The following is a 1153433-nucleotide window of genomic DNA, read 5'->3' as shown; positions in this document are numbered from 1 at the left end:
CTTTCTTCTGCTTACTTTGGATTCAGTTTGCTTTTCTTTTTCTAGTTTCCAGGGATGGAACCTTACATTATTGATTTTTTATTTTTCTTTTCTAATATAGGTAGTCAATACTATCAATTTCCATATAGCATTGCTTTTGCTGTATGGTTCAAATTTTATAAAGTGTATTTCATTTAATTTGAAATAATTTTTAAAATACTCTTGAGAATTGTAAAGATTGACATGCTCAAAATCCAGGAGGAGGTGATGTTTCAGTTTGAGTTGAAAGGCGAGAAAAAACTAATATTTCGGCACAAAGATAGTCAGGCAAAGAGGAATTCCCTTTTATATGGAGAAGGATCAGACTTTTTGTTTTATTCGGGCCTTCAAATGATTGGGTGAGGCCCACCCACATTAGGGAGGAAAATCTGCTTTATTCAGTCCAACTATTTAAATATTAAACTCATCCCAAAACACCTTCACAGAAACGCTCAGAATAATATTTGGCCAATTATCTGGCACCCTAAATAATCCCAGTTAACATCATAATGTGTAAATTACACTTTTTGTAATCCTCCCATAGGTCTTGGATATTCTATTCTTTTTCATTTTGTTTTTCTCTTTGTATTTCACTTTTGACAGTTTCCATTGACCTATATTGAAGCTTACTGAATCTTTCCTTACATGTGTCCAGTTTACTGATGAAGCCATCAGAGGCATTCTTCATTCATTTCTGTTACAGTATTTTTGATATCTAGCATTTGCCTTTACTTCTTTGAGTTTTCATATCTGCTTATGTTACCTATCTCTTCTTGTGCGTTGTCCATTTTTTTTCACTAGATACTTTAGCATATTAATCAGAGCTATCTTAAATTCCTAGTCTGATAATTCCAACATCTTTGCCATAACTAAATCTGAATCTGATGCTCGTTCTATTTCTTCAGACTGTTTCCTTGCTGTTAGCATGTCTTGTAAAATTTTGGTCAAAGGCCACATGTGCTGTATCAGGTAAAAGGAACTGCAGTAGGTAGGTTGTTAGTGCGTGGCTTTATGTTTAGCAGGCTAGGGGTTAAGCTGTGTTCTCTTTGCTTTGGCTTTGGTATCAGAGGCTAAAATGTCTTTTAATATCCTTGTTCTTATCTCCCTTAATGTCTGTGGGTGTCCCTAGAGAGTCAAATAGTAATGAAACTTGTAGGGGTTTTTTGTTATGTTGCAATCCCTTGTTATTACATGGGAGCCCAGTAGATGTGATATTAAGGTGTGGGAGAGGGGCATGCATTCTATAATCCTCTGACTAGGTCTCAGTCTTTTAGTGAGACTGAGTTGGATATTTCTCTTTCTCCATGTCAAAGACGAGAGTAGACTAGGTTTGTGTATTTCCCTTCCTCAAGGTAAGTTGAGGCTTGGTAAAACCACAGTCAGTTAGGCTTCTGTAAAGTACATTCCCTTTAGGGCAGGTTTGTTAAGGAACACAGAGAGCCCTGGGTATATTTCAAACCTTACTTTTTCAGATTTTTTCAACTTTTTTTCAGGTGTAAGCATAGACATGACAACTTCCAACTCCTTACATGTCAGAATCACAGCCGGAAGTCTTTGCCCAGTTTGTAATATGATTTCTCTCTGACAGTGTGCTCAGATGATAACCTGTCACTTCATTTGCTGTGCCCGGTGCTTTAACTATCAAGCCACTTGTTATTTTGAAAACCAGTTTCATTTGTTTTTGTCTGACTTTACATGTATTATTTCCTTTACCTGGAAAACTCTATCCTCTGTTCACAGCATTAGAATTAGCTCCTACTTTTCTTTCAAAATACACTTCATTGTAATTCTCCATGGTTCTGAGCTTTTGGTGCACCTCCACTCCTCAACTTCTGTTCGTTGTGTATTTTCCCTAGGCTTGCACTCCCTTTTCCAAAGCACTTTCACACTATGTGGCAGTTGTCTTTCCAAGTGTCCCCTTTTAACTTGCTTGTCCCTGGCCAGACTGTTGCTGTAATGCTAGTACTTGTCACATAGTTGTTTCATCACTGATTTTAAATAACTGGGTTAATAACACATGAGACAAAAATAGACATTTTACTATTGCATTAAAAAGACAAAATGAATAATGATAAAATTAGGGAACTTTTGAGCGTCATGGTCTGTGGATACTGTTTACCAATTCCTTTATTTTTACAGTGGAGGATGGGTGATCAGGCTGTCCACAGGAATATACACATATTTCTTACAAAACACTAAGCAATTTTGATTCAAAGTCTAATCCTGCACCTTAGTAGTAGTTGCAGTAGTGTCTTTGAACAAGCCATTTAACCTGCCTAAGCTTAAGCACATCAATCAAAATACATTTAATAACTTGGTAGGATTTTTAACTTCATGGGATGGCCAACTTCATAGGTCAGTCAGGCTTACAGAAGACACTCCGTAGGCTGATGGTTCGTGGTCTGCATTATTTTTATCATATTGTTTGTGATTTTTGAAGTTCTGGGTTATGAAGCTAATGAAATAAAAAAAGGACTGGAAGCTCATCTGAATCCACTTTTAGTCCTGTAGGTTTGGTTTTGGCATAGTTCTGTCTGGATCCCCATAGTTTCCTATGGGTCACAGCCTGTGGGCTGGTTGGTTTTCTCTGGCCGTAATCAAGTCTTTTCTTTTCCCCTGGCATATTACAAACAGTAACCCTTTCTACTTGTGCAATAGCCAGAGCAAAGTTAAAGAGTACCACTTTATAAACTTGCCTACCCTCCTCACCCCACACCCCCACTGATGTCCTTTCCTGGTAGTCAGAGATTTGTTATGTTTTAATGGGAGAAAACTCAATAGGGTTCTAGGTGGGAAGCTGTGTCCCATAGAATGCTAGCCAGAGGCAGAGCTGCAGTGACCTCTTGAGCCACAGAGTCCCTCACCTACTAATGACCACAAAAATGTCTTTCCAGCTAATCCTGTGGCAGATGTGCAGGGCTCACATGGAGCTCTGAATTATAGACACCAGACTAAGATCTGCTTGATTTTTCCCTTGGAAATTTTGATATGTGGTATTTTGTTCATTTTTATTGTAAAAAGACAATACGCTTTAAAGGGAAAAGATCTAGCCACAAGACTTGCTGCCTAAACTGAAGAGTCATATAAGGTCAGTGTGAAGAGTGGACTCATAATAGATGCCTTTGAAGCATTCCACTTAGCCACAGCAGAGGCCAGGCTTCTTAAGTTACAAACTCTGTGTCTGGAAGCACTTGGTAAAGACACAAACAGGTCCACTCTTTCAGTGGTGAACAGGGTAGACCTTCTCAACCAAAATCAGAAGAGTGAGTCCCCTAAACTTACATTTCATGATATGATGCTGGCAGGTCTTGAAAGACAAACATGGCCACTCAAAAGAGGCATCAAAATCCCTGTAGTCCCAAGGACTGAGGCCTGAAAAATGTTAATTTCAGAAGAATATAGAGCAGAGTCAGAGGCAAACAGTTCATAGGTTTGATGAAAATGTTTAGTTTTAGAAAACCTTAAGGCTGCTTGCCCAAGAAGATGCTGAAAACAAAAGAGTACAAGAGTTGTAGGAACAGGAGAAAAAAACAAAGGATAGGATATATCAACACACAAAGGAAATAGGAGGTCACTTACAGAGAACCAGTTACAATGTCTGATTGGACTCTGTGTTGAAGATGATAAACTTCCCTGTTATCTTTAGAGATGATTACACAGATAGTGAAAAGCTGGCAACACACAAAAAGGATGTCAAAATATGGAAACCAAGAGTGTCAGAGATCAATTTGAAGAAGCTCATTGATGCCGTTAACTGAAATGTTTTCTTTAAAAAAAAAAAAAAAACTCAAAAAAGAGAAGCAAAGAGTATTTTAAAAGTTCCCAAACAGAGCAGGCATCTTTCTATGCAGTGAGAAAACGCACAGTTTGGAAGCGAGATTCAAAAGCTTCCTCTGAATCTCCAGACTTCCTGAGCTAAAACAAGAACATGAAATGCGATTTTGCAGAAAATCGTTGGGGGAGGGAATTTACTGCTTAGAAATGGAGGAGACACTCCACAAAGTATGTGAAAACATTAGCCTTGTATATCAAAACCTTGACTTCTACAGAAAGATGGCCAAAATCCTGGAGAAACATTTGGATATTCCGTTTCCTTCAATCCAAGATGGATCAATTCCTATGAGAAGTTAGCTTGAGAAAATTTGCCAGTTGTGATTGCAATCAAGAGAAAGCTTGATGATCTAAAGAAAGAACATGGTCACAACAGGCAAAAAACTGGCTGAATTAGAGTTTGAATTGTAACTTTTTCCAAGTGGCCCCTTTCTGCCTCCTATTTCCAGTGTCTCAAGGCAGGGTCCTAGAGAGTCAGAGCATGCCTCTCTCATCAGATCCCCGGGGCATCCAGGGTGAGGTGGGAAGGTTTAAGGATCCTGGGTGATAGATACAAGTTTGATTGAGGTTTGCAGCAGCCAACTCCCAAATATCTACAACCTCAGCAGGATATCTGATTTGTCTTCTCTCCTTAAATTAATTCTGATGGATGCCTTTTGGCTTGTTACCCTAAGTGATGCAGTATTCACTCTTTTGTAGTTTTATATAATTGTAAACTCCAAAATATTGTTTCCAGAATATATATTGTTTTACCATAATTTTTTTTTTAATTTTTTTTTCAACATTTATTTATTTTTGGGACAGAGAGAGACAGAGCATGAACGGGGGAGGGGCAGAGAGAGAGGGAGACACAGAATCGGAAACAGGCTCCAGGCTCTGAGCCATCAGCCCAGAGCCCGACGCGGGGCTCGAACTCCCGGACCGCGAGATCGTGACCTGGCTGAAGTCGGACGCTTAACCGACTGCGCCACCCAGGCGCCCCAAAGAGTATATAATTTTATCTCATTGGAGCCTTCAGAATTAGGTAATATAATTATTATATTTTAATTTATTTAATTAGTGTACTATTACTTGAACTGTTACTGTAGTTGGACCTAACTAGTTGGACATTTGAAACGTTGAAAATCATTTCTACATGCTGTGAGGTGATGACAAATCTGTAAAAGTAATCTGATGTTTATGTTAATAAATGTTGATTGGTCTTAAAACGCTGTAACAGAACAAAACAAATCAAACACAACCACATCCTCAGTTAAACTTAGTAGTATTTTTGTGTAGGCCTAATTCCATAGATTAATTTTGGGAAGTTACCATTTGGCAACCACTTGTTTCTTATTTTTTTTCTTTATAATCTTTGATATATAAATTTGTATTTTGGATATTGTATCATTTACTGTTAAAACATTTCTAAATGTTGTATAGTTAGAATAAAATTTGCCTCTATGGCTTCTGGGTTTCATTTTTGACTTGGAAACAGTTTCCTGAATGTAAATTTTCTCTTCCTCTCTCTGAGTTTTATGGTTACAAGATTTTTACATTAAATGTTTGAACCTGCTCTGCTTTGCATAAGGAAAGATTAGAAATTTCACATCATTTTTCCCCCAAAATATCTATGCAGTTTTCCCATAGGACTCATGAGATTATCCAGGCTTTCTAACTATTTAAAATGTCACCTTTATCAAATATCAAATTCCCATATGTCTTTTAGGTCTACTAGCACTTTTTTTTTTTTTTTAATAGTGCTCATGACAAAATCAAGAGAAATAGCAACACAGAAGATGGGCAGGGCCACTAGTATTGCCTGAACGACATGACTCTTGTAGGACAACCTAGTGCCATGCTTAATTCTCCCTGGGCTGGTCATCTTCTTCATTTGCACAAACTCCACAGTAAGCCATCCCTGGCCCATCTCCCCATGTCAGGGGTGCATGAAGACAAAAACAAAAAGTCCTTATAGCTGCCCCAGGCTGACAGTAACAGTCAGTAGGTAGCTGCCGTGACCAGAGAGCTCCAGCCTGCTGGTTGGTAAGGAGGACTCAAGGACAAACAGGTTAAGGCACCATGTCTTCACTGCCTTTATGATGGGAACCTTACAGATGACCTGCCAAACACAGTGTGGACCTACCTGACAGCATGTCATGCTGGGGTGCAGTCAGTGAACAACAGTTCTTGTCTCAGAGATGAGAGTGTTTTAGGGTTAGAAGAGTAGGGCAACCCTTGAGAACAAGAGGAAAGTGTACACAGGCAAAAGTGCAAACCCTCCGACAGTGTCCCTGGTGGCTTGCACTCTATCCCAGAGCAGTCAGTGAGCCAGGAGCACTTACTGAAAGCTGACCAGGGCTCCTAGGATGTGGCTGAGCCATGCTATTTATTATGCCAGTTCTTTTTGTTTGCCTCACGTCCATCCCATTGGTGAGAAAGGGGTTCTACGTCAGGGTAAGGGGGGTGGCCAAATATATACCGCCTGACTCAGGACAGTTGGGATTTACAGCAGTTTATTTGGTCACATGTACTCATAGCCTGTGGGAGAACACTGCATGCCATGTGGGACCACACAGAGTGTCCAGCTGGGGATGGAGGGAACAAGTAGGGATTAAGAGAGGGGACCTTTGTATATCAAGAAGGTAGGATGACTCCTTGTTCCGACGGATGATGTAATTGGCTCGTTTGAATAATTTCATGGCCAGAGAGGGAACTGAAACAAGCTATTCAAAGATAGGTAGGAACTGTGGCTGATACCCTATCCAAGGGACCTTCTACATCGGAACAGTTAGAAGGGAAATTGTAGTTAGACCTTTCAAAGCCCTTTTGAATTCACCACTTATCAAGGCAGCACATAATACTGGCATTTATTTTTAGACGTTACACCATGTATGTGTTCTGTTTTTGCTGAATGTATTTTGAAACTCTGTTATAAGGTATATTAGCATTTAGTTCTCTTGCCTCTTCTTAGCATGGATCCCATTATCATAATATGAGCAAATCATATATTTGATCAGGGACTTGTGTCCAGAATATATAAAAAAAACCCTTACAACTCAACCAGAAAGACACATAACCAAATTGAAAAAGGAACAAAGGAATTGAATAGACACTATTCCAAAAAGTGGCCAATAAACACATGAAAAGATGCTCACCACCATTACTCATTAGGGAATTGTAAATCAAAACCACAAATTCAGTATCAGTTGACACTCTAAGATGACTGTAATCAAAACGACATATAATAACAAATGTTGTGGAGGATGTTGAGAAGTTGGAAGCCTCATGCACTGTTAGTGAGGATGTAAAATGGTGCAGCTGTTTTGGAAAACATTTTGGCAGTTACTTGAAAGGTTAAGCATAGAACCATCATATTACTCCACAAGTCCACTTGTAGGTAATAAACTCAAAAGAATTTGAAACATACGTCCAAACAAAAACTTGTATGTTAATGTTAATAGCAACATTACTCATGTTAATAAAAAATCAGAGAAAACTCAAATATCTAACAATTGATGAATGATTAAATAAAATATGATATATCCATATAATAAATATTATCTGTCAATAAAGAGAAATGACGTACTGATGCATGCTACATTCAAGAACATTACAAACATTACACTAAACATAAGCCAGTCATGGTGCCCCTGAATGGTTCAGTTGGTTAAGTGCCTAACTCTTGATTTCAGCTCAGGTCATGATCTCACAGTTGGTGAGTTTGACCCCACGTTGGGCTCTGTGCTTACAGTGTGGAGCCTCCTTGATATTCTCCCTCTGTCTCTGCCCCTTCCCTGCTTCCACTCTGTCTCTCTCAAAATAAATAAACCTAAAACAAAAGAAGCCACTTATAAAAGATCATATATTTTATGATTTCATTTCTATGAAAAGTCTGGAATAGGATAATCTATATAGTTGGAAAGTAGATTAGTGGTTGTTTAGGTTTGGATGGTTGAGAATAAATGGGGAGTGACTGCTAATGGATATAGGGTTTCTGTTTATGGTGATAAATATGCTCTAAAATTGATTGAAGGGATGATTTTTCTGCTCTATGAATATACCAAACATGTTGAATTGCACACTTTAAATGAGTGAATTTTGGTGTGTGAGTTTTGTTTCCATAAAGCTATTTTACTATTTTTTAAAGATACAATAGAAAAAGCAGTAGACTGAAAGACTTCATTGGTGAATTCAGGAAATGATTTCTATCAAATTGACACTAGATAAAAAAAAAAAAGAGGTGTTTTTCCCAACTTATTTTATGTGGCCAGCATAATATTGATACCAAAACCTAACAAAGACTTTATAAGAAAGGAAATTTGTAAGCTAATATTTCTCCTGACCATAAATGCTAAAATCCTAATAAACAAACTGACCCAGCAATATATAAAAGGCATGAGACATCAAAACCAAGTTGGATTTATTTCGAGAATAAAGCCATGTGTAATAGTTGAAAATCAGTTAAAGTACCTTACATTTTAGTAGGATAAAAAGAAAATTTCATATAGTTTTGTTAATAGAACAAGCACTTGATAAAATTCAACAGTGAAACATAATTTAAAAAAATCCTCTTAAACAAGGAAAAAATAACTTAGTATGATACAGCATACCCACAAATTTCTACAACCTGTGTGTACATACTGGTGAAATTTTGAAAACTTTTCCCTCCATATCTAGAAGAGTACAAGAATGCTCTCTCTTAGGGTACCTAGTGGCTAAGTTGTTTAAGTTGACTTTTGGTTTTGGCTCAGGTCATGATCTCAGGGTCTTGAGATCAAGCCCTGAATCAGGCTCCGTACTGGGAGTGGAGCCTTCCTAAAATTCCCTCACCCTCTACCACTAATGCTCTCTCTCTCAAAAAAAAAAAAAAAAGTCACTCAACTTTCTGTACATCCTAATGTACAGATCTAGAGATCCTAATTCATTCATTAATTCCATAAAATATGTACAAATAGTAAATAAAAAGAAAGAACTCTCATAATATGTGGAAAATGTGTATATATAAAAAATTCAAAACAATCTACAGGCTATATAATTAATGTGTTAATTTGCAATTGCTAGATAAACCAATATATACATTTCCAAATAATAGCAAGTAACAGAAAACATTTTTAAATAACAATATTTAAATTAATATCAAAAATAGCGAATATTTTGAATAAATATGAAAAATATGTATAAGAACTTTACAGTGGAAATCTACAAAATATTACAGAGATAAGTCAGAGAAAGCCTAAATAGGTGGCAGGACATATTTACACTTCTGGTTAGAAAACTTTTACCAAAAAGGTGTAATTTCTCTCCTAATTTCTCTATATATTTATCCAATCCATATCCAAATCCTGGCAGGTTATTTTTGTGGAAATTAACCAAATATTTCTAAAATGGAAATATAAAATGAGACTGTTAGGACCAAGACCAGGTGAATTTTCATTTTATAGTCTCTTCTCTTACTATGGGGTCTTTTTTCTTTATGGCAGTACCTCATTTCCAAATCCCAGTACTTTTTTTTCCTTTTTTTTTTTTTTTTTGGAGTTTCCCACGTCAGAACATTTACATTTGATTTGGAGAGCCATATTCCATTTCTGAAGCCATGGCAAACCTAGAGCCAGCAGCTCTTAGAGAAAGAAACTAAGAATAGTTGTTTTGTCACTCTTGGGAGACACCTAAGTTAACCTTTCAAGCTAGTTGCTAGTTTTGAGTTTCTTAGAATTATCAGCTCCTCAATTACCTTAAGTTTCACAATTACAGTGGACCCATTTAGTTCATAGTCCATTTCATTCACGGACTCCTTAGTCTTCTTGTTTGCTAAGCATCTGTAACCTTTTGAGGTCACTATCACAGGTGTTCTTAATTAGTACCGTGTTTATTTTTAGCATTTCAGTAGGTTTTTTTGAAAGGAGTAGAGAAAAACCTGAGTGTCCAATCACCCATTTTGACATGGATATTTCTTTACTATGTAGGTGTTTTCCACCAGTGCTTTAACTACTATTCAAAATAATTTTAGAATAATAAGCGGGGGTGTCTGGGTGACTGAGTCAGTTAAGCATCTGACTCTTGGTTTCTGCTCAGGTCATGATCTCATGATTCATGAGATCAAGTCCCATGTAGGGCTCCATGCTGCCAGGTCAGAGCCTGCTTGGGATTCTTTCTCTCCCCCTCTCTCTGCCCTTCCCATGCTTGCACACACTCTCTCTCACTCTTTCTCCAAATTAATTAATTAATTAAAAAAAATCATAAGCAAATTCATGACACTCAACTCTTGACTAAAAGTCAATGGAGGGACAAAAGAAAGAACAAAACAGCCTATGTCCTTCAAAAATCTTACTGATGATTTGTGATTGTTGAGTTTGTATAAGCCTCACATTGAATTTTTTTTCATGTTTAATAGAATTAAAAAAATATCTCATACTTTTTGAAAAGATTGTATAAAAACAAGACCTTTGATAAAAATACCTCCAATGTGTGTATCTATAGATTTAACCTCTGGACTTTATTATTAATACAGTCAAATGTAAGCGAGGCAATCCTGAACATTATGAAATGCATTTGTGCATTTTTATGAATTGGTTTATTTCTTAGCTGGTTGCAGAGCCTTCCACGAAATTGGGTGCCCAAAGGATTTTAATACCAAATCATTGGCTTACCATTCATTTACTACTAATACTACTCATTTCTATTTTCTTGGTTCTAAATAATCATAACCATAGCAGCATGTATTGTGTTGTTTTGACGTAAGTGGAAAATTGACATATTGTTTGCAGAAAGGGAGCATTAGACAGTTATAATAAAAATATTGTGCTGTCTTACTATAGGTTAAATGTAAACTGTTGTATGTCCCAATTCAAACATCTTTTAATATTTTAATGTTCTTAGTTCCTTGTCTCAACTGTCACCACCTTAGTTCAGCTCCAGTTCTCTCCTTGCTAGATTCTTGCAAAGCTTCCCATCTCTTCCACCTGTATCCACTTTGCTCTTGTCCAGTCATTTTCCATGTAGAAGCGGAGACATTCTAATAATGTGCAAAATAAATCGTGTCATTTTCCTGCTTAAAATTCTTCAATATTTGCTCATTTCTCTTAGCAAAAAGGACAAAATTCACCAACATAAAACACAACAAGCTGCAGAATCAAATCTCTTCCAAGCTTTCCACCCTCCTCACTCTCCCTATTCCACTCATTGTAGTTTTCTTTTAAATAGCTTCCTCATGCAGTTGAGATTCTGATGTATTCAGACTTTTTGTGTATGCTATGACCTCTTGCTTGGAAAATACTTGGTCTTTTATTTTATAACAAGATTCATCTCATAGTTACATTTTATTCTTCTATTCATTCAAGAAATGTCTACCTACAGTGTACTGTGATAATATTGCAGATAAACTTGTGAGCAAAGTTAGACACAGTCTTTGGCCCCATGGCTATTAGACTCCAAGTAGGAAAATAAACATGGAGCAAATACTTCCACAAATAACCTGACAAGTAAGAAAGTACTTTGAAAGAAAAGCATGTGGCAGTAGAAAAGCATATAATAAGAGTATACTAAGGAGATTTCACCTAATTATAGAGATCAGAAGGTTTTTTAGGAATGATGATTAGCTGAGCTGTGAATGAGTAACAATTAACTGGGCAAAGTGGAGCAGCATAAAGGCACTAATGTGGGAGAGATCAAGCAAAAATAAAGAAGTGATTTTTACTCCCTGATTGCTATGTACTGACCTGTGCCCTCCCAAAATGTATACAGTAAAACCTTGGTTTGTGGGCATAATTTGTTCTGGAAACTTGCTTGTAATCCAAAGCATTGGTATATCAAAGAGAATTTTAAGAACCATTGGCTCAGTTGTGATCATGTGACATTCAGCATCACATACCACACACATTGCAAGATGTCGCTTGTTTATCAAGTTAAAATTTATTAGAAATGTTTGCTCGCCTTGTGAAACCCTCGCAGAAGAAGTTACTCACAATCCAAGGTATTACTGTATGTGGAAACCCTAATCCCCAGTGTGATTGTATCTGTACATGGGACTTTTAAAAGATAGCTAAACTTAAGTGAGGTCATGAGGCTTGGATAATAATCTGATAGGATTGGTGGTCATATAAGGAGAAGAGGAAAGAAGGAAGAACATGGGCAAGAAGCTGGTTGTTTGCAAGCCAGGAAGAGAGATCTCATCAGAAATTGATTCTGCCAGCACCTTGATCTTGGGCTTCCCAGCTTCTGGGACTGTGAGAAACACATTTCTGTTGGTTAAGCTACTGGTCTGTGGTATTTTGTTGTGGCAGCCCAAACAGACTAATCAACTGATGAAAATCCTTTGTGACACAACAGATTACACGATTGTGCCCCTGTAAACTAGTTTCACTGCAGCCTGCCCTTCTCTTGATCTCCTCCTCTATTTTTCATCTCAGTTTTCCTTTTCATGTTGCCTCCTTCCGTGAACAATCTTCCACCTGTGGCTTGAGAAAAATGCTGTTCCATATTTACTTTATGCAGGCTAACATCTAGAGCAGAAATTTCTTCCCCCTACACTCATTAAAATGCTCATAGGACACAGATTGGCCCTACTGGGTCACATGCCTGGGAATTACTGTGCAGTACGCTTGGGTGATGTGCTTGCTCTGTTCCAGAGTTGGGGTCCATTGCCAGAAGGCATGTGGGAAAAACCATTTTGCAGAATTAGAAGCAATCACCATGACTGCCCAACACTATGTTTCCTCTACCACTTTTTATTCTGTCTTTTACTCACTTCCTTGAGGGTGTTTTGCTTTGAAATGTGGCTCAGTCTTATTTAAATATTTAGAAAAACTTTGCACTTTAACAAAATTCTAAGAATACACTTACAATGTGAGTAGTGTAAACATTTTTAAACTTAATTTCAAGTATGTTACAATGAAATACCTGAAATTATATTGCATGTCAGAATTCAAAAGCATTTTCTATGTGCAAGAAAAACAGGGAATCAGAAACCAGCCATTCCAGCTTTTATAAAAGCCAAACTTTTTTCTGGATTCACTAGTAAGATAAGAATTGATTGTATTAACTTTTCCATTTATATTGAAAATTATAATGTCATTTATGACATATCTCAATATCTGGCAAATTCCTCCCTTGAGAAAAGAGTATATCAAAATGAAAATATCATTCTCGACAAAATCTAAAATGGATTAAAATACAAATGAAGAAAATAAACAGTTTATAGTAAACTAGATCATTTTAGACACGTCAGAATATTAACTGTGTTATTTTAAGAGCTGCCAATCTATGTTGCTTATAATAAATTCTAGAATCTAGAGAATGATGTTTTGCTTTATGCTTCAGGATCCCTATGAATCATTCAAGGGTACAAAGAATATAAATCCATAATCCCAAATTATCTGTAGCTATACGCTTGTCTAAAATTTAAATCACACATGGCAACGTTTTCATTTGATGACGGTGAGTTATTAACAACACATATTTATTGAACACTTACTCCATGCTATGCATTGTTCTGTGGCACTTAAGATATATTGGTGAATGAAGCAAAGTTGCCTTCAGTCATTGAGTTTATGTTCTATGAGATTTTAGCAATCACTTATATTCATAGTTATGTAAAAACTTCGGATATCTCACAATGAATAAGGGAACTGGAATGGTGTGCCCATCAGACAGGCTTCTACAGATTGTCCTTTATCTTGGAGAAATCAGCTCATTTTATAGGCTAGCCATAACCACTCACTAAAGAAAACTGATGTTGAGTATATACCAAATAGTGCTGCATCTATCACAGGTAGAATTCAGTTAACTTCACAGACAACAGTGTCTATAAGAAAAGCACTGATTTACTGACCTATATTAAAATCTACAAACCAGCTATACAGGGACTAAGCTCCTGTATACATTCTTCCTCTGGGGACAAAATCCAGGAAAGCCCATCTATAATCAGAAGATTGCTTGCAGAGCATAAAATCACAACATGGGAGTTAAAAAGAGGTTTCAAATGTTTGCAATATCAAATTGAAAAAAAATCTGTTAAGGTCAGCCTTCTATGAAGTGTCTAACTCCAAGTTTTTGTGCAAATTATTTTGCCTTCTCTGGTATCACTCTAAAGTATACATACAGATAAACAAAGAGAAACATGCTCATTTCTCCATGGCTGATTCTAAAACCAGCTCTTTGATTGTCTAATGAGGTACATTATACCTCAGTCTTCCCATTGTTGTTCCCTCAGATCTATCTACGTGGGAAAAGAAATGGAAAAGGATATAGAAAATGTGCTGGTCTCTAGTTTACTCAGTTACATGATCTTCATTACTGTCTAGTCAACCTGCCTTAGCAAATATAATATAGGATTTCAACCTGGGAACTCACTCTTGTTTCTCTAAATATCTAGTTCATATCCTGTAATATCTAATGGATGTTTTGGGTTTTTTTTAATGATAAGCTCCCAATCTGTGATGCTCTGATTTCTGAGTTTACTCTCTAAAAGTGCATTTTGTGCAGTCTTAATAATAGTCCTCACTTTTTCTCCACCCACCACAAGTTTATTATTTCACAAAACACTCAACATCCCACTCACTGTCAACTCTACTTTAAAACTGTTGTCACATGTTCCCAGTACATTCCCTATAGAAGAGTTTATTATCTTCTCTACTGATTTCCTCATTTGCCTTGTCCTATGGCTCTGTGAAAAGTTGGAGTCTGGTTTATACACATAACACAATAAACGATTCCCATAAAAGGCAATGACATTTGTAAAAAGGTGGTGCTTTCAGTAAACTGCAATATTGGAAAAAGCATGTGTGATAGTGAATTATTTATGCATAATTCATATTCAACAAAATCAATGATGTATTTATCCTTAATGGATCCCTCTGAAAATGGTTTCTGATTCACAGGACAACCAAAGGTTCTTAAATTAACAGTAGGAGATGTGTTTCTCATCCTTGTGCAAAGTTTTCATAGCATGGCCTCGAAGATACGCCTGAATTGACTTGTGATTATCAGTGTGTCGTGGATTTGACCAGGACATGCTGATTTACTAGTGGAATTATTATTGCTTCTAGAATATTTATTTATTTTTTTTATTTTTTTAAATTCATTTGTACATTCAGTTAGTTGGTTATTTAGGTACTTAGGGGAGACATAGAAATGCACCACTAATATCTCCCTTCAAGCAAGGACTCCGCCTAACTGCAAGCTGTTGTAACAGTGGAGACAACAGAGAGGTTAAGTAATAAATGGGTCCTGATCAAAATTGGGCATATGATGGGTCCACTGGATCCATAAACCCAATTATTGGCCATTTCCACAACTTTGGGATATGTAATAGCCATATATGTATGTGATAGTTGGAGTAACTACCACTATAATGGGTCTTTAGCTGTGCAATGTCATAGTAGGGAAAGGCAAGGAGAAGTCTCTGAATTACCCCTACAGCCATTATTTCTCTAAGGATAATAGCAGAGATGTAAGCTATGCAGCGGTGGTAGCCTCTATCACATCCCATTATATTAGCAAGTATGGGTCCTTCACAAATTGGGTGGATCCTAAAGTACGCATAGATGACCAAAGTTCCTCCAAGTAATAAAGTTTCATCTCTCTGCTCATGTGGTATCATTGCTAGAGGCCTCAGGTACATAGTATGTAGATTCCGATTTGGTGAATGACTTATGTCCTATCCCAATCAGGGAAGAAAATCAGTTTGTATTCACATGGAATAATCAAAGTCAGCCACTGACAAGACTGTGTTACCAGTGGTTCATAACTCTTTAGAAAGGGAGGTTTCTTCTACTTCCATATAAGTGACCCAGGCTAGGGACATGACAACTGAGAGTTAAAGGGGATTTAGATATGAAAGTGAAAAAAGGAGGAGCCATATACCAGTTTGGGTAAAACTATTAGAGTGAGTATTAGTCCACATTACCATTATTCTTTTAAGTGTCCCCACACTAAGGCGGGCACACTCAAATTCTGGAGAAGGGATCCCCAAATATGTATGGTCAAGTGGACTTACATGGTAAAAAGAATGGATGGTGACAGATATGGAGGTGTGCTGCTTGACTTTCTTCAAGAAAGGACTCACTGGCCAACTGCAAGGATTGTAGTTAGTTGACAGCCTCAGCTGCTAACTCCTTCAGGTCAACCTCCACTTTTGTACTAAGATCACACTCTTTCGGTGGCCCCAGTCACTGACTGAGAAGCACTGTGATGCCAAGGCCCAGTCATTTCCATACAAAGTACAACTCCTCTAACGGCTAATCCTTCCTCCACCTAGGAAGAATATGTAGGTTGGAATCTGCCAATTCGGTGTTATTATCTAAGGCTTCCCCTTTCCATTCCTGTTTCTACCTATTACCTTTCATTGGTATTACTTTCCAGTTAACTGTTGCACTCCTAGCTCTGTCTTGGTATGTACTTCACAGAGGACCCAATGCAAATAATTTTTTTATAAAGTGCCCAAAATTGCTTAGAAGGAAAATCAAGATTTGGTGTTTTTCTGTGTTTTAGGTTGGTTTTACAGCTGGAACCTAAAATAAATAAATAAATAAATAAATAAATAAATAAATAAATAAATAAACAAACAAACAAACAAATAAATAAATATTCTACTTAAACATCAAAATTAATTATACTTGGAATTTCTACTTGAAACTTTTCAAACTTTATGTACTCAGAGGAATTTCTAATTCTGGCTATGATATAGTAACTAGTGTCAGGCTCACCTTTCTGCACTGAACAATTAAAAATGTATTATAGGGGTGCCTGGTTGGCTTAGTCGATTAAGCCTCTGACTTCAGTTCACGTCATTATCTCATGGTTCGTGAATGTGAGCCCCATGTCCAGCTGTGTGCTGACAGCTCTGAGCCTGGAGCCTGCTTCAGATCCTGTGTCCCCCCCTCTCTCTGCCCTTCCCTTGCTCACACTCACTCTCTGTCTCTCTCTCTCTCTCTCTCCAAAAATAAACAAATACTAAAAAATAAATTAAAAAAATAAAAAATATATCAACCTTAAAATTTATATAGAATATATGCAAATGAAAAAAACCGAACTTTTAAATATTGGGCAATAGGCCAAGCTGGGATATTTCTTACAGAGGGGAAATAAATATAATATGCTCCATAACCACCATGGTTCCTGCCTGAAGGCACTTCTGGACCATGAAACATGGAAGGTATATTGGCTTGAATAGTGTCCTTCCAAAATTCATGTCATCTGGAACTTCACAATGTGACTGTATTTGGAAATAGATTCTTTGTAGATATAGTTGGTTAAGATGAGCCCATACTGAATAAGAATGAATATTAGATCCAATATATGCATATAGTATGATTCCATCTACATAAAATTTTGGAACTGAGAAAACTGCAGTTGCCTTGGGACAATAGGGTTTTAGGGAGTAGGGGGAGAATGAGTAGAGATGTCTGGGAAGAGAAATGAGGAATCTTTCTGGGTGATAAAATTTTTCTGTATCTTGAAAGGGGTGTGGGCTAACCTAACACACTGGATGTGTGCATTTATTAAACCTCACTTAACTCTATAATCCACTGTACTTTCCAGTATATGTAAATTATATCTCATTTTCACAAGTTTATTTAAAAATTTATAATGGAGTTTTGAAAACAGAAGGCCTAAATACTGGAAATCAGCTTTTCAGGAAAGTGGGGGCTTGCTTAAGTTCTAAAACATCAGTACACTTGATTTTATCTAGGCAAATCTATCTCTTAACAGACGGACATCATGACTAATTTTTGTGTCAGCATGCATGCCAAAAATAAGTAAATAAACACAGTCAACAGGGACTATTTACAATTTCTTCATAGCTAAAGAGTTTCTTTAAAATTTGTGACATTTGGGGGGAACTTTTAAAGCCTACACACATGCAGAGTTTTTTTCATGTACAGAGTTTTTATGTACAGCCAAAGAATGGTGTTTTGAGATTTGATGATTTGTAGATACTGGTTTTTTTTACAGTTACTCTTAGAGGTGTCTTTAAAAACTCTAGAATATTGGCTGGGAAAATAGTAATACATGTACAGTTTTTCCAAGAAGACATACTTTAAGAGAGAAGTTGTGGTAAAGTTATAATAACTCCAATCTCATCTTGGTAGATGATAGGTTTTACCATGCATTGAGGAGAAGGCACACACTAACTCCTTTGTTCTCTCTGACCCTTTCTCTACTCCCATCCTTCTTAAAATAGGATGAAGTTGCACTTTCTTCTACTACTTGCTTTGCTCTCTACTCCATCCAGTGACTTGTTCTTAACTTTTCAATCAATTTTAGATGACCCTAGTGCTCTATTTCTAAAATTGCTTTAATTAACACCAGAGAGTGAGTTCTATGTCTTCAATAATAGGCTAATGTAGTTTGAAAAAGGAAAAAAATTAAACTTATAAATTAATTTTAAATTAATCATTGATGCTTTTTAAAATTCAGTCAGACAGAATAATTTTACTGGACGGGCACCTGGATGGCTCAGTCGGTTAAGACTCCGACTTTGGCTCAGGTCATGATCTCGTGAGTTTGAGCCCGGCATCAAGCTGTGTGCTGACAGCTCGGAGCCTGGAGCCTGCTTTGGATTCTTTCTCTCTCTCTTTCTCTCTCTCTCTCTCTGCCCCTCCCCTGCTCACGCTCTGTCTCTCCCTCTCTCAAAAATAAATAAACATTAAAAAATTTTTAATAATTTAAAAAATTTAACAAAAGAATATTTTTACAGGGTTGCTAACTATAGATAGAATTGTGAATGAATTTTTCAAACCTTCTATTTTTAGACTGTTTTATAATGTACTTACATTTTTGCACTTTTTGTTGATTTTTCATAGCTTACTGAATTTTCCATAATGTGCTTTTATACAGTTTAGAATTTAATAGTTAAATTTTAAATTCAACCATACATAGAAAGAAAAAGGATCAAACAGACTTTTGAATAGATAGAAGAAATGACAGTTTTATAATTTATTGGTTACACTGTTTTAAAGAAAGAGAAACCTCAGTGCTTTGGCTGTTACTCTCAGAAACTGATAAGCAAACTTAAGATATAGAAAACTTTGATATGCAGGTTGACAAGGGATGATATAAGGAAATGGAGAAGGTTAAAAAATTCACATTAATTTGGCCTTGATCCTTCTAAAGCAAAGTTGACATGGGAAAATGATGTCTTTTGTGTTTTCTGCATATATTTGTCTATCTATTGATTTTACCTACCAGTTCTTAACTACTCCAGTGTAATATCATTGTATATCACCAAACTATCCTTGAATCATTGTATCAAACTCAATCTCCTTTTTAATTTTCTTTCCTTCTCTATCATTCCTAATATCCCTCTCACATTTTGTGTTTGGACCACGTATTTGACATTCTCATCTCATTTATTCTGATCACTATAGATTTCCCTCTACAACTTAGTTTAGTTCCCTCAACACATGTGAGAAAATCTACAAAAATTAGCAGAAAATTACTGAAAATGTGGACATGTGAATCTTTTCTCTCAACTCTGGATATTCTATTTCTCTTTAGCATGTATTACTGAATACCACATAATAGTCCATAAGATTTTAATTATTTTGCATTATGCATTTTGTTTGCTATGTTTCCTTGGTCATGCCAGTCATAGGTGAAAATATTCAAGAGATAAAGTCCTTCCCTGTGATGTAGGAAATAACTTTCTAGTACTCACCACTTATTTTTTATGAGGATATTATTGTGGAAGGAATACACATATTATAACTTACGTCTCTCAATGGTACGTATATTCCATCACTATTTAGGAATGTGTAATCATTGAAATGAGAATGGATAGTAAACAGAACATTTCCAAACACACTGTGAATAATTTGTTTCAGAATTCCTTGCTGTGGGAATATGCCAAACATTAAAAAGACTTGTGATAGAAGCTAAAAACAATAGAATGCATTTTTTAAAAAACAAGATTAGAGAGACCTTCGAAAATATCTTGAAATTTCATCCCTTTTTTCTTTGTTTTCTGAGAGCTGTTTGGCAATGGGAGATTTAAGCTAGACTGCAAATGTAGACTTATCTAGTGATAAATACTGCTACACCAGCAATCATATTAAAATATATAAATGTATCAAAGTAACATGCTGTACACCTTGAATTTACACAATGTTATATGTTACATGTATTCAATAATATATTTTTAAACTGTTTTAATTCTGAAGCCATTTCTCATGAAAGAAATATAAAGGGAAGAATAATTACTTCCTAATGAGGATTGAAAATAAAAATGAGATATTTTGTAATTTAACAGCTAATCTTTCAAAAAATTGCAATTATTCAAATACCACTTATGATTACTTTCTTACTTTAGGTGGTTAGTTATATGGCAACTTAATTTAGAAGTTAAAAAAAAAAAGACTTGAGTTTAGTTGTCCCAAAGAGAATCAATTTCCTGAGCGCACAGTTTTTAGAATTGTTTTTTTACAAGCTTTTCTGTACTTTAATGCACAGAAAGAATACTGCCCAATTTAGTTATTACAGCATTATTCTGTTCTTCCAAATATGTTGGTACTAATAATAACATTTTGAGCATGATATTTTTCTCTTTCATGTTTTTCTATTTTCTCTCACCCAGTCATCCACTTGTATTCCTAATTCCCACATTTTCTGTCTCCTCCATGTCCTTCCACCTGAGACTCTCTTCTCTTTCTTGCTTATTTATTACTATTTGTTCTGCACACACTCACAGCCTCTACTGACATTTAGACTCCCTGTTCATTTAAAAATGATCCAGGTTTTTAGGTTGACAGTCATATTCTTCTGGTTAATATATTACAGTGTCTTTTTTTTTTTAAGGTCAAGTCTTCTATATCAGTGTAAGTTCTCCTGAAAGTTCAACACGAAATCTCAAGCACATTGAAGTTTGGATGAAGAAACAACACAACTCATGATCTTTGGTGTATAATAGCTCCACATCAGGAATACCTCCCAGGGCCAGTTGTTAACTACTGCCATCACACCACAGAGTTGGTTAATGTTAACTTCCAGTTGTAGCTGAATATCTTCAAGATGATGACTCATGTGTGCCCTCTAGCCTTTGATCCGTCAATGAGAACCTCACTAGCTGTCTCATGAAGAAATAGTTCTATGAATTCCTGGTCTTCTTTCTTACAGAAGCAGAGTCTAAGAATTGTATACATCATCATCTCCATGTTCATCTACTCTTTCCACCCAACAACATGTACAAAGTTGGATAGTAGAGGAATAGAGAAGGTTTATCCTCAATGCTAGCAGAAATTGAGCTACAGTTAAATTAGATATAGATTCAGTTTAGTGTCTGTTTTCCACTGGACTTAAAACTCTTCTAGGAAAGCAAACTAGTGGAGTGCTTGGGTGGCTCAGTCAGTTAAGCATCCAACTGAGGCTCAGGTCATGATCTTGCAGTTTATGTGTTCAAGCCCCACATTGGGCTCTGTGCTGAGAGCTCAGAACCTGGAGCCTGCTTTGGATTCTGTGTCTCCCTCTCTCTTTGCCCTCCCCCACTCATGTTCTGTCTGTCTCTCTCACTTTTTCTCTCTCTCACACTCAAAAATAAATGAGCATTAAAAAAAGAAAGCAAACTAGGATGTGTGATGCTTCACAATGACCATCAGAGCTCTGTGCTCATGTTACCCTTTTAAAATAATTTTTGATGTTGTTGACAAAAAAATTAACATATACACAGATGTCATTTGTACTTTGTACTTTGAATAAGTACAAAGATATCTTTTATTTATTTTTAATTTTTTAAATGTTTATTTTTGAGAGAGAGAGAGCATGCGTGCATAAGTGGGGGAGGGGCAGAGAAAGAGGGAGACACAGAATCCAAAGCAGGCTCCAGGCTCCAGCCTTGTCAGCACAGAGCCCAACACGGGGCTTGAACCCACAAATCACGAGATCATGACCTGAGCTGAAGTTGGACGCCTAACCAACTGAGCCACCCAGGCACCCCAAAGATATCTTCTTTTAAAAAATAAACCCAAGTTTTGCATCTGGAGATTAGATTTTTGTTCTTATGAACACTTTCAAAGAATAATTCAAAACATATAGTTGATTTTCAAGAAATTCTTTCACTTGCATATAAGATATAATAATCAATAGATTGTTTTCCTTCAACAAAGGAAAAAGGGCATGATTTATATAAAAGATGAGAAAGAGAAGGAAAAATATATAGATGGTTTTGGTCCAAGTGATTTTTTTTCTTTCACATGAGCTAGCAGCCAACAAAGAAGCCAGTCAGGGTGTTCTGCCGTTGGCAGATCAGTGGGTCATCAAAGAAAACAATTTTAATTGTTTGTGGATTCTCAAGACAAACTTTGGCATAGACAGCATCTAACAGGCTCTCTCTGTATACTAGCTATCAAAGTCTTTTGTTAACACTTCTTTCCTAGATCTGAATGTGCTTCTTTTATCAGAATTCCCCAAACTAGAGCTGAGCATCTGATGACATAGCTAAAATTCCTTAATGAAAAGCTATACCATGTTTATAAATAACATACCCTCTCATTTATTTATTCTTTGACTCTATTTTATAAAATAAAGATGAGCTTTCCACTGCTATCAGTTTACAGATATGGTGCCACTATGAATTCTTAGATATTTCAAACTCATGATTGCAAAACCAAGTATCTGAATGAAATCACCACCACCAAAAATAATCTGCTCCTCTCTCTGTCTTTTCCATGTACAGTCTTGTTGTTGTTATTGTTGTCTCAGAAAAGAAACTTTACAAATGTTAAATCTTTGAACTAATGGGCATATTCACTATACAGCAAGGAAGTCGGTGTACCTGAAGCTTATTTTAAATAGAAGAGCAGCAGACAAAACCCCTGCTTATGTAAGGTTTTTAGTTTTTAGGCCTTTTTTATTTTGTTTTTGTGGGGTTTTTTGTTTGGTTTTGCTTTTACTTTGGTTTTGCTTATGATAATGATTTTTGCTTTTACTTGGGTGGATTTGATGTGGTTTACATTTTCACAGGATCCTTTTGCAGGGTATTGAGACTAGAGAGCAAAGTAGAAAGGGTGGAGTAAGTGGAATCTTGCAGTAGGATTTATAATAATCCAGGCAGGAGCTGATTACTGGATTAAGCACTGCTATAGAGGTGGTGAAAAGAAGTTAAATACTACATAAAGATCTACTGATAGAAAGGATGTAGAGTATGACAGAAAGATGGAAATCAAGATGGACTACCACCTTGTTATTTTGTGTGCTTTGAAGTTTCTCCTGAGCCACCTTTAATAGGATTATGTGTCTGAACCTGTTGTGGAAATATCCTAAAGACTTAGATTGCGCTCAGTCAGATTTATTTTGGCCATCTAGATGTGGGGTGAATAGTGTCCTAAAATAGTGACAGGATGCTCATTCTCACTTATGGTTAAATAAATGCAATTAAAGTAATATTTTTCTCTCATTGTTTTGGAAAAGCACAAAGTTTGATAGCACACAGTGGGAAGGGCATGGGAAAGCAGGAATTTTCGTATACACTATAAATGTGGAGAGTAATTTGGTAGGACCATGAAGGGTATGATATTGAAGTATCCACAAAAATTAGAAATTTGGGTTTCCTGGGTGGCTCAGTCAGTTAAGGTTCTGACTTCGGCTCAGGTCATGATCTCACGGTCTGTGGGTTCGCGCCCTGCGTCGGGCTCTGTGCTGACAGCTCAGAGCCTGGAGCCTGCTTTGGATTCTGTGTCTCCCTCTCTCTCTGACTCTCCCACCTTGTACTCTGTGTTTCTCTCTCTCTCTCTCTCTCTCTCTCAAAAGTAAATAAACATTAAAAAAATTTTTTTAATATGAAATGTATTGTCAAATTGGTTTCCATACAACACCCAGTGCTCATCCCAACAGGTGCCCTCTTCAATGCCCATCACCCACTTTCCCCTCCCTCTCACCCACATCAACCCTCAGTTTATTCTCAGTTTTTAAGAGTCTCTTATGGTTAGCCTCCTTCCCTCTCTGTAACTTTTTTTTTCCTCTTCTGCTCCCCCATGGTCTTCTGTCAAGTTTGTCAGGATCCAGATAAAAGTGAAAACATATGGTACCTGTCTTTCTCTGTATGACTTATTTCACTTAGCATAACACTCTCCAGTTCCATCCACGTTGCTACAAAAGGCCATATTTCATTCTTTCTCATTGTTATGTAGTATTCCATTGTATATATAAACCACAACTTCTTTATCCCTTCATCAGTTGGTAGACATTTAGGCTCTTTCCATAATATGGCTATTGTTGAAAGTGCTGCTATAAACTTTGGGGTACAAGTGCCCCTATGCATCAGCACTCCTGTATCTCTTGGGTAAATTCCTAGCAGTGATATTTCTGGGTCATAGGGTAGGTCTATTTTTAAATTTTTGAGGAACCTCCACACTGTTTTCCAGAGTGGCTGCACCAGTTTGCATTCCCACTAACAGTGCAAGAGGGTTCCCGTTTCTCCACATCCTCTCTAGCATCTATAGTCTTCTGATTTGTTCATTTTAGCCACTCTGACTGGCGTGAGGTGATATCTCAGTGTGTTTTTGATTTGTATTTCTCTGATGAGGAGGGACGTTGAGCATCGTTTCATGTGCCTGTTGGCCATCTAGATGTCTTCTTTAGAGAAGTTTCTATTCATCTCTTCTGCCCATTTCTTCACTGGATTATTTGTTTTTCAGGTGTGTAGTTTGGTGAGTTTTTATAGATTTTGGATACTAGCCTTTTGTCCGATATGTCATTTGCAAATATCTTTTCCCATTCCATTGGTTGCCTTTTAGTTTTGTTGATTGTTTCCTTTGCAGTGCAGAAGCTTTGTATCTTCATGAGGTCCCAATAGTTCATTTTTGCTTTTAATTCCCTTGCCTTTGGGGATGTGTCAAGTAAGAAATTGCTGCAGCTGAAGTCAGAAATGTTTTTTTCCTGCTTTCTCCTCTAGGGTTTTGATGGTTTCCTGTCTCACATTCAGGCCCTTTATCCATTTTGAGTTTATTTTTGTGAGTGGTGTAAGAAAGTGGTCTAGTTTAATTCTTCTGCATGTTGCTGTCCAGTTCTCCCATCACCATTTGTTAAAGAGACTGTCTTTTTCAATTCTTGTCCAATATCAAGAATATTGGATATTCTTTCTGCTTTGTCAAAGAATAGTTGGCCATACTTTTGTGGGTCCAGTTCTGGAGTCTCTCTTCTATTCCATTGGTCTATGTGTCTGTTTTTGTGCCAATACCATGCTGCCTTGATTACAGCTTTGTAGTAGAGCCTAAAGTCTGGGATTGTGATGCCTCCTGCTTTGGTCTTCTTCATCGAAATTACTTTGCGTATTCGGGGTCTTTTATGGTTCCATACAAACTTTAGGATTGCTTGTTCTAGCTACAAGAAGAATGCTGGTGCAATTTTGGGATTGCATTGACTGTGTAGATTGCTTTGGGTAATATTGAGATTTTAACAATATTTATTCTTCCAATCCATGAGCACGGAATGTTTTTCCATTTCTTTGTATCTTCTTCAATTTCCTTCATAAGCTTTCTATAGTTTTCAGCATACAGATCTTTTACATCTTTGGTTAGTTTTATTCCTAGGTATTTTATGCTTCTTGGTGCAATTGGGAATGGGATCAGTTTCTTTATTTGTCTTTCTGTTGCTTCATTATTAGTGTATAAGAATGCAACTGATTTCTGGACATTGATTTTGTATCCTGTGACTTTGCTGAATTCATGTATCAGTTCTAGCAGACTTTTGGTGGAGTCTATCGGATTTTCCATGTATAATGTCATGTCATCTGCAAAAAGTGAAAGCTTGACTTCATCTTTGCCAATTTTGATGCCTTTGATTTCCTTTTGTTGTCTGATTGCTGATGCTAGCACTTCCAACACTATGTTAAACAACAACGGTGAGAGTGGACATCCCTGTCGTGTACCTGATCTCAGGGGGAAAGCTGTCAGTTTTTACCCATTGGGGATGATATTAGCTGTGGGCTTTTCATAAATGGCTTTTATGATGTTTAAGTATGTTCCTTCTATCCTGACTTTCTCGAGGGTTTTTATTTAGAAAGAATGCTGAATTTTGTCAGATGCTTTTTCTGCATCAATTGACAGGATCATATGGTTCTTATCTTTTCTTTTATTAATGCGATGTATCACATTGATTGATTTGTGAATGTTGAACCAGCCCTGCATCCCAGGAATTAATCTCACTTGATCATGGTGAATAATTCTTTTTATAAGCTGTTGAATTCGATTTGCTAGTATGTTATTGAGAATTTTTGTATCCATATTCATCAGGGATATTCCCCTGTAGCTCTCTTTTTTTGCTGGATCTCTGTCTGGTTTGGGAATCAAAGTAATGCTGGCTTCATAGAATGAGTCTGGAAGTTTTCCTTCCCTTTCTATTTTTTGGAACAGCTTGAGACGGATAGGTATTATCTCTACTTTAAATGTCTGGTAGAATTCCCCAGGGAAGCCATCTGGTCCTGGACTTTATTTGTTGGGAGATTTTTGATAACTGATTCAATTTCTTCAATGGTTATCGGTCTGTTAAAATTTTCTATTTCTTCCTGTTTGAGTTTTGGAAGTGTGGGGGGTGCTTAGGAATTTGTCCATTTCTTCCAGGTTGTCCAGTTTGTTGGCATATAATTTTTCATTGTATTCCCTGATAATTGCTTTTATTTCTGAAGGATTGGTTGCAATGAATCCATTTTCATTCATGATTTTATCTATTTGGGTCCTCTCCCTTTTCTTTTTGAGAAGCCTGTCTAGAGTTTTATCAACTTTGATTATTTTTTTATAAAAAACAACTCTTGGTTTCATTGATCTGCTCTACAGTTTTTTAGATTCTATATTGTTTATTTCTGCCTGATCTTTATTATTTCTCTTCTTCTGCTGGGTTTAGGCTGTCTTTGCTGTTCTGCTTCTAGTTCCTTTAGGTGTGCTGTTAGATTTTGTATTTGGGATTTTTCTTATTTCTTGAGATAGGCCTGGACTGCAATGTATTTTCCTCTCAGGACTGCCTTCGCTGCATCCCAAAGCGTTTGGATTGTTGTATTTTCATTTTTATTTGTTTCCATATATTTTTAAATTTCTTCTCTAATTGCCTGGTTGACCCATTCATTCTTCAGTAGGGTGTTCCTTTACCTCCATGCTTTTGGAGGTTTTCCAGACTTTTTCCTGTGGTCGATTTCAAGTTTCATAGCATTCTGGTATGAAAGTGTGCATGGTATGATCTCAATTCTTGTATACTTATGAAGGGCTGTTTTGTGACCCAGTATATGATCTATCTTGGAGAATGTTCCATGTGCACTCGAGAAGAAAGTATATTCTGTTGCTTTGGGATGCAGAGTTCTAAATATATCTGTCAAGTCCATCTGATCCAATGTGTCATTCAGGGCCCTTGTTTCTTTATTGATCCTGTGTCTAGATGATCTATCCATTGCTATAAGTGGAGTATTAAAGTCCCCTGCAATTACCACATTCTTATCAATAAGGTTGCTTATGTTTGTGATTAATGTTTTATATATTTGGGGGCTTCTGTATTTGGTGCATAGACATTTATAATTGTTAGTTCTTCCTGATGGATAGACCCTGTAATTATTATATAATGCCTTTCCTCATGTCTTGTTACAACCTTTAATTTAAAGTCTATTTTGTCTGATGTAAATATGGCTACCCCAGCTTTCTTTTGACTTCTAAAATTGTTTAAAATTAGAAATTCATATCTAGCTTTTAAACAGAAATTACACTGCTCAACATTTAGAAACAATTTTAGATGTGTTTCACAGATGTATATTAGAATTTATTTTTTCTTAATAACAAAACACTGAAAGTGACCTAATTGACCTTTGGTCATTGGTTGAATAAATTATTTATCCTGTCTATGTATATCTGGTTAGTATACTACTGTGCAGTAACTTTTTAAAAGTATATCATTTATATTTAAGTTATATTCTTAAAAAGTGAAAGGTAGAAAAATGTTTATAATTCATTCTTTTATTATAAAAATGATTACATATATGTATCAATATATATCTATATATATATGGTTTTAGATGCATAGAAAGTTTGTTGAAGAGTATAAAAATGGCTAACAGACCCAGCCTTTGTGAGGAGAATTTCTACCTCAGGAGAGATCCTTATGTTTGACATCTTTTGCAGTGCTGGAAGTTTCTTGGTGTGCACATATTATGTATTTAATTAATTTAGCTAAAAATATAAAAATTGACCATTTCAGAGAAGTGGTGTGATATATTATCGACCACATTAATCTATAAGTGTCCATCTGTTAAATTTTCAATTATTTTAATTCTGTTTTTTTCCGAAATATCTAGTATCTAACATATGTGGTCAAAATTACCTGAGTAATTATTTTATTAAATATCTATTTTATATTTTGTATTTTGTTCTATTTTGTATTCCCAATGAGCATTGGGTTCTTCTCACATGTTTAGTAAGGACTGGAGTATTGCAATTTCATTGACTTCCCAATTGCTAAACTTATTGTTTGCTTTCCAACTTTGCTCTGTTTGATCTTATTCAAGCATTGTGTTACATTGATTACCACCTACTGGTAGATACGGCATTCCTCCTTGACTTCACAATGACTGACTACACTCTCTCTTGAATTTTTTTTTTCTCTCCTAACTCTTTTTTTTCCCTATATTCTTTAGCTGGCAGCCTTTTGCCCTGTGTGTCCTCCTTAATGATTAGTTCTCCCCAGGGTCCTGTCACTCCAAGTCAGGCAATCTTAACTTAGACTCTCAGACTTCAAAGTTCATAGAATTCAGATTGAATCTATGAACTTGGATAAGAAAGAGTTAAATTACATTTTTATTTATCTTTAGCTTAAATTTTGAATGTAAGCTGCAAACCCAAAGTATTTGCAATAGTACCTATATCTCTGTGACTAATGGAAATTGGGTATTTTATATCACATGACAGATATTACAGATACACAGCATATCATTTATACCCACCACTAGTTTGAAATTACAGTAGCTATTAGGTTTTCCACTAGAGCTTGTTATTGATTGTTGATTATTGTTGGTGAATAAGCAAATGTGTGACCATAACTCAAATATGCTTATATTTTGATAACTATTTTAATAAATGGGTCTTTTTTGTGACCCTATATATTTACTTCTGCACATTTAAATGACTTATCCAAGGGGGTCCTGGGTGGCTCAATTGATTGAGCGTCTGACTTCGCATTAGGTTATGATCTCATGGTCTGTGAGTTTGAGCCCCGCCTTGGGCTTTGTGCTGACAGCTCAGAGCCTGGAGCCTCCTTCAGATTCTGTTTCTCCTTCTCTCTCTGCCCCCACCCACCCCCCATGTTCTGTCTGTCTCTCTCTCTCTCAAAAATAAACAAACATTAAAAAAAATTAAATGACTTACCAAAAAATGCTTTCATAGACTTTACCAGTCTATCAAAAGGGAGAATAACACAGAAAAGGTGAAGAAAGTTGAGTCTTCCCTTGGATAACCACATCACTTCCAAGACTTCAGTAATCATCAAGATCAAATGATCCTCAAATCTATATCTTCAAGAAAGCCTTCTCTCCTAACCTAGGTCATTAAGTTAGAGTCAATTCATTCTAATGAGAATTCACTCTTCCCCTTCCCCATCTCTACCTTCATATCTGGGTACCCCTGTATCCCCTGTATTTATTCATATTGCCCACATTTATGTAGTTTCACAAGCCAAATCATATAGTCATTCTTTATTCCTCTAGCTTAAATAAAGAAAAAAAATCCATCTGCCAATTTTTGTGCCAAAAGCTATTTGGGATTTGCATCCCAATTTGATTTTCTCTTCACAGCAATCCTACACACACAAAAAAGTTACTGAGCCCTTGGTAGACTGGAAAACACTAGCATGGAGAAATTAAATATTATTAAATGATCAAATGAAAAGTCAAGTCCAGTTGTCTGATACAAAAGACCATACTCTCTATATCACATAAAGAGTCAGTAGAATCCTTTATTACTTTCCTCATCTTACTAAAAACTCAAGGAAGTGGGAGCCATGCTTGCTTCCTTCCTTCCTTCCTTCCTTCCTTCCTTCCTTCCTTCCTTCCTTCCTTCTTTCCTTCTTCAAACATTTACTGATTCCCTACCATACTTTAGAGGGTCTCAGTTCTGTATTAGGAAAAAAACATAAAGTTGAATGAGACGTGACACCTACTCTCAGTCACCTTACAAATGATCTTTTTTTTGAAATTTAAACATCTACAGGCAGAGTGACTTGCAAAAATTGGACAAAAGTTCCTTTAAGAATTGGATAGTGTAGTGACTAATAATACTAATTATTGGTAATGCCAACTGAAATTGTTAAGTACAGCTTCAAAACAGCAGTTACAGAATTTGTTCTACTATCTTGAATTTGATATCCAAGTACATTCTTTTTTGTGAATACATTTTATTCAGTTTCCAGCACTGTCAGTGATAATAAATTTACTTACAAATGTGTAGACAACCAATGACAGACACCATATTTTATCATCAGTGATAAAGTCCAATTTCCCACATTTTTCTCACTGTGACCGAAACAAACAAAACTACCACACATTAGTAGGTCTTGGGAATTTCTATTATAACTGTTAAATCTATATTTAAATATTTGAATAGTGTTTTCAAAATGAACTTATTATTTTCTAAATAAACAATGGATGCTTATTATCTAAAAACATACATGAAACCCAAAAGAAAAAAATAAGTAAAAGACTACTTACTCTCTTATATACAAGGTAATATTATTAGAAATCAGATTAACCCTGGTGCCTGTGTGGCTCAGTCGGTTGAGCGTCTGACTTTGGCTGAAGTCATGATCTCACGGTTCATGAGTTCGAGCCCCGCATAGGGCTCTGTGCTGACAGCTCGGAGACTGGAGCCTGCTTTGGATTCTGTGTGTGTGTCTCTCTCTCCTGTCCCCCCAACTCGTGCTCTGTCTCTCTGTCTTTCTCTCAAAAGTAAATAGACATTAAAAATAAATTTTAAAAAATCAGATTAACCCCACTCCAGGCATTACTATTGTATTTATTAATAGAGGTTATATGGATAGGTAACCAGATATGTATGAATGGAATTTTTAAATAAAAATTGGATTATACATGCCATTTTATTGCAAAGTATAATTTTAAAATATGAAATGTATTTTTCCTCTCTTGATGAAGTTTAATTTCTTATCTTTTCAGACAAAAATGGAAAACCTTGTTCTGAGCCTAAAAATGCATTTAATTTCTCAGTTGAGTTAAGAAAATCTGTCATAATTATTTGACAGTATTCAACATTGTTTATGAGGCATCCACTAACACCAATTAAAGAAGAAAACATTAGAATCAAGTTGGCCCTCAGTAATTGGGAGAAAGGAAAATTTTGTCTTTAGAAACAACCATAAGAGCTCTTCCATTTCAGTAACCACCTTCAGGCCCTTCCCAGAGTCACTTTTGCTTTGAACCTGACCTTGTTAGAGGGTCTATCTCATTCTGTCTTTTACTGTGTTTACCTTTGACAATGAGGGCATGATTATCATTCCTCCATCTCTTTTCTCTTTGTGAAGACAGATGCTACCACTTGACAAGGGTCTGTCTTCTCCCTTAACTTCCTTCTCCCTTCACAGCCATGATAATTGCCTTTTGGTTAAGATATTTATCCAGAGGCTGAAAATTCACAGGTGAAGAAATTAATGCATCTGTCTATCTATATACGTTATTTTCACAAACTGTATGTCCACCCTATACCAAAATGAGGCAGTTGTTGAACATAAGAAGTCCTATAAATTTTTAATGTGCTTTATGTACTTTGTTTCATTGGAGTTTACTAGTCTCACAAAAATTTTCAGAAGGAGATAAAGTATATGGCTCCTTTTTAAAAGACAGATAAATGTAAAGGGTGGCAGTTTAATGATTTACCAGAAGTCATAGAATGGATTATAATATAAGTGAAACTAGGAACCAGGTATCCTGGTTTCTAAAGCAGGACTTTCTCCACTACATCAAAACATACACTTTAGTAACTACTACCAGAGAAGATGTATGTGGTGTGAAATTCATAGAAGAGTACAGGGAGAATACTGCTTGTTGCATTTTAGTATATATGAACTACTGATGCTATCACAAATTTATTTAAGCCCCAACAGATTATAGTTAATTTGATTTGGGAAAGACATTTTACTCAATTTTTTTTTCATTCATTGCAGTCATTTCCTTTGACAAAGCTCATTAACTGAACTAAATATAGAAGAATAAGTTGGTCCAAGTCATTTAAATCATTTGTAACGAGGTGCAAATTTTTTTCCACAGTTGATTCTTAATGGAACCAAATATTATTATGCCTGCTTAAAAAGAACTTTGAGTAGACCAATTAAGTATCTTTTTAAACGTTTTTTTAATGTTTATTTATTTTTGAGACAGAGAGGCACAGCATGTGTGGGGGAGGGACAGAGAGAGAGGGAGACAGAATCTGAAGCAGGCCCCAGGCTCTGAGCTGTCAGCACAGAGCCCGATGCAGGGTTCGAACTGAGGAACTGCGAGTATATGACCTGAGCCAAAGTCGGACGCTTATCCAACTGAGCCACCCAGGCACCCCAGTTTAAGGTCTTTAATTTGATTGACTACATTTTTATTTAAAGTTGCATTTTTATTCCTGAGCTAAGACACTGATTTTAGAGACCTATAATTAAGTCAAAAGCTGAACAGTTTAAGTATCCATAACCTGGCAAATCATACATTCTTAGTCTGAACTCCCAATAATTAATGATTTGTCATTCCAGCATGTAAAAATAGGTTTAGAAATATTGTTCATGTAGGGAAATTATTTTAATGGAACTCCCATCTCCATTTCCTTGGTTATTTGCCTAGCTATTCTTATATGTGAGGACCTCTATGTCTGTGGTCTGGCTAACCTCCAAATTCCGTTAAGACCAAGTTATCATCCTCAAATGTGATGATGATTTATTTGAAAATCAGATCTATTGATTGACAGAATACATTTTCTTCTCCAGTTCTATTCATTGTGATTGCTGTGTTGAGCCAATATATGAGCTAGAATAGTTCCTCATAGCTACTTAACCTTTGGTACCTCCATACCTGGTTTGAAGCAGACTGTCAGATGAAATCTAGACTTAGGTTTCATGGCTTAATAAACTCAAAGGATTATCTCTGCACCATGGTTTTGTTTCAGGTTTATAATCCTTACAAAACTATAGACCACTCACTATTGCAGCTGAGGGACGGATCACTGGGTTTTATATAATGAATCCAGAGGATTGGAATGTCAGTGTGTGGCCTTGGCAGCAACTGGTCTTTTAATAATGGGATGAAAATGCTTCAGCAGCTCTAGCCTTAAATCTTTGGGGAAGTCATTTCACTGTAGGAATCTCACCATCGGAGTTTCTGATTTCACTGATCAAGGATGGGCCTCAGGAATTGGAAAAAGTTAAATGATCCTTAGGTGACTCTCATTTCCAGCCATTATTAATTCCAGCCCAAACTGATATAGTCTCAGTAACGATAGATATACATCAGCTGGGTAGGAGACAGATGCCAAGTGATGCTCTAAGCTAGGACCAACTTGCTCTCTCTTTTGACAAGACATAGCAAAGTGCACAGAGGATAAGGTAATCATATCTGCAAATGTTAGAAAAACAATTGGTGCTAGTTCTTTGACTTAGAATTATTTCTCTTGTGTTATGTTTAATTTCCCAATATAGTATGTACTCACTCCATTTACATAACCAGGATTTGGCTTGTTTTTCTGCAGATGAGGTTGGGTTTAGTGGCCATTGGTCTCAAGCACTCTTCTATACCAAAGACAGGAATAGGAATATAAATATAATAATATATAATATAATACAATATAATATAATAATAATATATAAATACAATAATTTCTATTTTTTTCTGTCCTCATTTGTTTTAAGGATCAGACTACTACTAACTAATGTGAACTTGGGCTATTTGGCTATAAGGAACTTAGTTTTGTTTATTTTACTTATATATATATATATGTATATATGTGCATGTAAATTTCTATATGTAATATATTTCAATATTTATTACAAATAATATATTAATGTGCATTTCTATTATATATTAATATATTACTGATTATATATTATATATAATTACTATAATACTAATTATATATATATGTGTGTGTGTGTATATATATATATATGTATATATATATATATATATATATATATATATAATGTGCATGAGAACAAAGACATGCTTTCCACGAAGTATTTTTTTAAAGCCCCTTTTCTTATATTGGAGTTCTAGAGAATGAGATCATAAATTGAGGAAACAAATGAGAACTTTTCAGATTTAAAGAATATTAGAAACTGGAATAATGGAAAAGATACCAAAGGGAGATAGGAAAGCAGTGGGAAAGCCAAGATGTGGTAAAGTATCTCAGTTCTCATTCTGGCTGTGCATGTGTGTGGGTTGGAAAGAAGGAAAGGGTGAATAAAGAAAGCTTTTCCAGAGAAAGAAAATATTTTGTTAAAAAGCTAATATATTATTTTAAAGTATTGGGTGAAGTATAATAATTTTGAGGGCAGCATATGGGTTGTATTAGCCCGATTTAATACAGTGAGTTATAAAATATGTTTTTTTGTTTAGTTAAACACAATGATCAAGTAACTATAACTCATGTATCCTTAGAACAAAGCATTACACTCTTTTCAAATTGATATTATTGTTACTAATGTTAAATGTCTCCACCCTCCATCTTATTACCCTAATTGGATGATACTTCATGCTAAAGAGAGGTCAACTTTTCTCTTAGTATTCAAAAGGTATAATAGTTACTGCTTTCAGTCATGTAAAAATACCTTCAACAACAACTTGTGATGATTTGCAATACTGTCCCTTATTGAAATATAATTTTAGAGAATTTTGACTAGTAAGTATATAGTTTTTCTGCATGAACTAAAAAGCTTCATATATATATTATAATGTATATTATAAGTTTGTGTGTATATTTGTGCATGATTCTCTCTCGGTGCTCCCCCCACCTCTGTCTTCCCACAAGGAGCGAGAGGAATTTCACTGATGATAGATACAACCTATATTATGATAGTGCCGTTACCTGGCATCTGGGTAGAATAATGTGAAACTAGAGGAGAACTCTAAAGTGGTTGCTGTTATTTAGTAGTAATAGTATCGGGCACGTCATGACTATAGTAAATCCCAGCAGATGCCATTGATGAATATATATTTGAGCATCTTTGGGTGAAGGGCCCAGTGGGGGACTAGTTTTGCCCTTGCCCATGTTAACGATTATTAGGCAACATTTTCAAGAAGTTTTAGAACAAGACTGAATACTATAGTTTAATAAATACACAATGAGAAAAAAGTACAATTTGTTCTTGAAAAACTTAACTGGATATAGATATACATGTGAATATATACATGTTCATAAATCTATTTACTTTTATTATACCTTAGGCATCATTGGTCCTAATTAGAAACTTGACTTGGTTTAAATCATATTTGTTGTGCCACAAAATGTATTACTCCAAAGAAGAAATTGTCTTTGATTTGCCCTCTATTTATCATGGAAATAGATGCTAACTCAGGAGCTTCATGAATTAATCATATGGTTGTTCCTGAGAAATCCTTTCCCTACAATGTAAAATCAGATACTGTACCAAAGGGATGAGTTATGATTAGCTGTTTTTCTCCTTGTGTGTACAGTTCCATAGTCTAATCAATGCTGAGAAGAGAAAATTATTTTTTTTCTATTGGACAGCTGTGGATGAGCACCTGGCTTAGAATAGGAATACCAGGTGCTATTTCTGGCGCACTATGTGGTGTCTTGGTCCCATCATTTATCTTCTTGGATTCTCTAAACGCTGATTTATAAAATGAAGGTGACAATTTGCCTCATAGAGGTATTTTAAAGGTTAAATTTTTTAAAAATCCTTTGTAATTGTAATAGACTATGCAAATAACTGCTACAATTTTTACTACAATTTATAAAGGATGTACATGGTATAAAATATGTAGCACTTCCTATATCTTACTTTGTTTTCTTTCCAAACAACTCCATTGAATAGTGTTCATGTTATCAATGACTACAAAGCAAACCATCCCACGTGAGTAGCTGAAGTCTTTCCACACAATTTTGTGCATCAGGATTTTGAAAAGTCTGGGCTAGGAGGTGAGTCTCTGATCCACTGTGGTATCAGCTAGAACACCTAGGACCAGAGGATCCACTTCCAATATGGCTTCTTCACTCTCAGGTGTGTGCCTTGGTGCCCCTTAGCTTCTCTCTGTCTTTCCACCTTTAGGGCATATCCATGTGGCTTTGCCTTCTCACAGCCTGGTTATCTCAGAGTTGTCACTCTTCTGATATGGTGGCTGGCTTCCAAGAAAGAGGACCTGTCAAGCCCAGTTAAGGGCTGTGCCCAGAAATGGCACAGCATCATCTCCACTGTATTCCACTGGTCGAAGCCATCAAAAGGACTGCATAGGTGCAAAGGGGAAGAAAACAGACTCTATCCCTTCCTAGGGTAATGGCCAGGTGAGCTGGGTTTTGAATCAGATCTGACTCATTGTTTTCTGTTTATCTTTTAAAATATGCATTTAATAAGTGAAGACAGCTTCTTACACAGCACACAAATACATACTATACACACAAAACATTATATGCAAAGGCAGCTATTACCTTAACATCTAGAAATATCCATTCACTTGACGTTTGCTCTTGTTTTTGTTACATTCACAACTGATAGTTGTATAATCACCCTCAGGTGTTGAAAGTATATAGAACTACAAGGTGGAATATTTGTGTTTTATTTTCACTAAGCTACTTTCAGTCTGAGGAATAATAGAAGTTTGATGTCGAAGGCAGGGGGTGATGAAAATATTTTAAGACATGGGTACTATGGAAGCAGCTACCTCCTCTGCATAAGACTAGTCATCTTTTTCATAAGTTTGAAAGTGTGGAAATACATTTGTGGTATATATGATATATCAATGTGGGAGATATGACCACTTTATTCCTTAGAATAACAAGTATACCACAATCCTTCATTATGTCAGGACAGAGGGGATTTTTTTTCTAAAACTGTCGTGAGTTTTCCTATTAATGCTCACAGATGTAATAGCATGAGCTCCACAATGGGTTTAGTAACCATGACAAAATCTCACTGTTGCTGTCCTTCACTATTCTTAAATAGACATTGAGGCACCATTTGCTCTCTCTCTCTCTCTCTGGGTGTGTGTGTGTGTGTGTGTGTGTGTGTGTGTGTGTGTGTGTTACCTCATCATTTTCCATCCATTCTAGGGAAATTCCAGCATCAATTTTCCTTTGCTAACGATCCTTAGTTTTGCCTTCTTGATGTCCATATCTCTAGCTTTTTTTTTTTTTCATCTTCTGTTGACTCCCTTGCTGATAAGATCTGACCTTTCAGTACAATAAAATACACTTGGGGAAGACTCACATCATATGAAATTATCAGGACCTTGAGCCCTGTTATGGGGCCCCTTTTTGCTTCTATGTTCCCATTCTCTCCTATGCTGTGAATCTGATTTATATGAAGGGGATCACAACCTCAAATACCTGTAAGTAACTCATAGTAAATCTAGATGAGTAAGATGAATAATGCAGACTAGATACAAACACAACAGGGTCTTTGAGGTTATCTTTTATTCCCTTATATCTGGTTCAGACATGAGTAAATAGAAATATTTTTGACTCTAAGAAAAAGTTTCATCAATAGCAACTGACACTCAGACTCACTCTGGAAGAGCGAGGGACAGGACGAGTAGGGAACAGTGGAGAATATGACAAATGGAAGGACAAAAGCTGTATAGAAGAGGTGCAGCCTTTACTCAGCTTCAGGTCCCTGGAGACACATGAGAATACAGAGCTAGCATTACCATATCTCATTTTATGCAAATTCTCTTGAATTTTAAATGGTGGTGACTGTTTAAAAACAAAACAAAGTTCTGTGTAAGTCAAGAAAATATTTCTGTGGGCCAGCTGTGGACCACGAGTTTATAAATCTATTCTTGTCTCTTGACTTTTTTCTTTCTTTTGGGCTGTAGATTCATACCCAGCTACTCCTATGAGATCTTTTATCAAATACCTAAATCTACATGCATTAACATATCCAAATCAGAGCTCTTACTATTTTTCCCTCAAATTTTCCTATCCTAGAAAAGCACCATCAGCTTAGCAATCTACCTTAATCATCTTATTTCTCTTCTTCCCCATAACTCAGCTTATCAACAAGTTAGGTCACTTCTGATCCCCAAAATATAGCTAGAACAACACATCTACCTCTCCCCATCTTCACTACCACTTTCTTAGTCTTTGCTCAATTTCACATTCCTGGACAACACAATAGCCTTTAGATTGGTCTCGCTGCTTCTCTTCTTCTCCCTTTTTAATCTATATTGTATCAGCACTGGAGAAATATCAAATGACAATAACAATAAAAGCATTATTCCTCCACTAGAATCTTTCAGTGACTTCCCATTGCAGTTGGGGTAAAAGCCATGATCTTCTCCATGTCCTACCTCTTTATAACACCCCCACCTCATTCACTGTTCTTGGGCCATATTAGTCTTCCCGATGCCATTGAAGGGGGCAAGATCTTATCCATCTCAGGATCAGAGTGTTTGATTTGCACCTGGTGCTTTGAATAGTTGGCTTCTTCTCAATTTCGTGTCTCAGCTCAAATATCTCCTCAGAGACATTTCCTGACCATCTTATCTACAGGAGCTCCCTCCACTCAGTATCTCTGTATCACATCACCTACTTTATTTTCTTCATTAGTACACTGCTGTTATTTTATAGCTTTATCTATTTCTTGACTAGCTATAACCTCCCCACTGGAATGTAAACTCTATGAAGGCACAGATTTCATGTGTCTTGTTTGCTTTAGTAGTCACAGTATGTAGCCTGGCATTTTCCAAATAAATATTTGAGGGAGCAAATGGTTGGAACACCTAGAGGGACACATTTGGGATGAAGACATCACCATTATACAAAAAGCCTCAAGTTCTTATGTCCTGTGTTACCTGGGCCTACCTGCATTGATCACTACAGTTAGCACCATCTTGGCTAACTCTTTGTGAACCAGCCATGTAATTCCTCACTTAGTATTGTAATACATGCTTTTTCTTCTGCCCAGAGTGATCTTTCAACTCATATTGCTTTTAGCTATCTAGCTCTTATTTTGTTTGTCCTCACATTTCAGCTGAATGTTGTTTCACAGTGAAGATTCCCCTGCCTGCCTCACATCCCACCTCCTGAGACCCCCACCTCAAATATGCTTTTATGTACTTCTCGTTTGTATCTCTTATTTCAATTGTAACCATCCCATTTTCTTATTACTTGTTTACCATCTGTAAGGACCGAGTCTGTCTCATTTACTGCAACATCAATAGCTTCGTACAAACTTCCCAGATCAGAGTTTCTGCTAAATAAATATGCCTTGACAAACATTTGTCAATGAGCAGCAAATGAAAATACAGAACTCACTTTTCTGCCATCTGTGTTCCCTCAGAGTACAAATTAATTAACATTAACAGAAATTAATTAACTTATCACCCTAAATTACTAATATAGGGCCTTCATTCCCTAAAAAAAAGTCCTCCTCCATTATTTTTAGGAAATCTTGAGGGATTTTCATGTCTGCTCAAGAACTACTGCTGTCTGCGACCAGGAAGTCTGCTGTTTTCTCTCCTCCCTCCTGACCCACAGCTCTATTAATGTTTGCCATCAAAGGAGCTGTCTGGAGGTATTCTGACACTGTCCCCCAAGTTCTCAGCAAGGTAGACTTCCATTTGTTACCTTTTGGCACCACAGCTGATCTCTGCCACCCTATGTGCTACTGAGGCTCTAGAAATGTTGAGTGTTTTAAAACATTCTGTGTGGACCCACTCTGCTGAGTTACATCCAGAAAAGCGAAAAGGGTCCTCATTCTCTCTTGGATTACAACTCATAACAGTAATGACATCTTGTAGTCCAGTGCTCTTCAGATTTTTTGGAGAAGACTATGTTCGATTACTTATTTCCTTATGCTTTTTAAAGGATAGAGGTGGCCAACTCTCTTAGGGTTCAGGCACAAATCCCAATGAAGCCCTGATTCAGTGACTGTTCCATGACTTTCTCAGAGCCACTCTATCCTTCTGATAATTGAGGCTTCTGATGTGGCGCAGACACATCTTTTCACAAGAAGAGGGTCTTCTTTTATCACTCACACACATAGATTCCTGGAGAACATGTCTCGGGCATTTTGCAGATTTGGAATACAGTGGAAGATCCTCAAAATCCGCTTCAAATTTTGTTTCAAGGAAGAAAACAAACAAACCTAGAAGTCAGAATTTGGGATCTGTATTGAGGTCTAATGGAAAATGCTTTGCAATTCCAAGTGAGCAAAAATATTTTTTTCTCCCACCTGTCTAGGTTCTTGACTGAGACCTCCTTGTAATAAAAGACAGATGAACAGGAGAAAAATAAACAGAAGTGTAATAAGATGCATATCTCCTGTATACATGGGAGGTACCCAGAAAAACTGAGTAACTTCCAGAAATAGCCCAAGCTACCACCTTAACATCTCCAACTAAAGACAAAGATGTTGAGGGTTGGGATCAGGAAGGAGGCCAGTTATGGGATGTTACTAGGAAAAGCACAGTAAAAAAGGTAAGGTTTTTATGCAGATTTAAGTTCAAGCCTTCACCATTGATAGGAATTTCTAGGGATTTAGGGGCACCTGGGTGGCTCAATTGGTTACTTGTCTGACTTCAGCTCAGGTCACTATCTCAAGGTTCCTGTCGTGGAGCCCCACATCCGGGCTCTCTGCTGTCAGCCTGCTTCAGATCCTCTGTCCCCATCTCTCTGCACCTCCCCGGGTTATGTGTTCTCTCTCTCTCTCTCTCTCAAAAATAAATTAATTAAAAAAAAGAATTTCTAGAGATTTAGAGTCAGCCTTATCTTCCTGGTACAGGGAGGCAGACACCCTTACAAATGGAGATTTTTTTTCCCTCACAAATGTAAATGTCTCTTACAAAAGGGTAACTTCTATTCAGTTTTCAGAGGTTTTCTAATTTCTGCTCTTTCTTAAAGATAATCCTTATACTAAAGGGGCATATTTTGAAGTCACAAATTCTCCCCTTTACAATTCTAGCATGATGAACCGCTCCATATCATGATGTATTGTGACACTTTACAAAGGCAAAATAATTAATATGGTTTCAGCATCACAGAGCCTGTAAAGGGCCTAGGTTTCAGATATATTTATAGCAAATCCATCATAATATTCAGGGATCCCAGCCAAAGCCTCTTTCCTTCTCCCTTTTCCCTTACCATCACGTAAGATAGCAAGGAATGCCATATGCATATAAAAGGGGAAAATGCTGATGTGAGACTAAAGACAGGGAATGCTATGGAACCTGCTCTTTGGCAGGGAATGTTTTTTCAATGTGTAGTGACTAAACTTTTCCTTAGAAAAATTTCTCCATTCCGATAAATCTGCCATGCTTTATGACCGAAATGCAAAACAGGATGATAGACACTCAGCAGCCTAGAGACGGCCTGACCTGCCTTTTACTGCCTTCCAGGAGCCAATTTGAGCTCTGAGCAGTGAAATGTGTCAATGCTTGAGAAATACAGAAACATCAGGTGACAATTCAGAAGAGGTCTGCTGTGAACAAAATAGAAATTTTACTCTTAGAAAATTAGTAGAGACAGAACAACCTCGGAGTGCAAAGGTTCAAAGCAAAAGGGATAAAAATAATTAAGAGAAGCAAAGATAGACTGAAGGAAGACTTGGCCAGTTCTTAGGCTGTGCTTGTAAAGAGAGATCAATGGGAAAGTTGAATATGACTGGGAAAAAAAAAGCATTACTCTATACAACTTACTCTAGCACAAATTTCATATATATTACATTTGAAATATTTATATTGTGTCATTTATGAATGTGTCCACATCACGACTGACACGATTGACACTATGCTTTGTATGTTTTTGTTGATTTTCACTCCATACATGAAGTGATGGAAGCTAATACTTCATGCCAATGATGAGGGGGTTGTAAGGAAGTACTATTTTACAGAAGATATCTATCTGTGTATTCAGATGTGCTCCTTCTGATTCTTGTAATTAAATTAAACTCCCACCAGGGGGAGTAAGGGAATAAATCTCAAAGCCCTAAAGCCAGGCACCTTTCCAACTGAAGGTACACTGGATTCCACAGGGAACTGCTCAGTATTTTTTTCTTTTTTTTTTTCTTGGTGAATCATTTGCAGCCTGCGTTTCACTGTGGGAAGTTTCTTTCAGATTTATTTTCTTTGGTTTTTCAGCTGCTTTTTTTAGTTGTAAATCCGTGCTGTGGTTGAGCAGTAAAGCAATATTCCAGCAAACTCCAGCAGGAAAATATTTTCTTACAGGATTTCTAAAACCTTGCATAATCAGTTACAACAGAGCCTTCCCCAGTGCCTTGCCAAAGGTAGCACTCTGGTAACTAAGCCTGGGGACTGGAAGAGGGAATAAAATTAGAAGGGTAGGGGACCTACTGCATAGAGAAGCTCTGGGAACAGCTTAATGACTCAGAATGACGAACTGGGGAAGCAGGCAGGTCAGCACAATAGATGCAATTAGCAAATGCGATTCGCATCAGCATATAAATCCCTCCCCCTTGACATTCTCTTTTGTATTGCCACGGCAACTCTGGCAGCCTCCTCCTTTCCCACCTCCTCCATTTCAGCAGCCCCAGTCTCCCTCCCCTTCTCACTAACTGCCTCTGACCTTGGAGTTGATGTTAAACACAGTGCACCTGGATTAACATGTGTCTGGGGGTGGAGAAACAGAAAAAAACAAAAAACAAAACAAAAAAAAAACCCAAAAAACAGGCGGGGAGAGTGAGGACTTAGGCTTTGCAGTTGAGCTTTTTTGTTGTTGGTTCACACTCTTTTCAGGATATAGCCTGTGTCATTTGGGGAATGTTTTATTCCCGTTTGTTTTTAAAACTATGGGCATCAGCTGGCATGAAACATACCTTTCTTTTCACCTCAACATGGGAGTTTGCAAACTGAGAGATGTGCATCCAAGCACTTCACTGTGTGCTCTCAGTATACCTTTTGCACATTTAAATCTTCTATGGAGCTAGTTTGTTGTAAGATAAGCAATGTTTCAAGTTAATTTCATTGGTTGCTCCCAGCCAGAAATTGTGAAAAGCAGCATAGCAATTCAGGAAAATAAATGGGAATGACTAAGTATAATATATGTGACTATATACTAGTAACATCTGAGAAATGATATTAAAAGAAGATGGTGGGGCACTTTAATTTTCTGATTTAAACAGTTTTGGGGCACCTGGGTGGCTCAGTCAGTTGAGCATCTGACTCTTTATTTTGGCTCAGGTCATGATATCAGGGTCATGGGATCAAGCCCTTGTTCCACTCCAGGCTCCATGCTAAGGGTGAAGCCTGTTTGGGATTCTCTCTCTCTCTCCCTTTGCCCCTCTCCCCCACTTGTGCACGTTCTCTCTCTCTCTCTCAAAAAAAAAAAAAAAATTAAACAGTTTTGCTTTTCATTACCCAATTAAGCAAATATATAATAGTTTTAAAAATATGAAACTAACCCTCCATTTTTTAAGTCATTTAAAGATAAAGACATTCTGATCAGTTGGGGAAAAATAAGACATAAAATTAAGTGAGGCAAATATCTCCAATAATAGCAAAACCTTTACTGGCACTCTGCATGCCAGGCATATTCTAAGCACTCATGTGATTCTCACAACAACCCTAGGATGTAAGTATTTTTATCTCATATTTTTTTCAGATGAGGGAACTGAGGAATACAGACAATTTGGCCAACTTACTTCGCACTGAAAACTACCATGCTATACTGCCTTTCATTTTCAGAATTGTCTGGCGTCACGATTTGTTTATGACAAAAGAGAGAGAGCAAAGGAAAGGTAGGCAGCTTGATAACATGAAACATACTAACCTTCATGTCAGCTTGACTTTGGTCTAGTAAAGAATCTTATAGATTTTGAAGTCAGCTAGAAATATGTGCACATTAAGACTTCACCATTCAGTATCTGGCAGGCCAGTGTCTCAGCCTCAGGATTGACAGGTAAAATCGATCTCCTGAAAGCAACCTCTCTTCCAACCTGCCCACTTTCCCTTAGATTGTCATCCTACCCTCCTGTGTCCCCTGCTAGTCTTCCCCCCCCCCCAGTTTTGGATACTCCCTTCCTTCCTGCCAGAGTAGAAACGACTTGGTAAACTCCCTAAGATAGCAGCTTAGTCGCACAGTTCCTTTCCTTGCGGTATTGACCCTTTAAAAAAAGGACCCATGTAGAAATGAAAATGCTTTCATCAAAGACAGTTTCCTTAGGAAATAGTGTGGGGATGGAATTTTTACTGCAATACACTGACTTGTACCCTGTCATTTGCATTTCCATCTAAGCCTCAAGTGTACTTTTCTCCACATAAGTCACAGATATAGCATATACAGATATATAGAAATGTGGAGAGACTTCGTAAAAATACTTTGCTTACTGCAGTGCCTCCCCATAAATGAGCTAAGGCAATGGAGCCCCGATGTACACCTCTCAAATTTTCATGTGGCTTTCCCTTCAAGGGCCTTTTAATCAGAAAAAATAAAAGACAACTACTCCTTTAGCTTTTTGTTTTCAGTTTTATTGAACTATAATTGACATGGTAACACATGTACATTTAAGGTGTACGACATGTCGATTTGATACACTGATAAACTATAAAATGATTACAACCATAGCATTAGATAACACCTCCATCACATCACCTAATTGCCATTTCTTTCACATGGCGAGAACATTTAAGACTGCGTCTTTCCTACTTGCTTCAAAGTTCAAGTGTATAATGCAGTATTACTAACTGTAACCACTATATTGTACTCTAGATCCCCAGAACTTATTCATTTTATAACTGGAAGTTTATACTCTTTGACTAACATCGCCCCCATCCCCTCAACCCCCAGACCCTGGTAATCACTGTTTACTATTTCTGTGAGTTCAGGTTTCTTTAGCTTCTACTCATAAGTGATATCATACAGTGTTCGCCTTTTTCTGTCTGACTTATTTCACTTATCACGATTCCTTCAAGGACCAACCATGTTATCACAAATGACAGGATATCTTTCTTTCTCATAACTGCGTAATCTGCTATATCCATCCATCTGCTTTTCATTCATGTGCTGACAGACACTCAGTTTGTTTCCATGTCCTGGCTGTTGTGAATAATGCTGCCTTGAACATGGGGGTTTATATATCTCTTGAAGATCCCATTTTTTGTTTTTTGTTTTTGCTTTGTATATATACCCAGAAGTGAGATCACTGGATCACATGATACTCCTATTTTTTTAAACTTTTTGAGGAACCTCTGTAGTGTTTTCCACAACAGCTGCCCTGATATACATTCCAACCCCAGTGCACGATGGTTCCTTTTTCCCTACATCTTCCCCAACACTTATTATTTCTAGTCTTTTTTTAAATTTTTATTTATTTAAGGAATCTTTGCACCCCTCATGTGTCTCAAACTCATGACCCCAAGATTAAGAGTCACATGTTCTTCTGACTGATCCAGCCAGGAGCCCTTTATTTCTAGTCTTTTTGATGACAGTCATCCTAATAGGTGTGAGGTAATATCTCACTGTGGTTTTCATTTGCATTTTTCTGGTAACTAGTGATGTTGAGTACCTTTTCATGTACCTATAGGCTCTTTGTATATCTTTGGGGAAAAATGCCTCTTTGGTTCTTCTGCCTAGTTTTTAATCAAATTGTGTGTTTGTGTGTCTGTGTGTCTGTGTGTGAATGTGTGTTGCTATTGAGTTCTATGACTTCTTTATATATTTTGGGTATTAACCTCTTATAAGGTGCTTGATTTGTAAATATTTTCTCCCATTTCATAGGCTGCCTCTTGGCCATTTAATTTTAGATAACATCCTTGAATGCATTGTTTAAATGGTTCATCTCCCAGAAAAACCTGCTGCCCTTATTACAGACTCTGGGCTTGAGAGGTTGGCAACTATTATTTAAGACTAGACCCATACCTAGTTCATTGGCTAGAATACTTGCTTTAAGCCCATGAGGATCTAAAACTTTCCTTGAGCTATATTCAGGCTATAACTTGTTAAACACTAGAGAAAAAAAAGAAAAACAAAAAAACAACAGTGGTGCCTCTTGTTCAGAAAGTGAATTTGGTTATATGTCCCAGCTGCTCTGTTGAGGCCATACGGTTTGACAACTTCCTGAGAACAGATTTGGGGGAGTGGAAACTTTGAATTTAGAAGAAAATCTCTCTTCCAACACACACACATGCATGCACACACACACACACACACACACACACACACACACACACTTGGGTCTCTATCTCTTTGGCTTGGATGCTCAGGGAATATAAACGTTCCTAAAGGAAAGATATCTCTGCTCTGCTCTTAGGAAACATCAGCAAAATGGGAGGGGCATGGCTAGAGAACTTCTGGTCAATGAGAATGACTTTGGCTTCACCTAAAAGAAAACCCCAACTTAAAATAGCTCAAAAAATTAATGCTTTATTATTTTTCCTTTATGAGGAGCCTGGAGATGAGCCACTCCCAGGGTGGGTTGAATTAGAGGATCAACAGTGTAATCAAAGATAGTCGCTGCCATGGCCATCACTCCCTCCTGCCAGCCTCACAACTTTGGCTTACATACTTGGAACTTTGTCCTTTGGTGAATGCAATATTATACCATACTTCCAAGAGTAACATCTTCAAAGTACAACAACCAATGTCCCAAAGCAAGTAATGGTGTGTGGGGAAGAGCATGTAACCTCCCTGTATACCTTTTGAACCGCCCAGTAATCTTCCCAGGGGATACCTCAACCCACTTACCTCCAGCCTTCCATCGAGTTCCATGTTCTGGTTTCTGAATTTGTCACTAGCAAGAAGAATGCCAGTACCTTGATTGAAATAGATCCACCCCAGCTTAACCTGAGACAATTGCCATCAGAGGGATTTCATTAGCAAAGAAGTAATAGAGGAATGGCAGCCAATGTCTAGGCAGGAACCATTGAGCCAATTCAAGAGACAACCTAGGAAGTCAGTTGTAAATCATCTTTTTTCCTCTATCTCCTGTCTGTTAACCCTTGGCCTTGAGTGATGTCCTGAGAACCTCATTTAATTTTGTTGTGGGCTTCATAGGCAAGGTGTGGCCAACCTGAGCCAGTGTAGTAAGTGGGAGAACATCATAACCTGGAGCCAGCAATGTTTTGCAGCCACACTAGTAAGATCCACATGAGAAAGAAGAATCTGTGATCAGGAGTTGAGACTGTGCCATACATCTGCCCTTCCCTAAGTGTATATTTTCTCCTACGGTGTTCTCCCAGGAGGATTCATTTGTTCACTCAACACATTTTAACGGAGCCTCTAGCAAGTAGTCAGTCATTTTTCTAGGTACTAAGGATACATCATTGAAAAAAACAGACAGTATTTCACATCCACAGAGCTTATATTTTAGTGGAGCTGGTGAAGAAAGAAACACTAAAGACCAAAATAAATAAGTAAATCATTTAGTACATAAAAGGTCAGAGCCCTGTGAAAAAATAAAGCAGTGAAGGAGTAGGGAGGGTCAGGAACTGCCTTCAACAGAGTAGTCAGAAGTAACCTCACTGAGGGGCCCCTGGGTGGCTCAGTCGGTTAAGTGTCTGACTTCAGCTCAGGTCATGATCTCATAGCTTGTGAGTTCAAGCCCCACATCAGGTTCCGTGCTAACAGCCCAGAGTCTGGAGCCTGCCTTGGATTCTTTGTCTTCCTCTCTGCCCTCCCCTGCTCGTGTTCTCTCTCTGACTCTCTCTCTGTCTCAAAAATAAATAAAAATTTTTAAAAAAATGAAAAAGAAGTAATCTCACTGAGAAATAACTTTTGAGAAAATACTTGAAAGAGGTCAGGTAGCCAATCATGAAAATATATTTGTGGGACAAGATTTCCAGAGAAAAGGAACAAGTACATAGACCCTGTAGTGTGAAGAAGCTGGTATCCATGAAGGACACCAGTGAAGCCAGAGTGGGGTGATTGAGGGTAAAAGACAAAGTCAGACAGGAAGCTGAGGAATGGGAACTCAGAGGTTGTAGTCGGGATTTGGGTTTAGATTCAGAGAAAGATGAGAAATTAGCAGAAGGTTGTCCCCATAGTAGAGACCTGTATTGATGTATCTTCTTTTGGAGAATGGACATAAGGAGGTAGGGTGAGAAGTACAGAGGCCAACTAGAATCAGGCTATGACAATAAACAGATGAACAATGATCACGGTTGGGATCAAGATGGTAGAAAAGAGGGATAACAAGGATGGTTTCTGCATAGACACACACACACACACACACACACACACACACACACACACGTAGCCCCAAAAGAACTAGTTACAGGGTGAATGTGGCACTTGCAAAAAAAGAGGAGCTGACTGCAGACTATATTCTTTTATTAAAGAGTTTTTGGCTTTCTTAATCATGATTAGTCAGCACTTAGCACAATGCTACATGTAAAGTGTTAAAATGGGTTAAATATAGAGAAAAACAAATCAAAGCACACCTGGTGGAGGGTCCAAACCATCACTATGAGTAGGGAAATAAAATAACCAAAGTCACAACAACAGAGAGGAAGTAACACTCTCCAAAAACACCTCTTGAAGGACCAGGCTCTTGACAGTGTATGACCCCTCTTTAATATAGCAGTGCTCACAGGTGTAGAGCACAAAACAAGCTTTTAAAACATATAAGAGACAGAAAACTAGCCAAAGTGATGAAACGGAAGAATTCACCTCAAAAGAAATTCCAGGAAGAAGTGACAGCTAAAGAGTTGATCAAAACAGGTATAAGCATATAACTGAACAAGGAATTTAGAGTAATAGTCATAAGATTAATCGCTGGGCTTGAAAAAAGCATAGAAAACAGAGAATCTATTGCCACAGAGATCAAGGAACTAGAAATAACAGTGATGAATTAAAAAATGCTATAAATGAGGTGCAAAATAAAATGGAGGCAGTCACAATATGGATTGAAGAGGAAGAGGGGAGAATAGGTGAATTAGAAGATAAAATTATGGAAAAAGAGGAAGCTGAGAAAAAGATGAAAAAATTCTGAATCACGAGGGGAGAGTTAGAGAACTAAGTAATTCAATGAAATGGAACAATATCCATATCATAGGAGTTCCAGAAGAAAAAGAGAGAGAGAAATGAGCCAAAGGTTTACTGGAACAAATCATAGCTGAGAGCTTCCCCAATCTGGGGACAGAAACAGACATTGAAATCCAAGAGGCACAGAGAACTCCCTTCAGACGTAAATTGAATTGATCTTCTGAATGACATAGCATAATGAAACTGGCAAAATACAAGGATAAAGAGAGAATTCTGAAGCCAGCTAGAGATAAACTGGCCTTAACATACAAAGGTAGACACATTGGGGTAGTAGCAGACTTATCTAGTGAAACTTGACAGGCCAGAAAAGAATGGCAGGAAGTCTTCAATATGATGAACAGGAAAAATATGCAGCCAAGAATCCTTTATCCAGCAAGCCTGAAAATGGATTCATTGCAACCAATTCCATAATTTTTTAAGGGACATGGTTAATAGTGATTGAGTTTTCTACTACAAAATGGGATGGGGTTCCACATTCCAATCCCTGCTCTTTTGGCATTTAATTTTGTTACCTTGGGCAAGTCACATCATCTTTCTAGATCTCATTCTGTTTCATGTGTAAAAGTAAAGTGGCTTTACCAAATCATCTGAGCTACATTTCAGATTCGTCATTTTGTAGTTCTTTGTGTGTGTTATCTGGTGAGGCAAACAGTTCGTTCTTCATATGTAATTGAGAATAATTATAAACATGTCACACAAAAGATTATCAAATGACTTTCTGTCAAAATGAGCTTGAGAACTATTTTATTTCAGAAACAAAAAACAGGATTATTTTAAAACATCACTAGTCTATAAATTGTAGACATTTCTAAAGGTCTGATTATTGAGCCATAGAAATAAGATAATATCAACATTTACAAATAAGATAGTATCAATAATGTGTTTTGTAAGTTTGAATAAATTGCAATTTTTGCTTCCCCCAAGGAAAGATATATCTGTTGGTCTCTTTTGACCTAATTGTAAACCATCAAGAAGAAATGTCAAGTAAAATCAAACGCATTAGTTTTGTTTTGCTTTTTTTTCTTTCAGTATGTCTGAGCAGGTTCCAATTTGTATCATCCATTAATTTAGTTCTATAATATTAATTAAAAACATTTTTTTTGAAAGGCTTAAATTTTCTGAACACAGAGGATGTGTTCTGTGGTCAAAGTCAGCCCTCAATAAGTTATTTTTAAGTAGTAGTTTTTTATCCTCCTACTTATAGAATCTGGTTACATATTTTCAAGAAACTATTTTTTTATAAATTATTGTTATAGGTGAGCTATTTAAATGCTATTCATTATTTCATCCATTCACTATACATCTAATGGGCCTACTATGTGTCAGACACTATTTTACCTATTGAGGACAGAACTGCAAAGTCCCCAGAGCTATAGAACTTTGCTTATGGTGTACTTCATAGTCACTTTCTACATGTCAAATGGACTAACTTAGAAGAAGCTAGGGTATAATCTTGCCTAAGGGTGTTTAGAAATGTAATTCTGGTGCACCTGGGTGGCTTAGTCATTTAAGGAACCAACCCTTGATTTTGGCTCAGGTCATGATCTCATAGTCATGAAATTGAGCCCTGCATGGAGTTCTGTCTTGAGTAGAGAGTCTGCTTGGCATTCTCTTCTCTCTCTCTCTTTCCCTCTCTGCCCTTCCTCCACTTGTTCACATGCATGCATGCTCTCCCTCTCCCTCTCTCAAAATAAATTAATGGACTTAAAAAAAGAAAGAAATGTAATTCTTAAGCAAACATTGCCTCATATGTTTAAATCTAATTATTAAGTAATATTTGTCATTTGTCATTCTTTAACTGTTAGTAGCCTTGCCTAGCACTGCTAAGTAAACTGGCATCTTTAATTTTCCATAGGCAAATGATTTTTCAGCTAGACCAATGGACCTCATTTGTGCATTTCAATAAACAAAGCTACGGTGGTTTTTAATAAAGAAAATGGATTGGGAATCAAGGCTCCAGCTCCAGCCCTGACAAGTACTGTAGAAGCAAGCAAGTTGTGCAACTTGTCTGAGCTGAGGCCTCATATGTAAAATGGAGTCTATATCTATAAATGAGTGCCTCTTAAGGTTTTCTTGAGGCTCTAGTGAAATAGTATATCATATTTTTCTAAACTATTCTAAACTCTAAACGAGTATACTATCATGCTGAAGTCTAAAATACTATTCTTAGTTTTAAAAAACAACAATCAAATTTGTTGTAGAACTATAACATAATACATCCACATTAAAGAGAGTAAAAAGATACATAGCTTCTAATTAACTTGAAATTTTTAATCCTCACATTATTTCATTCATTAAACATATCAAGTGAGAGAATTCCTGAAAATGGATCAGTTCATTTCTGTTTTCTTCAACTTGGTACTGGCAAATCAGAATAGCACACTTGAAACAGAGTGTGACAGAAAAGAAAATGTGTTTAGCTCTGTTTATCCAAAAATGAATAAGCAAGGATAATTCATTTCAAAATGAGAGTTTATTGCATCCAAAACAACACAAATGACTTATGAGCATATTTTTTCTTATCTCTAGGATTATAACACCCCTCAGAAATTTACTAAAGGTGACAAAGGTGTTCTGCAGGTACTATCGATTAACTGATCAATGAGATAATAAATAAGGTACCCACTGATTTTTAGAATCTTAATAGAGAATGGAAAATGAACAGCACTAACCAAAAGTCTATTCCTACAGATAAGTTAAAATGGTCTTTTAACCTCCCACAATCAATTTAAAGACTCCAGTGGACAGAATATAAATAATGGCTATGCCCAATGTAGAATGAAGCATAGTTAACTACTAAGTGCATTATCACTCATCTCAAGCAGAACAAGCCATCATTTTTAACAGAATGTTAGCCTCATATTTTACTTTCTCTCTCTCTGATAACATCCTATTCTAGTGGCTTGCTAAGGAAGGTGTTTTCTTTTAAAATATAGACTTTAAATATTTACAGGGAAGCATTTTATCTTTACCTATGTAGCATTCCTCTAAATGGTTAAATACTTCATGATGATATCAGAGAAAGTAATGTCTGAAAGAAGAAACATATATAAATATGATGGAGTACATTATTAACTAGCATTTCTTCTTATTAAAGATCCTGGTGCCTAGTTATGTGATCCACATTAGAAAATAATTCACTAAATTCCCTTGTTTGCTTGATGAAGTACATAACCTTTATGGATCTGGGAATTGTAGCAAGAAATAGACTAACATATATCGACATTTAGGTGACATTCAAAAATTGAACAGAGGAAAAACAAACACCAGATACAAATATCATAAGTGGTTGACTTACATTATGTTATATCACCATTTAAATAAATTAATCACATAATAAGAATCTTACATAGAAAACGAATGTATTTGGGGAAAGTTTCAGCTCATAAATTGGTATGTGATGTGTGTCTCACATAAATACCTCTAAAGCTGTTCCTTTCTTCCATACAATAGCAATTGAATATTTGATGGAAATTACTTAATAGCTGTGTTCCACTTGTCTCATGCAGCTTCCCACCAATTTTGAGTAAGGAAAAGAGTGAAATTAGAACTAAATTGTTATGCCATTAACAAAATAATAGGTAAGAACTCCCCCCAAATACAGTGAAATAATAAAGACCTGAGCAAATCTATACTGAACACATTCATTTCCACCACACAATAACCTAGGTCAATATTTCAAAAAGTAAATACAAGAGAAGAGAGGTGAAAATAATTGTTAAAATGCACCACGATTCTCTACATGCACAAAGGTGGGAGGTGATCATTTTAAGAAGGTCTTAATATTGGATTTGATAATATAGATTCATTAGAATTTCTTTCATAAATAAATATTAAGTTAATTTACTTTGAGTATTTTCTCAAAGGTCAAATAGAAGATAATCAGATAATATGTCCTAACAGAAGTAGATAAAATTAGAAATTCACTGTAGTGGCTGCTGAGCTACACTAATCCAGGTGAGGACCAACATGCCAGTAGTTTTTCCAGTGCCTGGGAGTCTTCTCTGGCTCACAACTAAGACCCTCCCCAAGAACTGCTTTCTGCCAAAAGGAGCTATATCTCCACTGACTGGTCAAGGTGGGAGAGGGTGCAGAGGTGAATGCATTTGCCTCAGTATGGGAAATCTCTAAAAGGAGTACCAACTCCAGAGCTTCTAAGGGATCACCTAAGTCCTCTGTGTACACTCTGTTGCATTTCACCTTCTCCTTCTGCTCAGTCACACCTGCTTCCTTAACTGCCAGATGTTGTTCTGGAGAGCTCCAAATAAACCATGTTCATGCAAATGTCAGTCTTAGAGTCTGCCTCCTAGGGAATCTAACCTTGGCATTGGCCTCCTCCCTAATTAATTATATTTTGAAACTGCATACACTATAACAGGAAATTGGAAATACTCTGCATTTTATTATTACTCTACTGTCATTTTATTAAAATTCTTTGCTTATTTGTCTCAAAAAATCTTATAATGCCCTCCTTTTTTCCCTCTCCTATATTCTTCATCAAATTCTGATCACATCAAGAATATAGGACATTGGCTTTTTTCTTTTCTAGATGCATGGTTTAATAAGGACAAAAATTTTGAAAGGTCATTGAATCCAGTTTTAGTTATAGTTTCAAAAGCCAATAGACTATGAACATTCTATTCAGTCCTCCAAATTAGCATTAGTCATCTCTATTTGAGACATCCCTGTCTGACAGCTCATTCAGATTTATATTCCCAGACTTGGGCTACTCTAAAAATGAAGCTTAAAAGACATAAACCAAGAGTTATATCAGGAACACTGCCAAATTTCTATTAGGTGCAATGCATATTTAAAAAAAGACACTTTAAATATACTAAAAAAAATTACCCACTATTTAATGATGCTTAGTATCTGCTATATACTACATTAGGCACTTTTCATATATCGTCCCTAAACCACACAATATATTATAAGACAGGTATTATGACTATTACATAAGGAAAAAGAAATTAGTTGACATTCATGATTTTCAGGTTCATGAAGTTCATGATTATTAAATAACTAGGTCAAAACCGCGTATTTAATTAGTGGTAGTTTTGAAGCTCCTTGGTGAAAGGTAGCCAGGGACACACCTGTAATCATACAATATCAAGCTTATTTAAGTTGGTGTAGTCAAGGAAAACACTCCCCAAGCAAGTCTTCAGAGTTTCTCAAACTGAGGAAGTTATGACAGGCTTTTATAGGGTATTGAGGCTTGTTATGAATGGTTTTAAGGTGCAAAAACAGAGTATCCGTTAAGATTGATAGAAGCAGAAGATATATGCTTATTGGTTATGGGCTCTCCGTAGAAATATTTTAACCAAGGAGAAATGTTTTGTGTCATTTTCTTTGGCCCACATGTCTATCTTTGTGATTTATGAATTAATACCTTTAAGGGGGCCCATCAAGCAGTTTCTCAAAGGACTTAAACCCCATTGCCATTATCTGAACACCTCCAAGTATTTGGACCTGAGCCCATTTTACCTATTCAACCATATCATGCTACCTTTAACCAAGGCAAAAATTCTAGAACATAGATGGATTAGAATGCTATCTTTTACATTTGAAACTTCATCTACAGTAATATATGTCTGTCAGTATGATCCTCACCATCAGCTTTCTCTTTAACTGGGTAAGAATGTACATTTTTCCTCATTGCTTTTCCTTTTCAGGAATGGATATTGGCTACAGTTAGATCTGTAACCACTATTTTGAAGGAAAACTAAAAGAAGTAAGTTTGGGCATAGACAACAGAAAATGCTTTGATATTAATTTTATTTGTGCAATGTTAAAGATGGTCCTAACATCTAGAATCTGAGTGAGCACTTAGCTCTTCCTTGAAGAGGAAAATCGAGTTGATCTGCTTTAGACCAACTGATTTTGAAGTGGGTATATACTGACAGATTTGCCCTTCTCAGTTTCACCTAGACCTTGTGAAGCAGAACATGAATGATTTTGCTTGCTCATTATAACATTACATAGTTTTGATTTACTGTGTGAGATATTCTTGTGCACAGTTCATCATTGTAGTCACTGCAGAATGATGGCAGAGGTGATATAAAGACACCCCATCCATTTTTGGAGTTGAATCTGTTGATGTGGCTTGACAAAGGAAATTTTCAAACATATAAAGTAACTTTGCTAAAGTTTCTAGATGACTTATTTAGGAGTTGTTCTGGTTACCTTATTGCTGCCTAACAAACTCCCCTAGAAGTTAGTGGCTTAAAATAACACCTACTTTAATATATCTTGTGATTTTAGGGTCATAAATTCAGGCAGTGCTCAGTTGAGCAGTCATTCTGCTCTACATGGAAATGATGAGGATCACTAGGTGGTATTCAGTTGGAGGCTAAGCTGAACTGGAAGGTTCGAGACTGCTTCACTCACATGTTTTGTGCCTTGCTGGAGGTTGCTGGAATGTTGGGCTCATCTGGGTTTCTTTTCTTTTCTTTTTTCATATTCTCTCATGGCCTTAACCTATGATCTCAATAGCAAGGTAGTTGGACTACTTAGGTGGAGGCTCAGGGCTCCCAGTGACCAAAATGGAAGCCACCCATGCTCTTAAAAGCTAAGCCCCAAACTCGAATATTTCACTGATTCCAAACCCTGTTGGTGGAAGTTGTCATAGGCCAGCCAAACTAAAATGGGCCAGGAGCACCCAACTCTTGATGGGAAGAGTACCAAAGCATTTGTGGTCATTTAATTTGCTATAGGAGTGTGAGAAGTTAGGTGATGCCTCTATCCACTGCTTATAACCTGACAGGCCCTCACCCTAAACAAGCAGAATCTGCTCACCATCTTCTGAGCACATCAACCCTAAAGAAAGCAGTGATACTTAAAATGCTGTCATCACCCATCCTGATGCCCTCTCGTATTTTTTGTTAAAAAAATTTTTTTTTACTTTATCGTGGGAAAATATATCTTGTAAACAGTTTGGAGGGCTCATACTCACGAATTCTCAAAATAACCAAGTTGAGTTATAATGTAGACTGTTGGAACTAGTAGAAATGTCTGAGATAGTGACAAACTTAAACTCTGCTTTTAATTTTTATAGATCAGGTAACCAATATATATTTTATGAAAACTGTTTGGATTTTATTTAGATAACTTATGCCAACCTCAATTTTGAAAATAAATTAGATTCTTGAATAAGAATCTAAAAAAAGTAGTATTTTCCTGTTGAATATTGTTTACTTAAATGTATTTCCAAATCCAGAATCTCATTATTAACCAATGTGCACATATGAACAAAAAGGTGACTAGTTTAATTGACAGGTAAATACCATATGTTCTTATTTTCAATCAACAGCTTATTAATAAGGACATCAGTTTAAATGACCAACATCTTGAAAACCATAAATTAACTGTTGTTGGTTTGTAAACATGTCACCAAGGTAAATTACCAATTATAACCTGTGTAATTGGAATTGAATTGCAGCTAGAATAAGTTGTATTTAAAGACTATAATTTCCTTTCATTTTTATAAACCTGTATTTTAATGAATTATCTATATTGATTAGATGTAAAAATGCCACAGTTTAAACTGTTCACCCTAACTAGAATTGAAACACTTTCTTATTTTCATAATTATGATAGGTCTATAAATATCTGAAATACTTTATGCTTCCTATCCTATGTATGGTAAAATTCTCTTTTGCGTACATTCTATAGATATTCAATTATTAGAAAAAGATTTATTTTCAACAACTTTTTTCAACTATAGAAAGTTATGTGTAAGAGGTTTTTAAAATAAGTTATGTATATAGATTATCTTCTCACATTTTATTTATGGATTTGAGTTTCAGTCATTTATTTTCTGTCATAAATGTTGTAAAAAAAAGTATAAATTTCTGATAAGTAGTCACACCAATTCACCCCTGAGTTTTACTACAGTCTTTCAGTAGATGCTATGCATCCTCAAATATTTATTCATACATCTTTTTCAGTTAGATATGAATCAACTGTATATCTACTACTGTGTCTTAAAGAAGTATATAGAATTTTAGTATTGGTATTTAATGAAATTTATGTAGCCCCTTCATTCATTGGTAACCATTAATTGAGCTCCTACTCTTTTTTTTTTTTTTTTTTAATTTTTTTTTTTCAACGTTTATTTATTTTTGGGACAGAGAGAGACAGAGCATGAACGGGCGAGGGGCAGAGACAGAGGGAGACACAGAATCGGAAACAGGCTCCAGGCTCTGAGCCATCAGCCCAGAGCCCGACGCGGGGCTCGAACTCACAGACCGCAAGATTGTGACCTGGCTGAAGTCGGACGCTTAACCGACTGCGCCACCCAGGCGCCCCAATTTAGCTCCTACTCTTGTCACTCTTCTAGGATGACGAACAAGGCCAGCTTAACCCTCGGTGTCTTGAGGTTTCACTGTATTAGAGGAAATGGCAATATAATAGGAAATAAATAAATATAATATTAGGTAGTCATTAGTGCCATAAAAATTTAAGTCAAGTAAAAAAGGTAGGGAATAATGGGAAAAATGGGTAGGAGGACTCTTTTAGTTCATGAAATCAGCCAAATAATTTATATGGGGGTGACATTTTTTTATGGGGGTGACATTTGACAGGTGCTACATAAAGGGAGAGTGGACCATGCCTGATCCTGCCTGTGCACCCCATCATTCTACCTCTTCTTCCATAACTAAATTGTTTTATGGCACTAATTAATATTACATATATATTATATATATGATATGTAATTATTATATATAAATGAATATGTTTTTTATTTTTATATATATGTAAAATTATTTTATTACCTGCTCCCTTAAGGACTTAAGGATGCCAGAGGTTAGGTCATTTTTGCTCATCATTGTATCCCTAGAGGGAATATTATAAATATATTTAGCTTTATAGATGGGGCAGCAAAGGTCCTTCAGTGATCAGGTTTCTTAACAAAAATCATACAATCTAGTTAATAGGATGAGGAGTTAGGAAGAAGAAAAACATAAGTTGATGTTAATATGTGCCATGTATCATGTGTCGTGATGGGTACTTTATATCTATTATCTAATTTAATTTTTTTTGTTTTTAAATTTTTTTAAATTTTCTTTTTTTTTTAATTTTCTTTTTTATTTTTTTAAATTTACATCCAAATTAGTTAGCATATAGTGCAACAATGATTTCAGGAGTGGATTCTTTAGTGCCCCTTACCCATTTAGCCCATCCGTCCTCCTACAACCCCTCCAGCAACCCTCAGTTTGTTCTCCATATTTATGAGTCTCTTCAGTTTTGTTCCCCTCCCTCTTTTTATATTATTTTTGTTTCCCTTCCCTTATGTCATCTGTTTTGCCTCTTAAGGTCCTCATATGAGTGAAGTCATAGGATTTTTGTCTTTCTCTGACTGACTAATTTCACTTAGCATAATACCCTCCAGTTCCATCCACGTAGTTGCAAATGGCAAGATTTCATTCTTTTTGATTGCCAAGTAATACTCCATCGTATATATATACATATATACCACATCTTCTTTATCCATTCATCCATCAGTGGATATTTGGGCTCTTTCCATACTTTGGCTATTGTTGATAGTGGTGCTATAAACACAGGGGTGCATGTATCCCTTCAAAACAGCACACTTGTATCCCTTGGATAAATGCCTAGTGGTAAAATTGCTGGGTTGTAAGGTAGTTCTATTTTTAGCTTTTTGAGGAACCTCCATACTGTTTTCCAGAGTGGCTGCACCAGCTTGCATTCTCATATCTAATTTAATTTTTAAAGCAACTGTTAATAGGCTGAATATTGGCCCCCTCAATATCCACATCCTCCTCCTCAGAACTTGTAAATGATACCTGATAACAAAAAGAGACTTTGCAGATGTAATTTAGCCAAGGACTTTGAGATGAATTCATGTGGGCCTGTGTAGTCAAAAGGGTTCTTATAAGAGGGAAATAGGAGATCAGAGAGAAAGCAGATGTGAATTTGGAAACAAGAGTTAAAAGTGGTGTGAGGAAGAGGCGTGAGCCAATGAATGTAGGTGGCCTCTAGAAGTTTTTTAAAAAGCAAGGAAATGGATAATCCCTGACAACCCCTAGAAGAAACCAGTCCTGTCAACATCTTGACTTTAGCGCAATAAAACTGAATTGAGACTGATTTGGTCTCTAGAATTGAAGATAATACATTTGTGTTGTTTTAAGCCACCAAATTTGTGGTAATTTGTTACAACACCTGTAGGAAATTCATACAGCAGCTCAGCTGGGGAACTCAGGTTAGGGTTAGGTAACTTGTTCAATAGTACAATACCTCTGTATTAGGAAGTTCAGTGTGGGGCACCGGGGTGGCTCAATTAAGAGTCCAGCTTCAGCTCAGGTCATGATCTCATGGTTCAGGAGTTCAAGCCCCACATCAGGCTCTGTGCTGACACCTCAGAGCCTGGAGCCTGTTACGGATTCTGTGTCTCCCTCTCTCTCTTCCCATCCCCCCACTTGTGTGCGCTCTCTCTCTCTCTCTCTCTCTTAAAAAATAAATAATCTTAAAAAAAAAAGAAAGTTAAATGTTCTCTCCTATATTTGCAACCAGTATTCCAAAGCTTGTCATCAAGGCAGAAATTGCTCCTGTGTTTTAAATAGAATGTCAAGTAGCTACAAGCGACTCTATTTATAGTTCTTAATAAAATATGGTAGGGCAAGTTTTTTGCTTTGTTCTATTTTGTTGTTGTATTTGTATGGTTTGGTTTTGAAGGGAAAATATTTATTCATTACAAGTTTTCACAAACTCAGCGTCAAATACAGTTCTATATCAGAAACCAACTGCCCCAGTGGTCCAGCAGCCCTTTATTAATAAGACATCCAGTAGCGTTCTTATCCCAAATGCTGTGTTTCTCTCTCTGCCAGACAGACCTAACACTTCCTAATCCTGCAATGATTGTATAGCAGTCACAACACTTACTATGGCACCAAACCATTGCAAAGCCTTGTGCTTTAGGCTTGGAATGACTGAGTATTGGTGGCATAGCTGAAAATACTGTGACAATTTTTAAGGGGCAGCTTAGCTGTTGTCACAGTGAAGATGTCCCTTGTCACACAAGATGGCCCACCAGTGCTGTCAGTCTCACAGGTCTTAGGTCATAAACTCACCTGCTTCAGAATTCCATGATTTGGCTTGATGGGAGGAACAGCAGAGCTGAGCTTAGCCAGGGAGCAAGAATCTTCCTGCCCAGAGCTGACTTGTGCTCCTCCTCTGTTTGCCATGGCCTAGTTCATCCTGCCATCCAAGTTTGTCATCTGTTTGAGAGACTGGTCTCCAAGATGAAAGACCTCCCCACTGTGAGGAGTCCATCAAGCAGACTTACAGCACCCAATCCACTTACATCTAGAGGTAAGTGAGGCCATGACCATAGGCCAGGGGTTTATATTTGTTGCGTCATCCTGAAATTGAACTCTTTGTCTAAGACGAACTAGCCTGTCCTGTGAATCTTCCTTGTTGCTGTTTTTGTTTGTTTGTTTTTGTTTGTTTTATCTGTTTTGTTTTGTTTTTTGGTGCTGAAATCCAGGGTTAGTTGTTTTAATTAAATAGAAGAAGCTGTACCACATGCTTCTTCATATTTCATTTCACACGGGTCTTTTGTAAATCATGCCCACAGCCCATTCAGCCTGGTAAGGTGTAGAAGACTTTATGAAAATAGGGAATTCATCTGGGTTGTTGAACTGTGAGCTCAAAAAGAAAGGACTAGGACATGTGGGCTCTTTCTCTTCCAAGGCAAGATAATCTAAGAAAAGCGTGCAGAGATTGGCAGTATCTTTACAAGAAGTAGACTGCGTCTCATACGATGATTGAATGCTTATGAGCGATAGAACCTCACAGTCTCATCTTGTGGCTTCCCTTGGAGTAGAGCACAAGACAGTGCTTAAATGAGTCTCTTGCAGGATGGAGACATTTATGTACCTAAAGGCTTAAGCCTGTGTATTGCCATCAGTTTTCTGTGGGTGGGAGTATGGCTAGAAAGGTCCACAACTGCAAAGAGACCTAAGGTGTTGAAGTGGCTCGCATCCCGCCATTGGATATGCAAAGATTCACGGGGCTGATAGATGCAGAATACAGTAGCCCAGCTTAAGTCTTCCTTTATGTGCCCCACAAAACAGGAAAGCCTGCCAAGAAGAGTCCCCACAGCTTAACACCCACATTACAGTACTATGCATTGTGGAGATCTTCACCAACCCACTGGAAAAATTCACTCATATGCCCTAGGAGAGTGAGTCATAGTGATTGAAAAGGAAATAGACGTGACTTAGAGTTTATGAGATTTGCATAATGCATCATCAGGGGGCAGGGAAGCTTGATCCAAAAAGAATGTTTAAGAGGAATAGCTGGTGTAAAAGAAAGGGGCTTCCAGAACATGCTTCTATTGAATTTAGTTCACTCAGTACCCCAGTTACTGCACAAGTGTGGGACAGTGCAGCTAGAGCTTGGGACCAGACCTCCCCTATTGTCAAGTTGTCTTCCTATGAGAGTATATCAAGGTCTAATATCTATAGAAATCTAACATTACAATTTAGTCTCCAGTGTCTTGTTTGCAGTGAATATGCCTTTATGATACATTATACAGTGCACTGATGTTAGTGGTCATCTACCAGTTAGCGAATTGACAAATTCTCTACAAAATTTTCCTGCCTTAAAACATCAGATAAACTTTAGATTTCCTAGATGAGTGTTTTTCAATTTTTTCTCTTAATTTTTGGTTTGCCTAACTTGCCACCCTTTTTCTTGCTTGGAAGTTTTTTCCCTTTTTTCATGTAATAGTCAAGTGGGAGAGAGACTTGAGAAGATAATACGTTAAAAGATACACTTCCAGGAGCAAATTTAGGGTATTTTTGATAACCTAGGAACTATATTTTTGTGGTCTTTAGGGTTTATGATTTCAATTAAAGGAAAAGAGGGGAAAAATGGAGAGCATTACTTTGTCTAAATGGTTTCTTGAAAAGTTCAGTCTCTTGAATGTCAACCAATAAAGATTGTCAATTTAAATAACTAAGTCCTTTGTAGGAAATAGATGAAGAATAATAATGGGAAAGGAAAGACCTACCTTTAGTCATTAAATGGCCTAAAGACATTTAGAAGATAATTAAATAAAAGCATCTCCTGAACTCAAAACAAATTGAAACACTCAGCAAAGATGTTACACAAAATTGTCTTTGAAGTGAGAAAGCTCTCTTTGTCCTGTACCACTTGGAAATCGCTAAGAACCAGCATTTCTCAATTTTTCATTTCATACTTTAGATTTTATTTAAAAAAATAATAATCCAAGGCATTTAAGTTGAAATATGTCAGGTTTAATGCTGGATGTCTCTTTCTATTCTAATTAAGTATCACACAAATATATATGTCCATCAAAAATGTTTTAAGTTTACAATAGATGTGTCTTAGAGGGCAGTAAAGGTATGTTCTTTGCACTGTTACAAAATAAAGAGTTCAGTAACAGAGTCACAGAGTTTCAGATCTGGTTGAGGTCTTAGGACTCATCTAGATGACTTCCCTCATGGTTGGATTCAGTTTTCCAAGGTTTCTCATCTAATCAGGGACAGAGTTTGAATTAGTTGCCATTTCTTCTGTCTCCTGTCCAGTGCACCCATCCTCTCTGAATCGCATTTGTAATTTTTTTTCTTGGTTCCAGTTAACACACACATTCATCCCCTTCCCATCCTCAGCTTCCCCACCTCCCCACCCAATGATACAAGATGGACTTTGGGACAAATTTTATTTTTATATTTCTTATGTTCAAAATCCAAAATCATGTTGTTTGTGAAGTGCCTTTCCCCCTCCATTTTTGTCTACTTATTTTTTCTATTTGAAGCCTTGATTCCTTAATTTTTCACGCATTTGAGCCTCTTTGAACAGAGTACTGTGGGTAGGAGTTAGGGGTCAGTTTTAGGAGAATTGGGACAATCTGTATGAAGATGACAAACCAGAAATTTAGACAGTTTGACCCATTTTCTAATCACTCAACACGCTTATAGGATTTTGTTGTATTTTATGTCAAATTATGTACTCATACCAGTATGAAAACAAGATAATTCTGAACCAGTTTCCCTAATGTTTCTGCATGAGATAAAAGAGGCTACAGTGTATTAACAGTAGATTGGAAATGCAATGATGAAAAAAAAAGGCATTTGTTTCTTTCAACCAATAGTGTAAGATAGTACTTCTCAAAATAGGAGAACGGTTAGAAAAGAAGATTCTGGAACCTGACTCTAGATCTCCTGAAGCGGAAACTCTGGTACTGAGGACCAGCAATGCTTAAACAGATCCCTCAAGTGTGTCTGGTGCTCACTACACTTTGAAGTCTATGGGGCAATTTCCCAACCCAGAGAGATGTAGGTGTGTGCCAGTAAGAAGGGGTACCTCTGCTCCACCTCGTCATGCAGAGACCCAAACTGACTGTATCTCTTCCATTCTCAACATACCCACATGAAAAGGGTGAGTGCACAGAGCAGTATATTGCGAAGTTCCATAGGACAGTTATTTTGCTTCTTACATAATTTTTGAGGGAATTTCAGCACATTGTCATAGGCAACTGCAAGGGAGGCTGAGAAGTGTAAAATAGCTGATATATAAGTGTAATGTAGCTCATAAATTCCCAGTTACTACAGGAGAGGGGCGAAAGGGGTTTTGGTAGACATCTGACAGTCTCTGAAACAATTACATAATTATATTTGGACAAACAGGTTTACTGATGATGTGTTTGGTCTCTCCTTTTCCTTACATTCCTATTGATTGTTGCCTTCAGTCGGACACTTTAATTCTAGCATTACACAAGAGGAGTGCATCTTGGAAGCTGAATAAGAGGGTAATTCAAGAGAGACAAAACAGTTTACAGTGTCACATGCTGCTGAGAAATCAATGAAATGAGCACTAAAAATGTCCCCTAGATTTGGCAAAGTGGAGGCCATTGATCACCTTAGGAAGGATTATTCCATAAAATAATGGTACGTAAGATGGGTTGGCATAGAGTACATTAGTAAATGCATAGGAGGTGAGAAAATGAAGACTGCAAAATATAAATAACTATTTTAAGAAAGACTGACTATGGAGTGGTGGAGAGATAGGGCTGTAAGTAAAGCCTGATATAGGATGGAGTCCTAGGAATGATTACTTATTGGTAGAAAAGATCTAGTTGAGGAGGTGTGGTTGAATACTCGGGTAAGGGGAGTTGGATAACATGCCTGAGACAGTCTAATGGGGTCCAAAAGCACAGATAGATGGGAGAGGTGACCTTTTTTTAAAAAAAAAAAATAATGTTAATTTATTTTTGAGAGAGAGAGACAGAGTGTGAGCTGGGGAAGGGGCAGAGAGAGGGAGACACAGAATCCGAAGCAGGCTCCAGGCTCTGAGCTGTCAGCACAGAGCTCGATGCAGGGCTCAAACTCACAAGCCGTAAGATCACGACCTGAGCCTGAGCCGAAGTCGGATGCTTAACCAACTGAGCCACCCAGGAGCCCCAGGAGGCATGACCTTTGATAGAAAAAGAAAGAAAGAAAAAAGAAATCTACTTCTAACGTTACAAAAAAAGAAGAAGATGTATAGGGAAAGGGGGGAAAATTGAGGTAATCACTAGGGAAATTGAGAGAGAAGTTTCTAAAGTAACATAGATGGATTACTGAGCAGTATTAGAGACCTATTTGAAGTCACTTTGCACAAATGTACATAAAATCGTAATAACATGTTAATGTTACGTTGATTTGCTGTATAATTTGAATGCTAACCAGCCCTAAAAATTACATTAATTAGTTTCTCTGTTATTTTTTTCCTTTTTAAAAACTTTTAAAAACTGGCCAAGGGTAGAAAAACTATGATATTTTATTTCTGCCTAATTCTGTTTAACTAATCTGTATTGGGAATTCCCTAGTCAGTAGGTTTATTACAAATATAGCACTTTGTGAAATTCAGTAATTCTCTCAAGGCTTCACAATAAACACATAAGAGGTTTTTAAAGGTTGCCATCATTTCTCTATATTTTATGGAAATTTTAGAAAATTCTGAACAGAAACTTACAAAATGAACCAGTGCAGTGCTTCCTGCTTATAAAAAATTAATTAAGAAAACTGAGTGCCTAGTTTCACATTCATTTCCTGTGTCCAGAAAACGGGGGGGGGGGCATTTCTTAATCATTAAATATATTTTTACAGGAAGTCTCTAGGTGCCTGTAAGTTGAAGTGACCCGGGTGTGTATCCAATGCCATGCTCTCACCCTTGTGGTCTATTTTGAGGCATCTGAGTGTACTGTGAACATTACTAAAACCTACCATGTTGCTCTGAAAAGTTAACATCCTTTATTAGGATCTTACCCTCTGCGCTATTTTGAACCACCCTAATTGCTCCAAGTACCAAACAACGAGGGATAGCCCCTATGCTAATTATTCAAATTAGCCAATCCTCAGGGAGGCTGCAAAATCTAACTAACCCACCCTGATAGCCATAGCACCCCTACATAGCTGCCCCCTACAACTCTGGTTTGCTTTTATCTATCCCTGGGTGCTCTGGTGGGCCCCATCTGGCAGCTGTCTTTACTCAGTAGATGTAACAACAACAATAACAACAACAACAACAACAACAACAACAATCAGCCTTGTATCTACAGGAGTGTCAGTATCTTGTATCCTACCATTAAAAGAATTCTTCAAATCGTAAAAAATTTGTTACTTTAGCGATAACCACTGACTTTTGTATAACTTCTTGGGAGACTGCTCTTGACTTACTAACTGGTTCCAGACCGCAGAGGAAGAGACATTTGGTGTGGAATTGAAGCTTGTGCTTTTTGTCTTGTGGCCTGCTGCTCTGTCTGCTAGTGGTTGCCAAGTCTCAGAATATTAAAAATGAGCCATGCTAATTGGCTCACCTCTGGGGGCTCACCTCTGTGGACACACCTTATACATAGAAGTGATAGGCCACGAGCTCTGCTTTCTTGGGTCTTTGTTCTAGTGTGCTTCCAGTCACCCTGTGTTTGGCAGAAGCCTATTCCAGGGGTCTGTCACTTCTTTGACATTGTTTTTTTTTTTTTCATTATTCTTTGGGGCAGAACTCTCATTTGTCTATGTGTTTGATCAACTCCTGTGCAGAAGATGTTGGTTGGCTCCCCCACGGTAGAGAAACAGCACCTGGGTCTCCCATTGCTGTTGCTTAGGTGGGAGTAACATCTAACTGTTTTCTTTGCTGCTGCATACCTTGTTGCTGTCACCAGGGAACTTTACACTTTCTAGATGTTCAGGGGCCTGGTAGGCTGCATCCTTGGAGACCAGCCACACAATGTATAATCCAAAGGAGGCCTCTCAGGCAAGGAAACTAATATCTCATCCCAACAACCGCCTTTGGAATACCTGCCAATTACCCTATTAAGTATTACAAGAACCCTAGCCAGTATGCCTGGACCTTTGTAAGTGCCCCAACATAACATACAAAGGCACTGGTACTTCTGAGTGTTGCTTACTGCCCTGTCCCAAGGAGAGGCTGCTCTAGCTCTCAAGTGCAAACTCCACTCCTTTAGAGGTGGCCTGGGAAGGCTGGTGCAAGAGCCACCTGCCTACGAGGCAGGCCACTGGTCCCTTTTCCCTTTTCCCCATAACCACCTAGAAGTTTCACACTGTGGGTTATCACACAGAGACTGAAACTAAAATAACAACATTAGGTGGCCAGAAGCCCCAAAACAGGTAGAAAATAATGGAATACAAGAGAAAGAAATAAATGCAGATATAAGAAAAAAAAATTAAAGTAAACTATATGTATGTGTAACTAAATTCCAGCAAAGGTCCAGAATTTGACCCAATTGGAAATCCAAAATTTACTGAAACAATGTTTGTAGCAACAAGATTTAAAAGATGCCGATTGCCTTTTTTGCCTCAATAACAGTCTCTAAATTAACTTTGACAACTACTAAAATGTACCAATTGACAAAGCTTCAAGACTTAATCATAGTGGGTCTCAGATTTCAGTTTTACCAGCAATCCCATTAAATTTAAACATAGAACCCCCTATAACCTTAGAAGAGTAACTAAATATAAAATAGAGGAAAAAATAGGTATTCCTCACTTGAGCTATAGCCTTGCCTAAATTTCCCATGGCCATAATATCCATTGTCCTAAAATATTCTATATTGGACATAAACACTAGGAAACCATGAGCAATTATTTGAAACTGAATAAAGACTTTGGTACTTACAAATTGGCTTGACAAAAATGAACCCCATTGACCTCCCAGTTAAAATAGTTAAGATGGCCCAACATAAGTAAAACAGCACCTTTAAGAAGTCACTAATTATAGAAGACATAATTAATAAAGGAGTGATTATGCTCATTCCTTCTCCATAAAAGTCAAATTTTGCCTGTTCTTAAATTTTCAAAAATTAAAGAAAGAAAAAAGAATAGCACCTCACAGTGGATTATTGCATCTTTAATGCTGTGGTTCAATCTGCTAAGGTCCCCATACCCAATATCCAATATTATTAAAATTGCTGACCTCACGCAATCACCAGCCAATAAATATTTTGATAGCAGAGATTTAGCTAATATGCTGTCTTTAGTGTCTATTTCAACAGTTTCTTAGTGGCAGTTTCTTTCACCTCTTTTTTTTTCCTTTTGGAGAAAGAGAAAGAGGGCGAAAATGAGCGAGGAAGAGAGAGAGAGAGAGAGAGAGAGAGAGAAGAAGCGAGCTCACCTACAGCGGTGCTCATGTTTTTACCTGAAGCAGGGTTTGTGCTCACCCAGTGAGGAGTTTGCCTTCACCTCTATGGGAAGCAAGACATCTTTTCCAGGCCACTCTCCAGAGTAACTCAACAGCTTTGCCATTGTATAAAATGTTTACAGACTATATCTTAACTGCATCCACCGTTCTCCATCAGCACGAGTATGACATTACAGTGATGATATCCTCCTCCAAGGAGTTTTATTTAACACACTTATTTTTTTAAAGATACTTTTTTTAAAAGATTTTTTTCTAATTTTTAGGTAATTGCTACACCCGCATGGGGCTAAAACTTACAACTCTGAGATCAAGGGTAGTGTGTTCCCACAACTGAGCCAACCAGGCACCTCAACACCCTTATTAAGGACATAAAAGTCCAACGTGTTTTAGTTTAGTCCTTTTTTACATTCTGGAAGCAACGTATTCCTCATTTAGAGATTCTACTTAATCTTTCTGATGCTGCTACTTACAAATTAACCTACCTTAACTGGGATCCTCTCCAGCAAAAGGCTCTAAAATCTGCCCAAATTAAAATCAATAGGCCCCACAGGGGACAACTCCATAAAATGCAAGTGGGTGACATATGGGGTTGAACCAGAATCTTTCACTCTGGAAGAAGCCGTTACTGCCTGCACCTGGTCACCTCAAGTGGCGACACACATGTTTGTTTTCCTGTCCCTGCATGGGGATACCCAGGCCACTGTCTCTGATGTGGTGCCCTGTTTGATTATCACAGATGCATTCAACTGCAAATGCCATTCACTGAGATAGGAAATAGCCCAACTCAGTCCTGTCGCAGATACCTTCACTCAGTCCTTCACTCCCATGCCCCACCCCCCCAGGAGGCTTTTCTCACTTGACCAGACTGCAGAGCTGAATACAAGGCCTAAAAGCTAGATATGCACCTGTGCAAGGTCATAGACAAGTTCATTTGTGACAATGAAGAGTGGCCAAGCCTTCATCAGGGACTACCATCTTTGTTGCCTCATCCTGATCTACATGGGGAAAAGGTCATTTATTTTTGTATCTAGTGGCTGTGATTAAGATTTAACACAAAATCAATTTAACACAAAGAAACATTTTGAATGCAAACATGAAAATCAGCAAAACAATATGAATGCCACTTTGAAAAGAAGGCCTTTAACAAACATCAGCAGCTGAAAATCCATCAGTGATGATAGAAAAATGAATCTGACGTAATAGAATTCAAGTGAAACCATGAAAGATGTGTAAAGCACTCTGCTTCACCCCGTGGTCTAGAAGGACATGGGATGGTTCACAAGGCTGCATGCATCAAAAGGGATGTTCCACTGTGGCAAAACATGTGAGACAAATCTACGAAAAAGGAACCAACATGGAAGTAATGTGGAAAACATTCAAACCCAAGGATGAAGGTAAACAACATACAGAAATTCATGCCCCAGCAAGAGAAATGTATCAACACCCAAGAAAAGACTGCGGTAGAAGTTGTGCTTAGTCTCCAGATCCATGTTTTCTTTTTTTGTGAGGAAAAACACCTGTTTAAGTGTGAATTTGATGGCTATTGCAAAAGATTCGCAATGAAACACTGTCTCATGAGGCATGCTGTTGTGTATGATCGTGACAAGAAGAAAATGAAGATCAAAATAAGAACATTTCATGAAGAATCCAGTGAATATATCCCTTCTGAAAGAAAACACCAACAAAGCTTATCTTAGCCTACAAAATGAAGATGCTGAATGGTATTGATCTCAATAGTTGCAATACTTACTCTCAGCTAAATATTAGATCATGTTGTTCAGAGAATGACAAACTGATGGAGCTCAGTTATTTTCTCTCAGAAGCCCATTTCTCTTCACTGAAATCCTGATTTAGAAAAATCAAAAAATTGCTGAGACTCTCCTTATTGTCCCAAGACTCCTTCACTATAGAGGCTTATCAGCCTCTTCTCAGGCCTCCCTAGTATCAGAACATCTGTGACAGCCATAGGTTGCTATTGGGCTTTAGATGGTAGCATCTAACCTTGGCTCTGTGCTCTACACTCTTAGAGCAAAAATTGCCATCCACTTACTGGCCCTTCCTAAAAATAATGGCTCTCACAGATCTCTGAACCTATGACTCTCTACACCTAGTTGCCCATTATCCCTGGGTCATAAATGCACCATCTCTCAAACCACACCTTGATACAGAACAGAGCCAAACCTGGGCCTTATGGCACATTATACCTAGAGGAGCATGTGATCTCTCCTGTCCTCACTACCTTGTCAGATCTAGGATGCCAGATAAGATTATCGTTCTCCCAGACACCTTAACCACTTGGCATTCCCTTGGGATCAAATGAATGAATGACAGTGGGAGTTCATACACTATATGGATGGCATTGCTACTACCAAAGGGATGGAGCTCAGTTGTATGGTGTTGCTTTATATCCCCTAACTGGTGTGTCCCTGATAAAGTACCCTGCTGAAAAGTCAGCAAATTTGCCAAACTTCAGACAGTCATCTTGCCTCTAGATATCCTGGTCAGTAAAATACCTCTACTATACATTTTTTAAAGAAATTCTTGAGTCTTTGCCTAAGAGTTTTACCCTCTGTTCAGAGTAAAGAACTCTGTGAGCCTGTAGTCTCACACATACCCAAAATATAAATCAAGCTCACATGTATTTCTACATATTCTGAAGCCAAATGCCTCGTCAAAACACTTCTTATCCCCTTTGGAGTTTCAGACACTTCTCAGAAAACAGTATAGGCCTACCTCTTTTTGTTGTGTTTTGCTTTATTGCACTTTGCATATATTGCATTTATTTGTTATTTGAAGATGCATGGCAACCCTGTGTCAAGCAGGTCTATCAGCACTATTTTTCCAGCAGCATTTGCTTACTTCATATCTCTGTCATGTTTTGGTAATTCTCACAATATTTCAAACTTTTGCATTATTATTATTGTTATGGTGATCTTGATATTAGTGTTGAAATTGTTTGGGGGCACCACAACCCCCCTCCCCAGGTAAGGTGGCAAATTTAGTTACCAAATGTGTGTGTTCTGAATGTTTCACTGCCTTGCCATTCCCCCATCTCTCTCCCTCTGTGGCCTCCCATTCCTTGAGACACGGTATTGAAGTTAGGCCAATTAATAACCCTATAATCACGTCTCAGTGTTGAAGTGAAAGGAAGAGTCAATCGATATGGCAAACTTAAATGTTGTCTTACTTTAAGAAATTGCCACAGCCATCTCAGCCTTTAGTAACCACCACCCTGATCAGTCAAAAGCCATCAATATCCAGTCAAGACCCTCCTCCACAAAGATTACAACTTGCTGAAAGTTCAGATGAGATTTATTCTCTTTTAGCAATTAAGTATTTTTTAAATTGAATTTTAGTTAACCTACAGTTCAATATTGGTTTCAGGAGTAGAATTGAGTGATTTATAATTTACACCTCCCTCCGTAAACTCTCAGTTTGTTTTCTTTCATTAAGAGTCTCTTGTGGTTTGTTTCCCTCTCTTCTGTTTCTCCCCCTTTCCCATATATTCATCTGTTTTGTTTCTTAATCTCCACCTATGAGTGAAATTTATGGTATTTGTCTTTCTCTGGTTGACTTGTTTCACTTAGCATAATACGTTCTAGCTCTATCCATGCTGTTGCAAATGGCAAGATTTCATTCTTTTTGATGGCTGTGTAATATCCCACTGTCTATATCCCACATCTTTTTTATCCACTCATCAGTTGGTAGACATTTGGACTCTCTCCATAGTTTGGCTATTGTTGATAATGTTGCTTTAAATATTGTGGTGCATGTACCCCTTCAAATCTGTATCTTTTTTAATACTTTGTGTAAAAATCCAATAGTATAATTGCTGGATCATAGAGTAGTTCTGTTTTTAGTTTCTTGATGAACTTCCATACTGTTCTCCAGAGTGGCTGCACCACTTTGCATTCCTACCAGCAGTGCGAGAGGGTTCCCCTCTCTCCACGTCCTCACGAACATCCATTGTTTCTTGTGTTGTTAATTTTAGCCATTCTGATTGGTGTGAGGTGTTACTGCATTATGGTTTTGATTTGTATTTCTCTGACGATGAGTGATATTGAGCGTCTTTTCATGTCTGTTAGCCATCTGAATGTCTTCTTCTTCGGAAAAATGTCTATTCATGTCTTCTGCCCATTTCTTAACTGGATTATTTGTGCTTTTTTTTTGTTTGTTTGTTTTGAGTTTGATAAGTTCTTTATAGATTTTGAATATTAACCCTTTATCCGACATGTTGTTTGCAAATATTTTCTCCCATTCGGTAGGCTACCTTTTAGTTTTGTTGATTGTTTCCTTTGCTGCGCAGAGGTTTTTTATCTTGATGAAGTCCCAACAGTTCATGTTTCTTTTTCTCCTTGGCCTTTGGCAACATGTATCATAAGAAGTTGCTCTGGCTGAGGTCAAAGAGGTTGCTGCCTGTGTTCTCCTCTCAGCTTCTGATGGTTTCTTGTCTCACATTTAGGTCTTTCATCCATTTTTAAATTTATTTTTGTGTATGATGTAAGAAAGTGGTCCAGTTTCATTCTTCTGCATTTTGCTCTCTAGTTTTGCCAACACCATTTGTTGAAGACACCGTCCTTTTTTCCATTGGATATTCTTTCCTGCTTTGTCAAAGATTAGTTGACCATATATTTGTGGAAGCGATAAAATATTTTTAATTAAAATATATTCAGTGTATTTACACATAATGCTATTGCGCACTTAACAGAATTTGGTAGAGTATAAACATAACTTTTATATGCACTAGGAAACCAGAAATTCATTTGACCTTGCTTTTATTGTGGTACTTTATTGCTGTGGTCTAGAACCAAACTTTCAGTATCTCCAAGGTATGACTATATTGGGTGCTTAAACCCATCTAATAAAACATTTCCCCAATAGATCCCAGAGGCCTAATGGGCTCCTCAAAAAACTCTCCTTTCAGTTACACAATAAGCTACTAAATGGTGTCTGTCTTACCCCAGGCGTTAGTCTGTCTCAACTCAAGGCCCTTTAACCAATTCATACTACACACCAATTAAAACAAAAATAAAAACAAAACAAACAAAAACAAACAAAACCTTCCTAAAGACCTTTCCCGTATTTAAAGGGAGAATATACCTGGCCTACATGTATATAAATACACCGTAATGGTGTCTTCTTCTATTATTTTTTATTCAGATTTTTAATTCTGCTGCCATCCCATATTGCTGGAGGCCAGATCTGGGGTACATGCTCTCCTGGAACCTGTTAACCATAGGCTGTCCCATGGGCCAGGATTCTGTCCATCTGATACAGGATTCATTTGAGCCTAAATTTCTACCACTTTAAAAATCTATGTCAATATGCAGGTTATAAGGGGTGTATACTTAATTCCTACAATACTTCTTATTCCCTCCACAAAATTAAAATTACTCTTTCAGAGCCTTTCCAACAGAGAGTGCACACTAACACAAAGGAGATAGAAAACTAGACTTCATAAATAAGATAAAAATAACACTCAGAGATAATAAAATCAACACCATATCCCATAATGATAAAACAATACCTCATTGGTAATAATCAAGCCAGAGGAAAATCAACATCAGACAACAAAGGTCTGTCAAGTGCAGCTATACACCATTCTGTTGACTGTTTGTTTCATTGCTATCGGTCTGGAGGCTTTCATTGGTTTGCAATCCAAAGGCTCAAACCCTCCAAGTAAACCACTGTTTCCTGGCTTGTCCATCACCAACCAAACCAAAAACTGAGTGAAAGCATCCATAACAATTGGCTAAATTGGGGACCTGCCTACAGGAATAATGCTGGAGCTCCAAACACAGCCACAGATATTTTAATTGACAAACATGACATCTATTAACTCCATGTGCCCAAATCTGGTCATATGATTTAAAACCTATCTGCAGTAGAATCTCCCTCTAGACCATCTAGACCAAACCTTGAACACTTGGGAGCCTTTAGATTTGACCACCCTTAGAGATTTAATTGTGCCAGTCAGTTTCTGGTACATTAGTCCAGTCATGGCCATATCCTTGATACAAGCATCATCTTTGCTAGCTGTGTACCCACAAAGCCTTGACTTAAAAGATACATATAATTCAAGCTTTCAAGCCCAGCATTGCCTTCATTTTCAGATTTTACAGAGACTTAGCCTTGCTATAATACCATAAATCCACAAAAAAAAGCCCCCATCAGCTCAAGTGCTCATCCACTTAAAAAGGATACTCCAGTACCATATCCAAACCATATTGCCCTAGCCAGAAGCTTGCTCTTAGAGAAGACATCACTTCACATAACTTTGCATGGGACAAAGACCTCACCATTGGAAATGACTTTGCATTCTGTGCCAGAGACAACTTCTCCCCAGACACTGAGACTACCATACCAGCAAAATCCATGGGTTGCCTCTGTTATCCCCTAAGATGATGATAAATTGAACATGGGACACTTATTACTTTTAAATTATTATTAGAAATTATATTATGTTTCCAGAGCTTGCTGTTTACTTTGTCCATGTTTATGTCCCTTGTGCTCTATCTATACTTTTACACCTGAAGGTAAATTTTATAGAGGTCCCTACTATCTGTGCCATTCTAAAGATTAATTCAGATTATTGATTCTCCCAGTAGGTAACTGCCTCACCCTTTGATTGGACCTCCTATTCCCCTCCAGAGCCTTCTCCTACTTCCCCCCTCCCTCCAGTCTGTCTCCACAACCTCCCACTCACCACAGCCACCCCTTTATCCTAGTTACAAACAAATACTATTAACCTTTACACATACTTTACTGAACTATCAGCTTATAACCTCCAACAACAAAACTGCTGTACCTACCATCTTGACTCAAGAAATACACCAAGATATTATTATTATAAAAATATATAATTCATACTTTAACAAACTTTACAATTCCACCATGATATTGTTAGAGACCCAAAAATTTCAGATCTAGGAAGATATATTATCTATTTTTTTAACATGATGTGACTTATTTTTATTTGCTTTGGGACAATTATAAGAAAACTATGTACAAGTAGTACCCCCTCATTATGCAGTTATGACAAACAACAGTGTCTCCAGATATTGGCAAAATCTCCTAGCCTGCATTTGGGAAGCCCTGGTCTATCATAATTTCTCAATTGGGATTGCAAAGGGACTGATAATGACTAAACTTAAATGATGCAATGCAAAATGTACTTTTTATTGAACAGTATAAATATGGCCATATATATGTTTCTATAGATGTAAATATAACATATAAACATGCTACTGACTGTATTCATCCAATACTGCTTTTGGTCTCCAATCCCACACTTAATAAATTTGAGATGGTATGGCATAAAGCAAATATTCAGAACTTCAAATGTCAAGTCAGGGACTTGTGAAATTTTCTTAAATGGAAATAAAATCCTTTATTAACAATGAATCAAAATTAGCTCTATGAAAGCTATATTTGGGGAGGAAAAAATTCCCCTTCTACTTTGTAGGTTCTTTAGCTGGTCTAATAATCAAATTAACATAAAATAGGTTAGTATCAGAAAAACAAATTCTATTATGTACGTGCAGGTGCATCATAAGGATAGAAGACCCAAAGATGAGCTGAGCAATTGAGGATTATATGCCATCTTGATCTAAAGGATGGGAAAAGGGCCTGAGGCTTCCAAGGGGAGGAGGGCAATTAGCGCACATGACAAAGCAGCAGTTTTGGGAGACTTATTCTCACCCTGTCTTAATTAATAGAGCCCTGAATAAGCACATAATTTTTAATCAACTGAAAGATAGTTCTTTCAATGCAGACAGATCATTACATTTGACCACATCTAAGTCACCACTGTTGTAGTAAAATTACAGGGTGACAAAGTAGCAGTGCTACTTTTCAGAGTAACTAATGAGAATGATCACTGAAACAAATCTCTAACTGAAAAGTAATCCAGTTGTGATTTTCATAGTTTATCTTCCACAAACTGGTAGATTTTACCCAAATCAGGTGAGTTCTGCTTTGCCCAGAGAGGCTTTATTTTAATTACAATTAATTACTTTTAGATAAGGAATTTATCACTGGTCAGATTCACACCTTCATAAAAGGCATTAAAGTCTTCTCAAAATGAGGTTGCTCAATCTGTTGCAGTGTCCTGGATTGGAGGAGGGAGTAATTTTCTTCAGCATGAGATCCCATACTTATCAACATCTATGGTTCATTATGAATTATTATTTTGAAAATCCTGTAATTTTGTATGAAAAAATTCAATTATTGTATCAGAGTTTGGTGTTAAAATAATATACTTATTAAAAGAAAACATTTTATTTTTTTAAATGTTTATTTATTTTTGAGAGAGAGACAAAGTGTGAGCAGGGGAAAGGCAGAGATAGAGGGAGACCTAGAATCTGAAGCAGGCTCCAGGCTCTGAGCTGTCAGCACAGAGCCCGATGTGGGGCTCCAACCCACGAACACTGAGATCATAAACTGAGCCAAAGTCTGATGCTTAACCAACTGAGCCACCCAGGCCCCAGAAAACATTATACATATACAAAAAGTAACCTTTTTTTGTGTATATATTTTTCATTCTTAATGGGCTAGTGACCTAAAAATAGGGGTTCTCTGTTCATCTCTAAGATACTCTGACAGTGTTGTTCTCACTGCTTATTGTGAAGTCAGTCTACAAAGACATGGACGGAGAGATAATTGAACCACTAAATGTAACATCTGAAGTTTCAGTAACATCCCTTTGGCATGAAAGGTGATGCCTGAAAGTGTTTTGCCAAGACCGCGAGGGATTGAATCCAGAATTCAGGACTGTCACCCCCATATCACTCTGGGAGTCCAAAAAAAATTAAAAAGGATTTAACAAAATAATTAAACTGAGCTCATGACTTGAGGAGCTTTTGTATTTGGCAAAGGCACTTGGGAGCAGAATCTTCCTTAGCAACCGGTTAATCATGATCTCTTGGCTATGTTCACCATCATCCATTCACACACTTGTGTTTTTATCTACATTTCACAGATACATACATTCTTACATTAGTCTATATTTTTGCATGCTTTATTTATGTAAAGCTCATTTACCTGTAATATATTAAACAGTACATTTTACAGCATTTTGAAATGTAAAATGCACCAGGAATCAGCACTGATATTTTTCTCAGATAAATCGCTGCAGTGATTACCATGAAGTACATTGATGTCACTATCACTATGACAACATTATGACAAGAACTAGTCACTCTAAGCTACCTAGTAAAGGGAACTGTCATCTATATTTCTGAATAAAATATAATACATATTAGGACCTCTGCTTTCTTACATAAATTTGTACCTTAATGATTAGGGAGTGTTGAATTACAATTGGATGAAGAAACAATTCATGTTAATGTCTCTCGAAAGGTAAGATTTGAATATTTGAAGAATGTATACTTTAACTTTTCAGTCAGTTAGAAAGAAAGCAATTGTTTTATCATTATGGTATGAGCCTATTTGATGCAATAAATGACTTCTTTTTACCTGCTTTTTTATATTTTCACATTTAAAAAAACACAATGCAGTGATACCAACAAATATTCTAAATAGGTGAACTTTGGGATCTATTTGAAGGTTTTTACACGAAGCAATATTAGAATCTTTCAGGATACTGCACAGTTTTTAATTTTCAGCTTCTTATGAAAGAAGTGAGTCACCTTTTTGTACTGTTCCATTTTTAATTAAGCAAGGATTCAAACTCATTTCTCCTTTGTGAACTCTAAAAATCACTTTACTCTTATGTATTCTCTGTCTCCCTCCCCCTAGCCCCACCCAGGGTTGTCCTATAGAAAATAAATGAAGGCGGACTAGAACCTTAGGAAGAAAATATTAGTTGTCACAAACACCATTCATCTAGAAATGCACTGTTGCCAATATTTTTGGATCATTTATGCTCAATTTTGTACTTGTTTTAGTTTGTACAGTAGAGTGTCAGCATTCTGACATTTGCTGTTTAGAGAACTATATTACCACATGATATGACATGAAACAGTTGACAAATGGCAATTTTCCCAGTAATGTTTGCCTTTTTATTTGATCTGAGCCAAATCAGAAACTCTTTAGAGGAATTCCTTCCTTGTAAGATTTTATAGGTTTATAAAAAGAAAAAAACAAAGGTATAATCTGTCTTGATTTTAAAAGCCTACTTTCCATTTGGGGCAATTAAGAAATATGTCTATATTGGACATAATATGTATATATGGGCTGTAATCTTAGCGATGGACACTGTGTTCTCTTATAACTTCTTAATTGCAAAATTCTTAATGAACATGATTGAGAGGCTACTTCATTTTTTGTAATGCATCATTTGGTGCCAGAGACACTGAAAGAAAAGCAGAAACATTCTTGGTGCAGGGTGTATTATTCCAAGTATATTATCTGATGCAAAACTCAATTATGTTTTTGGTGTTACTCAAGTACCTATTTAGAACAACTGAGGAAGACCAACAATTCTTTAAAAAATTGAAAATGGATAATATTCATTATAAGCAGCCTGAGGTTTCTCTGAGAAATGATATGATTAGCTTAATATGCAGTTCGTATTTTGTTGTATCAGTCTTTGTATTAGAACTCAGTTGTACCTATTCTGATTATACTATTTTTAACTAAATGTTTCTTGTTTTTCAAATTATGCTGAATGTAGGTGTTATACACCATCTAAACTAAGAAAAAAATTTCATTTCAATAGAAGACATTTTGAATATGCCTCAATAGCATTTTTGACCAAAAAATAAACATAAATAAACGTAAATATAAAGAGAAGGAATGCAATAAAAATTTTATTGGTTATTTAGAAGCATCAAGCCGAGATGATGTCAACTTGTATTTTAATGAAAAAAAACTTTAAAATTGATTGCTTTAAGGGATTTGTTTTCATAAGGCATAATTTCCTTGCAATTTGTAGTTTCTATTTTAAAATAAGCCTTTAGCTGAGCATATTGCATATCACTTAAAAAAAATTTGCTCGACACCATCCATCTAGCCTATTTTTATCATGTAATAAGACAAGCATTAGATTTCCTGTATCTTATATAAAGTTAACCTACTTTCTACAACCCCCCCAACCACCACATGTACACAAATGTACACACATGCTTTTGTGTTTATTTTTCTCTCTATTTCAAATTATATGTTTTACCATAATATCATTTTTTACATCTCTCCTTTAATTCTTGCAGAAGTAAACAAATTTAAAATTTGGTTCCCTAAGAACAACTCTTTATTTGAAGATTTAAGCAACAGATTTTTTTTAAATCTTTCAGAGAACCGGGACATCAAAATCATATTCTTACAAAAGGAGTTCAAATATTAAGAAATAGTTTAGATCTAATAGAATATTAGTCAGATGTTAAATTAATCACTTTAATGTGATGATTATTCCCTCATCTAGTGTTTTAAATTTACTCGAGTTCAGTGATGTTATAGCAAGTCGGAAATAGAAGGCAGGAAGGTAATCTTTTTTCTTCTTTTGGATTTAAAAAGAAATGTTTTAACATTTTGCTTTAAAAAGAAAATGTTTTTGTTAATCTGGAAATAAATAAAAATTGCTGCTTATAAACATAGGACAAAAAGACAGCAATATCTCTTTGTCACATGGACTCTGAGTTACTCTAGTTTGTCAGTGTAATTTCAGGAGGCAGCTTTTAGAGTGCATAAGGAATCCTGACATTTCACAAGATACTTAATCTAAAATGGAAACCCTTTTTTAGTATGCATATTAAAGTAAGAGTATATATCAAGCCTTAATTTATTTGCAGTTCACTGTAAAAATGACATTTGTGAATAGAATGGCAGGGACTCCAGCCACTGATTTCTATCATATCCAGATCCTAAGACAAAGTAGCTGTCATTATTTTACTAAAGCAATATCATCTTGATTTATCTTAAAATTACATTTAGTATTCTTTTATAAGCAAGTTTAGGCAAGGCTGTGACTTTAAAAAAAATTGAAGGCTTTCATCAATCCAGGAATTTTTACACAGACCGTATTGTATTTGATGATGTTAATGAACTTATTTTTCCTTTCTTTTTCCGGAATAAACCTAATTTGTTTCCCAAATGTTTGTTTTAAATTTAGTTGATTCTGTGGTGCAGTTAAGATGTGGAAGATAAGCTAGATATTTTTATTCACCTACAAATCTTAACCCAAGTAATTGTTTAAAAAAGTACTATATTTAGTGTTCACAAAATATAGCTTGTGGCCAGAGTTTTTGGCCAAAAATATACCATAAACCTTTTGTTAGTATTTATGCCTAAGTGAGAAAGAAGGCAGGAAACTTTATTTTCTTCAATGTAAGTGAGGTTTTCCCCTCTCTATTATCTCAGAGTTCAGTACGCATAAGAGCCCCTTGGAATATATTTATTTATGATTACATTTTCCATGAGACCAGTCATTCTCTAGCCTCTGAAATACACAGGACTTATTTACTTATCTGTTAGGAAATATTTACTTATTCACTATCTGTCTGGAAATATTTTGAGTTGAACAGAAGCAGCAAAAGAATAGCTCCACCTGCAGATGCTGTTCCACTGAGAAATTAATCCTAACAATTGAAATCATCACTGAGGGAGCCTGGGCTTATATTTCTTCTCATTGTGATACAACAGTTTACCTTATTTGTCTCCTTGGGATAAGGAAAGAAAAAGACTATTTTTCATCCAGATTTGCATTTAAAACTTCACTTTAGGGGTGTCTGGGTGGCTCAGTAGGTTGATTGTCCAAATCTTATTTTCAGCTCAGGTTACCCCCGGGTCATGGGATCGATCCCCATGTCAGCTTCCGTGCTGAGCATGTAGCCTGCTTAAGATTCTTTCTCTCTCTCCCTCTGCCCCCTCCCCCGCTCCCACTCTCTCTATCTCTCTCTAAAATAAAAGGAATCTTTTTTTAATTTAAAACTTCACTTTAGGACTTTACACAAAAATGGTTCAGGATTCCTCTACTCCCTGTCCTGTATTCTATTTCCATCCTAGTATATATGGTTGATCTGCACTCCAGACTGAGATCCATAAATGGTTTTCATGGCAGGGGGAGTTTAGGGCTACCTTTTGGAAGATAGACCCTAGGAATACTACACAGTATGTTATCAACAAGATTTGAACCCCCGTTAAAACAAGATCAAATAAAAATATAGCCTTTTAAGGGACAATTTATAAAAAAGACAATCATGCAACTTTGGGGAATGGGCTGGAAAATTCGAGGAACAATTTTGTCTGCTTTTGTGTGTGTGTGATTGAAGATGTGTACATTTTGAGGATGATCTCTATGTATTTGCCTTTTTCTCCTCCAAATCATTCATTTCCTTTTTTGCTTGTTTCAATTATTTTTTTTCTTTTATTCATTCAACTAACATTTAGTTAGCATTGTGGGCCACTTTATTTTTTATTTTATTTGCCAAACTTTTTTCCCATCTCCAGACTTTACCTTTTCCTATTATCCTAGTTGATTTCTTCACACCATTTGTCACTGCTTGAAACCATCTTATTTGTTTTTTGTTTTGCTGCATTGTCTGTTTCCCTCTACCAAATATAAGCTTCCTGAGAAAAATAAATTCTATGTGTTGTTCAATGCTGAATTTCTCAGATCTAGAGACTTGCCTGGCATCTAGTGTTGATAGTAAATACTAGCAATAATAATACCAACAACAACAATCAATAGGAGCTAACTTTTGCTAGAATTTTAACATGTTTGTTTAATAAATGAAAAGAATGAAAGATTGAAGTCATACCATAGGATTCCTTGAGATGAGTGAGGCCCAAATTATGTTACTGGACTTAATGTTCGATTGACCCCATAAATCTTCATTTTCAAATAACCCGGTTTCCTAAAGTCAAAGGGTATCTGCAGTCACTCATCATTATTCCTGGGGCACGTTTGTGTTGGACAGGAATTAGAATGGCATTTTGGGGGGCACCTGGGTGGCTCAGTTGGTTGGGCATCCGACTTTTAGTCAGGTCATGATCTTGCAGTCTGTGACTTCAAGCCCCATGTCAGGCTCTGCGCGGACATATCAGAGCCTGGAGCCTGCTTCAGATTCTGTCTCTGTCTGTCTCTGTCTGTCTCTGCCTTTCCCCCTCTCTCACTGTCTCTCTCTCTCTCAAAAATAAAATAAAAACATAAAAAAATTTTAGAATGGCATTTTTTGTGATATCTTAATAAAGTAATAAATGGATATTCCCTTGAGGCCTGGGCCTCTAATTATTATTCTTACATTTGCTTATGATACAAGAATCCTTAAGGAGAACTGATAGTATCACCTACATTCTACCTTTGGTTTGTCTCTGCTTCTGGCCTTGTTGCTGATATTGTCATTTTTGTTAACTCTTTTACAAATGGTGTTAACACTGTACAGGATAGTGAAAAGATTAGGTGAGCAACAAATGATCAAATTAATTTTGACAGGTGGAAAACAAGTCAAAATAAAGAGCTAAATTTTAACAAATATTAATGGAAACTGTTGTATGTAGGTTTAAAAACTAGTTAATACGTAATAAGAAAATGCCCAGAGTAATGGTGTTAGTGTGAAAACAAAACACATCACCTTCTTCGAATGTTGGAAATGTAAGGCGAATATGATAAGAATGTGAAATCTCATGTGCTTTGATAAACGCGTATTCTCAGATAAAGGATACCATGGTCTGCATTTTAAGATTGACTAAAAATTTACTTCCATGTGAAGAGGGTCAAATTAATTTATTCCATGATTTTCCAGAGCAATGAGGCCTGCATCTTGCCACGGGAAGTGTTTGGGTAAAAAAATGAATAACTGGGTCTCATTCAGTTGTAGAGAGAGTCCATGCATGGTTGGTACAAAGGGGTGGATGATATGTTTCTTCCAGGTCTGAGTTTTTTTTTTTTTTTGGAGTAAATTATTCAAGGCCAAAAAACGAACAAACAAAAACGGAAAAGTGAAAAGAAAAAGAGGATCTTTTATTTCCAGTCATCAAATGTAGAACATACCAATTTTTTTAAAGAGCTCTCTTGAGAACCTATTATTTTAATTTCACCTGCTCTGTTGAAAAGAGCTAAAAATGGGTAATTTATTATCACAGATTTTTTTTTCACTGTAAAAACAGCAGTGCTACATTTAGCTTGATTCAATTAGCCACACACACAAACACAATAAATCAAAAATCTATCAAATAAAGTGTTCTAAAGCCTCAAGTTAAGAACTCTTTTGTAAATTGTTCATGCTCTAATTGAGAGCAAGCTTGTTATATTTAGTGTTTCTTGGCTAATATGACAGTAAAGTCAATGGAATGTTGTTTTTAATACCCTAATACTTTAGTGTTGAGTGGGGAAAAAAGAAGGGAGAAAAAAAGATCAAACTTGTCAAAGACAGAAAGATATAAGGAGCAGATTGTTTTTATTATCCTTAATACTTTAGTGGGTAAAAAAAAAGAGGGATAAAAAAAGATCAAACTTATTTAAGACAGAAAAATATAAGGAAGATAATATAAATATTTATGACTTCTCTGCTACCAGAAACATTAAGCAGAAAGTGGCCAAAGGGATTTCAGTTCTGAGTTTCTCTAATATACGGAAAGTGGCTGAGTGGGCTATCACACTCCTCTCCATGCCTTTGTCAGAAGTAGGAATACTCACTGATCTCCAGAAATTATTAGAGTAGGTTATTTCTTTGGACTAAAGTTCTCTCTTTCTCTGTCTCTGTCTCTGCATCTCTCTATTTCTCTGTCTCTTTTTCTCATTCTCTTCCTGTTTCTTTAATACCTTTTGCTCTAATAATTTTTCTGACTAAAATTCTCCAGTAGAATTCATTAGTCTTATATACTTTACTGATTTTTAAACAAGATTGTTCACTAGCATTTTAATCAAGATTGTTCACTAGCAAGGATAATTCAAGTGTTTTAAGCCCTGCAATTACATTTATCTCCCAAATCAAGTCTGAAGTTATGCTAAAGATTTTTAAGTTTTGTTTTTAATTATGAAAGGCATTCTCCTTAAAAGAGTCAACCATGTGCCTATAAAGTTAGCAAGCATTTGTTGCTTAGAGTGTTCTGTGGATGAAATGCAGTTTGTTTACATTATGTAGGAGTTTTAAAATGCTCTTAGATTTTTCCCTGGCATATTTGGATTAATTTTGTCATCTAAAATTTTTTGTCTTTCATGTAAAAAAATCTGCAACTAACCAGATGAAGTTGAAGTCTAAAACTAAACTTAATATTAATTCAGTAGTTTAACCAAACCGTACTTATTATATATTATATTCTAACTTTTTTTTTTTTGGTAATCAAATGGAAGTATTCCCTTCTCTAATTCTCAGTTATTTGTCTTTACAACATCTCTGCACTTAAGCTGACAGAAAAATAAAATTAACAATTCATTAGACTGCGTAAGGTTAATCATGGAATGGAACCAAGGAAAATCTCTAGGTAGATCTCTCACCTGCTCAGTGCAGAAGCAGCATAAGTTCAGGCAGTCAACAGTGAGGATTGAATAGCTCCTTTCAAAAGTCTACCATTCTTGGGCCCCTTTGAGGGCTCAGTCTGTTGAGCATTCACCTTTGGCTCAGGTCATGACTTCACTGGTTCTCTGCATTGGGTTCTCTGCTATTAGTGCAGAGCCTGCTTCAGATCCTCTGTCCACTCAATCTCAGGAATCGTAAGTCTCAGTCATCAATCTTGGGCATCACTGATTTGGTTCAAGAAACTGTACTCTTGCCTCTTATCTATTTAATGGCCAACTGTCAATTCCTCATCAAACTTCTTTCCACACTGTTGCCAGCAAGATCTCTTTAAAATGAAAATTTGATCCAAGTGGCTGGGTGGGCTCATCAATTCCTCATCAAACTTCTTTCCACACTGTTGCCAGCAAGATCTCTTTAAAATGAAAATTTGATCCAAGTGGCTGGGTGGCTCAGTTGGTTAAGCATCCGAATTTGGCTCAGGTCATGATCTCACAGCTTGTGAATTCAAGCCCCGCATGAGGCTCTGCCCTGACAGTGTGGATCCTGCTTCAGATCCTCTGTCTCCCTCTCTCTCTGCTTCTCCCTCATTCGCGCGTGCTCTCTCTCTCTCTCAAAATTAACCATTTGAAAAAAAGATGTGAAAATAAATAAATTAATAAATAATAAAATAAAATAAAATAAAATAAAATAAAATAAAATAAAATAAAATAAAATAAAATAAAAGTTTGATCTTCTTACCACCCCCGGCTCACGAAAATCCTGTTTAAAAATTTTGAATCATGTTAGAATAAATTCCAATATACTTTCATAATCTACAAGGTCTTTCCCTTTTTGGCTTCAGCTATCCAACTCTTTGTATGTAAAAATTATCATACGCTTTACTCTATCTGGAATATTCACAATTTTTCTAAGTACCATGTTATTCTATGAATCTCTGCCTTAACACTTCATATTCTTATTCGTAATTCAACTGTTAAACACATTAATTATTCCAAACATTTGTCAGGCATTACCTCCAGTGTCAAAATCTCTCTCTACCCCCGGATTTCCACCCCTTTCTGCAAAGGTCATCAATTTTTACTAATGAAAAGTTTTTTATGTAAATTTATTATGGCAAATATCATATAAATATAATAATATCATAATATGGGCATATTTAAATAAATTTATTTTACTTTTACCTCTTTTGTTTTCCTTATTGAATTATGTGCTACTACAAAGTAAGGTCTGTCCTGGATTTATCCACCTGTCACTGTTGTTGAACATAGCGCCTGCAGCATGGTAAGCCTTTATTAATATTGGGTAACATAGAATATATTTCCCACCCACTGGAAATAAAACCAAAGAATATCTCAATAAATTTTAGTTGTAGAATGGGAATATAGGACATGTTAAAAACCAGGAGCTCTAGAACAAGCCCCTCTGGAAACAAAGTTTTATTCCATCACTCCCTAGTAATTGAGTCTCAAAAGGCAGATATACCACTGCTGCTCCAATGCAAATGTGAATTCAGAAAACATGCAAGCAGGCCAAGGGTTGCAAACATAAGAGAATGAGAGAGAGGTCCAGTGGACTATAAGTTCTTGATTCTGATTTCCTGGGAACTGTAGTTTAATTCATGTGCCAGTATATTCTTTATGGTCAACATCTTGCCCAGACTCATTTTATTTGTGTTCATATCACTTGCAATCAATAGAATCCTAAATAATATAATGGCTTATATATTTGCAGCCACGAGGGTTTGTATGTTTGATGAAAATAATAAAATTGAAAATTAAAAATTAAATATCACTTGAAATAATTGTAGGAACATATATTAGTCTTGATGGTACTTTCTGGTTTTGCACATATGCACACACACACACACACACATACACACACACAAACATACTCACTCCTATAGCTACTTATAAAGAATTTCATAAACATTAAGGTATTCTGAGGAAGCACAGGGAGGTGTTTCATTCTATATTGAAGGAGTGAAAAAATAGACAAATTCTTGATTTACCAGGATCATGATAAAAGGTTTATGTTTTTTTCATGTAAACACATACTCTCTATCCCAGAATAAACCGTTATATTGCAAAACATAAAATGATAATGTGATTATGATCTTTGAAAAAGGCATTGTTCTACTTTTGCTGGCATTGTTGCTCTTGTAGTTTTTAGATAAAAGTGTGATGTCCTTTAAAATCCTGCAACCAAAAATAAAAACTGTCAATGAAGATAGCTATTCTGAAATTGGAAAGTGCCTTTTTTACTTCTTAAAATTGGAAATATAGGAGAACTTAGATATATGGATGGATGTATAGTCTTTTTTCTCCAACTTAAGGGTCTGGAAGTGCCTCATAAAAATATGTGAACCATCACACACTCAGTAATTGATAAAATTGATGATCATTGAGGATTATAGGCTAGTGGCATATACTGTTCATACTGACAAATAATTGTTCATAGTTCGAGACAAATGGCTATATAGTTGGTAAAATCATAATTAGAAAGAACCCATAAGTATATCGTCCCGCATGATATCGAGGCTGAGAGGATAAGAGTTTTTTTTTACTTAGTGGGTAGATATGATGATAAGTAATCAGCCTGCAGTAATTTTGTTTAGTGTATTATAATTTTTGTAATATATGAAATTTAGATCCTGTGAGAAGCAGATGCTGAGATTGAAGTTCAGAAGGGCTACCAAAGGTTATTGTGGAGTAAAAGCTGTTTTAAAAAAAATAGAAGGGAGTGGGGTGGCAGGAAGGAAGAAACATGACTATGCAGCAAGAACTTTCAGACCATGTTTTATATTTGATAAAATCTACCACCCCATCAGGGAGGCTTGGGAGAAAGATTGCCTGTTAGAAGAGTCCTGCGTTAAGCAGAAATGGATCATTAAGTGTCATAGTTTGATCAGTTATCTGCTGTGTCCAAAGAGTGACCTTGGCTCAAAAGCTGTGATGAACTAGAAAGTGCTCTGAAGAGTGTGGTTGGGAATCAGGCTGCCGCTTCATGTCCCATGTCCATGACGGCCACATTAAGAAAGACAAAGTTAATATCATGATGAGCTCTGAGTAATAGAATTGTTGAATCACTGTATTGTATACCTGAAACTAATATAACAGTCTATGTTCATTACACTGGGATTAAAGTTGAAAAAAATACATAAAGCTAATTAAAAAGCGTGCTCTTTGATCAACTGAGGTAACATAATTCATTGAGAGTTAGGACCATTGTCTAGAATTCCAAATTGTGTGTTTTTAATTTGGAAAGCTTTTGCTTACTAAAGAGTCTTGGGGTGCATGGATAACTCAGTGGTTAAGCATCCAACTTCAGCCTAGGTCGTGATCTCACAGTTAGTGAATTCAAGCCCCACATTGAGCTCTCTGCTGTCAGCACCGAGTCTGCTTAGGATCTTCTGTCCCACTCTCTCTCTGCACCTCCCCACCACTTACTCTCTCCCTCTCTCTCTCTCAAAAATGAAATAAAAACATTACAAAAAGAATCTGGGGGTTACGACAAGGGAGTGCTTGAATGGAAAATGGAGAAATGGAGACATCAAGTAAATGTTCTGTTCACTAAAACTTCATAATGTAAAAAAAACAAAAAAAAAAGGTAATTTGCATGAACACAGATCTCTGAAACAAAGTGAACAAGATGCCAGGCCATGTTCAAAATATGGAAAATAATTCAGAATAGAGGGAATAGAAAAGGAGTACAATTGGACACATGTCAAAAAAGAATGGGATAAAGGAAGAACCTAGAAAAGATAATTTCCAGAGTGGAATACACATTAAAATAGGCTATATAATATTTGTTTTACTATTATTATTATTATTATTATTTAAAGTTTATTTATTTATTTTGAGAGAGACAGAGACAGTACAAGTGGGGAAAGAGCAGAGAAGAGGGAGAGAGAATCCCAAGCAAGTTTGGGCTGCCAGCAGGGAGTCCAATGTGGGACTCAAACCAGCAAGCTGTGAGATCATGACCTGAGCCTAAATAGAGTCTGAGTCAAGCTCCGACTGGGGCACCCAGGTGCCCCCAGCTATACAATCTTTAGAGACCTCCATTCTGCATTGCTCTTAGAAAGCAGCTGTGCCTAGCCTAATTCCTGCCATAACTACCACCTCTAAGAATGATATTGCCAGAATGTGCAAGAGAATTTGTAGTTTTATAAGATATAATATATCCTTAAATTGGGATGTTATGTTCTCTGGTACTTGTCCTGTGCTTTTCAGCTTGAGATCTTGGGTAATGAAAAATTTATTAGTGGCATATATTTAATTTGATTTAACAGTAAGAGAAATATTTGTTGGTATAACTTGTAAAATCTGGGAGGAGAAAATAAATGGATTCACAGTACTCAGTACACAGTTTTCACATCAAGTTTAAATTGGATCAAAAAATTATGTGATTTGACACTGACAATGGCATCCCACTAGTCAGTAGCAAATGCAGTTTGGGGGAAAATCACCATTGTCATTGTCATTTTCATTCCTTGACTGGATTTGCTGTGACTTTATTATATAAAACGGTATTTGGAGAATGCATTTTCTCAAATTATAATATAAAGCTTACCTTCTTTCTACTTTTGTTTACCTTTACCATAATATGTTTCTATTGATAATACTTTTAAAATATATTTTTACATAATTAAATAATTAAAATAATACAGTTTTTAAGTCAATCTTATAAAACAAAAGAAAAAAATGAAGTCCAGGGATTGCTTATAGTTTTACTATCTAAGTGTAAGTATTGCTAATATTTTTCTTTCATTTTAAAATATAAGACAAATATTCTTTCTATAATCAAGTAGTACATACAAATTTGGGTTTCTTTTTCCTTTTACTACATCATAATGTTTCAAACTGTTACATATTCTTTTTTAATTTTTTTTAATGTTTATTTATTTTTGAGAGACAGAGAGAGACAGAGTGTGAGCAGGGGAGGGGCAAAGAGAGAGAGAAAGACACAGAATCTGAAGAGGCTCCAGGCTCTGAGCTGTCAGCACAGAGACCGACACAGGGCTGGAAGTCACAAGCCATGAGATCATGACCTGAGCCGAAGTCAGACACTTAACCGACTGAGCCACCCAGGTGCCTCTGTTATACATTCTTTTAAGCACTATTTTGAATGGTAGCATAATATTTCATTAAGTGAACCAAATGCACTATCACATCTCAATACTTGAATCTTACTCCTCCACAAATTGACCTTTGGAGTCTGTAAGAGTCACAGATCAAAGTTAAGAGGCTGATCTTAATTATTACATATTTGTAATTTAAAGATTTTTTAATGTTTATTTTTGAGAGAGAGAGAGAGATAGAGTATGAGCAGTGGAGGGGCAGAGAGAGAGGGAGACACAGAATGTGAAGCAGACTCCAGACTCTGAGCTGTCAGCACAGAACAGGATGCAGGACTTAAGAACTGTGAGATCATGGGGCTCCTGGGTGGCTCAGTCAATTAAGCATCCGACTTCAGCTCAGGTCATGATCTCACAGTTCATGAGTTCGAGCCCCACATTAGGCTCTGTGCTGACAGCTCAGAGCCTGGAGCCTGCTTTGGATTCTGTGTTTCCCTCTCTATCTCTGCCCCTCCCCTGCTCATGCTCTGTCTCTCTGTCTCTCTCTCTCTCAAAAACAAAAAACAAAAAACAAAAACGTGAGATCATGACCTGAACCAAATTCAGATGCTTAACTGACTGAGTCACTCAGGGGCCCATCATATATTTGTAAGTTAGAAAGTAAATTAGTTTCCAAAAAACAGGCTGAGGTAGATTTCGAAATTGTAACTCATGTCTCTAGTCACAAAAGTGACTGATGATGGAGTTTGTCTTCACTTTAAAAATATAGGAAAACAGGACTCCTTGTTGAGAGGTCATGAGGAAAATGTTATGCTTTCACTCAGGGTTAAATATCAAAATCATTTTGCTTAAAGAAAGATATAGATATTTCTTAAGTATATGGTAAGTATAATAGGTGGATAGATGGATAGATAGATAGGTCGACAGACACAGATATCCCTATATACACAGCTATTATCATTGCAGTGAGATAAAATATTTTGGGTAAATTGATTGAAAAAAGGAGAACTACTAGAAGAAACTACTGTGTTTTACTTTTTTTGCTTTCAGTGATAAAATCTAATGTTATATGATAGAGCTTTACATTTTACCTCACAACAATGATTGTGTAGGGATTACATTCCCCTCTCCAGACCTAAATGTTTAAATTACCGAGATTTCCAGTGACCTCTTTCAGGTTGACACACTGGAGCAGTTACTTAATCAGCTAGCCTGGCAAACATGTAATTTAGTGACAAAAATGGTTACTAGGTTACAAATGAGTTATGCTGTCTTTAGTGAACTGTAGAGCTTTGAATACACAAATTAGTTTCCTCTCCTCAAATTTAAAAATATTAAAGAAACTGAATCATGATGGCAGATCAAATGAATAGAGGCATATAACTCCTCATCCATTTAAAACACCCTAAAAGTATGAAAAATATGTTTAAAATTTTGTTTACTATACTGGCAAGTGAGACAGTCATAAACTGGTTATGAAATCAGTTTGTCAAAATCAATAGCTTTCATATAAAGCAGCTATATAAAGCCAGTTAGAAAATGTAACTGAAAAATATCTATAAACACCTAGAAATAAACCTATCAACAAATGCACACTCATTCTGTGAAGAAGTTTACAATATTTTAAAAGATAAAAAAGAACTGAGCAAGTGGAGACATATTCAATATTTTTAAATGTGAAGACATATTTGTAAAGATTTCAGGTTTTATCTAACTCTGCATCCTACTGACCTATAGCTCAATGCAGTCCCAAATAAAATACCAAATTAACATCAGTGATTTTTCAACCAAATGATAGAGATAAATTCCAGAAACAGTATCCAGAATGAAACTTAGGAATTATGCCGTTACATTCTTTTTTGGCTTCTGACGTAAGAATCTAGATTATTTATTCAGATATGAACTGCAACATTTCCTTATGCCTAGGCTTTCAACCAACCAAAAAGATCCTTCCCCAGAGAAGCTCCAGTGGAGGAGGAAAGGACCACAGTACAACATGTGGGCACAGCACCCAGCTGTGTGTCCACCAGGTGGCAGAAACCATCATGGTAGCTCTTCCTTGCTCTGTAGTTATCAACCTTCCTCACATCAAGAGTAGGCAGGAAAAAGTAGTGGGTTCACATTTGACCTTGACTAGTTTTTCTGTTGTTTTCTACATTTTCCAGCAGTGAAATCAAACTGGGTCTTCAGCTTTTTTCCTGCTTCTTGCAGAGAAGACCGTTTTTACTATTAGGCACATTTTGTGTTTTTTTTCTCATTGAGAATTTGAACCCTCTTTTTGTGCTACAGAAATTTGGAAACATGTTTATTTTTACCTGCTTTTTATTTTTTAATTTACAGATAATATTTTTTATATTGCACTTGTGTGTCAAAATAACACCTCTCGGGGTGCCTGGGTGGCTCAGTCGGTTAAGCGTCCGACTTCGGCTCAGGTCATGATCTCACAGTCTGTGAGTTCGAGCCCCGCGTCGGGCTCTGTGCTGACAACTCAGAGCCTGGAGCCTGTTTCAGATTCTGTGTCTCCCTCTCTCTCTGCCCCTCCCCTGTTCATGTTCTATCTCTCTCTGTCTCAAAAAATAAATAAACGTTAACAAATTCAAAATAACACCTCTCACATAAAAAATAAAAACAAAAATATGGCCAGGGATATGCATAGTACTCTTGTGAAGATATTATACAAAGAGACTGGAGTTAAAAACTTTGACATAATGAAATAAAGTTCACTTAAAAAAAAAGGGGAATTGACATTTTTGGGAGATTTGGTCAAAACAGAAAAAAATCAGATGTTTTGGACTTAAAATACTTAGCAAGTTTGTAAAGCTTATATATTTTTTTCTATTTTATTCACATCTAGAAGAGGTGTGTGTGTGTGTGTGTGTGTGTGTGTGTGTGTGCGCGCACGCGCATGTTTAGAGGCATTGGTGGAGAGGGGTGGTAATGTAATTAACAAGAAGGCCATTAGGTTGAGGTGGCTTTAATGCCTTGGTAGCCTACCTAAGCAAATGAAAACCTAAGCCAGAGTCAGTGCAAGTGTGTCTGAGAAAATTAAACGTAACAACAACCAACCACAAACAGCCAACTAGGTTTCCCCAAATACGACAATTACTTAAGCTATAGCCAATCACATATTTCCTTGTTTTGCTTCTATACCTTCTCTGTGAAAATTTTTTTCCCTAGCTCCTGTAGGCACAGCACTCCTAACCAGCTTTGGTTTGGCTCTGTGTGATTCAAATCAATGTATGCTCAAATAAACTAAAAAATTTTAATGTACCTAAATTTATCTTTTAAAAAAAAAGCTATTTTATTGAGCTAGGAATTGTTTGTTTTTGTTTTTGTTTTCAAGTAAGCTTTACACCCAACATGGGGCTTGAACTCACAACCCTGAGATCAAGAGTTCCATGCTCCACTGACTGAGCCTGCCAGGTACTTCTCAGTTGATCATTTAATGGAAGATACTTAACCATTTAGGATACCACCTAATTCAGTTTTATGTGTTCACCATCTACCATCTACTGTCTTGTCTAAAACAAAACTACCATGTCACATGTACACTTGCCTCAACTGACCACAAGACCACAAGACCTCAGCCTCATAAGACCACAAGAATCCCCTGGAAGCTTTCTTAGTTACACCACAGAGAACTTTGCAGATGGAAGGGAAACTAACGCCTATCACCACATGTATGGATGCTGACATATACAGTCATATGAGTGCCCTGGTTCACTGGATGTTGACTTAACTCTTGTGAACTGATATTGCCAAAATTGTTGGAAGACTAAAAGAACAACTTAGAATTTGTATAAGGGTTTCAAACTAATGCATTTAAATACACATGTACAATATAACATATTCTATAGTGTAGCAAGTGCTGTAGAAGTGTTTATCAAATAATTATTTACTACCCAAGATATATTTCTGATACAAATATTTTAAAGCAATATTCAGTTTTTGATTTTACAGTGCCATGGATGTGAACTAAATTTTGAGATTTTGCTGTGTTAGTATTGATTTCTATCATTCATTTCTAATTCTATAAACAAGATTACTTCATTTATTGTTCAATTATATATTTCAGACATTTTATATATATTTGGAGTAGGTGTCAAAAATTTGTAATAGACATGGTAATAAATTGTGACAGTCTTATGTAAAACACACACACACACAATCAGATTTACAAGTATATGTACGTCAGTGCTTAGTAAAAGGAGAGAGTTTCAACACCATTGCTAGGTGGACAAAAGCTAGTCTCAGAAGATACATTCATAATTCCTCACCAACTTTTAGGCACTTTTCTGTAGAGTCTTTCTCAATCTTCCTTAGTTGGAATTAATCTATTTCTTTTTTCTTATGCTCTTTTGTTCTTCAATGATCATTTTCAACATATTCAACTTTGTGTTATAGTTGGTTGTGTAATAAACTGTCTCTAATACTAGACAACATTATTTTATCCCACCTCATGGTAGCACAGGAAAAAATAAATTTTTAAGTTGACCAAAGCAACATTCTAAACCTTACTGCTTAGAATATTTCTAAGCTGCAGAAATGGTATAGTAAGAAAATAAAGGAGAATCAGGAATTTTCAAATTCTGTCTGAGGATTGATTTCTAGAGGCACTGAACCAAGCTAAGAATTTTGTTTTGTTTTTGTGTCCTCTTTGTTAAAAAAAACATAAAGCCAAATACTTAATAAATAGTAAAATTAGAAACAGAAAATTTCAACTATGGAACTAGAAAACTAAAAAGCTTCACAAATTCAGATTTGGGCCTTTGATAGCCTCTGAAAAAGAGCAGCATCTGATTATAGGTTTCAGTTAGAGATTTCATTTCTTTGCAAATGAATTGTGAAGCTTGTTTTAGAGCAAGGAAACCAGGAGAACAGGAAGGAAGGCTACAAGAATGTTTAACTTCATGTTAACTTCTCATTGGCCTTTTTTATACTGTTTTTTTTTTCTTTTCATGAAATGCCTTTTTCTCCCCACCCTCCACGTTTTTTGTTTTTGTTTTTTTTTACCTAAGAGTAATGTCATTCTTCACACACAACCTAAAATCCTTAATGCTGATATTTCATGAGTTTCTACGTGTGTTTGCTGCACATATGGGTATCCTTCTCTTTTTCTTCTGTAAGACCCTATATAATTTTATGTAACTGAATTGGTTTGTGACATTATGATAATATCTCTTGTATATACACTGGTATGTTGCTAGAAGCTAAGAAGCTTAAGCTATAGCCAATCACATATTTCTTTGTTTTGATTCCATACCTTCTCTGTGAAAAATTTTTTCTGTATTTCTGTATTACTACGTTACAGCAGATTTTGAATTTTAACAAAGGCTTCCTAAAATCTTTATAAATTTGGGGGAAAATTGTATCTATTTAAATCATTGCACATAGGTATGCTGGTAATGAACTTTACTGGGTACTCTTCCTCAGTCTCCCCACAAATATACTAAGTCCTTTACTATGTAGATGTCAGAGTTACTGTGGGGGACAAAACTCATTCTGGTTTGGGGAAAATCTTGCTAAGTCAAGAACTGTGTTTGAAATTCTTTGGAAGGTGTAAAGTATCCTACCCATGAATGGCAAAGCAGTTATTTTAGTTAGTCTCTCAATCCCTATTCAGTTTTATACTTCTGTCAAAGGAGTCATCTTTCTTAGAGTTAACTTTAAAAAACTGGATACACGGTTCTTAGCATACTTTGCATTTTTCCCCATATTTTGATACATCTTATTATCACTTAAGTTTTGCCGAACTTAGTTTTAAATTTCTCTTAGGACGATCATTTTGTGTCCATTATAGGTGTTCTACTTCTCCAGAATACACACATCTCATACTTGCCTCCTCAGTTTAACTTTCCATAGTTCTTTCTAAATAGTGGCCTAAAAACAAATTAGGATCTGCCCACCCTTCAGAGATTTGTTCTACTTGTATTCTTTGTAGCAACAAACACTGACATGGTGATCACCTATATATTTATGATCCTATTTATGATATATTATGTAAACTCTAAAGAGAGTAGGTAAATTTATCATCTTAGCATGGTTTCAGTCAGACATTTTGACTGGCTCTCTTTATCATTGCCCTCCTGTTCCCATTGCGCATTAAAATTTTTAAGCATTTTTTTTCTTTTAAAAAAAATGTTTTAATGTTTATTTTTGGAGAATGAGAGAGAGAGAGAAAGAGAGAGAGAGAGGGAATGGGTAAGGGGCAGGGAGGGAGAGAGACACAGAATCCAAAGCAGGCTCCAGGCTCTGAGCTGCCAGCACAGAACCTGATACAGGGCTAGAATTCATGGATTAGGAAATCATGACCTGAGCCAAAGTCTGGCGTTTAATGGACTGAACTACTCAGGTGCCCCTTAAGCATTTTTTTTCCTGTTCCTTCAGCCCCTGCCTTGTTTCCTCCCAGTTGTCTCTTCTCAGACAAGCAGCTTTTGGGTTTATTAAAGCTGAATATTTACATGAATATCATTAATTATTTTCCTCTAATGTCCTACATTCTTGTGAAATGTTGTTAAGATATTTTTGGACTCAGTCACTTGGGACTGGAGAGATTTTGATGCCTCTTTGAGTGACCTTGACTATCCTTTAAGATAAGCCATCATCACTCCACGAAATGAAATTTTATGGGATTGGTTTTTCTGTTCTTGGTTGAGAAGGTCAACTCTATCCCCCAGGAAAAAGGTGAACCCATTCACGTCATTAAGTTCTGCCAAACACAGAGTTTGTGACACCAGAGGACTATCCCCCACTACAGGTGACTTCAGGGCTCCAAAGGCTTCCTTCATGAGTCTGTTCCTCTCACTAGCTTTATGATTCTCTTCCATTGAGGTAGCGATTTTTTTGCTAGCTTATTTTCTCTCAAAGCGTGTCTTTTTACTGTACATACATCAAAGCTGTACACATACCGAAATTTCCAAGGGAAACTGAAAAAGAATTGAGTCTCATATTCATAATTCAGACACCATCAGACTACCACACAACTGCCACAGGTTAGCTGGAAAGACATTTTTGTAGTCATCGGCAGGCCCTCATTGGCTCCCAAGGTCACTGCAGGTCTGTCTCTGTCCAGTTGCTTATGGATTGCAGCTGCCTTCCTGCAAACTCTGTGAGTGTTCTATATCAAAACCAAACAGTGCCTGGAAACCAAGACAGATAAGCTTAGAAAGGTTAAATGGCTCATTCAAGGACATGAACTATTAAATTGCAGTTAGATTTAGAATCAAAATCATCTGTCTCTGTCTATAATTGTTTTTTTTCTTTTGTAAACCATTCTATATTGCTCAATAATTTCGCCCTGCTTTTAAAATGATGTTGTTATTAAACAACGTTTAATGTGCACATATCTGTACAATTCTCTTTTCCCATCAGTATACCTTTTGATTCTTAATCTAATAGAAAAGTGATCATTTTTTTTTTGTCACATGTGCTGTTAACCCATTTAATTAACAAGCACTAATGGAACTACTCCTATACAGCAAGTACTAGGGTTCCAGAGACAAGGAACTCACATTCTAGTCAAGGAGACAGACAAGCTAACACACAATTATATCTTGCTAAAAGAAGCTATACAAGCTTAGGGAGGACACCTAACCTGCAGGGCTTGGCAAGGGGATACGGCCCCAAAAGTCAGTTAATATGAAGAATTATATTGCATTGGAGTTTTGAGAGTTCAGTAGGAGTTAGTTCATGATGGTGTGGCCAAAAGATGTTTTTAAGAAAAAAACTAACAATTCATATAAAAGCAGAGATAAATAACACTGTGTTTTGGAACACTGGATGTTTTATGGTTTAAGAATTGGGCATGACAATGGAAATGACAGGATATCATCCGAACATTGTCAAGGGGCAGTGGTTTTGGAAAAGTTGCACATTTGCCTATGAAATTGTGGATTTTCTCCTGGTTGCAGTGAGAAACCTTGAAGTGTTTCAAGAGAGGCAGTAAGATGATCAAATTTGATTCAATAAATGCATTTAATGCAGAGAATAAGAAAGCTCCATAATGCAAGGGTGAGAGCACTGGCCTTGTCATATGGAGAAGAGATTGTGAGGGAAAAAGGCTGTGAGATTGGAAAAACAATTCAGGTAAGAAACTGCAATCATATGGATTGTACAAAACAGCCTTACGTACTAATATAATACTTGGCAGAGTGGTGAGTTAGGCAAAAATCAACAGGGCATGTGCAGAATTGTATTTATCTATTGAGAAGAGTAGGAAGTCAAAGATAACTTAGGTGTTTCTCACTTTAGCGACTTAGTTGATGTTCATGCCATTATGATTACGAATATGCATGTGTGTTTGGGGTGAGATGAAGCTGAAGTATTTCAAAATACAATTCCATTTCCAGAATGGACTTAGATGAATATATGAAACCATCTCTGAAGACAAAGCTTTGTTTAAAGAAAAGGGTATAGTTTAGATAATTTGTAAAAAAAAAAAAAAAAAAAAAAAGTGTGTAGAATGACAGCTACAAAGAGGAATTCCAGCGTTTGTGAATCTAAAAGAGAATGAGATGCTTACAAAAGAGATTAAGCTTCACTAATTTTTGACAAGAATGACTCACCCACATTTTCTCGACTTCTCTTAATCACTCTGCAACTGAAAAACATCTGGTTTCTCTCCTAAACTTTTCCACTGGACCCGCTCTCCCACATGATCTTTTGTTAAGTCAAATGTGCATTTCCAAGTCCTATTTTTATTTGACATCTCAGCAATTTTTTCAATGTTCGTCTCTCCTTATTTCAGAAACTTTCTTTTTTGGCTGTTCCCAACCCTACAGCCTTCTGGGAGTTCTCCCTAACTCTTTACCTACTTTAGTCTCCTTTGTTAGCCGCTCTTCTACCAAGTCTCTTAATGTTTCTTCAGGCTTATTAGTAGACTGTTTTATCTCTTTATACTCTTTCCACAGCTTTTCATGGATTTGGAAAATATCTACATACCAGTGACACTCAAATATGAACTTGAACCTCAACTTCTCTTCAGAGCTCCACACCTATATAGCCAAATATTTATTTGTTATCTCCACTTGACTATCTAGTAGCCATCTATAATTTTATGATTTCATTATGCATATATCTGTATTCATTTTTCCTTTTGGTTTTATCTCATATTCTATATAAAAATAATTTCCTGTTCTTCCTCCAGAATATATATCAAATATTTATCTTGCCACCATAACTGTAATCAAAAAAAAAAAACAAACAAAAAACACCACAGCTATCTGGAGGATTCTAATAGCCTCCTCAAAATATTCTAACTTGTAGTATTGCTTTCCTTGCAGTTGATTCTCAATTCAGTGGCTGATCTGATTTTTTTTTCCTTTGAGTGATTTTTTTAAAAATGCGTATCTGATTACATCTCTACACTGCTTTAGTCATTGATGACTGCCTTTAACCAAGGATAAAATTCAAGAGCTTCATGTCCCTTACAAGGCTCTGCATGATTTTACTGTGTATATTTTAGCCTCATTTCATTACACTCTACCTGACGTTTAATATATTTCTCCAAACTCTTTCATCCGCAGTGCTTCCCCATCTGAAGTGCTCCCTACCCACTACTAATAGACCGGTCTCATGGTCAGCACCATGGACATCAAATGCCAGCCTTTTAGAAATGCAGAATCTTAGCACATACTGCACAATTCACTTTGGTGGAGGAGTCAGAGATGACCCCCAGGTTTCGGACTTGAGCAAGTAGAGACTACATCTTCCTTCCTCTCCACATCTACTTAAATTTGAGATCTTAAAAATAGATAAGAACTGCTGCAAAAAATCCTCCTCTGATCCTCTTAAATAGTGATTCTCCAATTAGAGAGCAACATCAAAGTCATCTGGCGAACTTAGTAAATCACAAATTGCTGGGCCCCACCACCGGAATTTCTTACTTTAGTAGGACTGAGGAGAAAGGGGTGAAATTCACCTGTCTAGTAAGTTCCCAGGTGATGCTAATACTGCAGGCTTAGGCACCACTCTTTAGGAACCATGGCTCTGCTAAGTAGTCCTCAGCCTTAGCTGCATAGTAGAATCACCTGGGGAGAGTTTTTACAATCCTGATGCTGTTCCACAGCGTAAGCTAATTAAATCAAAATTTCTAGGACCTTTCTTAAGGCCCTTACATAGGTGTGGCGGATTTAACTTCAGCCTCTTCAGTTTCTTGCAGGACCTATACTGATTCTGTTTACTGATGTCTTAAGGTAAAGCGTTTTATGTTTTATATTTCCCTTGTTTCCTTTCGCTGCTAAAATTTCAACTTCATATTTGTGTGGTTGTTTTACAATTTTCAATTTCCTTTAAATTCCATTGAATCTAGTAGTGCATTAAATTCCCTGTATGTTGTAGTTATTACAGAGGCTTAATGATTTCAGCAAGGGAAGGGAAGTCTGGAGGGTGGATCTGCCAAACCATACCATACTGCTAAGTTTGAAAGACAAATTTCAGTAGAAAGTTAAGGAGGAAAAGTTGTCAAGAATTTTCACAATAAATAAATTGAAAGTAAATTATTTTTTAGTCCATATTAGAAAAAGGGAATACTAAGACAGAAAGGGGCGGGATTAGAGTATTTGTAACCTCAATTTTGTTACTCTGATTCAGAAACTCTGATACATTCTTGTTCCTGAATCTCATTTTCTAGGCCCCATGGAAATTATCTTCCTTCTTGACAACTTTCTTTTCAGTTAAGGAAAATACAATAGTCAATATATTTTACTTAAGATTTGTGAGCTACCTATTTAAAGAGTATTGGGGTGCCTGGGTGGCTCAGTGGGTTGAGCGTCTGACTTCAGCTCAGGTCATGATCTCATGTCTCGGGAGTTTGAGACCCACGTAGGGCTCTGTGCTGACAGCTCAAAGCCTGGAACCTGTTTCCTATTCTGTGTCTCTGTATCTCTGCCCTGTTCATACTTTATCTATCTCAAAAAATAAATAAACATTAAAAAATAATAATTTAAAAAAATAGAGTATTGCTTCAGGTGTGTTGGTTGAACAAATAACTTTATATCTTTGATTCTTTTGACCTGAAGTGTATGTGTGTGGATATTTTCTTTTTCCTTTCAATCCTCATAATATATTGGCTTTACATGGAAGCCAATAAATGGAAAAGAGTAAAATGAATATGAAAAGAAGGTGGACAAAGAAAGCAGTAGATTACTGATAAGTAGGATTACTGAGCCTATTGAAATGGAGAAAAAAATAGCAGATACTTGGACAAAAAAGATTCAAAGGAACTGAGTATATATGGCTGTGTCTAGTGTAATTCTTTACCATGTGATTTTCCCCAACTTTTCATTGAACATACATGATAAAATATATATTCTATAAATTAAGATACATACACGCATGTTTTTTAGGGTTGTTTTTACAGCTCTTCATATATATAATAAACCTAAGAGTGTTTTTTTTTTCTTCTATGGATATTATACAGTACACACTGTTTGTTATATGATCCTATAATTACATTAATTTGATTCCATTGTGCTCAATATAACTCATTACATTATCTTAAAAATTTTACTTAAATATATACATAATTTCTGTATATGTCCCAAAAAGTTAATGATGCAAGGATAAATCTTACTCAGTAAAAATTTACATTTGAGCAATAATTCATCCAGAAACAAGTGGAATGCCAGAAACAGAACTGAAAAGATTCATTACAGAACAGTTTTGTTTTCCATTTCTATATAAAGGCGTTTGTTTTACAAGCAAAGTAACAAATGGCTTAAAACAATCTTCTTGTTGCTAGGCTCTTAGATACCTAAACAGACCTTATACTTTTTAGGTTTAAACATAACAAACTGTAGCATTATAAAGATGCTTAGTAAAATAAGAAGGTGACTCATTACAAAAATTAGAATTTCTGTTTCCAACTAGAAGTTCTTGACATTGTGTACAACAGATACTAACTTCTTTGTTAGGTTTTCTCCCTTTTTTTCCTTAAACCTTATCTTAACAACAACCTGGCTATGTGAATTAATATTTTTTTAAATAAAACTCTGTAAAATATTTTTAAATTACAGTTTATTATTTCCTGGTTGTTATAAATAGGCTGTTTTATTTTAAAACATTTTCAGTTATTGCAGTTATTGTTATCTGATAATAAATTTTTGTGAATATACAACAAATCAAGTATAATAAAAATAGATTAAGGAACTTGGTTCAAATGTTGGAAGAATCTTGCCAAGTAGTGTGGATACAATAATAAACAGTATTGAAAAGGGAGCTTGGAACTGGACTTTCAGAAGACTGAATGATATGCCTTTTGATGACTTTATGGCTGTTTGATTGTAGGCAAGTCCTGTCTCCTTTTGAGACTCCTCATCTTTCCCCTTTATATAATGTCATAGACTCCTTTGGGAACAAAACATTGAGTAACTTGAGGGCATGATGTTGTGTGTGTATATGTGTGTAGTTTTGAAGACAGGGTGTGGTTGTTGCTAATTAGCTACATCACATAAAAAGATACAGTATTAAATACCAGCCTGTGAAATGTAGATTTAATTTTATATGCAGTATGTGTGTGTGTTGAAAGGAGAGGGAAATCAGTTTGAAGGAAAAATGATCAGTATCTGGATGGAGAGAAATAAATTAAGAAGCCAGTGTAAAAACAAGTGGGAGTTTGGCCTAGATAAAGGTAGTAGTTAAGGAAATGGAAGGTTCTTTGATTTTCCTCTGCAATAATTGGTCCATTTTTTCTTTTTTCTTAAAACTATGTCAGTGTCAAACTTACATTCTCCTGGAGATGTTTAATAGATCATGAAAAACTAAAGACACAATGCTGTAGAACCTGTATGGAAGTAAACGACAAAACCAACTGGGTAACAATATGGAAAACTGAACAAGAAAATTATTGATACTGGACAGTATATACATTCTCAAGAAATCAAAATTAGAAGAGTAAGAATACCTATGTATTAACACTTTGTTAGTGGCATAATCTTATATTAGATGCTTAATACACCTTCATGCCGATACATTTGTTGGGAAAAAAATTAATTCTACAGTGCCACATTAATATTAATACCAAAATATTTTCTTCTTGAAATTCAAGATTTTTCTGTCAATTTTTTAAGTTTATTTATTTTTAGAGGGAGAGAGAGAGAGAGAGAGAGAGAGAACACGAGTGGGGAAGAGGTAGAGAGAGAGAGAGAGAGAGAGAGAGAACACGAGTGGGGAAGAGGTAGGGAGAGAGAGAGAGAGGAAGAGAGAGAGGGAGAGAGAGAAACCCATGCAGGCTCCATACTGTCAGCACAGAGTCCAAATGAGGCGCTCAAACTCATGTACCATAACATCGTGACCTGAGCCAAAACCAAGAGTTGGATGCTTAACCAACTGAGCCACCGAGTTATGGATGTGGAAAACTGAAGGAAAAAGTTATAAATAGGTTACTGTAATTTGCTCACTTACCTGATACAGATGTATAACACATAGTATTGATAAATCATCAGAGACTATGACTTCATTAATTCTTAATAATCACCAAGGTACAGGGTACCTGGGTGGCTCAGTTGGTTAAGAGACTGACTTCAGCTCAGCTCATGATCTCATAGTTTGTGAGTTTGAGCCCAGTGATGGGCTCTGTGCTGACAGCTCAGAGCCTGGACCCTGCTTCAAATTGTGTGTCACCCTCTCTCTCTGCCTCTCCCCTGCTCACCCTCTGTCTCTCTGTCTGAAAAATAAATAAAGATTAAAATAATAAGAATACCAAGGCATAAGAAATAAATATTATAACTGGTAAGTGGAATATTGATTTTTTAACACTACCTTGCTTTTTCATTTTTCTTCATCTATGTCTAAAATGGCTGGATTTGTATCAATAGAATATTTGTATTGCCTGTTACTTGAATCTAGAGTAGTGGAATGTTTTCAGATTTAGTTCCTTTTAGGGTGTACATACTTCTGTTTGTGTGTGTGTTAGTGAGGTTATAAAGGAACAATCATTATAATTAATAATAATGGGTACATATAAAAGATCTGGTATGGTTATGCTTATTTGTAACCAGATTTGTTTTAGTTTTCTAAGTAATTGTTTAGTCGATAACATAACAAGAAGGGAAAATCTTAAGTGTGTAAATCAAAACCTTGTTGAAAATTGAACACACAAATTACCAGAAAAGAATTTGAAAGCCAGGATGTTAGCAATATTTCTAAAGTTCTTCATATGCTCTCCTTCAGTTATTACCCTCTCCAAGAATAAGCATACTCCTGACATCTAACACTGTAGATTAATTTTGCCTGTTTTTTAATTACACATAAATGAAATTATGTGATCTAGACATTATTATATCTTTTTCAGTGTTAAGTTTGTGAGGATTTTCCCTGTTGTTTCATATAGTTACAGTTGACTATTTTTTGTGGCTGCATAGTATCCACTATGTGATAATACAGTTTATTTTTCTATTTTTCTGTTCTGAACTGTTAAATTATTTCCACTTAGGTGGTATTATGTATGAGCTATTATAATCATGTGTGTACGTATATTTTAGTAAACATATATAATCCATTTCTTCCATGTGTCTACCCCAAAAATTGTTAGGTTATTACTAGGTCTCTTCCCAGATGAGAGTGACAATGTTTGGGAAAAAAATAGATGATGCTCATACTTCCTGAAATTTATACTTCAAACTATATCTTCTGATAAAAGTTTTTGTTTTTACAAAGAAGCAGATTTAATTTAGGTTATTCAAATCTTAACATTATTGCCATTTTTGAATGGTAAAGTCAGTTACTGTGGGGATCTTTCCTTTGTACTTGATGATATTTAAAGGTATCCTATACTTCCATTTAAATGTATCCCTGAAATGGCAGTAGTGGCCTCCACATTGTCAACACTAACAAATGTATTAGATAATACGATGAAATATAATTTAAATGCTATTGACAATGAGCTTGAATTCTTTATCAGCTCTCATAAAAAAACGTTGTTGCAATATGGTAAGCTTTAATAGCAAAATGAAGGACAGCCTTGTAGGGTGATGGATGAATAGCCATCCACTGCTGAACAGAAAGCAGATTATACTGTGAAAGAAAATAAAGGGTCATGGGGGCCAGGGAAGAGCAAATTTGACTTAATAATGTAGTAAATGTAGTAAATCAATTAAGAAGTGATGAATCTTGAGTATTTATTATCTTTATATTTAATATAACTTATTTAATTTCAAGTTAATTTGATTTTAATAATAGCTATGTTTAACAACTAAATCCTAAGATTCTTGAAAATTCAACAATTGGGTCCCCTGAGTTGGTACAAACTGCCTTCAACAAATCACTGATGAACACTGAAAATACATGGAAATACATGAGTAATACATACAAATTTGTTTAGTTATCTCAAAAGCAGGCATTACAAATCAAAGTTCTTTTCAACAAATGTTTGACCAAAAATATTTCTGTACTATCAAAATATCTATACACCCAGGATTAGGACTCAATTTCATCATCCCATAAAAATAATGTAGATAATTTCTTCTGGCTTGGGAGTTCAAGCATTCCTTGAATACAAAAAATAGGTCTATGAAATAACCACCTAGGATGTTCATTGTTAGGATGGTAGGCTACATTTGACTTACTGTAAGTCTGATTTTGATTTTGGATTTTTCTTTATGCTGTATTTTGTATAGTGTTAGAATTCAGTAAAGAAACTAATTGGTGTACCTGGACATATTTTTTTCCAGTATTAAACTAGAACTATTCAACACACAAAAAAATCTGAGTATAAAATGGGCAGAAGACCTGAATACACATTTTTCCAAACAAGGCATATAAATGGTTATCAGATATATGAAAAGATGGTCAACATCACTATTCATGAGGGAAATGCAAATCAAAACCACAGTGAGATACCATCTTAAACCTGTCAGAATGGCTAATGTAAAAAACACAGGAAATAATGTTAGTGAGGATGTGAACAAAAGGGAAACCCTGTATACTGTTGGTTGGAATGTAAATTGGTACAGCCATTATGGAAAACAGTATGGTGGTTCTTCAAAAACTTAAAAATATAATTACTATATAATCCAGTAATTCTGCTACCCAGAGAAGACAAAACACTAATTCAAAAAACATGTATGCATCCCTATGTTTATTGCAGCATTGTTAACATATTGCCAAGATATGGAAGCAACCATATCTATAGTCTATATATGTCTATAGATAGTATCTATAGATAGATGAATGGCTAAAGAAGAGGTGATGCATACATGCACACACACACACGAAATAGAGTATTATGCAACCGTAAAATGGATGAACTCTTGGTATTTGCAACAATATGGATGAACCTAGAAGGTATTAGGCCAAGAGAAATTACTCACACTGAGAAAGACAAATGCCATGTGATTTCACTTATATGTGAAATCTAAAGAAAAAAAATGAATAAGCAAAAACAGAATCAGACTTGTCAATACAGAAAACACATTGATGGTTGTCCAAGCGACGGTGGGTGGAGGATGGGTAAAATGGGTGAAGGGGAGTAGGAGATAGAGGCTTCCATTTATGGAATTAGTAAGTCATGAGAATAAAAGTCAAGTGACAAGTGGTATTTATACTTGTGGTGAGCATAGCATCAAATATAGAGTTGTGAAATTACTATGCTGTGCACCTGAAACTAATGAAACATTGTGTGTTAAATACACTGAAATTTAAAAAGTAAAAAAATAAAATTAAATTAAAAACAAAATAAAAACCGAGACTTCATTAACTCTAATGATATCCACAGTTTGCTTCCATTTAAGAATATCTTATCTCAATTAAAGGAATGTGATCATGGTATTTTAAAAACACTTTTCTATATTGAATATAAAAATAAAGAAAATAAAGCCAGGGTGCCTAGGTGGCTCAGTTAGGTAAGCATCCAACTCTTGATCTCGGCTCAGATCTTGATCTCAGGTTTGTGAGTTGAGGCTCTGTGTTGGGCTCCACAGTGGGAATAAAAACTGCCTATAAATAAATAAGCACACAGGCAAATAAATCCTACACATTTATCAGTATGCCAGCTGGTCATTTACTCAGTATTGAGTGATCAATTCCAATGGGATCCTTCAATTATTCTAGGTATGAGTGACTTCTGGTACCTGGTACCTAGGTACCAGAAGCCTGGAGTTAGGCAGCTGTAGCATGGTGTCAAAGGCTCATTTCAGAACAGCACTAAATACCATGCAATTTTCCATTCTTTCTGATGGCCCAAGGATCACTTCTGCAGCAGTATATATAATGTCCTTGACCAGTCTAGAAAAGAAGTGGTTCTCAGTGCATGCCTCACTTCCTCATCTCTTTGTTTTTTGAATCAGGATAAAAGTATTCTATTCAAGTCCCAGTAGAAATTAGTCACTGGCAACGAAGGACAGAATTACCCATTCTGGACATCGTTAATACAGGATCTGAGCTGGGGTAAAGCGCCCACCATACCTACACAAACAGCTCTGCCTAGTCTAAATTTTTTTAAAAATAAATCTGTGGTTTTCCTAATGAGGGAGTAGAGATTGAACAAAATTAATGATTGAGCAGGTGAACAATAATAACTGTTCACTTTATATTCCTCAATTTATTTGAACTGTTAAGTTTTTCACTCAATTGCAAAGGCAAATCTCTGAACTAAATTAGCATAAATGAGCGCAGCTCCAAAGAAACTATTACTAATCGGATTCTGAAATTGACTTCTACTAAAGTTGAGTTTGAAATAATTTAATAAACTATGAAATTGTGTCTTCTTATACCTATACTGATTCTAAGTATCCCTTTTCTTAAACTGTATCTTAACTATTTAGCATAATCTTTCAATATCTTTCCATTATACTGAAATCTGGAACCTATTGTAATTTTTAAATTTCTATGTTGTTTTTATTATAAGTGTTTAGGGATTGACACTTATTAGTCATGTACAGAGGGTTTTTCAGACTAAGTACCAAAAAACCCCCTAAGTTTGTATTTCATATTTTTCACCAGTATTTGAATCATTATTAGTTTGAGGACCACTTTAAGAAATTTTATGTAACAACAAATCATCTTCATGGTAGTTGTGTATATTTACGAATTAGGCGTAAAAATTCTAAAGTAAACACTCACCATGGAATTGACTTAAGTAACCCATAAATCTGTGGACCATAGTTAAGATTTAAGTAAATATTTTTAAAAATCATCCATTTCTTAATTCTTCCAGCTAATTTTAAGTAGCTATATCCCATTATGATATAGTTTTATCCAAAATCACTTGCTGAATTATATTATGGGTAAGGTAGTCTTTTCATAAAACATGCCACATACAATCTCAGACTAAGACTCTTTTTCATTATAAAGAGCACTTCTGTTTCAATAATTTATTATTTTTTGCAAGAGCTTGAAAAGATGTAATTTTTATGACAGTATTAGTTCCATTTGTAATATTTCCCACTGTCAGTGCCCTACTGAGGCTATTTGACCTTTGCTTTGAGCAAGAATAAGTAATTCATCTCATAAATTTTCATTAAAAAATATATCTTCCTCACATCTAGTATTTAAATCATGGTCCCTACCATATCAAGAAATATGATCTGTATACTTTTGAGTATTCAATAATGCATTTATATTCTCACCCATCAAAGTCTTAATTCAGGCTTATGTTACTTTAAAAAAAATCCTAAGGGATTATTAAAAATCAATTAATATCAGGCTACCAGAAAACAGAATACCTGGAATGTCATCTTACTGTCCAAAGATATATACCTAAACTGAAATAGGAATTATTGATGTCCTTAGTCTTTATAGAAAAGTAACATAAGAAATGTTAGATTTTGAATAGCAATTTTGTGTGCATGGCAAAATGTGTTTCCAGGAAAATATGTCTTGTGGAAAAATATTTGTGTAGTTCCAGAAAAATATTTATGTACTTGTTTATACATTTTATTTTACAACAGATTAAAACAATATGGTGAAAAGTTTACTTCTTTTTTTATGTGAAAAACTCCAGCCTCATTATGTGCTCACCTAATATAATCAGTCCATCTCAAATGTCTAACAAATGTCTAGGGGTTTTTCTTAATTTCTTTAGATTCTATTTTATCTCTTAAATACCATCTTTAAGTTGCATTTAGAAGCCCTTTTAAAACCTTTTGGAGCTGGGCAGCATGTGTATATTTTTTAAGCAGTTTGACATTTTATTCAAATATTCATTTTATTCAAATATTAAGCAGTTTGACATTTTATTCAAAATAACATGCAATATTTCCATAGTTTTCTAAGTAACTCTACATATGTGTGTGGGTGCAAACATATGTGCTGTTTCAGTACTTGTGTGCTTGTATGTTCATGTTCATATACATGAAATTTGGGCAGAGAAAGGCCACAAAAACAATAGAGAAAAGGAAAGAAAAGGAATAAGGTCTTATGTATTGCTTAGTATGTGTCAGGTACTGTCCAAGCATTTTATATACATTATTTCATTCAGTCTTTGCAACAGTGTTAGGAAGCTGGTATTAATCAGCTTCCCATTTTACCAATGAGATAACAGATTTTATATATATAATATAAATATAATATACATACATATAAACACACATATACAGTAATTTTCTAAAAGAAAAAGAGCAATGAACTTGGAGTTCAAAATCTACATCCATATGTACGTATGACCATGGTTATCCAGTGGCTCGAGTTGATTTGTTTATATCATGCTAGGCATGTAATGTAGCTGGATTTTTGTAAAGACAGAGATGCATTATTGTCTCCTTCTTTTCAAAGGAGTATCTTTCCATTGCAGGTCTTCCCTCCATATGAACTTATATTCAATCAAGATTTGGATATACTTAAAAAATTAAGCTACGTGGGGGTGCCTGTGTGGCTCATTCAGTTGAGCATCTGACTCTTGATTTAGGCTCAGGTCATGATCCCAGGGTCGTGGGATCAAGCCCCATAGCACGCTCCTTGCTCATGCTTAAGATTCTCTCTCTTTCCATCTGCCCCTCTCCCCAACTTGTGTTCTCTCTCTCTCTCTCTAAAATAAAGTAAAATTTTTTTTTAATTAAGCTACGTTTATAAGCATGTACAGGATTTTTTTAATTTCTTTTTATTTAAAGGTTATTAATTTTTTAAGGGAGAGACAGTGTGAGTGGGGGAGGGGGACAGAGAGAGAATCACAAGCAGGCTCTGTGCTGCCAGCACAGAGCCCGACATGAGGCCTGAACCCATGAAACTGAGATTTCGCCTAAGGCAAAACCAAGAGTCGGATGCTAAACCAAATGAGCCACCCAAGTGCCCCTGGACTTTTATTTCTATTAGTAATACATCAATATATTTTTTTTTCATTTCAGATATTTCAGTTTTATTTGGCAATGAAAAGCCTAAGAATGTTTTTAAAAACCTATCCATAGGGAATACTCTAACCATAAAATCAATTTGTGTGATTTGGCAGGACAAATCTCAAATGTGTACTTGCAATGTATGTGACATTTTTATAATTACTATTAAAAAAAGATAACGTTAGTTGAAGTTATGCGATATACTAAAGTTGTGTGAAAGGTCTGGATGGACATATTATCTGGAATAATAACAATATGAAAAATGAGGAATAATTATAAGCCTAATCCTAGAGATGTAATCAGGTTATTGCCATGACACTCAATAGTCTAAGGAAAAAGTCAAGTAAAGCTGATTTGAGATGAAAATCAATGAATCATATCAAAAGCGGTTTTTATAACACTTAAGCAGAAAGTCTATATAAGGGGATATTTAACAGTCTCCAGGGTAAATTTACATGTAAGTGGGATTCTGTTTTGTCAAATAGTCTTCTAAAACTACCTGAAATACAAAGTTGAGTGTCAGGTCATGATTTTTTGCAAACTGACACAAGAGACCCATCATTCTTGCTCGTGTTGCTCATTAATGAACATCATCCCTAATTTTAGAAAATAACTAAACCATGTATGTTACTTTTTTTTTTTTAATCACCCTATTACCAGCCAAAGATTTCTGAGCTATCAGGAATATTGATTGTGCTAAAATTTTCTTGAAAATTCTGAGTGTGTTAGCTTTGTCACTCTTTGAGGGGTCTCTGTTCCATTACCTTTATCCAGAATTTTTTTAATGTTTGTGTATTTTGAGAGAGACAGAGCATGAGTGGGGGAGGGATAAAGAGAGAAGGAGAGAGAACCTCAAGCAGGCTCCATGTAGGCGGTGCACAGAGCCTAATGCAGGACTCAAATTCAGAAAACTGAGAGATCAGGACCTGAGCCAAAATCAAGAGTAGGATGCTTAACCAACTGTGTGCCCCAGGTGCCCTTGCCCCTTTTTCAGTATGTGAGCATTGCATGCAGAAGAATTTGAATAAAGGAAAAAATTTCTTAATGCCAAAGTTCAAAATAAAATTTTTATTTTTGGATGGGATCTTTTAATATTTCAAAACCCATTAAATATATCTTACAAATAAGTGCAAGTAGTTTTGCTATGGAGATCAATTCCATACAACATAAAGAAAAACAAGTCTGATCTATTACTATCTCTGTCACACTTTGGAAGAATATATCTTTATTGAGCAACTATGTCGTGATTGGCACAGAATGAAATGCACAGGATGGAAATAAAGTTAAGATCTAGTCAAGTTTTGAAGAGGAAAAAATTGGGTGGGGAAGATGTACATATAAAATTAATTTAATATGATTTAATGTACATACACACAATGCTAGAAGGACATTTAACTGTCGTTGGAGTCTTGAAATTACCTTTTTCAAAAGAATGAGTAAAGTACATTTCTCTGTATTAAATGTGTCTCTTGGGACACCTGGGTGGCTCAGTCAGTTAAGCACCTGACTCTTGATATTGGCTCAAGTCATGATCTTACAATTTTGTGAGATCAAGCCTCCTGTCAGGCTCTGTGCTGGTAATGTGAAGCCTGCTCAGGATTCTCTTTCTCCCTCTCTCTCTCTCTGAGCCTCCCCGACTCACATGTACATGTGCATACTCTCTCTCTCTCTCTCTCAAAAATAAGTAAATAACTTAAAAATTAAAAAATAAATAAATTATAAGAGACTGCCAAAAAAGTCAGATTGTCACCTCCACTACTTAATACTGTTTTAGTAAAGTTCCTTTTGTTGTGTAAGCAATTTTGTCCCGCTTACTTTAGAAGAAAAGGAGGATGAAAAGTAGAAGAAGTAAATTAGAATCGAAATCAAAGTTAGGGTACCTTGGTGGCTCAATCTTTGGAGCATCTGACTCTTGATTTCAGAACGGGTCATGATCCAGGGTTGTGGGATTGAGCCCCACATCAGGCTCTGTGTTGAGCATGGAGCCTGCTTGAAATTTTCTCTTTCTATCCCTCTGTCCTTGTGCCCTGCTCGGATGCTCTCACTCTCTCTTAAAAACAATAATTGAAGGTGAGCATTCACACATTGGAAAGAAGAAACCAAGAGCAGGGTGCTGGTGCCTCTAATTGTATCTTTGAGAAGCTTCCAGGGACTGTCTTCATCCTCTTCCTCCTTTTCATTATTCTCCTGATATAAGGGTTCCTCTTCTTTCAAGTACAATATTTCCACTTGTGATTTTGGTCCAATTTAGGCTTTTTTTCACAAGGACTACTGCACATTGAAAGCTGTTAGGCAATTTTCTTTATTCTTGTTTGTATAGTCTCTCCCTTTCCAGAGATCTCACTGGCCTCTAACAATACTCTGAAACTTCTCAGTTGCAGAAAAAGCAGATCTTTTTTTCAACCTTGCTATCCTCTCAGCCTCTCAATGCTTTTTATTTTAAAAATTAGTCTCTACAGACTATGTTATTTACTCTTCCTTATTTCTTATGTACACTTTGGCATCTGATCCTGAACCCTTTACAAGTTGCTTTTAAAACGATTTTTCTTGGGGCACCTGGGTGGCTCAGTCATTTAAATGTCTGATTCTTGGTTGTGGCTCAGGTCATGATCTCTTGGTTCATGGGGTGGAGCCCCGCAATGGGCTCCATGCTGACAGTGCAGATCCTACTTGGGATTCTCTCTTTCCTTCTCTCTCTCTGCCCCTCCCCTGCATTCTCCTAGTCAAAATAAATAAACTTTAAAAAAATACACAGATTTTTTTCTCTCCTTTTCTCAGCCACTTAGTATCTGGTTGTCTTTCTGATAGCTCCTTCTCTAACTCTTCTGTGACACATTTCTTTCATTACCCAACTCCCAAATACTTACGTTGTCTGAACTCTGTTCCTCAACCATTTCCATTTCATGCCACTGTTTAGACACTGACTACATTGATAGGTATCACTCTTACTTCTAACTATTGATTAGGTATTGTCACCTATTGTCATGCTGATGCCTCAATATGGAACTCATTTTCCAGGTCAAATCCACGAATAATACTGACACCTCAATTTCTGCTAATAATACTGTCTTTCTTGTCAACCATGTTAAATACCTGCAGACATTCCTCATCCTTCAAACTCATGGCTCTGAAAAATCATTCCTTTCATTCTTACAGTGAACCTTCCCTGATCATATGACCATTATTTTTTGCATAGATTAGCATTTTTCAAAATGAGTTATTTATTTATTTTTTTAATATATGAAATTTTTCATAAAATTGGTTTCCATATAACACCCAGTGCTCATCCCAAAAGATGCCCTCTTCAATGCCCATCACCTACCCTCCCCTTCCTCCCACCCCCCATCAACCCTCTGTTCTCAGTTTTCAAGAGTGTCTTATGCTTTGGCTCTCTTCCACTCTAACCTCTTTTTTTTTTCCAAAATGAGTTATTGAGTCTTCCTACTGAAAGTGTGGTTGACAAACCAGCAATATAGACATCGCCAGGGAATGTTTTAGAAACGAAGATGCCTCAGATCCTACTGAATCAGAATTTACATTTTAACATGATCCTTTGTTTTGAAGTGACTTGCTTTGAGAACATGAGTTCCATGAGATTTTTTTGGAGTGGGAGAAACAGAGATAGGGACACACAGACAGAAATGGAGAAGGAAGGAGGGAGAGAGGAAGAAGAGAGGAGGAGAGGGTAGAAGAGTGCAAAGAGAATGTAGACATGTTTCTCCTCTTGGATTTTCACAGTGCACGTAGCCTATTTAATGCTTTATAGTGAAACAAAGAATCTTCTCCATGTAATATATATGAAAGTTCTTGTAAAGAGCATTATATATAGTACTTATTCTATACTCACTGATTTCCTCATTTTTTAAATTTTTAAATGAAATTAGTGGTGTTACTTATAGATTACTATAATCTTGTCATAATCAAAAGATTGATTTGAATGCTTTTAGTCAAAATGCATATAATAGTTTCATTGTATCATTTTTATCTAAACTTTTTTTGGTTAGGAATTGTCTGGTGGGATGTTTTAAGAAAAATATCTTTAATAGACATTCTTAAAATTGAAGTGTGTTACTGGGTCTTGGTGAGAATTTTGTATCCATTCAAAACCTATGGAGTTCATCCTGCTGTTGCCATAAGATAAATTTAACTTTGCTTCTTGATTAAAAAACAAAAACAAAAACAAAAAACAAAAACTCATTGTGACACCCCCAACCTTTCTGGCACATTTTCATAATATACACTGTCTTCCATTTGGAAATTCCCTATTAAAAAAATGGCAATTTCACAGATCTCTAAGGCTGCCAAAGCCTCTTTACATCAGGGTCTCATTTGCAGGCTCATTAAAACCCACACAGAGACAGCTGCTGGTCATCACTGATGTGTTGGCTGATAGGCTCAGGAAAAAGCAGACACTTGAATGGTTTTTTGCCCAATAATACTCAAATTGGCTCTAAAGCTCGTCACAGCATTAATAACCTGCTTTTAGCACTGCAAGACTCCAAATTAGGCTGTAGGTAAAATTATGACTGCAAAGAAATTCGGTTATGTGGGATCACTTTTGTTTGCCTCAGCCACTGATAAAAATCATTGAATTAAAAAAGTTGGGCAGATGTCAAGTACAGATCAATATTCCACATGGGGTTTTAAATCACATTAAAGGGATTGATTGAAGCAGGCATTCTGTCACCAAACACAAAGGATCCATTTCTTGGGGTGTGTCAGTCAATAGACCAGCCCAAGTCTTGTTTTGAGCAAAAAGTTTGTTTGTTTGTTTTATTACTGGCAACAGGTAAGTAGATAAAAAAAAATAGTCGTCAAAGCCCTGTCTCCTTTTGGGTTTAGTGCAGGATGCTTTTATTCAGTGTGCTAGGGGGCAAAAGCAGGCAGCTTGATACACTGAGGAACACACATTTTGTAACTTAGGCTCTTAGGTTAGCTGTGCAGGCCTAGCATGTAACATGCTAGTACATATATAGTATGTTCAAAAAATGGCAAAAAAACAAACAAACAAACAAACAAACAAAAAACACCCAAACACCCACCGTACTAGGAGCTTTTAGGATTATAATGAGCTAAAGGTAATTTCAGGCCACTTCAGGGAGCTTTTGTGCAAGTCCTCATCTCTAGGCCCTTAGTTCCAGACTTGTTGAACTGGTTCCCGAGGGGATCTTGTGGAACACCTGGCTGTGCATCTCCTCAGTGGGAGCTGTTGTTCTGGAAAAGAGACACTTTACGGGGGGGGGGCCTGGGTGGCTCAGTAGGTAAACCTCTGACTCTTGGTTTTAGCTCAGGTCAAGGTTTTCTAGTTTTGTATGCATCGGTTTTGCAAGTTCCATCAATTGATGAACACTTAACATCTGGGAACTGCATGTGAGTAAGAAATCATTTCTACCCTGAAGGATCTGGTGAAGTGATACAGTGTTTACAACACTGTTTGGTTTTGAAAAGCTCTGGGGCACCTGGTGGGTCAGTTGACTGAACATCTGGCTCTTGATTTTGGCTCAGGTCATGATCTCACAGTTTGTGCGATTGAGCCCTGCATCTGGCTCTGTGCTGACAGTGCGGAGCCTGCTTGGGACTCTCTCTCTTCCCCCTCTCTTTCTGCCCTCTCCTGCTCGTGTCCCCTCCATCTATCTGTCTGACTGTCCTCCCTCTCTCTCCCTTTCTCCCTCTCTCTCCCTCTGTCCCTCTCCCACCTCCCCCACTAAGTAAATAAATAAACTTAAAAAAACAACCAGACCTATTCTTTTCCTGCTTTTGTCCCTTCCCCTTCTTCTCTTCTGTTGATAGCTTTCAGCCTCTGATCTGAGTATTCCCTACTATATCGTAGCTCCTAATTCCTTATTTTAATTGTTTGGCTTTATCTGTTTTTCCTCTGCTAAATGAGCAGTTATTTTGAAATATACCAAATTTGCATTATTTTTACATGATAAAATGTACTATATTAAGCATAATATATTTTGAGAGATATAAACAGTAAAAAATTATGGTGGAATATGTTTAAATAGGTTTACTCTTGATTATTTTTAAAATTAGCATTTAATGATTTTTGTTGCTTACCTCTTCCTTACTTTGGAGTCCTCAATCAGCACATTCAGAAAGCAATAGTTTGATCTCACAACAATCTCACAAAAGTTAATAAATGAAAATGAATTTTTACTTCAGTAAGATCATAGATTGATTTATAGCATGCCAAGCACTCCTGTACTCAGAGGAGTGACAGTCCAGCAGATTCTTGGCTAATTGCTCTATTTTACACATAGAATAATGTTTATTCCTATTATACATGCTTATTTAGAATATTGGTATACAAATAAATAAGGTTTGTCACTGAAATTTTAAAAAGTGATTTTCCTCTCCTGTAAGCATTCTATTAAAACAGTAATTTTGAAGTTAGTGATGTCAAAAGAGAAAAGTAATATAAATTATTTTTCTGTTGATCAAATGGAAGTTGAAATTATTCTTGATGTTGAAGCATGCACCAAAACCTTGTTTATCGAACACAGAACTAACAGGTTATTCAAATGTTTACTTTTTCCTGAGGACATTGTTCATCTGCGGATAGAAAACAATGAAAGGGTATTCACAAAGGTTATCATTTTTTGCTACTGACAGTATATCCTTTTTCCACAGAGTCAAGTGGTGGATTCCAGAGTGGAATATAGTGAGATGTCGCATAGTTAGGTGGATACTCTTTCAGAGTTCTTGACTTAGGTGTCATAACTGATACAGGAAAAAATAGCAAAGTAATGCCTTGTAATTTTCAAACATCAACCTAATAGAGAAACTTTTGGGTGTTGAAAACTAAGTACATTGTATCTCTTAAATATTAATCATAATTAAATCTTAGCAAAGCATAAAATAGTAAAACTAAAGAAGTTTGTGTTCTGAAAAAGCTAAACTTTTTGCCCTCCTGAAATTAAAGTTCATATATTCATAAGGCCTTGAGTGCTTTTCTAGTTTTGTATGCATCAGTTTTGGAAATAGCATCAATTGATGAGCACTTAACATCTGGGAACTGCATGTGAGTAAGAAATCATTTCTACCCTGAAGGATCTGGTGAAGTGATACAGTGTTTACAACACTGTTTGGTTTTGAAAAGCTCTGGGGCACCTGGTGGGTCAGTTGACTGAACATCTGGCTCTTGATTTTGGCTCAGGCCATGATCTCACAGTTTGTGCGATTGAGCCCTGCATCTGGCTCTGTGCTGACGGTGCGGAGCCTGCTTGGGACTCTCTCTCTCCCTCCCCCTCTCCCCCACCAAACTGTGTGCACGCTCTGTCGTCTCTCTCAAAAATAATAAACATTTAAAAAATAAAAAATAACATAAAAAGCTCGAGTATAGTCTTTGAGGGATATACAAATGTAGATGAGACCCATAAAAATATAGATGGAAAATGTACTTCATTCTTTAGACACACAAAGTTCCCATAGAGTATGTGCCGGATAGTATGTTAAGAAAAATTTAAGTCTGGGGCTAAGGAATGAATATCTTTATAAGTAAACCAGATTTAAGAGGGGAACTAAAAGATGGATAGATACAATTTCCAGTGATGGAGAAAGAAGAGGAAATGTATTCTAGGGATACAAAATTGTTAGGATGCAATGTACAGGGTATAATGGCCAGTTCAAGTGTGTTCAGCTCATAGAGTAATCTAGTAAAGAATACGTATTGATACTTTAGTAGTAGATTAATATAGAAGCAGGGTTTATCGTAAGTGGAATAAACTGTTGTGGTTATTGTCTTTCAGTGCCAGGCAGCCAATTTTATAATGTGCTCTGTGACACTGGGGATGAGAGTCATTTCTATGTTTTCCTCACTGGCTGGGACGCAATGGTGTGTGACTAAAAGGTCAGAGAGGAGAAAGGACTCTGCCTCCAGCCTTCTGTCAGTCATTTCAGCATCACCAGACAGCAGCAGCTCCAGTGCCATTTGCTTGCACTTTCCCAGGTGGCCCAACAATTAACCATAAAGTTCCCACCATACTCCAACACCTCCTCTTTCTCCACCCCTCCCCCCCCAGTCCCCAGCCATGTCCCAACATGTCATCTAAAATCTGCCTTGGTAGCCAACACAGTAGCTTTGCTGAACTCCTAGTTTCTGCTGACACTTCTGACCCTATATTTCTCAAGACTTAGTGGCCATAACTGATTCTTATGGATCCCATTTTTACTTGAGCCTTTTCATATCTGAGTAACCCATCATCTTTATTAAATGATCTGTGTCTGAAATGCCAAGCTTGTTTCCATTTCTTGAATATACCTTAACTGATACAGAAAACATTGAAAGATTTTGCTCAGTGTATGTGGCATAAACAGTCATGTGCTTTTAAAAAGTATAATTTTATAGTTTGCAGGATTGATAGGATGTGTGCTAACTGGAAGTTTGGCAGCCATTTGGGAAGACTGTTAGTAATTCAGGTAAAGGGAAAAGAACTGTTAAAAAAAGATTGAGTGACATATTAACTATAGAATAGAAATACCAGTGGGTTGAGAACCTGAGGAAGTTAATCTAGCACATGTATATCACTATTAAAAAATATTTGGCCTTGAAAGAACACATAAATTCCATAACATCTGAAAAAATATGTGCAGTCTCTAGATTTTTTTTATTCTGACAGAGAAAATTACATACTCATTTATTTATTATTTTGAGATGTCAATGGATGAAGTAAAAATCCAAGGAAATTTTGATACAGTTAGAGTATTGCTAGGAAAACTAGGTATTGATATGGTTAACATTTTTCATGAATTTGTGAATCTTCATTTTGCTATAATTGCTACCAAATAAATTTCTACAAACTCACCCACTAGGATGGATGCAGATTTCATGAGTTCAAGGCTGTATGTTCACTTTTGAATTACCAGTGCCTGGTAAATAATAGCTGCTCACTAAATATTTATTGAAAGAATTAATCTATATTTCAGTATATCTATTTTTATTTAACTTCTATACAAACCTAATTTAAAATAGTTTTGTTCTAAAGTTCAAAGGTCTTCTGCAAGAAAATTTTACCTATTTAATTTCTCAAATTCCTAGCCTACTCCATTAGTTACTCTTGTTATATTATCTAGACTCTAGTACTATGAGGGATGTATTTGTAGTAACAATCTTGCCTTTTTATAAACTGGCTCAAAATTCACTGTGAATTGCCTTATAAACAAACTAGTAAACCATGTAATTTGTGTAAATTGAATCTGTACTGAGATCTTAAAATCAGGGATTTTAGAGGTTGATTTTGCAGATAAATATTTGGGAAAGAGGGAAATGAAAAATAGAAACTGCTACTTAGAATTGGTAAAAATTGTTGGAAAATTTTTCTTTTTACTTTTTTTTGGTTTTGTTATCTGTGCTCTGACTTTTCTCTGTGAACACAGGATATAGCTTAGGGAGAAAATGGGGGAAATTATTATTGAAAGTGATGTTGCTTTGCTTCATAGAAAGCAGGAAGCAATATACTTTTTCCAAGTAAATATAATCCTGTAGTTACATTAACCTTTATCTTAATATTTCTTAACCATGACTTCTGTGTATAATACTGCAGGAATTATGTAGGGGTTTGCCTGGAATTTTTTTATGCCTTTAAAAATTCTTATTTACAGAAGATAGAAAACAAAACAAAAAATCTAGCATGCATCCTCCTAGATTAGTATACATATTGTTTAAATTATAAGGATAGTGTATGGTGAAACAGATGTCATACTCATCTTCAGAAAACAAGAAAAAAGAATGTTTAAAAGTTTGTTTAAGGGTATCAATGAACTAAAAATAAAATCAACACTTAAGAGATTCAAACTGAGAGAAGGCAAGGACCAAATAGGTAAGCAGAACATTGACAAGAACTTTCTCTGTCTTGACCACATTTAGCAAAACAGATGAACATGATTTTCAATTTCACAGGAATACAGAAGAGAAAAGAAAAATGCCTAGGACGGGCTCATGGTAGAAGAGACCACTCAAATGGGAGAGGACTGTCCTCCCCATCCCTGCATAAAATTGGAATCCACAAAATTTAAATCATCAACACAGTGAAGTAGAAAGTGCACCTCCCAATGACACTAGTAACAGGGAACTCTAAGAAAAAATGCCTGTCCTGAAACTTTATGTTTGAAGTAGAGAGAAAAAAGAATCACTCCTGTGTGTTTTAATGATAAACACACTCCTTAATGTGTCTATGGCCCAAATTTTTACTAAATAGAAAGTTCAAAACCCTAAGCTCACAACTTACATTCAAATGGTCCTAGGTTGGATCTCCAATACCCTTCCAAACATATGGAAGCAAGTGCAAATATTCTATAGAGAATCACATTCAGCAAGATATCAAATAATTCCTGTGGTAAATTTTAAGGAAAATGAGCTGATTTCTAAACTTAAAAAAACACCAACAGAAGCAGGCATTACTAGCTAGAATCAGAAGAAATAATAGATCTCACATTCACATGCAGAGACATTAAATACTGGCTATAGCAAACATTAAATATAAAACACTTAGGATAAATATATTTAAAGTAATAAAATTAAGGATAAAAGATATGAGAATGAAGTACAAGACATGAAAAGTGACCAGATATGTCAAAATGAAACAAAAACATAAAATAATGTAGAAATATGGGATTTTTTATTCCATAGAGTAACCTTATTCTTCTCAAATCCCCCCACTTGCAACTAAAAAAAAAAATGCCTGAACATAATGCAACAAAAACAACAAAAAATAGAAAGATTCTGATAGGTGGAACAAAGGTCAGACTGTTTAGGAGCCATAGGACTTGAAAAATAAAACATTTAAACATACAATTGAAAATCATTCACACTAAGAACAAGGGAAACCACAAATTGAATGAGAAAAGAAAGTCAGCAGATGCCATCAGCAAAATAAATCATATGGTGTAGTTATCTGACCAGAATTTTAAAGCAGCCATAGTGAAAATGAAATTTACAAAGCAATTATATATCCTCTTAAAACAACTGAAAAAAATGATTCCAGCAAAGAAATAGAAATTATACAAATAATTCAATGTTAATTATAGAATTGAAAACTAAAATAAAATAAAAACAGAACACAACTTGGGATGGTTTTAGTAGTAGACCAGACATGGCAGCAGATAGATGCTATGAACTGAATGACAGATCAATGGGATTTACCCAGTCTGAAAAGCAGAGAACATAATTTGAATAACAAAACAACAAAATTAGCATAGCCTCAATAATCTGTAGGCCAATAACAAAAGAGCTATCTTTTGTATTCTTTCTAGAGATGGCCACTCAAGTGTGGCCACAAAAGGAGACACAAGAGAGGCACAGGGAAACAAAGTTCATTATACTTACAGATCTTAGAGAAACAGTCACTGCATGCCCTGAGCAGTCCTTAGGGGAGTTAGCTCAACCAAACAGTTGCAAGCTGAAACAGAGGTGTAGGGTTTGTGGACAAGTGCCTTCATTGGGGATCAGGATGCAGTATACAAGCAAAGGTGTGAGGGAAAGTCACTGATGCATTTGGATGTCACTGGGCCATAGTCAGGGGAGAGTAAGAATTTGACTTCTTGAAGCAGAGAAGAGAGAGCTGGGACTAGAAAACTATTCAAAGAAATAATGGCTGAAAACTTCCTAACTTGGTTAAATACATAAATCCTAACACTAAGGCAGGTGAATGAACTCTAAAAAGGAAAAATTAAAAGAAATCCAAATCCATACCAGGGCACATTATAATTGAACTTTTGAAAACTAAAGACAATAAAACAAAAAACTCTCAAAAGTGGCCAGAGGAAAACAACCCATTGATTATAGAGGAACACCAATTTGAATTATGGCAGATTTCTTATGTGAAATTTATAGGGACCATAAGGAAGTATATGATACTTTTCAAGTACTGGAACAAAAATGTAACCATAAAATGTTTATCCAGTGAAAATAAATATCATGGATGAAGGGGAAATAAACACATCTCAGACAAAGGAAGACTAAGGAAATCTGTTGCCAGTAAACCCACACTTGAGGAAGTTTCTCTTTATTGGTAGAGAAGGTAAAGCACTTTAAAGGGAAAATTTCTAAACTTCAGTTGATGCAGTAAAACATAAATATGCAGTAGACTGTGCTAAGTTAAATGTGTATATTGTAATACTTAGACCAACCACTAAGAAACATACACCAAGCAGTATATTGGGGGGGGGGGGGGGGGAAGCTAATTAAGTCAAGATGCAACCCTATCAAAAAAAAATCAAGTCATTAACAGGAAAATAAGGAAAGAGAAAATGAGGAAATAAATTAAATACAGAAAATTGTGATATTTAACAAATGAATACTGAAAAACATATAGTTAAAACATGCAATTAAAAGATGGAGGTTGGCAGAAAAGATTTAAAAAGGAAAAGCATAATCCTAAAATACCTAGGAATAAACCTAACCAAAGAAGTGAAAGATTTGTACTGTGAAAACTATGAAACACTGATGAAAGAAATTGAAGATGACACAAAAATATGGAAAAACATTCATTGCTCATGGATTGGAAGAAAAATATTGTTAAAATATCTCTATTACCCAAAGAAATCTACACATCTAATGCAATCCCTATCAAAATACCCACAGTATTCTTCACAGAGCTAGAACAATCAATCCTAAAATTTATATTGAACCACAAAAGACCCCAAATAGCCAAAGGAATTTTGAAAAAGAAAAGCAAAGCTGGAGGCATCACAATTCTGGACTTAAGATGTATTACAAAGCTGTAGTAATCAAGACAGTGTTGTACTGGCACAAAACAGACACATAGATCAACGGAACAGAATAGAAAACCCAGGAATGATCCACAACTATATGGCCAATTAATCTTTGACAAAGCAGGAAAGAATATCCAATGGAAAAAGACAGCGTCTTCAACAGATGGTGTTGGGAGAACTGGACAGCCACATGCAAAAGAATGAAACTGGACCACTTTCTTACACCATGCACAAAAATAAATTCAAAATGGATTAAAGTCCTAAAAGTGAGACAGGAAACCATCAAAATTCTAGAGGAGAAAACAGGCAGTAACTGCTTTGATATCAGTCATAACAACTTCTTACTAGATATGTCTCTTGAGGCAAGGGACACAAAAGCAAAAATAAACTTTTGGGACTTCATCAAAATAAAAAGCTTCTGCACAGCAAAGAAAACAACCAACAAAACTAAAAAGCAAGCTACAGAATGGGAGAAGATATTTGATAAAGGATTAGTATCCAAAGTCTATAAAGAACTTATCAAATTCAGCACCCTAAAACACATATTCCAGTTAAACATAGGCAGAAGACATGAATAGATATTTTTCCAAAGAAGACATAAGATAAATGGTCAATATACACATAAAAAGATGCTCAACATCACTCATCATTAGGGAAACACAGATCAAAACTGCAATGAGCTATCACTCACACCGGTCAGAATGGCTAACATTAACAACACAGAAAACAACAGGTATTGGCGAAGATGTGAAGGAGGACCCCTCTTAGACTGCTGGTGGGAATAGCAAGTGGTGCAACTACTCTGGAAAACAATGTGAAGGTTCCATATTTTTATTTAACAAGTTAAAAACAGAATTACCGTATGATCCAGCATTAAAATATTTACCCAAATGATAAAGAAAATACTAACTCAAAGGAATACATGCACCCAATGTGTATAGTAGCATTATCAATAATAGCCAAGTTATGGAAAGAGCCCAAATGTCCATTGGCTGATGAATGGATAAGGAAAATGGGATGAAATCTTGCCATTTGCAACAACATAGATGGAGCTAGAGAGTATTGTGGTAAGTGAAATATGTCAGTCAGAGAAAGACATCTAGCATATGATATCACTCAGTATGTGGAGTTTAAGAAACAAAACAAATGAATATAGGAGGGGAAAAAAAGAGGAAAACTTCAAACAGACTCATAATTACAGAGAACAAAGTGATGGTTATTACAGTGGGCAGGAAAGGTGGGCAGGGGGATGCACTAAGTAGGTGATAGGTGTTAAGGAGGGCATTTGTTGTGATGAACACTGGGTGTTGTATATAAGTGTTTAATCACTAAATTTATATACCTGAAACTAATACTGCCCTGTATGTTAACTAATTGGAATTTAAGTAAAAACTTGCGAATAAAAGGAAAAGCAGAATCCAACAATATTCATCTATAAGAATTTTACTTCAAGGAATAGAGGGGAGCTTCCTCAACCTGATAAAGAACATAGACAAAAACCTACAGCTAACATCATCACTTGATGGTAAAAGACTGAATGTTGAGGAATAGTCAATAATGTCTGTTGTTTCCACTCTCATTCAACAAAATACCTGAATTTCTAGCCACTGTAATAAGAAAAAGAAATAGAAGAATATATATTGGAAAGGAATACTAAAATGATCCCTTTTTGCCCTTAGCAAGATTGTCTACATAGAAAATGCCAAAGAATCTAAAAACTTTTTAATTAAAAATAATTAAGCAAATAACCTCCTAGAACAATAAGTGAGTTTTTTAATGTTGCAGGATACAAGATCAAAACATAAAATAAATTGCACTTTTATATATTAACAATGAACATATGGAGACTAAAATTTAAACACAATGCCATTTAAAATTTCTCCAAGGAAAAGTGAAATAGTTAGGTACAAATCTAATAATGCATGCATAGGCTATGTATGCTGAAACATAAAAATGTTGAAATACAGGTGCCTGGGTGGCTCAGTTGATTAAGTGGCCAACTTGGTTCAGGTCATGATCTGGCAGTTCGTGAATTCAAGCCCTGAGTTTGGCTCTGTGCTGACAACTCAGAACCTGGACCCTGCTTCAGATTCTATCTCTCTCTGTCTCTGACCTTTCCCTGCTCATGTTCTTTATCTCTCTGTCTCTCAAAACATGAATAAATGTTAATTTATTTTAAAACATTGAAATAAATTTAAAAATACCTGAATAAATGCATACACATACCATGTTCATGTATTTGACAGTTCAGCATAAGAAACTTATAAATTCTCCACAAATTAATATATAAGTTTGATGATATTCCTACCAAAATCCAAACAAGGTCTTGCATCTAGAATATATAAAGAGCTCACAAAAGTAAACAATAAAAAAATTAAAAACTGATTAGAAAAATATGCAAAAGACATGAAAGATATTTCATCAAAAAACAGGCACCAATGGCAATTACTGTATGACTCAGAAATTGTACTCTTAGGCGAAGAATGAAATGCATGTTCATACAAAAACTGATTCCTAAATGTCCATAGCTCCATTTAACTCTTATCACCTGTTACCTTTTGGTCCAGTGGCTTCTGCCACCATTAAGCTGGACTCAGCTGTGGTTCTCTGTGTTTGCTTATCCCTCCAGCCTTTAGGTGACAGTTGCCCAGTGACTTCAAATTTCTGATTAATCTGAAAAAAAGTTACTGATTATCAGTTTATTCAGCCATTTTTTAATGTGAGAATGACAGTGATGTCTTCTAATACCTTTATATGTCAGAGCTTAGAATATAAGTCAAGAAACTACCTGTTTTTCAACCAGCAAGTCACTCTTGAAAATTCTCCTCAAATGTCAACTATTCCCTGAAAAACTTCCCTGTAATTTACTTCCCATTTTTTCATGACTTACCTCAAACTCTTCTTGAGTATTTTAACCCTACTTTTGTTAAGCTGTCACTTTTATCTGTAACCTTTAAATGGCTTTGTGGGATTTACCTATTTTAAAGTCCTTGATTTTGGAAAACAGATGTCTTTCATCTTTGTATTTACAGTGCCCAGCACCATATCCAGCACATAAAACATGATATAAAACATGATTTTCTTGTGTAAGGATAATGGATATTACGAAGACTATAATGCCTAACCTTAAGATGTCACATGTTTTAGTAGGAGTACCAGAAAAACTCATAGGAATTTTATATGCAATGTGCGAAGTACAATAATTGCCGAGTGCATGGGTGCTATGAGGATCAGCAAGAAGAGAAATGACATGTTTTTTAGAGGAAAGGAGACATCTTGTAAAAGAAAGAGTTGTAGGGAGCCAAGCAAAGCAAGAGATGGTCATAGGTGAATCAGATAGGGCATCTTGAGGAAGAGTGTGAGAGTGAGTGATAGCATGGGTTGGGTACAGATGTGCTGATCCATGTGCTGGCTGAAGCTGAGCAGAATTCTTGACATCATCACATTTCTTGATGAAGTGGAGGACCACATCATTTGCTCTGAGTGAATAGGTTGAACAAAGTGGGAGAACCATGAAGTCTGAAGTAAATTTAAAAAAAAAAGAGTAAGAATAAAACTTTTTTACACAGTGAAGGAAACCACCAACAAATAAAAAGGCAATCTACTGAATGGGACAAGATATTTGCAAATGATAGATCACCTAAGGGGTTAATATCCCAAATAAAGAATGTAACATAGCTCAATACCAAAAAAAAAATCTGATTTAAACATGGGAAGAGGACCTGAATAGACATTTTCCCAAAGAAGACATACAGATAGTTAACAGACACATGAAAAAATGTTCAACACCACTAACCATCAGGGAAGTGCAAATCAGAACAACGAGATAATACCTTGCACCTGTCAGAATGGCTAGAATGAAAAAGGCAAGAAATAACAAGTATTTGTGAAGCTGCAGAGAAAAAGGATTGCTTGTGCACTGTTGATGGGAATGTAAACTGGTAAAGGCACTGTGGAAAATAGTATGGAAATGTCTCAAAAACTTAAAAAAATTACTAGGGGAGCCTGGGTGGCTCAGTTGGTTGAACGTCCAACTTCGGCTCAGGTCATGATGTTGCAGTTCATGAGTTTGAGCCCTGCGTCGGGCTCTGTGCTTACAGCTCAGAGCCTGGAGCCTGCTTCAGATTCTGTGTCTCCCTCTCTCTCTGCCCCTCCCCCACTCATGCTCTGTCTCTCTCTGTCTCAAAAATAAATAAAAACATTTAAAAAATGGCATTACTATATGATCTAGTAATTCCACTACTAGGCATCTATCTACCCAAAGAAAACAGAAATGCTAATTTGAAAAGATACATGCATCCCTATGTTTACTGCAACATTATTTACAATAGCTAGGATATGGAAGCAACCTAAGGATCCAGTGATAGATGAATGGATAAAGAAGAGGTGGTATAGATATACAATGGAATATTATGCGGCCATAAAACAGATATTACTAGCTTGCCATTTGTGACACCATGAATGGACCTAGAGGGTATTAAGCTAAGTGAAATAAGACTGTGAAAGACAAATACTGTATGATTTCACTTATATATGGAATCCAGAAAAACAAAACAAATAAATCAACAAACAAAAAGAAGAAGAAGATCTGTAAATGCAGAGAACAAACTGATGGCTGCCAGAGGCAAGGGAGTGGGGTGATTAGCAAAATGGGTGAAGGGATGTGGAGATGCAGGCTTCTAGTTATGGAATGAAGTAGTCACAGGAATAAAAGGTACAGCATATAGTCAGTGATATTGTAATAGTGTTGTGGCAGATGATAGCTATACTTGTGGTGAACATAGCATAATATATAGAGATGTTGAATCACTTGAAACTAATGCAATACTGTGTGTCAATTCTACTCATTTTTTTTTTCAAAATTAGGATAATAAACTTTGACACAATAAGTAGGGGACAGTGGCTTAAAACAATGAGAGGCAACTTGAAAGGAACAGAGAAGAATTTCTTGCACAAGGCAACATGAGAGATGGTGTATAAGTAGGAAGATGTTGTATATATGTGGGGCAATTATATGTGTGGGACATACAGCACCCTACAGAAGAAACAGAACCTTGAGTGGAATCATGATAAAGAGAATAGTGATGAAATAGACAACCTGACGGGTTTCCACTACAATATTTACTTTTGGCATTGGCGTTCACTTATCCTACTCAGTGGCAGCTAGGGTAAGAAACTGATGAATTTTGTGGCTGAATCTACTTAACACTAAATACTTTTCATGTTAACTCCATTGAAACAATTCTGGCTTCTTAAGTAATCTTTTCAACAGCCTCCTGTTGGATCCTCGTGGTGTTTTTCTCTTTTTATTCTGATACGTTCTCATCATGACCACCAGATGAATCACCCTAACCACTCCCTCGCAAAAATTCATTCCTCTGATGTAAACTCAGAATGTTTCAACATTGCTTGATCTAGCTGCTGATGTTCTTGTTGCAGACAAGTTGAACTGACTCAAGCTACTTGATGCAAGATAGTATCATTCAAAAAATGTAAAGTGGTTCCTACACTAAAATAAAAGACAAAAAGACCAAGCTTAGAAAGGTTGGGAAATAAGTCAATTTTAATATCTATATAGAAACATATGAGGGTGTTTTTCTTGGAATTTTTCAAATCCATTAGCTTCACAGAGTTTGGGAATCTCAGCTTTCTAGGGAGAAAGTCTGGTTGGCTAAATTTAGATCCCCTTGGACTTGGGAACAAGGTGTTTTTATTTACATTGCAGCAAAACTGTATCCAAAGAAAAATCAGAATTTGTTACAAGAAGATGGGGAACTGGACACCGAGTAGGAGTAAACAGAAGCTAAAACAAGTCCAAAACAATAAAAAACTCAGATGTGCTTTGAACATAGCCCAAAAATTTTAGCCTGATAGGCAAATTCTTTATTGTTTTTTTCCTGGTTTCTGTATACTCTTTTGGTGTCCTAAAATGTTTCCAACATTTTTTATAAACAAGTCAGAAAATGTGTAACAAAAAATGGTCCATTAATTTAATTAATCACTTTCCTTTTTTTAAATTTTTACATCTTTGGTCTCCTATCTTGGGTAAAATGAAACATAGTGTTGCTGCAGTTTGACTTCCCTGGGTAATAGTATCCAGATGCTCTCTCTATAGCTTAAGGCTCTCATGAGAGCCTCAGGTGAACATGCACATCTTTCCCAGATGATTGAGACTTGGAAAAACCAACCTGGGTTTTGAAGGAAAACAAAGAAAAGAAAGAGGTTTGCCAACTCTTCCTGAATTTATTAATTTTATGCAGATGTGGATAATTGATCATTAAACTGGAGTGCCCATCTGCCAAGCTTCGGGCTAAGGGTTGGAGCTGTAGTGGCCAAACAAAAATTTCAGAATCCTGCCCCTCATAGAGCTTACAAGTTAGTGAGATTGACAAAATACTAAGCAAATAAACAGCAAATATATTGTACAGTTAATAATTATCCTAAACCATAGGAAAGCAAACCAAAAATACTCAACAGCAGACTATTAAGTTTACATAAGGTAAGATCAACTGTTTAGAGTATTTTCAGCATTTGGACAGATCCCTATACAAACACATTTATTGATGTTGTGATAAATTTGGCAATGTTTCTTATTCCAAATATTTTTCAAAGAACTAAAGCTACAAAGGCAAATAAGATATAGTCCTTCCTTCATTGAGTTTATGGTGTAATGAGGGAGAGCCACAGAAAAACTAACCATAATAATATATCGTGTTTCACTATATATATATATATATATATATATATATATATATATACACACACACACATGCATTGTATAGTTAACATAGTTATTAAAGTGCATAAATTAATGCCTCTATTAATTATTCTTTACCTTGGCATGAAGTATATCTATTACAAACTATTAGTTGCAATAATTATGCAAATGCCAGAAATAGATTATAACATGAAACAATGGAAGGAATCTTGAATTTGTAGTTTAATGAGGATATTAAATTGTCACGAATTCTACCTCTGTGTGATTTAAAGTTAATATAAATTATTGACATTTCAAGTGTTAGGTACATCAGTACTGATTAAACATAGATTAAGCAATTATCTGTCCTATTGCCATAGGCATTCTAATTTCATATCTTAAATGATACTTCTCTATTGAAAGTAGAGAGGCAGTATAGCAGAGCTGTTGAGAATATGAGGTCTGAAGTTAGCTTATGAAGATCCAATGCCTTTGCTATTCATCGGAGGTTTTGGTCCTTGAATAAATTAATTAACTTCTCTGTACTTCTGTTTCTTCATCTGAAGATTGGAAGTAACAACAGTATCTGCCTCATAAGATAGTGTGACAAGTAAATAAGGTATCATTGTTTAGTAGACGCTCTCAGATTAGTGGCTAACATAAAAATATTTGCTTTTCCTGAGAGTGAACATATTTTTGGTGGACAAAAAAAGGAAACATAAAGTTATTCTGAAGGTGTATGTTCTTCCAAGCTTTGGTTGTTGTATTTTTGGAATAAATCTTTCCAAGAAAAAAAAAGTATGCTACAGGCTTTAGTTTTTCTTCATTTTAAAGAATATATATTTTGTTTGCCTAAATTTTCGTGATATCACAGATTCCCCAGATTATCACAATGGGTGGCAATTTTTGCCTAACAGTTTGACGTCAGTTCCTATTGACGTAAAAGTGCTAATGTGCCAGGGTTTCATGGAGCTATTAAACCTCAGAGTCATTTTTAGATAAATCATCCAGGGCAAATATGGTCTCTGAATTCAGGTCATGCCAACTGAGAAAAAAAGTGACTGATTTTTGAAAATATATTTAGTCATTGTCTGTTTTAATTATACAACTTATTTTTAATTTGCAAGCTGACATGTAATGAAGTCCATTTGCAAAATAAAATTTTCATACTGTCTAAGAAAACTTAGTTTTAAACGTTGGGCTGGGTACAGTTATAACTATTTAGAAAATCTCCAATGAAAATTATTTTTCTTTCTATTTCTACTAATTATTAAAGTTCCTCTGCATAATATTCTAAGAAGACCTACAAAGATGAATCTTAATAATGTAATACATACATGATATTTGTATAGATAAGAATGATGAGGGCACCTGGGTGGCTCAGTTGGTCAGACAGCTCAGGTCATGAACCCTCAGTTTGTGGGTTCAAGCCGCATGTTGGGCTCTGCGCTGACAGTGCGGAGCCTACATAGGATTCTGTCTCCTTCTCTCTCTGTGCCTCCCCAGCTTGCTCTCTGTGTCCTTCTCAAAACAATAATAATAATAAAAAAGAATCATGAGACTATGAAAATATATAAAAAGGTTTAGAAAAAGGCAACATTAAGCAAAACACATCCTCTTTCAGGAGACCTTCATTCTTAGTTCCTTGAGAATCTGACTTTGAAAATATGGTTACAATAAGAAGACAAGGAATTATTCACTATAGAGTGAATGAACTGGTTTTAATAGACATACTTGTTTGGGGACGGTACAAAGTTACATGTAGGATCACACTTTTCCTCCTTCGTACTCTTCATGCTGGATGTAGGATAATCAGTAAGAAGCCACCACACACAAAAAAAATATATGAGTTAAATTTTTAAGAAGTATTTACTGAGGCTTAGAAAAAGCTTCTCTACTTTGCAAACTCACTTTATTATTTTAATATTTATATTGATCTCTTAGCCCATACAGACGGAAAAGGTTAACTGAAGAAATGCATCGTCAGTTTTTCAAACTAACTTTAAGGACAGAAACCACACAGATTGCTGATTTCACAGCAGTGAATATAAAGATAATTAATCTTCCTATTAAATTTCCACGATCTTCTAGCACTTGCCTTTCCAATAAAATGGTTTGTTAAATCCACCCCAAACTAATCTCTGTGCATGTGCTTTTTTAACGCATAGTGCAGGTAGCTATGATTCCTGTTACAAATTTTAATAAAGACTCTGTATTTCAGGGTACTTGCCATCCCAGAAGTTATACAAGTCTATGTTTCAGTTTAATAAAAATTTACTTTAATGTTAAATCACAAAAGATGTACTAGAAAGCCATTCAGCAACGCCCCCCCCCCCCAAAATAAACAAAGAAAATCCCTACCCTTCATCTTAAGGTAGTCTTGTCTAATATGTAGACAAGATGAAGCTTATATAACCAGTTAAATAGCTTAAAGCAAAAATAACTATTTGCTTGAAATTTATAATCTGCTGTTCTAAATATTTAGCTATTAAGTGAAAATTAATTCTTCTCTTTTAAAAGACATTTAAAGGGGCGCCTGGGTGGCGCAGTCGGTTAAGCGTCGGACTTCAGCCAGGTCACGATCTCGCGGTCCGTGAGTTCGAGCCCGGCGTCAAGCTCTGGGCTGATGGCTCGGAGCCTGGAGCCTGTTTCCGATTCTGTGTCTCCCTCTCTCTCTGCCCCTACCCCGTTCATGCTCTGTCTCTCTCTGTCCCAAAAATAAATAAAAACGTTGAGAAAAAAAAATTTAAAAGACATTTAAAATGATTTTTGTTACAACTCCATATCAATGCAATCGAAAATCTTTGAATGCCTTCTCTTTGTGAAAAAAAAAAAAAAGAAAGAAAGAGAAAAAGAAAACAAAATCTAAATTGACCTGTAAGTCCATTGAAGAGACAAACAAATAAATGACCTCCAAAGTGTTAGGAAGAGTGATGGGATGTCATTCTAGGGTTAGAAGAATCTCAGAAGAAGAATTAATTAAATCTACCTATCTAGTTTCTTTGAAAAAAAATTAGAAAAGGTCACAACAGAATATATATGTTGTGTCTTAAAAAAAAAAAAAAACATTGGTCTAAATAGTAGTGAGGTCATACTATATAAATTATGGCCATTTTTAGGAATTTGTCCTGAAATTCACTATGTGGATGATCATTGCTAAATTAATTATGCTGTAATCCACATCCAACATGGAGACAGCAAATAAATGGCTGTGCTGTATCAGAGTCTGCTAATTTCCCACATAAAACTTCAACTTCAAAACTATAATTTCTCTGTCACAGACTCTGTATTTCGTGCCTTAAACCATGTTTTGCTGCATTTTCTGTAGTTCCTTAAGTAGGTATATAGCTGTGGACTTCACATGTTGTAGATTGAACAAATGTAATTCAATAATTCGTGTGATTAATCACTGTTCAGTCAGACCTCTTTACAACACAAGTTACCTTCTTTGAAGTAGAGGGAAAATACTCTGTAAAAATTGTCTCTTACTGTCAGCAGTATGCTTGCTGCCCCTAAGGGAAATCATGCAGATTCTGCCATCATCATTCAGTTTAAAAAAATTAAATAACTGGAAAGTCAAGTACTTAAACATTAACCCCAGAAAGTATCACAATAATGGAGGGAAGACGTAATAGTCCTTTTGTATGTATGTGTGCACATGTGTGTGCATGTGTGAATGGGAGCTTTGCCAGGCAGTGGGTTGTGTATTTTACATGTGCCAAATTCTTTGATTTTCTCAACTATTCGCTGGGGTGGATGCTATTATAGACATTTTGAGATGTGGACAATTGCATTGCCTTCTTTCTCTGGCATGCTTTAAGGATAAAACCAGGTTGCCAACATTTCTCCAGAGGAAGCTTATGCACATGACTGGTGCCCCAGCTTTGATGGCTGCCGCCAAACAATGGGACACCAGATCACCTGGCTCTGATAGCCAACAGGGCTTGCTTTCATGATTCCAACAGGACTATAGTAAAGAAGTAGTTACATTTTCAAAAAATTGTATTAATTACAGCTTTATTGAGGTATACTTGACATGTAAAATGTTGAGATATTTTAAGTGTACGTTATGGTGATGGGACATATTGTACATTGTGAAAGGATGCCCCCCTCTAGTGAATTAACACATCCATCACCCCATTTATTTATTTCTTGAAAACATTTAAGCTCCACTCTCAGCAAATTTCAATGATAGAATATAATATTACCAACTGTAGTCATCATGTTTTACATACGATCTTCAGACCTTATTCATGTTATAGCTGGAAGTTTGTACTCTTTATTTATTTATTTATTTATTTATTTATTTATTTAATTTTTTTTTAACATTTATTTATTTTTGAGACAGAGAGAGGCAGAGCATGAACGGGGGAGGGGTAGAGAGAGAGGGAGACACAGAATCGGAAGCAGGCTCCAGGCTCTGAGCCATCAGCCCAGAGCCCGACGCGGGGCTCTAACTCATGGACCGCGAGATCGTGACCTGAGCCGAAGTCGGATGCTCAACCCACTGAGCCACCCAGGCGCCCCAAGTTTGTACTCTTTTATGAACATTTATCAACATTTATCAACATTTATCAACATTTCCCTCTTTCCCCCACTTTTGCCCCTGTGATCACTTTTCTGCTCTTTTATGGGTTTTTGTTTTTCGTTTTGTTTTGTGTTTTAGGTTTCACATATAAGTGATACTATGCAATAATTGGCTTTCTCTGGCGTGTTTCACTTAATATATGTTTATATCATATATTCTTTATCCATTCACCCATTGACAGACACTTAGATTGTTTCCCTTTCTTAGCTATTGGGAATGATGCTGCAAAGAACATGAGAACGCAGATATGTCTTCAAGATTCTTATTCCATTTCCTCTGGATGTATATGTAGAAGTGGGGCTATTGGACCATACAGTAGTTCTATTTTTAGTTTCTTGAGGAACCGCCATACTGTTTTCTATAGTGGCTGTACCAGTAGTATATAAGGGTTCTCTTTTCGCCACATCCTCACCAACATTTATCTCTAATATTTTTGATAATAAACACACTAACAAATGAAAGGTTACACACACCTACATATATATATATATATATATATATATATATATATATATATACACTCATATATATAGTGGAATAATCGCCTTAAAAGAGAAGTAAATTCTACCATTTGCCATTTGCAACAATATGGATAAAACTGGACTACGTTATGCTAAATGAAATAAACCAGACAGAGAAAAAATACTGCATGGTTTCATTTACATGTAGAATAAAGAATTTTTGAACTTATACTAGTGGATCAGAATGGTTGTCGCCATGAGCTAGGGTGTGGGGAAATAGGAAGAGGTAGGTGAAATAATATGAACTTTGAGTTATAAGATGAATAGGGAAGATCTAGTGATTAACATAGTGAATATACTTGATAATATCATTTTCTATCATTGAAATTTACTGAGAGAGCAGAACTTAAGTGTTCTAGCAAAAAAAATCAAATATGTGAAGTGATGGATATACATAAAATTAACTTTATATGGGAATCTTTGCACATACTATATGCTCATCAAATCATCGCATTGTACATTTTGATTATATTCTATTTTTAGTTGTCAATTATACCCTAATAACACTGAAAAAAATTATCCTTATTTTATAAATGTGAAACTAAAGTCTGGAAAGAGTTTTCCCAAGATCATAGCTAGCTATTGACACACCAAATCATAGCTAGCTATTGACCTTTTTGTGTGGGCCAAAGCTTGCATATCTAACCCTGCTATTCCTAGTCAGATGGTCTAGTGGAGACTGGTAAATGACCTCAGCAATAAGCCATGGTGTTTTTGTCCATCCTATAAAATGTGAGAACTGGACTACATTAGGTCTAGCATCCTATTCAAACCCAATATTTTAAGATTTTTATTCATAATAAAATTTTTCATAAAAATTTTTTTCATAAAATTTCATATGAAAATTTTTTTTCATAATTTTTATTCATAAAACATTTTTCTGGGCCTTTCACAATTTCTTAGCCTGCATCTACTTATTCATGGTTTGAAAGCCAGTGGAAAAGTTCCCATGTTACAATGTACTCAGTTTAAGAAGTAGCTGTGCTCTTATCATTTAAATCAAAGTTGGTGAAGATTTTAATCACATTTGATATAAATTAAGCTATTTAATTTTTCTGAAACATAACAGTTAAATAAAAAATGTTCAAATTATAAAGTAAGAATATGTTTTTTTGTGGAACCATATGTCCTTTAGAAGCAGATGTTATGAGTGATAGACTATGTTTCTTTTTCCATTGCTTTGTATGTAATAAATGTTCAATAAGTATTTGTTGAATAAAGTATCATAAAAAGGTGTTTTTAAGCCCCAGTTCACATAAAAGGCTTGATAAGTATGGATTTACATTTACTTTAAGTAATCTATGCTACATCGCTAATTAAGTCCCATCTTTCATAAATTGGTTTTAAGAATTATGTTGCTAAAATTCATAAAAGGTCAGTAAAGGTTACCTTGCTTATAATCCTTATTACAGGACTAAAATTTTAAGAACACATATACATAGCTGTGTAACTACTTATTTTTTTTTCTTTCTCCTCTTCCTCCTCCTCCTTCCCTTCATCTTCTTTTGCATAAGCTTGTACTTCTTATAGATTTTTTTTCTAAGTTTTTATTTAAATTCCAGTTAGTTAACATACAATGTAATATTAGTTTCAGGTGTAGAATTTAGAGATTCAACACTTCCATGCCACACCTAATGCTCATCACAAAAAGTGCCCTCCTTAATCCCCATCACCTATTTAACCCATCTGCCCACCCACCTCTCCTTTGTTAACCATCAGTTTGTTCTCTATACTTTAGAGCCTGTTTCTTAGCTATCCTCTCTTCCCACCCCCTGCCCATGTTCATTTGTTTTGTTTCTTAAATTCCACATATGAGTGAAATCATATGGTATTTGTTTTTCTCTGACTGACTTATTTCACTTAGCATATATATATATATTATTATGGTATTTTAGATAGATAGATAGATAGATAGATAGATAGATAGATTTGGAGTACATTATTGCTAAATGAAATAAGCCAGACAGAGAAAAACAAATACTGTATAGCTTCACTTACATGTAGAATAAAAAAAAATTTGAACTTATAATGGAGAACCAGAATGGATGTCGCCATGGACTAAGGAGTGTGTGCGTGTGGGGGTGTGTGTGCGCACACGTATATGTGTGAACATTTGGGCTCTTTCCATAATTTGGCTATTGTTGATAATGCTGCTATAATCATCAGGGTACATGTATCCCTTTGAATTAGTAGTTGTGTATCGTTTCCATAAATACCTGTAGTGCAGTTGCTGGGTGATAGGATAGTCCTATTTTAGTTTTTTAAGGAATTTCCCTACTGTTTTCCCGAGTGGCTGCACCAGTTTGCATTCCTAGTACCAGTGTAAGAGGTTTCCAGTTTGTACACATCCTTGCCAATACCTATTGTTTCCTGTGAACAACCTATTTTCTCAAACATTTAGCCAAGTACCCACTAAACTAGCTACGGATTTGGAAGTAAAAGTGGGAGAAACCATGCATTTCTTAGGGATGAATACGTCTTGATGTTACTGGTTTGCAAAATTCTTAGAAAATGAGATTTTAGGGAATTAATGTTGATTGAATTCATATAGTAGCAAAACATTTTGGGAAAGTATTAGGGGCATTTATTATGAAGTTTTGTACAGTCTATGAGATACTTTTTAGCAGTAAAGACTGGAAGAATTTAAACATCCTTACTCCGAGTTCACCTATCTTCCCAATATCTTGCATCCAGAAATTAATTTATTTATTCATTCACTCATTTGTTAGAAAACTACTTACTGTACACATAGTACATTCTAAGCACATTGCTTGATGCTAGAGGCATAGGAAGGAACCAAACAGCCACGACTTCTGCCACTGCAAAGCTTGCCATCTTTGGGCTTTTCTACAGCAAACACATATTTAGTTTGGGAATTACAGAATCTAGTTTGGGAATGCATGTTTTTTTTTTATTGTCTATTTATTTTTGAGAGACAGACACAGAGAGAGCTTGGGCACATGTGCACAAGTGGGGGAGGGGCAGAGAGAGAGGGAGACACAGAATTCAAAGCGGGCTCCAGGCTCTGAGCTACCAGTTCAGAGCCAGTCATGGGGCTAGAACCCCTGAACCATGAGATCATGACCTGAGCCTAAGTCAGACACTCAACCAACTGAGACACCCAGGTGCACCAGGCATACATGTTTTGATAATAAAGAGGTTTAGTTGGCAATTAAGATATTATTTATTTCTATAAACCCATAAGTTGTTGGGTTTGTTGATTGATGGAAATTTATAGAACAAGTTTATTTCTCTGCCACTGTGTTTCTGAGATTCATTAATTACACAATGATTCTTATGAATTTCTAAAATCCACTGACAGATCTATGGATAAATTTGATCTTCTATATCAAATATATTTCTAAGTAGGGTGGACAACCTTTGCCTACCTCCTTACATTACATTAAATATAGGTTTGAATGTGAAGCTACTCTGGATTATTTTTTAAGTTTTTTTTAATGTTTATTTTTGAGAGAGAGAGAGAGAGAGCAGGAAAGGGGCATAGAGAGAGGGAGACAGAAAATATGAAGTGGTATCCAGGCTCTCAGCTGTCAGCACAGAGCCCAAAGTTGTGCTTGAACCCACAAGCTGCGAGATCATGACATGAGCCAAAGTCGGATGCTTAACCGACTGAGCCATCCAGGCGCCCCTAGATTTTTAATAATGGTAACATACAAACAGAAATTGAAGAGGCAAAATTATGTGACTATTTGACCTTAAGTTTTATTAGGATTTTAACATTTAAATAATTCTATACACTCTTTGAATTTAGTACATTGTATGACTTTTAAAACAAAATATTAATCTATGTATTTTCTATAATAATTGTCATAAGGTTGGTTTTGGTAAATTGATAATTATTGGACAATTGATAAATGCTTTGCACATGAACTGGTCTTGTTTCACTGAAAGCAGTGATTTTCTAATATAAACACATCAGGAAAAGATGTATTACTTAATCCTTTTGGGTTCTTTTCCTCCTTTTGGATCTTCTGTTGTATTTCTGTTACGCTTCCTTCTTTTTGTATTAACATCCTCCAAATTAACCCTGATTACATAAGCCCTAGCAAGTGAGAAACTGTATGGCAAATATGAAAATTGCTCAGAGCAGAGCAGAAATAATTAATGGTGTGCATTACAAATAAAATTAAAAAGGAATTAAGTTTATTTTTAGCTTAGACAACTAAATGCTGAGAGTGGCTTAATACCACCACCAATTGGGGTGCCTGAGTGGCTCAATTAGTTAACTGTCCAACTCTCTTGATTTCAGCCCAGATGATGATCTCATGGTTCCTGAGATCAAGCCCTGCATAGGGCTTTGTGCTGACAGCACAGAGCCTCCTTTGGATTCTGTGTCTGTTTGTTTCTCTGTCTCCCTCTCCCCCTCCCCTACTCATTCTCTCTCTCTCTCTTTCTCAAAATAAATAAATAAATAAATAAATAAATAAATAAATAAATAAAATACTATCAATTAAGTGGTGTGTGTGTGTGTGTGTGTGTGTGTGTGTGTGTGTATGCATGTGTGTCTATTTAGGAGGGGTTGTTCATTGTTACTCAGACTCTTACAGAGCAAGAACATGAAGACAAACTTGCTAGAGCAAATTAAGTTAGTTATTAAGAAGTATTCTTGTCTTTGGGGGTTTTGAGAACTTCCTTAACTTCTTAGTTCAGCTCAGCTTCACCTTATGTGAGAATAAGCTGGAGATAAATCAGGACAGAGATAAATAAGGAGGGAAGGGGGAGTCCACAGACAGCAGTCACCGGTAGGTTTTCATCAGAATTTCTAGCTGACAGAAATAGTAATGCATTGAAATCACAGTGGATACTATGTACAGAAGACAGAGCCACCAAGGGATGTGTGTATATCAAGGTAGCCTGCACTTAAGCTTGTAAACACGCTCCTTAATTGATTTTGCCCACATTTTATAAGATAGAGATGATTTGTACACAGGCTTACATTTGTATTACTCCAACGTATTATTTTACACACATGACTCAAAATTATCCTATTACCTGTGACCTGACCGATTACATACACAGTTTCCCTTCTGATATTCACCTGCTTTTCCCCTTGCCTTCCTAGTTTGTCGTCATCCATCCTCCAGTCACCTGCTCCCAGGCTGGAATGCAGAAATAGAGTGTGCAGCTGTTAGAATTGCTAGAAGTGGGTTAGCAAGTGGTTGATGAACAATGACCCATCAAGGACTGTAGTTAGCAGAAGGGTGATGGGGAGACAGGTATCAAGTTTCCTGTTGAAGGGGAAATGTATCCTGAATGGTAGTAATTGCGGTGAATCAAGCCTAATGTCTCAGCCGCAGCCACTCATACCTGCACAGTCTCCACCCTCCTCTTATAACTGGTCCAGCAGTTAAATAGCTGTAAAGCACTGTCTCTTTCTGTCTCATTCTCCCTGAGCTCCAACAGCAATAGTAGCAACAGCAGCTGTGGAAGCGGCAGCTAGAGATAGGCAGGGCTGTTGCTCGCTGCCGCGCAGATTGCCTCCTCCTTACCACACACGCGCGCGCACACACACACACACAGACACACACGCACTGCACGGATTCCCAACATCACCGCGTCTTGATAGAAATGAAGGACTCAGAGAGATGAAACAAGAGCATGAGTCATGGACAACAGGTATTTCAAGCTCTGACAAATCCCGTTTCCCTCGCATGCCCCTTGGTATGGCTACCAAAATAACCGTTGGCGATGCCGGGCTTAACCGGGAGCCTGGAGGTGGCCGCGCATGGGAGGGGAAGCGGGAGTGCGAGGTGGGGAAGCGGGATGCCAGAGATGACTTTCAGGCTCCGGAAAGCCACATCGTTCAGCCTCCGCTGTTTGGGAGTTGCAAATTGTCAGGGACTGGTGGGCTGCAGGCCGCCTGTGTGTTGTGGACTGGAAGTCGATGTCCATCTCTCCGACACTAGTTAGAATGGGCCGCGCGTTGTGCAAGGGGGTGGAAGTGGAGGGGAGGAGAGGCTGCGAGCGGAGTTCTTGAAGCTCCACTCCTCTGGGGGAAGCCGAGCCGAGAGGCAGCCTTCTTCCCGAGCGGAGTGCGTGCGAGCTGGAAGCGATCCCGAGGGCTGGCCGGTCCAGGCGCAGGTCCTCTCCGGAAAAGCAGTTGCCCTCGCTTGGGAGATGCACCCAGCCTTCGCCTGCATCACACTGCAGTAAGTTAAACTCGACACGGTTGGCAGTTTGAGTGGCTTCTGGGTTTGTGCTGCGGGGGGAAGGGAAGCTGAGAAGAAATGGCGAGGAAAGTTAGAAAAGCATAGCTCTGATTCTCCTTGAGATGTTAAATCCGTTGGTCTCTCCGACTCCCGTCCTAGTTACGCTATAGTTGGTGTACTTGCTCGGCTATTTGCTGAAGGCTGTGGCTTTTTGGCGAGGTATGCATAAAGCGCTCAGTCCTTTGGGATTTTAGGCAACAAAACTGGTAAATGCGTCCTACATTTCGTTACCAGCGCGTGCTCCCGAAAGTTACCAATGGATGGCAGTTTGCCTTTGCAAAAGAAAATTCGTGAAGAGGCCAACTTGCACTTACAAATGCTCAGCTAATTGCTACAAATTTATTCCAGGCTCCTTCCTAATCTGCAAAATAAAGAAGCAATCCAGCAAACAAAATGAAGGGAAGGTCTTTGATTTACTTGGTTGAGTTAAAATGTGAAGTAGGGCTCTAGATAAAGGCGACTCTGATGATACGATAAACATGCAAATACTCTTTAGTGGATGGAAGTGCTGGATTCCCCCAGTTTCTTACTCCTGCAATCAGCACCTCCACTTGCTAAGCAGTCCCTTCCTTGTGATTTCAAAGTGGTGGTTTTTACACAGATGGCTTTATCCTCAGAACCAAGCAGCATTGTGGTCCCTGGCAAAATAAAATGAAGGTGAAAAAACTTTCGCAAAAGTACTTCAACTGGTTGCTCAAATTACAGATAACAAACTCTTAAAAGGAGGTAAAAACAGGTCAGTGACACAGCCAGCCCATTGTAAAGCAAATGACCAAATAAATGTGAATTCAGGCAGAATACTAAAGGTCTTTTTTAGAGAGAAGCCAGGAATAATTAATCTGGAAATGTTGGTGTATTTCTAAACAGTCCCTCTTTTACACTCACCAGAATTTTATAATGAAGAAAAAAAGAAGAAACAACATGTTTCACAAAAAACTATTAGGCTTAGTTACAGAATCCCTGGAAAAAATTATTCTATTACTATAGTTTTCTCCAAGAAAGATTAATGAAAAAACAGAGGTTACCCAAAACGGAATCCAGGATTTTAAGCTGGATTGTCTCATGTGCTGTCATAAATTCTTTAGGATAAAGAGGTGTCAAAACTTATGAAACAACTATTGTGAAATGCAAAATAATTCTAAAAGTCTCCATCATTAGAAAGGAGAAACTAAGGATCACTCTTATCCAGTTATTTCAGTTTTTAATTGTGTTAAATTCCTCAAATCCACCTAATCTTCATTATCTTTTTAAGAAATAAAACACATCCTGAATGTAATTTGACTTACTTCACCTACTCATCCTAAGGATCTCCATATAATGTTCTTGTCATTATGGAAATACCCAGTTAGTTACAGGTAACCTGTTCCATATACACATATTTCTTGGTGCAAAACTCTACACATGACTTTGTAAATCACTGAGTAAAATACCATCCAGAGAACATATTGTGATAGTGCATGCATGAGGGTGGTTAAAAATTTTAGACAGCAACAAAAAGGAAAAGGAAGCATCTATACAAAGACTCAAAGAATATGGTTGGAGCCAGTTTGTAAGCAACTCTAGAACAGATCGTTACCTGTATCTCAAGTATTGGCTAAAGACCAGAAAAATCAGGCTGAGAGCCTGAATGGAATCACTAGGAGTTGTAGTTGAATAGGGATTTGTGAGACTATCTTTAAAGATAGAAACGTAGGTGGGTGGAGTTGAGTTTGGGGAATACATTTGCTTCATATTTTGGTTGTCCTCATGATAAACCTCAGGTCACACCTCATGGTATGTCCAAGGTGAAGATTTTCAAAACTGTCTTTGAAATCAATTATTTTAAGGTTTAAACCATTAGTAAGTTTTGCTGGGAAAAGCGTCTGAACTAAGCATGTACCCTATGACTCATGCTTTCCTTGAACACTATTGGAAGAAGGAAGAGTTGTAGCCAGACAAGCCAAAGATAACTGCTGGTCCCCGCTAATAATGACTATGATGTTGATGTATAGGCTTGAAATGACATTAAGAATATCCTTTCCTGGATGCTTCTCCTCCTGGCTGGCCTCAGGAACAGAACTTTACTTATGCATGCATCATACTGTTGTAATATTATCTTAAGGGTAATACTTCTAGCCTAGGAGCATCTGCCTGGGGGAAGATCTAGGCAAGAATTTAAAGAAGGCTCTTCCTGTTGCTCCTTTCCCATTCATGACATTTTCTCTCTCTTTTAAAAAGCCAACACAAAAATCAGACCTCAAGTAAGAATCTTATGGCTTGGTTCACCCTTAGGTATTGATTGTGAAGTAGATTCAAGCTCTTAATGGTTCTTTGATTTATGGGATAACAGCTACATTTTCTCCCATTTATCAGAAACTTAATCTCAGAGTAAATAAGGAAATTGCCTAAAGCAGTATATTCAGTAACTGGTGGGCTAGGATTAATCACTTTGCCACTTTGTTTTATTTAAATGGTACTCTACCATATCCTAGTGGAATGAGCTTGTTGTTCTATCCTTGAAGAGTGTTGAGAGTACTTGAGAAATCATCAGGAGAGAACTCCCTCCTGTACCGATAACCAAGATTGGATCCACTCAATTTAGAATCTGAATTGACCCCAAATCCAAACTTCGCAGAATCAATGATTCCAAGTGAAGTGTCCTACTATGGTTTCATGAACCATGGGAATGAAGCTGGAAATATCTTTTCCAGGAAGGAAAATGATGGAGTTAATGTAGGAGGGAAAGAAGTTGGAAAGCCCCAAAACCAAGAGGGATAAAAGGAAACTAAGGGGAGATTGGCTTATCATGGTGGGAGACTGGTATGAGAACTTGTCCAGAGACTGTGTCCTGAGGGATGTTAAAAAACAAACTCTTTGGATGGTATGTGGGGTAGATAGATAAAGCACAGATTTAAAACAATTCTTTAAGTATTTATAAGGTCTGATTATAAAAATTAGATTAGGTTTGTCTTCAGATAATGTCCTTTACACATTTTTTAAAGAGTAAAAGTGATGATTCAAAGGAAAGTGGGGGAGAAAGGCCTGCTGATGACTGAAGAGGTAAAACAGTGGTGTGGAAATCTCACTGGTTTTTGCATAAGCACTTTCTGAAAATTTGCCAGGAAATGAAAGGCCATCTTTAACTGGTGAGGATAAAAAGAAAATGGTTCATTTAGGTAAAATCTGAAGTGTTAAGGAGAGTAACGTGATTACTGTTGCTTGTCTTCTTAACACAGAAGACAAACACTAACAAGGAAAAAAATGAAAATGTTGTGGGCATAATGCCAAACAATATTTTAAGATTGGTCTTTCTCAGCATGCTAAATTTAAACAGCTGAAATTCTTTTTTAAGTATTATCTGAGTCAACAATTTGAAATGAAGGATTTGCCTTTTAACAGAGAATCTGTATTGCATTGGAAGTTTGAAACAGTGTCCTTGAGTCAGTTACTTCTAATTGGCAATTGGCCAATCACTACAGATCAAGGAGCACCAAAAATAATACCTTCAAAATGAGAGTAAAAATACATATGCTGCAAAAGGAAAGTTGATGAACTTTGATGGAGCTTTGCAAATACATTTACATTATTAGCCCTGATTCTTTGTTTTGTATCTTGTCACTTGTGACACTGCAAATCAAGGTTAGAAATAGAGTTCCTGTCAAGAGTTGATTTTTGGATGTGGTGCTTTGGCTCTTCTCCCCTTATGGTTTAAAAATAATGACAGGAACACTTAATGAGTGCTTACTACATACCATTTGCTTGTATGAACATCTTGCACATTTAATCTTGACAGTGTTACTCTTGTAGGATAATCCCATTATCGTCTGCATTCCCATTTTATAAAAGAGCACAGTGAGGCACAATAGGGTTAAGTGACTTACCCACAGTTAGAAATTAATAGTTACAGAGCTGGTGTATGAACGGAAAGTCTGGTTCTACAGCCTTTGCCTTTAACCCAAAGGCTACAAGTCTACTCTTAACTCTTACTGGCTTTTTATAACCCTTTACAGTTCATGCTATTTGTTTACCTCTTTCATCTCTGCTTACACCTGTCTCTGTCTGTAATTTCTTTCTTGACACGCAGATCCTTCTGTCCTTATTCCATTAGTGTTTTACCTTAGGATACATCTTTAAGCTTCTGCTGCAGCATCATGACCTTTCAGGATTCTATTTGGATTCCACCACTGGCCTAACTGTCCTTTTCTGTTGTTCCACTGAAACTTGTGCTTACCTTTATTATTGGATATGCCACTGAGGGTTGAAATAATCTATTTTCTAAATTGAGGAAGGAAATTAAGCTTTATTTATCTTTGGAACATTAGTGCTGAGTGTTATGTCTAATACAAAAGTAAAAATCAAAAACCATTGAATTCAAAGCTCTAAGTCAATTCCCTGAAGGGATAGGTAGTTCCAATTCCAGTCTTTATCCCTGCAAAGTCTAGAAAATAATGTTTCAAATGCAAGTTACCACCTCTGAGCCAGATAGTATATTTTAATTAGTTGAACTCATAATTAGTATGAAATTACTCAAAAGATATTTGCCACCCTCTGTGGTATTATATATTTAGAATATAGGAGACAATATTTTGGAAGGTGACAGATGGCATATTCCAAATTGCAATATTGAAATTTATAATGATAACTAATTTCTGGTACTAATGTATCTGGGGGTGGGGGGTATTAGAATAAATGGTTCAACAAAAATGTTTTGCCGATAGAATGAAGTTGTGAGATGGCTCTTTTAAAAAATTGTTTCTTGAACTCATTTTCTTTGAGGAAACGTCCTGAGAAGATTTTGATTTAGTCATAGCTGATAAATATTGAGTCATATCTGTGAGCAGATGTTAGAACCTTGACTACCACTAGAGAAAAATGAAAAAAAAAAAAAAAGATAATAGTGGGAAAATCAGTCCCCACTCTCCCTCCCCCAAAGAAGTATTTTCAGTTTATGGGATAAGTTGGATTTTACTTATTAATGATTTGTAAATTTCTTTAGGTATTAAAACAACATAATGATGTGAACTGAATGGACATCGCCTAGGGCTGTCCAAATACGGCATTTTCATTAAAAATATCGTCTTAGGTCAAATAATTCTATTTTACTTTCCAAACCACACAAATCAGTTGTCAAATAAGAGTTATAGCCAGAAGAAGAACAGATGTGATGAGATGTGTGGTAGGTATTTAAGATCCCTTTGGAGTTTCATCAACAAAGTTATCTCAGGATGAGATTACCTCAGTGAAATAACTAGACCTTCCTTTATATTTGTTTTTTTCTTTACAGAGTCTTGACTTATATCATATTTTGATTATTCATGATGATGGAATTGTGGTTTAAGGTGTGGGGAAATCGACTCCATGTAAAATTTCTCGGTATGCAAAGATGCCCATTTGAATTTCATTATTTCCTTCTTAGGCACTGTGATACAGGGGTTAACACTTACTCTTTGCATTCAAATTGCATGGCCTCAAATCTTTACTATGTGGATGACCTTGAGCAAGTAACTTAAAGTCTCTGGTTTAGATTTCTCTTTGTAAAATAGGGGTAATGAAAATGATATCCACTTTATTGAATTGAATTATTGAATTAATCCTGTGTGTAAGAGGCTTAGAACAGAAGCAACATAATAAGTACTCAAAAATATTAGCTATTTGTTACTTCCTATTTACTTAGGATGTTGTCTCAGGTAAAAAGTAAAGTACTAATAGCAAAGAAAATGTTCTAAATAAAATTTAAATCTAAAAACTGTTTCCATTTTAGTTTTATATTAATAAAATATTTATGAAACTCATAAAATCTATTAAACGTTATAATAAACAGCCTCTCATTAGGGTCATCTTTACTTAGTATTTTGCCCAAAAGGTTTTTATTGAATTATAGAAAAAAAAAATGGCAACTGGTCACAAAGATAAATTAGATAGCACATGTAAATACTGCCAGGAGAGTGGCAGGCACACAATCAACCCTTAGAAATTTTAATTCTTAGGGTGCTTGGGTGGCTCAGTTGGTTGGGCGGCTGACTCTGGATTTTGACTCAGGTCAGGATCTCATAGTTCCTGGGTTTGAATCCCACATTGATCTTCATGCTGATGTTATGGAGCATGTTTGGGATTCTTTCTCTCCCCTTTCTCTACCCCTCCCTAGCTCAAGTTCATATTCTCTCTCAAAGGAAGAAACTTTAAAAAATTTAAAAACAAAAAAATTGTAGTTCTCTTCCCTTTAGCTAGAACCATGATGAGAGGCCTTTCACTTTTCTTCCTCCACCATTCTTAAAAGGCAGTCACAGCTATCATCCATTTAATATGCAAACTGATGCTCTATTTTCATCCTTACCAACTATTCTATTTGTACCTGTGCAGACTGGGAAAATTTCCTCTTGTGTGAGCAAATCTATTATTACATAAATGGACTCCTTTTGAATTATATGAACTGGAAAGGAGGAAGAAATAGAGGTGCTATGGAAGAGCGTTACAGGATCCTTGACCTGAAAACAGAACTTCAAACACATAAGATGAGTTTGTATTTTATTCAGCAACTTGTTTTGCTGAGACAGAGAATGTGAGGAAATGTTTTTTCCTGGGCTTTTGACCAAGGAATCCCTTCACTGGTTCCTTCATGAAAAGAAAGAAAGACTGGGGAATTCTCGCTTGCCTGCCTTTCATAACATTGTATTTTAGGGATTGTAAGTAACACACAGCTACCTCTGGGAAATTTTAAGGTTCATATAAATAAACACTGTTACTAAAACTATTACCTTAAGAAACAGAACTACTAACACCAGGATCCTGTGTTTTATTGTATTTCATACTTTTTAAGTTTATTCTTTTATTTATTTTGAGAAAGAGAGAGAGCACATGAGCAGGGGGAGGGCAAGGAATGAGGAGAGAGAGAGAGAGAGAGAGAGAGAGAGAGAGAGAGAGAGAGAGAATCCCAAGCAGGCTCTGCACAATCAGTGCAGAGCCTGACACGGGGTTTGAACAAACAAATTGTGAGATCATGACCTGAGCTGAAATCAACAGTTGGACATTTCACCAACTGAACCACCCAGGTGCCCTTATTTTATTTCATTCTTTAGTCATTGATGGGCTACTCTGTCAAGCAATATGCCAGCCTCAGGGAAGGAAGAATAAAATAAGGGACAAGTTCCTACAGTACTGAAGGTACTACAGTGAAAGAGAAAGACACAAGCCAATATAATAAACAAGGAAGCAAATACATGATTTATTGTTGTTATTGTTTTATTAAGTGCTATGAAAGAAAGAGTTGAAATAGAGAAGAACAGAGGTCCACTTTACTGAGGAACAAACTGGTTTCAAGATTTATAAGAACCATTTCCACACATCTCCCCCCATTATCATTTTTGTCATGATAGAACAAGTTTCTGGTGTTGACAGTGATGAGAGGAGGGTTATGCACGTGAAGTAATCCTAAAACTAAGACTGATGAACTCATGGTGAATCAGAATTTTAGAATTATTGAGCAAAACATTTTCATTCAGTCAGAAACATGACTCCCACATTGCTTTTCCCTTTACCTTTATATTACAGGATTTTTCAGCTTGTGGCAGCTTTTAAGGATTAGAAAAACGTGAGTCCTTAATGTTGCTTAGTAACTTGTATTGCCTGTCATTTTGGGCTGCACATAAACAACTTGTAACTTCCCCACACTTGTCCCAAATTACTAGAATTGAGAAAGAGCACACAAGCTGATGAGTCACTTTGCTATCCTGTTGTTCTTAATAAGAGTTCTGGTTACCAAGATGGGTGCTTTATCGTTACATAATCTTATTTGCCACCCCATATGTCAGAACTTTCTATTTGGCAAAATAGAGTTTCCTTCCCTGTCACACACTGAAAACAGTATAGCATAAAAACCATTCACGGTGGGACTATTGTTGTGTTTGGGTTCCTGGTTTTCAAGGTACTGTAAACTCTATCAGAAAACATACTGTGAAGGTGAAGTGGTACAGGGTTTTCACCTTCATGTGGAAATTACATTTTGGAGCCATGGATGCTTCTGTCATTTAAGTTACTTGCATAACTGCTTGCTGGCATGTTTAGTATTCAGGTAACTATATTATCTTGGTAAGAACACTTTCAAAGCAAAGCAAAAGAAAACAATGATTTCAGTGTGGCTATAATATTGCTATTCTTTATGGTTGGACAGTGTTTTTTAATTCTTAAAATTAAATTCTTTTATAAATTCTTTTATAAAAAAGAAAACAACAAGATTCTCTTAGATTTGGTGTATATATCAATAGTATGGGAGTACTATACTGATCAAAATTTCTTCTCCACTATGAACTGTCAAAGCTGTAACAAAGGAATTAGCCCCTGTGCCTTACCTTTGGGGAGAATCCTAGATAAACAGAATGTGCATAATTTCTGTTTTTTTAACATCTGTTTTGCTGATCCTAATAAGTTAAAATCCAAATCCAAACTATGTTAAGACAAAAGGGAAAATTGTTTGGGGAATGCTAGTATGTGTGTTAAAAGAAGAAAAGGGCAAGAAAGCTTTCCTTATCCAAACATTAAACAAAATTAAATAGTTTTCTATTTTAAGGACTTCTTATAGTTTGTCAGATGCAAGTGTGTGTTGGAATCTCCAAAAGTGGGATTTAGTACAAATTTCCCCGACTTTATTTAATCCCAGAATCCTTTCTTTTGGGAATATCTATTAATATCTCTTTGAAAACCCCAGAGAACAATTTATTGGTCTATTGGCACTCATTTGTTCATATAAAATTTTTTGAGCATCTCTCATACATCAGAGTAGAAAGTTCTGAGAAGAAATTTATGAATAGAACCTGGTCCTGTCATTAAGTGGCTCCTAATTTGGGGCTTAGAGGAAGACACATGAATATAGAAATTATAACACCATGGGTTCTGGGCAATGATAGAAGATAGATGGGCAGGAAGTACATAGTAGGCTATAGTATAGGTAGATGAGAGTATATAGTAGATGAGAGTAAGATAATTAATTCATTGTAGATAACTTAGAATTTGAGTTGGATCTTGAGAAAAAGTAGGAGTTTTTTCAAAACAAGGACAAAAAAACAAAACACAAAGTTATGTCTAGAGATCGTTATTCCTTTGCTCTGATGTGGAAACCAGTACTCTTTTCACTCATCTAAGCATAACTCCTGAGTGAATAGTGGCTACATAAATTAAGAGATACGTGCAGCAGACTGGGAAAAAGATATATAAATTTGGTGATACAGATAGTACTTGATTCCTTTGAAGTAGATAAGAATCCCTGGGAAAAGAATGTAGAGTGATAAAAAGATAATTGTAGGTTTCTTGGTCAATTCTTAGAGTATATTGGAATACACAGGATATACAGAATAAAAATGAATTGTCACACAGGAGAAGACCAATAGCAGGAATCTATGGTATTCCAAAGACTAGGGGAAAATATCCTATAAGAAAGACGGAATAATTATCCCTGTAGATGTTGCTGGGAGGTTGAGATGAGGAATGAAAAATATCCATTGGATTTGAACACTAGGAGATCATCGGTGATTTTAGCTAAAGATGTGTTGCCATGGTGATTGGGGTGAAACCCAGGTGAAAATGTGTTAAAGAGTGAGTAGGAGCCCAGGAAATGGAGATGGAGTGACTCATTCAAAAAGTTTGTCTGTGAAGATTTGAAAAAAAGAACTGTTTTTGCACAATAATGGAAATTTGAAGGAGCTTTTCTAAGATAGGAGTTTTTGAGCATGTTTAAATATCTATGAAAAGTCCCAGTGATCAAAAATATAAAAGCGTACTCTCCTGTTCTTGGTGGGGGTCAAGTGGGTGGTCCCCACCCCTGAAATGTATTGAGGCAGAGGAAAAGGGCTCCAAACCTCTCTGTACTGTGTGTTTCAGTCCACCAGTTCAAGTGCCACAACATGGGTTCCAAAAACAAATACAAAACAAAATTTAGAAAAGTAAAGCAATGTTTGATGGGTACCTAAAAATGTGAAATTGAATAGGTTTTAAGACATGGAGTATGAGTTGACTTTGACTAGCAGTTAACACCTTCTATAGAGAAAGAGGGAAGGAGGGAGAGAAAGGAACAATCTGAATAGGTATATAGGCTTTGTAGTGTTAAATTGAGGATATTTTTGGAATTTAAACTTTCTTGATAGAAATCTGAACAAAGTGAAGAAAGTTTGAAGTTTTTGAACAAGGTTGGAGGAGTTACTGACTGAGACATTTGCTAGGATCTGGGTGATATTGGAGGAAGGGGCATTTGAGTAGGTGGTCATGACTTTACAATGATGGCATTTTATGTCAGTATGTGATTCTTTTCAACAGCTGGGAAGTGTGATGTTAAAAAACATAGAGCTCATCCAAGATGTATTGTTTTATTTCATTTTGTCTTTTATATTGTCATCGCCTACTCTCTCAGTATCATCTATCATCTTCTTTAGTACTTCTTCAGATTTAGAAATTTGGATCACAATTTTCCTTTTTCTTACCTCCTGTTAGCATTATGATTGATTTTTTTAAATTTTTTTAAGTTTATTTATTTATTTTGAGAGAGAGAGAGAGAGCGAGAACGCACCCGCTGGGGAGGGGCAGAGAGTAGAGACAGAAACCCAAACAGGCTCTACGCCATCAACACAGAGCCTGGTGCGGGGCTTGAAACCACACACTGTAAGATCATGACCTGAGCTGAGATCAAGAGTTAGATGCTTAACCAACTGCACCACCCAGGCACCCTGCATTATGATTGATTAAATTATATGGGTTGACAAGTCACTTAATAGCCTGTAGAAATTTTTAACCAAATTACCTTCATTGGTATTCTTCTCCCTTCCACGTTAACCATTGGCCAATGACTCTATTCTGAATCTTGATATTATCTGGAACTTTTCATCTTTAAAATCACCAATCACAAAGCAGTAATCGTCTTGTTCTGTCCACCTCCCACCAATCTCCAGCACCTTGACATACCTTGCTTTCTTCATGACTGTTTTCTCACTCACTTCTCCTTACCATGCAGCCAAGACCTAGTATACAACTTAAAGAATTCCTTTGCCCAAATCTTTTCTTTGTACTCTTTTCCTTCCACTTCACATCTGGCAAAATCTTTGACCTTTCTCAATTGAGCAGTTTTGCTTTGCTTTTTCACTTGGGGTATTGAATGCTATCAGAAATCACAAACTGTGAAAACTGGTGTCATAATAAATCTGTGATCTCCCATCTTGGTCTGACCCCAGTAATACTTCTAAGTGCCCGTGTTTTATTTACCTTTCCATTCTCTGCAACAGATATCTCATAAAACTCTGCCACACATGTACTTGGTAATTCCTTAAGAAAAGACTTAAATGTTATTACCCCCTTCCTCTTTGTGCTGTTTACTTTTATTTTTGGTATTGATATTTAAACATTTTAAAAAATTTTATATTTTAATTAAAAATTATCAATTTCCATAAATAAATCAACCTTCCTCCCCACTGTCTCCACCAACCCCCTATACCATAGCTTTTAGATAGTTTCATAATTTGTCCCCTCTTTATCCTTGCAAGAATATATATTGCCACAGTATTCTCTTCCAATCCAATGTTTTTTTGACATTAAGCTGCTTAAAATATCCTTTCTGTCAGTGCTCCTTTCCTACCTTACTTGCACTCTCATTGTGTCTCTCATTCTTTGTTTTGTCTGTGATTACAACAGTAGCTGGTACAAAACAGGTACCAAAAAAAAAAAAAAAAAAAAAAACCAGAAAACAAAAACAGAGTAACACTGAATAAATAAGTGAATTTTGAAAATGCCTCCTTTTTGATTGAGGGTGATGGATTGTCTCATAAAGCATTTCCCTCAGTCAACAATGTTTTTATCTTTCAGTTTACTCTGTTAGAATGCTAAGCGACCATCTCTGTTCTCTGAAATATACTGTCCATTTTTCAGTAAAGTTTTTTTTTTATTCTAATCAAGTGCTTGTCTTCTATCACGTTTTCCCCTTGGTAAGTAGTAGTAATAAATACATTTGCTTATTTTGGAAGTAATATTCAATCATGTTATTCTGTTTTGAGAGAATAAGATTATTCTTAATTTGACCAAATTCAGTAATTGGCACTTTATTTTACAATATTAACTGTTTAAGTTAGATTTAGGCACTTGTTTTATTTGTGACACATTTCATGAATTGATTATCAGCATTTGATTGTCAACCTGGATGGAGTGGAAGGTTCAGAGTTATTTTCAGTATCTGACAAGAATAAACACTGAGACTTTGAGGGCTTAATGGAAGTAAACAGTAGGCTAAGAGGTCACACATGTGGAAGGAATAGAAAATAATCTATTCTACTTTCCCCACTGCTATGTAACTTTATCAGAGTCCCATTTAAGTGATGATGTACCAATGACAACAGAAAGAAAATACTTTCCTCAGCCACATGAAATACTTACTTAAAAAAGTGTGAATAAACACAGAAGATTTTTATCATGATTTCTGAGTGTAATTCATGAGAGGGTGGTCACTTGCTCAGTTTCTTGCTTTCCAATAGCCCTCTCTTCCCTCCATTCTTTCCACAGAATCAAATATCAACTAATAAAATGAATGAAGGCGGGAATTTAGGAGGGAAAACATGATTTATATCAAACCTTACTCTAAAAGTGAATTTATCCACAGCAGTATGCTAGTCTACTTTACAAGTGTGTGTTTTTCACTTACGTGTAGCTCTAGAAATTATAGAATAGGTTGGCCTTGGAATAGCTTTTGGATTTCTAATACAGTATTTCTTTTCTATATAGTTTTACTTAAGCAATATAAATAAGGTTAGCTGTGACCTAAAAAAAAAAAATACTCAGTCATTTTTCTTAGAACACAGTATGGTATGTGCCCTAATTAATTTTATTTGTGGTATAGTAAAAAAGTATAACTTCAGAAGGAAATGAAAACTGTGTGGAAAGAGATGACTTTGAGGCAGGGACACTCTATTAGAGCTTATGATTGGGGAAATCCTGATAAGCTGATATATTGTAACACTTTATATGTTTGATTTTTCCCTCTTTTTTATTTATTCTAGACATTATAAAAGAGGTTAATGTATTGGTGTATGATATTTTTTCCAGGCCAAACAGGAAAAAAAATTGAAAATTTAATTTTTAATTTGTAGAAATGACTTTGATAGGTCTGGTTTGAAGAAATTGGAAGTCAACTTTCCCTTTGCGTTATGTTGTCCAGATTCCATTCATTCCACACTTTTTGTTTTTGTAGATTGGAGGTGGAATTTTATGTTCTTATTTCAGGACTCTTTTCTTTGTACTTCCTGCTTGAGTGTCAAGAGACTAAGTACAAAGGATTCATTGATACCTGTGAAGACTTTTTGTTTTTGTTTTTTTATGATGAGCAAAACATTGGTGGCCTTTTGCTACCCAAAGCATGCTCATTTTCTCTTAGCTAATAGGAATTTCTGTTTCTTAAACTGAGTACTGATTTGTGAAATGAGCTTCCTCTCCCATCTACTTAGGGCATGGAGATTTTCTAACCAGGGCTTGTGGTAGGCCGTAGCCAAGCCAGTTGCACTGAAAGTTTTGTTGGTTTGATGAAGCACAAGAAATAGAGCACAGAAGTATGTATACATCTGTGGTGCAGCAAAGCTCTCACTGAAGGGAAGAGGACTGGCCCTTTCATTGTTGCTGTGGTCCCCAAACCAGATGGTTATAAAAGGCCAAATTCCTATATCTTGTACTGTGCTAACTGGGAGGATTCCTCCCTCTGCATGGGATTCTGGTAGTATTGAACTTTGGCTTTGCCTTTGTGTGAAATAAAACAAAGCCTCAGGGAGCATCTACTGACTTACATTCTTAATCTTGTGTTTATTCTTTGCAAGGATTCTTTGCCAGTATAATTGTGAATCAAAGCAAAAGCTGAACGTAGTTGAGTCATGGCCCTAATTCTTGCCAATTCTAGAACCTGAACCAGCTTTTTTGTTCTTACCAGCTTAGAGTCAGTGGTGATAAAAATGGTTTTACTGGACTGGCTTATAGATTCATGGCCACTTCCTGCATAGTATCAACACTTCCTGGCTTCCACAGTTGGAGGGTGTTCCTCTTTATCCGTATATTACTTGCCAAGGTGCAATCTATGTAGTCTTATCAAATGTTTTAAAAATCATTAACTTAGAAAAATTCTAACAGGCCAGTAAATATTACAGTTACCAGCTCTTACTTGTTTTTCTTCCCAATTTCAATTTCTAAATAAAAGGGCTCAAACATTACCCTCATGTAGCTGTCCTTGAAACTTAACTTCATAGCAATGTTTTGTGTTCTAAGCAATGACCTACTCTTATAACTTTCAGATATATGGCTCCTTATTCACACAGAGGTAAAAATAAAAGGTCCAGTTCTTTTAGATTTAAGGTACCCCATGGGGAAGTAGCCTCTTTAAGGGTACACAGATAGGTATTGAATACCTAGTTGATATAATGGTGCAGAAAATTTCAACATTGGCATATGGAGTGAAGGGAACTCAGATGTTAAGAAGAGTATCTACTATATCATGTTTACCCTTAGGGCATCTGTCTCTGTGCCTCCCACTTATTCTGTAGTGAATTATACTTTGCTATCAATGTATACCTGTACTTAATTTGGCCTTTAAATTTATTAACAATTTCCTGGTTATCAAATGCATTTACTTTTTATCAGTTTTTTTGCTATCTTTAGCCTCTTTACAGAATTTGCCACCTTGGATAGCTTCACTCATTGTTGCAACTTTAGACTTTGTCATTGGTAAGACTGCACTATTAGAATGTTACTTCTGTTTATTCAATGAGTCAAAAACTATTCAATGACTACCATTTACCAAGTACTTGGAAAACAATGCTAATAAAACACGTACATAGTTTTTGTGCCTAGTGAATTTATAGTTTAGTGAGTGATTGATAATAATTTATTATTTGATTTGTAAATATATTTTGAGTACCTACCTGATGCCAGGTTCTGTTCTAGGCATTAGAAATGCAGTATAAAAACAGTACATGGGGAAACACGTTTTCTTGGAAGAGATAGAAAGTAACAAGTACTTAATATCATTTTATATATAAGTGCCATGATGAAAAGTAAGTCCGGGCAAGAGGAAAGGAAGTGATAGAGAGTGGGTGCTATTTTTAATGTACTATTTTAGGGGCACCTGGGTGGCTCAGTCAGTTAAGCATCCAACTCTTGATTTCAGTCATGATCTCAAGGTCATGAGATCAAGCCCTGCACGGGGCATTAAGTTGGGCATAGAGCCTGCTTAAGATTCTCTCTCTCTCTCTCTCTCTCTCTCTCTCTCTCTCTCTCTCTCTCTGTCTTTCTCCTTCTGCCCCACCCTAGCTCTCTCTCTCTCTCTCTCAAAAAAAAAATAATGTACGATTTTAGATTTATTAAATATGTTCCATTCTTCCATGGACATATTGCATTTGAAATGCCTTTAAATTATCTAATAGGTGCTGTTAAATAGGCAGTTGGGTACACGAGCCTGAAATTCAAGAAGTTATTGGAGGGGCACCTGGATGGCTCAGTTTGTTGAGTGCCAGACTCTTGATTTCGGCTCAGGTCATGATCCCAGGGTTGTGGGATCTAGCACCACCTCAGACTCTACACTGAACATTGAGCTTGCTTAATGTTCTCTGTGTGTGAGTGTGTGTGTGTGTGTGTGTGTGTGTTTGTGTGTGTGTGTGTGTCTCCCCCTATGCTCTTCTCCCCTGCTTGTCGGAGACAAAAATGTGAGATTTGTGCATAGATCTAGGACCAGGAGTGATCATGTAGGGAATCAGAGTAGAGAGAGAGGAGTATACAATGATGAGCCTTGGAGAAAGTAAGAAGGAGCAGCAGGAGAAAGCCAGGAGAATTTCTCTGGATGCTCAATAAGTTTGCAGTAAGAAAGAGCTGTTGAAATATGTGGCTTGTTACTGGGAGGACAAGCAAGAGGACCAGGTAGGTTAGCCACAGGATTGGGAAAGTCAGTCTTTGTTGACCTTGAAAAGGGAAATTTCAGTTGAATGGTAGAGCACAAGTTAGACCAAAGCAGACTGAAGTGAAAATTGTTGGTTTGACATGGAGGGAAAACCAGTCAGATAACAATACCAATAAATTGGAAATTGCACCTGAAATGAATGGCCCAAATATAACAGTATCATTTGAGTTCATCAAGAGGGTTTGAAAGGCTTCATGAAGAAATGATTTTAAACTGAGGTCAGAAAGATGAGTTGGTATTAACTAGACAATAAGGCAAAAGTAAAAAAGCTTGTAAAAAGACTAATACCGCAAGGTAAACTTGAAGACTGCAAGTTCATACAGGTTGGCGTGGGTATGTATGAGTTTAATGATGGCATGAAACTGTTTTATCCTTTTTTCAAAAATTTTTAACTTTATTTACTTTTAAAGAGAGAGAAGGAAAGAGTTCACACACATGGCATGGGGTGTGGAGGGGCAGAGAGAGGGGGAGAGAGAAAATCCCAAGCATGCTCCATGCAGTCAGTACAGAGGCCAATGCGGGGCTAGATCTCATGAACTGTGAGATCATGACCTCAGCCAAGATCAAGAGTCAGACACTTAACTGACTCAGCTACCCAGGTGCCCCAAGACTGTTTTATCTTTAACCCTAGAGCATTGGGCATAATGATTAGAGGGAGATGGGGATATGTGGACAACATCATCTATCGTTTGATGAAGTTGCTCTAGCTGTACTGTGTATAGGGTATATAGGTAGGTCAGCAAGATGGAAGTTGGATAGCTCACGAACAGGCCATCTTAGTAATTAAGGTGAGTCAAAATTGTAGCTTGCATTACAGCAGTAAAGGTGTAAAAATGGAGAGAAAGAAATCTGAGTGATATTTATGAAGTGAAATTGGTAGTGCTTATAACAGTCTGGATAGGAGTATATGAGGAAATGTAGAGAAGTCAAGCATGACCCTTAAACTTCTGGCATTCACAGTAGAGAGGCAGTATCTTGGCGTTAATTAGGAGAGAATTAGAGCAGAACTCCATTGGCTTGCCATTATTTTTGTGGGCCTTAATGGATTTAGGTTATGCATGTTGGATTAGAGGGACTTGTGAGCCATTCTCACCTGCCTATTAGACTTTTCTATCTATATATCCCACTGAGTTCTCAAAAATATTAAAACTGAGTCCATCTTGATCCCTTCAAAATTTCTCTTTCCCATCAACCCAGACTCAATCATCTTGTAATGATTTTTCTTCCTAGTACCCTCTCAGTTTCCATGTCAGGAGACTCATGATCTTTCTTGACTGTTCTCTCACGCATTTGCCCTTTTCCATTTTTACCCATACTATGCAATTTCAAACTCTTTAATTTCACTCCACTGTACTCTTAACCTGCTATGTGGTCTTTTTTTCCCCCAAATCATTCCTTGTCTGATACTTTTTTAAAAATTTTAAGTATCTATTTTCATATTTAAGATTCTGATTTTTCCCATGTCCCTACTTAAAATAATTCAGTGTCTTTCCTATTCCTTATAAATAAGCTGTAGATTGACTTTAGCTTGGAATTCAGGAAAAAAAAAAAGAAATCTGTAGATTTTTCTTACCCCGACACACTGTGGAACTCAGTAATTAGAAACTGCCTGGTTTAAATCCTGAGTTTAGTACTTACTAGTTGTGTGGTTTTGGCTGAGTTAATCACAATTTTCTATTTTTCAAATGGGATTAAAAATAGAAACTCATTTACATGGTTGTTTTAAAGTCTAAATCCATTAAATTCTCTTAGCACAGTCCCTGGCACAAAGCTAGCACTCAATTAATGCAGTTTCTATTATTATTCTGTTAGCCTCCCACCAAGCCCCCTGTATGTATGCAGGCACATTTAACCACTTCGTGAGCATGCCTTTTATTTCTCTGATGTGCTGTTTTATACAACTTGCATTCTTCTGCCTAGAAGGCTTTCTCCTTCCTCTCTTGGCAGCCTTTCCCCACAACGCAATTTCTTCCTGTCTAAATTTGTTCATCTCTTCAAGTACCAGCCCTTTTCTATCCCCAGGAAACATTTCTGTCTTTCCCAGCTTGCCCTGTCCCTGGTTCTAGGTGCGGTTACCAAATTTTTTTTTTTTTTTTTTTTTTTGTATTTTGACACCTATCTTATCAGCTCCTTGTATATAGTTAGGTATGTAGCTTTCTTACATCTTCTACAGGGTGGGCCTTGAGTATAGGGCCATTTTTAGGATGCTATTTGCCTTATGTCTATAGTTTTTGCAATATTAGTGAACAAAAGATTGCGAGTGTTGGTGGGCAGTTCCCTCATTTGCCTGTGGATATTCTTTTGTTTTCCTTCCCATGTAGACTGATTTTGGCTCTACTCCTCATCAAGAAACATCAAGTTACCTGTCCCAGATCTTTTCCTTAAAGACAAGAGCTTTCAAGTCAGCAATCCACTAAATCCGTCAGGGCTAATGTGTTTTCAGTGCTCTCAGGAACTCTAAGTGCATTTAACCAAGCTCTTCTGGCAACATTGGCCCTGTTTTTATGTTCCAAGTCGTTAGTTTTGTTTTGTTTTGTTTTGTTTTGTTTTGTTTTTCTCAGTTACACATAATTTGAAGGAAGCAGTTTTAGGAGAGGTAACTGAGCACCAGCTTAATAGTGTTTTACTCAGAGATCTCTAATAATGGGCTTCTTTAAAATTAAAAAAAAAAGTGACATAAAAAACAATATTTAATATCTTTTCTGTTTCCTGCCTAATTGCCTCTGGTTCTGCTGGGCCATGGCCTTTGGATTACAAGCTGCCATTTTTTAGGATGTTCCAAAAGCATGAATCAAGATTGATTCTTACTTTATCCATCGTTGTACTTGGTTGTAACTTACACAGCCTGAGATGAGGGTTTATTTTTCCCCTCCGAAGTTTCAGGGATGTTTTTGTCAGGTTTTGGAAAATGTGCTCCAGAGTAATGATAAATTGAGTGCTGCCTCAGAAAGAGTCAGGCTGTCAGGGAACATATTTATCTCCGCATTTGGAAAGCAGAGCAAAATAAGTACAGACCTTTCAAAAACCTGTGTGAAAACTTGCTATGGTAAGGGAGAAGGTCAATCTGACATGGCTTTATATCCACTTTATTTATAATTTATGGGCTTTATGGACATACGGAATAACCTAAAATCCATGATCATTCAAAGATGAACAATGTTTTTCCCTACAGTAATGTGCTACTGACGAAAACTTGATAGTTAAATGGTTCTGTTTCCTTCTGGTTCAAGAAAAGATATCATGATATAAGAGAAATAAATAATTGTATTTAAGAAATACTCTCCTACATTTGCCTAAAGTACAAATCTGCCTATTTTTTGTACATAAAAAGTTATTGGAACATGGCTGAAGGAATTTATTACATGTTGCTTATGGCTGCTTTTGCACTACAACTAGAAGAGTTGTGTAGTTGCAACAGACACCTTTTGGCTCACAAAGCCTAACATAGTTACTCTCTGGTTCTTTACGAGAAAAGTTCGTTGTCCTCTGGCCTAGGAAGAAATTCTGTCACAAATGGAAGTTTCTGCTCTATTTTCTATAATGACATTAACAAGAAGTTTGCTTTAGTTGTAAGAGATGACAGGATTGTAATGGGAGCATCTGTTTTTTAATTGGTGGTCTTGTTCTATGGATTTATTTGTTTGTCAGGGATAACTGGATTTAGAATAGGGCTAAAAATGAAAAGACAATAAATTAATAACTGCCTCATCCAACTAAAGCATTCATTAGGGTCTTAATTGGATATCACAGAGTTAAGTATTGTTTGCAGAGGTACTGAGTCTATTTTTGTGAGCAAAATGTCAAGTAAACCTCTAGTTTTAGGTTCCTATTGTTATAAGAGATTTCCAGAAAGGGACTCTCCAGTTTGTTCAGCAGTATGAATAGTGACAATAGTTAATGTAAATAATACGGCTTTGAGTATAGACTCCTTGCAAAAACTGTGAGGATTGTCTTTATCTCTACCTACCTCTATGATTTCTACCTCTATCTGTGTGTGAATATGTATGAGTGTGTATTTTTCCATCTTAAATATTTCTCTTTTTTTAAAGTTTATTTACTTATTTTGAGAGAGAGTGAGCATGTTGTGCATGAGTGGGGGAGGGGCAGAGAGAGAAGGAGAAAGAATCCCAAGCAAGCTCCATACTGTCAGTGCAGAGCCCATCGTGGGGCTCGATCTCATGAACTATGAGATCATGACCTGAGCTGAAATCAAGAGTCATATGCTCAACCAGTCGAGCCACCCAGGAACTCCCATCTTAAATATTTCTTAAAGAAATGGCAAAATCTGAATTTATTAAATTTTTTTCATGGATCTACATGTTTTGTGTTCTAGCTATGTATTTGTTTATTGATCACTAGCTCTCATTAATATTCATCCAATCAAATATTACCACTGTGCTAGGTACTAAAGGGGAGCAAAAAAGCATGTTCCCTAAGTTCATCAAGCCTTCATATTTGGTGTAGACAGACAGTTAATACAGGACAAACAAATTACATACATATTTTTATTACCTTTTTGTTTGAAAAGAAAGGCACAAATAATAAATGTATGGTTTTGTGAAATGTTCACAAACTACACAGACCCATGTAACCAGCACAAACCAAGATGCAGGACATGCCCAGCAATCCCACTGATGTCCCTTTCTTGTCATGCCCACTCTCCAAAGAAAACCATGGCTTGACATAAAGCCCCAGAGATTCAAACCTGAGGCCTGCCTTCCTTCCTTCCTTCCTTCCTTCCTTCCTTCCTTCCTTCCTCTCTCTTTTTTTCTTTCTTTGTTTCTTTAAGTTTATTTTATTTTATTTTATTTTTTTTCAACGTTTATTTATTTTTGGGACAGAGAGAGACAGAGCATGAACGGGGGAGGGGCAGAGAGAGAGGGAGACACAGAATCGGAAACAGGCTCCAGGCTCTGAGCCATCAGCCCAGAGCCTGACGCGGGGCTCGAACTCCCGGACCGCGAGATCGTGACCTGGCTGAAGTCGGACGCTTAACCGACTGCGCCACCCAGGCGCCCCTCTTTAAGTTTATTTTTTGAGAAAGAGAGCAGGGTAGGGGCAGAGAGAGAGGGGAGAGAGAGAATCCCAAGCAGGCTCTAAGTTGTTAGCGCAGAGCCTGACACAGGGCTTGATCCCTTGAACTGTGAGATCATAACCTGAGCTGAGATCAAGAGTTGGAGGCTTAACTGACTGAGCCACCTGGTGCCCCCAAACCTGAGGTTTCTAAAACATTGAGTTTCTGATATTTATAAGTCAGGCAATCTGCATTTCTGTCCTCCTTTGACAAATAATTTCTGGGGATCTGAGCATGTGTACTCCCTCCAGGCAGAGGCCTGCTGAAGCAGGAGCTGCTCCTGTCCCTGAGGGAGGGTGTGGCCTCCCAGGCCCACTTGGCTCACCTCATTTTGTTACTGGCCTGTCTGTTGATATGAGAGACACTTGCCTTTTTCTATCTCTTGATCCCAATTTTATGTCTGTATTTTTGGCCACTTCAAGCCTTTTGTACGACAAGATAGTATAATATTACATATAATTTTATATATAATTACTTATATATAATATATATTCCTTTTTGTTGTACTTATTTATTTATCTAACACATACAAATTTAACATGTGCCATATACAGGAGATAAAAACTGAGTTTATTACACGGGGCTGTGATTTGGATAGATGAGCAACCGAAGCTTCCCCTAACAAAGTAACAATTTAGCTAAGATGAAAAGTGAGAAATTAGGCAAAGAGGAGAAGAGAAAACGTATCCTAGGAAGATACCTTTATACCGTTCACAGTTACACTAAGTACTTCACTCTAACAATCTTGTCAGTTGTTTTTCCTCCATAAAGCTTGTTTTTATATGCTCAAAAATGACATTTAACTTTCCCATTCTTCTTAAAACTTTAGCCATCACCTTTTATTGAATTCTCAGATGGCCATGGCCCATATTTTATATAGATACATATGACAAAAGTACAAACCTTAAAACGGATTCGGCACTGCCTGTCAGTGAATAAAACTATCCTGCCCACCCCTCCTTCTCTCTGCTCTTATGGGAGAGGAAGATTTGGTCCTCAGGTAGAATCTAGGAACTTAGTGTATACTCTGACCATCCAGCACTCCACCCTTCTCGTGGACTAGCTTTTCCGTTACCCATTTCATTCTTCCTCTTGCGTCTCATCTGTGATTCCTCTTTCTCCCTCATACTCTCAAATATACTCATATTTAGTTTCTTTTTACCTCCAAAACCTACTACTTGATTTTCATCACTGCATTTGAGACCACCAAGGTTTCTTGCTTAGGAAACATCTGCTAAATTTGCAAATAAACTATGGAATGAATAAGTTACGGAAATAAAAGGCACAGCATGACGAATATAGTCAATGGTATTATAATGGCGTTGTATGATGACACTGGTAGCTGGACTAGTGGTGAGCACAGCATAGAATATAAAATTGTCAAATCATGATGTTCTGCACCTGAAACAAATGTAACATTTGTGTCAACTCTACTCAAATTCAAAAATCGCTTTCATAAAAATACAAAATGAACACATTTCAAAGATTTTAGTCAACTCATTAATTAATGAAGGAACTATTAACATGTCAGGAATGATTCAAAAGAGAATTAGAAGATGTGATATTTATAGAGCTGATTAGTTAAAAGAATAAAGAAATGAATTTACTAAAAGATACTAAAGTGGTTGGGGCACCTGGCTGGCTCAGTCAGTAGGGCATGCGACTCTTGATCTCGGGGTCATGAGTTCAAACCCCACATTTGGGGTAGATTTCACATTTAAAAAATTGAATAAACAAAACTGGGGGGGGGGGTCCAAAGCTGCAATAAATAATAACATTTGGATTATGGTATTAAAGTTATTAACGTCATTTCTTTTCAACAACATAATATACAATTTTTTCAGAGAATGATCATTGGCATTTCACTCAGTTCTACTAGTTAACCTTTATTCTTATATAGTTGCAACATATTCAAAGTAATAGTAAGTAGGAAGTTGAACAAAGATACGTGACCCTAGATATGTGACCCCCTTAAAATATCTTTTAAATTAGAAAATCTCCAGTTAGGGTGTGTCTGATGCACAAATAGCCAGTTACTGTACTGAAATGGCACCTAGTAATTTCTGTTCCCAAATGCAGAGCCATGTTTATGACTTAATTTTTCTGCACACACTCTTAACCCTTAATATATTCTCTAGAAAACCAAGAATGTTCTTTTGCCAATTTTATTATATAAAAACTTAAAATGTGGGTGTCTGAGTGGCTCAGTCAGTTAAGCATTCAACTTGATTTCAGCTCAACTCATGATCTTGTGGTTTGTAGGTTCGAGCCCCACATCAGGCTCTGTGCTGACAGTGCAGAGCCTGCTTGGGATTCTCCCTCCCTCTCTGCCCCTTCCTCTTTCTTTCTCTCTCTCTCAAAATAAATAAACTTAAAAAATAAAAACACCTTTATGAACTAAATATTTTAGTCACATTCAAATGTGAGCAATTTGTTGAGAGAAAATACTTTTTATTTATATAAATGGTAAAAGGTTAACTCCTCCAGGGTTCAAATATATACAAAAAATTATTTTAAAAAAGATTTCAGAGTCATAGAAGCAAATCAGCAGGATGAGAACAATCAGTTTATAGAACCGATTCTAATGGGCAGTCCTGTGAAAAGATGCCCCATCTCAGTTGTCACGGAAATGAAGCGATGACCATTCACAGCCATATAATCCAAAGTTTGCCTATCAGATTGGTAACATTTAAAAGCATTTAATGGTATCCAGTATTGACAAGGCTGTAAAGAAATTGCTCTCTTATAAACTATCAGCAGTTCTGTAAATGCTGTGGAATATTTTGAAAGCATTTTGCTATGACTTATTAAAATCCAAATTCCCCATCATTTTTTACCTTACAACATCATTATTGTTTATTTATTCAATGAAGTAAAAATGCTAGAGTATAAAGATACATGGTGGCGATTATTTTTATTGCAACATTATATATATATATAATTTATTATAGCATATATATAATTATATGTAATATATTATAGCATACAATTGGAGAAATAATAGCAAATTAACATCAGTAGGGATATGATTAAGTAAATTATACTTCCTTATTGTGTAATTCTCTGGCTATCATAAAGAATGAGTTATAATTGCCTGTATGCCTATTCTATTTTAAACTCATTAAATTATAGAAGGTGTAGCATATGATCATATCTTTAAAAAATAAAAAGTAATAGCAAAGTAATATTCTCTGTATACAAAGAGGTTGTATAAGCAGAGAGAAGTTATACACAAAGCGTTACCAGTGGGTAGTATAGGTTATGGAATTGAGATGAGGCTCCTAAAGACGTTGACAATTTTGATGCTGCACCACTTTGTTAAAAAGAACATTAATTTTACTGTTATACATATAAGTACATTAGTATACCATATTATAACTGACCATATGCTCAAAATCTCTCAAAGGGCTTATTATGGAGTTAGAATGCAATCCAAATCTCTTACCCCCATCTGTAAGTCTCTTGGGGTTTAGTTCTTACTGCTCCAACTTGAACTTGGGCAACTCTAGCACTCCTTAGCTGCATCTAGAAACAACATCCAGCTTTTAGTTTATTTTGCAAAGTTAAAATTCTTTCTTACCTTAAAGCCTCCCCACTCACCACCATATTCCCTGTCTAGAACCACCTTTGCTGTACCCTGGCTGATTCAGTTTAAATGTCATTTCTCTAAAATTGCCACTTTGTTCCTTCAATAAAATTTAGGTCCCCCAGTTAAATAGAAACCAAGTTGATGCCTTATGACTCTCAGAGTTGCTAAATGAAGCTTTTGAGTGTGCTGTGCAAAATGAGCTAGCTAAATATTGAGTATATAAAATTTGTAAAACTAGAATTCTGTTATGAGAGAAAAGAAGGATCATGTGTTCATTTGTCATTTATTAGTTACATGAAAGCATCTGGATTATTTCACATTAAAAGAATTTCAACTTGTCACACAAATATCTTATGGGATAAGATAATTTCAACGTAAGGTTAACTTACCATGGAGAAAATTAATGCTCCTTGATTTTTCTTCCTAGCTGTAGGAGGTGCCACTATGAAGGTTTTTGTTCGATAAAAGAAAAGAGTTTCACAAGTTTGTTTACTAACATACATATTTAGAATCATAGGCATATTCTTTGGACTTGATAGCCCTAGGTGATTTCAGGTAGGAAGAAAAAAGTTTTGGCCACTTGGATTAGAACCTTCCAAAGGCATAAATATTTAGATAGACTGCAAGGAGGTTCTGACAAGATAAAGTATAAAACATCCAAATAGCTTGGAAGAAGAGTTAAGTGTTTTATATTTAGGGAGCAAACTCCCAACTGAAGCAATAAAAACAGTCTATCTCTTTCAAGTGATATATTTAAGTGCATTCCTTTACTGAATACAGAGTGGAATTTTGCCATATTAAATTGTTTCAAAATTAGACTTGCCTAGCTAACAGAAACAAATCAGGTATCTAAACAGGATATCCTTTACGCCAGGTCATGAATATTTTGAAAAGCATTAAAATACAGATCATTTTTGTTTGTCATAATTTGGGAAGAGTTACACTACCTTGAATTGTGATGTGTCTTGATACACATTACTTCTTTAACAATACAATACATCAGGAATCTGTATGATATTTTGTTCTGTCTAGAACATGAGGCCAGGAGTTTATCATTGATTCTTATCAACTGAAAGCATGGGGTTTTGAGAACTGAAATGTAACAATTTATAAAGCTGTAGCCTTCATTTTGCTGGTGGCATTTAAATAGATGTTGTTGGCTTTTGATACAAAGTGGAATGGCCTGGGGCATATTTTTACAGTCCATAAACTAACACCTATGCAAGATTCATAATAAATTCAATAGGAGGAAAGCAAAGGTAGTTCGTGAGACATTTTAATAGATCACGTGGTATAAATATTACATATCTATGGTTTTCAATTTTTTATATCTGATAAAAATGTAGTTTGTAGGGACTTATCACCAACTTGCAAATTAGGCAGTAAAGAGCATAGTCATATAACTACTCTAAATCTGACATTCTTTTAGAGCTTCACTGAAGGGACATTAGTGCAATTGGAAAAGACAAAGATGGAGCAAATGGTAAGAGTGTTACTGCACATTACCATTATGAATGTAGATAAAATAAGGGGTGAAAGTGTTAATTTCTGAATTATTATTGGCATGATTTTTTTTTCTGGTTAGCTTGAATGTATAGATTATATGTGAAAGGCTCAGACACAAGGAAATATTGTTGACAGACTGTATTTGTATGTGTGTATATTTCACGGATAAAATATTATGTGCTTTTCCCCTTCTTATGGGGCATTCCCAAAGTCACCATAAAGTAAGACAAATGAAAAATTTATTCTTGCCCTTCTGTAAAGCACAAATGTGGATTCCTTTTTGAGTACATAGTCATATAAACTAGGTACTAGAGACACAAAAAGTCATAAAATGATAATCAGTCCTCAAAGCTAGGGGTGTGATTGAATTCTCCTGTATATGATTTTCTCCAGAAACCAATCAGCATATTTTCTAATGCTTCAAGGGCCTACTGTTTGTACAACTCAGCACTATGGAGAGTTATTTATTTATTTCTTGGAAATAATTTGGAAAAAAATTTAAAATGTGAAGTTAGCTGGAGCACCTGGGTGGCTCAATAGGTCAAGCGTCAGACTTACGCTCAGGTCAGGATCTCACAGTTCTGGAGTTCGAGGCCCTCGTGTCTCAGAGCCTGGAGTCTGCTTGGGATTCTGTGTCTCTGTCTCTCTCTGCCCCTCCTCCGCTGATGCTCTGTCTCCTTGTCAAAAATAAATCAACATTAAAAAAATTATTTAAAAAAAATGTGAAGTTACCGTAGTAAATAAACATTCATTAAGCATCTATCACAAACTTGGTTTTATGGGGAATACTCCAAAGCAAAACAAAAGTATATGTACGTTATAAACTACTGTCATACGAAGCTGCACAAGTTGTGGGCAAGGGTGAGGGAAATGCAATCCCAGAGTTAGTGCCCCAAACGGATTGTTTCAAAAGAATATTTCAGTAATAATGAGACCAAAACTTTGACTGAATTTCAGCAGTAATATTGTAAAAGGTAAATTATACACGTGAAATCTCAGAGATTCCAGTGACAATGTGTGGTACATAGTTACAAAACTTCCCCTACCTCCCCAATATTGTTACATGAGAAAAAAAGTCTTAATGAACCATGATCATATAAGTCCTTTAATTTTTGTCACATGCAAGTCTAAAAATATTAATGTCTTTGTAATTATCTTCCCAGAACTAAGCATAGTTGTAAGCACATAAGTAGCATAGGGAGATTGAAATTGTAGACATTGAGTAATTTTTTCCCCCTGAAAACAGAATTTGGTGGTTGTTAGTAATCTGAATTAAAGAACTTACAGTTTATGGGGTGCATGGGTGACTTGGTTGAGTGTCTGACCTCGGCTCAGGTCATGATCTCACGGTTTTTGAGTTTGAGACCTGTTTGGCGCTTTGTGCTGACAGCTCAGAGCCTGGATCCTGCCTCAAATTCTGTGTCTCCCTTTCTCTCTTCCATTCCCCTGCTCACTCGCTCGCATGCTCTCTCTCTCTCTCTCAAAAGTAAATATTAAAAAAAAATTTAAAAATTACATACAGTTTATAAGAAAAGTAGTTTGACATATAGGTTGAGTTTTTATTTATGATGTCATCCACTAGATTACAGACATTTATACTGAATGTACTACAGCAGTGAATTTTAAAAGATGATAGATAGTAGATAGATAGATAGATAGATAGATAGATAGATAAAATAGTAGCCTAGCTAGCTGAGGAGATGTGCTGTGTCAGTGAATGGCAATAGAGAGAGCATCATATGATTAGGGTCAAATATCAGTTGTGCAGGAAAAAAAAAAAAAAAAAAAGAACAAGCCCAGAAAGGCAGCTAAGTTATATTGAGTTGAATAAGTTGTAATTTATAATAACAACAACAATGTAGAACTGATATGATAGTGCTAATACTAAATAAACATTAAAACCTAAGAAACAGAAGAAAAACAGTTCAGGAAAGTTGGTTGAGTTCTAGCTTTGCTCTTCTTAGAATTCAAGTCAAAGATGTAGACCTGATAGTTAGGAGTCTTATTATTTACTCAAATGATGCACAATAGTGTGTTAGAAAAGATAGTTTCTTTTGCCCAATACTGGTCATTTTGAGATAAGATCATGTGTGCATGTGCATACACATACAAATATACACATGTACAAATCTAAGATATTTAGCATGTATGCACAGATTAATGAAAATTTCATAATGATCTTTACTGACAATTATTGAGCAGCAAGATTAAGTGGTCTTGATAGTTTCTCATAATTTATTTTTATAACTAGCTAAATAATTAGGCAAGCATAAGACATTATAACAACTTACAATTAGCAAAAACATTTTACAGAGGTGTACAAATTGGTATATTTCAGACTGTAGTGTTAAATCATCTATATGGTTTGATTTTTTTAAAAGCATGATAACTTCTAAAAAGTGAACGTTGATTGTTTTCCTAGATTTTAAGCTATAAGCAAATATGGGAAGCAGCATTTTGGTTATGAAGTAAAAGAAGTAACATTTGGCATTCATTGAGGGTGTTTGAAAAGAATAGATGGTCCTAGATGACAAATAGCTTTAGAGGAATGACATTTATTTTGTCTGTGGCTTGTAGTGGCTGCTTCCTTTCTCCACAAACATTTCTTTTGATAGGATGTTGGTCAACTGTTATTAAATTATATTATTCTTTGTGTTCTGTCCCTGACTTTCAAGGAAATTCATCCTAACTGCATTATATCTACTTAACTTCTTAATGATACACCAAACTCCTCTCTAGAAAATAGGTATTATTTTTTAACACAGAAGACAATCTGTTTTTTCATTAAGCTAGCAAGATGAAAAAAAAAAAGGTTTAGGAAGGGAAGATATTATAAAGTTCTTTTTTTCTCCTACTTACTTGAGAGAAACAACCTGAAAATTTACATACAGGGGACTGTGCAATCTAAGACTTGATATTATATCTAATAATAAATCTATGTGGGGAGATTGATTTTGAATAATGCTTTGAAGCTCAGGATACAAAGGATTTTGCTGCAATTGCTGCTTTTTTCAGTAACAATTTAAAAAAGCAGTATTTCAGTTGACTTTAATCATTTGTATCAATACTCCTCCATTTTTGTCATGTATATGTAGTATTATATATTTTGTATTATTATTTAGTATGATATCTTAATAGCATCTTATTTACTGTACTATAAAGTACCATAGCATTTTTTCCTCATAATTTCATGGTGAGACTTTGTAGATAAAATAATTGACATTCTCATGGATTAAGTACATCTCCTATATTCATATAAATGAATAAGAGCAATATATATTTATAGTATTTACCATCATGGATTTAATTTGAAATGTGGAAAATCTGTGCTGTTTCCAGTGCTAAACTATGTCAACTAATTTGCCTCCACAAAAACTGCATTATAGTAAATTTATTTCTACTGAAATGATCTATGAATTCAATAAATCCTGAAAAAGGAAACTGGATGAGACAACTAAAGACTCTGTGATAGATCGCAGAAACTCAGGTCCTAATTTTCTGAGGTCAAACTTTGTGATTAGTTTGTGTGTGTGTGTGTGTGTGTACGTTTAAGTGCTACCACAGGATTAACTGAGTACACCTACCTGTTCATCTTCAATTAGAAATATTCAACCTCTGATACATTGGCTGGACTAATAGAATATTATTCAAAGAAAGAGTACTGTTTCTAATAATGTTTAGAAACTGGGTTTGGTAGAGCATGTGACTTTTGATCTAGGAGTTGGGAGTTCAAGCCCAACATTTGTCCTATATTTTAGAAAACTCCAAAAAAGAAAAAAAAAACAGTCTCAAGAAGTTAGTCCTATTCAATCCATTAAAAATGTTTAAAAATCACTACTGAATATTTTCATTTCATTCTTTAGGAATGCATTCTACTGTTTTTGTATTTTGATTAATAAAATTATTGTTCCATATTTTTGTAATGACTGTCTATGTAATATGTTACAAATAAGTTACTGTAGAATACATAAATAGTGCCATTACTGAACTCTACCAATTAAATTTTCTTTAAAGGTAACAAATGTCTTTTTTTAAATGGAAGTATTGGTGACATACAGTATTACATTGTTTTTAGGTGTATAACAGTGATTCATCATCTCTATACATTATGCCATTCTCACCACAGTGTACCTATCATCTATTATAATGCCGTTGACTACATTCACTATGCTGTACCTTTTATCTCCATGACTTTTTCAGTCCATAACTGGAAGGCTGTATTTTCCCGTCTCCTTCATCCATTTTGCCCATCCCCCAACTCCTTCGCCTCTGGAGACCACCATTCTGTTCTCTGTATTTATGGGTCTGATTCTGCTTTTTTGTTTGTTTGTTCATTTGCTTTGTTTTCCTTTAGATGCCAGATATAAGTAAAATCATATAGTATTGGTCTTTCTCTTATTTTTTTTTCACTTAACACAATACCTTCTAGGTACATCTGTGTTGGTGTTCATGGCAAGATTTTATTCTCTTTTATGGTTGAATAATGTCCCATTGTATATACATATACCACATCTTCTTTATCCATTCTTTTATGGATGGACATATATGTTGTTTCGATATCTTGACTATTGTAAATAATGCTGCAATAAACATAAGACTGCATATGCCTTTTCAAATTAGTGTTTCCATTTTCTTTGCATAAATACCCAGTAGTGGTATAGTGGTTCACATGGTATTTCTATTTTTAATTTTTGAGGAAACTTCACACTGTTTTCCACTATAGTTGCACCAATTTACCTTTCCACCAGTAGTTCACAGTGGTCTCCTTGTCTCCCCATCCTCACCAACACTTGTCATTTCTTATCTTTTTGATTTCAGCCATTGTAACAGGTGTGAGGTGGTATCTCATTGTGGTTTTGATTTGTATTTCCCTGATGATGAGTGAAGTTGAGCATCTTTTCATGTATCTGTTGGCCATTTGTATGTCTTTTTGTTTTTTTTTTTCCTTTAATGTTTCTTTATTTTTGAGAGAGACAGACACAGAGCATGAGTGAGGGACGGGCAGTGTGAGAGGGAGACACAGAATCTGAAACAGGCTCCAGGCTATGAGCTGTCAGCACAGAGCCCAATGCAGGGCTCGAACCCAGGAACCATGAGTTAATGACCTGAGCCGAAGTCAGACACTTAACCGTCTGAGCCACTCAGGCCCCCCTGTATGTCTTCATTGGAAAAACATCTATTCGGGCCCTCTGCCCATTTTTAATCAGATTATTTGAGTTTTTTGGCACTGAGTTGTTGAAGTTCTTTATTTTAGGTATTAACCCCTTACTAGATATATCATTTGCAAATATCTTCTCCCATTTCCTATTTTTGTACTAACTACGTATGGAATATTTTACATATAAGTTACTAATGAATACATAGGGAATGTCATTACCAGATTCTACCAGTTATATTTCTTTAAAGAAACCAAATGACAAACAATTTTCATTCAGTTCAGAGACTTTCAGAAATGACTCTGTAGTTTTGGACTGTAAGGGTAACTGTCTAGAAATAATGGAACTCAGAATTAGCTATAAATTGTTGTGCATTTACTTGTCACTTAAAGCCTGTGTACACGCGTATATATAAAGAATATTTATTTAGTATCTAATAAACTTACTAATATTTATTTAGTATCTACCATAAATCAGGAGCTGTCCTAGGCATTTGAAGCATAACATAATATAAGACAGAAACTTTGTTGGGATCTTTCAGTAAATACTTATTCCAGAGCAGGTGATAAATAGGTTTTATTACCTATGCCAAAATTAATCAGTTGGTAGTATTTGCCTCTAGTGCTGTGTAGAGAGAGATTCTGAGACTGCCCCCGAGCTCAATAGGATGCTATTGTAATCCTTTATTTATGACTGTTTGAGTGTTGGGAGGTCTGTGCTTAGTGGTATATTATATATATCCATATATAGAGATATGTCCATATATCTGTATATACATATCTGTATATAGATATATATCCATATCCATATATATATGGATGTATATATATCTATATACAGATATGTATATACATGGCTATATATCTATATATACATATCTCTATCTCTATCTCTATCTCTATCTCTATCTCTATGCTGTACCTGCTATCCCTGTTCTATTTTCTTATTTAGAGTCAGCACTTCATTGGAGAAATAGATGTACTCTAAAGGTAGCATAGTTATATAATGAACAATATGGACAGATGAATATATGATAAATTCTTATATTACGGTGTTCAATCTTTCATCCTTTATAAACTCATATTTATTTTTAGATCTCATGAATCACCATTTTCCCCTTTGCTTCACAAAGAGCTTAGGGGCATTAATGTTCTTGAGACTCTCAGGTCTGTCTCAATGATAGCTTTATTTTGGGCAAAGTGCCATATTGATGACAGAAGTTGTAGCAAAAAATATTAGAGAGTGCTTACATTTAAGATGAAAATACGAAAACTAAATGAGTAAACATTAAAATTCATTTTGACAATGATTGGTTAATGCCTGCATCGTGCCATCTATCTTTATATCTCCCCATAGGTAGCAATTAGCATAATAAATATGTTAATGTTTTTACCAATATAAACAGTGCTGGGCACTTAGTAAAGGTACACTAAATGCCGGTTAATGATTTGATAAATATGTGATCTGTGTGTTCCAAAAATTTTTTGTCAGCATTGTGCTATGAATGTTTTATAAGAAAGGAGAAGCCTAGTCCTTCTCAGTTAGTCCACATCCTAGGTAGTGTTAGCATACCAAACATCTGGGCATATTAACATTACCAAAAACAGAGAACAACAAGCATATTATAAATATGTGATAGGCTGTGTGAGGCTGACCTTAAAGAGGGTAGATCAGAGTAGGGTGACTCATGGTAGCTAGAGATGAATATTCTCAAGATCAGTCTTAAGTTAGTCTTTGTCAGAATTTCTATGATGAGAGAAAATGAAAAAAAAGATTTTTATCAAAGACAGTAAGGGAAGTATTCTGCACAGAAGTCCAAGATATTTTCTAAAGAATTAACTCATTAATTCACATATTTACTCATTTCATCTCACTTATTTACCCAGTGCGGAAAAAGAAGTTGCTTGTACACCTACGATGCAGGCTAGGAAGCTCCAAGTAGGTTAATCAGGGGAGGAAAGAGAGCATTTGATTTACGGTATCTGTAGGATACCTAGATGAAGATCCCTAGTTAATAGTTGACTCTGTAGGTTTGGATATCAGGTGAGAATAATGGGCTGAGGTAAGTTGAAGATGCATTTTCAACTGATTAACAGTGGAATGCAAAGATATGAGTGAGATCCCTCAAGGAAAGATGTGTAGGGCCAAGACTCCCAAGATACAACTTTGCACCAAGGTGTTAAAGAAAGAAAGAAAGGTTGATAAAGGAAATTAGAAAGTAGACAGGTAGAAGAATAATCAAGAGAGAGTGTAACTAACAAAGTAATGTGTTGGATTACAAAACATTAATATCGTCTCCTAAATCATAAACTAGATCTTCTGGTATAGCATGAACATGAGTGGGTAATCATTTGTTTGTTTATTAGTATGTCATGATCCTTTGATACTGACTAGACAGGAGTAAATTACTGTAAATGCAAAGCAGAATTAATTTAAATAAATGAATATACATTGTGTATAAGATTGTTTCAAAAGACGAATTAGGCAAAGAACAGGGAAATACCATGAGTAATAAATGCTGTGATATATTCTTTATTTATGAGCTACTTTTACATAACTCAAGGAGGAATAAACTTTCAGAAAAGCTTTTATTTAGATAAGGTAGATCATACTTGTTTTTAGAAGTTAAGTGCTTAATGTTTGAAGTGAATTAATTTACTTAAGAATGGGCGTTGGGGCGCCTGGGTGGCTCTGTCAGGTAATTGTCCTGACTTCAGTTCAGGTCATGATCTTGCAGTTCTTTGAGTTCGGCTGCGTGGGGGCTCAGTGCTGACAGCTCGTAGCCTGGAGCCGGCCTCGGCTTCTGTGACTACCATACTCTCTGCCTCTCCCCCACTCACACTCTCTCTCTCTCTCTCTCTCTCTCTGTCTCTCTCTCTGTCTCTCTCTCAAAAATAAATAAGCATTAAATTTTTTTTGAAAAAAATGGGAATTAGTAATAATACTGTGATACAGCATTCAGCTTAAACATTTTCCTAAAAATGGAAAGAATATTCCCACTTTAGAGGAATGTATGCTCATTTACAAAGTTGTAATAAAATGCATTACTTAAAAAAACTTTTAAACTTTAAAATGTACGGGAAAGTATGGATCCATTTAAACCTTAAGTGTTTAATCCTGTCAAAACATGATAGAATCTCATAGTCTCCATGAGAGGCACCAATGTGAAGTAAAATATCAACAGTAAATTTTTAATCGAGTTTCATTTTCCAAGAATTTACATAGGTTGTTTTGAGCTTTTCATTACTCATTTTGATGAGGAACATGATTTTTTTTCCTTTTTTTTTTGTATATAATATTCGCTTTGGCAAGATGCCATTGCTCATCTCTGTGGGCTTGGTTATTTTAGTGATTGCCATCTCAATGTAGAATTTATAACCTTTAGTTACGAAGAATTCTGACAATGTTTAGCTTATAATATCTAGAGAGACTGTCCTTGGAGTTTGACATAAGTGTTCTATCTTTACCTCTAAGACAATGATGAGTTCTTTTTTGTTAGGTCTTCATGGGGTGTTTTATGTCATCTTCCCCGAGAAATTTAAAATTTGCATTTCTGTAAGGAAGCAAGGAACAAGCAATTTACTAACATGGATTGAGTGTTTAAATATACAACAGTAAATGTGCTAGATTCTTAGGCCTTTGATTTCACAGGCTAGATTCTTAGGCCCATTGAGGTAGGTACTGTTGTCTCTCATTATATTTAAGGGAGAAAATTCAGCCTTTTCCACTTCTACAGAGGGCGACTGGAAAGTAAAAAGAAAACAAAAATCAGAGAGGATGGAGGGAAGAAAAATTGTTCAACAAAGCAAAATGGTGGGGAGAGTTAAAGGAAAGTAGGTAGGAAGGCATGAAGTTTGGGAGCAGAGCCAGAGCTATTGTGCGGAGGAAGTCTCTGAAGTCAGAATCTGTATAAGAGAAGAGAGGCCACCATGTGGGGCAGCTACTGAAGGGAGCAGGTATCGAGTGGAATTTTAAGGGGAAGTTTTGCTTTGGAACATGAGTGTAATGTCTCTTTCTCCTGTATTTTACCACAAAACCTTCCATATAATCCACATTATGTTCAATGAAAGATGGAGGTTTCCACTGGGGGTTCTTGGTCTGATCAGAGCCAGGACAAGGTCCAGTTAGGTGGGGATTAGATGATGAGAGTGACACACAGATACAGAGATGTTAATTTGAATTAAAAGTCAAATCCAATCTGTCTCCAAATCTCTTACTTCTGTTACTACCTCACTTCTACAATTTGAAATCAGCTCTAAATCCAAGGGAAATACTGCAAGAACACTGCTGTAGCTTTTATTGACACTACCTTAGATAGTATTCCCTTTACAGTGTCTAACTAGACAGCCGATTTGACTGTTTCAGCAGATACCTGTAAGGATTAGATGTCAGTCAAGGAATCGGTGCTAGTTGTTCTTACATATATATCCTGAGGATCTGTATTTCCTCCGCTCTGCTGGTAATATTTATAAAGGCAGTTCTCAAAGGAGAAAACAGAAATCTAAGTTAGTTTCACATTCTGTTAAGCGTAGAGGAGAAAGTATGATTCATTTGAGATATTTATAGGGGTTAATTACATTTGCTTTTAATAATTCATAAATATTTAGAGCTTTATTATTGTTTTCCACAAATACTGTTAAACAAATGAGTTTGAAAATTTAGTGCTCCAATTTGAGAAAACACAGTCAGTTTTTAAATTTAAAGAGTAATTTAACAAGTTCCATTTCAGTAAAAGGAAATAAAACATTTCAAGAATTTATTGTTATAAAAACATGCAAACAAACAAATGTTGGCCTTAATATATTTTATGTGCTGCATTAAGAAGTTACTTCTGGGGCACCTGGGTGGCTCAGTCGGTTAAGCCTCTGACTTCACCTAAGGTCATGATCTCACAGTCTGTGAGTTCGAGCTGCACATTGGCTCTGTGCTGACAGCTCGGAGCCTGGAGCCTGCTTCGGATTCTGTGTCTCCCTCTCTCTCTGCCCCTCCCCTGTTCACGCTCTGTCTCTCTCTGTCTCAAAAATAAATAAACATTAAAAAAATAAAAATAATTAAAAAAAAAGAAGTTACTTCTTTGGGGCTCCTGGGTGGCTTGGTCGGTTGAAGGTCCAACTCTTGAATTCACCTCAGGTTATAATCTCACGGTATGTGGATTGAACCCTGCATCAATCTCCCCACTCTCAGCCTGGAGACTGCATGGGATTCTCACTCCTTTCTCTCTGCCCCTCCTTCTGCTCATGTTCTCTCTCTCAAAAATATAAGTAAATATTAAAAAAAGGAAATTAGTTCTTTAAACCCCTTGAAACACAAAATGTATGACATTTCACAAAAACAGTTTAATTAGAAATGGGTTATTTTCTGTAACACTACTTAATATATGTAGATGTATTAAGAAACAGGACTACTATCTTCAAATAATTAGATGACTTATGAAATAGTCACCAGCATCATAAAAATCTAATCCACCCAGGCTTATGCATAATAATATCTAAAAAGTGCCAGTTTCCATTGCAATGCTCCATAGGAGGGTTTCTCATCCTTGGCACTATTAATCTTTTGCGCCAGATAATTCTTTGGGGCTTGTCTTGGTCATTGCTGGATATGTAGCAGCATCCCTGACCTGTACCCACTAGATGTCAGCAGCGTCTCCCACACCCACCCCACGGTTGTGATCATCAGAACTCTGTCCCAGCATTGCCAAACGACTCCTACAGGGCATATAATAATCTCAGGTTGAGAACCGCTGCTCTATAGAAATTCTCATTTACCTCCATTTTTTGAGGCTTAATATCTAGTTGTGTTATTCATAATTAATACAACTAATTAAAACATTTTATTTATGTTTCCTTTCTAGAAGCTTTGTATAATTGTGTAGCTCAAAAAATTAGTACTAGTACTTGATGCTCTCCATCTCTGTCAATCAAAAAGATTGTTTACTACGAATGAATGAATAAAAGTTTTATTTTAAGAAACTCTTCAGAAGATTTAAAATAATGAGAAGTTGAGACATATAATTCGGCTGAAAACACACATTTTTGGAACTAAATACCATCCCTTTGGCCAACTCTGTACGGAGACTACACTTGAAAAAGTAATGAAAAGAGACAAAACTCATCCTTGAGGTTAATTAAAATCTGGGTATGTTCAGTACAGAGTTCTGCATGGTCTTTGCTGGCTGTATTTGTAGAACACCCTGCCTGTGAATGGATTTATTTTGTCAATGACTGTCAAATTCAGTGACAGCTATTCTCATTTTACTTTTTAGAATGGAGTTATTATATCCAAGGAAAAGCCCTATAAATTAAAATATAACTGAAAAATTAGGTGCCATCTGTATTCTCAACTTTGTTGAAACTATTTCAAAAATATAAACCAGATTAGTTTTTCTTGGCTTCTTGTATGAGCTAGTTTCTGTGTGGGAATTAAGATCTTGATAACAGAATACCAAAAGATAAATCCTGAATATTGATCCAAATAAAACATTTTTTTTTAAGTCTATTTTTCTCTAAGTCTGGACTTTTCAATCCAGGAAGTAACCTTTCTCCATCATCACATCTCAACTCCTTCTGTCTTTATCTCTATATTTGTATTCATTTCTGTGCTTTTGCTTAAACAATTTATGTCACCAAGAAAGCCTTACTTTTCTGCCCTAACTTGGGAAAATTTTTATCTTTTAATTTCACTTATTTCTGAGAGAAAGCATAAAAAAAAGAGAAATAAATTTAGTGATTTTTGTGACGTGTATAATACATTTAATGCAGTTGACCTAAAGTGATTAAAATATATAAAAAAACTTATAAAGGCAAATGAGGAGTAACAACTGCATTATATGTTCATTAAAAAAAAAAAGGAGAAAAGAGGGAAAAAAAAGAGGACCCTTTGTAAAGAGAAGTAATAAGACCTTTTAGTCTTTTCCAACGGATTCTTACACTTTTAAAAATATAGGGGTGCCTAGGTGGCTCAGTCAGTTAAGCATCTGATTCTTGATCTTAGCTCAGGTGTTGATTTCAGGGTCTTGAATTCAAGCCCCACATTGGGCTCTACACTGGGCATGAAACCTACTTTTAAAAAGTTAAAATTAAATAAAATATTGGGGCACCTGTGTGGCTCAGTTTGGCTAAGCATCTCATTCTTGGTTTCAGCTCAGGTCATGATCTTGTGTGCTATGGGATTCAGCCCTGCATTGGGCTCTGTGCTGGTGCCTGCTTGGGATTCTCTCTCTCTCCCTGTCTCTCTGCCCCTCCCCTACTTGTGCTCTCCCTCTCTCTCAAAAATAAATAAATACACATTAAAAATATATGTAAACATAAACTATTTAATCTGTGTAAGAGAAGTGACAGAACATCATAGTTACAATTCACTCAGAGTGGAATTTCCTCCATTGGACTTCGTGAGTTTGAATTCTGGCTCCATCGCTTGCAAACTGTGGTTCGAGGCAAATAACTTAAAACTCTGTATCTCAGTTTTCTTATTTGTAATATGCAAATAATAGTATTACCTCACTCAGAAGGTTCTTATAACCACTAAATAAATATAAAAAGTTAAAAACGTACCTAGACGATAGAGAGTACTTAGTAATTGTTAGCTATTTTCCTGTTTTTGTATTTATTAATAAAAATTTGTTTTTGCTGTTTAAACCATATCACACATTTCTGAAATATGCATTACGCTGTAAGTCAAACATGTTAACACATATCTTTATATTATAAAATCTACTTAATATACACATTTCCTTTTTGAATGTATAACTGAGCAGAAATAACTTTGTACAGTTTATTAGATGCCTCAGTGTCTGAGAAATATAAAAAATACAAATAGTGGAAAACCCAATCAGTTTATACAATTCATATACTCAGTTTGCTACTCGAATTTCAGAGGTCTAAATTTATTATACACATATGCCAACTACTTGGAAATAAAATGACTTTGTGTGAAATCATCCTGAATTTGAATTCTGAAGCTTACATTTCCCCTACAATGATGTCTTGTATCACTGCTATTAATCATTTTCTTGCTGGATATAGGTAAATATAGGGGTACGATGTGTCATTCACTGTTTATGAAGGAAATACATTTTAAATTCCCAGAAAAATCTATGATCTCAATATTTGGAATCATATAACCTTTAAAGATTGTCATGAAATTCATGAATTTTCTTTCCCAAGTGTGAATGCATATTCATGCAGTTTTGCATGTCATAAGAGGGTGCTGAAAGAGCTCCTGAGACTGTACATAAACAATTTAATATCCTGAGGGTGGAGGGGGGAACTCAAGGAAGGAGATTGTTTTATAAAATCCTGAAAATGTAAATCACATATAGCTGTACCAGTTAAAACTATAAAACTGATAAATAACTAACTGTGAAAGCATCTAATTAAAATTTTCTATACATTAATATTCTGTCACTGAAATATTTCTCTCTCAGAATTTATATACCATCCAGTTTTACAGTGTGGTAGGAAGAGAATGGAAATTCTGTCTGTGGAAAATGACACCAAAATACCAATTTAAAATGATTTCCTTTTTCTTCCCAACTTATCTCAGTTTTTATCTGCCTTTCAGAAAATAATTTACTGAGAACCAATTTATTAGGCATTATGTACACATATAAAAGCAATAAACAGTGAGGGACAAATACAGATATATATGATTGTCATCAGATTTCAAATTTTGTCCAAGGAGCACTTTTGTTATGAGAGGCAATGAATTATCAAGAATGAATGACATTTGTCTTTTGAAAGAAAAGGCTTCTTTATAGATTTGAAATATAAAATATTTTTAAGTAAGTGCTATCTGTCATAAAAATTCACAATGTTTAAAGCAACAGAAATGATAGATTATATTTTAAGTATATATTATCCTGTCCTTTTTAGTCAGAGAAGTTATTTAACAAAGGAAATGCCTGGCACATTATTGTTAAAACATATCACAAAAATATAGAACTGCTTTTTCCACTATTTCTATAGCTAGTGAAATTGTTGCTTGTTGTCATTTTGTTTGTGACAGAGAAAATAAGTAAGTAGATATTATAAACTTATTTCTTACTTCTTGGTACAGTTTTCTGATTACATGGTTGTGTATTGAAATCACCAAAGTTTTTGCTACTAGGCCTTTGTTACGACTTTGGCTATATTGTAAGTCACATTATAATGTGGTTGGGAATCCTGGGATATAATGTCTTAAGAGGTGCATTTATTCATTCCCATTGTTTACATTTAGTCAGGAAATGAGGGGAAAGGAGAAAGGAAAATATTTATTAAACAACATGAAGATTCCATAATTAAATGTCCAAAGGAAATGTTGCATCAAGAAAATATGGCAGTACTTTTTAGTTGTTTGTTAGGAAGAGAATGGATTAGGAAATTTGTGAACTTCTAAAATAATAATGAAAAAAAACCCTGAAAAAGTCTTTCCTACCAATCTTCTCTACTAGTTAACTTCTTCTCTACTCTTGCATATTTTGAAGATTCAAATAGTCCCATGTACTTCAGCTCTCTTGGCTCACCTTCGAAGTCAAGCTTTCCTGTCTCCTTTTTGGCTTATTTAAATAGTCTGTTCCTGATTCTGGAAAAAATTAATATTGAATGAAATAATGACAATATACTATATTTTCATGTATGACTGAGGAATCACAGTTCATCACCAAGAGTAATAAGGAGACTCGACTCGACTCGACTGTGTCTCCCTTAACCTTCTTCTTTCCTTGATATCCAGATCCCTTGTCCAAGTACAACCCTGTTTATGCAGACTCTAGTTTCTGTTCTTGACATCCACCCACAACCTGTACTCTCTGCCTGGATCACATCATGATTGCTGATGACAGTGTTTCTGCTGCCTGGAATGCCCTCTCCCAGTGAACATATAATTCAAAGTCTAACTTGGGTTGTACACCTCCTCTTTGTAGCTTTCCCTAATCTTCCCAGTCAGAATCATACTTGCACCTCTGTGCCTCTGAAGCACTCTGTCATTCACCAAGCTGCCTCATAGAAAGATGAATGTATTTAAGTCCATCTTTTCAAATAGACTGGGAGATCGTTGAGCTCTGCAACCATGGGCTAATAATGTTTATTTTCCCCAGAAATTATGACAGTGAAATGTACTTGTCACTTGATGACAGTTGGATTTGAATATCTATACCTTATCTACTCTGGCTACTTTATCGAGTGACTCCCTGATCTGTTTTGTCTCTATCTCTTGGTCAATTACTGAGATTCCCATTCCTATCTTTTGGCTCCATGCTATTCCAGTGGTGGTTCTTTCTCTTTCTCCTTACTCCTTAACCTGTTGCCATCTGACACTATTAGAACTTTATATCCCTCATGGTGCTCTGCTGCCTAACGATAATACACATTTTGCAGGCCAAGTAATTATATTTCCTCCAAAGCTGCCACCTTGCTTAAATCTTATTTGTGTATCACAGAGCAGGATTTTAATTTAATGTAGAGTTTATTGTCTTCTTTTTACATGCATCTTCCATTTCTTATATATATTCCTAAATCTATACATATTTTCTGTTTTTATTTTTCTTGGAAGAAATACATTTGTACCCTAAAATGAAGATGAGAAGAGTATAATCATGCTGGTTTTTAGTGTTCTATTACTGCTGGTCATCAAAGTCCTTTTTATTGTAGTCATTTTTGAGCATAGAGATCTGCTGTGGGCAATCTGGCGATGGTAGTTAGACCCAAGAACAGAAACATACTGAAAAACTGGTTATTTCCAGTGAAACATGATCTCATTGACATGATTGAAAACAAAAGATAAACGCTAAAGCATGGCTTCTGGGTATGTTTTTTTGTTTTGTTGTGGTTTTTTTTTTTTTAATTTTTTTTTTCAACGTTTATTTATTTTTGGGACAGAGAGAGACAGAGCATGAACGGGGGAGGGGCAGAGAGAGAGGGAGACACAGAATCGAAAACAGGCTCCAGGCTCTGAGCCATCAGCCCAGAACCCGACGCGGGGCTCGAACTCCCGGATCGGGGCTCGAACTCCCGGACCGCGAGATCGTGACCTGGCTGAAGTCAGACGCTTAACCGACTGCGCCACCCAGGCGCCCCTCTCGGTATGTTTTTAAAGTGTTTTAAGTCAATATTGGAGAACAGTTTCACTTTCATATACTCATTCATCTCCTCAGTCTTGAATAGTTGTTTGTATTACGTTGAAAATGCTGTTATAGGTGACTGAGTATGAATCTTACTAATACTGGAGAACTAGTATCCATTGAATATTGATTCTAATAGGTCAGGTCAAGTAAAACTTTATCCACATAGGAGAAGATTGATTCACTTTGGATGTTTATATTTTCTAGACTTTCTCTTTCTTGAGATACTTAGAATTGCAGGTAGTATTTAAAAGTGTGCAATAAATTATAAAAATTAGTATATTTAAACAAGGTAAACTTTAAAATTCTGACAGCAAAGATACCATCAATAACTGAAATATGCTTAAAGCAATAAATGTATATATGAAAAACTTCTATATATGGAAGAGAAAAAGGAAAAAAAAAACCCAGTAGAAACATGGGAAAAGGATATCAATGGGCAGTGCACTGAAAAAGATACCTAAATGGCCAAGGTACATGTGAAAAGGTACACTGTGTCCTAAAATCTAAAATCACAAATTAAGACAAAAATAAGGTAGCATCTTATCACCATTATATTTTTTCTATACCTCCTTAAATCACCACAGATGTTATAGTTTTAAACAACATTTCTTTATTATATCTTATTTGCTGCAGATAAAGAATGTGGGTGTGGTGTAGCTGAATTCTCTCTCAGGGTCTCACAAAGCTGAAATCAAGATGTCTGCAGAGCTGTCTTCCTGTTTGAAGGTTTGACTAGGGAAGGATATACTTTTGAGCTCCCTCTGGTTGTTGGCAGAATTTATTTCCCTGAGGCTGTAGACTTCATGGAAGCTTGCTTCTTCATATCTGGGAAGGGGGAAGGGCAGAGTGGGAGAAGCTTTGTTGCTTCAAGTCTCTGATATCTAGACCCACTTTATCTATTTCTTTTAATGATTTATTTATTTTTGAGAGAGAGAGAGAGAGAGAGCAAGAGCAGGGGAGGGGCAGAGAGAGAGCAAGACATGGAATCCTAAGCAGGCTCCAGGTTCTGAGCTGTAAGCACAGAGCCCAAAGCTCGAACTCAAGGACTGGGAGACCATGACCTACACTGAAGTGGGACGCTCAACCGACTGAGCCACCCAGGTGCCCGATCTAGACCCACTTAAAAATTAATAATAATTCCAGTATAGTTGACATGAAGTGTTATATTAGTTTCAGGTGTACAATACAGGGATTTAACAATTCCATACATCACCCAGTGCTCATCAAGGCAAGTGCACTACGTAGTCACCTATTTCACCCATCCCCCACCCACAGACCCACTGTCAAAGGACTTGCTCATCTGACTAGATCAAGTCTACCAAGGTGATCCTCCTTTTGATTTACTTAAAGTCATCTGATTAGGAACTTTGATTATCTGCAAAATCTTTGTGCCTTTGCCATATAATGTAATCCGATCAAGGGAGTGACCATTGCCATATTCTACTATTTAAAAGCAAGTCGCGGGGCGCCTGGGTGGCTCAGTCGGTTGTGTCCGACTTCAGCTCAGGTCACAATCTCGCAGTCGGTGAGTTTGAGCCCCGCCTCGGGCTCTGGGCTGATGGCTCAGAGCCTGGAGCCTGCTTCAAATTCTGTGTCTCTTTCTCTCTCTGCCCCTTACCCGTTCATGCTCTGTCTCTGTCTCAAAAATAAATAAACGTTAGAAAAAAATTAAAAAAAAAAAATAAAAGCAAGTCGCAAGTCCACGCATACTCTAAATTCCAACATTCTATGTATTGTTATATACCCCACAAACATATGCAAAAATGTCAATTGCGTCATTATTTTTAATAATTAAAAATGACACACAAAACCCAACACCCATGAATAAAAGACGAGATGAATAACTTTGATACATTCATACAATGAAAACTTCTGCTCCACAGCACTGATAATGAATAAATCAGGGCCACATATGCTAATAGGTATACATCTGGGAAAAAAATGAGTGAAAAATAGAAGTTGCAGGAAAAAAAGATGGGCAGTATGATACAAATTAGGTAACATTTCAAACCATATAAAATAGTACTATGCAGAGTTCGTAATATATATTTATATGCATATGACACTTGCAATGAAATAGTAAAGGAAACAGAAATAGCACTGTTATCATCTAGACTCTAAAAGGTATGAGTGTGTATGTATGAGTCAAAAAATATATGGTTATCAATAGGAAAAGGATCAATTGTAACTGTATACTTTTATATTTCCATTTCAATAAGAATATATCTTTTTCAAAAGATAGGTTGAGATCTCTATATTTATTCCACTGAGGCAGTATTCAAATTTTAATCTAGGATTTTTTCAACTCTTGGAAATAAGCCTCAGGAGGGTTATAATGATGAGTTCATAAATTGAAAGCTGTTCACTTATGAGTTCTTATATAAAACGTATCTTGAGTGCTATTAGATTTTGTATTTGATGGAGGCATTATTTTTATCATTAAAATGGAGAGAAATATATGCTTCAGAGATTCAAGTGCACTACAGTTTGAGGAAAATGTTAATTACCAATACATATATTTTCTAAATTAGTATATTTGTTATTGGTTGGAGAGTCGGTGGGGTGTGAATGGAGGTCTTAGTTCTTGGATTCCTCACAAAAAAAAAAAAAAAAAAAAAAAAATTAAGAGAGGATCCATGCTGGAATAAAGGCAGCCAGAAAGAAAGTAGCAATCACAAAGCAGTTTATTAAGGTGAAAGTACACTCTCAAGATGGGAGAATGGGCAGATTCTGAGAGGTGGACGCCATCCCGAGGGTTGTTTTGGGATTTGTTATTTCTTGTGTCTTTTTAGCCTGGGAGAGCAGTGATGTTCAGTGGTGTGGTGTCTAATGGTGGCTGCTTCCAATCCTTTGGGGGAACCCCTCCCACAGTTTGGGACAGGGAGTTTTTGACCCTACATTGTTTATACCTGGAACCATCATGGCAGCCTTTCTCAGGGGGCGGGGTTATAACCCAGTGCAAACGCATTATAATGGGTCTAGGTGTTACCCCAGGGTAGAGGTGGAAGTGGAGAGTGCCCACTCAGCACCTGTGGCTCTTAGTCTTTTAGCCCCAAGATCTTGGAAGCCATAAGGTCAGGATGTTGTGCCCCCCAGGCTTCTAATGTGTAATCTGTTTATCCCTACCCTTGCCTCCAGTTTCTGTCTCTATCATCTCCCCATCAAGGATTTGAGACTCTACCTCAGGGTATTCCCTGAGGGTATTCCTCCAGGGCTCTTTCTAGCTTCTACCTAACATATTGACCCTTAATCCCATTACTATTACTATGAAACAATATATATATTATCTTTGCATACTGTACATTAAACTTTATGGTTTTTTTTATTATTTGTGCCTTATTAGGATAAAACATGTATTTTATTTATTTTATTGTTAACATTTATTTATTTATTTTGAGAGAGGGAGCACCCATGAGTGGGGAAGGAGGAGAGAGACAGAGAGAGAGAGAGAGAGAGAGAGAGAGAGAGAGAGAGAGAATCCCAAGCAGGTTGACTGGGGGCTCAATCTCATGAACTGTGAGATCATGACCTGAGTCATGAGTCAGTTGCTTAACTGACTGAGCCACCCAGGCGCCCCAGGATAAAAAAAAAAAAATGTATTTCAGGGTGCCTGGTGGCTCATTCAGTTAGGCATCTGGTTCTTGGTTTCAGTTCAGATTATGATCTCATGGTTTCCTGTTTTCGAGCCCCACATCAGGCTCTTTGCTGGCCTGCTTGGGATTTTCTCTCTCTCCCTCTCTCTTTGCCCCTCCCCCACTCACACTGTTTTTGTCCCTCTTGAAAATAAACTTAAATACATTAAAATTTTTTTTTAATGTTTATTTATTCTTGAGAGAGACAGAGACAGAGCATGAGCAGGAGAGAGGCAGAGAGGGAGGGAAACACAAAATCTAAAGCAGGGTCCAGGGTCTGAGCTGTCAGCACAGAGCCTGATGCGGGGCTTGAACTCACTAATCGCAAGATCATGACCTGAGCTGAAGTTGGATGCTTAACCAACTAAGCTACCCAGGTACCCCTTAAGTACAGTTTTTAATTTTTTTTTAGAGTACACATGAGCTGCTCTTCAAAAGAGTAGAAAGGGAGTTGTATAGTCATATCTAATCAACATCAAATAGGGTATTAATATTTAGAAACAAAAACAAGGACAACAAATTAAGTATGGAAAGAATCTGAGCTTTCCAAGAACATTGCGTTCAAAAAAATCTTGTGGTAAATACCTGAGACTTTACTTAAAGAGCTTAATCATTTATGACCCAAGAGGGCAAAATGCTCAATCCATCTCTGACAAAATGTGTGCATATGTGTTTTGTGTGGGTGTTCTTGTGAATGTATGCATGTGCGCTTGTGTGCGTATTTATCTGCGTTGGGTGTCAGCTATGTCTGTTGTCCATGGAAATACAGGTTTACATAATCAAACTTTCAATTCTTTATCCTTTTCCATTATGTCATAGATACTTTTTTGTAACAATTATCTCAAGATTAAAACTATACTTACATGGAAGGGATATATAGCCTGTCTCTGAAAGAACCTTGAAGGAAGAATTTGTTAGTTCAAAGTATATCTCACAGGGTGATTGAGGCTCTCCCTGGATTCCCAAGTGCTGCTCAATTTAGGCCATTCTAACCGTGAGAGGCTGAGACGTGCTATTTCTCTGCTGATCTCCCAACAGCTGCTGTTCTTACTCATCTTTTTTGATGTAGACCTGATTTAAAATATTACAACCTCGTTTCACACCTTGAATTCTTAAAAAAAAAAAAAAGGAATTTAATTTCAATTGCTTTTTTTTAGAAACCTACATTAAAACCTTTGTAATAATGTTTCATTTGTCAACGTGTGTGTGTGTGTGTGTGTATGTGTGTGCGTGTGTGTGTGTCTGTGTCTGTGTTTAAGGATGTCCTGCAGGCGCTCTTGAATGCATTACACCCTATTATGCTTCTGCTCAGCAATTGTTCCAGTTGAGAATTTGATTCATTTTTTTTAATTCTAATTTGGTTATAAAAAACTTTTAAATGTTGTTGATGTTTTCTATAGGTCAAGTAACAAACACACTAGACTAATTTCATTAGTCAATTTGTTCTTTTGTAGTTCTATAAATAATCTTCTGCAGGAAAAGAATAAAAGCTTAACTTGTGATAGAAGAAATTCTTTTTTCAGTTCAATATTTTCTCAAGCAGGGAAGGGCAACATTTTATACTTCAATGCTAGCAACAAATAAAGAAATCAAATGAGAAAATTACATTGTGTTCTTCTGTGGTGTTTTTGGTGAATCATGTGTACATGGAATGTTTAAGATAGTGGATTTTTCTGAGGGAAATAAAACCTATATGACCAAAATATGTATTTTTCTATTGCTGATATCTGTCTCTGTGTCAATAAATTGAATATAGCTCTCTGGTTTTACCGTGGATTTACTGCAAGCATTACTTGTTTCTCAGAGCAGACATCAAATTTCATTTGGTAAAAAGGTCCCCAGTGTGCTGCCATAATGATTTTCCTTAGGCAGTTGTGTACTCTAACTTGAAGTTGAATAACAGCATTAGAGTTGATTATTTTCTAGAGATAAAAGGTTTGAAAGGTTCCTTACCAGCAATCATCAATTTCAAGGAAGTGCCTAAGACTGAATTTATTATTTTTTAATTAATAGAAAAAATTGTAAACACATGCATTCATAATACCGAGTCAGAATGTATCATATCAGTGGCCCTTTGGCAAAGAGTTGGGGAATTATTTTAGTGAATTTCTGCTTTCTTGAGTTGGGCATGAGAAACAGTAGTGATAAACTTATAAACTTTTAATAATTAGCATTCTAGAAAACATGTTTCTTTTGAAAAAGTCCCAGGTCGAATAGATTGAAAACACTCAATGGTATTTTTCTTTAATCAGTATTTCCATATTCGGGGTGGGAGGAAGGAGTTTTCTTTTATCCTTTCACATTTTCTCTTCTTTATTCGGGATTATATTTACGTTTGGAAAATCTTTGTAAAAGACACAAACAGGCCCTTTCTCCTGATAAAACAGAACAAAACAATGGCCCACAAAATGGATCTTTTCTCTTTCTGGCTTTGAGATCTTTGCCTATTCTAAAGTATTACTCTGTTAACCCCTTATTTTTTATTCCATGACTCTCATTCTCTCAACCATCCATCACTATAAAGTCCAAAGTTAGAAGGAAATCTATATTAAATATTTATACTCAACTCCCAAATACTTTATTCCTCAATTCAGAAGGAGATGGGAAATTCACAGCACTACGAGCCAGACAAGTAACCTAAGAAGGGTAAATTAAGAGTTACACACACACACACACACACACACACACACACACACACACAATTTATTCAGCATATAAAAATGCAATAATAACAGTAAAATAATATTTTGGTACTTTTAATTTGGGTCAAATAGTGTCCTAATAATTTTATTTTTACTTTTTAATAATAAAAACACAAAATAGTGCTGTAACTCAACCATTTTATTGGGTTCTTGTATTCAGTGGGTCAGACTTTAGAATTTGCATAATGAGTTGGGTTGTCTCTGTTTGGCTCTATTTGGTAGCTCATCTGGGAAGACCTATAGCTTAGAGAATGGGGTTACTTGACAGCTTGGGCTGGAATCTGAAGGCATCTTCACACAGATATTTGGGGGTTTATGCTGGCTGTTGACTGACACTTAATCTGGGCTGTTGGCTGATGCACATATGCATGGTATGTCTTTGGTCTCTTCACATAGGCCAGTTTGACTTTCTTAGAATATGTTGATTAGCTTCCAAGTGTCCCAAGAAAGAAAGCAAGACTGAAGTGTGTGATAGTTTTATGATCTAGCCACAGAAGTCATGCTGCACCATTTCTGCTGAAATCTCTTGGTTAGAAGGTAACCACAAAGGCACTCAAAAGTATAAGGGGAGGAAACATAGATATCACTTGTTGACGGCATTCAACAGGGTTCTACAATGGCATGTGGAATGAGTGATACTGTTGTGGCCATGGTTGGAAAGTAGATTCTTAGCATAGCACTTTACATTTAGTATTTCATATTGATAAAGGTTCTATCGCTGTACAGGATAGCCATTTCTACCTAACCCTCCCGTCTCCATTCTAAAGGGTATTCTCCTTAAAACCATGTATAAAAAGTGTAATTTTCTTAAAAAAAATGATAATCGAACTTTGAAATCATGACCTGAAAATACAGATAATGCAGTTTGATGTATTTCCCTGTTTTGCATCACCAAAGATTTCCCTTGAATTTTTTATTTTAGATTTTTTGTGGCAGTAGAGTCCAAAGATAACACAATCATGAATCTTACATTAAGCCCCCCACATAGTCTTCTCAAAGGTTTGTAGACTTCCAGTTTATTTCCCCTATATACATACTGTATATATGTTCACATCCTATACTGTAAATATGCCTTAAATCCTTACTTGCAAAAACAAGGAAAGAATAATTTTTATCGACAAGCTTTTATTTCTTTTGTATTATGCACATGTTATTTCATTAGCTGTTAATACCTCTGGGAAGTGGGTGGTATTATCCACTTTTCATGAGAAAGGATTTGAAATTCAGATGGGTTAAGTGATTCACTTTACATAGGGAAGAGAGCTCAGAATTTCAATGAGAATACAGATCTAGTTGATTCAGAAGTGGTGGGATAAGAATATGATTAATTGTCCTTTAGATGTTTAATTGTCCTTTAGATGTATAAGTTAATAATTTAAAACCAGGCTGTTTTAGTTCTAAATTTATGAATAGCAATGTCCCATTGGCTTTTAACTGTGTCTGCTGTTCTTACTACATGCCTTTAGTGAACTTGCTTTACAGTGTTTGTAATTTTTTTGATTAAAAAAAAATTCCTAAAGATTTTATTTTTTAATTTATTTTTTAAAAGTTTACTTTTATTTTTGAGAGACAGAGACAGAGACAGACAGAGAGGGAGGGAGGGGCAGAGATTGATGGAGACACAGAATCTGAAACAGGCTCCATGCTCGTGGAACTTGTGAACCCTGAGATCAGAACCTCAGCTGAAGTCAGATGCTTAACCCATTGAGCCACCTAGGCGCCCCAAGATTTTATTTTTAAGTAATCTCTATACCCAATGTAGAGCTTAGACTTAAAACCTTACATCAATAGTGCTCTACCAACTGAGCCAGCCAGGCTTCCCACATTTGTATTTATTTATTTTTCGTATCTTCCCACCCTTATTTCTCTCTTCCCCCATCATTGCCTAAATAAACTCTCTGCTAATAACTACAATTTATATATCATTGAGAAAACAGAAGTCATCAGCCAAAAATCTTCCATTTTCTAACCACCAAATCTACAAAACTACTTGCATCGGTTCTCATTGTTATGATTAATTTTGGCTCTCATATATTTCCTGGAACTTATCTCCTCTTGCTAACAAGGGCTTTTATAATCCTTTTTAAAGACTGAAATACCTATCACTTCTTCTGATCCTTAAACCATTCTCGCTATAAATCTTTCTCTTCAATTTTAAATTTTGTTGCAGTGATTCCTACAAACGAACAAACAAAAAAGCAAGCAAAATTCCTTGATTCCATATTCTTCTTGGATAGTTACTTCCAGCTTTCCACTCCTCACAATCATACTTCTCTGAGAGTTAATGGCTTTCACAGCTATCCCAAGCTCAGTTCTACTCTGCAACCTGTTCCAATTTGAGTTGCTCAGCCTCAGAGAAATTGTTTTGCTAAGGTCACCAGTGACCATCATGTTGCCTTTGGGTGTTTCAGTCCTCATCTTAAAAAATTTTTTGTTAATGTTTATTCATTTTTGAGAGAGAGAGAGAGCACGTGAGCGTGCGCGTGGGGCGATGGGGAGGGGCAGAGAGAGACACACACACACACACACACACACACACACACACACACGCAGACTTCGAAACACGCTCCAGGCTCTGAGCTGTCAGCACAGAACCCGATGCCAGGCTCGAACCCACGAACCATGAGATCATGACCTCAGCCGAAGTCAGATGCTTAATTGATTGAGCCACCCAGGTACCCCTCCTTATCTTATTTAATTGCCCAGAAACTTATGAAAAGTGCCTTCTAGTCTATCCTTGAAGGATTCTTTTCTTCCTCTTTTGTTGTCTCTCTGGCACCATATTCTTTTTTGGGGGGGGTCTTTGTCTACATTTTAAAATAATGTTTACTTACCCATTCATTCATTCATTTATTTTTGAGAGCCAATGAGCACGTGTGCACATAGAGTGAGGGGGGAGGATGAGAGAGAGAGAGAGAGAGAGAGAGAGAGAGAGAGAGAATCCCTAAAAGGCTCCATGCTCAGCACGGAGGCTGACATTGGGCTTGATCTCATGACCGCCCTTGAGATCCTGACCTGAACTGATGTCAAAAGTTGGCCACTTAACCAACTAGCGGAGGCACCTAGGCACCCCTCTACTTCTAATCTCTAAATACAGGAACTCTTTGGAACTTTGTCCTGGGCCCTCTTTCTCACACCATATTCTTTCCTCAGATGTGCTTGATATTTCCTTATTTGCCCCTTGAGATTTCCCCTTTCCCCTTTCCCCTTTCCCCCCTTCCATATTGCTCTCTGCTTCCTGAGGTTATTTCATACAGGTGGCATCAATTGTTGCCTTTGCCCTCTGACTTATGATTGGGTTTGGTCATTGTGAGGCACTAGAGGAGATGGGAGAGTTGGAAGAGTACAAGGTTAGGGATGTCATTTCCTTCCACCTCCTGCCCAGCTAAGTCCTTTGAAAATAGGTGAATCCTGCTATCCAAGAACATGGCCCCTCTCAGATGACCCTGTATATATATAGCTACTCTGAGGTTTCTTACCTACAACATCCTTGTTCCGTTTAGGCTTGGGGTCAATAAGTTCCCAAGTTTTGCTAGATCAATATACTTCACCAGCCTCTATTAGCTCCCTAACCTTCGTCCATATTCACTCAAAATCCTTTTATTAAATTCCTACTTACCCACTTTAAGTGTACCATCTGTTTCCTACTAGGGATCCTGACACATGGGATCCTTCACCAGGAAACAAACACCAAAATGGAGTTGGGGATACAAAGGCTTACCAGGAAATTATTCCTGTGAAAGATAAAGGGAGGAAAAGCAGGATTGGGCAGAGACAGCCTTCAAACAATGATGCAGATTTGATACCCAAGAAAAGAAAGGAGGTGGGGGTGCTGATTTGGTTATGAATAGCTTCAGATCACAATGCAGATCTAACAAAATCTCAGCCGGTCCAATGGGTTGTTGTGGAGCAAATACGGATCATTACAGGAGTCCTCCATTGTACAAAAACCACATGGTCCTAGTACATCCATCATCTTTAGTCTTTGACCCCTCCTGAGAAGAGTGTGACCTTGGTTCAAAAGCTGACTGTATTCTGAAAGCAATAAGAGCTAGAGGCTGTCAGCTACTACAGTCTTGCAGCTGAATGCACGTTCTTTCTTAAAGGCAGAGCTTAGAGGCAAAGCTTTATGGCTGCTACATCAGGCAAATGTACACATGCTCGTATCTTCAACAGTATTATCTATATCAGACAACTCACAAAATATGACCTCTATTTCTCTTTTATTAGCCCTAGGTGTATCTAACTATCTACTAGTCCTGTCAATTGAGATGTCCCTTCTCAAATTTCATACATTCCCAAACAGAATACTGATTCATCTCTTCTCATACCTGATACTCTTCCAGTAAATAGTAATTCTTTAAACTCCACCTTTCTCTATGCTTTGCTCAAGCTCAAACTCTAGGAGTCATTCTTGGTTCCCTCATCCTACACACAATATATCCCATTCATTATAAAATCCTACTTCTAAAATATATCTTGAGTTTGGCCTTTTCCTTCATCTTTACTTCCATTTCTATAGTGGAAGCCAACACCAGCTCTATCCAGTACTGGAGCAGACCTTCCACTTCGATGCTTGTCACCTTTCCATCCACCATTTATGATGGACTTCTTAAAATCTAAGTGGATCATGTTTATCTCCTGCTCAGAATATGTCAGTGGTTTCACACTTCAGTTATGATAAATCTTCAGTGTATCTTCTAAGAATCTACAGTAGTTCTTATCTATTTCTCCAGTTACACCTGTCTTCTTTAGAGATCTGTTATTTTTTTTCTTCCCACTCTGAGGCTTCTGCTCATGTTTTTTTCTCACCGAAGTTTTTAATTATTACTCAACTTTTATCATGCAGTATAAATAAAACTTCCCCTCTGAGTTGCTCTTTGAATCTCTTAATGAGGATACTGTGGTGCACTCTCACAGAACTACATTGCCTTTTTTCCCATATAAGTTATTACAATTCAGAATGATTTATTTGTGTAGTTGGTTTGTAGTAATGTAGATCTTCTGCCAAAACAAAATCCAAGAACTCAGATACCATATATGTTTTGCTTTTAATATATCTCCAGCATCTGGCATAGTGTCTATCATGTTGTTCCTTTCATTAATAAATGAACAAGTACTTATAAATTACATGATAGCATTAATGTTCCATTTAGTTTCATCCTACTTTTCTTAAACACTTTTTTTTAAGAGGGAGAGAGAGAAAGATAGTGTGAGCAGGGGATGGGGACAGAGAGAGAGGGGGGAGAGGGAGAGAGATAATCTCTCAACAGTGAATGTTGATCTCTCAACAGTGAGGTCATGACCTGAGCCAAAATCCAGAGTCAGATGCTTAACCAATTGAGCCACCCAGGTGCCTCATCATCTTACTTCTCTTTCATAAATTCTTCGGTTGATATTTTGACTCATATTTTTGCTATGATTTCTCTATCACTTATCTAATAATTTGGGGTTTATGACCTTTCAGACTCAGTCAATATTTTCAGTCATCATAATACCTTAAATTTGTATACATGTAATTTTCATTATGCCTTAATGTGTATTAACTTTATTCAATCATAGGAGTCATGACTTGTTGACTTTGAATAATTATCAAGAAACATACTCTGTGACTAATAAATAATGAATCCAGTCCATCAAATTCATGCATCTAGATATTGCCTATAACTTCTTCATAGGAGATAGGTTTCCTTCCCTCATTGTAGAGAATATGTGTTAGCCTGAAGTAGGCCAAAGAGCCTTCTCCAATTCCTCCAACATAATTATTTCCTGCCAACGACTAAGTAAAATGGCCCATCCATTGAGTAGATGAGAATGCCAGCATTAGACTGCTTTCCAACAGCCAGCAAAGTGGATCCTCCCTGGCTTTCATTTTATGTACCTGAAGAAACCCCTTGCCTGGGAGCAGGAAATCTGTGAATGTACCATAGGGAATCTCAACTAAATATTGTCATTCTCTTTCTACACATTTATAAAGAGGCAGAGACTGTAAGAAAGTGTTGCCATCATGGGAATGCCTCTCCTGAGGCATGAATAGCTGTATCTCCTGGTTTAATATTATACATGCAACTTTTCTCTTTATAGAGAGCTGTGATACGTTAGTTCAACTAGTTTAAAATATTTGATTAAGAAAACTTTTCCATTTGCATCCCACCCTTATTTTTTCTTACTTTACCACATGTCACATCTCATTGTGAGAGTTAGCACTACCAGGATTGTAAGAAGACAAAGGCTTTACACTAGGAGAAGGATTAAGAGGAGGTTTTATTCAAGGTGTATTAGTTTTGGAAGAAAGCAAATCCAAGAACCAAAGAGAATTTACTTGGAGTCCTTCAGGGCTGCCATTACTCTTTAACATCTTCTTAATAAAATGCAAATTGTATTAGATCAGTCCAGAGAAGCTGTTCTTGATACAGAAAGTTAGGACTCTGCCATCTGGCTGGCTCAGTTGGTTAAGAGTACAACTCTTGATTTCCTCTCGGGTCATGATCTCACCATCATGGAGTCAAAACCTGCATCAGGCTCTGTGCTGGGTGTGGAGCCTGCTTCTGATTCTCTCTCTCTCTCTCTCTCTCTCTCTCTCTTTTTCTCTCTCTCTTCTCTCTCCCCACTCACAAGCACTCTCTCTGTCTTAAAAAAAAAAAAAAAAGACTAGGACTTGTGTTGACAAGATCATGCTAAATTAAAGAAAGCTATGTAATTTTTTTGTTAGATATAGGAAAATAATTTAAAGATAGTCCTGATGCTCATGTGTGTTACATAAATTTGTAAGCATTCCTTGGGAATAATGCTCATTTATATGGACTTAGTTATATTTGACAACAAAAACAATAATAAAGTACTCAAAAACTGTGTAAAATAAAATTTTTTAAAGTTCATTTATTTTATTTTTGAGAGAGAGAGTGAGAGAGAGGACACGTGTAAGCACGAGCATGGGAGGGGCAGAGAGGGAGAGACAGAATCCCAAGCAAGCTCCACACACAGTGCAGAGCAGAGCCCATTGCAGGGTTCAGTCCCACAACCATGAGATCATGACTTAAGCTGTAACCGAGAGTTAGCTGCTTAATCCACTGAGCCACCCAGATGCCCCAGTCTTTTTCTTGTAAGTGTAAAATTTTTGTACCTCTAACTACAACTTCTTTACTTCATGTCTCTCGAGTTGAAGGAAACTGATGGCCCCTAGTAAGAGTGAAATCTGTAGTGACTGATATTCCTAACCCCTTTATGCCCCATTTTCTCTTTCTCAACTGGAGCAGCTCTTTCTACCTCTACTACCCAGGTCTTTCTTTATGAAAAAGCATGTAAGTGAGTTCATACCATAATTATTTACTAATCAGCTACTACATACCAAGCATTCTTTTAAGTACTAGGAAAGTAGCAAACAGACAAAAATCACTGTCCTCATGGGACTTAGGTCTTAAAGCACAGGAGAGAATATGGTAACATAGAATCTAATACATGTGTTGGGGAGAAAGAATGTCATTTCCCCTTCAATATTCTAACAGACTAAGAATCAAATTGACATGAGACAGATTAAGAGGAGAAAATCAAATTTAATAGCATATGTACGGGGAACCTATACAGATACTGAAATTTCAGAGACAGGCAAAATGAGGCGTATATGTATCCTGAACTAAGGAGAAGGCGGTAGTGCTCTGGGACGTCAGTGGAAAGGGATGTAATTCACAGGGTGATGACAATAAGCAGAAGTTTGGTAATTAGATGTTTGCCCAACCATAAAGATGGGTCACTCTGATCAGATTTATCTCTGCTAATAACTCTTATTCTGGAAAAGAGCACCCGGTGAGGTTCTTCTATGTAGTTACTGGAGGGGCAAAATTGCCTTTGAGCCTATAGGGTCTCTGCTTTCAGTCAGAATAATTTCCATTCCAAAGTGGCCCATTTTGGGGTGGCCTTCCCTTGGCCCCTATACATACACCTGGATGAAAATCAAGGGAACATGCAATAAGTATTTTTCCTTGTATTGTCCTTTTTGTGGAATCCTATGAGGGCTCAAAACCACTCATGTTGCCCCTAATTTGTAGCATGAGGAGCAAAGAATTACATGATATAAATAAATTAAACATTTGATAAGATATTATATTCAAAGCAAATAAAAGCATGATGGAGGGATGGTGTGTATGAAATGTGCAATTTTAAGTTGAATGACCAGGTAACATTTTACTGTGAAGACAGGATTCATGTAGAGATGTGAAGGATATCAGTTATCCAGTCATTTTAAATTTGAGTTTTTTAATATGTAAATAATGGAGGAATTTTAATAAATTTCCCAGCAAGTAACAAGGTAGAAAGCTATAATTAATTAACCAATTCATTACTATTCTCATATATTAATTAACTTTTTATTGCTAATTTATCAGACAGGCTTCTGGAATCACCTTAGTCTGTGACTGTCCATGAACTCAACAAACAGGCAACATTAAAGAAAGGTGGAGCTCAGGGGGCCAGTTAAGAAGCTATTGCAATAATACAGTGAGAGCAAGACACAAAATGAAGGCATTGGCATTTTTCTATAATGACATTTTCCCACAGGGATCAGGTTTCTGGTATTTTTGGATCTTCTACTGTTTATTACTGCCTTCAGAATAATTCCCCAAACTTTATTTAGCATTGAGATCCCTTCAAAAATTGGCCTCTTGCTGGTTCCAATAAAACTTTATTCACAAAAAATAGGGGGACGGCCAAATCTTTCTGAAGTTAGCTGTTTGGCTTCCTGGCCTACTTTATAGGATTCTACTATTCTTTGCACATGCCTTCCATTTTATCTCAGAAGTACAAAACAAAACAAAACAAAACAAAACAAAAAAAAACCTGCTGGATTTGCAGCCAATATGTTACCATTCCTGGTAAGAAGTTGGAGGAAGAGAAAAAAGGTTAAAAGGTAATTTGCCAGATGTTTTTCCCAGTAGAACCTTTCTATACACCTTATCCAACTTTATTTACATCTCACTGGTCATTTAATTATGCAAATAACCTGAAGAATAAATTTTTCTAGATGGATATATTTTTATTCATTAAGATTAGAGTTCTGTTACCAAGGAAGCAAGGGAGAGGAGTAAATATTGTTTAAGTTTCTAGCAGTGTCTCTCATATTTAACCAGATTCTTATCATCCAGGGTCAGTTTCTTTGTTTGTTGAAGTCAGAGAACATTGGTTCCTCACAAAGTTATTTTGTGAAGACTGAATAATCTGACACACAGATACTGTGAGGAGAGTACCATGCATACTGTAAGCTCTCAGTAAAGCTGACACATTGTTGTAATTAACATTAGTTTCATTTTTGGGGTATATTTTGATCTTTGTTGCATTTCTAGTGCCTAGAATGCTTTCTGGCACACAGAGGGGGTAAATAAACTTTCTGTAAAATGAATAAATGATCTTCCATTATCATCAGTTAAGATTTGGGGGTTGTAGGCAATAGAAACTGATCCTGATCTACTTAATGCTTAATTGAAAGAATGTTACTTGCTTCTTGAAATGACAAGATATCTGGACAGTCTAGTTCAAGCATGGACATGCAGCCAATTATTGCTGTATCATTTAGGTACAACTATTTTCATCCTGTCCTTGAATAACTCCATTCAACATTTGAAGCCCCATGAGATGGTCTCATGTGCAAAATATGACTGAATCATCTGTCTCCCTCTAGATAGGAAAGAATAGGACACCTTGTTTTATAGTCCCCAAACTGCACGTAACTGGGAGAAGAAAGAATTAAGATGAAATCAGTGAGAAGGATGAAATCACAAAGAAGACACAAATAAATGTCCATCACATGTTCCTGTTCTTTTAGTTTGCATTATTTCCACAAAGTCATGGTTGTGATTTAAGAGCATTCCCTGGCAGGAAAAAGAGAGCTAGCAATTTGGCCTTTGTTAACACATCAGTATCTTCATTATTGCCAGTTAAATAGCAAACCATCATCCTGTAAAACTGAGTGCAGGAGCTCTGAACAGATGAGACAGACAAGAATCTTTTTTAAGGCAAAGATGAAAGGATGTGACAGTGAGGTCCTGGGGTTGATAGGGAAACAAACAAACAACAAAAACAGATGCTAAGAGAGCTTACACACTAATGCCAAATATAGATACTATGGCCTGAGATAATGACATCTGTATAAATAAGCTTTCCAAGCATACAATTCCATAAACTTAAGTCATTGTTGCTAAATATTTCATTTTCTATAATGATCACAATGCCAGTCTGACTTTGAGCAATTGATTACTGTCTTTAATAAAAAGTTGAAACCAGATGGTTTGTCATTTTGTTTGCCTTATAGATAAGGCAGTGAATGTAGGACCATGACAACCTAGGGATTTATTTTTAAGCATGATTCATAGTAGTTATTCTACTGTCATTACACAAGTCTGTCAGACATTTGGAATTGTTTTAATTTGCTAACTTTTATTGGGTTTTACAAATTGTAAAATTAAAATATTCTGTTTATTTTATTGCTGGGAAAAATCTCTATATGACTCCCAAAATTGATTTGCCTGATTTCAAATATATGTGGTACAGTTGAGTGTCATTCCAAATCATTGTTAAAAATCTGTTATACTGGCTAATATTATGTGTAGGGTTTAATTAGCCTCCTTTAATGTTTTGGGTCTGGATTTTTATATAATAATTGCTTAAATATTAAAGGATTGATAAGTTCATAAAAATGACACCCTTATTTGCTCTTAAAATGTGGAATTTATAAACGTGAACAACAAAAAATCTACTTTTATGAAACAGACTTCATAAAAGTTTCTTCATTTTATATTTTAATCATATTTATTCCTGTGATCTGGCATTAGGAGATATACATAAAAATGCAATTAAAGAATGCACAGACAATTACCAATTGAGTATTACACAAAATAGAATAACTTCGGAACACATTATTTAGAAATTAAAAATTCTTAACATTCGATAACTTGTCAATTTTTTCTTTGTGCAATAATGCTGATCTTTTTATTTTTATGTTTCTTTTTCTGCAGTGCTTTAATATATTATTGAAACTACAAACTCACATCCACATCGGTTTCATGTTGACAGATTGCATATTTTGAAAGCTTGAGATATTTTGTAATGAAACATGCCATGTGGAAACTCTGAAGTATAGAATTCTGCCAAACACCTGAATAAAGAATTCCTCACCTGGTATGTAAGAAACATCACTACCACCATGACTAACCAGGAGAAGTGGGCCCACCTCAGCCCCTCAGAATTTTCCCAACTTCAGAAATATGCTGAGTGTAAGTATTCCTGTTGGTAGTATGATTTTATTTGGCATTCGTGTTAAATCAGATACTAATTATTTAGAGGTTTACAGATCCTGGTTAACGTTGGGATAGATGTAGGTATGTCTTTTGTGTTTGCAAGTAGGTCCACTTGGGACTACCTTTGGGCATGAGAATAAGGAAAAGGTAAACTTAAATATCATTAAAAAAAGAACTAGGATATTAGATGCAAAATGAAGCCTGGAAACATTCCAGCTGTACCAGAAGTAAAGCAAAAGGTAAGAGTTTGGGTGAATGGAAACTGGTGATTTGACAACTGAGTAGAAGAACAAACAGAAGTAAAGGGGAAAAAAGGAGGGCTTTGTTGTTGTTTCCTTGTTGCTTCTTCTGTTAGTGTAACATTAGTAAAAGGACTGGGAGCAGGGAGTCACAGATTCATTGTGGAGTTGGAATTAGAGGTTGTTAGAGAGGGTATCAGGACCTTTAGCCAACTTTTCAAGTGTGTGTGATTATACAAAAGATAGACCATGGCAATCCAATTTATAGTAGGTTATTTCTAAATATGAAGTTTCTTTTCACATAAACAGTAAGATTTTATTTATAAGCAGTTTTATTTTTACCACACATTTTCAGGACCATGTTTCATGAAATGAGTTTCAACTATAAATATGAATAGCAGCTGGGTCAAGGTATTGAAGAGAGAAAAGGAAGTAACTAATAAATAAGAGGCACCACAAGTTGGGAAGATGATGAGTAGAGAAAAAAATAGCACATAGAGAGTGGAATAAGATTGGCAAGAATGGTGGGAATACTATGGCGATTGGAGGAAGAGAACGCAAAAAGCTTTAGAAAGAGAAAAACAATCACTAGACACAAGAATGGAAGAGGAAGCTGGGGCTGCTTATGCAGAGAGCAGGTGTGGCATACAGGACATACAATAAGACTTGGGAGGAGAGGCAGGGAAAAGAATTACACACAGAAGGGGAATTTGAAATAATAAGAAGTAGATAGGATAAATGAATACTAATATATTTATGGGGTACATATAAGTCAGGAACATTAATAAATAGTGCATATTATCTGAAAAGGACAATTTCACAAGTTTTCTAGAGTCTTCCTCACTTGAGGACTGAAGTGTTCAGGGTGAGGTTGGGAGGATATTGGGTATTTTCAGTGAAGATGCAAAGCCATAAGAAAGTGTGCTTTTTCTTAGTCAATAATAAAAATACAACAACTATCACTGGACAGGGGCAGAAATTTCTGACATCGAAGTGTTCCTGATATTCGAAAACTGTTTTGAGCAGCTGAAAGCACAGATCATCCTCGTATCCCATTAAGGACATGAAGTCTAGAATGACTGCGTTCTGCATGCTCTTTGCTGTTGTGTTATATCCGATAATTAAGTAAATAGTTCTGAGCACTTTCTTTTGTTAGAGTATTCTGCTTGGTACTGAAGGAAATACAGATATGAACAGATGTGGACCCTCCCTTCAAGGATGTTTAATGAAGGCTAGAAACTAATGGATAAATGACTCTGTATCTAGGCAGAATATTTTAAGTGCCACAAAATTAGGGGTTCTGTAGGACATTAGTATACATTTGGAGGTGGGAAAAGGGAAGTCTTCATGGAAGAAGTAGGATTTAAAATGAATCTTAAAAAATAGGTTTAAGGTAAATGGAGAAGGAAATAATATAGATAAAAAGGAAAATTCAGCATATATTTGAGGCAGGAAGAGGAATCATAATTAGCCATACCACAAATTAAGACTGTAAGTGCTGTTAAAGATGTAAAAATGAGATGGAATTAAAATATATCATGCTAAACTGAGTTAGACAGTGAGGAGTAACTGTAGGGTTTTAAGGGTAGAAAAACATGAAGAAAGAGTTTAATTTGGTAAAGATGAGGATGGTATATGGTATGGAGAGAGGCTAGAATCTTGCCAGTGGGCTGTTAGAATAAACTAAATAACATGGATGATGAAAGACAACCAGAAAAGCATAGATTCAGATATTGTAGCATTAAAACTAACAGAGAGTTTGAGAAATAATGAAATTGAGAGAGAGAAAGAGAAATCCAGTTTAGTTCAAAAGATTTGAGTTGAGAGATAGGGGAATTTGGTGACATAATCACCCAAGTGAAGGAAACATTGAGTTTGGTTTAGCTTATATTGAATTTACATGGATCAGTAAAATATTTTAATGTTTATGAAAGTACTGGCATAAAATAGGCAAATTATTGCCATAATAGCTAAATTATCACATAGAATAACTTAATTCAGATATTAGAATTCCAACAGAATTTATTGTTAAAGTATTAAATGTTATAAACTATTACTTTCATTTTATTGACTAAGGAATATGGTGTAATAAAATGGTAATAAAAATTGTCATAAATGTAGAAGTTGTAACATATTGAGACAAAGATTAATGAGCATTCAATAAATTGGTAGTAAGAAGTGACACAGTGAGTATAAGAACATTTTAACATTGATTTTATGGGGTCAAAAATTAACTGATTAACTGTAACAAATTAACTGATTACCTGAAAATAAAAAAAACAGTGTAAATTCCATGATCTATGCTCTTTTTTAAATAAGCAAGACAATATGACTTAATCATCCATGAAGTTTCCTGTGTAATTAGGAAGCAAAGAATAACATGATTAGAATGTATCCTTGTGTAATAAATTGCCATTGTTAAATATAGCTGGAAACAAACATTATTCTGAAGATTATAAAAGTAGTATATTTTCCATGCTATTCAGTACATGTGATCGGTTTGTCATCAGCATTTAAGGATCTGGTTTTTCTTTAAAAAATGTTTTTTCATGTTTGTTTATTTTTGAGAGAGAGAGAGACACAGAGACAGAGACAAATGGGGAGCAGGGTAGGGACAGGCAGACAGGGAGACACAAAATCTGAAGTAGGCTCTGGACTCTGAGCTGTCAGCACAGAGCCCGACACAGGACTTGAACTTAAGAGCTTTGAGATCATGACCTGAGCCAAAGCTAGACGCTAACTGACGGAGCCACCCAGGTGCCCCGAGGATCAGATTTTTCATGTTGCAGTGCAATGTGGACAAAGTGACATTCCTCCATAGTCGATTAGAAAATGGTATATTGGATTCACTTTCTTGACTTTGTTTTGTAGCTTTCAATAGGAAGCTGTTTATATGTATTAAATTTAAAAAAAGCGAGTTATTGATTTAAGTTTAAATTTGCAGCATGTTAAGATTATATGTGCTATTATATGTGCTATATGTGCTATCAAATGAATGTTTCATATGCTTTTGGGGATGGGGTGGGGCTGTAGACCTCTTATCAAGATGAGAGAATTTGGTAAAACCAAATCACTCAATGAGAGGCCTAGATAGCACCATAAAGATCATTTCCTCAATTGATCTGATTTTGGGTTCCCTCCACAACTGCCACAATACACCCCATATCTTGTTCTGTTTGGGCTGCTATAGCCAAGTACCACAGAGTGGGTGACTTATAAATACTGGAAACTTAACTTCTCACAGTTCTGTATGTTGGAAGTCTAAAACCAGGGCTCCAGCATGGTCAGGTTCTGTAAGGGCTCCCTCCTGGGGTACAAACTACTACTTGTACCCTCACAGGTTGGAAGGAGTAAGAGAGGAGCAGTAAGCTTCCCAGGGACTCTTAATAAGGGCACTAATCCAACTGGGGCCACACTGATGACTTCAGCTAGTTCTAATTGCCTACCAAAGACCTTTCCTATTGGAGAGTAGTATAGCAACATGTGCATTTGGTGGGGACCCATTTAGTCCATTACACCCTGTAACAAGAAATCTTCTCTCAACTTCAAGGTTTTTCTTGTAATTAATCAGGGAAAATAGAGTGATATTGGCACAACATTCCTAGTTAGGCTGCTAGCACACCAGACAGCTTGTATTCAAATCCTGATCCTCCATATTTTAGATTTCCCATTTTGGGAAAATTACTCAACGTCACTGTGTCCCATTCTTTGCACCTATAAAATGCAGAAAACAATACATATGTCAAGGGTTGTAAGGATTAAATTGAATGAATTAATAATATACGTCAAATAATGATAGCAGTGCCTGGCAGGTTGTAAGTGATGTAACTTTACAATTATTATTTTAATAGGAAGGGAGTAGTGTGTTATGTTGGCTGTTTTGAATATAGATGATCAGTAGAAAAGTGCCATATTTTAGAACACAGTCAGTGTCTTTTTTTTTCCTGCTGTAAGACTAGATTCTTCCCACAAGGTGGAAACTTCTGGTGTTATTGGCAGCCTCATTTCTGTGTTGTCCCCACAAATGCTGAAGGCAGCTAACGTGAAGCCTGCTGTGGCTGCCTACAGCCTGCTGAGACCATGCTCCTGTTTAGGGTTTCAGGCTGAGTCACTCCATGGGAAACATTTCCATTGATATGTGGGAGAGGAGTATAATTTTCTTTCCCACTCTTTATATAAAGTCATCCAAACAGTTGTTACAAGACAGAGAGCTCTCACTCCTGCCGTGTAGAGAATTGAGCTTATCACATTATTAGTTTGCCAGAGCTTCCTGCTGTGGTTTCATGGCAGAGCAAAGGGTTAAGATACTCCAGATCTTTTTATGGAGGACAATATTTTCTATGTAAAAGCTACACGATATTTCCAAGTGATTCATTATCTGCCCACATATTGTCACTTAGGATTAGCTTTTTATTTGCTATATATAAAGCGTGTTATATAGCATGCAAATTATTTTTGAAAAATACTGTGTTATTATGGTGGGAACACTTCCAAATTTTCATAAATTTTATACTGTTTATAGCAGCTGGCATTGTTGAGAGTTACAAAATTATTATGAACTTGTTCTTTTCAACAAGGACCAATATGCCTAATGTTTAGACCTAATGTACAATTTCTTCCATGGAGAGAGGCAGGTGGCATGGCTTAGAGGAAGGAGCAAAGGATTTGCAGGTAGACTAATACTTGACAGTGTTGAGCCCCAGCCCCATTTTGTAGTTATTAGTGGTATGACCTTTAGAATATTACATAGACTACTTGTGCCTCAGCTTTTTCACCCGGGAAAGTAGAGTCCACCTCAAAGCATTGTTGTAGGATTTATTGAGTCAGTAAGCATCATCATAATAAATAATACATTTTATTGTCTTATTCTACACAATGTGCAAGTGTAGAACACTTATTGTCTTATTCTACACAATGTGCAAGTGTGTTAACTCATTTAATACAATACACCTTAGAGGGAGGCAGATGATCTCTTTCAGGCAGATTACCTAGCACACAACCATGGTGTAATAAGTGATGAAGATCAAAACAATAATAATTTATGTATGTTTCTTATGAAGATTAATATGTTAATAAATGGGTTGTTAATCATGTTTCCAAAATAGGGAAAGCTGGAATCTGGGATTCAGGTCCTCATATTTCCATCAGCCACAGCCATCTCTCAAAGGTTTTCGCATACAGGACAAAACAAAGAGGCAAAGCTGCTCACTAAGGCTTTGGCTTCAATATGTCTTCCTGGTCTCTTATCATAGTCAATTGGATTGGATCATGTGTGAACCTCAGTGGAGCTCTACCTAAAGAGAGACAGATTTCAATATTCCTCCTACACTCCCTCCTCCTGTCCCTGGAACCTCCCTCACGCTTTCTTTATTAAAAAAAATGGGGAGAGAAAGACAGATAAGAAGAAAATCATGAAGCAATTGTAATAAAAATATGGCAAAGTTCTTTTCCATTTTAAGTAGCCTTACCCTCCTGAGAAACTGCACCCACTAGCATGATGATCTAATGTGTCTTTGAAATATGTTTTGTGTTTGATCCATACAAGATGGGACAAAGATAATGGAGGGAAGCTGACCTGACCTCTTCCCCTGTGGGTATTTAATTTATTGTTAAGCAAATTTAGATCACATATTAGCCCTCTTTCTAATTTGTCATGATGCATTTAGCTTTTGCTTTTGGCCTATGCCATGTGTTAGACTGGCTCTGTGTTGGGAGGCCAAACCACTTACTGATGATTACTCTTGGTAAAATACTAAAGAATGAAGGGCAAAGGGTCATTTAGCACAGTGACTGAGAGAATGCAATTTTATGTTGCCTAAAATGAGGTAGGTTCTAGTGCTGTCACAGACCCCTCTGTTTTCTCACCCGTGTCCTAGGATTGCAATGATGATTCAATGTGAAAATGCACGTTAAGTACACAGGACTCAATCTGTTATTGTTATGATGAGGATTATGATGGTGACGCCTGAGGTAGTTTAATACCAAAAGAGAACTTTTTTAAGTAATTTTTTTAGGCCTATTCACCTATACTACTTAAGTGAAATGTCTTGACTTTGCCCTGATACTTGATCTGAAATTGGAATCTGCAACTCTATTTTGGATAATACATGTCTCTCATTTCCGACCCTGTTTCTTCTGATTCACATTGATTAACTCAGCAGTTCCTGGCTCTGACCCAGATTTTATTTCTGGAATGTATGTTGGCTGCATAATCTCTTTTGCCTCATTTCTGTCTCTGTTTTCTATTTGTTGTACTGTTTCAGATTGAATTTCTCCTTGGGAGCTTCTCTTGGTCCATATATGTCTTTAATGTTTTAATACATGAAGCTTGCAATGATAAAATAAAGTAATAATTATGAGTGTCTAAATTTCTATTATTTTAGTGTTGTAATGGCACATAATTTTCAGTGATTTTTTTTTAGATATCTATTTTTTCAAACTTTTCAAACTTGACAAAAAAAAAACAGTTTTATTAAGACTCACAGTCAAACAACCTTTAATATTGAAGTTAGGACTTTGAAGTATTGGCCATGGTGGGCCAAATTATGTCATAAAATCTTAGTGGCTTAAAGAAATAGGCACTGGTTTCTTGCTCATATTTTATTTCCAAATCTGAGTCAGCAAATGGTTAATTTCACTTTGTCCCCAGTCAAGTCCCAGTGACTTGGAATAGTCGTCAGCTTCAGAATTTGGCAGGTGCTGTGGTAGAGACAGAGAGCTTGAGAATTGGGTGCTGGCTCTTAAAGCTTCTCCCTGGCAATGATATTCTTAGATTTGTTTTGCCTAAGCAATCCGCATGACTACATCTAATTCTAAGTGAGTAGAGAAATGCATTATTTCTGTCTGCCCAGTGTCAGGGGAGCACCAAAATATTTGGTGAAAACTACTAACTGGCGAGTACACACAAGTAAAATATAATCAACCATTTACTTTGGAAACTTAGGCTTTATGCTTCTGTTTCTTAATGCTTTACGCTCTCATTTCTTTGCCTATAAAATGAGGATGATTCCCCCTATCAAAAAATAACAACTGTTATTTTATCACTAATATTAATATGATAAATTTATAACAAAAGTTATCACTAAGAATCATACATATTGAATACATACTTCATCTTTAACTCTGTTATAGATTAAAAGTTGTCACTTGACAAAAGTTTCCTTTGTCATCACCATCCCCATTATAGCAAAAGTGCTATACACACACAAAAATGTGAGTACACAGACTAGAGGAACTTACTTTTGCTCAATGATCATTATTCACACAACAATGCTTAGTACCTTTTATTCTTAGGCATTATGTTTGGCTTTGGGTAATACAGAAGTGAATATTGTGGTGCTTTCAGTCAAAGGGTTTAATCTATTCAGAGACTAATAATAAGGCAGATGATGATAAAGCAATGAAACACATTCTCTGAATGTTACATATATAAGAATTTTTTTTTATTGAGATATAGCTACTTATAAGATTGTGTTTTTTTAATGTATGTTTATTTTTGAGAGAGAAAGAACAGGGGAGGGGCAGAGAGAGAGGGAGACAGTGCAGGGCTTGAACTCACGAACCGTAAGATCATGACCTGAGCCAAAATCAAGAGTCTGATGCTTAACTGACTGAGACACCCGGGTGCTCCTAAGATTACTTTAATTTTAGGTGTACAGCATAAGGATTTAATATGTATTGTAAAATGATCACGATGATGAGTTTAATTAGCATCTATCACCACACACAGTTACATTTTTTTTCTTATGGTGAGAACCTTTAAGATCTAGTCTCTTGGCAACTTTCAAATACACAATACAGTTTTATTAACTATAGTCACCATCTTGCACATTATATTCCCAGGACTTATTTATCTTATAATTGGAAGTTTGTACCTTTTGACCTCCTTCAGTTATTTCACCAAACTCACATAATCACCCTCCATCTTGGGCAACCATCATTCTGTTTTCATATGTTGGTAAGTTTATAGAGTTTTTTAGATTCCACATATAAGTGAGATCATACTGCATTTGTCTTCTGTGTCTGACATATTTCACTTAGCATAATACCTCCGAGTCCATGAATGTTGTCACAAATGACAGGATATCCTTTTTCATGGCTGAATACTATTCCATTATATACTTTTGGCACATTTTCTTTATCCATTAATATGTCTATGGATACTTAGGTTGTTTCCATGGCTTGACTATTATAAATAATGCTGCAACAAACATGGGGTGCAGATATCTATTTGAGTTAGGGTTTTCTTTTCCTTTGGATATATTCTCAGAAGTGGGATTGCTAGATCATATGGTAGTTCTATGTTTAATTTTTTGAGAAACTCCATGCTCTTTTTCATAGTAGTTGTACCAGTTTACATTTCAACCAACAGTGTACAAAGTTTCCATTTTTTCACATCTTTTCCAACACCTAAGTTTTGTCTTTTTGATAATAGCCATTTTCATAGGTGTGAGGTAATATCTCATTCCAGTTTCGATTTGCATTTCTCTAATGATTAGTGATGTTGAACACCTTTTTATGTATGTATTGGTACATGATCTGCAAATATGCCTCTTTCTCACATACACTGGGAATTTTAGTCTGATACCTCTCCTTTGTACTCTGGGGTTAAGTCATTAAGAATGAATTCAATTTGCTATGGACCTTTGGAACCTGCAGACTTAAGTCCTACTGGCCCCCAGAGCCAGACAGTCAAGGGATGCATCCTCTAGGCAGCAGCTACAGAAGCCTGGTACCAGTTGTGTGTACAAGTTCCTTTCTAATAGATACAAACAACTTGGAGTGAGGCAGAGGGAGAGTGCTAGCTTCCCTACCTCTGGGGAGTATTGCATTTGGCCCCTTAGATGAGTGTTAAGTTAGAAGGTTGTCTCTTGGGCCACAGCTTTTCCTTTTCTTCCAGTTTTATTGAGAAATAATTGATATACATCACTGTATCAGTTAAAAGCATACAGTGTGATGGTTTGATTTACATATATTGTGAAATGATTACCATAATAGGTTTAGCTAGCATCCATCTTCTCCTACAGATAAAATGAAACAAAAGAAAGGGAAAAAGAGAAAAAAATGTGCTTTTTGTGATGACAACTTTTAGGATTAACTCTTTTAACAGCATTCTTATGTATCATATAGCAGTCATCATGTTATACATTATATCCCTAGTATTTATGTATCATAAAAGGGGAAAATTGTATCTTTTGTCACTTTTTTCCAGCTCCCCCTCCCATGATCCTTTACCTTTGCTAACTAGAAGTCTTATCTCTTTTTCTATGGTTTTTGCTTTTGTTTGTTTTAGATGCCACGTTTAAATGGGATCATATGGTATTTGTCTTTATTTATTTCACTTAGCATAATGCCTTCATATTCCATCCATATTGTCACAAATGGATTTACTCATTTTCAATGGTCGAATAACATCACCACACACACACACACACACACACACACACACACACACACACACACAACTTGTTTATCCAATCATCCATCAGTGGACACTTAGGTTGTTTCCATGTCTTGGCTATTGTAAATAATGCTGCTGTAAACATGGGGGTGCAGATATCTTTTTGAGTTAGGGTTTTCATTTCCTTTGGTTATATTCCCAGAAGTGGAATTGCTGGATTATATGGTAGTTCTGTTTTCCATTTTATGAGGATCCTCCATACTGTTTTCCATAGTGGCGTCACCATTTTATAAACCCACCAACAGTATACAAGGTTTCCTTTTTCTTCACATCCACACCAACACTTGTTAATCCTTGCCTTTTTGATGATGGCTATTCTAACAGGGATGAGATGATATTTCATTGTGATTTTAATTTCCATTTTCTTAATGACTAGTGATGGTTAGCATTTTCTCATGTACTTATTGTAATTGATATTTTTTTGGAGAAATGCCAATTCATGTCCTTCACCCACTTTTAAATTGGGTTATTTGTGTTTTGGTATTGAGTTGTTCTGAGTTCCTTACATATTTTGGATATTAACACCTTCTCAGATATGTGGTTTGAAAATATTTTTCCTCATCCCATTAGTTGTTTTTTTTTTTTTTCACTTTGTTGATGGTTTATTTTTCTATGCAGAGCTTGATTAGTTTGATGTAGTCCCACTTGTTTATTTTTTATTTTGTTGCTTGTGCTTTAGGACTCATATCTAAAAAATCTTGACAAGACCCATGTCAGGTAGCTTTATTTTCCTATGTTTTCTTCTAGAAGTTGCGTGCCTTCAGTTCTTACATGTAAGTCCTTTTGTATTAATTTTTGTGAGTGCTGTTGATATGGGCCCAGTTTCATTTTTTTTTACATGTGAGTATCCAATTATCCCAGCATTATTTATTGAAAATACTGTCTTTTCTACATTGAGTGGCCTTGGCTTCTTTGTCAAATATATTAGTTAACTATATACATATATATTGGGTTTACATTTGGACTCTTGATACTGTTCCATTGGTCTGTCTGCTTTTACATCATTACCATGTTGTTTTGATAGTATAACCTGATAGTATAGCTCAAAATCAGGAATTCTGATACCTCCTGTTTTGTCTCAGGTTTCTTTGGCTATTCAGTGTCTTTATGGTTCCTAATAAATTTTGGGAGTGTTTTTCTACTTCTATAAAAAATGTTATTGGTGTTGCATTGAATCTAATATTGCTTTTGGTATTGTTGACAGTTTAACAATAATCTTCCAATCTATAAACACCAGATACATTTATACTTATGTGTGTCTCCTTTGATCTATTTTATCAATATCTTTTAGTTTTCAAAGTAGAGATTGTTTATCTCTTTAAATTCAATCTTAAGTATTCTGTTGTTTCAATGCCATTGTAAATGGTATCAATTTCCTTATTCTTTTTTTTTGAAAATTGTTTTAATGTTTATTCATTTTTGAGAGAGAGAGAGAGAGAGAGAGAGAGAGAGAGAGAGAACAGGGGAGGAGCAGAGAGAGAGACACACACAGAATCCGAAGCAGGCTCCAGGCTCTGAGCTGTCAGTGTGGAGTCCCACACGGGGGCTTGAACTCACAAGCCGGGAGATCATGACCTGTGCTGAAGTCAGATGCTTAACCGACTGAGCCACCCAGGCGCCCCATCAGTTTCCTTATTCTTTTTCAGAAAATTTATTGTTATTAAGCCATAGCTTTTAAGATAAGCACATCGGCTTTTCTCATGGAAAGACTGAATGCTTTAGTCTGTTGCCTCTGTGCTATACCTGGGGCTTAGCCTCAGTGAGTCCAGGTGAGTACGTTAAGAACTGTTTCTCAGTTCACTATAGCCTATCTCCTGGACGTAAGCCCTGTTGATTTTCAAAGCTCAATGTTTTGGGATCCATTTCTCAGGTGGAGGTAGTTAGAGTTGGGGAACTAGATGTGGGATTCAACCCCTTTGCTTCTCAGGATGAAGCTAACAGTAATAAGTTTCCTTCTGATTCTGTGGCACTCTGGTGGGGGTGGAGTTTATGGTGATAATGTGTGTCAGTTCCTTCTACCTGTTTCAATGTGGGTTTTCTCATTTGCCTGATGTGTAGAAGTCATTGAAGTTTATGGACTTCTTTCATATGGAATTGTTCTATATGTAACTGTACATTTCTTGTGTCCATGGGTGGAGGTGAATTCAGGAGCCTCTTGGCATTGCCATCTTGAATCAAAATCTATGCAAGACACTTGGAGAGCTTTTAATTCTTCACGTAGATAGGAGTTGAGGGGGGAATGGGATTTTAATTTTAATTGAAATTATTGGATAGGAATAAGAGAAGTAGGGAAACTCTAAGCAGTTATCAAAGCATGTGCTGACGCATAATATACTGTGACACATTAGGGACAGTTGGAAGTGTGTGTCGATGTATGTACACATTTGTGTAGGAGTATGTATGATGTGTGCACATCTGCATGCATATAAGCACTGAAGATAGGCTGATCAGCAATAGTAATAAAATATGGGTACATGAATGCTATTAATAAAAGATTGTCTATCAACATATACTCATCGGGAGACATGGAAGATACTAGTAGGAGGGATAGTGAAATGAAAAGATTATAATTTCTGAAAGAAGTATGTGTAGAATCACTTTGATTAAGGGAGACTACAAAAAATATTTTTCTAGTTCAAGTTGTTGAATACTCAGGGTTAAATGAAGTTAAAGGTATTGTTAACAGAGAGGTAATTATTTATTAGAGAGTATCTAGAGGTAGAATAACCAGATATAATCACCATTAGGATATGAGGACTAAGGAAGGAGGATGGTATACTCCAGCTTGAGTCAATGTGCTTTACTTAATCCAGGAGAGGAATACAAACAAACAAATTAATGCATTAATGACAGGTATAGAGAGAACTGATTTGATTTTGGACATAGTGAACCATAGTTTTGTATCCATGTTGTGATTGAAAATATGAATTAGATTCTTGGGCATACAGATCTGGAGCTCCCAAGAAATAAATCAGAACTGGATTTATATATAGAATCGGTGTGCTTTTGCATTGTGGGTGGTAATCAAATCATGAGAATAGATTAGATGACCCAATGGGAGAAAATTGGACAAGAAGATGGAGATGGAATGCTAGAGATCATTGTGTTTATAAGGCATTTAAGATAAGATATCCATGAAAGCAATTGGAAAATAGTACCTAGAAATGAAGGAGGAAATAAGTGAAAGACTAGTATTCTACAATCTAAAGAAAAGTGTTTTTAGAAGGTGAGATGTAACTTAATAACCAAAATGTACCCAGAGTTTTCATCATTTAGTGTCGCTGGTGATTTTAATGAAAATTCTTTTTTTCTTAGAATAGTAGATGCAGTGAGATGAGTGGAAAAGAAAGGCAGAGAGAATACATACACACTACTTTTTTTTATAGTATCTTAGCCATGAAAAGAAAGAGAAAAATAATTATAGTTGAAGTGAATACAGTAAAAAGAAGAAATTTGTTTTACATAGGAGAAAAGACAAGTTCATAGGTGCAAAAAGGGCATCATATAAAAAGAATAACTTATGGTGGAAGCTTCTTAGCCTATGGCCAAATCTTAATTTTTGTTTTGGTTTTATTCAATTTTCGCAAGTTCATTTCTGTTTATTTTTTTAACATATTAGTTTTAGCCTTTAGCAAGTTATATAATCTTTCTAAACTTTAATTTTCTCAACTGTGTAATTAAGAAAATACTAAAGCCTATCTCACAAGATCGCTGTAAGACTCAAATAAAATAATGTGTGGAAATGCTTTGTAAACTGCAAACCACCATATGCAACTTAATTACCACTTTCATTGTAGTTACCATTAGAATGTTCTGAGTTATCTTTATACTATTTCTTTTCTTTTTATGCAAGACAGTCTCTGCTTCTCCCAAATACACATTTATAATTTCATTATTTATTGAATTTTATCAGTTGATTCTATGGGATTATGTGAAAAATACCCACCTGCTCATTGTGACTTAATTTTTCATTTTAACCTCTTAGATCGTAGTTTGTCTTCAAATCCTTCAGTCTCTTGCAAAGACTTTCCCAGGCATCTTCAGGAGCAAGGAATATTTTCTCATACCAAAAACTGTATTTTGTGGGGAGGAAAATTGTCAATATTGTGGTAGGTCTGAGAATTTACCCCACTCACAATTTAACAATTTAGCTTGCCACAGGTTTATGATACTGGAAGACACAATACTCCTGGATCATAGGAAAAGGGCATTACTAACCATGTCACAGCAAATAGCATGCACTTCCTGTTCTATGTCCCCCAAGGGTTTTCACTACAAAATATCTGTGAAGTGATGGTCTGGAATCAAAGTAGTCTGTACCTCTGTTTGTAAGACCTACAGAAAACTGAAAGCAACTTTGCAAATTATCCCCCAGTAAACATAAGCTTATAATAGTCATTACCACCATAGTTAGTATTCCAGAGGTTGATGAAAACACATGTTTCCTATCAGGTTGCCTTTCAGTCCCTATGAGTCTCTTTGTCTTGGTTTCTGACCCTCTTTCTTTCCCTTCACTCTGCTTCTGGGTTTTCAGATTCATCCTATCAAAGCCCTACATTTTATTTATTTATTTACCTATTTATTTAATTAATTTTTTAATGTTTATTTATTTTTGGGAGCGGGGTGGGGGGCAGGAAGAGCGGTGACCCAGAATCTGAAGCAGGCTCCAGGCTCTGAGCTGTCAGCGCAGAGACTGACATGGGGCTTGAACTCACGAAGCATGAGATCATCAGCTGAGGTGAAGTCAGATGCTTAACCATCTGAGCCACCCAGATGTCCCTAGTGCCCTACATTTTAAAGGTCTCTCTCTCTCTCAAAAATAAATAAACATTTTAAAAACTTAAAATAAATAAATAAATAAATAAATAAATAAATAAATAAATAAAATGTAGAACACTGATAGGATGAATCTGAAAACCTAGAAGCAGAGTGAAGGCAAAGAAGGAAGGTTGAGAGAAATCAGAGGTTATGAAGATCCAGGAAAAAACATAGAAATAGTTAAGATGTTGGTGGACATTTTGGATGGTTTGAATGGGAACTTCCAATCTTTCACTTTTATGAGTACTCTTTTCCCCATGGTCTGAATGCACAAAGTGGCCCCGGGCTGGCTACTGTGTGGAGCCCTTGAAGTTGCCAGAAGAGAATGAGGAGGTCAGAAAAATGGTGCATATGGACCCAGCACTTGTAACCAGACTAATGTTGCAATTCCATCTCTTTTAAATATTGACCTGTTTTTTTATCTGATACAGGATTGACGAATTGGCATCTTATTCTTTCCTTTCTAGGAAATTGTGGACAGTAATGTCCAGAGATTGTCTAAATAATAATAGTGCTGCACATTCCCCCAGACTGCACTAGTAGCAATAGGTAGGGTGTCTTTTTGAGGAAAATCCCATAGCTCCCACTACTCATAAAAGTGAGGATTGGAAGCTCCTTCCAAAATGTCCACCAACATCTTAACTTTCAGTCAGATATATTTCCTTGAGTTGGTAGAGGACCCTTGTATCTTCAGGTATTTCTGATTTTTTTTCCTTGTTCTCCATAACCTCTGATTTCTCTTGACCCTCCTTGAGTTCATCGAAACCATAGGGATTTTTCAGACATTTTAGGAAGATTGATGGCTGGCAGAACTTGGTTACATATTTGGGCCACATATTTCTCCTATCACGTCTTTGACTGTGTACTGACCATCTTTTCCTAAGACCTCCTCTCTAGCATCTTTTGTAAAAACTTTCTAGTGCATCACAAAATTACCTATATTTTATCTTCTTTCCTCTAAGTGGTGAAGAAATTAGCATATATATCTTGATATTTCCAAACCTAATGCAGATTTACTTTCTAAACTAATAGCACAGAGCTCAACAGAGGAACTGCAACTTTATCTACATTTATTCAGATTTTCCTCCATAAGCCACCTCAAAGATGACATTCTAACCTCCTTATGTTTTGCTTATATTTCAGTTTATTTTTCTGTTGTATATGACTTATTTTTAAAAAAAAACAATATTTATTTTTGAAATAGAGAGACAGAGCAAGAGCAGGGGAGTGGGCAGAGAGAGACAGAGACACAGAATCTAAAGCAGGCTCCAGGCTCTGAACTGTCACCATAGAGCCTGACATGGGGCTCAAACTCACAAGCTGTGAGATCATGACCTGAGCCGAAGTCGTATGCCCAACTGACTGAGCCACCCAGGTGCCCCAACTATGACTTCTTCAGTGGACAGTTCAAAGTTTCTTTCTCTGGAAATTTCCTAAGTATTTTGAGATTTATTGTCTAGAGATATCTTGTGGAAGCTGTGTAACTTATCTGTTATTGTCCATACAGGGTCTCTGTGTGAATGGCTGAGATATGAAGTAGATGTTCTTAGCTATACCGTATTCCTCATGGGTCTTTATTCTCCATAAGGATCCTAATTTTCTTTCTAAATATTGTATAATAAATAGGGAATAAGTCATTCTATCGCAGGCTCTTTTACCCAGGATTTCCTTCAGGAAATTTCTTTGAGAGATCATCTTGATAAAGATACATAATATAGCTTGGCCTGACTTTGGAGTAGAAACAATTTTCTCAAAACTTGTCTTTCTTCAGCATGTTTACTACAGAATCCATGTGTCTAATTGTATCAGTGTCTCTCTTTCAAAATGATCTGTCCCTCTCTACTATCAGTTTAAAAGCAATAGTAGAAGCTTCTGGAATTTGCTATGATACGCTTGTATTTAGATGTGGCCATTCCACGAGTCAAAAATCCTAGGCAGCACCTTCTCTGACTATTCCCATGCTAATACTCCATAGTGTTTTAAAGGGTGTTCAAATGCAGTCTGTCTTTCACACCAGATGTAATACTATGAGTTGCTGATAAAAAACATACATAGAGTTTAAAGCAAAACATTTGTTCATTTGTTCTATGCCTTTTTTTTTTCCTCCTGTTTCCCTTTCTCTCTCTTTTTGTAGCCCTTTGTAGTGTCCTGGCCCCATCCTGCCTGAGTTCTACAAGGTCAGAGCTCATAAGACCATTATTTTGGTATCCTGTATAGTCTAGGTCACCTGTTATTCATGGCTTTATCCCATGAGGGCAAAAGATATCTCATTGAAGAATTTGGGTCCCTTTTAGAGTGTTCAGAGTGGTGTACTTTAAGGCAAGCTAAATGTTTGCATGTTGGTATTTATTATCTCTCAGAACATATCTTGAATGGCAAATATAATATAATATCTAACACATAAGGATCTTGTCATGAATTTATTACAGCTCACGTTTTCTAAGTATCTGTGCCTTAACTATATTGATATATTTAATAATAGCAACCCTATAATGCCAGCAATTATTATTATTGTTATTTTACAGATGAGGAAACTGAAGCCCAGACAATTTAAATTAACTTACATAAGATTATAGAGATATTAAATTATAGAGCCATAGTTCAAATCAGGTGCACTGTGTCTATAGTCTATGCATTTAATTACTGCTTTACTGACTTTTTGTTATCCCTTGGGTGATCATTAGCTTAAAAACAAAGCATAAGCCAGCAGAATTGTTTCCCAACAGTAATGAGAATAGTAAGGAGAAAATGAATAAAGGGACCAGGAAACTCCATTTTGCTACAAGTTCAAATTATTCATAAAGGATATAAATGTTTGCTATGACTCAGACAAACTATAAAGCATGATATTTCTTGGAAGCTGCTGGGCTGAAAAATTGATGATTTCTAGTATATCCTTTAAGGTAGTTTTGAGATAGTTCTGATGGGCAGGCAGTTGAGAGTCACTTTGAGAGAGCAGTGAGAGACTCATGAGAAAATCAGAGATTAAACAGTAAGAAGCTTTGATGAAGAGATACATTTCTTCCAGCCAGAATCCATTTCCAGGCTTTAGTAGGAAGAAGCATGATGAGGTCAGCCAAGTTGTTGGAGTAAGCATTTAAGGCTTGTCTCATTTTTACTGCAAGTTTAACACTGCTGCTCTGGGTAGGCCCTAAGCAGCGTAGGCAAAATCAAATAGGCTGCCTCAGGGCAGGCAGCAGCAGTAACAAGAAATGTTGAAGGTATGATGCAATAAGTGGGCAAAAGGAAGTGTGCACTTGGAGACTTAATGCAACTGTTAAAACTGAAATGAATTACTCAGAAAGCCCAAGATGCCTCTGATTTTATGTTTCATTTAGTTCTCTACCTCACACTATGTCCTTTGTTGATAGAACATAGAGGTAAGAGTTCAGTTATGTTTTTGTTTTCAATAGGTAAGAATTCAGTTACACTTTTGTTTTGAATAGGGAGTTAATTTTAAGGAAAGGGGGAATTGCCTTGGTCATTGTTTATATTGTGAACCTTTTTAAAAAATCTTTTTAATGTTTACTTATTTTAGAGAGAGAGCATGTGTGAGTTGGGGAGTGTCGTAAACTCTGGGTTTTAGGTTCTCTCTTGTCTAACAAAAGAGTGGGATGCAGGATTGAAAGTGAAAGATGGCTCATGTCCAGGAAAAGGCAAGAGCCCTGAATAAGTGTCCTTGCCCCATTTTTATTAGGATCAGAAGGCTAACAAACATGGCAACGGACGTGCACAAAGAGACAATGAATCTGTGAACATTAACTTGTGGATGTGAGGAAAAGGGTTCTTGAAGATACTTATGGTTAGGGGTTTGGGTTAATACAAAACAAAATCTGCACTCCGGGCAGTCCAGAAGAAGGTTGTTTACAGCGGACATATGGGAGCACCTCTGTTTATCTTAGCCAGCCTAGGGGATGAGACAGATAGGGGCAATAACCTTAGGGTTGACAAGGCACATTTTCTTTTGTTAACCATCTCCACTCTGGGATGCTTTGCCTGCAGTGCAGTGGTCTATAGTCCAATTCACCAATTTACCAAACCTGGCCCTATTCTCCTGTGAAAGCAGCTTTCTGCTACATTACTAAATTTTTGGGCGCTTTAACCCTGAATATCTAAGCTTGTTTGTTTCATATACCTATGTATTGGGCACCTTTGCACCATTTCTGTTTCAGGTCTTTTCCTGTCTCTATTCTGGGGGCTCTGCACCCCCTCTCTATTTTGGGGTGCCTTTGCACCTCCTTCCATTTCTGGCACCTTTGTGCCTCCCTATTCTCAGGGTGCCTTTGCACACCCCTATTCTTGGGGTGCCAATATGGTTTACCCAAACTCAGGTGTGAGTATTTTATGACTTTGTATTTCTTTATGCCTTGTCATCCCATTGGTGTAAGCCTGCGGATTCCTAAGCTTATCCCCCAGAGGGGAGTAGCTGAGAGAGGGAGACAGAGGATCCAAAGCAGACTCTGCATTGAAAACAGCACAGTGCAGAGCTTTAGTTCAGAAACCATGAGATCATGACCTGAGCTCAAGTCAGATGCTTATCTGACTGAGCCACCCAGGAGCCCTGTGAACCTTTTAAAATATATTTTTGGGGGGCACCTGGGTGGCTTAGTCAATTAAGTATCCAACTTTGTCTCAGGTCACAATCTCACAGTTTGTGGATTCAAGCCCCACATTGGGCTTTGTGCTGACAGCAAACAGCCTGGAGCCTGCTTCACATTCTGTGTCTCCCCCTTTTTCTACCCTTACCCCGCTCATGGTCTGTCTCTGTCTCTCTCTGTCTCTCTCTCTCTCTCTCAAAAATAAATAAACATTAAAAAATTTAAAGTAAATGAAATACAATATGTTTTCAGAAAATCGTGGCTTCTCCATTTTAGCCATTAGGCAGCTAAACAGCTTAGTCCACCTGAAATTCAATCTTGCTGCAGAGAGGAGCTCCTCATTTCAAGCCTGTTGTGTACCACACCTTTCACAGAGTTTAGGAACACATACTGAACAAGAGTAAAAGGAATGCTCTTTAGTATCTCTGCCTACCTGGTATATAATTTTGTCTCTTATTTAGACTCAACATGCTGTTTCTGTTGGGCCATTTATTATGAGAATCGAAAAGTGTAAAATTCTATAACTTTATAATTAATAAAAATAGACTGTTAAATGATGTTTTATTTACCTTTCTAATACGATCTTTAATGACAAAGATGAGGCCAGTTTATAAAAGGGTAATTGTAAATGAAAACTCAGTATGTCTTCTAATCTCTGATGCAGCTCACCTTGGTTGTGACACAGTGAACCATATACAATCATGTACAAAAATTTCTCCAAGTTGAGGCCAATGAAGGAACTTTTGAGAATTTTAATAATTTTCAGCTATATAATATAATGTAGCTTTCTGAGTTCTGAATAGTAATACAGATAATTTGCTACTAATTTCCTTCTCCAGAGTGACTAAATTTGACGCACCTCTCACTCTCTCATTCTCAATTTGTATCTTTCTTCATTCTTTTTCTCTGTTTCCCTCTGTAAAACATTCTCTTTCCTTTCTTTATTATAATCCATATCCTGACTGGCATAAACAAAATACACTCTTTAACATAAAAACTGTTTATATATTGCTATTTGTTGACAGAGGGAAACAAAAACAATGAGGAAAACATTATGTATCTAAAGGAAAAGTCGATGGTGATACAGGTTGTTTTAATATAGGTTGATGAGTAAGGCCAGTTAAAGAAATTAAATTTTATTTTTAGAAGCCATATGTATTCATTGCAGGTAATCTTCAAAATGTGGAGAAGCTGGAAAAAAATTAATACTCTTAGTTTCACTTGCTTCTTGTTTGTTAATCATAATTTTATTGTGTTAACAAAAATTTACCTGTGTAAATTTAAAGATCAAATTTGCTTTATTTAGCAATTCACAAATTGGGAAGTATCCCGTCTAGCAAATAGAAAGGACCTCCATGGAATCTAAAAAATAAAGATTTTTATGTCAGGAAGGGGGCAGTAAAAGGAAATTATTAGGAAAGAATGTAATGTTTCAGGTAAGTTCTCCCTCCTAAGGGAAATGGAAGGGTTTATCTGGCAGATTATCTCACTAGTGCTAATCAGGTTGACTGGTTAAAGGTTACATACCTTGGGGGTTTAAACTGCAGTTAGGTTAGGTATTAAGTCTTGATTTGTCAATAAGATGTTTAGCACCAGTGACTCCATTTTGGGCCTCCTTGTCTCCTTTTAACAATTGTTTTGCTATTCAAGTGATTTTGGTGAGAGTTGTTTGTTTGAAGGGTAATTACTTTTTAAACATTGTGGATTTTTTTCTTAGTTTAAATATAATCGTATGTTTACGGCAGAGATACATTTTAAAATCTGACTTTATAAAGCATAGTCAACTTTAAGTTCTCTTAGTTGAAGTTAACGAAAATACACAATCTATGTCCTTGTTTGTTTGTTGTTTTTACTTTTAATAAGATACTATAATAACCATGTTTCCCTCCCAAAGGCTAATTTTTGAGAAAGCAAAAACATCCTATATCTAGTATACCACAGACATAAATTTCTAAAATTGAGAAAATATTTTAAATATCTGCTCACTTTAGGAATAAAAAGTAGCAATTGAAAACACAAGACATAAGAATTAATTAAAAATTATATGTTATAACTTATCTACATATTTTAATATCCTAACTGTTAATTGAGTCATTTTGTCTCTTACCTGTTTTAATTTTAGTTGGTACTTATATTCCTCAATTACGGTTTTTTGACAATTTTTTGACTTAGTTGTGTTTTAATGTTTATTCATTTAGTTTGAGAGATAAAGAATGTGAGCAGGGGAGAGGGGCAGAGAGAGAGAGAGAGAGAGAGAGAGAGAGAGAATCCTAAGCGGGATCTGTACCATCAGCACAGTGCTCTATGGTGGGGCTCAAAATCATGAACCATGACATCATGACCTAAGCTGAAATCAAGAGTCAGATGCTTAACTGTCTGAGCCACCCAGACGCCTCTACTTAGTGTCCTTCTAATGTGAAAAGATACCTTAGGCTTTCTATAATTGTATGATATGAAAAAATTACATATAAATTTAATTCTTAAATTATAAAATCTATTGTTCAGAATAAAAAATATATAAACTGACTGAAATCTGTGGTGAATTCAATTGAAAATAGATGACATCATCCAACTGTGCCTAAGATACTGAGTTGAGAAATATTAATAGTTGAAGACATCCCTAATTCTTGACAAGAAAGAAAAATTTTCCCAGAAATAGATATTTATAATATGAAGTTCAAATCTTTAATATGTGGTTTTGTGCTTGTTAGAACAGTTGTGCAAGGATTGCTTTTATCTGTTATTTGGCAGGATTTTTGTTTTGTTTTGTCTTGTTTTGTTTTTTCTCATGAGCTCACTAACTTGCTTGTTTGTTGATATCAAAGACTTCTCCCATTCTGTAGTTTCTTACCTACTTTACTCTGAAGGGGAGCAGAATTTGCCACCCAAAATATGCCTCTTTGGTGTAAGAATTATCTTGAGCTAGTTATTTTTGAAAAACTGAATACACAGGAGAAATTCTAAAAACTGAGTAAAAGTTGCCCTTTTGTAAAGGACATTTCATTCATAAGAGAAGTTTCCATTTGTAAGTGTGTCTCCCTGTCTATATCTGGAAGGGGAGGATGACCAAATCTCTAGAAACTCTTAACTGTGGAGAAGGCATTGAACGTAAATCTGTGTAACAACCATCCCCTTGTTTACTATGCATTTCCTGGTAACCTCTCAACATTGGCCTCCCCCACTACATCTTTCTTTTGTCCCCAACTGGAAATGGTATGTAAGGTGGTGGCTTGGGTCATTTTGGAGAGTTAATCAGTTTTCTTGGGTGTCTCATGTATACAGGAGGTATATTAAACTTCCTTGTTTTTTCTTGTTAATCTCTCCCTTATTCCAGAACCTGGAAAGATAGAGGTAAATTATTTTTCCTCCTTTACAACTCTTTTTATCAACCTACAAATCACTCTAGAATTGTCCATTCTATAAGAGCTTTACTAAACATCTCTACATACTGTTTCATCTATCTGCCTTGAGTTTTACCATAATCAATTTGGAAACCTAAGGTTTTCATGGTCAGTATTCACTGTTTATTTTACCTGAACTCTCAAATTAATTCATTTGCATAACCAGTCATTTCTTCCTAAAACCCACATGTCTCTTGCTTCCAGATCTGTAATTTCCTCTTTTTTGACTACCTCTGGAGTGTCCTTCTCAATCTCCTTTGTAGATTTTTCTTCTAAACCTGACCTCTAAATGTATGCTGCTTTCAAGATTATGTTTCCTTCTAAAACTCAACTTTCATTCTTTTGTAATGATCTGTTTGAAAGCTTTAAATACCATGTATGTGACAATGACTTCCAAATGTATATTTCTAACCCAGTTCTCTTCTGTCAACTTTAGCTCTAAATATGCAATTCTCTAGTTGACATCTTCAATTGGATTCTCATTGACATTTCACATTTGACAGATCCAAAACTGAATTCTTGATTCCCTTCTGCTCCATCCAAAGAAAATCAAAATTAAAACACAACTCTATCCCTCCTTTATATTATGCATGTTGAATTTGTGCTATTATCATTCTATAACTTTGGAAGAAAAGTTAATACTCAAACTCGATATTCATCTTTCCCTCTCTCTCAACATATAAACTGTCAGCAAGTCAACCTCTAAGATAATTTCAACATTTCTCTTGATTATGTTTCTTTCACTGTAAACCCAAACACCAATGCTTCTCTCCCAGATTACCATGGTACTCTTCTTCTTGGCTTTCCTGCATCCCCCTCCAAATCCCTCTCCAAAATATTCTCTATGGAGAAGCCAGAGAAGTCTTTGGAAAATATAAATCCATCTATGCCATTCTCCTGCATAAAACTATGAAATTATATCCAATTGTACATTGAGTAAGATCCAGATTCCTTACTATTCAGTCTAAGACTTGTATGAGCAGACTCTCATCTGATGTACTAAACCATCTGACACCACTCTCTTTTGCCCACTATGCTCAGCCACACTGTACTGTCATATGGTCTTCTTTTTGGGGATGTACTTCCCTTTGGATTTTTTTCCAAGTGTGCTTCCTTTTTATCTTTCTGTTCTCAGTCTAAATGTCAACCACTCTATGAGGCCTCCTCTGGTCACTTGAAATTCTTCTTCCTTGATATTATCAACCCTGTTCATCTCCTGTATCACAGTTAATGTGATTTGGGTTTATTCATTTGGTGTTGTTGCTGTTGTTTAAATTTTTAAAAAATTTTTTTTTTTTTTTTTTTTTTTTTTTAGTTTTTAAGGAGGCTCCACAAGCAACATGGGGCTTAAAGTCATTATCTACCAGCTGATAATAATTTTTTAATTATTTGTTTTTATCATTTCTAGTTTCTAAAAGTAGTTTACTTATTCACAAATATATATCCACATTGTAAACGTAGTATTTAACACGCAGTGGATACTCAATAACTATGGATCTAATAAGTCAATGAAACTTAAAGCAAATAAGGAAAATGGCCCTAGCCTATGTATATAGAAAGTGACATGGTAAGGTTTTCAAAGAGGCTTTAATACAAAAATGAACTTTTCTGACTTCAAGATTTCACTCTTCCTACTGATGGATATGTTACTAATTTAGATATGAGTAGCTTTTTTTTCTTTAATGTAATTAATTGTAGAGCAGAGACAAAGACTTTTCTGGAATCTGGTTGAACCTGTTCACAGAAAGGATAGAGAGCTCTAAGATTGTAAATACCTAAGATGTTTCTCAAAAGCCTGGTCTGAGATTGTAACTATGGATTTGGGTCAGAAAGTATTCAATGGACCCCCTGTAGTTCTCCAGGTATAGCTTGATTTAAGTACAGAGACACACTTTGCTCCAGTTTTCAAAGTTCTAGCTCTGAGAGAAATCTCTGTGATAATTTTAGGTTAACTCTGTTAGAGTTTCTTGCCTTAAACCCAATAGAAAAGTATTATCATGGAAAGAACACTATATCCTCCATAACATTTCAGATATAATCCACTCACATTATCCCCTCTCCAATTATCCATCCAGTGACCAATTATAATTGCATTAAGAACATTTGCTTCTTTTTGTGCTTATCTTTGTTAAATTAAAACAGTATGGCTTTCAATAAGCTTATTTCATATAATACTTTAGTTAATTGGAAACCATAAATGATAAACACCATTTCATAATTATATGTGCAGTTAAAAATTTTTGAAATGCATTAAAATACCCAACCCAAGGAAATTTTTTCAAGCGTTATAATATCAGGCACTGCAAAACACCAGTGCCAAGTTTTTTTTGCTTTTTATGATGATTTTTTTTAGTGCTTGCTTAAATAGATTATAGAAACAGAAACTATATGTTGAAATAAAGCATGGTATAAACATTTGGAAAACAATGAAATACTACTATATGTTAATGCTATATAAAGCAAAAATTGCCTACATATTATTGTAGTAAAAGAGTAGGATTTTCTACATGATGTTTAAAAACAAGGGGGCACAGTTACATTGGATTTAGGCAATTTTTTGTTGATGCAGAATCTCTATTGTTTACATAGCAGGTCACCAAGCATTTCTTAAAGCATAGAGAATCATCAGATGATTGATGATTGATTGTAACTAGGTAATTCCTTCAATGAGTTGATATCAGGCAATGTATGGAAAGAATGAAAACAAAGGTGACTTCTTGTTATATTCTTTCTACCTCCTCTTTTTTAATGAGTCTCTCTTCCCCACAAGATCCCAAACACATGGATGAGGAGAGAAGGTATTATAAAGATTGTTCTGAATATATGAACCTGTACTGATCTTTAACTTTATAGAATTTATTATATTCATTCATTATATTATTCATTTGACTCTTCATTTAGTTTTATGACTTAAATCAGTATGTTTATTTTGTGTATTTTTTTAACTCATAAAGTGTATGATATACTGGTTAGGAACATGGGTTTAGAGGGATGCCTGTGTGGCTCCATTGGTTATGCATTTGACTCTTGATTTAGACTCAGCTCATGATCTCATGGTCATGAGATTGACCCTGAGCCCAAGTGTTGGGCTCTGCACCAGACAAGGAGTCTACATAAGATTCTCTCTCTCCCTCTGCTCCTCCCCTGCTCATGCCTGTGCACTCCTTCTCTCTTGAAAGAAAGAAAGAAAGAAAGAAAGAAAGAAAGAAAGAAAGAAAGAAAGAAAGAGAAAGAAAGAACGAACGAACATAGGTTTAGAATTAAACTGCCTAGGTTTGAATTTGGATTCCACAAACGATGTGACTATGGGCAAGTTATTTCACCTCTGTGCAATGTAGAATCTGTAGAATATGCAGAATAATTACAGTATGTATGCTATAGGGATACAATGCTAGTAATTATGATTATTGTTGCCATTTGATTTTCCCTTTCCCCCAAAACAGGTTGGAACTACTGGGGAAGCCCTGTGCCTTTCCTTGGAATTGTTTTCTGTGTTCTGTGCTGCAAAGCCAAACACTAAACCCAAGTTGCACTTTGGACAGCACCAACTTTATTCAGTGGCCTGAGAATGCAGTAGCAGGAACTAAGTTCACAAATCCACTTCTCTGGGGTGTATCTCAAGGAGGGTTTTATGGGCTGGGGCAAAAATGGGAGAAATATGCATGAGTTTTTTCTGAATGAGTAGGTTTTTTCTAAGAATATGGTTGCCACCTCCTCTTTCTCCTTCCATGACTTTGGTTGGAACTGTTACAGTGTTGGCAGGTATGTCGTCTGGCATCCTGATGTATTATAACCAGCCTATAATCAGATTTGGGGTTCTTCTATGGTCAAATCTGTCGCCATAGTCTAATTAGCTATGACTGGGTTTTTCCAGTCTCCTGCTGCCATCTTGGATCCAAACAGTTATGGCTAGTTCTTGTTTTGCCTGTAACTGAGAAGAATAAAAAGAGATAGGGCCATCTTCTGCTCAATGGGATGGGATGCAACCTTGGTAGCATTACCTATTATTGTTATTGGTCAAGAGAACAATTGATTTATCCAAATGGTATACATCTGACTTAAAGGCAAGGCCTCTATGTCAATTTATCCCTTGGTATTATACACACTAGATTCCCTGTGTGTATTTAAAAAGTGTAATAAATTGGGGAAAGTAAATTGAATATGGAAAGTGAATGAATCTGCGGCATGTGGAAATGACTGGGACATAAACTAAGGGAAACCAAGAGGAAGACAAAGTGGACAAAGATTAGCATAAAGGAAAAAACAAGAGCCTAAAGACTAGATGCAATAAGTTCTTTTAATGTATAATTAAATATTGGTACCTTATATTAATTCCTATTAAATAGGCATAACTGAGTTATGCCTATTTTTGTAATAGGGACTTATGTCTGACTTTGTTTCTCTGACCTCCTTACAAATACCATCACCTCTAGTTGTTTTCTCTCTCGAATATTACCCTCCATGATATATACATTTTGAGCATAGACTAACCCAAATACACTTTCCATAACAATTAATATGTCTTAATCATCATTCTTTCTCCTCACTAGGAAAGTAGAATTAAAAGTTGAATTTCAAATCCTGACTGGTAATATAATTTGGAGGCCATTGTATTCTTTAGTTTTTCTTTTTCTTCTCCAAAGAGCCATTGCCTCTGCTTCTGTCTCCCTTACATTACAGCTATTTTATAGTTCCTTCATGACTTCTGCTTGGAGCCTTACTCAGAAGTTTTCTGATGCTGTGGAAAGATGGTAGGAGGTAGAAGGGACAGGGATAATTGCAGTAGTCTAATGGGCTAAGTTTCTCCATGCTGCTGGGGAACATAGCAGGCCACCCTGCCTGCCTATTTATTGCTTTCCTTTTAGGTATGCAGGTTGGAATTCTCATCATAGCCTGCTGGTTCAAGATTGTAGAACCGCATGCATTAGAGGGGGCAGAGTTAAGTGTTTGAATTAATAAAGAATAGAAATTGGACCACCTCTGATTTAGCCATTTTATTTATATTTCTGGAAAACACCTTTAAAAGACTTTCAATAGTGCCATGTAGGAGGAGTGCGACAATGGCCCACTTTCCCTTGATATTTTTGAAACAAATGTTCTTAGTTGTTAAGGGCCCCCCTTCAATGAGCCTGTGGTGGTTTAAGTTTCTTAAGAATCCATGTTCTAATCTTCTGGAACATTGGTATTATCACAGTTTCCTAGCAGAAGTCACGATTTGTATACCTAAGAGAAAATCTGGAGTTTTTCCCAGTTGGTGTCTGGGTTGCTCTCTCGTATATTAGCACATAGTGCAGAAATTCAGAATTAGACTTGGCAGATATAGGAGACGCCTACTGATTTTTTGTTGTCGTTGTTACCAGAGTTGATTCTTGCTATCAGCATCATGCCATAATTTGTGTGCTTCTGGAAGCACATGTACTTTTGTATTATTATATTTCACTGGAAAATGATTAAAATAGACTTTACTTTGTAATATATTATTATTGTCAATATCTGTGGCAGGGATAAGGAAATAGACACTAAGCAGACAATTGGTTTTGACAATATAATCTAAACATTGTGTCATTTGTGCTTATTTTAGATGAAAACATGCATTTCCCTGTTAAGAAGGAGAAATGTATGTTAATTAAAATATCTAACTCTGATTCAGATTCTAAAAATGGGTAAACTACTGCAAAAGCATAGATATTAGATACCTTAAAAAAGAAAGTGTTTCTTAAGCTTTTCTAATTAAAATCCAATGTTTACTCAGTTTTTTATTACTATTTAGCCTCCCTTTGATAAGTTTCACTATAGTTATCCCTTAGAAGCTTTTATGTTTGTATTTCTATTTTTTTTGTTTGATTAAAATTTTTTTTTAACGTTTATTTATTTTTGAGAGAGAGACATAGCATGAGCAGGGGAGGGGCAGATAGAGAGGGAGACACAGAACCCAAACCAGACTCCAGGCTCTGAGCTGTCAGCACACAGCCTGACTCTGGCTTGAACTCATGAATCAGGAGATCACGTCCTGAGCAGAAGTCGGACACTTAAGCGGCTGAGCCACCCAGGCGCCCCTTTTGTTTGATTTTTAAAGATATAATGATGTCTGACTAGATTTCATCATTTTCTTTTCAAATAAAAGCCAAATTTTGTACCTGGGCTTTTTGTAATTTAATTATTATGGTGAAACTCGACATGTGTTAGTATTATGATTGACAAATTAAAACTTGCAACATTTACCAGACTGTGAGATGCACTATTGGGGGCATATAACTTAAATTATCCCAATGGCATTTAATCACATATATGTGCATGGTAGATGGAGCCATAAAGCTGTATCATCAGAAGTGAAGGTCATGGTCCCTGTGAGATTGTAATCAAATTACCATAAATTGGAGATGAACTTCATGATATCCTAAGCCATCAGTTATTTCCTGAAAGCTCAAATGGGAACTGGGTCTGAAGTTTAGCAAGGATTTGAAGGAAAATAAAAAGACAAATATTGATGCATGTTATGGGAAAGAGCATCTTATAGACAGAAAACTGTGTCAATAGTCTTTGGGCTTTTAAGTGTTAAGTGTTCCATCAGCAGTGTAGAACATAAAAGCAAACTCCTCACCAGGAGTTCACACTTGAATAATATTGGCTTAGTATGTTGGGTACCTATAGGAAGCCATTGCTATTATCAGTGAATGTTGGTTCAGAGTTTTTTGTTTGTTTATTTTTGCTATTCCAGTAAAAGCATTTGCAGAAAATGTAGGTGTTATCCTATCATAATAGTAGATACTTATCCACATATGTAATATTGTGCTGTATCCTTTGCCTGTATTACCTCATTTAGTCTTTATGCGAAATAAGTCTTTATGTGAAATAGCATTATTTAGGCAATATTTTAGAGCAATAAAATTAGGATGTAGAGACTTGGCATAGCTCTAACATGCTGTCAGTAGTGGAACCTGTGTGTGTCTGATTCCACAGTCCATGTTCTTTATTCACTTGCTGTTTTGACCACAATTCTTCCTGGTTAACGACAGCTAGAGTCTAATAAAAATGATCAATGACTATTTCAATAACTGCCAACCATCAACAGGGGTATGAGATCAGAAAAACCTGAGGCAAAATGGCAACTTATTGGAGAATGAAAAGGAACAAAAAGGTAATTTCTAATAAACATGTAGAGGGACTTTGTGGCTATTTTCTACAAGTGTACAATATAGGTATCTTCTATCAGCCTACAATGTAAGCCTTTCATATTTAAAATCTACATCTTTCTCCTTCAGTTTAACCTGAGGTTGTATTTTATCCATTCCCTGGTGCCCCATGTCTGGTCCAGGGAATTATCTTTCACAATATATTCCTAATAGCTTTCTTTCTTTTTGTGATTTTTGTAGTCTGTGATTTCATTACCTCTTGTTGTGCTGCTGTTGATAAAAGGAAATAACTAAGGGTTGGGGGGAAGAAAAGTTGAGCCTGCCTAGTGGGTAGTTCATGGGTGTGAAGTCCTCCCTTCTACAACACTAAAGCCAGGGACCAGGTCTCCAAGACACCACTCCGAGAGATCAGTATGGCTAGAGGAAGAGAACGATACCTATTTCTCTGTTAGGATCTTGGCTTAGACAATGGGCTTGGCACAGTGTCATATACCTACCTAAATAAGAGAAAAACAATCATGTGAAATAAGTGGGTGGAAAAATATGGGCAGACATCTGTTATTTTTTGTCATCACAAGGATAAGTGAGTTTCCCATGGGTTAAGTGAATTCAGTAAAACTGGCCAGCTTTGAACTCTTCCACAAGCATCATACCCTAGAGCGAGGCCTGGAAAGAGGACCTTGGAGTGAGAGGTCCACTAGCTTAGGGTCTAGAAGAGAGGATGAGGAGCCACATTTCTGGTGTCAAAGGAATGTGCAGTGGAAGGCACTGAATGAAGATTTCATGCCTGCACATGAGACTGCTGGCATTGGCTGCTGGCCCCACAGTGAATAATGATAGCAGCAGTCCTAGTCAGATAGGAAGCCACGATCAAGATGGAAAGAAGGAGAGGTGCCTGGGTGGCTCAGTTGGTTAAGTGTCTGACTTCAGGTCAGGTCATGATCTCACGGTTTGTGAGTTCAAGCCCCCCTGTCGGGCTCTTTGCTGAGCCTGGAGCCTGGTTTGGATTCTGTGTCTACCTCTCTCTCTGCCCCTCCCCGCTTGCACTCTCTCTCTCTCTCTGTCTCACTCTCAAAAATAAATAAACATTTAAAAAGTTAAAAAAAAAAGATGGAAAGAAGGAAACAATAAAGAAGCAAACAAAACAAAATTATCCACTTTTCTAATCTCTTAATTTTCTGTTTATAACCCTCTCTACTAATCTGTGGCTCATAAGATTTCATTTGTGTAATGTTTCATTTATAATAATATAGAACAGCAGCAAAATTTTTAATTATGAGAGAAAATACAGTAAATATAAAGATTAGAGAAACCATAAAATACTGTAATTGGAATGCCAGAATAAGGGAACAGAAGAAATCAATCATAAACACCAATTAATTATATATTAGAAGAGACTTTCTGAGCTGAAGAAGAATATGAGTCTGCTGACCCAAACAGTTAATTAAATAGAGCTAATTAAAAAAAAAAAACACAACACTTAACATATAATACTGCTGTGATATTTTAAAACTTGAACGATAAGGAAAACATTTACAAGCCCTCAAGCAGGTGATCTCTAAAGTAAGAAAATTTGGTGTCCTTTTGGAATTTACCTCTTCAGAAAATTTACTAATTTTCAGAAGAAAATGAAGTCATGTTAGTTAAATGTTGGGTGGAAAATGACTCTAAAATTCCAAATCCAACCACATTTCCATTCATAAGTAAATACAATAGAGACTAATACTTAAACTTTTATGTCAGAAATTGTGATCTTGAAAATTAAATAGTCCTTTATTAATAAAAACTATTTCTTGAAAAAATTCTTACCGTGGAGAGTATTTTCAGTCACAATAATGGAAATCTTGACTCAAAGTGGCTCCCCTCTCTATATGTCTATTTTTCCCATGTCACATTTTTCTCACTGCTGTTCATTTATGTGATAGTTTGATGTTCCCAAGAGCAGTCCTGCTTAGGGCAAATAAGAGAAATATGCCTGTGGGTATACTAAATATAAGAGTAGTTCTTCTAGTGCAATTGAAAAAAAATTAAATGTGCATTATTTACAACTGCTCATCTATATTCCTTTTCCTTTTCTACTAAGACTTGCTAAAGGAAATAGCTGGAAATAAGGAGCACTGAACGTGTTTGAAATTCAGACAGTGAAGGTCTTTGGAATAGTTCTGGTTATTAATAAAATTATCATGTGCTTCTCACAAGTCTTTGAACACTCTGAATATGGCGTTGAAAAAGTTAGAGAACAGTCTACTTTTGCTGTGAACATCAGTGCTCAGGATTTCATGAGCTTTGTTTTCTTATTTTTAGATCATACTTGGTATATCACTGTTTATTTTTCTCCTTAGTTTGGATCTTGTTTCCTCAAAGCCGTATTTACTAGAGAGGCAGAAATTACAAGTGAATGCAAGGCGAGTTGTGGATTGGGGATAAAAAGGAACTGGAGATAGAAGTACTTACTGATGTTGCAAAATTGCTAAGGTGCAATTTCACAAGGCTAAATTTAACCTAACCGAGCACACATGGTATTTTAGTTGTTGAAATTGTATTGCTTTCAAAATGAGTTTTTAATACCAAGAATAGTTCACATGTGGGAGCCGAGAGAAGAACTAATGGAGTGAAGAGGGTTGAAAGATTGAAGCCTGGAGTATGTGACAAGATAAATTCCAACAAAAATGTCAAACTGGGATAATTTATCTGAGACCCAGGTAGCTGAAGCTTAGAATCTTCTATCGATATTTTAAGAGAAATGTTAACATTTCTCCATGTAAAATAATTTAATAGTACAGAGTGATGACCTTGGAAAAATATAGTAGAATAAGAAGTAGGAAAAAAGGGGTAGAAAAAAATTCAGGCTGTCAGGGCAATAAATTTCTGTTTTGCTAGAAAGGAAGACTGTAGATACTGCCAGCACAAGGAGGAAAGATTTTTATTTCATTCTAAAGTGAAAGGAAAATCTGCCGCCAATTTAATAAAAAAAAAAAAGTAGAAATGATAAGGGCTTCTCAAACTCAGGACACTTAATAAGAGTGAAAACCTGTGACTTGAACAGGTGTTTGTACACCACGTTCATGGCAGCATTATTCACGGGGGCCCAAAGGTGGAAGCAACCCAAGGGTCCATCAAAGGATGCAAATATAAGCTAAATGCAGTTTATACATAGGAAGAAAAAAATGAGCCTTAACAAGAATAAAGTTCTGACACCAGCTGCTACTTAGATGAACCTTGAGGAAATTATGCTAAGTGAAATAAGGCTGTCTCAAAGGTGCAAATACTGTATGATTCCACTTATATGAGGTACCTAGAGTAGTCAAGTTCATAGGAACAGAGAGTAGAATGGTGGTTGCTGGGAACTGGGGGGAGAAGGGGATGGGGAGATAGTGTTTAATGGGTGCAGTGTATCAGTTAGGAAGAATGAAAAAGTTTTAGAGATGGATGCTGTGGATGGTTGCACAACAGTGTGAATGTACATTTAATACCACATAACTGTTCACTAACAATGGTTAAAATGGTAATTTTATGTTCTATATATTTTATCAGACACAACAACAACAAAAAAGAGAAGGCCCTATTTTAGAAACTATGGTAAGAGGAGAAAATGGTCAATTCATGGAACTCTAATTTTAGGGTATTTTTAAAATTTTTTTTTAATGTTTATTTATTTTTGAGACTGAGAGAGACAGAGCATGAATGGGGGAGGGCAGAGAGAGAGGGAGACACAGAATCGGAAGCAGGCTCCAGGCTCTGAGCCATCAGCCCAGAGCCCGACGCGGGGCTCGAACTCACGGACCGTGAGATCGTGACCTGAGCTGAAGTCGGACGCTTAACTGACTGAGCCACCCAGGCGCCCCTAATTTTAGGGTATTTTAACCAATTACATAAATACTTTAAATATGTTCCCCTCAAAATAGATATGTTTTATTCATTCTCCATTTCCACTATTATCAAGAATAAATAAAAATATTAAATTTTTGAATAATAAGAATTTTATGAGAAGTATGGATTTTGATGTAAAAGACCCAAGGTTTAAAAGTGTGTACTATTCTTTATTTTATAACTCTTGGCTATAATTCTTTATCATTAAACACTGAAAACAATTTAAATGTTACTAAAATTGCCCCTACTACTTGGTTTTGAAGCGACACAATCTTGTAGTCATAGAGATTGAGAAATCTGGCTTACTTCAACTGGTCCTTTCTAGACCTCCAGAGTTCCAACTTTTAGTTAAGCCAGTATAATCAAAGAGCATTTTAATAATCCTCAAGCTCATGGCACTTCACCTGGCACTATTTAAAGCATTTGAAACCTTAACAGTTCCAGAACTGCATTGTCTAATATGGTAGCCACTAGCCATGTGTGGCTCTTGACTGTGTGAAATGTGGCAACTCCAAATTGAGACGTGTCATAAATGTAAACTGAACTCTGCATTTCTAAGCTTTCATAAGATAAAGACATTCATTAATGTTTTGAAAGGTTAAATGTTGAAATGTTAACATTTTGGAAATATTGAATTAAATAAATTATCAAAATTAATTTGACTTTTTTCTTTTTACTTGTTAAAATGTGGCTACTAACAAAATTTTAGCTGACTTTTGCAGCACACATTTGTGACTTGCATTATATTTAAATGACTGTGATTGCTGGCCTAGAAAATTATAACGGAAATACAATTAAGACCAGCAATGAGAATACAAGTTCAGGATGATATACTCTCACTCAGAATATGGATTCATTGCCAGGAGTGACTTGAGGTTCACTCGATTACCAGAAACCAGACTACAGCACATTTATTTTGTTCTGAAACCACTGTGTTCTAATAATGGCCACATGGGTACTTCTCCCATTTATCTCTGAGTCTAGCCTTTGCAGTCATATTTCCTAGTTTCAGACCAGTTTTTAAATATAAAAAAGAATTCATATTTGCAATATGGATACATTCTGTCAGGTCTCTAGGAAAGACTTAAATGTAAGACCAAAGGAAGTGGAATTCATGATCTCAAGGTGTTAATGTAGGATCTTAACAAGTTTAACAGTGATTTGCTTGTTCACCAGATTTACTGGAAAACAGGGAAATAAACACAGTCCTAGAAATTTTACATTGGAAATCCACAGAGAACATTTTGCAAGTTTTCATGTTAGCTTTCTCTCATTTTGCAAATGTGCCAGGGGATGCTGAATAAAGGATCTGTTGCTTACTTTCATACATGTGGCCTAAAGCAATAAGACTATACTTTTCTTGAGGAGAGAACTACAGTGACTACTTTTAATGTTCCTCACTCCCTACTCTTGTAATACCCAAAATGCTGCTGTATTATTGACATTAAATTATTTTTTAATGTTTATTTGTTTTTGAGGGAGAGAGAAAGAGACAGACAGAGTGTGAGCAGGGGAGGGGCAGAGAGAGAAAGGGAGACACAGAATCCCAAGCAGGCTCCAGCCTCTGAACTGCCAGCACAGAGCCCGAAGCGGGGCTGAAACCCACCAACCATGAGATCATGACCTGAGCTGAAGTAGGATGCTCAACTGACAGAGCCACCCAGGTGCCCCGGCATTAAATTATTATATAGTTTTGATTTCAGATCTGTTTGTCAGGCATATATTCAAGTTGACTTTGGAAAAAGTATTAACTTAAAAATCTAAGAACAAAAATACTTTTTCGCAAAAAGAAAAATTGCCTCGTGATGTGCATTCTTTCTTAATGAACACTCATTAGAAGATTCCAAATGTATTAGAATATTACTTTGAAAAACCCTACATTTCTTACATGGGTGGAAGGTAAAATATCACCTCCATATTCTTGGGGATAATGACACTGCCCATATAATTCACAGGGTCTTTGCTTCAGCTTCAGTTGAACTTGAAGTCTTAAATCTGATATTTCACTCACTTCTTTTGAAATGACTTTGAAAACATGGTCTCTGTTAATATCTGACCTGGAATTTTAAAAACGAAAACCACTGAACTCTAGCGGGAACTTAGTGCTTTTAGGTGAGTAGCTAATATCATTGTAAATTAAATCACAATTAAAATCATACATGTGAAAAAATATGTTTAAATGCCTAATATAAAAAATTTAGCCAGAATCCTTAAATATCTAGATAGATTTTCTTAGGAGATATTCAGATTGTATCTTTGCCTCGTAAAGTAGTTTTATTACACTTTCCACAATAGTCAAAAAGAGAATGCTAGGAGAAAATTTGGCCTACATTAAAGTTATCACTTCCTCAAATTTTGTTTCTAAAGTTTTCTTTAACCTCAGTTAAAAATAAATGTGTTTATGTCTGCATAATTTGAAAACTTCAAGCAACTTCCAGTAACAAGTGGGGGATGGCCATTCCCAAATGAAGAGGAACATGGAGCTGGGCCTTTGTTGTCCTCTATTTTGCCCCCTTCCCTCAGTTTCCAGTGGAGGATTTTTTTTTTCCTTTTTTCAGTGGAGGATTTTGAGCACTGGGCATGTTTTCCAAGTTAACCAGTGTTATACAGCTAATTAGTGACAGGTCTGGGGTAAGGACCTGCTGTACCTGTATACTAGTGTAGTTATTTCCATTGTTTCTAAGGAGCCTCTTGGCCCTTTCCAACAAAATGAAACTATGAATTACAAGCAAACATTCTACCCTCATCAGTTTTCACCTGGGTTTCTGTAACAGCCTCTGTCCATGTTTTACTTCCTTTTTGCAGTCACTTGTGCTCCATTCATTTTTTTTCTCAGTTATCATTTTCATCAAGCCTTTACCCTGTGTAAAACTCCTTCACTTTTTGCTGATTCAAGCTCAATGTGCTTTTACTATCCTTGAAATCCTTTATAGTGCAATGTCTCTTTTGTTATATTCAATTTTATTATACTTCTTTTGGATTCTTCATAGCTTTTGTGGTTGGTGATGAATATTTAGTGGGTATTAATGCCTACTTCTTGAATAGTCCAGAATCCTTCCGATAACTACCCAACACGCTAACCAGTGTGCCCTCTTCATGTAGCTAGTAACTTATTACTTTTGTGTAGGAATCCTTTTCCTTAAGAAATCATTTTCTTCATAATACTATTTTCTTTGTAGTAAATATCAACATTTTGGGGGAGCTATTTATTGAGTAATATTCAGGAAATGATAACTGATCTATTTGTTTATATAAACATCTCTCATAGAAATCTTGTTAGTCTACAATAGAGGCTAAATAGTGATTTACAGTGCATGAGCGTAGTTTAAAAATGGAAGCTCTGAAGGGTATTCTTATGACAACTGGGGACATTTGGATATGGTTAGATACTAGATTAGGAATTGACAATTCCTTAGTAAGAGAAAATCCATATTCCTAGGAGTTTCATGATGAAGAATGTATGAATAAGTGTCATGAGGTCTATAGCTTATTTAAAGTGATACCAAAAAATGTATATACCCAGACATATGAACAATAAACAAATATGTCATAATATTACAACTGTTGAAATTAGTCTGATGTCATGTTTTTCATAATGTGTTTTTGTAATTAAAACAAAGGGACTATTACTCTAAGAAGACGCTCTAAGCAGTAATGCTCAAACTTTTCCTACCATAACATATTTGTTTGATGGTGTAATTATAGACAACAGGAGTTCCTTGAAAGAGATGGGAGAATACATGTTATGAGGTATTTCCAAGACTTTCAACTCCATCCCTCTTTATGTCATTTGTATCATTTCTGATACACATCAGTAGTGATCTTATCAGTGTAATTTGATGCCATGGTTGGTAACTTTTTTTCTAATCTCATGTTACATTTCGTCATAATGATCTCTTCTGAGGCAGAGCAGAGGGAAAATAATATTTATTTTGTGCCATTTCAAGACAGTTACCTCGGAATTATAGACAAAATTATCCTTCACTTATTTTAAATTAAGGGTAGCTGTAGTAATATAGCTACGAGAGCTAGTACTTACTCATTTGTGCATTCATTTTTTGTTTATTAAACATTTGAATTGGGCACTATGATAGGAAATAAATCTAAAATGATTAACGAGACATCATCATCTCTGTTCTCAAGAAACACAAATAGTGGGTAACATAGAGGAGAGAATGGAAGGTTATAATATATGATCTGTGAGGTAAAACCTACATTCAGAGAGAAAATTAAACTCTAATTTGCTACTATGAGAGACAGAGAAAGAGAGACAGAAAAAAAATACAGACTTAACTGAAGAATTTCAGGACTGCTCTGCCTTTAGGTATAGCTTTGTTCCCCGAGGAGTTTATCACCATTTCTCAGTTCTGATTTTTCTTTCTAAGAGCTTCATTATGTTTCCTTCTTGAAGCTGGCCGACTCCAGCAGTGATGGATAAGAACCTTGCCAGTAAACAAACCTGGAAGAAAGAGCTACCATTGTTTCTAATTGTTTAGGGAAAATCCTAGAGCTGCTGATGCTAGTGGTTTCTCAGCTCACTTGCTTATTGCTGCCACAATTGTCTGGGCCTAGGTTATACTGTCATTCTGATAGCCATGGAATAGGGAAGACCTTTGGTATAGCACAGTCTAAGAGTAGGAGCAAGGTGGATTTTTGAAAGAAATTGGTATGTAATCAGAAAGGAGAGGGCAGGAGTATCTGGGTGGCTCAGTTGGTTAAGCATCCTACTTTAGCTTAGGTCATGATCTCGTGGTTCGTGGGTTCAAGCCTCGTGTTGGGTCTGTGCCAACAGCTCGGAGCCTGAAGCCTGCTTCAGTTTCTGTGCCTCCCTCTCTCTCTGGCTCTCCCGCACTCATTCTCTGTCTGGCTGTCTCTTAAAAATAAATAAACATGGAATGAGGGAAGGAAGGAATGGAGGGATGGAAGAAGGGAGAGAGGGAGGAAGGGAGGAAGGAGAGGGCTGCTTATGAATACTAAGGAGGCAAATGTACCAGATAGTCATTATGGGAAATAAGATGTGACAATTGCAAGTACTGTGGGAAGGCATGGTGCAGACAGCATACACTAACAATGAAGATGCCTTGTGACTTAAGATTGTGATCACAATGCCTTATTTTACAGTTTTCACTTTACGAACCATAGCAATGTAGGTGCTATTCATATGTTTTTATAAGGCATAGAACAATTATCAACTGTCCATTTGTGTTTACTCTTCCCTCTCTTCAGAGTCAGGTATTTACATGACTGGTAATGAAGGAATAGGTGCTGTGTTATGATCTTGACTACAAACACCCAGATAATTCTGAAAACTTAAATGTATGATCTGTAGCTATAACATCAGTGCATATAGTATATTGCCAGGCAATAATTCTTTATAGGATTATTTTCCAAGTGCAAATTGGATAAATAATATTTTCTGATCTTTCTGAACTTCATAATACAGTGTTGTGCATTAAAGGTAGCTCTTCAGGGAGGCTGCAAATTAAGCTCCAGTTACAAGAAGAATGGAAGCTAAAAGCTGCTGTGCATACCTCAGGTAGGGTAGTAGGGCACACTATGTCACTTTGTCATATAACTTTGTAAAAAAAATAAATTTTAACTATTATTGAAGTAAAATATGAGAATCTGCTTATCTTAATATCCTAGTGTATATAAAAATGATAATGGACCTATTACATGAAAAGAAAAGACTGGAAATTTGAGTAGGCTACACTGATTTGACTTGGTTTGAAGGTATTTTCTAAAATATAATTACAAATAAAGGATTCAGTTTAACTAAAAATAAATCAATATACTTTAGATTCAAATGTTATGAATTCTTGGGCACTGGCTGGCTCAGTTGATAGAGCATGTGACTGTTGATCTTGGGATTGTGAAGTTGAGCCCCATGTTGGATGTAGAGATTACTCAAAAATAAAATCTTAAAAAAAACACCAATTTTATGAATTCTTGGTAAAATGACTTTGAGAGGAAGAGTTGTAGGCTTATAACATTGAGAATCAGAAAGAATCATGGATCATTTCCTTAGCATTCTTATCAAGATGGAATTATAACTTCATACTCTTTTATTACAGTCACTAGTGTTGATAAATTAGTTATTTCAAAACTGAAGACCAAATCATAGTTTATATAACATAATATATAGATCCCCATGGACTAAAAACTGGAGAGAAATATAAAAAATAGTGTATGTAACTGAATCTACAGGCATGCTGGACTTTCCTTTTAGACTCAAACACAGGAGCTGAGATCTCACTTCCCATGTATCAAGAAGAACTAAAAGAACTCCACAAAAGGTGAGCTACCAGAAGTGTGTTCAAAGTTAGAAGCCAAGTGCTATGGTGAGTCCAACTAGTTAGTGAAAAAAAGCTTGAAAATGATGTACTTGCTGCCTTGAGCAGCATATACAGGGAAGAAGAACAAAGCAGCTGGTATCTTACAGTGATTCCACCCACTGGCTTTTGACTTGTTCTGTGATATTCTCATTCCCACTCTTGGATGGTGTTTCCTAAGGCAGCGGCCCACATTTATAGATGGGTTATTACACAATTATCAAGGAGTATCCAAATAAATGAGTCCACTGGAGTTGTGAGTGATAGCTCTATGCTAGCAATTCACCAACCTGAATCTTGTTTTTGGAAAGTGGGCTTTGGGACAGAATGGAGGTAACTATAAACTTCTTTGAAGAAATAAGAGAACCTAAAACAAGGAAGAAAATAACTTCTACTCAAAATTCACCTAAAAACTTAAAGAATGGTAACCAATAACAAGCCCAGTCAAAAGGAAAACCACCGGTAAAAATTAGCTGTAAGAGAAGAATTATAATATTTTTATAATGACTAAAAATTATCAAAGAGAGAAAGAAATAGAATTTAGAAATACACAACAGCAGCAAGACATATTAAATTAAATGAAAGTGAAACAAAAGCAGATGTACCTGAAAAGAGTTAAAGAAATCTTTGGAAAAGAGAATACAATCACTGAGAAGCTATAAACTCATGTAATGCATGTCAACATAATGCATTATTTCATGGAATAAATAACTATGATATTTTTATGGTTCAAAAGAAAGGACTAAAATTCTAGACACTAGTTACAAGGCAAGTGAAGAAGATATTCGCTTGTGACTAAAATATGCTAAGAGCAATTTTTGGAGCAATAATACAGATATTGAACCATAGACAAAAGAAAAATTATATCGATTATATTACACATATAAGAGTAATCACTTTTAAAAGTGGTATCTAGGGGCACTTAGGTGGCTCAGTCAGTTAAGCATCAGACTTCAGCTCAGATCATGATCTCATGGTTAGTAAGTTTGAGCCCTGTGTCAGGCTCTGTGCTGACAGCTCAGAGCAAAAGAAATGAGCAAAGAAAAATCATGGTAGACACCACGCACATGCACACGCACACACACACACACACACACACACACCAGGTGATAGAAATAAATTCAATTAAAAAATTGTCATAATACATTCAAACAGATGAACTCAGTCATGAAGGGACAGTGCCTAACAAATGTGAAGGAATAAGAAAACCATTTGATGCTTTTAAATCAACCCAAAACATATAAATGAGAAACAGACAAGACAAAGTGAAAATAACAGAATGGCCGAAATATTTAGTTAAATTATAATCATTCTTCACACACACACACACACACACACACACACACACACACACACAATTAGCTAGCATAGCAATATTAGATGAAAGGATTAAAAGCGAAAGCATTAATAAGGACAAAGAGGGCTCAATCCTTTTAGTGCAACATCTAAACACATGTAATAATAGATGCAGAAAATAAATCACTGTCTTCTTAAAATGTTGGCTCATGACACTTTGTCCAAGAGGTCTACATTCATTCCTCTATTTGAATTGCAACCTACCCCCAACTCTTCCACTTCAAGCCTTCCTTATCAGCTTTATGTTTTTAGCACACTTCTAAACATGCTCTATCAGAACCAGAACTTCTAAGTGTTTTCTTCATTATGTTTTCAGTTCATTTTTTTATTTTATGAATGAAGATAACCTTAAGAATATGCCTGTGAGAATGAAAACTTGTACGCAAATATTAGAAAAATATTCTCTATACATTTATGGTTATATAAATGTGCAGCAAATGTATGAAAAATCAGTATGATGAAGATCCACTTCAGTTTTCAGATTGTGGTTATTTTCAGGTAGGATTGAGAGTGAAATGTACGCAGATTTTAGTAAATCTATAATTTTTATGTTGATTTTTATAAATGAGCTAAAGAAAACTATGACATTTTAGCAGTTGTTAAATTTACATGGTGGATTACACAGATGCTCATGATTTTACTCTCTAAACTTCTGTGCATATTTGAAATATTTCTAATAGAATGATAATTTCACCCATCATAATTTGACAAAACTTCAACATTGTTTTATAAATTACTTATATTAAGAATGTTAACAAGTAAACCTTTTTTTAACAAATAAAGATTTTTTTAAAAATATTCATAGAAGTTCACAGAAATTAAAAAAATATTTTGCAAAGTCTTTAAAAATAAGCTAAGAGAAGCCAAATAATACTATTGACCTTATTAATATTTAGCTGGCTAGATTTTAATGGGTCTCCCAACATAAATGCTATAGCCCCTACATTCCTAATGATTGTAATGGACTTTTGCAGAAAAATAATTGCGTTTGTAAAATTAGTAACAAAAAGGAAAATGAGATAGGCAAAATAAATTATAGAAATGATTGCTCCTTAAAAATTAGATTGCCGTTACAGTAGTGGCAGTGACTTTGTAAATTAGAAATTAAGTCAAGTATAGAAATGATTAAAATGATCTTAATGGTCTTTACTTTGTAATAAAATAGAAAATTCTTGACTTAAAAGGACTATAAGTCAGGGATGAAACCCTAGACCCTGACAGAAATTCTAACACTAGATGTCATGTAAGAATTTTTCATGAACATGGTTAATCTTCTAATTTTTTTTCATTTAAAGTCAAGTTATACATGCACTCTCTATAAAAACTGAGATGTCTGTATATTTCTCTGCTTTTGGCAAACAATATTAATCATCCTCATAAAAACTCTTAAGTACTAATTAGACATAATACTTGAGTGATACTTTATGAACACTTTAATTTTTTAAAGTTTATTTATTTATTTTGAGAGAGAGAGGTAGAGGGACAGAGAGAGAGTGACAGAGAGAGACAGAGAGAGACAGAACCAGAGAGGGGCAGAGAGAGAAAGGGAGAGAGAAAGAATCTCAAGGAGGCTCTGCATTATCAGCATGGTGTCCGATGCAGGGCCCAAACCCACAAACCTCAAGATTATGACCTGAACCTAAATCAAGAGTTGAACTTAACCAACTGAGCTATCCAGGTACCCCTTTGGCAATATGAACACTCTTTTCTTTTTCCTAAAAAAAGTGTAAGTTTATTATTTGAGTGATACTTTAAAAAGTATATAATCTTCTCTGATTTCTCGAAGGTGAATATCATAATGAGGCTCAGAAACCCAGACAGAGAAGGCAGAGCAGTGTCAATGTATCTGGGAAGCAGGAAGGAAATACAGTATTTGAATATCACAAGTGATAGTTGTGGGAGAAGAGGCAGGGATGTTTTCTTGGGATGGTAGTGGCGGAATGCCATGTCCCAATGAAGTAAGATAAGGAGAGGAATCCCATTTTAATAATTCTGTTTTTTCTGAATGTAAGAAGTTTCAAGTAAGATTTCTTATAGAGTGAATTTCCAATACCCATTTACTAGAATGATTGCTGTTATTTTTCTTAAGATTCACCATTAATGTTCATGCAGAATCTCAATTGGTAATTTTGTCTCACATGACTTTTGTGTCTATGTGTATTTTCACGTATCTGTGTTTTCCTTGTTTCTTTAATTAGGATGTTAGTGTTTCTACCAAAAGAACATTTTTCTTCAGATTTAATTTGTATCTTCTTCATCGACAAATTCAAGAAATTTAGTTTAAAGTGGAATGAATTGGCTATAAAATTTCTTTCTATAAGAGGAGTATTATGTTTCCATGTGGGAAGTTTCTCTAGTGGATTGAATTAAAAGTATCTCAACAGAAAAAGTATGAAAGGGTTAATGATAATACTATGGATATGGTGCCTTTTTCTTAAAGCTGTTTTGCAGAAAAAAAACAATGAGGTGTGACTAGAGTAAACAAACAAAAGTATTCTAATATTATACTTACAGTAACTTTCAAAGTTTGCTCAACAGGTGTTTAATTTCATGTCCCCCTTTTGACCTGAGTATGCCCGCCTATTTTTATTATGAATATGAAGATGACTCAAGCCACCATGTGCTCATTTATAGAAACATTAGGAAAAGGTGGATTTTGCTCAGAGCATGAAACCCTTTCTTTAGTTCGGCTATTATCATCATTGTATGACTACCTGATCCGAGATTTTCCTGGTCTCAGTGTCCTTCTTTGGGTGGCTTCCAAGACATATTGTTCACCCATTTCTTTCCTGCTTCTGTGATCAGAGTGGTAGAGTGAATAATGGAAATTCTTAATTCTCATCACATTTTCTAAATCCAAATACTTTTTGTTCATTACTTTAATTTTCACTATATTCTTTTGATGTCAGTACCATTATAATCGCAAATGATACAATTGAAATTCAGAGATGTTAAGTAACCTGCAAATATCACAGTTAGAAAACAAGAAAGCTAAAATTTCAACTGATAATTGTTTGACCCAGTGTCAAATCTAAGACTTTGAGCCTCTTGACGCTTTACTTGAACTGAACAATAAGTTATTGAGACCTTGCACTAGATTCCCTTTAAGATACCCTTTACCTACTGCTGACCTAACTCTTCAGACTATCCAGATTGGGTTATCATCATTTTTCTCCTTAGATTAGTTTTGAATAGGTTAATTATGTATATAGTTTGAAGGTCAAAACCATCAAAAAGGGAATAATCTGAGGAGTCTCATTTCTGTAAGAATGAGAGGCTGTTCCCACTCCCTTCATCTCTTTCCTCACCTCTGGTTCGCTATTGCTATTTCTATTATTTTCTTATTTACCTTTCCATTGTCTCTTTCTGCAAAGAAAACCTAATGTATATTATTATCCTTTCACAAACAAAATATCTCCAAGGTATATACATTCTCTTGCCTGCTGCCATTTTACTTAAACCCTGTAAGCTTTCTCATTTTTATAAGTTTATTTGTTTATTTTGACGAGAGACACCATGAATGGGGGAGGGGCAGAGAGAGAGAGAGAGAAAATCTTAAGCCTGTTCCACTTCCAGTGTTGTGCCAGACTCTCAGTCTCATGAACCAGCTTTCAATGTCATGCCGGCTGTCAATGTCATGAACCATGAGATCATGACCTGAGACAAAATCAAGAGTCAGATACTTAGACTGAGCCACCCGGGCATCCCTCTCATCCTTTTTTTTTTTTTTTTTAAGTTTATTTATTTTGAGAGAGCAAGAGGTGGGGGGTAGAGAGAGAGAAGGGGGACAGAGGATCCAAAGCAGACTCCGTGCTGATAGCAGGAAGCCCATTATGGGGCTCAAACTCACACACCATGAGATTATGACTTGAGCCGAAGTCAGATGCTTAATTGACTGAGCCACCTAGGTGCCTCCCTCTCCTTATTTCTTTATAGCTACATTGTATTCTTTATTACCTAATGAAATTTCTAACCATCCTTTGTTGACAATCCCCAAAGCTAGCTAGCAACCTAGCTAGCAGCTATACATATATTTGTTTTATTAATTGGGCAGTATCCTTCTTTCACTACTGGTAGTTAATCAAATTCATGTCATTTATCTATAATTATAAAATAAAATCTTTTAAATAGATAACTCAAAGATATAGCAAGGGGATTAAAAGAAAGTGTAGTTAATGAAAAGCTAACAAGATAACTGACACATTAAAAAATAGAGTTATATAATGATAGGTTTGGGGAAAAAATGATAGATTTGGTAGAGAAAATTGTAGCTTGGGCTTGAGGATCAAGGACACCTCAATGTGTAGTCTTCTTTGCTGCTTACTGGACCTGTTAATGTGGATAAGTTGTTTAGTGTCTCTGATCTTCATTTCCCATCTTTGTAAAATGAGGAAAATGACAGGTACCTCAGAAGACCATTATGAGAATGAATGAGGTAATTAATATAAATCTGAAGGGCATGTGGCATATAATAACCACAATAATTATGTTTTCTTTCTTCTTTATATTGTATTGTTCAGGTTAACATTGTAAAAATAAGAGTATTAACAAGTTTTCCAATTTCCTCCTCTAATTTGTTAATGGATGGTTTAAGATGGAAATGTCTTTCTTGGCATATATCAATGTAGTTTTCTTTTGGACTATTATGTAGCCTCCACCCTTCTGTTGGGTCTCATTCTCTTTTTCTGCTAGGCTCCCAGTGATTTTATAAGAAGCATCTTAAGTGATCAAGGCCACCCACTGTTTTTAATCAGAGCCACAGCACTGAATGTAGCTGAAAAAGCATTAGAAGGGTAGCTACATGACAAGGCTGAATGCTAATTGGATTTGGGGATTAGAGTGGCATGTATAACCTGCTGTACTTCTTCATTCTCATATTTGGTGGCTGTTGGAACATTTTGCTCTGGGAAGGCAAAGCAAATGATAGGTCTAAAACAAGGTACATGACTGTACAACCATCAATCAGAATTCTGTCAAGGCTTCCTGCCTGCCATTTGTAATTAAATCTATTCCTAGAACAGTAATAACAACCCCACCCATCTAGTTGGCTATTTTAAGTAATACAGTACTGAAAACTGTCAGAATATTCTTTAGACAGTTTCAACTGGCAAGATGCCCTCCAATCTGTGATTCCTCTTACTGTTCGTTTTTGATCACTTTGGAACATTTGGCAAAGGAATAGACGATAAGAAGATGGGGATGCTCATATTTAATCTCTAATGGAAACCATCAAATGCTTTATGTGAAGCTGAAAACAACTTCTGTGAGGCTTTCAGGAAAGCAGATTAAAGGCATAACTTTAAGATGCCAAAATAGTTTTTCTCTTTATTTAAAATATATTTGTGGATATCAGCAAAACAAAGCTAAACATTCTGCCTATACTGTGTTTCCCTTGTCTCTTTTCAAGCACTGGTTTACACTTTCTCAGGCTCCTGAATGTTAATCTCTCACCCTTTTGCTCTCATAACCACCCTTGTGAAGGTCATACTTCAAAACACATAGTTGCATTTTTTTCTTTATGTGTAACACGTACTCTACTTGAAGTATAAAGTTTTAAAAATCCTCTATTAGCATAGTATAGCATATTTGTATGAGGAATATAGTAAAAGATATATTGAAAACTTATAGATTAGTCAGTCCAATTGCTGCTTTACTGCCTCTTTCATACATGGCCTTGGGAAAACTCTGGTTCTCAGGGAGCCTCAGTCACATTCAGTTTAACAAGGAATAGCACTGCTACGTGCAAGAGTTCATATGATGATTAAACTAGATAATGTATAAAAACATTCTGCAGAGTACTTTAGACATGTAGTAATGGATTAGCTTAGATGCTTTAAAACATTTGATTTGCAGTTTCCATCATCTCAGAGAGTTCCCTCTAACGCATTTTCAGTGAATTAACTCCTACCACACCCAACCCCTGGAAATACAGATTTAATTTTTGTCATTACAGTTTTATGTTGGCAAGAGTATCATAAAAACTGAGTCATTTAGTGTATATATTTTTTTATTTTTATGTTGTGTTGTTTTGTGTTTTTCCTTTTTCTGGCTCCTTTCACTTAGCATAATGCTTTTGAATGAATCCTTAGTGCATGTATTGATAATTTGTTCTTATTACTCCTATATTTCACTGTGTCAGTGTATCAAATTATGTTTATGAATTCACCTAGTGAATTGAATGTCAGTTTTCAACAATTATGAAAGATACTGCTTAAATATTTGAGTACAACTCTTTTTATCCATAAATATTTTTCTTTTTCTTGGCAAATAATTGTATACATACAGAATAATGTTTAAAACAACTATATCATTAATAGGGGAGGTAAATGGATGCAAAAAAGAGGTAAGTTTTCTATATTTCGCTTACTTTGAAAATGGTGAAGTGTATATTATGGTAACTTATATGTATGTAGTATAATATGTAGAACAGTCATTAAAATCTGTTAAAGAGATAAACAAAAACACTAGAATAAATGAAAATAGAATTATAAACATATTCAAGTAATCCCCAAGAAGGCAAGGAAAAGGAGAAACAAAACAGAGAGAACAAATATAAAACAAAACAGTTTGAGCCCCTAATATATGAATAACTGCACTAAATATGAATAGTCTAAGTAAGCCAGTTAAAAGATACATAGTGGCAGAGTGGATTAAAAATCATGGCCAACTCATTTCAAATATAAGGATACAGGCAGACTGAAAGTTAAAAGGAGGATAAAGAATGTAATGTGCAAATATTAATCAAAATAAAGTAGGGTGGAAAAATTAATATCATAATGTAGATTTCAGAGCAAAGAATATTTCCAGAAATAGAGATATTGTATAACAATGAGAAGGTCAATCCACTAATTAGGCAGAACAATCTTATTATATTTACACCCAACAAGAGTTTCAAAATATGTAAAACAATAGCTGAGAGAACTGAAAGTAGAAATACCCAAATCTACAATTAGAGTTGGAGCTTCCATACTCCTTTCTCAGTAATTGATAGACCACTTAAATATTTAAACAGCAAGGATATAAAAGAATTTAACAGCACTATCAACCAATAGGATCCGAACATTATTTATTTAATTGTCTACACAACAACAGTGAAATCCTTGTATGTTACTTTTCAGGTGCCCATAAAACATAAACCAAGATGGACAGTATCTTGGGCCATAAAACAGACTTTAACAAATCTCAAAGAATTGAAATCAAATAGAGTGTGTTCTTTGATCACAATGGAATCAAATTAGAGATCCATAAGAGGAAACCTCAAAATACTTGGGAATTAACATACTTCTAAATAAATAATGGGTCAGAGAGGAAATATCATGGGAAATAAAATATTAGTTTGAATTTACTGAAAATGCAAATATATCAGTATTTGTGGAACACAGCTAATAAAAACCAAGAGGGAAATTGACAGCGGTAAATGCGTGTAATAGAAAAGAGGAAACCTCCAAGTCAATACTCTCATCTCCTCCCCCAAGAGATTAGAAAGATATGAGCAAACTAAATCTAAAGCAAGGAGAGCGCATGAAATACCAAAGATAGGTAGAAATCAACAAAATTGAAACAATAGAAACAATACATGACACAAAGAACTTGTTCTTTGAAAAGATGAATAAAATTCACAAGTCTCTGGGAAGAGTGACAAAGAAAAAAGAGAGAGGCTACAAACTGGCAGTATCAGGAATGAAATGGGATAGCACTGTAGATCCTGTACACGTCAAAGGAATAACAAGAGAATACCACAAACAACTCTATGCACAAAAGTATAATAACTTAGACCACTTCTTCAAAAAACAGAAAATGTCAAAACTGAATCAATATGAAATAGAATTGAATAGCTCCAATACTATTAAAGAAATTAAATTTATAATTGAATAGCTCGTGCAAAGAAATCTCTAGGCCCAGATGGTTTTACTGGAATGCTACCAAACATTTAAGGAAGAAGTAATACCTATTGTACATATTCTCTTCCAGTAAACAAATAAACAAAACAAAACAGAAAGCGACAGACTAATATCCCCCCAAAATATAAAATCCTTATGAAAATATCAGCAAATAGCATATAAAAATGGAATATGGTGCTAAGCAAAGATTTTTTTAGACTTGATACCAAAAGCACATTCATAAAAGGAAAAATAGATAAATAAGATTCTATCAAAATACTTATTCTGTGCAATAGACCCTGTTAAGAGGAGAATATAAGCTACAGATGGGGAGAAAATATTTTCAAAACACAATCACTGTATGTTAGCCAACTTGACAATAAATTATATTAAAACAAAACAAAGCAAAAAAAAAAAAGCAACAACAAAGTAAAGCAACAACAGTGACAACAAACACCTTCAACAAAGAACTGCTATCTATATAATGAACTCTCAAAACTCAACAGTGAAGAACAAAACAAATATTCCTATTAGAACACAGGTAAAAGACGTCAATAGGCATTTCCCTGATGAAGATATACAGATGGTAAAGAAGCACGTGGAAACCTGTTAACATTATTGCTCATTACGGAAAAATCAAAACCAAAGCAAGATAGCACTACTCACCTATTGGAATAGCTAAATTAAAAAGTAGTGACATCACCACCTGCTGGAGAGGTTGTAGAGAAAGTGTCCATTGCTGGTGGGAATTCAAAATGGTGCAGCTACTCTAGCAGTCTGCTGGTTTCTTAATAAACTAAACATGTAACTACCATATGACACTGCAAATGTAATCCTGGGCGTTTGTCTTAGAGAAATGAAGCTATGTTCACATAAAAACCTGCATATAGGGGCGCCTGGGTGGCTCAGTCAGTTAAGTGTCCGACTTCAGCTCATGTCATGATCTCACAGTCCGTGAGTTCGAGCCTCGCATCGGGCTCTGTGCTGACGGCTCAGGGCCTGGAGCCTGCTTCAGATTCTGTTTCTGCCTCTCTCTCTGCCCCTCCCCTGCTCATGCTGTGTCTCTCTCTGTCTCAAAAATAAATAGAAACATTAAAAAAAAAACCTGTGTATAAATTTTTATTGAAGTGTTATTTATAATAGCCAAACACTGGAAACAATCCAGTTGTCCTTCAAATCGTGGTAGCTTCATACCATAGAATAGGATTCAGCAATAAAAATAAACAAAATAACGAATCATGCAACAAGCTAGATGAATCTCCAGGAAATATTGCTGCAAAAACAGTCGGTCCGAAAATGTTACATAGTGTGTGATTCCATGTATGCAGTATTTTTGAAATGACAAAAGTATGGGAATAAAGATGAGTGATTGTCAGGGCTAAAGAAGGGGTGGGAGCTGGAGGAAATTGGGTATGGCTATAAAAGGGCATGTGGAATCTTTGAGATGATGGAACTGTTCTGTACATTCACTATCAATGTCACTATTCCAGTTAGATATTGTACAATATTTTTGCAAGGTATTGCCATTGAGGAAAACTGAAGAGAAGACAACATGAGATCTCTCTGTCATAGAGTTACTTGCATATGAATCCCATTATCATCTCAAACTTAAATATTCAATTAAAAAAATTCCTCCAGTGGGAAGCTGCAGCTATATTGTTGTAAAGTCAGGTCTGGAATGCTGATGGATTTTTTCTCAGTGTTCTTGCTGCACTGACATAATTTAGCAGACCGTCAATACCTGTGCCCTAGAGGAGACTCTGTGCTGCTTCACATCCTTCAGAAGTAGACGCTGTTGTATGTTATTTTATGTAAGATATTTTTTATTTATTTTGAGAGAAAGAGAGAGAGGGAGAGAAATTGATGGAGTCAGGGAGGGGCGGAAGTGGTGGGGACAGAGGATTCAAAGCAGGCTGTGTGCTGACAGCAGAAAGCCCAATGTGGGGCTCAAACTCACAAACTTTGAGATCATGAGCTGATCTGAAGTCAGATGTTTAACCAACTGAGGCACCTAGGCGACCCTGTAAGTGCTTTTAAAAATAGCTTCTATTATTACTTAGGTATGGCCATGTCAACAGATCACGGAGTGATTGCCATTGAGAAGGTACTTTGTTGTACTCACAGATCCTAAGAGAAGCGGCTCACCCTGCCATAGGGGACACAGGAGGGTCAGTCAGGAGGTAGACAAAGTAAGGAGAAAACATGGACAAGGGCTTTTATTATGGTTTCTGTGTCAAAGAATGGGTGAGGCAGGATAAGCAGGCTTAGGATTTCTTAATTTAAGTAATTTCAGCAGGCTTTGGGTCATGGAAGCTGTCTCTAGTCATTTGATACCTGGCCCTGGAGTAACTGGAACAGATAAATAGTGGCTCAGGGTGTGAGAGCCTGATGAAGTGGGTGAGTGGGGTAGAAGATGTGTATTGATAATTTGTAGATGAAAAGCATGCTCATAGGCAAGATTTTGCTATCTTAAAAATGAGCTAACCCTTGAAAGTAGCAGTCCCTTCTGCTTGAGGCAAGGTCTCAAGGTATCAAAGCATCAGAATGCAGAAAACAAAAGGCATATTAACCTATGCATGGCTATTGATGGGATGCAGATGGCAGTGGAGAATTTCATACCGTCTGCTGCATCCTCAGACTATGTTTCTGTAGACCTGGTCCTCATGGCTTGGGTTGTTCTCAATGTTCCTGATCTTCCTCCAAGGGTAACAGACCTCTGTTTTGTATTAGGTCAGTGCTCTGGCCGTGAAAGCTTTATATGTTCCTCCTAACAACAGCAGCAAGCCTTTGCCTGGGATCAGGGTACCAGAGTCTGTGTCTTTCCCAACAGTGTCCTAATGAGACTTATTACTCAGTGCAGTGATGCTAAGAGCCCAGGGCATGTTTTCATTCTTCTTCCCCAGCTGCAGTCTTAGCCATCAACTTTTGCCACATTTATAATATTTTAAGTGTGTGTGTGTGTGTGTGTGTGTGTCTGTCTGTCCGCATTTTCCTGGAAATTTTCTGACCTTTGCTTCCGATGAAGTTTATAACACAGGAGATCTCTGTACAATTGCTTAGAAATATCATGAAGGGAGAAAGAAAGAACGAAAGAAAAAAGGAAGAGAGAGAGAGACAGGGAGGGAGAGACGGAAGGAAAGGGAGGGAGGAGGGAGGGAGGGAAGGAAGGAAGGAAAGAAAGAAAGAAAGAAAGAAAGAAAGAAAGAAAGAAAGAAAGACAGACTCATAAATGATTTCCTGCCAGAGTTCAAACACTGTTTTGTAAATAATTCTTTGAGCTGGTGGGATAATGAACTGTAATATGGCTTTCTTTTACCCTTAGATCTTTCAGCTGTTGCAAAAAAAGAAAAATCTTTCTTCTTTTCATATCTGAATGTTGTACTTTCCAATAATACTTGGATAAATTTGAGTAATCCTAAATTTTGGAATGTGAAATGAATGTTTAACTTAATCTACTGTTTCAGAAATAGTCTTATTCATGACTTTGGAATGTACAATATATATATGTATTTTGAGGTTATGATTCAATACTTGATTTTCTATTTCAGAATTCAGCTTGGGAGAGCAGGCTTAAGTTTCTTTGTGTCACAGTCTTCCTGTTATATGCTTTTCCACACATGTTTTTGATGCAGGTGGCCTTCAATTTCTAGTTCAGTTCTAAGGAGACCTCTGTCCTATTTCTGATCTCCTGACAAAAAGTACAGCAGTCAATGGATTTAATATAATTTAATTGTGAATTGCAATAAGGTTTTTGCCATATATATATATGCATGTGTATATATACATGCATATATATACATATATGTATATATACATATGCATATATATATACATATACATATATATACATACATATACATATATACGTATGTATATGTATATATATGCAAAAGCTTTCAATGAACTAGATGGAAGGAGTCAATATTTAGAGCCAAAATGTTTTATTTAAAAATAAATTGAATGACAGGCAAGGTTATAAAAGGAAGAAGTGAAACCATTTATTACAGTGAGTTTGCTAGCTATTTTCTACACTTTTCTTGAGATACTGATAATAAAATACTCAAAATAATTTTCAGAAGGCACTTAGCTATTTTTAAACCTTTGAAGTGTCATATTTTTATATCATATTACTTTTTACTTTATCTGTTTTTTTCTGAGACCTTGAAAGCCATATGATGAAATAAGTGTAAACTGCCAAGAGAAAATGGAAAATAAAGATAAAAGTCACTCATAATACTAAGCTGACTCTTTCTTGCTCTTTTTCACGGAAAGTGCGCATTTAGCTTCATCGTACAGGCCATAGGGATGTAGGACATGTTAGTCTGATGCAGCCAGAACCTTAGTTTATGATGGCCATGCTCTGGTAAAAGAATGAGAGACTTTTCTTTCCTTTCTTTTAAATAACTTTTTATGTAAATTCTCCATCTAATGTGGGATTCAAACTCATGACCGCAAGATCAATAGCTGCATACTCTACTGACTGAGACAGCCAAGGACTTCTTTTTTTAATATGTATTTTTGAGAGACTTTCTTTCTCATCAATGTGGCAGACTAGCCATATTGAAAAGCCTTTCAACAGTAAATATACATTAAAATATATTGTTGTTGAGCTCACAAGAAGTATGGAAAATTCTCAAAGGGCAAAAGAGAAAAAGAAAAGCTGACACAGGAGGGCTAAAGGAAAAAAGAAGCCAGGTTGCCCTGAGGAAAAGGCTAATATCAGCAAACTAAAGCAATCTTAACTATATAAACAATAGTAAGAATTTCTTGTGATGACCAAAAAAGAAAAAAGAAAAAAAAAGCTAAAATGTAATCAAAATAGCTTATGATTTGGGAGTTGAATATTGTTAAAATGTTCAATAGCTTTTTAATGGTTTAGATTTTACTAAAATTAATTTGAATAGTGTAACTAAAATTAATTTGAATAGTGTAACCATTCAAAGAATAGATTACAGAGTGCAACACAATGGGCTGAGAGGGTGAATCCATAAGTATTAATAATTTAAAAAAATACAATGTATCTTACTCTCATTACATTTACTTCAGAAGATTTTTTAAAACTTAAAATGAAATTAATGCAATTTACAATAAAAGGTTCATGTTGAAAAAGGCATTAAAAACATTCAATAAAACTCAATGTATATTCATGATTAAAAATTCTTGGCAAACGAGAAAAAAAATGCTCAACTTGCTTAAAACTATTTAACAGGAAAGTATAATAAATACCATTTTCAATGACAAAATAGTGCAAGTATTCCCTCCAGAATTAGGAAATTGGCCGAGATGTTCGTTGTCACTATTTCTATAAACATTATAATGGAGGTTCCTATAAGTAAAATAAGAAAAAAATATATATATATATTAGGATTAGAATAGAAAGAACAAATGAATATGGATGGTGTAATTATCTTTTTTTTTTTTTCAACGTTTATTTATTTTTGGGACAGAGAGAGACAGAGCATGAATGGGGGAGGGGCAGACAGAGAGGGAGACACAGAATGGGAAACAGGCTCCAGGCTCTGAGCCATCAGCCCAGAACCCGATGCGGGGCTCGAACTTCCGGACTGCAAGATCGTGACCTGGCTGAAGTCGGACGCTTAACCGACTGCGCCACCCAGGCGCCCCATGTAATTATCTATTTTTAACATTCACATATTGTGTGGACACATTTTGATAATAGTTGAAGTAACCAGTTGCTGGTTGTAAGAACAATAAAAAAACTACTTCTGTAACTCTAAAACTAACAACTAGAAAATGTAAAAAGAAAATAAAAAGATGTTATTCAAAATAAATCTACCAAAATGTGTACAACAACCTAATGGAGAATGTTATAAAACTTGATGAAAACTTATTAAATCTGACATAAATAAAAGAATATTTTATATTCATGACATGGCAAACCCAATTTTTAAAACAAAAAAGATCAATTCTCCACAAATTAAGCTTTGGGCTTAGTTAAAATTAAAAAAAGCATTTTCAAGTATTATTGTTGGTGAGAGTTTAGAGAATGCTGTGTCATAAAATAGGAAAAGTCTGTGATAAAACAAAAACAGAGATTAGCAAGACTTCTTCGAAATTAAAATAATGATGCCATCATTATAAAAAAACAAGTTAATATTGGGATGCCTGGTGGTTTAGTAGGTTAAGCTTCCAACTCTTGATTTTGGCTAAGGTCATGATCTGGTGGTCCTGAGATCAAGACCCAATGTCAGGGCTCCAAGCTGAATGTGGAGCCTGCTTGGGATTCTCTCTCTCCCTCCCTCTCTGCCCCTCCCCTGCTTGTGCTTGCTCTCTCTCTCTCTCCCTCTCAAAATAAATAAATAAACATTAAAAAAAAATGATTCTCAGGGTGCCTGGGTGGCTCAGTGGGTTGAGTGACTGACTTCAGCTCAAGTCATGATCTCAAGGTTCGTGAGTTTGAGCCCCGCTTTGGACTCTGTGCTGACAGCTTAGAGCCTTGGGCCTGCTTCTGATTCTGTGCCTCCCTCTCTCTCTGCCATTCCCCTGCTCAGGCTCTGTTCTCTTTCTCTCAAACATAAATAAACATTTTAAAAACATTAAAAAAAAAAAGGTATTCTCACTACCTCTTTCTGCCCCTCCCCTTGCTCGCACGTGCACATTTATGCTCTCTATCTCCTTCTTAAAAAAAGTCAATACAATATATATAGTTAAGGAAGACCTTAATTTTCTGACTGTAAACAGTGGCTCCATTTTGTACATAGGGCAAAATAACAAGGAATTGTTAGATCTAGTATCCATTTAGTAAATATCTCAGAAAAAATAAAGAAAGGCATTTAGCTACTGTGAAAAAAATCTTTGTAAGAATATCATGCTCTAAATACTATGCAAACTACAGTATGGCATGGTTTGAACTGTGGATTGACTATAAGAAAATAGAACCTAACATTCTTTTTAAATGACACAGGATTAATCTAGCTTTCAAGCTCCATCCCTCAGGGTCCAATCACACTATTTGGTTGAGCAGTAAATTATACCATTATATGCCTAGTGTTGTAAATGTTGCTATGTAGTTTTGATATTTTAGAAATCAACAAACAGACAAAATACTGAAGTGTATTTGTTAAGTGGATTAAGATGCTAAAACAGAGAGACCAGAATTTCCAAAATTTAAAGAAGATGTTTATATCCTTCCTGCAGAAAATAGTCATCTGGGGAATGTTCCACATTTGTGGATGGCTCTATATCCCATGGTCATTTGCTTTTACTTTGCTGCCCTGCCATTTACTGCACACTTAGGCTGTGTGTAGGTTTTTATCATTTTCCAGCCAGCATAAACAAGAAAGAGAAAGCCTAAAGAAGGCATATCCCCATTTAGTGACCCAACTTAGAATTAGCACAGAGTACTTCCTTACATTCCATGCCCTGTTTCTACATCTAAGCTGGCCCTCTGCCCAGCTACAACATTCACTATAGAAAAAGAGGCATCTCCATCACAGAATAAAAATGTAGAAGGCAACGTGTAGTTCAGAAAAGTTGGAAGAAAGGGTAGTGAAGTAAAGAGAGTGTAGGGCAATTTTCCCAGGCTCCATAGAGAACAGAGAACTGAAACTGAAGAATCAATAACTATAACTAGTAATATAAACCGTAAAATACTGAATGTATTTATGTGCACTTTGGCGGAAGTGCATATGCAACATACGTTCTTTTATATCAGGATATCAGGTAATTAGTAAATATTATGATAATCAACAGAAATTGCTAAACAGCAGAAATGGCTAAAGTGGTCAGCTCTGGAGTTTGTGGGAGCCTTTATTTTTCATTTTATATTTTTTGGTACTCATGGAATATTTTAATTAAGTTACTTCAACCGTATTACTCATAAGTGGTGATTATGATCATGGTACTTTTATAATTAAAAATGGAATACTCTTTCCTGCTTTGTCAAAGATGAATTGGCCATATATTTTTGGGTCCAATTCTGGGTCCTCTATTCTATTCCATCGGTCTATGTGTCTATTTTTGTGCCAATACCATAATACCTTGATGATTACAGCTTTGTAGTAGAGGCTAAAGTCTGGGAATGTGATGCCTCCCGTTTTGGTTTTCTTCTTCAACATTACTCTGGCTATTCAGGGTCTTTTGTGGTTCCATACAAATTCTAGGATTGTTTGTTCTAGCTTTGAGAATACTGGTGCAATTTTGATTGGGATTGCATTGAAGGTGTAGATTGCTTTGGGTAGTATTGACATTTTAGCAATATTTATTCTTCCAATCCATGAGCATGGAATGTGTTTTTCCATTTCTTTGTGTCTTCTTCAACTTTCTTCATAACTTTTTTATACTTTTCAGCCTACAGATCTTTTACATTTTTGGTTAGGTACATTCCTAGGTATTTTATGGTTCTTGGTGCAATTGTAAATGGGATCAGTTTCTTGATTTTTCTTTCTCCTGCTTCATTATTGGTGTATAGAAATGCATCTGATTTCTGTACATTGATTTTTTACCCTGAGACTTTGCGGAATTCATGTATCTGTTCTAGCAGCCTTTTGGTGGAGTCTTTCAGGTTTTCCATGTAGAGTATCATGCCATCTACAAAAAGTGAAAGTTTGACTTCTTCTTTCCCCATTTTGATGCCTTTTATTTCATTTTGTTGTATGATTGCTGATGTTAGCACTTCCAGTGCTATGTTAAACAACAGTGGTACGAGTGGACATCTCACAAATATATGGCCAACTAATCTTTGACAAAGCAGGAAAGAGTATCCAGTGGAAAAAGATAGACTCTTTAGCAAATGGTGTTGGGGTGAACTGGGCAGCAACATGTCGAAGAGTGAAACTAGACCACTTACTTACACCACACACAAAAATAAACTCAAAATGGATGAAAGACCTAAATGTGAGACAGGAAACCACCTGTCTCAGGAGGAGACAGGCAACGACCTCTTTGACCTCAGCCACAGCAGTTTCTTGGTCGACCCATCTCCAAAGGCAAGGGAATTAAAAGCAAAAATGAACTATTAGGACCTCATCAAGATAAAAAGCTTGTGCACTGCAAAGGAAACAGTCTGAAAAACTAACAGGCAACTAATGGAATGGGAAAAGATATTTACAAATGACATATCAGATAAAGGGTTAGTATCCAAAATCTATCAAGAACTTACCAAACTCAACAACTGAAAAACAAATAATTCAGTGAAGAAATGGGCAAAAGATATGAATCGACACTTTTCCAAAGAAGACATCCAGATGGCCAAAAGACACATGAAAAGATGCTCAACGCCACTCATCATCACGGAAATACAAATCAAAACTACACTGAGATACCACCTCACATCAGTCAGAGTGGCTAAAATGAACAACTCAGGAAACTACAGATGCTGGTGAGGATGTGGAGAAACGGGAACCCTCTTGCACTATTGGTGGGAATGCAAACTGGTGCAACCACTCTGGAAAATAGTATGGAGTTTCCTCAAAAAATTAAAAATAAAACTTCCCTATGATGCAGCAATAATAGCCCTACTGGGAATTTATCCAAAGGATACAGAAATGCTGATTCATAGGGGCACATATATCCCAATGTTTATAGCAGTGCTTTCAAAAATAGGCAAATTATGGAAAGAGCCTAAATGTCCATCAACTGATGAATGGATAAAGAATATATGGTTTATATATACAATGGAATACTACTTGGCAATGACAAAGAATGAAATCATGCCATTTGCAGCAATGTAGGTGGATCTGGAAGTGATTATGCTAAGTGAAATTAGTCAGAGAAAGACAGTTATATGTTTTTCACTCATATGTGGAACTTGAGAAACTTAACAGAAGACCATGGGGGAAGGGGATGGGAAAAAAAAAAATTACAAACAGAGAGGGAGGGAGGCAAACCATTAGAGACTCTTAAATACAGAGAACAAACTGAGGGTAGACGGAGGGTGGGGGGTTTGTGGGGAGAGGGGAAAATGCATGATGGGCATTGAGGAGGGCATTTGTTGGAATGAGAACTAGGTGTTGTATGTAAGCGATGAACCACTGGAATCCACCTCCAAAACCAAGAGCACACTGTACACACTGTATGTTAGCCAATTTGACAATAAATTATATATATATTTTTAAAAAGAATAAAGGTAAGACAGGGCATCCCTGTCACTTAATTAAAGATGGCAAATCTCTTACAATTTCCCTCTGTTAATTTAAACAATTGGGATAAAAATAAGAACAAATGTATTCATTCTTTCCATTAAATAATTCATATTCAAAAAATTAGTGATAGGTACATTTAAAATTCAGAGCTACCTATGTAAGAGCAAAAGTTAAAAGTCAACTCCTTCTTCACCTCTATTTTAGCTGAAGGCAAGAAGTATAAAACCGAGGCTTTCTTAGTTGACTGAATATTTCATATTAGTAAACTTTGTATGAGACCTCAATCAACTTTTTCTCTTTACTTTCTAAAAAAATGAAGCAAATGGAAGAATGGTTTCATTTGCAGAGGGTTATAGAGCAATTAATACTGGAAAATCAATATTTACTTTATTTTTGTATGATCCTTTGAAATGAAAATGGATTAATAAGCAGCCTACCATACTCATTTAAAAATATGTCTTAATATGATTCATGTAGCACATAAAAATGACTATTTTACGCAAAGTACTTCACATGCTAGGTGCTGTGGAAAAAAAAACTAAGAAAATAAGTCATGGTCATTAGCTTAATGGAGCTTGCAGTATGGTATACATGGTGTTTGACAACTTGAAAAGGCTTAGAAATTGCCCAATCTGTCATCTTTATTTACAGATTAAAAAAATCAGGTACGAGGAGTATATTTGTTCAGCTGGTACAGGTCTCCTAACTAAATCTTGTCGCATTTTTATTTCTGAGCACGTTTCTTGTTCAGTCTCTTTATCTTGATAATATTTAAGAGCATGATGCTTATATGTGTATATATGTATATGTATATACACACATGTGTATATATATATATATTTTTTTTAAATTAATTAGTTTATTTTTAGAGAGTGAGAGAGTGAGAGAACAAGAGCAGGGGAGGGGCAGAGAGAGAGGGAGAGAGAGAATCCCAAGCAAGCTCTGTGCTGTCACCTCAGAGCCTTATGTGGGGCTCAAACTTATGAACTGCAACATCATGAGCTGATCCAAAATCAAGAGTTGGACACTTAACTGACAGAGCCACCCAGGCATGCCAAGAGCCTGATGATTATTAATTACTCTATAACAATAAAGGAAAAACAGAATTCACCAATAATACCTATGTTTACTTAATTTATTCACAGCAGTATGAAATGTGAATTAATGTGGATTTTTTTACTTGAGTATATGATTATTGAGGCTAGAATACAAATATATTTGCATCATATTTGAATTATGTCCAGATTCTATACACAGCAAATACTTTCCTTATATACATTGTTATGACAAATTAAATTGGGTCAAACTTGCTGAACAGCAAATTGGCATAATGTAAAAATAGCCTTAAAACATATGAAACCTTCCATCCATCCATGCTGCCTTTAGGAATTTATCCTATGGATAGAATCAAATATGTTCCAGAGATGTAAGTATATTATATTTATTTACCTTTAATATCAATAAAAATTTAGCCATAATTTAAATAATTAAATAGACAAGTAAATAAAATTATAGTACAACTATGGAAGGACACACTATTCAACCAATACTAACAATAATATGGATGTGTGTTTATTAACATAAAAACTTAAAAATATATATATATTAGAGGCACCTGGGTGGCTCAGTCAGTTGAGTGTCTGACTTCGGCTCAGGTCCTGATCTTGTGGTCTGTGAGTTCAAGCCCCATGTCAGTCTCTCTGCTGACATCTCAAAGCCTGGAGCCTGCTTCAGATTCTGTGTCTTAATCTGTCTCTGCTCCTCCCCTGCTCACGCTTTGTCTCTTTCTCTCTCTCTCTCTCAAAAATAAAGATTAAAAAGTCAGTCAATAAATAAATAAATAAATAAATAAATAAATAAATAAATATTAAATATAAGGGCAGCTTAAAAATATCATGTCCTCTCTCACCCCAGTTTTCATGATTTCTGATCCCAGTGTTCTAAATATGCATTTATATATACATATTACAAAAGTTCTGGAAAGATATCACTACAGTGATAATAGTGGTCATTTTCAGGTAGAGAAATTAAAGAGAGTGGTATCTTTTTATATTTGGCAACTTCTGTTTTACGGTTTTAATTTGTGGGCATTAAAAATACAGTCATCTTGTCACTTCCATCTCAGCAGCAGTGGAGCACATACTATGCAATATGATGCCAATCTGGACAATAAGAGCCAGACAGATAAAGCAATCTGTGGTGGAAAGGAGACTTAGGAAAGGAGAGAAATTGGAGAATTCTAATGCAAAAACAATTTTTTTTTTTTACTCTCACAAATTTAAATAAATTTGCTGCTGGGGTGCCTGCATGGCTCAGTTGGTTAGGCATTCAACTTCAGCTCAGGTCATGATCTCACGGTTCATGGGTTTGAGCCCCACATCGGGCTCTCTGCTGACAACTCAGAGCCTGGAGCCTGCTTCAGATTCTGTGTCTTCCTCTCTCTCTACCCCTACCCCGCTCATGTGCTGTCTCTGTCTGTCTCTCAAAACTGAGTAAGTGTTAAAAATTTTTAAATAAATTTGCTGCCAATTTTACTGAGTTGTGCATCTGTCTTTAATTCGGACTTGCTTAGAAAATGTAATAGTTTGAAGAAGACCATTGCATATGACATATAGATACTTAGGTTGAAAAGAGATTTTTGATATCCAATTATGATTTGATTAGATTTAAATAACACTTGCAAAGGGCCAGTTATTTAAAAAGTCATAAAGCAGATCATCTAATTCAGAGCAACATTCAAGCAAAACCAGTATACTATAGCAAAATAGCAATAATAACACTATGCAAAAAAGAGGAAAGCTACGATTTTTGACACTTTGTGCAGCACACTACCCCTTCTTAGCTTTTCTTTAGTTTCAGACTTTCAGTGGAACAAATATGCAGTCACTCTGAATCTCCTTTATTTTGTATGTGCTTGGATGATGTGCCTTAGGCAAAGCCCTTGCTACGTATTAATTGGAATTTATTTTAATTTCTTGGAATTCTCCTTATTTAAAAAAATTTTCCCAGACCAATTTTGACTTTGGGAGAGATAATTTCTTATTTTTCTTGGGCTCTTCCTATGACAAAAATAACATCAAGATGATTTTTTCAAGGCTTGTCAATCTTTTCTGTGCAGTCATTCAGATACATTTAAAAAAAAATTTAGAGTGTTATTATCTAGGCTTCCCGACACCCCACCCCCGACACTTTGCACTGCATTCTACAAAAAACTTGTGAGGCAATACAGGTTCATGAAATTGTAACTTACATCAACACACTTTTATCATGATGTTGACAGGTCGCAATACAAAAGAATTCCTGACAACTGTTGGCCAGTATAATCATCTTTATTTATGGTCCATGTACACCTCCTGGTGATCTCATCTTTGGTCCACTTCAAAAGCTCTCCCATATTCCTTTCTAGGACTTTTAGTACAGTACAAGCATTTTGATTATGTGTTTCTTTGCTTCCATTATTGATTACTTCACTATTTTTTCAGAATGAACTTGAGGATATGACTCCTTATTTAGAGCAGCTGATGTTGAGGACTGTACTGTTCAGACTTATTTGGATCCTCTGATGTGCTCGGTTAAATTCCGATGCTATTTTTGGCTTTTCTCACTCTTGTCCTTTCTTCATTACCTTCTTTGTTATTCTTCAGTTACTTTCCCTGAATTCACTAACTATATACATTGTTTTTCTACTTAGAAAGTATAATGTGTGTCTCTTATAATCTGAATCTAATCTATTATTGAAAATGTGTTGACTACTGATTTTTTAATAGTAGTAGCTTCAATGCCATTATTTTTAATAGGGAAAAACGAATGCATTTGCTGCTTATGAAAACATCCAAGCAAAATTTCCCAAGTCATAATAAGTATTGAAAGACTTACATAAACCTCAACAAAGATTTTGTGTAATATAAAGCACTAAAGCACCAAATTACTTAATCATTAAACAATTATTTAGCACTTTATGAGCTTTTTGGTGCATAGGTGTGAAGTATGTAATGATACTAGTATGTCAAGTATTAGATACAAATAACCTTCTCTTTCTAAGTAGAAACCTGAAGAATGAATAATATATTGGAGATTCAGTGAATGAAAATAGCCTTTAACAAAATAAAAAAAAAGTTAAGAAACGGGGTAGTTTTTTTGTTTTGTTTTGTTTTTTAAAGTTTCATTTATTGTGAGAGAGAAAGAGAGAGTATGTGTGTGCACTTGAGTGGGGGCCAGAGAGAGAAGGAGAGAGAGAGAGAGACAGAGAGAGAGAGAGAATGCCAAGCAGGCTCTGCACTGTCACATGGAACCCGACACAGGGCTTGATCCCATGACCCTGGGATCATGACCTGAGCTGAAATCAAGTCTGAAGAGTTGGTTGCTTAACCAACTGAACCACCCAAGTGCCCCAGGGTAGTTTTTAAAATTAAATAAACACTTGCAGACTTCCTCACTGAGGTTAATGGTGAAAAGGGAGGTGGAAGATGTAGTCAAAGCTGCTGCTGGCTGAATGGAAAAGATGAATGGGAGGTAACTGGTAAAGGGGTGAGAGAGGCAAGAATAAGTGCCTGAAGTTTGGCTGTGTCCAAGTACATGGCCATGTCCGAGTATATGGAACCAGTGGATAATTTCTCCTGTTGGCTCTTTTGACTCTAGAAACAGATGGCTGTGAACTATCAACTGATGTTATAGACAACAGTAATAGGCTCTGTAGAACTCAAATTCCACATCTATTTCCATTCATTTTGCTTATGCTAGTATAACTGGTGATAAAGTGATAATATGTGACGTTCATATTCATGTCTACATCACATATACTAGCTACATGGTTTTTACATGAATGATCTAAAGCGTATTTGAAGATTTGCATCAACCATCAATGCTTTCTCTTCTTCCAATTCACAATGACTAAATGAACAAATCCTTTGCTGAACTATTCTTCAATGTTTTCACTGTCCAAAGTGACAAATCTGGCTTCTATGCTGGATATAAGATGTCTGTTTGGTTAGCCCTCTTCATGAAAATTTTGGAAGTTTAGTTAAAAAAAGTATAGAACTGTGTAATTTTTTTCATATTTAATTTATTGTTAGGCATGAATCTCTTTTGCAGCCCACTTGATCAATTTGAGTACCTTCTTGCTGTCAGTACCATTCAGGTAGGCCTTCACAAGGGCAAAGTCATCTGCATCAGCCTCCCACTCCAGGTACTGCATCACCATAAAGTGATATGCCTTCAAGGTCACCAGTACCCTTGGCTGTACTAATATTAGTGGTATTGAGAGACAAAAAATATCACTTGTGCATTATCTCATAATCAACAACCCTAGAAGGATATCTTAGGTATAAGCAAAGAGCTATATTTACAAAAGTTTCCTTCTCGAACTCTTCTTGGAACTTTGATGGATGGTGACAGAAAACTTTTCAACTGAGCCTTGACCAGCTTCTCATCATTTATGCCTCACACTTGGGACTTAGTACACTGTTAATTCTGAGGCCATGCTCTCCCTGGACTGCTCCCAGGCAGTGACTAAGCCCAGTGGCGGTGATAAACCCAAGTTCTAACAGCACTCTTCCAATGGGCAGTGTTTGCTCAGGAGCTCCACATTGGCCTGAGGGAGGCTTTGTCAGGGCTTCCTGGTATCTGAAGCCTTGTGACCCAATTCTCTTCTTTCTTGTGTCTTTTTCCAAGTGTTAGATCTGTTTCATTGCCTGAAAGTTCTACCTTCTCCTGCTTCCCTTTGCCCTTCACAGATGTCTGTCCAGTTTCTTGTATATACTCCTCACAGGACCTGAACTGACATACCATTTAACCAAAAATAAACTTTACAAAATTCCATTAAGATTCCTGGGTTTTTCAGAGCAATGCATCAATAAAAGTATTGGCTGAACACTGCCTTTAAAATTTCTACCTAAAACCAGTGTCTTGTGGGTGAATAGTGCCCACACCCTCCAAAAAGGTATGTCTGAGTTCTAATCCATGGAATCTATGAAGGTGACCTTATTTGTGAAAAGGATCTTTGCAAAAATAGTTAAGGATCTCAGGAGGAGTTCATCCTGGATTTAGGGTGGGCTTTAAATCCACTGGCCAATATCCTTATAAAAGACGGAAGGGAAGAACACACAGAAACAGAAGAGAAGAGCATGTGATGACAGTGGCAGGAATTAGTGTTATGTGTCAACAAGCCAAGGATTATCAAGGATTTACAGTAGCCTCCAGAAACTAAAGGAGAGGCATGGAAAGGATTCTTCCTTGGAGCCTCCAGATGGAACTAACCCTGTGGATACCTTGCTTTCAGACGTCTGGCCTCTAGAACTGTGAAAGAATACATTTCAGTCGTTTTAAGCCATCAGATTTGTGGTAATTTATTACAGCGGCAGTAAGAAACTAATGAGCAGTGTTAGCTTATTTTTGGAGGCTTTATGTTCTTGGTAGGTTTTTGTTCTTTTGTTTTTTGTTTTCCAACATGACTGAGAATTTACTCTGTAGGAGAAGCACATTGATCAATGGATTTCCACAATTCATTTGGAGAGAATGCCGCAGCCTCACTTATTGGAATCTTCTCATTCCTGATTGTTATACTGTGCGATGTCACATGGTCCTTAAATCCCTCAAACCATTTCCGATTTTCTTTGTAACCAAATTCCTTTACAAAATCATCACCTCTAATTGTTCCCTTCTTTTTTACATCTTCAAAAATATTTAAGCAGCGTGGGACTAGCCTTTATGCTGATTACAGAAAAGGTGCATTAGAAATCCCTTCCCTTAGGATAGCCTACACATTTTGCTACTATTTTAGAAGGTGGTTTTATTTGATGGCAAATTATGGCCAAATCTGTTGGAAGTTGTTATAGCAAATATTCCAATGTAAGAACATAGATTATGAGATACCATTTAATAAAATAACACCACCACTTAATTTCCTTCTGAACACCACCCAGTAGGGATATTTAGAAGAACTAAGTGACAATATCCATGTACATAATGTTTCATCTCTGGTCTACTCGCCACTCAATAATTTTTGAAAATATAAAGATTGATTGTCCTTTTGTAGGTAAAGTTCTCCATTTAAAATTGTCCAGTTAAGCTTTAAGGGACCTTGATCAAAGTTTATCACTTTTCAAAGTAATAAGTATAAATCTTAATATATTTCTCACATATAATACTAGTAATATGAGGTTCAAATAAGGGGTTCAAATAACACTGGGGAGTTTGACATGCCAGACAAATCTCCACCTCTCTGAACTGGAATTATTATTCCTCTCCTCCCTTTTCTGTTTATCAGGTTAGTGGGATTAGAAATTTCCAATTTCCTCATTCTGAACTTTGTACTCCAATGTTGGGTAAGAATTAAAGGAAGGGGAAGTATACCTGGGAATACTAGTGGGAGAATATTTAGAAGGTGTAGATCTATTTTTCTATGGCATCTGGAGATTCTTTTTTCATTTGGATCATAGAATGTCTTGGTTGGAAGAATTCTTCAATACTGGTATTGTTTGCTTTTCTTCTGACTTCCTCAGTGTTGGAGGGAGAAAATGGAGGTCGCTTTTATGAGAGGACTTTGATATACATCATCTAAGAGCCAAGGTCTGGAAGCAAATATTTCAACTAGTTTTAATTTCATGTAGAGCTAGAGGCTTCTTTTTCACAATAAAGCTTTCATGGCCCCTGGAGGCATGGTGGAGATGAGGAGATAAAGCCACAAGATAAATAGAACACATTTCCCTGCCTTGTGTTCTGAATTTAAGACCTGGGGACAGTGTTTTAGAGTTTTATGTTCTTTGAAATTATGTATGTAAGCAAATCCTATTCTTTGAAATATGTATGCCAGCAAAATAAATAGACTTCAGTTTTTCCACATTGCCTAATACTGTGTTGGTTGGTAAGTATACACAGGGCTGAAATTTTTTATGGTCAGAAACAAATAGAAAACTTTGGTAGTTTTATGTTGTCTTAAAACAGGATGTCATTAGCAGTGCCACTAGAGAATACACAATTGTTGCCAGAATGTCTGGTTTCCCAGTTAAGTGTTTTGCAACCCACACAAAAAATAAATAAATAAACTTTCATCTTCTGAGCTAATGTGGGTTTAAAAGGTTTAAATAATGCACACATTCAAAATTGTAACTCATAGTTGCATTTCATTAAATATTTGATTGAAACACATAATGGCTATACTTAATTCTATTGTCCATAATAAAAAATAAAATTGATAATAAGTATAATTTTAATTTAAAACATTTTGTATTATATCCTGGTTATTGGTTTAAATAGGAAATTTAAAGCATCTAGTGAAAATGCAAAAGAAAATGAAGAAAATTGAGAATAACCTGAAATTAAGGTTATGGAAGAAAAAAATCTCAAGAGCACAGTGTCAATCTGACAGGACAGATGAGAAGAACTCATGTTGGTGAATAACTGTTATGTATCAGGTCCTAAGCCCATAAAAAATACGAGGAAGATATAATTACTATCCCCATTTACCGATAGCAGTAACATCATCACAAAAAGTTGGTAGGTAAGCAGCATTAATCAATATAAAATCTAGATATTTGGTTGAAAATGAGTTCATTAGTTTGGAGATTCTGCATGATATTTGTGAAGGATCTGCTTGAACAATACTGCATGAAGTGGCATTTCTTGCTTAATACATACTTTGAATTTTTTATTTTTTAAAAAATTCTATTTTTGTGTGAGAGAGAGAGCGTGAGGTGGGGGGCGGGGAGTGGAGGAGAGAGAGAGGGAGACAGGGACTCCCAAGTAGGCTTTGCACTGTCAGCGCAGAGCCTGACACAGAGTTCTTACTCTCAAACCGTGAGATCATGACCCGAGCCGAATTCAACAATCAGACCCTTAACCAATGAGCCACCCAGGCACCACAATATATACCTTTTGAATCTCGCCTATCTTTCTGGGAAAATACAATGAGTACAATTTGTAAAGCCTCCTCCACCAAACCTAACAAATGACTCAAAATCACTTTTACAAAGAAAGAAAAAAATATTGCGAACAAATGAGCAGTCTTTAAGCCAAAGGAACTGGAAAAAAATATGTAACTTCAACCATATAAGCTAGAAAGTGTTGTCAAGGGGCAGAAAGCCTTCAGAATCATCTCACTGTTATTTTTCAACCTCTCCAAAATGAATTAAGTGGGTGTGTGCTGCGGACGGTTAAAGCATCATCAGACAGGAAGGGAGGAGTAGCAAGCAGTGAAGTGGGGACAGGAGACTTAGAATGTGTCTCTAGAGAAATAACCTTTTTCACCACTGATAGTGATGGCTCCAGATAGAGCTAAGGTACTCGGGCTTTCTATTTTATTCTCTGGACAAGGGGGAAGGATGGAAAGACAATTTTAACAGAACGAATTGTGTCCAAATATAATTAGGTGCATTATAGAATAGAGAGAAAAAAATGAAGGAGGTGGGGGGGGGAAGCAAGAATGACTGAGGTACTGTTACCTCTTGGGAAACATATATAGAAAGCAATGTGAATTGTAGAGTTCTCTTTTCCATATCATTTTATGGATGGAGAGAGGAGGCAGTCATCTGAGGAGGGAGTAAAGTTCTGAAAAGCACGATAATTGCAAGAAATGTTTCTCAAATGACTGGCAGAGTCACACAGTGGACTCTTCGTGAATTGAAGCCGTAATCCAAAATCCATATAACCCCCCAGAAAAAGTCATTAAAACCATCCCTCTGCTTCCTTCCTCAAGTTCCTTTCCTCCCCCTCACTGCAAATCACTTTGGCGAACAAACTATAATGGTAGTTAAATTTAACTCTCCACCTACGTTATAGTTGGCTGGCCTTCAGTGTGGCCTGGCAATCATCTCCCTTGGCCATTCCCCTTTTCTGTCTCCTGGATGGCTTTTCAAGACCTCCATATTCTCCTCAAATTTCTATAACTTCCCCTCTCCTATTTTCTCAATTGATGGTCTCTCTTCCTGCTTCACTGACCATAGTTGTCACGAGAACTTTATATATGACAGCTGGACATCTCCCTGCCCCTCAGCAAATGAACCCGTATACTCTGCCTCTCCCTTGGGTGAACTGTCCATGCCCCCCTCTGTTCTAAACCAGATCACCTGCTGTGAACAAGACTGCATGCTATTTTAGCCACTTAAAAAACTGCCCATCTAGTGGTGTTCCATTCTTTTCCTTAATTGTTAATTTTTCCCTATCCACTGGATCATTTTATCAGAGTGCTGTTTCCTTTTCTCTTCTCTTAGGAAAGTCAGCCTGAGTCCATTTCTAGTAGTCCACCTACTGCTCAAATTGTGTGCTTCCATTGCAGCAAATCCGTTTGAACGAGCTGTCTCTATTGGCTGCTTTTGAATTCTTCCATTTTATTTTCTCTTAACTTACTCTGGTATTTTGTCCCAACTACTAAACTGAAACAGTTCTTGACAAGGACATGAATGGGTGTCTTACTAGATTTAATGATCAGTTTCTGCTCCTCATCCTACTCGACATTGTGTGACACTTTGCTTCCATGACCCATGTTTCTCCTGGTTTTCTTGCTATTTCACTAGATACTCATTCCTAGTCTCCTTGCAGATTCGTCTATTTTTCTTAACATCTGAACATCTGAGAGTTCCATGTCTTAGTCCTTGGTATCTTCTCTATGTCATTCTTCCTGTGATACTCAATTCTGTGGCTTTAAATACGAATTATATACATAACACTAAAATTCAGTTCTTTAGCCTAGATCTTCTCCTGAATTCAACACCCATATATAAATGCTTTCTTTTTTTTACTAAAACATTCAATTGAAATATAGTTGGCATGGAACATTAAATTAGTTTCTGTACAACATAATGATTCAACAATTATATACATGATGACATGCTCATCACAATAAGTGCACTGTAATATCATTGATTGTATTCCCTATGCTGTACTTTTCTTTCCCATTATAACTGCTTTCATAATGGCCATACTTGGATGTTTGGTAGATTTTTCAATTATAAAATGCCAAAAATGAAAGTTTTTGTCTCAAACCTGCTCTTTCTCAGTATCCCCCATTCTTCTTTGTGGCAACTTAATCCTTCCAGTTACTCAAACATAAGATCTTAGAATTATTTTTGGTTTTTCAGTTTCAAAACCCACATCCTATCCATCAGTAAATCTTTGGACTCCACTTTCAAAATGATCCAGGTTTCCTACTCTACTGCTAATACATTCATAAAAAGTCATCAAATCTCTGGACTCAATTAATGTAATAATTCCATAACTACTTCCCTGTTTTAACCTTTGTCTTCTAGAGTCTCTTTTCAATACAATAGCCAGAGCACTCCATTTAAAATATATTTTGAGGGGCGCCTGGGTGGCTCAGTCAATTAAGCATCTGACTTCAGCTCAGGTCATGATCTCTCAGTCTGTGAGTTCAAGCCCCACTTTGGGCTCCATGCTGATACCTCAGAGCCTGGGGCTTGCTTCAGATTCTGTGTCTCCCTCTTTCTCTCTTTGCCCCTTCCTTGCCCGCACTCTGTCTCTCTCTCTCTCTAAAAAATAAAATAAAAAAATAAAAATAAAAAGAAAATATTTTGAAATAACTACAGATACACAAGAGTTTATATTAAATATGTACAAGGAGCCCCCATGTACCAGTTAGAGATGGTTACACATTAAATAACTACAGTGTGTACAATACCATCAGAATCAGAGAATAGACTTTGTTATAATCCCCAGAGTTTATTCACATTTCATCAGTTTTACTCGGACAGAGTATTTCTTTTATAACTTAAATCAGATTCAAAGTTTTGCCCAAATGTCATCTGTTCACAGAAGTCCACTCTTGCTATTTAAAATTGCAGACTACATCCTGAAAGTTGATAATTTTCCTTATCATTGTTCTTTCCATAGCAGTTGAAATCTTCTAATATACTACATTTGCTTATGTTTATTTTCTGTCTTCTTTCACTGGACTACAAACCACATGAGCCAAGAATATTTTCTGTTTTGTGCCTTGATATATTCCAAGTACTTAGAACGATGCTTGTTCTAAACTCATTACATGCCTCTCAAATATTTTCGAGAATGATTGGGCAGTCACAACTGGGCCTTTTGTTTTTTCTCTTGATCTCTATTTGTTTCTAAAGATTTGTTCACTTTCCTTAAAATACATAAATATCTATGTTGATTAATTCATTAATTACTGCTCATGTGAGTGAAATATTAACATATATTCCCAACTCCACATTCACGATGCCATGCTGAAGGCTTGAAATGGCCAAGGTAGGAGGATGTTTACAACAGGTTAATCAACAAACACATAAGTCAGCACTCTGCATCCTCTATAGTAGGTAAATATTTAACAGTACACCACTGAATCATGCTAATCAATTTAGGTCCCAATTACAATTCATTTTTGTCTTTAGGGAATCTTCATTTATTTTCAAAATAAAAAAAAAATTTAAATAACTGCAATTACTACCTGGGCGTACACAAAACTCAGCCACAGAGAGAGAATACCAAAAAGCAATCAACTTTTATTTATAGTTGATAAAGTAAATTTTGATCCACAATAAATATTTTATCCTGTAAGCATAAATTAACAAGGTTCATAATCTACCTTCCTAGAAGAGAAAAAGAAATCTGAATGTTGATGCATTGCATTTTCTTTAGGCCTTTAATGTTTACTTATTTTTAGCTACGATCTTCTCTTGCACCAAAAAGAAAATACTTTCATTAAAAATATTAAATATTAAGATGTCTTTGAAGGAGTTTTAATCTTTGGGAAATTATTTCTTTTTTGATTCCTTATGTTTTATTTATTTTCTTTTTTAAAAATACCTTTATTTTATTTTTTAATTAATTTATTGTTTAATATACATCCAAGTTAATTAGCACATAGTGCAACAATGATTTCAGGAGTAGATTCCTTAATGCCCCTTACACATTTAGCCCATCCCCCCTCCTACAACCCCTCCAGCAACCTTCCGTTTGTTCTCTATATTTAAGAGTCTCTTATGTTTTGTCCCCCACCCTGTTTTTATATTATTTTTGCTTCTCTTCCCTTATGTTCATCTGTTAAGTATCTTAAATTCCTCATATGAGTGAAGTCATATGATATTTGTCTTTCTCTAATTTCACTTAGCATAATATTCTCTGGTTCCCCTCATGTAGTAGCAAATGGCAAGATTTCATTCTTTTTGGTTGTCAAGTGATACCCCATTGTGTGTGTGTGTGTATACACACACACACACACACACACACACACACACATATATATATATATATATATGTATATGTATATATACACCATATCTTTATCCATTCATCCTAAAATGGACGTTTGGGCTCTTTCCATATTTTGGCTATTGTCCATAGCCCTGCTATAAACATTGGGGTGCATGTACCCCTTTGAAACAGCATACCTGTATCTCTTGAATAAATACCTAGTAGTGCAATTGCTGGGTCATATGGCAGTTGTGTTTTTAATTTTTTGAGAAAACTCCATGCTGTTTTCCAGAGTGGCTGTACCAGTTTGCATTCCTGCCAGCAGTGCAAAAGAGATCCTCTTTCTCCACACCCTCGCCAACATCTCTTTTTGCCTAAGTTGTTAATGTTAGCCATTCTGACAGTTGTGAGGTGGTATCTCATGGTGGTTTTGATTTGTATTTCCCGGATGATGAGTGATGATGAACATTGTTTCATGTGTCTGTTAGCCATCTGGATGTCTTCTTTGGAGAAGTGTCTATTCATGTCTTTTGCCCATTTCTTCACTGGATTATTTGTTTTTTCAGTGTTGAGTTTGATAAGTTCTCTATAGCTTTTGGATACTAACCCTTTATCTGATATGTCCTTTGCAAATATCTTCTCCTATTCTGTTGGTTGCCTTTTAGTTTTGCTGGTTGTTTCTTTCACTGTGCAGAAGCTTTTATTTTGATGAGGTCCCAGTAGTTCAGTTTTGCTTTTGTTTCCCTTACAGAGATGTGTTGAGTAAGAAGTTGCTGCGGCCAAGGTCAAAGAAGTTTTTGCCTGCTTTCTCCTCAAGGATTTTGACACCTTTCTGTCTTACATTTAGGTCTTTCATCCATTTTGAGTTTATTTTTGTGTATGGTGTAAGAAAGTGGTCCAGGTTCATTCTTCTGATGTCGCTGTCCTGTCTTCCCAGCACCATTTGCTGAAGAGACTGTTTTATTCATTGGATATTGTTTCCTGCTTTGTCAAAGATTCATTGACCATATGTTTGCAGGTCTGTTTCTGGGCTCTCTATTCTGTTCCACTGATCTGAGTGTCTGTTTTTGTGCCAGTACCATACTGTCTTGATGATTACAGCTTTGTAATATGTCTTGACATCTGGGATTGTGATGCCTCCAGTTTTAGTTTTCTTTTTCAGGATTGCTTTAGGTATTCATGGTCTTTTCTGGTTCCATACAAATTTTAGGATTATTTGTTCTAGCTCTATGAAGAATGCTGGCGTTATTTTGATAGAGATTGCATTGAATATATAGATTGCTTTGGGTATTATTGACAATTTGACAATGTTTACTCTTCCAGTCCAGGAGCATGGAATCTTTTTCCAATCTTTTTCAATTTCTTTCATAAAGTTTCTATAGTTTTCAGTGTATAGATTTTCACCTCTTGGCTTATGTGTATTCCTAGGTATTTTGGGGGTTTTGGTACAATTGTAAATGGGATTGATTCCTTGATTTCACCTTCTGTTGCTTCATTATTGGTGTATAGGAATACAACCGATTTCTGTGCATTGATTTTATATTCTGTGACTTGGCTGAATTCATGGATCAGTTCTAGCAGTTTTTTGGTAATCTTTTGGGTTTTCCATATAGAGTATCATGCCGTCTGTGACAAGTGAAAGTTTGACTTCCTCCTGGCCAATTTGGATGCCTTTTACTCTTATATGTTTGATTGCTGAGGCTAAGACTTCCAATACTATGTTGAATAACAGTGGTGAGAGTGGACATCCCTGTCATGTTCCTGACCTTATGGGGAAAGTTCTTAGTTTTTTTCCTATTGAGGATGATATTAGCTGTGAATCTTTCATATATGCCTTTTATGATCTTGAGTTCTGATCCTTCTATCCCTACTTTCTTGAGGGTTTTTATAAAGAAAGTGTGCCATATTTTGTCAAATGCTTTCTCTGCATCTATTGAGAGTATCATGTGGTTCTTGTCCTTTCTTTTATTGTTGTGATGTATCACACTGATTGTTTTGCGGATATTGAACAAGATTTGCATCCTAGGTATAAATCCCAATTGGTCGTGGTGAATAATTCTTTTATTGTATTGTTGGATCCCGTTAGCTACATCTTGTTGAGGATTTTTACATCCACAGTCATCAGGGAAATTGGTCTGTAGTTCCTCTTTTTAGTGGGATCTTTGTCTGGTTTTGTAATCAAGGTAATAGTGGCTTCATAGAAAGAGTTTGGAAGTTTTCCTTCCATTTCTATTTTTTTGTAACAACTTCAAGAGAATAGGTGTTAACTCTTCCTTAAATGTTTGGTAGAATTTCCCTGCAAACGATCCGGCCCTGGACTCTTGTTTTTTGGGAGATTTTTTATTACTAATTTGATTTCTTTACTAGATATGGGTCTGTTCAAATTTTCTATTTCTTTATTTTTCAGTTTTTGTGGTTTATATGTTTCTAGGAATTTGTCCATTTCTTCCAGAATCCCCATTTTATTGGCATATAGTTGCTCATAATATTCTCTTATTGTTTGTATTTCTGCAGTGTTGGTTGTGCTCTCTCCTTTTTCATTCTTGATTTTATTTATTTGGGTTCTTTCCTTTTTGTTTTTGATCAAACTGGATAGAGGTTTATCAATTTTGTTAATTCTTTCAAAGAACCATCTCCTGGTTTCATTGATCTGTTCTGCTGGGTTTTGTTTGTTTATTTGTTCATTTGTTTGTTTTGTTCTTTTTCAATAGCATTGATTTCTGGTCTAATATTTATTATTTCCTGTCTTCTGCCAGTTTTGGTTTTTCTTTGCTGTTTTTTTTTTCCAGCTCTTTAGATGTAAGGTTAGGGTGTGTATTGGAGACCTTTCTTCCTTCTTTAGGAAGGCATGGATTGCTATGTACCTCCTCTTCTGACTGCCTTTGCTGTGTCCCAGAGGTTTTGGGCTGTGGTGTTATCATTTCATTGGCTTCCATGTACTTTTTAATTTCCTCTTTATCTTCATGGGTTAGCCCAATCATTCTTTAGTAGCATATTCTGTAGTCTCCAAGTATTTGTTATCTTTCCAAATTTTTTCTTGTGGTTGATTTCGGGGTTCATATCATTTGGTCTGAAAATATGCACCATATGATCATGGTCTTTTTGTACTTGTTGAGGGCTGATTTGTGTCCCAGTATGTGATCTATCCTAGAGAATGTTCCATTTTCACTCTAGATAAATGTGTATTCTGTTTCTTTAGCATGAAATGTTCTAAATATACCTATTAAGTCCATCTAGTCCAGTGTGTCATTCAAAGCCATAGTTTCCGTGTTGATTTTCTGCCCATTGCTGTAAGTGCGGTGTTGGAGTCCCCTACTATTATGGTATTATGATCAATGAGTTTCTTTATGTTGTGATTCATTGATTTATATGTTTGGATTCTCTCATGTTGGATCATAAATGTTTACAATTGTTAGGTCTTCTCGGTGGATAGACCCCTTAATTATGATATAATGCTCTTCTTCATCTCTTGTTAACAGTCTTTATTTTAAAATCTAGATTGTCTGATACAAGTATGGCTACTTCAGCTTTCTTTAGGCAACCATTAGCATGATAGATGGTTCTCCATCCCCTTATTTTCCATCTGAAGGTGACTTTAGGCTTAGAATGGGTCTCTTGTAAACAGCATATAGATGGATCTTGTTTTCTTATCCATTCCTTTACCCTCTGTCTTTTGATTGGAGCATTTACTCCATTAACATTTAGAGTGGGTACTGAAAAATGGAATTTATTGCCATTATGTTGCCTGTAGAATTGGAGTTTCTGGTGGTGTTCTCTGGTCCTTTCTAGGCTTTGTTGCTTTGGTCTTTTTGGTTTGTTTTTGTTTTTTTGTTTTTTTCTCTCCTAAGAGTGTCCCCCTTAAAATTTCTTGCAGGGCTGGTTTCGTGGTCATAAACTCCTTTAATTTTTTGTTTGAGGAAACTTTTTAAATCTCTCCTTCTATTTTGAATAACAGCCTTGCTGGATAAAGAATTCTTGGCTGCATATTTTTCCAATTCAGCATGTTGAATATATCCTGCTGCTCCTTTCTGGCCTGCCAAGTTTCTGTGGATAGGTCTGCTACGAACCTGATCTGTCTTCCCTTGTAGGTTAAGGAGTTTTTTTCCCTTGCTACTTTCATGATTCTCTCCTTGCCTGAGTAGTTTGTGAATTTGACTATGATATGCCTTTTTGGTGGAAAGTTTTTGTTGAATCTAATGGGAGTTCTCTGTGCTTCCTGGATTTTGATGTCTGTGTCTTTCCCCAGGTTAGGAAAGTTTTCCGCTATGATTTGTTCACGTAACTCTTCTACCCCTATTTCTCTCTCTTCCTCTCTGGGACTCCTATGATTCTGATGTTGTTCCTTTTTAATGAGTCGCTGAGTTCTTTAATTCTTATGTCGTGCTCTTTTGCCTTAGTCTCCCTCTTTTTTTCTGCTTCATTAATCTCCATAAGTTTGTTTTCTGTATCACTGATTCACTGCTCTGCCTCATCCATCCTTACCACCGTGGCATGCATTCCAGATTGCAGCTCAGTTATAGAATTTTTTATTTCATCCTGACTAGTTTTTACCGCTTTTATCTCCACAGAAAGGGATTCTAATCTATTTTGAACCCCAGCTATTATTCTTACTATCATGATTCTAAAGTTTTATTCTGACATCTTGCTTGTATCTGTGTTGAGTAAGTCCCTGGCTGTCATTTCTTCCTGTCTTTCTTTTGGGGTGAATTCATTCATTTTGTCATTTGGATGGAAGAAAAGGAATTAAAAAAGTAAAAAAAAAAATAAAAAGTTAAAAACAACACAAAGAAATCAAATAAAATATGCTAGAACCTAGGTGTGTTTTGGTCTTGTGGTTGATTGAATCTTGATAGATTAGGGAAAAAAGGAAAAGATAAGAAAAGGAAAAAAAGGGGGGGGAGGAAAACATTTGAAAGTTTGAAAAAATGAATAGAATGACATAGAATAAAATGAAATGTAAAATAGAATTTTAAAAAAATTACAAAAAAGTAAAAAAATATAGTAGAAAAAAGTTAAAGAAAAATATTTTTAATAAAAATGGCAAATAATTTTTTTCCTCTTTATTCAATAATAAGAAAAGAAAAAGAAAAAAAAATGAATGAAGGGACCAGTGAACAGAATGAAATATGATTGAAATGACATCTGGTATCCCTTAGAAGTCAAACTAAGAAGCACTTTATAGTCTGTAAACTAAGCAGGTGGAGGGACTAGTTGTGTTTCTTAAGAGTATGGTTGGCCCATTTGGGTAGGGCTTAGTGTAAGGACTCTGTTCTCCGCTAGATCGTGCTGCTTAGCTTACTGGGGTGGATTGTTGTGGCACATGTAGTCATGTATATGCATGCATGGGAGGGGTGAAAATGGCATCTTTCAGCTTACCCAGTCTCTAGTATTGGAACTCCATGTCCTCCCCGACCAGGAATCAAGTCCCCCTCCTTTGTGTCTGGCTTTCATCCTCTCCCTGCTTCTACACTATTTATGAACAATGTGTCAGGCTGCCAGGCATCACCTCCATCCTGAGTTTTATCTCAGATGAGGCTGTGTTTCCCAATCCCTCATTTCTGAGGAACTGTGGCTTTGACCCACTCAGACCCTCTGGGGGAGGGTCTCACTGAGCAATGGCCAGGTGCCAGCCTGCCCCCAGGAATGTTCACAAGATCATGGTGTTGCCAATTCCCAGAGACTGTGGTTGGGTGCCAGCCTGCCACAGAAAAAGTTTGTGTGATCGTGTAGAGGCAGCGTTTCAGCGATTATGGTAAATCACAACACATCTGGTACCAGGCTTCAACCTTTACATCCTTATTTCAACACCAGCAAATCTGGTTGTTCTCTGGGTCCACTGGGACATTTGCCTGTGGGGAGGCCTCACAGCCTCTCTCAAATGTCCTCCCAGCAGGGGAACTGCCACTTCTTGAGTGGCCCATGGAGCCCTTGGACCTTGCTCTTTGCTTCTTGGAAATTACCTTTCCCACCAGAGCACCTCCAGGTATCGAGCTACAGAGTTTCAGACTCTGCACCCCCTCTGTTTGTAGAGTCTTAATAGTATTTAAATCTTCTCCTTTCTCCTTTCTCCCTTTTTTGTTCAGACACTTGTGGCTGTTGCCACTTTTGATTTTTCTCTCCAGCTGTTTTTGAAAGGAGGGGTGCTTTTCCTGTATTTCTCCCCCATCTCCGTCCTCTCTCCACAAGCAAAAATATCTCCCTGCCCTCTGCATTTTCTCTCTCCTTCAGTTTACCTCTCTGTTCTGCTTACCTGCAGAGTTCTGTGGTTCAGGTTGTGAAGATTGTTGTCTTAATCCTCAAATCCGTTTTCTAGGTGTGCAAGATGGTCTGGTATTGATCTGGCTACATTTCAGGGACAAGAAATGAAAAAGAAAAAAAAAACAAAAACTTCCGTGCTGTTCTGCCATCTTGGCCTTTCCCTCTCAATTACAATTCTTAATTAAAATTATATTTTCAGTATCAATCTTTAGTTATTTTATAGAACAGTGGCTCAAATGCAAATGTATATTTTCCTTAATGAATTTTCCATGTGAGAATATTTCTATGATATACAGATCATTTCATGGGCATTTCAGATAGTATCCAGCTGGAGGACAGATTACCAGATATGTTGTCTATCCAAGGAATCACTCTTATAAATATTTTGTCCAAGGCATTGAACAAGTGTACACCTCAAAAAGTTAAATATGAATAGATGAATAAGGGAAAAAATAGCAAATGCAGAAAATAGTTTTAAGGATTGATTATTTAAGAGTATTATCATCAAATAATGAATATCAAAAGGAGAAAGGGAATTTTCTCCATAGTCTCACATCAACAGTTATCTTGAAATTAAATAATTGTCTTTCCAGATAAATAGAAATAATTATTATACTGTGTGTAATAGTTTTCTCTAAGATAGTATGACAATTATCTTTTCAAGTTACAAAGATCTCGAGAGCTTAGTAGAAATATGTAGAAAGGGAACTTGCTCTCAGAACTACTTACTAGCTTTTTAAAACAACTCTTCCTAATGTAGCTGTACCATTAGAGTATCTTTGGGATGTTTTTAAAACTCCAGCTATATACATTTCACTTAGCATATAAACTGCTACAGTGTGACTTACTATTTTTAACAATAGTTTCAGGTTTTTTTTTCAATCTGTTTGTACATTTGTTATAATTCTCCCACAAGTAGATATGAACTTCAATGTTGGGGTGACTGGCTCTCCAAATATTTTATTCTGTAACATTGTAGGTGTTTATTTACTGCTGCTGACCACAACTTAAATAGGACATTTTTTTTATATCACCTTGGGATTTACATTAATAGCAATAGCAATTTCTGGATCTTCTCTATTTCTAAAATACTATTTTTTGCTATCGTGACCTCAGATGCAGTTAAATCAGTTTTTAAGTAAAATGCTCTAATAAGTTTTTTTTCCCTAATGAAGTCCCCTGAGCAACAGCTAGACTAAATATATACTTATTAAAGGTTATATATAATCTTTACAATCAGGCTAAATATATATAAATTCAGATTAAAGGCTCTGTCAACCTCTTTGTGTCATCAGAGATTGTTTTTTTTTCCTCCTGGAAATGCAATGTTCTCAGTGAAACAGGGACCCAGGTAGGAAGATGTAGCAGCAAAAATTTTGCTGATTAATTCTCAATTTCTTTATGCATCTCTTTAAGGATAAGACCAGTGGTTAATTCAACCTTGGCTGCATATAAAAATCATGTGAGGAGAATTTTAAAAGTTATCATGTCTAGTGGGATCCACTCTAGTGGATTCAATCATCATCACTGTGTTTTAAGCCCAGGTATCAGTATATTTTAAAAACTACCCACATGATTCTAAGATGGATCCCAGTTTGAGTATCACTGGGTTAGACACAAAGCTGTTTGGGTTATTTTGCTTATTTGAAATACTATAGAGTTAAGGGAGACTTTAATTTTCACATTTAACTTTGTACTGAATAGTAATATGTTATATGTGCATTAATGCTAGCTCAGTATTTAGACTAGAAAATTTTCATTTAAACAGTTGAAGCTACAAACCTTATTTCCTACAGGATTAAAATAGCCACTGCAAAGATGATTTAGATTGAGTGCATAAAAAGATTTCTAGGCCACAGATAACCTTTGTTATAAGGGGGAAATACCACATGGGGAAGCTTAGACTTTGAAGAAAACTTTTGAAGCACTGAGTTGGGAAATCCAACAGATGACTTTTCCATGGTCCCAAATTCAGATTACAGGCATTAGGAGCCTCTCTCACATTGTCAGAGCTGCATTATTCCTGGAAACCTAATGTCCTCACTGAAACAGGGGCCCATGGTGTTGTCTACTCAGGCACATAAAGGACTAGATGATTAATCTACAGTTGGTTATTTCAGAATTTGGTAGTTTTAAAAATAACAAATGTGCTTTGTAAGTTGGATAGTCTTGGTGTTAACAGTGGAATATGATAATCTTTTCATGGGAGTGAGAAGACCTAGGACTACTGTTTGGATAGTAAAACTATTGGCCTTGACCTTTAAAGTATATTTACCTTGAAACAAACAAAAAAAGATTTTCTTAGGAGGTATAATGAGAATGTGTTCTTTGCAAAACATTTTTAGGATTTTACTTCAGTAGTTCTCTGCATTTGCTGTGACTTTCCCTTCTTAATGCACACAGGCAATTTTAATGTTTAAGAATGTCTCATAATAATTATATGAAATACATACATTATGTCAAACTTACATATGTTTTAAGGTTTTCAAAAAGAATTGTATATATATTCTAATTCCATTATCAAAGAGAAATATAATCCTAAACAAAAATAAATATGCCAGAAAACACTTTAAAAATATCCATATGACCTTTTTGTTTTGTTTTTTATATTTCATATATATATATCTATATATATATAGATATATATATATAGATATTGTATTCTTCACCTGTTAATTTAAGTTGGTAAAAAAGAAATAGAATGTTTCCATGTGCTAGAAAAATAGGTAATGAACTTCAGTGAACTAAATGAAAGAAAACCATGGACTGCCAAGTTGATGCCTTGGCTATGATGGAAACTTCTATTTTTTTGTTTTGTTTTGCTTTGCTTTTACAAAATAAGGAAAACAGACTTGGGTCATATACCAAAGTTTGGATCACTACTTAAACCCCTTTGGGTTGTATGATTTTGAATAAGTAATGGTTACTTTAACCTTGATGTCTTCATGCGTTTGTGAGTCTTAAATGAAAGAATAAGATACAATGCTTAAAAAAAAGATACAACACTTTGCAATCTCTAAAACAATCTACCCATGCAAATGTTGATTAACAGTGTTAATTGTACTCAATGCGTAAATCAGGTGTAGATTCTAAGAAAGTTATTATAGGGTATTCCGTAGAAGGTTAGTTGCTATCTCCTGTTGTTGAAGGAAGTCTTGAGAGGTTTTATGAATAAGGTGACAGGTAAACTATGGCATGCATTATGTTTGAACTTCATTTGATATTGAAGAGAATCCCAGGCAAAGAGAACATCATGAGCAAAGGAGGGGCTCTAAAATCATGGGATATGTTACAATGAATATTAACTATAATAAGGAAGGCATGAAAAATAGCTGTTGGTAGGTAGGGTATGGATCATATTGTGACATGACTATTATGCCAAAAGGAGGAGTTTGTGCTTCAATCCAAACACAACAGGAAACTGTTGAAAGTAATGATATTTTTGAAGTCATATTTATGGTGGAACAAAGGAACAGGAATTTATTGGGCACCAGACACTCTGCTACATACAGTACTACAAGGTTTATATCATTATTCCTATTTTCCATATTAAAAAACTGAGCCACGGAGACATTAAAAATATGCCCAAGGATATTCAACCACGAATTCTGCAGCCAGGACTCAAATCTAAAACTCTCTATCTTTAAATGTTTCCATAATTCCATGAGACCTTTGTGATTAATCTGAGAAGTGTGTGTTGAGGTTTTTGGAATGAAGAGTCAAAGAGACTGTGAAATCACAAAGAAAGTTCATTCAAGATGTAGCAGACACTTAAGTAGATCATCAGTCCCCATATACATTTCCTCTGTCCTTGCATATAACCAAAGCATTTGCTGAACAAAATGGTCCCTCCCCTTTTTTGGTTCAGTAGCACCTTAGTGCTTAGGTGATTCTGATGGTGGTAGAGCAAGTAATCTAAAATCCCATAGTCTTTGTTGTGGTTAGTAATATTAAATTGCTTCCTAGTAAAATGGATATGGTTTTACCAGGATATTACTTCTGGTAAAATGGATATAGGGCAATGATTTGCTTCTACTGTTCTTCTCCAAGTCTCCTGCCCTATTAGCTGAGTCAAGCATCAGTGCCTCTGGAATTAGCCATGTATTTCATGTCATGACCCTCCTTTGCTTTCTAAGAGAACCTGTATTTGGTACTAAGCATCTGTCCTGATCCCTGACCCAAGGATGAAATCAGCTGTTTGAACCTGGCTGCCCTACACTTCAGTTGCCAGGCTTCTTTGATGCCAGACCTTTGTTTCATTACAGATATGTATTACCTGTGAATTGATCTCCCAGTTCACAGCTGCCTGCCTGGCTGCCTGCCTACCTAGATTTCTCAGTATTGCTCAGCCCAGAATCTGTCACTGTGCTCTCTTATTTGAAGCTCCAATATTAGCTGAAATGTGATTGAGATTATGTCTTTCACTAACCATCTATTCACCCAGGCATCACTTACTTTATGTCTGTCTTATACTAGAGAGTAGGTCAGATTAAGTTATGTGTCCTTTCTCCTCTCCACCACCCCAGTGCTGTTTGAACAGACGTGATTTAGAGTTGACAGAATTAGAAAGATAGGAATGTTTATGGTGACAAGTAATAGGAGCAAATCCAGAAAAGCAGCAGAATTATAAAATAAGTAAGTGACGTTTCGCCTTTGAAGGTCGGTAGAACACAACAGCAGGATCTTTACAATCTACTGCAGTTTGGGAATCCACACAGATATGTAGACTGTTCATATAAGGCAATTCTGATTAAAGGTTAGGGGACCAAGTCAGGATATCTGGAACCCTTTGATGTTTCATACCAGAATTTTAATCTATAGAATATTGGCTGGGTAAGTCAAGGCCTCAGTGGTCAAGAGACTGGGCCCAAGAGAGGTTATTGGGACTGGAATAGAACAACAAGATAATGTTCCAGTTCCTAAACTAGATTGTGAAGTGGAGATTGGATCATGAATATACCTTAGATATCAAGATTAAAAATGAAATTTGACCTTTGAAAAAGGGGTAAATGGAGTGAATGGTGATTGATCTAAATATGAATCAGTGCTTGTTAAATTGTCCCTGAGCAGGATCATCATTGAAACACAGAAATTTTGCCTCTTAATTTGTCAAATTTATTCCTAGTGGTCTCCCACTAAGAATATTCTAACATAAACTATGACCAAGAAAATCCTAAAAAATGACATGAATAATTTTAAGGACTATTGCCCTCTCTGGAGCATTCATAAATGATTACTGAGTGTGTGTGTGTGTGTGTGTGTGTGTGTGTGTGTGTGTGTGTCGGGGGGGGGGGTTACTCCTATGGAAACCTGAAATGAAAAGCCTATCTTTAGGCAATGTCTTTAACGTTCTTCGGAAAGCCTAGGTATAAGAAAGCAAATTTTCCCCTCCCCCTTTCATTTTATCATGGGGCTCAGATATGGTTAAAATAGCCAGAGTCCTTGGGATATCTTATTCCAAAATTTGTGAATCTAGAAATGTGTACGTCTATGTAGTTGTATACAGAAGTATCTGCATCTACATCTATAAATTAGAAGATGTAAAAGTTTTCTGCTAAGTTACACTAATGCCTTATTATTGACAAAGAAGGATTTGGGACAAAAGATTCAGCTTCATGTCTCTCTTTAGTTTTTTTAAAGTTTATTCATTTATTTTGAGAGAAAGGGAGAGAGATAGAAAGGGAGACGACACTAGTGGCAGAGGAGCAGAGAGAAAGAGAGAGAAAATGAGAACCCCAAGCAGACTCTGCACTGTCAGTGGAGAAGCCAATGCTGGGCTCAGACTCATTAACTGGGAGATCATGACCTGAGCTACAATGAAAAGTCAGACACTTAACTGACTGAGCCACCCCGGTGCCCCTCATCTCTCTCTTTAATATAGAACCTGGTCTCTAAAGTAGTTTTAAGTTTCTGCCAAGGTAAATGTCAAAGTAATTACTGTAATTTGTTTTAATTAAGAAATAGCTTTGATCAATTGAATCACGATATTTATTGCAATTCCATTACTTCATCTTTGTAATAAATTTGAGTGCTGTGTAAAAATAAAATGTACATTTTCTTCCCCAGAGCAACCTACAATCTAGCAGGAAGCAAGACGTAACAAATTAACTCTGATCACAGTACAGAAAGTGGTAGCAAAATATATACTGAAAAAGAAATATATAGGAAAGTGTAACAGTCTTCAAACATGTTACACCACACACACACACACACACACACACCAATCTCAACAGCAAAAAGATAAACAACCCAGTTAAAAAATAGTCAAAAGACTTGAATAGACATCTCTTCAAAAAGATACACATATGGCCAATAAGCATTTGAAAAGATGTTCAGGGGCACCTGGGGGGCTCTGTCTGTTAAGCGTCTGACTTTGGCTCAGGTCACAATCTTGCAGTCTATGAGTTCGAGCCTCACATAGGGCTCTGTGCTGACAGCTCGGAGCCTGGAGCCTGCTTCAAATTCTGTGTCTTCCTCTCTCTTTGCTCCTTCCCCACTCACACTTGTCTCTCTGTCTGTCTCTCTCAAAAATAAATAAACATTTTTAAATTTTTTTTAAAATGAAAAGATGTTGAACATCATTAGCCATTAACAAATAACTAATGAAATACAAGTCAAAAGCATTTCATTCCCTTTAAGGTAGCTCTGATAATAATTAAAAAAAAAATAGGAAAGTATAGCAAAGATGTAGAGAAATTAGAATTCTTATACATTATTGATAGGAATGTGAAGTAGGATAGCCCTGTGAAAATCTGTTTGGCAGTTCCACCAAATGTTCCACATGGAGTTTCCATATGACCTAGCAGTTCTCCTCTTCAGTGTATACCCCTGAGAATTAAAATATGTATTTGCACAAAATCATGTATACTTGAATGTTTGTTCATAGTGGCATTCTTTATAATAACTGAAACATGGAAACAACTCAAACGTACATGAGACGAGGACTGGATAAACAAAATGTGGTATATCCATAAAATGGAATATTTTTTAGCTATAAAAAGGAATAAAGTACAGACACATACTGTAGCATATGTGAACCTTGAAGTAAAAGAAGCCAAACAAAGACAACAAATTATATAATTCCATTTTTATGGAATGTCCAGAATATGGAGGTTGTTTTTGGGGTGATGAAAATATTTTGGAATTATGTAGGGTGATGGTTGCACAGCAATGTGATTACATTTTAAAAACCCACTGATTTGTATAGTTTAAAATGGTCAAAATAGAATCTATGTTATGTGGAATTTTTAATAATATAAAAACAATACAGTCACACAAAAAAACCTCACAGAACTTACAACATAAACAAAATTGCATACTCTAAATGAAAGTATAATTCACAAAATATAGACATGATTCACTTGATGGGGATCTAAGAATTAATTTTCTGGCAGGATGCCTCAAAAGCTCATTTGTAAATTAGTATTTTTGGAACTGGGAATTATTTTATGTTACAAACATCACTGAATCTTGGGGAAATGAAAGGAGGATGATATTCAAATGCTAGGACCATACCCTCTTCCCTAGTGGAAAACTAAACAGCTTCTGCTTATTTCCCACATTTCAGTTTCAGCCTTTTTTTATCACTATTAATCAAACTTGATTGAATGTTTAGATGGCTTATCAGTATTAATGGTTAGTTTTCTCTAAGTTAAGTATATTGTAAGTCTTAGATTGCTTTATCAAAATTATATTTTGATAACTATGAGAGCATTGTATTAGTAGATTGATTGCATATATTTATATTCTACTTATTTATATTTTTCTAACATTTATTTTCTTTCATGACATTATTTCCATGTTAACTCAGGATTCTTTTGTCACAATCTTAGTATGATGAACATCCTAAAAATATTTCAAAATATTTCAAAATTGAAAAAGCAATTCAAAATTATTTTGGTAACATATCTAAACCTTTTTAAAAAATGTTTATTTATTTATTTTGAGAGAGACAGAGAGTAAGCTGGGGAGTGGAAGAGAGAGAGGGAAAGAAAGAATCCCAAGCAGACTCCGCACTGTCAGTATGGAGCCCAACCCAACATGGGCTCCATCTCATAAACCTTGAGGTCATGGCCTCAGCTGAAACCAAGAGTCGGATGTTTAACTGATTGAGCCCCCCCAGGTGCACCTAAACTTTTTTTTTTAAGTTTATTTATTCTGAGAGAAAGAGAGAAAGAGAACCCGTGAGGGAGGGGCAGAGAGAGAGAGGGAGGAAGAAGATCTGAAGCAGTCTCTGTGCTGACAGCAGAGAGCCCCATGAGGGGCTCAAACTCATGGACTGTGAGAGCATGACCTGAGCCAAAGTCGAACACTAAACCAACTGAGCCACCCAGGTGCCCCTAAACTTTCTTCGTGTGTTTTTTAAATTTGGAGCTATAAGTAGCTTTTCATTGAATGCTTCCTCAATGGGGCAGCATCCCTTCTGGCAAGTTAGAGAGATACTTCTTCAACTTTGTTTCTTAATTTTTTTTCCTAAACTTCGTTTCTTAATTGAATTAAGCTTTAGTTTGTTCTTTGTGTATATTTAGAAAATTCCTTATAAAACCATCTGCAAAATACTACAATGTGTACCTTGCCTCTGACTGGATTCACCATTGAGGCTTAACTACACATTTCATTGTGTTTATTTGTCCAGCAGGATTATTCTTTGCTAATGGAGTAAAATATGTAAAATGTACTGTGTTAATTGTAAAGTTCAATAACAAATGCCTATGTTTACTTTTTTTCTTTTTTAAATGTTTATTTATTTATTTTGAGAGAGAGAGACAGAGTGAGTGTGTGCACAAATGGGGGAGGGGAAGAAAGAGAGGGAGAGAGAGAATCCCAAGCAGGCCCTAAGCTCAGCACGGAACTTGATCTCATGACCTTGAGATCATAACCTGAACCAAAATCAAAAGTTGGAGGCTTAACCGACTGAGCCACTCAGGCACCCCCTATATTTTCTTTTTAAACTAAGCTTATTTCATTCATTTAGATGTTATGCTATCAAAATAAAGAGAAGACATGTTACTTTTTTATATGTTTGCTCATTAATTTGTGTAGTACATAGGTAATGGCCTTATTCTTGGGCAATACACTTGGAAAACATAGTATTTCTGTCCCTTTCTTTTTTGTGTGTGATTTCTTTTTTCAACCAAATAGCCTTTCGAAAATGATAAAGAACATTTTACATGTTCATTTTAAAACTGAATATCTGTTGGTGATTATATTTTAATGGGTCTTTGTTTCTGAACTAGGTTATTTAACCACAATAGGCATCTATAAACAATTTGTGTGTTCTCTATTTCTTTATAGATTCCACAAAGAAATTAAAGGATGTTCTTGAAGAATTCCATGGTAATGGTGTGCTTGCAAAGTATAATCCTGAAGGGGTAAAACTTCTTTTTCATTTATATCAGTTTCATATATGTGATTGGAGAAGGGGTTTCTTAATGAAGAGTCCTTGGAAATATATGTACCATATGCCATACCATAAATGAAATAAAATTCATAATGAAATGCTATTTTGGAAAATACGTAAAATAGTGTACTACTTTTTTCATTCAAAAAACGTTTGCTGATGAAAATAACATTTCTATATTGGGTGCTTGAAAGAGTATAGGTCATCTCTAATATGGTCTTAGGTTCTTTCCCTAGATGTTAAAGATACTGCAATTCTGAATTGGCTTGCTCAGGTAGGATCAGGTCAGGATTAGATAGAAGGGAAGACAAAGTGTGCTTGCCACTCACTCTGTGACCTACACGTTTTAACCCCAGATCAAAATTCGTTGGGGGCAGGAGAGTTACTCCTTTCAGAGAGTTACTCCTTTCAATGATTCCCTTGACTAAAGAAAGATCTGTAATTTTAAAAAGCCACTTTGGGTAAAAAAAGAGGAATTTCTTCACCCTATCTTGTTTTAACCTACTACCAGTAAGCTGACAAGTCCCTGAAATTCCTTCCTTGTAAAAACTTCATGTCCTGTCGATTGCTTTTGGACACCTTGCTTGAATGAATGTCTTTCCTTTCCTAATTACTTGTTAAATAACCTTCCTTTTAATGCTACCTGAGTGATGCTACATTTAAATGTTTGAGCACCTTTGCTGTGAGTTCTTTTGCAGTTTCTCTGAATGATAGTTGTGTTGTATGGGAGATAAAACAAATTACCCTTTGGAAAAGGCCCTTTCCCCTGGATGAATTATTTAGCCAGCTAGATAGATTTGTTTGCTGATTTAACTGCGATTTGTTTTTTGTTATCATTGTCATTACAGTTTTGAATGTTTATAAGAGCACAGTTCCTAGTTTTCCTTCAATATTACTTTTCTTAGGGATTTATAGAATTTGCGTTTTAGTCAAAACCAAATCTATATATTCTAACCTTAATTCATATTGTTTTATAATTTCCTTTCAGTATTTCCCATAGCTTTCTTTCATGTCATATTTTCTTATTTTGTCTATATTCTGATACATTACTGTAGCTTGTAAAGGTCCTTACTCTAAGATTTGTTTTCTTTTTCAAATAAGTTAATATTTACAGCCTACCAATGATGGGGAAAATAAGGCAGTTTAAAGCCATTCCCATTTTCCTGTCCTAGGAACAAAAGCAGATATCCAGCGTACATTTCCCTCAGATTTTATTTTCCTGGATGCTATAGTATGAGAAAGAAAATGTTGGCAGAAAAGTTTGTAGAACTGAAAATCTCAAAGACCATAAAAGCAGAGTGGGAAAGCTAAGATGACAACTGTACAGAATTGCTGTAAGGCCCAAAAGTGTCATTAATATTTACATTTCTGACCATGCTTGAAAATGTACATGTTATCTAATCTATATACATAGATAAAACTAGGTTTGTTTTTCTCCCTAAAGATAGCTGGTAGCTATAAATTAAGTTGGAATGTAATTTTGTTTGCAAAATAGCCTTTTTGCTTCAATGATTTCTTATTTAAAAGACTCTCCAGACTTAGTCTTACTATTATATTTTTCATGAGGATTATCAGTCACTGTATACTGGATTTATTGAGGTAATTACTAGATTCATTCTTAGACACCCATATGATGTCAGCCTATTCAGTAATGTAATAATTCTCCATAAATGTGCAGATCTGCTCTTGAAATGCATTATTAAAATAATGAATTGTTGAAAAACAAAAAGTTAAATCTCATTATGACCCCAAAGTAATTCTAATTTAAAAGCAAAACTACTCCTAATCTAACATTGATAGGTCTTTTCCCTTGAGGAAAAAAAATAAATAAAGTTTATATGACTCTTAAACACTAGTATGTATTTTACAAAAGCCAATAGGAGGTAATTAGGAATATTTAATGTTGAAAAAGAAATCTTTAAAGCCTTGAGGTTCTCTTCAGAACATGACTTCATCCAGTTTCTGAAAGGTTACTATAACAGTATGCAGAATTCACATGGGAAGTTATCACTCTCTATTGACTGGACAGGTTAATCCTAAAGTTCTTTGCCACAGATGACTACTTAATTGATGCCCCCTTATACAAGAAAATTTAGAAAAAAAATATTTCATCTACACTACTTTTAGAATAAATAATTAATCCTTTGTTTTCTAAAATGAACATTGCTTATGTCATCCATATAAAAGATATTTGCAAAGAAACAAAGAAAGAACAGCCTAAATATCTCTTACTTGCTTCTCCTCTTTTAAAGCTGCTTATATGGTAGGTGCACTGTATTTATCACTCTTTTAATTACTGAGTTCTAAATCTTTGTATAAAGGCTTAATATAATGAATATGTGACCTATTTAAGTGTATTTTAATGGAGAAGAAATACTAATTGCAATATATGGATGAATCTAATGGAGAATAAATACTAACTGCAATATACAGATGAATCAATTATTTTTCATTTGTGTCTTTTAAAGATCATGTAACAATCACTCTTTGAAAAAAAATAACCAAATAAAAAAAAATATATTATTCTAAACAATGGCACTAAAGATTCCCTAAGAGCCAAAATTTTAAAAAGGTCTTAAGTTTTCTTAACAGATAAGATTATCAAGTTTTTAGATAAAGTCATTATAAGAAAACTAAAATTACTTTCTCAAGATTCACAAGCTAGTTTCATGATAAGAGCCGTAATTAAAACCTAATTATCTGGAATCCCAGATTAAGATTAATGCCCTTTCTTCTTCACTTTGTTGACTGGCCATAAAATGAAAAGGAAGGTTTTGGGAGATGAGAATAAGGGGAAAAGAAAGGTATGTCATGTACATTGAATGGTATTTCTTATGTAATGAGTATGGCATATTCCCATGCATGTAATTACTACTAACTCATACCTAGTAAGGTAAGAGATTCTTATTAGTCTCCAACTAATCTCACATGAATGATATAATGTTAAGAGTATGATTATAGCTAGTTTTTAGTAGCCATCCAAACTCAGTGAGAAGACTCACAGTGAATATAGTCAGCATATCTCAGATATAAATGATTCATGAAAGTAACGGAATTTGATAATAGAAAGAACAAGTTTGGCATTGCATTTTATATATATGTAAAATATACATAGAATATTATAGAATAAGTAATTTTGTGTGTGTGTGTGTGTGTGTGTGTGTGTGTGTGTGTGTATGTGTATCTTTTTCCCTTCTGGATTTCAAATTCAATTCTATATTGTTCCACTGATGTTTAAAAACATGGGAAAAAATAAGTAGTACTATATGTATGGGAAGATATTTTTCTTTAAAGGCATTGCAATGGGCTAGTCAAACATGTTATTCCAAAAGATGGAAACATTAGAAGTGAGAAATAAGTATTCATAATCTAATATATATTTATAATGCTGTTATATTTTCATGATTTTCTCTGGAAGGTTTTAAAAATCTTATATGTGTTGTTCATTATATTTATCTCCTATCAGTTAGAACTATTTGCTTATTACACTCAAAGATTGACCTAGTAAGTGATTCTTAAATTTTAGCTTGTATCAGAATCACCTGTGGGTCTTCTTAAAACACAGGTTTCTGCCTGTTCCCCTACCCTCTCAGTTTCTGTGTTTCTGGGGTAAGGCTCAAAAATGTATATTTCTATCAGCTTCACAGTTTATGATAATGATGCTGTTTCAGGACCACATTTTGAGACCCATGGATCTAGGGTATGTTTTAAAATCAATCTGTAAAATTGACCTTTTAGTTTGTCAGCAATATGAGATAATGAGTATAAATTACCTTACATTAACACATGTATTCTTTCTTTCCTTGCATGCACAGAAACAAGACATTCTTAACCAAGTAAGACATTTTCTTTTCTATTGAAATCTGTCTTTTCTTTTTTTATTCTGATGTGAGCTATGAATTTCTCATCCATATCACTGACCTGTACTTCTGTACCATTAAGATTCATATAATATGCAAGTCTATCCATAATACTTAGTAGGTTATAATTGACTGACACTTGTTCACATCAAAGTCTGAAATGGAGGAGCTGTCTCAATGGATTCAAAGAGGGTCTAGAGGGTGGGCTTTAGTTTTATAAACTCTTGAATTTAATTTTCTGATTTCACCAAAACATGGATCAGACTCCAATAAAATAATTCATTTAATGAAAGTCTTAATTTATTCTTTTACAATGGGAGGTTTATAATTGCACTTAAATGCAATTGATAGGGATTTCATTGTGGGGGGCATCTACAGTGCTATTAGAATCTGTGAGAAAAATATAACTGAAAAGCTGTTGATCTTTGCCTTCCTGGGAAAAAAGAGTAAACCATCTGTTGTTTCAGTCACTCTCTCCTAGCAAAGCCTATTTTGTAAAGGAAGTTTGGGGTCCATAGTTCAGCTGGGTGCCTAGAATTACAACCCATTTTGGGAATCTCTAAATGGATTTTTCTATCATACTAGGAATATATCATACCAAAATGCATGAGATATTTAAAACCATAATATTGTCTCCCTTGAACAGTAATGGGTATGTATTAGCAGCTTTTTATTCACACGTTTCCCTATGGTCTCAATGACAGAAAACACTGTGATCTCATCCCCGACATATCACAGTGCAATTGGTTACATCAGAATGATCTTGATCGACTAGATACAGGTCCTCCATATTACAGTCTCCTAGGATGAGGTAGGACTGAAATGGCAACTTATTGACTGTGATGACTTTCGCCAGTCTCTTTCAGAGGATGACACTTCCCTGATGTTATCCCTGACCTCTATGGAAACCTACCAACCACCACCCCACCCAAGACGGACTACATGGACTTTATGGTTTTAGGGGACAACTCTTCAGAGTAAATGGCTGCTTTTATATAGCATGCTTTAGCTATGAAAGGACATTTACTGAACACGTTGGTCAACAAACACACCTTTCTGCACAATCGGCATCCCTACCAGGGACTGTCTGAAAACTGGTGTCAAAGTTAGCTCTGCCCTTTTTAGGGTCAGTGGGATGAGTTTCTTCCTTTTCCTTGCTCAGTCTTTGTTCCATATGGAAATGTTTAGTAGGCAAGCGATTTCAGTTGCAGAATAGAAAGAATAGGTATAGCTGAGGTTAGCCAAAGGAAAAAAACACGGCATGCATATTTATTGCTCTATATGGGCTCTTGGTGTATCAGTGCCTATGAGTGTAGGATTTTCTCTTTACATTTCCTGTTAGTAGATGATCCTTGGCTCAAGGCTGAGTTGTATTTCATTGTTCCCTAAGCTTCCCTTATCTTTGTACTTGGTACTCTGTACTGTAGATTCTACTAATATAGAAGGTTACCCTTTACATTTAGATTAGTGAGTTGCTTCATTCCTTTAATAAGAAACCTGGGAATTCATAACTTACATTTGGTAGTGCTGCTGCCTAATGTAATATTTTAAGTGTCTTTAACAAGGATATTGACATTGATAGAATTGTTAGCAATGATATAAACACCCTTTTATTGTAAGCTATAATTGTCCTTCCAGAACCGAATTCAACTTTTGCCATTAAAGAAAGAATCTGGAAAGTATAACAGAGAAAATGTGGTCTTAGGAGTTCAACTGAACTGAGTTCAAATCCCGCATCTGCCACATATTAGCAGTTCTTGTACAAATGATTAGCCTCCATTTGTTCAGCTGTCAAACAAGAGGAATACTGGCCTTATTGAGTTGTTAAAAGGGTTAAATTCTAAAGTGTGTATAAAATACTTAGCTCTGTGCCTGACGTGTAGGTATTCCAGTGATGTTTAAAGACAGTGGCTGTTAGTCACACTTTAGCAACCAGCATGATTTCATACAAAATTTCTAGAATATATGTGAAAAGAGAAGGTGGGAATATATGAGATACACCATCAGCCTATCCTATCACCTTTATTTTCTTAGAGCCTCACTTTTCTCAACTATAAAGTGAGAAAATATAACTCTGATGTCTTTTCCAACTCTAAATTGATTTCCTTCTACCATGAGGTACGAGTGGAGGACACAAGATGTGATTTGTTTCCCTGCCAAGCCTGGCCACCATCCAGAATGCTGTCCTGCTCCTAGAGTTATTGTGTCTGTTGTATCTGTTCTGCCTCCCACAACTGCATAAATGCCAGGGCAGTTAGCAAGGAATGGAAGGAACATGTCAACCAGTATTTCTGCTTCTCTTCCCTTTTCCTGTCAACACAAAGGCAGCCATTTTCCTCTTATCATGCTACAACCAGAGAACAGTTTTGAAAATTTACCACCAAACTGAATAATAAAATGCCTTTGATAATTCTGTATTATTAACATCATATTCACTATGTATTAATTATTGTTGAAATATGTAGTAACTTCCTTTTCATGATGGGGCTTGGCTTTTACACCTTGATACTCCGAGAATTGCTCTGTCCTACAAGGGAGCCATGTAAAAGTTTGAGAAGATACTTACATAGATACTTATGAGTTTACTTAGTTACATTTTATCATAATTAAACACATAAATTTGAATAGCTTCTTACAGGTTTCTCATAAATGCACTGAGGATCCAATCTCGATATTGTCAAAAAAATAGTATCTTGTATCTATCACAACATTTAGAATTTGTGAATGGACCATTTGCAGTACCATATCCTAAATTGAAACTTCAATGATCTGACAATTTCAAGTGGTGAGGTGATACCTGTCACAGTTGATGTATTTCTCCCCTAATTTTCTATAATAGACATATGAGAATGTATTTTCTACTATTCTAGTCTGCCCTCACTCCTCCTCTGCTCTCCTGCTCCTCCTCCCTGGATTTTATATAAATTCCTTTAAAACAGGAACAATTTAATACCTCAGGACATTTGCACTACCTGTTTTGCCTATCTGAGATGTTCTTTCTCCAAATATGTGCAAAGCTATCTCCCTCATCTCCTTTAAATCTTTATTCAAAGAACAGATTCTCATTTCTTCATCATAAGATTTAAAACTACATGTGCCTCTCCCAAATACATAACCATTTTCCTTCTTCATTTTCCTACAACACTTAACACTGTCAAACATTGTACATTTAACATATTTATTTCTCTATTTTCTTATATCCTTTGTTAGAAGATTAGCCTCTAGTGGAAGGATTTTCGCATGTTGCAGTAGCATCTTCACCCAAACACCTGGGGCGGAGCCTCATATAAAGTGGGTGCACAGTGAACATTTGCTGAATATGAGAAAATCCCCATCCTGAAACCACCAGAATACATTAATGATAGAGCGATGACATTTATTTTCATTCACTTCGAATCTACTTGGATGAACACTAGTGTTATTTCTTTAGAATTAACTAGGACTTAAAAACAAAGGACCCAGATGGTCAGATATAATAATGAAAGGCATATAGAAATGTGTTTTGAATTCATGCCAGCTTGGCAACAATATCTCAGCAGCTCCCTCAGTCTGAATTCTTTGCAGATTCTCTATGTTATCTCCCTAAATAGTCTGTGGCTGCTCCTTAAGAAAAAAAAATGAAAAAGCAGTTCTCAAAATTTTCAACATCGTGTGGTCTGTGTGTCTCCGAGCGTATAGCCAATTTGATTTTTGAACACTCATTCAGTTAAGTCCAACCCAACTTTTTTTTTTATTAGCGTTTCCATTGATGTGCATATAAGTGATCTCATTCTATTTAAAGGTCACAGTCTTCAAAAACCAATTCTAATGCTGCTACGTGACAGCAGTAGAAAATAAAATACTTAAATTTGGAAATGTTCTACTGAATCACGAAATAAGGAAAATGTATATATTGAGAACAGTATGCACTTACAGATATTTTAGACAACATAGAATTTAAAAGTTATTTGGAAATCTTTTACTAACAAGAAAATAAGGAAACAAGGGTAACGAGAAAAGGCATTGCAGAATAATTAGCTCCATGAATTGGAAAACTGAAACAGCTCAATTTTGGCTTTAAAGAAATTTGAGTTTTATAACACTGTAAATTGTATGTAATGACCAAAATGTAAGGCAGGGGAAATTTGCTTCCACCAACAGCGTAAAGAAATTTGAAAGAGAAGTTTACATCAACAGGAAAACTTAAGTAATAAATGGGATGATGTCATCTCGTAGAAAACTTTCAAAACCGAGGAATTTATGATGATTCCAATAATAGACTTTTATTTTTTTAAAAGAAGATATTTGTTTACAAATAAATGCTCACATTTTATTTTATTTAAAACAAATTTTTTTAATGTTTATTTATTTCTGAGACAGAGAGAGACAGAACATGAGTGGGGGAGGGGCAGAGAGAGAGAGGGAGACACAGAATGGGAAGCAGGCTCCAGGCTCTGAGCTGTCAGCACAGAGCCCTACACGGGGCTTGAACTCACAAACTGTGAGATCATGGCCTGAGCCCAAGTCGGTCGCTCAACTGACTGAGCCACCCAGGCGCCCCTAAATGCTCACATTTTAAAAGCGGTGATTTGTCAATGTTGCCTGATTCTGAACAATTATAGCAAAAGAGCTAAAACACAGAAACTGCAGGTTTGATTCGGGAAGATGTAGTGACTTTCCTGGTTTTCTGGACTAACAAAGAGGAAGGCAAATTAAGATAATAAAAAATCCATTAAACCTCAAACCAGCACTTCCTTCTATTAGTTTATTATTTCATTTATTTTACATGCCACGTGCCCAAGAGCATCTTAAGTGCTTTATGCTGATTTATTATTACATTTAGATGACAATCCTAAATGGTTGATCTTATATATATATATATATATATATATATATATATATATATCACTTTATATGAAAAAAATTAAGGTTTAGAGCTGTCAGAATAAAACCAAGCTGCTTTTTGCTTACTGAGCACAGCAGAGCTGCAGCATTTAATTTTAGAATGTTTCCTGAGGACCAAGAAAGAGGTACCAAGGAAGGATGCTAATTCGTTTTGATTATTTTTCTGTATTTCATTATTAAATTACAGGCGCTAATTTCAAGGAGGGTCTACTTGGGTTATGTAAGGCTTTATAAAATACACCCACTTGAGATGTGGCAGATTTTTTCTTTAAACGAGCATATAGAGGCGCCTGAGTGGCTCAGTCAGTTAAGCGTCAAATGTCGGCTCAGGTCATGATCTTACAGTTTGTGGGTTCCAGCTCCGCACTGGGCTTTGTGCTGACAGCTCAGAGCCTGGAGCCTGCTTCAGATTCTGTGTCTCCCTCTCTCTCTGCCCCTCCCCTACTCATGTCCTATCTCTCTCTCAAAAATAAACATTAAAAGATAATAAAAAATAATAATAAATAAAAGAGCAGATAAACTCCTTGCCCCAGAACCCTCAAATAGCAAGTAGAGATATTGGAATATGACACAAAATTATTTTATTCTGAAGTTCTTCTTTCATTTTTCTTTGTTGGTTGTTATTGTTTTCCTCTGTTATCATGTTAAACTCTTGCCTTGCAGTAGTTAGGTTTTAAAATGTATTCATATACCAAAAGAAGATCCAGAGAATAAATGTCAATGATTCTAGTCCTTTGTTCATGTTTTGTTACTAGCTTTCTAAAACAAATATCCAAAAAGGATATTCAAATGCATACAAAAACATTTAAGGTAATGTGGTTTTGAGGCTTATTCTTCAAAGACTATTTGAAATTGCTAATAGACCAAAAAGTAGGTATTATGTTATTCTTATCTAGAGATGGAAAAACTGAGGCATTGAAAGATTTGTAAATCGCCCACCTTGACACAGCTAGAAAGTGTTGAATCTGCGAGAAGATCCAGGTAGTCTCACTTTAAAACTATGCTGTTGTCTTCTGTTATATTGGCAAACACAATGCTGACTACTTAAGGCTTAGGACACAGAAGCAAGAGTGAATATAAATAACCATGCTCCTGGCCACAGTGCCTATGAATATGTTATTTTTTTTTTTTACACAAAGTTCCTATATTTTTGTAATAAAATTAACTCCTAATGTCCCATGGGGCTTCACACATTTGAGGATTATCTATCGATACTCCTCACTCATCCGGTTGAATGTGGATTGAATCTCTGACAATAGGCCATGCCTAAGGAACCCTGTTAGTAAGAGTAGGTGTCTCTGCTCAAGAAAACTAATTTTGATACACTGGCCTGGCTGCTAGCCTTATCAGTGTATTTGGAAACTTTGGTTTCGTTCATGGTAGCAAACTGCTTTTTGGAAGTAACGCTACCTGAGACTATTCTTTATATTTTTATATTATTCATGGATTTTAATTATGTGGTTCATGTCCTAGTAGAATGTGTAATATTTTGCAGTGGTGGTGATCTATTAAATATAGAAGAAAGTGAAGTCTTCTTTTTTTATTAAAAAAATTTATTAAATGTTTATTTATTTTTGAGAGACAGAGAGAGCATGAATGGGGGAGGGGCAGAGAGAGAGGAGGACACAGAATCCGAAGCAGGCTCCAGGCTCTGAGCTGTCATGCTCTGAGCTGATGTCAGACACTTAACCGACTGGGCCATCCAGGTACCCCATGGAAGAAAGTGAAGTCTTTTTAATACCTCCAGTGTAAATGTCTGAAGTGCTTTTTATGAATAAGCACAGGGAGATTAAACTAACTAAAAATATCAGAGTAAGGTGTATGCAGAGTTTTGCAACCATTAATAAACAACATGACATTTTTGTTTTGTTTCTATTGGCTTGAAATGATATTAGATACAGAAACATACTTAGTACATATTCTTAATTGGCACATGATCTAATCTTTAAAAATGCCCTTTCTGAAATGATATCCCTGTATGTCATATTCCATTTTAGGTTTATTCAAAATAATGTTATAATAAAATTGGTCATTCTGTACCATCTTATCCCAATATAATTACACAGAACAAATACTTTTTCTATCCAAAATAGTAGTTTAAGGAATTAATTTATTCTCATCTGCCAGAAGTTTGACCAAAATTAAGAGCATTTATCAGCCAAATTTAATTTTTGCCCTATTTTTAGTTTCATCTCAATTACATTGAACTGGATAAGAAAAAATAGTGCCCTTCAAGGGCTTCTTCTGAGGACCGTCGACCTTGCACTCTCTTGATCTGGACAGATGTGGCTTAATTCCAGCTACTTCTCAGTAGGTCTCTTAGTCCCTTCAAATCAACTACTGGCCTCTTCCATGTGGTCTACATTCATTTCCCAGGATATATTTGTGCCTTATTGTCCCTCCAGTCATGAGGGCGTTGGCCAAACCCAATATAGTGCCATTGACTTGCCTTTGCCCTAAAGCACCTGCACTCTTGTCCTCAGTTTTCAGACAAGAGTAAGATCCTGCCTGGATCTGTCCAGTCCACTGTCCTCATCTGTGTGGAGAAAGCAAGATATCCAGGTGGCTCCTGGGAAATCCTCTCCTTAACTCAAGGATAGAAGGTGGTTCCCACCACTATTTCCCCAAGTCGACATGGAGACTGTCAATGTATCAGTGGTTCTCTCCTAAGAAATAACTGTGTTTTCGTTTTGTTTTGTTTTGTTTTTTATAGACCTGCAGTGAGTATAGTTGGGCAAAGTTCTTGAAATAGGTTTCTTTGAAAGTTTGCATAGGAACTTTTAGAATTTCACTTTGGAATTTCCTATCACTTGATATTTTGGTGCTAGGGTGAAATTTATAATTAACCCCTTTTTCCATTTGTCAAAAGCGAGACTCACCATTAGAGGCAGGGAAATGAGACAAGAGAAATTCCTTTATTTCACAGTATTCATGCTGTGTTCATGACTGAATTGGCCTGTTCATGTCAGTTGCCTGATTTAATCATAACACCAACTCTGTAGGATTGGGAATATTCTTCCCAATTTACAGAAAAGGAAACTAAGTTTCAAAGAGGAGATTTTTTAAGTGATAAGATACTCTGGAAATAGAAATGTGTGGCTGGAAAGCTTCAGCCTTTCCTGCTGGAATCCAGCTTATCCACCACAGGTAAGATATATACTTACCTAATCGCCACTGTTAGCCTAGGACGGCTGCAACTATTTCTCAAATAGTCCCCTTCCTTTGGTAGACATGGATATAAGAATGTTTGCGGTCATTTCTACTACTGTTGATTCTGAATACAGCACATAAAAAATCTTAACATTGGCTGTGTCTGAAAATATATGTTTCAATTTTTTTTTCAGACAATAGATTTTGAAGGTTTCAAGCTATTTATGAAGACATTCCTGGAAGCAGAGCTTCCTGATGATTTCACGGCACACCTTTTCATGTCATTTAGCAACAAATTTCCTCATTCTAGTCCAATGGTAAAAAGTAAGCCAGCTCTCCTTTCAGGCGGTAAGTCTAATTATTTATTTAAGTATGTATACACAGTAGAAACCTCAAAGGGAAAATCGGTATCAAGTTCTCTATAAGAGAAGAGATTATTTGCTTAGGAAATATCTTTGTTGCAAGACTTATACTGTCATACTAAGACTGTGCAAAATATTTAAAGTATCTCTGATATAATAATAGCTAAACATTAAAGAAAATATACTTTTTCATTATCCATCACTTGTCATTCACAGTCTTAGAAGTCTGTGTTTAGGTAATAATTTTAAGAGATACTTCCATCACATATGGAAAAGTGCTCCTTTAAATGACTAGATAAATATAGATCACTTTATATATGAAAATGTAGTCACAAAGCCATCGTGTGTAGGAAACATAATATTTTTATCACTTGTGTAAATTTCCAATATGCTATCAAGGAAGACAGTTTTGATTTTTCTCTTGGATACTTTTTTAAAATTTAATGTCACCATAGAGATGATTGGTTCTGTCATAATAGGTAGCTTTTCAGAGATGTCTCATGCATTAATACCTGTTGCTAATTGTGTCTAGCTCCATCCAGTCAGGAGAACAGAAGTCTCACTCTATTACTCTAGAGAGTGTAGAAGAGGTGATTGATTAAACAGTGTTGGAAGGTTGAAAAAGCAATGAGAAATACTGAGGTTATGCAGAGACAGAACCACAGGAAGTGTGTTGGTTGGAGTAATCAAAACTCAGAAGCTTGGAGAAAGGACGTCTTGGAACTGGGACACAAGGTTCTGCGGGGAAGGTGTTGCCTGGCAGATCTCACCCTGGGACTTCTGTGAAGGGGCTACTTCCTTCTGCGTTTTATAGCTGAGGAACTCAAGAGGAACCTGCAGCTTGGCAGTCAGACATCAGAGGAGTATCTCCGAGGTCTGTGCAGGACTGTGTAGCCAGAGCTCCCTCTGCATTTCTCAATGTGGATAAAAGCTAGTGACAAGAGCCTCTTCTGCCCAGAACCATGTGCTGTGAGGGTGAGATACCTGAGAGATCTAACAGGAAGTGAAGGTAGATGAGCAGGAACCAGCCCCTTCTCCTTTCTTTCTTGTCATGTCTCTCTAGTGCCCCCTGTTAACTTGACAGGAATCCAGCTCACAACAGAGAAACGTAGTATACAGCTGAGTTTCTCAAACTCTTTGGTCTCAGGACACTTTCAGGACCCCAAAGAGCTTGGATGATATCTATTGTAACCACATTAAAGATGAGACATTGTGAAAGTAACCATAATCAACCCATTACATGTTAACAAAAATAACATTTTTTCCCGAAAACTAATTTCAAAAGCAAAACAAAAAAATTGTGAGAAGAGTGGCATTGTTTTATATCGTTGCAAATCTCTTTAACCTCTGGCTTCGTATCTGCTTCTGTGTTTCTTTTGCTGTATCCTATGTTATGCAACCTCATAAAAGATCTACTGTACAGTCATGAGAAAATTATAGTGAAAAAAGCAAATGTGATATCTCACAATTATCACTGATAATCATTTGACCTTACAGATTCCCTGAAAGGGCCAGGGATCCCAAGGGAGCCCCTGGTCTAGCGACTTCAAGCCTTTACATCACTAAGTAGAATATCAAAATGTGAGTAAAGGGATAGATGTTTAATAACCCGCACTCCAATAAATAAAAAAAAAAAAAACCTGGAACACGTAATTAAGAAATAGGTGGTTGAGCCATAACTAAGACTTAGGCAGTGTGATGAAGAGTCAATGCTCCTTCCCCTTCTGTTAATGACATAATGTCTCTTCCTCAAGTGATTATATATATGTCGGTGCAAGATTTTTTTTTCTTATTTTTTAAATTTACATCCAAGTTAGTTAGCATATAGTGCAATAATGATTTCAGGAGTAGAATCCAATGATTCATCCCCTACATAAAACACCCAGTGCTGATCGCAGCAAGTGTCCTTCTTAATGCCCCTCGCCCATTTAGCCCATGCCCCCACCCACAGCCCCTCCAGCAACCCTCAGTTTGTTCTCTGTATTTAAGAGTCTTTTATGTTTTGTCCCCCTCCCTGTTTTTATATTATTTTTGCTTCCCTTCCATTATGTTCATCTCTTTTGTATCTTGAATTTCACATATGATTGTAGTCATATGATATTTGTCTTTCTTGACTAATTTCCCTTAGCATAATACACTCTAGTTCCATCCACTAAATGGAAATGGCAACATTTCATTCTTTTTTTATTTTTTTTTAACTTTTATTTATTTTTGAGAGACAGAGACAGAGCACAAGCAGGGGTTGGGGGAGGGCAGAGAAAGAGACATGGAATCTGAAGGAGGCTCCAGGCTCTGAGCTATCAGCACAGAGCCCAACACGGGACTTGAACCCACAAACTGTGAGATCATGACATGAGCCAAAGTCGGTTGCTTAACTGACTGAGCCACCCGAACTTCTCAAGATTTCATTCTTTTTGATTGCCGAGTAATATTCTGTTGTGTATATGTGTGTGTGTGTGTGTGTGTGTGTGTGTGTGTGTGTGTGCATGCCACATCTTCTTTACCCATTCATCAGTCGATGGACATTTGGGCTCTTTCCTTGCTTTGGCTATTGTCAACAACACTGCTGTAAACATTGGGATGCATGTGCCTCTTTGAAACAGCACACCTTTATCCCTTGGATAAACACCTAGTAGTGCAATTGCTGGGTCGTAGGGTAGTTCTATTTTGAACTTTTTGAGGAACCTCCATACTGTTTCCCAGAGTGTCTGCACCAGCTTGCATTGCCACCAGCAGTGCAAAAGAGATCCTCTTTCTCTGCTTCCTCGCCAATGTCTGTCGTTGCCTGAGTTGTTAATGTTAGCCATTCTGACAGGTGTGAGGTGGTATCTCCTTGTGGTTTTGATTTGTATTTCCCTGATGATGAGTGATGTTGAGCATTTTTTCATGTGTCTGTCGGCCATCTGGATGTCTTCTTTGGAAAAGTGTCTTTTGCCCATTTCTTCACTGGATTATTTGTTTTTTGGGGTGTTGAGTTTGTTAAGTTCTTTATAGATTTGGATACTAAGTCTTTATCTGATGTGTTAGGTGTGGGCTTTTCTAAAAACAACTGTACACCTTCCATATGATATATTTTGATCCCTTCAAACTGTATACCAAAGAGTGCATTTATTATAATCTTTAATTACCCTTAAAATATTTTAGTTACTTAAATAATTCCCTTTATATCATGAATTGAAAGGACTCTCCCCGCTTGTTTTTCTCTGAGTCTTATTTTGTGTGTTCTCACAGTGTGCTGTCAGAGCTTTCCAGTGTTTGGGACTGAACATTTTAAAATGGGACAGTTGCTTACTTTGATCGAGAAATTAAAACTCTGTTCTCCATTTCATGCTATAAATAGGTTGTACATACCATAGACTAAATAAAATAAAAATTGTCTTTTTAATTTCAGATGAAGCAATACTGTTCTTGAGTTTTGACAAAGAAGCAAGGGGAACATTTTTCAATCTGAGTAATTGTGTCAGACTTGGATGAAGGGGAGAGATTCTAATTAATTAGGCAGGCTTGTAACAAGTGAAAATCTCAAGCTCTCTTTTCTTCAAATAGCATGTAGTATTACACAGAAGATGCCAGATTTACAAGGAGTAGAAATCGGATCAGTTTCCAAAATGGAAAAAAAAAGGGTAACAGCTTGTACTTCATTTGGGACAGCCACATAATCTGCACAGATCTACTTGAAAAGGAATTGCAAGATGGGCTGTGTAACTCTCATGTAGCAAAAAAATAAAACTGGAATTCCTTTTCAAAACTTGGTCTCCACATTTTAAAACATAAGTGCATGGTGTCCTTCATAGCCCTGTTTTTAACGCCATATTCTTTGAAACTTACCACTGACAGTGAAAAATAAATGTATGTTTATTTTTAGAACCCTACTTTGCAATAATCTGTTATGTACACAAGATGTATTTGTGGCTGAAAAATCGCAAATTAATATTGAATACAAGAGAGCTATAATCTGTTTTGTTTATCCCTTCTTAGAGTTCACCATATTGCATTATTACAATATCAACAGGAATATGATCACTATTCTTGACTCTGTATATAAACTAAACAACAATGGTTTCTCAATAAAAAGCAAGACTAAATTGGGAAAAATGTTAATGTAAATGAACAATATTCAAGTATCGGAGATATGGTGAATGTAAAACATTTAGTTTTTATAGAATAAAAATGTTTAAATGAGTATAAAGAGGCATAAAGGGGTGTGTGTATGTGTGTGTGTGTGTGTGTGTGTGTGAGCGCGTGTGTGTGTAGTTATTTTTTGTTGAACTTGTAGTGGCTACTGATCCATCTGGTATTTTGTGTAGTGAATGATTTTTTTGGGGGGGAGTATATTTTGTTGCAGTATAAGTGCCTTTTGTCACCTACTTAAAATGTAAGCTGATTATTTTTCCTGTTCCCAGGTTAGACTTTTAATTTTTGAAGATATTCCTAACACTATATATTTCCAGATTTCTCACTTCTTCTGCTTCACCATAAATGTCACGTCCCTAACTCCTCACCTCTTTGCTGGCCTAAGAGACTAACTTCTGATTTTACCTTCATCACTAAAGTCTATTACCTGAGCTATTCTCATTACAGGATTGTTAAGTCATGTGGAACCTTTGCTTTTTTGCAAGTGGCTCATATACCTTCTACCATGAATCGATATTATTATCTCATATTTCAGTCCGTACAACTCAAACAATAAGAATAACCCAAGAGAAATTTTATAAATATGCAGATTGTTGCCTACAAATTCTTACCATTCAATATTAACATGGCCTTAACACCTTTACACCTTTTAAAAAAAATCTGTCTTAAAAAGTACTCATTTTTGATGCTGTCTCCTAGCTCAATTAGGTTAAAATTTTCAGACATCCTTTAGCTTATTCATTTCTTTCTCCTCATTCTCAATAGGTGATTTTTTTCACAGCGTACAAAATAACATAAAGTACCTCAATTATTCCCCATGCAACACAGAACTGTTTCTTCAGCTCTAAGAAAATATATATTAACTATATTCCAGATGGAACTCTTCATCTGGATATCCCATAGAAATTGAACTAAATGTGTCTGAAAGTCAAATAATTATATTCTACCCAAACCTGCTTCAATTCCTATCTCCTCTCTTGGTGAGTGGAACCCAAGTATCTATCAGTTTTCCAATCCTAAAATATTGGTCTCTTACACCCTCCACTGCTTCAGGCCTCATGTTTAATTAATCACAAAATACTCTCTGTTGCTCATGATAACTTATTCTTTTCAAACATTCTTTGTCATTTTTATCCATCATTGTTTGTGTCTTAGGCTATCCCCTGGCATGGCTCCCAGCTGGACCCTGACTTGACATCTCCACAATGTGCTCCACACAGCAGCCTGGTTATTTTACTCTTGGGTTTCCAAGTTTCAGGCCTTCATGATCACCTTGTGGAAAGTTTTTAAATTTTTGTACAGGGAGTCCTAGTCATAGTCTTCCCCTATCTTTTGAGACACCTCCCCCTCCACAAGGTCCCCTTAATGGAACTCAGGGTCTGGGCAGTGCAGTTAAGAAGACGATGAAACCTGAGTTTCCTAGTAGTAAATACAATGTCATGTAGCTTGTGGATCTGCTTATAGTCCCTGTTCTGTGTCCTGCCCAATGCACCCCCGCTCCTTTTCATATCTAAATGTTCACTCTGGCTTATGTCTGCTGTGGTTACTCAGAACTCTCATTTCCTGCGTAAGTCTTGCTCTGCCCTTAACTCACAGCAAAACCCAACTCTTTGAAGCCTCGGCTAATGTTTCATTGTAATTGAATAGCACATGCTGTGCTCCATGCTAAGAATGCAATGATCAATAAGATGAGATACTTAGGCTGTGCAACTGGAAGGCAAGCCCGGCACCCTTGTAAAGTCACACCATCTTCCTCCTGTAAGATAGCTGGTGCATCCCTGCTCCTCCCTGACTTCCACCTAGGCCAACTCTGCACAGCAGCACTGGGAATTAACTATCCTCCACTAAATTACTGTTCTTATTGTATAGGATAGCACTTAGCAGTAGTCATTAGTAACTTCTGCTTTTTCTAAAAATATAGTAATTAAAAGAGAATGTAATTGATTTGTTACCTGCTTCAGACACTTATACTGTATATTTCCATTGGTTCCACAATGTCTAAAATGTTGACTCCACAACACTATCTGTTATTAGCTATAGGTCAGTATGAGTGTTTTTTGTTGTTATTATTAGTTTTGTAGGACAGAAAGAGAAGATTTTCCTAGCACCCTTTATATCAGACCATGTAGTGAGTTGGCCAGGTGTGCCATTTAATTCTTTGTCTGTTCATTTTATTACATTAATTCATGCATTCCACCATTCTTTTCTAAACCATATTATGTCCCAGGAATTCCACCAGAAAGCTGAAGATCCTTCAGACCCAAGCAGAAAAACAGACAATTAGGTAATCAAGTATATAATAAAGGTTGTCATCTATTTATCAAGATCATCTTTTTCACCATAAATTAAAATTATCTAATTTACATAGAGGTAGTGATAGGTAACAGTTGGAGAGGATGGAAGGGAGATTCAAGAAGAGAAAACATGTACTCAAATAAAAAACATTGCCTGGGCTTCCTGGGTGGCTTAGTCGTTTAAGTGTCCCACTTCAGCTCAGGTAATGATTGCATGGTTCTTGGGTTGGAGTCCCACATCATGCTCTGTGCCGACAGCTCAGAGCCTGCAGCCTGCTTCGGGGATTCTGTGTCTCCCTCTTTCTCTGCCCCTCTCCCACTCATGCTCCATCTATCTCTCTTTCTCTCTCTCTCTCTCAAAAGTAAACCTTTAAAAAATTAAATAAAAATGCCCTGTCAAAGGATAGTGTGTGAACTATATAAGACATTCAGTATTATTCCATTCATAAATATTTATCTTAAAATTTTTCTTTTATTTAAAAAAATTATTTTTATTTATTTTTGAGAGAGGGACAGAGAGACAGAGAGTGAGTGGGGGAGGAACAGAGAGAGTGGGAGACACAGAATCCAAAGCAGGCTCCAGGTTCTGAGCTCTCAGTACAGAGCATGATGCAGGGCTTGAACTCATGAACTGCGAGTTCATGACCTGAACTGAAGTTGGATGCTTAATCACCTGAGCCACCTTGGCACCCCTATTTTTAAGTTTTTAAATAAATTTTAAATACAGTATAGTCAACTTACAATACTGTAATAGTTTCAGATGTACAATATAGTGATTCAACAGTTCCATATATTTCTCAGTGGTCATCACCACAAGTGCCCTTCTTCATCCCCATTACCTTTTTCACCCATCCATCCATCCACCTCCTCTCTGGTAACCATCAGTTTGTTTTCTAGAGTAAAGAGTCTGTTTCCCGGTCTCTCTCTCTCTCTCTCTCTCTCTCCCTCCCTCCCTCCCTCTCTCTCTCTCTCTTTTTCTTTGCTGATTTATTTTGTTTCTTACATTTCACATCAGTCTAAAATCATATGGTATTTGTCTTTCTCTAACTTGTTTTGCTTAGCATTATACTCTCTAGGTCCATATATGTTGTTGAAATTGGCAAGATTTCATTCTTTATGACTGAGTGATATTTTATATCATTCACAAATATTTATTAATCACTTACAATGTGCCCCCCACACTATTCAAATTTCAGTGAGTAAAATGGAACTACTTCCCTTCCCCTATAGTCATTAACATTTTAATAAATAAATATATATATATATATGTATATATATATATATATATATAGCATGTCAGAAGGTAATGTGAGGAGTTCTCTTAGCAAACATTGATTAGATAGAAAGTACAAGTTGAAACTGAGGATGACTGGAAGTCCTGAGTTTTTCATGAAAGACTAAAACTGGGATGAGGATCACAAGGAGATCATTTTTGATTGTCGCAGAGCAGATGGTAGTCATGACCTTGGAAGTATTGGGCACAGCCTGGAGGTGGGGCTGCGGAACTGGTCCTGGTAGGATCAGAGTCCTATGGCCTTAGGAGTTAGAGGTAAGTGGGCTTGATGAGTAAGAGGAAGGTAGGCTTGCTCAGTACTGAGAGATCTGGGTCTATGCCTTGAGTTGTTGGGATGGGGCAGATGAAGTGACTGGAAGAGAGTGGCTGGAGAAGAGGCCAGGGAGGGAGCCAAGGGCCCATGGAGAAATTGGAGAGTTGATATGTTGTCTTAAGTCAGAAAATAATCACACTGCTGGGGGCAATTGGGTGGCTTAGTTGGTTAAGCATGTGACTTTGGCTCAAGTCATGATCTCATGGTTGTGGGTTCAAGCCCCGCATTGAGCTCTGTGCTGATAACTCAGAGCCTGGAACCTGCTTCAGATTCTGTGTCTCCGTCTCTCTACCCACCCCACCTCCCCACCACCTCTGCTTGCGCTCTCTCTCTCAAAAATAAAACATTAAAAATTTTCGTAAAAAATAATCATACTGACAGCAGTGTGGAAGCTATCATGAAGGGACATGAGGCTAAAGGTACAAAAAAGTCAAGAAGATATTTAAGATTGAGAATAATAATAGCTACCAATGAAAGAGTTATAGTACTTTATCTTTGGCGCCTCTCTTTGCCCATCCAGTATGGCAATGGTTAATTGATGTATGCTGTTAAGCTACAATATCATTAGTGGAATGTAGTTCTTTTTATGTTTTCTGTACAACCAGAGAGTCAGACCACAGGTAAAAATTTTAGGCATAAAAGGAGAAAGAATTTATTCTTGTTCATAAGGAAGTTAATCAAATTAACAACAGAAAAATGTACAATGAAAATGAGGTACTTGAACCTTGGGGAAAATATTCTTTTGCCAAATGACCTTACTGGATGTTCTTGCCAAAAGACACACTTCATTAATTGTGCTGAGAAGGAATTATTACTCTTATCAGGACTGTCTTGAGGATATTAAAAATTTGTGTGCATGTATGTGTGTGTGTATGTGCATGTATATTTTCACCGTAGCTTCCTTTATAGGTCTTTTGTGTCTAATAAACTATTTCAGTTTCCACAATACAAAAAAGGGCAGACAGGGTCTTGTAGAGCACAAACTGAACAGAGCACAAGGCTTACATGACTATAAGATAGGGAACTTCTTGTCACATAGTAGACATTTAAGATATATTTGTGTCTTCGCTAATGTGGATATACTTACATACTTATATAGAAATGCTCTAGAAATAAAGATAAAATAATTCCTATCCATTGGCTAAGTAGCTTTTATTTACATCAACCATTACATATCTTATGCTTTTATAGTACCAAATTTCTCTTACAATTATTATTAGTGGCAGTAATCCACAAATTATTTTATTCCAATAAATATTTTATCTTGAAACCCTGAAAACTCTTAACTGAAACCACAGAAAAATCTACACTTCAAGGCACCATTTAGGATAAAATTACTGTCAGTACAGGAACAGTTCCCCTAAATCTCCCCTTTAATTACTCAATAGGTTTGAATATATTGAGTTTGATTATACAGGTGTCTTTATTCTCCTATCTGAATATTCTAAGTAAAATGTTGGTCTTCAAATTTGCCATTTTTACCATTAGATTTATTCACTAAATATAAATGGATTTTGTATTTGCACTTACATGTTAATGATTGCATATATAAATGATAATATTATCTTAAGATTGTTGCATTGTGTGTTCATGAATATCATTTATAGTTTTTTTATTCAAATAAAGGCAAATAGGATATTTAGTACTTTTCAGAGTCCCAAATGAGTCATAACTTTATTTAACTTGTGATGTACTCTAAAATACCTAGGAATAGCTGTAAAAATGAGCATTGACTTTGATCCATTAGAATGAAAACCCTATAAAAATGGGATTTTTCAAATTTTCTGTGGTCAATGCTATATCCTAGGACCTGGTTTTACGTGACTAATATGAAAGGTTCTTAATATCTATTTGGTTTATATTTATAAAGTGCATGCTAGTTGTACACCTATTAGATAACACAGATAAACAAAAAGAAAAGATATCCAGAATCCATTTCCCTTTAAGAAAATGCTGGTAAAGATTTAGTAAATATGTAAATATGCATGTTTATTTCTATACATACAAAATATGTATATATATAAGAACATCTCACAATTGTATTTTATAATGAATGGCCCAAGAAATGATCTGAGTGCAAGAGTAACATTTAGAGCTCTCAGCCATGACTAAGATTTCTAATTTCATTCCAAAGGTTTATGAAATAATCAATGTACATACTCTTAAGAGTCCTGAAAACCAGACTCTTAATACAAAAGGTCATTTATTGAGAGTTAGGAGACAGATATCTCTGATTTATTTTTTCTCTCTCGCCCCACAGAATTATACTTAAAGCATAAAATCTCAATTCAGATTGCCTTTTGAATTGGAACCATACTACTTGCCTTTGCCTCTATTCTCCCAAATATGAAATGGAGATAATAACGTTCATGTATCTTACTGGGTACTGTGGGACTCAAACACATAATGTATTATGTATATTATAAGTGTTCAGTGAATGCCAGCTGTTACCATTATTCATTAAATAGGTTGTTTTCCAGCATTTTAGTTTGCAGACATAGGGAAAAATCAAATTCACTGTCTTTTTTTTTCCCTAAAATGTTGTTCATTCGGAAAGAGTACAGTAAATTTTATGGAGTATTAATTTGGATTTCTTTTTGTTTGTTTTGATTTTTTGTTTTTTTTATTAAGATATAATTCACACATATCATTGTACAAGTTTAAGGTGAACAGCATACTCATTTGACTTACATATATTGTGAAATGATGGCCACAATAAGTTTAGGTAACATCCATCATCTTGTACAGACGCAATAAAGAACAAAGGCAAAAGCAAAAACAAAAACAATGTTCTTCTTATAATGAGAACTATTAGAATATACTGTTAATTTTTTTCTTTATAAGGGGAACTCTTAGGGTCTACTCTCTTAACAACTAGCATATACAGTTATATCATATAATAGTGTTACTTATAGTCATCAGATATATTACATCATTGGTACTTATTTATCTTATAGCTGGAAGTTTGTACCTTTTGACCATGTTCCTGCAATTCCCCTCCTCACACCCCATCTTCATAACTTGTACTTTTTTAATTGAAGTATAGTTGACATACAACATTACATTAGTTTCAGGTATACAGCAAAGTGATTCAACATGCTTATAGATTATGTGCTCTGTGCTCACCCACAAGTGTACTACCATCTGTCACCATATAATGCTATTACACTATCATGGACTGTATATCCTATGTTGTACCTTTTATTCCTGTGACTTAGTGATTCTGTATCCAGAAGCCTGTATCTCTCACTCTGCCTCATTTATTTTGCTACTGTCACCCCAGACATAAGGTTGTTTATTTATGGGTCTCTTTGTGGGTTTTGTTTCTTTGTTTTTTGTTTTTCTTCTTGTTGTTGTTGTTCCAGAAGTGGAACTGGGATTTCTCTTTAATATAACACAAATAAAAATTGTTATCATGACTCCTTTTTTTTAATACATGGTAGTTTTATTCTCTTACTTTCAGCAGACAATATGTCACCAGTACTGTCGAATATGGTAGCCATTAGCCCAATGTACCTATTTAATTTAAATTTAAATTAGTTAACAAGTTAATAAAATGAAAATTCAGTTCCTCAGTCATAACAGCCATATTTCATATGCATAACAGCCATGTGTGGTTAAAACTACCATATTGAACATTACACCTACAGAATATTTCTATAATTGTAGAATATTCTCCTGTAAAGAACTGACATAGATCTTGTTTTTACTGACTTGGAAAGACCTTAATGTCAGGAATTAGATATCCTGTCTCCAGCCCTTGGCTCCCTGGATTGCTATGTGACCATCAGAGGTTTGCTTTACTCTCTGATTTTTCACCTCTATTGTCTCTAAAATAAAATTGTAGTGTCAAATCAGACCCTACCATTGTGTTTAAGTGTTGTTGGCACACAGCTAAGGATGTTATAATTACTGCTTCTTCACAGTACAGTACAGCACAGTACGGAATAGAAGCACAAATGTGCTTCTAGAACGTTACCCCCAAAGACCTGTGCTTTGAGCCCTTCTCCTTATAATTTCTTGTTTGGGGTTTTTGCCAATGTCCAAACAGATGAAATCCAGATACTTTGCTGACCCAGTCTCTTGTCAGGGAAGATATCCCACTGCCTGTCCTCACTTGATGCATATTTTACATTCCTTATTGATTTGTAACCCAGTCTATCTCATTTTGCTGCCAGTTTGTGTAAGCACAAAAAATAAAAAATATGTATATATAATACTATCCTAAGACAAGCATAATTGGAAGGTTAACTCTGAAAATCATGAAATGTCTGACAATACGAAACAATTGTTCTTACTTTTTATTATCTATGCTACTAATCATGACTATTACTAAGGATAGTGGAAATATGATTATACTCTGACAATACTCTGACAATGATTATACTCCGACAAGGCTTGTGTCTAAGCCTGATAAATTTTTTTTTTAATTTTTTTTTCAACGTTTATTTATTTTTGGGACAGAGAGAGACAGAGCATGAACGGGGGAGGGGCAGAGAGAGAGGGAGACACAGAATCAGAAACAGGCTCCAGGCTCCGAGCCATCAGCCCAGAGCCCGACGCGGGGCTCGAACTCACGGACTGTGAGATCGTGACCTGGCTGAGGTCGGACGCTTAACTGACTGTGCCACCCAGGCGCCCTAAGCCTGATAAATTTCTGAAAATTGAACCAGTATTAAAAAATAGAAAATCCAAATTGTCAGGTGGTTTTTTGCCTTGTAAGTTTAGAAATGTAATTCATGTTATTAGTTTTGAATATTCCATTTTAATAGATGAGGGGAAACACTGGATATAGTGATACCTTTTCATTATCTGAGCTACATGTGTTTCAAAATAAAACACAATGCAGCAGAGGCAATAATTGAACATGTACCCAAAACTTATTTGCTAATAATTGAACCTTGTAACTGGAGTTAAAAGTATCTGCTAAAACAAAACTTCTTAGGTTTTTGTTGCAGGAAATGGAGTGTCTAGTTTGAAGTACAATGAAAATCATGTTCTTGAAGAATGTGATAATAGCAGGCAATACTCGACTAATGCGAACTATTTTTATAGTTAAAACTTTGAAGAATGTTTATATATTAGAAGATATATATACATACACACAGACACACACTAAAATCATCATCAAACAGAAAAATGCTCTCAAAGTACAAGATAATTTTTTTCCTAAGTGAACTAATACACTCTAGTTACAGTGTGTATTTTTTTCACTTTATTTTGTGCTTTGTTGTACAGTGCAATAGATGTACATTGGTATGTGGACATAAATGGTGTGTGTGTGTATACACTTGCTTCAGTTTTGTGATGCAGCATTCAAAGAAGCATAACCTTTGGCACATCAGCAAACCTGTAAACTGGGTGTCAACTAATCACATTATCTTTAGAGCTAACTATTGACCACTCCAGGCAAAAGAAACACCACTGTTTTGCTTATCTTTGTGTTCAGTTCCAATTCTAAAGAGTTTTACCAAAGATCAGATGGGTTAAAATGGCCTTCCTTAATGGAAAGTAGAATACTGAGGCTTTTCATCAGAGGCTCTTGCTGCTGAAGAGGAATGTAGGGTTCCATTTAGCATCTCCTTGAAAAGGAGTCAAGAAACAGGGCTTGCAACTTCTTGTTTGCCACTTGTGTCATTTCCTGTGTGTTCTGCATCAACCTTAGCCAGTATTCTTGAAAGAAAAAGAAATATTTTAGAGCAATGAAGGAGTTAAGTTGTGGAAAAGACCTAAAGCCAGATTTAAGGAAGGGAAAACATATAAATCAAGTATATATAAATGGTAGAGTAGGGTTGGAAAAGTCTCTATGAAGACGGATTGAGGCCCCAGGGTCTGCTTTCAGAAAATTAAATGAAAATATGAAGAAACATTTTCACCACATGAGAGAAAGTGAGCTGATCTTGGGGACGGGAGTAGGAGCAGGAACAAATATAGGACATTTTTCATCAGTTCAGCACCTCAGGATTCTGTCAAGTCCTGCTCTACCCAATTTTTTGTCATGAAGCAATTGAGAAAAAGGTCTTTAACATTTTTTTTTTCTGTGACTTTATCTCTCACAAAGGAACAACAACAACAAAAATCTTTGTCTGGATTTGAGGTTAAATTGATTAGTTCTCCAATGTGATTGCTATATAAGCCCATATATTTTTAAAAAATAACCTTTAAATTCTTTTAAATATAAAACTGTGACATGAATGTGACAAAGCTTTTAGTTTACAACATGTCGTGAATAGAAAGTGAAAAATATTTATTCATTTTGTCAAATAAAAATAATCTTAGTATAATAATATGTTTTTCCAAAAAGGTGGGGCTAAATGTAAATTATATGTGGATGTTTCTGTTCAATATGTACATTACTTAAAAGAAAGGCAAACAGAAAATTATGTGGTTTTCACATTCTCCATATTGTTTATATTCACTATTATGAGAGCTGATAATGAAATACCAAGCACTTTAGTTTTATACAAACAAATGATCAGGAGGTGTTCTAAATCATTGAAAATGTATAATATGGTTGGCATTCTTTCAAATTAATGTCATAACATGTTCTTTTCCTTCTTTCTTGTTTTGTTATAAGTTTTTGTGTAAGAGTTAAATCAAGCTGATTAAATCATTTCAGTACCATAATGGGAAAGCAGAGAAGAGAGGATTAGCTCATCATGCAGGATGAGTTAGGTCATAGTTTATCCGACCATAATTCAAATGCTGTGCTTTCCAAGTCTGGAAGTTATGGCTATGTCAAAGGTTAGTGCCAAAATGTCTTTTATCATAAAAGACAACTGCTTATTCCTACAGTTGGCCAAGCTTTCGTTGGTTAGGTAGAACCAGTAAGGTATATAGGTGTTTTAAAACTCAAGATTGTCTTCAATCTCTGCCTTTTATTTTTAAAAATAACTATATTAGTTTGTATTAGACATACAGTGACATTTTTCTTAAGAAAAAATCAATTTATAATTATATCTCTCTTTTAATAGCTATAAACAGAAGTAGAATCAACGTGAAACGTAGAATTGTATTTGAAATAAGACTTTGGTTAAAAGAAAATGAAGGAAAGATTTATAGCAGTGTTATTCAAAATGTGAGTTCTGACCCACTAATGGGTGGTGAATTCAATTTAGAGGGTCTTTGACAGAATTTTAAGAATGAAATAAAAGAGAAGACAATAGGTTAACATAGAAAAGAAAAATTGGGGCAATTATGGAACCTACTAGTAACAAGAAATGGGGTGGGGGGAATAAAAAGATTCTGCTGGATTAATATGTAAATTGTTTTTCTTATTTTTTCTTACTCTTGGCCTTGAGCAAAAGTAGTCTGTAATTCATTAGTGTAGATTAAAGGGGATGGATTTTCCAGCTGCAGAACTCTAAGCTCGTAAAGTGGGAATATTGTAATCTACCTCACAGAGTTAAGGTGGGAATTAAGTGAAATCATACATGTTAAAGCCTCCGGCTTGATTCCTGCCACATGTTAGACACTCAATAAATGAATGATAGAAGTAATTTCATATAATCCATTAGATTATATGCATGGCTATCTTGAGATGGCTAGAGGAGAGGCCAGGTACTCCATCAAAGTTATTCATCAAAGGAAATAGACAAGAGCAAGAGATGTGGTTAGGTTAGGTTCATAGAATTGTATTTGGATGGGATTATTCCCTCCATTCTAGTAACTCCTGGTTGATTAGGAATCTAGTACATTCAGTCCATTAACCATTTCACCCAAGCACCTCTTGTTTGCCAAATGAACCTTAAAAGACAATTGGGACTTGCCTTCAGGCCATGTCAGATACACATGATCTGGTTTCACAGGCTTCTCTGTGGAACTAACCATTTATGTAAACGAGTTTCAGTACAGTTATCACCGGCCAGATAATCTACAATCATCAGCTGTTGCAAACAGGCATTGAGTTCACTACCCTCTTCTTGGAATAAGCACAGTGAATGGGTTTCAGAAATAAAGTATGAACCATATTAAAACTAAAGTACAGTCATATGTTCCCACTTCTCTAATTAAATGTCTGTCATGTTTAAGCACATTTTTGTTTATGCTCCCTTTCTTACTCATGGGCAGATTTCTTTTTTTTTTTTTTTTCCAACGTTTATTTATTTTTGGGTGGGCAGATTTCTTGATAGGAAAAAGGATGTGTTGGAAAAAGGATGTTTTATTCACGGTGCTGGCAAATATTTGACATAAATATGAGTTTTTATGAGTGAATGAGTCCTGATTATCAACATATAAATCATATTGTGACAGACTCAAGTTTCTTCTTCAGTTTTTTGTGAAAGGCCAATTTTTTGTATCTCCTTCGCTGATTTATAGCTGTCACTTCCTAAAGCACAGAAAGATGGAAGAGGAAAGTAGTTATTCATGCATTCAAATACACCTACCAGCTTACCCTGGACAAGAGGATTTGACCCTAACACCCTCCTGTAGGCAGGCAGAGCAGTCCCCGTGTCCCTGAATCCTGAAGAACTCTGCACTATTTACAACAATCATAGAAAATGTCTGACTCTGCTATCCTAGAGTTCCAGAGAATTTGGTTATTATTTAACCTAAAAAAATATAGCTCTTTCCATTGTCTTTGCATTATCTATTTTCTTAGTTGTTGTTTTTCTTTGAAAGCAGTGTGGATATTTTTATGAATATAAAGACAAATATGTTTTTTCCCCAGGTTTGAGAATGAATAAAGGTGCCATCACCCCACCCCGTACTTCTCCTGCAAATTCATGTTCTCCAGAAGTAATTCATCTGAAGGACATTGTCTGTTACCTGTCTCTCCTTGAAAGAGGAAGACCCGAGGATAAACTTGAGTGTATGTGTTTCTTTATTTAGTTTACTTCTCACAATAGTGGGGAGGAGGAGGGACTAGATACTGATGAATTGAAAATTGTATTTACTATGGTTATCTAAATTTTCATTAAATGAAGTGGCCTTGGTTAAGAAATAAAAATTCTTTCAAATGGGAATCAAAGGATATTGTGAATATAGTAAGATTCTTATCAAGTTCCATTTATTACAGAGTATTTCTTTAGCATGTTGGTCTGTCAGATGACTTGTTCTTGACCGTCCCTCAGTTTGGTAACATGATGATACTGGAAAGTGTCATTTGAATTGTTTTGAAAAAAACACCTTTATTTCTAGGATATGAGGAGGTCTTCCTCTTAGTCAGCACCAAGGTTCACTGGACACATACAACCTGAGCCTTTCTCTCATGGAGATCTTTCTTTAAAACTTCACCACTAGCACTTTCTGTGCCAGGAATAAATGATTTCTCAGGTGCCAAACACCTGAAAGTTTCATATATAGGAGTTGACTGTGGATGTTGTAAATAAACATAGCTGTGTTTGGTTTTTTCCACAATGTAGCAGGTGTTTCAGATAGAGATTTTCTATCTAGGTGAAAAGGAGAGAATTGCTGTCTTTAATAAAGCGCAGTGTGTGAGCTCTCTCTGGTGGCAAACTATACTCATTGCAATGCAAGATATATTTTTTCAAATATTTACAATAAGCCTGAACATTTAATAATCTGGTCTGTCTCCAAAGCCCCTGCTAAACATAGAGCTGGTAGTTTGTTCAATAATCCAATAACTTGATTATATTGGATAGTGTTAAAATAAATTAAAGTTCTTGCGACTGAAATGTTAGTGAAGATAACAAATCCTAAATTTGATATTTTCAAGCAAATATAGACCATAGTGATGTTTCAGAATTATGATTTGAAAGCATGTTTAGTTAAATCTAATAGTAACATGTTGATAATATTTCTCTTACTAATAAAGAATTAACTATAATATGACTAAGTCATACCTAAGTTATAAACTGTATTAGGAGTCTTTAAATACGTATTTATTATTCCTAAATGTGGAATATTTGCATTTCAAGATTTATTTGTATTCCTAAAGACATACATAAATCTTTCACATTCCAAAATAAATATTAATGTTCAGGGAATTTCTCTTGAAGTGACAGCCAAGGAGAAAGTTTGCTCAGGTGTTGTTAGGTCCGTGTTTGGGATGATTTTAAAAATATACAGGCAAATCCTTTCTTCCAGGTCTGAGACTAAATGAAGGCACCATCATTCCTCTTCAACATGCTATTTGTGTTGGAGTTTAATTATTTTTATATCAACTGGAAGCATTTTGTTTTTAAGGTAGAATTCTTAAGAGGTGTGCTTTTAAGTTCTCACATTGAGTTTATGAATCAAACCGTCTTTGTCTACAACTGCAGTCAGAATGTTAACCCACAAGTCATTCAAAAACACTTGATGAATCAGGTCAAACGTGACCTGCCACTTACCTTTCTTCACTGTTTTCAACCTCCTTTACTCTGTTGTTTCTTCAAATTTTCCAGCTCTTTGTCAAGCATTTGTCAGATTCAGTTGCCTTTGCCTTTTTTCTTAACTGTTGCTTCAGACTCTTGTCATAGTGGGGATTTTTAGAGCCTGGCTCTATCAGTATGATTTTCATCAGTCTCCTCGAAATAGATGAATGTATGAAGATTACGAATATATGAAGATTCTGCCTCTGTCCCTGCTACACTCAAGTTCTCTGCTCTACTCCTCTGATTTGGAGGAACTTAACTTGATCCTTAATTATCTGGAACTTGTTTTTTGTCTGTTGTTTGTTTGTTTGTTTGTTTTGCTTTGCTTTGCTTTGCTTTGCTTTGTTTTGTTTTGTTTGTTTTTAATGCCAGTGCCTGGCCCTTTCCTACCTCTGTTAAGTCAGAATCCATTCCTCTTACCCACTTTCATATCAATGGACTGTACACTCTTTTCCTTCTACAATTAAACATTGACTATTCTCAATATTCATGTAGTCTTCTAGAGCTACAGGTTTGAAAAATATTTTCAGTAATACTTTAAAGAAATTTAATGGTGGTTAATTTAACATACACTTATTTCCAAAAGGGTTGTGACTTATTAAACACAATATAAACTAGAGGAAAGAAAAAAATAAGTTGACAAGAATATGGGCAAGCACCTAATATAATTCATTTTTGCTGGTAAATGCTGAACTTGGATCTTAATTTCTAAGTAGCTAAACAGAAAGGAATACGCGCACATTCACTTAGACCAGAAGTTAAACTTTATCACACATAAGAATTACCTGTAGGACTTAGGAACATACAGCTTATTCTGAGCCCCAGATTCAGTGTAGGTGCTTCAGCAGGCTTGGTGTGCGCCCTTAGAATTTTCCTGTATAACAAGGCTCCACATAGTGCTGATGTTGCTGCTTCAGGGACCACATTCTGAGGAACACTGGCTTATGCAATTCCTCCGTCCAATGAAGCATATACACACACACAGTTTCTCTGAAGGAAGGACCGTTTCTCAGAACTGCTGAATGGTGACAGTATTTGGTAGGCTTCTTTCCCTGGGTTACTACATAAAATAATGACATGGTTGTAAATGTTTCTAAAAAAGATATTTTCCCCCAAAATACTGTTTTATAAATCTATCCATCACTTACTACCACCTCCCATCTTCCTACCTGTCTTTTTTTGCCAGGCATTTACACAATGTTTAGAATAAAGATAATTTCTTTCTTTGAAAGGAAATAGACAGAAGTCCTCGAACTTTCCACCGATTATGTCATTTCTTCAAATTACTTTGCCTAGTCCAATTATGTTTTCTTACTGAGAACTTTGCTTATTCTGAGGCCCTATCAAGTAGATGGCATTTATTCACCTGCTGCTGTAGAAGGTATATGTGCATGTGCACGTGTTTTTATGTAAATGTGTTCAGGTTGTGGGGAATTCCATTTTTCTCTTTCCTTGTTGGTGCTACTTACCTGCCATCCTGATGTGTGGAATAGGAACATTGTACCACAGCTGTTTTGCCCTCCTCACCTTAAGTCAGCTACAATACTTTGTGGAGAGCCATTCAGTATCTCCCTCTGTTAGTTTCTTTGCCTTCCTCGAATTCTGTGATTTCAACTCCATTTTATTTCAGTCTCCCACATCTGCTGCAATACCACATGACTTGTAATTTGTAAAGACTGGTTTTATTCTAAAATTTTAAGCTCTAACATTTTACTTTGACCCCAGACTATGATCACTTAACTTCCCCCCTCCTACTTTTAATTTAAACATAGCATAGCACAGTACTGAAAAGCCTAGACTCTTGATTTCACTAACTGAACACATCCTAGCTTTAACACTTGTGACTGCCTGGGGCACATTTTATGAAACAAAAACCTCTTGAGGCCTTAGTTTCTCCAACTATAAAATTGGAATCATAATAATATCTATCTCATATGTTTGCTATAAAGATTAAATTAACCAATATTTGCTCACATAAATTCCTTCACATTTATTGGTTCACATAAATGTTTGTTAAGTGCAATTTAAATAAGTATTCTTGTCTCTTAACCATTTCCCTTCCTCCTGAATTTGCCTGCTGCTTTTTTGGAAACCATCCCTCCATAATCTATGATGCCAGTCATTCTTTGACACTTAGTTTTGGGCACCCAATTTATTTGCTTATATATGGTGATGACAGAGATTTATTAAAATAAAACTATAATTCCACAGATTATAATTCTACTCAAAACTTCAGCTGGCCTACAGTGCCTTCAGTGTTTCTCTCATCATCAACTTCTTCTAGTTAAGTTAATCCAGATGCTTCATTTTTCCAACACCTACGTATTTAATCATCATCTTTAGGTGCAAATTCTTATAACTTTGTTTCATCTTACGTAAAACTTGTCAACTTCTAGACATGTTCTTTCTTCTTCCTCTTCTTCTTCTGAATGTGTCCCTTTGACAGTTCCCCATTAAAAATACATAAACTTAAGCCCTAAACTTAGAGCTATAAACTGATTTGACTCTACAGTTTCATCCCAACCTAGTTGGCCAGTCTTGCATTTAGCTTTGACCTACATTTACGTGCACAGACTACGTCCTAGTCACATAGATCTACTTTTCAATCACCAGACAAACCCAAACTTTTTCGTATTTATACCTTTGCTTATAATGTGCATTTGCTGGGAGTGCTCTTTCTCAATGTATATCAGATCCACTACAGTATAGACTTGAGGCCCAGCTCATGTTATGAATTCTCTGGCCAACTCCTAATTGGATTCATTTTGCTTGTACACTTATGCTGTGTAACTTCCTACCCTAGCACCTACTCTGTGTGTGTGAGTGTGTGTGTGTGTGTGTGTGTGTGTGTGTGTATTTCAACAGACAGATGATCAATGAATGATACTTAATTGGAATTGTGTTGAAGTCAATGGGTGTTTGAGAAGAGAAAAAAACGTGAATTATTTAAGTCATGGAATGATGCTAAATTCATTTATATTTCATTTTTAAGACACATTATATTTGCATTAGGATTGGTATTTATAAATTGTTAATGACTTAAGGAATAATTTTTGTTAGCTTACATTTAATGAAAATGTATCACTGAAGAGAAATACAAAATACAAAATACAACTGAAGAGACCCTAACACTGAGACCCTAACAAAATACAAAATAACACTGAAGAGACCCTAAAGATCAGTTAGTCATTCTCCCTATAGAGTCAATGAAAAAAATAAAGCCCAGAGAGACTGGTTGTTAATTATAGCACTGGTTTTTTTCTGGCTGTGACTAACACCCATGATTTCTGAGTGACTGTATAAGTGCTCTTCATTTTGAAAAGCTTCCTTTCCTTGTCTTTGTTGTTTCTCTGTAGGAAAAAAGGAGAAAACATTACTTCATTGCATTAGAGGTCACAAACTCCAAGCAGCTATTTTTTTTCACCTCTGCCCTGAAAGCTTACTAATATATAAAAAAGTAAAAAAAAAAAATGTGAGTTAAAAAATTCCAGCTTACATGCCCTTTATAAACATACTTTCTAATGTTTAATAACAAAGTATTAATATTTTGATTAGCAAAATATATTATCCCAAGTATAATAAAACCAGAGTATATTTAGTAGGATGATGAGGAGAAAATAGATTAAAAACTTGCAAATCTTTTGGAAGAGAAAAAATTGTAGATATAAAGAATGAACCTTATATTGCATAATGTGCCTTTGCCCTGATCTTTAACCAAATTCATGTGTGGGTGCATAATTGTTTCTATATAAAGGGAAATTGCATGAGCATAAAAATAGAAAAAAAGTGGGTTAAACTAGCTTGTAACTTTGTAACAGGTACCCACATTTGGAACTTATCATGTTGACAGAGTTATTTTAATATTGAGCTTAAATTATGTTTGCACCTAAAAATCTATATCCTTATTATGTTAGTTTTAAGAATATATTTTTTTCAATGATTCACTTGACCTTGGAGCCTAATTTAGTTTTAAATTCTAAGAAGAATATTAATTTTATCAATATTATTCAATGTAGTTTTAAAAGGGAAAGATTATATAGACTTACCAAGCCAAACAATTTTTATTTTCCATAGTTTTAATAACTGCCCTTTAAAAAAAATAACTACCTTTTTAAAAAGTTTCATTAGTTTCTCTATCTCTGTACAACTGAAGAATTTTCAAATCCTCCACTACAAATTCTAGTTTAAAAATTTGTGCCCTTCATTTTTTCTTTAATCTTTTCATTCTTAGTTACTTTCTCCATTATTTTACTTGTTCTGTCTTTCTGGAACTATTATTTTTGGATATTGATACTCCAAGACATAAATTTGAATTTGGTTTTTTTTTTCAGTATTTTCCTTTTCCAACATATTTTCTCCTATGTCTTTTTTTTTTCATCTGTAATGTCTTCTACATCTGTGATAAGTGTTTTACTTTTTCTGTCATGCTTTTAACTTCACAGAGGATTCATTTTGTTCTCAGCATAATCCTTATTTGTTTCTCTTCTCGTTTTATGGATTGCAACTTTCCTCTTACAAGATTTTATTCTGTCTCCCTGCCTTGCTGTTTTGTTTTTTTTTCCCCTCCATTACTTGTTTTGGAAGGACTCCTTGGTGTGGTGGGTGGGTGGGTATGTGGGTGAGGTTTAAGTGTGACTCACTGGAGATAAGGAAGGGGGCTTATACTCTTAATATTTAGTGTATAGATTTTCACATAAACACCCTGATTCAGGTGTAGTGCCCCTCCCATCAACAGTCCTAAGCAGCCTGAGCTCAGCATCCTCTTGGTTTGCATGCTATAGAGTACAGTGCCCACTCTTCTCCTGGGGTAGGGAGCTGGCATATTGTTAGGTGGATGGTATGAAGGGTAGTATTTGAGGGTCTAATTTCTTTTCATGAAGATTATCACTTAATTTTCCATCTCATCACCCTTTCTGTGCAAATCTTTGCTGCTTCTTCACTCATGTTTATATTCTCTGGGTTCCAAGTCACTCAACATGTGTTTTCCAGCTTCCATTTTTTTTTCCTCTTAACATTTTCCTTGTACTTGTTGATTCATGCCAATTTCCTTTTTTCTTTTTTTAGATGCTTATTTATTTCTTTTGGTGGAGGGGGTGGGGGAGACAACGAGAGAGGGAGAAAATCTCAAGCAGGCTCTGCAGTGTCAGTGCAGAGCCAGATGTGGGGCTCGATCTCAAGAACTGTGAGATCACGACCTGAGCCAAAATCAAGAGTCAGACACTTAACCACCTGAGCCACCCAGGCACCCTGATTTATGTCTATTTCATACATTACTATTACCATAGTCGCACTTCAATACACAGTCAATGTTGACAAATGTGTTTAATACTTCATATTTTGCATGACACTACTATAATTTTAAATTAGGAAAATAGACTTGTCTCTGGAAACTAAAATCCTAGAATTTCTCTCTCTTATTAGGGGGAAAGGAAGGAAAGAAGGAAGGAAGGAAGGAAGGAAGGAAGGAAGGAAGGAAGGAAGGAAGGAATTAAGAAAGAGGCAGGGAGGGAGGGACGGAGGGAGGGAGGAAGGAAGGAAGGAAGGAAGGAAGGAAGGAAGGAAGGAAGAAATTCTTGATTTAGACTTGGTCAGATTTAGAGTATGTTAGATTTACTGTTCAATATATGCATGCCGTTTATATGATTGCTATTCTTATTGACTAGAACTTTTATTTTTCCACCTTTTTCCTTGATGAAATAAAGAGAATTCATAAGCAACCATTACCCGCTGTCAGTGTGTTTAGAAATTATTCAAAAAGATGTCAGGACTTCTACTTTAGACAATAATGAAAAAACTTTCAGACCAACATCTCTACTGGGAACACAATTTGGACATAGTATTTTTTTAATTTGTTTGAATTTGTTTGTTTAATTTTTTTGAATTCCAGAGTCTTCTTAATAGGTGTATGGTGGTCTCTGTGGCTTAAATTTTTATTTTGTTTATGATTGATGATCTTGAACACTTCATTTTGACCGACTATTCATGTATCTTCCATTTTTGAAATATCTGTTCAATATTTTTTGACTCTCTCTTATTTGGGTTGTCATTTTATTACTAAGCTATAGAGTTTGTTAATATATTTTTGAAATAAGCCCTTTATCAGACATCTGTGTTTTTAAAAGTTCTTTAATTTGTGGCTGGATTATTTTGTTCTTATTTTTCTTTTTCCTTCTTTCTTTCTTTCTTTCCTTTTTTTCCCTTTCTTTCTCTTATTTATCTTTTGATGAATAGAAGTTCTAATTCTGATGAAGCTTAATTTACCTATTACTTATTTTTTTAGCTTTTTTTTTTTTAATTTATTTTTGAGACAGAGAGAGACAGAGCATGAACGGGGGAGGGTCAGAGAGAGGGAGACAAAGAATCTGAAACAGGCTCCAGGCTCCGAGCGGTCAGCACAGAGCCTGACGCGGGGCTCGAACTCACGACCCTGAAATCATGACCTGAGCGGAAGTCGGACACTTAACTGACTGAGCCACCCAGGCGCCCCTACCTATTAAAAAAAATATAATAATTGATGGTCCATATTGGCTTACCTTAAGGTTGTAAAGATATTTTCCTGTATTTTCTTCTAGAAGCTTTATAATTTAGCTTTAGTGTTAAAATTAAAGTCACATTTTTTTTTAAGTTCAATTTACACTTAAAATTTATCTTGATCTAACCTTTATGTCTGATGTGAACTAAGTACCAATGTTGAATGCACAATATAACTGGGCAAGACAGAAAAACAGGTTAGTTTTTAATTAATTTAACTTTTAAAAAAATATCCTATCTTTAGGATTTTTGTAAGGTTTATTTATTTTTGAGAGAGAGAAAGAGAGAACACATAAGCGGGGGGGGGGGGGGGGGGATGGCAGACAGGAGGACAGAGTATCCTAAGCATGCTCCGTGCTGACAGCATAGAGCCGATTCAGGACTGGAACCCATGAACTGTGAGGTCATGACTGCAGCCGAAGTGTGACGCTCAACCGACCAAGCCACCAAGGCACCCTAATTTTAATTTGATTTTTAATAAAGCTGGTTATTGTTTTTTTAATGATATCGAGGAACACAGAGAATCATTAGTAGAGGCAGAGAACCAGATCTGGAGGATACTTTTCTAGGATCAGTGGTGAACTTAAGTACAGAATTGGACTGGGGAAAAGTCCCATTGCTGCCGCTCCGTGCACAGGGAGAGCACTGTTCATTGCCAACAGTCCTAACACATCCAGGACTCCGAATGCACTCTCTCTGATTACTGCTACTCCTGCCTCACATCACCAGAATGAATTTGTATAGCACATTTTTTCTTGGGTCACTAGCATCTGATCGATTAACAAGGTTTTTCTTCTCAATAGTAGAGCCGACGTCATGTGCAAAACTCTCCCTTCAGGTCATCTGTTACTGTGTTTTGTAACGTGTGGCTTTAAGAACATAGAAAGAAGTTGCAGACGGTGCCAAAAATAAATGGCAGATACCCCCGCACAGAGTCCACTTGTGTGTGTATTTTTGAGGTTATGTTTCCAGTGGGGTTTACCAAGAAGTGTAGAGCTCCATATATCCGACCATGTGAAAATGGTTTCATAGTCATTTATTACAATAAGGATTACTACAATAAGATAGGATTAATAGAGTCACCAGTACCCCCCATTCTAAAATACAGTTAGGCTTGGTGCCTCGGTGGATTAAGCTATCTGACTTCCGCTCAGGTCATGATCTCATGGTTTAGGAGTTCCAGATCTGAATCGGCTCTGTGCTGACAGTAGGGAGCCTACTTGAGTCAGTCTCTCTCTCTCCCTCTCCCTCTCTCTCCCTCTCCCTCTCCCTCTCCCTCTCCCTCTCTCTCTCTCTCTCTTTCTGTGTGTGTGTGTGCGTGTGTGTGTGTCTGTCCCGCTTTTCTAAAAAATAAACAAACTTAAATAAATAAATAAAGATACATAAATAAATAAAGTTAGACTTTTGTAAGTCTTTTCCTTGTTCCCTGCACTGAAACCGTTCTTTGGGCGATGTGTGAATGAATTCCTGCCGCTTAACAAGTGAGTTTTATTTTCTGCTTTTTTCTGGAAAATCTTAGTATCCATGTTGTGGTAGGTTTTTTTCTTTCTGAATTTTTGTCATTTATTGAGTACACAAGAGAGAGTAATCATCATGGTTTGCAAATAAAGATATTTACATCATTAGCCAGCCTAACGTTATGTTCCTTAACTCAATAGGTACACACTTTCCCCTTACATTTTAACATCTTTAAAGTCTTTTCGCGTTTTACAATAAATAGTATATGATAGTTACATTGCAAGCATTTTTTCCAGTTCGTTGTATGCAGACCGGCTATACATCTTATAAATAAATAACCATATCTTAGATTGGTGAAGTATAATGATTGTTTTTAAATACAAAAATAATAATTACAGATATATGATCAAGGCCATTGCATAATTATGCCCCCTTGTTATCAATGTCTTTATTTAATATGGTAGACCTCAGACATCAAGATTCTCCCAGAAATTATGCAAACCCAACAAAAACTCTCACTTCCACTCCTCTGTTTTAACAGCTGTGTCAGTCTTCTCTGTTTATCTCAAAATGGCACCTGCAGCCTCTTCTGTGGTCTCCTGGTGGTATGTGAATTTATGAGGGAATCCTCAGGCCATTGAGACCCACTGTCCTCTGGCTTTCCTGTGCTGGCTACCACAGAGACAGCACTTCCCTTTTCCTGACTCATTAGTTCAAAGAGTGGGTACCCTATGAAACTACCTCTCAGACTGCAACAAATACACCATTATAACCGTGGTAGTAATGCATTTGTGTCTTGTTGTCCTCCATCAGAAAAATTCCCTTGTTTTGCACTAATCCTTTCCCATACTGCTTAGGGATCAATCAAAACAAGGGCTTACATTTGTGTACTGACTGACAGCTTTGGATATGCATTTATGTGTATCACCTCACTTAACTTTCACAAGTGTGTTTTATGACAGGGTAGTTACTCTCATTTTACAGAGAAGAAAACAGGGTTTGACTATGCTCATGTACTAGAGAATCACCCATTCCGAATTTGGGTTACACACCTCCAAATCACATCTTTCTTCTTATTCACTCTGCCCTTTAATATCTGTACTCTGAATGTCTAAACTCCTTCTTTCATTTTTGAGTTTTCATTTAATGATCTTGTAATTAAAAAAATGAGCAAAGAATAGTACCTCTTAGTGTTTTCTAGATACATAACAAAAATTGATAGACCTTGTATCTGATATTTCATATTTTTGTTAACTGATGAATTCATTTGCCACTTAGTTTGATAAATGATCCCATAGATCAATTGCTTTGAGTAGGAGAGGATTGAATATTTGCTTTCAACAGAAAATAAATTTTGAAGAATCTGTGTTATCCTAACATTGATCTCACTTACCTATAATATTTTTTTCAACACCTCTTTTATTTCTAGTTATGTTTCGCCTCTATGACACAGATGGGAATGGCTTCCTGGACAGCTCGGTAATTTTTTTTCTTCAAATTTTCTGTAAAAGTTTCAAAGCAGTTTGTTCTGAAAAATGCAATGAATAAATTTATAGCTATTACCACAGAAGACACACTTAATATAATTTCCATGCACTCACACAGCATTTTTATCATCTGAATTTTTGAAAGAGAATGATCTGAAAAGGCTGTTAGGATTACAATTGTTCTATTGAATTATTTTACTAGAAAAAAGTGACTTTTATGCATGGGACAATAAAAAAAAGACCCCAACCTTGTTTGAATAATACATGAGAAAGTTGAGATCACTGATCTAGAAAGAAAAAAAAAATCTGAGGTTTGACACTAAGGAAATTATCGAGAATACCAGTAGAATTAAAAGAAATTATAAAGTCAATTCAATCATGTTATCATTTGCCACATTTTAAAGTCTTTTGGTCATATATATGCTGTTAAAATACATACATATATTTAAAAATTGATTTGACCAACTCTCCTTTTTAAAATGTCTCATCTAATATAAATGCAAACTGTATTCTTTATCATTTTAGTCATAAAAAGCAATAGGAAAAAAATACGATCTCTGTATGACTTAATTGAAATGAATAATTAAATGTTTATTTTATTTGTAATATACACAAATAAGTGTTAGTTTTCAGAGCAGTTAGATTCTTAATTTTACTGCACGAATCAGTGCCTCAATTGAAAATCCATTTCAGGTTCCATCCAATAATGCATTTACATTTCCTAATCATATATTTTTCATATTATATCATTGCCTATTCCATAAAGGAAATATAAGAATATTAATAAAATAATAAATGTCAGGTTGTGGAAATTTTGAAGTATTCAGGTACATTAAAAAACAAATGTTTTGATATTTTTAAATTGATTAAAATGAGCATTACTTCTGATAATGAGTGAGTTTCTCTCATCATCTGATATACCTCCCTCTAACAGAACCAAACAGGATTCTACAGGCAAAGCAATGAAGTTGGATACATATTTATGTAATGCTGAGTACGATAATGGCACATTAGCTTCTCCAGAGAGAGATAAAAACGTATAATTCCTAATTTAGGAAATGACCACCCATCTAAATTGATGCTGTGATTGTAGCATTTCTTATTTAAGTCCCTCCAGTTTTTCAAATGCTATCATTTTTAAGTGCCTGGTAGTGTGCAGTTTTCCATTTAGGAATATTAAGCTACACGATACATTTGCTCATTTTCTGGTGGCACTTCACAGCTAGGAGTTTAGACTTTTCTAGATATTTCCATATGCTTATTGTAGCACTTCTGACTATATTGATACAAATTATATTTCAATGCAAATTTGTTTTATTTAATGTTTCTGTTTAATTAAATTAAAAAGATGTTTCTTTACTAGACTTTTAGCCACGGTTTGGCAGCTGATTTGAAAATTAAATTAAATGCTTTTTTGGTCTCTGGCCATTTTTGTTGTTGTTGTTAACATTCAGTATATTTCCAACAATATTTATAACTATACATACAATATTAAACAATGAATTGGGGATAAATAAATTTATTTATGATTCAAGTAGTCTGTTTTGTAATTAAGGGTCTGAATTTTGTTTCTATGGTTTTCTCCATACAACCTACTACAACAGTATATTGCCTTCACTGTCAGGTTGAAATTGCACATGCTGATGTCATTTGTCTTGGAATTGAAAAGGTATAACACTTCACATAGTGGAGGCAAGGCATAGGAAAATTGATACTTTGAAAAATGACCACTGTTGTGTAATAATGCTAGTTAATATTTATTGATCCCTCGCACTATGCCAGGTGGCATAAATGTATTTCATATCATAGCATGTTTACTCTTTGCAGCAACTCTACAAACTAGGTAAGATTAGAATAGTCATTTTACTGATGAGGAAACCGAGTCTTAGGTTAGTTGACTTATCTGATGTCAATTAAACATGCCTACATAATAGTCCACTAGAAATAGTTTGTGTTCCTAAAAACATATCCAGGGACGTTTAACCTTTCTAAACCACTAAGGCATATATATGTAGGCAAAGACAGAGTAACACACACACACACACACACACACACACACACACACGCACAATTCTAGCCTATAATTCCAAGGTACACTAGTTTAAAATTTTTCTTATCTGTATTAAGTAAACACATTCATATGTGTATGTTTTTCTGGGGCAACCTGTGTTACACAAGCAACATTTTCATGATTACATTTTTCTAGAGAATGGTAGGGTAGCTTCCATCAGTTTTTTATAGGGATCCATTATCTCCCAAAAGAAAACCTCTTTTACCGTATTTCCTTCTTCACTTTATAAGTGTTAAGTACATATATTAGATCAGAGATTGAGATTAGTAGATTAGAAATTAGATTGAGTAGAGTTATCTTTGATTAATATGCTTTCAAACCTTATGCTTTTATACTATAAGAAGTATAAAGTTTTACATTATTATACTGTAACAACAATTTTAATTACATCATTGACTACATTTAAAATTACTAGCATTTACAAAGCATATTTAATCTATTCTGGAGACAGGGAACAATTAAAGCATTAAATAAATAGTTATGAGCAAATGTTTTAATTTGTTTAGTCAAGTCATATGTATTAACTAGCCGTTGTTCAAAGAGTTGACACTTGAGCAGAATAATATGAAGATTCTAACTAAAATTCTATTTCCTCATAAAATAAACTTTACATGTACTTAGCCTCTAAACTTTGACCCTTGAACGCACCTCTAGCAGAGCAAATTATACCACTTAATGACTAGAATAGTCAATATACATTCTCTGTGTATCAGAATAAAAATAAACTTCTCAGTTGCCCTCAAACACTTCCTTTCATCCTTCCACACCTGTTTCCAAGCCATAGGGTCAGGATGCTTGTGACTTAAACATCACATCTTGTGAAAATATGCATGTCTCTTCTTTGATCAGATTTTCTTTCCCAAGACAGATTTTCGTCCTTAAAAAAATCTTCTATTGGAAGAAAATCTTTTTTTGTGCAGTTGGTGCCCTCTCCTGGTGAAGATTTCTAGACAAAGTACAAAATGAATTTGTATTCAAGTTCATCTTTTATGTATAGTTAATCAGACTGTTAAAAGGATATATTACATGTGTATATAAATTACTATATAGATATATAAATTCTATATAATATGTATAAATTAATCATGTAACTCCTTTAGTTTTTGAGCTACATGTTAAAGAAAACAATTCTTGTAAGTAAAAGTTTGAAAAATTTACAAAGACCTTGTATTCATATCCATATTCTCTCTCTCTCTCTCTCTCTCTCTCTCTCTCTCTCTCCCCCTCTCTCCCCCTCTCCCTCTCTTCTCTCCAGGAACTAGAAAATATCATCAGTCAGATGATGCATGTCGCAGAGTACCTTGAATGGGATGTCACTGAACTTAATCCAGTAGGTATAGGAATGCTTTAACTGTTGGCTACATTCTAAAAGACCCCTTTGTCTTTTGGGTTTTGTTTTGTTTGTTTATTTTTGGAACTTGAAGATACTCCTGTCATTTGATATTTTCCTTTGATAACTCTAAGTTACTCTTTCTATTCAGTGCTGAAAATGGATTCTGAACAAGAAAATGTGTATGTGCTGTTCTGAAGTTCTAAACAGTAAATTTTCCTTTTCTTCTTCATGGAAATTAATTTGAATGGTGGCCTCAAATATCTGTCGGTAAACAGGCTGCTGATGAACACTGCCAAAGTTGTGCCATGCCATAAAAAAGTCAGAAATGATGTGTGTTTTTCATGATCTCTATGATTTTCCTCGTATGGAAATAGCTAAATATTGATTCTAAAAGAAGGTGAACTCAGTCAAGAAGATGATAGTTTACTGTGTATGGCATTGTATTATTCCCTGTATATATGTTATTCAACACTTGCAACTCTCTGAAGTAGACACTACTATTTTATTCATTTTACAGATGAGGAATTGAGACCTCAGAATGTTAAAGTAACTTCCCTGTAGCACTTAAGCTGGTTAAAGATAGGGCTAGAAAATTTTAATCTATTGTTTAAAGAAATGGTATCTAACAATGCTTGTAAGAACATTAAAAAAAAAACCTTATTGGGGCGCCTGGATGGCTCAGTTGGTTAAGCAGCCGACTTTGGCTCAGGTCACGATCTCGCGGTCCGTGAGTTCGAGCCCCGCGTCGGGCTTTGTGCTGACAGCTCAGAGCCTGGAGCCTGTTTCAGATTCTGTGTCTCCCTCTCTCTGCCCCTCCCCTGTTCATGCTCTGTCTCTCCCTGTCTCAAAAATAAATAAAATGTTAAAAAAAAATTAAAAAAAACTTATTTTTACAGCATTATTCAAATGTATATTAAAACATACTTGATTAGAATCTGTGACTTTTGCTACAAGTAATATTTTGGGGGGAGTTGATAAGTATGTTATTGACTTTAGTTTATTCTTGAAACCAACTAAGTCGAGCAAATTATAAATGAGTTAAGCAAATAGAAATCAATTTATTTTAATGGTTTGCATTTTATATGAATTTTAAAAGCCTTATAATGGCATGATAATGACATGATTATGTGATAGGAGAGCTGAGATAGCATTCCCTTTGCTTTGGAAACTAACGCCAGTAAATTACAACAAAATTATATGCAATGTCACCTATAAAGGAGGGCACCATTCTTACTGGGATTAAGGTTTCCAAGTTTTAAGTCAACTGGTTTTTCTTTTTTGAGGGATGTGGAAATACACATGCTGTGCACATGATGCATAGCAGATATCATGAACAAGGTTGCAGTTTTTATATTCAATAATAAAAGAATGGTATTTAATTCTAAGAATACTGCTTGATTCATCTTAGTACTATTTTCACTGAAATTAAGGGACTTTTAAGTTCTTTTGTCCTTTGGGGTTATGTTCATCTAAAACAGCTTTGTCCATCCTACTCACCTTAATACCTGTAAATATGGTACATCTTTCAGTCAAGTCTCTTGTCCTCACTGGAGCCATGGAAAGAAGGAAGATGTTTTTTATATTAGATTTTAAAGCTGAAAGCAGCACTACTGCTTTCTCTCCCCCAAAATATTGGCAGGCTGTACATTTGAGTAAAAGGGAGATGTGGATGATTTCAGGAAGGGAACATTTGGTGGCTGGGCCGTCTAATTATGACAGATCCCTACTAGAAAATATAAATAATAAACTGCATGGCATTATTTGTCATTTGCAGCACACACTGATAAATCTGTCACCTCTGTGAGTAGTATAAATAGTAGAAAGTGAAGATAAAATGACTTACCTTGTGCAGTGTGTTTGCCATCATGGGGAACGGCATGCCTCATCCTGCCTAATGATTCGGCAACTCTGCCTGTTTTAAACCAGTGTGTACATTTGTGCACATTGTCAGACACCTGATAAATCTACACATATGAATAAAAACAATTGAACATTTGAGGTTCATGGCAGTTAATGGGGAATATTGAGACGTCCTTGGAAAAGGTTTTTAAAAAATGAACCCAGGCTCTAACATTAGATGTATGAGGTACAACCACCTGAAACAATGCTCTGTGTTTTAGTTTTCTTCTTATTTATTCTTTCTACTAGTTCATCAAAGTACGTTCAAGGGGCAGGAGATTTTAACAGTATCTTCTACCTTTTTGCTAAATTCTAAATAATTTCCCCAGTTTTTCATTTGGAGAATAATAAAATGATTATTTCAGCACCATTTGTTCCAAAAAGTCTCTTGTTTCTCAATACCTACCTTTAGGTGTGTATGAAGGAAAATAACCTGATTTTCAAATACTTCATGAGGAACCACACCAATCAACTAAGTTCAGGAGTTTTTAGGCAAACAACACTGTATCAACATATCAAGTATTTCATTTATTGCATCTTTCAAATTTTTGTTCTAATGCTCTCCGTGTATCTTTTTTTTTTTTTTTGCTGAATCGATTAAAATTTCTGTATTACCATTTTGGTGCTATTAGATGGAAATACTTCACCTCCCCAGAAAGCAAGGGTAATATGTTTGGAACACACATATACTTTCTGCTCATGTAATATTAACAGCCCCTATGTGATACTTAGTATACATTCTGGATGCTCTTTGAAAAAGCTTTCAGTATATTAACATACTTATTAAATACATTGGATTAAATACTGATATTACCACTGTAAAAGAGATAGTTGTATTACCAACAAACACTGTAGAGAACATTTTGAGACATTCCATACAAGTCAACTTTAGAAAAGAAACCTAATCAAAAATGACTTGATGGTTTAACTTCTTGGATTTATTAAGTTCTGATAGACAATTAAAAGCAACTTAATTCCTCCACCCCTTACCACTTAGCAAAGAATTACTTCAGCTCTTTGCCATGAAGTTAATTTGTTCAGACATTTTCTGGCATATACATGAATTTTAAAAATCTAGAGAAAGCAATTAAAGACCACTTTCACCCTTAAATTAAAGATACCCTCTTGTTTTAGCTGTATCATTCACTGAGAAAGTATTAAAAAGTTAAGCAGTTATTCCTACAAGATGAACATCATAGGTGGTCAAGTTCCAGAAATCATAACAAAGCCACGATAGCCACAGTTTTTGGATTAACGCTTTACCAACTTACCTAGATATTTATCTCTACTCTGCAATTAGTTGCTGGTCAGTTTGTTTTAGCCAATTCATTGCAATGCTTTATTCTTTCTTTTGAAATGTATTTTATTGATTCACTGCAAGCTTTCCCTCATCTCTTCTACTCCAGATCCTCCATGAGATGATGGAAGAAATAGACTATGATCATGATGGAACAGTCTCTCTGGAGGAATGGATCCAAGGAGGAATGACAACAATTCCACTTCTTGTGCTCCTGGGCTTGGAAAATGTAAGCATTTACACAAAGAGGGTGGCCTGGTGGTAAGTCAGTGGGGTGCTCCATTACACATTTTGATTATAAATTGATTTGGCCATTTTCTGTCATTAAGCATGTAGTGAGTGCCTGGACCTTTTAATAAGTATACCACAGTGCAGTGTCATAATAAGTTGTGATTAATACTTGCCACAAACACATTGATTCATTTTAGGTATTGCTTTATTATTTAATATGTAATTTCTTTTTTTTCTCTATTTAAAAGATGATCTAGTTTGAAAAAAAATATTGACCTTCTCATTTTATTTACTGCAAGAAACTCCCCAATATTATTACAGTCTGTGGTTCTTGTGGTGCTCCTTCTCATTCCATAATCACCATCCCCATGAAGAAAATCTATTTTATTGATAACCAATACTTGGAGAAGCCAATTATATACTGAGGTAGTTAAGAGTATATCTGAAACATAATTTTTTCTTACGTATCATCAGATCAGCCAGCCTTTCATTCTAAGCCTATCAAAAGTTTTCTTATATCATTGCTTCCAGTGGTAATTAAAAAGTGGTTTGCCGGAAAATAAATGAACCTAAGTTTAGAATGGGATATAACAGTGACTTTGAAACTGAATCTTGCTGCCGGGTCTTGATGTCAATTTCAATAATCAAAGTCAATGAGTCACTATTGGATTTTTGTATGTAGCATTAATAAAAAGAATTAATTCTAATGTGCATATAATAAAATGTATACTAAGATTTAAAGAACATTACTTATGGAAACCACCATAACACATAAAATATTTAGAATTTTGAAATGCAAGAACATCACGTCCACCATTTTGCTGCTGACTCCAAAACTTTTCATACTTACTTGTTACCAGAGCTAACAACGTTGCAGATTCAAGACTATACCACAGTTACTCAAGAGACCAAAATTTTTTTAATTTTATTTTTTTTTAAATTTACACCCTAATTAGTTAGCATGTAGTGCAACAATGATTTCAGGAGTAGATTCCTTAATGCCCCTTACCCATGTAGCTCATCTCCCCTCCCATATCCCCTCTAGTAACCCTCTTTTTGTTCTCCATATTTATGAGAAGAGACCAAATTTTTTAAAGCCCTCGTGAAATCTTACAGTCTGTATTTGTAAGACATATGAGAATATACACAAATATGTTTGTACACTTTTACATATGGGTGTGGGAATATATATGTGGGCTTTAGGAAAGTAGCATTTCTCTCTTTTTCACCTGATTGTTCAAATTCTTTCACATTTAGGTTAAGCTTACCCCTCATGAGGCCCATAGGATTTTAGATATGGTCATAGGAAGGCAAAGAAAAATTGCTAATAGATTATATACAAGGAAGTTATCCTTAAAGTAAATAATTTATTAAAACAAAGTAGATCTTATTGTTAATAGATATATATTTCTACATTTTGAAAATTAATGAGGGAGTTTTTTCTTATATCTGATGTTCTCATACAATACATAACCTGATATCTTTTGGTAAGAACCTGTTGTATATCTCTATATTTTAAATATTTGTTTAATTGTTTAATACACCTGATTAAACTATATGTAAATAAATCAGGAGAAAACAAAAAGAAAATTAACAAAAGTTAACATTTTAAGGAGTAAGGTATACTTTAAACAGAAAAAGTTGTCATATGCTAGTTAAGAAGTTCTGATAATAACATTTCCCTCAAAGAGAATTTTATATTTTTAAAGCTACAATTACATTTATTCTAAATATTTATGGAAATTTTAGTATGAGAGAATGTATGGGAATGAGTAAGTACACTATTTGGTATTTGGTATGCTGGACAGCAAAATGCAGAAATGCACACTTAGTCATCTATTTTTAAAATATTACATAAAGATTTTGAAATGATGTTCTTCTAAGGAAACAGTTGTTTAGATTTTTTTATAATTTTATATATATATATTTATATATATATTATTTATAAGGTTGTGAAAATAGCATGGGTAAATACAATCCACAAGTCCTGATAGATTTAATTCAGATTATTTTATTTTATTTTTTTTTTAATTTTTTTTTCAACGTTTTTTTATTTTTGGGACAGAGAGAGACAGAGCATGAACGGGGGAGGGGCAGAGAGAGAGGGAGACACAGAATCAGAAACGTGCTCCAGGCTCTGAGCCATCAGCCCAGAGCCTGACGCGGGGCTCGAACTCACGGACCGCGAGATCGTGACCTGGCTGAAGTCGGATGCTTAACCGACTGCGCCACCCAGGCGCCCCCAATTCAGATTATTTTAAACAAATACAATACTTCATCAGTTTCTAATGTAGCAGTAAATTTATTTCAACTGAATGAAAATTCTTTGTCATGAATTTCTATCAGGCTAAGCATACCTAATATACTTTATAATCATGTTCTTAAATTTATATTTTGTGTTTTTAGTAATATGAGATGTTTTTGGAGTTTAACAGGAGAAATCCATTTAGGGTTTCAAAGTAGTAACCAGACCTATGTTCCAAAATTGTGTTTCCAGTGAAAGCCACTAGATGGCATGGCTACATCGTTTAACATTTACTGATCAACTTAAATAGGAGATGGAATTTTTCCTCTATAAAGAATTCTGAGAGTAATATCCCTTTTCCTTTGCTTTTTAAAAAAAGAATAAGCCAATAATGTTTTAAATTGTCTTTTAATAAAATGTATAAGCCATGTAATTATGATCACAAAACAGAGCATTTATTTGTTAGAAACAGCTTTTTAATTCCGAAGCATGGAAAGTGTTATACAAAGCAGGAATGACACAATGACAACTGAGTGATGAGGGCCTTTTTTTAGTAATTGAGATTTATTTCCTTTTCTGTAGGCAGTTAATGTGTTATGTTATTACCTGTAGAGAATTTGATTCATGATGCCATTTCCCCCTTCCACCCCCCAAGCCCCCCCCCCTTTTGCTAATCAAATTGGAAATCTAGAAGCTTTAGGTTGAATCCAGCCATTTATTGTGCAGCCAGTCTTGTTATGTTGTCCTATACATTCTTGTCTTCTGTCAATTATGAGCTCAGGGAGTAGATTCTAATTGATAGTGCTTGTTAAATACCACAGTGCATTTGAAAGTGACTGTGGTGTACTAGCCAAATTACACAGATAAGAACATTGTCCTGGGAGAGAAATCCTTACTTCTAATGCAAAGCAGAACAGTTGTGATTTCATGGTAGTTTATTTTTCTCCATCAATAGACTTTAAATATTTACTCTATTTCAAGTACTATCTGTTTTGGCAGCAAAATCACAAATGTAGTTTATCAGAACCTGATTCTATATCAAATGCTAGAGAGTAAGAGTCATTTCTTTTCTATTATAAGAAGTCCATGAGGGGCGCCTGGGTGGCTCAGTCAGTTAAGCATCTGACTTCGGCTTAGGTCATGATCTCACAGCTTTTGAGTTCGAGTCCCGCATCAGGCTCTGTGCTGACAGCTCAGAGCCTGGAGCCTGCTTCGGATTCTGTGTCTCCCTCTCTCTCTGTCCCTCCCCTGCTTGTGCTCTGTCTCTCTCTGTCTCTCAAAAATGAATAAATGTAAAAAAAAATTAAAAATTAAAAAAAAAAAGGCCATGAAACTTAGCAAACCCAGTATGAAATAGTACAGTCTGTTACATCTGAAGGAAAACTGAGAGTTTGGGTGGCACTTGTGATTTTTATTATACCTGAAGCAGAGTCATTTATTTATAAGGTCTTTGTTGCAGTTGCTCATTTCCACCATATGGCTGGCACAGAAGTAATCACAGGAACTAAGTAAAGGAAAGAGCAAAGCTGTGTTCCAGGAAAACCTTATTTACAAAAACAGCTTGCTAGTCAGATTTTACCCACAGGCCATAGTTTTCTGACCCATGATTTATTCTGTCGCTTATCTGTCATATTAGAAACAGAAAGAGTATTAATTTATATTTAGTCATTTAGGAGAAAGGAATCTAATATCTTTTTATTTAGCTCAGTTAGACAACCCCAACAAGACATGTGGACTAATGAAGAGATAGTACGGTAGCAGTGAACTTCATCAAATTGATCTTTACCTTGGCTCTGTTACTAACTAACTAGGTCATTTTTGTGCCAGCCAGTCATTCTCTCTAGATACATAAAAAGAAACTAGGCAACAATATCCCTTTCCTTTTCAAATATTCTTTCAACTCAGTTATTCTTTTTTTTTTTTTTTAGATAAACAAGATAATTCATAGTGCTGCAATTCCTAAAATCTGTAATTTTGGATCATTATTAGGTTTTTCAAAGAAAATTCCTGAATTCATATTATCATAAAAACAGAAATACACATTTAAGTAGGAGCCTGGCTTAAAATAAGAATACCTTAACTTCTTAGTCTTGGATTGTAGTGCCCACGTCTGGCATGTATGGCTTTTGAGTGGATATATGTTTTCATTTCATTTTATGTGTTCTCAGAATCCTGGACTTTAAATACTATACATCATTTAAACTTTGCTGTTGATCAGAATGTCTTAGGACACATATTTTCAGCTGACTCAGCAAAGTAAAAGTAACCACTTGGTGTGCCTCCTGATTTCTGATGAAGTCTATTTCCTGATGAAATTTCTGAGTATAATGGAGAGCCGAAGATGATGCATTCTTAATAGACTAAGCTATATTTGGAAAACTAATGCTTCACACTCTATTTTTTAAATTTAATTTGGTTGAGCTGTTGTTCTGCTGTTTATACATTGCTCAATCTAGAAAGGAATTATGAAGCTGGATAAATGCAACAATTCTTGAGATTCCAAGTTGGGTCGTTCAAGGACGCCAGCTCGGTGCTGTGATGTGCTCTTGGATTTGCATTTGAACCCAAGAATGGCAGGTCCTGAGCCTGGCTTTTAAAAATGGGATCTGGAGATAAGCAGTTGATTGCAACTCTACTCAGAATTTTAAACTGTCTCTCTGCATTCTCTTTGCCCAGATCTGATGTAACTCATCTTTCTGTCTTAAAGAGCATTTTCTTACATATTGTTATATCTTTTTGGAGACCTTGAGCAGAAAAGGAAGGTAATTGAATGGCCATTATTATTTAATAAGTTGGAATTAATTTGCAACATTTGCTCTTAAAAGTGTCTTAAGTGAAGTCAGCTGAAACAGACAGGGATGTGGCCCGGTATGGGGATTAGGGGCATTTTGGCTATGGCATTAGTAAATTTTCTCCTTCAGGTCTTTTGAAAAAATGAGATTATTTATAGTAGCCCTAGTTCACTTGAACATGATATGTGATCTTGGATGCATTTAGGGAAAAACTAAAACTTTAGAAATCATTAGGGTCATGAAATAGCTTCCAAAAATTTCCAAGGGGCATTCTTGCCTTTGAAACCTCCTTTTGACTTCTAGGGAGTAAAAAGGGAAGAGGAACTTAGGGCTCTTTCTCTGTGTGAACTTGCCTCTGTTTCATTAAGTAGTTCTCTGTCATAATCAGTTCACAGAACTGAACCACTTCACTTATAAAATACAGTGTTTTGTAAATATCAGGAGGAAATTTCTACTAAAAGTGATGTCTGGTAATGAAAAACAGAACAGATTTTTTATGAAACAAAGTATAGTAAACCTACAAACATCCTTCTCAAGTCTTTTGGCTAAAACATTGGGATGTTACAACTCAACCCAATGATAGTAATAATATTTGCTGTTTATATAACACCAATCTTCTGAGGAGCTAAATTGACTTCACAGGTATTGTATAATGAAACCACACACCACAGCCTGGGAGAGGAAAGTAGGTGTTTCCATTTTATTAGAGAGGAAAATAGGAAGAGAGGTGAAATGGCTTATCCACATTTTCATAGTAGGCCAGGAATCAAGCCTTCTGGATTTTTCTCTTCATTTCTTGTTTAAAAAGATGAATTCCTTTCTATGACAATAAATATTTATTTGCAAGAGAAGTACTATTAGGGACATGCTCTACTGGCTGATAGAATATAATAAGGGACAGATTCTCCCTGTCCCCCACTAAGTTTAATAAGACAAACAAGACAAGACATGAAAATACAGAGGGCTGGAGTATAATTTGCACTGCTGAGAAATAGTTGGCTCCTGGTTTCAATTTCTTCTCTTGAAGTCACATACATATTTCATCCTTTGCATATTTTGGCAATGTATCCGGTTAAGAGCTATAAAGCTATTTAATTTGTTTTTTGGTAAAGTATTTTATGTCTGGGTAATGGATTTGTACATCAGTTACAGCCTGTAACATGGCTAAGTGTTCTGATTGACAGAACACCCACGTTCAGACTTGTTTATTTTTTGATAAGGAAAATGCCAGCTAACTTAGTCCATATGTGCTCTTCAACAAGATGAGGCTTATTCACATGTAATGGACATTCATTTAAAAATAAAATGACAAGGATTATAAGAACAGTAATACATATGAAAATTCCATATTTTTTTCTTTCCTGTTTTCACTTAAGAATGTTTGTTTAACCTGATTTTTTCTATATCTATGTATTATTTCTATCTACCTATCTATACCTATGTGTCTATATCTATATCTATATCTATATCTGTATCTATATCTATATCTGTATCTATATCTATATCTGTATCTATATCTATTAAATTAACAACCCCCTCACTTAAACTTTTCACTCAGGATGTTTTATTCTTATTTTAAGGAATAGAAATTTTAAAATACAGACAGTTTGAAAAACATAGCAATGCTAAACAAATATATAAAATGTTCCATTCATATAATAACAACACTAGAAATCTCATGACTCAAATTAGAACTGGATTCAGAAAGTACTATAAGCACTATTTCTTATTTTATTTTATTTATTTTGAGAGAGACAGAGAGAGCATGAGCCGGGAGGGGCAGAGAGAGAATTTCAATCTCCACTCTCAGTGCAGAGCACCACACAGGGCTTGAGCTCATGAAACCATGGGATCATGACCTGAGCCAAAATCAAGAGTTGGGCACTTAACCGACTGAGCCACAGGCACCACTATAAAAACTATTTCCTAAGTTGTGGAAGAAAATTAAAACACCAGTGTTTTCTGATGTCCTCTCCACAATACCCTTAGCATAACTGCTTTTGTTGAGAGCTTGTTTGTCAAAACAAACAAACAAAAAACAAAAAAACGGAAACATTGTCCAGAACTGTGAAGGGCCTAAGAAGTTCCCTACTTGCACATTAGCAAGTTAGCTTGTTCAAGTTTCATGTATGCTGGCAGAGGACATGAGACACCTGGGTCAGAAACAAAGGACATTTATTTATAGCACAGCAAGAGGTAGGAGCTGCATGTTTGAGCCAGTTCTCTTGGCCTATAGTCTCACACAGGTGATGGAGCATGTCACAAGGAATCACTGTGCACAGCCTCAGAGCTTGGATCCCCGGGCTCGGGGAAACTAAATCTTTTATAATGTGCAATAAACAAACCTGCTTAACCTTTTCTTAGAAGAGAGAGATTATTTTTATTATACTGGACAGTAAGTAAAACTGCCCTCTGCTCTGTAGGGAGATCCATCTCTATTGTCCAAGGCTACCTGTTTTTCAAATATCTTTAAAAAGATAACCTGGAAAAAATGACAGTTCTTCTGCTTACAAAATGTGCAGAAATTCAAGACACCCATGGAGAATTATCTCCCAGGAAACATTTTCATTAATGTTTCATATTATGATGCAAATTTGACATTTCTGGTTCTAATGTAAGAGTTAGTTACTATGGATTTAATCAAGTATTTTAAATCTGATGGTTTATCTCATCACTGGAAATAAAAAAAGGTGGTCAGGAAGCATTATTATTAATATTTTAGTATAAAGAAAAATGAAACGATCTGGACATGTTTATATTGTCCCACCACTATGGAAAATGTATTCATGTCACAGCACACAGTAGGTGATCAAAAAGTTTTATTAGGTGAATGTGTTCTGAAAAATATAATAACTAGGCTAACGTGAAAAATCATGTCCTATAATGGTTGCCATTGAATAAGTGATGTCTAAAATTAATCTGAGTTTGATAGAATTTGGTGAATGGTGTACACGGTCTGCAAGGACAGAAAATGATAGTAAGAACAGTAATGGTATTTAATAATTTCATTTAGTATCTTGACCTTTTTGTAAGGAATTCAAGAGATTCAGGAGCATCTTAGTATTTCATTTTACTTCAGTCTGAACAATATAGATGTAATTAAATACCTATTAGAGAAATAGCTATTATGATATTATATAGTTTTACTTAGAAGAATAAATCATAATTATAATTGTTATGAAAAATGTGATTTAACTCAAACTTAAGATTATTATAGCAAATAACTATAGTGCTTGTTATAAATAAATACCATAATACAGTTTTAATATTTTAGCACCTTTCTAAGATCAAAATCACTCATATTTTATGGAAGAGGAATAAACAAGATGATAATATAATTAAGTCCGATGATAATATAATTAAGTCCTTAAAAAAGTTTATCTTTTAAATTTTGCTAGCTGTGACATACAAAAATACACTAATGTAAATTATAAGGTGTAAGTAGTCCTCAACTGAAGTCTTAAAATAACACCAATAACTTACCTTTAAGTAATTGTTCTTTCCCACCCCATTCCATCCCATTCCTCTGCCTCCTTTAAGACCCCCTATCATGAAATTTGAATATTCCTACTACTAAGCAAGGGTTAACATTCTTTCCAAGTTTGTATTTGTCAGGCTTTCCCACTCAATAAGAGCGTTTTCTCTTTATTTATTCATTTACTTCTTTCTGGAATTGTTCTAAGTATAAAATTTTCAAAGGCGAGGCAAGCGTGTCCCCTTTCTTAGGGAGTGCTCGGTTTGCCAGGTCATTATGATGGTTTGGGACATGCTGTTAAACTGTTGACATTAGACAAGAATGTGTGCGTTGCTATAGTATCCGAGATGTGTTAGCGGATCTCATTCCACTAGAGCACATGTGTTTTTCTAGACTCTTGGGCGATCTTGGAGAAAGTCAGGGATGAAATAACAGATTGTCTTCAAATGCCTCAGTCCAGCTCTGAATTTTATTGGCACTTGCATATTCCACTGTTTATTTCATTAAGTGAAATCTGTTTCTTTTGCGTCCTGCGCAGAACGTGAAGGATGACGGACAGCATGTGTGGCGACTCAAACACTTTAACAAACCTGCCTACTGCAATCTTTGCCTGAACATGCTGATTGGTGTGGGGAAGCAGGGCCTCTGCTGTTCCTGTGAGTATATTTACTTTGCCTGGACATCATCACCTGGAGGAAAGGTTGATTTCATGGAATAGTCCTATTTGTAGATGGAGACCTAAGAAATGATTCTGACCTGGGGCGCCTGGGTGGCGCAGTCGGTTAAGCGTCCGACTTCAGCCAGGTCACGATCTCGCGGTCCGTGAGTTCGAGCCCCGCGTCGGGCTCTGGGCTGACGGCTCAGAGCCTGGAGCCTGTTTCCAGTTCTGTGTCTCCCTCTCTCTCTGCCCCTCCCCCATTCATGCTCTGTCTCTCTCTGTCCCAAAAATAAATAAACGTTGAAAAAAAAAAAATTTAAAAAAAAAAAAAAAAAAAAAGAAATGATTCTGACCTTTCCTGTACCTAGGATTCATGTTTCCCTGCAATATGTTCCTAAATGTTTAGGTCTCTCTGGTTTTATCTTTCTTCACTTTTGAGAAACCTTCCCCTTGGAAAAGAACAAAGGACATTTTCCAATTGAGTAGCCATTTTCTTTCCATTGTAGTTTGATTTATGTATGATTCCCATTTCTTCTGGGACTATTATGAAAATTCCCACTGGTTTCTCATATTTTTATCTTACTCATATTTGCCCTTTTTTCCAAGTTAGCCACTTAATTCACATTGTCTTCGTATCATGAGACATTTCTTTTAGGTCTTTTAAAAACAATTAAATTAATTGATTACTAATTTGCATTCAAATTAAGGATACAAATTAATCTTAAAGCTGAGGCAAGTAATTTTTAATGCTAGCATGAGGAAAACCTTCATATATGATTAATGGATATTGGGAACCAAAGGGTTGCCACTTCACGAGTTGTGGCCATTATTTCCATTTCAGTACACTTACCGTTACAATTTCCATTTTTTTCTGTTGAGTGAGTACTGCCCATTAGAGTTTTCTGGTAGTATAGATAAGAATTTATTAACAAGTTACCTAAGTATTTTTAAATACACAATATTTATGCCTGAGAAATGTTTACATTTTCTTTTGTCCCTGTTAAAACAGAGGAATAGTGTGTCCTAATCAATAAATATGCCATTCTCTTAGTCCAACAATTTGTCCAACCATCTCCTTTTCTGCTATGTATGGAGTTACTGAAAACTGTCAAGTACTTTTTTATGTTTATTTATTTATTTTTGAGAGAGAGAGAGAGCCAGAGAGAGAGAGCTAGCATGTGACCAGGGATGGGGAAACAGAGTGAGAGAGGAGAGAGAGAATCCCAAGCAGGCTCCATGCTGTCAGTGCAGAGCCCAATATGGGGCTTGAACCCATTAACAGTGAGATCATGACCTGAACCAAAATCAAGAGTTGGATGCTCAACCAACTGAGCCACACAGGTATCCCAGAAACTGTCAAGTTTATTAAACACATCCCATTTTTTGGTGCATGTATATTAAATCTAATTTCTTACTTGGCTTCCATACAGCCCTGCTGGCTTCCGATACTATTTTTAGGTAGCAGCATCTTTGGTACTACATCTGAGAACTGACTTCCTCTTATGTGTCCCATTTGACATAAAAACCATGTTTTAATGCCATGTTTAAGTGATATTAATAAAGTTATGTGAAATTGGCTTATGTCACTTCAGAGGGCAGTTTCTAGTGGCCACATTTGAGAGGCTAGTTATGCTAGAACATACTTTATGTAGAAAGGAAGTAATCTGTTTTTAAACTTTATTTTTTTAAAGTTCACTTATTTGTTTTGAGAGAGAAAGAGAGGTGGAGAGGAAGAGAGAGAGGAAACAGACTGAATCCCAAGTAGGCTCCACACTGTCAGTGTGGAGCCCGATACGGGGCTCTCACACTCATGAACTGTGAGATCATGACCTGAGCCGAAGTCAAGAGTCTGATGCTTAACTGACTGAGCCAACAAAGTGCCCCTAAACTTTGTTACTTTTAAGGAAAAGGATTTTTCATGGTAGATTCTACTGATGGGAGCATATGAAACAAAATGATAATTCATTGTGAGTGCTGTCAAAGAGAGAGTGAGAATTTTGCTCACAAATTTTAACTGAGCAGTGTGACAAATGTAATACTCAACATTGTTATCAATATGGAAAAGAAGAAAAAGTACGATTTCGTCTTCAAAGTCACCAAAGGAAATAAAAATTGTGGATATTTTAAAACAGTTTTACTATATAAATATGTGAATTTAGTATTGTTCATTCCAATTCTACGTAGTGGTTTGTTTTTGCCTTATTGAGAGGACTACACAGTAATTTTTTATTTAGTTTTTATTCTATATATTTGTACATTTAGAGCTCTTTTAGAATAGGTTGTTCCTTTTGGACAAGCAGTGCCATGATGGCAAGTGAGGGATAAACTTATTCTGAAGGCCTGGCATGTATGATGAAATCTATTCTCTGGAAATGGACTAATCAGCCATTTAAGGTTTAGATAAATCAATAGAGAAAATAGCATAAACTCGTGGGCTTTTATTTCCATGCCCTCCAGCTGCTCTCATGCCTATACTTTGTAAAATATAGATCTCTTCCTTCTAGCAAATGACACCAAGCCATTTGGCAGTCATCAATTTGTCTTTAATATTTCTGTCATCTGGGAATTATTGTGAAAAATTTGAGTGAGGCCTGATTTAATTAAGCATTTCCTGCTATGCCATGACAGAGGAGTCTTGGTTTTTCACATGCATAATATTTCCTGTACTAATTGGCCTTTTGTATTCCATGGTAAAAACAGTCAACTTAGACTTTTTCTTGATGTAGCTGATTGGATTGATTAGGGGGCAGTGGATGTAGAATGAGGTTCTGTTAATGTCGTTCTTTCCCTATACAATTGCACTCGGGACCAGCATTAACTCTGAATGTGTATACGTGTTTCTTTTCAGTTTGCAAGTACACAGTGCATGAGCGTTGTGTGGCTAGAGCGCCGCCTTCTTGCATCAAGACGTATGTGAAGTCCAAGAAGAACACTGATGTAAGTGTGTAGCTGTACTTGCTCTCTTAGGGTGATGTTGAGGTATGCCTCCTCTTAATCACAATGTTCTTTTCTTATTCTAGGTCATGCACCATTACTGGGTTGAAGGTAACTGCCCAACCAAGTGTGATAAGTGCCACAAGACGGTTAAATGTTACCAGGGTCTGACAGGACTGCATTGTGTTTGGTGTCAGATCACAGTGAGTAACATCGGAAAACAAATCTCTAGCATTCACTCAAAATGATGACACTCCAAGAATTTTATCCTGGATGATGATCCAGAATTTTAGACTAACTTAGCATAAAACCATGGAAGCTTCTTATCCCATGTGGCTCTCAAAGGGATAAGTGTCAGAGTCAGATTTGTCCTCATAGAATCCAGAATTTTAGAACTACTGACATTCTTAGAGAATTTACCATTATGTAGATTCCAGCTATGTTCCAGGGAGCTCTGGCGGTTACCAGGAAGGTAATGAAAAGCCATGGCTAGGGGTGGGCACTGTGTGTTGGGTATAGTCTGTGTAGAACTCCGCTCTCCCTCCATCCCCAGTGCTATTGTGGAAGAAATTTGTTTTACATGTTGTAAATGTATTTTAATCACAGAATCTATGGGCTTAAAAAAGGTAAAAAGATGAAAAAAACTTAATTATATAATGAAGATCCAAGACCAAGAAACATAGCAAATTGATGTTGACCACATGGCTAGGTAGACATGCAAGTGGGTCGATATTTTAGTTCTTGATGCTTCTAAGAACTTATTTCGTGCTTCTTCACAATATGTTGTTGCTTTGTTTCTTCACTTATATCATGATTTGAGGGATACAGTTTTACATGTGGCATTTACATATAATATTTATAGATGTAAACTCTAGTCATTATAATGATACTGAGAGTTGACAAAGAAGAGGTAAATTGGTCTTTTCTGGGAACTTTTAGGATTCTACTTGGTTTGTATAATTATGAAAACCTGGTTCAAATAAATTCTGGAATAAATGATTTTAGATGATATTGATACTATTTTTGTGCTTAATTTTTGGAAATTAGTGGGGTGCCTAGGTGGCTCAGTCATTTAAGCATCCGACTCTTGATTTCTCACAATTTGTGAGATCAAGTCCCACACTGGGCTCTCTGCTGACAGTGAAAAGACTGCTTGGGACTCTGTCTCTCTCTCCCTGTCTCTCTGCCCCTCCCCAGCTTACACTCGTGAGTGCTCTTTCTCTCTCTCAAATTAAATAAATAAATAAACATTAAAACATGATTTCTGAGAATTAGATAGAATGCCATTTTTATGGCATAGTACAAAAATATTTATGGAATTGTTTCCCTTCCCACACATAACATTTTGATTTTGTTTTTCCAGCTAATGCATGAGTGCTCTTGTTAGAGGAGAAATTGTTCTTGCTTTTGTGCGACTAAAACAGTAGAGGGCACTGTTCCAGTTAAGTACATTTTTCTGTAGTGCCCCTGATCACCATACCCCACAAACCATTTATGATTTTTCTTAAGCACACATATGCATAACACACAGGATAATGAGAAAAACAAACTGTGACTTGCATTTCAAAAATACAATTACGTACTTTTTTTAAACGAACACATTTTCTTCAATCATTTTCAGCTATTACTCAGTTAAATTACATTTACATTTGAAATTTCCTCAATTATGAAAGACAGTTTTATACTTTTGAAGTGTTTGGTTATTATAATAAAATGTGTAACAATGATTTAAATTACTCATATGGATTACTTAAATGTGTTAAATCCTCAGTTTTAAGAAGACCACACTATTTTGTTTTAGAAAATTTGTGCACATTATATAATAATTTTTGTTTGCTAAGCATCTATAAAATATGCAGTTTTTGGTTCAGATCTTATAGAAGCCTGTTTTGATTATTTTTCCCTTAATAGTGCATCTTTCATTAGTTATATCTTGACTTAAACTGAATTAGGGGTGCCTGGGTGGCCTAGTCGGTTGAGCGTCCGACTTCGGCTCGAGTCATCATCTCAGAGCTCGTGAGTTCGAACCCCACGATGGGCTCTGTGCTGACAGCTCAGAGCTTGGAGCCTGCTTTGGATTCTGTGTCTCCCTCTCTCTCTTCCCCTAACCCACTTGCATTCTGTCTCTCTCTCCAAAATAAATAAACATTAAAAAATTTTTTTTAATATATAAAAAAAATAAAATAAACTGAATTGGGACAATATCAGAATTTATTTCTTCTTTATATTTCAAGTTATTTCCTCATTCTTCATAAATTTCAAATGTAATGTCTTAGGTTTGTTTTTCTTCTCTTTTTTAATTTATTTAAATTAATATCTTTTAAATGTGTACTCATCTTAAACATGCATTGCTAAATATAAAATATGCATTGCTGATACAAAAGCTTTTGAGCTTCCGGAATTTTCTTTATTTATCTCATTTCTTCCTTTCATTTTTTAATCTCCATGAAGTGTCCTCTCCTTTCCATTTTATGGAAATGACTCATATCAAAGTTACCATTGGAAATAGTCTGTTATTTCTATTTCATGAATCTTGAAATTATTTTCTTGTTTTATATCCCATTTTGTTTCCCTGCCTTTCTTCCTTATGTTTTAATGTCCCTCTCATCTATGGCTCCACAAATCTGCATTGCTACCCCAACCACTTACTAGTCACACATTTACATTTGATCTGAATGTTGGCCCCAATCTTGTAAGAAATTGGGCCTTGCTTTTGTAGGAAAGAGGGTGTTCCCTCTGAAGAAACTATATACTTTTTCAAGTCTCAGGATTTCGTGTCCAAATCAATTCAGACAGTAAACCCCTGACATCTTAAGTAAAGATCAGTGCATATATGAAGATTACTTTGTCACTATGGCAGGGCACAATATAACCTATAAATGTCTTCAAATCCTTTAATTTCTGGGTCACTTGGGTGTCTCAATAGGTTGAGTGTCCCACTCTTGATTTTGACTCAGGTTGTGATCCCAGGGTCATGGGATCAGACCCGGAGTCGGGCTCTGTGCTGAGCATAGAACCTGCTTGGGATTCTCTCTCTCTCTCATTTTGCCCCTCCCCCCCTGATCTCTATCTCTCTAAAATAAATAAAATGAAAAAAAAATCCTTTAGTTCTACTTAAGAAGTAAAGGAGCAGTGAGGGGTTAAAGGCAGAGTAAAAAAAAAAAAAAAAAAAAATGGCTGCCCTCTTACTAAGCTCTGCTAAGTCCTGAGGCTTCTGGAGAAACTCAGCCTTATTTTTCACACACCATGATCTCTAAAGGTCATTTGGGTATTTGGTTTATGAAACAAAATTCCACAATTTTTAAAAAAAAGTTGTCATCTATCCAAAAGAATATGTAGCCCTCTCAAAAGTAAGTTCAGCCTTTTCTGCACTTTTGGATTTTTAATTATGAGCAATTTTAAGGACATATTTATTAATTTAATGATGCTGTACCTAGGTTAAACAGAATATATTTACCTTAGAATATTTATATATTTACTGCAATCTTTTTTTTTTTTTTTCAACGTTTATTTATTTTTGGGACAGAGAGAGACAGAGCATGAACGGGGGAGGGGCAGAGAGAGAGGGAGACACAGAATCGGAAACAGGCTCCAGGCTCTGAGCCATCAGCCCAGAGCCCGACGCGGGGCTCGAACTCACGGACCGCGAGATCGTGACCTGGCTGAAGTCGGACGCTTAACCGACTGCGCCACCCAGGCGCCCCTATTTCTGCAATCTATAGTTTCTTCTTGAACCATTGTATAAAGATTTTAGTATAAAATTGATTTTATACTAGTTCTTAACTGGTGCTTACCTACTACTACTCATTGCCTTTAAACAGACTGAATCTACTTTCTTATGTCTATGCTTCCCAGAAAGTTCTATTAATATAGCACATAGCTAGCAGAAGTTGTGAAAGAGATGGGTTGTGGCCTCATCAATGCTGAGTTTTAGGGAGACTTACCGGAATGGAGTCTGTGGGAAATAGATTGCAGAGAGAAACAAAGAGCATGAAACTTCATTTCACAGGTTTCCCAAATGCCATTATTTCTTTTATGTTTACTTTTAGAAATGGGTTGAGTCTTCTAAGGCCGATCAGATAGATTCTTAACATGGTCGCTGTCCAACAACTAAGATAGCAGTTGTATAATCTTGGGCTAGATATATAAGAAGTTGTGGGCAGTTTCCTAATTTGTAAAATAGAGTTAATGGATATGCACCTTATAGGATTGTTGTAAGAATTAAATGAGGAAAAAAAAATCTCTGTAGGTGTGTTTAGGGCAAGACCTCACACATAATAAGTGCTCAGTAATTGACAATTATTAACATAATGAAATCTAGGCAAAATATCATAGGGTCACAAAATCCAACCCCTGGTTCACAGAGGGCACTCCATGATTATTACTCATGCCCTTTCTCTTTCACCTCTGGAAGGATCTAGTTGCCCAGACTAAATCAGACTAGTATCTGCATATTCTAAAATCATCCAGAACCATGTGGTCCTGAATCTCACTAAATCCTAGACTAAGCTGATTTATTTATATTCACAAAAAGCACCAATTCCAGCTCTCTCTTTTCTGTCAGCCATGGCATCATCATGCTTGCAGTCATTGGAAATAAAGTTAGAAATCAGTTTCTTTTATTCTTGTCTTTCACCTTTCTCTCATATAGTCAACCTATCACTGAGCCTTGACATTTTTTCCTTAAAATATCTCTCTCGGATTTGAGTTTTTGTATCCATCATTCACAGCCCAAGTGCAAACTCTTAGCACCTCTCAACTAGATTAGAGTCAGAATCTCTTGGCTTATCTCCCTAACAGAAGGTACTTTTCCTATAATGCAGGCTGCAAACCACCTCCAGAATCATCTTCTGAAAATACTAGTTTGTTATCATATGCCACCTTCAGCACCCTATAATAGTTCTGTGATAATAAATGCAGCCCTCACTTCCTTTTACCCGACCTGGTTTTCATTTCCTCAAATATCAGCCCCAAACCCAAGCACATGACGTATATGTTATTCCTTTCTACACACAGCCCCTGCTGTAGTCGTGCATAGCTGTGGGCAGTCCCTTGGGAGGGCCATGCTTCCCCCTTACCTGTTATTTTGCTTACTCTATTCCCTTGACTGTACCCACCTTGAATTCTAATTGCCCCTCAAAAACCAAATTAAGTTCCATATCTTCCTTGAAATTTCCCTTGACACTAATCATTCTCTCTCTCCTTTTTAAAAATACTTTCTATACATTGAGTCAATACCAAAATGAAAGACTAAATGCTCTCCAGTGGTTTCAGGTCTACGTACTGAAGTTGTACACACTGCCAGACTACAATGTGATTGAGCTCCTGGTCAAAAATAGACACTTCTACCTAATCACCTAAAGTACTTAACAGAGTATTGAGGTTAGAGAAGGTCCTCAATAAGTTAACTTAATCACTGATATACTCGTCTTCTTAATGTTAAATATTGAATTTTAAGTGCACATCCTAAATTCTTTTTTTTTTAAAAAGATCATCCTATAATACCTAAATCTGCATCAACTATGCAAGTAAGTTTACACAAATACTAAAGGTAAAAACTCATTTTAATACTTCCTTTTTAGTCAGCAGTTGTGGCTTCTTGAAATGATACTTTTTGCCATATTGTAGATTGTAAACTCTTAGAAAATAGAGTTTTATCTCCTGTTGCAAACCTTACGTGAAAAAATAAAAACAGAAAACTCCTAAGTAGGAATAGTGTAAACTATCTTCTAGCATTTATAAAAACGTTTTATTACATTTTTATAATTCAATCAGTCATACTAAATATGTTCATTGATTCTCTCTTCCTTCTCTTGTTTACATTCTCTGATCCCAAGATCCCACTATTTATACGTTTTCATTTCTGTTGAGAGTTTATTTCCTTGACATTCTATTTAAAACAAGTTGTAATTTGCTCCTCATTGTAGTTAAATGTCCCTGGTCAGGTAGAGCTCCCCAGGATAGGAGGGTGATATATTTCATTTGAACTTGACTAAAGAAAGCCTATATTGTGGCTATGAATTATTTACTTTTGGTATCATGAGTGCTACTACATTATTAGAATATTAGGCCACCAGCAGTAGTGTTTAAAGGTTTCCAATACCTTTCCAACAGGAATATTTATGCTTTAGCAAAAGCTTGCATTAAAGCAGCAACCTGCACTTGCAAAATGTTAGAGATAAAAGGGTGTGTAAACCAAGTGTTTTTGTAAATCAGGTCCCTTAGTTTTGCTTTGGAAGAATGACTTACTTCTCTTCTTTTCCTCCAAATTAAAATGAAAATATATTTCCTATTTTTCCTCCTTTGACTTCTTAAATTCCAATGCTTTCTTTTCAATAGAGTACCCCAACTCTTTTCTCAACTCTTCCCTGTAAATACACACACACACACACACACACACACACACACACACACACACGTGCGTACACACTCACACACACATACAAACTCTCACGTTTTCTTTTTCTTCCTAACTTGAGACAGCTTTTCCCAATAAACATAGATCTGGCTGTAAATTAGGTGCTATTGGAAATTGTCATAAACTCTAAAATTATTTCCAAATCTTTAATTCACTTCCAGGAAAAGCTGGTTCGTATTTTATGAATTTTGTAGATAAAGGTCTGATTCCCTTAACTCAAATGGGAATTTCTGTATATATAATAAAATGACCTATGCGTTACTCTTAGAAAAAATTGCAAACACAACCATAAGCACACATAAAAACATTTAAAAGAAGGTAACAGTTTCCTATCTCTGGGCTCTATTGGCCATTTTATTGAAGACCTGGGATTCATCAATGCTCTAGTTTATTTGTATTCTTGATGAGGATTTTTGTATTTACACTTTTGGTGATTTGGGATCTGGGTTATCTTTAAGACAATTTTCAGTCTTCAGCAACTTATTGACACTGAAAAGGACTCAGCTGTGTCTTTTACTGATATGCTTGTCTGTAAAATGTCATGGTGACAAGTTTAAGCAAATTGTTTTTGTTGCTGATTATGTTCGCTTTTTTCATTTTTAAGATTGTATTGAAAAATAACATACATGCAGGAGAGTTTAAATGTCCTAAGGGTAGAGCTCAATGAATTTTGCACAAATGAACGCTCCATGTAACAAGAATCTGATCAAGAAATAGAACATTACCAGTAACCTAAGATTTTGTGTGAAGGGAAGGAAGGAAATTTTAAATTCTTTCATATCCTATTTTCTGGACATTTGCTGTTTTTTAATAGACTTTTTATTTTTAGAGTAGTTTAAGGTTCACAGCAAAAAAATGTTCACTTTTAATCTTGATAAATAGTGCTGAGAACTATGTATTATTATTATTATATTTGGCTTTCACATTTTATCCCTTGTCATCAAGTGTATCTCTGAGCAATACAGTGAATAAACTAGATCTGCTGTACAAATTTGACTTACAGCTTTTAGAATGATGAGAATGATCAGCAGTTCCAACATGGTGTCCTCAGTTTTGACACTTTTGGCTTCATACAATGTCATGGTGTCTATGGCCACCCAAATATATTTAGCAGCTGTAGGATTCCAGTCTTTAAAAAAGGTGTAAGGCATCATTGCACATTATTAGTTAATATAGACTTTTGGGGTAGGAGAATTTTCTTGTACTCTGTGTCCCTGTTTCACTGATGATCATATAGTTACCAACTTTCTCATAGTCTCTGTTATTGGCCTATGTTCCTGCAGGATTCTACCTCACAGCTGACTCGATAAACCTCAATGATATGAGCCATGTGACAGGCAAACTGAAAAAAAACCCTTACTAGCTTTATTTAGCACTTCTACTCTGAAATCTCCAACCCCAGATATGAAGAGTTATTCCCTGTACATACATTCTGTTGAGCTCATCACTGTGATTCTACTGGAGTCCTTAGTTCTTTCTTTTTGGATGGAAAACAGGTAAGAAAGAAAGAGAGAGAGAGAGAGAGAGAGAGAGAGAAAGAAAGAAAGAAAGAAAGAAAGAAAGAAAGAAAGAAAGAAAAGGAAAAAGAAAGAAAAAAGGTGTCATTAAGTTTATGTTTGCCATCTCTTCTTACATCTGGTAACGCTCAAATAACTATACAGAAAGTCACTTGTCCTTTACCAGATCAGTTGCAAATTGTTGGAAGCACATGGAATGCAGGTATGGAGGAGGCTGAGGCCTTCAGAGAGCACATCTGTGGTCAGTGCTGGCAAGAGATTAGGAGTGCCCTGCCCCTCTGTCCTTCAGAGTCACGTGTGAGGCTTTACAAACTTCAGTCAAGAGTAAAAATTCAGTGGTTTCTCATTCTGTACACACAAGGATTTTTATTATAGATCTTATCTCTACAAAATAGAGGCTTCTGAGAGTCTGCATTCTCAGTTTTAAAGAGGTTGTGCAGGATCAAAACACAAGAGCTTTTTTGCTGTGACACCCTACTAACACTTGAGTGTTAAGACTCATCGTTGGTGTTTGGTTTGGGTTCAGTTTTCATAGTGATGGATATATTAGTTTCCTAAGACTGCCATAACAAAATGCCACAAAATGAGTAGCGTAAAACAACAGAAATTTATTCTCTCATAGAGGCTAGAAATTTGAAATCAAGATGTCAGCAGAATAATACTCCTGTGAAGGCTGTTTGGGAGAATGCTTTCTTGCCTCTTCCTAGCTTCTGGTGATTGCCTTCCATCCTTGGTGTTCCTCGGCTTATAACTGCATCACCAAATTTCTACCTCTCTTGCCACATGGCCTCTTCCCTCCATCGCTGTCTCTCTATGTCCAGATTTTTCTCTCCTTATGAAGTCACCAGTTATTGGATTAAGGCTACTCTTACTCCATTAAACTTCATCTGACCTTGAATACATCTACAGAGATCTCTCCAAATAAGCTCACATTCACAGGTATCAAGAATTAGAACTTCAACACATCTTTTGAGGAAACCATTGTCCATTAAGTCCACATCCAAAACTCCAGGGCCATGATTTATTCCAAGGAAATTGACTAAGTCCAATAATTTAATAATATATTTCACCAGTCACTAGTTCTAATTTGAAGTAACTATGCATTTTCATTTGCCAAATTAGAATACCCATTTATTTAGTTCTATTTTACATGTAGCTTGACCTTCTTTATCTTCAATATCTCTTACTTTTTGACAAAGATCCGCAATGCTTGTTAAGAAGATTAAGCCACTTTTGGGAAGGGGTTTACATGTCACTGAGAAGCAGAGCTGCTAATGATGGATGAATGTATAAAGGGCCTTTCATTTCATATAATGTGGCCTGATGTGCAGTAATTACAGTCCAAGTAGTCTTAAGTCAGGCAAGGAGGTAGTATGACAGATATTTTAGATTCAAGGGTAACAGAAATACACCTTCAGTAGATTTCTGTCACCGACTGTAAATCAATACTCTTTAGTTGTTTATGTTTGATTGCTAATTAACTGCTTACAAAGGTAAGTTTGTTTTTGAAATTAATGTAGCCATGACTTAAATGGAGTGACTTTTGGTCCCAAACTGAAAAAGTGATGCAGCTCTGCTTTTATTTTGAACTAGGCATGTTGCTTTATTAACATGTATAATTGTTCTAAAGTATTAATATTTTATGTTAAATTTTATATTTTAATAATTTTATATTAACTTTGTATGGTGCGGGAGAGGGAGAAATCCTTAGATGCCTTTAGCAAATTTGTATGATTCCAATGATAACTACCACCTCAATTTTAAAAATCACTATTTAATGCACTAGGTTATAACCTTAATTTAAACCTGTGACCAAGATGGATAAAAATATCAGTTTCATTTCATACATGTTGAAAAGTAAATAACACATTATGTAATTATACGCTAACTTAATGTAGAGCTGATAGATACAATATAAAGATAAATTTTTATCATCATAATCATCTTCTTATATTTATATCCTGCTCCTACTGAGATGAATCTCTGGTTACATTTACATATTGAATTACAAAGTTAAAACTAATGATGGGATCAATTATGCCCCATACTGAGCTGTGCACTTTGGAATGACTTTGAGAAAACAGGAGGGTCAAAAAAAAAAAAAGCATCCACAGCACACAGTGGTTTCAAGATTATGCTAACAGATAAGCAAAGGAAGGACCGTAGTAGACAACAATTTGTGTTTGTCAAAGAAATCAGGTTTTTATTTGTGTAAAGCCTAAAGTATATTTTGAATATAAATATTTCTGAGAATTAGAAAATATATAGGCTGGGTCACAGAAGTTGCTAAATGGTTTATTTAAGGTAGATGTATAAAAGCAAATGTAATATGAATTGCTTTATGGTCATCTTAATTGTTCTTGTAATTCCTTTGATGTATTGTTAGTGTATTTGCTGTATCTCAGTTGAAATACCTGCTGTACGTTTGCTCTTGTCATGCCAGAGTTGATAGTGTCCTCTTTCTACTTTCCTAGCTGCATAATAAATGTGCTTCTCATCTCAAACCTGAATGTGACTGCGGACCTCTGAAGGACCATATTTTACCACCCACAACAATCTGTCCAGTAGTACTGGTGAGTTTTTCCTTCTCATCATCCTGCTATAACTTGGGGTCTCTATGACTGACTTGTACACTATACCACTAAATGCTTCCAGAGCTAATTTTCCATTGATCAAGGCAGAGCTCTATAGATCTAAAAGACCTCATTACTGCGGAGTAGACACCTTTGCCCACTATATTTCCTTTTCTCTTCATGGCACAATAAACGTTTTAGTAAGGTATGCTCTAACTGAAGCTGACTAAGGCTTTATCACTTAGTCATGCTGTACTTACCAGAAATTGTATAGGCAGAACACTTCTACATTTTACATGTTTTATAGATCTAGCTTCCCAGAATAATGAAGTTATTCTTATGGGCAATTTTGCTGGGGATGCACATTATATATCTGCAACGTTGAGTTCTCTTATCTAGGTCAGAGGCTACCTAGAATGAGGACACATATGCTGAAGAAAGTTATGCACTGCCATTAGGTGTATTTTATTTTTTATTAGTGAACAATAAATTTAACTATCTGCAAAATACTTAATTAAATAAATGTGCAAGTGGAAAATGTGTTAAGTGAGGTAACCCAGAAAAAAAGCAAACCTTGATAGAGAAGCAGATATTTAAAGATGATATTCATTTTACATTTCAAAATCCAAATTGTGTCTAAAGTTTAACACTTATTTTACAAAACAAACTATTTTTTTGTATATAATGCAATCTGTATTTTTTAAAAACTATGGAAATTAAGTGGCTGGAACTTCAGCTTGATATAATAAAAATACAACAACTAAAAAATGTTAGACAAATACTTTTCTAAAGGTCAATCTAGAAATTAATCAAATTACTCAATTTGCACCCACTTATGATTCATTTTGTAATTATCTGTAAAATACTGGTTGTATTTTAAATGTCTTTATTTAAAAAAATTATTTAAAACTCCTAATTTTCTCAAACTACAATATAGAGCAAAAGAAAATACCTCCACCTTGCTGAGGATAGCAATAACCGATTCTCAATTTCCTTTCTTTGTGTGTGATTTATTAGACATCCTGTAGCAAATAAGATTAATTAAAAATAATGAATGCCATATAAGTATACTTTACATTTTTAGATGAATTGGGGTGTCATTTTATTCTTTTAGAGTGTTATCTTAAAGAGAAAGGACTTGTAGAATTTTTACATGTTTTCATCCTTTTTAAAAAGTATAGTAATTTTACTGGTTTTGTTGCAGATCTCAGATTTTAATTCTGAGAAGAAATTCATTATGTCATCCTACCTTCTAGCTACCTATGTAAAACCCATTCAATTTATTGAAACAGTGGACTACTTCTTTGGTCCACTTATATCAGCCTCTGGTCACATAAAGTTAAGCATGAGATGTATTCTTTTTACCCTCTATCTTTTCTTTCTTTGAGAGAATCAAAGGTAAAGAACATGTGTTACACAAATATTCTTGTCTTTTAGCAATCTTACAAACCCTCTCATTATTTCGTTGTTTTTTTTTTTTTTTAGATACTCTTGATTCTGAAGATTTAATTTCAGTCATGAAATCTTCCTACAGTTTTAATCATCAGTTGTATCTCAACATTTACCATTTTCTCATTTCCTTGGTACTCTCTACTCTGAAATACGTGGGCACTATTGACCTCTTCATCCTTCATGAATGCCTACCTTTCACTGACTTCCATTATACCACATTCTCCTGGTCTTTCTTCTCCTGGTTTCCCTGGAGACTTCCTTTTTTATCTTTCCTGGCTTTCATAACTTCCTCCTGCTCCGTGTTGGTGCATCCCGTGCTCAACCGTCATATGTCACAGCTTTTCACTCTTAACATTCTTCCCAGTGGGATCTTGTTTATTTAGTTGATTTCATTACCATGTTAATTTATATACAGTTCATCCTCCATCCATAGGTTTGCATCTCAAATCTATGAGGCTGCAACTTGAAGGTCCCATGTTGTTTTACATGCCCAATATATTATTATTATTTAATGTAATAATGATAATTCATATATATTGAACATATATACCATACCAGCTACTATGCTAAACAGGTTAATTCATTAATTCAATAAGTATTTATTGAGTGTCTAGTTGATGCCACATAGTATTATAGGCAGGGGGGTAAAACAGTAAAAGCTAAATTAAATCTTTGCTTTTGTGGGGTTTTCATTCCAGCAATAAACAATGAAATGAGAAAATTATTTCCTACCTGGTTGTATGTTAAATGTAAAAGACAAAACTGAAGCAGGAAAAAAAGAGAAGAAATGTTGGTGCTGCAGTTACGAAAGGGGTGGTCAAGAAAGAGTTCACTAAGGGGATAGTTGAATGAAGAGTTGAAGAATGTGAGGGAGTCACCCAGGTGGCTTACTGGGGATGGAATTTCACAGAGGAGTCACCAAGGAAGAACGAGGAAAGGCTTAGAGGCAGGAGAAAATGGTCATATCTGAAGGGCATCAAGATTAGTGGCTGGGCCTAAGTGAGAAAGAAGAATAGTAGAGGACAAGCTCACAAGTATCACAAAAATTTTCATGTCCTGTGGGGCAATTTAGGCCATTTTAAGATCTTTAGTTTTTATTTCAAGTGAGGTTGGAAGCCATTAGAAGATTTTTGACCAGAAATATGATTTATATTTTAAAAAGAACAATCAAACTGGTGAGGGGGAAGCAGTGAACGGAAACATATGTGACACTTCTCTCTTCTCAAAGAAATAGGAAGCTGGGTCTTTGCTGAGAGCAAGGAAGGCATAAACTGTATGAGAAGTTTGTGGATTGGGAAGAAGTTACACAACAGGCACCTAGAAATGTGGGAGCTTAATGGATCAAGGAAATGCCATTTGATTGGCAGAGAACAATGAGCAGCCACTTGTTAATCATCATAGATTTAGAGTAAGACCAGTAAACTTGGATGAGTATACTTCTCTGGTCACATTCAGTCATATTTCTTTAGTTTCAATCTAGCTCCAGGAGTAGAATAGGTATAACCTAGCCTTAACAAGACTGTTTTGCTAAATACGATCCAAATAGAGAGTAACCAAGGAATTGAGACTATATGCAATGGAATGCTTATAAGGATTGGTCATGGAAGGTAAGCTGGGAGGTAAGGGAAGTAAGAACATGAAGAGTGAGGCACAGTAATGGGTGTTAGGAAGAATATCTTATGGATCATAATTGAATCAAAGATTGTTGAAGTCAAGGTTACTGGTGTGAGGTTGTGGGAGTGAGTGGGATCACAAATGGAGATCATGAAGGGGTTGTGGTTACTGGTAATGATATGTATGAGTTTGTTTAATCCTCATAGTGACACCGTGAGATCAATATTATAACTATCTCCATTTTGTATGTGAGGAAACTGGGAAACAGAGTTTAAGTAAATTTCCTATGTCACATGACAACAAAGTGGCAAACCAGAACTGGAACCCAAAAGTGTCAGTCCAGAGCTTGTGCACTGAACTCATCATTCTTACCCCTTTTCCAAATCCCGAAATAGGCCTTCTCCTATTTATCTTATCTTGGTGACTAGAATATTCATATCCCAACTTTCCTAAGACAGAAACCTTAGAATTATCATTGCTTCATCTTGAATATCAGGTTGGTCATTGGGCAGCCTATTCTAATATTCTTAATCCTTTTCCTTTTCTTCAGCCCAGCCATAAAGGACTCACATGCCACTATCACAAATTGTTCTCCAGGATTGTCCTAATGGCATCCTTACTGAATTGCCTCCATTCTGTACATTCTTCATTCTGCTTCCCGAATCCACTTGCAAAAATGCAGTATAATATTTTAATTCCAAACTATCTAGCATGGTGAGCAAGGCTTTAACTAGATCAACTCATCCAGCCCTTCATATGCCAATTACTCACTAGAAATCAAGGATGATTTGAACTTCTGTAGTTCTCTTAAGTATACCTGCTTTTTAAAGCCTTTGAAGTTTTGTGTATCTTAATAAACCAGTCTGAATCACTTTGCTTTAAAATTTCCCCCAACTTGCTAAGTGGAAATTAAAGGTTACGTTCTTGTCATGGAATAGATCCTATTAAACCCATTAACTATCTAAATACTGATACTTTAAACAAATTAATGCCGTTGTTCTGCCCATAAAATTGCTTAATTTTTTCTGACTGATGGGCTTTGAGACTTTTCAGTTTTTAAGCTCTCATTTTATATCCCAGGATAATTCCACACCATGTCACCTGTTGTAAAATTATAAACTTTTACTTAAAGAAAATCATTAGTCTTTTTTAATGTTTATTTATTTATTTTGAGAAAGAGAGCACAAGTGGTGAGGGGGAGAAGAGAGAAAGAGGGGGAGAAAGAGAGAGAACCGTAAGCAGGTTCCATGCTCAGTGTGGAGCCTGATGTGGGGCTTGATCCCACAACCACGAGATCATGACCTGAGCCAAAATCAAGAGTTGGGTGCTTAACCAACTGAGCCACGCAGGTGCCCCCAAAATCATTAGTTTTTCAAAAATAATATAATCTTGTTTTTGTTTTTTTTCAATAACAATTTCCTTCTTAAAAAATTATGAGACCCATTTTCTCATGCTAATGTCCTCAAAGAAGAACAGGTGAGGTTCAGAATCACTTATTGCAAAATGGCTGTGAATATCTTCTCTATCACATTACAGGAAATATAAAATGAGGAACTTAAGATACCTATTTTCATTGAGGTATTTTTTTTTCCTTTTCCTTGACTGTATGGTCAGGAATTGGTTATTGAATGAGTGGTATAAACAATATGGAGCCCTGATTCCTGGTTGAAACATCTTAATAATATAAGTTCAAGGTCTATAGCAGCAGTTTTTTGATATTTTATAATGTCTTTTTAGTTTTTTTTTTCTCTTAAAAAATCCTACACCAAATTTCTCAGCCCACCAATTACTCCTCAACACTTGTTACTAACTTTAAGTTAATGATTCAATTGATATGTGTTCACCTCTTTTGCAGATTAGCAAGGTAAGCATCTTTTTTTCATTGGTGGCACGTTTTTATTAGCATATACTACAAATGGCCTCCACACATAATTGGTCTTGATAGTGCCTATTGCTATAAAAATGGATTAAAACCAACTACTCTGAAATTAAAATTGAAATGTAACCAGTAACTCTATACATCAGATATAATCACTGTTTTCTGAGATTGAAATTGGTATCAGGCATATTTTGAAAGTATTATAAAAAAAAACACATAGCTTAAAATTTATATAATTTCGAGATTTTGTCAAGATATTCTATGGATGTGTTTGCATACTGATAATGCTTTCTTGGAAAAATTTTCCAGCAAAAATGATGACATTCGTGGGCCATTTATTGCCATATTGAAGAAAATTCAGAACTGTTTACAAAAGCAGATTTCTTGAAGGCCTTCCTTCATCCTACCTCCAAGTGATTCTATTCAGTGGAGACTCTTGATAAGCAACTTAATTTCCATAAAAAGCCATTAATTCTTCCCAATTGATTGTTAAAATGAGTATTTCTCCTTTGAATAAAATCCTTTAAAAATTCATTCTTGATTCTTGCTATAGATTGCACTCAGAAATTTCTGTTGTCCAACCTCATAGTGACAATGCAAAATAGAATTGTAATAATTGCATGTAGAACATGGCTTGATAAGCTTGAAATCTATCTTTTATGTTCTAAATTTAACCTCCAACCAAAGACAGACTTGGTCCTTTTGTTTTAGTCCCTTACTGATTTGGTATAATTAAATGTGAACTCACCATTATGGCTTCAGCCTATATTGAAAGACATTTTAAAAATCATACAGAACTCCTTATTGTCACAAAAAAAGCTATATTTTTAGAGATGCCTTCATTACCTAACAGGAATCCTTCTCAGTTCTCTTTATCATGGTTTTCTTATCTTTTGGACACTGTTAGTCTTATTACTGTCATGATTTATTTTCTATCCTTAGGATGCACTAGAGTTAAATGCATGGCCACATTTAACAATGATACACATTTTTGTTACTTACTTCTATGTGCTAATCCATAACTTTATTGCTAGCTTATCAAATTATAATGGCCTCAGTTAGTACTTTTATTTTTTTAATTATTTTTGATAGTACATAAGTTTGTTAGATCACGGAAATCCATGAAATAGGATAGAGTCCCTTTGATTCTTAGAGTAATTTTATAGAGTCAGCTATAAATGTTCTTAAATTTTTTTATAAAATTTATTTTAAGAGAGAGAGAGTGAGAGAGCACAAGTGGGGGAGGGGAAGAGACAGAGAGAGAGAAAAAGAATTCCAGAGAAACTCTGCACTGTCAGTGCTGAGACCAACTTGGGCTTGAACTCACAAAATCTAAGATCAGGACCTGAGCCGAAATCAAGAGTCAGATGCTTAACCAACTGAGCCACTCAGGTGCCCCGAGGGAGCTATAAATTTGACCAACTTCTCTAAAACTGTGGTATAATCCATACATTCATTCCAAGTTTTATATTATTCTTTTATGATCAGGCAAATTGGGTCTCTAGGAGTATACCTGTTTTCCTAATGATTCTTCAGTTTGAGGGAGGCTGTTATTAAATTGATTCACTCTCAACAAAAGAAGACTTAAGATGTCTCATGAGGAAATCGCATTTTAAACTTTATGTTTGAACAGTGAAATGAAGCAGATCATCATAAAAATCATTTTTATTATATTTAGCTCCATGATTAAATTTAGTTTTCTGTATGCATAAAATGATTATTATATATTATTACTTAAAAGCAAGATTTTTATTTTCTTTTTGTAAGACTTTTATTTTCTAAATAAGGGGTTGATTAGTCATTTTCTGTATCTATATATCTATATATATGCTAGTAAAGGTGATAAATTAAAATATAAGAATGATATGGCATTGATTACTTTAAACATGAGTTTATATTAGAAATAAGTATCTGCCCTTTCTATACTATTTTGACTGTGTCTTTATTTTAAAATCATTACTGATAATCTATGTGCATTGTTTTCATATACAATAGCTATAGTGCTTGATTCTTTTATGTCTTATCATCCATCTTTTTCTCTCTACTTCCTTCTTTCCATTGCCTTTTTAGGTTACAGAGCTAAAAATTCAGATAAGAATATTTATCTTATTTCCTACAAATTAGACTCTACTGGTCAAGGCAGAAAAGCAGATTACATATCATGGTGTGATAAATAATGACTAATAGGGGCTCTAGAGGACTGACTCTTAATTCATCAGGAGGTAATTCAAAGAGTAAATGAAAACTTACTTGAAGAAATGATGCCTGAATCCTGAAGAATTGGTAGGGATTTAGCTATCAAATTCAAAGTGAACTCCATCTGAGTAGTCTCAGCAACAAGAGTACAGAGTGAGCTCTTGAAGCTAAGAAATGTTTATTTAGGGTTATGTGTAAAGGTGAGACTTGGAAAGATGGAAGAAGACAAAGTCTGAGATAGTGAAAAGTCTGGCCTGTCTCATCAAGGAGTTGGGTTTATCTAGTATATATTGGAGACCACAAGATCAGGTTTTATTTTTTTTTTTTAATTTTTTTTTTTTCTCAACGTTTTTATTTATTTTTGGGACAGAGAGAGACAGAGCATGAACGGGGGAGGGGCAGAGAGAGAGGGAGACGCAGAATCGGAAACAGGCTCCAGGCTCCGAGCCATCCGCCCAGAGCCTGACGCCAGGCTCGAACTCACGGACCGTGAGATCGTGACCTGGCTGAAGTCGGACGCTCAACCGACTGCGCCACCCAGGCGCCCCTCACAAGATCAGGTTTTAGAAGGAAAATTGTGGTAGCAATGTGATCACAAATAAATATAAACTGGGAGCAGAGGAGATACAATAGAGTACGGGATTATGATATGAACAATCATAAAACACCAACAAAGTAAGAAATTGAGAGAATCAGGAGAGAAAATTTTAGCAGAAAGTGGAATTAGAGGGTTTAATTTGATTTCAGAGTGGATTAGTTCCAGAGGATGGTAAAATCCAGTTTGTAACCATGGATCTGAGAGGCCCACCTGGTGCAGAAGAGAGGTTCACTAGATATCAAGAGGTCAAGTAACTCTTGGGATAGCTTATTGTATGTTGTCCTGAAAATGTCCCAGGGTAATTAAAGGGTCTTGGTGAAATGGTCTCGCTGTATAAGAGTAATGAATACGAATGGTGGGGAGAGGTATTAGATTCCATGAGTTTCAAATGATAAGAGATAGTCTACTCTGGGTCTGAAGGAATGATGATTTGAATGGAAAACCAAGAGATTTCTATAAAGACTATACAACAAAGCACTGGTTGAGAGAATGAGCAACCTCTTTACAGAAATATAGCAGGGAAAATGGCAGTGACTTGGAAAGAAAAAAAGATAATTTGTTTATTTGAAAGGTTCAGAGAGCCCAGCAAAAAGTTTTAAAAATGAGGTGAGATATGGAAAATCAATTTAGGAGAAAGAAAGCAGAAATAAGCATGGGATAGTGATAACCAGAAAGGATAGAGACTAGAAACTTAAGTTTCTAACGTGAACTTTGGATCTGTGGGCGAGTTGTTTCCTTCATAGCATTACAGAATAAGAAATGACTTGTGTCCAGAATATAAAAATAATTTATGTATATAAATAATAGGTAACAAACAATGCAATTTAAGAGGGTAAAAGACCTAACTAGGCTTTGAACAAAATATATACACACAAATCACCTACAAACATATAAATATATGCACACTGTCTTTACTCATTAGGAAAGCACATATTTAAATCTCAGTAGAGAATACTACACATCCATCAGAATTATTAAGACAATTAAAAATCCTAAGCTTTGCAAAGGATAAGAAACAACTGGATTGTTCATACAATGCATATGGGAGAGTAAATTTGTTCAGCCACTTTTGGATACTGTTTGGTAATATATTCTCTGTATTTGAATCCTGGCTTTTTCACTATTTTTGTGACATGAGGCAAGTTATTAATATTTTACACATCTGTATTCCATTTAAAAAATGGAATTAAATTAATTAATTCATGAAAATTACTTAAAAGTATGGTCAGTATAGTTCCTTTGGTATCACATAATATTACTGTTATGAGAAGTATTGTGTTGGAATACTATGGTTAAAAAGAAAATTGTAACCAAGGCGCCTGGGTGGCTCAGTCGGTTGAGCATCCAACTTCATCTCGGGTCATGATATCACAGTTTGTGAGTCCGAGCCCCACGTCAGGATCTGTGCTGATGGCTCAGAGCCTGGAGCCTGCTTCAGATTCTTTGTCTTCCTCTCTCTCTGCCTCTCCTCCACTTGTGCTCTGTCTCTCAAAAATAAATAAACAGAAAAAAAAATTAAGAAGTAAATTGTAACCTTTTACTATAAAAGAACTATGTATTTGTTAAATAAAATTTATAACAGCAACTTTAAAATGAAGAGAAAATATTTAAAAATTGTAATATAAATGGAAGAGCTATTAAAATTTCCTCTGGATCCTTAGATATATATTTTTGACATTTTTGTAACTAAACTTGGTAAATCATGTGACACTTTATTTTTTTTAAGTCTATTTATTTATTTTGACAGAGAGAAAGCACGAGCTGGGGGGATTGTTAGAGAGAGAGGAGAGAGAGATAATCCCAAGCAGGCCCCACACCAACAGCACAGAGCCCCATGTGGGGTCCAGTCCCATGAACCGTGAGATCGTGACCTGAGCCAAAGTCTGATGCTCAACTGACAGAGCTATGTAGGCTCCCCAAGCTTTCATTTTGAAGACCTTGTTTTAATACTTAAACTAGTACCATTAAATGTTTATGTTTCTATATACTATGTAACATTGCTATTAACGGCTGTATAATAACTTATTAAATGAAGATACCATAATTTAGTTATAACAATGTTTATGTTTAGTATGTTTCCAATTATTTATTTTGTTTTTTATATATAACACCTTAGGGAACACCTTTATGAACCATGGCTTTTCCTGGTCACTGTGTAATCAAAGTATCCTTTTCTTCTCATACTTATTATTTTGTTTCACAGGTGAATCAGATTTCACAGTTGTTTAGTTTTTTTATGTACTATAAACATGATTCTTTTTTTAAGTTTATTTATTTATTTTAAGAAAAAGAGAGATCACGGAGGAACAGAGAGAGAGGGAGAGAGATAATCCCCAGCAGGCTCCATGCTGTCAGCAGGGAGCCCAATGTGAGGCTCAGTCTCATGAACCATGGGATCATGACCTGAGCCAAAATTAAAAGTCACATGCTTAACTGACTGCCCCACCCAGGCATCCCTATAGTATAAGCATATTTCTAAATCAGGAACATAATGATTGGAATGATTTTCCTAAAACCTAAAAAACATATTTTTTGAATAAACTATTAATTTAAACTTTTAAACAGTTAATTTGAGATGATTATTTTATTTTTCAAGAACATATTATTATCAGAATATATGGTCAAAGTAGTATTCATTGGCAAAAGGTGATATGATAAGAAATTAAGTATATGTTCAGTAGTGTGCCCCTTTTGACCATTTGTGCTCTTTTCTCCCCAGAATACTTCATACTTTTGCTATAATATCCTACATTACCTTAAATAAACTTTTAGGAATGCCAACAAAATAACCAATGAAGCCCGTTAGCTCAGAGACAGGAAAATAAAGGTATTTGGAAAATATAAATTCTAGACATGTTCTTAGACTTAATTCAGAATTTTCCAAGTACCCCTCTTCTTTGTTGTGACTAAAAACTTGGACAACGTGGTGTTTCTAAAGTACCAATCCACGTATCTCTGCATATATCATGCTTGGAGAACCATATGCCTCTGTTACCTTCTCCTCTTCCAATCTTGTTTGCTCTTCTACAATTACAAGAATTCTACTAAATTATGCATTGTAGATATGGTGATTACGTCTTGTGTAGCAGAGAGTATGTTAAATCTGTCCTTAGAGCATGTGTTTAATCAAGTGTTTACTCCTCAGCAATGTCAAAAGTTCTTTTAGAGACTGGAAGTATGGTGTGTGTGTTTTACCCTTACATTCCAACTATTAAGGGTCCTTTCCATACTGTATCTGTCATTTAACCAGAAACAGTCAATAATGACAATTTCAGTCATAAACATTAGCCAGTTAAAAAGGGAGGGAGATTTTTGAATTCTCTGTGATTCTGAAATTTGGATTTTGAATGCTCTGTAAACTTACTTCCTTTACTAGTTGTAGAGCTCGCAGAAGTCTGGTGGGGAAGTGTGAACAGTTGGCTAGGGATGTGACTTGCTGCACTGAGCTTCAGTTTTTATTTAACATCTTTTCGGCTGCTTCTCCCTTCTTTGCATTTACCTCTTTAACCTTTAACCACACTTACTGAAGTCATCTATTTTCTTGAAATTCTTTATGCAATGTACCATGGGTTTGTGCCTGTGCAATTTTCTTTTTTGTCTAAAGAGTGGGGACAAAGCCCATTGTCAGTGCTCAATAAATGTTTCATCAATGTCATTACTTAATATTCATTTAATTAATATTCATTATAGATCAATTCATAATTGTCATCATAGTAATGATAGGTAAAAAAGAATCTAATTTTTCCATACTTTGAAAATCTAACTCAGACTCAATTTTGTGGTATTATTCATATAAGATAGCTGCTTTTTTAAATTTATTTTTAAAAATATGTAGAATTAAATTCTGAATATTCCCACATTTTTTTGCCAATGTTTTTTTGATTCAATTCCATGGAGGAAAACATTTAAGCACTAAAGATCTGAAATGTTTATAAAATATGTGTACATCCATTTGGGTTGGACATAGTCTTCATGTATTTATATTTTAAAGGGACATAGTACAAGAAATGGAAAAAGGACTCTGCATCACTAAGTGATGATTCCATCATCTACACTTAAGAGATGAACCATTTATCTGTTACACTGTCTTAGATTGATTCTAGTGGTTTCTGAAGAACCCATCTTTACAGTAGCTTAGGCTATATAATGTATAATATGTGTGATTAAAAGTAAGGGCTAACCTAGAAGAAAAAGTTAATTATGTCGTGGCAAATTATATTTGTTTCTACATAAATGAATATGGTAGATTCTATGTTTAGGATTCTAAAAATATTATTTTTATTTTTTTAAATAGGACTACAAATTTTTTCCTACACATTTCTATATTTTATGCCTAACATGTAGCTGTACCTTGATCAAGTTATAATTTTTTAAGGAAACAAACCTGTACTCTGTTCCTTTTGTCATGATTTATAGAAAAGCAAAACAAAAGACTAATATGACATAAACAGGAAGTTCAATTAATTGAAAACTGATGGAAATCTAAAGCTTGTAGCCAAAAGTGGGTATTATCTAAAAAAGGAACAAAAAAAAATACTTAAAAGGTAAAAATCTAGGTAATAGACTAACACAAAATAAAGAATATTTTGTATGTGTCTGATTCTAAAGTGAGGCTATGAGATTATGAATTAAGTTAGTCTACAACGTATTACCAGTAACATTCAAAGTCAGCCTGTTTAAGTATATATTAAGCAGGATTATAAAGCAATAAATTTATGCCAAAATCAAAGTAGACTTAGAAATTCATGTCGCTAATATCTTTAAAAAGTTGACAGAGGTAGTTTTCAGATTTGTCCCAGAGTTTCTTAGTAGCCTTATGAAAAAGCGGGAAATAAAGTGTTGACAATCTTCACAACATAAAACCAAACCATTCACTTAGCGGAAACACTTTTTATTGTTATTGTTGTTACTGAGATCTGAGATTAATTTCTTCCATATGAAATTGTATCAGGCAGGGACTACGCCTCAACAATATTGCTGTAATCATTTAGTAGAGTTTGTTTCCTTTGGTTTTGCTTTTTTATAACAACTGTCAATGCAGAGTGATGGCTTATGGCCAAAGTGCATTTTAGTATAAAGAAGTCTACCTGTTGCAAAAATAAAATAGTAGTAATTCTGCCATAAGAAAAAAGAAACAGGCATAGTAGTTAAAAGTTAGATGGATGTCATACATGAAAATTTATTGTATTGAACGGAAGAAAATGTTAATAGCAATTGTTTTACCTGATAAAGAATACTAAAGAAAACATTTACTTTATAATATACTGATTTAAAAGGAATACCTGAAACTTTAAAAAAAGACATAGAGAAAAATAATACCTTAGCAGAAACTAAAATACATCAGTGTCTACCTAGGGAAAAATCAACATTGAGGACAACTGAATCAGTAATTTGAAGGAGAGGATTAAGACAACCCCCTTTAGTGCAAAGGAGAATGACAACAAGGTGCTATCCCTAAACAAAAAATTAAAATATTTTCTTAAAGTCTAAATATGCTGAATAAAATCAAATTGAACTAAAAAGAACCTACATTTCTTCAAGTTCACTCATCCACTTAATGCAATTTCCAGGTATTATTACTATTATTCATGCTTTTCTTGGCAAAATGATTCTACAGATTGCCTGGAAGAATAAACATGCACAAATACATTATAAATTCTAGGAAAGAATAGTAATAAGGAAAGACCTGTTTGAAGAGACCTTAAGAATATGCTTATTAAAGTTACAGTGATCAAAATATTGTAATACTGGTTCTAGAAGAAACTTGGTAGAGAGTCTAAAACTTATTAAATGATATGTCACAGTGTAATATATGATGACACTCTCATATTAAATCTGCAGGGGGATGGCAGGGGTGCATGATGAGATGACTACATATGTATGGGACACTAAATTAATTCCACTTTATTCCTGTTCTAAAATACATCAAACGTGGATTAACGGTTTAGTTTTTGCCTGTAAAATGCCTTTTTCCATTTTATCTTAAAACACAAAGGTGGAAGAAAATGTTGACAGACTTGACAAATCAAACATTTTTTGAAAAATGGTAAAGAAAGACCAAAACTCACAAATCAAGATAGATGTAAACATTTTAACAAAAAAGCCTTGTTTTGTAAAATTAATACAGATACCTAAAAAAATAATTGAAAATTTTAATTCTTATAAATAACTGAGAAAAACAAATTAAAGCAAAAGCCAGAGGTACTCATTTTCTATCCAGTGAGACAATATTGCCACGAAGTGGGGCATAAATATACTCCCAAATATGTGAACCCTATGTTGGTATTTTTGCTTGTGCCCTCCAGAGGAAGTTTGGGGTTGGGGCAGGGCAGATATCCAGAACTAATTGCATTACAGTAGAAATAAATACTTTATATTGTTTCTGTCTGCTCACTTTTAAATTTTGAGTGCAATAAAAATTGGATCCCTTCACCACTAGACATTGAAGGATAAATTCCACCTTGCAAAGGTAACCTGTGGTTTTAATGATTCCAGATGAAGTAGTGGTGATCATAAAGTATTTATATACATGCTTTTCTCTGTTTTACTATTAAATATAACTTGTCTATTCTCAGCTTTCAACTTGAAACCTGAGTAAGAATTGAGTCATGTAAAACTTTTGGTCTGGACACCAGTTTCATGCACAGTGAAATGATTTTTGACTCAATTTTGTCTTTTTTTTTTTATTAGCTTGCTCTATGTTTCCCCTTTTTGTAGAATAAAGATTGCTTAGTTCTTTTGAGACTGCCATACCTACCCCTTGCCTTCCCGTCTAGATGGTAAAATCTATCATTTCAAATTCTCTTACTAATACTCACAGGAGCTTTGACCAATTTGGATTCATTCGCCCAAGGGAACTCAAATCCTGGAGGAATACAGCTCTCCATTCCTCTTTTTTCCCAACCTGAAATATTCTTGAATTCTTCCATTTGGTTACCATTACTCCAACATCCTTGAGTCATCCAACACCTCTATCCCTCCAGTTTCTTTCATTCTAGCATTTTCTGCCTCTCTTTCTCCCCATTTTGCTCCTGTCATGGCATATGCCACAGTATGTAATAATATACTGACTCACTAATTTACAGTTGGAAAACTCAGATAAGGTGTAACCTAACATCTTATGGCAGGTAGCACTTGACAGCACGGTGATCTGAGTGGTGGAACTTCTTTGTTTCTACTTTCAGGGATATGTCTGCCTTTGAGCCCATACTAGAGGGATAGCTGTTCTTTTTGCTGTCTTCCATAATTGTTTATGGATGTGACTTTTCTCCGCTTCTTAATGTAGCTATAAATCTATGCAGCTGTGAAGATGTACTCACTGTGTCAAATTTCCCTCCTCCTCCCACCTCAACCCACATTATTCTCATTCCTGACAGTAAAATAGGTGGAAACCTGCTCTTGCTATTCATCCCAAATCCAGCGGCACTCTTTTTGGTTGGATTCCCAAGGAGCAGAGAGTGAAGGGGATTTTGCTGTTTGTGATTTATAGAAGGAGGAATGTTCCTTTTTTTTTTAATTATTAAATGATTATTTTTGAGAGAGAGAGAGAGAGAGAGAGAGAGACAGAGTGTGAGTGGGGGAGGGTCAGAGAGAGAGGAAGACACACAATCTGTAGCAGGCTCCAGGCTCTGAGCTGTCAGCACACAGCCCGACACGGGGCTCGAACTCATGAACCCTGAGATCATGACCTGAGATGAAGTCAGATGCTTAACCGACTGAGCCACCCAGGCGCCCTTGAAGGAGGAATGTTTCTTTACAAAATCATCTGTAAGGAAGGAGAGGAAGGGGGCTTTGAGCAAGGAAGGAGTCATAGGGAGAGTTCAAGACTTAGCCTGAACCTTGGCATCTCTAGCATAAAATCCCACCATATGATTGTTCTTAAGATAAGGGGGTTGGCTTTTTCTAACTTGTATCAGTGTTTCATTAGCTGTGGCTTCCTGTAGGATAGAAGGTATTTGCCACCCTGGAAAGACTGCTCCTGAAGTAAAGAATAATTCTTCAGAAAATGGGACACTTGGGAATTCTCATCAGTCAACCCTCACAGCAGTTGGGGATAGGTACTCTGGCCAGGTGACAAAGGATCTGCTTTGGGCTACCAACAACGTCTACTAGACCCCCTTTCCAAGAGTCCTCATTTTTTAATCCCCTGCTGCGTTGGCAGTATTTAAAGTGCTCTGTTATAATGTAGCACTCATCTAACACATTTCTACTAGTTTTTCTTCTACCCCTCTAACCACACTTTATCTACATTGCTAAATTCCTCATCCTCCTGTTCTTGAATATGTATGTCTCCATTTTTAACTGTACTCTCATGTCATTATGCTCTCTATAGATTATCTCATCCAGTGTCTTATGACTACAACTCCCACTTTTGAATACAGCTGTGTAAGCTTCTTCTCCCTGACCCCTCAAGATCCAAATCCTCAGCTTCAGCTTGCAAATTTCCTCTTGATGTCCCATCGAGGGCTCAGTTTCCAAACACCAGGAACTGAACTGAAAACGTCTCTTGTGGAGCTGTTGCCTCTGCTCACTGACCAGTGCTGCCAACACTTATCACTGCCACGAAAAGGGTTTATCTCTTTGTCTCAAGTGCCTAATTCAGTAGGCAACTAGTCAACAAATATTTGCCGAATTAATGAATAACAATCAGTTGTCTCTTTGTGTCCCCATCAGTTACTACCTCTCCTGAGTCAAGAAGAAAATATATCAGACAGTGACATACATAGCAAATGAAAAATTAAAATGAATATGTGACAGGGAGGTTTCTTTTTTAAAATCATTCAAAACACATAATAATTAAATTTTATTGTTACAAGCTAATACACTCGAGTTCAAAGTATGTGATAATGAAGTAATCTTAGGGGCTGTCAAATAAGCCTTGTGTTTAGTTTCTAGAGTGACACAGGAAGTATTTTACAGTTATTACTAAATTTCAAAAAACCCTGTGATTGTTATGTTGTTGTAGTTATATCAGATATCCAATAGGTGGTACTGTGAAATGCCTAATATTTAAAATAAAGTGGTATTGCAGGTAGAAGGCTGAGAGGGAATATTTCAGAATTCTGAGGAGAATCAAGACCTTTTTCTCTGACTGTCAAATTATATTTAAAATCTGATTTTTTTAAATATAGCTTAAGCAATACAGTAGTCCATGTAAAATATCACAAATGTTCATTCTTAGTATATCTCAGAAAATGAATATTGATGTTTACTACTAAATAGAACTTTAAAATTATTCATATTCTATTAGTGGGATTTTTTTATGTGGTGATTATTACTCTTAGTGTTATTCAAATCACCATGTTTTCAGCAAGAAATTATAGCAACATGTCTTTGTCACTGAAATTCAACAGGAAATTTCATGTTAAAAATAAAGCAAGCCTGTGTGAGACCATCTCCTTTCTTGTTTAGAAAGAGAGAGTTCATTATTTATTTCGTTTTGGCCTCTACCAAAGCCACTCTAATATCCGAATGGAACATTAGACCATTTTGTAAATACACATTCAGAACATTTAAAAATATATATAAGCTTATGGATTTAGTTTTTTTTTTACAAAAGCAATGATTTAAAAACTGGTTAGAGTTTGTTCCTGAAGAGCATGTAAAAAGTAGCAATTTATAAATGGCCTTATTTATCTTAGTTCTCGTCAGTATTTCCATTTTAAAACGATGCTTATCTACGTGTAAGAATGAATGTGAAGTATTCAATACCAGAACTAAGTGTTATGAAACCTATTACTAAAGCTAAAAATGTCTGAGGGATTATGTCATAACATAGAAAGCTTCAAAATCTCTGTGTATCTTATTTTAAATATTACAGGGAGCTTTTTAAAATTTTTGCTTCTGTTGATGATACTGTTCTTGGGTATTAGTCAGTATTCCTTTGTATTAGGGTTATTTATTTGTTAGTTTATTCAATCATCTTTTATTTCATATGACAATATGCTAGGTTCTAGCAAAACCAAGATAAATAGCTTTTAGGAAGAATGTTTTTGCATGAATCAACAGCTTCATGTGGTATAGGAAGTATATGCCCCTTGGTTTCTTTATGCATTTACTATTTTTTCCATGTTTTATATAATCGGAATATGTTATATTATGCATAACCTCTTGAAAAGAATATAGTTTTAGGTGCTTATGAATTTTCTGCTTAAAGAAAATATGCTATTGAAATACCGTGAGCTAGCTTAAGTAATTGAGGTTATTTTCTTTATTGAAAAAAAAAAAACAAAAATAGTTAGTGCTTTGGTAAATCTAGGCTTTTCTGACTGTTATCTCCTAAGCCATATCAAAACAAATATGCCACATTTGTAATAGAAAAGTGTGGGATGAACAACTATTTTCCTGGATACTTCAAGATAAAAATAATTTCTATCCACCACTATGTAATGATACACCTTTATGGATTCATCAGGGAATCAAAGGTCCTCTAGAATCCTACTCAGGTCCTTTAAGATTTTCTGTGTATTGTGTATTATGTTCTTTTCAAAAACACTACCACACACTGATTCATTTTCAGATTTCCTAGCATACTGCATGTATATAACATTACATGGCCAAGTTCCTACTTGAGCTAAATGGGTTTAAATATGAACTGTGCATGCAGATCTCAAGTGATAGTCTCTTAATAGATGTCAGATACTCTTTATTGCTGCCCTCTTTTATTTCAGTAACATTTTAATTAATTCACACTGATTGAATAAATGTACATTGAGACTTGTTTCCTAATGAGGGCGCATTTAGAGGAAAGGTTTTGCATCATTCTGATATCCTGTGGGTAATTATATTCTAATTATATGGTCGGGGGAAAAGAGTCTATAACTCAGTACTGATATTGTTCGTTGGACCCAATTAATTACATGCACATAATGAAAGTTCATGATAAGGTTGACTGGCAGTCAATGTAAAATTTTAACTCAATTGAATCTTAGCCTAATGTGAATGCAGAATTGGACTTTAACCTGGTTAGAAAATGCTTTGGTGTGAGATCAGTGGATATTTAGAGAGGCAAAGGATAGGAACAAATTTCATTATAACTTGTTTGTTTTTAAATTTGGGTTTTTTTTCCCAGATTGATGAAAAGGAAAACTTAGCAGCCAATGCTTTAATTCTAAATATTATTATCCATATTCTTTCACTACTTAACAGTGTTTTTCTATATTTTAGAAAGCCACAGTGTTACGTTTTGAGAGTGGGATCATGTTGAGAAAAAGAATAGGCATAACAGGAAGTATTTTTGATGAATTTTATTTACATAAAATTCAATAGGTATTCATCTATTGTATTAGATGTAGTTTCTTGAGGATGCCTTAAAAAAAGTTTATTTTCAGAAAGAGAAAGAGAGAGAGAAAACCAGCGGAAGAGGGGCAGAGAGAGGGTACATAAGACCTCAGTGGACTCTGTGCTGAGAGCAGAGAGCCTGATGTGGGGCTCAGATTCACCAACTGCAAGATCATGACTTGAGGGGCACCTGGGTGGCTCAGTCGGTTGAGTGTCCGAATTCAGCTCAGGTCATGATCTCACAGTTGGTGAGTTTGAGCCCTACATTGGGCTCTGTTGTGACAGCTCAGAGCCTGGAGCCTGCTTCACATTCTGTGTCTCCTTCTCTCTGACCCTCCCCCGTTCATGCTCTGTCTCTGTCTCTCCCAGGTGCCCCTTGAATGTACTTTTTTAATTTAAAACTACCAACTGCAATCAAATCCCCTGTCCCAAAAATCACAAGCATAATCATGCATATGTATACATACACGTAAATAGCTATCTCTTAATTATATTTATGTAAATAAGATTTGTCAAGAATTATTTGACACAAATAAATAATAAGGCATGTGCATTGTATTTTGAAATATATTTTGTAGATGGTTGAATCTGATGTTTAAGAATTTTTCAATACTTGAATCAAAAGCAAAAGCCACACTCGAAATATCAGCCCCCATCCCTCCTTTACTCAATTTCATTGTTTTCTTTGAATGAAAGGACATTTATTTCTGAAATGGTAGATGTAGTTATGATGCCCATGTACATGTGAGGATTGAGGAGAATAGCAAGGAGGACTTTGTTCTTCTTTTATTTTTCTTAGCCTCTCCTGTCTCCCTCTCCTTTTCTCACTATTGCTTTCTCTTTTTGATCTCTTGTCTCCCCTTCTGCATCTTTCCTTCTTTTTCTCTACTGTAATAGCCCTAACATCGATGTTTCATTAAAAAAAATAATCTGTTGGTTCACATATACTTGTAAGCAACAAAAATAGTTTCAGATGAAGAAAGTGTGATTAGTCCTTTTTTTGCTGAGCTACAGGCAGGCAGTGGAAACTGAAGAGCGCTTCTTCAACCATCTGGGCTTCTGATGATTTTATGAGACCTGGCCAAGTTATGATAACATTACTAATGATTTCATTTCACTAGTTAATCAGGATGGCAAGACAGTAACAATAACATTGGGAAGGGTTTAGTTCTTGCTGGTTGCTTTTATATGTAGAAATCTATGTTCGAAATGATTTGGGTATCTCTATAAAGATATGTTTTTAATATTCTTATTGAAAACAGTGCCTCTTATGTTTCCAAATATCCACTGCATTAGGTGTATTTTCCCTGAAGGTTCAGGGTGTTTCCTTTCTAGACACAAACATGCACACATACTGAGGGAACCATAAAGGACGGAGCCTTCCAATTCCTTCTGTGCAGTATCTCCTGAGCAAAACTCTGCAAATATGTGTAAATGATCACATTTACAAGAGTAAGAATAGACATTTTTTGTGAACAATTAAAATTATGACACACTGAGATTATCTGTTAAACATATTTTTACCATTAAATCATGTTGTTGCAAACTTAAAAATTTGGCTCAAACATCCCTTGGTTAGTCAAGGGATCTTGAATAAGATTGTAATATGTATAGCTTCTAAAATATTTTACTTATGATAGTTTCATTTTAATTAGATATGTCAATGTGCTGCTGGAAAAGAAAAAAAAATTAATGACCTAATTTGTCTAATGTCTAATTGACATACTTGCCATACATTGAAATAATCATTGGTTATAAAAATTATTTATAGTATACAAATTATTTCGGTCTCACTTCCTTTTTTAAAATTTGTATTGTGTTTACATGTGTAAGTATACTCACTTAGGGACCTGCAAAATCATAAAAGGTTAAACAAATTATGAATCTGGAAGGTGACAATAAAATTTAGCAAAATCAAATGTGTTTAGTGTCTATACGATACAGATGCCCTTGATACATTTTACCATCAAGGATGATAGAACAACTTCCCTTTAAGGCTGAGACACTGTACCACTTTAGGAAGTCAGTTGTTCTTTTCCCAGACTTGCTTTTTATTCTCTCACTTCTTTTTTGATGCCAGAGATATCAACTTGCATATAAGGAAAGCAGCTATTTAAAATAGTTTTGTTCAGGGGTGCCTCAGTGACTCATTAGGTTAAGTGTCCTACTCTTGATCTCAGCTCAGGTCGTGATCTTATGGTTTGTGAGCAAAACCTGCTTTGGATTCTCTCTTTCTCTCTCTCTCTCTCTCTCTCTCTCTGTCTCTCTCTCTCTGCGCTTCTCCCCCCTCAAAATAAATAAATAAACATTTTAAGAAATACAAAAATAAAATCATTTTATTTGGCCACCTTAATTTACCACCGTACTAGAAGTTATAAGGTTAAATTAATCCATATTGACATTCAAGCCACTTCTTTCAGGCAGAACATATATATTGTGGTCTCTAAATACTTCACAGTGTTCAGTGTTTTAAAATAATGGTATTTTCATATCACTTAAAAAATAGAGACATAGCTAAAAATAGACTTAGAAAATTCTTATTGAACTTGTATGAAAAAAAAATGGAGCCTGGGACAGAGAAGCACTATATTTGGATCTATCGTTAACTTTACTTTCTTAGGCTAATTATCTAACCTTTCTGATTTCCAGTTTCTCAGTCTGAGAAGTGAAGTATCTTGGCTTACATGGAGGATTAAATGAGACAATAAACATAAAAGTGATTTTTCAAAAATTTGAACATTCCTATATAGGTAGAGCATAGAGTTCTGTTAATTTTACTTTAGTCTTGAAATAACTGATGACCCTTTTAATCTGAGTACTATGTTCTTATTATATTTTTAACTCAAACCTCCAACAATCTCTCTACCAAAGATTTTTTCTTTATCCTATGACAATTTGGATTAAATTGTCAATTTAAAATGATTACATATTAGAAACTATGAAGACAAGAGATATCTCTATACTTTAGAATAATAGAATTTTTAAAAATTCTTTGATATTACGTTGAACTTAATAAGTGCCCTGAAGACAAATGCATCTTTTAAACTAATTATCTGCCCTGTGTATTCTATTTAATATTAAAATGATACTGATTAAATAAAATCAATCACATTCCTCTGTAGCCACACCTCACGTTTGATTAAATACAAATATACAGTTCCTATATTAATTCTGATTAAAAATATATTACATTTAGAATTATACAGTCATGATAATTTTCAAAAAGCTAAAACATTTACTCTGTTAATCCTTGATATTTAGAAATCATATACAGAAGAGTATAATTGAAGTAATATAATATCTGAATTTGTTCTCTAACAAGTTTCTTGTTTGTCGTTTACCTGGATACCATAGTTTTCTTATTGTAACTCAAGGGTAAACCACTGATGGGCATATTAGTTTAATATACCCTCTTTGTCTACACACCTTGATTATAAGTGAGCTTTTATATACATTGTTTCATCCCTCTTATTCTTGGAAAGAATTTTTAGTGTTGCTGTCAGATACTTGAGTGTTGCTAGAGATAATTCTCTGAGTAGGTGGCTTTCTCTCTTACACATTTATGACTTTTTGATCCGCTGTGCTCTCAGTTTGTTTGATCCTGTTACTTATTCTTAGTCAACTGCTTTCACATTCTCAGATAGGTAGTGACAAACTTTCTACTATTTCCTTACTCTCTTGTCACTACTTCTCTGCCAACATCACTCACTCTCAGTAGATGACCCATAATCCCACTACCTTCAGAAGGAAGAAGCCTGTAACACGAATATCCATAAATTACCAATTCTCCACACAAGTGGTAGCAAAGTGCCAGCTAGGGGTTAATTTCATCCTACAGTGTGTTTTGGGGAAAGAATGCCTTAAAACAGGGTCTTCATAACCCAAGTTGGCATAATTTTTGCTTTTTGTGTCATCAAGCCATATGATTCAAATATATCCCCAGCCTCTATTATTATTTTTCCATTATATATGCAGAAATAGATATATTTTATTAAGTTGAATATTTTATATATAAATTGCAGGTAGTATGACATTACATCGCTAAATATGTCAGCAGGCATCTTGTAAGATTAAGGACAATTTTTTATGCAATTTCCATACTATTATCACACATAGGAATATTAACGATAATTACATAATATTAATCACTATCCTGTCTATTCAAATGCTTAAATATATCTCAAAAATGTCTTTTATAGGTTGTTTTTTTTTTTTTTTTTTTTTTTTTGTGCTTGAGGTGGGGTCGACCATATCCATTTAAGATTTGTGCATCACACTTGCTGTTACTCTAAACCATTTTGACAACTATAATCTTTTCACTTGGCTTTCCAGTGCCTTGCTCTTTACAGACGGGTAAGGTGAACACAGACTCTTCCAAAGATAGAAGGCATCTGTGACCTATGTCCTGTAGACTGTTTGATGGGCATCCTAATTTTTGCTTGAGAGTCTCTGGGACTTTCCTTGGCCCATGGCATAGGATAGGATAAGGAATCACAGGAAAAGGCACTTACTCTGGATTAGAGGGAGAACAAACATAGACTATAATAAAGATGGAAGAATTACACTCATGTCTTAAAATGTTTATTCAGATCTAAGCTTGAACTAAGAGCTGAGAAGAAAAAAATAGGAAAGCTGACAAAAAATTGAGGTGATGTAGATTGAAATTAGCACATTTTTCCCACCCCCCGTTATCTCAAGTGTTATATAGACTGATTTGGGCTCAAAAGTCAAGAATATTACTGAAGTCAGAAAGCTTTCTTTGAAAGTTCTATGAAATCTGTTTTCAGTCCATCTGAGAAATGGCAATTACTTCCATAGGGTTTTGCTGTTCATGGGATAGTTAACCCAAGTTCATCCTTTCAGACTTCATGACTTACTTTGATGAAAAATCTGCAGCTGAAACATTTTTTACTTACATGATAAAAATATCTTCTAAATAGAGTTGTATTCCTGGACACTTCAAATTCCTCTGTGGCTTCTCTAGACCCCTTCTTTTTCTGATCCACTTTTGTGTACACTGGATCCTTCTAGTCCTCTATGCTGAGTAGCTGGGAAGTCGCTTCTGTTGCATTAACCTCATGTAGCTATTTATTCTTCTGTTTCTTGCTGCCTTCTTGGATTTACACTGCATCAGGGAGTAAACTAATGTCTATGTTCTCAGATTTTTCAGACCCATCTTGGCTATCCATTTAGAGTCACTTCCACATAGCCCAGTCCTGGGGGTAAACTGGATTATACTGACCACTCCCTCCTTTTCAGAGACACACAAATGTCTAAGACCTCCTAACTTGACATCCAGCTTCATACTTAGCCCCACCACACACACCCCACCATTAGAAAACTTTATCTAGTATTATGTGTGTGATTTGTCAACAATTCTTCCAAATTTGCCCCGAGTCCCATAGGGCATAGACTTTTGGAATTGTTAACCTTTTATTCTGTTTTTTGCCAGAAACAAAGCTCCTTACTGTGACTCAGAAAAGGAGGGCTGGTGAATAATTGAAGATGCACTGTCATGAAGACCAGTTTCAGTGTGTTTAACTTCATCTTTTTTTTTTAAGTTATTCTCAAGTAAAATTTTTCTACCTATTTAATAATATTTTCACTTTTTACTGATGCTAATGGAATTTTTTTTTCTTATTTCCAGAAAAATCCCAAAATAAAATCCACACCATAAGCTATGTCTCCATCAAAAAGATACTGAGTGTTTTTAGCAAGGAATGAGAATTGGACTGGAAAATGGAAAAGTGGGCCGGGTAAATGGGCAACTCAAAAAATTAGTAGGATGGTTTATGAAGGATAATGGAACTTAGAGATGAGTTCTTATTGCAAAACCTGAATGTAATATATCAGTATTATTTCAGAGAGGTATATGAAGCAGGTCAACAATATTGACCAATCTCCTTTGGGTGGATGAAGTTGCATTTTGGACAAGTACTTCACAACCCAAATATGACAAGGAAATGCATTTTATATTTATTCATTTATTTCACAGAGGAAGAGTGGTATAAGAACCTTTGTTGGCATTTGTTTTCAGTTTGACTTTTGTTTTTTTCAGCTTTAATATGAACTTCTCTTTTTCAGCAGACTCTGTCCACTTCAGGAGTTTCAGTCCCTGAGGTGCGTAAGCAAAAAAGGTTTTCACATTTGGCCATATAGGTCATTATACATCTTTTCATTGTTATAAAGAACATTTGGGGCTATCTCAGTGACCTGCTAATATCAATTTGTTAGTTCATTTTGTCTCATATTCTGATATTTGGAATTGGGGATCTTTATATTTTCTTTTTTTTTAAGTTTATTACTATTATTATTTTATTTACTGTGAGAGAGAGACAGAGAGCAAGTGTTGGAGAGGTAGAGAGAGAGGGAGAGACAGAATCTCAAGCAGGCTCTGCACCATCAGCACAGAGCCTGACACGGGGCTAGAACTCAAACACCACGAGATCACGACCCCAGCCAAAATCAAGAGTCAGAAGCTGACTGATCCACCCAGGCACCCCAGGGAGATTTATATTTTCATGATAGGATTGACTTGAAACTGTTTCAATCTACTTTTGTGACAAACATTAGGAAAGCAAAAAGTTATATGAAACAAATTATACAGAGAAAAATAAAAGTTATTTTGCAAAGAGTTTTGACCTGTGTATAAGAATAGCATCATTCCTATTTGTCATGTTAAAATGTAAATACCTTACAGAAAACCCAAACAATGCCAAGTTCTATACCATTAAAATGTAGTTTTAAGTGATAGTAGATTGAGAAACTCTTGCTCACTTTGAAGTGCCCATCATTTTAAAAAAGAATGTATCTGCATTAATCAGTTAGCATATGACATTATCTAGGAATGTCACTGGAATAAAATATAGTTACAGAAAAAATGACTTCTATTTTGAAAATAAATATAGGTATTCCCATACCATTTATTTTCAGTAAAGTGTTAGCTTTGTCTTTGCATTAATAAAGGAAAGCCTCCACATTTTTCTGTGACCCTATTCTATTCAGTTGTTTCTATATTTTTTTAAATGTTTATTTATTTTGAGAGAGAAGGAGGGAGGGAGGGAGGGGCAGAGAGACAGGGAGATGGAGAATCCCAAACAGGCTCTGTGCTGTTAGTGCAAAGCATGACGTGGGGCTCGATCCCACAGATCGTGATGTCATGACCTGAAGTGAAGGCAAGACCCGGATCCTCAACTGACTGAGCCATGCAGGATCCCCTCAGTTATTTTTATCTTTAAAGGATATGCTCAGATGGTATTATTTCCCCTAAATTATAATTTGAATCGGCCTCCTTAGGAAAAATATTATTTATAATATATGAATACTACATAAGGATATGAGTTTCTTTAGAGGAAAGCATAATTGTACAAAAATGTAGTAACCTCTCTTCCCTACCCACCCCCTGCAAAAAAATTTTCCAATTAGTGTAGCCTGCTTCATGAGACTTTTAAAACTTTGATTTTGTAACCAGACATATACTTTAAAAGATACTGGAAATATGTTGGAAAAAGTAATGTTTCTAATCTAAGAGAAATATTAAATTGTTTTTGTATTCTTTAAGTCAGTTGATACCATTATTATCATGATGGTTATAAAATAGAAATGTTGAATTACAGACTCAAGTGACAAACGTTCTCAGAAAGTTTATCACTTAGTTCAGTTATTTAAGTGTAAGAGAACTGATTTTGTATATATCAGGTGTTTGAGTTTATTTTTGCCTGTGAATATAGGCACTGCATTTGAGATTTAAAATTTTCTCCTTAGACTTGATAATTTCCACAGATCTCCCATATTAAACTGTATAATCTGTATCATATAGATAGAATAAATAGACCAAACTGCACTTTTCATAATACACTTTTCTCATTTATTAAAAAAAAAACAGTTTCTTCTTCTGTAAAGTTATTAAAAGTCTTCATACATTGCCTTTTATTTTCTGGCAAGATATATTGGTTTATATTAATTTAGACTTTTCACCATTGTCTGAAATCATCATATGAGTTTTTTTCAATTATGTTGTTCCAAAAATTTTCTTAAGCCCATATGTGGATGTTTACACTGGTGAGTGTGTGAACACACACACACACACACACACACACACACGTATCCCTTTGTTCAACTATCAGAAACAATAGCTTGTTAAGTAATTGTTAGGTTAAGATGTATGTGGGAGAACTTAAGGAAGGATATAGACATACCTTAAACATTCAATGTGAAATATGTACATGTATATTTGTTGGCTACACTTTTGATGTAGGTTAAAGGGCTTTTCTATGAGGCCATATCTCTTGTTTGGAAATTGTATATAGGCTTTCTTACATATATCACAGTCTTATCACCCATGGTAAGTTTCAGTTATCAATTGTTGTGAAGCAAAAGTAAAGCATTCCCTATTTCATGAAAAGATATTCATTTATTTATGAAAATAATTGTCTTCAATTATTTTCAATTTTTTAAAGTATAACAAAAATTCAAGGATCTGTAAAGCAATTTGAGTGTAAAATGACTCTTAATATTTTTTAAAGTTTATTTGTTTTGAGAGATAGAGCGTGAGCAGGGGAGGGGCAGAAAGAGAGAGAGAGGGACAATCCCAAGTAAGTCCCATCCTGTCAGTGCAGAGCCTGACATGGGACTCAATCTCACAACCATGAGATCATGATCTGAGCTGAAATTGAGTCACTCACTTAACTGAATGAGACACTCAGGCACCCCAGTAATTCTCAATTTTTATTAATTTTCAAAGCTTTTACAGTCATTGTGTCTTAATCCAACTGGACCACTCCTTCTACACACACACACACACACACACACACACACACACACACACACACATCATGTATTATTGTGGTTCCAAAGAATGCAAGTTATTTTCACAGAAACAACTTATTTTACACTCAGGATTCAATGGTTTGAGTAATAATTAAATCATATGGTTATAATAATAAGATAACAAATTCTACTTGGAGCTGGTATAAACAGATTGGGGGCCCCATAGTAATCACTATGTGGAGCATTTAACTCAGCTGGTTGAAAGACATGATGAGTATGAACAAACAAGAGTGCTACCTCCTTGCTTTTAAACTTTGGCTCAACATGTCCGTGGTGACAGTTACAGAGAGAGGAAATGGAGAGTGAGTGAGGTACATATGCACACACATACTTTTATAAAGTCACAACCATATACTGGCAAACAGCCCAAAGCAAAAGATTTTGGCATGGGCCTTCTCATTCCTAAATTTCATTGCTTCCAATCAGTATTTCTTGAACAGAAATTTTGTAAGTGGTTTGCACCCAATATGAAATTACCCCAAGATAAAATAGTCACATTGTGTGTGATGTGTGAAAACCAGGACTTGGGGACTTGTAAATTGTACCTCCGGGTTTTGTTGGTGAGTAGCACCTCTAGGTCGTTTAAGACTAGCTTTCATTCTAATTGTTTGCCTCTTGTCTGCCCCAAAAGACCCCACCTGGATCACGGCACCACTTACCCCCAGAAATGGGGACTTAGCAGACAAATAAAGTACTACCAAGTAAATGAACACCCATCTTGCACTCCTGCAGTGTAAGCAGCATACATGTGATAAGTTAAATGAGAAAATATAGCAATATACTTCTTTGTATTTTAAAATTTTTGCCATTTGCTAAGTGCCTATTTTATGCTGGTATCTTTATCCACATTTTCTTAATTTATCATCACAAAAATCTTCTCATTTTATAGATGAACTCAGTGGTGGCTTAGAGATAGCAAATAACTTGCCCAAGTTTGCATGGCAAATAAAATACAAATCTGGGATTCGGCCTCCAAGCCCATACTTAGGACTTTTCCCAAAGTAGTTTTAGTTTTTTAATAAGTCCTTACTTAACTAAATTAAGAAAGAAATGAAAACCTTTATAATATATCAATTATTATATCTATGTTTAAAGCTTTCTAAACTTTTTTTTTTTTAAATCAAGACTGCTTTGCTACTCAGCCATAATAAATTTTGCTGCAACTTCCAAGGATTCCTAGTAGATTTAGAGCTTTTGTTATTTTCCGAGTGAATTTGTTTCTCTCGGCAGGGAATGACTCCAGTTTCACAATAAGGTCACAATAATTAAAAGTGCAGTTCTGCAGCTGTCAGCTTTGCTTTCATGGAACCCATAACCCTTCTAAGCACCGATGAATTTGTTGGCACGTCTGCTTCCACGAGATCTTTTATATTGGGAATATCTAAGTGTTACCTTGGGTTCAAATTCTAGAGCTCCTGGGAAATTTCTGTGGCCTAGCTCCAGTGGCAGAAAGGACTAAGTCTCCCCTAAGGCAGGTAACTGAGAAAGCAAGTTCCAGGACTAGCTAGAAGGATGCTGTTGCAACAGTGCACCAGCCCACCCTTTTGTGGCTTTGTACCAATGGAGGTACTTTGCTGCTGCCTGTTTCTCATGCTGAGATTGGACAAAAAGAAGAAAGCCCTGTGCTCGAGGTAATCATCACTTGCTGCTTGTAGTTTGTGAGTGATCGATAACAGCAGGCTCAAGTATTGTGGTAAACATCCCTTTTGTGAAAGTGGTTTTCAGCAATGCACAAATACTCTACCTCTGAGAATCAGCATGATATAAAAATTTTTTTTTAAAGCACAGGTTTAAAGGGAGGTCTTTTTATTTCATTTATTTCATCTTTCTGTTTTCTGTGAATGGTCCTTTCGGCTTTTTTTGTTGGTTAATTATGGTGATTATTCTTTTGGAATTCTATTACAATGTATTCCCCAGTTAAGATCTGTTGTACTACTTAGAGAGTGTGAGGATCACAAAACACTGAATTCTATATTCAAAATGTCTGCATAGAGAACACAAATGGCTGATATTTGAAAATCCTGAAATATCAATAACTATATTTTATTTTTTGTAGTCATATTTTCTATATTTTGGGGGATAGAGTAGCTCTTTTCAGTGTTTGAATAATTTCTATTGATTAAAGCAATAATTTTCCAACTCTTTTTATATCTTGGATAATTTATCTGGCAGAACAAAATTTGTCTTGATTATAATAAGGTAACTTATTTTGTTATTTAAAGCTCAAAAACTTAAAAAAAAAAGCAGAAGGTGAAGTGGTGAGCACTGACCTCTATTACCAGAAATCAATAGTATCCTGAATAATGATGCAAAATAAGGTTGGTGAGTTCTTGAAACTTTTCAGTAACTTCAATACTGGGAGTAATTCTCTTAAATATCACAATAGAGATCTGCCATTCAGAGTTAACCCCCACAACAGGCTAATGAAATTTCTGTGGACAGCAGATCTTTCAAAGATGCAATTGCTTCCCCTTCCTGTCCCTCATATGAAATGAAAGAAGTAAAGATTTTCGTAGTGGAAATAGGAAAAAGCATCCAACTATCATTCTGTGAACTTATGCTGCTTAACTAAAGTATAGTGGATATTTCATGGAGATTGCTCTACAATTTGGAAATAAAGATGAAACAAATGAGTACAATAAAATGATAACTCTGGGGAAAAAGTAAATGCTTATGAGTTTCTCCTGTTTACAATTTTCGGCCTTGAGTAATTCCATGCATTCTACCCACTAGACATATTTCCCTTAACCAAAGAAACCATTTGGGTGGTTTCTTTGGGGTGTGTGTATGAGTTCGTGTGTGTGTGTGTGTGTGTGTGTGTGTGTGTGTGTGTGTGTGTTTAAACAAATGTTTACTATTTTAGCATTATCTGGATTATATAATAAAATTCACATGCAGGTGGAGGTACTGAGGATTTTTCTATTAACTTGTTGTATACCTCTTTCTTATAATTTTAGTTTTCAAAAATAAAATCTTAGTTGAACACTCAGTGTAGGATTTACACTTTTTTTATATCTTACAAAGGTTACTATAAAGCATTTGTTTCATCTACTCCAGTTTACTCAGAGAGATGACTCCCTGGAGAGACCTGAAGCTACTTAATCAACTGCTTTTTGCTAGTTGGAGGGTCTTACCAGCAATGGAATTTCCCCAGCTATGTGCATGGCTAAGCATAAAATCAAGTTAATAGATAATTTGGTAGCTCTTTACAGACATACACTTACATGTATTCAATTTCCAGCATTATGTATATAAATAGTTTGGTCACAAATATCCAGTTCCAATATGACTAACCAACTTAAATTTTATTTAATTCTTGTAACCTAAGAATTTTAGGAATTAAATGTAAAATAACAATTGTTGGATTGTATGTCCAAATACAAGGTATTTAAGGTATGATAAGATATTAGATATATAAGATATTAGATATATAAGTATCTTCTACACTATAGATTTTTATAGAGTATTTTATAGAGCGTTGTATGTTTTACATACCTGTATGCAAGCATCCAGAAAGAAATTATTCCCATACCTATCTCAGTATTTTATTTTTGAACTCCTAATATAAGTTATGGATTTTCAAATACAATCACTGAGACTTGCTTATTTAATATACTTAATGTAACTAAGTGTAATTTTTCATACATATATGCACTTGGAAATAGAACAAACACTTTGCATAATACTAATGAGCACCCTAATGAGACAGCCACACTTTCTTATTCATAATAACTTTCATTTATTGAGCACATATTCTAATATAAGCACAATGTTAGGAATTTGTGTGTTTTCTATTAAATTTTGCACAACTCTGAGGAATATGTATTGCTAACTCCATTTTGAATAAGAGTTAAGTGCTCCAAGGTTACATAACATTTAAGTAACAGAGATGGGATTCAGCTCAGGCTTTCTGACTCCAAACCTCATCCTATAATCCACTCTTTCTATGCATTATACTCTTAACTCTCTAGGGACAAAATTGTAATTTGTAAGTTTAGAAAGAATGATCTATCTTTAAAAAAATCAATATTTTTGCCAGAAATTATGCTTATGTGAAAGTACATCGTTTTCCAAAGAATGTGAATTTCAGGAATCCTATTACACCATCCATTTTTAGCCACACAAAAAATATATTCAGTGATTTTACACCATGAAATTGCAAGGTAAATGGACTGTATTGATTAGCATCTATTTTGGTCTGAGAAATTTTCTGATCCATCTGGCCCTAATATAGTTAAAAAGAGCTTTACTTGTAAGTCCAGTTAAAATATGTTCCAAAATTACAGAAATTGAAATGATGCTCTAAGAAGCAAATATAGGGACTAGAAAATATGTGTCACTCAAATATTTAAGCATACATGGCAGACATTGCTTTTTGATCAGAACAACTTTTCACTCCAAGCCTAGACATGGCCCAAGAATCCCTCTTAATACAATACTATTAAAACATTAGAAATTGTTTGACTCTTGATTCATCTATTCCTCCATTCATTTATCCTGAGTTTTGTCAGACACTGATTGAGGATCTGATCTTGAACAGTGAAGCAAACCAACCACTTTTTCTTCTGAAGCTTTGACTAAAAGTGGGGATAGACCAGCATTAAACTAATTAAACAGAACAACACATTTCAGGTTGTAATAAATTATATATTATATGTGTATATAATATGCATATATGTATATAATATATATGTATAATGTGTATATATACACATATGTATGTATAATATGTATATATACACATATGTATAATGCATATTATATATGTATGTATAATACGTACATATACACATGTATAATATATATGTATAATATGTATATAATATATATGTATATAATTATATATAATGTATATACTTTTATGTGCAAATATATTTTTGTTTCTATAAAAGGAGGCTAAAGGGAATAGAGAAGCCAATTTGACATTTGAACAGAAACCTGAAATAAGTGAGGAACATGCCCAAAAGAAAGCTTTGCAGCAGAGAGAAGAATGATGGCCAAAGCTCTGAATTAAGAGCTTACTTGTGATCAAAGCATAATGAGGAGGTGGGGATAGCTGGAATGGAGTAAAATAGGACGAGTGTGGCTGTTGTATAGAGAATTGACTGTAGGGAGACAAAGATGGAAGCAGATTGATCCCTTAGTTGATGATTACAATAATCCAGGTAAAGAAGATGGCAGAGGCTTAAGATATGTAATGTTGGAAGTGGTGAGTAATCATCCAGTTTGGGATTTATTTTTAATGAGAGTAGGCAGGAAATTCAAGAAAAAATAGTTTTGGATATTTGAGGACTAATGTGTGTTTTAGACACACATGGACAGATAGAAAGGGCATTTGTATGTAGGAAGTAAAGTTTAAGGGAGAAATCTGAACAGGAACTATAAATTTGGAAGTCTTCCTCATAAAATTGAAATTCAAAGCCTTGGGATTTAATTAAGTTGCCTAGGGAGTGAGTGTAGATAGTGAAGATGAGCCATTCAAAGAAGAGGTTAAGTGTTATGGACCCTAAACCTGGGAGGGAGAATCAAAGAAAGAGACTCTGAGGAAGCAATTAGTGAAGTAGGAAGAGAGTAAAGAGTAAGAGAAAGACGTGTCCAGAAGCCCAAGTGAGGCAAGTGTTCAGGAGGCAGGAAGAGATCAGTCTTCTCAAATGCTGCTAAAAAGTGGAAAAGATGAAGCTGATCAATAGGTGTGGTAATGAGAAGGTCATTGGTGATTTTAAGAAGAGCAGATTTGGTTGATTAACGGTGATAAAATTCATTGGGTTGGGTTGAAGAGAGAGTGGGGGTGGGGGTGGGATAGAAACAGGAAGCAGCCAACTCCAAGAAATGTTTCCACTATGATGAACAAAGGAATTAGCTGGGATGGAATGTGTGTTTTAACTTTAATGCCATCCTTGATATAAATAGCAGCTTAAAAGTCCGTCATGTCTTCATTTTCAGTATTGCCTGCATGTATAAGCCTTGTTTTTAGTGCTCAGTAACAAATTTCTTAAATTGTGAGTCCATATTATTTATTCCTACCATTCCTTATGAAAATAATTAGTCTTACTGGTCCTTGATAACTTCTGGTGAAGAGTCCTGATTGGGCACATAGGGGGAATACCATCTGGCTTTCTTTAAGTGATAATTAATTTCTTTAAGATAATTAAAGAAAATAATATTTCTTCTTGTGCCTGTATCATGTGGACTGTTGCAAGCAACAGATTTCTTAGTAGTCATTAAGATACTCCAAATTAGGAGCATGGGCCCAAGTCTGTAGCCAATAAAGTCTTCTTTGTGTTCCCCTTTTTATTAAAACAATATTCTTATAAAAGATTGTCTCCTTACAGGAAAGACAAGCAACAGTGAAAAAGGAAAAAGGTGGTTCCCAACAGTCAAATAAAGTGACTGACAAAAACAAAATGCAAAGAGCCAACTCTGTGACCGTGGATGGCCAAGGCCTACAGGTAGGACTTTTTTGATCAAATTTTAGTGGCTTTCATATTTGTTCCTTCTATGCTCTTACAGGCACATATGTCCAGCTGTCAACACATTTATTTAATGTGCGATTAGCTCAGCAGAGGACTTCAGAAAGATCTTTGTTAATTTATCAAGATGACGGTTTTATATTTGATTGACAGAGTGACACTCTGATTATATTAATCTCTTACGACATTATCTGCATTTGAAACTAAATGGTAAGAGATCTTTGCAATTCCATAGGTTTTGCAAATCATTACTAAATGTACCATTTGTTACAGGCATACATGTTATTTATTTACAAGTTTACTTTCTCCATATATGTTTATATATTTGGAAGAATCATTTTGGTGGCAAAAAAAATGTTTAGGAAAAAAAATAAAATGAATTTCATGTGTGTGGATATTTTTATTGCTAAGAAATAATAACATAAAGGGTTTTTATGATTTATTCGTATATTCCTTTAGTTTTAATTCAAAATTAAAACTCCATATATATTTCTAGTTTGAATAAACACAGGTAACTCAAAATCTGTTTTTAGCACCCTAGTATCTCGGACATCAGCAGTAAGATTACTTTCAACCTAGATTTTTAGACATCCTAGAGATTGTGTGCATTGTATTTATTTGCCTTTATTTTTCACTCCAACCAACACGTGAAGTTGGCTAAATCTTTGTGACATTGTGCATTCATTTTTTTTTGCTTTTTTACGTATATATTTCTCTCTTCTAATTTTCATTTCCTTTTCTTACAACAATATGCTTCAAGTTTCATGTTCTCCAAAAAAAATTACCAACCACTTACCAAACAAAAATATATTTTGTCACATTCTTGCCTTCAATATACAGAACTTTGTATCTTCACTTTTCATTAATTATTTTATCTATGATATTATGGATTATGTGTTTTATATTTCCCTATATTGGAAGCACGGTTCAGAGCACATAGTAGTTGCCTAAGTGCATGTTTCTTCATTATTTTGAAGATCTCATTAAAAATTTAATAATAATTGCTTAAATACTGATAACCGGATTGCTGATTTGTTTTTGATCTAATAAAACACATTGTGAACAGAAATTTTTTAAGTGTTATTAAACTCAAATATAAAAAGAAGAAATTCTAAATGATGAAATTGTTACATTGGTTAGAAAGTTTAAAAATTAAAAGAGTAAAATTAAAAGAGTATTAAAAGAGTACTAAAAGAGTAAATCAGGATCTACACTTTTTGGTAGTCATCTTTATATGTGTAGCAACCTCATTGAAAGACTCAAGTATGAAGTCTGTCTACTTGGATAGAAAAAAAAAACTTAAGTGATCCTATTAAATTTTTGTGAAAAATATCAACATTTACAAATCTAATACACCAGCTGCAAATGTTGATTAATTACATCTTCAGTCATTCTGGGTTCCAGTGATGAAAATATCAGAATGGAGAATTAATTTAAAAATCAAGTACATTTCACACATGGCTAGATACATACTTCTCAACATGAAAGTTAAACGTGCACCATTTGTCAAACAGTATATGGTAGACACGGTGATAATATCTTACGCCGACTAAGTGAATCTTCTCAATAAACATATAACTATCCTTAATTTTCTCAATAAACATATAATGCATATCATCATTATTATCATGACTTTCAAAATGAGGATACTGATGTTCAAAGGCAAAGTTATTTCCAGGGCCTCCCACTTAGTCAGTGGTAAAGCCAAAGTTTGATAAGGACAGTCTGACTCAGAGTTTATGTGTTTTACTCCTAAGATACCTGGCCTCCTTGGTTAACAAAGTTTAACAGGTATATAAATGCTAACTTCTTGACCAACTTGTTCTGACTACCTGCCTTTCTCTGTGGACATGTTGCATCTCACAAAACAGATAATAACTTTTCTAAATTTTCTTTAGAGTGTGAATTTATCAGGTAAAGTTGTTAGTCAGGACAGGGTAGACACCAGCCTTATAAAACAGGAGTAAATAAATACCTTAATTATTGTCATCATAATTTTTTTGAATTTTAAATGTTGGTATATAAGTCATGTGCAATAGTCTTTCACCTCAGCAGTATGGACTAAAATTAATACACATGGGTATTCACATAATTTGGGGGAAAATAGAAAAAAATGAAAGAATAAATTATTGGATAGCTAATGCAAAGTAGAAAAATAAACTTTGTTGTGAGAATCAACTTAAAAATAATAACATGGTTATTCTTTATCAGGAAAGATAAAAAGATATGCCAGAAAGTTAATTTTTCTGTGAGTTTTAAAAAATGTGTATCATGAAAAAGCATTGAGTTGCAGGCCAGTTTGCAGAGAAGTCCATGACAGAAGAGATCTACCCTGCTTAAAGAAGACTATTAATCATAGTTAAGCACATTCATCTTACTTCTTTCCAGCTAACCAGCATAATGATCAGGATTATTATTTCTAATTAGAGGAAGTAATAGATCATGTATAACCTTAGGATGAGTCTCATTAATTAACCCGGGTCCTAGGGGACTTCAAATAGAGGTGGTTAGGTACTCTGTCTTTGTCATCGCTCATACCATAGGTTTACACTTAATACATATGATCGAATGTAATTGAAACTACAATTTCTAACACGCACGAGATGTAAAAATGCAGTAAGTATTCGCATGTGAACAAATAGGTGAAACAGAACCATGGTTTAAACTGTATTCAACTGAAGTTTCCTTGTCCCTAATTATTGTCTGAGAAGAATTTCCAAATTAAAGGGTCACTTGAGAACCAAAAAGTCCAGTTTGTGATACTCAACACTAGAAAGAACAGGGAACCTTTATATTTAAACATGTAAAACTGAGCCAGTGCCATGCCCTGCCACAGTGCTTCTCCCTGTCCCTACTGTCTTTCTTATTTGCAGTATCTCATTCTTTTAATTACCAAGACTGTAAACATATATATATATATATATATATATATACATATACACACACACACACACACACATCCTTGTGTAGTATAAATGACTTTATAGAGTGTGTATACAATTAATTTCCCGTTATTTGATTGGACTGTGTGTGTGTGCGTGTGTGTGTGCGAGCGCGTGCGCACACACCCCTTGACTACTTTAGGAACCTCAAGCCACTTGGCTCTTCCATAATTAGCTCTTCATTGTCATTTTAACTCCCTAAGTCCAGAATTATTACTCTACACTTTAAGTAATGCAACAACCTTTAAACTGAGTTCCTGTTCCCATAGTTGTAATGTGCTAGCTTATCAATAATATGGAAAAAATGGAGCTCCATATGAAGTGTCAGGACTGAGAGTTAGAATTGTCTATAATATTAAGTAATATGGCCAGATTTGGCCTCATTAAAGTGTGATATTTGAGTAAAGACTTAGGTGAGGTCTTTAGTCTGTGGATATCCAGCGGATGGGCAGCCCTAAGGCAAGTGCATGCCTGGCAAGTTCTAGAATCAACAAGAACAACTGCCTGGTTGGAGCAGCGTGAGCAACATGGAAACTGGTGAAGACTACTTTAGAGAAGCAAGAGGAGCTAGACGTACAGAGCCCCCAAGGCCTGTATAAGAATTCTGACTTTCCCTCTGAGAGAGATGGAAAAATAGAACATGATCTTGACTTAACTGTTGAAAGGCTTACTCTTGTTGAGAATGTTAGGGACCAAAGAGTCTAGGTTGGAGATTTTAACTAGGTATTTAGGGTTTGTAGGATAGAGGTATGTCCAAAGTAGAGCAGGAGAGGTGAAGAGATGGATTCTCCATATATTTTGAAGACACAGGCAACAGGATATGCTGATAGATGTGTGTAGGGTTTATTACGAAGTAGAAATTAGGTACATCTTTAAGATGATTGGCCCATTCACCTGAAATGATGGAGTTGCCAGTGACTGACATGGAGAAGGGTCTGGGTCAATAGGTTTTAGACAGAAATTTCTGATACTGTTGGACATCTAAGTGGAGATGTTAAGTCGGCAGGCAAATAAGTGAATCTAGAATTCAGAGCAGAGGATAGATACACATTTGGAAGTGAAAGTCATATTGATGGTACCTAAAACCATTAATATGAAATGAGATTACCAAGAGGGAGAGTAGAGAGAGAAAGGAGTCATTAAACTGGGACCCAAAACCAGTCTGAGTCAAGTCATGCCCTTTAATATTTACTATATGAAATGACCCCATTATGTAAGTAAGATTTCATGGGATTAGCTCTCTTCTCTATAGAGAAGAATCCAGTATAAACTTTCACATCCTGGAATGCCCTTTATCCAATTTATAACCATTCTTCAAGATTTCAGTTATCTTGAGCATTTCCTCCCTTTGTAAATATTGTCTTTGTTATACCATATTTCCTACTGCATTGTATCTTCAAAACTTGTCTGAAAAGCCCAGGGTTCTGTAGAGAGATGCCTCAAGCACAATGGTGGGACAATGGAAGGCTGAGGATAGGGTCAGGGTTCTTCTGAGCTTCAAACAGAGCAACTGGCTTTTCACCTGTCTTATCTATTCTTCCACTTAAGATTACTGCAAATGCTATAGAAATATTTACTTCCAAGAACAATCAGTTTAGGCTGACAATTTTTTTATGTATGTATATTTTGGTTTTCCCTCCCCTTCCACAAAAATTTGTTAGAAAAGGGTACAATATTTTAGGATGGTAGTAAATCAGTATGTAAAATAACTTGGGGCACCTGGGTGGTTCAGTCACTTAAGCATCTGACTTTGGCTCAGGTCATGATCTCCCAGTTCTTGGGTTCAAGCCCCACATCATACTCTGTGCTGACACCTCAGAGCCTGGTTCAGATTCTGTGTCTCCCTCTCTCTCTGTCCCACCCCTCACTTACTCTCTCTCTGTCAAAAATGAATAAACATTAAAAAAATTAAAGAATTAAAATAACTGAATTTTACATCTTTAAAATTTTGTATGAAATAAAAATTGAAAATTCATGACATTAAAAACTATATTAGATATAGTTCAAAGATAATTAGTAAACTAAAGATTGATATATTAGTGCTATCTAATTCTTGGATTCCATTCAGGTTTTACCAGTTGTCCAGTAATGGCTTTTATAACAAAAGCAGCTAGTACAGAATCATGTTAACTTCCCATTTTTGACAGACAGTTGTGTTATGTTCATGTTCTTGTGTAAAGGCAAATCTAAAGTAAACAAGAGTGATAAAATATCATCTTATCAACTTAGTCTCAATTGGTTCAGGAAAAAATGTTATTTGAATAGTCCTTTTAATTTTTCTGTAAATTTGGAATTATTTTAAAGTATAAAAATAAAAATATCACTTCAAAATATACAAAATTAGTGTAAGATATTTCCATAAAACTTTATTCATCAAAATCAGATGTCTTGAGTTTCAGAAACAAAGAAAAACTTTGTATTCGTTTAATCTGCTTAAATTATTTTAAGTATATATGATTTACATTTCAATACAAATTAGTTCCTCTAGTCTGAATTCTGAATTTGATAAGTTAGTTCTTACCTGATATTGACCTCCCAGGAAAATAAAATGTGGAATCAAATAGATAGGATTAAGTAATTAAAATATCACATCTAGTAATACCTGTATTTTTTTCCTCGTTTCATACTCTTCAAGTTACAAAAGGATTAACTGATAATGAGTATCCCCATTCTCAATAAGGAGAATAACATAATGTAGAATAAAATAAGATACAGATTCTCTTCAAGAATTTTGATATCAAGTCTCTGTTCTTCACTTAGGGTCTAGAAATATTAACAAGTTTGATGAAGTATGAAGTTTCTATGCCTGGTTATTCAATTCTGTGCCCTTGTGGATCTTTCATACCAGTGACAATTAGGTTCTGCAGCACATAATGGAGAAAGAACAAAAACAAAAACAAATAAAACATAACAGTGGTTTAGAGAAGTTAACCATCAATTTTTCTTTACTGTAAATAAAGTCTAGAAGGAGGATCTCCAGAAGTATGGCTAATAAGACAGTTCCACATTTTTATCAGGGCTGGTTCTATCTTTCCTGTCCTCCATCTGTGGCATCATCAAGGTCACCTCATTAGCAAAGATGGCTGCTGGTCCTTAGAATATCACATTTCATGCTGGCATCCAGAGGAAGATGACTAGAAGCTGTTACGCTTCCTTTTTAAAGAGCATATCTTGAGTTTCCACAAAACACTTCTGTATCAGTCGCCTTGGGCTGCTGTAATGAAGTATCATAGATGGGTGGCTTAAATAAGAGACATTTATTTATCACAGTTCTAAAGGCTGGACAGTTCAAGATCAGGGTGACAAGTTATATTTCATTCTGAGGCTTCTTTTCTTGGCTTATTGGTGGCTGCCATCTCCCTTTGTCCTCACGTTACCTCTTTGTGTGTGCAGAGGCAGGGGTAGATCTTCCTTTTTTAAGGGTACTAGTCCCATCATGAATCTCCCACTCTCATCTAACCTTCCTTGCATCCCAAAGGTTCTCTCTCCAAATACCACCACACTGTGGGGTAGGGCTTCAACATAAAATTGGGGGAAACACAATTCAATCCATAGCAACTTCCAATTATAGACGAAACATAGACACATTTTTTTCTACTTAGACTATTTATTTGCATGCTTATATGGCAAGACACCAAAAGTTACACCTTCCTAAAACTCTTCAAAAGAAATATGTATTTAAATTCTGCAAACAGCAGCAATAGTTTCCAAGGTACAGGTATGATGGGAAGGGCCAGTCTTTCAAAATTTTGCCCAGGGCTCTTTCGATAAAGATGAAGAGAAGTAGAAGTAAATGACAGTGGCAGTCTTTGACAGTAAGATGCTGCTCCTTCTTCCAGGAGTATTAGTGTACAAAGTAGTTGTTATTTTTAACATGTCAGACCTGAAAATGATCATGCAGGACTACAGTTTTGGTGCTCCCAAATTTAGGAATTCTATCTTTGTTCTTCTGGCCCCCAAATTTACTCTGGTGGGTTGGTATTCTTATAGAAACAAAGTGTAGCCAGATGTTAAAGCTTTTTGAATAGGGGCTTGAAAAACATGCTAGATTTGCTTAATACCTTGACCTTTCCAGTGTAACACCATTAAATGATCCCTTCACACCAGTGTCTTTGTGGTGCTGGTGTTTAATCACATATTATCCCTTAAATGTAGATTGTGTTACGTCAGGTGTTTATCTAACATCAATATCAAAGAAGCTGTGTTCCAGGGTGCCTGGGTGGCTCAGTCGGTTAAGCGGCCGAGTTCGGCTCAGGTCATGATCTCGAGGTCCGTGAGTTCAAGCCCCGCGTCGGGCTCTGTGCTGACAGCTCAGAGCCTGGAGCCTGTTTCAGATTCTGTGTCTCCCTCTTTCTCTGACCCTCCCCCATTCATGCTCTGTCTCTCTCTGTCTCAAAAATAAATAAATGTTAAAAAAAAAAAAAGAAGCCGTGTTCCACAGTGCCAGGTAACTGATAAATAGATATCTCAAGTTTTCAGTATTTTATTTGTATTTAGTCTTATTTCATAAGCCTACTTGGTGATATGAATATATACGAGGAAAAGACTGCTAAGTGATTTTATTCTTCCTGTATTTCCATTTGGCATATTTGACTTTTGTGCTTACAGAGCATCCCCATTCTTCTAAATTTGTTCTTTATCTAAATTATCTTCTATTTTCTAATCCATTTGACCTATTTATCCATTTACCCACTTCTAAAAATAACATCACATTTTTTTTTTGTATTTTGAGATCCTATAGACTGTATTCTAGTGGGATATTTATTTGACGGTAATAATGTGCACCTTAGAACACAGTTGTTCTATAGCTTGCTACTAACCTTTATTTGATAAATGGTTATGATGCCTTTAAATATTCCATTATACATGTATTTGTGAAAGGCATTCAAAAATATTTAAAAATACACTGTAAATATTTGACCCAGTGTGAATTTAATATAATCTGATTTATTTTAATAGAACTGTAAGCTGAATGTTGAGTTTGGAGAAGATCATCTTAATGAGTGTTTGGGTTCAGACTTAATGTTGTGCTTGAAAACCTTTATTTACCTTGAGATTCTCACCCTTGTTTGAAAATAAGGAGTAACAATTCAAATTAGGTGCAAAAATAAAAATCCACATCTGTTACCATTACTTTTTTTGAATGTGCAAACTTCAGTTCTTTCTAATTCTATAATAGGATAAAAAAATAAAGGAAATTGAATATAAGTCTTTACATAAAGTTGTGTTTGTGTAGTTTCTTTATTCTAGCTTTTAAATGAGGGGAGAAGGGCACACACTGCAACCTAGGAGGCAATGTCTATATGTTAATTGATTGAACACGTTTGCTACAGGAAAGTTACTACAAATCCATTTTATATGTCTTATCTCCTACCTAAATTAGAACCAAACCAGGAACAAGGAACCCTTGTCCTCTTTACAGAGGAAAGCAAAACAGAGACAGATACAATAAATGAAAGTGACAAGTTGAGTAAGAGTAGAAGAATTAAGAATATTTTACTCAGCCTTCTGTAACTAATGTGAAGATTTTAACATTTTTCCAGTGCCTATAATCACTGGAAAAATTACAGTTCACTTAAGATTGGAGGAAAGTGTATTAGAAGAATATTTTAATTTCTGTTGTTTGAACAAAAAGGAAGAAAGGATATCATATGGTAAAATGGTTGTTTTTAAGTGTCTCATTACATATCTTAGAATACTTTCTGAGATAGAAAAAAAAAAAAACACAGCAATAAAGGATAGCCTGAATCTACTTTCAGAAAGTAAACTGATCAAGAACTTTTCAGTTTAATATCAAGAGGGCTCCAGTAGTTGCATATTTTGTTACTAAATATTTTTTGTCAAACTGTATTTAGACAGAATTTTTATAGTGGTAGGTTGAATAGGAACACATGCATTTAAGAGTCTACCTATTAACATTGAAGTCAGGCAAAATGCAAGAATTCTTCCTTACCATCCTATCAAAAAACAGCTTTACCCCCTTCACACCAATAAAGTGCTATCATTTTATTTGATTTATTTCTCTTCGTGGTATGTTTTACTGCTAACTACATATTTGTTTGCTTATTGTCTATGTCTCGACTAGAATATAAGCTGCACTAGGACAGGCAATATTTTCTTGTCCAACCAAGAAATCAGTATCAGTATATAGTAGGAGCACAGTCAGTTTGTGGATTCCTGGTTAGCAAACAGACTTGATTCACTGGTCTTCTACTCCCCAGGCAGGGAAAGAAAACATTGAGGAAAAATTGTGTACAGGGGAGCAGTTAGGCTGAAGGAGACCTCAAACCATCTTACTGAGATTCTAGTTGGCAAGAGATTGGGTAGATGGATTCCACACATGCCACAAACCTCTACAGGAGCTGTCATCTATAAAGTCAGGGCTGTCTATAATTTAATCCCTTTATTTTCTTCTAATCGTTTTCCTCCCACTATCTTCTGTTTCATTCTGTCTGGTTTACTCACTGTCCTGCACATTGTACCTTTTGTTTTCATCTCATGGCTATTCAATCACCATTCTTTCTTCATAGCTACCTTCCTCTCTGCCCTATACCTAGCTGGACCCTACCTGTCTCTGTGGTGTGGATATGCCTGTTTGATATAGTAAAAACATAGGGTTCAATTGAGTTGTTAAACAGATCTATCTCTCCACCCAAATTACAGAACTGAAGAGCCATATTCTTAAAATTGCTAATTGGTATTTCATGAAATAGAAATTGCAAGGGTCCTTTTCATCCATAATGCGAATAATTTGACCATCTATCCAAATTTCTTCTAGATTACTCCTGTTCCTGGTACTCATCCACTTCTAGTTTTTGTGAACCCCAAAAGTGGTGGGAAACAAGGAGAAAGGTATGTTCTTAAAAATCAGGTTCCTTTTCTATGTCATATGTATGTAAAAGATAAACTAGAATTGGAGTGTAAAGACACTTTATTTACTTTTATCTATTTTTAATTTTTTTAATGTTTATTCATTTTTGAGAGAGAGAAAGACAGAGTATGAGCGGGGGAAGGGCAGAGAGAGAGGGAGACACAGAATCCGAAGCATGCTCCAGGCTCTGAGCTGTCAGCAGAGAGCCTGATGCGGGGCTAGAACCCACGAACCGTGAGATCATGACCTGAGCTGAAGTCGAATGCTTAACGGACTATGCCACCAAAGTGCCCCATAGAATTACAGTGTAAAGGCATTTTAAAGCATTATTCACTATGGTTTGTGAATTTTAATGTGAAATAAATAATTCTAGAGTCAATGTGTAATATATCGATATGATCTCTCCTTATTCTTATATAGTTCAAATTAATATAATAATGGCTTTTTATAAATATTTTTATTATCAATCTTGGGTATCTGAGTTCTCTCTACCCTATCACCTCTAGCCCTTAACAAAGAGCTTTGCATACAACATGGCTCCATAAATAGTGTTGAATGAAAATTGGTTCTTTAAGTGGTCAACAAGGTGACTTCAGGTAAATCATCACTAAGTAGTGAGGAACAGAATATATATTCAGCTTCTAGATAAATTGCATTAAAATGATTTTCTACATGTGAGTTTTTGTAGTACGTGATGCCATATATCCTTAAGGAAAACAATCTGAATTATAATCTGAATTATAATAAGGTTCATTATCAGGTGTCTCAGCATTCTGGCAGACAATGCAGAAGTTTCATTTTTGTAATACATTAACGATTAAATCATAATAATTAATAAATATCTGAAAATCCCATTGAAGAGTAAATCTTATGTCCTTATAAAAAGGCATGTCATAAACAAAAATGCAGTTGCGTCTGCTATAATTTCTAGAAGTCTTTACTTATCTCAACAAAAAAATGAGATGAAAGCATCCATATAAACACTATGATAATAAAACAGAAATTTGCATTGTGATTCTCATGGTAGGTGGAATTGTTTTCATGGTAAATGGAATTTTATAATTTCTTTTCTTGCCATCTAACTTTCCAGCTTTATTTTAGTGAAAAGAAGAGTGCTATTCTTTTTCCAATCAACAAAATATTATTTCTGCTTAGAAAGTTTTGTTTCCTTTATCAACATGTAGTTGTATATTTTTTTACTCTGCTAAACATGATAGAAATTATTTTAAATTACTAGTGGCTTAATAATTAAAAATGGTTTTATTAAAGAGAACAGTTACCTCACTTTTAGAGATACAAAATCACAATTAAATAATTAACTAAAATTATTTTCTCCTTTACTACGTACAGTCTGTCAGCTTTATATATTATGGATGTTTGCAAAAAAAAAAAAAACCTCCTTATACGGAATTAGGTAAGCATTAAATTCATGTTGGAAAGTAGAGATAAATGAAGTATGAAGAGAAAGAAAAGGTATATTTTCAAAGGGAAAGCATTCCTTTCATTTTAGGAGAATATGGATCACGCATGATGACCTTAAGTGAGTATCTGACTCCCCCTTATCCCATTAAGAAAAAAACTACATAGATAGACTAAAGTCAGAAGTAAATTAAACTTAATGGCAGGAGGGATGATACTGCAATGATCCTAATTTTTGTGAATGAAGAAGAATCATCTTTCAGAAATAATGATATTCCATTCAGGGTTTCCTTTAAAAATAATTGGTTTTTAACTTTGATATGTTAGATAACTCGCAAAAGGTTACAAAATTATATATTTACACAAAGTGTTCCATACCAGTCAACAGGTGTGAAAATGTTCACATACCATTCATTCATTCATTCATTCATTCAAACAACAAAACCTTAGTGAATCCAAACTCTACTAGGAAGTGGGGATAAAAGACCCACGATATAGCCACGCAAGGAGGCAGGCACAAACAGATAAACTGCAGTACCCCAAGATGAATGACAAACTAAAAATGTTTAAAATAAAAATGCTGTTGAAGTTCAAAGGGAGAAATAGCTATCTCTGAAGACTGAGAAGTTTCTTTGGACAGGATGTAGCTTTTGAGTTGCTTGTGATATAGTAGATGTTTGCCAGGTGAAAAAAAAATGATTTGTGAAGGGGTGTGGTGTTTTTTAGGGAACCAGGAGATAATCACTGAGATTAAAGTTTCAGGGAAATGAGGGGAAAGGTAAGGTGTAACCTATTTTAAATATAATAAAATATTCTGTATCATAAATAACTTGACACTTGCAGAAACGTTTCATCCTGGAAACAACATGACTGTACTTAACCAGCACTATGTAAGAAGGCTGGATAAGCACGAATTTTATAGAGCTGGTGAGTCAGCTTGCAATCCTGAGCTAAGGTAGTGACAGAGAATAACCAGGTTTGATTGACATTACTGATAGCAGGTGCCAAATTGTTCTCTCATTGGGTTCAGGTGCTGGGGAAAAAGAAGTACCAGAAGTACCAAGAATGAATCTTAAGGTCTTTCTTGAGACACTAGATCATGTAATTAATCAAGATCTAGAATGTGAGATTATTGCAGATTTGGGAGTGGAGTGATAAAACAGATATTACACAGTAAATTTGAAGAGTTTCTATCAGGAAACAGTATGAATGTGTTTATAAAATATATGGTAAAATTTTCCCATGTATGTGAAATCTAACTTTAAAAAACTAAATATATGCTTTCAATTTCAGTATTTCATTTAAGAATGCCAATATGGGATGTGTGTCTACTTAGAAATATTTGTACTGCATTTGTTGTACGATGATTGATTTCTTTTAGAAAAAAATTATTTAATATGTGCCTGTTGAGGGGCATCTGGGTGGCTCAGTAGGTTGAGCGTCCGACTTTGGCTCAGTTCATGAACTTGCAGTTTGTGAGTTTGAGCCCTGCACTGGGCTCTGTGCTGACAGCTCGAAGCCTGGAGCCTGCTTCAGATTTTTTGTCTCCCTCTCTCTCTGGTCCTCCACCACTCACCCTCTGTCTCTCAAAAATAAATAAACGTTTAAAAAATAAACAAAAAAAATATGTGCTTGTTGAAACAGTTTAGCAATTGTGTGAGCTGACTGATCAAGATGATTCTTTATGTGGCATAATTAAGCAGATGAGGTCATATTCTTTGATTACATATACACATACAGCATGCCCAGTCCCATTTTATATGTGGGATAGTTTTCATATTGATTAGCTTGGCCCAATAACCTGTAAATTTCATAGGGCTCCATTAGGAGAAGGTATGTTAGTAATTCTATTCTGATATTCTTAAAAAATATATTTGAAATCTAATTAGCCAAATAATATTCAAAAGCAGGATGGAGAATATTCTAAATGTATATGCATATTTAGAATGCAAATATCATTCTTTCTATTATAAACTATATTACTTGTATATTGGCTACTAAGCCTCTTTTCAAAGAACCCTAAGTTCTTATAAAAAACTGTATGTCTAATATTATTAATGTAAAATTTTTCAAATATATTTAGTTACAACCATCTATATAACTATTTAAACATTGGGGAGTGTCACTCAATTTCTTTTTTTTTCCCATATTTTCATTTTTATAGAATTTACAGAAAATTCCAGTATCTACTAAATCCTCGTCAGGTTTACAGTCTTTCTGGAAACGGACCGATGCCAGGGTAAGTCCAAGGAAAATATTGTTACCGTTAACTCGTTTAGTAGTAATTAATACATCAAGCAGCCTGATGTACCTAGAGACAGTGTTATTTGAATACACAGCCAGATTAGTATACAAAAAACAACAACAACAACAACAACAACAACAACAACATTGAATATCAACTCTATAACAGTAAGCAGTGCAGATGCTATTTTTCAAAATAGTCTGTTTCCAGCACATATTTTTCCCTTTTAAGTACCGTGGAGTACTGTTACTATCACCGCTAATCGCATACACTCGCTTGCTGGCTGCCTAAATATCCAGACCATCTGTCTGAAGAACTACTGCCTCTTCCTTTCCTTGTTACATAGCGAATGGAGATCTACCATAAAGAAGAAGCTAGCTCACATAGAATAGAAATCATAACATGATTGTTTCCTTTACTACTTGCAAAATCTAGTGACTATCACTCTTTTCCAAGATACTTTATTCATAGGTAAGGGATAGTAAAATACATTTATTTTTTCCAACAGAGCCATGTGCTTTTGATACACTGAAGTCACTCATCATTAATTTGGCCTAGTTTACTAGTAACTTCCACTGACCTGTTTTCTCTCCCAACATGAGAGTAAACCTTAGATCAGATGAGGTGGTAAGAGGCTTTATAACGCTTACATGAGCTCCTTTTGAAAAAAACAAGAACAACAACAATAAAAATACATCAGTGTGATTGGAATAAGTCTTCCAGGTTTCCCTCGGAAACCAGAAACCAAATATTGAAATTGGATGGTTTTAAATGCTCAGAAGAAAATGTATACCGTTGTGTCTTATGTTAAATAAACGTAAATAATACACAGATAATTAGCACAGGCACCCTTAATATATTCATCTCTTTCTTCCACTCCCTGCTACCTGTTGTCCAATGCCAGCTGAGCAGTGATCTGTAGAACCTCCTTGCTGTCAAAGGCAGGATCATCATAAGCATTTAGTTCAGAACAGTGTCTTTGTCAAGATCCAGACTCCAGGATCTAAAATATCATGATCAGATTTTTGGCTGCCTGAGCCACATACAGGAAGTCCCAATCGAAAGAAAGCGAAGCAAAGTAAAGTCTTGCTATTAACAAAGAAGCTTAGTCAGGGTGGCTCTTTTTCTCGTTCTTCAATATTCTCTAAATTTTGAAGCAGTAGCTCTTATTCTGCGAGATTAAGCAGTGATGTATTCAAAAATTTAGCCATTCCAGGACCTCTTTAGTTCTATCTAGATCAGTAAGTCCAGGATTTTCCCGTATTTCATAATTAAATGCAATGCCCACTGACTGCTAATTACAAACCTCTGTGTCTTCATTGCCTTTTTCTCTAAAATGAGTACCTGCCTCATAGAATAATTATAAAGTGAAATGGGATGATGCTTATGAAGCATATAAGACTAGGCTTACTATATATATCCTCAACTAATGTTATTTATTATCAGTACTATTTACAGTAATTAGTTAATAATTACATGTTTGTAGCTCCATATCAATGTACTGCAATAATAATGATTTTAGCCTTGTTTCCTCATTTCATTTTTTCCTATTCCACTTTAAACATGTACAACATGTTTCCTTTCACTCTTTCAGTTTTAGCCATCATATTATCCTGCACTCTATTTTAATATATTGAAAAAATAAAAAATAATGTATGTACTTCTGAAAATCTACACTCAATAAATATTACTTAGAAAATATGCTAAAGGCCCCACTTCAAGCACTAATACTCCTCACATATTACCACTTCAAATTGTGTGTATCCTCCCAAAACTTCTTATGGGAACATAAAACCTAATGTATATATGTGATGTATTTACATATAATATATTCATATATATAATGTATTCATACACATATATGTTGTATAGATGAATAGATTTTTTATGTAACTTGAATATAGGTCTTTTATTGCTCTGCAGCTTGCTTATTTTTTACTCAAAAGCATACGATGGATGTTGTTTAAGTTGAACAGATATTGATCAGTTTCATTATTTTGAAGAGATGTACAGTATTCCGTAGTTTTGTTCACTGTCCCATTATTGATAAACATTCAGATTGTCTGTGCTTTTATTACCAAATATGTTAAGTTAACATTATTACCAAATATGTTTATTACCAAATATGTTAAGTTAACATTATTACCAAATATGTTAGGTTAACATTTATCAGTTTATTTATGTTTTTGAAAGCATATTCAAATATTTTCATAGAATAGGTTGATAATAGGTAGAATTGCTTTGTTGAGAATATTTTCCATTTTAATTGTGTAAGGTTCTGCCAAGGTTCTATACAAAAAGCTTGTATTGAATGATAATCCCAGAAGTAGTATATAAGGCTTATTTCCCACCATGTTCTTTAAATTGACTATCTTCAGTAATTTCTATTTTTGCCCAATGTGACAGGTGAAAATATATTTGTGTAATTTTTATTTGCATGCCTTTGATCAATTACAAAGTTGGACATGGCGTTAATTAGATTGCTTTTCTATGAACAACAGAATGAAGTTACTCCTAGAATTAATTGAAAAATAAAAGAACTCTGTTTTGTTAAAGATAGGGATCAGGACAATTTGAGGGCACGGAGAAGCATGGATAAAGGACAAAGTCCGTGGGAATTATTGCTGAGAGGAAGTGGTTCCAGTTGCTTTTGGTATTCTTGTATCTCTGCTCAAGATTCATATACCATGGAGAAGTATATTTATTGGTTTCTCTTGTTTCCCATGGCACAGCCTTGACTTGTTTAGGATGGGCCATCTTGACTCACAGCCCTGTCAAGGTTCTATCTAAATGGCTTATTCCCTCAAAGATACATGAGGATGCTATAACCTGAGGATGACAGGTGAATTCTCAGAGGGAATAAGCAGTAGGTGTTCAGCACAATCCAGTCATTGGGTTGTCCAATATCCCTTCTTTTGTGAACATATTTGTTGAAAAACAAAATTATGCCATTCAGTATATTGCTGTTACTAAATATACAACTGAAAACACACATTCTCCTAAAATGTAGACAATGCAGAGTCTCATATGTCCCACTCTCCATCCTGGTTTGCTGGAAACATCTGTGGAGATGACTATTTTCTCCTCTCTTTCTCTACATTTGCACTTAACATACAAAAATGTAAGGGGAAAGTTAAAATGTTTAATATGAATTTAATGGAATGATGCTTTTAATAATAAAAGGAATGGGACACATGTAAAGTCTCTGTCCCTGGTTTTGTAACTGGTTGAAAGTTGTAGTTGAAACTTAAAACATTTCTCCTGCCTATATGTTTTTACCCAGTGCAGTTACCTGTTTTTCCCTTATAGTTGAGACATTGGTAGTATTGTTTCTATAGGACTGAATTAGTCTTTCATTGACCCTTACTGAAAGACATGGTGGTATATGACAGTATTTGTGTTAGCTATCAAATATTTCCAGGTTTCTTCCCAGGCATTGATTTTAGTGTACTTCCTTTTCCCTTGCTATTTAGAATGTCCATATGGGTCTCTCACAATAAACTGTGGGCAGAAAGTAGATATTCCATGCTTTCTTTTCCTTTGCCAGAGCAACCAGCAGTATTCTAGATATTGGCTCTTTTGTTAGCTTGTATCACGGAGTAAAGAGAGGGAGAAAGAAGAGAGGGAGACACACACACATCACCTTACTCACGATCCCCATTGAATGGAGGATAAATAAGCCCCTGTAAGGTGATGTCTCTAAGATTTTGGGTTATTTGTTATTATATGTAACCTGGCCTTTCATGACAAACCAGTGATAGGGGAGAGATCTTATTAGTAGTCTCTATTCCCATTGTACAGCCACAAACCTATTTCTCCTTGAGAATCAGAGTCAACTACATCAGTTGACACCATATATTTTTTGTTTGTTTGTTTTTTGTTTTGTTTTGTTTTTGCTTGTTTTTCTAGTGGTGTGAAAAGCCTCAAAATGTTCAGGTGTCAATCTTAGCTTCTAATTCACTGAAAACTGTATTGTCTCATATGGCAGCATTCTTCGCTGAGGTGTTAAAACATCTACATGATGATAGTTCAAAACCAAGGGGATGGGAAGCAAAATTTTTAAAGTGTATGTACGAGTCAGTGTTCTCCAGAGACAGAACCAATAGGTTATATATAGAGAGATTTATTATAAGGAATTGGCTTACCTGCCATGGGAGACTGACAAGTGCAAAATCTAGAGTTGATGTTTCAGTCTGAATCTAAAGGCTGGCAAGCTGCTTTAGAACCAGGAAGAGCCAATGTCCTAGGTTGAAGGCCACCAGGCTGGTGAGTTCTCTCTTTTATTCTGCCTTTTATTCTAATTTGACCTTTACTTAATTGGATGAGGCCCACCCACCTTATGGAGGGCAATCTCCTTTACACAGTATACAGTTTAAGTATTAAGCTCATCCAAAACTCTCTCACAGAAACATCCAGAATTATGTTTGATAAACTATCTGGGTACCCCATGGCCCAACCAAGTTGACCATAAAATTAACCATCACAGTGAGTCTTAAATATAATTGTAAGTTTAATCACGTAAGTTTAATCACTTAAGTTTAATCACCCTTTGGCCCCAGACCATGTTTTTTTTTGCAACATGAGTAAGCATTGTCATATAGTTTAGACCATGTGCTACATCGGTTTCTAGTACACCATTTAAGTGTCCCCACTGATTCAGTGACTGAGTCTTTAGTAGGATATGTCAGTGTTCTGTTGACCAACTGCTTCTGCCCAATAAAACACAAGATAAGGATTTCAAGTCTTAGGGGCATCAGCCTACAGTCTTTCTTCTTTCTCTGTGAAAGGAATTTTTTGAGAGGAGATAGCAGTATGTGACACACTATGGTAGTGTGTGAGGCATTCAGTAACTCAATTGCTATAACCAATGACAGAAACATAATGGGAAGGAAAAGTAAATCCAGTTGCTAGAATAAATGTCTAGTGCAGTGAGGCAAAAGGCTGCAGTACCATTATGGAAGGAGTCAGATGAATTTCGGCTACTCCTAAGTAGTTGTTTGGGTCCATTGAAGTAAATCAACACATTGGAATTCACTCATCGGTTTCTTTGATGACAACTTAGCACTCCTGAGTCTAACTACCCTTCTTGTTTAAGATAAATTAATGTTGTTTATCTCTTCCATCACCTCCACTCCTACCAACATGAACATGAATCTTTTTCCGCACACTCATTGGGAATAACTAAGATTCCTTTGGGTCATTTGAAGTCCCAACTATGGGTTCATTCTGAGAAGTTCACTTTATAAGTTTTCTTGCATCACTAATTCTCCATTATTATCCTTTCCAAGTCCTTTATCATGTAAGACATCTTATCAGCAGTGCTGTTGAATTGTTGTATTTCATAAACTTTGGTCAACATTCTGTCCAGAAAGGGTAGACAACAAATTTTATTGTTTAAAATACTGCCCTCTGGTCAGCTGGCATTCTTTTCTGTTCCCAGATTATTCCCCCTTCCACAGGAGTCTACTTCATGTTACTTCTGATATATCATGGAGAGGCCCTGGCAAACCAGTTTCTTTTATCCTTAAAGAATGAGAATTAAAAAAATGCCTCTGAAGGCGGGGTTGGGGGGGGTGGGGGGGTGGGGGTTGAGGCAGTGCCTGGGTGGCTGAGTTGGTTAACTGTCCAACTCTTGATCTCAGCTCATGTTTTGATCTCAGGGTTGTGAGTTCAAGCCCCATGTTGGGCTCCACACCCAGCCTGGAGCCCACTTAAACAGAATCCCTATGAGGACACAGATATGGGACACTCCTTTAGAGTGGTGCAGAGTTTAGGCAGATTCTGATTATCTGGGGGTGATATCAAGCATTTGAATCTCTTAAAATCTCCCCAGTTGATTCTTTGCAGGCAGCATAGAGAATCACTGAATAAATAGATCAGTTGTTGTATAATAGGTATTATAGTCCAGACTGATATGGTACAAATGGGGTAATTTCCCAATTGAATTATAATAGTAGTACATTCTTAGTAATAAGCCTTGTGCATTACTATGTTTGCAGGTTGTCGCATATGGATGAATCAGTAACCCATAATTATCTCTTTAGATCAAAGTTCAAGTTCAAATTTCAGAGAAAAATTGTCTCATTGGCCTGGCTTTGGTCACATGCCTATTGTTTGATTCAATACAGTTGGTTTCCTTGTTTGGTGTATCTACCAAAACCATTCCCAGCAGTATGTTTCCCCATAATCAAATAAGGCCAAAAGAACAGATGCTCCAAACAAGTTTTTTTTTTTTCTTATGTATACCAAAGTGTTATATTTCTTGTGTAAAGCATATGCTCTTTTATTTGCCCATTTTCCTTTTGATTTATTTGTCTTTTTTATGTTCATTTTAAGATCTCATTGCATAAATATTAACACCATCATTTTATATGTGTTGCAGATGCTTTCTTCTAGTTTGCTCTGTGTGCTTTCAATTTTTTATTTTCTTCTTTTTTTGTCCATATAAATATTCAAAATTTTATCTACTAATTCTATGCAGAACGAGGTCTCTATTTTATAAGCTTTAGAAAACTCTTTCCTCAAGTCGAGATTATGAAATGTTCCTGTATATCTTCTTTTATTACTTTTACATTTTGTTTAAGGTTCTGACCTTTAATCTTTAAAGATTGAATTTTCTCTTAGAAATGCATTGAAAGATATGGATTATATAGACATGGAGCACATTTTCCACCTCAAAATGAAATGTAATTGTCTCAACAAAAGCTGTTCATTAGTCCAACTCTTTCACCACTGCTTTGACATAATTTCATATATGATGAAATAATATATATGTTAGAGTATTGCTGCCCTTTGCTTTGCTTTGTTGGTCTTTTGATGCTAAGGATAGAACATTTTATATACTCTATCTTCCTAAATATTCTCTCAAAATTTAGTGACATTTACTCTTCCTAGTTTGTTATTGCCTCAAGTAAAAAAAAAATAAAAATAAAAATAAGGGCACCTGAGTGGCTCAGTCAGTTAAGCATCTGACTTTGGCTCAGGTCATGATCTCATGGTTCAAGGGTTCAAGCCCTGTGTCGGGCTCTGTGCTGACAGCTCAAAGCCTGGAGCCTGCTTTGGATTCTGTGGCTCCCTCTCTCTCTCTGCCCCTCTTCTGCTCTGTCTCTCAAAAATAAATAAACATTTAAAAATTTTTAAAAAAATAAAATAAAAAGGTTTGAATGAAATTGCATTGAATTTCTAGTTTCTTTTGGATCACCTTTGAGAACGCTCTGTTTCTATACCAATGCCCGCACTGTGTCCCCAGTGGCAGACCAGTACTTCTATGGAAGAACTGTTTCTCTGTTATTATCCTGGAGGCAAATGCCACTGGTAACTGCTCTTGATGGGGACGCTGAGCAGGCTATGACTGACCTGCTCGCTTGTTGTAACTCCTGCTCCTCCTATTTCTAGCTGTGCTATCCCTGATCAAGGCTTTGTTACCAGAGCTGCTTTTGCAGTGGTTCCCTTTCACTGTTTTACGTTGGGAACTGTTCCATTCTGTAAGGTCTCTCTACTTATCTAATATTCCTTGTGATTTAGTCTCAACTTTGTTTTTGGTGCATTACTTTCCAACTGGTATCATAGATGTACTTAAAATAAATTTATTTTGTCTGCCACCATGAGCTTGCAGTTATTCATTCTTTTAATTCCCTTTCTTCCCCATTTTTTCCTCCTTACCACACCAGTCTGTAAAATGTTTATGTATGCATCTCTTCTCTCATCCTATCTTTATTTATTTTTTCTTTTCTAAAACTTCATTTATAGAGTAGAAACTTTTCTTGATGTATTGGAGCTCTGCTAATCCTTAGTGTGAGTTATTTAGTAAATATCAAACTCTTTGGTCATTTCCCTTTTTATCTTAAATTGTTTTCAAGACAGAAGTGAATATTTGTTTGTTTACATTATATCTCCTTATATAAATTCTCTCTGATTCTATTCTATTAGTGGTCTCTAAAATTAGTACCTATGTCATAAAAATGGTTTCTTCCTGATAATGCATGTTATTATCTGATTGAATACATTATTTGCAGGTGTAAACTAGTTGGAAAAGATGAAATATACACTATATATATTGCTTTCTGGTCAGAGAATGAGTAGGTGTTTTTTTCCTTCACAACACTGAAATAAATATGCTCATCTTGAGCTGTTACAACAACTGCATATGCTAATGTGGCCTATATAAAGTCAATATCAAGTTTTTGTGTACTTGTGACATGGGTTTTTCCTTTCTAGCTCAAAAGCTTTGTGAAAGTACAAATGGTTTATTTTAGTCTCATATCATCCATAAATATTCTAGGAAAAAAAATCAAGTATTTATTGCAATGAAATAAAATAGAAGATAAATCTTTTAAAATCATGTAAATTATTTTCCAGATTGTTAGAATAATTAGGTATAATGATTTTTTTATGAAAGGTGCTATATATAGAAATGTTTGGTTTCACCTACCTGAACTAAATGCAAAACATATACAATATTAAAAGTAAAAGTTAACAGTCTACAGATTCTCATATTCCAAGTATGCATACTTGCATAGTGAAAAATTTTAATATATTTTCCTATTACAATAAATGTGTAACTTAGGAAAGATTAACAGATTCCACAAATTGTATTTACTACTTTCATAATTTAAGATATAATTTTATATAACAAAATTTCTACCATATTTTATGTAAATAAAATCCATCTTGAATCAGAACCGATGACCTACTACATATGTCTCTTGTTATGAAATCTTGTTATGTCAGGGAGCTAAACAAAAATCCTCAGAAAGCTGAGAAAAAGATCATAAAAATTCAATCCAACTCTACTGGAAATATCCAGAAAAATAATGTTGCTGGTTGTAAAAAATTGTTGGCAAAGTAAAAGTAAAGCCCTTCTCTCACCCTTCCAATCCTTATGATTAATCCTACTTTATGATGATTTTGTGAGCTACAACCCATCAATTAAATGTGTGAGCTTAATGCTGTCTTTATCACTAGAGTAAATGAGTTTGAAGTCGATTTTTTAGTAAATATCTATGGGTAGTAAAGGTTTTTATATTTTTTTATATTAAAAATCTATGGGTAGTAAAGGTAACAAAACAATGTGCTCCTACAATTAACAAAGTCATATAATCACCTGCCTTAAAGAAGAACTCCCCAATTTGGGGTATTACAACTTTATAGTCACTTTCCACATATATCAGCAAATGAATTATGACTTGAAAGATGTTGGAAATACTGAACTTTTGTTATTCATCTCACAAAGAAAGCAATACTCATTGGCTGAATAGCAGTTATACTAGAGACCCATGTGATTCTAAATTCCTTGAACACTCTAAAAAGAACAGTTTCACATGAATTGGCTGTTAGAAATAACCAATTCATTTATCTATATTCCTTAACCTGTTTTTTATTTTATCCCATGAAAGAAAAGTTTCTAATAATTACCAAACTAGTTTATTTGAGTATTCACAATTTGCTAACCTGCCCAGTGTCTTTTCTGGTACAACTTTTCCCATCCACCCCAGGCAGTTAAAGGACACGTCCCTACTAATGAGTGAAAATGAGATAACTCTTAGTAGATATTTATGTCAGAATCTTTTAAGAGTGATGATCATATAGCTTAGTCCTATAATTTAATTAAAAGGAAAAACAGTGGGCAGTGTAATCCATACCAAAAATAGAATAACGATGCAACAGCTAAGTAAAAAGTAAAACATAGCTCAATAATCACAACAATGATAGTGACATAAATTGAATCAGTATATATTTATTAAATGGCTAACAGATGTGAGGAACAAGTCTTAGAAGTGCCAGTCCAGTTTGAACAAAGAGATAACAGTTTCTACTCACATGGCTTTATGTTTCAGTGGAGGAAGACAAATTAAACTAACAAAATATACATTACGTCATCAGAGAAAGTAAAGAGAATATACATGGGTAGTGAGTTGTCTGTTCTTTTATATAAGCTGTGCAGGGAAGAAGTCACCGAGTATAGACATGAAGGAGATGAGGGAGCAAGCCATTTGGCCATCTCATAGAAGATCATTTAAAGTAGAGGGAGGACCAAGGAGAAGAGCATCAGGATGGGACAGTATTGACATGCTTGGGGGAGATTAGCAAGATGGCCATGGTGGCTGAACCAGAAAGGATAGAAATAGCACAGGAAAATGTTACTGAGGGGCCAAATCACATAGGGTCCTACAGATATAGTGAGTATAATAATTAGATTTACCCAGGACTCTTCTGGTCTATTCCTGGTTTTCCAGCATCCATCCCAATTTAGTATTTGCCCAGGAATTTTGCATTTTTAATTTAAATATTATCATTAATCAGTACATTATAGTAAACTCTGATGATGATGAGTTTGGGAGCTCTACTGTATATCCAGTCTCTGCCAGGTTTTCCTCTAGTAGGGTAAAAGATACATACCTGTCCAGTGAATGGTGTTCACGCTTCAGTATGTAATCATTACGTCTGAAACATTACCAGAAAAAAAAAAAACCCTCTCTTTTCCTGGTCTTTCCCACACACAAAGACAAGCAACAATTTCTTCTGAAGTACAGTATGCAGTGAGTTCAAAAATAAAATTAAATGTTCAGTAAACACCCTGTTGGCTAACTGGTCTACCAGCCCCTTATGCCTTGGCCACTGCCTCCTATCCCCTTGTGAGATGCAAAGGAGAAGAAATGTACCAATCAGCAATGTCAGTGGAAATTGGGGGAAATCATTGGTTAGATGTGTATTAAATAAATGTGAAGAAGAGAAGTTGAGCAGCCCTGCCAAGAATTTTAGTGAATAGTTTGAATACTCTTCTTCAGTATTTTCTTTAACTAAATATGTAGTTTGGGGGCACCTGGGTGGTTCAGTCAGTTAAGCGTCAGACTTTGGCTGAGGTCATGATCTCCCATTTCATGGATTCAAGCCCTGGGTCAAGCTCTGTGCTGTTAGCTCAGAGTTTGGAGTCTGCTTCAGATTCTGTGTCTCCCTCTCTCTCTGTCCCTCCCATGCTCATGCCCTGTCTCTCTGTGTCTCTCAAAAATGAATACATGTTAAAAAAAATAAACATATAGTTTATAAATATTTGTTTGTAATAGTTTTCTTATTTTGCAATAAAACTTTTAAACAAAAAGTAGCTAAAAAATCAATACAAATATTAAATGAAAAATTCAGGTCTGAGTTCCTATTTTCTCAGAAATAATTGATTATGAATACATAATTTTTATGGAATACTTACCAATATATACCATCGACAATGGGAGCTCTAGTGATATCATTGACCATATTTAAACTGTAAGCACAAATACACTGTAGAAGCATCAGTATCTGCTTCAAAATTAATAGCTAATTATCTTCTCAAAACAACCATTTAAACTACAGAAAATCTCTTTGCCTATCACTCTTTGAAGCATGACTTTTCATTTAGATCAAATGATTTCCATATTAATGTTCATGTACAATTCCACGTTTTCTTGTGTGTGTTATAAAGGAAGTTATTAATATTTTGGCTTCATATTTTGGCAGAACTTTAAATGATTAAGCAATGCCTGTGTGAACTATTGTTCCACTTTTCCATTTCCTCTTCAGTGTAGTTGGGAGACTCTCTATGGAGACTGCTATTGTCAATAATAAACTTCAAGATGTTAAATAAAGCCCTGTTTATTTTTAAAAGTCTCCTCTCCCTTGGATATTAGGAAATAATTGTATCCAATCTCTACGGTTGCTGCTTCTTATGTAACTGGATACATCCTTCCTGGTTCATCCCTTGAAAATTATATCTTCCTAGAATTTCATATTCAGAACTCTGTTTCATGCATATATGCTTCCTTAACTTTATAATAATAAAATAATGGTGATTTGTTGGGCATAGGTCAGGAATAGGTAGGTCAAAATACAACAAACTTATCACTTGGGCATTTTCTCCATTTGCAGATAAGGAAGCTCATGATCAGACGGTTTAAATAATTTGCTCAAGGTTCTAATCCCAAAAAAGAGAAAATCTTTGTCTGCTGTATTCCATCACGACCCTTTTAACCTTTATTGTATGTTCCTCTTCTTACTTTCTTGATTTTGATCATCAAAATATATTTGGATTGTTTCTGAATATTGCCTTCCATCTCAGATTTCTTTCTGCAGTCCCATATAGATTTGTACAACTTCTAGACAACATTTCCAGGTTAGTATCCTGTAGATGTCTCAAATTTTGCATGTCTAGTATGAAACTATTTTTTCCCCTTTCTCAAACTTGCTCACTGACTTCTATTCCATAATATGATGAATAGCACTGTCCCTTCTCTTCTGACAATGCATTATTTCACACTGTCCAGAATTTCTGATCTAATCACTTTCCTGGTATCCTTTATTCACCCTTCTTCTTATATATTAATCCTTCGCTCACATCCAGTTCTCAGTTCATCAGAGAATTAACTTACCTTGATATACTCCTCAATTTAATCTGCATCAACTGCTCCTAGAGAACTTTCTATTGTGACCTGAACTGTGTGTTATTTTGTCTGCTTTCTCAACTAAACCAGTCAGATACTGGAGGCAAGGACTCTATCTTGCTTTTCGGTCTCTGGAATCTAACTCAGTTCCTGGCACAGAGTTGTAGTTAATAAATGCATATTAAATAAAGGGATCAATGCAGGTGCTGTGTCATTCATAAAAGTTACTTTTCTCAGTGTATAAATATTCTATTAAACGTAACTCTCTTAGATATTTATAACTATTCTTTTGTATTTGATCCCTATCAAAGTATTTTTTTTCCTCCCTAGAAGTTCAGATGTATTTCATAATTCACAATGCCTTCTTACTTCACATTCTGAAATTAACTTGGTGGAATGATCTAATGCATATAAAAAACTCATTCTAATTACTACTAATAAAAGCATTAAAATGACAAAATGGATTTGAATAGATTTGCCAAAAAGACCTAAGCAACCTAATCATTTTTGGTGTTACATTTTAGGAGTTAATTTTAGATAATGTCCTTTGGACCACAGATCCTTTGTGCTTTCCAACTGGAAGTATTAGGAATGAATTCTTCCGAGTTAACTTCTTTGAACGATCAGGAAATATGTGTGATTTTTGGCTAAATTAAAACTCTTCATCATATTTTTCTCTTCATTCTTCACTTCAAAATTTTCAGTCTTTTCTACTCATGTTGTAGTCATATAATTATAAACTTAGAAGAAATATTTAAATTACATTTTCAAACATATGCATATATGTTAGTAGGCAAACTGTGTGTGTATATATTTATGTGTATATGTATTTAAACATGCACACACACACACACACACACACACACACACAAACACACATTAGGATTTTGAGGGATGAAGACACACGTACTTGGCCATAAGGTTCATTGCATATTTACAGTACTAAATATAGTTAGATAAATACTGAGTCAAATCACCTACCTCCCATTCTAATGCAGAAAACTCTTAACATGTAGAGATGAGAGGAAATGTCTAAAAAAAAAGTCTAAAAAAAAAAAAGGTTGTTTTATGTTCCTCAGCTACTTGGTCCTTAAATACTAATTTATGTTTATATATATTTAAGAAATCCTAAATCAGTTGCTATTTTCTACATACCAGAATAAGTATATTTTAAAGTAAGATCTTTATAGAAGTATTTTATTATACAAATGAAATCATGAATAGTTTCAGTAAAAGGCCAAAACTATTTTAGCTAACTATTTGTTTTTATTCATTGAAAAATGATGTGAGAGAGTTTGATATTTTTAACACACTAATTTTCCAAGAATTATGTGCATTAGTGAAAAAGGAACCGAATGTTTGGACCACATTACAGAGCCAATTGTTTGCTGATTTATCCTCTCTAACTCATTTTATGTGAGGAAGAACATTAAGGTTATTTAATAAGATAACAGAGGTTTCCCAGGAAAAATATTCTCTCATTTTCTGTCTCTCATTATCTCTGTCATTTCTCACTGCCTTTCTCCTGTACTCTTTCTCTCCTTCTCTTGTAAAATACATATGCATAAAATATGTTTTTGATTTTTCCAGAGATAATAAAATTAATGTTTCAGTTATTAATGGTTCATTGGGATACATGTTTTCTCCAATACTCTGGAAGTTATTTCTGGCTGTGGTGATAACAGCATTTATACTGGGTTCATCATGAGGAGTTCAAGTTACATTTTGTATGACTGTCCCACTTATCTACATGAAATGCCCTCTTGGCAAAACAGTATAAATCCATCTTTCATACAGTATCCTTGAAAGACTAGCCAAATTTGTTAAAACAGGTGCATTTGCTAGTTTACCTAACCTTTATATTTTCTTAGTAAAAGAGAATACATAAGATATGAGATGGGAGGACATGGTTATAAGTAGTTTTACTTTAAGCTGAAATGATGGGGGAGGCATATTACAGTTGATGAGTAATCACTTTGAAGCTGACATTATCAAGATCCACAGAAAAGGACACTATATAAGAATGTATTTTGTAGACAAAAATTTTTAACGTTTATTTATTTTTGAGAGACAGAGTGAGACAGACCATGAGTAGGGGAGGGGCAGAGAGAGAAGGAGACACAGAACCCGAAGCAGGCTCCAGGATCCCAGCTGTCAGCAGAGCACAATGGGGGCTTGAACTCACAAACCGTGAGATCATGACCTGAGCAGAAGTCGGATGCTGAACCGACTGAGCCACCCAGGTGCCGTGGAATATATTTTGTGAATTGGCAATATACAGTAGAGAGGAGACTTTGGGGAACATAATTGCTTCATGCATAGGTTTTCCAATGTGACTGCGGCAGCAATAATAGTATCCAGTGATACCAAAGTATGTATAGATGCGGTCTGGGTATTAGGAAATGAAGTGGAAGATATCAAACATTATTTTTCTAGACTAGCAATATGGTTTCAAAAACAATAGCAACATCACAATTCAGAAGATTCAATCTGATTTTAGTGAGGCAATTGTGAAGCCATTTAATCTTATAACCATAAGAGTAATATTTAACTGTGTACCTGAAGGTATGACTATGAATTGAGCTAAATAATAAGAGATAAGTATGCTTGTTTCTGGCTCAAAATGCCTAAATCAAAATGCAGACCTTTCTTAAGGCAAGCTCTTGATACATTTTTTCTGAGCAAAGAAGAGGAAAAGGAAGAGTTGAGGACATATAACAAAGTCATTTTGGATCCTTCAACCTTGTGTTTCTTTAATGCTAAGAAATATGAATAGTGTGTACTGATGAGAACTCATCCTGCATTATTATGCTGACAATATTTATGAATCTCATACTGATTTCTTGTAAATATCAAAGAATATAATTTTATAATATATGCATTGTTTAATAGCTATACACATATATTTTCCAAGATTATGGAATCCATACTATAGCTTTTCTTTTCTCTTTTTAAAAAAAGTTTTCCTTGTGTGTGTATTAAATACTATTGTCAGGTAACTATTAAAACTTCCTCAATCTTCTTTGTCAGTTTTATCCTAACACTTCTTAGCAATGGAAAGTAGACTTCTAAATCTTAGATGCAATATCTTGATTTGCTTTCAGTGATATTAAGCTTGAAGATCTCACCACCCTTTTTTACAGTGTGTGCTGTAGTGTTGGCTGTTGAGTAAATGTGGTAGGAAAGCAGCCGACACAGAGCTACTAAAGCTGTACATTAATATTAGATCTCCTTCACATGTAGCTATTGCGGCTGAATAGTAACTGTCCTAGGAGAGCACTGATGACCAACCCTGGAAACTCAGCAATTATTAATCCACTTCATAAATCACCTTAAGTTTTAATTTCAGTACATTTCCATAAACGTAACCTAAATAAATTCCGGAGCCACACATGATTACTTGATTGAGAAATATTAATATGTATTAATTCTGCAAGTGGACCTCTGAAATTGGTAGGTGAAAGTATAATACACAGCACCAAAGTTTCCACAAACACACATTTTTGCAGACACTCCTTATTCCCTCATCCTTCTTATTGTTAGGATGTCATGTGAAGTGGGATCCTCATATCTGCTGGTCTTTACAGCTTAATGAGTAAAAAGTTAGTGCCCATGCAGGGCCCTGCAGTTTGGTTCTTGCCAAGTCTCTTGGATTTATTTGTTCTCACTCAGACCTGTTTTTCTCTGCACGTTCTGGCCGTAATGCCATAAGTAGGCCTCCCTGTAGTTCACCGGCCACAGTTTCAGATTGGAGGTAGGAAAACTTCTCATTGTCCATCCAGGTTTGCTTGGTAGTAAGTTCTCCCTGTGATGATTTTACCAGAACACTGAGGGAGAGGGAGGGGTGGAAATAAAGGCATGACACTCTGACCTATAAAACATATATACTACTTTTAATGAAGGGAAAATGATTGAATCAGTAATAACCTGTGGATAGTACAATGTAATTTACATATACATATTGTTTGTTTCTTAAGACAGCCCAATGAAGCAAATGTTATTAACTTCATTTTAAAGAAAGGAAACTGAGGCTCAGAATGATTAAATAATTTTCCAAGGCCACTATTCAGTGAATGAGTGAAATAAGGAATGAATGAATCTCTAGGGAAAACAGCATGGATTGAGTGGAATAAGAGGCTGAGATAGAGAGGTCAATTTTCCAATCCATTTAGCAATCTATTTACAGAGAGTAAGCTGGTCTGACAGTCACATGGGGTTTATGTTTGGGGGTAGGATGCTGCTGAAGAACCAATGATGACAATTTTAAAAGAAACAAGAATGAATAACAGATGAAACATCATCATGGAGTAGAAGAACAATGGTGAGTCAAATGGATGGTTAGGCTTTCACCAGAAACAATTAGCTCTACAGTAAACTTTTCATCTGCCAGCATATTTTGAAAAACTTTTCTACGCTTCAGCGAGTCAGTGTTTGAAAATTTAGGAGATAAATTAATAGGATATATTATGGCAAAAACTGATTTAGGGAGTATTAAAAATAGAAATTTTGTTCAATAATTATTAAATGAATTGAAAAAAATATATAAAAAAGAAAGAGATAAAGACTCACCAGAAATTGGATAGTTTATATGCAAGTGCTACCTTCCAAAAATTGTACAGATGCTTCCAAAAAAATTAAAATGAAGGCATATGCTAGAACTAATTTTATGAGTTATGAATAATTTTGACAAAAATTAGAGAGGGTAGGAGGAAGAAAAATAGTAAGTCTGTTTTGATCAATATAGATTCAAATTGTCTAAGGAAAATATTAGCAAACTAAATCCAGTTCTATACAAAATAGTAATAAACAATATCCAATTTGGGTATGTAAAGTACTGTAAGGGTATTTTAATAATGCAAAAATATCTAAATGTGTATCCCTACATAACTGATTAAATGAGATCAACCATATCAATATCTTAAAAGATGCAGAAAAAATTTAAACATTTACTCATAATAAAAAACCCCTACTATAACAGGAATAGAAGGAAATTTTATAAACCTTATAAAAGGTGTCATTCAAAAAAGAAGAAAATAAGAAAATCTGTACAAAAACATCATATTAAGTGGGGGAAAGTACAGAAATATTCCACTTAAATTTAGGAAAAAAATATGGGTGTTCTCTATGAATATCCCAGTTCAGCAATATATTAGAGCTCTAATATATTAGACAGCATGAAAAGAAATAACAATTAGAAAGATTGGAGATCACTAATAGTACCATTATTATCAGCATATCATACAATTATTTACATAGAAATCCAAGTGAATCTACAAAATATAGGCAATAGAAACCAACACGAGTAATGTGGCTCTTTGCAAGATCAAAATATAAAAGTCAAATATATTTTCTTATACCAGCAACAAAACATCAGTAATAAACTATTTTAGTAATATTTAGTATACCAACACAAATTATAAAACAACCAAGAATAAACCTAATAACACATATGCAAGACCTGGAAGCAGAAAATTAAAAGCTTTATTGAAGGACACTAAGCAATATCTAAAATAAATCAAACATGCTGTATCATGGATGAGGAAACTTCACTACATTATACAAACATTAATTCTCCCAAAATTGATCTATAGGCTGAATGTTACTTTGTTCAAAATCATAATTGGTTTTGTTTGTTATTTTGTGTGTGTGGAATAGGACAAGTTAACTTTAAAATGTATATAGAAAAGCAAAGAAGGGATAATAGCCTAGATTCTTTACACTCTATGAGATACAGACTTATTATAAAATTACTTAAGGAATTAAAAGAATGTGGTACTGGTTGAGGGATGGACAAATTTATGAATAAAATAAAACAGTTCAAAAAGAAATGTACTCATGTATAGAAATCTGATTTATGGTGGAGCTAGGAAGTGGAATTATTCAATAAATAAAAAGAACAAAGAAGAGAGAAAAATTGGTGCACAAGAGCCACAAGGAAAGATAGAGGGAAGGAAGGGAGAAAGAAAGAGACAAAAAGAAAGAGAGGATGGAGGGAGGGAGAAAGGGAGAGAACAGGAAGTGAATAAAGGGATCCCTACCTCGTACCACCACAAAGAATCGTCAAAAGCAAAACTGAAATTTTAAAAAAGATTATATATGAATTATCTTCAGACCTCCAAGTAAGCAAACTTTTGTTACACAATATAGGCCAAAGGGCTAACCACTTATGAAAAGATTGATGAATTTGAATGCATTAAAATCTTGTGTATTAAAATACACATTAAAGTAAAAAAAAAAAACAACTTATAGAAGATAGTTGCAAAAAAAAGCATTAAAATTGGGGCGCCTGGGTGGCGCAGTCGGTTAGGCGTCCGACTTCGGCCAGGTCACGATCTCACGGTCCGTGGGTTCGAGCCCCGCGTCGGGCTCTGGGCTGATGGCTCGGAGCCTGGGGCCTGTTTCCGATTCTGTGTCTCCCTCTCTCTCTGCCCCTCCCCCGTTCATGCTCTGTCTCTCTCTGTCCCAAAAAAAATAAATAAACGTTGAAAAAAAATTAAAAAAAAAAAGCATTAAAATTAAGAACAATTAAAGACTTTTTTTTAAAAAAAAAGACAATTTTAAAAGAAACAAGAGACAAAGGAGTAAAGAAATAAAAGTCATGAATAACCATTTCACAAAAGAGGAAATGCATGAAATTAAGAAGTGTGACATTATAAGTGTTAGAATGGGCTCAGCCAAATTTTATCTATACTGTGAATGGATGCATGCACTGGTAAGACTTCTTTGGGAAACTAGAGTTGCATAAAAGTATATCCTACTCTGAAAGTAGCAACTGTCCACGAAACCTAGGAATATGTCCAGTACAGTTTTTTTAAGAACATAAATGAGCCAATCCAAATGTCCACTGACGTGGATTTCAAAAGGTACATTCACCTAAATGATATTTACCAATAGAAATTAAATAATTTCAACTATACATGGAGATAACTTCAGCTATCACATGAATGAATCTTAGTAATAATGCTACGTGGAAAAAGCAAAAAGTGAACAATACGTTGTCTATGGCATGCACATAATGACTAAGAATTCAGAATAGTGCTCACCTTTGTGTATGAGGAAGAGAGAAAGACCACAGAGGTCTATGTAAGTTATTAGGAATGTTCTTCCCTTGGGGTGGGCAATTAGTACATAGGTGCTTAAATTATGCATAATATTATGCTATACATAATATGAGCAAACAAATGGGAAATAGTCTCTAAGAAAATATTGCAACATGTCTAACATTATATCCACAATATAATACCTAAGAAAATACTTGGAAGTTTCATGTTCTAAATATTAATGGCTCTAATTATCCGATGGTGGGGTTTTAGTAAATTTTTATACATTTCTATTATATTTACGCACTGTTTGTATTACTTTAACAAACTGTTTTTTGTAATAATGCTAATTTGAATGAGACACAGCATTCATAATATGTAGAATTCATAAGATAATAATAAAAAACAACTCAGTGGAAAAGATGACGAGGGTTTGAAGATGCAGTCCACAGAAGAGATCACACACGTGTAAACCTACAGAAATATGCTCAATCCACTAGCAAGCAGGGATATGTGATGTGACAATAATAGCATAATTCTATTTTTCACTATTACTGAAGAAATATCCTCAAGTTGTTTACCTACAGTGTTTTGAAGTTGAAGGAAATCAATATTTACATCTTTCATAGCGGGAGCTGTTCAGAGAGTAATATGATGGTATACTGGAACATTTGTCTTCTAGAAGATTAGCCTTCCAAAACATGCACATGTTCACATAAACGTACTTCAAATAGTATTAAGTATAATACCTATTTTTTGTATTAGTGAAACACTAGAAATAGTTTAAAAGTACATGAAGGGAAATGGTTTATTTGATCATAGAGTGTATACCTTATATAATGCATTCACTTATTATAAATCGTGATGCAACCCTATATGAGCTGACATGGCAGGATCTCTTGCACATTTTTAAATAAAAAATGGACACAAATACATTAACAGGATGCATAGCATAATCCCATTCACGTTAAAAATATGTGAATAATAATGCTCATATGTGTACATTCACATATGTAAATATATAGAAAAATTTCCTGGAGGATTGAATATTATATTACTACCAGTTGGTTACCCCTGGGTAAGGGAGATAAACAGACACATTCCACATATTTCTGTCTTGTTTCAGTTATTTATTTATTTATTTTTGTTGCAAGAAAATAGGCATATACAATTGTATAACTGCCTGCGATACCTGCCTTTTTAGCTTTCCCCAAGGTGGGTTTCTTTAACAAGCAGATGCTCTTTGCATTAGCAACAGAAGCTGTGGTCATGTATTGCAGCCCACCCAGCAATTCGGCTTGAGTGTTCCCAGTAGCAAACACAGAGGGCCGTGTCAATAGCCGAGGGGAAGCCTCCTATTTGCAAATTGTAAGTCAAAGGAAACAGAACCCCAAAAGCAATGTGATCGATTTCTTCCAGTGGTGGAAAGGCTGAAAACTCTCAAAAATATATTTGCTGGCATAATAGTTATATTTATATAATGATTCAAAAGAGCATTTTTGATTAATGAAAATTATTGAATTAAATACTATAATGTTTGTCACTTTGGATTATTTGTGAGTTGCAGATCAAATATGAGAAGATATTTTAATAAAAATTATAACGTCTTAGTTTTGTTTTTGTAAACTTAAGAGTTGATGAATCTAGAATATACAATTAAAATATGTTTAAATCGAGATGTTCTTTTATTTTAGAATTTTATTCTAGATAGTTATTGAATATTTTTCAATAAGATCATTGATGTTATCTGACAGTTTTCATAAACTAAAAATGTCTGTCATTAGACAAAATGCTAAGAATACAAAACTTTACAAGTCCTAATTTTAAAGTATCAATCATGTGCCATTACATGCTTATTTTTCAGGTTAAACTTTTTCCGTGATGTTCCTGATTTCAGAGTGTTAGCCTGTGGTGGAGATGGAACCGTGGGATGGATTTTGGACTGCATAGGTAATGAAGACACATATTTAATGTCGCTGGGGTGAGACTGGCAACCGAAAATTCTTTATACTTTATTTATGTTATTTAATGCATTGATATCTTTGAGTGCTACGGTGGTATAATCGGACATCTGGCATGTTGCACGTTATTTACTGGCTTAATGTATTTTCTACATTTAGAAATTTTAATTGGTAACATAATTTGCAATTTCTATATAGAATTCCTTCTTTTTTAAATCCATTTCTCTTGGAATTTCCTAAATCCTCAGAGCTATTTTCAAATCAGGCTTTCCAAATTCCATTTCTTTCTTTGCCCCGAAGAGGGAGCCAAAGAGCATCTTAGCATTTGTGATAAAATGTGTGCCAAATAGATGTACTTATTTCATTGAAGCATGGAGCCTCGAAACCTTACCCTCTGTTTACATTCATATCACATGCATCAATCATTATTATTACCATAGCTATTTTTTATTTATCACGAACTATCTCATAGACCTTGTGCTAATATTTTTACCCCATCCATCCTCATTCTCACAACTTTTTGACATAGTATTGATAATCCCATTTTATAGAGAGAGGCTTTAATATATGGAGAAGTTAAATAATTAGAACAACGTTTTAAGAGCTGTGAATTGATAGACCTAGGATTTGAGCTCACGCCTAACCTTATTTTATATTGCTTCTCTATTTAAACTTTTAAAACATTTTTTTTAAATAAGCAAACAAAGCAGATACATGACTGAGGATCAAAAGCAGACATGAATCACAAAAGCTTGATGGTTGAGAAAAATTATCTAGTTTTTCAGAGACAGTCAGATGTCACAACTCATTACAAGTCAGTAAAATGATCATGTACCAGCCTTTAACAGGAGATAAATGCCAAACAAATATCCATTTCTTTAGTTCTCACTTCAGCTACTACATTGAACAATTCTTTGTTAAAAACGGGCGCTTCACCAAAGGGAAATAGTTGGTTCAAAAGAAGTTTTGCTGTCTATGTAAATTGAAGCAAACTTTGATTTAGTTAATGCAGGTGAAAATATTCTATCTTTTCATACACACGAAAGTATTCAAATTAAAAGTGAATGCATGTTGTCAATACACTTTTGGTAAACATATTATGACTTTAGTCCATTTTTTTTTAAGAAACACTGAAAACTGTGTTCTTGGGCCTTTCAATAAAAGATGTAAATAGTATAATGTGCATTATCTAAGGAGAAAATCAGAATTCACAAACTGCAGAAATTAGAGCTGCTTGAATAGAGCCGGAGATCTTGTAAGAATGTTAGTGAAAACAGTACGATATTGTGAGTTTGTTTTAGCCTCCCCAATCTAAGCCTCACTGACTACACTGGGGCATATCCATCCCTAAATAATCTGTTGTCTCCACATTCTTCACACAGACACATACTCACTTTGAGGGCTGAGCAGGTAGAAAAAATAAAGAAAAGTAATATATGTTTGTGAGAGTCATCAAAGGCATATGATGGTTTACACAAAACTATGTGGAATTTTGATGGCAGAGATCTTTACTGTTCTGAACCCAAAGCACTATGTTCTGTAAACCTTAATCTCAAAGAACCCTGCTGATCTCAGAATTACCTAGTTCTTATGTTGTTTACTCTGACCCAAAGCAGCACCATGGGTAGGAACAACACAGTGAAACACTTTTAACATTTTACTAGCTTCTAGAGTTTGATTTTTTGAAACATTTTATTCCTTAAAGTGAAATATACCTAGAGTTGGTGTGCAAAAGGACTTTTTACAGAAATGCTCACCTCCACTCTGATGATAGCCCTCTAGTATATTCCTATGATGCATATACCTGAATCCTTGAGAATTTCAATGATGTTAAATCAAACCCACCATAATTTTTAACTGAGTTAAAATTTTAAAAGGCTTTATTCGGGCATAAGTCCTGAAAATTCCCACCACTTTGTAAATTATGGTATTTGTTTGTGTTTCATAAAGTGCTATAAATACACACAAATTAATCTTAATTTATAATTGTATATAGCTATAAAACATCACTTTTCCTGCTTGTAAGTACCTAGTGGGAAGCCTCATGCCAAGCTGTCTTATTTACTGTTTTTCCATCTGTGATGAAAATTTTATTTTATCTTAATTTTTCTATTCCACAGAAAAGGCTAATGTTGTCAAGCATCCTCCAGTTGCTATTCTGCCTCTTGGGACCGGCAATGACTTAGCAAGATGCCTGCGATGGGGAGGAGGTAAAACATAACACAATAATGAAAATCTTAAAAAACAGAAATACAATGTAGAACATCCCCCCCCTCAAAAAAAAAAAACACCTAAGCCCATCATTTTTTATATGTGATAACTGCCGTGTGAAGTTAGTAAATATAATTGCTATGAGAGACACAGTATCTAGTTTTGAACAATAATTTAGGGTAAGGGAACAAATAATGGACCAATCGCTAGACTGTGCTGGGCTTTAATCTGATACCAATTATAGACTTTATGGGGCATGGCAAGTTTCTAAACCTGATTGGTTTGGGGTTTCTAACTTAAGAAATGAGATAAGCATGGGTTAACTTTAAAGTAATGTTCAGATTTTTAATCTCTGAGTTGTGTAGCAAAATCACAAACAAAGGAAAAAAATTGAAAGGCTAATGAATGATTTGTCCAGGAATGAATACATTAAGTAATACTTACTTTTTGAGACCCGCTTTATACCAGGCAGTGTGTTCTGTACTTGGGATACAACGTTAGTAATAGAAAACAAGATCTACCTTCAAAGGGGCCTTGAATTCTAGCAGCATGTAAAGTCATATGTAAATTTTGAGACTTCCTACTAACAAGCAAACCTATAACCAACAGAACAAAAGGCCTCACGGAGGAAATGAAAAGATAACATAGGGAGAACCCTAATTGGTGGATAATGACAGCCATATAGAACTGAGGGTAGACTTTATAGGGAAGAAAGAATCTCAATTTCAGAGACCCAGAAGGAGAAAGGGACTTGATACACTCAAGGAATTCAAAGTGGAATATTGTGTATGAAATAGGATAAGGGGGGAATATTTCAAAAGGTCTTAAAATAATTTGAAGTATCATTCATAGGCTCTACTTACCTGAAGATGACAAAGAAAATAAAACCAGATTTTGCTAAAAAAGCCAGAATTTAAATCTAATTTTATCTTCTAAATTCACTTAGAAACATTTAAAAAGTGTCTGCTAAAACAATGTGAATCAAAAAGCCCTTGCATAGCTTGTTAAAAATACAGTGGCCTGACCTCACCCCAAATATGCTGAATGGAAATCTCTGGGGGTGACCTAGGCAGATGATTTCCTTTTTAAACAAACTCCATAAGTGACTCTGATTTACAATAAAAATTTGAGAACAATTGTTCTTGAGTATTTGGCCTACTGGTAAACTCTAAGTCATGTGTATATTATGTATATGTATATGTATATGTATATGTATATGTATATGTCAGAATTGGAGACTAAGTTAAAAACTCGGTATATTATATATTTGTAAGTTTCATTAGGGATATAATTTAGTAAAAGGATATCATGAAACACTGAATTAAATCTCATAGAATCTACAGACCAACAGACAGATAGAATGAACTTATAAGTAACTTACATTACTTATAAGATGCTAGTGTTTGCCAGCACTTACACATGCATATTGATTAAAAGGAAGAGAATCACACATGTGGCTTCTTGTGTATTCTTTCAAAAAATATTTCTGATGTTTGAAAATTATTGATTTTGTTTAGATTCCAAACTTATAAATGCCTTCAATCTCAAAATCAAATAGAAGTTACACTTGGAACATTTTCTAATGATTTTCTTATGAAACAATTTTAAATATTATTATCAGTGGTCAAAGACACATGAATTGTAGATATGGAATATATGGAGTATATGTCAAAGCTCTGAAAGACTCAAACATATTTAGAGAATAATGGGGGGAAAGTATCCAGCTAGATGGTCAGGAACACCTCTCTGAGGAAGTAACATTTAAACTGGATTTAAAATTTAGGGAAGGAGAATTAGCCTCCTAAACTGTAAGGGCTGAAGGAAGGCTGATGTGACTCTTGAATCAGTCGAGAGATAGTGGATAGCAATGGAGTGGGGGAGATTGGAGAGATAATCAAGAGCCAAAATAATGCTGGGGCTTGGTGGTCTTGTTAAGAATTTTATTAGATTGGGGCGCCTGGGTGGCGCAGTCGGTTAAGCGTCCGACTTCAGCCAGGTCACGATCTCGCGGTCCGTGAGTTCGAGCCCCGCGTCGGGCTCTGGGCTGATGGCTCAGAGCCTGGAGCCTGTTTCCGATTCTGTGTCTCCCTCTCTCTCTGCCCCTCCCCCGTTCATGCTCTGTCTCTCTCTGTCCCAGAAATAAATAAACGTTGAAAAAAAAAATTAAAAAAAAAAAGAATTTTATTAGATTGAATTTGAAGTACGAAGTGAAACTTGGAAAGAGTTTCAAAAGCAGCGTAACACAATGACATTTATGTTTTCAAAAATAGGTTAATTGAGGGTTATAACATAAACTTAAGAAGAAATTGTGAAAATGTAGACAATCACAGTTTTCCAAATAAGAACTTGTACTATAGTTTTCATAATTAGAGAATAAAAGGACTGGACCAGGGTGATGATAAAGCAAATGAAGACAAGTAGACAAACTGGAGTTGTGTTTTCAGGGAAGGACTGATAGAACCTGCCAGTGGAGTGCATAGGAGCTTTGTGGAAGGCAAGGTGTTAAGGGAAACAGCAAATTGCCTAAGTGGAGTGATTAGGAAAATAGAGATACCATTTGGTAAAGCAACATGCTCTGAAGTGTGATTATTTCTCAACGGGTGTGTAGCTAACTTCGAGCAAGTAAGTTGCTTAACAACTGTGTACTTCCGATTCCTCATCAGATTTGAAAAAATGGTAGTGTCTGCCTTGTGGGTTCTGATACCAAGCTATCAAATTGTTTGCCTAATGTTTGTTCTGAGTACTTTAGGTAGTTGTAGTAATTATCATCATGCCTAGCATTTGGGAAAGAAAATAATCACTTGGTTAATTATTGGTTAACTTTTGGTCACTGTAATATGTTGACTTTAAGCTTATTGTTTGATAAGAATATATTTGGGAAAATATAACACTGGAAAAATGTAGGAGGTCCTAGGGCATTTGAAAATACTTAGTTTACATTCTCTTTGCAGTTTTTCTGGCAATAATTAGTCTAACAAAAATTTAACATTATGGTAGGGAAAATGTTTCGTGAGAGTGAGGGGATAAGAGAGTTTTAGACGGGGCACACACTTACAAAAATATATGTTATTGCTTTCCTTTATGTGACTTTCCTTTATAAAAATTTCTATGATTATTTTTTTAAAAATTTAAAAAAGTTTTATTTACTTATTTTGAGAGAGAGACAGAAAGTGTGAGGGACAGAGTGTGAAGAAGAGAGAGAATCTCAAACTGGCTCAGTGCTGTCAGCATAGAGTCTGATGCGGGGCTCGATTCCATGACCGTGGGATCATGATCTCAGCCAAAATCAAGAGTCAGACAACCAACAGCCCCCCGGTCACCCCTGTGGCTTTTCAGATACATTTGATCGTAACATTGCATCATTAAATGGAAAATAAATATTAATTATGCTTTTATTTTGTTTCTTAGCCTAGAGGGATTATATGTTTTAAATCAAAATAATGGAAGCAAAATAACATCATTCTTTTCTAGAAATAGGCTTTTACTTATATATTTAGTGATTTTGATAAGTATTTAAAAAAATATGACCTTCTTGAGTTTTGGAATACTGTTTATAGTTACACATCATTATTTAACAAGCTTGTTCATAGATAAACAGAAACAAGTAGGGTGTAGACACTTGTTAAATTGGGGACTACAGTTTGGAATTCTTCACCTTTGAAAATTAGCTCTCAACTGCAGATGTTGTGATTCTCAAAATAGATTTACTGCCTCTTTCCATTTTTATTTGGCTAGAAGGTTGATTGGCATTAGACTTTTTCATGCTTATCCATAAAAACTTTGAGAAAATAACCAATGGTAAATATTTTAAGGTGAACAACACTACTAGAATCTAGCTCTAATAGTTAAATTTCACTAAATCCATTTCTACTTTGTTCTCTCCTGGTCAGTTGCTCTTCCTACATTTTTCTAGCATTATATTGAGCCATGCTGCTGTTAACCTGAGACGTAGCTGAGGACAAGCTTAATATTTTATTTAAAGCATTATTATTTATCCATGTATCTGCTGAATATATGTAATACAACATATATTATATTATATTATATTATATTATATTATATTATATATTTCTATTATATATTGTACTATACTTCCATGCTATATTGTAATATACTATATTACATTAGTATATGTAAATTGATTTACACCTGAAAACTATCATATTTATTTTCAAATGAGTTGAATTTGCACAATAGGTGAACATACTTAACTTTTTTATTCAGTTCAACTGTGAAAATATATAAAATTCATTTGTGGGATAATATTTATTATTTTTATAAGAAATTAAAAATTTAGGAGACATTCAACATTAAGAATGAGGGCAGAACTATTAAAAATATGAAATTTATGTAAGTTTAAATATTTTTTTTTAGCAGCAGACAAAACTTTATTAGAGTATAAGATGAGAAAGGAAGAATAGTATGAAAGATCTTTTTACAGAGAGGGGACACTCGAAAGTGACTATAGGCAAAGGGCTTTGTTTTTTAAGGTTCTGATTAGCCCTCCCTCCCCTTCCCCCTTGTACCTTCTCAGGTTCTACCTTACTAGCTGGATAACTCTATGTGCTGGGTCCATTCCTGATTAGTTCACTTCCATTGTATGAGGGGTAGTCTAAGGCCACACCACTTCCTTGTGAGTCATAGGTTTTGTGTTCAAGTCTGTCAGGTCTTTTGTCAAATTCCTAAGGGGAACTTAAGGGGGAGTAGGTGCTGTCTGTTGTATTCAAAAGAGAGACCTTAAGCCTGAGGGGGTTTGCTATGGTCATACTCTCCCAGCCTTGTTACAAAATGTGTGTTTTTTCCCACTCAGGGACCTCAGGTCCTAATTTTTCTCTCTGCCTACTGAATCCTATCCTTTTCCTATCATATTCCCACCCTCTGAACACATGATTCCTAACTGCCATTAGGAACTGGGACAAAGCCTGATCTTAACTGCTTCCTGCTGAGCAGGGGCAATGACAGGAGAACATTAGTCAGGGCAAGTTCAGAGGTCGATCCATGGTCCGATATAGTGGGCAGGTGTTTGGAAAATCTGGACTAGCAACATTTTCTTGGATGTCTTATTTTCTGGCCTGTGCAACAGCTTCTACAAATGACATACAAAGAGAATGTTAGGCCAACAAGCATTAATCTTCTAAAATGCAATGCCTCTTTTGTGTGTGTGTGTATCAGGATTTGACTATACTCCCTTTTATTTTTTTTATTTTTTTTCAATATATGAAATTTATTGTCAAACTGGTTTCCATACAACACCCAGTGCTCATCCCAAAAGGTGCCCTCTTCAATACCCATCACCCACCCTCCCCTCCCTCCCACCCCCATCAACCCTCAGTTTGTTCTCAGTTTTTAAGAGTCTCTTATGCTTTGGCTCTCTCCCACTCTAACGTCCTTTTGTTTTGTTTTTTTTTTTTTCCTTCCCCTCCCCCATGGGTTCCTGTTAAGTTTCTCAGGATCCACATAAGAGTGAAACCATATGGTATCTGTCTTTCTCTGTATGACTTATTTCACTTAGCATCACACTCTCCAGTTCCATCCACGTTGCTACAAAGGGCCATATTTCGTTCTTTCTCATTGCCACGTAGTACTCCATTGTGTATATAAACCACAATTTCTTTATCTATTCATCAGTTGATGGACATTTAGGCTCTTTCCATAATTTGGCTATTGTTGAGAGTGCTGCTATAAACATTGGGGTACAAGTGCCCCTATGCATCAGTACTCCTGTATCCCTTGGGTAGATTCCTAGCAGTGCTATTGCTGGGTCATAGGGTAGGTCTATTTTTAATTTTCTGAGGAATCTCCACACTGTTTTCCAGAGTGGCTGCACCAGTTTGCATTCCCACCAACAGTGCAAGAGGGTTCCTGTTTCTCCACATCCTCTCCAGCATCTATAGTCTCCTGATTTGTTCATTTTGGCCACTCTGAGTGGCGTGAGGTGATATCTGAGTGTGGTTTTGATTTGTATTTCCCTGATGAGGAGGGACGTTGAGCATCTTTTCATGTGCCTGTTGGCCATTCGGATGTCTTCTTTAGAGAAGTGTCTATTCATGTTTTCTGCCCATTTCTTCACTGGGTTATTTGTTTTTCAGGTGTGGAGTTTGGTGAGCTCTTTATAGATTTTGGATACTAGCCCTTTGTCCGATATGTCATTTGCAAATATCTTTTTCCATTCCGTTGGTTGCCTTTTAGTTTTGTTGGTTGTTTCCTTTGCTGTGCAGAAGCTTTTAATCTTCATAAGGTCCCAGTAATTCATTTTTGCTTTTAATTCCCTTGCCTTTGGAGATGTGTCAAGTAAGAGATTGCTACGGCTGAGGTCTGAGAGGTCTTTTCCTGCTTTCTCCTCTAGGGTTTTGATGGTTTCCTGTCTCACATTCAGGTCCTTTATCCATTTTGAGTTTATTTTCGTGAATGGTGTGAGCAAGTGGTCTAGTTTCAAACTTCTGCACATTGCTGTCCAGTTCTCCCAGCACCATTTGTTAAAGAGACTGTCTTTTTCCATTGGATGTTCTTTCCTGCTTTGTCAAAGATTAGTTGGCCCTACATTTGTGGGTCTAGTTCTGGGGTTTCTATTCTATTCCATTTGTCTATGTGTCTGTTTTTGTGCCAATACCATGCTGTCTTGATGATTCCAGCTTTGTAGTAGAGGCTAACGTCTGGGATTGTGATGCCTCCTGCTTTGGTCTTCTTCTTCAAAATTATGTTGGCTATTCGGGGCCTTTTGTGTTTCCATATGAATTTTAGAATTGCTTGTTCTAGTTTCGAGAGAATGCTGGTGCAATTTTGATTGGGATTGCATTGAATGTGTAGATAGCTTTGGGTAGTATTGACATTTTGACAATATTTATTCTTCCAATCCATGAGCAGGGAATGTCTTTCCATTTCTTTATATCTTCTTCAATTACCTTCATAAGTTTTCTATAGTTTTCAGCATACAGATCTTTTACATCTTTGGTTAGATTTATTCCTAGGTATTTTATGCTTCTTGGCAAAATGCAATGCCTCTTAAGGAGGAGGCCTAACTATAGGAAGGAAAGACCCATTGTAGCCATCCAAAAAATTCCTCACATGTCTGGTCATTTTTTAAACCAATTTGACTGTAGTTTTTTTCCCTCCTCCATACTTATTTGTATCCTGTGATATCATTAGTTAGAATAATTAAGTACCTGAACTAGTTTATGGTTCTCAATCCTCAGATCTTCTTCTGGCTATCCAGTTTCCATGGGAACAACTCCATGAGGGGTATTTAAATTTACCTCAAGGAAAGATTGTTCTTTGATATCCAGATTGCTGTTAGTTTAGGCAATTGTGTATCTATCTTGGAGCTAGTAGCACTATAGTCCCTAATTTGGTCATAATATCTCTTTCTAGCAAGGGAGTGGAGCTCTCTGGCATTATCAAAAAAGAATATGAAAAAATTAAAGATGCCTGGGTGGCTCAGTTAGTTGGGTGTCCAACTTCAGCTCAGGTCATGATCTCACAATTTGTGAGTTCGAGCCCTGCATCAGGCTCTGTGCTGACAGCTCAGAGCCTGGAGCCCACTTCAGATTCTGTCTCCCTCACTCTCTGCCTCTCCCCTGCTCACACACTCTCTCTCCTTCAAAATAAATAAACATTAAAAAAAATAGAATATGAAAAAATCAAGTCTCCCATATGCACCCTGGTAGCTGAGAGAAAAATTTTTCAGAGATGCCTCTAATCATTATGCAGTGTTCAGATAGTTGGCCAGGAGTGGAAAGGAGGACAGAAAAGATGATTCCAGTGTCAGGAAGGAAATCAACTGGTTTACCTTGTATATCCAGAGTTACCAGAGGCTTTGGGTTTACGATAGCTAGTTGGTTTTGGGGAGCCATTTTAAAGAGCCTTGGACTATATCACTCCCTTTCAGGGACATTGGTTATCCAAGCCCTCATAGACAGAGGTTCCTGAAGGCATTCAGACTCCCAGTGCCCTGAATGGACAAGTAAATGGCACTTGGTTCCGGATCCAGTCTGACATAGTGTGGCAAGCCACAACCAAGGCCTCAGATTTTTTCTTAAGCCTCCTTTTCTGTTCCTTACTCTCCTCATGATCTCAGTTGTAATGTACCCATTTGACAGCTCCAAAGAACTCCTCCAGGGTCCCTTCCAGGCCAACAGCCAACTTTTTGCAGCTTTCTCCAAATATCTGGGGCTGATTGAGTGACAAATTTGTCCTTTAGGATCCTCGCAGCTTTGGGGGGTGTTAGGGAGATACCCATATATTTAACCTCAACCTTTCCAGGAAGGCCACCAGGTTTTCATCTTGTGTTTGCGTAATAGTGGCTAATTTAGCATAATTTAAAGGTTTAACTTGGGACCTCATTAATTTTTCCAAAAACAAGCTCTGTTTTTTCCAAAAACAAAGGCCATCCATTTCTCAATGAGATGGTCATAGTCCCAATTAGGATCTTGGAGCAGGACTGCCTGGGTCCTTTCTGGTTCCCTATAGGACCTCTAGTCCCATGGTAATTAATGAGTTGCTTTATGAGTCCCCATATCTCTCAGCTGCTGCCAGAACCCTATGTTTCTCTGTCTTATTAAGAGTCTGAATCAGCAAAAGCATTATATCTTTCCAGAATATTCTAAAAAGCCCCTATATGTCTATCTGGATCATCAGAAAATTTACCTAGATCTCCTTTTATCTGTCTTAAATCTTGTAATGGAAAAAGTACTTGTAACCTTATCACAGTGGTGCCTCCTTGTGTCCTCCCTTCCAGCACTTGAGCTTCTTGTAGGGGAAATATGCCTGTTGCATTATGGGGAGGGCCTGGATAACATGGGCAGAAGGGAGCAGAAGTGTATGTTTTTAAGTCTGAATGTACAGATCGAGGACCTGAGAAGGAAGAGGCTGAGATGGAAGACTTCCCTTTCTCCTTTTCTAGGTCTGCTTTGGGTACAGGCAAAGGTTCTTATGAACTCTTGGAAAGCATTGCCAACAGGCCAGAATGGACCTTATACATAACTCGATTCTCTCTTAAGGCCCCCAACACACTGAACATAGGCGACTTCTCCTCAATTCCTCCTCACATTTGTAAAACAGTCCAATTGGAGGATAGTATCATAATTGATATTTTCCTCTGGTGACCTGTTTTCCTCCTCTAATTTGTACTGGGGCCAAGGCTTGGTGCAAAAGAAAATGAGTCGCTTTTCTTTCAGGGTATGTGGATCAAAATTATCCCAATTTGTGATAATGCATCCAAAAGGAGGATTGGCCTTGGTTGGGGAATTGCCAATTGCCTATAGAATTCCAATTTCTACAGGAAAAAGGAGGAATAGGCATCCCTTATCTCAATTTCCTATCTCTGGCCAGAAGAAACCTTATCTCCTAACCACTGTACTTAGCCTGGCTATGCAACTGGCAGCCAAAAGCCCTGTCAGTCTTGTGAGGTGCTGGCAGTAGTCGCTTTTACCCGCACTTGACCCTACCTCCAAGAACGACCTTGTCTTCCCGATTCCTCACACCCCTCCATTTCCCACCTGTGGGACTTTGGGGGTATCAGCTGTGACCAAGCAAGACTTCCCTGGATGTAGAGGATGTGCTCATTTTATTTTTGGCTGTACAGTAATTTATGTATTGATCATAATAAAAACTGTTCCTCTTTACAAATACATGTCAAAAGGCTGGTGAAAAACCTTTTTTGTAAGGATAAAATTGGCCATTGAGGGGGGCTAAAAGTGTCAAAATTGAGGTCTATTTCCCTGCCTTTTCCAGCAATGCCCACATAAATACATTCCAGCCATGTGGGTATCCATTTTACAATATCGAGGTTGTTGCACATTGGCAGACACTGGGTTAAGTGTAGCAAAATGGCTCCCATGTATCTCACTAAAAACCCTCTATATTATCATAGCCATCCATCCATCCCTCATATGGCACAGGCCATATTCATCTGCCTTGCAGAAACACAAATGTAGAGTATTTGGAGGCCAGCAACAAGGGTATTGCCACCATTTTCCCAGCCTTTGGCTCAAAGGAGGGGGAATTTTAATCTTATACCAGGGTACTTTTAAAATCTGTTCATTTTAATCTTAGTCTCCCTGACCACACATAAAATTCCTTTCCAAAGATTTCCCTGCACAAACCTTCTACAATTTTCCTTTGCATTCAGATTTTGTCCCAAGCAATTTCTCTTCAAACTACCAGTCTTGTTTAGGACAAAATTCCTTTTTTTTTTTTTTTTTTTTTTACTGTCAACAAAAATGCATTTCCTTTCCTTATAACTTAAACATCTACTTTTCTACAAACATATTTACTTTTACTTATTTCCTTGCTTCCTTATTTCCTTATTTGTACCAGTGTTAACTACATTAAGCAGAATTTTAATGGTTAGAAACCTTAGTCTCCAGTGAAAACTAAGCAGTAACCAATTGTGAATTGTTACGTCAGAATTCCTTAGATGGCAAACTTATGAATCAATTAAGCACAAAGCATGTTTTCCAACAGACCCAAATATCCTTAGTTTTTCTGCTATAAGTCAAAAGCATAGGGGCACCTGGGTGGCTCAGTTGATTGGATGTCTGACTTTGGCTCAGGTCAATGATCTGGCAGTTTGTGGCTTTGAGCCCCATGTCTGTACTGACAGCTCAGAGCTGGGAGCCTGCACCAGAATCTGTGTCTCCCTCTCTCTCTCAGATGCTCCCTGCTCATGCTCTGTCTCTCTCTCTCAAAAATAAATAATCAATAAAAAAAAAAGTCAAAAGCATAAACCTATGTTTAGTTAGCAGTGCTTTAGCATTCCACCTGATTTAGAAAAGTCCTAAATGTCCAGTGAATTTAACCCAGTTTATCATCCAAGCAAAACTTCAAAGGTTCAGGTTATCAAAGACCCTGAAAGCCATCTTAACAATCACCCAAAAACATTTTGAAACAAACACATTGCAACAGAGATAGCATGAGCTTATTTGACCTTTAGTAAACCTAAGTAGACAAATTTTTATATATTTAATGCTGATGACCCTGAAGATGTGCATATCTTAATGAAACCAACAAACTTAAATTTAAATACCAAATATGTTCCATCTGTGCCTATTTAAAAGTCAATTAATTTGTTCCCAATTGTTACTTTTTCCCTGGGGCACCTGTGGGGAACTCTGAAGTGAGTGGCTCCTTGCTGCCCCTTGACCAGAGGGTGGGAGGAGGAGCCGGTGGTGCCTGAGGCCCTGAGGATGGTATAGGAACCAGTTTCTAGGCGGCACCCAAGGTGGTGCGGAAACAGGCAGAGGGAGGGCAAGGCTGAAGGGATGAGCTTTGGTAAGAAGTCCAGAGGCAGATAAAAGCCCAGAGGGCAGACAAAAAGAGGTCTCCTGGTCCTAAAACCAGTCAGCTTGTCTAGATGAGCAGATGTGGATTTTTTTTTTTTTTTTTTCACCAACAAGCGGAAATGGGCAGTCCATGTTGGGCCAGAGAAGATAGGGAAGTTCCCCGAAACAAAAGGAGTTTTTGCAGCTGCTTGGGAATATTCCTTAAAGTCCCCATCGTGAGGAAGACTAACCAGAGATAGTTGGCTCTTATTATAATCTGCACATTGTGGGAGCCTGCCAAATGTCTGCGTACAATTGTATGCAAATTATTATGTATATTCAAAGTTTTTGAATTTTACTGCAAAAATATGATGTAACATCTACAAAAATAATATGTGATACTTCTAATGTTTCTATGTGTCTAATCATTGTTTGTTGTACTCTTTGCTGTATGTATTAATTAGTACATAATTATTTTACCTGTGTAAGAAAAATGTAATGGTAGGCGCCGAAATGGGCATTCCTAGTTTCTGTCTGTCTTACCTTCTAATAGTTAATTCAACAAATACACCATAATTACACTTATTTATTTTTAAAGAATGTTGGCATATTACAGTGCCTATTCTTCTTTCTTTTAATCCAATTAATTCCAATGTTATGTGTGCTAACACCTCTGATCAGGCCTCATAGCCCTAGGCAGTTACTTGTTCAATGAATACATTATTAAAATATAGACCAAAGTTGGACACAGAAAATCTATGAAAATCTTGTTTCAATTCAAAATATACTCTCAAGAATGTGTGTATGTGTGTGCAGAGTTAGAGAGGGAGATATTATTTAACTTAATACAATATTTCTAATTCTATTATCATTAGTAGTATTATACAGTTGAGAAATTCCTATTCTTATGCCTCATATACTAAGACCTTTTATGCATTTTCTCATTTAATTCTCACAATAAATCTAAGTTTTTACATAGGAGGAGGACGCTATTTAGGAAGGTTAACAGCAAATATTAAATAACACAACCGGGATTAGGATGTCTGAACTATAAGGTTATATAGATACAAATACATTTAAGAGAAAATATCATAGTAAGCAATAATTGTAGTTTCAGGCCATGTTGACTACCTGCAGTAGACTCATTAAAACAAGACTTGTTGAGCATCTGCTCCCGGGAAGACCTGGTAAAGGACACTTGCAGTGAGAACAATGCAAATAACTACAATGCAATGTAGTGGTTCTAAAGTGCCACTAGTTTGGAGAGCTGTGTGCTGTGGCACTGTATAGAAGCCATTATTTTGGGAGGGTGGCTTCTGGAAAGAAGCGCTATCAAATATAAAACCTGCAAAGGGAGCAGAAGCAAGGCAACCAAAAGAAAAGGGTACTCTGGGTATATAGAATAAGGCAATATAGTGCACAAAATGAGAAAGAGAAGGACCTTCTTCTACTTAAACTGAAAGTTGTTCCATATCAGTAGAGAGCAAAGTGTGAAGATAAACGAGGATTGTAACGGGTCAAGTCTAAAATTGCATCCAGGATTTTTACTTCAGCAACTGGGTCAAGGCTGTTGCCTGTCTGAAAGAGAGTTAAAGCAGGCATTAATTTCATTCTGAATTCAATGATATAGTTTTGAGGGGATAAGCAGTGGAGATATTCATTTGTTCTTGGACTATACTGAGAATTGGCACCCTAGGAGAGGAATGTGAGTTGCAAATTAAAGCTAAAGGTAAAATATTTTTATGAGCTTAACAATTACAGTTAATTCTTTATCTTGTATTAGACTTTGCTTTAAAATGCATTGTTTAGCTTTAGAGTGATGTATCCACATGCACACACTCAGACACACATAAATACAGCTTTTGTTATTTGGTTATTTTTTTTTCTCAAGATAATTTTTGTTTCATTAGGTTATGAAGGTGAGAATCTGATGAAAATCCTAAAAGACATTGAAAACAGCACAGAAATCATGTTGGACAGGTGGAAGTTTGAAGTCATACCTAATGACAAAGATGAGAAGGGAGACCCAGTGCCTTACAGTATCATCAATAATTACTTTTCCATTGGCGTGGTAAGATTTTGCGTTAAATGTTCTTTTTTACCAGTCTGGAATAATCACTGTGTATAAACTCTTACACTGTGAAGATTTACTGATTATAAATAATTTATTTTATCTCTGTGTCAGCAAAACACCTCTTTTAATGGGCTATAATAAAACTTACGAATTTATTCAAAGTCAAAGAATCAGCAATAGATAAATTTTTCATGTGTTAAACAAAGGAAAGAAACTTTTTTTTCCCCCAGTTGATTTGACTATTTGGGTTACTAAAATAAAGGGTAGAATGGTTTGTAAGATAGTTATGTTTTTGAATATAGACTGAAGCTCCACAGTTAAAATGTGAAGATGATGCATCAAATTTTATCTTACTTTGAGATATGTATCAAAATATTATAACCTATTAGGTTTTTACGCTTAGGTCTGAAGTCTAAGAAAAATGCTACTATCATTCTCAAGTGGTTAAAACGTCAAAAGGCTAACTTTTTACTTAATTTCTTGAAAAATCTTAGATGGAAAGTAAAATATCATTTGACAATTAAAATAGTTATTGTAATTCTAATCCCTAAGGAATTAATATTTTTAATAGTGATTTTATACATACATATATGTTACTTGGTAATTATTAATTCTTAAGATATATTATGTACATTACATTTCATTTAACATACACTGTTTAATATTAATCTTATGTCATGCTACATACTGTCTCATGTGCCTGCACACACACACACTCACACACACACACACACACACACACACAAGCACCCACACACACTGCTCTCGTAGATTATAGAAGTCATTGATTGAATCTGTGAATTTAGGAAGTTAAGCTACCTGAGCAAGGTTCCTTTAGCAATATTTTTTCTGAGTGTCCATTTATTTATCTGTACTCTCATTGTTACAAATAATGTCGTTATACATTTAAAGAGCCTCAAACAATGGTACATAATGAAAGGTAAATATACAATCATTAATAATACTATTACACTATTATTATTTGCAACAAAAGTGTAATGCATTTGATCCAAAAAGTCCTACTTATATTTGATATGAAGTATGCATAATAATGTTTTTAACAGTTTTATGGGCATGTAACTTACACACAACCTAATTCACTCATTTTTTTTTTTTAAAGAAATTTTCAACGTTTTTTATTTATTTTTGGGACAGAGAGACAGAGCATGAACGGGGGAGGGGCAGAGAGAGAGGGAGACACAGAATCGGAAACAGGCTCCAGGCTCCGAGCCATCAGCCCAGAGCCTGACGCGGGGCTCGAACTCACGGACCGCGAGATCGTGACCTGGCTGAAGTCGGACGCTTAACCGACTGCGCCACCCAGGCGCCCCCTAATTCACTCATTTTAAGTGAACTATGGTTTTACTAAATCCATCCAATTTTACAAGATTTTCATTACCTAAACAAGAAGCTTCATGCCCATTTGTAGTCAATTCTGGCTTCTTCACCTAACTCTAAACAACTAATTTTTCTGTATATAGATATTTCACATAAAAGAAATCGTACAATATGTAGTCCTTTGCATCTGGCTTGTTTCACTTCACATAATATATTTGAAGTTCACCCATATGAACTGCATGAATACTGTATTCCATTTTATTGCTGAGTAGTATCCCATTGTGTGGGCATGACACATATTGTTTAGTCATTCACCAGTTGAGAGGCATTTAGATTGTTTTGATTCTTTGGATGTTATGAATAATGCCATTCTCTTGAGTTCCTTAAGTGCATTTTTTGTTTGTTTTGGTTAATGTAGTTTTTAACTCCAGAATTTCCATTTGTTTCTTTTATAATTCCTCCATTTTTAATTGGTATTTTTTATTTGAAGAGTCATTGTTGTTATGCTTTCCTTTATTCTTTAAATATAGTTTACTTTAGTTCCTTTGACATGTTTAAAATAGCTGTTGTGAAGTCATTTTCTGCTAAGTTCAACACCTGGTGCTCATCAGAGAATTTAATAACATCTTGACCACATCCAAGACTATTTTTCCTAAAACATGTGCCACATTTTGCTCTTCCTCTGCATGTCTTCTAATTTTTTGCTGGTAACTGGATATTATATACAATTTATTGTAATAAGTTTGGATTTGGATCTGCTCACAGTGGTTATAGTTGTTCCTGTGTTTGTTTAGTGACTTGCCCACACTTACCATGTGGAGCATTTCTCTCCTGTGGTGTATGGTATATGGCTGCTGATGACTCAGTTTTGTTTTGTTTTCTCTTTTTAATTCTTGTGTTTATTTTAATACTGGCTTCCTGGAGATCACCTCTGTGTCAGCATGTTTGATCAGAGTTTGTGCTCAGTAAGTTTGTGGCAATAAATCTTCACCCCTTTGCCATTGGATCTGTGTGTTCGCTGGGGAACACACATACACTTCAGGCAATTTTTAATCCTACTTCAGCTTTTAATATCTGCCATCCCTACTTCTGTCTCTTTTGCCCATGCATAAAAATTCTCACTAGCCAAGGATGTATAGTCAACTAGGGCTCTTTTTGGTCTTTCCTGAACATGTTTGCAGCCTTGCACGTGCATACAGCCTTTCAGACAGCCAACCAAGGCCCATTATGGCTATCTCATTCTTCAGGACTCCTGTTGAATTTCCTGTTAGCTGGCTCCTTAGTTGTTTGCCTTAATCAGTTTTGCAAACTCAAGCCAGCTGGGACACTGGCCTTCCTTACCCACTTGCTACTGAGATTACTCTTGTTTTAGATAACTCTCTGGGTCATGGAGTTTTTCTACCTTCCACTCCAAATCCAATCAGTTCCCCTGCCAGTAAAGTTGCTTGCTTTCATGGCTTGCTCACACTTTAGAAGTAGAACACTGATGGAGCTGGAGGATAAGGGAGTAGCCCAAAGCTGAATCATGACCCATTGCCACTGCTGTTATCTGAACTTAAGTAGTTTTTCTTGGATAAACACTTCTCAGTTTTTATATGCTTTTGGTCAGTTTCCAGTGGCCCTCAACAGCATATAATTTTTTCCCACCACAGGAGATATTTGGCAATGTTTGCACACACATTTGATTGTCATGAATGAGAGGGGATGGCTATTGGCAGTAGAGGCTAGGAATGCTGCTAAGCACTCCCAGTGCACAAAACAAGCCCCCAGACACACAAGAAAGAATTACATAGCTCAAAATGTCAGTAGTGCTGAGGTTGAGAAACCCTGGTATCAAGAAACAGACATATTAATACAAAACTCAAGGTGTTGGGAAAGGAGAAATAGCTAAAACCCAAAGAAATGAGAAAGGAAACTAATAAAAATAAGATGGGAAATATAGCAAAGATTAACAACAACAGGAAAAAATATATATATAGAATGCTGGCACAACAAAATACTGGATAATTGAAAAGAATTAATCAGTTCTATTGCAAAATTGATTTTATAAAATTACAGTGGAGAGAATTACAAATAAACAATGTAGAATGAAAAAGACCAGAAAAACAAACCAATAAAAAAACCCATAGACACAAAATGTAATATCCCAATTGAAAATATATTAGAACTAAATATGGGAGAGTAGCAAAGTTGCCAAACTGAAAACCAACTTAAATATTCAAAGTATAAGGTGTCTGCGTGGCTTAGTCGGTTGAACATCCAACTGTTGATTTTGGCTCAGGTCATGATCCCAGGGTTGTAGGTTGTAGGCCTGTGCCAGGCCCCCTGCTGAGTGGAGCCTGTTTAAGATATTCTCTCTCTCTCTCTCTCTCTCTCTCTCTCTCTCTCTCTTTCTCTCTCACTGTCTCCCACTCTCTCTCTCTTTCTCTCCTCCTGCCCCTCTCCCCCACTCATGTTTGTTTTCTCTCTCTCTCTAATATATATATTCACAAATACTCCATTATATCAGCAATAATCAATGAATTTACAAAAACAGCAGTAAAAAACAGAAAACATCTAATAATTAATAAAGTATATACAAGACCTATGTATTTCCTATTCTTAGATGAGATAGCTTAATATAATATGCAAATTAATTTATACATTTATCTGTAACTAATGAAGATTAGCGCTGGATTTATGACAAATTCGAAAAACCTATTTTAAACTATATATCCCAAAGTAAGTCAATTTCAATACAAAGAAAAGATGGAGAACTGTTTGACCAAATTAGACATACTGCAAGTGGCCTGGAAATGATAATAGAATGGTGCTGTCAAATGAAAAGATGGATGAATCAAAGAGGTAGAGGGACATGTAATGACACTCTGTATAGACATGGCACAAAGACTCATTGGCGAAATGACAGATTGTATAGTTCAGATTGCAAATCACTTAATGTTCAAAAATTAGCTTCCTAAGGAAAGAAAATATTGTTAGAAGTCTACCTCACATTACATAGGTAATTGCTAGATGTATTTAAGTACTAAATGTGAAATGCCAAGTTTAGGACCTAATAAAAGAATATATCAAATATATTTGTGATTTTGAAGTAGAACAGAACTAACTAAACAAAGTGGATTTTGAGTGAGGTCACTTTAGAAGGGTCTTTGTCCGTTTGACTTGGAGCCTCTTTCAGTGAGTAAAACATGGGAAGGCGGGGTAGGAAGAAAGGAGAAAATCCCTCCCTGAAATATTTGCTTCTGCCCCAGCAAGCCAAAGGCTCAACACTCAGGATCGGAATCAGAGCAGAGTTCAAGCTTTGGCTGTCCCTCAGGAAGGCCACCTTCTACTCAGCAATTTGTATTCTCCTGTCTCAGTGGATCCAAAAAACAATAAAATGAAATGAATGATCTATCTCAAGCTATTCCTGAATATATAAGAAGCAGAGAAGTTGGAATATTGAAAGGATGAGAGGGGGGATTTCAACTTTTTGATATCACCAGCATGGGACACATGAAGATGGCATACAATTTGTACTGGAAACTATCTCTTAGAACTTTATACCTCCTAGTTACAAGGAGATCTCAAAGTTTGACTGTATTATCAGTAGAGTTTTCAGGATTTCACTTATTGCCCTTCATTGGCTGGCCATAAGCGTTTTATACTTTATGTAGAACTTGCTTCAAACTTTTAGAAAAACCTGTGACGGTCAGAAATATATAAATATCATCTTCATATGCCCTGTGGAATACCCCTTGTATTAGTCAGAGTGGGTTGAGTACTGGCACAAACAACCCCAGAATAACAGTGGTCTGACAACAACTAAGAATTAGTTCTTCCCTTGGGGTGCCTGGATGGCTCAGTTGGTTAGGTGTCCAACTTCGGCTTAGGTCAGGATCTCACGGTTTGTGGGTTTGAGCCCTGCATCGGGCTCTGTGCCGACAGCTCAGAGCCTGGAGCCTGCTTTGGATTCTGTGTCTCTCTCTCTGCTCCTCCCCCACTCATGCTCTGTCTCTCTCTGTCTCTCAAAGATAAATAAACATTAAAAAAAAAAAAGAATCAGTTCTGTCACCAGTAGACAGCATGGGTTAACATTTGGAGAGAGGTTCTAGTCCACTTGGTCACTCAGTGGCCCAGGCTCAAGAAAATAGAGGACTTTTGAAAGGAGGGCTTTTATGGGCCAGGCTTGGAAAATGTTTCACTCCAAACCACTGTCCCTATCTGAATCATTTGCTGCACCTAATTTTAAGGAAGCTGCAGAAGGAATTCTTTCTGTGCAGGAAGAAAAGGGAAATGGGTAAATAACCAGCCCATTTCTGCTAATTCCTTCTGCGTAATGCTTTTCAATTTTAGCCAGAACAACTGGAAATAATCCTGAAATCATAATTAACTCTAAAAATAGATATTGTTGTACAGTGGTGGTCCTTCAATAAAAGCATAATTATATAGCACCTACTGTGTGCCAGATACTATTTGAGGAATGGCAGTGAACAAGATAGAAGGAATCTATGTGATCACTAAGCGTACATTATAGTAAGGTGAGAGAATTGTCATGAAAAGCTGAACAATCACATTAGAGGCACAGATATAGAAATTAATGAAAAACAACTGGTATGTGTCACCTTTCACTCTTACTTTACACTTGAAAATAACTATAGATAATCTCGATAATCGCAGGAAGAAAACTTCCCATACCACCAGATTCACATATGCCATTAATTTTGTCCTCATAGTTGATTCTTCATCCATTTGTTTAATAAACAAACAAAACTAAGTCCCCCTCATTTTTGGCCAGGCCTTAGTGTTCTAGGAACGAGTTAAACTGATCAAGTCATTATTAGACTTAGAGTTTAATGGTAGTTAAACTGATCAAGTCATTATAGCTTAGAGTTTAATGGTAGAATCATTAAAAAACAAATCCACAAGTACACATTTTTTTTTGGAAATTGTTATAAATTCAATGAACGAAAACTAAAGTTATCATGAACTAGAATAAGGAACTTTAGATCTGATGGTCAGGGAAAGCCTAGAAAAGAAGATGTATTTAAGCAAAGATCTGAGGAGTACAAAAATGAACTGGTCACTAAAGAGATGGACAGAGCAGGGCAAGCAGGTGTAACTCTATGTAAAGAAATTGAGGTAAGAAAACATTTGATGTGTTCCAGTCCATGAACCTGGAACATAGAGAAGGTGGAGACATACGGCAAAAAAAAAAAAAAAAAAAAAAAAAAAAAAAAGGCTGTTGCCATGTTGCCACTTCCATATCTTGAAGAATCTTGGAAGCCAGGTGTGGTGTTTGCCTTTCAAGAGGGGCCATGAAATGATTGAATGCTTATAATCAGGAAGTTAAGTAGTCCAATATGTGCAACAGGAGTGCTTCTGCCAGGAGTGACTGCTACATATTAACCGAAAGATAAAGTGTCATAAAAATGATACACAGAATTTTGAATATTTTAACCTAACTTATAAATACAATAGAATTGGCCAATCTTCCCTTATAGGCCCATCTAATACCATTTGTTCGAATGTGGATCTGAGATTCTACAAAGTCAGTCTTGCGTAAATCACATTCCGTAATAAACCATCTAATGATTTCCATTTGCAGTTTCTGTTAAGTGGAATAAAAACTCAAAAGACACTTAGGATGCAATCTGAGTATAAAACCCTTCTAGATTTTTACAATCCTTAAATCTTCTATAATGATTTTCCTTATAGGTAATTCTATAGCAAAAAAGATATAATTCTATAGCAGTTTCAGCCTTGCATTTATATCAGATCTTCGTTTCGATATAAAACAAAAAATTTTGTAATCATATTTTTATTTTATATAGTATGAAATTAAATTAGTAATTATAATAAAAACTAAAATTGGTATAAACAGTGTTGGAAACAACAAAAATGATTCTTGGTAAGTGTAAAGCTCATAATGTGGCAATACAAACGAGCAGGTTTACTAAAAAGTAGTGGCTGATCAGCGCTGGAGGTGAATTACCGGACTGCTTCAGTATCCGCAGTTGGAGGGATGTTGGCAAGCTTGCTGCTGGGAGCCCGGATGGGATGAGCATGACCCCTGTGTGTTTCTGAGCAGGCAGGACCACTCCCAGATCACTGCTAAGGGTCTTGAGCAGGCAGGACCACTCCCAGATCACTGGAACCAGATAACAGCGCTGCTTTCAAATCCACAGACTGCACTTGAAGAAGCATTCAACTCCTCCATCTCCCTGCTCACTGGCTTCAGTCAGCTCAGTCAGGGAGTCTGAAACTGTCCCAGAGCTTTTCTGTAGATGCACCTCTTCCCCATATCTTGGAACGGTGGCATGGGGGGGGGGGGTAAATTTTTAAGAATGGATGCTTTCTCTCGATCCTCAAAGCCTGGGTGGGTGTTGAGAGGCTCCTGTGTGTTTTCTCCAGAGCAGTGCTCGGGAAAGCTGAAGTTTCCCGGCCTGCCTGCAATCCTGCAGAGTTGACCCAGCAGTCTGCACATGCTCAGAAACAGGCGGCCAAGCTTGCCCTCCCACTCACAAGGGTGCGCTCCGGGGCGGGGCGCGCTCTGGGGCATGTTCTCGGTCGGGGATGTGGGGGTAGTCTAGGCAGGGCGGGTGGCCGTGGGGCAGTGGGGTTTTAACAAGGTGCTGTGGGCAGGCCTGATGCAGTTCGTGGTTTGAAGGTTCCATCATCCTCTGTTGAGTTCGAAACCTTTTTGGCCGTGAGTCCTCGCGTCTGCTGCCTGCTCCCAACCTCTCCTTACCACTCAGCTGTGCTGATGCCCTCAGTATTCTGGGTGAGGCAAAAAAAAAAAAAAAAAAAAAAAAGTGTTCTGTCCGGCAGTGTGCAGCAAAGTTTAGGAAGATGCGCACTCAACAACACTCAGGGTCTTCCGTGAGAGAAATCTCCAGCTGAGGGTCATTGCCTTTGTCACTGAGCTGCGCCACCTTGGGAAGGGGCGTCGCAGGTGAAGTGAGAGTGTTCTTGCCCTCCACCTTGTATCTGTTGTCGGATCTTTTGCTCCAGTGGTGTGCCAGAGCTTCGCTGGACCCTCTGACTCCCACAAAGGTACTGTGATCTGTGAGTGGTCACTTTTACGGCTCTTTGTGGGGGATTATAGCCGAAAACTCCTATTCTGCCATCTTGGTGATGTTCCTCTCCAAGAATATATATATATATATATATAATATATGTATATTATATATTACCTATATTATATAATATTATATATAATATATATTATACATATGTATATATATGTATATATACATTAACAGAAATTAAATATGCAGCATAATTAGTTTAAGGCTATAACTACAGCTATGGAAAATATTTAATTACAAAAGTATGTGGTTTGCATGTTTATGTCATTAAACTTTATCATATGGAAGAAACGGAATATTTTGCATTCTAAAATAAGTAGCTGAAATGTGCTTAAGAGGAGGGAGTAGTAAATCTAAGCCAGTAGTTCTCAAATTTAAGTATATATTAGAATCACCTGAAGGGCATGTTGAACTCCAGTTTGATGATCCTTATATCCTTTCTATTTCATTAGGTCTGAGATGGGGCACCCAAATTTATGGTTCTAACAAGTTCCCAGGTGATTCCAGTATGGCTTTTCTAGGATCATGCTTTGAGAACCACTGCTCTAAGCATATAACAAAGATGAAAAAATAGCATGTAGTGAGAAAACTAGTTTGGTAGTTCTGGTGTCATGTAAGATGGTCTTTCACAGCACAAATAATTCTTATATATTAGAAGTTATTTCAGAATATAGATTAAAATGGAATGTTTTCCCATTCATTTTGCATAGCTTGCAAATGTCAATATCATTACCTCATGAACGACCCCAAAAAGAAAATACACATAGGAATATAAATGCTACAGTTTCAAACAATATAATTAGCAAATAAATTTAAGTATTATATTTAAGGACTAAAATCTGTTGACCAAGTAAAGTTTTAAAAAAGCCATAGTGGTAAATATTAGTGTAATGATTAAAAAAACAAAACAAAACAGGTTTGGGCACCTGGGTGTCTCAGTCCCTTAAGGCTCTGACTTTGTCTCAGGCCATTACCTGAGCCCCAGGTGGGGCTCTCTGCTGTCCATGCAGAACCCATTTCAGATCTTCTGTCTCTCTCTCTGTCTCTCTCTCTGTCTCTCTCTCTCTCTGTCCCTTCCCTGCTCAAGCTCTCTCTAGTTCAAAAATTAACAAACATTAAAAAGAAAAAAAAAAGGTTTGCCATTTTTCAAAATTAAAAACTATTGAAAATATGTAAAACCTTTTCTACAAATGCATAGTTAATGTCATATTAATAATGGCATATTAAAAGCATTCAAAATATTAGGAAGAAATCAGGGATTTTTCTATCACTACTTAATACTTTTAGAAAAGTAAGGTAATATAATGGTAACAAATTTAAGTAAGTCATAAATACTGAAAATTTCGGTAAGAGACAACATTATTATTTGAAAGTTATATCATGACATATGTAGTAAATTTTGCATAAGCTAAACAGTAAATGAATATAAGGTGCCAAATACTAGATAAATGTATAAAAAATGACCATCTAGCTTTCCTTTATGAAATTACTAGTTAATGTATTAATATATGTAATTCAATTAACAGTATCAGAAAACTATAAAATACCACAGTTTACATTTAATACGAAATATATCGAGGGGTGCCTGGGTGGATCAATCGATTAAGCATCCGACTTCAGCTCAGGTCATGATCTCAAAGTTTGGAGTTCCAGCCCCGCGTCGGTCTCTGTGCTGACAGCTCAGAGCGTGGAGACCGCTCGAATTCTGTCTCCCTCTTTCTCTGCCCCTCCCCTTTTTAAGCTCTCTCTTTCTCTCAAAAATAAATATTAAAAAAAAATTTAAATATGAGAAAGATATCCAGCCTATATGGAGAAAACTAATTTTATACAAAGTTATAAAATAGGACCTGAATAATAAGTCATTTCATGTTCCTACATGGGGCTATTTAATATTATTAAGAAATCAAGTGTCCTCAAATTATTTTATACCTTTAGTCTATTGCTACTGAGAATTCTTATAAGATCTAGTAGTTAGTTTGATAAATGGTAATTTATAATTGGAAATATTCTCTTTTATAATTTTTAAAAATAATGTCCTATAATGGTCAATTTCCTTGCTATGTAGAAAATACTACTAAGTTACTGTAGCTAAAATATGGTAGCACAAAAACAGATGAATAGAATGGAATATAAAATTAGACCAAAATAATTACATTACTCCATTGCAGGGGATTTAATATTTGTTTAGTGTTGAATTTTCAGATAATTGGGTAAGATTGAAATGCATAGTAAATTAAGTTACAGAATTGGTTACTAATTTGAATGAAAATAAATTTATATTCCCATTCAGATCCTTGTGAAATATACATCAAATAGATTTAAAATGCAAATTGATGTAATACATTAAAAATATATTAGAAGAAAATATGCAAGTATATTGCTTAGGATAGGAGAAACCTGTCTCAGGCAAACAGGAAACTTAGAGTCCGTCAAGTAAAAGGAAATTACAATTACTTTTCATAACCTTTTATTAAAAAAAATGTTAAGGGGCGCCTGGGTGGCTCAGTTGGTTAAGCATCCGACTTCGGTTCATGTCATGATCTCACGGTTCATGGGTTTGAGCCTCACGTTGGTCTCTGTGCTAACAGCATGTTCAGAGCCTGGAGCCTGCTTCAGATTCTGTGTCTCCTTCTCTCTCTACCCTTCCCCTGCTCGTGCTGTCTCTCTTGGTCTCTCAAAAATAGGTAAATGTTAAAATAATTTTTTTAATGTTAAAGTTCATTAACAGTTAAAAGTCAAAAATAATTTCAGCACAAGTAGTAAATGTGGGGTTAATAAACAAAAATAGTAATTCTTAATAAAAATAAGTGTCTAATAGGAAAATGGACTAAGACTATAAGAATTATAATCAATAACCAGATGAAAAGATTCCAAATACTGTTAGTTTACAAGGAAATGCAGCATTATGCAGTGGATATCATATTTTGTCTTTCAGACTATTCACATTCACCAAGATTGATAATATCTGTGTAAGGTCAGTAAGTATGCACAAAAATAAGGACATTTGTAATCGTGTGATCTTTAAATTTAAATAGTCTGGGGCGCCTGAGTGGCGCAGTCGGTTAATGGTCCGACTTCAGCCAGGTCACGATCTCGCAGTCCGTGAGTTCGAGCCCCGCGTCAGGCTCTGGGCTGATGGCTCAGAGCCTGGAGCGTGTTTCCGATTCTGTGTCTCCCTCTCTCTCTGCCCCTCCCCCGTTCATGCTCTGTCTCTCTTCGTCCCAAAAATAAATAAACGTTGAAAAAAAAAATTTAAATAGTCTTTTGGAGAATAATTTGATTTCATTTGTTAAAATTTAAAATGTGAATAACTTTTGGGGTGTCTGGGTGGCTCAGTTAAGCTCAGATCATGATCTCACGGTTTCGTGAGTTCAAGCTCCACATCTGGCTCTGCACTGGCAGCCAGAAGCTGGCTTGAGATTCTCTCTCTCCCTCTGTCTCTGCACCTCGCCACTCTCACTGTCTCTGTCTCTCTCAAAATAAACACTCTTAAAAAAAATTTAAATGTGAATAACTTTTGAGCCATCAATCCCATTTCTGAGAATCCATTTTACAGAAATAAATCATAGAGAAGCCTAAGCTGCATTGGTTATGTTTAATGACATAAAATTGTGAACAGCCTACAAGTCTATCCGTTTTTAAGTGATACACAACAGGAAAAGAGGTCCCAAAATTATAATGTTCAATCGCAAAAGCAAATTGCCCATAAATAAGCACTGTTTCTTCTATTATTTTGTGAATGGGGATAATATAGAAACTTTCTTAAGAAGCTCTTAAAACAATATGTAGCACTGGTGCTTAATAAACATTGGGAATGATGATGGTGATAAAATATGAATGGTTTTATATAGCTCTAGGTCTAAGAACTTATGAAAGAGTATATATATGTTCACAATATTAACCTCTGGAGTGTGGAGGTATGGAAAGGGAAATTAAACTTTATCTTCTTAATATAATTCAAAAATATTGTGGAGCAATGGGTAATCTTTAAAATTTCACAGGATTATTCAAATGTATTTAAATGTTTTTAAGCATACCACCATGATACTTAAATTCACATTCAAATATTCACTTTTAACCTGCTTCATAACCCTGCCTTTTAAAGAATTTAATAGTGTTGGAGAGTTGATGTGGTTTGATTTGGTTAGATCACATTTTAAGTAGACTTTACTAAACTTTAGTTGCTGTTCTGTTGATCTCTTTTACTTTTGTACATTCTCATGTCTTTTCCTTTCATTAATTTGTGCAGTAATTTAATTTTGTTTATGTGAGCAGCTATTATGTTCTGGACACAATTCTAAACATTGGATGATACAATGGAAATCAGTATAGGAGACTAGGACAGGCAAAACTTTAGTTCTCATTTAGTTGCCGTTTTCATAGGGAGTGAGACAAAAATGTGTGAATTTTCAGTAGTGGTAAGTGTTATGAAGGAAAAGATGCAGGTACTATGATGGAAAGTGACTTAGTATCTTTATTTCACTGCTGAATGGGAAATACTTTTCCTTTTGGACTACATTATTTCATGCACTTTGCAGAATGAAGTCATCTGTATGGAGTTCCCTGTACCAGACCATGGCAAATTCTTTTATTTCATATGTTGTTCTTTGCTTCTTTTTTTTTTTATTGAGGTATAATTGACCTATGGCTTTATATTAGTTTCAGATGTACAACTAAGTGATTCATATTTGTATACATTGGGAAATGATCACCACAATAAGTCTGGTTAACAACTGTACCATAAATATAGATTATTTTTTCTTTTTCTTGTGAGGTGGACTTTTAAAATGTACTTTCTTAGCAACATTTATTTTAAAAAAAATTTTTTTAACGTTTATTTATTTTTGAGACAGAGAGAGACAGAGCATGAATGGGGGAGGGGCAGAGAGAGAGGGAGACACAGAATCGGAAGCAGGCTCCAGGCTCTGAGCCATCAGCCCAGAGCCCGACGCGGGGCTCGAACTCACGGACCGCGAGATCGTGACCTGAGCTGAAGTCGGACGCTCAACCGACTGAGCCACCCAGGTGCCCCATCAACTTTTAAATGTACAGTGCATTATTATTAATTGGTAGTCACCATGCTGTACACTATATCACCACTACTATTTTATAGCTGCAAGTTTATATTTTTTGACCCCCTTCACCCATTTGTCTCCCCCAACAACCACCAATCTATTCTATTTATGAGCTTGTTTTTTTTTTTGTTTGTTTGTTTGTTTGTTTGTTTTGGGTTTTTTTGTTTTGTTTTGTTTTTAGTTTCCAGATAAAAGTGAGATCATGTGGTATTTGTTTTTTTTTCTTTTCGACTTATTTCACCTAACATAATGCCATCGCAGTCCATCTGTATTGTTGCAAATGGCAAGATTCCAGTCTTTTTTTATTGCCGAATAGTATGTTATATATGCGCTACAAGTTCTTTATCCATTCATCCACTGATGCTCTCTTAGGTTGTTTCCATATCTTGGCTATTGTAAATAATGCTGCAGTGAACATGGGGTGCTATATATGTCTTTTTGAATTAGCATTTTTTTTTTCCCTTTGCTTCTTACAGTTCCACTTTCTCTTTGGCTGTCTCCCCTTTGAGGATTAGGCCTTATACATCCCAAGGACCTCAAGGCCCTTAGATTTAGCCTTAAGACAATGGCTCATTAATTTTATTTTCCAGCTTTCTGATTTTGTTGATAGCTATGATTTTCTCAGTTCATTACAACACTGACCCTAACTTCTCATGCTTTTGTCCTTTTGGCTTTGGGCTGGAGTGTGAATTTATACATAAAATGCGGATGGGAAACTCACACATCTGGGGACAATAGAATCCATACTCCATGACTGCTCCCTGTTCAAAAATATTCACTTTTCCCAACAGCACAGAAAGCAAGAGAGATTATATATTCAATACGCAAGGGGTGTAGTTCAAATTAATGGCAGATGCCCCCCCCCCCACACACACCCCACACACACAGTTTTAAGTCCTTTTGTGCATTAATTTTTTGCTGCCTTGTGATGTTATTGTTCACCCAAGCAACACGAAGTTTTAAAGTAAGGAGAGTATTACATGCAGCATCAAGGAGAGGAGTGTTAGTACTCGAAAGTATTCCTAATGAAAGATCCAGTTTAACAGATCAGCAAAATATTCCTTTGATGAGCCTATTACTAGGATTTGTAAACCGTTTTGTTTAATAAACATATCTTAACCTTTGACGGTGTATACTTTACTTATGTTAATATAAAAAAATCTAAAATGCTGAGTTATCATTTAATGCCCTAGTGCTGCTTAGTATTTTAGTCTCAAAGGAGTTTATTCATTAGTTCATTCCACAAATACTGACAAACTGCCCGCTCTAACTCTTGGGGTAAGCCTTATAGTGGATACAAAGATCAATATTGTGCCAGAAAAGAGGTGTTAATTCCAGTGTATTGGAGGCAGAATATTAGACATATGTATCTTTGCTTGAATGTGTCTAGAAGAAATAAAAAAATTAATTCAGAGAATTAATTTTTCTCTTTAAACGGTTAGCATATCTATCTTGTTATTGTAAAATTAAGTTATAATATTAAGTTACTGTAAGCAGTATAATAATTTATTGTAAAAATTTATTTAGCCCTACAGAAATATAAAGGAATTTTAGGGCATATGTGAGCATCAGTGTATCATAAACCAAAACACAAATGTCTGAATTATTTTTCAATTTAATTTGTGCAGAAAAAAATTGAAGACTCATTTTGAGGCAGATTGCAGTAGCAATAATAGTATGACTTAGTGTTTCAACCATAATAAATGTTAAAATAATGAAAGATTTAAGTAAATCCATTTCTTACTAAGTGTAACAGTGATCATTTTTGCAACTGAGAATATGCGTAATTATGCATAATTAAAACCTATGAATTATCTTCCTCACCCCCTCGGTCTCTGAGGTTGAATCTGAAAAGTCCATGGATTATATCCATGGAAATGCTTCCACCAACATAAATTATATTTGGCTTGCTGACATAGATAGATATTCTGCCACAGAATAGTGCTCATGTAAGACCATCTTAGCCCAATTCTGTTTTCCCTCCATGGAGTATTGATTTTGTAGCAGCTGTTAATCATCCCAGTAAGTTCCAATTTGGACACTCTTCAACACAGAAGTCAGCACTGTGAGCAGAAACAAGCAAGGCAATAAGAATTTCAAAGGCTTCTGGAAGGGTCCTCCAGTTTTTGTAGAACACATCCAGAAACAAATTAGTATCGCACACTGTGTAAGAAGCGAAAGCCAATATGAAAATGAAAACCTTATCCATGTTAGTACGTCTGAAATTGGAAATGGGTCTATACTTGCTGTGGAATTACTTTCCGAGTCTCGAAGAAATCTGACAAAGACAAGTGGACTTTTAGTGCACCATATATATCACCACCCAAATGTTCTATCAAATAGATATTTGCATGGTTATGATTTAATATCCTTCAGCCTCACTCAGTCACTAAGAGCCTCTTATTCCGCCAGTGTAGGAAAAATATGACTGCTTAATTCTCATAACCATAAATTTCAAGTTAGTGGAATAGTAACCAGTCAGAATTCCTTTAGCCATAAGCCATTTCTTACATTATATATTTTCCTATGCCTTTACTGAAAATACAAAGGAAATATCTTAACTGTAGAAATTTGGTTATGATCACAGACTGTATAGGAACGTAGAGTTCTTTGGTCTTGATATCAATAAAATTGGGTCTGAACATGATCAAAATCTGTTTTTATAAGTTTTATTTTCTTTGATTTGACCACTTCATCTACCTCTTTATTACAAGCATTATATAATTTTAAAGCATTTAAAGCATTTAAAGCATTATAAAATTTTAAAAACAAACTTTTAATTTGTTTTGGCCAATTCTATTGGTCTAAAGATAATCCCATTGTCATGCTGGCAACAATAATTGTTATGTGATTCCTTAATGAGGAACATGGATTCTATTTTTGAGAAATTGACAAGGTAATCAAATGAAGACTATCATTCTCATTATAGAAAGACATTGTTTTGAAATGCATTTTTTCCCATTGTATGACAAGAAATTTAGAATGACATTAATGCTATACTGGTGTAGAATGTTCTTCCTGTAAAGTCAACTTCATAGTTTTCTTGGAAGATGCTGCCTCCAAGGACATTTGTTTCTGAAGTAGGTTATTTATCCCAAGAAAGATATACGTTATTTGACTGAATGGTCAACCACAAAAAGATAATAATCTCAAGTACTTGATAGTTTTATCTTAAAACACTTTATTTTATATACAAAATTTGAATGCAAGTTTAATTCCAACCATTTTCTTACAATTACATAGTGTTTTCTCTTTTATTGGCCAAGCCACATTAAACTCTTTAGTAAATTATTTTTGGAAAAATGAGTAACTTAGAGTACCTGGGTGGCTCAGTCACTTTAGCCTTCACCTCTTGATTTCCGCTCAGATCATGATCTGAGTCATGGGATCCAGCTGCACTTTGGGCTGTGTGCTCAGCAGGAAGCCTGGTCAAGATTCTTTTTTTCTCTCCACCCATCTCCCCCACTTATGCACACTCTGTAAAATAAAAAAAAAATAATAAAAAATTAAAACAAGAGAAATGAGTAACTTATTCTATACTGAATGATAAATAAATTATTCATTAAGCATCAAACAGAAAATATTGGTATTTTTTTCCAAGCAGCTCTATCAGTTAAAAACCAATAGTGGATCCTATGATTTGATTTTACCCCATAAACTAAAAACCCTGAACTAGAATATTGAATCAGAGGCTGAAAACAAGATTGTTGTTCATATTTTATTAATGAATTTTCAAAAAAAAATTTTTTTCTTAAGCAACTGATTGCTATATTTTTCAGTTATTTTTTTCACCATGTAAATTTTTCTTAAATGCTGAGACTTCATACTTTGGAGTTATTTTTCCTGCATTTTCTTTATCACTTAAAAGTTTACAGTGGGTTTTCATTATTGACAAGAATGTCAGATTTTTGAAGATGGTATAATGCAATGTTTAATTTAAAATTTTAAAATAAAATACAAAATATTAAACAGACTATTTTAAAATAAATATATAAAATACTTGGGGAAAGAAGAAAATGGAAAGCCCACTAATTTTTTAAAAAGAAATCTTTATTCCTATATAATTTCTGAGTATAAAACAATTTTTTTTAATGTTTATTTATTTTTGAGACAGAGAGAGACAGAGCATGAACGAGGAAGGGTCAGAGAGAGAGGGAGACACAGAATCTGAAGTAGGCTCCAGGCTCTGAGCTGTCAGCACAGAGCCCGACGCAGGGCTCGAACTCACGGACTGTGAGATCATGACCTGAGCCGAAGTCAGCCGCCCAACCAAATGAGCCACCCAGGCGCCCCTAAAACAATTATTTTTAGTTGCCACTACCTCATCACCCTTTTGCTGAACCGTGAGTGGCTCTGCTGTCTCTTTACTCTCTCACATACCACTTTGCTGAAACTTCTCTGCCTTGTCACTCCTGACCTTCAAATTTTTCCTTCCAATAGTACTGTCTTTGTCAAGATTTTGCTGCACATAACCTTGAATCATTTTCTATTTCCTCAATTTCTTTTCTTCTTTGGGCTTCCTCACCTCCATACCCTCTCGAGTCGTAAAATTCTCTGACCACCTTGCTGGATATAGGTCACCTTCATGTGCTTTTCTAACTTCATCTGTCTTTTCATTGTTGATGGTCACCAGGATTATTGTTCTGTGCTGCTCTTTTCTCTTCCCATCTACCTGAGCTCTTTCATTTCTCCTTAGGGTTTCAGCCATTGTCTGTGCAGATGACAGTTTTCTCTGTGTCATCCATCTTAGATTTCCTGGAGTTACACAAATCTCCACAACGGTCAAAGAATGCTGATGATTCTATATCTGAATATCCTCCAAATGATTTCTCTCTTTACCCCCACAGCCACCTCCCTCCCCTGCCACCCCCAAGCTCATAAGTAGCTCAGACCTCTTATTTTCACAATTTCAGTGCTTCTCATTTGGTCTTCTCTGCCTCCAGTCTTGATTGCTGACCAATCTTTGCCCAGATAGCCTTGCCTTGGCCGGCCCACTATTTCATACAGAGGAATTTATATGCTTTACCATGTCCTGGCCCTTTTTAATCTCCATTTTGGAAACTGCCTTTAGTTTCTAAAATACTTTTTCTTGATTCTCTTGCTGCTCCTGTCATCAACTCCTGGATGAAACTGACTACTGTCAGCTTCCCCTCCCCTAATTTGCCTCAAATATATCTGCCCTTTCCATCTGCAGGTTATAAGGCTAGGTGCTGTCTGTATTGGGGCAATTACCTCGGACTACTCTTCTCTAAAAAAAAAGTCTTTGCTAAGCTACCAGATTGGGTTTGCCACTCCTCTTTGGTGACTTGTGTTTCTTTTCACATATCTTTTTTTAATATTAATCACATTTCTACATTATTTTTTTATAGTAATCTGTTTGTGGTTTTTCCCCTAGTATCTGAGCTCCTTGAGATCAGGAATGTAAGTTTTCAAGTATGCCTACTCTTTGCATATTCATTTGCATATAGCAGTTCTCAGCAGATATTAAATGATCATTTATTATTTCTTTGGTTCTTTCTCTTGCTCATATTAAATTAACAACATTTTCATTGTCAGAGGAAAGCAAAAATATAAAATCCCTATCATAATTCAAACATTCTTTAGGTATATAAAAGTAAGCATATTATTCTTTTGAATATTTCTAACAATTTTAGAAAATGGGAATATTAAAAAGCTACCTAATGTGCACAAATTCAATCATAATGTGCCATACATTTTCTATACATACATTTCAAAGCATAGGATTTTCTTAAAAAATGTTGTAAAAAATAGAAGAGGCCTTTGTCTGACTTGAATTATTTTAACAGAATTATTATTTTCTTAGAGTCATTGAATTTCTAGGACATGAACTTTCCTAATGTTCCATAGCTAATTTAATCTTACCTGGTTTTAGCTGTCATGTGCTTTTAATGAGTAAACTTACAAAATGTATCACAGCTAAGGAATTTTTTTTTTTTACGTTAAAAAAAGCACTACACTCTTGCTAAGAGCTATAATGCTGCAAGTGACAATGATAAATGAGAGTGTATTCCTGAAGATGTAATTAATCTGCAACAGGGTCAGAACAGCTCCTTAGGTAGATGAAACTAAATCAGCTGTGTAGTCTATAATTAACTTACAACCGTATTAGTCCAAGTGTAATATTATTCATTATATATGTAAGGTATTATTTTCTCCATATGAAAGTTGTAATTTGCTAAGTAATGATTAACAATTCATCTTAGTACTTTAGTCATATTATCATAATGTAATTGTCATATATTTTCATTTAATTCCATTTGCCATTTGTATTTGAGAAGCAGAAGTAAATTTGTATTCTTTACATGGTATGTACAGAAATGGATAATTTAAAGATAAAGTCTGATTTCTTGTGATCAGATTAGTTCCCATTGGCACTTGATTTACCAGGTTTATTGTGGATTCTCTGAGAATGTTGGAGGTGTATTTATTAAAAATTACTTCAAAGTAGAGGTATAACATTTGGTCTGCTTTGAGTACCTGTTAGTAAGAAAATTTCCAAGAAATAGATAAGGATCTATTGACCTTTCAAACCTCTGTCCATTTTTTCTCTTCCATTCTGATCATTCCATATTGAGGACTGAGTCTGTAACAGGTTCAGGCATTCAGTGATTAGTTAACCAGGAAAGATCTTATTTTATGCAAAGTGTGGTGCTTTTCAAGAACATTTTAGGGAAGAAGGAAAACAAATGAGACCCAGAACAAAAATAAAACATGTTTGGGTGAAAACCCCAGAACCCTGCTCCTGCTAATTTAAGCTGAAATTGGAGTATATGGACTCACTTAGCTGATCCAGTAGTGTTTCAGGCTTTAGGCTGGGATTAGAGGCTTGACAGCATTGTCAGTACCATATTACCTTTTCTTTCTTTTTGGTTCTGTTGATCATTGACTTCATTTCTAGCAGGGTCCAATTTGGATTCAATTTCTGGATTTAATTTCTCTCTCCATTTTTGGGTTTGGTTACCTCAGTCTCTTGTCATCAATAGAAAAACTACTTCCTGGGGCGCCTGGGTGGCTCAGTTGGTTGGGTGACTGACTTCGGCTCAGGTCATGATCTCACAGTTTGTGAGTTCGAGCCCTGCGTCGGGCTCTGTGCTGACAGCTCAGAGCCTGGAGCCTGATTTGGATTCTGTGTCTCCCTCTGTCTCTGCCCCTCCCCTGCTCATGCTCTGTCTCTCTCTGTCTCTCAATAATAAACAAATGTTAAAAAAAAAAAAAAAAGAAAAACTACTTCCTGAAACTCTGGATCCTTGGTACAAAGATATAATCTTATCTCATACTTCCAGCAGCAAACCCTAAAGAGATATTTGCTTGAAAATGTTTTGAACATGTACTCAGGCTACATAATTTACAGCGCCCATTGCAAAGTGAAAATGAAGAATCTTTTGCTCAGAAGTTACTAAGAATTTCAAGAATGTAGCAGTAAAACATTAAACTTACTGAGAGGCTCTCCTGAGTTGAGGGTGGGCCTCTCTTTGACTACATAATTCCTGTGCCCCTGACGCCAACCCTGCATGGATTTATTCCTCAAGTAATCACTGTGTTCTATTACACCACAAAAGAGAAGTGCTTATGGTGATGAGTTATTCCTACTTGAGCCACAAAGAAGAAGTTACCTGTTGTAAGTCGAGATTTTATTATGAGAAGGGAGAGAAGGAGTACTTGATAGGCAAGCCAAAAAGATACCCACCAGAAGTCATTTAACGCCTTGGGAAGTCACTTAAGAAAAAAACTGAAAGATTAATTTAAGTAAAATTTAATCCAAATAGTTGGGTCCCATATACATGCAAGTAACTTTCTGTTGGTGTTCTTCCTATGTACCATAATAAATGCTACTTACTGTAAAGAATCTTGTAATCTAGAGGAGAAGATTTAAAAACTTAGGAAAAAGCAATTTTAGACTTGCTAGTATTTTTACAGATACATTTACTAGATAAAAAGCAGAGTAACAAGTTAAATGAAAGTAATATGTGCATTTGCCCAAATAGGCTAGGTTATGCTGAGATAACAAACTCTGAAGATTTTAGGGCTTAAAAAATACCAGAAGTCTGTTTCTTAGTAATGTGCATTCATCACAGTCCAGAAGGGACTATATTCTGGGTGTGTTAATTCGGGGACTCAGGCTGATAGATCTATCCCCATCTTGAATATCATTCGCTATGGCAGGGGCATGCAGAAATGGTGAATTCAACCCTGGATTTAAAGGCTTTTACCCAAAGTTGACACAAATCACTTCTACTTACATTTTTTTGCAAAGGAAGTCTGTAGCCACAGATGACTTCAAGGCAGCAGAAGAGTTTACTTTTTCCATGCATCCATTAGAAGAACCAGAATGTCAAATGAATATCAGAATGAACTCCCCTGGTTAGAAAAGTTTCAATTTAATCTCTGTCCCACACCCAGTATGCTCATGGCGCTGATCAAGGAAGTTACCCTCTAGTCCCAGTTACTCATATCCAGATTTTTCAAAGTTCAGACTCTGCCTTAATCATATTTGTTTGTTCTTCAGGAGGTAAGGAAAATAGTCTACCTCAGTTCTTCGTGTGGCCTGTTATGAGCTAAAGACCTAGAATTAAAAATAACAGTTTTCTGCCCTCGTTTTCACCTCATATGATGATGGGTTAGGAACACAATAACCAAAATACCTGCTCCCAGAAAGGAAAAGAATGGGAGTCATGCAGCTGACCTTGGTTGGTAGCAGTTCTTACAGGCTGTTGAATGTATAACTGTGAGCTTTCCAGCTCTGGAAGGGTGTGATGGAAGCTAATGGAGCCTTTTTTTTTTCCCCGCTTTCTAGAGGCCCCATTGAACATTGTTCATAGTTCTTTTGCCCTAATCTTTATTACCTTCTTGGACCACATCTAATAGAGACATTTTGTAATATGTCTTTTTTGAGAGAGATTTTTTTCAATATGTTTTCTGCTCATAGATTCTTGGGGCCTCAACAATCTATTGTTGGGCCATCACAAGTCTTGTAGACTCAGTCTGATTTAGGCTAAGCTTTGGAAGTATATTCTGACTACTTATTTGGGCTGTTAACTATTTGTTTCCAGTCAGCAACATGGTTCAATACCCACACCCACAATTCCTTTTAATTGAAGATATTTTAGTTATATAAACTTAAGCTGGAGACACTCTCTCGTAATCTTTTTTTTTTTTTTACCCCTTGGGTCATCTTTTACCATTGAAAGAATATTCTGTGCCATGCATATTAGCCTAACTTTTCTCCAGTGCATCTTAATCTTTCCGAGGTTCTAACAGTGGAAATGACGGGCAGAAATTTAATCACATCCTTGTCTTGAGTCAGTTTAATGAATTGCAAGTTTTTAAAAACAATTATGAATATTTTTTCTTCATAAATTCTGAGTTTTAATCTACTTTTTTTCTCTAAAACTGTCCCAATTGTCTTGTTTATCGGACTAAGGAGAAGTATCTCCTTCCAGCTCTAGTAAATTCTCTCTGGTTTTAAAATTCCCGACTGCACACTCTTCAGTCCTTTTCTGTGCTCACCTCTTTCTTGGAATATCCTGCCCACTACCACTAATAGGAATGGCCACATGCTACTTACATTTTTTTTTAAAAAAACCCTTTTCTCCTAGAGCCTGGGATATTTAAACACATGGTCTCCTTTTATTTCACCAAGGCAGAAGATGAATTACCACTTTCTTTCCAACTACCTCTGACAATAGTTTCCTCACTGTTCTATTCTAGACCTAACTTCTAAGCCATTGTCATATATTTTATTTCTTCTTCCTCCTCCTCCTTCCTTTTAATCATGGTAACATCCTGCGTTTTGTAACGATTTCTGCTGGAATGTGGTGACCGAAAACAGTTTAAATTTCAGTGAATTAAAGTTTATTTTCATTCATGCTATGTATCCAGCATGTGTTGCCAGAATTCTCTGATCCATATCATCCTCATTCATGGATCCATAATTGGATGTTGTCTCCACAACTTGGAAAGTTGATGTTGTCTTGGCAGCAGAAAAGATACATAGTGAATCACCCTCTGGCTCCTCAAGGCATCTGACTTTCAGTGACATGTATCACTTTGGTTCACTCTTTTTTATCCCCATAAAACAAGTTACAAAGCCACTCCTAAGCTAAAAGCATCCAAAAAGAGGAGAACTGAAATATGAAATGAAATTTTGACAACAGCCGTGATGGCTATCTTAGCATGCATGCACAGAGAGGAGTAGAAAAAGTAAATGCAATTTTAGAAAAATGTGACAAAAGATAAAACATTTAGCAATAGAGGAAAGTTGGAAAGGATGGTGATAGGAAGGATAAAATAGTTGTAGGTATAAAGGAAATGGGAGGTTTTCAAAAGCTGAATTAAAAAAATACATATTTTGGCATCGACATGAAGAAGCATCTGACAGTAGAAATACAAGTGGGAGTGAATGAGAGGGAAAATTGACATTTGGGAGCAAGCCTAGAAAGCAGAGAAAGAGAAAGAACTGACTTACGGAGGGGAGGGGGAAACCCAGCATGCTGGGACTAAAAGCAAAAATGGATTTCTATAAAAGAGAAAACACCACCACTAAGGAATTTAACACCTTGTTCTAGAAGAATATTCCTGTCAAAAAACATCATGTGAAGCTTTTATCGTTACTATTACTCATGTCCCAGTAGTTTTGATTAGCCATATTATAAATATGCCTGATTTAATTTAGATATTCTCTCTTTGAAAAATCATCTGAATTGTTTTTCATTAGCGTCAAAAATTTGACTTGCATATTAGCAATGGGAGAGACCCATGGTATTAAAAGATGTTATTGACACTTTTTAGGCACAAAAAATAAGTGAATCTTCAAATACGTGTTAATGATTTTTAAATTCCTAAAATGAAGATTTTTCACTATTAAATGATTCTGAATTTTAGGTTTATTTGTTCTATATGTATATATCTTTTGATAAATGTCTTCAAGGCTGATTAAAACCACTGCTCTTCTACAGCACATTTGGAAATACAAAATCAGAGTTTTTTCGTCCATCTTTATTGAGAGATAATTGCCCTGTAGCACTGTATACATTTAAAATGTGCAGCATGTTAATTTGATACATTTATATATTGTAAAATGGTTATCATGATAGTGTTAGCTAACACATGTACTGCATCATATAATTACCATTTGTTTTTTGTAGTGAGAAAATTTAAAATTTACTCTCCTAGCAATCTGTAAGTATACAATAGAGTATTGTTAAATGTAATCACTATGCTATACATTACATCCCCAGAACTTACTCATCTTACAGCAGAAAACGTGTATTCTTTGACACATATGGCCCCTGGGCCCCGTTTCATCCACAGCCCCTGGTAACCGTCCTTTTAGCCTCTGTTTCTAGGAGCTTGACTTTTTAGATAAATATAAGTTCTTCAGTACTTGTCTTTCTTAGACTTGTTTCTCTTAGCATAATGCTCTCAAGGTCTATCAAGTTTTCACGAACATCAGGCTGTTCATCTTTTTTTGTGGTTGAGTAATATTCCTGTATGTGTGTGTGTACATGTATATATATACCACATTTTTATCCATTCATCCATAGATGAGCATTTGGATTATTTTCATATTCTAGCTATTGTTTTTTTTTTATTTTTTAAAATTTTTTTAACGTTTATTTATTTTTGAGACAGAGAGAGACAGAGCATGAACGGGGTAGGGGCAGAGAGAGGGAGACACAGAATCGGAAGCAGGCTCCAGGCTCTGAGCCATCAACCCAGAGCCCGACGCGGGGCTCGAACTCACAGACCGCGAGATCGTGACCTGAGCTGAAGTCGGATGCTCAACCGACTGAGCCACCCAGGCGCCCCAATTCTAGCTATTGTTAATGATGCTGCCTTGAATGTGGAAATGCAAATATGTCTTTGAGATCCTGTTTTCATTTCCTTTGGTTATAGCCCCCCCTCCCCCCCTCCCCCGAATGGGATTGATGCACCATATAGTAGTTCTAATTGTAACTTCTTCAGGAACTTCCATATTGTTTTCCATAGTTACTGCACTGATTTATATTCCCACCAATTAAACATTTACAAATACAAAATCATGAAAAATTATATTGCATAATTTTTATTTAATGAAATTAGTTGATTCTTATTCTCAGTGACTGTACCTAGTTCAGTAGTAAGGGATTAAATATAGAAATTTTTTTTTCTTTCATTATTACAACCTTCACCATCTCAAAGGCTTTCTTCTGGTGTACTGTTAAAATTTTCTAAATATATGGAATTTTCATATATTTGATGATTGTCTTAACAATTGTTAAGAATATATTTAATTATGTTAAGGTCATTTTAAATTTCATAATTAATGACTGCATTATAGAGAAGTAAAAGCTATGGCCTTAAAGCCATGTAATATTTTTAATAATATATGAAAATGAAATTTTAATATTTTTATTTTTATCAAAATGAAATTATTTTTTTAAAATGTACCTGATACCCTACATTTTTAAATGTTCCTTTTTGTCTTTGAAATTACTGAGATGTATATAGATTTCTGGAAAGGATTTATGAAGTTCCTTCTCTAGGATTTATAACCAGTCACTACCTTCTGAGCTAGTAAGTCTTGTTTTTTTTTTTTTTAATTCATAGCTATAGCAGTGAGCTATTATTTACCAAACTTCTGTTTACTAGAATTACTTTGTACTAGATGCTATACAATGTCGTTTCATTTAATAATCTCCATATCATTATGAGATGGTGGCTTCTATTTTTTTCCTCATTCCATTGATAAGAAAACCGAGGTTCATATGGGTAAAATTTCCCAAGCGTATGAAGCTAATAAGAGGGAGGGTAATATAGATATTCAGACTTTTTTTTAATGTAGATCTTCTAACACTGTTGTAATTAGTTATTACTTTATAAACATATTCTTTTTATACACTGTAGCACTGACAAAATGGAAATCAGTTCATTATATATTTAGAAATTATTTTAATGTCTGACATTTTTAAGATAGAATAAAACATGACATAGACCAGAAATGTGTTCCAGCCCATAGTGTGAAACTATGAAAATTAATCTTTATCTCAAAATCTTTAAATGGTCCTCCTGGACGTATCTACTTTTTTTTTTTTTTCCCCAAAGCCATTACAGCAAAGTCAGCTAATACACAATTCTCTAGGGTCTCTGTAAACATATTTAGGAGTAGTATGGTTATAGATAGAGGGCATTTCTTTGTGTGCTAAACTTGCCTGAACGCCTCTCGCCAAGGTGGTAACAGAGCGGGCGGTCTTCTGGGCCTGGTTGAAGTCTCAGGAATATATTCCTATGGAGAGTCATCCCCTCCAGAGGACCCTTGAATTTTATGATTGGACCACTGACAAGCAAAAGTGTTATTTTCATACTTCAGTGTCTGAATCTTTTGCCTTTGCCAGGGAGAGGCAGCTATTCATTGGTTTAGGGGACAAGGCAAAGTAGTGAAATTTAAAACTTGTAAGGTTATACAGAAAATCTTCTTGAGGATCATTTCAGGGAGTGTACGGATTAAATAGGAAAATAAAGTGTGGAAGAGTTTTCTGGATAAGAAGAATGATAACAAAGTTTTGAAGTAGAGAATCCAGTTAGTATAAGCCATATGTAGGGGAGAGTGATCACTGTGACTGGACAGAGGTTCTTGCAGGGGAGAAGTAGATGATCATAAGAGAGTTCAAAAACAGTGGTATGGTCCACATTCAAAAATTGATATGGAGTTGAAGGTTAAGATGTAGTTATGCTATAAGGGACCATCAGTTAATTTTGAAGAAACAGTTGATCATTTGAAAGGAAAGGTGTTTTAGGAAGAATGATATCACTGCAGCCAAGAAAATGAATTTAAAAATGGAGGCAGTGAGGCCAACAAGTTGATAGGCTAGTACAGCTTCCATGGTATGAGGTAATTATATAATGAACTGGAAAAGGATTGTTAGAATGGACAAATTAAATCAAAATGTGCTAAGGACAAAACAAACAGTTGACAGAATTTGGCAATGGATTTGAATTGTTTGATGTGTCCATTAAAATGTTACAAGTTCAAAAACATCCTCTGACATACTGATGTCCATTGATGTCCAATTGGAAACTCTTTCAGGTTTATAACACAGAAAAAAAGGTGTAGTGATAAAAATTTAGGAGTAGATTGATATAGATATGATTGCTGGAAAAATCCTGTGGAATATAAAAGAAAGTAGTCTAAGACTGAGTAAGAGACTAAGTCAATTATGTTCTTTGGGAAATTAAAAAAAAATATTTAGAATAGGGTGCTTCTATATAGCTCTCTACAAATATCTATCAGTCTATTATTTCTTAATAAGATCTCTAAAACACAAATAATTACTTTAAAATGTTATTATAGACATGTACTTACAGGGAAATCTCAGTAATATTTTATCTTTTATTGAATATCCTCAGTGGGCTCAGTTCATTCCTGTTTCATTTGTCATGTTTAATAAATAGCAGGATATATTGCCCATGATTCTACTTTTTCATTTGGGATGTAAGGCATTGCCAAATTTTTATCCAGCATAGAAGCACTTCAGTGTGCCTTATATGAAATGGTACTATAATTGACCTATGTTTGTGAATGATTTTCATTTTAATTTTTATTACCATAGAATCCTAGTCATGATACTACCTGCGGCTGCCATTCACCTGGCAGCTTCTGTGAATGAAAGGGTATCACAGATCTTTGGATAGGGCATCACTTGTTACATGAGTGTGTCTGGAAAAAAACAAACCAAAAATAAGAAGGACAACATGGGGCAACTGGGTGCCTCAGTCGGTTAAGCATCTTACTTCGACTCAGGTCATGATCTTAGGTTTTGTGGGTTCAAGCTCCACATCAGGCTCTGTGCTGACAGCTCAGAACCTGGAGCATGCTTTGGATTCTGTGTCTCCCTCTCTCTCTGTCCCTTCCCTGCTCATGCTCTGTCTCTGTCTCTCAAAAATAAATAAATGGTAAATATATATATATATATATATATATATATATATATATATATATATATATATAAAGACAACATTTTTAATGCAGTTTTTCCTAAAGTGTAAACCATGGACCTCTAGTGGATCTTTAAATTCTATCAGATATCAGTGAGCAGTCTGATGGCTTCAGATGAAACCCAATGAAATAGTTTTGTTCATAAAAATTGCAAAAATTTGAAAAGTAGGGTTTGGGTGCCCACAGGGCTCAGTCAGTTAAGTGTCCAACTCTTGGTTTTGGCTCATGTCATGGTCTCATGGTTTCTTGAATTTGAGCCTGCTTGGGATTCTCTCTCCTTCTCTCTGCCCCTTCCCCACTTGTGCTGTCTCTGTCTGTGTCAAGTAAAGAAATAAACTTTTTTTAAGTAAGATTAATTACTATTTTTATAGATACTCTATGATGCTGTTAAACATCACTGCATTTGAAAGGTTATATCCATGCTAAAAAGACAGTGTTGATCGGTTTGTCTCAGACCATGTTCAGACAACAGACTAAATTTCCTCTCACCTAATATTTTCATATTATTTGGATTTATTGCTTGTGTGTTTTAAGTATGCAGTTGCCATTGTTACTGTTATTGTGAGTTGTACTACTGAAAGTGCACCCAAGCCTCAAAATAAACCATGGAATATGAATGTAATGGTAAAATTAGTCATGAAGTTGTAACTCAAATTGTGAACCAGACCGTATTACAAGCGTGGAAAATAAAACTGTGTATTCTCACAAAGCAAATTAGCAAGTGTTAGGACAAGTAGCCACAACAGAAAATGATAAGATGGGAAATATGAAGATACAAATCTTTTAAAATGAGATATTATTGGATTGTTTTTATGTATGTATGTATGTATGTATGTATGTGTGTATGTATGTATGTATGTATGTATGTATGTTTTCCTTACCCAGAGCTTTTCAGGTTAGAGATGTCTGCCAGTTTGGGACATGAACTTTTGCTTAATTTTCAAACAAAATGCAGTAATCTCTCTAGTAAACCGATTGAGTTATTTCAGAAATATCGTGATATACTTGCAAAACTGATTACTATTACTTTTGCCAGAGGCAAGGACAAGAGCAACACTTCAAAAGCGTTGTTAAAGTCACATTTTCATTGTAATATGTAACATGGTTGCAGGGAGTATCATAACAACAAATGCAAGGTTAATAATGAATATTAAAAAAACAAAAATGATGTATAGCAAAATTCCTTTCTCAGATGATACTGTTGATTCTGGCATATCATTGGCCTACATCTTGGAAGACAAACAGAGGGTATGTGCATGCTATTAAATATTTCACTTACGTGAGACCACTGATGTGGTAAGTCCACAAATGAGTGGTAGCTTAGGGAATTAGTTTCGATGCCATTTTTTCTCTTTGTCACATGAAAATTCACGCTACAGGAGATTAGTCAATTTTGCCAGTTACTACTGGGGAATTAACGAGGTATATTGTGATCAAAAATGAAAAAGATTATTATATCCTACAGTGTTTACCCCTAAAAGTTCATCTACATGTAGTGGTCAAATATATGTCTCTGGATCTTAAGTATTGAAGCAAATCAATTTTATGAAAGTATGCAAAGGATATGTACTAATAATAAACCTTTTTAGTGTGCTGTTTGAGGAGTTGGATAGCAACTCTAAGACTGTGTTTTTTATTACTGAATTACCATGGCTTTTAAGAAGAATGTGCATTACATGAGTTTTTTGAAATTGAAGATGAAAATTTTATGTTTGAATTTTAAAAATTGAGTATAGTTGACCTGTAGTGTTACATTAGTTTCAGGTGTACAGCATAGTGATTCAGTACCTCTATACATTAGGCTGTGCTTACCACAAGTTTAACTACCATCTGTCACCATACAATGCTATTTACAGTATCATTGACTTTATTCCTTATGCTGTACCTTTTAGTCCACATGACCTATTCATTCCATAACTGGAAGTCTTTGTCTTCCACTCCTCTTCATCCTTTTTGCTCATCTCCCCATCCTCTTTCCCCTGGACAACCAGCAGTTTGTTCTCTGTATTTATGAGTCTGCTTCTGCTTTTTGTTTCTTTGTTCTTTTGTGTGTGTGTGTGTGTGTGTGTGTGTGTGTGTGTGTGTCCACATATGAGTGAACTCATATGGTATTTGTCTTTCTCAGTCTGACTTACTATACTTAGCGTAATACCCTCTAGGACAATTCATGTTGTCACAGCTGACAAGATCTCATTATTTTTTTTATGGTTGTGTAACATTCCATTGTGTGCGTTTATCCATTCATCTACTAGTGGACACTTAGGTTGCTTCCATATCTTAGCTATTGTAAACAATGCTGCAGTAAACGTAGTGGTTCATAGATCTTTTCAAATTAGTATTTTTGTTTTCTTTAGATACATACACTAGTGGAATTATTGGGTCACATGGTATTTCTGTTTTTACTTTTTTGAGGAACCTCCATACTGTTTTCCACAGTTGCTAAACCAGTTTTCATTCCCACCAACAGTGCACAAGAGTTCCTTCTTTTTTCCCACATCCTCACCAATACTAGTTACTTCTTGTCTTTTTAATGTTAACCATTCTGACAGGTGTAATGTTTGATTGTGGTCTTGATTTGCATTTCTGTGATGATTAGTGATGTTGAGCATCTTTTCGTGTGCCTGTTGGCCCTCTGTATGTCTTCTCTGTAAAAATGTATATTCAGGTTATCTGTCCATTTTTTAATTGGATTGCTTTTTGGTGTTACGTTGTATAGTTCTTTGTATATATTGAATATTACCCCTTTATCGGACATATCATTTGCAAATATCTTTTCCCATTCAGTATGTTGCTTTTTTGTTTTGCTGATTATTTGGTTTGCTATATAACAGCTTATTTTTCATGTAGTCCTAATAGCTTATTTTTGCTTTTGTTTCCCTTGCATTAGAAGACCTATCTAGAAAAATGCTATGATGAATGTCAGATAAATTATTGCCTTTGTTTTCTCCTAGGATTTTTATGGCTTCAGGTCTCAAATTTAGGTCCTTTATTAATTTTAAGCTCATTTTTGTGTATAGTGTTAGAAAGCAATCTCATTCCTTTTTTTTTTTTTCATGTAGCTGTCAAGTTAAAATGAAAATTAAGAAAAATTCTTGCAGGCAAAACTTGTAAGTAACTTGTTCAAGTTTTGTATCTCAGCAATATTTTGGAAACAAAATTCAGAAACATAATTTACATGCCATAGAATTAACCCATTATAAGGGATTCAGTGATTTTTTTGTAAATTTAAACAATTGTGCCACCATCTCCATAAAACAGTTTTAGAACTGTTTTATCATCCCAAAAAGTTCCCCTAATGTTCCTTTGCATTCGGTCCCTGCCCCCTCCTCTGACATTAGGCAGCCACCAAACTCCTTTGTTTAAAAAAATTTTTTTTGTTTATTTATCTCTTTTGGGGGGGGGCAGAGAAAGAGAGAGGAGAGAGAGACTCCCAAGCAGGTTCTGCACTGTCAGTATAGAGCCTGTTGGGGGCTTGAACTGTCGAACTGTGAGATCATGACCCAAGCCAAAATCAAGAGTCAGATGCTTAGCCAACTGAGCCACCCAGGTGCCCCAACCACCAATCTCCTTTTTGTCTCTTTTCCTTTCCTTACTTTTTTGCACTAGCTAGACATGCCAATGGGCAGGCCCGCCTTCCTTTCGCAATCTTAGGGAAAAGGCATTCAGTCTTATAACATTTAATGTGAAGTTATCTTTTTATGAGTATCTTTTGTAAAGCTGAGGAAGTTCACTTTTTTAAAAAAAGTTTTATTTATTTAATTAATCTCTACATCCAACGTGGGGCTCAAATTCACAACTCTGAAATCAAAAGTCATATGCTCTTCTGACTGAGCCCACCAGACACCCTATGAGGAAGTTCACTTTTATTTTTATATATTTTATTTTATTCATTTTTATTTTTTTAAGGATATCAAAAGATTTTATTTCACATAAAGTCACATACAATTTCTTTGGGAACTGGCACATTGTGAATATTACATAAACAAAAAGTGGAAAGAAATTAAGCATAATTTTACAAATTATATCCTATTGGATGGTATCCTAAAACTAACTATTTGTGAGGCTTTTAACATGCTATACAAATTCATTAGGAACAATGCATAAATACATTTATTTCATAAAACTTAATTAGACACACCCTAAATATATCTTTGACATTAGCTATTCATACAGAATCTCATTGATACTTATTTTCCTACACCAAAGTCTAAGTCATTTGATTGTGTTCACCCAGGTATAGCATACTCAATGATAAAGAACTCTCTCATTAGAAAAGAAGAGGGAATTCAAGAAATTAGAAGACAAGAGGTTGCATATTTCATTGAAAAAAACAAACATTTTAGGAAAAGCAAGTGCTTAAGTGATTATATAAAAGGCCCATTTAAAACTAATTTAGCTTTGTCTTTTAGGTCTTTTAAACCTATATTTTGAGCATTGAACTGAGTTGACAGGACCAAGTTATCCTTAATTATTCTTGTTTAACTTGACCAATTAATTCCTATTAGAGTAGTGAATTATTTCACTTATATGTGAGGTAACCTGAACATATACTGGGTTTTTTAATTTATTCTAAAAAAATTATTTATTTATTTATCTATTTATCTCTCTATTTTCAGTGTACATCCAAGTTAGTCAGCATGTAGTGTAATAATGATTTCAGGAGTAGAATCCAGTGATTCATCCCCTATGTAAAACACCCAGTGCTAATCCCAGCAAGTGTCCTTCTTAATGCCCGTTGCCCATTTAGCCCATGCCCCCTACCCAAAACCCCTCCAGCAACCCTCGGTTTGTTCTTTGTGTTTCAGTCTCTTATGTTTTGTCCCCCTCCCTGTTTTTATTTATTTTTGCTTCCCTTCCCATGTGCTCATCAGTTTTGTATATTAAATTCCACATGAGTGAAGTCATGATATTTGTCTTTCTCTGACTAAATTCGCTTAGCACAGTACACTAGTTCCATCCACATTGTTGCAAATGGCAAGATTTCATTCTTTTTGATCAGTGTATAATATTCCATTGTATATATATACTACATCTTCCTTATCCATTTAGCAGCCAATGGACATTTGGGCTGTTTTCATACTTTGGCTGTTATCAATATTGCTGCTGTAAACATTGGGATGCATGTGCCCCATTGAAACCGCATGCCTGCATCCCTTAGATAAATACCTAATGGTGCAGTTGGTAGGTCTTTGAGTACTTCTGTCTTTGATTTTTTGAGAAACCGAGGAAGTTCACTTTTAATGTTAGATTGTTGATACTGTTTTGTCAGGATGAGTTTTATTAGATTTTATCAAATTATTTTTCCATGTCTACCAAAATTAAAGCATTTTAAAGTTATCAGTTTACCTCTGTGCAGTACTTGAACCAACCCATACATTTTATTATGTTTTGATATACCTTCAGTTTAGAAATTTTGTAACTTTTTTCATGATTTCCTTTATGATCAGTGGATATTTGGAAGTGCATTATTCAACAAATATTTGGGGATTTCTCATTTTTTTTCCTATGGTTGATTTAGTTGTGGTTTGAGGTTCATCCTTTGGATGATTATAATAAATTTTTATTATTGATACTTTTTAGTGGCCTAATGTAAGATCTATCCTGGGAATACTCCACTGCACTTTGAAAGAATGTGTAGCTCCTGTAGTTGGGTGGGTGGAGTGTTAAAAATACATGTGCTTAGTCCATTTTGTTGGTTGCATGTTTCATTTGTTCATGTCTTCATTGATTTTCTAATTGTTTTATCATGTATCAAGAGTAGGGTATTTAAGTCTCCGAATGTAATTGTTAACTTGTCTTTTTTTTCTTTTACTTTTGTCACTTTTTTTATCTTCTATCTTGGGATCTATTTTTATGTGTGTACATTTGTGATTATTATATCTTCTTTATGTTTGGCCATTTGTATATGAAACTTTATCTTTTGTCTCTAACTGTATTTCATGTTTCAAAGTTCATTTTCTTAAATATTACTGTGTGTACTCCATCTCTGGTGGTTGCTGTGTACCTCACATAGCTGTTTTCCATCCATTTGCTTTCAGTCTATTTATGTCTTTGAATTTAAAGCTTGTAGACAGAATATAAGTGGATCTTATTTTGTATTTAGGCTGACAATTTCTGCTATTTGATGCAAGTGGTAGTCCTTTAATATTTCCATTGTTATTGATATGGTTATTTTATTACATTCACCATTTTGTTTTTGTTTCCTGTATCAAATTTTGTTCCTTTGTCATTTACTGCTTTCTGTGGGTGTTGAGCAAATTTTTGTTCTGTATAATTTATATTCCTCTGATTTTTTGACAGCAGTTGAGATATAATTTAGTCTAAAATTGATTCATTTCAAGGGTACAATTCAGTATTTTTTTAATGTTCATTGTAGTTAATACCAACTCTCATCTTTAGTCACAGACAACCACTGATATATTTTCTATAAAAATTTTTTTACTAGACACTTGATATAAAGGGAGTCATACATTATGCAGTCTTTTGCATTTAGTTTCTTTCACTTAGCGTGTTTTATTTATTTATTTTAAAATATTTTTTGTTTATTTATTTTGAGGGAGGGAGAGAGAGTGAGAGGGGGAAGGAAAGAGGGAAAGGGAGAGAGAGAAACTTCCAAGCAGACTTCATGCTGTCAGCACAGAGCCCCACGTAGGGATCAATCTCAGGAACCATGAGATCATGACCTAAGCCAAAATCAAGAGTTGGATATTTAAGCAACTGTGCCCCCCCAGACACCTTTCACTTAGCATGTTTTAAGTCGACTAATAATTAGAGGATGTATCAGTAGTTTTTTGAAAATGTTATTTGATGCTATTTCATTGTATGGTTATATCATATATTGCATAACCTTTTATTAATTAATGTGTATTTAGATTATTCCCATTTTGAGCTGTTATAAACTGTGCAGCTTTCACATACATGTCTGTGTGTGGACAAGTATCTTCATTTTTCTTGGATAGGTTCCTAAAAATAGAATTTTTAAGTTGTTTGGCAAGTAACTGTTTGATAATTTAAGAAACTTATTTTTTTCAAAAGCGGCTGCATCATTTTATATTCCCACTGCAATTGATATGACCCTTCCAGTTCCTCTGTATCATCCCCTTCTCTTGATACAGTTTTTCTTTTTTATTATAGCTATTATAGTAGGTATGTAGTGGGATCTCATTATGATTTTGATTTGTAATTCCCTAATGACTACGGATTATGATCATTTATTCTCATGCATAATTGCCATGAGAAATCTTCTTTGATGAATTATCTATTCACATTTTTGGCCCATTTTTAAAAATTGGATCTTTTGTCTTCCCATTGTTGATCGTAAGAATTCTTTACATATTCTAGATACATTCCTGCTATCAGATATATTTTATCAAATATTTTCCTTCAGTGTGACTTGGCTTTTACATTTCTTAATGGTGTCTTTTGATGTCTTTTTCATAACAATTTTTTAAAATACTTCTTTATTTTTGAGAGAGACAGAGACAGAGACAGAGAGCAAGTGGGGGAGAGACAAACAGAGAGAGAGAGAGAGAGAGAGAGGGAGACAGAATCCCAGGCAGACTCCAGTCTCTGAGCTGTCAGCACAGAGCCCAATGCGGGGCTCAAACCCATGAACCGTGAGATCATGAACTGAACCAAAGTTGGACCCCCAAACATCTGAGCCACCCAGGTGCCCTGATGTACAATAGTTTTGACTTCATTTGTGAAGTCCACTGAGGATTATTCTTTTCATATTTAAGACCTCTTTTCCCGATTCAATTTCATAAAGATTTTCTCCTGCATTTTCTTCTAGAAATTCTGCACATTAAACCCATCTATATAGATGCTGGATCCACTTTGAATAAATTTTTGTGTGTTGTTCAAAGCTTTTTTGTTTTTTATTTATTTATTTTTTTTGTTGTTGTTGTTTATTGATAACCAATTATCCCATTGCCAATTGCTAAAACTTTTTCTCCACGGAATTAATTTGATGTCTTTGTCAAACACCAGTTGATCATAAATGTCAGGGTTTATTTAGGGACTCTTAACTATGTTCTGTTGGTCTACGTGCATTACGTGCATATCGTAATGCCAATACCACCCTCCTGATTGTTATAACTTTATAGGAAGTTTGAAATCAGATAGTTTCACTCCTCCAATTCTGTTCTTCTTTTTCAACATTGTTTTGACTATTCTGGGTCCTTTGTATTTTCCATATATTGAAGTTGGTTTCATCACTTTTTCCAAAATATCCTACAGGCATTATGATAAGGATTTCATTAAATCTATTTCATTTCTACAGAATTCTATCTTGATAATATTCATTTTTCCCATAAAATATCTCTCACTTTATGTAGAGCCTTTTCACTTCTCAAGTGTTTTGTAGTTTTCATTGTACAAGTCTTTTACTTTTTATAAATGTATTCCTAAATATTTTAATTTTAGGAATCATTATAAATGAAATTATTTTCATGATCTTTAAGATTTTTCAGTGCTAGTATATAGAAAAACAGTTTTTTCTGTATATATTTTTGTATCCTGTTACCATGCTGTCCACGTGTCCTTTCTTTATTAGTTCTAATAATGTTTTTGTTGAGATCAAGTTGTTTCTTTCTTCCAATTTACATGTTGTAAATTTATTTTTATTGCGCTAGCTATAATCTCCAGTGGAATATCGAATACAAGTGGTCAAAGTGGTTATTCCTTTTGGTGTAGCAGTCTTTCAAGGGATAGATTCAAGTATATCTGGGGGACATATGTTTCTCTTAATATGTTTGTCAATATAGAGATGTAGAAATTACTGCAAAATATTTGTGACAGCACTGGTATTATTATTAAACAGATTAAAATTACTTTCTTTTTACTCCTTATTTATTGTTATATAATAAGTGTTTATATGTTTTCCTTTAGATTTAGGTTATTTAGCTATATTATATATTTCCTCAAATTATCTTATAGAGGAAACAACCCAGATAAAATGAACTGGGAAACTTCATTTATACTCATTTATGATATTTTTTGGCTAGTTTTTTTTTATTGTAAGAGTGATGTCATCATATACAAGAGCACTGAATATGTAGTGAAAAAGAAACACAAAGGAGAGGTTCAGTTTAATGGCAGATTATATAGACGGTTCATGGTGAGATTAAGTCAATTTGAACCTCCTTGCTATATCTTGTGTGATGGCACATTTCTTCTTAGGAAGTTAATATAATAGGTAGGTTGATCTCATCTGTGTTTTCATGAGACACCCCATATTGTGTAGTAAACTCATTTTAAGCATCTTTTCACATTTTATATATGCCATTCACTTTTCAAATTTCATCCATCTATGCAGAAGACAGGAATTGTAAATTGTAGCCTATATCAACTAAAAAGTGATCAAGAGAAGAGCCAACCTGAAATGAGTTGTTTATACAGAATGGCAAGCCATGTTAATTACCTGCTAACTCCTTTCCTCAGCTGACCAAAGGCATTACTTAACACATGATCTTTATTCATTACCTCCCAAATTTTATACTTCATAAAACAGTGTATAGTAATTTATTTTAAAAATCAAAAGTATAAAGATTTACTTTTGGGAAGCAATTGTAAATAATTCTTAGTTACTGCATTAGAAAATATAGTCTTAATAAAATGGCATGCCTGTCTTAGAAAGATTATTGACATTTTGATATAAGGCAGAGACCTTTAATGAGATCTCAATCAAAGGAAATACTTCAGTAATGATACATGAATTAATCGATGGTGATCATATAAATCTACTTCAGTCCATTTTGGATTTCACTTTATATGAGTAGCTGCTCAGGTCAAAAGATTAACAAGTTTGTAAGTGACTACTAATAGCATTCCACTTGACTATGCATTTGTGTCTAGCTAATTATACAAGACAATATTTGAAAGTCCTGGAGATTATAATTTATTGTAGTATAGAATTCCATGGAGAAGGAACGTAGCAAGCAAAATGTTATAAATGAAGGCTTAACCTAAAATAAGCCATGAAAAAATCCTTGAAGGTATATTGTGTTGCATGGAACTATGGGAGAAAATAAATGCTAAAAAAATAATTATATTAAGCTTATGTTGAAAAACGTTAGAAAGAATTTAAAAGTTACCAAATCGTATTCTGATAGCATTATCATTTCTCTGGATGCTGTCAAATCACCCTTACTCCTTAGGTAAGGAATTTTTATATGTTGTACAGACATTTTTCATGCAGAGCGATGATAATGCTAATAACACATTCCAGAGCTCCGTGCCATTATTTACACAAAATATCGTCATAATTACTTTGTAGTGGAATCAATAAGATCTTCATTTCAGGGCTCCTATTATTGTTGTTTCTAATGATATTACCAAAGACATAGTTACTCAATTAAATAGACTTTGCAGATTATTAATTTTAGCACCATGGCACAACAGAAGTAGTCGATGGTCACCTTTAATAGCAAACGCATGTAAACCAATACACGCCACCCCAACAAGTCCTTGCCCTGCTGCCATCCTCACCACTCCACAATTTCTGTATTTATTTGGGAAGTATCTACATTCAGCCTGTATCAGGTAAAATTTCAGGAAATAATTTTTTACCAACTTTCAAACTTAAGGTAATAGCTTTAAAAATAATTTTAATATCTTTAGGGGCACCTGGGTGGCTCAGTCGGTTAAGCATCTGACTTTGGCTCAGGTCATGATTTCATGGTTTGTGGGTTTGATCCCTGTGTCCAACTTTGTGCTGACAGTTTGGAGACTGGAGCTTGCTTTGGATTCTGTGTCTCCCTCTCTCTCTGCTCCTTCCCCGCTTGTGCTGTCTGTCTGTCTGTCTCTCTCTCAAAAATAAATAAACATTTAAATTTTTTAAAAAATAATTTTAATATCTTTAGAGTATTTCATCATGATTGTAAACAGTTATTCAAACAGTTCTCATGTCAGTCATTTCAGGAGGAAGAAAGTAAGAGTTTGGAAATGACTCTGAGCTGTGTTTCACCAGTTAGTAATGAAGTTAAGTTAAACTCTTGATCTGGATTTAGCCACTACACCCCAGTGCAGTTGACAAGTTTCTGAACTCCATCTCTTTTGACCTTACGGGATTAATCCTACCTCTCTATCCCTGTTACTTGCCTTATCACAGGTTTTTATGGGATATGTATGGAAATTTCATAAGACTACTAAATGATATGATAGCACTTCTCTACTTCATGGGCATACTATAACAGTCCTTATTTCAGATACTGATTACCTGTGTTGCAAAATAAATATCCCCATTCACATGGTTGTTTAATGAATTGTCTAATATTTTTGGTATTAATATATTTATGCTCTATTAGTGCAATGTATTGATGATTTTTCTGTTATCACTTGATACAAAGTGTATTCCAATATAACTACTCTACAATTACTGTTCAGAAGAACCACAATACAAATACAATTTCTCCAGATTACTTCATAATTATACTTCAAGTTACCACGTAGTTCAATGACTAATCACCATGTTACTTGCAATTTTTATATCTTGTAAGCCTGCAGTTTAAAAGACAGAAATAATCAGATAATTAGTCTTTGATTACATAGTACTCACCCTGTTCTTAAATGTACTTAAATGGTCAATAATTACTATGTAATTACCAAGCAATTATTGTAGTGCATTCACACCACCATATGTAAGGCACTGCCAGTGATTTCATCCCCTATGTTTAGGGATTTATGACTCAGTCATAGAAAGGTCACTGCAGGCTGTGTCGGGGAAAAATTGCCTAAGAAAGCTGGCCATTTTGTAAAGGTGAGAATATATGGCAATACAGTGGAAAAGCCTACTAAAGGGAAGTTATGATAACTGGATTTTAAGATTTTTTATATGGTTAATACATACAAAAGACATGCAGAAAGAGAATATGTAGAGTTTATACTGACTGTTGACATTTTCAAAAATCTATCAACTTGTTCTTTTCAGTAAGTCATTTTCTCTAAAGTATCTCTTTTCACTTGACCCAAAGATGCCTTTTTGGAGGGGCTACTGATAGATCATTTTAGTATAAGGTTCACACACTAAAAATTTCTATCTCATTTCCATCTAGCGAGAAATTTTAAGTGCCAGCACCTGGTACCTCAACAAAAGATCATATTTAGCCCATTTTCTTTTTATTGAGAGTTGCATGACAAGAATCGATAATTTTCCACTCTGAGAGTTTCATAAAAGTTGCTGCTTTAGACATAGTTTTACATGGTTGTATTATCCTACTTAATTATGTAATTTAATTAATTCTATAATGTTTTATTTTCTACATGTTTATCTTCTTACATTCAGGTTTGTTAAATGAAATTAGAATTATTTCTGTTAACAAAGAAAAATACATCTAAAGCCAATGAGAGTTATAGCACTTCCTGGTAATATTGTCCTGCACTTTCTTTGAAATTTCCAAAGGCGATTCAGACAGAGTTAAGCATATAAAGGAATCCTGGGAGAACTTTGAATTGAAATACATTCAAACCTTACTGTTTTTAGTGCCTTCTCTAGTGCCAGAATTTGTGAGGTTGGTAGTTTGATAGCACTTTGGAGGTTTAATTTTACTATTTTTAAATTTTGGCTTGTCTAATGGAGATGCTAAAGCTCATATGGCCACAAAACAGAACAAAACAATCTCTCAATTTAAGCGTTCAAATATTTATTCAGGTTTTATTCTGTCTTCAGTGCTATTTGTATACAGTGGGCAGTGCTAAAATTAGCTATCCTATGTACCTGTAGTTGTAGAGAGATCATTGCTAAGCTATGCAAACAAATTGAGGGTAGTTTTAGAATAAGATAAAAATCCTTGAAAACTAAATAAATGGCTATGTTATTGTACACTGTGTAAGCACGTAAGAGTAAGGTATTAACTCTAACATTATCATTTGACTTAAGAAAAAGGAGAGAGGGAAAAATAGGTGAACTGGTTAAGTAAAAGGTGGTGTTTACTCATATCAAATGTGGGGTGTGTGTGTGTGTGTGTGTGTGTGCACGCGCATGTTTACATCTGACCCATTTTGGTATTCATGTATGACGGTTTAGAATTCTTCTTCTATGATGAACCACTCTAGATGAAGAAAGATCAATGCAATTGGATGAGAACTGCTTTGTGTGTCACCCTACCCCTTCCCCAGGCTTAACAAGCAACCTGAGTTTTTCAATCCCAGCTCATTGGGCTGCTCTCTCACAGATCCTCACATTAAGCACACGGTATTTAAATTATTTAGTTTAAAAAAAGTTTGTAGTTGAAAAACTTTCTCTTATCCTGCTCCCTTTCTCCTCCTCATCATTTCTTTTTCTTGTTTGACTCTTCCCACTACTTGTGTTGTAATCCTTTGAGAGTAATTGGAATTTAGGCAGGTGTAAAGCAAAACTCACTTTAAACAGTTGGTTCTTAATTGGGACAGGAGGGTGATTTTGCCTCCCCAGGGATATCTGGCAGTGTCTGGAGACATTTTTGGGTTTGTCACAGCTTGGTAAAGGGGATACTAATATCATCTGTTAAGTAGAGAACCGTGATATTACCAAACATCCTGTAGTATACACTATAGCCCTCTACAGCAAAGAATTTCTCAGCTCCAATTCCATAGGCTGAAGTTGGAAAACTTTGCTTTAAAGAATGAACATAAATTGACCTTGATAGTTTGTAATTAATCATATGAAATTTTAGAAGAATGGTTATTTTTCTGCAACATTAATTAAAACATATACAAGTGCAGAAAAATATTTTCTTGTAACTGAGTTTGAAAAATATATTAAACATAAAGCAAAAATTAGTTTGTCTAGCTGGGAGCGGGCACATACTTTTAGCGTATGTAAAAAGCTATCCTACATCGTTACTTTCAATGATTTAAAAATTCTAAAATTTTCTCTTAATGTTATTTTTTCTTCAAATGTTATTCCTTTACTTTATAACTCAACTGTGGACCTAATTGTTATGATGCTACTAATACAGATTAATAAGTCCTGGAATAAGTTGACATAGGTAGTTAGTTTAATAAATAATAAAAAAAAACTAAAATATTTTCCTATTTTACAAATGGAATTATTTTACTCTCTATTTTTTTTATTATCCATGTTTAAAGCCATTAGAGCAATTGGATTATGTCTTACTTACAATCAACAATGTTATGATTCTAATTTAAAGGTCACTAGACTAAGTCACTTAAGTGACCTACCAAGGACATGTACCCAATCATTAGCCAAATGAGAGAGAGTTCTTTGTTGGACAGAATGATTTTTCCTCTGCTGCTTAATGAAGACAACTTGATAACACTCTTTTCAAGACATGGTATAAATGGAGCAAAAGAGTGTAATTTCCAGAACATTCATTCTCTTTTCCAGAAAAGTCTAACTTGAAACACTTAGAATGTCTTCTTTTTCATCTGGGACACATGTACATCTTAGAGTTTTCCTGGAACAGCTGAAGATGAAGGTTGGGGTCAAGCACAAACACATTTTTAACTGGAGTGAAAAGTGTTACCTAGACCAGGGCTACAGAATGGACAAAAGAAGAAAAAAAATTATCAAAGGGATTCAAAGTATCAGTAATAAATAAATTTAACTCTTTACTATTGAAACCTTTGACACTACCACAAGATAGAAAGAAGAATATAAGGATGGCAATGTACTTTCCACACAGCTACAATGATTACCAACATCTTGTCAATCTTAATTTACCTATAAATATTTTAGTACGTGTGTCTAACTTATAGCCATTTCATTTATTGGATAGCTACCATGATTTTATCATATTTAAGATAATTACCAATTTCCTAATATTTTCACAATTCCAACAGGATCCCACATTGAAGGTGGGATCCTTTAAAGCAGAATTTAGTACATGAAATATTTCAGAAGATGTAGCCAGGTTTTAGGGATAACAAAATGACAAGGGGTAATTCAGTAGCCTGGCTTTTGTCTGTTGGAAAAGTGTTCCTTTCTACACTCTCCTGGCCTGAATTCAGTGAGGAGTGAGAGCAGTTACCTAAACTCAGAGAAAGGGACTATAACCACTTCACTGGGAATGCTATTTTCCAGTAACTTTCGATTTTTTTCATGTTACAATTTAAACTGTTAATGTATCTCCTAAGGAATTGTTCTAGAACCAAGAATTGTATAGAGAAGTATGAGAAGTCAGAAAGTAAAAGGCTGAACAGATTTGAAAACATAGTCCAAAGTATTAGTGTACTATCTGGGTCACCAATAAATCCATCAGCAGAAAATGAAGCATTAAATGCGTAAGACAGTTGAGGATAAACTCTAACCAATCTTTGGGGAAACACTAAGCTATATGGTCACATAGGTGTCCCCTAGGATGCCAGGCTTAAAAATAAAAACAGACTGAGCAGAAATATACCTTGTGGAAGATGCTGCATTGCGAGACAGATAGATGTAACAGATGGAGTCCAGGCAAAGTAACTAAACAAGAACAAAAAAAAAAAAATACCAAAAAACCCAGCAGTCTTAAGGCGGGAGAGTCATAATCCAGAGTTGCTGAAATATCTGAAAACTCCATTATTCAAAAATTATGAGATATGCAAAGAAATAAGAAAGTGTGACTCAGAAAGAAAATCACTGGAAACTTTCTTTTCCAGATTTTGAAAGTAGTAAAAAGTTTTCACAGCAGCTTTGTAAATATGTTGAAAATAAAAGAAATTGTTTTGAAAGAAATAAAACCATATACAAAAACAGTAAATCAGTGAATAATCTCAAAAAAGAAAAAAGTATTAAGTAAATGGAAATTTTGGAAGTGATAAGTACAATAACTGAAAACTGAAGAAAAAATGCACTAGAGGGGCTCAATTGCAATTCTATAAAACAAAAAGAAAAAAGAACCAGCAGACATGAATCCAGATAAGTAAAATATTCTTTTTTTTGAATTTTTTTTTTTTAATGATTGTTTATTTTTGAGACAAAGAGACAGAGCACAAGCTAGGGAGGGCCAGAGAGAGAGGGAGACACAGAATCTGAAGCAGGCTCCAGGCTGTAAGCTGTCAGCACAGAGCCTGACTCAGGGCTCAAATTGATGACCCTGAGATCATGACCTGAACCAGAGTACATATGACACTTCACCGACTGAGCCCAGTCCCCACACTGAGTCCAGGTGTCCCCACATAAGTAAAATGTTCTTACTGGAAGAACGTGCAGAAAAAAGACTTGAGGACCAATTAAAAGTACAAAACTTGTGGGCTGGTATCATGTACACCGACATACAAATTAATGAGTCTCAGAAGGAGAAGAGAGAGTGAAAATGTAGAAAAGTTTGAAACATAATGGTTGAAAACTTCCCAAACTGTATGAAAAATTGTAAATCTACAGATTCCAGAAATCAACAGACTGTAAGATAAATACTGTGTGATCCATATAGAGACACACCATACTCAAACTGTTGAAAAATAAAGTGAAAATCTAGAAAGCAGGAGAGAAGCAACTATTCACATAGAAGGGAATGACAGTATGGCACATAGCTGACATTTCATCAGACAAGGAAGGCCCAAAGAGAGTGGAACAATATATTCAAAATGCTGCAAGAAAAAAAAATCTTGTCAAACAAAAATTGTATATTTTAATAAAGAAGTTAAATAAAGATCTTTTCAGAAAAAAAAAGCCTGAAAGATTTCATATAGGATTTCTTGCCATATAAGAAATACTACAGGAAGTCTTTCAGGAAAAGGGAAAGTAATACTAGTAAATAATTCAAATTCACAGAAATAAATTAACTACTAGAAATGGTAAATATATGAGTAAATATACAATATTCTGTCATTTTTTTCTTATTTTTTCTCTTAATTTAAAATACATAATATGTTTTATGGCAATGATTGTAACATGGTATATGTATATGTGTGTGTGTGTGTGTGTGTATGTGTGTCGTGTGTATATATATGTATATATAGTAACATTTATGATAACATATAAAGATATATAGCAATGATAGCATAAAATTGAGGAAGGAAAAGGTGATATACTGGAGCAAAGTTTCTGTATTTTACCAGAATTATGTTAAATTAGCCTTATGACTAGCAAAATCACTAAGAAAATAGCCCTAATACTAAAAATCAGCAGAGATTAAATCGATAAACCAAGAATATCACAAAAGAAAGCAGTAGATATAGAAGAGCAAAATTTTATGAGACAATAGGTAACATCAACAAAATGCAGACATAAATCCAATCATATAAATACTTATATTAAATAAGAATGGACTAAATAACCAACACAAAACAAGAGTTTTTTCAGACTGAATAAAAAAAATCCAACCGTATGTTGCATATAAGAGACTCATACTAATTCAGATTCCTAAGTAGGCTAATGGTAAAGTAAATACCCTGCATAGAGTAACCCCAAGAGAACTTCAGTGCTTAAAGATGAGATTTATTGTAAAGAGGAATATTTCAAAATAACAAATGTCCATGCATCAGGAAGGTATAATAGTTATTTATAAATGTATATGCACCTATAGAGTATAAGTTATAAACATAAATTCGTTTTTGAATAGTCCCTAAAATATGTAATACAAGAACTGAAAGATTAAAAGGAGAAATGAAAAGTTTTACAATATTTCCTAATCTTTCAGTCTTCCACTCATAGAAATTTATAGGAAAGCCAGACTGAAAATATCAAATATATATGAATCTTGAACAACAGTATCAACTACCTTGATTTAATTGACCTATATAGAACACTCTACCAATGACTATGGAATACACATTCTGTTCAAACACTTAAATTTGCGAAATATTTTTCAATAGAAAACATTTGCTGTACCATAAAACAAGTCTCAGTGAATGTAAAAATATTGACATCATAGAAGGTGTTGCTTTACCATGGCTAAATTATATTAAAAATCCACACTAGAAAGGAATCTTGGAAAATCCCAAATAGTGGATATTAAACAAGGCATTTGTAATCACCTGTGTTCAAAGAAAGAAATCATGAAGGAAATTGTAAATATTTTTTTAGGTTTACTTATTTTGAGAGAGAGAGAGAGAGAGGACACACGTGAGTACAAGCAGAGGAAAGAGAGAGGGAGAGAGTGGATCCCAAGCCGACTCCTTGCTGTCAGGGCAGAGCCCATGAAGAACTGTGAGATCGTAACCAGAGTAGAGATCAAGAGTTGGATGCCTAACCAACTGAGGTACTCAGGTGCCCCTGAAGATATTTTTAAATGAAAATTAAACCCCAACTTATACAAATTTATGATATGCTGCTAAAGTGATGTTCAGAGGGAGATTTATAGATTTCAACATCTGTATCAGAGGATAACAAATGTCTTAAATCAGTAATCTAAGTTTCCACCTTACGAAACCAGGAACCAAAAAGCAAATTAAATTCAAAAGCAAACAGAAGGAATGAAATAATAGACACTGGAATGAAACTCAGTGACATATAAAGTAGAAAATAATAGAGAAAATCAATTAAACCAATCAAAGCTTTGTTCCTTGAAAAGGTGAACGTAATTGAGACAATTTATACCAAGAGATTATGATAAAAAGAACGAGTTAACAAAGTCCTGAACAATAAGAACTAAAACTGTAAAGTTCTGAAAAAAAGCAGGTGAAATCTTTGTGACTTTAGGTTACATAGAGTGTGCTTAAAAACAATAGTGAAATCACCACCTAAGTATTAAAAAATGATTAGTTGCACTCCAATAAAATTTAAAATGTTTGCCCTTTAAAAGACATCATTAAAGAAATGACAAGTTAGAGTAGGACATTAAAGACAAGCTAGAGTAAGACACATATTTACAAATCATATATCTTATAAATGACTTATATCCAGATTATAGAAATAAATTGTATACAAGAATTATGAGGAAAAAAAACAATTTAAGAAAGTAAATTAAAAAAAAAAAAAAAGGGAAGCCTGAGTGGCTCATTCAGTTAAGCATCCGACTTTGGCTCAGGTCATGATCTCACGGTATGTGGGTTCGAGCCTCGTGTTGAGCTTTGTGCTGACCAGCCCAGAGCCTGAAGCCTGCTTCGGATTCCTTGTCTCCCTCTCTCTGCCCCTCACCCGCTCCTGCTTTGTCTCTCTCTGTCTCTCAATAAATAAATAAATAAATAAATAAATAAATAAATAAGAGATTAAATTCTTTTTTAAATGGAAAAAAAAATGCTTTGAATAGACATTTCACCAAAGAAGATATTTTTAAAATGCTAATAAGCACGTAAATAACACATTATTATCATTAGGGAAATGCAAAATTAAAATTACCATGAGATACCACACATATGCAGTAGGAAGGACTATAAGCAAAAGCCAAATAATACGAAGTGATGGAGAGGATGTGCAAAACCTGGAACCCTCATTAATTTTTGGTAGGTAAAGTAAAATAGCCACTTAGAATAAAAGTTTGGCAGTTTCTTAAATAGTTCATTCCACACCTACAAATACACACAAAAGAAAATTCATGTCCATGCAGATACTTATGTCTCTTATACCTAAGTAATGTTTAAAAAGTTCATGGAGCCTTATGATTTGTTTCTTGTCATTAAAAGAGAAGACCCAGCATGAAAGTCAGTTGGAGCAGCAGCAGCACTTAGGAACTTAGAAGTACAAATTCTGAAACCCTAACTCAGACCCACTGAATCACAAACTCTTGGCACAGGGCCCAGCAATCTGTCTTTCAAAACTAAGTGATTCTGGTAAATGCTAAAATTTGAGTGCTACGTATCTTTAAATTCCTGTAGTAATGTGTCTCTCTCTCTTCTTGAGAGAAAGCTTAGATATCCTAAATCCCTATAAATCACATGCTTTAAAAAATGTTTTTAAAAGTGTTGAATAGACAAATATTTTTATTTTATTTTTAAGTTCTTATTTAAATTTCAGTTAACATGTAGTGTAATATTAGTTTCAGGGGTAGAATTTGTGGATTCATCACTTACATGTTAACACTCAGTGCTCATCACAGGTGCCTTCCTTAATGCCCATTTCCCATTTACCCCATCTCCCCACCCACTTCCCCTGCAGTAACCAATAGTTTGTTCTCTCTATTTAAGAGTCTGTTTTATGGTTTGCCTTTCTCTTTCTCCCCTGCCGGGTTCATCTTAAAATTCCACATATGAGTGATATCCTATGGTATATTTGTCTTTCTCTGGCTGACTGACTTCATGCAGCATAATACACTCACACTGTAGCTCCATCCATATCACTGCAAATGGCAAGATTTCATTCTTTTTGATGGCTGAGTAATATTTCATTATATTTTTATATACTGCATGTTATTTATCCATTCATCAGTTGATGGACACTTGGACTCTTTCTGTAATTTGGCTGTTGTTGATAATGCTGCTGTAAGCACGGGGGGGTGCATATGTCTCTTCAAATACGTATTTTTGTATCACATGGGCAAATACCTAGTGTTGCAATTGGTGGGTCATAGGGTCATTCTATTTTTAACTTTCTGAGGAAACTCCATACAGTTTTCCAGAGTTATCGTTTCAGTTTACATTCCCACCAATAGTGCAAAAGGCCTCCCCTTTCTCTGCATCCTTGCCAACACCTTTTATTTCCTGTGTTGTTAATTTTAGCCATATTGACAGGTGTGAGATGATATCTTATTGTAGTTTGGATTTGTATTTCCCTGATGATGAGTGATGTTGAGCATCTTTCCATGTGTGTGTTAGCCAGATTGGTATCTTCTTTGGAAAAATGTTTATTTGTGTCTTCTACCCAGTTCTTAACTGGATTATTTAGTTTTTGGTTATTGCGTTTGGTAAGTTCTTTATAGATTTTGGATACTAACCCTTAATGAGATACATCATTTGCAAATATCTTCTCCCGTTCTGGAGGTTGCCTCTTAGTTTTGTTTGTTGTTTCCTTCACTGTGCAGAAGCCTTTTATCTTGATGAAGTCCCAATAGTTGATGTTTGCTTTTGTTTCCCTTGCCTCTGGATATGTGTCTAGTAAGAAGTTGCTGTGGCCGAGGTCAGAGAGGTTGCTGCCTGTGTCCTCCTCTAGGCAAATATTTTTAAGTGGTAGTATTACCTATAAAATTCTAAACATCATTTTTCTCTTGAAAAATTATAAGACAAGGCAATAGTTCTCTCATCTTCCTTACATGGCAGTATTGAGCAAGAGCAGACTCTAGGCATCCCTTGAGACAGCATGGGCTCTTCAATGTGCCTTTGTTCCACACAGCTTTCTTCACTCATCTCCACTGTTTGTTATGGACCTTCTACTTCTGATTTGCTTGCTCTGATCTTTAATGCAATTCCAGACTATTTGATTGCAAATTAAAGAATTTGTTAAGAACATTGAATTCTTCAAAGGATATAGGAGAAAATATTTTAAAGAGTATTGCTATAATGGTCCTGAGGGAGAGTGTATAGAGTTTGATTTTATTGCCATATTTTTAATTAGTTCAATGATTTGTTCAAATGGTGCACTTCTTGGTTTATTTTGTATTCACTTTTCTGGTTTACTTTTCTGTTTCATCTGCTGGGAGTTCCAACCATAGTTTACTCATGCCTAGAGTAATAGATTGCTTTGTTTACTTCTATTGTGAAACAATGGTTTTCTTCTAAGAAAAATCTAACTTCAGTGCTAGCAATTTGGAATGAGAAGTCTTCTTGCATTTCTCTAATAACCATGACACCTTCTTTACAATTCAAGTAGTTTTAACAAAAAAATGACCGAGGTGATTATTCATATAATTTAATGATAAAGTTCTTATTTCTAGTTGAAAAGGCATAACGTTGAGTATGTTGGCTAGATTGTAGCAATGTTGTGTGAATACTTTGGTATTAGACACTTGAAATTTGAAATTTATTGATTTTTTTCTCCCCCTGATTCATACATTTTTGGATGAGATACCTAAATTCTTTTTTAAACCAGTTGATATGCAAGTTAATAGATAAATGAAAAGATAGTTTAATAAAATTTAATTATTAAACACGTTAGATTGTTTGAATCATTTTTTGATTTATTCATCATAACAGAGGGGGAAAAGTGTTTGGTCTGGCTGTCAGGAACACCTAAGAGACAATCCATCTCAAAGCAAACAACTTATTTTCTTATTATGGGACCTTGAACACTGCCATCACTGATTTCATTATTTTCCTGGCAAATAATCACAAAACCCTCTATAATCAGTTTTCTCAAAGATGTTGAGTAGTTTCCTTGCAATTGCTAATGGAATATAAATAATGAAACAATATATTTACATACTGATGAATGCTTCCATTTTTTTATTTTTGTAATTTGATTTTGATATTTGTTAACTGACTTTCTAATGCTATAAACATGAGAATTGTTACATAAGAAAAGTTTTATTACTGAATGTCCCAGCTGTATATGGGGGATCTTGAGGTCACTAATTTTTAGTCTACTTATCTTTTAAGTGGGAAATTAATAGTACCTTTCTCTAATGTTGTGGTAAAAAATCAAGAACATTCATTTTATCACTATAGTTGATACAGGGTAGGTTTAAAAATAATGTTCATTTGATTTAAAATAAGATCTGAATGTTGTTAAATAATATCTTTGTGATTCTGATACACATCTGTTTTGCTAATAGAAATGTTTAATCACTGCTTGTTTTATAATTAGATCACTAACACATAATAAATTTTATATTCAAGTGTTTAGATAGGGATTATTTGCAGTTACAATAAAATTCTACAACGTGCAAGTAAATAGTTGGAAATGTGTACATATTGTCCAAATAATGTAATCAGTATTTCTAGAGTTCTGCTTGTGTGTAGCTTTTTAAGAAAGTCAAGTTAATAGCCTATTTTTAAAAGTTGTTTTGAGGTGGGAATGTGATCCTCATATATATTTTTTCGTTTATTAATTCTAAACTAAAATTTTGGAAAATAGCCCCCCCCCTTTTTTTAACATGGGGCAGGGGAGTACTTGCATGATTTAATAAGATCAAAGTTTAGTTTACTATTTATATCATAATTTATATCTATTACTCTAGGCATGAATAAATTATTGTTGGAATTCCGAGCAGATGAAATAGAAAAATAAACCAGAAAAGTGAACAAAAAGTAAACCAAGAAGTGCACCATTTGAACAAATTATTGAACTAATTAAAAATATGGTGATAAAATCAAACTCTATCCACTCTCCCTCAGTACCATTAAAATAATATCTTCTCATATATCCTCTGAAGAATTTACATCACAATTACATAATTTAACTCATATTATACAAAGAGTTTCTTTGGCGAGAACTATTGAAGCCTTGTGATTTAAGTGGTACCCAAAATATAATCAGTTCTCAGTTAATTAGTGTAGTTTTCATTGGCATTTTATACATGTTTAACATTTATCATGGATTTAAAGAATTTAATTTACATGGGGAATAAATGAAACTTTAAAAAGAGAATCAGAGTACTTTTTCAGTAATTAACTGCTTAGAAATGTCTGTAGACCGAAAGCAATGCCAGCAAATTTAGGTACAAAATAGCAGGTAGAAGATTTTAGCCACTAGTAAGCAGTAGAACATAGTAACTACGTAGAGTACTTTTATATTTAGAAAACCACCCATATGTTCACCATTTTAAATTTGTTCTAACTCTTTCATTAAATGAAACGTTAGGCTGGTTCCTGGGGGGTAGTATACAAAGATGAACAACATATAGTTCTACCTGTAAAAACACTTATAACCTAGTAAAGAATTGTCCTTAATTTGTATGTCAATTTAAATATTTATAATAAGGGAGTCCTTCCACTACAGTATTTAAAATCCTAAAAATATAAAATAAAGTATAAAACCCTGTAGATAGATGGAAAAAAATCTTATTTTAATAAAAAATGCTGTTAGTATATATGAAGATATAGGTAATAATTATGAGTCTTAATCACTCCCACAATTAGTTCAAGTGTGACACTGCCTTAAAGTCAGATGAATAAACTCTCAAAGATCTTCCCATCATCATGCTAACATAGCTAACTCATTTTAATTAATTTTTTTGGTAAGAAAGTAGAAAATACACAACAAATTTACATTCATTAAAAGCACAAAAAGCTGTTGATGTAACATGATTATTTTAAATGGACACAACCATCTACTATCTCTCATATGTATTTTAAAAAAACCTAAAAACTTTTTAGTTTTATTCTTAATTATATGTTAAACCCCCAAATGTGGTTAAACCTACTTAATACATGTAGAAGATAGAATAATAAAGTATGGATTCCGTCTTAATCACTCTGCTCTATTAAATATTAAAGGGCTGTTATTAATAGCACTTTTATAATGGATGTCATTTTCTACCTTGAATGAAAACCTAATCTCCTTTCACGTATTCATTGCAGAAGTTATATAATCTTTTCAATTCTGAATCTTCTACCAAAGGAATTTTTTTTTTTTTACTACATGCCATATCTTCTTTGTATCTGCCCTAGTTCTTGATGTGTAATAAATGTTCAACAATTACTTCGTGAATGAATAAGTGACCACATTATTGAATGAAGGCAAGAATAAAAAAGAATAAATGAATTGTCACAGAGAAAAACCTCTTTGTTTAGTTCAAATGGGCTGTTTCATTTTTGCGGTTTAAACTTTTGCTGTCAGGGAGATTTTATGAGTTGTGGTGTTTTACAACTTATGTAATGATGGCTTGTGTTATAATTGAGTTTTGTAATATATTAATAGATAGGGAATCAGTTCATTTAGTAGGGAAAAATTGATAAAACAGTAAGTTTTTACAAGTTGTATATCTTAATTATAATTTGAGAAAACCACATGGTACTATGGTAGCTTCTTTGTTTCAGGAATGGCTATGACCACTTTCTAAAGCCTGAGCTGTCTGTATGAATGTTTTAAGATAAATTAAAAATAAAAGAGAGTGAGTTATCAGGATGAGATTTTAGAAAGAAGTTTCCAGTAAGCTAAGGGTATTCTAATCATGTCTCATTTCCAAGTTAAATTTCAAGGGTAAGCCTATTTCTTAACATATTAGTGTCTTTCAAGAGAAACTGTTACAATAGAGAAACTTTACTCTCTGAGTAGTCTTTGAATATATGCATCAGCTATTAAAATCCTTCTTTGTAATCAAAGCAAGGCAAATCATTCCATATAAGAAGATAAAGATAATGTGAACTTCTCAAATATCAGTTTCTGTGATTGTGTTTGATGTTCTGCAAACATGAATGTGTTTTGGAAGTATGTATGCAGCATTTGATGAGCAAGATAGATACATCCATAGGAAATGGACGTAAATTGACCATGAATCAAGACTAAAGTGGTTGTGTGCTCTCTCTGATCATAGAAGAGACTAGATGTCTGTGTGTACTAAGTGCTGTAGAATTTGAGGGAATTACAGAATATAACATGATTTAACCACCCACTTAGGGCAACTTCTTTTCTCGATGCTAGATTGAAATCCTGAACTTACATGCCAGTGGTCATATAAGAGATGCTCACTTGAGAACTGAATGTAATATTTTTTGCTCACATCTTAAACTATAAAAGTTATATAGATGAACTAGTTCAACTGTGTAAAGTGGCAGGATGATAGGATAATAACAATAGTGCTGGATTTCGGGGTCAAGAGCTTGGGTTCAATAAATATGACTCACTGAGTTACTTTGGATCTATTGATTTGGACATATTAACTTGGTTACTTAGGTCTCAAATTAATTTTCTAAGTATTTTCAGCTTTAAGAAGGTCAGTGTCAACTTCTCTAATAGACACTGTCCCTAAAACCAATTTAATAGCTATTGTCCTTACTAAAGCTTGTATGTACGGTGAAGATATTCTCACCTTCACAGCAGCTCCAAAAACCTTTGCTGACTAATTCTACCTCATCCTTCCCAAGAATTCAAAATCTACTTGTTTTTCTTTCCCTAGTAAAATATTTTTCTTTCTAATAGGCACCTTCAGAAGATAGAATAGCTTAACCTAACTAAAGTGGCTCAATAATTTAAGAAATTTCAGGCAAACCGCCAGAACAGCTGGGAGGGGATTCTTTAAGTGGATGATCCATTTAAAGATCCTCAAATCATATACTGTCCATTTTATGTGCTCAGATGTTCATTCCTGATAATAAAGTTTACTAGTTTATAAAACAATATATTTCTTGAACATACAGGCAGAAGGGTCAAAGATGAATATTTAATAGAGCCACGATTTGAAGCCTGCAGTGCAAACTGTTCATCCTCGAATATATTTTTTTTGACATTTGTCTTCAGGTTTTATTATACAGTTTAGATGAATAAAGCCAAAGTCCCCCATTTCTCTTTATTTATTACTGATTTAGTTAGAAATATAAATTTTTTAAATACGCTGCCTGATTGTTTTTTGAAGAGTCACCTGGGTAAAGACAAAAGCCTAAACATCAACCTTTGTAAAATAATCACCCAATAGCTATCCTCTGCAGCCAAAGGTAGCTTTTTAAAAAAAATATTTTGAAAGATTTATCTGTCAGTACTAGAATATTGTTGACAAATCTGTGTATCTGTAAGTAAGTACTATAAGCTTAGGATGGACAAGTGTTTGGACCTCCATGTCTGGGAATTATGCCATCAGAACCCACAGTTGATTCACATGTTTTTTTTGGCTCTTTCCCCTCATGCCATCTGCGTGTTTGGCATTGTGCCTGCTAGCAAGTTGGGCAGACCTGTGCCAACATAATGGAATGTCGATGGATGGTACATAGAATGCTGCAAAATATAGCATTTTAAAAAGGAGAACCTGCTGCAGGGGGCACCACATTGGTTCAACATATGGCCTTCTGTGGATACCTGAGGAGAAAGGGTGAACAAAGACATGGAATCCACAGATACTTCCAAATGGCAACAAAGATAAGAGCACTGTGAAAATCTCTGTGCAAAGTACAAAATGAGAACATCCTCACACACTTATGGCTTGACATATTTAACATTAAATCATATGTGGATTCTCCATGAAAATGATTAGTAAGATGTCATTAAGATTTTTACATGCATATTTAATATTTCAGGAACATCCCTGACAGTGTGCTCTGGGGAGTTAAGTATTTCATTAAAATTGACACTATTCCTTAGAGAAAATATCAGAGCTTCAGTGCTACTGTTGAGTTTTGATGGCCAGAGAATAAGATGCTAGATTTTGGCATTGTCATGAAAAGTACTGAAAACTATAATTGATCTTAAATTTTTATGTCCGTGACTGAGGCTTAATAATTTGTAGTTGTTTGAATTAAGCATCCTATGCTAGGTTGTGCTGCAACAACAAACAGGCATCCAAATCTCTAGGGCTTAACACACTAACTATATCTTGTCCAGGGGTCAGGCAGCTTAAATTAACCTCTAACTTATCCAAGCACCAGGCACTTGCAACTAGTACTTCTGTCACACTGTAAGTACAGTGTCACCTTGGCATCATCCAGCCTACAGATGGAATGGGAAAGAGGACAAAAAGAAGGAATCCTGGACACTTACAGTCTACTGGCTAGAGCTGGTCAGTGGCAACCTGCTGGGAAATACTGCAGAGCACAGATTATCAGGGGATGTCAACGAGCTCAGAGGCTGTCAGCAGTAAATCTTTTTTTGTGTATGGAAAATCCCAGGAGGTAACGATACCTCCACCCATTCACCTACTTACAGAATCTTGCATTGCTAGGGATTCTGGGGATGTTAGATAGGATCTCCTCTGTGTACGGCTTTGTACTTCTGAGTTCCCAGTGGCTTGCTAAGTCTCTGGCACAACTGTGTTTTGTGAATGACTGGATATAATCTAAATTCCCATTTTATATATGAGGTCAACAGAGATTAAATGACTCTCATAATTTCCCAGAGTTCTCTGGATCATCTGTCTCCTGGTGCATCTCTTTGCCAATCTTGGAAAACTTTATTTACATGCTGTCCATCTTTTTCACATAAATATTTTAAAGCTAAGCACCCTGATTGTTCCCTTTAAGAAATTTGAAAAGCTGGGGTGCCTGGGTGGCTCAGTCAGTTAATCGTCCGACTTCGGCTCAGGTCATGATCTCACAGTTCGTGAGTTTGAGCCCCACATCAGGCTCTGTGCTGACAGCTTAGAGCCTGAAACCCGCTTAGGATTCTGTTTCTGCCCCTCCCCCACTTGTGCTCTGTCTCTCATTCTCTATCAAAAATAAATAAAGATTTTAAAAATTTAAAAAAAAAATTTGAAAAACTGTTTAGAAGGTAGTTTTTGACTACAGGAATTTGCCATTTTTGCTTCCCCAAAAATGGACTTCACACAAAGCTCTGGACTTGCTCTGTGGAGTCAGGACAACATCCTTCATGTGGGTGCGTTTACATTTATGGGTTTGTAGGAGGCCTGGAATTTTGTTCTTCTCTAATAAGAAGATTCTGCCAAAATCTTTATTCTGAGTTACCAGTAAGTGTGGTTAGTCATAATGTAGTGCACAGTGTGAGCTAGAGATATATATTTAATAATACCGTAAATCCTGCATTTTATAGGCTCTGGATATGACTATAACAACAGGCAAATTCAGGTTGCATATTTGAGTAGTGAAACTTACAGTCATGGGTCATGCAAAATGGAAACTGTACAGCTGCTAGTTCCACGGAAAGCATAAACTGGGGCGGTGGGGATGGGTGGATAACGAGATTCTGATGAAATTAAGGGGCAGAACATATGGTAGAATCCCCCAAGGAAAATACCTAAGCCACAGGTGATATTGATCCACAGGGGCCAAACTATCACCACGTAGTTGCTAAATGAACATTTGCCACATTTATTGCCTGTAAACAGTTGTTTTATCACTCCTAGCCTTTTGTTGCTAATGTTCCTTCCTGTTGAAAGGAAGGGACCCTTGAAAATATTAGGCAGATCTCCAGAAATATCTGGTCATAGCTAAAAGTGAAAGCATTTTAAATCTCATTACTAGCAAGGGAAGAATGTTGCTCTGTCTTTATTATCAGCAGTAAAGAGACCTGGAAATCAAGTCTGTTGTAGATTGAGAGAGGAGATAGAGCATTTTCATGAGGACAGTGTACAGAAGTGAATACCGTGGGTATTTGAGCAACATTTGTACTGTGCGAGCACCTTTTACTTACATATTTTCTTGAAGAAGATCTGCTAAAATTTGTTTTCTGTTTCAAGAAGAGTAAGAAATCAAAAGGATATTTAATCATAGTCTAAGGCAAATAATTATATACGTATTCAGTTAGGAGACAATTTTCCATTGACTTTTGAAAGCAAAAGTGGACAATGTAGAGTAATAAGCATTTTCAAAACCTTCCCAAAGCAGTAACCTTGTGACAAGGAGAAGCTCATGTATAAGATAAGGGACGATGAGGATGAGTATGGGAAATACAGTTAGGAAATCTTGAAACTAAATAGAACAAAAAATAATGTTTAAGTAGATGAAATTAATAGGGTATGAGTACAAGAAAATGACATTATATTCAAGCTCTCCACTTTGCAGCATGGTGTACAAGGAGAGCATTGGAGAGCTTCACCATAAAGTGAATGCTTACTCTCTGCTTCTAACCTTTAGAGAGTAACAGGCATTGAATTCTAGTCCTTGTTAGTTTGAAGATTTGGAAAAGTTTGACCATGTTCACTGGATGGTTATAGGATTAACTGAGTCACCACTGACCGCACTTTACCTAATTGGTTGGTTGAGAGAAAATTTAGTTTTTCGTGGTCTATTGACCACTGCAGGTGAATTCAGATCTTGGAAATTATCCACTCAAATGCTTACAGGTGAGTTTCTAAAATAAAAAGTAAATTTCAAGTCAACTGTAAGCTTTTTGTGGAAATCATGTCTTTTTCTATTTGATTTAAAGAAAAAGCAGTACTTTTGGTAATTGTCTTGTTTTCATATATCGATAGCTTCTTAGTGATGCATGTGACTGCTTGCTTCAGAGCAATTGTTTACTTTAAAACCATAAATGGAAGAGTGCTTAAAAATTTTACAGTACATTAGTAATCGCACATCTCAAATAGATGAATGATACTGTGTGAATCATAAAGATAAAGCTGTAGAAAAAAAAAGTCAACAAGTTCATTTCTAGATGCCTCTTAGCTGTAAACCTCTAGCCACTCTTCATTTGTCAATACTGAACTTTAATGAGTCCGGATAAGAAGCTAGTCAATGGATATCCATTTAGCTAGTGATAATCTGAACTCCAGCTGATTGTCCTAGCAGCTGTGTGACTTCATTACCATTAGAAAGGCATACAGCCAAGCCAGCTGGTACCCAAACCGGCTACTCAATACACAGAGCATATCTATTTGTTGGTTTACACATCAGAATTGCACGAGTCTCCATGAAAAGTTTGGAGTATAAAATAGAATCTGCATAAAGATTTAATTTAAAGGGCTTATCATTACTATGCCAAGTACAGCTAGTTTGTTTTGTTTCTACTATGATATAGTATATTGTGGTTGCTTTCAGTTCTTCCATAAATGCAGCCTACATGCACAATTTGCATTTAGATACCAAACATAACTGCACATCATAATTTCCCAGTTAAGAAAACATCTTTTTGGTTGTGTTTGTTTTAGTGCTTACAACAGTGCATTTTCATTTTCTAAGGCAGCTTTAATAGAAAGCAGTTTCAGGAACTTGTTAATAGCTAGTTTAGTTTCCATCTGTCCCCTCCTTTCTATCCCCAGTGCTACTGTCTAGATCAGGCCTCTGTTAGCTCTCCTTTGCACTTTTGTAAAGTTTTTCTAACTAGACTTGTTCCTCTAGTGTCTCACTGCCCTACATTCCTATTAGAAAATGGTCTTGAATTACATCCCCATTGCATACACCTGTGTTTTATATTTTGGTCTCAACCCATCTGTGCAAGAATCAGCTGGAATCCAGAAGTAATTGGAGGCAGATTTTTAGCTCCATTCCAGACCCGCTGAATAAGTCTATGAGTTAATTTCATTTATACTGATCTCTGAAAATTACTTTTGTGATAAAGATGCCACAGATAATAATTTAATTCTTGCCTTGAAGTCACCCCCAATTTAACAAAATGATTAACACTTTTACATAAAATGAGCCAAAATATAGATCATGATATAAGTTCAAAATATGTGAAAATTAGATTATATAAGTAACACATGCAGTGTTGTAAGAGAGTAAAAACAGTTGGTTAAAACTACTGTCTCCTCTTCAGGACAAGACAATAGTTAAGGATTGATAAGAGTCTAGAAAAGATTGTCACATAAATATGGAGTTTGTTTTTGCAAGGAATTTTAAGAAGCATATTTTACCAAATAAGTCTCTGCATAAGAATCGTTAATATTAGGTAGGTTCAGCAGTGGATCTTACACAGACATCGAAGTACATAAGAAGCTTTTTGTTCTTGTTGTTTTTGAGAAGTTGAGCCACTAAAAATGGCAGAAGTATAGGCGTGATGAGGTTTCTGAAGCAAGGACTCAGGGCAACATACAGTTACTTAACATTAGATCCTGGAGAGGCGTGTAATCACCCGAGATAAGAACTTCATTACTGGAGTGTCAGTAAAACAGTCAACGAAGGACAGAGCATGGCCTTTGTAATGTTAAGCTGTCCACTTGTGCTTTCATTGAGTCCAGTTTTCTCTGTGTAAACTAATCCTTGAAGGGCAGATTAGAAAGAGTTAAAGCTGCAGGTAGTGTAAAGCTCTTAGGTGAAGGAGAAGAGAAAGCAAGTCTAAGACCATAGAAATCGTGCTGCTCTTTGATCAGTGCTACCGGCAGGAGGGGTTTTGCAGTTGGGACATACTGTGCTGAGAGTGGTGGTATAGAATAGGTCATATTTTCAAAAAAGTGTTTATTGACATTTTGACTGGAATTACAAGACCCAAGATGGTCAAAATCAAACCTCAAATGAAGCTGTCAACCCAGTGTCAAAATTTGTGATCTTTATATTTCTGTCAACTATATTTAAGGTTCTGACTTTTGTAATTACCAGAAAAATAGCTATTACCAAAAGTACTTCCAATCATAAATGAATACTGAAATGGCAGTATAGGTATGCTTGGCTTGCTTAAGAGTTATCTGTTGCACTCTGTAACAAACTGCTTCAAAATATAATGGTTTAAAACAACCATTTGTTTTGCTCAAAGTTTTGTAGGACAGGAATTTGGAAATTGATGAGTGAGTGAGTTATCTCTGATTCATGTACTTCGGCTTTCATAGCTGCAGGATCCACTTAAGCCACATGTGTGATACCTTGGTTCTGTTTGGTCCTTTCTCTCTCTGAAGAATGGGAAACCTCTTTTTCTTATCACAGCATGGAGGTCTTAGATTGGTTGGGCTTCGTACCTGGAGCCTGGCTCTCTCCAAAGCAGATGTTTTAATTAATTAATTTGTTTTTTAAATGCTTTTTTATTTATTTTTAGAGAGTATGTGTGTGCACTCATAGGCAAGTGGTGGAGAGGGAGAGAGAGAATCCCAAACAGGCTCTATGCTCAGCATGGATCCGGCATGGGGCTTGAATCAGGGGCTTGATCTCATGACCTGAGTCAGAATAGAGGTGGGTGCTTAACTGACTGAGCCACCCAGATGCCCCTAAAGCAAACATTTTAGAAGCACACTTTCTGAGAGACAGAGGTGGAAGACTTACGACATAACATGTCATTTTAACCGTATTCCTGTTAGTTAGGTCCAGACTGCAGAAGAGACAAATAGCCTGCACTTTTCCTTGGAATATGAGTTGTGTGATTAGATAGGAGTAGAATTAATGATAGTTATTGAGATCAACTACAGCATCCACCCACATTTATGACCATCCCATATGTAAAATAAAATCACTGACTCCCAACACTGCAAAAGCCTTATTCCATTATGGCATCAGTTCAAAGTGCAGAACCTCATTATTTAAATTAGATCCAGAAGAGGTTCCTGAGTGTACTTCCTCAGGTACAGCTAGCTCCTCGAGTATGATTCATCTTGAAATAAAAGCCTGTTCACTAAAGAGACAAGTTATCTACACTCCATATGCACACCTGACATAATATGGCCTAGGATAACAGCATTATATACTCCTATTCAAAAAGGGAGGAAATGAAAACTACATAGAACTTATGTGATTCATCACAGGTCTGAAATCAGGCAGAGCATACCTTGCCAGTTTCTTGGTTAGTACCTAGTTCGGTTTCTTGGAGATGATTCTCTAAACTCTTCTTTCTGCCATCTGAATCACTATGTCTTTTCCAGAAAAACCTAATCCATGTGTTATTTTTTAAAATATAATTGAATTTCTTTTTTTTAATGTTTGTTTATTTTGAGAGAGAGAGACAGAGCACAAGTTGGGGAGAGGCAGAAAGAGACGGAGATGCAAAATCTGAAGCAGGCTTCAGGCTCTGAGCTGTCAGCACAGAGCCCGATGCAGGGCTTGAACTCATGAAACGTGAGATCATGACCTGAGCCAAAGTCAGATGCTTAGCCGACTGAGCCACCCAAGTGCCCCTGTGTATTCTTTTAAGCAGTTTACTCTGCCTGCTACCTTGCCACAGTAGGTTGGGGCTTCAGCAACCTCTTTTCAGCTTGTCTGGTTTCTTTCCCTTTCAGCCCATCTGGAAGAGCTCCTTTAAAAACTTTGTGTGCTTCTTAAGTGTCAAAGTATAAATCCATTCCATTAGGCAACAGTGATGCCCATATATCTCTTCCTGATAGACTTTTCTCTAGCTTGGGTTCCCTAAGAGGCTAGGGTAGGTAATGCCCTTAAGATTCTTACAAATTCTATTAACTGAAAAGAGTCTATAAAACATATTCTGCAGAGTCTTAGAAGTTCTACTAGACAGGAACTTAAGTATTTTTGAGGTCTTTTTTTTTTTTTTAAGTAAACTCTTTACCTAACTTGGGGCTTGTACTCATGGCCCCGTGATCAAAATTTGCTTGCTCTACTGACTGAGTCAATCAGTACATTTTTGAGGTCTTAACAAAGAATCCTAGTCACAACTTTGTGATGTTAACTCTGATTCCATGTGTTATTTGTAGTGCCTGGATTTGATCTTTTCCCTGAAGCCAATTTTAATGAATTTTTTATAGGAAGGACTGAGGATGAGAAACCATTTTATTTTCAAACCATTAAATCCTGGTTCATTAATTCTTTTCTTAAATTTAGCCTTAAAACTTGGTTAAGTTCCTTTGTTATTTAATATTTCTCTTTTGTATTTTATGATAAGCATCTAGAAAATATGAGTAGGCACTCTTCTACATTTTGCCTAGGAATTTTTGCAGCCATATTCATAAGATCATTCTATCCCATCCCTGTCTTCCTTGTAATAAGATGGAAGAATGTCACTAAGCATTTCACCACCGTGTAACAAGGGTCCCTTCTCTCCAGCTCCCATTAGTGTTGTCTCCAAGTCCCAGTAACATTCTTCCAGCCATTTCTCCAGCTTCCAGTAACATTGTCCTCACTGTAGTTCACATCTTCACCAGTAGACTCCTGAAGCTCTTTGAGCTTCTGCTCATCAGCTGTCCCCAAACCAACACTATACCCTACTTCCAGGTACCATAATTACACTACCACTAGATTGCTTAAGTTTAGGAGTGGTTTATGTCACTTAGGCTTTATATTTATTATTGTTAAAAATGATTGTTTACAAAGCATGTGGAAATGATACTAGAGATACCCTTGTACTTCTGCTTATTTCACTTTAGGAAAGTTACAACAGCAACAGGGAAACAAGGATCTTTAGGAAAGTTACAACAGCAACAGGGTAACAGTCATGTGTTTTCTTAAGCCCTTACTCCATTACTCCAGTACCAAACATATATTAAGGCCTCAGTGATAAATTAATTACTTAATAGTAACAGCTGAGCAATTTTAAATGCAGTCAAAGGTTAAAAAAAATTATTTGAAAGGCTGATCAATAAAAACAATATGAAAACCTAATGGATATTTACATTAAAAAAGATGAAGCTTAAGATAACTTCTAGTCTTTTTCAATAGAGTTATACAGGCCAAGGTGTTAATCAAATTAAAAATATAAGAAAAGGGGTCATTGTTTGATTTTTAAAAGTTAAATTTAGTTTATAGCAAATCAAAACTCAGTCAAAAATATCTTTTATGGAGCATCAAGTTGGGGAACAGAAAAATATATAAAAAATATAAAAGTCACAAAATTAATTAATAATAACTCTGTAAAGGTAAACAAGTTATTGAGTTATAGTTTTGATTCAACTTACTTTATTTTCTAATTTTGAGGGTGCCTTCTTCTCATTGCCACTGCCAGAGAAAAATACTGAGTGTGATTCATTATGACAGTTCTTGGGTTTTCTCTTTTCAGTTGGTGGGAAAATACTTAATTGTTCTATCCTTTATCTTACTATACTGGGCCATGCTTTGAGCAGCTTCTGCCATTCACTTTCCAGAAGGTATGTCATTCCTTTATTACTTGGCATTAAAGTTAGATTTATGTAGTATAAAGGGTATATAATAGGAATCAAGAGACCCACCACCACACATTAACTATTTACAAATCGTTGTACTTAAAATGCTTACTTCACTTTTCTTGCTTGTCAGAGAATTTTTCAAAGATGACTTGGGATATTCTAAATTTGTAGTTTTATGATTATGTTAGTCTATCCCTGATTTGGGAGGTCTTGATTTTCATTTTTGGTATTGAGGAACACTTGGACCAGAAGAGAGTGGACAAGCCAAAATGAATCTTTGGGGAGTGATATTGATAGCCAATAAAAATTACATTATAGATTAGAGTAGCAAAGAACTTGCCTACGTTTCTTTTGAAGAGTTCCAAATGAGCAAAACATACTGAAAAATCAAACCATAAATTTTTGGGGGAAGGCTTGCTTCCCACCAAAGCTGGTAATTCTCTGCCCCAAACAACTCCAAGATGCCAACCCAGACCAGACTTACGTTCCTGGGTAAAAACCAATAAAAAGGACAGAGAATAAGTTTGAACATAAGTATGTTTGTGGCATCATTTGCTACATTTTACCACTTTAAAAACCTGTGTGAAAATCTTTCTCTTATGCAGTGATTGTGTAAGCTCCCTGAAACAGAATTATAGTTATCTTCTTAGAAGGAGGCCCATCTCTAAGAAATACCTTCCCCCACCCAGGTCAAGAATTTATGCTTAGGATTCAGTTGTCAATCACATCAAATTAAAACTCTTTACTTTTACATTCTGGGGCCTTCATGTTTACACACAATGTCTTTCATCCTCTTCAAAACCCACTTTAACCGGCTGCATCTCTAAGTGATGACTCTACTTCCCTACCAATTATAATCTACTTTCCACATTCAAACCATTAGTAAACTTAAGGCAAGTAAGTATACTATATCCTTGCATGAAGTAATTAGTTTTGACATTTTCAGTCTGTTGAGATGAGTATTTCCAGTGGTAGAATCTAGATTAGTTTGGTCCTATTTGTCCTTGCTAGCAAAGATCTGAGAAGTGCTTATGGATAAATCCTAGTGCTCATTGATATAATAGCACACATTTTGAGGGGGAAAAACACAAAAAAAATCTAACAAAATGGGCAATTCTCTGAAATTACTTTCAATAGACCTTAATTTGGATAATTTATCATAAAATGAAAAGGACACCTGCATTTTAATTTTCAAGACTTTTGTTTGCCTCCTGTTTCAGTGCTAGTATTTAGACAGGTTATTTTACTCTTCGAATCTCTGAGCTTGAATCTCTAAAAACCATTCCACGTTTTTAAAACTCCATGGCTTATTACCTGTGCTGTTTTTCTTTTAAATTTGTTTTGCTATGATTTTGTGATACTGTGTGTTAATTAAGTTGGCAAGTTGGCTGTATTAATGTATCCTTAGCAGAGCAGTTTTAAAACATGGAGCACTTAAGTTTGTGAATATATTTTAATGAGATTTAGAGACATTTAAGCAAGGTAAGCATCTTTAACAAATGCTACTAAGGAGAATGTGTAAGGTGGCAATTTGCTTCACTAAGACAATGTTTGTTTGCTTTAAAAGATCTTTTTCACAAATTAAAAGTAATAAATTTCAATTACTTACTTTTCTGACATATTAAAGTGGAAAATATGCCCATTTTGGACTTAAACCCTTCAGAAAGAATAAATCAGGATTATTTACCGTATGCATTTTAAAAATTATAAGAATTCAACTCAATACAAATACAACCTAAAAATCTACAACAAGTCAAGACATATTAAGTATATGTTTTGTTACTGAAGTTAAATGTGCAACAACATTTGAGTTTCATTAGTGCCAAAATATCAGTAGTCCTTTTTTGAGTGGCACTCGGTGATACACAGCAAATCTTTCAGCATTCAGTGATATTGGAGAAATAAGATAACCAGCCATCTCCTGGGAGAGAGGGAGGCATTTGAACTGGGTTTAATGAAATATCAGTTGAAACCAGATACGCTTTTGTAATATTGCACAACTTACCTAATATTAGTGAATCTCACTTTGCTCAATTATATATATAATAACCCCCAAACTTTGATAACTTCAGTAAGTTATTAATACTCCAGATGATCCAGCCAAGTTCTGATTGTTGCCTACTAGCTCCGGGTCATTTGGTAATCACGTAAAAGTGATTAACAGATGCTCTGTACGCTCACTTGCACCTGACTGGATGTGTAGTGAGGAATATAGTGATGCCTTCTGTTCACTGCCCTGTTTCAAGAACCTAGAAAGATACTTTCTGTGATGTGGGGAATGGAGATGAGAGCTTGATGTAGTTTTCCCAAAAGTCTAATGCAGTGTTATTATGGAGGGCTAGTGTTGGAAACTAAAGGTACTCACTTTTCTTACCACTCTTCCTCCTTGTACAATCTACACCTTGAAGCATCCTCACATATTTTTAGAAATACATTCCTATTACATATATTGATTTTTGTCATCTTACCTGAAAATGAGACTGCACACTCACCAATATAATTTTAATAGTAATTATATTACTGTAAATACCTAAACAACTTTATCCTCTCCTTCTATTTTTAGCTTTATTGAAAGAAAAATACTGCTTCTTCTGTTGGCAAGAACTTCAGTATATTGTTTCTGCCTCTTTATCACTGATGCATACCCAGTAAGGTTCAATGAGAAAAGATTTACACATAGGATTTTTCCGACATGCAGGTCTTTGTTTTATTTAATTTTGTTAACTTGGGACCCAGCACAATGTTTGGCACATATTGGTTCTCAAAAGATATTTATTCAGGTAATGACTTTGTAAGTTAGTGGGATGAAAGTGGTTATTTGAACAAAGTATACTATTATTCCACTGCACCTTTTCTTTGGTTTTTTGAACCCCTGTCTGAATAAAAGAACCCCAAAGGTGCCAGGTTTGTAAAGAAATAACAGCCATTTGTAACTAAGAAATTAATACTCATCAATCTTACTATCTTATCACCTTTTATGTTTTTAATATGCCACTGAGGTTTATCTTTAAAAATCCAAGAACAAATTGCTTCAGGCAGTTATTATAAGTTTGACCATATGGGCATTGCTTCTGCAATCTACATTTGAAATGGAAAAAACAAATCTTATGTGCATGTTTGATAAAACATGGACTATTTATTTATTAAAGGTAAGGCAAGAAAATGTTACTTCAATAAATTTTAAAAATGCAAGTCAGTAGGTTAAATATTAATTTGAATGTCTACAATAATGGGTACTTCTGCTATTTAAGGAAGTCATTATTCCACTGTGTAGTCAACAAGCATATTGATTAGAATTAATTCACTACAAAAAGTCTCCAATCATTTTTAACATAAGTTTTTCCTCTTTAACAGTAGCCTGAAGCTTGTCTTTTTTTTTTTTTTTTCTCCTTTTGTGGTCAATTTAGCAACAAATTTGCAATTAATCATTTGCTGATTGCAATGAATGGTCTGTCAATAATATGCAACTCACATTGCTAAAAGGGTTATACTGAGCTTTATTGTTTTCCTTTTGTCTTGGGAATGCTTTGTCTAGCTTTATTTCCTAGAATGGATTTTGAATAGTTGTTTGGAGGTAATGCGTGCCAGTTTTAAAGAGACACTACAGGCTGCTTTGAGGGTATTAATCAAGATATGCCCTAACTTTCTTTTGGCATTACAATATTTGGACATCTGTTCTGACTCCTTATATGTGAAATAAAACTCATACCAGATAGTAGAATAAATGAAGGGTTTCATTATCTTAAATGTCATAACATTTGTTTGAATTATCATGTGTAGATTTTAAATGCTGAAATTGTCATCTTGGTTTTGTTTCATCTATTTTGCTGTCCTTTCCAAAGACTATAAGCCTGAAGATTTTTTCTATTGCATTAATAATTTAAAAGAAATAATTTACAATTTTATGCAATAACAGTGAAATTGTTGTGGATGAGCTCTATAGTCTGGTAATTTCTAAAAACATAAATATTTTACTGAGAGAAACATACCCTTTTAAAGCACAAAAGGTTTCTTGTTATAATGGCAGTGTATTTAGTGACAAATAGTGCATTTTTAAAGAGCCATTTCTTGACCATCACTGTAGTTCTCTTTGTGTAATGGTATTCTAGGTTCTTAGGTGTTCACTTATTAAAGTCTTTTCCATTGTGTGTATCAGGAAGGATTTGTCTCTGAATTCCATGGTGCCACTAATTAGTGGTGACTGCATTTACAGACTCACGGGTCAACCTGAAATATAATAGGAGTGTATTTGGACTTTTCATTTAAAAAACAAAATAAATGATTTGATTGTGATAGATATAAATAATACTTTCAAATTTGACTTATACTACCTCAATACCTTTGCTTTTCTCAAGACCTTTTTTTCCTTTTCTTTTTTTTTTTTTAACCAGTATTGTTAATCTTGGGAAGATAACTGTTTATCATGAAGCCATATCACATATGTCCACTGGTTTAGTGTCTATATATATTTTTTCACTTCACATTACTGCAAAAGAATAGCATATAATTTGACATACATAAAATTATTTAACTAAATCCTAGAAACAAAGTAGTGTTTTACAAATGTATAATTTTGAATATCTTTACAAACCCACAGGAGCTCTCATCCTTGTATTCACTTTGCATATTTGATGTGAGAGAGTCAGTGATGTTTTGCCTACCAAAACATTTCAGTCCAAGGTGCCCAATACTACTTTGTTTGTGAGACTAAGGTTGGTTCTAATTCTTCACAAGTGAAAATCATTTTTATAAGTGTTGCTTACTTGAAGAGATGAGCCAAAGTTTTTATTAAATGTATACTCTTATATTTGCAATAACTGAATGATTCTGTGACCCTTTTGGATAGTTGGGGTTTGGAATTAGGTTCAGCATAAAGCAGAAACAAATGATCCCATTTGAAGTACTAAATATAACTTGTGTCAAGCTGTTCATACATTTTATGTTAGATATCTAAAATCTGGTCATATTATAAAACATTAAACTAAAATATGACATTAACATATAGAATGAAAAGGCAAATGGTAAATGAGATAAAATACTAAACTAATGTAATAGAAAATATACTTTTTTTAAGGAAAACTTCCATAAGACAATACATATCAGTTATATATATATATATATATATATATCTGCTCTAAGTAGGGGGACTTGATAATCTCAGGTGAACAGCATTTTCATACATTTTCTTCAGAGCCTTTAAAAGATTGAAGCTGATATGTTGGTACCAGAATAAATAGAATTCATGTATTTATTGATTTTATATTAAATTATAGCTTTTAAGTTTGTATTTGCTTAATTGCTCTGATATGTACATATCCATGATAGGTAATTCTGTGATAGTTTTTCTTTTCTTCCTAGATTTAAAAGTAATAGTTTGTTATGTGAGAGGTCTTCATGGTGAGTAAGTCCAGAATCATAGAAGGCTGTGAATTGATTTATCCAGCATTAGTGTCTCTCCTTTTTTTAGGCTTCAGATAGCAATAGGGACATGAAACTCCATTTGTAACCCAGAATTTATTCAGCTAAACATACTCAAACTTATTCTGTGCCCAATCATAGAACCATTTTTCCTGAAAACATTAATATAAGATTATTTTATCAGAAATAGGAACATTACACAAATATGCCTCTGAAATAATTTGCATAGGTTAGGCATTCAAAGTAGATGTATTGAAAAATGGTTATGTCTGTGTAAGTGTATGTGGATAGTTTTACCTTTTGCAAAATTTGACTATGATTATTACTACTTAACAACTATAATAGTTTAGCTGTTTTATTTCTGTATACTATAAACACGTAATTTTTGTTTTGATTTTTGTAGCTGTTGAATGTGAAATATGAAGATGATTGAAATTCTTCACACCTATTACTTTTTAGGGTGACCTATGTATCTTAATTTTTCAAGTTCAGTAATCACAAGGGGTGGTCAAAGAGTTTTTGTATTTGTGAAATTACTTTAATGGCAGATTGTATTTAAATGGTTGCTAATTAGAAACAGGTAAATTATGAAATAGATGTACACAGGCCATATTTTAAATATATGTAAATATTAGAATAGAATTCTAGAAGCAGGTAAGTTGTGAATAGTAGAGTAGTCAGAGGGTGGCAGGCCTTGAAAGCCAAGCCTCAGATTTGAAACTTAGATGGCCCAGAGTAATCATCACGTAGTGTGCCAGATTATTAGAAGAAAAAAGCATTTGGAGCACTTTTTAAGCAGTTTAGGTGGGATGTGATTGAACCTGGACTAAGGCAAGGGCATGAAGATGAAAAGAAACAAGTAGAATTGACGGGACAGGTTATAGAGAAGTTGTAGGAGTAAAGGGAGGAATCAGAAACTCTAACCCTGAATCCAGGGAGCCAGAAGCAGGATAATGGCAGGACTGATGGAAGTAACAGTTTTGAGAATAAGAGCCACTTTTGGGGAAAAGATAATGCTGAGTTTGAATAATCAGCATGGTACCTGCATGACAGTATAAAACATAGATTTGGAAAATTGGAACTGTATATCAAGAGAGCAGTCAGGGCTGCAAATACTGAACTAGACTTTACTTAAACAGTTGAAAGCTTATAGAAGAGAGTGTAACCAAAAATGTGGAGATTTTAAGATTATGGGTTTGGAAGAAATGGAGGGCAGTGCTGAATATTGCAAGGATCCAGAGAGCAATCCTAAAAAAAGTCTTTGGAGTTCAGTGATTTGGGTTATTTTCTCATGCTGTGAACTTTCTAGTAACTTTAATCTATCTTATGAAAACTGTCAATGAAATAAATATGTCCCAGTATTACTCAGCAAAGGCCTTGAAACAAATGTATGACATATTTTTAAATGCTGAAATTTTAAGAATTGTTGGAAAGATAAGGAAAATCCAGGAACAAATTTTCATGTGTGAAGTTGCTTTACTAAAGAAAATGTTCTATTTCTTATTTTTTTAATTGGGTCAATTTATTGTATGTGTCTTTCAAGCAAAGATTATTTTCTTTCGATTGATATATTTAAAAGATAATATTTGTAGGCATTTTAAAATGTCACAACTTATGAAGTCAGAAATCTGATACTTTTCTTATAAATTTCCAGTGATGACTTTTATGTTAGAAATGCAAATACAATGAAAAAAAGAATAATTATCATTGTTAAATATTTTCTATCTGGTAGATATTAGTTTGACTTTTTTACCAAACTATTTTCTTGCTTATTCTTTACCATAACCTCAAAGATTGAAAGCAATTTTCCCAGAATCCCACTGTTTGCAAATGACAGAGAAAGGATTCGAAATAGGAACTCTATGATTCCAAATCTCTAATTTGTGTGGTTGTTTCATACTGAAAGATTGAATGCTTGTTTTAAACTATATCAAATAAAATAAGAAATCAACATTATTGGGGTGCCTAGGTGGCTCAGTTGGTTGGGGGTCCGACTTAGGCTCAGGTCATGATCTCGCAGCATGTGAGTTGGAGCCCTGTATTGGGCTATGTGCTGATGGCTCGGAGCCTGGAGCCTGCTTTGGATTCTGTGTCTCCCTCTGTCTCTGCCCCTCCCTCAATCACACTCTGTCTCCCTCTGTCTCTCAAAAATGAATAAATGTTAAAAAAAAATTAAACAAAAATCATTATTGAAAAATGATGTAGCACAATTGAATTTTTCATCATCGTATATAAATATCCCATAATTTTTTTTTACAATTTAAGTTTTTATCTAAATATTGGTAATAATTGGCAATTTTCAAAGGAAAGATAAATTCTGGAAACAACTGTTATAGCAATGTATCACATAAGTTCTTATTTGAGATTCTAATATTCTTTATAAGTATTTTCTTGTTAATAGTCTTTTTAAGTAGTCTTGTAACCATCAATCTATTCTATTTGTTTAATTAGTTGAAAGCTACTAACACCCACCATCACATAATTATAAATACACATAAGTTTATGCATTCCAGAAATAACTTTAAATAGGTTTTTAGTCATTCACCTTTTTAAAGATATAGGCAGTGACTGGAGTCAAATGTCATATTTACCATAATAATTGGGTGAAGGGAATTATTGTGTGTGTGTGTATGTGTGTGTGTGTGTGTGTAGTTTTTATATATGATCTACACTTGACTCTGAGACTAACATTCAACTTCTCTTAATGGGAACTGGACTTTTGGAGACCATACAAATGTGCTGTTTATTTATTTATTTACTTACTTACTTACTTTTTAAAAATTATTATTCTGGATGTGGTTAACACAGTTTATCCATTTATTCATTGTGTATACTTTTAAAAACTAGATATTGATTTCGACAGAAAGTTAAACAAGCAGAAAGTTTCAGTGTGACTAAAGAATGCCATCACCTCTGCTGAACTTCCTATTCTTTTTCTATTTCAGTTGGAGGCACCATATCAATGCAGTTACCCAAGCCAAAAACCAGAAAGTCGTTTCTGATCCTTTCCTCCCTCTTACATCTCAATCATTCAGTGTCTAATCAATCATCAAGATCAGTATTTACCACTTAAATATTTAATGAACAAGAACCTTCCTTCACATCCATCCTCTAGTGTTCTAATTCAGCACTTATTCTATTGTTCCCCAGTTTTGTCCCCACCAAATAAATCATCCATACAGCTTCCAAATGATTACTCTAAAATGCAAATATGATGCCCTGTTTAAAACATTTCTGTGGTTTCTTATTTTTGCAATCATGTTTAATCTCCTTAATATGATTACATGCTTTTCCTTTTCAGACCCACTTGTGTAGAGTTAGAAAAAAGAGTATGAGGACAGAATCCCAAGAAATATCACTATTAAAGATGGAGACAAAGGAGTAGCCTGCCAAATAAACTGAGGTCGATGGCCTGGAAAATAAGAGAAAAACCAGGACTTTGTCTTATTCAAGTCCAGGCAAAAGAGCATAGGAAAGAAAGACAAGAAATAGAGTCAAAATTGCCAAGAGGTCAGAGATGTGATTTATAATGGATTGATAAATGACATGCCAGACTACAGTAGAATAGGGAGTGAAAGTTAGTAGACGAAGCAGAGACATAGTTGATAATTTTACGTAGTGAAGTGGACAGTCAGGCTGTAGTGGATTAGAGAGTCAGAGGTGGAAGTGAAGTTAGAGATTCTAGTCAGTGTTCTTAAGAAGTTTGGGTAAAAAGTGGAAAGCAGAGTGCCAGTATTTTGCAGGCACAGAGGTTAGGAGGTTTTCGTTTACATTATTGGTGTAATAATAAAACTATGCAGTTTTAGTGTTAAGGAAAAAGAGCCTACTGAGAGGGAGGGGGTGGAATACAGGAGGGAAAAGACATCAACTCCCAATGTATTATGGTTTGTCAGAGATTGAGGAAGAATAGGATCTGAGCACAGGTCAGGAGACTGGTCTTAAAATGGAGGAAGGGAACCTCTGCTGTAACTAACGGAAGAAAGAACAGGGTGTGTTTAAAAACAGTTATGTGTTAAGTTTGGTGACAGGAGTTTGGCAGGTTCCTTGGTGTATGTGTGTATATATAGGAAATAGGGTCACCTAAACTGGTGTGAGAAGAGTGAGCATGTCCAGTATGCCAACTACTGTGGAGAGGGCTTGAGCAGATTCCAAACCCAAATCAAAACCCAGTAAGATGCCATCAATCAAAGATCAGACATGGAAAGACATCAGGTTTAAAACCTCAGGCAATTGGCCCACATATGTGTCAAGGACAGGTTTGATTAGCATTCCCAAACAATAAAGTTATAAATACTCAGTTCTCTTCGGAGGAGAATCCTTTTATATTCTTTTCCACTGAGGAAATTTTGTCATGAAAAATAAGTGTTCATGAAAGAAAGGTTTCACAGAACAACAGTTTTAACTATTTCCAAACTACTTAAAAAACTAAAATAGGAGCAGCTGGGTGGTTCAGTTGGTTCAGCGGCCAGCTTCGGCTCAGGTCATGATTTAGTGGTTCGTGAAATCAAGTCCTGCACTGTGCTCTGTGCTGACAGCTCAGTGCATGGAGCCTGCTTTGGGAGCCTGTCTCTCTCTCTCTCTCTCTGCTCCTCGCCTGCCCATGTGATCGCATGCTCGCTCTCTCTCTCTCTCTGTGTCTCTCTCTCTCTCTCTCCCCGTCTCTCAAAAATAAACATTTAAAAAACTAAAATGCTTGAGTTGTTTATAAAGAAATCACCTCTGAAGTCCTGTTTTGGAACAGAGCTGAATATAGAGGATGACTAAAACAGAATCTTTCATCTGTACTCATATTTGCCTTGCACACGGCTAGTCATATAAACTTTGTTGGTCCTCCCTTAACCCTTAGTACCTCTAAACTCTTCGCTTTAAACAAAACTCACTAGTTTCCCTTTATGTTAGCATTATGTTAACATCTTTATCTTTTCACTCTTTTTCTGACACAGCCCCACAAAGAGTTCCCTGGATAAATTACATTCCCTTTCTGTAAATAGCCTTCTGGGGATTATAATCCTTTTTTAGTTTAGTTTAGTTTGTTTTAGTTTTATTTGTGTGTGTGTGTGTGTGTGTGTGTGTGTGTGTGTGTGTATGTGTGTGAACAGGCAAAGAACACTAACATGAGACCTACCCTCTTAACAAAATTTCAAGTGCACATTATATTATTGACTGTCGGTACAATGTTGTATAGTAGAACTCTAGAGTTAATTCATCTTGTTGGACTGAAACTTTATGGCCTTTGATTAGTAACTCCCCATGACACCCCTTTCCCAGCCCTTGGCAATCACCATTCCACTCTTGGATTCTGTGAATTTGCCTTTTTTTTTTTTTAAGATACCTTATATGAGAAGTTAAGTCCTTTTCTTATAGTGCTTTTCTTCAGAAAAATCAGACCAAAAGACATCTGAACTTTTCTGTAAGGATTAAATGGGCAAAGAGAGAAGGAAGAAGTTGTGAGTCCTGTGTGTTAGCAGTTGGTTTTCTGTCACAAATATGGTTGTATGTGTTATAACATTTAAGGGTTGTATATCTTAACATCTTGCTTCTATGATAAATCTTTTGCAGAACACACAATACTGAATCATGTGTAATTTGATATTTTGATATTTGCAATTCAGTGATATTTAAGAGTTTCAGATTTTATTACTATTAGTATTGTGGACTTTGCAGGAACGCTTCACAGGAGCCCATGATTTGTGTGAGGCAGAAAGTAATGTTTCTCATATCCATTACTTCTGTACCTCTGTGTGATCTGTGTTAACAAATGTGACCACTGGATTTACTTACCTTCAAATGAGCCACAATGCAAGATACTTTTCCTTCATAAGGATTAGGCTTTTACTTTTAAGTTGGAAAACATGAGTAAATGTTACTGAAGCAGTGCCTGATATATGCTCTTTTATCGTTATTTATGGATTTTCCCCCAGAGCTTTGACAGAGCTAGAGCCAGCACCTCTGCCCCAGACTGTTGCATACGTGTCACTCCCCAACAGGACTGTTTCCTTGTCTGGTACACGATTGTTCATTTCTCTGTTGCCCATAGGAAGATTCTTAATATACTAGATACAGCCTTGTTTGGGGAGAGTAAAAGTAGACTAACAGGGACAACTTCTCCTTATAAGTTTAATTTTTTCTAGATAGGGAGCAGATTTGAATTTTCTTTTACCTTAGAAGCAATGCAATTTTCTATCTGGAATCTGCTGCAAATTCACTTACCAGTATTATTCATTCATGAGTATGATATCATAGTTCCTTATCCTCTTTAAAGCCCTAGTTTACTGATGTGGGAGTTCTCTGCGGTCACTTTGTATGATGTTCTTTGTAGCATTAAGGCATGGGATTATTTTTGCTGAAGAATTTTGAACTCAAGGTCTTCTGACTTAAATAAATAAATTAGTCTGATTATGGTCTCAAGCTACTGACTTACTGATTTCATTTTCTTTAAGGACTGTGATTACAGGAAAGAATTGTCAAAGTTGTATTTATTCTGGAGAACAAAGAATAGGCACACTGCTGTTTATTATTTAATGAGGACCAATCAACATTATTTTGTTTTCTAGTATTACCTAGGAAATACATCATTAATTAAATGAAACCTACCATTAAATTATGAACAGAATTATGGGCACAAGCAGCTTCTCCTGATTTTCTGAATATTATTAGTTGTTTTAGGAAATCTGGAATGTTAATGGTACAAACAGCAATTAATGTTGGAATACCTTAAAGACAAGACCATCATTGGAGTGAATATAAGTGAACTGTCTATATTTCAGGGATAAATAAGGAAGGCACCTTGAGTTACAGATTAAGGGACAAAAGACAAACTCATCTGTCCTTTGGATAAGCTCATAACCTCAGGAAAATCCCTTACATCCAGATAGACTTTTTTTTTCCTAGAATAAAGATATCTTAATCTTAATCATAATATGTTAATAATCTTAATATCTGCTCTGTTTCTTTCAAAAAGGTAAATAATTTAGCAAAAGTAATGAGGTCAAAATATATAATTTGGAAGAAAACTCTTTAGAAATCACAGAGCTCTGTACAAAAATACAAAGTTCTGTAATTTTAACCATAAGAAAATAATTGAGTGAACTCTTTCTCACAAATCACCATTACAGGATTTGCAGACTTCATATCTTAATGTTTCCAGAGGAATGAGATGCTAGGGAAGGGATCACCCGTGTTTCAGTTAAGATTGTGTTTGGCTTCATGGGACGGTACAGAGTTAACAGGTCAGGGACTTCTTTTCTCTGCTTTTCTCATCTGAAGGAAGTCATCTTGATCATCAAGGTACTTTGGGGTCTTCTCGGTGGCTCATTCAGTTAAGCATCCGACTCTTGATTTCAGCTCAGATCATGATCTCATGGTTCATGGGTTTGAGCACCACATGGGGCTCTGTGCTGCCTGCTCAGATTCTCTCTCTCTCCTTCTGCCCCCGCCTCAAAAATAAATAAATAAACAAACATTAAACAAACAAACAAAAAAGATGTTTGAAAGGACCATGCTTCTTTTTTTTGCCCCCAGCAGTTCTCAACAACAGCTTTTATCCTTATGTTTTCAAGTTATCTGCTATTCCTTTTAGTAATCACACCCATATGCTTATAAGTATGGCAGTGACCTTGGTGGTGGAATGTGGAAAGGAATTGTATCTAAATCACCACTCCTAGCTACAAAAGAATCCGCAGAATTTGGGGTTTGGTTTCTCCATTGCTTGCTTTTATATGCTTAGTACATGGCTTCCCAGATGAAATAAGAGCTTTGTTGGTTAGAAAGAGGTGGGAAATAGGTATTGGAGCTTAACAAGCAGCATCTGCCATGGCCCAGTTTTACCCTGTAAATGTCTTTGGTGGGTATACAGTTCTGGGAAAGGAATATTTTCTAGAAAAAAAAGATGATGAACTCTTCCTGAGGGACTTTCCTATGTGTATATTTAGGAGGACAGAGAGTGAAGACAGATAGCAAGGAAGAAGGTGGAGTGATGGAAAGAGAGGAAAGGACAGGAGAATGAAGTATAGTGCAGTATTCCTCAGTGAATTTCTTCCTTAAGATGAAGAAGCAAATAAATAGAATATATGCTATCACTTTGAGCAATCTTATTGAAATCAACCAAACTATTAGTACCAATTATTTTTCAGATACAAAGAATACAGTCGTATTTGGAAACCATTCTTGTAATGAAGCTAGAGTCATTTTGGAAGGAATTTTCAAGATACAGCCTTTAGAGCACTGGACAACATGACTATAAACTATTTACATGTAGACACATACATTCTGGTTTATGTTTTGGCTACTCCAACTTGATGACTTATGCCAACTTATATAAACTGATGTACCCTCAGTTTTTTTTTTCTTTACAGTAGTACTTATCGTACACACTTAACTGGGATAAAGGTGATATAATTATACCTTGTACTTAATGCCAATCATCAGTCTATTGGCATTCGTTGGTTTTATCGATATTCTATAGAAAGCCTTACTTTTATACTTTTTTCTATACAAATTATCCTAGTTTGGGTTCTAATAAACTGTTCACACTCCTGCCCCAATGTGGTGTTCCAGTCTCTGTCCTCCCCCCTGACCCAGTCTCACATAGTCACGCTTGTTTACACTCGTCACCTTTGAGACCTACTCCCATTTCTGCTTACAGAGAGTAAAAAGAAATTATTTTCTTCAATCTCCATTATCTTCCTCCTCTGCTCTACCTCAGCCTCCATTCCTACTTGTTTCACTAGTCTTCCTCCACACTATCTCATTTCAATTTGCTGGTGCCACATACCACCATGGTCATTACTGCCCCAGTTTAATGACTGGCAATCACACAGCAGGTGTCTATTTTATTTTGCAAATGCAAGAATTATGCCTAGTTTGAGATATTATGAAAAATGCTGTTCACATTTAACCCCCCCCCGGGTATTTAAAGACAACAAGATTTTTTTGCGGATTTGCTGAAATTACATCAAAGCAGTGAATACATTTGTAGCTTTATCAGATTGAATGAATACTATAATGACCAAGTCAACCTCAGAAATAAATGGAGTTGATGGCTCCAACCCTTCTGTTTTAACTGAAAAAGATAACTTTATTATTAAAGGTAATAGATATCCACAAAATACTTTAGGTTTGTAGAAATTAAAACAGCTAAGGATCTAGTTTACTATGAAAAGAAAGAAATATATGACATTGACTTGGTTTTTCTCAATTCAGCATCTCAGACAAGTTTATGATAAATAAATATTTTAGTATTTAAATTTATATACTTGTTTTTTTTTCCAATTTTGGAAATAATAATGCAAACTCTAAGAATTCTGCTATGGAGAGATACAAAACTTTTGAAAACCAACATGTTAACCAATATTCAGTGGACGCTAGCAGAGCTTGTGATATATTCTAAGCCTGTGATCATCTTTGCAGAGTGTTTTTGTAAACATTTGCCAGTCAGGTGATACATAAGGAAGGGGATTGGTTCTTTGTTAAGACACCACCAGCTTGTTTCTTCTTTTCTCAGACTAATACTTTTTATTTGCCCAGTACCTGAGCAGTGTAATAATAGCTTTCTTGTTCTGTTTATTGTCAGGCTTTATGCCAACGGATAAAGATACGTTCAGAAATGATCTTAGTATTGACCTGATGAGGTAGATAAGGGCTATTTTCATTTTTTAGATGAGGAAACATCATGGTAGCGATGGCCTAAGTATAGGAGCTATTGGTCAGGTGGTAAGGTGTTCTTAATTGCTGCACTGCCTGGCTGTGAGCAAGCCACTGCCTTCCTTTGTTTCAGTAATTTGGACCTGTTTTTTGTCCTTAAGCCTTAACATCAAGTGCAGCCTTCCGATTCCTCGTTCCCTGGAGCCCTGACCTGCTTTCGTTTACTTTGGGCCTGTCCCAGACCTTAAATGTGAGAAGGGTATGTAGACTTCTCTCTTGTTAGGCACGGACAGAATATCTTCCCATACTGCGTGATGTCCTCCTCTCCAGACCCAAAGCAGGACATTTTCATATGGGTTTGTTTCCCTCTGAGGGGGAAGGCCTGGGGTTTCCCTTTCCAGGATTATTCTGTGACTCTAATTTCTCGTGAGAACTTCAAATTTGCATCATGGTTTGAGTTGAGTTTTACTATATATAGGGTTTTACTATAAGACTAATTTAATCACCACAGCACCCAAACTATGAAATTAAAAAGAAAAACCTAAATTTTATTCTACAGTGTTTTTAGTAACAATTTTGATTTAAATATTGCCTTTGTTACTTATGCACCAAGTTCTGTATATATTACTATCTACTTTCTTTAGTTTTGACCTCAGCCTCTATAGAAAGGGAGCTCCTGATCTAATGATTAACTGCTACTAAAACTCTTATAAATTTGGCTTTCATGTATTTTTGTTTAATTAAGATGTCCTTGGGTCGTTCCACATTAGGAATGAAACAAATTATGAAGCAATTATTTAGATTACAATTCAGTCACTAATTATGTACTGTATACTGTTTGCTTCATTTGAGATTTCTAGGCCTCCAAATTTATGATTTCTTAATCAAAAGAAGCACTTTGAGAGGAATTTAGTCTTTTTAATTGAATAAAAAAATCAAATCTGCTTAGTACAACAAAATTTGTATTTAAAGGAGCATTTTGATCATAGAAATTATATAGTTGTGATAATAGTATGTGTATACTAAGTTTATTATTCTTTTGGCAAGTTTGTTCACAGAGCATAAAGTTAACGTGAAGAAACCGTTCTGGAAGTTTTCTGGCAGTGCTATGTGTTGTATGTGATAGAGCAAACGTGGGATTTATGATTTAGGGCTAATTGGAATATTTTTTCCTCACAACCTAAACTAATCTGCTTGGTTTCATGATCTCGTCTGCATAAAATTTATGTAAACAATGGGAATTTTTAATGAGATTATGAAAATGAAGACTCTCTCTTTCTCTCTCTATATATATATACATATAATTTTAATTATATAAAATTAAATGATTTTTACTGTATAATTTTAAGTATGGGTTTTTTGTTTGAGAACTGAAACTCAAACTAATCATTTGTACTTCTCCTGTCACTCTTCACATAGTCTATTAAATTTTTAACAAATGTTTATAAGAGGTGAAAAATACAATATTTAAATCCCAATAATGTTTATTTATAAAAGATAATGGTACTACTAACTTTGGTTTTTTGGAGTAAAATGGCCACCTAGGAATTATGTAAAATAAAATGCTTAGGTTAGAATGATTATCTCAAAGTTGATGCACAAAATTTCTGAAATTCACTTATAGGAGAACCTATAGACTATTTTAGCCTCTTTTCTGCTTATTGGCTGTGTTCCAGACTTGTGTAAGCTTTGTTTAGTCCACTTTGTTAGAGCAGGCTATGAGCAGTAGTTATGTTCAATTCTAGGTTTCAAATTCTGTGGTTCCCTTTTTTTCAACGTATGAAAATTTACATCAGTGAAGCAGGAGGAAACTGCTAAGGAAAGACATTTTCTTTACAGCAAGAAGTGAAAGATAGGGGTTTGATATGATGGAATAGGAAAGGATTTAAAAAAACCTTAAAACTAGAAAACAGCATAATAGTCTGAAGTGATTCAGTGTAGAGCCAACAGCCCTGATTACACTGAGGCCCACACTGTGTCACTGTACAAGGTTTATAATACATAAAAAGATAGCCCTAGCCATTAAGAGTAGCTTAAAGGTTATGCTGTATATTAATTTTATTGAGACAAGGGGTTAATTTATTAACTAAATTTAATTAAGGTAACTCTATAGGTATAATAATATATTTTTTCCCAAATTAGCAAAATTTATATTTAAAAAATTAGTGTGTAGCACATAGTGGAAATATATTTACATGGGATATATAACTCTTTGCTAAAGCTGGAAAAATTTCTGTGTGTACACTTTATTCTTAATGCACATATGTAAACTTACAGGGTGCTCTTAGGTAATAATGGCAACTTTGGTTTCATTTTCTGAAATAACTCAAATTATTTCAGGTGTTTTGCTTTTTTAAAATGAGAAAGTTTAGTATTTATTTCCAGGTACCATGTAATAATATTCATTAAAAATTTTAAATGCATATTTTATATATACACATGTACATATATACTTATATATTATAGTTATTTGATACTTTTGTTGATACAATGGTAGCCCCCTTAACTGTCAGTACTTTTCCATATATTTGGTGCTTATGCTTCTTAGACTTCTGTGTTCTTGCACATAGCTTTCTGTTCTGCTATGAGCATTGAATCTTAAGGACTGTAATTCCTCTATTCTGGATTGCTTCCGTTTGCCTGCCTAGATCCCCTCTCTGTCCTTCTCCATCGTGCTCTCTGACCAGGCAGTGTCCTATGTAACTATCAGATTCCTCTTGTCCTTTTGCTTCTGATTGACTTTTCTAGTTGAGGGCCCCAGCGAGAGATGAGAAGGAGGAAAGTGGGTAGGGTGATTATATCCCTGTCTATCTCAATGAAAAGTCAGTTGTGAGTGGAGGTCTTTTTCTCTCAAGGTCATGTTCTGCATGTCACTCTATTCCTTCTGAGTGGTAACTGCCTTTTCACGTTACCCAAAAGGATTTAGGTGGAAACCCTTTCCTTCTACTTTCCTAGTATTCTGTATGACCCTATTGGTTTCTCAGCTTCTTTGCATTTAGGATAATGCACTTCCTCAGATTGGAGTATATCATCTGTTTTTATGGAACACTGATGATGCCGCTTCCCTCAGTGTAAAGCTACCAGCTTCCTAAGGGTTTCTTGAAAAATGAGAAAAGAAGAGCGGGAAGATGCTGAGGTGGGGACAGGCTTCATCTCACAGACAACCCCAAGTCATACTTCTCTCTGTAACGTGGACACACAGAGCGAGTGACATGTACTCTCTAACTTTACTGAGTAATTGGGGGGGGGGCAACTAAAACTAAAGATAATTATAAAATCTGAGAGTAATAATTTAAACTGAAAATTATAACTTTTGTCATCTTCATAGAGAAAGTGTTTTAAAGAAATTTCTTAATTTAAGAAATGCGTGGCTTCACTAAGCCACCTCTTGGCACAAGTTTCCTCATTGAAAACTCTGCTTCTGAGTCTGCATCTACCATTCAGCAAAGCTCATATCCTTCCCTGGGGACTGGCTCTAAATGACTAACACCTGTCATCTTCCTCTCAGGAATGTATTTCTCTAAGTCTGAATTTGCAATTTTAGAAAAATTCTCTGATTGTCCCAGGAATGTAATCAGAAGCTAACTAACACAAGTCTGCACTGGGTTGCATCTGAAGTATTCATAGCAGGATAAATTGCAGGTGTGCAACCTGAAGCCTCTGAAATCCTGTGGAATCACATACACTCTCACACACACACTTCAACCAGTTCAAAGAGACAGTAAATACAATACAATAGAGAAAAGTCCTTGTACTTCCATTGATGCTCAAGTCCAGAAGAAACTGTACCACCCCTTGCATCCTCCAACTCCTTAAATCATTGTGCCTCAGGATGGTACGTATCTCCATTGATTTGCTCTTCTGTGTCTTTCAGTAATTATCATTTTCTTCTGTAGGACTCGCATTGGTAGTTTTTGTAATTGTTGTTATTGTGAATGGGATAATTTTCTGTCACTTTGTCTTAATGTGGTTAATTTTGCTAATTTCATATGCTAATTATATATCGGGACAACTCATTAAACTCTTAATTTATGTGGATTTCATTTGATTCCTTTGGATTTTCTATACAGAATATTTATGTCATCCATAAATAATGATAGTTTTTCTCTTCCTTTATAATGCATATACTTCTTTTTTATCTGTTCTATTTCTAAAGACCCCTAACGCAATCAATGTTAAGTAGATACTCAGCAGGAGGATCTGGGGTTGACTTAAGTCTTTCTCATAAAGACAAGAAGTTCTGCCTTTCTTTTTATTTGAAATTTATTTATTTATTTTGAGAGAAAGAGAGGGAGAGAGAATGCGTGGGGGAGAGGCAGAGACAGAGGCAGAGAATTCCAAGCAGGCTCTGCATTCTCAGTGCAGAGCTCAATGCGGGGCTTGAACTCAGGAATCAAGAGTCAGATGCTTAACCCGCTGAGCTACCAAGGAGCCCCAAGTAGTAATATGCTAAATTACACATTCAAAACATCATGCTAAATACAAAAAATAATGCAATTTGAATTGATAGAATGAAATAAGGATTCAGAAAGTTAAGATAATGCTTTCTTCAAACAAACTGTAGGGATAGATGATGTATAAATTTTCTTTGCCTGCTGTAACAAGTTACCACAAACTTGGTGGCTTAAAACAGTAGAGATGTATTCCTTCATGGTTCAAGAGTCTGAAAGTCCAAATTTTGTATTCCTGGGCAGAAATCACAGTGTCACTAGGTTCGTGGTCCTTCACGAGGCTGTAGGGGAGATTCCCTTCTTTGCCGCTTCTGGCCTCTGGCGGCTGCCAGTGTTCCTTAACTTCTGGCCGCATCACTCCATTCTCTGCCTCTCCTGTCACCTTGCCTCCTCCTCTTCTGTCTGTCAAATTTCCCTCTGTCTCTCTTTATTATAAGGACACTTGTAAAGGCATTTAGGTCCTACTTGGATAATTCAGATAATCTTCTCATTTCAAGATCCTTAATTCAATCACATTTGTAAAAAGTTCACCATATAAGATGACATTTTCAGGTTCCAGGGATTTGGGACAGATATATTCAGGGGTTGCCATTCATCCCACTACTGTCTACCTGCTGGCCCTCAAAGATTTATTCCATCCCACATACAAAATACTTACACCTCATTTCAGTGTCTCCAAATGTCTCAGTCTGTTAAATCAAGTCAAGTTAAAAGGCTCATCTAGGGGTCCCTGAATTCAGCTCAGTCAGTTGAGTGCCCTAACGCGGCTCAGTTGATAAGTTCACACTTGGTAAGTTCGAGCCCAGCATCAGGCTTGCTTCTGTCAGCCTAGAGTCTAGAGGCTGCTTTGGATTTTGTGTCTCCCCCTCTCTCTCTGCCCCACCCCCACTGCGTGTGTGTGCTCACACATGCTCTCTTTCTGTCTCAGAAATAAACGTTTAAAAATGCTCATCTAAATATCATCAGCTCAAAGTCCACATCTTATCATATAAATTATCAAAATTAGTTATAGGTGAGATTCAGATGATACACCCTGGAGCAGACGTCTCTATTGTGGACCTGTAAAACTAGAAAGCAAGTTATCTGCTTTCAAAATACAGTGATGGAACAAGCATAGCAGAATAGTTAGACATTCCTATTCCAAAAGAGAGACAGTGCGAGGCAGAAAGGAGTCACTGGTCCCAAGCAATATTAATCTGTAGCTTGATCACATCTGCAAAAACTTTACCAAGTTCTAGGAATTAGGTTCTAATATCTTTGGGGACCACTTTTCAGTCCAGTCACTACAGATGACTTCATGAAAAATATTATTTTAATTATGTAGAGAGAAAAAAAACCTAAATAGATCACAGAACTTAAGAAATGTTATAAAAACTCCCCAAACTACAAGGCTGGCAACTCACAAATGATTTTTAAAGCCTTCGAAGAGCAAATAATTCTCATGTATTGTCAGCTGTTTCAGAACATAAAGATGGAAATATTCCGATGCTCCTTATTAGCCAGTAGTTATCAATATCTCATAAAATCTGCCTATGAAACAGTCTCACTTATAGTTGTTGGTGCGATTTTCTTAAATAAAATATTTTAACAGATAGTGTATTGTATAATTAGTACATTAGGTAAAGGTTGTCAGGAGAGCAAAGACTGCTAATTGTAGATAGGAAATAAATTCTGAACTATAATCTTTTATCTAAAATTTCAGAGTCCACAAAGCTCTGAAAATCAAAATTTCTTCATTGTTTATTTGGTGAAATACAGAATATGAATGGACATGGTCATTGTAATGTTAATTTATCCTTCTTTGAGTCATTATTTATATGTGCTAGTGCAGAAGTATTTATATGAATTTAAATTATGGTGTGCTATTCCTGACCCTTTGGGTTTGTTGATTAATTTACCATATATGCACTGAATAATCTTTTTAAGACCCACAAAACTTTGCATACCAAAGCATGATTGTCCCCAGATACTTCATCTAATGCATTATAGATTTTATTTAAGATATCAATGAACCAAAGGAAAAATGATATGAATCTCAAAACACTAAATATATTTCAGTAATAATAATAAGAGCTAACGTATTTGATTGCTTTGTATGTACCAAGCCCTGTTTTAACTACCTCCAGGTACTAGAATATCACATCTTTGTAGGAAAGCAGGTACTGTTAATATCATTTCTATTTTAAAGATAGGGACATGGCAGGACTGAAACCTAAGCATACTTTTCAAGGTCAAAGATCCAGTTAATTTTAGAGCCAGGTCTTGAACCCAGGTTGTTTAAATCCACAGTTCATGTTTTTAATCCCTCTGCTCTAGTGAATGTCAATAGGTATCTGGTGGTTATTAAAAACATTTGGTCATTCACCCATTCATTCAGTCAACCACAACTTGATGGTTAATCTTTCTCAGGCTATACTCTAGTTCTCAGATACAGAAGGGCATAAATCAAGTGGAAGAAAACAAAACAAAACAAAACAAAACAAAACAAAAAACAGAAACAACCTCTCCCTATTCTCATAGAACCTACATAAGCTTACATAGAGTTTACCTGTTAGGTTAACATGCTACATGTAAGATGGTCATAGTTATGGAAAAAAATATATCAAGAAAGGGAGTCAAACTCTTAATGAAATATAACTGGATGAATCTTTCCAAGCATGGTAAAACTTAGGATCTCAAAAGAAAAGGCAGCATCATATGTAATGATAATGTAGTATAGTATACATATTTTCACTAAATCGAGTTTGCAACAAGTGTACTAGCATTTCCATTTGGTACTGTTTTGAATGTACTCAGTAAGCAATTAGATAAGAGAAAAAGAATTGGGGAAGGAGGTGTTTGAAAGAAGGCAGAGCATATATCATTATTTGTAGATAATAGGACTGTATGTCCCCCAAAAATGAATCACCTGAAAGGAATGATATATGGCAACAGAATTATAAAGTTTCTGTGGAAAAGATTAATAATAAATGATCAAATTATTTTTTTAAAAATATAACCAGCTCAAACAGATAATGTAAGAAGGGGTTCTATTATAATAAAAAAGAAATGGATAAGTATTTATGTAATAAATATAAATATATTACACTTAATGTGAAGGAAACTTTGGGCCCTACTAAGAATTATATGAGAAAACCTAATAAGTAGGAAAACATATTTTTGAAAGATAGGCCTGATATTATAAAATATTCCAGTTCTCCCAAAATTTGTCTATCGTGTAAGATCCGATTACAATACCAAAAGATTTTAGCCAGGTTCTTAAAAGCAAAGGTAACTCGAAAATTATTTCAAATTGTATCCAAAAATATGAATCTTGTAGGTAAACAACAAATTTTTTAAAAAAGAGTAAGAGGAGAATTGATTCTAGCCCAACCAAATATGAACATTTAGTACAGAACTAGAATAATTAAAATAGTTGGGTACAGTTCAGAGGTAACATAGAGATATAGAGGTGGAAATTTATTATAGAATTACCTGTGTCTTTCAAACAAGGAAGAAAAATTAGATTATTAAGCACATTCTATTAATATATATGTTAATATGTATAAATCTGAAATGATTGAAACACTACAGTGTAAAATATGAAGTCATCAGGGAAAAAACAAAAAGTATTCTGCTGAATTATGGAGAAAGGAAGGATCTTTCTAAAGCATGATTCAAAAGACTGAAAGAAAAGGTTAATATATCTGAAATATAAAAATTTAACACTACAAGGTAAAAAAGAAAAGTGGGAAAAAAAGAAATTTGGAAAATATTTGCAATGCATGACTTTCTCATTACTAGCAAAAAATATAAAAGGCTTGAAGGCAGTTACCTGTACTTAGCTGTTAATTTCACAGCTTCTTCCTGTATGGTCTGGAACAATTCTAAACTACATAGTCCTCAGTTTCCTCAATCATAACATGTAGGTAGCAGTAGCTAGCTCATAAAATGTTTATGAAGATTAAATGAAATATTACATGCAAAGCTCTTAAAGTAGTGCTTTAAGAAAGAGTAGTGAATATTTAATTACTGCTAATTATCATCATTATGGTTATTAATGTAAATATTTTTAATGTGCATAGAATGGATAAAGGACTTGACTAGGTACTCCACACAAGAAAAAGTTGAGGCAAAAGCATATGAAAAGATAATCAACTTCAATCAACAATAAGGAAAATTTATTTTAACAATTGTGATACATTGCATTTTTCAACTTACTGCTTTTATTTTAAGTATAGTTTAACCAAAGAAAAAGATCGTAATCAGTTTGAGAGCTTAAAGTTCTTCAAAGGAGACTTTAACCATATATCCTCTGAAATATCTTTTGGAGAAATTTAGTAAAAAAGGACGAATCCTTTAAACCACGTGAGGCTCTTTGTGGGGTGATTTTGAGGCAGAAACCACAAGTGGAATTGTGGAGTGCTCTTTGCTGAGATAGTACAAGAACTGCCAGAATGAATGCATTGTGGTAGAGCTGGAAGCATCTAGTAAGTCTGCCCCAGAACATTCAAATCTTCTATTTTCGTCAGAATTGACCGACCCCTCTAGTGAAGCAGCTGGTGTTGGCTCACATGGTTAAGGTTCCAAGCAACAACACCATTGCAAATTTATTAGAATGGTGAAATTCAAGACTGCCAAGGGTTGGTGTTGCTGTGGAATGTTAGTAAAGATGGGGAGTAACTGGAACTCTCAAATGTTACTGGTAGAAGTGCAAAATGGTAGAATGATACAATCTTTATCAATACAGTTGGGCAGTCTCAATCCTAGGTATTTATTCAAAAGATACAATCACATATGTCTATGAAAAGAGTTGTGCTCAAAGGTTCATAGCAGCTTTATTCATAAAAAGTCAAATGCCAGCAATCAGTGAGTAAATGAACTGTGGTCTATCTTTTCATTTGGATACTATTTAGTAATAAAAGGTGACAAACCACTGATATGGGAACAAATGGTAGAATCTCGTTAAGTATTACAATAAGTGAAGGAAGCCTGATGTAAAAGAGTACTTTTAAATTCCATTTATAGGAAATTTTAGAAAATGCAATTACAGTGACAGAAAGCAGACCAATGTCTTTTAAGGGGGGTAGTGGGGATATATGCCAGTGTAAAAGTATATAAATGCAAAAGGGAACTTTTTTGGGGTAATGGAAAATTTCTCTATCATGTTTGTGAAAGTAGTTATTATATACCTTTGTCAAAACTCTTTGAATGGTACACTTAAAATTGATGAATTTTGAATTAATAACTTAAAATGCAACTTTGGAGATTTAGGTTAACTGTATTTTTAAAAATAAAAATGTAATAACCCCTTACAGGAAAAGAGAAATCACTTCTCAGAAAAATATCAGTGACAGAGTATTAAAGACAGCTATGACTAAGAAGCTGATTCTCTGATATATGAATATTTCTATGTACTGTGTGTGTGTATTACTACTTTCTGCTGCTTATAAAATTTACATATTTAAATTTGTCTTGCCTTAATAAAGATGGGTATATTTTATTTTTACTTCTTAGATCTAACTTTAAGTTTTAATTAATTTAAAGTATTTTATAATTTCAGGAAATAACACCAATTTCAGAGTCAGTAAACACATGTTCCAAAATTATACAGTTTAACTATGGTTTAGCATCCCCTTTTACTTTTAGTGTAATTCTGATGTGGATATAAAATATATGAACATCCCAACTATACAAAATAATCTAAAAAATCTTCACCAAAATATTATAATGGAGTATGAGTATCCTCTTTTAAAGATAAGAAAGCTGTGACTTAACAATAAATAAGTCATTTGCTCAAAGTTACAAGTCTTGGAAGTAAAAGTCTGTCTGAATTTACAGTTTGTTCATTCTAGAATGTGGGAGTAATGTTGATTAATTTATGTTTCTCAAGAGTAGAGTACATAGAGACAGAAACAGCACAATTTATATAAAAAAAAACCGACACTGTTATAGCTTTTTCTTATTTGGTCTCCTTTTACAGAGTCTTCGGTGTCTCTGAAATATGGCTGCTGGATAAGTTTACAGTATTTGGCAGTTCTCTTTTAAGTCTCTTGGGGTTACGCCAAAGGGACAGTGTCCCATGGGAATTCAGTCTGAATTCTCATCCAAATGAACACCTGCCGTCATTGTTTCTTATCAGTCCTGTAGTTAGCAAATGCCAACTCCCATGAAAGCCATTCAACACATGGAAAAGGCATCCCAGTGTTCCTCACTAGTTTTAATTTATCCCTGCTTTTACTACATGATCCATTGCCCCAGTATCTTGGAGATAGAGCTAACATTAAGTTTGTCCTTGGCTATTTGGTGATCTATATGCCTAGGAGTTTACCCAGTTATAGTCCAGTCTAATTAAATGGTCTTCTTTTGATACTCTTTCTCCTTTCTTCTCCTTTCCCCTTTTCTCTACTTTCCTCTTGCCCTCTCTCTGACCTGTTTATGTTGCTTTGGAAAGGAAGAGATTTGTTATTGCAAAAATAATATGCTTGTAAAGCAAATTATACTACACAATCTATTTTTAAAAGTCTCAGTTCTCTACGTTAGCAGGAACAAATAATTCACGCAGAAGCAAATTCAATGATAGTCTCCCTATGGATAACCAATATTGATCATCCATTCTTAGTACTTGAATCATATTTCTTTTCTTTTTGTTCAGCTGGTCTGCTGGATGTATGCATTTAATTATAAAGTATTACAAATTGATTTTGAACCAGATTAGGGATAAAGTCAAAATAAATGATTTAAAAAAATTAATGATCATGTCATATAATATACCCTTAATAGCCTAGCTACATTTTTATCTGTAATTTCATACCACGTAACACAACATTCTAAGATGTATTTATGACTTATTAGTAAGAATTTAAAAAAAAAAGAAGAAACTCTCTGACTGTATTTGAGAGCTATTAAACCAATAAAAGTGAACCATCTTGACATTACTACTTCTTAGCAAACCAGGAAGTTGACCATGTATGTATAACAAAGACATCCTAGAATACCAAACCACAGAGGGTTTTGGGGTAACTTTTTAATAAGTGTTTCTATATATCTTTGTGTCCTTTTCTCTTGCAGATTAATTTAATTAGTTAATGATTTTTAGAGGATAAAATGTACAGAAAAACTAACAGTGCTATTACAGCTTTATCTTGTAGGGAAAAGCTACTGGGCCTGCCATCTGCAGCGGGCTTTGGTCCCTCTCTTGTTGTGCCTCATGCTTTGTTATGCATGAGTAAGCACATTAGCCTTTTCATTTCATTCATTAGACTTTTAATCCTTGATTAGTGTTTTCAAGATTCTCTCAAATACACAACTTCTTTATTTCCTTTGTGTATGCTTTTTTTTTTTATCTGCACTATGAAACAAAATTAAGTTTAATCACAACAGTAGACCCATTTCTTTTGAGATGACTGGTAAATATATTAGTTTCTCATTGGAGTGATTAATCATGTGTAGATGAAGAATGGGGAAATATCTTCTTGCTTGGAATAACAGGGGCAACTGTTTAAAGTCAGCAAGAACAGTCTGTTTGAAAAGCTTGAATCACAATATTCTACCAATCTCACATGCTCAGTGTGATTCTGTCTCATAGAAACTCTGAATGGATTTCCTAAAAGAAAGAAACATCCATTAGGGTTCAGAACTGATATGTTTGGAGTCTCAGAGCTTAGTTATAATTACACCAATTCTCCAAAAATAATTTTCTCTCTTCGGTGCTTTCTTTTCTCCATTAAGCAAGATATGTGAGAAGGTTGCTTGTGACTGAACAGTTAATAGTTATACATGCAAGACACTCTTAGCAAACTTTGAAGTCATGTATTATACTCATTTACCTTTATTAAATAAGCACTTTCACACTATCTTTTTACTCATAATTAATCTCAAAGGACTAGAAATTACTATCGCTCCACTTAGGCCATCCTTCCAGCTATGCATTACAATATTTTCAACTACTTTTTAACATTTATGTTCATTTACACTATTTTAAACATACTTCGATCATGAGGCCAAAACCAGTTATTAAAGGAGATACATAAATTAAATAGAAATCAGTTTCCAGAAGTCAATATAACAAGTAACCGACGGTGAAATGATGGCATAAATCACACTTGTACTGAATTTTTGTAGGTTACTCATTTTTGCCTAATTTCAGAGTGTCTTCTTGGCAATATTGTTAAGAAAGAGTAATTTAAAAATATTACTCATTAACTTTTCTCTTTTGATCTTTGCACAAAATAGTAGGATCATAAACTGTCTCATTTTTCTTTTCTGTTTCTCTACCTAGGATGCTTCCATTGCGCACAGATTCCACATCATGAGAGAAAAACACCCAGAAAAATTCAACAGTAGGTAAGATAACATATGATAAAATTATAATTACGGTTACTGTTGATGAATTATGTCATGAAAAGGATCAGTCTGTGCTCTAAAGCATTTTACGTATAATCGCTGAATAAGATTGGGTATGTATGTGTGAGTATTGAGACACAAGTGTAAATGAATTTAATTTTTCTTCTTTGGTTTTAATGAGAGTATAATGAGGAATGCAGTGGTCATCTGTAGTCCATTCTCATGTGGTAAAAAGAATTTCAAGTATAAGGTAAAACTAATATTTTATTAAGATATACTGGAAGTCTTTATATGGCTAAAGATATGAGGGTGATTACACCAAGTCCCAAAGAGAAAACATGGGACTGTGATTTGATAATGCTGAGTAACTCTGTATTACAAAGGTATCACGGAAGGCCTCTCATCTTTCTACTGTTCATCCAGTATTGGCCTCAAGTAAATGGAAAATAAACCAGCGAAATAATCAATGCTAACATAAACTACTTTAAAAGATACATTCTTCAAGGAGAAGATCCTTGACAATGAGAATTTGTTTTGCTAATATAGTAATACATATTTCTTTTTCAAATGTAGATATTGACTTTTTCTGATATTCAGGGAAATAGAGAAAGCTTTGGTTTTGTATCTTCCCCACTTGTAGATGGAAATAGGGCTGTCTCCAACCCTTTCCCCAGGAAAAATGGGATGGAAGTGAATCATCTTTGCTTCAATTACATACATTTCTACTTTGATCATTTCACAAAGTTACAAAATCATAACCAGCATTTCTGTGCATATATTTAAGTATATATTCAATATTAATATTAATATTCAAAGCCCAAGGATCTGTGGTCTCCATATTTGGATAGTTAACAACCCTGGAAATAATAAAATCATGATATTATGGTTTGCCTTTTCTCTTATAATTCAGCTAGGTACAATTTTTGTTTAAGGAAAGTGGAAGAAATGTATGTATGGATATGTACATGTGCCCATAGTGTCTTTGGAGGGATTCACAAAAATCTCTTAATTCTGGTTCTTTCTGGAAAAGGGAACTAAACGGTTGGGATGAAAACTAAATTTTTATTATATACTTTTTTGTGTGAATCTTGTGACATGTGTATTATAAAATTTAGTGGAAATCTAATTAAATGTTGCACCTATAAATTTTCTTTGTATGTAGTATAGCCATTTTCATTTTATAAAATTTAATTTTATTTTATAAAATATATGCAAATAAATTGATGTAACAATGAAATTATATTCACTTTATAGCAACTTTTAACACATGGTAATTTACCTTGAATGTCCTGAACATGAATATACTTGTTAATGTACATAAAACCATATTATAAAATCTAGCTTGTGCTTACTCAAATACCATTCTGTAGCAGTCATGTGTTGATATTCATATATTGAAGTCTATAAATGCTATTTGAGAATGAGGCATGCAGTGACCCCATTCAGGAGTTTCACAATTTAAAAACCCAGTAAAGACTGTAAGAAATACATGGAAAAAAAAAAGTTTGATGATGTTTAAGGCATTTTTGTTCCAAAGTTATTCACAGAGAGAAAGAGAATGATAGGGGAGAGGGGGAAGAAAGGAGAATTAAAAGTATAGAGAAAGTGTATCAATATATTTATGTAATACTCAAATTTGACATGGTACATATAAGAATGCCAATATATATGATCCTCTCTCAAGTGCCAGAGGTTAATGAATTCTGTTCTCCGGAATAATTTTAATTCTTCTTAATAAGACTTCTATTATTCACATATATCTACTTAATTTTTTATTATCAATTGCAGTGTTAATTTATGACATTCCTCACTGCCCAATATGTGGTTAGATACTATTTACAGCAATGTGTTTGTATAGCCCAATGTATTTGTAAAGTGTAAAAATACATTTGGAAGGCTAATAACATAGAAAACACCTTCTAGATTGACACAGGTCACATGTTTCTACTGTGAGTTCAAAGAATGTCAGGTATATAGTAGATACTCAGTGTATAATCACCTACTATTTTTTTTTTAAAGTTAAGAGCTCTAACATTGCATATATTACCAAGTCAGGCACATACATTTCAATCTATATTTTTTACAGATTGTCTTCACTCAGAATTACAAGCTTTTAGATAATTTGCTAAACTATAATTTAACTTATTCAGAATATGAAAATTTTCTAATAAATTTTTATGAGGAAGACATGCCACATATTGTGCATAAACAATTTCATACTTATAAGGGCAGATTTTCAGATTTCAACTTTGAGACACATTCAGCCATAGCACTCTTTGGTATTTTCAGGAATTTGCAAATGGATTTTTTTAAATACTCATAATAATGGTGTTTCAGATCAGATCTCTTGTCACAATCAATCATATGCCATTAATATTATCCTCTAGCGTGCTCACCTTGAAATTCATTTATATTTTAAAGAACTTGATGTTTCTAACATTATCTTAAGGAAATTAATTACCAAAATATATAGTTCTCTCTATGCTTCTTCTGACAGAAATTGAAAGAACTGGGAAAGATAATGATTTTTCCGGTGCTTAAGAGAGTGCTAGTTGAGAGTTTTATATCATATTCTTTTCCAAATTTTTGTATAAATCTAAGTTAACTATTAAAAGGAATTGTTGTTTAACTTTCTAAACTCAAGACATTCTTCATACTTAATATATATATATTTTTTATTATTTTAGACTCAAATAATCCTTAAAGTATTGAGGAAACTATTATTTAAAACCATTATTGTACAATATTATTATTTAAAATATTGACTTGACTATTATTATTAATAATCACATTCATGGTCTTAGAATTCACATACATTACTAATTCTCCTGATTTTATTGAGAATAGAGCATGATATTACTTCTTGGCCTTTTGACTTAGATCAAGTGTAGAACAGAGCAATATAAGTTCTTTAAAAAATGATACTAATAATTGTACACTTATAGTATTTAAAATATGCATCCATTAAAGTGATAATTATGAAGGGCTGTAATAATTTTGAAAAAAAAACAAAGCTCTTTAATTCCATGAATAAAATCTTGCAACATTTACAAAGACTTACAAGTAATATGTGAAATGGAACCAACTATAAAAAAAAATTGGTCATCTTACAAAGATTTTATTAATACTGTAGTTATAGCTTGTTACAGCTTGTTTCAAAAAACTAACTTTTTTTAACATCACTTGATACCATTTGCTAGCAAACCCTGATAGCCAGCGATACTCCACAAAGATACTAATTCAGTAAGTCTACAAGTAAGTCCTTATTTAAAAGAATCTGGTCTCTAATGCACTGAATGAGATACAGATTGTTTTCTTAGCCTCCTGTTCAGAGGAATATACTTCATTCTTGTTCTGCATTCTGCTTTTTATGAAGAAATCTACAACTAGAAAACTGAAATTGGTGTATGAATTTAAATAAAGCCGTTTAACTCATCTGTGTAGTGATAGCGGATACTTCAGAGGGTCTTACTGGCCAAATGTGTGAAAGGAAGAAAGGAAGAAACAAAAGTAACAAGTTGGAACACCACACTTATACTTTATCACTATACTAATAAACCCTAATATAAAAAAGAAGCTCTGTACTCCAAATTACCCAAGAAATTAATAGCATACAGGAACATAGAAAATTTGCGTATGACTTTAAAATCACACTGGTTCTGTGGAATGATGCTTGATTTTTGTTTGTTTGTTTTTTCCTCTAAAGTAGGCTTGGTGAGATCCTGGAATAAGACTCTTTCTGGGACTTTAGTATCTATACAGAGCATGGAACATAATGCTCACTTAGTAGATACTTGCTAAATCTCTTTACTAAATTATTTATTAATGAACGCTGTATTTGTCTTTTAAATACCTACCTAACTTTTATAGTTTACCCTTTTTGTAGTGTCAAAAATGTAGTAGATAAAACAGAACTGAAATATGCCTAGAACGAGTCTTCATTCTAAACAACTATTCTTTCAGATTTTAATAATGCCTTTATTTTTTTGTACAGTATTCATGTACTTAATCTCCAAAGTACCCAACAATGTTAAAAAACAAGCAAAAATTCTTCAGTTATAATCTCTGACCATTGTGGATGTCTTGCTAATGAATAGTACAAGCTTACTTATACATTTGTTTAGCACTTATTATCAACTTTATAGGTCAGCAATATGTAATTATTAACCAGTTATTAATATTTACCTGGTGATGGTGAACTGAAGACTTAAGTATTAAAAATTTTGTTTTTATATCTCTTTTTCTGTGTCTCTAATTTTGTAAGTTGCAAATCATTTGATATAAAGCTAAAGACAATAAAATCAATTTTGTATAAAGTATAACAGGAGACGTTAATTTCCTGAAGCAAATATTTTTATTGGTCAAAACTGTTCATGAAATATTTTTATTGATCCTGAAGTACCAATTTTATACCTGTTTTTTTATTTTAAACTGTGCATGTGTATATCTATTCTGAATTTGGAAATTATATTTTCCATATATTCCATACTCTATGGGAGATAGTACAATTTCCAAGTTAAAGAAATAAAACCTATGAATCTTTTTTTTTTTTTAACTTTCCACCTTGGTGTTGTAGCAGATAGACAAGAATAATTACATAAAATTATCAATTGTTATCTAGACAGAAAAGATCCAGCTGAAGTTCTAGAATAAAATGTAGAGTTAAGAATAAAGTAATATTTCAATAATGATGACAAAATGCTGTATCATAACTAGATTTTTCTATTTATCATTTAAATAACATTGAGAAGGTTTTTCTCTAAATTCAGTAAAATAAATTTTTAAAGCTTCAAAATCAGTGCTTAAATTGTGTTTAATAACATTATTATATATTAATATATCACATTTTATTCATATACTGTAAATATTTTTAATGTATGTTTAATAAAAACCAATTAACACTATTTTTCAATAAACTTCATGATATAGCCTCTTACATATATATCTTACATATATTTTTTAAGGCACTTAACCTATTTTTATTTTTATAAAATCTAATATATTCAAAGATTACACATTTTAGTGACTGTAATAAGTTAAAATCATTGTGGATAAACTAAGATTTTGGTTTTTTTTGTTTTGCTTTTTGTTTTTTTTAATTTATTTTTTTAATTACATTGAAGTTAGCATGTAGTGCAACAATGATTTCAGGAGTAGCTTCCTTAATGACCCTTACCCATTTGACCATCCCCCCTCTCACAACCCCTCCAGTAACCTTCTGTTCTCCATATTTAAGAATCTCTTATGTTTTGTCCCCCTCCCTGTTTTTATATTATTTTTGCTTCCCTTCCCTTATTTCATGTGTTTTGTATCTTAAAGTCCTCATATGAGTGAAGTTATATGATATTTGTCTTTCTCTGACTAATTTCGTTTAGCATATTACCCTCTAGTTCCATCCATGTAGTTGGAAATGGAAAGATTTCATTCTTTCTCATTGCCAAGTAATATTCCATTATACATATATACCACATCTTATTTATCCATTCATCCATCGATGGACATTTGGGCTCTTTCCATGCTTTGGCTATTGTTGATAATGCTGCTATAAACATTGGAATGCATGTGCCCCTTTGAAACAGCATACCTGTATCCCTTGGATAAATACCTAGTGGTGCAATTGCTGGGTTGTAGGGTAGTTCTATTTTTAATTTTTGAGGAACCTCCATACTGTTTTCCAGAGTGGCTGTACCAGTTTGCATTCCCACCAGCAGTGCAAAAGAGATCCTTCTTCTCCACATCCTCACCAACATCTATTGTTGCCTGAGTTGTTAATGTTAGCCATTTTGACAGGTGTGAGGTGGTATCTCATGGTGGTTTGGATGTCTGTATGTCTTCTTTGGAAAAGTGTCTATTCATGTCTTTTGCCCATTTCTTCACTGGGTTATTTGTTTTTTGGGTGTTGAGTTTGATACTAACCCTTTATCTGGTATTTCGTTTGCAAATATCTTCTCCCATTCTGTCAGTTTCCTTTTAGTTTTGCCGATTATTTCCTTCTCTGTGCAGAAGCTTTTTATTTTGATGAGGTCTCAATAGTTCATTTTTGCTTTTGTTTCCCTTGCCTCTGGGGACATGTTGAGTAAGAAGTTGCTGCGACCAAGGTCAAAGAGATTTTTGCCTGCTTTCTCCTTGAGGATTTTGATGGCTTCCTGTCTTCCATTTAGGTCTTTCATCCATTTTGAATATATTTTTGTGTATGGTGTAAGAAAGTGGTCCAGGTTCATTTTTCTGCAACTTACATGTATTTCTGAGTCAGTTACAACACAGCAAGTAAAATAAAGAAGACATTCCTTTTGTTTTGTCTGAAGCTTTTTAGTATATATATTTGTAGGAATTCAGCTTTTCTTGCACTTTGAAATTATGAAATTAAAATTTTTATATGACTTATTTATATAAATTTATTTACATAAGTATTTGTATCTAATTTATTTATATTTTATATAAATTCTATTTATTATGTATTCTTAAAATATGTAGAATAATTTATTTTTATACTATTGACACATTCACAAACCATTGAAAACAATGAAAGTGAAGACAGAATGGAGTCTGCATGGCATTGTCTTTAAGGCATTTGACCTCAATTTTGCAACCACCATTATTGTATAGTGAAACCTTTTTATCTATTTAAGAACATACATACATACCTTTTAATGTAAACTTCCATATTATGTAAGTGGTACCATCTTTTATAAACTAGGGAAATTGTGCTACTGATATTAAAAGTTAAACATTTTGATTTTTAGTATTTTGAATAAAATCCATATTCATTAGAAATGGCACTTGTTGGGGCGCCTGGGTGGCTCAGTCGGTTGAGCGTCCAACTTCAGCTCAGGTCATGATTTCGTGGTCCGTGAGTTCGAGCCCCGCGTCGGGCTCTGGGCTGATGGCTCAGAGCCTGGAGCCTGCTTCTGGTTTTGTGTCTCCCTCTCTCTCTGCCCCTCCCCCGTTCATGCTCTGTCTCTCTCTGTCTCAAAAATAAATAAATGTTAAAAAAAAATTAAAAAAAGAAGAAATGGCACTTGTTGGGACAAGCACTGGGTATCATATGTAAGTGATGAATTACTGAGTTCTACTTCTGAAAACAATACTACAGTATATGGTAACTAACTTGAATTTAAATAAATACATTTAAAAATAATAAAACAAAGGAATGTTAGCACTTTATAGGGATTTTTTTGGATAAAATTATATGTTAGTGAGAATTTCATATCCTATATCATTTGTTATGTCTTCACTTTCTGTGTACATAATCAATTTTGTTATTTTTTAAAAATAGAAACATACTCCTTTTTCATTTTCACTTAGAATGACTCTTCAATTATATCTTTTAAATAACATTTCTTGACAGTTTTTGTGTCAGAACTATTGTTAAATCAGTTTTCCGAGGTGCCTAGGTGGCTCAGTCAGTTGAGTGTCCTACTCTTGGTTTCGGCTCATGTCATGATCTCATGGTTTGCGGGTTTGAGCCTTGTGGCAGGCTCTGTGCAGACAGTGCAGAGCCCCCTTGGGATCCTCTCTCTCTCCCTCTTTCTCTGCCCCACCCTTGCTTGTGCTCTCTCCCTTTCAAAATAAATATATAAACTTATGATCTGTGTATAAGCCATATAGTGCTTAGATGAATATGTGGATTGATAATATATAGATGTATATGCACGTATACATACATGGTGTATGATTTATATATATGTGTGTACATACATATATTTTCTGAGTTTCACTTTTTCTTATATTTATGCAAATTTTTCATAATTATGTGTATTCTTACTGTACATGTATTTATAATACAAGGCTTTTAAAATAATTTACCAGTAGCTGTGGTATTATATTCATATATTTTCATTTGTGTGTTGAAATACATTTAAATACTTCATCTGAGGAGGTAAAAACGTGAATGGGTAAATTAGTCACAGTTGTGTTCACACTGATGCAAAGGATTCGATTCACCTGAATCTTCCTGCATCGTTTCTAGATATCATTAAACCAAACAAGTCACTTTTGTGTCCAAGCTGTTCAAAATCATGTGTATAAGATAGTTCTTTGGAATGGAAGGAGAACTGGAGGATAAACAAGGAAGAGATACAGTAGCTTCTTCCTTTCTTTTGCCTCTCACTGATTTCTTTGTTCTGTCCGAAGTTCTTATTTCTGCTTTTTTTCTATTCTTTACTTTTGCACTGCCATGGAGTAACAAAAGGATCAATGAAGGTCTTGAAGTTTGGATAACGTAGCTCCTGTTATTGATTTGGTTGATTATTTATTCTGCAGACACTTACTAAAGGAGCCCCTGTTATATGATGGACATCCATCTAGACAACTGAATCTTTCAAATCTCTAAGGCAAGTGAAGAAAATGAATTTGAAGTTACATAGAAACCTTAGATAATGATAGGTTCTGCAGAAAAATGTAAACAGGAAGAAAAGTTTTCATGGTAGTAATACAGAAGGAAGGATATTTTCTGGGGCTCCCAAGTTAAGGTGACCATTGAGCTTTAAAGGATGTATATTGAAGTAGGGGCTGCTTGTATGTTCTCAGATTTAATTGAAGAAGAAACATTTATTTCTAGTTTCTGTTTGCAGGGTACTTACATTTTATTAGTATAACTTCCATGCAAATATTTTCAAAATTTTCTTCATTGATTTTGCCTTTCTTTTCCTAGGATTTGTGTTTGTGCTTTACATGAATTTGCATGTATTTTATGCAGAAGTTTTACACACACACACACACACACACACACACACACACACACAATCATTTCCTAGAGTTCCAAATTAAGAAACAAGATTTGTGAAGTTACAGTAGTTAATTCAGAGATGTATACAAGATCACAACTGAAAAATCTAAGATACAGAGTATTTTTTAATAGGAAAGAGTACTAAACAGTAACAAAGGAGATTAGGAACAACACTTCTATTCATTATTACAGATTCTGTGCCTACATGGAAACTTTTGGGAAATATTTATGAAATTAAAACACTTAAAATTATTTCTTGTTTGTTACAAGCTGACAGCATATACATACACACACACACACACATATATGTAATTGCATGTTTTATTTTTTATATTTCTATATAGAATAAATATAGATGTAGGATATGTATGTATATAGAATATATGCAGAGTTAATAATACACACACACATATGTATACATTTAAATTAGTTCACAGTAAATGAATGATCAATTTTTAGGCAAAAACCAAAGATAAGCTTAGCCAGTAGTTAAAGCTACTGTTTCTGGGAACCCTATCCCTGGTTTATGAACTGCTTTTGTGTTAAAAACACTAAAGATCCCATTTCCTTTGTATTCAGATTAGTCTACTGAATCCTTTATATAGATCCCTACTCCTTTGTTCAGATTAGTCTAACTGTAACAAGAACCAGTTGTGCTCTCGGGACTGAGGGATGCACTAAACTAATTAGACAGTGGACAGCTGACTTTGGGGAATGAGCCTTTGACATTGATCAATGTCAATGACAGATTTTTTTGTTTGTTTGTTTGATATTCTTAGATATTCTATAGACTAACATTTGGAATTGAATATCATTCAATTATTATATTCTTTAGTATATAGTACATGCCATGTAAATTAGTTAATCTGATATGAACTTTTGATTTGGAGTAGAAATCATCCCTGGGAACAATTTTGAGAACCCTTATTATGTCACCTTTTTTTAGGCCATATTAAGTAGAAAGTAAGTCTATCTTAAACTCTTTCAAAAGAGGTTAATCACCTCATTATAAGGTAATTTTACCTAGAATAATCCTATGGCATGGCTAATTGGAACTAATTTGGTGATCTCCATTGTCTCTTGCTCTACCTGAGCATTAGTTACTAATTCCTTTCCTTTTGGAATACATGTTCTTCAACAGATAGGTTCAGCATTATATTCTGGCCGAACATAATAATCCTAATATATTAGTTTCAAATGACTGATAGAATTTTTTTTAAAGAGTTCCCTGATTCACATTTTTCTTTGAAGAGAAAAATAATATTCTCACTTAAGCAACACTGTTAAGTTTCTATTTTCTGTTTTACATTTCTACATGACTGGTGTTTTCACAGTGTAGAGAATCTTAAGCAACCCTTCTATATATTGATATACCCTAGTCCTAAAATATGAAGAGATTATTTCCCTAATGGGTAAAATTTCTGAAAAAAATTAGATAGAAAGTAGAGGTAAAAAATCTTGATTTATTATGACTTTTAATTCTAATTTCTCTGAAGTTTCTTCCTTCCCATTTCTACTTCTCTCTCTCTCTCTCTCTCTCACACACACACACACACACACACACACACACACACAAAACAGAAATGCTATATAACTTTATTACATTTATTTGGTAAATACTTATAAGGGGCAAAAATAGGCTGAGATTTGCCTGTTACTGTTGTTTCGTAACAAACTGCCACCATATAACTAGCATTCAGTTTCCTTTTCCCATTAACATTATTCTGTATTGTCTCTGCCCTCACTAATGGTTTCCGAAGGCCATTCATTGTCTCCCTTTACCTTCTAGGTTCTGTTCATCTTTCAGTTCCATAGCAAATGTCACATGTTTTCTGTTTTTGTTGTGGCAACACTCCACTTCCTCATGTCAAAATCTCTTCTGTTTATTGTGGCTACATAACAAACCACTTGAAAGCTAGGCAGTATAAAACAACCATTTTATTACCTGTATAGCTTCTGTAGCTCAGCCATTCAAACACGGCAAAGCAGGGATGGCTTGTCTCTAGTCATGGGATCTTTACCTGGGAAGATTGGAAATGATTGGATTTGCTGGGAAATGGAATTGACTGGAGGCATGGTTACTCTCATGTCTGGTAGCCGGGGCTGGTTGTTGGTTGAGACCTTACCTGGAGCAACTGTGTTAGTCAGCGTCCTCTCCTTCCTCAGTCTTTTGTTCCATTCAGGTCCTGATCAGTTTAGATGATGGCTACCCACCTTGGGGAGGGCTGTCTACTTTACTGAGTCCACCAATTTAATGTTAATCTCATCTAGAAACTTTCACAAACACATATACACAGAAATAATGTTTAATCTGGGCACCCTAGGTCAGTCAAGTTGTCACATAAAATTAACTATCACAGCACCTACAGCACCTTTTTGTCGCCTGAATTTTCTTGCAGTGTGATGGCTTAGGATAGCCATACTTGTCAATGACAGCTCAGGCTTTCACAAGTGAGCGTCCCAACAGAACAGGAAGAAGCTATATGCCATTCCTTCACTTAGCTTTAGAAGTCTTACAGTTTCACATTCTCTGTACTTTTGTTGACAGATTATCATGATTGCCAAATTTATCAAACTATTCAGCCCTGAATATTAATCCTGCATGTATTTCCTTATCCCATTCCTTCTCTCCATCTTTACGACACCCATTTCCAACATCCCCCATTTGTTTTTAAACCTCCTTTACACTTAGAGATGACCCTGATTTATACTTCAATAAGAAAAAAGTAACACCAAATAGTGATTAACATAACTTCTAATAACAAAGGAACAATTTTTCTGCATCCACATCCCTCTTTCCCTCATCCTTCTAACCTAGCAGGTAAGTTAGCCATCCATTAATCTAGGGCGACTTTACCTTGTGTCCATATCTGTTACATACCACCACCATCCTCTGTTTCCCTAAATCTCGAAGCATACTTCATCCTTCTCGCCGAGATCTTTCCTGTCCTACAACTGCAAGGTCCTTTCTAACACCTTACAAACAAGCTCTACCTTGCTTCATTCTTCATCATTAAAAAATCAGTTTCCTGATCTTGCTTTTCTTCAGTTATGCCTCATGTACCTTATTGTCTTCACAAATAAATCCTGAATAAATTTTGTACTCACCCATTGCTCACTCATTTTCTTCTGCAAAACCATTCTAATTGGATTCTTTTACATGCAAATGAAGCTTTTCTCATTAAGGTCACAAAAGATCTCTAAGTCACTAAATCCAATATTTTTAGGGCTTTCTTGATCCCTACAGACACTGAATTTGCATTTGTCATTTACTCTGTCTTCCTAAAACTTCTCTTACCTGGGTCCGTAAAATATACCATCGTAACTATTCCTGCTTGGTTTTGAGTTTTATTTGTGACTTGTCTAATCAGTTTGTAATTGTTAGTGGCCCTCAGAATTCTGAGATAGACTCTTCCCTCAGTTTACCTTCTCTTCTCTAATCTCTTGAAGCTTCATCAACAGTGATCCTTTTAAAGTGCTGAACCACCATCCTTTATTAAACTCTTTAACTTCTCAAGTCTTTACCAGGCCCTCCATGATCTGGTTCCTGGCCTGACTTTTGACTTTTCCTCTGTCTTTTGATGCATCTACCCTTGCCAGAATTTTAGATTGGTTGTTGCTTTTCATTAGACTGTTGATAACTGCTTAGATGCTACTTCTGAAAGGATAATCCTTTCTTGTCCCACCTGACTAGGTTAGGCTCCCAAACCACCCTGTGTTTTCTGTTGTAGAATTTGTAGAGGATTTATGCTTTTAATTCCTTGATGTGTTTTGATTTAACTATCTGGCCCTTTCTTTTCCCAAACTGTGCTTTAATGCATTTATTATTTCATGATTGGGTCAGGAATAAAGAGATCACAGTTCTGAGACTTGAAATTCACATCAGGGATAAAATTTTGAGAATAGCTTTGGAAATTTCTTAATTCTGACTTGTGAATATCATAAGTAGAGGCCTGAAGGACTCAGAGTAGGGGATTTATGTTAGAATCATGATTCTGATGTTACAGAGTCCTTGAAAATTACATGCATTTTTTTATGGCACTTCAAAGGAGTTTGCCAAAAAAGAGTTAAATACTTCGGAAATTAATGCTGGGATTGGTGGTACATTGGAAAGAATGACAATTCAACGAGGCCATTAAAAATAGAGGAAGATTTTACTGATTGCTATTTCTGATGTTCTAATTGTTAGAATTTCTCATTTTTTTTTTAAATTCGATTATAGTTTTATAACATTTTTAAATTTTCAAAATTCAGTTTTAAATATAGGCCTCATTACCATACTAAACCTAACAAATTTATAGAATTGTTTATGCAGAACAAAGTGTATTTTTGTTTATGCAGATATATGTATGCTGCTTTTATTAAAGTTATAGGAATGAAGTCAGATGTTTATTTTGTTATTAGAAATTTTTTTGCATTATGGTGTTTTGTATTTTTAATACTATTTTTTTCTTTTTTATTGTGAGAAAATATATATAACACAAAATGTTTCACTTTCATTATTTTTATGTGTACATTTCAGTGGCATTAGGTACATTCACTTTGTTGTGCAACCGTTACCACCATCCATCTGCCAAACATTTTTATCTTCCCAAACTAAAGCTCTACAAATGTGGCTATTTTAGATACCTCCTATAAATGGAACATTGCAATATTTGTCCTTTTTTGGCTTCTTTCATTTAACATATTGTCTTGAAGTTTAGTCCATTTTGTGGTATGTATCACAATTTCCTCCTGCCTTCCTAAGGCTGGATATTGGTTCCACTGTATGTACATACTTCATTTTGTTTATCCATCTGCTGATGGGCATTTGACTTGTTTGCATGTTTTGGCTATTGTGAATAAGACTGCTGTGAATAGTGGTGTATAAATATCTGTCCAAGTCCTAACCTAATTTATAAAGGCATTTTAAACTCCTTGAAATCAACTTTAAAAAGAGTTGTAATCTACATTGGAACAATTTTATTCTAGAAAGGACATTAGATAGAGCCTAGGGCCTTTGGGTCTTACAATAAATAGTTGCGTATTTTCTGGGATTCATTCCTTCCCTCCTTCCCTCCTTTCCTTCTTTCCTTCCTTGCTTTCTCCCTTCCTTGCTTTCTTCCTTCCATCCTGACACATCAAAAGACAGAGGAAAGGTCAAAAGTCAGGCCAGGAACCAGATCATGGAGGGCCTGGTAAAGATTTGAGAAATTAATGAGTTTAATAAAGGAGGGTAGTTCAGCATTTTAAAAGGATCACTCTTGATGAAGCTTCAGGAGATTAGAGAAGAGAGGGTAAACTGAGGAAAGAGTCTTCCTTCCTTCCTTCCTTCCTTCCTTCCTTCCTTCCTTCCTTCCTTCCCTCTCTCTCTCCCCTTCCCCCCAATCTTTGGAGTGTAACAGGAAGAGGAGTATTTGTTTAACAATGATTTTTCTTTATAGCCTATTTATGGGCCTCTTACTTTATTTTAGTATTTCTTTGGCTTGCTGTATAATGTGTCTTTTTAAAACTGGGTCACTGCTCTTCTCTGAAAAGTTTTATAAGTGCTGAGAGAAAGCTGAGTATAAGTATTCAAGAAAATAAGTAACCACCAAATAGGAGATGTATGCCATAACCAAAATTTGAATGTTTTATGTACATACATAAAATATATATAATTTTCTTAGCTAAATACTGACTCATAAGAATTTAATTACTTCTCATTTTATGGCCTCATGTTCTAATGGTGTAAGAATACTTATTTACATATTATTTATTCAGTAAAGAATTAAAGATTTACACATTTATACTCTTATCATTATGAAAACAAAATGATGAATACTAAATTTTGAAGACACAAAGCCCACAACTTTAACACAAGCACCCATAATGTGATTTTATATTTTTTCCATTATTTTTAATGTGTAACTTGAGAAGTATTTATTACAATAGGAAAGTGCTTAGAAAATAAGTTAAGGTTCATAATTAAATATTCTCCCTGCCCTTGGGGAAGACAAACCAAACATGTACTCACAATAAAATGTGGTAAAGACTGTCACTGAGGTTAAGTGCAAAATTAAGTGCGGCGTGCTGCCAGGAGGAAATGTCTATTTCTGTCAGAGGTAAGAAGGAAAGAAGACATCCCTCCAAAAGGTACTCTTACATCCATGCCCACTGCTGATAACACTGTCACCAAGTTCCTCCACCAAAAGTCACGCTTGTCGCTTCTCACGTTATGCCTCATATTGCAAGGCACCTACACTAAAAGGGAGGAGTTGTTCAGGAAAATGTCATCTTCTCCTGCAGGGTCCTGTACCCACCTAAAGTGTAGGAGGTATTAGTATACACAGAAAGAAAGGAAAGTGGATAATGAGGGTCAGTCAGCAGTGTCTGCCCAAATTTTCGTTATGTTGTAATATATTTCGGATATTGGGCTTTTCATAGACTTTAGGTTTCTTAGTTCATTTTCTCAGCTTTTTTTTTTATTATTTTTTTTTTAATTTTTTTTTTTCAACGTTCATTTTTATTTTTGGGACAGAGAGAGACAGAGCATGAACGGGGGAGGGGCAGAGAGAGAGGGAGACACAGAATCAGAAACAGGCTCCAGGCTCTGAGCCATCAGCCCAGAGCCCGACGCGGGGCTCAAACTCACGGACCGCGAGATCGTGACCTGGCTGAAGTCGGACGCTTAACCGACTGCGCCACCCAGGCGCCCCATCATTTTCTCAGCTTTAAGCAAGTCGCATCTAAATCTCTGAGGTTCTCATTTTCTGTTGGGTCTGTTTAATGATGTAATCAAATTACTTACAGGTACTATGAGAAAACCTTATGTAATAAAACCTTTTTGTAGTGTAGATAGTCAGCCCCACATATTTATGCTGTTCTGCTTTATAAGTTTAAATCTTTACGTGTCCATTTATCTCTAAGCAGAGCACATGCCACTTAGGCCATCCTTGTAACTTACTGAGAAGCTTATTACTCACTGAGATGGCATAATTCATTTTGTTTTGTTTTTTACACATAGAAATATTTATATATACAGGTTGGGTTTTTTGTTTTGTTTTGTTTTACCTATTTTCACTTTACTGTCATTAACTCTTTTTTTAATTCATTCTGTTTTTTTTAAGACATGTTCAAATTAAGAAGGTCATTTGGAACTTCGGTAATAATGTCTAAGCCACAGAAACATTCATACACTGTGATTCATGTGATCTGTGAATTTATGAATATGAAATCTGTGTTCACACTCAATTATTTTAATTTTGTTGGCTTTTTTTACATTTCAAACTAGGTGCTTTAGTCTGTTTTGTATTTGCCCAATGATCTAAGCCATATTCAAATATATTTAAATTAACTGAAACTATTATGTGACATAAAGGAAAGCATGCAAATTCTTATAAAAATTTTTCTTTTACTTTCTTTATATCTATTAACTTTGTCTTTTTTTTATTAAAACATTTCAGAAAGAAAAAAGGGCTTTGTTTACCATGAAAACTTAAAATAATGCCACAAGACCTAGTACCCATCTTATTTTTATTGTGAATTCTTATAGCCTTTTATACAGAGTTACTGATCTAGTAGTTCTCTTTTGTTATACCAGTCTACTATATTAGAACTCACCATTAATACCTCTTGAAGCCTGGGGTATATTTCAGATTGTCTTACAAATGGTTCTTCTGGGTTATTTTATTAAACAACATACAACCCTAGGATATGGTTACTATTATCCCTAATTTACATATTAGAAAACAGAAGTATAAGTTACTTGCCCTAGTTTATCTATTTAGCAAGTATTAACCATTTTGTCTAGATAAATAGTTAAAAGATATTTGCTAACCAGAAAAGATTTTCATTGCTTAGAATAAAAGGTGAGTTTGATACCTTTGCAACCTCTGAGTTTATGGCTTGATATGGGGAAACATGCATGAAAGCAAACACATACAGTGTTGTGAGATGGATGCATTAATTGAAGTACCACACATAAAGATACAAGGGAGAAAATAATTCTCATGTAGTCGTGGTGCAGTGGTTCTAGGAAGTCTTTATAGAAGACATATTGCCTGGGGCAGCTGGGTGGCTCAGTCGGTTAAATGCCTGACTTCTGTTCAGGTCATGATCGCACGACTTGTGAGACCAAGCCCCGCATCGGGCTCTGTGCTGACAGCTGGGAGTCTGCAGCCTGCTTCAGATTCTTTGCCTCGCTCTCTCTCTGCCTCTCCCCGCTCACACTCTGTCTGTCTATCTCTCCCAAAAAGAAAATAAACATTAAAAAAATTTAATTATAAAAGAAAACATAATGCCTGGATATTGCTCTAAAAGGTGAGTAGGTACTTTATAAAAGACTAGCATAAGTGAAGGAATATCATGTGTAAGATAAAGTGGAATAAAACATAATAATGTGTGGTAGGGACCAAGAAGGAAGGAGGGAAGGGTGGAAGTTAGTTTCAAATGTGAGAAATGGAAGATTGAAGGGGATTTGTTGATCATACTGGTATTACAGGGAATTTGGGTAGTCCTATTGGAAACGTCTCCTTTATCTTTGAGGTAATTTGGAACAATTACAGGGTTTTAAACAAGAACATAATACTTTTAGAAGAGAAACATGGTTACTGTCCCCAAGCTTAGTAATTGATATAGGTATGAATGCAGATGCAAAGGAAAGATGAATAGCAGCAATACAAATTTAAGAGGCGAATGTAGGAAGAAGAGACGTGTGGGAGGAAGGTTATGAGTTTGGTTCTGTGTCTGTTGGGAGGTGTGTGTGGGATAGCCAGGTCAGTTACACAGACAGTAGATTATTTTACTGGCCTAGGATTAGGTGAGATGTCTGGGATGGAACTCAAGAGCTAGTACAATAAAGGAGCCATTCTTGTTCCATCATCTGTAAACTGGAGCATTGGTGAAATCCACAGTAGTGATTACTAGGTTATTTGACTGGATTTGAACTTTATATACTTGTTATAATAAATACTCATTTTGATTTTTGAAGACACTGATTTAAAATCAATGGTGAATAATATTGCCATGTATTATCAAATGTAATTATATATAATTATAAAGTATTATATATAATTATGTAGATATTATTAATTGTTAGTTTTGCCAGAAGCATTTACTTAGGATTTATTTAAATCATTTTGTTTATTTTTTAGACTATTAGAATTATTTATTTAGGCATAAGAAGTTATTAAATTATTCCTTTAATTTTTAGTACACTTTAAGGATCCAACTTCATGACCCTCACAGAAAATCCATGTTGTTAGAATGCCTATTATTCATTTCAAAATCCAAGTTCTTACATACAGTTTTCATACATTCTTAATTCCAGAAAGAAAGAAGCTGTAAGTCATCCTTTGTATAAACCAGGCTTGAAAATATTTTCTAAATTAATGAATTTGAAGAATGCAGCCAGCAGAGGGCAGTGGCTCACATGAGCACAGGTTTTGCTAGGATCCTTATGATCCAGAGAACACTGGAAGACTCTTTTCTTAATAAGCACACTGGAAAAGCAGTTGTTTTTCTTGAGTGTTGTGTTGATGTCAGAACTTAGATATTTATCCCAGTAGTCCTTCTCTTGTGGAATTACGCATCTCTCTTAGCAAAACGTACTTTGAGTTACATTTGAATGCCACTCAGCACACATGAGAGTATGAAATAAAATGCCAAAATCTGAGCACCTGTGGTGAGAGATCAAAGGCCATTTGTTACCTTAGTCCTGCTGACTAATTAGGGAGCTTTCGATCACATTTGATGAAGAAGACCAGTGTTAATCTCATGTGGAAGGGGCTTTACTTCAGTGAAACTAAAAGTCAGAGTGTTGAACTCCTTTGTAATTGTAGCATTACTAATTAAATAAATGCCAAAATGTCTGAAACAATTTTCTAATTTGAACTGAGGGCATTCTAAGAAAAGATTCTTATTTAAAAGAATTCTTAGATAACTTAATTTGGGAATATTAGCATTACTATGGTATAATGTGTAGATCATTTAAAGGATTTTTCCACATACATTCTGGCTTAGAAGTATTTAATGATCTTTCAACTATGTTTTATATATACTTCAAAAATGCAAGTAATCCTATATTTATTTTAAAGGAATTTTAACAAATCCCATATTTTACATACATTTATGATTATAAGTTTTCTTGCACTTCTCATTAAGATAGAAGCAGATAAAGAATACATTTATTTTTTCAAGCATATAGTAGATTTTTAATGTACAGAAATTCTTGGCAGCTGCGTATTTTAGACGATTACTTAATATCGACTCGTTTTTAATGATGCACGCCCTTCTACTTATCTGTTTACAAGTACATCATTTCTTGTTATTATGACACAGCATGCTTATAAACTTGTGTACAATCAAATATATGATATATCTGTGTAATGTCAGAAATATGTTTACTTTTAAAAGCTAATATGAAACATATTTGCTTTTATGTTTTAAAGAGAAGTTAATGCTGTCATTTCTACTGTAATATCCAACACCGTGAAAGTGTAGTAAACTGTTTAAAAACCTGTGGGAAGTTAATTTTAACGTGTAATAGTGTGATGGGGTCCTATCTCTTGTCTTTATTCGATGAAGCTTAGAATAATTTTATTTGCCAAGATGATGATTATTTAATAAAGTGACAAACTGTCCCACTGATAGGATACATTAATTTGCCTCTAAAGCTGTTCCTTGTCCTCCATAAAAAGGTGATAATTAGGTTTTCAGGTTATAATAAAATAATCATGTCGCTTATGTAGATGCCTGTTAAAATATATTTAATCTTCCATATAAACCTGAAACAATTAAAAGCTGTAAAATATTTTTCTATGTGAACGTTTAGATGAATGCAGCCAATACACTAAGTTAATTTTAAGTTAGCATGATGCTTTGAAAAGTTAACAATTTGAAAAATAATATAAGAAGTGATTAACTTTTCAGGTAAAGCAGTGGTATTAAGCTGTGCTAGAACATCGACCTAATAAAATAGCACTCATTCATATCCTGATTTAATTTCTTCTTTTGTCCATACAGAGTGTGCAATTTAATCTTTGAAAAGTCACGTAGAATCATTTTGTGCATGTGTATTAACACCCTCAACTTCTAATGTCGTCAAGAGCTTAAATTATTGTTAGACACTGCAAATGATTGCATTTCAGTTTTAGCCTTATATTATGCAACATTAACTAGTTCCCACATCTGAGTGCCTAGAAAAGTACTATATGGTGTTTGAATTTCCAGCAGTGAAAACACTTTTAAAAACAAACCACTAAGTGACTTTCTATAAAGAAAGACTCTTTCATTGCCTTGGGGTTGATGATAGCACATTGTCTTAAAGTTATAAAGCCCAATCTTCTCTAGCTTTAAATAACCAAAGGTAATTTCCTTTTCTTAAAGTTTGCAGAGTTTTAAAAACTTCCCTAAATCTATTTCCTGAACCAAGTTGGAGAATGTTGAGTGCACATTCATTTAAAATATCTTTAAGCATTCTGACTCAATTACCTTTAATAGAGTGGAGAATGTTTGGTGAAGCTTTGAGTGCACAGCATGAAAGGTTGGGTTTTAGTTAGAAAACATACAAAATTAGTTCCTGTGCAAAGGTAATCTCTAGAGAAATAGAAGTAACCAGAAAACCTCATTTAAGACTATTACATGTATGGAGAATGTCATGTACTTTCTTTGCACATGTTGTGTACAGAATTATGACATAAATGAAGTTATGGTAAGACATTGGCAAGATAAAAAAGAGATTTTTGTTGATAATATGCAAAAAAGCCACATCTGTTTTTATTCATTCTGTACTTATTTCTTTGAAGAAGCTTTTATACAGCTGTGAAAACCTAGGGAGTTTTGTACAAAACAATTTTGACAAATGTTCATGGTTCTACACCAGTGAAATGCATTTTAATTTCATTCAGAATGTTCCAAGCTCTCTAGGACATAAACAGTAATAAAACTCATACTGAAACTATTTCTGTGATTTTTACCTTCACTGTTCAAATGATAGAAGCAAGTTTTCTGGTCCTCATTAAGACATACAGAGAATTCTAAGCAGAGTTTACACGAGAAAAAGTACACTGGTGATTAGGAGTTTGGACCTGATACTGGGTTCCATAAATAACTCAACCATGAAACACGATATGATGTCATACAAAGTACACGAATCTTTAGTTCTATTTATGTCTAGATTCTGCTTCTGCTTCAGCTTCTTACCAGCTCTATAACCTTGGGTAAATTATTTAGAATTTATGATGCTCCATTTCATTACCTATATAGCATCAGAATAGCAATTACTGATTACTAGTTCTCAGGGTTGTTATAAGATTAAGTTAAATTTAATAATTCATATAATGTAGCTAATGTAATACCATTTCCTTTCATTTTTATCCCTGTCAGAATTTACTATCAAAGCTATCATATGACTTCTGTTCATGAGGAACATTGATATCATGATGCAGGGGGTCAGTAATTGTCTGGAATTTAGGAAGGCATGTCAGAAATACTAAATAATTTGTGTGAAGTGGGAAATGGAGTTGGAAGTTTTTGAAAAATTTACTATTTAAGAGGTAACATGCATCTGATAGCAATCACATGTGATTTTTCTATGTAACACAAAAATTTTGTTATTAGTAACAAAGGCACAGGATTGGGAATAAGAAGCCATTTTATAATCACTGTGGAAGTTACCTCTTCTGCAAATTGGAATGATTTTGGTTAAATAACTCACAGGATTATTATGGCTGTTGAGTGTGATAACATTTCTTTAAACACAGACTGTGAAAGAATTGGCTCAAGATGGTTTTCCAGTCAAAACTGTGGTCAAGAAGAAAACACAGGTTCGATAGAGACACACAGAGATGGCTGTAGAATTAAGTGACTTTTCTAAATGGGAGAACATTTTAAAATCATACTTCCCTTACAAAAGGCAGAGCAAAGTATAAACATTTCCCAGTGTGATGTAATAAGAGAGATCAGGGATTAAAAACTATGGCACACGTACCAACTGTAGTCCTATGCTTGCTTTGTACAAATACATATATACGTACATACATACATACATACACACATACATACATATGGTTTCGTTGGGACACAGCCAAGCTCATTGGTTTTCCTGCTGTCTATGGCTGCCTTTTAACCACAAGGGCAGAGTTGAGTTGTGACAGAGACCATATGATCCACATAGCCTAAAATATTTACTATCTGGGTTTTTACATAAAAAGTTTACCCCCTGCTGTAGATGAAAAATTGCAACTATGAGAGAAAGTGTTCAGAAGAGTGTGGATAGATTTCAGAGCATATGAAATGAGTGGAAACCTCAAGTTCTGTAATTTGGGGGCCGATACCATAGAGAAAATTGATAAATGCAGTGAATGAAGAATTTTAGTAGAAATCTAATCTTAAGTAGGGTGTGAATTTTGAGTAATGTAGAGAAACTGAGATTCTCTGTAAAATGTAATGCATTTTAGTTCAGATTCGTATGTGCTACACAAGGTAGTGAACCAGGACAATATATTAAATAGAAACTCTTGAGTAGACAGTCCTGTATCTGTGTCAGCCTTTTCTTACTTGTTTTCTAGGAAAAGCAATACATACCAGAACCATGCAATTTGATCTTTGAAATGGCTGTAGTGGTGATGAGCACACACTCTGAAACCTAATAGCCTAAATCCAAATCCAAACACCTTGCTTAACAACTGGGTGACCCTGGACAAGTGGCTTAAGCATTCTCTGTGCCTCAGTTTTCTTCTATGTAAAAAGACATAGCAATAGTTCCTACCCTAAAGTGTGTGAGGGATATATGAGTTAATACATATAAAACTCAAAGAACATTTCCTGGCATGTAGCAATCATATGTATAAATCTTTGCTATTTCCATTTCCATGCAAATGCATATATTATATTAGCTGTCCATTTATATATTATCTGATCTTAAGTGCATAGTGTGAATTCAGTCAGTAGTCTCATCTGATTCACTTTTTGTCTTTATAGGGCTCTGATTTAAACTTAACTTCATATAGGAGTGCCTGGGTGGCTCAGTCTGTTGAGTGTCCAACTTTGGCTCAGGTCATGATCTTACAGTTTTTGAGTTCGAGCCCCAAATCAGAGGCTTGCTGCTGTCAGTTCAGAGTCCGCTTGGATCCTCTCTGCCCTTCCCCGCCCATTCATTCTCTTCTCTTCTCTTCTCTTCTCTCTCTCTCTCTCTCTCTCTCTCTCTCACACACACACACACACACACACACACATACAAAATAAAAACATTAAATAAAATAAAGTTAACTTCAGATAGATTTATCTGTTTGGACAAATGGAATCTTATATTTAAGTTTTTTTAATGTTTATTTATTTTGAAAGAGGAGAGAGAGAGAGAGAGAGAGAGAGAGAGAGAGAGAGGAAAGGGCAGAGAGAGAGGGAGACAGTCCCAAGCAGGCTCCACACTCAGTGCAGACCCTGAGGAGGGGCTCAGTTTCACATCTGTGAGATCAGGATCTGAGCCGAAATCAAGTCAGACAGTCAGCCGACTGAGCCACCCAGGTGCCCCTCTTATCTTTAAGTTTAAGTCAAGTAATTGTATTACAAAATGATTGGTAAGTAATAGTTATCCAAATGTTAGCTGCTATATAAATGTTTCTTTGGGGCCTTAACAGATAAAGTGAAGCATAAAAACTTTGGTACTAAAAGGACAAAATTTATAATTCTAGGGTCACAAGTTTTTCCTTACATTCAAAGTAAGTATTATTTTAAAATATATAGTTGAATACTTTTTAATTCATATGAGAAAAAAGTTGTTAACAGATTCTAGATAACTACCTGGTTGCTTTTAGATTCTAAGAAGATTTTTTTTTGCCATTATGGTTAAAATAAGAAAATCTGTGCATATACTAATGTACAGTTTTAAATTTTGCTTTTATATGCATTATTTTATGTGATATTGAGATGCGTAGGCACAGAAATGTATGCCATGCATGCTCTTTTCTATTTGGCAGGAAATATTGCAAGCATATTGATGATGATAATTAATATTTTCTAAACAGTCAAAAACAGGTGTACCTTTCCAAATAAGTCCACATAAATTTCAAAACAAACTTGTTGAATGTCTTCAAAAAGAATTCATACAAAATAAAGTAGAAATTGTCTTCAAAGCCTCCAGATTAGAAATATTGTTAGAAATAATTATTACATTAAATTTTTAATAAGAATCATGCTTTATTCATCCTTGTATTTTCATTGCTCAAGTACCTAGCACAAGTAGGCATTCAATGTGCATTACATGCTATGCATTTTAAACTGATCTAGTTGTCTTTTCAAGGAGGTTTTAATGAGCTTTTTCAGTTTTTATCTAAGTATTTATGGATTAGAATTAATGGTAAGAGTAGCTAAGTTAATTTCACATTATTACATAAAACTTACTAGCCTTGGCAATAAACACATTGATATAAGCAATCAAATATAAAGCAATCAAAAGTCATACTGAAAAGTGTGCTTTGTTTTATTCCTTTGGTTGTTCTTATCTGATTCTTGAGTCACCAATCTCACTGATGGAATAAATAACTGGTTTTGTCATTTAAAATGCTTATAGGTCACTTTGTGACAATTAAGCATCCAACTCTTGATTTGGGCTCAGGTCATGACCTCTCGGTCTGTGAGTTCGAGATCTGTATCACGCTCTGTGTTGAGAAAATGGAGCTTGCCTGGGATTCTCTCTCTCCTCTCTTTCTACCCCCACCCCCCCCCCCCGTACACACACACACTCCCTCTCTCTCTCTCTCTCTCAAAAATAAATTTATTAAAAAAAATAAAATACTTCAGTCTTTTCCAATTTAAAATTTATTTTCTTTCATTTAATTACCAGTGTTTCTAGGTGTTTACTCATTAGCTTTGCTTTTTCTCTCATTCTTCACAGAAAATACTTGGGTACAAAGGGCGTATTACATTTTCCCTCAACATGGGGAGAAGATACTATCTCCGTTCTCTATCTCTACTGAAATGTCACAGAAAGTCACATGATCATTGTGCATCTTCCACTGGTATCCTCTGTAGAGACCCCCCTCATATTTTTGACATCTGGCTCATACCTTATTCTGATGACTGCGGACCATGTAATAGCCTTCATTGTCAGTGTTCCACACCTACCACCTACTTGTCCTGAACATATTTCATTCCCGTTTTGAGTCCACATTGTGAGATGGCCTTGTAGTTCTGAGGTGCTCTTTTTCACCATAATAAGGTCTACGTGACCCTGCAAGGGCTTTCTTCAAATTCACTTAACTGGACACCTCCTTCAGCCACTGCTGCTTCACTGCTCCAATGCCATTTGGACACAGAATTATGAAAACAGCAGTGTTCTTCTCACTCACACATAGGGTCTGCCAGAGGTTACTTCTAGGATTCTTTGATTGCCTTGCCTTATGTGGATATTTTCTTTTTTCCACCAGAGGAATGAGGAGGCCAATATATCTAATCTTGTGTCTTTGCTTCCAGTGTTTTGGCTTTTATCTTCCCACCCACCACCTTCACCAAGCAACAGCAGAGCTTCTAGTATGGCAGAAATCTCCCACCCTGCTTCCTTATTCTATAGCTTCAGTGAATTAATTCTTCTGTTCTCCATTATCTGGTACCTGTTTGTTGATCAGTAGATCCTTGCTATGAAACTATAAAGAAAGGTCCTTTATTTTTCAGTGAGGAGGGACTTTTGCAAAATTAAAAAATGCATGTTTTCAGATTATTACCTGGCTAATGCCATCCCGGTGAAGATATGCATGTTACTGGTACAATTAGTAGGGGTTTCATGAGCATTCAGGATTCTGGTGTTAAGCAGCATGAGAGTACATGGATTTAATATCTCAAAACTCATAACAATATTGTTATTTTGCATAACAATATAAGGTGTTTTGTTATATATTTTTTTATTCCCTGGAATAGTCTCTTCAAAGTATCATAAGATCAAAATTAGTTGTCACCTAGAAAGTAATCTATAATGAACTCTGAAAATCAGAGTCTAACAATTTAAAAACAATTCACTATATTGTTTACTTTCTACACTAGAGTATCTTCATAAAGTATCCAATTAGATAGTTTCACTGAACATTCTCCGTGAGAGTTTGGCACAAAATTCAAATCAGAATAACTAACTGGCTTGGCTAAACATTTTGATCCAAGAGTCACAAACAAATTAAATGTTAATTCTCTACTCTTTTGAGACTGATATTTTCTTAATCTGTCATGAAAGAAAAGCTCACAAGAATATGCTTTTGCATTAAGGGAATGTAGATGTTTGAGGGGAGGTTAAGTATCACTATAAGATATTTAGAAAATGACTTGTCTTATGGATTTTTTAATGATAAAATATGTCAGCAGTGCTCAAGAAAGTGGATGTAGATATTATAGGCAATTGAAAGTAGTAGGTGGTTATTGTAGTTGGAATGACTCCCAGAACAGATGGTTTTATAGGAGTTTTTGAAGGAGAAGAGCAAGGTGGCCTGCCTGGCGTATATTAACTTAGTGCCTGTTCCAAGTGTAGGGGGTGGTTGGAAGAATGTGTGATGTCTTGAGTGGGCGAATGATACAAACAGGCATAACTTCAAAATAACCTGGAATTTTTGTCTCTGAAAGCTTACAGACAATTTCACAAAGACACAGTTTTGTCTGTAAGGAATCAGTAAAATGCAAAATTATACAAACAGAGAGCTAACGCCACATAAAATAGAACTAAGCCAACCACAGCCAGTATTGTCACATTTAACAATTGTCCCTTGCTCATGAACAAAAAATAATAATTTCCTAATTAAGAAAAACTATACCAAAGCTACTTCTGATTAAACACACACACACACACACACACACACACACACACACACACACCAGATTTTATTAAGCGTTTAAAAGATATGAGTTTTGAAGCTCTTGGGAGGCTCAGTAAGTTAAGTGTCTGACTTTTCTGCTCAGGTCATGATCTGACAGTTCATGAGTTCAAGCCCCACGTTGGGCTCTGTGCTGACTGCTCAGAACGTGGAGCCTGCTTCAGATTAGGTGTCTCCTTCTCTCTCTGCCCCTCCCCCTCTCTCACTGTCTCTCTCTCAAAAATAAATATTAAATTATTTTTAAAGATATGAGTCTTAAACTATAATACTTTATATGTATTTTGGGAGGCACAGATTCTTTGAAAAATGACATAGTTTAACTTATATTCATTATAAGTCATTGTATTCAGTTTTAAGTTGAAAATGGACTCCTGATCTATCCTATCCAATCTGTTTCTTACAGCCACCATTCTGGTTTAAATAACATTACCTCATGTTCATACTAGTGAAGGTTCTTCTAATTGACTTCATTTCTCAGTTTTGTCAGTTCTTTAAACACACATATATGGTGTTTTCAGATTTATTTATTTTAAAATTTGATTTTGCTCATTGACTTGATAGTGCCATGAGTAAGAACACAGAATCTGGAAACTGACTGCTTACATTTGAATCCCAGCTTTGCCACTTCCTGGTTGTGACCTTGGGCTTAACTTCGCCATTTCTCAGCATTCCAAGTCTAAAATGCTTGAATAATAAAATTATCTGCCTTAGAATGTTGTTATGAAGATAAATTAGTTATTATTTGAAAAATATTTTAAACAGTACTGGACACATTGCAAGTGAACTGTAAGTGTTTAATTAATGGTCATGATCATGCTCGGGAAACTTTAGGACTCCCTGTTGAACAACAGAAAGTTCACAATTCTTAGTTAGTCATTCAGTCTTTTCAGCCATCTGCCTCCATTTTCCAGTCTTTCCCAACTTTATTTCTAGAGGCAAGTGTTCTACTTAATCAGTATTCCATTTATTTTGTGCTTTCTTGCTTGCATCTTTTAACTCCTAGCTTTCCACAAACTAGGATGCTGATTGACATTCCAATACCACACCCATCTCTGAACCCTTAACCTATATATTACATCAGGTACTACTTTCAGAGTCCTCCTTTACTCTTTCCTCCCTTGTAATCATTACATTTTCCTTTTTCACATTTTTCCTATCTTCTCCTTCCAAGTTCCTCGGCACTACTAGCCTAAGCCATGTGTATAACATTATGTTGTTATTGTTTCTGTAATTCATGATATCTCTTCAACTAAGGCGCTAAATTCTTAGAGAACATAGCACCCACACTCAGTGTATGGCCTTGCACACAGAAAGTGCTCAGCATGTATATGATGAATGAGAAAATGACTGAGCACAGAAGAAAATGGATACATTAAAAAAAAAAAGTAAATGCATGCATAAACTGGACTATCCATCAAAGGGATTTGTTGTGGTTTAGAGAGATTGAAAAGTCTAAGGTTCTTGGAATGTCAGCATTACTCTGTCAAGTTGTAGGTAATATCTCTAAAAATTAGATAAACAGTCTAAAATTCCCAGTAAGAGCACAGAATTTTTGTCTCATGAGATTGCTTAAGTTAGGGAAATGTTCTGTTATATAAAGAAGCTTAGAAACAGCTGACGAGTTATAACTTTCTGATTGCCAGTGGGTGTGCTATGACAAAGGCAGCGGTGGTAGCCACTGTGTGATTATTACTGTAGGTCTGTTGGTATCTGGAAGAAGAGTTTTCAGTGTTTTAGGTCTGAGATTTAGACATGTTAATAGTTGTATTTTAGCGCTTATTGAGAAAATATAAAGTGACACAAAGTAACATAAATATACCAATGCTTCAAAATAAGCAAATTTTATAATCTAATTAAAAAAAAGTATTTTTAAAAATTATCAGTGTATATAAATGCAAAATAGTATTTCTACTCTTGTCTTTCTGCATATGTGAATTTGCAGACCGCTTGTAATATATCTGTGTATCCTACCTATGATCCACATTTTGGGAGCTATTGGAAGCAAACTTGGCAATAATGAAGCCAAATTTATGAGATTGTAGTTATGTGAGCCTCTATGCATCCATAGACAAAACTCTTACCCTAGATCAACTTCTTTAAATATGTCCCTAGATACAAATAGAGCAAATGCTGATCTGGGTAGGAGAGAAAATCAGAGAGCTCTTAGAATACATGGCACACAAGTTGGTGTTTTATCATATTTTGTTGGACTTAGTATTTTTTAAATGTTTATTTATTTTGAGAGAAAAATAGAGAGCATGTGTGTGAGTGAGGGAGGGGCAGAGAGAGGGAGAGAGACAATTCCAAGCAGGCTCCATGCTCCGTGCAGAGCCCAACACAGAGCTCGATCTCACGACTGTGAGATCATGACCTGAACCAAAATCAAAGAGTTGGATGCTTAACCAACTGAGCCACCCATAACCCCTTGTTGAATTTATTGTTATTCAGAAGCTTAATCATTTGTCAATATTTAATTGAATTATTTTCACTTGCCGTTTATAACACTCAATTTCTGGGTACATGCCCTGTGTTAAAGTAATATGTGGAGTGTGTAAAAGCTAAGGAGGCAAGTTTCAACGGAAAAAAACTATGGCTTTAAGGAGTTAATAGAACAATTGGATAAAAAACTAAGTAAACCAAATTGTGTAATTTCTCAGGAAGGTTTAACAAGGTTTTTAGAAGAGTTTATAAGGATTTGCAAATAACCATTCTAAAAAAAGGGTACATTCTGTTTGAATGAACTTTAGTTAAGTAGCTGCTTTTCAAAACACACACAAAAAAATTTGTATGGCTCTTGGGTCCATTAGTGATAGGATTGACTCCATGCCTCTCAGAACACAAATTGACTCAAAGGGAATTGCTTTCCTGAAATAATGGGGTAAATATATACATGGACTAAACAGGAGATTGCAAGAAGTGTTTGGAGAAACTCTGATTGTAATGTGAATGAAAGAGAGACCAACTGGCCAAGAAAGTCAGTGAAACATGGCTTTTCCTCATGTTGCAAATTGTAGTAGTGTAAATTTAATTTATGAGCAAAACAATGCCTCTGAACAATTCCATGTAGACATTTTCTTCTGGTAGGATTTGGAGTTCTAGGGAATTACTGCAGCAGAAACTATTTGAGTTTCATGGAAGGCAGTACTTTAGGACTTGCTCTTGGCAAAACATGATTCTCGAAAAAAATAACATTTCTATAGATGCCATGGTTTATAAGAAACATGAAATTTGTGGCTGTGTTTAATGTATGCATGTCATTAGGGACACTTTTCTTTTTAAGATGCAAGGTTTTCTTTATGATCCTTGGAAACAGTTTCTACTGTTAAGATTGCAAAGGGTTTCATTAATCTTATAGTCATGGTTAATTACAGCCAAAGTTCACCTTATGCATTTTAGCTTTATTTTGGGATCCATTTTTATGGCTATCTTTCCATTATCTCTTTTTGGCTAATTCTTCTTACTCAAGTCTGTGTGTGTGTGTGTGTGTGTGTGTGTGTGTGTGTGTGTGTATTTATTTATTTATTTATTTATTTATTTATTTATTTAGAGAGTGAGCGAGACAGAGATAGAACAGAGGAGGGGCAGAGGGATAGAGAAAGAATACCAAGCAAGCTCTGCACCTGCAGCATGAAGCCCATCATGGGGATGGAGCCCACAAACGGGTGAGATCATGACCTGAGCCAAAAACCCGAATCCAGTGCTTAACCAACTGACCCATCCAGGCCCTCCTTATTCAAGTACATTTTCAAATTTATTTGTTCTAGTAAACATTTCTTTTGCTTCTCAGCTTTTTAAAACAAATTTTAAATTATTTATATTTGAGAGAGAGAGAGAGAGAGAGAGACAGCGTGTGAGCAGGGGAGGGGCAGAGAGAGAGAGGGAGCTACAAGAATCCTAAGCAGGCTACAGGCTCTGAGCTGTCAGCCCATAGCCTCAAACCCAAGAACTGAGAGATCATGACCTGAGCTGAAGTAGGATGCTCAACTGACTGAGCCACCCAGGGTGTCCCCTAGTAAACATTTTTAAATAATTTGGGAAAATAAAAATAAATATAATTAACAAACTAATTATAAAGACTATTGCAAATTTTGGGTAATATTTCTATTTGCAATTTTTTTCTTTTTTAAAAAATTTTTTTCAACGTTTTTTATTTATTTTTGGGACAGAGAGAGACAGAGCATGAACGGGGGAGGGGCAGAGAGAGAGGGAGACACAGAATCGGAAACAGGCTCCAGGCTCCGAGCCATCAGCCCAGAGCCTGACGCGGGGCTCGAACTCACAGACCGCGAGATCGTGACCTGGCTGAAGTCGGACGCTTAACCAACTGCACCACCCAGGCGCCCCGCAATTTTTTTCTTAGTAGTGATTGACTTTTGCTTGATAATAATTACTGGTTGGACCTTACACACAATAATGCAGTTGAACGTGGGCAGTCTTTGAGCTGATATATCTAAAATATATAGTGGCAATAGAAGAAATCAAAAGATTAGAAGCTTTGCTTCGTCACTTCCTTTAGTGTTTGTCATGCAGGTTTTAAAGTATATGTCATGCCAGGGAGACACAAAGAAGAGAAACAGAAAATATATTTAAAGTATTTAATGAGTTGATTTGAATTTAAACAGAGTTTTGCATACACCTGAGGCATTAGTACGTAACCCGAACTTTATTTTCCACTAAATATCTCTACAGAATGGTCATCAGCTAAAAGATGTTGCTAAAATTTATCCTCACAATTTTTTCATGTGAATGTTTAATTGATTTTTGTTATTAACTTGGCCAAAGCAACCTTTAAATCCTCCTTGATCTTGGAACAATTACTTGCAAATAATCTTAATGAAGATCCGATTTCAATTGTAAGAAATTAAAGTGAGGTATCATTTAGGAACCGATATTATGAATGACTGTTGGTAGTTACTTTTCTGTGATATTATGTTTTTATATTTAAATTTTTCACACATATGATCCAGTAAGTCTTCCAAATTACAAATTTTATTTTATTTTGTCTCTGTGTTTTATAGTTTCCATGCCGCCATTTTAAAACCAGTATGTATATATGTATTTTAATATACTTTATAATAGTTCATTCAGTGGAGAAAGAAAGATAAATGTAATCATTTTTCATTTATAACAGAAAATATGGGAAATGATCTTTCATAAAAATCATCATAATTTATAGAACCTATAATTTAGAAAAATAAAATTAACTTCTCTTTTTTTTTATTATTTTGACCTTAAAAAAATACACCACTGTGCACTTTTTTATAGAATAATGAAAGCTAGGATTTTGTATCAGGTAACTATAATGACCAGAAAAAAATTCAGCCTTGGATGCTATAGACAAATAAAGGAACCATCATGATAGCTACTAAAAAAAAGAATTAAATGTATACAAATGACAGAGGTGGGGAACAGTAGTGGTACTGGTAGATAGCCAGAAATATATTAAGAATTAATGTCATTCTTCTTTCAGTCATTAATTGGAAAATAATGATTTTTAATTAGTAACCAAAGAATTGTAATAATCCTTAACAGGCTACAGGGAATAAATAAATATATTCATTAGTGGTTCAAGGCATTTCAGATGTGATAGTATGTTATTAATTTACTTTATGCCTTTTTCATACCCTTCTTAAGAACACAATATTCATGAGTTTATGAAATTATAGGGTGTTAAACATAATAATACTAGCAACTTATATTTAGGGCATTTAAAATATAATAGGTGCTATGCTAAGACCTTTATATATATCACATATATTTGTAAAGTAGGGATAATAATAGGATGTACCTTATACTCTTCTGTGGAGATGAAAATGTCTGAACAGTACTAAATGCTTAGACCGTTGTTTAATGAATGTCCGATGTTACCTATTTTGTTTTTGTTATCATCATTGTCGTCATCGTCATTATTGTTACTTTAGCACTTAATGCTATAGTATTTACTACCCAAATTTTCCAAATTAAGAAACTAAAGACGAGAGGTCAAATCATTCCTTAAACTTGTAGTTGCTGAATACCACGTTTGAATTCTTATCCATACACCTTCAAAGTCCATGCATTTGGCAGCCATGCTATAATGTTAATGAATACATAGCTTATCTTTTTATCACATAAAACATTGCTATAACACTAAATTATATTGTACTAAGAAAAATGATATGCAATTATTATTAGGATAAAATAGTGCTCATACATACCAACTGAATAATACTAAAACTAGTAACTAACATACAATATCAAAATCTGACACAAAAATATTTAAAATTTTTCAGGAAAAAATAATCCTCGTGTGACTTAAAGATTACCAATCTGATTAATATTGTTGACAACCATTATTATCAAATTACTACAGTTGTAGATATAAAATTGGTTTATAAAATTCAGGTAATATTGTTGGCAACGTCATCCAACATGTATGTATATGGAAAAGAGTATATTTGCAATGAAATTAACTATTTTTAAGATGTATAAAGTGTGATTATTTTCATATAAAACCCACTGTTTACTTGTAAATTTATTTTCCAAAGTCAAAAATGCAAATAATTAAATGTGGTCTTTTATTTCTTGACATTTTGGTGGGTAGGTATTATGAAAAAACTCAAGCCAAACATTAAAAATGTCAGATACAATTTAAGTGCATGGATATGATGAAATGGTAAAATATAAAATAGGACTGTATGGCTATATTGCAAATAAGCGGGAATTTCCAACTGTCCATAAACTAAGAGAGAGAGAAAACTAAAGATGTAAGTTTAACTGGAAGCAAATATATAAAATTAGCATTTTCAAAAGGTTAATAGTAAAAAGGGGCTGTGTTTACTGGGTAGCTCAGTAGATTAAATACCCAGCTTAGGATCAGTTCATGATCTCACAGTTTGTGAGTTCAAGCCCTGTATTGGGCTCTCTGCTTTCAGCACAAGAGCTCACTTCAGATCCTCTGCCCCCCTCTCTCTTTTCCCCTCCCCTTCTTGTGCACACTTTCTCTGTATGTCTCTCTCTCTCTCTAAAAAATAAATAAACATTGAAAAATATTAAAAAGGTTAACAGTAAAAAAAAATCAAAATTTGAGAAAGGAACATGATTATTTTTAAAAATACCAATCAGTTATGAAAACAACCCAACTCTAATGTCTATAAGTGCAAAATAAGACTACTGAAAATTGAAAAAAAAATAAATCCTCAATATAGGATTAACAAAAATATTAGAACACAGCAGAAGAGAGTGTTAGTGAAATGGATGGTAGAGTAACACATGAGGAAAAGAGATTTAAAAAAATGAGAAGATTAAGCATCCGATTCTTGATTTTGGTTCAGGTTGTATTCGCAGGGTTGTGGGATCAAGCCCCACTTCAGGCTCCACGCTCAGCATGGAGCCCACTTGTGATTCTCTCTCTCTCTCTCTCTCTCTCTCTCTCTCCCCCTCCTTTTCCTCTCTCCCCCACTTATACAATCTCTCTTTCTCAAAAAAAAAAAGTTAAAAGTAAAAAAAAATTCTGAGGGGCACCTGGGTGGCTGAGTTGGCTAAACGTCTGACTCTTGGTTTTGGCTCAAGTCATTATACTGTGGTTGGTGGGACTGAGGCCTGATTTGGGCTCTGCCCTGAACACTCAGAGCCTGCCTGGAATTCTCTCTCTCTCCCTCTCCATTTGCCCCTCCCCCACTTACTCTCACTTCCTCTCAAAATAAATTAAAAAATTAAAAAAAAATTGTAAATGAGAATAAAAGCCGGGTTAAGTAGAGAAGTATGTGATTGGATTCCAGAAGTAGATAATAAACAAATGGTGAGAGCGCTTATATTGCAGATAGTAGTGCATAAAAATTTTGTAGCATTAACAAAGATTATAAATTCTGAATCCAGGAATCATAATATATCCTATGCAGGGTAACAACAACACAGAAACAAACAAACAAAAAAAACAAAACAGGCAAAACCTTCAGAATCAGTAATAGAGAGTACCAGAGAAAGCAAGAGAGAGAGCGAGAAAGGGTAGGGGAATCTTCAGAGTGTCAGAGAGAAAGGACAGATTACCATCAAAAGAACACAACAAGGGCTTCTGGGTGGCTCATGATTTTGCAATTCCTGATATTTGAGTCCCCCTCTTTGGGCTCTGTGCTGACAGCTCAGAGCCTGCAGCCTGCTTCATATTCTGTGTCTCCCCATCTCTGTCCTTCCCCCGCTCACGCTCTCTCAAAAATAAACTTTAAAATGAAAAAAAAAACAAAAACAAAAACCACAACAAAAGAGACAATTTATTATTCAACATCAGCCGTAGAAGCCCAAGTGCTGTCCTCAAAGTTCTGAGAAAGTATTTATCAGCACATGATTTGAAAGTTAGCTAACATCATTTGGGGACCAAAAGTCAAAAAACAGTATGTTCCTACAAAAAGTAAGAAAGCTTACCTTCCTGAAACCTTTACTTCAGGGCTTCCTAAAATTTATTTCTTATCAGAATAAAAGATTTAGTATATAAGAAGTTTGGATAAAAGTAGATAAATAAACATTGGCTGAATAAATAATGTTTAACTGAGAGGTAAATTTGAACATGTGAGTTGTGTGAGAAATGAAGTTTAAAGGTTGTAAGTTCATTTTACGCTTCAGGAATAGGACCCTACTTCCAAACCACTAAAGAAAACAATAAGGAAATAAATATCAGGTAAGGCAAAGGAAGGTAGGACAGGATTTCTAAAAGGTCTATAGAAAAGGCGATAAAGTAAAAAAACACACAATAAAGGCATTTCCAGCATATCATTTTGGATTAACTTTGACAGGTATTAAAACAGAGTTTATTAGTTCAGAGTTATGAAGTTGACCAATATGTAAATGATGCTATGTTTTCAAGAATTATTATCTTGTAAGTGATATTTTCATACCAAAGGCCAATTAATATCAATATCAATTATCATTATCAATAACTGAAAGGAAATATCTAAAACCTTTATTTAGAAATTCAAAATCACACACAAATTATAGATCAAAGAAAACAATCACATGTATATTAGAAATAAAATATTTAGAAATAAAGTGTAATGAAAATACTGTATATTAAAATTTTTATAATAGAGTTGATAAATAATTACAGGAAAGTTATAGCTGTAAACATGCATTTTTAGGAAAGAAAAAGCCAAAAGATTAATTAGCCAATTAACTTAAGAATTAAATGAAAAGAAATATGAAGAGATTTAAAAATTTAACAATATTAAAGGAATAGAATAAAAACCTAAATTTGAGAGGAGAAAGAAAATTAATATTTGCTTGTTGAAATGACAAAATTGTAGCAAGATAGATCACAACAGCAAAAATGATAAAGAATTTTAGGAATATGATTTGCAAATTAAAATTCAGAAATCAGAATAATAAAAATAAAAGAATTTTATTTCAGTACATTTGGAAACTAGAACAGTGTTCAAGAAAATACAATTTGTAAAACCGGCAAAAGAAAATAAAAAGTTATTAGGTGAAAGATATTAAAGAGATTGAGGCAGTAGTTAAAAATTAATGCATTCCTTCATTCACTGATTTTTTAAAAGACAACTTTGAACAAACAGTGAAGGAAGAATTAATTTAAACATCATCCTTACCAACTAGGGGGTAAAAAGATGGAAACCTTTCCCACTCATTTCATGAAGTTTGACTATATCAATAAAAATAATCCAGGACAGGGGTGCCTAGGTGTCTCAGTGGGTTAAGCATCTGACTCTTGATTTTCTCTCAGGTTCTGATCTCACAGTCATGAGATTGAGCCCCATATTGGCTCTGCACTGAGAGGGATTCTCTCCCTCTCTCTTTGCCTCTGTCTGTCTGTCTCTCTTTTTCTCTCTTTCTCTCAAATAAATATATGAACAAACAAAAATAATCCAAGACAGAATGAGGAAGGAAAATTAAAATCTAATTTCAAATAATAATATAGATGCAAAAATTTAAGCAAATACTAGAAAATCACATCCTGAGACATATATGTTTAAAAATACCCATTGCATCATGACCTAGTTGGATTATCTCACAAATACAAGTGTGGCTCAACATTAGGATATTTATTATAGAAGATATATATCAAAAGAGAATATGTTTAGAAATAGTTTATTAAAGTTCTCATTGAAATAAAAAAAGGAAAGGCCGTAAATGAAATTAAATACCCACTCCTAATTAAAGTTCTTACCATACTGGCAATAAAAGATGAAGATGTTCACAATCATTATTTCTGTTGAAATATCACCCGAACAGTAAGTAAAAAACGTGAAATGAAACGATAAAATCCATAATGACTGAGAAGGAAGCTCGATTATCCTTATTTGTTTTAGCCTATATGGAAAACACTCAGTAGTCTACTTTCAAATTACTGCAGATGGCATAAGTCATCGTGATGCCCCGAGAGAGAGAGGGCCACAGGCCTGTTGCCAAGAGGGTTCTTAGCTTTGTGATAAAAGAATTCAGGAGCAGGCCATTTAGAGAAAGGAACAAAGATGAAGTGTAGAAGTAAGAAAGGAGCTGCTTCACAAAGTAGCAGTCTCCCCTCCCAGGTGAAGAATTGGACCCATTTTGCCTTTAAGGCAGTGTTTTGTAAGTTTTTTATTTGTTTGTTAGTTTTAACTAACTGTGTAGCAAGCAGCTTATTCTTTAACTTTCAGTTTATCATTCACATTGGGCAGTTAGTTTTTCCATTGTTGTAGAATTGTGGAATTACCCACAGGGAGCAATTTTAAGAAAGTCCAGCCTTTGTGGCTTTTATTGCCAGAGGGAGTGGGGTCTTGTGATTTTCCATAAGTAGGATCTTGTGACTATTTTAGGAATTGCTGACTTTTAGGTTAAGGGTCAGCCAGAAACCAAAAATAGCTTTACTTTGGTCAACTTGTCTCCCTCGTCTCCCTTCCCCCTGCCTCAATTGGATACTTAACAGGTAGTTATGAAATATAATTGAAAAGAAAAAGAAGCTAGATCCTATTTACTAATATGTCAGAAATTACAAATTATACTGGAATAAATTAAAGTTGCACAAGAACTTTAAGGACAAAAAGAAAAAAATGATGCATTTGTGGGAAGGCATTAAAGTAGAATGAGTTAAATTAATTAAATGAGTTCAAAACCCTATTCATTAGTCAGAAGACTATCATAAAAATGTCAGTTCTTCTCAATTTCTAATTCCATTCACAGTTTTAGAAGAGTATTTTTTAAAGGAGTGAACAATGAGGTACCTGGGTGGTTCTGTTTAAGCGTCCGACTCTTGATTTTGGCTCAGGTCATGATCTCATGGTTCAGGGGATCAAGCCCGTCATGTGGCTTTGTGCTGACAGCAGAGAGCCTACTTGGGCTTCTCTCCCTCTCTTTCTGCCCCTCCTGTCTGCACGTGTGTGCATGTGTGGGCACGATCTCAAATAAATAAGCATTTAAAGGAACTGGACAAGCTTATCTTAAAATGTGTTGTATAGAAGGCAAATGTTTAATCATCAAAATAGAGTTTGCCTTACCAAATATCAATATTTATTATGAAGCAATGATAATTAGGACAATATGGAATTTGTTATTGGTGCAAGTAGCAAAAAGTACCATTTCAAAAGAATGCCTGGAAACATATCTACACACATAGGAAAGAATGATACGTGAGAGAGGTGACATTGCAAACCAGAGGAGATTATTATTATTTTTTAATGCATGTTTATTGTGAAAGAGAGAGGGAGAGAGAGAATTCCAAGCAGACTCTGTGCTGTCAGTGCAGAGCCCAACACCTGGCTCAATCTCACAAATCATGTGTTCAAGCAGACACAACCAACTCCGCCACTCAGGTGCCCCAGAGATTATTTAAGTTGTATTGGGAAATGAGTTATCCATTTGGAAAACAATAAATAAATTGGATCTCTATTTAATATCACACACACAAACACACATAGCAATTCTTATTGCATTGAGGATTGAAGTTAAAAAAAGTTGACTTTATAAAAGTGAGAATCTTCTGTTTATCAACAGCAAAACAAAAGATCTACTACAGCTAGGGAGAAGGTTGAGTGTAATGTCTGTAACTGACAAAGGATTATTATTTAGAATATGAAAAGGACTTCTTTGATTATAAAGAGAAAATGAGGCACTTTATTTTAAAATGGGCAAAAGATATGAAAAAAAAGCAATTCTAAAAGAGGAAAAAATGAATACCCAGTAAACACAAGAAAAGCTATTCAAGTACATTCTGTTAAGAAAAAGCAAATGAAAAGCTTCCCTTTCTTTCATAGCTATCAAAATAATTAAAATTAAAACCCTGACAATACCAAGTGTTTGCATGCATGAGGAACAAAGGCAGATGATGAACACTGTCATATTGATAGAAACACTTTGAAGAGCACCTTATCAGCAGATGTAAATTTCAAGATGTGCATATACTAAGACCCACAACTTCTATTTCTATATATTGTAGAGAAATCCTCACATGTGTACCATGAAACTTGCTTGAGAATGTTAAATCCTCTTTTCATTGATTATACTTGCAAATTGGAGTCAACCTATGGTGCTATCAACAATGGATCAATAATAAGCTGTGTTAGCAAATTCAAACAACAGAATATCAGTCAGCAGTGATAAGAATTTAATGTTTATCTGTCAACTTGAATATATCTCACAAATTCAAATGATGGGTTTTAAAAGAGCCAAGTGAGGAAAATATGTATCTTTGATAACATATTCAAAAAGTTTTAAAACCTGCAAAAATTGTTATATGTTTTAGAGATTCAGGCATACATAGAGAAAGCAAAAAATGGAAATGGAAATGCCAAACTGTAGAAAGTGGTTATCTGTGTGGAGAGAGGTGGGGTGAATGACTGAAGAGGAGATCATGGAGAGCTTCACTTATATTTGTTGTATTTTATTTTTTCAATATATGAAGGAAGCACAGGTGTTTTCGTATTTTTATTCATTTAATATCTAAAATCTTTTTTAATAGTATTCATTAGAAATAAAAAATATTTATTGCCTATATATGGACATTCTGCTCAAACACACATTTACAAATATCATAAGAAGCCTTGTTTTCTATCCTACTGAAATAGAAGTAATATTGACAATATATCAGGTTGTATTCAGGGGTGAGTATGATGAAGAAAAAATGTAAAGAGGCAGTTTGGGTATAAGCACCTGTAATAAAAGCAAGTCCTCCTTAAGAAAACCATACTCCCCTTTAATATTTGTTTGTTTCCCTTGAACATATTTTACCTGGCTATGTTTCCATAAAATACAAGACACTCTTAGAAAGACTGGAATTAAAAAAAAAAAGTAAGCTTTTCTCATTATTATATAATTTCTCCGTTATTATAGGATTTGAAATGTTAAAAGCATTCTGGAAATTTTTAAAGGTTAGAGAATATACTTAGGTCATTCTATAGAGAATATATTAAGTCATTTCTTATTACTTAGATCTTAAATTTTGGAAAGGTTAACCTCTCCTTTCAATAGTTATGGAGAAGATAATTATGAGATACTTAATTGTCTCTTTCTTTAAGGACTGCATTGCTTGACTGAAACCTATTCTTTTTTTTTTTTTTTCAACGTTTAGTTATTTTTGGGACAGAGAGAGACAGAGCATGAATGGGGGAGGGGCAGAGAGAGAGGGAGACACAGAATTGGAAACAGGCTCCAGGCTCTGAGCCATCAGCCCAGAGCCTGACGCGGGGCTCGAACTCACGGACCGCGAGATCGTGACCTGGCTGAAGTCGGACGCTTAACCGACTGCGCCACCCAGGCGCCCCTACTGAAACCTATTCTTGCTGCCAACACTTACTAAGATTGCTAGAAGGACATCTTGCTTCACAGTGTTGGCTCTAATTTGAGATGAAATAATGCATCTACCTATGCTGTCATCTGTAATTCATGGCCACTCATAAGTGCAGTTCATTGAAGTCTCACCACTGCTCCAACCTCGGTCACTGCAGCAAGCAAGATTCATTGCATTTTTATTTCTTTTCTTATCTAAATTATTTTGTTAACCATTTAGAGGGTTTGAGCAGTAAATTGTTCTCAATAAACAATAAAAGTTCTAACTTGATGATATCCCTTTAAAGCGAGAGTTTGGATTTACTTACCTTTTTCTTACCCTTTTTAGAACATGGCTATAAAACTAACGGAATGTTTCTGATAGTTTCTTAACTGAGTCCTCTTCCAAATGTCATATGTTTGGTAGGACTGTTTCATTTTATTTTTTCATTTTTTTTAAATGACTAGCTTTTCTCTCTGCACCTACTAGTGCAACTCCATCAGCCTCACTTACAAACCACTAACGAGGCAGAGCTTGAGCCTTGTTGTCTTAATCCTGGCTATTCTGGCTTTACACTGAGAAGTTGCATGAGCAATGTATCAAGTCTGAATTAATTTGTTCTAGTATCCCTGAGTTGTGTTTTTGTGTTTTTTTTTGTTTTTGTTTGTTTGTTTTTGTTTGTTTTTGATTTAGATAGATACTTGCCAGAGGGAATAAAAGTTCTGTTTGGAAACTTTGAAACATACCATACTGTAGGATTGATTACAAAGACTTTGTCATCTAGATATTATGACATATTAATAGTTTTGTCATTTTGTAATCTTGCAAAAAAGAACGAGTTTTTAAAAATTTCATCCTTTTTATGCCAAGGGGGAAGTATTAAACTCTCAGCTTCTTTTTTGTCTTATAATTCACTTACTTAAAGGCCAGTAAATTCTGCCTTTAAAATACTTTCCCTGAATTCTCTAAGGCAAAATCTTACTATTATTTCCTAAGAAGGTTTAAAAGAGAACTCGGGGGGATAATTTGGGGGTTAAAGAGTAAGGGGGGAATTAACTTAAAAAACTCATAAATTATTGAAAATAATTTTTTTTAGCTCTCCAGAGATTATTAAAGACAACTCTCTGTCTTGAAAGGCTTACTTTCAAGATGCAAATTAACACAATTATCTTAGTTGAAAACATATTTAGGAGGTATGTAATCAAAATAATAAATCAGTTAAATAAAGCTGACATGTGCAATCACATTTGGTAAGTAAATAATTTCTAATGAGAAACTTTAAGGAATATGTTTAGCATACTTGTAAGAGTGGAGCACATTTTCTGCAGAGTCATTACTGCTCCTCAGCTTATGCTAAATTTTACATTTCTAACCCAGGAACTAATAAAGTAACAGGTAAATGTGTAGGAAGCTTAAATAAATACAAAAGCATGAATAGATTTAGAATTATCAAAGTAATTTTATGTTAATTCTGCATTACTAACTGAGATGAAAGCAGCCTCTGGACTCTCATGGATTGGTTACTGAATTAATCAACTCCAGCTTAATTTTTAATTATAATCACTGTTTTTAGTTCTTGAAGTGCAGTTCTGGGGTGGCTGGGTGGCTCAGTCGGTTAAGTGTCCGACTTTGGCTCAGGTCATGATTTTGTGGTTCCTGAGTTTGAGCCCTGCATCAGGCTCTGTGCTGACAGCTCAGAGCCTGGAGCCTGCTTTGGATTCTGTGTCTCCCTCTCTCTCTCTGCCCCTCCCCGACTCATGCTCTGTCTTTCTCTGTCTCTCAAAAATGAATAAACATTAAAAAAAAATTAAAATGAAATGCATTTCCATAAATCATTAAGTCTTGGGTCCCAGAAAAATATTTTGTATATAAAAAATAAAGTTTATGGTTTGCTGAAGTTGCAATCCCTTACTGCAGGAACACACAAATAAGTAAAAAAAAAAAAAAGAAAAAAAAAAAAGAAATCTAAACAGAGAATGAAAAGCCCAAATACCAAATGAGTTTAGCTCATTAAGGAAGGTGAAATTAGTTGTCTTAATTATTAAATACCATGAGAGCATTTTAACAATGCTATACTTTTAATAGTTCATCTAAGTAATTTAACTCTGAGGTTCATTAGAATATTTTCAAGGCTCATACCTGCTTTTTTAGTTACAATATTTCTTGTAATATGATACTGTAAACTAGAAGACAAAGTCTGGGCTCCAATAATTTGAGCTAAAGCTAGACTATCTTGAATGAATTTATGATAGAAATAGGTGTAAAACTTGTAAATGAATCACTGGGAAGTCACACAGAGTGAAATGAAAATGAAATGAAATGAAAAAGCAAAAGAACGTCTAATAGCATTTAAGTATCTAATTATTGAATTTAGGTTAAAAACAAAATACTGCATTTTAGAAGAGTGGGTTCTTTGGCAGGAGGCCAGAGAGTAGGCTGGGCTCTCCCAACCTGTCCCCAGGTGGATGGCATGCCAAGACCGTTGTCCGGGGAGTCAGAAATGCTTTTGAATAGAAGGAGCAAGAAGTTCCAGTCCTTAGCTGTGGCCCACAGGAGGAGCAATGTCCGTAGTGTCAGCAAATGAATCCAACTCTTGTAATCAATGTTAGTTTATTTAATTTAATGTCTAGCTTTTATTTATTTAGTGGTATTTGTTCAAAGAGCTATTAAAAATAAATAGAGGGGTCCTGGGTGGCTCAGTCAGTTGAGCATCTGACTTTTTTTTAATTTGTTTTAATGTTTATTTATTTCTGAGAGATAGAGAGAGAGAAGTGTGAACAGGAGAGGGGCAGAAAGAGGGAGACACAGAATCCGAAGCAGGCTCCAGGCTCTGAGCTTTCAGCGCAGAGCCTGACGTGGGACTTGAACCCACGAACTGTGAGATCATGACCTGAGCCAAAGTCAGATGCTTAACTGACTGAGCCACCCAGGCGCCCCTCAGTTGAGCATCTGACTCTTGATTTTTGGTCAGGTCATGACCTCACCGCTCATGGGATTGAGCCCCATGTCAAGAGCCTGATTGAGATTCTCTCTTTCCCTCTCTGTCTGCCCCTCCACTGCTTGCACTCATGTATGTGTGCTCTCTCAAGATAAACAAATAAAAATATTTAAAACAGTAAACATTCAAAAGATAAATAGAAAATGATCACTGATATTGGGAATTAATTTTTTAATTTACATAATTCTAAATTAATATGCTAATACCTATAATTGGTAAATTAGGCATTAAATTCCACTTGAAGTGTTTGGCTCCTGGAGAACAGTGATGATTCTTGTTCATCTTTACTTGGATATTGTTCTAAATCATAATCTGTTAGAGTACCATTTGTCCTATATTTCCAGAAAAGACATAGTAGTACAATATATACCAAAATTCAGTAACTACACAGGACTGTTGGAAGCTCAGAAAACACTTCCATAGAGAGCTTTCGTAAGTAAACTAACAAAACTTGCTTTATATCATTATACACAGTAGACAAATATTATTTGTAAAGATAAATTTTCAAATTGGTAAAAATCAATTAATTTCACTTTTCTCTTGCATGAGAGAAAGAACATAAATTAGAACAGTGTGTAGACATGAGCAAATAGACCATTGAAGATAATATGACATTGCATAGGATGTTGAAAGCTTTGCCAGTGCATTTTTTATTAATGTCATTGATTCTTGCAATAAAAATAATTAACATTTACTGAAAGTTTATTTTTCTATTTACTTGCCACATTGCTTTATGTGTATACTCAAAACCACCCTGTTGGGTCAGCACAACTCAGTTTTTCAAAGGAGAGAACTGTGATTTAGAGATTTAAATGTTTTTGACATCTAATACTGACCAAATGGGAAGCGGAGACTGAACTCGGCTTTCTGTAACTTCCTTTAGTTCTCTACGTATTGCCCTTTTATCTTGAATTTTTTTGTGTGTCCAAATCTCATAAAGCTCAGACATTTGCCTTCTTTTATTCTGATGAATCATTGTATGGTTAGTCATGATTATAGCTTTTCTTTATACACATCAACAGCAAAAAAGCAAGCGAGAGAAGTGCTTATTTGTCAAGAAGTAGGAAAATAGGTTAAGTTAGGTAGAGGTTGAAAAGAGTTAAAAATCTAAATCAAGAGCTAGTTTGAATTGACTAGCTATTAATATTAGGCACACAAGGAATACTAATATAAAAGTAGAGAAATAAACTTTCCTAATGTAATAGTTTACAGATTGGAAACACCATGATTTTCTGAATTTCAGGGGAGGAGGGAAAGAGAGCACATTGCGAGCGCAGGAAAATGCAACTGGCAAGAGTGAAAAAAGTATGACATAGATGTTATATACACTCAACCAATGGCAAACAGTCCCCCACTCATGATGGTTTGATTTAGGATTTTTTGACTGTATGAGAAAGTGATATGCATTCAGTAGAAACTTTGCTTTCGATTTTGACTTTTGGCATTTTCCGAGGCTAGCAATATGTGTTACGTTACTCTTACGATGCTGTGTAGTGGCAGTGTCCTGCACAGGTCCCAGTCAGCCACGTGATCTTGAGGGTAAACAACCAACTGACATATTTACAACCATTCTGTACCCATATAGAAATTCTTATTTTCAATTTCAATATTGTATTCAGCAAACCATATAAGATATAAATGCTTAATTAGAAAATAGGCCTTGTATTAGATGATTTTGCCCACTTTTAAACTAATGTAAGTATTCTGAACACATTTAAGGAAAGTTAGGCTAAGCACTGATCTCTGTTAGGTTAAATGCATTTTCAGCTTAAAATATTTTCAAGTAAAATAGCTTTATCTGGACATGATTTCATCATAAGTCAAGGAAGATCTGTTATCAAATATATTTTTAATCAAATGATTTATGTCATGTTCTCACTGGTTTCCCAACCTTGGTCCCTTCTTTTCCACATGGTTGAGCCTTTTGGTGTCTGCATGTAAACCCTACACCTGGTCTCATGGTTGTGAACCTTCCCATGAGTCATGAAGAGGTACTGGCTTTGTTTTGCTGCAGTAACAAATCCCCTGAAGCCTAGTAGCCTAAAACAACACAAAACATTCTTAAATGTATTATCTTACATTTCTGTAGGTTAGAAATTTGACACACTGGATTGAAAGTAAGGTATTGACCAGGTTGCATTCCTCTCTATAGGCGCTGGGCATATGGGCTCTAAGGAAAATCCGTTTCTAGGTGTTTTCCAGCATAGCCTCCTTTTCTCTATATTCAAAGACAGCGATGACAGGCGTAGTTCTCACATTCTATTACTCTAGCCTCTTTTGTAGTCCTACGTCCATCTGATTCTCTTCTGCCTCCAACTTTTAAGGACTTCTGTGATCACTTTAGCCTTTTCCAGATATCCAAGATAGCCTCCTGATCTCGAAGTCCTAGACTTAATCAAATCTGCAAAGTCCTCTTTACTGTGTCGAATAATATATTCATAGGTTCTTGAAGGTTAGGACAAAACAAAATCTTTGAAGAAAGTAGATTACTCTGCCTATTACAAAGCATTTAAGATTTGCAGGCCAAAATAATGATAACTCAGCAGTGTCAAATAGTTTGCTTATTTAGTTTTAATTATTTTTTTTGGTCCAATTAAAGTGAGAATCTTTTTGATTCTGAGATGACTAGCTTATATAATACTTTAAACATGGTAATTAGATATTTTTAGTTATTTATGCTTGATTACCTACTCATTTTTCTCAAACTCCCCAAAGTTAAAAAATGAAAGATAAAATTTATTTAGCATCTACTCTGCAAAATGTGGTTTAAATATATTATCACAAAAGAAAGTGATATTACTTTTTTCTTTAAGTATCTAGCTAATTTTTGTAGTTGGATTATTGATAATATAAAATTCCACTGCTGGTTTTATTAGATCATAAATATCCCTAAGAAAGGCTCTAGTTGCGGTGCTGGATAATCACTGTATAAGAAGGAATGTCTATTAAAACTACAAGACTATATATATATATATATATATATACAATAACTTAACCAGACTTTTAATCTCAGTTCTGTTATTTTCTAAGCACCTCCCACCACACACACAAGTAAACAAATATATTATTTAAGTTTTCACTGAAGTAATTTTTTTAGGGAATCCTGTTACACAGCTTCAGTGATGTCATTCTTATAAAACACAGTATCATTGCCCTCATATTACCATTTTTTTGCTTACAGATGCTGAAGAGACTAAAGAACTCAGGGTTACACAGCATGTTAAAGTGATCAAATTCAAACTCAGATCTGTCTGACCCCAAAGCCTATTGTTTCACATTAAGTTCCCTGGGCGGGGCGGGGGGGGGGGGGGCGGGAATTGTGATATGGAGGTTTGCATGCAAGAAGTTTGCTGGAATCAGCATCAGTGAGGGGCCCAAGGATATTGGATTGAGAAGATTTGAATTTAAATAAAGTCTCAAAAAGGGCTTCAGCTGATTCCATGGTGAGCTCTGGAACTGTAATGGCCCTTGAGAGTAATCCTTACACCAAAGGACCAAGTCTTTTATCCTCACTTGACCAGTTAATGCATAGGAGCTGCTCCTTGGGAGAAGTTGTGACCTCACACAAAGAGGCTCTCCCTGCACAACTGTTGTCAACTGTCAGTATTTCCAGCAGCTAGAAGAATGAGTAGAGCGGTTTCCAAGGAGGGGTCTGGGGAGATCACCAGAGTGTCTACTATACCTGTGCTCTTGCCATGTGTGCTCTTTCCATGTGTGGAAAGTGTCATTTGAGAAAGAACAGTGACTCTATATTAGCTTGAAGGGAGGAGGAGTAGAGAAGGATGCATGAAGTGAAGGGAATGGAGGAAATGAAATCAGGACTGGGACAAGGCTAAGAAAATCAGGCAGAAGCAGAGACATGCATAAGAACCACTCGTCAAATGTACTTCTTGGGATTATGACTAATGGATTGGCTGTTAGAGGTCCATTTCTGTGTATAAATTAAAAAATGTAGTGGCAAACCAGGGAATCTAAGGGATAGCATTGAAGCCAGAGGCCATGAAGGGAAATTGAAAGTCACTATACAAAGAAATAAGAGCCAGACACTGGGGAAGTAGAAGTAGAATCATAAATAAGGAACCAGAGAATTGGAATTAGGGGCATTGGGTGTCTCAGCTGGTTGTGTCCGACTTAAGCTCAGGTCTTGATCTCATGGTTCATGGGTTCAAGTCCCACATTGGGATTTGCGTTGATAGTGCAGAACCTGCCTCATATTCTGTCTCCCTGTCTCTCTTCTCCTCCCCTGCTCTCTCTCTCCCTCTCAAAACAACAACAACAGCAACAGCAACAACATTAAAAAAGAAGAGTTGGAAATAGATTGAAGCTGAGTCAATTTAGGAGTATATCTTGAAAGAGCAAAGATATTTGGAAAAGGAAGCTATAGACATTGGTAGTGTTGGCAGCCCTTTTTTTTCTTTCTTTCTTTCTTTCTTTCTTTCTTTCTTTCTTTCTTTCTTTCTTTCTTTCTTTCTTTCTTTTCACCAAGAGAAGTGGTGGTGGTACCTGAGCTCTAGGAAGATTATGATGTCTTCTTCTCATTACTTTATGTTCTGCACATTTGGATCAATTCTTAGAGTGACAAAGAGGACCCTTTATAGGGAGGATAGGGCAACAGCAAGTCACAAAGGGATATATTTTTGATTTGATGGTAGCATTTTCTATCTTACCAATGAGAGCCCAATAATTGTAAGGTATTTTGTAAGCCAGAAATTTTGCATGTACAGATGAAAGCATATTTTTTTTCAATATATGAAGTTTACAATCAAATTGGTTTCCATACAACACCCAGTGCTCATCCCAAAAGGTGCCCTCCTCGGTACCCATCACCCACCCTCCCCTCCCTCCCATCCCCCATCAACCCTCAGTTTGTTCTCAGTTTTTAACAGTCTCTTATGCTTTGGCTCTCTTCCACTCTAACCTCTTTTTTTTTTTTCCTTCCCCTCCCCCATGAGTTTCTATTAAGTTTCTCAGGATCCACATAAGAGTGAAACCATATGGTATCTGTCTTTCTCTGTATGGCTTATTTCACTTAGCATCACACTCTCCAGTTCCATCCATGTTGCTACAAAGGGCCATATTTCATTCTTTCTCATTGCCACGTAGTACTCCATTGTGTATATAAACCACAATTTCTTTATTCATTCATCAGTTGATGGACATTTAGGCTCTTTCCATAATTTGGCTATTGTTGAGAGTGCTGCTATAAACATTGGGGTACAAGTGCCCCTCTGCCTCAGTACTCCTGTATCCCTTGGGTAAATTCCTAGCAGTGCTACTGCTGGGTCATAGGGTAGGTCTATTTTTAATTTTTTGAAGAACCTGCACACTGTTTTCCAGAGTGGCTGCACCAATTTTCATTCCCACCAACAGTGCAAGAGGGTTCCCGTTTCTCCACATCCTCTCCAGCATCTATAGTCTCCTGATTTGTTCATTTTGGCCACTCTGACTGGCGTGAGGTGATATCTGAGTGTGGTTTTGATTTGTATTCCCCTGATGAGGAACGACGTTGAGCATCTTTTCATGTGCCTGTTGGCCATCCGGATGTCTTCTTTAGAGAAGTGTCTATTCATGTTTTCTGCCCATTTCTTCACTGGGTTATTTGTTTTCTGGGTGTAGAGTTTGGTGAGCTCTTCATAGATTTTGGATACTAGCCCTTTGTCCGATATGTCATTTGCAAATATCTTTTTCCATTCCGTTGGTTGCCTTTTAGTTTTGTTGGTTGTTTCCTTTACTGTGCAGAAGCTTTTTATCTTCATAAGGTCCCAGTAGTTCATTTTTGCTTTTAATTCCCTTGCCTTTGGGGATGTGTCAAGTAAGAAATTGCTACGGCTGAGGTCAGAGAGGTCTTTTCCTGCTTTCTCCTCTAAGGTTTTGATGGTTTCCTGTCTCACATTCAGGTCCTTTATCCATTTTGAATTTATTTTTGTGAATGGCATGAGAAAGTGGTCTAGTTTCAATCTTCTGCATGTTGCTGTCCAGTTCTCCCAGCACCATTTGTTAAAGAGACTGTCTTTTTCCCACTGGATATTCTTTCCTGCTTTGTCAAAGATTAGTTGGCCATATGTTTGTGGGTCTAATTCTGGGGTTTCTATTCTATTCCATTTGTCTATGTGTCTGTTTTTGTGCCAATACCACGCTGTCTTGATGATTACACCTTTGGAGTAGAGGCTAAAGTCTGAGATTGTGATGCCTCCTGCTTTGGTCTTCTTCTTCAAAATTATGTTGGCTATTCGAGGCCTTTTGTGGTTCCATATAAATTTTAGGATTGTTTGTTCTAGTTTTGAGAGAATGCTGGTGCAATTTTGATTGAGATTGCATTGAATGTGTAGATAGCTTTGGGTAGTATTGACATTTTGACAATATTTATTCTTCCAATCCATGAGCATGGAATGTTTTTCCATTTCTTTGTATCTTCTTCAATTTCCTTCATAAGCTTTCTATAGTTTTCAGCCTATAGATCTTTTACATCTTTGGTGAGATTTATTCCTAGGTATTTTATGCTTCTTGGTGCAATTGTGAATGGGATCAGTTTCTTTATTTGTCTTTCTGTTGCTTCATTGTTAGTGTATAAGAATGCAACTGATTTCTGTACATTGATTTTGTATCCTGCAACTTTGCTGAATTCATGTATCAGTTCTAGCAGACTTCTGGTGGAGTCTATCGGATTTTCCATGTATAATATCATGTCATCTGCAAAAAGTGAAAGCTTAACTTCATCTTTGCCAATTTTGATGCCTTTGACTTCCTTTTGTTGTCTGATTGCTGATGCTAGAACTTCCAACACTATGTTAAACAACAGCGGTGAGAGTGGACATCCCTGTTGTGTTCCTGATCTCAGGGAAAAAACTCTCAGTTTTTCCCCATTGAGGATGATGTTAGCTGTGGGCTTTTCATAAATGGCTTTTATGATCTTTAAGTATGTTCCTTCTATCCCGACTTTCTCGAGGGTTTTTATTAAGAAAGATTCCTGAATTTTGTCAAAGGCCTTTTCTGCATCGATTGACAGGATCATATGCTTCTTATCTTTTCTTTTATTAGTGTGATGTATCACATTGATTGATTTGCAAATGTTGAACCAGCCCTGCATCCAGGAATGAATCGCACTTGATCATGGTGAATAATTCTTTTTATATGCTGTTGAATTCGATTTCCTAGTATCTTATTGAGAATTTTTGCTTGCATATTCATCAGGGATATTGGCCTGTAGTTCTGTTTTTTTACTGGGTCTCTGTCTGGTTTAGGTATCAAAGTAATACTGGCTTCATAGAATGAGTCTGAAAGTTTTCCTTCCCTTTCTATTTCTTGGAAGAGCTTGAGAAGGATAGGTATTATCTCTGCTTTATACGTCTGGTAGAACTCCCTTGGGAAGCCATCTGGTCCTGGAGTCTTATTTGTTGGGAGATTTTTGATGACTGATTCAATTTCTTCGCTGGTTATGGGTCTGTTCAAGCTTTCTATTTCCTCCTGATTGAGTTTTGGAAACGTGTGGGTGTTTAGGAATTTGTCCATTTCTTCCAGGTTGTCCAATTTGTTGGCATATAATTTTTCATAGTATTCCCTGATAATTGCTTGTCTTTCTGAGGGATTGGTTGTAATAATTCCATTTTCATTCATGATTTTATCTATTTGGGTCATCTCCCTTTTCTTTTTGAGAAGCCTGGCTAGAGGTTTGCCAATTTTGTTTATGTTTTCAAAAAACCAACTCTTGGTTTCGTTGATCTGCTCTACAGTTTTTTTTAGATTCTATATTGTTTATTTCTGCTCTGATCTTTATTATTTCTTTTCTTCTGCTGGATTTAGGCTGTCTTTGCTGTTCTGCTTCTAGTTCCTTTAGGTGTGCTGTTAGATTTTGCATTTGGGATTTTTCTTGTTTCTTGAGATAGGCCTGGATTGCAGTGTATTTTCCTCTCAGGACTGCCTTCGCTGTATCCCAAAGCGTTTGGATTGTTGTATTTTCATTTTTGTTTGTTTCCATATATTTTTTAATTTCTTCTCTAATTGCCTGGTTGACCCACTCATTCTTTAGTAGGGTGTTCTTTAACCTCCATGCTTTTGGAGGTTTTCCAGACTTTTTCCTGTGGTTGATTTCAAGTTTCATAGCGTTATGGTCTGAAAGTATGCATGGTATGATGTCAATTCTTGTATACTTATGAAGGGCTGTTTTGTGACCCAGTATGTGATCTATCTTGGAGAATGTTCCATGTGCACTCGAGAAGAAAGTATATTCTGTTGCTTTGGGATGCAGAGTTCTAAATATATCTGTCAAGTCCATCTGATCCAATGTTTCATTCAGGGCCCTTGTTTCTTTATTGACCATGGGTCTAGATGATCTATCCATTTCTGTAAGTGGGGTGTTAAAGTCCCCTGCAATGACCACATTCTTTCAATAAGGTCGCTTATGTTTGTGAGTAATTGTTTTATATATTTGGGGGCTCCTGTATTCGGCACATAGACATTTATAATTGTTAGCTCTTCCTGATGGATAGACCCTGTGATTATTATATAATGCCCTTCTTCATCTCTTGTTACAGCCTTTAATTTAAAGTCTAGTTTGTCTGATATAAGTATGGCTACTCCAGCTTTCTTTTGACTTCCAGTGGCATGGTAAATAGTTCTCCATCCCCTCACTCTCAATCTGAAGGTGTCCTCAGGTCTAAAATGAGTCTCTTGTAGACAGCAAATAGATGGGTCTTGTTTTTTTATCCATTCTGATACCCTATGTCTTTTGGTTGGCGCATTTAGTCCATTTACATTCAGTGTTATAGAAAGATATGGGTTTAGAGTCATTGTGATGTCCGTAGGTTTCATGCTTGTAGCAATGTCTCTGGTACTTTGTCTCACAGGATCCCCCTTAGGATCTCTTGTAGGGATGGTTTAGTGGTGATGAATTCCTTCAGGTTTTGTTTGTTTGGGAAGACCTTTATCTCTCCTTCTATTCTAAATGACAGACTTGCTGGATAAAGGATTCTCGGCTGCATATTTTTTCTGTTCATCACATTGAAGATCTCCTGCCATTCCTTTCTGGCCTGTCAAGTTTCGGTAGAGAGATCGGTCACGAGTCTTATAGGTCTCCCTTTATATGTTAGAGCACGTTTATCTCTAGCTGCTTTCAGAATGTTCTCTTTATCCTTGTATTTTGCCAGTTTCACTATGATATGTCATGCAGAAGATCAATTCAAGTTACGTCTGAAGGGAGTTCCCTGTGCCTCCTGGATTTCAGTGCCTTTTTCCTTCCCCAGATCTAGGAAGTTCTCAGCTATGATTTCTTCAAGTACACCTTCAGCACCTTTCCCTCTCTCTTCCTCCTCTGGAATACCAATTTTGCATATATTATTTCTCTTTAGTGCATCACTTAGTTCTCTAATTTTCCCCTCATACTCCTGGATTTTTTTATCTCTCTTTTTCTCAGCTTCTTCTTTTTCCATAAGTTAATCTTCTAGTTCACCTATTCTCTCCTCTGCCTCTTCAATCCGAGCCGTAGTTGTCTCCATTTTATTTTGCAGCTCATTGATAGCCTTTTTTAGCTCCTCCTGGCTGTTCTTTAGTCCCTTGATCTCTATAGCAAGAGATTCTCTGCTGTCCTTTATACTGTTTTCAAGCCCAGCGATTAATTTTATGACTATTATTCTAAATTCACTTTCTGTTATATTGTTTAAATCATTTTTGATCAGTTCGTTAGCTGTTGTTATTTCATGTGCATTTTTCTGAGGGGAATTCTTCCATTTCATCATTTTGGATAGTCCTTGGACTGGTGCGGGACTGCGGGGCACTTCCCCTGTGCTATCTTGAATAACTTGCGTTGGTGGGTGGGGCCGCAGTCAGACCTGATGTCTGCCCCCAGCCCACCACTGGGGCCACAGTCAGACTGGTGTGTGCCTTCTCTTCCCCTCTCCTAGGGGCGGGATTCACTGTGCGGTGGCATGGCCCGTCTAGGCTACTTGCACACTGCCAGGCTTGTGGTGCTGGGGATCTGGCGTATTAGCTGGGGTGGATCGGCAAGGTGCACAGGGGCGGGAGGGGCAGGCTCAGCTCCCTTTTCCTTCGGAGATCCACTTCGGGAGGGGCCCTGTGGCATAAGGAGGGAGTCAGACCCGGCAGAGTGATGGATCTGCAGAAGCAGTGTTGGGTGTTTGCATGGTGCAAGCAAGTTCCCTGGCAGGAACCGGTTCCCTTTGGGATTTTGGCTGGGGGATGGGTGAGGGAGATGGCGCTGGCAAGCGCCTTTGTTCCCCACCAAGCTGCGCTCTGTCATCCAGGGCTCAACAACTCTCCCTCCCGTTGTCCTCCAGCCCTTCCGTTCTCCTGGCAGAGCTGTTAGCTTATAACCTTCCAGATGTCAAGTCCCTCTCACTGTCGGAACACACTCCATCCGGCCCCTCCGCTTTTGCCAGCCAGACTCAGGGGCTCTGCTTGGCCCGTGGGCCGCCCCTCAGCCCCGGCTCCCTCCCGCCAGTCCCTGGAGCTCGCACCGCCTCTCCGCCCTTCCTACCCTCTTCCGTGGGCCTCTCATCTGCGCTTGGCTCCGGAAACTCTGTTCTGCTAGTCTTCTGGCAGTTTTCTGGGTAATTTAGGCAGGTGTAGGTGGAATCTAAGTGATCAGCAGGACATGCGGTGAGCCCAGAGTCCTCCTATGCCACCATCTTCCCCTAATTCCTCCAGATGAAAGCATATTGAGCTCTGTTTGTATCAACAGAAATGCAGATGGGTAAATTTTAGAAGAGACATCATCATTCTGATGTTTCTCAGCAAGCACATTCATTTTCCACTGAAGAATATCTAGCATAACCTTTCACAGTTAATAAATGTCAAGACATTGCAAAGGGTATAGTTATAGATAACTGTATAAATGTGCAAGTGAAGATAATAAGTACGTGCTCTCTTATGCCATAGCTACACTATGTGTTCACGTGGCTTTCCTATGGTAACATACAAGTATTTTATTTTGGTTTAGTATAGTTTTTATGAGAAATGTCATATAAATCAATATGTACATCTTTTTCTTAAGAATTAATTCTTTAGTAATATAGATGCAACTTAATTATTGTATTAAATGCAAAACTATTTAAATATTGTCAGAAGATTTTTGTTTAGTACTTAATTACACATAAAGTTTAATGACTAAAGATCCTGGAGCATTGCCTTAAAGAAAGTCAGCATTTAATGTTGTTCCTTTCAGTTCATGAAGTGGTATCAAAGCTCTGAAGGAGAGAATTAGAATTTCCAAACATTTCCGCAGCAAAATTTATGCCTACCCGTAGGATTAGTTTGAACCAATTAAGTTGCTGTTATTCAACCACTTTTTCACTTATACCAACAGATCATTTGTTTCAAGTGTCAGCCTGTCAACAAAGAGCTTGGCACCGAGCTCGATCTCAAGAACCATGAGATCTGACGCAGGCCGAAATCAAGAGTTGGTTGCTTAACTGACTCAGCCACTCAGGTGCTCCTAAAAAAATATAGTTCTGGTTGGTCTGGTTGGTCCACAAACAATTCTTCTCACAAACAATTCTATATGGTAGTAGGAAAAATTTACCAGTAAAATTATTAAATATATAAAGGGTAACCTCCCAAATTAATAATCAGCCAAAATATTATTTGGACACAATTCTATCAATATTAAACAAATATTTTTGAACATGCAAAAAAAAATTACTGGGGGTGGGGTGCCTGGGTGGCTCAGTTAGTTAAGCGTCCGACTTCGGCTAAGGTCATGATCTCACGGTTTGTCAGTTCGAGCCCCGCCTTAGGCTCTGTGCAGATAGTGTGGGGCCTGTTTTGGATTTTCTGTCTGTCCTTCTGTATGTCCCTCTGCCTCTCCCCACCAGAATTTTTTTAAAACCTTACTGGGGATGCTATAATGAAAGAATTGCAAGTTGGATACAAATAATTTAACGCTGGGCAAAGAATAAAAAATTCTTAAGAAATTCTGTACCCATTGTTTACAAAAAAAAAAAAAACATAAGAAAGCAAATAGAAACTGAACAGTTAATAGATTTGTTTCAAAATAATGAAGAAATAAAGGTCACAGTATATTTTAACTTAAAAAATTTGTTTATTATAATGCATTTATTTTAAACTTAACTATTTTAGGTTACCTTAGTTAAAAGTTTGGTTGAAATCATAAGCAAGTCAGAAAGGTATACAGAGATTTCAAGAATGATGTTCAAGTAAGTGCTTGTTGCAAACTGGAACACTAAGTCCCCTTGTCTGTCTCATCCAGCTATATTTACTCCATCTTTAATAGAGAAGAACTGGATGTAAGACATCAAGATTCAAATAAATATGCATAATAAAATAATTTAGAAAGTCAGCTTTATCCTCATAAACAGTAAAGTGGTCATCTATTTATATTACCATTTTTTTAGCATTTATATGAACATTATGGTCAGTTTTAATTTTCACACTGGAGAAATGTGAGTTATTTAAACCCAACAGGCAAATAGAAATAAAATATTATAACTGAATTAATGGAGCATCTTGGTGGCTCAGTTGGTTAAGCATCCAACCCTTGGTTTCAGCTCAGGTCATGATCACTTGGTTCATGGGCTTGAGTGCAGAGACAGGCTCTGTGCTAACAGCATGGAGCCTACTTGGGATTCTCTCTCCCCTTCTCTCTCTACCCCTCCAACACTCATGCTCTTTCTCTCTCTCAAAATAAATAAATGTAAAATAAGATAAAATAAAATAAACTGAATTAAAGAAAATAAAAGCAAGTTAATTGAAACTTGTATATATATATATATATATATATATATATATAAGTATTTTTTTTTAATTTAAAGTAAAATAAATAGAATAAGGAAATGGCTTAAATACCTCAAGTTGAGAAGACTTTTGTTGGTTTGTTTGTTCATTTATTTTGAGATTGAGAAAGAGGTGGGAGAGGGGCAGAGACAAAAGGAGACAGAGAATCCCAAGCAGGCTCCTCTCAGCACGGAGTACCACAATGGGGCTCAATCCCATGACTGTGAGATCACAACTTGAGTTAATACCAAGAGCTGGACACTTAACCGACTGAGCCACCCAGGTGCTCCAAGTTGAAAAGACTCTTAGGTAATACTTTTTAGTTATATAAGAATATTTAATTATTTTAGGCTTTGAATCCTTACATTATCCCGCAGATATACTTGTTTCAAATCACTTATTAAAAAAATTGTTAACTTTTCACTTATTGAACAATAACAAAATAAATGGAATTAGATATATGACTGTCTTTTTAAGTAAAAAAAATACTACTAGTTACCATAGTAGTATTGCTTAGTACAGAGTTAGTGAAACTGATCATACTAGATTCAACAAACTTCAAACTCAAGGCTCAGATACAGCTTTCTAGCCTGCTTAAGAGTTTGTTTTTCCTCTACTCACAATTTTAGCAGAGATGACTAGAATACTTCATTATCAAGAAATCAGTTAAATCTCAAGCACAGTAGATGGATAGTGGGGTAAGGTTAATGATGTTTTAATCCAGTGACTTTGTAAAAGCCTATTTCTTTCAATGCCCCTTAACTTTTGCGATGCATGGCTTTCTTGTACAGTGAAGCCACTCCATCCATTCGTACATTCATTCAACAAACATTTACTGATCTCCCACCGTATGCTACACACACATGAATGTTACTTCTGCAGCAATTTCACATTACAACAGAGCATCAGGTTTTGATTTCATATCTCTCAGATGCACTTTGTATGACTATAAATCACTTAGCCTAGTTACTTTACAAATTTGTAATTCTAGTTTTACCCTTTAACGTGGAGGTAGCAAATTTTTACTGTTTGTACTGTCAGTAGTAGACTCAACCACTTTTCTCATCCCTACAGATAATTTGGACTAGGAAATTCATGAAACTGTGTTGACTATGCATAAAACTAGTCTGTGGTATATTTCAGTTCAAGTACATATCCCTTTTCTCTTAACTCATGTAAATAGTAGCTGTGGTGACAATAATATCTTAAATCTGGATTCTTAAAAAAGTACAGGAGTTTGAGGTTTATTAGATAAAAGTCAAATCTCAGTAATACTAAATAGTAGTGGTATTTCAAACTATTTGCAAAATGTTATTTAATTTGAGATGGCTTTGAGGGGAATGGAATAAAACTTTTATTAGTAATACTGACTTAAAATTATGTACAATATTCCTTTTTGTGTATGCTGACATGGGACTATACTAATTAGACACCAAAGACACTCCTAATTATTTTTAATGCAAGTCTGATTATAAAATAATATCGATAATACAGAATTTTGTCAAAATAGAACTTTTTCTTTTTCCTACTACTGGATAAATGCTAAGACAAACTGAAACATTTATACTCAGAGCAGGAGATATTAATCTTGTAACCAAGTTCTATTTAAATGACTGTCTAATACTATCAAATTATTGCTTGTGGTTGATTGGTTCTTTGTGTTGGATATAGATTTACCAGCAGTAGCTCAGTAGATTTATGCCTTTTGTGTTAGTTTACATTTGATTCCATCATATAAAGGGCATTTTCACCCATGACAATTATTAAATACAGTTAAACATGGAAAGGCTGATTTACATATAAAGCAAATGTATAATTCGGCAGTTGATCTTCATCTTTCACTAAATACACAAACAGTAAAAGAGAAGTTATGTTACGCCTTTAGTGCAATGGTTCATTACAAAGATTCTAAAACAATATGCTCTGTATCACAGTTAAAAGTATATGTAAAGGATATTTGAGTTATTATTTAATAGGGATTTTAATTTAATAGTATAGTATGAACACTGATTTGTATAGTATAGTATAGTATGAACACTAATTAGAGCAGTTATGCTGTTAAGAGGATAGAATATTAGGAAATAAATGAAGGAAAAATCAATAGAAATAATAAATCTCAATGTAAGTAATTTCAGGATAAAATTAATGTTGGTAATATTCTCTTTCATACATATACTTACATTTATACACCAGCCAAATTATGGAGTAGAATGAGCATTTACTCACATGACCTTGGGTAAGGAAAGACAAAACCCAGAATTCATGCAGAGTGAACAAATGCCTTCTCTTTGGCACTTGATTGGCAACATGTCTTCCTTAAGAACACAGAGTGATGCAGGGGAGTAATCACCAGATTTGATTGACCTGTGTTTAAATCTCTGTTCTACCATTTACTTTCTATGTGTTCTTGGAAAATTATCTTAAACTCTTGACCCTCACACCCCTGTTTGTAAAATTGCGAGAGTCCTAAAGAATAAATGGGACTAGGTGGATGGTAAAAACAAGAACTGAAGAATCTAGAGATCCAGTTCGAATCTTAGCCATGTGTCTAGGTGTGTTGTGTAAAGCTTAGTAAGTTACTTAATTTCTCTAGCCTCCAGTATAAATGAGAAGAAATAAAACCTAATTCTTACAAATATTTTGAGGATTATGAAATCACGAATATAATATGTGTAACAGAATGCCTAGAGTAGTAATATAATAAAGCTTTCAGTTGGAATGTGATGTCGCTAACTTGTATAAGGGAGGTCAGAGAACGCTTTTTGCTAAGTGACATTTGAACAGAGACTTAGAAATTGTGTGACATGCAGAAATCTGTAGGAAGAGTATTTTGAGCATGGAGGAGACCTGGCATGAAGGCCCAGGAACAGATCCAGGCTTAGTGTATTCAAAGTGAGGAGACAGAGTGGAGGAACAGAGTGATCGAATGGAAAAATGGGGACAGGGAGAATGAGGACAGAAGAGCAGGGCTCCAGGCCACATGTGGACTTAGAGATAGGGATGAGGGTTAAGTTTTACTGAATGGTGGAGTTTGGCAAGTTTTAAACAGGGCAGCTTTGATTTCTGCATGGGAGACTGAATGGGGTGAGGATTTAAGTGGCAAGAGCTGTAAGGTGACTCTTGGTCAACTACAGGCAGGGAGTGACATTGGTTGCACAAATGTGATGGTTGTGAATGAAGTGGGTAAATTTTGGAACATTTTGAAAGTGATATTAATGAGGTCTGCTGATTGATTTAAATGGGATGTGAAAGAGAAGTAAGAAATTTAAATATTTGAGCCTGAGCAAGTAGGAGAGTAAAGTTACCATTTATTAAGAGGTGAATATTGTAGGAGAGACAGTGATAAGAGGAACTCAAGAGTTTTGTTTTTAGTGTATGTCCATGTAGCGAATTCAAAAATTGGAGGCGTTATAAATGCATGTCAGTGGTTTTAATATAATCATCATTGTAGGAAATACCACTGATTTCAGTTCACTTTTTTTCAGAAATTCTCCTTGATGAATTTTAGTCCACCTTGAAATGGAATCACAGTCTCAGGAGTTAAAAGATGTAGAGCTCTTTCTAAGTCTTTCAAAATATTTCCAAACCAATTTTATGAACTGCTAGGAGTAATTACATAGTTTCATAAAAAAATTATCCATAACTAGAGTCATTGGCTTTCATATACTAATTATGGACCACATGATATTTGAGCACCTATTTTTATAATATTTAGAAGTGTGAGAGTTATGAAGCCATTTACAACTTCTTAAATGCCAGATAATTTTATCAGTTTTCATGTAATTAATATTCTATTGCTGATTTCAAAAGATAAACAGCACTATACTTTACGACTTATTTTAACGATACGCCTTACTTTTCATCTTACATTTCAGACTAGAATACCAAGGTTTGTAGTACGTTTAAAGACTAATTTCTAGGGTGACAAAAAATGTATTCTGAGTTTGAAAAAAAAAATAGAGATATTCTATAGTTTTGTTTACACTCGAGCCATGTGGCTATCTTGCCATCTGGTTATTCATCTATTACTTGGGTCTGCTGTACTGGTTCCGTTGTCAGAACCCTTAGTTTACAAAAGCGTAATGGTCTTCTTCTAGAATAGAGAGATATGTAGAGCATGATCATCAAACATAGGTTTTATCTTCAGAACAAAATTTGAGTCCCAGCACTGCCAGTGATTGGCTACGTAATATTGTATCAGTCATTTTGTTCTTTAGAGAGTAGTTTTCCCATCAAAATATGCACTGATCTTTTCGAGTAATTTGGGGGATTTAATGACATAATGCATACAAAGAACATTACACCCTACCAGAGATAGAGAAAGTAATCAGTAAAGGGTGCTTGCTGTTAGTATTTATTACAATATTACTGCTGCTGCTATTACTACTACTTCTCCAACAACAACAACTCCTCCTCCTCTTTCTCCTTCATCATCATCCCTTCTTCTTCTTCTTCTTCTTCTTCTTCTTATTATTATTATTATTATTATATTTTGAGGAGAATTCTATTTATAGCACTTTTAATGACACACTCATACAGAAACATCACAGGAGTAAGCACTTTAAATGCCTTAATGGGGAGAAATTCTCAGCAGTTAAGATTAAAAATATCCTGTGAGAGAATTAGAATCTTAAGACTACATTATCAAATAAAATATAATAAAGGCATTTTCTTTGCAAGAGAGTCCTTTGGTATTTGAAATACAGCCTAAGAGGTGTGTGCTGTATGTGATTAACTGCAGAAAAAAAAAAAATTGGATGGTCTTTTACCTGAATAAACCATTCATGGGTTTCAAGCCTTCTTGATTCTAAAGAAATCATCCAAAGACAACATATATACTTCTTATTAACTCTCTAAATTTCTTTAATACAATAGGATTTTTGATTGCACACAATTTTTATAATAGCAATTCTCATCAATAATAACATAAAAATAAACTTCAGAAAAATAAATATGAGTTTTTTTTTTACCACTGAAGGGGATTGGCTCTTTTCTTGATTTTATTTATTTATTTTTTTAGAGGCCAGGAAGCAAATTTTGAATTACGGTGATACTTTGTTGACACGAGATTAATCGTATTTAGAAACAATTGAAAGGACACTGAATTTAATTGTATTTCTCCTTTTAGGTTAATGGAACTAAAGAAGGTAATATGATTCAGCAAATTGATAAAGGAGATTAGTTGTCACAAGTGCGTTTTTAAAAATAGGTAAACACAATATATCAATATTTATTCTATAAATATGCTTATTATTCTATATTCTATAAATGTGCTTATTATTTTCTCAGGAGGCTGTAATAGCTTTTTTGGATGCTAAGGAGTGCCTGAAGTGACTTTTTATGGCCGTTATAAACTCCTAAAAGAAGGGTTTATAATGGAAACATGGTGAGACATTTAATATCAGCACGGAAATAGGTATTTTTGAGTCCCATATTTGTTTGAAAATAGTAACAGCAGTTCGAGTTTGTCCCAGAGGTATATTTTCTTTAGCTACATGTCTAAGTATGTCTAATTACGGAAGTGCTGTTTGTGCCTATTCAGTGTTGATACTCAACATTGTTTTCCATTACCACCATATTCTTATTTTAGAGCTTTTAAAAAGTATCCTACCCAATAAAATATCTGTGGAAAGTATATTTTGAGATTGAGTGAAATGTTTTCCATTGATAACTGTTGAAAAGCAAAATGTTTCCTTCTTTTTTAATTATAAATTCAAGAGGCAGTTGACCCGAGACATTTGAATAACTTATTTTAAAAGAAATACCTACTTTCTACTTTATCTGACTAGAAAAAAAAAATAGTAACAACTGATATCTTCCATTATAGTTTACAGTTTCCTAAACACTTTTAAAACAAATTATTTTATTTAAGCCTGAGCAACACCTTGTGAGATATCTTTATTATATCTATCTATCTATCTATCTATCTATCTATCAATCTATCTATATCTATCAATGGGTTGATGGAAGTTATTTGTTGGTGGTCAGACAGCTAGTTAATGGCAGATACAATGCTTGACTGAAACCCTTTGGGCATCAAAGTCCCTGTTCTTCAGAGTTGTATTAATATTTCCAAAATACTTTGGGACTTATAACTGAGCAAGTGAATTCCAAAAAATTATTTTAAAAATTAAAAATTTTAAATTAAAATGAGAATATATGTGTGTGAAGCGTGAGCGATTTGTTTCTTTTTTATCTCCAAATTTTTGTTTAAATTTCAGTTAGTTAACACACAGTATGATATTAGTTTCAGGTGTAGAATTGAGTGATTCGTGACTTACATGTGCTCATCAACAAGTGCCCTCCTTGATACCCATCACCTATTTAACCCATCTCCCTGGCCACCTCCTTTCCAACAACCCTCAGTTTGTTCTCTATAGTTAAGAGTTCATTTCTTGGTTTGCCTCTCTTTTTTCCCCCATGTTCATGTGTTTCTTTCTCATCAGCTAGAAAATGATTTAATTACTTAGTTGTATGAATTGAAATAAATCAGCATCTCAGTCATATATCATTGAAACTTAAATTTTCATTTTAAAGTAAATCCAGCTACGTAAAGTAGTTGATACCTTTAAGAATTTCCAAGTGAACTGAGTCTTCTGAGTTTATATCATGGATCAGGTAGAAGATTAGGGACAGTGCAGTCCCTTTCACATGCAAATCTACCATGATGATTCATTTTTCATTTCAGAAGTACAGAGGAAAAAAAAAAAAACATTCTGAAAGCTATATTGATACAAATGGGCAGAGACCCAAAAAGTCTGCTTACTAAATTTATAGTAAGCAGAGAGACATTTTACCCGGATTTTCTCTAAAGTGATTTTCTAGAAGTTATATTGCAAATGAATGGAAACTGAAATCTGAAAACCCTCCTGCAGATTATTTTTAAAAGATTGAAGATCAGTGAGAAAAGGATTTCCTCACAAGATTCAAAATATTGTTCAGTCTTATCACAATGCAAATATTCCCCCTAAATTCATCTTTAATATAGACTGGATAATATTTGATCCCCCCTGCTGTTTTGCTCATAAAGTCATTTTTAGGGGCTTTATTCTCATTTAGCAAATCTAAAATACAAACATTTTTTAAACATCAGTTTTCCATGCCAATGACTGCATTTTAGTTTGAATTTTAAAAATATATAAAATAAGCAAAAATATTGATGCTTGTCCCTTGAAGTTTCAGGTTAGATATATTTAAAGTGGCAAATATATCTGCCAAGTGAAAGTGCTGCTATACAAGTTGACATTACTTAAGAATTTGGATAGCCTCCTTCCTTCTTCCGCACTTCTTCCATGTCCAAAATACCTGTTTGGCTCTTTGGTCTGGCCGAAATATTACATTTTGGCAACCTATAGCCCACAGTATGGAATGAAGGGCCTTTGGGACTATTTTTTGGTATTTAACATTGATTTTTTCACATAATTTGTGTCTTGATAAGGGAGAGGGGCATTTTTTACAGGTAATTAGGAGTCTCTAAACCTAATTCAATAACTTGTTACTGAACAATATTCAAGCTCATAGTTTCATTCAAATTTGTTGGAATACCATCAATATCACTTATTTTTTAAAATTAAGTGACTCTAGGGGCGCCTGGGTGGCGCAGTCGGTTAAGCGTCCGACTTCAGCCAGGTCACGATCTCGCGGTCCGTGAGTTCGAGCCCCGCGTCAGGCTCTGGGCTGATGGCTCGGAGCCTGGAGCCTGTTTCCGATTCTGTGTCTCCCTCTCTCTCTGCCCCTCCCCCGTTCATGCTCTGTCTCTCTCTGTCCCAAAAATAAATAAACGTTGAAAAAAAAAAATTAAGTGACTCTATTTTGCATAATCTCAATACAGTTTAAAAAAGAGAGCATTGAGTTTGGTGATTATCACCAAGACCTGGCAAAATGACTTTTTTTTTTTTTTAACATAGCCTTAAGCTAGGTAGCCAGTAGCAACAAACAGATGACCACAGTTTCCTTCAAGGTTACAAAAGGAATGGTGACTTGAGCTTTTGCCAAAACAAAGTTTCTATCTATGAAACTTAAGTAGTCTCATAAATGATGAGAATTGAATAAGAATATTTTGGGATGTCTTTACATATGTAACCCTAGTAAGGTTTTGGTCATGGTATAACTTCACTTATGTTTGTAATAGGTTCTTGACTGATAAATGTGTTATATATCATATTAACTGTAGAATTCGAACTACTTTCTCACTGTATTTTCTTTTCCTTTTCCCATAGGAGAGGTAACTTTGCAGACGTTTATTTTGTATCTGCTTTATTAACTATAATGAATTTTTTTAAATATGGAAATTTATTATAATTATGCAAAGAGTTTTTTCAGTAGTGCAGGACACTCTCCTGACCCCAAGTAAATATTCTAGTACACTCTCTCTTCTGCTTTCTCAGTTATGGTAAACACATTCATTGATGAGTTTCTTAGTGGGATTTGGTCCTATTTCTGTGATGAGCGATGTAGAACATATGGCCTGGAATATCACAAATATTTACAGATGTTTGTGTTTCAAGATGCAACCTTTTATTATTATTATTTCAGGTTCAGCTAGCTCTTATTGAGTGCCTTCTATGCGACAGTCCAATTCACATACTTTTATCAAGTTGATTTTCTTTCATGTTATCTTTATTTTTCTCCTCATAGTAAGTATACTCTTTAATCTTCTCCCTGTTTCCCCTTTTTCCCCCCACATACCTCCCCTCTGGTAATCATCATTTCGTTCTCTTATTTTAATTGTTCTCAAATTGATTTTTAATTTACTTCTAATAAATCTTTGAGGTACATATTTTTTGTACTTGATATGTAAGGCAAGCTCAGAGGGATAACGAAGCTAATGAAATTAACACAACAATTAAGTAACATATCCAGGACTAAACCCACGATTTTTTTTTTACTTCAAACCTAATCATTTCAACACAGTTCAAACTGTTTGCTTATTTTTTTTTTTTTTACAACAGAACAATAGCATGTTAAAAAGAAATAAGTGGATCAGTATAAGCTGTCAGGCTTTCTATAGTTATTAAATAGTGCTAGGGGCGCCTGGGTGACGCAGTCATTTAAGCGCCAGACTTCAGCTCAGGTCATGATCTGACAGTTCTTGGGTTAGAGCCCCATGTCGTGGTCTGTGCTGACAGGTCAGAGCTTGGAACCTGCTTCAGATTCTGTGTTTCTCTCTCTCTCTGCCCCTCCCCCACACATGCTGTCTCTCTCACTCTCTCTCAAAAATAAATAAACATTATTTTTTTTTAGATAGTAGTAATGATAACTAACATCTATAAAGTAGTTGTGGTGTGCTGCTTTCATTTTGCCTTGTATGCTTGTTGATTTTAATTAGAGGGAATTGATATTTTATACTCTATTGTAAAGCGAAGGTATAAATCTGCATAGATGTATATAGATCTATAGATAGTAGAGTGTTATATATATGACATATATAATACAGATCTATTTCAGGGAAAAATCTAGAAGCATTATAATCTAAGGGTACTTAATGCAGAGACGTAAGCATCTATAGAGTCCTTAGAACACCTTCATGATGCAGAAAGCTTGTAGTCATTGATAAAGAAATAATGACTTGGCATAAGTAAGCCCAAGTTTACTTATGTCTGTGACTCCCTGATTTTTCTAAAAGTACCAGATGAGTACCTGATATATTCAAGAAGGCTTCCATTCAAACTAAGTGAAAAATTTTTGTTTTCTCTCCTTTGTTGCTGAATGTTACATACATTCAAATATCTAGAAGACATAGCTATTCAAACATCCTACTCATCCAAAATTCCAGAGAAGATGGCTTTAATGAAATTGTTTCTGATTGCTTTCCAGTACTCTTAGTAGGATAAATGTGTAGTCTGCAAATAAAAGAGTAAAATAATTACAAGAAATAATTTATTATACTTTTCCAGTTTTCACAGGTCAGTATAAAAAATTAAGCACAAGTGAATTGTAGATCATTATCTATAGAGTTTCTTAAATGGGGTGTATGATTTTTAATCATTTTAAATATTATTTATCATATCTCTATTGAAGTTAAATAATAATTTTCCCAGATGAAGTAAAAGAAACCATTAAGAAACTATATCGTGTATTTTATATTTTGAATTAGTGGATGCCTCATAATTCCCCCAGTTCTTGCTACTCAAAAATTTTATAGCTTAACTCACTGAACCAGGGTAACTTCACCTTTTGCTATGTTTTTTGAAGTATTTTATGTGAACATTGAAGCTGCTGGTTATTTCATAGATTTTGTTTTATTCTAATACAGTGTCTGTATTTAACAGTGCCAAAATAAGTATAAACACTAAAACCCTTTGATATCATGTAATTAATCATCATAATTACAATATACTACAAAATGTAGAACTCTAGAACTTGAGAGGGAAAGGGATTTTAGAAAACGTTCAATCTATACTAAAACCAGTAGGGGAGCAGAGAACTTAACGGTCTTCCAAAGGTCAAAGAGTGAGTTAATGGGAAAACTAAAATATAATATATCTTCCTATGGTCTGAGTTCTCCTCTTTAGAAATATGAATTAAATAAATTTAAAGAAATTAAAATCAATACGCTTCATGGTAACTTAGAATGTGATACAGGAGTGTTTACACAAAGGAAGAAAATTATCTAATGAGTGATGCCTGGTAAGCAGCATGCAGTCTTGTCCCCCGAAGGCATGGTTTACAACTTTGAAAAGCTTTGAGTGGGTCAACAAGCAAAGGAAATGTTGAGTAAATTTACCTGGAGTTATAGGTAGGAACTAAAAATAAACAAACAAACAAACAGACAAACAAATCAATAAAACCACAGGCTGATTCTTTGAAAAGATCAACAAAATTGATAAACCCCTATCCAGATGCCTCAAAAAACAAAAATAAAAACAAAACAGAGAGAGAGAGAGAGGACTCAAATAATAAAATCCAATGACAAAGGCCAAGACCAGACAGCTTCACAGGTGAATTCCACCAAACATTTAAAGAAAAGTTAATAGCTATTCTTCTCAAACTATTCCAGAAAATAGAAGAGGAAGGAAACTTCCCAATCCCTGCTGTGAGTCAGTATTACCCTGATACCACAGCCAGATAAAGGCACCACAAAAAAGAGAACTGCAGGCCAGTATCTCTGATGAACATAGATGCAAAAATCCTCAACAAAATATTGGTAAACTGAATTTAACAATCCATTAAGAAAATCATTCCCCATGATCAAGTGGAATTTATTCCTGAGATGCAAGGTGATTCAGTATTCTCAAATCAATGTGATATATCACATCAATAAGAGAAAGGATAAAAATCATATGATTGTTTCAGTACATTCAGAAAAAGCATTTGGCAGAGTACAACATCCATTCATGATAAAACCCCTCCACAAAGTAGGTTTAGAGGGAACACACTTTAGCATAATAAAGACCTATATGAAAAACCCTCAGCTAACATCATGCTCAATGGTAACAAACAGAGAGCTTTTCCCCTAAGGTCAGGAACATGATAAGGATGCCCATCTCACCAATTTTATTCAACATAGTACTGGAAGTCTTAGCCACAGCAATCAGACAACAAAAAGAAATAAGGCCTCTAAATTTTTTTTTTAATTTTTATTTTTGAGGGGGAGAGAAAGAGAACCCAATCAGGGAAAGGGCAGAAAGAGACAGAGACCCAGAGTCCAAAGCAGGCTCCAGGGTCTGAGCTGTCCACACAGGACTTGACACAGGGCTCCACGTCACAAGCCATGAGATCATGACCTGAGCCAAAGTCAGACGTCCGAACAAGTGAGCCACCCAGGTGCCCCAGAAATAAAAGGCATCTACATTGGTAAGGAAGAAGTAAAATTTTCATTATTTGCAGGTGACGTAATATGTATAGAAAATCCCAAAGGCTCTACCAAAGAAACCACTAGAACAGATAAATAAATTCATTAATGTTGCAGCATACAAAATCAATATACAGAAATTGGTGGCACTTGTATACGCTAATTATGCAGCAGCAGAGAGAGAAATTAAGAAAACAATCCCATTTACAACAGCACCAAAAATAATGAAATACTAGGAATAAATTTAAAGAGGTGAAAGACCTCTACTCTGCAAAGTATTAAACAGTGAAAGAAAGTGAAGACGACACAAAGAAATGGAAAGATATTCCATCCTCATGGACTGGAGAAACAAATACTATCAAAATGTCCTTATGACCCAAAGCAATGTACACATTTAATGCAATCCCTGGGAAAATACCAATAGCATTTTTCACAGAGCTAGAACAAACAGTCCTAAAATTTCTATGGAACCACCAAAGACTCCTGAAGAGCCAAAGCAATCTTGAAGAAGAAGAACAAAGCTGCAGGTATCACAATTCTAGATTTCAAGTCATGTTACACACCTGTAGTAGTCAAAACAGTATGGTACTGGCAAAAAATAGACATATAGATCAATGGAACAGAATAGAAAGCCTGGAAATAAACCTAAGTGTTATGGTCAATGAAGCTTCAACAAAGGAGGGATAAATATGCAATGGGAAAAAGTCTCTTCCACAAATGATGTTGGGAAAACTGGCCTCTACATGCAAAAGAGTGAAACAGAACCACTGTCATAGGCTATACACAAAAATAAACTCAAAACAAATTAGGATGTAAATGTGAGACCCGAAACTATAAAAATCCTAGAAGGGAACATAGGCAGTAATTTCTCTGATATCAGCTGTAATAATATTTTTCTAGATATGTCTCCTGAGGCAAGGGGAAAAAACAGAAATGAATTAGTGAGACTATATCAAAATAAAAAGCTTCTGCATAGCAAAGGAGATAACCAACAAAACTAAAAGCCTACAGAATGCAGTCGCAAATGACATAATCCGCATGTGAAAAAAAGCACATAATGTAAAAAAAAAAAATGGGCAGAAGACATTTCTCAAAGACAACAGGCACATGAAAAGATGCTTAACATCACTCATTACCAGGGAAATGAAATTCAAAACCATAGTGACTATATCACTTCCAACCTATCAGAATGGCTAAGATTAAAACTCAAGAAATAAGTGTTGGTGAGGATGTGGAGAAAAAGGAAATTTTGTGCATTGTTGGTGGGAATGCAAACTGGTGCAGCCACTGTGCAAGATTGTATGGAGATTCCTCAAATAATTAAAAATAGAATTACCATATAATTCAGTAATTGCACTACTGGTTATTTACCCGAAGAATGTGAAACACTAATTTGAAGGGATATAATACACCCCTCTGTTTATTGCAGCATTATTTACAATAACCAAATTATTGAGGTAGCTCAAGTGTCCATCAGCAGATGAATGGGTAAGGAAGATGTGGTATATGGGTATGCCTGGGTGACTCAGTTGGTTAAGTGTCTGACTGCAGCTCAGGTTACAATCTCACAATTCGTGGATTCAATCCCCATGTCATGCTTTGTGCTGACAGCTCAGAGCCTGGAGCCTGCTTCAAATTCGGTGTCTTCCTCTCTCTCTCTGCCCATTCCCCACTTACACTCTGTCTCTCTCTTAAAAATAAGACATTAAAAAAGAAGATGGGGTATATGTATATACAGTGGAATATTACTCAGCCATAAAAAAGAATGAAATCTTCCCATTTGCAACTACACAGATGGATCTAGAGAATATAATGTTAAGTGAAATAAGCCAGTCAGAGAAAGACAGATACACTATGCTTTAACTCATATACAAATGAACAAAGACAAAAGAGACAAACCTAAAAACAGATTCTTAACTGTAGAGAACAAACTGGTAGTTACCAGATGAGACGTGGGTGGGGGGTGGGTGAAATAGGTGAAGGGAATTAAGAGTATCCTTGCTTATCTTGATGAGCCCTGCATAATCTATGGAATTTTTGAATCACTGTAATGTACACCTGAAATTAATACTGTTTGTTGACTACAGTGGAATTAAAAATTAAAAAAAAAAAATACTTGGAGTTACAGAAATGAACTAATTTAAACTCTTCAGGAAAGGATTTGAGGCCAAGAAGATTTTGGTCCTGATCCATAATGTCAGTAAATTTTAAAGTATATGGTTTTAAATAGCATATATTTTTACAAAGAGTCACTGGTTAAGAATGGTAGTAAGTTCTTCTTATCTAGATTCTATAAACCATTGTTGAGAGGAGACACCATAGAATTTTATTCTCTTAGAATGGAATCAAAACAAAATCTTATTTAAGAAATACATGAATAGCATTTGACTCAATAATGTTAATCATTAATTTGATGCATAAAACCAAACCTATTTTAATATTCACTGGAAAATATGAATTCTGAAAGGGAACTAATAAATTTAAATGTAATCACTTCGTATGTGATATATTCATTATTTTATATGCTTGTTTAACGTTTACATCTAGAAATCTGTTTTCACTTTTAAACTTATTATTTTCTGATACTCTTTAATAGTTGTTTTTTCTGTTTTTTTCGTTTGAATAGAGATCACATAAAATCTCAAAAATGACTGGGTGCTTTATTCAAAGTATTAAAATTTTATGTAGTTAAAAATTATGTGCACAAGAGATAAGATTTTAATGGATAAGTTGCGTAGGGAATAATGTCAAATGATTCAGCTTATCAGAAACATGAAGTACCCTCACACATCCCTAAGGCTGGAGAATGTCAGTTCACACCCCTGCCAACCTATTAGAATCAAGTCAAGGAATGTGTAGAGCTTTTATCTTCATTTACACGGGGACCTATAATAAAAGTTCTGATAATATCATGCTCTACAGATGTAATTTTTTTTTCTTGTAGCATATCTTTCCTCTTGTTTTACTAACAGAAGTAAATAATTTTAATGTTGTAAAAGGTATAGATAATAGAGGGAAACTAATTAATTACACATATTAAGAAACAAAGGCTTGGAATAATTAAATGACTTATCCAAAGTACCTCTCTTTATTATTGGCAGAGATGAGAGGACGCCCTTGTTCCTGAATTCGAGGGAAGAGCTTTTGTTACTGTACTGTACCTCTGCAGAACAATTTATGTGTCACATAATACTGACATGGCCTTCTTAATATCATGGGATTCTTTTCATATCGCTCTCTTTTTTTAATTGTTCAAGTAAGTTTCTAAATCTTCCCAAAGACTGCTCTCTTCTGCTTTCAGGGAATAAACTTTTCTTAACCCCCTTTCGGATACCTGACACTCACTTATGTTTCATCTGTCCCATCCCAGTCACTTGGAATGCTCCCTTTCTAAGCTCTAGACATTTGAAAAGGATACACAGTGGTCCCCAATTCATCTCCTTCATCTTTGTATTGCTAAATATCTTACTGGAATATGTTTATTCTTTCTTTATCTTGAATTACCTGTGAAAGATTGTAACTCTGTAAACTTAAAATATGTAGTCTATTGAAAACAGCATGGATATTTTTGAAAATAGAGAGTAGATATTTTTGAATATTGAAAAGTCATATATACACACATATATATGTACACATATACATATGTATATATATATATATATATATATATATATATATATATATATATAATACCCTTTAAGTTCTAAGAGCAAATCTCTATTTTAAATGTTCTCGAATCTGCCCCACTAAAAAACAAATTCCACTTTAATTTGCTTTCACTTTCATTTGCTTCATGCCTTTCTGGTTAATACCCTTTATTTTCACTACTCAGTGTGATCCAGTCTTGTTTACACATCCATCACTCTTGCTGTTGGCACCAATGACTTCTATCTCACTTTCTTCAATGAAACATCTGTTAACTACATTTCACATGAGCTGTCTGCACGTTTCATGTATTTGGGTTCTTCTTGAAGCACTTTACCTCTTGGCTTCTATAGTACCGTATCTCTGGCCACTCCTGCCCTGTCTCCTTCAAGATAATTCTTTATCTAGAATAGCCCAAGATCTTTTACAAGCCCTTTTACCTTTAACTTTATTGACTCCTTTATGTAACTCCCAAATTTGGTATACAATTCAGAACACTGTTCAGATCCAGGCTAATTTTTCCAGTTACCTCATTGGCATTTCCTCTTGTATATTTTGAAGATGATTCAGATCAGGATATATAAACCTGAATTTAAGATTTTCCTCCTCAAACTTGGTGCTGTTCTAGCATTTTCCATGTGAGTGGCAACGCTATCCGTTTCATTATGCTAGTTAGGATCCTGTAAACCACCTTAATTGGCTCTTTCTCACTTAATATTGATCAGAAGTTACCTGGACCTATACTGACTGCTTAAGTGACTTTTTAAAATTCTCATAACCATATGAGGAAGATATTATTATTGTGTCTACACTGCACCCTCTATATCCAACCCATTATTATATCATTTTACTTTTATTTCTTTTTTTTTAAGTTTATTTTAAGAGAGACACAGGCAGCCTGAGTGGGGGAAGGGCAGCTCGAGAGGGAGAGAGAGAATCTCAAACAGCCTCTGCACTGCCAGTGCAGAGCCTGATGCAGGACTTGAACCCACGAAGCCATGAGATCATGATCTGAGCCAAAACCAAGAGTTGGACGCTTAACCATCTGAGCCACCCAGGCACCCCTACTTTTATTTATTTAAAGAAATTTTTTAAAAAAATTTATTTATTTTTGATAGAGATAGAGCACAAGTGGGGGAGGGGCAGAGAGAGAGGAGACAGAATCCAAAGCAGGCTCTAGGCTCCGAGCTGTCAGCACAGAGCCTGATGTGGGGCTCTAACTCACAAATTGCGAGATCATGACCTGAGCTGAAGTCAGACGCTCAACCGGCTGAGCCACCCAGGCACCCCTACTTTTATTTCTTAAGTAGCTCCTAGATCCATCACTTCACTTTATTTCTACCAACTTTTTTTTTTTTTCAAATCCAAGCTTCTGTAATCTGTCACTTGTATTACACACATAACTTTCAGCACTCTTCGTTGATTATTGCTCATCTTCAGTCTGTAGCCAGAGTGATGGTTTTCGAACAGGTTTCTCATCATTTCACCTATGTGACTATCTTCTTAAATTTCTTTAATAATGCCCTATAATTGTAATAATTTAATAATATATATAATATATATAATAATAATATATGTAATTATATATATATATATGATGATCCCCATTATATAGTAGGGTAGGCTAAGACTCAGAGAATGAGTAAATTACTGAGATTATATAACAGGCAAGTGGAAAGACCAACTTGAGCCCTGGACTATATGATTATGCTAGACTTGATAATAATAAACTGTACTCATTTATTGTATTTATTATTTATTTCTTTTACTTTAGGATAGTGATTTATTCTTTACAAAGTACTTGTATGTACATTTCATTTTTTATAACAACTCTACCACCCAAATATAATCTGTTAACATTCGTATATATATTTCTTTCCAATATTTTTCATGTACTGAAATGTAGTCTTTATATTTGTAGAAAACCATGATCGTATTTTGTAGGTCATTTTATTTTTTGTAAGTTTTTATTTAAATTCCAGTTAGCGTACAGTAATGTTAGTTTCTAGTGTACAATATAGTGATTCAACAATTCCATACATCACCTGGTGCTCATCACAACAAATGTACTCCTTAATCGCCATTGCCTCTTTAACCTATCACTCTCCCTTCTGGTAAATATCAGTTTGTTCTCTACAGTTAAGAGTCTGTTTTTTGGTTTGACTCCCTCTCTCTTTTTATTTTCCCTTTGCTCACTTGTTAGTGTTCTTTGAGTGATGAATGGATAAAGAAGATGTGGTGTATGTATACAATGGAATATTACTCAGCCATAAAAAAGAATGAAATCTTGCCATTTGCAACAACATGGATAGAGCTAGAGAGGACTATGCTAAGCAAAATAAGTCAGTAAGAGAAAGACAGATACCATATGATTTCACTCATGTGGAATTTAATGAAGTGTACTCCTTTAAATTTCTTGATTTTATTGTCAGTTGCCCTCCAGAGTTTTTTATTAGCCTGTATTTCTATAGATCTGTATATGTGCTATCACTGTTATTGTTGTGACTATTATTGTGACTAAGGAAAAATATTTTGGCATTTAAAAATGTAGGAATTCGTTTTTAATACATTTTATGTGTGAATACAAGTAAGATCAATACGTTTGTATTTTTCTATACATTGTCTGATTTTAGCTTTATCATTTTTATTGGTAAACTTTTTTAATATAATTGATTCATCAGAGCTCTTTCTATATCAAGAACATTAACTGTGTACCTCATATATTGCAAATATTTTCCCATTTTGTCAATTCACTTTTGATTTTTTTTATGGGATATGTATTGCATTTGTGTGTGTATTTTCAACAACACATTCATTTTAACTCTTTTGTGTAGCCAAATAATTCAAAGACATAATCTTTTACCATATTCAAGATTTTCAAGATTTGACTTTTAAAAAATATTTTATTGATGGATAAAGGTTAAATAATTCTTGAAAGAAATGTTCTTGGAAATAGAAATTATAAGTATGGTTAGTTATATAAGTGAATGTAGATGAAATCTATTTTAGACATGTCTTTCTGAATAAAAATGTCTTAGTGATAGGAATAGCAAAAGGTTTTAGAAATAGAATGAGTGTACACATTAGATGAATTTGGAGCAACATGATAAAAACTTACCCAGAACCAGACTTTATGAAAATATACAGCTATATTATAAATTTTAAAATATGTTAAAGGCTTCTTCTGGAGATTATTTTTAAAAGTGAGTGTATATATTATTGGTGTAAACAGGCTTAGTGTGATTAAAAGGTCATAAAAATTGATGGAAAATATCTAAGAGATTTGAGTATGAATAGAATTTTTGTTAATTGTGGTACCCCAGTTTTATTTATGGAAATCCAATGACTATTGCTGTAACGAACACAAAAATATGAAATTTTTAAAAACATAAAATTAAAAAAAATCAGTGAACTAGAATAGAATAATAAAATAAGTCAGAAACAGTATTTGTTCCATGAATTTGGAAGGATTTTCCAAATTTCCTACATTTTCTCTCATAAGTATCAGCATCTTGTTGAACTAAATTTTCTGCTCAGTACAGAACCTACAGTTCCTCACTTGATTATATTCTCAACCAGTCCATTATTCTTTCATTTGCTTCCCTGAAAACTGCCAAGTGTGGATCCATCCCAGAATTTATACTCTTTACTCCTTGATCCAGACTAGTATTAGCACTATAGCACTTGGGAATATTGTAAATAACTTAACTCTACAAACTGAGATGTAAAAATGAGTATATTTCATACCATACTAATTAATCATTCATGATACCATTAAACAGAAATAATAGCAGAATAGTAACAGAAAGTTTAGAATATTCTAGAGGTTTCTCTTACTCTGTACATTTTCTAAGATCCTGAGGTTTAGACATTCGCAAAGTGGGCCAGTTGTCTTCAACCTAAGAGCCATTTTTGTTTTGTTTGCTTGTTTGTTTTGTTTTGTTTTGTTTTGTTTTTAAGAAATGATGGTCACCATCAAAACTTCTTTCTGGTTTTATATACACAGCCATCTTTCTCGAAGTCAACCAGATAGGACCAGTAAGTGTGGTCTTGAGTAGGAATATACCAACTCATAGACCCAAATCTTTTGTCTGATTCTTCATTTCCTTACAGAAGGGCCAGGCAATGTTTTTCTTTATATCCCTAAGAATATCACATTTCTGAGTTTTCCCAAAGTGTTGAAGTAACCCTTGATAATCTGAAGGATCTTCTAGTTCTGAGCCAACTTGCTCTCAGGTCAGTTCTTTGTCATTTGCTTTCTCTCCTGGCAGAAAGGGGGCCGGATTCTTGGTTTGCATTTTCCAGGCAGGTTGTGTCATCTGGCATCTGACTTGGTTCAGCCACTGAATGTTATTGATAATGGAGACTTTTACTGATAAGGAAGGATGAATTAAGATTTAATTTTCTTTCTTTTTTACATGTTTCTTTATTTTGAGAGAAGAGAGAACATGAGTGGGTGAGAGGGACAGAGGGAGAAAGAGAGAAAATCTTAAGCAGTCTCTACATTCAGCATGGAGTTGGACACGGGGCTCAATCCCAAGAACCATGAGATCATGATAATCCACTAGGATTATCAAAAGTTGGACACTTAACCGACTGACCTACCCAGGCACCCCAAGATGAAGAGGAATTTTAAAGTTATCTCTCCTTTTTTCTCTCTAGGCCAGCATCTCTCATAATGGCTATATCTTCTCATTGGTTCCAACTTCCCTTGGGCAGACCACCTAAAATTTCATCTTTTAGTGGCTGACCCTTCTCCTGGGCTTTGGTCTCACCACCTTCCTTTTTGGCCCTAGCCGGTTAGTGGTAGTAGTGGCTTCCTGCTCTTGCTAATCTTGTGTTGTCTCCCCAGCCCCCATTTGGAGTCACATCTATTCCTGAAAGGCACTGAGTTCTTTATTGCCATAGTTCCTTTGCCCTTTCTAGTGCCTGTGATGTAGAATGACTTTTTCTCACTTTGTGAATGAAGAGCTGCTTCTCCTTTAGGTCTCATCCCAAGTATCATCTCCTTGCAAAGATGTACCTTGCTTCTGTTGTTCTCTGTCACATGGAATCCTTTCATTCAATGTGTCACAGTCTTTTTAGCTTACATGATTATTGTTTGACTTGCACGTTGACTTTCTTCTCCAACTGGATTATAGTTCCATGATGGCTAAAACTTTGTCTGTCTTGATTATCTCTTTAACACCTAGAATGGAACATAGTAAACTTATAATATGTATTTCTTGAATGAGTCACTGAACAAATGAATGAGTAAAATCTGATTGTGGACTTTACGAAGCCGATCTTGTGTAATTCTTACTGCAAGCCAAAGTCATAATTACTATTATTATCCAGTTTAACAGGTGAGGACCCTGACATTTATAAAGATTAAGTAGCTTGTCATGAGTTATTTCAGAAGTTATAAGATTAAGTAATTTATTAAAAAGCTAATAAATGGTGAAATCTGTATTAAAAGACAGGTTTTTGTGATTCCCTAATTAATACTCCTCACCAGAGTTATTTTTTTTTAAAAATCATCTAAAATAAAAATATTGACAAGGACACGTAAGAGAATTTTTCTTTTTTTCCCCCATATATAATGTCTTAGCTATGCAGATGTGCAATAATGGATTCAATTACTGGTTTTGAAAAGCTGTAGGTAGAGTTGAAATGTGAAGATTAAGAATTTTGGCCTACACACATTAGATATGACATCTGAATGGTGATATCAAGTAACCTGTTGGGGTTTGGTGCTTTAGATATGAATCTTGGAATATCAACTTCTCTCTGATGCTTTAAGCCTCAGAACTGTATGAGATTATCCAGAGACTATCCAGGGAGAGAATGTGGGCTCAGAGCACTTGACTGAAAGTTGGGTCACACCAGCATCTGTCTGAAGTGGGAAAGGGGAATGAACAAAAGGAACTGAGAAGTAACAGCAAAGTAAAAGGAAAATGATGGAAGTATAGATCCATAGACATGAACAAGAAAGAATGATTCAAGAAAAATAAATTTTGATGAAGGCGAGGCAAGATAAGAGCAGAGCATAAAAGAACACTTATGGTATGGTAAAGACTGAAGGGATAGGTTTGAGTGAGAATTGGGATGAGGTAGTAGAAAAAGTGATTAGAGACCACTGCATTGGGAAGTTTTGTGACAAAATAAGGCTGCAGCCGTATTTTCATCACTGGGCTCAGTTTCTGGCACATAGTGACTACCTAGCAAATGTTAATTTCACACAACAGGATTGAATTGAATATTGAATTGAAATTTGATTTGAAGAATTATAGCAGAGTGACCAGTTGAGTATACATACGAATGTGCTGTTAGGGTGAATGAACAGTGAAGAAACATCCATTTGTGGATTTGCCCTTTTAACACTTGGTTCCATCAGTTTGGCAAATTTGAATGATATAGCAAAGCAAGCATAGCATTCAAAAAAGAGAAGGTATGGATGACATTCTGTTTCAGAAGTTTAAGGAGGAAGGAAGGGCATTGCATCTGAAGGAAACAGTAGATTAAATGGAGATAACCTAGGACATGTGTGATCCATCTCATGATGTCAGCACCAACAGCTTCTAACGTACTTACTTTTGGTCTACTATGTGTTTGCCTATAAGAGACTAGATATTCATTCTTTCTAAATCAACTTTGCATAATTCACTAAGCATGCCTTTCGTTGAAAAGCCACCCATTTCTCTCTGACATGATAAAATATGTTAACTTTCTGAAAACTATCTTCCTCAAAGGAATCTTTCACTTCTGTCAAAGAAGGAGGTTTCGTTGTGCTAGCTTAGGAATTGGAATAATTAGGTAAGTGGGACATTATTGTAATGTGTTCTTACTTTTACATAAAAAAGCAAACAAACTAAAGAACATAATCACTGGGCAAATTTACAAAACTCAGATGAATATCACTGATTTTAGGTATCTTTATTCTGACAGAGTCCATGATTCATGGAGGGTTGAGTGGTTTCAATGACAATCCTTATCAAAGGATACTTGAAGAGAGCAAATCAGTGTGGTGGTGAGGTAGATGGCAAAGCAGTTATATGTAAATAGTGTCCAAGGTCTTTACATGAGAAGTTTACTTCCTTATTGAAAACTAATGCATACTGTGGGATGCTAATTAGTGTTCCCTAAGAGTTCTCCAAGAGGAGCCGCATTGGAGTTGATGTGAATTGGCAGAAAGCAGCATAAATTGATTTGATCACTAAAAGGCCTTGCATTTGGGGCTTCTTTTCAAGTGGAAAATGGTTCCCCAATGAAAACATATATCATAGGAGAATGAGAGGAAGAGAAGATAAAGAAAATTGAATGTTCGTCACTGATCAATTATTCAGAATCAATTATGGTTTGCTAGGGAAAGCATGCTGTGCCAAAGCCAAACCAAAGTCAAGTAAGCATGAGAATTAATTACTTTCATGCCTGCATAAGGCTAGAGGAGGGAGAAGGTGGTATCTTTTGGCAGAAAAATACTGCTGTCTAGGAGCAGAAAATGATTATGACATGAGAGACCTTAGTCTAGAATGCATTGCATTTTGTTATTTAAGGAAGATATTCTGAATTCACTTTATGAGAGGGGGTATGTAAATATATGTAATTTCTTCTGCAAACAATGTATTAGTCAGGGTTCTTCAAAGAAACAGAGCCAATAGGATAGGTGTGTGTATATGATATATACATACACACATACACACATATATGTAAAAATATATACTTTGTAATATATATTAACATATATACATATTTATATACACACACATATAAAGAAAGAGGTAGGGGGATTTATTTTAAGGAATTGGCTTTATGCAGTTGAATTGTGGGTGCTGGCACAACGGAAATCCACAGGGCAAGCTGGCAGGCTATAAATTTTGGCTAAAGTTGGTATTGCACTCATGAATCCAAAAGCTAGAAACTGAGGTTGAATTTCTATGTAGCAATCTGCAGAGCAGAATTCCTTCTTCTACAGGGACCTCTGTATTTTCTTAAGACTGATTTTCTTAAGACCTTCTTCCACTGATTGGATGAGGCCCACCCACATTATGGAGAGTTATCTGCTTTATTCAGAGTGTACTGGTTTCATCATTAATTACATCTAAAAAAATCTGTGCCAATATTCAGTGAATACGTGATCATGACCAAGTGAACTTACTCACATAAGCTATGTGTTATACATGATAAGTTTTCCACCATATACAACTTTTTGTTTTTCTAAAAGTTAATTTTGTCTTCTTTTTGGAAAAACGTGTAGGCCTTTAATTATAGATTGAATTCCACATCCAATATCATAAAGAATCCTCCTAGCAGCCGGTGAAGGAAAAAAAAAAAAAGGTTAGTAAGAAAATACACTCTTGGGATTAAAATCAGGCATTATTTGGTATAGGTGGAAGTCTTCATCATTAAATTAGAATTATTATGTGAATTTCAAAATGTAAGCAACTTTAAATTAGCTATTTGAGTATTTTCACCCAATAGTAAGAGGTAAAATGTGATAAAACAATTTTAATACTATGAGTGATACTGTCTTCTTTTTTATATAAAAGAAACATTGAAATCATATAAGAAATGAAATAAGTATGCTTTTCTCATGTAATCTTTATATTTAGAGAGAAAGAGAGAGAGAATTAAAGAAAGAGTGGTAAATATCAGTCCCTGTCAAAGAATGTGAAGTACACATCCTACTGCGAAAGACTCAAAAGTTTTTTTTTTTTCCCTCACATCTTAAAAAATGGGGAGGACTAGGGATTCATATTAGTTGAATAGGATGTCTTTGCTTGTGTGTACGTGCTTGTGTGTGTGTGTGTGTGTGTGTGTGTGTGTGTGCATGTGCATGTGCATGTGCATACAAATTATTGTGTTTTTTTCTTGACACAAATTCTTGCCCCTGTGGAATCACTCTTATTCACAGGTGTCATACATAAGGGAATTAAAAATCCTATCAGTATTTCAAAAGTCTCCCCCAGTGAGGCAGTATTTCCCTTTCACTGCCGTTGAGTGGAATCCTTTTGAGCTGAGAAAGATTGAAGAGTCTCTCTCATTTTTAGAGAGTGAGTTGAGTTGGTTAACTAATAGTGCTAGAAAGGGGCTATTATACCAGTTATTTGAAACATTTAAAAACTGGCCTAATGCAAGCGATTATGTTTGGAGTTAATGAAGCACCAATTCCCCTAACATAGTTGAGTAAAGGAAAGAAAGATCTTTTGCCAATAAAAATCTCATCAGGTGATGGCCTTGACAGAACATCCCACTATTCCTGTCAGCCAGAGCTGTCATAAACAAACCACTGATGAGACAATGACAATAATTAACACTGTGTTAATGGGATATGGAGCCTCACAGTTATTTTTTCAGCTACAGTGAACTGAATGAATGCCAAGCAGTGCACATGGCTTAACATCATAACATGTTTCTCTTTTATTTACTGTGGTTATGTTGGCTCCCTTGTATTACAGATATGCTTTCTTGGATTCATGGGATGGTAGCTAAGGAAACTAGATGCCGGAAATCCAACCACTATGTTCACATTACCATTAAAGGTTGGGAGTGAAGAAATTGGCTTAATCTGGACTTTGCTTAGATAAGACTGTGGCAATTTGGCCCCACACAGCGGAAGACATTTTGATTATGGTCATAACTCAAAGGAAGAACATTCTTTTAAAAGTCAGAAGTTGGTATCAAAAGTTAAAGTAATCAGAGGCAGTGGATTTGCTTAGAGATGTTGTCACTGGTACAATCAGGTTCCTAAGGTCAGGAGAGGTGCTGGCTGCTGCTGCTCTCAGCAGGCATATTTGGTGCTAATTTTGTAAGTAAGAAGACATCACTTCTAGTACAGGGTAGCATATTGAACTGGGAAGCAGTCAAGGATAGCTTGGCACATGGTTTCCTGAAACTCTCTCTTCACTATAAATTTCTAGACTCATCATTGCAGTCTGACCTGCTTACACCCCACTGTTTTCAAGCGTCTTTCTGAGAGGACTCTCCCTCTTGGAATTACTACTTCTCAATAAGATATTTATGGAACACATGAATACTTCCTTAAGCCACATTTCAGACTTAATAAATTTCATCTTATACAAGGAACAAACATGGTACGTCTAGACAGATTTTTTTTTTTCGTTTTAGCTTCCCTGCTTGAACTCAAATCAAAGGAAATAGCTGTATTACATAAAATGCATTCACTTGTAGAAATGGAAATGTTTTGATCTCTATTAAAATACTGGAAATTTAAAAAAAAAGTTTGAATGTACTCTGAAAAGTGGGATTATTTTTATCATCCTGAATGACAAATCTTTCTTAACAGGCTTTCCAGCAATTAGTCTTGCTCTAATGCTATTTCTACACTGGCAAGATGAAGTCTGTTACTTGCCAGATCTCTGGAGAATATGGTGCTTTCTCCATAGGCACCGGTATTTGTCCAAATGCCAGGGTATATGCTTGTATTTGGCCAGTGCAGAAACAGCAGAAGAGGCCTGAAATACTCAAAATTTTGATTGGATTACATGGATGATTTCTCTAAGGAATCTCTGCTTAACTTTTCTGAGAGTCACAAATTATTAAACAAAATGCAAGGAAATCTGTGGGTTATTCTATTTACTGAGTGTGCATTATGTTTGGCATTACTGAGAGTAGGAAGGAAGTAAAATTATGGTTCTGATTCTAAGGCAGACCGTAAAGGGTGTTTTCACCCTAGACTCCCATTTTAATCAAAAAGATTTGTATGGTACTTCAAAATGGATTTGTAGACAAATATTTTTGTACACACTTCAGTATACAAATGCATGTTTGTTTTTTGAGTCTGTTAAATACTTATATGGAAATTCCCTTAAAATGCTTTGAAAAGAAATTCTATTGTTTTTGCCAAAATTCATGGTGGTTTCTATAATAATCTAAAACTTTTATTAATATTGTCTTGATGTATCTCTTCTATCAAAAGGGAAATATCTGGCAGTCTGAAGATTGTTAATTTTTTTTTTCATTTTATTATTTTCAAAGGCCTCAGAATAGTCTGTTCCCTGTTCTGTCTTTTTTGAGAACTTCAAGAGAAATGGCTCATTCAAAGAACACCCTGTTGAAGTAGATTTTCTCTGCCATTCTAGAAACACATAATTTGGATGTCATCCCATAGTCTGTCTCAGTTAAAGCATGGTAAACTTTAAGTTTTCTTTTTTCTGAGGCCAAAATCAAAGGTCACTTTTTCATGGAAGTAACCATATAGGACAATCACTGTACATGGTAATCATCTCACCTTTTCCTTCAAACCTTAGTGCTTGGCTCTAGAATTAGTTAAAGGTTATAATGTAGTTCAGTTTGGATTTTAAGTGTTCATCTTTGTTTTTATGATAGAAATATCTTTTTTTCGTAATTGAAGGTACTATGAATAATCTTGTGTTACTGACAAAATATAATTATTCTTATTTTAACTAATATTAGATAAATACTTCTGTCTAATTAATATTTAGGTTTTGGCCGTAAACAGAGCTATAGATAATTCTTGGAGAACAGAATACTCAGGTGGAGTGTTTTTTGTTTTTTGTTTTTTTAAATTAGTTCCATATCCAAAATCATTGTGGATGTATAATTATTCTTAATTATTTATAATAATAGATACTAATATATTGTTTTGTGTACCAAAATGTTTTCAGATCTATTCTCTAAATATTCTTAAAAGCTTAAGATGATTTTTTAAAGAATGGTAGCGATAAGGGGCGTCTGGGTGGCTCAGTCGGTTAAGCGGCGGACTTCAGCTCAGGTCATGATCTCGCGGTCCGCGAGTTCGAGCCCCGCGTCGGGCTCTGTGCTGACAGCTCGGAGCCTGGAGACTGTTTCACATTCTGTGTCTCCCTCTCTCTGACCCTCCCCCATTCGTGCTCTGTCTCTCCCTGTCTCAAAAATAAATAAACGTTAAAAAAAAAAGAATGGTAGCGATAATAATAGTTGTACTCCCATTTTGCCAGTGAGAAAATTCATTGAAGAAGTTAAAATATTCATTCAGATTCTTATGTTTTGTACATTACAGAGCAAACTCATGGATTCATATCTCTTGAGTCCAAATGTTTTACTAATTTCACCATACCTTTCCTCTATGTCCACCAGGTGTTAATGGGAGTAAGATTTCCAGATATGCAGGATTTGCAGGCATATTTCATCTCAGGTGACATGCTGAAGGTTCACTCAAACAGCCTTAGATCTTCTTCCCTAGGCTTGGACTGGTCTCACAGCAGACAACCAACTGAATACCTTAAATGGCTTTCAAAATCATGGCCTTCCGTAGACAGATACCTTGCTTCATGTGTCATGCATTTTTTCACCTTCCTTCATTTTTTCAGTCATAGACTATGGGTTTAGAATCTCAGCTCACATTGCTTTATAGATGACTCCAGATAGTAAATGTCAACCACTGTTCACTCTAATTCCATTTCCATGATACTTTTACCTATTATTCTGGCTATCCCCTCATTCTAGCTCATCAGAAATAAACTACTACTAAATTGCTGCTAAGTAGATTTGGTCATTTGAGAACAACAAACTGAAAATAAAAGCTGAGTCTCAGATTTTACTTTCACACATGCCAGTTAGTTTTCCTTTTTGTAAAGGTAGTTGTAGCTTTGCCTGACTATTCATTTTCCAAAAAATAGTGTAAATTTGTCAAAATCATAATGTGAATTTGTGCTTAAAGCATTGATTGCCAGTTGCTCAGCCTTTTGAATGAATTAGGCTTTTAGAATCATACACCAATCATACCGATGTTCATTATAAACTTTTCTTTCTGTTTTCCGAATTACTCATTTTTTGTTTACAAGGACATTTTCAAGGCCTCAGTTCATAGGAAACATAAGAGACTATTTATTGGTAAATGTGGTTTAGCATAATGTTTCACAATGGGTACTATAAAACTTGGCATTTCTTCATTTTTACCATCTTTAATCTTTTCAACCGGTCATTATCATTGATCAAAATCATTCAGGAAGATGAGATCAAAGCAGACAGTTAGGTAGTTGCAGTAGGTGAGCATTTATGGTGCCTATGTCACATTTTCTCCAATGTGTAAAGCATTCTTTGAAGTAAATCCAATGTGTATATCAATGTTAAGTGTTCAGAGATTCCAGTAAAATTTTGGCTATCTAAAATCAGATTTCTTCCACCTTCATTCATCTGGAACAAATATGAGCACAAAGGAAGGCTCCCAGTTTTTTAAAACAATGTCTGATTGTTTGGCACCCATTTATCTAAAAGAAATGGGAGATCCAAAGATTTCACTTGATGTAAGAAAGCAACCAAACAATAAATGGTCTGAGTAGCTGATAAGAACAAATCAGTTTTTTCACATGAAAGTTAAAGAGCATAAGAGAGGCAACATTAAACAAAATGCAACTAAACAAAAGTATAAATGTGTAATGAAATGAGAGAACAGAGCAAGGATAGGTCCATTGGAACATGGTGGTAATGATACAGGTCAACTGTAGGGATGGAAAGAGCGAATGAGATTGTGATGCTGAAGAAAATGAACAGTGAAGAACAGTAAGACAGTAGCTTTGTTGGTAAAAGGACACAGCAGTTCTAGGCTACAAACCTTGCAGAAAGCATAAATTAGAGGTGATCATTACTACCTAAAGGGGAGAGAAAAAGCAAAGAGCTAACTAACCTCAATAAAACCTGAAGATACGCTCAGAGTGTTTCCAGTGCCTGGGTCATAGAAAAGAGGAAAGATGTAAATACACACTGATATTTCTGTATCCCTCAGCTAACCCCAGTAGAGTTAAATAGTCTAGGGGTAGCAAATATCCACATCTCAGTGCATGAACCGTTTTTTACCAATTACACTGACATTTGTAACTTCAGCTTTTCCTATAGTATAGTCCAAGTACAAATGTTAATCTTCTGTCATCAAGAAAGTTTAAATCATGTCCTGTCTACCCTATGTGAACTTGCAAGGAAACCTGCAACTCTTGCTGAGATTTCCATGCCCCAGTCTATATCCATAAAAACAAAACAAAACAAAACACAAAGCTCTTCTCAGAAAACTTGAAAAATACCTTGTCCGGAGAATTTTGTCCCTTTGGTATTTACATATAACATAATTTTTAATAATATGCATGAGAATTAGACAGTTTCTTAGTCCAGTTCAGAGTTGGGAATTCTCCTTTCTCTGAACCAGCAACATATTCTCCTTCTTTTATTAGGTGAAAACCTATATGTTTTCATTCTGGTCCTGGTCTTTAGAGTTTTGTGACTCTGTAAACTTAGTAGATATGTACAAGCATGGCAGCTGCAGCTATGGGAGACCTGCGTGTGGATGGAAGCATATTGTCACCCTAGTATGAAATACACCCAGAAGCATTATAAAACACAGTGTAGCATTTTTTTAAATAAAAATTAAACTGATTCTGTTTAAATATGTTACCAGCTTTGACCTACATGTCATGAGTACTGTTATATATTATGCTATTTAAAGATGCCCCATTAACAAACAGAAGCTCACAACGCTTAATAGTTGTTGTTGTTGTTTTTTTTTTTCTCCCTGAGAGAGCAAGTGAGAAAGAGAGAGAGAGAGAGGACACTCTGAGTGAGCAGGGATGGACAAAAGGAGAGAGAGAGAGAGAGAGAGAGAGAGAGAGAGAGAGAGAGAGAATCTTAAGCAGGCTCCACATTCAGCATGAGCCCGACACAGGAGTCGATCTCATAATGGTGAGATCATGACCTGAGCCCAAATCAATAGGCAGACGGTTAACTGCCTGAGCTATCCAGGTGCACCATCACAACAGTTTTTTGTCCAGGGCCACATAAAGTTGGGGTTCATCATGTTTTGATGTGAGTTTGAGTATTTTCTTTGCATTAAATCTTCACTACATAAGGTTTGACGAATAGGTCTGCGTATCCATAACTAATGGTAAACCAACATACTTTCCTTTTCTTGAAAATATAATCTTCTAATGATTTAGATACATGGCCTAAAATATTTGTTCTATGTTAAGTTTTGATCATTTAATCACCATGCAAAAGTAGACTTCTGTGCCCTTTGTTTTCCTACAAGATAAACTGTTGCTTTTCTACTTTGCCACTAATTGCTGTTTGCAAACAAATAAGTCTTCAGTATTTGGGAGTTCTCCAGTAACACTTTGCAAGCAATCTAGACTCTGGGATTTTGCATTTAGTAACAGTTAGTCATATTTAAAATATTTTATTTCCGGAGCGCCTGGGTGGCTCGGTCGGTTAAGCGTCCGACTTCGGCTCAGGTCACGATCTCACGGTCTGTGAGTTCGAGCCCCGCGTCGGGCTCTGGGCTGATGGCTCAGAGCCTGGAGCCTGTTTCAGATTCTGTGTCTCCCTCTCTCTCTGCCCCTCCCCTGTTCACGCTCTGTCTCTCTCTGTCTCAAAAATAAATAAACGTTAAAAAAATTTATTTTTAAAAAATAAAAATAAATAAAAATAAATAAAATATATTATTTCCTACTCAGTAATGTTACTCTTTCATAAAAAGAAATAGTTTCATTATATATAAGTAAGGTTGACCTGCTCTACCATTCTCTGGTGACATGGTCACATAATTACAGTCTAGGAGAGCAAAGTTTAATTCACATATTGATGCTTCACAATGGGAAAACTTATATTGAAGGCAGTTTTTCAAATGCATACTTTATAACAACGAAATTTTATGTCATTGACGTGATATATAGAGTAGCTTGTGTTGCTTACAATGAAGTCATTTTCAGAGGACAAAAATACCCTTCTTCTTGGAGAAATCAGCAATTCTCAATAGGTTAGGCCTAGGTGTTCAAGGGTTTTACTTATCTTAAATTCACTGAGTTTATTTTATTACCAGTTAAATAATTTATATATTGGTTTCCTCAGGGTAAAATAATGTGAATAATAAATTAATTGAAACTAGAATGACCTTAATAGGTTCAAGAATCTAAAATATTGTATATTTGTTATTTGTACATATTTATATATATGGTAAAGTACACATGATAAGATATTATTTAAACATATTGTTCTCTAAATGCTTTGTACTTATCTGGATTTTAGAATGCTAGACTTCTTAAATCTTATCATAATATATGGTAAGTTTGGATGTCAGTAATTTATAATAAGATACTTTAAATTTTTTCCTGGATCTTTAATTATAAAATGGAATTTTTTTCTTACATTTATTGCAAACATAATTTGAAACTACTGAATAACAGATTATCTACTGAAAATAAAGAAAACATAGTAATAAAATTAACCAAAATTCATTTTGAATTACAAAGATTAGATTTTTCTAATGTATGAGCAAGAAAAAGGGGAAAAAGTGGGATGAGAGTGAGATACGGGTGAAAATATTTCATCATTGTATTCATTACCATAAATCAAAGGCAGTGTAAGATTTGCCTTTATGTTTGGAAGAACAAGCTTTTTATTGACTGTCTTTCATAATTAATAGCATTTACTCTTTAAATCAAATTAGTCCACTTTTCCTATTAAAGCCATACTGTAGAATCATTTTTTAAAGCACAAAATGACCTTGACAAAAATGAAGAATCGATAATATGTTGATTAGGAGTCTATTTGCTCTAATAGCAAATGTTTCCTTGTCGTTAGTTCCTGTTGGAACGCTCTCAGAGGTTGTAGTTCATTACTATCTCCTGGCAGTGGTATTTTCTACATACAGAAAAAGTTGACCCTACTGAGCAAAACACTGATGGATTGACTTAGTCATATATATGGATTTTCTTAATACTTCTTTAATCAGCTCATTTTTGGATTCAAGATTGTGTTACAGGATATCCATCAATTGGGCAGGAAGAGAGAACAATATGCTGTTGAACCTAGCATCCTTAGAATTTCTTGAGTTAGTCTTAATCAATGAGAGGTAAGGGAGCTATGCTTTATTGCAGAAAAAAGAAAAGCTTAATGTGATTGAGGTTTTAGAAAATCAAAATGTGAGCATTGATGGGGAAATGGATAGCAGGAAGAAAGTGCACATATAATAGGAGATTATATGAGTGTTCATGGCTTGATGTGTTGACAAATGAAGCTAGAAAGGGCTGTGCATAAGTCACTGGAATCCTTGCTGAATTTAAGAAATGTTCCTATGAAATGTAGTAATTTTTAATATAAAAGAGATGTCCTTTCCACACTAGTTTGAGCATAGGAACACAGATATTTAAAAACAACACATTCAATAAACAGAAACTGTTAGTGATAGATTCTTTATCAGTAATACATGTGGACTTGCTGGTCTAAAATAAATCTAGTGTGAGGAAAAAAAGTTTGCTTTGGGTAGCCAAGGGGAATAAAGGACAAATGAGATGCAATTAAGCAGAGAACAATTTAGTATAATTCTAATAGCAAAGTCTTTAATGATGCTTTGGTACAGACAAATTTGATTTAGAAATATATCCCAAGTTAAGTTGTGGAAACCCATCTCTTCAGTCACTTAAATTTGGACAGGCCAAAGTTATTATGCTGAATGAGAAAATTGGAACCTAGGAAAGGAACTAAATGACCTAATTGATCTTCTTTTCCATCACCGATTTTAGATACTAGTGTGAATTAAATGAAAAAAAGGTTAATTTTTTGCTGTTTAAGATAAAAAGAAATGAACTGAACTTGTAAGTGGTTACATTTTTTTTTAATTCAGCATAAGGCTGTGTCTGTAGTCTCCTTTCTCTTTTTGCCTGTGTCATCACACACATTGTTCCTAGTCATGTGTCCCTGAGGTGATGGGCACAATCTTCATGTTAAATAAATCAGTTCAGAGAGATTGCTTACAGTATTTCTGGAACAAAATAGTAGACACAGAGTTTCTTGTCCTGATTTAGAAATGAGTGAGTCATTAGAAATTGTAAAAGTTATCATAATTAGTTATCCTTGGCTGCTCCATAGCAAGTGTTAGAGCAGCAAGATAGGTAAATAAATGGTGAGGGAAGGAAAGAGAAAGGCCCAAAGATGTTGTATCAGCTAAATTAGTAATGTAAAGGTTTTCTGATCTTTAGCCAGCAGTGCACCATCCTGCCTGCAACAGGTGTTGACACACTTTTTCTGTAAAGGTCAAAGAGTGAATATGAATAGTTCGTATTTGCAGGCCAAGATGCAAAATTAAGAGTATTATATATAAGATGATTACAGAACAGGAAAGAAAACAAATGTCCTTGGTTTTTATTGATAACATAAAATATTAATATTAATTGAATGCTTCTTTGGTAATACATGTTAACTAATGGGAAGAACAGATTTCTGTTTGAGGACAATAACATTTTGCTTGATTTGGTTCGTAGTTGGTGATCTTTGTCGTCAAATCAATTGCAAACGTAAAGGCTGTAGAGAAACAGACCTGTTTTGGCCTCTAGGCCATAGTTTGCCAAGTCCTTTCTTAAAACACTTTTGACCTGGGGTGGAGATATTTTTGTAGAGGTTTTATTCTCATGTATAGGAAAATATTAGGGAAATTCTTAGCTCAAGTTATCTAGAATATCTAATTCTGTATCTGTATTCCAAAGGATATCTATACTGCACGGTGTAGAAGAAAGGTTGTCTAGTCAACTAAGTGTGACTAATCAAATATCCTTGAATTCTTGTTTCTTAGTTGTAATTGTGATTCAGAACTCCCATTTGCCAATGGGATCTGGAATTTCCAATGGCATTTGACCAAACTCATTTATGTTCAACTGTTCACTTTCTGAGTGCAGGTGGCAACACCAAATCTGCTTCACTCAGTGAACTCTCTTTGCCAGTGCCTCTGCATGCCCTAATGAGATCGGAGGGACCCACTGATAAATGGTCTAAACTTATGCTGCAGACACAATAACAGTGTTAATTTATTCATATGCATTATTTACTTAATTTAGTTGTATATTTATTTGACAGTCCAACAATCATATGTTCAATAGTGGCTGTTTCGACTCACTGAAAATTTTGAGGGTACAGAAATATTTTATGAATATTTTTCTCAGACAGGTGATTACATCATGATAGTAACTGGAAAGCAAATAAACTAGATTCTTGCTCCTTTATTTATTTATTTATTTATTTATTTATTTATTTATTAGCAGTTTTAGTAGTGACAGTTTCTGGATAAAAGCTATAAGCTTATGATCTTAAAGCTATTCTTAAAAGTTTTTTTTAATGTATTTTTGAGAGAGAGAGAGATAGAGTGCAAGTGGGGGAGGGGCAGGGAGAGAGAGGGAGACACAGAATAGAGTTTTGACTGGAAAATTCAATGTATTGATATAATGGTGTTTTCAAACATCAGAATAAAAATGAAGCAAATAAAAAATAGCAAATTTCTTTGCATTAAAATTTCCCAATGAGTCAATGTCAGAAGTGCAGATAGAAGTTTCTTCACACACAAAAAATGGGCAGGTACTCTGTTGCTGTCAAGCTATTCATGAGATATTCTTTTGGGAAGCACATGAATTTATATTATAATATACTAGGAGTTATTGCTCTTATGTACATTTTTCAAACAATTTTAGTTAAGGTTCTTTTAATGGGGGTGGGTGTTCAAATATAATCAAAGAAAAAAACCTCAGTTTTCTAAACAAATTCAAGTATTTGCCTAATTCTCATTTATATGATTAGTAGATTCTCTTAGTATTATACAGTTCCAATCCAGTGATGCAATGAGAATATAGTTAACATTTGCAATCATTTTATCTTTGACATGTGTACATTACTGAAGAATTAACAGTATATGAATTTCATGTTTTCATATATTTTATATGAAAGACACACAATAGCCCCTTTGCAATATCTTTCAGGTTACCTTCTCTCCTCCTTAGAACCTCACCCAGGTTGGGGTAGGATTGGAGAACATGAAAGGTTGGGGAGAGAAAAAAAGGGGCTTAGTTTGCAAGTAGCAAGATACGACACGGACTCTCACTATAGACTTATCCAAAATAGAGCGAAAAACAAAGTAGATAAAGCTATACAATTCCATACAAAATTAATTGTAACTGAATTCTTAAAAGTGAATTAATATAATACTGTTACTAAAGCTATTCTTAAAAGTTTTTTTTTTTTAATGTATTTTTGAGAGAGAGAGACAGAGTGCAAGTGGGGGAGGGGCAGGGAGACAGAGGGAGACACAGAATCTGAAGCAGGTTCCAGGCTCTGAACTGTCAACACAGAGCCCTACGTGGGCCTCAAACTCAAAAACTGTGAGATCATGACCTGAGCCAAAGTCAGGCATTCAACCGACTGACCCACCCAGGCACCCCAAAAAGCTATTCTCTTCATCACAAAAATACCTCTAACTAGCAAGTAGGTAATAAGTGAGTTGAATTGCATATATACTAGTTTTATGTTGATTTTTCCTGAATTATATTTTTCCAAAAATGAATTCCAAAGAATTAAATATTTTTTTCTAACTTAAGATCTAATTTATTTGAAGCTGAAAAAAACTTCCTCTACATTGAAGAGGTGAATCCACAAAGAAGGAAACAACAAAAATCTCTCCAGAAAACAAGTCATTTTACCTACTCTAAATACCAGTTCACTAATGCACTTCCTTTCCTAAATGAACATATTTTGGAGCATATTTTATCTTGTAAATTCTGTTGCGGTATTGTACTTTAAATAATTACATTTCCCCCTCTCTGTTCTGCTGTAATAATTTTATTTAAATAAAATTGTGAAGAAGATCTCTGAATGAAACCAGATCAAGGCATAGTGAGAGAAACTCTCATACAGAGACAAATAGCCCCACATTTCCCCTGTTTTTGTTGCTGTGGTCGTGGTTGTTTTGTTGAAGAAATGTCTTGTGAGCTATAAACATCTGTATTTGAAAGTCTTGCTTGTTCAGAATTTATCTTCTTCTTTGTGGTTCTTATCAAGACATCGGTAGAGTGACATAAGGATTAAGTGTATAAAGTAGTTCAAAGACAAATTATTCCTTCATGATAACATTCTCATATTAACCCGGAAATCCAGGAAACGTGAATGGCATCGAAAGAAGGAAGTTGAAAAAGCAAGTAAAAATTAATTCTTTTAAGGAATTATCTTTTTTCCCCAAGATTCTCTTCTTCCAAAATCCCTAAGAACTTTATCATCAAGTTATTACAACAAATTATTAATGTGAAATTCATAAGAACATGAGCAACTTTCATTTGCTGCCATGGACATAGGAGACTTTTTGGTTGGCCGCATCAGAAGAGAAGGAAGTTCTGACTGGCTTTTGCTGTTTGGAATCATACCAATATTTAAATAGAAATGGTAAAGATGGATTAGTAGGCAGAGTGAAACATTCTGTGGCCTATAGCTTCATGAGTGCACCATAGTTTGCTCAGAAATAGGTAGGTAGTATTTACTGTCTTGAAACACCACTGATATATGCCTCTTCCCACTCACATTACTGCCTGCACCCCTACTTAGAGTTTTTAGGTTATTTGCCAATCAGTACAACTTTGAGTTATAATGCCCCCTCACTATGTTGGAAGTGTTTCACTCTAAAGGAGCTTCAGTGGGATGCCCTCATCTTTTAAGTTTAACAAGGGCCGCTGATGGATGTGGTCCATTTAAATGTACAACAGAGAGCTGAACTAGATAACGAACTTATTATTCCTCTCGGAGGATTATAGGTTAGTCCCAAAGGAGTGCAGTAAGCCAGAGCAAATCTATATCTACTGGCTAAACAATAGCCAGAAGGCTGACTAGAAATATTGATTTACTTTCTAGGCCATTTAGGCCTTAATGGCAGAGAAAAGCTGAAGTGCTGTTTACTTTTCTGCCAGAATCGACCAAACAACCAGTCCATTTTTTACAGGTTTTTGATTGATTTCGCTTAGAGGAATTAGAGGTGATTTATTTTTAAGCTGAAAGCAACTCGTAAATATCTTCAACTGCATGGGTTCCCTGAGAGGAAATGTTAAGTGGAAATACTTATTGAGAAAGACTTTGTTGCAAATCAATGGGAACAGGTATCATGCCTCACTATGAGCAGTCAGATGTCAGACACCTTTCCAGAGCACTGTCAGGACTATAATCTCATCCCTTCAGCTCCTCTCCTTTTGAAAGCTCTCAAGTTCACCAAGCTTGAATAAATTTAATCGCCTGACTGAATTTCAGCCAGATGCACCCTGCTGACTTTCAAAGGGTCCTAGATGGGACAACATAATGGTGTGCAAGGCTCGTATGGAGCATTTTCGATGTTTGATGGGTGAAAACAGTAATTTATCACACAAGTGGCAATTTTCCATGATTCCTCAATCCCACACACAGAAAATGTGGAACTCCAACAAAGGAATGAAACAGACACACAAAAGAAGACTCATCCCAAATGCTACCATGTTACTCTGCCTTTCAAAGAGACATCAACTCTTAAATCAGTGATAATATGGAAAGATATGCTTTAACAATAACAACAAAAAATGATTTGTGATTTACTGTTCATGCTGGCAAGATGTGAAGAGGCTTTGAAGAAAGGGCAGTTAGTGTTTTAAATGATCTTTCCAAGAGAGTTTGCCTTCATGTTTAGAATGAGTTAACAAAGGAGTAAAGGACAGCACTTGAAATTCTATATAAAAGGTGTGTATTCCATGTTGGCAGGAGAGGGAGAAGGGAGTTGGGCAAGCTTCTGATTTCATCTCTTCTCTTTTATGCTGCTATCCCCGCATCTGCCATCTTGTAAGTTTTGTGAAAGGGTGCTGTTTGGAAAAGTTCTCAATGTTCTTTATCTTCTTCAGTCTAAAGAAAAAAGAGTTTTAAAAATCATATCATCAGTAAAAATCAGTTTGGAATTTCGCATTCATTAATATACCTATTCTTACACTTTTCCAAGGTATACAGTCATTTGTATTTCATAATGTTTTTTCCTGAAGATAAAACTATAGTTGAATATTGTGGAAAATGTAGATAATACATAAAATTTTAAATAGTGAAAAGAGCACCTATATTCCCTTTAGCTGCTTTTTTAGTATTCTTTCCTTCAGTCTTTCTCTCTCTCTCTCTCTTTTTTTTTTTTTTTTTTTTTTTTGCTTAGGTGTTTATATATATTTGCTTAATGTTAAACAAACAAAAAAAATGGAACAACTACATATTGTTTTACTTAATGCTGTTTCAGGAGGAATTTACTTAATCGGTAATAAGAGTCTTCCTTCAAATCATGGTACCACCATTTCCTAGCAATGAGAGCCTAAAAAGGACACTTCTCCAGTTGACAATACTAACCTGTAAAATGGGAATAATAGTAGAGCACCTATTTCATGTGATTTTTGAGAAGACAAAGATATAAAAAGAAGTAACGGGAATGATGATCAATCATTAGTTCAGAAGTTGTTTACATGTGTCTCTCATGTGTTTTGTTTGCACAGTATAAAATTTAGCTCCCTGGTTTCTGTCATGCCTGTTCATTGTCATTAAAATGGTAAGCACCACTTAGAGAAATCATAAAACGGATAGAAGGTTCCTATGAGATAGACCTTTTAAATATAATAAGTGTGTAAGTTAGGTGAATATTTCTCCGTCTCCCCCCAACCCCTCATCGTCCTTTATTTCCCCCATCAAAATGTTTGATCACTTAGAAAAGGCCAGCCCTCCTGGGAGAGGCGTTGTACATGTATATGCTGATAAGCTTGAAAGACCTGTTTGCTGCAGTTCACCAGAGGGACAGTTAGCTACAGCTTTGCTGTAATTACTGTAGACTGAGGGCAGCAGTAATTTATGGGCTGACAATTTACACTTTCTTTCTCGCTTATCTCTTGCTTTTCACTAAAATCTGTGCAACTATTTCAGCAACTGGCACATGGTTGTATCATGATTCCTGTGTCAAAAATACCTCATCAGCCCAGATCTTTCTTGATAAATGAGGTTACTAAATGAGAAGGGGATTATACTTGAGACTGAGTCACGTGTTAGGACAAAAGTTCACAATCAGCCTAGATTCCCTAAGCATAGAGGTGTGAGACAACTCATTTTTTCCTCTCATCCTTGGAATTTAAGTGGAGATACTTGCTAGGAACAAGTATGAAGTTCAAAGAAAAAAAAATCATTTCTGAAAGTGAAATACATCAGTAAAGAAAACAACAGCTGTTATCATGGAGCTAAACTGGATTTGAAAATGTAGCTTAAAACAATGATTATAAATGCAATACTACATCATGACATTAGAAGCTTCCAGGCCTAAAGCACTAGTTCAGAGCAGAATTTCCCACATGCCATGTGAAACGGTATTTCCAAAATAAATCAATAGTTCCCAAATTCAACTAAGTTTAACTAAGTCCCACAACCCTCACTCTTAGAAATTCACAATCCACATAACATTTTTAAAGGCTCTGTGATATTTTATATGTTAGCTTTTACTAACCTCTCACTGGTATTATTTCCTTCAGTTTGAATGAAGACAGGCTCCAGTAATAATAGCAGTGACCTCAGACTTTGTCCCCATGAAAAGTCACATGTTTTTTTTTTTTTTTAATGTTTTTATTTATTTTTGAGACAGAGAGAGACAGAGCATGAGCAGGGGAGGGGCAGAGAGAGAGAGGGAGACACAGAATCTGAACCAGGCTCCAGGCTCTGAGCGGTCAGCACAGAGCCCGACACGGGGCTCAAACTCACAGAGTGTGAGATTATGACCTGAGCTGAAGTTAGACGCTTAATCAACTGAGCCACCCAGGTGCCCCAAAAGTCACATGTTTTTATATGACATTACATTTACTGTAACTTTTGTGAAGTATTGTTTATACTCATCACTATTTTGAAGTTACGGTAGTTATTGGACCTACTACTGGATCTTATTATTTAATGTCTCAATGAAGAAATGCTTGCATTAATATGCTATATATTTGTTTTTATATTTTGATAATTGTATTTCCTTACTCTTTATTTCCTTTAAACCCTATACATTTTGTTTTATGTATTTTATAACATTATTTTGAGAAGGGATCTATGGCTATCTGTCTTCCCACAGGAGAATGGTTAAAAACCCTCTCCATAAATAAACTCATTAAACTCTGCATAGTCTAGTACTCTTCCAACTTATTTATTTAGGAATCCTTGTATCTTTCCATTTAATCACCATGTTTGAATGAGTCATTTAGGGAATGCTGATTGGAAAGTTTTGGCAGGACCTTTGCTCTACTGACCTAATGTATTTACCCTAGCAGTTTGTAACTGGCTGCCTCCCCAGGATCATCAAGCCCACAGTTCACAGACTTCTTTACCACCAGACCTTTAATATCCTTGTTCACAGTGAATCTCCAGGATGGTGATGTTATAGGCATCCTCTCCCCAGTTCATTTGTCCAGGGAGCCCTTTTCTCTTTCAGAAGTGAGCTTAGGGGCACCCGGCTGGCTCAGTCAGTTGAGCGACTGACTTCAGCTCAGGTCATGATTTTACCGTCTGTGAGTTCAAGCCCCGCGTCAGGCTCTGTGCTGACAGCTCAGAGCCTAGAGCCTGCTTGGGATTCTGTGTCTCCCTCTCTCTCTGCCCCTCCCCCACTCATGGTCTGTGTCTCTCTGTCTCAGAAATAAATAAACATTAAAAAAATTTAAAAAAAAAGTGAGCTTAGTAGGTACCCTTTAGCATGACACCCGTGTGTGAAAGACTGTGTCAGTACATTTTACATGACTGGTGGAAAACTTTGAGTTGTTTAGTGCAGATAAAAATGGTGTTTTTATTTAGAGAGAAAAAGATGAGGCAATATGGCAAAGATATTACCCCTGAGATAGAATACCAGAAGACACGTTTCTTTCAAAGAAGGTGGTTGGTTTTTGGCAACCACCTGTTCAGTCCTGGGCGAGTTCTCACTTGCCATAAGGTTTCTCAACATTGGCACTTTTGACAGTTTGAGCCAGATAGTTCTTTATGGCGGATGGTTGTGCTTTGTAGGATGGTTAGCCGCACTCCTGGCATCTCCCTACCGGATGCCAGTGGCAGCTGCTTCCCCTTCTTCTTGCCCTGGTTATGACAAGTAAATATGTCCCTGGATATTGCCACATGTCCCCTGGCAAGAAAAATCTGCCCTATTTGAGAACCATTAAAATAAATGTTTAGTTTATAAGAGGAAGGAATTTGTCATTCTGTAGGAATAAGTCAGAGACAAGATAAAAACTGATTAATTTGCTATGTAATTTAAAAATATAGCTATAATATTTTTCCAAGAAAGTTCTGTGGACCCTTTCAAATACAATGAAAATGTAATATGTCTTGTATTTATATTGTTATACCTTATATTGTTATATCAGCAAACTTTTTCGATATGAATCTAGATAGTAAATATTTTAGGCTTTGTGGCAAGACTGTCTGACACAGCTACTCAAATCTGCCATTATATGGTGAAAGCAGCCACTGACAATATATAAACATTTAAGAGTGGCTGTGTTTAATAAAACTTTATTTACACAGAAACATGGCAAGCCAAACTTGGTCAGCAGCCTGTATTTGCCAATCCTTGCCTTAAGTACAATTTGTTAATTTTAGGTCTAGAATAAGGAAAGGTGTTTTCTAAGAAAATATGATTTTATGTATTCGATATACATTTAGCTAATCATTAAACCATGCTAATTTTCAAAATTGACATTGCTTTTTATCTAAGAGTTTGTTTACATAAATTAATGAATCAGCTTGGCCTATCTTCACAAATTTAACATTTTGGTATCTTGTGTCTGAAATTAACTTGGAAATGACTAAGTGGGTTTTTACAGAAATGTGCATACCTCATCTTTAAAAGCCTTTCAGTCCATGATTGATGATGACCGAAGACAGCCACAAATTGGAGTCGATCTTGATTCTTATAAACAAACTACATGCTTTAGTAAAACATCGGTATGAATGCCAATTAACATGTCCTTTATAGACAGGCTATGTGAAATGACACCACTCAATAGCTGTGCTCCCCTTCATCCTTAGAATTATAACCTTGGGTTTAACTCAGGTGATAGTACATTCAGCTAAAAGACTGTACTTCCCAGCCTCCTCTGAAACTTCATTTGGCTGTGTGACTAAGAGAGCCTGTGTCCTACAAGACACCTGAAAATGTGTTGTATAGGACATCCAGGAAGAATGCTTTAAAAAAATGTTTATTCAAGAAGGAGCCTCCTTCCTCCTTCATTCTGCTCGCCTGACACATTTGTATATGAGGACCGAAGGAATGGGCCATTTTGAACCGTGAGCATAGAAACCACACACTGAGGATGGCAGAGGAAAAGGTAGGAATTTGGGTCCCTGATTACATCAAGAAGCCAACATACAGGACTGTGTACCACCTGATGCCATCTAAATGGAAAATGAGTAAACTCCCATCTTCTTTAAGTTAATGTGATTTTGGATTTAATGTTATGTACTATAAAATATCATAATTGATGGATCAGTTATGTTTCAAAGTAACTCTAATACTCATTTGATGATCACATGAAGTCCTGAGGTACTAAGCATTGCCTCAGGAACTGCAGTACCTCAGACAAAATACCAAGGCACCAGTTCTGAAAGAAAAGAGGTGAAGAGGCATGGAATAGTACTCGGGGACCTTATATTCTCCTCATATGTTCTTTCCTGAGAGTGAGATGAGCCATTATAAATCTTTTTTTTAAGTTTATTTTTATTTTGAGAGAGAAAGAACATGGACAGAGGAGGGGCACAGAGAGAGAGAGAGAGAGAGAGAGAGGGAGAGAGAATCCCAAGCAGGCTCCATGCTGTCAGCGCAGAGCCAGATGCACGGCTCAAACTCACCAACCATTAGATCATGACCTGAGCTGAAATCAAGAGTCAGATGCTTAATGGACTAAGCCACCCAGGCGCCTCGAGATGATCCATTATAAATAGGAACTGTCAGTAGGAAAAAAAAAATGTTTCCACTGGATTGTGTTTTTATCACAGATCTTCCTCTTTATTCCACTCCGGAACAAAAGGAAAAGGAATTTGTTTTTGCTCAGAACTATCAAAATATTACCAAGTTGACAATCAGGAGAGGAAATGACATTATTTGTCTTTTTGCCTGATCATCAAATTTTTGTCATATTTTTCAGTATTTCAGCTTCCTAAAAGATCCCCTCTTGGCTCTTGCTCACTCTGTATTCTGCTGTCACTGTCCACTGGGCTCTGTCACTGCTGCACACTTGGCCTCACTGAGACTCACTACCGCCACCCATTCCGAGACTCAGTGTTGTCTCAACCAAGTCCTCATTTTAGCTCCCAGGCATCTTCTGTTATTTCCTTTTGATCCGTAGCTACAGGGAAAAGCCCATGGCAATAAAAACTCATAAGCTTCATGGCACTTCATCTTGTAAACACTACTCTTTTGAAAGCTATCTTTTGGGTGCTCTGAAATGCTTCATTTCCTAAGAGTTGCTATTCTGGCCTTTGATTCTCCCTCCGTAGGTTTCCTAACTAGTTATGCCTATCAGAAGGGTGTATAGGAATCATTCCTGTGAGCGGGATCAAGCCTTGTCCTTCTATAAGGTCACCTATGGTTTATGTTTTACAAACTTTGTGATGTATGTGCATGTGTGTGCATGTGTGCATGTATATGCAAGAACTAAAGAGATTGGGAGTGGATAATGAGAAATGTAAAAGGAAAGCATATATGAATGTGAATGAATAGGCGTTTTCCTCTGTATTTTGTATGTGCTTTATTGAGTAACACTTCGGTGGACAAAAATGCTGCCTTTTATATATCTTTGTATAAGAACTCTGTTAATTGTGGGTAAGAAGTTTATAGAAGGCATACTCTCACTGTCTGTTTCTAAGTTAGTCATTCCTGCTGCATCCACATAGAGCCCCATGCTCCTTATTGGCAGAACCATCCAGGCAGCTGCTACCATCCTATCAGAGGTGAAATCTGAGATGAAAACTATTTGAGTCCTAAGAATAAATCGTCTTGTAAAAATAAGATGTAGAAGAAAGATGGCTGAATTTGAACATGTGTGAAACATACACCTCAAGATCGAAAAAAAATCACACTGACAAAATGAAAATATTGTATTGTTACAAAGAGTTTGCAAAAGCAGTAACCAAAGCCATGGGTTGCCAAGTTTTGAGTGCTATTCCACTTTAAGCAGAGATGGAAACTGAAACTGGCAAATGTTATCACCATTCCTCTAAGACCAATAGAATTTAGGAAAAAATTGTGATTAGGTTATGGCTAAAAACAGGAAGAAATTGTATGGATGCCCACTTCCTGAATGTCAAAGAGAGAAGCCTTCCTATAAACTCTGTGTGACTGAAAGGAGAATCGCTTAGTGGGATCACTCTACCCCTCTAATTCCCATTTTCTCATCTCTAGAATGTGCAACATGAATTGTTCCTACATTAAAGGGTTGTTAAATGAATTAAATAAAATAGTGGATGCAAAGCTTTTTATGTAGTACTTTCCATATAGAAACCACTCCATAAATCTTAGTCACTAGAATTATTATCCTTGATTATTATCCTGCACCTGAGGTTTTCAGGACCTGGAGCAAAGTACAAATGGTGGTGTCCACATTATGTATCTAAATATTTAAAAGTTTTAAATCAGTCTAATCAGCTTGCTTATTGTTAAATAAAATAGGCTCTTTCCATTACATTGGTGTAACAACGGAGAAGGCCAGTTTCCAACTCTTTGGAGTTTCTCACTTGGAAGTGACAGCACAAAGGGAATGAGGCCCTGGCCTCAGCTCTCAACAATGATCTTTTCTCGTCTTTTTCCACCCGCTGCTCCATCATACATTTGAGGAGCTTCACTTTTATCTATAGCACAGTCTGCTCCCATCTTTTGCACATAGCTGCCTCTTGGCCAACCTTGGACCTCAGATACACACCAGAATAATCTGTAATCAGAAAATAGGACTTTCCAGCCTCTAGAAGTATGTACGCGTCTATTTGGGCAGAGATTAAAGGAGGAATTATTGTATTTGAAACAATTGCTTAAAGTCAACTAAACCCATCAACATTTGACATCAGTCAGGATTCCTGCCATCCTGAAAGTTTCTCAAGCATGGGATTCCTGCCACCCTGAAAGTTTCTCAAGCACAGACTAGAATCAGAAAGTGGGGAAAAATATAATTTCTTTGAGGCACCTAATGAAGGATTTCATTGTACAATTTCTGGTAACAGTGGTGTGTGAACTGGAAAGTTGGTTCAACAAAAAAATGATTCTGTACATGGTTAAGTACTTACAGATGATGAAAGAAATGGGAGCTCGTATTTTAAAGAGGGTTCCAAAACAAACACTCACTGAATTCAGCATAATGAGATAAGAAAACATAGCCAAGGAAATGAATTAGATTTACAAATAACAAATTTAGAAAATGAAGAAATCTTGTGTGATGGGGGAAAAAAGTCTTAAAATGTATACGTGACATAATTGTCTACAGTATTTTTTAAAAAAGGATTTTGGTAAAAACTAAGAATTTTTTTAAATTTTTTCTTCAGATGACATTCCCTAGTGTCATTATGCTTTACTTTATTTCTGTATTTTTAATGAAAATTTCCTCCTATCCTTCCAAATTGGTTTTGATAACAACTTCTTTTGTACTTCACAGAAATGTGTAAATACTTATAATGGACAAGAGCAAAAACATGGATTTAAATTTTTCCCTTCTTAATTCTATATGCATAATCACCTATTAAAAGGAGGTCTAAAGAAAATGAGTAGGTAAATGCTTTCATGTACATAGTTTATTTAAAACAAGGGATCTTTATGGTCCCTTTGAGTTTTTTAAGATTTCAGTATATACCTTACCGTATACATTTCCCTAAATCTGATAGTGTTTTGTACAGAAGCACATTGGTTGAGGTATTTGATGTTAGTTTTTTGATGAAAATAATCAGTGTTTCTAGAATATATATCAAGTAATTTTCCATCCTTTATAAAGACTAGTTATATCATTCCCTAGGGTATATTTGGCTTTTTGAATTACTGGTGATTTCCTCTACCACAAATTTTTTAAACAGATTTGGGGTACTTTTACATTTACAAAAATGTTACAACTATGGTATAGAGAATTTCCATAGACCTTTTATCTAGTTTCCCCTTAACGTACTTAGTCATGATACATTTACCAAACTAAGAAGTGAACACTCAAAACTAAGAAATTAACAATAATATATTTTTTACTCTGTTTATATAGATGGATTAGAATACCATCTTCTCTTCCCCTAGAAATGACTGAATCTCCAAAGAGAATCAGGGTTCATAAAGAAGTCAGCTTCAAAGTTAGTGAGTCCCCATCAGCCAGAATTAAATTCATTTGTTGTTCATTATTTCCTGCTTTCAGTAAAAATCTTTCTCTTGCAGCCCCACAATGTACACAGTTTTTGCCGGGCCAGCTGGGTAAAGTCTAAACTATCCCAAGAGTGTCTGACTGAGTGACTCTGATGTACTTCACCTTCAGTGCACAATCATAGGGGACAGTTAGTAGCCTGGCAGATCCAAGAATTACCCATTCCGGGAAAACCTTTTGTGAATTAGAAAGACTGGCATTTTAGACAATCATCAAAAAAGCACTCTGGGGAAGGAATAGCACTGTACTATCTATGAAGACATTTCAGAGGGAAAATCCCAAGGCCTGGCTGTGAACACTTTTACATACTAACAAGGGGAGCAAAACTCACCTGGGATCTGGAGACTTGATTTAGTAGGGAGTCCCGGGAGGGCCCAAGGCATCAGGAGAGGGCCCAGCTAACACAAGGTGCATTATTGTCGGTGGAGAACACAGATCTTCATTGTTACACAGATAATTTGGGGTCCTGGCTAGTTTTATATATATATATATATAAATTTTTTTTTTTTTGATATACACTGTTTTAATACGAATATCTTTTGGGACTGCATTTGTTACCAAGTGTTAAGTACATATTACCAGTTTTATTAAAATCACTTAAGTGTTTTCATACCTGTCCTAGAAAGATAAGAATGTTCAGTGAGGAGTTTTAAAATAGAAGACAAAAGCATGGGCCTCAAGAAAAGAAAGTCTATCCTTTAAATCATAAAGCAAATCAAGAAAGTTTAACAAGACTACCATCAATGCAATTTTTCATTTTTCATTTTAAATTAAATCATGAGAATAAAACAATTTTCTTTTTTTTCTTTCTCTTAAGAGCTTAGTACATTATAATAGATATGACATTGAATGATTGCTAAATTAATGAAACCATTGTTAGAGTTCTCTACAAGCTAAGAGATAGATTTATAAAAGGTACATTTGGCTGGCTGCTCAGCCCTATTTTTGTCCCTTTAGCTTTGAAACGGCCTAATCAGGAAACAATTCTGCACAGTGGGGCAAAGGATAAAATCCCTTGAGACAGAACTCAGAATATTGTGAAACAAAGTGCCTCAAATTTAGAGGTTCTCATGGTTCTGAACCCCATATCCTATAACCCGGGTTCTGTAACATCACAACCTGGACTACAAAACACAGAGACAGTCCTGTACTTCCACTTTCTAAATATTGCCTGAAGTTTCAAAGGCCACATGGAGCCTTGGGCTATGGGGTCTCCCAGAAATTTTCCCCATGGCTTTGGTGGTGAGGGAGGGGCCCCGAACTCTCAACACTGTCTTCAAAATTTCCACGTTTGGCCATTTATAGAAAGACTACTTCTGCTTCAAGGAATAAGACTACAGTCTGAATGTTTGATCAACTTCGCAAATCTGCCTGTATGGAAATATCTGGGTATTCCTTAATCACCTTAGAAAATTAGTGCGAAAGTATTCATAAAATGGCTTTCCGTGGATTTCGTATTTAAATAAGCAATGCACGTGCTACTGAAGGGGCAGGGGAGGCGCACAGTCATGATTTTATAAGGCTTTTATAATTCTCTTCCCTAAAGTTTAGAGCACTGTAACAATGGTTTCATTAATTTGTGAATCCTTCAATGTCATCTCTGCTATAAAATACCAGACTTCTAATGGGTTTAGGGAGAGAGGAAAATTATTCCTATGATTTAATTTAAGATGAAAAATTGCATAGTTAGTAACTTCGTTAATTTTTGGTGGGGGGGGTTGCTGGCAAAATCTTCATCTGGTATAAGGTTATTTTTGTGATAAGAGTAAGCATCTGTTTTCATGGTCTCTGTGACAAGAAGGATAGAAAATATATTTAAAATATTGCATGATGAGGGGCGCCTGGGTGGCGCAGTCGGTTAAGCGTCCGACTTCAGCCAGGTCACGATCTCGCGGTCCGTGAGTTCGAGCCCCGCGTCAGGCTCTGGGCTGATGGCTCAGAGCCTGGAGCCTGTTTCCGATTCTGTGTCTCCCTCTCTCTCTGCCCCTCCCCCGTTCATGCTCTGTCTCTCTCTGTCCCAAAAATAAATAAACGTTGAAAAAAAAATTAAAAAAATAAAATATTGCATGATGAATTAGGTTAGTTAGGAAATTAAAGAGAGTTTTGAGAAACACAAAAGGTGACTATGGTGGATTGTCACAGCAGGTGACTTTGAGCCTCATGAAGAATCCTTTCAAGCTACCTCTGAATTCAGCCACAGCTGTCTTGGGTGTTCTGTGCCAGCTTGGGCTCACCTGATGCTGGCAGCTCCCTGCAGGAATAGTTTGGGTGTTCACCTGCTTTCTGCCTCTGGGCTTTGCTTTCTGAGAAGAAACTAGAGAGGCATGAGAGGGCCACTTGTACGCTCCTGTGTCCTGGAATATCTGTGTAACATTTCCACTGCTGGTATCCTTATTTGTAGAAAACTAAAATGAAATTGTGCTTGAAGCAAATTTGAGCCAACATTTCAAGCCAGGTCTCTGTGCTGTCTTGGGTTGACTCAAATACTAAGACCCCCATGTTGAGGCTGGAAATGTATTCAATTTATCAAAAAATATTTTGGAGAACTTACCAAATTTGAAGCATGTTCTATAGGCATTGAGGATATAGCCGTGAAACAAGATCATTGTCTTGAAGGAATTTTTAATCTTTTGGGGGAAACATAACTGACAATTAAAACATCAATATTTTGAAAGCTAGGAAGTTCTATGGAAGAAAACATGGCAGGGAATGCCAGGAATGTGGCAAGGGTTGAATTTTAAATAGAGTAGTCAAGAAGTTCTCTGTGAGAAGGAGACATTTGAATACAGACCTGAAAGGCATATGGTTATTTTGGGGAAGAAAATTCCAGACAGAGACAACAGTAAGTATGAAGACTGAAGACAGGTTTGTGCCTGGCCTTAGCAAAGTACAGTCAGTAGTGAAGCCAATACCTGGCCTTGAACTAATAATTTATTCTCTCTGTATGTCACTTTTGTCTCTTGTAAAACAAGGGTAACTCCAGTGGCAAATGCACTGTGAAGAGGGAACCTGTCATTTAATGTAGGGCACATAGTATATGTTCAATAAATAAAAACTCTTATTACTCATTTAGTTTCATCTATTCCACTCTCAGCGGAAACATCAGTGAAGGCTTTGGATTCAGCAAACTGCATATAGAAGAGAAAATTAAAACTGTTTTTCTGCCTGGAAAGTTTTCCCAACAGAGACGTGGCTTTTTCCTCACCCTTCATTTGTATTATCAATGGCTTCATTTTGTTGTTCTGGCCTTAGTGTGTGCAATGTCCTAACACAGCTACCAGCCTTCAAAAAGTATCTCTTTGGAGAAGAAGGGGAGGAGATTGTTAAAAACCTGTCTAGTCACAATGGAAAAGTGAGGTATAGGATGCTTTGTAGTAAAAAAAAACAAAAACAAAAACAAAAACAAAAACAAAAAACAAAACAACAACAACAAAAAACTGATTTAGTTTGATGATCTAGAGCTAAAGATAAGTAAAAATTTTCTAAGAATGAGAAAGAGAAATTTGTAGGGAATGGGAGTATCATATGAAGTTTTTAAGGCAGGAAGTGGATGGTTTGCCCTCTCAACAGGATATTTGGCAGTGTCTAGGAACTTTTTTTTTTATAAGTTTATTTATTTCTTCTCAGAGAGACAGAGAGAGCAGAAGGGCAGACAGAGAGGGGTAGAGAGAGAGGATCCCATGCCCCCTGCTGACAGCAGTAAGCCCATGTGTGGCTCAAATTCACGAATCATGACATCATGACCTGAGCTGAAACCAAGAGTCGGACGCTTAACCGACTGAGTCACTCAGGCACCCCTGGAAGCATTCTTGATTGTCACAAGGCAGAAGAACAAATGGCAGATAGTATGTAGAGGAGTGGTATAGTGCTAAGCATCCTGCAATTCACAGGACAGCCCTTCACAACAGAGATGTATCTGACAGTTAAATATCAGTAGTCCTGAGATTGAGAAATGTTGTTCTAAGGCAAGAACGTTCTTTCATATAAGAATCAAAGAAGACCTCTGAGACTGGGTCTTATTATCACAGGGTTGTTAAAACAGGTAAGTTCTAGATCATATGGACTTTATAGGCTTAATTCCATTGTATCCTCAATTCAAATAAAGTCACTGAAGGACTTTAGTAAGGATGTGGGTGAGACCCTGGGGGACAGGTGGGGTTGCTAAAACTTGACTTATATTTGGAACAGATTATTATAATGGGAGTTTCAGTTGAGGCATATTCCAAAGACAGGTGCTAATACAGAACCAGTTTTAAGACCATTAAAACACTTCACCACACCGAAAGTATAAAACAGCCAATGAGTATAGGTTGGAAGATTGTTGAAGAGGATTTCTCTGGAAGGAGATAGGCTATTGGGTTCTCTTCAGCCCTCCCAGTGAAGTCAGTCCCTGCGAACCCCACCTAAACCAAAATTAGGACGTTTCCAAAATTCACTTAGAGATCTGTATATGTGTCCAGTTGCCCTGCAGCATATTATGCGTGAGTTAAGTCTGAATGAGATAAAGGGTGGGACGCTGACTAAAGTAGCTATGGACAGTAGAGCAGAAGACTGCAGGGTGTGGTCTCTGAGTTCATCAGGCAAACTTGGAGCCTGAAGGCTGGATCTGTGAGCTCTGCAGGGAGGTGGGGGAAGGCCATGAGCTGCTTTGGGATTGTGTTACATCCTTCAGAACAAAGTCGCCTCAGCAGAAGGAAATGGAAGTTAGATTGGCAGCTGCCCAGAGGATGTGGAGGAGGTCAAAATGAGGAGTGGCAGAGCACCTGACCATGTCAAGGATTGTGGCACAAATATCTTCAGTGGTAGAGGTAAAGGGAGTACAGTACAGGGAGGAATCTCTAAAAGGACAATGAAAGCAACGGCTTAAGAGCACAGTCAATGTTAAAAATAAGACAGAAGTAAAAAACACGAGTGAAGTTTTCCACTGTGATACAAATCAAGAACTGTCTCACTCTCCTTCCCTCTTATCATACCTGGTGCACCAAATTGGCAAGGTCAGAGAACATGGTTTGTGAGATGGATCGGGGAGAGAAGTCCTAGGTGAAAAATGAGTGAAGAACTTCCCCCTCTCCCTTACTATCGACTTTCTTCTTTCATCAGCCATTAGCCAGGATAGGAAAGACATTTCAACTTTAGGTTAGGAGTTTTGATGACACTAGCATTTTAATTAATGAAGTGAAACTTTATTTTGATCAAAAAACTAACTAGAGTAAAAATAAAGACAAATTTCAAAAATGATTTAGTACCTGATAACATCATTTCATTCAGTTTAAATCAACAGAACAGTAACTGTTTCACAAATTGAAACAGTGAACAAAACCTGGATCCTCTTTGGAGAATAGTTTGGGAGTGAAGCAGCAGTGTTTGAAAAGGTATGTTAGAGCATGTTTGAACAGGATAGGAAGTGTTCTGCCAATATAATATCCCCAAAGTAAGGGTGACTGAAAACCACAAAATATCATTCTCTCAAGTTCTTTGCAAGGGTAAGGGAGCCTTGTTTACTCTGTTCAGTTAAGAATCTAAGTTGAGGGGCACCTGTATGGCTTAACCAGTTAAGCGTCTGACTCTTAATTTCGGCTCAGGTCCTGATCTCACGATTTGTGAGTTCAAGCCCAGGTTCTTGCTTTGCGCTGACAGCACTGAGCCTGCTTGGGGTCTCTATCTCCCTCTGTCTCTGCCCCTTCCCTGTTCTCTGTCTCTCTCTCTCTCTCTCTCTCTCTCTCTCTCTCTCAAAATAAATAAATGAACATAAAAAAGAAATCCAAGTTGATACCACAGCCACATACTTGACCCTTGCCATTCAGTGCACAAGAACAGAAGTCCAGAGGAGCTCACTTTGGCTATTAACTGTTCCAGTCCTAAAATGACTCACACCATATTTCTTAACATCTTATTGGTCAGAAGTAGCCTCATGGCCCCCTACCACCATAAGGGGGCCACGAGGTGTAAATCCCATATGGTTTCCTAAAGGAAGAAAGTAAAAATATTTGTCAAATTGTGGTGATCCCATAATCAAAGGCAAGTGATGATAATGATTTGGACTAATGTAGTAACAATGTATATGGACAAAACTAAATGGACAGATTCAAAGGCTATACTTGAATGGATTCTCTTAGAGTCATACTTTTTTTTTCTCATATTTTTAATTTAAACTCCAGTATAGTTAACATACAGTGTAATATTAGTTTCAGGTGTACAATATAGTGAGTCAGCAATTCCATACATCACCCAGTGCTCCTCCATCACAACAAATGCACTCCTTAATCCCCATCACCTATTTCACCCATCCTCCTCCCCTCCCCCACTTCCCCTCTGGTGACCATCAGTTTGTTTTCTGCAGTTAAGAGTCTGTTTCTTGGTTCCTCTCTTTTTTTTCTTCGTCCATTTGTTTCTTAAATGCCACATATGTCTTTCTCTGACTTCGCTAAGCAAATGGCAAGATGCCATTCTCTTTTATGGCTGAATAATATCCAGGGTCAAAAATAGGCACCATCTCTGTGTTTTCCAAGAAAGCACATGAGTACCTAACACAATATGTAAAGTGATAGGTAAATGCATATAAACATGATTTGATACCTGCTAATTGCTCTAGGAAATGCTAAGAAACCGTCATTATCTGTAACCTCTCCTGTTATACACACCTCTCATTGTGGTCAAGATACCCACAAATGAGACCTTGTTTGTGACCCACAAAACAAGTCACACCCAAGTCTCAAGGATGAAGACACTCTGGATGGCACTGCTTACACATGTGTTGCTCTGACTCACCTGCTGCTTGTGGGCATAGTTGCCTTGCACTTGCATTACAGGCTACATTGCTGATTGTTCCTTCACATTTTGTTTTTAAAGTATTTCTATTATTTCTTAACACAATATGGAATATAATTATGAATGTATATTCCTTTCTAGAGGAAACCTTTGAAGAAAACTTCAAGTTTAACTTTAATATTTAGTTTTTAAATCTGTCTTTAGTTATAATTTGTTATTTGAAAATATGCTTAATTGCAACATATAATCCCCTTTCAGTTTAAATTTTTATGGAACTGAAAATAGACTAGTATTTGGTTTCAGGTAAAATACTTTGTATTATGAAACAGAGGTTAGTCAGTGCTTTGCCATGTATGAAGAGAAATGAGAAGGAAAAACAGTAAACATGAAAATATATACAAACGTTCTTCTTCCCAACAGCAAATTAGATTTCCATAAGTCATAATGCTAACGTATTTGGGATACAGCAATGTAAATTTGCTACAGGCAAAAGTATGGACTGAGGGTTAAAACCCACTCATAAAATGTAATCAGTTCCAACTTTATGAATTCTTGTTAGAATAGCAAAGTTAGTACATGGCTATAGCTCTATGTATTTTGTTTTCATCGTATCATATCTATTGTATGGTAAAATGTTCCTTTCTTCGCAATTCTAAGTGGAAACAGTTATTTTATTTCACATGGATTTCATAGAGATTTATGAAAACACAGTTGAAAATTGCATTTGTGATCTCACGCGATACATGCTGGTACCAAATAACTTTGAAAAGAAATAAAAATAATTTACATTCAGGATCTGTCATTTATGATACATGCCACCTTGAGGATTTTTGTTAATCCTCGACTTTGCAAATACCACCATAGTTAAGACTTTTAACCTGGATTTATATAGTTCTAGGCACTATCAGTAGATTTCAAGGAGACTGTAAAACTTCTGAAATTTTAGGCATGGTCCTTTTACATATGTGTCATGTGTATACTTTAGGAAATGAAGTTCATGACTCTTACCAAAGTCTCAAAGTATCATGACCCACTGTCAATTAAGAATGGCTGCTCCATTTGCTTCATATAATTCATGAAGCTAATTACAGACTAATTGGCTCTAGTGTCTAGATATTTTTTAGTATTTTACAGGTTTATTTTTACAAAAATGGAGGAAAAAAACTTTTTAGCCCTTCACTAGGATTTCTGCACAAGTTAGGGCTAACTGAGGAATTCAGGTTGATTCAAGTGTTAATAGAAATCTCATACCTCATCTTTACCTGTGATTTCAGGTCCTTGCTTTTGTATTGTTTGCAGATGGTTAAAATGCAATCGTTAATAATCATGGGGATAGATATAATCCATGTTGCAATGACAGAGACTTAAGTCTTAGAAAACATAGTCATATTGACTGATGCTCAGGAGTCTTGAGTCCGATCTCGTGTCTGACATAACTTCCAACAAATATAGATTTAGCTTCTTCATCCACTGGAGAAAAACACTTCTGTGATGCTTTTCTGCTCTAAAAGTGGGAGCCCACAATTAATAGTTTTATTCCCATCATTTATTCTTCAAATATTGAGTGCTTATAAGTCTAAGGCACTATGAAAGACATTAAAATGAAACTGACAGGTAGAGCCCCTACCCTCAAGATGTTGACTATCTAAGAGGACAGCAAAATGTTCATAATATTTTAAAGTGGTAAGTTTTGAAAGAAGGATATATATTTAATGTTTACAGTCAGTGTCATAAAGTGGTATTAGGACTACCAAATATATTCATTTATGTGACACATTTGCAGATGGTGACCTTCTGTATGATAATCTTGGTACATTTCCTTAGAAAATTCTGTTTTTCTGAAGTCTGTTTCTCCACGACTTTTGGTTCTTGAGATTTATGCTCCCGTGCAGTCTGGTCCTGAGCTTCATTAGCACCTGATTTACCATGAGTGCAGATGGTTATTGGAAATAAAAAGTCAGCCATTTCCTATGATTAAATCTCTCCTGGGCTGCATCTCTCTCTTAGCTATTTCCTTACTATTGCATATGATTCATTTGCAAGCAGAACAGTGATTATTATATGATTGTTAAATCTAAAGTGGAAAGGAAAGTAGATTATTAGAAAAAGTCTAGTAGCTTATTAATATATATGATGTGCTACAATGAAATGATTTTACTGAAGTATTAGCGAGATGATAGATTTATGGATGATGAGAGAAAATTACTCTATTTTGACGATTGAATGTAACAAAAAGAATTTAGAATTTTTTTTTTCTTTCTTTTCTCTATTTGTTTGCCTTTCTTTCAGGGGTTGCTTAAATCAGTAATCCCTCAAAATGCTTCTTCATCCTGGTCACTTGCCAGTCTTTGGGCAATAATAATATTGCGAGTCTAGTAGGCAAAGGAAGCGAACTCCAGGATTGTTAGTTAATTGCAGCCTATATTTTTTGAGCTGAGAGAAAAGCAAAACTTTGTTTCCAACAGAAATATTTCACTAGTTTTATCTGAGTGGAAATAATCGTTACTTTTTCACAGGACACTTTTATTTTGTGAAAACAGTAAAAGAGTTTGGAAATCTTTTCACTCTTTCAGAATTTTGCATATTCTCTATATTATACTGAATTAATAAAGTTGATTACCACATGTTACAAAGCCATAAAATATAAAGAAACTAGTTGATTTGCCTGGTTATTACTATATTTATTTGCCCTATCATATTCCTCTACTTCAAAGTAAACGTCTAAGTGTTCAGTTGAAAGACAAATACAGCCACAGTCACTAGAACTCTTTTCTTTCACATCCATTTCCATTATTACACTTATTTAGGTTACCAAGTTTCAACTCTGAAGGCTTGAATATACAAGGATTCTGAATAAAATTTGAATACTGCTTTGGTGATTTTTTTGTTAAGTGCTTTGTTGTCATTTCATAAATGTTCATACAGCCAGTAATTGCATCAAAAGGAAATACACAGACCGCAGAAATATAAATTTTGTATACACACTGCTACTAACAGTATTCTTCATAAGACACATAAACTGTACAGCCAAATATGTGCCCCTACTATGCTCGTACAATCTCATAGTGAGCTAACTTTGTATCTCTTCTAGGATCTTTGACCTTTTTTCAAGAAGTTTTAGGTACATGCTTTCTACCACCCGGGCCTTTGTGCCAGAAATGTGCTGCCCTCCCACTAATTGTAACTTCTCATGAAGTATCTTTGCTTTTCTTTCTTTCTCATATTACCACAGCAATTTCACAGTAGTTGTGTATTTGAGAATTCCTATCTTCCTCACTACACTGTAGGGCAAGCACTAGAGGCAGAGCTATGGAAAGCTTTACTGGCTTTTGTATATGTTGTGCTTAGCACATTATGAGATATGTAACATGTTTTTGTGTCTTTTTCCCATTTCTAGTTAGCAGCACACTAAACTCAATGGGTTAAAACAAGAGTAATTTATTATTTCTCATACTTCTGTGGGTTGGATAGGCAGCTCTTCAGCTTCGGGAAACCAATGGATAAGCAGGGTTCAGCTCGTATATTAGAGCTTCATCTTCACATCATTTTCTTTCCTGGGCTTCTTCTCAACATGGAGTCCATGGCACAGAGCTCCAAGAGGGGGAAAGTGGCATTTACAATTTGCACGGTGTTCCTTCTGCCACATTCAGTTGGTCAAAGTAATTCCCTAAGGCTAGTGACCTGCAGATTCAAGGTGGTGGAGAAAGAGATTGACCTCTGGAAGGGAAAAGTGACATAGTCCCACTGCATAGGGGCTTACATGCAGGACCGGAAAAAATTTGTGGACATTAAATAATACCATTAGTTATTCAATTGTAATCAAATTTTGAAGTCCAGGAATTGGCTGATTAAAATGTGTATATTTTGTTATATATTGTTTGGGATCTTATTTTATACATATTCTGTTCTAAGAATGGAAAGAGATGGAGAGAGTGGTTTATTAATTCTAAGGGGTCATAGGCAAACTAATCTCACATTTAGATACTTAATGGCTATAAGCAATATGAGAATAGAATCTTTATTTAATCATTGATGACTTTTTAGCAGCTACAACAGTACTTGGCACATAAGAGATTTTTAATACAGCTTTGTTGAATGAATGACTAAACACAACTAATGGACATTTATTTGGTCTTTTCTTTCATGTTCCTAAAGAAGTTGCTTTTTGTTTTCATCCATCTCAAACGATTGGGTTCTAAATTTTTAGAGAAATAGTTGAATGGGAAATATAGTTCTTACTTACATATGTGATTTCGTGAATTTATAATAATTAACTCTGGCAAGATTCAGTGACACTAAAGCATTTTATATAATTATGAATAATCTTATGATAATTTTATGAATATTTGACCATTCACTAAAGAGTGCCTCCAAGAAATTTTCTTTTCATATTGATTGATACAAAATGACAATGAGATATTCTCTCTAATCTGTATAATCTGTTCAGACTAGGAAACATCTCTAAATTAGTCATTAACCTAAATGAGTGACTATAAATATCCAATAATATTCAGTATGTAATGATTTCAACACTATATCTGGGTTCACACTGTAGTACTACTTGTGTGGACAAAGTATATCATTTGGCTCGGCCTCGATTGAAGTATGCAGGTGACTTTTTATTTAAATTCTGGAAATAGTGGAACATGTGCCTAAGTACTTTAATATAGCAAAAAATGGTGATTTTTTTATTTGTTTATGGTAATGTAAATTGAAAATAGTTTTATCTTATAAAATATTTCCAACTGGATTTCATCTTCATTTATTATACATTTATATGGGTATGATTTCAAATACAAGGAAACGGTATATAGACTAGGCATATTTTTAAAATAAAACAGTAGATGATACGAGAGAGAAAAAGAGGAAAAATGTTTCTTTCACATCTGTCTTAGAATTATCTAACATGTACTTGAATATACCAGCACAATGATTAATCCCCAAACTGTAATGTCTCCTTCTGTCAATTAGTTTATATACGAGTCAGCCTGAATATTTTATATAAATTAGAGCATATTTACTATCAACAAAAACAGATCATGATATTTCAGGGAGTCATCTGGGTCCCTTAAGATATGAATCAGTGACAAAAAATGTAATCTAAATAAGAATGGATTTACTGACTCACATGTTAGACTGTATAATTCTTCAATTTGATTAAAAATACCAATATTTTCAATATAATTCTAGTATCTGATTCCTGTCCATATCATTTTTATATACAACAATTAATGTGTTTGTAAAACCACTCCTCTGTAACATTGGAAAAGAGAGAGTTATCCCATTCTTCAGTTGTAGTGTGAGCAGAGTTTTAAGGTGAACCACATTTTCAAAATGCAAAGTTGTGCTTCTTGTTGCAGAATTGGAAAGGGCTTCTAGTGTGTGAAGAAAAACCAAAGGTAAAAAACACTTAACTAATTTTCAGAGAATAGAAACAAGTTTTATTAGAAGTATTTTTTTACAGCGGTGACACTGTGGCAGTCTTCACAGAATAAAGGTAAGGGAAATAATGTGTGAAGGAGCTAGAGAGGTGTAATTTTTTTAATTATTTTTGCAAGTTTTACAAAACAGAGCATCTAAAAATTGGTCAAGAGAAACATTAAAATGCAGCAAGGTATAATATGTTCTAATGAACAGAATTCCTAATTTAAAATTATTCTGTAATACAGAGGGTAGTCATAGAGGATTTAATTGGCCTTTCAGTGATGGAAAGTAAATGTGTTTTACGAAAATATTTGCATAATATCTTTTTTCTCGTGTTGAACTCCTTATGTTGTATTAGAAACTGCTTCATCTACTGATTTCAGATGTCATTCATATTTTAATATGCAAAGCAAATGTCATTAAACAGAGTTACTCAGTTTAATGTGAAGTCCTTCGTGTAGTTCTTAACTGTACAAAGTTATCAATCAATTTATATTCTGGTTAGAAAGAGTTGCCCACAAGGCAGGACAGAAAAAAAAACAGGAGCTGTGTTTACTTTAAGTTTAGTGAAACTATCTTATTTAATTAACTTCCCTGAAACTAAGTAGGTATTTTTTAAGTATCTGTTGAACTATATTAACACTGTGTTCTTATAACTGGTGCTTAAATAATTGACTGGTTTAGAATATTCGGTAAAAGAAAATACGGCAGACAAAAAGGGTGACAGAGACAGAGAGACAGAAAAAGAGAAGAGGAGGAAGGGAAGTCAAATGGTGAATGTCAGAAACAGAGGTGTGGCAGGCAATTCTTTCCCTAACTAGCTCAACACACTCAATTCATATTATCCAGCTGGTTGTCCCTGCTGCCACTAACGGCCATTTGGTCTTCCTAGGAGTACTTCCAGCGGGCAATATTGTAAGTGTGTAATTATAGTCTCATCATCATTTTGGTAAATGCAAAAACATAATTGTATCATGGTCCTCAGAAGTGATCAGGCTCTTACTCATTTGCTCAAGTTTACCAAGTAATAAAATTTATATACCACTTAAAATAGAGGGAAGGAGGTGGTAATTCCTTTCTAGGGATTGGAACACAATTCTTTCATTCAAGACACCATATCCATGGTATCACAATCCACGAAAATCATATTAACTCCCAGACTGCTTGATAATCATGGAATTAGAGCAAGGGAAAAGGGAGGGTTTGAGGAGCTGTGTTAGAGGGAAACCTGACCAATTTCCTTCCTTAAGTAAGTCTTGCAATTCCCTTTTACTGTGCACATGCCTACAGCATCCCGTAAACCTTTAACACTTACAATTAATATGAAATAATTTAATGTAGTTCCCTGACTAGGTATTAAGTGTTGCACAAGCAGAGACTTCTTTTATTCTATGTACAAATGTAATCCCAATGTGTGTTGTAGTACCTGTCTCGATGAGGTGTACAGAATATTGAATAATTTCTGTCCCACCAGAGAGAAGAGCAGTCTAGTTTCCCTTGATGTCCAGAGTTATGCATGGAGACCTGCTAATTCTCACATTTGTAGTGCCTTCCTCTTTTTTTGTTTTTAAATACAGTGAAGGCATGTTCACGTAGTAGTCACTTTCTAGTTATGAATAAAATAATCCATTTAAATAAATTATAACTTTCTTTTATAAAGAGGCATACAGAGCTTAATTACATTTTCACCATCCATTTTGGCTTGGCTCAACATATTCCTGTTTATCTTAGTGGGAAATACTATCTCTACCTTAAATATTTCTGCAGATGATCTCAGGCATCATGGTGTATTTCATCAATTCACGTTTCACTAGGTGACTCTGTTCCTAAGTTATTGGATATATAGGAAGGTAATTTGATATATGGGAAGTTTCTGGATATGGGTGATGGTAAGAAGTATGAATTTACTAGCTGCTTAGTAGCCATTACAGACTTCATTGACTATAATGTAAGCGACAGATGCAAATTAGAGATACTTCAAAAAGGGATGTTTTACAAATTTTCTTACAAGATTGTTTCAAATATATACACCTGGAAATAATTCTTAGAAAATTCAGGGGGAGAGCAAGTCATGACAAAAGTAAGTGTAGTTATATTGGCATGTCTAGTCAAAATATAAGCACAAGTAATTATGCTGACTAGAAATTATCCACCTTAACTCCTTTCTTTGTTACCACTGAGTTTCACATCTAGAAAACTTGTATGACAAATAAATCACCTCATTTAGATTTTCTAAATATCTCATTCATAATAACATATGTGAAAATTTTCTTAAAAACTATAATGAGCAGTGTGTCAGCTGCTGGTAACAGAATACACAAAATAAATAAAAGTTTATTTATAAATCTCCCATGAATAGAAATCCAAAGACAGACTGTTTCACAGTTGGTTGATAAGGCAGGGATCTGGGTTAGCATCTAGGTTTCCCATGCCTTTTCCTTCATAGTGGCAAGATGGCCGCTCCATCTCCAATTATAATCTTACATGACAACATGCAAAAACAGGAAAGGAGGGGCAGAGCTTTCATTTTGCATGTGTCTCTTTACCAGAGAGGAAAATCTTTCATAGAAACCCACAGTATACTCCCATCAGGTCCCATCGGTCAGCTCTAGATTACATTGTTATCTTTAGTTGGCTTATTTCAGGAGAGGGGAATAGAAGTTCTTTTAAAATAGAAATATGAACAAAGGAGTCATCTAATGGTGACCTATATGACCTATAACATTTCCCTTTTGGCTTAGGGAGAAGTTTCAGGTGATGCTGCATTCATTATTACATTTAATGAGAGACAGTATGGGAAAAAAGCTAGAATTTCTTGAGTTAGGTTATGCTCCTTCCCATGTGATGTTAGGAGAATGAGTTTGCAGCCTCATTGGGTTCACCTGTGAGAGTGTCTTGCTCAATAACAGCAGCAATTGTTGCTATCACAATTTTGTTTCATCTTTCAAACAGTTTTCTTAGGGAAGCTTTCATGATTGTGAAATACTTAATAGTAAAGATCTAATTATTATGGGAAGATACTCAATTGTAAGCATGCCTGGACATCATTTATACATTTTATAGGTTTAGTTTTACATTTCATATAACTATTAATTTATCACTGCTCTTGGGACCTTACCATGTAGATACTTCTTTAGCATGGACTTGGCAAAGTGGCATCACTACTGCTTTTATACTTTTCCATTCTCACTCTCCTAATTATTTCTAATAAAAAGTAGAGAAAACATTTAAGAAAGAAATGGTTGATTCGCATTTACAGTAGAAAGTTCTTATATACAAAAACACTCATATATAACCACATATTCTTTTTCTTTTATAAAGAGAATTTAAAAAAATAATTGAAAAATCATACTGAAACTTTTTGATCTTTGGATGCATCCTTTTGTAGGGGAAATTTCTTTACTCATGTCAGAGCAGTTCAGGTTAAAAATTGTACTTTTAGAATATCCATCTTTTTTTACACACTAAGACAGAACATTGTGTGATTCTGTCTGAAGTTTCTGTAGCTTGTTTCATTGTCTCCTGGGGACTTACCATGCATATCTTATGAATGAGCATTAGATACAAGCACTTTTATATGTCATTAAAAAGAATTATATCTGTACCTATTGTTTGGAGATATGAAAAATGTTTGCTCTCTTTGGCGTGAATATAAAATATCACCACTATGGTCATTACAGCTGTGTTTCTTCCTTATGAAATAATATTATCAACATTATTCACTTGCTGCGAAAGGATTATAAATTACTAGTTACAAAACAACAACATGGGTTTCAGGGTATCAGTAAAATGTGTAGTATTTGACAATACAGAATATAGGGTCCCTTCTGCCACTACTACGTTCCTGTGGGTAGTAATTGACATAAAACTATAGTTTCAAATTTCTGTAAGCAAACGTATAACTCTTTGTGCACTTCAGTGTTTAATACTGTGATTTTTATAAACTGGAGTAAGAGTTCCCATTCATTCCCAAATCTCAAACTTTAAGCAGCCTTTTTCATAACCATTTATTCGTGTATTTACAGTTGCCAGTCAAAAGAAAAAAATTAAATTGCAAATCTCATTTGGTTGGGTATAGACTTCATTCTTAACAAATGCCTGCTACTGTATGTAGTCTGTACAGATGACAGTTTGCAGGTGTCAAGAGGTGACAGCCTAAGCTACAAGTGTCCCCAGCCTTGCCCCCTTATGTTAACCTATGGTTGCTGCACTGTCAAGGCCCCGCTGCCCTGCCCGCTCTGTTTGCCACCCCTCCCCCCGTAGGAGCTTCTCCTGCCTGGGGCTGCAGCTCTTAGATGCTGCGGGTCTGCCCAGGAATCAGGTCCCACCACGGCATTACCACTTGGCTTGTGTATTTTTACCTCACTAAGTTTGGTAAGAAGCGAGTAACCCTATAACCAGTGTTTAGTGTCATGGCTTTTGATACTGAAAGATAAATAAAACTGAATTGATTGTATGACATAAATGCACCTCTTGAAACACTTACCCTATTGCTGTGAGCCAAGAGTGCTGCCTGCATCTTTTAACACTGATACTGTTAGCCAAGTTCAAAATTCCTGCTGTGTTCCTAGCATGTTCTGTAGAGTTGTGAGACTGAATCTTACCATTAAAGTTAGTGAATTGTTAGAAACATTGTTCTTCGTGAGAAAATGATTTTCAAGCCAGAACTGAAATAACTGTTGAAATACTTTCATAACAGGACAAAAGTGAAAGAAAGCTAGTGAAAAAAAATGAGATTTTGAAACATCCCTAATGGATAGAAAAACATACTGGTTTTAAATCCTTTCTAACTAAGCTACTTAAGGCATTGTTTTTACTTTCATATTGAAAAGCAATGATCAAAAGAGTTTTATTTTCTTATCTCATGAGCATGTTATCCATAAAATATAGATAGAATTGCTTAGTTAAGGATGCTTGAAAAGGGGAGTCAAGTGTCTAATAGAAGGCTTTTCAGACGTTTGCATATTAAGTAGTAATATCTTAATAATTTTATATATATTTATAATAGAATAAAAAAGAAAGACATCTGTGAGAAAAAAAGCTGACCCTTAATTTTAAGAGTAATTTCACTGAATTAACAACTCTCTGTGTTTATGACTTCTGAGCTTTCTACATAAGATAAATGAACCAGTTTGACCCTTCTCTTTATGTTTCAACTTCATTAGAAATGATCTTAATATCTAATTAGTCTCTTTGTTATTCTTTGTGGGAAATGCACTAGCAATTCATGTTCCGTTTGTTTGTTTTATGTTTGCTGCATTTACAATACGTAGCAGACAAAAGCCAAATCAAAAAACATGTATACCAGGAAGAAAAAAAATCCAAGGAAAGTATATTGAAATTAAATGACCTGTTTGTAAGTTCCAAACTTGTAGAACAAAATATTACCTACATTTTATAATGACAAGTATGTTCTTTGCTTGAACAAAATATCTGGTAGTTTACATTTCCCTGAGGATATGTAAAAAAGACAAAGTGGCCATTGGGAAGAAAATCTTGACAAATGTGAGCTCATTTTTAAAAGTTTTTACCTGAACATTTGGTAGCCATGCACGTTAAATATTAAACCAAAACCTGTAGACTTACAATTAAATTCATTGAAATAGGATTTAATATATTAATGAATTAAAATTATGATAATATGGGTCACTTTTTGTAGGACATTTGTCATCATACCTGGAGTCACAAAACCTGTCTAAGAATACAATAAATTTGAGTTTGGTGTGGATGTTTCACAGTGTGTTAAATGTCCAGTTACCTTATTATTCTTAAAGTCCAAAGCTACATGTTTTCTCTGGCAAATTTGAGTTTGAATTATTTGGATCATTTTCTAATGTTAGCCGTAAAAGTAAATAGCATACATGCTTAAATGTGCTTTTTTGCATTTCTACAACCTAAAGACCAGTTTGGTTGAAAAAATAAAATTTAACAGCTTTTAATTTGTCATGTGGAATCTGATTCTATGTGTTTTTTATTACCTCCATATATTTATCTAAGTGAAACATAAAATGGTTGTAATAATGGAGAATTTAAAGCAGCTTTTGCACATGAGCAGTAATGCTAACTAATATGGGGAATAAAGACTGAATGTAAATTCTCAGAGTTTCTTTTTTTGGGGGATGTATTTCCTAAAGTTGGTATATTTTGGTTAGCTGATACAAGCCCTCCATCATCCTAATTAAGCTATGAAGAGTTTTGATAGACAGAATGGGAAAAAAAGTAGGGAGTAACCATTGATAAAGAATATAAGCAGTCTCATGTATGTATATGTGTGTGTGTGTATGTGTGTACATCTATATATATTTAATTTTCAAACTACCATGCAATATACATTAGATCCCAGAACCTGTCATAATATAAACACACATCCTTCTTTTGCTGGAGTAATGTTCTGGTATTTCTACATGTATATCCAGAAATAATAACCTTGGTATGACAGAAATCTATATAATCTAATATCATGAGTTCCTAATGATACTACTTAATTTACGCCCCTTATATTGAGCCTCTTTTCTCCCTTTCCCTTGCCACTCGGTTTAGCCCTTCATTTATATTTCATTTGTACTATTCCAATAGCCACATTTCTGTTCACATGACTAGCATTTCAACATTTTAGCCCCCTTATTCATTTCGGCTAAACTTACTGCTCATAAACCAGAGCTGGCCATGTCACTCAACTGGTAATAAAGGTCTGTCAGCATCCTATTAATCTAGAATGTCAACTCCAAACCTCCTAGCTTGACATATATGTTCTGAAACAGACCTTTGTTAGCCCCTACTCTGTATTCTCTTAAGTCATTCTGCATACCTAAACTGCCCAGAACTTGTTTTTCTTCCTTGTTTGCCACCTTCTACTGACCTATTAAAGTGTCGCCTTATCTTTTGAAGCTCTCTGGCCTCTCCCAGGAATAAGCGGTTGACTCACTGAAATGTTTCCCCATAACATTTTGTTCATATATTATATAAATAATTAAATTTTTAATCATTTCATATGTCCATAATCTTACAACATTCTGCGCTCCTTGGAAACAAAGCATTGTGTTCATATTTATATATTTACAACTTAACACAGTAGCATATGGAAGTTAATGTCCTTACTGAATATTTGTTGAATGAATGGATGGATGAATAAATGAGTCCAAGAAGGTCTGGGTAAAATGCTAACACAAGTGTTATTAGAAAACTTGCTGAACATAGAGAGTTCCAAACGTCATAAAACATCTACTTGTTATTATCCTAAGATTGTCTTGAAACTACTGCATAAAATCATTATTTCCCTCTCAGTTTATTGAATGCCATGTTTTCATCAGAATGATGAATCAATAGGAAAATATTTTTAATTTGTGTAACTTCAGCCATTGTGTAAATTTGTAAACTTACATATATTGAATGAAGTAGATATTTACATTAATTTAATATAAATTTGCCTGTAGGCTCAGGCCCACAGATTTTGGTGTTAAACCTATTCTATCTAATTAGCTATCATCTCTTTCTAACTACTCACATATATGAAGTCAGGCCATAACTCGAGGAAAATATTCTCCAAAAAAGAGTAAGGATTCATGGTACTAGAATCCTAGGCATAGAACACTTTCAGATTACTGGCCTGAATATGGTGATTGATACAACAAGAGCTAGTGAAAAATTTGTAAGTAAATAAGTCCTTGTATGAGGCTATTATTGGACATGTCTAGATAGATGAAATTAGTTTTATAATTCCTAATTTCATATTAGAGAACTCTATTCAACACACTGTAATAATAAACGTTGTATTAGGCTCCATGTAATTTTCCGTAACTGATCATAGGGCTGAATTAAGTAAGGTCCTTGCCAAATGTATTTTTAATTGTTGAAATGTTTTACCTTCTAATGTGAAAAGCACATATAAATATTTATAAGCCAAAAAGAATAATTTGTTATGAGAGATATATTTGAATATGGCAAAAATTTTTGTTTTGCCTTTATGTGCAAAAATGTATCTTATTTTACCTGCTTTTCTTCTAATTGAGGGCATAATACCTTGTTAAAATACGTGTAATTAAAAATTGCGGGTTTTTTTCATGAGAATGAACTTTTAAATTCAATATTGGGTAATACATTACCTAATGTAATTAAGTTACATTAAATGATCATAAATTTATTTACCTGGCACAAAGAAAGACAGGGTTACTGGATCATGGGAGAAAATAAATTTTGAGCATCTTCCAGATTATATACTAATATATTTTAAACTATATTTTTTGCAACTTTTGTTATACTGATAAAATACTACTACTTCTTTTGTTCTTCCATATGGTATCATAGTTTTTCACTACTATTCACAGAAAAGAGGCTACTGTCTGAAAAAAATAATGGCTATCCCAAAGTTACTAAATTTTATCTTTATGGATAACCACTATTTGTTTTCTTTTCAATATGCTATTCAATCATGTCAATCTCTGATGAATACCTAGCCATCTAGAAATATTTAGCATTGTTAGCTTAGTCTCATTTTTCTCATAAAAAGCTCCAATTGTTTTTTTTTTTCCCTTTATGATTATAGAGTTGCTGGTCTAAATCAAGTTGTCTCTGAACAAGCTAAGAATTATAAGCGCTAAAATCATATTTTAAAACCTGAGCAACCAATATATATAAAAGTCAAAGATATACTTGTATCTATCAGATCAACATATTCTTCTAATTCCCTCAGAGGCAATCATATAATTTGACACCAACATTTAAGCTTTGAAAATTATGTGACCATCTATTATATTATAGATGGTATATGTCCTCAAACCTTTTTTATGACTTATAATACAAGAAAGGACTGCTCAATTAAAAAAAATCCCTTCTGTTATTGATAATTGCCTAAGCTGCTTCTTCCTTTCCTTTTTCAGAATGAAGAACAAATTTTGGTATTTTGAGTTTGGCACATCTGAAACTTTCTCAGCCACCTGCAAGAAGCTACATGAATCTGTAGAAATAGAAGTAAGAAACATGAATTATATTTTATAATACAATGAAATGGCTTGAGTTTGGTTATTAATGTTTGTGACAGTCCATGTGAGGAGTTATACTTTGAGCAATCCATATAACTTTAACCCACAATCCTAAAATTTCATTTTCTGTCACTCATTGCGATTCCAACACTATCTGAATTATTAGTATCAAGTTAAGTTTTGAGTATGAGTTGTTTTAATACACTATAAAAGGATGAGAGGTGGGACACAACTTTAGAAATCAATGGAGAAGTTGCTAGGCATAGTGTGGTTAGAAAAATGTAAAATGAAGGAAAGTACTTGAAAAGAAAGGAAAAAAGTTGCAAGATACATTAAAGAATACTTTATTTTCAGGTCTCAATATCTTACAATCTTTAAAACACAGTTAACTAAAATTGTACTTGATTTTGTGAATAAGACTTAAAATATATACTTTTCCATTCCATTCTCATTCATTAACTAGATTTTTCTCAGTTCCCGAGGTTGCCATTTCCCCATTACATTTATAGGAAGCGGAAAAACCAAAAAAGAGAGCAAAGATAGCAAGAAAGACAAACTTTGAAAAGATTTGGAGCAAATAGGTCCTCCAAAAGAATATAGCTACTGTGGGACTAAAATTTTTGGAGATGGGTTATAATATAAAATGACTTAGTTTTGTTGAGAAATTTTAGGGGGTTAAGAGAAAGGAAAAGTTATATTTTGTTGAGTGGTAAAGACAAACCAAAGGAACATAATTATGAAACAAGAACATCTAATGACTAGCTGATATGAATTGTGAAATATTGGCTTTAGCACTTTTTATTTAAAAATGAATGTATAACTTACCTACTAAGACCTAATCATTAGTGGTATATATTCAGGTAATGAGTTTGATAAACAAAATTAGTTATGGATCCATTGGATCATAATGGCCTGCCTGAGTTCTTCATTATTCTAGCTTTCTCATTTACTGTTAATGATTGTGACAGCAAAAGTGGTCCTATTTCAGAATGTAACCTTTTTGGGTTTTTTTGGCGGATAAATTCAAGTATTAGAAGTAAAATTGGTGATCATGGAATGGAAAATACCCTCCGTGACCGAATCAGATCATAACCCTGAAAAAGAATATAATCCCAAAAGATGAAGGATTTGGGTTCGACATGGGCTTTCTGTAATTACTGTTCATCAAGATTTATATATGTATATATTTCATATACATGTGTAGAGAGTGATATATTTAGATAGTTATATAATATATACATATACATATATACTTATAAAAAATAAAAATCAATATTTCTTTACCTTTAAAATCATTATTTTAAGAAATTCTCAATAAGTGGATTTTGAGCATTGTTTTACCCTCAGAAACCTATGCTCAAAGAAAATCCATAGAAGGCAAGAATGAAAAAAATAGAAGTATGACTTCTGGTTGAACTTAGGGTGAATACTCTGAAGCCTCTTGCACTTCTCCTTGCTTTATCCTACCACTGAACACTGACTGAAAAAAATGTTGAACTAGGAGAGAGAATTCATGGATAGGAAAACTCAGTATTGTCAGGATGTCAGTTCTTCCCACCTTGATCAATTTGTTCACTACAATCACAGTCAAAATCCCAGCAGATTTGTGGGTGAGTGAGTACTAACAAAATGATTATAAAGTTCCTATGGGGAGTCAAAAGAGCCAGGATGTCCAACACAATATTGCAGGAGAAGAATAAAGCTGGAGGACTGACACTACCTGACTTTACGGCTTACTATAAAGCTACAGTAATCAAGACAGTGTCGTACTGATGAAAGAACAGGCAAACAGATCAATGGAATAGAATAGAGGGCCTAGAAATAGACCCACCCCATAAATATACTCAAGCTTCTTTGACAAAGGAAGAAAGCCAATGCAATGCACCAAAGGAAGTGTTTTTTTTTTTACTAATGGTGCTAGAATAACTGGATGTCCACTAACGAACAAAAAAACAATCTAAAAGAAATGAATTCACTCTTAACAAAAGTGAACTCAAAATGTGTCAAGAACCTAAATGTAAAACATGCAACTATAAAACTTCTAGAAGATAACATAGGAGGAAATCTAGATGGCCTTGAGTTTGGTGATGCCTTTTAGATACAACACCAAAGGCGCACAAACAGTGGAAGAAATAATTGATAAGCTGAACTTCACTGAATTAAAAACTTCTTCTCTGTGAAAGACATTGTCAAAAGAATGAGAAAATAAGCCACAGACAGAAAATAATTGCAGAAGATATATCTGATAAGAGACTGTTAACTCAAAATATACAGACTCTTAAAACTTAATAAGGAAATAAACCACTCCACTGAAAACAATGGGCCAAAGACTTTCACAGATACCTCACCAAAAAAAGACATACAGGTGGCAAATCACCATATGAGATGATGCTCCATATCACATCATCAGAGAAGTTTAAATTAAAACATTAATGAGATACAGCACTACACCAAAACACCAAATGCTTGTGAAGATGTACAGCAGTAGGAACTCTCATTTATTGCTTGTGGGAATGCAAAATGGTACAGCCACTTTGAAAGACAGTTTGGTGGTTTGTTACAAAACTAAACATATTCTTACCATATGATCCAGCAATCGTCTTCCTTGGTATTTCCCTAAAGGAGCTGGAAAGTTATATCAACACAAAAACATGCACATGGTTGTTTACAAGTTTAATAATTGCAAAACTTGGAAGAAAACAAGAGGTCCTTCAGTAGGTGAATGGATAAAAAGACTATGGTACATCCAAACAATGGAATATTATTTAGTGCTAAAAAGAAATTAGCTATCAAGCCTTCAAAACACATGGAGGAAACTGAAATGTGTTTTCCTAAGTGAAAGAAGACAATCTGAAAAAGCTGCATACTGTATGATGCCAACATATGACCTTCTGGAAAAGTAAAACTGTAAGACAGTAAAAAGATCAATGGTTTTCAGGGGTTGTGGGGAGAAGGAGAGATGAACAGGCAGAGCAAAGAGAGGATGTTAGGGCAGTTATAATACTCTGTAAAATATAATGATGGTAAAAAACTTCCTTGGTTTGTTCAAACCCAAGGAATGAACAGTTGGAGTGAACCCTAATGCATACTATGGACTTTAGATGATTGTGATGTGTCAATGTAGGTTCATCAGTTGTAACAAATTTACCACTCAATCCAAGACGCTGATAAACGGGGATGCTGTGCCTGTCTGTTAGATAGATGGGAAATCTCTGTACGACCCCTTGAATTCTGTGGTGAACCTTAAGCTGCATGAGAGAAACAGAGAAAACGTGAGTGGGGAAGGGGCAGATAGAGGGAGACAATTCTAAACAGGCTCCCACACTGTCAGCGAGGAGCCCGATGCGGGACTCAAACGCACAAAACTGTGAGATCATGACGTGAGCCGAGATCAAGAGTTAGACGCTTAACCAACTCCAGGCAACACCCCCCCCAAAATAAAGTCTTAATTTAATAACATGTTGATCTAGAATATAATATTATATGTCAAAAAGGTAAAAAAAAAAAAGAGAGAGAGCGAGATTTAGAAAACATAACAAAGGGCATTCATTTGAATGAAAATGAAAATAAAGCGCATTTTATGAAAAAAAAAGTTTTAATGATAAAATTGTATGGTTTTGTTTCACACAGCTTTATATTCTACATAAAATTGATTTAGAATGCCCCCCCCCACCCAAGAAATATGGGCACCGAGAATAAGTTATTCTTCCTGGTGTCTTACTTTTACAAGCCCTCCAAATCTGGCTTCCTAGCTCTGCATTTACCGGCTTATTTTGGGTCACATTGCAATAGCATATATAAATCAGAACCAGCGCCATGCCCTCACCACTTTCTTGTTGCATATTCTGAATACTGTTATAATGTTATGTATTTATCTCAGTTCTAAAACTTGAGGGGTGTGTGTGTGTGTTTGTGTGTATAGATGGTAATGCAAAACCGGCTTTTCTACTCACTTTTTAATGAATCCAGTCTATCATAGTAGCAAAATATGCCTTTCTACCCTCAAGGTTACTTTATAATTTAATATAACAAAAACGTTAATTTGGAAATTGGATTCTGTTTGCTGTTGCTCCCTACTTGGCCTAAAATTGTACCAACCATGATTTGAAAATACATAACTAAAGATAAAATACAAGAGTACCTCAAGTAGATACATGCTTTATCAGCAGCTTCTTCAAAACAAACTATTTGCTCTGTGACACTTTATTTCACTTTTCTTTTTCATAGAGGAAACTTTTTCCAAAAGGGATGAATATTTGGAAAAATATGAATACCATGGTATAATAGTTGATAATAATAGTTAATTTTTATCTCTTATTAACTACACCGTCTTCTTGGTGCTAAGCAGTGTGTATACATTATCTGATTTAAGTCTTTGTCAATCAATGAGAGAGGTTCCCATATATTTCCACTACGGAGATGAGCAAATGAGCATGTTATTTAATAATTTAAGAGAAACAAGAATTGTGTTGCTGACAAAATGTGTAAATCTAAGGAAATAAATAAATTGGAAATGATATATATAATAGGAAAATATATATGATATATATATAACGTGTAATATGTATATAGCATGCAGGCATATATATGACGTGAAAGAGAGATGAACAAAGGTGAAATTTTTAATTTAAAAAATTTAAGTTATTCTCTTTGTTACAAAAGATAAATAATACAATGAAAAGTCTTAAAATTAGAAGATATGTTAAAAGCAAAGTTTGTGTTAAACTATTTGGGGCATAGATGTGCACCTAAGAGTCATAGGTCAACATCTGGAAATGAAGCTCTAAAGTTGGTGGACTTTTAATTTGTTCCATGTACCAGGCAACATTCATGAGAAAATAGAATAGTCCATTTTCCAAAGTTTTTCAGTCTTTTGGTTAATTTCTGAGACTAAGAAAGATGGTATGTTTTGAGGGTTAGAATTTCCATTCCAAAGCACTAAGATTTGTTTTAGTGATTAAGTACTTCTATAAAAACCAAAATGATCTCTAGGATTAACAAAGGGCAAGAAGCCTCAGGGACACAAAATAAATTCAGAAGGATTCTACAGTGAAGATTCTTCCTACCCAGTAATCTGCAAAACACTGAGCTTTTAAAGACAATGGGGCAAACTTTTATAGCTCAGTCTCTGTCCCGTCTGTATCACAATTACCTTGGATACTCCTTCAACACATATTTAGAGCACCTTAGCTGGGTCTCAGCCATACCAAACCACAGTCTTGGGGTGGGGAAATAAAATTTGTGGATGGACATTTTTTAACAACTTTATTGAGGCATGTTTGACATACCAAAAACTGTACATACTTAATATATACAACTTGATGAGTTTGGGGATAAATGTGTACCCATGAATCCATCACCAAAATCAATGCCATCAGCATATCCATCACCTTCCCTCTTTGTGAAGTGTGTGTGTGTGTGTGTGTGTGTGTGTGTGTGTGTGTGTGTGTCAGAGAGAGAGAGAGAGAGAGAGAGAGAGAGACTTACAAGATCTATCCTCTCTTCTAAAGCTTTCTGGGTGATTTTTTTTTTTCTAATGAAATTCTAAAAGCAGTAAGGAAGAAGACTATAAAAGTGTGGACCTCAACAAATGTCACTAAAAACAAAAGTTGGACACATTAAATCCAAAACATAAACAACTTCTTATTCCAGAAGAGAGTAAGAAATGTGGTAGGGGTGGGGCATAGTGTTATTTTATTAAGATAAAACATCATAATTTTTCTTAGGAGAATGAAGAAGAAATGATATAAGTAAAAACAGAGTGAATGACCAAGACATGAATGAATATTCTCTTCTGTTTAGCAGAAGTTATTTTTAATGAGATAACTTCTGGTAAGAATTCTAATATCCCAGCAATAATTTTTTAGCCTTCGCAGTATCTATCAAAAAAGAAAAATATGTAAAACTCAACTGATTTTCTGCTGATACTTATGGCTAATGCTGGATATCTTGAGCCAGAGATATCATCAACATGTTTAGCAACTGGGTGTGTGCATGCGTGGTAAAGGCCTCAAATTTTCCTGTTTTCGGGTTTGCCTCCATCTTTCTCTCGCTTGCCTACCAGCTCCCATTCTTCTCTGAAAGTCATCTTGCGATTATCCACAATCAAGACTTCTATCACTACCACTGGACTGCCAGCTAATACTAAAATCACTTAAAAGGCATGCCCTGGGCCCCTATACCACACTGTCTTTTGTAGATAGAAGTCGTAAAATGCATTTCAAAAAACAATGAGCATACCCACGGGAAAATATAGAGTACCCCAGCCTTCAAACATCAGGAGAGATGCTGTTAGGCCATTTATGTGTACAGGAGTGTTTTATTTTTTTAATTTTTTTAAAATTTTATTTTAAAAAATTTTTAGTGTTTTTTTTTTTTTTTATGTCTGAGAGACACAGAGAGACATGGCACGAGAGGGAGAGGGAGATACAGAATCTGAAGCAGACTCCATGGGACTCAAACTCACGAACCGTGAGATCATGACCTGAGCCAAAGTTGGATGCTGAACCAATTGAGCCACCCAGGCACCCCTGTACTGGTGTGTTTTAATTAGTGGATTTGCTGTTGTTGTTCTCTGCAAATACATACATAATTGGGTGTTACGAATCCATATGAATTTGAAGAAACTCTTCTAAAAGTACACGTAAGCTATTTTACTCCAGGCTACTTTATATAATGAACAAAGCAATGTCTGTATGCTTGATTAAATCAAATTATGGATAATTTTTATTTGACCTGGGCAAAGAATTAGACTCCCTATGGAAAAATATTTACAGGGTATCATTAATTATATCTCATCAAATCTATCCACACTTACAACTCTCCTAAGTTCCTCACATTCTGAATTTTCCTATCAAATGACATGTTAACTGAATCTCAAACAATACATTTATTTATAAAAGTTTGTCTTTAACATCTCTGCATAGTTTGGTGCAAGGTATGTTTGTAAGCAAGGATTAAACTACACTGGCAGAAAAAAATTAAACCATCTTCATTTCTTTTAGGTAAATTTGTGTCTGGAATAAGATCTTCCAAATTAAAACTGAAAAGAATGGGCAGTGGCCTCATAGCATCACAGTCTGCAAATAGCTCCCATAGTACTATATGTTAACGACCTTTTTTCTACATAATAAAAATATTCAGGATTTATTGACTAACTGAGGCTGTTAGCTTTTAAGCTTTTATATTCTTTTCCTCTGTAGCTACCTTTTTAAGAATCATAAATCTTCAAAGCGGATGAAAATATTATGTGACACAGTATTATAACTTGTTTATATTTCATAGCCTTCACGTCAGCTTTTATTTCCATGCACTCAATTGGTGTGCTACAATTCCTGGTCTCCATCTGAACTAGCACCGAAATTTTCCAGACTAATGAACAAAATGTTAAAGCAAACAGAGGAAGGTAACCTGGGGTCAAGAACTAGTGGAAACAAATCATTAATAAATAGCAATTTATGTAAGTACATTGTCCTGCTCTCATAGAAAACTCCGTGTTCTTCATTAGTCCTTCTATGGGACTCCTTGAGGATTTTTTTTTTTTCACTTTTCCGAAAGCTGCTTGCTCTGTTTCCTTGAAACTACACGTGACGAGACTTGGAAAAGTGAAAACATGAATAACAGTATACACTGGTATTTTTCAATTGTCACATGTAACTCCCCTAGTTCAATTAAAACGAAAAAGCCTGTTTGCAACCGCTCTCCTTTTCTGCAGATGAACAAAGGAATACTCCTTCACTAATTCTGAAAGTAACTTGTCACAGTGGGGTTCTAAGGCCTAGTCAAATAATTGTCTTAGTGTACTACCTGCTGTGTTCAATATTGAGTGAAAATGGAAGCCAGGCCCTAACTCTAGCTTATTTCACAATTCTTCTGTTATTTAAATGATTTTAGTCAGTTTGGGGAAAGCCAGACCTTTATAAATTAACAGCAGGGAAATACCAAAGGTGTCAGATTGCATATTTATCATCTTTTTCGTGTAATACTTAAATATGTATTAAGAAGTGACTGACATAAATTAGGCAGATTTCAGAAGCCACAGGCCGTGGCTTGTAGAGGACCCCCTTCTGCTTGACATTTCATCCTTGTCAAAGATCAAATTATTTTAATTTAGGCTGCAAATTATAAGGAATGAAGACTTCTTTGTGGGAATTCCCTGTGGTAATCTGACTTTTGTTGTTACTGCTGCTTGTCAGTGTGCAAAAGATATAATATGCATGCAAATAAGGTTAAAAAATATGTACTATCTAATTATCCAGCCAGTACATTCCACTTGAAGACAGTGGGAGGGCTGACACACAGTATGTGTTTGATTCATTGAGGCCTGCAGGGTATTTACACAAGATTACTTTTAATTATGAAATTAATATCTGTTTATCTAGAATATATAGCAGTAAGTGAGTATACACATGAGCAGAATTCTTTAGTAAAAAGAAATCATCTTAATTTAATACATGAAAAGGAGGAAAAAAAATCGCTTGTTTCTAGGGGGGAAAAAAGGCATCATGCAGACCTTGGTTTCACCCCCTTTGAAACAAATTGAATGAAAACTTGGCACCTTCGCTAGAATTTGTTTCTAGCCCTGCCAAGTAGACTCAAGATGTGTTGCTTTATTTCACAGTTTTTATATTTTAGCGAACAAGATGCAGGATTAGGTTCGGCACAAAGACACAAATGTGGAAAAAAGAGAGATTTCTTGTTTGTTTTTTGTCTTTTCATTTAGGTGGAGCATTATCTCTTCTAGGTTCAAAAATTCATCCTTTCCATGAGAGACAGATGAAGTCAGTATCAGTGTTGTTTGTTTGTTTCTGAAATAACGCGTGGCAAATAAAACAGCCCCACTGCAGATAGACTTCAGTTTATGAAATGCATATCCCTAACAAAGTTCTTTGTGAAACAAAGTGTTACATATTTGCATCTCTTCTCATATCAGCTCATATCAGCTGACAAAGGGAAAACAGTATCTGGGATTCACAGTAAGTGCCATTTTAGAAACCTCAAAGTGAACGAACAAATAAATAATAATTCCAAAAATACAGTATGGCCTTGCCACTCTCCACATGTGTCCCTCAGTAAAAATGAACAGAAAAATCAAAGAATTAAAAAGTGACCACTCTGAATATCACAGAGCCTGGTCGGTTAGCAAGTTTCATATTTTTCATAATCAAAAGGAGTGTTTTGTCACCAGGTGAACAAAAAATTGTGGCTGATTAATTATTTTTATTCTTCCATTTGTTGTTAAAGCATCTATAAAGTAATGGTGGGTTGGAGATTGCTTTTACTGCTGTTCTTGGCATTGCTCTCACTCAGCCTGCCTGGTCCTGCTCTTCCATATTCCTTCGGACAACAGTGCCTCTCATTGCCTTTTGACACTGTGCTTGGAACTTAATCTAGTGCCAGAAATCATTCTTGGCCCCTGTGACGTAATTCAGGTCTCTGAACTGCTGGTTTTTTTTTACTTTTTTTTTTCCCCCCAAAGTCTATTAAGCTGCTTCTTTCTCTGATCAACCAAGTGAGATCACAAATAGGAATTGCTTCCTTATTTTCCTTCAGTAGTGGCTTGCAGCGTGTTCTAAGTAGGAGGCAGTCACAAAAAGTTCTGCCTGACTCGTGAGTTCAAGTCCCACATGGGGCTCTGTGCTGGCAGCTCAGAGTCTGGAGCCTGCTTCGGATTCTGTGTCTCCCTCTCTCTCTGCGCTTACCCCATTTATGTTCTGTCTCTCTCTCTCTCTTTCTCTCAAAAATAAATAAACATTTAAAAAAAATTTCTGCCTGAGTGTTGACCAGGTTTCCTAGACTCAACTTCTTTGCAACACGTCGGAAATTTCTAGCTGGACACACAGACATTAATGTGTGTCCTTCCCAATGGGTTTCTCTAAAGATAGACTGATGATTTAATTTGATCATGTTTAAAGATATGTTTAATTGATAGCTGGTTAATGTTAATGTCTCCTTTACCTTTCATATTGACATTTAGCATAGTCATTTAAGTGTTCTTGAATGGTTTATTTAAATACGACAAGATTGTGGACTTAAAAGCTGCTATTGAAAGATAAGGAAGTGCCAAAGAAGAAATCAAGGAAAGGATGATCAAATATCTTACTGTTTTTTTTTTTCTTTGTTCTTTTTACTGATCAGTGTGATGGAGTACAAATAGATTTAATAAACATCTCTCTGGAAGGAATTGCTATTTTGAATATACCGAGCATGCATGGTGGATCCAATCTTTGGGGAGAGTCTAAGAAAAGACGAAGCCACCGCCGAATAGAGAAAAAAGGGTCTGACAAAAGGACTACACTCACAGATGCTAAGGAGTTGAAGTTTGCAAGTCAAGGTTAGTTTTCTCTCATTTAATTGTGTTAACTTGCTTCTTAACCTGCTTTTGAGGCTACGTTAAAATTAAAGACTTTTCCATTGCACTATAGTCTACGTATATATGCAGTTATATTTTTCATACTATCAGATATGTATGTGTAATTAAGTTATAATATATTCTAAAATCACATATACACTGGTTGTATTTTTCATGGATTTTTTTTTCCTTCTTTAATCTCATTTTTTTTATTCTCCTTCCCCGCAGAAAATTGAATACATGTGGGTATTAAGTGGATAAGATTATAGGATATATTGCACATTAAGTTCTGAAATATGATCATCTTAGTCAAGATGTTTGAGTTGTTATAACAAGAGCCTTGTTAAGGCTTTTCTAACGTTGTGTTACAAGATTTTTTTTATTTTTGGCTTTGTTCAGTCAGGCTATGACATCCAAGCTATCTTACATTTAGGTGTTGCTCTATAATGCCATGTTTAAATATCTCACAAAAAATTTTGGTTAGCTGCTGTTATTTTTCCAGAAATTTTATGACAACAATTGGGAGACCTGGGAAACAGATCGTAAAAGACTTAAAAAAATGGGGTAGAATAGCTGTGGATCAGAATTTTCAATTTCGTGGTAATGTCTTGTGGGACAAGACAACTAATTCTTGTTGATAGATTTTATAGACAAAGATACTAAATTGGTAGTATTCTCATAATCGTGCTTCAGTAATTTTGTTCATTTCTTTGACTTTCCAGAATCTAATTAATACCATTGATGGCATTCAGATGGCCATCAGAAAGCATATTGGCTTGCTCAGTGTAGCAAAGGCAGAATATGGAGAGGTTACAGGCTTATAGACCCAAGAAAAATAAATAAATATATTTAAAAAATAAGTAACACAGTAACATGTGAAGATGGTTGGTAGGGTTTATGGTGGCAGGAAATAGTTTTATCTTTCCTTGTCTTCAGGTATCTGATTCAAGTTTCGGTACCTGGCAGTTACTTATGTTATATGGAATATGGTGACAAAGATTAACAGAGCAAATATTAGGTAATATTCTCTTGAAAGGAGTGCTTATTACAACCTGTCAATGACAAAAGCTTTTGAAGCCCCTTAAACATGTAGGTAATCCTAAAGAGGTAAATCCTGAAGAGTCATGTAATTTAGTACAAGCAAATATACACCAAGTTAATATAAATGCTTCATACTCAGAGTTAATATAACTATATGAAAACATCGAGAAAAGTGTTTTTTTGGAGGAAACACATATAGAAGAAGTGACTAGGTTTGTACCATATGAATCATAAAATGAAGGGAATTAGATATAATTATTTCCCTAGGGGTTGTTGACATTAATATTGTATTTATATTTAAATATAAGGTTAATATTCTAAGAAAATTAGTAAAAAATCTCCTACGTATTAAAATTAGTTCAAGGACCGTACTAAGATCAGACTTAAAAATCTCTGCTTCTCTTTCTAGGGAAGCACTGAGTACATATATATTAGTAATATAATCCATATAATTTAAAAAAGTTATATATATAATATTTATAATAATTTCCAATATTTATGTGGTTACTACATACCAATACTTGGCATGTCCTTTGCATGTTGATATTCCAGATAGAAATCTGAATTATTCTCAGTGTTCGGCTGCCAGCTACATTCACCTCTCGAGCTGTTAAAGTTTGTCAAACTCGTGACTGTGCTCGACCGGGACGAGTGTCTATACAACCCCTATTGCGCTGGCCTCCCTGGCCTCTGCTGGCCTCACTCTCGCCCCTCTGTATGCTTTTCATCAGGATACACACCTGAAATAAAGCACAGAAAAATCAGCCAGAAATACTGCCAGAGACTGTCATTGCCCATTAACTGTACAAGAACTTCTTTCTTCCCACTGTCTTCTTACTTACTGTTGTGGAACTATTAGGGCCAAGTTTTCGTAAGTTCGGGAAAGAAGAAACTACAAACCTGTAGGGTTTGTGACTTCAAATACATTTTTTCTCACCACAAAGGGAAAAACAGCAGAAATCAGTGTTTTCGAAGGTCATTGTAGGAGCAGTAACCAAAGTATGTTCATAACCGATTTGGCTCAACTTTTTTGTTCCTTCTCTTGAAACCGATGATGCTAAGTTGTTTGAGTTTAATCTTCAGACAAGAACAATTCCCTTATTAAAAATGACCTTATCAGCCGAATATTAAATAATATACTAACCTGTATTTCCTTTTTATTAACTTTATCTAGATTTTTTTTCCATTTTGATATATTTGACAACAAACTAGCTAGAAGTATTTCAAAATGCCTCTAAGATTTGATTGCAGATTTATTCTGCAATTTACAGTACAACAGTAAATGTTGTACTCAATACTCAAGAAGTGAAAGTTATTACTTAGTAGACCCCTTTTCTAAGTGGTACATATTTCTATCATTTGATTTTGTTTTTAGTATCTTGACACAAAAACAATAGTATTAAATGTTAGGTCAATCGATATTTTAAATCTAAATATATTTTCAATTTCACATAAAATGATTATAAGTGTTGACTTTAGCTTGAAATATGAAAAATGTAATTCTAGTTGAAAACATTTCTTTAGCCCAGATCCAAGTTAATATTTTTTACTCTTAGAAAATATGTAAGTAAAGAACTAAAAAAAAATTTGGTACTATAACTTCCTTTTTAGGAAGTACCTTCTTGAAATATTAACAAACAACTTTTCTGATATGCCTCTGCAAAAAGTTTATAATTTAAACTAACTTTTAGTATATTGGAAGGATATTTGTTTTCGTAAAGTGTAAGAATGCTTTTGATGGGGACGGAGAGTAGAGGCAGCATACGTATCTAGATTCTTATAACAAAGAAAGATTATTTTATCTGGTAGAAGGGTTTAAATTAAGAAAGAGTTTACTTATTTTTTATTCATTTTGAAACTGCCATAAACCAAAGGTATGGGACCAGGTTTTAGAGCATTAAATCTTCATCTATGTTATGCTGTCTATGATCTGGGACTCCTGCACAATTAATTTGCTTGCAATCTTTGAGGACACTCACAGCATAGGATCAGAGTATCTTCAGTTAATAATTTCACTGGTTGGAAATTTTATGCTTGGTTTAATTCAAGTTGATCAAAATTATAAGTAATTCATTTAATTACATTATTGTTCCAGCAGAACATTTTAGAACAGTTGGATGCAATTCTGAAACATATTCACACTCATCCAACTCAGTAGATATTTTCTTTGTGGGTTTGTCTTTTGTGTTTTGTTTTTGGAAATGTAAGTAAGCGTGTTATGTATGGACACCACGGTCTTTAAGCAAAATTGTAAAGTAGGCCAAGTAGTTCTTCAGTGTGCCTACCCCTAATATTAACTCAGTCTTTCCCACTACTTTCAGTTACTGAGTTTATCTTTGCTTCCTTCTCTTCTGAAGTAAATCCAAGCCTCAGAAGGATGTCTAATAAATTCACTCACATTAATGTAGAAATGACTGATTGCAGATGAAAGTAGAGGTATTTGCATTTTAAAAGAAATAAAGGCCTTCAGCTAAACCATTATTTTTCAAACTTTGTTCCATTGAGTTATAACTGTAATTTTTCAGAGGTTCTGTGAAACCTTGGTTCAAACCAATTATTGCCATATTTTGGAAATATAAGAAAAAAAACTATAATGAAAACACGGTAAGGTGTGTTCTATAAAACATTTTGTCATATTAATGACTCCAAAATCATTAAATTCTGCTACCACAAAATAACTTCCTCTCCTCCTCCTGTTTCTTATCCTCTTCTTCCTTCTCAGTAGATAGATAAAAAGACAGATTATACATATCTACACACACACACGCACACACACACGTACACACACACACGTGTGTGTACGTGTGTGTGTATGCACAGATAAAAAAAGTAAAAACTGTGCCATTAATTGGAAAAGCTGTAGTTTTGTAACGGTCACTTAAAAAAATGTATGTAATGGGCCATGTGGGTGGCTTGGTCAGCTGAGCGTCTGATTCTTGGTTTCAGCTCAGGTCATGATCCCAGGGCCATGGGATCAGGCCCTATGTCAGGCTCTGTGCTGAGCTTGGATACTGCTCGAGATTCTTTCCCTCCCTCTGCCCCTCTCCCCGGCTCATGTGCTGTCTCTCTCTTAATGTCTTTGTATATTTAATAGGATAATTGCACATAAGGGTACATTACCACCACAGTGTATATGATCACATTCAATTAAAAGGCCCACAAACTTCGGTACTTTTACTTGGCATAAGCAATAAACAGTACATAACAATCAATGGAAGTGAAAACAAAGTGATAATAATACTATTTTAAATGAAAATGGAAATGAATTTTTAGGAAGCATTTTTGTCATAAAGAAATTGCATGAAGTACATCACAAAGATACTAGGCTTGTAGTAGCTTAAACATCAAGTGTGCTTTTATCAGAGATTCGTGGTATAAACATGCTCACAACTGCAACCAAAGAGCCTGCAATGAAATTGAAACAAAATTTCAGCTAAGTATGCGGAGTAAGATGAATTTGACTAACTGAAACTTCCAGTGAACATCTAAACCAAATAACAAGTAGCATCTTACAGTAATTTGGATTGGCAAAGTTGAAAAACTGTGTTTTTTTGGATTGGGCACTGTTTGTTAATATTTTTTAAATATATATGATACACTAGTATGTTTTTTTATAAATGATTTTAGCAATAATTCACTTCTTACTCTGCAAACAGAGTAAAAAACGACTAGGGTTGGCAAACTCTGGCCTAGGGGCCAAATCGATCATACAAAATTTTTGCCAACGAAGTTTTACAGGAACACAGCCATGCCCTTTCAGTTGTAGTCCTGCTATAATTGTCTATAATAGCTTCCGTGTTACAGCAGTATAGTTAAATAGTTGTTTCTTAAAGACTGGATGGCCACAAAGTTGAAAATATTTGTCTGGCCCTTACAGAAGTAAGATTTAGAATATGGACTCCAGGTTTAGAATATGGACTCTCTGCCTTTTTCTACCAGCCGTGTTCTTATATACCAGGCATGTTTTTTGTGCACATAAGTGAGATTGTACCATATACATTGTTCTGATACTTGCCTTTTTTTTTTTTTGATTATATATCTTAGGAATCATTCCATGGCAGAATATCATTTTATTCATTTATTTAAAAAAAATTTAATGTGTTTCCTTATTTTTGAGACAGAGACAGAGACAGAGCATGAGCAGGGGAGGGGCAGAGAGAGAGGGAGACACAGAATCCAAAGTAGGCTCCAGGCTCTGAGCCATCAGCACAGAGCCTGACGTAGGGCTCAAACTCATCAAGACAGTGAGATCATGACCTGAGCTGAAGTCGGACGCTTAACCGATGAAGCCACCCAGGCGCCCCTCATTTTAATCATTTATATTTTGTGGCTACAAAGTAATCTATAATGTGAATATCTTATAAATTATTTATGCTTTCTTTTTTGTGTTTCAGTCAGTTATCTTCACCAGTATTTTACTTTGTAAGTCTTTATTTTAATTCCAGTTAGTTAATATACAGTGTTATATTAGTTTTAGGTACACAGTGTAGTCATTCAACAGTTCCACACATCTCCTGGTACTCATCACAGCAGGTGCACTCCTTAATCCTCATCACCTACTTAACCCATCCCCCATGCACCCCCCTTCTAGTAACCATCAGTTTGTGCTCCATAGTTAAGAGTCTGTTTCTTAGTTTGTCTCTCTCTTTATTTTTCCCATTTGCCCATTTGTTTTTAGTTTCCACATATGTGTGTTATCTTATGGTATGTTTTTCTCTGACTAACCTATTTCACTTAGTGTTATAACCTCTCTAGCTCCATCCATGCCATTGCCAATAGCAAAATTTCCTCCTTTTTAGTGACTGAATAATATTGCATTTTCTCTATATATCACATTTTATTTATCCATTCATCAATCATTGGACACCTGGGCTGCTTCCATATCTTGCCTTTTGTAAATAACACTGCTGTAATCATAGGTGTCCATGTATCCTAAAAAAACATCTTTCAAAGTATTTTTTAGCCAAACAGTGAGGACTTGTCAAGTAATGTGAGCAGTTTTCAGCTATGCTAATGGTCTTAGCTTTGAAGGTACAAGTCCAACTATTTCACTTCCCAGAAATGGTATAAGACCACCACGTGAGTTGCAAAACATTCCTAGCATTTACCGTCACATGCTGTTTGGTTCAGGATATTTTCAATGCCACACAACTGAAACAAAATGCAGAAATCAGTGAAAATAAGATGACTGTGATACTGCAACTGTTGATCAGAAAAAGTCCATTATTCTCATGGATTGACTATTCAAAGTGAACCTCTAAAATATATTTGTACAAATAAAATCTAAATTTTCTCTTCCATTTCCTGATCTTTAAAATGTTGCTTAATCTGAATAAAATTAAAAAAAAAAAGGTTGACTGCTTTAAAAGGTTTGAAACCACTCAGCCAAAGTAATTCAAGCCAAAGAGTTTTAAACATTTGCCAGAAGCTACTGGAAACACTGTGGGGAGCCGCTGGGACTTCCTGCTTGAAACCTCATCAGCCAGGTGACTGTTCACCACACATGTGGATACAAGTATCCAGGTACCAGTCATATGGAAGTTTATTTAAAAAAAAATTAAATGTTTATTTATTATTGAAAGACAGAGAAAGAGCATGGCAGGGGCAGAGAGAGAGGGAGACACAGAACCCGAAGAAGGCTCTAGGCTCTGAGCTGTCAGCGCAGAGCCTAACACGAGCTTGAACTCAACAAAGTGCGAGATCATGACCTGAGCCAAAGTCAGACGCCTAACCGACTGAGCCACCCAGGCACCCCCAGAAGTTTATTTTATGAACTAATTGGCATGTGATATTATCCAAGAAATTTTCAGTGATTTCATTCCCATTCAACAATGCGGATTCTTTTATTTGAGCGGCATTTCCCAGGATTGCAGCATGCATTCCGCTGATGGAAAATCAAAATGGTTCAAGCTGTATGCAGATGGATATTTTAAAGTTTAGTAGTTTTTATATCTATTGTTATAGTTGTTTATGGTAAGGGATGCTGCTTTTTTTTAACTTACAATTTTAACCTCAGTTTTATTCTTGAAGTAAATCTGTTTGAGCAAAAATAGGGTAAAAACCAAAACTGAATAATAATATAGGAGGTATTTGAGTAAGGCAAAGATTGTGAAGGTGGGACAAGAAAGACTGAAGTTTAGAAGTTACAGGTCTCCTCTCTTCCTGTCATTCACACAGCTCTAATTTTAGACACTTAGTGTAAACATTCTTCCTCTTTTTCATCATCTTGCTTAAAGTTTACTATGTATCAGTCCCCCAAGAGTAAGCTCTTCTATGGACTTTACACTACATACACTCCCACCCCACCCTATGTGTGATGTGTGTGCTCTATGCTAGGAAAGACTATAACCCTGATTCTTCTTAGAAGCCAGAGAAGAGAGACTGTGCACCTGACTATCAAGGAATCTCTCTATATCAGATGTCTTTATTGTTTTGTTTTTGAAAACTCCCAGGAAGTAGGAAGAAGAAGAAATCAATCCAAACCAAACTGATCAGAGAGAATAAGCAAATTGGTATCTCTGAAAGCAGCAAAACTTGAATTTATTTTGCTTCTGAAGATAAATAAGATTATTGGCTCTTGTGTCTCCATCTTTAAAATGGGGATCGTAGGCTCTGAAAGAGTTGAGATTAATCTGTGTGTGCTGTGCATTGTATCGCCTGGGCAACTGCACAGGCATTTACATCGTAAGACCCTAATACTTTCTATGCCTTGTACAGGTTATACTTATCTGAAAGCTGATGGTAAGGACATTTGACATCCATTATTATCAGTTTTTCTAGACATTTCTGTGGGTTATTTGGGGTAATTTAGAAGGCAATGTTTTAAGTTGTCTAAATATAAACTGCAACATTCATTTTAGAACTGTAGATGATGTATTTGGCATTCAAACATCGGCAAGCAGAACAATTTCCAAGCATTTAAATCCAGTGATTAAATCAATTAAATTTAGAAACAAGAAAGGATTTTATGCTGCATTATTTTACCTGGATCTTAAAATTGTGGAAAAAAGATTATGGCATTTGAGATATTACATTTCACAAAAAAACATATACTGATTCCATGATAATTTTATTCGTTGAAAATAGATCCAAACATTTGCTATCTAGTAACCTTTAAGGAGATGTCTCAAATGAGTTCCTAATTGTATATTTTTAAACTGCCTCCAGCAGTGGGTAATGTAAATAATATCACATATTTAGTAAAACTATCTAAATCTCGAAGTTTCTGTTTACAGCTGAATATTGAATCATACACCTAGATATCCTATATGATAGCTCTCTATATTTTTATGAAAGGCATGCTTTTAAAGTTTATAAAACAGTAATAAAAACTTAAGGAATACAAAACATATTTCTTGCATGTAAAAGTAGAAATGTATTTTCACAATATAAGACTGGGTATTCTTATCTTTGACCTAGCTGTCCTATAAAAGCATATATATTATGAAGAAGCATTTATGAAATTTCTATTTGTCATGGCACTATAAAAGTAGAGAGAATGTGCTAGCCTCATAGAAATTTGGAAAACAAAACCCATAAATATGAGTAAATTATTATTTATGAACAATTGAAACATGAGTTGGCAGTCTTTCGAACTAGCATTATTGCCCTTTTCTCCCATGTTCAACAGTCAAATTTTCAAAACCTGACACACAGTATTCTAGAAACAAAGTCTGGCACATAGTATAATTCTGGGAATAAAATCTGAGATGCACGATAGATAATTCTAGAACTTCTTATAGTAAAATGGTAAGTCCACGAAATCATTTTGATACAACAGATAAGTAATAATTTAAACAGGGAAGTGGTATTTTCTAATACATAAATGAGATCATTACTATTAAAAGCTTATTCTTAAAAACAAACTGAAATAGGAAAATGGAGAAAATCCAAGTAACACAAAGGTAGGGAAAGGCAGAACAAGGAGTAATTTGCTTCAACACAATGAGTCTGGGAAAACTTGAAACAAATTAGATTTTGTAGCAGTTGCATTTTGAAAAATGTATGATCTGGCAATCAATCTAGTCAATGCAAAAGCAGAAGGAAAGGGATTTGTTTATTTGAGGGTTTGAATTAAAACTCAGCTGTTACCTTCTCGGACTTCTGAGGCAGACTACCTTCTTTATTTCCAGTTGTTCCCCTTCTACTTTTCCAGCTATTGATTTTAATTGTGACTTCAGAGAAAGATGGAAAATATAAACGCTTTAATGGATCATTTTCTCTATGATGTTGGTGTCTAACATCAGTGATAAAACGACTACCTGACGTGTTTCTGTGACATAGTATTCAATCCTGAGTCCGTAGAAAACAATGGCAGGTCCTCCACCCAGGCTAAGGATGCATTATAAGTCTAAGTAAATTTAACTTATGCAGTGGTGAAAATATAAAATATATTTCCAAGTTAAATAAATATTGACTGATCATATAAGCCTCAACTAATTGAATAACACTTGTAGATCTTGGTTTCAAATCATAGTCCCATAAAGCTCCCAAATATGAGATCATTCTTATAAGTTTCCTAAATGGAAAACTCTACTGTAATCTTGCCATTTGAGGATGGTAATTTAAAGCTCATGTAATAGATGTGCCCCAGGAAGCTTAAAATAATTTTTCCTATAATCAAGATATGACAAGAAGTTAGGGAGGATTAAAAAAATAGTAAACATGAAAGAACTTTCAAAACGACATGAAACCCACTACAAAAATTGTTAAACATGAGTCCTAGTTCCTTTTTATTCTGTTGGTATTAAAAACTGTTCTCTCTTACATCAAGATGGGAAATAATAACAAAGAAAAACTAATCTCCTTGAGGATGAAACTTCAATTGCACCATCTTGTGGAATGACGTCTTATTTAAAGATTTCAAGTCATACCAGGAGAGATATTAGACTTTTATTTCACCTCTCTTTCATTTATAAGTATTTTCTTCTAGTTACCTTAATGGATGTGAGGAAACCACAACAATCTATCACCTGATTCTGTTTGCAGTCATTTGTCTAACTACCAAAGGGTGCCATTGGGAGTCCATTAGGGAGCAAAGAGCCTTCTTTTTTTTTTTTATTTAAGTTTATTTATTTATTTTTAGAGAGAGTGAGACAGAGACAGAGAGAGGAGAAAGAGAATCCCAAGCAGGCTCCACACTATCAACACGAAGCCCAATGGCCCTGGAACTCACGAACCATGAGATCATGACCTGAACCAAAGTCAAGAGTTGGATGCTTAACTGACTGAGCCACCCAGGTGCCCCAATACCTCTTTCTTGAAAAGAGTCAGATTCCACCACCTACTTAATTAGCTTTGAGCCATGTGAATTTGAGACAACCAAGGCCACCAACCACTAGAGTTCCATTGCCATGAATTTAGTTTTCATGAATAAGGTTTTTATTATATAGAAGTAGTTAACATATCACTTGTAGTTTGTTGGACAGTATCCAGCCAACTGTTTGGAAATTGATAGAGATTCATATAGATCATCATTCCCTCCATTCTGGATAATTATTCTCCAGGCTTAATAAAAATAGTTCTATTGTTTTTTTCTTGGTAAACTGTAGATTGATAAATTCAGGGGTTTCTTGGTGTCTCTTTCAGGCAGCATCTGTTGGCTGCTGTACAAGTACAACCATTAATCAGAGTAAGGTAAAGATTGAGGCCTCAATGTTATAAGGTGACAGTCATTTGAAATAAGACTAAAAATCTCCGTGGATAAATATGACCAATTTAAATGAGCCCTAGGGAATTTTTTTAGAAAGTTCAAATGCCTGATGAATGCTGCACTGTTATTCTAATTATCCCGTAATATGGCATAAAATAACAATCTCATTTCATCCTTTTATTTACAAAGCTTCTCCCATTATCATTATATTTTACCTGTTCAAGCTCTGAAAGATTGCTCCTCGTTGAGAGATTCATTAAAAGAGAATAATTATATTATATTTCACAGATTGGCTGAAAGAAAATGTATCTTTGAACACTTCCATTTCCCTGAACAGTTGTTCATTTCAGGGTGGAAGACAGGTCTATTAAGTACCTTCTACCCTTTTTAAACATGTCAAAGCTAACCATTAATACTGAAATTAGTAATTTGGTTCTGATTTAATAAAATAATCTGCTGCTATTTGTAGAACTCAATTTCTGTGGCTGAGAAAACCATAGCATTTTCAACATATGAATAACAAAAAAATATTTAAGTATCTTTTTTCTGCATATTGATTTAAATTCATGTCTTTTCTGATAGTTAAAGTCCTTAGCATACTGACTTTTTCCCTACTGATGATGCTTGAGAATATGTATCTCTCCCTCCAAAAACTACATAAGACATTTTTTTTCTAAGTCTGTGGCATTCACATTTTCAGAGTATCTTGTTAGACAAAGAGTAAGGGAGAAAAAAATGAACAAATACCAAAGAACATTTAGTTATTAAATTTTCTGCAAGAAAGGTTCATGGGATCTGTGATTAAATGTCTTTTCAAAATTAAAAAGAGAGTCATGTGCACAAAAATGTGACTTCAATAAAAAAAAATAGATGACACAAGTCACTTCATATTTAAACATGTTGGTGCTGTGAAACTTTTAACTCTTAAATCTCTTTGGTAAATAATTAAACAGTAACAAAATAATATATTAATCATTGATAGTTTTGCCAAGCTTTCTATAGTTGATTATAAGCACTTTCTTCCCTCAGAGCCCTTACATTGTGCTGTTTTTTTTTTTTAAGTTTTTAAAGTTTTTTTTTATCTTGATAGCACAAGCAGGGTAGAGCACAGAGAGAGGGATGAGATAGAATCCCAGATAGGCTCCACTCTGTCAGTGCAGAGCCCATTGCAGGGTTTAAACTCACGAACCATGAGATTGTGACCTGAGCCAAAACTAAGAGTCGGATGCCTATCAGACTGAGCCACTCAGGTGCCCCATATTGTAGTATTTTTTTTAACATTGCCCTGCCACTCCCTAGAATGGAAGTACCAGGATATTTAGTGTGCCAAGTGGGTAGCAAGGAAAGGAGTCAACTCATCTTTTACCTAGTATAAAAGTATAAAAAATGTTGTTTGATTTTTAAAAGATAGTAATTGTATCATATTGAAATAGCAATTTTAAATGTGTTGTAGGATTTGAGTAACTCCCAGAGATATGAAACGGTGTTACTAATATATGCTAACATATAAGCAGTGCTGTTTTGAGTCTGAGGTTTTGTACATTATTGTAGTTAGGTATTATTTCTAAATTCTTCATCAATATGTGTTCTGTCTTTTTATTAATGAAACCCATTTCTTCTAATTCTATAAGGTCTTTATCTTATTTGTCATGTTAAAATAGATTAGTTTAGATTTCTGTTGCATTTTTTGTTTTTTTTCATTTTTGCTCTTTGGTTTCTGAATATTTTGTATATCTTACCTTTGTAAACTTTTCATCCAAATGTTCATACAGCAGTCAGCAATTAACAAGGAAATATAACAGTTGATTTCATTCTTGAGGAAGGGAGTGACTATATTAAGGTAGACTTATGGTACATCCTGAAATTTAACTTCTTTTGCAAGTCAAGAAACTATGCAGTTATCCAAAATATTGCAAACAAAAATAAAGTAAATGCATCAGTTTAGGCTTAAAAGTTGAATTAGCTGTGCAGTTAACAAAATGGGAGAAGATAGTTGCAAATCAGATAAAGGGTTAGTAATCAAAATCTATAAAGAACTTACCAAATTCAACATCCCAAAACAAATAATCCAGTGACAAAATAGGCAAAAGACATGAATAGACACTTTTCCAAAGAAGACATCCAAATGGCTAAGAGACACATGAAAAGATGCTCAACATCACTCATCATCAGGGAAATACAAATCAAAACCACCATGAGATACAACCTCACACCTGTCAGAATGGCTAACATGAACAACTCAGGAAACAACAGATGTTGTCTAGGGTACAGAGAAAGGGGAACCTTTCTGCCCTGTTCCTGGAAATGTAAACTGGCACAGTTGCTCTGGAAAACAGTATGGAGACTCCTCAAAAAATTAAAAATAGAACTACCCTATGACCCAGCACTTGCACTACTAGGAATTTATCCAAAGGACACAAAACTGCTAATTTGAAGTAGTACATGCACCCCAATGTTTATAGCAGCACTATCAGCAATAGCCAAATTATGGAAAGAGCCCAGATGCCCATCGATTGATAAAACGATAAAGAAGATGTAGTGTATGTATATATATATGTATACACACACACACACACACACACACACACACACAATGGAATACTACTCTGTGATGAAAAAGAATGAAATCCTTCCATCTACAACAATATGGGTGGAACTGGGGTAAGCGAAATAGGTCACTTAGAAAAAGACACATATCATATAATTTCACTCGTATGTAGAATTTGAGGAACACAACAGATGAACACAAGGGAAAGGAAGGAAAAGTAATATTAAAGAAAAGAGAGAGGCAAACCATAGGAGACTCTTAAATATAGAGAATGAAAGGGTTGCCAGAGGGGAGTGTGTAGAGGAATGGGTTAAATGGGTGATGGGCATGAAGGCAGCAACTTACCAGGATGAGCACTGGTTGTCATATGTCAGAGATGAATCACTGGGTTCTATTCCTGAATCCAAGACTACACTGTATATTATCTAACTTGAATTTAATTTAAAAAAAAAAGTTGAATTAAACTAAAAATTATCTGACATTTTAAATCTCTCTCATGGGGGACAGGAGTTAATAAATCTGGATATTTACTAGTGAGTACTCACAGAAAAGGCCTTTATCAGGTATATGTTGTTACAGAGTTTGTGTGTTTAAGTGCGTATGTGTTTATGGGGTGTGTGTGTGTGTGTGTGTGTGTGTGTGTGTGTGTGTGTGTACATACATATATATTGGATTTATTTATGGGGAAAGAGTAATGGACAGTGCAGATTACACAATGATGCATGGCAGAAAAACATTTCTTGAACACAGATTATTTTGGAAGTTCTAGTCAAAAAACCAGGGAACCAAACAAAGCATTGCTTTAGGAGAAAGGAAGATAAGTTTTATTTTTGTTTTAATAGCAGAAGTGAGATTGATAATACAAAATGTTTGCTAAGCATTTTCCTGAGGGAAATACAGATCATTATTCCCAGGGAAAAGGAGGATTAAAACAGGTGGAAAGGAATTCCCTTTTTTTGTTTTTGTGTTTTTTGTGTTTTTTTTTTTTTTTTTTGGTCTTCCTTTTCTTTTCTTCTACTAGATGTCATCCTTGGAGAAGAATGCCATCTTCAGATTTCATCATTCTCCCTCCCCCATGAGAAGGCTCATCCTAGCCATCCTAGAATGATCCTGCCCCATTAGCTAACTTCCTCTTTTAATGGTCCCTTGTAGCACATTTACACCTACTCCTCGATTAGAAGGTGGTGGCTTCTGAAGGTCTCTAGGGAAATTTTGTTCAGCTACTATAATGACTTTGTGTGTGTGATACTATTTTTTGCATTCTTAAAATTGAGATACACTTGACATGTAATATGTTGTAAGTAAGTTATACAGTGTGTTGATTTGATGCATTTAGATGTTGCATTATGATTACCGCCAAATAGCTAACCTCTCTGTCCCATTAAATAATTAAGATCTAGTTTCTTAGCAACTTTGAAGTTTTTAATGCAGTATTGTTGAATGTGATTTGTCTTTCTGTTTTGTTTTTCTGTCTTCCTATGATAAAACTAAGTTATATTTCATGAAAAGAAAAGAAACACACCAATGGTTGGTCTTACACAGAATTCTCATCTTAATTTAGGCTATCTTCTTCCTATTTTTTCAAGTGAGCAACCTCTGAGGGAAAAGACCTTTGACATGGACATTGAGGGCCAGTGAATTTCTTACAGACAAGGTTTAGTTTTTAGTTTTCAGTTTCTTAAGTGAATGGCTGTAACAGATTCTGTGATAAAAAAGAGAGAAATTCATGAACTCAGAACCATTATCTTGGCCAAATCTGTATCCTCACCTGTATAAATGGAGACAACAATTTCTCATTTTGTTTTTACCTACAGGATGAAATTATTTATTTCAATAATTTTAAGTAACTTACTATAGAAATGTAAGATGTCCTTACTATTATTTCATCCACTAAAATATGCACAAGATTATCACTGGAATTCATGTGAAGCCCTTGTAACATTGGCCCACATTTGTGAGAGAGGAGGCAAAGGTTAAGAGGTCATTCTCCATCTATCAACCAGCACACTTCTAAGAATGAAACCTGACACTACAAAATTATAAAATGAATACCATTCTTACTTCAGATTTACAATGTATGTTTCCTTTTCTGAAAAACTGCATTATGATTAAGCAGTGGAGTTTTCAGTATTTGAAATATTTAAATGAGATCTGATGAGAAATAAGGTGCCGAGTGCATCCTGAGCCACCTTTGAATTACAAGCTCTTCATCCTTCCTGCCCAAGAAAGGCGCAATTCCTATTAGAATGTTTGCACCAATAGAAGTTGACTAGAATACAGCTGACTCTTTCCAGGATTCTGGAATGATTGAATTGTTTAGTTTATCCCTGTCAGAATACCTGTTAGATTAGTTTCTTTGCTTCTCCTTCTTTGTTACTTTCTTCCTCCTGGTGAATCATGGAATACGTGGTTTAGTTTCTGCATTCCCTTTGGCCATACATCTTTCATCTCTCACTGTCTTACAAAGCTTGTAAAATTGTGGTGGCCACAGTCCTGATTCCTTGGGAGCCTCATCAGCCAATTGCCCATGACCATCTCCCATTGGTTTTGTAGCAGAGATCAAGTCTCCTGAGCAACCAGTTCAGATTGTGCTTGCTGCTCTTAGATTTCTGTTTCCCTCTTGGTGGTACAAAACATTAATGTGGTTCACCAAGATGTTTGTAAGAGCCCTCTCTAAAGTAGGCTGTATTGGAAAGCACAAGCTGTCTAGCAAATTAATGACCTTGTAAGGTGCTGCCTGCTGGGGTGAAAATAAATTGTAAGAGAGGACGGGGGACAGGTAATGGGCCCTAGCTAGGCTGCAAAACTCTTTTCAAACTGGCACTGACTGTGTGCCGATAGATGTGGCAATAACTGACAACAAAATTTATGGCCCTTTAACATAGACTCAGTAAGAAGGGAAAATGGAAGGAGTTCTGTGATTTCAAGTCCAGTGCGTACTGCTTTTGAACAACTCTTTCTAGACATCAGGGATGCAGTCCCATTGAAGGTCATTCACAATTCTCAAGGAAGCTTTTTGGCATGGTCTCAAGATTTTGAATTTTTATTTTATTGTTCTTGCATGTGTTGTGTTATTGTTGCTGGGAATGTGAATGCTACTACTTTTAAATTAAAAAGGAAAAATTCTCACAGAGTTAGAGTGTGGGTTGTCTAGGTTCTCATAAAATGTGGAAAGTATAATCATTGTTCATATTCTTTTGCTATCTGAGAATAAGTTTCAGTAACCTCACATGTCATTGGCTGCCTTTCCTGGGCAACCTAGGTAGCTTTTGTTTCTGAGAGCACTGTGTCCCTTTAAAACGTGATTTTTTTTATTGTTCTATTTCCATTGTTGCTAGTGTCACATCTTAAATCTAGCATTATCTCTCTGTAAACCTTTCATGTTTATATATGAAATATGCCTATAACTCTTTTTCATAAATGATCAGTGAATAAACAGATTATGCTTTATTAACACTTTTTTTTCCTTCAACTATTTTCTTGATTAACTGATGGTTTCTGTCTTCATTAAGAATTGCGTAGGATGGGCAAAACTTTAAAGATTGAACCAAATGATACTCAGCTCTTAAACTAAGCAAGTTGATTACCCTCAATTTAAGTCTTATTTTCCTAAGGATAGTAGATAGTGTATTCTAAACCAATTTACCGTGTGCTGTATGTATTTAATGGACTGGGCGTGTTAAGACAGAAAGTCAACATGAATATAAGTCATTCATTCAGGAGTTTAATATGTGCCCAGCCAATCTGATATGTGTCTGCCTTCCTCATTCCACTCAAGTCCAGTCAGCCTTTTTATTGTTCATCAAATACACCAAGCATGATGCCACCTCAGAGCCTTTCCAGTGAAATTCCCTCTGTTTGGAATGTTTTTATCTCAGATCTTCACATGGTTTCACATAGCTTCTTCTTTGCTTCTTTCAAGTCACTGCAAAAATATGTTCTCCTGGGAGAGGCTTTCCCGGATCATTTATCTAAAATGTCATGCATTCCCTCCCATCCCCTAATCCCTCTCCAACTAGGTGTTACAATTTTTAAAACCTTGAACACTTTAATGAACTCTAACGTTTGCACAGAAAAGCTGAACACTTTAATGAACTCTAACATTTGCACAGAAAAGTGCACACTTCCTATATGTACAGGAGATGAATTTTGACAAAATGAACACGTCTATTTAACCAGTCTTCTCCGTCAAGAAAAGGAATACCAATACCACAGAAGCACCATCCCACAACACATGTCCTACTCAGTATTCTGAGTTCTATTACTATGAATAAGTTTTGCTGGGTTTTGAATTTTATAAAAATAGAATCATATAGCATATATTCATTTATGTCTGGGTTCTTTAATTTCATATTTTCATCACTTGATATTATCCATTATATGAATGTAGGTTCTTTTTTTACCAGCTGGGGCTATTATAACTTCTACCATTGTGAACATTATTGTACAGGTCTTTGGACGTGTGTATGTATTTCTTCTGGGTATCGACTAAAGACAGAAAATTTCTTGGTCATAGGGCATATGGATGTCCAGTTTTGTTAGATACTGCTAAAAGTGGTTGTACCGATGTACACTCCAGCCAGGGGTAGAAGAGGCTTCCAGTTCCTCCATACCCTCAGCAATGTTTTGGATGATGAGTCTTTTAAATGTAGCCATTCTAGTTTATTGTCTTTAAATATGCATTCAAGTGATAGCTGATGATGTGGACTACCATTTTATGTAACTAGGTTATTTGGATATCCTCCTTTATTAAATGTCTGTCAAAGTCTTTTGCTTATTTTTAAAATTAAAAAAATGTAAAAATTGTTTTTATCTCTATCTAACCATTCATCTTTGAAAAACTTAGAGTCTTTTTTGGCTCTGTGGTTTGCAACTATATTCTCCGACTTTGGCTTGCCCGTTTACTTTATTAATGGCATGGCATCTTTTGAAGGTCACATCTTAATTTTATTGAAGTCCAGTTTATCAATTTATTCCTTTTTGATTATTGATTTTTAAGGCTATGGTTAGTTTTTTTTTTCTTTTCAAAACGTTTAACATCTTCTGTGTTATTTTTGAGAAGCTTCATTTGTTTAACTTTAGCTTTTAGATGAATTTTTTTTTTTTTTTTTTTGGTCATGTCTTAAGATCCAAGCCCGGATTTTTTTTTTTTTTCATAGCATTTAATTTATATAGCACTGTTTACTGAAAAGGGTCCTAATCCACTTATCAGTGATAACATAATCTTGATTCATATGTCCATTTATGTGTTGATTTATTTCTGGATTCTCTATTCTGCACTTAAATTAGGCAAACTTTTTCTACATTGTTAGTTAGCAAATATTTTAAGCTTTGTGGGTCATATGCTCTGTATTGTACCTAGTCAACTCTGTCACATTACAAAAAGCAGTCTAAGCAAATGGTATAATCCTTTTATCACTATGATATATCCCTCTTTATAGCAATGCTTCTTACCTTAAGACTATTTTACCTTATATTGGCATAGCTGGACCAACTTTATTATCCTTGCATTGTAAATCCTTTTCTATCCTTTATTCTTAATTAATATTTCTATGCTGGGTTAAGGTATGTCTCTTATAAGCTTCATACAGTTAGGTATGTTTTCCCAACAAGACTGACAGTACTATTATTAAGTATTTATTCCATTCGTATTTAATATAATTACTGATATATCTACTGTCTTTTAGTATTTGTTTCTGTCTTATCTTTTGTATGTTGCTTTTACTCTCCTGTTTCATCTTCTTTTGATTTAAGAAAGTATTTTTAATTATTCCATTTTTCACTTTTATCTTTCTTTTTTAATGTTTATGGGTTTTTTTTTGAGAGAGAGAGAGAAAGAGAGAGTAAGCAAGTGCACAAGTGGGAGAGGGGAAGAGAGAAAGAGGGAGAGAGAGAATCTCAAGCAGTCTCTGTGTTGTCAGTGTAGAGCCTGTTTTCTTTCTTAATCATACATTATTTGGCAACATTGACGTCCTTGATTTATAAAAGTCTAAAATATATTAGTATATTTTTACTGTCACCTGACTTGTATGATAGTTTTGTCACATTAATATTCATATAGCTTTAATCCCATAAAACACTAGTATTATTATCAATGTCCCTATACTTTTATCAGTATATTTCCTGGAATGAGGTGTTCTATGTCTTAGATGGGATCTCTTGGAAACTCTGAGGCAGTTGTATGCAAAAAGTTTATTGGGAAAGAGTTTCAGAAGTAACACCTGCAAGGAGTGAGGAAATCAAGTTTGGAAAGATGGAGAAACAGATCCACAGGGCATTGCAACTGAGGCCTCAAACTGATCCTTCTGGACTCCAGACGGCCCTTTAGAGTTGTCCTAAATTGAGTCAAGGTGGTTGGGCTTTTGAGTATTTTCTTTTTACTTCTCTTTCTTTTTTTTAATTTTCCCCTGTGATATGTGATACTCTTAAGAACACACTTTTCTAATTATAGATATTTAATTTCTCATTAAAATTTAGTCACACAGGGGCACATAGGGGGCTCAGTCTGTTAAGTGTCCGACTCTTGATTGTGGCTCAGGTCATGATCTCCTGGTCATGGTATCTGGCCCCTCCCTGAGGTCCATGCTTTGTGCTGCAGAGCCCATTTAAGATTCTCTCTCTTCCTCTCTCTTTGCCCCTCCCCTGCTTGCACACACATGTGTGTGCTTTCTGTCTCAAAAAAAAAAAAATTTAGTCATGCAGATCTTAGGCCTTCCAGTCATTAAAATGATACACTGACTGAAGTAAGAGGAGGAGAAGGGAAGATATACTTTCAGTATTTACTTAATTCCAAACACTGTGCTAGGTGTTAGTCTCCCTATGAGACAGGCATACCCATCTTCATATTAAAGATTTGAGATTAAATTTAAGTGTGAAAGGAAATACATCCATTAGGAAGGATATAAGATGCTATAACAAGGAGGCCCCAAAATGTAGGGTTTCCAACAGGTTAGAACTTTATTTCTCTCTCACATAACTGTCCATAAGTAGGAAGTTTAGGATTAGTGGATGGCTCTGTCATCTTCAAGATGATGCTTTCATTTCCAAGTCCAAGATGGCTGCTCCCTCTGCTGTCACTGTGTTTGAATCCCAGACAGCAAAGTCAGGGAAGGGCAAGTTGATCTTTGCTTTTAATGGTGTAATCTAGAAGTGCTACACATCATTTTTGCTCATGTCCCTAAAAGAGCAATGATTTAAATTATATGGAAATTTACTTCTCTTTCAAGTAATGGTGTGAGGGTAAGCAGCCCAGGGACCTCAACAGTGTCAAGAACCACATTTCTTTTTGTTATTCTGCTATCCCCCAGAGTTTGCCATCTATTACATGGCAGAAGGTAGAAGGCCCACATGGGTTCACATGTCCATGAACAGAATTAGCGGAAAGGAGAAGGAGAGGACACCTCTTTTCTTGTCAAGAGCATACTCCTAGAAATGTTAATATTACTTCGACTCTTACACTTTTGGCCAGAATTTGGTTACATGGCCAAAACTGGCTACAAGAGAAGTTGGGAGCTGTGCCTAGCTACACCTGGGTAAGTCTATCAGCAGAGGAAGAAGAATAAATGTTTTTTTTGGCAGACAATAACATTCTCTGTCATGGGGAACCATTGTAGGGATTTGTACAAGGCAGTGACACAATCTCATTTTTCAGAAGCTAATGTGGATGCTTGAGAAAAGTAGACCCAGAAGAGTCGGCACAAGAGTAGAAGCAGAAAAACCAGTTAAGGGATAAAGGCGTCTTTGTCTACGGTGGTAGCAGCGGAAGTGGTGAGGAGTGATCTCGTTCTCTGATTCAAGATATGTTTTGAAATCTGTGTTCACAAACCCTCAGCAGGGTTTTGTGAGGTGTTCTATGTGAAGTATGACAAAGAAAGAGGAGTTGAAGATCTCTGGATGAATGGCTTCTTCAGGTCATTTGGGGTTCAGCTCAAACACTGTAGTTGTCCTTGGTCCACTGCTTCGTGACATTCACACTGTTACATCTTCCTGGTTTTTCTTCCTGAGAAAATAGCTCTAAGTGAAATTATTTTGTCTTCTATTTGCTTAATTATTTTCTGCCTCCTCCCACTAAAGGGTATGCTCTGTGGACTGTAATTTTGCCTATGCTATTCATTACTGTTGGCATATAAAACAACGTGCAGCACATAGTGATATTGACAGGTAGCCAACATTTATTTAATATTTTTGAATGAAGGAATAAGTTAAGATAGATAGTATTTCTGAAGATGATAATAGAATAAAAATATTAAATGATATAAAATGAAATGATAGAGGTCAAAAATCTACATGTTGAACAGTCTACAGTGTTATTTTTGAATGATTACATATTGAACATTGCTGTTCTAACTTTTCTGAAGTTGTTATTCTAAAGTTTACAGTCTGTAAGTGCCCTAGTAGAAGAATCTGGTTACTTTAAAAGAAGAAAGAATCAGGCTGATCTCAAACCTCCCAGTAGCTCAGTAGATAGCAACAACAACAAAAATAAAGTAAAATAAAAGTAAATAATAAGCAATCCACAGAGACTTAAGAAGAGAAGGAATTGATTCAAGAATTATAAAAACATGGGGCGCCTGGGTGGCGCAGTCGGTTAAGCGTCCGACTTCAGCCAGGTCACGATCTCGCGGTCCGTGAGTTCGAGCCCCGCGTCGGGCTCTGGGCTTATGGCTCAGAGCCTGGAGCCTGTTTCCCATTCTGTGTCTCCCTCTCTCTCTGCCCCTCCCCCGTTCATGCTCTGTCTCTCTCTGTCCCAAAAAATAAATAAACGTTGAAAAAAAAATTAAAAAAAAAAAAGAATTATAAAAACAAATTGCCATTCCAATGTGAAGAAATTTGGGAATCACCCATATTCCTCTAATGGAATGATAAAAGATCATCAGAGCCACTGAGCATGATTAGAATGAAGTATTTATGAAAAGGGTGATGTTGAGGCATATAAGGACTATTGACAAGCGCTGAAATATATTGAACAAAAAAAGGTGAACTTTTAAATAATTGTGGTTATAAAATATAGGTATGTAAATTCTTGAAAGAGGCTACACAAGGTAAAATAGTGATGGAATATTAATTTATCAGCTTTAACAGATACCAAATTAACAGTGCTTACAACCAGGTAAAAATTGGTTTCCCTCTCCTATAACAGTCTCATTGCTAATGCCCCAAGCTGATCTGGGGCTCCATTATGCTAGGAATATATAGATATGTATATAAGAGACTGCCACCTCTATCTTCCTTAAATGATTGTGTGTGGCAAGAATTGATAGCTTTAATATACAGGACAAGAAACCAATGTGAGGGATTTGCCACATATTAAGGATATATAATTCCTTGAACGATCTTGACAAAGTCTACCCACTGGGTCTGTGGACTACCATGAGCCAGATGCAGGCCAAAACTCTGTTTATTATCTGGCTCCTCAGATGCCTTCATTTTACTAGGGAGGATTGTTGGATCAATTTGGCTCTCAGAGTCTCAATTTCAGTTTTGACTCCAATTCAGCAATCCATAAAAAGTTCTGTATGTTCTCCTTTATTTTGTGCATAGTCACTTGAGTGTATGACCTAAGGCCCCTGTGAAAAAGGACTGGGGAAATTGCTGCTTCATCCTCTCATAGGGTAACTGAGTCCTTCCTCTTAGAGATCTGCTCTCTCCTTTAATCAAGAGTCTCCCATCAAATATCTGCAAATCAGTACAGGTCTATAAATTGGGCAAAAGATGGTGTCTTTCAGGTGGCAAGAAAGGAGAGAGAGGAGAGAAACCCATCCTTAGACTCCTAATCTTCCATTCTTGATTTTTTTTTTCATTGTATAAATTAAGCAACACCCTCAGTGGCTGCCCATCTATGTTGCCTATTGGAACTCCATATTCTATGTATTTACTCTTATCTTTTTTCTAATGTTCATACCCTATGTTTGCTGCTTTTACCTTCCTGTTCATTGCAATAATCATGCAAATCTTTCTTCTAGCCATTAAGTGCCACCTCTTGGTTTCTATTATTTAGAGATTCTGTCATTCCCATTTTTATCAGGAATCTCAGTTCTATAATAACATCTCCTGCCCTGATTACAGAACTGGCTACTACTGAGCTTCTCAGTGATACTGATGTCCCTTCTCATAGAATATTCCTTACTGTTTGGTAAGTGGAGTGCTAAATTGTCTATCCTATAAATTATAGCTAGCTGCGTGGGTTTCTAGCCTTACATATGTTTTTTTTTTTTTTTTTTTTCCCTCAGGCATACCCAGTACACTGTGTCTTTTGATCCTTTTCTCCTTCATCTTCCATGGCAGTTCTGGGATTTCTACCCCACTTAGTATGGGTAATAAATTTTCCAAGCTTCTTAGCAGCTATTAACACTATCTCCCAGGGTATATGCCAGGTAAATCCTATATCACAGGAGAGTGCTCCATATCAATTAAGTACTGTATCAAATTGTCTATTCTGTCCCCTGTTGTTGTGGATCTTTAGCATCTATGCTATGCATCATCTCCCAGCTCCTGCAGATCCTTTAGGAACTTTAATGATGGTCCTTCTCTCTTAACAGTCCCACTGCATCCCTATTCTGGTTTACTGGTATGTGACCTTTAATATTTGTCTGGCTATCAAAGCAAGTGATGGCAGTAAGTCCTGACAAAGGGCAAAGATTATCTATGAGAAATCTGCCCCTTGGAGGTTGCTACATGATCTTTAGGAGTAGATGGGAAGGGTAACATCTTGTAAATAGAAAGATTGGGTCATTTTTGCAGGCCCAGAGAGAATTTAGGAGATTTTATTTCTAAATTGGACCTACCCAGATATCCACTTATCAGTATTGCTGCTCTCAGGGTTCTGATCTTAGAATAGGAGACTAGACTTCTCTGAAGTCTCCTGCTTTTATGATTCAGTACCTGGCGTTGTCTTTTGTTCTTCTTCTTCTCTGACTGCAGAAGATTAGATTTCCTTAAATCTTACAAAAGAAGCCCTCTAGCTTCCACTTTTTGCCTAGAATTGGTGATTCATCAGTTTTGTATTTGCTTTCATAGAGAGCCATTAAAAAAACAAACCCTCAAATTCTATTGAAGATCTACTATGTGCTGGCTCCTACAAACACACAGTGACCAAGAGAGACAGTGCTCTGCCTCTAGCAGATTATTTCATTTAATCCTAACAACAGTACTGCCAAGGAAGCAGTATGTTGCCAATTTTAAGATGAAAAAACTCAGAACATTTATCTCAAATAGTAGGATAAAGAACACTGAGACTGTTAGAGATTTACTTGTGAAACTGAGGAAAATGTGTCCCAAATTTTTACTGTATTTGACAGACAAGACTGCATTCTCCTCTAGCAGAGTCTTCCAAGGGCTTTTTTCCCTTAAGCTTACCACCATGTTTAATAGCCCCCAGTCCTTCTCTCATGACCCTAGTGTGGCCCATACATTTCCCTTCCTTCCATGTATCTTAATCCTTGCAGTTTCACTCTTGTTTCTAGATTTACATACCTTTTAAATTAATGTTTGTGGTCTTGCAGCTGATTGATTCTCTATCCTTACCTGGTCACACTACACATTAAATAAGATGTTTATTATGCCTCATTATTATTTTCCTTGTAGTTATAAGGTTTGGCAAAGATATTTGTAATTAAAATAAAAATTATATGCATAATTTGACTATCATTTTGAGCATATATTTTATACCATTAAATGATATTTTAATATTAGAAATATTAATGTAAGAAAGTTTAGGTCCTATAATTTAGTAAATATTATTAAAGAAATCTATTATGTTAATGAGTATAAAAAAGATGTATATTTAAATATATTTATTGCATCAAGATAAATTGTGTGTGTCCAAATGTAAGGGAATTATTAAATTAATCATGATGTAGCCATTATAAATTATAGGTTTCAAAGCACTGTTTTGTTTTGGTCTTATTTTTTTTTCATGTTTGTACTTTTTTAATTTATTTATTGAAATAAATTGACATATACCATTTTGTAAGTTTAAAGTATACAACATGTTGATTTGTTTCATTTATATATAGCAATATGACTGAAGAATTTTAATAGCGTTTGAAAATATTTATGATCTGGAATTACATTAAGAAAGGCTGCATAAAACTACTCCATACAGTATTATTATTTCATTTTTAGTATATACACATGTACGAGGTATATAAAAAGAGATTATTTCTCAAAATGAGATAATAGATTATTTGTTATGTTATCTTTCTTTTCTAGATTTTCCAACAGTAGTTTGTATTACTTTTAGAATAAGGAAAATGTATTATTTCAAAAACTTTTTTTTTAGAGAGATAGCAGGGAGAGGGGCATAGGGAGAGAAAGGGAAAGAATCTCAAGTAGGCCCCATGTTCAGTGTGGAACCCAATGTGGGGCTCAGTCCCACAGGCCTGTGATCATGACCTGAGCTGAAGTCAAGAGTCAGATGCTCAATCAAGTGAGCTACGCAGGTGCCCCCAAAAATTCTTTTTTTAAAAAAAAATCTTTAAAAAAACTAAAGATCTCATATAAGATTTTGAGTTAGATACTGTGATTTTAAAAGAAAAAGAAAAAACTAAGTCATTGATTCAATATTTAGGGAAAAGCACAGTGGATAGTTAGCAAAGCATAAGTGAAACAAATTACTTGATTTAAATATGCCAACATTACTGTTTTTCATATTAACTACTGATTTTGTGTTTTTGTTTTCAAATTAGCTCATTTATAAGTTGGAACTAAATAAGGTACCTGGTAAAGATTTATATTTTAGTTGTACACATAAGGCCACCTTTCTTTAATCCTAAGAAAATTCCAGCTTTCTTTTCCTATATGCAAATATAACACCTAACTGTTCATCTTTCATTTAGAACAAACTCCAGTCTTTAACCTTTACCGTTATTTGACTGTTCAATTAATATTCCTAGTCATACATTAGAAATAGGTTAAAACTAGAATTAAATGTCTTGTATGAAAGCTTATAACACCACATCTTTTTCTATAGAAGACTTTAATTAATTGAAGTCTGAAATATCAAATGACTATGAGCATTTTTTTATACTATCAAAAGTCTCCTGTTTTGGAAATTAGAGAGAGGTATAGTTTGAGATAGTGGTAATAGTTGTTACATATTGGATTCCTATTATACTCTAAACACATAATTAAACACATTACTCAATTATATAACTTTTCTGCTAATATCATTGTTCTAATATGTGCCAAGCAATGTGGTAGATTTAAATAGAAAGAAGGTGGAAAAAAAATTAAACCATAAATATTATATGTATAGTTACTGCTATGACGGGGAAGTACTGGTGATATAGAAATACATACTAGGACCACCAAATCTTGGTGAGGAGATTAAGGAAGTTAGAAAAATATGTGAGAATAAGTTGAGATTTGAAGAATGAGAATGAATTAGGTACACAAAGACAAAGAGGAATGTTCATATTTTTCCAGGTTTCTGGCAGGACAAGAGGACACATGTGAAGGATCAGAAGCATCTCAGTATGAAATCACAATAGAGGGGAGCCTGAGTGGTTCAGTTGTTTAAACCTCTGACTCTTGATTTAGGGTCAGGTCATGATCTCACCATTGCACAATCCAGCCCTGTGTCTGACTCAACAATGGGTGTGGAGCCTGCCTAAGATTCTTTCTCTCCTTCTGCTGTTCCGCTACCCACGCATGCATGCACATGCTCTGTCTCAAAAAAAAAAAAAAAAAAGAAAAGAAAAGAGAAAAAAATCACGGTGGAATTGGAATTAGTTAATTATTGAACTAAATACTTAGGTTTTATTCCCTTCTCTCCCACTTAACGGTAAACATCATGGCAAGGAACATGTCTGTTTTGCTTCCTTTTTATTTCCTTGACTGAACTTGGTTTCTGGCACACCTGGGTGCCCTAATGATTATTTCTGGGGGAAAAAAAAGGGTGACAATAGGAAAGCCCTGAGGCTGAAGAAGAACTTTGTGCACATCACAGGGATATATTAATGCTAATCTTTACAACAACCAACCTATCACAGGTGAGGAATCTGACTCAACTTTTAAAACAGTGCTCAAAGTCACAAAATAGGTAGAGTGAAGTGAGGGTAAGAACCAAAGCCAATGTGGTTTCCAATATACATGATGATTCTTTATTTTTCTTTTCACCTCAGTGTGATTCCTGGGAAATATATGTGATTCTTGAAAGAAAAACCATAGGCCTAATTCTGAAGCATAGAACCAAAGGATCTAGGGAACTTTTTACTTCATTTCTCTAATCTGTCAACCTAGCTATTCAAACACTCTGAGAAAATACATCACTTCATGAAGGCCCAAGTGTGAACACAGAGTACCCATTTAATGGCTGATATTCTACCAGCGTCTGTATTATTGTTACCAGTATTGGCCAAAAACAAAAAATAAAAACGTGTTCAAAAAGCAGCCAAATTTTTGTAGCATTAATTAGCAGCCCCTTCTTAGAAATCAAATGTCAAGTCATTAAACCCTCCACTAACTTTTCTGCTTTTCCCAGTATATTTGTGGCTTCCTTCTTGCTCACTTTCTTTTAGTTTTATATGTTATCAAGCCTTTGTTGATTGCAGTATATTTAACTTCATTATCTTGCTTTACTGATAATAACCATGTCCATCTGTCTGTCTGTTTGCTATCTATCTATCTACCTATCCATCTATCTATCTGAGACTCAGTGTCCCTGGGATAGAACTGAATGATTCCAAGTAAGTTAAGAGTTTATCAACATTTTTAACTGCTTTAGGATTAATTTAAAAAATTCTGCTTAGGACTATCTGTCAACCTTAAGAAAAAATAAATAAATAAATAAATAAATAAGATACCGCTTAGATTTCAGGCCAACTCGATCAAGTCTAATCTCCAAAATTAAGTTCTAAACTGTGTCTCATGTATTTTTTAACCATTGAAAGTTCATATTTGCTATTTTCACACAAACTGACATTAATCATTTAGGTTAAAGTTTAAATATAGGCCTCTGGAAAAACAGAGTCAAGCAGACTAACCCTCTAGTCATCTTGTGTATTAAGAACTGCTCAAACTAAGGCAAATAGTATAGAACCTTTTGCTTTCCTAACATTTGTCTTATAAAACAAGAAACTTGCAAACACTACAGTGATTACCCCATAAGATCCTTGGCAAATCAACCTCAAACCAAACTACCAGAGATTGGAGCTCTATGTAATATCATCAGAAATGAGATAAGAAAAAGATGACAACAACAAAAAAATCCAATCCCCTTCCCGCCCCCACCCCAAGAAAACCCTGAAACCCCTCAAGCAGATAAAGTTAACAAATAATAGTGGCCAACCAAAAAAAGAAAGAAAGAAATGAAGTAAAAATCTCAAATGGTATTTTTATGAGTTATGTATCTGTTTTGAGTGAAAAATCACAGATAATATGGTCATAAACCATAGTAAACTTAAAACTGGAAGCTGCCCCTATCATTGACATAGTTCCGTAATGCTGCCTAAAATAATCAATATAAATAATATAAATACCTTAACATGTCTCATCAGGCTTAAAACAGGCCTACTATGTCAGAAATAGACAAATTTTTACTTTTTTGAGAAGATGAAAAAAATCACATAATTTCCATTCAAATTCACAGAATATTGAAATAGACATTTCCTTTCTCATTTTAAAAATTGAAAATCAGATGACATTTATGAACTGTAAGCTCACTACTGGGCACTAAACTAGCAGTGATTACTTACCAGGTGAAATAGCTGTGAACTGAACTTTTGTTAGCAATTGAAGAGAAAACAATCTACTAGGTCTCTAATGTAAAAAACTAAACTGGCAATTTCTTTTTCTAAAACTCAGCTTATTACCTGGCTTTCTGAGGCAGAAAACCAAATGTGAGTGAATTCTGTGAGGCTGAGCACAAAGTGGGACTGTAGGATGTTGTGTATTATGACAAGAAAATCTGAGAATATTGCAGAAATCAAAATGCTCTTAATGGTGTAATAAAAAAAATCTATAAGACACTACGTTATAAAAATAAGCTGTCTTACAATAACTGGGTGCAATGATGCCAAATGTAGAACCTTGACAACATAGGTGGGTCTCTAAATAAGTAAATAATAAAAAATAAAAATAAAAAATAATTCATTTGAAAGGTAGTCATTTTAACTTGAAGCAAATATATATACATTACATATCATGCAATGAATTTTAGGTTGATTTGTTATTTTGGAAAAAGAAAATTGCATTCTCTTCCTTTCCTTTAGGCATATATGGTGTGTGTGTGTGTGTGTGTGTGTTGTGATGTTAGTTTTCAGAAAGGAAGTTGTCTAGACCAGCAGACAGATAATAAAAAAAAATAATAATAAGGCAAAATAGGAGTGAAGAAGCCTATTTTCCAAAGCAGAGCTTTATAAAAACATTAAGTTATCTGTATACCTGATAAATTTCCTTCTCTAAAACTTGATAGATTTTTCAATCCCCAGGTGGCTTTCATGGTGGCAAAAGTATTGTTTGCAAGCAAAGTGCATGACAACTCTGCAAGTAAGCACTAAGTCACCTGCACTATAAAGGTCCCTGGGCCACATCACTCTTCATAAGAAATGGCTAAGTGTTTACCTGGAGCTAGTGTTCTAGCATAAGTGGAAATTAACCTTTGGAATTTCTATCCCTGTCCTGGCTGACTTTCTTTGATGCTTGTAAGTTAAGAGAAAGTGCTGCCATGATTCAGTGGATGTATTTGAACTGGAACATGAGCACGGTGCAGCTGGATCAAGACCAGATTTGATATGAGCAGAGCAATGTCAAACAGCAAAGAAATTAAATGGGAAAGTAAAGTGTTCAAATAGTAAATATGGCAGGTAAGTTGTTTCATGAAGTTGAAAGAGGCACAGTTTCAAATGATCAATAATGAATAAGAAAAACACAGTTTATCAATTCAGGCTAAATATCCAGTTAGTATTGGGGGAGGGTGAGTATGATTTCATGTGAAACATACTTTCTAAATTAAAAGCTAAATACAGAGGGTGGAAATAGTCATAACGATAAGGGCTAATTTCCTTAAAAGGACATGCAATTTATGAAATAAAAATGAAACACAATAATGTTTTTATTACATTACATTGTAAATTAACTTTGTCATTAAGAAAAATAACTGTCATTGCTACCTAAAGTGAGACATTTACTTTACTTTTTTATAATGTCTCTAAGTAAATACTTCACCCAGATATAGCAAACAAACAAACGAAGGGAGAGGGGAGGATTTCAAAAATTGGAACTGGATACATAATATTTTTCTAAGATAATTCTAGATAGTTAGGGCAAATAAGTATTTCCTGATTGCCTAGCAGCATAGCTACAATGATCAGTTATATAATTAGATTTTAGGTTTCTCCTTCTATCCATAGCATGGTAGACTAATCTTTAGAATTTCCACAAAGTCCCTTCTGAAAATAATTTTCTTGGACACTGATCCATTCAGTGCATCCAAAGGTGTACTTGTCCTCATAAATCTTACATTATAATGAAGATTTTACGTTAAGTCAAAGCTATATACTAAAACTTACAAATTTACTTCATCATGTGGAGCTTCCCAAGATGAAGGAAATAAACACGTGATAAGGAGTAATTGGTGGATGGCTTTCAGTTTAGAATGAGTGGTCAAGGAATGCATCCCTGAGAAAATTACAATTATTTTGAGGCTCAGGAATGAGGAAACATTTATGTGACAACCCAATAAAAGTGTATTGCAAGAAGAGAAGGAAATTCAAATGCAGACTCTAGAGTTGAATCCATAAAGTTGTCTTCTTGAACAAAAGCAAGAAACTCTGCCTACATTGAAATGGACAGGGGAAAGCAAGCTATTTCCAGATAAGAGTAGGAGAAAAACAATGGCAGGTTATTGGAAGGTTTTCAGTAGGCTACAACATGATCTATTAAACACTTCAATAGTTTTAGAATAAAATATAGTATATATATATATACACAAATGTCAAACAAAAAAATACACTTAGCAATTTACCACAAAGTGATCACCTGTGTGAACATCCCCCAAAAATAGAATGTTGGCAGCAACCAGGAGAATTTCCTAACGCCTTGTCTTCAGTTGCAATTCTGTGTCCACCATAGGAAATATTATCCTGACTTTGATTATAAATGCTTTCTTGATTTTGCCATCTGATTTTAGCACCTAAGAATGCATTTCTAAGCAGTGTAATTGTGTGTTAAAATACATACGGTCATTTAGTATTTATTCTTTTGTATTTCATTCCTTTACTGAACTAATATGTTTATGGAATTTGCTCATTTTGTTTTTGGCTTTAGTTTGTCTGTATTTTTTGCTGTATAGTATCACAGAGACAGAGAATCAAACAAAACTGCACTCCCTGTGGATGTTTGCTTAATTTTGGTTGACTCTTATTGCTAGGGCACTGGCATTTGTGGTCGCAACCCAAGAGAAGTGCTATTTCCCAAGTCACCTACTTTGGTGGCCCTAAATTCAATCCCATGAGTCTAACAACTGTACTCTTCACTCTACCAGCCACGCTTCCTAGGATGTATGAAAACCCATAGGGCAAAAGGAGTCCACCTCCCTGGAGGGTCTCTGTTGTTAGTCAGATGGTGGCCCAGTTTCTTTACTTTCTTATTAACTTTATAAACCTTCAAATATATGGATATATACATTGATACACACACACACACACACACACACACACACGTGCGCACACACACACACGCATCCGTGCATGTATATGTATATAAATTTGTTAATTTATATGCATGTATATACTTAGGATTTTTTTTGTAGGTTTGGCTCAAGTCACCTAGTTCTTATTACAATACATAGTCTTCCTAATTTATATTTTAAAAAGATTACTGACTGCCTTGAGGAGAATGGATTTAAGTGGTAAGAGTTGAAGACAGGATGTAAATTAGATCAATACTGCTATTGTCTTCACAATAGATGAAGATATCTTTGAGTATGATTGCTGTGAAGAGAGATTTTTTTCTTTTGGTAAAATCTCAGGACTTGCTAATTGTTAGGATTTGTAGTATATGGGAAACAGAGGCATTAAGGAGGCTGATATCCAAGGGAAAATTATCCAGGAATATCTAGGATCCACTATTCCTATTTTATTGTTACTAGGTGTACTAGTAAAATGAGATTTTGTTCTTTGTTTTTATTGTTTAACATTTTATTTTAAAATATTTTCTCAAACTTTAAGTTTGCAAAGTGCATTTAAAAGATGATGCATGTGTTTAAACAAATAAAATGTCAAATACCATAAATGGAATAAAGGAAAAGTACAATCTTTTATTTTTAAAGCCATAGCTATTTAAATCATGTCAACTGTATACAAATATATTGCAGGCTGTGTCTGCCATATGAAACTCTGATATCTAATAGTGTAGGAAAACTAAAATGCCATCAAATCTGCATCACATTAAAGGATTTTCTCAAGAAAACCCATCTGGCTCAAAACAAATGTCATTTTTGACTGATAAACCAATGTCTAATAAATTTCTGTGCTGAATGAATCATTGAATTTAAGGACCATTTGCTCTAGTTGAAATGAGGTACCTTAAAGTTCATTGTTGATGATAGAAATAAGACTGTTAAAAACTAGGAAACTGAAAGAGTAGAGCCACAGAAGACATGTCTTTATGAATGATACATAAACTAGATTGTGGATGTCTTTAATAAAGTCAGTATGCTTAAGATTAAAATCCAGAATGACAACTCTTTAGAACAAGTTTCTAAAGTAGGAAGGAAGTAGGTAAGAGTCTGTTTGTTGGTTTTCTTCTCTCTCTCTCTCTCTTTTTTCTCTCTTTGCATGTTTGCTTTGTTTCTTAAATTCCACATATGAATGAAATTGTATGGTATTTGTCTTTGACTGGTTTAGCTTAGCATAATATTCTTTAGCTCCATTCACATCATTGCAAATGGTAAGATTTCATTATTTTTTTTAGGACTGAGTAATATTCCAGTGTGTGTGTGTGTGTGTGTGTGTGTGTGTGTGTGTGTGTGTACCACATATACAACATCTTCTTGTGGATGGGGAGATGGGTTAGGTGATGGGGATTAAGTGGGACTTGTATGATGAGCACCAGGTGTTGTATAGAAGTGCTGAATCACTGTATTGCATACCTGAAACTAATTTTACACTGTGTATTAACTAACTGGAATTTAAATAATAAAATATAAAAATTATGGAGGAAATATAAGGTTAAGAGAATATTATAGACTTGACTGAAAGTATTCAGAGATTTATTGAATAATTAACTTCATCAGGTGGGTTTATAATTATTAATTACTAATAAAAATAAGTGACCATTTTCACACATTTTTAATTTTATTTTTTACCTTTAACATTTTATTCCCAAAGCAATACAGCTAATTGTGCTTTCAGTTTTTTCTACAGCATATTTGAATAATATACATGGTTGATAACTTGAAAATGGTTACTGGCTTATTTATTCCTTCCTTCCTTCCTGAACATCAGCTATGTACCTGTAACTGCTGCATGCTATTTTGCAACCATCAAATGGTATTATTCAGTTGTGAAGTTGTTTTTTTTTTAATTTAAATCTGAGTTAGTTAACATATAGTGTAATAATAATTTTGTGAATAGAATTTAGTGATTCAGCACTTCCATACAACACCCAGTGTTAATCCGAACAAACATCTTCCTTAATGCCCCTTGCCCATTTAGCTCATCCCCCAACCCAACACCTCTCCAGCAACCCTCAGTTTGTTTTCTGTATTTAAGAGTCTCTATTATTTTTGCTTCCCTTCCTTTATGTTCATCTGTTTTCTATCTTAAATTCCACATATGAGTGAAGTTGTATGATATTTGTCTTTCTCTGGCTGACTTATTTCGCTTAGCATAATACAGTCTAGTTCTATCCACATTGTTACAAATGGCAAGATTTCATTCGTTTTGACTGCTGAGTAATACTCCATTATGTATATATACCACATCTTCTTTATCCATTCATCCATCGATGGACATTTGGGCTCTTTCCATACTTTGGCTAGTGTTGAAAGTGGCTTTCAACAAAAGCCAAAGTATGGAAAGAGCCCAAATGTCCATCAACTGATGAATGGATAAAGAAATTGTGGTTTATATACACAATGGAGTACTACGTGGCAATGAGAAAGAATGAAATATGGCCCTTTGTAGCAACGTGGATGGAACTGGAGAGTGTTATGCTAAGTGAAATAAGCCATACAGAGAAAGACAGATACCATATGTTTTCACTCTTATGTGAATCCTGAGAAACTTAACAGAAACCCATGGGGGAGGGGAAGGAAAAAAAAAAGAGGTTACAGTGGGAGAAAGCCAGAGAATAAGAGACTCTTAAAAACTGAAAACAAACTGAGGGTTCATGGGGGTGGGAGGGAGGGGAGGGTGGGTGATGGGTATTGAGGAGGGCACCTTTTGGGATGAGCACTGGGTGTTGTATGGAAACCAATTTGACAATAAATTTCATATATTGAAAAAATAAATAAATAAATAAATAAAATTTGATGGAATGTGCCATACAAAACAAAAAAAGAAAGAAAGTGCTGCTATAAATATTCCGGTGCATGTGCCACTTTGAAACAGCACTTGTCTATCCTTTGGATAAATATCTAGTAGTGCAATTGCTGGGTCATAGGGTAGTTCTATTTTTAATTTTTTTTGAGGAACCTCTATATTGTTTTCCACAGTGACTGCACCAGTTTGCATTCCCACCAGCAATGCAAAAGGGTCCCCCTTTCTCCACATCCTCGCCAACAACCAACATCTCTTGTTGCCTGCATTATTAATTTTAGCCATTCTGAGAGGTGTGAGGTAGTATCTCATTTTAGTTTTGATTTGTATCTCCCTGGTGATGAGTGATGTTGAGCATTTTTTCATGTGTCTACTAGCCACCTGGATGTCTTCTTTGGAGAAGTGTCTATTCGTGTGTTTTGTCCATTTCTTCACTGGATTGTTTGTTTTTTGGGTGTTGAGTTTGATAAGTTCATCATAGATTTTGGATACTAACCTTTTATCTGATATGCCATTTGCAAATATCTTCTCCCATTCGGTCCATTGCCTTTTAATTTTGCTGCTTGTTTCCTTCACCATGCAGAAGCTTTTTATGTTGATGAGGTCCCAGTAGTTCATTTTTGCTTTTGTTCCCCTTGCCCCCAGAGACATGTTGAGTAAGAAGTTGCTGCATCTGAAGTTAAAGACATTTTTGCCTGGTTTCTCCTCTAGGATTTTTTTTTAATGTTTATTTATTTTTGACACAGAGAGGCAGAGCATGAGCGGGGGAGGGGCAGAGAGCGAGGGAGACACAGAATCCAAAGCAGGCTCCAGGCTCTGAGCTGTCAGCACACAGCCCGACGGGGGCTCAAACTCACAGACCTCGAGATCATGACCCGAGCCAAAGTCGGATGCTCAATCGACTGAGCCACCCAGGCGCCCATCGCCTCTAGGATTTTGATGGCTTCCTGTCTTGCATTTAGGTCTTTCATCCATTTTGAGTTTATTTTTGTGTTTGGTATAAGAAAGTGGTCCAGGTTCATTCTTCTGCCTGTCACTGTCCAGTTTTCCCAACACCATTTGCTGAAGAGATTGTCTTCATTACATTGGATATTCTTCCCTGCTTTGTCAAAAATTCTAGGCCATATGTTTGGGGGTCCATTTCTGGGTTCTCTATTCTGTTCCATTGACCTATGTGTTTGTTTTTGTGCTAGTACCATACTGTCTTGATGATTACAGCTTGGTAATACATCTTGAAGTCTGGAATTGTGATGCCTCCAGCTCTGATTTTCCTTTTTCAGGATTGCTTTGGCTATGTGGGGTCTTTTCTGGTTCCATACAAATTGTTTGTTCTAGCTCTGTGAAGAAGGCTGGTATTATTTTGATAGCAATTGCATTGAAAATGTAGATTGCTTTGGATAGTATCGACATTTTAACAATATTCTTTCAGTCCATGAGCATGGAATGTTTTTCCATTTTTTGTGTCATCTTCAGTTTCTTTCATAAGTTTTCCATACTTTTCAATGTATAGATTTTTCACCTCTTTGGTAAGATTAATTCCTAGGTATTTTATAGTTTTTAGTGCAATCATAAATGGAATCGATTCCTTGATTTCTTATTCTGTTGCTTCATTTTTGGTGTATAGAAGAAATGCGTATGATTTCTGTACATTGATTTTGTATTCTGTGACTTTGCTAATTCATGTATCAGTTCTAGCAGCTTTTTGGTGAAGTCTTTTAGGTTTTCCACCTTGAGTATTATGTCATCTGCAAAGAGTGAAAGTTTGACTTCCTCCTTGCTGATTTGGATGCCTTTTATTTCTTTGTGTTGTCTGATTGCTGAGGCTAAGACTCCAATACTATGTTGAATAACAGTGGCGAGAGTGGACATCCCTGTCTTGTTCCTGACCTTAGGGGGAAAGCCTTCAGTTTTTCCCCACTGAGGATGATATTAAAGGTGGGTCTTTCATATATGGCTTTTAGCATCTTGAGGTATGATCCTTCTATCCCTACTTTCTTGAGGGTTTTTATCAAGAAATGGTGCTGTATTTTGCCAAATGGTTTCTCTGCATCTCTTGAGAGGACTATGTCGTCCTTATCTTTTCTTTCATTAATGTGATGTATCACATTGATTTGTGGATATTGAAGGAGCCCTACATACCAGAAATAAATCCCACTTGATTCTGGTGAATAATTCTTTTAATGTATTGTTGGATCCAGTTGGCTAGTATCTGGTTGGGAATTTTTGCATTCATGTTCATCAGGGAAATTGGTCTGTAGTTCTCCTTTTTAGTGGAGTCTTTGTCTGTTTTTGCAATCAAGATAATACTGGCCTTGTAGAATGAGTTTGGAAAATTTCCTTCCACTTCTGTTTTTTGGAACAGCTTCAAAAGAATAGGTGTTAACTGTTCTTTAAATGTTTGGTAGAATTCCTTTGGAAAGCCATCTGGCCTTGGACTCCTGTTTTTGGGGAGATTTTTGATTACTGATTCAATTTCTTTACTGGTTATGGGTCTGTTCAAACTTCCTATTTCTTCCAGTTTCAGTTTTGGTAGTTTATATGTTTCTAGGAATTTGTCCATTTCTTCCTGATTGCTCAATTTGTTGGCATATAATTGCACATAATATTCTCTTATTCTTGTTTGTATTTCTGCTATGTTGGTTGTGAACTCTCCTCTTTCTTTTGTGATTTGATTTGGGTCCTTTCCTTTTTGTTTTTGATCAATCTGGCTAGGGGGTTATCAATTCTGTTAATTCTTTCAGAGAAACAGCTCCTGGTTTCATTGATCTGTTCTCTTTTTTTGATTTCGATATCATTGATTTCTGCTCTAATCTTTATTATTTCCCTTCTTCTGCTGGTTTTGGGCTTTATTTCTGGTTCTCATTTCAGCTCTTTTAGGTATAAGGTTAGGTTGTGTATTTGAGACCTTTCTTCCTGCTTTAGGAAGGCCTGGATTTCTATATACTTCCCTCTTATGCCATATACTTCCCCTGCATCCCAGAGGTTTTAGGCTGCCATGTTTTTATTTTCATTAACTTCAATGTACTTTTTAATTTCCTCTTTAATTTCTTGGTTAACCCATCGTTTCCTTAGTAGGAAGTTCTTTAATCTCCAAGTGTTCACGGCCTTTCCAAATTCTTTTCTTGTGATTGATTTCGAATTTCATATTATTGTGGTCTGAAATATGCAAGGTATCATCTCAGTCTTTTTGTACTTTTTGAGGACTGATTTGGTTCCAGTATGTGATCTATTCTGGAGAATATTCTGTGTGCACTCACGAAAAATGCTTATTCTGCTGCTTCAGGATGAAATGTTCTGAATATAACTGTTAAGTCCACCTGGTCCAGTGTGTCATTCAAAGCCACTGTTTCCTTGTTGATTTTCTACTTAAAAGATCCGTCTATTGCTGTAAGTGGGGTGTTGAAGTCCCCTACTATTATGGTATTGTTGTCAATTAATTTATTTATGTTTGTAACCAATTGACTTATATGTTTCGGTGTTTCTACATTGGGAGCATAGATATTTGTTTGGTCGATAGACCCCTTAATTATGATGTAATGTTGTTCTTCCTTGTTGCAGTCTTCATTTTAAAATCTAGTTTGTCTGATATAAGTAGGGCTACTCCAGCTTTCTTTTGACAACCATTAGCAGATAGATGTTTCTCCATCCCCTTGCTTTAAATATGCAGGTGTCTTTAGGTCTAAAATGGGTCTCTTGTAACCAGCATATAGATGGGTCTTATTTTCTTATCCATTTTGATACCCTATTTTCACAGTCATTTAAAATGTAGACTAAATGTTACACTGGATGAGTATAATAGTATCATTGTGTATACCAATCCATGAATCACTAGCCATTTAAGAAATATCATAATTGGGGTGCTTGGGTTGCTCAGTGGTTAAGCGTCCAACTTTGGCTCAGGTCATGATCTCGCAGTTTGTGAGTTTGAGCCCCTTCAGATCAGAGCCTGAAGCCTGCTTCAGATTCTGTGTCTCCTTCTGTCTCTGCCCCTCCCCCACTCACACAGTCTCTCTCTCTCTCTCTCTCTCTCTCTCTCTCTCTCTCTCTCTCTCAAAAATAAATAAACATTAAAAATTTTTTTAAAAAAGTTATAATAATCATTTGTGGAGAAAGAAGTGAAATAGGATGAAGAAGATACACTTTGCTGTTACATGGCAACCTATGAAACAATGGTGACATCTAACATAGGAATAATCATTTATTGAGTTAATTTTGTTAGGAAATTGTTACATCACATAGGATTTCAAAATATTGATGGACTTTGGAAATTACACTAGAGCTATTTTGTAGTTTTTGGTAGATTTCTTTCAGCAGTCATAAAAGTCTAATTACACAGTCTTCTAAGTGTGTTGCAACTAGTTGTTATACTAATATAATAAACCATATGTCCCATATTATAGATAACTATGCCATTTCAAATGTTTTGTCCCTATGGTTCTAACAATAGGGACTTTTTTTGGTGTTTTGTTTAATTTAGTTTTTCTTTTGGCTCAGTAATCTTCACAAATACAGCACAAATTATTAATAGTTGCTCAGTAGACAACACTTCTGAAATGAGGAGTAGAATGTATGCCCCTTAGGAAAGTGTGACAAAATATTAGGGAGGTGACCGGTGTAAAAGGATCTCTAATATAGAAAGGCCTGCTTAAAAAAGCAATTATTTGGGATTGAATTGTCAAAATGTGATCAGACAATGATAGTGACATATTTATAACTGAAAGCAAAATATGCTACCAAAAAGTTCATTCACTATTGTCTTTTTATTTTTTTTTTTAATTTTTTTTTCAACGTTTATTTATTTTTGGGACAGAGAGAGACAGAGCATGAACGGGGGAGGGGCAGAGAGAGAGGCAGACACAGAATCGGAAACAGGCTCCAGGCTCCGAGCCATCAGCCCAGAGCCTGACGCGGGGCTCGAACTCACGGACCGAGAGATCGTGACCTGGCTGAAGTCGGACGCTTAACCGACTGCGCCACCCAGGCGCCCCGACTATTGTCTTTTTAATAAAGAAAACTGCATCTTTTATAAGCATATGATCATTCCTATATACATTAGATATGTGTGTAGAACCTACTGTGTACCAGCAACTAGTCTACATGCTGAGGAAACCATGATGATCAAGAGAAATAAGATTATTTCTCTCATGAAGCTCTTGGGAGTAAAATGACAAGAATAAAAAAAGAATACCCTTTGACAGCTTTCCCTTTGTCAGAATTCCTCCCTTAACAGCTGGTCATCTCCATTTGGAAAGATATCTGGAAACTCCCTGATCCAGAGGTTAGGTGTCCTGGTTAAATTCTTGAATTTCAGTAAGAACCTCTGAAACTTATGTGAAAATTCTTACTTAGTGATCACCTGTGCGATCCCCTCATTAAACTGGTGAAAGCTAGTCCTGGGTCTTATTCGTTACCATATCCCAGGGCCGTTCCATAATAGATTTTCATTCATATTTGGCCAGCTGTGTCGACAGCCATGAAACCACTTCCCAAGTGCCAATAAAACATATCACCTGTTTCCCAAGATATTATATGCAAATAAAAGAAAAATAAACAGTGCCTATTTAGTAAATCAAAGTAAATGGATGTCGGTACCATTAAACAAGTCTTTTTATTATCCCTTATAAACCTTAGCTGAATGTCCTTCTCACCACTTATACTTTATCATTTGCAGTATTCCACCATTTCCAAATTCTCAGTTAATTCATTGGGCACACAGTATGGCACTCTTCACATCACAGTGTCTATCACTGGGCCACCATGATCTGCATGCTTGATGATATTGGAGGTATCGATGAGTTTTCTTTGACTCTCCATGGAATGTTTGGAAGTATAGCAAACAGAATACCACACTCTACCCCCTCTACACAAGATGTCCACATCCTAATCTTCAGAATCTATGAATATGTTGCTACATAGCAAGGAAGAATTATGGGTATAGATGGAATTAAGGTTGCTAATGAACTGATTTTAAAGAGATTATCTTGGGTTGTCTGGGTGGGTCCAGTGTAGTCCCAAGTGTCCTTATAATTGGAAGATGGAAGTAGAAAAGAGAAAATCAGAAGGATGATAGCCTGAGAAAGTTTGGCCAATGTTTCTGGTCTTGAAGGGGGCCATGAGCCAACCAATGCAGATGGTGTCTAGAAACAGGAAAAGGCAGGGAATTGATTCTCTCTGAGGGCCTCCAGAAAGGAACCCACACTGTCAGCACTTTGATTTTAGCTCAATGAGACCCATTTTGCATTTTGCCCTCCAGAAGTGGAAGATTAAAAAAAAAAAAAAAAAAAGGTGGTGTTTTAAGTCACTAAGGCTGTGTAAATTATCGCTGAAACAAATTGTTTTTGCAATAGAAAATTGATGAAAGGGAAGAGAGAAGACAAACCAGACTGTACAAAGTCATATAGAAAGAAGAACTCCACGAGAACATCATAAGGACTTTGAAATTTATTCAAATTGCAGTAGGAAGCCATGGAAGATTTTAAACTGGAGAGTTTTTAAAAGTACACAAGGGTGATATCACTTAGAAGAAGTATGCAGATAGGAAAGAGAAGGGAGCCTAGGTAGAGATGAGGAATAGACCTAGAAAAATCACTGGAAGGCCAAACCATATGTTGTCATCAGCTATTTTGGATGGTGAAATGACAGATAATTGATGTGTTCTCTTTTTATTTTTTTCTTTCTGTTCCATAAGTTCCTTTGTTGAACACACCTTACATAGTATTTTTTTAAATAACAATAGTGGCACCACCATATGGGGAAACCATCAGCCAAAGGCATAAGATATTAGTTCCTATTCTGTGAAGGAAGAAGGGTGACCAAAGATGGAAGAAAACACAGAAACCATGGGAATATTTCACAGTTTTACCTGTTTGCCTTCATCTTGGCAGGTACAAATAGAAGCTGGGCACTGGGATATTTTTATCATGCACCTGCAAACTCAGGTAAACTGTTTTTCTTGACATGATTTCTGAGGAGTTTTCCTATTTTTATGTGAACAAATTTATAAAAGAAGGCTTATTTCCAAACTACTCAATAATGGCAATTTTGCTAAGCATACTGTATATATTAAAATATAATATGCATATTCAATAAACCACAATGTCTCCAATAAAATATAAAGAAAAATATTTTTAAGCATATTTAAAGAACATGTCAGTAGGTATCCCCTGAAGTTTTGGGTTTTTTTTTTCTTTTTTTCTCTCTCTCATCCTAAGAATGATTTACAAACAATTACTTGAATTTTCTCAGTCTCTTATTTAGCCATCTGAAAACCCAGAACACTGGATGCTTCAAAACCAGGAGCCTCTCATTTCAGAAAGGTTAAATGGCTTTCTTGGGATGCAACACAATTCACCCATAAGTAAGACCACTCAGGATCTGAATTGGAATGATCCATTTAATAAAATGTACTCTCACCTGCTATTTTAAGGATTTATACTCCCAAAGAGGGAATGGTATAGATCTGTCTAAAAATTGGCTTCCTATTTAGGGGTCCCAAACCACTACTGAAATATGCCTTTCATTTTGTGACAGTTTATAAAAAAACGAAAAACCAACAAACAAAAAAACCCAAATAGCCAGGTTTAAATTGTCGTCAATTCAAGATTTGAATATGAGCAAATAGAGTTCGGCTGACACAGAATAGGAGTATTGCCGTGACACTTTTCACAGCTTGAACACACATAAATACTGTGGGAAAGGCAGCCTCATCATGTTCCTCATTCTGAGTCATTGCTGACGGTGCAGCGCCATTTTGCGAGGGAAGACCCAGCAGGAGGGAAAAAAGACAACATAAATGAATCATGTCGTATCCACCATAGATGAAAATGCAGTGAATGAGAACTTCTCACAGAGAGAGATTCTTGAATTTAAACACTGTAATTAATATCTGTCCCCAAAACATTAACAATTATTTCTTTAAAACAAAAAATACTCGACTAAAATGACTTTTCAGAAACAGAACAGATAAATTGTCATAATTTCCACTGCCTTCTGTAGCACTGATAAACATAACATTCAAACTTCTGAAGTGAGCACTTGGCCCTCAGAGATTATGCCTCTTTTGTAAAAAAATTGAAAAGGAGGTAAATGGTAGATGCTACTAACAATTTCCAGAAGTTACTCTATCTGAAACTCCTGAGATTAGCTCTTGCATTTCTATGCCAATGTTTGCTTTGTTGTCTAAAATGACATTATGGCCTACTGCTTAGAAAAGCAAAATGTTTAGGGCAACAGGATCTTTGTTGCCTACTTAAAAAGGTTTGTGATTTTTACTAGTGACGGCAGAATTTTCTGCTTACGTTGAATAATTCACCTGGAAGTATTCCTGCTATTTACTATTTCAAAATCTATAAAAATTTTCTGAGAATTAAATTTTTAAATTGGACCTTTTATCTGGGTCTGGCAAAAGTGATTACACTGAAATATTTTCTCATTAAAACAAAAGTGGCAGAGAAAGAGTTTCAAGCTTCCATTAGGCTTAGGTCTTTGGGTCCCCAAAACTATGGATTCCTTATAAAACTGTTTGGAGAATTTACTCTGAGGAAGTTTCAGGATTCCTGAACCAACCTGAATATAAGATTAGGAAGAAAAGGGCCCAAATCTGAGAAGATACATTTTAGGAGACATTTCACTTCAAGCTTATGGCTATTGGAGACATAAATTCTTTTCCATACCTAGGCCAACAATAAAGAACTTTCTTGAATTTACAAGTTAGGAAATTACTTATTGTTTCATTGCTCTATGCTTAACAATGGACATCATTTGTCTACTTTTAGATAACGTGATATTTTGGCACTTCTTCCCTGATACTTAAGGGTTGGTACAATGAATCTGGTTTTGTGGTCATTTTGCTTGACCAGGAGGTCACAGTCCATCCAAATGCCTGTCAATCCAACATTCTCTACTTTAGTCCATAGTAAGGGCAATTCCTTTATGTTACTCCTAGGAATTATGTTCCCTGATTTTGTCTCTAGTAAGCTGGACTATTGTTTATAAATACTTTCTTATGATGAGAGAAAGGATTATATTTCCTCATTTAACCTATTGACCTCCAGTGTGCCACGAAGACTTTTTTTGCCCAATAGCATGTGAGCAGAAATAGTTGGCATCTCCTTTGGGCAGAACCTTTAGGAGCCAGTGGGTAATTGGTGTGTCCCTTTCCTCCCCCTGTCAAAAGAACTAGCATTGTTCCAGATAGACTAAAGGAAATGTGTAGCCAGCTTACACCTCATCTTGGGTATGTGCATGAATGAAAAATACAACTTTATGATTGTAAGCCACCAAGACACTGGGTTGGTTGTTAAACAGAAATAGCCTAGCCTTTCTTGACTGACAGAACATTCATCTCACAGTTTATAGGTTTTCTAAGGCCAAAAGTAAAGTTGAGGAGTCATTCTTACACTATTCAAATTGCAGATTAAATAATAAACTTTCAATCTATGGGATTCATTTTCTTTGCCTTCACAAAGAGGAATGAGATTTAATTTTCACTCATGTTTTCCAAAATACTTTCCCAGAATGCAATGCATTAAAAATATTTGCCTGCTTGGAATAAGGCATAGACCTTTTCACCTACACACTTTGGGCTTCAAGGTTAGGCCAGGGTCTTCCTTTCTTGCAGTGTGCCTGTGAGAATGAGCAAGGAGGTAGTTCTACATCATCCACACTGGTGGTTCCATGTTGGTTGCAGTTTATGCCCGATTTTTAAAAAGGGCTATATACATTTTGCATCAGGAAATAGCATTTGTTTTTATATATTTCTTGAGTGTCAATTAATGAGTTTGTAGTTTAGGTGAACCATCCTGGAGTAACAAACATAAAGGACAGAAAAATACAGCTGTGTTTTCTTGACAAAAATCATATCAGATAAATAAAGTCTCATTGCCTCTCAAGATACTTGCTTAGAAGAGGGGCACCCAGGGGCACCTGGGTGGCTCAATCGGTTAAGTGTCTGACTTTGGCTCAGGTCATGATCTCACTGTCTGTGGGTTTGAGCCCCGCATTGGGCTCTGTGCTGACAGCTCAGAGCCTGGAGCCTTTGTCAGATTCTGTGTCTCCCTCTGTCTCTGCCCCTCCCCACTCGCTCGCTCTCTCTCTCTCTCGTCTCTCAAAAATAAATAAACATTTAAAAATTGAAGAAGAAGAAGAAGACGAAGAAGAAGGGGTGCCTGGGTGGCTCACTGGGTTGAGCTTCAGACTTCAGCTCAGGTCATGATCTCGTGGTTCATGAGTTCAAGCCCCACATTGGGCTCTGTGCTGACAGCTGAGAGCCTGGAACCCGCTTTGTATTCTGTGTCTCCCTCTCTCTCTGCCCCTCCCTTGCTCACAGTCACTCTGTCTCTCAAAAATAAATTAAAAAATGTTAAATTAAAAAAAATGATATTTGCTTAGAATAAACTAAAGATCTGTTTCTCTAATAACACTAACCTTACAGAACTTCTTATGATCATTTTTTAGCCATTTTCATATTTATTTTTGCATCATTTTATTTTCAAAATACAGTGTTAAGCAAAGGAAGGGATATTTTTTAAACCTAAGCTAAGACAGTGATTTCTTAATGGTATTATCCTTCTTTGTTATGGCATATTCCTGTGACTTAGGAATTTGTGATTACTCTTTCAAATCACTTATAACAAAAATATTTAATGATTTAATGTGTTATTAGCCCATATCTATCATAATCAAAATAGAGTGTATAAATGACATGAAGTATTTAATTTTTAAACAGGATTTTATGTGTAATACAAATGGATACTTATGCAAAAACATTTTTGCTCAAACTGCCTGTGTTTGTGAAGTGTATTTAAATATATTTGCTTCAGTTCTTAAGCAACTTACTTTTACGGATAAATCTTCACTGTTTTTCCCTAATTAGAGTCAAGGATTATTGTATTTATCCCATTGCTAATATTCCTTTCACCCCACTCTGAAAAAATACTATAAATTAGGTGGGTTTTTTTTCGAGCATGAGTCTCTGTTGCAACATTTTAAAACAATTTCCAAAACATCTACAATAAATATTGAGTTTAATATTGAGTTGATCAATTGCCTTCAAATCCATAATCATCTTAAAAGTCTGATTTCTATAATAAACAGTGTGACTTGGGACAATTAGGAAAAATCTGTTCTTAGATTCTGAAGAACTGTGCCAAAGAACAGCATGCTATAAACAGTATTCCAAAACTCTGTCACTGTCACATCTTTTGGTATCACTGTATGTGCTAAGGGCTAGGTTTTGGCTGAGACCCAGCCCATGTGGATGCTAATGTAGGCCTTGCATTCAGGAGCAACAGTGCATATGGGTGTAGGCTGTTCTTTCTGGTAGCAGAACAGGACCGACCTACCAGAAGACATCAAGAAACCTCCTGTTTGGATGCGTCTGTCAGTGGGGAGGTTTCAAGCTGGTGTATTTGCTATACATTTGGATGCTTCTGTGTAAATAATGAAAACATTGAGGGAATTGCCCATGGAGTCTGACTAACAACCAAAGCCAGTCTTTACTGCTCTACAAGGAAAAAATGATGAAGGTAAAGAGAGTTGAAAGAAGGGTGTGAATAAGGTGGATGCAGAGAAGGAAAATACAGAAAAGAAGGAAAGAAGTTGCAAGGAAGAAAATAGAAGAGGATAGTGGATAACAGTGCAAAGGGCACTCTATTCCTGGGAATGTATAATTGGTCAAAAGTAAATTACAGCAATTACCAATTAGGCCTAACTACTAAAATACATATTTGCAATCAATACCTGAGTGAGTTCTTTTCAAATTAGGAACTTGAATTCGTATATGAACTCAGTGTATAAAATGTGCCATAGTCGTGGGGCCAAAATTTACTGCAGAAATAAATATCTCATAATCTCTATCTCCCAAGCCACAGCATTCTAGAGCTATATAAAAAGTCAGAGATTGGCCTCACTTATGGAATGTCAAGAATTCTAACACACTCGAATTGTTCCCAACCAGTTCAGGAAGTTCAAGGTACCATTTCTTATAAGCTTGCAAATATGACCTTCTCTAACATAGTATTTGACACTTCTCTTTCCGATCCCAATAACCTAAGAATCATAAGAACCTTAAGAAAATTCCTTGAAAAGGAAACCATTATTATTTCTGAAGTGACATAGCCTCAGTTGCCTCTGCATTTTCTTTCCATTATATGCTCCAGTGTATCCCAGTAAGACCTGTGTGGACGTGAGATAATACCGTGGGGTATAATTAAATCTAAAATTCTCATCTTTTAAATATACCTCACAGTAGCTTCTGTGAGTACAGGATACCCATCTGTTGAATTAAAACTTTTAAGATGACTTTTACCTAAGCATATTAGTGCCATATTAAACAACACTTTGACACTAAGTTCTAGACGGTCCTGTTCCAGGACTGTGATGTGTTCAAAGATTCCTGTGCTCACCATTCTCTGTTCTACTCACACTACTACTCCATCTCCTAATTTAAGAAAGTGTTTCTCTTAAAAGCTCTGATTGAGTCTAGCAGTTGTCAGCATATTCCATTTGAAAGTGTAATACGACATTAACCACGGACACTAACCAGGTGCTTATAGTGACTCAGTTTCTTCTCTTAAAAGCTCTGATTGAGTCTAGCAGTTGTCAGCATATTCCATTTGAAAGTGTAATACGACATTAACCATGGACACTAACCAGGTGCTTATAGTGACTCAGTTTCTTCTCTTAAAAGCTCTGATTGAGTCTAGCAGTTGTCAGCACAGTTGTCAGCATATTCCATTTGAAAATGTAATACCACATTAACCATGGACACTAACCAGGTTTTTATAGTGACTCGGTTTCTTTATCAGTCATATAAACCATGCAATAGAAATAGGTAAAAGCCAACCACAGGCAAATAAATATTAGTTCAGCAAATTTTCATTGTGCATCTACTGGATGCCAACCATGGTGACAGACCTTTAGAACAACTTACAAGTTCGTATAGATTTGCCGTTAAAAAATTGGGATGTAACTAAAGGTGGCATCACAAACCCTACTCTGTTGACTTCAGCCTAACCATAACAGAAGAGAAATACGGAAATGTAGAACTCAAGAAACCATTAAAACATCTAAAAAGAACAGGTGGTAGAGGAACTAATATAGCCTTAAAACCTACAGTTTCCCCTTTTTATTTTGTTAGACATAGCATAACATACTCAAAAGCTACCTTTTATTCTATGCCATATTTGAATTTCAGAGTCCGAGTAATATATTCTACCATAAGGAGAAGTTAATAAAATCTGTTTTGGTATTTCCAAATATCCTGTTTCATCCACCATAATTATTTTTAAATTCATTAATGTGGCATGCATCAGTAGTTTATTTTATTGCTGTAGAGTAATTCCATTGTATGGGCATATCTAAGTTTGTTTACCCATTTGCTTTTTAAAATTTTTTAATTTGAATATGCTTGAACCACAACGTTACCTTCGTTTCAGGTATACAACTTGGTGATTTGACAAATGTATACATTATGCTGTTAATCTTAAGTATAGCTGCCATCTGTCCCATTACATCACTATTATAATATCATTGACTGTATTCCTTCTGCCTACCTAGCCTTTTATTCTCATGATTTATTCATCCAATAACTGGAAACCTGTATTTCCCACTTCCCTTCACCCATTTTGACAACCCCCTTCCCCCAGCAACCACCAGATTGTTTTCTATATGGGTCTGATTCTGCTTTTTGTTTGAGTATTTTTTTAGATTCTACATATAAGAGAAATCATATGGTATTTATCTTTCTCATTCTGACTTATTTCACTCTGCATAATATCCTCTAAATTTATCCATGTTGTCTCAAATGGCACAATTTTGTCCTTTTATGTTGCTGCATAATATTCCCGTGTGTGTGTGTGTGTGTGTGTGTGTGTGTGTGTGTGTGTATGTTCACACTACATTTTCCTTATTTATTTGTCTACTGATGGACACACATTGCTTCTGTATCTGGGCTATTGTAAATAAGTCTGCAATAAATATAGGGATGCATATATCTTTTTGAATTAGTGTTTTCATTTTCTTTGGGTAAATACCCTGTAGTGCAATTACTGAATCACATGGTATTTCTGTATTTAATTTTTTTGAGGAACTTTCATACTCTTCTCACGGTGGCTATACTAATTTACATTCCCACCAATAGTGCACAGGGGTTCCTTTTTCTCCACATACTTACCAACACTTCTTGTCATTTTGATTTTAGCCATTTTAACTGGTGTAAGGTGATACCACATTGTAGTTTTGATTTTCATTTTCCTGATAATGAGTGATGTTGAACTTGTTTTCATCTGTCTGTTGGCCACCAGTATGTCATCTTTGGAAAAATGTCTTTTCAGGTCCTCTGCTCATTTTTTAAATCAGATTGAGTCTTTTGCTGTTTAGTTGTAGAAGTTCTTTATGTATTTGGATATTAACCCTTTATCAGATACGTCATTTGCAAATATCTTCTCCCAGTCAGTAGGTTGTACTCTTGTTTTGTTGGTAGTTTCCTTTGCTGTGCAAAAGCTTTTTATTTTGGTGTAGTCCCAGTAGTTTATTTTTGCTTTTGTTTCTCTTGCCTTAGGAGACATCTAAAAAAAAAAAAAAAAACGTTGCTAATGGCCAATGTCAGAAAAATTACTGCTTGTGCTGTCATCTGGGATTTTTATGGTTTCAGGTCTCACATTTAGGTCCTTAATCCATTTTGAAGTGTGTGTGTGTGTGTGTGTGTGTGTGTGTGTGTGTGTGTATTGTGTTAGAAAGTGGTGCAGTTTTATTCTTTTATCCCACCACGACTCATTGAAAAGACGGTCTTTTCCCCATTGTATTTGCCTCCTTTGTTATAGATTAATTGACCATATATATGTAGGTGTATTTTTGTGGTCTTTCTTCTGTTCCATTGATTTAGATGTCTATTTTCGTACCCAGAATTTTTTAATGGACAAAAATGTCATATTTTAGACCATAGTCACAGAATTTTATTGCTGAAAGAGATGGTAGAGATCACATGGTCCTACTTTTCTCTCACCCCCCACATTCCAAAAATAAACATGTTTTTAAAATGTTCTTCTGTGAATATGTCACTTTATATGCAGAGATGTGATGAGTAGGAGAAGTAATATATGGGCACAAGTGGCTAATATGTTGGTTGCAGATGAAGAAAAATTTACATTGGCCGTGTCTTTTTGTCCATTAAAACATTTTTCTAACATTGTCTTAAGTTTTTGGCACATTATTTTGTAATTCTAATAATAACTAAAATATGTTAAGTTATAATATGCTTATGTATTTATAACTGCAGTTATTGAAACACAGTCTGGAATCTCAGAAATTATCCAGGCATTTAATGTTTATTGAACTTATGAACAGTTCCTACCAGAAACATCTGAAAAAAGAATTGTCTTAAACATACTTAAAGGACTGCAAAAAAGGAGAATTTAGGGCAATGGAATATGTAAGTGGTTTAAGTCAGGTATAAGCAGACTTTTTCAGGTATGAACATTTACCCAATTCCAAATTCAGACATCTTTCCCTTTTTGAAGATCAGTAGTTACCCTAGGAGATTCTGAAATCCAGTTCCAAGTCCTGGTTACTCTCATGTTTTGTTTAAGACATTAGCTCTCAAGCAATGCTTTCTCATTATTCTTTCATTTTCCAAGGCCTGGTTACCATAAAGTTCATATCGTCACCATGCCAGCATGTAAAGCTATATTGTTTCCTCAGTTTGCCCTTTTACATGTACTCTGTCCTTCCAAAGCATTATGCCTCAATGCTCAGTGAAGTACACTTTTTGGATGGATAGAAGTAATACCACACAGCTCTGGGAAAAGCTTGCTCACAGGTGTTGTGTGTTATATAAGATAGATTTCATGAAGAGCTTCCCACAGTGGATGTAGAGAATGCTCGGCTGTGCCCTGGCACTAATTATAAATAATGATTTCTGACATTGCAGACTTTGTGGGTCAGTAGGCAAGGAGGTCTCCAGCATCTAATTGCTGTCACCTTCTAAAGGGAATTTTAAAAAAAGAACAACAGCAGAAACCTATGCTATTCCATTGATGCATAGAATTACTAGTAATACAGAAAAGGAAGTTTCAAACATAAAGTCTCCTTTAAAAATTTTTTTAAACACAAAGATGTGATATTTAAGTATTTGAAGCTGCCCCACAAATGCTGACAACTATTAGGGCTGTTAAGTTCAAAGATTTCTCAAACATACTAAATGTGAATTTGTCTCATTAATATGTTCTTTGTTTCTCTAAATTATTTATGTAACATCTTCCCACATATATAAATGTACCTTCCAAAAATATGTATCATAATTGATTTCCAAAATACAAAAGCATTTAATATTTGCCCTTTGGCACATATTGATGTCTACTTAATATACAATATGAATTATAAGATGCACTGTGGTACAACCATCAGTGAGCCCAGCCAACTGATATGTCATCCTCAAAGTGGTCTGTGAGACTTTCTCCTTTGAAAATAACATTTCCCTGGTCCCTGCTAACCCCTTGTACATTTAATTTTAGTTCTTGTTCTTATTCAGTCTCTTGTACTTAGAATGCCTTCAAGAAAGATGAATAGGATGAGTAGCTTAAACACCCACCCGGTAGAAGGGGACTTTTCTCTGAAATATTTACTTACTACATCCTTCCCCCACTAGTTTGCTCCATTAGCACTTTTTAGCCCCTCTATTTTGGCAGTAATTGTGGTCCAATCTATCAGTGATTTGCCTTTTGACAAGCTAGTAAGTTTCATGTCTTGTTCAATCTTGTGGCACCTGTGCAATGGCAATACATTTTAGGAACTCATTTAGGGCAGGGTGAACATATATGGGTGAATCAATAAAATGCATATATTAGGAACTAGGGTTAAATCAAGTTATTCTTGATTCACTATAAAGCAATAATGGTCTGTGTGGGTGCAAAATGAGAAGGTGTGGGCTAAGTAATGTTTAGGAGTAGAACCTTCCAATTTATTTTTTTTCAAATTTGTAAACTCTGGGGGCACTTGGGTGGTTCAGTTGATTAAGCATCTGACTTTGGCTCAGGTCATGATCTCATGGTTTGTGAGTTCAGGCCCTGCTTCAGGTGAGCTCAAGCCCGGCATCAGGCTCCTCTCTCTCTCTCTCTCTCTCTCTCTCTCTGCACCTTGCTCGCTTGCATGCTATCTCAAAAGTAAATGATTAAAGGGGCGCCTGGGTGGCTCATTCAGTTAAGTGTCTGACTTTGGCTCAGGTCATGATCTCATAGTTTGTGGGTTCAAGCCCCACGTCAGCTGTATGCTGACAGCTCAGAGCCTGGAACCTGCTTCAGATTCTGTCTCATTCTCTCTCTGCCCCTCCCCGACTTGTGCTCTGTTTATCTCTCAAAAATAAATAAATGTTAAAAAATTTTTTTAAGTTATTAAAAAAAGTTCAAAATAGTAAACTGTAAAAAAGATAAATATTATGTTTGTCCATGTGTAAAATGGATATTATAATAGTGCTTACATCATTTGGTTGTTGCATCAACTGAGATAATCAGGAAAGTTTTTAACAGAGTGACCAGCATATACTCTCCAAATGTTAATGATTAATATTTGTATAATACTGGAAATTACCAAAGAAAAGTTATGAACAATTTATGGTAAAGTGATCTGGACATAAACCTTCTAATAATTTAATGTGTATTTTTCAGTAATGTTTCTGTTAATGTATACACATAGATATATATATAGCACAAATTTGGAATGATAGTTTGTATATAATATTGCAAAACTACAATTTTCACTTAAAATTTACCTTGGGGTTTACCTCATGCCACGGATATATTTTTAAGATAGGATTTCTGTAGTATTTAACATTATATCTTGTGAATCTGCTATAATTCATTCAGCTCATGCTATATTGCGTCTTTATTAACCAAAAAATACTTTTTGATAAAAAGTAGAAATATCAAGAAATGTTACCTATTAAAGATGTTCATTTGATTGGAGTGGAAGGGATTTAAGAAAACATGTAGTTCTACAATTCAACAAGAATGATGACCAGGTTTATTTGCCTTTATTATATAGGGAATGTGGAAGCTGTGTGATATCATCGTTGGAAAAAAATTCTGTCACCAAATAGTGATTCTCAGTGATTCTTAGTGATTCTTAGTGATTCCCTGTAGTTCTTAGCAGGGATAGATTACATATAATAGTGCTAAGTTAAAAAAAAAATAAAGTTTCATCTATCAATTTTATAGTAATATCAACTTTATATCATCTAATTTTTGAATATTAAAAAACAAAATAGTTTTGTATACTAATAGGTATAGCACTGTAGATGAGGCTAGGAACTAAAATTGTGAATAAGATTTCAGAACTTCTTGCATTTATATTTATAAAGAATGAAGAAATTACTTTCTATGAATGAAAAATTAGATATTCACATACCATAAAAGACATGATGAAATGACAATTTATTTTGTTACTTAAAATTTATGTTGTCCTAAATTCTGATTAGCCTCATCATCACTATGAACTGGCTTTGGAGATGTGTTTCGAAACTTGTGGAATTTTTCTAAACTGTTACTGGCAGGACATCATTGGCATTTTAGATTTGTTAAGTGCTATTAAGAATTGCCTGGGGCGCCTGGGTGGCGCAGTCGGTTAAGCGTCCGACTTCAGCCAGGTCACGATCTCGCAGTCCGTGAGTTCGAGCCCCGCGTCAGGCTCTGGGCTGATGGCTCAGAGCCTGGAGCCTGTTTCCGATTCTGTGTCTCCCTCTCTCTCTGCCCCTCCCCTGTTCATGCTCTGTCTCTCTCTGTCCCAAAAATAAATAAATAAACGTTGAAAAAAAAATTAAAAAAAAAAAAAGAATTGCCTGGGGGTGTCTGGGTGACTCAGAGTTGGTTAAGCGTACAATTCTCAGTTTCGGCTCAGGTCATGATCTCGCAGTTTCTTGAGTTTGAGCCCTGTGTTTGGCTCTGCACTGACGGTGCAGAGCATGCTTGGGATTCTGTCTCTCTCTCCCTCTCTCTCTACCCCTTCCCCACTCTCTCTGTCTCCAAATAAATAAATTTAAAAATAAAAGAATTGCTAAATTCTTTTTTTAAGTTCATTTGTTTATTTTGAGACCAAGAGAGAGAATCCCAAGCAAACTCCATGCTGATAGCTTATGCCCCTGATTTTTAAACAATGAAGAGAAATTAATCTAGGCCAATGGAGAAGGCCATTTGAAGTAGAAGAAACTGCATTTGTCACACACACACACACACACACACACACACACACACACACACACACATCCCTCCAGGCAGAAACAGTATTGAGGGAGAAATTGAGGTAATGAGCAAAAGTATCAAATGATAAAGACAATAAAAGGCAGGTAGAGGCGAATCAGTTCATAATGAATCTTTTATGCCATGCCAGAAAATCTGAATTTTGGATAAGTAGGAATCACTGAAGACTTTTTGTAAGAAGGGACTTGAGTTTTGCATTTTAGTAGGAAAATTCTGATTGGGTATATGAAGGTAAGATTAGATATTATCAAGAGGAAAGGTCCCATCCAAAAGAGACGTAGCTGCTCAAGTCTAGTAGAGTCTTCCATAAAATCATGAAATATAAATATGCTTTCAGTAATTTAAATCACCCTGAAAAATAATTCTGAAAGTAAAATTTTTTAAATCTCAATATCGTCATATTTATTATCTGTGGGTGCAGTGAGAAATTACTAATAGTTTTGAATATATACACACATACCTCCATATGAATAGATGAAAGAGGACAAGAGCAAGAAGGAAAGAAAGGATTAGAGCCATTTACTAGCAACATGTCTGTACAATTTTAAAACATACCTTTTCAAAACAAGAGGGATGAGCTTAGCCAGTGGATACATCTGCAGCATTTGTTTATAGAGTTGTCATTCAATTAAAATCTATTCTCTGAAACCATATCACATGAAGACGCACCATTAAACTATGCTAACCAGAATAATAAGATCCTAAATCATCCTTAAACTTAGCATTCCAGCCTATAGTCATTACAACAGTATGATAAACTAGAGACCCCATGTTTTTGATATACATGCATTGGCTATGAGTATAAAGCAATCAATCTGAATACATAAAATACACATGCATATCACCTTCATGCCCTTACTCTGCCATTACACCTGAAGTGATGCCAACACATCATTACATGTAGTGTTGAGGAAAATTGTGGCCCTTGTTATGGATTTAGAACTCATAGTGGGGCAGACACTGGCTTACAACACCTTCACTTCTGGTCCTGCTACACCAGATATCCTGACAATCATCACAGACATTCTTTTGTTCAGCTATTCCATTTACCCCTGCAAATATCCTTCCTCAATACTACAATCTGCAAACTTTATATCCTTCTTTCTTGTTTAAATCCTTGATTATTCAGAATGGGATTTGCAGTTGGAACCTATTGTCTTTAGGGCAATTTCTGTGAAGTAAGTCAAATTGTTAAATAGTTAAAGTCAACAGTCTACATTATGAACATTTCCTGATTCTTATGGGATTGCTTTTGTTATATGAAGACACTAATGGATCAGAGAGAAATTGTTTGTAGTCATGGATGACATCTGATTTAAACAACAAAGTGGATCAACAATGACAAAAGGTATAGTTAAGGAGGTTCTAATGCTATGGTAGAGGAAGCTAACTCTTACACAATGTAATTGTCAAGTAATTGAGTGTATAGCTTCTTCAAGGACATAAATCTCAACAGAAAAGTGGTCAGAAAATGTTTTTCTGACCTAAGTCTTTAAATGTTCTTTCATAGTTTATACAGATTTAGAAAACACATTCCTCTTTTATCATGTGAGATATTTCTTCCAAGATATAATTTATATATGCATATATATATATATATATATATATAAATATGGTGTGTGTATATATATATATATATATATATAGTAATGGTAATGCCTGGTGTGTGTATAGAATTTTTCACAATTAAACACCTTTAACATTGAGAATCTGTGAACAAACACCTTTCCAATCTGATCCCATTACTAAAAGTTTACTTGCACAAATGTCTTTTTTAGCTCTTTAAATTGACAGACCACTAATTCAGGTAATTCTTCAAATAAACATACTATCATCATGTGTTGTTTATGAGAGATAATACATAATGACATAATTGATTACTAAGTTATTTGGTTTGTAGTCTTATTGCTGCCCTTCGAATCAGATTAAATTAGATCACCTCAAGCTATCACACTGTATGCTTATTTACTTGTTTTAAATCAAAGTATCAAGGAAAGTAGAGGACGGAAGATACATAACTACATCACTAACACACGAACAAATATGGTTGTAGGCATGATCTTTCAATAACCAAAATAGGTAAGAGCTCAAGAATATCTCTTCTACTTTCTTTATCCTCACAGAAAAATGTTGGGATTTTGTTCCAGATACGAAACATAATATTGTTAGGTTTTGGAAACTCATAGTTTGCCTTTACTCCATCCCCTTGGCACCAGAACACACACAAAAGGATACTGGTGAAACCCATTTATTGGGAGCTATTTTCTTTTTCCCTTATAAGTCCCAACCAAAAGCTTTTATGTTTGGGGCCTTTAAGCCAAGAATACCTTTTGTGTAGTGCTCTCTTTCAAAGCACTCAGGCCATGTGCTCTGCCATTATTTTAGAATGGTAATGCTTTCTTTTTAAATGATGCTTCCTTTGCCCCTCAAAGGCACCATTGTCTGCCTGGTTTCCTCAGTTTGGTTGCTTTTAGTCCCTGATAAATTAGTAATGGAACAGAATAGGAGGCTTTGTGGCTCTTGTGCCCTGTTATTAAATTGTGGTTTGGTGCTAAAATGTATATACCACAGCCTCTGTAATGACAGGTAACTGTTTGACTAATTGGACCAAACTCGATAGAATCACAAAGCTACAAGGATCTTCAAATTATTTGGTCTGCTCAATTCATGTTTTCAAGGAAGACTGAGTCCTTGGCAATTAAAAGATTTGCATAAGAACATAACAGCAAGTAACATAGTTTGGACCACAGAACATTCTGTTTCCCATGGTATTTCTCTTTGAATAGAATTTCTGATATCTATTGAAATAATTTTACATTTGGCTACGAACATTTTTGGAAAAGTCTGAGAGTTTTGTTAAAATATTTTAAATAATTTGAGGCAGCTTTTAAAAATTTTTTGGTCACTTATCAATTTGTAAATTATTGCTGACTCATAAAAGAGCCTATGTTCCCATACGACTGTATTACTTTCAAAACATGTCCCTACAAGCTCTTCCCTTCAAAATTTGTACCCATGTTATATCAGTTAATGTAATACCAGTTCTGTGAGGTAGTGAAAGAAAGTATTATTATTTCTGACTTACCTAATCTGAACTCCAATAGCTATATATTTAAACTCTGGGTTTTTTTTAATTTTTTTTTTTTTTTTGTGAGAGAGAGAGAGAACAATTGAGTGAGGGGTGCAGAGAAAGGGCAACAGAGAGTATCCAAAGCAGACTCCATAAGGGCAGTGCAGAGCCTGACGTGGGGCTTGAACTCATGAACTGTGAAATCATGACCTGAGCCAAAAACAAGAGTCGGATGTTTAACCGACTGAGCCACCCAGGCGCCCCTCAACTCTCTTTTTAAAAATCACTTTCCACTTCATATTTTCCTTATTTGCTTGAAAGCTTCATCCCTTCTATTAATTACTAAAAGCTTTTGAAGGTAAGGAAACTTTTGAAGCATCTTTCTAGACCTCACAAGTTCTACCACAAGGCTTCACAGAAATAGGCCTTCAATGTGTCTAGTTAGTAAATAAATAAATGAATACCTCTTTGACAGATAAGAAAATGTCTATATATACCAATATTTTCTCAGGGTCATATAGGAAATTAGAAGAGATAGGACTAAAATATTGCATTCATTTTATCACCTATTTATTTAATATTGTACTACTTGGGCAAGGATTCAGAATGCTTACATCCCCAACAACCCCCTTCCTAGAGAAACAGCTTTGCCATAGGCCTTCCTGAAGAAGTACTGCTCCCCAGCTGTCCTCCCCAACCAGAGCTCATAGGTTGAATGGGTGGGCAGAACTGCAACGCAAATTACATGGAACAGAACACGGCTGACCAGTGACTTAGAAACTGAAAGGCATGAGATGCAAAGGGGTGGGAAAGACTGCCATAGGTCGCACACCAGCTAAAGGTGTGAGGATGTAGAAACTGTGAGTAAGCAGAGGAACCTGGTTCGGAGGGAGAAGAGGAGAAAAATGTAGCATATGTGCAGGAGAAAGTGGAAATGCCATGAAAGACAGAATATGCAGCCTGTTAGAGAAAAGACAGTGAGAACAGCCTGAAGCTGAAGCTGTGTCACCTTTGAAAGCTTTACTTTTCTGTTTTCACTACTGTCCACATGCATCCTGAAACTGAAACCTCTCATGAGGTAAGTTGAGGAATATCCTTCTCTTGTAATAATAATAATAATAATAATAATAATAATAATAATAAACAACTTAGTGAAAGGCATAGGAATTCATATCCTCTGATTCAGGAAGGTTAATATATTTCCACCTTTCCATGATGCCTACTTATTGATTATCTTATGGATTGTTACAGGACTTTTAGCACAGATAATTAAATTTTTGCCACCTGTTTAAAGATGTATTATAGGCTCTCCTCTATGTAGTTGATTTCCAGATTTATTTTGGATTCAAATCATGTTACAATATTTCTCAGTGCTGGAAACAAAACTTCCCTAACAAAATAAAGAAGGCAAATGGATTGCATCTCAATAGGAAGTTTCTAAACCCATAGACTACAGTTCAGTGCTGGCTATTTTCAACCAAGCACTATTTTTCCTCTGAACAGGCTAACACCTTGACCTGGATTGCTCCCGTGCTGCCAGAATATGAAGTTGCATTTTGATAGAATATATTTGATTTTTGTGAGACTCAGAGGTGGAGTTGGAGAAATGATGGATTCAGTAAAAGCTCCTAAAAGAATATAGTCCTCACAAATACACACGAGCTATTGTCCATAGCTGTGAAATGTACGGTAGTTAGACTGTCACCTCTAATCGGGGCCAAACCAAAGAAGTTGATTCTTGTTAAGTCTTTGAGACTGCCGCTTGTGGTTTTAAAATATGTCCAGGGGGCGCCTGGGTGGCTCAGTCAGTTAAGCGTCTGACTTCGGCTCGGGTCATGCTCTCACAGCTCGTGGGTTCAAGCCCTGTGTCAGGCTCTGTGCTGACAGCTCAGAGCCTGGAGCCGGATTCTGTGTCTCCCTCTCTCTCTGCCCCTCCCCTGCTCATGCTCTGTCTCTCTCCCTCTCTCAAAAATAAATACACATTAATTTTTTTTTATATAATTTTAAATATGTCCAGAAATTCTTTGATAGTGCTCCCATTAAGCGGTGGAGCCAAATCATCTCCTCTTGAGTGGGGGTGGACTCAGTGGCTCACTTCTAATAAATCAAGTGCTAGTGGTGGTGTGTGATGGCAGAAAATAGGCCCTAAAAATGTTGCAGCTCCCTCCTCTCTTTCTGGTCCCTCATCTGCCATTCCATGAGGGCGCTCAGACAATCCTACAGAGAGATCCACATGGCAAGGAACTAAGACCTTTGCCAAACACCAGTGAGGGACCAAGGCCTCGAGCCAGTAGCCTGTGAGTGAGCCATCACAGAAGCAGATCAGCCCCAGGTAAACCTTCAGGCACTCAGTGATGACTTTAGCTGGAGCCTCATGAAAGACTCTAAGCCAGAATGACCCTGTGAAGCCACTCCCAACCTCAGGACTTACAGAAACTGTGACATAATACATATTTGCTGTTTTAAGCTGCTAAATTTAAAGGTCGTTTGTTACCCATAATAATTAATACACTGCCTTCACATCACCCACAGACACACCATCAAAGTGAAAGTTAATGTTCTTACATTCAAATTATTTTTCAACAACTTCTTCTCGATCAAAAGTGGTCCATAAAATAACATATTCTCAAAATGTTCAACGTGTGTTCTACATATGTTATGCTTTGTAGATGTTAAATGGATTAAACTGTTCAATCAACAGAAGATTTACGTATTTTTCTTAAAAGAAAAGCAAAATTAACTCTCTAAAACTGATTAGTAATGCTAGGAATCCCCAAAGATTCTGCATCCTCTAACATATTTTTTATTCATTTCTTAAATTTCACTAGTTTCAATTTTAAATTTTAAAAGAAACCAAATGGAAGAAGAATTTTTTTATATGTTTTTACATTGTTATTTTGAGAATTCTTTGGGCACCTCTTCATGCTGAATTCTAAATCAATAACCTTGCATATGCTTGAAGTGTCTCTCTGTATTTATGCACATAGATATGAATACTAAAGTGCATATGTTGTTTTTCATTCCATTTTTATTTTATTTATTTATTTATTGCTGTTGTAGATTAGTTCCTACCCAGAAGCAGCTGCCTGTGGGTGGTGGGTAAATTCACTGCTTATCTCAGAATCTTTTTAAGATGACTTATAAAGCACTTTATAATCTAGCGATATGAAAGAAATATTTTGAGTGTGTTTGTGCCTGTGTGTATGTGTGTGCGTGTTAATGTATAAGGTAGATGCTTAAAATCTAAACGTCACATAGCTCTACTCATTGGTTAGATCAGTGGGCTGGAAGCTACCAGACCTGATTTTATCTCTAAAACAAATATAGTAATTGGGTAATATGTGGCTGGCACCCCTGATTTTCTTCATTAGTCCTAGATTGCAGACTTAATAGTTTCAATATTTCCATTTACCCTTGTGAATCATTTTCTGATTGTCCTATTGGAGTCTTGTTAGTAGAATGGTTCTGACATTCTTTTAGAAAGGGAAGCACAAAATGGAGTATCAGCCCAGAGAATCACCCCATTTACCCTCTTTTATGGTTATTTATTATTGTATAACAAACCACTCAAAACTTAGTGACTTAAAACAGCAACCATGTATCACAGCTGACGGTTCTGTGGGTTAGTAATTTGGCAGGTAATTCTTGTGCCCCATGTGGTATGACTGACATCACGTGGTGGTGTTCATCTTGGCACCTTCGCATGGAAGGCTGAGGGATGGGTTGATCTGGAGTCTTCTAGTTCTCCATCTAGTTGCAAGAGATGGAAGATGAATGCTGCCAATCTCTTTTAAGGGCTGTCCCAGGAATTCCCCCAGTATTCCCACTTCTGCCATTGTCTTTTGATTAAAACAGTTACAGAACCTTCTCAGACTTGATAGAAAAATCATCAAAAAATGTGTGACATCCTTAATCTGCCACACCCTAAAAGACACACAAAGGTACACACTTATATACAAATATGTCACTTGAGAGAAACTAGAATTGTCAGTCATCTACGTTTCAAATGCCATTGGCTTTCAAATGTTAGGTTATGTTCATATGACAAATTAAAACAAAAAAAATTTGATTACACTAAGGCATATGAATTTGCTTAAGTATTCATGTGTTTTTAATGCCAATATTGACCATTAATACCAAGGAAATTATTAGACAAACAACAGTCATTTTAAATTATGAGGCTGTATTAAAATGAACAGTGTTGTACATTTAGTTAAATCAATGTATATTCCTTTGTGTATCAAAAGGCAGTTGAACCGCTAAAATAACCAGAGTAAAAATATATAAGGATACAAATTGATACAGTGGAATGTTGTGATTTTACTTTACTTTGAGTCTTGTTGAATAAATAGTGGTAGATATATTTTGGTACATTGGTATTTAGAATCTCAATAGAAACACTTAAAAGGTCAAACACACAGAAGCCTCTTTACCTGTAGCAGCAAAATGACATCATCTGTAGCCTTTATAGCTGCAAACATTTTTCAAAGACAGCAATTTATGGATGCTCTTCTAAGAATTAGTCGATATATTAGCTTTCTTTAAAATATACAACTACAGCAGCAAGCCACATATATTTTATTTGGCCTTGCTAATATTCTCTGAGTTCTAGGAGCTATGAATTTTTCAGATATTTGGCTGAAACTCAAAATGAAAAATCATTTTAAAAAATAGAAAAGCATTTCATTCTTCAAAAATGCTAAAAATATATGATGCAAAATGTCATAGTTTGGCTGTAATAGCAAAATTCTTAGAATCAATCAGTCAAAAATAACTGTGTTATTTAGGCGCAATTTGAAGGCATACAAACTAAAAACAGTATTTTAAAACCATCTATAAGAGCTTGATGGCTTCTTTACACACTGATAGCTATTTGCCTTGTAAAAATAACAATTGAATGAGCACAGAGAATAGACTACCATAGAAAAGGTTGCCTTTTATGTAGAACCAACATGCACTCAGTAACATTTACCTATTTAGTCTGGGCCAAGGGCAAGAGGGTCCTTCAACAACGACCCAGACCCCCCTAGTTTATACCACCATCCACCCTATATAATCCTCTCACACTAAAAGCAAGGAGCAAGCTAAAACTCACATAAATACCTCAAATTGGGAGATGTCTTATGTATGTTTACTTTGCCAGAATAAAAGTGTATTTGGGAAAAAGTACTTGGCCCAATCATTTATTTATTTTTTATTCATTCATTTATTTAGAATACGTTTATAAAGAGCCTACTTGTGGGTCAGATACTTTTCTCAATTCTGGTGGTAGAGAGAAATATACACAGCTCTTGCTTTCGATATACTGAGAATCTAAAGGGAAAGATAGGAGGATAGACCTAAAGAGGTAGTTACAGTATAATTTGAAAAAAAACAAAAAACAAAAAACAAAACAAAACATTATCACTGGGGTAAGGATAGGACACTATGGGATATGGGATCCATAGGTGGGATATGGGATATCTAACTCAGTCTTGGAAAAATGGGAAGCAATGAAGCAATTTCCCAAAATAAGTACCTGAAAGGCATTTGGGAATTAGAGTGGCAAATATATATATATATATATATATATATATATATATATATATGGAAAGCAGGATAGAAAGAAAGGAATATGAAAATGTCAGGAGATTAGAAAAAAAAGTGTGAGTTGGAGCAGTTAGCACGGTATGGGGAGGGTAGCAGAGGCGTATGGAGATTTAAGTGGTAAGATGAGTAATATCTGAAGTGACACTACTAAGCAAAAAATTTTTAAACAGGGAGTGCAAGAGAAAGGGAAGCATTCCAAAAAAATGTTTTTAAAGCCAAAATGGATATGCTAACCATTAGGACCAGAGGGTTAAATGTGAACCAGATCATGAAGCCCACAGTATGAAAATGAAAAATATTATCCAATGCTTAGTAGAGTGTCTTTGAAGGTTTTTGAATTTGACATCATCATATTTAGTTTCAGAATGATCTCTGACTTGGAAAAAATGGATTGGAGACCGGAAGATCAAGAGACTATTACATAAATTCAAGTGGGGGATGGAAAACAGAAAAAAATTAGCTTTTTCTAGCTCCTACTAACAGTCTCCTCAGAGTTCTTCCAGTTTCTTCCCAGTCTTTATCACAAAGCCAACGGCAGATATTTTTGCTTTATCTTCCAGAAAAACACTACTTCTGATGAAGTTTCAGTTTTAGTTACTTTTGTTATGTGATAAACTATCCCAAATTTAAGTGGCTTAAAACAACAACAACCATTTTTTTTCTCACGATTTTGTGCATTAACTGAGCTCCGCTTGGCAATTTCTCCGTTCCTATTGGGGTAGGCTGGTGCTAAAACATCTTTTGTGCACAAATGCGCTGCAGTGTTAAGGATGGCTCGCTCACACAGTTGTACCCACGCTGGGATACCTGGACAGCTTGGCCTCTATTTGCATGTAGTCTCGGACACTCACGCTGCATGTGGCCTCTTTAATAGTCATTCTAGAAGAATAGCCAGAGTTCCAAAAAGTGACTCAGGGTTCCAGAAAGTGCAAAAACAGTAACTCCTCTGCTTCTTTAGATTTAGACCATGTTCGTTGATGATTCCTACCACTCACAAAGTTTGAGCCTATATTCTGAGTGAGATCCTTGATTATGATTAGGACTTAAGGATATTTTCTTAGGATCCCTGCTTGAAAAGCAAAGCAACCAGAGCATCATTAGAAACCTCATAATCAGACCACTGAGGTCCCCAGAAGCAGGTGTTTTCATTTGATTTCTGATATTTAATGTAGAAACCAAGACTAACCTGAGAGCATGTGATATGGCTACTTTAGAGATATTTCTGATAAAATTCATGACTACTAAAAAGTCTTTTCATGGTCCCCTCCTTCACCTGGATGTAGGATATGTCATCACACAATGAAGAACATAAAACCACAATAATGCTACCTGCTTTTTTCTAAGATTGCCACTCACTCCAGTTTACTCAGGTATACAGAAAACCTTTATTTTATCAATGATTAATCAAGTCGAATTTATTATCATTTAAGTATGAGGAAAGGAAAACATAGTATTGTCCTGTTTTAAATGTGCTTGTTATGATGCTTACTGAGTCTTTTTATGTAATGCTCAGTCATTCTAAGATAGAATGTGTACCCTCTCAGAGTTTAAGCCACTTGTCCTCCTTTTCACATTTTTTTTAAGTTTATTTATTTTTGACGAGAGCGTGCATGCACGCAAGCACAGAGAGAGGGGGGAGAAAGAGAATCCTAAGCAGGCTCTGCACCATCAACACAGAGCCCACCTCGGACGGGGCTTGAACCCACAAACTGGGAGATCATGACCTGAGACGAAATCGAAAGTTGGCCGCCTAACCAACTGAGCCACCCATGTGCCATCTGTTCTCGTATGTATTCCAATATGTGTGAATATATTATCTTAATGTGTGATGGCGGGGGGGGGGGGGAGGCGGTATGGCCTAAGTCACCTCATTATGGGGATAGAAAATTGAACTTGTTGAATAAGATATCCCCTGGCTTCCTTTGTTCCTGGGGCAATAACCCTTGTCTAGTTTATTGCTGCTGGCCAAGTTTGTTCTGAGCTGATTTGTGAGAACTCTGTCATTCCACATCCACTCCTAAGTGCTTTCTCTTAATTTGCTTTAACTGTCCTTTGCAATAGCCCTGTGGCAGGTCCCTGACTCTGAGCCCTAGAGTCTTCCAAGCCATTCCACCAGGCACAGTGAATACATCTGAGTTTCTTCCACCCATGCTACAGTAAGGTAAAAGAGACAGCTAAAAATTTTGAACTCTTCTACCCAACACCGTTGGAATACTGAGTTTCTTTTGCTAGACTGAAAATTCAACTGCTATATTATTATCTGGGGAGCTATACTCTCCAGAGGGTTCCCTCTGCCCTCAGTACATCCTCTCCTAACCCAAGGCCAGAGATGATAAATCCATTTTATTAATTACTCACCACAGAACCCAGGATTTATTGAAGATCTTCTCTCATATATAAAGTACATTTCACTAAGCTTATTCTCATTCTTGCAGTTTGTTCCTAAAGTGCTTAATTAGGAAGCTTTATAGGTAGAATTTATTTCTGTTTTGTGTTCTTAAGGGCATTTATTGCCAATTGCTTATCAGGAAAGAATATAGAGGGGTGCCTGGGTGGCTCAGTCTGTTAAGCATCCAACTTCAGCTCAGGTCATGATGTCATGGCTTCTGAATTTGAGCCCCATATTGATGCTGTGTGCTCACAGTGGAGCCTGCTTGGGATTCTCTCTCTCTCTCCCAGTCTCTCTACTCCCCCCTACCACTCTCTTTCTCTTAAAATAAATAAAGTTTAAAAAAAGAATATAACATATAAGCTTTTGGAATATTGCATGTCTAGTTGAAAAAGTATCACAGCGACAGATACAAATATTACATTCTGGCATATAAAATTTTTAAAATACCACCAGATCGGGGCGCCTGGGTGGCTCAGTCGGTTAAGCGGCCGACTTCGGCTCAGGTCATGATCTCGCAGTCTGTGAGTTCAAGCCCCGCGTCAGGCTGTGTGCTGATAGCTCAGAGCCTGGAGCCTGTTTCAGATTCTGTGTCTCCCTCTCTCTGACCCTCCCCTGTTCATGCTCTGTCTCTCTCTGTCTCAAAAATAAATAAAAGTTAAAAAAAAAATTAAAAAGAAAATACCACCAGATCATTTCCCTTTTAAAATATCAAAATTGTATTTCATGTTTTTCCTAAGAATAAAATATAGGCTATATAAAATATCTTTTGTTTTTTTTTCTATACTCACTTTAAGGAAGATCTTAATTAATCTTACTTGCATTTGGCTGTGTGTATACCACATACTAAATTATTATTGGATTAATGGAATCTGAATATAATGTCTATTTTTTTCCCTAGTGGAACATGTCAAATCAATCACTGAAAAGGCAAAATTACCAACTCAACTCTAGGTGTTTTTGAACATATGTGTCCAAAAGTTCTGTCCTTCATTATTCACTGTAGGGTATATAATACCTAAAGTTTGTAAAGGGAAAATATTATGTTTGCCTGGAGAAATCCGTGCCAGCACTTAGATATTTCTGCATAAAAATATGAAAGGAATGAGCTATACATTATTAAAACTGCTGCTTGAAAAGCAACATAATTAGCCTAAGCTCTAGTTGTTTTATTTCTGTGATACCAAAACACTTATATTTGACTTTACTTTTATTTACTTTTTTAAATTTTTTAAAAATCTTTTTGCTGAAATGACAAATTGTCGCTACTGTCATAGTTGTCTTAATTTATTTTGGCACTGTGGAACCCAACATGTTGAAGAAGAGTGTGAAAATAATTGCATGTGTAATAATTTAAGGCAGTTAAAACATGGTTAAGAGCATATAGCAATTGTTTGGTTCATTTAGTTAATTTTCTTATATTCTGCATGTGTAAATACAGCCATTCTGAAGAGGCTTTGTCATTTGTTTAGTTAATGTGATTGAGGAATTCACTAGCTATACTTAGTGAATAAAGTCTAGGCTTTCTAAATCTTTAAAGATTTTCTTGATTTGTTTTTAAATATATAATTGTATAATTGACAATATTCCCCTTCTTCTGTGTAGACAAAAATCAAGCTAATGAGCGATATTTCATCTTCTTTGGGGGGCTTAGAGCAAGTTTTCGTAACCTTACCCAAGTTCAGTGTTAACATTTTGGTTAGTAGCAAAGTTCACTAAAAATGAAATGTTACTGTAATTTCTTGCATTAAGTGGCCATACTTAGGACAAAAACTTGCTAAATTTTAGTAAAAATGCCTAGTTTCCTGAACTTTAATGAGCCAGAGTCTCATTCTTCATTATATTGGTTGAAAGTTCCTAATGTAACTGATGTAAAAAGAAATGGAAGCTAGAGAGACTGCCTTATTTTATTAGTTGTAATAATGCCTATTGTTTTAATAATGAAAAATGTCTAAAAGTTCTTATAAAATCTTGAATATCATGAAAACAACAGCCTCATGTAGCTCTGAGCCCATTGGCTTGTCTTGCTGGATGATCACCAGCAGCATTTAATTTTAAACTTGCTAACATAAAATAGTAACTGGAAAGCAATTTGTTTCACTTTTTTTTCTTAGTAAAAATATGATGGAAAACTGTTCACCTGGGAAAATCCAAATTCATATCATAAACATAATGCTGCTTATAAGGAGTACTAATGATATACTTTATGAATTTTAATTTCTGTTTGGAAGTCAGCAAGTGTGCATTCTATAAATGTAAACCATCTGTTGGCACCTTCTAAAAGACTAGATTTCAGTCCATCCCAACATGAATTATTTATTTTGATGGATTTCTTTCCTAAGCAAATTCAAGGTTGTGTGTATGTGAATGTGTGTGTGTGTGTGTGTGTGTGTGTGTGTGTGTGTGTGTGTTCATCTGTTTTTAATCTACAATAAAGTTTCAAAGTCAGGACATGCATAATTGCAAACCTAGAAGATAAAAGTCCTCAACAATTTGAAATGTGTTTATTTACCATAACAAGTTGCTGGTAAAGTTAAGAAACACCACTTAACATTACATCAAAGGTGAAAAAAAAGTGGGAAGCAACACAATGAGAAGTTTTTGTAATTTTAATGTTTCACTGACAATATCATAAATTCCTATTACTTACCAAAAAAAGAGAAATCCATAGCTAATCCATTGGCAATTTCAGATGCTTCACAGTTACAAGGTAACTGCAGTGGCAATGAACATTTTAATATATTCACTTCACTAGAAGTGTTTTTGAGTGAATGCAAAAAAATTCTTATTGGGGTTAACTTAACAGGCCTTACTACATTGCCAGTATTGAATTTTTTTACAAATAACTCTTGCTGATACATATATAACATGGTCCTTATAAGTCAAAACTCACTGCACCTACTTGTACCTTCCTCTTTTGAGTTTGTATTTATTTATATATTTTTTTGTCTTTTAATGAAACATCTTATTAGGTCAGACAGAGACAGTCAATGCACATTAGTGAATCTATACTTAAGGTAGAAAAGAAATTGGTGTCCAAGGGATTTTTTAAATCATGTTCAACAGGCAATGGTGCAGAGTTAAAAAAAAAAAGAAAAAGAAGTCATTGCTATAGGATGGTTGCTTCAAAACCATTGAACAAATTTCATAGACAAATACCTCAAAATCTACATTACAAATTAGATCAAGATTTAAACAAGGCTTTAAGAATCAAAATTTTCTTGGTTTAAAAAACTTTCCTCCCAATAATGATTTAAAAGCTGCGCATTTTCCTAGGGCTAATCACGTATTTTTTAAAGAGTGGGCCCTAGTTGAAGCAAGATACTTACCCTAGAGCTACAGATCCTTTTTCTATTCCTTTATATGGTCATTATTCCGTTTTGTAACATGAGCAAATTAAATCAACTGTGAAAAGTCTGTTCCTCTCTGCACCAAAGACCAAGTTTCTGCTGTACATAGACTTGATTGTGCTTATGTGTATTTCCATAACACTTGTTGCCATTGGAGAGCTCCAGCTGCAGTCACCATCTCTGGGTTGTTCCCTCCCATCCCTTTCACCCTCCAGCAATTTTTGTTCTCTTCCATTCAGGCAAATTTGAACTGATTAAATGTTCTCGGATTATGCAAGGACACTATAGGACAGAGTGACAGTGAATGCCCGATTGCATTTCACTCTAATTTCAACTGCCGATAAATTTTTTCTGGGTCTTGGAAAATGCATCAGTCTTCTAGGCAACAAATCCAAATATTATTTAATTCAGACTAGTGATTGATTCTTGACTGTGAAAAAAAAAATCTTAATGCCCCAACAAAAAAGAATCTGTATGCCTCTTCTTGTCCAGAGTACCTTCCCCAAGCATTATCCTCCCTACCCCTAACACACACATGAAGTCTTATTCTAGGTGCCCATTAAAGATTAAATGCAGCCAGATATATTGAATAAATGTTATTACAAATTCATATTGGCTTACAAAAAACTGAACATTGAACAGGATTCACGTTAAGCCTTTTCACAGTTAAGCAAAAGTTTTCTTACTATTATGTCTGTCACCTTTCGCTCATCACATTCCTTTAGTTCACTTGTTTATTCTACTCGGAATCCCTTCTAAATAAAAAATGTCATTATTTTGTATTGATATCATTTGAAGTCTGTTTACTAAGTTCCTAATAAATGCCACATCTGTGTTTTTGTTAACCGTGGAAATCAGGAGTGTAATCGCGGCTCAGATACCTTAAAGCCTAGACCCAATAAGAGTTATTCCTCTTATTTAATTAGAAGGGGCAGACATAGACGAAGTAGAGAGAGGGTACTTGTTCCTTCCTAGTCCTTGCTCTGCTCACCCTTCACTCACTTTTTCTTAATACTTTTCATTATGCTACTACTTGTGCACTGTACCTTCAATTTTGTATGTATCTACTTCTTCTCTACCTTCACCATGAATATCTTTATTTTATTTTATTTTTTTAATGTTTTATTTATTTTTGAGACAGAGAGAGACAGAGCATGAACGGGGGAGGGTCAGAGAGAGAGGGAGACACAGAATCTGAAGCAGGCTCCAGGCTCTTAGCTGTCAGCACAGAGCCCAACCCGGGGCTCCAACTCACGGACCATGAGATCATGATCTGAACCGAAGTTGGACGCTTAACCGACTGAGCCACCCAGGCGCCCCTCACCATGAATAGCTTAAGAAGAGCATCATTCTCTCTCATACTGCTGCAATAAGCTCCAGTTTACCTCCCAGCTATGACTTTGGCCTTATTCTATTCACTCTCATCACAAAAGCCAGAGGAATCTTTTGAAACACATAAAGAAGATTCTTTCATTCTCCAACTTAAAATACTTTTTTATAAAATACAGAACAGTTGCATTTCCAATATCTGTACGTTTGAAAATTTAACACATCAAAATGAAATTTTAAAATATTGGAATGGAATTCAATATAAAATACTATAGATCAACTTTAAGACTACCTGCTTAAGTGGTATGTAGAGGAAAAATTATACACCTGTAGTATAAAAGACTAGGAAAAATGAAAGACTGAAAATTAAGGAGCTAAGAAATCAACTCACAAAATTAGGGAAATAGAACAAATGCAAAAAAATATGAAAAGAGAAATAATATAAAATGAGAGAGTAAAAAAATAGTAGTAAACAAAGATTCAGTAGGTAAGCTAATAAAACAAACTGGTTTTTGGAAAGTCTAATAAAATGGACAAAATGCTGCTAAGATTTAAAAGGAATGATCAAGGGGTGCCTAGGTGGCTCAGTCGGCTAAGCTTTTGACTTCAGCTCAGGTCATGATCTCATGATCCATGAGTTCAAGCCCTGCGTCAGGCTCTGTGATGACAGCTCAGAGCCTGGAGCCTGTTTCTTAAATAAATAAATAAATAAATAAATGTTAAAAAAATTAAAAGGAATGATCAATAAGGAGTGAAGAGAATCATAAGAGAACATTATCATAAAGATACTGGGATTTCTGGAATATAGTTTTGGTTCACAAGTCTCCAAAAGGTAAAGAGAAGAGGGACTGAAATATATGTGCATTTCATCTCATACTTAGTAGGTGCTGGGTGATCTTTGCCAACTCAGTTCAACACGGTCACAGCTTGAATGCAGTTTACAGAAGAGTGAATGGCAGTTGAGGACTTGTAGAAAATAAAGGGCAAATTAACTATGCTAAAAGCTTAGCTGTGAAGAGAAGAGGAGGAAAAGAAAAAAAATTCTGGGGGGATAGTACAAAGCAAATCAAGGGGCTTTTCACAAACTACAGAGAAGGAATCATTGGAAGAAGTAAGTTCGGGATTTAGGAGTAGGTACCCGTAATATTATGTATGTGTGAAAGTCTGTATCAAGGATATTATTTTACGTCTCTCTTTTTTTTCTTCACTCTCACATTTACAGCAGCCTAGTGGTCTCCAAATAAGCTCTGGATATGCTTCCTGTTTTACAGTTCTTTGAAATTATTTCAAGAAGTCTTTATATTTTTTTTCTTTCTTCTCACTTAATTAAGGGCCCAGGGAGATGCTTCGAGTCAAGTGAAATGTCTTTAATTGAATTCTGTGTCTTGATCTTTATCATCATGAGTATACACGTATTGACTCTGCTGATTGCATTATGTGTAGTAGCAATAGGAGGGTGATGAATATTAAAATATTTTAATCATTAAAACACCTCTAATTAAATTATTTTATTTTTTCCAAGGCTTAATATGGGAATGTTTTCATTTTTATTGCACCGTTTACATCTATCTTTTTCAAGTTTGTTGATTGCAAATAATTCTTAGCTAGGCAATGGGAGCCAGTTTTAAGAGAAGCTTAATTTAGTTGGTTTGACACCACACTTAGACTTCATCACCTTGTCCTCCACATCTGTCTTTTCTTTCGTAACCTTCTATCCTGGTGTAACTCATTCTTTACCTGAAAAATTTGTGATTTTTTTTATATTAAGTTTAAATAATGAATCAAACGTGGTACTCCATCAGCTTCCATTGGCTGCCCTGCCAAATAGAAGAGAAAAGCCCAATTATTTACACTGGTAGGTGCTAAGGAACATTTTTCATTCTAGGGAAATCTTCAGTATTTCTAAATACCTATAGTAGGAAGAATTCTTTGTGAGTTTTTTTAATGATTATTTGTTATTTTTGAGAGACAGAGAGACAGAGCGTGAGTAGGGGAGAGGCAGAGAGAGAGAAAGAGAGACACAGAATCCAAAGCAGGCTCCAGGTTCTGAGCTATCAGCACAGAGCCTGATGTGGGGCTCAAACTCAGGAGCTGTGAGATCATGACCTGAGCCAAATTCAGATGCTCAACCAACTGAGCCACCCAGGCACCCCTTCTTTATGAGAAAAGTTTGAGATGGGGTAAAAATAGGGATTCTATTTTTCTATATTTTCTATTTTATTAAATTCCTCTATTCTGTTAGGTTTTATTTTTTTAGTTCTTATTTTTTAGGATAAACTTGAGAACATACCATTCATTGTGTTTGCTCTGGAGGAACAGGAAGACAAAGAAAGAAGCACAATTTTGGTTATTTAGAAAAAAGTTTTAAAATATTTAGAAATAGCTTAAAAATAGTAATAATTGGGGCGCCTGGGTGGCTCAGTCGATTAAGCGTCCGACTTCAGCTCAGGTCACGATCTCACGGTCCCTGAGTTCGAGCCTCGCTTCAGGCTCTGTGCTGACAACTCAGAGCCTGGAGCCTGTTTCGGATTCTGTGTCTCCCTCTCTCTCTGCCCCTCCACCGTTCATGCTCTGTCTCTCTCTGTCCCAAAAATAAATAAAAAATACATTAAAAAAAATTTTTTTTAAATAGTAGTAATTGAAATATGAACTACCGTGTGTGTGTGTGTGTGCGCGCGCGCGCACGCATGTGGGAGAGAGACAGAGAGAGAGAAGGAGAAAGAGAGAGCTGATAAAACATATGGAGAATACAAGGATGTGGAGAGGAACTTTAATAAAGAACCTGAAATCTACTCTAGGACTCAGCGTAATAATAATATAAGACAGGCATCCATGCTTTCAATTCAAATTTTGTTTCTTTTCATATCCTGGGAAAAGTTACTCATTCCCTCTGTATTTCAAATTTTGTATCTGTGAAATGTTGTTCTTTTTCTCCTCCCTTCCCCCTTCCTCCCCTTTCTTCCTCTTCTTCCTCTTTCATAAATGATAGTAAAACACATGTGCTATTGAGTCTCAACAACTTGTTGTTCAGAAAATGATTAATAGTTACATTGGATAACCGTAAATAACTCAAGAACTTTATGCACATAACCCTCTGGAGTTTAGCAGCTGCACTTAGTTGTCTGAATATAAAATATCTTTTTTCCCCCCACATGATCCTTATACCTTGGTCAGAACTGACCCTGGTAACTTGAAACAAAGTCACATATCAGCACACCGCATATTTTAAAGAACAGTGAACCCTGGCAAGCAACATAACACAAGATACTGCCTAATAGAGGTGTCCACCTCAGAAGGTGACTGACTGACTGGATGTTTCTGTGTGTGTGGAATTGAAATGGAGGAGGAGGAGGGAAGGCAGACAAAGGAGAACAAGAGGAGGTGAGTCCTGATTGTGGAAGAGTCTGATTGCCTTCATAGAAGAGACACACAGTTTTGATATAACAAAAGAAGGGGAGAGTTATTTTAATTTACAACTACAAAGAGAAGATTTTACTGAATACGTTTAAAAATTCGTCCTCATCACATATTGAAAACTCTTGACCACAGGAGAGGAAAAAACGTTGGATGCCAGAGAGACTTCAGACCTAAGAGCATTAAGGATAGAGAAATAGGGAGGTATAGCTATTTCAGTAGCCCTCAAGGAAATGGTAGACAATCCAGTACCCATAGACTGGGGCCAGACAGCTGGAGACCCAGAGAAGGGCATAGACCCATGACTGAGGGAACTCATCTCTGTGCCACTCTTGTGAAAGTTACTCCCAGTTCCTTAGCCAAAAAAAAAGGTACAGCTTGATATTAGAAGCTACTGGATATTATTTAAAATTATGATTTGTTGTGGAGTGCCTGGGTGGCTCACTCGATTAAGGGTCCAACTCTTGATTTGAGTTCAGGTCATGATCTCATGGTTCCTGAGATCGAGCCCCATGTCAGGCTCTGTGCTGACAGCAGGGACCCTGCTTGGAATTTTCTCTCTCCCTCTCTCTCTCAGTGCCCCCCCCCCCCCGCTTGCCCTCTCTCTCTCTCTCTCAAATAAACACTTGAAAATAAATAAAAAATAAAAGGAATCATAATTTGTTATGTACCTTTATAGTGAATTGTATGCCCTTCTTAGCACAGAAGACAGATCTAGACATTTTCTTTACAGTCGGATAAAGTTTGATACAGTTTGGCATGGTTATTAAGAATGTGGCTACAGAAATTAGATTATCTGCTTCTGAATTCTAACTCCTACATTTGGCAACTGTGTGATGTTGGGCAAGATACTTAACATTTCTGTCCCTCAGTCCCCTCATCTGTAAAAAGGGATTCATTTTTAAATGCATAGCATAAAGTTTTTGTCAAGATTAAATGTGAAACACTTAGAGAAGTATATGGCAAGTGATCATTATCTAATAAACATTAGTCATTACACTTAGAATTAATTTTTTTATCCTGGAGGGGGTGGCTCAGTTGGTAAAGCATCCAACCTTGGCTCCGGTCATGACCTCACTGTTTTTTAGTTCAAGCCCTGCATGGGGCTCTGTGCTGACAGCTCAGAGCCTGGAGCCTGCTTCGGATTCTGTGTGTGTGTGTCTCTCTCTCTGCCCTTTCCCTGCTGTCTATCTCTCTCAAAAATAAATAAACATTAAAAAAAATAATTGCCTATGTATAAATGTATAAATAAATAAAATATTTATTTAAAATATTTTAAAATAAATGTTTAAAACAAATATTTATTTTAAACATTTAAAATATTCATCCAGGGTTACCTATAGATCCCTGGGCTAATTGATGCCTTCAAGAACATTGCAAAAAAAACAACTAAGAAATGTCCCTTAAGTCTCTCTTTTTATAGAGAAAGCCAATTTATAACCAGAATACTAGTTATTTGCAATAAGATACAATTGTCAAACCTTTGCACTATGATATAGCCAATACATTCTCTTCATGAGGATGTGTTAAATGAAGGGTCAAATTATTATAAATTTTGTTGGTAAATTTGTCCCTTAGTTAAAATAGCCTGAAGCACTCTTACTCATTATACCATTAGTCTTACCAAAGGAACCACAATGTTTAGAAGTTGGGGGCCACTTAGGCTCCCTACCTTTTGGGCAGCAACTACTTTTACGATTTCCATTTTCCTAAATTACCTGGCTTACTCAGCTTCTTTTAGTTTGTGACATCTTTTTCCAGACAGGAATGTAACTAAACATGGCATGTTTTCTGTGTTTCGGCTTAATCAATTCCAGTCAAATTCCAATCTTCTTTACGTGACATTTCCCCTAAATAATCATATGTAATCATAATTAGAGGTCGAGGGGCGCTCGGGTTGCTCGATCGATTACACATCTGACTTCGGCTCAGGTCATGATCTCACAGTTAGGTTCCTGAGTTTGAGCCTACATTGGGCTCTCTGCTGTCAGAGCAGAGCCTGCTTCAAATCCTCTGTCCCTTCCCCCTCCCTGCCGCACCCCTGATATAACACTCTCTCTCTTTCAAAAATAAATAAATATTTAAAACACTTTTTAAATAAATAAATAAAATAAAAAAATCACTAACGTAAATATCAGTAAAGTTTAAAGACATTGCAATAATAGGGGTGCCTGGGTGGCTCAGTCATTCAAGCGTCCAACTTCAGCCCAGGTCATGATCTAGTGGTTGGTGAGTTCAAGCCCCGCATCGGGCTCTGTGCTGACAGCTCAGAGCCTGTAGCCTGCTTCAGATTCTGTGTCTCCCTAGTGTAAATAAATGTGATGGCTAAATTATTTTCAAATCTGGGGAAGACTCTTCTGTGACATTTCCCTGAATCGTATTCCTCTTTTCACTCAGAAATTACTTCATATGTGGCTCGCTCTCTACAGATGAGATATAAAGAATAAAGGTAATAAGAATTGTGGAGTCATAAGCATGACTGGTATTTAGTGACATGGTGCTACATTTTATTTTAAAAAAACAGATTTTGAGAAACCTGTTAATGGGAACAATGGAAGTGGATAAATTCATTCTTACTCCCCTCTCCTCTAGCTTTTTAACATTCTTCTCATTATTCTAGGCCTGATCCATGTTCTGTCTTCTCTTTATGTCTTCCCCAATCTTTCTCATTTTGCCAGAAGTCACTTTATTCTCTTTATATGATAATAAGCATCTGGAAAGTACCCCCACACACTGCACACAGAATCTCTCAAAATACCTTAGGCATATAGAAGAAAAATATCAATATAAAATTAGATTTAATAGTCTTCAATTTTAATATTTAGAGAATAAAGGTAGAGGATTTTGCCAATATGAAGTAGTAGAAATTGGGCTAAAGTTAGTTATTATGATCCCACTTTAGTTTCAAATGTTTGCAGTTACTATAGGAATAAAAAGGACAAAGTGAGGGTCATTTTGAAAAAAGAATTGACAGTGTCATGGAGTAATTTGAGCAGGAAGCTGTAGTCAAAGGCAATTGTAGTCTCAGCTTTATTGGGAGAATAGTGGTTATATTAAGAGGAGAGATTTTTATTTATCAGCTACACTGCACTGAGGAAATTATCCAACTTAAATATTTTATCTCTGAATACAGGATTTGAATGGTGATGTGCTTTGGTATACTGATGCTTCAAAAGACATTCCTAAATATATTTGTTTTGGAAACTGAAATGCCATACTATGCTCTAAAAGTGTGGTTTCCCTATTTTGAATACTTTCTTAGGTATGAAATGTTGGGGATTTCAGCATATATAATCTTGACTTATTGATTGATTGATTGATTGATTGATTGATTGATTTAGAGACAGAGAGAGAGAATGGGGAAGGGGCAGAGAGAGACGGAGACATAGAATCCGAAGTGGGCTCCAGGCTCCCAGCTGTTAGCACAGAGCCTGATGCAGAGCTCAAACCCAAGAACTGTGAGATCATGACTTGAGCCAAAGTTGGACATGTACCAACTGAGCCACCAAGGCACCCCTGACCTTCACTTTTAAATATAAAATCAAGATATTTGAGTTAGTTATTCAATATTAAAATCTAATAATTAAGATCCAATCCCTGTATTGCTTATCACGACCACTTTCTATTCCTTGTTCACCTTCTTTGTTTTGCCTGCTGCTTGAGGGAACTAGCAATAGGCTTCCACACTTTTGAGTCACATTTGCACAAAAGCTTGTTACATGCCACTTCTGTTTCCCACACTTAGTAGGCACTGGGTATACCTTTGGCAACATTTGTACAGCCCCAGAGCAATAAGCAAATTTCCCCATAAGTCTCTACTTTTCCATTTTGGTTGTTTTTTTCGTTTTCAACTCTCTTGGTCTAAGAAAAGGTAAATCCCCTACAAATAGGCTTAATGCATTTGCTTGTGGACTTTCTCATTTATTTGCATTTGATATCTGAAACTGCTTTTAAAAAAATTCTTCGATTGCCGCGATTCTCTCCCCCTTTCCTATCTTCTTCCAATCTCCAGTCTTCATAATGCCACCTCTATTAAGAAATATGCTTATACTCCCTATTTGCATCAAGTCCAAATTCTAAACATATGCAGTATTTTAGGTACATCCAGAAAGCTTCGAATACTTTGAAAAAAAAAAAGCCTTCCTCTATTTGGATGTGGTTCTTGTATATTTACTGCTGCTGACACTTCTATAGAACTTAGAAACACTAACATCATCTTCACTTATTATTATTGACTTGGAAGTTATGAAGGGTATAGTTGAATTTAAGGACTATGACCTTTCTCTGAGGTCACCAATTAAATTTTATGACTTATCTTATGAAAAGCTAGAGTCAAAAAAGGGACAGAATAACTTTTTCTCCCTTCAGGTTGTAATATAATTTATGAACAACCGTCCAGATTCACTCAAAGTATTTCCACAATGTAAGATATTGCTTTGAAGGGCCTGGGTGGCATTACTGGATGAATTCTGACCTAGATTCCTGAGAGAAGCAGTCCTCACGGCTCTCCGCTCCTTCTCAGACAAACAGTAATCTGATTCTTGAGCACAGAAAGCTGTCACGACTTGTGACCTTTACTGTGAGTGATATAAGCTAAGCCAAAGTAGAGACAGAATTACCTCTTACCTCGCAGAAAGTCACTCTTGAGGTCACCTTCAGGACAATATAAGGACAGTTGCCCTACTGTTTTTTTGCCCTGTTGGGCCTTTCTGTTTGGCTGATTTATCCATCCTAGCACACACCCTGCTACAGTAATTCAAAGAGAACTCATCCCACAGTGGGTGAGATCAAGACTGGTAACCACCGGAGACTGGTTTCTGTGAAGGAAAATTATGTCAGCCTGCAGGCAGGTCAGGGACTGACGGAATCAAATGAAATCGGCTTAGGTTTTCTCATTCATTGAGCATCATCTGCCTAATAAGTATGGGCTAAAGAATGTCAATTTGCTTCACACTAGCCTTTTTATATAGATGTGTTGAAATATATAAATTACTGCAGGTCAGTAAGTAACCTAATGCAATTTGTCCTATTATTTCAACTAGTTATTTTATATATGTTGTTTCTAAAAGTAATTTACTGCAAGGAATTTTCTTTATACTTTATTATTTAATCATTAGTTTGCAGTCATTTTATAATATTGGTAAATTTTTTGCTTGTTCTTAATAATGGCCTGGACTTTGCATTTTATCTTTCTAATGCTTACCTCCTTTCTGTTCTTGTGTCTACAGAAATATTCTCATGATATAATTATATGTTTCTTAGAGTTCAGGTAAATCAATTTTCTCATTCATTTTACTTTGCTTGCTTTCCTACTTTTGGGTAAAAGCCAACCAGTTAAAACAAAATATTTTCCAATTTAATTAAAATTTTAAAAGCCTTTAATTTGCACTCTTTCTTGTTAAGTATGTATAAGCTGCTTAAAAAGCTTATTTCTTCAGGACAATTTTAGGACACACAAAAGTGCTATAGGATATTACTTATATATGTCATTTTTCATAAGCTGTATGAGTTGGGTTTAGGAACATAACATTCAGATCTTTAATTTAATATATCAGGATTTATGTAGAACCGTTCTTTACATGGTCAACGTACTCAGAATTTTGATAACCTTTATAAAGAATTATGGATTGCCATAGAAGAGAATGCTAAGAAAAAAGTCTTAGGTAGGGGAAAATGTATGTTTGAACTACTAAATGAAAATAAAGCTACTGATTGTTTTATATCATGAACCTTCATCCAATATGCAGTATACACAGGAGTTATTAATATTATGATTTATAACAATAATAATTATTTAAACAACCATGGAGCTAGGTTAGAAGGATATATTTAATTAATCCATTGAAAGACTAAGTCAGAACACAATTAAGTCACACTTCCAAACCATATCTTGATGGTGCTTGTGTTTCTAACCAGTGGTAGGCGTTTATTAGTGAGAATCAAAAAAAGAGGACAGAGGTCACATGAACATGAAGGCCACATATGACCATAGCTGCTTGAAGGAGAGTTGGAGAGACCCTCTCCAAAAAGTTTGTGAAATGATTAAATCACAGTTCCTGCAAATTCAATAAGGAGCACATTCAAAAATTTTCAACCACCTTTGTGGCTTATTAAGTTCACTTGTTTTAATAGCACATTCTGTGAATCTTTCTACTCTGTTACCATTTACTGAAAATGTCAGTTAGGGTATTAAGAGTTAATTACTCATTGACTGAAAGGCAGCAATGGAGAGCAAGATGTCAGCACAGAGAGGCAGCCCCTTCTAGCTTCATGTTTTTTTTTTCCTCTTTCTTTATGCTACAAGTAAATAGGAGACCCAAATGGCAGAAGCTAAGCCCTTTCACTGAGAAGCTTTCTTTTGGGGAGGGAACAAAGGGTAAGGGGGCACTTTCTGACATTTCTGCCTGAGGGTATTGAAAGAAGTAGGTAGTTTATTTTCCCTTATGAGTTGTATTATGCCACAGTGAGAGCTCTGATAATACGAAAGCACAAATGTAGGTTTCTTTGGAGAATCCTGGATGACATGGGCCAAAATAAAATCATTTGGTCATGTATCACTTAATGATAGATTACTCACTCCAAAGACAATGGCTTTTAAAATAATTAAACAGTTGTTTAAACATTGATACTTATTACTATTTTGGGTACCAATTCTTTTATGATTTTTCATAAGTACTAGATAGATATCAAAGAAAATTTATTTTAAGTGGAAGCTAGGATTGCTTTGGTGTTATTTTACAACTACGGGACTTAGGATGTTGAAAGAATTTAATGAGGAGAGTTAATGAAATCTCTATAGCAGAAATGTGTTTTCTGGTTAATTGTCAATATTTTGGCAATATGTAATTGGTGAGGGAGGATTTAAGACATCTGTGTAATTGTACTATTATCTCTTTGCTTGTGAGCTATGTCCTCACTTTTTCTTTTGTTGGAAATAAAACTTAGTGTACAGTGACCAGTAAGGTAATAGAATCAAATTGTGTTTTAGTTATATGTACGTGTCAACATTTAAACCTAAAATGAGTTCAATAGGGTCTATAAACCATAATATGGTAAAGTACATATATCTCTATAGATTTATTTTTAGATAAATCCCGTCCCATATTAATCCCCTATGCCAACTAAACTTCAATCAAATAATACTCAGACCAACTGGAGAGATGATCTCATCACCAGAGACCCTAATTTCATGTTATTTTAGAAACCATAACCGGGGCGCCTTGGTGGCTCAGTCGGTTGGGCATCTGACTTCGGCTCAAGTCATGATCTCGCGGTCTGTGAGTTCGAGCCCCGCATCGGGCTCTGGGCTGACAGCTCAGAGCCTGGAGCCTGTTTTGGATTCTGTGTCTCCCTCTCTCTCTGACCCTCCCCTGCTCATGCTCTGTCTCTCTCTGTCTCAAAAATAAATAAATGTTAAAAAAAATTTTAGAAAAAAAAAACATAACCTATATTAATAGGCTACAGTGGAAGTCTTTAATGAAAGTAGATTTTAATGAAAGAATAGTGCTGCTTTAAATATGAAAAGTCTAGGCTTTCCAAACCGTGGAATCTTTCGCATTGTTCAGATAAAAGTCCCCATCCTAACCAGAACTAATTCTGCAGGTCGTTTTCAACATTTAAAACTTAACCAAACCTAAATAGTGCACGAGAACTTTGTCATGATTCTTGTTGTTTCTTTTATTTTGCTTATCAAAATTGCAAGAATTTCTTACTGTCATGATTCACATGTCTTGCATTTGAAGGGTAGACATTGTGGTTGATTTTGATGGTTATGTTCACCAGGAAACAAATATACGCATATTTTCTCTCTCTCTCTCTCTCTCTCTCTCTCTCTCTCTCTCTTCTCTGACTTTATTTATTTATTTGGGGAGAGAGAGAGAAAGAAAACGCGAGTGGAAGAAGGAGCAGAGAGAGAATCCAAGCAGGCTCTGTGCTGTCAGCGTGGAGCCAGATGCCAGGCTTGAACTCACAAACGTTGAGCCAAAATCAAGATTTGGATGCTTAATCAACTGAGCCACCTAGGTGCCCCATAGCTTATTCTCAGTGCATGAGCTAATGCAAATGTTTTGCCTTTGATTCTTTGAATTACTTTAATGTATCTTCATTTTTTTTTTCCTGAAAATAACCTAAAAAGTATTCTCTGGGCCCAGACTAGCATGTTGAATCAGACACTTAAGAAATACTATAGTTTGAGAAGACCAAATTAATCATACAAAACTGAAGTTTTTATTCTAGGGTGTTTGGAAGGGCTTCAGAGAATCCATGAACCCTCTGATATAGAAGGCAAAATTTTTGTATTCTGGAGTAATAGACTTTAATTACCAACAAAATCATACTGGCTTTAGGAACACATTAATAATTAAAAATCACATACAGAGCTAGACTTACATAGTCTAATATTCCCAGTTTATATTTTACTGCCTTGGGCCTATAGAAAGTCTGGGGCAAATCTGTTTTGTGAGGATTCTTCTAGCACACACCAGGCTGAATGGGTGTCAGGTAAATGTAGGTTCTGGTCTAGGCTCAGAGACTCATTGACCTTTTGACCTTAGCACATAATTTAATACAGTTACTTTCCTTTTTTTATTCTTAAAATGGAAGTGCTAATTATCTACCTAGGAAGATCAGAGGACGTAATGAATGAGTAAACACATAATAAAATTACGAAGTGTTATATAAATGTAAGGAATTACGGTGACTGCATTGCTTGAGATTTTGGTATTAAAATGTACAGTCTACAGAAAATTGCACAAGGCAGTCTGCCATGTAAAGATCAAAAAGTAGTGAGCTATTTTAGAAAACACTTTTTAAATTCCATTCTCTCAAATTTTCAAATTTATCATACCTAGGAGCTTTAAACTTTGCCGAATACATTTTAACATTTTTTTTAAACTTTTTGAAATCAGCAATAATGTTCCTGGAGCTGTAAAAACATGATGTTCCAACTGCACTTTTTTATAAGCTTTGTACCCTTTTCTTGGTTTTATTGCCAAAACAACCCATGGAAACAAAAGATGCAGAAAAGATATGAAAGGAAGTAACGACTGCTGAGCAGTTATCCTGTAGATGAATAATAGACAAGTACATAAACAGATGCAAGCCTAACACGGATGCAAAATGAATGAGAGGAAACAAACAGCAAAAGCAGTTACAAAGTTAGGTTTTGGGAGTGGGCATTCATCTATCTCCCTTGGAAGACGCTCTATTGCTGACAAAACAAAATCCTTCTTCACTGTAATGTAATCATTGCTTTATATGTCTCTTTCTCCTTTTGACAAGTTTAAAAAAAAAAATTTAAGACTGAATACAAAACATGCTAACTTTCTTAGGCTGTATTCCCTGTGATACTTCAACCAGCTTCTAAAAATTAAATGGTTTATGTAGATATAATATGTAGTTTATCAACTAATATTTTCTTCACATAGTACTCAACTGCTGCTTGGATGTATGTTCTTACTAGCAATTACACTGTCTTGAGTCACATATTCTATGTTTAATTTTCCATAAACCTATATAATTCTGATTTTATTCAACTAATAATAGCTATAATAATCATTTTGTGATACCTACTGTGTGCAGTTCTCTTGGATTTTCTCCTTCTCTCCAACAAGGTTTCTGATTAGTATAATAGTTCAGGCATTGTTAAGCTTATTATTGTACGTGAATTTAGACTATACCCATTTCCAAAGATTTTCAAGATTTACAGTAAAAAATACAGATGTAATACAGTTTAAAAACTTTAAACTAGGAATAAAGAGACCATAATGAAAGATAAAATGGCAGAGAGTTGAGAAGGGGGGGAACTGTTAATTCCCACCATTATATGATGAATCCACTTCCATAAACTATAGCGTTGTATCATTGTGAAATTAATTAGGTGATTTGGGGGGCTTCTATACAGCTACCCATTGGGGAAAACCACAGGTGTGGGTATATACTTTCTTCATCTTACTGTGACTGAGTTGAGTTTGACACATGGAGATACTTGTCTCCTCTAGTTTAATATTAGCAAGGATGGTACATGTCTCGTGGCTCACAAGGACTTCCTAGCCAGTAGCAGTAATGTTAGGAATGTTCTCACCCATCAGCCTAATCCAGGGAGATTGGTCAAGGAGACTCTGGAGGACACGGGGATCGACGCACCACTGTCCAGATACCCAACATAGAGAATGTTGCCTGTAACTCCCCTGACTGGATTCAAGTTCACCTCCATTTCTCTGTTCCCCCAGAAGATAAAATTTTGACACATTGTCCCGTACTATTTTAAGAATGTTTATTTGAGGTAGCATTACTAAGTTTCCTTCTTAATGAATTAGAACATGCACTCCAAGAAAACTTATTGTAGTTAAGCCCTTGGAAAAGGCAAAAATAACACAATTTTTATTAAGCTTTTTCTCTGATAAAAGGAAGTTCATGGGTTTAAGAGAAACTTTTTTTCTTTTACCAACCTCTGAGATGTATTTATCATATGGTTTTATATAGAGGATGCTAATCAATGTAATAGATACATTCAGAATGTGTTAACATCAAAATTATTTTGTTAGGTTTTGGTGACATATGTAGCAATAAAAATAACCTGTAATACTTATAAACTCTAGTAGGGACCACAGAATTCTTGATTGTGTTTTGTGTTTAAATTAATTTTGAATGATTAACATTCACTAAAGTGTACAAAGATTATCAAGAAAAATAAATATGTGAGAGAAAAAAAACTTGTTTTTATATCATCTTAAAAGGGTGAACCTAAAATGGTGATAATTTCTAATTTTTGTTGCCAAGTTATTGATGCTTTTAATGGCTTGTTCCTTATCTCAGGTAACCAAATGGTTGATTCCTCCCTGCAAATGATTTAGTTTTATCAGACCTATTTCTGACTTTTATTCAAAATACCTTAGGTAGGGGCACCTGGGTGGCTCAGTTGGTTAAGCATCCGACTTCAGCTCAGGTTATGATCTCCCAGTTCATGAGTTTGAGCCCCAGGTTGGGCTTTGTGCTGACAGCTCAGAGCCTGGAACCTGCTTCAGATTCTGTGTCTCCCTCTCTCTCTGCCCCTCCCCCACTCATGTTCTGTCTCTCTCTCTCTGTCTCTCAAAAATGAATAAATGTTAATTTTTTTTAAATATCTGAGGTAAATTGCTATGAATCCTATATGAATTAAAATTCAAATGGAATTTTTAAAAATTATCTTGAATAATTATAAAATATTAGGAGAAGGGAATTATATATTACTTACACCTATTCAAGATAACATTTTCTCATATTCATGGCTACTTACCTACTCAGGCATATTAGTGGTTGAAACATACTATCTTAACAAAAACATGCCTCATTTGTTAGCACTTTCACAGCTGCCACTTGAAGGAAACAACAAAAAATAAGACCATACACAAACCAGAAGGTAATCAAAACTAATAGGAAGGAAGGAAAGTAGGAAGGAAAGAAGAAGAAAAGCATGAACAAATTGAGCATGCCATTCATATCTGTGTTCTTTGTTTCAGTGGAGTTCAACTTATTTTTTACTTATACATATGTCATCATATATGTATATGTATATATATATACATATATATTTTCATTTATATACATATATATTTGGAACATAGCAAAGATTGTGAATTATTAATGTAGGAAAGTGTTAAGTGCAATGCTAGACTGTAGGATGTGACTTATGGCTTAAAAATGAACATTATTTATGAGAAGAGAATAAATGTAAGAAATCTCAGTAAGATATTTCTTTGTATTCCAGACTGATTCCTAGGGCTAGCACACCTTATTGATTTATTCGTTCTCTATAATATTGCCAAAAAATTAAGAAAAGGAGGATAAATGGAGGAAAAATATTACATTAAGACTTAAGAAAAGAAAAGACAACAGAGGTCAGAAGAAAAAATGTTAAATTCTGAAAGTATTTAATATTATTCATGCTTGTTTTCACTAAAAATTTTTTTCCATTTAATTTCAATTTTTTGAGATTTGATCAAGCTACTTGTACTGTTAGTAAAAGCATTGAATTGGCTTAAGTGTTTCAACTCATTGGTTGATATGTCTTTTGATAAGTGTCAGAAAAGAAAAATTTAGAATTTGTTTCTTTCTCCTATATAATTCATAGTTGGGAAAACTGTAATTGCTTTGGTTTTTAGAAATTTTTTTAGAACTTAAAGTTTGTTTCTTTCAGATGAAGATTTTCCAACATTTCTAAAATTATTTGGCTAAAATAAGAGCAGTATGTTATATCGATCAGCCATATAAAATTTGTTTCTCAATTTGATTTTTATTGAAGACTCAAAAACTGTCCTTTTATCATAATGTATGTGTTTTTCTTTTTTTCTTATTTATAATCATTATGATAAGTTTTATGTTCTGAAAGACATTGCTGTTCAAAGAGCCTTTGTTTTCTTCTAGCTGTGCTACTATTTTCCCAATGTGGGGGAAAGAAATAATAATTTATTATTCCTTTTCTTTCTTAATTGAATTGAATACTTTCTTCATTTAAAAAAAACTGTTCTGTTTTTCTTGCTTATTTGGGAAATGATAAGCTGCCTTTTCTGTTGCTAATTACTTATTCTGATGCTTGGGTAAATTGCAAAAATTGTAATTCACTTTAAATGATGAATATGAAGTATTACTGGTTCTTTCAAATAATCTATAATTTGAGAAGTCTATAACTGCAAAACAGGTATATCATTCTTTAAATTCTATTTTAAATAAGGATTCAAATGCATATTTTGCGGTAACTTTTAAGAAAAAATTATCAGATAAGTAAATGAGCTTATTTTTTATGTATCCCATTTCGAACATCCGTCTGCATTAATAGCATCACAAATTGTGTGTGTGTGTGTGTGTGTGTGTGTGTGTGTGTATGTGTGTGTGTGTGTGTTGGGTGCAGTGTGTGTATCCATCTATGTGTGCACATGCAAGAAATAAACATGCCAGAAATGTGATTTGCTATTTATACATATTACTTATATTGCCACAAAACTTTATAGCTTCATATAACAGTCAAATTCTTTTAAGTACAATAGGATAGGTTAGCTTTTTAGAGGAGAAGTTGAAGCAGGGTTAGATAAAAAAATAGTTGACATTTTCAAATATGCTTAACTATTTAGTGATGTTTTACTTCACATGTGTCCTGGTTACACTTTTAGCAACTATCATTTACAATATGCTGCAATGATTTTTAGTTATAAAATTTTATTTATAAAATTATAAGCCACTAATTTTCCAAAAGGAATAATCAGATATCAGCATTCTGCTTCACCAGTGGTGGTGAAGCCTCTGATAAAATTGATATTCACTCTTGCATCCTGAAATAGGTTCTCATTTCTGAAGCCCTTCTCTGCTGTACAGCATGACAGTTTACTTTCTTAATATCAAATTCTTTTGCCTGTTCCAAGCAAAACAGATGGTTAAGATAATTATAATGGAAATGGCATGCTGAGAAAACTGTGGAGAGACCATTCCATTCTTTTATCTCCTTTTTCCTTTTCCTAAGTGCAGTGGGACAGCAAACAAAATATGTAAGTTAGAAAAAAGTGGGGCTCTAACTTGGACTGTGGAGATGGCCTGTGTTGTACTCAGATCAAGTCAGCTGACTTCTGTGGGTCTCAGTCTCTTCTGTAAAATCAAGAGCAGAGGATTCTTTACCTTGGGCCTTGAGTACTCAGAATCTCAGCGTTCACCTGGCACAGGGCTCCTGGATGAAGAGGAGGAGAACAGGGCTTGAGCCAGAGAAGACATAGTTCTTTCCAAATCACACCCAAGCTACTTTTTTGTTGACCAAAAGAATTTTTATGCAAAAGGCATTTCAAATGAGTTTAAAACACAGAGCAGAAATGAATCTGAAATGCCTAACGTATGCTTTTTCAGCACTTTCTAGCAATTATGACAATTTAGGTGGTTATGTAAATTACACAATTCTTGTAAAATGACATAATTATGAAATGTTGGGGCAGAAACAGAAAAGGATTACATTGCTTTAAAGTGAATACTGCAGTGATACAAGATTGGGCATACACCCCCTCCATCACCTTTTCTAAGTCCCTTGGGATTTTACTGTTGCTAGTGGAAAAGTATTAATAGGAAGTAACTTTCCATGGGCATAAGTGTTGATAAAAACTGAATAGGGTGCTATAATATAATGAGGATATTTTAGACTGGTTTATATTGTTTGGATTCAGATTATTAAATCTATGCTTGCATAAACAATCCATTCACATGAAACTATTTTCAAAATATTATCTTTATTCCTAGAAATCTATTTGGCATTTGGAGCATTTATATCACTGGAAAAAATATTTATAGTAAGTACTTGACTTAGCAACGCATGGTTCATGTTTTCAAGAAAAGGCTATTTTAGCAGGGGAGATATTGCTAAGATAGGGCCAAGTAGTTTAAGAATCATAAAATACATCTGTGTATTTGCAAATATTAGACTTCACACTCACAAGCAGGCTCCTCACTGCCAGCACAGAGCCTGATGCAGGGCTCGAACTCATGACACTGGGATCAGGACCTGAGCCAAAATCAAGAGTTGGGAGCTTAACCCACTTAGCCACCCAGGCACCATGAAATTTAGTTCTTAATTATATAGATAATTTTCTTCTGAGACTACCTGCCTCCCTCCCACCTCACCATAACTTTGACTTAGTGTTCTTAGATAGTGACCATCATCCATAGGTCACTTATAGAGTACCAGAGAACATTTATTTCAGTGGATGTAAATGCATTCCTCCCTTATTACCTTCACCTCAGGGATTCAGACACCGTACTCCTAAGAATAGTTAATAGTGAGCAATATGGACCTCTGCTGGGGTAGGATTTTCCCCAGTCACACCCTGTCACCCTTGCTGAGAAAACGGAAGGAGGAAGTGAGAGCATTTACCTTGCTAAGTTTGGAACTCAGAGTGGTGAAAAATGAGGCCTGAGGCTCAAAGGGACATCAAGAAGAAAATTTTGTGACTCAATTTATGTGAAAGAAGAAACCACATTCTTGCTTTACAAAATAGCAAATGTGAACATCCTCCTTGGCTAAGATATAAAGTACCAAGAAAAAAGAAGGACACAGAGAGAATTTTACACAGCTCTGTACTTAGAGTCTCTTCAGATAGTTCCACTTGTCATTGGCTAACCAGACTAGGGTGGAGAATTGTCTGAAAAAACCATTTCCCCACTATTTCCTTTTTATGTCCTTTTGCTTCTTTCTTTGCTTGCACATAGCTTAAGGCAAGTCTTTTTTCATACACAAGCTTGCAGTGTCTTGAGTGTCCTTCATGTACACCCCCCGTCTTCCGACTCTAGCCAAGACACCTCGAGAAATCACTCTTCCTTTTTGCAACCATTAAGGCGCATTATTAAGTATGAATAATAAACTTGAGTTGTCTTTGTGCAGCAAGGACAAAATGCTATTTTAAAGTGGCCAGCAGATTCTTCCTGTTGCTCTGGATGCAGTCTAGATCTTAAAATTGTTGGAGGTTTGGAAATTGATCTCTTAGGGCTTCTAAAGAACTTTTCCTTACAAGATAAAGCCAGGAATTTAGCCTTCAAGCAGACACAATGATCATTCTGGGAGTTGCCACTTTAATCAAAGTGCCTTTTAGTCTTAGAGGTACCTCTGTATGGCTTTGAGATAAACCTTCCAACTAGTAAAATAATTAGACAATTTACAGTAAATATTGTTTTCTTAATGTATTTCACCTGCTTCCTTAGCAGCACTATGCCCTTAAAGAAGCTAGGTTTTTGCTTTCCTAATTAGGAAGTTGAGCTGGCCCTGTCATATTGATGCTACATGCCAGGTAGGATAAGATTGAGTCACACATTTTAAAAAGCATCTGGTCTACTTTAAAGATTATCTTGCCTCTGTGTCCATGGTCTGGATCACCTTATATGGTAGGATGGGGACTTTCTCCTATAACAAGGCATAATCATACTGTCGATTATCCCAAGTTCACAAAAAAAAAAAAAAAAAAAAGTCAGCCTTGGACTACTGAGGGGAAGAACTCTTCTTTTCTCCCAAGCTTCTTCTGGATTTAGAAAGGAAGGAATTTTGAGCAGCCGTTTGTCTACTGAGGACACATGGCTCTTAAAACTCCAAAGCACTGAAGCATTGAGCATAGAGAGAACCCATACACAGGGGGTTCCTGGAAAGGCAAAGCTGATAAGGGAATATCTCATATCCACTTTAAACTTTTACTTTTCCTCTTTTAATTCCCTTCTCTTAAATACTTATTTCATTTTATCATACATGGGAGGTAATCCAAGGAAAAGCAAATTGATACAGAAAGAGTACAACAATCTGAATAAGTGGTCCAGAGCTAGGTGGAATGGACCAGAAGAAGAATTTGGGCAGTGGTCTACAGGAAATAAGCACCTGGCAGATTGGTGTGGCATGAAAACAATCCTAGGATCTCTTAGAATAGAAACACTAATAGAAAAGTCAATAAAAGTCAACAACTTCTCTCAAACTCATAGAATGGAGCTTAGGCTAACTTGAACATTATAAGGCAGACTTGATAAATCAATAAGATATTTTAATAATATCAGTATACTTCGAACACTGTATACTCTTTTCCTTAGAAATTTTAAAATTGCACATCAACTAGACTTTTCCCTTTCCTCTTTCAAAACCAGTAAACATCATTGTTTTTGGTAAATATCACAATATAGTGAATCTTCAGGTGTTCTCAGGGAATATAATACAGTAGTTAGTTTTAAGCAACTTTTTTTCATGGATAGCAGAAAATTACCTTCCATTCTATACCAAGATACTATATGTGTGTGTTGGGGGGGGCGGTGTATGCAAACACACACATATATTCACAACATATGTACAAATATATACACAATACACATACAAATATATATACACATAACAAAATTTAATTAATTTTACAATTTGCTGAACTATTCTGTAGCAGTTTTTTATGAAGTTTTGATATAGTCACTTCTTCGATATGCTAATTACTTTTTTATTGAGTAGTTTTGTTAATAAAATATTATCAGGAAATATGGCATCACCTGAATAGTAATTCAACAATAGATTCTCGCTTAATCTAATTTGTCAACCTAGAATGAACAAAAGAGACTAGACAGGGGTCCTCTAGGAAGATTACAACATAGTAATGAAGATACAAATAATTACATAGTAATTATTTAATTGCTGTAAAGATACTTGTAATACACCTACATGTTGGAGACATATCTCATCTGGTGGGAGAGGAAGGAAAACTGCCCTGAGGTATTTGGAACTAGCAGTAATTATGGACAGCATCATTTTCCAGACATATAAAATAACATTTGTGAGTTGCAATGCATAGAGGAGATTGGTTCTTTAGAGGAACTGAAATAAGGAAAATAAACATCAAAGAGAATAAAAAGAGATAATGCTAGTGAGGGTGATATACTGATGTAACAAATTTGTTCTGAAGTTTAACATTTTAAAATCTTGTGAATCTGTGTTGCTATAATAAAATGTAACAAAGTTGTTAATGTTACAGTAATTCTTTGGCTATACCCATTTTTCACTTGAAATCATTTTGTTATTGCTCTATCTTAACTGGATGTCATTAATTTCTACTCCTTTTTCTTAATTTGTGGAGGACCTTTGACTTTACAGATTACCTCACATAATAATTCTTCCATTAATGACTTTTTATCATAACTTTTGAAAATATATACCATTTTTCAGACAAGATTTCCCTTCTTTTCTAGATGAAATAACTTTTTCCCAAAAAATTCACCAAGTAACTAGACCATAAGAAGTATTATCTTGACATTAGTATTTTAGGCAAAAATGCACTTAACCAATTTTGTCACAGTTTTTTAAAAAAAATTTTAATGTTTATTTTTGAGAGAGAGAGAAAGTGCGCAAGTGTGTGCAAGAGTGGGAGAGGGGCACAGAAAGAATCTGAAGTATGCTCCACACTGTCAGGGCAAAGCCTGGTGTGGGGTTTGAACCCACAAACCACAAGATCATAATCTGAGCCATAGCTGGAGGCTCAACCAACTGAGCCACCCAGGCTCCCTGAAAAGTCACATTTTCTAATAAATCATATGAAATAAATTTGAATTGTGTGAATTTGCCAAGTGAGAAAATAAAGAGGAAGCATCTCTTACAACACTTCAGTCTAGTCCTTCAGTTTCAGGGCAGTCATGTGTTATGCATTTGTTCTCTCCTAATGTTTTCTGGCCTAATAATATTTTCTTTAAGCATTTAGTGCAGTTTAATGAAGGTTTACAGCAAAATTGAGAGGAAGATACAGAGATTTTCCATGTCCCCCATTCTCTCTACACATGCAGAACCTTTCCCATTATCAATATCTCCCATCAGGGGTGCCTGGGAGGCTCAGTCAATTAAGCATCTCTTGATTTTGGCTGAGGTCATGATCTCACAGTTTCGTGAGTTCGAGCTTGGGATTCTCCCTCTTTCTCTGCCCCTCCCCTGCTCCCGTTCTCTTTCTCTTTAAAAATAAATTTTACAAAAAGGCATTCACTATTAAAAAAAAATCCTCCCTCAGAGTGGTTTGTCTAATAGATAACCCTACACTGACACATCGTAATTAATAAACATCCCTAACTTACATTAGGGTTCATCTTGGTATTGTATGTTCTGTGAGTTTGGACAAGTATATAATGACATGTATTCACCATTATAGTATTGCACAGATGTTTTCACAGATGTTTTTACTGTCTCCATAGTTTTGCCTTTTCCATAACATCATACTAGTTAGAATCCTGTGGTATGTAGCCTTTCAGATTGTCTTCTTTCACTTAGTAATATCCATTAAGTTTCTCCTATATCATTTCATGATTTGATAGCTTATTTGTTTCTAGTATGAATAATTATCCATAGTCTAGAAGTACCAGAGTTTGTTCATCCATTCACCTACAGGAGGACATCTTGCTTGCTTCCAAGTTTTGGCACTTATGAATAAGGCTGCTAGAAACATCCATGTGCAGACATAAGTCTTCAACTCCTTTTGACAAATGCCTAGAAGCATTATTGCTGCATTGTATGGGAAGGGTATGTTTAGTTTTATAAGAAACTGGTGAACTCTCTTCCAAAGTGGGCAAATCATTTTGCCCTCCCACCAGCAATGTATGTGAGTTCCTGTTCCACTTTCTTATCAGCATTTATGTTGTCATTATTTCAGATTTTGGTATCTCGTTGTTTTAATTTTCATTTGCTTGATAACGTAAAAAGTGGAGCATCTTCCCATAGGCTTATTTATTATGGGAGTATTTTTGTTGTTGTTGTGGAGGGGTTTGTTAAGATCTTTGGCCCATTTCTTAATCAGATTTTTTTCTTATTGTTGAGTTTTAAGAGTTTTTTGTGCATTTTGGGTAATAGTCCTTATCAGATATATCTTTTCCAAATAGATTCTCCCCAGTCTGTGGTGATCTTCTAATTCTCTTGATACTCGCTTTAATGAAGCCCAGCTTTTTCAGTTACTTATTTCGTGGATCGTGTCTTTGGGGTTGTGTCTGAAAGGTACCACCATTCCCAAGGTCATCTAGGTTTTCTCCTATGCTACCTTCTAGACGTTTTATAATTACGCATCTTACATTTAGGTCTATGATCCATCTTGAGCTAATTTTTGTGAAGAGTATATGATCTCTGTCTAGATTTTTTTTTTTTTTGGATGTGGTTGTCCAGTTGTTCCAGCACCATTTGTTAAAAATATCTTCTCAGGGTGCCTGGGTGGCTCAGTCAGTTAAGAGTCCTGCGCTTGGTTTTATATTCGGCTATGATCTCACGGCTTCGTGGGTGCAAGTCCCACATCAGGTCTGTACCAGTAGTGCAGAGCCTGCTTGGGATCCTCTCTCTCTCTCTCTCTCTCTCTCTCTCTCTCTCTCTCTCTGCCCCCCTCCCCCAACTCATGCTGTTTTTGTGAAATCTTTCAGATTCTCTCTGTAGATGATCATATAATCTGAAAACAAAGACAGTTTTATGTCTTCCTTTCCCATCTGTATACCGTTTATTTTCCTTTTCTTGTCTTATTTCATTAGGAAAGACTTTGATTATTATGTTGACAAGGAGTAGTGAAAGTGGACACCCTTGTCTTGTACCTGATCTTTGACAGAAAGTTCTGAGTTCCCACCTTTAAATTTGATGTTTGCTGTAGGTTTTTTGTAGATAGTCTTTAAAGTTGAGAAAGTTCCCTTCTGTTGCTAGTGTACTAAGCATTCTTACCAGGAATGTGTGTCAGATAATGTCACATGCTTTTTCTGAATCTATTGATATGGTCATGAGATTTTCTTTTTTTTTTTTGAATACAGTAATTGATTTTCAAATGTTAAACCACCCCTTCATAACTGGGATAAATCCTATTTGGTCATATTGCATAATTTTTTCATAATTTTTTGGATTCAGTTTGCTAGCATTTTGTTAAAGATTTTTTTTTTAAACCTAAGTTCATGAGAGATCATGGTCTATAGTTGTCTTGTAATGTCTTTGTCTAGCTTTGGTGTTAGAGTAATGCTGGCCTCATAGAATGAGTTAGGAAATATTCTCTGCTTCTATCTTGTGAAAGAAACTGGAGAAAATTGATATATTTCTCTCTTAAATATTTGGTTAAATTCACTGTTGAACCAATCTGGGCCTTTTGTGTTTTGGAAGATTGTTAATTATAATTTCAATATATTTATTAGATATAAATTGTTTATTCTTGTGTGAGTTTTGACAGATACTGTATTAAAGGAACTGGTACATTTCATTTATGTTATCAAATTTGGGAGCACAGAGTTGTTTATAGTATTCCTTTATGACCTTTTTTAATTTCTATGGCATCTGTAGGATGCCCCTTTTTCATTTTCTAATATTAGTAATTTGTATCCTCTCTTCTTTTTTTCTTAGTTAGTTTGGCTAGAAGCTTATCTATTTTATTGATCTTTTCAAAGAAACATCTTTTGATTTCATTGATTTTTCTCTGTTGATTTCCTGTTTTCAATTTCACTGATTTTTTTTTGCTTCAACTCATATTAGTTGTTTTCTTCTGCTTATTTTAGATTTAATTTGCTCCTATTTTTCTTTTTTTTAATTTTTTTAATGTTTTATTTATTTTTGAAAGACAGAGAGAGAGTGCAGAGAGGGAGGGGCACAGAGAGAGGGAGACACAGAACCCCAGTAGGGTCCAGGCACTGAGCTGTCAGCGCAGAGTTTCTGAGTTTCTGAGTTTCTTACCTATATTAGTTTTCTTTTCTCTAAACCACTTCTCTTTTAACATTTCTTGCAAGGCAGGTGTAGTGGCAACAAATTCCCTCAATTTTCATTTGTGTAAGAAAGTATTTTCCCCTTATTTCTGAAGGGTAATTTTTCAGGATACAGAATCCTAGCTTGGTATTTTTTTTCACTCTCTTTCAGCACTTTAAATATTGCATTCACTCTTTTCTTGCTTAGATGGTTTCTTAGGAAAAGTCAGGTATGATTCTTATATTTGTTCCTCTGTAGGTAAGGTATTTTTTTTCCTCGGCCTTCTTTCAGGATTTTTTTGTCTTTGATTTTCTATAATTTGAAAATGACATCTGTTGGTATACTTTCTTTGGCATTTATCCTACTTAGTGTTCTGTGAGCTCTCTGTATCTTTGATTTGGTCTCTGGCATTAACTTGGAAAATTATCAGTCTTCAAATATCTCTTTGGCTCCTTTCTCCCTTTTCTTCCCTTTCTGATGTTACCATTACATGTATGTTGCACCTGTGTAGTTGTCCTATAGTCTTTATATATTGTTCTGTGTTTTTCAGTCTTTGCTCAGAGATTCTTTTCTCAACCATATCCAGTCCACTAATAAACTCAAAAAAGGCATTCTTCAAATCTGTTACAGTGGGTTTTGTTTAATCTCTAGCATTTCTTATCTGTTATTTATTAGGATTTTCATTTTTTCTGCTTAAATTCTTGGTTCTTGCATGCTGTCTACATTGCAGTACTAACATATTAATCATAGTTGTTTTAGATTCCTGTTCTGATCATTTCTACATCCCTGAATATCTGGTCCTGATCCTTCCTCTGTCTCTTCACGTTTTGTTTTCTGCTTTTTGCTCTGCCGTAACAACAAGTAACAACAAGTAAAAAGCTGTACAGACTGAAAAATCAACAACTCCTCTTGGATCCATGAGAGAGAAACAGGATAAACTGTGGCCTTCTTGTAAATTTTTCTTGAGAGCAGGACATGATATGCCACTTAAAATGAACTGCTATAAATAGGCCTTTAGCAATGTGGTGGTGGGGTGTAGTGGGAAGGGAGCATTCTATGGTCCTATAATTAGGTCTCCATCTTTTAGCGAGCCTATGCCTCTGGACTGTGAATTTCAATACTATTTCTTAGGGGTGTGTGTGTGTGTGTGTGTGTGTGTGTGTGTGTGTTTACTCTTCATCTAGAATTGGCTGGAATTGGGTATTTCCCTTCCCTAGGTCAGTTAGGCTCTGATAATATTGTAGCAGGGTTAGGCTGTTGTTGTCTTCCCCTGAAGGCACGCCTTGTTAAAAGGAACAGAATGCTCTGGTATATTTTTAAATGGTTCATCCCCCGCCCCCAGTATGCAAGAAGGCTGAAGGAATTTTTCTGATATTTACTGCGGGAATCTGATCAAGCACCTGGAAGTAAATCTCACATTATTGTGGTGACTCCCTCTGACTGTCTCTCCTTGAAGCTTTTAACTCTGAGGCTTGTCTGCATTGAACTCTAGCAGTTCATCAATTACAGTTCAGGCTTACCCCAGCACTGGTACCCACAGTAGGTTTGCCTGTAAATTGAGCCAGCCTCAGTAAGCCTGGATTCCCTATATTTGCCCGCCTTTGTCTCCAGTCTTGAAGGACATACTTTGCCCTGTGTTTTCCCTCACATGGATCCAAGAAGTGTTGTTGATTTTTCAGTCTGTTCGGCTTTTTACTTGTTGTTAGGACAGAGTGATGGCTTCCAAGCTCCTCACATATAGAACCAAAAATCTCCAACCTCTATGACTGCATTTTAATTCCAGTTTTAGTATAGGAGAAGCATGAACCCACATATGTTAAGTATATGTATACTGAAAAAAACTGGTGTAGCAAGAATGAACTTTTCAAGAATCAATTCACTTTTATACCTGCTCCACCAGCTATGTCTCACAATGAAGTTGTATTGTTTTTTGGCAAAGAAAAATAAAACCTCAGTACCTTACATTTTATTTATTTATTTTTTTTTGCATGGTAAGTGTTGTGGATTTTATTCGAATTGTAATTGAAACCCTTTGGAGAATTTCACTTATTCTTTTTTTTTTTTTTATATATGTAATTTATTGACAAATTGGTTTCCATACAACACCCAGTGCTCATCCCAACAGGTGCCCTCCTCAATACCCATCACCCACCCTCCCCTCCCTCCCACCCCCCATCAACCCTCAGTTTGTTCTCAGTTTTTAACAGTCTCTTATGCTTTGGCTCTCTCCCACTCTAACCTCTTTTTTTTTTTTTTTCCTTCCCCTCCCCCATGGGTTCCTGTTAAGTTTCTCAGGATCCACATAAGAGTGAAACCATATGGTATCTGTCTTTCTCTGTATGGCTTATTTCACTTTTGCAAATGACATATCGGACAAAGGGCTAGTATCTAAAATCTATAAAGAGCTCACCAAACTCCACACCCGAAAAACAAATAACCCAGTGAAGAAATGGGCAGAAAACATGAATAGACACTTCTCTAAAGAAGACATCCAGATGGCCAACAGGCACATGAAAAGATGTTCAGCGTCGCTCCTTATCAGGGAAATACAAATCAAAACCACACTCAGGTATCACCTCACGCCAGTCAGAGTGGCCAAAATGAACAAATCAGGAGACTATAGATGCTGGAGAGGATGTGGAGAAACGGGAACCCTCTTGCACTGTTGGTGGGAATGCAAATTGGTGCAGCCGCTCTGGAAAGCAGTGTGGAGGTTCCTCGGAAAATTAAAAATAGAGTACCTTACATTTTATATGCATACTATATTTATTTACTTTTGAATTATCATTTATTACATATAAATCTACGGTTATTTTATTTTTTTCTAATAACAAAAATTATCTGGTTATCTTGGCTTGGGATGGAATACATATACTTTATTCCACTACAATTAATTCTTAAAATTTTTAAACAACTTTTCATTTAGAGGTAGTTTTCTCAGGAATGAATGACAGTCATTGAAATTGAACATTGAAGATAAAAGCATTTTTTAGTTAGTTACTTATGAAGAAATAGTCGCTAAAAATTAACCCAAAGAATATTCCTGGATGACTTGATTTTCTTGCATTTCTATTATGGTGTAAATTCCATAGAATTAAAGGAATAAATGAGATATCTATAAATCTGTATAATATATGTGTATATATATGCATATCCATGTATCAGTAGTAATAAATAATTTTATAAACAAGTAAATTTATAAACAAGTCAAATAGTGTAGAATGAGTAAAAGTAGTATCTTTAGAAAATAAATAATCAAATTTGGTTTTTAAAGAAGATAATTAAGTGTATGGTGTAATATAAAATGTGTTCTTGCCCCTGTTTTGTGAAGTATAAAGTTATACTTTTACACTATGCATCTTGGTTTTCTCCTTTATAAAATATAAGAATGAGTATAAATGATTTTAAGGCTTCTCTCAAGTCTTAATTACTATTCTAAAACATTTATATGCATGTCTGTATATATATCTATATATATCTATATATATAGATATACATACACACAAATATAAAAATCATATTATATGTGTATTTCCATATATGTATAGGTATACATATGTAATCCTAAATGTTTTTCTTTTGAATTCATTGTCATCATTCATAGGAAAATATTTTAAAACACACATAGAAACAAAAACAAAAAAAAAAAAAACAAACGGATGCCGAGCAGTTTTAAACTGTAGTCCTCTTTGTTAATGACAGAATAATGAGTTTTCAGACAGAAGGGAAGTTGGATTTTTTAAATGTTTATTTATTTTGAGAGAGAGAGAGAGAGAGCGAGAGAGCACACATGCACACGAGCAGGGGACGGGGCAGAGAAAGAAGAGAATCCTAAGCAGGCTGCACACTGCCAGCTGTGAGCCCAATGTGGAGCTCAATCTTATGAACCGTTAGATCATGACTTGAGCTGAAACCAAGAGGCAGAGGCAGTAGCACCCTCTGGATCGCCCTCCTCGTGATGCACCCAGTGTAGTAGTGTACTGTGTGTGTGCGTGTTTATATTTGTACACATGCACTTGTATGCTGTCAACATAGCCCTGAAGATGTTTTCAGACTATTCATACTAAATGCAATGCCTTTTCAAATTAGAGTCTGGTTTTACAAAACAATAATGAGGTGAAACTCCCCATTACAGCGTGCGGACCACTTCTGAATGTTATAGTATTAAAATTACAGTAATATAAAATAATTTTTTGCATTAATTTAGAGCATGTTGCAATAGGAATTGGCCCATGTATCAGAGTATGTCCAGCAACAACTTAGTCTTTGTCCTTAACGTTGTCAGCCTCTATCTTTAGTTCTTTCAAGTTGAGAAAACAGTTGGTAGCATGCTCTGCTGTTGTTTCTGTCCTGTGGTCCACAAGGCAAACAGGCATCAGTTATAAAATAAAATGAAAATAAATTACAAAGAACCGTGTCGTCACTGGAATTAGTGAGCCCCAGAAGCTGATGACATAATAACCTTTGTCTTCAAAGCCAGAACTTCTCTATTCTGCTGAAATTCAGTTCCCTGAGCCTAAAGAATGAGAGTGATTACACCATTCTGTACCATGGCTAGTTCAGCATAAACAGTGGCTTTATAAATGTTGTCTTAGTCGATAGTATTCTTGGCAGGCACACCGTAACAGCAGCACATGCACTTTGCAAAACCATTTTAATGTTTTCCAGTGGCACATATAGTCATCCAGAATTCAGAAGACAGATGGCTCTTGTATGTAAAAGGTGAAAGAGTAGCTCAAACTTTACAGAACTTCAAGTTTGTAAGTGTTCCATTATTTTTCTGCTGCTTTGTTTTAATAAAATGATGGCTATATTGTACATAGCTATATGTGAAATGTATATGTAACTATATATGGGACAAGGGTATATAAGTATGGGACAAGGGTATATGTAACTATATACCCTTGTCCCATACTTTTAGTATTTGCACATTTTTCTTATATAGCCCAGCATAAAGGATTGGACTGATAAACAAGTTTGCTGACGTGTCTTCTTTTCTGCTTCCTTCATTCTCTCCTCTCCTACTTGTGTAATTTTACCAAGGTAGAGCCCAATGAACCTTAGTTGTCCCATGTTTGCAATGGAAATGATTGACTCTTATTTCCTAGTGAATTGACCTCGGAAAATTCTTTATTTTTTATTCCTTATTCTAATTCTTTATTACATTCTTTTTGTTTTGTTTTGTTTTGTTTTTTGAATTGGGTAGTTTTGTCTGGCTGTTTGATCATAGATTTCTCTAGTAGCTTGCACATTTGGGAAATGTTTTGAGACTCAAATGCTTAGCCGGTATGATTGTTTGGATAAAAATTTCGCAAAAAGAAAACTTCTGAATCTATGACCCTAGTTTCAGTTTCCAGTGTGCATGAGGATGGGGTAACTCTATAACACTTAAGACCTTCCAAAGTGAGATTTTTCTGGACAGTAGTAGTTCATCATATTTGTAAAGGAAGCACAGTAGAGTCCAAAGTAGAATGGACCACAAGTTTAGCAACCTATAGTCTAACCCTGAACTTCTCATTAAAGGACGGTAGGCCCTTAGATAAGTTATGTAAACCTTCTAGACCTCAGCCATCTTATCTTTAACGTTCAAGTTTTTCACCATAGGACCCATTAGCTACTAGTTTTAAAAGTTTATGATTCCAAGTAAATGTTAAAAATGGAAGAAATGCCTCACCTAAAAGAGTAATCATAGACTGAATCCAATGCCATATTATATTTTTCACATATGATTCCCTCATGTATTATAAGTAAAATGCTGTATACTGATAAATATCTGCTATTATATGGAAAATTTAGCCAACATAGATTTGGTGAACTGTGTGACTCAGTTTGACATGTGTTTGACATCCAAGGGTAAATACAAAAATATTTACTTTACCCTTTGATCTGTGGAGTCTCTTTAAAATCTTGTTCAAGAAAAATAATCATGAGGCTAAAATTTTAGTGAAATTACAGAATGCCAATTAAAATATTTAAATGTATAATTGCTTTAATTTAAAAAAATATAAACTAAATAACATCTTTTCTCTTTATCAGTTTTGTTCTAATTCACATTTCCAAGATAAATGATCAGCATGCCTTTAAAAAGTCTTATAGTCAGAAAGAGAAAAAACATCTATTTTGCTTACATATAATCCTCTTAACATGCACATGCCAGATGGTGTTTCATATCAGGTCAGAAATAATGAAGGAATCTGGCTTTAAATCTAAGAATCTGGGGGAAAATGAGTAACTAGGGATTATGTATTTGTAATAGCATTTTTCCCTGAAATTCAACCATTTGTAATAATTTTTGATATGCTTCTGTCTGTGTGTGTGGATTTATTTTTACTTATATCATTTCTATTATACCTTATTGGGATTCTGAAAGGTTATTTATGATGGGATTAGACATTTTCTCAATCCTTGGTTCTCTGTAGCCAAGTAATAATTTGACCTTCAGATATTTCAGACTGAAAGTAACTAGTCTAGAAACTAGAAAATCAATGACTCGTGAGGAGAGAAAAAATAAATAGAAATTCTGTTACGTATGGAGGGCAGTAATATTTTTCTAATTAATTTTAAGAAACTATAAGATTAAATAGTCTGAATTCGTTTGCTAAAAAGAAATAAATTCATTTTCTGTAAAAATAGTACATTTCATAAGCATCAACCTTGCTGACTTTGAAGAATAAAGTTAGGACTTTATATTTTAGGGAAAGCAGAAAATTATACTCTTAATTAACTCACTGCTACTATTATCTTGATTTCTTTGGCTTTTTCTTAAAAGATCTTGTAATAATCTATGTCATTAGCTAACCAGATCCAAATTAATTTATGACAGTATACCAGTCACTCTTTTTTTAATGTCTTTAAATAATAATTATTTGGTTCTGTGACCTTCACTGCATCCAAGCTTTAAAAAAAAGAGTAAAAACATTTCATTTAATAATATGGCTGAATTTTGTAAATCAAGCCTCCAACTCCCTGCCAAAATAAACCTGAAAAAGCAAACAAGAAAGAAATAAAAGTTGAAAGTAAAACTTTCAGCATGATGACACAAGGAGTTCTGTGGACCCACTCCCTAGTGAAACTAGGAAGAAATGTAAAACACAACAACACACAAAAAAACATTAAGTTTCTAGAAATTGTCCTAGTGAAACATTCAAAGTCTCTAAAATGGTTCTAAGGAAAGCAAACATTAGTCATATATTGAATAAATTAAGAAACATTCCAGAAAACCTGATAAAACTGCCTTGCCCTCTCCCATCAATTCAACATTCAACTCCTAAATTGGAGGTCTTACTCAGAGAGAAGTGTACTGTTATTCCCACCCTTTGCTCCAGAGCTGTAGCTCGCAGATTTTGCAGTAGGAAAAAAAATGGTCTGTAATATAGAGAGCTTCACATTTCTTTCCATAATGACTGATTTCATTTGCAATAGAATGTGGAGAAGTTCAAGATGAAGGATGCCATCAAAAAAAGTGTTGATTATGGTGAAAGGCAATTAGTAGGAGATGGGTAGATTCATTGGAGATACACTCTAAAGTACAAGTAGGCTACTTGGCTGGCGAGAACCAGGCGCATGTGCAGCTGGGAAGCGTACTCCTAGGGCCAGAAAAAATCTCAAACTAGGACTTCAGGAACTATACATTCAAATGATCCCAAATGTGGTTGTATCAGCCTGTCAAGCAGTTTATGCCCCAGGGCATTGTTGAAAATAAGTAGTGGACCTGAGTGTGCTTAGAAGACAAAGAAAGCCCTGCAAAAATCATTGTCATCTCAGAGTGATTGGGGGCTTATCCAAGCTTGTATTGTCTGAGGAGCAACAAACAGAGGCTTCTTGCTACAGGGGGTGAGAGAGAGGGGTTGGTAACTGTGGCAAAGTAAACTTCACTAAAGTAAGCACTAAGCAAATAAATAATAACCAGCCCATAGGGTTAGGGGAGGTACACAGAGTAGCTAAAAACATGTAATCTAACGTATCAAGGTTCCAGTTAATAAAATACTGGAACTGCAGAAAAACAGAAAAATATGCTCTATACACAAGGGGTAAAAAGTGGACAACAGAGGGGCGCCTGCGTGGCTCAGTTGGTTAAGCGTCAGACTTTGGCTTGGGTCATGATCTCATGGTTTGTGAGTTCAAGGCCCGCATTGGGCTCTGTGCTGACAGTGCAGAGCCTGCTTCAGATCCTCTGTCTCCCTCTCTCTCTGACCCCTTCCATGGCTTTCTCTCTCTCTCTCTCTCTCTCTCTCTCTCTCTCTCTCTCAAAAATAAATAAACATTTAAAGAATTAAAATTTTAAAAAAGTGGACAACAGAATCTGCCTGTGATTGCAGCACATGTGGGATTCAACAAAGTCTTCAAAGTAACCATTATAAATATGTTCAAAGAAGTAAAGAAACCATGACTAAAGAATTAAAGAAAGGTTTGGTAACAATGCTGCATCATATAGACAATTTCAATACAAAATCAAAAAAGACAGAGAAATTATGAAAAAGAACCAAAGTTTAATTCTGAGATTGAAAAGTACAGTAACCAAAGTAAATAAGTCAGTAGATTTGAACTAAATTAGTGACTTCAAAATTGATTGATAAAGATTATGCAGAATTAAGAAAATTATAAGAATTAAGAAGAAAAGGAATAAAGAAAAATGCAATGCAGATAAATATGAGATATGGTCAAGTACACCAAGATACGCATAATGGGAGTACCACAAGGAAAAGGAAGGAAGAAAGGATTCGAAAAACTATTAAAACTAATGTCTAAAAACTCCCCAGATTTATTGAAAACATTAACCTGCAAATCCAGGAAGCTCAGCAAACTCCAAGTGGAAGAAGCACAAGGAGATTCACAATGAGACACATCTTAGAAAAAGTGTTGAAAACCAAAGATAAGGAGAAAATCTTGCAAACAGAGAAAAAAAATAAATATTTACATGGAAATTACATGGAAATTAAAATAAGATTCATTGGTGCTGCCCATCAGAAACAGTGGAGGCTGGAAAGAAGTAGGATAAAACACTAAAAGTGCTCAAAGAAAAAAAATGTCAATCAAGGGCACTGTATTTGAGCAAAACCGTGTGTCATAACTAAAAACAAAATAAACATACCCCCAAATAAACAAAACCGTGAGAATTCATTGCCAACAAACCCACTTTACATGAAATACTAAAGAAAAATCTTCAGGCTAAAAGCAATGAACACCAGATAGTAACTTAAATCCATATGAAATTATAAGGAGTGCTGGTAAAGATAATAATGTAACTGTACAATATAAGTGCATATTTCTCCTCCTCTCTTGCTCTCTTTTTAAATATTTATTTATTTACTTTGGGAGAGACAGTACGTGAGTGGGGGAGGGACAAAGATGGAGAGGGAGAGAGAATCGCAAGCAGGTTCCATGCTGTCAGCATGGAGGCCAAAGCAGGGCTCAATCCCACGAACCGTGAGATCATGACATGAGCCAAAATCAAGAGTTGGATGCTTAACTGACTGAGCCCCCAGGCACCCATCCTCCTTTATCTTTTAACTGATTTAAAATGCTATTACATAAAACATTATGCATATCATGTATTATTAGGCCTATAACATATGGATATGTAATATATCTGGCAATAACAACACAAAGGAGGAGAGTGAAATAGAAGCCATTTTAGCTAAGGAGTTGATTCCAAATAGTAACTAGAGCCACAGGAACAAATGAGAATATCCAGATGTGATAAATAAGGTTAATTGGAAAAAGTTATTATTTCCTACCCTGTCTTCTCTTAGCTTCTTTAAAAAGTATTTTTAATGTTTATTTATTTTTGAGAGAGAGAGAGACAGAATGTGAGCAGGGGAGGAGCAGAGAGAGAGGGAGACCAGAATCTGAAGCAGGCTCCTGGCTCCAAGCTGTCAGCATAGAGCGGGGCTTGAACTCTAATAGTAAGATCATGACCTGAGCCCAACTGACTGAGCCACCCAGGCGCCCCTCTCTTAGCTTCTTTAAAGACATAAAATTATATAAGGTAATAATTATAAATGCAGTGTTAAAATGTTTTTAACATTTATAGATAAAATAATCATAAAAATAATGTAACAAAAGATCGAAAACAGAATAGTTGTAATCATAACATTTCTTTATCTTACTGGAATTCAAGTAGTATAATCTGAAGCTGATTCTGATAAATTAAGATGTATTTGGTAGGCCTTAGAGCCAACCCTGACATTGCTTACAAAAATATAGTGAAAATATCATTACAGTAATTAAATCATTAATTAAAATACTACATTAGAAAAATAATCACTCACAAAAAAAAATTAAAGCGGTACCAAAAACTTGACATACAGAACACAAAAAGTGAAATGCCACACATAAATTCAACTATATAATAAATATCCTAAAATGTGAATGAATAAAACAGCCCAGTAGAGATTGTAAGAATGGGACAAGCAAAACAAAATAAAACAAAATCCAACTATATACTCTCTACAGGAGACACCCTTTATATTCAAAGATAACAATAATTGAGGAGCCTAGATGTCTCATTCGGTTGAGTGTCCCAGCTTGATTTTGGCTCAGGTCATGATCCCAGGGTTGTGGGATTCTAGCCCTGCTCTGGGCTCTGCACTGAGCATGGAACCTGCTTGAAATTCTCTCTCTTCTTCTGCCCTTCTCCTGCTTGCTCTCTCTCGCTCTCAAAAAAAGAAAAAGAATAGATTGAAAATAAAAAACTGAGAAAGGATATTGTATACAAATGGCAATCACAAGAAAGCTGTTGTGGCTGTAGTAATGTCACATAAAAAATAGACTTTAAAACCAAAATACTACTATAAGTAAGGAGGGACATTGAATAATGATAAAGTGTTAACCCATCAATAGGATATAAGTATTATAAACATATATGTACTTACAGCACAATACAAAAGTACATGAAGCAAAAACTGACAGAGATAAAGGGAGAAATATACAATCCACTATTAAAGACTTCTGTATCTCACTTTCAATAATGGTAGAATGGGGAAGAATATCAAAAAGGAAATAGAAAATTTGAACAACATTGTAAACCACTGTATAACATCTGTACAAACACCTACTTAAACATCTATAGAACATATATATAATACCTATACAAAACTACAACAAAAGTACAATATACATTCTTCTCAAGAGCACATGGAATATTCTCCATTATAAACCACACACTAGGCCATAAAATAATCTTTGCTAAGTTTTAAAAGATAGAAATAATACAAAGTAAAAGAAGATAGGAAGGAAAGAAGGAAGGAGGGAAGGAAGGATGAGACAGAGGAACAAAGTATATTTTCTAACCAGTGGAGCAAAATTAGAAACAAATAGCAAAAGAAATTTGAAAACTCACTAATATATGAATTAAGCAACACACTCCAAAATAATCAGTGGGTCAAAAGAAATAAAAGGGAAATTTAAGGAATTAAGGGAATAAAGGGAAAAAAGGGAATGAAAATAAAAATACAAAATACAAACTTTATGGGATGCAATGCTCAGAAGGAAATTTGTAGCACTGAATACATATTTTAAAAAAGAAGAGGAAACATGTTACATTAACAACCTAACCTTCCATCTTAAGACAATGGTAAAACGAAGAGCATACTAAACTTAAAGCAAGCAAAAGGAATGAAAAAAGTAAATATTAGAGAAGAAATTAGTGAAATAGAGTATAGAAAAACAATAGAGGAGAAAAACAACAATTAACTAAAGGATAGAAAAATAATGGAGAAAATCAATGAAACCAAAACCTGGTTCTTTAAAAAGATCAACAAAATTAATCAACCCTTATCTAGATTGACCAAGAAAGAGAGAAGACTCACATTACTAGAACCAGAAATGAAAGAGGCAATGTTACTATGGATCTTACAGGGGGGAAAAAGAGAATGCTATGAAAAGGTATATGACAATAAATCAGATTAATTAGATGAAATAGATAAATTCCCAAAAAGACACAAACTACTGAAATCAACTCCAAAGAAATAAACAAATCTGAATTGATAGGTAAAGAAATTGAAGGAGTAATCAAAATCTGCCTATAAAGAAAAGTACAGGCCCAGATGGCCTCACGGGTGAATTCTGTCCAACAGTTAATGAAAAATTAATATCATTTATTCACAAACTCTTCCAAAAAGTAAAAGAGGAGGAAATATTTTCTAACTTATACTGTGAGGGCATTTTGGCTATGACACCAGAATTGCACAATAACAAGAAACTACAAACACTACAAACCAATATTTTGTATGAATACAAATGCAAAAATCCTCACAAAATACTAGCAAACCAATTCAACTAACCTATAAGATGAACTATGCACCATGCTAACTAACTGGTGTTTATCTCAAGAATGTGAGTTGGTTTAGGGGCACCTGGGTGGCTTAACATCTGAAAACCCATTAAAGTAATACATGAAAATCAAGACTAAAAACCAAAAAGCATATGATCTTCTCAATAAACAGAAAAAAATCTTCAGAGAAGTCCAGCATTTTTTTCAAAATAAAAACGTGACAAACTAGGATAAAAATCCTCAAGCTGATAAACAGCATCTGTGAAAAATCCACAGCTAATATCATACTTAATGATGAAAGACTAGATTAGATACTTTCCCCCTAAGATCAGAAGACAAGGATATCCATTCTCCTCATTTCTCTTGAATATTGTACTGGAGTTACCAAGGACAAAAGGGAAGAAAAATAAATAGATGACCCTCAGGTTGGAAAGGAAAAAGTAAAACTATATCCGCTCTCGTATAACATGATCTTATGTATAAAATTTTAGGGAGTCTAATAAAATATTATTAGAATTGATAAATGAGTTCAGTATGCTTGTAAGAAGATACAAGATCAATATATAAAAGCCAGTTACATTTCTACACATTTCTAACTAATAAAAATGAAATTGAATTTTTTTGTTTATAATAGCATCAGAAAATAATAAAACGAAGGAATAAACAAAATTCAGAATTCATACTCTGAAAACCCCAGGAGATTGTTGAAAGAAATTAAAGATCTATGTCAACATCTCATGTGCATGGATTAGAAGACTTAAAATTGCTAAGATGGCCAAACTCTACAGATTTATCTAATACTCAACATAGTCACCATCAGATTCCCAGCTAGCCTCTTGGTGGAAATTGATAAGCTGATTCTAAAATTCAGACGGAATTGTATGAAATCCAGGATGGCCAAAGCAGTGAAGAAAAAGATGAATAAAATTAGAATACTCACACTTCACAATTTCAAAACCTAGTACAAAGCACCAGTTATCTAGGCAGTGTGGTGCTCAGATAAGTATAGACCTAAAGATTGTACACTTTAAATGTGTGAATCGTATGGTATGTAAACTATATTACAATAAATCTGCAAAATAAAGTCTCTGTCCCAGGAATTGTGGTTTAACTTCTTAAAAGGATCTAATATGATATTTTAGTCTAGAAATTCCATAAATGGGCAAAATTATGATTAACTTCCCCTTATCTTCCTTTGAGCCATCTCTTATTGATTATGAGAAAGAGCTACTTTCAGAGCAAATCAGGTCTTTATTTCCATTAGCATTTGGCCTTTGGTCACTTCACAACACAAAAAAATCTTTTGTTGGCAGACATCTTAGACCACCAACAAATTCACCTAAGAAGTTGAGCAAATATCATTGTGGGTTTTACTACTTTTTAGTGAAGTGATATTTTTACTTAACTATCAAGTGCTTTTGAAAGATGGAGTTAGGAATGAGCCCCACAGAGTAATCTTGCTGACATTTATAATTTTTAAGTCTGTGAACTTATTAATATGACTTTAAGTATCACAGATAATTTAGGCTACATCTTAAATTTATTATCTATTTGGAAAAGATTTTAAATTCTTTATCCGTTTCCTATAAATAAACCTGTACATTTGTTTTTCTATTATCTATTTGAAAACATTTATATTAGAATACCTCATATTGAAATGATTATTATTTTTGCTCAGATTCTTTTTGAAGGCTGAAGTCTTATGAACATGAAGGTGTGTCTGGTAGGTGTATCTGGGTGTTTATATGAATCTACCCTAGCAAATAAAACTTTGTTTCAAAGCCAAATGAAATCTATTATTTGCTTATTAGTAAAGGTCTTAATAGAAAACAGGTTAAACACTCAAGTTAGGATAACTTGAGGAGGGTTTACTTACAAAGGAACTTATTACAAGGGTCTGGGCAGGAACATGGAGTTATAACCAGTAGAGATGTCACCACCTATACCTCAGTGGATGAAGGAAGAAAAAAAGAAAAGGAAAATGAAAAAAAAAAAAAAAAAGAATGGTACACAATCCTTTGCCTTGAAAGATATATAACTTTCTGTCAAGGGGGTAGATAGTTTGAGCCCTATGTGGAACATTTCATACAAGTCTATATGTGGAAGAGTGATCCCATCATTTTTTTACTTGCATCTCTCATGCTTTTAGCTTATTTTAAGATCTCTTCTTCTGTTGTCCATAGTTGTTCTAAATAAGTCTTTGGAATTCCCACTATGACTATTCACCATAGACTTGTATATAATCTAACATGATTAATCATTGTCAGTGATCACAAAAGTTTGTAATACTTTAGAATGCTTGTCCGGATTAACTACAAAGAATATTATTGATGATTGCTTTTCCTAAACGTTAATGAAAATGGTAAAAGGTAAAATTACGAGAATTGCAGCTAGAGTACTAGCTTCAGAGATGTGATATCTAGAAAAACATCCACGTATCAAGGAAGAAAACAAAAGTCTAACCATTGGATTCAGTTAAAGGCAGAGAAAATTAGTTGACAGTTATAATTATTAAAATTATTACTAGAAAATGTATCATTTATAAATAAAAGTTTCAATTGCATTTACCTTTTAAAATCCAATGTACAAATAACACTTCAAATTTATCAGTTTTATCTTTTCAAAGAATAAGCTCCTGGTTTCATTTAGCCAGACTCATCAAGAAAAGAAGAGGACTCAAATGAATAAAATTAGAAATAAAAGAGGAGAAATAAAAAACCAACACCATGGAAATACAAAAGGTTATAAGAAAATATTATTAAAAATTACATACCAATTAATTGGGCAGCCTAGAAGTGAATAAATTGCTAAAAACATACAACTTTGGAAAATGTATTAAGAACAAATAGAAAATTTGAACAGACTGATTACTAGCAGCGAAATTGAATCAGTAATCAAAAAACTCTGAACAAATAAAGTCCAGTAACAAATGGCTTCACAAATGAAATCTACCAAATATTTAAAGAAAAGTTAATACGTATTCTCCTCAAACTATTCTAAAAAATAGAAGAGAAAAAAAAGCTTCTAAATTCATTCTGTGACACCAGCATTACCCTGATACCAAAACCAGATAAAGACACTACAAAAAAAAGAGAAAACTACAGACCAATATCTCTGTTGAACATAGGTGCAAAAATCCTCAAGAAAATATTAGCAAACCAAATTCAGCAATACTTTTTAAAAAATCATTCACCCTGATCAAGTAGGATTTCTTTGTGAGATGCAAGGATGGTTCCATATTCACGAATAAATCAACATGATACAAGAGAGAGGATAAAAAACATATGATCATCTCAACAGATGCAGAAAAAGCACTTGACAATGTACAACATCTATTCATGATAAAAACTCTCACCAAAGTAGGTTTTGAGAGAACATACCTCAACACTATAAGGCCATATATGAAAAACCCACAGCTAACATCATACTCAAGAAAAACTAAGAGCTTTTCTTCTAAGATCAAGAACAAAATAAGGATGTCCACTCTCACCAATTTTATTTAACACAGCAGTGAAAGCCCTAGCCACTGAAATCAGACAGGTAAAAGAAAGAAAAGGCATCCAAAAGGGTAAAGAAGAAGTAAAATATTCACTATTTACAGATGACATGATACTGTATATAGAAAACCTGATAGGCTCCACAAAAAAAAAAAAAAAACCTGCTAGAACTGGTAAACAAATTCATTAAAGTTGCAGGATACAAAATTAATGTACAGAAATTGGCTGCATTTCTACAGACTATTAATGAAGTAGCAGAAAGAAAATTTAAGGAAACAATCCCATTTGTAAGCAACAAAAATAATGAAATGCCTAGGAATAAATTTAACCAAGGAAAGACAGGTTGAAAGACCTGTACTCCAAAAACTAAGTCATTGATGAAAGAAATTCATGACACAAACAAATGGAAAAATATTCCATGCTCATGGGTTGAAAGAAACAATATTGTTAAAACATTTATACTACTCAAAGCATTCTACAGTTTTAATGCAATCCCTGTCAAATTACCATCAACATTCTTCACAGAACTATACCAAATAATCCTAAAATTTGTATGGAACCATAAAAGACCCCAAATAGCCAAAAAATCTCAAAAAAGGAGAACAAATCTGGAGGTATCACAGTCCCAGTTATTAAAGTATACTACAGATTTACAGTAATCAAATCAGTATAAAATGACACAAAAATACACACATAGATCAATGGAACAGAATGGAGATCCCAGAAATAAACCCATTCTTGCAAGGTCAATTGACTTACAACAGAAGAGGCAAGAATGTACAATGGGGAAAAGACAGTCTCTTCAACAAATGGTGCTGATAAAAGTGGACAGCTACATGCAGAAGAATGGACCACTTTCTTATACAATACTAAACAAATACAAACTTAAAATGGATTAAGGACCTAAATGTGAGACCTGAAACTATAAAATTGCTAGAAGGGAACACAGGCAGTAATTTCTTTGACATTGACTGTAGAAACATTTTTTTTTAGGTATGTCTCCTCTGGCAAGAGAAACAAAAGGAAAATTAAACTTTTGGGACTACACCAAACTTAAAAGCTTTTGCACAGTGAAGGAAACCACCAACAAAACAACAAGGCAGCCCACTGAATAGGAGAGGATATTTGCAAATGATATATCCAATAAGGAGTTAAAATCCAAAATACATGAGGAACTTCTATAACTCAACAGGAAGAAAGCAACAATAATCCTATTAAAAATGGGCACACAATATGAATAGATATCTTTCCAAAGAATACATACAAATGGGCAACAGACACATGAAAAAATTCTCGACATCACTAATCATCAAGGAAATGCAAATCAAAACACAATATAACCTTATATCTGTCAAACTGGCTAAAATAAAAAAAGAAAGAAATAGCAAGTGTTGGTGAGGATGTGGAGAAAAAGGAACCTTCATGCACTGTTGGTGGGAATGCAAATCGTTGCAGCCATTGTGGAAAGCAGTATGGAAGTTTGTCAAAAAAAAAAAGTAGAAATACCGTATGATCTAGTAATTTCACTACTGGGTATTTACACAAAGAAAACAAAAATGCTAATTCAGAAAGATATGTGTATTCCTTTGTTTATCACAGCATTATTAACAACAGCCAACATATAGAGGCAACCCAAGTACCCATCCATAGATGAATAGTTGAAGAAAATGTGGTGTGTGTGTGTGTGTGTGTGTGTGTGTGTGTGTGTGTGTGTAATATACAAAAAGAATGAAATATTGCCATTTGCAACAACATGGATGGACCTAGAGGATATAATGCTAATTGATATGAGTCAGTCAGAGAAAGACACATACCATATGATTTCATTCAAGTGGAATTTAAGAAACAAAGCAGATAAACAAACAAAGAAAAAAAAAAAAAAAGAGAGAGAGAGAGAAACAACCAGAGTCTTAAATACAGTGACCAGACTTGTGGTTGCGGGGTGTGGGGGAATGGGTGAAATAGGTAAAGGGGATTAGGAGTACACTTACCTTGATGAGCACTGAGAAATGTACAGAATTTTTGAATGATGATATTATTTACTTTAACATAACACTTTATGTTAATTATACTTAAATCAAAAAAAAAAATGTGCTACCCTAGAGACCCATAGTCTGAAAATAAGGCATCATCATGCCCATTATCCAGCCCCACAAGAACCTGTGCTAATGGAGAACAAGGGTCCATGTCATGAATTTAACACATTTATATTTAGGAGAAATGTGTTGATTGTATAATATTCAGTGTCATGCCAAAGTAACAAACAAAATCTTATAAATTGAAAAAAGGCATTTCAGAATCCTCATGTATATCCTTTAAATATATAATACACTTTGGACTTATAAGGGACCTTAGAAACCCTCTAGCCCTTTCTCTCATCATTTGATGTATAGGTTGGAATGTAATGAAAAAGTGACTTTATAAATCCATTCAAGTTCTCATTCAATGGGCAAATGAAATAAGCCAGGTTAGAGGTTCAGAAGGATTTTTTAATGTACTTTTGTGTGGTTTTATTATTAAATATAATATATAAGACTAATTAAATAGAAAATATATAGTGTTGAAAAGGAACAAAATATCATTCATGATTCCATATTTCAGAGATAACTATGCCCAGTATATTCTTCAAGATGCAAATCTTGCATTTTATTTTCTGAACACACACATCACCCCCCCCCCATCCCTTCCCCACATATTGATTGATACAGGTGGTAACTTACCATATGTATTTTCATATGCTCATCTTTCCTTCTATAATTTGAGTTTATAATAATATTTTAAACAAAATTTATCACTTATGGCATAACAATACACTAGTGTGGACTTGAGATGTCCAAAAAACTTTGGCGTTACTGAGATTTAAGCATTTTAACATCTTACCAGTGCCATTTTACTTCTTCCTGCTTACATTCCTTACCTCCAGTTTCTGGTGAGGTTAACAAGATTAAGAAAGAAATATCAGGGCGCCTAAGGGGCTCAGTTGATTAAGTGCCCAGCTTTGGCTCAGATCATGATCTCACAGTTTGTGGGTTCAGCCCCACGTAGGGCTCTATGCTAACTCAGAGCCTGGAGCCTGCTTCAAATTCTGTGTCTCCCTCTCTCCCTGCCGGTCCCCTGCTCACACTCTGTCTCTCAAAAATAAATAAACATTAAAAAAAAAATTAAAGAAAGAGATTTATCAAAATTATCTTTCCTTATTATTTGTTCTCATCATGGCATTATTTTTCATTTCCTTCATAGTATTCATTATAATTTACAATTTTATACCTTAGTTTCTGTTCTAAATCTGTTATCCTTATTGGACAGCAAACTCCAGGAAGGCAAAAATAGTATTTACTTGCTTTCAACCCTTTAAAGTCCTAGCATAGGGTTAACACGTAATAAGAGCTTGGTAATTATTTGTGAATGAATCTGCAAATCAGTCTGCTTAAAGAAATAGTATCCAGGCCATATGTACACAGTGACACACACATAAAGGGAAATAAGCTTAAAATGATATAAACAAATATGTTTGAAAATGTTTGACTTTAGTGAATAAAAAGCATGCCTTTCAAGCCTTTTTATGTACATATTTTTCAGTCCACAGAGAAATAACATTTCTAGTAATTTCATCAAAATAAGAGCTTGAATTCAAAATCAGAATGTTTTCTTTCAAACCCTAGTTCCACTATTAATTAAATCAGTTAATTAACTCTGTCTCTCTTCTGTAAAATGGGGATAATACTAGTATCCGCCTTGTGGGTCTATTTGAGGAGTAAATGAGATTAAACATATAAAACTATTGTACACTAACTGCCCTTATTAAATGCTCAACATATTTGTGATAATTATTTTTGATTTACCATCATTATTATTCTGGGCTCATTTTCACAAATAGACTGGTAGGAAATTTGAGAGAAAGGGAATTTTCATATGAGACATAGAAGAGGGAAAATAGCTAAGGTATATTATTATACTGGGGCCCTTTACTTTGTGAGATGCTTTTAATATATTGCCTATATTTTACCCTTGAGGAAAGGGTAAAACCCAGGTTTGTCATTAACCACCTTGTCATACATGCATCCCAATATTAGAGGTAACTCTCCTGTGAAATTGTTTACATTTGCCCTAACTTGAAATTCTCTTCCTGTTTACCCTGTATGAAAAATCTCACTGCATCCCTCAGCAACCAAGCAAGTGTCTACATTTTCCTCAAGACTCTACTCAAATGCTACCTCTAATTACAGTCATTGCCTTCATGTTTTTTCTTATCATTTGCCATCATGATGAGAATAGGTCTTTATAGATGAACTCCTCCATTTCACCATGAACTCCTTTGACTTGTTTAGCAGCATCCTGGCTCTCAGATAGTGCTTATTAAATGTTGAGTGGGAGGAGGAGAAAAGGACAGGATAGAGAGGGAGACATAAATGGAAGCCAAAACAGTACCATGGGACTCTAAAACCTAAGAAGCCATCAGTGGAATTTCCTCGCAATTCAATGCCTTATTTCCTCACAGCTTCTTGATTCAAAGTTAATTTAAGTGAAAATAAAGCAGTTAATTCCCTTTATCTTCTCTTGATATTTTCAAAATTGTGCTACCTTCTTATGGGAAGAATCAGATGCTGCATCGGAAACTTTATTATTTGTTTTGTTGCAATTATGTGCTGGAGCAAAATACAAAGAGGCAAGTTTTTAGAAATATGTTTTCTAATAGAGCAAGATGTTTGTTGCAGAAAAGGGAGGAATATGGAAAACAACTAAATGAGAAATATGTATGTATACCACTACCCAGAAATAACTTCCCATAACATGTCTATATATTTTCTTCCTATACTTTTTCTTTCATCTGTGATACAATATGCAACCCAAACACATGGGTTTTTAAAAATTTATTTTCACAACCTGAAATTGTAACAAATTTCTTTGAAAGCATGAATGTGAAATAGGACATGACATGAAATTTGATTTGTAACTGGATGAACATCCTGAAAACAAGAGTGAGACATATTCAAGAAAGTGAACAGTTAAGTTTTCTGCCGAAAATGAAGACAGGAATGGCAAGAGTCAGAGCTAGGGAGGTGAGCAGGGTGAAGATAATCTGGGTTTGGGGTTTTATCCTAAGTGTAATCTCAAAGACTAAGTGTTATTAAGCAGAGAAATGGTGTGATCAGGTCTGCATTTGAGGGAGACTAAGTAGATGTGGGGCAACCAGTTGGGAAGCTATTACAATTACTTTAAACTAGGATGGTGATATCAGAGATGAACAAATGGAAGTAAGTAGGAGGAGTCCTTGGGAAGAAGCAAATCAAAGTGAAGGAAGAAAGAAATGTGTAACCTCATTATACTGATCACCAGGGAAATTCAGACTAAACAGTGAGGTATCATTTTTTTCTTCTATTTTACTGGACATAAAAAAGAAAAATTTGCTCCTATCAATTATGGGCTATAATGTGGGGAATATTATATCCTGCATACTCTTATGGTTAGAATATAAACTGTGTGGCCATTGTCAGTTTCATGAATGGTGGCAGAAGGCACACAACTTCTGAGTTAGAGATGAAGTATAGTGTATTACTCATAACAATAGCAGTAATCAGAATATCAGCCTTTTGGCACTGGTTCCCAAATTGTAATTGCCACAGGACAACATGAACGGGGCCAAATAACATCTGTCTATGCAATGTGTGGTGTTGCAGAACTTTCCTGAGCGTGGGGAAAGCATTAGTATACTGTAAAGTAAGCTTGCCTCCCTTTTGCTCCACAAAGAGACATGTTATTTTTCAAGCCTTTTCACTATTCAGCTTTGAAAAGATAATGCAGAAAAAGGACCAAGCCTTACACCCCAGATATACCAAAATGTGACAAATCCATGCAGAATAGTTTTCCAGGGCTACTTGTGAGAGTGTAACCTGCCAGTAGCTTTCAAACCTGTATTCTTCAACCTTGAAAAACACTCATATAAGAAGCTCTGCATAAATATATTCATTGCAGCATTGTAATAGAAAAGATAAAGCCTAACTTTAAATAAAAGAAAGTCTAACAGTAGAATGCTCATATTGTGGTACTTTATGCATTAATTGAAATGAAACAAATCTAGTGGCACCTGGGTGACTCAGTTGGTTAAATGTTCAACTCTTGGTTTCTGCTCAGGTCGTGATCTCACAGTTTGTGAATTCTAGCCCCACATTGGGCTCTGCACTGACAGTATGGAACCTGCTTGGGATTCTCTCTTTGTTCCTCTCTGTCTGCCCCTCCCCCGTTCATGCCCTTGTGCGCGCTCTCTCTCTCTCTCTCTCTCTCTCAACATAAAATAAAATAAAGTAAAATAAAATAACATAAAATAAAATGAAACAAATCTATATAAATCTATATATACAAAAATACCTCCCTAGGACATGTTTTTCTCTGAATAAACCCAATTACAGAGTACGCTACCTTTTGCCTTTTTTAACTGACATACAAATTAATCCATATATTTGAAATTGAACCAGTACATATATGAGTACATAGAAGAGGGACAAGATATTTGGATGAATATACACCCAGTTCATAATTAATTTTACCTCTGGATAGAGACAGAGATGGACAAATGATTAGGAGTGATGGTGAAAGTTGCCATTTTGTGTAAAGTACATATTTGTGTATAACTTGTTTAATTTCTCAAAGTTAATTGGGGGCACCTGGGTGGCTCAGTAGGTTAAATATCCTATTTTGGCTCAGGTCATAATCTCACAGTTCATGTGTTTGAGCCCCACATCAAGTTCTTTGCTGACAGCTCAGAGCCTGCAGCCTGCTTCAGATTCTGTCTCTCCCTCTGTCTCTGCCCCTCTCCCAGTTGCACTCTGTCTCTCTCTCTCTCTCTCAAAAATGTTAACAAAATTTTTTTAATAAAAAAATAAGAAATAAGTAAAAGTTAATTGGGAATTCTTGACCATTGATAGATTTGAGAAAGGAGAAAGAAAAGTGTCACAGTTGACCTAGGTTACCTGGCTTAATCAGTTGGGTGGATGGTAGTGAAATTTGGAAGGAGGAGAACCTTTAAAATGTTTTAAATTTTTTTAATTTATTTTTGAGAGAGAGAGAGAGAGAGAAGCAGAGCATGAGCAGTGGAGGAACAGAGAGAGATGGAGACAGAGAATCTGAGGCAGGCTCCTCAGTGCTCCTCTGTGCTGACAGCTCAGAGCCTGACGTAGGGCTCAAACTCATGAGCCACGAGATCATGACCTGAGCTGAAGTCGACCACCCAACCAACTGAGCCACCCAGGTGCCCCAAGATTGAGAACTTTAAAAATGAATAGGTATTGAGGTGCCTCGGTTGCTCATTCAGTTAAGCATCTGACTTCAGCAGAGGAGATAGTAAATAGCAGGAATAAGCAAAACCAAACAAAACATGGGAGTGAATGTCACAAAAGCAGGGGCTAAGGAAAGAGACTTCGTGAAGAAGCAGTGGTCACACATCCAAATGCTGCTGAAGTATCTTATTAAGATAATGAAGTCCTTTGATTTTAGCAGCACGAAGAGATGTGACTTACAAAATGAATGACAAATTTTAATGGAATGTTGAGGAAAGAAGCCAGATTTTAATGGTTTGAGAGGTGAGTAGGAGGGGAACAAAGTCAGAAACTTGAAAAGATGTTTGGTTGAGAAAGAGGAGAGCAGTGGTGAAGGTGACTGTTGTAGGGGACTGGGCCATCCAGAGGTTTTCTTCTAAGCAAGTGGCTTAAAAGCAGCTTGAGATTCAGATGGGAAGGAACCCGGGGAGAGGGAGAGTGCGTAAAAAATCAGTAAAATTAAGGATATAAAGCAGAAGGAGGTGGGTTTGCTTTGTAAAGGTCAAGAACCCATAAATCTCTTCCAGCATGAAGCAGAGGCAAAGGGGAAAGGGCAGGTGGTGATGTGTGCAGCTCTAAGCTGATAGAATGTTGAAGTCAGGCTGATCTGGTGACTTCTACTTTCTCTGCTGTAGGTGGCATGGACATATATTAGAGATAAGGGTGATTTGCAGATTTGAAGAAAGAGACATAATCTTTGTGTAAAATGGGTTGTTGGTCATGTGAAGCTTCATTATGTGGAGACCACTGGATGGAGGATCTCCACCATTCTCATACCTACCATAATTATTGATTCTGAAAATTAGATGTATGTTGGGACGTTAGACTGAGCCAAGTCACATTAAAACTCTGTTATGATTCTTGCAGGACATTAAAACTCTGTTTTAATTATTATTTCCTAGAAATAATATTTAAAGACATAATTTAAAAGTGAAGAATTCACCTTCTCCACCTTATGCACATGGATATATATCTGACTAAACTGAAAAGCCAGAGCAGCCATATTTTTGGAGTGCCGTCTGCTAATCAGTCTAGAATTGGCTGGCTGCCCTGGACCTGAAAAGAATTCCTGTTTGCCTTTATGTTGAGTTAAAGAGTCGGGCATTTGCCCCCAGTAATGGAGGCATCGCTACTTCTTGCTTGGCCATTGCACCACCAGATGTATCTTATAAATACTCTAATGGATAGTGGTGGACTAGGAACGTAGGAGATAATCTGATGCAGGCAGATGCTAGCAGTCAAGATTACTCAAGCTGTATTGAAATTTCCTTTGCACCTGGCACTGGAGGTGTTAGCCATGCCAGTTCAATCCCCCCAACACAGATGTTCTTGTTGTACCACTTTGTGTGTATAACATTTAGGTTTCTGTTCAGCTTTGCCATCGTGCACATAAATACTGTAATCCAAAGACCACCCATTTATTAGTGCACCTGCGTCTTCAACCAGATCTCTTTTATTCTTTTCGATGAATGCGCAACATTTTTTTTAAATGAGACAGCCATAGGGTGAATAACCTTTTGTATCTGTCAGATAGCTTAACAATGATGATGATGACAAAAATAATACCAGATCCAAAAAAAAAAAAAAAAAAAAACCAATATTATGAAAACATGGAGCTAAACTGAACTATGTTTCAGCAAAAGATATATTATTAACTTCTGTTGTAAGCTTTTATTTCTTAATAGTGAAGAAGACAGATTATATAAATAGATTTTTTTTCTCAAAGTTATATTCTCATTTTTTTCTTCAAATAGGATTTTGATAGAGCTTACCTCTTAAGAAGCAGGTTTTCCTGTATGTGAACCTCTGAAACCCCCATTTTAAATTAATAGGACTGGAGCTTTGTGCAGCTGAAGACTGGATATGACCTCCTGAATATGGGATAAAAAAAACCCTTGGAGGGAGGGAAGATCATTACTCTAGAGAATAGCCTTGTGTAGCTGCTGTCCTACTGAAGTGGGAAAAGGGCATCAAAATGTTTTGATCTTGTTTTTATAGTTGCAAGCAGTATCTGTATCTTTCCAAATACCTAATTTTGAAATATATCACTCTATGAAAAGAAATTTCAGTGCTACTTAATTTTGGTTTGGGGAAGATAGAACTGCCTTTCATTATTCATTTGAAACAAATAAATGTTTAAACATGCACTACATTTTAAAAATTGATGAGTGGTGATGGTTTTTAAAGTTTTTTTTTTTTTTCATCAGTAGTAATAGTTTTCCAGGTTTATACTCATGTCCTGCTTGTTTCCACTCTGCATATAGCCATGGTTGTATTCTGTTAGGGAGTTACACATGCACCCCACAGAGAAAAGAGAAACGACGAGGGCCATTGTATCAATATTACTCTGCTAATTTAGTAATCCATTGTGTAAAACACATAGGCTACCAAGAAGCCAGCTACTTAGGGATGGAGTAGAGAGAAGAGACTACAAAAGAAAGAATGAAGAAGCAAAGAGGTAAATGAAAAAAAAATAATAAAAACTAGCTATACCCACGTGGCTTTGAATGGCCTTTTGTTTATTTCAGACAATTCTTGGAGCACTAGGATAGGACTGAGCAAATATTAGTAGTGAATTCAGTGAGTAATTAGAGAATGTAGTTAGCTGCTGAGGCTACTTGTACTCCTGTATTCCAAAATTAAATGCATAAGGCTCGAATAAAGAAAAATGAAGAAAGAAATAAAAGCCTGCTTCCAAAGATACTCTAAAATTAATGCAACAGTTTGAACTCCTCATTTTGAACTCTTGTGTTCAATACAGAAATACTAGCATTTGTGTACACACAGGCACAAAGAAACATTAATTAATAACTTCAAAGGGAGAGGGAAGGAGAAAACTTATAAAGAGGGGGAAATTGGGGCTTTCTGGCAATGCCTGGCAGTCAGTGAAATGGGTAGAAGCTATTCGTGGTAGAACTTGAACTCCCATTAATAGTTCCTGCCTCCTATTTCAAATGTGAATGTTAAATAGAATGTACTTGTTTATCCTAGACTAGCCTGTGTTCTTTTCAAGTTTTTAAGGAGTTCTAATACTGCACTCCCATCACAGTTCAAGAATCCAGAGTACCAGTACTCAATATACTTGTTCCATCCTTGTAGAACTTTTCTAGTTCTACAAAATGTTATTGTTTATGATGTTAACAAGCAACTATTGAATGTCTGTCCTGTACCAAGCATGGCATAAAGAGTCTTGAAAATATTTACACTGGGTATTTTGTTTTAATTTTTGTTTACATTTATTCATTTTTGAGAGGCAGAGAGAGACAGAGCACAAGTAGGGGAAGTGCAGAGAGAGAGAGGGAGACACAGAATCCGAAGTAGGCTCCAGGCCCCGCGCTGTCAGCACGGAGCCCAACGTGGGGCTCGAACTCACAAACCACAAGATTATGATCTGAGCCAAAGTCGGTTGCTTAACTGGCAGAGCCACCCAGGCGCCCCATCTCACTGGGTATTTTTATTTCATTTTATAGGGAAAGGGACAGGTGCTCGCAAAGATAAAATATTTTTTTTAAGATCACACAATTAACAACTTAAGGAGTAGCAATCTGGACTCAGACTCCTATTTTAAAGCTTGCACTTTTACTCACTGCAAAACCTTCCTGCGAAGATTATAGTGTTTAGAAACAAAATGTTCAAGGGTCACATGAGAAATTATGTTAATAAGTCCTACTAAGTTTTTAAGGTTGTTAATTTTTAAAAAATCTGTTTTACTTTGAGGATATAGCATTGGCATCCAGTTCTTTCTTTTGTCACACATTTATACTCTCACCCTTGCTGTGTTCATGTCCTAGTTCCCAAGTACAATAAGGGAGTAGAACTAAAAAGTTTGCCATTTCAGGATAAATATCATAGTTTTGCTTTGACACAGATATCAGTCAGGGTTTTTAGTTGCAAACAACAGAATCATGTCTCGCTTGTGTAAGAAAAAAAGAAATGTATTTAATAGGAGCCCCAGGACCTCTTCAAAGGACAGAAAATTAGGCTTAAAAGCCACTCGGCCAGAAACCACACACGGACTACATCACCTGACTTGTCCATAGGAAACTTTACGGTCATTGCTTCTGTGCACAAGTATAACACCTCAGTGTAGAGATGTTGGAGACAGGATGCTACCCCAGGGCCTCTGACACTACTCTGTCAGAGAACAGAATAACTCCGTGCCATCCTGGTCGAAGTCATTTCTTCCTGGCACCTCCTCCTTCACCACTGACTTCCAAACTAAAGTTTTGCATTAGTGCACCTGATTGGCAAAGCATAGGTCACATGCAGGTGAATTACTGTCTAATGGGTCACACTCTGAAGGGTCACCTACTGATGCATCACACACTGATGGTTCACATGCTGTTAGATCACATGCTGACCCCAAAGGAGGCAAAGGGAGTGAGCTTCTGCCTTTTCCTGAAGGCAGAATTTATGTTCATGAAACAGAGGGAGGTTGCTTAAAAAATATCGGGCAGAATTTGCAATGACATACATATAGCTAGAGAGTATTATGCTAAGTGAAATAAGACAGAGAAAGACAAATGCCGTATGATTTCATTCATATGTGGAATTTAAGACACACAAATAAATGAGCAAAGGGGAAAAGAGAGAGGCAAACCAAGAAACAGACTTTTGATTATAGAGAACAAATTGATGGTTACTAGAGGGGAGGTGGGTGGGAGGGTGGGTGAAATAGGTGATGGGGATTAAGGAGGGAATTTATTGTGATGAGCACCAGGTGATGTATGGAAGCATTGAATCACTATATTGTACACCTGAAACTAATATTACACTGTATGTTACCTGACTGGTATTTAAATTAAAACTTAAAGTATTAGGCAGAAAGAGGGACAAACGTCTTCAACACCTTAAATAAGAGTAACGATATAATAAGAGAAAAGGTAAATTAAAAGTTGTTTGCAACATCTATAACCTCTATCTCATTTTTTACTCTACCGCTCATTTTTCCTATCATATTGTCTTTCTCCTAATTGACTAGATAGTAGTAACTTATTCACATTGTATTTTACTGCTAGTGTTCTATATAATACAATTTATTTATCTATCAGGGATCTTGCTCACCCGCCTCATGCAAAAACAGTTAACGCATTAAATAAATTTTAACCAATATAAGGTTTACTTATATCTTAGAGTTTGCCAGACTTTTGCATATATCATTAATTGATCTTTGCAACAATCCAATGAAGCCAGAAGAGTATATGACATTATTTCCACTTTACAGTTAAAGAAACTAGACTTTGAAGGAGCCATATGATTTCTCAGCACCAAAAATCTGATTATGTTGTGTACTGTATTCAGTATTTCAATGAGGGGGGTGGGGAGCAATAGCCTTCATATAAGTCCAAACTCTTTAATGTGATTTATAAAATTCTGTATACATGCACCTGCTTGCTCTTTGACCCTACTTGCTGTTTCCTTCATACCCCATGAAATTCTCTGCTCCAGCCAAATTGAACAATTTCTAGGTCATTTTAAGCATCAGGGTTTATCTCACCTTTGACTGTTTTTTTGCACATGCTATTCCCCTGCCTAAAACCACCATTGCCTACCTGTTCACCCGGCTGAGACTCATTCTTTCGGTTTTTGCTGACACATAGCTTCCTCTGAGAAACTTTTCTATAAGGTTGGTTAATTTCCTTTCCTAAAAGCAACCTAGCATCTTGAGCTTAGCGTTATTATAACCCCTATCACATTTTTCAGTGTGTGTTTTAATGAACTGCTTGCCTATATGTATTCTATACACCACCTGCTCTTTTTATGAGACTAGTATCTCTATGAGAATATATGCCGTGTAATTCATCTCAGTAATATCAATTCTGTAAAGATTTGATGGCTTGTAGTTAGCACATAACTTTTTTTTTCTTTTGAATATGTGCATTATTAAATTATCATCTGGTTAGTGTTCTATATCAGAAATGATGTTCAGTCTATAGATTTCCTTGCTTATATTTATCCATCTGTCTGCATCTCTGTCTAAAATATAATATGTATGTGTACATTTTGTTATTATTCATTTTGTTTGTTATTCATTTTCTTATTATTGTCTACCTATAGTCTGCCATTCTAAGTTTTATGGATGTGGTAAGGATTTTCCACATTTTGGCTCTGGGACTTTTTGAAGTTAGTATTCTAAGCTCGGAAGACAAAATCATAAATGCTTGGTGCAGCCAGAAGTGAAATATTCTAGGCAGGGACTTTGTTGAATTGTAAAGGGCATTGCTTTGCCTAAGATGAGGAGATTTGCAAGGAGAGCAAATTGGCTCAATGTTGCCAGATCCTCTAGTCTTTCAAGAGACTCAGAAGTACATGTTTATGTGGAAATCTACTTATTTTTTAACGTGTTAACCATAATGTGAGAAAATACTTGTGTATATATATATGTACATATATTTGTATATATATATATGTATGTATGTATATTTGTATATATTTTGTACATATATATTTGTATATATATCTGATAAGGAATGAATATCCCAAATTTATAAAGAACTCCTGCAACTCCTTAACATAAACAAACCCCCAGATAACCTGATTAAACAAAAAGGACCCGAATAGATATTTCTCAAAAGAAGACATACAATGACCAATAAATGTATGAAAAGGTACTAAGTACCACTAATAAAGCCACAGTGAGATACCACCTCACACCTGTTACAATGGCTGTCACTTAAAAAAAAAAAAAGCGGTGGCAAGAATATAGAGAAAATGGAGCCCTTGAACACTGTTGGTGGGAATGTAGATTGATATAGCCAGTGTGGAAATTAGTATGGAGGTACCTCAAAAAATGAAAAAAATAAATAAACTATTATATGATATAGCAATCGCACTTCTTGGTATAGATCCAGAGTAATTTAAATCAGGATCTTGATGAGATACATGTATTCAGTTGTTCATTGCAGCATTATTTCTGATAGGTAAGATGTGGCAACAACCTATATGTCCATCAACAGATAAATGGATAAAGTACATATATGTAGGTTATTCATGCAATGGAATATTATCCAGTTTTAAAAAAGAAGGAAGTCTTGCCATGTGTGACAACATGGATGAACTTGGAAGACGTTATGCTAAAGGAAATAAGCCAGGCACAGAAGAACAAATATCCCATGATCCCACTTATGTGAGGAATCTAAAATAGTCAGACTCACAGAAGCACAGAATAGAATGGTAGTTATCAAGGGCTCTGAACAGGGGCAACAGGGAAGTGTTGGTCACAGGTACAAAGTTTCAGTTGCATAAGAAGAACTCAGAGGGGCACCTGGGTGGCTCAGTCATTTGAGTATCTGACTTCAGATCATGATCTCACGGTCAGTGAGTTAGAGCTCTGGTGTAGGGCTCTCTGCTGACAACTCAGAGCCTGGAGCCTGCTTCTGATTCTCTGATTCTCTCTCTCTCTCTCTCTCTCTCTCTCTCTCTCTCTCTCTCTCCCATTTCCCTGCTAACACTCTTGTGTCTCAAAAATAAATAAAAACATTAAAAAAAAAAGAACTCACAGATACATAGTGTAAAGCATAGAGCCTATAGTTAATAACACTGTATTGTATCCCTAAAATTTGCTAGGGAAGTACATCTTATAAGACGTGTTCTTATTGGCAAAAAAAAGAAGGGAGGAAGCTTTTGGAGGTGAAAGATATATTTATGACATAGATTGTGATGATGGTTCTATAGGTATATACTTCTCTTCAAACTTGTCAAATTCTATATATTAAATATATACAGCTTTTTGTATAACAATCATACCTCAATGAAGTTTTTTTTTCAAAGAAAAAATTGACAGAATAAACAAAGTTAGCAACAACTTAAAATGTTATAACACAGTGGGGTATAAGTCAGACAATCCTGTGGACCATATTCGGCCATCTGGCCAAGTATTTGTGACTCTTGCTCCCTGAAGAGATGTTCTGAGACTCCAAACAAAGTGGAAGATTTTACGAATGAAGAAAGAGAAAAGAGAGGTTCTGCTGGACCAGGCAGGGGAAGGGGTTACTATGGTGGGTCCCGAGAACAGAGTAGAACCATAATCGGCTCCTGGAAGAGTTCCAAGGAGGTGGTGGTATGACATCCTCAAACGGATGGGCTGTGAAGGTATTGTCCACCTCCAATGAAGAGCTGGGAGGCCGCCTCCAAGGCTCAGGAAGGTTCCCTCAGTCCCACAGGTGCATCAGGAGACCAGCTTGTATACTGTAATTAACACTGACAATGTAACAGACTAAGAATGAGAGGCTATTGTCAAATTGCCCCGGCTTTTATACAAACTTCAGAGAGGAAATGGGCCTTTAAAATATCTCAGATGGAATTTACTGATAAGATAGAGTCATGGGAACATAGAAGCAGAATTAAGTTGATTATCAGGAAATTAAAATTATGATATTTTTGTTGACACCTAATCTTGTGGGTGTACATTTGCCCACACATATAAACATACAATGAAAACTTTTTCAGGTTTTTCCAAATAAAAATTTCCCCATTTCAAAGAATTCCATGCACATAACTACCAGAGACAGAGCTAGGAAACAACTCATAGCAATATATTTCTTTTTCTCCTTGAATTGAACCACCTGAGCATATATGTTCCTCTCCCATACCCATGACACTATTATTAACATTCTTTATTTTTGTACAGAAAATAATCGCCATCCTAATGGTCTGTCATGGGTCTTGGCTATTTCATAATGTTCCAGAAACATTCACTCTAAACTTCCTTTTAGTCAGTTGACTAAGAACTTGAACCACTTAGTTCTCATGGGCAAAGAGCCAATGAAGGTTTTCAAGAGACAATTTAAGTCATATTAACTCCTTACCAAATCATAAGCCCTGTATTTTCTCAGCCGTTTTATATTTCCCAATTTAAAATCTATGTGGAGAGTCAGTCTTATGGAATGAGGTATGGTCAATGACTTAACCAGAGACCTCAGGCTAATCATCTCCTCATTCACATGTATCTAGTTAGACACACATACAGACACACTTAGAAGGTTCAGTTCACCAAGGCTTACTTGTAGAACTGTGTAGGAGAGCTGCAGTCAATCAGAACAGTTGATGCTCTGGGTCATGTCAGAGTTGAACATGGATGTGTACATTAAGCCTCTCTATTCAAGTTTCCATGTGTTAAAATTTCATCCATTCTAGCACAAAATGTTGAGATTTGTGAAGAAAAGCATTCTCCTTGTTTTTATGTGATTTAATATAATGTATATCAATGATTTCTGTAAAAGTTAATTAGTTAAAAAAACATTAATAGACAATATGTTTAAGTACAATTACTTCAACTCATTTCCCTCTTATTTAGGAATATCCTTGTCAGTTAGTGACATTTCGTTTTATGTTTTCTTAAATAGATGGCACTGCAATGCTCTGTTAAAATGATGAAGAGACAAATATCTGGCATTTCCTTGGAGTGGGGGTCACGGGTGATGGTGGTAGAGAACAGGATGACACTTAAGTAACTTTTATGGCTGTTATTTGACCAGAAGCTTCAGATTGTCTAAATATTTCAGATTGTCACTTGACACTTCAAGTTACTCTTTGTTCCACACCTACTGAAGTAGATGAAGACTGGGCATTCTTCTGGTGGCCACCACACTCTACCTCCTAGAAACATAAATGAAGCTTTATGAAGCACTTTGATCTCATTTATCCCATGCAAAAGAATTCTCTTCACATGTCCTACAACCTCATGATACTGGTCTTGGCTCCAGTGTATGTGAATGCAGAGGACCTGCTCTGTAAAACTTAAGGAGATGCCATTCCTTTCACTAGAATGTGAATTGTGAACCTAGAGTTGTGTGGTTTACAATCTGGACAACGGCATACACTGGCCAGATCCTATAGGATCATAAGCTTTTCTTTTTGTTACTGTATCCTAGCTGACTAATTCCTATTGAAATGCTTTAAGGCTAAATATTGTGGTTAGATACATATGAACTTTCTCTGAATGTGGGGGGATCATTGCTATTTTTGAAATGTATCCATTATCAGGATAGAAGAGTGTGAGAATGAGGCAAAATCAAAATATGTATCCATCTCCAAGAGCTATTGCTGATTTTGTAGGTTATTATCTGCTCCTCACTCCAATTTGTTATTGGCTAATCCAATTATCATCATAGGGGGAAATTGTGATTGTTTTTGTGCATGTCCTTTTACATGGGTGCAGAAAAACTTCGGAGTATAGAAAGAATATGAGTTGGAACCTTTTTTTTTTTTTTTTGGCTACTGTTCTTTTTGATACTAATCCCCAAGCAGAGATTATTCGCACATCTGTTGATTTTTTTTCACGTTGCACACATTTGCACCTTTTTTTTAATGTTGACTGAATCACTTAATTGTAGAGGAGCGTTCATTTTAATGTAAATTTTACAGTATTACATGAGTGAATGTATGAAAATAGCTTGGAACAGTTTAAATTGGGCAGAATTCTGCTTTGATCATAATGTGCCTCTTCAGCATTAAAATAAACTTGCAACATATGCTGAAAAACGTGTAATAAGTAAGTGCCTCTTGCATGGTGACTTATCTGGAAAAAATAAATCATCATTTAATAGAATTCAAAATTCATAAAATACTTCTAACAACTAACAGTGTAATGGTATGATTAGCATCTTATGACAAGTAACACACTATTTCTGATTTAAAGAATTTTTAGATATTAAAAGTGCTATCAAATTATAATTATTTTTGGAGAGATTTGAAAATAAAACATTCAGTAGGCAGTTATATAATACTTTATTATATTGTTACAGATGTAATCCTAACTTCTTTATGCTATTGAAAAGATAACAAAGAATGAGCAAATTGATGTCAACTTTTACAGCGGTCAGTAAAAATTAAATTACCAACGTTCTTGAATCACAATGAGAATAGAGAAGAATTAATAATGACAAAGGAGTTTCCAACAAATAGAATGGCTAGATAACAACAGTTTTGCCTTTTAAATTTACCTTGACAAGATATTATTAATCAATGGCAGTTTTCCAAAGAATCTTTCCATCAGCATCCTTGAGAGACAGAAAGGAACTCTCATTTCATGAGCAGAACTCTAGATGCTCACTGAATAACTATTGACAAATAGCTTATATTCTCTGCTTTTCCCCATCTGTAAAATCATATACATAAGAAATGTTATTGGTTGCAAGTTTAAAAAAAATAAACATATCTAACAATGGCTTAAGCATAGTTCTTAATTACTATGAGTATAGGTAGGTCGTGAAAAACCCTGGGAAACTAAATAGGGCCAGATTAATAGAAGAAATACTTCCACATAAAAGATGATCCATCAATGTTTACCTTTAATCAAAAGGAATACATGTGTCCCTTCAAAAAACTGTCTCTGAAATCATAAGCCATTCTCTCAACCCTGTCCCTCCTCACCAGCTAGGTAAAACAAATTCAAAGGTGAGTCTGTCTTTTGGCAACAGTTACAGAACACTATCAGGAAAACTTCAAGTGTACTTAATACAGTACATTATTACTAATTCAACATTTGCTTATTGATTGTCTGTTCTATGCCAGGTTGTGCATTTGGGGATCTAAAAACAAACAAAACAACAACAAATTGTAAAGCAGCACAATGTATGATTCTTACCCTTAAAGATTTTAAGTGAATTTGGAGATAGTGGTAATATACAGACATGTGTTCTCCAAGCAGTCCTCTCTGTGGCATTTCAGAGAGCTCTGTGTGAATGTTCCCCCAGAGCCCATAATATCAGCACATCCTAAACCACACCCATCATGTTTTCTACTTCCCCACTTGTCCTTTCCCCCAACCCCCCTCCCCCATCTTGATTTGGTGGCATGGCCATCGGTTTGTCTCCCAAGCCTGAGCGTGAGTGTCACCATGCCTTCTAACATTCCCCACCTCCCAGGTGCTGATACTGCCAGTTCTGCCTCATGAACAAATTTCTCTCTCCTGCACATGGCTCCAGGCTTCCTTACCTCCTTGTTATCTCTCACGGGATTCTTTCAGCACTTCTCTCAAAGTGATCGCCCTGCTTCTTAACCTCACTTCCTTACAATCCATCTTCCACATGACTCCCAAAATGTTCTTTTTAAAATGTAATCTAATCACTAATCTGCTTCACTTAGAAATCTTAACTGGCCTCCAGTAAACTACAAGGAAAATTCAAGCAACCAAGCATGGTTTATAAGGCCCTTCCTGATGGAGTCCTCATTATGTCCTTTCTCACAGCTTTTCTCCCTGCTATTTGGAAGCCAGAACATGGAGATTTGTGTAGTTCACTGGACATAGCGTGTGATTTAAATGTTATTTTATTTTCATGCATGTTTTTCATCCTCGAAGAGCTTCACTCACCCTGACATCAGATAACTAAAATTTACCTTCAATGTCATCAATTCCAGAAAGATTTTGGCTAAAATCTTAATATCCCAACTCTCCCCACCCCAGCCACCATCCATACTGTTAAACAGTCTCCTTTTTTCACACTTATACTTTGAATATTTCTACTGTAGCATGATGTATACTACATTACATTATTTGCACATCAGTTCTCTTAAGGATAATAAGCTCTTTGAGATTAGAGACTATAACTTCATTCACACACATCTCAGGTAGCTTCCATGCTACCAGGCCTGTATTGATCTACTGAGCATCTATTTTGTGCTTTGTGAAACTGGGCTGTGTGAAGTAAATGGATAAATGAATGAATGGAAGTTAGGTAATATTATGAAACAATATGTATAACATAACAAAATAAATATGGAGATGAGACTTAAGCCAGGAAAATAAAAATTCTTGCCAAAATCCCTAATCATGATGAAACAAAATGAGATAATTGGAAATTCATAATAGTTATGTCAAAATGGGGACTGCTTTTGTGAGTGGTGTGGAGGAAAAAACAGACTTGGACCAAAATATTGATAATGATCAAGGTCAACAGTAAGGAGTCTCATGTAGACCATTAGGCAATGAGATGACCAAAGTGCAAAGTGATGTGTGCCATTTTTTTAACTGCTAGGTCTTACGCTCTGGGAGCCACACTGTGAATCTTTGATTCTGTGATTGTTGCCTCCCAGTGTAGGTTGAGTGCCAAAGGGTCATAATTGATACCGTGTTTTTGCAACATTTAGCAAAGGGTGATGACATAAGAGAAAGCATTACAGAAAAGATGTTGTTAGCTGAGCCTTAAAGAACTGACAGAATTTAAATAGGAGAGGACGAAAAAACTTTCATATTTGAGGGGAGCAGAGTAGTGACAATCAAGCCTACTTAAGGGAACAGAAAATAGTCTGGACAGGGTCTGATAATTTGCATAAAAGAGTATTGGAAATAAAGATTATGGGTAGCTAAATGCCAAGGTTCTTGTTTGAGGAATATAAATCACTTAAAGGTGACAGTGACGGAGAATGACACTACCAAGTATATTGAGGACTATGAATCTGGCAATAGTTAGAACCGGAGGTAATGTCACTCACTTACCATTTAGTTGGAAGTGAGAAAAACCCAATTCAACTGGCTAAACAAAACTAGTTTGTCTTAGTTTAAACATTTAAATGTAAAATGATTGTAAAAGAGGCAAAGTGGATATATTCGCTCACGTAATGGAAAAATCTATGACTGTATTCAGAAATGCCTGAATCCAAGTGCTCAAACCTTTCAGGAACCATAATATCTCCTACCATGCAGTAGCAAGTTGCCTCCCAGGAGCTCCAGACAGATGCCCGGTTCTGAATGTGCAGTAAAATGTGAACCTCTCCTTTCCAATGATTGTATTAAGAGTCTCTGTTTAGTCTTGCTTACTACTATATACCCAGCACCGAGCCTAGCAACTGAAATATATGTTTTTAGTATTTTTCTCCTTTTTTTTTTTTGTTTTGACATTCTTGTCTTTGTTATTTCTGAGATTATAAGGATGTAGTGAAGGACAAGTGTCTTTTTTGGTAATATTGCTGTCCAGAGTTCTGAGATACTGTGCACTTTGTCATCACTACTGCTTTTACTTCGGAAATCATCAAGCAATGGCATAGTACAATCGTGCTGTTAATTTAGTAGCCTAATAAAGAACTTTATTCCAGTGGCTGCCACTGGTCCAGTCATATTATAGCTTGGTTCTGCTTACCAATTCAATCCCACTGAATTTTGGTTCTACCATGCCTTGCACCTAGAGCACCTGAGCATCATCTCTCCATCCCCATTACTTGTGGAAATAAGAGCAGTCTCTGTCCTATTTCCGCCCATAGGTTCACAGTGAGCCTAACACTTTGCTAAGAAGCCTGCAGAATGCTGGCCTAGTTTCTCTATGCCCCTTCGATTCCATGATTTAAATGATCTTTGCTTCACCCTATGTAAATTGGGGTTCGGAAGACTGACATAAATGTTGTAGGTAATAAAGTCTTGGGTTTGTGACCTCAGAGATTTCTGTCTTGTGCAACCCATCCCAAAACTGTGGAAGGCTAATATGTTAGCTTTCAAAAAAAAGTAAAATCTCAGATGTTTCACCTCTTGACAACGATGTTCATTTCCATAATGAAAGCTTCTTTTCTCACCTATGTTCTCCCTAGACCTCTGCTTGCTAATTCTTTCTTACTGCTCTCATCTCCTGGCTTCAAAAATCTTTTCTTTTTTATTGATGATCCATATGGAACAGATTCTTCTTACTTAGAACTCAAATTAGCATTCCTTTATGAATCTGTTTAGTCCCAAATGCTAGTTTCTATTATTTGTTGAGGAAAAAGAAAAGAACTGGATAGATGGAGAATAGGGGTCTGAAACTCTACTAATAATTCACTTCTTTGACCCTATTCCCGTACACTTGGAGCCCAAAGATAAAAATTCCTCAGTCCAAAATGAGTTTCCAGACTCATTTTCCTTGGGTACATTGGTTTGTTTCACACCTGGTGACCTCTGGTTAGGTGGCCTGCATCCAAGAGAAGTTGTGATTCCATTTGCAGCTTTTGCTCCATAATACCTACCTTTCTACGGGATCAATGCATACCAGCTAACTTGTTGAACAGAAACCACTGGTAATATTCTTTGAAATATGTATCTCAATTATATGGGTACTATTTGAGAAATAGGACCTTTCTAATAATATTTTTCCAATGAACTTGATGCTCATTTTGCATTTTTACCTAAAATTAACAACAACAAAAAAAAGTTGTTAGGAAGATTCTGTACAGAAGCTTTAAACTATGTGGCAAAAGTGGCGATCAGTCTAAACACATTAAAATTCTATTTTCCTTTACAAGTGTTTGCTGCAGATGACCCCCACTGATCTTAAATATATTTCTGTATCTGTAACTGAATAGAGGTTTTCCGTACAGCATGTTCTAATGGCACTCTGGCCTTTAGCCAACAAGGCACTGAATAAGGCTATTTTTAAAATACAGAAACTGGGAACAGCTGCAGCAATCAAATTTGATAAAAACAGAGAGGAACTTTGCTTTTTTTTTTTTTTTTACGGTTTGTCCAAGTTTAGACTTCTTTCATAGAACTGCTTTTGTTCTGTTGTATGAAGGGCTGCAAGACTAATACAGTGAAGCCCTTTTAAACAAATAACTTTTAAAAGAATACAACTAAATAGAATAATTTTTCACTATACAACAGTGTCAGTGCAAAAGCGTTTTAAACTCTTTTAAGAATATATCTCTTATAAGAAGAGGTAGGAAAAGAATGAATTATATTAACAAAGTTTGGACTATCAAAGAGATTTGGGCTCTCCCTACCCACAAAGCAACTCCTTGAAAGGGGAGATAAAGTCCTTAGTTTTTCAGTGTTGGAAATCTGAAAGTTTGCATTTGAACTTCTCCTATGTACTCAAGTGCTGTTGGGGGCAAAGGTACTTCGAATGTTCCATTTCTACTTTTCACATAACTATTAGTCACAAATGTTGCTGTATTTTCTGAAAGATGGATTAATATCAGTACAGTTCTTTTATAAAGATAAAATGACATGTTTCTTAAAATGTAAAGGAAAACTTTCTCACAGAGACCTTTTGTACTTATCTGAATCCCTCAACATGTCCATGTACAAGGGCTTATTCTTTATTTTTTTTTTTAAATCCAAGCTCTTTGGAAACGTGTCAGTACATGATTAATAAGCGTGGTGAGGTGACTAGATACTGAAAATTTCCTATACAGTAGTAGATTGCAAGTTCTCTCTTCTAAGTGATTTCATGTGTTGAAAGGATTTCTTTGCTAACTTTGTAATTGACATGACAAAGGATATTTATTTCTTACAAGTATTTACAAGTGGGATTAATTTTAAAATCCCATCCAAATAAAACTACTTGTGTCAACATTAATTCAATTTAGTAATCCAAGATGTAATTTAATTCTTTTTCTGTAACCATAAAGTTATAAAATAAGGTTTTCTTACTACAGAAGAAAGAAAAAAAAAAGAAGGATCTATATGAAATAAAAGAATCTAGGTATACACCAAGTTGTACTAACATGTTAACAAGTAGCCTTTTAGATAGGATGGTTCATCTGTCTACAATCTATTATAAGCCTTAAAAAATGAAGGGAAAAAAAAGCAGAATCTTCTGACTCAAATCATTCTTTACTAGAGGCACTGATGAGTCAAGAACAGCTCATCTTTAAACCATGAGGCAATGATGCTATTAGGGTGTTGTTAGAACTTGAGACCATAAGAGTTCCTGTCTCAGTTCTGCTCTGACGTCCTATGCTCAGTTGAGCAGAAGGGAGAGGAGGGGGTCCTCAGTTCTGTAAAACAACAAAACCCCTTAAACACACACACTATTCTAACCAGCAACTGTGGCATTCCTGTTGTGCAGAGCCCTGAAGTCAGCAGATTTTCAAGGATTCTCTGGCCAGACACCAGATTTCAGGATATAATTCTATATTTGATGAATACCAAAAAATTCCAAATGAAGGTTACTGGGATTTAATTATATTTAGTCATGGAGCCTCTTTTCTGAAGAAATACTATTCTGAAGTATGATTTACTTCTGACCAGCAGGGTTTTATACAAATGGTCTGAAAAAGCACAGTCAATCCAATATAATGGAATCTTTCAATCCCTTGTTAAGAGTACACTATTTGTATGTAACCAGGATAAACTGGACATAAAAACCAGCTCTGTTATTCAGTAAATGACTATGTGTCATTATTATGTTTTGTTCTTATTTTAATTTTCAGTATTAATTTATAAATGAGATCAAATTCATTACCATGTTCTTAAAACGTTACTGTTTTTCATAAGTGTTTTTCATACATCATTGAAATTAAAATAAGGGGACAATAAAACATTGTATTTTGTAATCTATGTCAAGAAAATAACATCTTCATATCGCTGCTGGATACTGAATGCAAAACTACAAAGTCATATCTAAAGTAATATTGGCACTGCCTTCTAATAAATTGATTTGAATTGGGGTGGTTTCTTTTTTAATTGTTGGAACTGCTTAATTCGTAGGAGAAGACAGTTGGTCGTGTCCCTGATGACTTCACCCTTTTAGCAGGCATCAGTGTTGGGGCGCAGGATGCCCCTCCAGAAGCTGTTCAGAATTTGCTGACATCAGCCATCATTCATGAGCACTTGCTTTGTTTAGTGATGGTGCTAATATGAGGAGACACGTGAGGTAGCTTGGTTTATGGAAGAGGGCAGCAGAGGCATGGTGCTGTGAAAACATCCCCACACACACTAATGGCTCATTCACACAGAAAACAAGCGACGGCCTTCAGTCCCTCCACAAAGCTTAACAAGAACAAACTGACTCAAGAACCCAGAAGCACAGCGTTCAGAATCACTGCTAGCTTGTGCTCACAAACTCTCTGTTTACATTTAGTCATAATACACATTGTCAGTTGCAGCAATAGATTGCTGTGGGAAGTCCTTAAGCTGATTCTCTATGGGCCTTGTGAAAGAAATGCTTATGATTTCTTGGATTGTGTGCCCCAGGGTGAAGATCGCTTTTCAAGTATGCCACGTAAGAAAGTGATTTGCAGGCCCTGAATCACTTTGGTCCCGATAAGGGAGGTTGTTGACAATATGCCACGCTGTGATTTCTGGTCTTTACTTTTTTTGGATCCATTTAGAGAAGTTCAGAATTTTAGAATGAAAATACATAAAGTTATAGTCAGCTCTGGCTGGTTGTTTTCAAAAACCAGATGGCTTTCAAAGACATGATCAAATCCATTCTTTAAAAGTCATTTTTAAAAGCAGGCATGTGATAAACCATGGGATTCTACCCCAAAAACCAAGAGTACACTTTACACACTGTATGTTAGCCGATTTGACAATAAATTATATTTAACAAAATAAAAATAAATAAATTTTTCTTTACAATTAAAAATAAAATAAAATTGGTGGTATCTCACTTAAAAAAAAAGAAACAAATAAATTAAATGAAATAAAAGCAGGCATGTGGCGGGGCGGGGACGGCGCCTGGGTGGCTCAGTCCATTAAGCTTCCGACTTCAGCTCAGGTCATGATCTTGCAGTTGGGTTTGTGAGTTTGAGCCCTGGATCGAGCTCTGTGCTGACAGCTCAGAGCCTGGAGCCTGCTTTCGATTCTGTATCTCCTTCTCTGCACCTCCCCTGCTTGTGCTCTGTCTCTCTCTCTCTCTCTCTCCCAAAAATAAATAAACACTTAAAAAAAGCAGGCATGTGATTTATAAATATATATATATATATACACATACACATATATATACATAATATATTTATATGTATGTGTATATATATATATATCTCTTATATATATTTATATATATATATAAAATTTCGGTATGTGTAGCTTAACCCCTTATTTTTCAGATTTTTAAAATAGAATGGGTTATTTCATGCTGCTCAATTTTCCAAATAATTCTAGTTAATCCATTTATGTACCAGACTCTAATTTTCTAGTGTTTTCATTTTAACCATTTTGGATATAAATTATTCCAAAAAGTATTTTGCATTTCATAGCCTCCTTGCAGGATTCTGCAGAGTATAATGCACACATGACCTGGAGTAGTCGTTGTGAATGAGAGTTTTATTCTATATTTTCATTCAGTGACATCTGAAATGATTTAGCAGTAAGAAAATTAGTGGCATTAGTGGTACTATTAGTGTTGGTTTTTTTTTCTCTTCCATCAGTGATAACATTTAATGGTTACTTCTTACTGTGTCAGTATGTATAGTAACATGGAATTTGGAGTCAGGCATATGTAGTTTGAAAATCAGATTTTCAACTACATGTGAAGACTTGCACAAGTAACATAGTTTTCTCATCAATAAAATGAGGAGAATAATATCAGTTTGTAAGGATTACTGGGGGAGTCTTAAATGAAAAAATGCCTATAAATTCCTGAGCAGAGAGGCTGCCCATAGTAGGCATAGAGTATATATGTGTATACTATATATATATATAAACTCTCCCCACTTCCTTGATAGACCTATAATTGCATGGTATATCGCCTTAGGTGCTAAAAGTCGTCTTTTTTTTAATTTTTTTTAACGTTTATTTATTTTTGAGACAGAGAGAGACAGAGCATGAACGAGGGAGGGTCAGAGAGAGAGGGAGACACAGAATCTGAAAGGGGCTCCAGGCTCTGAGCAGTCAGCACAGAGCCCGACATGGGGCTCGAACTCACGGACCGTGAGATCGTGACCTGAGCCGAAGTTGGACGCTTAACCGACTGAGCCACCCAGACACCCCAAAGTCTTCTTTAATGTTTACATACTTGGGCTGTGAAACAAAGTCCATATGAGTAAACAGTGGCTTTAGTTCTCTCCAATCACCTTCTTTTATTTGCATTTTCTAATTTAGGAGGTAAGGGAAAATGGCCATTGGTGCGTGTGAGGAGCCATCTAAATAAAGAATCAATGGACAATAGATGCACATGTGAAGGAAAAATCCTCAAAGATTCACCTACGTGGATGAATTTCATACATACCTTGGCTTTTTACAAGTTTATTCTGGATCTCCAGGCATGTTTCCAATAATTGCTAGATAAATGAAACATCACTAGAAGGCATACAATCTGCCCACCCTCAAAGGTACAACTCCATAGATATCCTGGACACATCATGGCCAAATAAAGACATAATAGACGTTGATATAATTAGCAATTTATGGTGAATACAAAATGTCCCTGCTGAGTCAGTGAGTATAGCCCAGGATATGGCCTCCCCCCATGTCACAGCATGTTGCTGGACACCAGTCACAAAGAAGCATGCCCTGCCTTGCCCCTCCTTCCCCTCACTTCAGTACACATTATATTCTACGAGATGTAAAATGCTGCAACCCACATTCAGTCTGTGTTTGTAATGCGTCCTTTTCTCTTCCCTCACATATGGCATTTTGAAACAATTACATAATGAGACATATTATCAGGGCATAACTGTCAAAAATGAAGAGACTGAGCTGTGAATAAATATTACCCACTTATTAGCTGTGCTGCTCCTGTGTTCTCAAATCTGTACTTTATCCCTGACTCTTGGGGGTATACTTTACCCCCTGATTGCCTGTGTAACAAAATGGCCCTGCACTAAAAGTACTCAGAAAAACATTTACAAAGTCCGTGGCAAATTAAACTCTAAAGTAGTGTTTCTTGTCATATTTCTGTTACAGTCTGGTGAAATCTACTGGATATCTTCAGAGCATGTTTTAAAATTCATAAAAATACATAGGATAATGAAAGACACCACTTATATTGAAATACGTTAAAGAGTCACCTGACCCTGTGTTAAGAAGGTTGCTCCAGGGGTGCCTGGGTGGCTCAATCGGTTAAGTGTCTTATTCTTGATTTTGGCTCAGGTCATGATCCCAGTGGTTTGTGGGTTTGAGCCCTGTGTCAGACTCCGCACTGACAGTGTGCAGCTTACTTGGGATTATCTCTCTCCCTCTGTCTCTGCCTCTCCTGTGTGCTCTCTCTCTTTCTCTCTCTCAAAATAAATTAATTAATTAAAAAAAAAAAAGAATGTCGCTCTAATATGACTCAGTTTTTGGTTGTTTCATCAAGTTCCTTCCCTCTGACGCACCTCTTCTGGACTGTCTGTTTTAAATATGAAAAAAATCAAATATGGCAGATTCTTTTAACTCTGTTACCCCCATAGAGCCATTTGGAAAGACATTTAACTCTTTAGAAATGCAGTTTTTCCCACTGAGTGAAAGCAGTATCTTCCTCAGGATCAACACATACTTCCAAATACCAGGATGTCAGGAGGTCTCAGTACTCAGTGGGTGACGCTCACAGGTGGAGCTAGCTCTTCTGGATCTACAGGTCTGGTTGTGATTCATGCCTACCTGTGTATCATCTTCCTTTTTTTTTTTCTCACGCTCAAAAGTCCAACCAGGATGCAATGACTTCGCATAATGTTGAACATTAAGCCTCTCGTTTTTTTGTAACAAAGTTATTTGGAAACTTTGGTATTTCACGATGCAATAACAAATTGATTATGAGAATCCTCACAGTACAAAAAGGTGGTGAGACTCCATGGTTGAGAAAAACTGTTTTACTCAGGGACACATACACTGAGGAAGAAGGATGTTCGGCCTTTCATTCAGGTCACTGTGATGCCATTTAGCATTTATAGTGGCAGTACTGAAGTGAAAATCTCAATGGCCTAATTAATTATGTTTCTCTTGACTAGTGGTTGACACTTTTCTCTAAAGGTTCAGATAGTATATGTTTCAGGCTTTTCAGGCTGTATGGTCTCTGTTGCAAATACTCTGCCATTGCAGTGTGAAAGCAGACATAGACAAAAACAAACAAACAAACAAACAAACCCTAAAAGAAACAATGTAGCTGCGCTACAATCAAAGCTAAATTATGGGGATGCCTGAATGGCTCAGTCCGTTGAGCATCTGACTCTTGATTTCATCTCAGGTCATGTTCCCAGGGTCATGGGATTGAGCTCCATGTTGGGCCCCACACTGGGGGTGGAGCCTGCTTGAGAGTCTGTCTGCTCCCTGTCTCTCTACCCCTCTCAAAAAAAAAAAAAAAAGACAAAAAAGAGCTAAATTATGAACACTAAAATGTTGATTTCATATGATCTTCAGATGTCACAGTATATTATTCTTTTTAAATGTTTTCACTTTGTTAATGGATAAAAACCATTCTTAATTAGCAACCCACACAAAAACAAGCAGCAGGCCAGACTTGGTCCATGGGCTGTAGTTCGCTACTTCAACTTTTATGTATGAAATCAATAGCCAGGTAGCAAACCAATTCAGTAGGTTTATTTGGTTGGTTTTGACATCCCAGCGGGACCTGCATGTAAACTAATTTTAGCTAGATTGTGAAGTGAGGAAGTCTTTGATGTTTTTAGATGATACTACATATAGAAACAAAATTCAAAATGGCATAGATAGAAACTATCTTTGTCTGAAATCAGTCAAGATCCAACCCCCAAAGACAATAAGTAAGAAGCCTCAATTTTGCACAGACATTGCAGACTACTGTATTTACAAAATGTGGAAGTGTAATAGAAGCAAATTTGTTCAGCACAAATTTAGAGCTTCTTTTTTTTTTTCCTGAACATTATTGGTATTAACCTGAAATAAATGGTATCAGTTTCCTTTTACTGGAGTTAGTAAATATTCCACTATTTCTATGCAGTTCTTTGTGTTATGAAGAACATGAAAATTTGAAAGCCTGTCTTCTAAATCTGTAAGAAATATCTTCATTACTGATTATTAATGGTAGAATTGATTTTCAGGGTATTTTTTCAGGGAGGAAAAACAAAGACAAATTAAAGAAAAAAATCAGAAGGAGGGTGGTAGACAGCAGCAATATGGTGTGGGTTAGACAATCCCTGTGATTCATGGAAAAGTTAGGGCTCACAGATTAACTGTCATGAGAAAGTGTTTTATTTCTTGTAGAATAGTTCCCATCAACCAGATCATTGCAAGATTAGCACAAAATTTCCCTTATTTAGGAATCAGACAGTTGCAAAATACATAATACTTCATATGAACTTCAATGTTGTTGTTGTTGTTGTTGTTTTATAAATATCACCAGACACACATCTGGGGTTTTAGTGCTTGCCACAGTGTAGTTTTCTGGTTGACATATATCTAAGAAATGCGTATATTAACACCCAGGCTATAGAGCCAAGTACATTTTAGTGCGGGCTACAGCTGAAAGAATATGTTTCCATTCCTTGTCCATCTGTTCTTGGCAACATAAATTTAAACTAGAAACACAGAATAAGTTTCATGAGAAATAAGTCTAAATAGGGTTTAGAACAGCAAGGTGAATGAATGTATGACTTCTTAACATTTGATTTTGTAGCTGGAATGTTGTGTTGACTTGGTGAAATCTCAGTTGCAGCTATAGCTTAAAGTTTAAAAAAAATAATTGGGTTTTTTTTGATCAGTTCATTTAAAGAAAAATCCAGTGGCTTGGTCACACTTTCTGTTTTAAGGGTTTATATTTGCCAATGATCATGAGCCTAACAAATTTTGAGATTTCAGAGTGTTTAGTTGCCATACCCTTGAACTACACTAAAATGTATTATCTACTTTTATGAACTCCGTGATACAGTGGATCCGTAGTGCGGGAAGAGGGTTTCCCATGCAAAATGGAGTTCGTACAGAACACACTTGTTTTTCTGCACATCCAACCTCAGTTATGACCAGCTTTTACGTTATAATCTTGTAAAATCATCCTGCCCTCCCACTCTGTGCTCCAATCTCCAGCTTGTTCTGCTACTAAAGTAATATTAAACTATTCACATTTGAAAGAAGCATGAGAATGTTAAAATATAAAAGGACCATATATATGCACCTGGAATCTTGCCTCCCTCTCAGGGATCCAGGCACTCTGAGCTCAATAAATAAGCTGTGTAGGGGCTGTGTGTCAGGGCTGGGCTTGGTGGGATTCTCCTGATGTGAGGGCACCCTCTGCCTCTGGCTGAGCCAGTCTTCAGATTGGAAAGGGACCTTGAAGCTTATACAGTCCAACCTCTTTCCCTATGTAAGAAGCATTTCTATAATTTTTAAGACTCTCTGTTTTATATGGTTGATTTATCAAGTGCACGGTGCTTATGCATCAAAGTAGTTGGGTTCAGATTTTGGCTCTGTCACTTCCTAGGTATGTTAATATGAATAAATTAGTTAACTTCTCTAGTGTTCAGCTTCTCTGTGAATGGGAATAATCATATTTACCCACAGTTTGTTTTAAGGGGAACCAAAGGAGTCCAGCGACAGGCACTTAGTAAACACTCAACAAGCAAGAGCTATTACTATTAGCCTCTTTCTACTGTCCTCTGTTAAAAATAATAATAATAATTGCACTGTGCTAATTATCTAGTGGTGTCCAAATAGTATTTTAGTAGCATATCGTCAGAAAAAAACATGTCAAGAAATTAATATTGTTTCTTGAACTTCTGCACAAAGTCACCCATCACTAAGGACAAGTCACTCAATGATTCAGAGACTCAATCTTCTTATCTCTAAATGAGAGACTCGAATTCCATGATCTCTAGGGTCTTTTGTTCGAGTAATGTAACAAAATCATGTTTGACAGCATATCCTCATACTTTATTTATAGTGTTGAAATGTATATTTGCTGCCAAATGTATAAACGTTCCATATATACATGTGGAATAACATTAAGTTTGTTGATGTTAAAAACTACTGGTATATTCTTTGGCATTATTTGGCTCCAAATTCATTCTTCCCATTTTGTTTTAGACCAAGCTGACAGCAGATCTTTTCCCACAGCATCTCGGGGTTTAGTTAAACTGAGAGCTTTAGACGTAGGCCATCTTTTCATTACTTTCAGAATCCAAGACAAGCTTTCTTTGTCAAGTAGCTTTCATTTTTCATCTTCATAATATCTAAGGGCATTAAATTGTGCACATATGGATCTACACTGTAACTTACAAGGCTTCTGTTTTCTTTCAGATCTGAGTGATCAGCTGCTAGAGGTAGTTGGCTTGGAAGGAGCCATGGAGATGGGACAAATATACACGGGACTGAAAAGTGCTGGGCGGCGGCTGGCTCAGTGCTCCTCTGTGGTCATCAGGTAGCTGTTTCTCTGTAATTGAGACAGGGGGTTGAGATGATATAAATAAAAGTTAATTAAAAGTATGCAGGACTCTGATAACATTTGTCTTATTTGTGCCTCAAATTATCAATAATTAACACAGATATATTTGAAAATGATGGAAATTGGCAGATTTTACCAAGTTTTGGTTAACTGTTACTTATCAGGTTTATTGGAATTCGATACCCTCCTGTTCAGACCATGGATACAATTCTAACGTACAAATTTCATCTCCACTAACATGATTCCCATACAGTTTAGTTTGCAGAGGCATGGAAGTATCTACCAGGCATAATACCCAATGGAAACACTAGTGAAGCACCATTAACTTAAATTCCTTCATGAAGTAAAGTACACCATCATTTCTACAAAATTAAATAATCAATTACTGTAAAGTTAGATCTTATATATGTATTAAATTTAAACCTTTTTAAGAAGCATTTTTCCAGAACTTTACCTATAGGGAAAAAAAAAAGTATTTTTGACCCTAAGGTGAAACCATGGGTCATAGCACAGGTATAATTGGTGTTATTTGTATAAAAATGTTGATATTAGAAAATCTGAGACATCAAACACCTTTCCTCCAGGTCTGAGATGTAGGTTTTCATGAAAACAAGGAGGCTTTTTTTTCAGCTATAGGAATTCTGACTGTATCATTAACCATAAACCCTACATTTTTCTGTTGGTATCCATAATTTGTTTTATATCATCACATTTACCACGAAGCTCTTCATATTCCTGTTACCAAGATACCTTTTCAGGGTATTCATTAATAGTCAAGACTTAAAGTCTCCTTCAGAAGAGTTAAATTTAGGGGCGCCTGGGTGGCGCAGTCGGTTAAGCGTCCGACTTCAGCCAGGTCACGATCTCGCGGTCCGGGAGTTCGAGCCCCGCGTCGGGCTCTGGGCTGATGGCTCAGAGCCTGGAGCCTGTTTCCGATTCTGTGTCTCCCTCTCTCTCTGCTCCTCCCCTGTTCATGCTCTGTCTCTCTCTGTCCCAAAAATAAAAAAAAAAAAAAAAAAAAAGTTGAAAAAAAAAAGAAGAGTTAAATTTAGAGCCCCTATCGCCATATTTGCATTTTCTGGTCTCATCATCTTATATCTTACATATAGTCTATTATATAAAATATTTCATTGTTATACTTAAAATGAAATATTTTCCTCCAGGACTAGCAAGTCTCTGCCAATGCAGATCGATGGGGAACCATGGATGCAGACCCCATGCACGGTGAGTACCGAGTAGTTGAAATGCTATATCACTTCATATTTGCTTTTCAGATGTCATGTACTTCTATAACTAACTAATCACATAATCCTATAACTGAATAATCACAGTATTTAAGCTTTGGATCTATTACCAAGTACCTTTTTCTATTTATTATTGATGTGTCAGGACTATTGCATTCAGGTTTGTGGGATTATATGCCCTTGGCAGTGGTTTGACTTTTGAATGTTTGTATTAGTGTAAGTATAACCTTTAGATACCACAGATCGATTATATTTTAAACTCTGGAACTAAAGAAAATTGATAAAATTTTTCTTAATTTTTATTGTACTTATTTCAGAGCACCACGTGAGAAGATTATTTGTAGGGCCTTCAGACATAAATCTCCCTGAATTTTAACCCATCTGTTTTGTTATTTTGTTACCTCCATTTGGGGATTTGAGGGCATCCTTCTCTGTAGAACACTCTCCCTGTTGTTGTTTTCTCCATAATGAGATAGTATTTAAGTTAGACATTTAGACCTCCCACAAAATTTCACTTTACATTTTTTATAGTGAATATTTTATTATATTTCAAAAATATGTTAGGCAATGCCCTTGGTACTAAGAATAGAAACACGATCAGTGATATATATCATGATCAATAATACAACAGGATCAATAATATAATTATCTTCAAGGAACTCTTTGGATAAGACACTAAATGTTAAATATAAACAGATTAATCACAAACGTAACTTCAGATTACAAGAGTTATGAAAACAAGTATGGTGAAATGATGAGGAACAGGGTACAATATGGAGGATACTACTTTAGATTAGTCGACATAGGAGGCCTTTTTTGGAAGAAGAAATAAAAATTCAATATGTTAGACAAACAGTAAGGAGGGTTTTGATGACCGAAACTAGTTTGTAGAGATAGGGGGAGAACAGAAAGAGATAAAGTATAGAAGATGAACAGGGGACAGACCATGTAGAAAAAATGATAGCAAAGAGTTAGCATTTGATTCTGTGTCCATTGGGAAGCTTTTGAAGGCTTTAAGCATCATCTGATTTACATGTTAAAAGGTCACCTTGGCCACTGGGTGGAGATTGGATTGGACTGAGTAGCAGCTGGGAGAGAGTCTGTCAGAGTAGTCTGGGCTCAGGCATGGATAGTGACAGGGAAGTAGATGGATTTAAGCAACATTCGACAGGTGGAACAAGAAGAATTTGCTAATGAGTTCCCTGGGGGCTAAGAGAAAGTGATGAATCCAGTTTAGCACTTACATGTGATTGATGATGTATTTACTGTGTAGTTAAGATTGGGGGAGTAACCAGTTGGGAGTGGCAGAGGAGGTCTTAATCTTAGATTAGTATAGCATTCTGCTAAGTGCTGGCGTTATATTTAAGTATATTTTAAATTGAGATATAATTAATACACAACATTGTACTAGTATGTATTAAATATTCACCTAAACATTAAATAATGGATATCATCATTTTTCAGATGGAAAAAATGGAGGCTTTGGAAGGTTGAATAACTTATTCAAGGTCAGACACGTAGTAGAACTCAAACCCAGGCTCTTTGATTAAGGCCCCTTCTCTTAACCACTAGTTTAAACACATTTAGCTACAGATTCCAAACAGTCCAGCTTAGCATGTAAAATGGAAGTGTTAATTTTACCTTTCCAGTGGTTTTGCTCTAAACTTATTATCTTTACTCTTTGTGTACAGCAGGTAAATATGATCTTTTGTTTATTCCTGATATATTCTTTTTAGCCACTTTGAACCCCAAGTTTGTGCATCAGTTTATTCTCTAAAAATAATGTAAAAAAAAAAAAGCCTGTTTAAAAATCTCTGTAGATTGGCTACTTCCTATACTTTCTGCTCTCTTTGTACTTGGTTCCAAATATCCTTAAAAGACTTCCTGTTCTCCCTTTACCAGCATGTATGCACTTGCATCTTGTCTGGTATTCTTCACTCTCCCCACACTTCTAAGGTGACATTTATACTCACAGAGATGTTAAAGGTGTTGCCACAAGTGATGGTGGTAGTGATGTGCTAAGGTGCTGGTGATATAGTGGTGGTAGTGATGCGCTAAGGTGCTGGTGGATGTATGGCTGGTGATGGTGGTCGGGATGAACTGGTAGACGTGCTACCACCGATGCTGGTGATGGTAGTTGTGGTGGTGGCGGTGACAGTGGTTGTGATGTGGGATGGTAGTGGTGCTGGTAGTAACAGTCTTCTTGTCTTTAACGGAAGGCCAGTTTTCATCAGCTTGCTTCACAAGATAATAGATGAAAAACAGTGAAACACCAAATGCCTTCCACAAGGACTCTGTAATTTTTGGATTCTTTTCAGGGAGAAGGGATGTTTACTCCTTACTCCATGCTTAAAATCCAAGAGTTAATAGTCATAATAATAATATCTAACATTTACTAAGCTCTTAATTTATGCCATGTACAGTTTGAGACATTTGACCTGTACTGACCTGTACATTTAATTTTCACAAAAGCCCTATAATTAGTTTCATTTTATAGATAAAGTAACTGAAGCAAAGGTCAAATTGTTTGCTTGATTCCACACAGATAAAAAGTGTTACAGTAGAGCGGCACCTGGGTGGTTCAGTGGGATTAAGTGTCCGACTCTTGATTTTGGCTCAGGTCAGGATCTCATAATTCATGAGCCCCAGGCTCCTGCTGAGCATACAGCCTGCGTGAGATTCTCTATCCCTCTCTCTCTCTCTCTCTCTCTCTCTCTCTCTCTCTCTGCCCCTCTCCACTACTCACATGCCCTCCCTCAAAATAAATGAACATTTTTTTTAAGTGGTAGAATAGTAATTAAAACCAGTGGTCTGGCTCCACTGTCCTCACTCTCCATGGTTATTTCCCATCATGGATCTCAATCCAAAAAGGCCCTACACCATCCTTGTGACTCCCCCTCCAGAGCATGAGGTAAATCACTTACGTTAAAAAGTCTATGTCTGGGGCACCTGGGTGGCGCAGTCGGTTAAGCGTCCGACTTCAGCCAGGTCACGATCTCGCGGTCCGTGAGTTCGAGCCCCGCGTCAGGCTCTGGGCTGATGGCTCAGAGCCTGGAGCCTGTTTCAGATTCTGTGTCTCCCTCTCTCTCTGACCCTCCCCCATTCATACTCTGTATCTCTGTGTCTCAAAAATAAATAAATGTTAAAAAAAATTAAAAAAAATAAATAAAATAAATGAATAAAAAGTCTATGTCTATGAAAATCTAAATAGTGTCTCAGAATAATTTTAGCTTATTTTACATAGCACGAGCACTTCAAAAGATACTTTTGTTAACTTATATTTCAGTTACTAACTGGATATTTATTTTGCCTATTAATTATCATGATCTATACAATTGTTAAATTAATAATAATTTTATATAACTTATATTTAATTTTCTCTCCTTTATTTTTTTTCAAAGTTTATTTATTTATTTTGAGAGACACAGAGACAGCATGAGTGGGGGAGGGGCAGAAAGAGGGAGAGAGAGAGAGAGAGAGAGAGAGAGAATTCCAAGGAGACTCTGCACTGTCAGCACAGAGTCCCCATCTGAGTGTTGAACTCACGAACTTTGAGGTCATGACCTGAACCAAAACCAAGAATTGGATGCTTAACTGACTGAGCCATCCAGGTGCCCCTAATTTTCTCTCCTTTAAACTCTCTTGTTCTTTAATTTTTTTTTTTAGATTTTTTTTTTTTTAGTGTTTATGTATTACTGAGACAGAGCATGAGCAGGGGTGGGGCAGAGAGAGAGGAAGACACAGAATCCGAAGCAGGCTCCAGGCTCTGAGCTGTCAGCAGAGTCGGACACAGGGCTCAAACTCACGGACCCCAAGATAATGACCTGAGCCCAAGTCGGATGCTTAACCCAGGCACCCCAAATCTCTTATTCTTTTTAGAATATTCCAGTCTTTAGCAGGCCAAGAGCTGTACTAGACTATGGCTCATTTTTGTCATTTCATATTCTGGCATATTCTACTTTTCCTAGAACCACATGGAGTTCTGAACTTTAAATTTCACTTTAAATGAAGAGACTATTTAAATAGTCTTCATAGCATTGGTATGGTTTAACTAAAGAGTCTTCTTTGTTTCAATTGAATAACAAAATGTTTTCCATACAGAACATAAATCATCTTTGATGATTGAGCTGATATTTAATTTATGAAGGATTTGCTCTAGATATATAGAGCACAGCAGAAGTCTGGTTTTCTCTCAGTGGAATATATAAAATGGAAAGGCAGGTGATAAGTGGGTCTTGATTCTGATTTTAATGATATTTTTTTAAAAAATCGAAGTAATACAAGGTCTGCGGGTAAGCGGTGGTGGTGGTTCTACAGCAAGGGGAATGCACATAATGCCATCAAACTGTATACTTTAAAAATGGTGAAAATGTGAAATTTTCTGTTACCTATATTTTACCACAATAAGAAGAGAATTAAAAAAAATAAGAGAATATTTGCTTAGAAATTTCACCAGTCCAGAATTAAAGTATCAGGAAAAGCAAAACTAAGAAAGCTTAAAACTAAAGCTTTTCCACTATATACTTAATAATTACATTTATGACCTTTTAAAATATCTCACTATAAAGTAGTCATTAGAAATGTGTCAAATACTCCTCAGTTCACAGTTTTATAATAGTCACTAACAGAGTATGGATTCTAGCCATATAACAATCGGCCATGTTCACAAGCCTATCAAACTGAAGAGACAGTTAGTTTCAGAAGACTTTGTATTGAAATAGTTCCAGAAGAGCCTTTCTTTAGGCAGGACCCCAGAGCCTATTTTCCCCCTTTTGTCTTCTTCCTCCCCAGTCCTTCTCCCTGAGCACATCAAACATACTGTTTGTGTTGTCGGTATGTTCCTATTGTGGAGAGAACAAACAGAATAGCTTGGGGAGGAGGAGAGAGCATAGTAAGATATGGGGGATCATAGATGAGGTCAGATTTCATTTTGTATCCATTCATAACAAGTGATGAGTGCCCGCTAAAGTTCTGTTAAGTTAGGAGTCATACCAAGCCACAAATTCAATATAGCTAAAATGGACACATCATCTGTCTCCCTTCATTTCCTCCCCACAAACAAATACTGACTTCTTACATTCCAAAACACTTACTCCTCCTTTTACCATATTGAGTTAGTGAAACCATTATGTACCTACTGTTTCCCAAGCTAGAACCATGAATGCACTCCTATATTTCTCTCCATACCCCCAAATTCAAATACCATGTCCACCTACCAATATGACATATTTCTGGGATCTTTTTCTTTTTTCCATTCCTACTACTCTTGTCCTAGATTTGGCCCACTTCATTTCTCTTTCACACCTGGCACTAACCACATCAGTCTTTCCCCATCTCCATTTTGTCCCCCATTTTAACCCATCCTGTAACTTTCTTCAGAATGATCACTCTAAAATACTAATCTCACCATGATACTCTTCTGCTTAAAATCATGTAATTACTTTCTTTCTGATGAAATATAATTTGAATCAGGCTTCCTATTTCACCAGTATCATTTACCTTACTTCTTTTTAATCTCTTCATGTGCTTCCCTTGTGTCCAAATAAATTTTTCTTCTTCTTTAGTTGAGTTACACAACTCAGCTTGAGAGTCATTTCATGCTGCCCCTTCTCCATGAAGCCTTTGTTGAGCATTGCCATTTCTTGCACCCCATCCCTGACCCCAGCTAGTTGGAAAGCGCGGGCCTCAGTGCTTCATAGCTTTATCCAAGCACTAATGATATTACATCAAAACTATCAGCTTGTCTGTCTAGTTCCTTGATAGACATAAGCTTATTGAGGTCATGCACCATGATTTTTATCATCTTTATACCCACAGAGCATAGCACTGTGCCTTATACATAATTATGCTGCCAATGCCAAGTGCATTTTGAGTTTGTGAATTTCTTAAATACTTCTTGAGGTAGTATAACATTTTTTAAAAAATGCTTTCTACTAAATCTTCTTTCACTGAACATAATGTAGGTTGGCTAGCAATTCATTCACATATTTTTCATATATAAATACATGTAAAAGTTATTTTGAGTTAACTTTATTCATTACATTCTCAAAGCAAAGAATTTTAATGTATCAAAGAAAAAATACATCCTTAACCTTCAGAATTTTAATTTCTTTCTGTTTCTTGGTATGGTACAGTTAAATTTCTTTGGGCCACTTCCCTTTGCATTATCAATTATGTTAATAATTCTGCTAATACTTTGAAATATTAATCATCATGTATTAATTGTTACTTATGATACTTTTATGAAAATAATGCCAAAGAGGTTGTAATGCGGTATTATCCTGAGCGCTTTGCCTGTGATTAAAATGAAGGGAGTTCCTGGAACTTTCTTCTGTGTGGTGGCAAATGGGAAGGAAGTTATGAACAGATCATAAGCTAACTGGTGAAATGACCACAGATTAAATATAAAGACTTCTCAAAGGGGTAGCTGAAGTAAATGCAACTTCTAGAAAGCACTTACATGTCTTTTGATCTCTCTTTGCCTTTTTTATTTACCTCTCAGGACCCTGAACCCACTTCCCCAATGTCTACTTCCAAAGTTAGACACCATCAACACACAAGTCAGCCCTGACTTGGTACTCAGCCAATTTCTGCCAAACCTGGTTGTCTTGCTGCCTTAGGTTTGATCCCTGTAATTCCTGGGGCAGATACTTGGTCATCTAGTGACCTAAGAGCAATTGTCTCCTCCTTCCCCATTTCTAATGTGTAGGCCGTTCTATGAGATACTGTCTTCTGACTTGAATGCCAGTTTCTTTCCCTGGTACTAGTATATCCTTGATTCAGACACTGGCTATGTTCCTAGCCTTTGCTTTCACCCTCACTTAGGAAGACTGGATCTTTTTGTGATTGCTCTAGATGATGCAGTGATCTGGAGCTTATCTTAATTTTGACTTGTGTTTGCAAAGAGAATATATCCAGCCCAGCTTTAAAATGCAAAGTCTTTATTTTTTTTTTTAAATTTTTTTTCAACGTTTTTTATTTATTTTTGGGACAGAGAGAGACAGAGCATGAATGGGGGAGGGGCAGAGAGAGAGGGAGACACAGAATCGGAAACAGGCTCCAGGCTCCGAGCCATCAGCCCAGAGCCTGACACGGGGCTCGAACTCACGGACCGCGAGATCGTGACCTGGCTGAAGTCGGACGCTTAGCCGACTGCGCCACCCAGGCGCCCCAAAAAATGCAAAGTCTTTAAAAAAGAGGAGCAGTGTTCTGTGGTCTATTAAATCTTTATTTATATGTTTGCTTAATTATTAAAAATAAGCATAACCTAAAGGTATTATTTATTCTGAAATGATTTGCTAAATACAAATTCATCTCAGACTATTAAGATAGAAAATTAAAATTTTTAATTTGTAAAATTTAGTGCCATTTAGGTGAAGGCTGATTGAATTTTGGGATATTTGGATGTACCAGATAGATATGTTTGGAGGTATCCACTATAACAATGCCTAACATTTTTTGAGTGTTGACCATGAACCAGTTTCTGTTTCTATTTATTACTTATTTAATCCTTACAAAAACCCTAACAAGTCAGTAAGGTTATTATAATCCCCATATCATACACTGAAAACAAACAAACAAATGAAAATAATCCAGATAAATTAAGCAGGTTTTCCAAGGCCACAAGGTAGGAAATAGAGCAGGTCGCTCTAATGCCTTTTTTTCATTTTTTCATAATTATAATGCTTTGCTGTCTCACTCAGTTACTCTTCAGGCCCTTACTGTATCTCTAATATTAGTAATCAGTTACAACTCTATCATTTATAACAGAATTGAAATAGTTTTCAGCTTATTTACATTTTTCTCTTTTATATGTCATGGGTTTTTTTTTGTTTGTTTGTTTTTGGGTTTGTTTTTTTGGGGTTTTTTTTGTTTTTTTTTTCTTCCCAGTATAGCCAAAGCCATCCATCATGTTGCTGCCAAAATTACTACTGAACAACAATGATCATTTTACTCCCAGATCTCAAAGTTCAGTGCCTCCTTGTTTCACACAAAATAAGTTTAGAATCCTTGTGATGGCATTAAATAATTCTCCCAAAGCTGCCATGCTTCATAGGGACCACTTTCCAGGGGCTTTCTACTCATGCCTATTAATTTTGTGTCTAAAATCCCAGGTTGCTATTTTGTGTTTTAGAAATAAACTCATTATTCTGGCCTTCAAGCAGCCAACCAACAAATCTGTGGTTTCTTCCAGTAATCCTATAGGACCCATGGTTGGATTTCTTTCATTGAACCTATGGTTTATTATTTTGATATGCTTTGTTTTCCCTTTTATTCATATTGCCTGAATTAATTATCCTATCCTGTTGGGATATATGTATTTTTATAATTTACTACAAAATCTTTTTGAAAGGCAATGAGATATATAAATACATGTATACTAAAAATAAAATAAAATTCCTTCTTTCAAAGCCAAGCTTAGCAGCAATTTCCTCATGAAGCCTTTTTAACTCCCCATCTGTTTGAAATATTTGCCTTATCCTTTGTATTTCTGTGGCTCTCTGTTGATACCTTCTTGAAGCCATTGCAGTGCACAGTCTTGTATTTTGGCTATGTGTATATGTATCCAGCTCTTCTGACTTAATTGTAAGCATTTTAAGATTCATCCTCAATTCCCCTTCATATATCGCGTAGTGGCTTTTACATAATGTGGTTTCTGATGAGATATCTAGTCATTTGAATCATTGCTTCACAATATGTAATGCATCATTTTCTCAGGCTGCTTTCAAGATTTTTTCTTTGTCCTCAGTTTCCAGTAATTTGATTCCGATGAGCCTGGGCATGGATTTCTTTGAGCTCATTCTGTTTTAGTTTTTCTGAGCTTCATGAATCTTTAGCATTATGTCTTTGCCATATTAGAAAGTTTTCAGCCATTATTTCTTCAGATATTAATTTAGATACCATACTCATTCTCTTCTCCTTTTAAAATTCTGATGACATGTATTAGATACTTTAAGTAGTATCTCACAGATCTCTGAGTCTCCATAATTTTGTTTTTCTTTCCTCTTTGTTCTTTCTGTTGTTCATACTGGATAATGTTTATTCATCTTTATTCAAGATCACTGACTTTTTCCTCTTTTTTTGTCTGTTGGATTCTTGAGTCCATCCAAGTAATTTTTTTTTAATTTCAGTCATTGCATTTTTTAATTGTAAAATTTCTAATTGTTTCTTTTTTTAATTTCCTCTATTTTTCAGCCAATAGTTTCAATATTTCCTTTCATTTTAGGAATATCTATCATTACTTTTTGGAGCATGGTTGTAGTAGCTGCTCTAAAGCCCTTGTGTGGTAACTCTAACACTTGTGTCATCTTAGGATTTACATTATTGACTGTCTTTCCCTTTGTGAGTTTTTGAGATTTTCCTGGATCTTCATATGTTGAGAAATTTTGAATTGTATTTTGAACATTTTAATTATCACCTTATGAAACTCTTGTGTATTTTTTTTTTAATTCTCATGGGGAATGTCGATTTGTCATTGTTGTGGCTATTTTAGCAAGTAATTGATCCAGTTAGTTTCAGGTCACAAATCCTGAGCTGCTTCCTGTGAGTTGGGTTTCCAATGTCAGTTCAACTTTCAAAGTCTTTGCAGTTTATTCAGAATCATTCTATATGTATAATATCCATAGGCTTGTGTGGAATCTGGATAGTAGTCTAACCCCTATTTTGGTTCTTTAAGTTGTCAGTATGCTTCTGAAGGACAAAGCTATCCATACACAGCTCAAGGGTAAACACGGGAGATTGTATACAATGTTAAGGAATAGGTTTTTGTGTTCCTCCTCTATTCCAAGATCTCTGGCTAGGAAATGAGAGGAGGAAGAGAAAACAGGAAACCCATCACTGGTTTAGTGACATGTTATGTTCTGATTTCCTTCTCCATTCTGCCAGCTATCATTTGCTTTCAGCATCCTCAGAAAGCTGCTCTATGTATTCTGTGTAGGATTTGTACTTGTTGTTAGGGTAAAGTTTGCTTTTTCCTACTTGAGTAGAACTGAAAATGTCACCACTCTCCTTAAATGTTATTGTGTTTGGCTATTTTGAGATCTGTCTGAATTATCCCCATCAGGTTGAAGTATTAGTAGCCAGAAGTCCTTATCTGCCAACTTGGAGACTTCACAGCATAATTCCCCATTTCTCTATTTCTTAAAACAACAACAACAACAGCAACTACGTAAGACTAAGAAATTCACTAAACCTTGAATCTCAAATCTTACTCATTTTGAGAAAACCTCATGAATTATTTTTCCATTCTTGTGTCCTGCATATAAGTAGTTGAGACCTTGTTTGAGTGAAAATAATGGATCAAAATGGCATAGTTTTATACTCAACTGTAATGTTTTAGGTATTTCTCTAAGCCAGTAATGATATGGATCACTACATGAGATGTGGTTTTTAGATTACTCTGTCTATAGGAAAACATATATTAAGACTATTCCAAGTAAGTTATGTGATTGTATGAGAGGTTTTTAGACTATGGAGGTATGGTTAGTTCAGTGTCCAAGGTCACCAAGCAAAGAGTTATAAGACTGGGTCTGTCCCGAACTTGGTTTTCTACTCCCAAACTGGTCATCAGTTGATTAAGCTTGTTTCCCGAAGGGTAAAAAGTTCAGAGAGGAGGTAATACAGTGTCTCTGAAGCTTTCTGTAATGCATAGTGTTGTGTAAAGGAGCTCAAGTGTAAAACAGTGAGGCAGTGGGACTTCTTGGCACTTGGACTTTCTCTAGCACCTTAACCACAGCAAACTCAGTGTAGGTCACTTATGCTGAAAAGCAAGATAAACTGTATTAAGAAAAGATTGTTTTAATGGCCCTTTCAGCCCACTCACAAAGTTGAATGCCATGACAATCTTTTTCTAGTTGGAAATACTATTGAAATGAGCATTTCACATAATATCATATTAGAAAATATAATAGTAGTGGATGGATTGCTTTTCTCTATAGTTTATGTGTCTATATCTTTCTCGATTGCTAGAGATACAACAAATATGACTATAGGCAAATTGTGGATGAAGCTGTGTTTCCTGACAAGAAGTTACTAAAGCCTAACTATAAACATACATGACAGTATTTATAATAAGAGTAGAAGAAGAGGGAAATAGCTAGAATTTTTTTTATATTTATGGTAGGTGGCTCCCCTTATACGTACTACCTAAATTAACTGATCTCAGACCTGGGAACTAAAAACAGACTTGAAACCAAATAGCTTTACCATTCTTTTATTACAGAATCTCAACCATTTTATTAAAACTTCTGTATATCAGCTTTTTATTTGAAACCCATTCTAGCTTAATATTTTAAAAGTTATTTTGAGCAAGCTAATATCTACAACTGAAATAGTAAACTTTTCTAGCACTTTAGCTGAAATTCCATGTAGTCTAGGGTTAAAAATGTTTTTCACTCTTTGAAAGCAATGTTTTATGGGATTTCAATAGGGAAGGAGGGAAAAAACTGCTTAGGAAGATTACCGTGCAAAATAAATGTATCCCAGTGAATAGAAAACAAGGAAAGAGGCCAGAGGCCAGTGTTTTTTTTTTTTATTTGTTATATCAGTGACCTCTGGACTTTAGAGAATTACTTAATCTTCTTGAAACTATTTCCTTATTCCTAAAACCAGCTACCTACAGATCACAAGGGAGTATTGAAGAGTTGCAGAAAATTATTGCACATCGCATTTTGCAGCACTGAGAAAGTATTAGTTATTTTATGCTTTATATTAAGTATTGTTATATTTAATATCTAGTGTTCCCATTATCTAAGTCATACAGGAAAAAAAGTTAAACCAACGTTATTTTAGGGTGACAAAATTTGGTTCTTTTTGAGATTTGGCCATAGTGTTACAGAAAATGTAGCTGTAACTTTTTTGTTTGTTTTCCCATAATCATTTACAGATAAACTAATATTGGAAAAGGACATCATTTCATCATAACATTTAATATTTGAATAATTATCTAAAGGGAAAATTATATTAAAACTCATCCAAATGGAATAGTGCTGTGAAAGTTATCTGCAAGTTTACCTCTCTTGACTCTCCCAAGATTCTTGCATTAAATTGATTAACTTTATCTTTTTTAACGTTTATTTATTTATTTTGAGAGACAGAGACAGCATGAGCGGGGAAGGGACAGAGGGAAAGGGAGAGAGAGAATCCCAAGCAGGCTTCATACTGCACAGAGCCCATCACAGAGCCCAACATGGGGCTCAATCTAATAAACCCAGAGACCATGACCCGTGCCGAAATCCAGAGTCGGATGCTTAACCCACTGAGCCACCCACATGCCCCTAAACTGATTAAATAGCATTCAGTAATATTTAATATACCGGTGTTTTTTAGAAATTATTCTTGTTTTGAAAATTTAATAAAATACTATTTTCTCACTAAAAGTTATGTAGCTATTGTAACTTAACACTTGCTGACTTTGTAGACACACTATTTTTAAGGAATCTTAATCTGCTCTAATGGCTTACTTTAGAAAGGACTGGGCAAAGCAGACAAGGGGACATGTGTATTTTTAGTGATGGAAGAAAAAGAGTAACACATAAAATATTAGTAGGAAAATGCTTAACAGGTATATGTAGATAATGCATATTTTTTTGATGTGCCTGGAAATTGTATTTTGCCTAATATTTAAATAGAGAAGAGGGATAAAGGTTAAAGAAGGAAATGCCACCATTTTTTATTTAATGAGTCTAAATGTGGATACTTGGAAAACTAGAAAATTAACTAACATTGTTCTGCCATCTTGAAATATATTTGAGTAAGCAGACTGCTGTTCTAGTAGGTATATATTTTTTAAGGTGTGAGTGGTAGTAAGACTCCAAATGCAGTTAAATAAAACATAAACTAGAAGTATCTTTTACTTAAGACTTCAATGGTAAATTCTTTTGCATAAATTTGCATTTCTAAGCCTTTATTTTTTTCCAAAGACTGGCTTGCTAATGTTTAGTTGGGCGTTATTTTTTGTGTTCCCTGTTACTTATGCATTAATTAATTTTGTTTACCTGTGCATAATTTTTCCTAATTTCACAACAGTTGTTGTTTTTGTAATTGACAATGCAATTTACTGCATGTGTGCATTCTGGCCCCCAAACAAGAATGTTAAGGTGTAAAGCACCAATCTCTTCATTTCAGATTGTTAAAAAAAAGGATTGGTTGTGACTAATTTCCAATTAATTTGCAGTGGTTACAGGGAACAAAACAATTGCACCTACTAATTAAATTTTAAAATATTCCAAAGTGTCATCTTTAGGTGTCTGTGGAATATATAATTTCCATTTTGGTTCATTGCTGGATCTGTAACACCCATGAGCTTGACAGCTCTATTAATTTAAAGGCTCAGTAATACCTATTAGTACAAAACATGAAAAAAAATACCATTAATCATTTATTTTAATTTTGCAGCTCTGTCATTTTCTCAGTATGTTTTAAAATTATGATGACACCATAATGTGCACAAATCGACCTGGATGAAGGGGAAACGGATCACACTACTTAGGAGAGATACTGAAGTACATTATTAGAGCTTAATTAATGCCAAACTGATTAGATTTGATTGCATTTTGCACTAAAATATTTTAAAGAATTTTTTCTTACTATATTATATTTTAAAAGTTATCCCAAACCTTATGTTTACAATTAATTAGACTTACCTTTTTTGTACTTTTTCTCTTGAACACATTCAACCTAAATACCTAATATAATAAATAAATAAATAAATAAATAAATAAATAAACCTAAATCTTTCGTATTCTTCATGTTGAAAATTAATATAGTTATCCGTTTAAATTTAGACAAGTTTATTTCATTTCAGTTGATAGTGTCTCTAATATTCATATTCTTTGATAATAACTCCTACCCAAATTGGACACAATGTCCAAAAACATAAAAGATCAAAAATTTAAATGAGACATCTACTAAGTATGTAATACCTTTTGCATTTCTACTGATATGATCCAGGATTGTTAAACATGTTAAAAATGATCAAACTATATGCACTTAGACTGTTGTTATTAGGTTTCAAGAGGACCCATAGTTATTTTATTTATACTTATATCTGGTTCAAAATGAAGATACTCCTTTAGAATGGGTAGTTATTAGTGTCTCCTAGTTGATGGGCATCATCAAATTAATACATAGATTTGATTTCTTTTCTACCAGAACACTTAAAGGTCACCCTTCTGGTAGATCCAAACTATAGAATCACAGGGCCTAACTTTTCTCCCACATTTGCCTTGTGATCCTATCTTATCTAGCTATTCATTTCCTCTGACTTTATGTATTAAAATTAGAAAATATTCTAAGTCTTACCTCAGAAGGCAATATACTGCAATGTTGAAAGTTTTAAGAGTAGTAAGGCTTCTTATCCACTAACAAAGAATTGGGTCCAGTGTTTCATAGAGATATTCCCTGGATGGCTTACTAATTTCAAACAAAAATTTGAATTAAAAAAGCTCATAATAAAAATACACTAAGAAGAATATAATAATATTTGTTTTTATTTTCTTGAATATTCAGAGCAGAGTTGCACGTTTCATTTAAGAAGATTTGGGAAAAAATTTTTTTAAACTTTGAAGATCATTTTATCTTTTTTTATTAATATGAAATTTATTGTCAAATTGGTTTCCATTTTCCAACGCCCAGTGCTCATCCCAACAGGTGCCCTCCTCAATGCCCATCACCCACTTTCCCCTCCCTCCCACCCCCATCAACCCTCAGTTTGTTCTCTGTATTTAAGAGTCTCTTATGGTTTGCCTCCTTCCTCTCTATAACTATTTTCCCCCCTTCACTCCCCACCATGGTCTTTTGTTAAGTTTCTCAAGATCTGCATATGAGTAAAAACATGATATCTGTCCTTCTCTGACTTATTTCACTCAGCATAATACTTTCCAGTTCCATACATGTTGCTGCAAATGGCATGATTTCATTCTTTCTCATTGCCAAGTAGTATTCCATTGTATATATAAACCACATCTTCTTTATCCATTCATCAGTTGATGGGCATTTAAGCTCTTTCCATAATTTGGCTATTGTTGAAAGTGCTGCTATAAACATTGGGGCACATGTGCCCCTATGAATCAGCACTCCTGTATCCTTTGGTAAATTCCTAGTAGTGCTGTTGCTGGGTAGTAGGGTAGTTCTATTTTTAATTTTTTGAGGAACCTCCACACCGTTTTCCAGAGCGGCTTTACCAGTTTGCATTCCCACCAATAGTGCAAGAAGGTTCCCATTTATCCACATCCTCGCTGGAATATGTAGTTTCCTGATTTGTTCATTTCAGTCACTCTGACCGGTGTGAGGTAGTATCTCATTGTGGTTTTGATTTGTATTTCCCTTATGATGAGTGACATTGAACATCTTTTCATGAGTCTGTTGGCCATCCGGATGTCTTCTTTGGAAAAGTGCCTATTCATGTCCTCTGCCCCTTTCTTCACCAGATTATTTGTTTTTCAGGTGTTGAATTTGGTAGGTTCTTTATGGATTTTGGATAGTAACCCTTTATCTGATGTATCATTTGTAAATATCTCTTCCTAATCAATTGGTTGCCTTTTGGTTTTGTTGATTGGTTCCTTTGTGGTGCAGGAGCTTTTTGTTTTGATGAGGTCCCAATAATTCCATTTTGCTTTTAATTCCCTTGTCTTTGGAGATGTGTCAAGCAAGTAGTTGCTGTGGCTGAGGTCAAAGAAGTTGTTGCCTGCTTTCTCCTCTAGAGTTTTTACTGTTTCCTGTCTCACATTTAGGTCTTTGATCCAGAATTTTTTTTTTAATTTTAATGTATTACATTGCTTTCTACACATGACAATTCCATGGGAAGAATTAGATAGATATTATTATCTTTTTTTTTAATGTTTCATTTATTTTGAGAGAGAGAGAGAGAGATGGTGTGTGTGTGTGTGTGTGTGTGTGTGTGTATGATCAGGGGAGGGGCAGAGAGAGAGGAAGACACAGAATCCAAAGTAGGCTCCAGGATCTGAGCTGTCAGGACACAGCCCAATGCGGGGTTTGAATTCATGAGCTGTGAGATCATGACCTGAGCCAAAGTCAGACGCTCAACCCACTGAGCCACCCAGGTGCCCCATTAAATAGATACTATTAAAGACGATTTTCAAATCAGAAAATAAAATTAACGAAAGAATACAACTATTTAAGTCAAGTCAAGAATGTCAGTAACTTATTTTTTTTCATTTCTTCAACAAATGTTTACCTAATTCCTTCTCTATGAAGGTACTGATATTTTGCCTTAGAATTTTACAATGGAGAGGAAACAAAATAAAACAAACAAGTGCACGGTTTCTGAATTCAGTATGGGTATACATTACTCAAAGAATCACACAAATACAGTACTTCAGTAATGATGCAAGGTCTCTGAGTGAATGGTTCATGGTACTTTGAGCTGTGATACTATGGCATTATGAGAGGGTATAATAGAGGGATTTGACCTCATTAAAAAAGGTCTAAGAAGACTTTCAAAGAAACTCAAAATAGGCCTGACAACTAAAGGATGGGGAACATAACTAAACATATAAGGAGGGAAGAGTGTCCTTTACAGAGGGAACTGCACAAGGTGGGAGGAGTCTGAAAGAGGACATGATGAATGTGGAACAGAAGGAAAGGAGGTGTGAGGCGAGGCAGGAGATTCAGTGGGAATCAGAGCTGCAGGACCTTGACACCCACAGGAAGGATGATTAGCTTTAGCTTAAGAGTCAAGTGGAACTATAAATAGAGTTTAAGCAGGAGAGTGATGTGATCAAATTTGCATGGTGATAAGATCATTCTGGATGGGAAATGGATTGGAAAGGAAGGCAATAACCAGTTGGGAGACTTCTGTAATTGTTGAGGCTTTATAATGGTGGAAGCAGAAAGACAAAAGTCAAGAGATACAGAAAATATTTGAGGGATAAAATTAGTAATCAGGTAAGAAAAGATGCCAAAGATGATCCAGATTTCTGGCTTGAACAACTGAATAAATGATGGAACAATTTGTTATAATAGGAGAGTCTGGAAAATAATCAGGTTACTTCCTCTCTACTCCAGTTTAACTCAACTAAATGATGGTCTCTTACCAATGTCCTAGGCACATTGTTGGGAATGTCAATTATCATTTTACCATGCAACAATTTTTTATGAATGTCAAAATGTTTGTTGGATTACTATACAATGCTTTAACATTGATAAGAAACTCTCAGATCAGTTCCCTGATCCTCCCGGTAGCAAAGGGTATATATATAGCTGAGTCTAGGAGTTGGGTCATTAAAAAAATTTGTTCTCACATATTGTTAGTATGAGATTATTGGTCTCCCTTAGTTTAAAAAAAAACTTTCTGTGGATTGGTAAATTTCTCACATGGATTTTTTTCTGGTATTTTCTTTGGGTGGAAGTGGAGCCTGGAATGTGGCTGGAATCCTATCAGGTGCTTCTGGTCTCTTCAGAGAGAAGGCAAATGTCTGTAATATGCCATCTCATAATGTCACCTAAGGAATCCCAAAAGCATTGTTCCAGATAGAAGAGGGGATAGAGAAGAACAAAATGTGATTTCTACTGGGCTAAACTAAAATAATAGGTAATGTTTATTAAGCACATAATATGACATACATAGCCTCATTTGGTACTTGCAGTGCTGTTAGAAAGTAGATGCACTGTTATTCTCCTTTAGAAAATAGAGACTGAGGCTCAAAATGTGATATCCTTTTGCCAGTGGCTAAGTTGGCACTCAAACTCTTGCCTCTTTTCCCAAGTCCATGATTTTAACTCCTAAGCTATGTAAAAAGACTACATAAGAAAGGACATACAAAATATTATTCATTAAGAAAAGTATAGTTACAAGTTGTGAATATAATGTATATTCCTGGTTGTAGTAAAAGAGGGGAATTTTTTGTGTTGTTCTGTTTTTACTTTTATGTATTTTTTATTTGTTTGTTTTTTTGTTTTTCATTTTTTCCATATGACCAAAGATTTGAGAGGCCCTGGGGAAAGAAAACCAGTTAGTAGGTTAATGTTGTGGGTATAATTTCTCTATAGAGACATGGAAATATTATAAAAAGGTTTTTTAAAATGTTGTTGACCTTCCCTGGCAACCAACTTATAACCATAAAATATTTTGGAAAGGAGAGCCAAATTTATATCTTAAAAGAGATTTCAAATCCACATATAAGTATTTCCTTTCCAGTGTAGCCAGAGCCTGTCACTTTCAAGAAAAAGTTTCTCTTTCCTCATTACCATATATATTTAAAATTTCTGTGAATTTCATCAGTGGGTAAACCTCCTAAACCCATTTTTTGAACTTTTTATTGTAAATTTTCACAATAATTTATCTGAATTTGATATTAGATCAAAGACTTTAACATTAAACTTGGAAATTACTACCATCCCAGAAAATAATGACTGGAATCATAAAGAAGCTGGCACAGGGATTTTAGAAAATTGTTATGTTTCCATTGCTTTGCTTTTTGGCAGTTATGGATCTGAAAAATTTAGCATGCTCTTTATTCCTGCTGTCATATGTCTCAGCTACATGCATGAATTCAAAATGGTTTCCATTATTGGAAGGACACCATCTTATTCCAGAACCAAGCTAGGTAACTTTTAATGTTCCAGATAATTGCTAAATTAGGCTCTCCCCACAGATATTTTATGGCATTTATTTTGCTCTGAGAACTCCATTCATTTCTAAGGTAGCTAAATAAATCCAGTGATAATAAACTCTTAAAGAAAAGAGGCAGGAAAAGAACATTTTGACTAGATACAGGGAGAAATTTTTAAAAGGAAAATACTACCTGCTGAGGTATTTTCTAAGAACCACAATATTATTAAGGCCACCCTAGTAGAAAGCACTAAAGAGATTGTACATTTGAGCTAAACATTATCCTTGATACTTTACAAAAATTGGGAAAGTTCATATGTATTCTAATTCAGAACTTATAGAATGATTTCTGAGTGGTGGCACTCAGAATATCAAAGATATGCCATATGAAATTATGTCCACTTTTATCCATCTTCTAGGCATGGACCCATTAAATCATAATTTTACATTAAAATCTCTTTCATTTTGTGCCTCATAATTCTAGATGTAATTATATTTGACTGTAATTACATCAGGGGTCAGCAAGTTATGGCCTTTAGGCCAAATCTGGACAACTGCCTATTTTTGTAGAGTGAAAGAGTTAATTTTTTTTTTACTTTTTTAAATAGTTGTAAAAATCAAAAGAAGAATAATATTTAATAATATTAAAATTATTATATAAAATTCCAATTTTAGTTTTCAGACATAAGGTTTTCGTGGAACACAATCACAGCTGTTTTTTTCACATCTAATCAATGGATACTTAAGTGTGACAATGGCAGAGATGAGTAGTTGCAGAGACCCCACAGCCCACAAAACCTGAAATATTTACCATCTAGCAGAGCTGCTTTACAGGAAATACTTGCCAACCCTCAAGTTACATAAGCAACTACTTAAACATCCTACCGTATAAAACTCTAAAATATAATAATTTTTAGATTTAGAATTAGTATAACAATTTAGGAGTTTACATCACTTATATGGAAACCATTGTGAAAATCTGGGCCATGACTAGCCTAGATAGATACGATTAATTGGAAGGCCTTGCCGAGGAATCAGCCACACTGAAGATTGACTGGTGGGAATGTTTATATCATGGTGTTTCGTTGTACTTTTCCTGTCACCCCTCAGGCTACTAGTACTCATATTCCTTCATAGGATATCATTCGCCTGCTTCACCTTTAAATGTCAGCATTCCACAGTTCCATGGTCTAATATCTGATATTTGTATTTGCCACACATCCTCCAGTAATCTATTCTTGATGAATGACATTATTATAGGTTCATGACACCCAAATCTGTCTCAAGAGCTGTTCTCCCTTCTGAACATCAGACCTACACATCCAAAAGACACTGAACCTCACCTTGGGAATGTCACATTCAACACAGAGTTCACCAACTTCTTAGTTCCCACCGTTGCCAAACATGCAACTCTTCCTATTAAAAAGCATCACCATACATGTAGCAAACAAAGCTAAAAGCACAGGAGTCATACTAGAACCTTACTCTTTTCCAATACTCCACATGTTCATCCATGTCCTGTAGGTTGTGGCTCCTTGATACCTCTTGAGTTTGCCCCCTACTCCATTCCCATTGCCACTGCCACAATTAAAATCCATTTCATTTATTTTCCACATTATTATATTAACCTCCCATTTCATCTCCCTGCCCCTGGTATGGCATCCAGCCTCTAATCTATGCTTCCAGAGTGATATTGCTAAGACTTGCATTTAATTGTATCGTGTCTTTACACCATGATCTAAATGGCATTGTTTTGTGTCCCCTTTGCACCCTGAGAATATCTCCATAGCACAATGCATATCACATTCTGCCACTGCATATGCTATCATCAATAGAATATAAGCACCTTAATTATGTTTAAAAAAAAAATGTCTATTCAACTTGGAAGTCCAAGCATTAAGCTGAAGTAAGCTGGTACCTAGTAAATTAACAATAGAGCTAATTAAAGTTGGATAAATTAGGTTATTTCTTAGCCATAGGTTTTGGGGGTTAGTATAAGAAGGTAAAGGCCAGTCCACCAGTCGGTCAACAGATTCTTCTTGGTCTTACCGGTCAGAAGAGAAGTGACATGACAACAGTAAATAGATAGGACTTCTCAAAGTTAACTGTGCATAAGAATCACATGGGGGAATCTTGTTAAAAGTAGAAGCTGATTCAGAAATTCCTAGGGGCACCTGGGTGGCTCAGTCTGTTAAGCATCTGATGGCAGCTCAGGTTGTGATCTCATAGCTTGTGAGTTCAAGCCCCCCAGTGGGCTCTGTGGTGACAACTCAGACCCTGGAGCCAGTTTCAGAATCTGTGTCACCCTCCCCCACTAATGCTCCATCTTTCTCTCTCTCTCTCTCAAAAAAATAATGCTAATTTTTTTTTAATTTAATAAAAAGAAGTCTGGTCTGGGACTGAGGAGTCTGCGTTTCTAACAATGATGTCAGTTCTCCTAGTTTGTAGACCACATTTGAAAACCAGAACACTAGGGATTTTTGTTATTGTTAATTTTGTAAATGTTCGTACCAAAATAATATATGCACATTGAAGAAGGCAGAATGTATAGACTTGCAAGAAAACAGGAAGCCTCTGTCCTATCATTTGTATGTCACCAGGTCTGTTCTTTGAATTATTTGGGATTTTTTTCTTATCATTTACTCTACATCTATAAAAAAAATGCTTTGCTCTTTTTTTCATCTATTAGTTTTAGGTGTATTCTATTTACTTTATGCATAGAAAAGTGGTTTTTAACACTCTTACATCACTCCATTTAACTCTCTTACTAGTAGTGAATATGTACTGAGTGATTTTTATGTACCAGGTAACATTCTAAGTTTTTTGTGTGCATTGATTCATTTACTCCTAACAAGAAACCAATGAAACAGACACTATTTTAAAGTCTCTATCATATTAATGAGGGAAATGAATCATAGTCACTTGCCCAAAGTCTCCATATAGGAAGTAGTAGACCCAGGCAGTTTGATTTTGAACTGTTAGGCTCTTCTGCTTGAGGGAAAAAAATGATTTTATTTAAACCAAAACAAATATATAATCATTGAGATTATGAAAATGTTGTCAATTGCAGAACCAAGTACTGATACAATTATATTTTCTTTCCTACAAATGTTTTAGAACCTCTTTTTTTCTCTCTTTGAAAATCTCCATTATAATATTTCTCCTTTTTTAAAATAGATATCAATTGATCTATTATCCCCACTCTTTTTCTTTATATGGCACAAGCCCTTCTCTAGGTGTTTCTTTCTAGGTTGTTTGTTTGTTTGCAAATCTGTCATACTATGTCTCAGTTGAATCTCCTGGGTTTTTTTGTTTGTTTGTTTTTGTTGTTGTTGTTGTTGTTTTTAATAGACTTAATTTTTTAGAGGACTTTTAAGTTCACCCCCTGCCTACACATGTGCATAACCTCCTTCACCAAAATGTTACAATTGTTACAATCACTGAACCTATACTGACAGGTAAATCACCCAGAGTCCATAGTTTATATTAGGGTTCCCTCTTACTGTTGCACAGTTTACGGGTTTGGACACATGGACAATAACATGTGTCTATCAATATTATATCATACAGAATATTTTCACTGCCTAAAAGTTCTGTGTATTCCATCTTTTCATCCCTCTTCCCCATAATGCCTGGTAACCACTTATTTTTTTCTACTTCTCTGTAGTTTTGCCTTTTCCAGAATGTAATAGGTTGGAATCATACAGTATGTAGTCTTTCCAGATTGGCTTCTTTCACTTAGTAATATATATTTGAGGTTCCTCTATGTCTTTTCATGTCTTGACAGCTCATTTCTTTCTTAGCATTGAATACTGTTCCATTGTCTGGAACTACTGTAATTGATGTATCCATTCACCTACTGACGGACATATTGGTTGCTTCCAAGTTTTGGCAATTATGTATAAAGCTGCTATAAACATCCATGTGCAAGTTTTTGTGCAGACATTGTTTCAAATCATGTGATTGATATCAAGGAGTGTGAACTCTGGACTCTATGATAAGAGTATGTTCAGTTTTACAAGAAACTACCAAACTGTCTTCCAAAGTGGCTGTACCATTTTGACTTCCCACCAGTAATGTATGAGAGTTCCTGTTGTTATACATCCTTGACAGCATCTGGTGCTGGCAGTGCGATCCTCTGTGTTTTGAACCTCTTTCTTAGGCCATGCATTTGTTTTGCTACAGAATACCCTCAAATATGTTTTACAGAGCATATAAAAGGTAAACTCAATCATTTCATGACTGAAAATGTTTCCGTTGTACCCTTATATTTAATCAATATGTTAAGTATAGAATTCTATAGTAAAATTAACTTTTTCTCTTGGGTTTGGAGGTGTAGCTCCATTTTCTTCTAACACTAATGTTTTTGAAAAACCTGATGCCATGCTGATTTTTATTTTTTGGTAAGTCACCTGTTTTTCCTCTGAAAGGGCATTTGGAATATTTTTATCCCTGTGCTTTGAAATTTCACAACAATACATGATTTGAGATGGGCAGGACAGGAATCTAAGTTTCATTAGCAGGAAAAAGAGGGAAGGTTCTCCAGGCCAATAGCTGGCACAAAGGCACAGATGCAGGAATTAAGGAGGAATACTTCGGAGGCTGGAGAGTCATCTCCCAAACCCAGTTCTTGGACTCACCAACATGAGCTGTGTAACACCACTTGAAGAACCCAAACTTTTGTCATATATTGAAAACTAAGGATATTGACACAGATGTCCAAGAGTTGCTGGAGGATAAAATTAGATAATATAAAAATTATGGAAAAAGTTATGCATTTATTTCAGCAGATCTGAGAACTCCTTGAAGAGAGAATAAATTCACCTCTGTTTTCGTTTTTTATTTGTTGAGGTATAATTGAGATATATTATATTAGTTTCAGGTGTACAACATAATGATTTGACATTTGTAGATACTGCAAAGCGGTCACCATGATATCTAGTTATGTCTGTCTCCTTACAAAGTTAATACAGTGTTGACTGTGTTCCCCATGCTGCACATTACATTTCTATGAATTATTTATTTTATAACTGAAGGTCTTGTACCTCTTAATCCCCTTCACAAATTTTGCTCTCCACCCAAGCACTCTCCAATCTGACAACCACCAATCTATTCTCTGTATATATGAGTCCTGGATTTTTTTGTTTTGTTTTGTTTGTTTGTTTTGTTTTTTTTATATTCTACATATAGGTGAAATCATGTGGTCTTTGTCTTTCTCTAACTTATTTCACTTAGCATAACACCCTCAAGGTACATCCATTTTGTCACAAAAGGCAAGATTTCATTTTTTCTTTAACCTGAGCAGTATCCCATTGCGTGTGTGTATAATAATATATATGTATATAAGTATATGTATATATATGTATATATGTGCATATATATGTATATATATATCACATATATATATGTGATATACATATATATCACATATTTTTTATCCATCCATTTGTCAATGGACAATTAAGTTGTTCCCCTATCTTGGCTATTATAAATGAACATAGGGCCGCATATGTCTTTTCAGTTTAGTGTTTTTATTTTTCTCAGATAGATATCCAGTAATGGAATTGCTGGATCATATGGTAGTTGTAGTTTTAATTTTTTGAGGAAACTCCATCCTGTTTTTCAGAGTGACTGCATCGATTTTCCTATCACCAACAGTACATGAGGGTTCCTTTTCTCCACATCCTTACCAATATTTGTTATTTTTTGTCTTTTAATAATAGTCATTCTGACAGGTGTAAGGTGATATCTCATTGTGGTTTTGATTCCTATTTACTTGATAATTATTGAGCATCGTTTCATCAGCCTGTTGACCATCTGTATGTCTTTGGAAAAATGTCTACTCACATCCTCTGCTCATTTTTTTAAAGTGTTTATTATTTATTTTTTGAGAGAGAGAGAGAGGCGGAGTGAGAACGGGGGAGGGACAGAGAGAAAGGGAGACAGAGAATCTGAAGTGGGCTCCACATTCTGAGCTGTCAGCATAGAGCCTGATGCAGAGCTCAAATCCACATACCGAGATCCTGACCTGAGCCAAATTCAGACCCTTAACCTGCGCCACCCAGGTGTCCCATCCTCTGCTCATTTTTTAATCAGACTGTTGGTTTGCTTGCTATTACTGAGTTTTATAAGTGCTTTATATATTTTGGATATTAGCTCCTTGTCAGATATATGATTTGCAAATGTCTTCTCCCATTCAGTGGGTTGCATTTTTATTTCCTAATAGTTTCCTTTGCTTGCAGAAGCTTTTTAGTTTGATGCCATACATGTGTTTATTTGGTTTATTTGGCTTATTTTGGTGTTGTTGTTGTTTTTTTGGGGGGAGGGTTGTTTTGTTTTGTTTGCTTTTCTTTCCCTTGCTTTTGGAGTCAGATCCAAGAAGGCATTGCTAAAACTAATGTCAAGGAGTTTACTGCCTATGTTTTCTTCTAGGCATTTGATGGTCAGATTTTACATTCAAGTCCTTAATCCATTTTGAGTTTGTTTTTGTATATGGTATAAGATGGTGGTCCAGTTTTATTATTTTGCATGTGGCTGTCCAGTTTTCCCAACAGCATTTATTGAACAAACTGTCTTTTCCCCATTATGTATTCTTGCCTTCTTTGTTGTAAATTCATGGTCATATAGGTATGAATTTATTTCTGGGCTCTCTTTTCTGTTCCATTGACCCTGTGTGTCAGTTTTTCTACCAATACCATAACGTTTGGTGTACCTTAGCTTTATAAATATTTTAAATCAGGGAACGTCATACCTGTGGCTTTATTCTTATCTCTTAAGATTGTTTTGACTGTTTGTGATCTTTTGTAGTTCCATACAAATTTTACAATTGGTTTTTTTTTCTGCTTCTGTGAAAAATGCTATGGAATATTGATAGGAATTACAGTGAATCTGTAGATTGCTTTAGGTAATATGGACATTTTTAACAATATTAATTCTTCCAGTTCATAAGCATACAATATCTTTTCATTTATTATGTTTTCTTCAATATCTTTCATTAGTGTCTTCTAGTTTTTACTGTTCAAGTCTTTCACCTAATTGGTTAAATTTGTTCCTAGATTTTTTATTCTTTTTGATACTATTGTAAATGAGATCATTTTCTTTTTTTTTTTTGATAGTTCATCACTAGTGTTTAGAAATACTGCAAAATTTTGTATATTAATTTTGTATCCTGCACCTCTACTGAATTCATTTCTTCAGTTGTAACAGGTTTTTTTGTTGTTGTTGTTGAAAACTTTAAGGTTTTCTATCTGTAGTATCATGTTATCTGCAAATAGCAACACTTTCACTTCTCTTCCTTGCCAACTTGGATGCTTTTTATTTCTTTTTCTTGCCTAATTGCACCACCTAGGACTTCTAATACTTTGTTGAATGAAAGCAGGGATAATGGGCATCCTTTATCTTATTCTGGATCTTAGAGGAAGGTTTTCAGCTTTTTACTATTGAGTATGATGTAAGCTGTGGTTCAGCTTGAATTTTGAATTTTGTCAGATGCCTTTCTGTATCTATTGGAATAATTACATGTTAATCATTTTGTTCATGTGGTGCATCATATTGATTAATTTGCAGATATTGAGCCATCCTTGCATCCCTAAATCCCAGTTGATCACAGTGTATGACTTTTTCAATATAGTATTGAATTTAGTTTGCTAATATTTGATTAAGGATTTTGTGCATCTGTGTTCATCAGTAATTTGTGTGCGTGGTGTCTCTCTTTGGTTTTGGTATCAGGGTAATTAATTTTAGCTTCTTAAAATAAATTTGGAAGCATTCCTTCTATTCAGCTTTTGGAAGAGTTCAAGAAACATAGGTATTAAATCTTCTTTAAATATTTGGTAGAATTCACCAGTGAAGCCACCTGGACTATTCAGATTTTCTATTTCTTCATGATTCAGTTTGGAAGATTATAAGTTTTTAGGAATTTATCTATTTCTTCTAGGTTGTCCAATATGTTGGTGTATAATTGTTCCAAGTAGTCTCATGATACTTTGTATTTCTGTGGTAACAGTTGTAAATTTTCCTCTTTTATTTTTTCAATTTTTTTTTTACATTTATTTATTTTTGATAGAGAGAGACAGAGCACAGGTGGGGGAGGGGCAGAGAGAGAAGGAGACCCAGAATCCGAAGCAGGCTCCAGGCTCTGAGCTGTCAGCACAGAGCCCAACGCAGGGCTCGAACTCACAAACCACGAGATCATGACCTGAGCCGAAGTCGGACGCTTCACTGACTGAGCCACCCAGGCGCCCCTCCTCTTTTATTTCTGATTTTGTTTGAGTCCTCTGTATTTTTTTCTTGGTGAGTCTAGCTAAAGGTTGGTGAATTTTGTTTATCTTTCCAAAGAAGCAGCTCTTAATTTCATTTATATTTTTCTATTGCCTTTTTAGTCCCTATTTCATTTATTTGCAGTTTGATCTTTATTATTTCCTTCCTTCTAGTAACTTTAGGCATCATTTTTTCTTCTTTTTCTAATTCATTTAGGGGTAAAATTATATCATTTATTTTAGATTTTTCTTATGTTTTGATGTAGGCCTGCATTGCTATGAACTTCCCTCTTAGGACCATTTTTGCTGCATCCCATAGATTTAGTTATATCATATTTCTGTTTTTATTTGTCTTTAGGTATTTTTTTTTAATTTCTCCTTTGATTTCTTCTGTGACCCAATATTTGTCAGTAACATGTTTTATCTCCATGTGTAATCAATACCTAGTTCTTGTAATCAATACCTAGTTTTCCAGCTTTCTTCTTGTAATCAATACCTAGTTCTATACCATTGTGATCTGAAAAGTTGCTTGACATGATTTCACTCTTTTTGAATTGATTGAGACTTGTTTGTGGCCTAACGTGACTTTTCCTGGAGGATATTCTATGTGCACTTCAGAAGAATGTGTATTGTGTGGCCTTTCGATGGAACGTTCTGTATGTCTACTAAGTCCATTCTGGTCTAATGTGTCCTTTATGACCAAAGTCTCCTTATTCATTTTCTGTCTGGATGATCTATTCACTGATGTGAGTGGGGGTATTAAAATCCCCTACTATTATTGTATTGCTATTAATTTCTCCCTTTAGGTTTGTTAATATTTGCTTTATGTATTTAGGTGTTTCTATTTTGTGTGCATATACATTTGTAAATGTTATATATCTCCTTTCTGGATTGACCCTTATATCTTTATGCAGTCTGTTACAGTCTTTGTTTTAAAGTATGTTTTGTTTCATATGAGTAGAGCTACACTGGTTTTCTTTTCAGTTTTTATGGAAGATATTTTTCCATTTCTTCACTTACAGTGTGTGTGTCCTTACTTCTGAATTGAGTCTATTGTAGGCAGTACTTAAGTGTGTCTTGTTTTTTGTTTTGTTTTGTTTTTTAATCTCTCCAGTCACTCTGTATCTTTTTATTGGTGAATTTAGTCAATTTACATTTAGAGTCATTATTGATTAGTATGTATGTATTGCCATTTTCTTCATTATTTCTGGCTGTTTTTGTAGGTACTCTCTGTTTCTCTCTTTTCTTTTTCTCTTTCCTTGTGGTTTGATGACTTTGGTGTTATGTTTAGATTCCTTTCTCATTTACTTTTATGTTTACTGTAAGTCTTTGTTGCATGGTTACCATGAGATTCACATATATACCATACTATGTATGTAACAGTTTATTTTTAAGTTGATAGCAACTTAAATTCGAACACATTCAAAAACTCTATATTTGTACCTGCCCCCCACATTTTATGTTTTTATGTCACTTCTTGCATCTTTTTATTTTATATAACTACTATAGTTTTAATTTTACTGCTTTTGTCTTTTAATCTTCTTAGTAGCTTTATAACTGATTCATCTACTACCTTTATATTTACTTTTTACAGAATTTTACTTTTGTTGTTTTCCTGTTATTAACTAATATCCTTTTCTTTCAGCTTAAATAAGCCCCTCTAATATTTCTTGTAAGGGCAGTTTAATAGTGATAAACTCTTTTAGCTTTGTCTTTTCTGGAAAACTCTATCTCTCCTGAAAATATGAATGATAACTTTGCTGAGTACAGTATTCTTGGTTGGAAGGTTTCTCCTTTTAGCATTTTGTATATGTCATGTCACCTCCTTCTGGCTTGCAAAGTTTCTGATAAGAAATCTCTTGATGGTTTTATGGGATTTCCTTTGTGCATAACAAGGTTGATTTTTTTTTGTTTTTGTTTTTGTTTTTCTTTCCTTGCTGTTTTTAAGGTTGTCTCTTTAACTTTTGAGATTTTAATTATAATTTGTCTTAGCTTGGCTCTTTGGGGATACATCTTATTTGGAACTTTCTGTTCTTCTTTGACCTGATGTCTGTTTCCTTCTCTAACTTAGGGAAGTTTTCAGGCATTATTTTTTAAATAACTTTTCTGTCCCTTTCTCCTGGGATTGCTATAAATGCAAATATTATCACTTGATGTGGTTCCATAGGTCCCTTAAGCTACCTTCACTTTTTAAAATTCTTTTTTCTTTCTGTTGTTCCAAGTTGAGTTCCATTGCTTTATCTTCTTACTTGCTAACTTTTTCTTCTGCTTCACTCAGTTGCTGTTGAACCCCTCTAACGTATTTTTCAGTTCAGTTACTGTATTCTTCAACTCTGTAACTTCTGTTTGTTATTTTTTTCCATGCAATTTTATTTGTTTGTTGAAGTTTTTGTATGGTCATCCTTTCTTCTCTCAAGTTCCATCGGAATCTTTGCGATCACCATTGAATTCTTTATCAAGTAAATTACTTATCTTTGCAATATTAAGGTATTTTTTTTCCTGAGGTTTTGTCTTGTTCTTTCGTCTTAAACATATTTCTCTGTTTTCTCATTTTGTTCGACTCTGTGTTTGTTTCTATATTTTAAGTGAGAACAACTACCTCTCCCCATCTTGAAGGAGTGGCCTTGTGTAGGTGATGATCCTTCTTATTTAACCTTGCCCTAGATTTTGGTTGTCTCTTGAACCTTTGTGATTTTCTAAACCACAAAATTTATTCTTGGTATGTCTCAATTGTTGAGTGTGTGCCAAGACCTGTCAGCAGTCCAAGAGGAGGAATCTCATTTAGCATCTACTTTCAGGAAACAGCTTTTAAAGGATGCAAATGTTTAAAGTCAGTGGGGCCCCATGTGTAATCCTTGCTTGTCTGCAGACCAGGAGATCTGGAGGTATCCCCTGGGTGACAGTTGCATAACTGGGGTTTTCAGATTACTGTAGAAGCTCCTTTCTGGGAAGTTTTGTGGAGCTGTAGCAAGGCCATGGTGGTGCTCAAGGGTGGTGTCTCCCCACTTAAATTCCCTGGGAGTACTTCTTAGCCTCTATATATAGGCGTTTGTCACAGGAAGACTAGGGTTGTGTTTCAGTCTGCTGTCTGTGCAGTGCCCTGGGGGTGGTGGACTGCCAAGAACTGTCTTTCCAATTGTCACAGTGCTGTGGAGCTCTGGAATGCTAGGCCTCCTGGCCACCAGGGCCAAGTGTGCAAGGGGTGTCCAAATGTGTGGATTGTGTGTGCCCACTGGTTTCGGCAAGGCAGCTGGAGAGTGCCATGTCTGTGCATGCACTGGAATGGGAGAATGCTTGGCTCACTCATACTCACCAGCCCCAGCCCGAGGGCTGGGAAGTGTTGCAGTCCCCCCTTCTCCCAGACTTTAGCTAGTGAGCACGAGGACTCCATGACCATTTATGCTTGCCGCCCTAGTCAGAGAGAAGGGGAGCACTGTAACCACCAATGCCCTCCTGTGTCAGCAACTACCGCAACCACTTGCCCCTGTCCATCTCAGCAAGGCAGCAAGAGGGTGCCATATCCAAGGTCATCCACCTGCGCTAGTAGGCTATGGGGAAAGTGCAACAGTGACATCTATTTTCCAGTTCCTCTGTCTCCAGAGAGCATTTCAACTATCCCCTGCCCCTCCAGCCCATGCCCCTAGATCAGCAAATGAATCTTCCTCACGTATAGTGTAGGTGCTTTTTAGTGCTGTTGTTTTCTGGGTCCCAAGGCAAGGAAGACAGCGTGCAAGCCCTTCAAGAGAGGAATCTCAGTTTCTTTTAACTTTGGGAACTATAAATGTCAACCCCGTTGGTTTTCCAAGCCATACATTCTGGGATTCATCTCTTTGGTTCAGATCCCAGGAGCTAGAGTACCCAATGTGGGGAACGAATCCCTGCCTCCTGCTTCTCCAGGAGAAGCGCTTGTCTGGTGACACCCCTCCCTTCTGTGTGTTGCTGTGCCAGGGGTGGGGCTTTTCCTACCAGTCTCAATGTGGTTCTTTTATCCTCCATTGTGGAGAGCAGTTTATCTCATTCTCAGATATATTTCAGAGGGAAATGATCCTCATGTGGTAGCAAATCTGGTATCTCCATGGGAGAAGGTAAGTTCAGGATCTTCCTACACTGCCAACCTGGATGCTCTTTTGACAGAAAGCTTGATGAGCACTTAGGTGAGTCGCCAGGGCCTCCAGGGACTCAGTGTTGAACAAAGTGTTCATATAACCTGAGGAAAAGAAACATTACTCTTTATAATAAAGGGTATCAAGAATAGTCAGTGATAGAAAACAGTGAACTAGAAAAGAAAATACCAGTGAGTCACTGTAAACTTGCCTGGAGAATGAGTCAGGAAAACTTTGCTCTGTTCCCTCAATTTTAGTTGGGCTAAAGAAGGTCCTTTATGGAGAACATAAATGTCTAGTAGGCATAGACACCATTTACTACTATGATATATAAGCCCACTATTCTATTCTATCATTTTAATGAAATGATACTTCACTTCTATACTCTTCAACAATAATACTTTTTATAGGAATAGACTTTTGTTTAGGGCAACTCAAAGAGATGGATGAAACAGGTAGCATCTGAATAACTTGTGTAAAACTATTAGCATAATGCTCAGCACACAGTAAGAGCCAAATCTTACTATTTTTTAATCTTGTTATCACTCAATATTGTAATTATGAAGTGAAACTCTCACGCTATTCAACACTGATAATACAGTAGAAACAAAACTGCCTTGTAATCCTAGATCTGGTTTCAACGTGTGCATCTTTATTTTGTGTTGAATATTTCTAAAACTGAAACTGCAATCAAGTTTTCTCATGTTTATCTTTTTAGACGTCCCCAATCTTAATACGTTATAGGAATATAGAAGTAGAAAGAGTCACAGAACGGTAGAACAGTAGAAGGTCCTCTCTTGTGGCACCGTTGCTTTGCAAAAGTATAGGTAATATGTAGAAGTGAAGAGTTTATATAGGAGGGTGCTCTTCTATTACTGACAATATTTATCTTGCATTTTTTTAATTTTTTTCAACGTTTATTTATTTTTGAGACAGAGAGAGACAGAGCATGAACAGGGGAGGAGCAGAGAAAGAGGGAGACACAGAATCTGAAACAGGCTCCAGGCTCTGAGCTGTCAGCACAGAGCCCGACCCGGGGCTCGAACTCACAGACCATGAGATCATGACCTGAGCCAAAGTCGGACGCTTAACCAACCAAGCCACCCAGGCGCCCCTATCTTGCATTTTTAAAGCGTGTTCTTCTACCTTCATGCAGCCATCCCAGCTTCTAGAAGCCCCATCACCATTGCTTATGAGTGCCCACAATTTTAAATTTCAGATTCTCTTCCAAACGAATCAAAATCAAGTTGCAGATTGCCTTGCTTATAGCTGGTGCTTGATAAATATTTGACATGTTAAGAAACAGCTAAGAAGTAACTGCCTGGTTGTTGAAAGATGGAAGCAATCAAAGATTGCCAAATATATGGCTCATGTCTTCAGATTGCTGAAACTTAATATATTCTAATGTCTTTAGAGATAAGATCTGCTCCTTACTCATTGTTGTTTTCCTACTAGGTATCAGGTTCTCAAAAAAATAAAAATAATAACACAAGAGTGTGGAATGTATACAAAACAGGCATGTGAGTCATTCTTTCAGTCCCGCAGAGGTCGTTTATTTTCTTTTTTTTTTTTTTTTTTTCCAAGTAGACTTCACACCCAGAATCAAGCCCAACATAGGGCCTTAACTTGCAATCTAAGATTAGGACCTGAGCTGAGATCAAAAGTTGGATGTTGAACTGACTGAGCCAGCTGCCCAGGCACCCTGCAGAGGCCCTCTTAACCAGGTTCTCTGACACGGGCAGTCTGAACTTAAACTAACTCTTAAGTCTCTACAGCTTTCTGGAGACTACAGTTAGACTTTCTGTGACCACACACAGAACTCACCTGGACTGGAATCATTCTCATCCTTAATAGAGTACTTTTTGCTTCTGTTCAAATATGCAAAGACATTTAATTATCCAATGAGATAACCTATGTAAAGAGCTTAGATACATAATAGACATTTTATGAATGCTAGTTTCATTCACGTTATTTCCCCTCAGAGGAAAACATAGCCAGTTGTTTTTCATTTCCATAAACAATAGACAATATATAGATTTATTTTTTTTTTATTTTTTTTTCAACGTTTATTTATTTTTGGGACAGAGAGAGACAGAGCATGAACGGGGGAGGGGCAGAGAGAGAGGGAGACACAGAATGGGAAACAGGCTCCAGGCTCTGAGCCATCAGCCCAGAGCCTGACGCGGGGCTGGAACTCCCGGACCGCGAGATCGTGACCTGGCTGAAGTCGGACGCTTAACCAACTGCGCCACCCAGGCGCCCCTATATAGATTTATTTTTTATGGAAATAATGTTAGATTAAAGAAAGAAATGTGTACTTAGACCATAGGAATGATCAAACAACCAAAACGATGGGTTTTAGATAATTTTAAAAATCAGAGTGGCCAATATCCTGCTTGTTAAATTTCTTTTTCCTACTTGACTAAAATTTCTTGGAGTAGAGATTGTCCATTGTTCATTAAAAGTTCCTGGTAGGGGCGCCTGGGTGGCGCAGTCGGTTAAGCGTCCGACTTCAGCCAGGTCACGATCTCGCGGTCCGGGAGTTCGAGCCCCGCGTCGGGCTCTGGGCTGATGGCTCGGAGCCTGGAACCTGTTTCCGATTCTGTGTCTCCCTCTCTCTCTGCCCCTCCCCCGTTCATGCTCTGTCTCTCTCTGTCCCAAAAATAAATAAAAACGTTGAAAAAAAAATTAAAAAAAAAAAAGTTCCTGGTATAGTGTCTGAAGCATAGTAGGGGTAAAACAAAGTTTACAAAATGAATAAATGAAGGAATGAGGTTGCATTAGATACTGTATAAAGGTACGGTTCAGGGGGATTTAAAAATCAATGTCATAATCCAAAACAATTATTAAGAGAGACAACCTGGTAGAGATCTTTTTCAGTCTACATAGATGTGTGCAGTCTGGGATCACAAGCATATTGCTGTCAATTCCATAGTTCATAAGATAACAAAAATAAAATAAAATCATATATCCAGAAAGTTTGGGGCTGACTTAGCCTACTGGCCTTTTACAGGTGCAATTTATTTTTACAGTAAAGAGAAGAACACTGAATCTTCCCAGAATAACCTGATTCCTACAGACTTAAATAAAGTTGTTCATTTTTCCAGGTTTTTGGCATACTTCTGTCTTTCTAGACTGTGAAGTGAATCTCCATTTCCCAAAAGCCCCAGTGCTGATTTTAATGATCCTGTCCATGTGACGTACTTTTTTTGTTTTGTTTTATTGCTATTAGTGAATGACAAGTGAAGGATATTCATTTTAACTTGAAAATGTCAGGGATGCACTTTAAGAGATATATTTTTGGAGCTTTTAATGAGGTGGTGTTTCTTTTTGAAAGAAATACTCATCTCTGATGCGGGTGCTGTGCAGGTGACAACTGATATTTAATAAGCGATGGTTCTTGTATTAGTCACAGTTCTCTAAAGAAAATGTCTCCGATTGCTTTTGAAAAACTCTTAGCGTCACTAGCCCAAAGGCAAGATGTGACCTTTTTATTACATAATGAGAATCATTTATTATCTTACAATGTATCTTAAAGTCACAGACAAAATGCCACTTTGATAATTGCTTTCAATTAGCTTTGAGCATAGCATATATTCATAAAATGTCTTCTCTAATTTAGACTTGAATTAGAGAAAATTGCAGACATAATCTACTTTAAGGTTGTCTCATTTAAGGTGATTCGTAGTTTTACATCAAAGAAATCAAAACGAGTAGCTTTAGAACTGTCTCTCAAAGTGTTTGAAGCAGGCTTTTCAATATTTGATTCTATTCTATTACCAATTAATTAACAAATTAGAAAGCTAGTTCATCATTTCTGACCTTTTACGCACGTTAACTTTTGACTTTCATTCCTAATGATTGTTTTGAAATTAAACCTTGCAGTTCGTGTTGAAAGAGAGAAACAATCTGATTAGCAAGATAAATAAGGCTTGCCTTGATACCCTGTGTATCTTGATGTTGGGCTGTAACTGGACTTGTGAATGCTGTCATGGTACATCTTTTCCTGCTTTAAATGGTCATTGAATTATACTGGATAATCATGTCACTGAAACAAAGAGTTTTGGGGGTGTTACTACAAGTGAGGGTGGAGGTAATGATATTTAAAATGTGATTGTGGTTAATTTTTATGTTTTCATTAAAACCGAGCACTGGAATTTGGTTTAAAGGCAAATTTTTATCTCCCTTAAAATTATTTTTGAAATAACAAACACCCTGAAACTACATTTTACACTTGTGGTGTTCTGGTAACTCGTGGAATATTATTAACCTTAACAGAGATTCTCTGAAAATGGTATTCTGTCTGGAAATTACTCTCTTTCTCTTTCTTTTCCTAGATAAAAATTACACACAAGAACCAAGCCCCAATGCTGATGGGTCCTCCTCCAAAAACTGGGCTGTTCTGCTCTCTCGTCAAAAGAACAAGAAACCGAAGCAAGGAATAAACCTGTTTCATTTTATCCTTAGAGATCTAATTAGCATAATTGGGCCATGGAAACTTATGCTGGAAACCTTTCAACCATTTCAGTTCTCTTGCTCATGCAAAATCATGGAATTGGTTAACAGTTTTTGTTACCGAGCTAATGTAATATTCAGCTATTAGAAAATTTGTCTCCGTTTTTATAGGCATCTTTGCATGAAGAAGGCAGAAGTGTACATGAAGTGATACTGCATATTTTTGTTGCACGTGTTCCCATAGATTTTTATGTCTCTCATCCACCCCTCCCCCAATTCCATTTACTAACCTGTGAGACAAATATGTGAAACATAAAAGGAAATATCATGGGAAATGTGATTCTGCGTGTGATTCAAATTATTGGTAAGCACTAATCAGTAATGCTATGATGATCATCACTGTAGATGGCTATATTTTTCCCTGATAGAATCAGTGCATCAATGATCTTCGAACTATGACTTGAAAAGAAACTTTTAATTGGACGATTTTATTAAATAGTTGTCTGTGATAACCTTGCTGTACCTAAATAGTTTTTCTTCAACATCTTAATGCTTCTGAGTGGAATTTAAAATATCAGATATATAAAGTTTTCTTGTGCTAAAAAAAATAGAAAGTGATTTTTATTTTGTTTCATTTTGTTTTTAATTCCAGAAATAAGTGAAAACAGAAATAAGTTACTTGGCAGTGAAGTGTGATAATATGACAAGCCTTACTCCTTTTTGCATGTGGATCTAGAAGAAAATTCATAACCACACCAATAACCAAATAGATGTTTTAAACTATGTGCCTAATATACTATTTCCCACCAAAGATTCAGAAAAAGATGCTTGAGAGAAATGGGTTAATGTATAATTAATTAGCTTTGTGGAGTAAATTTATGGTTCTTATGATTAATTTTTTGATGACTTAAACTCTGGAAGAGAGTGAATTACCCATTAATTATAATTAAAATTCTCACCTTACATAGACAATAGGCCAAACAACACAATCAAAGCTCAAATGCTGATTTCTTGCTTTTTTGGTCATTTATAAATATAGGTATGTGTAATTTTTAATGGGTCAGTTAAGTACACTTGAGATAGTAAATGATCGTATCAGTTTTGCTCTGGAATAAATTGATACCTGCAATGCTATTAAGCTCATTGAAGCAAATCGTGCATGCAGTTAGCCCTCTTCCATCAGCCTACACCACTCCCATCTCTGTGACATTTCAAATGTTTATTTGGAAATAATGACCCAGATCGTTGTTTACAGTGTTCATGGGATGGTTGGAGTGTCCATTTAAAGAAATCACGGCATAGTACTTTCCTTGGTGTTTCATTAAATCTATGATATAAAATGAAATGCTTTTCTGAGCAGTTTGGGTATTTTTCAGTCATATTGACCTGCATCCCATCAGTGCATGTTTTCTGTTTTTAAACATGCCACGAGGAAAACAAGTGCTTGAAATGCATGATTTATTAGTTTTTCTCTCCACTCAGCATTAAAGTACTAATGATTTATCAGTTCTGTTTTTCTATTGATTCATTCATCTTTGAATAACAAATAGCATTTAGTGATTCTGTTGAACACAATCCTGTGCATGGATTTATGGATTTCAAGTGAAATTGCTATAATTTTTGTTCTTCAGTTTGAAAACTCAACTGAATGCCGTTATATCAAATAGCTACTCTCAAGCAATGTACTATAATGGAAGATTATGTATAAAGCGTATTATTTTAGTGTTCCAGGAACATTCGATGGTAAATATCAATCAACAATAAGTTTAATTGCTTTGAAAATAAAAGCTTTTGAATAAAATTAAGACATAATTTAGCAGTCCCAGGAAAATGATCATTACAATTGCAAATGTAGCACAGCAATCACTTGCCCTAGTATAATAATAATAATAAAAAAAAGTTATTTGGCAGAGCGTAATCTGGAGCAAAAGAAATCTCTCAAAACAGTAACAAACGCATTACTGACATGATGTTACATAACAAACACACTGATTTTGTGTATCTTTGGTTACAGGTAATAAATATTTCTACATAAATTGACAAAGTTTTGTACAATGGGCAGGCAGGCTTTGTATCAAAATATATTCTGAAGCCACAGATGATTTTATGTGCAGTACACATACAGTTATGTTTTGGCTGCCTTTTATAGTATGTAGTTTGAAGGCAGCAACAGTTGGTGAATCATTCTTAACAATCTGTGTGGTGGCGAGCTCTTGAAGAGACAGCGGCTTGAGACAGTTCAAGCAACCTGCCTGTCAGATTCCCAGAGTTCTAGTAAAAGCATGCAGCTTTACTTCCGGGGTAGCCATGTAACTCTCATTAGTGCCGATAGTAGTTACATCTTCAGTTACAATCCATTGGTACAAATAATACATGTTCAAGCAGGAATCAAATGTTACTGTCTTCAACTCATTTCCTAAAGTTCCTGACATGCTTGCCCTCCTACTACACTACTCCTGGGGTTTGGAAAGTAGTTTTAAAAGAGCAACTTTGATGGTTTTGAAATCAGAGAAGATAGTCTCCATTTTTATGACAGCTTCAGGTGAAGAATATATATTTTCAAGAAAATTCTAAACTGAAAGTTCTATGGTTTCGTAAAATACTGAATAATGAATGTTAGCTTTTCAAGATGGAATTTGTTCTTCTGTGTGTGTGGGGGTGAGTGCCTGAGTGGTTGAGTCAACCTCTTTTAAACAGAGTAGATCTAGTTTTTCTACAGAGTTTTAAGTAGATGAAACTCTTAAGCAAAAATTAATATTGGGCTGGCAGGAGTCAGATTAACAGGGGAAAAGAGATAGGCATGTTGCCAAACAGTGCCATACACCGAGTTAACAAACAGACATTCCCGAAGAAACCTCGATATCCATGCTTCCCATTGGGAATAGAGGTGTCTACGTGACCCAGAAATTTTAAAGGACATAAATGTATTTTTCCACACTCATCTGTATACCATGTGTACTCGATGCAAAAAGTCCTAGTCAGTTTATTGTGGAAGAAGATGATATCTTGTAGAAAGTGGAGAAAATAAACTTTTAATACAGTTTTCTTTTATGTTTAGACTATGTGATTATAGCCATAATGAAGCAGAAGGCTCAGATGTTTAGTGTAGTCTACTGCAGGTAGAAATGTAAATTTGATTAAGAGCTAATGAATCGCCTGTATGTTTCCGCATTTTGTTCTTTTTTTTTTTTCTTTTTTAGGGGGATGGGAAATAAGCAATTTTCAAGGAAGAATCTGTTTTGAATCCCAGGTTGTATTCTACTTGAATGAGACAAAACTTTTAAATGGTTCCATGTCTTTTTGTGTCAGTTTGTTGTTTATTGATTATAAAAAGGAAAATGTACCTTTCATGGCACATATAACCCACAAACGATTATTCAAATACAGTATGTATATTCTAAACTAAACGATGAAGCCCTTGTAATATATGTTGAGGATGTAAAATTTAAATAAATGAATAAATAAATAAATAAATAAATAAACAAGCAAAACCCACAAAAGAGCTTCTGTTTTGTGACAGGCAGACATTACCCCTTAAGTCTCCCGACTGAATTGCATTCTGTTTAAATAAAGTTTGAATAAATGCACATTTCAAGGATTCTCTACATCCTTACTGTGTTTAAAAACATAGAAGTCATTTAATTACAGTGTCTTAATTATTTTTCAGAAAGTGTTACATACAGTATCCTGCTTTTTGAAATAAAAATGTTAACCACTCATTAGGTGTCATTCCTTCCTGCCATTTTGGCCAGATTTTGTGTGTACATGAACTTGTCGAGCATTTGCCATCAGGGTGCCCCACTGAACATCTGGTGAATACCAGGCCAGCCCCCCCTCGTCCTTTGTGAGGGAGGAAGGAGTCTGGGCATTTGGCAACTGAATTCTGTGTCATTAAGAACTGTACCATTCTATTTTGTGCTGCTTTGGCCCCAGACTGCCACTGTGAATATAAAACCAACAATCTCAGAGATCCCATGAATAGCAACAGGCTGGATGATAGAGCTGTCTGGACTAAAAGATCAGGTCAGGGGTTCTTTGAGGGCTTATACCGAATTATCCGGATGAAACCCATGTCCACCTTCATTTTGTGTAACTGACTTCAGTGCACCTCTCATGGGCACTGACTAGGTACAGGATATTTTGCAAAGGGGTTGAAGCAATAAAATGCTGCAATTCTTTGGGTTCCTTCTTACTTGAGGTCAAGATTGGCTACCCAGGGTGTTCTCTGGTGTCCTGGTGGATGTGGTGGCCCCCAGATCCGGGATAGCACTCTCCGACTCTGCCACGTGATTGACCAGGCTGCTGCCTCCTCCTTGTATTCCTCAAGTTTTGGAATGGGCCGATGCCAGTAAGATAACTAGGAGGTAACTTCAAGGTAAATCTGCTTCTGGGAGCTGTAAGAAGGTTCTGAAGACAGAGGTGTAAATTTTATTCCTAGCTGCACGGTTTATAGAATATAGGTTAGGGGAAAGTTACTCAATCTGTCTAAGCCTCAGTTTTCTCATCTGTACAATAGGGATAAACATAGAACCTATTTCAGGGTTGTTGTGAGGATTAAATACAGTCAATTTTCTAAATAATTTGTGTTTGAAAACGGGCAGATTCTATTTTCTGGCTGCAGTGGAAACATAATCCTAGGAGAATCAGCAGCAGAATTCTCTTTGTTGCCACTTCCATCCTTCCTCTACAATACCAACTCTGGTTTTTTAGAAATTGACGATATTCCATGTTTTACGTGATAAAGGTACAAACTCCGCAGGCACACAAGAGATTTCATGAGCTGGATCTTCTCAACCTTTCCTGTATCCATTTTTCTCTTTACCCCATATGCAAACTTAGCTCTAGCCACACCATTCTACCTGCATTTCACCAGATATGCCATGTTTTCATGACTGCACTTTGGCAAAAGTTATGCTCGCTGGTGCATTCCCTTGCTCAAGGGTTGGTTCACTTGTGTTTGGGAGGGTTTCTGGATTCACCCTTGTCTGTAATGCATTAGAGTGATTCTGGTGAGTTTCTGTTGTGCTCCTATAAGACTCTGATACGTGTGGTAAAGTTTTGTTTTGTTTTAATGTTTATTCAGTTTTTGACAGAGAGAGACACACACAGAGCCTGAGCACGAGAAGGGCAGAGAGAGAGAGGGGGACACAGAATCTGAAGCAGACTCCAGGCTCTGAGCTGTCAGGCGACCTGAGCCAAAGTTGGACACTTAAATGACAGAGCCACCAAGGTACCCCTAAAGATTTTTACTCTGTATTTTAAATGGTTATTTGTCTGATTCTCTCATTAAACTGGTGAGTCCTTTGAAAACCAGCCCTGGGGTCTAGTCACTGCTATTTCCCTGGGGCCATCCTATATTATATATCCAATAATCTTTGAGTAAATAAATAAGAGACAGCTGACAAAACTACCAAGTTCCCATAAAGTATATATTACTTCTTTCAGAAGAAATTATATAAAAATTGATATTCAACAAATCATTAAAATAACACTTTGGGGGTGCCTGGGTGGCTCAGTTGTTTAAGTGTCTGACTCTTGATTTAGTCTCAGGTCATGGTCTTGTGGTTCAGTTCATGTGTTCAAGCTCTGCATCAGTGCAGAGCCTGCTTGGGATTCTCTCTCCTTCTGCCCCTCTCCTATTCTCTCTCTCTCCAAATAAATAAACTTAAAAAAAAATTTTTTTAATGTGACTTTGTTTTTTACAGTTTCTTTTATTATCCCTTACAAACTTTGGCTGAATAAACTTACATTTCATTCTTATGTCCTTCTCACCTTTTGTCCCATAGGCAATAGTAAAACATTTCCAACTTTTTAGTTAATTCAGTAGCCGATATGCCATGCTTTAACACACAGGTGGTTATCATTGAGCCAGTGCAGGGTCTGCATGCCTGGTGGGGCTGGGGGTAGCACACAGCTGTCTTCTGTTCTGCAAGGAATGTTGGGGAGGTAGAATACAGGATAATGGTCCCCAAAAGATGTCTACACTCTGATATTTAGAACCTTTGAATATGTAATGTCACAAAGCAAAAGGGAATTAAGGTTACAGTTAGAATTAAGGATGGTAATCAGCTGACTTCAAGATAGAGAGTAGCCTGGATTCTCCAGATGTGCTCAATGTAATCTCGACCGTCCTTTAAAGTGAAGAGAGAGGTGGAAGAGGTCAGAGTTGGCAAGAGATTGCAACTACTTGCTTTGAAGATGGTGGAAGGGAAGATACAAGCCACAGAATGCAGAGGCCTCTAGATGCTGCAGAAGGTAAGAACAAGAATTTTCTTCCAGAGCCTCCACAAGGAACACAAAACTTTAATTTTACCCTACTGAGACCTGTTTTGGACTTCTCAGCTGCGGTACTATGATGATAAATTTGTGTTTTTTTAAGCCACTAAATTAGTGGTCATTTGTTACAGCAGCAATAAGAAACGAATATCGGGAGGTAGGAAGGTAGACAATCCATGTTTAGAGCTGTTGGGAAACATTGATGCCTTTTAAAATAGAATAAAAGTGCTGTTGCTGAATCTTTAATGTATTTGAATTGCTTAATCCTCTCTTAAATGCATTTGCATTGCTAGAATCCAGTACACGTGTCTTGCCTTTGACCCTATGTAGATAAATTGAGGAGGGGTGGAGAAAGGGAGAGAGATTTTATTTCCTAGTTCATTAGTTTTTGAATGATAGCACTCTAATCAGGGAAAAGAGAAAATATAAGGCCTCTGTTGTGATGAGATTTATTTCGGTGAAGACAGCAATCTTAATCATCAATTTTTTCAGATTATATGTTTAATCCTGGTTTTAGTTACTGGGAAGTTTGCATTATGTTAATCCTTTTTACCCTTCTTGGGATACCTAAGATACTTACTACTTTAGTCTATAGGAATAAGAAGATAATAAAAGGTGAATGTAAATGAGAGGTTTAGAGTACTCCTCTCAAGTTAAATTATTTATGTATGTCTGCCCCACATTTTCCTGCACATTCATTTCCCAAATTCAGCTTCAGCTAAAGCAATCGCTGAACAGAGTCAGCTAATGAAGCTGCCCCTACCTGCTGGGTCACAGTCCTACTTTTGCATTTGGATTGCTATCTCTGTTTGAAGCTTTTGAAGAGGAGTGTGCTTGGCAAATGCTAATGGGTTTCAAATGGCCTATGTGTAAATTTCTAGGTGTTTGGAGGGGAAAATTAAAGTACTTTGCAAATATTTTATAGAGCAAAAGATTTTCTGGCTCTTACTTGTTTATAGTTGAGAATTTTGTGAGTCATAGACCAGTTGCCGGCCAGATGAAAACTTAGCATGTCTTTAACTTGAGACCTTTAATTCGAGTCCTTTTCTTTTTCTACACCCTTCTATTGTGAGTGAGTTTAATGTATCATCAGAGACTCCATGGCCATACACACACATGGGATAAATTAATCAATGCAGGGTCTTTTCAGTACTGTTGAGTCACAAAGATTCTGTCCTTGACTTCACTCTACCAATCTCCCCCGAGCTCTGTTTCATCTAGGCTTCACCTTTTGGACTTGTATGTCTTTGCGTTGTACAATATGAGCAGTAATGCTAAGTTAATTCAGTGGGAATCCCCCATCCTCCATAACTGATTACCTTTGGCATCTAGCTAATTAGGCTGCTCAGCTTCCATCATCCCCAGGTGATAACAGGTTACCCTTGACCTTGATGTTTCTCTTAGTAATTTGGGATTCACTGACCCCCTACCCTGACTTTAGCTTTCAATTTCCACTTGCCCATGCTCTGTTCAGGGTTGAAACCACTCTCTCTTAGTGTAAAATTCCATTTCATTGGTCACTATACCTGTTGTGATAACTGCCCCTCCCCTCCTTAAATAAGTCTTTGTTGTCATATTTTAGCAAGTGTGATTGAAGAATTTTTCTTTGACTTGAGTCTGTTGTATAATGGAAAACCAATATATTGGTAGCATACTAGCAGAGGTTTAAGGACTGTTTTAAAATTCCAGCCATATAAAATAATAAGGGAATTTATCTCATATTCCAATTGATAGGGACAAAAAACAAACATTTTTTAAAATCAGAATGTGGGAGTAATTGTTAATGCCCATGCAAAGCTTGAAAAAATTGATGATCTGCAATTCTATAACGAAGTTGGTTGTAAGAAAGCCATATCCCTCCAGATCCCACCTTGAGTTAACCTGAAGCCATGGAAAGTTACCTGCACAAAGAACACTTGCCTGCCTAAGAAAACTCTTAGAAAGAAGCAAACATGCTTAGAAGGAAGGCACTAACATGTGCCTAGGCTTAATCCTGAAATGGAGGAGAATGGTATCTCCCCCATCAACCCTCAATGAACTGGATGGGAGTCCACTGACAGATGTCCCAATCTCCCGTAGTCTTGTGGGTTTGACAATACAGAGTTGTGGTCTCCTTAAATTTTTGGAGGCTTCCTAGTGAGACTCAGCTGCAGTAGCCCAGTTGTTAATGTGGCCTTTATTGAGTTGTCTTGGATCTCTGTCTCACTTTCACCTCCTGGCATTATCTTCCAAACGAACTACCAACAGCCAAATCCTTGTCTCAGGCTCGGCTTTCGAGGGAGCCTTGTTTGAACCCAAAGACTATCAGTGTACCACCTGTCGGTTGCTCTTTCTTTTTTTTTTCAACGTTTATTTATTTTTGGGACAGAGAGAGACAGAGCATGAACGGGGGAGGGGCAGAGAGAGAGGGAGACACAGAATCGGAAACAGGTTCCAGGCTCCGAGCCATCAGCCCAGAGCCTGACGCGGGGCTCGAACTCACGGACTGCGAGATCGTGACCTGGCTGAAGTCGGACGCTTAACCGACTGCGCCACCCAGGCGCCCCTGTCGGTTGCTCTTTCAAAGAGACCTGTGTCATAGGTTAAAGAAAAGGTCGCAAATCAAATGCTTGAAAAGGCCAAGAGGGTAAGAAAGACAAACTGAGACTCATTAAAAATTTAAGAGTTTATTTGAGCAAAAATTGATTAGAATTAAGCCGCATCCAATTTAGCAGATAGAAAGGAGCTTGAGGAGCTGTACAGAATGACAGACTTTGATAGGCAGAAGGGAGTGGGAACAAGGAAATTATATGAGGCAAAAAAAGCAGGTTGGTTGTTGCAAAGTTATTTCACTTTACAGGATAGCAGCGGTCTGTCAGGCAGATTACCTAACCAGTGCTGATCAGGTGATGGCTGATGAAGATTACATTTCTGGGAGAGCTGAAACTATCTGATTTCAGTGATGTGGGCCTTAGCCTAAGTGATTGCATTCTGGACCTGATATCTTGCTGATGAGGATTGTTGGGAGTAGGCTTAAATATGCCAAAACACGGAGACAGGAGTACTAGGCATCTTCTATTGATTGAGTGCCTGTGAGTTTAGGAAACATCCATGGATAAAACAAAGTGTGTTGTCTTCTTTGATTTATATACTAACATAAAATGACCATTAAATCATCTTTGTAAACCATTTAGAGTGGCAATATTTAGGAGTTTTAATTAAAAATTTTCATGAGGCTATACCATAGTTGGGAGGCTTAAAAATAAGTATTTTTATAACAGGAGTCACTTTCATATTACTGATAAGTTTGGAATATTTTTTCTTTTTTTTTTTTTTTTTTTTTTTTTTGCTTTCTTCTTGGTCTACTTAGTTTCCCTAATCAAATGCCACTTAACTCAAGACTGATATTACTTCACACTGAAAGGAAAAGCATAACCAGTCCATGTGGTACGTGATGTATTTATATATTGATATGTTGCTGTTGTTTATTGGTGCTGAAGATAATCTCTTCACTGTCAGCTATAAACAAGGAATTGATTACAGGTTTGACTCTATACAAAGTCCTTCTCACCATTCACCGTCTATGTGACCCCTAAGATAGGGTAGGTGACAATCTATCAGGACCCCTAAGATAGGGTAGGTGACAATCTATCAGGGACAATCTATCAGGACATTTGATGAAGGATTGGGGGGAAAATAAACTTAATGCAAAAACCACCACAAATCCATGTACATGTTTAAGATGGAACAAATAGCAAAGTGAAACAGCAGATTTGCAATAGATGCCTTAAAATAGTATCCAAACCTTCGTGGCTTCTGCAATCAGAACTCTGGAAGACGCTTTGACAAAAGCACTGCCTCACACTCAGGTCTTGACGACAGACTAGACCTCATTTCTGAACTGCAGACCTGTATTTAACTGTCTAGTGGAAACTGTCCCTGGATCTTCCAGGCATCACAAATGCAATGTGCTTGACCAATGACCCATCCACATTTTCCCATGACAACCTGCTCCCTGTTATTTGGTTTTCACATGATGGAAGCATGACCCGCTCTTTCTTAGCTAATCACTTACCAAGTCTTTTCTATTCAGTTTATTTCATGAATCTTTCACCTTCTTCGACCCTACTGCTGTTGACTAGTTTTTGGTTTGTATCTGTGATTGGAAATTGGTCAGTAACTCCCTAACCTATCTGCTTCGAGTTTGTTCTACTTTAACTTGATTGAGTCACATGAAATAATTTTTTTTTCTAAAACAGAGCTATTACTAACAGACTCCAATACATACTGAAGAATGGTTATAATATATACTGAATAAAGTGAATTATTCCTATGGGTGGACTTGCTTCAAAATTGTTACATGAGAATGTGCTCTTGCTCTCCTGCATTAACATAAGCTATTTTGAGTGACGGAAGAAAGGACAAGAATGACAGAAATGCACTTAATATCTTAGCAAAACGGCAGTCCAGATTTGAGTTAGGCATGTGGTAGTGATACATGGACCTTTATTACCAAATTGATAGAGAAAAGTGTTGAATGACAGCTGACCTACAAGACTTTATGCCAACTCACAGCTTTCCAAGGACTTCCAAGGCCTCTGCCTTCATATTTCCTTTATCCTCTAAAACCTTCCAATCTCAGAAAAATACATGGCTTTGAATATCTCCTTGTTTAGTGGAGAACTTGATGCCTTCAAAGCTTGTTTCACCGCATCCAGTTATTAAACAAATTGTTACTTATAATGGAGTTGGCGTAAGAAATAATGGATAAAATAGTAGTTTGAGGCACTTAGCATTTATAAAGATCTGCAGATGGGCTAAATAATATTTTCAAAATATTTATACATGATTGTAACTTTTCTATGCTCTCTAGTAACTACATGCTGTGAGCTCTGTTTTCACTTCTGTGAAGAATTAGTTGGGCTTTGGCTTGTAATATTTTAGATCACCTTAACATATGTACTCGAAATATCTGGTACGTCTTGTAAAGTTGTTCTATCATAGATTGTTTTTCTTGCCCTCAATATGTGTTTTCTGTCTTTTAAGACACCTTTTTGGAAAAAGTTCTGTCTCATTTATCCACATACATGTACATGTAGCCTCACATAATTTGGCAAAGCAAATTTAATCGAACAGCAGAGTCATGTTTAGCCTATATTAATTTCAAGACATTAAAATTTATATTAAAAGGAATTTAAAACATTGGACAATGCTCATTCGATTGTTACTGTATATTTCTTTTCATTTGCATTTAAGAAAACACATAGGCAGGGGTGCAAGTTGGCTCAGTTTGTTGAGTGTCCAACTCTTGATTTCAGCTTAGATCATGATTTTGCCATTGGTGAGTTTGAGCCCTACATTGGGCTCTGTGCAGTGTAGTGCTTGCTTAGGATTCTCTCCCTTTCTCTAAATAAATAAATTAAACTTCAGGGGGAAAAGAAAACTCATAGACAATACAGGTTCCTTTTGTTCAGGCAACTGAAAGATGAGTGGTGACAGGTAAAAATGTTTTGTTACTTAATTACTGAATAAATTAAGTTTCTAAATGATCCTTTGGTTTCACACAGATTTAATATTTGCTGCCAAACACATAGTATAAACTTTGAGAAAATGAAAACTTATAAATTCAGGAATAAACTCTGAGGTCTTTGTTGGTCCATTGTTGGGTGTTACTCTCCTAGTTTCTAAGTGCTCTTACACTGAAAACCCTTGTCAAGCTTACAGAAGGGAAAATAGGTACTTAAAAATGCCTTCCTGGCTCTTCTTCCTAGAACTCAATCTTCCATTGGTTTCCAATTTGTTAGTGTATCTTTGGACAAGCATAAGAGCCTCTGATTTTGTAATTACTTTCAAGTGAGCAGAATTTCCATTTCATTTTAGAGCTATTTTGGAATTTGACTTTTTCAAATTTGAAAAAAAAATAATAGATTTTCTTATTTTAATTTTTAAATTATTTACTTGTTTTTGTGTCTTGAGGATGGATATTTTGTATATCTGAATATGGTCCTCAATTTCTGGTATCTTTATCAGCACACAAGTATTTTCTGTCCTATTTTTAATTTCTCTAAATGAGTTCCGGTAACATTTTGTACATTTTAGAATCAAAAAATGTTAGGAGCTATAAGAACCCCTCATTATTTTTTTTTTAAATTAGGACCGCATAGCTTACATTCTTTGGGCACATTCTCTGAGTTAACTAGGAATAGAACACCCACGTATTCCAGAACTACTCTGATCTCCATAAATAATTCAAATTGGCAAAAAAAAAAAAAAATTCTGTAATACTTTTAAAAATAAAGAACCATATTCAAATCTGAATTAACCCCCAAAAATACATGTAGGATAGAATAGTTATTTGCAAAATATTGAGTATTTGAGAAAACTATTTAATTTTAAAGGAATTTGTATAATTGTTTTAGTAGGCAAATATTAGAGTAATTTTGCTTCTCCTGAATAAACAATGCCTGATAGGGATAATTGAGGAGTGGAGTTGATAGGAGTTGGCAGATTTTTTTTCAGAGTTTTAATATATGTCTTGGCTGAAATACAGAATGCCAAATCACACAGGTGATTGAAAGTTAAAATTGAAATAACTAAAAATAACAATAAAACCTAATCATGGATATACTTAAATTTGTTGAATTATTTGTTATTTTGAAAGTTTATGCTCCCAGATTCCTTCAGGGTTTTGTTTGTTTGTTTGGTCTGAAAACCTTGATTTACAAACATTACAGTAAGGTATAATGCTATCTAGCCATAATGGTCTAAAAAATAAGACTACAGTTTTAACACCATTATATTATAGGCAAAAAGAACATACTTCTCTTCCTTAATTTTAATAAAAACAAATTTAAAACTGAGTTGAAGTTTCTTTTATCAATAAAAGAGTTAGCTCCACACCTAAGAGTAAATACCTCAAATATTTTGTGATGTATTACTCATTTTTAGCTGTTACCTACCAAGATAACATGGATTTTACATTAATGTCAAAAGTCTTCCATAAAGCTTGTCTTCCTTCAACCTTTGGTTTTTGCATGGAAATAACAGGGAAGCATTTTCTTCTCTGTTAGGCCCATTACTTGGGCTTACACACTCACTCTCTACTTGACTTCTCTTCTGATGTGTCCATACCACTTGCTGGTGTGCCTTCAGTGGATTAGGAGTCCTATTCTGGCAAAGAAGGCAGGGAGCATGTGTTTAATTTTTGGCCTTCTCCTCAACTCAGAATCCAAATATAGTCACATTCTATTTTCACAGTTGATGGCTCACGTACTCACCTTGTCTGTTAGCACAGAAACCAATTCATAGCTGCTTCTGGAAAAGGAATCACCAGCACCCTGAGGGATGAGAAGGTAGGGGAGGTTAGGGGATGGTGCAGAGAGAGGCCAAGATGAGTTTTGACTCGTAAAATCAAGCAGTTATTTGTTGGAGCCACTAGGTGACACCATGGAAAGTTGTCAACAAAGTAATGATGCGTGTGCTGGTGCAGGTTCCTGAGCGTGTTACTGAGTGTGACCACACTCAAGCATAGCTTCTAATGTTAGCCATCTCTTGATTTGCTCATGGCTCTTGGCCTTTTTCTCCCCAAAATGTAATGCCATGCTGTACTTGGTCTGTTGGGATAGGCCGCTTCCTTCAGTTTAAAGTGGTGCTCTTACCAACTCACCTTCCTTACTGTTTAAACCTTTTCTTAAGCCTAAACACCAGTTTAGACCTCCCTTTCCTCACAGATATTTTATTTTAGGTGTCAGATTTCCTTTCCATGATAGTAGATCCCTGTGAAAGCGTCCTGTTCTACTGTGGTGTCTTTACCTTTAAATCTCAGGGAACTATAGGTCAAAATTTCTGTTTAATCTCCTACAATTACATCTGTTATTTCTGTCTTATTTCCTGTGATGAGTGAGAAAAGGCAAAAACCTCAAGAAATAAATCATGGTGTCATCACCAGACGTTCTGTCAAACACTCTGGCAGGTTTTCTGCCCTCACCAGTTCCTCCCTTTCACATTCCGTAATTTGTGTCTACTTACCTGTGTTTCTCCTGAAGAGTAAAAACATGGACACATAGATGCATATATACGTCCTGCCAGGTTAAGCACCTTTTTATACTTTGATGTGTATAGTGGTCTGGCCTTAGTCAAAAATTGCAAATTCAGTAAAATTATATTACATCAATATTTTTTATCTTTCTTCAGGGTCCCCTTGACAACTATAAATGGTTGCCTTCTACCAAAAATGGTTAATGTTTGCCACTAAAACAGATTTCATTGTCTCAAAGATAAAGAGATTGATGTAATCCATGATTGTAGGGAAGACATAACCAGATCTTTCAAGTTTAGGGGTTTAGTTTGTACAAAGTGCTTCCTTTGGGTCACAGACTTGGGTGGCAGAATACTCACTGGGTTTATAGTCAGCCTGACTCTATTCCAAAATTCTGAGAAAACAAAAATTTAAAGAGAGGGAACAGAATAAATGTGCAATGATGAATGAGGATAGAAGTAGAAGCTGGACCAGGTCTCCCAGTTACTTGGACTCTACCACTTGGAGGATGAAATGAATGATGTGGTATTTACATTTAATGGGAGTATGCCAGGAGCTTGAACAATACAAATACTGAATTTGTAAAAAGGTATGCATAGTGAAATTTTAAGGGAAATTCCAGGAAAAAAGTATTGCAACTTCAACCTTTTTAAAAAAGTAAATGTGTTACATAACAAATAAACCAGATGTCATCAGTAGCAGGTGCCAGTGAAAGGTTTTACTACTAAATTCAGTGGAAGAAAGCATGCTCTGATCATTTCTTTCTGTGAAAAAGAGGCCAACCAGATACCTGGATTATAAGTCCATGGAGTCTGAAGTGAAATCCACAAGTAGAAGCAATTTAAAGCAACGGAAACTCGTCAAGTACTAAAATAAAACACTGGAAAAAGTAGGGATAATTATTTGCATATCCTAGAGAAGACTGTAATGCATTAAATGAAAGACAGTTCAAGAGTTCAATTTTTCTATAACTCTAACTTGATTTGCAGTAAATGCTCTAATTTACCATAGTTTGCAAAACTGATGTTTGGTTTTCATTGCTTTTTTTGTTTGTTTTTTGTTTTTTAGAGTAGCTTCTCACATTTTTTACATACATTCATACACAGGCACATACACATGCACACATGTGAAAGCACATACATACATACACATTTGTACACACTTACACACTAACACATCTCTAGATTTCCAACTTTACTGTGGTTGTTTACTGCCATAGTGGTGACAAATCACCTTTCATAGACACATGTCATTAATTTATACTGAAATAAGCTTGGGTATTTATCAAATGTTCAGGTCTAAAAAATAAATATTTCCAGCTGTATACAATTGGTTTTAATACCCAATCAGAAGGATTATTTGTGATGTTTTTAGTGATTTGCTAATAGTCTAATTTATTTTTTTCTTTAGAAATGTAACTATTGTTTAGGAAGTAATTCAGAGTAGATAAATCACCAGTCTTGGGTTTGGGTAACCCAAGTGTTAAAATGAACAAATACCGCAATCTGTGTTTGATTTCTATGCTTTTCCTGTTATTTACCAAGTGTCTACTTCTGTGCCATAAATAATTTAGAGTTCAGAGTGAACTATGCCATTAAGTGCTAAAAAGGTCCAAATCACGTTTATTTTATTTGTTAATGTTTCTCTCATATAATCAAAATCTAAAACCATTCCACTTGCCCTCTAATAAACAAAAGTGTGCCTAAAATGCTATTGTATGCTTTCTTGTGGCAAAGGGTAGAAGAATAAATTAAATATCCAGTATGATTGATTATAGAAGACTTTTTATGTGTATTCCTACTAGTGACAATGTAAAATTCTTGGTACATTCTATTCATAGAAGACAAACTATGTTTAATATATTTTTAATATATATTTAATACTCATATGTATTTAGAGTCAACTATACCTTATGCCTTACACATAATCCAACTACAATCCCTGAAAGAGTAAAATTTCAATTGAGTATTTCTTCTAACAGTGTCTTGGTAATAATTTTAAGTGTTCACTCTAGCACGTGGTGAAAAAGACCTAGCAGATTCCTCACTGTAATGGGAAACATTTTGGTCTTTTTTGTGGTGATTTTCTTATGCCAAAAAGCAGTCATTTCAAATGGTTTTGTTAGTTGTATTTATATGACCTTAAAACAATTGTCAGAGTAAAAAGATGGAATATGTAGAACACACCCACATCTTACTGACTGGGGAAATTGAGGTTCAAAAAGCTTTCATTTAACCCAAGTTATAAAGTAGACTTGAGCAGGTCAAGAATCAAAACATCAGGATTCTGATGGGGTGTCCTGGCCTTTCTCCTTTGTTTCCTCTTACAGAGAGGGTTTGTGAAATTCTAAAACACTTCTCAAAAAAATACACTACAGACAAGTTTAAGATGTTAGTAAACGTGGATTAAAAACAGGTTTCTCTTTTGAAGTACTACTTACCAGTCATTTAAATATCCTATACGTTGGAAACACAATGGGAGAAATTTTTAAATTTCTCTTTGTTCAGACTGGAAACTAATTGAGAGGTTTAAAACAAATAGAGCTAGAATTTAGTCATTTATGTACGTGGGTTTATATTTGCTTTTGGTTTTTCCTCTGTATGTAACTAAAGTAATTCACACCATTACAAAATCCTTGCTTATTTGCCCTTTGGTTATATGTAGGTAATTACATATGATAGGGCTTTTGTGAGGGAATAACTAGTGTTGCAGGGCTGTGATGATATATATAAGAAATTGATCTAGTGGCTGGCATATAGTAAGAGTTTAATAAACTACTTTTTAGTTAGTGTTATTTAGTGATTGAATTTACTGAATCATCATGTTCTAATATTACCTGATTCACTTGGACTGGTTACATGGAAAACCTTTTCTCATTCATATGATAAGGTCATTACTAAAGAGAAAGAGACTTCTATACTGTATGTGAACCATTTCTGTGCTAAGTAAGCCAAACACTATTGTAGGTGTTTTATATATTATTCCCTGTAATGCTCCCAAGGACCCTATAAGGGTATTAGTCACCCCACTCCCCACCGTGTAAGCATGGACACTCAGTTCAGAGAGAGAGACTCGAGGAGAACTCCACAGAAATATGAGAAAAGCTGATTGCAAACTTGGGTGTGCCTTCTCTAGAAGTCCATCTATTTTCTAGTCTACCAGGCAACCTTAAAATCCAACAGATCATGCAACTTTACAATTAAAAGAAGCATACTTTACTTACTGTAGAAAAACAAATTTTGTGTAAATGACACACTATTCCATTTCCATATGTCAACCAATATCAATGAAAAATAACTAGTTTCTAAATGCTAAGTCTGCTGGACCGTATAATAGGAGGTAGGACTTAGGAGTTCTTTTGGCCATAGCTACATGCTTTTGTACTCCTGTCTCCCAGTCAGAAGCCAAAAGCAACCCGCATGCGTGCGCGCGTGCGCGCGCGCACACACACACACACACACACACACATGGCACCATCTGCTTAATTCTCTGACAGAATAGAGCTTTCTTCATATGATGAGAATCATGCCTCCCTCTGCAACATGGCCTGGTCTCTCTCTGAGGCCCTTTTAAGGATGACTGAAGAATGCATTGCAGCCTTCAGCACATTTCCTCAGGCCTTTCATGAGCCCTGCTCAGATAAGTCCAAGTGTCCAAATGTCAAAAATCACTTCACAAAGAAATGTCTTTAGCTTTTACACAAGTGACATGATTAATAGTCTCCCTTTAATAGTATGTGCCAGGTAATATGCTAAGCACTTTGCACACATTATATTATCTAACAGTAATAATAGCAGAATGCAATAGGTGCTATTCCTCATCCCTATTTTTCAAGTGTATAATTGCAAAGGTAAAGTAACAGAGTTAGAAGAAGATGATCCAGAATTAGAATGTGATAACACCCCTACTAATTTGGTTCTATCTTAGAAAGTTTGTGTAGGATAAGCAAACTGCTGAGCTGTTCAGAGGTGAGTCTAGGATCATCACCTTAAAGAATCTCCTCTAGAAACACCAGGAGTATTTTCTCTTTCCATGTTCTCCAAACTTCTCCAAACAAGAAAACAGGCAATCAGATACTCTGAAAATAGGAATGTGTGATATAATTATTTCTTTGAAACTGTTAGCGTAAGACATTCATAATACTGAACATGGTTTCATGAAAGAAGATACTTGGTTTCATGAAAGAAACTCTGTTGGCATTTTCATTCCCATTTATTAAATGTGATATCTTTTGAGACCATAATGTTTATGTAAAACAAAGGGAATAAAAATCTCCACAATCTTTACACTCTAAAATTTACTATACATACTGTCAGAAACTTTGTAACTGATGATATAAAAACCTTTCTAAACTTTAGTTATGATACATGTTGTTTGGGAAATTTTGGGCTTGTTCTATTAGTGCTCAGATGGTTGTAATGAAGACAGCTGCTGGGGAGATTTGGCAGGTGTACAAATGAACTTAGAAACGTACGTGTTTATCACTTAGAAGCTGCACACACCTACTGTTCTTCTTCGCCAAAAGATAACAATTCCACATTTTATAGGCAATTGTCTTTCCTTTTTTGTCCCAGAGGCTCACCAAAATTCAATAAGTTTATTTTAGTGAAAACCACCTTGCTGCACTCAGCATCTTGCCTAAGCAAATTTCCTTAAAATAAAATGAACAGGAGCCATTACTGCACAGTGAACAAAGCCAAAATGATCACAAGCCCATTTTTTTCCAAATGAGTTCATTACTATTAATTTCTCCTGTCCTTAGAGAATATTTGGAAAAGCAAGTTCATCAGGAGAGGGAAATAAATGTAAAAGCAAAGTTGGTAAAAATATCTCTCACCTTCAAAATTGCATCTGAAGTAAGGCAATCCCATAGGACACTAACTCTCCATGGCATAGGCTCTGAATAGATAATTCAGATGATTAGCTGTGCCTGATTCTCAGAGCATACATGGATGTTTTGACACTGGTATAAAAGAGAAGCTAGATGTTTGTAGAACGACCTCAGTAAACATGCATAATGCAACAGATTTCATTCTCAAGAAACTTAAGAGTTTCCCTCCTTGGAAATCTAGAGAAACTCTGCAATTAGGACTATCACAATAAAAGCCAAATGTTTAAAATAAATTAAAACATTTAAAGATTGGCTCTCTTGGAGACAAGTTCTTGAGCTGTCCCTACCAAGATGGGGAGGACTTTATAGACTATCTGATGGGACATGGGGCTGGAAGGCAAGGCATTATGTGAGAAGAGTGAGGTGATTAAAGCATTTCATCTCTGATGACTCCTCACACTTTTCTTTTGAACTTCAGCTCCTCCACTTAATAGCTGTATGACATTGTAATTCTATTCAACACATAATAGTCTCCATTTTTAAATGAAAAGATCATAACAGTTACTACTTTATAAGGATTAAATATTAAATGTGAATAGCCTAGGACAGTATCTGGTGCACAATCAGATACAAACCATGTTGGTAATTATATAATGGTATGAATTTGAACTTTATTTTCTGTCATCTCTACGTTCCCTCCCAAATGGAGAGTATAGTAAGTTACATATAAATGTGCTTCTCTGCCTTCAAAAAGACTAAGCAGGACCAGGTGGGGTTTGGAGCCACAAAGTGGGTCAGGAGGCAGGCTGTGCACACAAGTTTTTGAAGGAGATCGTTCTTGTTTTTCTATGAGCTAAAATCTTCCACACTTTATCAACGTACAGGGATAGTAAATCACCTAATCTAAGATCAGGAAAATGAATAAGATTGTTTGGCTTGACTTTATCTGAGACATGGTTCATGAAGCAAAAAAGGATTTTATCAGCTTCTACACGGTCTGACCTTCTTCACTAAGATGGAAGAACAAATAGCGATTTGGGGCTATTTACACCATTTTTAGGCAAGTGAGTGCATGAGCAGAGGGTGGGGACAGAGAGAGAAGGAGACTCTCAAGCAGGCTCCATGCTCAGCAGGAGCCCAAGGCGGTGCTCAATATCACCCCCTTGAGGTGATGACCGGAGCCAACATCAAGAGTCATACCTTTAACTGCCTGAGCCATGCAGGCCCCCCATACCCTCTTTTACTTTATACTTCTGTTACCCTGCAACAACAGGAAGCCACCGAAAATGGGGGGGTTGCGGTCTCTTGTTATTACCTACACATGGCACTTCAATTCCATTAATATTGTCCCCTCTCCTCCTCTTCTTCACTTGACTCCACCTCTCCTTCTCCTCTCCCATTATTTGTCTTTGCCTCCTTTTCTCTCCCCCTCCCATCCCCCTCATTTTCTTTAGTCTCCTCCTCCCTTTCCCCCTCCCACCTCCCCGTGACCCTCCTCCCTCTCCATCATCTGTCCGTTTGTGATTATTTCTTTGCCAGCAGAGAGAATTTTATCATTATCAAAACTTCTTGTGGCCCTTTTTCCTGGTGAGTTGACTTAATGATAGGCCAGAAAAAAAAAGCCATACACCCAAAACTAGAACCATTAGTGTTGAGTTGTGTCTGAGTAATGCTGTCAATTCTTTAAGAACGGAAATACACTTTGCAAAGATGGTGGCTACTTTTCAATAGGATTCCAGCTGTTAAAGTTAATAGAAAATGAAAAGCTGGAAAGTATTACTTGATTTAAAATTTTTTTTTCAACGTTTTTATTTATTTTTGGGACAGAGAGAGACAGAGCATGAACGGGGGAGGGGCAGAGAGAGAGGGAGACACAGAATCGGAAACAGGCTCCAGGCTCCGAGCCATCAGCCCAGAGCCCGACGCGGGGCTCGAACTCACGGACCGCGAGATCGTGACCTGGCTGAAGTCGGACGCTTAACCGACTGCGCCACCCAGGCGCCCCTGTATTACTTGATTTAAAAGCCACTGATGCTCAAGTATTAAGAGAATGTCCACTGAGGACCCGAGTGTTGAATTCCTAGGTAGAAAATTGTCATTTTAACATTTGACTTAGAGTGCTTGAAATTAGAGTTTAAATGTTTATATACCTAGACATCGCTAATTTCAGAATTTCAAACAAAATCAAATGCTCTCCACCAAACAAAGATGTGGTGATAGTTCGAATATATTTACACTTATCTTTATTTTGTAATACTTAAAATTTAAAGATCACAAATGATCTTCTTAGCCTGTCTGACAACGATTGCATTACCAATAATATCAAATGTTAAGCATGAAATACAAATATCCATCCTGTGCTGCACACTTCCTTAACATGTCTGGCATTTCCCTTAAGAAGGCCATGAAGAACACCTTGCTGGAAAAACCTTTGTTCCTCACCAACCAAAACATAAAGGAGGTTCTGAATAATTGATGTAAAGCTGTCAATTCATATACCCTAATGTACTCTATAAACAAGAATGCCATAATAGTTAAAAGATTGAACTCATTGGCTTTTCTTTAGGCGCAAACATTTTACCTTGGCAAAATATCCCAGCAGTAGCCAAAAACCATTGCGTGAAGGAAGATATCCGAGATCATGTAATAATCAAAACTCAGAAGTTTTTTTTAAAGATTATTCCTCATATGTAAGCCTTCTAAACATTAATTTGCTTGCATTTTCTCCTTGGACATCAAAAATATACATAAAATGGGAATCTTTTCAAAGAAACATATTTCAAACTACAAAAGTCTGGTTTTTTAAAAATTCAATGCATTGCCACACTAGTTGGTTTTTCTTGCATTAGTGTATTTCAAAGTGCAGCCATTGTTCGTCAGCTATAAACAAAGTACAATATATAGCTTTTGCCTAACTTCCTGGGTAAACCACATTCAAGTCCAAATAATACTTCTACCTGATTCAAGATACTCAAACAACAAAGTCTTAGTAATAATATTAGAAGAAAGCTGAACAGTGTTGAGGAAATGTTCAGTGTGGTAAGATTTTGTTTACTGGAGATTATTATGGTTCAATACAAAGTGATCAGAGGAAGTGGGAGAAAAATATGGGTTCTGAAGAGGAAGTCAAGGTAGAGCAGTATGTACATGAGTAGGAAGAAATGTGGCTTTCAAGCTTTTGAGCACAGAACAGAGCCAAGAAATATATTCTACTTTATCATCTAGTAACACAAGTATGAGCACACACATGTGTGCATGGGAAGAGCAAGAACTAAAATGTGTATGAAATACATGAAATATATGAGCTACAATGATGAAATAACACCATTTTTATATGAGACCTATTCTGGTATTTCCTAATGTGTTCTAATCAACGTCCTTTTCTGTCGTCCTTTTCTCTATCACTTGTGTTGGGGCAACTTTTGTATTCCAAATTTTAGCTGTAAACTTTGCTATACATTCCAGAGGGTAGTATATACTGCATCTGCATCTGGGATTTCTTGGTTTCTGCTCTGGGGCTTTTGAACCACCCCTGCTTTAGAATAGATAGAAATGCCATCAACCTTTGTGAGAAGCATAAAAAAACAAAAACAAAAACAAAAACAAAAAGCCTTATAAGGTAACACATTTTTGGAGTAACCCTTGACCGGGGGCAGGAACCAGTGGAAAAAGCACTCTTCTCTTTCATTCCTCTTCTAAGCACATGACTCATAATGTTCTAGAACTACACTAGAGGAATTTACCCCTAGATGCCCATAGTGATGATGAGAATACCAGTTCTGTGGGTTGGTTTGTTCTTCTTTCCTGTTATACTACTCTTAGTCTCTGACAACTATTTCTTGGGATCAGATTACAAGTAAACAACTTGCTCGTATATTCTAACCTGAACTTCCACTTTTTTGGGGGGTTAGAAGAGAGGTACCCAGGCTAACTTACCACTTGATTAAAACATTGCTGGTCATAAATTGGTTTAATATTAATTTGAAAAACAGTGATCTGGACCTTGGGAAACAGGAGAACCCAAGTGCAAAGAAGGACTCCTCGGTGATGGTGTAGGCAAAGAATTCTTAGATCGATTAGAGAATCTTGTGAAATACCCAATGATGAATGGTATTCAAAAGTCCAAGTGTAACATGTCTAATAGGAAAGTATTCTCTCTTTGGTGTATATCAACACCGTCCTCTGATGCCTCCTTTTGTTATTTCATAGAAACCTAAAATGTACATTGTGCCTTTAAATTTAATTCATCAAATATTTCTTGAGCTGCTACAATGATAAAGGCTGGAATGTTTGTAGAAAAGGACCAGAATGTATCTTACGCCTTTCAGTGTTAATAAGGAATTGAAGTCATGTGGACATAGCTGATGGCTTCAAACTTGTTTTACCGGAAATTAGGATTTTGGAAAGGAAATAGAGAAATTAGCACTGCATATTTCGGGTTAGAGAAGAGATTTAAACAAAATTAGATGGCTAAAGTAAAAATTTACAGAAAAGTAAATATACAGAAAAAAGGGGAAAACCAGAAACAGACTAAACAGAAACAGCAGAGCAAGTGTCAGGAACACAAATTTTAGCGTGAGATTCTTATACACAAATACCTAGGGAGTGAGAAATAAGTTTACTGTGAGATGTTATGATAACAGTGCATATCCACATAGTTGTTACCAGGCTTCCCTCATCACTCAGAAGGTGTGCTGGCTGTGCAGAATTCCCTTCTATGAATTGATAGCCTTACCCTTATTGCCATATAGTCAATCTGATGCTTCATTCTTTTCTATGGATCTGTAGAAATTATTTTTACATATTCTGAAGAGTAATCTGTCAGTTATGTGTGTTACAGATGAAGGAGCCTTACTTCATTAGTATTCCAAAAGAGTTCCAGTAGCATCTGACAAACTCTTCATTTGCCAGGCTGAATTTAAGTCAAAAATAGATAAGGACCCTTAAGGGGGGCACTATTTTAAGACATTTTATCTCCTGTTGGCCAAAGGGTACAAATTTCCCATTTTAAGATGAATAAGTTCTGGGAATCTAATGTACAGAATAATGAGTATAATTATCAATATTATAATATTTCAAAGTAACTAAGAGAATAAATCTTAATTGTTCTCACCACAAAAAAAAGAAGTAGTAATTATGCATTGTGATGTTCTTAGCCAACACTATGGCATGTAACTGTTTTGCAATACATAAGTGTATCACATCAACATATTATACACCTGAAACTTAAATAATGTTATATATTCCACTATATTTCCATGAAGCAAAAAAAAAAAAAAAAAAAAGAAAGAAAAAAAAGTTGTATCTCTTATCCAGAAACAAAACATCCAAGAGTTAGCTACAAAATATGCTAGATACTAGGATACAAAAGCACATAAGACACCATAGCAGTTCTCAGAGGGTTTTCAATCAGGTAGAAGAAATCAATATTTATAAAATTAAAATTAATAAGGTGTGATAAATTAATACAATATACTAAATGAGTACAGAGGATGTGGTGACTAATTTGTTTAAATGTGTTCAAACTGGTTAATGAGTTACCTTGAGAAGTATTGAGATCCCAAGTAGAGAAGCAATTCAAGCCAGATACGATTTGGAATCCAATGCTTTTGGACGTGTACCATAAAAACAATTGTTTAAAAGCTGAGTGAGTTTGAAACAGCAGAGTCTAAGATAGTTGGATTTCCAAGAACATGTTTGCTTAATGCATTTCATTCTTGAAGTCCAAAAAAACACCCCAAACCATGGAGTCAATAGCAATTAAAGTAAACAATTATCTTGTTCATATTATGCCTTGTTTGTCAGTATGATTGATCTTCTAAACCAGGAGTTGGAAAACAATGGCTCATTGGTCAAATCCAGCTAGCTGCCTTTTTTCTTTTTTTTTTTTTTTTTGGTAAATAAAGTTGTATCATAACACAACCATGCTCCTTAATTTACGTATGTTTTATGACTGTTTTCACAACACAAGGCCAGATTTGAAGAACTGATTAAGACTGGCCCACAGATCTAAAATATTTACTATTGTGTTCTTTACAGAAAAAGTTTGCTGAATGTTACATCTAAATGATCACCTGTTGCTCATGTGGAAGGGGCATTATTGGGTCAAATGTTGGAATAGATTATTGTGCAATTTATATCATACTGTAAAATTTTGTATTTTTTTTCATTTTGAGCAAATTGTTTTATAATGTAGGTTAGCATATTCTTACCTGTTAACAAATAACTTATAAAATTCTCAGTGTAATCAATCCAATTCAATTGGATCGTGTATGTTTTTTCTTCCAACCTAAAAATTATGTTATAAATCTACATATTACTTGGCTTTCACCACTTGTTCCACTCAAAAATACATTTAAATGGATTAGGAACAAGAAGTGACATTGCTATAGCAACAGGACCTATATGATGAGGTAATGCTTGCTAGATATTTAATGTTACATTAATGAGAATTCTGCAACATTATTACTCTTGGAGGGCCAGTAATAAATTTTTTATTATCATATGAGTAGAGAGATACTATCTTCTCTTTTGCTCTTATACTGATTGATCTGGCCAAGCTTTGTGAACAATTAAATTCTGGGGTGTATTTTGAAGGTGGAGAAGAAAGTATGAATTGGAAACTCTTTTTTAGCAAAATAGCTAAGCTAAAATAACTCTTTCTAATATTAGAAAAGTCCATTTATCTAAGCCTCAGCATTCACACAAATTCTCTCAAACAAAATGTTTTTCCTAGAAATGAGAGACCTGGATCTCTGGTGGGCAGCTGCAATAGTCAGCCTTCCAAATGGGTTCTGATTATTCTTATCTGATGTCATCCACACCCTTGTGTTGTGCCCTCTGCACTAAATAGGGCAGACTCAGGCTAGTAATAAAAGACATTGAAACTTCTACCTTACTCTCGGGGATTGCTCACTTCACCGGGTAAGGCAAGTTGGAAGAACAACCTTAGAGGAAGATCCTTCTAGAATCTCATGAAAGGCTTTAGGCCAGAACCACTCAATTATGCTCTTCCCAAATACATAAAAAACAGCAACTAGAAGAGGATGTTGATATTATTGATGATATACCATATTAGCCACTATGTTCAGGGATACATTGTGAGACACAATAGATAATTAATGCAGCAGCAATACCCCATCTTGAACAGTTGGGAAGCCCTACCTCACTGAGAGAATCTGCCCATCAGCCTTTGGAAACCCTTGGAACAGAAAGTCCCAAACCAAAGATTTTACAGTAACATCATTCTACCTAGATAGAAGCCCCCTTCAGCACAGATTTAGCCCAACCAGAGTGCCTAGCTAAATGCCTGAACTGATGCAGTGGGAAATGTTTTCATGTGGGAGACTGACAAAGAATGTTTACTCATTTGAAACCATGTGACATTGGGCATGACACATAACTTCCAAACATCATTCCTACAAAATTGAAATGAATATTTGCCTTTTTCAAAGTGTTATGAGGGGCAAGTAAGGGAAGGAAACACATGTGATAATGTTTGAAAACAGTGAAAATAGCCCACATCAGTAATCGCTAGTCCTTGACATCTCATTTATAAGGTAATAGCTCCTACTTGTTTATTTGTAAATATCAATAAGATGGCCCTTTTTCAATGGTTTGAATTCCTGGAAATATGTGTAGCTCAGAAAATACTCTTCCATTCTTGATGCTTCTTACTCTGTGAGTACTTGACTTTATTCAGTCTCAGCTTTAACTCTGAAGACACAGAAAGGATGCTTTCCTTTCCTATACCAATTGTCCTCATGTTTCTCCTCCTAACCACTTTTATGCTGGCCTGCCATATTTATCCAGTGTGAGAAGATCCTGTACTTCCTGTTCTTATTCATCTGTGCTATGAACCACCCACGTTAAACACCCCTAAAGGATAAAAGGAACACTCTTTTTTAGTATATATTACTCATACCATCACGAATATAAAAGAAATTTAACTCTTAGTAGCATTAATTCAACTACTTTATTATTTTATGTAATATAATAATATAAATACCACTAACATTTATACTTGGTACCAGATTCCAAGTGTTGCGAGCATAGCTGTGAGTAAAGCAAAATCCCTACTTTTACAGGGTTTTTAGTTTGTAGTGACAGGCTGTAAATGAACTGTATAAAGTATATAGTATAATATATGATGCTATTGATAAAAAGAAAAAAAGGGAAGATTTATAGGGGATACCTAGAAGGTGCAGTTTTAGATAGAGTTACCAAAAGTCTTCATAGAAGGGTGACATTTGAGGAAAGATTTGGTGGAAGTAAGAAGTGACCTGTGGTTCTCAAAGTAAGGGCGTTGCCATCACAGGAAACTACCAGCATATAGACCATCATGTGGAAACGTGTGTGATTTGTTTGGAAAGAGAAAGAAGGTCAGTGTGACTGAAACAAAATAAGAAAGGGGAGATTGTAACAGGTGACGCCAGAGCTTTTAACCAGAGTCAACATTTTCCAATAATTTGGCTTGTGCATGGATTGGTGTGGAAAGTCACAGAGGGACTGAGCAGATAGTAGTTCTAACCTGATTCGTGTTTTATAAGATGGACTCTAGTAGTTTTAATAAAAATAGAGTGGTGGGGCCCATGACAGATGCGGAGTGATGGGTGAGTAGACTTGGGCATTAATATGGGTAAGTGATGATGACCGCTGGGACCAGGGTGGTACAAAAATTTTTAAAGGGGCAGTGAAAAAAGTTGTCAGATACCAGATGTATTTTGAATGTAGAGCTGAAAGGACTTACTGATTGATTGAATTAGTGTAGGAGAGAAAGATGATGCTTAAAGATTTTTGGCATGAGAAATGCCCAAACTGAAGGAATGGGATTGCCTTTAAGTGATAAGTAGGATGTCAGGAAAATCTACTTTGGGAAGACTGAAAATAAGGAGTTCATTTTGTAATAGGTCACTTTTAAAGTGCCCATTAGACTATTAGATAACCATGTAAAAATGTCAGGTAGACAGTCGTCCATGTTGGGAATTAATGGATTAGATACGGATTAAAGATATTTCTTTATAATTTACCAAGATTTAAATAATCTTTAAAGTTGACATTTGATTGTTAAAAGGTGTGGAATAAAAAGATAAAAGGTCTAAAATTGAGTTCAAAACACTCGTATTTTAGAAATAGGCAAGTGGAGAAGATACTGGCAAAAAAGCTTGAGAATGAGCAACTTGTTACTCAGAAGAAAAATCAAGACAGAGAGGCATCTTGGAAGCCAAGTGAAGACAGTGTTCTAAAGGTGAGAGACCCATGAGTTATCAAATGCTTTCAATAGGTCAGTAGATGGAGGCATAAGAAAAGGAAGGCAAGGGTAATTGGTGACATTTACAACAGTAGTTTCAGTGGAATTCAAAGCACAAAAACCTCAATGTGGTGTTTTGAAGGTTGAATAAAGGAAAATAATTTAGGTGCCGGTGAGGACAACTGTTTTGAGAAGGTTTGCTTTAAAGTAAAGGCAAAAATCCGATACAGTGACTGGGGAGAGGATAGAGATCCAAGGAGAATTGTTGTAGCATAGGAGATACTTGAGAATTTTTTATGTTTATGAGAAAATCTCAGAGAAAAAGACCATGACAGACCAGAGGGAGATTTGTGGAAACAATGTGCTTGAGTGGTTTAGAAACAGGCACACAAATGGAAGAGTTGGTCACTGGTCAGAGTACCGATAGTTGATAGCAACAGACATAGTTCAAGCCTAGGTGTAGAGAGGTGGGTGGATATATTTGTTGGAACATTTTGAGGTTCTCTTCTTAATACTTTGGCTTTCTCAGAAAAAATAGTATATTAAGTCATGGACAGAGAATGAGCTTGAGAGTGTAGGTGTTTAAGATTTGAGGAGAGAGAAGATGATTTGAAATAGTATCACGGAAAAGGAGAGAGAAGGTGCATTGTGCATCATTAAAAGCTCACTTGATCTTTGTGGTCATATTTCAAGTGATAGGTTGTATTTTTCTCCAGCATGTTCAACTGCACATCTGGGCAGGAGTGGAAAGGGAGACAAGTCGGAAGCAAACAAGCTGCACTCTGGCATTGCCAAAAGAATAGAGCAGAGTGAGTGAAAGGCAGAGGTAGGGGTCAGGAGTGGTTATAATGACTGAACATGGAATTCAAGAGGATAAGGAGGGAAATACAAATTTGAGCATGGATGAGGGTTAATATGAGGTGGTACATACAGTCAATCGATTGTAGAACCCATGAGTTAGAGATTCTTGCAGTTAGGATTTTAGACCAAGTGAACTGGAAAGATGGGATGTAGTTGTTGAGAGAAAGGATGCTTGTAAATGAAATTTGGAGTGATTGTAGTTACTGGTAATGACATTGTAGGATATGACCTTGGGAATAAGTAGGTGGTGACACAAGCATTAAAGGGGAAAAGATCAAAGAAATGTAGGTAAAAATATTGAAAGAATCATCTAAGCAAATATTAATTTTTTTAGGAATTCTGGCAGGAGTAGTGGTGGGCAGTGACCTTGAACCAGGAGGTAAGCTTCTCTAGGAATGAAAGATTATACCAGGAAAGCCAGGTAGCAACTACAGGAAGCCAGGGTACTAGAGAGGATAGTCTCATGACTAGGGATCAGAAGATATTTTTTAAAGAGTAAGGAACAGGAATTTTCTTTAAACCATAATGAACAAGAAGAAGGCCTAATACATCTCTGAGAGAAATATGCAGTGTGTTGAGAAGAAAATCTGTGCCATGTATGTGGCACTATGATCAGGGAAGAGGCACAATTCAGTATAGAGCAAGGAAATGAAGGATGTGATTTTTTTGCTAATGACTGTGAATGGAACAATCAATTAAATATTTTCATATTTTGTGCCTTAGTAATTGCATTACATTTCCAAGAAAATTGATAGAGAAGAGAAATAACCTGTATACATGTAGGTATTGCTGAACCAGACCATAATTCAATTGTATTAATGATTCACCTCAAGCTATGCACTAGTGATCCAGGTGATGGATTCAAGGTCAGATGGTCAGAACAGCCTCTGGGCTTTATGAACCACTTGTATTTCTGTAGCTCCAGGATGTCTTTATGATAAAGTAAAGACTGTGTTCCATTAGCCTAGTCAGATGGAAAATAAAACAATGGTATTAGATTTTGAGAACAAGACAGTTGCTCTGGTATCAAGTGTATATTTGGCAAGTTGTTAAAAATATATCCAAAGCAAGCAGTAGGAAGATTAAATAGAAAGAACACTCCTCTAGACTTGGGTTATAGGGTTACTCCCGCACTATTGATTCAAACTTGTTGGGCTTTGATTTTTTCCTATATATAAACTGAGAGGGTCAGACCAGTAAATCTTACGGTCCTGGCTCTAAAATTCTAATATCTTAATCTAATGACAAGCCAAATAATAAAACTTTTTACGTAATAACTTGCCTTTATACTTTGCATTAAAGTATTTGAAAATAATTATTTATGTAGTTGGAAATTGGAAAGCCCAGTAAATAATAGTAAGTAAACATGGTTTTTGCTGTAGAAAGCAAATGAAAGATGGAAATAAAAGGCTGTACCAAACAAAAAGAATAAAATTTATTATCTTTTCCCAAACCCAGGTGAAGTATGGCCTTTTTCCAGATATTTATCTTTCCCAACCATTTTCAAGATAATCAGTAATCAGCCTTATAACAGATTGCCTAATACTGAACTGATACAAATCCTAGGAAAGAATAATAGAAGAAATAATAGACAATATAAATGAAACAAAAATGTTAAGTTTTTATTTTATTATTTTTTTATTTTTTTAATGTTTATTTTTGACAGAGAGCAAGAGAGAGAGAAAGAGAGAGACAGGGCATGAGCGGGGGAGGGGCAGAGAGAGAGGGGGACACAGAATCCAAAGCAGGCTCCAGGCTCTGAGCTGTCAGCACAGAGCCTGAAGCGGGGCTCGAACTCACAGGACCGCGAGATCATGACCTGAGCCGAAGTCGGACACTCAACCGACTGAGCCACCAGGTGCCCCGAAAAAAATGTTAAGTTTTTAAACACAATAAAAAAGCCACAACCATTTCTGGAAAAAAAAAATGTGGTTACAAGATCTTCATCCACTGTATGTAGCAGGTATGAAATAAACACTATTCTTGAGAATTCTTACTCCGTCACATTTGAAAGCTTTCTTTAATATTAGTATTTGTTTCCATTACATTTTTTTCAATGTAGAGAAATATAAAAAGACCCAAGTTTGTGGTAGAATATTAAAAAAATGGCATTTATGTCCATTTTTAATTTGAAGAGTAGATGCTAAAGAATGAAAATATTAATATCATGACTATATATTATCTATTGCTGTTACTAGGAATTCCAATACTATGTTGAATAAATGTGCTGAGAGTAGACACCCTTGTCTTGTTTCTGATCTTAGAGGAAAAGCTTTCAGCTTTTCACCATTGAGTACGAGGTTAGCTATAAGCTTGTCATCATGGCCTTTATTTTTTTGAACTATATTTCCTCTATACCAAGTTTGCTAAGAATTTTTATTTTAAAAGATGTTAAATTTTGTTAAATGTTTTTTCTGCATCTATTGAGATCACATACTATCTTTGCTTTTGTTAATATAGTATATCACATTCATTTTTCAGATTTTGAACCATCCCTGCATCCCTGAAATAAATCCCACTTGATCATAGTGTATGTTCCTTTTGATGTACTATTGAATTCAGTTTGCTAGTATTTTATTGAAGAGTTTTCATCTATGTTCATCAGGGATATTGATGTGTAGTTTTCTTTGCTTGGAATGGCCTTGGCGGGTTCTTCCAAATGTTAATGACTAAAGAGTAATAGCCATTTTTTATCTCACAGTGTGTATGAACCACGAATTTAAGAGCAGTTTGGGTAGGCAATTTTGGCTTGAAGTTTCTCATGATGTTATAAGGTGATGTCGGTCAAGCCTCAAATCATCTGGACTCTTCACTGAAGCAGAAGTGATGCTGACTCCTGTGGAGAGGCCTCCGAATTCCAAACACCCCTTTCTCGGGGCTGCTTGAGTGTTCTTAGAATATGGTAATTGGCTCACCTAGGAGTGACAAAAGAGCTAGAGCCAGACAAAAGCTGTCCTTGTGTCTAAACCTTGATTTTTGCCACATTCTATTTATTAAAAATGGGTCACAAGTCCAGCCTTTAGTCAAGGGAAGGGAAATTTGGCTCCTCCTTTTAAAGAAAGAAATGTCAGTGAATTTTCAAAAATATTTTTAAATCACCAAAGACTACGTGGAAGATGAAGATTTGCCCATTTCTTAATAAAGACTCATTATTTTAGTTTAATACCTACTAAATTCACTAATATATAATTGACTTTTTGAGTAAATTGATTTTACTCCATCCTTCTCATTTTTTTTTCTTCTTTATTTTTCTTCTAACATTTGGTGTTTTGCTCAATTGACCACCTCAGTTGTCTACTTGGGAATCTAGTAACTAGCTTAAGTGTTTGTTTCAAGGTCGACCAACAAAATGTGGAACTCAGTCTAAGTTTTCCAAGTGACAGATTTACTCATAGTATTTTCAGTTATTTTGAAATAACCCACTAATGACAGCAGCTTTACTTTATCCCAAGGCTTTGTGATTGTGAATCTAAGATTGAGGGAAATGTGTTTCTGGCAAATATGAGACTGGTAACTGGGGAGGGGGGATTTATGAAAACTTAAAGTGACAAGGTCATAGAGAGAATTTTGTCACCCACATAGTATAAGTCGAGGTGCCTGATGTGGTAAAAGGAATTGATGACAAGATAATGTACTACAGACCTTTCAAATAGCGGGAGCAAAACTCATTTTTTTTCTTTTATTTTTTATTTATTTTAATTAATAATGTATGATGATGATCTCAGCAGTTCAGCACAGCAAGTTCCAATTCTCTCATTTTCTATCTGCAGAACAGAGATGTGACTCTGCTGTCAATATAGGTTGTGACATTTGTTATATAATAAAAACCAAAATCTGATTTAGTGTGGCTACCTTCTTGAATCTCTATGCAACAGAAGAATACAATGTTGTCTTATGCAAAGAGATGAAGTCATGTCATGTCTTGTTTGAGTTAAGAGGGTAAAGTTATGTAGTGGGCAGCGACAGGGGTTAAGAAGTTATTCTCTGTATATAATGAAACAGAGCAAAAAAAAAATAATAGCACTTAGGAGTTTCATACACTGTCATAGCTGAGCTATATTAAAGAAGTATAAAATATAGTCAACCTTCTATACTACGTGTACTACTAACACAGTTCATTTTTAATTTTTGGTAAATTAGATTTTGACAGCTAAAATGTTTAGCCAAGAATAGCAAAACTTTTCACAATTAAAATATCATTGCTACTCTCAGGCTAGGTTTATGATTTACTTTCCATCTGAATTTCACTGCTTATGGATCAAAGACTGGCATCAAGAGAACTTTCTCTGACATTGAAGGTCAGAAACTTCAAAAATAGTGCTAATAGAATAAGAAATAACAGAAAGGTGCTATCCAAGAATGTCACTGTTTACTGTACATCCAGACAGCTAAATAATTTTCTCAAAGTTTAGTTATACACTAGACGATCTCATCTCTTTCAATTGGAAGAATTTCTAAGTGGTTTCTTAAGAAAAATAACTTCAGTCTCAACTGCTGGAAAGCCACATTATTGTCACTGTTCTATGCAATTACAAAAATAGGAATGGCGTGTGAGCCTGAAAGCTGTGCTAACCCTGGGTGATAGGGTAGTACATTCTAATGGAAGATAGTTTCAGGTAACAGTTTTGTGACTTACAGAAAAGAAATTATCAATTGATAATTGACTTTCAGATTGATCGTTCCTTTTAGGACTCTACATTCTTAAGGACCACAGAGAAATTGAAAAGTTTCTTTTAAACATTTCTAAAGAATAAAAGAATAGTAGCCTCTTTGAGTAGATAGCTAGAGCAAACTATTGATAGGAGTGTGTCATTGAGTTTATACTTAAGCATTTTCCAGAAGACAGATTTTAGTGCAAAACTGTATGGAAGAAAATATTATCTGAAGTAAATGATAATTTACTCACCCAGAACACTATTCTAGTGTAAAAACCAAAAATTGCGTAGTTTTAGATAATTCCTAAAAATCTCCAGGAGATAAATGCCATTGCTTCCTCCTCCTATTTTTCCCCTAACATGGAAGAATGAAAAACCTAAGAATAGGTGACATAAGACAGACAATAGAAGCCCTACCTGAGTTTTTTCAGACTAACTAAAGGCTCAGTCATGGCTAACAGGAGACATTGCCATCAGCTTTTTATATACATACAACGAAAACAGAATCAGCTAATGAAATGAAGCTTTCCTTGATGAGTCTAAGTTTCTAATTAAAATCTTTTCATGATTTGGCTGCATATGGAAGCATGCTAGAATCTATCGATGTAGCCCACAGGCAAGTGGGCAGGAAACAGGCTGTCAAGTTTTGTGCCATTTCAGATGCGGTGGAGAATGGAGATGCTGTTTGATATTGCAGTTCAAGAAGTATCAAAGGAGGCTTGGGGTGAAAGTCAACCTGAAAGCTTCTTTCTTTCGTTTAAAAAGAGAGGTTAAACCATACTACTCCTCCCATTATTTTTTTTTTCCTGAGAAGAAAACCATAGAAGAGAGCAAAGAAAACATTCAAAGTGAAGACATAGGCAGGCAAAGAGAAAGAACCTTATGCTTTCCAAGGGCAAAAGACAGGAGCATTTCAAGCAAAGTGCACAATGAAGGAGCAGATGGGGTCACTAATTCCAATAGTGTCCAGAACAGCTAGAACTGTAGAAATATAGGTGATAACATCTGAGCAATTGCAGAAATAAAATGTCCTGGAACATGGGCACCGAGAGCCACATAAATGAATTGGCCAGTAGTGCAGCATTAGGAGACAAAATGAAAGATTCAGAGAGACTATCAGTCATTTATGTTTATGTACAAGTTTTTCCTTAAGATGTTGATTTTACTGAAGTTAAAAGACTGAAAGAAGGAAAAGTGTGGTATTTTAGTTGCTGGATTTTTTTTTTTATCTTCTTTTCTTAGGAGTTAATATTTTGTCTTTCAGGAATCCAGACAGTAGATCTTTTACCTGTGAGGCAATTCTCCATCATCTGAATTTCCATATTGTGTGGGTGGTGGGGGGAGGGGACTGAATTGTGCAGAGGCTATATAGAGCATAGTTGGTAGACCTGAAAGACAGCACCTTAAATCTTCACTGAGACTAGGAAAGCAAGAGGGTTTTGTGGTGTTGGCACAGTTTCTTCAGCCGCTGTTGATTCTCAGCATGCCAGATGGGAGGTGGAGACTTCACAGGACACTTATAAAGTCTGGCTGTTAAATAAACACAAGCCCTTGACAGTCACAAGTGTCTTTTTTGTGGCTAACTCTGCTATGAGTGAGATTCATATTTGAGCCTCTGCAAAGCATCATTCATTGACGGAAATGGCAAGGGAAGGCAGCCATTGGCTGTGCACTGGAAGGAGACAGACTAACGTTGGGATTTCCCATGGAATAAGAAGCAAGGTCTCCTGTGTTCCAAGCACAGTGTAAACCTCAAGGATTCTTCTGTAGAATGACAGAGAGATCCAAACTTCTTAAAAATTGGGAATCTGAGTAAACTTTAATTTTCTTGTAAATAAAATGATGTGATACATCTTGCTCTTTGGTGTTGAGGAGAAAATACCTAAAACCATTAGAAGGCACTGTAAAAAGTTTGCTGATTATGGCATGGGTTTATCTGTACATGAAAACAGCCTTAAAAGTTTGGAGACTCTAAGTCAACAATTTCACTGAAGTTTCTCTTCTGAGGGGGGGAAAAAGTATAAAATGACAATATACGAAGAAAAGTATACCAGAAATAAACAAGATTTCTGAGAACTGCCATAGAATAAAAAAAAAAATACTGATAGTTAATGATTCTGTCCCTCGGGTCTCCAAAAAGAACATGGAGATGATAAAATAAACAGCAGATCACATTATACCCAAGGGAGCTGGACAACCTGCAAAAATATTTCAATTATACACATTCGTGTCTCTTTCTGCTGCTTTTTACCTTTTTTTATTCTTTGTTCACTCTTAACTCCATTTCCTTAAAATGTTAAACTTAATTTTTTGGGTATCAGATTTATCTTAACATTTGCTCATTTAAAAAAAATTACCATTTATCTTACCTTTAATGTTTTATTCTAATGTATTAAGTGCTTAGTCTTAAAATTTTCCAAATTTTAGTATCAGGTTACAATTTTTTGGTCATGTCTTTCTCATTTGAATCAATTTTACTTGGTATAAAACTTCAGTTTTGGTTTAAGGTTTCCCTTTTTTATACGGATATTTCTCTTTTTAAATTTATGGGATCTTTGTATTGATGACTTACCTTCATGATAGCTGGACAATGAAGAGACTGGTCACCATGTGTAAGAGGATAACATCTTTCTTTGATCTTCCTATTCTGATGTAGGCCACCTGTATTTCCCAAGCCTTGTTATATATATATATTTATTTAAAGCAACTGCTCTTTGTGGAGTGCTTTAGGAGTCTAATTTTTACATATGCATAATGAATTGTCCTGGTGACATTTATTCAGTAGTTTTGTCCTAATGATCTCTAATACTACCTCTGTTACGTATTGTATTTCTGTATAGATGTCAGTCAGCTTCAGAACTCACTATTGTATTTTTGATCAATTTTTCTAAAAAACTAAATATATATACTGTATAATATATAAATACCTAGAATTTTATAAATATTTAATTACGAATATATAAATATGTATGTAAAATTATACAGTTATACTCAAATACCTACATATATGCAATAACCATACGGAAAGTCAAGAGAAGTCATGCCTACCAAGAGGTGGGAAGGAAACGCATCTGAGAGGGGGCACACACAGGATTTCAAAGCTACTAATACAGACCTATTTCTTAGGCTCAGTAGTGCATTTATGTATTTTCATTAATAGCTATTGTACATATTTTATCTCTTATACATACACTTTCTTACTGAAATGTAAATAGATAAACACAAATCATTTAAATTTACCAAAATGTAAAATCCATATAGGAACAAGATAGAGATTTGAGAAGGGAAAAGTAAAATTCTTTTTGTTTACTTAAGTTGCAGATAGCCATAAAGGATTCAACAGCAAATATACATTCATTTCTGGAGCTCAAAGTAGAAGTTCATCCTGTAGGTTTAATGTTAGAAATCTTCAGTAGGTAATTGGTATTAAGGCCAGAGAATGGAGAAAAAAAAAGATCCCTCAAGACTACACGCTGCAGAGAAGTTTCCTTCAGAAATAAAGAAGAATCTACTCAAGAGACAACAAAATAGCTTCCAATGAATTAGGAAAAGGCTGTTTCAGGGAAGCCCAGGGGAGATAATCTTTCAAGAAAAGCCAGTGGAAAATCTTAGTCAATTATGTTGAGAGACCAATAAAGACATGTTTAAAGAAGTGTTTGTCTTTTTCCACAAGGAGTTCACTGTAGCCTTGACAGGAGTGGAGAAGTTATGGGAGAAGCTGGAAGAATTGAGGAGTAAATGGAGAATTCTACTCTAAGAAATTACTCAGAAAACTTATCTCTTTCTCCTCAAATAAAGTAAAACCCATATCAGAATTTATAAACAGTCTCCCAACAAGCAATAAAAACCTTAATCAGTAAACTGTGAAAAGGAAAAACTGTAGGACATTACACCTAAAAAGAGAAGGAACATGGCATGCATCCTAACCCTCCCTGTGATAATTAGTTTTACCTGCCCCTTTGGGCCAAGTGATGCCCAGGGACTAGGCAAAACATTATTTCAGGGTCTGTGAGGATGTCCTTGGAAGAGATTAGCATTTGAATCAGTGGACACAATAAAGATATATGCTCACCAAGGTAGGCAGGCATCAACCAATCTACTGAGAACTGGAACAGAATAAAAAGGTAGAGAAGGGTGAATTTCTTCCTGTTGTTTCTTGAGCTGGGACATCCATTTTCTGTTCTCAGACATTGGACATCCTAGTTCTCAGGCCTTCAGACTCTAGCACTTAAACCAGAAAACTCCCCAGTTCTCAGGCCTTTGTACTAAATTGAATTATTCCCGTGTTTTTCATCATCCTCCAGCTTACATATGACAGATCTTAGGACTTTTCATCTTTCATAATGCTGTGACCCAATTCCTATATATATAGGAATATATATACACATACATACTCTCTCTCATACACACACACACACACACACACACACTTTCACATCTTTTGTCATATATCCACATATACCTTCTCATATACATATATGAACAATGTGTATACATCTACATATATATGTACATATACAGTGTGTATATATAATTCCTATGTATTGTATGTATGTATTATATGGACATATGTATGCATATGTATTATATGCAATACATATACAATGTCTGTATATATAATATATATATAACATATATATACTTCTGTTTCTCTAGAGAACCCTGGCCAATTTATGCTGGTATTTTGCACAAACAGTCCTGAGCAGTATCACAAAACATGGATTAAACAACCCAAAGCAGCATACTCTTTTTCTTGTTGTGACCATGAAGCAAAGGAAATAACATCGAGAAAGAAGGCTGTAAAGTGGGGAATGAAAAGAAAGAAGGCAACTTTGATAGAAAGGAAGACATAAGGACTATAAATTGCCTAAGAAAAATAATCTTGACTCACATGAGTACAAAATGCACCTCATTAAGGCAGATTTAGTGGAGGCTAATAAAGCTTAAGTCTCAGGTTTCCCTTACTTACATGAATCCCTTCTCAGGCATTAAACCTAATGTAATAGTCAAAATTTTGTATTTTTTAACAAAGCCCTACAGTTTGTGTACTCTCACTAAACCTCAATTTACCTTTGCCTAAAACTAGAAAGAGTAAACCTTAGTAGTTTACATAAAAAATTCATAAAGGAAAAAGCGGAGACTCTGCTACGAATGACACCACACCTCCACTCTCCGGGCTGCTTCCTAGCCCACAAAAAAAAAAATGCATCCAGGCCATTTATCCAGGCTTCGCACCATATCTCTGGGAAAAAATAAAGCAAAGCTGGCTTCGAAACTGTAGAAAGATAGTAAATGGAATGTCTAGACAGGGACAACCAGAAATGGGGAAGGAGAAAAAACAACAACACAACAATGTAGCAAACATACTGTGGTAAAATAACTTAAGATATCAAAGCATGGGAAAAAAAAGAAAAAGAGCTCATCCAATAGGAAATTATCACTGGAACAAAAGGCAATTATTCACAATCGCTTCACATTGTAGAGCAAATTAAGAAATATTATTTCTTAAAATAAGAGCTCCAAGTTCAAATGTAAGATAAAAAGTACTTTGAAAGTAATTGTGACTGTAAGGGGAAATGAGGATTAAATCGTTGTAATAGAATTAATATATTAATTAGAAGCAAAGAACAAAAATGACACAACTAAAAATAAAATTGCTGACATAGAGGAAGTGTTTGAAAAAATCACAGTAGATATAAAAGAGCTTAAAGAAACAGAATGAAACAATTGGACATGGATGATAGAGCAAGATAAGCTAACATAAATACAATATTGTCCTTAAGGTAGAAAACCCTAACAATGGAATGGAAGGTTATTTTAAAACTTAATATAAGAGAAGTTCCCTAAAATAAAGAAATAAATCTACAAATGGAAAGAAAACCTTACTTCTTAGATATAGAAACCTCAAAAACAAATTATATGCTGAGTCAGATATTTAAGTGTTATTTTAAAGAAGTCTTTTTTGGGGCCTCTAGAATTCAAATCACCTACAACAGGGAAATAGCAGGTTCACATCAAAGTTCTCAACTTTAAAAGCCAGAGTACAATGAGGTTGTTTCCACAATGTTCTTAGCAAAGTGTGACCCAGTAATGCTATGCCCGGCCAATTCGGTGAAGTATAAAGGCAATGGGGATATGTGAAAAGTATCAAAAACAACACAATCTACACATACTTCTTAGGAGGAAAAATGTTTGACAAATTCAGAAATGATGAGGAAGATAAAAATGAAGAATACAAAAGAAACACAAAATGATCAGTGGTAAACATTAACTAAATGAAACAAAACCAGTTGGCAACAACACTGGGAATTAATCTTTTTACAGAAGTAAGTCATAATTTGCCCAAGTTTATAGAGGGTAAAATAATAGTACAATTCAAATAAAATATTTAAAATAGTATATGCAGTATTCCATTTTTATAAAAATATTTCTATCAATTGTGCATCTGTTTGCATGTATAGAATGATATTTGCATTTGCTTTGTGTTAATGAAGACAATTTCAGGGAATTGGTATTTGGATATTTAAAAAAAATTATATCTTTATGTCTCTGCAAAATTTGAAAATATTTAAAGCTGTTTTTTTTTAATGCTAATTTTTGAGAGACAGAGCATGAGCAGGGGAGGGGCAGAGAGAGAGGGAGAATCTGAGGCAGGCTCTAGGCTCTGAGCTGTCAGCACAGAGCCCAACATGGGGCTCAAAATCAAGAACCACAAAATCATGACCTGAACCAAAGTCAGACACTTAACTAACTGAGCCACCCAGGTGCCTTGAAAATATTTATTATTTATATTTATCACTTTGCAGAAACAAAGTGATTTAAAAATATATATAATAAAACTGAAAAGCAGTAATTTTTTAACCAGCATTAAGGATAGTAGACATGTGAATGATTATTCTTCTTTGTGTTTTTTCAGATATGTTATGATTCCCTCACCCCACTCTATTGCCAAAAAATTACAAAATATACATGGAAGTAAAGTTGTAGAGAGTAAATAAAGAAAACCATTTGAAAATATTTGGTTCGATGGGGCCTAGAAAAGACTATAATGGGAAGGAAATGTGGATTAACAGCAGGGTTTTTATTAAAATAGAGGAAACGAGAACATCTTTGTATGTTGTTATGAAAGATCTTATGTAGCTCGGAAATCAATGCTGCAGGTAATAGCAGAGAGAACTAAGTGAAGGATCATAGTTCTTTGAAGAGGTTATAAATTGTGGAACCCAAAGGACTGGCTGAGTGATTGTCCTTGGATACAAAAGGGCTAGTCATTCCGTTGTAACAGAAGAAGGAAAAATACGGATACAAACGTAAGCAGGTTGTATGTTTAGGGACAGAAAATGGAGGGGATATGATTCTAGTGGTTTCCACTTTCCTAATGAATTATGTCACAAGAGCATTATCTGAGAATAAAGTTGAAGGAGAGACTATTGCATTAATTAAAAAATACCAGTGAGTGTAACAAAATAAAGCCCAAATTCTCAGCAGCTGAGAGCAATAAATATATTTTTATTATGTATATAAAACCAATGTGAGTATTCCTGATAGACAACCTGTCTTTGATAGTCACTCATGACCCGTTTTCTTTCCACTTGTGACTTCAGCATCTGCCAGATCCCTCTAGTGCTTTTCCATTCAACCAGGTGATGAGGTAAGAGAAAATGATTTGTAGGAAGCTAACCAATTTCTGCCTCAAGACAGTGTTATGAAATAATTTCAGAAAGAGGGGAAATCAGTGTATTTGAAATGTAGAATGATTATTGGGCCACAAAAAATCTTAATGTTGAATTTTTAATAAATAATACATAGCATAAACTACTGGGATCAGTTGGGTACTTTTATATATGTTATATATATTATTAACCAGTCCAGTTATTAACCAGTTATTAACCAGTCCAATTTAGATACAGAAAAGGGGGATGGTACATCTCATGCAGACCTATTTTCCCCAAGTGAGTAAATTAGGGGGAGTTAAATAACCAATTGAGAATACTTACAAAAGAGAAATGTTATCTATGGACCATGGTAACATGGCTGATCTCAGAAGCAGATGGATATGGAGAAAATAATGGAATTAACACACTGGGAATATCAAATAAATCAAAGATTTGTAGCAAGACATATATTTGATAAAAATGTTATAAAAATGAAGTATGTCAGTAGATTGCTTTAAATATCTATTTTTAAAATTTCTGGTAATAACAGGGTTTCTGCATATTTTCATAAGAAGGAATGGCGGAAACAGAATGCATGAAAGGTCATTGGAAAAAAACAACAGCAGAAAACTGAAAGGCCGGTGGATAGGATTTGTACATATTGAAGTTCTAAAAAGGAATGAGAAGATTAGGGAGGAAAATAATTAGCTGTAGGTTCTAGCCTTTAATGAATAAGTTGGGTGAGGAGAAAATTGTTAGATGACATCATGAATGTGAAGGAAAATGTATTTTATCCAAAGGAATGACTCTAAAAATACAAAGTTGAGTAATTGGTTGTAAGTAATAATGGAAAGTAAAGAATTGTAGGTAGTCCTCCTAGACCTTGTGATAAGTGAAAAATGAAGTAACTTCAAGAAAGGAAGAAATTGTGCCAGTAGATATCTGGGATTTACCTAAGGCCAAGAGAAGAGAAGAATACTCCAAGAAGGGGTTAAAGAAACTCAGGAACTTTCTGATCATAGAGTGGGTGATCTAGTTGTTGGGAAAGATTTTGTGAGGACGGGTGTATGGGTGCTTAGATCAGATGAGTGGCTGTCAAGGGTAGTATGGAGAGAACAGTAGAGTAGCAATGTATAACCTTGAGGCTTATACATTGAGTAGCAATGTGTAACCTTGAGGTAAACCAGAAGGCTTACCTCGTGCTGATTGGAGTGAGTAGAAATAGCAAGTTGGATACTCTTGTAGGCTTGCAAGAAAGGAGTACTCTTAGTAATACTCTGAATTCTTCTGTAAGGAAACAGCCCCTAGAGTAAAGGGAGAACACAGAGGAAATAAAAGAAGTGGGACAGATGTGAGACTATTTGGAGAATAGAATATAAAATTATTGTGGATTGATTAGAAAAGAAGGGTGTCTGGGTGGCTTAGTCAATTAAGTGTCCAACTCCTGATCTTGGCTCAAGTCACGATCTCACAATTCGTGGGTTCGAGCCCTGCATTGGACTCTGCTCTTGGTGTGGACCCTGCTTGGGATTCTTTTTCTCCCTCTCTCTGCCCCTTCCCCACTCATGCTGTCTGTTTCAAAATAAATAAATAAACTTAAAAAAATAGTTTCTGTCTGATATAGCAAATTAAATACTATTATCAGATAATTTTAAGAACTAACATATCAGCCTCTGCTAATGTCATTTTCAGCATAGATACTAGTTCTATTTTTTAGAATATACTCTACTCATCAGTAGTGGAAAAATAATTTGAAAAGTGGAATAATCCATCACAGATGATCATTGTGCAGCACAGCATCTGGATGAAATACAGTATCTATGGGAAATTTAGTATATAAGTTTTTGGATTAGTAATATAAATTTCCATTTTCTAATAAAAAATTAATTTTACAAATAATAAATACACCTTAAGTGACTGTATCTACTCAAAAGCTAGAAAAAAGTATGAAGTGATAAAAATGTAACTCATTCACTAAAAATGACTTTAACTTAAAAATACTGTTGATCCTGTTATGTCCTCAGATACTAGTTCACAATAATCAGAGTTTACCAAAGAGAAGCTAAAGTTGAAGCAACAGGAAATCCTTTGACAATTTAGAAAATGTCTGTCTGAAGTTTGAGAGCTTTCCTAACATGACTTTTTTGTTCCAATGGAAATTAAAGCACAAATGCATATTCATTATTTGCTCCATACAGTAATGACTTGTGAACTCAGCAAATTCAAATTTTGTTTTAAAATGAAGGCCTTGAGGCCAGGTATATATCTACTTTTAGCCTTTTCCCCCACATTTTTTCCATTTCTTACCAGCTTTAGATTCATAATATATTTATCCCTCTGCTGAAATGTAATAGAACCATCTGATTGTGTGGATTCCAGGGAGTACCAGATACTAGCTTTTTAAGACTATTTGTCCAGATTGGTTTTTGTTTTTCAACCACAGAAATCTACATTATCATAATTTTACTGTTCTTGTTTTAGCAAGGATCATTAGGCAGTCAATAAAGAATTGGAAGATCAATGAGGCAATGTGTTGAAAAACAAAAATCATAAGTGGCCAGCCATATAGAAATTTGTAAAGTTTCTTCAAGTTTGTGCATTGGTTCAACAAACTTAGCTACGATAGAACTACGTGACAGAACTGTAGTACACGCTCTGAGATTTACAGGCCCAAGTCAATGCCAAGAGATTTTTTGCAAAATCAGTCTTTTTCTAAATGGGACAACCCTTGGGGCGCCTGGGTGGTGCAGTCGGTTAAGCGTCCGACTTCAGCCAGGTCACGATCTCGCGGTCCGGGAGTTCGAGCCCCGCGTCAGGCTCTGGGCTGATGGCTCAGAGCCTGGAGCCTGTTTCCCATTCTGTGTCTCCCTCTCTCTCTGCCCCTCCCCCGTTCATGCTCTGTCTCTCTCTGTCCCAAAAATAAATTAAAACGTTGAAAAAAAAATTAAAAAAAAAAATAAAATAAATGGGACAACCCTTTACATATATCCTATAGAGCTAATTATTTATTTTTAAATAACCAAAACAACACCAAAGGGAATGTTTTTAACTGCTATATTGACTAAGGACTCCTTGACTTCTTTCCAATCTGAATTAACTGAATTAGCTTTGTTATTTTGAAAAATAGGGTCTTACATGGCTGAAAATGGAATACAGTTCCAGGGAATCATAGCATAATGGCCAAGACGTGAACATTACAATAGGACTGAATGACTTTGAATTCTGGCTTTGCCAGTGTCTCTTTGACTTAGATGAAATTACTTAGATTTTCTGTGCCTCATTTGTAAAAAGGAGATAATAATGACATCTTGCATATGTGGTTAAATAAGGACTAAATTAGTTAATATATGAAAAGAATTAAGCACTCTCTCCTTGTGTGTTTCCTTCTGTGCTCCTCTATTTCTCACCCTGCTCCATGACCACAGCTCTCTCCCTTTGGTGGCACCCACAATCCGCTTCTCGCCTAAAGCACATCTCCACACTTTCTACTTTCTTCAGTGTGGCCTTTTCTCTCCCTTTGCTTGTGGTGTTTGTTGTGTCAGTCTTCAGATTGATTTATGGGGTATTTAGGATGATATAATAGTATTTAGTTGCGTTTGTAGGACAAGACAAGCCTCGGGTCCTCTTCTCTGCCACCATCTTCCTTTTCTCTCTTGAAAACTTCCAATTGCCAAATTGTGGACACAGTCCAAGTGCCATTGACTGATAAATGGATAAAGAAGATGTGGTATACACACACACACACACACACACACACACACACACACTGGAATATTACTCAGCTATAAAAAAGAATTAAATCTTGCCATTTGCAATGACACGAATGAAGGTAGAGAGTATTATGCTAAGTGAAATCAGTCAGAGAAAGACAAATACCATATGATTTCACTCATATGTGGAATTTGAGAAAACAGACGTGAAATGGAAGAGAGGCAAACTAAGAAACAGACTAGAGAGAATAAACTGATGGTTATCAGAAAGAAGTAGATGGGTGAGTGGGGGGAGGGGTGTGATGGATTAAACAGGTTATGTGGATTAAGAAGTGCACTTGCTGTGATAAACACCAGGTGATCTATGGAATTGTTGAATCACTATATTGAATACCTGAAACTAAGATTACTCTGTATGGAATTTAAATAAAAAATTGAAAAAAAATAATTTAAGATAGAGCTTGGCATGAATTAAACTCTATTTTAATATTAACTGAATAGAGGCACCTGGGTGGCTCAGTTGGTTAAGCATCCGACTTCGGTTCAGGTCATGATCTCATGGTTAGTGAGTTCAAGCCCCAGGTCAAGCTTTCTGCTGACAGCTCACAACCTCGAACCTGCTTCAGATTCTGTGTCTCCCTCTCTCTCTACCTCTTGCCCACTCACACTCTGTCTCTCTATTGATCAAAAATAAATAGACTTTAAATATATATACATACATACATACACACTAACTGAATAAATATTACCTAAAATAAATGTTTTCTATTTTGGAAAGGTAACCCCACTTCCTCATGAATTTAAGCAATTAATTTGTTGGGCAAAGCTTTACCATTATAAATTGCAGAACTTCTGGCCAATGAATTTCAGAGTATAAAACTATACTCTGGGGAACATGACTGATAGGTCTATTCAACAAGTATTTATTGGGGTGCCTGGGTGGCTCAGTTGGTTAAGCATCTAACTCTTGATTTCGGCTCAGGTCGTGATCTTGAGGTCATGAGACTGAGTCCCGCATCAGGCTCCATCTGGGTATGGAGCCTACTTAAGATTATCTCTCTCCCTCTCCCTTTGCCCCACCCTGGCTCATGTGTGTGCATACACACAATTGCATGCTCTCTCTCAAAATAAACAAACATAAAAAAAAAAAAAGAACTTACTAAGTGCAGAATCACTGTATGCCAGGTGGGTCCTCATTTCTAAGGTAGAAAAAAATGAGCGAGTCTTGTCTTAATGATTGTTCTATCATATTTACAAACAGATGGTAGATAGACAAGAGCATTACAAAGTGATGGGTGCTAAGATGCGTGTATGCTACATGGGCTACCAAGCAGAGAGCAGAGCCTTTGAAGTTGCTCTCTGAAGGCAGGTTAGGTTCACAGAACAGGTCAAGTCTGAATAGACCCTGAAGCCTGACCAAAAACCCCAGCCTATTTCAGTGATTAAACATCTTAGCTATTAAGGAGCCTTATATGTCTTTGCATTTTAAAAATAAATTTATAATAGGGCACCTGGGTGGCTCAGTCAGTTAAGCTTCCAACTTTGGCTCAAGTCATGATGTCACAGCTCATGAGTTCAAGCCCCACATTGGACTCTGTGCTGACAGCTCAGAGCCTGGAGCCTGCTTTGGATTCTCTGTCTCCCTCTCTGTCTGTCTGTCTCTCTCTCAAAAATGAACATCAAAAATTTTAATAAGTTTATCATGGATCTTGATGTCTCCCTTGCTATTTTAGGTAGACACATGACATTCACACCACCTCTAGAGGACTTTCTCCTTTTTAATTCTATTGAACAAAAGTCACGGATAAATATAGAGCCTAAGGGATTTGTGTCATGAAACCCATTATCTCCTCCTTCTTACCTTTATTCACAGATAAAATGCCACAAATATTACTCTCAAGGATAAAAGGATGAGGGGAGGAAAGCTACAGAAATACCTGCATACCAAAATGCATTTAAGTGATATAATCCCATCAATGAATACTTAGTTGAAGGGTAAATGGAACCAGTGACAGTTGTAATCACATATAACTTTTTCTGTATTTTAGGCTAATGCCAAAATCCATAGTTCTATCATGTTTGGCTTGGCAGTCCATCCCACCCCTTCTGAGGGCATGTGGCAGAGACAAGAACAACCAGGACGCTTATGGAATAGATGGGTCCCAATCTCATAATCATCTCACGGCAGAAAGGCTATTTTTTCACTTGCACCGCTGCCAACATGTTAAGTGATGAGCAGCTAAGTGCCTTCTAGTCATCTGCAGACACTTGGGGACATTGATTTTTTATTTTTATTTTTGTTTTTATTTTGTGGACAGAGAAACTTAGAAAGCATGGCAGCTCAGAGTTAGTAGTGACTCATCTGGGTTTACTACTCTACTCCCAACCCTCCATGGGCTTAGAAAGGATCCAAACCCTGGAAAGATCAAATGTCTTGAACGAAATCAAACATCTTCCTGGTATGAAAATCAAGGCTAGAATCCAGATGTTTTTGGATTTCAATCACATTTTATTTCTATTACATCATGAGTTCTTCTTGATAATTATAACTGAACCACAGTAGAGCCCTCCATATTCTGGTAAAGTGCTTTCTGAGACCTTCTCAGATTCAAGAGTATGGTCTAAGCATATATTTTGTTCTTTCAAATACAATAGAGTGTAACTGGGAAACACCAATTCTAATGCATCTGTAACATGGGACTATAATTTGTTTATATAGCTATAAAAATAAATGTCTCCAAAAGCATATTTCCTTCCAACATTACATGTTTCATACTATGAGTTAATTGCTTTTTCAGATTCTACTAAAGTTTTTTTTTTTTTCTTTCAGAGTAAGAACAAATTTTGGACTATTTAGAACATTGCTGAATCAGATTCACAAATCACTTTTTCTTGTCTTCACATAGAACTTAGGGTGGGCTTGAAAACTTCAAATTTTCAAGCTGCCGTATCATTTAAAAATACATTTTAAATTTATCTAAAATGTTAATTTCTGGATAAAAACATTAATAAATCTTGACCAGGAGCCACTGGATTCCTTTCCAAAGTCATTTTTCATAAAGAAACACAGTTTTGTCACACTTGTGTAGAATTTTATATACTATAAATGTGAGGCGAGAATGCAAAGCCACGGTGAAATGTGAGGGCGTGGCAGCTTCCCAACTCGCTAGCAAATGCTCATTCCTACCCCCCCCCCCACCGGTCCTGGTGCTGTGCGCCACTCGTGTTCACAATTAACACAACTATATATTACTATATAATACAGACCCACAGCTTATCTCCAAAATCATCTAAAGCAGTATGTTAAATCTGTGGGTTAAAGTATGTTAAAGTTGTGAGTATCTTACATCTTTATCATATTCATCTTGTAGCCAGCCCCTCAGAAAGTGCAGAGTTTTCCCCCAGTTCACAGGTAAAAACTACGTTAGTGTTGGCTCTAAATACATATTGTGTCCTCCACACTTTTCTTAATCTGTTTATATATGGAGTGGACATTTGAAGACCTGTAAAAGTTTCCAAATCAAGCATAGCATATTATGTAACAGAACTCTTTCTTCTCCCTTTTCCAACTAAAGAACTTTTAGATGTTAGATTAACTCTCTAAAGAAACCCTTTAATGATGTATTCAAAGTATTTTTTGAATGATGCAACACAATTTCAGCAAGTTCATTCCAGGAGGAGAGGACTTATTTCTGTGATCACCTCCAAAAATTTTCCTTTTACACTTATTCCCTCTGTTGTTAGGGCTTTGATCCTTTTCTGAAATAGGCTTTTTTATCTCTGGGTTACCAGTCTTCAATGCAATTGTCTCAGGTTCATGCTGATCTTCACGGTTCTTTATTCTACTTCTCACTAGTTGGTAGTGATCTCTTTGTACTGAAAATATTCCTCTTTCCAATAGTGCAGTCCTCCTATCCTATATCAATACAATTTAATCTATGACTGTATTGATGTTTTGAACTTTGGAAAATTTATAGATTTGGTAGTACACGGAGTACATTGTGCAGAATAGCATTTCTTGGATTCCATAAGTTATATGCAATATTTTTAAATTTACAGGACTCAAAGTAAACCCCATAATAAAAATAAACTTATGAACCAACTGTAGTGAAAAATAATTGGCCCTTAAAGTTTGCATTCTATATTTGCTCCAATATTTCATATATGTTCGCAAATCAAGTTTAAAGGATGTTAAGAAACGTTAACATTTTGCATTTTCATGGGATCTCACCCTTTTGTTTGTGTTCCACCCAGACAGCTGTCTAATGTCTTGATATTTCTTCTGAAAGAATATAAGCTTCCTTATGATTTCATAATATACCAAAAGACAGAATTTTAAAGCCTTTAATTACATGTGAAAGAGTGACAGTAATTTGAAAAAAATTGCTTTCAAATCTCATTGTAAAAAATAAATGATTGACTTCATATAACCCAAAACTTGGAGAGAAAAAAAAATCTTATAAACGATCTTAAAGTTTGAAATAAGACTGGGAAGTCTATTTTTAAAAAGAATATTATTTTTGATTTAAGATTGAAATGTGTTGTAATTAACATATATTTTCTTGGTAATCCTTCAAAAATTGACTTATGGCATGTGATCTACATAAAGCTAAGAAGATTATTTTCTGGGGCATTTGCTGAAATTTTCAAAACCAAAGCTAGTGTTTTGGGGTCACAGATGGTATTATTTTATTTTATTTTATTTTTTCAACGTTTTTTATTTATTTTTGGGACAGAGAGAGACAGAGCATGAACGGGGGAGGGGCAGAGAGAGAGGGAGACACAGAATGGGAAACAGGCTCCAGGCTCTGAGCCATCAGCCCAGAGCCCGACGCGGGGCTCGAACTCACGGACCGCGAGATCGTGACCTGGCTGAAGTCGGACGCTTAACCGACTGCGCCACCCAGGCGCCCCTATTTTACCCTGGAATTGTTGTGACTCTCTCTACTAGAAAATCATTGTCTGTAAATAAGAATCTATGAGGAAACATAGATTAGAAATGGAAGACAGAGATCTTATTTCAACATGCCTGATCATTCCTAGATGTTTCCTTTATGAAAGTCTATATATTCCATTTATTGTTTAGGCAAAAATAAACAGATTAAGGTTTATCTGTCATGGAAAATCAGCAGGAAAGGAGACAAAAAATGAATAAATAGAACAGTTAATCCTGTAAAAAGATATTATATAAGAAATAAAAGAGAAGTTAAGAATTATATTTTCAAAATGGTTTGATAAGTTACTACAACTATAAAAATAAAAAAAGAAAATGGGATCATAGGAAAGAATCAATATACAAATAAGAAACAGTTAAAATAGCATTGCCAAAACAAAAATTTAATGAATGAAATCATAAAAGAGATGAAAATAAATCACACTATGGAAAGTTAATCAAATTTCTAGAACATAAAACAGAAAAATACAAAAAAAAATTATAGGTGTCAACATAAAAGACATAAAACATGTTTTCAGAGACTCCAGCATCTCACCAACAGAGGACTAGAAGGAAAAAAGTGAAAAGGGAAAAATTCTAAGAGGAAAAAAAGAGGGAGAGAGAAAGGCTGAAGAACATTCCCCAAGTTAAAGACTCAAGTCTTAAAATGGAAAGAAAATTTCCAAGGACAAATCCGAATATAGGAAAGACTTATATATAGTTACCTTAGTATTGAGGTACAGGGTAAAAAGCATAAGGATAAAAGGGAGTTTTAAAATCTTAAACATGAATAGCACATGATATTTTCAAAAAGTAAATAAAATCAATTAAGACTTTTCACCACAACCAAGGAAATCAGATGAAAGTTGAAAAAAACATGTCTTCATATTTTGGAGTAGAAAATACTTTCAATTTATAAGTCTCTAAATTAAAATGATTGAATGGTTTGGATAGGTAAAGTAAATGTTTTTTTAGAGATACATAAAATCTGTATCATCACCACCTCTTTTTCATATATTTTTGGAGGTCCTAGTCAATACAATATAGTAAGAAAAGGGAAAATGTAGTGTTTTACCCTCTGTTCCCTAAGAAACTAGGCAAAAGTTCTTGTGTTACTAATTTTTTTTAGAAGTACAACCTCAGGAAAGCAGGAGTGAGACAGAGAAGAAAAAAATAACAAAAGGTTGCATTACTGAGCTGGTACCAAGCACAATTGGTTGCAGTTTCATAGAGCTATTTTCAACAAGTTTGGTCTGGAAGGAAAATGGAATAGGATTTAACCAATGAATCCTATGTTTCATTGGTCTCCCATAGGGAGTTAACACACCCAATCTTTTTGTTTTCACATTCTTGGGAATCAACAGTGTTTCATGTTCTCAAGAAGGAAACCCAAAAGTGTGAGGTATGGGGTGAGCGACGGGAGCATTCAACAAAACTGGATGTGGGTGAACAAAACAGGATCTAAATTACCATACAGTTTGCCTAATGCAGGTGTTATAAATATTAGGAAGAGATAAAATTAGTGTTGTTTGCAGAATGTATGATTGCCTACTTAGAAATATAAAGTACAATGGACTCTGATATGCGGTTACCTCTGAAAAGAAAATGACAATTGGTGGATACCAAAGTAGGATTTTTATATTTTATTACAAGTATGTGGGTTAGTTTCTACAAGGAATGATTTCACTATATAATCATCATTGAATTTGAAAAATTTTTATTCTACCTTTTTAAAAGAGCACAGTCTTAGGGGCATTGGCCACATTTTTCCAGAGTTGTACCTCTAGGAGCTCCACCAGGTTCTCATGGGAAAGATCAGAGAAAAGTCCCGTTGTGTTCCATGAATAGGGAAGGAGGAAAACAACCATTTCAAATACAGCTAGGGTAAAGGTAACCATTTCAAAATAGGCCCAGAGCACTCAGGTCTCAATATCAATGGCCCATCTTTAAAGAAAACTACTTTCTTAGAACCTGTTCTAACCCGGAGGAAGAGCTGTTAGTGTACTTGGACCACACCAGCCTTCCTGTCTCACATAAAGAGAGAAAAAACAAAAGGCCAACAAACTCTGCTGAAAGCCACATCCCAGGAATAAAGGCCCCCTAAAAACATGAGATTTAAAGAAAATATCATAAGAATGCTCTGCTTCCCAATGCCTACCACACCATCAACAGAGCCCAATATAATAACTGAAAGGTGAGTGACTGAGACTCGAAAGGCATTTCTATGGAAATCCAAAGACAAAAACAAGAACACTAGAAAAAGCTTATGGCAGTTATAGAAAACATTAAACACAGCCCAACTCCTAGCCAGATAAACACAAAACCATATAGTAAAGATCTGTGTGTTTCACTTTCTATTACCTGATACATCTTGTCTGGCTTTAAACAAAAATAAATTTGAACAGTTTGGAGAGACAGAGCAAGCATCAGAACCAGATGCAGATATGACAGAGGTTTTGAAATTATCAGACTAGGAATTTAAAACAATTATGACTCATGTGCTAAAGGCTGTAGTGGGAAGAAGTGCCAATGCACAAGAACAGATGGGTAATGTAAGCAGAGAGATAGAAATACTAGCGAAGAACCAAGATGGAATGATAGAAATAAAAATTACTGTAAGAGAAATGATGAATATCTTTGACGGCCTGATTAGTAGAATGAACGCAGCAGAGGAATGAATCAGTGAGCTTGAAGATATGTGAATAGAAAGTTTTCAAACTGAGAAGTAAAGAGAAAAAAAGAACAACAAAGTAATAGAAGATCCAAAACTATGGGACAATTACAAAAGGTACAACATACACACAGTGGAAATACCAGAAGGAGAAGAAAGCAGAAAAGATACTTGAAATAATAATGGCTGAACATTTTCCAACCTTAATCACAGGCCCCAAACCACAGATCCCGGAAGCCTAAAAAATATCAAGCAAGTTACATGCCAGAAAACTTACACCTAGGCATATCACATTGAAACCACAGACACCAAGACAAACAAAAATTCTTGAAAGAAGCTAGAGAGAGAAAATACTACTTTACCTACACAGGTATAGGCTAAGAATTACATCAAAGTCCTCAGAAATGCAAGCAAGAAGAGAGTGGAGTAAATTATTGAAAGTGCTGAAAGAAAAAAAGAAAAGGTATGTCTGGTTGAATTTGAGTTGTAGTCAGATTATCTTCTTGATTCTGATCAAGAACCAGGCAGATCTCTGCTTCCTTGGCCCTGAAACATGAGGGGTTAATTTCCATCATTTTTAATTGTTCAACTTATCTATTTAACCTTCTACTCCTTGGAGGTTCAAAATCGGACACATATCTTGAAACCGAGATTACTATGAGATTGAAGCAATCCCTCTAGGAGAAATTTGTCTCTTTTTGTGCTTTGTTTTTAAAGTTTATTTATCTTGAGAGAGGGAGCACGTGAGCACATGAACTCTGTCAGCACAGAGCCCATTGCAGGGCTTGAACTCATGAACTGTGAGATCATGACCAGAGCCGAAGTTAAGAGAAGCTTAACTGACTGATCCACCCAGGTGCCTCTAGGAGAACTTTGTCTCTGAAGTCCCATAAAACTACCTAATCTGCTTTACTTTTAAAATATTTCCAACCCAGTCTACACCTTTCCATATCATCCCAAGACATCAGCAAATACCCCAGAATAAAAGCTGGCCATGCATTTGAGGTTCCTGAGATATCAATTCATAATTTAAGACTGCACATTTATTAACAGCTCTCCTGATTTTCTTTTTCCCCCAGCAGTGAACCTCTATCTAAACCAAGCTCATATCCATATGTGGTAAATGCTCCCAGAAAGAAAACGAGAGCTCCAGAGGTCTGTAGCTCTCCTGAGGGCCCTTTCATTTCTAGAATATTATTTCACCTCATCTTCACTATTCCAGAGTAGTCTGATGTTCTAAAAATGGCAGTTGTATTCATATTACCTTTTCTTATTTTTAGTTATTCTGGCAGGACTACTGGCCTACTACAGTGTATTATATCCAACACAGCAGGCATCCTTTTAAAATATTTTTAAATATATTTTACAATGTAGTTGAAAAGTTAAAATAGCAGTACAAGTATATTCTTTATTACCAAAATTAATACACACAATTAATATACTGAGTGTACTTACCCAAAAATGTTTCACAGATACTTGTAAGTGATCACCAATGTTTGAAGATCACAGTTTATGAAAATTACCTTTTTACACTGCTCCAGAAGCCACTCATATTTGATTTCTTAGCATGTTCACAAATCGGCTACAGGTGAAATCATACTTTTCAAAGGTCCATGCTGAGAAATATTTATGCGTATGTAGAATCCAATTACTATAGGATTTCTCTATCCACAAAAATTTGCAACGGTCCTTAAATAAAGGTATAGGAACAATAGGTGTTGGAGGAGTTATTTTTGTAAGAATGATGAACTATAGGGGCACTTAAAAGATCATCTTCATTTTGCCTAGAATCATTGTACTTATTTAAAGAAGAACCAATACACTAAGTTAATTTTCTTCTGGTTGAATTCCTAACATTCACAACTAATGACCTAGTAAATGAAGGATATTATATTTCACTATTCAAGTCAAATAAATTATCGTGGGCTTTATCTTCCATAAAATGAGCCTAAACTGGTTGTTCTATTTTCTAGTGTGTCTTCTACGTATCTTCCAGATGTTCCCATTACCAAGACTTTTTTGAATATTCACTCCTTTATGGTGGTATCATATTTCTCAAACTTCAGTAGTTTTTTGATCTCTTGTCTTATTTTACTTTCTTGGAGCTATTCTGTCAAGCTTTTTGTGCTGTCTGAAAAGCACTCAGCTATCTGAACATCTGGAAATAAAACTTTGCAATTAACAGTCACATTTTCATCACTGGAAGTCTGTTAGTTTGTGAACATCTTCTTCTTGCCTTTCTACTGGGTATGTTGAGAAACTGCACCATCTGGGCCTAATGAAACAGAAACAAAAACTGAGTGTCAAAATACTCATGGCATGGTTGCCCTGAGCATCCCTCTACCTTATTTCACCTATGTGTTTTACCTTTCTTGGACAGAGTGCATTTATACTCCCTATTGCTGAATTGCCATTGCCACCAAGTGACAATCAATGTCCTTTCAGCAATTATGTAAAATGTAAATGCTTTGATGGGGCTGAGGTTCTTTTACATGAGTCTGAATTTTAATAACACATTTCTTTTGTGTATCTAGTCTTGTTTTGACTTGAGTGAAACACAGTGATTTAGGAATCTCATACTTTCTCTTGGCTGTCATACAAAAAAGGTTCTACTTTAATTTATGAGGCTTTAGGTTGACTCCCTTGCTACAAAAATATAAAACAACTTATTGCTGTATTTTTATGTTACTTTGTTTTGGAACCTTGCAGGGACAAAACATAAATGATATTTAATTCCTTTAAATGATTAGAAATTTGCTCATTTTAGACTGGTTTTTGATGAATCATTTAAATGTAAACTAGGTTTTGTACTTGGAGCTTTAGGTCAATAAATGCAATTGGATATAATTGAATCCACACATTTTCAAACTGAGCTAAGTGGATTCTTGGTAATTTCAGAGTCCCTTTGGCTGGGTTTTTGATGTAGACAAGGGTGTGGGATTGTGGAAAATATAGTATCTTGGGTTCCTATGGGCCTTCCCACCATGATCAGAGAAGCTTAATTTTCATCTGTTTTACATGTTAATCTTCTTTGTAGGATTTGATTTGAATAAACTTTCCAATGACCTTAAAAAAAAAAAATGAAGTCGTTGACATTGTCAGTGCCTCACTCTAGAGATTAAAGAGACCTTGAGATGATGCGTCTTTTTCAGAGGCTAATTCACATCTAATTCATGGGAGAATTAAGATAGTTTCTCCTAACTTTAAGTTTTACTGTCTTTTAAATGGAAGAACTAGAGAACTGAAGAAATTATGTAAATACCTAAAGAAATACAGGAAAGCACTAAATTTATAACATCATTTAAAGTAATAAGGAGTTTTCAGAGACATTTATAAAATTCACCATTTTTGAAGAAAAGATGGGTTGATGACTACAGACAACTATAGCTTCAGTTCTACGTGTGTGTGTGTGTGTGTGTGTGTGTGTGTGTGTCTGTCTGTCTTCTTTAGAACTGGCTAGATAATTAGATATGTAGTGACATAGTTAGGATAGCTGGTAGACATATTTACAGCACTTATTCCTTTTTGTCAGAATCATTCTGAGAATCTCTAATATGCTAAATAAGCATTTTATGAATTAAAAAAACATGTTAGTCAATATTAAAGATTCAATATGGTACTAGCTATTATAACTTGGGGTAAATATTTCAAAACTGTAAAGGCAACAGAACAGTGGGACTATAGAAAAGGCAATAATAATTGATTACTGGAATTCTACCTTTGATGTTGTAAAAATTACATAGTAGATGTAAAGAACGATCAGATGTAAAAAAAAATTAAGTTTATTTTTGAGAAAGAGAGATAGGAAGACCAGGGGAAGGGCAGAGACAGGGAGACACAGAATCGAAAGCAGATTCCAGGGTCTGAGCTGTCAGTGCAGAGCCTAACGTGAGGCATGAAATCATAGACCACGAGATCATGACCTGAGCCGAAATCGGCCACTTAACCATTTGAGCCACCCAGGTACCCCAAGAGTTACCAGATTTTTAAAATCACTTTGATGCCTGTTTTGATCATTGAGTATGAATAAAACAATAGACCTTTTCCCCCATACACCTTAAAATCTAACAAGTTTTTAGCAAATCAGCTAATATCCACTGTTATTAAAAGGAAGCATAGAACTACAACTTAGAAATCTATTTGGTATAGGAATATGGGCCACAAATGACAGTTGCTTTTTGTGTACATGTCATTTCACAAAACATCTGAGTACACGGAAACAAAGTATGCAACTTTGATTCAAATGTGCATTTATTATAGTGAAATAACAGATCTAGAAGTGATAGTGATTCCATCAAATACACAAGATGCCCTATGGAGTATATATTGCACTTTTGTAGTAGCACCATGGAGTTTGTATGGATTTAAACAGCTGGATTATCCAATAACATCTGCAAAAACTTTCTTGTATTTTTGTACTAACTTCACAATTCTTTTGCATATCTGATCTTCAGCTGTCTCTATGTTATAGTATACATAGCCTGAGTGATTAAGAACTACAGTACATCTAACAAGTATATCGTTAATCAACTCTGAATCTTCTTCAGACCAATTTTTCCCTGTAAGTGAAATGACCTAGGGAGGTTTTAATTTACCAATGCAGGGGCTCCTGGGTGGCTCAGTTTGTTGAACGTCCAGCTTGGGCTCAGGTCATGATCTTGCAGTTAATGAATTCGAGCCTCGCATCAGGCTCTGTGCTTACAGCTCAGAGCCTGGAGTCTGCTTTGGATTCTGTGTCTCCTGCTCTATGCCCCTCCCACCCTCATGCTCATGCTAGTGCGCGCTCTCTCTCTCTCTCTCTCTCTCAAAAATAAACATTTTTAAAAATTGTACTAATTTACCAATGCATTTGACATCAATATCAAGATGTTATATTTTCTCATTTGTGGTAAAAACACATAAAATTCACCCTCTTAATCACTGTTAAATGTACAGTTTAGTAGTGTTAACTTTAGTAGTGTTAACTATATTCAATTGTTGTACAACAGATTTCTAGAACTTTTTCGTCTTTTAAAACTGAAACTCTATATCCATTGAACAACAAGTCCCATTTCCCCTCCCTATCCAACCCCTTTTGTAAGGGTTGGTTTATTTTATTTCATAGTGGCCACAAGATTCATAAATATTACAGCATGTGACAGGATTTCCTTGGGTTTTAAGGCTGAATTATATTCCATTGTGTGTGTATACTACATTTTCTTTACTCATCTGTTGATGGATATTTGGGCTTCTTCCATTTCTTGGCTATCATGAATAATGCTGCAATAAACATGAAAGTAAGATACCTCTTTAATATCCCATTTGGATATACATATATAGCCAGAAGTGGGATTGCAGGATGATGTGGTATTTCTATTTATTTATTTTTTTTGAGGACCTGCTGTACTGTTTTCCATAGTAGTTGTACCATTTTCAATTCCCACCAACAGTGAACCACCATTCCAATTTCTCTCTGTGCTCATCAACATTTTTTTATAGTGGTCATAATTGGTGGAAATGATATCTCACTGTGGTTTTGATTTGCATTACTGTAATGTTTAGAGAAGATAAGCTTCTTCCTGTAGAGTTGATGGTCATTTGTATCTGTTTTTTTTTTTTTAACGTTTATTTATTTTTGAGACAGAGAGAGACAGAGCATGAACGGGGGAGGGTCAGAGAGAGGGAGACACAGAATCTGAAACAGGCTCCAGGCTCTGAGCTGTCAACACAGAGCCCGACGCGGGGCTCGAACTCACGGACCGTGAGATCATGACCCGAGCCGAAGTCGACTGCTTAACCGACTGAGCCACCCAGGGGCCCCTGTATCTGTTTTGGAGAGTATTTATTCTGGTCTTTTGCCCATTTTATAATCATATTATTTTTATTGTTAAGTTGCATCAATATCAGTTTTACCATAAGTTGTATTAGCTTTTATGATATTAATATTTACCCACAAAAACAGGACAAATAGCTATATATGATATTATATTATATTATATTATATTATATTATATTATATTATATTATATCATAACAGATGAGACATGCAGCAGATAATCTTATATGATCAAATTCCAGCACCTTGTTTATACTTTTACCATCACCAGGATACCGGTGTGGCTCAGTCAGTTGAGTGCCTAACTTAGGCTCAGGTCATGAGCTCTTCACTCATGAGTTCAAGCCCCATATCAGGCTCACTGTTTTCAGTATAGAGCCCACTTCAGATTCTCTGTCACCCTCTCTCTCTGTCCCTACCACACTCACAATTTTTCTCTCAAAACTAAATACAACATTAAAATAAATAAATTAATAAATAAACTTTACCATAACAATTAATGACTACACAATGTTCATTCAGATTATTATGAATTTCTGTTCTCCAGATTCCACTTGGTAAATATTCCCTGTAAATTGCTTTCTTTCATGATTCCTTGGTAACAAACACATATCAGAAAATGAGAGTCAAGTACATAACCATATTAATATTGTTTCGTGTGGTCACAGTCAGAGGTCCCAACATATTACCTATTTTGAGGACATAGCTCCTGAATGTGTGTTTTTTGGAATGGCTGTCATCCAGCTCATTTCTTGTTTCTTTTAAAAAGAAGGTTTCAGGGGTGCCTGTGTGGCTCAGTCAGTTGGGAGACTGACTCTTGATCTGGGCTCAGGTCATGATTCCAAGGTTGTGGGAATGAGCCCCATGTCGGGCTTTGCACTGAGTGTGGAGCCTGCTTGAGATTCTCTATCTCTCTCCCTCTGCTCCTCACCCTAGCTTGCACTTCCTCCCTCTCTCTCAAATGAATACGTAGATAGACAAACAGGAATTTTTAGCAGAAAGTTTCACTCCAAGTGCCTTTGAGTGAAAGGTAAGGGAGCTTTGATTGTTTTTCTTCAAGGCTTTCTCAGGCACCCAAATTACATTATAATTTCCCTTTTTTTTGTAACATATAACATTCTTTGACCTCTTCTGCCTATGTACCAATCTCACTGTTCCTTCATTTACCATTAATTTTTATGTAAACCTATCCCTCTGAGATAGGTTCAGGAATTGATCAAGTACATATTGCTGGTAGGAAGGTGAAAAATACCAGAACTTCCCCTTTTCTTTCATTTCTTGTTACAGGGCATTAGATTGGGCAATTGTACAGAAATGGGACTATCACATTTATGAGGTGACAAAATACTTGCTACTGTCAACTCCAACTTGGCAAAGTACAGGGAAAAAATAATCCATCCCATCAATTCCTTTGTAATTCTTTCAGTTAGGCTCTAATTAATAGACATACTTTATTTTTTCAGAATATTAGCAGGCTATGGAATAGTGGCTGTAGTCTAGGGACCTCTGGGTCTGGTATTGAAGGAAAAAAATTGTGGTTACATGCAAAGAAGACTTGTATGTAAGCTTCTGTATCATACCTCATACTGTAATTCCCAATTTTAATGCAAAAACATAACAATTTATCAAACAGAGACACATCATTAGTTCTCTTGATATTCGCCTGCAAAACGTAAGGCAGGGAATTTGTAGACTCGCCCTTCAATCCCTTGTCACTCTCCATCATTTTAAACAGGTATTTTAATTGACCATGTCAGTTATTAACCCCCTACCTTAAGGATGACAAGGAATATGTAAAGTCAGTTGTGAGTGCTGTTCCTGTTTCGGCACCCTTTGTTGCTCTAGGAGAGTGGAGAAGTGAAGGCTTTGATGTGATGGCCTGTAACTAGGAGGGCCAAACTGGTACAGTATTTCTTGTTTGTCCTAGTTCTTTTATGGTATTAGCAGAACTGACTTATTTTTATCCAGTATTTTGATAGTATTAGCATTACTGGCTTCAGTAACTGGGTATGGCAGCCCAGACCTAGAATATGGATGAAGTGCTGTCACTGTTCATTTAAGTACCTTCCCTTTCCTTCCAGCAATAGGTAAAGAGTCAAAGTAATGTATTTGGCAACTACTTGCTGGCAAGGGTGAAGTGTACACTTTGCTTTTTCTGTATTATTGTGTTTGACTTTGGTAGGGGCCACTAGTACATGGCACGGTTTGGTAGATCATTGAATGGCTTGAATTCCCCTATGTCCATTCATGTCATGGACATAAGTTGCCACTTCAAGAGATCAAACCTGAGCATTAGCATCTTGATTGCAATTGCCTTCAGTTCCTGGCATAGGATTGTTTTGATAAGCATCAATATGCCTTACTTTGATCTTACCTTAGAATTTCCATAGCGATTTTTTAAGAGCAGTATCATATAGAAGGATCTTTTCATGATCCATTTGGTCCATTTTGCAGAACAGATTATATGCCCAAGCGTCATTATACCCAAATAGTAGAGCTTTGGCTTTTAGTTTTTGTATTGCAGGAAACAGCCTGTAATTTAGCTATTTCATGAGAATTTTACTCCTTGCTAGATTGAGAGTAACTGAATTTTACCATGAATCATGGACATTGCTTCTGGAATTGCCCTCTGTGAAGCAGACAAAATGCCTGACCTCTTCAGGCACTTGTCCGAAGCAGGCCCTTTCAGCAATAGTAGCAGGCAAGTCCTTGAGCAGCTCTACGATTGATTGTAGGAGGAAAGGGACTAGTTGTTTAGGAATTCAATGACTCGTTCTAGTAAATCCCTGACAGGATGTTCTTGAATATAACATTTCTAGTTAATCTTATGAGGGAACTACTTGGGCACCACCCTTTTTTGTTGCAATGCTTTTCTGGAACCACTAATAGTGATAGGTATTTCAAGTCTTGCTGAAGTCCTCAGTCTTTACATACTTCAGCTGTCTTCATAGGTAAACAATGAGAAGCCAGTAACTGTCTTTCCAAAGTGGTATACCAGAGAGCCACATCTGATAATTTTCTCATCCTAGACAAAAGTCACTATTAAGCAGTAGTAGGTATGAGATTTTGTAAGAGACTCCAGTTGCTGTGTGTGTAGGTGGCCGACACTTCTAATACCATTTCAACATTAGGACTATGTGGTCATAAAAGAATAGCCTGGCTTTAGCCTTCTATAGTTCTAAGAAGACTTATTTTTGTTCAGGCCCCCAATTAAATATTATCTCTTTTCAGTTACTTTAAGGATTCTAGTCATCCCCAAAGTCAGGGATATGATTTCCCCAAAAGTCAAGAAATTTCAATGGGTATTGTTCACACTGAGAGACAGGCAATGAAAATAATTTACTTTTAGTGGTCTTTGGTAAGTCCCAGGTTGCTTCAGTCCTTGTAATTCTTAAAACCTTAACAGTCTTCATGGGATTCTGGATTTTTATAGGGTTAATTGGTAATCCCTGATTACCATCATAAAATTGCTTTAAGTTTAATCCTCGGCTTCAGAAATAATTATTTCATCAGTATAGTGTGTTATAATACTGCAAGTTGTATTAGATCTAAGTCCCACCTTATTAGATTGTGACAGTATAAGGGAGGGTTCAAATATCCTTGTAATAATACAGTAAATATATACTAGGGACAGTTTCACATAAATTTAAATCATTGTCAATTCTTCATAGCAACTGATATTGAGAAAAACACATTAACCAGATTAATTACAGAATACCAGTCACCATTATATTTTGTTGTATCAGTTGAATAATATATCATATCACAAACTGAGGCTATTGGGAATACTGTTTTACTGAGTCTCATAATTTTCTGTCTGCCTCTGAATTCCATCAGCCTTCTTCACTGTCTATACCAGGCTTTTGAACAATGAGTTTCTGAATGCTAATATATTTGAATCTAACATTTCCTTAATTAAGGCATAATTTCTGATTGTCTTCTAGGTATATGATACTGTTTTTGACCATTTAAGATCTCTTAGGTAACTCTAAAGGCTTCAGTTACCATTTGACAAAAGTTATATCTTTTTTCATTAGTACCTGGTTAAGAGGAAGAATTTCCATTAAAATATTATATCCATATTAATTACATGTTTAAGTAATGTAGATGCCACCAGGACATATTTTTTTTCATGAATTCCAAAATTTAAACAGACATTTTTATCCTACTGCAGTAGAATATCCATATCCTTGCAAATTAATTCTGTCATCCCCAAGAGGCTTATTAGCAGGTCTAAACAGTACTGTATGCTGTGCCCTTTTATCCAATAAATGTAAAAGAGTTTCTCTTTCATACCCAAGCCATATCATCTAATATTAGGGTTCCTTATTGGATACTGAGTGAAGAGACCCTGAATTTCATGTCAGGTTTATTCTATGGCAAACCTAATGTTAAAGAGAGTATTTTGGCATCCACTACAGGAGACTCATCAGAACTTTTGTTAGTAATTGGTCTGATGTCAGATAAACTGAATATATATAGTTTTTTTGATATCCTAGAAATTTTGAGGAAAGGTAGTTGTAAGTTTTTGAATTTGCTGTATAGTCCAACCAAGGTTTTGATCAGCTCACTGTTAATTTTCTCCTTTTGTATACATTTATAATTAACCATCTTAAGACTGGTTAGTCTTCACCTAATGTGATTAGGTTCTGAATAGTTGTCCTCTTTCATTATCTGGAAGTCCCATATGAGCAAGCTGGGATAAAAGATCTATGACTTGGGGTGCCTGGATGGCTCAGTCATTTGAGCTTCTGACTTCAGCTCAGGTCATGATCTCACAGTTTGTGAGTTCAAGCCCTGTGTGGGGCTCTTTGATGGCAGCTCAGAACCTGGAGCCTGCTTAGGATTTTGTGTCTCCCTCTCTCTCTGCCCCTCCCTCAATCACACCCTGTCTGTCTCTCTCAAAAATAAACATTAAATTTTTTTTTAATTTGTTAAGTTCCTTTTATATCTTCACTTGATCTCAACAGCCAAGTCACTTTCTGTGCCTTGCTAATGGGACTTTTTTTATTACAGTGTAATCATAAGCTGGGTGAGGGACAGGCATCTCATTAGGGAGTTTATTTCCATAGGAGAGTCACTAGCAGGGATCTTTTAGCCTACCCCAATGAGTAACACCAGGCAGGTTGGCCTAGTTAAATCCCAATTTTTCCATTGCCTTAGGCAGTACCAACAAGGAGCAGTGAGAGCCTCAGTAGCACACATAAACCAAGCAGACAAAAATAAAACCACACAGCTCAAAAAACAGAAAATGAAGCTATCATTGGAAGAATAGGTTAAGACAAAATGAGGTTAGTACCTGTGTGCTAAAGCTAAACACAGTCACTGACTGATGAAATAAAAATATAAATTGGAACCAGAGTTCCTTAATATATTAAACTTCCATGATACAACAGTCATTCATCATACTAAAATCTAGGAAAATCAAAACTTGAATGAAAAACAAATCAACTGATGGAAATATGGAGGTAAATTAGATATTAGAATTTTTGAAGATCCAATTTTAAAGCAGTTGTCATAAAACACTTCAACATCAATTAGACATTCTTTTATATAAAAAAAGAAAACTCAGGAAACAGAAGTTATAAAAAATAACCATTGGAAGCAAATGTAAATATTGAAAGTAGAAAAATTTAATAACGGAAATAAAAAATTGCTGGATTACTTTAATAATCATCTGGAGATGATAGAAAATAGAATCGGTGTACTTAAGAATAATCAACAGAGTATACCTTATCTAAATAACAGGTCCCAGGTACCTGTGTAATAATAACAAATATCCAACATTAATATCATTGAAGTGCTAGAAAGAGAGGAGAAAGTAAAACTGAAAGAGTAGTCAAAGAAATAATTATTGAAAAATTTCCAAACTTGGCAAAAGGCACAAACCTTCAGATCTAAGAGGTCAAACGAATCTCAAGCTGGTGAAAAGTAGAGAAATCTACACCAAGCCACATCATAATTAACTTTTTTTAAAACAACCAGAGAGAAGCAACATAATACCTTCAGGGAACCATCAATTCAAGTAATTGGTCATCTGTAATCACAAAGTCCAGGAGTCAGTGGCACAAAATTTTGCAAGTGTTAAGAGAAAGGAACTGCGAACTCAGGATTCCAAATCCAAAAAATTATCCTTCAGGAATTAAAGGTAAATGAAAACATTCTTGGAGGAAAGAAAAGTAAAGAAATTTTTCACTAGCAGATCTATCCTTAAAAATGATCTATAGAAAGCCCTTCAAACAAATGAAATGATAAAAGAGAAAATCTTAAGGCATTAGGACTGAAGAAAGAAAAACAGAAAAAGAAAAAATATGAACATATATAATAGACTTTGTCTTATGAATCTTATAAATGACATCGGGTTATTGAAACAAGAATTTTAAAACCGTCTGATATTCTAGATAGTGATATTTAAAGTAAGGAAAGTGGGGCGCCTCAGTGGCTCAGTCGGTTAGGTGTCTGACTTTGGTTAGGTGTCTGACTCACAGTTCATGAGTTCGAGCCCTGGCTTGGGCTCTGTGCTGACAGCTCAGAGCCTGGAGCCTGCTTGGGATTCTGTGTCTCCTTCCCTCTGCCCTTCCCCCTCTCACGCTCTCTGTCTCTCAAAACTGAATAAAAGTTAAAAAAATTAAAAAATAATAAAGTATGGAAAATAAAGGAACCTACAAGAAAGTGAAGATTCCACACTTGACGGTAAGTGGTATATGTTTATATTAGTAGACATGATGAGTAACATTTGTATATTATAATACCTGAAATAACCACCATGAAAGCTATTCAAAGAAAACAAAAACAAACAAACAAAATCAACTACAAATAAATCAAGATGAAATACTAAAAATTGTTCAGGCAATCCATAGGAAGGAAGGAAAAGAGAAACAGGAATGAGAATCAGTTAACAAATAATAAATGATAGCCTTAACATATGAATAATTACCTGAAATGTGAATAATTACCAGAAATGTCAACCAAAAGAGAGTTTGATGGGAAGTATTTAAGACATGGCCTGAATACATGTTGTTTACAAGAAACTGATTTCAAATTCAAAGGTGCAGTTAGGTTAAAACTAAAAGGATGGAAGACAACACTCTGTGCAAACATTTATCCAAAACAAGGAGGAAGGAATATATAAATATCCAGTAATATAAAGGTCAGAACAAAGAAAATTACTAAAGACAAATAGGGACAAGATACATTAGGTAAAAAAATCACTTTATGAGGAAGACCTATAATCCTAAATGCATAGGCACCAAACAACCATGCCTTCCAAATACATGAAGTACAAACTAATGAAGTTGGGAGGAGAAGTAGCCAAGTCCAAAATCACAGCTGAGGACTTGAACGTCTCCTCTCAGCAACTGATAGAACTACTAGACAGAAAATCAGCAAGAACATAGAACTGAACAACACAATTAATCAAGAAGTTTAAATTTATGTAGATAGTTTAACACCGAACCCAACAACAGCATACTACACATTTTTTCAAGCACCAAGGAAAAATTCATCACGATAGGCCATATCCTAGGACATAAAACAAACCTTAAGAAATTTAATAGAGTTGAAATCATACAGAGTGTGTTCTCTGACTATACTGATGTTTAGCTAGAAAGAATTACCAGAAAGATAATAGGAAAATCTGTAAACATGGAAATTAAACAAATTCCTATATAAAAATTCAATGAATGAAAGAGGAATACTCAAAGTAAATTTTAAAACAATATATAGAACTGAATGAAAATAAAAATATAAATAGGAAAATATGTGAGATACACCTACAACTGTGTGAGAAAAATATGTATAGACTAAATCTTAGATTAGAAATGAGGACAGGTCTCAAATCCATTTAAGTTCCCATGTGAAAAATGTGAAAAAAGACTAGAGCAGAATGAACCCAAAGAAAGTACAAAGAAGAAAAAATAATGAGCAGAGATCAATGAAATAAAAAATAGAACAATAGAGAAAAACAAATAAAATCTGGTTATTCAAAAGAAATTAATAAAATTGGCAATCTCTCTAGCAAGACTGACAACAATAAAAACAATGAGACACAACCACAATATCAGAGATAAAATCGGGTATATCACCACATATCCTGTAGTCATTAAAAAATTATAAGGGAAAATGACAAAAAAAAAAAGTTTACGATCACAAATTTGACAACCTAGAAAAAACAATTTCTCCAAAACTAAAAACTTACACCTAAACTGAACCAAGGTAAAATATAGATCATCTGAGTAAGTCCTATAACTATTAAATAAATCAAATTCATATTTTTAAAGCTCCCCAAATGGAAATCTCTAGCTCCAGCTGGTTTCACTGGAGAATTGTACCAAACATTTAAAGAAAAATTTAACACCGATTTTTACAAATTTTACACTATCTATTTCAGAAATAGAAGAGGAAGGGACATTTCCCAACTCCTTATATGATGCCAGAATTACTCTGATACGCAAATCAGACAGTAAAAAAAAAAAAAAAAAAAATTACAGACCAATTTTTCTAAAGAATTTACACATAAAAATTCTGAAGAAAAGTATTAGTGAGCCCAATTCAGTAATATATTAAAAGAACTATCTACTATGAACAAGTGGTATTTATTCCAGGTATTCAAGACTAGTTAAATATGTAATATCAGTCATTGTATTCCATTATATTAGTAGACTGAAAAAGAAATAATATGATCCTATCAATAGGAAGAAAAATTTACAAAATCCAACACCATTTCAGGATAAAAGTTTTCAGCAAATTACAAATAGAGGATAATCACCTCAGTTAGCTAAAAAGCCTCTCCAAAATTGACTACAGCCAACATCACACTTAATGGTGAAAGACTGAATCCTTTCCTCTTGAAATCAGGAAACACAAGAATATCTACTCTCATCACTCAGATTCAACATTACTGGAAGTTTTAGTTACTAACAATAGGGCCAAAAATGAAACGGAAGGCATACAGTTTGGAAATAAAAAAATAAAATTGGCCTACTTGCGTCAAAATGGATATAGCAATTCCAGACTTTGATGTTTGTGCACCACCCTGTCCAGAGCAAGAGAGATCTTTCCTTACCTTTCATATATTGGACTCTGAGTCGTGTGGTTGAGGTCAGGAGGATGTCTTGAACTGATGGCTTAGGCCTAGGTTATTGCCCCCTTTTCTGGCCAATGCACTTTGGAAGGATGAAGAAATGATTCTGATATATTTGTGCCAACTGGGGCCCACCCTGGAGCTGAGCAGTATCGATGCCAAACAACCACATTACTAATATCAGTGGATAGCTGGGGGAGAAGAGGAGCCTATGCAACTCTCCTATTCACAAGTAAATCCACCTATGGGAAAGATACCTTCAGATAATAGTAAATGCTATAAAGCAAATTCAACAGGTCATGTGACACTGTAGGTAGAACAGGTGCTGTTTTAGATAAAACAGAGAAGGTAATATGGGAAGTGAGGCCTGCATAACGAGAAGAAACTGGTCTTGTGAAGAGCTTGGAAAGGAACAATCTGGGCAGACCTGTTATGATCTGGTTGTTTATTTCATTGTCCATCTCCTTCACAAATGTGTAATGTCAATGTGATAGGCAGCCATGCTGGCTAACTCCCTGCTGTAAACTTGGCAGGGCCTAGTAAAGATTAGATAGTCAAATAAATTTCTAGGGAAAAAAAATAGTCAAATAGATTTCTGATTGAAGGGTGAAGGGGAAGGAAATCCCAAGCCCATAGCCTCCTCATTAAAATGCTTTGGAACCATCTTTGAAGGAATGGAAAGAGAGAAGCTGTTAGGCCAGTAGGACAGATGAACAAAGGCATGGCACATGGAGGAAAGTATGAGCAATCTCATGTGAGACAAGTGGGAAATAATGGGGGGTAAAAAGGAAGGGAGCCCACATAATTAAATTGGTGTCAATTACAATTTCAGAATACGGGTAGACTTGCATCTGATGGCCTAGGCTGTAGGGAAGCATTATTAGTTTTTGAACCATGAAGTAAAATGATGAAAAAGGATTTAAGGGATTTCTTTTTTTTTTTTTTTCAACGTTTATTTATTTTTGGGACAGAGAGAGACAGAGCATGAACGGGGGAGGGGCAGAGAGAGAGGGAGACACAGAATCGGAAACGGGCTCCAGGCTCTGAGCCATCAGCCCAGAGCCTGACGCGGGGCTCGAAATCACGGACCGCGAGATCGTGACCTGGCTGAAGTCGGACGCTTAACCGACTGCGCCACCCAGGCGCCCCGAAAAAGGATTTAAATAAAGTGTTCTGGAACGAGTAACTTGACTGATTAAATTGACTATTACCATCTTTAATTATCACTGTGTCAAGTATATACAAAAACTAATGCTGTTTTGAAAGGACATCGAATAAACCAGATTGTAGTCTAATAATATTTGAATGGTTATTATGAGTTAAACACCATTCTATGTATTCTGTATGTACTTATGTAATGATTCCATAACCTTATGAGATAGATAATATTTCCCCATTTGATAGGCAGTAACTGAGGTACAGAGAGCTAAGAAATTATCCATTCATTCAGGTAATAGGATGTGGAGCTGAGTGCAACTTTACTCTTAACCAATACTTGATGCTACTCTTCGATGGTACTGTGGAAATAAAAGGGTTCTAGAGTTTTCAAAAGGGCAGGAATGGACAACATTTGGACTCATATACAGAATACTTCAAATTCTGGTTCAACATTTCTAGAGAATATTTGAATTTTTTTTTCCCCAAATGTCATGTACTAGCTCTTGAACGATTCTCCAGGCATCAACTCCTGGAACAATTCTCCAGGAATTCAATTATAAAAAAGCAAGGCTTAGGAACTACACTTTTCTGTGTATATTTTCATGGTGTTCTTTCCACAAATTCCTTTTTATCTAGAGCCTGAGTTAGATACTAGTATTTCCTCCTAATATTTTTTTTTGTTTTGTTTTCAGGTATTTTGCACTAATAATTTATAATGCTTGCCCTTTGGGGAATTTTCTCTCAATATTTTCTGTGTATTGCACTTTTGAACTCTTAAAATTCCTGAACATACCTGATTTATATAGACTATAAATATATAATTCTACTTACAAATAATATATTTAAATTTGGAAAACCCATGAAATATTGTTTAAAAACATGTTCTTTAAGAATACTCACTTCAGTAATTTGTTCATATATTCATAAAGTACATAGTTGAATAATATTTATAACCTGAATTCAGGAGAAATCATTTCTGTGGGGGTCTAAATTGGTTCTCCACTTCTACTCACCAAAAGCACTCATGCTTTTATTCTTTTCACCTCACAATACTAGAAGTGTTGATCTCAGTTGAATGCTATTTCAAGAATATATCTTAAAGCATTTTAAAAGCTTTTCTTTACATTTTATATTTTTATTTATAATCTAGTCTCATACTTTTCAACTATAAAAAAGTAAATTATTCAGAAAAACATTTTTTAGTGTTCTCCTTTCAATGTCACTCTCTAATGTGGCATGACCTAGCCATAATTTTCTTTGAGGAGGTTAATATTTAGGTACTAATTTTTGATGTTCTGCAAATACCATATTGATTGCACACTAGAATGTTTAATCAGCTTTTCTAAGCAGAAATGCTCTTTATCTTTTCATATTCTGTAAGATGTTTTATGTGTAATTAAAGAGTCAGCTATACTGAACATCATTGTACTCTGCTCTTTCCAGTATTATTGCATAATTATTGATTGTTGGACTGCTTTTAATTCTCTCTTGTTAGCATAGACTACATCATTTAAAAATACTTATTATATTAAAAAATCTCAAAAAAGGTTGCATTATAACCATTAAATCATTTTCAACTCCATTCAGTATTTTTATATTGATGCTTATCAAAAAAATTATGTAGCAAATTTGTAGCCTGTTAATGATGTAAGTAATGACTAAGCGTATTTAAATGTAGAAAGAGTTGAGACATTTGAGAGCTTCATTCCTGCTCTCCATTTTTTTAAGTGTTTTGTGCCAGAGTGGACTAACAGCTATGAAAGTAATGTTGGAAAAATTTATTAGGCACACACCTTAATGAAATCAATTATTAAATAACCAGTGAAGTTATTTTGTGACCTTTTTCTTAAATGAAGGAATTGACTTGCAGCCCCAGAGCATATGGGTATATCAGAAAAATTACATGCTTTCTCAAAGGATAAATTAACCTGCATGACTAATGATCCATTTGGGGAAGCTCAAGCAACTCCTGCTTGGATATTTATTCTTTTTACATATCTTTGTTCTAAGCCATTGATTCATGAGCCTGAGAAGAGTTAAAATAGAAATAGGGACACATTAGGCTTCTCTGAGTCAGTTATTCCATAAACCCTTAACCTTAATTATATTGGTTTGCCCTTCTCCAGTGGCTGTTAAATATTATAGTATGCAAAACTATTCCTGGTACTATTGACAAATTATGTCAAGCCTTGTGTTCATCAAAACTGATCTGAGTGTTCTGCACCTCGGTATGTACAGTCAGATCTAGGCCTTGATGTCAGTTTCATGAAATTCTGTGGGAGTCAAATGACAAGGACAGAAGCATCTGAATCTCCAAGAGAAAAATCAATGGTGTGTCCTGGCTATTTGAATCCATCTTTTGTGATCGCAAGAAACAAAAATCCATCCAAGTTAGTTCAAAAGAAATGGAACTTATTATAAAGGAAGTGTATCCGTCTGAGTACAGTAAGTAGAAAAAAGTCATAGCAACTTGAACAGGAAAATTTTAGGATAAAGCATTAGGAAGTTATGAGAGGGGAGTAATTCTAAGGATGGAAAGAGAACTCTACAGATTCCCCTGGGGCTGAAGGAAAGTATTCATTGAAGGACAGGGTTGGAATAGAGGATTCTCAGGTGACCTTAGAGTTTGTTGGAGAAGGTGTTGTTGCCAATTCCTGAAAAGTTTGCTAGTTCATGTGTCTGGGCAAGCAGGAACTAATGTGTTAGTTGGCCAATGTAGGTAAACAGGTATGTATAGAGGAAGTGGGGTAGTATTCTGTGGTACCCACTAAGAGAGGGAGCTGCAATACTGCCCTTGCCTGTGCACAGATGAGTTGAGCCTGGGGCAGGTGCAAAGAGCCTAGGGCATGGTGTTCCAAGAGGAAGGGCCATGCAAAGTAGTCACCAGTGGGCTAGAGCTTCAAGATGGCTGAGGAACTGTGTGTTCTGGGGGCACAACAGGAACAAAGTGCCAGTGGATGTCCCTATACACCAACTGTTCACAAAATGTGCAGCAAGAGCAAAAAATTAAATACAAAATAAAATGCAGCACCCCAAAATCAGAAGTCTTCTTCCTCCCTCAATGTTTCTCCCATGTTCTCTATTGAAACAACTTAAGACGTGTTCACTTTGACGGAAAAATGTTTGAAGTCCAATCCATTATTCCAAAGCAGGTACTGAGGGGTGAGTCTGGAGCTGAGTGGTAGTTGGCACAAATGAGAATGGAATTAACTTGGAACTAACACAAGATAATCAAAAGGAATCAAATCTGCCCTAAGAGACCAGTCCTTCTTCTTCTGTCTCTTTGTCCTATGTCTTTTTTCAACTTATCTCTCAGTAAGCCTCCCCTTCTCTCCTCATCTTAGATTCCTTCCTTATCATTTTAACTTGTATATGGCCATCACAGTCTGTCTAACTGTGCTCTGTGTAAGACATTTTAGCTTCAACTTCCACTTCTAACAGGTGCATTCTTTCAGGACATAATGTATTAAGTCCGGCAAACAGGAGTCTATTTGGCAAAGTTCATTGTTTTGCACAGATCTTGTTAAATGTGTAGTGGTCCTTGAGACCACTCCTAGTCTGGTTAGTTTTGTACCTGGAGATAGAGTCACATGGTATAAAACATGGCTCTCAGGGAAGACTCTTCAACAGGAGTCAAAAACAGTTCCCCACTATGTGTGATGGGACCACAGACTCTGACACACAATTAATGGTGTCTGTATTGGATTTGGGTGATATAGATATATATATATATATATGATATATATATATATCATATATATATATGGCAAAATTTTTCATAGGAAGCAGTCAATTATATCTAAGCAGTTTTATATTTTATACCTTCTAGATATTTTATATACTTATTTTGAAGCTCCTTTTGTCTGAACAGAAAACGGTTTCTTTTTTCACTGGATCGTCTTCAATTTTTTTCATAAATTCTTTTTTTGGAACTTAGAAGCAAACGGAAATCAAATAATTCAAAATAGATCTTAGAAACATAATCCATGGGGGCAGTTGTGTGGCTCAGGAGGTTAAGCAGCAGACTTTGGATTTTGGCTCAGGTCGTGATCTCACAGTTCTTGGAATTGAATCCCACATTGCACTCCATGCTGACAGCGTAGAGCCTGCTTGGGATTCTCTCTCTCCCTCTCCCTCTGCCCTCTCTCACTCATGTGTGCATGCTAGCTTGTGCGTGCTCTCTCTCTCTCTCTCTCAATATGAATAAATAAACTTAAATATTATTTATAATGGAAGAATTATATTCTGATTCTTTTTGTTAGACCTTTCTGCATTGCTCAAGATTATTATAGTTTATTACAGAGCAAAGTCCAACTCAAATCACTTTACATAAAAAAAAAAAAAAGAAATTCTGCTAGGTTCTCACACTCAGATAGTGATACCCATTTCTCAACTCCTTCCTCTGTAATGGCCTCATTCTCTGTAGTTTCTCTCTCTGTGATGGCCTTCACTACAAATTTACATTATTTTTAACAGGTGTCAGGTCAGTTTAGGCAATGATCACTGCCCATAAGATGGTGATCAGCAGTGGAAACCTAGAAGGACAAATGTCAAGTTGCCTGTATGAAAGCATCAGACATGTAAAATATTTTTTGCTCACTTACTTTTATGTAGATTTCTTTTGGTTGTATGTAGATATGCGACCATCTTTTTAACACTTCAAATGATCTGAATTGAGTTGAAAATCATCTCGTTTACTTACTGCCACTTTATCATCTATTGCAAATACCTTGGACCAGTGGCCTTCAACCAAAGGTAATTTTGCCCTCAAGGAGCATTTAGCAATGTCTGGAGACATTTTTAGTTGTCACGATTGGGTGGGTAGTGCTGCTAGTATCCAGTAATAAAGACTAAAATCCTATTCAACATCCTGCTATGAAAACAGCAGCCCACGAAAAAGGATTTCTGGCTCAAAATGTCATCTGTGCTGAGGTTGAGAAGACATTTTCTATGTAATGTTGCCCTCTGTGCTCTCCCTTCTCCCATGCCTCCCTCTCTACTATGTATACGTTACACTGCCTGTCAACCCAATATCCCAGGTAGCCAACACCAGTGGGACTACTGTTGGCATATCCTCAATGAAACCTCTTTGCTGTCTAGAACTTGTTGGGGAGAAAGTAATTTTATTAGGCTGGACTGTTTTTCATTGCAAGTGACAGAGGTCCGATTTCATCACTCATGATCAACAACAAAGATGATTAATATAAGATACTGTGTCTCATGGAACTCAAGAATAGAAGTGTGCTTGGGTTCGAGAAACCACTAGGAAAGAGAGGTAAATGCCCATAGGGCATCTTCTGCATCTCTTGGTTTTGTTCTTCTCCCCATGTCGGCTTTCTTCTTTGCCTTTCAGTCAGATCAGCCAAAACCACCTCCCAGTTTGTATCTTCTATTTGTCATTCAAAATAAACAAACTTAGTGTTCTGGGTGGCAATTGTAAAAATCCTGAACCTGGATTCTGACTAGCCAGACTTAATGTCCACCGTTGGATTAATAAATGGTAAGAGCAGTGGAGAGATGCTATCCAGAGCGGCTCAGCTCTTCCCCTACAACCGTATGTATGAGGGGACTCTTCTTTTCCAAAGAAGAGAGTATTGGACATCAGTCTCAAAGATGTCCATTGTAGTCTTGTGGAGAGAAATCAAACATTTGGATAAATTATACATATGCTTTCTCATCCCCATGTGCTATCACTTGACTAAAAAACTACCTGATATCCTGGGTGCAAATCCTTCTTACAAAGCTTGGGTAATTACTCTCCTCAGCATGTTACCTCTTTTCTACCATCTCCTCCCATATGCAAAAGAGTTAAGAAATAAAAAATATTCTGTGAATTCAAATTAATTGGAGAAGGCCTATTTGAACTAGTATAAAACCTGAATACTCGCCTGTTTTGAAAAGATCAGTGTAATCATTTTTAACACAAAAACATTCTCAACCAAATAACTTACATATTTTGTTCTAGTGGGTGGAAAGTAATTTGAAATAACTATGGCAAAAACACCAACCTAAACTGAACAGTACTTTTCTAGGTCTAACATTATGTGGGGTATAATGAAGGTTATAATTCAGATTACTGGAAAATTTATCAGGAATTTAAAGCAGCTAATTCTTTTAAGTACTTTCCTCTGTAACATAATGCATAATGCTCACTTGTTTAGCAAGTCCCCCCCCCTTTTCTTTCCTTTGGAGAATAAAAATAAAGTTCTATCTAGCTATATTTGTCCGACTTATCACAAATTCTGAAAGAGAACTTCATTAGCAACTATAGAAGAATTTTCTTCCCAATATAGAATTTTGTAAGTTGATATAAGCTTAGCTGATATATGAAAAAATGAAAAATGATATGGCAAAAATTTCCCCAGCTATATCAATTTCACATATAAAGAAGGAATATCTCAGACAAGTATTGTGTTCTACATACATTAATTGACACAGGCATCTATTAAGCCTGGTGGAACTACTGAAGGTAAAATATTTCAGTCATTATCTTGATGATAATTATCTTAATGATAATCATTATCATATAATTTTATTAGAAAGGAAAAAAGGTCTCCAATCTAAATCTTATGACTATTTAATAAAGTGGCAAAGTCAATTCAGGGGAGGATACTTGGTAAGAGGTAGACTTGAGTGAATGAGTAAGTTGGGATTGGGGGAATGTGGGTACTCATCTATGTAAGCTCTGGGCAATTTGTCAAAAATTGACTTAGAAACTAGAAATAAGACATGTATTGCATGAAGGATCCTTATTGCTGGTCTGGAGCTCAAATCCTTCCACACTGGTCAAGCTGTGTCCAACCAGATTTCTTGATATGATAATGCTGCCAGGGAGGGCCTTATTTACATTTGAAGACCTGTTTGTTATACTTGCTTTTAAGTATGTTCAAATAAATAGCAACTGAGTCATAGTTTAAAATAGGAAATAAGTGATAAACTGTCACAGGAAAATACATGTGTAACTAATAAATCACTGGGGAATAGGTACATAAATAAAGTGCCCAATTTGGAAAAGGTATAACAATTAATATATTATTTTGAACGTGCATAACCCCTCAAAGACTAATAATACCTTTTAGTTTTCTGAGAAAGATTTGTTTCCTTGATTATACAAAATAAAGTAACTTTTTACAAACTGAATTAATATAGGTACACAAACGCTTAAATATACATATCTTCCTAGCATGATTTTAAGGAACCAACCCTTTCTCATGTTACAAGAATCCTGTTCAGTCCAAACAGGTGGAGTGAGATCCACATAGTGATGTTCATTCCATGTGGTTGGGGACGGATGCACACCACTCTGTCTAGTCTGTACAGTTGTGGCAAGGACAGTGTTGTTCTGTCTGTGTAATTGCGATGAGCTGGAATATCTGCTCTTTGGACTCCCTGGAGAGACACATGAGTTCAGCCTAGTCATTCACAGCTTTCTGGTCAGCCATTCATAGTAAATGATTAAAAGTTGGGTATGTGACTCAAGCCATATTACTTTAAGTCTTCCTTAGACTTCTTTTAATGTTATTAGGGAGAGAGTTCATTTTTTCATGTAGTAGTCACAATAGTAGGATCTGAGTAGGATCAGCCATGCTGATAACCATGGCTTTTTCTATATGGAGAAAGGCTAAATAAGAAAGAAGACCATACAAAGGAAACAAAAGAACTAAAAGATGAAGGAAGAGTCATTGTGACCTCATATGAGCCATTAGAACTAACCATACCTGAAACGTCTGCTGGTCTTTTATTATAAATGGTAATAAATTCCCCTCTGTTACTTAAGCCAGTTCCACCTGAACTTCCATTGTGCGTAAATCCTTCTAAAGACAAAAATCACTATTTCAGGTGATCAAAACTTAGGCTTCGACAAAATCTGCTCAATGTGATGTATTCAATTATTTAATGCATGACTAAAAGCAACTTAAGGGGAATAAAAACTTTTACCCATTGTGTCTACTTCATGTTATGTTTATTCTCTCAGCAAATATTTATTGTTTGCCTACTATGTTTCTAACACTACAGTGTTGGTAGAGCAGTGAACATCATCTTCTAACCTTGGTTTGTAAGCCATTATAGTCATTAAATAGTTGTGGGGGTTTTGTGTGCCGCCGCAGATACCCCTCAGGGTGATCGTACCACTCTCAACTGGCAGGAATTTTAGTTACTAAAGGCTCAGACCTGAGTCTCTCTCTAAAAACTGCCTTTAGTTTAAGGGGGCTGCCTTTTTAAAGGTCTAGCCCCGCTAGCAGCTTTGCAAATGTCTAGTTGATGGGGCAGAACAAAGGCCTTGGCATTGCCTCAAATGGCACTATTCTAATGGCCTCATGGCTTCCAGATTGCCTTCTTGGAGTAGCTGAGTCCTCTGTCATCATTTTGTCACAGCTCAACCTTGCTCTTTGCCCATCCTAGTTAGTCCCATCCCTCATAGGTGTTGTCCCCAAAAATCTCAGAGTCTCAGTCTGCTTCCCAGGGAATCTGACCCACAGTAATCACTAAATTCATAATAATTAGAAGTTTTATGTAAAATACTTTAAAATTTTTAGATTTATTCTGGAATTATCCAGGAAAAGTTGAATTACATAAAAATATAAATGTGAAAGATAAAATTGTACAATTTTTGTGAGGAAGTATAAGATAATTATTATAAACCTGAGATATGAGGGATTTCTTCACAAGACTCCAAACTCACTAATACTAAAATAACTGATTTTGATTACATTAAAGTAAGAATGTCTCTTCATCTAGAGATACTACAAAGAAAGTGAAAATAGAAACCACAACCTGGAAGTATTTCAAATCATGTTAATAGTAAAGGATTACTATCCATAATACAAATGTCTTTAATAATTTTAAAAATATCAATCCATAAGAAGACACAAAATAGAGGGGCTCCTAGGTGGTTCAGCTGTTTCAGTGCCAGCTCTTGATCTTGGCTCAGGTCTTCATCTCAGGGTCATGAATTCAAGCCCAGCATTGGCCTTTGTGCTGGATATGAAGCCTGCTTAAAAAAAGAAATTACAAAAATAGAAAATCAGCCGCTTCATGGAAGAGTTTGATGGTAAACAGTCACATAAAAAATTGTTCAACCTTACTAGTAGTCAGGAAAATACATATTAAACCAAGACTTGGGGCACATGGGTGGCTCACTCGGTGAAGCATCAGAATTCAGCTCAGGTCATGATCTCACTCTTCCTGGGTTCGAGCCCCACATTGGACTCTGTGCTGATAGCTCAGAGCCTGGAGCCTGCTTTGGATTCTGTGTCTCCCTCTCTCTGCCACTCTCCCACTGGCACTCTGTCTCTCTGTCAAAATTAATAAACCTTAAAAATTTAGTTTAAACCAAGACTTGATAAGAAATCTAAAAAAAATTATTAATTTGGTAAATGTGTGCTACAAGGATTCTAATAAAGTGCTAGTGGGAATGTTAATTGGTATGATTACTTTGGAACATAATTTGGCATGATTCTGCAAAGTTGAACATGACAGTAACCTAAGGCCTAGCAATTCCATTGCTTCACATTGCAGATCTTTTGTACATGTTTAATAGGAGCTATAGTGTTCACAGAAAATGTTCATACTAGAAAAAAACTAGACACAGACAAAATATCTATGAACAGGAAAAGAGGAAGTAAACAATGATCATCACTCTATGAAAGATTATACTGCAGAGAAAAAAAATGAACTTCAGTTACACAGAACAACATAGACAAACCTTAGAAACATGATTAGTAGGAGGGAAAAAGCAAATGACAGTATATGATGTTTTTCTAAAGACTAAGAACAAGTAAAACTAAACCATGTATTAAGAACACATATATATGTGGCAAAACTTTTTTTTTTAAGGAAAAAACAAGGAAGTAATGAATAGAAAGCCCAGAATAGTACTAACTTGATAAAATGGCACAGGGTGTGAATAGTGGAGAGGCGACAGGTAGATTCATCACTATTGATACATTATAGTTCTAGACCTGGGACTTGGGATTCTTAAGACTTGTTTTATTAATTGCTTTACATTTTACATACATGATATACATATACTCTTTTGTGAATGTTAGTATTACATACTGTTTTTAAAAGATAGTTAAACTCAAATAAACCAGTAACAAAATGTTATGAGAACATTAAGGGAATTTGAACTCTGACTAAAGAGTGAATGGGCTTATTGTTAATTTTTAGGTGTGGATTGTATTATGGATGTTTTTTAGAGTTCGCTTTTAGAGATATATACTAAAATATTTACATATTAGAAAATGATATAAATTACTAAATGATAGAATGGGATTTGCACGAAGACATGTCTTAATCACTGTTGAAGTGGGTATTAGAAACAAAAAGTTTTATCATATTATACTAATTTGAAATATGTTTGGAATTTTCATAAGAGAAAAATAGCAAGAAATAAAAGAAACATCTTTCCAAGTAAAATTTTTATTAAATGTCATTTAATTAATTATTGAACTGATTTTTTTAATACAGAATTATGTTGTGCAAAGATTTAATTCAAAGGCAGTGCAAAAAGAAAAGAAAAAGGAAAAGGAAAAGCTACCTTTACAGAAAAGGCAGAATCAGTTCCCTCTCTTAACCTCCCTTTTCATCAGTATAATCAGCTCAACATAAAACTCCCAAAAAGGGCCTATTTTATGTCAGTATTTAATGTCATTGCAGCCTACTAAAAGTCTTCCATTGAAATATTTTTGCTTGTATAGATACTATTTTAAAACAAAGTCTTTTTGATTAACTCATCTAATTTTTTCAATGGCCTTATCATTTTAGAATTTCACCAACTCCAAAATCTCTAATGGCTCTCATGTATTTTTTTATACTCTCTTTCCCACCCCTCCCACTCCATGTACAAAGACCCACACGCATTAACACTTCTGTTACTGTGCTCAAACTCTTCTTGCTGTGTTCAATAACCATCTAAAAAGTCATTCCTTTTTAATCGGAAGTAAATTCACCTTTCGGGTCCCCTCATCCTCAGTTAAACCTTCCCTGACTGTTCTAGCCTACAATGACCTCCTTTGTTGAAACAGTTTCTTCCCTTGTCATTTGTAATGCCATACCTACTTAAATTTACTTCTCGTTCATTGACCTCTCTTGCCTGGTATTCTTTCCTGACTCCTTTTTTTAGATTATATACTTTTTTAAATTCCAGTATAGATAACATATAGTGTTATATTACATTCAGGTGTACAGTATAGTGATTCGACACTTTCATACATGACAGTGCTCATCAAGATAAGGCTACTCTTAATTCCCTTCATCAATTTCACCCATCCTTCCACCCACCACCCCCTTTGGGAACCATCTGTCTCTATGGTTAAGAGTCTCTTTTTTCATTTATCTCTTCCCCCCCACCCCTTCATTTACTTGTTTGTTTCTTAAATTCCACATATGAGTGAAATCACATGGTATTTGTCTTTCTCTGACGCTTATTTTGCTAAACATTATACTCTCTAGATCCATCCATATTGTTGTAAATGGCCAGATTTCATTCTGGTTTATGTCTAAATAATATTACAGTGTGTGTGTGTGTGTGTGTGTGTGTGTGTGTGTGTGTGTTTGTATACATGCACCACATCTTCTTTATTCATCTATTGAGGTATACTTGGACTGCTTCCATAATTTGGCTATTTTAGATAATGCTGGAATAAACACAAGGGTACATAGATCACCTAATATTTTGATATTCTTTGAGTAAATACCCAGTAGTGCGATTACTGGATCATAGGGTAGTTCTATTTTTAATTTTGGGTGGGTTACTTCCATACTATCTTCAACAGTGGCTGCACCAGTTTGCATTCCCACCAGCAGTGCACAAGGGTTCCTTTTTCTCCCAATCTTCACTCATACTTGTTTCTTGTGTTTTTATTTTAACCATTTTGACAAATGTGAGGTGTTATCTCACTGTGGTTTTGATTTGCATTTCCCTGATAATGAATGATGTTGAGCATCTTCTCATATGTCAGTTGTCCATCTACATGTTTTCTTTAAGGAAATGTCTACTCATATCTTTTTCCCATTTTTAATTGTAGTATTTGGTTTGGGTGTTGAATTGTATAAGTTCTTTATATATTTTGGATACTAACCCTTTATTGGATATGTCATTTCCAAATATCTTCTCCCATTCACTAGGTTGTCTTTTAGTTGTATTGGTTGTTTCCTTTGCCATGTGGAAGCTTTTTATTTTGATGTAGTCCCAATAAGTTATTTTAGCTTTTATTTCCCATGCCTCAGAGACTTATATAGAAGGATACAAGCAATGTCAGAGAATGCTATGACCAATGTCAGAGAAGTTACTGCCTGTGCTCTCTTCTAGGATTTTTATGGTTTCAGGTCTTACATTTAGGTCCTTAATCCATTTTCAGTTTATTTTTGTGTATGGTATAAGGAAGTGGTCCAGTTTCATTCTTTTGTTCTGACTTCTTTTTTATTTAACTTCAAAAGGTTTGAACCCACAGGATTCTCTCCTGCCCCATTTATTTTATCTGCAAAGAAACTTCATCCTGTCCCATGTTTATTATCTAAACACCAATGATTCCAAAATCTATATCTCCAGCTCTGACCTCTCTCTTTTGAATCCAGAAAGCAGAATAATAATTATTCTCCCTTTATTAGTCATAGTTTGTTCAGGAAAATATTAACTAGTCTAAGCATTTCATACAGGAAATAACTTAGGGAACCAGAGAATTGTACAATTATTAGCAAGTCTGGGGAAGCCCCAACTAGGGACAAACCAAGATAGGCAGGAAACTCAGAAACTATACTTTCTAGTCTTAGCTACGTGTAACATTGAAGTGGGTGACTCTTGGGAGGACATTTGGAGGCCACTGGGGAAAATCCTTTATCTGTCATCTCTAATGCCCATGCAGCCCCCACAGAAGAAATGCCTTCTCCTTGTTTCCTCCACATCTCTAACAAGAGTGCCTCGTAGGCAAAAACAAAACCAGTAACTGTTGACAAATGAGTTTGATAAATGTAGATTGCATGTTTTCAGCCACCATAATACACAGGACAATTTAAAAGAGTGGAGGTGGTTTTGAGAAGATAAACAATATTAAGATAAAACCCAGCTTATTACACTCCAGTCTTGGTAATTTGGTAAATAATAATACAATACATCCAGTTGTTCAAGCCAAATTCTAGGATTTACAACTGATTTTCTTTCTTTCCTATATAATTTTCACCCAATCCATCAGCAAGTTCTATCAATCTGTCAAACTATACTGTGTCTCCCCTTTTGGCCGTCTGCACTGACATCTTCCTTGTCTAGGCCACAATCACCTCTCACCTGGATAATTGCTGATTGCAGTAGTATATTAATTTATAGCCCATCTTCCATTTTTGTCTACCTACAACAGATGTAACCAAAATGAACTTTAAGAATCTAAATAAGATCATGCTATTGCCCTCAAGAACTTTTTCTCTTGTTTTCTATCCCTCCTCACCTGAAAAGTCCTTCTCTGGAACATTTATGCTCCAATCATTACACTCATTCAATCATTATGCTCCAGTCACACTATCATTAATTTTCTTCAAATTTACTGACTTTATTACACTGACCCACCATGTTATTGCCCCAATATTCATATGGTGTATCATTTTGTCATTCATATCTCAGCTTAATACCTATCTGAGAGAGACTTCATTTCTCACTCTAATAGCAACTGGAACCTTATTTTAATTCTCTACAGAGCGCTTACTGAAATCAAACCTTGTTTTTTTTTTTTTAATTATGTATTGTTCATCTCATCCTCCAGTATTAAGTACCATACAAGCAAAGTCCTTGTGTATTTCCTTCACTGTACATGGCATAATGCCTAGAACAATGTGTGGAGACAAAAATTACTTAATACTGTAAACAAATATATGCCAACAACCTGGACAACTTAGAAAAAAAATAGGAAAATTCTTAGAAATATACAACTTACCAAAACTGAATCAGGAAGAAATAGGAAATTTGAGTAGACCAATTGCTAGTAAGGAAATTGAATCGCTAATCAAAAATCTTCCAGGGAAGAAAAGCCCAGCACCAGATGGCTTCCCTGGTAAATTTTAACAAACATTTAAATAAGAATTAACACCAATCCTTCTCACACTCTTAAACACACACACACACACACACACACACACACACAAATTAAAAAGGAAAAAACACTCCCAAAACTCATTTTAAGGGACAAGAATTATCCTGATACCAGACACAGGAAATAAGTGTTAGAAAAGAAAACTGCAGGCCAATATCCTGATGAATATAAATGCAAAAATGATCAATAACATTTTAGCAAACCAAATTCATTACATTGAAAGGATCATTCACCATGACCAAGTGGGATTTATACCTGGGATACAAAGAAGGCTCTACATATGCAAATCATTCGTGTGATACATAAGCTCAATAGAATGAAAGAAAAGAATCATATCATCTCAGTAGATTCCAAAAAAGCATTTGACAAAATTCAACATCCGTTCATAAAAACAAATGCTGGTGTGGATGTGGAAAAAGGGAACCCTTTGCAAAGCTGGTCGAATTGTAAATGGATAAAACTATAACAAACAATATGGGGGATCATCAGAAACCAAAAACTTCGGCACCTGGATGCCTCAATTGATTTAGCTTATGGTTCCTGTCTGCAGCTCAGGTCAGGTTCTCAGTTTGTGGGATCGAGCCCCATGTTGGACTCTGTGCTGACAGCACGTAGCTGCTTGGGATTCTCTCTCTCCCTCTTTCTCTGCCTCTCCCCTGCTCACACACTCTCTCAAAATAAATAAACATTAGAAAAAAACCTGGAAATATCATGGGATGTAGCAAATTCACTTCTGAGAATATATCCAAAAGATATGAAATACTATTTTAAAGAGATATTTATACCCTTAGCATTCCTACCAGCATTATTTATAGCAGCCAAGACATGGAAACCTAAGTGCCTATTGATGAATGAGTGGATAAAAATGTTGTGATATATAGACCTATATCTGTCCATATCTATCTATCTATCTATCTATCTAATAGAATATTATTTGGCCATAAAAAATGAAGAAGTCCTATCATTTGCAACCACATGGATGGGCCTTAAAGGAATTACGCTGAGTGAAATAAGTCAGACAGAAAAAGACAAATAGTGTATAATATCACATGTAGAATCTAAAAAATGAAAAAAAAAAAGAAACTCAGAAAAAGAGATAAGACTTACGGTTACCAGGATTCCGGGAGAAGATGGTGGTGTAGGAGGACGCTGGGCTCACCGCGTCCTGCTGATAGCTTAGATTCCACCTACATCTGCCTAATTTACCCCGATAACCACCAGAAGACTAGCAGAGCGGGCTCTGCAGAGCCAAGTGTAGACGAGAGGCCCAAAGAAGAGGGAAGGAAGGGTGGAGAGGCGGTGAGCGCTAAACGGACTGGCGGGAGGGAGCCAGGGTGGTGAAGGGGCAGCCCACCCGGCAAGGCAGAGCCCCCAAGTCTGACTTGCAAAAGCAGAGGGGCCGGACGGAGTGTCTTTTGACAGCCAGTGGGACTTAACATCTGGAATGTTATAAGTCAACAGCTCTGCTCAGAGAGCAGGAGGGAGAGTTGTTGAGCCCCGGAGGACAGAGCTCAGCTTGGTGGGGAACAAAGGTGTTGGGAAGCACCGTCCCCCTCGCCCATCCCCCTGCTAAATTCCCAAAGGGAATTAGTTCCCATCAGGGAACTTGCTTGCACCTTGCAAATACCCAACGCTGTGCTTCTGTGGGTCCATACTTCCGATGGGTCTGCCTCCCTCCCAGGGCCGCAGGGCCCCTCCCGAAGCAGACCACTGCAGACAAAGCGAGCTGAGCCTGCCCCTCCCGCCCTTGTGCACCTTGCAGATCCAGCCCGGTAATACGCCAGATCCCATCGAAGTAGTACCACAAGACTGGCTGTGTGCAAGTAGTCCAGACAGGGGCCACACCACTCTACAGGCCAAAGTCCTGCCCCTGGGAGAGGGGAAGAGAGGGTACACACCAGTCTGACTGTGGCCCCAGCAGTGGGCTGAGGGCAGACATCAGGTCTGACTGTGGCCCCGCCCATCAACACAAGTTACTCCAGACAGCACAGGGGAAGAGCCCTGCAGTTCTGTGCCACTCCAGGGACTATCCAAAACACGAAATGGAGGAATTTTCCTCAAAAGAAACTCCAGGAAGTAGCGACAGCTAATGAACTGATCAAGAATGATTTAAGCAATATAGCAGAAAGTGAATTTAAAATAATAGTCATACAATTAATCGCTGGGCTCGAAAAACGTACACAGGACAGCAGAGAATCTATTACTACAGAGATCAAGGGACTAAGAAACAGGAAGAGATAAAAAATGCTATAAATGAGCTGCAAAATAAAATGGAGGTGACCACAGCTACATTGAAGAGGCAGAGGAGAGAATAGGTAAATTAGAAGATAAAATTATGGAAAAAGAAGAAGCTGAGAAAATGAGAGATAAAAAAAAATCCAGGAGTTCAAGGGGAGACTTAGAGAACTAAGTGACATAATTAAATGAAATAATGTATGCATAATTGGGATTCCAGAGGAAGAAGAGAGAGGGAAAGGTGCTGAAGGTGTACTTGAAGAAATAATAGCTGAGAACTTCCCTGATCTGGGGAAGGAAAAAGGCATTGAAATCCAAGAGGCACAGAGAACTCCCTTCAGACGTAACTTGAATCGATCTTCTGAACAACATAGCATAGTGCAACTGGCAAAATACAAGGATAAAGAGAAGATTCTGAAAGCAGCTAGGGCTAAACATGCTCTAACATATAAAGGGAGACCAATAAGACTCGGGACAGATCTGTCTACTGAAACTTGGCAGGCCAGAAAGGAATGGCAGGAGATCTTCCATGTGATGAACAGAAAAAATATGCAGCCGAGAATCCTTTATCCAGCAAGTCTGTGATTTAGAATAGAAGGAGAGATAAGGGTCCTCCCAAAAAAACAAAAACTGAAGGAATTCATCACCACTAAACCAGGCTTACAAGAGATCGTAAGGGGGATCCTGTGAGACAAAGTACCAGAGACATGACTGCAAACATGAAACCTACAGACATCACAATGACTCTAAACCCATATCTTTCAATAATAACACTGAATGTAAATGGACTAACTGCGCCATAGTCCTATGGACTAAATGTACCAAAAGACATAGGGTATCAGAATGGATAAAAAAAAAACAAGACCCATCTATTTGCTGTCTACAAGAGACCCATTTTAGACCTCAGGATACCTTCATATTGAAAGTGAGGGGATGGAGAACTATCTATCATGCTACTGGAAGCCAAAAGAAAGCTGGAGTAGCCATACTTATATCAGAAAAACTAGACTTCAAATTAAAGGCTGTAAAAAGAGATAAAGAAGGGCATTATATAATAATTACAGGGTCTATCCATCAGGAAGAGCTAACAATTATAAATGTCTATGCACCGAATACAGGAGCCCCCAAATATATAAAACAATTACTCACAAACATAAGCAACCTTACTGATAAGAATGTGGTAATTGCAGGGGACTTTAACACTCCACTTACAGAAATGGATAGATCATCTAGACACATGGTCAATAAAGAAACAAGGGTCCTGAATGACACGTTGGATCAGATGGACTTGACAGATATATTTAGAACTCTGCATCCCAAAGCAACAGAATATACTTTCTTCTCGAGTGCACATGGAACATTCTCCAAGATAGATCACATACTGGGTCACAAAACAGCCCTTCATAAGTATACAAGAATTGAAATCATACCATGCATACTTTCAGACCACAATGTTATGAAGCTTGAAATCAACCACAGGAAAAAGTCTGGAAAACCTCCAAAAGCATGGAGGTTAAAGACCACCCTACTAACGAAGGAGTGGGTCAACCAGGCAATTAGAGAAGAAATTAAAAAATATATGGAAACAAACGAAAATGAAAATACAACAATCCAAACGCTTTGGGATGCAGCGAAGGCAGTCCTGAGAGGAAAATACATTGCAATCCAGGCCTATCTCAAGAAACAAGAAAAATCCCAAATACAAAATCTAACAGCACACCTAAAGGAAATAGAAGCAGAACAGCAAAGACACCCAAATCCAGCAGAAGAAGAGAAATAATAATGATCAGAGCAGAAATAAACAATATAGAATCTAAAAAACCTGTAGAGCAGATCAATGAAACCAAGAGTTGGTTTTTTGAAAAAATAAACAAAATTGATAAACCTCTAGCCAGGCTTCTCAGAAAGAAAAGGGAGATGACCCAAATAGATAAAATCATGAATGAAAATGGATTCATTGCAACCAATCCTTCAGAAATAAAAGTAATTATCAGGGAATACTATGAATAATTATATGCCAACAAACTGGACAACCTGGAAGAAAGGGACAAATACCTAAGCACCCACACACTTCCAAAACTCAAACAGGAAGAAATAGAAAGCTTGAACAGACCCATAACCAGAGAAGAAATTGAATCAGTCATCAAAAATCTCCCAACAAATAAGAGTCCAGGACCAGATGGCTCCCAGGGGAATTCTACCAGACATTTAAAGCAGAAATAATACCTATCCTTCTCAAGCTATTCCAAGAAATAGAAAGGGAAGGAAAACTTCCAGCATTACTTTGATTCTATGAAGCCAGCATTACTTTGATTCCTAAACCAGACAGAGACCCAGTAAAAAAAACAAAAAAAAAAACAAAACTACAGGCCAATATCCCTGAGGAATATGGATGCAAAAATCCTCAATAAGATACTAGCAAATCGAAATCAACAGCATATAAAAAGAATTATTCACCATGATCAAGTGGGATTCATTCCTGGGCTGCAGGGCTGGTTCAACATTCACAAATCAATCAACATGATACATCACATTAATAAAAAAAAGATAAGAACCATATGATCCTGTCAGTCAATTGACGCAGAAAAAGCATTTGACAAAATTCAGCATCCTTTCTTAATAAAAACCCTCGGGAGAGTCGGGATAGAAGGAACATACTTAAACTTCATAAAAGCCATTTATGAAAAGCCCACAGCTAATATCATCCTCAATGGGAAAAAACTGACAGCTTTCTCCTTGAGATCAGAAACACGACAGGGATGTTCACTCTCACCACTGTTGTTTAACATAGTGTTGGAAGCGCTAGCATCAGCAATCAGACAACAAAAGGAAATCAAAGGCATCAAAATTGGCAAAGATGAAGTCAAGCTTTCACTTTTTTGCAGAAGACATGATATTATACATGGAAAACCCAATAGACTCCACCAAAAGTCTGCTAGAACAGATACATGAAATCAGCAAAGTCACAGGATATAAAAATCAATGTACAGAAATAAGTTGCATTCTTATACACTAATAATGAAGCAACAGAAAGACAAATAAAGAAAGTGATCCCATTCACAACTGCACCAAGAAGAATAAAATACCTAGGAATAAACCTGACCAAAGATGTAAAAGATCTGTAGGCTGAAAACTATAGAAAGCTTATGAAGGAAATTGAAGAACATATAAATGGAAAAACATTACGTGCTTGGATTGGAAGAATAAATATTGTTAAAATGTCAATACTACCCAAAGCTATCTACACATTCAATGCAATCCCAATCAAAATTGCACCAGCATTCTTCTCGAAGCTAGAACAAGCAATCCTAAAATTTGTATGGGACCACAAAAGGCCCCAAATAGCCAAAGTAACTTTGAAGAAGACCAAAGCAGGAGGCATCACAATCCCAGACTTTAGCCTCTACTACAAAGCTGTAATCCTCAAGACAGCATGGTATTGGCACAAAAACAGACCCATAGACCAATGGAATAGAAGAGAAACCCCAGAACTAGACCCACAAAAGTGTGGCCAACTAATCTCTGACAAAGCAGGAAAGAATATCCAACGGGAAAAAGACAGTCTCTTTAACAAATGGTGCTGGGAGAACTGGACAGCAACATGCAAAAGAATGAAACTAGACCACTTTCTTACACCATTCACAAAAATAAACTCAAAATGGATAAAGGACCTGAATATGAGACAGGAAACCATCAAAACCCTAGAGGAGAAAGCAGGAAAAAAACTTCTCTGACCTCAGCTGCAGCAATTTCTTATTTGACACATCCCCAAAGGCAAGGGAATTAAAAGCAAAAATGACCTATTGGGACCTCATGAAGATGAAAAGCTTCTGCACTGCAAAGAAAACAATCAACAAAACTAAAGGGCAACCGGCAGAATGGGAAAAGATATTTGCAAATGACATACCGGACAAAGGGCTATATCAAAAATCTGTAAAGAGCTCACCAAACTCCACACGCGAAAAAGAAATAATCCAGTGAAATGGGGGGTGGGAGGGAGGGGAGGGTGGGGGATGGGTATTGAGGAGGGCACCTTTTGGGATGAGCACTATGTGTTGTATGGAAACCAATTTGACAATAAATTTCATATATTGAAAAAGAAAAAAAAAGAAAAAAGAAATAATCCAGTGAAGAAATGGGCAGAAAACATGAATAGACACTTCTGTAAAGATGACCTCCAGATGGCCAACAGGCACATGAAAAGATGCTCAACGTCACTCCTCATCAGGGAAATACAAATCAAAACCACACTCTGATATCACCTCACGCCAGTCAGAGTGGCCAAAATGAACAAATCAGGAGACTATAGATGCTGGAGAGGATGTGGAGAAACGGGAACCCTCTTGCACTGTTGGTGGGAATGCAAACTGGTGCAGCCACTCTGGAAAAGTGTGGAGGTTCCTCAAAAAATTAAAAATATACCTACCCTATGACCCAGCAGTAGCACTGCTAGGAATTTACCCAAGGGATGCAGGAGTACTGATGCATAGGGGCACTTGTACCCCAATGTTTATAGCAGCACTCTCAACAATAGCTAAATTATGGAAAGAGCCTAAATGTCCATCAACTGACGGATGGATAAAGAAATTGTGGTTTATATACACAATGGAATACTACGTGGCAATGAGAAAGAATGAAATATGGCCTTTTGTAGCAACATGGATGGAACTGGAGAGTGTTATGCTAAGTGAAATAAGTCATACAGAGAAGGACAGATTCCATATGTTTTCACTCTTATGTGGATCCTGAGAAACTTAACAGAAGACCATGGGGGAAGGGAAGAAAAAAAAATGGTTAGAGAGGGAGGGAGCCAAAACATAAGAGACTCTTAAAAACTGAGAACAAACTGAGGGTTTATGGGGGGTGGGAGGGAGGAGTGGGTGGGTGATGGGTATTGAGGAGGGCACCTGTTGGGATGAGCACTGGGTGTTGTATGGAAACCAGTTTGATGATAAATTTCATAATATAAATTAATTAATTAATTAATTAATTAATTTAAAAAATTGTGATCATATCCGAAAAAAAAAAAAGACTTATGGTTACCAGAGATGAAGGATGGGAAGAGGAAATTGGATGAAGGTGACCAAAAGGGACACACTTCCATTTGAAAGATAAATTAACCATACTATACAGTACACCTTAACCTTACAAAGTGATACATGTCAATCATTTCTCAATAAAACTGGTAAAAGTGCCTAATAAATATGTGTTAAATGACTAACCCCTCAGGCATGCATTGTGATATTATATTTTTTAAGGTAACTGTGATGTTTCTTATCTTATTACAATCTACTGAATACACTTGTCTTAATGCGATGGTTGGCCAGTAACTCTTTTTAAGTAACCATGCCTTGTTGAATGCCTCTGCTAAAGAGTTAATCCTTAGAATGTTGTCTCATTCCTCAGTATATCCCGTTTCTTTTCATAAGTACTGGTAAATATTTTCAATGAAATGAACTAACCAAATATTATTATAAAGTGTACATAAGGTTTTTGCCATTATTTTATAAAAGTAACATAAGGAAAATATTAAATCCAAATTGCTACTAGTAGTCAGTAATCCTGAGGTAGAAATTTGTTGAGAGAGTCAATGGAATATTATTTTTGTCTTAATTAAAATTTTACACATGTTAAACATTCAAATAAAAAAGTCCTTAAGAAATCATTTTGTTCTATAGGACACCTACTGCCATCGTGCTACGTGATATCATGGTAGTATTACTGAAGCAAGACAGACATTTCTTAGACTGGCCAGTTACTTAAGTTGTAAAAATATTTGCTTTTAAGAAGATTTTTTCCTCTTACGATTTCCATATAAGAGATAGAAAACAGTGAAAAGTTAGCAGTGGGAACTGAAGCTGAAAGTTCATGATAGAAAAAGCTGGTATTGGGGAGGGAGAGTGGGGAGTGGTCATGGGCTATGTTCAAGTCAAGGCCTAAGATAATAAAAACTATGCAATACAGAAAAGATATATTGTTGGAAAATCAGTTTGGCAAGGTGGCGGGGGTGGGGGGGTGGGGAAGTGAGACCTGCCCAGAGTTGCTGAATCAGTTTAACAGTTCAGCTCTAGAATGAAGATCTACAAACTCTTACTGCCCCAGTGCCCTGAATTGATTTAGAATGAACTCATAATAAACCTGAAAATTCTTACCTTCCTGGGTGTGTATACTCAAAATCACTTCCTCATAATTTGGAGAAACTTGACTGAGTTTTCTTTCTTTAAACCATTATAAGCCTAAGTAGATCATTCATTGCTCCAATTTCTATATATTTTTTTCTGTCATTTCATCTTTTATTCAACAAATATTTATTTAGCAACATGCATTGGGCACTGTTCTAGGTTTTAGGATAGGATATTGAACAAAAAGAGAAAAAAGTCCTTTATCCAAAATTTACATTTGAAAAAAGGAGAAACCATAAAGAGGATAAGTAAGTTAAATATGCCTTATATGACAGAGATAATCCTAAGAAAAAAAAGTCAGAAAGGGAATAAGAAAGATGAAGGATTGAATTTCAGATAAGGTAGGCTTATCTAAAGGATAAGGGAATGGGGCTCCTGGGTGGCTCAGTCGGTTAAGCGGCCGACTTCAGCTCAGGTCATGATCTCGAGGTCCATGAGTTTGAGCCCCGCGTTGGGCTCTGTGCTGACAGCTCAGAGCCTGGAGCCTGTTTCAGATTCTGTGTCTCCCTCTCTCTGACCCTCCCCCATTCATGCTCTGTCTCTGTCTCAAAAATAAATAAAGTTAAAAAAATTTAAAAAAAAATTAAAGGATAAGGGAAGGCTACAGGGAGACAGGTTTGAGTATAACAAGACATTTAAGAAAAAAAAGAACACTACTATGCCCATACTTGGAAAATCATAGGCCAAGGGAAGAATAAACACAGAGGCCCAGTGTTAAGAAAGTGCCAGAGGTGTTCAGAGAATAGCAGAATAAGCAAAGGGAGCAATAATAAGGATATGAGATCAGAGAGCCATGGGAAGGTAGAAGATGAGACGAGAAGGTACAAATCAGGATGAGCCTTCCTATCATAACACAGATTTTGGCTTTTATTCTAAGTGAGATGAGTTTGCCATTGGACAGGTGTATCAGGTTTTGAGCAGAAAAGTGGCCTGTTTTGACAAGTTTTAACTGAATCATTTAGGTTACTGTGTTGGTAACTACAGGTGCCTCATAGAAGAAGAAGTTAGATGAGTTAAAAGGCTATTGCTGTAACCAATGTAGGAACTGAACAGTCACTTCAGACCAAGGTAATGGCCATGGTGTGTTGACGGGCTAACAAATTATGCATATGTTTTGAAAATAGCCCTGAAAGAATTTGCTTTCAGATGGATTTGGGGTGTGAGTAAAGGAAAGTAGTCAAGATTTGGGGCCCGCCATGAGAAGACTATAGGGGAATCTGATTGAGGATTAGGTAGGAGACAGGTATATCAGGAGCTCAGTGTTAAGCTTAAGACATGTTAAGTTTGAGATGCTTATTGGACTTCTAAGTGGAAATGTCAAACAGGCCAGTGACAGAGATCTGAAGTTCTGGAGAGCTTTCTGGAATGGAGATACATATACCTAATACACAGACAGTCAAAAAAGCAGATAGATAGACAGATGGACAGGTTACATATCTATTAAACATGATAAGATCCCTTATTTGCAGTCCAGTGTTGAGAGGCCAGTGAGACGAGAAGGAAGCAAATGAGACATTTCTGTAAGAAAGGCGAAAAGAAAAACTAGTACGTGGTGATAGCATGGAATCCCAGAGAAGAAAGAGTTTGTTTGAAACAAAAGTAATCCTCACCAGCAAATGATGCCAATAAATCACCTAAGATGGGGGGCAAATACAAGCAGGTAGATCAAACATGGTTGAAGAAACGTGAAATTCTCCCCTGAGAGTTTCTATTTGTTTTGTGCAGTGGAAAGCAAAGTCAGCAGCTGAGTGAGAAAACAGGAGGTGTTAGGCTTTCATTGTAAATCTCCAATTATAATGCCTTTCACTTAGCAGGCACTCAGTATTTGTTCACTTCGTAACTGACCCCTCCCCCCAAAAAAAAGAGAGAGAGGGAGAGAGACAGCGTAGACACTCACTGAAGACCCTACTCTAGTGCCTACTCTGCCAAGTGACTTCCACTGTTCTTAGGATTCAGTTAGTGAAGTTAGCAATTAGTAGTGGATTCTCATTAGTAAAATTAAGCTAGTAATAGTTAGTGGAGGGAAACGAGCTCGTATTAATAGGATCTGTGGCAAAGAAATTTGGAAATGAATCTTAGGTATTTAGTGCCTTTTTTCCAAATACAATTTATGTATCCATAAGTTTACATAATTTAAAATTTCACTTTGTTAAACTTACAAATTTAACAGCTCTCAGGAGCTGAAGCAGTTAGCTCTAGGGCATCATTGTATCTACTCCTAAATTTTAGAAAGGATTAAATAAAATAATGTATGAGGGAGAGTTTAAATTTGTTAAAAAGCTATATAAAGGTCAAGCCTTATTGTTTCGAAGTGTTTAGAGGAAGAAAAGCAAAAGATACAGTTCCTGCCTCATTTGTGTTGAAATTGACCATGTAGCCTCAAATAGAGAATGATTAACAAGTTAATTCACAGCTTAAATTTCCACTTCGGTGAAGCAGACAAAATGCCTTCTGACCATAAAAATGAATATTTTAACATTTTTTTCATTAAAGATCTAAAAAAGTTGGTCAGTTTAATCTCTTTTTGTTTGTAACTTTGCTGCTTAAATATACTTCTCTTTGTAGGTAGGACAAACTATAACACCTCTAAAAGATTCCTTTTAAGTTATGAGTCAGTTATTTTTAGAATATTGGAAGCGGCCAGTATTAAGACTGTTTTGCAATATGTTTAAAATATTATTTATTTGTTTGTTTGTTTATTTATCTGTTGAGAGAGCATAAGCAGGCAAGAGACAGAGAGGGAGACACAGAATCCGAAGAAAGCTCCAGGCTCCAAGCTGTCAGCACAGAGTCCAACGCAGGCTCAAACTCCTGAGCCACGAGATCATGACCTGAGCAGAAGTAAGATGATCACCCAACTAAGCCACCCAGGTATCCCCAGAGTCTTTTTAATTTAGTGATAAGGAATATGGTGAAAAAGAACGAATTACTAATACTTCAAAGTGACATCTTTTCACTTGGCACACATTTTGGTGAACTCCTGGCATTTTACTGTCAGCTTGTGGTTCATTTGTTAGTGGTTATTTAGTACATGTGGCTTTAGTTTCACAATTTCTAAATGTATTTACACTATTTTTATTTTTTTTTTAATTTTTTTTTCAACGTTTTTTATTTATTTTTGGGACAGAGAGAGACAGAGCATGAACGGGGGAGGGGCAGAGAGAGAGGAAGACACAGAATCTGAAACAGGCTCCAGGCTCTGAGCCATCAGCCCAGAGCCCGACGCGGGGCTTGAACTCACGGACCGTGAGATCGTGACCTGGCTGATGTCGGACGCTTAACCGACTGCGCCACCCAGGCGCCCCTACACTATTTTTAATGGGAGTATTTATTTCTAGTTTCACCTCTCTTAAGTTGCATCTTTAAAAAATTCCTATGAAGAGTATCTGATTTTGATGTATAGATTATTGCCAGAAGACATGGTGTCTGCTGTACCATAAAATTTTCAAGCAGCACTAAAGAGAATTTTAAGAATATCTCATTATTTTCCCTTTTTCATCTTTTTACTCCTTTAAAAGAGATAAATGTAGAGAAAAAGAAACTTAGAGGAACTCAGGGCCAAATTCACGCACAAATCATGACCAATATGCATGTGACTTAGTGACAAAATACGGTTTTTAAATTTTTTTAGTTGATTTATTTTTTAGAGACACAGACAGAGCGAGAGAGCGTATGTGTGTGCATGAGTAGAAAAGGTACAGAAGGACAGGGAGAATCTTAGGCAGGCTCCACGCTCAGCGCTAAGTTGGTGTGGAGCCCAATACAGGGCTCAATCGCATCACCCAGGGATCATGACATGAGCCTAAATCAAGTGGGACGCTCAACCAGCTGAACCACCAAGGTACCCCAGAATATGGCTTTTCTAAAACGAATTACATTCACTTACTCTATTTTTAAGCCCAGTATATTTTTTTTGAATTGTTACTCATTCCTCTGTCACCCACTTTTGTGACTGATGTTGGGGTTTATTTTTGTCTGCCAACATGCTTCCCTGTCAGGTTCAGAACCAGTGTGGTGATTTCTCAGTGTCTGCAGAGCTTTTCTACACGTAATGGTAACATAAAATGCATTGTACCTCTATCCACTTTAAAAAAAAAAACTGAACTCACAGAAAGAAACAAGAACCCAGTATTTTCTCAGAAATTAAAAAAAGAAAACGAAAAATTGTCAGCCCTTTCAGAAGTCAAGATGCCCTTCAAAGTAGAGATTGATAGCAATCATTTTATAAAAACCAAATTTTTAAAGTTTAATTTATATTCTTTTCAATAGGGTTTTTTTGTACTGACCTCAATATACCATTTTTATGACATGGGGCATCATTTTCATTTTTATTCTACCACCTAAATTGGTTTAAAAGACAAACCTTAGCAGATATTACTAATTTAAACAAAATAACAACCTATCAGAGATTCTTAATCTTTTGTGTGTGTGTGTGTGCTATGAAGATTTTTGGCAGTCACTTAAAGACTAAGTTCTCAGAATGATGTTCTGAAATGCATGAAACAAAACATTTAGGATTATAAACAGAACCAATTATATTGAAATGCTGTTACTTACATATTTTCTTAAAATTACATGACTTAACAACACATTAGGGGCCTGGGTGGTTCAGTCGGTTGAGCGTCCGACTTCAGCTCAGGTCATGATGTCACGGTTTGTGGGTTCGAGCCCCGCATCAGGCTCTGTGCTGACTGCTTGCTCAGAGACTGGAGCCTTCTTCAGATCCTGTGTCTCCTTCTCTCTCTGCCCCTCCCCCGCTCACGCTTTGTCTCACTCTGTTTCTCAAAAAAGAAATAAATGTAAAAAAAAAAAAAACTAAAAAAAAACCCAACACATTAAATAATAAGATCCAGCAATATGTAAAATAACTATCAAAGCAGTGATGAGGATAAACAGTAATTTGTGATATCACCAACTGTAATGTGATTTTAAAATATTTCTGATTCCTATTAATGATTAAATTATAGGTAGTACTACTGTTTCTGTTGCCTACCTTCATAATTGGAGGAAATGTTAAATTTCAGTAGAAGTCAAGCAGAAATAAAGATGCAATCGTTCCCCATACAAGTTGATACAGCCCTTAAAATCTATTTATGGACCCTGAGGTTGGTAGATGTGAGCTTATGAACCACTGATGTAGAATTTTATTAAAAAGTGCCTTTCCTTATAATAGTTGCAATTTAGAGTATCTTACACTGAATCATTTAGTCATTTAGTGTACTTTTATAGTGGATGAAGCTTTGATTCCTTCCTTATTTTTTTCCTCTTCCCATCCCTTTAGCTAGTAATATGTTTGACTCAATTGGAAAATTGTCTGAATGGTTGTCATGTGGCCAGTTGGAGAGGGAGGAAAAATGTCTGTTTTTTTTTCCACTTTATAAAGCCTGAAGAGCACATATTGGATGAGGAAGCCATAGCTCAGGTTCCCTACTGTGTACCAGTTACATGTCTGCTTAACTTTACATTTTGGAAAGGTCTACAGTTTCTCCACACTAGATGTGCCATGAATTTTTGCTTTTTAAAATAGGGCTCGGGACACCTGGGTGGCTCAGTCAGTTGAATGTCCAACTGGATATCTGCTCAGGTCATGATCTCTTAGTCTGAGGGATTGAGCCCCATGGTGAGCTTGTTTGCAATTCTTTCTCTCCCTCTCCTTTTGACCCTCCCCTACTCGTGAATGCATATTCTCTCTCTCTCTCTCTCTCTCAAAAAAAATAAATCAACTTTTTTTTTTGAAAAGGGCTTAATCCTTCCATGCAAATAGGAATAAACACCTTGTTAAAATAGGAGAAAAATAAGGCTCCCCATTTCATTTAGTTTGATGAGCTATTTTGAAGATAGTGTATAAGGAAGAAAACTAAGATGCTTAGAATTTAAACCATTTGGTTCTAAATCACAATTGTTATGCAGTTAAACTTCAATCTGATTTTCTGAAATTCAGTCTGGGGGATTTTATGCTTATATTATGTAAAAGATTTTCTAAAATATTTCCCCTAATTATAAACATTTCAGTGAAATTGTGTATTTTCCTCCTTCTCCAAAAAGTGATCACTACATGCCATCTATATGGTATCAAAAACTTAGGTTATCATGATTTCCATTTGTCTCTAATGAACAAAATTATAATGATTAGCCAAAATGAATCCACAAGAGAATCTATTCTATTTCTTAATTATATATAACTTATCTACTCCGTATCTAGAATTATGGAGATGTACTTTTTGTCTGTACCAGAGTAGTCCCAGATAAGAAAACCTGTTTTCTACAGACCTGAAATGTGTTCTCTCATTTGGATATCATACAATTAATAGTACAGCATGTTGGAACTGAAAACATAATATGAAAAATAACATAGAAAAGTAAAATAAAATGTGATAGCAAAAAAGGTAAAGACTAAATTCAGAAGTTCAAGAGATTGACTCTAATACCTAACAGTACAGTGATCCAAGGTTTGAAACAGGACATGATGCTTATGCATGGAATTGAGACCTCCATATGAAAATAGACTCAACAAGTAGTTTTTGGAAACCTATACTTAAGACAGAGTATCAGATCGTTGGTGATATAAAAAAGGAATGTGAAATGATGCCCGCCTTTGAAAAGCTTGAGAGCATTTATTGACTCATTTACTCAGCGATAATTGTGGCAGACCTACTGTGTGACTCTTCTTAATGCTGACAGTACAGAGCCTGAGTAAAATAAGCAATATCCTTTCTTTCTCAGAGCCTACATTCTAGTAACACAGACAAACAATAAACAGGCAATAAACATAATATTAGCTCATGGTAAGAGCTATGAACAGCAAAATAAGTAAAGCAGGATATGGGATAAAAAGTAAAGCACAATGCTATTTTCAATAATGTTGCCAATAAAGGCCTCTGGGAGAATGGTTATTGTGTAGAGACTTGAATGAGAAAAGCCATGGGAATATCTGGGAGAAACAAGTTCACAGATGCCTTAAAACTTACCCATAGATTTAAGGCCAAAGGAACAGCAGGTCAAAAGCCCTGAAATATCAATGTGCTTAGTATGTCACCAAATAGCCAGAAGGCCATTTTGGCTTGATTTGAGTGAGACAGCAGAAATAGGTGAAATGAGGCAAGGACTTGAGGAGTTTGCTGAGGACTTTGGGTTTTATTCTAGGTGTGATGGACACAATTAGAGGTTTCTTCTGAGCAGGGAGTCCTTTTGGTCATTCTTTCATAAATATATGTGTGAGGCACCATATTTGGTAAAACAAATAAGACATAAATACTTCCCATGAATTAAGGGGACATGAGAAGGTAGACAAACACACCGAGCAAGTGAATGCTATGGAGTATTCTGGTGCCATACTGGAAATATACACCAGCTACAGGCTCCAAACCAGGCACAAGAGAAAAAATTGAACAAGGAGGAAGGTCAGGATGACAACTGAGGGTGATCGTCCAATAGGACATGTTGGAAGGAGAAAATGCTCACACTAATTAATAGGTGGGAGGAAGACAAGAATTCAGGAGAAAGATGAAGAGTGTGGGCACAGAGAAAGGAGAAGAGGCACCATGCCATGGGAAAGGTACTTTTAGGAAGAATTGTCCAAGTGCTTGAATCAGAGCCCAAATAAAATGACAGTTGAAATAAATGAGAGGCACTTTGCACTTAGGGTCATTTATTCATCCATTCTTTCAATCTTTTAAGTATTACTTACATACCAGACACTGAACTAGTCACCAGGGACACTGTGAGTAAAAAATTTGAAGTTGTAATTCCCTCATGACATTTACAGAATAGTGAAGAACAGCAATGTTAATAAAGACCAAAAAATTACACAGGCTTTTTAAAAATTAATATCTATAGAAGAATAGGGCATGGTACTATGACATAATGTGGACATTGATCTCACGTGGGAGGTCAAGGAAGCATTTTCTGAGAAAACAAAGATTTAGTGCATTTAGGTCATCGTTGGGACTGAAGAAAAGTAAAGATTTCCCAGTGGTTTTTAAGGGAGCCTTTACTTTGTGCTGGAAATTATGAGCATAGTGAATATTGGCTGGTCTAAAGGTAGTGAGTTATCTTGATTGATTGTTTACAGGCAGTCACAGATCTAATTCCTTGTTCTACTCTTTCCCCTACCTTCTCACCACTGCACTTGAATAGGTTTTAAAAAAAAGCATTAGTTAATGTATATATCATTAGTTAATGTATATATCATTCAGTTTATGAAAATTTGTGGGTTTTTTTTTGGAATTTTCAATCTGTATGATATTTAAAAAATAATTTAATTTCACCTAACCTTAAATCACAATGAGAAGCAGGAGCTTAGGTTAATTGAGATAGAGAAAGCAGTCTTGGTAATCTGATTACTAAAATCATATTATAGGATAACACAGCCCACACAAAGAAATATAAGGGTATTTCAGTTACTGAGAGAATAGTTGAAATTCTAGAATGTATAACAATTGCAAAATTAGAAAAGCTTCACAAAGGAACAGTCACATTACCATCAGGGTTCTCACTTGGGAGACACAGAAATGTGCTCAATTCCCCTCCCCCATTGCCCATGGAATCTTTGGGAATCTACTCATCACTTTCGGTAGCAGCTTCCTCTTCTGTAAATAAGTTAACATCTATGTGCACAGGTCTTATGAAAATGAAATGGGATGATGAATGTGCCTTGCTTGGATCAAGACAGTGTAATAGGTGATCAGTAAACGGTAGCTATATTAACAGTGTTGACTGATGGTGATGGCGATCATTATGACAGTAACAACAGCAGGATGTGGATACATTTATTCACTCTGCTGGGTTATGGGGAGCTAAAAGACATATGTCCCGACGTCGAAGGGTTTATCAACTACATGATCTAGGATATATGTTAAAATAGTGACACAAATTGCATTATGCTTTTAAAAAAAATGAGGACTGAAAATCAGGATCAGGGAAGACGAAAGGAGGGCCTTATTGCTCAAAACCTGGGAATTCAAGGAAAGATTGAGAGTGTCATAGATTTTAACCTCTTTCTCATAGGCTGTATTCATTTCCTAGGGTTTCTATAACAAATTATTACAGATGGAGTGACTTAAAACAGTGGGAATGTGTTGTTCATAGTTCTCGGTGCTAGAAGTCTAAAATCAAGGGTGTGGGCACTGAAATGGGAGAATCAAGGCCATATTTCCTCTAAAACACATAGAGGAATCCTTCCTTGCTTCTTCCCAACTTCTGATAGTTTGCCAGCTATCTTGGGACTTCCTCTGTTGTCAGTGCATCACTCCAGTCTCACCTTCCATCTTCGCCTGGCCCTCTCCCCATGTGTGTGTGTCTCTGTGTCTTCCTATGGCTATCTTCTTTTACGACCACAAATCGTACTGGGTTAGGCACTTACCCTACTATAGTATAACCTGATCTTAACTCATTAGAATTTGCAATCCCCATTTGTAATAAGGTCACATTCTGAGGTACTGAAGATTAGTACTTCAAAATATATGGTGGGGGGACACACAGTTTGGCCCATAAGATATCAACTCTTTTGATCTAAGGATTATTTTTCCTCATGGAACCACATGTTCAATTTTATAACAAAAATCAAAGGAATGGCCAGGACTTTTTTTTTCTTTTTTTTTTTTTTTTTTTTTTTTTTTTTTTCGCTAAAGATAACTGCAACCCAACTTAAAAAGAAAAAATTTTGCAGGGAAGCTCACAAAATTAAAAAGAGTTGCTGAACCAAAGGGCAGCTCTGAGACTCTCTGTCTCTGTCTCTCACCTTTGCTTCTCTCTGGGTTCCTGCTATGTCCTCTCAGGCTATCCTTCCCTCAGCAGCTATGGTTACCAGAAGCTCTAGAATCACAGTCTTGAGTGAAGAATTAGAGAACCATCCACCCTTCTTCAGCAAAAGAAAAAAAAGGCCTACAGAAGGACTTTAAGTGACGCTGTTTGGGGCCTGGACAAGTGATTATGGCCGTTAAAAGGTGCTATGATCATGGCCCAGCCTTATGATAAGGTCAGCCCTTTTGTCCAATGCAGTCGGATTTGTTTCCAGAACAAGAGAAGTTTTTTTTTTTCCTGGGGAGACATACTAGTTTTCTAGCACTACCATAACAAAATACCATAGGCTTAAACAACGCACGTTTATTTTCTTGTGGGCCTGCAAGCCAGAAATCCAAGGTCAAGGTGCCATCAGGATTGGTTCCTTGTGAGGTCTCAACACTTGTCTTGTGGGTAGCTGACTGTTCATTCTTTTTCTCCACTCACTGGCATCTCTGTCCACATCTCACAATTCTTGTGAAGACATCAGTCATACTAGAGTAGGGGCCACCCATATGTCCTCAATTTACTTTAGTCACCTCTTTAAATAAAGGCTCTGTCTCCAAATACGTTTATATTCTGAGGTCCTGGGGGTTAGAACTTCAACAGAGGACTTGGGGGGAACATTCAGCACATAAGAGTAGACGAAGTTTGATAAGGGCCAACAAGCATTTGCCTGCTAACTACCATCCCCTGTGTGTTGGTGCTCTGCTAAGCCGACTATATCATAGAATCTTCCCAAGAATCCTAAAAGGTTGACACACACACAATCATTATTTGAAATTTTACAAGTGAAATTAAAGTTTCAGGAAAGCTAATATTTTGTCTGAAGTAATACAAGAAAGCTGAGATTCAAATCTAAGTTTACCTGGTTCCAAATTCCATATGCTCAACAAGGACATTAGAGTTACAGAATTTGTTTTGAGTTTTTGACTTTGAGGTTTTGTATTTGTTTTATTTTTTTATAAAAAAATGGGGAGTGATGGTGAAACAGAACAAATTTTTAAAAGAACACATTTAAGTCCTGAGTATTTTGCATTTCAGACTTTTGGAGGCCTAAAAGAAACTTAAGAATCTTCAAATTGTCTCTTTACTATATTGGTTCATAGCTGCAAATGAGACAGATTAATTTAGGGGAAAGCTGATAAAATTATTTCTTAAGAAAACATCAAAAGTTGGGTGCCTGGGTGGCTCAGTCGGTTGAGCGTCCGACTTCGGCTCAGGTCATGATCTCACGGTCCGTGAGTTTGAGTCCCGCGTCGGGCTCTGTGCTGACAGCTCAGAGCCTGGAGCCTGTTTCGGATTCTGTGTCTCCCTCTCTCTCTGCCCCTCCCCTGTTCATGCTCTGTCTCTCTCTGTCTCAAAAATAAATAAACGTTAAAAAAAAATTTAAAAAAAAGAAAACATCAAAAGTTTAAAGAACACATTCAACTGCTGCTGTGGAGAAGACTGATTTTAACTGTTAGCTTCTCTTAGCCTACACATTGTTACTTGGAGAACTGTGAAAGTGGCAAGATGTACTCCTTATCTTACGACCAGTGAATAACTAAAGATCGTTTTAGTTCAGTGGCATCAGTAAAATGGCCTTACACTTCAAAGGCCAAAACACAGTACATTATATTTCAGTCAAACCATTTCTTATTGTTGATACTTGTAATTCCCAAGCAGAACTACAGGAAACCTTTTTGAAAAAGTAATTTTAGAATCCCATCACAAAAATAAACTATACATTAATAATATACAATAATAAAAAAACACATAAATTATTGCTTCTTTGTAGTGCACCTGCACTAATCTTTCAGGAGGCAGAGAGAAGTTTGTGGCTGGCTATTATACCAAGCTGCTTCTTTATAGAGAATAAAGGGGAGAAAGAGGGCCACATTCACTTATTTTCTTGTTGATGATGTATGCTCCAGATCAATAACTGAAACCTCACATAACGCAAAAATACAAAGCAATTTTATTTCATAATAGGTTGTGGAAAGTGACCACACTTTGCATTTCCTGACTTTGTGGTAGTTTGGGGCTTTCAGTGGCTCTATCAATATAAAGAAAATGGGAGTCTAGTGATCTTCACCTTCATAGTACTGCAAAAATACATGAAAAAACTACAGTCATGAAGTAGCAGACAAATCTATACAGTAGTTCAAGTTCTAGTCCAAACTCCATCTCCACATATGCTTTTACCTTATTTCAAAGTACTTAAAACTTTTAAATGTTTATAGGCCAAACAAACTATTAGCGCCTGAAACCTGTTCTCTAAGAATTAATGATGCCACATTGTTTTGAGCAGAGGGAATGTTCTTTTGAATTCTGTTTGTTAAACTACCTTGTCTGTCATTTCACTGAAGGTCATCATTTAACATTATTAAACAAGCTTTACTTATTGAGGACAGTGAAATTCAGAGCTAATAACTGGATCACATTTTCAGCTCAACCTTTTGAAAGAATGGGATTGACCTAGTCAAAGTATGTCTCATCCTTTTTTTTTCAGCCTTAAAATTGACAAATAAAATGGTTGTTTTATTTAAAGTGTATAGCGTGATGATTTGACATACATACACATTGTGAAAGGATTCCCACCATCGAGTTAGTTAACACATCCATCACCTCATATACTTACCTATATTTTCCATTGAGAGAAATTTAAGGTTCTACTTTATTAGCCAATTTCAGCCAATTTCACTTACACAGTACAGTGTTGGTAACTATAGTCACCATGTTATACATTAGATGCTCAGATCGTATTCATCTTACAATGGAAAGTTGGCATCCTTTTATGAGTCTCTCCCTATTTCTCCCAGTCTCCAACCCCTGGTAACCACCATTCTACTCTGTGTTTCCATGAGTTTGACGGCAACGACGATAACGACGACTACTTCTTTGTCATCTTCTTCTTCTTCTTCTTCTTTTTTTCTTTTTAGATCCCACAAAGAAGTGATACCATGCAGTACTTATTTTTCTCTGTCTGGCCACTTAGCATAAAGCCATCCAATTGGATCCATGTTGTCCACAATGGCAGGATTTCTGTCTTTTTTTAAGTCTTAATAATCTTGTGTGTGTGTGTGTGTGTGTGTGTGTGTAGAGATTCTTCAAGATGATGATTTCATTTCTTTTGGATATATAGTCAGAAGTGGAATTGCTGGATTACATGGTAGTTCTATTTTTAGTTCTTGAGGAAACTCCCTACTGTTTTTCATAATGGCTGCAGCAGTTTACATTTCCAATAGTGTACTAGCATTCCGTTTTTTCCACATCCTCACTAGCATTTGTTTTCTCTTGGTGTTTTTTAACAACATCCTGACAGGTGTGAGGTAATATCTCATTGTGGTTTTGATTTACATTTCCCTGGTGATTAGTGAGGTTGAGCACATGTTCAGGTAACTGTTGGCTATTTGGATGTCTTTTGGGAAAAATACATGTTCAGATCCTTTACCCATTTTTAATTGGATTGTTTGGATTTTCTTTTGGTTTGTTTTGTTGCCATTGAGTTGTAGGAGTTCAATATATTTTAGGTATTAACTCCTTATCAGATTTGTGGTTTGCAGATATTTCCTTCCATTCTGTAGTGTTCCTTGTCATTGTCTTCGTGGTTTGTTTCCTTTGCTGTGCAGAGTTTTCGATTTGATGAAGTCCCACCTTTTGGTCACCTTTGCTCTTTGTGTCAAAAACAAAAAATCAGAGCTCGAGGGAAGATGGCGGCGTAGGAGGACGCTGGGCTCACCGCGCGTCCTGCTGATCACTTAAATTCCACCTACATCTGCCTAAATAACCCAGAAAACCGCCAGAGGATTAGCAGAACGGAGTCGCCAGACCCAAGCGCAGACGAGAGGCCCACGGAAGAGGGAAGGAAGGGCGGCGAGGCAGTGCGTGCTCCACGGACTGGCGGGAGGGAGCCGGGGCGGAGGGGCGGCTCGCTGGCCAAGCAGAGTCCCTGAGTCTGGCTTGCAAAAGCGGAGGGGCCTGACGGACTGTGTTCCCACAGCAAGCTCGACTTAGCGTCTGGGAGGTCATAAGTTAACAGCTCTGCTCGGAAAGCGGGAAGGCCGGAGGACAAAGGGAGGGTGAGCTGCGGAGCCCCCGGAAGACAGAGCTCAGTTTGGTGGGGAACAAAGGCGCTCGCCAGCGCCACCTCCCCCGCCAATCCCCCAGCCAAAATCCCAAAGGGAACCGGTTCCTGCCAGGGAAATTGCTCGCTCCGCGCAAACACCCAACTCTGTGCTTCTGCGGAGCCAAACCTCTGGCAGCGGATCTGACTCCCTCCGGCTGCAACAGGGCCCCTCCTGAAGTGGATCACCTAAGGAGAAGCAAGCTAAGCCTGCCCCCCCTGCCGCCGTGCACCTTGCCTACCCACCCCAGCTAATACGCCAGATCCCCAGCATCACAAGCCTGGCAGTGTGCAAGTAGCCCAGACGGGCCACGCCACCCCACAGTGAATCCCGCCCATAGGAGAGGGGAAGAGAAGGCACACACCAGTCTGACTGTGGCCCCAGCGGTGGGCTGGGGACAGACATCAGGTCGGAGTGCGGCCCCGCCCACCAACTCCATTTATACACCACAGCACAGGGGAAGTGCCCTGCAGGTCCTCACCATGCCAGGGACTATCCAAAATGACCAAGCGGAAGAATTCCCCTCAGAAGAATCTCCAGGAAATAACAACAGCTAATGAGCTGATCAAAAAGGATTTAAATAATATAACAGAAAGTGAATTTAGAATAATAGTCATAAAATTAATCGCTGGGCTGGAAAACAGTATACAGGACAGCAGAGAATCTCTTGCTACAGAGATCAAGGGACTAAGGAACAGTCACGAGGAGCTGAAAAACGCTTTAAATGAAATGCAAAACAAAATGCAAACCACCACGGCTCGGATGGAAGAGGCAGAGGAGAGAATAGGTGAACTAGAAGATAAAGTTATGGAAAAAGAGGAAGCTGAGAAAAAGAGAGATAAAAAAATCCAGGAGTATGAGGGGAAAATTAGAGAACTAAGTGATACACTAAAAAGAAATAATATACGCATAATTGGTATCCCAGAGGAGGAAGAGAGAGGGAAAGGTGCTGAAGGGGTACTTGAAGAAATAATAGCTGAGAACTTCCCTGAACTGGGGAAGGAAAAAGGCATTGAAATCCAAGAGGCACAGAGAACTCCCTTCAGACGTAACTTGAATCGATCTTCTGCACGACATATCATAGTGAAACTGGCAAAATACAAGGATAAAGAGAAAATTCTGAAAGCAGCAAGGGGTAAACGTGCCCTCACATATAAAGGGAGACCTATAAGACTCGTGACTGATCTCTCTTTTGAAACTTGGCAGGCCAGAAAGAATTGGCACGAGATTTTCAGGGTGCTAGACAAAAAAAATATGCAGCCGAGAATCCTTTATCCAGCAAGTCTGTCATTTAGAATAGAAGGAGAGATAAAGGTCTTCCCAAACAAACAAAAACTGAAGGAATTTGTCACCACTAAACCAGCCCTACAAGAGATCCTAAGGGGGACCCTGTGAGACAAAGTACCAGAGACATCACTACAAGCATAAAACATACAGACATCACAATGACTCTAAACCCGTATCTTTCTATAATAACACTGAATGTAAATGGATTAAATGCGCCAACCAAAAGACATAGGGTATCAGAATGGATAAAAAAACAAGACCCATCTATTTGCTGTCTACAAGAGACTCATTTTAGACCTGAGGACACCTTTAGATTCAGAGTGAGGGGATGGAGAACTATTTATCATGCTACTGGAAGCCAAAAGAAAGCTGGAGTAGCCATACTTATATCAGAAAAACTAGACTTTAAATTAAAGGCTGTAACAAGAGATGAAGAAGGACATTATATAATAGTTACAGGGTCTATCCATCAGGAAGAGCTAACAATTATAAATGTCTATGCGCCGAATACCGGAGCCCCCAAATATATAAAACACTTACTCATAAACAGAAGCAACCTTATTGATAAGAATGTGGTAATTGCTGGGGACTTTAACACCCCACTTACAGAAATGGATAGATCATCTAGACACACGGTCAATAAAGAAACAAGGGCCCTGAATGAGACACTGGATCAGATGGACTTGACAGATATATTTAGAACTCTGCATCCCAAAGCAACAGAATATACTTTCTTCTCGAGTGCACATGGAACATTCTCCAAGATAGATCATATACTGGGTCACAAAACAGCCCTTCATAAGTTTACAAGAATTGAAATCATACCATGCATACTTTCAGACCACAATGCTATGAAGCTTGAAATCAACCACAGGAAAAAGTCTGGAAAACCTCCAAAAGCATGGAGGTTAAAGACCACCCTACTAACGAAGGAGTGGGTCAACCAGGCAATTAGAGAAGAAATCAAAAAATATATGGAAACAAACGAAAATGAAAATACAACAATCCAAACGCTTTGGGACGCAGCAAAGGCAGTCCTGAGAGGAAAATACATTGCAATCCAGGCCTATCTCAAGAAACAAGAAAAATCCCAAATACAAAATCTAACAGCACACCTAAAGGAAATAGAAGCAGAACAGCAAAGACAGCCTAAATCCAGCAGAAGAAGAGAAATAATAAAGATCAGAGCAGAAATAAACAATATAGAATCTAAAAAAACTGTAGAGCAGATCAATGAAACCAAGAGTTGGTTTTTTGAAAAAGTAAACAAAATTGACAAACCTCTAGCCAGGCTTCTCAAAAAGAAAAGGGAGATGACCCAAATAGATAAAACATGAATGAAAATGGAATTATTACAACCAATCCCTCAGAGATACAAACAATTATCAGGGAATACTATGAAAAATTATATGCCAACAAATTGGACAACCTGGAAGAAATGGACAAATTCCTGAACACCCACACACTTCCAAAACTCAATCAGGAGGAAATAGAAAGCTTGAACAGACCCATAACCAGCGAAGAAATTGAATCGGTTATCAAAAATCTCCCAACAAATAAGAGTCCAGGACCAGATGGCTTCCCAGGGGAGTTCTACCAGACGTTTAAAGCAGAGATAATACCTATCCTTCTCAAGCTATTCCAAGAAATAGAAAGGGAAGGAAAACTTTCAGACTCATTCTATGAAGCCAGTATTACTTTGATTCCTAAACCAGACAGAGACCCAGTCAAAAAAGAGAACTACAGGCCAATATCCCTGATGAATATGGATGCCAAAATTCTCAATAAGATACTAGCAAATCGAATTCAACAGCATATAAAAAGAATTATTCACCATGATCAAGTGGGATTCATTCCTGGGATGCAGGGCTGGTTCAACATTCGCAAATCAATCAACGTGATACATCACATTAACAAAAAAAAAGAGAAGAACCATATGATCCTGTCAATCGATGCAGAAAAGGCCTTTGACAAAATCCAGCACCGTTTCTTAATAAAAACCCTTGAGAAAGTCGGGATAGAAGGAACATACTTAAAGATCATAAAAGCCATTTATGAAAAGCCCACAGCTAACATCATCCTCAACGGGGAAAAACTGAGAGCTTTTTCCCTGAGATCAGGAACACGACAGGGATGCCCACTCTCACCGCTGTTGTTTAACATAGTGCTGGAAGTTCTAGCATCAGCAAGCAGACAACAAAAGGAAATCAAAGGCATCAAAATTGGCAAAGATGAAGTCAAGCTTTCGCTTTTTGCAGATGACATGATATTATACATGGAAAATCCGATAGATTCCACCAAAAGTCTGCTAGAACTGATACATGAATTCAGCAAAGTTGCAGGATACAAAATCAATGTACAGAAATCAGTTGCATTCTTATACACTAACAATGAAGCAACAGAAAGACAAATAAAGAAACTGATCCCATTCACAATTGCACCAAGAAGAATAAAATACCTAGGAATAAATCTAACCAAAGATGTAAAGGATCTGTACGCTGAAAACTATAGAAAACTTATGAAGGTAATTGAAGAAGATTTAAAGAAATGGAAAGACATTCCCTGCTCATGGATTGGAAAAATAAATATTGTCAAAATGTCAATACTACCCAAAGCTATCTACACATCCAATTCAATCCCAATCAAAATGGCACCAGCATTCTTCTCGAAACTAGAACAAGCAATCCTAAAATTCATATGGAACCACAAAAGGCCCCGAATAGCCAAAGGAATTTTTAAGAAGAAGACCAAGGCAGGAGGCATCACAATCCCAGACTTTAGCCTCTACTACAAAGCTGTCATCATCAAGACAGCATGGTATTGGCACAAAAACAGACACACAGGCCAATGGAATAGAATAGAAACCCCAGAACTAGACCCACAAACGTAGGGCCAACTCATCTTTGACAAAGCAGGAAAGAACATCCAATGGAAAAAAGACAGCCTCTTTAACAAATGGTGCTGGGAGAACTGGACAGCAACATGCAGAAGGTTGAAACTAGACCACTTTCTCACACCATTTACAAAAATAAACTCAAAATGGATAAAGGACCTAAATGTGAGACAGGAAACCATCAAAACCTTAGAGGAGAAAGCAGGAAAAGACCTCTCTGACCTCAGCCGTAGCAATCTCTTACTCGACACATCCCCAAAGGCAAGGGAATTAAAAGCCAAAGTGAATTACTGGGACCTTATGAAGATAAAAAGCTTCTGCACAGCAAAGGAAACAACCAACAAAACTAAAAGGCAATCAACGGAATGGGAAAAGATATTTGCAAATGACATATCGGACAAAGGGCTAGTATCTAAAATCTATAAAGAGCTCACCAAACTCCACACCCGAAAAACAAATAACCCAGTGAAGAAATGGGCAGAAAACATGAATAGACACTCCTCTAAAGAAGACATCCAGATGGCCAACAGGCACATGAAAAGATGTTCAGCATCGCTCCTTATCAGGGAAATACAAATCAAAACCACACTCAGGTATCACCTCTCTCCAGTCAGAGTGGCCAAAATGAACAAATCAGGAGACTATAGATGCTGGAGAGGATGTGGAGAAACGGGAACCCTCTTGCACTGTTGGTGGGAATGCAAATTGGTGCAGCCGCTCTGGAAAGCAGTGTGGAGGTTCCTCAGAAAATTAAAAATAGACCTACCCTATGACCCAGCAATAGCACTGCTAGGAATTTATCCAAGGGATACAGGAGTACTGATGCATAGGGGCACTTGTACCCCAATGTTCATAGCAGCACTCTCAACAATAGCCAAATTATGGAAAGAGCCTAAATGTCCATCAACTGATGAATGGATAAAGAAATTGTGGTATATATACACAATGGAATACTACGTGGCAATGAGAAAAAATGAAATATGGCCTTTTGTTGCAACGTGGATGGAACTGGAGAGTGTGATGCTAAGTGAAATAAGTCATACAGAGAAAGACAGATACCATATGGTTTCACTCTTATGTGGATCCTGAGAAACTTAACAGGAACCCATGGGGGAGGGGAAGGAAAAAAAAAAAAGAGGTTAGAGTGGGAGAGAGCCAAAGCATAAGAGACTGTTAAAAACTGAGAACAAACTGAGGGTTGATGGGGGGTGGGAGGGAGGGGCGGGTGGGTGATGGGTATTGAGGAGGGCACCTTTTGGGATGAGCACTGGGTGTTGTATGGAAACCAATTTGTCAATAAATTTCATATATATATATATAAAAAATAAATAAATAAAATAAAATGGGGAAAAAAAAAACAAAAAATCATTGTGAAGACCAATGTCAAGGAGCTTACCCACTGTTTTCTTCTAAGAATTTTATGGTTTTAGGTCTTATTGTTCTAGCCTTTAATCAAACACCATGAGTTGGTTTTTGTGTATAGTGTAAAGTTGGGGGTCCACTTTTACTCTTTTGCAAGTGGCTGTCCAGTTTTTTTTTGGCATCATTTACTGAAAAGCCAATCCTTTTCCCATTGTGTACTCTTGGCTTGTTTGTTGATAACTAAAATTAAAGGCATGGATGTATTCTGGATTCTGTATTATGTTCCATTGATCTTTGTGTCTGTTTTTTTTTAAACTATCCAATTTTGATCACTGTATGTTCAAATATACTTTGAAATCAGGAAATGTGATGCCTCTAACTTTGTTCTTCTCAATATTGCTTGGGTATCCCAGATCTTTGGTGGTTCCATACAAAGTCTGATCATTCTTAATATTCTAACAGTCCAAGATTCTAATTAAGCCAAAAGAAGTGGCAGCCAGGATGTCATTCATTCATATATATGTGTGTGTGTGTGTGCGTGTGTGTGTGTGTGTGTGTGTGTGTGTATTTGGTGTTGGAAAATTAGAAAGTTGCTAGTAAAATAGTAAGACCCTTAAAATTTAAGATTAAAGTGTTAACATGTAGATATTTATTACACACCAAAATAAGGTAACTAGTATTTGATTTTTATTTTACTGATATAATATCTAAGATGGAAGAAGAAATTCTGGACTCTGCCTACAATATAAAAATAATAGAAGGGAATGAAATGCCAGCACACTGCATAGAACTACACAAAGCATAACATTTTTAGGGCCTTGAAGTGATTATACTTGATAATCCTTATGTCTGGCTGCTTACTAGTAACATAACCTTGTAGGCAAAAAAAAAAAAAAAAAGGAAGAAAATTCTCCTTTGGGGTTCTTTTATTTGGTCTCTGGCTAAAACAGTTTCTAGCTCTATGTGGCCACAAAAGTTCTAGTTACATTGTTATCCTGACTTGAAAGCAGCATTTAGCATTGCTACTAATATGAAAAAATGGAAAACATTTGGATCATCAATGATCAAATTTGGCTAGTGTCAAAAACTTTGAGGTCTGGGGCGCCTGGGTGGCGCAGTCGGTTAAGCGTCCGACTTCAGCCAGGTCACGATCTCGCGGTCTGTGAGTTCGAGCTCCGCGTCAGGCTCTGGGCTGATGGCTCGGAGCCTGGAGCCTGTTTCTGATTCTGTGTCTCCCTCTCTCTCTGCCCCTCCCCCGTTCATGCTCTGTCTCTCTCTGTCCCAAAAATAAATAAAAAACGTTGAAAAAAAAATTAAAAAAAAAAAACAAAAAACTTTGAGGTCTACGTAATGAAGGTGATACATACTTATTTTATTTTCTGGTGCTACATGGTAGTATAGTGACACATGCATTTAAAGTATACCTTAAGTAAATCTTAGAATCTACTGAAATTTAATATGGCCCTAGGTGAACTTTATATACGACCTTTGGTCTATACCATGCACATGCATAAGCAATAAAAGGGCTTATTTCAGTCTGTTTTAATACTGTTTCATGATTGCATCTCAGAAAGGTTTAAACCATATTTAAATGCCTGATGTTCATAACCCTATATTATTTTGATTAATATGTTGGCAGTTTTACAAAATGTTTGTTTTTAATTACCAAAGGAACAAATCCATATTAAAAATTAAATGGTTGCATTTTTTTTTAAAACTCTGGCTCCTTATTAAGCTAGAGTTAGCCATAAAAAATGTTTTTGGCTCTCCTACAACAGAAAAAAGATTTATCTAAGCTACACTATTAAAAAATCCATTTAGGCTGTCAACAAGTATGTCAGATATCAACCAAAGATGATTTAGAGATTCAGAGCCATAAAAGGAAAATATTCCTTGGACTCTTGCAGAATCCACATGATTTCAAAGAATCAGAGGAGAGTGACAGGCTGGCACAGGGTCCAGAGAAAGATGGACAGCTGCCTCGGGTGGTGAAGTCTGAGGGCTGGTTGAGTCTTGCTGCATGTGCCTGTTTCCCTGCCCAGCCTGGCTATGACCTCCATTTTCCTCAGTTCCGTTTGCTATGTGTGCACATTCCTGTTCAGGTTCTATGCCAGTTCACCTTTGCAATTATGGTTTTATTAGTCTCATTTTAAGTATATTTTGTATTGTAATTCCATTTCTCTTTCCCCCCAGGGCCATTTTCCTTCTATCGAATACATAGGCATTAATCATTTGCCACAATTTCTAGGGATAATAAGTGATAAGAATTTGATTCTTGTCCTTAGGGAGCTCACAACCCAGCAATCATACAGCAAAACTGTTAAGGGAAAGTTAGAGCACAAATAAACTTTTGCAATGTCATATTTCAACTTTTTTATTCCTAAATTCCTCTAAATGAATTCCTTAATACTCACAGTTCCCTCCCCGCCCCCACCCACCCACAAGACAAAATCATTAGTCACCATTCATCATTAGCCTGCCTTTATTTTTAAGCTATTGCCATATCCGTTAAATAAAGGACTATATGATAACACACACGGGTGCCTTATCTTAGAAATTATTTTCTTTGACATCCTAGTGAGGTCAATACTGCTTACTCCATTTTTGATAAGACTCCAATATCTTTTAAAGGAATCAAACATATGTTTTGGCAGTAATTCCACACCCAAACAAGAATGAGCTAACCTCAAAAGCCTTGAATTATATGTATGTGGGAAAAGCATTGCAAATATAGTGTTTACAATTGAATTGCCTTTGTGTAATTGAAATATTTACTTAATAACGGTGTCCCAGTACTTTCTTACCTGATAGAACACGAAAACTACAATATGCCTAGTATACAGAATTATACGGCAGAGTACCTTTTCTACTGCATGACTAAATATCTCTTGCTATAGCAGCCAGGGTCATGACAATAGTATCTTCTTGTCAAAAGAAGCACTTCCATTCACAGTGAAGTGTTCCAGCAATGAGATGTACTCTGTATATCTTGTCACCTTCAGCCTTTTGTACCAGAGGTGGTTGGAGAGTCAAGTCAAGCCAATTCACATACTTTATCCTGAGAATGTGCAATTTTGGACCCTGACATATGGAAAAGGGAAGTATAGAGATTTGCCTGTCAATGGCAATACTTTGCCAAGCAGCCCATAGCTGGCTGCTGTAGAGGCCACTGGAAGAATCCTTGATTACAAAGCTTTTTAAATACCAATTGTTTACTTCTTCCAGGAAGTCAAAATAGATGACATTATCATGCTAATACATTGTTACCTCTGTTTGAGTTTGTGAGAAGTAATTGCTTTGAGACTACAATAAAATAGTAGACATTTAGAACTGAAATCAATCTTAGTTATTTAATTCAAATCGTTAAAGATGAGAAAACTGAAGCATAGAGAAAATACTTTGCCCAAATTTATGAAATTTATATTTTAAGTTAGCATTTTCTCAGTACAGTGTTATGACATGAAAGCTGATATATTTCATCTTTTAAAGAATATTATCCACAAATTGACTTTATTTGTTATTTGAATTGAAAAGTTGACCTCCAATGACATGATAAAATATTACTTCTTTGATTTTGGTTGCTAGAAATCGCATTTGAAAAATGACATTTGGTCAGATGTTTGAATTTTCAGTGATACAGACTTTGTTAAAAATTTGCCACGTTGAAAAAAATTTGCTACATTGTTTTTGAGGTTCATTAGGCATAGCTCCTTATATCTGATACTGACCAAATGGCTAAGAGAGTCAGTGAAAAATGGCAAAGGATATGACTGTGCTATTATTTTTATGAGGATAAAGGCAAAATATGTTTCATTATTGAGTTGATTGTCTCTGACAAGAGGAAGCGTCCCCAGTAAGAAGTCCGAGGAGCAAGGGTGAGGTTTACAGCAAAGGAGCTTACTTGGATTAATCTGTATTTCCTTATCTAAATTTTGTAATACATGCACCAAATACCAAATACATATTACTAAATTTTAAAGGAAATAAAGTTCATCAAGTGTGTGAAAAAGCTAAGGAAATTGTAGGAAAATGACAATGATAATAAGAGGGGATATGTACTATTAAATGTTAAAATAATTGATAAACCTACTCTAATTAAAATAGCATATTCCAATATGACAAATAACAAGGTAGAATTCAGAAATAAATCCAGGCAGAGATGAACATTTAATATATTATTTTCAAATAAGCAAATTAAAACTGAAACCAGGGGCGCCTGGGTGGCGCAGTCGGTTAAGCGTCCGACTTCAGCCAGGTCACGATCTCGCGGTCCGGGAGTTCGAGCCCCGCGTCAGGCTCTGGGCTGATGGCTCAGAGCCTGGAGCCTGTTTCCGATTCTGTGCCTCCCTCTCTCTCTGCCCCTCCCCCGTTCATGCTCTGTCTCTCTCTGTCCCAAAAATAAATAAACGTCGAAAAAAAAAATTTAAAAAAAAAAAAACAAAAAAAAACTGAAACCATTTACTAAACCTTGTTGGAACAATTAGCTATCAGATTGTAGGAAAATAACACATACCTTTAAATGAATTCCAGGTAGATTGAAAACATAAGAGGCACCAACAAAGAAGTGATATAAGTACTAGAAGAAAATATATACCACTGTATTAACATAGGTGTGTGAAACACCTTACTTTGATTGGCATAAAACTCAAACATTATAAAATGAAAGACTGACAGATTTAATGATAAAAATTATGATAAAGTACACCATGAATATATATATTATATATGTATATTATATATATATGTTATATAATATATATATGTTAGAGAAAGAGAGGGCATGAGCAGGGGAGAGGAGCAGAGAGGGACAGAGCAAGAGAGAGAATCTTAAGAAAGCTCCATGTTCAGTATGGAGCCCAACATGGGGCTCGATCCCAGAAGTTGGGATCATGAATTGAGGTGAAATTTAGACTCAGTGGCTCTAATGACTGAGCCACCGAGATATCCCACCAGGAATACATTTAGTAAAAAGCAGTCAAAAACTAAAGCATGTAGATAAAATAATAAAGGTGTAAGCAGCACTTTCTGAAAGAAAAACATAGGTACAGTAGAGGCTGAGCCAAGATCAACAAGTTTATCTTTAAAAAAACTGAAGAAATGTACATTCCTCCAATAAGATTGATGAAGGAAAAAAAAAAGACAATTTGGAAACAGTACATAGTCAGGGATAGAATAAAGGATAAAATTAGTAAACAAGCATAAGGAAATACTTTATTAATTAAAAGTATACATTAAATAGAAAATTCCTAGAAAAAGAAATCTTAGCAAAATTGACTTCCAACACATGAAACAGAACCCTGAATACTTATATACCACTAATTAAAAATCAATCATTAATTAAAATTTTCTTACAAAGGAAACACCAGTCCCAACCAGATTTTAGGCAAATTCTACCAAATATTTCTGAAACACATAATTCATAACATTAGTAGACTCACCCAAATAAAGACTAATTATGCTAAGACTGGGTGTCAGAAGGTAATTATAAACAAACAAACAAACAAAAACTACCATACATATACAATTCAATATCCCAAACAAAACATTTGGAAAGTAAATGCAAGAGTCTACAAATAAAATAATCAATAATTAGCAAGTTAGGTTACCCCAGGGATCAAAGAGCATCAGCCCTAAAATAATTTCAAATTTTGTTTACACATTAATAGATGAAAGAGAAATTAAAAGAAATCGTCTCACTAGGTGCAAAAATAAAAGCTGCTGGAACATTCAAAAACCATGATGAGAACTCTTAGTGAACTTGGAATAGAAGAGAACTCACCTATGAAAGGTATGTTTGAAAAACATGGTAATCATCTGATTCGATAATAAAAAGTTAGGAACTGGACTAGAGAAGCTACATTCCGACGGTCTGTTGGAGACTGTTCATACAGACTCAGCCCATTATGCATACCTTTTCCTGACTCCAAAATAGTGTTGATAGCTTGAAATTAGCCATGGTAGAACTGCTTGCATTATAGAAATTGGCAAATACTACACATCAAGGGTGGGGGCAGTGAAGGGAGGCAGAGTAGGAGGGAGATGTGTTGTTGGAACACCATTGAAGACAGGGCTGAGTTAGATCAATTAAAGAAGAAAGAGAAAGAAATGAGATAGCATTGGGAGATAAGAAATAATACAGTCATTACTTAAAATGTTATGATTGCCAACATAGAAAACACAACCAATACATGGACCATCTATTTTAATTAAAAATAGCACTTAGCTTTTTTTTAAACATGAGTAATCACTGAAAAGAAATGAACTACAGCTATAAGTACCAACGTGCATTAAACTTTAGAAATACATCATTGACTGAAAACAAGATACAGAAGAATACAAACAATATAATTCCACATTTATAGAGTTCAAAAACAAGCAAAATTCAGCACCTTATTGCCTAGGAATACATACATACGTGGTAAACTATATTTTATAAAAAACAAGGAATGAAAAAAATCAAGATAATGATTATCTTTTGGGAGTCGAAGCAGGTTAAGAGGTTGTGATTAGGAAATAGCACACAGAGCTCTTTCATAAGAAAAATGAATGGAAAAACTAGGCAGGTGGAAAAATTTGCAAGAAACATAACAGATCTACTGTTAAGACATAAATATAAATGTAGATACAAAATTTGCCAAATCAATAGATATAAAATCAATACAAAAAAAATTAAAAAATGGCCAAAGGTCATGCAACAATAGTTACTCAAACTAAAAATTAAATACCAATTGAACTTTTTTTTGCCCCATCAGAGTTAGAAAATTGAAAAATATTTTGACATGGATTATTGGAGAAAAAATATTCTCAAGAACTCTTGGTCAAATTATAAACTGACAGTCTTTCTTGGCAGGTATATTTTTCTCTTATACAACAAGTCTACTTACAGAATTATGTTCTGTGGCCAAAATAGTGTAAGTTTGTGCCTGTGTGTGTGTGTGTGTACCATTGATTGTAACGGAAACAAAACAACAGAAAAAGCATCCTGAAAGCCTATTAATAAAGAAATTATTAAACAAAATAGAGGCACATTCTGCATACTATTAAAAATGAGATAGAACTACTTATGTTGATCTGAAACAATGTCAGTGATACAGAAAATCAAAATACAGGGTGTGATGCCACTTAATGGGTTGAATATGAAAATCAAAATACAGGGTGTGATGCCACTTAATGGGTTGAATAAAAGACCAGAGTGTTGGGAGTTGGTTCTGGGAGATATGAAATAGGTACAGTGATTGTCACAGAGGCTTGGGGGTAGAGGAAGAGTTAGGGAATTTTCACTTCTTACTTGATATATTGCCCCTGAATTGGTTATCATTATGGAAAGTTGTTCACTGGTAATAAAATATATGAACATGGACTAACAAAAATAACAACTAGTGTTTACTTCTCAGATAAGTGAGGGAGTGCTTGTTGATTCTGAGGACTATGAAGTATTTGCATCATGGCTTAAGTGTTGAAAAAGATATGTGCATTAGGGGCTAGAGTTATTGAAATATTATCATCTTAATTTCCAATACTTTTTCTGTTTTGTGAATATAAATGAAATGCTAAGCATTTTGATTATTAGTAACTGAAGATAACAGCAACCAGGAAGGAAACTCCATTTAAAGAATCTTAAAAAAAATAAAAAACTATTTTAATTTTCAAAACTTCTAAAGATGTAGAAAAAGAAATGAGAAATAATTACTTATATTTCTATACATATATTAGGAAATACAAGTGACTATATGTGTCTATATCACTTTATATACATATTTATAATGCATTATATAAATTAAATATATATACATAAAATTTATTTCATTATATATATTTCATTATATAAATATACATTTCATTATATATATATGTGTGTGTGTGTGTGTGTGTGTGTGTGTATCCAAATTAGAGGTTCATTTAAAAAGTTCATCAAAAAAAGAGCACTGCATAGGTTGGTGATTTTGTCACAAAAGATTGGCATAATAAGAATCTAGGAGAATTTGGAAAGAAGAATGTAAATTCTCTAGACAGATTGTCCAGTTTGGAGAATACAGGACAATGTTTTTAATGGTTGTATGACGACATAGACCTGCATAACTAGAAATTCCTCAAGTAAATAAGTGCCAATTCTGACAGCCAGGGGATTTTCACATAGGAAAATCTAGGCAGGCAGACATGCATGCATGCATGCTGTTGTCCTCTCCAGCAAAGCTGGAGAAATGCATGGGACTAAGCCAAGGATGCTTCCTGAGCCCCAGCAATTCCCTTCTCCTGGCTTAACCCGCCTCAGTAAAGTGGCATGCCCACAGCAAGTGATACTCGATGCAAAGTCTGACTGTGGAAGGAATGCCGTTCAGACTTTGCTGTTCATAACGTTTCCTGTTTATACTAAATTCAGCGCTTTGGATTGACCTCATTCACTTGTAACCTTCATGATTCCATTTGAAAATGCTTTCTTGTAATTAATCTTTTATTGACAGTTTGTTTTTATTGTTTCTGTGGTCTTCCATCTACTAAATTTATAATACAAAAGTCTTGTTACTATGTGAGTAGGGAGGGATTCATAAAAATGTGGATATCTCTCTATCAATAACATTCACCATTATCACACCGGAGCCAGTCTCAGGTAAAAGCTAAATACAGAAGTAGGAGACACAAGAGTCTCCAGGAAATTGTCTCCCTTGCTTATTGGGCCTAGAGTGTGTCTTTATCCTGCCACTAATGTACAATTGGATTAGGTAATGCAACCTTCTCCTGGTTGTTGAGTCATATTTCTCTCTGAAGAGCCCGAATATAAACTCAGTTAAAAATGCAGGAGGTTGGAAGGTAACCATAGATTTTAAACCCACAGCTGTAGTAATTTATCCTCCCAGGAAAGATATACTAGTTAGGATGCTATTATAAATGGACAACTCTGAGGGGAGGCAGCCATTTGAATCTGAATAACTCTGAAACCAAGTAATAACTTCACAAATAGGAATTTCAGATGGGAAAGATTTATGTATCAGGGAGGAATAAGGTGAAATAGATATTCTGAACAGAGCACAAAATCTTACATGCAGAGATAAATGCTGAGCTGACACATTACATTAAATCAGTGATTCTGTTGTTGTTTTCCCTTTCTTTGATAATCCTTTTTTTGGCATTGCTTTTTTTCCCCTTCCCTTGGAGTTTCACTGGCACCCAAGGGTCTGTTCCTCTTCTCTTTAGCTCTTCTCCCTGTTCGTATATGTATGCTACTGAGGGGAGTCATTTGTTCACAGGCCACTTCCAACCATAGCTTCTAGTCCCACTCTCTCCCTTACATTCCCTATGCTTTTCAAAGACAATAAGGATCCCGTATTGAAGACACACTGAAAGTCCTTCTATACACAAACCACTCCTACATCCTAAAACAAACAGTGCTGAACATATACCTAAAGCCTTTCCGTGACGGAACGTTTCACAATTTGTTAAGAGTTCTTCCTTGTATTGGGCAGAAGTTGGCTGGAACTTCTTCGCACATATTTTATTGGACCTGTGGGGTCTGTGAGAAAGAAAGGTAACATCCCCTCCACATGACAATATTTATAATTTCCAAAAATAATTACTATAGCTCCTTTACTATACTGCACGCTAATCCTGTGTAAATTTTTTAACCATCCTTCATGTGATATGGTTTGGGGTAAATACAGTAAATTACAAAAATGTGGTTACAGAGTGTTCCCATCGCTGTATGCACATGCTTCTGCAGCTTGTCACAACAAGAGGGTGATGTATTTTCTACACTACTTTAAATCTGGGTTTGTCTTTTAGCCTGCTCTGACCAAGAGCATATAAGAGAAGTTATGTTATAAGAGTTTTGAGTATAACCCTCAAGAGGCCCTGTTTCTCACTTTCCGGAATCTGACACACCCACGTGAAGTGGGCTGAAGAAGCCTGGGCTTGCTTCCCCGAGGATGAGAATGGCTCAGTGGTCAACCACCACCCATTCTCAGACACACAAAGGAGGTGTCCCAGTCTAACTACTGGCTGACAACAGTTGCGTGAATTACACCAGAGAAGAATTGCCCAGCTGAGCCCAGCTCAAGTTGCTGACCTCTAGACTCACGAGCAAATGAAATGATTGTTGTTTGAAACCACACAGTTTTGGTGTGGTTTGTTACCCAGCAGTAAATAATTGATCCAGTAAATTGTCCATTACCCATTTCATTACTCCATCCCTTAGAGTATCTATCCCTTCACAAGTATGACACCGAATACAGAATGCAGTATTTCCATCTCTAATTTGACTCAATTAGAATGGATCAAAGTTAGCCTTTCCTACATTATTCAGAGCTCATTTCTAAAATTATTTTTAATGTTTATTATTTATTTTTGAGAGAGACAGACAGAGCATGAGCAGGGGAGGGGCAGAGAGAGGGAGACAACCTGAAGCAGGCTCCAAGCTCTGAGCTGTCAGTACAGAGCCCAATACTGGGCTCGAATTCATGAAGTGTGAGATCGTGACCTGAGCTGAAGTCGGACACTCAACCAATTGAGCCACCCAGGTGCCCCATCATATATTTCATTTCTGTTGCCAAACTATCAAAATTGCTCTAAGTTCTATAGCATCACATTTCCGATCTCTATTACAACATTCTTTATGTATAAAAATAATATAGAAAATATTAAAATATACTTAAGATGCTTCATGGATTTCTTCACAAATATTAATAATTTCTCAAAAAGTTTCTTTCCGGGGCACCTGGGTGGCGCAGTCGGTTAAGCGTCCGACTTCAGCCAGGTCACGATCTCGCGCTCCGTGAGTTCGAGCCCCGCGTCGGGCTCTGTGCTGACAGCTCAGAGCCTGGAGCCTGCTTCGGATTCTGTGTCTCTCTCTCTCTCTGCCCCTCCCCCGTTCATGCTCTGTCTCTCTCTGTCCCAAAAATAAATAAACATTGAAAAAAAAAATTTAAAAAAAAAAAAAGTTTCTTTCCTTGCTTCTTTGCTAATTTACTCCCTTTTTTCTCACCTCTTTCTGAAAAATCCAACAGTTGGATGTGGATCATTTAGCATTAATCCTCTAAGTTATTTTTTCTTTACTTTTCACTTCTTTGTTTCTTTGTTCTAATTTATGTGATTTTCTCTTTTTAGCTTCCTATCCTTGATTTATATTCATTGTCATATTTTGTATTGAAATATAGTTGACAATATATTGAAATATTGTGTTAGTTTCAGGTGGATACCATAATGATTCCACAAGTCTATATGCTGTGCTCACCATGATAAGTGCAGTGTCCGTCTGTCACCATACAACATTATTACAATATTATTGACTATATTCCTTGTGCTATGCTTTTCATCTCTTTCACTTGTTTTTTTAACTGGAAGTTGATACCTCTTAATCCCTGTCACCTATTTCACCCATACCCCCCACCCCCTCTCCTCTGACAACAATCAGTTCTCTGCATTTATGATTCTGTTTCTATTTGTTCATTTGTTTTAATTTTTTAGACTCCACGTAAGTGAAATGTTACAGTATTGGTCTTTCTCAGTCTGGCTTATTCCACTCAGTAAATACCCTCTAGGTGCATCCATGTCGTCACAAACGTCACGATCTCATTCTTTTCTATGGCTGGGTAATACTCTGTTGTATTTATTTATTTGTTTGCTTGCTTGTTTGTTTGCTTGCCTGCTTGTTTGTTTATATGTCATATCTTCTTTGTCCCTTTATCTATCAATGTATTGATAGACAGTGAGGTTCTTCCCTATCTTGGTTATTGTAAATAATGGTGCAGTTAACATACGGGGTGTATATCTTTTTGAAGTACTCTTTCTGTATTCACTGACGTATTTTTAATTTTGAGAGATTTCTCTTTATTCTGTCATTATCCCTTTATATTAGCATTCAGCTCCCATTTTTGAGGTGTAATAAATACTCCTGTCTTTCTGATGATATTAAACGTAAGTTTAAACGTAAGTTTCCTCTTATTTCTTGTGTTGGGACTATTTCCTCTTGGTTTCTGTTTTGATTCTGTGTTTTTAATTTTTTAAATTTTGTGTCTTTTTCTCTTATGTCAGAGACTTTCTTACAGTGTCATTAGCCGACACATCACATCTAATCATAAGATGCTGAAAAGCCAGTAGGGGCTTTGGTGGTGGGAGGACAGGTTTGAAAAGAGGCAGGAAGAACAAGGGAGGTTTGAGTACTTCACTTGGGTAATGGGACAATCCTGTGTCAATACATTGCGGATTTTTTTTTCTTTCTACTTTTTCTACAGGACTATTCGTTTCTCAAGAGCAGTCTCCTCGGACTTCCTGTGTGGTATTATGGGAGTTAGGTAGGAAAAGAAGCATAAAGGCTCTCAAATCCACTGTTGTGATTGTAACTTGATCTCGTTGCTTTCTGTTCCATTCCCCTCTCCAGCTCCCACATGGGCTGGGTGTCCCTGAGCCCTGAGTTCCTCTGGTTCAGTATCTTTAGAATAAACTTCCACCCCCCACTGATAGGGAGCCATTGACAGGACACAGGGCCATGAGAGAGTTGGGGATCCGGAAGTTAAGAAGAAGGCACCTGCCCATTATATGTGCAAACTTGAAACCAATATTCCTATCATTACTTCCATGCCTCACATCTTAACTACCTTGTTAACTGGCACCTTCAAGTGCTGAGTCTCCCTGCAATTTCGCAGTTTGAAGTATAGATTGACCCATTTCTCATCTAGCACCTTCTCTGCAAGCACTTTGCCCTTCACCTCCTCCACTAATCTAAGTGGGTCACCGCAACTCCTTCTGTTTCCCATCTTCCAAATGTGTGTTTAGGATTCTAGCCTGTCAGTCTCTCTCCTCCATTTCTCTGCAGCCTTGTGAGTCTATACTTTTTAAATTTCTCTTATTGGCATTTCATAGGGATTCTCAAGAGGCAGAGATGAACGATGGGATACATGGGTGTGAGGATCAAAGTTGTGGAAATACTTTAGTTTAAATTAAGAAAGCATGTATTGTGATATTTTAAACCCTATAGATTGTTTCTTCAGTTTTCTGTCCTTAAAAAAAAATGATGGCATTGCTAACACTAAGATAACTCAAAAAGAAAAGAATTCTAAGAAAAGTTAAGATAAATTTTATTTTTAAAAAGATATGCCAACTCAGCAGGTGTATGGATATCACTGGAAAAGGCTAGAATTCCCAGACTTGGGGAGAGTGGTGATTTTGTTACAGAATTGAAATATTCCTGAATGGAAGTGCCAAAGAATGTATTCGTCTTGGTCCTTCATTCTGCAGTCACCATACTTTTTAGACCAGGGTTGACAAACTGTAGCCCCTGGCCAGTCACCTGTCTTGTTTATTGTAACACAGCCACTTCCATTCACTCACATGTTACCTGGAGCTTTGGTGATACAAACACTGGTATTTACACTAGAACCAAGTTGTTACAAAAACATTTACTGTCTGGCTCTCTACTGAAAAAGTTCGCTGACACCTACTTCAGTTGGCTAAGCTGCAGGAACAAGAGTTAGTGGCCACTGTGTTAAAAAAAATAAAATAAATAAGCGAAGAATCGGACGTGAAGAATAGCAACATTTTATCTTTTTTATCCAGATTAACAAGATTATTAAAATGATGTCGCTTCTTCATTATAAAAGGCAAGTAAAAACAATGACTGCTCTATAGATTCTATTTGAAACACATTAAAGTCAAAATCTATTGCCACAAAACTCTTCATATCATCCACTGAATTACCTAAAGGATCAAAGCATCTGGGAACTTGATTAAATTCTTTCATTTTAATCATGGTGGACACAGCATTATACAGGAAACAAAAGACACCTGAGTTTGAGCCTCATCTGTGCTATTAACATATTCTATGGCCTTGGGCAAGTCACAATCCCTCTAGATTTAAGTTTCCTTGCCCATAAAGACAGGGGATTAAATTGCATGGTCTTGTATTGGCTGTGATTCTGTAAGGTTGTGACGAGGACAGCTAACAGCTCCATCCCCTGCACATGTTGTTATTAGGCTGCGCCACTGGTTTTAATATTTAAAAGAAAAAGCATCAAGCACTAAAATGAGGAATTTGAAGCTGAGGCTATATTATGATTCCCCTACTTTTATACTTTATTTGGATTGCCTTAGAAAAATCATTTATGCAATTCCATGCTCCAGTTTCCTTTTTACTAAAACAGCAATAATAGTGTTGGTATCTTTACTATATCAAGATATACTATTCTTTTTTAAAAAGCTATTTGGGAAGATTTGGAAGAAAAAGGGGTACATAAATATTAAATTCCTGCTTCTAAATTAATTTTAGGTTATTATAATCTTCCAAAAAATACTTAACCTTGCCCTTTAAAATATTGCACGCAGAATGCAAATTAAATGCTAAATTTTACATAGTCCTTACTCATGTGTGAAAAAATTAGATATTCTGCATCGTAGACAACTCTTCTGAAATAATGGCACCATGTAATATCACTGTTAGCTTTCCCAGCTGAGAAATGCTGTTTTCATGAATAGTGATAAGAAAGGAATTTGAATGGAATTTTACATTCTCATGCCTTGTTACATAAAATTGTCACTCAGGACTATAAATTTTATCCCTTTTATACCAAATATAAACTATCAATTTCAAATGTGTAGCATAGATTTAGATGCATTTCTTCCTATTTAATTTTTAAATGTCAGGTAAACAGTGTTAGGTAAAGAGAACTCTGAATATGATTAGTTAGTATTAGATACATTTAATCAAAACCATGTCCCCTTCTGATTATATATAATATTAAAAACCTTACTGTTTATGCACTATGCAGTGACTGGAAATGTTTGCCTCAGTAATCTAACTTAGGGTCAACTTTTTACAGAATAAGAATTGTAAAGGGTCTGTACCTTTTAATAAAAGGGTAAAATTACTTCTTTTCAAATATTCTTTCTTTGTTTTTGATACTTACAGTAGTAATTACAATACTCAAATTTTACCTTGATACGTAAGTAGAAAATATAACTTCATATTAAATTAGTTATAAATGTTTGGGGGGGAGTAGCAAATTAATAAAAAAGAAATACTCTGAAGAAATATACTATTCAGTCTTTTTTTTTTTTTTTTTCAAGATCTGTCCGTGGGCAGATACTGTGGACAGTATAGTGGTCAGGAAAATTTAATGCTGTTGTTGAAGACCTTGTCATTTTTTGCTGAACCGAAATTATTTAAATATTTATAAAGTACCTATAAAGTTCACTGGAAACCCACAAAGCCTAATATGTATCTGAAGGGGTGTATGCTAACACCCCAACCTTTATAAAGAGCGACTGGTGAGAGGTCTGGTGGAACAAAGGGAAATATTTTAGTAACATGCAATTCTTCCCATAATATTGCATCCTTAAGACTGCTCTCTTCCTATCACTCACTGTTCCTCCAAAACAGATAAACGATATATATTGTTTTACGACCACCATTGAACTTCATATCTCTTGTCTTGTTTCTATAATAATGGTATATTTTACCCCTATCCTAGCATACGAACACTTCTCTTCCTTTATGAAGACTTTGCAGACTGCCTGTAGTCTTCAAGTTCCTGTGAAACTCACCTGGTTGACTTTTTCCTAATAGTTTTTTGTTCTATTGTTTTTTTTTTTAATTTTTTCTTTATATTTAGCCTTATGACTTTTTTTTCCCCACCTGAATTTGCAGTTTGACTTTTTATCTAGTATTTCTCCTTTGAGTATTCTGATCATTGCAAACACCATGACATTCTTACCTCACCTCACCTCACCTCACCTCACCTCACCTCACCTCACCTCACCTCATCTCATCTCACCTCATCTCATATCTATGTAACATATTTTATGTATAATTCGGCTGTGGACCATTTAGTCAGTTCTAATCCTCCTCCTTTAAAAAATACATGAAATTCTGGGGTGCCTGGGTGGCTCAGTTGGTTAAGCATCTGACTTTGGCTCAGGTCATGATCTCGCTGGGTTTGTGAGTTTCAGCACTGCTTCAGGCTCTGTGGTAACAGTTCAGAGCCTGGAGCCTCCTTCAGATTCTGTGTCTCCTCCTCTCTGTGCCCCTCCCATGCTCATGCTCTGTCTCTGTCTCTCAATAATAAATAAACATTAAAAAAGTTTTTTAAATAAAAAATACATTAAATTCCTATGCATAAATATTTTCACACTTGTCCTATTTTTATTCCTAACATAATCCTTAAAAATTGAATTCTTAGTCCATGTGCGTATTGTTTTAAAGCTTTTGGTACATGTTACCAAATGCCTTTTTCAAACTTCAACAAATTTATATTTCCCATCATTGTTTTTACTTTTTGTCAAGTCTGATTAATAGAAAAATAGTATCCAATTCATTTAATTTTTTTTAATTTTATTTTTATTTTTTAAAATTTACACCCAAATTAGTTAGCATATAGTGAAACAATGATTTCAGCAGTAGATTCCTTAATGCCCCTCACCCATTTAGCCCAACCCCCCTCCCACAACCCCTCCAGCAACCCTCAGTTTGTTCTCCAAATTTATGAGTCTCTTCCGTTTTGTCCCCCTCCCTGTTTTTATATTATTTTTGTTTCCTTTCCCTTATGTTCATCTGTTTTCTCTCTTAAAGTCCTCATATGAGTGAAGTCATATGGTTTTTGTCTCTCTCTAATTTCATTTAGCATAATACCCTCCAGTTCCATCCACGTAGTTGCAAATGGCAAGATTTCATTCTTTTTGACTGCCAAGTAATACTCCATTGTATGTATATGTGTGTGTGTATATATATAGATATAGATAAAGAAGATGTGTATAAATATATATATGTATATATATTTATGTATATGTATATGTGTATATATATGTATACATATATGTGTATGTATATACATATATATGTGTGTGTATACATATATATATATGTATGTGTGTGTGTATACATATATATTTATATATATATATATATATATATATATATATATATACACCACATCTTCTTTATCCATTAATCCATCGATGGACGTTTGTGCTCTTTCCATACTTTGGCTATTGTTGATAGTGCTGCTATAAACATGTGGGTGCATGTGTCGCTTCAAAACAGCACACCTGTATCCCATGGATAAATGCCTAATAGTGCAATTGCTGGGTCATAGGGTTATTCTAGTTTTAATTTTCTGAGGAACCTCCATACTGTTTTCCAGAGTGGCGGTACCAGCTTGCATTCCCACCAACAATGTAAAAGAGATCCTCTTTCACTGTATCCTCGCCAACATCTGTTGTTGCCTGAGTTGTTAATGTTAGCTGTTCTGACAGGTGTAAGGTGGTATCTCATGGTGGTTTTGATTTGTATTTCCCTGATGATGAGTGATGTTGAGCATTTTTTCATGTGTCTGTTGGCCATCTGGATGTCTTATTTGGAGAAGTGGCTATTCATGTCTTTTGCCCATTTCTTCACTGGATTATTTGTTTTTTGGGTATTGAGTTGGATAAGTTCCTCATAGATTTTGGATACTAACCCTTTATCTGATATGTCGTTTGCAAATATCTTCTCCCATTCTGTCGGTTGCCTTTTAGTTTTGCTGATTGTTCACTGTGCAGAAGTTTTTATTTTGATGAGGCCCCAATAGTTCATTTTTGGTTTGGTTTCCCTTGCTTCTGGAGACATGTTGAGTAAGAAGTTGCTGCAGTCAAGATCAAAGTGGTTTTTGCCTGCTTTCTTCTCGAGGATTTTGATGACTTCCAGTCTTACATTGAGGTCTTTCATCCATTTTGAGTTTATTTTTGTGTATGGTGTAAGAAAGTGGTCCAGGTTCATCCTTCTGCATCTCGCTGTCTAGTTTTCCCAGCACCACTTGCTGAAGAGACTGTGTTTATTCCATTGGATATTCTTTCTTGCTTTGTTGAAGATTAGTTGGCCATACATTTGTGGGTCCCTTTCTGGGTTCTCTATTTTGTTCCATTGATCTGAGTGTCTGTTCTTGTGCCAGTACCACACTGTCTTGATGATTATAGCTTTGTAGTATAGCTTGAAGTCTGGGATTGTGATGCCTCCAGCTTTGGATTTCTTTTTCAAGATTGCTTTGGCTATTCGGGGTCTTTTCTGGTTCCATACAAATTTTAGGATTATTTGTTCTAGCTCTGTGAATAATGCTGGTGTTACTTTGAAAGGGATTGCAATGGGGCGCCTGGGTGGCGCAGTCGGTTAAGCGTCCGACTTCAGCCAGGTCACAATCTCGCGGTCCGTGAGTTCGAGCCCCGCGTCAGGTTCTGGGCGGATGGCTCAGAGCCTGGAGCCTGTTTCCGATTCTGTGTCTCCCTCTCTCTCTGCCCCTCCCCCGTTCATGCTCTGTCTCTCTCTGTCCCAAAAATAAATAAAAAAAAAAAAAACGTTAAAAAAAATTTTAAAAAAAGAAAGGGATTGCATTGAATATGTAGATTGCTTTGGGTAGTATCGACATTTGAACAATATTTGTTCTTCCTATCTGGGAGCATGGAATCTTTTACCATTTTTTTGCGTCTTCTTCAATTTCTTTCCTAAGCTTTCTATAGTTTTCAGTGTATAGATTTTTCACCTCTTTGTTTAGATTTATTCCTAGGTATTTTATGGTTTTTTGTGCAACTGTAAATGGGATCGATTCCTTGATTTCTCTTTCTGTTGCTTCGTTGTTGATATACTTTTAATTTATTATGATAAGGTAGGAGATTGGGAGCAAGTGATGTGTGTTTTTTTTTCTAAATGATTATCTCAAAACCAAATATTTAATCATATAACCTCCTAATTTAAGTGCTACTTCATTACATTCTGATTTATATACATTAGAGTGTAGTTCTGGATTTTTCCCTTACATTCCAATTATCTGTTAATTGTTATGCTCATACCACATTTCATTAATTAATAATATTAAATGCATTTAAAATTATATCTCAAATACTCTTCGTAAAATATTAGGACATATTTGTTTATTCTTTTTATTTATTTATTTTGAGAGAGAGAGAGAATATGAGAATGAGCACGGAAGAGGCAGAGAGAGGAGGAGAGACACAGGTTCCATGGCTTATCCCAGAGCCTGATATGGGGCTCGATCTCATAAACTGTCAGATCATGACTTGAAATGAAATGAAGAGTCAGGTGCTTAACTGAGGCAGTCAGGCACCCATTTATTTGTTTATTCTTATAAGAAAAATCTGACAGTGATATTGCGTGAAATTGTGCTAAATTTATAGCCTTGCTTGGAATGAAAAACATCTTTACAATATTCAGTATTCACACATCTGTCATATCTTAATTTATGCAAACTTGTTATATAAAAATATATTAATTTTCCATAGATCTTTCACATAGCCTCTGTCCCTTTATTAGGTATATTACTGGGTATTTTATTTGTTTTGTTTTATATAAAGTGGCTTTTTTATTTTTATTTTTTATTTAAATCCCAGTTAGTTAACATTCACTGTGATATTAATTTCAGGTGCACAGTGTAGTGATTCAACAATCCCACAAAAATACCTGGTGCTCATCACAGCCAGTGTACTCCTTAATGCCCATCACCTGTTTCACCCATCTCCCCCAGCCACCTCCCCTTTGATAACTCTTAGTTTGTTTTCTATAGTTAAGAGTCTGGGGGTGCCTAGGTGGCTCAGTCCATTGAGCATCTGACTCTTGATTTCAGCTCAGCACAGTTCATGAGATCAAGCCTCGTGGTAGGCTCCTTGCCGACAGCACGACCCCTGCTTGGGCTTCTCTCTCTCCCTCTCTGTCTCTGTGTCTACCCTGTTCAAACTTTCTCTCTCTCTCAAAATATGTAAAATAAAAAAAAAATTTTTTTTCTTGGGTTGCCTGGGTGGCTCATTCAGTTAAGTGTCTGGCTTCAGCTTATTTCATGATCTCACAGGTTCAAGCCCTGCGTTGGGCTCTATGCTGACAGTTCAGAGGCTGGAGCCTGCTTTGGATTCTGTGTCTCCCTCTCTCTCTGCCTCTCCCTGGCTCATATTCTTTCTCTCTCTCAAAAATAAATAAACGTTAAAAAATATTAAAGTGTGTTTCTGGGTTTGCCTCTCTCCCTTTATTTTGTTTCTTAAATTCCACTTGAGTGAAATCATGGTATTTGTCTTTCTTTGACTTACTTTGCTTAGCATATATATTCTCTAGCTCCATTCTTGTCATTGCAAATGGTGAAATTTCATTCTTTTCTATGACTAAGTAAAATATATATAATATATATACATATATTATACATATATATTATATAGTGTATATATTATAGTGTATAATACTATAGTATAATACTATAATACTATATTAGTAATATATACACTATATATATCATATAGTGTATATATTATATATACATATATATATATAGTATACATAATATTCATTCATCAGTTAGACACTTGGACTGTTTCCATAATTCAGCTATTATAGATAATACTGCTATAAACATTGGGATGAATATATCCCTTTGAATTAGTATTTTTGTATTCTTGGGGTAAATACCTCTAACCGAAATTGCTGGATTGTAGATTAGTTCCATTTTTAACTTCTTGAGGAAACTCCATACTGATTTTCAGAGTGGCTGCACCAGTTTGCAATCTCACCAACAGGGCAAAAGGGCCCCCCTTCCTTCACATCATCAGCAGCATCTGTTGTTTCTTGTGTTGTTGATTGTAGCCATTTTGACTGGTGTGAGGTAACATCTCACTGTAGTTTTGATTTATATTTCCCTGATAATCAGTGATGTTGAACATCTTTTCATGTCTGTTGGCCATCTGTATATCTTCTTTGGAACACTGTGTGTTCATGTCTTCTGACCATTTTTTAATTGGATTATTCATTTTTGGGGTGTTGAGTTGCATAAATTCTTTTTTTTTAATGTTTTTATTTTTGAGACAGAGACAGAGCATGAGTGGGGATGGGAAGCAGAGAGAGAGGGAGACCCAGAATCTGAAGCAGGCTCCAGGCTCCCGGCTCCCAGCTGTCAGCACAGAGCCCGATGCGGGGCTCAAACTCACTAACTGTGAGATCATGACCTGATCTGAAGTTGGACACACAACCCACGGAGCCACCCAGCGCCCTGAATTGCATAAATTCTTTATATATTTTGGATACTAACCCTTTATGAGATATGTCATTTACAAATAACTTCTCCCATTTTGTAGGTTGCTTTTTTAGTTTTGTTGATTGTTTCCTTCACTGTACAGAAGCTTTTTATTTTGATGAAGTCCCAGTAGTTAATTTTTGGTTTTGTTTCCCTCGACTCAGTGACATATCTAGAAAGAAGTTGATATGGATGATGTCAAAGAGGTTACTTCCTGTGTTCTCCTATAGGAGTTTTATAGTTTCAGGTCCCGCATTTAAGTCTTTAATCCATTTTGAATTATTTTTGTGTATGTAGTAAGAAACTGGTCCAGTTTCATTCTTCTGCGTGTTGCTGTCCTGTTTTCCCAACACTATTTGTTCAAGAGATTGTCTTTTTCCTATGACATATTGTTTCCTGCTTTGTCAAAGATGAACTGACCATACAGTTGTGGGTTCATTTCTGGGTTTCCTGTTCTGTTCCATTGATCTCTGTGTCTATTTTTGTACCAGTACCATACTATTTTGATCAGTACAGTTTGCAATAGGACTTGCAGTTGGGAATTGTGATGCTTCCAGCTTTGCTTTTTTTTTTTTTTTTGTCTTCAAGATTGCTTTGGCTATTCGAGGACTTTGTGATTCCATACAGATTATAGGATTGTTTGTTCTAACTCTGTGAAAAATGCTGTTAGTATTTTGATAAAGATTGCTTTAAGTGTATAGGTTGCTTTGGGTAATACATTTAACAATATTTATTCTTCCAATCCATGAACATGAACATCTTTCCATTTCTTTGTTTCCCCTTCAATTTCTTTCAACATTGTTTTAGAGTTTTCAGAATACAGGTCTTTTGCCTCTTTCATTAGATTGATTCCTAGGTATCTTACTGTTATTAGTGCAGTTGTAGATGGGATTGATTCCTTAATTTCTCTTTCTGTTGCAACAGATTTCTACACAATGATTTTGTATCCTGTGACTGTACTGAATTTGGTGGAATATTTCAGGTTTCTATATAGAGTATCATGTCATCTGCAAATAGTGAAAGTTTGATTTCTTCCTTGCTGATTTGGATGACTTTTATTTCTTTTTTCTGTCTGATTGCTGAGGCTAGGGCTTGAAGTACTATGTTAAATAGTAGTGGTGAGAGTGGACATCAGAGTGGGATATTAATTTTTTCTTAAAGCATTTTTGATTGAATGTAAGAATGTTATTCAGAGGCGCCTGGGTGGCCCAGTCAGTTGAGAGTCTGACTTCGGCTCAGGTCATGATCTCATGGCTCTCAAGTTCGCGTCCCGTATCAGGCTCTGTGCTGACAGCCTGGATCCTGCTTCAGATTCTGTGTCTGCTTCTCTCTCTGCCCCTGCCCTGGTTGCATTCTGTCTCTCTCTCACAAAAATAAATAAACATTAGAAAATTAAAAATGAAATAATAAATGTAAGAATGTTATTCATGTAGATATATTTATTTTGTATCCACTTTTTGTATTTAGATGTTGGTTTTAAACAATTCTAGTTGATTCTCTTTGGTTTCCCAATGAATCATCATATCCTAAATAAATAATTTTGGCACCTTGTTCTATATCTTCCATTTCTATGAAAAGCTTCCAGGCTCTCTCCATGTTATTAAACAACGAAAAGTTTATACTGAGGCATAGACCAGAGTACATATCTGGACTGCGACCTTGAAGGGTTATCCAGTGTATCTCTCTCATGTCCAAATGTCCAGCATCAGTGATGAATTATTCTTTTAAAGGAATTAAAGACATTCTTTAGCTCTCCTTCGATGTATTTTTTCAAGTATATGTATTTTATCTTTAAGAGACTTTCTGCTTACATTTCAGAGTAGGCTTTTTATTTTTCCTTTATTCTTCATGGTTTAATAAGTTCCTTAAGGATTTAAGAAGATACACAGCAAGCTGGACACAAATGTAAAGGAAAGCAGAGAAATCAGTACCCACCTGTGCCCTGCATAGAGTTTAGCATAGGGTCTGATATAGAGTTGGTTCTGCCGTAAACTTTAAGGAAAAGCCACTTCTAAAAGGCCTAGAAATAAAAAAAAATAATAATACAACTTCTTAAATTGACTTGGATTACTAAGTTTAAAATGAAAAGGAACTTCTAACACTAACATCTTCACTTCTGGGTGGAAGAGAGAAATATCACTAAATGAAAGACTATCATTGATTAGAAAAGCAAATAAAAACTCTGTTATCAATTTAAAGTGACAGCATACTAAGGGAGCCTGGGTGGCTCAGTTGGTTAAATGTCCAACTTTGGCTCAGGTCATGAAGTCATCGTTCACAAGTTGGAGCCCCACGAAGGGCTCTGTGCTGACAGCTCAGAGCCTGGAGCCTGCTTCGGATTCTGTGTCTCCCTCTCTCTCTGTCCCTCTGCTACTTGCACTCTGTCTCTTTCTCTCTGTCAAAAATAAATATTAAAAAAAATTTTTTTAAGTGACAGCATACTACTGCCACATTTTCCTCAGTCACATCTTCAAGAACAAATAAGAGCATGGAACAATTACCGGGTTTTAAAACTGGAAAATTACAACTGATGACAGATACCAATTTCTGCTCCAACTCTGGAAAATTTTTCATTTTCTCCTTAATTTATTCATTTCTCCTTAAGTTTTATGAGGAAAACTCTATTATTGATGGCTCCCTCTGTAGGCATCTTTCTCAAAGTGGGGAAAATTAATGTAAGTACAAGGTTCCTTGGACTTTGACTATATCATGTAACATATTTAATTCATTTCTTTTTCTTGCCAAAACATAAGCTACCACTACTTCATTATAGGAAATACAGAAAAATGACTGGAACTTCCATTTAAAAAAAAAAAAAAGGAAAAGTGATGTGAGTCAAGAGATATTCAAGAAGAATAAAGTTAAATCTGACTTTGAGCATATCTTACTGTGGCCCGTTCCTTTAGACAATTAATGCTTAGGCTTCACGATCATGATTTATTTTGAGATGTCAGCTTTAAGATCGTGAAGGAAAAATGTTCAAGGCAATGATAATGTCCCACTTTAAAGTTCTTGTGTTTCTGCTTAAATGGTTATAATAACACATGCTGTAGAAATTTTCTATATTTATTTTAGAATTACTGGTATGTGCATATGCATTATTCTTGGTAGGATGGGCATCTTCATATCTAGGGCATCCCACTATGATGACTGATTATGTTCCAGCTGGTCTTTCTCTACTTAGGAATGAAATTTTTTACTAGAGTAAATTTAATCAGACAATCTTGTTAAATGTGGCACTGGTCCCAATCAGTCGAAAGTTTTAAAAAGAAAAAAATATATATATGAAAAAAGACAAAAGCTCTAGTCTTTAATGTCATGAACTTCTCCACTGTGAGTTCTGATTTTGGACAGACTTTGAATCATATCTTGAATTCATCACTTACTGGCTCAATTACTTTCAAAGAGCTGTGGAATCCCTCTAATTCTTGGTTTCTATAAGTTGGAGATTAGTATTAATCGCTACATTTCAGGCTTGTCATGAGGGTAAAATGAGATACTACTTGCATGTGTTTAGCCAAGTGCCCCCAGATGGGAAGTAGGCAATAAATGTTGCCTTTTGTTGTTACTATTATGTTTTCTAACCAGTGTCAAAGAATAATTTACAAACCAACCACCTGCATCATTATCTCTTGAGATACTTATTAAAATATAAATTCTAAGTCTCTCTCAGTACCAACTATTTCAAGATCTATAGGCTTGAGGTCTAGGAATCTGGATTTTTCTAAAGAATCCCAGGTGATTCTTCTGCACATTAAAGTTTGAAAACCATTATTTAATCCTGGAATTTACTTTTATTTTTAATGCTGTTTTCTTATCATATAACAGGAGTTTAAAGTCGCTCATTAGTAATTGTATTACTTTATATTCTTAATATGCTATCATCCTGGAAGATAATAAATGAGCATTGCTAGGTTTGTATTTTAAAAGCCCAACCCTGGGGCGCCTGAGTGGCTCAGTTGATTGGGCGACCTACTTCAGCTTAGGTCACGATCTCACAGCTTGTGAGCTCGAGCCCCGCATCGGGCTCTGTGCTGGCAGCTCAGAGCCTGGAGCCTCCTTCGGGTTCTGTGTCTCCCTCTCTCTGTCCCTCCCCTACTTACACACTGTCTCTGTCTGTCTCTCTCAAAAATAAACATTAAAAAATGATAATAATAAAATAAAAAAATAAGAAGCCCATCCCCCGGGGTGCCTGGGTGTCTCAGTTGAGCGTTAGACTTCAGTTCAAATCATGATCTCACAGTTTTTGGGTTCAAGCCCCATGTTAGGCTCTGCTCTGACAGCTCAGAGCCTGGAGCCTGCTTCACATGCTGTCTCTGTCTCTGTCTCTGTCTCTCTTTCTTTCTCTGTGCGCCTCCCCTGCTCATGCTCTCTCTCTCTGTTTCTCAAAAATAAATAAATGTTGAAAACAAAAATTTTTAAATGCCTATTCCCTTTCCTTCCTCCCAAGCTCAGGGCCATTGACAACTGCTTCCAACTTCCCTGGAGTCTGTCTGATCTCTTTGCTCCCTGCCCAGGACCACTTGGCTCTCTCTAATGCACTTCTTAGGCACTCTTCTTTTCTAAATATTTGAGCTTTTAATCATTCTCCAAGTGGTAACTTCCAAGCCTCTGAATGTCCAAGTTAAAATCTTCAGAAATATAGCCTCTACCTCTCCTTTTAGCCATATCTCCATTCCGTCTCTGACACAGTGTATTCGAATGAAAGAGAAAAATTCATCATTTCAAGTAACTTATTCTGCCTGTTTCAGTGCCCTTCCTTCAGTCATTGAATAACTTTAAATTTCTTCCCATTGACATCATGTCCACTAAGATCCAGCTTGAACGCCACTTCCTCCCAAGAGCTTTTCCAAATCTTTCCAGCTGGAAGAGATTACCTTCTCGAAGCCCTTAGTTACTAACATTCTTCTAACACTTAGATTTTTCTTTTTTGTATTATGTCCACTATTAGGGTTTTTTTTTCTTTTTTTAAAATTTCTTACAGACAAAAACACATCATCTCTTTCTCTTTATCCCTCATGGTGCTTGGCATAATCCTGATCTTAAGATGGTTATTCTAAAGTAACCACTGAATGAATGAGTAGTAGCAACATGTGGCTTGCCAAAATGGTTTTCTACAGACACTCAACTTATAAAATATTTATCTTTTGGCACTTTTTTAAAAGCTGATTTATTTATTTTGAGAGAGAGTGCACATGCATGGTGGGAAGGGGCAGAGAGAGGGGGAGAGAGAGAATCCCAAGCAGGCTCCATGCTGTTAGTGCAGAGCCCCATGAGAGACTTCATCCCACGAACCATGAGATCATGACCTGGGCTGAAATTAAGAGTCAGAGCTTAAGCAACTCAGCCACCCTGGTGCCCCCCTATCTTTTGAAACTTTTAATTACTCTGGGAATGCAAGCAATTCTTGCTTTGTGAATGTGTATGGACCTTGGAAATCATCTATCCAACACTAGCCCTGCAGTTGAGATACTTCAAACCACAATGACTTGCCCAAATCATACTGTTAAGGATGACACTAGGTCCAGTAGTATATTGGACTAATTCTCTTTCCTGATGATTTATACATTTATTTTGTCATGTATTAATATACTTACTTTTCACTTTGGTATAGTATATTGTATAAGCTTGTATTAGTTTATTTTATTGCTTATAATGCTGTATTATCAACAATCACAAATTTTTACTGTGATACAACAAGAAGCACCGATCCTCATGCTTAAGAGACAGTTTGTTGACTATGTTTCAGCTGAACTACATTGGGTTCTGCTTTAGGCTGTGTTTCAGCTGGGCTTTGCTGCAGACTGACTGCTGGATTCAGGTTTTCTACATGTGTCTTCTTTGGGGACCATGCTAATGGGGTAGCGGCCACCTGCGGCTTTTCTTTCGTGGTATGTCACAGGGCTTCAAGAATTAGACTGAACTGTGACATTATCATCTATGCCCACGTTCCATTGGCCAAAGAAAGTAATTTGGTGAAGCCCAGTATAAATGCTTCTCATGTTGGCGGGGGACTCCGAGTTGACAGGGCAAAGTGCATGGATGCATAGGAAAAATAAGAACTGAGCATAATGATCTACCTACCCCATGTCTTTATAATTAGTTTTTACTATATTTACATTTATATTTCATACCTGCAATAGGGATGTATGTCAAAATAGTTCATTTCTAAAGATACAATTATAGATATTCCTTATAACAAGTGCACCTTGAAAACAAAATAAGTAAAACTTTACCTACATGGAAATTTAGTTTCTATATCTCCATTATTAAATTGGAAAAAAACGTGTATTCAATTTTGTCTTCATACTTGACAAAGTTTTTGTAAGATTGGCCTACACTAACCATTCTCTATTACTCAGTCCTGCCCGTGTGAGAAATTACAGTGATTTCATTCATGCTAGCAATGTAAATAAGTAAAACTCTACTTAAAGATATTAAGGGATTTGGGTTTTGTTTCCTATTTGCACCAGCAAACAGAAGAATGTAAAGGTATGATTTTTAATCTGCAGTGATAAAATTCATGAGAAAATTGCTTAAAAGATATAAATTTTTAGGGGTACCTGGGTGGCTCAGTTGAGCACATGACTCTTGATTTCGTCTCAGGTCATGATCTCCCAGTTTGTTGCATCGGGCTCCATGTCCGGCTCTGCACTGACAGCATGGACCCTGCTTGGGATTCTTTCTCTCCCTCTCTTTCTATCCCTACCCTGTGCACACTCTTGTTCTCTCTCAAATAAGTAAACATTTTTTACAAAGATACAATTTTTTAATAATTACCCAGGTTGAATCTAATGCATGTGGACTAAAATCAGTTTCAGTAAAACCTTCCTTCAAGGAAACCTCATGGAGCATGTTTATATAAATACACTGCAGAGTATTTTACACATGTATGTTGACTGCATGCGAAAATGATATCATTAAACAAAATATTCAACTCTTTGCCTTCTTGAGTGATAACCAGTGATTGCCTATAGTCTAGGCAAAATATTATGTAAGAATAATTTGTTAGGCTCTATTATGCAGTCTTATTTCAAAAAGCTTACTACTTACCTATGATACTTAATAAGATCTGTAACTTTGCATTTAGGTATACATTTTCTTACTAATTCTGGGATGGTGAGGGGTGCCTGGGTGGCTCAGTCATTTGAGCATCTGACTCTCTATTTTGCCTCAGGTCATAATCCCAACATCATGGGATTGAGCCCTGCATTGGGCTTTACTCTGAGCTTGGAGCCAGCTTGAGATTCTCGCTTTCTCCCTCTGTCCCTCTCCAGCACTCCCATTCTCTATCTCTAAAATTGAAAAACAAATAATTCCGGTATAGGCAAACCTTTAATTCCTTTCTAGTTCCTTGTATAGAAGACAGAACAGTTTTGGAAAACTCAAAAAAAATAAATAAATAAAAATTTAGGGCTTAATTCTTTTTTTTTCTTGGAAATTAATATGTAACTAGAAATTGTTAAACAATGGGTTACTTAAGACCTCAGGTCTGAAAATTCAAGGTAAAGGGTTGTTTAAGAAGTATTATTGCCACAAATATAAAGATTCAATAATGAATTATCTTTAACTCTCAGTTATTTTTTTATCTGTTGGGTTGCCTACCAAAAATCTTTAGCCCAGCTTTCTTCTAAATTTGATGTTGTTATGGGCCTAGCAATTCAGATTTTGTTTTTCTTTTGCCACATACAGTTTAATAACTGCCAGTTCTTTTTTTTTCCAGTTCTGAATAATGTAACCCATCTGATGTGTTATTTGTCCCCAGCTGCCATGAATAAAGAATAGGTAAGAAAGATGCCACAGGGAAATGAACCCCCCAAAACTATCATCATATCATTAAAGAGGGGGCACAAACAATTCATTTATTCCAGCCTAGTTTTAGTTTTAGTATCTGCTGTCTCTGTATGGTACATTGAAGAGGCAGGAAGTATGTTCTAATTTGAAGTAATTTGTAATGAAAATAAGTGGTTTATTTCTGTCTACTCAGTATTGTATTGGTTGATTTCAACTAGGGTTCAGGTCTACATCAGGCAAGAGCTATGTGCATGTTACTCTGAGACCATAGTCAACTTTGACAGTGTTGGTGCTTTAGAAAGTTCCTTGGCTTTCATTAAAGTCATTTATTCATATTCATAACAAAAACTGTTCCAATTTTTCAGTACAAAGAATGCCAGACTGGTGAGTAATACTACCTTTACCGAAGTACGTATGTAATGATAAGAAAGAGGATGTCTCAATCTGGTTTTTAAATTTCATTTTTCATAAAATGAGGAATTAGGGGCACCTAGGTGGCTCAGTTGGTTAAGTGTCTGACTTTGGCTCAGGTCACAATCTTACGGTTTGTGAGTTCGAGCCCCGCGTTGGGCTCTGTGGTGACAGCTCAGAGCCTGGAGCCTGTTTCAGATTCTGTGTCTCCCTCTCTCTCTCTGCCCCTTCCCCCACTTATGCTCTGTCTCTCTGTCTCTGAAAAATGAATAAACATTAAAAAAAATAAATTTAAAAAAATAAAATGAGGAATTAGAACTGTATCAGCTCCCAGGTCCCATCAGATAATAGGATGAAGAGTAAGGAAGAATTATGTTTAGTCATTATTTTTATATACCAGTATGCATAACGATCAAAATACAGAGCATATTCAGGATGGTCCTAAGTGTAGAACATGTGACAGGATTATTTGCTGAGATACTAATTTGTGTTTCATTTTCATTGCTATGAAAGGATCAGAAAAAAAAAAATAGCCATTTTTACTTGGTACCTCTATTCCACTCCTTTCCTCATTTCAGAAAGTAGCCTAGAATTTATATTACCTAAAGATAAACTTCCCTTCGAGCACTTGTTTCAAAAGCCTCGGTTTATTAAGGTGTCATGCTGGACTCTGGAAAGAAAGGCAGAAGGAATGAGCAAGATACAGAGGAGAAGCATCAAAGTAGAAAAAGAAGATTGTCTCAAATAGGAAGGTGATGAATGGTTCTTACACCCGTGATTAACAGTCCACACATCATTCCTTATAGAAACCCTAGAAGTGCAGAAGAACCTGGGGAAGTTTAGTTGAGTACTTGGGTCTTCTAAGGAGGCTTCTCTTGAAGTAGTTGACAAAGCTTCCTTTGACTGGCATTACCTACCTACCTTCAAGAAGAAGTAGGCTTGCATATTGAGTATGTCTTCAAGAGTCTTGTTGACTGAAGTTGCCTTCCCCCATCTTCCAGTCGTCCCATGAAACTCCTTGATTCCAGTGTGGTTCTAAAGAGGCAGATAGATGGGGCTAAAATGACTGAATTTGGATCTCTTACTAGCCAAGCAAGAAGAAGCTTGGAGTCAGATTCAATTTTATTTAATGATGAAAAAGTTAATGTAACATTTATTCCTTGTGAGTTTAGGAACTAAAAATTATAATGGCAAGAAATATTAAGCAGTAAAAAATTCTTTGAAAATGAACTATAAACATAACTGAATAATTAAATTAGAATTATTTTCCTTCCCCCTGAACATGAAAAGTTAAATTCAAACTATATATTGGGAAATAGAGTGAAAATAGTGTTATTGTTTGTAGAATGGATCACTGTAGATAAAAATTCTCTAGGATTTTTAAATACATGGAGAAATTTAAAGATCTCAAACTTATTTTTATAAACCTAAGGGGTAAAAATTCTTAAATTCAGCCTTTTTTAGCACTTATAGATGTACATCACTACACATTCAAGACATCTGCCTCTACAAAGCTTAGTTATTTTAGGATATAGCCCAGTGAACTTGTCAGCATGATGTAGTGGTGAGAAAAACATTCTACTGTGTGTCAAGTATCCTGACTCTAGTCCCAGTTTCTGACCTTAACCCTGTGAACGTGGTTACATCACTGAACTTCTCTGATTCTCAGTGATATCATTTATAAGTTTAAAGGATGGTGATGAGAGATTCCAAAGCTTCAGCCAACTTGAATTTTCTATTGTAATTTTTCCAAATACTTTATTTTCCTGGCGTTTAGTTGAATATCCTAAGAACCACCATCTTCACTGACATTCATGTACTAATATTGCCAGTTGAAGGAGTCACTATAATGATTCTTACATCAGCTAACAATTTCAGAATTCTCTTTTCTTACTGTCTTCAGAGTCCATTTGAATTCCACAGCAAAGTATCAATACTATGACTTTAAACTCACATCAGTATTTGAACAAAGGCAACATTCCGCACCTCTTTTTATTCACAAGATGCCCTCCAAATGGTTCATTTCAAAGAAAATCCACAAAGACTCTCTTCCACTAAAATTATTTAACAAAATGATGTTGCCAGCATTGATGACATCTACAAATGATGAAACCCGAAAGTATTTTAGGCATTGTCACGGTCTTTGAAATAAGCATCATCCTTTAGTTTATATATTGAGTTTAATTCACTAAATGTAAGGAATGTATGCTTGTCTTAGTTTTTTTTTTTTCTTTCTTTCTTTTTTTTTTTTTTTTATGAAACATCAGTAAGATTTCATTAGTTGTAGGAAGTGGTAGGCCAAGGCAAGAAAGAGTATATATTTACATCATTTCCTGGTCTTCAGCATCAGAAGTAATGATACCATACTTACATCAATGTTTAAAAAGGAGGCTTCATTTTCTGCATATGCACATTTTAAACTGAACAGAAGTTTACACTTTAGAAATATAGGGATACTGATAGGGAATTTCTGAACGAATTTATTAGGAGGTGAAAAGTGGTAGTTCAAGCCTATTTTGTTTTCTCAACACGTTGCATGTTTTTATTTATTTTTTCTTCTTTTTCTTTTATGCATTCTTATGTTTACTTTGTCTTTATTAAATTTAACACTAGAAAAACTAAAAACAATATATATAGCTTGCAAGACTCCAAGTAAGAAACATAGATGGAATACCAAAGTATACAGGAAGACATATTAAGCAAAAAACAAGAAACAAAACAAAAAAACCCCAGTATTTATAGAAACGTCAATTTCAATTAGGATTTCTAGAAAATGTGTCCGTCTCAGAAGGGGTAACAACTTAAACTAATAAAACACGTCAGAGAAGCTGCAAAATCATATATTGTTTTGATTTTTGATTTGAATATAGTTGACACACATGTTACATAGGTTTCACGTGTACAACATAGTGATTCAACCTCTCTGTGTGCTATGCTATGCTGTCTACAAGCATAGCTACCATCTTTCACAATACAATGTCATGGCAATATAACTGACTATATTCCTATGCTGTACTCTTATTCCCGTGGTTTATTCATCCTATAACTGGAAGTCTGTATCTCCGCTTCTCCTTCACCAGTTTTGCCTATCCCACCATCTTCCTCCCCTCTGGGGAAGCTTTTTGTTCTCTGTATTTTTAGGTCTGATTCTGCTTGTTTGTTTGTTTCCTTGTTGTTTTGTTTTCTAGATTGTACATATGAGTGAAATCATTATGGCGTTTTTAATTATCAGTCTGACTTACTTCACTTAGCACAATACCTGCTAGGCCCATCCATGTTGTCACAAATGGTATGATCTTATCCTTTTTATGTCTGTGTAATATTCCTGTATGTGTGTGACCTCTTAATTATCCATTTGTCTATCAATGACATCTAGCTTGCTTCTATAGCTTGGCTATTATAAAAATGCTTCAATAAACATAGGGTTATATATATCTTTTCAAATTCATGTTTTTGTTTTCTTTGAGTAAATACCCAATAGTGGAATTACTGTATCCTATGGTTTTTCTATTTTTAGTTTTTTGAGGAAACTGTGTACTGTTTCCCACAGTGGCTGAACCAGTTAACCTACCCACCAACAGGGCGGGAGAGTTTCTTTTTCTCCATATCATTGCTAACATGTGTAATTTCTCATCTTTTTTGTTTTTGTCATTCTGATGGTTGTAAGGTAATGTCTCATTGTGGTTTTGATGTGCATTTTCCTGATGATTATCGATGTTGAACATCTTTTCATATGTCTGTTGGCCATCTGTGTTTTGTTTGGAAAATGTCTATTCAAGTCCTCTACCCATTTTTTAATGGGATTGTTGTTTTTGTTTTTGTTTTTGTTTTTGTTTTTGGTGTTGTGTAAGTTCTTTGTTTTGGACATTAATTGCATATAAGATATATCATTTACAAATATTTTCTCCCATTCTCCATTTTGTTTTGTTGATGGTTTTCTTCACTATGCATATCTTTTTATTTTGATATAGTCCCACTAGTTTATTTTTGCTTTTTTCCCCATTCCTTAGGAAAATCTTAGGATTTTTATGGTATCAGGCCTCACATCTAGGTCTTTAATTCATTTTGAGTTTATTCTTATATATGGTATAACACAGTGGTCTGGTTCATTCTTTTGCAGGTAGCTGGCCAGTTTTCCCAGGACCATTTATTGAAGAGATTGTCTTTGCCCCATTTTATACTCTTGTATCCTTTGTCATAGATTAATTGATCATATAAGCAAGGGTTTATTTCTGAACTCTCTATTGTATTGATCTATGTGTCTAGTTGGTGCCAGTTCCATACTGTTTTAATGATGACAGCTTTGTAGTGTATCTTAAAATCTGGAATTATGATAGATCCAGCCTTGTTCCTCATTCTCATGATTGCTTTGCCTACTTCAGGGTCTTTTGTGGTTCCATACAAATTTTAGTACTTTTGTTCTAGTTCAGTGAAAAATGCTACTGGTATTTTGATAGCATTGCATTGAATCTGTAGATTGCTTTGGGTAGTATAAACATTTTAACAATATTATTCTTCGAGTCCATGAACATGGAATATCTTTCCATTTGTTTGTGTTGTCTTCAATTTCTTTTATCAGTGTTTTATAGTTTTTAGAGTGCAGATCTTTCACTTCTTTAAGTTTATTCCTAGGTATTTTGTTTATTTATTTTTGGTGCAGTTCTAAATGGATTAGTTTCCTTAATTTCTCTTTCTGTTACTTTGTTATTAGTGCATAAAAACATTACTGCTTTCTGAGTATTAATTTTGTATCCTGAAACTTTACTGAATTCATCTCTTACTTCTAATAGATTTTCTACTGTAGTTGTACAACTTATGAGTTTACCTTTCTTCCTTAACAATATGGATACCCCATTTTCTTTCTTTCTTTCTTTCTTTCTTTCTTTCTTTCTTTCTTTCTTTCTTTGTCTGGTTGTGGTGCCTGGGGCTTTGGGTATTATGTTCACTAAAAGTGGAGAGAATGAGCCTTTTTGTTTTGTTGTTGATCTTAGAGGAAAAGCTCTCAGTTTTTCACCTTTGAGTATAAAGTTAGCTGCAAATTTTTCATATGTGGTTTTTATTATGTTGACGTATATTCTCCCTATACCCACTTAGTTTTTATCATAAACAAATGTCAAATTTTGCAAAATGCTTTTTCCGCATCTATTGAGATGATCACATGATTTTTATTTTTGTTTTTAAGTTTGAACATAATCTTAAATAACGTTTTTTTTAAATTCCTCCACATTTTATGTATATGCTGTCATGTCTTACATATTTTTAAAAAGTTTATTTTGACAGTGAGCATGCACATGTGTGTGAGTGGGGGTGGGGCAGAGAGAGAGGGAGAGAGAATCCTAAACAGGCACAGCCCTACCAGGACAGAGCCTGACATGGGGCTGGATTCCACAACTGTGAGATCATGACCTGAGGTAGACTCAGAGGCTTTGATGACTGAGCTACCCAAGTGCCCCATTTTATATATTTTTACTCATAATTTTCTTGTTCTTTATTTTCGAGTATATTCTCTGCCTCCCCATTTTGCTTGACATTCTGTGTTGTTGCTGTAGATTAGGAAGAGTAGATACTTGTAAACTTGGAAGAATGGACTGTGTCTCCATCTCTCTTGCTTTCTCTCTTTTTTCTCTCTTCTGTATCTTTTGCCATTCTCTCTGTCTTTTGTTGTGCATAGGCTGTTCAGTCAGCCCTCAGTTCTTCAAGAATTGCTCTCTAAATGGGTATAATATGATGCTGTGTTCTATGGAGGAGGTGAGTTCACAGTCTTTCTACATCACCATCTTGGACCAAAACACTTATTTATGATTTTCTTTAAAAAAAAAAATTCCCTTTTACAGAGGCATCTGTTAGACATGTGTCCACTGCTAACTGAAGACCCAGAATATCAAAGGGCCAGCATTCTTTCAAATTTAAAGACTAGGGATGTTTCCTGGAAATCACTTCAGTAACTCTACAATTAAAATTTGCATACATATTTTTTGCACATTAGCCTTTATCAGTGGGAATTGTTTACAGCACTTTAATGAGACTAAAATAAAGGCATTCACTTAAATTCTGAATACTCAGATTTGTCCACAGGATTTGTGAACAGGAAAGAAAGCAGAAAGGGGAGTAATTCATTTTATAGTTAAGAAAACTAAAGCAGACACATCATTGAGTTTCACAAAGTTAGACAGTAGGCTATGTTAAGTCTAGAACATAAAGAACCTTAAGCCATTTATCTTCGGAAATAAAGTCAGAAGGATTAATTCTCTCATTAATACTTTCTGGCCACAGTTTGTAGTTAGGGAAGTACAAGACTTTTTGGCCTATAAATTAAGTTTCACCCATTCCCTAAAGAATAATGAAAATAGCTAAATACAAATATAAATAACCCGAAATAATCTGTGGTGGGATGCAGCTTGTCTTATGAAGTGTCTGAATTTTTTACATCACCAAAGAAGTCATCTTTAGTTTCCTTAACCCACAGAAAATAAACTAAGCAATCAAATTGTAGGAAAATCTCATATGAATAGACAGATAGGTTGTAAGTATTTTCCTCTGCCCCATATTTTAAAAAAGTGTTTATATATTTACATACACACATAAGCTAATCCTAAAGTATGCTTGTTTTCAATTTGATTTAAAAATCTCAACTCTTTCCTTTATGACCTAAAAATTAAGCCCATATACATGACTTGAGTTGGAAAGCAAATCTTTTGTAATAGTACATAAACCATCTCCTGACAATATTAGTAACCACTTCCTAAATTCCATGTTATATTTACTTTACCAAACAGGAAATGCAAATTCTCCTTCTTTGTTATTCTTCCATTAAAGATATACCACTTCATTGAATTAGGGACTTTTGTTGAATACAAGCCAACCATTAAAAGAGATTATGAGTACCAAATACACATATACATCTTACCCCTTTCATTCTTAAAAGTGTGGAAGAATAGAAGAGAATAGGAGAGAATTAGAAAACATCTAAGCAGTCCTGTTCTAAGACAAGAGGACACTCAGCACTTTTCCAGGGCCCCACACTTACATGGGCTTTCATTTGTATTTTACTCCCCAAACATTATTTTATCTTGAAAATATTAGGAATTGGCTTGCATATATGTATTTCAGTTCTTGATACTGGTCATTTATCTGAGATTCTTCTTTAGAACCGATGATATATACAGCAAATTAATTGGAAGTTACATTTAACATTTCTTTCCTATCTCCTAATTTTTTCTCCCTACCTCCCTGCCCCGCCCCCCCTTCTTTTTAGTAATAGCTAAATTGATAATACAAATTTAGAAAGGATCTGTTTGCGGAGATTAGTGAAAATATAGCAAGAAAGGTAATTTTTTAATGATAAAGAGTTTTTATTTATATTGTAGGATTTCCTGAGTGTATAAGTTTGATATTTGTTTACACACACTGAGGATAGAGGGAAGAACAGGAGACCACTGTGGTCCCCCCATCAACAGCGTCACTCCATAGAGCTGGAGCTGTGAACTGGTTGCAAAAAAACAGGGGGCAGTAATAAGGGAGAACTAAAGTGGAAAGTTATGAAGAAATACAGATAAGTGTTAATTTTATTATTGTTTATTATGCAGCCACTATTGTTAAGTATATCATTAAATGATCATTTAAGCCAACAATAATCTTGTAAATTGGATGCTATTTTTTATCTACATTTCAAAAGTATGGAAACAGAGCTTACAAATATTAAATAACCTGCTCAGGATCACACAGCTATCAAATGGCAGCACCAAGTTGTGGAATCAGGCAATCTAGCCCCGGAAATGTATCCCTTCTCAATGTCTTCCTCCCTCCCATCTTCTCTCAGTTGAATCCAACATATTTCTTTATCATTATTTGTCTTCCCAGGCGAGAAGAAGCTGGTTTCTATTCAGAAAAATTTCAGCTGCATTATCAAATTTTTTTTTAAATAATGAGATAAATATGTATAAGCTGGGAGAAAGTAAATTTAACAAGCATTTATCTAAGTGCTTGACAAAAGGTAATTACTTTTATTCTTTTATCAACACTGTGATGTAGGAATTTTATTTTCCCCATTTTGCAGAACAAATTAAGCAGCAAAGTAAACTGCTAAGTAGAGATGCTAGGATTTGCACCAAGGCAGTCTGGCACCAGAATCTGTCTTAACAGGGGTTGACTTGTCCATGAGGCACATGGACACAATGCCAAGGGCCCACCATATTTTAGGAAGACAAAAAATGTTTTAATCTGAATTTTTTTTCTAAAATCAGAAGCAAAAAAAGAACATTATAACATTGATTATATAATAAATACAATGAATATGATAATATTGAACATATAATAATGATTCCTTACGCCAACATGGACTCAAAATATAATAATATAATTTTATGTATGTATGTATGTATTTATTTTTCAGTGAAGGAAACAGCCCATGAAAGCAAATGCATTCACAGCCCACAGATGTCGAACTATAGCCATGTTCTTAGCTGCTTTGCTATGTTGACTCTCATTAATATATAAAGTTCATGGGTGCCTGGGTGGCTCAGTAGGTTAAGCATCTGACTTCAGCTCAGGTCATGATCTCATTGTTCCTGAGTTTGAGGCCTGCAGCAGGCTTTCTGCTGTCAGCACAGAGCCTGCTTCAGATCCTCTGTTCCCCGTCTCTCTCTGCCCCTTCCCCACAAAGCATGCATGCACTCTCCCTCTCAAAAATAGACATTAAAAAAATAATAAAATAAAACAAATAAATAAATAAATAAATTTCACATTCAAACATTCTTCAATTTAGTTGTGGAAATAATTTTCTCCCATAATTACCTACTTATTATTTAGCATTCTTCCTATTTCCCAGTTAATGGCATTCCATCCACTCTTTTCTAACCAAAAGGAATTAAGAAACATGAATCTTCCTTTTCATGCAGATATCATTCATTACTATTAAACCCCAGACTCAAAATCATAAGACAAAGTGCTTTTGGACAATAAAATGTAGCTGAGGTCAATTTCACAAAGCATAAGACTGAAATCAAGTAAATTATTTCACTAGGCCTCATTAATTCTATGGAGTGCCACATTTGGTGGTGGGGGTAGGGGTTGATAACATAGATCTGAAAATACTCTGAAAATTAAAAGACAGTTTAAATGTCGCATCCTGATCTGTACTGATGTCTGGCCTTGTTACAGTCTACATTTATTTTACTTTTTGTGTGAACACCCATGCTTTACTAGACAAATAGTATTATGTTACATTCCAAAGTTCCATACCCTTTGAATGTTATTCAGTACTCACTGTATTAAGGTATGTATTTATTTTCTTTGCTCTGCAAAAATAATAAGGGTTTCAAACAAGAGATTGAGGGCCCATACTTTGTTTTGAGGATTCAGGTTATAATAGTAGTTCCCCACTTCCAGCTCTCAGTCAGGTGCCTGTATAGAAAAATCTTTTCGTGCATTGTTATGTATTGCATATTCATGCCCCTCCCCTCAATTCATATGTTGAAATCCTACTCCCCCAATATGATGATATTAGGAGGTCAGGCCTTTGGGAGATAATTAGAATTAGATGAGGTCATGAGAGTAAAGCACTCGTGAATAGGATTAATGTCCTTATAAAAGTTGCAAGAATGCTGGCTTCCTGTCTCTGCCCTCTGCTGTATAAGAATGCAAGAGAAGGCGGGAATTTGTGAACAGAAGAGGGCTCTCCGTGGCATATGACCATGTTGGTGTCAAGATCTCGGATTTCTAGACTCCAGAACTGTGAGAAATAAATTCTTAATGTTTATGGGTTGCCCCACGTATGTTTATTACAGCAGCTTGAATAGACTAAGGCACATACATACACATACAAACATACTTATATAATACAAGCATGTTATGAGATCACAATAATTTATAGAAGTTTTTCAAGTATATGCCCTTTGTACTTTAAAATTTTTTGCTTTATTTTTTAATGTTTATTTATTTTTGAGAGAAAGAGACAGAGTATGAGCAGAAGAGGGGCAGAGAGAGGGAGACAGAATTGAAAGCAGGCTCCAGGCTCTGAGCTGTCAGTACAGAGCCTGATGTGGGGCTCCAATTCACCAGCAGTAAGATCATGACCTGAGCTGAGTCGGATGCTCAACTGACTAAGCCACCCAGGCACCCCTTGTTTTTTTAATGTATTTTTTTATAAAATAATTTTACAGTCAAAGGTAAGTAGTTCCCCTCTCCTCTGACATCCACCTATCCCTACCCTTGCCTTTTTTGTTATTTTTGGGTTCTTATCCGGTAGAAGACTGTTAGCTTTCTGTTAAATCTTATATAGGTTTTTTTGTTTTGTTCTCGTTTGTCTATTTATTTATTTATTTGTTTTGTAATTTTATCAATCCCCAGTCGAGAGAACTGATGAACTACTCAACTCTTTGTAAAGAACGCTCTGTCATTCTGAGTGACAATTTATTCTTTTCCTGAGTGAATTCGTTAAGGCTTTAGGTGCCACAGAGACTGAGACTTAGGACCCTACAGATGGAAAAAACAAAACTGGAGATAGAAGAAAGGACTCAGGGGAAGCAAGGTGGGTGGAGGGAATCATTTCATCAATATTAATTGGTACCAATTTTCTATTATTCTTATTATAGCCTTTTCTTAGAAAAGAACATCTTTTATGTCCACATGGTGATATTTAATCAGTATAATTAGTAGCCCTAGTGGTAGACTCCTTCTACCTGCTGCTTTGCTGCTTTGTTTTTGCTCTAATAATTTACACAAGGATTTCACAAACCATAATCCATAGAGCTTTAGTCCTATAAAATATTCTGCCAAGGAAAAATATTAGATGTTCAAATACTTCTGGTAAGTTCATTGTACTGTCTCAACCCCGCCCCCCACCATTTCCATCTCTAGGCACTAAACCACCTCCACTGAGATTTATTTCACTGGGAACATTAGCATAAGGCACATTAGCATATTAAAGGCTCTGATAAGTGCCAAAGGGTTATTTGTTTTGCTTTATTTTAAAGTGATTTAATTGCATTCAACTCAGCTTTTCTTAAATTTTCCCCCTGGCAACTTTTTCCCCCCCAGATAACCCCTATTAGTATTCCAAGATAATATCCTTCCCTCAGGACAAACTTTGGGAAACTGTGTTCCATTTATTGTGCAACCACAGTTATCAAGATTACACATTAGAAAGTGCTTGAAATCAGACTTGAGCAATTATTCAGCAACCATTTATCCATGGTCTTGAGGTGAATGGGAGTCAAATGAGCTGAGGTTGACGGCTCTTTTCCTCCATGTGCTGGCTCTACTGACTGTGGGTGAATCCTTTCACTTTGTGGGTATCAGTTTCCTTGACTATAAAGCGGGACCCTAATATTGCTGTGGCTGGACTGTCCTCCGTATCCAATGGGAAAATCAAGCAGTCTGTCAAGTGCTTAGTGCGCAGAGCAGAACTCGGTGTTTTTCTTCCCAGCCATCTCTCACGTTGCTCCATTCACAAATGAACGGTTCAAAATTAGCAACAATAAAATTCCAATTAAAAAAAAAAATCTTTTTTTCCCCTTCAGGTTCTTATAAATTCTGAGAAAGACATCTACTTTACTTATCTTGGGTTAGTGGGTTAGTGATTTCCATGGCTACTGAAAAATAATTTTACAGGAGACTAATTGCAAAGCAGATCAATTTTTTGAATGAACGTCCTTGAAAATGTCTCTTTAATTTCCATTTAATTGGAACAGATTCATCTGCCGTCCTTATTCATGCAAAACTCCCATTTGACACCACTTAGTTCCAAACTAAATGAGGTAATGTAAACGCTAAAAGCAGCATCACTGCATAGAAACACAAATATTCGGCTCATACTCTGGTCCACAACTGAAAAAGTGAGGAAAAGGGGACTCAGTGGCAAAACAAAGCCTGGGATCCCAACACTGAAAAGCGAAACCTTAACTGAAAGCATAAAAGAAAAAAAAGTAGAATTATAGGCCTTGTCATGACATTTGGAGACAGGATTTGTAGAAGAGAGTAAAAGATTCCATCTTGCTTTGAACGTACTTCTACATTAACTCTATTCCTTCAATGTGTACATGGTACATGCTTAGTTCAAGCCAAGTCCAGTTCTAGGCAGGCTTGTAAATAAAATAATCATCAAGTCCACTGGGATGCCCTCTACCCTCCAGAGCTTACATCTTGTGTAGGTGGAGGAGAGGGCAAAGGTCAGGAAGCAAACAAAAACTAGGCACATAGGTACACAAGAGAGAAAATTGTAAACAAGCTAAATCCTCTGATGAAAATAAAACAGATTAATATGCTGGAGAGAGAGAGTTAGGAGAAACATGGGGAGATGTCATGAAAGTCCCCTCTAAAGAGGAGTTTTGCTATTAATGTATCTCTCCTTTAGTTTATGCCTTTCATTTGTTTGTGGGACGACCTATTATCTGCACATTTCTCATATAACACAGTGCCTGGTACACTGTGGCAATGAATGGCAAACAGAGAATTTAATATGAGGACATAAATTTAAACTTCAGCCTAAGGGATTTAGTTTAGTTATTACTGGACATATCCCAATCCTGAAGTGTTAAATCCCTAAATGGCTTTGTTACTTTAAGGTCTGGATTTCCTTTCTGTCTTAGTCTGCTCAGGCTGCCATTACAAAATACCATAGAAAAGGGGGGCCTGGGTGGCTCAGTTGGTTAGACATCCACCTCTTGATCTCAGCTCAGGTCTTGATCTCAGGGTGAGTTTAAGCCCCATTGGGCTCCACCCTGGACCAGAAGCCTACTTAAAATATAGCAACAAGCAAACAAACTACAGAACAGATGCCTTAAATGACTGAAATTTATTTTCTCACAATTCCTAATATTGGAAATCCACTATCACAGTCCCAGCTTGATCATGCTTTAGTGATCTCTCTTCCTGGCTTGGCTTTCCACTGTGTGCTCACAGGGCTTGCTATGAGGAAAGAGGGGGAAGAGGAAGACGGAAGACAGTAGAAAGGAGAGAGGCATGTGGGGAGGGAAGAAGGGGAAAAAAAAAGGGATGGAGGGAGAGAGAGGATGAGGGAGATTGGGAAAGAGATAGCTTTCTCTTTCTCTTGAATCCCTTTTTCTTTCTCATAAAACCAACTAATATGTCTTGAAGGCCTCACTGTCATGACCTAATCTAACCCTAATTACCTCCCAAAGCCCTTGTCTTCCAATCCTGTCACATTCACTTAGGGCTTCAACATATGCATTTTCAGGGGGATATCAATATTTAGCCCATAACATTGTTTTAGCAGCTTTAAAAATAGGATGTGTTTACTAAATTGTTCCAGTCATCACTCAATTACCTGTAGAAATACAGCCGTGAATAAGATAAAGTCCCTTTTGCCCTAGAGCCTTAAGTCTAATTGTAGAAGCCATTTTGCATAAATTAGAATGGCAAATAAATCTGTTCAATGTGTGATAGATTAGACATTTTCTTTAAATTTTGTAATGTTTATTTATTTTAAAGAGAGAGAGACAGAGCACAAGCAGGGGAGGGACAGAGAGAAAAGGAGACACAGAATCTGAAGCACACAGGCTCTGAGCTATCAGCACAGATACGTGGGGCTCGAACTCATGAACCACAAAATCATGACCCAAGCTGAAATCAGACACTCAACCAACTGAGCCACCCAGTCACCCCAGATTAGACATTTTTAAGAGAAAAAGTTCTTACAAGTAAGCTTCTAACTGGCCCCCAAATGATCATGGACGCCTGATACTCACAGCTTTGTGCCATCATCAATCTCTCACATCTTACTGGTCTATGTGGCCAGTAGCATAAGGTAGAATTGATGGTTTGTCATTTCCAAGATTATATTGTACAAGACTGTGGCCTCCTTCTTGAGCTTTCTCTCTTTTGGATTATTTGTACTTGAGAAGTCATGCCATGAGCAGCAGTAGGGAGAAAACCACAGGGTTTAAAAAACTGAGCTATATAGCTAATAGTCATAAGGAACTGAGACTGCAAACCACCACATGAGCGAGCTTAGGGGACGATTCTTTTCTAGATGACTGCAGCTCTAGCCCACAGCTTGACGACAATCTCAAGAGAGACCCTGAACCTGGAAACACCCAACTAAGTTGCTTCTAGATTCTTAATTGATAGATACTATGAAGTAATAATTATAGATTGATTTAAGCTGCTAAATTGGGGGGGGGGGCGTTTGTTACTCAGTATGGAGAACCAATGCAAGTCTTAGATTGCGGATAGTTTGAGAAACAATGGTGGTGTGGAGCATTCTTGACTATTAGATATTGAAGGTAAGTAAGAAGTAGCTAGTTCTTATTAAGCATGGCTGGATGTGTTAGAAAATAAGACCAATTATGGCACTGTAACAAACTAGATGAGCTGTTGATACTTCTTCCAGCTGTAAGATCAAATTATCCAGAATCCAAGCACTGTTATCTCCCATTACGTCAGGAATGAGTCAAATAACAAGAGCTATTTATAATGAATGTCATGGCCTTTTCCTGTATTTTAACCGATAACACTTATTATTTTAATAATTCTGAGTAGATTTCAGTAGGAGTGGGTGTGAGAATGTGTGTATGTACAGGAAAAAAATATCGGTTTTAACTCTAAGTGCAAAAATTATTTTTAGATATCCTCCATACACATACCTGAGGCATGGGATTCTGCTTCCTGAATGCCTTTCTGATAATGCCTTCCTTTATTGATTCAAATGATCCTCCTCTTTCTTAACAAGGGTAAGACTTTCATTCATAAGTAACTTCTTTTCTGGGTGGAACAGGTTGCCTGGAAATACATTTGATAAACCAATAAGCACTGATAATATTTGACAGGATAGAAACAGAGAGTGCCTTCAATTTCGAATACAAAAGTGAGCCAAGACTAAAAACCTGAGTTTTATTTAGAGTTGTCATGCAGATACAAAGAAGATTTGTAGCTTTCTTTGATGTGCTTACATGAAATGCCTATAGTCAAACGGCTATTTTTAAACTTGAGAGGAAATTCAGGACAAAAGGAACATTTTAAATATAAAAGGGAATTCGGAAAGATCACAAAGAAGTGAAATCACGATTACAAAGTTCAAAGACACATTGTTCTTCAAATGCCAAGAAGCTGACTTAAGTATCATTGGTGACCCTCATTCAAGGGAGACTTTCTAGGTTTTAAGGAAGCTATGGACATGAGGCCATTCTTTTGCCACCTTTTCAGAAAATGCTGTGTTTTGGGAAATCATTCTTTTTTACTTTCTTGAGATGAACTCCTGTGTGTGCATTCTTGTCAAGCAACATTTTCTCTCTTTCAACTACTACGCTACACTTTGTGAACTTAATAAGGAGATCTTAATAGCAAGATCATTGGCCTCTTGTGTCAGGAATCAAGTCAGCCAAACCACCAGAGACCAGGGAGAGGATTTTGATGTGTCAGTCCCCTGCCTGCGCAGGAGAAATACTGGAGACCAGGAATTGGCCCCCACATAGATAGGAAGGTAAAAAATTGTTCTAAACATGGGTAAGAAGTCAGGCTGAGTGTTCCCAGGTGTCAAGGACAGTTCTAAAAGTCATCCCTAAAGTCATAGGATATAAATATGGCATATTTAGGCCAATGAGGACTAACAGAGTGAGATCTACTGTCTTATGTCATAGTAAAGTTCCAACAGATAAGAAAGGCAACTTTTATGGAGTTCCAACTCTGCAGTTTAAGTACAATGGCTCATTTCTTCCTCACAGCATTTTTGAAAAATAGGTTTTATATACATTATATAAATTTACAAGTTGAGTCTTAGATAAAGTGATTTGACTCGTGTTAGAGTCAGTATTCAAATCCATGACTTTCTGATGCCAAGTTCTGTTACTACTAGATGGTATTTTCCCCCATGTGGTTGAGGTCAACACAGCCATTGATTAAAAATAAGAAAATTGGGGGATTGCTTTTGTAAGGGATCTCAGGGCATCTACTACAAACCCTTGATTTAATACATTTTTTAAAAATAGGTCACATTGATACAAGCTATGATTCTGAATTCTGTATTTCAGATACATTAATGTTGGTCATATAAATATCAAAGCCTTAGAAATCACAAAGAATGTTTTCTTAAAAAATGAATTAAATGTACAAATATGAAAAAATATATGTAGTTGAATGCCACTTTCAATTTTCCTTTTGACAATAATTTTAAGAGCAAAGTTTTATCTAAAAACCATTTGTACGTGGGTAATCAATCAGCCCTTTTCAATTGTCCAGTAAACTTTTGTTTTCAGAAAGTAATTGCTCATAACATTGCTTCAATATTTGAAATTTGTTTATATTTGTACAGTAAGGCAGTTCAGCAGGATGTTGTCCATTTACTGATTCTTTCATCCTGCAGCAAGCATTAAACACCTTCTATATGCCTTCTATGACTAAGAACACACTCGTAATCAAGATCCTAATGAGTTTATCAAATGAAGTACAGTCTGAAACATTTACACATAACTTAGGACTATGGAAAAATACCGGCTTTGAGAGCCCATAAGGAGTTCTCCTAATTCTACTTTGGGGATCATAACAAGATAAAACAAACCCTTTCCAGGAAGACTTTCTCGAAAAGGTACTTTATGAATATCCCTACCAATGTCTAATACACATAAAAGGTTAACTTGTTAATGATTTAAATTTTTCTAAATCAAACTGTATCCCAGAAGAATAAAACTCCATTTCTAAAATGGACTTTTAAAAGCCTTTTTTCCTTTGTTAACTAACCTTTTACATTTGAGGAAAGCAGGGAAACCACACCTGTATCTCTTGCGGTGGTTCAGAAAACAACTCTAAGAGTAGAGCTTGGTGACCTTTGTTGTTTTATTGTTTATTTTATTTTTTTATTTTATTTTATTTTAGCTATTTAAAGTTGCTAATACCATGCTTTCAATTCTAAAAGATATGCAAGGTGTCCTTTTTTAAAGGAAGGCAAATGATTTGTATTTTGTTCTTTGCTTATCAGTTATTCCAAACCATGTATCACCTAGAAGTTAAGACCCCTGACCAACAACATATATTGCTGTTCTACAAATGAGAACGCCTATGATTCTTACAAAACAAATTATAATTTAAACTACTAATTCATTCATTCTTTTAATGGATTAAAGAAATAGGACTATAATACAAGCATATTGTAACAAGCCATTGTAAGTTCTAGAAGAAAAATTTAGTTACTTTTTATGTCACACCTCCAATCTTATCTACTGGAGGTACAATAAAAGATGGATATGTGTCTTTCTTTTTGATGATAAAAAGAATCAATATGTTAGGGGCACCAGGGTGGCTCATTCGGTTAAGCATCCAACTTCAGCTCGGGTCATGATCTCGCAGTCTGTGGGTTCGAGCCCCATGTCGGGCTCTGTGCTGACAGCTTGGAGCCTGGAGCCTGCTCTGGATTCTGTGTCTCCCTTCTCCCTCTGTCCCTCCCCAACTCACGCTGTGTCACTCTCTGTCTTTCAAAAATGAATAAATGTTAACAAAATTTTTAAAGAATCAATATGTATAGATAAATACAGTATCCATAAAAAGAAAAAAAAGAACTATAAATATATATTATACATTCTCAGTTGGCAGTGATATTGCCCCCAAGTGTTGAAAATTGATTCTTGGAGGAATGGATGTTAGGTATTACAATTGTTTTTGACTCTCCCAAAAATTACAGGACATGAACAGATATACAGTGTCTCTGTGGTATTAAAATTTAATGGGAGGAGGGCAATTAGGGATAAAAAAAAGTCTGAAAGGGCTTCTTGGGGGGCAATAATGAAAAATGTTGAGAAACATTGGTATATATATATATATATATATATATATATATATGTGTGTGTATCCGTATTTGTGTATATAAGTACACTTTTATGTACATTATTTTTTTTTTATTTTGAACAAAAATAGGATATATTATTCTCTCTATTCTCTTTGTTCACTTGACATGATCTGTCACATGTAAATCAGGGCTGACATATGCAAATACTTAAAAGAGTTCAGGTGAGTAACATAACAAGAAAAACCAGGGGTTGGGGAAGAGTATAGACCATAGCAAAATTGAGAGCCCATGCTCCTTTACCCTTTACCTCTTAAGGAGTAGCAGTGTCCAGCTCCAGCTAATAGTTGCCATGAAAGAATATTCTCTGATTTGACAAACAATACTAGAAGTCTGAATTAAAAAAAAAAAGTGTTAATTCATTTTTGAGAGGCAGAGAGAGACACAGTGTCATTGAGGGAGGGGCACAGAGAGAGGGAGACACAGAAGAGACATTTCTCCAAAGAAGACATCCAGATGGCCAACAGACACATGAAAGGATGCTTAACATCGCTCATCGTCATGTAAATGCAAATTAAAACCACGGTGAGGTCTCATGTCACTCCTGTCAGAATGGCTAAAATTCAAAACACAAGAAACAACAAGTGTTGGGGAAAATTTGTAGGAAAAGAAGCTCGCATGCACTGTTGGTGGGAATGCAAACTGGTACAGCCATTATGGAAAACAGGATGGAGTTTCCTCCAAAAGTTAAAAATCAAACTACCCCTGTTCAGGACTACTGAATTAGAAACTCTATGGATCTATCCAGTAAGCAGAATGTTTAATAAGGAATTTCTCATGCAATTTCAAGTTTGAGGACCAAGGACATTGCATACTTTTTAATGGATACATAACAGAATTGAACTCCAAAATGTGAAAGCATCACACTTTGTTAAAACCATTCCCTTATTATGCCACATCTTCTTTATCCATTCCTCAATCAGTTGATGGACATTTGGGCTGCTTTCCTATTTTGGCTACTGTAAATAATGCTGCTGTAAACATAGTTGCTGCATATATCCCTTTGAATTAGTGTTCTTGGGGGCACCTGGGTGGCGCAGTCGGTTAAACGTCCGACTTCAGCCAGGTCACGATCTCGCGGTCCGTGAGTTCGAGCCCCGCGTCGGGCTCTGGGCTGATGGCTCGGAGCCTGGAGCCTGTTTCCGATTCTGTGTCTCGCTCTCTCTCTGCCCCTCCCCCGTTCATGCTCTGTCTCTCTCTGTCCCAAAAATAAATAAACGTTGAAAAAAAAAAAATTTAAAAAAAAAAAAAAAGAATTAGTGTTCTTGTATTATTTGGGTAAATAGCCAGTAGTGCCATTGCTGGATCATAAGGTAGTTTTATTTTTTAACTTTTGAGGAAACGCCATCCTGTTTTCCACAGTGGCTGTACCAGTTTGCATTCCCACCAACAATGCATGAGAGCTTCTTTTCCTAAAATTTTCCCCAACACTTGTTGTTTCTTGTGTTTTGGATTTTAGCCATTCTGAAATGTCTGTTCATATCTTCTCCCCATTTTTAATTCGATTATTTGTTTTTTGGGTGTTGAGTTTTATAAGTTCTATACATATTTTGCATACTAACCCTTTATTGGATATGTCACTTGCAAAATCTTCTCCCATTTCACAGGTTGTCTTTTTAGTTTTGTTTATTCTTTCCTTCACTGTGTCTAATTTTAGGATCTAATAGATATTGTCCATTTTAGGATCTAGTAGGTATTGTAAACTTATTTTAAAAATGTTGCAGAGAGGCACCTGGGTGGTCAGTCGGTTAAGTATCCAACTTCAGCTCAAGTCATGATCTCGTGGTTCCTGAGTTCCAGCCTCGCATCAGGGTTTCTGCCGTCCACACAGAGCTCACTTCGGATCCAGATCCTCTGTCTCCCTCTCTCTCTGGCCCTCCCCCCTGCTCTCCCTTTCTCTGTCTCTCAAAAATAAATAAGCATTTTAAAAAATGTTGCAGAAAGTCAAACTCTGACCAGCAATATATGTGAGCATGCTTATCCCAACATTGACATCCCTGGGTATTAGAACATTTTTTAATGCTCTTCATTTTTTTAATGTGTATAATGTTCTGACTTAGAAGGCAGCTAAGAATTTTTTTCTAAATTTTCTTTTTTCTTTTTCTTTCTTTTTCCTTCCTTTTCTTTCTCTCTTTCTTTCCCTCTCTCCTTTCTTTCCCTCTCTCTCCTTTTTCCCCCTTCCTTCCTTCCTTCTTTCTTTCTTTCTTTCTTTCTTTCTTTCTTTCTTTCTTTCTCTTTCTCTCTCTCTCTCCCTCTCTCTCTCTTTCTCCCTCTCTCTCTCCCTCTCTCCCTCTCTCTCTCTTTCTCCCTCTCTCTTTCTCTTTTTCTTTCAGAAAGAGAGAAAGGGACAGAGAGAATCTTAAGCAGGCTCCATGCCCAGCCGACTTGGGGCTGGATATTATGACTAACCGCGAAATCATGACCTAAGCTGAAATCGAGATTTGAAGGCTTAAAAAACTGAGCCACCTAGGTGCCCTGAGAAGTTTTTAGTCATGTGTTTGCATTTCCTTCTCTCAGAGAGTTTGCAGATATCCCCAAGCTGACAGTGGCAGGGTTGAGAGGTGAGTCAACACATTGTACACAGTGTCAATTTTTTTCATATCCTTACCTTCTTCCTAGGGTCCACCCTCCCATCAAATCCCTGTTTTCTTCTCACAGGGAGCCCACTAAGCCATTCATTATTTTGCACCATTCTGGCAGGTCTCTAAGTTTTCCTTTGGAATTATATTCATTTGTTTATTTCCTTTGCCCATTTACCTACTTAATAGTCTATTTTTTCCTTATCAATTTGATGTAGTTCTGTGAAAACTAGGCCATTAACAATTTGCTTTATATAATATTGTTAAGAAATGAATTATGAAAGCTACTATTTTACTTAATTAACCTAATTTGAGCAAATTTAATTCTAATCATATTAATCATTTAAAACAACTAGTATCATTTTTCTTTTTTGCTGCTTTTAGAAACTCTATTTAACATCATGCATTTTCAGTATAATGCTATAATAAGTTAACTGCAGAAAAGCCACTAATGAATATTATTTTACTTTATTAACTCACAGCAAAGGAACTATAAAGCTTTAAGTAGCTTATATGAAAGTTAAAAACTTTCCAAACTTAGAAATGAATTTTTTTTTTTTTGAGGGGCGAGGGGTCTTTCTCTCAAGAGCTCCTATTTCAAGACCCATATGGGATTTCAAAATACAAGTAAATAAATGTCAAAGCCTCTTGGCCTCTGCTCTGCCATTCTTTGCCTGAAATCCTGCCAAAATGAAATTTTCCATTCAAGGACTGGCATTTACTAAGCTGATTTTTTTAAAGACTCACTTTCAGAAGTAGTGGAAATTCTGTGCAACTTTTGACGTTCCTCTCTGTGGATAGAACAGCTGCCTCTGTAGACACTTTCCACAATGGTAACTTTTTTTGAAAAACAGATTTTTAGTCCTTCCAATTCTTCAGCAACTGGGTCTATTGGCTTTTCCTAGTGCCAAGCATAAAAGATAAACAGCAGTCAAACTAAAAGCTGGTGTTTCACTAGGTATAGCAGCACAAACAGGAAAGAAAGAGAAAGGACAGAAGAGAAAGTGGGAGAGAGGAGAATGGTCTAAAAGTTCACTTGCTGGAGGGGCAAGTGAGATAAATCTCAGAAAAATTGTCTCAACAAAACTGAGCTGTAGTGAGACTGGCTATCTGCTTATTCACATAACACCATTTTCAGTTACTGTTAAGATCAAATAGTTAAGAACTGAGTGCGTTTAAAGAATCCAAGGGGGAAATATGGACCCCCCCTCAGAACAAAGTAAAGTGTTAGGATTAGGGTGCCACTTCTGTTTGCCCAGTGTTGGTGGGAAAAAGGGAGAGTGCTTTTGGGAGCCTGTGAAAGAGTGGGGACTGGGAAATGGAAACTAAAATTGTCAGCCAGCAAAATCCTGCAGTATTCCTGAGTGAAACTTTAAAAAGTTAACAAGAAACTGCGATAAATTCAAGGTAAAAATGAAAATTACAGGAAGTTAGGTGAGAAAACTGAAATCCATCTGAAATCGAACTGTTTGCACTTCTAAAAGCAATGGCTTGAAGCAGCAAGTTACTAGTCTGTCTTGAGGCTTTCTTCCCAACCTACTTAATTTTCGAAAAGCCTTTCACTGCTTTTCTCATAGAGAGTACACCCTGAGATTATCTCCATGCGAGCCTTCCTTTAATTTCCGACTTCTTTTCCTCTTGTCAGACCTAAGGCTCCTTTTCCTCATAGAGTATTTGCCCAGCGACGAATCACAGAGGAGGTAGCGAGGTAGAAAAAAGTTTTGTGGTTTGGGAAACTTAGGCCTTTGTTGTGTCATTTCCCTTGCCCCTCCACGCCCCCAACCACGTGACCAGGAAAGGCCGGAATTTTGTGAATGGAGCCGAAAGGTTGCTGCTGGGGCGGGAGAAGCTCCGCCCCTTCCCTGGAGCGGCCAATCTCTTAGCGGAGCGCTGCGAGGTCAGCAATAAACAACAATGGGCTGGGAAACCACGAGACGTTATTGGCTGCGGCAAGAACCTCGCGGGGGCCTACCCTGAAGCTCCACCCCTTCCCGGTTACCCTGGATACCCGTCCGGCTCTGGCTGCTGAGGTCTTCGGAAACTGTTGCTCACGTTACAGAGGCTGGGTTATCCCGGGAATGCTGGGCGGCGGGACACCCTTGCTATTGGCTCCCCGCCTGATTGCACCCTCAGAATGCACCCCAGAGCGTCTCTATCCTGCGTTGCGAACCCGACTGTGCACAGAACCCCTCTCTGACCCGGGTTAAAATGGAGTTCCCGCTCAAAATGCTTGTAGGTGCGCGCGTTTGCACCGGCTACTCTGATTTACTAGTTTCAGGGAATGCGTTGTGGGTGTCCTTGTTGTCCACAGTTATTGGGTGTTTCCCCAGTAACACTTTTTCTGTTGTTTATTACAAAAAAATTTTTTTTTTTGGCGTAGGTATTTACCCTTCTGTTTCCCTCCATGGGTCCAGAATTGAGTCTTATGTGCTCACACTCTCATTTTAATGCGTCTCCATAGCGTTCCATTTAAGGAACGAAACTTTATAGAAATTGAGAACTACAGCACGTTTCCCTACGGGCGGAACAGCTGCCGGAAACGTCCTTTGGTCTGGTCGCCATCAGTATCACAAGTGAATTTCAACACAGTGCACCAAGTCCCTGGTCAGATCCCCACGGCCTCCCATCCACTGTTGGGCCGAGGCTGCTTTCTAACGACTTTTTACAGCCCCAAGCCTCCTAGGCGCGTCAGGGATAGTGGTTTCAGAGTCGCAACCCTCACTTTTTAATGTCCCGAGCATTGTCCTTGAAACCCGAGCCCCAACCCCGCTCGCCCCCACTCCCGGCTGGGGCTGTTTAAAAGCTGGAGAGGAAGTGAAAGCGTCAAGTACAGTAAGTGACACCCTCCGCCTCCTTGTATACATAACAAAAGCTCAGGAAACGTTCGAGTCCCTAGGATATCCGAGCCACCCCATTCCCTCCCCGCTCCTCCCCTCCTCCATAGTGGACTGGAAGCACCTTGTCCCAGTACACACGTGGGACACATTTGTTTTTTATAGTTTTCTTCACCTAGGTTGCTCTGTGGTCCTGCTAATTCTTCCTCCCAATGCACCCCCTCCTGACAAGCAATTCCTCAGCTCCCAGGTGATTTTACTCATGGATTCTTTATTTTACTGTCCCATGAACGATAATATCTTGTTTTACTTGAGGGATGGCTGATAAAATGAAATATTTTTGACAAACCATTATGGTGGTGCTGGATGTTGAAAAACAGGGGAAGAATTTGGGCCAAAAGCTTAGTGGGAACGAGGCTATAGAGCGAGGTGGGTTCGTTATCAGGTTAAAAGTACAGGGGGCTGGAGATCTTGAGGGAGGCGATTCGGAGGAGTAAGGAGGCACAGGCTTGGTGGATCGCACTTCAGGGTATGTATCCGAACCGAACAAAAGTGCTTTAGGAAATCAGCCCAGTAGTGGACCTAACACACCAGTAAGGAGAACTAGCGACACATGGCTTCAGTGTCCCGGACGCCTTAACAATAAGCAGCGGCTTAGGAAGGCAGCTGATTTCCTCTTAGGCGTTTGCTGACTGTGGACCCAGCGCCAGCCCGCGGAACATCCCTGTAGGAAGAGGGGCGCGAGAGATCCACGAGAAGGGGCAGCAAGCCGCCTGATTGACAGCTCGAAATCTGATCTTGTGAAAGAGACGCGGAGCCAATGGGAGGCAGCGATCCATCAGTTTGGATTGGAGGCCCCTGGAGGAGAAGTAGAGGAAAAACCACCGAATTGAGCTCTGTCAGAGGCGCTTTCGGCTTCCAAGGGGGAAGTGCTGGGCGATAATTAATGTTTTTATTAAATTTGGAGGGAATTTTTTGCAGCCGTTCGCCTAGCGTGGCCTTCAGGTGGGTCTTTCCAACAACTTTTTATGTCTCTCCAGATAATTGCATGGTTGTGGGTTGCAAAAACTATCCTTATGAAAGAGGTGTCTCCGTCTCTCTAGTCCCGTTAGGTGCAAAGCAAGTCTCGTTGATCGCCATTGCTAGTTTTGCACACGTTTGCGAATCAGAGCTGCCCGGGGTACACCGACCGCGCAGGGAAACATCGAGAGTGTAAATAAATACATCGCCTCTTGTTCGGATTTTTGCTACTGCCGAAAATATGTAAATTGTGAACTCTCTTGGCTCTCTTTGGATCCAGGTGAAGGAGGCTGTGTAGGGAGGGTTATTTTTTGTGAATGGGACTGTCTGAGGGTAATTAGCTATGCAAATTCAAGAGCTTCATTCATGATTTTTTTTTTTTTTTAGCCTAAAAGCCATCTTGTTCCCCTCTAGGTTGATAGAAGTCCACATCCCGAGGAAATCTCCAGCTAAATGCTCAAAATATAAAACACTGAGCTGAGCTTTGCGAAGAGCAGCAGAATGGATGGATTTTATGACCAGCAAGTGCCTTACATGGTCACCAATGTGAGTGATCAGTTCGAAAGTTGCTGTTTATAAACTTGACTCCAACGGAGGCGGGGGGGAGGAGAGAGAGAATGAGAAGGGAGGGGGTAAGGGGGTTGGGATTGCAGATACTTTATCTGCTTTGTTGCCACTGTAGGGCGACTGTGCTTCTAGAAGCCCAGTCTTCAAAATGAGCTTACCTTTCAGTGACTTGGATAAGGCATAGTTTTGTTTTTAAGACCCCCCCCCCTTTTTTTTTTCTGATTAAAGTGCCCAAGATGAGTGGAAGAGGAGACGGAGGGCAGCAGCAGCTGCACTCAAAGTTTTTGGCTGGGTTTGTCTGCCACATTGAAAAGAATGAAGTTGAGACTAATGCTGACACTTTTTGTTTACATGGGGTGTTTTTCTTTCTTTTTTTCTTGTCTCATTTTTTCCTCATATTTTTCATTTCACCACTCTATTTATGCTTTTTGTTTTGGGGGGGTATCAGAGAGAATAAAACTCACTGTATTATAGTCTAGCTTTAATCTAGCTGAAAACGACTTTAAGTGTGATTGCTTAATGTTTTGATGCCAAGATGCCATGAATACAGGACTGATAAGTAGTAGTGTGTTCCGCTTGGCTGGTAACAACTCTCCCTGGTTGTTGAATTCTCAGCTTTCACTGTCAAATGAGCGCAGAAAATGAAGATTAGATTGGATACTATGGACTTTTATTTTTCTATGCAGAGAGAAGATCCAGTAGACTTATATATGCATGTGTTTTTGTGTATATGACATCTGAGGTTTACATTTTTTTTAAAGGATTTTTTCTTTCCCTTTGTAGAATCAGCGTGGGAGAAATTGTAACGAGAAACCAACAAATGTCAGGAAAAGAAAATTCATTAACAGAGATCTGGCTCATGATTCTGAAGGTGAGGTTTGATTTTGGGCTGAATCCCTGCTCTTTACCTATACTCCCTACCCTCATAAAGAAGAGGAACCCTTAAATCTTAGCTTAAAAATAATATTCTTTCAAATTCCTGCATTTAATTGAGACTTTTACTTGTAGCAATTACCATAATGTGACAGTTTGCATTGGAGGATATTTTATGGCCCTGTCACAGACTAATGAAAGAAGGAAATAAAAAGTTAACAGTGACATCCTTCTTTTAATCACTTTTGTGTTTAAATATTCTGGTCCATATGGCATATAACTAATCCCATACACTAAGGTAACAGTTTTAAAATATCCAACACAGTGGGACATAAGCAGCCACGTATACTACTTAATTTCTCCTTTTTACTTTATCAGAAGTAAAACAATATAAATGATTGCTTGATTTCCCATTCCCCTTACACTGAAACCATATACTATTATAAAACTTTTCGTGGATGATTTCAATGACTACATGGTGAGGTCCTAATATCTTGTTTATAGGCTGTCAAGTGTTCACTGAATCGTAATTAAGGCCTAATTAATAATTATAGTAACTATTTGAAAAATTATGATTTTTTTTTTAAATGCACTGTTGGCTAGGAGTTCAATATATTATAAATTATTCCAGACATACGGTAACATTCATAATGAACTTAATCTACTTAGATTTAATTATCAAAGTTCATTTTGCCATTTTGATTAGGTGTATTGAATTTTGAAACTTAACTCAAATCTTCATCCATATTGGACACCCCTCTCCCTCCTACTATGACAGAATACACAGTTTTGGACTTGGTAATAAACAGGTGCCAGGGAATTACCTCACTTTGACTTTGTAACACCTATTAATGTAGAAATTTTCCTTTACAACATTGTATTCAAAAGTTGTCTCTTTCAGTTTTGAGGCATTGAACCTCAAAACATACAGTGCTTTAGAAATTATACCATGTTCTGTTAAATCTTTTATATAAGGTCCAGAAGATAAAAAGAAAATGATTTGCAGTCTTTCTAATCTTTCCCCTGTGAGAGTTGACTCTGTTTAAGAAAGGTTTACGTGGATAGACACACCTTCACCTCAGCCTTTTTGTGACTCCTAGTATATGTGTATTTGGTCTCCCAGATCTTACTATATTAAATTATTGGTTAAAAGGGGGAAACTCCTGCCTTTATTATGTATTTCACTAAAAGAGTTTTTTAAAGAAGTGTTGCTTACTAGCAATTACAATGGCAGGATTATTGAGCTATTTAAGTGATGAATCCTGTTTTCTTTTTATATTGACTCCCCTCCCTAAATTAAATTGAGATTTAATACCAACTTCATGACAAACAGTTCCATTTAATGGAAACTAAAGGTTTTCAAATCTTTTGTTTATGTCTCTGACTTGTTTTTTAGAACTCTTTCAAGATCTAAGTCAATTACAGGAAACATGGCTTGCAGAAGGTAAGGCAAAAAATTGCTTTAAAAAGAGGGGAAAAGCAACTCTAGAAGGGGTAAAAAAAAAAAAAAAAAGTCCTGAACTTGCTGTCTTAATGTTCAACCCAATTAATTGAGCTCTAAAAGAGCCACCTCATGTGTCATGCATACATTAGAGTCTCTGATGAGTTTGTCTTTGGGGAATCTGGGGCTGCACTACCCAGTGTCATCACAAATTACCAGGAGAAATTGCTTCCAGCTCCCAATCACATCTGCTTTTGGCAAGAACTAAAGCACCAAGACTTCAAGTTCTAAGCCTCTGTTCAGATTTTAATTGCAATTGATCAGGTTTATATTATTGTACCTCGAGAGACCTCCTAGAGCCAGAACCCGGCTTGCTGTTTCTTTTAGAGCAGCGCATATCATTATTTGGTGTTCTGGTGGAGGACTTTTCTGATGGCAGAAATTAGTTTCTCTGGGTTCATCAGGACGGGATGCTTCAAGATTTAAGTGCAAGTGTCTTCTTTCCACCTTGTTCACAGCACAGAACGTTAGGTGTGTATGCAATACTTAGGAAATCTATGGCTTTAAAAGAAATCTTTGGGGGATTTAAGGATTCAAAATAATGTTTTCTATTTGTTACTATTAGGTGATAGTTGCTGAGATGGGTTTTGCTTTTATGTCACTTTCGTTAGGATTTATTTAATATGGCAAGGTGACATCTAAAGGCAGTACTTTTGTTTTTAATTACTTTTTAGTAAAATTTTGTGCTGCAATCTATTTTATCTTTTATTGGGTACAACTTTATTTTACAGGAACAATGAGATACTGCTTCAGTACAGTTTAATACAACTTGGGAAATGCCTAATATTGAGGGACTTTTGTTAGTGTCCATAATTTGAAATTTTTCTTTTGGATTTGTCATGATAAATGTGGAATATTAATTTTATCCTATGATGTGTTTTATGGGAAACACAAAAAGAAAATTATACATTTTTAAGCCCTGAGTCTAATTTGTATTTCTGTCTGTCTGTTATATGGATATGCAGTTTCCGGAACAGATTTCTAAGATTGTTAAAAGACGAGAGAGAAGGTCTCTTTAAATGGAACCCAAGTGTTGCTCTTGCTACTTTGAGGCTGACTGCAGGGTTTTATCGGGGGTCTTGCTTGCAGTTCATCAAGTTGCTGTTAGCATGTAAAATAAGTTTCTTTGTTTTGCTGATATTCTTGTTCTCTAAAAAGCTTTTGCAATCTTTATAAATCTTTTAAGTTAAATAGCTTTCCTAGTAGCCCTTTGAAAGGGTGATTTAATTTGCATGTTCATAAAAGGTGAGTATTGATGAAAGCTTTAGTTACATTTAAAGGTCATTTTGCTTGTCTCTGTAAATGAAACTTATTGCAATAGATTACTTAGTATTGCGACATATACTATACCTTAAAACTTAACTTTTTTTCAGAAAAATTTGCACAGAGGTCCTTGTGTTAACTTTGATCTGTTAGTTTTGCAAAGTTGAAGGTTGTGAGGACATTATGTTTAGGAGGGCATTTGTTTGCTTATCTAAAATAACTGGAAATATCTATTTTAATTGTTCTTGAAGATTTTTGGTTCTTAGATGTTTAAGTCTCATTGATTCCAAGGCAGTGCTCTTGCTGACAGATTTTGAATGTGCATAGCAACTCTGTTTCTGGAATTTTAAAATGTGGATTCTGTGACAGACTCTTGCCATTTTATAATCAGTTTTACTACAGTCTCTTACTTTTGTTTTGTTTATTTGTCGCTCGGGTAAGTGATTTCAATAACTTATCCAAGTTAATCTGTTTTAAAACTCTGCACTACATATATTCTTACCCGTGATTATTAACGTACCTATAAATCAGATCTGAAAGATTTAGCTTTATGTAAAACAAACCTGGAAAATGACTGATGTATTTGGAGGAACATGGACTTTTACATAGAAGGTAATTCATAAGCTTAAATAAGTTCAGGAATTAATCCTCAGGGTGTTTTATCGAATACCCAGGTGGGTGACTGTTTATAAACTATGGATAAGGCTGCATTTTAGAATAATGTAAACAGTTTTCAAAAGAATTTACATTAATTTATTCTATCATGATATAAACGTAATGCTGTTAATATGATTTTTTAAATCTTAATAATGGAGAGTTCTTTTTTACTATTTGTTAATAGACTGCACATTTATTTGTATTTTTAGCAACTCTATATAATAATATTATTTGCTTTAGCGTTTTAACTTGACTTATCCCACGTGTTGAACTCAGAACAGATCTTAAAATTACAGGAGATTATTTGTAGCTAGGTTTGCCTATTTATGTCCTTCTGGACATCCACAAATTAAAACATTACCAGATTGGCAGACTATGAACTGTTTCTATATTTCTTTTCATAATGATTGGTAGCCAAGAAAGTGACCATGGAATTTTAAGGCTTCTTGACCCTTTTAAAAAAAAAGATCATGGGCGATTAACCAAGTTTCTCTCAAGAGTTAGAGTCCCACTGGGAAGTTAAACAGGTCTAAAAATCATATTAGATATGAGTCAAGTTGTGTCCAATGAAAGTTATGTTTTTAAAAAGTTATCAAAGCCCCTAAATACTTGGGAAATGATATATCCTAGAGTGTTTAATTTGTTTTTTCCTATAAGAATTTTTATAAATTAGATTCAAAGTGCAACATAGGGATTAGTCATAGGTAAAATATTATGAATTATGAAATGTGTTTTATATCTAAGGACAAATTGGGGTAGATAAGGCGGGACTATTTGAGGGTGAAGGTTGGAGCCAGTATTCTCAATTTGCTAATATCCTCTAATTTAGGGGGAAGAATGGAAGTGTATTTTACATTTTTAAGCAGGATCAAAAATATGTTTGTGAAGAATGTAACTTTGTATTAGTATCACTTTTTAAGTATTAACCCTGAAATTTAAATGCTGTTAACATATATACCACAATTTAACGTATTCACATCTCATTCTGAAGAAAATTGAAAAGATAACGTTTTCAGTGACCACAGTAGCACTTAAAAAATAATATGTGTCTTTTTAAAATTTTGCCAAAGCCGCTTTATAATTTTACTATGTACAATTTTTTATTGATTCTTTTTCTTTTGAATTAGATTGCTACTGACAGAAAGGCAATTTCAATTATTTGATCTCATGAAATAATGAGTTCCTATATCAATCCTATCAACATCATGGTAACGTCTTACTCTTAACATCCTGTTTTAAGTGATGCTGTAGTGAATGGTGTCCTAGAAATTGGTAGTTAAAATGGACCCTTTTGTGTGTTAGGAAGATAACTAGAAGGATATAAAGTTGAGTTTAAAAAGGATTGCATTCTTCCAAAGTTGCTTATTAGAGCTTACCTACTAACTTAACTTAAAGAGAAACCGTAAATTTCCTATGTATCTAATGGGAATACATAACACATTTTGAACATTGGTTTTGGTGTGGATCTAGATATTCTTGAGGTTCCATTTCATCAGTAATATTAAGGACAAAAGTCAACAGTGATTTGCTGCCACAGGGTAGAATGTTTCTTAGTGGTGTTATAGTTAATTTTCCTGCTGCCACCATGCTTAAATCTAAGTTTACTCTTCAAGAACAGCCTTTCTACACCAAAAGTTATTGCTTCCTGCAGATAGGGCTTCTTTTTTTTTTTTTCTCTTTTGTGTTGTGTGACCTTCAAATAATAGGTTGAGTTAACAGTAGAGATGTCTGCCTTTACTTCAGTGGCTGATACTAAATTTACATTCAAAATAATTTCTAATGAAGTCCCTTTAAATAATAGGTGCTGTTGTTACTCGCCTTACATAATGCCACCCACAATGCACCCTGGTCCTAATGTACCCATTTTAATTTTTCAAAAATTATAACTGTTTCTTGTTCAAATGGAACATAAATTGGATATGTGTCCATTAATGTATTGTTTTTTCTTTTAAATGTGATCCGGTAAAAACTAAAGATTTTAAAAACTACGTTATGTTGTGTGGTTTACGTAAAACAGGAAATGAGAATAAAGCATCAAATTACCGAAGTCCATCCTATTTCTTAGTTTTGAGCAAGAATCATTTCATGTGTAGGGGGGAGGGGCGTGACCCCTCTTTTTGTTGTATCAGGAAATACTCTAAAATATGAGAGCAAGACTTCTCATTTGGGCTTGATTAAAAGATAGCAGGTAAAGTAAATGTATTATATTTCTAAATATTTATTGGAATTCTATAAATGCCTTTTTATCTAGAGTCTACTTGCAAACACCCCCCTCACCAAAACAAAAAGCCAAAAAAAAAAAAAAAAAAACAAAAAAACCCACCAAACTTTGTTTAAATAGATCTTGGATCTGGTATAGTTTAGATACAGTTTTTCCGGAAGGTCCTCAGGAGTGTTAATGAAATACTGCTTTTCTGGTTCAGTTACAAGAAATGTGTCATGTTTTGGATTTCATAATATAACTTTATTCCCTTTGACCTGTGTACAAGCTTGTAATTAAAATGATAATAATAATGTCAGACCTCCGTAGTATTAGAGAAAATAGAAACAACAGCTCTTAAGCCACACTTAAGTTTTCAAGTCACTGTAGGTTAGTTTGATGTTAGGAATTGAAGCTTATTTGAGGCTAAAGACAACTAAAACGTACTGTTTTCTTTTTTTTTAGAGCATCAAGTATTAAAGATGTCTCTGTCATGCAGAAAAGCTTTCTCTCTCTCTTTTTTTGTCTCTTTAAATATGTTTATACTGCCGTATTAATTAATGCTTATACGTTGGTACAATCATTTTAATTTTAAAAGCGGATGTGGTATAAAACCAGGCTTAGTGGCTTCATGATTATTTTGTTCCGTGGCCCGAAGCTTCATTTTAGGATTACACAGAATGCCACTGTGCAAAGGTTGATTTTCTTGTTGTTTTACTTTTATTTAAAATAAAATTTAAGTTTATTCAGAGCAACTCGTTTCTAATTCTTTGGTTCAAAGTGAAAGGCTACAAAGTTCAGCAATAATCTAGTCTAATCTCAGGATAAAGAAAATCTGAATAATAGGCAAGAAAAACAAGGCATTTCTTCAATGAATTTTTTCCATCCTTGCTTCCTCCATCCTTCTCTCCATTCTCTTAGTTCCTTCCTTCCTTCCTTCCTTTCTTTCTTCCTTTTCTTCTTCCTTCCTAGTTTTAGACATTTAGGTTTTTGTGACAAGTTACCCTATAAAGCAGGACGCAATAAATCAGTCAATCTATCCATCGATCATCTATCTGTCTATAGATGTCTAGATAGATTTAATTTTGTAAACTTGTCATTTATTTAAATGTATACCTTAATGAACCCGAGCTGTATTTGAGATAGAGCGATAAAATCGGTGTGTTTATTGCAAGTTCAAGTTGACTTGCTTTAGCTCTCTGGAAGGGTGTGACATGAAAAGATTGCGGTTGGGCCACATGGCTCATGCTGGACTGTGTTTTTGTGAATGGAGGCAGAACTCCAGTTCTGCCTGCTTGTCTGGAGGAATTGCTGAGGAGATCAGCTGTCTCATTCACAGGCAGAAAGAATGACTCATACATCTTCCGCCTTGTTTGGCTCCAGGTCATTGTTACAGTGGATAGAACTGGTTTTAATTAAATATTAACCCCTTTTATACTTGCCATTTGTTCCATTTTTAATTTTCCCACTTTTTTTTTTTTTCATAGCTTTACAAGAAAACTTCACGGACACCTAGTTTGTAAGAAACAGGTTGCCTGCAGCCAACCTTGGAAAATATTTAAACTCTCACCTTTTCTTAAGTAATTATTATTTCATCTGAAAGCTCAACATGAGCATAAAAATAAAGGAACTCTATTTACAAACTGCCACCGTGCCCGGAAGTGTTAGTTAAGAAAGTATGTTGAAACTAAAAATGAGGGTTTGTGATGCTGTGACATCTGAATCATGATTAATATTTTTGAGTTTGTTTTTCATAGTCTGTATTGCTATGCAGTAAGAGAGAGAGAGAGAGAGAGAGAGAGAGAGAGAGAAACAACAACTTTGGATAATAATCTAGGTAAAGCAAATAGCTGAGAGTGCAGATACTACCCTTTTAAAGCTGAAGTCCTGAGACTTGATGGCAACTTGTCTATTAATGTGCAATGAACTGATAGAGCCACTCCAGCTATTACCAATAAAATCCACATGCTTAATCTTCTTGAAAGCCTTTTATTGGTCTTTTGGTATATACTTTTCCCCCTTGTCCTTTCTTACTCTTCCCCTTCCTCTTTAATTACATAGTGTGGGGAAACATTTTCATTCCCCAAAGGTGATTATTGCAAGCATAGTTGATAATAGATAGCAGTGAAAATAGTATTTTTTAAAGGTTGGCCTCTATTGTTAATTTTCCACTTTGGAGTTGGTATGGCTTGCCACAAATTTTCAGGCAGCTGTAGTTTGCTACTTCACAGAATTCCCGTGAATTGAGGAAAAAAGGAAACGCATGATACGAGTGTGGCAATACTTTGTCATATTTTCCTTGCCCAGATCCAACGTGTGTTTTTCGTTAACTGCTTTCCTTTTACTCTAACTTGAAATTAGAAGTATACTTAAGCCTTTGTCTATTTAAGTAGCATGCCTGCTTCATTTGGTCTATTCAGTTCCTTAAGATTAGCTTCTGTGAAAATGTGAGTCATATGTTTTTTGTTAAAATTCTGTAATATGTTCAGGCATAAGTGTGAAGTATTTATTCAGTATGTTAAAGAGTTAGAACAGAAATAGCAGCTCTACAGCAATTCGTATTCTTATTCTTTTTACAAATTGTTACGCACCTATTTTCTATGTATCTGGAAGTATAACTTCCAGCTTGTTCTAAAATTTTGCTTTTTTTGCTCCCCAACATATTCCAGCACATACCACGTATCAAAAAAATCATCAGTGATTTTTATGTCTCTCTTGCAGTGATACATATCCCAGAGTTGCAATTTTGTCTTATGATAGTAAGGAAAAAATAATATCTGGCCTTTAGGACACTCATACCAGCATATTCAGTTACAAATATATTTTTGTTACTCACCAGCTATTTTTAACTATTCCTGTAAAGGGATATTACATTTTTATTAGATTCTTGTAAATGTTGGCTTTTAAAAAGCATAGTAATTGCTGTGGCTGATAATTTTGCATCTCAATAGTTATGTCTGTTTAGCTGTTAATTTCGAAGGCAAACCAAAACATGTGGATTTGATGGAGAAATGTGTAGGATTTGGTTCTGTCTACGTGCTGTTATTTATTAAGTAGATATTGAAAACATTTTTTTTTTTTGGTGTGAAAACTCTACTTGTACAACTCTGTGAGAAAAATGAAGCTTACTGTAATGTGAAAAAATGTTTATAGTTAGAGAATACTAATGTACAAATTGTAGCAGTTTTTTTTAATCCCTTTCCAATATAATTCCCGAGAACTAAAGGTGTGTAACGTGCATTGTAATGACGGGAGGAGTTGTGTGTGTGTGAATTGAAAGAAGTGGGTGAGAGGTGAAAATTTGGAAAAAATAAGTCACATTTAGAATTCCATGTAGTTGTCACAGAAAACCTGTATTAACACTTTTACACCGAGGAATAAAATACAGTTCAAATAGGTTAAATAATGCATGTAGTTTACACTGATAGGAAGTCATAAAACTATGATTTGAAGTTCGCATGACCTTCGTTATCCATGGTAGCAGACATTAGTGGAATATGAAGGGGGCAAAAGAAATCTCTGCTTTTATTATAGGTTGGTTGATCAGTTAATAGCTTGGAAAAAAGTTCTTAACATTTTTGGTGACAGAGGATGGAATTTGTCTTTAATAAGCTGATCTCCTGGTTCACAGAGAACGTTAGGAAAGAATTTAATGTCACATTGTATATATTTTAATACTTGGCAAGATTTTCATTGGTTCTCCTTTTGAAAACATGATATAAATTTTATTCAGCCGGATATTTCCCGTTTAAAAAATGTGATTAAATAAGCCAACACAAAAGAATGCTTAATCCTATTTATGTTGTATTTCTTTTTTATACAAAAATTTTAATACAGAATTCCTTTTTCTAGGGAATTTTTCTTAAATCATTCAACTACCAATCCAAAACTTTTTCAGCAAAGAGTGATTCTGTTCAGAAACTTTCCCCATTCAGCGTAGGCTCTTTTTAAAAAAATTAATTGACATTTATTTTAATATGACTTGACTGGGTAAAACGTTTCAGTATTAGATAATACTAGTAAAGTAATACTAGTAATCACATCATAGCTAAAGTTAAATAGAACAACTCCTATTTTTACCAAATTAAAAGTAACTAACTTCTGTTTTATGTAGTTTGTGTATATGTGAGTATGTATATCTGTGTGTATACCCGAAAACTTGTTTTAGGAATATCTTGTTAATTTGGAATAGGTTATTTTGATGTCTGAATCAACCGTGATGAAAATATTTTAGAAGCGAAAAACTGTCCTTGTGTTTTGATGGCTGCTGAATGCATTAAGTCCTTGCTATTCAGTATTTTTTTCCTTTACTAAAAATAGGGAAGGTATTTGACGTGAGGGTTGATGAACTAGTGATATTCTTTTCATTAGTGTTGTATAGTTGCCAGGAAAATACTTGGTATGAAAAGATTGACTTTATTTTTATTATTTATACTGTATTATGACACAACCACTAAAATACAATATTGTCTTATATACGACCAAAATATAAGACAATGCTCTCATTAAAAAAAAAAAAAAAAAAAGTCTGTAGCCTATTTTGCCCAAATTTAGGTCAAACATTTTTAATTATGGCAGTCTAATTTGCAATAGGCCGAACATACCAGAAGCAGGCATTTCTGAAAAAGCAGAGGGATGTGTGGAGCTGCACGTCGTTTGAAAGAAATTGTGTAGTTAATTTAGATGGGCTGCTGAAGCACTGGCTGTGAGTGAATTGAAATACTTCTTGCTTCATTCTTGCAAAGAAGCACTGCAGCTAATAGAAATCCTGTAGCTTCTTCTATTTTGTATGTCTCTCTTATTTCCATCTGGCAGGTGATAGTCAGAGGGACCACAACTGCCCCAATTACATTTCTGACATAAAATGTTTTCTAGTTGACATCAATGGTTGCTTCTATTTTCCCTCCCAAGTATGGCCGTCAATACCGGTTGAAATAGGAGCTCATTGGCAAATAATCACAGGTTTGATCGGAGCTGAAAAAGATCTTACTTGAAAGATCTTACTTGACATTCCTTATGCCTTGGCAGTTTCTCTCTTAATTTTTTTTTAATTTCTTTTTTTCTTCAGCTCAGGTACCTGACAATGATGAGCAGTTTGTGCCAGACTATCAGACTGAAAGTTGTAAGTATAGTATGACTCATCTCTTGAATTTTTCTGTCTTTCTTGTTTCCTTCTTTCCTTCTTTCTCTCTGGTTGGTTTCTACTTCCAGTGTCTGTTCTTGCATTATGTTGGTACCTTTCTAGCTTACAGTCATGAGATGATTATATTTGTCAAGTTGTGACATCAGCAGGGTCCCTATATGATCTGAGTAGAGCTCCAAAGAGTAGCCGAGGAAAACTGTTTTGATTAAAAGATGGTCCTATTCTCTGTATTCGGTTAATATCCTCGGAGAAGAAATAGGGTGCGATCCATGAACGTGCAAGTGTTTACTTACAATTTTTTTTGTTATGTTCACGAGAAAAAGACTAAATGCTGATGGGAGAAAGTCAGTAGTTAACATCCATGTGAGATTATTTATTGAATAACTTATACAAATGCATTGGCTCGTGTTATTTTACATTCATGAACTTGCACTTGTTTTGATTTAGTTTTTACCTTCGTTTTCTGCTTCCTAGTTACAGTAAGACGCATGGACGGAGCCCTTGGCTTCTCTTAAGATCCCTTCCGGTATTTCTTTCCCTGAGCCTTGCTCTAGGGCCTGTCAGAGAATGCGTGAGTTGTGATTCACAGGATGCTCGCCTCCCAGGAATCCCCGAGTGAGCATTATGCTTGTACAAACATGGCTGCCTCGGGGGCTCCTTCTCTATTTAGGCTTTGCCATTCTACCAACTAACTACAGCTGTGGACCTGAGGTGTAAATAGTAAAGAAAGGGGTATAAATGCCATCTTGATTATGAAACTGACCTAATACGTTTCCATTCATTAGTACCACTTAAAGCTCTAACTTGTCTCATTTTTTCCAGACCACTGACAGTTTCACAGGGGGCAGTATCAATAGCTACCAGAAATGCTTTCCACCTTACAATTTAGCAAACCCATATTCTCACACCTAATATCACACATCTCCTACAGATACCTCTGTGACTTTGAGAAACAGATGTCTGTAAGCCATGTTTTCCCCTTTTATGTTTGGTGTTTTCAATTCCCCAGGTGTCAAGAGTTGTGAGAGGTTATATCCATATCCTCTCCTGTGTTTTAGTTGAGCTCTATTACAGTTTTCTTTGCTTGACTGTGGTAAAATATACGTAACAGAAAATTTACCATTTTAGCCATTTTATAAGTGGGCAGTTCAGTGTCACTCACGTTGTTATGCAAACATCGACACTGGCCACCTCCAGAACTTTCTCATCATCTCATACTGAAACTCTGTGCTTACTAAAAACTAACTCCCCACTGCCCCCAGCCCCTGGTAACTGGTCTTCTCTCAGCTTAATTTTTGATCTGAGAAGATAATTTTGTGTGCTGTTTAATGTCTGAATATAGTTATTAGAATACGATTTCAAGAAGCCTATTCAACAATGATGTAGAACTAATTAGAGATTCTTAGAAATTCCCAGAAAGATGACATCTAAGGATGCTGGCTAGGCAAGGCCTGCCTTTCTTCTTTACAGTGTGGGAAGGGAATGGTCACACTTCTAGCATTGCTCTTTCTGGACATTTGAGTGTTTTCTAAAAGTTAAACCTGTCATCTGAGTGCGAGAAGTATTCTCCTTGAGTCATTTTACATCTGAAGAAATTGGTAATGCTTCCAATACTATACCAAATGCAAGGGTAAAATCACTACCAAAAAATACAAATTCGTTCCTTTTCTTATTTTGGTGTCTTTTCAGTTTTTCAAATTCTTGACTCTTTTGTGTCCTTGAACTCTTTGTTCTCGTGGTCCACAGTGGGGTGATTTTTTCCTTTCCCTTTTTACTGCTTTGATAACTCCTCTTCACTCCACTCATCTTCCTGCCCTTCTGTTTCCCTAGGGTTCTGTCTGCAAGCCTTTGCTCTTATTTAACATGTGCCATCCCTGCAAAGTCCCGTAGAACTATCTGTGACGATGGAAGTGATCTGTATCTGAAGCATTTGCATTATAGCCACTAAACACATTGCTCACTGGGCACATGAAGTGTGGTTCATGAGACTGAAGATGGGAATTTTTTTGTTTAATTTTTACGACCTTAGATATGAATAGACATGTGGCTCTTGGCTGCGGTAGTGGTCAGCCCAGTTTTGTGTAGTGATGTCTCCCACATCATTATCTCTAGCGTGTGTGTCCCCTCTGCCCCTGTCTACTGGGCATCTTCACTGCTCCACCAACTCATCCTTGATGCTTGTGCCAAGTCAGAAAAATGCAACACATCCGGACTCAACCCTCCGCTCTTAGCTTGGCATTGGCGTAAAACACTGTTACCCGTGGTGTTCCACAGACGATTCCTGCTCAGCCAGGCCAGTGTGGAAATTATTGTTACGATTTTTCCTGATCAGCCTCTCTCGTCTGCTTCCCTTGCCTTTCCCAGTTGATGACATCACCATCCAAGCGGGAAATCTTTATCTTCAATCCCTCCCAGTTCTTTACTGTGCACTTTCAGTTGCTCACCTTACCAAGTTGTTGATTCTGCCTTTCAAAAATCTCTTCATTTTGTGGTCTCTGCTTATCTCTGTTTCATGCTCTGGGTTCACACCCACATTCTGTCTTGACTGGTCTAGTGCATAAGCCTTTTAATTGGTGTTCTTGCCTTCAGTTTTCCCTCCTCCCAATGCATTCTCTGAAGTGGCATTAATACATAGCTGTCTGACCTTGTTAATTTTCTCCTTAAACTCCCTTCGGAGCAAAGTCTTCCAGAACATTATTCTACAATCTGGACCTCGACTTGCTATGTCAGTTTTAACTTTTGCCAGCCCAGCACCTGGTTCCTCCCTATCTGCTGAGCTTGAGCCCTTCTAATTTTTCAGGTCTCGGAACAGATGACGCTGTTTCAGGTCTCTCTGCCTTTGTACATGTGGCTCATTTTGCTTTTTTAAACTTGTGCTTTTGCTCTGTGGTGGTGGCAGACCTCCTACTCCAGACTCCCCTTAGGCTTCACCATGTTGAAGTCTTGCCTGACTTTGTCTTGCCGTCCATACCCTGCAGAGTGAGACTCCACAGCACCTTGTAACATTTTAGATACATGTCTTTCTTCAATAAGACTAAACTGTTGCAGGATTAGGAGCATATCTGTTTAGCAAATACAGCAGCACAGAAGATAAAGTGGTTACCCTAAATGTTATCTGCTTCTTAGGACTTTTTTCCTCCTAAGTCTTTTCAAAGTCTTAATTCCCTTCTTAAGGTAGAAATACATGATCACGCCTTAAAACAATAGATGTAATCTCATTTTGGAAAAACATGCTAAAACCATGATTGTTTAGCCAAAATTTTCACAATGGTAAAGTTTTATTTGTCCTCAGTAGTGAATATTTACAGTTTAACAAGTGAAGTTCTGGGACTTGTGAATAAAACACCTAATTATGAAGGAGACCTCTAAACAAAGGTGAAAATAAATCTGAAATAGTCTAATGAAAAGGAAATGGAGATGTGCTTTATTTCACATTTTCATTGACATAAAAAACTGTTGTTCAGAAGATGGTGAACAGCTGATTTCGATGTTCATTCATTGAGAACAGAACAAAGGAAAATGATTTAAAAAGAGAAATAGGGTATATGAATTAAATTCTAAGGATTTCTGGAGGCAAGAGGTTATCAAATATTGGAACTGAAAGGTTAGATTGTCTGCTAAATGCCCTATACAAATGTTTGATTCTTCTCTGGGAATGCCTAGTGGAGCAGAGGCATCCTATCTCTAGGAATAGAAAGAAACCCCACCCCCTCTGTGTGGCCCATCTACAAATTCTATGGGGCCCTTTTTTCAAATGTAAATAACCAGATTTCCTTACCTACCTCAACCACATAAAATGCTTCTCTTTTTATTGCTTTAGCCCTTTGATAAATGTAGGTTTGGAGAATGAACAGCTAAAGTCTGCTCAACACTGGATTACAGAGCATACATTTGTCTGTAATGTGTGAATCTATGTAGAAAAGTAGAGAACAGAGCATTCAAACATGGTGAAAAATGAGATTAAACCATAATACTTGGGTTTTCCCTAAAAATATTCCCATTCTTTATTTTTACTTCTAAAACATGTCAATTGGAAATCCAGAATAGAAAGATCTATAGCTTGCTGCTGATCGTTTTGAAGGGTGCTGACTTTTGGAACACCTATGTAGACATCAAAAGCAAATGAAAAAAACAAAAACAAAAACAAAACAACTCCCTACAAGTCCATCCTGGGAAGTGAATGGAGGCTATAAGAAAAGATTACTTGGCTATCACAAATTGTTTATGACTTAGAAACAAATCTTTTCAGAACTCAGACACTCTGCTGAATAAAGCAGAATTACTTTAAGATATGCTTTAGTCCAGAGGAAGTAGAATTCTGTCTTTTTCAGAAAAGAGAATTTAAAGAATATTTAGAAGGTAGATTAGCCTTATCTTTCCAAATTAGATGCACATCTATATATAAACTGAAGTTTTGTAGATTATGTGCTTTAAATTTATACATTAATAATCTTATATTTTAAACTACATACTTTACATTTTAGTTGTAGCACTCATCTTTTGAAATCTGCATATCATTTTTTTCACTGCAATAATATAAGTTTTCTAACTAGTTTGCTTCCATTTGGTTATATTAGTTCCTTTCATTGTTTTCTCTAAGTGATTCACATGATAGATGGTGTTCTCATTTACATTTTACCTCTTCCCAGAACATTCCCAGGGGTATAACCAGGGTTATGCAAAAATTCCCAGCGGGATAGATCTTTGTAACTGTACTCCTTTCTCTTACACTCAAGAAAGAATAGTGGAATGGAATTCAGTTAGAATAGTGTCATTAAAGGAATAATAATAACCTTGACTCTGCTATGTTTGTGCATCACAAAGCAAATATTAAAAGCTTGCAAGTTTGTATACTTCAATTGAAATTTGTAATATGGCACTGGTGGCCCAACTGAAAAGAATCAGGACAAACCAGCGTGTGGGGTCTCAGCTGTTTAAAGCCTCTATTATGTGGGTGATACCTTGTTCAAATAAATAAAAGTCGTAGCTATACTTCTTTTTCTTACGAATTAAAAAATTAAAAAAAAAACCATAGTACTTTGGTCCTTTTTGCAGTTACATGGGGCCGGGGGAAGGAGGACCTTAACAGATTACTATTGCAAATCTTCTTTTTAAGAAACTGAAGCCAGAGAAGTGTATGCAGACCCTGACTGAATACTTTCTTTTAAATTAACACGTCCTTATCCTGGATAGGGAAGTTCCATGCATGTGTCATTTTTGTTTATTTTTTCTGCTTTTCTACTAAGCTATCTTTTTGCACTGTGTTCCTTTCTACACATATAGTGAGTACTTTATAAAAGTTTGCTTTTTTTTTTTTTAAGTTTGCTTTTTATTACTAATTTTGAAACCTTTCTTGCCTGTTTCACTTTTTGGATATGACTGGCCAGGAAGACATTGTCTTTCATTCCTACAGTTTCTTTACCAGAAGGTGAGCATATATTCAGAGAGGAATTCCATTTCTGGGATTTGGGAACATGAGTTTGTTACTGTGTTTTGTTTTCTTTAAAAAAAAATGAGGCATTTTTAAACATGCCACTATAGTCAGACTCAAACCATCCATTTCAAGGATGAGTAGCCTCCTGCCTTCCTCATCTTAGGTAGTATTGCTTGAGATCTAAGCTGTAGCTAGCGCTTGAAGATTCTGTTTCCTTTGTGTATTGTTTTTGTTGTTTCAGGTGTATTGGGCTTTTTTCTTTTTCTTTTTGTCTTTTTGAATATTTTATCAAAGCAGTATGTTCATAGAGTAGGAAAAAAAACCCACAAATAAGATCGTTCCCCATTTTCCTTAGGCAACCTTTTTCTTTTCTCTTTTCTTTCTTTCTTTCTTTCTTTCTTTCTTTCTTTCTTTCTTTCTTTCTTTCTTTCCTTTCTTAATGCCTTTTCATTTATGCCACATGTTAAATAATATCCTTACACTGCAACTTCTTAATTTATCAGGTTTAGATTTTATCTTGCACCCCATTTGAGAAGATAAGCATTTGAAATGTGTTTTAATTAATATTTTGAAAGTACTCAGATATGTAATTCTACAGAAGTCCAGTAATCTTATTCACACTTGGAAATGAACAAGCATAGTTTGGAAAGCTTGTTCAAATGCAGCTTCATGTTCCCTATCTTACGAGAGCTTGACTTTCAGGTGTGGAATTGGGTCCCCTAATTTCTAATGAGCTGTTAGAGGATTCTGATGTAGGCTTTCCACACAACACAGGGTCAGACATTTCGCTTAGTTGTCATTTACTTACTTGTGCAACAACGGCAGCGGTATCAGTCTTTTGCAATTAAGTTTAGGATGGGCTCTACTATTCATAAACATATACAATTCATGATGTGATACATGTAGTTTCTGGAAATTTTTATGTAAGTAATACACTGTCATTTTCGTATTTAAATACACCAGGAAATTAAAAATGAAGTCTATAGAAAAATGATATTGTTAAAATAGCTCCTTAGTTTTTTTGTCTTTGCTAGAATTATTTGTATTTTCCAGTTCCAAAGATGACTTTCTACTTCTTTTCTCTTACATTTACCTTGAGACAGTCATTGCTCACTGGTCATAGTAGAATCAGTCCTAGTTTGTAAGGGATCTTCCCCTCTAGTTTATAAGGGATCAACCCCTTATAAGGGTTGGTTCCCATCAGAGAACCAACAGGTGGTGGCCCCACCCGGTTCCAGGTGCATCCACTAGGGATTCTTGTCATCAGACCATCTACTCTTCCATTGGTTGTGCACATCTGCGTTATGCTTATCACAGTTTAGTGTCTGGTGACGACCTTGTCAGCAAAACAAGCAGTTTGGTGCTAGATTATTTCACCAAGAATGTATTTTTCAAATGAAAACCCAAAGCCAGTAGAAAAAAAGCTACATCTTATAAGAAATTTTGCTTTAGATAACCTAGAATCTATCAAGTTCAATAGAAGAAACAAACTCTAAATCATACACCTTGGACATGTCAGGTAACCTTTGTTTACTTATCTGTAAAATGACAAGGAAATAAATAATCTCTCCAGCCTGGAACACATTATGATTATGGCACTTTTTCCACATTCAAGGAAAAAAGAAGTGTTAGTATCTAATATGGTGAATGCTTGCTGAATATAAAAAGGTAGACTTTAGAAAAACCACAATTAATGGAGAAATATGTGTAAATAGAGATTACTGTGCCTATATACTTATAGCTAGAAATCTGCATCAGTTTTTTTTTTTTTTTCAACGTTTATTTATTTTTGGGACAGAGAGAGACAGAGCATGAACGGGGGAGGGGCAGAGAGAGAGGGAGACACAGAATCGGAAACAGGCTCCAGGCTCTGAGCCATCAGCCCAGAGCCAGACGCGGGGCTCGAACTCACGGACCGCGAGATCGTGACCTGGCTGAAGTCGGACGCTTAACCGACTGCGCCACCCAGGCGCCCCTGCATCAGTTTTAATCAAGTCTGTTCTGATAGATTCTTTTCAAAATTTTTGGTTTTATCATCTCATTCTTCCTAAGGTAGATGGTTCAGAGTGAAAACCAAAAGACAAAGTAACACTCAACTCCCCACAAAACTGGAGTTTGTTGCTTTGTTATGGCTGAAAACTGAAATTATACATTTAACTTCCAAGTTTTTAGCTTTTTCTTTCCTATTTTATATGTCCTCTTAAATTTGGCCTTTAGTTTAACACATTATCCTAGAAATTGACTTCAGTAATATGATCAAAGAAAGTATGCCAATAAATCCTTTCCATTTACTCTGCCTATAATTAGTAACAAATTATTTTAGGGCAAGTGATCTGTGCCATCTTTGGTTAAATTTTACTTAATATTAAATTAATATATCATTATGCAGTTACTGGGCTTATTAAGCTAAAAGCTTAAACAGTATTTGTTGGAAAGCTTACATAAAATATTATATTCTTTGGTCCAGTATTTTTAATATACATACATATACTTATGTATACTAATGAATAAAAAAGAGCAAAAAACAACATTTATTAGTATTTGCAAATAAGGTCAAAGCAGTCATGAAAATAAGTACATCGTTGGGTCGCCATTTCATAAGAAATGTAAATTTTATGGAGTCAGATATAAAGAAGAAATAATTTGAACTAAAGTAGTACATGTGGACCTTTATGTCATAACTGTGTTTAGTGTTTTTATGGGTTTTTATTTTTACCGTTTTTTTCTACTCTCCCTCTTTTATAACATAAACATCTACTTAAGATGCACAGTATGTATTTGATTCTGTTATTGAATTTTCTCTTAATGATGGTTTGTACTGTGTAGCAGTAAGTAAAAATGGTTGATTTGATGTGGTTGACTTCCTTCTTTTTTGGTGCCAAAACCTGGGAACAAACCAGTGGTGGTTGCTTTTTAAAAATGTAACGAATTACACCCCCAACAAGCATTTCTTGCTCTTGACAGTAGGTGAGGATGATGTTAACTCAAGAACTCAGTTATTGACAGTATATCAGAAATGGCCAGATTGAAATCCGGTTTACATGATGCCTAATTAAACTTTCAGTTAGAAAAAGTACCTTTGTACAACTTTTGTGTAATGGTTTTATATGCATTCTGACTATTATTTAAATCTAAACTTTAGCAAAGAAGTTCATTTTGCTGTACAGGCCATATTGTTAAACCTGTCAGAAGTTTGTTTCATAGTTAACTCCTAGTTTTTGGCTTTACAATTGTGTTAGGGGTGATTTTAGATCCCATAGAAGAGGCTTGAATTGTGATTGCTTCTTTATTTATGTCTTACTATAGGGAAATCTTTTTTTTTTGTTTTTTCTGTTTGCAAAATTGGAATGATTGTATTCTTACAAATGTGAGCCATATCCATTACTTTGGTTTTTATGATTTGGAATATGAATAATAAATCTTAATAGCATAACAATTTTTATTTTACTTATGAGATTTTAGTTTAAATTATTTTCTGATGCAAATGTCCATAGTTTTGTGTTTTTATTGAGGATGTTAAGTAGGTTTATAAGACTCTAAAAATTTATTCACTTAATGAACATCTTTTGAGTGTATTATGTGCCGTGTTCTGTCTAGACACTGATAGTACAGTGGTGGACAAACAAGAAAAATACCTCTGCTCTCATGGAACTTGCATTCTAAACTGCATGCAACTGATAAATAAGGTTGTATTTATCCCATGTCAAGGGATTGAAATTGTATAGGGGACAGTGTGAGTGAATAGTCATTGTGTATTTAGATGCTGATCTACAAAAAGTACTCTGCTCAAAGTTATGGCCATTAGATTTTCCAGTGGATTATTGTCAGTGTCTGTGTTTGTACCTCTTTTAGCCTATGCCTAAATTCCTGTGATAGTGACTAAGAAGATTATCTTATGTCTTTAAATGAGTCATGTACTCCACTGGCAATTATATATGCAGAATATTGACCTACCCTAATTAAAAAAAATTTTTTTTTGATGTTTATTTTTGAAAGGGAGAGGGGGGTGAGGGGCAGAGAGAAAGGGAGACACAGAATCTGAAGGAGGCTCCAGGTTCCGAGCAGTCAGCACAGATCCCGACGTGGGGCTTGAACTCACGAACCGTGCGATCATGAACTGATACGAAGTCGGATGCTTAACCGACTGAGCCACCCAGGTGCCCCGACCTACCCTAATTTTTGCTATCATACTCATTCATGAGTCATTTCATTCATGAATGCCATTTGTTCTTTGCTTATCTTAGAATTAATGAATTCTATGTGCTCATAAATGCTTTACATATGTCTCAATTTTAATAATACTTAAGTTGGTTTATAGAGGATGGATCATGTCCTACACATCTTGGTATAATTCACATGTGGGTATTCAGTGAATTGAATGAATAGCTTCTTGGATATTTAGAATCTTAAAAAAATGCTTTAAACATATTTATGCACAGGTGGCTTAAGTCATTTGAAATCTAATGTTAACTTATCTGCTTCTATTTTTCCACGTTTCATTTTTCTTAGAGGGATAATGGAAAGCCATTTGCCCTTAAGTGACATTATCAGTGATCAGTCCTGTTGTCAGATGAAAGCTCTCTAATAAATATTATTTGATGATCAAATCTCACAATACAGTTTTCAGTATTCTCTACTTAACACAAACAACCTAGGGCATAAAATTTTCAAATACCTAAGGCGAAATTATATAGGTCAGATCTCCAGCTCGTACTTGCATTGTCTGGGGAGATCTTCTCCCTTCCTGAGGGCCAGTACTTAGCCCACTTGTAAAAGTTTCACAACTGCTACTACTCTTTTTTTTTTTTTTTTGGTATCTTTTTTCTTTTTTTTTTTTTTTTTTTTTACTGTGAGCTGTACACACAACATGGGGCTTGAAATCATGACCCTTAGATTAAGAGTTGCCTGTTCCACTGACTGAGCCAGCCAGGTACCCTTAGAGACAGAAATTGTTGACCTGTCCTTTGTACACCAGCTGTTACTACTCTTAAAAACAATCTTCCATCACTAACAAAGAGTGTTCTTCATACCGGACATTGATGTTATTGTTACTGATATTGATAAAATTCTTCTTATCAAGGTAGAGAGAGACCAAGAGAACCTTTCCATAGGGGTTTGTCCTAAGAAAGATGTTCTGTGAACTTAGTTGAGCTCATAGCTATGGGAAAGGAAGACGGGAGGGCTTACTACTTAGGAACTCTTCTGCTTCTCATCTAGGCTGTAGACTTTGCCTTTTCCTGCCTTGAGGATTTTCTCTTACTTATCCACCAGGAGTATTAGCATTGGTACTAGTCAGAGTAGTAGGGCTCATGGAATCACCTAAGTAGTGGTAAATATTCATGACAATCTCAGAGCTGCTGCTCGGCGAGACATTATAGATTAATGATACCCATGCTCTTGTTGTAAAGTAAAAACCTGAATTCCAGAAAGGTTATTCTGTTCTGTGATTTTAAACAAGAAAGATCATATACCTTTACTTGTGTGTTGGGAAAATGGCAAATAAGAATTTTACCAACCTAGATTCTTCCACTTACTGGTGACCTTTTCTTTGTCAAAGACTCAATTTGTCACACTGGAGTAGGAAATATTTTTCTCAACCATTTTCTTGTTAAAGAAGGTAATTTAAGCTTTGCTACCCCATTAGTAGAAATTTAATTTTGTTGTAAGAAGGAATAAATTCAGTTTGATATATCTTTATGCCAAGTTTTTGTTTATCTACTCTATCAGTTTTAATGTGTTTGTACATAATCACGGTTTACTGTTCTTTGGGTTTTTCACATTAATTATGATCAAGACCTAGAACCCAATACCCAGTTCTGGATAAATTTTGATCAGAAAGAAATCTATCCCCCTTTCTCCACCTTTCCCCCTGAACCTTTTAATACTGATATTTAAGGCCCAAACATAAGGTTTTCTTAGGGTTTCTTTCAGCCACAGATTAGCCAGCAAAAGTTCTGTCACATACTGTTAAGGCCACTGGACTCCGGTAAAAATGGCTCATTCCTATCAAGATATATGTGTAATACTGAAGTGTTCACTTCAGTAGTGTTAGCTTTTCCTTTGAAATGGCAGTCATGCTGTGAAGTGAACTTTTACTGCTGTTTGAGGTTGTTTTTCTCCATCCTCATGGACACAACAGCCTTATTATGTTGATTTGATTTCACTCTGGTTCTTGGCACTGGGGTAGAATGTCAGGTGACACAGTTGCCTCAACTCACGGGTCTGCTGGGAAAGCCAAGTAACTGGATGTCATCGCTCTGTTTTTCTGGGTCTTTTGCCATACTGAGCCTCTCGACATTGTTTTCCACTAGGAAAATCAAGCCCTGTATTCCTTTCTGAAAGCTCTCCTTACATTCACTGTTTTATTGCAGATTAAAGGCCGGTGCATTAGAAGGTTATCAGCTAATCAATACACTTCAGTCACCTCATCTTGTGATAAAGCTGTCCCATTGATCACAAAGTGAAAATTTAGGTCCTTGGCCTTTAAATGGCAATTTCTGAAGGTTTGGATAATGTGCTTATGGAATGTACAGACCTATCCGTTTATATATATTTAGAGGTAGTTACCTGAAGTACACATAAGGAGACCCACATATCCAAATGGCTCCTTCTGTGTTTTGTTTAAAATACTCCATTCTTACTTTTCTTAAATTGTTTTTTGTCAAATTCTAATCATCAGCAAATCTCCCGCCCCTACCCTCTTTCTCTCTAAATATATAAAACCTTTTTTTTTTTTCTTTTTTTGGTTAGGACTGGTTTTAAAATGCTTCCTAAACCTTAATGCAAAATTACAATAATTGGAAGCATAGTAAAATACAAATGCTGTGATTATGAAATGAGAAAAAAATACTCTCATTTTGATATTAATTATATAGTTAAGTGGATAACAGTTTTAGCATCTAAAGATCTGGCATCTTTATTTTGGTAAAATGCAGCATGTTGTTTTGGTTAAGAACCAGAAAGCTTTTTTTTCCCTCATAATGAAAAATAAGTTTAGACAACAAACATCCCGAGTGCCAGGTATTATGCTAGATGCTATGGAATGAAAGATAAAAACAATAGTAGCGATAGCACCAATCTCCTTTTTTATTTGCTTAGCAGTTTAGAGTTCATAGATCATTTTCACATCCGTCAACTCATTTGCTCTTCACAGTACCCTGGGACGGGAGCAGGGCAGACAAGGCTCATACAGGTTTAGTGCAATAACCAGAGTCCTACAAATAGTGAATGGCAGAACCAGGACTCACGTGACATTTGCTCTTGTGCACACGATAGCACACAGCAAACTGTGGCAACCACTCATTTATTGAAATGCTGTGACTCCACAAGTGAAAAAAATTCATGTAAATATTTTTGCCAAGTGCATGTGCACATATGTACAAGTCTATATGTTTGTATGATATACATTCAGGAAAAATAAAACTGTTATAAAAATGTTTCTTATTTATAAGTGTCTTCTAATTTATAACGTAATGTACAAAATAACACATATATGGAAATTAAGGGTGGAGTAGACAGCCCTGTAAATTCCCTATGACTCTATGAAAATCTTCATCCTCATGCTTTGAATTGTAGAAATGTGGTTAAGTTCTGTGTATACATAAGCCTTTAGTTTCAGGAATCCTGAATGTTTGCTTAACAAAATAATGGTGCTCTCAAAAGAGAATTTTTAAATTGTGTTTGGGACACTGTTTACAATAAAGTATCATATAATTAGGTCAGAGACATTTGCTACTAATATGCTGAAGTCAGCTGAACATCACATTTGGCATTTTGTCTGATAGTACATTACATTTTAAATATCTGTTCATGCTCTTATATAGTATTAATGCTCAAACACTAAAGTCGTATAATATGAAGTGATGGCATTCTCTCGGGGGACTGAGAACAGTATACTGCATATGAGCAAGGTAATAGATCTTGGACCCTGGAGTTCAGATCTCTGCCATTTAATAGTATGTGACCTTGAATAAGCAACTTCACATCATTGTGCCTCAGTTCCTTCCACATAAAACAGGGATGATAACATTACCTTCCCCTAGAAAAACTTGCATACCACTCACAGCACACACATGCACACACACACACACACACACACACACACACACAGATATGTATAACATTATGTGTGTTTATATGGAATATATTACACATGTATGTTTGGACATAAAAGGCAATGCTATAAGCTTTTATTCTATATATCTACAAATATATATGAAATAAACAAAGTGTACAATTCATATAATATTTGTGATGAAATGCATTAATTTTGATCAATTTACTTTTTTGTGTTGTGTTGTTTTTTTTTGTTTTTGCCATACTCAGAAATGATATCTATACCTACCAACTTATAGCCTGTCTCTATACATACTCTAAAATAATTGTAAGAACAGCTTGACCTTTTACCATTGATCACACTGCAGTTCAGTACCTATCCACAGTGACACTGTCAGAAGACATTCAGAAGTGTTTGTTCAAACCTACTGTTGCTTTGAAGATAAGGGATTTATAAGCAGAAAGTTGAGCTGAAAACATTTGGTACTTGTGATACTGGCCAGGTTATAAGATCAGTTAGCATCTTATGTTTAAGATTACGGGTTATGAATTCTGGTTGATCAAGGACACTTTAATTTGTGGGTCTAGCAAAATTGCCTGCATCTTCAATGTTTTTGTTGATTTTGAAGTTCACGTATTCATTGAAAATTAAAAAAAAGTGTTTATTTTTCAATTAAGATGCAACCTTTACAATGGAAAGCAATAATAATTATAGTGTTCACTCAGCTTGAAGAAAAAAATTTCACCAGTTAAATAGCAATAATCAAGATGAGAACTATATTAGAAGGGTGCTAATTTTATGATCATCTCTTATTTAAATGATAAAAATTAATCCATGGGACCCTTGCTGTAATACCACTTGTGAAGAAATGATATTTGACTTTAGAGATGGCCTTCTGGAAGCCCATATAAAAGTAATTGGCTGATTAAATTGTGAATGACCCAAGATCATCTTTATAAAATAGCTTCTACCCCAATGAATCAAACATTAGGCCGTGGTTGTACTTCTACCAGACTAGGTGTGTTTGACCCAAAGCATTTCATGAGTATTAGTGTACTCATTCTTAATGGTAACAAATCCTTATATTTTTAGCTTCCATGGAAAAGCAAAAGCTACAGGAAGACAAATTCAAATTTAAGAGTTTCACCAATTGGCCTCTGCATGCTAAATGTAAGAAAAATAGATTCCTGCTGTACCTGAAAGAAATACTGGAATTACTAACCTTAGAGGATTATTCAGCCCTGAAGTAGAGATCTTCAAGTTGCTCTAATCTCACAAGGTGTCCTGTTGGCTTTGGAGGCCAGCTCATATAGGTTCAGTGCTTAGTTCTACATTTTAGCATTTTTGTGAACTTGGGCCAATCACCTAACTTTATTGAGCCTCTTATGTAAAAGTTAGGGAAAGTAAATGGGTTGATGTAATGATTAAATGAGATATTTTATGTCAGAATTTTGGCACACAGGTTAATACTTGATACCTCAGTGGCTTTATAGAAGAAAGACATTGTCAGTGTGTATTTAATGTATATCCTGTTTTGAGGCCAGAGGATTTCATAAGCTACAGTTTTCAAAATAGTAACACCAACAATACAGTTAAAACAAATTCAAAATGATTACATTTGATTGATCTAGCAGTAAAAGGGTTTGGTTTGCGATGTCATTTCCTCTACCTACCAATGCTGCTAATATATCTTCTCTAGATAGCTATAATGAATAAATTGTTCTCCAAAAAGTAAACATTAGCTTTCTTTCCATTTTGCTCCATTACCAGCCCAAAAGGAGGAGATGCTACAGTTGTGGAAGCATATACATTAAAAATTTGTGAAAGATCTCATTCTTTCTCTAGTTTGTATGGTAGATTGTCTATGCATAGTGTTCTCTAGGAAACACGCATGACTATTCATAACTCACAATTAGAAAAAATAATGGTTTAGCAGATCAAACGATTTTTAAGCCATGTTTTTAGTTATTCCATTTTAGAAATTGTATAAATTACTTGTGTAGTTAAAATGCCAAGATAATAGACAAATATTTAAGTATTTATTGATTTAGGATACAGTTCTTATGCATTAATAAAAAACAAAAATGCCTCCCTGAGCCAAATAATCCCTGACTTCGAAAAGTATACTGGGAAGTTGGAGAAGAGAGGAGAACATGCTAGGGATAGTAAAGATACAGTAGAGTTGGGAGTTAACAGAGTAGCTAAGAGTGTAGGTTCTGACATGGCCCCTATCTACTCCTTTCTAGCTGGGTGACTTTGGTGGGTCACTTAATCTCTGAATATTTCTGTCTCCTCATTTTAGAGAGAGGCTCACCGTAGTGAGGACACCATAGATGTGGAACAAGGATAACATAGGTCAGGACATTTACAATTACTAACATCTCTGAATATCTCTTAATCTCTGAATATTTCTGTCTCCTCGTTTTAGAGAGAGGCTCACCGTAGTAAGGGCACCATAGATGTGGAACAAGGATAACATAGGTCAGGACATTTACAATTACTAACATCACTGTTACTATGTTATTAAGAATAAAAAACCCCTTGACTAAAGTTAAATGAATGTTACAGTAAATTCTATAGTTTTGTTGTGTTTTGTTTTCATTTTTTAAGAGGTGAACATAGGTTGGAATAGTTGAGAATGGCTTCATGAAGAAAATGAAACATGTCCGGAATTGGAAACTCAGACCCGTGAAATATTAGAAATGTAATGAACCTAGAGATAATCCACCCCGTATCTCTGTATTTGATGGATAATAATCACTAATATTTGCATAGTGCTCACTGTTCGGTGGATACTCTTTTAAGCCCTTTATTCCTTAATGTATCTAGTCTTCACAACAGCCTAATCTAGTAGGAACTATTATATGCAGGTAAAAAAAAAAAAAAAAAAAAATTGAGGCCCAGAGTAGTTAAAGGGATTGTTTCTTGTCACACAGCAACCAAGTTGCAGATCTGCCTCTGGAGTTTACACTCAACCACAACCCTACATTGTTAGAGATAAAGCTGCCTGCCAAACAGGAGTTGCTTAGGGCTAGACGGTTTGTCCAAGGTCACAGGAAGTTAGTGCCTGAGTTAGAAGTCATAGAAGTGGAACTTAATCCTCCTAGGTGTCTCAATGTTCACTGTAGCTGTGCTTACCACACCTCAAGTGGCTCTGCACTTTTTATGTGATTGACCCAGTAATGAAGGGAGGACACATTAGATGCGTTGAAGGCCAGGTGTTAGTTGCTGTGAACCAGGCAAGTGCCTTCTCTGTCCCTCTAGAGAATGGCAGCAGCATTTGGAGATAATAGATGTGTGTTGGATAGTGGGGAAGATGAAGTTTGATAGGTCAGAGAAAGTCGAATTTTCTGGGTCAGCAAAATTAATCACATATATCTGGGGTTTATCTCAAGAACAAATGGGCCAGCCTGGAAATTCCTAAGCATGAAATTTCTGATGACCCATTACTGAGGAGGAGAAAGTGGAGAGGAAAACAACAAAGGGGAATGAATATACAACTTTTTGGTGGGGGGAGTGGGGAAATGTGTTTGAGCGTATAGGCACACTGTAGTTTACTGTATTTAAAACAAATAACATACTATATAATGCATATGTATTGGAAAATTTATAATTATGTTAGTGTCAGCTAATGTGGTAGTTTAAACAAATGTTCACTGGCCAAGAATTTATGTATGCATTGTAAGGGAAGACTCCTTTTAAATCATGCTTTATCTGATTTAATTTTTATCCCTGTGCACACCCACAATTTACAAAGCTTCTATTAACTTCAAAGGGCAAGGAAGAGAATGCAAACCAGGCCTATTATGTTTGTGATCACACAGTTGTTTTGCAGGTGGTATCCATGTGTTTCTCCAAAGTTCGTTTCTATTTGCACACATGGAAGGAGAGCAGAAGGACTCTTTCATCTTCATATTTTTCTCGTTTCTTGGAACTATCCATTACAAAGGAGGACTGTATAAATCTTCTTTGTGTGTTTAAGTGCTAATGTAAGCTGTTGCATATATCATCTGGCTGCAGTATTTGACACACCTACTGGTCACCTTATACATGGAGTTACAGCAGACCCGTTGGCAGAGCTCACTGTTCTAAAGAATCAGATTGTATTTTAGAATGTACTATTAAAAGGAAACGTGAAAAAGATACCCATTCTACACATGACTTTCCTACACTGCGTTGTGTTGGTAGACCACTAAAGGGCTTGAAAGAATGCTGTTGTCATTGTTTATCATCCTCTTTGATCACTAAATTCTAGAAAAACGATTATTCCTGTATAACCTGTGACCTATAGCGGGCCTTGTAATATCTGTTCATTCACATGGGCATGCTTTTAACATCTAAGAGTCTCAAAAGGTTAAATTTAAATGGTGCTTTAGGTTGACATAGCAGTAAATATAGTTTTGACCGTTTAGAAGAAAGCAGTTAAACGTGAGATACATTAAGTGTATGGATACACCACCTCATTGAAGAATAAGGGTCCATTTATATATACCTTGCAGCTAAAATTTAAAAACCTGCAAGGATTAGTGAGTGTAATATTTATTTAGGTGAAATTTATGTGAAAATAAAAGCAAATATAGAATTTATGTCCTACTTAGTGCATCTGTACATCATGAGTAACATAAAGACTTGCATTGTGCAAAGATTAGTATGCACATTTTGATGTTACCACAAAATGCTCTGCCCAAGACAGAAGCAAAAAGATTTGTAATCTTCAAATATTATTGCCTTCATGCTGCTGTTTTCTATTTCCGATAACACCTGTACAACACTGCTACCTAGTTACGCTCTATATTTTATGTTTAATGTGGTAATCTAATTTCCCCTTATTTGCAGTTAGCAAGTCAAAGTAAAAAAAAAAAAAAATACATTGGAATGCTGCCATGACACTATTGTTATGGAGCCAGATTTAGTAACTGGTGAGTTGTCTTGATTCTCATCAGACAGGGCTTAGTTACTGAAGGATCACAATGATCTTATTATAAGGAGTTTCTCCTGTTATGTAGCCTCCAGAATGCACTTGTGGGATGGTGACGCGGAGAGGCTCCAGAGTCGGGTAAAAAAAAAAAAAAAAAAAAGTATCTTTTGAACTACTATCTAGAAAGTTATATGAAAAACTCTATAAAGTATAATAGAAATTTAAGGATCATTTTGCACACATTTATGAAGGCTTTCTGGGTTACTGTAAATAGAGTGAAAGTTAAGGAAATGTCTTTCATTACAAAGGTATAGAATTAGTGAACAGTGGCACAAAACTTGATTTTATGTTTGAGCTATTCTTTTTTTTCAATGTTTTTTTTTTTTTTATTTATTTTTGGGACAGAGAGAGACAAAGCATGAACGGGGGAGGTGCAGAGAGAGAGGGAGACACAGAATCGGAAACAGGCTCCAGGCTCCGAGCCATCAGTCCCGGGCCTGACGCGGGGCTCGAACTCACGGACCGCGAGATCGTGACCTGGCTGAAGTCGGACGCTTAACCGACTGCGCCACCCAGGCGCCCCATGTTTGAGCTATTCTAATAATTATATATTCCTAGGACATATCACCCAAGTCAAATTTTGTAACTTTAAATAAATGTTTTAACGTAAATTGGACTGCAGAGTAGAGAGGTTAGACTGGTAAGTTCTATATCCATGATTAAAGTACTTCTTTTTTTTTTTTTTTTTTTTTTTTTTTTTAATTTTTTTTTTCAACGTTTATTTATTTTTTGGGGACACAGAGAGACAGAGCATGAACGGGGGAGGGGCAGAGAGAGAGGGAGACACAGAATTGGAAACAGGCTCCAGGCTCTGAGCCATCAGCCCAGAGCCTGACGCGGGGCTCGAACTCACGTAGCGCGAGATCGTGACCTGGCTGAAGTCGGACGCCCAACCGACTGCGCCACCCAGGCGCCCCTAAAGTACTTCTTGATAACTGCTCCTTTGTGAAGGTGGACAAGAAGAGCAATCTCTTGAACTTCTTATGAAATACTGTAATCAGATTTGGTCCATTTGTGATTTGTAACACCAAACTGTTATGCCAGTTAAAAGTTAGAGATATGTTGGGGCACCTGGGTAGCTCAGTTGAGCCTCCGACTTCAGGCTCGGTTATGATCTCATTCTTGCTGAGTTCGAGCCTTGTGTAGGGCTCTGTGCTGACAGCTCAGAGCCTGGAGCATGTTTCAGATTCTGTCTCTCTCTCTTTCTCTCTCTCTCTGCCACCCCCCAACTCATGCTCTGTCTCTCTCTGTCTCAAAAATAAATAAACATTAGAAACAAAAAAATTAAAATAAATAAATAAATACATAAAATGGGTGCCTGAGTGGCTCAGTCGGTTGAGTGTCCGACTTCGGCTCAGGTCATGATCTCATGGCTCGTGGGTTCGAGCCCCGCGTCGGGCTCTGTGCTGACAGCTCAGAACCTGGAGCCTGCTTTGGATTCTGTGTCTCCCTCGCTGTCTGCCCCTCCCCTGCTCATGCTCCGTCTCTCTCTCTCTCTCTCTCTGTCAAAAATAAACAAACATTAAAAAAATCAAAAAAATTAATAAATAAAACATTAATATTTAAAAAAAAATCAGAGATAGGTTCCATTAGGAAAAAACAATTTTTAATCTAACATATAACACGGTTTTAAAAAGAGGCTTATATTCAAAGGAAGCAATCTATTAAAAAATGAATACATCAAATCTGAAAAATTACTTATCAAATGCTAATATAATTCTAGAAGCCTTTGTTCCAGTGACAGTTTTCTTGGGATTATATCCTTTAACTATGGAAATGTGATCTGTGTATACACCCATGAATCATTCACATTTGCTTCATACAACACACAGTCAAATCAGTATATTGTATAATGGATCTTCTATGATATTTCATGGCCATGGTTAAGCCTATCCATAATTCTCTTGGTTGGTTTTCTTTATTACGGTTCAGTTGTTTGCTTCTTGCTTTATTGGTGAAGGCTGGCCCTGTGTCAGTAGACTTTTTATGGTTCATTATTCTGATATCACTCTTGACCTGTAGGTGTTTTTAAATTAATATTTATTGTTAAGAAATGACAAAAAGGGCTTGATCGGCATCTAGAGGTGATGATGGCTTTGTCACAGTGTAGGAAGCAAACGCTGGTTCTTATCTGTGAGTCTTTAAAAGAAAGTCTTGGGGCTCCTAGGTGGCTCAGTCAGTTGAGAGTCTAACTCTCTAACTTAATTTTAGTTCAGGTCATGATCTCACAGTTTGTGAGTTCAAGACCTGTGTCAAGCTCTGCATTCACAGTGCTGAGCCTGCTTGGGATTATATCTCTTCCTCTCTCTCTTCCCTTCCACCTCTCTCTCCCACTCTTTCTCAAAGATAAATAAAGTTAAGAAAAAAGTCTCATGGGCTGTTATAAGAAAGTTTGGGCAACATCAATATTATCTGCTGTATGAAGGATAAAGTGCACTTTTCTAGATGTTTCTACATACTGTTAATGGATTTTTTTTCCTTCACAGAGACTATTTTGGGGTTAAAAATGTGACTCCTTAGTCATGGTCTTATTCTTACATCTCATGTATCTCACATTTCTTTTGGGGGGAATTGTTAATCTGATACAGTTAGATGACATTTTTTTCTAAGATGGGCAAAATACTTTGTATAAAAGCTTTTCTATAGCAATGGTGATTCCTCGTGGAAACTGTTCTAATATACATTGAATTTAATATTACAAGTCACTTTTAAAGGAATCCCAAAAATTTATTTTGGGAAAGAAATTATAAAAACTTTGTGCCAAGTTAGTAGTTGTTTTAAATAAACTGTTTGTAGGATTTACCCTAGCTCGTATTAATAGCTGTAACAGTTGAGGCCAGGTGACAGATAATTTCTTTTTAAGAGCATGTTTATTGTCAGGAAAATTGCAAAGTTTCCTTTGTAATTATTCTATCTTTGTTATTTTGGCAGCCTATGAAGTTTTATTGGCATTTACTGAAAAGGTACTTTTTTTTTTTTTTTTTTTGGCGCTAGCCAGCTGGCTTTCTTTTTTTGGGCAAACTTTTCTAGCTCTGGTATTCAGAACATATTTTCAACTTTGATTGTCTACCAGTGGGATCTTTTTGAACAAGGAGCCAGGGGCTAATAATAACCGAATTGATCTCCATCATGTCTTCGGTAGGGTGACAACAAAGTGCCGCAGGTGTACTTCAGCCACCTGAGTGTTGCTTCCTACTTATCCAGTGTGTTATTTTGATACTGAAGTGTTCAATTTCAGACCATGCAAATTACAGGCTCTTTTCACATATAGCCTGGAAGAAAAATTATGAATGGAAAGTGAGGATTGACTCACCTGAAAGCAAATAGAATTTCCCAAGCAGGGCAGGTTCACCAAATGAAAATGAAATGAGCCTTTCCAGGGGGTACGTACCAGAACAAGTAAAGCACAAACATTTGAAGACATGGAACAATAAGAGAGTTTTATTAGACTTGAGAGGGAGGTGTGCGGGTTTAGAATTTCAGTTGGCTTGGGGGTGGCGTTCATTCTGCAGGCTGAGCACCATTTTTCTTACCTCTGGGCTTATTTAAAGGCTTGTTCAGATCATGCTGATGCATGTGAGATGAATTCTAAATTTAGAATTATATTGCTTTCGTTCTGAATAACATGGTAATAAATTCATTCAAGCAAGTATCTGCATCACTAATTACTTATTTCATTGCTTTTTAAATGGGCAAACTATTTCTGAAGGAATGGTGATTTCTCATGGAAACTGGTTAAAATATTTATACTTTATTGCATAAAAAACTACTTGTTTGAATACTTGTCCTTAGTGAGTGAAAGTTACAGACCTTAGAAACTGCTGGTCTTTTTAGTAATTATTATTCCAAAGTGATGACAGGCATATTAGTAACTGGCAGTCTTCTTTGGCAATGAGATATTATCTTCATTTGGTCTTTTTATGTTACTACGGTCCATGGAGTAATTAAACTTTTAGGTTAGAGCTTCTATGTTTGTGATTGAATAACAAGGGAAAGTTAAAGATCACATTTATCACGTCTTGTTAGTAAAATATCTCTGCATGTTAACCATCCACATTGATTCTTTTCTACTATTATCCGTCTCCTTTTTTGTATCACTTGATGGCAAGTAATAGATTTACCACTTTCCCCCTCCCCCAACCTATTTGTGAGAGATCTATATAGTCTACAGAGGGTGGCACTCTGGGGTTTGTTCTGGAGAGTGTGGAGGATGCCGGATAGGGGATGCCCACCTTTCACCTTTTCTTCTGATGGGAAGGACCTGTTTTTGTGGTCACGCAGTGGTGAGGACAGAGCACGCTTGGTGTCTGGGTATTATGCAGGGCCCATCTGCCATAGCATTTCTCTAAACTTCTTCATGCTACACTGACAAACACCAGGCAGTGATGGGATCTTCCAGCCTCTCCTCGGCTAGGAACAATAATAAGTACTGCCCAGTATTTTCCAAATAATGTTCTCTGTTATTTGAAAGGAATTACAGAATTACTAGGCAGAGAAGCAATACTTATTTTTGTAACTTTGTAGGGCTTAAAGAATATCCATATTAAAGCAAAGTGAAACAGGTTCTCCACAGGAGGTGTTTTCTGTAGGCATATAGGTCATAATTAGGTAATTAATTAAGTAGAGCCGTTTTTGAGAGGTTAGGGATTCGTTTGGGCATCTTGATTCAGAACTTTACTTCCTTTTATTAGATCTGTTTCTCAAATAGCTGCAGCTTGTTCAGGTTTCATTCCTGCCAGCTGGATATGAAGCGCTGTATGTTTGGGCTCACTGTACAGAATTGGTTTCCAAAAAAATAGTGTCGTGCTGCTTTCCATCTACTGGACCAGTAGGGGTAGGAAGATCTGATTTGAAGCCAATGCAAAATGCAAACTGATTCGATTTGGATTGTTCATACATTAGGCCTTCCTTTCTCTGTTCTTGTCCTTTTCCAGATGGAAGGACCAGTTTCCTCCCAGGGCACTTTCTCCTGGCAAGTAGTCTGTGAAGATGAGGATCATTTAGTGCCACAACCGCTCAAGTACTGTTAGAGCAGCATTGGGCTTTAAAATTTAGAGGAATGAATCATTGCATTCTGTACTTGATCTCTTTATATTTCAATTAATGGTGCTTATGATGCTTTTACAATTAGGAATATAACTTTGTCTTTTGATTCTGCTTTGTGCTTTATTAATATAATAACATATTACTGCCATCAGCTGGAAAGTAGGTGGTCCATGAAACACCTTTTAAAACATCAGGCATTTTTAAATGCTAACACATTGCATGTACACTTTTCCGATGTGCATTATGTACCCTTCCTTCTTGACTATAGTAGATTACACCTGATTTTGCTTTTTCATGATGAGGAAGGCTCATGATCATAAGTTTCAGTGACCACAACTGGCTAAAAGGCAATAATGCGCTCCATTATTAATGAGGTGTGTAGAGTTCTTTGTGGACTCAGAATATTATGCCATATGAATTCCTGTATCAAATCCTTGCATTTTCCTTTCCTCTGTGACATTTAGTAAGCAGGTACTCCCACCCAGACCTGAAATTGTCATGCTCCCAGGAAAGGTTGCCTAGTCTAATGCCTTCTTTTATAGATGGGAATGGAAGCCCAGAAAGGTAGCACAGCTTATCCATTATCACACAACTAGTTACGGGTGAGGTAGCAACTAGGTAGATATTATAGTTGACTTTGAGCAGTGCGGGGTTAGGCATGCTGAGCCCCTGCACAGTGGAAAATTTACGTATAACTTTTGATTTCTCTCAAACTGAACTAATAATAGCCTACTCTTGATTGGAAACCTTAAGTTGTCAGTCGATTAACACATATTTTCAATGTTTTATGTATTGCATACTATCTTCTTACAATAAAGGTAGAGAGAAGAAAGCGTTATTAAGAAAATTGTAAGGAAAAGAAAATACGTTTACACCGCTGTCCTGTATTTGTCAAAAAATCCACATAGAGGTGCACCTGCATAGTTCAAATCTGTATTGTTTGAGGCTCAAATGTATTTGTTTCCTCATCTGGTGCTCGTTTGACCCGCTGTACTGTGTGCTTTCAGCTTCTGTCAGAATACGTTTTCCTTATAGTCTTCTCCATGTATAAATGTCTTGCTCTTAGTGTGTAGTTGATCAGCACAAAACAAAATTGGGAATAGGATGAAACAGAAAAAGTAGCGAAATAATAGTCTGATGGCTGGAAGTTGGGTGCTTGCAATGTCACTTTACTTCCTGGAGTCTTGGTTCGTCCTCTCTGAAAGGAAGTGGTTGAAATAATAATGGTTATAAGTAACATTTACTGAGTATGTACCATGTTCCAGGTACTATCTTAGGTTTTCAGGTGCTTCACTTTGTGTAATTCTTACATACACACCGTGAGGAAGGTCTCCTCTAACAGGGAGAAACCGAATCTCATAAGCAGTTACTCAGTTTACCAGAAGTCTTTCAGCATGGAAGTAGCAAAGCCAAGATTTAGCTTCCATGCTCTTTACCACTATGCTCTTTAGTTTCTGAATCATCTGTGTGCTCTCTTCTAGATGTTGTGTCCTGTGATTCTGTATTTGAATAATGGCACCGATAGCTGTCATTGAGCACTTACTGTATACTTTACACAGTGTCTCATTTAATCATATCAGCAACTCCATCAGGCAGGTACTGTTATCACCTCATTTTGTTTTATATCAGTGAGGAAAGCTAAGCACAGAAAGGTTAACTGGCTTGCCCATTCTTAGAGCTGGAAAGTGGCAGTAGGAGATTTGAAAGTAGGCAGCTTTAAGTATCTGTTAGTTCTGCCACTATGCCTTATTGCCTGAGAACTAGTACTTGAGAGTCTAAGACAGAAGTGATGTGAGTTTTATGATATTTTTGGTGTTTATTTTTGCCATTTTTTTGATGTTTGAGGTGCCTGGGTGGCTCAGTCGGTTGAGCCTCCAGCTTCAGCTTGGGTCGTGATCTCACAGTTCATGAGTTCAAGCCCCACATCAGGCTCTGTGCTGACAGCTTGGAGCCTGGAGCCTGCTTCGGATTCTGTGTCTCCCTCTCTCTTCCCCTTCCCCGCTCGTGCTCTGTCTCTCTCTGTCTCTCAAAGATGAATAAACGTTAAAAAAATTAACGTTTATTTATCTTTGAGAGAGAGAGAGAGAGAGAGAGAGAGAGAGCGCACAAGCAGGGAAGGGGCAGAGAGAGAGAAGGAGGCACAGAAGCCGATCTGGCTCCAGGGTCTGAGCTGTCAGCACAGGGCCCGATGCGAGGCTCACACTCATGAACTGTGAGATCACGACCTGAGCCAAAGTTGGACACTCAAGCGACTGAGCCATGCAGGTGCCCCAATATTTTTGTTGCTTAGAGGTGATGTGTGAGTGTGTGTGTGCATGCACACATGTATGTATACATCCATATGTGGAAACACATGCACTAATGGTTTCTTACCTGTGTGTCATCTAAAAAATAGGTAACTGGTATGCCAAGCATCTAAGTGAGTCAAGTGAATTTAGCACAAGAGCTACTGAGGTGTGGAGTGGTGGGGATAGTGGGGACTGTAGCCAATAGGAAAACGCATATCCTGGCCAGAGGGGCAGCTGATAATGGGTTCAGCCAGGTGCTTTTCAGCCTGGAAAGTGGACTCGAGTGTTGCTGGATATTGTGTTTTTTTTTCCTAGATAAGTCAGAAATTTGGATTTTTAAACCAGAAAGAGATTTTGAAGCTGATTTTTAAAAGATCACAACAAGAAATGATTTGAAACCATTCCATGAGCCAAATGGAAACATTGGCAACTTCTGGTTTAGATCATCGGGAGTAGATGACTGACCTTCAGATGAGTTAAAGTTGGCTGCATCTCCCTATCAGTGCTATTTTTTGAAGAGAAGCTACACAGGCCCAAACCCAGAACATTTGTCCATTCTATTCTATTAAGATGGCATAGTGGCACTCGGCAATGTAGAGAGAGTTGAATTATTAAGTGTACTTTTAAGAAATAACTGTCTTGTGAGGGTGTCACATCATCAGAAGGCTTTACCCTGTAGAGAGCGAGGATTTCTGGCTTCTGACTTCTGCACTGTTCTCAGCACTGGTTTCCGAGTCTGTGGACTCTGATTCTGGATGGGGCCGGGAGGTCCAGAATCACCTTCCAGACCTGTCAAAGTACCTCTCTTTTATTCAGAAGCATCCCTGGCAGGACCATTGAGGAATCTCTGCAATAGAGTGCACACACTGAGACTGGTAAGAGTCGGGTATGTTGGAAAAAAATCGTTTGATGCCCTTTTCTGAGAAATGCATGGTTTCTCCGAGCTCAGTTCTGGTGTTCAGATTGCCCAGGAAGTTCCTTGCAGGTGCGGAGTGTTAACTTCCGGGAGCAGTGGGAGCAGACTAATGACCATTTGCCTTCCGCTGATAAAACTAGCTCATCGCTTTTTAATCTTTTTACCCAGTTGACTTCCACTTGTGATTCCTTTAGCACAGCGGTTTCTGAGTACAAACACTAGCTCTGTCTTTGAAACTGGATCATACCTAATATCCTCTATAATTGAAAAATTCTTAGGTTCATAACTAGGGGTGAGAAGTTCCCTTATTTTGCCTTTGAGATTACTACTAAGCAACATTTTACGTATCGCCAAAATAGCGCCAAACGGCAAATTAGGTTTGGGAACTAGCCCAACTGGTGATATTCCTTTAAAAACATTATATCATCTTTTTTTAAAAAAATAACTACTCTACTTAAAGAATATTATTGAAGGAAAATAAATATCACCTTGCCGTGCTATGGTCTGAATTCCTGTCTTGAAAATATTACAGCTGAACGTATTTCCAGAAGCTGCAAATAACGGAAAATCGCAAAAACTCGAATCAGGGCCCCTGTCCTTAAATGTGTTTCAGTTTGCATTTTGATAGCAGTTTTGAAATGTTATCGCTTGTTTTGTCACAGACATAATTCACATCTTTCTTCAGGCACTGTAAACAAGAGAAAGGGTTTAATGGCCCCATAAAGGCACTCTGCTGATATCTGAGATTAGGCCCTTTAGTAATGGATGTTGGTGTGTGTATGTGTGAGCGTGTGTGCACACTGCGGGGGTGGGGAAGGCTTAAAAGAGGTAAATGTACTGGAAGAGAATCTTTGAGAGGCTCAGATGCGGCAGAAGTGCCCTCTGTTTTTCTGTGTGTCTTGGAAGACGGATTTACGGAGCATGTGACAATATTGTCCTTCTTTGTACACAAGCCTTACCCTTTGCTTCTGGAATTTAACTGAGTACTAATTGAGGTCATTGCCACCCATTTATCACCTGAAATTGAAATGGTATTAACTTAAGTGAATGCTTTTCATCTAGTGAGTGTATTCCTAACTACATATATTTATATAAAAACCTGCATGCATTTTTCATGCCATGCTTGTATCTGGTCTGAAATAATCTAATTTGTGTATACCATTTACTTTTTTCCATCTTTACAGAGTTTTTGTTTGTTTGTTGTTGTCGTTTTTAATTTTCTGCTATGGCCAAGAGCCATAGCCATAATCTACATATTAACAACAATTTGTAGATTGTTGTTTTTTTTTTTTTTTGAGCATTTTAGTGTCCACGCAATGATTTGTTTTGACTTTCTCATTTATATTTTGTAGACAAGTGTAAAAAATTATATGTTAAACATATCCGTGGTCTATGTAAATGCCTTAAAATTCCTCAAAGAACATAAATTTGTAGTGTTTTAGAGGCTCAGTGTCATGTAATTTTTCATCATCTTGTTTGTGTATGCCCCTGTAAATTGGCTGCATAAGGCTGCACGCTTGGTTTTGAGAGTCAGTGTAAACAAAGCGTTAATAAAGGAAAATCCAATGGCCTTTGTTAACTAATTTACCTAAACCCTATCAGTAGCAGGTGTTCCTGTTCTAGCCATTCATTTTTATGTTCTCTTTCTCCTTTCAGTGTAGACCATAATCCAGAACAAGGGTCAGCAAACTTTGTTCTGTGAAGGATCAGACAGTAAATATTTTAGGCTTGGCAGGTCATAGGGTTTGTCACAAATTGTCCATTATAATTCAAAGTAGCCCTAGACTATACCTCAATGATTGGGTGGGACAGTGTTCCAATAAAACTTCGTTTACCAGAACTGGTGGGAAGCCACGTGTCAGCGATGCAATGTAACTTGCCCACCCCTGTTCTGGAACATCATACAGTAGACTATTCTAAAGCAGAAGTTTTGAGCGGATCAGAAATCTCAACGTCAAAGTCAGGAGACTCTCATAAAGCTTTGTATTCCTAGGTAGTTTTTGTTTAAAAACTACATTTGTGAAAAATTTGTAAAAAAACACACAGAATTGATTCGAAGACATGCTTCTACTTAGTGAAGAAGTAATTAAAAATGTGGTATGTTTCTCTTTCCAGAGTAATTGTTTTGTACTCACAGAAATTGCTACTCTATTTTACTCTTATGATAAGCGCCTCTGTTGGGAGGAAAGCAGAGTGAAAGGTCAGAGCCAAGGCAACTTATCACTGTAATTATATCCACTGTCCACATATAGAAGGGGGCCATCACTTGTGACATTTTGGTTATCAGACTCTAGGGGAAGCTTTAGATGCTGGATAGCAGCATTTTTCCTCACTGGAGTATGAGGGGTGTGAATTTTTAAATGCTTTTGGTCACAGTAATAAATTGAAACAAAGTAGAATGCCTAGAAGTAAGCATGCATAGTCTGAGAAGTGTTTTAGATAGAAGTGGCACAAATATATTATTAAGATCATGTATACATAAACATGTATTGCACACGCGAGAATTAATCAAACTTAAAGGAGACTGGCTAAAGTCTGTATTAGAGAAAACACTTCAAAAAACTAAAGCTCTAATTGGACTTCTATGAGTTCTTGATGGGTAAGACTGTGTCTTATTGTTCATCTTTGTTCTATAGGTTTATATTCAGTTTCCCTCTCAACATCTGGTGTAGTGTCTGGGCCATAGTAAATGAATGAATGAATGGATAAAGAAACACCTGATAGGCGGTTACCATGGTGCTTATGCATGAAAGAAATCATACTTGTATTTATTCAAAATAAATTTGAATTATATGCTCAAGAGTTCAAAGTTATAGCCAACATTCTAGGGCTCTTAATTCTTATCCTGTTGTAAATCAGTCCTAGATCTTTGGATAGGTATTAAGCTTAGCTTTTTTATGCCTTTTGAAAAAATTTTGCACAAGTGGGAGGTATAATAAAGATATTCTTGTCTTGAATGATGAGAATCAAATAGAGTAGGTGACAATTCTTTGAAAACTTGGTAATACTGTGTAAATTTTGAGGGTTTTTAAAAAAAGTGTTATAGCAAGTGGTTTTTATCACAGTTCTAAATTCAACCACAGTTCACTAAGTCACTATCTATAGTTAAACATATTATCTTTCTTAAATGTATCAGAAGACATCATCATCTTCACTATAGAAATAGAAACTTAATTTGTAGATTAAACTGTTTATTTTCTGTACTAACATGAAGCAGTCTGTTATAACAAACATGTTCTGTTTTCAATTTAATGGTACAAAAATGTTCCAATGTCAAGATTGTTTAGGAAATTATTCTCCTGTGAGTAAATTTTTAAATTCATTATCTTCATCTATAATTGAAGGTGTTGAAATGTAATTTGAATGAAAGACATGGTTATATATCAGCCTTGTTGCGCTTGGAAAGGTGGAGGGCATTTCTGTGCTCCAGTAGAATGATGGCAAGATTTTGCTTTTGTTCTAGAGTGTAGACAGAAATAAACTGGAAGCAAGATGATACCTTGATGTTCATAGTTCTAAAATGAAAACAACTAATGGAGTGTGGGTGGCTCAGTTGGTTAGCGTCCAACTGCAGCTCAGGTCATGATTTTGGAGTTTCTGAGTTCGAGCCCCGTGCTGGGCTCTGCTGAGAGCTCAGAGGCTGGAGCCTGGTTTGGATTCTGTCTCTCTCTCTCTCTCTCTCTCTCTCTCTCTCTCAAAAGTAAATAAACATTAAAAAAATGAAAAAAAGAAAGCAATTATTAATTTATCCAAGACTTTACGATGAATACCATAACTCCGAGTAAACTTTTAAATTAGGAAGTGGTTAAGTTTATTTTGGAAGTGTACTTTTAAAAGTCTTGGTATTTTGGAGCTCTTAAATGTAACCATTAGAAGAACTCAGTCATCATTAGTCAGCCTTAAGATGTGGTTTTAAAGGTCAAGCCTCCATCCAAGAAAAAAATGCAAGATGCATGTCTTGAGTGTTCTTTCTGCTTCTTCTCCTAAAGATCTGGTTGTGCGGAGGAGTTGGGGGCCATAAAGGTTTGCATGGAAATGCGTCTGAGGAGTACCTGAGGAAGGAAGACTTCAGATTTCCTGGATAAATTTCTTAACTGTCCGAAGGCAGGGATAAAAATCTAACTGTCACTTCTTTGTTAATGACACGAAGGAGTTAACTCGCCCGGTTTGATACCCTGGAAGGAGGAAAGATTCACTTTAATTAAAACCGCAAACAATGCGGATGCATGTCGTTCACTGTTTCAGACCCAGTGAGGACAGTACAGTAAGCGAAACGAAATGTACCTAGCAGCCTCGGCAGCAGGCTGGAGCCCTGTTCAGTGAAAGTAATTTAATTAGTGTTGATCATGACTCCAGATGATGGTGATTTGATAAGGAATAATTTAGTACTTAACAGCCTTTTACATGCACCAACTCCATGTGGGAAGGTAAAGCAAATTGCACAAAATGAATGTGCTGCTTTCACTTGTGCCTGTGCCAGTGAGCTGGAAAACTGCCTGTTAGCAGGCGCTCAGACTCTCAGCCCTGTGATGAAATACCCAACACGCTCTCGGCTCAGCCCGCTCGGGTGGGAGTCTCTGTGCTCTCCTCATTTAAGAATAAATAAGAGAATTCACTTTTGTGATATAGAATCTCTAGGAAGCAGGGAAGTAGAAATGAGGAAAATGAAGTCACATGCGGTTCTTGTGCAAAATGTTGGAGATCATCAGGTTGGCTTCTTTTTTTCCTCACAGCAATTATAAAATAATCCTAGCCAACTCAAATTCATTGGATTACTTATTTGGCTTATGAGTAGAAAAAAAAATCACAGTTCCGAGGGCCCATAATGATTAAGAGGCCCACACACGTTGCACGTGTTAGAGACACGTTCATGTTATGGAGTTATGTTAGGAGTAGGGGAGCCCTAAACTTTTGGATGTAGGGAACCCGTGAAAATCCTCAAGTGTGGGCATCTACTGAATAGAAAGACTTTGTTAGATCTTTTCTTTTCTTTTCTTTTCTTTTCTTTTCTTTTCTTTTCTTTCTTTTCATTTTTTTTCCTCAAGTCTTCTCAAGGATTGGATTTATTTCAATGCAGCACACAGTGGATCTAGGTATGGCCAAGCATCACAGTGGATTTGAAATTAGCCCAGTTACGAGAATCACCTAGACATTTTTATAAGATACAGAATCCAGATATATATCCCAGCCTCAGTGACTCGGCATTTCTGGGAGTGGTATATTCGCTTGCTTAGGGCTGCCATAACAAAGTACCATAAACTGAGTGGCTTAAAAAATAGACACTGATTATCTCACAGTTCCGGAGGTTTGAGGTGAAAGATGAAGGTGTTGGTAGGGTTCGTTCTGAGTGCTGTGAGAGAGAAGCTGTTCTATGCCTGTCTCCTGGATTCTGGTGATTTGCTGGCAGTCTTGGCACTCCTTGGCCTGGAGAAGCATCACCTTATCTCTGCCTTCATCTTTATGTGGCCTTGTCCTGCGTGAGGGTCTCTATATCCTAACTCTTCCTTTTTTACAAGGACATGACATGAGTCATATTGGATTAGATTCCACCTAATGACCTCATCTTAGTTAATCTTCTAAGGAAGGTTACACCCTGAGGTGTACTGGGGTTAGGACTTGAACATGAACTTTGGAGGAGGCACAATTCAACCTATAACATATGAGCTGTGGGAAGTAATCCCTGGGTTTTTCAGAAGTACCTCCTAAGTTTAGGGATCAACTTACCTCTTCTCGCATTGTGGGGAGCCTTACATCCTTTCATCTAAAGTCAATTTAGGAAGGGGTCACGTGGGTGGTCCAGGTGGTTAAGCATTTGACTTCGGCTCAGGTCATGATCTCACAGTTCATGAGTTCAAGCCCCACATCTATGCTGACAACTCAGAGCCTGGAGCCTGTTTCAGATTCTGTGTCTCCTTCTCTCTCTGGCCCCCCTGACTCACACTCTGTCTCTCTCTCAAATAAATAAATAAATAAATAAATAAACATTAAAAAAATAATAAAGTCAATTTAGGAAGCTCATGGAACCAGTCTGAAAGCAATAGGGCTCCAGATAGTATATCCATTAAGATGGATCCTACTTTTTTTTCTAAGTTGATATCAATAGACTCTTTGATAGGACACTACTGTTATGCTAGCAGCCATTCCTGATGGTAGCCCAGACTTGTCATTCCTCCCCTGACTCATTTGGAATGATTTATCCTGTGGAGTTAAAAACAAAATCACACTTCCAAGATCACATTCTCAGATATCTCTGCTGGAACAGGAGACCAGACATATTCAAGTATTTTAAGTTGTGTAGCGTTGCTTGATACCTCTCATATTTTTTAACCTTTTAATTGAGATATGCATTCATTATGATGTAAAATTTTAACTGCACAGTTTGGTGAATTTTACATATGTATATATTCTTATAAGTACCAATCCGTGCAACATATAAAATATTCCCAGCACTGTGGCAGATAACTAGTGCCCTTTATTGGTAATTAATATTTCTATCCACCAATAGAAGGGAATTCTTTCACTATCAGTTAATTAGGTCTATTCTTGAAATTCCTATCCTACATACTCTTTTGTGCTTGACTTCTTTTATACACCTTCACATCTAGGAGACCATCTATATTTCTGTATGTGTCGGTTATTTGTTCTTTGTTGTTCCTGCATAGTATTTCATTGTATGAATATCCCATGAATTATTTATCCGTTTTCCTGCTACCGAACATTTGAATTTTTCCAAAGTTTGCTATCTTGAATAAAGCTGCCATGAACATTTTTACACATATCAGTTGGTGAACATATGCAGTGCCTTCTCTTGGGTATACACCTAAGAGTGAAATTACTGGGTCCCGGGGTAAGTTTATGTTGAAGCAGTAGGGGATACTGCCAAAACATTTGCCAAAGTGTTTATATCAATTTGTACTGTCAGGAGCTTATATAAAAGTTCCTGTTGCTCTAGGTCTTCTTCAAAACTTGATAATGTCCGGGCACAGCATCTGGCTCTTGCTTTTGGCTTAGGTCATGATCTGGTTGGGCTCTGCACTGAGAGCATGGAGCCTTCTTGGGATCCTCTGTCTCCCTGTCTCTCTGTCCCTTCCCTGCTCATGCTCTCTCTCTCTGTGTCTCTCTCTCTCTCTCTCTCAAAACAAATAAATAAACTTTAAAAAACTTGGTAATGTCAATCTTTTGCAGCTTAGCCATTTTAGTGTGTGTATGATAATTTCATGTGGTTTCGTTTGTTATTTTGCTCATAAGTAAAGATGTTGAATACTTTTTTTATATGCTTTTTGTTGTTCATTTGTTTGTTTTACCATTTGGATGTCTTCTTTTTTGGACTGTCTGTTCAAGGCTTTTGCCCATTTTTAATTGGGTCATTTGTTTGGTCTTACTTGTAACGAATCTTATTATGAGCTTTTTGTCAGATCTTTCTATTGAAAACATCTTCTTGGAATCTGTAGCTTACTTTGTAATCTTTTAATAATGTTTTGATGAAGAGAAGTTCTTAATTTCAGTGAAGAAAATTTTGTAGGTTATTTTCTTTTATGGTTGATGCTTTCAGTGTCCTGTTCATTAACCTTATCCTCCCTCAAAGTCCCAAAGATTTTTAAAATATACTAGTATTGAATATAGTAGTCTCTGATATATCTGATATTTTGATAAATACATTGAACTGTGCATCATACTACATATTTATTCTCGAGGCCTCACGTATTTTTATTCATATGAATTATATCTCATTTCTCAGGTATGAATATTTGGTACTACTCTGAATGACAAATAGAGTTCCTGATGTGTTACTACTCCTTTTTTCTTAGGAGAATGTAAAACCCAATACACAATCCCAAGTACTAAACTTGGCAATACATATCTTACTGTATATGTTCAAAGTAGTAATAAATCGTTGAAACCTGTTTGTTAAGAATGCAACAAATGTATGGTTAATGGTTGCATCATACAATATTTGTCATTCTGAGAAGTAACACATAGACACAAACACAGGCAAAGAATTTTCTTATACAGTGTTACTTTAAATTTTTAGATTTTTTTCGTGTTTAAAAAAGTTTTTGTGCAAATTTAGGACTTAGTTAAAAGTAAAGAGAATAATGTAATGAACTCCCACCTACCCATCATGCAGCTTTTAACATTTATCAACATTTTTCTAATTTGATTCATTCCTCATACATCATTTTTTCTAGACTATTTTGAAGAAAATCCCAGACATATTTTCTGTAAATACTTTATGAATCTCTCACATTAAATTTTTTGTGTTTATCTGCCATTGCATTAGCACATCCAATAAAATTAATGATAATTTCTTAAATATCTAATACCTAGTCCATTTTCAGATGACTTATTTGTCTCCAAGTTAGTTGCCTTTTTATAGATGTTCTTTTCAAATTAGAATCCTAACAAATCCTCATGTTCTTAAATGTCTTCTATCTGAATGGTTAATAAATTATAACCCTCTGACTTCATAAAGTTAATGAACATGAGTACTCTTGACATTTGAAAATGCACGTAATTTCTCCTTTGTTTCTATTCCTCTACTCTCTACATTGAATAGGCATATTAAACTCACAGTACATCAAGAAAAAACTTTGAAATAGACCTCCCAGTGAAATTATTTTGTTACTATTTGTTAAGTTTTTCTTAGACAGCTAATTTAGGTGAAGTTATTTATTTCTTTGGCAAATGTATATTCCACAATGTTTCAGGTGGTTCTTGAGCCACCACTGAAGATTTCTGTCAAAATTATGTACATATCCAAACAAACAGCATATATTTGCCCATAGCTTGATAGTTCTTGGTATCAAATTATTGTTAAATTATATGTGACATTCAAACAAGTGCACATTTATAATGCTGTAATGTTACAATCAAGATTGAATGGCGTCATAAACCATGAAGTTTCTCTTGTCATATCATGTCTTTGTAGAAACAGACTTAATAATTTGTAATGTTTCTTTATTTATTTGGTGAGCTAGAGAGAGTATGCATGCACATGCATGAGCTGGGGGGGGGGGGTGCCGCGGTGCGGCGCAGAGAGAGAGGGAAACAGAAAATCCCAAGCAAGTTCCACGTGTAGCATGGAGCCTGACACAGGGTTTGAAATAGGGCTTGATTTCATGACTGTGAGATTAGGACCTGAGACAAATTCAAGAGTGGATGCTTCCCTGACTGTACCATCCCAGTATATTGTGTTTTAATTCGAATTCTCATATGAGTTAGAATAAATCTCTAGAATGTGTGTTTTCTTGTGTTTATCCTTAATTAGTCATATTTGTGCATATTGTATATGAAAATAAAATCCTTGTATCTTTTTACTAATTTTTCATTTATTACTAACACTTTAATTATTCTTTTTTTTTTTTTTTTTTTTTTCAACGTTTATTTATTTTTTTGGGACAGAGAGAGACAGAGCATGAACGGGGGAGGGGCAGAGAGAGAGGGAGACACAGAATCAGAAACAGGCTCCAGGCTCTGAGCCATCAGCCCAGAGCCCGACGCGGGGCTCGAACTCACGGACCGCGAGATCGTGACCTGGCTGAAGTCGGACGCTTAACCGACTGCGCCACCCAGGCGCCCCAACACTTTAATTATTCTAATAGGATCTCCAATTTTCAATTTCATATACAAGAATAAAAATATATATAGTGTTACTTGTTTATTGGCTTTAAAGCTATGATTCTTCCCACACAACATATTTCCTCTAGAGTTCGTATTTTATAGGATCCTTGTAATACATTAAGCATTGATGAATGTAAGTATAACCATTAAGTCATGCAAAAAAGGAGACAATATTAGATATAGAAGAATTATTTTATGGTAGATTGCATGTGAAAAATAATTTTCAGATATTTTTCCCATTTTATCTTCCTACTCTGGTAAGCAGATAGGCAGGTACTTTTACCTTTATTTTATAAATGAACATTGGCCTCAAAGGTGGTGAAATTTTGCCCAAACTGTCATCAGTTACCATGGGACCTGCACTTGGATTTTCTTTCTTCTACTCTAGTTATCATTCCATTAAACCATTATTATTGATGGGTTTGAGATATTTTCCTTTCAGTAATGCTTAAAATTATGTTCCTGTCTTCACTTAATTCTTGGATAACCAGTTGTGTTTTTTCTTCTTTAATCACTAGAAGTTTCTTGGCAATGTTTTTAAAACTTTCTGAAAACTGAGCTTCTAGTGTTGTTAATATCAGTTAAGTAAATTATAATTGATTCACTTGAAGTAATGAAAGAGAGTTCAAGCATGCATTCTGTTATACAGTAAAAGCAGAAAAAGTATACAGAGATTCTCTATAATCTTTTCATCCATGAAATTCATTAAATGTGATTTTTCTTTGTTATGTAAGTTAATATGAAATGTTAAGGCCATTTCAACCAAGAGAAGTAGAACAGATTACTGTACTTAATTTCTAACTGGCTTCATTTTTGTGGGTATTTTTGTTTTGTTTTCTAGTGGCTTTTCATGGCCTACCACTGAAAATCAAGAAAGAACCCCACAGTCCATGTTCAGAACTCGGTTCTGCCTGCAGTCAAGAACAGCCCTTTAAATTCAGCTATGGAGAAAAGTGCCTGTATAATGTCAGGTAAAGCAATCAGGTGTATTTATACATAGAGAGAGGGTGGTGGTTCTTACTAAAACAAAAAGTCCAGAAAAATATAAAGTCTCAGATTATATTTTATGAGTTCTATCTTCAGCATGTAACAAAGCTAATTAGGTAATGTGTTTAGCAGAACTCTGAAGAACTGTATACCATCTGATCACACACTTGGAGAATCATTTTAAAGCAATAATTTTCATCCACATCGTTAATTGTTTTTCTGCTGTAGCGATGCATCCTGGGTTTGAAAAGAGGGTCTTACTTGGTGTGAACAGCTATTGAAAGTTCTCATTAGAATGAATGCATTATGCACTTTAGATAGAGTCTGTAGGAAAAAAAAAAAAGGAAACATTTGGCAGGTGTGAGCAGTACATTAGTTACTGACAGGCTTTGCAGATGATCTATAAGATATGTTCATGGAGAATTGCAATAAAGTTAGAATTTTATAAGGCTCAGCACAGGCTATTATCTATTAAAAAGCCAGTTGTTCTTTTTGATGATAGTAAAGGGTGGAGCAGTAAAATTACTTTGTTCATTTGTTGGAAGATTTCATAACATATATGTTCATTAAAAACCCTTCACAGTAAATTGCATTGTTACTTTTCATATTGGCCTCTAATTGCATAAGGAAAAGTTGGCACTGTCTATTGAGTATCATTATTCCCAATTACAGTAGATACTTACTTCTTAAAAGGAGTTCATTTGGAAACTTACAAAAAAGGATTACAAATATTTGTAGTTATAGAAGTTACATAGATTCAGGTTCAAAATACATACGATCCAAAGGAGCCTTCTCTATTCTCATATAGTCGCAACATGTAATGTTATATCCAAGATATATAAAATTCAAGAAACTCAGATTTGTGCAGTCTGATGGCAGCTGACCAATGTTGGGATATTCTCTTGCTGTTTGTTCTTGCAAACTTGTCTCTTATGTCTGTTTTTCTAGGAGGATCACCAGAGCCTGAAATTATGAGCCAGCTCACTTGAAACTGCAAAACTTTTATTAAAAAAAATCTCGTAGAAGGCATTAAAGCTTACCGAGTTCAGTTAAAATAATATTGATCAATCTGAGTTTTATTTATAGTGTTTTTTAATTTTTGCATTTTCTCTTTAAGAGTGCTGCATTTCCACAGAATAATTACTTAGCGTAATGAAGAATTTTAAGTTAATGGACCAGGTAGATATAGAATTGTTGTTCCATTTCAGCGTTGATCACAGGTGTGGCTATGAAATAATTACTGCTTTGTATGACATATCTGACTTTCATAAATTAATAGTAAATGAATCACATGAATATTTTCGGGTTTCTCTTGGGGACCAATAATTTCCACAGTGATTTATAGATTAAATTCTAGTACCTCCATTTCCATATGAACAATGTAATTCAATACAATATTTTGTGGGGGGAAAACGAAGCGTCCTAGGGCAGAGGGTGTATCAGTTTTTTTTTTTTTTTTCAGTTTTTTCTTTACATGGGAATGGGACAGGCAAACTAGTTTGTAAAAGAAGTTGTTTCTCGTTCAGAAATATTGGTAAAGGGTATAGGTAGAAACAAACATAATACGAGTACTGTTGACTTTGCTTTAAAACCACCAGTGGGCTTATACAGCACACCCTCCTACGCTTTTATGAAGTGTTTTTGTGCTTGGCTATAATTCTGTGTACACATGTATCAACTGAATAAACTATTACATAAGTTAATCCAAAAAGAATGTTTCTTTTTAAAAAAGGAAAAACTATGTATTGATGATCACTATTTTGAAAGAAAAATATTTTAGCCTCAAACTGTCTTCCTTATTCAGAAATTTAAGTAAAGTTTATTTTTGTTTATTTTGAAAGAGAGAGAGAGAGAGAGAGAGAGCATGCGCACGTGCAAGTAGGCGAGGGGCAGAGAGAGGGAGACAGAATCCCAACTAGGGATGTGGGCCTCGAACTCAGGAACGCTAAGATTGTGACTTGAGCAGAAGTCAAGAGTTGGATGCTCAACCAACTGAGCCACACAGGTGCCCCATATCAGAGACATTTTAATTTGCCTCATTACTCTTTATTATCCCATGTGAGGAAGTAAATGTCAGGTATCATTTATTTTATATATAAGAAAAATGAAAATAAGGCAAAGGCATTGTCTTCTTAAAATTATACCCAAAATAAAGGCAAGCCAGGAATGGTCTCCATCTTACGAAATTGAAGTTAGTTTCTTGTTCTAAAATCTTATGTAAATATGGAACAATGACAATATCAGAAACATGCCACGATTTAGGAAAGATCTATTCAACTTGCTCAAGCATTAATTCCACTGCTCTCATAGTGCTTTTCTATATACTAAGTTATTTGTGTAAGTATTAAAATACACATTTTATATTTATGCTGATACTAAGTTATATATTAATTATCCTATTTTCTCTTTAAGTGTGTGGTGATTCTGAAGATTATGTGTTTTAGGATGACAAAAATTAACACATGTTAAATTCTCACTTCCTTATGACTTGAGCCTAACATATATATATTGAGCCTAATATATATATTATATATATATTTACATATTACATATGTAAATACGTATATATACATTTATATACATATAAATACATATTACATATATATAATATATATATTTCTTCTTTTCTTGGGTTGGAAGGAAAAGTGTTTAATCACTCCAAGGAAACCAATGTTCTCTTTTCTTTTGTTCCTTGGGTAGTGCCTATGATCAGAAGCCACAAGTGGGAATGAGGCCCTCCAACCCCCCAACTCCATCCAGCACCCCAGTGTCCCCACTACATCATGCGTCTCCAAACTCCACTCACACTCCAAAACCTGACCGCACCTTCCCAGCTCACCTCCCTCCATCGCAGACCATACAAGATAGCAGCTACCCCATGGACCACAGGTAAAACTGCAAATATTGTATATATATTGTTTAATGTTTTGAGCATCTTGGAGGCAATTTCTATCACCAATTCCTAAGACCTATGGTAGATTTAAGGTGAGCATATTAATTTTGCACATCTTTGCAAAATATTTTTAGAAAGAGCTTGCTCTGTCTATAGTTAGAAATAATTTGTGGAGAAGGTCATTTATAAACATTCCTTTTATAAACATTTAAATTGGTTGCTAAAGTGGAGAATTAATCTATATACTGACATTTGAACATTTCCCTTTCGCTTTGCCTGAATTAAATTGCCTCACTTAAACTTTAAATCAGATCATCCCATTTTTATGAGCATATGTGTGTACTTGTTCTATAAAGTTAGGAGACTAATTTTAGTAGGTGGCTTATGGAATTAGGTTCTTTACCTTAGATTGAATGGTTTAGCTGTACATAGTTTTGCAGAATAGAACTTATTTGATTAAAACTATTTTCCATCCTTTGCAAGTGATGAATATTTAATGCCAGTAGGTGCCTGACCCTGGATCCTGAGAATACAAAGTAAAGAGATAGAGACTGAATTATTCTTTCTTAGAAAGAAGACAAGAACCCGAGTGTGGAGCTAGGGAGGATGCCATGGTGGACATTCTGAACTCCTAGAGATACATGCACATTCAAATAAAATACAGGAGTACCTTTGTACTTTTAGTAATAGAGCTTAAAACAGGTTGATACTATATAGCATCCATCGTTTCCTTTCTACCTTGTAATTATAGAGAGCTGATGGTGTGCAGGGAAATGTTTAACAACAGGCTTAATGGGAGAAAAACCAGAAGGCCCCATCTGTAGCATTTGATGAATCTGTGATATAAATGTTCCAACTGTAAGCCATCATTGTGACAGCCCTAAACACAGAGTCAGAATCACGTGGAAGCAGACCTTTACATAGTATCTCTACCCTAAAGATAAAATAGACATAACCTCCAGGACATAATTAGTAGCAAGACAGAGTGAAACAATTAGCAAGAGATGCATTTTGAATACTTCTTGCCTTTGTTTTTAATAGGATTTTTTAAAAAGTTATAAATTTACATCATTTAATGCTTAAGTATCCTGTGTTTAACAATCGGCTCACAGTATTTCTGAAAATTTAACAATAAGCCAGTGCAAACTGGCTGTGACACACCGTTACAAAAATAACTCAGCTGAAGGAATCCTCTAGATCAGCAGAGGAAACCAGAAGATGTGTCACTGGCAACTTTCAGAGGATAAGGGAATACTCACTCAGTTCAGCTTTTTATAGGTTATTTAATGTGACTCAATCTCAAATTCAGTTCAATCTTTTTTGGGATGATGGATAAGATGAAAGCATTCTTTATAGTGTGAAACGAAGCCACATCTTTTCTACCTTTGTTTCCATCACTGAGCCCTCTTGTGCTCTAGTTATGAAATGCTTCCTACGATCTTTCCCTTCTCACTCTGTAGACTCGAGACCTTGTCAGAGCGTAATGGTATGTGCATCTGTGTAAACAGTTTGGTAAATACAGATGAAAGAAATCTTATTGCAGGGTGGGCCATTGAACAGATGCACATTGTGCAGGACTGAAAGGGAGAAAGAGTACAAACAAGAAAAGCAAGTTTTATTTTGTCCACTTCTGTTGACTTCCCAGAGTTCTCGACACTCGAGGCTCTCACACTTTGAATGAGTGCCAGCATCAGAGATCGTGTCGTTGGCTGTTTGTGCGGAGTAGTTATTTCTTAGGGAAGGTGACTGCTAAACAAGCAGGATGCCTGTGTTTAGGTGACCTAACTCGGAATGGTTTAGCCAAATCCATTTTAGTTTCTCTACTTGAAGTCAAATATCTGAGACTGAGAACAGCCGGCCCGGAACTATAAGAGGGAAGCTCGGGGTCTTTTCCCACTGCCCCCCCACTGAGTTTTGAGGACAGCACCAGCTGGCCAATCCCAGGAAAATCTCTGGAGCCGTATGTTTCTGAGGAGGATTTCTTGGAGGGTTCTAGCCAACAAATGACAGTCCCTTGGTTATAAATGGCAGATTTGCTCTGGAAACAGATCCTTTCTCCAAATAGCCCCCTCCAGGCCGGGCACCCCACTTCACTCTGGGAACGCTCTCTGGCCAACTGGGCTGCACCCTGCTTCCTTTCCTCAGGCTCATTCTGTTCCGAGGGCCAGCCCTTTGGCACTTGTTCCTGAACCCACTGTGCCGGAGCCCTGTCTCTCTTTCTCTGTGTTTCCCGCCACTTATACGCTGTTTTGCTGTATCCAAGAACCGTCAGCATGCTCTCTTTACCCATTAACTCTCTTCCAGCGGCTACTTGAGTCACTGTACCTTTACCTTGTCCACTGCCTCATAACAATGGTGCGAGACACTTGTGTGTTTGGTATATATGTAGTCCTCGGCAAGTACACGCTCGAATCGGGTTGAATCGTAGAAACAAATGGCTTGATTCTTTACAAAGCTTTTAGTATAAGTGTTATTAACTTCCTTTTAAGGCTTCACAAGTGAACTGGTTTCTTATTTTAACGTCAAGTTACAATTTTCTGATTCACTCCTTGACAGTTCTTAATGATAATTTCTGTTGCTTTTTTTGGCTAATGAAATAAGCAAAAGAAGGGAAATGAATGCAGTGCCAGTCAGCCTGTTTTGCAATATCTGAGTTTCTAAGTTTATTTTCTGCAGGTGTAGGTGGAATTTCAGTGCCTTCTATGGCTGGCAGGAAACTTAGAGTTAAACCACAGGGCCGTGAAGAAGGAGCATTTGTAGACATGCTAAAGCGAGCCATTGCCATTCTTTCACTTTTACCTTATTTTCATTTCACCTGACCCAAATTAAATGTTAACTTTCCAAATTAAAGTCTCAGGAATGCTTTTAGTGTATGTGTGTGTGTGGGGGGCAGTTCATGGGTTTATATTTGCGCATTGAAGTGTATGGTAGGTTATTTGTAAGCACTCTTGGGGCATTTTAGAGCAGGTTTAAATCTTTAATTAATCCACATCTTTGTGGTGGGTCAGTGATCTTATGTTTGAGAAAGACGGAATTGAATGATGATGTGATTAGCCCATCATTACACAGCATAACCAAGAAGGAAGGAACCTAGGGGTTCACTGTCAGCTTGTTCTGAGTCCTCAGAAACTTCCTCATGACCTAACAGCACAACGTGTCCCAAATCTTTGCAGCAAATACATCTTGTTTCCATCTTTGGAGGTCTGCTGTATTATGTATGCTTACTTTTATCAATCGGATATTTTCTTTGAAGCCATTGGATGCTCATGTGTGCCGTGCTGCTGTTTGACAAGAGTGGTCTTTCAAACAACCAGCTTAGATTTTAGTCTCTGTATTATTTCCCCTTTTAACTTCCCACCAGAATACAGTGTTTCTTAGAACACTGGTGAAGATTTAAGAGTCCTGCCCGTTTGAAAACAGGGCTATTCCTCTCTTGCTTCCTCAGGAACTGATGGTAAGGGACGGAAAACCAAAAAGTAGGTTAGTAAAAACCTGGTTGATTTTTGGTATGTTTGTTGATTGGTTTGTTAACATAATTAAGAGACGGGGGATGCAGTTTGGAATCAGATTCTTTGTGTTTTTCCTGGTTTGTTTTTTCCTTATATATAATCATTTGAGACTCTCTTAATATGGAAATTTGGTAAATGATCCAACTTGTTAAGAATTGGGCATTTTAGCGGTTAGGGTGTGTGTTTCCTCAATAGTACACTGCTTAAAGCACATCTTTCACTTACTGTAGTGTTCCAAAATGGTACTGCAGGGGACTAATTATCAAGGAACACAAGTCATATTATGATATAAAAAACACGGTGCTACTGACCCAGGAAGGAGAAATCTAGTGAGTCCTTGCAAAAGATTTACACTTCGGGTCAGTTGGTATCATGCTCATTAATAAAACAGTTAAAACTTGTACCATTATTGTAAGGAGTATTCCTTGTTACCCTTTTATTTAAAACATGCTCTCTTATTTCCCAGATTTCGCCGCCAGCTTTCTGAACCCTGTAATTCTTTTCCTCCTTTGCCAACAATGCCAAGGGAAGGACGTCCTATGTACCAACGGCAGATGTCTGAGCCAAACATCCCCTTCCCCCCTCAAGGCTTTAAGCAGGAATACCACGACCCAGTGTATGAACACAACACCATGGTTGGTGGTGCGGCCAGCCAAAGCTTCCCTCCTCCTCTGATGATTAAACAGGAACCCAGAGACTTTGCATATGATTCAGGTAGGCCCATGCTTTAAGTTACGTTTAAGACATCATTTCACTTGCTTGTCACTTTGGCTAGTGTTGGCATCAACTTGGGCCGCTCATGACCATTTGGTGTGGAATCTTTCTGATTTTATCCCCTCTTTGAATCTTTCTCTCTGTGTGAAGTTGAACCATCAAACCATTTTGGCTTGAGCTCACGGTTGAAATAGTGTCTAGAAATGAAAGCAGTCCAAAGAAAAGTATAATTTGTAAAATCAGGCATACTCTCAGTCCAAAAGAATATCATTGTAATTCTTTGGATTTGGGGCTTTCTTTCTATTTTGCTGTGGTAGTGTTATCTAATCATGTTGGTTACAGAAAGTAATATTCTTTTGCTTTGGCTCATTTATTGGTTATAACTGTTTTGTCCTTTATTGGTGGTGATACTCCAATAGTCCAGCAGTAAAGATTCTTACATATTAGAAGAGGAAGAGCAAAAATAAAATATCTGAGTTTCAAATTGGTTTATTCATAGAGTTTAGCTTTGGTCTCACTGTGGCAGAAAGGCCCCACAAAGTAACATATCAAGATGGAGAAAGGGGGGCTCCTGAAAGTAAGAAAATATACACTGGTTACGAATATCACCCCAACATGTAACCTTGAGACTTTAGAAGAATTACTTAATTCCTCTCCTTTTCACCCATTATAATCTCAAAATCTGGACGTCTGCTTGTCACACATCTCAGGAATTTTGGAAAAAAAAGTATGAAATAAAAGCTAATGCTTATAAGAAGGGCACCATGTTCCTACAAAATATTATTAATGTTATTGTAACTGGTGAATAGATGACTGTGGACTTGGAAATACCTGAAAACAATGTAATTTCCTCTTGATGCAAAGTTATGGATATTCTTTATGAGGAAACTATTGCTTCTCTAGGAATAACTCTGCTAAGTTTTTCTATTCTACTTGAGGAAGGAAAATTGTCTCTAGTTTGAGTTTTTAGCTTGCATAAAATTACCTGCTTTATTAGGAACTGCTCTCAAAGCTCAGCAAGGGGGAGCCTTATGACTGAGAGTCTCCCTTTGGCCACCATTCTTCTGTGGGCAAGAGGTCCAAAGGATGAAGAGGAATTGCCTACTCAGAGGCTATGTCTCCACTTGTCGAAAGAGCACGAGCTACCAAGGACCCATGAGTTCCCAGCCTCATTGGCCCTAAGTCCATTTCCACAGTCTGAGCGAGTCTTTCCCAGGCTCGGCTTTCTGAAGGCAGAACGCGTTGCCCCTGTGTACACTCCCAGGGTCCACGGAAGCGGCTTCGAGGTAGCTCTTTGTGGCAGAATGAGAATGGAGCTTGGATATGCCCGTGTGCTTGCGTATGAGGCCCCCATGGTTTACATGGTATATGGAACAGTGTAGGGTGAAGGGATAGGAAAAGAGGAAGAAAGGGGCGTGAGCCAGGGTCTAAAGACTAGAAGCTGGCTCCATACCATCCTTTGCCCGTGCTAATCTTAGAGCGTTCTCCAAATTCTAGATTTGACTTGGCCTTCCGGTTGTTATGAATGATGTGTTTCATTCATTTCAAGGAATGGGAGGAGAAAATGTACTCATTAGCTGTTTGTTAGTTGGTTTACAATTTAAAAAATGTAAACATGTGCGTGAGGGCTTTTATTTGAATGCTTGCCTCTCAGGCCCTGTCATTTGCAGACTACATGTACTTGAAATGCATCATAGGGGTTTCAGTTTAGAATTTTTTGTATTTGTCCATAGTTTGTCCATAGTTAAGAACCCTACAATGCATTTTATTATAGATAAGATTCATTTTTTCTATAAACTTTAAGTCCTTTTAACTGATGCTATCTTTATTTCCCAAACTGTATTTCGATTTGCTGTACAGTTTTTTGAAGTCACCACGATTTTAAGAAACTTTATATGGAAATCATATAAAACAGTCCAAATAATTTGTTCAAAGGGACTTAGAGAGCATAGCATTTAAAGAGCATCTCTGTGTGTTCTAGAAATGTTTTTATATGTATAATCATACCAAGATTGACATTGAAAGCATTTTTGGGGGGCGCCTGGGTGGCTCAGTCCATTAAGCATCCACCTTTGGCTGAGGTCATGTGCCTCACGATTTCTGAGTTCGAGCCCCACATCAGGCTCTGTGCTGACAGCTCAGCCTGGAGCCTGCTTCGGATTCTGTGTCTCCCTGTCACTCTGCCCCTCTCCCACTCATGCTCTCTTTCTCTTTCTCTCTCTCAAAAATAAATAAACATTAAAAAAATTATGAAGCCTTTTTTTTTTGATTCTGTAGTTAACTCCATATATGTATCTTTTCCTCATATTTATGTGATAGGTAAAATTATGTATAACATGGTATTTAACGTGTGTAACTTTGCTTGAGGAGATGTGAACCAAGCAAGAAAGAGATTTAAATAATTCAGTGAGGTGAAAAATAAACAAAAAAAGTAACCTGGTTTTGTAGGATTTGATTGCATTATTTGTGGGCCATACATAATAGGAACTTCAGAGTCAATCACTGTCCGACCCTCAAAGCACAGATATAGACTAAAAAGCATAGTCCATGTCTTAGCTCAGGCTTCTCTAATAAACTACCATTGACTGGGAAGCTTAAACAACACGTTTCTCACAGTCCTGCAGGCTGGGAAGGCCCAAGATCAAGGTGCCAGCAGATTTAGTTCCTGGGAAGGGCCCTCTTCCTGGCTTGAAGTTGGCCACTTTCTCACTATGTCCTTGCGTGGCAGAGAGAGAAAGAGAGTGAATGAGCTCTGATCTCTCTTCCTCTTCTTATGAGGGCACTGATTCCATCATGGGGGTCCCACCCTCATAACTGAATCCCACCCTAATTCTCTCTCAAAGGCCCCATCTCCAAATATGCTCACAGTGGGCATTAGGGCATCTACAGTGAATTGTGGAGGACATGATAATTCTGTCAGTCATAGTCCAGTATCCAATTTAAATTTTTTTTTATTTTTTGTTTAAAAAAATTTTTAATGTATGTTTATTTTTGAGAGAGAGAGAGACAGAAAAGGATAGAGGGAATGTGAGTGGGGGAGGGGCAGAAAGAGAGGGAGACACAGAATCTGAAGCAGGCTCTGAGGTGTCAGCCCAGAGCCCGACCTGGGGCTCAAACCCACGAACTGTGAGATCATGACCTGAGCTAAAGTCTGGCACTTAACTGTCTGAGCCACTCAGGTGCCCTTCCAATTTAAATTTTTTTAAAAAAAATGTTTATTTATTTTTGAGAGGGAGAGAGAGAATACGAATGGAGGAGGGACAGAGAGAGAGAGGGAGACACAGAATCTGAAGCAGGCTCCAGGCTCTGAGCTGTCTGCACAGAGCCCGACGTGGGGCTCGAAATCAAGGATGGTGAGATTCTATCTGAGCTGAAGTCAGATGTTTAACCAGCCGAGCCATTCAGGCACTGTATCCAATTTTAAAGGTATATGGGGCATGTCTTTTGTGAAGTGTACATTATACCTTGCAAATGACTTGTACAACACTTGTTTAATATTTGAGAAGCTGTTAGTTTATATTCCTTCCTACCCTCCAAATTCTCTTGCAGATTGCTAAAATTGTACAGCACCTCTGAATGCTAATTTAAGTATTGCCAATAGGATACAGTTCTGTTGTGCTTGAGTAATTAAGTTGTAAAGTTGGAGCTTCTGGTTGCGGTCTAAAAGAACGGTGGTAACAGTGTATAACCAAGGCCTGTGAAAATTAATATGCAGGTATCAAAATATATTTCCCTGGCCACCAAACAGCTGGGATCAAGTTGACACATCTGTATATGTCCTACATTGCAGTCAACAAATATGATCTCCAGATATTTTGTTTCGTTGTCATTACTTCTTTTATCCCTTTTGAGAGCACATTAAATAATCTTTTTATGAAATCTAATGTATTTATCACTGGATCATTGATTTCTTGGTTCACTTACTGATGTTGAACAAATAGGACATTAGGAAATAGTTGATGTGATTTAAAAACAATGCAAAAACGTTTCATAGTTTACTTAGCATCTATGTTCCAAAGGTTTTCCTTTCAGAAGGCCTCCAGAACTCTTTATTGCTTAATTCAATATAACATAAATGTTGTGAAAATAAAAGAAGCTTTGTAAGTGAAAAGGCAGCATGATGATGCTCTAATAAAGCCTGACATTAATTATGACATGGGAAATGGAAGGTCTATTAGTTATAATTATAATTACAGGAATGCAATTTCAACTGCCGAGTATTCAAGCTAAAAAAAATGCAAAATATTATGTTAGTTGAGTAGAAATTTTTATTTAGGAGAAGAGAAGAAAACCTGAATCAGAAGACACTGAGAAGATTAAAAAAGATTGGTATTTAAGTCCAATTTGGTGAACCAGTGCAGTGTGTGTGATCATTATTATATTATGATATTAAGTTCTCGACAAATACATCTGTTATTGTTTTCTTTCTCTTCTTCTCGAGCCTTATAGTGCTGCACAAAGCAGTACACGGGTTTTTTTGTTAGTTTGACTTCTCCTGAATCCAGAGTGGTTTTCCCTTTCTTGCCCTAATGGCTAAGTGACCACATGAAATGGGTTGAATATGCGTTGAGTGCTTCAGTGGAAGTGCCTTATGCCACCCCACATTTTCATAGAATCATAGTCACTTTCCCATTTTCATGTTTGCATGTGAGGTTTCACCGATTCACAATGCTGAACAAGGCAAATATTTTATATATGCATAAGAACATATTTCGTTGGAGTTGTTTGTGTTCGTTGATTGGTTGGTCTTTTGTTTCATTTTTCTTTCTTTCCTTTTGATAGATTTTAGGGGTAGTATTTTTAGTGGCGTGGTACTTACATGAAACTGAAGTTTGGCTCAAGAAAACATCAGCACACAGTGTTCATATACTGTGATTAGATAATTTCACTCTGGAAATTATGTTAAGGGATGAAAGACACAGTGAATGAATGAGAGGGAGAAATGTTAAAAGTATATAGTAGTTGAATGGTAGAGTAAGTTATAGCTATCCATAACAGAAATATCATGCAGCCATTTGAAGTCAGTTTTTTTTTTTTAAAGTTTAATGAAACGGGATGAGTAAAAAAAAATAGACACACCGAATGACTCATGCAAATAAGACCCAATACAGACATACTGTGGCTTAATTTTTTTTAAATTAATTTATCTATTTTGAGAGAGAGAGAGACTGTGTGAGTGGGGGAAGGGCAGAGAAAGGGGGAGATAGAGAATCCCAAGCAGGCTGTGTGCTGCCAGCACAGTGCCGGATGTGAGGTTTGAATTCCTGAAACTTCAAGATGATGACCTGAGCCGAAACCAAGAGTTGGATGCTTAACCAACTGAGCCACCCAGATGCCCCATATATTGTGACTTCATATGCGTGATGATATCCTAAGCAATTTCTGTTTTGCCTATGAAGTGCTTTGCATTTTAACAGTGCCTAGGTATTACTTTGCTAATCAGACAGGAAATATGTGTTCTGTTTTAAAATATCAACCCATTTGGAGTTGAAGAAGTATTCAAATTAATCACGTCAGTCTTTTAAGTGGAAAGAATGCTAAGTAAAGGATTATATTATAGTACCACATGCTGTAAACAAACCTACCTGGCTTGCTATTAGTTTGTGTCCAGGACTGCCTTAGAGGTGGGAGCAGAATTAATATGCTATTTAGTGGATTTTTGGTTCATCCCTGCTCAGTGTTTGCAATCCACAATTAGTACTTTGTTCCCTTGCGCTATGGGGTATATTAAAAATTTTAACCTAGGAGTTGACTGAAGGGTAACACATGAATAAGGTGTTTTTAGCCCTCAGGGCCTAGTCTATTATTCTAATTAGTTTAAAAGATGCCTCCCAGCCCTGTGGTGGAGCAGTTTCATCAAACAGCTGGGGAGGGAGATGGGGCAGAGGAGAACTTTCAGGGACCTGCTCCAATCAGAGTTTGGGGGGCACTGCGTACCTTGAGCTTCCGGAGAGGAGGAAGTAGAAGTAGGGGGTAGTGGAGAAAGCTGACATCATGTGCCCCCTGAGGAAAGTGTTTTATATTTTTTAATGGTGTTGTCAACACTACTGGAAATTTGGAAATTGACACGAATAGTTGTTGTGTAGAATTATAAATTTTTAAAATCATGAAAGTTCTTGGAAATCACCTAGTTCACCTTTTTTCTCCACGCCCTAGTTGTACAGATAACACGCCTGAGGCTCTTCCATGTCAACTTCTCTCCACGTACACAGATATTTTGTGAAACAGTTGGAAAGCTTACATTTGGAAGAATAAAGTGGGACTTTTCCATCCTCCCTTTTTAAATCCATTCTTCACCCAAGCAATCTTTCCAAGTTCCCCTATATCCTTCTTTATCACCCTAGGATTTTGATAAAGGCCCATAGGCAAACCTTTCCATTTAGAGAATGATTTTCTGTGTTTAGCATGTAGAAAAATGATACATAGGCAGAGAATTGATGAAATAAATACGGAAAATATATTCACCTCATATTAAATATGTTAAAACTAAGATTATGTTCAGTTTTCATCTGTCAGAACTGACACATATATCTGGTAGTCGTGTATGCCCAAGTTGGCACTTTAGTCAAGAGAGTTAAACATAAATACTCTTGGATTTCTAAAATGGCAAGAGGGGAAGATTTTTCCACTGTCATTGTTATTCTGTGTTTTTGCTGTGTTGGTAGCTACTCATGTTGGTCAAAGAGTAGGAAAAGGAGTCAAGTAATTCCTACTGCTGCTTCTAGTAAGCCTCGTTTGGGATTCCCCTTGCAGAGTTTATAATAATGTTTTAAGGTGGAAGTTAGAGGTTGAAATCAGAGGATAACAGAGCAAGACAACATAATTATTTTCTGCGGACACATAGAAATATGAGTAGGTAGTGCTTTATGTGTTTGGAGATGATTCTTCATGGCCTCAAACAGTTGGTCAAATTACATAAAACTTCTAAAAAGCAAAAACATAAGAGCAAAATTTAGAAGGCTACAATTACCCAGTAGTATCTCTATACTCTTAGTAGACTAATTTTGCCACTACAAGAGTATTGTCTCAGGAGTGTTGTCATCAGGGTTTATTTATTTATTTTGAGAGAGAGAGAGAGGGAGGGCAAGGTCAGAGAGAGAAGGAGATAGAGAATCCCAACCAGGCTCCACACCACCAGCACAGAGCCCTTTTTGGGGCTCAAACCCGTGAACCATGAAATCATGCCCTGAGCTAAAATCTAGATTCAGACGCTTAACCAGTTGAGCCCCCCGGGTGCTCCAGGGTTTATCATCCTTTTAAATGATATCTTATTATTTATTTACAAGAGGAGATAATATATTTGAGAAATTGACTTCATGTGTATTTACTAATACATATTCTTCTGTCTTTTCTGAACAATTGAGTTACACATAAGTAAACAACCTAACATATTGCTCAGGAAACACAAGGAATGCAGCGATTACAAAAGGAAACTGTTGAAAAATGCTAATTAAAGTCAGATGTGACAGAGGGAGTAAGGGCTCCTGATAGTTATTTTGAACATCCAGGCTTTCCATTAATTAGTAGGCTTTATCATCTCTAAAATGGAAGGTCCTATGACCAATAATTATAATTTTATATTTTACATATATGAAATATTACATTTGAAAATATTCAGCTTAATTTCATCATTTTATTTGCATATCTTGGAACCACTTTAAATAGAAGAATATTGTGGTTTTTTTTAATTCAAAGAGTGTTATTTAGGAATTAATAATTCAGTGTATGTTCACTCTTCAGTGATCTTGCCTCTGCTCCTTATTTTCTCTGGATGGGAGATTATAGAATTCCTTATTATCTCCCCACCTGGCTATGTCAGGCATTTCAGTTTTGAATTCTAAAACGTGTTGGTAACTTTATTTATTCTCTGCTATTTTATTTACCAGATATTAGAAATCGGGAGATAAATATTAAATGGTCATTACACCATAGTAGATAATCTTTCACAGGTTTAAAGATGAATACTAGGCATTTTTTTTATGTTTCTCCGCATTCTTTCTTTAACGGACATGGTAAAGATTTCATGAGAAATTGTTTAGAGATATATACAGAGATGGTTGACTGCAACTGTTTTCCCATATGGCTACAGATCACTGGAAGAGAGAAGTGGTTTTTTTTTTTTTTTTTTTTTCCCTCTAGAGGCAAGGACCAAGTTACAGATGGCTAATAAAACCTATTATATGTTTAACAGTATTTGGTATAGGACTGACTCTTCACAAATCATTCCCATAATTGCTTATAAATAGCTTTTTTCTTCTAAAACTTTAGATGTTTTTAAGCATTACCGTCTTTAGTAATTTCTACCGTCTTTAGTAATTTCCAGTGCAGCGATGTTTATGGTTCCATGAACTTTGGCATTTTGTAACTGATATTTAACACTCCCAAAGGCCAAGACTTGGCCCTATTCCATTAGTAAGCATCATTTGCTTATGGTTACATTTTCTCCTGAAACATGGCAGCTCATTTCCCCCCCCCCGCCCCCCCATCCTAACTTTAAAACTATTGCTTCGAGAAATTCAACTGGAGAATCACTTGGGAATTTAAAGGAATGAGCTATTGATCCTTCAGAAAACGTTAGCATTCTATCTGTTTCTCTAACATCCAAAGATAATTTTCTTTTCCTCAGCCACTGATTTGTGGACGAGTACATCATTTAATCTCTGATTTTTAGGTGCTTCAGTTGTGAAGAGTGACAGTGATGACTTCCTAATTAATTCTGTTATTACAATAGAGGTCAGGGATTGGCCTCACAACTTGACTTTGCTTTTTATTGCCTAGCATGCATGCCTCAAAAGGATTTTCCTCATTCTTCTGAGTTAAAATAGCAAATCACCCAAAACAGTACTCTGGTCCACTGTATTGCTTTTTCTAAGAAATACTTAAATATGCTCTAAATCTACAGTTACAGTAAGTGGCATTGGCTAGTGATTTGATTTGAGAATTGAGACCATGGTCTGGATTTACTCTTTATGCATTAACACAGGTCAGATGGACAGGGACTGCATTTTAAGTCAGTAATGGAAGGCTGAAGGCTGTCTTAAACCAATCATATCAGTTTTACCCATGACTGATTGATCCCCAGGGGCAGAGCCCTGTAAGCATTTGTCTTACATGAATGGACTCTATAGAGCCTGGAGTTTCATTCATAAAATGGAGACTGAAAGGAAACACACACACACACACACACACACACACTCCCTGGAATGTCCATTTATACAGAGCTGAAGGGTGTAGTGTTCCATCAGCTGCTGCTTTTGCCAGTTGACTAGAAGTAATGATTAATGCTCATTGGTCCTGCCTGCATGTAACCCAACACTATTTATGGCCTTGCAGTGTTTCTAATGTATAGTGAATGAGAAGACAACATTCTCAAATCTGAAACATAAACAGGAACTGGTGGGTCTGAATTCCATTCAAATATGTCATTTCAGCCACACAGTGTTTGTCTAACTTGGATTTTACAGGCAGGAAAGGGGGAAGGGAGGGATAATCTGCTTGTGAGTTGTACTAGCATCAAAAAAGGGAATTAGGAGAGGGAGGAGAGAGTACTTTCATAGTGTGGGATTTTTAGTGTCTTTCTAAAGAAAACCACGAGGATGCTTAGGCCCAGAACTGCAAGTGGACAAAGTGAACTACAACTGTTTTTGTATGTGCAACTAAGATTTGAAATTAAATGGTTTAAGGATGCATATTTGGGTGTGTGTGTTTGTGTTTGTGTGGTTCATGAATGTGAACAAGAGGTAAGATCATATTATTTATTTTTTGAAAGTAGCTATTTGAATATCTACTTTTAAGGTTAGAATGTTGTCACAGGGTATTTTCTTTTGCACTTAAAGGATTTCTATTTCTTCAGTGAGTTGAGTACTTCATAGTTTAGAGGAAAAGGGAGGCTTTTTGTTTCTATGAAATACTTTTGCCTAACACATGAGGAATGTAATTGAAACATTTTCAAGGAAGTTTTGTCACCTTAAATAGATGGTTGTTTTTATCGTGTGTGAGAGAGATTTTTAAGTTAATTGTTTCTAAAATTCTGCAAAATGTTACTAGGAGAGATATTCAAAGGTAACTGTGCTCATAAAATTAAACACAACCAAGTGAATATACTATCATGTAGCATCATAGAAATTAAATAATAGCACAGTATTAAAAAGCAGCCAAGACAAAACTGAGAGAATGACACGCATGTGTCACTGTGATTTCTTTACCATTTTCTGAAATTTAGTATGTTTGAATACTCTATTCTGGTGACCTTTTTTTTCAGTGTGCGGGCCTCCACAGTGTACTGCTTCATCCGCATGTTTTTGTTATTCTTAGCGTTCAAAAACAAAACCTCCCACTTTGTATGACACTGGAAATATTATACTGAATTCTGTGCCTGATGACTGTTTACTCTCTTTGTCATATCAAGTATGTTTTGTTGCCTCTTTTGTCCTCAGTTTCCTTATTTATAGAACGGGGCAAATAATTCCTCTACCTTCCTGTTTTTGTAAGGATTAGATATGATGATGTTTGTAAAGCTACTAATATATATAGTATTAGGGGTCCAGGCAATAATAGGGGATATCTTTATGATACGATTTTATCTGGACCTCTAGAGATTTCCTAAAAGGCTGCTAGTCCTGAAGTAAGATGTCATTATTATGATTTCTAATATTTACAAATACACTTTTGGGGACCAAAGGATAAGACAAAGTGAGAAAGATATTCTTATGTGAAGACGATCCAATTGTGCAAGACCAACAATGTACTGAACTATTATGCTGTCTGCTACATAGTGAGCAATCATAGAGAACTTGATACCAGTATTATTCACGTTCGAAGCCAGTAGAGTAAATATCTGAATATTACAATGTTCCAAGGAGAGATGAGAGGGTGAGGACAAAGCCATTCATGATGTGGTTTGCTTCAAATCACGTAGACTCAAGCAGAGGAACAATTCAGTATCAGAACTCAGCATTAACACTTTCACCTCTTCAGATTTCTTTTTTTTTTGGTGGCCTCAGTTTAGCGTAGCGCATCTTTTCTTGCATTTTCTTTAAAATTTCTGTTAATTGGGGGCGCCTGGGTGGCGCAGTCGGTTAAGCGTCCGACTTCAGCCAGGTCACGATCTCGCGGTCCGTGAGTTCGAGCCCCGCGTCAGGCTCTGGGCTGATCGCTCAGAGCCTGGAGCCTGTTTCCAATTCTGTGTCTCCCTCTCTCTCTGCCCCTCCCCCGTTCATGCTCTGTCTCTCTCTGTCCCAAAAATAAATAAACGTTGGGAAAAAAAATAAAATAAAATTTCTGTTAATTGTCAGAGTATAATAATATCTAATAAACAGAGTTACAATATTTCCTATCACTTCAATTTTATTTTTAACTCTAACTAAATAAAACCTTCACAGGCTTGTAAGACTTGGAAAATTGTCAGTCTGCTAGATCATATAAGCTAATCCTGTTTGAATCTGGTCATTATTTGTGTAGGATACTGTCCCCCCAAAACTTAAATGCTTAGAAGAGAAGTTTGCAGTTTCATAGGTAGGTTGTTCTATTTTGTTCTTTCATGTTATGTAGCCTTTATGTTTTAAAAGTATCTGAATGCAGATAAAAGCATTACTTTAAAAAAATACTTTACATATACTGCGCAAAGCATATAAAGAACAATAGTTCTCCTTCTGTCCTCAATTCTATCAACAGTAGTCTCTGTATTTCCAGGCTGTGGTGGAAGAGAATATCTCTACAGATTTTATGTTATTAACAGTTTACTCAAAATCCCAATGAAAAAGATCCCATCTAAGTGTGAATTAGGTCATACTAAATTCATCACTGTCTTCCCCAGATTTGAGCCAACTCCAACTTTTTTGCCTTTTTTATATGAGGTTCAGCAACCTAAGATGTTACATCCACGTAGACCTTTTGTGACTGGCGACAAATAGGTCTTATAAAACTTCATTTTTTTTTTTTTTGCCATCCCACTTGCCTTCTCTCTCAAGTGAATTCAGATGTACTCATCCTGAGTCTTATTTTAGAGTTAATTCTTTTAGATTTGTTCTATCATAGAGAGATCATATGAGTGTAAAAAATTCATTCCCCTTAGCATCCTTTGCAGAAAACTTTATAAAACATAATTTTCTCAATTAGCTACATGAAATCTATTCATAGGGCAAGTAGAAATGCATAGTAAAAGGATGCTAGACTAGGGTATATGTGAATGCATTTGCATTAAATACATCTTCATAAAGCTCCTGTTATTCCTGCACTCTAGAAAATCTTTGGATTTTAAACACTGTGCCAGGAAATGGGGAGAAACAAACAAAACAGTAAAACATGAAGTTCAAGACAGATAAAACTTTGGCAAGATACCTCATAGTGCTCATCTTCCTTGAAGGAGATTAATGTCTTTAGTTCTTGCAACACCTCTCTATTTCTTTAGGTAATAGTTACATGTGTTTTTGAAAAGCTTGTTTAAACTCCTGTGTATGCCTAGAATGACCCACACATGCACACATAGTTTTCATTCACTAAGTACCTGCTGATTTCAGATGTATGTCTGCACACATATTTCATCCCTGGACTTTAATGCGCCAGGTTTTCCGCCATCATCAGTGTTTAACAGACACGTTTAGGTAGACTTGATTTTGTCAAATCACTTCCCCAAGGAGTTAGTCAGGTGTATAAAAAATCCATCTTTTTCCATTGCACACTCATGTGAAAGCAACATCACATTAAAATACATCAAACTTATTCCTATTTCACAGGGATTTCTTATTTACTCTCAGAGACTTGAGTGCTTAAGTTATCACACTGATGATTGCCACACGAATTTAAGAAAAAACCTCCAGGGAAAGAGAGGCGTTTCTTACTCCTTGCTCAAAGTTTATAGTATCAAGAATTTTCAGGTTTGCGCACTATTTGATAACAAACAATTTCAGCAAAGTGTATGGATATCTCAGATGGTCTTGGCAAATATTTGTCTCTGATCTGGCCTCATACAGCTCCTAGAAGGTTTAGGCAAACCGTGCCCTGAGGGGATTCTTCCTTTTGTACCCCTGGGCAGCAGTATGCAAATACACAAATCGGAGCAGGGTGTAGCTATGCCGTGTGCACAAATTCAAAACTCCACTTTGTGGTCCGGCTTTTGGTAAAGCTCCCCAAATCAGTGCTGTGTTTCCCACTGTGGCTTGGAAATGCAAGAGAGAGAAAAGCCAACTTGTTCATTTGTTCTTAAGAAACCTGCATATCTTAAAGGCAATTTTAACAGTATTACTAGAGGTGAACACTAAGAAAATCGGATAGTTTGGGGTCTGTGTTTACTGTTTTTCCTAACTGCCCCTACGTTAACTAGTGCATTAAAAGGACAACTGTGCTTTGCTGCTTTGAATTTTTGTAGCATACTGATCACCCTCCCCCGAGCTCATCTGTGACAAATTACAGCCACTATAGTTTCTGCAAGCTGGCGGGGCCCGTACTATGGTCATGTCCTAGTGCTCTTTGATCCATTGGTTTCAAAATAATACAAAATCCTTTGTGTTAAATGAAATTTACATAATTCAATTTACAGATTAAATTTAAGACTTTTTAAACCAGTCACACAGCAGCAAATATTAGGGCATAATACTGTAGAAAGTAGCTCAAAAGAGATACCTCCGAATAGTTTGAAAATGTAATGGAGCTTCTCACTTCAACCTGAGAAGTCATGAGTTTGTAATGAACTTTAAATCAGTGTATTTTAAATATCATGGGTTTATAGATTTGTGAAGAATATCACTGCATAAGTATACGAATAAGCAACAAATCAATCTTCTCAGGTAACTGTTAAGAATAGCCATTTAAGATGCAAAAATAATTTCACTATGTAATCATTTTTAATTTTAAGTGCTGTGGTTCACTCACTTTAAACACTTGTGAGGGTCACTTAAAAATAGTTTCTGTTTTCAATGGTAAGCACCATATCCTGAATCCTCCCTGTTGGCACTAAGTGAAATGTTGCACATATGGTCCTCCCAAGAACCCTTTGAAGGGTGTCGCTTATAATTCCCATTTTACAGATGTGGAAGTTGAGTGTTTGAGATGTGAAATAACTTACAAAATGTCGTACTCCCACAAAATCTCAGAACCGAGGTTCAAAACCAGGTCTATTAGAAGACAAGATGCACATTCGTAATCCGTGCTGGTCTCCTGAGCCTAAAATTATAACCTATGGACAAATAATAGAACAGCACAAATACGCTATCATAGTAACGTTTGTGCATGGGTTAAACTACATTTTATGATCGCTGCAGAATTTTGTAAGCTTTATCCTATGAAATAACATGAGTGTATACGTATGCAATGCCTCCGTTCCCTACCACAAAACATTTGCCTTTGAAGTCACCGCTTAGCTACTTTGGATCTTGGTTGAGCATTTAGCAGAAGTTAAAATGTAATGCCAAACTTCATTGGTTGGATTTTTTATTAGATAAGGTAGAAATGAAAGCAGCAGGCAATTTAATTAGCAGTAATTTTTCTGGGCAAGTCATTACTTTGATGAACTTCAGAGCAATGTTTATGGCTCCTAATTAACCATGTTAGTCATTTGATTGAATAATCACTTTGGAAATGTTTCTACAATTTGATTAGAGTCTGACCCACTCTGATAGTCATAAATTAACTGATACCACTTTAGGATAACATGACTTTAGTTACTTTAGGGGAATAAACTCCTCTTAGCTATATTTTTTCAGGCTTCTCTGGACTGTATAAAGGTTACTGATTTTAAGGATAGACTGGATTTAAACACTGTTAGCTGGCATCTCAATTTCAAGAGCTAGATGTTAATTTTATTTACTCTGGAGTGTAATAAATAGTATTAAGAGTGGGAAAAACACACGTATATTCTTACATATGTATGTTTTTTTCTAAGCTGCCGTTCTTTGTTTTTCTTAGAACCTCGATCATAAGTTTCGCCTCTGGAACTGTAATGGAGGTCCTGGCTTTAGCCTTATTAGAAATTAGTAATTTATTATGGGTTTTAAATTAGTATACTTTGAATGTCACAGATTAACAAACAGAATTTATGAAAAATATTACAGAATTAGTACAAGAAATAACAAATCAGCAAGGTCAATAGATACATGAAAGTTAGTGAAATGATCAAATTCTTTCTTTGATGTCAAATGTCCAAGATCATGCTTGTTTTGTATTATGTTATTTTGTTTTATAAGATGTTCCTTCAACTTTGAATAGTGGGTTTCTTATAAGTACTTGCATTTCCTCTCCTCCTCTCCTTCTTCCCCTCTTGGGAGGAAAGACTACATTTAGTCACACTTATATATAATAGAGTTTAATCTATATGTTTTCCTCTAGCTTCAGAGCCAGCCAGCTGTTTTTACAGCCATACTCCAGCTGGCCAGCAGTCAGGAAAAGTATTTTGTGGCAGGGTGTCAACATTGGTACAACAAAATTCTTACCTCTAAACAGCTGCTGAGCTGATGGCAGAGTCATTAACACTGTCCCTTCTAGGCCCAGCTGCTTCAAGGGTCCTATGCCTGGCAATAAATCAAAATAACGTTAAAAATTAATCTGAAATACCACTGGTTAAAAAGTATGGATAAAATGGATTGCTAACTATTTGGTAACCCAGACGTTCAATCACTCTGCAACCCCATGATAAATGTCCTGATATCAAGAAACAAGATTAACTCTGTCTTTTGTACGGTCAGAATTCTATACTAGATAATGTGTCATGTAAAGAAGGCATGGTATACTAAAATGTTTGATAATGAGTTTTATACTGTTTTCAACTCAAAAGCTGTTGATTTCTACATACTTTTAAATGTTATAGCTCTAATGAATTGCTATTGAGATATATTTGACTAGAGGCACCTGTGTGGCTCAGTCACTTAAGCATCTGACTCTTGGTTTCAGCCCAGGTCATGATCTCGGGCTTTGTGAGTTTGAGCCCTGAGTCAGGCTCCATTCTGACAGTGCAGAGCCTGCTTGGGATTCTCTCTCTCTCTCTCTCTCTCTCTCTCTCTCTCTCAATCTGTCTCTCTTGTCTCTCTCCACCCCTCCCTTGCTCATATGCTTTCTCTCTCTCTCTCTGAGTAAATAAAACTTAAAAAAATATTTTTGACTAAAACCACATCAACTTTTTTCTGTGAAAAAATATCTGATATTTTGGTTGACATTAATCACCAGGCAATTTTTGTTTTTTTTTAATTGTATACACTTTAAAAATGGAACATTCCAGACTGAGAAAGAATGACCTCTAGGCCAAGTAAATGGTGCTATCTATTATAACATTAAATTCTATGGATGGGTAGTTAAGAAGAGATGAGGGTCTTTAAATCCCACTTCTTTTAAGTGATCTTTATTACACGTTCAGAAATCATGTACTTACTATGAGTGGTGGAATGGGGGGACACACTCTTAAATAACACATTTGTCGTGTGTTTTATAAGTTTATATGTGTTCAGAGTTTCAAAGACTTGAGTATACATACAGAAGATAGAATTAGTTTAGTCACATATATTTATACACTCCTATAGAATCTGTATATGTTATATATAGGCTTTGGTCCAGGTTTGTGGGACCTAAAACATAAACTTTGTGGAATCTTCTGAAAGAAAAAGAAAATGAAATGGCATATACAAAGTTAGGGGCAGGACCTCAGGAGGGACTCCTGTAAGTGGAGGATCCTTCCTGAAGCTATAACTTCATTGGCTTCACCAGACATCAACCTCTGATCAAGTGAGTGAACTTCTTTTTTCAGAATCAAAGAACTTGAGCCTGTAGTAGATTGTAGATAACATCTGACCCGACCTTTATTTTATATAAACTTGGACACAGAATGGTTTTTCTAAAGTCATGTAGCTTTGCTAGTGGTAAATAAAGCACTTGAATTTTAATCTTTTGTCTCCTAATCCATATTTTTTTTTCCTTTTCCCCCTCCCTAACCTAATAAACAGCCATCACTAGGACTCAAGTTTAACCATTAACCAAGTTTATTTTTTTGTATTTTTTCAGTGATGAGTTAACTTGGTCAGATAGGCAAGGCCTCACTCCTAGGGTGATAGTGGTATTTGCTACGAAATTGTGGGATTTCTGTTCTCTAGTCTCATTGGTTTGGAGTATGACCTGTGTGCTTAACAAAATAAAAAGTTAGTGATACTTTTATTTGGGGCTGAAAATAGCAATCACCTTGAAAGGCTAGACTAATTTTAAGAGATGTAGCAATTTTGGTGTTTTGTGAATAATTTCTACCAGTGTTCATGAAATAAACTATGAATGAGTCTTTTGTTGATCTTTCCTCTAAATACCACGGGATATACAGATATATCTCATAAATGCCCCCCAAACGTATCTTAACTCATTACACCATTTGTTTCAAGGCTACTCTCCTATTCATGTGGGATTGCAGAACCACTCTTCCGCAAATGTGGGTAAAGCTGTGAATTCACATGCCCGTCGAAGAGAGTCCGTGTTCACCATTTCTTGTGTGGGCCCTGCCTGAAATGTTAACTACGTGTTGACAAGCTCTTCTCGTGGAGACTCATGTCAGTTTCGGTTATTTTCCTCTCTGCACTCTGTTCACTGGTAACCACACATTTTCAGCTCCAGACTTCTCTTTGACCGGTGTTGTTTCTTCTTTCAGAAGTGCCTAGCTGCCACTCCATTTATATGAGGCAAGAAGGCTTCCTGGCTCATCCCAGCAGAACAGAAGTTAAGTTTTCTATTATTGAAGTTCCTTGTAAATCCTGTCAAAATCAGATGTGCCAAAGATGCAATCATTTGATTATCCATTCTATTTTATGGGGGAAAATCACTTATGTTCCCTAAAGCACTATTTTAAAACTTTATCTTTTTAAAGTAAAAGGAAGATGTTCCAGGTCATGTTATCTTGAATTTGGTTGTTAACATGAGTCATGTGCATGTAAACAGCTGAAAAGTGGACTTCTGTGTTCTTTCCGCCCCCCCCCCCCAGCAACCACATTCTTTTAAAATAGAACATGTGCTTTATAGATTAGCCTATCTTCCTACTCTCTGTTGAAATGTATCTTCGAGGAATGTCAGTTTTTCTTTACAAATTTAAGTCTCTGTTTTGAAATAAAAGACAGGAGATATAAATATATTTGCCTTTAAATAAACTGGATTTTCATTTTCAGACAAATAATAGTTAAGAATGGAATTTCACATAAGAGGCCTACAGAAGGAACTTTTATTATGGGTGTGTTCATGGTAAACATGGTGGGGAAGCTTTGATCTAACAGACTTTGATACCTGCAAATTAGTGAATAAAAAAGATCTCTGGATACATTCCCTACTGAAGTATTTCTGGAAATATGTGTGTGGTTCTTATCATAATGCTCTTTGTCCTCAGTAAGATGATATAGATGAATGCATTTACATTAGGTCTAATATTGGTTGTTTTGTGTAAGTGAGATTGATAGAAGTAAATCCTTGTATTTAAAGAAGAGTATAATGAGCTGGTAAATCAAAAATATTTAAGAAATGCGATGTAATTAGTGTCACTACTGTTGTTAATGTTATGTACTCACGGTAGAGACCAATACATTTGAGAAAAAAAACTGTGATTAAATTGTATGAAATTTCTTACTGGCGATCAAAGACAACGAGAATTCACTGAAGGTCACAGTCAATGACATGGGGGAGAAAATGACTGTTAAAGCTGTTGATCTACTTTTTTTTTTCCTGTGGACTTAGTTTTGTTATAGGAAAAAGGAATATTAAACATAGAATTAAACTGTCTTGGCTGTTGGAGATGAAAATATGAGAAGGTTAGCCTAGCTAAATATTTCTCCCAGGAAGTAAGGGGTAGACTGAATGTGTTTCAGTTTATCAGGATAACCCCATGAGGTAAATATAAGTAATTCATCTTGATTTCCTTCTTGTCTCATGAATAACAAAACTTGGAAGAGAATGAAAAAGGAGATTGTAATTTCTAAGTTTGCCAGTGTTTACCTGCTCTGTGCTTGTGTTAGTAATGATATAAATGTCTGTCATATATCACTGTGCTAGGTACTATTCCAAACTTGTGTATATTAAATTCTTATCCTGACAACACCCCTTTAAGATAGGTGGTTTAGTATCACGCCCATTTTATAGGTGAGGAGACAGAGACACAGAGGCTAAATAGTGTATCTAAGGTCACAGAGCTGAAAAATGGCAGAGCCCTTTTCTACCCCAGTTTTTGTGTTAATGGCTCTATTTTAAATTGCTTGTGAATTTCATTTCTATCACGAATAAATGTATCCTCTTTCTCCCCACAGGCTGTATGTTTGAAAAGGGCCCCAGGCAGTTTTATGATGACACCTGTGTTGTCCCAGAGAAATTTGATGGTAGGTTTTTCATTGTGCTTCAAGTTTGAATTTTTCTAAGAGGGAGTGGAGAGTTCACCCTCAATTCTCCTGAAAGAAGGTGACATCTCTACTTAAAGATTTCTATGCACATCATTTGTGATGTATTCAACTCTTGCTAAACTTTACCTTTTATAAATTCTGTCTTCCTTTCCTTATTCGGAAGCTTTTTGCTTTTGTCCTAGGAGAGATCTCATTTTGAGAGTTATAACCAGAGTATCATTCTTGCTGAGCTTTGTGTCCAGTAAGAGGGGTCTTTCCATTGCCCTGCTGAGCACATGCAGCTTGTTGTTGGAGATTTATTGAAAGCTGATCCCATAATTAACAAAGCAGAACAGAAAGCATGCTACTGTGGATACGCAGATGACTAATGCAGTCTTCTTCCTTTTATTGTTCATGAAAAGATGCATTATGGAGCACAGGAACAACATAGCTGCCCATTTAGTTAGTGATTGTTAGTCCTTTTTGTTCTCCCCCCACCCCCCCTCGGGAAGATGTTCATTCCTAATGTGCCATTATTTTGTAATTGCTTAAAATGGAGTCAGGAAAGCATTACCTTTTTAATATCACTCTCGATTGCAGTGAACAGGTTCCAGATTTTAGAAAAGAGTGTCAAGTTAAATAGAATTTCTTCTTTCTCAACAAAGGTGGCAGAAGTCAGCATCTACGTGGACGCTTGGGTAAAAAGTGAACAGTTCATTGGTTTAGTGGTTCTTCGGAGTGGGCTCCATATTTCCTGCTTTGATTGTTTAACAGGAAATGAGCAGGGACCCTCTGATTAGCTGATTGCACAAACTTTGGGGATCATGGCTGTAATGACTTGGTAGCGCTCATAAGTTTTTAATCGTTGTTATTTAAACAGCAAAGTGCATGCTCAGATTGCTTCTACATCTCTAATTAGTTGCTTGAAGACTACTCTGTTCCTGAGGTTTTTGCTACTCTGTTCCTTCGCAGAAGGAATGATAATTTTGGGAAGATCTTTTTCCTTAATCTTGCTTTAAATTGCTAAATTCATTGAAGGTCACAGGGTTAAGCTCCAGCAGGGGTCACTTTTTTGGCCTTATTCTAAATAGATACTGGTTTTAAGCTTCGAAGTTCAGCAGTGTGATAGGTGTGGAGTGTCACAATTCTTAAAATACAACCTTTTTTCTTCAGACAGAGCATAACGCCTTTACTTTTTGGAATGACCTTCATCAGGTTTTTTTCTTTTCTTTCTTTCTTTCTTCTTTCTTTCTTTCTTTCTTTCTTTCTTTCTTTCTTTCTTTCTTTCCTTCCTTCATTCTTAGTGAGCTTAACATTTTAAAAAATCTTGATTATCAGCATGGGCATATAAGGAAGAAAAAATAGCTCAAAACTATCAATAGGATTATGAAATAATCTAAGAAGCCTAAATCACATGAAAGTCTATCTTGATTATTCATTCCCTTTGACTTTTAAATATCCTCAATTTTGTACTAAGAAAGGCTTTTTTGGAAAATAATATTTATTACTTTTTTTTTTGTAAGGAATAGAGAGCAAAAGAGTAGAAAAACAAAGGGTTATTTTTTTTCATCGGCAAGGCCAGTACAGTCAGTCACATTTATAGGCAGAAACAACCTAGAGATTATAAAATTTGACAGGGTTTCACTCTGTATAATTGCTCAGTTACCCCCATGAAAAAATTTGTGAGTCTCAGAAGGAAAAACTGAGATAAATAAAACTGTCATTGAAATCAATATGAAGAGACACTTCTGTATTATCTAGCTTAGACCAAAATGACATAATGATTTTTAGCAGCTATTGACTGAATAATTTTATTTTGGTTATGGTTTTTAAAGTGTTGCTCTTTTTGTGATTATTTTAAGAGGTGTGTTGCTGTCTACTAACCAAAGGAAAGTTTTAAGAAGCTTCTGACTTCACCTGCTTTATAATTCACACTAACTGTGAATAGATTAGCTTCAGTATATTCTGTCTGAATTGCTTCTATCGTGGAGAAGAGAAAGTTGTGCATTAACAATGATATGTCCGTAGGGCCCTAGACATCCGTTCCCCAGTGTGACCAGTTCCACATATTTTAGGGGTAGGTGCCTGGAGGTAGATGTAAATAATCAGGAGTTATGACTGAATTTTTTGTTTGTTTGTTTGGTTGGTTGGTAAAAGCAAGATAACTGACCAGATTTATGCCAGAAGAATTGTGGTACTAACATCCATAGTGCTGTAATGTACTTAATAGGTTTTTACACTATGTATAAATAACAAATAAATGCAACACAAACCAACCTTTCTTGATTAAAAATAGAGATTTCCAGAAAGCTCCAGTGCGTATGTTTTCAGATTGCACTTTTAGAAAAAGACTAGTAAGCTAAACTCACATGAGTGAAATGCAAGCAAGAGATGAAGAAAAACAAAGAAATTTTTATTTGGTGCCAGCTAAGAAAGTGGTAGTGCCCGTATGAAGGTGTGGAAAAGGATGGTATGATGATAATCCAATATGCTCTGATTTCCCTATGAGATTTTCCTAATTTATATAATGTACAGATTACTTAACCCAGCGTTTAAGATGCCATTAAATTTGCTTTGAAATATTTGCATTAGAATTTGCAATAGTTTGTAATGTGCAGGTCAATGAGATATTACACATTATAGTTTGCAGAATTTAATTTGTACAAATAAAGTGCCCAGAGCTTAAAATTGATCACTCCCTCTTCAGTGTTGCTTAGAGCAGTGAATAATGTCATTAGCAATAAAAGCAAAAAGAAGTGTGATTAGACGGTATGGTTTTTAAATAAATGAATGAAAACAAAAGGATGGTTATACAAAAATGTTATAAGTAAATGACATCCGTGGATTTATTCTGCACCTGTGTGCCTTTATTTTGACCCTTACATGTTATATATAGTTGTTTGTGAGTTTGTACAGATTCTCGCTTTACTTCAAATCCTTTAATTGTTTTAAAGCCCTGTTTAGCAGTAACATTACATTTCACAGACACCCATAAAGTGGTTGTGTTTTAATCATTTTAACGATTGACTTAATGTAAATTTTATATAAATGTCATAATATTGCTAATCGAAACTTAAAACCTTTTTAATTTAGGAGACATCAAACAGGAGCCAGGCATGTATCGGGAAGGCCCCACGTACCAGCGGCGGGGGTCACTTCAGCTCTGGCAGTTTTTGGTAGCTCTTCTGGATGACCCTTCAAATTCTCATTTCATAGCGTGGACCGGGCGAGGCATGGAATTTAAACTGATTGAGCCCGAAGAGGTGGGTTTAACAGATTTTTGTTTGGAAAACCAGATATGTTATAATATTGAAGAAACATATATTCGATCAGTGTGCCAAAAACGTTTTTGTTTGTTTGTTTGTTTTTACTTTTAAAACTTTAGGAAAACCTTCTAAATTAGAAGGTGGGCAAAGGAAAAAAATGTATCCATTTAAACTAAGAAATGAATGTGTTGCACACTTTTTCCAGTTGAATACCATCCTGTGGAATTGAAAATAGAAAACTAGCCAGAGCATCGTTGGCATAAGACTTGATTCAAGAATGCAGTGCTTGGGAAGGTCTCTAAGAGAGCATCTACATTGGGGATGTTTGATGATTTTTGAGGAGGAGAGGGTGTATCTGAAGTTCAACTACTTTTGCACATGAAGGGATTGTTTTTGAGTATTAGCATTTGTTATTTGGATAATCTTAATTTTGTCAAGGGGTCAGAGAGGGACATTGAGAAACCAAAGTCATGTGCCAGAGGGAGCAGGGGAGAAATTGCCGTGGGGGGGGTAAAGGCCCACAAGAGCTGCAGTAGGAAGTTCTCACTCCTTCAGAGATGCGGGCCTAGTAGGGACATTGCTTCTCTTTGATTTTTGGTGGTACCTTTTCTAGGCAGCCAGACTGTGTACACCCCATGAGAAAGTAGGGATTAAGTACAAAGTGTCACCGTAATACCTAAGAAATTGCCAAAGTGAGAGAATTCTAGAGAGATAATATGGATAAATGGAACACACTTTCAACTACCTGTTCACCTTTCTTACTGTCGCCCCCGTGCACAGACAAATGGAATGTTTTCCGGAAAAACGTCTCAATTCAAGTTTTATTCTCCCCAGGTCTAGTTTCAGACTTAAAGCTACTATAATTATTATGGCATAACCCTCCAATTGCATTTTGGACCTCTATAGAAAGGTGACTTTTGTATGAAATGCTTGTGTCTTATTAAAGGTGCTTTCTCTGCTACTTTTGAAGTTGACTTTGGTTTACATTAGCCAAGAAAGCAATGGAAGACTTTCAGTTAACATGCCTATGACTGATCATTTTGGCTGTAGGGTTTAAACACCTCAGAAAGATTGAAGAATTTCGTAAGATATCCAGCTATTTTTGAACCCAAGTGATTAGTTTCTCATAGACCAAATATCTACAACCTAGGATAAGGGGCCTATACATCTTAAATTTTCTGTCCTTTGAAACCAGGTATTCATTTAAAATCAGATAACATGTCGTAGTTTGATATCCAGAAGATAAGTTACCTTTCTTATTTAAGAGATTATCTGATTCAACTATGTATTAAAATAAGTTTGAAATAACAGGAGCTGGTTAGCATAATTATAAATCTACTTCAGATTATAACTAGTGCTTGCTGGGTTAGCTTTGCATCTCCATTGCCCTACACCAAACACACATACAAATTTCAGAATTTGAAAATATCCATTGTCTAGTATGGGCTAAATGTTTGGGTGTTTGAATTTCCGTAGTGTGTTTCAAGCTTACTTTGGCTTTCAAACGAAATTCATTTTTATGTAGATGTACTTAAATGATGTAAGCTAAAGAACCGTAAAAATGTGAAGCACTAACAAATTGAGACTAGAAACACTTAATGTAAAGTAACTTGAAAACCCTTTAACGTGATGGAAATGTGTGCTGTTCACCTCATCGAACATGTTAATAATAATCACTGAAGAGTTGGTTCATCGGAGAACTGAGTACGTGCGATAGGAATTTATTTATCGAACAGTTATTTATTTATTTATCGAACAGTTATTTCCTTCTACCTGTGACTAAAATATAGTACTGTTAACTGTGGGCACCCCGTGGTAGAGTAGATCTCTAGAACTTGTTCATCTTGCATAACTCATCTGCGTCTCATAGGCATATTGGTATGTGGCACTTCTCTTGATGAATGTGACACTGAGTCAGTTAAAACATCTCTAAGAATCGGGACACCTGGGTCGCTCAGTCGGTTAAGCATCTGACTTTGGCTCAGGTCACGATCTCATGGTTTGTGGGTCTGCATGGAGCCTGCTTCAGATTCTGTCTACTTCTCTCTCTGCCTTTCTTCTGCTCATGCCCTGTCTCTCTCTGTCTCTCAAAAATGAATAAACATCACAAAATTTTAAGAAAACATCTCTAAGAATAAATTTTACTGTTTTAAAGTACCTACTAATACCCACTTATGCTGAGAATTACCAGGCATCCTCAAAATCAGACTCTGCTTATGGTATCAAAAAAATCATCTTTCTCTCCCTAGAGACTTCCACTGTGTTGTCTTAAAGTTGGTTGCAGGTTTTTTACTTTCTAGGGACATCCTGGTGAGTTTCTTCATGAGAAGCATTTGTAAATGAAAAACTATTCAGAGGTTGTTGTTTAAGGAAATATTAATACTTTATTTTCACATAGTTACAAACAGAGAGAGTCAAACAATAAGACACTTAAATACAGAGAACAAACTGAGGGTTGATGGGAGGGTGTGGGAGAGGGGAAAGTGGGGGATGGGCACTGAGGAGGGCACTTGTTGGGATGAGCACTGGGTGTTGTATGTAAGTGATGAATCATGGGAATCTACCCCCAAAACCAAGAGCACACTGTATACACTGTATGTTAGCCAACTTGACAATAAATTATATTTAAAAAAGAAAAAAAATATATATATATATATATTTAAAAAAAAAGAAAAAAGTAGTTTTCATGTCCTTTTCAGGTTTGCATGCTGTTCACTTGCCAAATCTCTTAAAGATTTGCTGATGTTCATTATTCGGTTTTTAAAAGGCAGTTTATTTAGAAAGCATTGCTTTCATTTCTTACTGCCACCCTCCCATTTCACTACTGCTTAGAACACTTGCATTAAAATAAAGTTGATCTTTGGAAAATTAAGATGTACCTGCTGTGATGACCACTTGGATATGTCATCATGTCCCTGTTGCATCACATTTCTCTGCTCTTAAAAAAGTAGAGGGATGCATGTGGCTAAATTACATCGTATGTTTATTCAGGGAATACAAATTAAGGAGGTAGAAGATAGCAAGGATCAGTATTTTTAAAAGGAAGGAAAAAAAAAAAAAACCAAACCCTGAGGAAAGCCTATTGCTAATAAAATGGAGAAAGACATTATGATCTCTCTGAAAAGCATGCTATTTTAGTGTATGGGACCCAGCAACAACTTGGAATTTCATAGAAATGAAGGAAAACACTAACTCTATTAGCTAATTCTCTCTTGGGGTCGCCTAGGTATGCATGACAGCTGCAGTATCTGCTCAGACTAATAAAATATGGAAATTAACGAGAACGTGGTTGTAGCTGGGGTAGAAAAAGCAGGCTACGCTCTTCAGTATAATGCGTCAGCCAGCCCAAGGCGGTGGTGACGCGGGGGAGGCATATACATTGAAGAAGGGGCTTTTCTTGAAAACCTCTCCTCTGCCACATAAGTTGCTTCTCCAAAGCCACATTATAAAAAGTTCTGAGATTTTTCACTAAACAACAAAGTGGACATTCTGCTTTAGAGATTTTTGTTTGTGGACTTGTGTACATGGTGACCTTTTCCACTTCCTTCTTATTTTTAGTATGCAATTACTGTTGTCTAAGTGAATGCCTAATTTGCCAGTTTAGTATTGGTTACAGTTTTATTCTGATGCTGCTTCAGGCAATAAAAATTATTTGCAGTTCAGATTATGAATTTGTATAGTGTTTCCTCTGCTGCACATAAAATGCCACTTGTTCACTCTTTTATTTAGTATCAAACAGGGTATTTTTTCCTTTAGTTTATCACAACCTCGAAAAACACCTTTACAAAGAGATCACTAAGCTGTTCTTGATCTATGGGTTTTATCTGAAAAACTAAGAGGGAAAAAACAGGCCATATATCTCAGAATGGGAAACTTGCCTCATCTTGGTGAATTGCAGCCTGTTCGTTCCCATTGTAAACACATCCCCTTATTTCCATTTAATTTTGTATCCAAAACAATAGTGACAAAGAATTCTATTGTGAAGTTTCAGAATGATCTCTGCGCTGCACGCCTGGTTTAAAAGCAAACCAGGACACAGGAAAATTCAGATCATGATTTTGCCTCTTTACTTAGGTCTTTAATTTGGTTGTGTTTTGGAAGGTTTGGAAGTAATTGATTAATTCACTAGTGTTTTATGAAATATCTTGATAAGGCAGTACTTAACACTACAATGTCATTCTGTTTTGGTGGCAGGTGGCCCGGCGTTGGGGCATTCAGAAAAACAGGCCAGCTATGAACTATGATAAACTAAGCCGTTCGCTTCGCTATTATTATGAGAAAGGAATCATGCAAAAGGTGAGCACTAAAACAGCATTAAAATTCATTGAAATGTTGCACATTAATCTGCATGTCGTACTTTAAAAGCCACATATCATTGCATTGCTGAAGCAAGGTTTTCACTCATTTTAACATATGCTTAGCTCTTGGTTTTGGTATTACAAGCCTTTCTATTTATAAATTCCTGGGCATTAGAGACCGGTGTAATAATATCATATAGAAACTAGTAGGCTTTCTGGCAGTCCCAGCTTTACCGTATTTGGTAAAAAATGTTGTTTCAGTACTAATATTCACGTATACCTTCCCAGAAGTTTTCGGTAGTCCACTACATTCCCCACAATCATATAATTTGGAAATGCTTTTGTTTATAGTTTCCAATACAAACTGAATGCTTACTTTTTCCCTCCTTGTTCTTATCCTTAAGAAACATTCAGAGAATTTCTTGTCCTGAAAAATCTTCTCTTCTTGTCTGAGATCTTGCCTGGTTTCAGCATGTGACAGCTTAGAATCCTAAACCATTTATTAAAAATAAGTATTGATACTATTTCATTGGTGAATGAAGTTAAATATATTTTATTTCATTTCAAGTGAGCTTCTCTTAGTATTTGAAAGTGGCTTTAAAAAAAAAGAGTAAGATAAAACAAGCGAAGTGCATGCAGAAGAGATTGTAAAATTTTTGAAGAAGGGAATGAACTGATGAATAAAGATAAAACATTGAATACTTGTGATTATTACGTCTTTCAGCCTTGCATGTGTATTCATTCCAGTTGTGTAGACTGTGAACCAAGTTTATGATTTATCCTTTGTGAACATTACTGTCTTATTATGCGTCCTTTGTTCATTTGGGTGACACAAACATAGGTATATATTCTGCACTGTGGCATATTTTTTATACCACTATATTTACGCCAAGAAAACTCAACCATTTGCTACATGTAACATACTGGAACAGAGGGAACAGCATCACTGAGTTTTTAGACCAAAGGGAATTGGTGCTCTGGAGTTCACCAGCTCAGAAGTTAGAGTGCCCAAGATCCTTGAAAGATAAGGCTGAATCCATTTCTCATTTCCTATTTCCCCGAATCTCGCCTTCAAGATATATAACCTATTACTACCTGCTCCCCTGTGTTCTCCATCTCAACCGTAGGGTCTTTTTTTATTCCTCCCTTCCTCTCACCTGCCCTTCCCACCTGCAGCGAGACCCTTTCATTTTCCTCACCAAGTCCCTAGTCCCAGCACGTCACGTGGGCTGGTGCAGCAGGTGCTCCCCAGTCCTGGGTAGTGGTGCACAGCGAAAGAGAGAATGCAGTCGGGTTTACATGCTGACTTCTCAGCGGGTCACCTTTTTGAACAGGTTCTTCTGCTAAATGGTGGTGTTTTTACTTCCTGAAGTTGTTCTGATGATTAAATGAAATAAGGTACCCGAGACGGTTGCGTGGTACCTGGCACAATAGAAGTCTTCAGCGAAAGGTAGCTCTGAATACCACTCACACCCTGAAACCAGTGGGAGCTGAGACACATTTGGCTTCTGTGTCTTGACCATTAAGTCTCTTATTAAAGAGAGCATTCACAGAGAGTTAAAAGGAGAAGGTCTCTAGTTACACCTCAGCTTTTAGACATAGTGTTTGACAGGGTATCTCCAGGATGTCATGCCAGGTCTTAATTATTCTCAAGGGTGTTCAAACGTGATTCTTATTACTAATATCACCATTCCATGTGCCTGTTTATTTATCCGATGATCACACACACCGTGTGTTTACCTCTTATTTTAATAGATTGATAAGACAAGATACTATCAAATAATCAAATTATGGCATAGGTACTAAAATACAGATTAAAATAATGTTGCTCCTCACATTTTTCCCTGTTGGGATGTAATTGCCAAAAGAAATTGTTTGCAACTGTTTATCAGCTAGTAGAGGGTAGCAAAATTCTGTCGTTTCTATGACATACCTTTTGGGGTGTTGCCGTGCAATGTGAGAAAGCATAGGGTGTTTAATGGTGAAATATGCAAAATTGAGGTCTCCTTGTAGCCAGCACATAAATGAAGGCTGTTTACAGTTTTTACAGACATGTTTACTCTTTTTCCCCATATGTGTTCAGTGATTCTCTTTGCTGCTATTTGATACGCCTGTGACCCCCTCATTACTTCACCGATATGGTCCCCTCTTTATAGAGTGCCTTGCCCTCTGATTTTTACCTAACGTCTGTATCAGTCTAATGGTTAAGTAAATTTTAACAGAGTCACTCAGGAAAATTATGCTGTCCTTAAAAAAAAAGTGTGATATAGAATTTTATATTTCAGGGTGTAGTGGAAAAATGTTTATATGACCACACTTGTTTAGAAACTTAAAATTCTGATACTCTGGTTTCTTTTCAGATCATATAAACTTAAAATTATGTATGTATGTGGTGTATGTCAAGGAAAATAAAATGGAAAGTTTAGAAAATAAAAGTAATCAAATGGATCTAAACATATAAAAAATCCTGATTATTTCAGTAGTTGTGAAAGAAGGGTGGGGTATGGCTTTTAGACTGTACATACATGTGTTCACTTCTATTTCAAAACAGAAATGCCTAGACAAATATGTGGAAAAATTTGAACAGTGGTTATTTCTTGATGATATAATGATAAATCATTATTTCTTTTGGTTTAATGTATAGTTTTTAGTTTTCCTCTAGTTTCTCTGTGTTACTTCTACGATTTTAAAAATTAACACATAATTTAAATGTGTAGTCTTTCAAAGCACAGTTCAAAAGATACTTCCTTACTTAACTCTAATTCATCTCCTATAAAATTCATGTTCTGTATATCTCAGCTTTGCAGTTTGGGTATACTTAATGTGCAGCATTTTCTACATTGTAATTGTATTACTACTAATAAAAGACATTATTTCCCTTGGTAGTTATCAGCCTTTGTTCTAAACTCTGTGGCATCTAACATAGTCCGATAAATATAGTGGTAGCTCCAAAAATGTTTTTCATAAGAAAAATAGCAGGAAGCAATGAGTCAAGTCAGTCTCCTTAAGAGGTTTTATAATCTTGATTGCATGTTGTACATTTTAATTCCCCATGGTGATTTATCAAATCATTTCTAATTATAACCAATAGCAACAGGTTGGATAAAAAAGCTACCAGTAGCCTAAAGCAAATACCTCTTTTTCTGAAGCTCCAAGCAAAACAAAGAAGGTTATTGAATGCTTTGAGGTATGCAGGCCATTTATTTATTTATTTTCCTCAAGATGCTTTGAATAAAGAAAAAAAAAAAGAACACAAGGATTTCATATCTTAGCTTTGTTTCTGATATTGCCTGTTTATATATTTATGGCAATTCCACCTTTATGAACTTAGTTTCTTTCTTATAAGGGCCTAAAATAATTTATGTCAGCTCCTCTGTTTGCTATACAATGTACTAGAAACTTCCATCTTGATTTTATAAGAGGCTTTCCATAGGAGCCATTCCCACCTCTATTTCACAAAAGAAAGGGGAAACTGAGAGCAGATTAAGAAACATGTCCAAATTTATAAAAACGAGGTGTTACTTTCATACCTAAGAATATTCTGATTATTTGGATTCTCTAAATTGGTTCCTTTTACAAGCTAAAAAAATCCAGGACAAAAAAATGTTCTAAATCTTGAGTCCAGAACACTAGCGCTCTTTGGTAGTTGATTCGCTTTCTCCAAACATACAGATAGTTTCTAAACCATGAACTTACTCTTCTCCTGCATCACAAAGCAAATAGCAGTGCCTTTTTGATACATAGGAACCCAGAGGTACTGAGTAATTCTCACCTTTCTAAAACTACTAATCTCTGCACACATACAAAAAGGTACTGTCAATGTCAATGCAAAGAACTGTATTCATGCACACACCCCCTCCGCCCTCTATCCCACAACCCACTCCTGGTTTTTTTAGAACCTCAGTTTTGTCTGTTAATGGAGGTGGGGGTACATATGTGTTTCACTTCATTATTGTTTATAATTTCCTAGAGAAACATTATTCTTCAAAATTTAAGTTTGGTACATGTCATTCCCTACAAATTATGCTACTTCTCCTTTATTTCAGGCAGCTGTCACATTTCTTTTTCTCATTTCCTCCCTATGCATTGTATATTTTAAATTCCTTTCACTTTTTTACACCTCTTACTTCAATTTGACACTTTACACACATCCTTAACTTCTGTCTAATGCAACTTGCCTTCATTTTTAAAAGTGATGTACCCAGGATAATGCTGTCCTCTTGATCCATCTTTCATTTAAATAAGGCTATGCATCTTTTTCTTTTACATCAGAATACACAAGTGCCAAAAAAAGAAAAAAAAAGAAGAAAAGAAAAAGAAAAAAGAACCAGTTCACTGTGAATCAGCAAGTCACTAGTCTAGTCTTATTAGGAACACAACACATTTTTCTTTTAAGGTTTAGAAGTTTAGTTTTTCTACGATTTCAGAAAATGTAATATTAAGAGGGAGACACTACACCTTAAAGATCCAGTCATTTTATAAAGATATTACCATTTAAAACAAAGGAAAAAAATTTCGATGGGAGATGCCTGCGTGAAATCATTGATTTCCACCCCTCCCCCAAATAACAATGTAAGCTTCCTTTTATTTAAAACAAGCAAAGTGCTAAGCTTTCTAGCTGTGCCTGGAATGAATGTAATTATTACTCAGAGTCAATCATTACTCAAGGTCGCATTTCCCTCTTTTGGACTGTAATTTATTCTACAAAGTAAGGACCTTCTTTTTTTTTTTTTTTTTTTTTTTTTTGGTTATGCACCCTTTCTGGTATATTAAACCAAGTTTTTATTCTTTTGTTTCCTTGCTCTTTCCTATTTGGGGGATGGTAGAGATCGCAGTTCTTTTGAGGTCCATTGACATACAGCGTTACATCAGTTTCAGGGGTAAAACAGAATGATTCACTACTCGTATATATCATGACATGATCGCCACACTAAGTTCAGTTAACATCCTGCACCGTACATAAGGCTGGGTTTTTCTCTTCCGTGTTTTCATCAGGTGGCTGGAGAGAGATATGTCTACAAATTTGTGTGTGATCCAGAAGCCCTGTTCTCCATGGCCTTTCCAGATAATCAGCGCCCACTGCTGAAGACAGACATGGAACGTCACATCAATGAAGAGGACACGGTGCCTCTGTCTCACTTTGACGAGGGCATGGCCTACATGCCGGAAGGGGGCTGCTGCAACCCCCATCCCTACAATGAAGGCTACGTGTATTAACACAAGTGACAGTGAAGCAGGGCCTGCTCAAGCGTTTCCTCTTTTTGCAGGATGCAGAGAATCTCTGAGTGCTCTTCGATTTTTGATTTTTGTTGTTTGTATTTTATTTTTAAATAATAATACACAAAAAGGGGCTTTCCTGTTGCATTATTCTATGGTCTGCCATGGACTGTGCACTTTATTTGAGGGTGGGTGGGAGTAATCTAAACATTTATTCTGTGTAACAGGAAGATAATGGGTGAATGGGTGGGGGAATACGGGGATTACTTTTTACTTAGGCTTGGGATGGGGTCCTACAGGTTTTAAGTATGATGAAGCTATATCATGTTTATTTGATTTCATAACAACATAAGAAAACGTTCATTTTCTCTGGGTATCTATGGTACAGTTAATTCACATTGTGTAAATATCCACTTGGAGACCATTTGCCTTGGGCATTTTCCCCTCTCATTTCTGAGTCTCTGCAAGATGTACAAAAACAAAAACAAACAAACAAACAAAAAAAACAAAAAAAAACAAAAAACAAAAAACAAAAAAAACCCTACTGTAAATGGCAGTTTAATTGTTAGAGATGACTGGTTTTGCACCTGTTGTAAAAAGGTATTTAGAGATTGCATTTGCTGTTTTTGTTTTGTTTTGCTCTATATATGACTCACAGAGGATAACCATAAAATGGGTAATTCTCTCTGAAGTTGAGTGATCACCATGACGGTAAATGAGGGGCACAATTTTGGACTCTGGCTCCAAACTGAGTCATAGGCCAGTAGCATTACATGTATCTGGTGCCACCTTGCTGTTTAGATACAAATCATACTGTCGTTTAAATATTTTGAAGCCCGTTTCAGTTAAATAATGATATGTCATGGTCCTTTGAGATCTTCATTTAAATGTTAAATCCAGGATCACAATGAAGCAAAAAATATCTATCTCACTTCCTTCAGTACATAAAAAGACATTATTTAATCGATAAGAATTAACTGTACTAAATCACATATTATGCTGTTCTAGATACAGCAAGCACTCCTTAAGAAAAATATCCAATACACTAAATAGGTACTATAGTAATTTTTAGACATGGTACCCGTTGATATGCATTTAAACCTTTTACTGCTGTGTTATGTTGATAACATATATAAATATTAGATAATGCTAATGCTTCTGCTGCTGTCTTTTCTGTAATATTCTCTTTCATGCTGAATTTACTATGACCATTTATAAGCAATGCAGTTAACTACAGATAGCATTTCAGGACAAAATAGATGACTCAAACCATTTATTGCTTAAAAAATAGCTTATGCCATGCTATGCTATAAGCAGCTTTTATGCACATTGACAAATGAAGAGTAAGCTTCAGCTTGCTAAGGGAAACTGTGGAACTTTTGTAACTTTTGGTGAAATAGAAAATTATTTACAAACTGTCAAAGATCTGAGGAAGTTGCTGTATGACATAGTGCTGGCACTGATATTCATCATCTTGTTTTGGACACTTGTGTAAATGTGTTTGGATTGTTTGAAAGAAGATTTAAAGATTTAAAGTTTCAAAGGTTTTTGTTTTGTTTTTGTTTGGCATTTGGAGAAAATATTGAAAGCAGAATATGTTGTTTCATTCACCTTGGAAAAAAACAAAGTAAATGGTGTTATAATATCCTTGAAAAGCTTGCTGAACCATTCAGACAAAAAGCATGAATTTTGTTCAATCCATCAATATCCCAGAGGAACGGCATTTTTTAAGAGTCTATAATGAAATGTTAAAAAAAAAATCCAAAACACAAAGCCAAAATGAACCTATAAAAGCATTTCTTGGTGAACACAGGAAAGATTGTTGAAAGATGATTTCTCGGCTACCCATTTTCCAAAATGGCACAGATCACAGCTCATATATCTAAATTGAACAGCTATTGGGAAACCCATATTGAGTGATCAATACTAGTCACATTTAATCCTACAAAAAGATCTATTTTAATTTCATTGTATGTATGTAACCTGTGATTTCAATGATTGTTCTGCCTATACATTATATATCATTAGGCCCATTATGGGTTAATAAATATGCCTTAAAAATGAGAACTTCTTTCCCCCTACTATGCTCATGTGGCCATTTACAGCACTTAGAATAAAAACAAAATTTAAAATATTCAGCTAAAGATTTATTGGAAAGAGTATTAACGTATTTGGAGAAATTGAAGGAGAAATTAAAAGTGGGTCTTTAAAATAGCATCTAAATGAAATTGTATTGAGGATTCTTTTTCTTTCTTTCTTTCTCCTTTTTTTCCTTGTTCTTTTTTCTTTTTGATATCTAGTTCTAATTTCCCATTGGGGAAGGATTGGGCTATGAGTTATCTTAATGGATCAAAGGAAGAACTGGTATTAATTATATAATATTTAAGGCCAAACTATTTTTCTGCTTAAGGTAGTGACTCACAAAACAAAATGAGTAATTGGCCTGTTAACATTAAGAATATTTCCAGTACAGAAGGGTTCAAACGTTGCATTATAAACTCTTTTGGGAAATGTATCTCAAGTTCTTTTTTTTTTTTAAGTTCTGTTTTTATTCTTTTTGTTTGCTTGTGTTTTTATTTTCAGATAGATTAATAAATCTGGCAGCTGATTTCTGCGAGATTCTTGTGTTTTGAATTTCTAATTGAATTGGCTATTAGAAATCCTTTAAAAATATAACATTTTCCTTCAACTTGGTAAAATAAACTAAAAGAAATCTCTCCCCTAATTTTGCTGCCTCTCAGTGATGATATGCTATTACCCAACAGACTGATTACAACCAAGAATGGTACATCCTAAATAACTAATGAAAAATGACTTTTCTTAAGTTATGCCTCTGAAAAATACTGAAAAATAAAAGTCCACAAAGCTAGCAGTGCACAACAGTTTTCTGAAATCATGCGTGGGTCTTGGAGGTAATTTATTTGAATCTTCTTTCTACAGATAGTTTTAATTTCTTGTGGCTGCCTTAACAAAGGTAATGGTTCAAAGCTACACAAATATATCCTTTTATAGTCCTGAAGATCAAAAGTCCAAAATGAGCCTAAAGGTGCTAAAATCAAGGTGTGCATGTAGGGATTCTTTCGAAGGTTCCAGGAGAGAATCCCATTCTAGCTTCTACTTTTAGAGGCTACTGACATTTCTGAGTCCCGGCTCCTGGCTTCAGCACTCCAGTCTTTGTTTCTGTCGTCATGTCCCTCTTTGTACTGAAGTCAGATATTCCTCAAGCTGCCTCTTCTAAGGACACTGAGGATTGTATTTAAGGTCCTCGCAGATAACCCAGGATGATTTCTCCATCTCAAGATCTTTCCTTCGTCACATCTTTGAAGGCCCTTTTGCCTGTTTCATTCACAGCTTCCCAGATCAGGACATGGAGGTGGAGGGTTGTGGGGAGGGTTTTGTTATTTAGCCCATCACCTAGATGAAGACGCTCTGGTCAAAATACTGATTGGTTTACCTCTAGACAAAAGTTGTGTTGATGGAGATAGGGTGAGAAGTTACTGAAAAGCATTTTTGTTTACCATTGAAATAGTTTTACTATACTCTGCATAAATGGTACTGAAAACATTCTATTAAAGTTCACCTATTCCAATAAAGGATCTAGTAATCGCATCAAATGATGACATGACTTTATAACCCCTTGTGTAAATATTATGTGATGAGCGATAAGGTGTGTTAAGTACAGCGTAGTAGCACAGTTAATTCTGTCATCCAAGCCAGATTATATATTTTTTAAATAAATTTCTTTTTGTGCTGGTATGAGTGGTTACTATACGCTCTTAACATCTGCCAGGGATTACTATTTATTAAGAATTTTAGAATATGTCTGTTACTCAGAAGAACAGTTCTAAAATGTGAGTCACCTTGTCTTCATATGACAAGGAAAGAAATCTATTACCCACTTTTATAGCATTTAAGCAGATCATGGGAATTTCTAAAATGAGCTCCTTTGTCAATCAGGCAACGTTTTAAGAGCTTATAATGACAAAACATTGCAGAGGAGAAGGCCATTTGAATGTTTATACTTGATATCTTAGAAGAAGTAAAATTTAAAAATAAGCGCATGAGCTATTTTCCAGTGCTGTTTGAGAGGAAGAAGGGGAAAATACTGTTGTAAAAAAAAAAAAATAGAGATCCAGGTAAAAATAATAGAAGGAGATTAAAGGAGGCAAATGAACAATTAAGCAGTTGTGAGAATTCCATAACAGCCAACATTCCATAAAATATCAGTGTTGGACATCATGCTGAAGAATTTGACCCAGTTTACTCAGAACACAACTAGTACTTGTAGGGCTTGACTTAATTTTTTTTAAACATGAGACACATTTAGAAGGATTTATTAAAAAAACAATTTATGGGAAAATACAGTTTAAGAAGAGAGTGGACTAGTGGGTACCTTTATAGAAGTAATGATGACTTTAGAATGTTCAATTACATACAGAATAGCTATGGCTTATGAATTCATATGTAAGGTAGCATCTTGTGGGTTTTTTTGTTTTTGTTTTGTTTTTATTTTGCAAGTAGACCCTAATATTCTAATGTACTTCCGTTCTAACATTATGTTTCTATGGGGAAGACATTTTTAATTCACATGGATGTATTGAAATTATACTTACAGTTTGAGAAAACATGCTATGAAGTTTGTGATGATAGAAAATTAAATATGCTTAAAATTTAAATCTAAAATAAAAGCCCAGAAATTGAAAGCATGATCGTGATCACTCTGGAAGGTGGCACATCTAAAACTGGAGGGCGGAACATCTAAATTTTTGACACATCCAAATTTTGGCACATCTGAATCATTTTAATCATTTCATGTATGACCAAGTACTTGAGTAACCTCTTTGTTGTCCTTCCACTACTTCCCATGTATTATTCTCTTTCTGGTAACTTAGTTCCCAGGACACCTGATCAATGGTTTCCTAATTTTGTGTTCTAATCTCTTTTAATACATTATTTCACCTAATCCTCTCAGCAACTGTATCAGAAAGAAATTTGGGGACGGGAACTCTCTGAATTATTTTAGTGATTCCCATGTGCCAACCAATGTGTATGCATGACATACAGCACTGCCTGTGTCACTCATGGCTCTTATTGAGGAGAAGCTGAGGCTCCCGGCAAAACAAAAATGTCATGTCAAGATGTCATGTGATCACAGTCAAATTCATCAACTCTTTTCTGTAACTTGGGCCTGGCTACTTTCTTGATTTAAATTTCTAATGACTTAAAAATGTATGTAACGATGGTTCCCATTTTGCTGAAACACGGTCTTACTTAAAACATTTCTTTAACCATTTTTGGTTTTTAACCATTTTTCTCTATAGAAAAATCTGGAAAAGAAATCAATTGCTATTTAAACAACAGCAACATCAAATGGTGATTACCCCCCGCTCCAAATCTTTAAGCGTTTCAGAATCAAAATGAAGTACCACTTTGTTTTTGTTTTCGTTTTTCTACCAGAGAAGGGTACAGTTTAATGTTCCCAAAGGAGACAGATGTACTGATCAAATTCATCAGAAAGTTGTAAACACTGCCCCCATGATTTATGCTATTAGACATGACTTGTGAAAGTAATAGATTTTCCAGAAAACTTTTAAGGCACAGTAAATCTGAATTTACATGATTCAGAAGGAGCAACAGACAGATTTTTAAATTAGAAAGTAGAACTGAAAGCATAAAGTATCTTATAAAGAAATCTTAATTTGTAATAATGTCACATTACTGCAAAGTGAACTATGACATTTTTTATACATTTTAATTTCCTGAATAGCTAGTAAAAGTATTTGTCCTATAGTTTTAACGTCAGTTTAACTGTCAGAAGAAAAATGTAGTGGGAAAAAAATAGGAGGGAAAAAAAAAAGACAATGCGTGTAGCACTAGTTTTCAAACTGCAGTCTAAAATGCTATCCTACTTTTGATACTACAGAAATATTTTACTCTATACTTAAAAGCAATCACAAATATTGAGGCACCTGGCTGACTCAGTTGGTTAAGCATCCAACTTTGGCTCAGGTCATGATCTCTTGGTTTATGAGTTTAAGCCCGGAGTGGGACTCTGCTGGTAGTGTGGAGCCTGTGAGGATTCTCTCTCTCCCTCGCTCTCTGCCCCTCCCCCACTTGTGCTTTCTCTATCAAAATAAACTTTAAAGAAGTAATCATAAACATTAAATACTTTAATTTTTCTATTTTAAAAATGTAGTAATATGTATAGAACATAAAACTTGCCATTTTAACTATTAAAAAAAATTTTAATGTTTATTTTTGAGAGAGAGAAAGACAGAGTGTGGGGGGGGGGGGAGGGGGGCAGAGAGAGAGACACACACACACACAGAATCCAAAGCAGGCTCCAGGCTTTGAGCTGTCAGCACAGAGCCCAAAGTGGGGCTCGAACTCACAGACCGCAATATCATGACCTGAGCCGAAGTCGGGCGCCCACCGACTGAGCCACCCAGGTGCCCCAACACTAAGAACGTTCTAAATTAAAAGAAATAGAGTATTTTTCTCTGACTTTTCAAATTTCTTGTAATAGATTCCTTACAAAAATCTATTCCTTGCAATTTGGTACTCCGTCATTTACAGATTAAGGTGATTTGTTTAGAATCATTCACTTACGGAGTAAACTTCTGCTTCCTTACTGAGAGGATCACATGTGAAGAGATAAGATTATATTATTTTTTTCTCAGCTACATAATACTAGGCCCAAATGTGATAATTCTAATTTTCTTTGTTGATTGTTACTTGTTTCATGAAGATCTTAATAGTAACTGTTACAAACAGCACGTAAAATTGCCATTCTGATTATTTTGCATACTTACCACTGAAATTCAGTATCAAGAAAATTATGAAATAGAGTCAACTGAAAAATGACTTCTTCCCCACAATTTACTGTTTACTTCGTTTCACAAAAAATTGTCATTATGCAGAAACCCTCAGGCAGTATTTCTAAAATCAAAACAAGGAGAAAAATGAAAATAAATGTTGGGATAATTTAGATCCCCAAAGAGAAGTACATCGCACCCTGATTTATTCATTGGCTGAATATTAATTCATTCATATTAGAACAGACTTGAGATGATTCATTTCAATTTGTTCTGTTTGGAAATCCATTGATTTAATCTCTCAAAATCCCCAAATACGAATCTTCCACAAATTGGTAGTAAACACTGCTATAAATCAGTTGTGTATTTTCTGCATTCAAACTAAATGTGCCATTCCATAGGTAAACTATATGGAATATACAATAAATCTAAAATGCAATCCCTGTCCTCAAACTAAATAAGACTAACCCATGTAAATCTAACATACACTTAGAGAATTATGTGCTATATCAGTTAGGCTAAAATAATCTATTATTTAGTGCCCAGACTCTGCAAAAGAAGTATGGTAAAGAAGTAGCCTTAAGAATGCTAGGTACAGTGGAAAGCAGGGATAATTTTCTTCAAATATAATGAGGATACAAGTTCAATCACGCCTATTACCATAAAAAGAAGCATTTAATTAATCACCAAATGTAAGTTTATGTGGCCCATTATGCAGGAGAATGTTGAAAATTTATAAATCAAGGCGGAGCAGAATATGAACTCATTAACTTCTGGACCGCTTTGATCCTGAACATCTTGATTAAAAGCATTTATCAAATGTACACTTGCTGCATACATGTACATACTGGGATTCCTCACCATGTTATGAAGGGCTTATTGTGTTACTTTTGGTTGGTGGTTTAATCATTCCCACAATAACCACTGATTAGGCGTTTTTCAAAGCCAAGAGGCCCCATCTTGTAGACACTGTAACTCTCTTGGTACCCACCCTGATAACTGGCCCCTTGACCCCATCCTACCACTGATGCTTAAAAAGGTCAATAGACAGGAGTAAAGAATCCTAACACTGAGTTATTTCCAGTCTTTGATGCATTCCATCTCATAATTGCAGTGGCAATGACTATTTTATAGCAGAGAGCTCATAGGTTGATACCTGCCTAAGTACCGTTGGGATACTAGGATAGTCCTTGTTGGACGGGCACAACTCACCTATTGCCCCTGCATATTATTAACAATGCCCACTTTTTCACTCTCAAACCTTGGAAAATAAATTTACTCTTTATCACTCCACTCTATATCAGAAAGCCTGATTGTAATGCTCTCTTTGGGTTGCTTCCCATGATGACATTTGGTGACTGAATCATCAAACCATCCCTCCAGGACACATCTACTTAACAGGGAATCTTTCTTGGACCTGTTGAAGTTAACCTCCTCCTTCCTCAGACCTGTGGTGACTCATAATATGTATCAAAACATTTATTTTTTATATTCCTGTATCTTCTATTTTATCATCCAGGGAATGGTGGAAGTTTATAAGCATTAGGGATCTATCTGGGTGTCTGTGGGGCTGAACTGGAGAGACTTTATTTTTTATGAATTTTAGATATGTCCTCATGAAAATGAATGCACTGTGACTCTACGTGTTGTAAGTGGAAAAGGAGCTTAGTAGAAGCATAGTAAGATGGCCAAACTGATGGATATGATAACTGAGATTCAAAAAAGTTATAGTGGCAAGAAATAATGATAAATCTGTTGAGGTCGCCCTTACTGAAATCAATTATTATCAACTATCCTCCCATTCTTGCATCACTTTAAGATTCAGGAGCCCAGGAGAGAAAACCCAAGAGTTGGCCCTTCGTTTGGGTCCTTACTCCTTGCCTGTAAAAGGGCACGGCGTCTTTCTTACAGCCCCATCAGCCCCTGTACAATGGATGGGAAATAATTCCCTCAAGTCACCAGCAACTTAAAAAGAATCAGAATTGCCTGCTGGGTGCCTAGTCTTTTTCACAGTCCCTAAAAATAATATCGTTCATCTTCAGAATGGGAAACTGCTGAATATAGAATGTCCTTTTTGTTCTTCCCTTCCCTTCAAAAATGCTTTGATTCCTACAGGACCTTAAAGCCTGCTCACATGGTACATTGGCATAAAATCTGTGATTACCAAGAAATGGAAATAATCCTTGAAGAGTATAATCTAAGAGGACTAATGATGAAAACAAAACAATATTCTTATAGGACAAGTACTTGGTTAGTTAGCTAGGACTGCCATACCAAAGAGCACAAACAGGAGGGTTTAACCAGCAGAAATGTTGTCTCAGATCTGAAGACTACAAGTTTAAAACCGAGGTGCTGGCAGGGTTGGTACCTTCAGAGGGCTGGATCTGTCCCAGGACTCTCTCCTTGGCTTATGGTTGGCCTTTTCCCCCTGTGTCTCTTCACGTTGTCTTCCCTGTGATTCTACCCCTTTGTCCAATTTCTCCATTTCAGAAGGATGTCAGTCATATTCAATTAGGGCTCACCATAATGACCTCAGTTTCATTCACCTCTGTACAAATCCTGTCTCCAAATAAGATCACATTCCAAAGCCCTGCAGTTAGCACTCCATGTGCCTCTTTTTAGGAGGGAGGCCACAATTCAACCCATAACAGTGATTTAAATTATGGTCAAGTGAAAACTAAAGAATCCATCAAAATTAAATAATTATCATCCATTAAGTGTGAGATTCAGACTTAGATAAATTGCAACTCTATCTTTCTTATATTACATGACTAATCTGGATAGACTGCATAAATAGAACCAAGGCATTGCTCTTTATTCTCAAAGATGTTTGAAATAAATTTTAATCTCAGTGTTCTTGTCCCTCCACCAATTACCAAGTACTAAAAAGATGTTATAGGAAAATGGGAATAAAGGGATTACTCACATAATAAATTTAATGAAAATCTGATATGAAAATGTAGGGATAACAAATGGAAAAACATAGGAAGGCAAAACAAGATGAATGGTACCACCATAAACCTAGTATGTTCTCTCTGTTCCCTGGTGTTTAAGACCCAGGAACTAGCAATGTGCCAGGAGAAAATCCATGAACAAAAACACTATAGACTTTTCCGAGCTAAAATGAGAAGTTAGATGAGGAAATTTGCGTTGAGCACTACTTATCATTTAAGCACTATTGAGCAATAAGCAGCATGGGTTTACACAGAACAAATCATGCCAAACAAATCTGATTGCTTTTTTTATTGAATTACAAGATTAGTGGATGACTGCAATGTGGGAGATGGAATACATTTGGATTTTAGCAAAACATTTGATACAGCATCTCATGAACTCAAAAGTGAATTCAAATAGTCAGAATATTAACACCGGTGTAAGGAGTGGAAATTAAATGAAGGATTGCAAAGAAAAAGAAGCAATAATCAACCGTGATATGGCAGTTTGGGAACACATCATTATAAGGTGCTACAGTGATCACAGGATTTATTCAGTTCATATTAACATTCACACAGCTTTCTCGGGCTTGATGAAAAGAAATGAAATAAAAGATTCAGAGTATACCCCATGATTTCAGACAATATATACAATCAATCGAGATTTAGGGGAGGAGAGAATAGATTTGGCCTCAAACATTGTCGACCCTTTTGAAAATAGTTACTTACACCCTGGATTATTTAATTCACTTAAGGCTCTAAGTTTCATCATGATGCTGTTCTTTGATCTTTTTCTGTGTGTGAGGACAAGCCAGTTCTTTCATCATCCAATCCACTTGGACTTCAATGAAAGATCCACCAAGTGGACAGCACAAGCTCTCTTCGTTCCCTGACTCTTCAGTGTTCAGGAGACTCGAATTCTACCATGGCGTGTTGCCATCATGATAGATACTGCCGCCGTGGTGCAAGTTGAATACGATACCTAATGAAATAAATAGGAGTAGAAGCATTCCAATGAAACTCACAGTTGTTGATACTAAATTGGGAAATACTGCTAAAAGCAATGAGGCCAGTAAAATGACGGTGGTGTCCTGGCACAACTGAGAAATGCTTACGTCCAATGCAAAGCACCAAGGTGACTAAGAGAGGAGAAACATTCAGCAGTAATGCCAGTGGTTGCAACAAGGTGACAAGAAACAGCAGTTCGCATATGAGTTTACAACGTCAGCTCTCACCCAAGAGATGTAACATGATGTTTGGTCTAGTAGATGAGATTGGAAAGGATTTATCAGTTTCTGAATACAATGCCAAAGTCCCTTCTGGAAGACTGAATGTCTTCCCTTGGGAAACATCCTTGTCTACAATAGCAAGAAGGTACAGAGGGAAATCATAGCATAGCATCAAAGAATGCCTGCAAAATGGTAGCATGGGCTCATGGTGAAGGCTCAAGATGTATACAGTATTGTCCAAAGGGAAAGGAACTATAGCATTTGGGGATGTATAACATCTATTATAAGGAAAGTAGCAAAAGAGAACAAATACTTGGGTGAAGGGCAGGAATAACACCCACGTGGAAAACAAAAACTGATAATAAATAGATTTATATCCACATTAGTAAAAATTAAAATCCTGAGAGGGGGAGACACTATATGTCTGAGAAACAGTCTTCAAATTTCCCTTTGATTTAAGAACTGATTCAAGAATATGCTATAAAATTAGAAATGCAATGGTTTCCAGAACAAGGATTTGTTAGGAACATGAGAATGTTCTTGACAAACAGATTCAGAAACCTATTAGAATAAAAATTCAAATTCTGACATACTCACTTTTCATTTATTCATTGTAAACATAACTATTGAATTTGCATGTTTCCTTCCTTCCCTTCCTTCCCTTCCTTCCCTCCCTTCCTTTCCTTGCTTTCCTTGCTTTCCTTGCTTTCCTCCCTTCCCTTCCTTCTTTCTTTCCTTCTTCTTTCAATTTACTTAACTTGCATATTTAAAGTAGTTTGTGTGGTCTAGTGTTCTCCACCAGAGCAGTGAACATTTAGGCTAGACAATTCTTGAGCAAGATTCTCTCATACATCATAGGATGTATAGCATCTGGCACCCCCAAGGCACTACATGATAGTAAGACCTCCAGTAACTCTAACAGTCAAACCATACACACACACACACACACACACACACTTACTTCTAAGTGTCCCTAATATCACCCCAACTCCTAAAAAGCTCAAAAAAATATTTAAGATTATTTATTTTGAGAGAGAGAGAGAGAGAGAGAGCATAAGAAGGGGAGAAGGGCACTGGGAGAGAGATAGAATCCCGAGCAGGCTCCATGCTGTCAAGAATGGGGCTGGACTATGAGATCATGACCTGAGCCGAAATCAAGAGTTGGACGCTTAACCGACTGGGCCGCACAGGTGCCCCAAAAGGTCAAAAAATTTACTTTAACTTTAGTATAAAGACTTACTATGGTGAACCCACTAGTTAAGGTTTCCACGTTCAGGTTTATTGCCATACCTGCTTGGGAACTCAAAGATGCTTGTGGTTGTTTCAGGGTCCAATGTCACAAGAGACTTGTATCAGTTTATTCCAGATTGTGTTAAGTGGCTTTCACAAACAACATGTCTTTCTTTCTCTCTGTACATACCCACCACGGGCCAGGTGCAGTCCTGTCTCAGACTTCCTAGTGATGGTGCAGTTGCAAGCCAGAACACTGCTGGTTGTTACAAGTGGGGAAAAACACATGGTAACCATCTGCTTACTCTTGGAGCTTCTGCTCTGAACTTAGACTAGTGCTTCAGCTAATAGTCACTGGCCAAAGAATGTCACTTAGCCATGCTTGAGTTCCAGAAAGTGGGACTATATAACCTTTCTTCAGGGAAGGATGTTTAATATGAGTGAACAAACTACCATTGGCCTTTCCCATTCTTTATGAATTTCAAGGAAAATAATATTGAAATTTATCATAGAGTTTCCCAAAGCAGAAATGACACATTTAAAGGAGATGAAAGTTACTACACTGATATTCATAGTAAGAAATTTCGGAAAACATGGAACAAAACTGCTTTGTTTTCTGGAGATGGGAGAATTAAAATTGCCATTTTAGAAGCTGTCTCACTGACTTTCCTATTACTTTCCTATTACTGAGATATTTGTTATTCTGTGTTCCTAAAACGTAATTTGTAATGACTTCAGCGCATATTCAACAGGCTCTGGAGATGACAAAAATAAAGAAGACACAGTTCCTTCTCTTGAGGAGCTCACAGTCTAGTAGGTGAAAAAGAAACAGATCACTGACTGTAATTCAGTATGTGAAATTTTGTATTATAAATATCTAATAAGTATTTGAGTACAATGAGAGCAGTTAATCTTTCCTAAATGTGGATATGGAGACATCTTTATGGATGAAATGATATATGACCCAAGAATATAAAAATTTGGTGGACAATTTCAGGTAGATAATAGGACTGGCAACTGAGAGGAAGAGAGAGAGAGAAAGAGGGAAAATCTGGGACTGTCAGAATCTTCTGAGAAGCATTCTTAAGATATGCATTTCAATGCCAACTCCTGGTGACACACAAAAAAAGCTGGGCACACTCATTCTTTTTTTTTTAAGTTTATTTATTTTTGAGAGAGAGTGAGGGAGGGGCGGAGAGAGAGAGAATTCTAAGCAGGCTCCATGTCAGCATGAAGCCCAACATGGGCTCGACCTCATACACCATGAGATCAATCGTGACCTGAGTCGAACTGTCAGATCCTGACCTGAACTGAAATCAAGAGTTGGATGCCTAACTGACTGAGCCACCCAGGCACCCCAGTGCACACATCATTCTAACAAAGCTTTTAAGATGATTGTACCCTCAGCCTAGATGAACACCACAACCATCCCACATTTTGATCTACTAAAACAAGGTTCTTCAACAGTAGGATCACTTGGAGTTTTGTTTTAAGATAAAGATGCCTGAGTTTCAGATTCAGTAGGTCTAGGATAGGATCCAGAAATCCTAATCCCGTACGATTCAGGGTAAAGGTGATGTGCTAACCTTACATGGGATGGGAGATATGAGGAAGTATGCTTGGGATTGAGGTTATTAAGAGAGGCTGAAACCAGAGTTTGAAATTCTTCTCTGGCAAGGTAAAGGAAGGGTTCAGGGTGCCTACAAATTTGTGGCCACTATTCTGCCTACAACATGTGTTAAGATTTTGGGGCACCTGGGTGGCTCAGTCGGTTAAGCATCTGACTTCGCTCAGGTCATGATCTCATGGTCCATGAGTTCGAGCCCCACATCAGGCTCTGTGCTGACAGCTCAGAGCCTGGAGCCTGTTTCAGATTCTGTGTCTCCCTCTCTCTCTGACCCTCCCACGTTCATGCTGTCTCTCTCTGTCTCAAAAATAAATAAATGTTAAAAAAATATATATATAAAGATATATAGACTGTAAATTGAAAAGAAATAGTTAATTTGGCCATCTGCTAATTAAATTCATAAAATAAAATAAGACCCCAGTGATTCTTAATATAAAGCACATTTTAGAAACTCAGCTTTTGGCTAAGGTGAATCATCAAAGAGTATGAAGGAGAAGGGTGAAGACTGATATTTTTGTCTTAAAAATGTTCTTTTGTAGATATGTGTAGGGTATATTGGGGCCTATCAAGAGTGGAGGCAAGCTGATCAATTAGGATGCAATTATTTGACGCAAGAGATGGATGAGGACTGTAATTAGACCCTGGAGGCTCATTTTCTAGCAACTGTGAGTTCCTCTGGGAAAAGCCTAAGAGAAGAGCCCTAGGTTTATGTCCCTCCTTATCCCTCACCCAATATTATTGTCTGCTTCCTATGTTAAAAGCACAAGATTGTAGACAATATCATCTTCAAATCTGTTCTCAAGGATATTTCAATATGACATCCCTAAATGACAAAAAGAAATAAACCAAGAAAGAGAATGTGGGAAGGTTCTGAGTGCATGTTTGGTCCCGAATGACAGTGGTGCCCTGGTGTAGAGAGACAGCTTTTAAATGCATCACCAATGATCCTGGGGGAGAGCAGCATATCCAGATTGAAACAAGCTGATGGAAGATCTTGTGAATTCTGTCCCCCCAGATCAGCTCAATAGTAGCATCAGGGCTCATTTGTAAATGACAGAAGAGATTAGATGGACAGGTCTATTTAAGCAGTTACTCAGTGTTGCAACTTATTGTGGAATACTGCTCAGACTTGAAGACTGGGAATTGGAGGTGTGCCTTAATTCTTTACTCATCATGATCCATCAAATTGCTCTAATAGAAGATTCCAGAGTTGAGGCTTGGGGGTTTCAGTTTAAGGAAAATGGCTTTCTATGCATTACTGAATAGAGTGTCTTTGAATATATTTGGAGATGACCCTTTACACATTATTTGAGTTGAATGTCTTTGTATATATTTAAGATATCTAGCTAGCTAACTAGTTAATCAACCTGACTTCTGTGTCCAGTGCCCCAATTACAGGTCATAAAAGAGATTAGAAACAGAATTATGGTAAAAGAGCAAAATTAGCCCTATAATGGCATATTATAATAACTGGGGCATCCTAAGATAACTGGCATTGAGAAAAAAAAGAGGATATCTGAAAAATTTTGATGCCAACAGAAACCAGATAAGTAGTTTGGTGGCACCGCAGCATGAACGGGAGTCGATAGGGGCTGGACAAAGAATGGAGTGGCCAAAACAAAATGGGTAACCGTCATCAAGGTGAGTAGGAGCCAGGGAAACAGGAAGGATCATAACAAGTCCTAAAGCCTGATGTAGCCAGAGTCAATGTATGCATGTATGTAGGCTACACATAGGAAAACTGGAAAGGAACCCTCTTGTCATGCCCCAGATACTTCAGAACAGAAAGGGCAATTTCTGCTCTGCATGGAGACAGTATGTTATGATAAAAATATTGGTAGCCTTTACAGAAATTTGAGTTCTAGGATGACATGTGTGGGACTTAGAGACAAATCACATCTTTGTCACACTTGGCTACATTCTCTGTCTTTAAGAAGCTTCAGGGTATTGCTCTGTCCTGCCTTTTTGGCTATACCTGTCAGTTCCCTGTTCTTGATCTGGTGGACATCCTTGGCCTTTTTCTAGTCTCACATTATGTATTCTCTCTGGATTATCTCTTTGAAACCTATGGTTTCAACCTTCATTTATTCTGACATCTTCTAAACACCACAATCTTAACCTCAGCTCCAAATCCTAATGTCAAACTTACTACTGGACATCTCAAACCGGATCTTCTACAAATCTCTCAAATTTAATGTGTTCTAAATAAAACTCAACAATTATGCTCTAACATACCCTTCATTCCCTTTGTATGCACATTTGCCCCCAAAAGTCTTCTAAAACTTGCCTTCAGATGTATCTCCCTGCTTGTTCTATCTACACCCTGTATTACTATCTCATAATGAATTGAAATAAGTTATTGAAATTTGACCTTTTATAAGATGTATTTATAAAACATTAAGCAAACATTGAATAATCGTGTTTTATTGCTAGTTTGATAAGCATGGCAAGAGGACACTGGAGCAATGGAATTCCAAATATCTTACGTATATAAAAACAAAGAAGATCAGGGATATGAATGAGCTAAACACTCTAGAACCATTCACTACCTCTATTTGTGGCCCAAGTAAGGCATTAACCAATCGATTACTATCCCCTCCAACTATTATCTTGAAGTAGAAGATAAAAACCATAAAAATCATGTGCAAAATCATCCTGGTCTATGTTGGCCGGGTATTTTAGACCTGGCTTCCTCTTCTTTACCTTGCCAGCATAATCAGCTGCAGATCCCATACTATGTCCAATGTTTCTTGCTTTGAGACAACTCAGTCATTTTGTTTCTGGCATAAAATATACCCAACTTTGCCTATGGGCTGGAGGAAGCATAAAAGAGAGTTTTGTTATGTTTCTTGTTTCACCGCTATGTTTAGGACAGAGAGCAAAAGTGAATGAGTTGACCAATAGTGATGGGTTAGAGAAGAGGAATATAAATTTCATATATTGCTGAGAGAATCTGGTCATCTCAGTGAGCTTGATAAGGTTCTGGGTTGAATCCTTGGTGTGACAGGCATATAGGCTAAATATAAAGAAGTTCTGAATTTGACAGTCAAGCAGTCATGAGGGAGCTATACTATCAATGTATAGCATCATTGAATATTATTAATATAGAAGACACTGCCCCAAGACAGATTTTGGCCCAGAAAACAGAAAAGTCTTTTGGGTTTCATATATTTTGTTTATAATTTCCCTCAAGAACATTTCTAGTTTTTGCTTTAGACTGTTTTCTTTTTGTCTCCAGAGTAAGAAATCTATCAAATACCAATTTTTGCTACCTAACATAGGAATAATTCTAGAATAATCACTTTATAACCTGATTTATTGACCTGAACAATTTTCTCTGGTCTTAAGCACTATTGTACATCGCGATTTTAAAAAGTTATACTTAATTGTGTAAATGTTCTATGGTTTATTTAACTTTTCCAGTTTGGACATTTAGTTGCATCTATATTTTTGGCATTATTGTAAATTTCAGATAGATTATCTTTGTGTTTTTATCTTATCATTTTTTGAGGGGGAGCTTTAAATTCTTAGGAGTGAAAGTTCTGGGTCACAAGATATGCTATTGTGCCATTATTTAAACTTTTGCTGAAGTTTAATCAACTAGAAAAAAAATTATGTCAAGGTGATTTTAGAGAAAATAACAAAGCCATATTCCTGAATAAAAGGTAACCATGCAAAAACAAATCAATGAATTTTTTTTCAGTTTAGATAAGTGACTGAAAGTTCAGGATGGTTGATTGAATATTCGAGTAATTGACTTATTTCTAGCTACAGGGAGATGTAAATATACTCTGGGCTTAGGAAGAACATTGTTGAAGACCTGGAAACATTGTTTCCTTTCTACATCTGAAGGATTTTTGTTTGTTTAGAGTGAATAATAGCTTATATCCATAGAATCATAGAATCCTAAAGTCAATGCAGACCTAGGTATAGCTGTTGGCATCAGAAGGAAATAAACACAGTGCTATACATAGCAGGGGAAAGGAGGAGATACCAACTGTATATTTTGATCCCATGGAGGCAACACAGAGAAATGAGAAAAGGAAATAGCAGAAGGCAGTAAGACAAAGGAAACACAGAAAATAAATAGTCTACTATGGTAAACAGAGGTCCAGAAGTTATAGGATCAAAATTAGTATGTAATGAAAAGAAGACCCTGAATATCCAACATGGGAAAATTGGTTAAATACAATGAGAATGTTAATCCAAATTCAATATGGACTGTACCTTATACAACAGTATTGTGCCAGTGTTAAATTTCCTGATTTTGATAATTATACTCTACTATGCAAAAGAATTTCCTTGTACTTAAGAAATGAATGCTGAGAAGGGTAAAGACATGATTTTTGCTTTGAGACATATTTTGAGATGGTTTAAACATAAGCATATGCACGTACACACACACAGGTACACATTATGATAAGTAAATGTGACCAGGGGTGCGTGGGTGGCTCAGTCAATTGAGCATCCAACTTCTTCTCAGGTCATGATCTTGCACTCTGTGAGTTCAAGCTCTGCGTTGGGATCTGTGTTGACAGCTCAGAGCCTGGAGCCTGCTTCAGAGTCTGTGTCTCCCTCTCTCTCTGCCCCTTCTCCACTGGTGCTCTGTCTCTCTCTGTCTCAACAATAAATAAACATTAAAAAAATAATAAATGTGACTAAATGTTAACCGTTAGTGAATTTGGGTGAAGAAAATAAGGTAGTTCTTAATAGTATTGTTTCAATCTTTATAAAATTTGAAATTATTTCCAACTGAAAATTTGAAAGAAAAAATAAGAATACTATATTCCCTTGGATAAAATTATTCAAGGATGAATGTGACCCAAAATGGGCCAATTATAATTCTTCTTGTAACTTTTCTATTCTTATCTAGCATCAAAGACTATCTTCTTCGGGCGGGGGGGTGGTCTCATGGTACTGGAAGATATAAGTTTAGAGCTTCCTCAAGGTCATAAAACATTTTTATTTGGCAAACTTCTCTCCTGCTCCGTGGGATTTTATAAGGCTGTTGCAGAATTAGATCCTTGACCCATCTTCCTGTCCTCAATGTTTAATTCAGGGATTAGCATGAGACCACAGCCCCGTCAATCAGAGTATTCTCCAAATCTTTTTAGCAAGTGCTACTATGGATGACTGTTTCTTGCCTTTGGAATTTCAATGCTAGAATAATATAAATTTAGAATTGCTTGGGTCCATATTCCTAGGCCTCAAAAAGACACTTTATTTGCAGCAGGAGATAAGGAGATCAAACATGTAAAATAAAGCAGATATGAACTAGGAAAAAAACATCTATAAGGTATTTTTAACTCCATCGGTCCAATGCCTGAAACCCAAAGATTCAAGTACATACTTCCCTATTATAATAAATTATAATAAGCCAATAGATTCTCTGTACTTTTAGCTTAAATTAGTTTATATTTTGAAGTTGTTGGGTCGAATATTCCCTATTTGTCAATTATGTCAAGTTGGTTAATTATGTTGTTCAACTTTTCTATATCCTTACTGATTTATGTGTTTGTCCTATCAATTGCTGAAAGAGTTGTTTTAAAGTCTTTGAATATAATCGTGAAACTATTTTTCTTACACTTCTATAACATTTTTCGTTATTTCCTTTGAGGCTCTAAGGTGTGTACAAACTTAGAACCGTTACATTTTCCTAGAGGTTTTACCCTTTTATCACTATGGAATGTCTCTTTGATCTTTAATAATATGTCTTACATCACAGTCTTCTTTGATATTAGTGCAGTTTTAAAATCTAAAAATATAAAAGATGTTCAATAATTCTCGTATTCTTTTATTTTTAATTTTTCTGAATTTTAATATTGAAAGTACATCTATTATAAGTACCTTTATTTGAGTTTAGTTTCTTTAAAGTATTTTAATATTCATCATTTAATTGTATTTTCAGTTCACTTTCACATTTAATGAATTTCCTTATATATTTGTATTTAAAGCTACCATCTTGTAATTTGTTTCCTATTTCTTCTGTCTGTTCTGTGTACCTTGTTTTCTCCCTCTAAGCCTTCTTTTGTTTTATTTTTTTCTTTTGTTTGTTTTTAAATACTCAATCTGACACCCATTAGCTTGTGAGTTTCACATTCTAATGCTATTTTTACTATTATAGCATTCCTTGACATATTAACAGCTCTCTTAGAGATTACAACACTCCTTTTCAGCTGATTGAAGTCAAATATAAATTAATTTTCCAGACAATACAATGACCTTCATATGCCATATATATATAGATATATATTTTTTTAATTTTTTTCATGTTTACTTTTATTTTGAGGGAGACAGTGCATGCAAGGGAGGGGCAGAGAGAGATAGAGAGAGAGAGAGGGAGAGAGAACATATCCAAAGCAAGCTCAGCACAGAGATGGATGTGAGGCTCAAACTCATGAACCATGAGATTATGACCTGAGCTGAAATCAAGAATCAGACGCTTAACTGACTGAGCCACCCAGGAGTCCCTGCTATGTATGTTTTTTAAACATAAAACATTTTGTCTCTTTTTTACTGTCAATATCCATGTAGGTTTGCTTGTTACTTTCCAAACATATTGCTCTTGCAAATATTTTTCCTTCATCTTTATGTTTCCCTCTTGTATCAATTTCATCTTTCTGAAGAACTCCCTTTCGAATATATTGAATAAAACATATGGGCACTAAGGGTGTCTGATCCGAGATAAATATCCCCTTTCGTAGATGCACCCCCTTTCGTAGATGCAGATCAGGGATAATTTATAGCTATGTCTAACTCATCCCAGTTGAGAACTTGCAGCAGTATCTAGTTTTGTTAAGGTAAACACTCATAGACCTCTCCTGGTTGTTGACTCTGCAGTATTCTCCTTTTTTGAGTTTTAGCCTCACTTCCTAACTACCTCTTAAACTTCCTGGTCTTTATTTTGGATGCATAGACTGAGAACCACATTGCTTTCTTTCTGGCTATCTGCTTGACCTCTCCATGGCCCAAACAGCCTCACAGGGATGAGATTAACCATACATCTAGTTAAACTCAAATTCACAAGTCTGGAAATTTTAGTAAGTGATGCTTTTTAGTTGATCTATGTTGAAAAAAAATTCATCCCCTTAATAATGTGTATTTCTCAAAATCATGTAAACTACAAAACATTTTATTTCTGTTTTATGCTCAACAATACATATAATTAATTTTCCATGAAAATACTAAACTATGTTGCTCGTTTTATAAAATCAAGACCATTTCACATGTTTTTTACATTAAACTTCAAATCTATTAATGTACATACATTGTAGGTAAGTATGAAAAATTACTGACAATTGTTCAATGGGTTTTAACTGCACTATTCACCTATAACATTCCTTTGAGTAAAAAAGCACTTCATGTTCTCAGCATAAAGGCCTTTGTTACTGAGAATGTGCTTTTTCTGCATCTGAACAGCCCGAATTGAGTTTTATTTTGAGTTTTGTACCTGCTTCAAAGATTGTTGGCACACAGATAAAGCTTTATGAAAATACATGGAGGTTGTAAATGCCATGAAAATGCTATTTTTCTACTCTTGAAATATGTGTCTGTAAATGACAGATGATTATTGATTTATTGGTAGAAAAATGCACAAAAAGTACCAAGACCTAACTGACATCTCAACTCACACATGTCTCGCATTTAGCAAAGAAATCACAAATATTATATACTTTTCAACTAGGGCTCTTAACAATGGAATTGATGGTGTCACCAGTGCTATGTTTCTCTTCATTCTGAGTCTGAGACTAGTCTCATAAATATGTCCCTTACCAACTTTGACCCTCTCCCACACACTTTAACTGAAAACAGGTAAAATGATACTTTAGAAAGGATTACAGTCAACGGAAAAAAACTCTCCTCTTAACAAGTTGATCTACTGGAGGAAAACCAAATGCAACTTGCAGCAAAATAGACCTTTATCTCACTTAGTCCATCAGAGATGAAAAACAGCCACCTTTTACCTAATCAAAAGCTTAAATCTGCTCACAGGCTTTACAGCGCAGCATTGTACTATTGTATATTGATTGTGCTGGAGGGCACCTCCTTGTGGAGAACAATTGATTTTTCTTTGTTAGCAAAGAGATTTTAATAGTCTTTCTACAGGCTGTCATGTTTCAAGGCCCCAGAAACAAGATGCACCTGTTACTAGAACTTAGTGATCAATCGCTCAACCCACAGAAAATGTGCCTGTCTGCTGTGCTAAAACACCTCCACAGCAATTACTCAGAAGGTGACTTTAACTCGTTTTGATAAATATGCTTCCTGGGAGTCTCAGGTGGGTTATCTTAAGCATTTTTACCTCTGAGCCTGAAGTTAGGTGTTTTGTTAAATTGCCGTTAAGAGAGTGTAGTTACAGGAACAGATTTTTGCTGTTTAATGTTACTTTAGTAGCTTCGTGCCAAACTTCCTTGCCAAAGAAACTAGCCCAAAGTAAAGGTCACTGCTTTGAAGAGTGAGTGATGATAATAACTGTATTTGTATTGCCCTTGATATTTGAAAATGGCTCTTCTGGCTAATTGTGTGGCGTGACTAAAAAGTCAAAGGTAGGATCTGTAGCTTAATTCGGCACAATTGCTGCCTGTTTGCCTTGACCACTGGTGACCACTGTTTCCTTAATGTTATACAAAGTGTCCCTTATTTTTTTTCCTCTTCCTTGAATCTGGCTCACAAGGTTTCTTTATGTGGGTACGGAGGCCTTTCTGCTACAGTCATGCTAAATTCTTTACATCTTCTTGCAAGTTTTAAAAAACGTGTCCGCACTTTGGCTCTAGCCGCCCGACACAACAGTAGGACCAGGTGCCATTGCTTAGGAGGTGGTATGTACTAATCAATCTTCAGTCACATTCTTTAAGGCATGGGTGACAGGGCATGCTTTATAAATGAGGAAATGGGAGAGAAATTTACAAGATGTTAAGTAACATCATCAAGCGATACACAGACATCAGTGACAAAATCAGTATTTCAACATAGTCAGTCCTTGTGTACTAGAAGATGCAGAGCCTTTGCCGGAGGTCCCAGCCACATGAAAATCCTTTCCACCTCTAGGGAAAGGAAACCTTGTCTTCAACTCAGGAAACATTTTTGGAAGGTCTACTGCATGTCAAACAGCATGATTGACTTTGGGGATCAAGTAGCCAATGGAGAAAAATACAATCTCTCTTTCAAGAAATCTGTCGTCAAGTGAGGGGACGAAATTATCATGAAGGGGCTCAGCAGGGGAAAACGCTCTCTCAGCCAGGCTCAGGAAACGTTTAATGGGAGACATTGCTTTTGCATAAGGCCTGGAAATACAAATGGGGTTTTTATGGGTTTATGTGTCTCCCCCGCCCCCCAAATTCATATATTAAAGTTCTAACCCCCAGTACCTTACAGTGTGGCCTTATTTGAAAATAGGGTTTTTGCCCATGTATCCAAGATTAGATGAGCTCATTAGGGTGGGCTCTAATCTAATATGGTTGGTGTCCTTATATAAGGGGGAAATTTGGACAGAGACACGGGGAGAATGCCACGTAAAGATTGGATCTATGCTGCCACAGCTAAGGAATATTGGCAGCAGCAGCCAGGAACTAGGAAAGAGGCTCAAACAGATTCTCCCTCACAACCCTCAGAAAACAAAAAACAAAAACAAAAAATTCTTTCAAATACACTTCTGAAAATTTGGTAACCTTGATTTTGGATTTCTAGCCTCCAAAACTGCGAGACAATACTTTTCTGTAATTTAAGCCACCCAATCTGTGGTATTTCATTAGTGCAGCCGTGGTAGACTAGTACAAGGGTGTTGACGAGATAATAGTAAGGGCGATAAAGAAATGCTTTATTTATTTGAGTTGTAGGAGAAAAAAAAAAGCAAAATATGAAGATTAGGAAATACCTGCATGAGGAAGCAGTGAGGATCCTCTAAATGTATTTTCACTGAGTAGCAAAGTGGCATTTTTGGAATTGTACTTTGGGAAAATTCAACTTATAGGTAGAAAGACAAAGAACAGATTTAGCTCGCCCTGAAATTTTTTGTAGGTGAAAGTCAGCAAGACAAAAGGATGCTTGATTTGAGAAGAGTATTTAAAACTGGACTTTAACGATGTAACCAACTCTAATCCTTATATTTGTAGATACGGGAAGAAGCCCCAGTCATTTTGCTGGAGTTTTTGGAACTAGGAATAATGATGCAATATGTTAGCTCAAGAGAAGAAAAATTTAAGAAATGTTCTTTCTCTTCCCACCTGTTGGTAGGTAGAAAAAACCCTACTTAGTGAAATCAGCAGATTTCAGTTTAAGGGTCAGCTCTTTGATAAACTAACTACAGAACCGGTTTGGGAAATTTCTCCAGGTGTCTGTCATTTTCTCCCTTCCCTGCCCCCCCCCACTCCCTCCCTTATTTTCCTTCCTCCCTTTCCTTTGAAAGAAAGTGGTGCATGCAGTGGTAGTTACGTCCCTTTGGCTAGCATACAAGTCTCTTGGAGGAATGTGGTGAGTTTACTTTTACTTTAGATTTGTTTGTTTGTTTCATCTTGGATCTCTTTCTCCGTGTCTTTATCCTGTATTAACACAATTAAATTTTTGAACAACATTGAACTTTTAAGAGTTTACCCACCCAATGCTAACTCTCTAATCACTGGAAGTGTTTGCAGAATTTATGTGGTGTCCACAGAAACATAGAGGTTACAGGTATAAATAAATGTGTTGCGTTCACAACTGTATATGGGAAATAGGAACAGCAAATGGAGAAGAAAGTCACAGATTTAGAGAAAAAAATTAAAAGGTAGCTTAGAAGTACAAGGGAAAGAGAAGCTGGCCAGTACAGGTGTCAGGAAAGATGAGGGTAAATGTAAGGAAGCAGCATACAAGCAACGAACAGGTACAGCAAAAGAGGTGCAAAAATTAATGATTTATTATGGAAAACTCACATCAAAGATCTGTTTCTATTTCCTACCAAAGGAGCCTAGTCTCACTAGGTGAAACAAATCAGTGCCGACTACTAACATAGAGCATTTTACAGGGGTTAAAGGTCAAAGTTGCAAAAGAGGTGATTTGGGCTTAAATGCTGTTGTTATATGCCATGTTTTCCCGGCTGAACCAACAATTTGCCACCTCAGTTAAAAGAAGACAGGAGTTGGCAAACCCGTGGCCTGTGGGCCAAATCTGGTAGACTCAGTTTTTGGAATAAGCTTTTTTTGGAACCCAGCCGTGCCCATTTGTACATATTGTCCACCGCGGCTTTTACATTACAATGACAAAGTTAAATAGTTGCAACAGAGACCATAAAGCTCTCCAAAGGGAAAATATTTACCATCTGAACTTTGACAGAAAAAAAAAAAAATCCCTGACCTCTATACTAGACTTAGTTGTTAACATGCATTTTAGAGAAGTCTCCCCTCTGGAAATCCCACTGCTTTTGTTAAAACGCTTTCTCTTCTGTGTGCCAACTTGGCGATCTCGAATTACACGTTGCCAGTTTTTCTCATGTATCAAATGGGCATAATAATAATCCTTCTCTACCAGCACTGTGGCTGGCTGTCCCTGGTATTTTCCAGGGACTGTTGCATTTTTGTTACCCGTGCTGAGGCTCGATACATTTGTGGCCACCAGGTGTTAAAGTGGCCTCAAAGTTCCAAAGCTTCACAGATAACTTGGTCAATTTTGAATAGAATGCCTTGTACCACCATTTTGTTTAAAAATTTGTTGGAGGCATACCAAAATAATATAAGTTGTGTACCAGGGTTTAAAACTTTTCAGTGAAATTGTCCTTTTGGTTTAAAAAAAAATTATTATTTTTGTAGTTTTTATTTTGAGTATAGTTGGAAGACAATGTTCTATTCGTTGTGGGTGTATGACATAAAGATTCAAAAAAGAATGGAATTGAACCACTTTCTAACACCATACCCAAAAGTTTACTCAAAATGTCCTTTTGGTTTTAACTCCACGTCCTCTCTCTCCATTAGGACCCAGATAGCAATCCATGGCACTTAGCCGTTGACAGTCTGACATGAGACTATGCTCAGAATAACCTTTCCCTTCTGATAAGTGTGCAGTATGGAAGCAAGTTGGTCACTGACCGCTCTCTCTCCCCTTGGGATGAGTTCTTGCCCTGGAGGCTTCTGAGCACTCCATGCAGGTAGTTTTTAGTTCTTTTCATCCTTTTTACAGGTATTACCAGAATATCTGAACTCCAACAGATGATACAGCAAAGGCTAAAGTTGGTGACTCCTCTGTCTTCTCCTTACTATTTTATTATTTTAATTTGAAGTGTTTTTTCCCCATTTTTATTGAGAAATAATTGCCATATTTAACACCGTTAGTTTAAGGTGCACAGCATGATGGTTTGATTCACATTGTGAAATGATTAGCATGAGAGGTTTAGCATCCATCCCTTCATGTAGATACCATAAAAAGAGAGAAGAAAAACATTTTTCTCCTTGTGATGAGAACTCTTAGGATTCATTTTTAACAGCTCTACTGCATCCTATACGGCAGTGTTAACCACAGCTATCATGTTGGATGTTGTATGCCTAGTACTTCCTTATCTTACAACTGGAGGTTTGCACCTTTTGACTGCCTTCCTCCAATTCCCTCTCCCCCTTCTCTGTCTCTGCTAACCACACATGGGCTGTCTTTTTCTATGAATGTGAATTTTGTCTTTCTGTGTTTGTTGGGTTTATATTCTGCACATTTGTGAGTTCATACACTGTTGGTCTTCCTTTGTCTGACTAGTTTCACATAGCATAATGCTTTCAAGGGCCATCTGTGTTAACTGCAGATGATAGGATTTCCTCATTTTTTATGGCTGAATAATATTCCATTGAGTACATATACCATGAGTTCTTCGTCCATTTTTCCATTGATGGATATTTAGGTTGTTTCCATGTCTTGGCTATTGTAAGTAATGTTGCACAGAACACAGGGATGCTCTTGTTGACAAAATATTTAATTTCTTTTGGCTATATTCTTAGAAATGGAATTGCTGGATTATATGGTTGTTCTCTTTGGGATTTTTTGAGGATCCTATGTACTGTTATTCATAGTGGCTGTACCAATTTACAATTCTACCAATAGTGCACAAGGGTTCCTTTTTCTCCATATTCATGTCAGTATTTGTCATCTTTTTTTTTTTTTTTTTGATGATGGCCATTCTAACATGCATGTGATCTCTCACTGTGTGATTTTTAAAGAATAATTAAAGTACAATATTTTTGTTTCATGGGTATACCAGTATCTCGTGGTTTAACTTGCATTTCCCTAATTATTAGTGATGTTGAACATCTTTTCTTAGGTCTATTGGTCTTTTGTATATCTTCTTTGGAAAAATGTCTTTCCGGGTCCTTTAGCTGTTTTTTAATTGGCTTATTTTTATTGTTGATACTGTTATTTTTGAGCTGTAAAAGTCCTTTTTATATTTTTTGATATTAACGCATTAAGAGATATTTGGTTTACAAATATATTTTGCACTCCCTAGTTTGTTTTCTCACTTTGTTGGTTTCTGTTGTTGTGCAGAAGCTTTTTTGTCTGATATTTTCCCACTTGTCTATTTTGGTTTTTGTTGCTTGTGCTTTAGGTGTCCTGTCAAAACAACCATTGCCAAGATCCATGTTAAGGGGCTTTATTCCTATGTTTTCTTCGAGAATTTTTATGGTTTCAGGTCTGACATTTAAATTTTTAATTCATTTGAATTCATTTGAACTCATTTGAATTCATTTGAATTCATTTTTTGGAGGTCCAGTTTTATTCTTTTAAGGTCCATTTATCCCAACACCATTATTGAAGAGACTCTGTTTTCTCCACTGAGTATCTCATCAAATATTAATCAATTATTTATGCTTAGGTTTATATCTCGGCTTTCAGGTCTGTCCCATTAATCTCTTTGTAAGTTTTTGTGCCAGTACCATAGTGTTTGGAAGACTATAACTTTATAATATGGCTTGAAATCAGGGAATGCGATGTTTCCTGATTTGTTCTTCTTTCTCAGGATTTCTTTGTCTATTTGGGATCTCTCATGGTTCCATATAAATTTTAGAAGCACTTTTTTTTTTTTTTTGACAGAGGGGGGAAAAAGAACCTGACTTTAGATTCCTGAGAGGGATTGTATTCGATCTATAAATGGCTTTGTGCAGTATTGGCATTTTAACAATATTAATTCTAACCCATGAACACAGGATACCTTTCCATTTATTTGTATCTTCTTTGATTTCTTCTATCTGTGTCTTGTAGTTTTCAGAGTAGAGATCTTTCACTTCTTTGGTAAATTTATTCCTAAGCAATTCATTATATTTTTTGATGCTATTATAAATGGGATTGAGTTTTTTGTTTCTTGTTGGGAAAACTTGTTGTTAGTATATCAAAACACTACTGATGTTATTATATAGAAACACTATTGTGTATTAATTTTATATCCTGCAACTTTATTGAATTCATTGATTAGATCTAACAGATTTTTGGTTGAGCTTTTAGGATTTTCTATATATAGAATAATGTCATCTGTGAAAAGAGACCATTTTACTTCTTACTTTTCAATTTGAATAGCTTTTATTACTTTCTTGCCTGACTGCTCTGGCTAGCACTTCCAGTAATACATTGAATAGGAGTTGTGAGAGTGGGCACCTTTGTCTTGTTCTTGATATTAGAGGAAAAGCTTTGAACCTTTTGCCATTGAGTATGATGTTCACTTGTCACATACAGCTTTTATTGTGTTGAAATAAACTGCTTTTATGCCTAATTTAAGAGCTGTTTTTTTTTTAATCAAAAAAGGATGTTTAATTTTGTCCCTCCTAACTATTTAATTCTTAAAAACTTTTGAGGTACATAGTCACCAATTTATACATGTAAAAACTAAATCTTAATAGGAAGGTTAAATAGACTGAGGTTCTAGTTAGTGATAGAAGATAGGTTTGGTATCACAACTGTTTCATTCCAAAGCCCATGGTCTTGAGCCTCGGTAATTGTTAGGAGTTTGAATTGTGTCTCACACAAAAATGAGTACTGTCATAACCTCCAGGAACACCAAATCTTACTTTATTTGAAATTATGATCACTGTAGATATAATTTAAGATGAGGTCCTACTGGAAGAGGGTGGACCCCTAATCCGACCTACCTGGTGTCCTTATTAGAAGATGGCCATGGAAAGAGAGAAATACAGAGAGAATCCTATGTGACAAAGAAGGCAGAGCTTAGATTTAAGCAGTTTCAAGCCAAAAGACCCCAAAGTTTGCTAGCAAACCACTAGAAATTAGAAAGAACCAAGGAGAGATTCCCCTATGGTTTTCAGAAGAAACACAGTCCTTCTGATACCCTGATTTTGGACTTCTGCCCTTCAGAATCAGGCCACAATAGGTTTCTACTGTTTGAAGCCTCTTAGTTTGTGGTACCTTTTCTTTTTCTTTTTATTTTTTTGGCAGTTATCAGAAACTATTATAGTAATACAGAGTACTCTGTCTTACATTATTATATATTTATAGAAACTCGAAAAAATGTGTTATGAGGTTATGAATAGAGAATGTAGAATGTAATACAGTCCAAGAGGGACAAACTAAAACAACTTTCAAAGTATACAGAAAAAAGAGGGGGGAAAAGAGAAACAATAACAAAAAGCAATTTGGTTATAAAGTCAGATCTCTGATGACATCTGATTTTAAAAGGACATTTATAAAGAACGAAAAGACGGAAGTAAAACCAAGGTAAATGAGTACGGTTAGCTCATTATTAACAAGGTTGACATTTTGTGGTTTAGTTGTGGTGACCCTAGAGAAGGTAGCTATAGAACTAAAGACCAAAAGTAAATAAATACATATTAGATTTAATGTAAACTTCTCGAAGTTAAAATGACATCAAGTGTGGCATTCTAGAAATGGCATCCAAAGAAGGTAATAAAACTAGAATAATGGTTTAGATTTAACAACCATAAGCTGCCTAATGAAAACCAGCTAAAATTGCTTTCTGTTGAAAGAGTCTGTTTTTAAAAAAGGGGAAAAAAAAGAAATCATGTATTATTGTTGCCTATCCCATCTCAGCTGAGCTGAGCTCTCTGTTTTCCCAAAATAGGAAGATAACATTAAGGTGTCCCTACTCTGCAATAGACTCAAGCCAAGTCCTATTTGAGGCCATGTGGTTCCAAACAATAGACACATCTAATATGTAGACATTTTGAATGATTCATAAAAGTGTTAATCCACTCAGAAACATCGATTTCTTTTACCCTGATTAATCTGAAAATGTCATTCTCCCTTTGGAAATTAGAGTTGTGTATGTAAGAAGTACCTGAAATGTCAAGTGTGCAAACGCTTTACATCTAAAACCATGGTCCTCTTTTGGTCTTTGCTTTGTAGCTGCTTGGATTTCCCTTCATTCAACCTTGCCTACCTGACCAATCCTGTCCTTCCTTTAAGGTAAGTTTAAGAATCACTTCTGTTAAACCTCCCAAGCTGCCCATCACTTAGCCCATTTTGCTAACTTATGCTTTGTACCAACAGTCCACCTTTTAAATACTATTTATTACATTATCTGGCATATAGAATGTGAGCCTCTTGTGAGCAGGGCCATGCCTTATTGATATTTACATAAGTAAAGTCTAGTATAATGTCTGGCATATAATAGTTACTCTCTAAAGAATGAAGGATCAAATGTAATTTGAGAAGAAAATTAGAGAAAATGCAAAGTGATTCATTAGTAATTTCAGATCTAGAGATGATCAAGCATAGGCTTAAGACTCAGGTGGAGGCCGTATCAGTGACAAGGCAGAAATGCTACCTGCCTATTCTGCTTCCATCTTCTGTTCAAAGGAGAATCCTCTCAAAAATTGAGCCAAGATTGGGGCGCCTGGGTGGCTCAGTTGGTGAAGCGTCCACCAGCAGCTCAGGTCCTGGTCTCACGGTTCGTGGGGGCTCACGGGTTTGAGCCCCACATTGGGATCTGTGCTGAGAGCTCAGAGCCTGGAGCCTGCTTTGGAATCTGTGTCTCCCTCTCTACCCCTCCCCTGCTCATGCTCTGTCTCTCAAAAAAATTGTTAAAAAAAGTTTTTTTTAAATGTAGCCAAGATTATGGTTAGGAGAATTTGAAATTGAAGATCAACAGTGACTAGGAAAGGCACTAGACTGCTCTCAGTGCATTCAAGTCTCTGAGAATAGATGAAGAACATGCTAAAATTTTGTGTTTTGTTTTTAAATCTTTCCATGTCACTAAGCTGTTCTGATTCTCTCTGCACAATGTCAACCAGGAATCCCTTTTGTTTCTTTATTGCTAACATTCCTGTCAGACGTTGATTATCATGTACTTTAAATAACACAGTAGCCTAATTTTTACCTTATTTTCTACCTCAGTTCTGTTTCCTCTTCATTTGGCACCATTCCTCCATTTGTCATCTTAAGTTGTTCTCTGCACACCCACAGTCTGAAACTTACTTTCCTCAACCTGGTCATCAGTGGCTTCTCTAAACTCCTTTAAACCATTGTTCCAACATGATTTTCCACCAACCCCAGGAAAATATTTATTTCATTTCATTTCATCATCTGGAATAGATTTAATTTTCTAAATGTATCATTGAATATAACTCAAATACTTTATTTTTGAAAGAATATTTTGAGGATACTTGATGCTACCTGCCAGTGAAGTACCCAAGCCTCCTGCAGAATTCCATCCCCTGTTTTGTGCCATTATATCTCTGGGAACCCTCTAACAGATTCTCCCATCCTCATAGTTCCAGCAGTGTCTCTAATTTTGCCCGAGAAGCTGTCCTTCTGATGAAAAGGGCCTACTGAGTGGGGTCCGTCCCAGTTGGAACCATGTACGCTGCTCTAGGACATTACCACTTAATCCAGCTGTTGGGTGGGTCAAAGGTACATTTATCTCCTATATCACTATCAACTTCATATCACTAGTTCATAACATCCATATGGCACTTACCTGATCTGGTTGTTAGATTAATAATCCAGTTTGATTGGATTATCTGTTAGAACCACAGCAGCATAACCACTCCCTTTATCACTGAGAAGAAGCTAGAACTAGATCTCCCAGAATGGCCTTCATTGCATGGCCCTGGGTTAAAGTTTCTCCACGTGAAACGCTTGTATACTATTTGGAATGTGAACAGAACTGGCTGTTAATTCTTCATAGGGAGAAGCAGCAGAGCTATAAGGAAAGACAAAATTCACTGTGCAGCTCTAGGTTGACGTCTTAGCTTGGACGTCAAGAACAAAATACTGTAGACTGGGTGGCTTAAACAACAGCATTTATTTCCCACAGTTCCAGAATGGAAAGTTCAAGATCAGCGTACAAACATAGTTGGGTCCTGGTAAGAGATCTCTTCCTGCCTTGTAGACACCAGCTTTTTGGCTGTGTCCTCACATTGTTGTAGGGGCGGGATGGGGGCATGCAGTGAGAATTAGCTCTGATCTCTCATCTTATCAGGACACTCATCCCATCTAAGGGCCTTACCCTCTTGACCTCATCTAAATATTATCTCCCACAAGTCTCATCTTCAAATGTCATCACATTGGGAGTTAAGGCTTCAACATAAGAACTTTGAGGGGACACAAATCATCCATAGCAGTTGAGATACTGGGGGAAAGCATCCCAGAGATTGTTGAGAATTGCATCACCTTCTTGCAGGGTTTTTGAGAACCATCTACTTTGGTGCTTGGGGTTGAGATAGAGGCTAGCAGTTTGCCTGAACTCTGGTGGATATGCTAACTTTTAATAATTTAGAATTAGGACTTTCTGTTGGTAGTAACTGGTTCTGGTGACTCCAGAGCTTGCTCTATCCCAGCCTCCAGTCAACCCCTGCCTCCACCTTTATTTAATACTCCATTATACTTTTCTGACTAAGCCGGTTGTTACTTGTATATGCTGCTGCATAAGACAAAATAGATTCAGCCCTGAAAACATTTGAGTCTTTGGCTGGGATCTCTCAACACAGTGGTTAACACATGCTAGCTTTGGGAACACAGAAATGAGATTCTTCTACTATACTTTATGCTATGGATATACTGTGCCTTGTATATTTTCTACCTTAGATTCAGAACCCACATTTCACAACCAGAACTCTCAGATAGGTGGTGACAAACTGGATTCTTCCCTTGTCTTGGAGACTGTAAGAACATGTATTATATTTTTTTAAGTTTTTATTTAAATTCCAGTTAGTTAACCTATAGTATATTACTAGTTTCAGGTGTAGAATTGGTGATTCATCACATACAACACCCACCGCTCATCATAACAGGTGCACTCCTTAATATCCATCACCCATTTTACCCATATCCCTGCCCTCCTCCCCCGCCCCCCGGTAATAATCAATATGTTCTCTATATTTAAGAGTCTGTTTCTTGGTTTGCCTCTCTTCTCTGCCCCCCATGTTACTTGTTTTGTTCCTTAAATTCCACATGTGAGTGAAATCATATGGTGTTTGTTTTTCTGACTTATTTCAGTTAGCATTATATATATATATGCACATATAGAATATATATACACATATATAATGCTATATACATATATAATATGTATACACATTTATACATATATAATGCTAAGTAAAATAAACATAAACGTAAGCATAAACATAAAAATAAACATAAACATAAATATATACACACCATACCTTCTCTATCCATTCATCAGTCCATGCACACTTGGGTATAAGGACATGCATTAAAGTGAGATGGTTAGAACGTTGAAGAGACACAGATTGGACTTCCTGTTACAACCACCATATGACATTTTTAGTATTGCACTCTAGATCCTCTCTAGTGTTGTGAGAGAATCCTTCATGGGTCTCTTGCATTCCTGCATATCTTGCTGGTATACCAAGATGGAAGGCTGTGACTGGTCCTTACGGCAGCTATTTCTCAGGGTTGTGTTACAGAGAGCAGCTTTAGGAGATGAGGTGATATCTCCCTCCATGATAAACAATAGACTTGTTTACTAGGCTTACTTTTTTACTTTACCAGGCTTACTTGAAGTATACTTACTATGTAAGTGGTAGATTGCCTAAGCTCAGTGTTCGTCTGCTGTAACATACCTACTAAATGTGCACACCTACTAAATCTATCTGGGCTCCCTACATCACCCCCTTGGACTTGGGTGGAGGGCAATAGGAATTGACACAAGCGTGATGCTCATGCTGCTTGATATGCAATGCATGATTAAAAAATCCTTTGTCTCTAAACCAGGGGTCTCCTGTCTTCTGCTAGCATCAATGAAACAGAAACAGGCTAAGTTGCTCATTTGAGTAGAATAAAATAAAATCCAACCAGACAAATGGGATGCACAATTGGCATCCCAAATACTAAAGAGAGATATGCAGTTACATGCCTTCCCTCTTCTGCTAGGTTATGAGCTTCTTGAAGACAAACATTTCAATATCACCTCCTTCACTTTAGGAGTCCCCTAGCTCTACATATTTGCAACTACGTTAGCAGTCATTAAATGGTTACTGAATGAATTAATAAACTATATGAACACATACTGCTTTCAGCTTTTCCAAATACTTATTAGAATACCTCAGAACATTTGCAGAAACACAAAATAACAAGCTCCATTTCTATAATTCTGATCAGTACAATTTTGATTTTAGATTGTGAGGACTAAATAAATCAGAGTTTGTAAAGTGACCTAGAGGTTATAGGTTCTCAAAATTCATTACCCACTTGTCTAGTTTATTATTTTTAAATAATTCATTTTCTCCCAGTTTCACTGAGCTATAAGTTTAAGGTATGCAGTATAACAATTTGCATAATAAATATTGTGAAATGGATACCAAAAAAAAAATAATGGTCATCATGTCATATACATGTAGAAAAAAGAAGAAAATGCTTTTTTCCCATTGTTATTAGAATACTTTAGAACTTACTCTCTGAACATCTTTCCTGTACATCAGACAGCAGCCCCCATGTTTGTTCCTTAAATTCCACATGTGAGTGAAATCATATGGTGTTTGTCTTTCTGACTTATTTCACTTAGCATTATATATATACACACACACACACACACACACATACATACGTGTATACATACATACGTATGTATGTATGTGTGTGTGTGTGTGTGTGTGTGTGTATATGTGTATATATAATGGTAAGTAAAAAAAAAATACACACACACACCCCATACCTTCTTTATCCATTCATCAGTCAGTGGACATTTGGATGTAAGCACATGCATTAAAGTGGGATGGTTGGAATGTTGAAAGGACAAAGATTGGACTTCCTGTTTCAACCAACATCTGACGTTTCCAGTATTGCACTCCAGATCCTGTCTAGATCCTGTCAAGATCCTGTTGGACATTGCACCCTTAGCACTTAATCTTTTTATAACTGGAAGTTGGTATTTTTGGACCACCTTCCTCTAAATTTTCCTCCCTTAGCCCTTCATATCTGATCCAGTAACCACAAATCTTCTCTCTGTTTCAATGAGCTTGGGGTTTTTTGTTATTGTCGGTGTTGGAATCCACTTATATGTGAGATCGCATCAGTCTTTGTTTTTCTCTGACTTATATGACTTAGCATTATGCCTTCAAGGTCTATCCATATGGTAGCAAATGGCAGAGTTTTCTTTTTTATGACTGAATAATATTCTGCTATACACATACACATAAATGTATGTATACACTTAGAGGTATGTATATAACCTCCATGTTGTAGCTCTTATAATGTTGCTGTGAACATGGACCACAGATATCTCTCTGACATAGTGTTTTTTCCCTTGAATACATTCCCAGAAGTGAAATTGCTGTATCTTAGAGTTGTTCAATTTTTAATTTTTCAAGGAACTTCCATACTGTTTTGCATAGTGGCTGTACCAAATGTATAATCCCATTAAAAGTTTACCAGGACTTCCTTTTCTCTTTTTTTTTTTTTTTTTTTTTTAAAGTAATGTCTTTTTTTTTTTTTTTTAATTTTTTTTTTTCAACGTTTATTTATTTTTGGGACAGAGAGAGACAGAGCATGAACGGGGGAGGGGCAGAGAGAGAAGGAGACACAGAATCGGAAACAGGCTCCAGGCTCCGAGCCATCAGCCCAGAGCCTGACGCGGGGCTCGAACTCACGGACCGCGAGATCGTGACCTGGCTGAAGTCGGGCGCTTAACCGACTGCGCCACCCAGGCGCCCCTAGGACTTCCTTTTCTCTATGTACTCACCAGCATTTGTTCTGTCTTGTCTTTTTGATGATAACCATCGTAACAGGTGTGAAGACCACATTATGGTCTTGATTTGCATTTCCCTAATGATTAGGGATGTTGAGCACATTTTCATGTCTGTTGGCCCTTCATATGTCATCTTTGGTAAAATGTCTATTCAGGTCCTTTGCCCATTTTTAAACTGGGTTATCATTATTATTTTCAATTTAGTTGTATGAGTTCTTTATACATTTTGGATATTAATTCCTTTTCAAATATATGATTTGGAAATATTTTCTCCCATTCTATACACTGCCTTTTCATTTTGTTGCTGATTTTGATTGTTGTGCAGAAGCTTTTTAGTTGGATGTAGCTCTACTTATTTTGATCTTTTGCTTATGACTTAGATATATTATTAAAAAAGTCATTACCAAGACCCACGTTAAGGAGCTTTATTCCTATGTTTTCTTCTAGGAGGTTTATGGTTTCCAGTCTTAGTAAATCTTTAATCTGTTTTGAGTTGATTTTTCTGAATGAAATGAGTTAGGGATCTAGATTCATTCATGGACATTTGGATATCTATTTTTCCCAGTAACTTTTCTTGAAGAGACAGTATTTCCTCCATGGAGTTTTCTTGGCTTCCTTGTCAAATAGTAGCTGACCTTACATTTATTACTGGGCTCTTGCAAGTCATTTATTTTTTTAAGTTTATTTATTTTGAGAGAGAGAGATAGAGGGTGAGAATGAGAGTGGAGGAAGGCAGAGCGAGAAAGAGAAAGAGAGAGAGAGAGAGAGAGGATATCAAGCAGGTTCCATGCTCAGCATAGAGCCGGACTCAAGGCTTTATCTCACTACGCTGGGATCATAACCTGAGCTGAAATCAAGAGTCAGATGCTCAACTGACTGAACCACACAAGTCTCCCAGTCATTCATTTTTTAAATGAATCATGTGCAACCTATGTTTTCTTGCATTATTTTTCTCATATAAATAATTTCAACTTAACAATGCTCAAAAATTGTAATGCTTTAATTAGAAATTACTGCCTATCCTGGTAAAATCTGTGTGGAATGAAATGAGGCAATTATAAGATGCATTGAAGGACCTGTTATTTGTCTTGCCTTCTGAAAGTAGACCTATCCCTGCTATCAACAGCTATTTGCTGAGACCTCATATGTTGAATGACATAAATAGCACTCCTGCTCTACGTTTTTTTGCCTTATCTATTGGATTATGACTACATTTACCTTTATAATTAATGGTTCTTACACCAAGTGTGAAGGTTGCGAGTTTCCAGGTTAATTTTTTTTTTTTTCCTGACACAAAACAAAGACTTCAACAATTAAAGGTCACTGGAAGCCTCTGGTGCCCTTTCAAGCCTAACTGCAATTTAGTCTTTGGTTCCATAGCTGAAAGTCATGGTTCCATAGCACTGACTTAGCGAGGCTGGCAATAGGCCATAAAAGTAAGCCAGTGGGTAAGAATCAAGTGAAATAGGCCAAGGTGGTGGGGTTTACCAGCCTCTAAAGCCTTTTGGTTTTGGAATGGCAGAATACATTTTGGTTTTAATTTTCTAATTTGTGGTTCTAAATGCCTCAAGATTTAGTCAAGGATTAAGCTTGTGGTTCAACTTCCTTTTTCCTGGGGGTATGAACTGTTTGAGTTGAGCCACCAACCCATATCCCTGCAAATGAAACATATTTGCATTTCTCATGTGTGTAAGCCTAGTAAATGTTGATTGCTTCCAGCTCACTGACAGGGCACCAGCGTGTTTTCCATTTTGTTACTAAATAATAAAACCTCAAACAGAGGCACAGTCTCTGGGCTTAACAGGAAGCATGACTCACACCTCTAAACACCAGAGAAGAGAAATAGCAGTGATGCACTTAACTGGTTTAAAATGCTTATTACCATCAACTTTGTAACATACATTAGAAACAGTGGTCTTTGTAACACAATCTTTCCCCTTGAGCATGGTGAAGGGCTCAAGGGCAATATTATTTCAATAGAGGAATGTGTGAAATGATACATACCATGTTCTACGGGCCCTAGCAGAAGGATTTACTAATTATGCATTTACCTTTCTGCTTCTCTGCTTACGTGTCAGAGTTTTTTGCTGTTGTTGAAATGCAAATAAAAAAAATCAACACACGTTGGTTTCAACAGTAAAGGAAATACTTTGGTTTATATCCAGGTTAGTGGACTTTAGGCATTGTATATAATCAGGATTGAACTTTGTATGTCTTTAATTCCCTTCCTTTTTTTTTTTTGTTTGTTTGTTTAGTCATGGTAGGAAAATGGCTGCAGTAATGTTGGGATGCATACCTTTAACCACAGGATCTGGAATTAATAGATTTTATCTTTACAGAACCATCGAATGAAAGTACCAGGCTTTACTGACGGGACCAAAGTAGGTCACACCCATATCTCTGACCCAACTACAAATCACTGTGCTCAATGCTAGGGCTTAGGTCTGGACCCGTGACTGTTCTGAACGTGTTCAAGAGTGAAGGCACTTCACTGGCTGGACCAGGCCATTTAGCCCTTTCCCCTCATTCCCTGGAACTAACAGTGAGTGTCACTGCCAATGGCAGCCAAAGCAGAGGGCTGCAGCATGGCCCTGGGATGGTGCTCACAGGGCAAGATCCACAGTGTCCACTACAGTGTGGAACCAAGTCCTGGAGTGGGATTGAGGAGATTTATGTTGGAGATTTAGCTTTAGCTAAATTGTCTTTGTGATTTTTATCTTTGTGATTTTGCCAAGTCTCCTGGCCTGATCCTTCAGCTGTATTTTAATTTCTTTTACAGAGGATGTTTTCTACAAATCTACTCCTGGGCTTCTTGTTTTTGTTTTTGTTTTTAGAAACTTCGTATCTAGTTCATGCAACCTGATTCCAACACCAAAAAATAACTCGGTCACTTTAAATGCCGTATGGAATAAATAAATGGTTCAAAACAAATCAAATTTAATTCCCTGTAAAAATCATCAGCATTGGTTATTCTGATTAAACATGTGAGGCCAGCAGAGGCCAAGGCTTTTGGCTGGCCTATAAAGAAGAAATGAGAGGAATTAGGAGGCAGGAGACTAAAGTCACTTGGTGAATTAGAAAGTGATGGCAGAATTGTTATTTTTATGACTTCCCAGAATAAAAAATAATGTGGGTTTACAGCTGAAAATTGGCTGGTGATCACAGCCTGGCAGACTTAGCAGGGGCACATATACTGTGTATTTGAGGGAGTTGATCATCCAGACTCGAACTTATTTTCTAACATTGAAAATAACCAAAACTGGAGGGAAATCTTACCACCTAGTTCAATTCAATTCAAGGAACAAATAATGGTTCAGTAAGCACTGTGTCCCAGGCTTAGCATTGAAGAGATAACAAGGAGGAGGAAGAGAATGAATATCTGTCATCAAGGAGCTTACTGTACTAAAGAAATGAGGTAATCGCCCAAAGTTTAAAAATAATTTAAGGGCGCCTGGGTGGCTCAGTCGGTTGAGCTTCTGACTGTTGGTTTTGGTTCAGGTCATGATCTCATGGTTCGTGAGTTCTGGCCCTGCACCGGGCTCCCGTGCTGACCGTGCAGAATCTGCTTGAGATTCGTTCTCTATCTCCCTCTCTCCCTCTCTCCCTCTCTCTCTCTTTGCCCCTTCTGCTTGATCTCGCTCTCAAAATAAATAAACATAAAAAAATATTTAAGAACACAATTAGGAGAGAGTGATTGTATTTTGTGGATGTCATTGGTGATATCTACTACATATAAATAAATGATGTCAGACAGTGTATAAAAAAACAAAAGCAAAACAATGCAAGCTATGAGTTAAACTATATAATTTTGAATTTGCTGATACAATAATGGAAAGACAGATTTACATGTGTTGCTCAAAGTTATCCTGTTCTCAAGTGGCACAACCAACATAAAAACAGGTTTTCTGTGACTCTCAAGTGTATACTTTGCCCCACACCAAGTGGCCAAATTGGCAAAGGTTGTTGTTAAATATCATTAAGATTCACTCCTTCCTGGGCGCCTGGGTGGCGCAGTCGGTTAAGCGTCCGACTTCAGCCAGGTCACGATCTCGCGGTCCGTGAGTTCGAGCCCCGCGTCAGGCTCTGGGCTGATGGCTCGGAGCCTGGAGCCTGTTTCCGATTCTGTGTCTCCCTCTCTCTCTGCCCCTCCCCCGTTCATGCTCTGTCTCTCTCTGTCCCAAAAATAAATAAACGTTGAAAAAAAAATTTTAAAAAAAATAAAAAAGATTCACTCCTTCCTATCTTTGGTTTTTCACAAAACAGTTTTTGTCTGTAGTCCTCTGATTAAACAAGTAATCTTTATGGACTTTATTGTCTCTTTACTAAATTTCACCTTTATGCTGGTGGGACAACTCTGTTGTTTTTCTGATACTTTTCAAGATAAATTTTATTTTCAAATTATAAATTCATACATTTCCAATGTATGCAGTTTGAGGGGAAAAAATAAGATGAGGAGGTCATGCATGCATATTCCACCAACTAAAGAAAACACTGTTAACATTTGGGTGTACATTTTCACCAGTTGCAGGATATCCATCATGGGGTCTAGACATGTTTAGTCCTTCTGCTAAGGCCTCCCTCCATCTCCCTACCCCTTCTACATCAGCACTTTTTTATTCTTTATACACGGCAATTTAGTTTACTTTTAGCCAGCTTTTGATAGGGTAATTAAGCCAGATTTCATTTAAGACTACTTACTGATCTCTAGATAAGAGGAAATTTCCAGCCCTTTGCAAGAAAAATTCTCATAATTTCCTTTGAAAGCCAACATATTTATGAGAGTGCTTTGCAATAAATCCCTTTCTTTTATATCTTCTAAATTAAACCTACATTGTGTTTTGAAGTCTTCAAAAGTTATGAAAACAATTATTATTTCACTCATTTCACTTTACAAAGATAACTTCCTACAAAAAAGAGAAACGAGCTTATGCAGACATTTAAATGGAGTAAAATGGACTGATACTCTTATAAAATTATGTCAAGTCCTAGTTCTGGAATTAATACTGGCGACAGAGAGACCACCAAGAGAGTATTTATAGGTCAAGGAGATGAGAAATACGTCTCCTGATATGTTTGTAAACGTCAAGACTACAAGTACTTTGGCAGTGGGGCTCCTGGGCTATGGTTATCTGGAAAAAGAGAGACCAGAGGGAGGCAGAGAAAGAGACTAGAGATGAGAATCCAATTACGGGGAGTCCTAAACACCACTTAAAGAATATAAGATTCTAAATGTAGTCACTAGCAGACAAAGCTGGAATTAAATTTTAATTTGTCAATTTACTCAGTTGTAATTTATCTGGAATAATAATAATAGGTAACATTTATAGCTTATAGTTACACAGCTAGTAATATGACAGTCAGATTTAAAATCAGCATTCTAATCTCCAAGGCCATAGACTTGGCAATTCCACCATAATAATTCCCCAGGTGGGGGAGGATAGAGTGTAAAATCCGAAGCATGATCTCTGGAGGTCGAATGCTTAGATGAGCTATTATCAAAGCATTGTTGGTGAAATCCTCATGGTGATGAGGGTGGTCCCAGCGATCCTGTCAGGGAATTTGCAAAGTCAAAAATCTTTTAATGATAGTAGTAGGAAGTTATGCACATATTTTCGCTGTGTTGACAATTGCATTCTTGTTATAAAACCAATGGCAGATACCATTTCTACTGTTTTAGCAGGACTAGAGATCTTGGCAACAAACAGTACTAAGTCCCTGCATTCACAGAAGGGAGAAAAAGCCATACAAAAATTAATCTTCTTAAATCTCAGTCTTTGAGTTCATGCCTCTTTAATATTCTGTGTGAAGAAGTGAGAAGTACTCATTAAGAACATCTGCCAAATAGTAAGTTCTGATATTTATTTCAAAAGCACTTGTGTGATTGTTTCAGTTGGAAGCTGAAGTAGCTATTTTTTCTACGAGCACCAGTTTTACTTGAAAGAATGGTGGACAGACAATAACATGGGTCATTCAGACTTGGTAGTAGAAAATTTTCTAGAAGAGAAAGAAAACAAGCTTATCACTTCAAGGAAAATAACTGATGGTGTTTGTTGTCAGTGATAAAATTTAAGTGTTCAAGAGATAATTAGAATTTTGAAAAACTTCCACTCATCAGTTTCTAATATTTAAAGATTTTTTATAAGATTAGTGATGATATTGATGAAGATGATTTTTAAAATATTATATAATAAACAGGGTCAGTATTGGGAAGATCTGAATAATGCAATAAAATATTATTTTCCAAATAGTCACTGCATGATGTTACATGATAACAAAGTCAATCATAACATATGATAAACCAATGGATTTTAACATTACACATTACAGAAAGTTTTTTGTTTGATTTCAGATACCATATTGCAACTGATTTTTTAAAAAATTCTACTTGCTGGATTTTGCTATGATATCGAAGAATACTCATAATAACATACAAAGGTTATTTAAATACTCCTCAATTATTCAATTACATAATAGTATGAAGCAGGCATTTTTCATTTACTTCAACCAATACAACATATTACATCAGACTGAGTGTAGAGGCAGATAGGAGAATTCAGTTCTTGATTGAGTCATACATCAATAAGATTCACAAATATTTAAAACAACAGCACTGTTCTCACTGAATCTTTCTTTTTGGGAAATAGATTTCATATAAATATGTTATCTCAAAAGAATTAAAAATATTAAAAATGAAATAGGAAAATCTGCAGATTTAGGAACAATAATAGAGATCCAGAGAGGAATCCTCATAAGAGGAGACAAAATCTAGAGGCAATCCTAAGTATAAAAGTATGGGAAGAGAGTAGAGTGGGTATGACTACCAGTCTTCTAAATGTGATGACTCTAAAAATTATGTTACTTTTTTTTTAATGTTTATTTTTGACAGAGAGCATGAGCAGGGGAGGGGCAGAGGAGAGGCAGGCACAGAATTGGAAGCAGGCTCCAGGCTCTGAGCTGTCAGCACAGAGCCGAACGCGGGGCTCAAACGCACAGAGTGCGAGATCATGACCTGAGCTGAAGTCGGATGCTCAACCGCCTGAGCCACCCAGGCGCCCCTATGTTACATTTCATTAGGATAAAGAATATAGAAAAAAACAGATTTTGGAACTTTGGGAGGGGAAATGTTGATTTTAGTTTTGGACATTTTAATTTGACACTTAACAGAGAAGATTTCTTTCGTCATCTTGATTTGGAAGTTAGAAATAGGTGTCTCTACCCAAGGGAATTGACTGGGCAAAGCAAAAGAGGTTTAGTAGATATTAGCAATTCCATGTGTAAATTAATGCGATTGGAAAAATTAACTAGGGAAAATACATATAAAGATAAAAAAAGAAAACTGAAGACCAATCTATCATTCTCAGGGCAGGTGGGGAAAATCAAGGGCAAAAAACAATAAAACAAAACAAAAACACTAAGGATAAATTATCAGAGAGGCAGAGAAAGAAGAAAATGTTTTGGAGGGTATGTGATGAGACTTTCAAAGTATCCATTTTGAATGTTGCAGAAACAAAGTTAGATAAAAATTGAAGAGAGTCCATTAGTTTAGGCCACTGGTTCTTATGATGGTCTAAGCCAGTGGTTCTCAAACTTTAGCACGCATCAAAATGACCTAATGGGCTTCTTAAAACAAAGATGATTAGGCCTCAGCCCCCAGTTTTCAGCAAATCTATGAAAGGACCCCAAAATGTGTATTTCTGATATGTTCACAGATGATATTTATTTGTTGCTCTAGCTACCACATATTTTTATATGGAATTTTAAAATTTTATTTATTAAAAAATGTTCCTTGAAAAAAAATTTTAAGTACAGTTGAATCACAGTGCTACATTAGTTTTAGGTGTATAACATAGTGATTTGACAACTCTTTGTTATGCTATGCTCACCACAAACGTAGCCAGCTACCATTTGTCCCCATACAATGCTTTAACAATACCATTGGCTACATTCTATATGCTGTGCCTTTCATCCCTGTGACTTAGTCATTGCATAATGTGTAGAAGCCTGTATCTACCACTCCACTTCACCTATTTTGTCCATTCTCCCCACCCCTCCTTCCCTCTGACAACCATTGGTTTGTTCTCTGTATTTATGAGTTTGTTTCTGCTTCTTGTTTGTTTATGTAGATTGGACATATAGGTATCATATGGTATTTATCTTTCTCTGTCTGCCTTATTTTACTTACCACAATACCCTCTAAGTCCATCCAGGTTGTCACAAATGGTAAAACTTCATTGTTTTTTAGAGCTCCATATCTTAGGTTGCTTCCATATCTTGGCTATTGTAAATAATGCTGCAATAAACATGGATGCATATACTGGGTACCATATTTTTGAAGACCATTGGTTTAGGCAGCTTGAAGATCCCTGTTAATCATTATCACAGAAGCATAGTGAAGATGGGGGGCTAGAGTACAATGAGGTCAGACAGAAAGTGGATCTAGCAGTTCCCATTATCATTTAAGAAATTTGACTTTAAAGATAGATTTGTCATTTGCTGCTAAAAACAAGGGAAATGGGAAGAACTAATTTAAAAATGAATGAATGAGTGAGCGAATGAATGGTAGTGACGTGAAATTGTCTCTTATTGGTGTTGACACAAGCAGAAGAGTAATGGATGATGCAAGAAATTGTAGAAGTGGACCCAGAGCAGAGGTTTAGAAATTAACATTAAACAATAGTGTTGTTAAGAAAGATAGCCCAATAAGGGCTACTCTATGTCATAGTTGTTCTAGCAGTTGCCAGATATTCATTATCATAGTTAATAATTTGAATAACCTTACAAAATAGGCAAGAGAATAGATCTTTTTCTAAGATCTATAGGAGGGAGAAAAGAATAGGTTATCTCTAGATAAGTTAATTGGTATAGGTTTAATTTAAATGATCAAAATTCAGAGAAAAGAGATACTTTGGAATGAACCATTGGAGAAGGAGCTGACTGACTATGGATTAAGGAGCTATATATAGTAGGTGCCTCTAAGATGGCTGCCTTGATTCCCATCTCCTGATACTTACTCTCTTGTTTAATTCCCTTCCTTTGAGTGTGGGCAGAACTTAGTGATTTTCTTCTAATGAATATTACAGAAATGGTAAGTTGTTACTTCCAAGATGAGGTTGTAAAAAGAGAGTGGCTTCCATTTTGGGTCCTCTCTTGCTCTCTGTCAGATTTCTTGCCCAACCGGAGGAAGAAACCACACATTTACTGTCAGCCTGTGGCCAGCCCTTGATGTCAAGGAGTTAAACCTCCAGTAGAGTATAATGCTGTTTTTCTCAATAATTAAAAAAAAAAAAATGACTTCCCAGAATGTGAAATTCCATTTTGAATAGACAAATCTCATTATTGAGATAAACGCTTTTAAATGTTTGTATATTTTTGAGAGAGAGAGAGAGTGGGGGGTGGGCAGAGAGAGGGAGAGAGAGAATTCAAGACAGGCTCTGCGCTAGCATCTGCCTCAGGCTCAATCCCAGGGACTGGGAAACTGTGACCTGGGTGGAGATCAAGAGTCTAAGGTTTAACCAACTGATCCACCCAGGTGCCTGTGAGATGTATGCTTTTATATTCACTGTCTTAAGCAAGTAGATTTGCTCTTGTGCTATTTACATTTGGGATTATGAGAAACTTTTGTGAAATCTACCTGCTTAAACTTTTTTATATCCTACTTTTAAACACAATTCTGAATGCAGTTATGGTGAGAATATATTTAGCATATTTCTCACTCCACAAATTCAAGTTTTTCCATCAGCTAAACTGATGGATTAAAACTATGTAGGTTTCCCCTTCTTAGCTACAAACCTAGATGAGAAAAGATGTTCTTCTAAATTCAGACAGGACTGCTTTTTAGTAGTACATAAGTAGATTTTTTTGACTCTAACTTTTAAATGAGCTTTAGATACAACACAGTTTAATGTATATTTCTATCTGACCACCCATCCATTTATTCAATACATATTAATTATTAAATGTCTATTAAATTCAAATGCACTTAAAAATGGACAGATCTTCGTTTACAGTCATGTGTACTAGTGTCATCCTACGAGAATAAAAAATAGGTATTTTTATGGTAAAGCATGTATCTTTTAACACTATGTATCAAATATTTAAATTTGGGGGTTATTGGAAATTTTCTATTGGAGATAAACATCAATGAACTTTGTCTCATTGTCCTCTTCCTTTTCTCCCTCTCTCCAGATCCTCTTTTATCCTTTCTTTGTCCGTTATTTTGAAAACTAGATGTATCCTTGAGAAACAGACAAACAGCAGTGGGTTTAATTTGTGTGTGTGCTTATATTCATATATGTATGTACCTGTACTCCCCCCCCTCCACCTTTTTAGACCTGCTAAATACAGGTAAACACTTACAGTCACGTTATAAATACGTTCCTGAATCAAATATTCTTAAGAAAGTAAGAAAGATATTTTTCCAGGAAGTAAAAAAAAAAAAAATGCTTTTCTCATGTTGATAGAATTGAAAATAACACTCACATAAATTGTCTGAACTGACTCAAAACAACCAAAGGAACTGATTTGTTAAGCTGGTTTTAACTTCTTTCATTAGTTCTTACTTGAGGAATTAAAACATACCAGGAAATCAAGCGTCTTGGTAATTGTAATGATTTATTTTAATGGAGGAAAAAGTAGACATTTCCCATGTTTGAGACCTCTGAAACAACAGTATGGTTACCTATGTGAGTGGTTTCTCAGTAAATGGATTTATAAGGAGCTTCAACTAGAATGGATAATACTGGCAGTTTTTGAGATGTATGTGAAATTTAGGGTAAATGATAAATAAAAATATGCTATAATAGTACCTTGTCTGTGCTCCTATAATAACATGATCAAAGTAGTTCTTCCTTACCATCAAAACAGATGGCTCTAATGATTTGTCAAGCCATCGTTAATTCATTTGCAAACAACAGAGATCATTTGGCAAATGTGTACTGAGAATGAGATGTTACTGTTCATAAATGCCTCTAAAGTTTGTTTTGTCTTATCATTACTGGAAAATGGTGTTTACCTAAGTTAAATTATTTGTGTGAACCATCCCTGTGACAGTGCTGCAGTTGTAATAAATTACCTGTAAAGTGAAATGAACATCACCTGGTTAACATGGTTGTGTTAGCGCAATTGACCTCATGGAATAAAAGAGCACATTATGTTCTTTAAATTCAAATTTTATGAAAGAAATACTATGTCTTTTCCTAGTTCAAGAATATATTTACTTAGATATAATTAATGCACCCACCCTGAGACATAGAAAATACTATGTAAAATGTCAATAAATTCTGAATTATACAGTGTATAATACCATTAAGAGTTATTTGAATAGTTTAAATATCAAATAAGAGATTATTGAAACTTTCAGCACATGTTATTCAGGACAAAGCCAAGTAAGCTAGTTTATCAAGGCTTCTGTAACACACCCAAACATCTGCCTATGTTCATTGTGCAGTTTTTTGAAGTTGTTTGTGAGCTCTGGTTTTCACCAGAGGATAAGTCATAAATGAAATGCATATCGTTACTTGTTTAGCATTACAAGCCATCTTCTGAACCTGAAATTGAGTTTTTCAAACTTTTATCTTCCCATAACTTTGCATTGTTTTTATCAATAACTTCATGGCCTCAAGTTAGAAGGTGATTGGGGATTTTAATCTTGTCCATAGTATACATTAAAGACGGATCTGAGGGAAAAAATATTCTTTCCCAGAACAAGCATTTATCACTTATTGATGTGAGTAATGTTTCCAATTAGACCACACAAGACTTGTTTTCTTTCTTAACTGGTCTTACTTGAGTTAAAATACGTTTCATGACTTGTGATTGATGGTTTGCCAGATAAACCATTTAAAAGGTAGCAAGGATAGACAAAGGTGTTGGGATGCCTCTGACTATAATAAATAACATGAGATGCGTGTTAAGAAAACTGTGAAATTAGATATTGAAGAGCATTGATGCTTGGGGTAGTAGATGCTTTGATTCAAGCTGGAATTCTAAGTAAAATAAACTTGTATTGTGAATTGCTTAGACCAAGGAAAGTTCTAGGTGGTATTGGTCATGGCTTGTCATCTAGTTTTTTCATGTTGCTCTAATTACTGTTCAACTAACTTTCACCACCCTCAGGAAGATTTACTGTATTTTAATAATCACTTGGAATTTAAACATGTTTATGGTCCAAATTTTCTAAGTAATCTAAATAAGTAGTAGCTAATAATGTTAGCCTTGATTTTAATTTTCTGCATTTATTTAAGGGTATACCTAAAATATATAAAGTAAAATGTACTCTCCTAGCATGTATGCCCCCAGATAAGTAAACCAGAAGAACTTCCCTGCACCAATGACCCTCATGACAATGTAACTTCTGTATCTACTTCCAGAAGTATGTTTTACTTTCCTAGCTGATGCCTGCTCTCTTAAGAAGAGACTCTTTAAGATGTAAGATACTATTTTACTGGTTGAGTTCACAAAAAAACACTTCCTAAGAATGAGGACTGCATATCAAAAATACTGACCTTATTTATTAATTTTTTAATGTTTGTTTTTATTTTTGAGAGAGAGAATGTGAGCAGGGGAGGGGCAGAGAGAGAGGGAGACACAGAATCCAAAACAGGTTCCAGGCTCTGAGCTGTCAGCATAGAGCCTGATGCAGGGCTCCAGCCCACGAACCGTGAGATCATGACCTGAGCTTAAGTCAGATGCTCAACTGACTAAGCCATCCAGGCACCTCCTGACTTTATTTTAAGATCAATTATAGAAAAAAAGTGTTTCTACCTGTGAATTTTGAAGAATAGGGTTCGTCATTAAATTCGGAAGTAATTGTTCCAATGGAGGAATCGGTTGCCACTTTACTGTTTTGCTGTCATCTCTGTTTTCACTTTGAAGACACTCTGCAAGAAATCTCCCTACATTCTCAGTAGCTTTATAGGACAGTATGTTTTCTCTGAGCTGGTTTTCCAGTTATTGTGGTTAATTATTTCATTCAAAAATATATCAAATCCTTTATGTGTGCCAGGCATTGTTGTAAGTGCTGGGATTAAGATGCCGAACAAGACCGTGTCCTGAAGAAATGTACCTTGATCCTTTTTAGTCCACAAAACTTTTGCACCATCACTTAACTTGTAAAGGTATGTAGGTTTTTGCAGGTTATCAACCCCCTTTAAGTAGCGACATAGCATAGCAGGTGAGGCATGCTATGCCATATTGAAATGCTGCATGTAGTCAACACTGATGGTTTTAATGCCACAATTGTCAGACAGAGTATGATGTATGGAAATTCTATGCTTTCAAAATGTGCTATCATACTTCACCTAAAAAGAAAACACAACCCTACAGAGAGAGAAAACTACGAAGATGTTTAAGAGTGAAATGAATTCAATATCAATTTAATATCACGTTGTGATACTGAACCAATGTGTTTAAATCTTGACTTTGACACCTATAGTGAAAATTGTAGTTAGTACCTAGGAGGTAACAGCTAGGTAAACTGGGCTCTTGGAATTAAAGTTTCCCTCTGAGAATGAAATTAGACACAATCATCATGAAACCACTGAAATCAGTCAGCTATAGAAATAACTGAAATGAAGTAATAACCTATGACTGAGGAGTCTAGAAACATCTAAAACAAAGTTCTGTGACGAGGTTAGTAACTGCCTTAGCATGATTACAGCTATCACATATTCATTTTGTTTGATTCTGTCTGTAGAAAGAAAGAAAGAAAGAAAGAAAGAAAGAAAGAAAGAATTAAAAAATGAAAGAATGAAAGAAAGAAAGAATGAATGAAAGAATGAAAGACAGAAAGAACGTTATTAAAAGGGAATTAAAAAAAAACCCATAATGACAGCAAAAATCTCTGGTAGTTTTGAATGTCCTTCTTTGGTCCTAACTATACCATCCTGTTTTTCCTCTTTTGCTTACCAAGGAGTTCCCTGATTATTAACTTAACTTTTATTCCTACTTTAAGACAGGGTATGACCATATCTTGATCACCACTCTAGTAGGTATATTCTAATATATTTGCAAACTGTATTAATAGTAATTTGTGTATTGGGCCTGGTGTGAAACAGGGAATTATGACCTGTGGGTTGAACTGGAGAGGATGACCTATCTAGACAGGCATCAAATGGGGCATATCTATGATATACACTCAGGTGATAATCTCTGATAGATGCTCTTACACTGCAACCAGAATTTACTGAGCGTCACAGTGGTTGAAGGAAATTTATAGTTCCCTCCAATTTCTTTTTTTTTTTTATATGAAGTTTATTGACAAATTGGTTTCCATACAACACCCAGTGCTCATCCCAAAAGGTGCCCTCCTCAATACCCATCACCCACCCGCCCCTCCCTCCCACCCCCCATCAACCCTCAGTTTGTTCTCAGTTTTTAAGAGTCTCTTATGCTTTGGCTCTCTCCCACTCTAACCTCTTTTTTTTTTTTTTTTTTTTTTTTTTTTTTCCTTCCCCTCCCCCATGGGTTCCTGTTAAGTTTCTCAGGATCCACATAAGAGTGAAACCATATGGTATCTGTCTTTCTCTGTATGGCTTATTTCACTTAGCATCACACTCTCCAGTTCCATCCACGTTGCTACAAAAGGCCATATTTCATTTTTTCTCATTGCCACGTAGTATTCCATTGTGTATATAAACCACAATTTCTTTATCCATTCATCAGTTGATGGACATTTAGGCTCTTTCCATAATTTGGCTATTGTTGAGAGTGCTGCTATGAACATTGGGGTACAAGTGCCCCTATGCATCAGTACTCCTGTATCCCTTGGGTAGATTCCTAGCAGTGCTATTGCTGGGTCATAGGGTAGGTCTATTTTTAATTTTCTGAGGAACCTCCACACTGCTTTCCAGAGCGGCTGCACCAATTTGCATTCCCACCAACAGTGCAAGAGGGTTCCCGTTTCTCCACATCCTCTCCAGCATCTATAGTCTCCTGATTTGTTCATTTTGGCCACTCTGACTGGCGTGAGGTGATACCTGAGTGTGGTTTTGATTTGTATTTCCCTGATAAGGAGCGACGCTGAACATCTTTTCATGTGCCTGTTGGCCATCTGGATGTCTTCTTTAGAGAAGTGTCTATTCATGTTTTCTGCCCATTTCTTCACTGGGTTATTTGTTTTTCGGGTGTGGAGTTTGGTGAGCTCTTTATAGATTTTAGATACTAGCCCTTTGTCCGATATGTCATTTGCAAATATCTTTTCCCATTCCGTTGGTTGCCTTTTAGTTTTGTTGGTTGTTTCCTTTGCTGTGCAGAAGCTTTTTATCTTCATAAGGTCCCAGTAATTCACTTTTGCTTTTAATTCCCTTGCCTTTGGGGATGTGTCGAGTAAGAGATTGCTACGGCTGAGGTCAGAGAGGTCTTTTCCTGCTTTCTCCTCTAAGGTTCTGATGGTTTCCTGTCTCACATTTAGGTCCTTTATCCATTTTGAGTTTATTTTTGTAAATGGTGTGAGAAAGTGGTCTAGTTTCAACCTTCTGCATGTTGCTGTCCAGTTCTCCCAGCACCATTTGTTAAAGAGGCTGTCTTTTTTCCATTGGATGTTCTTTCCTGCTTTGTCAAAGATGAGTTGGCCATACGTTTGTGGGTCTAGTTCTGGGGTTTCTATTCTATTCCATTGGTCTGTGTGTCTGTTTTTGTGCCAATACCATGCTGTCTTGATGATGACAGCTTTGTAGTAGAGGCTGAAGTCTGGGATTGTGATGCCTCCTGCTTTGGTCTTCTTCTTCAAAATTCCTTTGGCTATTCGGGGCCTTTTGTGGTTCCATATGAATTTTAGGATTGCTTGTTCTAGTTTCGAGAAGAATGCTGGTGCAATTTTGATTGGGATTGCATTGAATGTGTAGATAGCTTTGGGTAGTATTGACATTTTGACAATATTTATTTTTCCAATCCATGAGCAGGGAATGTCTTTCCATTTCTTTAAATCTTCTTCAATTACCTTCATAAGCTTTCTATAGTTTTCAGCATACAGATCCTTTACATCTTTGGTTAGATTTATTCCTAGGTATTTTATGCTTCTTGGTGCAATTGTGAATGGGATCAGTTTCTTTATTTGTCTTTCTGTTGCTTCATTGTTAGTGTATAAGAATGCAACTGATTTCTGTACATTGATTTTGTATCCTGCAACTTTGCTGAATTCATGTATCAGTTCTAGCAGACTTTTGGTGGAGTCTATCGGATTTTCCATGTATAATATCATGTCATCTGCAAAAAGCGAAAGCTTGACTTCATCTTTGCCAATTTTGATGCCTTTGATTTCCTTTTGTTGTCTGCTTGCTGATGCTAGCACTTCCAGCACTATGTTAAACAACAGCGGTGAGAGTGGGCATCCCTGTCGTGTTCCTGATCTCAGGGAAAAAGCTCTCAGTTTTTCCCCGTTGAGGATGATGTTAGCTGTGGGCTTTTCATAAATGGCTTTTATGATCTTTAAGTATGTTCCTTCTATCCCGACTTTCTCAAGGGTTTTTATTAAGAAAGGGTGCTGGATTTTATCAAAGGCCTTTTCTGCATCGATTGACAGGATCATATGGTTCTTCTCTTTTTTTTTGTTAATGTGATGTATCACGTTGATTGATTTGCGAATGTTGAACCAGCCCTGCATCCCAGGAATGAATCCCACTTGATCATGGTGAATAATTCTTTTTATATGCTGTTGAATTCGATTTGCTAGTATCTTATTGAGAATTTTGGCATCCATATTCATCAGGGATATTGGCCTGTAGTTCTCTTTTTTGACTGGGTCTCTGTCTGGTTTAGGAATCAAAGTAATACTGGCTTCATAGAATGAGTCTGGAAGTTTTCCTTCCCTTTCTATTTCTTGGAATAGCTTGAGAAGGATAGGTATTATCTCTGCTTTAAACGTCTGGTAGAACTCCCCTGGGAAGCCATCTGGTCCTGGACTCTTATTTGTTGGGAGATTTTTGATAACCGATTCAATTTCTTCGCTGGTTATGGGTCTGTTCAAGCTTTCTATTTCCTCCTGATTGAGTTTTGGAAGAGTGTGGGTGTTCAGGAATTTGTCCATTTCTTCCAGGTTGTCCAATTTGTTGGCATATAATTTTTCATAGTATTCCCTGATAATTGTTTGTATCTCTGAGGGATTGGTTGTAATCATTCCATTTTCATTCATGATTTTATCTATTTGGGTCATCTCCCTTTTCTTTTTGAGAAGCCTGGCTAGAGGTTTGTCAATTTTGTTTATTTTTTCAAAAAACCAACTCTTGGTTTCGTTGATCTGCTCTACAGTTTTTTTAGATTCTATATTGTTTATTTCTGCTCTGATCTTTATTATTTCTCTTCTTCTGCTGGGTTTAGGCTGCCTTTGCTGTTCTGCTTCTAGTTCCTTTAGGTGTGCTGTTAGATTTTGTATTTGGGA

At 35.7% G+C, this 1153433-nt stretch overlaps 2 protein-coding genes and 1 non-coding gene across 11 annotated transcripts; all 3 read left to right on the top strand.

The window, feature by feature from the left end:
* The first annotated feature begins 149886 nt into the window (after positions 1–149886).
* Positions 149887–150013, top strand: LOC124525242 (small nucleolar RNA SNORA57). The gene has a single exon (XR_006965450.1). It is a non-coding gene; the product is annotated as a small nucleolar RNA SNORA57 (small nucleolar RNA).
* A 50012-nt stretch (positions 150014–200025) lies between these two features.
* DGKB (diacylglycerol kinase beta) lies at positions 200026–847057 on the top strand. Of its 6 annotated transcripts, none has more exons than XM_047096389.1 (25): positions 200026–200095; positions 288020–288096; positions 291941–291961; positions 300214–300367; positions 317088–317228; positions 328154–328203; positions 331538–331612; positions 334921–335040; positions 344093–344210; positions 347061–347149; positions 347233–347349; positions 357556–357654; positions 382761–382793; positions 391835–391951; positions 401693–401766; positions 405369–405443; positions 426764–426849; positions 428981–429070; positions 442240–442400; positions 533896–533960; positions 657640–657730; positions 667879–668074; positions 810292–810412; positions 811600–811660; positions 846950–847057. In XM_047096389.1, the coding sequence occupies exons 1-25, from the start codon at positions 200026–200028 to the stop codon at positions 847055–847057; spliced, it is 2409 nt and encodes an 802-aa protein (XP_046952345.1). The 6 variants fall into 6 exon arrangements, with proteins under 6 accessions (XP_046952345.1, XP_046952344.1, XP_046952347.1 ...); XM_047096388.1 differs by having other exon boundaries at positions 382758–382793; XM_047096391.1 differs by lacking the exon at positions 291941–291961.
* A 164729-nt stretch (positions 847058–1011786) lies between these two features.
* Positions 1011787–1100326, top strand: ETV1 (ETS variant transcription factor 1). Of its 4 annotated transcripts, XM_047096145.1 has the most exons (12): positions 1011787–1011905; positions 1012710–1012797; positions 1014196–1014243; positions 1023489–1023542; positions 1060744–1060873; positions 1063590–1063778; positions 1067758–1068005; positions 1085617–1085683; positions 1087251–1087321; positions 1090415–1090584; positions 1094782–1094883; positions 1099881–1100326. In XM_047096145.1, the coding sequence occupies exons 1-12, from the start codon at positions 1011861–1011863 to the stop codon at positions 1100100–1100102; spliced, it is 1434 nt and encodes a 477-aa protein (XP_046952101.1). In that variant the 5' UTR covers positions 1011787–1011860; the 3' UTR covers positions 1100103–1100326. The 4 variants fall into 4 exon arrangements, with proteins under 4 accessions (XP_046952101.1, XP_046952102.1, XP_046952103.1 ...); XM_047096146.1 differs by lacking the exons at positions 1011787–1011905; positions 1012710–1012797; positions 1014196–1014243 and adding an exon at positions 1014711–1014771; XM_047096147.1 differs by lacking the exons at positions 1011787–1011905; positions 1012710–1012797; positions 1014196–1014243; positions 1023489–1023542 and adding an exon at positions 1014711–1014771.
* Positions 1100327–1153433: the final 53107 nt, after the last annotated feature.

This window comes from Lynx rufus, unplaced genomic scaffold (genome assembly GCF_022079265.1).
Source record: "Lynx rufus isolate CCGP_SWC_20201006 ecotype Redwood Valley unplaced genomic scaffold, mLynRuf1.p SCAF_4, whole genome shotgun sequence".
Lineage (NCBI taxonomy): Eukaryota > Metazoa > Chordata > Mammalia > Carnivora > Felidae > Lynx > Lynx rufus.
Note: the sequence above shows the minus strand (reverse complement) of the source record. Positions and strands in the feature narration are given on the sequence as shown.

Excerpts from the sequence above, each read along its gene's own strand:
- DGKB (XM_047096388.1), top strand. The coding sequence starts at position 200,026 with ATGACTAACCAGGAGAAGTGGGCCCACCTCAGCCCCTCAGAATTTTCC. Across the intron at positions 291,962-300,213 it reads AACAAGACATTCTTAACCAA|ACAATAGATTTTGAAGGTTT; the intron begins GTAAGACATTTT and ends TTTTTTTTTCAG. Across the intron at positions 442,401-533,895 it reads ATTACTTTTCCATTGGCGTG|GATGCTTCCATTGCGCACAG; the intron begins GTAAGATTTTGC and ends TTCTCTACCTAG.
- ETV1 (XM_047096145.1), top strand. The coding sequence starts at position 1,011,861 with ATGGATGGATTTTATGACCAGCAAGTGCCTTACATGGTCACCAAT. Across the intron at positions 1,011,906-1,012,709 it reads TGCCTTACATGGTCACCAAT|AATCAGCGTGGGAGAAATTG; the intron begins GTGAGTGATCAG and ends TTCCCTTTGTAG. Across the intron at positions 1,060,874-1,063,589 it reads AAGTGCCTGTATAATGTCAG|TGCCTATGATCAGAAGCCAC; the intron begins GTAAAGCAATCA and ends TTCCTTGGGTAG.